This window comes from Scyliorhinus torazame, chromosome 14 (genome assembly GCF_047496885.1).
Source record: "Scyliorhinus torazame isolate Kashiwa2021f chromosome 14, sScyTor2.1, whole genome shotgun sequence".
NCBI lineage: Eukaryota > Metazoa > Chordata > Chondrichthyes > Carcharhiniformes > Scyliorhinidae > Scyliorhinus > Scyliorhinus torazame.
The window spans coordinates 42,271,402-43,424,834 of record NC_092720.1 but is presented as its reverse complement, the minus strand read 5'-3'; the positions used below and the strand labels follow the sequence as shown (position 1 = coordinate 43,424,834).

General features: G+C 48.1%; 9 protein-coding genes and 2 long non-coding RNA genes across 18 annotated transcripts; 7 read left to right on the top strand and 4 right to left on the bottom strand.

The window, feature by feature from the left end:
- Positions 1 to 5,724: 5,724 nt before the first annotated feature.
- LOC140389289 (uncharacterized) lies at positions 5,725 to 47,912 on the bottom strand. The gene is made up of 4 exons (XR_011934322.1): positions 47,863 to 47,912; positions 44,201 to 44,398; positions 13,773 to 13,946; positions 5,725 to 6,582 (listed from the first exon to the last, which is right to left on the bottom strand). It is a non-coding gene; the product is annotated as an uncharacterized lncRNA (long non-coding RNA).
- An 88,555-nt stretch (positions 47,913 to 136,467) lies between these two features.
- Positions 136,468 to 165,527, bottom strand: LOC140389676 (D-beta-hydroxybutyrate dehydrogenase, mitochondrial-like). Its single transcript, XM_072474026.1, has 6 exons — positions 165,378 to 165,527; positions 146,822 to 146,882; positions 145,027 to 145,137; positions 143,305 to 143,446; positions 142,369 to 142,521; positions 136,468 to 138,337 (listed from the first exon to the last, which is right to left on the bottom strand). The coding sequence occupies exons 1-6, from the start codon at positions 165,440 to 165,442 to the stop codon at positions 137,868 to 137,870; spliced, it is 1,002 nt and encodes a 333-aa protein (XP_072330127.1). The 5' UTR covers positions 165,443 to 165,527; the 3' UTR covers positions 136,468 to 137,867.
- Positions 165,528 to 193,677: 28,150 nt separating this feature from the next.
- Positions 193,678 to 240,571, top strand: LOC140389675 (D-beta-hydroxybutyrate dehydrogenase, mitochondrial-like). 2 transcript variants are annotated; one of them, XM_072474025.1, is made up of 5 exons: positions 193,678 to 194,086; positions 205,752 to 205,862; positions 212,450 to 212,585; positions 225,014 to 225,166; positions 238,167 to 240,571. In XM_072474025.1, exons 1-5 carry the CDS (start codon positions 193,874 to 193,876, stop codon positions 238,634 to 238,636), a joined length of 1,083 nt encoding a protein of 360 aa, XP_072330126.1. In that variant the 5' UTR covers positions 193,678 to 193,873; the 3' UTR covers positions 238,637 to 240,571. The 2 variants fall into 2 exon arrangements, with proteins under 2 accessions (XP_072330126.1, XP_072330124.1); XM_072474023.1 differs by having other exon boundaries at positions 193,682 to 194,086; positions 212,444 to 212,585.
- Positions 240,572 to 276,372: 35,801 nt separating this feature from the next.
- LOC140389674 (uncharacterized) lies at positions 276,373 to 282,700 on the bottom strand. Of its 2 annotated transcripts, none has more exons than XM_072474021.1 (2): positions 282,387 to 282,700; positions 276,373 to 277,479 (listed from the first exon to the last, which is right to left on the bottom strand). In XM_072474021.1, exon 2 carries the CDS (start codon positions 277,471 to 277,473, stop codon positions 276,457 to 276,459), a length of 1,017 nt encoding a protein of 338 aa, XP_072330122.1. In that variant the 5' UTR covers positions 277,474 to 277,479; positions 282,387 to 282,700; the 3' UTR covers positions 276,373 to 276,456. The 2 variants fall into 2 exon arrangements, with proteins under 2 accessions (XP_072330122.1, XP_072330123.1); XM_072474022.1 differs by lacking the exon at positions 282,387 to 282,700 and adding an exon at positions 279,173 to 279,192.
- A 2,534-nt stretch (positions 282,701 to 285,234) lies between these two features.
- Positions 285,235 to 390,971, top strand: LOC140389288 (very long-chain specific acyl-CoA dehydrogenase, mitochondrial-like). 2 transcript variants are annotated; one of them, XM_072473467.1, is made up of 19 exons: positions 285,235 to 285,491; positions 295,783 to 295,849; positions 301,606 to 301,678; positions 317,132 to 317,196; positions 318,031 to 318,165; positions 324,590 to 324,734; positions 326,473 to 326,596; positions 327,641 to 327,766; positions 331,953 to 332,151; positions 341,640 to 341,744; positions 349,326 to 349,412; positions 354,119 to 354,181; positions 354,515 to 354,616; positions 356,059 to 356,156; positions 358,446 to 358,518; positions 371,458 to 371,530; positions 372,625 to 372,697; positions 386,439 to 386,514; positions 390,754 to 390,971. In XM_072473467.1, the coding sequence occupies exons 1-19, from the start codon at positions 285,391 to 285,393 to the stop codon at positions 390,889 to 390,891; spliced, it is 1,923 nt and encodes a 640-aa protein (XP_072329568.1). In that variant the 5' UTR covers positions 285,235 to 285,390; the 3' UTR covers positions 390,892 to 390,971. The 2 variants fall into 2 exon arrangements, with proteins under 2 accessions (XP_072329568.1, XP_072329567.1); XM_072473466.1 differs by having other exon boundaries at positions 295,780 to 295,849.
- A 19,898-nt stretch (positions 390,972 to 410,869) lies between these two features.
- Positions 410,870 to 450,235, top strand: LOC140389673 (apolipoprotein D-like). The gene is made up of 6 exons (XM_072474020.1): positions 410,870 to 410,949; positions 411,519 to 411,645; positions 415,130 to 415,251; positions 431,684 to 431,772; positions 441,980 to 442,009; positions 449,056 to 450,235. The coding sequence occupies exons 2-6, from the start codon at positions 411,538 to 411,540 to the stop codon at positions 449,280 to 449,282; spliced, it is 576 nt and encodes a 191-aa protein (XP_072330121.1). The 5' UTR covers positions 410,870 to 410,949; positions 411,519 to 411,537; the 3' UTR covers positions 449,283 to 450,235.
- Positions 450,236 to 485,685: 35,450 nt separating this feature from the next.
- On the top strand, positions 485,686 to 506,612 carry LOC140389672 (apolipoprotein D-like). Its single transcript, XM_072474019.1, has 6 exons — positions 485,686 to 485,873; positions 488,154 to 488,280; positions 491,157 to 491,278; positions 497,980 to 498,068; positions 504,602 to 504,631; positions 505,319 to 506,612. The coding sequence occupies exons 2-6, from the start codon at positions 488,173 to 488,175 to the stop codon at positions 505,543 to 505,545; spliced, it is 576 nt and encodes a 191-aa protein (XP_072330120.1). The 5' UTR covers positions 485,686 to 485,873; positions 488,154 to 488,172; the 3' UTR covers positions 505,546 to 506,612.
- Positions 506,613 to 557,583: 50,971 nt separating this feature from the next.
- On the top strand, positions 557,584 to 581,039 carry LOC140389671 (apolipoprotein D-like). The gene is made up of 6 exons (XM_072474018.1): positions 557,584 to 557,938; positions 560,219 to 560,345; positions 563,223 to 563,344; positions 570,020 to 570,108; positions 578,648 to 578,677; positions 579,356 to 581,039. Exons 2-6 carry the CDS (start codon positions 560,238 to 560,240, stop codon positions 579,580 to 579,582), a joined length of 576 nt encoding a protein of 191 aa, XP_072330119.1. The 5' UTR covers positions 557,584 to 557,938; positions 560,219 to 560,237; the 3' UTR covers positions 579,583 to 581,039.
- A 31,727-nt stretch (positions 581,040 to 612,766) lies between these two features.
- LOC140389670 (uncharacterized) lies at positions 612,767 to 727,014 on the bottom strand. Its single transcript, XR_011934445.1, has 3 exons — positions 726,845 to 727,014; positions 631,395 to 631,463; positions 612,767 to 613,093 (listed from the first exon to the last, which is right to left on the bottom strand). It is a non-coding gene; the product is annotated as an uncharacterized lncRNA (long non-coding RNA).
- Positions 626,723 to 650,504, top strand: LOC140389669 (apolipoprotein D-like). 2 transcript variants are annotated; one of them, XM_072474016.1, is made up of 6 exons: positions 626,723 to 626,882; positions 628,107 to 628,246; positions 630,986 to 631,116; positions 633,543 to 633,625; positions 646,422 to 646,454; positions 649,445 to 650,504. In XM_072474016.1, the coding sequence occupies exons 2-6, from the start codon at positions 628,127 to 628,129 to the stop codon at positions 649,675 to 649,677; spliced, it is 600 nt and encodes a 199-aa protein (XP_072330117.1). In that variant the 5' UTR covers positions 626,723 to 626,882; positions 628,107 to 628,126; the 3' UTR covers positions 649,678 to 650,504. The 2 variants fall into 2 exon arrangements, with proteins under 2 accessions (XP_072330117.1, XP_072330116.1); XM_072474015.1 differs by lacking the exon at positions 626,723 to 626,882 and adding an exon at positions 627,849 to 627,942.
- Positions 725,820 to 1,131,775, top strand: LOC140389667 (uncharacterized). 4 transcript variants are annotated; one of them, XM_072474012.1, is made up of 38 exons: positions 725,820 to 726,625; positions 751,584 to 751,718; positions 753,943 to 754,052; positions 755,664 to 755,768; positions 1,000,704 to 1,000,826; positions 1,011,108 to 1,011,230; positions 1,024,457 to 1,024,582; positions 1,036,421 to 1,036,543; positions 1,039,014 to 1,039,136; positions 1,042,152 to 1,042,289; positions 1,049,245 to 1,049,367; positions 1,050,739 to 1,050,861; positions 1,053,267 to 1,053,440; positions 1,060,186 to 1,060,317; positions 1,070,519 to 1,070,647; positions 1,071,730 to 1,071,858; positions 1,078,247 to 1,078,381; positions 1,079,747 to 1,079,881; positions 1,079,985 to 1,080,110; positions 1,084,985 to 1,085,116; positions 1,087,302 to 1,087,430; positions 1,094,146 to 1,094,277; positions 1,095,901 to 1,096,029; positions 1,102,811 to 1,102,939; positions 1,104,187 to 1,104,315; positions 1,106,344 to 1,106,472; positions 1,106,576 to 1,106,704; positions 1,107,205 to 1,107,324; positions 1,114,526 to 1,114,654; positions 1,116,742 to 1,116,873; positions 1,119,787 to 1,119,915; positions 1,121,673 to 1,121,801; positions 1,122,441 to 1,122,569; positions 1,123,466 to 1,123,594; positions 1,124,192 to 1,124,320; positions 1,127,123 to 1,127,248; positions 1,128,632 to 1,128,760; positions 1,131,015 to 1,131,775. In XM_072474012.1, exons 1-38 carry the CDS (start codon positions 726,546 to 726,548, stop codon positions 1,131,095 to 1,131,097), a joined length of 4,794 nt encoding a protein of 1,597 aa, XP_072330113.1. In that variant the 5' UTR covers positions 725,820 to 726,545; the 3' UTR covers positions 1,131,098 to 1,131,775. The 4 variants fall into 4 exon arrangements, with proteins under 4 accessions (XP_072330113.1, XP_072330112.1, XP_072330114.1 ...); XM_072474011.1 differs by having other exon boundaries at positions 725,821 to 726,625; positions 1,107,205 to 1,107,333; XM_072474013.1 differs by lacking the exon at positions 1,024,457 to 1,024,582 and having other exon boundaries at positions 725,821 to 726,625; positions 1,107,205 to 1,107,333.
- The last annotated feature ends 21,658 nt before the right edge of the window (positions 1,131,776 to 1,153,433 follow it).

Below are 1,153,433 nucleotides of genomic sequence, written 5' to 3'. Positions count from 1 at the left end.
CAGTGAGGGCGCCAGTGCGGGTACAGACGTGGACTCCGGGAGCGTCTCTTCTGGAGCTTCATTCCTGTGGATCGGTGAAGGGGGGATGGTGGGCGGGAGGGAGCATGGGAGCCATATAGGGGCGGGGCCGCTGGTCATGGTCGGTTAGGTGGGATATGATGGAGGGGTGGTGGTGGAACCGGCGGGCGCCAGGTCCCGGAGAGAGACCGTGTCCTGTCGGCCATCGGGGTGTTCGATATAAGCATACTGGGGGTTGGAGTGTAGGAGCAGGACCCTCTCTACCAGAGGATCGGACTTATGGCTCCTGACGTGTTTTCTGAGTAGGACTGGCCCCGGTGTCTTCAGCCAGGACCAAAGCGAGGCCCCTGAGGTGGATCTCCTAGGGAAAACAAATATGCGGTCATGAGGGGTCTCGTTTGTGGCCATGCAAAGTAGGGACCTAATAGAGTGGAGCGCATCGGGAAGGACCTCCTGCCAGTGAGAAACTGGGAGATTCCTGGACCGCAGGGTCAGTAGGACGGTCTTCCAGACCATCGCATTCTCTCTCTCCACCTGCCCTTTTCCCCTGGGGTTATAACTGGTAGTCCTGCTCGAGGCGACGCTCATGAACGACGAGCCCCGGTCACTGTGGACATAATTGGGGAAACCAAACAGGGTGAAGACACTATGTAGGGCTTTAATGATGGTGGACGTGGTCATGTTGGGGCAAGAGATTGCAAAGGGGAAGCGGGAGAACTCATCAATAATATTGAGGAAATATGTATTGCGGTTATTGGAGGGGAGGGGCCCTTTGAAATCGATACTGAGGCGCTTAAAGGGGCGGGGTGCCTTTACCAGGTGGGCCTTATCTGGTCGATAGAAGTGTGGTTTACACTCCGCACAGATCTGACAGTCCCTGATCATGGCTCTGACCTCCTCGGTGGAGTAGGGCAGGTTGCGGGCCTTGATATAGTGGATAAGCCGGGTGACTCCCGGTGGCAGAGGTCATCATGGATAGCTCATAGTCGGTCATCTTGCATGCTGGCGCATGTGCCGCAGGACAGGGCATCTGGGGCCTCGTTGAGCTTCCCGGGACGATATACTGTATCGTAATTATAGGTGGAGAGTTCGATCCCCCACCTCAAGATCTTATCGTTCTTGATTTTGCCCCGCTGCGTATTGTCGAACATGAAGGCTACCGATCGTTGGTCGGTGACAAGGGTAAACCTCCTACCAGCGAGGTAATACCTCCAGTGCCGTACGGCTTCCACGATGGCTTGGGCCTCCTTCTCGACAGAGGAGTGCCGAATTTCAGAGGTGGTGAGGGTGCGCGAAAAAAACGCTACTGGTCTGCCTGCTTGATTGAGGGTAGCGGCGAGAGCGACCTCTGATGCGTCGCTCTCCACCTGGAAGGGGGCGGACTCGTCCACCGCGCGCATCACGGCTTTGGCGATGTCCACCTTGATGCAGCTGAAGGCCTGGCGGGCCTCAGTTGCCAGTGGAAAGATGGTGGCCTTGTTAGTGGGCGGAATTTGTCCGCATAGTTGGGGACCCACTGGGCGTAATATGAAAAGAACCCAAGACAGCTCTTCAGGGCTTTGGGGCAGTGGGGGAGGGGAAGTTGCAGGAGGGGGCGCATACGGTCAGGGTCGGCTCCTAGAACCCCGTTTTCCATGACGTAGGCGAGGATGGTTAGTCTGGTTGTGCGGAAAACGCATTTCTCCAGGTTGTACGTGAGGTTTAGGGTTTGGGCGGTTTGGAGAAATCTGTGGGGTTGGCGTCATGGTCCTGCTGATCATGGCTGCAGATGGTGACATTATCCAAGTACGGAAATGTGGCCCGCAGCCCGTACCGGTCCACCATTCGGTCCATTGTTCTTTGGAACACCAAAACCCCCTTCGTGGCGCCAAAGGGGACCCGGAGGAAGTGGAAAAGGCGGCCGTCTGCCTCAAAAGCCGTGTAGTGGCAGTCCTCCGGGCAGATTGGGAGCTGATGGTATGCAGACTTCAGATCCACCGTGGAGAACACACGGTAGTGTGCGATCTGGTTTACCATGTCTGCAGTCCGGGGAAGGGGGTACGCATCGAGTCACGTGTACCGGTTTATGGTTTGGCTGTAATCTACAACCATCCGAATCTTCTCCCCGGTCTTGAGCTCTCCAGGGGCTATTGCTGGCCTCGATGACTCCCTCCCGCAAGAGTCGCTGGTCCACGGACCTGATAAAAGTCCTGTCCTGTATGCTATACCGCCTTCTTCTGGTGGCGACTTGTTTGCAGTCGGCTTTGAGGTTTGCTAAGAGTGGGTGAGGGTCGACTTTTAGGGTCGCGAGGCTGCATATGGTGAGTGGGGGTAGGGCCCCCCGAACTTCAGGGTTAGGCTCCTCCCGAAATTCAGGGTTAGGCTCCTGAGGTTGCATTGGAAATCTAGTCCCAATAGGAGAGGAGCGCAGAGGTCTGGGAGTACGTATAATTTAAAATTGACGTATTCGCCGCCCTGTATTGCGAGGGTTGCGGTAGTGCACCCTTGGATTTGCACCGAGTGCGACCCAGAGGCGAGGGAGATGGTTTGGTGCGCCGGGAAAATTGGGAGTGAGCAGCGTCTTACCATGTCCGGGTGAATGAAGATCTCTGTGCTCCCGGAGTCGAAAAGGCAAGGCGTCTCGTGCCCGTTTACCCGGACGGTCATCATGGAGCTCCGGAGGTGCTTGGGTCGCGACTGGTCCAGGGTGACGGCGCTGAGTTGCGGGTAGCTGGCGTGGTCGGAGGTGCTGGGGCGGCTCCGCGATGGCTGCCCATGTTGATCGTACGCGTCGAGCGGCGTAGCAGATGGCGTCCAAGATGGCGGCCCCCATGGATCGCACGTGGCCGGCCGTGTGGGGGAGGATGGCCAAGATGGCGGCCCCCGTGAGTCGCACGATGCCGTGAGGGCTGGAAGATGGCTGCCCCAATGGATAGCATGAGGCTGATGACCCGTCTAGAGGGGGTGGAGTCGGCAGACTCGCTGCCACGCTGTAAGGTCTGCGGGCCTGTGAGTCTGAGGATCGGGCCTGTGAGTTAGAGTTCTTGGACCTCTCCAGGCAAACTTTGACGAAATATCCTTTTCTCCCGCAGCTGCTGCAGTTCGCGTTACGGGCCGAGCAGTGCTGCCGGGGGTGTTGGGACTGGCCGCAGAAATAGCAGGGTAGCCCCCCATGGTGGGCGGGTGGCTGCACGGCACAGGCTTGGGGTAGTCTTTGGTCGGGGGGTCCACGAGGGGGTCCCGTGGTCAGCTGGAGGCTCTGGAACGCTACTTCCAGAGAGGAGGCTAACTTTACCGTCTGATCCAGGTCCAGGGCCCCCTTTTCAAGTAGGCGCTGTCTCGCGTAGTTGGACTGGACTCCCGCCTCATAGACGTCCCGGATGGCGAGTTCCATATGTTGAGTGGCCGTAATGGCCTGGTAGTTACAGCTGCGTGCGGGGGCTTTGAAGTCGCGTAGGTAGTCTTCTAGCGATTCCCCAGGATGCTGGCGGCGAGTGGTGAGGATGTGTCGCGCGTAGACCTCATTCACGGGCCGTACATGGAGGCGTTCGAGCACCGCGAGGTCGTCTGCATAGGAGGAGGTCTCGTCGAGTTGAACAGATATTCGATGGCTCACCCGTGCGTGGAGGAGGCTCAGCTTCTGTTCGTCGGTGACGGAAGGCGTGGAGGAGGCTGCGAGATAGGCCTTGAAGCAGCGGATCCAGTGCGAAAAAATTTATTTCGCCTCCGCGGCCTGTGGATCGAGTTCCAGTCGGTCAGGTTTGAGGGCCGATTCCATAGTTGCGTTTAAGTTGATTAAATTGATGCGACCATCAATTCACTCGAGACGGGAGTAAAAGTAAACTGTTGCTTGAATCAACTTAGAACAGTGCCTGCCTGCGACTGATCCAATACTGAGAACCGCCTACAGGTCAACTGCCCTTTATACTTTATACCTCCGTTCAAGGGGAGGAGCCATGGGCGGAGCCCATACAGGCCCCAACATGTTCCCCTATGGATAATGCCATACAATGGCCCATAGGAGGAGCCCACAAGGGCAACAGCATAGCACAGATACAAATACAATGGTGGATTATTGGCATAATACATTCACCACAAGGACTTTATGGAGGTAATGTTGGTGATATCTCTCCAGGGATTTGAAGTGTCTGCTGTATGTTGTCCAAGTTTTTGATGAATACAGGAGAGCGGGGTCCTTAGCTGCTTTGCAGACCATGAGCTTGGTGTTGGATTTGAGGTCTCGCTCTTCAAACGCTCTGTTCCTCAGTCGTCCGATGAATGCACTGGCGCATTGGAGTCGATGCTGGATTTCGTCGTCAACGTCTGCCCTCATCGAGAGGCAGCTCCCGAGGTATGGGAAATGATCCACATTGTCCAAGGGCTCACCGTGGGCCTTGATGATTGGGGGAAGTTTTGTGTGGCGGGAGCGGGCTGGTAGAGAAACTCTTTTCCGGATGTTTAGTCTGAGGCCCATTCTCTCCTATGCCTCGATGAATGTGTCAACAGTGGTTTGTAGCTCGGCCTGATCTAAGAAGACCATATTTAGAGGTTGATGCTGCTCTCTGCACTTTTCCTGGAGTTGCCACGTTTTGAAGATCATGCCCATTGAATCTATAGAACCTATGAATGCCTGGAATGGGTGATGTTTACAGAGGGGTGAGCAGTCACTAGTATTGCCGGAATTTTATGTTCAGCAGCCTCTGGGGAGCAAAAATGCACAGTTAATAGCCATGTGCTGAGTAGCATTCTACCTTAATGTGAAAAATTGGCAGCATGGTGACACAGTGTTTAGCACCTCTGCCTCGCAGCACCAGGGGCCCGGGTTTGATCCTGGCCTTGGGCGACTCTCTGTGTGGAGTTTGCACATTCTCTCTGTGTTTGGGTGTGTTTCTTCCAGGTGCTCCGTGGAGTTTCCTCTCACAGTCCAAAGATATGCAGGTTAGGTGGATTGGCCATGATAAATTACCCTTTAGTGTCCAAAGGTTGGGTCGGGTTACGGGGATAGGGCAGGGAGTTGGACCTGGGCAGGGTGCTCTTTCAGAGGATTGGTGCAGACTCAATGGCCAGAATGGCCTCCTTCTGCACTGTAGGGATTCCATGGTAACTGCCCGGTGATCTTCACTGTCAGTTTTATACCCGGGTAACAAGTTGAAAATCTGCCCTGGTCTGCTTTTATTCCTTTAGTATTGCACAAAGCTCCTTTCAGTTATGTCAAACAAACCTATGAAGGGAGCATTCTACTTTTGCAACATTAAAATATTAATTCGACTACCAAACTGACAAATACATTCACTTGAAAGTTATAACATTCATAAAATAGTTTCCAATAGCTGGAATTATGTTCTGTCAGTAGACTTGGCCTACAGCCTTGTGATCCCATGAACCTATTCCACAATGACATGCCACGTGGCACCATTCTGGTCTGCAGGGAGTGGCAAACTCGCAGAAGTACGGTTAGAAGATGTGCTTTCAGTTTTATGCTTCCAAACTGCAACATTTGGAAATAATTTGTGTTGCAAATGAGAAATACCAGAAAGGATATTCATACTCACGGTAGTGCATGATGCTCACAGTTAGCTTACAATAAACCACCAGAGAGTCAATCATCTGGTAAACGAACAAGCAAATCCCATTTATTACCAAAAAGCAGTACAACTCCTTTCAAAGTATTTCAATCGTTGCTTGGTGTTTCTACTATTACAACAAATGTAATAGTACAACTCCAGCTTACGAAATATAAAGAAATGAGAATATTTGGATTTTGTGACTGCATGCAGTAACAATTTAAAATAAAGTATTACAGCTGTGTTCAATCTACACATGTGGGCCCATACAGATTTACTTGAGGGGTGGAGAGGCGCTGAATAATCAAAAATGAAACTTCAAAGACTATAAAATGTCTTCCTGACCACTGAAGGGAATTACATGAAAACTCCACAAGGTATCAATCTCACTGTATAGAATTCTATCTGGATTGACTGCATGTCCACCACATATGTCTTTTCCATTTGTCCCATGGAATATTTCACTTCCTATTCTATATTAGTATGAATGGGGTATGTATTTTCCTCTTGGGATAAGATTTTCAAATGCAAAATGCCAAGAGCTGCACATAATATTGCAAATGTATCCTTGTCAGTGACCTACACCCTGTAAAATATATCCATGATAGGGATGCTTTTATTGTTTTTTTTGCCATGAAGTAGATGCTAGTCAGCACAAACATGTAAAGAAGCTACTAGTGAGGAGTTTTCTCATCATCATATTTGATGCCTTAATTTCCTGGTTGTGGACTTGGAGGAAGCTTACAGAGCAGCTCTCAGGTTACTGCTCGCCTTGAGGATCTCAGTGATAGGCGGGAAGCCTGTCCAGACTCAAAATGGGAAGGCTACTGGGAGCAGTCACATTCCCAAGGGTTGGCCTGTAAATTCCAAGCCGATCTCAAGTGTCTGAATCTAAAAATACCAATGCATTCTTGTCAGTTCAGGTTCAGAAAATATTGCGTAGGTGGAAAATAGGAAATGCGGAAATATGGCACCAGCAAGTGTTGGAAGAAGAGAACTGCCGAGATGTTTTCATGGAACCCTGCAACACAGAAGGAAGAGATTTAACCTGTGTAGGTTTTGGCACATAAGGTTTTGTGAGAGAGAGTGCTGAGATTACAGAGAATGCAAACAGTACCTTTGAATTGGATATGGTTCAATTGAATCCATACAATGCACAAGGAGGTCATTCGACCCATCGAGTGCTGCCCCAAAGAGCACACGCCCTAGGCCCACTTCCCTCTCATCTAACTTGCACATCTTTGGACACAAGGGACTTGTATTACATAATAAACATGTCTGTGCGCAGCCAGTATGATTCCTCTGTCTCCTTCTTCCACAGTTCGGGCCGAACTCCGAACCCTTAGAATCATAGAATTTACAGTGCAGAAGGGGGCCATTCGGCCCATTGCGTCTGCACCTGCCCTTGGAAAGAGCACCCTACTCGAGCCCACCCCCCCTACCCCATCCCCATAACCCAGCAACCCCACCGAACCTTTTTGGACACTAAGGGCAATTTAGCATGGCCAATCCAACAAACCTGCACATCTTTGGACTATGGGAGGAAAGGAGCACCCGAAGGAAAAACACACAGACACGGGGAGAATGTACAAACTCCACACAGTTACCCAAGGCCGGAACCAAACCCGGGTCACTGGTATTGTGAGACAACAATGCTCAACGATTGTGCTACCATTTTTGTTTTGTAATATACACCATGGTGGTTATGGCAAAGGTTTTATTTAACGTCCTGACTGCCTATTTGACAGCAGCTGTTATCAGACTGGATGCCCAAGCATAATGGGCTTTATTTTACTGACAATTTTGTTGTGATCTGTGCTGAATGATTAACGATTATGTCATAATCACTACAAGTATTTTCTGTGCTAACCGTTAATTATGGGAAAAGCAGTCAGTTAAGAATCATTAAAGATTAAGAGGTGAGACGACAGACTCAGACACAAATATATTCAATATGACTAGATAGCTGAAAGAAGATGGTAATCGGGCTCATGTAATATGTAAGAATACTAATTTCAAGTGTACGGATAATTCACTTCCACAAATTTGATGTTATGTCTGAAAAAGCTCTTCCCTTTCCCCCTTGGCACCTTTTCTGTTGTTTTGTCTGCACACTTCTACATTGCTGTTTCCACACACTTCTCTCTGCCGAGAGAATAGACAAGCAATCTGGGACTTCTGCCAGTGTTCCTCTGTAACTGACTCCGCTGGTGCGTACAAGACTGTGATCCCTTTAGTGAGCAGCTCAGTGCTTATTTCTCGACCTCCCTTTGCTGAAGCATCTCCATCCAGCACTCTGGTTAAGATACAGACACAAAGGGTGACACGGGGGTGCAGTGGCTAGCACTGCTGCCTCATGGCGCCGAGGACCCGGGTTTGATCCCGGCCCCGGGTCACTGTCCATGTGCAGTTTGCACATTCTCCCCGTGAATGCGTGGGTCTCGCCTCTACAACCCAGGGTAGGCGGATTGGGCATGCTAAATTGCCCCTTAATTGGAAAAAAAGTGAATTGAGTCCATTTTTGAAAAAAAGTGAATTGAGTAGGAAAAATAAAGAATTCGGCACTTTAAATTTAAAAAAAAGATACGGATGAGACTTCCAGTTGCGGCTATGCCTAGGTAGGTCGCACGTTCGGCAGCTCCCGCCGGGAACGGAATTTTGGGCTCTCCAGAGGGGCCCCAATGGCAATTGTTTGACGGCTTCCAGTGTGGGAAGGTGACAGCAAGGTCCCCCCCGACATTATATGGATTGGACCAGAAGTGGAGCGGTGAAAAAAGTGAACTTGGGGCAGCGAAAAGTGCGAGGGAGGAAAAGCAAGATGGCGACGGGTGGAGACCAAGCAGCATGGGCGCAGTGGTCGCAGGAGCAGCAGGAGTTTCTTAAATGCTGCTTTGAGGAGCTGAAGGCAGAAATGCTGGCGCCAATGAAGGCGGCGATTGAGAAGCTTGTGGAGACCCAGAAGGCCCAAGGGGCAGCGATCCGGGAGGTGCGGCAAAAAGCCTCGGAGAACGAGGACGAGATCTTGGGCCTGGTGGTGAAGGTGGAGGCACACGAGGCGCTGCACAAGAGGTGGGCGGAAAAATCCAAGGACCTGGAGAATAGGTCGAGGAGGAAGAATCTTCAGATTCTGGGTCTCCCTGAAGGAGTGGAGGGGCCCGATGCTGGGGCATATATGAGCACAATGCTAAATTCGCTGATGGGCGCGGGAGCTTTCCCGAGGCCCCTGGAGCTGGATGGGGCTCATCGGGTCCTGGCAAGGAGACCCAAAGCCAACGAGCCACCAAGGGCTGTAATGGTGAGGTTCCACCGCTTTATGGACAGAGAGTGTGTCCTGAGATGGGCCAAAAAAGAGCAGAGCAGCAGGTGGGAGAACACGGAGATCTGAATTTACCAGGACTGGTGTGCGGAGGTGGCTAAGAAGAGAGCTGGTTTTAACCGGGCTAAGGCGGTTCTCCATCGGAAGGGGGTGAAGTTCAGGATGCTGCAGCCAGCGCGATTGTGGGTCACGTTCCAAGATCAGCACCACTATTTTGAAACGCCCGATGAGGCATGGAACTTTATACAGGCTGAAAAGTTGGACTCAAATTGAGGGTTTGTCCTGGGGGGATGTATACTGTGTTCACTGTGTTTATTACGTTTGGGGAATGTTCTTTTGGTTTGAGTGTTGGGTAGGGATGGGTGAATGGATTTGATGTGGGGGCTGTGGGAGAGTGTGGGCTTCGGTATTGGAGGGGCAGGCCCCCACGAAGGAAGAGGGGGAGTGGAGGCCCGGGGATGGGGAGTTGGGGTAAGGCCGCAAAAAGGAGCTGCACCAGAGGGGGCGGGGCCGGCTCAGGAAAGCGCGGGCTTTTTCCCGCGTTAGGGAAGGTTGGGGGTGGGGCCGGGGGTGGAAGGACGGTGCTGGAGAGGAGCGCACACTGACTGCCAAGGGGAGGGGGGATTCTCACACTGGGGGGTTGATGGAATGGCGGGAGAGGCCGGGGTCAGCAGGAGTCAGCTGACTTAAGGGAGTGTCATTTGGGGAGCAAAATGGCTAGATGTGGATCTTGCGGGGGAAGGGGGGAGGGGGGAACAGGGTTGCTGCTGCATTGGCCAAAGGGGAGCTGGAAGTAGGAGAGGTGGTTGGGGCGGGGGTCCGCCGCCTGGGGGACTGGAGGGTGCGGGAGGCGCGGGCACGTGGCAGGCCTAGAAAAGGAGATGGCTAGTCGGCGGGGGGGCGAGTAGCCCCCCAATCCGGCTGATAACTTGGAATGTGAGGGGCCTGAACGGGTCGGTCAAGAGGGTCCGGGTGTTCGTGCACTTAAAGGGACTGAAGGCAGACGTGGTTATGCTCCAGGAGACACATTTGAAGGTGGCAGATCAGGTTAGGCTGAGAAAGGGATGGGTAGGGCAGGTCTTCCATTCAGGGCTGGATGCGAAGAACAAAGGGGTTGCAATACTGGTGGGGAAGCGGGTGTCGTTTGAGGCAATGAATATTGTAGTGGATCATGGAGGTCGATATGTGATGGTGAGCGGTAGGTTGCAGGGGGTGCGGGTGGTACTGGTGAACGTATATGCCCTGAATTGGGATGATGCCGGATTTATGAAACGCATGCTGGGTCGGATTCCGGATCTGGAGGTAGGAAGCTTGATAATGGGGGGGGAATTCAACACGGTGCTGGACCCAGCACTGGACCGCTCTAGGTCCAGGACGGGTATGAGGCCGGCTGCGGCCAAGGTGCTCAGGGGGTTTATGGACTAGATGGGGGGAGTGGATCCATGGAGGTTTGCAGGCCGCTGGCCAGTGAATTTTCCTTCTTTTCCCACGTCCATAGAGCCTACTCCCGGATAGATTTTTTCATTTTGAGTAGGGCGCTAATCCCGAAAGTGGAGAGAACGGAATATTCGGCCATAGCCATCTCGGACCACGCCCCGCACTGGGTGGAGCTGGAGTTGGGGAGGAGAGGGACCAGCGCCCGCTGTGGCGCCTTGATGTGGGACTATTGGCGGATGAGGAGGTGCGCGGGCGGGTGCGGGGGTGCATTGAAAGATATTTGGAGGCCAACGACAACGGGGAGGTGCAGGTGGGGGTAGTCTGGGAGGCGCTGAAGGTGGTGGCCACGGGAGAGCTAATCTCCATTAGGGCCCACAGGGAGAAGAGAGAGGGGAGGGAGAGGGAGAGGTTGGTGGGGGAGATTTTAAGGGTGGACAGGGGGTATGCAGAGGCCCCCGAGGAGGGGCTACTCAGGGAACGACGGAATCTCCAGACGGAGTTCGACCTATTGACCACAGGGAAAGCAGAGGCACAGTGGAGGAAAGTGCAGGGGGTGACGTATGAGTACGAGGAGAAGGCGAGTCGGATGCTGGCACACCAGCTCCGTAAGAGGGAGGCAGCGAGGGAGATTGGTGGAGTTAAGGATAGAGGGGGGAAATACGGTGCGGAGTGCGGTGAGAATAAACGAGGTATTTAGGGACTTCTATGGGGATCTGTACAGGTCTGAGCCCCCAGCAGGGGAGGAGGGGATGCGACGATTCTTAGATCAGCTGAGGTTCCCGAGGGTGGAGGAGGAGGAGGTGGCTGGTTTGGGGGCACCGATTGGGCTGGAGGAACTGGTTAAAAGATTGGTGAGCATGCAGGCGGGGAAGGCTCCGGGGCCGGATGGGCTCCCAGTTGAATTCTACAGGAAATACATGGACCTGCTGGGCCCGATGCTAGTGAGGACTTTCAATAAGGCGAGGGAGTGGGGGACCTTGCCCCCGACAATGTCTAGGGCGCTGATTTCTTTGATCCTGAAACGGGACAAGGATCCACTGCAATGTGGGTCGTATAGACCGATCCCGCTCCTCAATGTTGATGCTAAGTTGCTGGCGAAGGTGCTGGCTACGAGAATTGAGGACTGTGTCCCGGGGGTGATTCATGAGGACCAGACGGGATTTGTGAAGTGTAGGCAATTAAATACAAATTTCCGGAGGCTCCTCAATGTGATTATGATGCCCCCGGTGGAGGGGGAAGCGGAGGTAGCAGCTATGGACACGGAGAAGGCCTTTGACCGGGTGGAGTGGGAGTATCTTTGGGAAGTGTTGCGGAGGTTTGGGTTCGGGGAGGGGTTCATCAGCTGGGTCAGGCTGCTATATAGAGCCCCGGTGGCGAGTGTGGCTACGAATCGGCAGAGGTCGGAGTACTTTCGGCTGTATCGGGGGACGAGGCAGGAGTGCCCCTTATCCCACTTGCTGTTTGCACTGGCAATTGAGCCTCTGGCCATGGCACTAAGGGAGTCCAGGAAATGGAGGGGACTCGTCCGGGGGGGAGAGGAACACCGGGTGTCGTTGTATGCTGATGACCTGTTGCTGTATGTGGCAGATCCAGTGGAGGGGATGGCGGAGGTCATGCGGATTCTAAGGGAGTTTGGGGACTTTTCGGGGTATAAACTCAATGTAGGGAAGAGTGAGCTCTTTGTGGTGCATTCAGGGGACCAGGGAAGGGGGATAGACGAGCGACCGCTGAAGAGGGCGGAAAGGAGCTTTCGGTGGCTAGGGATCCAAGTAGCTAGGAGTTGGGGGGCCCTGCACAAGCTCAATTTGACGTGGTTGGTGGAACAGGCGGAGGAGGATTTAAAAAGATGGGATATGCTGCCACTCTCACTAGCGGGTAGGGTGCAGTCAGTCAAAATTACGGTCCTCCCGAGGTTTCTCTTTGTGTTCCAGTGCCTTCCCATTATGATCCTCAAGGCCTTTTTCAAACGGGTAAGCAGGAGTATCATGGGATTTGTGTGGGTGAATAAGACCCCGAGGGTGAAGAGAGTGTTTCTGGAGCGCAGCAGGGATAGGGGGGGGCTGGCGCTGCCGAATTTGTGCGGCTATTATTGGGCAGCCAATGTGGCGATGATCCGTAAGTGGGTAATGGAGGGAGAGGGGGCGGCGTGGAAGAGGTTAGAGATGGCGTCCTGTGTGGGCACGAGCCTGAGGGCGCTGGCGAGGGCACCGCTGCTGCTCTCGCCGACAAGGTACACCACGGTGGTGGCGGCGACGTTGAAGATCTGGGGGCAGTGGCGGCAACACAGGGGCGAGGTGGGAGCCTCGGTTTGGTCCCCGATTCGGGAGAATCATCGGTTCGTCCCGGGAAGGATAGATGGGGGGTTTCGGAGCTGGCATCGGGCAGGGATTAGAAGAATGGGGGACCTGTTCATCGATGGGACGTTTACGAGCCTAGGGGCGCTGGAGGAGAAGTTTGGGTTACCCCCGGGAAACGCTTTCAGGTACATGCGAGTGAGGGCGTTTGTGAAGCGGCAGGTGAGGGATTCAGGACAGGGTGATTTCAGGTGTATGGGTTGGAGAAGGCAAAGTTTTGGCGATTTACCAGGAGCTGAAGGAAGAGGAGGAGGCCTTGGTGGAGGAGATAAAGGGCAAGTGGGAGGAGGAGCTTGGGGAGGAGATAGATGAGGGTCTGTGGGATGATACCCTGAGTAGGGTTAATTCTTCCTCCTCTTACGCCAGGCTCAGCCTAATACAGTTCAAAGTTACTCACAGAGCGCATATGACAGGGGCGAGGTTGAGTAGGTTCTTTGGGGTGGAGGACAAATGTGGGAGGTGCTCGGGAAGCCTGGCAAATCACGTCCATATGTTCTGGTCGTGCCCGGCGCTGGATGGGTTTTGGAGGCGTTTTGCGAGGTCTGTGTCCAAGGTGGTGAACGCCCGGGTCAAGCCGAGCTGGGGGTTGGCATTATTTGGGGTAACGGACGAGCTGGGAGTGCAGGAGGCGAAAGAGGCCGGTATTCTGGCCTTTGCGTCCCTGGTAGCCAGGCGGAGGATTTTGCTATTATGGAAAGATGCGAAGCCCCCTAGTGTGGAAGCTTGGATCAATGACATGGCAGGGTTCATCAAGCTGGAGAGGATAAAGTTTGCCTTGCGAGGGTCTGTGCAGGGGTTCCTCAGGCGGTGGCAACCGTTCCTAGACTATCTCGCAGAGCGTTAGGAGGAGGTCAGCAGCCCAGGGGCGGGGGGGGGGTTCTTTTGGGGGGGGGGCGTTTGGGTGGGTGGGGGGGGCATCCCTATTGGTGCTTTTAAATGTCATATGGGGGGTTATTGTATATGGGGGAAATCCAATGTATAATTTTTGTATAATTTTTGATTGTTGTGTTCTTGTTTTTCTTTTTGTTGAAAATCTGTTGAAAAATTTGAATAAATATATATTTTAAAAAAAAGATGCGGACACAAATTTATGTCCTAGCACACCTTGACACAATCTGCTGATGTACTCGTTAAGCTTCCCTAAAAAGCAAGTTTTTGTAGACCAACGTTTTTGTAGATAGTGAACGAATGCGTTAGACTGCCCACGTCCAAAATCATGTTGCACTGGAATTTTCTGGAAGTTAGAGATCCAAATGGTAGAGGTCTTCTACAAAGCATCTGGAAAACATGTGAACTGGGTAAGCAACTGTGTTTTTACTTGAACTATCAGCCTCAAGCATGCAGTTAAACAAACAGTCTGAACCAGGAAACATAAACTAGATTATTTATTTCAATGTCAAATCAAGTACAGAAAGAAAAACAGAAAGTAAAAGTTAAACAATCAGCATTCATTTGTATGAAGATTTATATACTGCTGTCAATTTTGGCATCATTTGTACAGAACTCAGACATTGTTATGTTGTCATCACCACGTCATTCTGTTGTACCTGCAAGCGTATAGACGTGCCAATTAGAATTACAGGAAGGCTGACAAGGTATTAGACTAAATGCTAAAGTTTGAAAATGATTCTTTTGGAATACTTTCTCTCTCTGCAATTTTAGCAAAAGCATTAGTTCACTTACAATAACTGTGTTAACACCGTACCAAGCCACACACCAAGTGCTGGAAAATGGGAAACAAACTGATAGGTGCTCGATGGCTGGCACAGACTCAATGGGCCGAAGAGCCTCTTTCTGTGCTGCAAAATCTCTATGGGTGCGATCTATCTGAATGGGAACAGAAACCCGTAGCGAGCGCGGTTAGCCAGGTGTTTCCCAGCACTCAGAGCGCCGAGAAACACCACTGCTATCTAATACCCATTCGGGTAGTTACGGGGCATCAGTGGGGAGTGCCCCACTGAGGCCACACTTCGACCTGTTTTCTGCATATAAATTAGAGTACCCAATACTTTTTTTCCAATTGAAGGGCAGTTTAGCATGGTCAATGCACCTACCCTGCAAATCTTTTTGGGTTGTGGGTGGGAGACCCATGCAGACACGTGGAGAAATGTGCAAACTCCCCATGGACAGTGACCCGGGCCAGGATCGAACCCGGGTCCTTAGCGCCGTGAGGCAGCAGTGCTAACGACTGATTTGATTTGATTTTGTCACATGTACCGAAGTACTGTTTTTGCGGCTGAGGGAATGTACACAGTACGTACATAATAGACTGCGCTGCCGTGGGTCGCCATTTTTAAATGTCACCCCGATCTCTAGGCCCTCTGATACAACCGCCGAACCCCTCCAAATACCCAAGTCACATATAAGGGGGTTCCCAGACCCACCCACAACTCCTTACAGCCACTCTGGGCCCCCTAGGCCCGATCCCCGTTGCAGGAAAAATGTCACCTTGCCACCACCAGCCTGGCGCCCTGGCAGTGCCATCTAGGCACCATGGCAGTGCCAGGGTGACACCCAGGTGGTACTGTCAGGGTGCCAGGGTGGCAGTTGCAGGCTGGCGGTGCCCAGGGTGCCACCCTGCCCAGAGAGCAAGCAACCTGGGAACCTCCGACCCCCTGGGAGACCCCCTCGACTGCCATTCCATCTGGACTCTGTTTGTGGAGGCCAGCATTGACCGGGGCTCACCCGAGATCTGCAAGGTGACGGGTTGGATCCCATGCCTTGGGTAGATCATGGAATGCATATTAGAGTGTGACTAGCTGTCTTACTCCAATATGCAGATTTGCTAAAAAGTGAACCCATCCACAATGGGCAGGACTCACATTGCAACGTCTCACAAGATTGCGATAGATCTGACGAGGCATGGCGAGCCAGGTAGATCTTGGAGGGGATCTCCCGGCATCTACCAGTCGTGTTGAGCTACGCTGTGCTGACTTTCAGGCTAACACTGTTGGTAGATCTCGCTCTATGACTTTGTGACCTCTTCTACAATAATGGAAGATGACATTTCAGACAAATGCATTAAACACTCACTTTCAAAAGCAACATTTCAAGCCTTGACTTATTTTTAAGCTTGATCCTTTCAAATCTGTTTAACAGAACAGAATGAAGAACAATTTTACTCTGCATTCTTAATCTTCTCTACTGCAGTAAACCTAAACTTAATGTTTTAGCTTTGTGTAATTTTAGTGAATCTACATCATAGCTTTCCTATAGCTCGAATATTCTTATTATTTATTTAGAGTACCCAATTATTTTATTCCATTTAAGGCCAATTTAGTGTGGCCAATTCACCTAACCTGCACATCTTTGGGTTGTAGGGGTGAAACCCACAGACACGGGGAGAATGAGCAAACTCTACGCAGGCAGGGGTGTCACGGTAGCACAGTGGTTAGCACTGTTGCTTCACAGTGCCAGGGACCTGGGTTTGAGTCCCGGCTTCGGTCACTGTCTGCGCGGAGTCTCCACGTTCTCCCCGTGTCTGCGTGGGTTTCTTCCGGGTGCTCCGGTTTCCTCCCACAGTCCAAAGATGTGCAGGTTGGGTGGACTGGCCATGCTGGTTTGCCCTTGGTATCTAAAAAGGTTAGGTGGGATTACTGGGTTACGGGGATAGGGTGGAGGTGTGGGCTTAAGTAGGGTGCTCTTTCCAAGAACCGGTGCAGACTCAATGGACCGAATGGCCTTCTTCTGCACTGTAAATTCTATGACAGTGACCTGGGGCCAGGATCGAACCGGGGCCCTCAGCGCCACCCGAATATTCTTTTTATAATGGGTTGTCTCAACTAGACTTTGTGTTCAGATTGTGTCCTACAATAAATTACATTTAACACTTGCCTCAAAATGATCTCACTGTGCTTTGCAGAGGCCTAACAGAAGTTGGAACTGGACAAATAAAGTTTTAAAAGCAAGCTGTCAAAAATATAAAATTGATAAATTTATCATATTGAGATATTATCTTGAGCATTTCTTTTTTTTTAAAGTGCTAAACATTTTTTCATAATACAAACCAGAATAATCAAAACGAGAAAATAAAAAATCTCAATCAAAAAAAGAGATCAACACACATCACCGAAATAACTTAAATGCAAAAACTAACCTAAACCCCCGAACAACTGACGGTGACTAACTCCTTAAAAAAAATGGATAAATAGCCAAGCAGAGGCACAAGGCAGAGTGGGAGACCTCCAACCAAGCAACATTCGCTTCCGGGCTGTCAACAAGGCAAAGGCAAGGACCTTTAACCCACAGTGTGTCACCGGCAAATCTGACATTCCAAATATGGCCACCAAATCTACATGGAGCATCTGTGACATGGTTTAAAGAATGAAGCCCATAAACCTATAAGTTTCAAGCACACGGGTTTACGCGTAGTGACTTGAGATGGATAGAAAACTGGTTAGCAAACAGGAAGCAAAACGTTTGAATAAATGGATCTTTTTCCAATTGGCAGGTAATGAATAGTCGGGTACAGGGCTGTTTAGCACAGGGCTAATTCGCTGGCTTTGAAAGCAGACCAAGGCAGGCCAGCAGCACGGTTCAATTCCTGTACCAGCCTCCCTGAACAGGCGCCGGAATGTGGCGACTAGGGGCTTTTCATAGTAACTTCGTTTGAAGCCTACTTGTGACAAACGATTTTCATTTCATTTTCATCTGTGCCAGGACCCCAACTGTTCACATTATATATTAATGATTTGAACAAGGGAACTAAATGTAGTATTTCCAAATTTGCAGATGATACATTGTTGGGTGGAGGGTGAGCTGTGAGGGGGTGCAGAGATTCTAGCAGGATTTAGACAGGCTGAGTGAGTGGGCATATGCATGGCACATGCAATGTAAAGTGGATAAATGTGAGGTTTTCCATTTGGTAGCAAAAATAGGAAGGCAGATTATTATTTGAATGGGTATAAATTGAGAGAGGTGGATACTTAGTGAGACCTTGGTGTCCTCATGCATCAGTCACTGAAAGTAAGCGCGCAGGTACAGCAGGCAGTAAAGAAGGCAAATGGTATATTGGCCTTCATAGCGAGAGGATTTGAGTATAGGAATAAAGATTATCATAGAATTTACTGTGCAGAAGGAGGCCATTCGGCCCATCGAGTCTGCACCGGCTCTTGGAAAGAGCACCCTACCCATGGTCAACGCCTCCAGCCTATCCCCATAACCCAGTAACACCACCCAACACTAAGGGCAATATTGGACACTAAGGGCAATTTATCATGGCCAATCCACCTAACCTGCACATCTTTGGACTGTGGGAGGAAACCGGAGCACCTGGAGGAAACCCACGCACACACGGGGAGGATGTGCAGACTCCGCACAGACAGTGACCCAAGCTGGAATCGAACCTGGGACCCTGGAGCTGTGAAGTATTTGTGCTATCCACAATGCTACCGTGCTGCCCACTGTTCACTGCAATTGTATGGGGCATTGGTGAGGCCACACCTGGAATACTGTGTGCAGTTTTGGTGTCCTTATCTGAGGGATGTTCTTGCGAGGGATGTTCTTGCTATGGAGGGAGTGCAGCAAAGGTTTACCAGGCTGATTCTTGGTATGGTGTGACTGTCTTATGAGGAGAGATTAATTTGGTTAGGATTATATTCATCGGGGCAGCACGGTGGCACAGTATTTAGCATTGCTGCCTCACGGCACTGAGGTCCCAGGTTCGATCCCGGTTCTGGGTCACTGTCCATGTGGAGTTTGCACATTCTCCCCGTGTTGTTTGCGTGGGTTTCGCCCCCACAACCCAAAGATGTGCAGGATAGGCGGATTGGCCACGCTAAATTGCCCCTTAATTGGAAAAAATGAATTGGGTACTCTAAATTTATTTTTAAAAAGGATTATACTCATCGGGGTTTAGAAGAGTGAAAGAGGATTGCATAGAAACTTACAAAATTCTCCAGAATTAGACAGGGTAGATTCAGAAAGAATGTTCCCGATGGTGGGGGAGTCCAGAACTAGGGCTCATAGTTTGAGGATAAGGGGTAAACCTTTAGGACTGAGGTGAGGAGAAATTTCTTCACCCAGAGAGTAGTGAATCTGTGGAATTCACTGCCACAAAAGGTAGTTGGGCCAAAACGTATGTAGTCCAGCACTGCCGGCGGCATGTTTTCCGGCGCGACCGGTGGGGGCATAGGCGTGCATGGCTACAGGTTGTCAGCCCTGCGCATGCGCAGCCTGGGACCGAGCAATTCTCCGGCGTTTTCCGCGCGACCCGCAGGTGTTCCACGCGGCGCCGGTGCTAGCTGCTCACCGGTACAGGAATCGATGAATTAGTCGTGCCGATTTTCCCGTCGTGGGACACCACGGATTCTCTGTTAGCGCTGGCACTTAGTCTCAGAAACGGAGACTCCAGCCCAGAATTTTCTTCATTAGGGAAGAGGGTGGTGCCAAATGAAACAAAGGAAAAGCTTTACGTGAAAATTCCCGAGCTTGGAAATATCTAAAATGACTGGGATTGGGCAGCTGGAATTTCTCAGCTAACTCCCCAAAACTGTCAAACCTCCCCTCCATGAACAGGTCCCCAAAGCTCTCCAGACCCTTCACCTCCCAAGATTTCAATATCGAATTCAAACCAGCAGGTAAGAAGAGATCAAAATAGAGGCTAGTGAAGACAAAGAAAGGAGCTTGAAATGCTGTCTAAACTGTTTCCAAGTTCTGAGGGAGGACACCACCACCGGATTTGAGGAAAATCTAATAGGGGAAAAAGGCACCGATGCAGTAATAGAACATACAGTGCAGAAGGAGGCCATTCGGCCCAACGAGTCTGCACTGACCCACTTAAGCCCTCACTTCCACCCTATCCCTGCAACCCAATAAACCCACCTAACCTTTTTTTGGTCACTAAGGGCAATTTAGTGTGGCCAATCCACCTAACCTGCACATCTTTGGACTGTGGGAGGAAACCGGAGCACCCGGAGGAAACCCACTCAGACACGTGGAGGATGTGTAGACTCCACACAGACAGTCACCCGAGATCGGAATTGAACCTGGGTCCCTGGTGCTGTGAGGCAGCAGTGCTAACCACTGTGCAACCGAGCTGCTTGCGTGAAGGTCAGGGGCAACCAACGGGATGGGGGATCATTGAACATGTCCAAAATTAAAGGCACAGGCCTCAATCGGAATTCAATCGGAAAGCCAGCCGGACCAGGGGATTTGCCAGATTGCATCAACGCAATACATTATTAAGTTTCATCAGGATTTAACTGGGATTCCAATTCACTGCTATTATCCACCTCACCCGTTGGGGTAGGTAGACTGTCCAGAAAGTCAGACATGACCGACTCATCCGCAAGAGGCTCTGATCTATAACGATCACGGTAAAAAGGTTTAAAAGCCACATTATCCTGAGGAGGGGCGGAAACGAGGTTGCTGCACGAATTGAGTATCTGTGTGATCTCCCGGTTGGCTGCCTGCTGTTTAAGCCAAAAGGCTATTGTTCTTCTCCCCATACTCATAAAAATTGCCCCTTGAGAATCTTACCGCCCTGCTAGTCAACAATAGTTCGAACTGGCTTTGCAGTTTTTTCCTACCTGCCAGTAACTCCGGGGTAGGATTGAGCGAGTACTGGTGATGCACCTCAAGAATGGAGTCCACCAGCCTCTGCTGCTCCTCCTCGTTGCCCTCAACAAATACACTCTAGAAGATAGTTTCCCCTGAGGACCATATTAAGAGCCTCCCACAACGTGGAAGGTGAAATTGACTCGTTTTGCTAAATTTTATACAGTCCTCTATGGCAGTGGATATTTGCTCATCTGCGTCATGACAAGATGACAAAGCTCTGGCCATCCACGATGGAGTAAGAGATTTAGGCTTGGAATGATCCAATCTAGGCTCCGAGACACTCTTCTGGTCCCCACCTAAAATAAGCTGATGTGAGTCTAAATTGAGGAGGGAGGACAGCAGGCTATTAATAAAATTTATGTTGTCCCAGTTAGGGTGTAACAATGTTAACCATGAGAATGGGAGCCACAGACCATAACATATCTGCTGCTGGGGTCTGCCAAAATCCTAGAGGCAGAAAACTGAACCCTTTTGTTAATCAGAATCACCGTACCCCTGACTCTGCCATCGAACGCAGAATGAAAATCCTGCCCTACCCACCCCTTTCACAACCTAGTTTGACCCATGACCTGAAAATGGTCTCTCGCGAAAACACTACTTCAGAGTTTAAACTCTTGAGATGAGCAAATACCCTCGACCTTTTCATCGGCCATTCAGACCCCTAACGTTCCAGGTGACCAAACGGTCACCCCCCACCCCCACCTCCCCAAAATCCGGAGTCAGCCATTTCCACCAAGAAAGATTAACCAAGGGATACTTAAAGGGTAAAGCAAAAAGATCCACTCAAGGCGGCCACCAAACCAAGTCAAAAGACAGGACAAAAAAAAATCAACAGATACCAACAGCAAACTACACCCGCTCCCCCACTCCTCCCCACAACGCCATCACCACCGAATGTGTCCACATTCAAGTAAAAATGCAAATAGGAGCATGATAAATAAAACCGTATCCTTATACTAAAGCCTACGCTTAACAAACACAAATAAAACAAGAATTAATTTATTATCTAAAAAAAACTGCTATAATGAGCTGCAGCAAACCCTCCAAAACTGCTCCTGTTAACTAACTCCTTAGTTAGCAGGGAGGATCCCAACTGTAGAAAGCGAAACATAGAATTAAACATCAAAATACCAATTTAACTTGCGCGGCAAAAGGAAGCTATGTATTAATACAATGAACAGAACCTCAGATAGTGTAAAACCTTAATTCTAATCAAGAACTATAAGAACTCAACCCCAACAAGGAGAAGAATGAGAACGAGCATTAAACCCTAACAATGTAACAATACAACATGCTCATCGACAAAGCCAAAAACCAAATTACACCACGCCCAACTTGTGTCTTTTAAAAGAGTCTGTCTCTCCCAGCATGTGAAGAAATAGTCTTTTCCTTCAAAAGATACTCTGAGACGAGCTGAGTAGAAAAACCCGAAATGGACCCTACATTTTATACAGGGCAGCCTTGACTCCATTGAACACAGCTCATTTCTTTGTTAACTCTGCACCCATGTCCTGATAAAACCTGATGAAGTGGCCTTCCCACTTAAAATTGTGGTGTTCTCTTGTCCATTGCAAAACTGTTTCCTTTTCATTGAAGCTACGGAATCTCGTAATCACCGCACATGGTGGGTCTTCAAGATTAGACTTTGGCCGAAGTGTGCGATGGACTCCGTCAATTCAAGTGGGGATGTGAACCACTCTCACCTACCATTTTGCAGAACATACCCAAGAAACATTCCATGGGCGTAGGGCCCTCAATCTCCTCTGGAAACCCCACAATCGGATATTTTGCCTCCTGGACCTGTTTTCTAGGTCATTCATCATGGATCTCAGCGCTCTATTCAGTTTGGTTACTGAAGACAGTTCGGATCCCAGCAGCAATTCGATCGCTGTCCGATAAGGCCACCTCTAAATTTTTTGGATCATGGCTCCCAGGACCTCAACAGCCTGATCTGTTTTCCCCAGGGCTTCTTGTAAAGGGGCCAAGGCCACTTCAATTGATTTTTTGAGGTCTTCCAACACAATTCATCGGTGTTTTTCAAATTAATTCACCAAGGTATTAGAAAGAATCTTGGCCATTAATGGAGTGGACAGAGAACCAGTAACTGACTCCACCATTTTACTTGCGGTTGAGCTCCGAGAGGCCTCAGACTCCGTCGACTAGTTTCTGCTCCCAGCTTTCTTTTTCCTGATTTGTTGGGGCATTTCTGAAGGCAGAAGGGCAGGTTAATTGGGTGGTGAAAAAGGCATATGGGACACTTGTCTTTATCAATTGAGGCATAGATTACAAAAGCAGGGAGGTCATGTTGGAGTTGTATAGAACTTTGGTGAGGCCACAGCTGGAGTACTTGTGGTAGTATGTATTGGGGGTCATGTGGGACTGGAAGTCCTAATGTCATTGGCTGAAAGATCCCGGGTCCTGGTTGGCCGTTGACCTCAAGCTCCGCCCTGAAGGCGAAGTATAAGAAGCCGGTGTCTTCCCCCGCAGGCCAGTTTGCTATCGAGCTGCTGGGGAACAGACACGCTTAATAAAGCCTCATCGACTTCACTCTATTCGTCTCACGGAGTCTTTGTGCGCTACAATTTATTAAGCGTGCCTAAAAAGGACTATGGAGCTCAGGATCATTCCAGAATGCCTGAGGATCAGCCCCCACGCAGTGAATGCGGCAGCAGCCTTCAAACACTGGCAGACTTGCTTCGGGGCCTACATCAGAACGACCACCGGCCGAGTCTCAGACGAACAAAAACTGCAGGTCCTGCACTCGAGGGTGAGCACGGAGATTTTCACCCTCATTGAAGACACCGACGATTTCCAGACGGCGTTCACAGCACTGAGAAGTCTCTACGTTCGCCCAGTTAACCAAATCTACGCTCGCTACCAGCTCGCGACAAGACGGCAAGCTCCCGGAGAATCGATGGACGAGTTCTACGCCGCGCTGCTGATTTTGGGACGAGCCTGCAGCTGCCCGTCGGTGAATGCAAACGAACACACGGACATGTTAATGCGCAACGCTTTTGTGGCAGGTATGCAATCCTCCCAAATCCGCCAAAGACTTCTAGAAAAAGAGTCGCTAGGACTCTCAGAGGCACGGGCCCTAGCAGCCTCCCTAGTCGTGGCCGGCGTAATACCCGCGCCTACGGCCCCGACCGCGCGGCAGGCCATTGGGCCCCGTACGTACCCGTCGCGGCAAACCCCCTACCCCCCCACCCCCCCCGGGACACCCCACAGGCTTGCGCAGTCCAAACGCCGAGTCACACCGGGGGCGCCCGCTGTTATTTCTGCGGCCAGGCGAAACACCCCCGACAACGCTGTCCGGCCCGCGCAGCCATCTGCAAAAGCTGCGGGAAAAAGGGCCATTATGCGGTGGTGTGCCGATCCCGCGAGGTTGCCGCCGTCCCGGGGCCACAGGGAGCCCTACAAGCAGTCTATGCGTCCCAACCCCCCCCCAGCACGCCATGTGCGACCCGCAGGCGCAGCCGCTCTGGGTCCCGGCCACCGCGGTCCCGGGAGAACTGGGAGCCCTGCACGCCGCCTACGCTCCCCAACCCCCCTCCCCGCAGTCCATGTACGACCCGCCGCCGGCGCTACCGCTTTGGGTCCCGGCCAACACTCTCCACGGAGAGGAGGGAGTTTTTCGCGTCCCTAACGCCACCCTCACCCCCGTCCCGCGCTCCACGCCTGACCCGCCGGCGCATCCGACTTGGGCCCCGACCACCGCTGTCCCCGGCGAGGGAGCTCCGCGCGGTCCTAGCGCTCGCGGTCCTAGCGCTCGCGGTGAGGGAGCTCCGCGCGGTCCTAGCGCTCCCCAGAACCCCCAGCACACCATGTGCGACCCGCAGATGCCGCCATTTTGGGTCCCGACCACCACGAGGGGAGGAGGGGCGCCGTTGTGCGACCCGCAGACGCCGCCATTTTGGGTCCCGACCACCACGAGGGGAGGAGGGGTGCCGCCATCTTGGACCGCCCCCGACCTGTACGACGCATGGGGGCGGCCATTTTGTCCACCCCCGCCGCCATCTTGGACGGCAACAACGGACCCCACCCCACTACTACAACCACGGCTCGCTTCGGTTACGCTCGATCAGGCTCGGCCCCGGACACTCCCGACGACGACGACAACGGTCCTAATTAACTGCCACGAGACGCCATGCCTAGTCGACTCCGGGAGCACGGAAAGTTTTATACACCCCGACACGGTAAGACGCTGTTCCTTGACCACCTATCCCAGCGCACAAAAGATTTGACTAGCTGCAGGATCCCACTCCGTACAGATCCAGGGATTCTGCATAGTTACCCTAACGGTGCAGGGGAGGGAGTTCAAAAACTACAAACTTAACGTCCTTCCCCAACTCTGTGCCCCCACCTTGCTGGGATTAGATTTCCAATGTAATCTACAGAGCCTTACGTTTAAATTCGGCGGCCCCATACCCCCACTCACTATCTGCGGCCTCGCTACCCTCAAGGTGCAACCCCCGTCCTTGTTTGCGAACCTCACCCCGGATTGCAAACCCGTCGCCACTAGGAGCAGACGGTACTGCGCCCAGGACCGGACCTTCATTCGGTCCGAAGTCCAGCGGCTACTAAAGGAGGGCATAATCCAGGCCAGCAATAGTCCCTGGAGAGCGCAGGTGGTAGTAGTGAAGACAGGGGAGAAACAAATGATGGTCATTGACTATAGCCAGATCATCAACAGGTACACACAACTAGACGCGTACCCTCTCCCCCGCATATCCGACATGGTCAACCGGATTGCCCAATATAAAGTCTTCTCCACCGTGGACCTCAAGTCCGCCTACCATCAGCTCCCCATCCGCCCAAGTGACCGCAAGTACACAGCCTTCGAGGCAGACGGGCGATTATACCATTTCCTACGGGTCCCTTTTGGCGTCACAAACGGGGTCTCGGTCTTCCAACGGGAGATGGACCGGATGGTTGATCAACATGGGTTACGGGCCACGTTCCCGTATCTCGACAATATAACCATCTGCGGCCACGATCAGCAGGACCACGACGCCAACCTCCAAAAATTCCTCCAGACCACTAAAGCCTTGAACCTCACGTACAACGAGGACAAGTGCGTTTTTAGCACCGACCGGCTAGCCATTCTGGGCTACATAGTACGCAATGGGATAATAGGCCCCGACCCCGAACGTATGCGCGCACTCATGGAATTTCCCCTCCCGCACTGCCCAAAAGCCCTGAAACGCTGCCTGGGGTTCTTTTCGTACTACGCCCAGTGGGTCCCCCAGTACGCAGACAAGGCCCGCCCCCTAATACAGACCACGACCTTCCCTCTGTCGACAGAGGCTTGCCAGGCCTTCAGCCGCATCAAAGCGGACATCGCAAAGGCCACGATGCGCGCCATCGACGAGTCCCTCCCCTTCCAGGTCGAGAGCGACGCCTCCGACGTAGCTCTAGCGGCCACCATTAACCAAGCGGGCAGACCCGTGGCCTTTTTCTCCCGAACCCTCCACGCCTCAGAAATCCGCCACTCCTCAGTGGAAAAGGAAGCCCAAGCCATAGTGGAAGCTGTGTGACATTGGAGGCATTACCTGGCCGGCAGGAGATTCACTCTCCTCACTGACCAACGGTCGGTAGCTTTCATGTTCGATAATGCACAGCGGGGCAAAATTAAAAATGACAAGATCTTAAGGTGGAGGATCGAGCTCTCCACCTTCAACTATGAGATCTTATACCGGCCCGGAAAGCTGAACGAGCCGTCCAATGCCCTATCCCGCGGCACATGTGCCAAAGCACAAATTGACCGCCTCCAAACCCTCCACGAGGACCTCTGCCACCCGGGGGTCACTCGGTTTTACCACTTCATCAAGTCCCGCAATCTCCCATACTCTTTAGAAGAGGTCCGTACAGTCACAAGGGACTGCCACATCTACGCGGAATGCAAGCCGCATTTTTTCAGGCCAGATGGAGCGCACCTGATTAAGGCTTCCCGCCCCTTTGAACGGCTCAGTCTCGATTTCAAAGGGCCCCTCCCCTCCACCGACCGAAACACATATTTTCTTAATGTAGTGGACGAATACTCCCGCTTCCCTTTTGCCATCCCCTGCTCCGACATGACCGCGGCCACAGTCATTAAAGCCCTGAACAGCATCTTCACACTGTTCGGTAACCCCGCATACGTCCACAGCGACAGGGGGTCCTCTTTCATGAGTGACGAGCTGCGCCAGTTCCTGCTCAGCAAGGGCATAGCCTCAAGCAGGACGACCAGCTACAACCCCCGGGGGAACGGGCAAGTAGAAAGGGAGAACGGCACGGTCTGGAAGGCCGTCCTACTGGCCCTACGGTCCAGGGATCTCCCAGTTTCACGGTGGCAGGAGGTCCTCCCGGACGCTCTCCATTCCATCCGGTCGTTATTATGTACAAGCACTAATCAAACGCCTCACGAGCGTCTCCTTGTCTTCCCTAGGAGGTCCTCCTCTGGAACGTCGCCGCCAACCTGGCTGGCGGCCCCAGTACCCATCCTGCTCCGAAAGCACGTGCGGGCACATAAGGCGGACCCGTTGGTCGAAAGGGTTCACCTCCTCCACGCAAACCCCCAGTACGCCTACGTGGAGTACCCCGACGGCCGACAGGACACGGTCTCCCTGCGGAATCTGGCGCCCGCCGGCACCACGCACACCCCCCCGACACCATCAACCCAACCGCCCCCCTTCCTGCCACCGCCGCACCCCGCGACCGCCCCCTTCCCAGGAGGATCAGTCCCCGTCCCCTTTGCACCGACAGCTGAAACCGTACGGCTCCTGGAGGCGACAACACTGGTACAAGCACCACCACCGCTGGGGCCGAGGCGATCGACACGGACGACCAGACCGCCCGACCGACTCGTGGCGTCGATGTAAAACAAAGATGGACTGTTCAAAGAACATTTTGTTTTTCCTATACCCTCTGTAAATAGTTGCAACAGGACGAAACTGTCCAATACTGTACTACCATGTGAATGTTCTATCCTCCCAGGACCAGCCCTGTAAACCCTTACCACCATACGAAGCATCACCCCGCCGGGTTCATTTTTGACAAGGGGTGAATGTGGTAGTATGTATTGGGGGTCATGTGGGACTGGAAGCCCTAATGTCATTGGCTGACAGATCCCGGGTCCTGGTTGGCCGTTGACCTCAAGCTCCGCCCTGAAGGCGAAGTATAAAAAGCCGGTGTCTTCCCCCGCAGGCCAGTTTACTATCGAGCTGCTGGGGAACAGACACGCTTAATAAAGCCTCATCGACTTCACTCTATTCGTCTCACGGAGTCTTTGTGCGCTACAGTACTGTGTGCAATTCTGGTCACCATCTTATAGGAAGGATGTAATTGGACTGGACGGGGTGCAGAGGCGATTCACCAGGATGTTGCCTGGGATGGAACATTTAAGTTATGAAGAGAGGTTGGATAGGCTTGGGTTGTTTTCTCTGGAGCGGAGAAGACTGAGGGGTGACCTGATTGAGGTGTACAAGATTATGAGGGGCATGGACAGGGCGGATAGCGAGCAGCTGTTCCCCTTAGTTGAAGGGTCAGTTACGAGTTCAAAGTGAGGGATGGGAAGTTTAGAGGGGTTTGAAAAAAACTTTTTCATCCAGAGGGTGGGGACAGTCTGGAATGCACTGCCTGGGAGGGTGGTAGAGGCAGGATGCCTCACATGCTTTAGAAAATACCTGCTACGCCGTAACATTCAAGGCTATAGGCCAAGTGCTGGCAAATGGGATTAGGTAGTCAGGTCAGGTGTTTTTCATGCTTCGGCGCAGACTCGATGGGCCGGAAGGCCTTTTCTGCACTGTATTATTCTGTGATTCAGTCATATAAGACCTCAATTCCGATAACTATATGGGTTTCCAAAGAATAAACAATCCGAGGCACTAAGGGGCCAAAAGTACAGTATTCCTGCGGGAGCCATCTAGTGCACATCTTCCCTCTACATTACATCACCAGAAGTCCCCATCAAAGCATTTCTAAAGGCAAGGCTATGTTAAAAATTAAATAATTAAAACAGGAACCTGGTAATCAGAATGTCATTTGATAAAAATGTGCTATTTATTGTAAATGAATCAGTCAAAATATTCTGTGCGGCAGCTAAAGAATGAGGAATGTTAAAATGTTTCCCCCAGGGATTCATGAGGTGGTAAGGCATAACTTTTCCAGCATGGTTCGTCAAGATGTGAGCTGGTAATCTTCGCCAAGCCACTGTCTGGGGGAAGGGAATGGAGGATATGGTGTGCTTAATGTGTGTTGCTTTCTCCTCTAGAGAGGATCGATAATCATCAAAGCAAGTAAACTCATAACATACTCACACAGTTGCTTGTGATTAGAAGGTGAAGCTGGGCTTCGGGTCAGATACCATCCTGCCAGTTAGGGCAAAGGCATATGCCACCGGAAAGGGGAATTAAAGAGATGAAAAAGCAATTCACAAAATAGGGCAAGACATGTTTCTTATTGAAATGAATTAGTGCAAAGTTATCCAGGGTAGAGATGGCTGGGAGTAAGTTACAGAGCAGCAACCTCAAGGGCTTTGCTCGAGGCCAATGCTCTCACTGTTTCCTCTGGAAGCTGTGCAGGTGCTGAAGAGGACAAGCAGAAAATTCATATCAAAGTAATATTCATCCCCTCTCTGCTATCTTTCTCTTATTTGCATCCAGAAATCCCTCCTAAAGCAGAACTCAACATTCAATTTCTGTGAACAATTTGTTCAGGCATCTCCTTCATCAGTATTGAATATTTACCTCACTTGTCCGATTTAGGAGTGACACAATTAGGGTTAAAGCAGCAGTCTGGGCTTTGACAATTGATGAATTCTTATGCCAGACTTGAAAAAATTTGTTCAGGGATTTATCTTACATCTAATTCATATTGTGCCTAAGTGGATGAATTTGCAAGACAGGGGAAAGATTTATCCTGTTTTTTTCTGTCTCATCCTATTCCTGGTCTGAAATTGCTTGACAGAACAAAGGAAAGGAAGTTTCATTATAAATCTAGCTTACAATGTAATTGGTCGCTGCTGATACTGATGCAAGGTAGGTAAGAGTTCTAGGCCTCATTATTGAAATTCCGCATTTTGATGAGTACAAAAAAGACAGATAAACACCGTCTCAAATATTCTACAGCTTCAAAATAGCTTTGAATTCGGGTCGTATCAGACCATCAGATAAGATCGCACACAGTGAAATAATTGATACTGGTCAAGGTCCTTGCTTCAGATATGTATCAAACTATATTGTTACAAATTGAAGAACCATTTGAATCATGGAATCCAGCTTTACAGATACTTCCTAACTAGAAGAAAACTTGCCCCATTTTTCGTTTTTAAATGGAATGCCCAATTATTTCTTTTTTCCAATTAAGGGGCAATTTAGCTTGGCCAATTCACCTACACTGCACATCTTTGGGTTGTGGGGTGAGACCCAAGCATATACGGGGAGAATGTGCAAACTCCACACAGACAGTGACTCGGGGCCAGGATCGAACCCGGGAACTCAGTGCCGTGAGGCAGCAGTGCTAACGACTGCGCCACCTTGCCACCAATTGCCCTTTACAATACATTTCCAAATGTGACATTGGGGTTGAAATGGCCCTCCGGGTTAGTGACTTGTCATTGTGGGTAAAAGGAAATAGGAATATACATTGTCAAGGAAGCCATTTGCATCCAAGATGGATGCAGCACGGTGGCACAGCGGTTAGCACTGCTGCCTCACAGGGCCAGGAGCCCGGGTTCAATTCCGACCTCGGGTTACTATCTGTGTGGAGTTTCTCCCCATGTCTGCGTGGGTTTCCTCCGAGTGCTCTGGTTGCCTCCCACAATCCAAAGATGTTCAGGTTAGATGGATTGGCCATGCTAGATTGCCCCTCAGTGTCCAAAAAAGATGTGTAGGTTAGGTTAAGGGATTATTGGGATAAGGCTTGGATGGAGTTCTCTTCCAGAGAGTTGGTGCAGACCCGATGGCCTGAATGGCCTCCTTCTGCACTGTAGGGATTCTAGGAAGATTGAAATAAAGTTACAAGACATCTCAGCAGTTAAAATATAGATCAGCTGGGTTTTATTCCAATAACAAGAATGTTCATTTATATAGTGACTTTAACATAGTAAAACATCCCAAGGTGCATTACAGAAGTGTCATAAAAAACATTTAACACTAAGCCACTTAAGGAGGTATTAAGGCAGATGGCTTAGTCAAAGGTTTAAAGAAACATCTTTAAAGGAGGAGATATACTCAGATGGAGAAGTTTTGAGAGGAAATTCCCAAACTTTGGGCCAAGATAGCTAAAGGCAGTCACTTATGATCAAAATTGGGGATGTCCAAGAGATCAGAATTAGAGGTCACAGAGATCTCAAAGAGTTGTAGGGCTGGAGGAGATTAGAGAGGAAGAGACAATATCCAAAAATATAATTGATCAGATTATTCAAGTCAGTTTAAAAGCAAAAGATAATCGGGTACAGATTTTTGACTGATGCACAAAAAAAACCTCAGTCTACTAAACTGCACATTGAGATTTTCACACAAAATGTGTGTTTCTGAAGACATTCTGCTCTGTGAATCACCATCGATATGTTTTACACATATGTTTACCTGCAATTTAAATTGCATACTTTTGATTTTATTCAAATCCTTTTGAAAAATATACTTGTGCAGTTGAGGTTAATCCCAAGATTTACTCTAACAGATTGTCCAACACAGTCGCAGTTAAATCTTTATATCAACCAGCTGGCTGGGAGGTCTACTGTGATTTCAGCAGTGTAATAGATGAAAGCGGTCTTGATGTTGAAGCTCCTTTTTTTAAACGGAGATTTTGAAGTTTTCATCAATCTATGTCAACATAAAGTGAAAGTAAGGATAATGTGATCAGGGTCATAACAAATTCATTCTATTGAAAATGCATAACATGAAGTAATGGCTTGTTTGTGCACATAAAGGGCAGCCTTTAATGTCCTTCCTCATGGCAGGTTTGGTGGCGGGTTTGGAGATGGGATCTCATTTAAATGGGTGAAAGGAGGGGATTGAGGAATGCTTTCCAACCCTGTTGCCAATTGAGGCACTTAAGTTGGCAATTAATACCCACTTTTTCCCCACTGATTTTAACCAAGAGGTGGATGGGCAACCCTTGCTGGGCTGTTTGGGGGATTCCCAGGGCTGGGTTCCTCATTCAGAGGCACTCAGTACCTGATTAAAGAACTGGCATCAGTAATTGCAGAGCTGCTGAGAGACCCCCCCCCCCCCCCCCCCCGGTGGGCCTTCCTGAAAAGAGATGATGTAGGGTTCTCACTGACTCTCCAGCTGGAGGGCGAGGCCCTCATCGCATCCATTAAATCCAGTCAGAGTATAGACTCCAGAATTGTTGTATCGATCAGCTCCATTTATTGAAATGTGATCAGTCTAAAATGCAGACATTTCTGCTTATCCCTGCGACTGAAGATCACCGGCGCGATTCAGCGACCTCGTTGTGCCCAGCGCAGAGCTGGGTGCAATGGTGAATCGCGCGAGAGCTCCAAATCGCTGGGCGAGATCCAGATCTCCATATTTAAATAAGTTGAATGGTGGGGGGAAGTGTGTCTGAAAGGGGAGGGAGAAAGATCAAAATGGCTGCCCCAATCTGCTAACAGCCGTTCCTGCTGACAAGATCAGCTGACCAGCAGGAAATCTCTCCATGTGTGGCCTTGGCGAGGAGAAACTCTCCAAGGCCCAAAGAAAACCCAGCAAAGTGCAAATGAATAGTGTGGTGATTCTCAGTGTTGCAGCCACCGAGAATCAACCTGCCAATCACGCCCGAAAGCCTAGTTTTAAGTACGTTGAGTCGCGCTGCATATTTCAAGGCCGTTTGGTTCATAATCTCTGATTTCTGGCTGTCTTAGTCTAGCCTTTCTGATTCATTTCATTACTTAAAGAGGGATCTACTTGCATTGGAGGCAGTTCAGAGAAGGTTCACTAGGTTTATTCTTGGAATGAAGGGGTTATCTGAGGAGGCCTCTACCCATTGGAGTTTAGAAGAATGAGAGATGACCTTATTGAAACAATAACTGGCACGAGGCCCATGGGGATACCCTGACCGATCTCCCCCTGGGACTCGTGGAGTATGAACCTCCCCACTAGTGGGTGGAGTCACACCCAGCTGTGTCTCATAAGAACTTAGTATAAAGGCCGGGCCGGCATATTGCTTGTCCCAACGGGACTGTACTCTGTAAATACATTCACTGCTTTAGGCAGACTTTTTGTGATTGTAAATAAATCGACATTCACCCAAGCTTCAACATTATAAAAAGCCTCACGTACCCAGTTGCTCCGGATTCAAAATTGCAAGCCGTGGAGGAGAAAGCTCAGGCCATAAAGGGGTCCCGACTCCACAAAATGCCACAGAATTGAGATCATTCCTGGGACTCATAAATGATTACGGCAAGATTATTCCAAACTTAGCTACCCTGCTGGCAGCTCTTCATGTCTTGTTGAAAAAGAATCAGGGGCGAAATTCTCTGACCCCCCGCCGGGTTGGAGAATCGCCGGGGCCTGGCGTGAATCCCGCCCCCGCCGGTTGCCGAAGTCTCCGGCACCGGAGATTCGGCGGGGGCGGGAATCGCGCCACGCCGGTTGGCGGGCCCCCCCGCTCGATTCTCCGGCCCGAATGGGCCGAAGTCCCGCCGATAAATTGCCTGTCCCGCCGGCGTAAATTGAACCACCTACCTTACCGGCGGGACAAGGCGGCATGGGCGGGCTCCGGGGTCCTGGGGGGGGCGTGGGGCGATCTGGCCCCGGGGGGTGCCCCCACGGTGGCCTGGCCCGCGATCGGGGCCCACCGATCCGCGGGCGGGCCTGTGACGTGGGGGCACTCTTTCCCTTCCGCCTCCACCACGGTCTCCACCATGGTGGAGGCGGAAGAGACTCCCTCCACTGCGCATGCGTGGGAAACTGTCAGCGGCTGCTGACGCTCCCGCGCATGCGCCGCCCGGAGATGTTATTTCCGCGCCAGCTGGCGGGGCACCAAAGGCTTTTTCCGCCAGCTGGCGGGGCGGAAATTCCTCTGGCGTCGGCCTAGGTCCTCAATGTTGGGGCTCGCCCCCCAAAATGCGGAGCATTCCGCACCTTTGGGGTGGCGCGATGCCTGTCTGATTTGCGCCGTTTTGGGTGCCAGTCGGCGGACATCGCGCCGTTTCTGGAGAATTTTGCCCCAGAAGTGGGCTTGGGGAGATCCACAAGAGGAGGCATTTGCAGGAGTGAAGAGACAGCTGTCATCCTCCAAGCTGTTGGCCACTCGTTCTCACCAACGATGCCCCTCCATACAGTATCGGGGCGGTGCTATCTCATAGATTGGACGAAGGCACAGAACGGCCCATCGCTTTCCCTTCCAGAACCCTGGCAGATGCGGAACGCCGCTACAACCAGATCAAAAAAGAAAACTTGGCTGTGATTTACATAGTAAAAAAATTCCATCAATATGTCCATGGGCGGCCCTTGATTACCATGGACCACAGGCCACTACTGGGCCTCTTTAAAGAAGACAAGGGGATTCCCCCCATAGCCTCAACCCAGATTCTGCTCTGGGTTTTATTACTGGTGGTGTATAAATACGCTTTTCAGCATTGCTCAGGGGTCCAGGTAGCACACGCCGATGCCCTCAGCCATCTCCTGCTGCCTGTGAGCCGTCTTTCTCCACCAGTGGCGGACAAAGTTGTGGTGACTTTAAACTTCATAGATACCCTGCCAGTAACAGCTGCACAGAATAGATACCCTGCCAGTAACAGCTGCACAGATGTGCACGTGGATGTAGAGAGATCCCACATTGATGAAGCTTCGTCACATTTTGCTGCATGGCAGATTACAGGGGGTCCCCCTCCGGTAACCCTACTTCCCTATGTTTTGAAGAAGCAGGAGCTGAGTCTCAAAGCCGGCATCCTCCTGTGGGGTGCTCATGTGGTTATCCCGCAGTGTGACCAGGAAGTGATCCTAAAGAAGCTGCATCGAGATCACCCGGGGGCTTCAAAGATGAAGGTGTTGGCAAGGAGTTATGTCTGGTTGCCAGCGATCGATGGCGACATCGAGCGGTACTGAAAAGATGTGGGGTAGACAACTTGAGACTGAAACAAGGAGAAATTTCTTCACCAAGGTAATGGTGAGCCTATGGAATTCACTACCACAAAGTGAAATTAAAATGAAAATCGCTTATTGTCACAAGTAGGCTTCAAATGAAGTTACTGTGAAAATCCCCTAGTCGCCACATTCCGGCACCTGTTCGGGGAGGCTGTTAAGGGAATCGAACCGTGCTGCTGGCCTGCCTTGGTCTGCTTTCAAAGCCAGCGATTTAGCCCTGTGCTAAACAGCCCCAGTTGACACCAAGTAGCTGACACTAAAACAGTCAGGTTTTCAAGGAGTTAGATATAGCTCTTGGGGCAAAAGGGATTAAAGGATATTGGGAGGGGGGGAGGGAAGGCGGGATCAGGCTATTGGGTTGGACGATCAGCCATGATCATAATGAATGGTGGAGCAGGTTCGATGGGCCGAATGCCTACTCATGCTCCTATTATCTATGTTTCTCTGTCAGTAGTGATGCTACCAAGCCAATCTTGGTGATGACCATTTAAGTTCCCCACCCAGACTACGTTCTGTGCGCTCACTTCCTTTAGGATGTCTTCCAAGTGATTTTCAACATGAATTCAGCAGTGAGGAAGGATGGTAGGGAGTAATTAAAAGGAGGTTTCCTTGTCAATGCCTGACATGATGCTGTGAGACTTCATGGGGTCCAGAGTCGATGTTGAAGATGCTCAGAGCCACTACCTCCACTGTGCTGCCGCCATTTGTTGGTTTGTCATGCCAGTGGGACAGGACATTCTATGGGTTGGTAATGGAGAAAACCGGGACATTGCCTATAAAGTGTGATTCTGTGAGCATGGCTATGTCTGTGGGACAAGTCTTCCAATTTTGGCACAAGTCCTCAGATGTCTGTAAGGAGGATTGCGGGATTGGCTGGTTGTGTGTGCCTTTGTTGTATGCCTAGGTCAAACACATTGCTGTGGGTCAGGAGTCACATGTAAGCCAGACCAGGGAAGGATGGCAGATTTCCTTCCATTACGGACATTCATGACGTCCGAACGGTTTTTATGACAATCTGGTAGTTTCATACTCACCATTACTGAAGTGATATTTATATCCCATTTAATTAATAGAATTCAAATTTCCCCCAGCTGCTGAGGTGGGATTTGAACTTGTGAACTCCAGAGAATTTGTCCAGGTCTCTGGCTTATCATGCAATAACATTACCAGTGCTCTTCTGTTCCCGATATTTTAGTGGAATTAGATTTCTCCATTCTTAAAACACAGTAAATGATACGTTATAAATTGCTCCAACAGACAAGCACATAAATATATGGGACATACACATGATTGATTAAGGAGATATATATAATAACTTCCCCAAAGGATTAGGAGGAAAAGAAACCTGCTGGTGTAGTATTAAATCATACAGGTCATAAGATCCTAAAATCAATCCCTCATCTGTGCTGAGCTGGTTGATTTCAGGAATTGTGCCACTATAATTGGACTCAATGCCCCTATTGGCCAACTATTCATTTTTAAGAATGAAAGGTGATCTCAGTGAAATGTAGAGAATTCTTAGAGGGTTTGATGCTGAGAAATTGTTTCCCTTGGCTGGGAAGTCTCGTAATGTATTTTGATTTTAACTGGTTAACGTTTGTAGAGACATTGATATCTTTGAACAATAACTATTTATTGAATTTGTATAACTATTTACAGATATACAAGACAAAGTCATGAGCTTTCTCCTTCCCAACTCTTAGTTATGTGACTCTCTCTTATATCATCATGTGGGCACTGTGGGCGGGATTCTCCGACCCCCCGTCGGGTCGGAGAATCAGCGGGGCGGCATGAATCCCGCCCCGCTGCTCCGACTCCAGCTGCCGAATTCACCAGCGCCGTTTTTTTGGTGGGGGCGGGCATCGCGCCGCACCGGTCAGGGGCCGTTGGCAGTGGCCCCCTTGGCGATTCTCCGGTCCCCGATCGGCCGCCCATTTTTGGCCAGTCCCGCCGGCGTGAATTACACAAGGTCTGTACCAGCGGGACCTGGCTCTGAGGGCGGCCTGTGGAGTCTTCGGGGAGGCGTGGGGGGATCTGGGCCCGCGGGGGGTCTGGCCCGCGGTCGGGGCCCACCGATCCGCGGGCGGGCCTGTGCCGTGGGGGCACTCTTTCCCTCCGCGCCGGCCTGTGTAAAGCTCCGCCATGGCTGGCGCGGAGAAGAAGCCCCCTGCGCATGCGCAGGAATCACGCCAGCAGTTCTGGGAACACGCTGGTGCTCCTACGCTAACTCGTGCCGGTCAGCGGAGGCCCTTCAGCGCCGGTTGGCACGGCGCCAATCACTCCAGCGCCGGCCTAGCCCCTGAAGGCGCGGAGGATTCCGCACCTTCCGGGCGGCCCGACACCAGAGTGGTTCCCGCCACTCCTTGGCGCCAGTACGGCCCGTCCGCCGGATACCAGAGAATCCCGCCCTGTTTCTCTAGTCCCATACATTAACTCTGTCAGCCCTGAACACTCTAATATTACAAAGGACAATGAACAAAGAAAAGTACAGCACAGGAACAGGCCCTTCGGCCCTCCAAGCCCGTGCCGACCATGCTGCCCGACTAAACTACAATCTTCCACACTTCCTGGGTCTGTATCCCTCTATTCCCATCCTATTCATGTATTTGTCAAGATGCCCCTTAAATGTCACTATCGTCCCTGCTTTCACCACCTTCTTCGGTAGCGAGTTCCAGGCACCCACTACCCTCTGTGTAAAAAACCTGCCTCGTACATCTACTCTAAACCTTGCCCCTCGCACCTTAAGCCTATGCCCCCTAGTAATTGACCCCTCTACCCTGGGAAAAAGTCTCTGACTATCCACTCTGTCTATGCCTCTCATAATTTTGTAGACCTCTATCAGGTCGCCCCTCAACCTCCTTCGTTCCAGTGAGAACAAACCAAGTTTATTCAACTCTCCTCATAGCTAATGCCCTCCATACCAGGCAACATCCTGGTAAATCTCTTCTGCACCCTCTCTAAAGCCTCCACATCCTTCTGATAGTGTGGCGGCCAGAATTGAACACTATACTCCAAGTGTGGCCTAACTAAGGTTCTATACAGCTGCAACATGACTTGCCAATTTTATATACTCAATGCCCCAGCCAATGAAGGCAAGCATGCCGTATGCCTTCTTGACTACCTTCTCCACCTGTGTTGCCCCTTTCACTGACCTGTGGACCTGTACACCAAGATCTCTCTGACTGTCAATACTCTTGAGCGTTCTACCATTCACTGTATATTCCCTACCTGTATTAGACCTTCCAAAATGCATTACCTCACATTTGTTCGGATTAAACTCCATCTGCCATCTCTCCGCCCAAGTCTCCAAACAATCTAAATCCGGCTGTATCCTCTGACAGTTCTCATCGCTATCCGCAATTCCACCAACCTTTGTGTCGTCTGCAAACTTACGAATCAGACCAGTTACATTTTCCTCCAAATCATTTATATATTCTACAAACAGCAAAGGTCCCAGCACTGATCCCTGTGGAACACCACTGGTCACAGCCCTTCAATCAGAAAAGCATCCTTCCATTGCTACTCTCTGCCTTCTATGACTTAGCCAGTTCTGTATTACATCTAGAACTTGGGGGTCATAGACTCAGGATAAGGGGTCGGCCACTTAAGACTGATGTGAGGAGAAGGGCACGATTCTCCAGAAAGATTTCTTGTCACAGACGCAGGTGGACATTGCCGAGGCACTGCAGAGCATGGCCTAGTCACTCAGGAGCATCGTCAGGGGTGTCGGCATTATGGTGCAGACCATGGGGATCCACCAGGGCTAGCAGAGCCAGATGATGCAGGGGCAGCCGGGGCTCGAACCAGCTGCCCCTCCATCCCAAGGTGAACCCCAGGGCCCTGTGGGCACCAAGCAGAAGGAGGGGCCGCTGATTGCCAACCCATACCTATCCCATGGAGTGGCGACTGTGGGCACCAGCTCTCCGTATTCCACCCCTCTGATGAGGCCGCGTCTCAAAGTCAGCACACGGGACAGGGCGGTACGGCTGTGCATGTGCCGCCAAGTGAGCCGGGCTACTCCGGCCTCAGAGCCCCCAGAAGACACCCGCCAGGGGCATCGAAAGCCACGGGTTGAGGTAAGCAGCTGGCTGTCTCCACCTCTGATTGTCATCCTGGACGTAGAGGTGGAGCTAGGAGGGCCAAGCATGTTGAGGATCACTGAGGGCAAAGGCAGATGGAGAGCCTTGAAAACAGGGATGAAATTTTAAAATGAAGACGCCGAATAGAAAAGACCCCTCCCCCATATCCCTACCTAACAAACTAATGGTGAAGGAAATTGCAGAGCTTAGGGCCTCTACAATAAGGCATGGTCACCAGTAGTGGAGTGATTAAAATCAGGTTTGCTCAAGGGGCCAGAATTTGAGGAGCACAGCTATGTTGCAGGGTTGTGGAGTTGGAGGAGATTACAGAGGTAGAGAGGGGTGAGTTGGAGCGCCTTGAAGACAAGGGTGAAATTTTAAAATGAAGATGCTGCTTATCTGTGAACGAATATAGGTCAGCGAGCATAGAGGCGACAGGAGAGAGGGACTGTGTGAGTTAAGACATGTGCAGCCGGATTTTGGATGACCTCAAGTTTACTGAGGGTAGAATGTGGGAAACCAGCCAGGAAACAGTCTGTCATGCTCTCAGTGACCATTGCTTATTCCACCCTCAAAATAGAATTCCTTTTAAATCATATTACATTGGAGGTGACAGCTAAATGTCGAACTAACAAGACAAATAATACCAGCAATGCATAAATAGCTATCTTTTACCTGTTGTGTAACTGTAGATATAGAGAGTTAGCACACAAACAGTTTCAAGTGACATGAATTGTTTCCTTTTGCTAAGTGTGCAATATGTGAAAGTATGCTGCTCTTATTCACTGTCTGAAACATGTCACCAGTGAAATGATCGCTGCTCTGATTGTGGTTAATACAGTTTAACCATTTGCAGACGGGAAATTTAACCTCATAGCACCTGTTTTGGGGATCTAACCTAACCGGCTTCCTAAACCTAAACATGGAAGTGTATGTGTTTTATGAGCAGGGAGGACTCCACCTTCTCGGTGTAGGCAAGAAAATGGTGTCTGCGGCCAACGTCTGAAACAGAACTTAAATTCTCTGAAGCCCAATGTACAAGGTTGGTTTCCCTAAAGCATGTTGGGAAAGTAGGGCCTGAACCTTGTGCACGTTGGGCATGTCCGATCGGCGGGCCTGGAAGCAGATGTCCCCTGAATACTATTTCACACTTGATGGTCAATTAACGGGTGGTCAGTGTGAGAGATTTGCTGAGAAAGGCTCTGTGCGGGTGAGGCAATGGCGGAATTTAAACTCAATTAAATATCTGGGAATTAAAAGTCAAATGATGACCATGAAACCATTGTCGATTGTCGTAAAAACCCATCTGGTTCACTAATGTCCTTTTCAGGAAGGAAGTCTGCCATCCTTAACTGATCTGGCCTGCATGTGACTCCAGACCCACAGCAATGTGGTTGATTCTTATATGCCCTCTGAAATGGCCGAGCAAACCACTCAGTTGTATTCAACCTCTACTAAAACATAAAAAAGGAATGAAACCGGACGGACCTCCCAGCATCGAACCAGGCACCGGAATCAACAGCGGCAAAACCAGCCCTGTCGACCCTGCAAAGTCCTCCTTACTAACATCTGGGGGCTTGTACCAAAGTTAGGAGAGCTGTCTCATAGATTAGTTAAGTGACAGCCTGACATGGTCATATTCACAACATTATTACCATTCCTGGGTATGCCCTGTCTCACCGTCAGGACAGACCCAGCAGAGGGGTTGGCACAGAGGTATACAGTCGGGAGGGAGTTGCTCTGGGAGTCCTCAACTTTGACTCTGGAACCCATGAAGCTTCATGGCTTCAGGTGAAACATGGGCAAGGAAACCTCCTGCTGATTACCACGTACCGGACACCATCAGGTGATGAATCAGTACTGCTCCATGTTGAACACCACTTGGAGGAAGCACTGAGAGTGGCAAGGGTGCAGAATATGCTCTGGGTGGGGGACTTCAATGTCCATCACCAAGAGTGGCTTGGTAGTACCACCACAGACCGAGTTGGCCGGGTCCTAAATGACATAGCTGCTACACTGAGACTAAGTGACCATCCAGTATGAGGGAACCAACAAGAAGGAAAAACATGCTTGACCTCATCCTCACCAATCTGCCTGCTACAGATGCATCTGTCCATGATAGTATCGGTAGGAGTGACCACGCACAGTCCTTGTGGAGACAAATTCCCGTCTTCACATTGAGTATACCCTTCATCGTGTTGTGTGTCACTACTACCATGCTAAATGGGATAGACTTCGAATAGATCTAGCAACTCAAGACTGGACATCCATGAGGTGCTGTGGGCCATCTGCAAACCCATGGCCCGGCATATCCCCCACTCTACCATTACCACCAAGACACGGGAATCAGCCCTGGTTCAATGGAGAATGCAGGAGAGCAGGCCAGGAGCAACACCAGGCATACCTAAAAATGAGGTGTCAACCTGGTGAAGCTACAACACAAGACTGCTTATGTGACAAACAGCATAAGCAGCAAGTAATAGACAGAGCGAAGTGATTCCACAACAAACGTATCAGATCTTAGCTCTGTAGTCCTGCCACATCCAGCCGTGAATGGGGTGGACAATTAAACAACTCACTGGAGGAGGAGGCTCCTCAAATATTCCCATCCTCAATGATGGAGGAGCCCAGCACATATGTACGCAAGACAAGGCTGAGTCATTTGCAATAATCATCAGCCAGAAGTGCCGAGTGGATGATCCATCTCGGTCTACTCCAGAGGTCCCCGGCATCACAGATGTCAGTTATCAGCCAATACGATTAACTCCATGTGTTATCAAGAAATGACTGAAGGCAGCGGTTACTGCAACGGCTATGAGCCCTGACAATATCCCAGCAATAGTACTGAAGACTTGTGCTCCAGAACTGGCCACATCTCTAGCCAAACTGCTCCAGTACAACTACAATACTAGCACCTACTTGGCAATGTGGAACATTTCTCAGGTATGTCCTGTACACAAGAAAGAGGAGAAATCCAACCCAGCCAATTATCGTCCTATTAGTCTATTTGCTATCATCAGCAAAGTGATGGAAGGAGTCATCAACAGTGCTATCAAGCGGCACATGCTCAGCAATATCCTGCTCAGGGATGCTAAGTTCGGGTTCTGCCAAGGCTACTCAGTTCCTGACTTCATTACTGCCGTGGTTCAAACATGGATAAAAGAGCTGAATGCCAGAGGTGAAGTGGCAATAACTGCCCTTGACATCAAGGCAGCATTTGATCAAGTATGGCATCGAGGAGCCCTAGCTCAACTGGAGTCAATGGGAATCAGGGGGGAAACTCACTTAGTTGGAGTTGTACCTGGCACAAAGGAACGTGGTTGTGGTGGTTGGAGGTTAATCATCTCAGTGGAGATGCTGCCATTGGACTGGGGTGGGCACAGTAAGAAGTCTTACAACACCAGGTTATAGTCCAACACGTTTATTTGGAATCACTAGTTTTCGGAGCACAGCTCCTTCATCAGGTGAATGTCTTGGCACTCTACACCAGCATCCCCCATGACGAGGGAATTGCTGCGGCCGTCTGTGCCCATCTAAAATGGCCAATCGCAAAGGATGATGGAAATTGTGGTCAGGTTGGGACACAGACAGGACACAGCCAGTGTGGATTGCAAACAACAATTCAGACTTATGAGAAACTTGCACCTGCTAGAGGCCAGTCACAAGTCTCCCCAGAACAATGGGCTTCAGATTGAAACTTAACATTAGTAACAGACTTAGGAGCACCTATTCACCTTATTTGGAAGTGCCTACTTGCCTTGGACATTAACAACTAGGACCCGCCCAGCTATCGAGGTGCCCGCTCCTAATTGGCCAGAATCGATTAGGGTGGTTGAAATCCTATCGATCCATTGGGTCCCTACTTGGGACCGCCCAAAAGAGCGCGAAAGATCGGAGGATAAAAACTGCGCGAGCAACATTCTGTCTCTTTTGGGACTGGCTTCTGTGTACCAACTGCAGCACATCGACCAGTCAAGTTCAAGGACCTGTGACCTCCACCTGAAAGATGACACTCAGCCTAGACGAACCAGACAACCTCCAGCCCCCACACGTGGGGAACCAGATAAAGGCCTTATCTAACCTGCACAGAGCCGGTCACTTGGAAGTGAAGTAAAGGTCGTTTAAACTGCTGGATATAGTCTAATGTGTAGTAGCGTGTATTTTATCAAGTATAGAGCTAATCCTATGTTTGATAATAAACTGTGATTGTACTAAAATACTGGTTGTGTGGTCATTTGTCCAATACACGGAATGCACTCGCATATTGTGGTTATTATTAATAAAGATAGAAGTCAACAAGCCTCAGAACTCAACACCGACAACTGCCAATTTCCAGACGCAATTCTACAACTCATCCGCTTCATCCTGGATCACAACGTCTTCATCTTCGACAACAAGTTCTTCATCCAGACGCATGGAATAGCTATGGGGACCAAATTTGCACCTCAATACGCCAGCATCTTCATGTACAAGTTCGAACGAGACCTCTTCACCGCATAGGACCTTCAAACGACGTTATACACCAGATACATGGATCGCATTTTTTCCCTTTGGACCCATGGCGAAGGATCACTGAAATGACTACACAATGACATCAATAAGTTCCATCCCACCATCTGACTCACCATGGACTACTCTCCAGAATCGGTTGCATTCTTGGACACATGCATCTCCATCATGGATGGTCACCTCAGCACTTCGCTTTACCGCAGACACATGGATAACCTCATGATACTCCATTTCTCCAGCTTCCACCCTAAACACATTAAAGAAGCCATCCCCTATAGACAAGCCCTCCGTATACACAGGATCTGCTCAGACGAGGAGGAACATAACGGACATCTACAGATGCTAAAAAACGTCCTCCTAAGAACGGGATATGGTGCTCGACTTATCGATTGACAGTTCCAACGCGCCACAGCAAAAAAACGCAATGACCTCATCGGAAGACAAACCCTGGACACAACCGACAGAGTACCCTTCGTCGTCCAGTACTTCCCCAGAGTGGAGAAACCACAACATCTTCTTCGGAGTCTTCACCGCGTCATCGATGAAGACGAACATCTTGCCAATGCCATCCCCACTGCTTGCCTTCAAATAACCGCGCAACCTCAAACAGACCATTGTTTACAGCAAACTACTCAGCCTTCAGGAGAACAGTGACCACAACACAACCCTGCCATGATAACATCTGCAAGGTGAGCGAGATCATTGATATGGATACCATCATTACACGTAAGAGCACCACCCACCAGGTTCACGGAACGTACTCGTGTGACTCGGCCAACGTTGTCTACCTCATACGCTGCAGGAAAGGATGTCCCGAAGCGTGGTACATTGGCGAGACGATGCAGACGCTGCGCAGACGCTGCACCAACGTATGAATGGACATCGCGCGACAATCACCAGGCAGGAATGTTCCCTTCCAGTCGGGGAACACTTCAGCAGTCAAAGGCATTCAGCCTCTGATCTTCGGTTAAGCGTTCTCCAAGGTGGTCTTCCAGACATATGACAACATAGAATCGCCAAGCAGAAACTGATAGCCAAGTTCCGTACACATGAGTACGGCCTCAACCGGGACCTTGGATTCATGTCTCACTACATTTAACCTCCCCACCATCTGGCCTGGGCTTGCAAAATCATTCCAACTGTCCTGGCTTGAGACAATTCACACCTCTTTAACCTGTGATTATCCCTCTCTCCAGTCACACCAACTGGACCTGTAAAGACTGAATTACATACACTCATTCAAAGTATCATCTTGCATCATTGCCTTTGGCTTTACATGCTGTTTTATGTAACCTACCTCTTCACTCACCTGATGAAGGAGCTGTGCTCCAAAAGCTAGTGACTGCAAATAAACCTGTTGGACTTTAACCTGGTGTTGTAAGACTTTTTGCAAAGGAAGATGGTTGTGGTGGTTGGAGGTTGGCGGACCCCGAGAAAGATGAAGGTGCAGGTTGGCGCTTCCAACAAGCTCTCTGAAAGTGGGCAGCAGCGTCAGGGAGCTGCAGACCTGTGCAAATTAAATGAGAAGAAAACTCGCAGCAAACTGTGTCCATGCAGCACATTCAAGCACCCGATAGCAGAATTTTAAAAAAACCTCAGTTCCCCCAACAATTAAAAAAATAATATTTCGCCTGGGGCATTTCATCCATCACTGGAACGAGGTTGTAGTGAAACGGTGAAGGCTACTGGGCCGATTGGCCCATCACCAACCGTAGAAGTGGATGGGCTAATGTAAAATCACTTTCAGTTGATTCCTGAATGGGTTGTGATTTCACGTGGTGTCGAGTGGGGCATGTGCCTGCTCACAATTAGTAAAATTCTGGCCTCGGTTAATATGCAGCCTAATAGTCAGTTGTTAAAGGGCCCAATCAACAATGTGAATGTTTAAAAATATACCTTACTGATTGTGAAGCCTGGAAGAGCAGGTGTGCTCATCCCAACGCCACATTAAAACCACTGCTGGGCACCACCACCTGACTGGTTATTATGACAGGTGAGCTATGTTTTAAGGAGTATCTTAAAAAAAAATTTAGAGTGCCCATTTCTTTTTAAAGGGCAATTTAGCCTGACCAATTAACCCAGCCTGCACATCTTTGGGTTGGGGGGGGGGACTCGCACAGAAACGGGGAGAATGTACAAACTCCACATGGAGAGTGACTTGGGGCCAGGATCGAACCTGGGTCCTCAGCACCATGAGGCAGCAGTGCTAACCACTGCACCACCATGCTGCCCTAGTGATGTATGTTCAAATCCCAGTTCAGTCAGAGCGGTTACAATCTGTTTGAATGACTTTGATCAAGAATTGGTGTGAGACAAGAGCACATACTGTTGCCTGATTACATTTAACCTATCACTGCTACCAATTATGAATCCTTCACGAAAATATGATATTAGCTCATTTTCCTTATGTAACAAGGTAATAAACAATCTGAAAATTGCTGATGACATTGGCCCAATATCAACATTTAAAATAGCTTTGCAGAAACTGTTCGGGTATATGCGGAGAGTGGAAAATTTAGATTACAGATTAGCAAAAATAAGGAGTGGGATACTCCGTACCACCACACCCGTTTTCTGGGGCGGAGCACCCCCACCGGCAGTGGGAATCTCCGTCCCGGCAGCTGGCCAATGGGTTTCCCATTGTGGGCACCCCAACACCATCGGGAGATCCACGGGCGTGAGTGCACTGCCGGCAAAACGGAGGGTCCTGCCGACTGAGAATCCAGCTGAAGATATTTGGGAAGCGTTGGATGATGTATACAGTATGGCGCAATTTGCGGGCCTCATCGCACTCGACTTGCTGACACAACGAGGCTGTTGAACTCTCGCGAGACTTGCAATGCTCGAGATATCTCGCGAGATTCATCGGAACCTCGCGAGATGTCGCGATCCGGGTTTCGCCTTCGCTGGGCGAAATCCAGATATGCATATTTAAATGAGACATTAGGCCCATTTAAGTACGTTTTGCACCATATTCTCCTGGGGCCCTGGGAATTTACGGCCTCCTCAGCGAGGCCTGCACCGGCACCTAAGTACCAGTCTGCACAAACATGGACCAGGCATAACGACACCTGGAGGTCCTCCCAGGCCATTGGAGACCCCTGGGCGGTCAGGGCCAGGTCGGGGTGCCCCCCTGGCTCTCCCCTCTTCACCTTGGCACTATCAGCTTGGCATCTTGGCACTGCCATACTGGCCTGAGGGGGGTCATGCCCATGAAAGGGGAATGAGGGGGAGTATGAAAGGTGGGGCTTGAAGGGTAGGTATGAAGAGGCCCCTTAAATGCTCAGAGGGTTATGGATGGGGGTCCTGAAAGGGGAGGGGGTAACAGGGGGTGTGAGGAAGCCCGAAAAGAGGGGCCCTCAGCGACTCCATAGAGGGATATCCTCATTTAGGATGGTGCGGGTTAATGCCCATGTGTGGGGGTGGGGGTGGGGGGGGGGGGGGTTACATCTCCCGTGGGTGAGGGGTGTGTGGGACCCTCAAGCTCACTTAGAGATCGGGTCATCCTTTCAAAATGGCATCCCGATCTCTGAGGAGCTGGTCCTGCCAGTGAGTTCAGCTCCCCACTGTTGAAAACATTTCCAAATGTGGGCTTGACTGGGGAGAAAATCACCAAGGCCCAAAAGAATTACCAAGTGAGGTTGAATAGCGGTGTGGATCTCACCCAAAAAGCCGGCGATTTGGTTGAATCGTGCCCTACATTTGGAGGTGTTGTAGGTGAACAGGTAGATACATTTATTTACCGTGGTGATTTCTAACTTGCACCGAAGCAATGGAAGTGAAGAGCATGCAGTTCTGATAAGGAGTGGCCAATCCGCAAAGCCTTAGGTGGTGAATTGGGCAATGCCACAAAAGATTTACAGTTCACAGAATCGGCCCATCGAGTCTGCACCGACACATGAAGGGCCCTGACCTGCCCACCTAATCCCACTTGCCAGCACTTGGCCCATAGCCTTGAATGGCATGGCGTGTCAAGTTCACATCTAGGTACTTTTTAAAGGATGTGAGGCATCCTGCCTTTACCACCCTCCCAGACAGTGCATTCCAGACCATCACCACTCTCTGGGTAAAAAATAATTTCCTCAAATCTCCCCCTAAACCTCCCAACCCTCACTTTGAACTGTGTCCCCTCAGTTACATAATTTATGTATCAAACATTTAGAGCATGTGACTGTCTGACACAAACATAAAATGCAAAGCGTATGTGACTCAAATGTCACATTTGTTAAAAAGCAACCAATCAAAAGCAAACACAATGCAGTGCACTGCATTACCTTTTAAAAAAAGATTCCCGGAACTAATCGCATTCCTCGAAATATTACAAGGAAGCCTTTCGGCACCCATGACACTTCCCTTTCTCTGTTATTGCCATTTTAACAATATACCCCAATCTCCCTTCATTCCTGCTGCTGCTACTTTACTTCAGTTTATGACAGGTTTTCGGTTATTTGAGCCTGGCCTTGACTTCTATTCTGATTTGAAATCTGTACTCTTTCATCATCCCCTTACCTCCTGAGGATTGGCCCAAGCCTCAGTTTTCCTGCATGTACAATGCAATGTGTTGCTCAGTGCTATCCCCTAGGGCCTGTGACCCCCGCCCCCAAGGCCAGTGAGAATCCACAACACACATGTGGTCTCCACCTCAGCCTGAGACAAAGTAAGTAAGTTGCAGTAGGCACAGAGGAGGGACCAGAGAAAGGGGGAGTTGGTGTAAAGTGTGAATAAATAGGCGGACAGAGAAAGTAAAGCAGACAAGATCCCAAGACAGACAAATGAATGAATTAGTCAAGAAGAGAAAAATGAAAGATAAAACAAAAGCAAATCAGCAAACATAAAGTCAAATAAAAATAGAAAATAAACCACACAGACTGGGAGGGAGCAGAACAATGGTCATAATTTGTATTTGCAAGGAATGACACCGGGAATCAGCTGGTGATAAAGTATAATGGAACTGAATGGGTTGTGGCTTACCTCATCAAAATCCATGGAATGGGAAAGTAAGTAATCTCTTCTTGCCTTGGTTGTGCATATATTTTGCAGATAAGTGAATGTACTTGCTTCCTTTCACAATAGAAATATGTTTGAAGGCTGTGGGGTCTGGATGTGTCATTTTATAGGGGAGTCCTATGAACACTGTACTCAATATTCACAGTCTACAATCATTTTTGAATTCTTCAATCCTCACGCTGTATGGAATATTCCAGCAAGTGCACAACCAAAAACATCTCTTTATAGTTCAAGCCTTGAAATTACAGATGATATTGATGATGTCGTGATTGCTCCAAAGAAACACAAAGTTGCCCCTCCCCCATGTGGTTACAGCTGTAATTGCTGACGGGAAGGTTGAGGCGGGTCACATTAAATTTGTTCAAATGCACATGTTGACTTCTAAATTTCAGTTTATAAATCACCGTAGTATTCTATACTATTCAGAGGCAATAACCAGATGCAATGTCTGCAGGCAAACCTCCATGGAACATGTGTTCTCTGAAAGCACATATCCTGTTTCCAAAGCAATATTCACATCTGTACTTAATGTCATTGCATTATTGAACTCCAATGCAATAAATGCTTAGCTCAAATGTTAAGATAAAATTACAGATGACTTTAGCGCTGCCATCGCCAACATTAAATAAATTAACATTCAGTTAATCACTTTTTTCATGGCTTATTTCATTTTAAGGGGGGAAGAAACACTTTATTAAACATTAGCGGAGGTGCATATCTCAATTGTAAATCTACCCTTGATGTTCTGCAACTAATGCTTCTGTTATTCTAAACATGGGTCGGAGTTTGAAACTGATGCAGGAAGCTCTCTGTAATATGATGCCATTGAACTAAATGTGTAATAGCTTTGCATCTGGATTTGTGTCCTACCTCAGCGGCAGTCACAGCTGAGAACAGCCAAAGATGTTTACTCTGAAATCCAGTTTCACTCAATAACTTCACATTTCCTCATTTTGAGTGCACTGGAGTCTGCAACAATAAAGGCTGTTGTACCAATTTAAAACAAGATGAAACGTCAAGTTAGAATTAGCACCGAACGTGTACATTTTTCTAACATATGGCAAGTTCTTCATCACGTCTGGGCTGTGAGAATCATATTGGGGGAGGGGATGGGAAAGCTCCTTCTAATGGCTACTGGAATAATATTGGTACAGGCTTGTGGTGTGCTCTTTTAATGGGTGCACTGTGCAGTGTTAGTGCAGAGGAAGAAGGATATTAAAAAGAGCAAAAAATAATTTGAGCAGAATATTTTAAAACAAAACAAATTGAAATTTGGAAACCAAAACTCAAACAAGTGCTCTGATTCAAAATCCCGATAGATAACATAATTTAAAATCAAAGCTAACTTTTGTCTTGTAAATCTTTAATGAGTTGCAGTGTGCTTCATTACAGAATGTATTATTCAGAGCTAAAATGTGACAATATGAGTGTATGTCCTACACATGCATTTTAACAGAAGTGTGTGATTCAATGAAAGTTCAATGATTTGACTTATAAATATACTTTTCGGTTAATCCATTAAATTAATTAGCACTAAATAATATCTGAAACACAGGAAAATGGAAGTGTCCATAATAATTACTACCTAATCAATCACTGACTGCTGTGATTCAGGATATCCTGGATTAGACTATATTGTTTCAGCCTGGTGCTCAATTGATTTCTGTCCAATGACAGGGAAAGTGAGGAAAAGTTTCTGTGTTTGTAAATCAAAGTAATCAAAGCTAATAAAACTAGAAAATACTTGTCCATTTTGTAAAATAATTTTTAGTTGTGTCTTTTTCTCAAGTTTTAAAGGTCCTGCATTTCCTGTTGTTGCTTCACTGTAGCTTTTTTTTAATAAACATTTTACTGAGGTATTTTTGGTATGGTAACAACAACAAAATAAAAAATATACATGGAACCATAAACATAGTGCAAAAGCCTATTACCTTTCGTACAGGTCCCACCCTTATTACCCCCCTACTCTAACCTAAACTACTCCTCCCTGTCTGCTGACGATTAATTTTCCGCAAAGAAGTCGCCGAACGGTTGCCACCTCCGGGTGAACCCTAACAGTGAACCTCTCAAGGCGAACTTAATTTTCTCCATACAAAGACATCTGCAAAAGTTGTGGTGGTATGGTGACAGAAAGTGCAAGGTAATATTTTATTTTTAAAATGTTTTTTATTGGGTTTTTGAACATAGTATATTTATAGTTACGTACACAGAATGAAATATTAAAAAACCAAACTGGTGGGATATTGTACACCAGCTCAAAAACAGCAACTCTGTACAGTTAGCAATATTATGTTTAACAAATAAGTATGTTAGACATTTTAGTTGCTGTGAAATGAAGTTTTTTATTGGGTTTTTGAACATAGTATATTTATAGTTATGTACACAGAATGAAATATTAAAAAACCAAACTGGTGGGATATTGTACACCAGCTCAAAAACAGCAACTCTGTACAGTTAGCAATATTATGTTTAACAAATAAGTATGTTAGACATTTTAGTTGCTGTGAAATGAAGTCTAAAGTTCTTGTTCCTTTTCACCAAACACCATTTATTTCACTTCCACAGCCTCTGCACAAAACTCTTAACAACACACCACCTGACAGAGACCACCTGAAGCCCCATTACATATCAGTGTCAATTAATGGATACTTAACATAAATGAGACAACTAATTGCAATGTCTCTTAACCCATTACTTAACAGTCTCCCCTTCCTTGGAGAAAAAAAATAATTAGGTGAAAACAAAATTTCAAGAAACTCAAAAACACACACATGATGTCCCCCCCTTTTTTTTTGGTTTGGAGGAGAAAGAAAAAAAAAACAGTCACAGAAACAAGCGCCCTTCATTAACAATATCCGAAAGCCTCTGTGAACTTGCCCCTCTTTTCGTAAAACAGTCTGACAGTTGATAGCTCCTGTCGACCCATTTAATTTTTGTTATTTCCCCTCTGTCCAACATCTGCTTCAAACTTGCGATGTCTATCCATAATCTCTTTTCATTGACACTTTTTGTAGAGTGCACATTTTCCCACAGGTTTATTGTCAATGTGACAGTCAATAGGTATATTACCCAAATCCCCTAATCCCAAAATTTCTGTCAATATCATACTTATATAAAAAGCCATATCCACCGCCTCTACAAGGCTTAACGTCTCAGCAGCCAAAGTGCTTTTTACCACTCCCCTTATTTTCTTTGTTTCCCACACATGTGGGCAACATTTACCCTTGTTCCCCAAAAGGAAAATTATAAAACCTCCTGTGCTTGAAACCCCATCACATAAATTTGCGTAGGAAGCATCACTATAAACTATGAGTTTCAAGTGCTTAAGGTCACCTAAAACCGAGAACTTCAAAACTCACTCCTGCATTTTTAGTTTGGCCAACGCTTTATTTGCTCTTATTATGTCTTCCACTTTGGGATCATTCATTTTTGTACTCAACTCTAAAACATCAAAACTCACGTCTGGTCTAGTCTGTCTACCTAACCAGTTCAGTTGCCTAATTAAACTTCGCAGTTGCTCTTTTTCTATCTTTGAAACCATTGCATCTTTTTGTGAAACTCGGCCACGACTAATTGCTATTGGGGTGATGCTTTCCAAATAAGATTGGTGACGTAAAGTTGCCCCTAACTTAGTCTGTCCAATTTCCAGTCCAATATATTTAAATGCACCGGAAGCCTGGCTTCCAACCCTGAATTCATACCTCAGACCAGAGATTACAATAGCTTCAAAATCACTAGTCCCACCCCACAAAAAATCATCGACATGCATCATAAAAATGCCAGAAAGATTTCCTTTATAGTGCCAGTAAAACATTGCAGGATCTGCTTTCAACTGGCAACAGCCTAACTTTAACAAAACTGACCTTACCGAAAAATACCAGACTCTAGATGCATCATTTAATCCATATACACATTTGTTCAACTTCCAGAGTACCCCTTCTGTGTTAGCTGCTTCTTTAGGAGGACGGAGAAAAATGTCTCTCTGGAGCTGATGCCCCTGCTGATGCCCCTGCTGGGCAGCACGGTAGCACAAGTGATTAGCACTGTGGCTTCACAGCGCCAGGGTCCCAGGTTCGATTCCCCGCTGGGTCACTGTCTGTGCGGAGTTTGCACGTTCTCCCCGTGTGTGCGTGGGTTTCCTCCGGGTGCTCCGGTTTCCTCCCACAGTCCAAAGACGTGCAGGTTAGGTGGATTGGCCATGCTAAATTACCCGTAGTGTCCATAAGGGTTGGGAGGGGTTATTGGGTTGCGGGGATAAGGTGGAAGTGAGGGATTAATGTGGGTCGGTGCAGACTCGATGGGCCGAATGGCCTCCTTCTGCACTGTATGTTCTATGTAATAAAAAGGCAGCTTTTATATCTATAGATTTGCATTCCCATGCCTTTGTGGCTAATAGAGCCAAGAAGATCTTTAAAATAACCTTTCCTGCTGTAGGTGAATCTACCCTTAAATCCTGATCTTCTAAGTTTTCTTCAAATCTCCTTGCCACGAGCCTGGCCTTTACCTTATAAGTTCAATCCGGAAGAACCTTTTCCGTGAAAATCCATCTGTGGGATAGAGCTCTTTGTCCCCTATCCGGTACTTCCGTGTATACCCCAAATTCACTCCAACTATGCAATTCTTGCTGTTTAGCTTCTTTAATAACTTTTTCATCTAATTTATTTGAAGCCACCAAAATCTCACGTGCATGTGGGCTTCTACTCCTATTAGTATTCATAGTCTTACTCATGTTCCGAGATCTTGATAAACTACGTCCCCTCTCCCGCCTGGTATCTCGTTCTGTACTGCTACTGCTTGATCTTTCCCTTCTGCTGTGGGATGTCCTTTCAATCGTTCTCGACCTTTTCCTGCGGACCTGTTCACTATCCAATGTACTATCTGAACTGGCACTGCGTTTCTGTGCCCTCCATTTTTGAACTTCGTTTTCCCAATCCATTGTCTTGACTCCTTCCCCTGAATGCTGTACATTCAACCAATGTTTATACTTTCCAGTGGCCTTCCCTGCTCTACTAATAACAGTTGCATCCTTCCATTGACTAGACCCTTCAGGCAAGTATGTCACTTTTGTACCAACATTTGGCAGTTGCCCTTTCGGAAAAATGGCCTGTTTTAATTCACCAGAAGTGTTGTGTTCCTCCACAGAAACCCTGTCTATATCAGTTAATTGGTCCTCATAGTTCTGTAACACATGCGTACCAGATGACTCTGGTTCCTCGTCATGTCTGTCTGCTCTGTCTAGAAAATTTGTAATCTGTACCCATTATTCTTGATGAATGGACCCTAACAGTTTGATTACCATGTTGCAAAATAATTGTTTTGCCATCTATGCCTATGATCTTCCCTGGGCCTTTCCATTCATTAGAATTGTCTCTCTTATAGTATACTATGTCTCTTTGCTGAAAAACGGCATCTGAAGGCTGTACATTATGTCTTAAAGCTCTGCGAATTCTTTCAGAGACTTCTGCTTCCAAAAAAGCTTTTCTACTGCTATGTAATGCATTTAAATGTTCAGCAAAGCCAGAGCTAATTGTAGTCCCCTCCCAAGCTGGAGGCTGGTCATCCAAAATGGACAGAATTTTAGGATTTCTACCAAACACTAATTGATAAGGACTATAGCCCCCAACCATCTGCAATGAATTCTTTGCATGTACTGCCCATGCTAAAGCTGAATTTAGCCTGCAATTTGGTCGATCTGCCAAAATTTTCCGAAGCATGTCATCGATGACAGCATGATTTATTTCACAGACACCATTACTAAATGGGCTTTCTGCAGCCGTATTCTTAACTCTGATATTCATGTTTTCACACATATCCCAAAACTCATCATTAGCAAATTCTCCCCCATTGTCCGTAAGGAATTTTGCCAGTGGACCCATTCCTGTCCCTATCCATTTTTCCACGATTTGATCCAGAATTACTCTCTTTTCTTTACTTCGTACAATCGTTGATTGATTAAATCTGGTTGCTAAATCTACAAAAATATATTATTTGCTTTATCCCAGATCTTAAGGTCCATAGCCACAATGTCGTTAAAATCCCTGGCCAAAGGTAGGGTTACTATCGATCGTGCTGGTGTCCTTCTGTACTTCCTACAAACTTCACAGCGGTCACTAACCTGTTCTATCAGTTTAGTATAGTCGTCATCCCTTACCCCTACATCCTTTAATACATTTTTCAGCCTCCGAGGAGACGGATGTGCAAATTGCCTATGCAGTTTTAATACCACAAGCTTTTTATCAGCTAAAGTCCCATTTTCAACTGCCATTAACACATCCTTAACCACTCTACTTGAAATATTATTTGTCAGGAATGGAATACAATAGTGTCCTGACTGTGTAAATTGTAAGTCCACAGTCTTTCCAAAAACTGTTGCCTTATCCTGTTCCATATCCAGTTTCATGTGTGCTTTCTTCATCGATGGTTTGCTCAGAAGCAAAGGTATCTCACTTGATACAACATCCGTGCTAATGAAATGATTCACTCTGGCAATATTGCAAGGGATCACCACTCTTTTCAGTGACTTCAGAGTATTATCATCCCCAAACCTGAAACTTGTGGAACTTTCAAATTCCTTAACCTTGTTACGATTTTCAGCATTCAAAGAGTCCAGGTAACATTTTAACCAGTCAATTTCACACACAGAAGATGTGCAGCCACTGTCCAATACAGCACAGTTGAAGGATTCTGCAACCAACACCCTCATTACTGGTGTAAAACTGCTTGTCAATAGGACAATGCCTTCTTTCTGGTCACTATCTTTTTCCTCTTCTGACTCTTCCGTGTCATGTGTCGCTTCAAACACTCTATCATAACGAGTTGGACAGTTGAAAGCATAATGGTATTGAGAGTCACATCGAAAACATCGATTTATCATGGCCCGTGCATTTCTGGGGTTCATCTTCCTATTGTAGGTTCTAACTGGGTTTCTGTCTTCATAATTTCCTTGTCTCGGTCTCCATCTATAGTCTTGAGCCCTGTTTGTAGCCATACGATTTCGCCATCCTGTTACTAGTGTATCTTCCATATTCTGCCTTATTGCAGGCTGACATATTTGGGTCATCAGAGCCATCGGAATCGAATGTTTCCCCAGAAACTTTTGTAAAGCTTTTGTCATCTGTTCGAATAAGGTATCCTTATCAGTAAACTGAACTCCTGTCAAAACCAGGAGCCTATCCATGTTGCTCACTCTGGCACAGTCAAGTAATTTAGAGGCCAACACAGACTGTGGAAATTCCAAATTGTGTTTCTGCAGCCTTTTATATTGTCTGCCAAATTCCATTATATAGTCTTCCATGGAGATATCCTCCATTTTCCGGAACTTATCAAAATCCGACCATGCTTCATACGCACTTAACAAGTCATCTTATAAATCTTATCCATATAATGTAATAAAGTCTCCAGACCTTCTTCTGAGTCTAACTCTTCCAATTCCAGCTCAGAAAGCACTTTGTTTTGGATTTTACTGCCATATGCTAGAGAAAGAGCCAATGCCAGACCTTGTTTTCTCTTTCCCAAAGCAGTTACTTTAGTCCACATAACTACTGCACTTCTCCATTGGTCGTACGATTCCCTTTCAGAAAATAAGGGAGGATAGTCATATCCAGCCATCTTTATCCTGAGTTCAGCCATGTATCTTTTTTTTTTCCTTCTCACTCACTTCTTGGTTTGATCAGGAAAAGTTGTATCTTTCAAACCTTCACATTTGCACAGTAACCATCCTCTGCTACCATTGTTATACGTTTTAGTTGCTGTGAAATGAAGAGTCTAAAGTTTTTGTTCCTGTTCACCAAACACCATTTATTTCACTTCCACAGCCTCTGCACAAAACTCTTAACAATGCACCACCTGACAGAGGCCACCTGAAGCCCCTTTACATATCAGTGTCAATTAATGGATACTTAACATAAATGAGACAACTAATTGCAATGTCTCTTAACCCATTACTTAACAAAGTAGACACCTGTTTGTGGGGGGATGGGGGGGGGGTGGAAACTGGGGAGGTATATGTACATTTGGATGCCGGAGAAACAATTCAGTAGTTATGTCCAATACAAAGAGGGCAATTCGACAATGGATCTGGTGTTGGCGTTGTTACTTGCTTCTCCTGGACGGTTTTCGCTGCCGTTGTTGCTGCGCGTTCACCTCCGCTCCAGCCGTTCGTCCCGTCTTTCTCCCGTATTTTCTTGCTCTCGGTTACTGTATTTGCCGAGTTTGTTGTCGTTTCCCATGCTCTCCTTCCGGCTTTAATTCCCCCCCCGCCTCCCTCCCCCTCTCTGGTTCCTCTCTATTGTTCCCTGTCTCCTCCCTCTTCCCCCTTCCCCCCCCCCCCCTCCCCACTTCTGCAACCCTCCCCCTCCCCCTCCTTCTGTGGTTCACCGTTCTTTTTTCTCCGAGGTTTAGCTGTTTCCACCCCCCCCAGTCTTTCCCTCCATCTCACGCCTTGGATTCTACGGCGGGTGATCAGGGAGGCAAGGACAACAGCGTCCGCCCTCCTCCCCATGATTGGATCTGGCTGGGTGTGCAAGGTAATTTAGCTAAGTTCAAGAATCAACAGAAAGTTTGTCCCTTTTATTTTTAGTTTGATTAGATTGCCATTTTTCCCTAACATTCCTTTCTATTAAATCTCTCCACACCAGCCATAATCCCATAAACAAGGGGAATAACTTCTGTGTTGCTTTGTGTAACCTAATTAAATATACTCAAAAACAATACAATTATCATTTTGCTACTTCTGGAGAGACATAAATCAATTCTTGTAAGCAGCAAGGAGGGAGGTCTTTGGCAATGCAATACCTAAAATATCCACAAGGTCCTCACCTTTTTTTATTTCTGTTCTCCATGGGATGTGGGCATTGCTGGATGGGTCGTCATTTATTGCCCATCCCTAATTGTCCTTGAAGAAGCATTTTAAGAGTCAACCACATTGCTGTGGACCTGGAGTCACATGATATCAGATTTCCGGCCCTAAAGGACATTTGTGAACCAAATGATTATTTTTACAACAATTGACGATGGTTTCATGGTCATTATTAGACCTTTCATTTCAGTTTAAAAAAAAAATTAAATCCAAATTTCACCATCGGCTGCGGTGGGATTTGAACCTGGGTCTTTAAATCAGGTCTCTACAATATTAATCCATTGCATCACTACTTCCTCTGTAGGAAGCATGCTAATTGTTGCCACCCAGCTCCATGCTTGGGAAGAGAATCCAAATGCACAATTGAAGGACAACAGTGGCATACACACCAACCTAGATAACGAGCAAATGGTGCCACAGCCCTTATTTCAAGAACAGACCATACATGTAAGAAGTGGTTATTAGTAAATCTACTATGTTGGTACACAGTAATTGGGAACATATACTCTCTCTTCCACCTGTGGTCTTTGTATTGCAGTTCCTCCATCTTACCCTTTCTCCCTTTCTCGTCTGATTCACTCTCCCTAATTATTCATTTTGTTTGGCACTCTCTGTCTTCTGCCTTTTCTGTTTTTATTCCCCTTTTGCGTGGGAGTAGGTGGCACAATGTGGCATGGAAAAGAGTCAGCAATGGCTGCAGTCTACATTTGGGATGGTGGCTGTGGGAGAGTGTGGCTGTCAGCAGCTCTCTTCTCATCCCCTCCCTCTTTCCCACTCCTTTGCTGTTGTTGCATTCTTATCTGTGTCACTTTTCCCCTACTCTCTGTCCTTTCTTTTCCACTCCATCATTTCATCCCTCTCTATTACCTTTGAAGTACCCAGTCAATTACTATAATCCCCATCTCCACTAGTCGCCCCCCAACCACCCCTCCCCCACTCCTTGACTCCATCATGACTAATGTCTGCACATTGTACACCATATTGATCTTGGAAGAGTGCAGCACAGATTTCCGCAGAATGTCACTCGAGGTTAGAATCGAACCCGGGTGGTTAGCACTGCTGCCTCACAGCACCACGGACCGGGGTTCAATTCCACCCTAGAGTGACTGTCTGTTGAATTAAACCTTCTTCCCGTGTCTGCATGGGTTTCTTCCGGGTTGCTCTGGTTTCCTCCCACAGCCCAAAGATGTGCAGGTTAGGTGGATTGGCCAAACTAAAATTGACCCTCAGTGTTCAAAGGTTATGCAGGTTAGGTGGGGATAGGGTGGGGGTGTGGGTCTAGCCTGGGTGGGGTGCTCTTTCAGAGGGTTGGTTCAGACTTGATGGGCCAAATGGCCCGCTTCTGCATTGTAGGAATGGACTGCACTTCTTTGCAAGCCATGTAGACATGTCTCCAGCTAAGTATTTTTTTTATATAATTTTTTTTTCCAATTAAGGAGCAATTCAGCGTGGCCAATCTACCTACCCTGCACGTCTTTGGGTCGTTGGGTGAGACCCACGCAGACACGGGGAAAATGTGCAAACTCCACACGGGCAGTGACCCGGGGCCGGGATCGAACCTGGGTCCTCGGTGGCATGATGCAGCAGTGCTAACCACTGTGCCACCCCTTGTCTCCAGCTAAGTAAACACACCTGCTGTTTAATGGCTCCAATCTTTCTAGCTGTTAACCTCTTAAGCCAATGTGGCCTAATCTTTCAAGTGGAACGGACTCTGAGCTGCTATAGTTACATTTATCCCATTTTCTACAGTTAAACTTTAATCTTCCCAGAATTAAACATTATCTCTCAAATATTAACATGAACCATGAATCAGATATATATTCATCATAATCAGCAAAGCAAAGTTTCCACTGAGTCAAATTTTGGATGTCCTTTTCTAATATTTTCTACCTGTTGGGGAACACAGTTGGGTGTTTTATGATCCCCAATTCTTCAAATAGATTTGCAGATAAGGATTAGAGGCATCTTATCTTTTTATACCATGATGCTATTTCCCATCATTACTTTTGCAGATCCAAACCTTTGCTGTACGCTCTATTGTGACCTATTATTTTTCGTATAGTGGAATGCTACCTAGCAGTGTGGGTGTACCTACACACAGCAACTGCAGCAGTTCAGGAAGGCAGCTCACCACTGCTTATCAAGGGCATTTAGGGATGGGCAATAAATGCTGGCCTAGCCAGCGACACCCACATCCCCTAAATGAATTTTTAAAAACCCTCTCCTCTCACATTTCCCCTCTGCTGTGTTCAAAAGCTTATGCTCCAAAAACGTACGAGAGCTAAGTTGGATAGCCCCTGAAATTGCTCATGGAGATCACAATGTACAATTTAACAGAATTGATGGAGGCAGGGGGATCATGTGACATGAGCGCGTGGAGGTTGTGTTTTCGCAGGCTCCGGCACTGCTCATCTTTTAATCCGTCTTTTTATCCTGTTGCACATTTCATACCTGTCTTTTCTTGGGATATGTGGCTTGTGCTATGTCCCGAGAAGTGTTTGGTTGGTGTTCTTGCAGGAAAGAGCTGAGATAAAATGCTGAAATGCTCATTTGTCCATGGTGACTGGGGTGGGACCCTGCTTTCAGTGGCGCAGTTGCTATTGAGCAGGCTGCCATCTTGGCAGTGCTGAGTGCATGCGACTGTCAACGGAGATGTTGTCTTGGCTGAAAGTTTCAGCTCTGCAGTGCAGATCATCAGGGCTGACGTCCAAAAATTGCCAGGTACTTTTGCAGAGGTTTTGGAGGTGCTTGAGGAGAGTCTTGTACTTGAGAGAGCAGTTTCTCTGGTGGAGGCCATCTCCATACTGCTGACGTCCGGTTGCATGGCCTGTCGTCCACCCCGACGGGTTTGGGAGAAGGAGTCTTCCACCACCTCTCACCTAACTGAGCCTATTCCCCGGTGAGAGGTGGTGGAAGAGTTCCTGAGTGAGTTTGAAGATTGGCTGCCATGTTTCAGTAATCTTGATTTGGAGACCAGGCGTTTCGGATTCCATGGGGCACATCGTATCCTTGTCTTCGAGGCCAGGGGTCAGTTTGGCCTTCCGACCACTGGTGCTGTTTTGTCCTGTTCCTGATGCTTGTCATGAGGTGTTGGAGGTAGTGCCGTATTAGTTGAGCCACCCCCCCCAACTGTGGCCTAGGCTGTGGACTGCCTAGGTGCTGGTGAGATGGCATGGCGGAAGTAATGATGCTTCAATCGTTACAATCCTTGAAAGATCCTGAAGAGTGCTCATGGATCGTATTTTATCCTTGACTTTTGCTTTCTTTGTGCATCCGGGAAGATTTCTTTACCCTGGCCTGCAATTCAGGTATCCTGAACAGTGCTCCCTGTTGATTATGCTGTTGTTTGTTTGATGCTGACTTTTTTCGTACAAGTGAATGTGTATTATGGGTGTGATGACCGGTACCATTGGTTTTCCTGATTTAGCAAATTCATTTTCAGTCGAATATGGAAAATGGGATTTATATGTAGTTTTAATCCCAAAAGTAATGTCTTATAATCCTTGTGGTTGGGGAGGGGGGCTGTTCTTTATTTTTACCCTTCCCCCCAATCTCGTTTATTAGGCAGTTGAGTAGAGCCAGAGAGGGGAGAGGAGTGGAAGTTGTCCTGGAAAATTGGAAGAAAAAGAATTGGGTTCTCTAAATTTATTTTAATTTTAAATTGATGGAGGCAGCACGAAAACTTTGTGTACCTGCTCATCATGATGGTTATGGCACACGGCCCAGTGCTGAACATGCTGTTTTTAAAATAAATGTAGAGTACCCAACTATTTTTTTCCAATTAAGGGCCAATTTAGCGTGGCCAATCCACCTAACCTGCACATCTTTGGGTTGTGCGGGTGCGACACAGGGAGAGTGTGCAAACTCCACACGGACGGTGACACGGGGCCGGGATCGAACCCGGGTCCTCATTGCCGCCCATGCTGTTGACTGACTGCACACCTCAGCAGGGGATGTTTGTGTGAGATGAGCACCATTAAAAGCTAGCCTTAATGTCAGACTTTACCCCTCAAAGAGTGTGGTGCATCGAGCAGTGCTGCAACTTAAGGTAGAGTTGAAGATCAGGCTGAGTTAAAGAATGTGAGGTACCTACTACAACATTCTTGTTACCATGGAATCATAGAATCCCTACAGTGCAGAAGGAGGCCATTCAAGGACTAGTCTGATAAAAATGTGGTCAAGTGTTGCCAACAAGAAATGGTGCCTTGCCCTGGAGTCTGAAAGGAAGGGCGAGAAGAAAAAGTGAAATATTCAGCAATTGAAAGCAAAGCAACAACAGCAAGAGCTCAACACGTGTGATGAAGAGAAGGAAATGAGCCCATGTCAAAACCCAAGGGGAACGCTATCAGACTCCCTCAGGGCACTAAGCATCAGCCTATTAGCTGAAAAGTAACCAGAGGCAAATCCACATCTGTTTAATACAGATTTCAGATATCTAATTTAATTTTATCTTTGATGCGACCATCAATTCACGCGAGACAGAGAGTTGAAGTGAACAGTGGCTTTGATCGACTAGAACAGTTCCTGCCTGCGACTGCTCTGCTAGTGAGGGCCGCCTACAGGGCAGCTGCTCTTTATACATCCCCTCAAGGGGGCGGGGCCAGGGGCGGAGCCCACAAGGGCACCAACATGATACATTCTGTGTAATATCGTACAATGGTCCATAGATGGAGCTCACATGGGCAACAGCATGATACAGTGTAATACAGTGGTGAATGGTTAGTACAATACGTTCACCACATTCACCCCCTGTTAAAAAAATGAAGTCCGGCGGGGGTGAAGGGTCACAGGTTCAGTCTGTCCGGTGCCCTGATCGTGCGCTGCGATCGCAGGAGCTCTGGTATCGCAGCTGGCCCGGGTGTCGAACTCACCGGTGCGGGCATGGGTGGTGAACACGCCGATGCGGGCACAGACGTGGACTCCGGGAGCGTGACTTCTGGAACTTCGTTCCTGTGGGTCGGTGAAGGGGGAAGGGAGTATAGGAGGGGGTGTGGAGGCCATGTAGGGGCGAGGCGCTGGTCGGCATAGGCTGGGGGGGGGGGGGGAGGTGGTGGTGGAACCTGCGGGTGCCAGGTCCCGGAGGGAAACCGTATCCTGTCGGCCGTCGGGGTGTTCTATGTATGCGTACTGGGGGTTGGTGTGAAGGAGCTAGACCCTCTCGACCAGGGGGTTGGGGCCCCGGTGTCTTCAGTCAGGACGGAAGCGAGACCCCGGAGGTGGATTTCCTGGGGAAAACAAACAGGCGGTCATGAGGGGTCTCGTTTGTGGTCGTGCTAAGACGGGACGTAATGGAGTGGAGCGCATCGGGGAGGACCTCCTGCCAGTGGGAAACTGGAAGATTCCTAGACCGTAGGGCCAGGAGGACGGCCTTCCAGACCGTCGCGTTCTCCCTCTCCACCTGTCCGTTTCCCCGGGGGTTGTAACTGGTAGTCCTGCTCGAGGCGATGCCCTTACCGAGCAGGTACTGACGCAGTTCATCACTCACAAACGAGGAGCCCCGGTCACTGTGGACGTAAGTGGGGAAATGGAACAAGGTGACGACACTATGTAGAGCATTAATGACAGTGGCCACGGTCATGTCGGGCAGGGGATTGCAACGGGGAAGCGGAAGAACTCGTCAATGACGTTTAGGAAATACGTGTTGCGGTTGGTAGAGGGGAGGGGCCCTTTGTAGTCGATACTGAGGCGCTCAAAGGGCCGGGATGCCTTCACAGGTGGGCCTTATCCAGTCGATAGAACCGGATCTCCTCGGTGGAGTAGGGCCTTGATGTAGTGGAGAAGCCGGGTGATCCGCGGGTGGCAGAGGTCATCGTGGATGTCCCGGAGTCGTTCATCTTGCACGCTGGCGCACGTGCCGCGGGACAGGGCATCTGGGGATTCGTTGAGCTTCCCAGGACGATACACTATATCGTAATTATAGGTGGAGAGTTCGATCCTCCACCTCAAGACCTTATCGTTCTTGATCTTGCCCCGCTGTGTATTATCAAAAATGAAGGCTACCGACCGTTGGTTGGTGACGAGGGTAAACCTCCTACCAGCGAGGTAGTGCCTCCAGTGCCGCACGGCTTCCACAATGGCTTTGGCTTCTTTTCCGACTGAGGAGTGCTGAATTTCAGAGGTGTTGAAGGTACGGGAAAAAAATGCTACTGGCCTGCCCGCCTGGTTAAGGGCGGCGGCGAGGGCGACCTCTGACGCGTCGCTCTCCACCTGGAAGGGGACGGACTCATCCACCGCACGCATCGCGGCTGTGGTAATATCTGCCTTGATGCGGCTGAAGGCCTGGCGGGCCTCAGCTGCCAGTGGAAAGATGGTAGCTTTGATCAGTGGGCGGGCTTTGTCCGCATAGTTGGGGACCCACTGGGCGTAATAGGAAAAGAACCTGAGGCATTTTTTCAGGGCCTTGGGGCAGTGGGGGAGGGGGAGTTGCAGGAGGGGGCGCATACGGTCGGGGTTGGGCCCTAGAACTCCATTTTCCACAAGGTAGCCGAGGATGGCTAGTCTGGTTGTGCGGAAAACGCATTTCTCCTTGTTATAAGTGAGGTTGAGGGCTTGGGCAGTTTGGTGAAATTTCTGGAGGTTGACGTCGTGGTCCTGCTGGTTGTGGCTGCAGATGGTGACGTTGTCCAAGTACGGAGATGTGGCCCGCAGCCCGTACTGGTCCACCATTTGGTCCATCATTCTTTGGAAGACCGAGACCCCGTTTGTGACGCCGAAGGGAACCCGGAGGAAGTGGAAGAGGCGGCGTCTGCCTCAAAGGCTGTGTAGTGGCGGTCCTCCTGGCGGATTGGGAGCTGGTGGTACGCAGACTTCAGATCCACCGTGGAGAACACCCGGTAGTGTGCGATCTGATTAATCATGTCTGCTATCCGGGGAAGGGGGTACGCATCGAGGTGCGTGTACCGGTTTATGGTTTGGCTGTAGTTTACAACCATCCGGTTCTTTTCCCCGGTCCTGACGACCACCACCTGAGCTCTCCAGGGCCTATTACTGGCCTCGATGATCCCTTCCCGCAAGAGTCGCTGGACCTCGGACCTGATAAAAGTCCTGTCCTGGATACTGTACGGCCTGCTTCTGGTGGCGACTGGCTTACAGTCGGCGGTGAGATTTGCGAAGGGCGGGAGAGGGTCGACCTTCAGGGTCGCGAGGCTACATACGGTAAGTGGGGGTAGGGGCCCGCCGAACTTCAGGGTTAGGCTCCTGAGGTTGCACTGGAAATCCAGTCCCAACAGGAGAGGAGCGCAGAGATCGGGGAGTACATATAGTTTAAAGTTGGGGTACTCGGCGCCCTGTATCGCGAGGTTTGCGACCGTGTACCCCCGTATCTGTACTGACTGCGATCCAGAAGTGAGGGAGATTGTTTGAAGTGCAGGGAAGATTTGGAGTGAGCAGCGCCTTACCGTGTCTGGGTGAATAAAGCTCCCCGTGCTCCTGGAGTCAAACAGGCAAGGCTTTTCGTGACCATTGGTCATCATGGAGTTCCAGAGGTGTTTTGGTCGTGACTGGTCGAGGGTGACCGCGCCGAGTTGTGGGTAGCCGGCGTGGTCGGAGGTGATGGGGTGGTCCCAAAATGGCTGCCCCCGTCGGTTGCACGTGTCGGGCGGCGAGGAAGATGGCGTCCAAGATGGCGGCCCCCATGAGTCGCACATGGCAGGCTGCGTGGGAGACGGTGGCCAAGATGGTGGCCCCCATGAGTCGCACATGGTCCTAGCATTCCGTGGCAAAGCCCTCCAGTGTAGCAATATTTTCTGCTGCCTGTTTCATTGCTCAATTTGAATTTCACAGATTAATTTTACCCAAACTATATTTACGGGTATCTAAAGCTGCCAAGAGGAAAATTATATATTTGCATCCATAAGCACAAGAAAAGTTGGGGGGAGGCAGACCTGTTCTTTTCTGGAAGTTTGATTTGAAGCTGCTATGAAGACAGATTGGATTACAATTTTTAATTAACTCTCATTGTACACTCTGATAACCTCCATGTGCTTGGGATTCTTCTGCTGGGGATGAACAGGAAGTAATAAAAAGTCGATTCATATTACTCTGAGATACTGAATTAATTGTTTCTATTAAACTCTCCCAAGATTGTGGTGAATGTTTTGTACTAACCATTCACCATGTATTACACTGTATCATGCTGTTGCCCATGTGGGCTCCACCTATGGCCCATTGTACGATATTACACAGGATGTATCATGTTGGTGCCCTTGTGGGCTCCGCCCCTGGCTCCGCACCCTTGAGGGGAGGTATAAAGAGCAGCTGCTCTGTAGGCGGCCCTCACTAGCAGAGCAGTCGCAGGCAGACACTGTTTTAGTTGATTAAAGCCACTGTTCACTTCAACTCTCTGTCTCACGTGAATTGATGGTCGGATCAATTTGATCGACTACAACACCACAGTGGAATTGGCCCTCAAACCTGACCGATTGAACTCGACCCACAGGCCGCGGAAGCCAAAGGGATTTTTTCACACTGGCTCCGATGTTTCGAGGCCTACCTCGCCGTCTCCTCCTCGCCTTCCGTCACCGACGATCAGAAGCTGAGCCTCCTCCACGCCCGGGTGAGCCATCGAGTCTCTGTACAACTCGAGGAAGCCTCCACATACGCGGACGCCCTCGCGATGCTGAAGCGCCTATACATAAGGCCGGTGAACGAGGTGTACGCGTGGCATCTCCTCACCACTCGCTGCCAACGCCCCAGGGAATCGCTGGAGGAGTACCTACGCGACCTCAAAGTCCTCGCGCGAAGCTGCAACTACCAGGCCATCACTGCCTCTCAACATATGGAACTCGCCGTCCGTGACGCCTACGTGGCTGGAGTCAGGTCCAACTACGTCAGACAGCGCCTGCTCGAGAAAGGCGCCCTTGACCTAGAAGAGAAGGTAAAACTAGCCACCTCCCTAGAAGTAGCGTTCCAAAGCCTCAACGTCGATTTCGGTGGCGTGAGAGCAGCTGGTTAGTCAGTTTCAGCGGGAGCATTGCGGAAGGAGGGTGCTGGGAGGTAAGTCAACCTTTAAAAGCACTTCTCTTTGCAGGGGCAGGCCAGTCGATTTCGGTGGCGTGAGAGCAGCTGGTTAGTCAGTTTCAGCGGGAGCATTGCGGAAGGAGGGTGCTGGGAGGTAAGTCAACCTTTAAAAGCACTTCTCTTTGCAGGGGCAGGCCAGTCGATTTCGGCGGCGTGAGAGCAGCTGGTGAGTCAGTTTCAGCGGGAGCATTGCGGAAGGAGGGTGCTGGGAGGTAAGTCAACCTTTAAAAGCACTTCTCTTTGCAGGGGCAGGCCAGTCGATTTCGGTGGCGTGAGAGCAGCTGGTTAGTCAGTTTCAGCGGGAGCATTGCGGAAGGAGGGTGCTGGGAGGTAAGTCAACCTTTAAAAGCACTTCTCTTTGCAGGGGCAGGCCAGTCGATTTCGGCGGCGTGAGAGCAGCTGGTGAGTGGTGAGTCAGTTTCAGCAGGAGCTGAGACTTTTTCTCTTTTCTTTAAATTAGTTTTTTAGGCGGGATCAGGAAGTCGACCCGCGGACGTCTGGGAAGACCCTCACCAATAAATTCTGGTGGAGAGGAAACCCGAGACACTACACGTGTAGTGTCTCCCACCCGCCCTCCTCCTCTAACCTAATAATAAAACCCATTGGTCTGAGGTAAGTACCATATTTTTATTATATTATTATTATTTTTTATAAAAATTTAATTTAGTTGTTAGCTAGATCTTGGTAGAAAGTTAGAGGAATGGCAGGGAAGGGAGTACAATGTTCCTCCTGCAGGATGTTTGAGGTGAGGGATGCAGTTAGTGTCCCTGCTGATTTTACCTGCAGGAAGTGCTGCCATCTCCAGCTCCTCCAAGACCGAGTTAGGGAACTGGAGCTGGAGTTGGAAGAACTTCGGATCATTCGGGAGGCAGAAGGGGTCATAGATAGCAGCTTCAGGGAATTAGTTACACCAAAGATTGGAGATAGGTGGGTAACTGTAAGAGGGACTGGGAAAAAACAGTCAGTGCAGGGATCCCCTGCGGTCGTTCCCCTGAGAAACAAGTATACCGCTTTGGATACTTGTGGGGGGGACGACTTACCAGGGGTAAGCCATGGGGTACGGGCCTCTGGCACGGAGTCTGTCCCTGTTGCTCAGAAGGGAAGGGGGGAGAGGAGCAGAGCATTAGTAATTGGGGACTCTATAGTCAGGGGCACAGATAGGAGATTTTGTGGGAGCGTGAGAGATTCACGTTTGGTATGTTGCCTCCCAGGTGCAAGGGTACGTGATGTCTCGGATCGTGTTTTCCGGGTCCTTAGGGGGGAGGGGGAGCAGCCCCAAGTCGTGGTCCACATTGGCACCAACGACATAGGTAGGAAAGGGGACAAGGATGTCAGGCAGGCTTTCAGGGAGCTAGGATGGAAGCTCAGAACCAGAACAAACAGAGTTGTTATCTCTGGGTTGTTGCCCGTGCCACGTGATAGTGAGATGAGGAATAGGGAGAGAGAGCATTTAAACACGTGGCTACAGGGATGGTGCAGGCGGGAGGGTTTCAGATTTTTGGATAACTGGGGCTCTTTCTGGGGAAGGTGGGACCTCTACAGACAGGATGGTCTACATCTGAACCTGAGGGGCACAAATATCCTGGGGGGGAGATTTGTTAGTGCTCTTTGGGGGGGTTTAAACTAATTAAGCAGGGGCGTGGGAACCTGGATTGTAGTTTTAGGGTAAGGGAGAATGAGAGTACAGAGGTCAGGAGCACAGATTTGACGTCGCAGGAGGGGGCCAGCGTTCAGGTAGGTGGTTTGAAGTGTGTCTACTTCAATGCCAGGAGTATACGAAACAAGGTAGGGGAACTGGCAGCGTGGGTTGGTACCTGGGACTTCGATGTTGTGGCCATTTCGGAGACATGGATAGAGCAGGGACAGGAATGGATGTTGCAGGTTCCGGGGTTTAGGTGTTTTAGTAAGCTCAGAGAAGGAGGCAAAAGAGGGGGAGGTGTGGCGCTGCTAGTCAAGAGCAGTATTACGGTGGCGGAGAGGATGCTAGATGGGGACTCTTCTTCCGAGGTAGTATTGGCTGAAGTTAGAAACAGGAAAGGAGAGGTCACCCTGTTGGGAGTTTTTTATAGGCCTCCTAATAGTTCTAGGGATGTAGAGGAAAGGATGGCGAAGATGATTCTGGATATGAGCGAAAGTAACAGGGTAGTTATTATGGGAGACTTTAACTTTCCAAATATTGACTGGAAAAGATATAGTTCGAGTACAATAGATGGGTCGTTTTTTGTACAGTGTGTGCAGGAGGGTTTCCTGAAACAATATGTTGACAGGCCAACAAGAGGCGAGGCCACGTTGGATTTGGTTTTGGGTAATGAACCAGGCCAGGTGTTGGATTTGGAGGTAGGAGAACACTTTGGGGACAGTGACCACAATTCGGTGACGTTTACGTTAATGATGGAAAGGGATAAGTATACACCGCAGGGCAAGAGTTATAGCTGGGGGAAGGGCAATTATGATGCCATTAGACGTGACTTGGGGGGGATAAGGTGGAGAAGTAGGCTGCAAGTGTTGGGCACACTGGATAAGTGGGGCTTGTTCAAGGATCAGCTACTGCGTGTTCTTGATAAGTATGTACCGGTCAGACAGGGAGGAAGGCGTCGAGTGAGGGAACCGTGGTTTACCAGGGAAGTGGAATCTCTTGTTAAGAGGAAGAAGGAGGCCTATGTGAAGATGAAGTGTGAAGTTTCGGTTGGGGCGATGGATAGTTACAAGGTAGCGAGGAAGGATCTAAAGAGAGAGCTAAGACGAGCAAGGAGGGGACATGAGAAGTATTTGGCAGGAAGGATCAAGGAAAACCCAAAAGCTTTCTATAGGTATGTCAGGAATAAGCGAATGACTAGGGAAAGAGTAGGACCAGTCAAGGACAGGAATGGGAAATTGTGTGTGGAGTCTGAAGAGATAGGCGAGATACTAAATGAATATTTTTCGTCAGTATTCACTCAGGAAAAAGATAATGTTGTGGAGGAGAATGCTGAGCCCCAGGCTAATAGAATAGATGGCATTGAGGTACGTAGGGAAGAGGTGTTGGCAATTCTGGACAGGCTGAAAATAGATAAGTCCCCGGGACCTGATGGGATTTATCCTAGGATTCTATGGGAGGCCAGGGAAGAGATTGCTGGACCTTTGGCTTTGATTTTTATGTCATCATTGGCTACAGGAATAGTGCCAGAGGACTGGAGGACAGCAAATGTGGTCCCTTTGTTCAAAAAGGGGAGCAGAGACAACCCCGGCAACTATAGACCGGTGAGCCTCACGTCTGTAGTGGGTAAAGTCTTGGAGGGGATTATAAGGGACAAGATTTATAATCATCTAGATAGGAATGATATGATCAGGGATAGTCAGCATGGCTTTATGAAGGGTAGGTCATGCCTCACAAACCTTATTGAGTTCTTTGAGAAGGTGACTGAACAGGTAGACGAGGGTAGAGCAGTTGATGTGGTGTATATGGATTTCAGCAAAGCGTTTGATAAGGTTCCCCACGGTAGGCTATTGCAAAAAATACGGAGGCTGGGGATTAAGGGTGATTTAGAGATGTGGATCAGAAATTGGCTAGCTGAAAGAAGACAGAGGGTGGTGGTTGATGGGAAATTTTCAGAATGGAGTAGTCACAAGTGGAGTACCACAAGGATCTGTTCTGGGGCCGTTGCTGTTTGTCATTTTTATCAATGACCTAGAGGAAGGCACAGAAGGGTGGGTGAGTAAATTTGCAGATGATACTAAAGTCGGTGGTGTTGTCGATAGTGTGGAAGGATGTAGCAGGTTACAGAGGGATATAGATAAGCTGCAGAGCTGGGCTGAGAGGTGGCAAATGGAGTTTAATGTAGAGAAGTGTGAGGTGATTCACTTTGGAAGGAATAACAGGAATGCGGAATATTTGGCTAATGGTAAAGTTCTTGAAAGTGTGGCTGAGCAGAGGGATCTAGGTGTCCATGTACATAGATCCCTGAAAGTTGCCACCCAGGTTGATAGGGTTGTGAAGAAGGCCTATGGAGTGTTGGCCTTTATTGGTAGAGGGATTGAGTTCCGGAGTCGGGAGGTCATGTTGCAGCTGTACAGAACTCTGGTCCGGCCGCATTTGGAGTATTGCGTACAGTTCTGGTCACCGCATTATAGGAAGGACGTGGAGGCTTTGGAGCGGGTGCAGAGGAGATTTACCAGGATGTTGCCTGGTATGGAGGGAAAATCTTATGAGGAAAGGCTGACGGACTTGAGGTTGTTTTCGTTGGAGAGAAGAAGGTTAAGAGGAGACTTAATAGAGGCATACAAAATGATCAGGGGGTTGGATAGGGTGGACAGTGAGAGCCTTCTCCCGCGGATGGATATGGCTGGCACGAGGGGACATAACTTTAAACTGAGGGGTAATAGATATAGGACAGAGGTCAGAGGTAGGTTCTTTACGCAAAGAGTAGTGAGGCCGTGGAATGCCCTACCTGCTACAGTAGTGAACTCGCCAACATTGAGGGCATTTAAAAGTTTATTGGATAAACATATGGATGATAATGGCATAGTGTAGGTTAGATGGCTTTTGTTTCGGTGCAACATCGTGGGCCGAAGGGCCTGTACTGCGCTGTATTGTTCTATGTTCTATGTTCTATGTTCTAACGTGTTCCCGTCTGATCATGCGACCCCCTCGTGGACCCCCGGCCAGAGAGTATCCCAGGCCTGTGCCGCGCCGTTCTCCGCCCAACCCGGGGGCCTATCCTGCTATTTCTGCGGCCAGCACCAGCACTCCAGGCAGCGCTGCCCGGCTCGGAACGCGAACTGCAGCGACTGCGGCAAAAAGGGACACTTTGCCAAAGTTGGCCTGGCCAGGTCCAAATCCTCCAAGTCGCAGGCCTGACTCTCAGACTCACAGGCCCGCAGACCCCGCAGTGTGGCTGCATGCCTGCCGGCTCCGCCCCCTCCGGACGAGTCATCTGCCTCGTGTTGTCCGTGGGGGCAGCCATCTTCAACCCTGCACACCATGTTCGACTCATGGGGGCCACCATCCTGGCCACCGTCTCCCACGCAGCCCGCCATGTGCGACTCATGGGGGCCGCCATCTTGGACGCCATCTTCCTCGCCGCCTTCCCCACGGGTTAATTTCAAAAAAAGTTCCGTTGGGGCTCTTCTAGCGAGCCCGAAAGTCCGTGGTAGCGGGAGCTGCCGAATCGTGCGGCTCAGCTCCGCATTGCCGCACCCGGAAGTCCCAAGGGTGTTTTTTTACCTTCCTGCTTTTGTATTCCATTCCTATAGAAACTAACCCCAGTACTTCACATGCTTTGTGGTTGTTACCAATGAATGTTTATACTCTTAATGATTTATGTATCTGTACTCTCAGATCTCTTTGATCCTCAGCCTATTTAATTTATTACCTTCTAAGCACAAAGCTAGTCCTCCTACCAAAATGAATCACTTCACACTTTTCTGCATTTCATTTGGTTTGAATTTACGGGTTCCCTCTGGAGCCAGTTATGTCTTCCTGTATTTTGGCACAATGTTCCATGTTATTAGCTATACCCTCCAGATTGGTATCATCTACAAATTCTCATTCAAATTTTTGAATCCAAATCATTTATGTACGTGGCGAGCAACGTGGATCCCTGTGGATCAAATGCTTCCCATTTTCTGACAGAAGATGTAGAAATGGTTGGAAAGTTGTAGAAGTTGAAGAACACAGTTCTTCAAAACTATGGCAATTGAAAATGTTGTCATCAATGGTGGTGCTAGGGATACCAGCTCTGATTGGGCCTATTCTTCCCATGTGCCCAAAGACCTGCGGATATCGGTCTGTTCAGTCACATGAAGATAATGGCAGAAATCCGAGACCCTGAATGGACATCGTCCTCAAATTGAGGCACAGCCGACCACAACAGATGTAAGAACTAGGGTCAGGAGTAGGCCATTCAGCCCCTCGAGCCTATTCCGCCATTTAATTCGACTATGGCTGATCTCATCTCGACCTCAATTCCACTTTCCTGCCCGTTCTCTGTAACCCTTCAACCCATTACTAATTATAATCTGTCCATCTCTTCCTTAAATTTACTCAATGTCCCAGCATCCACCGCACTCTGGGGTAGTGAATTCCACAGATTCATGATCCTTTGAGAGAAGTAATTTCTCCTCATCTCTGTTTTAAATCGGTTACCCCTTATCCTAAAGCAATGACATCTCATTCTAGATTGCCACACAAGAGGAAACATCCACTCTACGTCTACTCTGTCAATCCCCTTTACCATCTTTATATTCACAAGGCCTCCAGCCTCCAATCATCTGGCCGCCATGCTCCTGATATTAGTTGCTTGCCCTGTCCATTATCTGGGTACAGTACATTCCAATGCCAATTGGAAACCAAGCTGGTTTGTTGGAACACAATTGGATAATTCCTGACTATCAGTCAAGCAGCCTTTTACCCAATCCCTTTTGTTTATAACTAATCAACAATGACAACAACAAAAAACTTTTTTTAATGCCTCTATGATCTTTCTCCTGGGATGCTTACAGCAGCCTCCTGGAAAGGAATCTTCAACTCCCGGAGTCTTGGCAACTCAGGTAGGAAGATGGATAGATGCACATTGGACCAGAGTCAAAAAATAGGATAAAAGCAAAAGCAAATTACTGCAGATGCTAAAGATCTGAAATGAAAACCAAGTGTTGGAGGAACTCCGCAGGTCTGGCAGAGAAACAGAGTTAACGCTTTGAGTCCAATATAACAGCCCTTCAGAAAGTAGGATAGACGGGTTGGCCTGCTACGGGGAGAGATGGGTGGAAAACTGTGCCAATCTTAACGGAGCAAAAGGAAGGAAAACAGAAAATGCTGGTCAGGTAGCCTCTAGAAAGAAAGAAACAAGTAAACGTATCAAGTTGATGACTTGGAAGAAGCTGATGATAGTGCTGTAATCAGAGATGTTTGAAGGTGATCTTGAAAAAAGGGGCAGGGAGTGTTTTAAGGGCGGAGGTGTGGGGTGTGGGTGGAACAATGGCCGAGGTTAATAAATGTTGGTGAGAATTGTGCCTTAAGATGGTAGGCCTTAGAAAGTTGAGAGGCTAAGAGCTTGGCTGGGAAGATCAAAGGAGCTGGTGTCAGGTCTCATAGAGGAGATAAGTCTAGGTATTGGAAGTGGGAATGTTGTGGGATGGGAGACTGTGGATAGGCAGGTCAAAAGAGACAATCACCAGTGATACAAATACTATAAATTATACCCTAATTGCTATTCATGAGAGGTGAGAGGAGGAGGGGCATGATTGTGGTATTTCTCATGCAGTAGTTTGAAAAATGCTCTTTATTAAAATTCTTCTATGAACCCTTTTTTCATCTGCAGACTCCAGCTGTTTACATTTAACACCAAAGGTGCTTCAATTACTCTCGCCTTGAAATTAAAGTACTTTTGTAACTAAAACCTGCCCATTTAATTTCCAGAGTTGACAGCAACTGAGATGGGCTTAATTAGAAATGCTATAAATAGCATCTTCACTGCTGCTACTGAAATTCGGAATGCTGCAGCCGGCGCGACTGTGGGTCACATACAAGGGCCAACACTATTACTTCGAAACGCCTGAAGAGACGTGGACATTTATACAAACCGAAAAGTTGGACTCTAACTGAGGGTTTGTGAGGATGGGGGGGATATTTGAGGTTTGATGTGTAATTAGTGGGAAAGCGGGTGTCATTTGAGGCCAAGACTATTGAGGTGGACAATGGAGGGCGATATGTAATGGTGAGCGGTAGGCTGCAGGGGACGTGGGTGGTGTTGGTAAACGTGTACGCCCCGAACTGGGATGATGCAGGATTCATGAAGCGCATGTTGGGGCGCATTCCGGACCTGGAGAAAGGAGGCCTGATCATGGGAGGGGACTTCAATACAGTGTTGGACCCAGCACTGGACCGCTCCAAATCAAGGACTGGAAAGAGGCCGGCGGCGGCCAAGGTACTTAGGGGGTTTATGGATCAGATGGGGGGAGTGGACCCATGGCGGTTTGCAAGGCCGCAGGCCAGGGAATTTTCTTTCTTTTCCCATGTACACAAAGCCTACTCCCGGATAGATGTTTTTTTGTTCTGGGCAGGGCGCTCATCCCGAGGGTGGAGGGGATGGAGTATTCGGCCATAGCCGTTTCGGACCATGTCCCACACTGGGTGGAACTAGAGCTGGGAGAGGAGAGGGACCAACGCCCGTTGTGGCGGCTGGATGTGGGACTGCTGGCGGACGAGGTGGTGTGTGGGATGGTGAGGGGGTGTATCGAAAGGTACTTGGAGGCCAACGACAACGGGGAGGTAAGGGTAGGGGTGGTATGGGAGGCGTTGAAGGCGGTGGCCAGGGGAGAGCTAATCTGCATTAGGGCTCACAGGGAGAAGACAGAGGGCATGGAAAGGGAGAGGGTAGTGGGGGAGATTTTGAGAGTGGACAGGAGATACGCAGAGGCCCCGGAGGAAAGATTAAAGAACAAAGAAATGTACAGCACAGGAACAGGCCCTTCGGCCCTCCAAGCCCGTGCCGACCATACTGCCCGACTAAACTACAATCTTCTACACTTCCTGGGTCCGTATCCTTCTATTCCCATCCTATTCATATATTTGTCAAGATGCCCCTTAAATGTCCCTATCGTCCCTGCTTCCACTACCTCCTCCGGTAGTGAGTTCCAGGCACCCACTACCCTCTGCGTAAAAAACTTGCCTCGTACATCTACTCTAAACTTTGCCCCTCTCACCTTAAACCTATGCCCCCTAGTAATTGACCCCTCTACCCTGGGGAAAAGCCTCTGACTATCCATTAACTGGGGAAAGACGACGGCTCCAGACGGAGTTTGACCTGTTGACCACAGGGAAGGCGGAGACACAGTGGAGGAAAGCGCAGGGGGCGACCTATGAGTATGGGGAAAAGGCTAGTCGGATGCTGGCACACCAGCTCCGTAAAAGGATGGCAGCGAGGGAAATAGGGGGAGTCAAACATGGAATTGGGAGCCACGGTTCGGAGTGCGACGAAAATAAACGAGGTATTTAAGGCCTTCTATGAAGAGCTGTACAGATCCCAGCCCCCAACGGGGGAAGAGGGTATGAGACGATTCCTAGACCAGCTGAGATTCATGAGGGAGGAGGAGCAAGAAGTGGCTGGCCTGGGGGCACCAATTGGGTTGGAGGAGCTGAGCAAGGGTTTGGGGAGCATGCAGGCGGGGAAGGCCCCGGGACCGGACGGGTTCCCGGTGGAGTTCTAAAGGAAGTACGTAGACCTATTGGCCCTGCTATTAGTGAGGATCTTTAATGAGGCAAGAGAGGAGGGGACCCTGCCCCCGACAATGTCGGAAGCGACAATTTCTTTGATCCTAAAGCGGGACAAGGACCCACTGCAATGTGGATCATACAGGCCGATCTCGCTCTTTAATGTGGATGCAAAGTTGCTGGCAAAAGTGCTGACCACGAGGATCGAGGACTGTGTCCCGGGGGTGATTCACGAGGACCAGACAGGATTTGTAAAGGGTAGGCAGCTAAACACCAATGTGCGGCGGCTCTTAAACGCGATAATGATGCCATCGGTGGAGGGAGAAGCGGAGATAGTGGCAGCTATGGATGCGGAGAAGGCCTTTGACCGAGTAGAGTGGGAGTACCTCTGGGAGGTGCTGCGTAGGTTTGGGTTTGGGGGAGGGTTTATCAGTTGGGTTAAGCTCCTTTACAGAGCCCCGTTGGCGAGTGTAGTGACGAACCGGCGGAGGTCGGAGTACTTTCGGCTGTACCGAGGGACGAGGCAGGGGTGCCCCCTGTCCCCCCTGTTGTTCGCATTGGCGATCAAACCATTGGCCATGTCATTGAGGGAGTCTAATAAATGGAGGGGGGTGGTCCGAGGGGGAGAAGAGCATCGGGTGTCGCTATCTGCGGATGACCTGTTGCTGTACGTGGCGGATCCAATGGAGGGGATGGTGGAGGTCATACAGACTCTAAGGGAGTTTGGGGAGTTTTCGGGCTATAAGCTCAATGTAGGGAAGAGTGAGCTCTTTGTATTACAGGCGGGGGACCAAGAAAGAGGGATAGGGGACCTACCGCTGAGGAGGGCGGAGGGGAGCTTTCGGTATCTGGGGATCCAGATAGCCAGGAGTTGGGGGGCCCTACATAAACTGAATCTGACGAGGTTGGTGGAGCAAATGGAGGAGGATTTTAAAAGATGGGACATGTTACCGCTCTCGCTGGCGGGAAGAGTGCAATCGGTCAAAATGGTGGTCCATCCGAGGTTTTTGTTTGTGTCTCAGTGCCTTCCCATCGTGATCACTAAGGACTTTTTTAAGAGAGTAGGCAGGAGTATTATGGGGTTTGTGTGGGCGAATAAGACCCCGAGAGTAAGGAGAGGGTTCCTGGAACGCAGCAGGGACCGAGGAGGGTTGGCGCTGCCAAACCTGGGGAGCTACTACTGGGCAGCAAATGTGTCGATGATCCGCAAGTGGGTTATGGAGGGTGAGGGGGTAGCATGGAAGAGGATGGAGATGGCGTCCTGCAAATGAACGAGCCTGGGGGAGTTGGTGACGGCACCGCTGCTGCTCTCATCGACAAAGTACACCACGAGCCGGTGGTGGCGGCAACAATAAGGATCTGGGGCCAGTGGAGACGGCACCGGGGTGCAATGGGAGCATCGGTGTGGTCCCCGATCAAGGGTAACCATCGGTTTGTCCCGGGGAAGATGGACGGGGGGTTCCAGAGCTGGCATCGGGCGGGGATTAGAAGAATGGGGGACCTGTTCATTAATGGGACGTTTGCGAGCCTAGGGGCACTGGAGGAGAAGTTTGAGTTACCCCCGGGAAATGCCTTTAGATATATGCAGGTGAGGGCTTTGTGAGGCGACAGGTGAGGGAATTCCCGTTGCTCCCGGCACAAGAAATTCAAGACAGGGTGATCTCGGGCGCATGGGTCGGGGAGGGCAAGGTGTCGGCAATACACCAGGAGATGAAAGAAGAGGGGGAAGCGCTGGTAGAAGAGTTGAAGGGTAAATGGGAGGAGGAGCTGGGGGAGGAGATCGAGGAAGGTTTGTGGGCTGATGCCCTGGGTAGGGTTAATTCCTCCTCCTCGTGTGCCAGGCTCAGCCTGATACAATTCAAGGTGGTTCACAGAGCTCACTTGACGGGGGCGAGGTTGAGCAGGTTCTTTGGGGTAGACGACAGATGTGGAAGGTGTCATGATATTCAAACACACACATCATGATGGACACACCAACAGGCAAATCAGAGCACACAACACCACAACCAATCACAGACAAGAACACCAACCACATAAAAAGCACGAGCACGACACCTGGTGTTCAGTAGGTCTGGGGACAAAGACACAGAGAAGAGCTGTTACAAAATCACAAGCAGGGAACCCCCACGTGCAGAGTGTCAAGACAAAACTGTACATAGTAAGTTTGAATAAAATAGCGTTGTACCATATACAACCGTGTTGGCTCATCTGTGTGTCAGAACACCCAACACCACATGGTACAGGAGTGGATCGATACCTGCCTACTAACCTGCCATTCTGGACATGGACCGCACCGACAAACCGCAGCCGTTGCAAGTCGCGGGGAACCTAGGTACCAATTGGAAGCTCTTCAGGCAGCGATTTGACCTGTACATTCGTGCCACCGAAAAACAGAGTGCCTCGGATGAAACGAAGATTGCAATGCTCCTCTTCTACGCAGGTCAGCACGCGTCGACGTCTTCAACTCACTGGTGTTCGAAGAAGGCGAAAACCAATCCAAATATGACACGGTCATCCTCAAACTGGACCAGCACTTTAAAGTTGAAGTAAATGAAAGTTTTGAAAGATACCTCTTACAGCAACGCCTGCAAGGTAAGGAGGAGCTTTTTCAACCCTTCTTGACGCACCTCCGGATTCTAGCGCAGTCCTGCGGTTACGGCACCACCACAGAGTCCATGATCAGGGACCAGATTGTTTTTGGCGTTGCCTCTAGTGGCCTACGCCAGCAGCTTCTTAAAATAAAAAGCCTCACCTTAGCGTCTGCTGTGGAAGCCTGTGTCCTCCACGAAAATGCTACCTGCCGTTTTGCCCGATTTCAGGCGTCCGAGTTGGCACGGAGGGGGTCCCCAGCCGTCGAATCGGCAAGCCAGGCCGCCCACGACGTCGAACGCATCCAGGCCGTCGATTACTTCCCGACCCACGGCCCGGACGACAGCGGCCGCTTCCCGCGCTTTTCGCGGTCTCCCGCGCAGGTGCGCGCCAAAAATAACGGCCACAACGAGGGACGCACTGCGCAGGCGCGCCCACCGCAAGATCGCACTGCGCATGCGCAGTGGCGCAACGAACGCCGTGATGTCATGACGTGCGGCAATTGTGGAGCTCTACATTTAAAAGGGCAATGTCCTGCAAAAAAACGACAGTGCCTCAGATGTGGCAAGATGGGCCACTACGCTGCCCACTGTTGTTCGGCTCAACCCATGGATCCGGCACATCCTCGACAATCTCGCAGACAAGTCAGGACCGTCCAGCCCACGCATCAAGACTTCCAGTTAAGTGATGCAGATGACCAGGATGCCTTCCGCGTTTCCGTCATCGATGTCAACAAGGTCAATGCCATCAATCCAGCCGATGAGTGGTGTGCCACCCTGACGGTCAACCGATCGCGCGTCACCTTCCGTCTGGACACCGGCGCATCCACCAACCTGATTGCATATTCTGCAGTCCAGGCCATGAAGGTCAAACCACCCATCACGCCATCCCGGCTCAAGATGGTTGACTATAACGGGAACGTCATCCCGTCCATAGGATCTTGCCAGCTACAAGTAACTCACAAGATGCACACGGCCACACTCCCCTTCGAAGTTGTCGGCTCATCAAAGGACTCGTTACTGGGCGCACAGGCGTGTAAGGTCCTTCACCTGGTACAGCGCATTATGTCTCTCTCTCCAGATGAGACATCCGACTTCCCGGATGCTGAGTTCCACGCAAATCTCCATTCCCTCCTTGCTCACAACCAGGAGGTTTTTGAAGGCATGGGGACATTGCCATACACGTACAAGATTCGACTCAAACCGGACGCCATCCCTGTCGTTCACGCACCTCGCAGGGTTCCTGCGCCACTCAAAGACCGCCTCAAGGTACAACTGCAGGTTCTTCAGGACCAAGGGGTCCTATCCAGGGTCACGGAGCCCACGCCATGGGTCAGCTCCATGGTCTGTGTAAAGAAGCCCTCTGGCGAGCTCCGTATATGTATAGATCCTAAAGATCTGAATAACAACATCATGCGGGAACACTATCCCATCCCGAAACGAGAGGACCTCACCAGCGAGATGGCGCGAGCCAAAATATTCACCAAATTGGATGCGTCCAAAGGATTTTGGCAGATCCAACTGGACCCGGCCAGCCGAAGACTATGCACATTCAACACCCCTTTTGGCAGATTCTGCTACAACCGGATGCCATTCGGCATCATTTCAGCATCTGAAGTTTTCCACCGCATTATGGAGCAGATGATGGAAGGCATCGAAGGGGTACGTGTATATGTGGACGATATCATCATTTGGTCCACCACTCCGCAGGAACACATGCATCGTCTACGACGTGTCTTCACCCGCATACGACAAAATGGCCTGCGTCTCAACCGTGCGAAGTGTGCCTTCGGCCAGACGGAGCTGAAATTCCTCGGGGACCACATCTCAAGGTCAGGGGTCTGTCCCGATGCAGACAAAGTTAGCGCCATCACAGCCATGCCACGACCGGCTGACAAGAAGGCTGTCCTAAGATTCCTGGGCATGGTCAACTTCCTTGGGAAGTTCATTCCCAACCTGGCTTCTCATACAACAAATATGCGCCATCTCGTAAAAAAATCGACAGAATTCAACTGGCACCAATCGCATCAGCGGGAATGGGAGGAGCTCAAGCACAAACTGGTCACGGCACCAGTGCTGGCGTTCTTTGACACGACTCGCCCTACAAAGATCTCAACAGACGCCAGCCAATCTGGTATTGGAGCGGTACTCCTGCAAAAAGACAGCACGTCGTCATGGGCCCCGGTTGCATATGCCTCACGAGCCATGACCCCTACCGAACAGCGCTACGCGCAAATAGAAAAAGAATGCCTGGGCTTGTTAACTGGACTGGACAAGTTCCACGACTATGTGTATGGCCTGCCACGATTTACGGTCGAAACTGACCACCGCCCCCTGGTCAACATCATTAACAAAGACCTGAACGACATGACTCCTCGCCTCCAGCGCATCTTACTTAAACTCAGGAGGTACGATTTCGAACTGATCTACACTCCGGGGAAGGATCTCATCGTGGCGGACACTCTTTCCCGAGCAGTGAGCACACCACCAGATGCGGAGGGGTTCGTGCGTCAAATTGAGGCACACGTAACTCTGACAGCAGCAAATCTGCCAGCTGATGATCCTAGTCTGGCCCACATACGCGCAGAGACGGCGACTGACCCCCTTCTGCAGCGAGTGATGCGCCACATGACGGAAGGGTGGCTCAAAGGGCAGTGCCCCCAGTTTTATAATGTGCGAGATGATCTTACCAACATAGACGGGGTCCTTATGAAATCAGACAGGATCGTTATTCCGCACAGCGTGCGCCAGATGATTCTTCATCAACTACACGAAGGCCACTTGGGCGTCGAAAAATGCAGACGAAGGGCCCGGGAGGCGGTATATTGGCCGGGTATTAATGAAGACATAGCCAACATGGTGCTCAACTGCACAACCTGTCAGAGGTTTCAGCCGGCGCAACCTCCGGAGACACTTCTACCACACGAGATGGTGACGTCCCCCTGGGCGAAGGTGGGTGTTGACCTATTTCACGCGCTCGGCAGAGATTACATCGTTATTATAGACTACTTCTCAAACTACCCGGAAGTCATGCCTCTCCATGATCTGACGTCGTCCGCAGTCATTGGGGCCTGCAAGGAAACATTTGCTCGCTATGGCATTCCAAGGACTGTCATGTCAGACAATGGACCCTGCTTCGCCAGCCGTGAATGGTCGTCCTTTGCCGCAGCATATGGTTTCACTCATGTGACATCCAGCCCTCTACATCCACAATCGAACGGGAAGGCTGAAAAGGGTGTCCACATCGCCAAGCGGCTCCTGTGCAAGGCGGCTGCTGCCGGATCGGACTTTAACCTCGCCTTGCTGGCCTATCGATCGGCCCCGCTATCCACGGGTCTCTCGCCAGCGCAGCTACTAATGGGTCGCTCCCTCAGGACGACGGTACCTTCCATCCTGGCACCAACAACAGACCATGAGACGGTTCTTCGGAACATGCAAATGCAGCGTGATCGCCAGAAAAGTCGGTACGACACACGAGCGACGGACCTGCCCCCCCTGTCCTCCGGAGACAAAGTACGCGTCCATCAACCGTATGGTGGCTGGTCAGCACCGGCCGAAGTCCTCCGACAAGTGGCTCCCCGCTCGTTCCTGGTTCGCATGCCGGATGGTTCAGTGCGTCGCCGCAATCGGTGCGCCCTTCGCCGACTTCCACGCTCACAGCCACACAGTACGCACACGCCAGATCCTCAACAGGCTTCCGAGGATGACTTTGTGGAGCTGCCGCACATCACGCCCTTTCCATCGCCACCCATGGCCATGCCTGCACAGCAGCCGGTGGTTCTTGATCCACCCTTGAGGCGGTCAACCCGAACTCGTCGCAAGCCCATTAGACTGGACTTATAACACCGTTCATATGTCTAACAAGTTGCACAATTTTACATGATAACCTGTTGTTGTTTATCGTTCCAGATGTCGTCTGACTGGACAACTGTTCAAGTTTTTTTTCTTCTCTCGTTCGCATTTATGTTATGTTATGGTACAACTTGGTTCATGTGACGCACCCGACATCGCCCCATGTACATAGTTCCGTCATATGCACATGCTGCACACGACACACACACACTCTTAGATGCACTCACGACACGATCATATTTATTACCACGTAGGCACATATCTTTGTAAAAAGGGGGGATGTCATGATATTCAAACACACACATCATGATGGACACACCAACAGGCAAATCAGAGCACACAACACCACAACCAATCACAGACAAGAACACCAACCTCATAAAAAGCACGAGCACGACACCTGGTGTTCAGTAGGTCTGGGGACAAAGACACAGAGAAGAGCTGTTACAAAATCACAAGCAGGGAACCCCCACATGCAGAGTGTCAAGACAAAACTGTACATAGTAAGTTTGAATAAAATAGCGTTGTACCATATACAACCGTGTTGGCTCATCTGTGTGTCAGAACACCCAACACCACAGAAGGTGCTTAGGGAGCCCGGCGAACCATGTCCATATGTTTTGGTCGTGCCCGGCACTGGAGGGGTTCTGCAGAGGAGTGACGGGAGCAATATCTCAGGTGGTGAAAGTCCGGATCAAGCCAAGCTGGGGGCTAGCAATATTTGGAGTAGTGGACGAACCGGGAGTGCAGGAGGCGAAAGAGGCCGGTATCCTGGCCTTTGCGTCCCTAGTAGCCCGGCGAAGGATCTTGCTAATGTGGAAGGAGGCGAAGCCCCCAAGCGTGGAGGCCTGGATAAACGATATGGCTGGGTTCATAAAGTTGGAGAGGGTCTGCGCAGGGGTTCTACAGGCGGTGGCAACCGTTCCTAGACTATCTCGCGGAGCGTTAAAGGAAGGTCGGTCAGCAGCAGCAGCAACCTGGGGGGGGGGGGCGTCCGGGGAGGGGGGGGAGCAGCCTGGGGGGGTGGATGAGCAAGAGATAACATGAAGAGTCGGGGAAACTGGCATGTACGGGAGAGAGCCAGTGTACAAAGCTATGTAAATGTACTATTTTGCCATGTATATATCTTGCTCCGCGTGATTTCTTGTTTCTTTTTTTGTTTGTTACGGGGGGTGGGGTTATTGTTTGTAAGGGAGAAAAATTGTGTTAAAAACTTTAATAAATATATATATTTTAAAAAAAACACCCTTGGTTGATTCACACGTGGCCTGACGTATGCAGTTCTGGCCTCTTTATGTAATGAAAGGATATCGAAACATTGGGGAAAATGCTGAGAAGATTTACAGGTATTCTACCAGAATTGAGAAAATGCGATCATCAGCAAAGTCTAAGGAAACTGGAAGATTATAAAGTCTTTATAAATTAAAAAGTGGATGTGGAGAAACCGTTTCCACTTGTGAGTGAGCCCATGATAAGGAGGTATTTACTGTGTATAGTGTAGTTACCAGCAGATCAAATTAATAATTTAGGAGGAATTTATTTACACAGGGTGGTGAGAATGTGGAACTCGCTGCCACATGGAGTGGTTAAAGTGAATAGCATCAATCCATTTAATGTGTGGTGAAAGAGAAGTAAATAGAGGGAGAGGTAGTTAGAGTGGGAGGGATAGAATATAAATGCAACAGTCGACCAGTGGGCTGAAGGACCCATTTCTGCCCAATGTACAGTAATTCAAAAATCCCACTCCCAAAAGACTTGTCTCTCTGTGCACAGCTTCACTGACCTTCCCTAAATGTTGTCTTGTTTCACGATAAGAATCTTAGAATATTTTGTTCTATAAATGGTCCTGCATCAACTGTGCTCTGTCTGTCATAATCTCCTGACATTTGAGTCGCTAACGCATTTCCATCCTTACTCCCACTTTCCATTTTTTAAATGGCTTTTCCAGGGTGGCACAGTGATTAGCACTGCTGCCTCACAGCGCCAGAGACCCGGCATCGATTCCAACCTCGGGTGACCGTCTGTGTGAAGTCTGCACATTCTTCCCGTGTCTGCTTGGGTTTCCTCCGGGTTTTCCGCTTTCCTCCCACAGTCCAAAGATGCGCAGGTTAGGACGATCGGCCACGTTAAATTGCCTTTTAGTGCCCAAAATGTCAGATGGGGGTACGGGGAATAGGGCGGGGCATTGGACCTGGGTTCAGTGCTCATTTGGAGGGCTGGTGCAGACTCGATGGGCAGAATGGCCTCCTTCTGCATTGTAGGGATTCTACAGTGGTGAGTGGGATCGGTCTCGTTAGCCTTTACATTCATTCAGCTTCTTGCAAGGTAGACCCAAAAGGAGGGGGGAGCTCTAAATTTGACGAATACAGATTACTGAAGCTTCTCTAGACACTTGAGTCTTTCTCATTGTTTTCCATGTAATTAAAACATGGGAGTCAGTGAGGTCATTTCGTGAATGGAACTGGCCAAATCCTGGCACCACAGCAGCATTGTTTATAACTGGGATCCTTAAATCGGGGGAAAGAAACTCTTTAGCAGCTCAACTGTTCTCTCGGCTCATTCTACTAGTGTTTTGCTTAAAAGAAATAGCATTAGAAAAGCTAAGCTGCCGTGTAGCGTATTTCAACAATGAGTGTCCCCTGACACATCTGTACCACAAATATACAAATAGATTGAGAGATGGCGTGCCCTGACACAACAGAAGAAAATAGAGGTTTTCCAGTCACATCGTGGGCTGAAAGTTATTTGAATGCGTGGCAGTCTTGTGTGGTAACACAGTACCAGCCTGTACAAAAGAGTTATTATTCCTCCTGAAAACATCAGGGAGAATTTGTGCTAATGACTGAATAACTGGTTTGTTCAATAGAGATACCTTTTAACATTTAGTCCCTCATCTGGTTGATTTGTTTCACAATTAAAGTGAGAGCTTTTGCCACCGGGATTATTTAAAAAGAAAGGCTTTTACTCTTTTAATAATAAAATCTCATGAGCAACCACATGTCTTGCTGGTATCTTGCAAGTGCAAGGTATGAGCGGCACGGTGGCACAGTGGTTAGTACTGCTGTCTCACAGCGCCAGGGACTCGGGTTCGATTCCGGCCTTGAGTGACTTGAGTAGAGTTTGCACTTTCTCCCTATGCCTCTGTGGGTTTCCTCCGGGTGCTCCGATTTCCTCGCACAGTCCAAAGATGGGCAGGTTAGGTGGATTGACCATGGTAAATTGCCCCTTTTTGCCCAAAGGTTGGGTGAGGTTACGGGAATGGGGCAGGGGAGTGGGCCTAGGTAGGTTGGTCTTTTGGATGGTCAGTGCAGACTCGATGGACCGAATGGCCTCCTTCTGCATTGTAGGGATTCTATGGAATCTAGGTGGATAAAAAGACGCGATCTAATGGAGAAGTTTCTAAGTGACATTTGTGGCGGGTTTGGCTGTGAGTTTCCCGTCGACAGTTAGTCACTTTTTTGGGCCCGAAGGAGTTTCTCGCTGGTTTAGCCCACACTTAGAATTATTTTCATCACTGGGGGGCTGACGTTGATGGCCAGACCAGCTCCCCAGACATCAGGCTGCCATTTTGAAATCTCTAAGTGAGCTTGTGGGTCCCCCCACATTGCCCACCCATGGGCAATGTCACCCCCCCACCCCCCCACATACACAGACATATGGGCATTGCACCCCCAAGTGAGGACAACCCACTGTGTTATCTGTGGGCCCCACCCCCCTCTTCAGGCACCCCCCCCCCCCCCCCAGCCCAAGTTCCTTCATCGGCCCACCCTTCCATGACCACCACCCGTCCTGCACCCCTGCCCTCACTCTCATACCTCCCCGCCACTCTCCTTTCATGGACATGACTCCCCTTGGACCCTGACCCTTGGCAGTGCCACCCTGGTACCTGGGCACCCTTGCACTGCCACCCTGGCAGTGCTCTTGCCAGCTTGGCAGTGCCACCCAGGAACCTTGGCAGTGCCAGGGAGGCTGGTAGATCCTGGGCTTAAGACCTACTTAAGTGAGCGCGCTTGGCCATGCCCATTGTGGGCGGGATCCTGATCGCGACACTCACGAGGCGGACTGGCTGCCGGGAAGGCACCTACTGGCCGCGGCGCGCTCCTGTCCGTCCCTCACACCACCACCCCCCACACACATACACACACACACACACCCCACATACACACACCCCACATACACACACACACACCCCACATACACACACATACACACACCCCACATACACACACACACACACCCCACATACACACACACCCCACATACACACATACCCCCCCACATACACACACACACTCCACATACACACACACCCCACATACACACACACCCCACATGCACACATACACACACCCCCACGTACACACACACACCCCCCACACACACCCCACATACACACATACACACACACCCCACATACACCCCTCCACCCACATACACACACACCCCACATACACACATACACCCCCCACGTACACACACACACCCCACATACACACACACCCCACATACACACACCGCCACCACATACACACATACACACACCCCCCACATACACACACACCCCACATACACCCCCCCACATACACATGCAAACACCCCCACATACACCACCCTCACATACACACACACACCCACATACACCCCCCCCACATACACACACACACACCCCACATACACACACACACACACACACCCCGCATACACCCCCCCACATACACACATACACCCCCCACATACACACACACACACCCCACATACACACACACCACATACACACACACCCCACATAGACACACACATACACCCCCCACATACACGCACACACCCCTACATACACACACACCCCACATAGACACACACATACACCCCCCACATAGACACACACACCCCACATACACACACACACCCCACGTACACACACGCACACCCCCCCACCCCCCACATACACACATAGCTTTACCTCTTATGTAATTAGTTTACATGATGACATTTACAGGACATGCACCAGTAACACAGGCCTGTTATTGTAGATACAGTGATATCATGTGGTTCAGCAACAGGAAGCTTGGTTAACAGTGGCTGTATGAAGGGAGGAAAGAGACAGGAGTGCACAAAAATTACTCAGGGTGCGATTCAACTAAATGGGAACAAAGTCCCATTGCGAGCATGTTTAGCCTCGTGTTTCCCAGCGCTCGCAGCGCCGAGGAACACATGGCTATACAATGCCACCCGCATTAAATAATGGGCCTCAACTGGGAACGTGCAGCCGAGGCCACACATAGTCCCGTTTTCTGCACCAAATTTCTCAGTGTAGCGAGAGATCAAGCAGCCATTTACAAATGGCGTCCCGATCTCCAATGTCCCCAACCTGACCCCCCCCCCCAAGCTCCAATGCACTATTGGAGGGTCCCCAGCTCCCCGCAATACACCCACCCAGGGCATGCCTTGCCCAATCACACCCACACAGAAAATGCAGCTTGGCAGTGCCCCTGCCAGCACCACTCAGGCATGGTTTCAGGCTGGCACTGCCAGGGCGTCCAGTTATCTCGCTCTAATGTGCTGCTTTGCCAAAGAGCGGGATTTACAGTGCAACGTCTCGGGAGATCGTGTTAGATCCCGCGAGGAGTTGCGAGCCGGGTAGATCCTGGGAGTGGGATCTCCTGGCTTCTATCAGACATGCTGCGCCGCGGCGAGCTGCTTTTTGGGCACAATGTGGCCGTTGGATCGCGCCCTCCACCTTGATCAGCACGCTAATCTATACTGGGTTTGGTCACTGTATGGTCATTTTTTGTGACATCGAGAATGAGGAGGATAGCAATGTGGTAATAGACAATTTATAAATAATAGATCAATTCACTTTAATGAAAGGGCAACAGAAGTGAATTCTCTATCACTAGGCCGGAACTTCTGTTCTCAGCAGATAGCCTGCCTCAGATTGCCTCCAGGCAGTCGTTAGAAGGCCCTATATAATGCTAATCATTAGCTGAGAAACATCAGCATATGTGCATTGCAGCATTTATGAATACGGAAATTTGAGCACCAGCTGCTGCTTGGCTCCAGTTTCCCCCCTCCCCCCACACAAGATGCGCACTCCCCCCACCCTCTCCGAAAGCCAGAAGGATCGTGATCGATGATGAGAAAATTACAACTAAGCAACAAATTGATAATTTTCTGACTCAAGTCTGCCCTCCGCTGGTAACAAATTGCCAAACAAGAAAAACCTCCACAAAACAGGTCAGGGTATGGTTGTGGGTGTGGAGGTCACCAGCTAACAATCCTTCTACCAGGGGCTGGTTTAGCACACTGGGCTAAATAGCTGGCTTGTAATGCAGAACACGGCAGCATGGCGGGTTCAATTCCCGTACCAGCCTCCCCGAACAGGCGCCGGAATGTGGCGACTAGGGGCTTTTCCCAATAACTTCATTGAAGCCTACTTGTGACAATAAGCGATTATTATTATTAAAAGATACCTCAATGAGGACTGTCCCGGGCTTACGCGAGGAAGACAGCGATGCATATAAGAAGCCCCAAATAACATGATACTGAAGGTAAAATTCAATTCCTGAAAAAAACAGGGTTCCCCCGACGACACTTTAGTGGCTAATTGACTCGTGGTTTCACTATTTGGTGCTAAGTATATTTCAGTTTTACATATTTACTCTTAAACCTTTCAGAACTCTCATCTGGTTAAGTCATCCAAATAAACTTTAGTCAAATAATGCACAACCTGCTGACTGGAATTCTCCTGCTTGATCTTGGTTAGAAAGAGGTTCATTGTAAATAGGTGGTGGAATGGGGGACATGGACCCAGAGTAATGAGAAGAAACATTTTACGGGGCAAAGTTACATTTATATCAATGAAAGCCGTCATTAGTTGGCAAGGAGAGTCTTGGATCCACTGAGTTCTGATTGTCAGGGGACGAAAAATTTTAAATGCTCTGCCATAATTACCTTTAAATAGTTCATATTTAGACCCCTAGGAAATGAATGGCCATGGATGTAAGGGGAATAACTGTAATATTACATTATATTGTGAGGGAAGGGCCACTTGTTCCTGAAGGTGGGATTTAACCAAAATACTTTTAGGGGCTGTTTAGCACAGGGCTAAATCGCTGGCTTTGAAAGCAGACCAAGGCAGGCCAGTAGCATGGTTCGATTCCCGTAACAGCCTCCCCGAACAGGCGCCGGAATGTGGCGACTAGGGGCTTTTCACAGTAACTTCATTTGAAGCCTACTTGTGACAATAAGCGATTTTCATTTCATTTCATTTCAAGAGCTGTAGTGAGCAGGAACTGCCATGAGCTTCCCGACACTCAGCCCGGCGAGGCCGTCACTGCTATAAAACGCTAATTGGTTCACTTAACCAGCCCCACGGGATTCTCGCCAGATATCATGGTCCCGCCGGCTGATTTGCCGTGACCGCACTCGCCAGCCCCCTGCCAACAAGGGAGAGCAGCACTTAAATCGATCCTGCACAGCCAACCCCACGCAGCTCGTAGCCATGCGCTGAGACGATCAGCCCCACGATCCGGGGGTGCCGACCTGGGCAGACTACTGGAGGGGTAGAGACCAGACGGGGTGCACTGTTCCCCTGAGGGCCATGGAGGATCAGCTACAGGGCAGCCAGTGCCACCTGCCATCCATCCTTCGGATGACCCTGCGGGTCCTCCCCGGGCCTATCCTTCCACCCCTCTTGGTACGGTGTCTCCTTGTCATCCTCCTCAGAGGTGGCCATATATTCCGCCCCCTCTACTTCCAGCACGTCGCCCCGCTGTTCTACCAGATTGTGGAGGACACAGCAGACCACCACAAAGTGGATGACCCTCTGTGGGTGGGGGGGGGTTACTGCAATGCACCACCAGAGTGGTCGAGGCATCAGAACCGCATCTTGAGGAGTCCGAGGCACTGCTCAATCACAGCCTGAGTGGCCACAGGGGCTTTGTTGTTCCGGGTCTCCGGTCCGCACTGGCGTCATTAGCCAAGTCCTCAGCGGGTACCCCTTATCCCCCAAGAGCCATCCAGCCATCCTGGGGTGGTCCTTGAAGAGGCAGGGGATCTCCGACTGTCCGAGGATGTAGCTGTCGTGCACACTCCCCGGGAAGTGCATGATCTTCAGATGGTGGTCGCATACAAGCTTGATGTTCAGGGTGTGGAACCCTTTCCTGTTGATGTAGGGCACTCCCAGACAGCCCGGTGCGTGCAACGTGACATCCAAGCCATCTATTACCCATGGGCCTGGGGCATCCCATTGATACCAGAGAATCCTGCTACTTGGGCATCTTGTTGGGCCTGGTCCACATCAAAGTTTATACAGTTTTCTGCCCGGGCAAACAAGGCATTCATGACTTCAGGCATGCACTTGTGGGCTGCAGCTTGTAAGATGCCAAACATGTCCCCGTTCAAACCCTGGAAATATCCTGAGGCATAGAAATTCAGGGCTGCGGTGACCTTGACGGCCACTGAGAGCGGTTGTCTTCCTCCTCACGTGGTACCAGGTCTGCAAGGACATGGCACATGTGCCACACCGTCACCTTGTTGAGGCAGAGCTTCTTGCTGCACACACTGTCAGTTATCTGTTCAAAAGACCAACATGTCTGTACACCTTGGGCCATCGCAGGCCTCCCCCTCTAGGTCCCTCCTTGGCCTGATGGGCGTGATGCACAATCAATAACCTCAGAAACGAGATTGGAGACAATTGAAGGCTTTAATACGCTAGATGTTTCCCCCAGCAGCGCAGGTACAGAAGGAAGCTGCTGGGGCGGCACGGGCTCATATACCCCACCTTGCAGGGCGGAGCTAACATGTAAGCTTATCCAATGGGAACAAGTACATTCTTCACCAATGGTATTCCGGCATTACTAGGTACCGTAATCCTCCTAACACAGACTACCACATTCAACCCCTGTTAAAAAAGAGTCCGGCAGGGGTGGTGGCTTCGTATTGCAACGTAGTAAAAGTGGTAGAAGTTATAGTTATGAAAGTACCGTAATGCCTCCGTACAACGTTTTGCCTCATTACACCGTAACTATTTACAATAGTAATGTACATTTCAAAAGGAAGTAATTAGTCGATCGGGGGCCCTGGTCGTCCTCTGCGATCGTCGTAGCTTTGGTGGTGATGTCGGTGGAGGTTCAGGCGTCTGTGACTCCGGGAGCGTGGTTTCGGCTTCTGTGGCAGCTTCATCACCCCTAGACGTGGCTGGTGGAAGGGGGCGGCTGTGGGGTGCGCCGGTGGGCAGGGCCTAGACGGGGCCGGTGGAAGAACCGATCCACCTGGGAAGGAGGCGGCTGTGGGGTGCACCGGTGGGAGGAAGGGTGAGACTGTGTGTGGGGATCCAGCGGGCGCCAGGTCCCGTAGGGAGACCGTATCCTGTCGGACGTTGCGGTATGCCACGTAGGCATACTGAGGGTTAGCGTGGAGGAGATGGACTCTCTCGATCAATGGGTCCGATTTGTGCGCCCGCACGTGTTTTTGGAGCAGGACGGGTCCGGGAGCTGCCAGCCAGGTCGGGAGCGAGGTCCCAGAGGAGGACTTCCTGGAGAAGACAAGGAGACGTTCGTGAGGTGTTTGGTTGGCCGTGGTACACAGCAGTGACCGGATGGAGTGGAGGGCATCCGGGAGGACTTCCTGCCAGCGGGAGACTGGGAGATTCCTGGACTGCAGTGCCAGTAGGACGGTCTTCCAGACCGTTCCGTTCTCCCTCTCTACCTGTCCGTTTCCCCGGGGGTTGTAACTGGTCATCCTGCTCGAGGCAATGCCCTTGCTGAGCAGGAATTGACGCAGTTTGTCGCTCATAAAGGAGGACCCCCTATCACTGTGTATGTAGGCGGGGAAACCGAACAACGTACAGATACTATGGAGGGCTTTAATGATTGTGGTTGCGGTCATGTCGGGGATAGGGATGGCGAATGGGAACCGGGAGTACTCGCCAATCACGTTCAGGAAGTACGTGTTGCGGTCGGTGGAGGGGAGGGGGCCTTTGAAATCCATATTGAGGCATTCAAAGGGACGGGAAGCCTTTATCAGGTGCACTTTCTCTCGCCTGTAGAATTGCGGCTTGCACTCCGCCCAGATTTGGCAATTCCTGGTGGCTGTCCTGACCTCCTCAATGGAGTAGGGCAGGTTGCGCGTCTTGATGAAGTGGAAAAATCGAGTGACCCCCGGGTGGCAGAGGTCCTTGTGGAGGGCTCGGAGGCGGTCCACTTGTGCGTTGGCACATGTGCCGCGGGATAGGGCATCAGGAGGCTCATTTAGCTTCCCGGGACGATACAAGATCTCATTGTTGTAGGTGGAGAGTTTGATCCTCCACCGTAAGACCTTGTCATTTTTTTATCTTGCCCCGCTGTGCATTATCGAACATGAAAGCAACCGACCGTTGGTCAGTGAGGAGAGTGAATCTCCTGCTGGCCAGGTAATGCCTCCAATGTCGCACAGCTTTTACTATGGCCTGGGCCTCCTTTTCGACTGAGAAATGGCAGATTTCGGAGGCGTGGATGGTGCATGAGAAGAAGGCCACGGGTCTGCCCGCTTGGTTGAGGGTGGCCGCCAGAGCTACGTCGGACGCGTCGCTCTCGACCTGGAAGGGGAGGGACTCGTCGATGGCGTGCATCGTGGCCTTTGCAATGTCTGCTTTGATGCGACTGAAGGCCTGGCGGGCCTCTATCGACAGGGGAAAAACTGTGAATTGGATCAGGGCCTTGTCCTCATTGGTGGGGACCCACTGGGCATAGTAGGAAAAAAACCCTAGGCAGCGCTTCAGGGCCTTGGAGCAGTGCGGGAGGGGGAACTCCATAAGGGGGCGCATGCGTTCAGGGTCGGGGCCTATCACTCCATTACGCACTACGTAGCTGAGGATGGCTAGGCGGTCGGTGCTAAACACGCATTTATCCTTGTTATACGTTAGGTTAAGGATTTTTGCGGTTTGGAGGAATTTTCGGAAGTTGGTGTCGTGGTCCTGCTGGTCGTGGCCGCAGATGGTAACATTATCGAGGTACGGGAATGTGGCCCGTAAACCGTATCGGTCAACCATTCGGTCCATCTCTCGTTGGAAGATCGAGACCCCGTTAGTGACACCGAAGGGAACCCTTAAGAAGTGGTCGAGCCGCCCATCTGCTTCGAAGGCAGTGTATTTGCGGTCACTAGTGCGGATGTCGGCTGGTGGTAGGCGGACTTAAGATCCACCGTGGACAAGACCTTGTAATGCGCGATCCTGTTGACCAGGTCGGATATGCGGGGGAGAGGGTACGCGTCGAGCTGCGTAAACCTGTTGATGGTCTGACTGTAGTCGATGACCATCCTATGCTTCTCCGCGGTCTTTACAACCACTACTTGAGCTCTCCAGGGGCTGTTGCTAGCCTCAATGATACCATCCTTCAGTAACCGTTGGACCTCTGACCTAATAAAGATCCGGTCCTGGGCACTGTACCGTCTGCTCCTGGTGGCGACGGGTTTGCAATCCGGGGTGAGTTTCGCAAACAGGGAAGGCGGATCGACCTTGAGAGTCGCGAGGCTGCAGACAGTGAAGGGGGGTATAGGGCCGCCGAATTTGAAAGTTAGACTTTGGAGGTTGCACTGAAATTCCAACCCTAGGAGTGTGGCCGCGCAGAGGTGGGGAAGGACGTAGAGTCGGTAGTTTTTGAACTCCCCTCCTTGGACTGCGAGGTTAGCTACACAAAACCCCTTGATCTCTACTGAGAGAGATCCGGAGGCCAGGGAGATTTTTTGATTAACGGGGTGGACGGGGAGAGAACAGCGTCTTACCGTGTCGGGGTGTATGAAGCTCTCCGTGCTCCCAGAGTCGATTAGGCAGGACGTTTCATGCCCATTGATAAGCACCATCGTCGTAGCAGTCGATAGTGTTCGGGGCTGAGACTGATCCAGGGTCACCGAGGCTACACGTGGTAGCAGTTGAATGTTTTCTTCGGGCGGTGTGTGGTCAGCCGAGCTGGGGTCCTGGGAGTCCATCCAAGATGGCAGCACCCATTGGTCGCACATGGCTGGGGGTGCACAAAATGGTGGCGCCCATCCATTGCACGTGGCGTCCGTAGGACAAGATGGCGGCACCCGGAGGCCGCTCGTGGCCCTGGAGGAGGAAGGTGGCGGTGCCTGCTGGCCGCACGGGGACCGTTTGGAGGATTGTGGTGGCTGTCCGCAAGACCGCAGCAACCGCCCGGGCCTGGCATACCGCCACAAAGTGGCCCTTTTTACCGCATCCCTTGCAGGTGGATGCACGGGCCGGACAGCGCTGTCGGAGGTGCTTGGCTTGCCCACAAAAATAGCAGCGGGGCCCCCCGGGGTTGCCAGGCCGTCTTGCAGCACAAGCTTGTGGGGGGATGGGAGATGCCTCGGGGTCGGCCGCGGGGGTGTTCCACGCTGCCCAGGGGGCTGCCGCGCGGTCGGGGACGTAAGCGCGTGCATTTCGGGAGGCCACATCCAGGGAGCCGGCAAGGGCCCATGCCTCCTTGAGGCCTAGTGTGTCTTTCTCCAGCAATCGCTGGTGGATTTGGGAGGACAGCATACCTGCAACGAAAGCGTCCCGGATCAAAAGTTCTGTGTGGTCGCTCGCCGAAACATGCGGGCAGCTACAGTTTCTCCCCAACACCAGGGGCGCACGGTAGAATTCTTGCAGCGATTCCCCAGGGATTTGTCGCCTCGTCGCTAGCAGATGTCGGACGTAGACCTGGTTTACAGGGTGAATATAATGTCCTTTCAGCAGCTCCATTGCTGCATCGAAATCGTCCGCATCCTCGATGAGGGTGTAGATTTCTGGGTTCACCCTCGAGTGCAGGACTTGCAGTTTCTGTTCTCCCGTGGGTGTGTTTTCGGCCGTTCCGAGATATCCGTTGAAACACGCCAGCCAGTGCTTGAAGGTTGCCGCTGAGTTTGCCTCGTGGGGGCTGAGTTGCAGACACTCCGGCTTGATTCGGAGCTCCATTCTTTTAAATCTAGCGTATTAAATTGATGCACAATCAATAACCTCAGAAACGAGATTGGAGACAATTGAAGGCTTTAATACGCTAGATGTTTCCCCCAGCAGCGCAGGTACAGAAGAAAGCTGCTGGGGCGGCACGGGCTCTTATGCCCCGCCTTGCAGGGCGGAGCTAACATGCAAGCTTATCCAATGGGAACAAGTACATTCTCCACCAATGGTATTCCGGCATTACTAGGTACCGTAATCCTCCTAACACAGACTACCACAGGGCTGCCGGGTCCTCAGGGTCTATGGGGGGCGCTGCACATGGGCCGCCGCCTCAGCCTCCATCAATGCTGCTGCCACTGCCTTCTCCGGTGTCTGGCCGCCTGGCCTGCCAGCAGCCCCACTAGGGCAGGTTCTGCAGGATCCAGGATATCATCCATCCCGTGTAATATTTGTAAGGGATTATTGGTGAGAATGTGAGATTAATAACCAGCGGTGTCTTCAACCTCGAGACCCTCATGACCCCCATTCATCCTCCCTCACCCCCATCTGACACGCCCTTCCCTGCACCCCTGGCAGCAGCAGGAGCTCATGATCACTGGACCCCAGACCCTATAAACCAGACACCTGCACATAACTTTACCTGGGCTGGGCGCTGGACCCCTCCCAGTGCACACGCCCACCCTCTGGCCACGGAAATATCCCTGGTGCATGGGCCCAGCCCCTGAGTGTTCGGATGTTGGCCGCTGCATCCTAGGTGTCACCTCCCACAGTGTTCAGGCACAGTCTCCAGGCCTCACAGTCTGATTGAGATGCTGGGCAATAAGTCCCACTTGCTACATGGCACGCCTACCCACGGAGATCCACTTGGGATGTGTGAAGAGCTCACTTAACTATGATTGCTGGGTGGCATGGTGGCGCAGTGGTTAGCACTGCTGCCTCATGGCGCCAAGGACCCGGGTTCGATCCCTGCCCCAAGTCACTGTCCATGGAGTTTGCACATTCTCCCTGTGTCTGCGTGGGTCTCACCACCACAACCCAAAGATGTGCAGTTGACAAAAAAAAAGAATTGGGCACTTTAAATTCAAAGAAAATGACGATTGCCAATTCCCATTACCAATAGCCTTCAGCCATGCGACCAGAGGCTTCTGCAGTCAGTGGGAGTTATGGGTGGTCAGTGGGGCAGGCGGGCAGGGACTGGAGTTGCCCCCGGAGCGAGACCACACAGTCCAGTGGTTAGCATGGTGGACCCGTGAGCACTGAGACATCCATCTCCCCCCCCCCCCCCCCCCCCCCCAACCCCCCCGCCTCAAGCCTAGCCAAGACCACGGGCGATCAATCCTCCCCCGTCTGCAACCCCGTCCCCCGATGGCGGCCTACCATGAGTGAGGCTGGCCCCTGATGGCTCACCCACCCCCCCTCCGAGCACCACGGCAGCAACCGCAGTGCCCCCGGGCTCAGTACCCGGGTGCAAAGATGGCTATTCTCTTCCTCGGGTCCCCACAGCAACCCTACCGCCAGCTTCACATTTTTAAAAAGTAATACTAATCGGTGCCCACATGACTACTTGCTGGGGAGGTCGTTAGTTGTTGCTATATTTATTTGGTTATAAATATGGCGGTCAATACGGTCGCCTTTCTTAATCCTAATTATGTGTATACTTTCAGAGTCGCCAGGTATCTCTCGATACCGCCACAAGGTTCTACCCAAATACCGATCAAAGAACCAATACACCAGTTAGTTAGTTCAAAGTCAATGCTATTTATTTACACACAGTAATATCTACTCATGCACGATAATACTCCAAACTAAACTATCTCTAACGCTAACACCTATACTTAACTTCGGGTGCCCACTTTGTCAGAGGAACAATGGCCGTTGTTCGGATCTGAGGCTGTTGGGTTCGAAGAGGTAACAGGAGAACAGCTAAGGTCGTCCGTCTGGTAGCGAGCGTTGACCTTGAACTTACTTGCTTCTGGTGATGCAGGTGGATGGGTCTCTCTGCTTGAGAGCCGAATCCAAGAGAGCGAATCTCGCGTGGGGGTTCCTTCTTATACTTGGAGGGGCTTCGCGTGCTTTTAGGCGGGCCTGAAACTTGGTCCCAATTAATTGGGCAGCTTCTTGATCATTGTCATCGATCTAAACCAATAAAGGGGTGGGTTCCCTGATGGCTGGGCGTGTCCTAGGTGGCCATTGGCCTTGCTTTGTTTGTGTCTTTCGGTTGGGGTACTGGTGCCGGGATGTCTGCGACAGTATCGGCTACCTGAGTATTAATCCTTTGTTCCTCGGAGATGGGGCATCAATATGTTAATCGACCCAGAGTTTCGATTCCGTCTGCTGACTGATTCCCAAATATACATTCAGGCTCTGTGCTGCTTGTTGCTTCGTATTGTCCACATTTCCCTATAGTCTCTGTGAGTGTCCATTTTGTATTCTGAAAGTGGCCATCCCAGATGGCTACATAGTCACGATAGGCCATTAGATAGGGATTCGCTCCCGTTAATTGTATGGAGATTGGGCTGAAGTGGTGATTATTGGTTTCTCACCACACTATGGCGGGATCCTGATTTCACCAACGGGAGTGGGCCGGTTAGATAGAAAACAGATTGGCGCCGAGGGCATTTCTTATTTATGGCCTCTCCCACGATTTAATGGCCCGCCGCGCTCTCGCTTAAGCACAATGCAGCCATTAAATCTTGCCCTATGTTTATGGTGAATTAATTTCCAGTTAGTTTATTTTATTAATTCAATGCATACAGATATCAGCCGTAGGTAATGTATGTCGGCAAGTTGTGGATAACAATAACCCTGTTCACATCATGGGACTGGGATTCTGCACCGAGTTAATTATCTACTTTGTTCTGTCTCCAAAAAAACAAAAATGTTAAGAGTTCAGTAACTTTTCCCTGACAGTATCCCCTTGATACTGAGAGACACAAAAGGTTTGCAGGTTCAGTCTGTGCCAAGTGAGCTGATCTCAGGATGGCAGGGCAGATATTGCAACTGGGTCAAATGTCACTGAGCTTTGGAAGAAGAGGTTGTGGTGGAGATAAAAATTCTCAGTCAGGACTTTTACTCTTGACAACCATCCAGGTTCCTGTGCTGGACGTTCTGTTAGTGTGTATAAAGGAACATACGAATTAGGAGCAGGAGTATGCCATTCGGCCCCTCAACACTGCTCCGCCATTCAATAGAATCATTGGCTGATCTGATTGTAAGTCTTTTTTCTTTTAAAAATTTAGAGTACCCAATTTTTCTTTTCCAATTAAGGGGCAATCCATCTAGCCTGCACATCTTTTTGGGTTGTGGGAGTGAGACCCACACAAACACGGGAAAAATGTGGAAACTCCACACGGACAGTGTCCCGGGGCCGGGATCGAACACGGATTCTCAGCGCCATGAGGCAGCAGTGCTAACCACTGCGCTATCGTGCTGCCCCAATCTGATTGAAAATCTAACCCCACATTCCTGCCTACACCCGATTAACTTTTCACCCCCTTGTTAATGAAGAATCTATCTGTTCAGTCTTCCTTTTAAGCACAGTAAGAAGTCTTACAACACCAGGTTAAAGTCCAACAGGTTTGTTTCAAACATTAGCTTTCGGAGCACTGCTCCTTCCTCAGGTGAATGAAGAGGTATGTTCCAGAAACATATATATAGACAAATTCAAAGATGCAAGACAATGCTTAGAATGCGAGCATTTGCAGGTAATTAAGTCTTTACAGATCCAGAGATAGGGGTAACCCCAGGTTAAAGAGGTGTGAATTGTCTCAAACCAGGACATTTGGTAGGATTTCGCAAGCCAAGGCCAGATGGTTGGGGATGAATGTAATGCGACATGAATCCCAGGTCCCAATTGAGGCCGCACTCATGTGTGCGGAACTTGGCTATAAGTTTCTGCTCGGCAATTCTGCGTTGTCGTGCGTCCTGAAGGCCGCCTTGGAGAACGCTTACCCGGAGATCAGAGGCTGAATGCCCTTGACTGCTGAAGTGTTCCCCGACTGGAAGGGAACATTCCTGCCTGGTGATTGTCGCGCGATGTCCGTTCATTCATTGTCGCAGCGTCTGCATGGTTTCGCCAATGTACCACGCTTCGGGACATCCTTTCCTGCAGCGTATGAGGAAGACAACATTGGCCGAGTCGCACGAGTATGTACCGCGTACCTGGTGGGTGGTGTTCTCACGTGTAATGGTGGTATCTATGTCGATGATCTGGCACATCTTGCAGTGATTGCCATGTCAGGGTTGTGTCGTGGTCGCTGTTCTGAAGGCAGTGTAGTTTGATGCAAACAATGGTTTGTTTGAGGTTGCGCGGTTGTTTGAAGGCAAGTAGTGGGGATGGCCTTGGCAAGATGTTCATCCTCATCGATGACGTGTTGAAGGCTGCGAAGAAGATGTCGTAGTTTCTCCGCTCCGGGAAAGTACTGGACAACGAAGGGTATTCTGTCGGTTGTGTCCCATGTTTGTCTTTTGAGTCAGTCAGTGCGGTTTTTTGCTGTGGCGCGTTGGAACTGTCGATCGATGAGTCGAGCACCATATCCCGTTCGTACAAGGGCATTTTTCAGCATCTGTAGATGTCTGTTATGCTCCTCCTCGTCTGAGCAGACCCTGTGTATACGGAGGGCTTGTCCATAGGGGATGGCTTCTTTAATGTGCTTAGGGTGGAAGCTGGAGAAGTGGAGCATTGTGAGTTTATCCGTGGACTTGCGGTAAAGCGAAGTGCTGAGGTGACCGTCCTTGACTGAGATGAGTGTGTCCAAGAATGCAACTGATTTTGGAGAGCAGTCCATGGTGAGTCTGATGGTGGGATGGAACTTATTGATGTCATCGTGTAGTCGTTTCAGTGATTCTTTGCCGTGGGTCCAAAGGAAAAAAATGTCATCGATGTATCTGGTGTATAACGTCGGTTGAAGGTCCTGTGCGGTGAGGAGGTCATTTCAAACTTGTGCATGAAGATGTTGACATATTGAGGTGCGAATTTGGTCCCCATGGGTGTTCCGTGCGTCTGGATGAAGAACTTGTTCATAGAATATCCAGTGCAGAAGGAGGCCATTCGGCCCATCGAGTCTGCACTGGCTCTTGGAAAGAGCACCCTACCCAAGGTCAACACCTCCACCCTATCCCCATAACCCAGTAACCCCACCCAACACTAAGGGCAATTTTGGACACTAAGGGCAATTTATCATGGCCAATCCACCTGACCTGCACATCTTTGGACTGTGGGAGGAAACCGGAGCATCCGGAGGAAACCCTCGCACACACGGGGAGGATGTGCAGACTGTGCATAGGCAGTGACCCAAGCCGGAATCGAACCTGGGACCCTGGAGCTGTGAAGCAATTGTGCTATCCACAATGCTACCGTACTGCCCGTGTTGTCGAAGGTGAAGACGGTGTGATCCAGAATGAATCGGGTGTGTTGCAGAATTGCGTCTGGAGATTGGCAGTTGTCGGTGTTGAGCACTGAGGCTGTTGCAGCAATGCCGCCGTCATGGGGGATGCTGGTATAGAGTGCCGAGACGTCCATTGTGATGAGGAATGTTCCTGGTTCAACTGGTCCATGGGTGCTGGAGTTTCTGTAGGAAGTCCGTCGTGTCGCGACAGAAGCTGGGCGTACCTTGCACGATGGGTTTCAAGATGCCCTCGATGTAGCCAGAGAGGTTCTCACACAGGGTCCTATTGCCTTAAACGATAGGACGACCTGGTGTGTTGGCCTTGTGTATTTTCGGGAGGCAGTAGTGATCTCCAATGCGGGGAGTACGTGGGATGAGAGCACGTAGGGTGCTCTGAAGGTCTGGATCCAAGGTCTTGATCAGTCTGTTGAGTTGGCGGATGTGTTCCTTGGTCGGATCTGAGGGTAACTGTCTGTAGTGTTCCTGGTTGTCGGTACACTTCTTTGCAGTAGTCCGTTCTGTTCAGTATGACGGTGGCCCCTCTTTTGTCTGCTGGTTTGATGCCGATGTTGCGGTTGGTCTTGAGAGCGCGGATGGTATTGCATTGTGCTTGGGTGACATTCGGAGCTGTCTTGTGAATGCGACTGATGAATCTGGCATTGACGCCACTCCTGACGGCTTCAGCACATATGTCGAGTCTAGGGCAGCGGCATTCCAGAGGGGTCCAATTCGACTCTTTCCTCTTCGGTTGCCGCACCGCAGATCTCTCGGCCTGCTGTTCCGGTTCATTGATAGTCTGCTTGGGTTCGCTGTTGGCCTCTTGGGGTCTGTGGAAGAATTCCCGGAGCCTCATTCGCCTGATGAATTCCTCCATGTCAGCCGCGAGACTGATGGGGTCCATTTTGGTGGTGGTGCAGAAATTGAGCCCTCTGCTGAGGACTTCGATTTTGGCTGGTTGAAGGGTGTAGTCCGACAAGTTGACAATAGATTTCCCTGTATTGTTTTCTACTGTGGTACCGGGGGTGGCTTGGTTGCTGCTGGTGGTGATGCCGAGTTTCTCAAGCTTCCTGTTCTTGGTGTGCATATAGGTGGCATAGTATCGTTGTCTCATCTGTTTGGCGGTGTTCCGCAGCTGGTCTGCTGCGTCCTGAGCACAAGTTGAGAATATGGCCTCTATCTTGGTTTCCAGGTTGCGTCGGCTGCTGTAGAGCTGGCGTACGAGGTGGTTGAGGAGTGTGAGAGAGATGCGACGGCAGAGTCTCTCAGCGTAGTCTGTTTTGTAGGTCGACTTGAGTGGGTTTGTGATCTGTAGCCCTTTCGGGATCTTGTCTACTTTCTTGCATCTTTGTAGAAACTTAATGTCAGTGTCTCTATGCGCGATCTTCCTGGAGATCCTCTCCACTTTGAGCCGGCGGTTTGCGGTGTCAATGGTAGCCATGATGTGGAGATGCCGGCGTTGGACTGCGGTGAGCACAGTAAGAAGTCTTACAACACCAGGTTAAAGTCCAACAGGTTTGTTTCAAACACTAGCTTTCGGAGCACTGCTCCTTCCTCAGGTGAATGAAGAGGTGTGTTCCAGAAACATATATATAGACAAATTCAAAGATGCAAGACAATGCTTTGAATGTGAGCATTTGCAGGTAATTAAGTCTTTACAGATCCAGAGGTAGGGGTAACCCTAGTTAAAGAGGTGTGAATTGTCTCAAACCAGGACAGTTGGTAGGATTTGGCAAGCCCAGGCCAGATGTTGGGGGATGAATGTAATGCGACATGAATCCCAGGTCCCGGTTGAGGCCGCACTCATGTGTGCGGAACTTGGCTATAAGCTTCTGCTCGGCGATTCTGCATTGTCGCGCGTCCTGAAGGCCGCCTTGGAGAACGCTTACCCGGTGATCAGAGGCTGAATGCCCTTGACTGCTGAAGTGTTCCCCGACTGGAAGGGAACATTCCTGCCTGGTGATTGTCACGCGATGTCCGTTCATTCGGTGTCGCAGCGCCTGCATAGTTTCGCCAATGTACCGCGCATCGGGACATCCTTTCCTGCAGCGTATGAGGAAGACAACATTGGCCGAGTCGCACGAGTATACTTCGTACCTGGTTGGTGGTGTTCTCACGTGTAATGGTGGTATCCATGTCGATGATCTGGCATGTCTTGCAGAGATTGCCATGTCAGGGTTGTGTCGTGGTCGCTGTTCTGAAGGCTGTGTAGTTTGCTGCAAACAATGGTTTGTTTGAGGTTGCGCGGTTGTTTGAAGGCAAGTAGTGGGGGTGTGGGGATGACCTTGGCAAGATGTTCATCTTCATCGATGACGTGTTGAAGGCTGCGAAGAAGATGTCGTAGATTCTCCCTCCGGGAAAGTACTGGACGACGAAGGGTGCTCTGTCGGTTGTGTCCGTGTTTGTCTTCTGAGGAGGACTGTGTGGTTTTTTGCTGTGGCGCGTTGGAATGGGGAGTATGGGGCGGGGGTTTCCCTCCATGTAAGGTCGTGTAAAGGCAAAGAGCCTGCTGGGGCACATATCCAGTCACATATGAGAAGATAGCAACCTGGTTAAATTAATAGAGGGCAGCTTGTACCTGTGGAACCTTACTTTTATCATCCTTTATTTTTTGGAAAAATATACTTTAATCGTAAAATATCTGAAAGAACGTTACAAACATTTCAAACTGGCGAACGTACAAAGGGCAGTGATATTCAGGTTTCTACATACATCAAGTTGCAATCTGAAGTACTTCAACATAGTCAAAGACACATCACAGACATTTCAAAATGGTCATTACAAATGGTGCAAAGGTATTTAAGTTTTCTACACAGATGAGTTGCACGGGGAGAAAGTGCAACAAAGCCTGGACAATTTACACCTCCCAAGATAAAAAAACTCTGAATCTTCCATCTCCAGTGTCGACACACGTTCTTGGCATTACATGGAAAGACAAAACTCACCAATGAAGCAGCCCCTTCCAGAACAAACGTGCCATGTATGCTGGCAGTAACAAACAAAGGGCTTGAGCATCTGCACAAAAAGTGGCTGCATCCCCAAGCATATGCTATATAAGGAGGTAGCCTGTGCTAAGATTCCAACAAGGCACCCAAAACTCTGACTCAAGGATGCTGCCAAAACAGACATGAAAGCCCTCAGCATCAATCACAACAAATTGGGGGATTCAGACTGAGGTGGATACAGATTATGACACCAGGTGTGGGCAGGAATTCGCCACCATTTGTCACCGGGGTATCGGAGCAGCCAGAGCTACACATGGGGAAGGGGCCAACGCCCTTGCTTTCGCTTCCCTAATTGCACGCTGGAGAATCCTGCTCGGCTGGCGATCGGCAGCACCACCCACAGCTGCAGACTGGCTCGCTGACCTCTCGGAATTTCTCCACCTGGAGAAGATTAAGCACGCCACCCGAGGGTCAGAGGAAGGCCTCCTGGATACTTGGGGGCAGTTTGTCGGTCTGTTCCAAAACCTGTTCGAGGCCAACAACGAGGAGTAACCTAATAAGAATTTTTCTTTTTTTTAAACACCAAGGGGGGAGGGAGGGAGGGAGGGAAGGGAGGGGAGGCGGAAGGAAGGCAGGAAAACCAGGAGAGGTGGTTCCACTCTGTCCGGAAAAGAAAAGAAACGCACAGCCGAAGCCGGGCCGGGGGGGGGGGGGGGGGGGGGGGGGGGGGGGGGGATATGAAAGGCACGTACGGTCAATTAAACGAAGGACAAACTAAACCTCTGTATAATAAAGGAAATTAGCGCAGGCGAGAAAAATGTGATGTGTATATAAACAACGGTTTATAAATATGAGAAATGCCAATAAAAAGATTTTTTTTTCAAAAGGAATTCGCCACCATGATGACGTGTGGTTTCAGGAGCTCCAAAGCAGACAGCAGGTGCTGTGGGATAATTTCAGCTGACGCTTTGTTTGCCCCCATCCCACACCATTGGCAAGGGACAGCTTGATGTGCGCCACTTGTGACAGACTTTGTCTTTCCAGTTTTGACTTGTCCAGCCATCAAAAGGAGTGCAGCAGATGATCTCATCTAACCCCACCTAATTTCTGAGGCCACATTCCCATCAGCATCTCTGGCAGGTGGAAGGATTCTAATCCACTATCCTATCAGGGACTGAGGACAGTAAAAAACATTGAATGTCCTTACTGCAGTGATAAATGGGGGCTGAATGAATTTACTATTTGATGCTTGTTTGCGCCTGACCATCAATTTATTAAATCACAATACGTAAAATAGGCAGGATGATTTGTCTTTTCAGTAAAGATTTGTCAAATAAACTGCTCCATTTCATAATCCCGCCCCTCCCCACACCCTTGCCCCTCCCCCACCAAAAACCAGAACACTAGCTCATTATTAAACTTGTTGGCCGAAATTCTTCAGCCGTTGGAATTGTCTTCTCCTGCTGGCAGCTCACTCCCCCCGGCAGCCTGGACGGTTTCAATGGGAAATCCAATTGACATGCGGTGGGAAGACAGAATCCCGCCACCAGTGAACGGTGCGCTGCCGACAAACACGTGGTGGGGGGGAGCAGAGAATCCCGTCCGTTATTTTTTTAAACAATTACATTTGTGTGACTATATCGCATGTTGCTAATTTATGGGAGTTGCAGCACATCTGGTACTCCTTCAGCATGTTCATGCATGGATCTTGTCTCTTACTAATTTAATTATAAGCATTGCGCTGTCTCAATCATTAATTTATGTTTTTTAGTGATCCTTCAAAAGAGATCACCAAAAGAGAGAACCTTCTGGGAGGTGAGTATTTGAGTTTAAAACACTTACCTGGTCCCGTTTCTGTTCTTCTTTTCTGTTTTATTTTTTATTTTATTTTTTAAGGCGGGAACCGGAAGTTCGACCCGCGGACTTCTGGGAAGGTTCCCCCCCCCCCAATAAATTCTGGTGGAGAGGAAACCTGAGACACTACACGTGTAGTGTCTCCCACCCGCCCTCCTCCTCTAACCTAATAATAAGACCCATTGGTGTGAGGTAAGTGCCATATTATATTATTATTCTTTCTTTTAAAAATTTTTAAAAAAATTTATTAACCAGATCTTGGTTGGAAGTTAGAGGGATGGCAGGGAAGGGAGTGCAATGTTCCTCCTGCAGGATGTTTGAGGTGAGGGATGCCGTTAGTGTCCCTGCTGATTTTACCTGCAGGAAGTGCAGCCATCTCCAGCTCCTCCAAGACCGAGTTAGGGAACTGGAGCTGGAGTTGGATGAACTTCGGATCATTCGGGAGGCAGAGGGGGTCATAGATAGCAGCTTCAGGGAATTAGTTACACCAAAGATTGGAGATAGATGGGTAACTGTAAGAGGGACTGGTAAGAAGCAGTCAGTGCAGGGATCCCCTGCGGTCGTTCCCCTGAGTAACAAGTATACCGCTTTGGATACTTGTGGGGGGGATGACTTACCAGGGGTAAGCCATGGGGTACGGGCCTCTGGCACGGAGTCTGTCCCTGTTGCTCAGAAGGGAAGGGGGGAGAGGAGCAGAGCATTAGTAATTGGGGACTCTATAGTCAGGGGCACAGATAGGAGATTTTGTGGGAGCGTGAGAGATTCACGTTTGGTATGTTGCCTCCCAGGTGCAAGGGTACGTGATGTCTCGGATCGTGTTTTCTGGGTCCTTAAGCGGGAGGGGGAGCAGCCCCAAGTCGTGGTCCACATTGGCACTAACGACATAGGTAGGAAAGGGGACAAGGATGTCAGGCAGGCTTTCAGGGAGCTAGGATCGAAGCTCAGAACGAGAACAAACAGAGTTGTTATCTCTGGGTTGTTGCCCGTGCCACATGATAATGAGATGAGGAATAGGGAGAGAGAGCAATTAAATATGTGGCTACAGGGATGGTGCAGGCGGGAGAGATTCAGATTTCTGGATAACTGGGGCTCTTTCTGGGGAAGGTGGGACCTCTACAGACAGGATGGTCTACATCTGAACCTGAGGGGCACAAATATCCTGGGGGGGAGATTTGTTAGTGCTCTTTGGGGGGGTTTAAACTAATGCAGCAGGGGCATGGGAACCTGGATTGTAGTTGTAGGGTACGGGAGAATGAGAGTATAGAGGTCAGGAGCACAGATTTGACTTCGCAGGAGGGGGCCAGTGTTCAGGTAGGTGGTTTGAAGTGTGTCTACTTCAATGCCAGGAGTATACAAAATAAGGTAGGGGAACTGGCAGCATGGGTTGGTACCTGGGACTTCGATGTTGTGGCCATTTCGGAGACATGGATAGAGCAGGGACAGGAATGGATGTTGCAGGTTCCGGGGTTTAGGTGTCTTAGTAAGCTCAGAGAAGGAGGCAAAAGAAGGGGAGGTGTGGCGCTGCTAGTCAAGAACAGTATTACGGTGGTGGAGAGGATGCTAGATGGGGACTCATCTTCCGAGGTAGTATGGGCTGAGGTTAGAAACAGGAAAGGAGAGGTCACCCTGTTGGGAGTTTTCTATAGGCCTCCAAATAGTTCTAGGGATGTCGAGGAAAGGATGGCGAAGATGATTCTGGATAAGAGCGAAAGTAACAGGGTAGTTATTATGGGAGACTTTAACTTTCCAAATATTGACTGGAAAAGATATAGTTTGAGTACATTAGATGGGTCGTTTTTTGTACAATGTGTGCAGGAGTGTTTCCTGACACAATATGGTGACAGGCCAACAAGAGGCGAGGCCACTTTGGATTTGGTTTTGGGTAATGAACCAGGCCAGGTGTTAGATTTGGAGGTAGGAGAGCACTTTGGGGACAGTGACCACAATTCGGTGATGTTTACGTTAGTGATGGAAAGGGATAAGTATACACCGCAGGGCAAGAGTTATTGCTGGGGGAAGGGCAATTATGATGCCATTAGACATGACTTGGGGGGGATAGGTTGGAGAAGTAGGCTGCAAGTGTTGGGCACACTGGATAAGTGGAGCTTGTTCAAGGAACAGCTACTGCGTGTTCTTGATAAGTACGTATCGGTCAGGCAGGGTGGAAGGCGTCGAGCGAGAGAACCGTGGTTTACCAAAGAAGTGGAATCTCTTGTTAAGAGGAAGAGGGAGGCCTATGTGAAGATGAGGTATGAAGTTTCAGTTGGGGCGATTGATAGTTACAAGGTAGCGAGGAAGGATCTAAAGAGAGAGCTAAGACAAGCAAGGAGGGGACATGAGAAGTATTTGGCAGGTAGGATCAAGGAAAACCCAAAAGCTTTCTATAGGTATGTCAGGAATAAAAGAATGACTAGGGTAAGAGTAGAGCCAGTCAAGGACAGGGATGGGAAGTTGTGTGTGGAGTCTGAAGAGATAGGCGAGATACTAAATGAATATTTTTCGTCAGTATTCACTCAGGAAAAAGATAATGTTGTGGAGGAGAATGCTGAGACCCAGGCTATTAGAATAGATGGCATTGAGGTACGTAGGGAAGAGGTGTTGGCAATTCTGGACAGGCTGAAAATAGATAAGTCCCCGGGGCCTGATGGGATTTATCCTAGGATTATCTGGGAAGCCAGGGAAGAGATTGCTGGGCCTTTGGCTTTGATTTTTATGTCATCATTGGCTACAGGAATAGTGCCAGAGGACTGGAGGATAGCAAATGTGGTCCCTTTGTTCAAGAAGGGGAGTAGAGACAACCCCGGCAACTATAGACCGGTGAGCCTCACGTCTGTTGTGGGTAAAGTCTTGGAGGGGATTATAAGAGACAAGATTTATAATCATCTAGATAGGAATAATATGATCAGGGATAGTCAGCATGGCTTTGTGAAGGGTAGGTCATGCCTCACAAACCTTATCGAGTTCTTTGAGAAGGTGACTGAACAGGTAGACGAGGGTAGAGCAGTTGATGTGGTGTATATGGATTTCAGTTAAACGTTTGATAAGTTTCCCCACAGTAGGCTATTGCTGAAAATACGGAGGCTAGGGATTGAGGGTGATTTAGAGATATGGATCAGAAATTGGCTAGCTGAAAGAAGACAGAGGGTGGTGGTTGATGGGAAATGTTCAGAATGGAGTTCAGTTACAAGTGGCGTACCACAAGGATCTGTTTTGGGGCCGTTGCTGTTTGTCATTTTTATCAATGACCTAGAGGAGGGCGCAGAAGGGTGGGTGAGTAAATTTGCAGACAACACTAAAGTCGGTGGTGTTGTCGACAGTGCAGAAGGATGTAGCAGGTTACAGAGGGACATAGATAAGCTGCAGAGCTGGGCTGAGAGGTGGCAAATGGAGTTTAATGTAGATAAGTGTGAGGTGATTCACTTTGGAAGGAATAACAGGAATGCGGAATATTTGGCTAATGGTAAAGTTCTTGGAAGTGTGGATGAGCAGAGGGATCTAGGTGTCCATGTACATAGATCCCTGAAAGTTGCCACCCAGGTTGATAGGGTTGTGAAGAAGGCCTATGGAGTGTTGGCCTTTATTGGTAGAGGGATTGAGTTCCGTAGTCATGAGGTCATGTTGTAGCTGTACAAAACTCTGGTACGGCCGCATTTGGAGTATTGCGTACAGTTCTGGTCACCGCATTATAGGAAGGATGTGGAAGCTTTGGAGCGGGTGCAGAGGAGATTTACCAGGATGTTGCCGGGTATGGAGGGAAAATCTTATGAGGAAAGGCTGATGGACTTGAGGTTGTTTTCGTTCGAGAGAAGAAGGTTAAGAGGAGACTTAATAGAGGCATACAAAATGATCAGGGGGTTAGATAGGGTGGACAGTGAGAGCCTTCTCCCGCGGATGGAAATGGCTAGCACAAGGGGACATAGCTTTAAACTGAGGGGTAATAGATATAGGACAGAGGTCAGAGGTAGGTTCTTTACGCAAAGAGTGGTGAGGCTGTGGAATGCCCGACCTGCAACAGTAGTGATCTCGCCAACATTGAGGGCATTTAAAAGTTTATTGGATAAGCATATGGATGATAATAGCATAGTGTAGGTTAGATGGCTTTTGTTTCGGTGCAACATCGTGGGCCAAAGGGCCTGTACTGCGCTGTATCGTTCTATGTTCTATGTTCTAGATGCATAATAAGTAATCACAGTTGATAGTTTAAAAGATCACAGTGTTTCAACAATTCAAAATGTATTGTGAATTGCATCAGAGTTAGTAGTAATTAATTTTTATAATTGTCTGGTTCATAGTAGATTCATACTTTCCCTAAATATATTGAATATAACTAACAAAAAATCATTATTAAAATGGAACTTATTACATTTTACATCAGATGCCTGTGACTTAACAAGTGTTTAAATAACTATTATGCACTAATGCGTCATAGCTAGATTAAATTACAGAACAGTAGGTTACAAACCAGGCTGCTGTTAAATGCGAGGGTATCCCAAAACCCAGAACGGTTTGTCGCGGTGTATGTGTTTTTTTCTGGTACAATGTGAGGAACGGTATGCAACCATGTGAGGAACAGTCCTGTCTTTGTGTGAGCAATTCATAAAGAATATATATTAACTTAAATGAAAGACAAAGACACACATGGCCAGAAGAACTATAATACATTGTGACACACAGATGTACACGGATAACTATACACACATACTTTTACATGAAACCATCCCTTGGTCCCCAATGACCTGAACTCTGAGGCACCCCTTTTTCCAAATAACATCCAATTTTAAGTAACTTTATCAGCTAAATCCTGTAAATAATTACCACAACCAGGTTAAGGGGACCAGATCTGGGAAATAGTCTCCTGGTTCAGCGAAGGTGAAAAATGATTGCTTCTTTTGGGAGACTATCTGCAACTTGATGCAGTGCTAATGTTAGCTATTTCTCTCTCTTTAGTTACGGTTCGACAGTTTACGATTTCTTTCCCTTTGATGTTATTCACCCTGTGGAGTTGGTCTTTGGCAGGTACGTGTCCATTATCTCTTCACTTTGAAGTTACCACCTTAATAGCCCCATTGTTTTCGCTGGTCACATGCGTAAAATACTTGTTTTCCACTGAATTTGCATCTCATCGCTTCTCCAGACACCTGCCTCGAATCGATTCCCTGTTTTACTTTGTTGTTTTCCTTATTATTAATTTTAATTTTCCCCTTCCTTAACAGTAAAAAGGGATGCACAGTAACCACCGTAATTATTAATTGACCAAAGATATATTTTTACAGCACTTTTACAATTAATGCTTTTGTAGGTCAGGTCATGGGAGAATGTGTTGGTGTGCTCCCATGTGACTACTTTGCTAAAAATTACTTTCTTGCCAGATTAGGTATGATATTTTCACAACCTTATTTGATACTGAAACACTTATGTCTACATCGCTTTTGCCAGGTCACACTAAGTGGTTGCAATGGAAGCCTGCGTGTATTCTCTGCCCCGCAGTCTCTCATCCTCTTTGTTTCTAAGATCCACTGCCATGCCTTAATAAATCCATAGATGCCCTCTAACACATAACAAATAATTTTTCTGTATCAAGTCCTCTATGCAAATTTCCCACTCATATGTTTCTGCTGCTGCTGTCCCAGTCCTTCCGAAAATATTGGCTCTCACGCTCATCCCACTCCCTCAACGCCCAACTCCGTCACCCACTGTTCTCAGTAGATCAGCAGGTCCTTGTTCTCTGATTTTCTGTCAATCTCACTTAGAACATAGAACATACAGTGCAGAAGGAAGCCATTCAGCCCATCGAGTCTGCACCGACCCACATTAAGCCCACACTTCCACCCTATCCCTGTAACCCAATAATCCCTCCTAACCTTTTTGGACATGAAGGGCAATTTAGCAACCTAACCTGCACATCTTTGGACTGTGGGAGGAAACCGGAGCACCCGGAGGAAACCCACGCAGGCACGGGGAGAACGTGCAGACTCCGCACAGGCAGTGATCCAGCGGGGAATCGAACCTGGGACCTTGACGCTGTGAAGCCATAGTGCTACCCACTTGTGCTATCATGCTTCCCAAATCCTTCAAATCTGATCGTTTTATAACTAATAAACAGAAGTATACAATGAAAATGAGAAACAAAACCCACAATTTTTCCCCAAATTGCTAAACACAACGAGGTTAGGCACTATCGAGCAGGGCAACCAGCACCTTTGTAACTAGCCTACATCATCACTCAAAAGTCTGCAGATGGCAGAAGGGAAAATGGTTTGGGGGATGTGGGCAACTGGAAATGAGACAGTGCAAAATATTTCAATAAGTTTGCCAACTGTCACTGGAAGGACAAGGGCAGCAGATGCATGGGAACCATCACCTCCAACCACCCCTCCAAGTCACACACCATCCTGACTTTGAAATATATCACTGTACCTTCACTGTCACTGAACTCCCTTCCTAATAGCACTGTGTGTACCTACATCACATCGACTGCGGCAGTTCAAGAGGGTGCCTCATCTTCTTGAGGACAGTTTAGGATGGGTGCTCCGGTTTCCTCCCACAAAGTCCCGCACGATGTGCGGTTCGGTGAATTGGACATTCCGAATTCTCCCTCTGTGTACCCGAACAAGCGCCGGAATATGGTGACTAGGGGCTTTTCACAGTAACTTTATTGCAGCGTTAATGTAAGCCTACTTGTGACACTAATAAAGATTATTATGAAATGCTGGCCTAACCAGTGACACCCACATTGTGTGAACAAATAAAACAAACACATTTTCAGTTATGTGCCAATCCTCATAGTTTCCTAAGATTGACATGTGCTTATCGACACCAGTGAAACACAGTTTGATCTCAGCAACTCTTTTCCTTCTTAACCTTTGGGGTCCTCCTTGGGTTCAAAGTTGCCAGTTTTTTCACCTTGAACACATCTTTGCACAATGATGTATTTTTCATTGCTTTTGTTGTGGGAAGATTTTGTGTTTTACAATGTATACTGGATAATTAACTATGTTGCAAAATAGAAAGAAGTTTTTTAGACACAAGGTACTCATTGGCTTAGATGCCTGTATAAGAGGCAATTTGAAGGAATAGATAGTGTATACACGATGTTTGTGACTTTGTAAACTAAGAATTACTAATATCAGACAGAACACAAAATGGCTGATGGCTGAACTAGCCACAATCCTGAACAATCATTAGCTGGGTTAACTTACAAACCTCATTGAATGGGACCCAGACGTGGGTATTTTTAGCGAGTATTTTAACAGCCACTGATAACAGCTCCACAGGACAACAAGCTTAATGTATCCTCAATAGCGCAAGGTCTCCAGATGCAGGCAGGAGACATAACTTTGGTAGTTTTGAATGACTTCTGCATGAAGTTAGAAGCTGGTAAGACACAAACCCACTTTAACCATATGTGTCGACAGGCTATTGGTGGAGGGATGCCAGGTCCTGATAGGATCTGCCACCTACTAGACTCCACCCAGAAATGCCGGTATAAGAACCCAGTTTTTCCCTCCATTTCCCTCAGCAGTTGCATTCTGTAACCACGCTACTGGGGATAAAGTTCTGCTTAATAAAGCCTTCAACCTGCCTCGTGTCATATTGACGGTGCTACAATTTATTAAGCAGAATTTAAATTGAAGAAAACGACGTGGGAACATGGGGCTCCGAATCACCCCGGAGTGCCTGCGCATCGCACCCCAAGCAGCTAACTCGGCCTCTATCTTCAAACACTGGATGGCATGCTTTGAGGGCTATCTCCGAACGGCCCCCGGCACACCGACTGACGAACAAAAGATGCAGGTCCTCTATTCCAGGGTGAGTCCTGACGTCTACTCCCTTATCGAGGATGAGGACGGTTTCACCGGTGCCACCGGCGCTGAAGGATATCTACATCTGGCCCGCCAACCAGGATTTTGCTCGCTACCAGCTTGCCACACAACGGCAATTTCCGGGGGAATCGCTGGACGAGTTTTATAACGCCCTGCAGATCCTGGGTCGAAACTGCAACTGCCCGGCGGTAACAGCGAGTGAACACACAGAGCTCCTGGTCCGTGATACGTATGTGGCAGGTTTGGCCTCTTCCCAGATCCGCCAGAGGCTTCTGGAGAAAGAATCTCTGGGACTTACAGAAGCTCGGGCCCTGGCGGCATCCCTCGATGTGGCCTCGCGTAACGCCCGCGCCTACACCCCCGACCGCACTACAGCCCCTTGGGCTCCGTGGACCCCCGCTGCGGTCGACTATCCGACAACCCCCCACCCCCGCAAACCTGCGCGGCCAAAACACCAGACCAACCGGGGGGGCCCTGCTGCTATTTTTGCGGCCAGCCGAAACACCCTCGGCAGCGCTGCCCGGCCCATGCGGCTACCTGCAAAAGCTGCGGGAAGAAGGGACACTATGCGACGGTGTGCAAGTCCCGCGGGGTCGCCGCTATCTCTGGGGAAGAAACGGGACCACAGACCCAGCCCCCCCAGCGATCCACGTGTGACCAACGGACGCCGCCATTTTGGACCCCGGACACCACGAGGGAGAGATGGGCGCCGCCATTTTGTCCACCCCCGACTGCGCTCGATCCGTGGACGCCGCCATCTTGGCTTAAGGACCCCGACACAGACGGCCACATACTGCCTGATTACGATGCTCAACTTCAACAACCACGTCTGGCTTCGACGACCCTCGACCAGTCGCGACCCCGGACCCCAATGGCGGCGTCCGTTGGTCCAGACTGCAACCACTACAGTCCTAGTGAATGGCTACGAGACGCCGTGTCTCATCGACTCTGGGAGCACGGAGAGCTTCATCCATCCGGACACGGTAAGGCGCTGTTCCCTCATAATTCAGCCAAGCACCCAGAAAATTTTCCTGGCGGCGGGATCCCACTCCGTTCAGATCACGGGGTTCTGCATCGCTAACCTAACGGTGCAGGGGAGGGAGTTCCGAAATTACCGGCTGTATGTCCTCCCCCATCTCTGTGCGCCCACACTCCTAGGGTTGGACTTCCAATGCAACCTCCAGAGTTTAACATTTAAATTTGGCGGCCCTATACCCCCACTGACTGTCTGCGGCCTCGCGACCCTCAAGGTTGAACCGCCTTCCTTGTTTGCGAACCTCACACCGGATTGCAAACCCGTCGCCACAAGGAGCAGACGGTACAGTGCCCAGGACCGAGCATTTATCCGGTCCGAAGTCCAGAGGCTGCTGAAGGAAGGCATCATCCAGGCTAGCAACAGTCCCTGGAGAGCCCAGGTGGTAGTTGTTAAGACCGGGGAGAAACAGAGGATGGTCATCGACTATAGTCAGACCATCAACAGGTACACTCAGCTAGATGCGTACCCTCTCCCCCGCATATCCGACATGGTCAATTGGATTGCACAGTACAAGGTCTTTTCCACCGTGGACCTCAAGTCCGCCTACCACCAGCTCCCCATCCGTCCCGGTGACCGCAACTATACTGCCTTCGAAGCAGACGGGCGGTTATACCACTTTTTAAGGGTTCCATTCGGCGTCACGAACGGAGTCTCGGTTTCCAACGAGAGATGGACCGAATGGTTGACCAGCACGGTTTACGGGCCACGTTCCCGTATCTCGACAACGTCACCATCTACGGCCACGACCAGCAGGACCACGACGCCAACCTCCAAAAATTCCTCCAGACCGCTTATCCCTGAACCTCACTTACAACAAAGAAAAATGCGTGTTCCGCACCGATCGTCTAGCCATCCTGGGCTACATAGTGCGTAATGGAGTGATAGGCCCCGACCCTGAACGCATGCGCCCCCTCATGGAGTTCCCTCTCCCCCACTGTGCTAAAGCCCTGAAACGTTGCCTGGGCTTCTTTTCTTATTACGCCCAGTGGGTCCCCCAGTACGCAGACAAGGCCCGTGCACTAATCCAGTCCACTACTTTTCCCCTGACGACAGAGGCATGCCAGGCCTTTAGCCGCATCAAAACGGATATCGCAAAGGCCACGATGCGCGCCATCGACGAGTCCCTCCCCTTCCAGGTCGAGAGCGACGCATCGGATGTAGCTCTGGCGGCCACCCTCAACCAAGCAGGCAGACCCGTGGCCTTCTTCTCCCGAACCCTCCACGCTTCAGAAATCCGCCACTCTTCAGTGGAAAAGGAGGCACAAGCAATAGTGGAAGCTGTGCGACACTGGAGGCATTACCTGGCCGGTAGGAGATTCACTCTCCTCACTGACCAACGGTCGGTTGCCTTCATGTTCAATAATGCACAGCGGGGCAAGATCAAGAACGACAAGATCTTGCGGTGGAGGATCGAACTCTGCACCTTCAATTATGAGATCTTGTATCGTCCCAGAAAGCTGAACGAGCCATCCGATGCCCTATCTCGCGGCACATGTGCCAATGTACAAGTGGACTGTCTACAAGCCCTCCACGAGGACCTCTGCCACCCGGGGGTCACTCGTTTCTACCACTTCCTTAAGGCCCGCAACCTCCCTTACTCCGTCGAGGACGTCCGAACAGTCACCAGAAACTGCCAGATCTGCGCTGAGTGCAAACCGCACTTTTTCAGGCCAGATAGAGCGCACCTGGTTAAGGCCTCTCGACCCTTTGAACGCCTCAGTTTGGATTTCAAAGGCCCCCTCCCCTCCACCGATCGCAACACGTACTTCCTGAACGTCGTTGACGAATACTCCCGTTTCCCTTTCGCCATCCCCTGCCCCGACATGACCGCGTCCACGGTCATTAAAGCCCTCGGTACCATTTTTACACTGTTCCGTTTCCCCGACTATATCCATAGCCACAGGGGGTCCTCCTTTATGAGTGACGAACTGCGTCAATTCCTGCTCAGCAGGGGCATAGCCTCGAGCAGGACGACCAGTTACAACCCCCGGGGGAACGGGCAGGTAGAAAGGGAGAATGGAACGGTCTGGAAGGCCGTCCTGCTGGCCCTCCGGTCTAGGAGCCTCCCAATTTCCCGCTGGCAGGAAGTCCTCCCGGATGCCCTTCACTCTATCCGGTCCCTGCTGTGCACCACCACGAATCAAACGCCTCACGAGCGCCTCCTCCTCTTTCCTAGGAAGTCCTCCTCTGGAACGCCACTTCCGACCTGGCTAGCAGCTCCGGGACCCATTCTGCTCCGGAAACATGTGCGGGCGCACAAGTCAGATCCGTTGGTGGAACGGGTGCATCTCCTTCACGCCAACCCGCAATACGCCTATGTGGAGTACCCCGATGGGCGACAGGACACGGTCTCCCTGCGAGATCTGGCGCCCGCCGGAGCTACCCACACCCCCCCAACGTCAATCACCACCTCCTCACTCCCGCCGGTTCATCCCGCAGCCACCCCCTTCCCGGGAGGTTCGGTTCTCCTCCCAGACCCGCCCAGGAGTAAGGACACAGGGGACAGCGCTACGCTCCCAGAGTCGACGGGACTCGAGCCAGCGCCATCACCACCACGCCCGAGACAATCGGAAAGGACGACCAGGGCGCCCATCTGGCTCATTGAATCACTTTAACTCTCAACGTTTTCAGTTATTGTGTCTTGTTATAGTTATGGCATCATGCCGACCCTGTTTGGCCCGTTGGCCCAGTTGAAGCGATAATTTTGTGTTTTGTTCAAAGTTACGGCACAGTACCGACTCTGTAAACCCCTACCACCATGCGAACCACCATCCCGCCGGGTATTTTTTTCAACAAGGGGTGAATGTGGTGGTATGTATTAGGGGTAATACGGTACACCACGTGTCGACAGGCTATTGGTGGAGGGATGCCAGATCCTGATAGGATCTGCCACCTACTGGACTCCACCCAGAAATGCCGGTATAAGAACCCAGTTTTTCCCTCCATTTCCCTCAGCAGTTGCATTCTGTAACCACGCTGCTGGGGATAAAGTTCTGCTTAATAAAGCCTTCAATTGACATTACCTCAACCTGCCTCGCGTCATATTGACGGTGCTACACCATACATGGCCCAAACTGGGATACTTGGAAAATTGAATGACTGCATGTATAATGAGTTGTGACGCGAATAAAGCTGATTGGTTGTATGTAAATGTGAGTACGAGCTAACTCTGCCCTTTGAATCTGTATATTAACCCAATGTGAACCTTAGCTCAAGCGAGAAAGTGTGCTGTCTAAGACTGGGGAGTCGAAGTCAGGCATTGTCAAATTCAGGGGCGCGACCCGCGTGTGGGTCGCAGGCGGGTGTCGGGAGGGTCATGGAGTCGTCCGTCGCGGCTCTCCTGATCGCGCAAACCTGCACGCAACAGCCGCAGCAGCCGGCTGTTAATAACGCCGGTTGCAAGCGGCCTTCAAAATGGCTGCGAGCATTTTTTAAAAATGCCGCCACAATGCGCATGCGTGCCAGATCGTCGGCGCGCATGCGCAAAACTATGTGCATGCGCGACGGTGATCGCGCACGCATGCGCAGTGCGGTCGGTTTTCTTTTTACATGGTCGCAGCTTTTTGTTTTACAAGTTCGGGGGGGTTTTAGTTATTTATTTTATTCATTTAATTCTTATTTTTTTCATTTATTTTATTATTTTTTTTAAACAAGTTCTGGGGGTTTTCTTTGATAAGATTTTACAGGCAAAAAAATGCAGAACTTTGGACAGATGGAGACTCCATACTTTCCAACACTGGAAGGCTTCACCTTCATCCAACAGGTTGCATTGGAGGAGCGTGTACCAGGGCCAAAGGGACCCAAAACCGTTTCCTCCATTTTTGTCAGCAGCAAACAAGGTAAGAGAAAATGGTGAGTCGTGCAGGTCGGCCGGCGTGGGTCGTGCAGGTCGGCCGGCGTGGGTCGCGCAGGTCGGCCGGCGTGGGTCGCGCAGGTCGGCCGGCGTGGGTCGCGAAGGTCGGCCGGGTTAGGTCCCGAAGGTTGGCTGGTTGGTAAAAACGAGTCCCCGGAAAAACATTTTGAAGAACACTGGTCTAAGGCCTTTCTCCCAGAGCTCTGATATAATAAACTGCTTCTTTACTCATTCAAAGGCCTGCGTGTGAATATTTTCACCCCTACACTTTTAAATGTTTTACGTTTAAATCCCAGGGGTTACGCAGACCCCTTAGAATCTTCTTGTGGACCCCTAGGGGACTGCTGGTTCTGATCGATGCAAGTTAACACACCAAACATTGTAAATTAAAATAGAAAATGCTGGTAATACAGATCAGATCTCTGGAAAGAGAAAAGATGAGTTAATGTTTCACAGTATCTTTGTTGAAGAACAAATCAATAAAACCACAGACTGCTCACTTGTTTTGCAACATTATAATGTGAGATCATATTTATTTGATCAGATCTTTGGACTCTTTGCAGCCGGCTTGCTGATGTTGGCCTGCATTGCGAATAACTACAGCCTTCTCTGAGATTGTGTCTGTTTAATAGCTTGTATTTTTTTTTTTTTGTAAATCTATCCCAGCATGGGACATGTTTCTGAAAACATTCTGTACCGCTCTGTCCTTGTGTGACGAACTGTCCAATGTAAGGAAATGTATTGCCTCTTTAAAAGGTTCAGTCTGGCAACATCCCTTCAGTGAGTCAGGTGTCAAGGTGCAATGAATTTAGATTGCCACAAATTGCTCATCAGATGTAGAATCACAGAACACAGAGGCCACTTAGCCCATCATTTCTGTGCTGGCTCTCTTTCCATCAGTTAGTCCCCCACTCTCCTCTTCTTTTATAATATAATAATAATGATAATAATAATCTTTATTATTGTCACAAGTAGGCTTACATTTGTTGCTCTATTTATTTATCTCGGTGAACCACAAGCTTTTTCCTTATATCGATCAAATGACCACACAACCAGTTAGTTAGTTCAAAAGATGGTTTATTTACATACACAAGAGTTACCTCAACATGCAAACACAATATCTACCACGAGTTAAACTACACCTATCAGCTACAATAACCTATACTTAACTTCAGGGTGACCGGCACTGTGCAAATGGATAAAGGCCTTTATCTGGATTTCACTTGGCTGGTTCGAAGAAAGTGGCTCTGTCTCTGCTGGACTCAGCTGTCAGGTAGCGATCATTGGTCTTGAACTTAACTGGCTGTTCCTGCTGCAATTGGGTGGCACAGGCCGGATCCAAGAGAGAAGAACACATGGCTGCACTCTCTTTTATCCCCCTGGGCTTTTGTGCTCTTTGGGGCGGTCCTTAACCTTGGACCCAATAGTTCGACGGGGCTCTGATCACTCTCTTCGATTTCGGCCAATAAATGGGGCAGGTGCCTTGGTAGCTGGGCGGGTCCTTAGCGGTCATTGACCTTGGCAGTTGTGCTTTCTGAGCAAGGGAGTTGTGCCGATCAGTGTGTGGCTGTACCGATTGTTTGTGACCCAAGCGGGAATCAAACCTGGGACCCTGGCACTGTGAAGTAGCAATGCTGCCCACTGTGCTACCATGTCGCCCGTGTTTCCCACAGCCCTGTAATATCTTTTGAATATTACAGATCCAATTCCAATTGAAAGTTACGAGTGAATCTGCTTCCATCATCTTTTCAGGCAATACATTCCAGATCATAACAACTCTTTTGTGAAAATTTTCATCTTCCCTGTTGCACTTTGTTAATTATTTTAAATCTGTGTCTTTTGGACAGTGTCTCCTGCCAGTGGGTATAGTTTCTGTCTATATACTCTAGAAAAACCTCTTTCAGTCCACTTTCTCCTCTCATCCACATCTTTTGCTACGGCTTTCAAATGGCTCATTGGGTGATTAAATGCCTTTTATTTTTGGTTAACTCGCTTAAGTAAGTGAAGTCTGAGATTCTATCAAACTATTTGGCTAAGGTTGAATGAAACTCACCTTCCCGTTAAAACATTTGCAACAAAACTAGCCAACGCTGAATGGACAAAAACAAAATACTATAGATACTGGAAATCTGAAATAAAAACAGAACATGTTAATATTAAGGAGGTCAGGTAATGCCTGTGGAAAAAGATCCACAGTTGACGTTTGAGGTTACTGATCCACCCAGAACCTAACTTCTTAACTCACTTGAAACTTCACCGAATCACAGAATTGTTATGGTGCAGAAAGAGGCCATTTGGCTCATTGTGTCTGTACCAGCTCTCCAAACAAGCATCATGACTTAGAGCCATTCCCCTGCCTTTTCCCTCTATCTCTGCACATAGTTTCTATTCTGTGGTAGTCACCACTGATGTATATATTGTATATATAGGATGTTGATATAGGTGCTTTATGGTAAGGCCCATGTACTACAGGTACGGGGGTAGATCACTGCTTGCTGGTTCCGCCCAGTAGGTGGAGTATGAATATGTGTGCTCCCAGTACAGCAGCCATTTCGTCAGCTGCTGTAGGAGGCCACACATCTCAGTGTAATAAAGCCTCGATTACATCCTACTCTCGTCTTTGTGTAATTGATCGTGCATCAATTTATTACACTGAGATGTGTGGCCTCCTACAGCAGCTGACGAAAATGGACTTTGAACATTGGCTAGCCTGTTTTGGAGCGTACATCGGGTCTGCGCCAGATGAAATTCCAGAAGCACAGAAGCTCCAGATCCTTTACACGCGGCTGAGCTCCAACGTCTTTCCACTTGTCCAGGACGTGCCGACCTATGCAGTGGCCATGACTCTACTGAAGGAAAAATACGTTCAGCAGACTAACACACTCCACGCCAGGCACCTCCTCTCCACGCGGCGTCACCTTCCCGGTGAGTCGGTGGAAGATTTCTGACCCGCCCTGCTCCCCCTAGTTAGAGACTGTGACTGTCAGGCCGTTTTGGCCACGGAACACTCAAATTTAGTTAATGAGAGATGCATTTGTTACAGGCATAGGGTCTGACTACATCCGCCAGCCCCTCTTAGAGGGGGCCACGCTCGACAGGTAGATCCCTGCCTGCTGGTTCCGCCCAGTAGGCGGAGTATAAATATGTGTGCTCCCAGTACAGCAGCCATTTCATCAGCTGCTGTAGGAGGCCACACATCTCAGTGTAATAAAGCCTCGATTACATCCTACTCTCGTCTTTGTGTAATTGACCATGCATCATATTCAAGTCATCATCTACGGCCTCAATTGAACCTTCCTCCACTACAGTTCCAGGCAGAGAACTCCAAATCCGAACCATTCATTGTGTGAAAACATATTTTTAAAGTATTTTTATTCAAGTTTTTAACATTTTAACATTTACAAAACATTACAACACAAAATAAAATAAACCCAACACAACACCCCACCCCCCACAGTTGATGGTAACTATCTCCCCGAAATACAGAACAAACAAACCCCATCTCTTGTGGAACCCCTCAGTTGCCCCTCTTAGGGCAAACTTCACCTTCTCTAAATGCAGCAACTATATTAGATCCCCCAGCTATTCTGAGGCACAGGATGGAGAAGCTGACCTCCACTCCAACAGAACCTTCCTGTGAGCGATTAACGAGGCGAAGGCTGAAACATCTGTCTCCCCCCTCTCATCCGGTAGGCTGACACCCCGAATATGGGCCCCAGGGGACCCGGCTCCAATTCCACATGCAAGATCACTGACATGATGCTTAATAACGACCTCCAAAATTTCTCCAACTTTGGGCAGGACCAGAACATATGTACATGATTAGCTGGACTCCTCCCATACTGTTCACAAATGTCCTCCACCTCCTCAGCCGGCTCATCCTCAATTACAGCAGGTGCGCCCTGTGTGCCACCTTTAACTGTATCAACCGAAGCCTCGCATACGAGGTTGAGACATTCACCCTCCGCAGCACCTCACACCACAATGGAAAGCACCCTGAATTCTTTTCATTTGTGCGTACACACTCCATCGGATCCTTACACAACAATTTCACCCATGTCACAAACTTAGGCCCAATCCCAAACCTCTTCAACACTGCAAATAGATAGCTCCACTCCACCTGATCAAACACCTTCTCCGATCCAGCAGCACCATTACCTCCAACTCTCTTCCTTCTGCCGGAGAAAGCACCACATTCAACAGCCACCATACATTTCATGACAACTGCCTGCCCTTTACGAACCCCGTCTGATCCTCCCCAGTCACCTTCAGAAGGCACTCCTCCAATCTTGGCAACAAGGACTCCTACATCAGACTCCTATTTATTGACTACAGCTCCGTCTTCAATATCATAATCGCAACCAAGCTCATATCAAAGCTCCAAAACCTAGGACATGGCTCCTCCCTCTGAAACAGGATCCTTGACTTCCTGACCCATAGCCCACATTCAGTAAGGACAAACAACAACACCTCCTCCATGATAGTCCTTAATACCGGGGCCCCACAAGGCTGCGTACTTAGCCCCCTACCAAACTCCCTATACACACACAACTGCGTGGCAAAATTTGGCTCTATCTCCACGGTAGCACAGTGGGTAGCACTGTTGCTTCACAGCTCCAGGGTCCCAGGTTCGATTCCCGGCTTGGTCACTGCACGTTCTCCCCGTGTCTGCGTGCGTTTCTTCCGGGTGCTTCGGTTTCCTCCCACAAGTCCCAAAAGACGTGCTTGTTAGGTAATTTGGACATTCTGAATTCTCCCTCTGTGTAGCCGAACAGGTGCCGGAATGTGGCCACGGGGCTTTTCAAAGTAACTTCATTGCAGTGTTAATGTAAGCCTACTTGGGACAAATAAGATTATTATCTACAAGTTTGCTGATGACACCATCGTAGTGGGTTGGATCTTGAACACCGAGGAGTCCAAGTACAGGAAGGAGATAGAGAACCTAGTGGAGTGGTGTAACAACAACAATCTCTCCCTCAACATCAGCAAAACTAAAGAGCTGGTCATTGACTTCAGGAAGGATAGTATCGTACACACCCCTGGATTCACCAATGGTGCCGAGGTGGAGATGGTTGACAGCTTCAAATTCCGAGGTGTACACATCACCAACAATCTGTCCTGGTCCAAGCATGTCGGCGGTACCAAGAAAGTACAACGCGCCTATACATCCTCAGGAAACTAAGAGAATTTGGCATGTCACCATTGACTTTTACCAATTTTTACAGATGCACCATAGAACGCATCCTATCTGCCTGCATCACAGCTTGGTATGACAAATGCTCGGCCCAAGACCGTAATAAACTACAGAGAGTCGTGAACACAGCCCAGTCCATCACGTGAACCTGCCTCCCATCCATTGACTCTGACTACACCTCTCGCTGCCTTGGGAAAGCGGGCAGCATAATTAAAGACCCCGCCCACCTGGGTTATTTTCAACTTCTTCCATCGGGCAGGAGATATGAAAGTCTGAGAACATGCACTAACAGGTTCAAAAATAGATTCTTCCCCGCCGTTACCAGACTCCTGAATTACTCTTTTATGGACTAAATTGATCTCTTCACACATCTTCTCTACTGAGGAGCACTACACTCTGTATGCTCATCCGTGCCTATGTATTTACATTGTGTATTTATGTTGGAGGAGCCCCTGGGGCTGAGGGAGGTGCTGGATAGTATCAGTGTTATGAAGTCGGGGAAGGCCTCTGGCCGGATGGGTACCCAGCAGAATTTTATAAGGAATTTGCGGCGGACCTGGCACCACATCTGTTGGGGGCGTTTAATGAAGTGCTGGAGAAGGGGGCGTTGCCGGTGATGATGAAGCAGGCAGTAATCACACTAATCCCCAAAAAAGGGAAGGATCCGGTGGAATGTGGGTCGTATAGACCCAAATCACTATTGAACACGGATGTGAAAGTATTGGCTAGGTTGTTTGCGGGGAGGATGGAGGATTGTGTCCCAGGGGTGGTTGCAGAAGATCAAACAGGCTTCGTGAAGGGCAGGCAGCTCGCAAGTAATATAAGACGGCTGTTGAATGTAGTGATGAATCCGTCGAAAGCTCTGGTACCAGAGGTGGTGGTGTCCATGGACGCGGAGAAAGCATTTGATCGGGTGGAGTGGCGGTACTTGTTCGAAGGTTTGGATTTGGGCCGAGATTTGTGGCATGGGTGCGGTTGCTGTATGTGGCGCCAAGAGCGAGGGTGAGGACGAATGATATGAGCTCACGAAGCTTTGATTTACACAGGGGTACGAAGCAGGGGTGCCCGCTGTCGCCGCTGCTGTTTGCGCTGGCCATATAGCCATTGGCGATGGCTCTCAGGGGTTCGACAGAGTGGCAGGGGATAATGAGGCGACAGAAGGAGCATCGGGTGTCGCTCTATGCTGATGACCTCTTGCTGTATGTTTCAGATCCGTTGGAGAGTATGGGAAGGATTATGGGCCTGTTGGGGAGGTTTGGAGTGTTCTCGGGATACAAGCTGAATGTAGGGAAAAGCGAGGTATTCCCGGTGAATGAGCTGGCACAGCGGGCTAATTTTGGGGGGATGCCATTTACGGTAGCGAGGGATAGGTTTAGGTACTTGGGGATTCAGGTAGCGAGGGAATGGACGGGGCTCCATAAGTGGAACTTATCGAAGCTGGTGGAGGAGGCCAGGGAGGATCTTAAGAAGTGGGATACACTGCACTTAACATTGGCAGGGAGGGTCCAAGTGGTGAAAATGAATATTCTGCTGAGGTTCTCGTTTATCTTTCAGGCTCTCCCGATCTTTATACCAAAGGCCTTTTTTCGGAAAGTGGACACAATCATCTCTGACTTTGTATGGGCGGGGAAGGTGCCGAGGACCCTGCTACAGAGGCAGCAGGGGGGGTTGGCGTTGCCAAACTTGCTTCATTATTATTGGGCGGCGAGTGTGGACAAGGTGTGGCGGTGGTGAGAAGGAGAAAGGGTTGAGTGGGTTAGGATGGAGGAGGAATCTTGTAAGGGGTCTAGTTTGAGGGCTATGGTGACGGCAGCATTGCCAATGGCTCCGTGTAGGTATTCAGGGAGCCCAGTGGTGCAGTCCACGGTGAAGATATGGAATTAGCTGAGGAGGCATTTTAGGGTGAAAGGAATGTCGGTGCTAACGCTGCTGTGCGAGAATCATGGGTTTGAGCCGGGGGGGGATGGATTGTGTGGAGGGAAGTGGGGCTGGTCACGGTGAGGGATTTGTATTTGGAGGAAGGGTTCGCCAGTCTGGAGGAGCTAAGGGAGAGGGTAGAGCTGCCAAGGGGTAGTGAGTTCAGGTATCTACAGGTTAGGGACTTTGCACGAAAGGTATGGAAGGGGTTCCCTAGATTGCCGGGATACACCCTGCTGGAGCGACTGCTGTTTCCGGATGTGGAAGGGGAGGGAAGAATTGGGGATATATATAAGTGGCTGGGGAGCAGGGAGACGAGTGGGTGGTGAAGATCAAGGAGAAATGGGAAGCGGAGTTGGGAATGGAGATCAATTGAGGAGTATGGAGTGAGTCACTGCGAAGGGTAAACGGGTCCTCTTGTGCAAGGATGAGCCTGATACAGTTTAAGGCGGTGCACAGGGTGCATACGACTCGGGCCAGAATGAGTGGGTTCTTTCAGTGGGTAGCAGATGAGTGTGAGAGGTGTGGGAGGGGCCAGCGAATCATGCGCACATGTTTTGGGGTTGTGAAAAATTGGGAAGATTCTGGGCGGGAGTGTTCACGGTCTTAGCCAGGATAGTGGAGGAGGGAGTGGACCCGGACCCTTTGGTGGCGATATTTGGGGTTTCAGAGAAGCTGGAGCTCATGGACAGGAGGAAGGCCGATGTCGTGGCCTTCGTCTCTCTGATTGCACGGTGACAGATTTTGCTGGAGTGGCGGTCGGCATCGCCATCGGGGATAGCAGCATGGTTTGGTGACCTGTACGACTTCCTGCGGTTAGAGAAGATAAAATATGAGTTAAGGGGCTCAGCAGGGGAGTCTGAGAAAAGGTGGGGGATGTTTGTGACCGTGTTTGAGGAGCTGTTCGTCGCAGGGGGGTGGGGGTGGATGATGGGGAGGAGGGGGAGAAAAAGGAGAAAAATCTGTACAAACAGGATAGTTGATTGTTGGGAAGAATGCTTCCCGGGGTGTTTATTTGCTGTAACCTGCTTTGATACAAGTTTGAATAAAATGCGTTTTTAAAAAAAAGAACAATACTTTTCACTTTACCTCGGTACAGGTGACAAATTCAAATCCAAGCATTTGAATGAAATGTTTGTTTTTATAAGTATGCAGTTGACGGAATATAAATGTAGTGAATGGGTTTTTAAGAATGAGTGTTTTTTGATAAAGTCCCGAAATAGACGCTGAGAAATTAATTTAATTTAATCTCAGCAAGACTTCTGCTAATGACAGATACTCGGTGAGTTGGCATGGTAGGTGTTTGGGGGAAAGGGTGTTGGGTGGTGGCATGAGTTGGTAATGTTGGTATAGGGGCTACAAAGGGCCACGGGTGTGGGTAGAACATAGAACATTACAGCGCAGTACAGGCCCTTCGGCCCTCGATGTTGCGCCGACCTGTGAAACCACTCTAAAGCCCATCTACATTATTCCCTTATCGTCCATATGTCTATCCAATGACCATTTGAATAACCTTAGTGTTGGCGAGTCCACTACTGTTGCAGGCAGGGCATTCCACGCCCTTACTACTCTCTGAGTAAAGAACCTACCTCTGACATCTGTCTTATATCTACCTCCCCTCAATTTAAAGCTATGTCCCCTTGTGCTAGACATCACCATCCGAGGAAGAAGGTTCTCACTGTCCACCCTATCCAATCCTCTAATCATCTTGTATGCCTCAATTAAGTCACCTCTTAACCTTCTTCTCTCTAACGAAAACAGCCTCAAGTCCCTCAGCCTTTCCTCATAAGATCTTCCCTCCATACCAGGCAATATTCTGGTAAATCTCCTCTGCACCCTTTCCAATGCTTCCACATCCTTCCCATAATGCGGCAACCAGAATTGCATGCAATACTCCAAATGCGGCCGCACCAGAGTTTTGTACAGCTGCAACATGACCTCATGGCTCCGAAACTCAATCCCTCTACCAATAAAAGCTAACACACCCTACGCCATCTTAACAACCCTCTCAACCTGGGTGGCAACTTTCAGGGATCTATGTACATGGACACCGAGATCTCTCTGCTCATCCACACTACCAAGAATCTTACCATTAGCCCAGTACTCTGTCTTCCTGTTATTCCTTCCAAAATAAATCACCTCACACTTTTCTGCATTAAACTCCATTTGCCACCTCTCAGCCCAGCGCTGCAGCTTATCTATGTCTCTCTGTAACTTGTAACATCCTTCTGCACTGTCCACAACTCCACCGACTTTAGTGTCATCTGCAAACTTACTCACCCATCCTTCTACGCCCTCCTCCAGGTCATTTATAAAAACGACAAACAGCAGTGGCCCCAAAATAGATCCTTGTGGTACACCACAAGTAACTGGACTCCAGTCTGAACATTTCCCATCAACCACCACCCTTTGTCTTCTTCCAGCTAACCAATTTCTTATCCAAACTGCTAAATCACCCTGAATCCCATGCCTCTGTATTTACTGCAGTAGCCTACCGTGGGGAACCTTGTCAAACGCTTTACTGAAATCCATATACACCACATCAACTGCTTTACCCTCATCCACCTGTTTGGTCACCTTCTCAAAGAACTCAATAAGGTTTGTGAGGCACGACCTACCCTTCACAAAACCGTGTTGACTATCTCTAATCAAATTATTCCTTTCCAGTTGATTATACATCCTATCTCTTATAAACCTTTCCAAGATTTTTTCCCACAACAGAAGTAAGGCTCACTGGTCTATAGTTACCGGGGTTGTCTCTACTCCCCTTCTTGAACAAGGGGACAACATTTGCTATCCACCAGTCTTCTGGCATTATTCCTGTAGACAAAGATGACTTAAAGATCAAAGCCAAAGGCTCAGCAATCTCCTTCCTAGCTTCCCAGAGAATCCTAGGATAAATCGCATCCGGCCCAGGGGACTTAACTATTTTCACACTTGCCAGAATTGCTAACACCTCCTCCTTATGAACCTCAAGCCCTTCTAGTCCAGTAGCCTGAATCTCAGTATTCTCCTCGACAACATTGTCTTTTTCCTGTGTGAATACTGATGAAAAATGTTCATTTAGCACCTCTCCTGTCTCCTCGGACTCCACGCACAACTTCCCACTACTATCCTTGACTGGCCCTACTCTTACCCTAGTCATTCTTTTATTCTTGACATATCTATAGAAAGCTTTAGGGTTATCCTTGATCCTACCTGCCAAAGACGTCTCATGTCCCCTTCTGGCTCGTCTTAGCTCTCTCTTTAGGTTCTTCCTAGCTAACTTGTAACTCTCGAGTGCCCTAACTGAACCATCATGTCTCATCTTTACATAAGCCTCCTTCTTCCTCTTGACAAGTGTTTCGACTGCTTTAGTAAACCACGGTTCCCTTGCTCGACCACTTCCTCCCTGCCTGACAGGTACATACTTATCAAGGACACGCAGTAGCTGTTCCTTGGACAAGCTCCACATTTCCATTGTGCCCATCCCCTGCAGTTTTCCTCTCCATCCGATGCATCCTAAGTCTTGCCTCATCGCATCTTAATTGCCTTTCCCCCAGATATAACTCTTGTCCTGCAGTATATACCTATCCCTTTCCATCACTAAAGTAAACGTAATCGAATTGTGGTCACTATCACCAAAGTGCTCACCTACCTCCAAATCTAACAACTGTCCTGGTTCATTACCCAGTACCAAATCCAATATGGCCTCGCCTCTCGTTGGCCTATCTACATACTGTGTCAGGAAACCCTTCTGCACACATTGGACAAAAACGGACCCATCTAAAGTACTCGAACTATAGCGTTTCCAGTCAATATTTGGAATGTTAAAGTCCCCCATAACAACTACCCTGTTGCTTTCGCTCCTATCAAGTATCATCTTTGCAATCCTTTCCTCTACATCTCTGGAACTTTTTGAAGGCCTATAGAAAACCCCTAACAGGGTGACCTCTCCTTTCCTGTTTCTAACCTCAGCCCATACTACCTCAGTAGACGAGTCCTCATCAAACGTCCTTTCTGCCACCGTAATACTGTCCTTGACTAACAATGCCACCCCTCCACCTCTTTTACCACCTTCCCTGCGCTTACTGAAATATCTAAACCCCGGCACCTGCAACAACCATTCCTGTCCCTGCTCTATCCATGTCTCCGAAATGGCCACAACATCGAAGTCCCAGGTACCAACCCATGCCGCAAGTTCACCCACCTTATTCCGGATGCTCCTGGCATTGAAGAAGACACACTTTAAACCACCTTCCTGCCTGCCAGTACACTCCTGCAACTTTGAAACCTTACTCATGACCTCACTACTCTCAACCTCCTGTATACTGGAGCTACAATTCAGGTTCCCAAGCCCCTGCTGAACTAGTTTAAACCCTCCCGAAGAGAATTAGCAAATTTCCCCCCAGGATATTGGTACACCCCTCTGGTCCAGGTATAGACCATCCCGTTTGTAAAGGTCTCACCGACCCCAGAATGAGCCCCAATTATCCAAAAATCTGAAACCCTCCCTCCTGCACCATCCAGGAGCACAGATTGACATGAAGGGTATATAGATGGCATGGGTAGCCTGTGGGTGATTTGAGAGGATGTGAATGGTGAGGGCTGGAGAGCTGTTCTGTTTAATTGCATTTTTTAAATCTTGGACTCAGTGTCAGAGTATTGAGACGGGCCTTCTGCCCATCCTGCCTTCGTACTCAGCAGCCTTTGCACTCCCATACTCAGCATGAGTCACAGAGAACACCCCCAGCCTGGAATTAAAATCTGAACCTCTGGGGAACTTTTTTTTGGATCCGACCTGTGGAGCTAGGAATCCTCCAGATTTTGCGCTCCCGACCTGTCTCCTGAAAATCCAGGCCCACGTATGCAAAGATGTTGCCAAGGAACAACACACAAAAATAATAATAATCGTTATTATTGTCATAAGTAGGCATATATTAACACTGCAATGAAGTAGTGCAAAAATCCCCTAGTCGCCACACTCCGGCGCCTGTTTGGGTGCACTGAGAGAAAATTCAGAATGTCCAATTCAACTAACAGCACGTCTTTTGGGACTTTGTGGGAGGAAACCGGAGAGCCTGGAGGAAACCCACGCAGACACTGGGAGAACGAGCAAGGGTGGATACTTTCGGGAGCTGATGGTCTGGAGGAGGAAAGAGAAGCTATTGTTGAAGATGATGAATAAAACGTAAAATAGATGACGTGGGAATAAAACAATGACATTTTCAATTTGTGAAGGATTTAGCATAGGTAAGTTTTAAGACTGAAAAGAAGATTTCATTTCACTTTGAATTTTGATTTGTAAAACGATCAGTGGAAACATTCAGATAAAACAGAGTTTTGTGGTTCCTTAGCCTCAAATATTTATTTTTGTATTCTGGTGCAAAGTGATCACGTTGCTAAGAAATTTCACCTGAGTGTGAGTTATTCTCAGCTGAACGAGTCTGTGCTTTGTGCACGTGGTGGAATTCCTTTACAGTTCTGCACATTCCACCCCTCTTATTCTTTCTACACTAACATATTGCTGTTGTTTCCTGAACACGAAATGAACTTTCTTAGAACCGTTGCTGCTATGTGATGAAAACAAAGTAAAAGTGATAGCGATGTCAAGAGAAAAGGAAAACCAAGTGAACAAAAAAAAAAAAAAAAAGAGAAGTGGAGAGAGGGACAGAAGATATGGAATTAAAGGCACGGAGAAAGATAGGCGCAAGAGTAAGCGGCAAGTAGGCAGTTAAATGGCAGCCTTGGGTGTGCTCGGCTGCTGATAGGCAAGAAGTTGAGAAACTCAATTGATAAATCCAAACAATATCAATTGTGTTGTCATGTGCAATGCAGATGAGGCAAAAATGAACTCCAGTAACACTAATCTGGCAACGGGTCAGTCTGTGGAAGTGTGATTGCAAACACAGGGCTTTGGGGAGGCGCACAAACTGGACATCTCTGATGTTGACTATGACCATATGCATGCGAGCTTCTGTCTCAACTCGTGCCTCAACCTAATCTTGGTTCCAAGCTCGATTGCCTTTGGAGAATCAGAGAGCATTTGCTCAGAACTTTATTTTTGCGGGAAGACTGATGGCTGGTACCTAGTTGGAACAATCAGGCTTGAGGGGCAACATGTCCTTTTCCAATTCTGTAGCAGTGAAGTAATTACCTTTATACATACAAACATCCAAGTCATAAACACACTGCAGTGCTGAAATATTCAAAGTCCAATCTTCTTGCCACATTAAATCAAATATTTTTCTTCACATAGCTCACAGCATTCAAGTAAACACAACTTGGTCATGTTTGAACTCAATTAAATCAAAACATACATTCAGCTATGATCCTCTCCTCTGATTTACAAGCAAATTTCGGCACCGACACAAAGTTTCACACAGTGAGTTATTTTTTGCTTCACTTCTCAGACTATTCATGATTCAATGGGAATTTTCCATCAACAGTCACAATCTTGGCGAACGCAGATGGTTTAGCTGGACTTAGACAGACAGCATGCATTCTGCCAGAAATTTGGCCTCAGTCCATGATCCTGCCACGTGGCAGGACCAGAGTTTCAGAAGTCAGCCAGAATTTTCACGACAGTAATAATTAACAAACAAGGGTCCATCTGTGGCAACATATCTGCAAGATGTTATTTGCCATACAGCTTGAAAAGTAAATCAAGACTAGTAGTGTAGCCACCTGGGTTGGCCAAGTCCCGATTTAAAATGGAGAACAGCAAAGGCTGAAGGGAAATTCAGCCAACACAGGCAGAAACCAGCAGGTGCAAGTTACTGTGTATTAAACTCTGCAAAAGCCCAGACAGCATCGATACGAGCAGCCATCTGCATAATAATGTAGCAGCCATCTACATACTAATAAGCGGTCCCCGGGAACAATCGCAACATTTAGGACAAACCAAGCTAAGCCAGACTCCCCAGCGCCAGCAGGAGCCAACACAAAAGAGGTTAACGGACACCTCAAGACCGCCCATCGATCAGGGAACCGTTCCAGATTGGAGAAATCGAACCAAGCGATTGGAACAAAGTCCAATCACTTGGAACCAGGTACAGGGTCCGCCCCGAAAGGCGGGAAGCCCCTGGGGACTATAAAGTTAAACCCCCAAGTTCAAATCGTTCTTCTTGACCGGGTCACTCAGCAACGCGAACCAACCCTGACCGTGACCGGTTCAACTGGCGCCGATATCCAGTAAGTCTTAAGTCAATGCTCGCTACGAGATAGGCGCTCATAACTACCAATCCGTACCAACTTCGAATCCCGCAGACTCAGAACCCGAACGAAAGGCCATTTGTTCCCCTGACCTCGTGGGCCTGTCCGAGGTTAAGTATAGGCCTGTTAGTTGTAGAAGTAGCTTAGAAGTAGAATTTGTGCATGAGTAGCGATTACTGTGTATAATAAATGTGCTTTGATTTGAATCTTATTAATCGGTGTAGTGAGTTATTGATCATTACTTGAACTTGAACCTCGTGGCGGTATCATAAAGATACCTGGCGACTCGAGAGCAAAGGTTATAAAACAGAGCCAATTGAACCAACCAAAAGTTAGCAAAACTTGGTTCGATTTCTCCAATACTGGAGCGGTTCCCTGATCGATGGGCGGTCTTGAGGTGTCCGTTAACCTCTTTTGTGTTGGCTCCTGCTGGCGCCGGGGAGTCTGGCTTAGCTTGCTTTGTCCCAAATGTTGCGATTGTTCCCGGGGATCGCTTATTAGTATGTAGATGGCTGCTACATTATTATGCAGATGGCTGCTCGTATCGATGCTGTCTGGGCTTTTGCAGAGTTTAATACACAGTAACTCGCACCTGCTGGTTTCTGCCTGTGTTGGCTGAATTTCCCTTCAGCCTTTGCTGTTCTCCATTTTAAATCGGGACTTGGCCAACCCAGGTGGCTACAGTAGGATGACTGTTCAAGCTAGCGGGTGGCAGCTGTACAACAACTTACATTTATATAGCATCTTTAAGCATAGGGAAACATCTAAATGTGCTTCAACAGAGTGTTATCGAACAGAATATGACACCAAGCCACACAAGGTGATATTAAGAAGTCACAAATAGCTAGATCAAAGCAATTGATCTTAAAGGAAAATGGATAGAAGCACGGAGATTTATTGGGGAATTCCTTATCTTAAGCCCTTAGCAGTTGAAGACACGATTGTCAATTGTGATGCGCAGGTGGCCAGGATTGTTCACAATGTCGAGTTCACAGCGAACTTTAGGGATGGTGGACGCTACAAAGATAGGGCGAGGCACAGCCATGGAGAAATTTGGAAACAAGGTTGAGAATTTAAAAATAGAGCTTTTGCTGGGCAGAAACCCAATGTAGGTCAGCGAGTGTAGAAGTGCTGAGTGAACAGAATTTGATGCAAGTTATAACATGGCTATCAGGATTTTGGGTCAGCTTAAGTTTACAGAAGGTACAAAGTTGGAGGCTGGCCAGGAGAACATTGGAATATGCAACTGATACCCGAGATGGCAATTTTAGTCTTGGTCAGTGTAGAACCACAAAAGGAAGGTATTTGGCCCATCGGGATGATATTGTCTTTTTGTTAAAGCAATTCAAGCGTTCTTCTGCAACCCAGTTCTCTGCCATAATTTTGTATTTTGCTATGCCTCAAATATTTATCAAATATTGCTTTAAGGAAGCCATGGGTCGGAATTCCCCAAAATACCAGCTAAGTGTTGACGCCGGCGTAAACACTGGAGTGTTTCAATAGGCCTCTTGCCCCAGCGATTCAGTGGCCCACAGAGGGCCAGCACCGCGCCGGAGTGCTCCGCACTGCTCCGGCGCTGATACACGGCCCTGCACTGCCGGCGTGGCGTAGCAACACAGCGGATCCGCGCGGAAGTAGGTCCCCTCCAGATCGCATGCGCCGATCGGTAGCCCCCGATTGCGGGCCTGGCCATCGTGCACCCCCCCTGGAGTCTGATCCTCCCCCGCTCCCCCACCAGGATGGCCACCGCGGCCGCGGGTCCAAGCTCCCGCCGGGTAGTACCAGTTGGAACCACACCGGCGGAACTCGCCAGGAACTTGGCCGGTCGACCGCGGAGAATTGCTGCGGGGGCCATGCGGGCGCGACTGGTGCCGATTCTCTGGTCGCCAGAGAATCGTGTCCCGGCGTCGGAGCTGTGTGGCGGGGATTTCCGGCGTCACCGGTGATTCTCCGACCTTCCGCGGCTCGGAGAATCCTGGCCGTGGTCTCTGACCCAACCACTTTCTACAGCAAAACCTTTTAAGTTCCAGCAACACTCCAAAAAGTATTTTCTCCAAACCTGGTTTCTCATTCTGGAACAACGTTAAATTATTGCTCCCTCACCAAAGGAGTCTTACCCATTCTCTATGAAAACCCATACAATTTAAAACTCAAATCTTCTCAACCTTCCTGGTAAGGGGGAGTGTAAGTGGTAGATGCTTCCTTATAAAGGAGTGAAGAGCAAAAAGGAGGACCATGTTTCTCAGGGTGGCTTAGAAATCTTCCCCAGTGCATAGTTGAGCTGAACCGGCCGAAACTGAATCACCTGATCTGAAACAGGAAGGCAATAGCTGAACTATAGTAGAACACAACATCCTTGGTTAGGAAAGGAACATAAACGAACAAGTGACGAGGACACTCAGTTGAGCGTATACCTCTGTCACGCTGTGTTTTCTCGATGTTATTACAATTACGTAGCTCTTGCTCAAGCTTTGCCTTGCCTGGTTGATGCTTTGTAACTAAGGTGAAGAAAATAAATATTTGTATAAAGAGCTTCCATCTCAATTGGAGACTTCAAGCCAATCTACACCCAACAACCTGCTTGGAAAACTCTGCTCAGGGGCAGCACTGTGGCGGTGGTTAGCACTGCTGCCTCACGGCTCCAAAGACCCGGGTTCGATCTCGGCCCTGGGCCACTGTCCGTTTGTAATTCACACATTCTCCCCGTGTCTGCGTGGGTTTCACCCCCACAACTCAAAGATGTGCAGGGTAGGTGGATGGGCCACACTAAATTGCCCCTTAATTGGAAAAAAAAATGAATTGGGGACTCTAAAGATCCAGAAACCATTACTGTAAATACAAATGTGTACTCACTTTTCCAATTCTCAGTTGATAATCAAGATTATCATTCAATAATGGACATTTCAGTAAAGTACTGGAGGGGGCATGGTGCTAGTGGAACCATACTCCAACAAAGGAGTAATCAAAAGAGAAAAAAGAAAAAATCGACAAAACATAATGAAAGGTCAACATTTTGTGAATATCTTAGCCACTAGTTATGGAGAGATGTTGAAGAAGGCCTGACAGCAATTGACCAGGCTATCATCAACAAGAAATGGTCAATAGGAATTGGAGAAAATCAATAAATAAAATAGTGCTTACTCTTCAAGGGGAAAAGTATGCAACACCAAGGCAATGAATCTCGATGTGTGCCAAAAGTGATACACAAATTTACTTTTTTCTTCTGCAGAGCCTTCCTGATGGAATGATCATGGGAATCAACCATTTCACCTTTTCTTGAATTTCAACCATAACAAGGTCACTTAATCTCAGCTGCCAGTTTTAACATTAAGGACTAGCATGCTCCATTAGCTACACGTTAAATACCAGGGGCGGCACAATGGCTAGCACTGCTGCCTCACAGGGCTGAGGGCCCAGGTTCGATCCCGGCCCCAGGCCACTTTCTGTGTGGAGTTCGCACATTCTCCCCATGTCTGCATAGGTCTCACCCCCACAACCCAAATATGTGCAGGGTTGGTGGATTGTCCATGCTAAGTTACCCCTTAATTGGAAACTCTAAAAAAAAAATGTTTAAAGCTATACAATTACCAGAATGTAGGTAGCTGCAACGTGATATTAATGATGGTGGTGAAGAATCCAATTTTGAAAGGAGCTACACTTAAAACCTGCAGAATTAGAGGCAAATTTTGATGTGGAAATGCACTCAAATGGGAGCCGAAGTTAGATTGCCAAAGTGATTGTGTCATGTTATTTATAGCAGCAAAAACTAGACATTACAATTAAGTGTCTTGGTTTTGATGTCATTTAGTTTGGCTACTTTTTGATTCACAAGAGTTTTTACAAAGCTACCAATATGTTCAGTACAAAATGGGCAGAAACTAGGTTTACATAGAATTACTACAGCACAGGAGGAGGCCCATCGCGTCTGCTCCACCATTCAGTAAGATCATGACTGATCTGCCTGTATTTCAAATTCCACATTCCCATCTACCCCCGATAACCTTTTGACTCCCTTGCCTGACAAGAATCTATCCATCTCTGCCTTAAAAATATTCAATGACCTCATCCCCACCACCTTCTGAGGAAGAGAGTTCCAAAATTGTACAATTCTCAGAGAAAAATCATTCTCATCTCTACCCAAAAAGGGGGACTCCCAATTTTGAAACAAGGCCCTCTAGTTCTGGACTCACCCACAAGAGGAAACATCCTTTCCACATCCACCTTGTCAAGGCCGTTCAGAATCCTATACATTTCAATCAAGTCACCTGACACCTCTTCCAAACTCCAGTGAAAATAAACCCAGTCTGCCCAACCTGTCCGCAGAAGACAACCCACTCATTCCAGGTATCAATCTAGTAAACCTCCTCTGAACCACCTCCAATGCATTTACATCCTTCCGTAAATAAGAACAAAACTGAACAGAGTATCCAAGATGTTGTCTCGCCAAAGTCCTGTGTAACTGAAGCAGAAAATCATTACTTTCATATTCAATTCCTCTTGTAATAAAGGATGGCATTCCATTAGCCTTCTTTACCTGCGTACTAGCTTTTTGCGATTCGTGTTCGGACACTTAGATCCCTGAGCAACTTGGAATTCTGCAGTCGTTCACCGTGAAGTAATACTCTGCTTTTTTATTCTTCCTGCTAAAGTGAACAACTTCACATTTCCCCATATTATACTCCATTTGCCAGATCTCTCACTTACTCAACCAATGTATCTGTCTGCAACCTCATTATGTCCTCTCTGAAAGTGTATTGTAACAAAAGGGGATGTTCACAAGCCCCTGGCTCACAGCTTTCTGGTTATGATTATGCAGGAAGGTCTTGGAAAAAAAAAGTTAAGAGAAGAATTATAGAAAACTCTTGGGTGATGATATCATGTTCACTTTCCTCCAGAATTTCCAGTGTCGTATCAGTGCTATCAAACAGACAACAAATCCAAAATGTTTTGCTCAGTGATATTTTATTGGCTTTCTAACGATTCAACTGAGAACCTTAAATATATTTCATCAAAAACATTTTTAAACACCAATTTTGAATGACCATACAGAATAAAGACCAAGGCCACTTTCAATTTAATACCAATAAATAATAATAATAATATTGCTTATTGTCACAAGTAGTTGGCACCTTCAGGTTTATCAAAAATGTTAATTATTACAATTTCACTGAAGTTCCCTTAAATGCAAACAAATCATTCCCATGTCGAGATGCCTGAGTAGCCACTACGGTAGCAATTTAGGGAATGAGATTCCAGACATTTTTAAAAACACAATAATTAAAATGCTTTACGAACTCTAAAAAGGCAAGTCCAAAATAAAATCTACACAATTCATGCAGTCACATGAAAACATGGTGCAGGCTACGTTTTTCGATTTTGTAAAGTGCTCAAATTTCCAACAGAACAATTATGTAATATGACTCTTATGCGATACAAGTTTGAGACTGATAACGAGTAAATCAATTCCTGTATGGCCATACCCAATAAAACCGCTTGGCTACAATTGCTTTCTCACACAAGCGGAGTTTAGTTCTTGTTTTGCAGATGGCTGTACGTCGCAGGCACCAGAATCAGCATTCTGAAAACATGAAAGAAAATCTCTGCTCGAATTTCTAAGTACCTTTCACAAAGTCCTGTGGACTTCCCCTGAGTGAAACCTAATTCTGCTTTCCATTCAAAGTTAGGGATATGAGATGTGAGGCAGCCTCCCTGAGTAGCTGACAAGAGTTGCATTCTGAAGCCAGATCGGGACTTGTATTGTCCCTTCTGTATCGTTACGAAACAAGTTTGCAAACCTGGTACCGTAATAGTGGCCACAACCACTATTAGAATTGGTTAGAACTGGAAATATTCAACTCTTGATAATCATCGAATTTATTGTGCAGGAGGTCATTCGGCCCATTGAGTCTGCATCGGCCCTTGGAAAGAGCACCTCACTTGTGCCCACGCCTCCACCCTATCCCTGAAACCTCGTAACCCAACCTTTTTGGACACTAAGAGAAATTTATCATGGCCAATCCACCTAACCTGCACATCTTTGGACTGTGGCAGGAAACCGGAGCACCCGGAGGAAACCCACAGACAGGGGGAGAACGTGCAGACTCTGTGCAGACAGGGACCCAAGCTGGGAATCTAATCTGGGACCCTGGAGCTGTGAAGCAACTGTACTAACCACTGTGCGATCGTGCTGCCCTAACAAGAGTTTATAGAACAGTGCATTCTGGTCAGTGATTCCATTGTGTAAATGTTATGTTTAGACACTGCCATAATCAACATACAGAATTAATTTGATTAGTAAGAAGGTACAGTGCATTTAAAAATAAACATTATCCGTTTACAATCACTTTAATGAATGTATATTCGATCAGATATAGCAGCTGGAAAGTGGGTCATAATCTGCATCCTCAACCACCAATAGTAATCCATTGGATTGTAGCGGGTGTATGGGGATGCTGAGGTCAGTGCATGTGTGACATCATTAATAACCGTTGACGCGTCCGTCGCGCCACCCCCAACATAAGATTCCATCTTTAAAATCTGCGCATCAAAGTATTCCTTCCCATAATCCTTACGGACAATGTCTGGCAGCTCATTCCACATTTTTTCCGTGATTATCTTGACACGTTCAGGAGTGTAAAGATTGGTGGCACCTATGAAATTACCAGGTTCAACGACACTAACTTGAACGCCCCAGCGGTGCATTTCGTAACGCAAGCAGTCCGAGAATGCCTCCACTCCAAACTTGGTGACACAATAAGGGGAACGAGAAGGATTGGCCATCCGTCCCAGCATACTTGCAATGTTAACCACACGACCTTTCCACAAAAGTGAATGAGATATTAAAACATTGCAGCATTAATAAATTAAGAGAGTTTATACATTATTAATACTTCAGTACACCACACAAAGGTTGTATCAAGTGGATTGTTATAATCACAAAAAATAGTTAATCACTAATTTGTTAAGTTTTAGCCTCTTGCTTTCATCATTTCTCTAGCATAATTCCCAACAAGATTGTCAGGGTAGTACTAAACTTGAAGTGCATCCAGTGAGAAATGATTGTACAGATCAGATTTATTTCCTCTTATTCTATCTCCCGCTCAATAAGAAGTGTGGCTCAGGGTGGATGGAATTTGGGAAAGAAATTGTGTTCTATCCCTTCATGAACAGATGCATTTACGAATAGGATCAAACGATTTCTGAAAGTTCTGGTAGAACCCTCAAGAGTATTGACAGTCAGAGAGATCTTGGTATACAGGTCCACAGGTCACTGAAAGGGGCAACACAGGTGGAGAAGGTAGTCAAGAAGGCATACGGCATGCTTGCCTTCATTGGCCGGGGCATTGAGTATAAAAATTGGCAAGTCATGTTGCAGCTGTATAGAACCTTAGTTAGGCCACACTTGGAGTATAGTGTTCAATTCTGGTTGCCACACTACCAGAAGGATGTGGAGGCTTTAGAGAGGGTGCAGAAGAGATTTACCAGGATGTTGCCTGGTATGTATGGAGGGCATTAGCTATGAGGAGAGATTGAATAAACTTGGTTTGTTCTCACTGGAACGACGGAGGTTGAGGGGCGACCTGATAGAGGTCTACAAAACTATGAGGGGCATAAACAGAGTGGATAGTCAGAGACTTTTCCCAGGGTAGAAGGGTCAATTACTCGGGGCCATAGGTTTAAGGTGAGAGGGGCAAGGTTTAGAGGAGATGTACGAGGCAAGTCTTTTACACAGAGGGTAATGGGTGCCTGGAACTCGCTACCAGAGGAGGTGGTGGAAGCAGGGATGATAGTGACGTTTAAGGGGCATCTTGACAAATACATGAATAGGATGGGAATAGAGAGATACAGACCCCGGAAGTGTAGAAGAATTTAGTTTAGACGGTCAGCATGGTCGGCACAGGCTTGGAGGGCTGAAGGGCCTGTTCCTGTGCTGTACTTTTCTTTGTTCTTTGTTAAAGGAATCGCTCACTAATGCAGGTATTAGGTTGATGACAGCACTGGTTCAATAGAAATTTGATGAGAAATTTAGTCCAAATTTAGACTCCCTGATTAATGCAATGTACAGCTGATAATGAATTTCTGAAAACGCTCATTAAGGGCAGGCTGGATTTGATGTGTTTATAAACTCAGGCAAACTTGTTCACGAGCACTGGCGAGGGACTGAAGTATCCATATTATTTCCAAATCGGCCTACTGCACATCTCTAATGAGAAAGTGCTTTTTTCATGAACATGGATATTGCAGCATATCATGGAGTGATTTTCATCTCCTGATCTTCCAGTTCGTTATCATGGAAGAAGCTGCAAGATCAAAAACAAAACCTACAAACTTCCATAGCTAACGTTTGCTGCAGTCAAGGTCACCGAGGATCTCAACTTCTTTTCCTCCCGTTCCTTCCAGGCTGCCATTGTGGGTACCTGCAACATCAGTTTTGAGGAATATTGAACCTTTGGGATTCTGTGAACAAACCCCACAACCCTAGGCCTTATCCTGCTGCTTGTCCGTAGCAAGAGTGTTGTTAAACTGTTTGGAGTAGTGAACATGACTGTATGGCTCAGGTGGTTTCCTGGCACCGGCACAGACATTTGGGTCAAGGGAATCAGGAGGGTAGTCATGCAGTCATCTTGAGAGATGGCAATATGTTCTAGAGGGCAATGGCCCAGAATTCACATTGTTTCATGGCAGAATAGAAAGCAGATCACTGATCTTACTGGAACCTTATTCATACTGCCCAAACATTTCAGAGATTATATAACTGATGTCAGAGACTCTTCATTAATGGGTGTTTCTCTGGTTGGCAATCAGTAGCTAGTGATGTCCCTCAGGGATCAGTGTTGGGCCCACAATTGTTCACAATTTACATAGATGATTTGGAGTTGGGGACCAAGTTTGCAGACGACACTAAGATGAGTGGTAAAGCAAAAAGTGCAGAGGATACTGGAAGTCTGCAGAGGGATTTGGATAGTTTAACTGAATGGGCTAGGGTCCGGCAGATGGAATACAATGTTGACAAATGTGAGGTTATCCATTTTGGTAGGAATAACAGCAAAAGGGATTATTATTTAAATGATAAAATATTAAAACACGCTGCTGTGCAGAGTGACCTGGGTACCCTAGCGCAAGAGTTGCAAAAAGTTGGTTTACAGGTGCAACAGGTGATTAAAAAGGCAAATGGAGTTTTGTGCTTCATTGCTAGAGGGATGGAGTTTAAGACTAGGGATGTTATGCTGCAACTGTATAAGGTGTTAGTGAGGCCACACCTGGAGTATTGTGTTCAGTTTTGGTCTCCTTACCTGAGAAAGGACGTACTGGCGCTGGAGGGTGTGCAGAGGAGATTCTCTAGGTTACTCCTAGAGTTGAGGGGGTTGGATTACAAGGAGAGGTTGAGTAGACTGGGACTGTACTCATTGGAATTTGGAAGGATGCAGGGGGATCTTCTAGAAATATATAAAATTATGAAGGGAATAAATAGGATAGATGTGGGGAGGTTGTTTCCAGTGGCGGGTGAAAGCAGAACTAGGGGGCATAGCCTCAAAATAAGGGGAAGTAGATTTAGGACTGAGTTTAGGAGGAACCTCTTCACCCAAAGGGTTGTGAATCTATGGACGAGGCTAGCCCATTGCACTTGGGGTGCGCTGACGCCTGCGATGTCTCCAGATGCGGGATACTCGACTATAAAATTTGTGTTCAAGCAGAAAGAGCTACAGTGAAGCATCCTGTTGTAACTCAAGGAAAGGTATGAGAAGGAAAGATTACTAACATTCTTTGGTTAAAGTATAAAAATAGTTGCATTTATATAGTGTCTTTCACAACCTCCAGACAGCTCTAAATGCTTTAAGTGAACAAAGTATTTTTGATGTGCAGCTACTATTGTCACTGAGGAATCATAGTAGCAAATTTGCACACAGTGAACTCGCACAAAAAGCAATGTGATATCAAGCAGATAATCTGCTCTTGTGATTTTGATGGAGGGATACATATTGTTCAGGACACTGGGGATAGCTTCCCCAGTCTCCTTCAAAGTAGCATCACAGGATCTTTTACCACCATCTGAGACGAGAAGATGGCCCTTGAATTAATATCTCATCCGAAAGATGGCACTGCTGGCAGTGCAATTCTCTTTCAGTGGAGTGTTAGCTCTGATATTGTGCTCAAGTCCAGGAGTGGTGCTTGAACCACCAACCTACTGATTCATGGATGAAATAATAGTGATGCAGGGCTCTGATGAGCGTGGAGGAAATGTGCAACAAAGTCTTAAATGAGCAGTGCTGGAGAAGTGGTTAATTTGTGTCTCCACAGCTGACAGATTCTGAGAACAATGCTTGGTCTGTCATCTACCTTCATTGAGACTAAAGGTTTCCTGGTCACAATGTCACTCAGGAGGAACCTGATCTTGTTCCTACTGTCCAATTAGCATCATCCAAATTTCCAGACGCCATAGATGAAGACATCTGACCATGAACGGCACCAACTAGCAAATGGGAAGTCTGCTCCTTCGACGGGTTGGCTGGCTTTAAATTGTAGCACCACTGTTGGGTTTTCTGCTGTCAAACATCTGTGAGTGAGCAGCCTATAGGGAGCGACACTAGTGCTGCCAACTCACCATTCTATCACAGCAAAGCCCAATGACGAGAATGAATCAGAGCATCACGCCAACATCATCAAATGGACAGAGTGGATTCCGCTGCTCAGCACCGGTCTGATTTTTACACAATGCGAAAATCAACTTCCATAAATCAACACACTGCAAGGCCACTTACACAATGGTGTAATGTCCAATTCAATTGTGTGACCCACGGAACAATTCTGCTTCACAGACACATTACTCAGGCTAATCTTCACTCACCTTTTGCTCTACGAATATAGGGAAGGAAACCTTTGGTCACACGGATAGTTCCCCACAGGTTGACCTCTGCAACCTGCTTATAGGTTTCCATGGTGGTGAACTCCACTTCCCCAAAGGTTGAGATACCAGCGTTGTTAATCACGCCCCAAAGACCTAAACAAAGGAAGCAATTATACTTTAGAAATATTTCAGTCCTGACCTAATATTTGAACTGATATTACTTGCGATAATACTTATCCTTTAAAAAGAGAAAGGAAGTGCAGGGAAAGTGCTTTTTTGTCAAAGTGCTTCCCTTTTCATGTCAGGACACATGTACTGAATATTCTTTCCAACTCCGCTGATAATCTTTAGGTAGGGTCTCTCACCACTGAGCGAGTCAGCTACTTACAGGATCCTGCTGTGTCTCTGACCGGTACCAATACAAACTGCAGAACAAACCACACCCTGCTTGTGGCAGGTTTTTCCCAAGTCAGCTGGTTTCAGTGCTCCCACACAATGTGATGTTGCAATATGACTCCACACAGCCACTCCAGATTACAGAATATCAACAATTGGAATACCAGAACTTATCCACAGATGGTTGTGTTGTCAAAAAACTGGCATTCACTAATGCAAAATAAGGAGAATAGGTTGAAGCAAAAAAATTCTCTCTTACTATTCTTCCACATACATACAAATACATGTAATACGACTCTATTAGCAGACATGTTGGAGCTGAAAGGGATTCCTCCTTCCACCCACTCTAATTTTTCTTTCTATTCATAAGACTGGCGTAGGCAAGAGCAATGTAGAAGTACGTCCTCATTGTACTTTCATCCTGACTGAAAGAAACAATGCTTCATTGAAAACAATATCTGCAGAATTTTTTTTAATGGATTTCTGAAAATCCAAAAGCTTTTAGAAATATTATTGGCTTGCACATAAATATTCACTGACCTTTTTCTGTATCTGTTAAATGTTCTTTCACAAACTCCACTGCGCTTGCTACTTCCTCATCTTTGCAAACATCCAACTGGATGACAATCATTCGATCGCTCTTCATATCCTCCAGCTTCTTTGTCCCTTCCCCACCTTTATCCTGAAAGAAAGTTGCCATCAGTGCAGAATCTGTATAAAGTTGTAATTCATCTCTAGCACAGTCACAATTCCGCATTCATAGCAGCTTAATCCATCTTTGCGTAGTGGGACAACTCAAGTTTGGTTCCCAGGATTTCCCACAGTTCAGCTTGTGATGCTCAGATTACCTTCGGACAATATCAAGTTGAGATGGACTAACTTCCACACTGAGAAAGCAAGAGAATGTTGGCATTGGTTTGATTACATGTAATCTTTGCTCCTATCAAACAGTACTGAAATAATCCTGTCACAGCAGGACATTTAATGCTGGGTGTAGGGCAGCATGGTGGCACAGTGGTTAGCATTGCTGCCTCACGGCACCGAGGTCCCAGGTTCGATCCCGGCTCTGGGACACTGTCCGTGTGGAGTTTGCACATTCTCCCAGTGTTTGCGTGGGTTTCGCCCCCACAACCCAAAGATGTGCAGGGTAGGTGGATTGGTCATGCTAAATTGCCCCTTAATTTGAAAAAATGAATTGGGTACACTAAATTTAAAAAAAAAAGAAAAAAAATTTATACTGAGTGCATAATGGTCAAAATGTTCAACTGTAGAACTGAATATGCTTGAATATTTTTAAGGCAGAAGTGTTTAAAAAAAATATTTACAGTATCCAGTTATGTTTTTTTCCAATTAAGGGGCAATTTAAGGAGCCGATAATAGAACTTGGACTTTTCAATTTTATATATTAATCCACAGCCTCTGGAGACTGAGTAACTAATAATTAATATCGACTTAAACCCTTTAAAGCTGCAATAGAAAGAGAACTCAGTCTGAGTCACATTCATTGAGGGTGAAGATCGATATATATTTTAACCTCTCTGCAGTACTATATTTTTAAAGGAAGCACTAAGAGAATGATTCAGCTACCTTGTGACCAAATTCAAAATCTGCTTGGTAACTAGAAAAACTGTAAATGTTCTTTTTTTACACTCGTTATCTTGAGGTTTCTTACAAGTTACCAGCAGAATGCACTTTTCTAACAATTATAGCTTCACCTTTTCCTGATCCAGAGTTCTTTACCAGCAACCCAGACACATGCCACTGAAGCAGGTTAAACTGGGAGGAAGGTTGACAGCACTTGGCTAGATAGTGCTACATTCTGCCTCGGCTAAATAAGACAACTCCCATCAGGAGACAACTGAGTGCACTGCAAAAGTCATTAGGGTCAAACATATTAATTGTTTTCTCTAGGCGGGGCTCCTTATTGTAAAGCATAATAGCTCTTTATCTGGAGAAGGCTTTTAATGATATGGCTCAAAACATCAACAGTTTATTGAAAGGTTATGGGGGGTAGTTAGCAATGTGAAGTTGAGATTAAAATCACTTCAGCCACCTTATTGAATGGCGCAGCTGACTCGAGGGGCCGAACGGTCTACTCCTGCTGCAAATTCATATGTTTATTACTTGATAAAGCAATAAAACATTGGAGAGGATTGTTTTCCTTCTTTAAAACTACTATTTTTAACAGAAGCTTTATGAATGAAGCATTGCTTTGAATCCAATTCACAACCTTGTGTAACCAAGAGACAATTATATCTGTACCTTTAACAGGCATCCTGCAAATACTTTAAATCCTTTCTCATGCAGGTGCTGTGCCATGGAAAATCCAAATCCAGTGTCACATCCTGTGATGACGATACTTTTGCCGTCAATCTGGTTTAAATAATAAGAATGTTATAATGCTATCAATGTTTTAAAAAAGAAATGCATTTGTGTGGCACATTTCATGACAGTGTGAACTCTCAGAGCAGGTTACAGCTGATGAGGTAGTCCTGATTATTGTTGAAATGTAGGAAATGCTACAGCCAATTTGTGCACAGAGGGCTCCACTGAGGTAATGAGCTCATAATATGCTAAAATAAATTTACTGAGGGATCAATACTGGTTAAGACACTGGAGAACTCCCCTGCTCGTCTTCAAATAATCGCACGTTCTCTTTTACCTCAACCTAAGAGAATTTTGGTTCTATATCTCATCGGAATCCCAATAGTGCAGTAGGCCCTCAGTATTACAGTTGAGTGTCAACCAAGATTATTCATTCAAGCCTCTGGAGTGCGGCTTTAACTCACAACCTTTTCACTGAAGAGACAAGAGTGCTACCGACCGAGCCAAGGTTGACACCCGTAATTTCTCTTTTTAATATTTCAGCATTTTTCTTAATTTCACATCACCCCACCAACCCCAGCTACATGGAGGAAAGTCTTGGGCACAGCCAAAATTTCCTTATCATTAGCTAGCCACGCACGGCACAAATCAACTCCTCTTCCATTTCTAATCTTTGCTCAGTTCTGTTCTCACTTGGTTCACTAAGATCCGGAAGCTTGCGAGTGGGTGATCTGGAGGAATAATAACAGGAATGAGCGTGCTCGAGACAGAAAAGTAGGAAATCTCTAAAAATTAAAATTGGGCCTTTAAAATTAACAGCTTTAAAATGAATTTTATTGATTTCCAAATTCATATTCAAGGAAGAGCAGAACCTGGAAACAAACCAGGGTTAACAATGTTGATGCCATTGTAACCATTCTGCTGGAAATGCAGTCAATTATTTGCTAAATCAGTCTGTATAAAGTTCAAGTTCCAACCTTTCTAGTTCAAGCTCTTCTACCATCTTCTAGCTAAGATATCCTGGGAGCTTAACTCTTCTAAAGAAAACACCACAAATCAATGCCCAGTACCAATGCTCGGCAAATTTATATTTCCTGAATTAAAAATATAATGTAAACTTTACCCTTAATTTTAGCTTTGGCAAACAAAAAGGTAGATAGTTTGGTTCTGTTTTGTCAGCTTGCCTGGTTTTAATTTCAGGCTTCTCTTTCCCCCTGCAATGCCGCATTTATTCATACGTTCTTAGTCCTTAATATCTCTTATCATGCCTCTTTGCATTGCCTAATGTACAAACCTGGCTGTCACCTAACCATCAGATTAAGAAAATCAGAAGTTCTGATGAACAAATTGAATTCTTGTTTTCCATACAGATTATCGTGATTAAATCCATGTGTTGTTCTTACACATACATATGAACGAGGGCTTTATTTGCACACGGTAACACGACGTTCAATGAATGCGATTGTGCACAGCATACTTTCCATTTGAATTCTCTTCAGAGCGCTCAGAATTTATAGCAGCGAATGCAATGCTCTGAAACCCCCTACTCCACGGCTCCACCACAAAGCAGACATTGGGAGTGTTACTATCTAAATAACCTGGTAAGCTGAACAAATTCCATTCTAATATGGAGTTTCAGCTAGCTTTATAAAAATGCTATTGCATATATTTCAATGACCTTTCAGTACTTCACTTTGGAACATAAAGTCTTCTGTCACACAGAGCCACTCACCGCTACTGGTTGGCTTGCAAGTGATCGAGCAGCTGTGATGCAAATAGCTGGCTGCAGCCGACTAAAAGACAAGATAACAAAAATAATCATGATAAACGGTATTTAAAAATAGTTTCTGGTAAAGTTTTAGAAGAATAAAAGAAAACATATTTTTAACAAGACTCCATGGACTCAAGTTCATGAGGCGGAAAGTGGACAATCATTTTAGACTCAATTATGTTTACAGAGCAAAGAAGTAATATTAGTAAATTTAAGTGGGGACTGCCATCTTATTTGCAGTTGCAAGGAAGACCACACACCGACCCTCTGCGTATATGCTCAAATGAAGCTACAGTGTGGATAACACAGATGAATAAAGAACCATAATATGCTGTGGGAAAGCAACTAATGGTGCGTCTTCCATTAGTTAGATTTCCTCTTTCATGTTTAGACTTTTAAATGTTTTGCAGCTCTCTCCCCCACTAGCCTCTGGCTCCCCCACACTCGCACTGGCCTGTGCCCCCACCCTCACAGGCCTCCGGCTCTCCCCAACTCCCTCCCTCCGGCTCTCCCTGCCTCCCTCCCTCTACCCACCTCACTGGCCTCTGGCTCGGAGAAGCGAGCATTGGGGGGGTAGGGGGGGGGGGGGGGGGGTCGTTGAGAAACAAGTGGGGAAGAGACATGAGCGAGGGGACAGATAGAGGGGGCAGCAGGGTGAACATGTATCACGTGATCCTGTCTTTGACAATTTGGACAGAGAGTCAGTGCATAAAGGACAGATTTTCATAGAACTACAATATCATCGGTTACACAATGAAATGTAGCTGCTGAATGAGGAACAGCTCCAGTTGTGTGCGAACATGTTATAATTGCTAACTCCTAACCCCCGTCCGTCCTGCTGCTGACCAATTAAACAGTATTAAAATAAATAACTGCTGTAGCCGAGAGTCTTCCATTCTGAAATAATGGAAATAAAAGTTAACTTGAAATCAGTTTCATATTCAATCCAAGTGAAACGATTGTCCCACTTCAGAGATTTGGACACCATTAACATGGTATCATAGTGGCCATAGCACGGTAGCATAGTGGTTAGCATGAGGGGCATAAACAGAGTGGATAGTCAGAGACTTTTTCCCAGGGTAGAGGGGTCAATTACTAGGGGGCATAGGTTTAAGGTGCGAGGGGCAATGTTTAGAGGAGATGTGCGAGGCAAGATTTTTTACACAGAGGGTAGTGGGTGCCTGGAACTCGCTGCCGGAGGAGGTGATGGAAGCAGGGACGATAGTGCCGTTTAAGGGGAATCTTGACAAATACATGAATTGGATGGGAATAGAGGGATACGGACCTCGGAAGTGTGGAAGATTTTAGTTTAGGCGGCAGCATGGTCGGCGCAGGCTTGGAAGGCCGAAGGGCCTGTTCCTGTGCTCTACTTTTCTTTGTTCTTTGTTCACTATGGCTTCACAGCGCCAGGGTCCCAGGTTCGATTACCGGCTTGGGTCACTGTCTGTGCGGAGTCTGCACGTTCTCCCCGTGTATGCGTGGGTTTCCTCCGGGTTCCTCTCACAGCCCAAAGATGTGTAGGTTAGGTGGATTGGCTATGCTAAATTGCCCTTAGTGTCCCAAAAAAAAGGTTAGGTGGGGTTACGGGGATAGAGTAGAGGTGTGGGGATAGGGTGCTCATACTTCCGGTTGCGGCTATGCGGAGCTAAGTCGCACGTTCGGCAGCTCCCGCTTGGAACAGGCTTTTGGGCCCTTTTCAGGGCCCCCAACGGAATTTTTCTGACATTTCCCGGTGTGGGAAGAAGACTGCAAAATTCCCCCGACGGTGTAAGGCTTGGACCAGGAGCGGCGCAACTAAAAAACTGGTGGTGAAGCCAAAGAAAGTGCGAGGGAAGAAGAGCAAGATGGCGGCGGGCAGGGACCAGGCAGTGTGGATGCAGTGGGCGCAGGAGCAGCAGGAGGTTATCCAGCGCTGCTTCAGGGAGCTCAAAGTGGACCTGCTGGAGCCGATGAAGGCTTCTATTGATAAGCTGCTGGAGACCCAGACGGCCCAGGGGGTGGCGATCCGCGAGGTCCGCCAAAAGATCTCAGATAACGAGGATGAGATCTTGGGCCTAGCGGTAAAGGTGGAGGCGCACGAGGCGCTCCACAAGAAATGGCAGGAACGGTTCGAGGAGATGGAGAATCGGTCGAGGCGGAAGAAACTGCGGATCCTGGGCCTCCCGGACGGGCTGGAGGGATCGGATGTGGTCACCATGTTAAACTCGCTGATGGGAGCGGGGTCCTTCCAGGGGGCCCTGGAGCTGGAAGGGGCCCATAGAGTGTTGGCAAGGAGGCCCAAGGCTAACGAGCCTCCGCAGGCGGTGTTGGTGCGGTTTCATCGGTTCGCTGATCGGGAGTGCGTACTCAGGTGGGCCAAGAAAGAGGAGCAGCAGGTGGGAGAACGCGGTAGTTCGAATATGAACCACTGGAGCGCGGAGGTGGCGAAGAAGAGGGCCGGGTACAACCGGGCGAAGGCGGTGCTGCACAGGAAGGGGGTGAAGTTTGGCATGCTGCAGCCGGCGCAACTGTGGGTCACCCACAAGGTGCACCATTATTTTGAGTCCCCGGAGGAGGCATGGGACTTTGTTCAGGCCGAGAAGCTGGACACAAACTGAGGGTCGGGATGGGGGTTCGGGCGTGGGGATGGTCGGGGATTGCTGTTGTTGTGTTACATTTTGTGGGTGGTTAGGGTGGGTTGGGCACTGTTTTGGTTGGGTCTGTCGGGTGGGCTCTTGGAGGGGGCCAAGTAAATGGAGTAGGGGGTGGATGGCCGGTAGGGGGGGTAGATGGGGCCCCATGGGGGAGGGGGAGGCCCCAGTTGGGGGTGAGGGGACTGGGCCTGTAAAAGGAGCAGCGACAAAAGAGGCAGGGCCGAGCAGGTGGAAAGCGCCGTTTTTTTCCTGCTCTTGGGATGGAAGGGGGCGGCGTGAGAACAGCTGGTGAGTGGTGAGTCAGTTTCAGCGGGAGCATTGCGGAAGGAGGTTGCTGGGAGGTAAGTCAACCTTTAAAAGCACTTGTCTTTGCAGGGGCAGGCCAGTCGATTTCGGCGGCGTGAGAACAGCTGGTGAGTGGTGAGTCAGTTTCAGCGGGAGCATTGCGGAAGGAGGTTGCTGGGAGGTAAGTCAACCTTTAAAAGCACTTGTCTTTGCAGGGGCAGGCCAGTCGATTTCGGCGGCGGGAGAACAGCTGGTGAGTGGTGAATCAGTTTCAGCGGGAGCATTGCGGAAGGAGGTTGCTGGGAGGTAAGTCAACCTTTAAAAGCACTTGTCTTTGCAGGGGCAGGCCAGTCGATTTCGGCGGCGTGAGAACAGCTGGTGAGTGGTGAGTCAGTTTCAGCGGGAGCATTGCGGAAGGAGGTTGCTGGGAGGTAAGTCAACCTTTAAAAGCATTTGTCTTTGCAGGGGCAGGCCAGTCGATTTCGGCGGCGTGAGAACAGCTGGTGAGTGGTGAGTCAGTTTCAGCGGGAGCATTGCGGAAGGAGGTTGCTGGGAGGTAAGTCAAGTTGCTGGGAGGTAAGTCAACCTTTAAAAGCACTTGTCTTTGCAGGGGCAGGCCAGTCGATTTCGGCGGCGTGAGATCAGCTGGCTGGTTAGTCAATTTCAGCAGGAGCTGAGAATTTTTCTTTTTTTTTTATTTTATTTTAAATTAGTTTTTTAGGCGGGAACAGGAAGTCGACCCGCGGACGTCTGGGAAGACCCTCCCCAATAAATTCTGGTGGAGAGGAAACCCGAGACACTACACGTGTAGTGTCTCCCACCCGCCCTCCTCCTCTAACCTAATAATAAAACCCATTGGTCTGAGGTAAGTACCATATTTTATTATATTATTATTATTTTTTAGCCAGATCTTGGTAGAAAGTTAGAGGAATGGCAGGGAAGGGAGTGCAATGTTCCTCCTGCAGGATGTTTGAGGTGAGGGATGCAGTTAGTGTCCCTGCTGATTTTACCTGCAGGAAGTGCTGCCATCTCCAGCTCCTCCAAGACCGAGTTAGGGAACTGGAGCTGGAGTTGGAAGAACTTCGGATCATTCGGGAGGCAGAAGGGATCATAGATAGCAGCTTCAGGGAATTAGTTACACCAAAGATTGGAGATAGGTGGGTAACTGTAAGAGGGACTGGGAAAAAACAGTCAGTGCAGGGATCCCCTGCGGTCGTACCCCTGAGAAACAAGTATACCGCTTTGGATACTTGTGGGGGGGACGACTTACCAGGGGTAAGCCATGGGGTACGGGCCTCTGGCACGGAGTCTGTCCCTGTTGCTCAGAAGGGAAGGGGGGAGAGGAGCAGAGCATTAGTAATTGGGGACTCTATAGTCAGGGGCACAGATAGGAGATTTTGTGGGAGCGTGAGAGACTCACGTTTGGTATGTTGCCTCCCAGGTGCAAGGGTACGTGATGTCTCGGATCGTGTTTTCCGGGTCCTTAGGGGGGAGGGGGAGCAGCCCCAAGTAGTGGTCCACATTGGCACCAACGACATAGGTAGGAAAGGGGACAAGGATGTCAGGCAGGCTTTCAGGGAGCTAGGATGGAAGCTCAGAACTAGAACAAACAGAGTTGTTATCTCTGGGTTGTTGCCCGTGCCACGTGATAGTGAGATGAGGAATAAGGAGAGAGAGCATTTAAACACGTGGCTACAGGGATGGTGCAGGCGGGAGGGATTCAGATTTTTGGATAACTGGGGCTCTTTCTGGGGAAGGTGGGACCTCTACAGACAGGATGGTCTACATCTGAACCTGAGGAGCACAAATATCCTGGGGGGGGAGATTTGTTAGTGCTCTTTGGGGGGGTTTAAACTAATGCAGCAGGGGCATGGGAACCTGGATTGTAGTTTTAGGGTAAGGGAGAATGAGAGTATAGAGGTCAGGAGCACAGATTTGACATCACAGGAGGGGGCCAGTGTTCAGGTAGGTGGTTTGAAGTGTGTCTACTTCAATGCCAGGAGTATACGAAACAAGGTAGGGGAACTGGCAGCGTGGGTTGGTACCTGGGACTTCGATGTTGTGGCCATTTCGGAGACATGGATAGAGCAGGGACAGGAATGGATGTTGCAGGTTCCGGGGCTTAGGTGTTTTAGTAAGCTCAGAGAAGGAGGCAAAAGAGGGGGAGGTGTGGCGCTGCTAGTCAAGAGCAGTATTACGGTGGCGGAGAGGATGCTAGATGGGGACTCTTCTTCCGAGGTAGTATGGGCTGAAGTTAGAAACAGGAAAGGAGAGGTCACCCTGTTGGGAGTTTTTTATAGGCCTCCTAATAGTTCTAGGGATGTAGAGGAAAGGATGGCGAAGATGATTCTGGATATGAGCGAAAGTAACAGGGTAGTTATTATGGGAGACTTTAACTTTCCAAATATTGACTGGAAAAGATATAGTTCGAGTACAATAGATGGGTCGTTTTTTGTACAGTGTGTGCAGGAGGGTTTCCTGAAACAATATGTTGACAGGCCAACAAGAGGCGAGGCCACGTTGGATTTGGTTTTGGGTAATGAACCAGGCCAGGTGTTGGATTTGGAGGTAGGAGAGCACTTTGGGGACAGTGACCACAATTCGGTGACGTTTACGTTAATGATGGAAAGGGATAAGTATACACCGCAGGGCAAGAGTTCTAGCTGGGGGAAGGGCAATTATGATGCCATTAGACGTGACTTGGGGGGGATAAGGTGGAGAAGTAGGCTGCAAGTGTTGGGCACACTGGATAAGTGGGGCTTGTTCAAGGATCAGCTACTGCGTGTTCTTGATAAGTATGTACCGGTCAGACAGGGAGGAAGGCGTCGAGCGAGGGAACCGTGGTTTACCAAGGAAGTGGAATCTCTTGTTAAGAGGAAGAAGGAGGCCTATGTGAAGATGAAGTGTGAAGTTTCGGTTGGGGCGATGGATAGTTACAAGGTAACGAGGAAGGATCTAAAGAGAGAGCTAAGATGGGCAAGGAGGGGACATGAGAAGTATTTGGCAGGAAGGATCAAGGAAAACCCAAAAGCTTTCTATAGGTATGTCAGGAATAAGCGAATGACTAGGGAAAGAGTAGGACCAGTCAAGGACAGGGATGGGAAATTGTGTGTGGAGTCTGAAGAGATAGGCGAGATACTAAATGAATATTTTTCGTCAGTATTCACTCAGGAAAAAGATAATGTTGTGGATGAGAATGCTGAGCCCCAGGCTAATAGAAAAGATGGCATTGAGGTACGTAGGGAAGAGGTGTTGGCAATTCTGGACAGGCTGAAAATAGATAAGTCCCCGGGACCTGATGGGATTTATCCTAGGATTCTATGGGAGGCCAGGGAAGAGATTGCTGGACCTTTGGCTTTGATTTTTATGTCATCATTGGCTACAGGAATAGTGCCAGAGGACTGGAGGACAGCAAATGTGGTCCCTTTGTTCAAAAAGGGGAGCAGAGACAACCCCGGCAACTATAGGCCGGTGAGCCTCACGTCTGTAGTGGGTAAAGTCTTGGAGGGGATTATAAGAGACAAGATTTATAATCATCTAGATAGGAATAATATGATCAGGGATAGTCAGCATGGCTTTGTGAAGGGTAGGTCATGCCTCACAAACCTTATTGAGTTCTTTGAGAAGGTGACTGAACAGGTAGACGAGGGTAGAGCAGTTGATGTGGTGTATATGGATTTCAGCAAAGCGTTTGATAAGGTTCCCCACGGTAGGCTATTGCAAAAAATACGGAGGCTGGGGATTGAGGGTGATTTAGAGATGTGGATCAGAAATTGGCTAGCTGAAAGAAGACAGAGGGTGGTGGTTGATGGGAAATGTTCAGAATGGAGTACAGTCACAAGTGGAGTACCACAAGGATCTGTTCTGGGGCCGTTGCTGTTTGTCATTTTTATCAATGACCTAGAGGAAGGCGCAGAAGGGTGGGTGAGTAAATTTGCAGACGATACTAAAGTCGGTGGTGTTGTCGATAGTGTGGAAGGATGTAGCAGATTACAGAGGGATATAGATAAGCTGCAGAGCTGGGCCGAGAGGTGGCAAATGGAGTTTAATGTAGAGAAGTGTGAGGTGATTCACTTTGGAAGGAATAACAGGAATGCGGAATATTTGGCTAATGGTAAAGTTCTTGAAAGTGTGGATGAGCAGAGGGATCTAGGTGTCCATGTACATAGATCCCTGAAAGTTGCCACCCAGGTTGATAGGGTTGTGAAGAAGGCCTATGGAGTGTTGGCCTTTATTGGTAGAGGGATTGAGTTCCGGAGTCGGGAGGTCATGTTGCAGCTGTACAGAACTCTGGTACGGCCGCATTTGGAGTATTGCGTACAGTTCTGGTCACCGCATTATAGGAAGGACGTGGAGGCTTTGGAGCGGGTGCAGAGGAGATTTACCAGGATGTTGCCTGGTATGGAGGGAAAATCTTACGAGGAAAGGCTGATGGACTTGAGGTTGTTTTCGTTGGAGAGAAGAAGGTTAAGAGGAGACTTAATAGAGGGATACAAAATGATCAGGGGGTTGGATAGGGTGGACAGTGAGAGCCTTCTCCCGCGGATGGATATGGCTGGCACGAGGGGACATAACTTTAAACTGAGAGGTAATAGATATAGGACAGAGGTCAGAGGTAGGTTCTTTACGCAAAGAGTAGTGAGGCCGTGGAATGCCCTACCTGCTACAGTAGTGAACTCGCCAACATTGAGGGCATTTAAAAGTTTATTGGATAAACATATGGATGATAATGGCATAGTGTAGGTTAGATGGCTTTTGTTTCGGTGCAACATCGTGGGCCGAAGGGCCTGTACTGCGCTGTATCGTTCTATGTTCTATGTTCTAATGGAGGTGGAGGGGAAGTCCCACAATGGGAGGAGTCGAAGGAGAGGCGGGAGCGGCCGGGGTCGGCAGGAGTCAGCTGACTTGCGGGAGTGCAATGAGGGGAGCAATGCAGCGAGGAGGGGTCCTAGCTGGGGGGTGGGGGGGGGGACCGGGTTGTTGCTGGTATGGTCAAGGGGGAGCTGGAGTGAGTAGAGGGTGTTGGGATGGGGGTCTGCCGCCGTGGGGAACGGGCCGGACGTGGGGCGCGGGCACGTGGCTGGCAGAGGAGGGGTTATGGCTAGTCAGCGGGGGAGGGGGGCGGGTAGCCCCCTGATCCGGTCGATAACCTGGAACATAAGGGGGCTGAACGGGCCGGTTAAGCGGGCCCGGGTGTTCGCGCACCTGAAGGGGCTGAAAGCGGATGTGGTCATGCTCCAGGAGACACACCTGAAGGTGGCAGACCAGGCAAGACTGAGGAAGAGGGGGTAGGCCAGGTGTTTCATTTGGGGCTGGATGCCAAAAATTGGGGGGGGGATGCCGATCTTGGTGGGAAAGAGGGTGTCGTTCGAGGCGTCGAGCATTGTGACAGACAATGGCGGCAGGTACGTAATGGTAAGTGGTAAGCTGCAAGGGGAGAGGGTGGTGCTGGTCAACGTGTATCCCCGAACTGGGACAATGCAGGTTTTATGCGGCGCATGTTGGGTCGGATCCCGGACTTGGAAGCAGGGGGCCTGATAATGGGGGGGGGGACTTTAACACGGTGTTGGATCCGGCACTGGATCGCTCCAGGTCGAGGAGGGGTAGAAGGCCGGCGGCGGCTAAAGTGCTGAGGGGGTTTACGGACCAGATGGGAGGGGTGGACCCTTGGAGGTTTGCAAGGCCGGGGGCTAGGGAATTTTCATTCTTCTCGCACGTTCATAAGGCCATTCCTAGATCTACTTTTTTGTTATGAGCAGGGCGCTGATTGCGAAAGTAGAGGATACCGAGTACTCGGCGATAGCCATTTCGGATCATGCCCCGCATTGGGTAGACCTAGAGCTGGGGGAGGAGAGGGACCAGCGCCCGTTGTGGCGCTTGGAGGTGGGGCTGTTGGCGGACGAGGTGAGCGAGCGGGTCCGAAGAAGCATAGAGGGGTACCTGGAGGCCAATGATAACGGGGAGGTCCGAGTGGGGATGGTCTGGGAGGCGCTGAAGGCGGTGGTTAGGGGAGAGCTGATCTCCATTAGGGCCCACAAGGAGAGGAGAGAGCAGAGGGAGAGGGAGAGGCTGGTGGGGGAGATGGTGAGGGTAGACGGGAGGTATGCGGAGGTGCCTGTGGAGGGACTTTTGAGAGGCGTAGCCTCCAGGCCGAATTCGACCTGTTGACCACCAGGAAGGCGGAGGCGCAGTGGTGAAAGGCCCAGGGGGCGATTTATGAATATGGGGAAAAGGCAAGTCGGATGCTGGCACATCAGCTTCGGAAGCGGGACGCAGCTAGGGAGATTGGGGGAATTAAGGGTGGGGGGGGGGGGGGGAATCCCTGCAGTGTGGGTCTTATAGACCAATTTCATTGTTAAATGTCGATGCCAAGGCTGGCGAAGGTCTTGGCCACGAGAATGGAGGATTGTGCACCGCAGGTCACGGGGCAGCACGGTAGCATTGTGGATAGCACAATTGCTTCACAGCTCCAGGGTCCCAGGTTCGATTCCGGTTTGGGTCACTGTCTGTGCGGAGTCTGCACATCCTCCCCGTGTGTGCGTGGGTTTCCTCCGGGTGCTCCGGTTTCCTCCCACAGTCCAAAGATGTGCAGGTTAGGTGGACTGGCCATGATAAATTGCCCTTTGCGTGCAAAATTGCCCTTAGTGTTGGGTGGGGTTATTGGGTTATGGGGATAAGGTGGAGGTGTTGACCTTGGGTAGGGTGCTCTTTCCAAGAGCCGATGCAGACTCGATGGGCCGAATGGCCTCCTTCTGCACTGTAAATTCTATATTCTATGTCATCCACGAAGACCAGACGGGGTTCGTGAAGGGGAGGCAGTTGAACGCGAAAGTTCGGAGGCTCCTGAACGTTATTATGATGCCGGCGAGGGAGGGGGAGGCGGAGATAGTGGCAGCGATGGACGCTGAGAAGACCTTCGACAGGGTCGAGTGGGGGTACTTGTGGGAGGTGCTGAAGAGGTTCAGGTTTGGGGAGGGGTTCGTCAGGTGGCTTAGGCTGTTGTACGAGGTCCTGATGGCGAGTGTGGCCACGAACAAGAGGAGGTCTGAGTACTTTCGGGTGCATCGAGGGACGAGGCAGGGCTGTCCCTTGTCCCCCCTGCTCTTTGCGCTGGCGATTGAACCCCTGGCACTGAGAGAGTCGAGGAACTGGAGGGGTCTGGTGGGGGGTGGGGAGGAGCATAGGGTGTCGCTCTATGCAGACGACTTGCTGCTATGTGTGGCGGACCGGTGGGGGGAATGCCGGAGGTAATGAGGATCCTTAGGGAGTTCGGGGATTTCTCAGGGTACAAGCTCAACATGGGGAAGAGTGAGTTGTTTGTGGTTCACCCAGGGGACCAGGAGAGGGGGATTGGCAAGCTCCCACTAAAAAGGGCGGAGAGGAGCTTCAGGTATTTGAGGGTCCAGGTGGCCAAGAGCTGGGGGGCCCTGCATAGACTTAATTTCACGAGGCTGGTGGAGCAAATGAAGGAGGCGTTTAAGAGGTGGGACAGGTTGCCGCTGTCCCTGGCGGGTAGGGTGCAGTCAGTCAAGATGACGGTGCTCCCAAGGTTTTTGTTCCTGTTCCAGTGCCTCCCCATTCTTATCCCGAAGGCCTTCTTTAGGCAGGTCAATAGGAGCATAACGGGGTTTGTGTGGGCGCGAGGGACTCCGAGGGTGAGAAGGGTGTTCCTGGAGCGGAGTAGGGATGGGGGGGGGGGGGGCTGTCGCTGCCCAACCTCTGTGGGTACTACTGGGCCGCCAATGCGGCGATGGTGCGCAAGTGGGCGATGGAGGGGGAGGGGGCGGCATGGAAGAGGCTGGAGACGGCATCCTGTGAGGGTACGAGTCTGGAGGCGCTGGCAAAGGCGCTGCTGCCGCTCCCTCCAATGAGGTATACCACAAGCCCGGTGGTGGCGGCTGCCCTCAAAATTTTGGGGCAATGGAGGCGGCACAGGGGGGAAGTGGGGGCCTCGGTGTGGACCCCGATACGGGGGAACCACCGGTTTGTCCCAGGGAGAATAGATGGAGGGTTTTCGGGGTGGCACAGGGCAGGGATAAGAAGGTTGGGGCACCTGTTTGTGGATGGGAAGTTCGCGAGCCTGGGTGAGCTGGAGGAGAAGTATGGGCTCCCCCGGGAAACGCCTTTAGGTATCTACAGGTAAGGGCGTTTGCCAGGCGGCAAGTGGTGGAATTCCCGCTGCTGCCGCCACGCACGGTACAGGACAGGGTGCTCTCGGGTGTGGGTTGGAGAGGGGAAGATCTCGGCAACATACCAGGTGATGCAGGAGGAGGCGGAGGCCTCGATGGAGGTGCTGAAAGGTAAGTGGGAGGAGGAGTTGGGGGAGGAGATCGAGGAGGGGACGTGGGCAGATGCCCTGGGGAGGGTGAACTCTTCCTCTTTGTGCACGAGGCACAGCCGCATACAGTTTAAGGTGCTGCACAGGGCACACATGACCGGGACAAAGATGAGCTGGTTTTTTGGGGGTGAGGACAGGTGTGTTAGGTGCTCAGGGAGCCCAGCAAACCACACCCATATGTTCTGGGCATGCCCAGCGCTAGAGGAACTTTGGAAGGGCGTAGCGAGGACGGTGTCGAGGGTGGTAGGATCCAGGGTCAAACCGGGCTGGGGGCTCGCAATATTTGGGGTTGCAGAGGAGCCGGGAGTGCAGGAGGCGAAAGAGGCCGGTATTCTGGCCTTTGCTTCCCCGGTAGCCCGGTGAAGGATTCTTCTTCAGTGGAAGGATGCGAGGCCCCCAAGCGTGCAATCCTGGATCAACAATATGGCGGGGTTTATTAAATTGGAGAGGGTGAAATTTGCCTTAAGGGGATCGATGCAAGGGTTCTTCAGGTGATGGCAACCGTTCTTGGACTTCCTGGCAGAACGGTAGACAATGGTCAGCAGCAGCAACCCGGTGGGGTGGGGGGGGGGTGTTCTATTTTATTTTTGTTTGTTTATACTGGGGTATCTGAGGGGGTGTATATATTTGCTATGTGTTTCGGCGGATGTTAATATATTATTTATGTATAGGGGGGAGGGGGCACTGGGTTGTTTTGTTTTGTATTTAGTTCTATCGGGTTCCTTTTATATTTTGTGAAAACTTTTTTTTTTTAATTAAGGTTTTTTAACAACACAATTTTTTCCCCTTACAAACAATAACCCCCCCCCCCCCCCGTAACAAAATATTCTCCCTGAGCAAGATATATACAAGGCAAGATGGTATATTTACATAGCTTTATACACTGGATCTTGGCCGCACGTACCATTTCTCCCCACACTCCATGCTATCTCCCGCTCGTCCATCCCCTCAGACAGTCTCTCGTTCCCCCCCCCCCCCCCACCCCAGGGTTGCTGCTGCTGATGATCGACCTTCTTCTAACGTTCCGCGAGATATTCTAGGAACGGTTGCCACCGCCTGTAAAACCCCTGTGCAGACCCTCTCAAAGCAAACTTAATTCTCTCCAATTTTATGAACCCCGCCATGTCGTTAATCCAGGCCTCCAGGCTAGGGGCTTCGCCTCCTTCCACAATAGCAAGACCCTTCGCCGGGCTACTAGGGACGTAAAGGCCAGAATTCCGGCCTCTTTCGCCTCCTGCACTCCCGGCTCATCCACTACTCCAAATATTGCTAGTCCCCAGCTTGGCTTGACCCGGACTTTCACCACCTGGGATATTGCTCCCGCCACTCCTCTCCAGAACCCCTCCAATGCCGGGCATGACCTAAACATTTGGACATGATTTGCCAGGCTCCCTGAACATCTTTCACATCTATCCTCTACCCAAAGAACCTACTCAACCGCGCCCTCGTCAAATGCGCTCTGTGAACCACCTTAAATTGTATCAGACTGAGCCTGGCACACGAGGAAGAGGTATTAACCCTACCCAGGGCGTCGGCCCATAGCCCTTCCTCAATCTCCTCCCCCAGCTCCTCCTCCAATTTACATTTCAGTTCTTCTACTAGCGCTTCCCCCTCTTCTTTCATCTCTTGGTATATTTCCGATACCTTGCCGTCCCCGACCCATACCCCCGAGATCACCCGATCTTGAACTTCTTGTGCCGGGAGCAACGGAAATTCCCTCACCTGTCGCCTCACAAAAGCCCTCACCTGCATATATCTAAATGCATTTCCCGGGGGTAACTCAAATTTCTCCTCCAGTGCCCCTAGGCTCGCAAATGTCCCGTCAATGAACAGGTCCTCCATTCTTCTTATCCTCGCCCGATGCCAGCCTTGGAACCCCCCGTCCATCTTCCCCGGGACAAACCGGTGGTTACCCCTGATCGGGGACCACACCGATGCTCCCATTGCACCCCTGTGTCTTCTCCACTGGCCCCAGATCTTTAGTGTTGCCGCCACCACCGGGCTTGTGGTGTATTTTGTCGGCGAGAGCGGCAGCGGTGCCGTTACCAACGCCCCCAGGCTCGTTCCTTGACAGGACGCCATCTCCATCCTCTTCCATGCCGCCCCCTCTCCCTTCATAACCCACTTACGGATCAGCGCCACATTTGCTGCCCAGTAGTAACTCTCTAGGTTTGGCAAAGCCAATCCTCCTCGGTCCCTGTTGCGTTCCAAGAACCCTCTCCTAACCCTCGGGGTCTTATTTGCCCCCACATACCCCATAATACTCCTACCTACTCTCTTGAAAAAGCCCTTGGTAATCACGATGGGGAGGCACTGAAACACAAACAAAAACCTCGGAAGGACCACCATTTTGACCGACTGCACCCTACCCGCCAACGAGAGCGGGAGCATGTCCCATCTTTTAAAATCCTCCTCCATTTGCTCCACCACCCTCGTCAAATTCAGTTTATGTAGGGCCCCCCAACTTCTGGCTATCTGGATCCCCAGATACCGAAAACTCCTCTCCGCCCTCCTCAGCGGTAGGTCCCCAAACCCTCTTTCTTGGTCCCCTGCCTGTAATACAAAAAGCTCACTCTTCTCTACATTAAGCTTGTAGCCCGAAAACTCTCCAAACTCCTTCAGAGTCTGCATGACCTCCACCATCCCCTCCATTGGGTCCGCCATGTATAGCAGCAGGTCATCCGCATATAGCGATACCCGATGCTCCTCTCCCCCGCGGACTATCCCCCTCCATTTCTGAGACACCCTAAGTGATATGGCCACGGGTTCGATCGCCAATGCAAACAGGGGGGACAGGGGGCACCCCTGTCTCGTCCCTCGGTACAGCCGAAAGTACTCTGACCTCCGCCGGTTTGTCACTACGCTCGCCACCGGGGCGCTGTAAAGGAGCTTAACCCATCTAATAAACCCTCCCCTGAACCCAAACCTGCGTAATACCTCCCAGTGGCACTCCCACTCTACTCGGTCAAAGGCTTTTACCGCGTCCATAGCTGCCAATATCTCCGCCTCTCCCTCCTCCGATGTCATCGTTATCACATTTAAGAGCCGCCGCACATTGGTATTTAACTGCCTGCCCTTTACAAATCCCGTTTGGTCCTCGTGAATCACCCCCGGGACACAGTTCTCAATCCTAGTGGCCAGTACCTTCGCCAATAGCTTAGCATCCACATTGAGGAGCGAAATCGGCCTGTACGATCCACATTGCAGTGGATCCTTGTCTCGCTTTAGGATCAGGGAGATTGTCGCCTCCGACATTGTCTGGGACAGGGTTCCCTCCTCTCTTGCCTCGTTGAAGATCCTCACTAGTAGCGGGGCCAGCAGGTCCACATATTTTCTGTAGAATTCCACCGGGAACACATCCGGCCCCGGGGCCTTCCCCGCCTGCATGCTCCCCAAACCCTTACTCAACTCCTCCAGCCCAATTGGTGCCCCCAAACCAACCGCCGCCTGCTCCTCCACCCTCGGGAACCCCAGCTGGTCCAGGAATCGCCTCATCCCCCCTTCCCCCCCTGGGGGCTGGGATCTGTACAGCTCTTCATAAAAGTCCTTAAATACCTTATTTATTTTCGTTGCACTTAGAACCGTGGCTCCCCTTCCATCTTTGATTCCCCCTATTTCCCTCGCTGCCGCCCTCTTACGGAGCTGGTGCGCCTGCATCCAACTAGCCTTTTCCCCGTACTCGTAAGTCGCCCCTTGCGCCTTCCTCCACTGTGCCTCCGCCTTGCCCGTGGTCAGCAGGTCAAACTCCATCTGGAGCCGTCGCCTTTCCCCAAGTAATCTTTCCTCCGGGGCCTCTGCGTATCTCCTGTCCACCCGCAAGATCTCCCCCACTAACCTCTCCCTTTCCATTCCCTCTATCTTCTCCCCATGAGCCCTGATGGAGATCAGCTCTCCCCTGATCACCGCCTTCAACGCCTCCCATACCACCCCCACTCGCACCTCCCCGTTGTCGTTGGCCTCCAAGTACCTTTCAATACACCCCCTCACCTTCCCACACACCACCTCATCGGCCAGCAGTCCCACATCCAGCCGCCACAGCGGGCGTTGGTCCCTCTCCTCTCCCAGCTCCAGTTCCACCCAGTGCGGGGCATGGTCCGAAACGGCTATGGCCGAATACTCCGTCCCCCCACTCTCAGGATGAGCGCCCTGCCCAGAACAAAGAAATCTATCCGGGAGTAAGCCTTATGCACGTGGGAGAAAAAAGAAAATTCCCTGGCCTGCGGTCTTGCAAACCTCCATGGGTCCACTCCCCCCATCTGATCCATAAACCCCCTAAGTACCTTGGCCGCCGCCGGCCTCCTTCCCGTCCTTGATCTGGAGCGGTCCAGTGCTGGGTCCAGCACCGTATTGAAGTCCCCTCCCATTATTAGTCCTCCTATCTCCAGGTCCGGAATGCGCCCCAACATGCGCTTCATGAATCCAGCATCATCCCAGTTCGGGGCGTATACATTTACCAACACCACCCATGTCCCTTGCAACCTACCGCTCACCATCACATATCTCCCTCCATTATCCGCTACGATAGTCTTGGCCTCAAATGACACATGCTTTCCCACCAGAATTGCCACCCCTTTATTTTTTGCGTCCAATCCCGAGTGAAATACCTGTCCTACCCATCCCTTTCTTAACCTGACCTGGTCTGCCACCTTCAGGTGTGTCTCTTGGAGCATTGCCACATCTGCCTTCAGTCCCTTCAAGTGCGCGAACACTCGAGCCCGCTTCACCGGCCCATTCAGGCCCCTCACGTTCCACGTTATCAGCCGGATTGGAGGGACTCTCACCTTCCCCCCCGACTAGCCATCTCCTTTTCTGGGCCAGTCCCTTGTCCGCGTCTCCCTCACTCTCCAGTCCCCCAGCTGGGGGACCCCCGTCCCAGCCACCTCTTCTGTGTCCCGTTCTCTTTCGGCCAGTGCAGCAGCAACCCTTCCCCCCCCCTCCTCTCGCTAGATCCCCGTCTAGCTTTTTTGCTCCCCCCATATCCCTCCCGTAAGTCAGCTGACACCTGCTGACCCCGGCTTCCCCCGCCATCCCTTTAACCCCCCCCCCGTGTGGGACTCTCCCAATCAATGTACATACCTTTGTCCCCTTCCCGCCCTTTTTATTTATTTTTTTGACGCGCGCGGGAAAAACCCCGCGCTTCCCAAAGCCTGCCCCGCCCCCCCCATGGCGCTGCTCCTGTCATGGCCTTGTCCCTCTCCCCCAGCCCATATATCCTTTCCTGCGCTTGGTTGACCCCCTATGTACAACAACCATCATACTTCACCCCTCAAACACCCCCCTCCCACACAAACCCTCAATTAGAGTCCAATTTTTCAGCTAATATAAAGGTCCACGCCTCTTCGGGCGTTTCGAAGTAGTGGTGTTGGCCATTATGTGTAACCCACAGTCGCGCTGGCTGCAACATTCCAAATTTCACCCCTTTCCGGTGCAGCACCGCTTTGGCCCGGTTGAAACCCGCTCTCCGCTTAGCGACCTCCGTGCTCCAGTCCGGGTATATTCTGATCTCCGCATTGTCCCACTTACTGCTCCGCTCCTTCTTGGCCCATTTCAGGACCCTCTCTGTCCGTAAACCGGTGAAATCTCACCACCATCGCCCTTGGCGGCTCTTTTGCCTTGGGCTTCCTCGCCAGCACTCGGTGCGCCCCATCCAGCTCCAGCAATCTCGTGGGGGCCTCCACACCCATCAGCGTCCCGATCATTGTGCCCATATATGCTGCGGCATCGGCCCCCTCCATTCCTTCTGGGAGACCCAGGATCCTCAAGTTGTTTCTCCTTGATCTGTTCTCCAGTTCTTCGAGTCTTCCCGCCCACGTCCTGTGCAGCGCCTCGTGCCGCTCCACTCTCTCCACCAGGCCCACGAGCTCGTCGTCGTTCTCACTCACTTTTTCCTGGATCTCCTGAATCTTCACCTCTTGGGCTTTCTGAGTTGCTCCAAGTTTTTCCACCATTGCCAGTATAGGCGCCACCATCTCCTTACGCAGCTCCTCGAAGCAGCCCTTGATGAACTCTTTCATCTCCTCTCTGTCTGTGGGCGCCGCCATTTTGTTTTTTTCTTCTTTCTTCTCCCGCTGCTCCAGGGCCGCTTTCCTTGCCGTTTCACTGCGGGTCCGGTCCATGCAGGGCTGTAGGGGGCTTCCTCCATTCTTCCCCACGGGTTTTTTTTTTTTTACGGGTCCGTTGGGGCTCCGTTAGCGGGCCCAAAAGTCCGTTTCTGTGGGAGCTTCCGCATCGCCGCGACCTGGAAGTCTCTTTTGTGAAAACTTTAATAACAATTATTTTATTTTATTTTTTTAAAAGCAGGGTGCTCATTCCAAGGGCCGGTCCAGACTTGATGGGCCAAACGGCCTCCTTCTGCACTGTAAATTCTATGATTCTATTAAAAGGTAGGTTAATCAGCGTCAAAGCCAATGCTTTATTGGAAGGAACTGTGGCATTTTGCTGCTGGATTAGTTAATGGGATGGAATTCATACAGTCCTGGAGTAAAAGGAAATGCTGGACAGGGGCTGGATGTTATTAGCAAATTTATGAATGTCATTGAGGGGGCAACATGTAAAGCAGGAGGGCGGACGTTGCAATCATGGGAAACGCTGAGGATGGTGATGTCTGGACGAAGGGTGAACCACTTCCTGGAATTTTGCAGGTGCAGTGGGAAAGGTTTTAAGATTGTTGGATGTTATCCAAGAGGAGCTGGTGAAAGGCGCTGTGGAAATGAACGTTTTCCCTGATGTAAAACAATACCGATCCAGCCAAAGGGTAAGACACAGAGAAGCTGTTCCCCCTGGTGGGGCAATCCAATACCAGAGGGGCAGAATCCGAACCTGAGAAATTGGTCATTTAGGAGTGAAATCAGGAAGCACTGGCTTCACAAGAATTCTGGTGGAAATCTGGAATTAGCTGGGTTAGTTAAAATGTTGAGATTGAAAAATTAAGATTGCAACTGATCACTTGTGTTTTGTTGGGGGCAACGGAAAACGGGTCTAATGGAGGCCAATGGAGATAGGTTAATGATCTAGAATTGGAGGGTCTGACTGGCTCATTCCTGAGGTAACACTGCCTTCCACACTAACTCGACAACCATGACAGATAATTACCGAGCCTCTCAGGCATGCCACTTCTGTCTTCATGGCACCATCAGGTTTATAATCTTGTCCCCTAGGGGGATCAAAGTGGGAAAGTGACTGGAATATGGAGTCTGTCAGACACAAAGGCATCCCATCTCCCTGTAAGCTGAGGCCAAGCTTCCTCTCCACACACTCTTACCTCAGCACCGGAGGGGATGCTCTCCACAGCGCGGCCGCGACACCCCGACTCACTCCCAGGTACATGCTGCCAATGGAGCCGCGGGCGCCAGCACAGTCACCAAGGTCACCGGCTCCCTCTCTGCCTACCGTAATACACCTAGTCCCGCCCCCGTACCGTAATACACCTAGTCCCGCCCCCGTACCGTAATACACCCAGTCCCGCCCCGTACCGTAATACACCTAGTCTCGGCCCCCGTACCGTAATACACCCAGTCTCGGCCCACCGTACCGTAATACACCCAGTCTCGGCCCCCCCTACCGTAATACACCTAGTATCGCCCCCCTCCCCCGTAATACACCTAGTCTCGGCCCCCCGTACCGTAATACACCTAGTCTCGCCCCCTGTACCGTAATACACCTAGTCTCGGCCCCCTGTACCGTAATACACCTAGTCTCGGCCCCCCGTAATACACCTAGTCTCGGCCCCCGTACCGTAATACACCTAGTCTCGGCCCCCCCGTACCGTAATACACCTCGTCTCGGCCCCCCGTACCGTAATACACCCAGTCCCGACCCCCGTACCGTAATACACCCAGTCCCGCCCCGTACCGTAATACACCTAGTCTCGGCCCCCGTACCGTAATACACCCAGTCCCGCCCCGTACCGTAATACACCTAGTCTCGCCCCCCCCCGTAATACACCTAGTCTCGGCCCCCCGTACCGTAATACACCCATTCTCAGCCCCCGTACCATAATACACCTAGTCTCGGCCCTCCGTAATACACCTAGTCTCGGCCCCCCGTACCGTAATACACCTAGTCTCGGCCCCCGTATCGTAATACACCTAGTCTCGGCCCCCCGTACCGTAATACACCCAGTCTCGGCCCCCGTACCGTAATACACCCAGTCTCGGCCCCCCGTACCGTAATACACCTACTCTCGGCCCCGTACCGTAATACACCCAGTCCTGCCCCATACCGTAATACACCCAGTCCTGCCCCGTACCGTAATACACCTAGTCTCGGCCCCCGTACCGTAATACACCCAGTTTCGGCCCCCGTACCGTAATGCACCCAGTCTGGAGCCCCGTACCGTAATACACCCAGTCTCGGCCCCCGTACCGTAATACACCCAGACTCGGCCCACCGTACCGTAATACACCCAGTCTCGGCCCCCCGTACCATAATACACCTAGTCTCGGCCCCTGTACCGTAATACACCTAGTCTCGGCCCCCGTACCGTAATACACCCAGTCCCGCCCCGTACCATAATACACCTAGTCTCAGCCCCCATACCGTAATACACCTAGTCTCGGCCCCCGTACCGTAATACACACAGTCCCGCCCCGTACCGTAATACACCCAGTCCCGCCCCGTACCGTAATACACCTAGTCTCGGCCCCCGTACAGTAATACACCCAGTCCCGCCCCGTACCGTAATACACCCAGACTGGAGCCCCGTACCGTAATACACCCAGTCCCGCCCCGTACCGTAATACACCTAGTCTCGGCCCCCGTACCGTAATACACCCAGTCCCGCCCCGTACCGTAATACACCTAGTCTCGGCCCCCGTACCGTAATACACCTAGTCTCGGCCCCCGTACCGTAATACACCTAGTCTCGGCCCCCGTACCGTAATACACCCAGTCTGGAGCCCCGTTCTGTAATACACCTAGTCTCGGCCCCCGTACCGTAATACACCCAGTCTCGACCCCGTACCGTAATTCACCCAGTCTGGAGCCCCGTACCGTAATACACCTAGTCTCGGCCCCCGTACCGTAATACACCCAGTCTGGAGCCCCGTACCATAATACACCTAGTCTCGGCCCCCGTACCGTAATACACCCAGTCTAGGCCCCCGTAATACACCCAGCCCCGCCCCATATCGTAATACACCCAGTCTGGAGCCCCATACCGTAATACACCTAGTCTCGACCCCCGTACCGTAATACACCTAGTCTCGGCCCCCGTACCATAATACACCTAGTCTCGGCCCCCGTACTGTAATATACCCAGTCTAGGCCCCGTACCATAATACACCCAGTCTGGGCTGTGTACCGTAATACACCCAGTCTGGGGCCCTACACCGTAACATACCCAGTCTAGGTCCCGTACCATAATATACCCAGTCTGGGCTGTGTACCATAATACACCCAGTCTCGACCCCGTACCGTAATACACCCAGTCTGGAGCTCCATACCATAATACACCCAGTCTGGGCCCCGTACCGTAATACACCCAGCCTGGATCCCCATACCGTAATACACCCAGTCTGGAGCCCCGTACCGTAATACACCAAGTCTTGCCTCTATTGTAATACACCCAGGCTGGAGCCCAGTACCATAATACACCCAGTCTGGGCCCCGTACCATAATACACCCAGTCTTGGCCTCCATACCGTAATATACCCAGTCTGGGCCCTGTACCGTAATACACCCAGTCTCGGCCCCGTACTGTAATACACCCAGTCTGAGCCCCGTACCATAATACTCCCAGTCTGAGCCCCGTACCGTAATACACCCAGTCTGGGCCCCGTACCGTAATACACCCAGGCTGGAGCCCCGTACCGTAATATACCCAGTCTAGGCACCATACCGTAACATACCCAGTCTAGGCCCCGTACCGTAATATACCCAGTCTGGGCTCTGTACCGTAATACACCCAGTCTGGGCCCCGTACCGTAATACACCCTGTCTGAGCCCCGTACCATAATACACCCAGTCTGGGCCCCGTACCATAATACACCCAGTCTCGGCCCCCATACCGTAATACACCCAGTCTAGGCCCCCGTACCGTAATACATCCAGTCTGGGCCCCCTACCTTAATATACCCAGTCTGAGCCACGTACCGTAATATACCCAGTCTGGGCCCTGTGCCGTAATACACCCAGTCTCAGCCCCGTACTGTAATACACCCAGTCTGAGCCCCGTACCATAATACTCCCAATCTGAGCCCCGTACCGTAATACACCCAGTCTGGGCCCCGTACCGTAATACACCCAGTCTGGATCCCCGTACCGTAATACACCCAGTCTGGAGCCCCATACCGTAATACACCCAGTCTTGCCCCTATTGTAATACACCCAGGCTGGAGCCCCGTACCGTAATATACCCAGTCTAGGCCCCATACCATAACATACCCAGTCTAGGCCCTGTACCGTAATACACCCAGTCTCGGCCCTGTACCGTAATACACCAAGTCTGGGCCTCGTGCCATAATACACCCTGTCTGGGCCTCGTGCCATAATACACCCAATGTGGGCACCGTACCATAATACACCGAGTCTGGACCCCGTACCTTACTACACCCAGTCTGGGCACCATACCATAATATACCCAGTCTGGGACCCGTACCATAATACACCGAGTCTGCGCCCCGCACCATCATACACCCAGTCTGGGCCCACGCAACTTATCATACCCAGTCTGGGCAACCGCACCGTAATACACCCAGTGTGGGCACTGTAGTCACCTGAGTTGGCCAAGTCCCGATTTAAAATGGCGAACGGCAAAGGCTGAAGGAAACTTCAACCAACACAGGCAGAAACCAGCAGGTGCAAGCTGGCTGTGCAGTTAACTCTGCAAAAGCCCAGACAGCATCGATACCAGCGACCATCAGCATAATAATGTAGCAGCCATCTACATACTAATGAGCAATCCCCGGGAACAATAGCAACATTTGGGACACACAAAACTAAGCCAGACTCCCCGGCGCCAGCAGGAGCCAACACAAAAGAGGTTAACGAACACCTCAGGACCGCTCATCGATCAGGGAACAGCTCCAGTATTGGAGAAATCGAACCAAGCGATTGGGACAAAGTCCAATCACCTAGAACCAGGTACAGGGTCCGCCCCGAAAGGCGGGAAGCCCCTGGGGCCTATAAAAGTTAAGCCCCAAGTTCAAATCGTTCTCCTTGACCGGGTCACTCAGCAACGCGAAGCAACCCCTGAGAGTGAACGGTCCAAGCTGTCACATCCCTGAAGTAAGTCTCAAGTCAACGCTTGCTACGAGATAGGCGCTCCTAGCTACCAGTCCATACCTGCTTTGAATCCCGCAGTTGCAGATTCCGAACGAAAGGCCATTTGTTCCCCTGACCTGGTGGGCCAGTCCGAAGTTAAGTATAGGCCTGTTAGTTGCAGAAGTAGCTTAGACATAGAATTTGTGCATGAGTAGCGATTACTGTGTATAATAAATGTGCTTTGATTTGAATCTTACTAATCGGTGTGTTGAGTTATTGATCATTACTTGGACTTGAACCTCGTGGCGGTATCATAAAGATACCTGGCGACTCGAGAGCAAAGGTTATAAAACAGAGCCAATTGAACCAACCAAAAGTTAGCAACATATTACTGGCGACATTCTGACGGGACCCGATCTAGAAGTGGCTTAACCACTCCGGGAGAACCCAAAAATTTGAATTAGAGATCCAATTGGGAACAGAAAACCACAAGTGTTCATGCAGTTCTGATTAATCCTCACAATTCGGAAGTGTGTTAAATGCATGCATAACTAACAGGGCTATAAGGTAATACTGATAGATTTTTGTTGCGACAAAACTGTCGGGAGTTTGTATTTCGGAAATTAGCGAAAGCCGTACCCGTATTTACAGCACCGCCTTAGTTCCCCTGTTCCTAATTTAAAAGAAGCATCCAGATAAGAAAGATGGCAATACAGGCAATGCAGCACCTCATGAATCCAGAGGACGTTGCGGTCGCAGCGACCAGCAGCAGCAGAGTAGGACAATGTCCCGTATGGGAGGAAGAAATCAGGAAGTACCTCAAAGGAAGCAAATTCTGTAGCAATGAGGAAACAGGTCCCGGGAGTATAGGACATACTTGGTGGGAGAACCTGAGCGAGATCCACAAGAAGAGCTCAGGGAAAGCTTGCAAGCCGATGGCAATCGTGTCCTGCTTGGCACAGTTGCGAGGCGCAGAGGAGGTCATTAGGATGCTCCGGAAAGAGGTAGAAGGCATACATCGAATGAGTACGGTCGATGTTAGTGAGGTAGAAAGAGAGAATGTAGAGTTTTTTAAACAGAAATATATTTATTAAAGTTTTTTAACACAATTTTTCTCCCTTACAAACAATAACCCCCCCCCTCCGTAACAAAAAAAACCCGAGAAACCGCGCAGAGCAAGATATATGCATGGCAAAATGATATATTTACACAGCTTTGTACACTGGCCCTCACCCGTACGTGCCAGTTTCCCCAACCCTTCATGTTGTCTCTTGCTCATCCACCCTCCCAGGCAGTCCCCCCTCTCCCCCCCCCCAAGGTTGCTGCTGCTGCTGACCGACCTTCCTCTAACGCTCCGCGAGATAGTCTAGGAACGGTTGCCACCGCCTGTAAAACCCCTGCGCAGACCCTCTCAAGGCGAACTTAATCCTCTCCAACTTTATGAACCCAGCCATATCATTTATCCAGGCCTCCAGGCTGGGGGGCTTCGCCTCCTTCCACATTAGCAAGATCCTTCGCCAGGCTACTAGGGACGCAAAGGCCAGAATGCCGGCCTCTTTCGCCTCCTGCACTCCTGGTTCGTCCACTTCTCCAAATATTGCTAGCCCCCAGGTTGGCTTGACCCGGACTTTCACCACCTGAGATATTGCTCCCGCCACTCCTCTCCAGAACCCCTCCAGTGCCGGGCATGACCAAAACATATGGACATGGTTCGCCGGGCTCCCTGAGCACCTTTCACATCTGTCCTCTACCCCAAAGAACCTACTCAACCTCGCCCCCATCAAGTGCACTCTGTGGACCACCTTAAATTGTATCAGGCTGAGCCTGGCACATGAGGAGGAGGAATTAACCCTACCTAGGGCATCAGCCCACTTACCTTCCTCGATCTCCTCCCCCAGCTCCTCCGCCCATTTACCCTTCAACTCTTCTACCAGCGCTTCCCCCTCTTCTTTCAACTCCTTGTGTATTTCTGACACCTTGCCCTCCCCGACCCATACACCCGAGATCACCCTATCTTGAACTTCTTGTGCCGGGAGCAACGGGAATTCCCTCACCTGTCGCCTCACAAAGCCCTCACCTGCATATATCTAAAGGCATTTCCCAGGGGTAACTCGAACTTCTCCTCCAGTGCCCCTAGGCTCGCAAACGTCCCGTCGATGAACAGGTCCCGCATTCTTCCAATCCCCACCCGATGCCAGCTCTGGAACCCCCCGTCCATCTTCCCCGGGACAAACCGGTGGTTACCCCTGATCGGGGACCACACCGATGCTCCCATTGCACCCCGGTACCGTCTCCACTGGCCCCAGATCCTTAGCGTTGCGGCCACCACCGGGCTCATGGTATACTTTGTCGGCGAGACCGGCAGCGGTGCCGTCACCAACGCCCCCAGGCTCGTTCCTTTACAGGACGCCATCTCCATCCTCTTCCATGCCGCCCCCTCTCCCTCCATAACCCACTTGCGAATCATCGCCACATTTTCTGCCCAGTAGTAGCTCCCCAGGTTTGGCAGCGCCAACCCTCCTCGGTCCCTACTGCGTTCCAGGAACCCTCTCCTTACTCTCGGGGTCTTATTCGCCCACACAAACCCCATAATACTCCTGCCTACTCTCTTAAAAAAGGCCTTAGTGATCACGATGGGAAGGCACTGAAACACAAACAGAAACCTCGGAAGGACCACCATTTTGACCGACTGCACTCTACCCGCCAGCGAGAGCGGTAACATGTCCCATCGTTTGAAATCCTCCTCCATTTGCTCCACCAACCTCGTCAGATTCAGTTTATGTAGGGTCCCCCAACTCCTGGCTATCTGGATCCCCAGATACCGAAAGCTCCCCTCCGCCCTCCTCAGCGGTAGGTCCCCTATCCCTCTTTCTTGGTCCCCCGCCTGTAATACAAAGAGCTCACTCTTCCCTACATTGAGCTTAGCCCGAAAACTCCCCAAACTCCCTTAGAGTCTGCATGACCTCCACCATCCCCTCCATTGGATCCGCCACGTACAGCAACAGGTCATCCGCAGATAGCGACACCCGATGCTCTTCTCCCCCTCGGACCACCCCCTTCCATTTATTAGACTCCCTCAATGACATGGCCAATGGTTCGATCGCCACTGCGAACAACAGGGGGGACAGGGGGCACCCCTGCCTCGTCCCTCGGTACAGTCAAAAGTACTCCGACCTCCGCCGGTTCATCACTACACTTGCCATCGGGGCTCTGTAAAGGAGCTTAACCCAATTGATAAACCCTACCCCGAACTCAAACCTGCGCAGCACCTCCCAGAGGTACTCCCACTCTACTCGGTCAAAGGCCTTCTCCGCGTCCATAGCTGCCACTATCTCCGCCTCTCCCTCCTCCGATGGCATCATTATCACGTTTAAGAGCCGCCGCACATTGGTGTTTAGTTGCCTGCCCTTTACAAATCCCGTCTGGGCCTCGTGGATTACCCCCGGGACACAGTCCTCGATCCTCGTGGCCAGCACTTTTGCCAGCAACTTTGCATCCACATTGAGGAGCGAGATCAGCCTATACGATCCACATTGCAGTGGGTCCTTGTCCCGCTTTAGGATCAAAGAAATTGTCGCTTCCGACATTGTCGGGGGCAGGGTCCCCTCCTCTCTTGCCTCATTAAAGGTCCTCACCAGTAGCGGGGCCAACAGGTCTGAGTACTTCCTATAGAACTCCACCGGGAATCCGTCCGATCTCGGGGCCTTCCCCGCCTGCATGCTCCCCAAACCCTTGCTCAGCTCCTCCAACCCAATTGGTGCCCCCAAACCAGCCACCTCTTGCTCCTCCACCCTCGGGAATCTCAGCTGATCTAGGAATCGTCTCATCCCCTCTTCCCCCGCAGGGGGCTGGGATCTGTACAGCTCTTCATAAAAGGCCTTGAATACCTCGTTTATTTTCATCGCACTCCGAACCGTGGCTCCCCTTCCATCTTTGACTCCCCCTATTTCCCTCGCTGCCATCCTCTTACGGAGCTGGTGCGCCAGCATCCGACTAGCCTTTTCCCCATACTCGTAGGTCGCCCCCTGCGCTTTCCTCCACTGTTCCTCCGCCTTCCCTGTGGTCAACAGGTCAAACTCCGTCTGGAGCCGTCGTCTTTCCCCACGTAATCTTTCCTCCGGGGCCTCTGCGTATCTGCTGTCCACTCTCAAAATCTCCCCCACTAACCTCTCCCTTTCCATACCCTCTGTCTTCTCCCTATGAGCCCTAATGGAAATTAGCTCTCCCCTGATCACCGTCTTCAACGCCTCCCATACCACCCCCACCCGCACCTCCCCGTTGTCGTTGGCCTCCAAGTACCTTTCGATACACCCCCTCACCTTCCCACACACCACCTCGCCCGCCAGCAGTCCTACATCCAGCCGCCACAATGGGCGTTCGGTCCCTCTCCTCACCCAGCTCCAGTTCCACCCAGTGTGGGGCATGGTCCGAAACGGCTATCGCCGAATACTCCGTCCCCTCCACCCTCGGGATGAGCGCCCTACCCAGAACAAAGAAATCTATCCGGGAGTAGGCTTTGTGTACATGGGAGAAGAAAGAAAATTCCCTGGCCTGCGGCCTTGCAAACCGCCATGGGTCCACTCCCCCCTAAGTACCTTGGCCGCCGCCGGCGTCTTTCCAGTCCTTGATTTGGAGCGGTCTAGTGCTGGATCCAATACTGTATTGAAGTCCCCTCCCATTATCAGGCCTCCTATCTCCAGGTCCGGAATGCGCCCCAACATGCGTTTCATGAATCCTGCATGATCCCAGTTCGGGGCGTATACGTTTACCAGCACCACCCACATCCCTTGCAGCCTACCGCTCACCATTACATATCGCCCTCCATTGTCCGCTACAATAGTCTTGGCCTCAAATGACACCCGCTTTCCCACCAATATTGCCACCCCTCTATTATTCGCGTCCAGTCCCGAGTGGAATACCTGTCCTACCCATCCCTTTCTTAGCCTGACCTGGTCCGCCACCTTCAGGTGTGTCTCTTCGAACATGGCCACGCCCGCCTTCAGTCCCTTTAAGTGCGCGAACACTCGAGCCCTCTTCAACGGCCCATTCAGGCCCCTCACAATCCACGTTATCAGCCATCTCCTTTTCTGGCCCAGTCCCGTGTCCACGCCCTCCTCACCCTCCTCACCCTCCAGTTCCCCAGAGGGGGGATCCCCGTCCCAACCACCTCTTCTGTGTCCCATTCCCTTTCGGCCAGTGCAGCAGGCAACCCTTTCCCCCCCCCCCCCCTTCCCTCCCTTCCCCTCCCCCCCGCTAGACTCCTATCTAGCTTATTTGCTCACCCCATGTCACTCCCGTAAGTCAGCTGACGCCTGCTGACCCCGGCTTCCCCCACTGTCCCATTGACCTCCCCGCGTGGGAGTCTCCCAATCCACATGCATTCCTTCGTTCCCCTTCCCGCCTTTCTTCCCGCGCGCGGGAAAACACCCCGCGCTTTCCAAAGCCTGCTCCGCCCCCTCTGGCGCAGCTCCTGTCGCGGCCTTGTCTCTCTCCCCCAGCCCATGTAACATTTCCTGCGCGTGATTGACCCCCTATATACAACAACCATCACACATCAAACCTCAAACATCCCCCCTTCCCTCACAAACCTTCAGTTAGAGTCCAACTTTTCGGCTTGTACAAAGGTCCACGCCTCTTCAGGCGTTTCGAAGTAATAGTGTTGGCCCTTGTATGTGACCCACAGTCGTGCTGGCTGCAGCATTCTGAATTTCACTTCTTTCCGGTACAACGCCGCTTTGGCCCGGTTGAAACCCGCTCTCCGCTTTACAACCTCTGTGCTCCAGTCCGGGTACATTCGGATCTCTGCATTGTCCCACTTACTGCTCCGCTCCTTCTTGGTCCATCTCAGGACCCACTCTCTGTCCGTGAACCGGTGGAACCTCACCACCATCGCCCTTGGCGGCTCATTTGCCTGGGGCTTCTTCGCCAGCACCCGATGTGCCCCGTCCAACTCCAGCGGCCTCGAAGGGGCCTTCGTGCCCATCATCGCCTCGAACATCGTGCTCGCGTATGCCCCGGCATCAGCCCCCTCCACTCCCTCAGTGAGACCCAGGATTCGCAGATTCTTTCTCCTCGACCTGTTCTCCAGGTCTTCGAGTCTTCCCGCCCACCTCTTGTGTAGCGCCTCGTTCTGCTCCACTCTCACCGCCAGGCCCACGAGCTCGTCCTCGTTCTTACTGACTCTTTTCTGTACCTCCTGGATCTTAGCTTCGTGAACCTTCTGGGTGATCCCGAGTCCTTCAATTGCCGAAAGCATAGGCGCCAACATCTCCTTGCGCATCTCCTCGCGCTGCTCCTCGAAACAGCGCTTGATGAACTCCTGCAGCTCCCCTTTGTCCCTGGCCGACGCCATTTTGTTTTCTTTCCCTCGCTTCTCCCGTTGCTCCAGTGCCGCTCCTTTGGCCATTACACTTCTGGTCCATTTAAAAAGTCTATGGAAACTCCTGAAAAAGCTCAGAGAGTCAGTTCCAGACGGGAGCTGCAGAATGGGCGACCTACTCCTCCATGGCCGCCACCGGACGCCTCGTCCCTGCTTCTTCAATGGCCTTGGTAGATCTTTTCACAGTTGTTCCCTCTGCTGCTAGAATTCACCTTTGATAGAGTCAAGTCAGATTGCAGCTTTAAGCTTGCCCTTCCCCCGCCTGCATGCTGGAAGAGGCTTATGTCTAAACCTGCAGCCAAAACCAAATCTTTTACTGTTTCTGCCGGGTCTGGTAGCCAAAAGACATAACATTCCTGGGGGACACTGTCAGGGGAATGCTGCAGTTTTCTTCCCACACCGGGAAATGTCAAACAAATGCCGTGGGGGCCCTGTAAAAGAGCCCAAAAGTCCGTTCCAAGCGGGAGCTACCGAATATGCGACCTAGCTCTGCATAGCCGCACCCGGAAGTCGAGAATGTAGAGTTAAGGAGGAAGTTGGCAGCAAAAGACGGAGAGGTGGATGATGCCAAAAGGGCACACCAGTCTTGTCTGGCGCACTTAAGCAGCTTCCAGTCCCAGTATGAAAAGGCCTATCAGGACAGGCAACGTGCAGTTCTGGTACGTGAAGAAACCGAGAAGCAGGTAGAAGCATTGCAGAGGCAGTGTAGTGACCTGAAGGCAGCGTTAAGAGCACTCCATGCTGCCACCACGGAGCAAAGACAAAGCTTGTTAGACCACGCAAAGTGCCGGAAGCAGATTGCAGAACTGCAATCTCTGCTTTCAGTCCAAAAAGGATTCCAGGAAACCTTTGGAGCAAAGTTAGATGAGGAAGATGGCCCTGATTGGGAAGAGTTAAACGAGACAGCGCAGAGATATGTTTAGAGAACATGAGCGTAGGGAAAGCCACAAAAGAGGAAAGCGCCCCAACCCCCCACAGAGCAGATAGTTCAGGCTCCAATGAACCCAGTAACCACCCACCGCACAGCCACAGCAGACGACACGGAATTTTTGTATACCACCCCCTTAACAGTGACCCAACAGTGGGATGCGTGCGATAAAATCAAACCGTTCCTCCCCACCTCAGACCCCCACCACTTCTTTGCCAGAGTAAAACAGCAGGCGACCATGTACGGCCTGGATGAGCGAGAGCATGTACAGCTCACGGTTTTGAGTCTAGACCATTTGGTCGTAGCAGCCCTTCCCGACCCACGGAATGTAGGAGGAGGCACTCGCGACCCACAAACACGACTGTGGACGGATGACTGGTTCCGTACAAATCACAGGACCTGACCCTAGACCCCCAAAACAGTATGGATTTCCCCAAGAGGCAGAGGGAGAAATCTCAAAGTTAATAGGCAGCTTATTAGAGCAGGGCATACTTAGATCAGTAGCCTCCACTAATAATGCCCCAATTTGGCCAGTGAGAAAGCCCGATGGATCATGGCGACTGACCATCGATTACCGGGAACTCAACAAAATCACCCCCGCAGCAGCCCCCACAGTAGCCACAAGTCCCAAGACCATGCTCAAGCAGGGACTCAATTCCCGATACTTCACGGTTTTGGATGTCAGTAATGGATTCTGGTCCATTCCATTGGCAAAGGCGTGCCAGTACAAATTTGCCTTCACCTTTAAAAACCAACAGTACACGTGGACATGCCTTCCATAAGGATTCCACAACTCCCCCTCCATTTTCCACCGACAGCTGGCAAATGGTTCAGCCAAATTCTCTTGCCCCGAATGTCTGGTCCAGTATGTAGACGACCTACTACTGCAGACAGACACCAAGGAAGAGCACATTGAGCTTCTGTCCGAACTCCTGGAACTCTTACACTCAATTGGTTGTAAAGTTAACCCCAAAAAGGCCCAGATTTTGGAACATAAGGTGATATATTTGGGTATAATTAGCACACATGGTAAACGCGAGATCGAGCATAAAAGGCTTTCACATTGGGATTGACTCGATTGCTAAATTGCCCCTTCCCCAGAACGTTTCAGCCCTCCGGTCGTTTTCAGGACTGGATGGCTACTGTCGAAACCACATTGACGGTTTCGCCAGCAAGGCTCAGACCTCCTAAAGAAAGGAGCCCCCTGGGAATGGCTTCCGCAGCATACGGATGCTGTGGATGCGTTGAAGCAATCACTCATAGCAGCCCCCGCACTACAAGTTCCAGACCCACTTTCCCCTTACGCTATAGAGGTGGCAAGCACAGACCGCACCCTTTCGGCCGTGCTCCTTCAGGAACGCACGAACAGTTAAGGCCTGTGGCTTACGCCTCCAGAATTTTAGATGCTGTGGAGCAGGGATTTTCAGCCTGTGAGAGGCACCTGCTCGCAGTATTCTGGGCAGTTCAGTATTTTTCGTATATTACCGGACTGAACCCCATCACAATCCTCACAGAACACACCCCCACCCAACTTTTACTGGACGGACGATTCAAGGACGGTACAGTCAGTCAGATTAGAGCAGCTAGATGGATCCTTCTTTTGCAGGGACGGGACATCACTGTTAAATGGACAAAGACGCACACTTTTTTAGCCGACAACCTACAGTGCCCCGGAACCCCCCATGAATGTGAAATTATCTCTCTACACCACAACACAGGCCCCTTTATTGCTAAAACACCCCCCAGAAAGATAGGTAGTTCAACCCAGAGCCCCAAGCACACAGACACGTGCGAATCCATTAGGATATATGTGGATGGATCTTCCACAATATTAGAAGGGAAGCGCATAACAGGATGCGGAATTATATCGAGGATGCGCAGGGACACGCCCTAGAAGAAATAGCAATAAAACTTCCAGGACACTTAGGCGCGCAGGCAGCAGAATTTGCGGCCATTGCATACATAGTGGAATACCCAGATTCCTTCCCCAGCCCAGCAGACATATATTCGGACAGCCTCTATGTCTGCAACAGCCTTACAGAATTCCTACCCCTGTGGAAAGCAAGAGGATTTGTTTCCGCAGACGGAAAACCCCTCCCCTTAGCCCCATTACTCCGTCACATTTTAGAGAGAGCACAGAACAGGACTTTTGGGATAGTCAAAGTTCGAAGTCACCATCGTTCCTCCCCCCTGGAAATGTGAAAGCCGACGCACTGGCTAAAGCAGGATCCAGGCACGGATATTTTTGGACACCCCCCGAAAGCGCACCAGTGAATGCAGTTCAGGTCTCACAGACTAATATCGAGGATTTAGTGCAGGCCCAGAAGCAGGACAGCAATCTCAGGGAGATTTTAAAAGGAAACTATCCAGCACCCTATGAGAGGTTTAAAAATGCTCTGACCACACATGACGGTGTGGTGTTAAAAGACACCCTTTTGTGGTTCCTGAACAGGACAGGAATCAACTGATTTGCTTACTCCATGACGGTCATGGACATCAGGGAATCAATCCCATTACAGCCCACCTCAGGCAGCTCTGCTGGTGGCCGAGTTTAAAAGACGATGTAAATCACTACGTTGAGAATTGTCTTATCTGTGCCCAGAATAATCCGGACAGATTTGCCAAGAAGGCTCAACTCAGTCACACCCGACCCGTTAATGGCCCCTGGACTAACCTCCAGATTGATTTTGTAGGACCATTGCCCCCTTGTAGGAATGGTTATAAATATGTACTCGTGGTGATAGACATGTTTACCAAATGGGTGGAAGCATTCCCATCCAGAACTAACACGGCAAAGACCACAGCCAAGTTTTAACCCACCACATCTTTACAAGATGGGGACTCCCCCGCAGCATTGAATCCGACCAAGGTTCCCATTTTATGGGACATGTCATGAAGAACGTCCTCACGATATTTGGCATTACCCAAAAGTTCCACATTGCATACCATCCCCAGTCGAGTGGTATCGTGGAGCGCATAAATCGGACCCTAAAATCCACCCTCAGAAAAATGGTCCAGCAAATCAACACCACTTGGGACTCAGTCCTCCCTTTTGCGCTGATGTTTTTGCGGAATACAGTTTCAACTTCTACAGGTTACACCCCACACACCCTCATGACCGGACGCCCCTTAAGGCACAGAATTTTTATTAGGTTTAGACTTGACCAGCCCCGAAGTGACGGCCCTCACACACGAGAATGCAGTCAAACAATTAGTGGAAAATGTTAAAACGGCTCAACTAGCAGCCGCAATGAAATTGGACAAAAGAAAGAAACAGAGCAAGGCCTGTTTCGATAAGACAGTGCATGCAACTGAGTTCAGTCTAGGACAGCAGGTCATGCTCTTCTTATACAACCCCAGCACATTCCTGTCACCAAAGTACTCGGGTCCGCACTCCATTGCGGACAAAGTAAGCCCAAAGTGCCCTAATGGAAAGACTGCGTGGTTCCATATCAACCAGCTGAAGGCATATGGAACACAGTCTAACCACGCACACCACATCATGCTCGACACAGCAGACCACGCCCCGCCCACAGCCAACGTAACCCTACCCTCCCCCAACACGTCCAGCCCAGCCACGGACTCAACCCCGACTCCACCCCCGAACTATAGGCTCCGCCCCGGAACGCCCACAGACTGCAGCAGCAGCGACAGCGACTGTGACTCAGACAATAGCCACAGCACGCCTCCCTACTATCCCCATGCAACAGGACCCACACCCAGCGAATCTGACCACGATTCGAGGGATCCCTTCACGATCACTTTCCTAAACAAACCCCACCACCGACCACTGACCTACAATGATGACCCCGATTCCGTCCCCACACAACTAGACACCACCTATTGGCACAGAGATAATTCGGACAGACTCGTCCGGAATGACGAGAGCGATCCGAAATCATACCAAGCAGCCCTATCAGCCCTGATACACTCGAGAGTTTGGCATCCGGGAGAAGATGACGACCTTGAGTCTGACTCCCAAAACGACAACCCCTTTGCGACCCTGTTCGCAACCGATAACTGAGGTGTCCAGATGATGTTTTAAAAGGAACCGATTGGGAGAAAACGGTGTCCTTTCTGATGGAACCTGCAGCATGTTTTATGTTGTTTGTAGTGTTTTGTTAAATGTTGTATGTCAGACCGGAAATTTTTTTTTTCACGGCCCCACGCCACCACCCTTCTGACGCCCACTGGCAGTCAGAGAAACTAGTTTGGCCAGACGCTAGTTCAGCAGAACTAGTTTGTCCGCAGAGACTTGTAAATGTCCCAGACCCTAGTTCAGCGGAACTCGTCTGTCGACAGAAATGCAGACCCCCGTTCATAACTGCTCTTCTGGTTCGAGGAAGGAACCAATACGGCAGCCCCCCACGATGACTACATTTCTTATCCGTTCTTGTCGGTTGCTCAGGCAGTGGAGAAATGGCTTGGGACCCGCCCTGCCTGGGAACCCCCCTCTGGTCAGCTACGCTCGGGTAGGGCACACAAGGCATTGGTCGCCGTCCTACCCGGGGACTCCATCCAAATCGTACCAGTTGCGGCCCATACGCACCTCATTTCGGAAAATTTGGTTCAAAAAGTTTTGTTTTGTTTTAGGTAATCCTTAGCTTGCCAACCCTCTGCTATTTATATCCTCAAACATTTGGATGGTAAACCGCACAGTCTGCGAGACGGCTCGTACTGGTTCATTATTTGTAAGTGTGTCTTGTCCTGAAATTCGGTTTTTGGAAAAAAAAATGAGGGAGTCACACATAGTGACCAATTATAAAGGGAGTAATTTTTTAAAAATATATTTTTTATTCAAATTTTTCGGTCAAACAAAGACAGTACAAAATTTCCCCTTTTGCAACTTTAAAACAATATAAATAATGATGATGACCGTTTTTTTTTTTAAGAATAAATAATATATTACCTAGACGGCAACTGCCAGCAACAAAAATAAAAACTAGCCAATATTCAAAATAATAAAGTCACAAAAACCAATATAAATAACTCATATACAAACACCTGTACAAAACCCCTGAGGGCCCGGATGGGCCCTCCCCTCCCCCCCCCTCCCCCCTCCACCCTCCCCCTGGGTTGCTGCTGCTACCTTTCCCATTTCCCTTATCGTTCTGCGAGATAGTTGAGGAACGGTTGCCACCGCCTGGTGAACCCTTGAGCCGAACCTCTTAGTGCGTATTTTATCCGCTCCAATTTTATAAACCCCGCCATGTCGTTTATCCAGGCCTCCACGCCTGGGGGTTTAGCTTCTTTCCACATAAGTAATATCCTTCGCCGGGCTACTAGGGATGCAAAGGCTAAAACATCAGCCTCTCTCGCCTCCTGCACTCCCGGCTCGTCCGCAACCCCAAATATTGCCAACCCCCAGCCTGGCTCGACCCGGACCCCCACCACCCTTGAAAGCACATTCGCCACCCCCACCCAGAACCCATGCAGTACCGGGCATGACCAAAACATGTGGGTGTGGTTCGCTGGGCTTCCAGCGCATCTCCCGCACCTATCCTCCACTCCAAAAAATCTACTTAACCTTGCTCCAGTCATGTGCGCCCAATGTAGAACCTTGAATTGTATCAGGCTGAGCCTGGCGCATGAGGACGAAGAGTTTACCCTACTTAAGGCATCTGCCCACAGCCCCTCCTCAATCTCTTCCCCTAGCTCCTCTTCCCATTTTCCCTTCAGCTCCTCCACCATCGTCTCCCCCTCGTCTCTCATTTCTCTGTATATATCTGACACCCTACCATCCCCCACCCATGCCCCCGAAATCACTCTGTCCTGAATCTCTTGCGCCGAGAGCCGCGGAAATTCCCTCACCCGTTGCCTCGCAAAAGCCCTCAGTTGCATATATCGAAATGCATTCCCCGGTGGCAACCCATATTTTTCTGTCAGTGCTCCCAGACTCGCAAACGTCCCGCCTAGGAACAAATCCTTAAATTTCACAATCCCTGCTCTCTGCCAAGCTTTAAATCCCCCATCTATCTTCCCCGGGACGAACCTGTGGTTGTTCCTTATCGGGGACCTCACCAAGGCACCCGTCACTCCCTTATGTCGTCTCCACTGCCCCCAAATGTTTAGCGTTGCCACCACCACTGGACTTGTGGTGTATTTCTTCGGGGAGAACGGTAAAGGCGCCGTCACTAATGCTTTTAGGCTGGTTCCCCTACAGGACGCCATCTCTAGTCTTTTCCACGCCGCTCCCTCCCCTTCCCCCATCCACTTGCATACCATTGATATGTTGGCGGCCCAATAATAGTCACTTAAACTCGGCAGTGCCAGTCCCCCCCTATCCCTGCTACACTGCAGGAACCCCCTCTTCACTCTTGGGGTCTTTCCAGCCCACACAAAACTCATAATGCTCTTATCCACTTTCTTGAAAAAGGCCTTTGTAATCATCACAGGGAGGCACTGGAACACAAAAAGAAACCGCGGAAGGACCACCATTTTAACCGCCTGCACCCTACCCGCCAGTGACAGGGGCACCATGTCCCATCTCCTAAAGTCCTCTTCCATCTGCTCCACCAATCTTACTAAATTAAGCTTATGCAAGGTTCCCCAGTTCCTGGCCATCTGGATCCCTAGGTACCGAAAATCCCTTGTTACTCTCCTCAACGGCAAATCATCTATTCCCCTGCCCTGTTCCCCAGGGTGCATCACAAACAGCTCACTCTTCCCCATATTCAATTTATATCCTGAAAATTCCCCAAACTCCCTGAGTGCCTGCATTATCTCGGGCATCCCCTCCACTGGGTCCGCGACATACAACAACAAATCATCCGCGTATAGTGACACCCGGTGCTCTTCTCCTCCCCTAAGTACTCCCCTCCACTTCCTAGAGCCCCTCAGCGCTATGGCCAGTGGCTCAATTGCCAATGCAAACAGTAACGGGGACAGAGGACATCCCTGTCTTGTCCCTCTGTATAGACGGAAGTGGTCAGATCTCTGCCTATTTGTAGTCACACTTGCCACCGGGGCCCTGTATAGAAGCTGAACCCATCCAATAAACCCCTCTCCAAATCCAAATCTCCTCAACACTTCCCACAGGTAATCCCACTCCACTCTATCAAATGCTTTCGCTGCATCCATCGCCACCACTATCTCCGCCTCCCCCTCAGGCGGGGGCATCATCATCACACCCAGCAGCCTCCGTATGTTAGTGTTCAATTGTCTCCCCTTAACAAACCCCGTTTGATCCTCGTGAACCATCCCCGGGACACAATCCTCCATCCTCGTCGCCATCACCTTGGCCAAAAGCTTGGCGTCTACATTCAGGAGGGAAATAGGCCTTAAGACCCGCACTGCAGCGGGTCTTTGTCCCTTTTCAAGAGCAGCGATATCGTCGCCTCCGACATCGTCGGGGGCAACGTCCCCCTTTCCCTGGCCTCATTAAAGGTTCTCGTCAGAAGCGGGGCCAGCAGGTCCACGTATTTCCTATAAAATTCCACCGGGAACCCATCCGGTCCCAGGGCCTTCCCTGCCTGCATGCTCCCAATCCCTTTTACCACCTCCTCCACCTCAATCTGTGCTCCCAGTCCTGTCCTCTCCTGCTCCTCAACCTACGGGAATTCCAACTGGTCTAGGAAGTGCATCATTCCCTCCTTCCCTTCCGGGGGCTGAGCCTTATACAGCCTCTCATAAAATGCCTTAAACACCCCCGTTCACCCTCTCCGCTCCCCGTTCCATCTCACCCTCCTCGTCCCTAACCCCTCCAATCTCCCTCGCCGCCCCCTCTTCCTCAGTTGTTGGGCCAGTAACCGGCTCGCCTTCTCTCTGTACTCATACTGCACTCCCTGTGCCTTCCTCCATTGTGCCTCCGCCTTACCCGTGGTCAACAAATCAAATTCCGTGTGCAACCTTTGTCTTTCCCTGTATAGTCCTTCATCCGGAGCCACCGCATACTGCCTATCCACCCTCAAAGTTTCTCTCAACAATCTCTCCCTCTCTTTGCTCTCTTGTTTCCCCTTATGGGCCCTTATGGAGATCAGTTCCCCTCTGGCCACCGCCTTCAGTGCTTCCCAGACCACTCCCACCTGAACCTCTCCGTCGTCATTAATCTCCAGATACCTTTCGATACATCTCCTTACCCTTACACACACACCCTCGTCCACCAACAATCCCATATCTAATCTCCACAGTGGGTGCTGTTCCTTTTCCTCTCCTACTTCCAGATCTACCCAATGTGGGGCATGGTCTGAAATGGCTATAGCCGAGTACTCCGTCCCGTCCACCTTTGGGATCAGCGCCCTTCCCAGGACAAAGAAATCTATCCGAGAATACACCTTGTGGACATGGGAGAAGAAGGAGAACTCTTTACTCCTAGGCCTAGTAAATCTCCGGGGATCCACTCCTCCCATCTGCTCCATTAAGTCCTTAAGCACCTTGGCCGCTGCCGGCCTCCTCCCGGTCCTAGACCTGGACCGGTCCAGCCCTGGATCCAGCACCGTGTTGAAGTCTCCCTCCATTACCAACTTTCCCGCCTCCAGGTCCGGGATACGCCCCAGCATACGCTTCATGAAGTTGGCATCATCCCAGTTCGGGGCATATACGTTCACCAGAACCACCACCTCACCTTGCAATCTGCCACTCACCATCACGTATCTACCCCCACTGTCTGCCACTATGGTCCACGCCTCAAACAATACCCGTTTCCCCACTAATATTGCCACCCCTCTATTTTTCGCATCCAAGCCCGAGTGAAATACCTGTCCCACCCATCCTTTTCATAATCTGACCTGATCCGCCAGTTTCAGATGCGTCTCCTGCAGCATGACCACATCTGCCTTTAATTTCTTTAGGTGCGCAAGTACCCTTGCCCTCTTAATCGGCCCATTCAGCCCTCTCACGTTCCACGTGATAAACCGGGTTGGGGGGCTCTTTACCTCCCCCCCCCCTCGTCGACTAGCCATCCCCTTTTGTAACCAGCTCCTCACCCGGTTCCCACGCACCCACTTGTCCCCCCAACGGTGTCCTCCCCTCCCGACCATCCCATCCCGTAGCAGCTCCCCCTTCCCCTTAACAGCAGCAACCCAGTTACCCCCCCCCCCGCTAGATCCCCCTCTAGCGTGATTGCTCCCCCCATGTTGCTTCCAGAAGTCAGCAAAATCTGGCTGACCTCGGCTTCCCACCTTTATATCCTCAGCCTCCCATTGTGTAAGGCCCCCTCCTTCCTGCGCCCCCTTTTCCCGCCACAATTACCATAGCGCGGGAGCAAAGCCCGCGCTTCCCACTCGGCCCCGCCCCTAATGGCGCAGCTCCCTCTCTCCTTCTCCCTCTCCTTCCCCACCGGCGCCCACAGTTCACCATACCCCCCCCCCCCCCATCGAGGGGAAAGAGAAAATTTCCCCCCCCCTTCCGATTCCCAGTCCCATGCAATCACATCACTGCTTTATTACAAAAGTTCTTTCTCTCTCCAGTCTAGTCCAGCTTCTCCTCTTCAATGAATGTCCACGCCTCTTCTGCCGTCTCGAAGTAGTGGTGTTTCCCTTGATGTGTAACCCACAGTCTCGCTGGCTGCAGCATACCAAATTTAACTTTCTTTCTATGGAGCACCGCCTTGGCCCGATTGAAACTCGCCCTCCTTGTCGCCAACTCCGCACTCCAATCCTGGTACACGCGGATCACCGCATTCTCCCACCTGCAGCTCTGTGTCTTTTTCGCCCATCTCAGGACCATCTCCCTGTCTTTATAGCGGTGAAACCTCACCACTATAGCTCGAGGTATTTCTCCCGCCTTCGGTCTTCTCGCAAGGACTCGATATGCTCCCTCCACGTCCAAGGGGCCCGTCGGGGCCTCCGGTCCCATTAAGGAATGAAGCATCGTGCTCACATATGCCCCGACGTCCGCTCCCTCTGCACCTTCGGGAAGACCCAAAACTCTTAGGTTCTTCCTCCTCGAGCTATATTCCAGGGCTTCCAGCCTCTCCATACACCTCTTATGCAGTGCCTCGTGTGTCTCTGTCTTCACCACCAGGCCCTGTATTTCGTCCTCATTTTCGTCAGCCTTTGCCTTCACGCCACAAAGCTCCAATTCTTGGGTCTTCTGCGCCTCCTTTAGCCCCTCAATCGCCTGCAGCATGGGGGACAGCACCTCCTTCTTTAGCTCCTCAACACATCTCCGAAGGAAGTCTTGCTGTTCCGGGCCCCATACCAAATGGCCTCCCTCCGCCGCCACCTTGCTTCGTGCTTCCCTTCCTTGCCGCTGCTTCAGAGGATCCTCTGCAATCCGGCCACTATTATCTCCTTTCTCCATGTACATCCGGGGGGATTCCCTTCTGTTTCACCGCACAATGGGTTTAGCCGTCAAAAATTGCCGTTGGGGTTCCCAATAAGAGCGCAAAAGTCCGTTCAAACGGGAGGTGCCGAAACGTGCGACCTAGCTGGTCATCGCCGCACCCGGAAGTCATAAAGGGAGTAATTGGCACTAAAGGACAGATAAGCTATCATATGAGATGTTAAACCAAGATAGTAACAGACACTATGCTTGATCCCACAGAACACCAGAAGCTCCAGGACAAGAGAAGAGAAGAGAAGAGAAGAGAAGAAAAGTGAAAGAAGAAGAACCATGAGGACATCCTCCGCGTGGCTCATCATTATAATGGACATTTGGTTGCGCGTGAACGCGAACCCCCTGACCCCAACCCCCCCCCCCCCCCCAGCCGTTAATGATTCACGTCCCCACAGTACCCAGAGCCCAGTCACAAGTGACACCACATCATCTTGGTGTGACAGGTTTATAACCTGGTACTCCCTGTCCTACGTGATAGAATCCTTATTGGTATTGGTGATACTCTGCTGCATCGTGCAGACTATCCGTCTGAGAAAATGGAGAAGGAGAGCCTACCGCACTCGCACCCTGATATGTAGGATCAGATCCCCTATTTTCGGATACTATCAGACCCCCGACCCCCGCGATCTAGAATAAAGAGCATTCATTTCCGATTTGTTGTAAATAAAGAAATATTCATGAGCAATTGTACAGTCCTGAGCTTGACTGCCAAGCCAGGAAAATGTGTATAAAACTGCTATGATTTTGTTTGTATGGTTGAGGAAGTTAGAGTGATGAAATGTTTAAGTGAGTGTAGTTTATTAAGGATAGTTAGAGGTTCCCATTTTCTTGTTTTGTAATGCATGTCCCTGTTTGACATAGAGCCCCTCAGAATTGTTAGTGAAAAATGTTTTGCATAGTTATGGTCAGTGTAGAGGCCATAGAAGAGTGCTCGCCGGGTCAAGGAATGGAAAGCAACGCAGTTATGTGATCCTTCACGCTTCGCGTTAGGATCACAAGGAGTGTGTGTAGCCACCTGAGTTGGCCAAGTCCCGATTTAAAATGGCGAACGGCAAAGGCTGAAGGGAAATTCAGCCAACACAGGCAGAAACCAGCAGGTGCAGGTTTGCTGTGTATTTAACTCTGCAAAAGCCCAGACAGCATCAATACCAACGACCATCAGCATAATAATGTAGCAGCCATCTACATACTAATGAGAAATCCCCGGGAACAATAGCAACATTTGGGACACACAAAACTAAGCCAGACTCCCCGGCGCCAGCAGGAGCCAACACAAAAGAGGTTAACGAACACCTCAAGACCGCCCATCGATCAGGGAACCGCTCCAGTATTGGAGAAATCGAACCAAGCGATTGGAACAAAGTCCAATCACCTAGAACCAGGTACAGGGTCTGCCCCGAAAGGCGAGAAGCACCTGGGGACTATAAAAGTTAAGCCCCAAGTTCAAATCGTTCTTCTTGACCGGGTCACTCAGCAACGCGAAGCAACCCCTAAGAGTGAACGGTCCAAGCTGCCACATCCCTGAAGTAAGTCTCAAGTCAACGCTCGCTACGAGATAGGCGCTCCTAGCTACCAGTCCATACCTGCTTTGAATCCCGCAGTTGTAGATTCCGAACGAAAGGCCATTTGTTCCCCTAACCTGGTGGGCCAGTCCGAAGTTAAGTATAGGCCGGTTAGTTGTAGAAGTAGCTTAGACGTAGAATTTGTGCATGAGTAGCGATTACTGTGTATAATAAATGTGCTTTGATTTGAATCTTACTAATCGGTGTGTTGAGTTATTGATCATTACTTGGACTTGAACCTCGTGGCTGTATCATAAAGATACCTGGCGACTCGAGAGCAAAGGTTATAAAACAGAGCAATTGAACCAACCAAAAGTTAGCAACAGCACCCACACCATAATACACCCAGTCTGGGCCCCGTACCGTAATACACCCAGTCTGGGCCTCGTACTGTAATATTCCCAGTCTGGGTCCCCGTACCTTAATACACCCAGTCTGGGCCCGTATCATAATACATCCAGTCTGGGCCCCCACAGCTTATCACACCCAGTCTAGCCCCCGTACCATCATACACCCAGCCTGGGCACACTCGTCGTAATACACCCAATCTGGGCACCCGCACCGTAATACACCCAGTCTAGGCCACCGCACCTTATCACACCCAGTCTGGGCACCCGTACCGTAATACACCCAGTCTGGGCACACGTACCTTAATAGAACCAGTCTGGGCACACGTATCTCAGTACACCTAGTCGGAGTATCCCTACCGTAATACACCCAGTCTGGTACCCTATCCTTATACTGTAATACACCCAGTCTGGCTAAAAGCAAATAACTGCGGATGCTGGAATCTGAAACCAAAAAGAAAATGTTGGAAAATCTCAGCAGGTCTGGCAGCATCTACAGGGAGAGAAAAGAGCTAACGTTTCGAGTCCAGATGGAATAGCTGAATAATTAAATTACCTCAGTTTCCATATATTAATCACAATTTGATAGCCTGAGTAAATATAAATGCAGCGGTTCCATTGTGTGATGCGGCTTGAGTACGTTGCACAGTTAGCATCTGGAGATTTCCCTTTCATGTCTGTATACACAGAGAGCCAGTACAGTGTTTCCTTAGCCCTGTGTCTGGTTTCTTCCAACCCGGGTGCAGTTGTGTGTAGTACCTCTGGAGGGCAGCAGGGATGGCAAATCACTGGCAATGTAGTACTGGTAAATCCTGCGTGGTCAGTTGATCTCTGATGGTGAAGAATGTGTGGGGCCTGTGGGAAATCTCCATTGAGGATTCTGGTCAGCCCCTCATGGCGATGCCATGCAGTTGTCTGCGTGTGATGTCCACCTGTACAGATTGTTTGAGTTCCTGAATTCGACAAGAAGACAGCACCTCTATTGCCATAATATCTATGTCTTCCTCACAATCTGCCTTCTCTGTGATGGGTAAAAGGACTCTGGAGAGGGAATCAGCCAAGTACAGCTTCTTGCCACATTTGTAGACGACACTGAGGGTGTAATGTTGCAACTTTAGCATCATGTGTAACAGCCCTGCAGACGCAGTGTAGAGAGGTTTCTTTGAGATAGTTGAGTGTCTTGTGATCTGTTTCAACAGTTGAAGGACGACCATATATTAAGTCACGCCATTTCTGATGGGTGAAGATTAAAGCAAGAAGTTTTTTTTCGATCTGTGCACAACAAGTCTCAGCATTAGTGAGGGCCCTTAATGCAAAGACTATGGTAAGAAGTCTTACAACACCAGGTTAAAGTCCAACAGGTTTGTTTCGATATCATTAGCTTTCGGAGCGCTGCTCCTTCCTCAGCTGAATGAAGAGGTATGTTCCAGAAACATATATATAGACAAATTCAAAGATGCCAGACAATGCTTGGAATGCGAGCATTAGCAGGTGATTAAATCTTTACAGATCCAGAGATACAGGAAAGGATGCCCGAAGCGTGGTACATTGGCGAAACCATGCAGACGCTGCGACAACGAATGAACGGACATCGCGCGACAATCACCAGGCAGGAATGTTCCCTTCCAGTCGGGGAACACTTCAGCAGTCAAGGGCATTCAGCCTCTGATCTCCGGGTAAGCGTTCTCCAAGGCGGCCTTCAGGACGCGCAGCAACGCAGAATCGCTGAGCAGAAACTTATAGCCAAGTTCCGCACACATGAGTGTGGCCTCAACTGGGACCTGGGATTCATGTCGCATTACATTCATCCCCCACCATCTGGCCTGTGAACTCCTACCAACTGTCCTGGCTTGACACAATTCACACCTCTTTAACCTGGGGTTACCCCATCTCTGGCTCGAACATTTGCGCTCTTCCCGCGCTCCCCGGGATAACCAACTCCCACGCTCCCGCCACGTGACTTCTTTTGTAGCCCCATCATCACATTCTCACATGGGCACCCAGCCTACAGGCAGCAAGTACTGGCCTTGCCAGTTACACCCAAAACAAATGAACGAATAAATCAAAAGCAGAGGCAACATCTGTGACGATGTCAGTCTTTTTGGAGCTGATAGTCAGCTTTTGCTAGTTCCTTACGAGGGTTTGCAGATCGTGGGGAAAGGCAGTCATTCTGGTGATACTGCCTCAAGAAGACATTTTGGTTATTATGGCAACCATTCAGAGGTCATGTCAGGAAACGTTTCTTCACACAAATGTGAAGCGTCAATGTCAGCTGTCACTCAGTTGAAAGCACACAACCATTGGAGTCACAAAGTTCTGGTTTTACATCAATTTCAAGGCCTGAGCTCAAAATTCTAAGCTGACATTCCAGTGCAGTACTGAAGGAGGGCTGAAGGAGGGCTGCACTGTTGGAGGTCCCGTCTCTTGGATGAAATGTTAAACTGAGGCCCCATCTCCCCATTTGGGTGGAAGTATAAAAATCCCATGACACTATTTTGAAGAAGAGCAGAGGAGTTATTACATTTTTATCTTTCTTCAGTTCTGATGATAAGTTACAGATTGAAACAGTAATCCTACAATTTATCTCCACAGATGTTCCCTTACTTGCTTAATATTTTTCTGTTTTTATTTCAGCACCCGTAGCATTTTCTTGTCTGAGTCATACAAACCTTCAGGGGACATAGCTTGGGTGTGCTAACGGAGACAAAAGGTTTCAACTATGACTATTGAGAATTTAGGTTTACAATGATAGCTGTAACACAAACAAAACATGTTAAAAAGTAGGATATATGGGAAATAGGCATACTTAAATGATCAAAGATTGAGCTGAACATTACTGAAAGGGAAACAGCAAGACTATAAAGAGAGCCATCTTACAGAGATAAGTTATTGTCTGGACAATTGAGGAATTTGGAGAAAAGGTTAAAAAGGGTACACAAAACACATGTTCAGTAGTACAAAAAACATGAGTGAGAGTGATACTATCAAGATGCACTGCAGATGGACCAGAGTCAATGTAGATCAATGAAGAGCAAGCTGGGGAGATAAAAGAGCGCAAGAAAGAGCGAGAGTGGAGCTGGGAGGGTAAAAGAGCATGAAATAAAGGAACACAAGAAAGACTGAGAGCAGAGTGCTAGCTGGGGGTTTGGAGCCTGAGGCGATGTCAGGATTCAAAAGTGATGCAGGGCAAGTGTAAGCAGCTGATTGGGTGATTACGGTCGGGTAAGTATTTACTATATCTGACATCACTGTTTTTTTAAAGGTACATTGCTTACACATCCATTTCTTAAAGGCACTCTTGCATGACACAATGCTCGGCACAACATCAAGGGCCGAAGGGCCTGTTCTGTGCTGTACTGTTCTATGTTCTATATCAATAACTTGGTGGGATAATATTTGGGATTGGAGCCCGAAAGTGGAAATACACCCTTCGATACACATCATATTGCATTTTGTTATTATTGCTGTTCTGGCTGCCACATATCAATCTTTTACGATGATTATGTTTAAGAGATGGAAAAAAGCAAAAGGAAGGTTGATTAAATGTGAAATCAGTAATGAGACGTAGGAATTGGTTTCTAAATATGTAAATATGTAAGTGAATAAGCCCTTAATGTTGGAAAGAAAGTATGTATCTCGGATTCACTCTAAGAAATAGGGTTGCCCAAATTATGAATCCATGGGTTTACACTTATGGGATCAGAGAGAGGGAATATGGTATTGGGAATAGGCTGACAAGACCCATAGGTCCGGAAGAGAAATGCCAAATGAGGCCCTAGCTGGAGACATTACTGGCCATCTGCAAGCGCACTCAAGTCAACACATAAGCTCATTATCGCGATATGGACTTTGTGATTACCCATTCACATTTACACAAAAGGACAAGACTGTGCTATGAACATGTAATGAACTTCCAGACACAGATGATCAACTTTGTAGCAGGACAAACATAGAGGCCATCAGACTCTGTGATGGGCTAATAGCTGGTCAGAAAAGAGTGTTTAAGAGGACAATGGATCTTGATTGAATCGCCCTGGCTGAACAGGAATATCCTGTTTATTCCCTTTAATGAGTTTCAGTCTGGATGGGGCAATAGAACTCAGGTCAGGCATAGGCGTATATCTATGACTCAGTGTTAGCAGAACCAATATAAAAGAAGGAACATTGGAACAGATCGTCAACGATAACCTGGGAGTCCCCCAGACACAACCATCGTAAGATGAAGGGACCCTGGGTTCTGAGCCCAAAGAAGATATCCACATCGAATGACCGAGTGACCATAGCCCGTCCAGCCTCCTTCACTAAATACCTTAAGCTCAGCTGTGAATTGTGAATAAAATTGTGCTAAACCGTGAACCTGTGTTTGTCCTTTGATCGCCTCGCAAATAAGGGCACCTGGGTAAAACGTTCGAGTAATAAACTGGTTGAAGCGTCTGACAACTTACAGACAACAGCTTTGAAAGGATCTGAGACAATGAAAAGGAATGCAAGCATTTCTTCAGGGTAGTAGAAATATGGAACTCTTTCCCTAAAAGGTTAGGTTGGAAAAAGTCAAAGATAGATAGATTGTATTTTGGGGGGGTTAGGCATTGTTTTCTTTTAAAGCGCTATGGAACTAAAGTGGGTGGATGGATTTAAGATGCAGATCAGGCATGATTGGAGGAGCTGAATGGCCTCGTCATGTTCACAACCGAATGGTAAAGCGGTCTTCATAAACTGGCTGGTTCAGGGTTTGATTCTTTATGGCTGAGCGGTTTGAGCTTCCCTGCAGGCTCTGTACTGTAACTCTGGTGTGCAGTAACCTGTCAGTGCATTTTTGATCGGATTTACACACGGAAGTGATCTCATTCTCTGTCCGGACTGCTTGCCTTTTTTTTTGCACGGCTGTGTGGGCGGAGAATACAAGAGTGGATGAGAAAGGACAGCGGGCTAACTGAGCGGGGACTGTGAGCAACATCGCAGTCAGCGGAGAGGGAGGGCTCAGCGGAGAGGGAGGGAGCCCAGCCCGGGAACCCAGCCCAGCCCAGACAGCCAGGGGAGCGGAGCGGAGGGCTGGCAGATATGTCCAAGCTCTCATACGTGCAGATGGCCCTGATGCTGCTGTTTTCATTCCTGCTGACCCTGGGTTTAGGCTTGTGGCTCCCCGAGATTCTGAGTGCATTTGTTAAGCTGTTTGGTTTTCAGGAGGACACGGTGACCCACAGCATCGTGCTGATGTACCTTGTGTTTGTGCTGTGCTTAGCCATGCCATCTCTGCCTCGCGGTTCGGTCAAGGTAAACACTTCTCAATCTATCAAATGTCGCTTCATATTGCTGAATGTTGCCCGGATCTCGGTGTGCCGACGCGGGGGTTTCGAAATAAATCTCTAAATCTGTTTCCAGCCTAAAATGTTTCTGGAAGTTGACATTTGTAAATCGCAAGAATCCAATGGGGACGGTAACACACGGGGCGAAGTACACCAGACTAACTCGTAGAGTTGTTATTGTTTTAAAGGGAAAGCGAAATGTATTATAACAGTATCTGGTCGCGCTTTACCATCATATCCAGCCCCACCTCTCTCCATCAAGCTTTCTAATTGCACGTTGCACGACATTGAGGCTTTCCTGTCACCCTTACTTTTCCTGGAAGTCTATCGATTACATTTTGTGTGAAGGGCCACTTTCAATCAGCGATCGCTTGCCCTACCATCTGTGTTTATTCAACCATTCGATGACAGAAAGATAAATAGGGGAGGAGATTCTTTCCATGGAAATCTATTTGACCCTCTGTGCAGTCCTGGCCACTCCACTTTCAAAGGCAAAGAGTCCAGTTTCTCAGTTCAGTTTTCTGAAGCCAGGGAATTTGCCTTGTGGCTCTTTTTATGTAAAAATATATCAAAGTTACAACACAGGTTTTGTGAGGGCCACGAAGAATCCAGCACGAGTTTTAAGGATACAAAGTAATAACATTTATTTACAATAACATATATATATAACAGCAGCAGCAATTTCCCTTGCTGCACACTCCTTCCTCCTGGTTCCATACTGGCCAGCTTTATTTATACATGGAGTTTACTAATGGTTTCTCCGCCCCCTCATTGGGGAAGCTCATACTCCCACAGGATTGTGGGATTGTCATTAGTCCCCAGCCAGTGGTAAGTAGGCAGGTAATAACATCCCTCCCCCCCCCCCCCCCCCCCCAAAGTCCAAGGAATCCACCAAAGACCCTGGCGAAGGAGGGCGTCGGACTCGTTTTGCCGCAGGCCGGACACCATTTGCACGCGGCGCTGGATCAGGCGGCGTGTAACGAGACGGAGACCGGCGCTTCTGTGATGAACGGCGCAACGGTTGCACATCCACGGCCCGTGGACCCGAGGATTCCCCCTCTGATGCATCCTGTGTCTCCATCTCGGAGTCTGCTGCCTCCGTCATGTCAGCGTCTCTATCTCCATTTGGTTCCGTAACGACCTGCGCAGGCTTCGAGTGAGGCACCAGTGGAAGATTGTGAGGACTACCTTCCCTTGTCTCTGGTCTCTGCGGCTGTAGAAATTGGCTCCGGGGGCGGGGAATCTTTTGAGGGGATAGTCTTCTGGACCGAACGTGGTCTACATGTTTGCACTGGAGACGACCCTGGGCTTGCACCTGGTAAGATATAGGGCCCGTTTGGCGAAGGATTACACCAGGAACCCTCTGGGCACCACCAGCAAAATTCCGAACGAACACTGGGTCACCGGGCGCAAACTGCCTAATCGGCCGATGCCGAGAAAATCCCTGTCCCTGACGTTCTTATGTGCGGCGTACTTTTGCGCCAATGTCCGGGAAAACCATACTAAGGCAGGTGCGAAGTCTCCGGCCCATTAGGAGTTCTGCAGGAGCTACCCCAGTCACTGCATGGGGGGTGGTTCTATACGTAAACAAAAAGCGAGCCAGTCTCGTTTCCATTGATCCGGAAGACTGCTTCTTTAGGCCTCTTTTGAATGTCTGAACTGCGCGCTCTGCCAACCCATTTGAAGCCGGGTGGTAAGGGGCAGTGCGGATATGGCGTATGCCGTTCATCTTCGTGAATCTCGCAAACTCCTCACTCGCAGTGCCACCTCAGCACCTTGGCAGTGCCCAGAGGCCAACCACCCAAGGGCCTCCTATCTCCTGGGAGACCACCTCAAGTGCCGTTCCACATGATCACTATATGTGAGGGCCAGTACTGAACAGTGCTTGTCTAAGGTCTGTGAGGCGAAGGGGTTAGATCCCAATGCATTGAGTAGATCAAGCGAGCTATATATTAGAGTGAGGCTAGCTACTCACTCTAATATGCAGATTTGCCAAATACTGGTCCCACCCACAATGGGGATCACGACATCTTGCAAGATCCCCTTAGACCTCACAATGTGTGACAAGCCAGGTAGATGCCAGAAGAGGCCACTCCTGGCATCTGCCAGCCACGTCACGCCCCCATTCACCCGAATGGGGTGTGAAGCAGCTGATAGAGCTCGCCCAAAATGTAGAGTTAAATTAGTATTTTTTTTTACAGTTGTATTGGCCTGAGGCGCTGTGTTTAATACCGTTTCAAAAAAAAAAAAAATTAGAGTATCCAATTCTTTTTTTCCAATTAAGGGCAATTTAGCGTGGCCAATGCACCTAACCTGCACATCTTTTGGGGTTTTGGGGGTGAGACCCATGCAGACACGGGGAGAATGTGCAAACTCCACACGGACCAGGATCGAACCCGGGTCCTCGGTGTGGTGAGGCAGCAGTGACATTGAACCGCCATGTTTAATACCTTTTTGGACCCATACCTCCATATCCTTCTGCTCTTCCATAGCATCAAGCTGACTTTTTAAATGTGTGTGTGCGATGTGTGCGTTGCTGGCTGGGACAGCATTTGTTGCCCATCCCTGAGAGCATTTAGGAGTCAAGCACATTGCTGTGGGTCTGCAGTCACATGTGGGCCAGACCAGGTAAGGATGACAGATTTCCTTTCCTAATGTACATTCGTGAACCAGATGGGATTTTACAACAATCGACAATGGTTTCATGGTCATTATTAGGCTTTTAATTCCAGCTTTTTGTTGAATTAAAATTCCGCCATCAGCCCAGGTGGGATTCGAACCCATGTCCCCAGAGCATTACCCTGGCTCTCTGGATTACTAGTCCAGTGACAATACCACTATGGCACTGCCTTCCTTTCAGAGTATAATACCTGTTGTTATTTCTTTTAGCAACATGCATTATGTCACATTTAGTATCATAGAATTATAGAATGGTTACAGCACAGGAGGCCATTCAACCTGTCGTGTCTAGCAACTCAGCTAGTCCCACACCCCCATCTTTTCCCATAACTCTGCCATTTCTTTTCTCTTCAGGTAATTATCCAAATCTCTTTTGAAAGCTACAATTGCGTCTGGTTCCACCCCACTCACAGCCAGTGCATTCCAGATTCTAACCACTGACTGTGTCCTCATGCCACTTTTGCTACTTTTTGGCAATCGCCTTAAGTTGGTGTCCTCTGGTTCTAGACACTTCTTTCAATGGGAGCAGTTTCTCCTTACCTACTCTGTCCAGATTTTGAACACCTCAATCAAACCTCCTCTCAACTTGCTCTTCTTTGAGAAGAATGATCTCAGCTTCTCCAATCTATCCATATAACTGAAGCCCTCAACCCTGAAAATATTATTTTAAAATTTTGCCGCATTCTCTCTAAGGTTTTTACATTCTTCCCAAAGTGCAGTGCCCAGAATTTGACACACTACTCCAGTTAGGGCAGCACGGTGGCGCAGTGATTAGCACTGCCGCCTCACGGCGCCGAGGTCCCAGGTTCGATCCCGGTCCTGGGTCACTGTCCGTGTGGAGTTTGCACATTTTCCCCGTGTCTTCATGGGTTTCGCCCCCACAACCCAAAGATGTGCAGGGTAGGTGGATTGGCCACGCTAAATTGCCCGTTAACTGGTAAAAGTGAATTGGGTACTCCAAATTTTTTTTAAAAACAATATTCCAATTGAGGCCAAAGCAGTGTTTTATGAAGGTTAATCATAACTTCCTCATTGTTGTTCTCGAGGCCTTCATTTATTTATAAAGCCCAGGATTCCACATGTCATATTAACCACTGTCTCAACCTACTCTGTCGCCTTTAACAATCTGCCCACGTATACTCTTGTATTACAGTTCTCATGGTCCTTTTATTCCATTGGCTTCAGCTTTGCTGACACCCTGATTACTGACATTGAATTCCATTTGCCCTCTTCTTAGTATCTTTTTGTAGTTTCCTTTGCTATTCTAAAAGTAAAATAAGTCCCTTACTTTGATATCATTTGCAAATTTCTATGTCACGTCTTTTAGGCATAAATCCAATTATTAAAATAGATAGTGAACAGAGGTGGCCCCTGAACTGAACCCGAGGAGGTGCAATGCCTCATTTCTAATCACTCTGGGCAAGTTTCTCTTAAACACCTAGTCTATTTCCCCCATTGTAACCAGCTTTTATTCAGTTTATTGCCCTTCCCTAATTCCATATCCCTTAACCATCTCCAATATTCTCCCATGTGGTACTATGTCAAAATGCTTCCTCAAGTGAAATGAAAGTTACCATCGTCCCTGAGGACCATAGGCTGCTCTGCTCTTTTGAGAGAGAGCTGACTGGTGGTGATTTAACCTGAGGGTCACCACACCTTAGGCGAGGGGCAAAGTTGAGAAGGCAATGTTCATGATTAACCTCAGCTGGTACTGGAATTGAACTTGCATTGTCAGTGTCACTCTATGTCATAAACTAGCTGTCCAACCAACTGAGCTAAACCGCTCCCAAGCTGCACACAGTGTGTATTTCCCCAGTCTTATCATATCTGTCAAATAATTCTATAGGTTTGTCAAGAGCAGTGATTCCTGATTACTTCCAATGTCAAAATTGTTTCAACTAAATTAAAATACTTAAATAATATGAAGAGATATTGAAGGAGATTTATATCTGGAAACAAAAAGAAGAACAGCACAGTTGCCATCTTTTCCGTAGGAAATTGTTAAAGAGCACAGCAGAATGTTCGGCTACCAAGAAACGACAATGAACAGGTGACAACTGAGAAAGAAATTGCAGAAATGTTGAAAACACTATTTCACAATAATGTTTACAAATGAAAAAGGCAGAACCATTTCAAACAGGAAGAGACTGCTAAATGCGAGAAAAGATTAGAAATGGCTAAAATCACTTAGAAGCACGTGAGGGAAGTTGCAGAAGTGCAAGATGAATATTGTCAGATTTTGGTGCAGTGCCCTGAAGATGGCTCCGCATCAACACTTCCCAATCTGACTTGCGGTGACGGCGGGCGGGAGGCAGCCGCACAATGGAGGGCTCCCGTTCAGGAACGGTATTTTCGGGGCATTAAGCCAGGGTCCACGGAGGCGGCAAAAGCAGGGAGAAGGCACAGAGGAGGCACAGTGAAGGCACAATAAAGGAAAATGTCAAGGGTGAGCAAAAAAACGGCCGTTAAAAAAACAGCTGAAGGTCCGTCGGGGAGTGGAATGGTCACCGCGGGGTCACCAAGGAAAATGGAGGCTGGAACACCAGGGGAGGCCGCATTGCTTACGGCTGAAGAAATAACTAAGGTCGTGGCTGCGGAATTCGAAAGGCAGTTTACAAAATACATGGAGACAATGAGGAAGGAGATGAGGGAGGTTTTGAGTGTGCTGGTGGAGGAGGCGATATCCCCGGTGACGACGGCGGTGGCGAGCGGAGGTGCGGGAGCAAGGGGACGCGCTGAAGGAAGTGGAGGAGACATTATTGCAGCACGGTGATCAACTTACCTCGATGGGGTAGGAGATGTGGAAGGTGATGGAGATTAACAAGGATCTGCGAGGAAAAGTGGAAGACCTGGAAAACAGATCCAGGCGACAGAATTTGAGGATTGTGGAGCTGCCCGAAGGAGTTGAAGGATCGAGGCCGACTGAGTATTTTGCCGCAATGCTGGCGAAACTATTGGGGGAGGGGGAGGATCCCTCCCGATATGAACTGGATCTGGCTCATCGGTCGTGGAGGCCTGTACCAAAGGCGAGTGAGCCGCCAAGAGTAGTGCTTCCGTAGGTACAGTGTGAAGGAGAAGGTCCTGAGCTGGGCCAAGCAAAAGCGGGTGGTGCAGTGGGCTGGAGCTGGTATACGTGTATACCAGGACTTTACGGTGGAGCTGGTGAGGAGGCGGGCTGCCTTCAACCGGGTGAAGAGGGCACTGTACATTAGCAAGCTGCAGTGCGGCATTGTATATCCAGCGAAGCTGAGGGTGACTTACAAGGACTTTTATTTTGGAACGGTGGAAGCAGCGGAGGAGTTTGCAAAGGCAGAAGGACTGTGGCAAAACTGAGAAATGGCCATGTGCCGATGTAACCTCATGACTGTATTTTCTTCTTTTTTGTTTCACTGCATGCGGGTGTAGGGGCTCAAGGAGCCAATGTTGTATATATTTGGACAAGGGAAGGGATGGGACTTTCACTCGAAATGAGGGCTCTTTGGGGTGTAGGTGGATATGCGGGGTTTGTGTGCTAAAAGGGGATTTCTGGGCTTTCCTAGGGCTGGGCAAGGGGGAAAGGGACCCGGGCGGGGGCCTCCACGCTGGCCGGTTTAAGCCGGCCAGTGAACGGGAGTGAGGTGGGGGGAGGGGCTGCGGCCATCAGAGCCTGGCAGAACAGGGTCCGAGTGGTCTAGCCGGGGTGGAAAGTTGGGGGGAGGTAACCGAGGTTGGGGAGAGGAGTTTTACAAGAGGCAGTGGACGGGAGGAGTTGGAGTTGGAGGGGCGGGGGGGGGGGGGGGGGGGGGGGGGGGGTGTTTACAACTCTTGGGTATCATGTACGGTACTCTTTCAGAGGTTGGATGGCGTTGTGTATAGGGGTGGGGGAGTGGACTCTACAGGTTAATGGTGACCATGGGCGGTCCCGGACTCCTTTTTCTTTTTCTCCTTTGTTTTTTGTTTCCACCGTGGGAGGGTTTGTTTTATTGGATGCATATATTGACAGGTGGGCTGTTTTTTGGGGTGGTGGGAGGATGGGATCGTTGTTATTGTTAAGGGGATTGATTTTGTATTTGTTACCGTTTACTGTTTGTGGGTGGGGTGTAAATTTTGAAGGTAAATGTGAAAATGGAGAATAAAAATATTTTTAAAAAACACTCCCCAAGCTCTCTCGGCCTGGATCATACGCCAGAAAATCAGAAAGTAGCAATGTGATTCCCATATTTATAAGAAAGGGGTTAGGAATGGCACTCAAATAACAGGTATTTATGTCATGGTGCAGTTCGGAGGAATTTTGAAACTACGATGAAGGATGCCAAAGGAAATATCTTGACGATGTTACGGGTCAGCGTGGCTTTTGGAGTGCAGGTCCCGATTAACCAGCTTATGTGGATTTCTCTGAGAATGTTAGATTGAATGAATGGAGTGAATGGTCGATGTTGTCTACCTGGACTTCAGAAAGAAACTGAACACTGTCAATCGCTGCAGAAAATTTGGAACTGTAGAATAAATTGTATTAGCCCAGATTAGAAATTGTCTGGTTGCATGTGCTGCACAATGGAGTAGATGTGTGGTGGCTAATTGCTGGTTCTGTGCTACAGAGGCGAGTGTTGGGATTGTTAGTGATTATACTTTTTTGTGAACGACTTGGAAGATGGACTCGCAGAAGGCACCAGGTGTGAAGCAGTGATGATCATTACTATGGATGGCATGGTAACACAGTGGTTAGCACAGTTGCCTCACAAATCCAGGGTCCCAGCTTCGATTCCCGGCTTGGGTCACTGTCTGTGTGGAGTCTGCACGTTCTCCCCATGTCTGTGTGGGTTTCCTCCCGGGTGCTCTGGTTTCCTCCCACAGTCCAAAGATGTGCAGGTTAGGTGGATTGGCCATGCTAAAATTGCCCTTCGTGTCCAAAAAGGTTAGATGGGGTTACTGGGATAGGGTGGAGGTGTGGGCTTAGATAGGGTGATCTTTCCATGGGCCTGTGCAGACTCGATGGGCTGAATGGCCTCCTTCTGTACTGTAAATTCTATGATCATGAATGGGCCAAATATATCTAGAAAAACCAAAGCATGGAAAGGACTGACATGCGACACGCATAATGGAATGGTGGTTTGGTAGGGGTGAGTGACGAATTTGCAAAGCAGGATGTGGAGAGATTTTAGCTCCTGGTCTTCATTTATGTGTGCAACCTGAAAACCCTGCCAGGCATGGGCGGCAATTCAGGATTGCGCATATAAATTAAGCCTGCCTCGCCATGCAAGCTTGTTCCTGCAGGAACCTGTGCCTAGCAGCCTGCTGAAGTGCTAATTCAAGCAGCATGAGGCCACCACTGGGGGCTGCAGAAACCGCCCCAGCAAGAGGCATCCATCTGAGGTTTGCTTCATGTTGATGACGATTGGGGGGTAAGGGTGGCAATGTATGGTGATAGGGGATAGAGGTGGCCCTGGGTACCCGGAGGGGTACTTGTGCTCCTCCTGACGTCTGAGCTAAAGGAAAATTAAAAGAACTTAGTATCATAGGGCCTCATATTTAATCATGGCCTAAACCTGTATTCAGTGAAACACAACCAACATTTATTGAAGAGACTTATAAATGTATGAAATTTTGGACGAAGAAAGGATCATGAAGATGAAATCAAAAGCAATATGCTACGGATGCTGGAAATCGAAAATGAGAATTGAACGCACTCCATAGGCCTGGTGGAATCTGTGGAGGGAGAAATGGAGTTAATAGGCCTGGACTTCCATGGAGTGGCAATCAGAGGTGGATTGTCACTCTGCTCTTGAAAATCCTTTTGATCATTTCTCACTCGGCCTTCCAACTCAGGCCAGGTAAGAACAGTGTAGTTCAGCGTGCTGCTGAGGTCTTCTGTTGAGGACAGCAGAGTTGGATGCATGAGGGAATGCCCCCTTTGTTTTATGGCTCTAGGTACCACAAATCAGGTGAGTTTAAAGGTCCAGCCACATTCAAGCCAGAGAGAAGTTTGGTTTATCAGGTGCGTGGATCGAATTTGGGGTGGGCGGCGGGGTTGGCGATGGAATTGTCGATTGGTTGTGCCAGGTTTGTGGTTGGGGGGATAGTGAGGGGGGAGGGGGGGTCCCATGGGAATGGGTAGTGAGAAGAGTCTTGTGGAGTGGTCTGCCTGCCCGTTGGTGTGTGTGTGTGTGTGTGTAGGCTGAGGAAGAGCAGCAAGAAGTTACTACACACACTGAAGGCAATACAGTGACTGGAAAAAGGAACTGAAATCTATCAATTGGACTTCAGGACACCTGAACCGCAGAATCAACTATTCGTCAGTAGGAGCCAATTTTACTGAACAGAATTGCAACGGCTACAGTACGTCACTATTCTGTACAACTTTTTATTTGTATTTATTCCTAATCTGTATGAATGTAGATTTTTGTCCGTTACCATTTCTTCTTACCTTTTTTAGTAGTTACTAAACTTACTCGGGTTGAATTGGCTCCTTTTTAAATATAATTATTGGGTCTGGCAAAGTTACCCATGGGGAAGAGAACCTCGTTACATTAAACCTTTGTTGCTGCCAGTAGCGGGTTGGGTGAATGAAGACACGGAGCCAGGCATCCCTCCACAATTGGGGGGGGGGGGGGTTATTCCAGCAGGTCGGTGACAAATCGAGGGGTTTCGCCTGGATCAAATCTTTTGGAGAACCTGACCTAGCTCTGGTTGTAATACAATGCAAGCTTGATGTTGGTACAGTAGTAGTGTAGGCTTCAAACTGGTGTTAATCTTGTGTTCGGCAAATCGGGTGTGAAGGCTCACACGGACAACAAAGTGAAGCAGGTTAACGTTGCCTCCTCTGGGGAGATCCACTTCATTTCACTGACACATCGTTTCTGCATTCTGGATTCAAGGTGCGTTGACTGTAACTGCAGCGCATGCTTGCAAAGTGAAACAACTGCACCAACACCAGAGTTGTGGTGTGAATGCACCCACTGAAGTACATCAAGGAACAAAGAACAGTACAGCACAGGAACAGGCCCTTCGGCCCTCCGAGCCTGCGCTGATCATGATGTCTGTCTAAACTAACACCTTCTGCACTTCTGTTCCCTCTAGTTCCATCCTATTCATGTATTTGTCAAGATGCCTCTTAAAAGTCACTATTGTATCTACTTGCACCACCTCCGCCAGCAGTGAGTTCCAGGCACCCACTACCCTCTGTGTAAAAAAAGAAAGCTTGCTTTGCACATCTCCTCTGCCTCAGACATCTCATCTAAACTTTGCCTCTCGCACCGTAAACATATGTCTCCCAGTAATTGACTTTTCAATCCTGGGCAAAAGCTTCTGACTTTGGTGAAACTTTCGGTGAATGGATCATGATGTATCTCAAAATTGTTACATGTTACAAAGTTTTTGAATCAAAGTTATTGCTGTAAATTAGGAACAATACGGGATGTAGCACCGAATGCTATCTAGGCCCCCAACCTCAACACACCCTAACATTAGCTATGAGGGGGCGGTTGAATAAACTCGGTTTGTTCTCACTGGAACGACGGGGGTTGAGGGGCGACCTGATAGAGGTATACAAAATTATGAGGGACATAGACAGAGTAGATAGCTAGAGGCTTTTCCCCCGGGTAGAGGGGTCAATTACTAGGGGGCATAGGTTTAAGGTGCGAGGGGCAAGGTTTAGAGGAGATGTACGAGGCAAGTTTTTTACACAGAGGGTAGTGGGTGCCTGGAACTCGCTGCCGGAGGAGGTGGTGGAAACAGGGATGATAGTGACATTTAAGGGGCATCTTGACAAATACATGAATAGGGTGGGAATAGAGGGATCCGGACCCAGTAAGTGTAGAAGATTTTAGTTTAGACGGCAGCATGGTCGGCGCAGGCTTGGAGGGCCGAAGGGCCTGTTCCTGTGCTGTACTTTTCTTTGTTCTTTGTTTATTAGCCATTTCAGGGGCGGCTCGGCTCAATGTTAGCACTACCACCTCACAGTGCCAGGGACCCAGGTTCAATTCCAGCCTCGGGTGACTGTGTGGAGTTTGTACGTTTTCTCCGTTTCTGCATGGGTTTCCTTAGGGTGCTCTGGTTTCCTCCCAAAGTCCATAGAAGTGCAGGTTAGGTGGAATGGTCATGCGAAATTGCACCTAGTGTCCAAAAGGTTAGGTGAGGTTATGGAGTTACAGGTATAGGGCGAATGGCCTCCTTCTGCACTGTAGGGATTCTATGATGATAATAAAATATATTTAATGTTTAGATTTTAATTGCTTCCAATAATTTAATTGCTTCTACATTTTTTTAATAAACTGAAAACAGACACTTGTGTTGTTGCACAAAACTGATGGTGTTTCTAGTGCTGCTGTTCTCTTTGTTGCAATATGTGGCCAATTTGAATCAGTACAGCAACTCATAATGAAATTGTATGTTGTTTGGCACAACACTTTTCACGTCATTTTCTGCAGTGGAAAATCATGTAAATCGCTGAAAACTTGATGGTTTATAAGTGATAGAATTATTAGGGTCTGAGATTATTTTATGCCCCGATCTCCCTGTAGAGCAGCATTTTAAATGTCTGTGGGACTTCTGAACACAAAAGTTATTCAAGCAGAAAATTACTTATTGAGCAATAAATGCAACAATTTGCAGGATTTCCCCGAGCTAAATGACTTCCTGTGACTATTTTGGGATTATTTAAGTTACAGTTTTACTCAGCACTTACTCAAGAGGACTGACCCCCCATTTTGGTCTATATTGTATTCTGCATGGATGGTCTAATACTTTGTGAATGTGATGTTTTGTGAGTTTCACTGAAATCTCCCTTTAATGAAATACCGTGATCAAAATTAATAATGCTAATATTGCTCATTTGAAATTGTGTAACTCGTGAATCTATGTTACAGTAATTTACTGGCATTTAGCACTTTATAGCGAAATTTAATTAAATAATTTATTGCTGCTTTGACGTTTTGTAAAATTAACACACCTGTATGATTGGTTGTCTTTGTTTCTAGGTTAAAGACAAAGCCATCCTGATCACAGGGTGTGATAAAGGAATTGGGTTTGCATTAGCAAAACATCTACACACTAAAGGGTTTACTATATTTGCAGGCTGTCTGTTAAAGGTGAGTCTGTATCATATTCTAATTTGTTCTGCTAGGCTTTTGGACAAAATAAATGTTCAAAGTGTCCTGTGCTCTCTGCCTTTCCAATCATGTTTCTGGAGATGAATGCAAAATCGTGGGATATGGAAAAATGGGAACAACACTGTTGTTCTCGAAGTGATGCAGAAAGTTTGACCTGGAAAGAAAACTTTCTGGAAACTCTCAGCATGTCAGGCACATCTTTGGAGAGAGAAACAGAGGCCAGAATCCCCCCCCCCCCCCACCAAATCTCCGGGTGGGTTTCCCAGCCAAAGCCTATGGGGTTTTGCATGGCTCGCCCGCCCTGACTCTTGAGGAGCCAACCGCGGGGTATTCTGCTTCGACAGGACTGGAAGATTCCGCGAGCAGGAAGGACTGGAAAATCTAGCCCAGAGTTTGATAGAGTTGACCTTTCATCAACATTTGGAAAGTTTGAGCATTTGGATAGAAATGAGTAATGACACCTTATGGGGATGGTTTAGCACAGTGGGCTAAACAGCTGGCTTATAATGCAGAACAAGGCAGCAGCGCAGGTTCAATTCCCGTACCGGCCTCTCCGAACAGGCACCGGAGTGTGGCGACTGGGACTTTTCACAGTAACTTCACTGAAGCCTACTTGTAACAATAAGCGATTATTATTATATTAACTCTAGGATGCATTTTAATGTTTGTGAATAAATATAAGGTGGCAATATTGACACCCTTTAAGCTTTTCATTTGACTTTAGATTGGCCTCAAACCCAGGTTCTCCCCCACCTGCACAATTCCATTCCTAATTCCTTCTTAATTTACTGTTTCTCTGAGCAGTCATGGTGCAGAAGGAAGATGTTGTCACCAGAATGCACTTTGCAAATGGTCCCATGTTTTCCAACAGTCAACTTTCAACCATTTTAAACTCCCAAAGCCTTGCAAGCGTACTGAGAATTGCTCATTGTTGTTCCACACAGCACTCCTTGAACTTGATTAAACTTTGGCATCGGCCAACGAACAACTCATTCTGTTCCAGCTTGACTGCAGTACTTCACAGCTCATGCTGAGTATTGCTTATGATTCATCACCTTGGGCTGTATTCCACTCTTTCATTCTTCTACCCCCACCCACTTCAACCACAATCTGGAGTTTAATTTTACATTTAATTCTACATAGTCAAACACTTAGGATGCATATTTGCATGTTTCCAACCAAAACAATTTATTGCTCTCCATTCCTTTTTGAAAATGTTATAAATAATTGAATGCCTTGCATAGCAAGCTAATAAATAATGGTCTACACTGCCAAGACCTAGACCATAGCAATGGTTTATCATTGTATATCGGATACAGTACCAAAGAGGTAGCACAGTGGTTAGCACTGTTGCTTTACAGCGCCAGGTTTGATTCCCTCTTGGGACACCGTCTGTGCGGAGTCTGAACATTCTCCCTTGTGTCTGCATAGGTTTCCACCGGGTGCTCCGGTTTCCTCCCACAAGTCCAGAAAGACGTGCTTGTTAGGTGAACTGGACATTCTGAATTCTCCCTCAGTGTACCCGAACAGGCGCTGTCATGTGGCGACTAGGGAATTTTCACAGTAACTTCACAGTAGTGCTAATGTAAGCCTACTTGTGACACTAATGAAGATTATTATTATTAAAGTGGCTTTGTTAATGGACTTGTAATCAGCAATAATAATCAGGAGAAGTTCAAATCTCAGCGTATGAGCTTGGGAATTCAGTTAATTAAACAAAAACAAAACTGGGATAAAAAGTGGGTACAGTAATGATATTGAAACAACCTGACACCCATCTGGGCCAGTAAAGGGAAGGAAATCTGCTGGAATTACAGTGGATCTGCTATTATTGTTAAAAATATAAATTCCATATTTCAGAATTGAAAAAATTTGATATTTAAAAATGGTCCTCCTACCCATCTAGCTTATCTGTCATCTGGATCTTCTATCAGTCATTTGGAAAATAAACCTCACTACCCCAGGCAAACAACTTCCTACTTTTTACACAACTGCCAATTTGATATCCTTGTGAATATCTTAACTGACATTGTATTTGCTGCACTAAGTGGCAGGGTGTTTCGTAATATCTTCTGTATTTTTAAAATGAAAACTGAAAAAAAAAATACTCCTTATGCTAAGCTTAGGCGACGCAATCAATATATAGGCACATGCTCGATATTCTATACTATTCTGATGAAAGGTTATCAACCTGAACATGAACATCCTGTTTCCACAGAAACTGTCAAGAATGCTGTGTATTTCCAGTATTTTCTGCTTCCGATTTGCCTTTTCTACCTTTGTACCATGAAGTATAACTCTTCCTCACATCATCCTAGCTTGTTTCCTTCATTCTTGTAAAATTGGACAGAATGTTCCATTGTGTTATTCACAGTAAACTGGAGGGATTGGAAATTTAAAGTTAGGAGTGTAATGCAGTGTTATTTTTATAAAAGATTTTTTTAGATTAAAAAACAAATTCCAATTAAGGGGCAATTTTTGCGTGGCCAATCCACCTACCCTGCACATCTTTGGGTTGTGCGATGAGACCCACGCAGACACGGGGAAATGTGCAAACTCCACATGGACAGTGACCCGGGGTCGTGATCGAACACGGGTCCTTGGCGCCATGAGGCAGCAGTGCTAACCACTGTGCCACCGTGCTGCCCATATAATGCAGTGTTATCAAGGTTATTTATTACTGGGTATGGAATGTATAGACACTGGGACTGGGTTGATGTATTAAGATAGCAGTGGTGGGAATGTACTGCTTTATATTTATTTTATGATTCTGGTCCCAGGCATTTATCTATAAATTTGAAGCTTGGGGGATTTATTAATAAAAGGACAGTAGAAGGAATAAACTTCGGAACAAAGGAATTGCGAGATGAAAAAATTAACAAGATCCGCCATGTTTGTTTTCTGCCATCTTGGTAATCACATGATACAACAATAATGGAGTTGTTGGCTAATCATGGTAATCAATCTCCTTTTTGTTTCATTTTTTAAATTTAGAGTAATCAATTCATTTTTTTCCCCAATTAAGAGGCAACTTAGCATGGCCAATCCACCTATCCTGTATATCTTTGGGTTGTGGGGATGAGACCCATGCAGACATAGTAATCAATCTCTCAATATGGGTACACCAGGCTCAGAAATTACATCAAGAAAAACATCATGTGGGGAAGAGGTTTGGGAACTGTGATTTGTGGTGATTGTCCCTTTAAGGGCAACACAGCAGATTAGGGTCACCTGTCTTGAGGGATCAATTGGGACCGAGAGTGGGCAATCACTCCAGAGGGTGGAGTCCTCTCTTGGACAGCAGACACCTGGAAGACGCGTAGGGAATGGGGCAGCCGGTGAAATGCTGGCCTCTCTACAGTTTTTCTTCTTTTTAAATAGCTTTCGTGTTTCTAAAGAAGTCTGTGAGCGTGCATCATTACAGGAACCACCGCTCCAAAATCACCTTTTCTTTCCCAAGCATGCTAAACTTACCATATCAAATTACCCACGCATTACTTCCCCAAAATGTATCTGCTGTAGCTTCTAGTTATATTAATATTTTTTATCAGTTACTTGTATAAGGGTAGGAATAGGAATGTATTGATAATCATAAAAGTTGAGATTGGAAATATATTGATAGGACACCTACACCGAGAATGAAATTTGAAGGGATGGGTTGATTATTAATTGTAAACATGATTTATTTATTTATTTCCAGATCGAGGGCAGGATCTCGTTCGAATGTGCTTATTTTGAGAATTCCACAGTAGAAATGAATTTAATGGTGCTTTGATTGATGTATTCAAAATCATGAGGGGTCCAGACAGTGCAGGAAGGGAGAAACTATACCCAATGGTAGTGGGATCCATAATCAGAGGGCACAGATTTAAGATGATTGGCAAAGAAGCAGTATAACAAGAGGAAAGAAAGTTTTTTAAGCAGTGACTGGTTAAGATGTGGAATACACTGTCTGAGGGTGTGGTGGAGGCGTATTCAATCGTGACTGTCAAAAGAGAGTCAGTTATCTGAAGCGGGAAAAGTTGCAGGGCTATTGGGAAAAGGTGGGGGAGTGGCACCAGGTGAATTGCTCTTACAGATAGCTGCTAAAGATGATGAACCAAATTGCCTCTTGCTGTGCTGTAATTAATGTATGGTTCTATTCCAAAAGATACTCTTGTGCGAAAAAGGGAACCGATTTTATAAAAGGTGAGTTTTAAATGCAGGAGCTAGGAACTGCAGTATCTGTTTGGAGACATGGAAAGTTATTCATTTCCACCAGCTAGCCTTGGAGAAGGGGAGGATGAATTATTTATTTTCCAGAATACAGGAAGTTACACTGAGTGAATAGGGAACTTAAAGGCTTCCAGTGAATACTGTACAGTAGGAATATAATATTGCCAACATCGGAGGAAATCATTATTGTGGATGTGACGTGTGACTGTGGCATCTTATCCTGTTGAAACTTGTGTTGGAGGGTGTTGCAAGAGTGCCTGAACTGTTACCAGTTGTAGAAAGCTCAAAAAAAGCCTCCAGTATTTTAGTTCCCTATTTTGCTGACAACAGCCAATGTGTGGTCCTTGCTGTTTACATTGATAGTTGCCCAGAGAACCTTTGCAGGCGTTTGAGTGGTGACTTGCTGTCTTTCTGCCATCTGGGCCACTGCTGTGTCATATACAGCAAGGCTCTTCACCCTTCAATCCACAATGGGGACATCCAACTCTAAACCCCAACACCATGTATAGAAAGTGAAACAAAGAGAACAAAAGATAAAAAGAGAGAGAAAGTTAAAAAAATATATATATTTCATAGCTCCAACATGAATTAAATTCTGAGGGAAGGAGATTCTATACTTATATTATACTTTCAGGGTCAGAGAGTTCGTTCGAAAATGCTTATCACTGATAACACCATTAAAAATTAATTCCATCCGCAACCCATCCGTCACCTTAAACACCAGCTTAAATATTTACTCCCTCCACTACCAGTGTACTTTAGCTGCAGTGTGCACCATCTATAATGCATTCCAGCAAGTCGCTAAAGGATGTTGGACAGCACCTTCAATACCTATGGCCTTTGCAATCCAGAAGAGCAAGGGCTGCAGGCACATGGGAACACCACCATTCTTCTGCAGTTACCCTGCACGTCACACACCATCTTTTTTTTTAAATTTGGAGTACCCAATTCTTTTTTTTTCCAATTGAGGGGCAATTTAGAGTGGCCAATTCACCTACCCAGCATATCTTTGGGTTGTGGGGGTGAGACCCACGCAGACGCGGGGAGAATATGTAAACTCCACACAGACAGTGATCTGGGGCCAGGATCGAACCCGGGTCCTCGGCGCCGTGAGGCAGCAGTGCTAACCACAGCGTCACGTGCAGGCCGCATACGTCACAAGCCATCTTGTCCTGGAAATTGCCATTTTATCATTGTTGCTAGGTCAAAATCATGGCACTCTTTCCCTAACGATACCATCAGTGCACCTACCTCACATGACTGTAGTGGTTCAAGAAGGAACTCCCTACCATGAATAGGTAATAAATGCTGACCTTGTCAGTGCTGCCCACATCCCATGAGTGAATAAGAAACCCTGCACCTGAATGCAATAGCCCTAATTTTGGTCTCCCATGCTTAGTGGGTAACCGGTAAGCACATCAACTTCATGCCCTTGCATGGATTTCAATGCCAAGTCTATTCGCGGGGTTCTGTTATAGTGTTGCCTGAGAAGAAGCAGGGGACTCAAAGACTGCAGCCTTTGGATTTCTGCATTTTATTGTGCAAGTGGGGTCTCTAGAACCAAATGTTCGCAATGCCACAACAGTGAGAGTTTTTCACAACACAGAACCTGGCCCATTATATTACCGGTAAATTCTGACAAGGGCAGCACGGTGGCACAGTGATTAGCACTACTGCCTCACGGCGCCGAGGTCCCAGGTTCGATCCCGGCCCTGGGTCACTCTCCGTGTGGAGTTTGCACAATTTCCCCATGTCTGCATGGGCCTCACCCCCACATCCTAAAGATGTGCAGGGTAGGTGGAGTGGCCACACTAAATTGCCCCTTAATTGGAAAAATGAAAGTTCTGACATTTTTAAAAAGTACCCACAACTTTCTAAATTTACACTCCATTTTGGAATTTATTGCCAAACTTCCTACTTTTTGGGGGATATTTTTGGAGAAGCCTGCTTTCATGGCAGTTTGTCCATTGGTTTCTTGCACAAATGATCATTCTTCACGTGTGACCTTAGCTAATGAGTTTCGGCTGGCTATTGGATTGTGAACCCAGTTAGCGAAACATCCGTGTGTGCTTTAGTGGGGTCAATGGACGCACAGCACGTCCCAGCTGAACATTCCACTCTCCACTGTCAGTACGTCTGGGACCATGGGGATTAGTTCTTCCATTCCACTGCCACACTGGCCAAGATCTGTCAATTCAGCATAGATCCAGGATTGAACTTGGGTTCTTCCTGCGGTATTGTTGCGACACCAGTTAGTACATTTGCCCACCAAACCAAGAGGAGAACTTGTTTTTGTTTAATTTAGTTATCGAAAAATTGCAGTAATTTGTATTTTTCTTTGGAAGGATAAGAATGGAGAAGGTGCTCAAACACTTGAGAAGATGAAATGTGAACGTATGACAGTTCTTCAAATGAACATATGCAAAGATGAGGAGGTGCAAGATGCCGTGGATTTTGTAAAGAGCCAGTTGAAGGAACCTGAGCAGGGTATGATGTGGGCTCCGTTTCACATAGAATGTGGTCGTATAAACAGGAAAATTTAACAAACTGCTGAAAGTTTGATCTTTGAGGAGAAGTAAGTTTTAATATGAATCAGTGAGTGCTGATGTGGTCTAGTTGATGAGGCTGGATTTGTTGAGGGCCCATTTTCCTTATGACCTACATGTCACGTCACATCCCCTCCCCCCACTGATGGGTTTTTAGCGGAGAGGGTGGGTGTGAAATAGAAGGAACAGGCGACCCTCAGGCTGCCCTCCCTCCCCTCTCCGCGATTTTTTCCAGTGGTGGGTAAGGCATCGAGACATGTAGACGGCCTTGCCCCAATTTAGGCCCTTAGGTGGCAATCTATTGGCCATTTAAGAGCTGTATTCTGTCCAGCTTCAATTTTTAGGCTGGCGGAAGGATTTCCCAAGCATGGAAGAAGCCCCAAAATGATTGGGCTTAGGCCTTGGGTGGCTCCCCAACATCTCTATTACCCACTTGCGCCCTTCCCAGATCACCCTACCTTCTCCGCCCCAAGACCACAAAAACATATCTTGCTGTCCACTTCCACAACTTAGGCTCTGTAATCTTCATGCATTTCCTCCTATGTCGACTGCAACTCCTGTTACTCCAGGGACTAAGGAGCTGCCAGCCAATCAGGTTGGTCGGCGGCTTTCGGAGGTGGGTCTCCTTAGTGAGTGACGGGGGGGGGGGGGGCCCCACCTGCCGTCAATTGATGCTCATTCAAATGTGAAATGGCTGTGGGGCAGGTCGAGTCGGCGGGGATATGTTCACTGCCGTCTCTTCAGCCGCCGGGAAGGGAAACCTTGCCATTCGAAATAACCTGGCCCATCTGGCTTATTTGCCCCCTTTGATATAATTTGGTCTGAAATATAACTCTACGTGAAATTAGTCTTCTGTGAAGACTTGTGGGTCTTTTGTCGAGGTATTTTTGGGTTTCTCTTTTCTCATCACCAGAACATGATGTATCCTGTGACAACTGGATGGACTTCATTCATGAGGTTTTACAGTGCACCAGAAGAAAATCATATAAGCGGCCTGATAATGCAGAGCATCATCAGAGTGATCCATACAACTAATCTTTTCCTTGTGTAAGCGTTTACCTGAACAGTTACTTTGTGATTATCACCAAGGTCCCACTAAATTCATTGGCACTCCACAAAAATAGGATCCTTTTTCAAAATAAAGTACCCAACTCATTTTTTCCAATTAAGGGGCAATTTAGCGTGGCCAATCCACCTAGCCTGCACATCTTTGGGTTGTGGGGGCGAAACCCACGCAAACACGGGGAAAATGTGCAAACTCCACACGGACAGTGACCCGGGGCCGGGATCGAACCTGGGACCTCGGTGCTGTGAGGCAGCAGTGCTATCTACTGCGCCACCGTGCTGCCCCTCACAAAAATAGAATCCAAAATAATCTATCACTCCTAATGGAGTACCTCTCTTGTATATGTGTAACATTTCCATTTCTCGGTGCAGGAAGTTTCCTCCTCTAGTTGCGTTAAACAGCTAGTTTATTCCAAGGTTGTTAGCAATTTTATGTTACGGATTCATACGCACTTAGAACCAGGTTTGGGTTGCTCAAATTCAATTCATGTAGGACGTACACACTCCATGACAAACGGAGATAATTCTTCCATCTGCCAGGAATCAAATGCAGGTTCCAAGGCTGGTATCACAAATTGTAACGTCACGTTATCCAGACATTGGGGGCAGGATTCTCTGATCCTGAGGCTACGTTTCCCGACAGTGTCAACCTGGCCATAGGAGCAGCAGTTCTGACCCCTGCTGGGGGTCAGCACGGCACTGGAACGACCCAGCTGCCGATCCCGGCGTCAGATGGGTGCCGCGGGTCTGCGCATGCGCAGTGGGGCCGGTGCGATTTCCGTGCATGCGCGCTGTCTCCCTTCTCCACGCCAGCCCCGACGCAACATGGCTTGGGCTACAGGGGCCGGCGCGGAACAAAGGAGGCCCCCAGCCCGAGGGGCCGGCTCACCGATCGGTAGGCCCCGATTGCGGGCCAGGCCACAGCGGAGGGCCCCCCCCCCCCCCCCCCCCCCCCCACCACCACCAGGCCGCCCCTGGATCCATCCACACCGAGGTCCTGCCGGGTAAGACCAGGTTAGACCGGCGCCGGCAGGACTCGGGTTTTTTTGTACAGCAGCTCGGCCCATCCCGGGCAGAGAATCGCCGGGGGGGGGGGGGGGGGGGGACGCCGTCCGGTGCCACGCTGACCGTGCCGGCACCAATGACACTGATTCTCCGCTCTTTGGAGAATCGCTGGACGGCGTGGCGTGATTCGCGCCGGTTGCGCCGATTCTCTGGCCCGGCCCCGGGGTGAGAGAATCCCGCCCTGGGTGTGTTTACTTTTCAATTAAAAATGCAATTGTTGGAGGAAGGCACCTCTAAATCTCAGCATTTTAAAATTAATTTTGTTTGTAAACAGTGATCATGGGCGCAATACCAACCATGTCGCGCCCCAATAGGAGTGCGACATGGCCGATAGATCCCAGGTGAAGCGCCCCGCGGGCTTTCCGACAGCCTCGATGCCTCACGGGATCTACCCAAGTCCCATGAGGTGTCGTGATCAGGAATCCGCCCACCATGGGCAAGACAAAGCTGCACTCGTGTAAGTGGGCCTCAAACCTACTTCAGGCCTACTTACCCGGTATCTGGCAGTGAGGCCGCAGCCGGGTGCCATTCAGCCTGGTCACGCACAAACATGGACCAGGCGAAACGACAGTGTGGGAGTGTCCCAGGCCATCGGAGGTCCCTGGGTGGCCAGGGATAGTGCAGGTTGGCCCCCTGGCCCTCCCCCTGGAAAGCAGGCACCTTGGCACTTCAAGGCTGCCTGGGTGACACTTCGAGGGTGACAGTGCAAGGGTGCCCAGGTGTCAGGGTGGCACAGCCAAGGGTCAGGGCCCGAAAAGGCGGCCATGCCCACGACATGAGGGTGGAGGGTGATATGAATGAATGGGGGGGGGGGTGCAGGACAGGTAAGAAGGAACATCTGAGAGCTTGGGGGGGTTGACAGGTGGGGGTCCTGAAAGGGGGGGCCCCCCGGGACCACATAGCGGGATGACCCATGGGGAGGTATTGGGCCGAGCGAAACAAGGCCAGGGAATAACGGGAGAAAACAGGAACCGCGCTGGGCGATGCAACCGGCCGCTCCCATAGGCAAAATCGAGATCCCGCCGGAGCGTGGTGAGAAATCAATTATCACCACTTAAGCCCTATCGCCATGCAATTAACAGGTGTCACCCCAATGGCCTCCCATGATTCAGTGGTCTCCTTAGCAAGTGGTCACGTGGACGCCAATTAGTACTCCTTTTGTAAAACGTGAACCTGGCAGATGGGCTGCTGCGGGGAGTCGAGGAGGTGGACATCCATCTTCGCCTGGGGGCACTGGGTATGCTGACCCTGTGCTCGGTGGAGGCACCTAGCTGCTTACCATGCCCAGAGCCTTTGATGCCCCTGGCGGGCGTCTTCTGGAGGTGGAGGGCCCTGGCGCACTTGTTGGTGATACATGCACAGTCGTGCTGCCTTGTTCCGGGTGCTGGCTGCGAGGTGCAGCCTCATCAGAGGGGTGGAACTCGGGGGGGCTGGTGGCCACTGTCACCAGTCCATAGGATGGATTTGGGTTGCCAACTAGCGCCTGCTCCTCCCGGTCAATGTCTATAGGGCCCCAGGGTTCACCTTGGGCCAGAGGGACCTCTGGATTGAGTCTGGCTGCCCTTCCATGATCTGGCTCTGCCAGCCCTGGTGGCTCCCCAATGTCTGCACCATGGTGTCGCAGCCCTCGGTGATGCTCCTCCAATGATTGGGCCATGCTTTGCAGTGATTCGGCAATGCCCACCTGCGACTGGGACAAGCTCTGCAGCACTTCGGCCATTCCCATCTGAGAGCGGGACATGTCCCGAAGCACCTCATCAAGGTCAGCCTGGTGCTGGGTCACGTCCCCCATCGGGTCAGACAGCCTACCGAGGCCCTCAGTCATGGCCGTCACTGACTGCACAACATTTTGGACACCTTCTCTCATGCTGCTGATGTCGTGCACCAGGCTCTCCACTGCGGTCACCACCCTAGCAGTGTTGGTCTCTGTGCCACGCATTGCCCGCGACATCTCCTGTGCCAGTAGCCTCTGGGACTCCTTCGATCGGCTATGGACCTGCTGGAGTGTCACTGACATCTCCCTTTGGATGTTTCAACCATTCCCTAACGTCTCCATCAGCTTCGGGTGACCCTGTACCAGAGGCTCCGCATCAGGCTGGGATCCAGCAGACCTCCGACCGATGTCTCGCCTGGGCGTTACTGCCTCCACCTGATGTGCATCAGCAACTGTGTGGTGCTCACCAGATTGTGCCCAGAGGCTTGACCACTAACATTGCCCACTGAAGTGCGTATATCTGCACTGGTGGAGCATGATAGCTGTGACACATTGATGTGGCATTCTCGGAGCTCTCCTCTGAGGTGGTCTCATGGGAGGCAGGGGATGGGACCACCCCGGATGGGCCGGCGCCGTCGTCTGGAGGACCTGTGGGGGAATGGACATGTGGTCAGTGGGAGGGATGGGTCAGTCTATGTGGCATTGACAACTCCTGTTGAACAGTCCATCCAGGTGGGGCCCAGTGGATCCTCACCTCAGTGGCATGCGTTGACCTCTGCACTTGAGACCGCTCTGTCCCGGTAACTTCCAGGGCCCGTTCCTCGAAGGACATGAGGTCTGGACTCTCTCCCGACAATTGTGGGAGAGCTTCTCCTGCGGAGACACAGAAAGGATATCGTTAGCTACATGTGCACTTCACATTGTGGGGGGCTGGGGTGTGTGTGTGTGAAGGGAGGGGCGGGGGTACGTGAAGGGAAGGGGTTTGATGGGTGGGTTGGGATAAAGGGAGGGGTGAAGGGCCAGTCAGGAGTGCTGGTCGTGTTCGGGGAGGGAGGGGTTTTGGGTGTGTCAACCTGCTCATGCTGCCCAGTGTAGGTCGTTGAACTTCTTGCAGCGCTGGAGGCTTGTCCTCATGGTCACGCTACCCAAACTGACGGCCACTGCCACTTCATTCCAGGCGACACTGGCTGTCCTGTGGCTCACCCTCCGGGACCCTCGGCGGGCTGGCAAGTGCGGTCCTGGCAAATCAGCTGGCGAGCCTTCATTTGCGGCATGAAGCCCGCAGGGCCTCATTAAGTGGATCCAATTAACGTTGAATAGCGTTGCCAGCCTTGTTGGGATGAGCGCTGGGAAGCTTGTGGCAGTTCCTGCTCACTACCACATTTAGAAATCTTTCCGGAAAATCACAACCTTAGAAACGTTTCCGTTAAATCGCATCCGATAACTCTCCTCTACTGATATCCACGGCCCAAGGTACTTTTTAAACAAGTTTGAACATTTAAATTGACTGCTAAAATGGAAAGATTCGACTTGTTGCTATTAAATAAACTTTAACATGGTATAACCAAATATTGAACCATCTTTTTTTTTAAACGGCACTGGACAGTTCTAGGGTTAGTATGCATGGATGGTTATAAAACTCGGTCATTGGTGCATTGTGGATGCTGATACAACTGCAGCAGCCAGCTGAGGGATTGGCACATTCATGATCGATACATACACAAAGTTTGTGGCTGAGATTAGGTTAGGGACCGAATGTTAAAAATTGCGATTGGAGTTTGAGTACAATGTGTTCTTTGCCAGAAATTATTGTGCAAATGATTGCAAATTCTACAGCTGCTGTGAGTCGGAAAGTTAGAAGAGAGATTGCAATGAGCAGATATCTGCGCACAGTCTTTGGTACAGCAGAGAAAAGTAAGTTATCTGGTGAAAAATTAAATGGACACTCGCGAGTCACCCACGTCTTGTGGATCTGGAAGAGACACTTGCTGAACTGTACATTATTTAATAGATTTCTATGAAGATAATGATGCAGTTGTGAGGCAGGAGAATGTCCTGCACACTGAAGGGAAGGAGTCCACTACAGCAAAGTTTCCGATTTCACTGAGAAATAAGATAAGCTCATCTGAGTGATCATCACATTAGGAGATTCCTTGATGAGGACATTCTCCTGCCTCACACCTGCATCATTATCATTATAGAAATCTATTAAATAATGTACAGTTCAGCAAGTGTCTCTTCCAGATCCACAAGACGTGGGTGACTCGCGAGTGTCCATCTAATTTTTCAGTTGAGCATGGGAATTCATGGGTGTAATCGTTCAAGGGAAAAGCACATTTCCCATATTTTCCATGCAACCATTCTCTTGTATTGATCTGTCTCCGTGTGAATGAATCATAATTACTTCCTTCAAACATGCATGATTTTGAGCTGTGTTGTGACAAGTTGAGGGAATCGGAACACAGGCAATAGGAGCAGCCGTAGGCAATTCAGCCCTTGAGCCTGGTCCGCCATTCAATCAGATCATGGCTGATCTCTTCCTGGTCTCAAATCCACCTCCCTACCTGTTGCCCGTACCACTTTAACCTTTTTTTTAAAATAAGAAATATATCTGTCTCCTTCTTGAAACCATTTAATGACTCAGATTCCACCACACTATGGGGCACCACTCTCTGTGAGAAGTAGTTCCTCCTCATTTCAGTTCTATATTTACTGTCTCGTAACCTATATCTGTGACCTCTCGTTCTAGATTGCCCTACAAGGGTGAACATTTGTTCTCCATTGACTTTATCAATCCCTTTTAGTGTTTTATATACATTGACCAGATCCCGTCTCATCCTTCCAAACTCCAGTGACTATAAGCCCAAAATAGTAGTCTTCTTTGGTCTCCTGGGTAATGAGAAAATGATATTTGGGCCAGATGGAACAGCTGGTAAAAGCAAATAGCCAATACTCGTACTGCTAAGAGACATTCCCTGAGGAGATTTATTGGAGCTATTTAAAATCATGGAGAGTTGAGATAGAGTAAATTAAGAAAGATTGGCATCCAGGGACCACAGGTTTAAGGTGATTGGCAAAAGATCCAGAGGTTATATGAGGATTTTAAAAATAATTGCAATGAGTGGTTACGATTTGGCATGCACTGCCAGTTAAGGTAGTGGAAACAAATTAACTTGGCTTTCAAAAGGGAATTGGACCAATGCCTTAATGAGAGAAAATTTATAGGTATGGGGAAAGAGTCAAAGGGCTGAAGTATATGTGCCCCCATATGCCATGGGTGGGGAACGTAAAATAGGGTGGCTGTCCACCCCAGCACCTTCCCATCCACCCCCATAATAAAGGATATGGGCACCCCATCCACCATATTAAAATGATAATTAACGGTCAAGCCAATTGTCCTTTATACAACACAGCCCACACCATAAAATGTTTGGCGTGAGCAACAGGAGCCCAAATTTTTAACATAAATATTTAAAGAGCGGGAAGGAGATGGGTGGAGGGGGGAGCACTCTTCAGGGGCTGTCCTTTGGTTTTTTAAAACATAAATTTAGAGTACCCAATTCATATTTACCAATTTAGGGGCAATTTAGCATGGCCATTCCACCTACCCTGCACATCTTTGGGTTATGGGGGCGAAACCCACGCAAACACGGGGAGATTGTGCAAACTCCACACGGGCAGTGACCCAGGGCCAGGATCGAACCTGGGACCTCTGTGCGGTGAGGCAGCAGTGCTAACCACTGTTCCACCGCGCTGCCCGTCCTTTGTTGATCACAAGTCAACCCTACCTCCTTCATTCCTTCGCGCTCCCTTCCTTAAACTCAAAACCCCCCACATCTGACCCTCTCCCTAATCTACCCAAGCCATCCTGGTCAAAAGCTCTGGACTTACTGACTCTTGGTCCATGGGCCTTGATCTTCTTTTCCTTCTGCCGTCCTAGCACTTGCCACTGATGCCTCCCTGGCACTGCCGGGACTGATGGAACTGTTGGCCCATCAAATTGGCTAGCAGCTCCAGTGGGTGGGACCGCTGTCTCAGTGAGGGATGCAAGTCCCACTCAGCCCTTATTAGTCCATTGTAGTGCTTTATGACTGCGGGTCTTGCAGCCCCACGCTCTGTCGCATCAGGGCCGACATGGTGGCACAGTGGTTAGCACTGCTGCCTCACAGCACCAGGGATCTGGGTTCAATTCCAACCTGGGGAACTGTGTGGAGTTTGCACTTTTTCTTCCCATGTCAGTGAGGGTTTCCTCCCACAGTCCAAAGATGTGCAGGTTAGGTGGATTGGTCATGCTAAAATTGCTCTTTAGTGTGGAATTGCAGGAATAGGACAGGGGATTGGGCTTGGGTAGTGTGGTCGTTCAAAATGTTGCTGCAGACTTGATGGGCCGAATGGCCTCCTGTACTGTAGGGATTCTATGATCACAGATACAGCAGCCCAAATATAGCACTTTTTGTAATCAAGTGTTAGGTATGTGTATGTCTTACTCGATTTCAATGTATAACTCTTACATTTGAATTGGGGCGCAGATCTTGATAGACACCACCAGGCGATAACTTTGCTAGTCAGCTTCAGCCTCACCAGACACAGTCGCACCTTCATATGGAAAAATGAATGACAATATGTTTCTACAAAAACCTTTGACCTCAATTGAAAATATGGTTCTTTACAATAAGAAATATACTAAACTATTCCATGCGACCTTGGTGCCATATTCTCTGCGAGGATAAAGTTCTGAACACATATTCACACCATCATGAAGGTCACCTCTCTAACATTATTCAACTTCAACCGGCTCATTTGCTGCTGAAACCCTGATTCTTGCCTTTGTTTGGTGGCAGGGGCTCAAGTCAGAGGGCCAGCAAGGGTTTGAAAGTGAGGCAGAGGGAGCAGGCCAATGATGGACAGGATGTGCAGCTGCAATCTAGTACTAGCACCAGCTGAGAGACACACACAACCTCATCAGCAGTGGTAGAAACAGTGCATGTGGTGGTGATGGGGGTGTGAGCCAAGAGGGTGAGCTGTGAGGAGGATGCAGAGATCCTTCAATTTGATTAGGGCAAGTTAAGTGAGTGGGCAAATGAATGGCAGATGCAGTATAATTTGGATCAGTGTGAGGTTATCCAGTTTAGTAGCAAAAATGAGAAGGCAGACTATTATCTGAATGGCCATAAATTAGGAGAGGAGAATGTGCAACGAGACCTGGGTGTCCTCACACACCAGTCACGGAAGGTAAGCATGCAGGTACAGCAAGTGGTAAAGAAGGCAAATGGTATGTTGGTCTTCAAAACGGGAGAATTCAAGTACAGGAGCAGGAATGTCTTGCTGCAATTATACAGGGCCTTGGTGAGGTCATACCTGGATTACTGTGTGCAGTTTTGGTCTCCTTATCTGAAGAAAGATGTTCTTGCTCTAGATGGAGTGCAGTGAAGGTTTACTGGACTGATTCCTGGGGTGCTGGGACTGACGTTTGTGGAGAGATTGAATCACTTAAGAGTTTAGAAGAATGAGAGGGGATCTCATCGAAACCTATAAAATTCCAACAGGACTCGACAGGCTCGATGCAGGAAGGATGATGGGTCCAGAATCAGGGGCCACAGTCTGAGGATACACTGTACACCATTTAGGACAGAGATGAAGAGAAACTTCTTCACCCAGAGAGTGGTCGGCCTATGGAATTAATTACCACAGGAAGTAGTTGACGCCAAAACAAGAAGCAGTTGATATCGCACATGTTTTCAAGAAGCAGTTAGATATAGCACTTCGGGCGAAGGAAATCAAAGGTTCTGCGGGGAAAGCGGGCGTAGGCTATTGAGTTAGATGATCAGCTATGATCGTAATATGGGCGGGATGATAGCTCAGTGGTTAACACTGTTGCTTCACAGCACCAGGGACCTGGGTTTGATTCCCGGCTTGGGTCACTGTCTGTGCGGAGTCTGCACGTTTTCCCCGTGTCTGCATGGGTTTTCTCCGGGCGCTCCGGTTTCCTTCCACAAGTCCCGAAAGACGTGCTCGTTAGGTGAATTGGACATTCTGAATTCTTCCTCAGTGTACCCGAACAGGCGCCATCATGTGGTGACTAGGGAATTTTCACAGTAACTTCATTGCAGCGTTAATGTAAGCCTAATTGTGACACTAATAACGATTATTAAAAAAGAATGGTGGAGAAGACTCAAAGGGTCGAATGGGCTCCTCCTTCTCCTATTTTCTATGTTTCTAAGTGCACATGTGCAACTATTACTGATGTCTGGCCGGGAGTTAAAAGTGAAATGCTCCAGGTATCAGAGGTTAGAATGAAATTCTAAATAAATCTGTGGAAACAATATTTCAGCGAGTGATTAAAAGTGGTTCATTCAGCTGGAAATTGGATAACATTTTGTGATACAGGGGTGAATTTTCCAGTCCCGCCCACTGTGGGAATCATTTAAAAGTCAGTTGGCTTTGGCTGGGAATTTCTGGTCCCTGGCTGGGCTCGACCGGAAATGCCCACCCATTGTATGTGAATAAATTGAGACATGGCAGGTGATAAGTGTAGCATGTTTGGGAGGAGCAGGTGGCTTTGGACCCTTGGTCCCCAAAGTTCTTCACCACTCGTGTTTTCTTTATCTTATATCTGAGTCTGTTGTGGACTGCTTGATAAATATTGATTTCTATTAATTAAACACTCCATTGTTGTATCATGCACCTGCCAGGATGGTAGAAAGCAAACTGGGTAGACCTTAGTCTTTGTTTGTTTGACAATTCCCATGTTCCCATGGAAAGAAACTGTTCTATTGAGTGTTAGGAAAGAACATGTTCCCCAGTGCTTAAGTTAGAATTGGAATTTTCATTGTTTGTTGTTTGATAGACTGCACATATATATATGAAGTGGATAACGGTGGCACTGTGAGGTTGGAGCGAAGTGATTGTAGGATACAATAAAGTTGAAGAAGCCGAGACTTGTTTTCTAGTTCTTGGGCGGGATTCTCCGGTCCCCCAGCTGCATGTTTCTTGGCGATGCGCCATTCACTGGCGACGGGGTTCTCTTTTCCCACCACTTTTCAATGGGATTTCCCATTAAAGTCACACATGCCACTGGGAAACCCAAGGATAGGGGTGCACTGCCAGTTGGAAAAGACAACCCCAATGGCCGGAGAATTCGTGCCCTTATTACAGAGATACTATTGGTGCTTAACATTGAACTCGATTGTAACTGATCTCAGTTGACTTGTTCTGTAATTACCCATTTTGTTATTGCTTTGCTGGAAAATTTTCAGCAGAGCACAATGAAACACAAATAAATAATCCTTAGTGATGCAACTCATCCTGCAAGCTGATTGAGGGACCTGGCTAATACAGATAATAATATTCTGGCACATAAACTACTATTGAGGTAGAGTTTATCATTTGGTTGAAAAGTATTAAAAAGAAGTGCGAAGGACTTTACTGTCTGTTGCTAATAAATTTAAGTTTCTATGGGTTAACGTTTTCCCTTTTCAGGCTTCTGCACTGTCTTCTTCATTTATAGTCGGAAAAAACATTTACAATTCACTTCCAGAGCCATCTTAGTCAGCCGCGCCACATTTCTGTTTCACCCCGCCGGCAGGATTCTGCATTACACTAGTTGGTCAATGGGGTTTCCCATTGTAGAGCAGCCCCACGCCACCGGGAAACCCCCGGGCCGCCGGGAAAACGGAGCATCCCGCTGGCGGAGAATCCAGCCCCCTTCCTCTGCCTTCAGTTCCATCTCCACTGGGCTGGTATGATCGAGCCCACTGTGTGGAAATAAACCTGTCAACAACAGTAGGAATGGAGCTCAAGGAATGACAGCTGTGGAATGTTTGCACCAGAAAGCTTGAAAACAGATGATCGTAACATTCGCCCCTTGCCGATTGATGTGCTTTGAGAAACAATTCAGGTCTCCTTTCAGAAGCAATGGCTTATTGTAGTTGAGGGGGATAAATTGGTACAGATTAAACTTGATTCCATGACTTTCTGTTTTAAACTGAGATGGGATTGCAGACACATTTTCCACTTTCTGGCACAGACTATTGAATAGCCTCTTTGTGATGGTTGACTACTTTGTTTTATGATATATTAGGGGTTAGGTGGGATGAAAACATGATTGATTGAGTAGGGAGGAGTATATGGGGAGAGTCTCCCATTAACCAATACTTCTGTGCCCCCAGTTCTTACTTCTCCATGTTTATCCTTTACCACACTCTTCCTGCCGCAGTGCTGATGGAAGTTCTCTTTGTTAGTCAATAAAGTGAAAATCTAACAAAGGGAGTAAGATGCTATTCAGTATGGGGTAACAGTATGAGAATTCAAACAACAAACACAGGTGATATTTATATTTGGTCATAAATGGTGAAAATCCAATCTTTGACCCAAGGAACATGCGAGTGGTTTAAAATGACAGGTCAGCAACAGTGGGCTGTAAGAAATGTTTTTCCCCTAAGTTTCCTTTGTATGATACATTGAGGGTGATAAATGTGATGCATGAACAGCTTGTAGTAAACAAATATCTTGTGTCCTTTATTCAGGTCTCTGGGCTGTGGTGAACAATGCTGGCATTTCAACTTTTGGAGAAGTGGAGTTCACAAGTCTAGAACATTTCAAGGAAGTAGCAGATGTCAACTTGTGGGGAACTATCCGAGTAACTAAGGCCTTCCTCCCCCTCATCCGACGAGCAAAGGGTGAGTAAAACTGGGTTCCAGCTCAGATAATTGTCAGCTAGTGACTACTTCATAAGTAAATTCAGGTAGAAAAAAACCAGGCTTTGCTTACTAAATCCCCACTATTTAACTGTATAAGTTGTGTGTCAGTTGTAATACGATCCCAGACGAGACCCAACAGTGGTTAGGATTCTGGACCGAAACCTCAATATTTTAGTTTATTTGCGGAGAGAATGATTCACTTCAGGAGTGATTGCAGGAAGACATAGAGCATGGAACATGCAGTGCAGAAGGAGGCCATTCGGCCCATCGAGTCTGCACCGACTCACTTAAGCCCTCACTTCCACCCTATCCCCATAACCCAATAACCCCTCCTAACCTTTTTGGTCACTAAGGGCAATTTATCATGGCCAATCCACCTAACCTGCACGTCTTTGGATGTGGGAAGAAACCGGAGCACCCGGAGGAAACCCATGCAGACACGGGGAGAACATGCAGATTCTGCACAGACAGTGACCCAGCGGGGAATCGAACCTGGGACCCTGGCGCTGTAAAGCCACAGTGCTATCCACTTATGCTACCGTGCTACCCTCAATAGGGCTTGGTTATTTTTAAAACAAAACTTTATTACAACTTATAGTCGTAATAGTTATAGTCATAATTGGGGATAGCATACTTAGAGCATAGTCACTGTTCTCTGTGTCCAGGATCGAGAGTCCCAAAGGATGTGTTACCTATCTGGTTCCAGGGTTCAGAATATCTCATTTGGGCTGCAGAGGAACTTGAAGTGGGGGGATAGCGATCCAGTTGTAGTGGTCCACGTAGATACCAACAACATAGATAGAACACTAACAGAGGTTCGGCTAAGGGAATATGAGCAGCTAGGGGCTAAATTAAAAAGCAGAACCCAAAAGGTACCTGGATTAGTACTGGAGCCACAACTAATTGGCACAGGGCCAATAAGATTAGGGAGGTAAATGCGTGGTTTAAAGATTGGCGTAGGAGAAATGGGTTCGAATTCATGGGACATTGGCACAAGTACTGGGAAAGGAGGAACCTGTTCCAATGATTTGAGCCATGCTAAGGCCAGAGTCCTGGCAAATCACATAAGTAGGGCTGTAGATCGGGCCTTAAACTAAATAAGGAGGGGGGAGGGTTCAGTTGAAGGGAAAATGAGACCAGGTCTGGGAATTGAATATCCAAGGGTATCTGTATTTCAGAAATAGATTGAAAGGAAAAGGAGGTGGCTGGTGAAGCAAGAGATCAGTGCTGTAATGAGAAATGATATAAGCACTGGAGATCAAGAATCAATCTGCGTAGAAATAAGAAATAGCAAAGGGAAGGAGTCACTGGTAGGAGTCATCGATAGGTCCCCCAATAGTAGGTCTGCAGTGGGGCACAGTATAGCCAGGAAATACTGGGGGCTTGTAAGAAAGCTATGGCAATAAACATGGGTGATTTTAATATGCACATAGACTAAATTTATCAAATTGGCAAGATAGCCTCGAGGGAGAGTTCATTGAATGTATTAGAGATTGTTTCTTGGAACAATATGTTGTGGAACCAACCAGGGAGCAGGCTATTCTGGATTTGGTATTGTGTAATGAGGAGTGATTAATTGATGACCTCATAGTTGAGGGAATAATGATCATTGTATGATAGAACTCAAAATTCAGTTTGGGGGTGAGAAAGTGGGGTCCCACACTGGTATTCTGGAATAAAACGAAGGTAATTACATAGGAATGAAGATAGATTTTGCCCAAATAGAGTGGGCAGGAGGCTAAAAGGTATGACAGCTGATGAGCAGTAGCAGTTGTTTAAGGAGATACTCAATTCCTCACAATTATACTATATTCCAGAGAGGAAGAAAGACGGTAAGAGGGGTAAAGAAAATCCATGGCCAAGCAAGGAGGTTAAGGACAATATTTTTAAAAAGGTATATCATGTTGCAAAGGTCAGTGGCAGGCTGGAAGATTGGGAAACTTTCAAACAAACACAAAGGGTTACTAAAAAAGTAATGAAAAGAGCTAAAAAAAGAAAGAAAGCTAGCGCAAAATATCAAAAAGGATAGCAAAAGCTTCTATAAGTACATAGAAGGGAAGAGAGATGCCAAAGTGAATGCTGGTCGTTGGAAGACGAAACCGGAGTGGGAAACACAGAAATGACGGAGATGCTAAATCAATATTTTGCCTCAGTTTTCACGGTGGAGGACACTACCATTCCTATTGGAATGCGCAATTCAGAGATAATAGAAAGGGTACTTAGAACAATCAACATCAATAGGGAAATAATACTCAACAATCTGTTGGGATTGAAGGTAGACAAGTCCCCAGGGCCTGATGGCCTACATCCTAGACTGTTAAAGGAAGTGGCAGAGGAGATAGTGGATCCATTGGTTATAATATTCCAAAATTCTCTGGACATGGGAAAGGTTCCAGTGGATTGGAAAAATGCTAATGTAATGCCCTTACTCAAAATGGGAGGGAGGCAGAATGTAAGAAATTAAAGACCAGTTAGTTTAACATCAGTTGTTGGGAAATTAGTCGAGTTCATTATTAAGGAAGTAATATCAGAACATTTGGAAAGTCAAAACGCAATCCATCAGAGTCAGCATAGTTCTATAAATCATGTTTGACTAATTTGCTCAGGTTCTTTGAAGATGTAACAAGCCAAGTGGATAATGCGGAGCCTGTAGATGTAGTATATTTGAACTTCCAGAAGGCATTTGATAAGGTGCTGCACTGAAGGTTGATACACAAGGTTAAAGGGCGCCACGGTGATGCAGTGGTTAGTATTGCTACCTCATGGCGTCGAGGACCCGGGTTTGTACCGGCCCCGGGTCACTGTCCGTGTGGAGTTTTCATGTCCTCCCCATGTCTGCATGGGCCCCACCCCCACAACCCAAAAAGATGTGCAGGTTAGATGGATTGGCCACACTAAATTGCTGCTTAATTGTAAAAAAATAATTGGGTACTCTAAATTTAAAAAAATACAAAGGTTAGATCACATGGGGTTTGGAGTTATTTATTAGCTTGGATATAAGACTGACGACAGACAGAAGTCAGAGAGTCGGGATAAATGGATCTTTTTCTGGATGGCAAGATGTAACCCGTGGGGTTCCACAGGGTTTGGTCCTAGGCCCCCAACTATTTACAATCTATATTAACAACGTGGATACAGGAATAGAAGGTCTCTAACCAAATTTGCAGACAACACTAAAATAAGTGGGGCAGTAAGTTGTAATGAGGAGATAAGAACCTTACAAATGGATATAGATCGGTTAGGAGAGTGGGCCAAGATTTGGCAGATGCAGTTCAACATGGATACGTTTGAGGTCATCCATTTTGGTCGGAAAAATGGAAAGGCAACTTATTATCTAAATGGGGAGAGACTTCGGGGTGTTCTTATGCAGAGGGATCTGGGTGTCCTCGTGCATGAGTCGCAGAAAACTAACATTCAGGTAACAAAGAAAACAAATGGAATGTTGGCATTTACAGCTCAAGGAATAGAGTATGAAGGTAAAGAAGTTTTGTTGCAACTATACAAGGCATTGGTGAGACCACACCTGGAATATTGAGCACAGTTTTGATCCCCTTATTTGAGGAAAGATGTAGTGGCATTGGAGGTAGTTCAGAGGAGGTTCACTTGATTGATTCCAGAGATGAGGGGCAGGATTCTCTGACACCCCCCCCCCCCCCCCCGCCGGGTCGGAGAATCGCCCGGGGGGGCAGCGTGAATCCCGCCCCGCAACTCTGACGCTGGCTTCCGAATTCTCTGGCGCTGGTTTTTGGGCGGGGGCGGGGATCGCGCCGGTCCGGGGCCGTTGCCAGTGGCGCCCCCCCGGCGATTCGTCGGGCCCCCATGAGTCGAGCGGCCGCCCGTTTTCGGCCAGTCCCGCCGGCGTGGATTAGACAAGGTCCATACCGTGGGTTCTGGCTTTGAGGGTGGCTTGCGGAGTCCTCGGGCGGGGGGGGGGGGGGGGGGGTGGGGGGGGGGGCACGGGGGGATCCGGCCTCAAGGTGGGGGGGGGGGCCACGGTGGCCTGGCCCGTGATTAGGGCCCACCGATCTGCGGGTGGGCCTGTGCTGTAGGTCACTCTTTCCCTCCGCGCCGGCCTGTGTAAGGCTCCGCGATGGCCGGCGCGAAGAAGAACCCCCCTGCGCAGGCTCAGGAATCACACCAGCGGTTCTGCGCATGCACCAGAACACGCTGGCGCTCCTGAGCATGCGCCAACTCGTGCCGGCTGGTGGAGGCCCTTCGGCGCCGGTTGGCGCCAACCACTCCAGTGTCAGCCTGGCCCCCGGAGGTGCGGTGGATTCCGCACCTTAAGGGCGGCCCGACGCCGGAGTGGTTCACGGCACTCTTTGGCGCTGGTACGCTCCGCCGTTTGCAGGAGAATCCCGCCCGAGGAGTTTGTCTTATGGAGAGCAGTGAAGCAGTTTGGCCTATACTCTCTAGAGTTTAGAAGAATGATGGAAGATCAAATTGAGATATATAAGATGATAAAAGGTATGGATAAAGTAGACGAGGAGCGGATGTTTACTCTTGTAGGGCATTCTAGAACAAGAGGTCATAGTCTCAGGATACGTGGTGGAAAATTTAAAACCGAGATGAGGAGGAGCTACTTCTCCCAAAGGGCCGTGAATCTGTGGACTTTGCTACCCCAGAGTGTGGTGGATGCTGGGACAGTGAGTAAATTTAAGGAGGAATCAGACAGGTTTTTAATTAGCAATGGATTGAAGGGAGACCGGGGCAGGACAGTGGAGTTGAGACCATGAAGAGATCAGCCATGATCGAATTGAACAGTGGAGCAGGCTCGAGATGCTAAATTACCTACTCCTGCTTCTAGTTATGTTCTAAGAAAGAACTATTCTGTCAAATTCCACCTTCCAGCTCTTGGTCTGTAACCCTGTAGGTAGCAGCACTTCAAGCACAAATCTTCAAGCACAAAAATAATTGGGTACTCTAAGTTTTTAAAAAAAAGGGAAGGCAGCAGAATAGGGATGAGGAATATATAAGCCGAGTTTGAATGGAGTAGCAGACCCGATGGGCCGAATGGCGTAATTGTGCTCCTTTTTCTTGTGGTCTTATAACTGCAATATTAAACTTTTTAACTTCACACCCAAAAATAACAGTTTCCAATTACACCTTAAACACTACTACTCAATTTCCCAGTAAACAACAAGAAAAGAAACATGCAGCTCTTGATCTATCTTAGTGTGGGAGAATTGTGGATTCGGTGACAGGCAGAACAGAATTCACCACTTGTCTCCAAGTATTTCTCCAAAAATACTGCCCGTCTCCACAGCTTTCTCCAAAAACTACCTCTCTCCTAATCTTCTCAAAATGTCAATCTCCACAGTTTTCTCCATAAACAGCTTTCCTTGGCTCCACCCAGCAATAACCTCATCTCCCCAAGCTGAAAAAGAAATTATCTTTGCAGGCTGCGAAGCATATTAAATCCCCAGGGACTTCCCCTGTCAAACGACAGTCCATTAGCCTAGACTGAGAAAAATATTCCATTGTCAATTTCACCTTCTGGCTGCTAAAAACACCAAGGCACTGCAAAACAAAATTATGGTTTTTTAAACATGGGAATTTTAAACATGGGTCAAACACACCCTAACCCCAGGCCTTTAACCCTTAAATTACCCAATACTTACAATTCAATATTCCTAAAGTATTCCAGTCGTCACAGTTGTTTTTCTAGTTTTCTAACTATTATTAATGTTTGTATTGTTTGATATTTCTATATACATTGTGAAAATGTGCGGCAGTCAATATTAAGTGTTGAGGTCATCTTGCATTAGTTGAAATGTTTCTCCCAGTCCTATGCTAGAATAGTCTAATGTATATCGAAAAGTATGACTAGATCTCTACAGTTTATGAAATAAGAACTGTGCCTTAGCAACAGGTACATTGCTCTTTAAATATTTTGAAAGTGATTACCTTTTTGAAGGTGCTTTAATGATGCAACTACTGTCCTCTGAACCCCTTTGTACTGGTCAGATAACCTTTCACCTCTCAACTGTGTGAAAATCATGATGAGCTGCTATAGCCGCCATTCAAAGTTTGTCATGTAACCAATGATTCTTCTATACTGGGTCACCAGGGGCTGGAGGGTGAGCTGGAGCTCCACATGTTCGCTTAGTAAGCCTGTGGCCTACTTCAAACAGTCTACTGCATCCCGCTCAATCTTGCAGTATAGTTTAGGAATTCAGATTGAGACATGTTTCAGTTGTAAAAAATCCTGGAAGGTAAAATTGTGACTGGATATAAAGCCTTCAGGACCGACTTCATTAACTGATTTGAAAAATGTGAAGTATGTAATTCGGCATGGACAATGGAATGTAGGTTGTGTCAGTGATTATTCTCATGGCACATTCCTAGCCTCAAGTAGCACTGGAGGAGTTTGTTTCCCACAGAGTAGAATTGAAAACCAGGGGCCCATTCTTTTCAATCTTATGGTTAGCTTTGATAAGAATCTGTTGCATATTTTCTCAGTTGGAAATGCTTGGGTGGTAAAAGTAGACTAAAGGAATGCAGTAGAAAGGATATTTAAATAAATTAAAAGATGTCGAGTTGACAGTGGATTTGTGAGTACATTACCAGTATAATCGCTTTCACTTTCAAAACTGCTGTCATCACCCTTCCCATCAAAGACACCTCCAACCTCCCCTTCTTCTCCAAAGACCCTGAACATGTTGCTGCCTCCTCCTGTCATGCCTCTCTCACACCCAGTGACTCCACTTGAATCCAATGCTTTCCCCAGCCTCCTGCGACTCTCTACCCAATGTCAGTGTCCATTCATCCAATACCCTGCTGCCTGTATTCAGTCTTGTATTAAGCTCTGCTGACCCATGACCCTATCTTCGCTGTTTACATTGGCTCATATTACTTCTAAGGTTAAAGTTCTTAACTAAAAGAAAACAATATGCTGCTAATGCTCAGCAGGTCAGGCAGCAACTGTGGAGAGAGAAACAATTAAACTCTTCAGGTTTGTGACCTTTTCATTGTTTTTCTTTCAGATTTCCAGTATCCACAATATTTTGCTTTGGTAAAGTTCTCAATCTCATCTTAAAATTCATCCCTCCCCACCCCCGGCTCATCCAGACCCACACCCCATTGAGTTTGATGCCCCTCCCATTGTCTCACCACCCCCACCGATGTCTGACTCCCCCACTGATGTCCAAATCTCCCCATGTCCAACTGTCATCACCCCGCACCAACCCCCATGTCTGATTCCCTCACTGATGTCCAAACCCGCACTACCCCCATGTCAAACTGCCCCCTGGGGAGGTCAGGTGAGACAGGCGCTTAAGAATTTAAACGCAGGTCAGTCAGTACAGATTGGCAATGGCCCATTGAGATATATTATGGAGAGATAGATAAATAAGAAGGGACTGAGGATGGTAATATTGCTGAAAGAGGGATACATATTATAGAGCCAGTTGGCTTGGACTCTTAGTATGGGTGCAGCTCAAGATGAAACGGGATATTATACTGATGAGGTGTATTGGTGACTTCCAGACTGTGGGGCGGGAAGAGAAGAACTGTATATTTAGATAAAGAGATATTTGTAGGGGGGCAGCACGGTGGCGCAGTGGTTTCCACTGCTGCCTCATGGTGCTGAGGACCTGGGTTCGATCCTAACCCCGGGTGACTGTCCGTGTGGAGTTTGCACATTGTCTGCTTGGGTCTCACCCCACAATCCAAAAGATGTGCAGGGTAGGTGGATTGACCAGGCTAACTTGCCCCTTAATTGGGGAAAAAAAAATTGGGTACTCTGAATTTATGAAAAAAAAGATTTTTAGGGAAAGCGACATTATCGTATTTGGAGTAATGAATGATCAATTTAATGACTGGAACAGATAGAAAGTAAATAGAGGATTAAAAGGGGATTTCTAGAATATGCATAGGCCTCTTTCCTCAAGTTATATGTCAGCAGGTCTAGAAGATGGAGACATTGCAAAATCTGGTATAGAAGTGGATCAAGTAGGTGAGCTAAATGTTGGTGAACATTTTGGGAGTGGAGCGGAGCGGAGATTCCAATGTGACAAGAGATGAGAGCTAATTAGAAAGTGAAAATTCTAGTACCAAAACTAGAACATCAGATTGAACTAGGGCATATTTCAGAAAGCTGAGGAATGAGCGAGTTGGGGAAAGTGAAAGGAAAAATTGGCACAACGGTCTGAAGTCAGACAGTGAGGCGTTTTAAAAGAAGAAATCTCGAAGGTATAGGATGAGGATCTCTGGCCACCGCGCGGCGTGTTTCACGGAGGCAGGAGATGGCCTGCCGCTGGCTGGCGGCGGGATCTTCTGGTCCTGCCGCTGTCGATGGGATTTCCCATTGAATCCACCTCACACCAGCGGGAAACCCGTGGCGTGAACAGCTGGAAGATCTCACCCAGAGAATTTATGTCCCTTCAAAAAGATAAGAAAACTACAAGTGGTCTTAGAATGCCATCGATGGAGAAATCAGCAACCAACTAAAATTAAAGAGGGAGAATACAAATAGTGGGAGCCTAGGAGAATATGAGAAAATAAGAGGTTAAGCATATATAATAATTTGTACATTTAATAATGATTAATAAGAAGGTAGCCTTTTTGGTGGGGAAACTTCTGATGCCTCTGAATGCTAAGTACATGGTGCTTAGTTGATTGTTAGCGGGTGCACAGGTGGTGCTGGTCAATGTATATGTCCCAAATTGCAGCATTGATTAATAAGTTGTTTCTTTTGATCCTGGATTTGGATTCACACCAACGAGTCATGGGTGGGGACTTTAATTATTACTATTAGATTCCCGACTGGATAAGTGGAGGCCTAAGGGGTTGAGACCTTCTGGGATGGCGAGGGCACTGTTGACCAGCATGGAGCAGATGGGGGAGCAGACCTTTGTAGATTTCTACACCCAGGGGGGAGGGATTTTTCGTTCTTCACGCTGGTCCACCATGTCTATTGCAGGATTGACTTCTTTGTGGCAGCTAGGTCCCTGCTGCCAGGGAGTGGTTGAGTCGGAATACTCGGCGATAGTAATTTTGATCGTGCTCCGCATTCTGTGGATGTGATGGTTGAGTAGGGCTCCGCTCAGTGTCCTCTGTGGAGGTTTGATACATCATTGTTGGCAGATAAGAGCTGTTGCAAGAGGATCTCCTCTGCCATTGAGGAGTATTTGAGACTGAATAGGATTGAGGAGATTTCCACTTTGTGGTAGGCGTTGAAGGTGGTTGTTAGAGGGGAGATTATTTATTTTAAGGCTGTTATGGGCCAGGGTTTAGAGAACCCCAAAGTGTATCATGGAGTTCACCTGACCCACAACTTTTAATAGATTGTGGTATGGGGAGCACACGGCCCACTCTACAGGTGTGGTACAGCAAAAGTGGAAGAGCATTTTTTAAAGCAAAACAATGTTTATTCTATGAACTCAAGTTAACCTTTTTAAAACATACAGTGAACATCTTAGCAATCATTAATTCAAATACAACTCCCAAAGAATACAACACTAAGTAATCCTTTAAGCTTTCCTTTTAACATCCATAAGACTTAAAACACCTTTTATCAGAAGCACATCAGGTTAAAGTCACTACTGTTATTAGTTTTAAATCACCAAAGGATCGATTTACATTCTTTAGATTACAGAGAGAGACTCTAATACACCTTCTGGCTGTGACTGCAGCTATCCAGTTCTGAAAAAGAAACTAAAACAGACCCTGCAGCAAACACCCTAAAACGAAAGTAAAAAGCTGACAGACCGTCCCGCTCCACCCACTCTCTGACATCACTGCAGTAGTAAACACCCATTTCTTAAAGGTACTCTCACTACAGATACTTATATACACACCCATTTATAAACACCCATTTCTTAAAGGTACTCTCACATGACAAGGCACAGAAGGAAATGAGTGAAAGGGTGGGGAGACAGAGGTTCACGGATGCCACCTTGGATGTGGACCATCAATACTTGATCAATCAGATACCGCAACTGCTGGCTAGTAGGAAGAAGCTACGGTTGGAGTTTGCTGTTAACTGGTCGGGTGATGGCGCTGTGCCTGTTGCACCGTCCGAGGGGGCTTTTCATGAGCATGGGGAAAAGGTTAGTTACTTGTTGGCACACCAGTTGAGGTGCGGAAGGCGGCCTCTCGGGAAAATATGCAGCTTAGGGATGTTGGGGTGGACTGGTCTCTGCCCCGGCCAAGGTCAATAAGGCGTTTTATCAGAACCGTTACAAGTCGGAGCCCCCAGATGGTGGATCCTCGGTGTTAGACTTTTTGGATGGTTTGTTTATTCCGGTGGTGGAGCAGGAGAAATGGAGGCTCCTCTTACTTTGGAGGAGGTTATGGAGCGTGTGGGAATGATGCATTCGAGGACGGCAGCAGGGCTGGAAGGGTTCTCAATTGAAATTTGCAGAAGGTTTGTCGGGTTGCTGGTCCCAGTGCTGCTTGAGATCTTTGAGGATGCCATGACTCGGGGAACATTGCCGGCCTCATTGACACAGGCGACGATCTCCTTGGTATTAAAGAAGGCTAAGGGCCTGATGGGTTGTACCCCGCCCCCATTTCATTACTGAACGCTGATGCAAAATTGTTGGCGAAGGCCTTGGCTAGGTGCTGAACAAACCCTGTCTGCTCCTCCAAAATGACCTCTGGGACCCGGCCTACCAAAGGTCATTTTGGAGGAGCAGACAGAGTTTGTTCAGGGAAGACAGTTGTCGGCTAATGTTTGGAGGCTGCTTCCCCCTCTCCACCCCTGAAACGGAGGTGATTATCTCACTAGATGCAAAGAAGGATGGAGTGGGCCTATTTGTTTGAGGTCTTGGGGAGGTTTAACTTTAGGCCTAGATTTATATCTTGTATCTGGCTCTTTATATCTTGTATCTGGCACTTGAATAGGGCCCCGACTGCGAGCGTCCATACAAACGCTTTAAATTCAAAATACACCCAACTGAGGAGAGGCATAAGACGGGTATCCGCTGTCCCCGCTATTGTTTGCCTTGCCAGTTGAGCCTCTGGCCGTAGCATCGAGGCCATCCATGGTGGAGGGGGATAGCGAGAGAGGTGGGTGGAAGCATAGGGTGGCATTATACGCTGATGATCTGTTGCTGTATCTGACGGACCCTGTCTCCAGTGCGGAAGGGTAATGAAGCTACTTGAGAGGTTTGGCTCCATCTCTGCGTTCAAATTAAACCTGGGTAAAAGCAAATCTCCCAGGGAGGGGAGCCAACCTGGGGAAGCTGCCTTTTTGCTTGGCCAGGTCCAGTTTTCGTTATCTGGGATTCCGGCTAGCTCATGACTGGGTCTCGCTACAAAGTTACATTTTAGGGACCTGGTTAAAGCAGTAACATAAAGAGATGGAATAACCTCCTTCTCACTTTGGCAGGGAGAGTTCAGTCACTCAAAATGAATATCCTCCCAAGATTTCTATTTTTGTTTCAGTGCCTTCCAGTTTTCCTTTCAAAATCTTTCTTTGCAGGAGTCAACAAGATGATCTCATCTTTCATTTTGGCGGGCAGGACCTCACGGATCCACAGGGTTTATTTTACAAAGGGATAGGTAATTAGGGGGCCTAGCGTTGCCCAACCTGTTATGCAGCTATTGGGCGGCGAACATTGAAATGTTGCTGGGGTGGTATAGAGGGCTGGAGTCCATATGGGACGGATGGAGAGGAATGACTATAAAGGGACCAGTTTGACAGCATTGGTCACGGCTCCCCTTTCGTTTTTCCCAATGAAATGGACTGCCAATCCGCTGGTGGTGGCTTCCTTGAAAATATGGGGACTGTTAAGATGGCAATTTAAACTGGCTGCTGTGACCGTGCTGGCCCCAATTTGTGGAAACTATCGCTTTGTTCTGGCGGTTTTGGATTTGTCCTTTGGGGCTTGGAGGGAAAGCGGTTAGAGCGGTTCGGTGGCTCGTTTGTAGGGGTAAGTTCGCTAGTTTGAGGAGAGGCTGGAGAAGTATAAGCTTCCAAGAGTTAATCAGTTTCTATACCACCAGGTATGTAACTTTATTTGCAAGAAGGTCGCTTCTTCCCTTTGGCTCCCGCCCTCCTCACAGATGAACAGAGCTCTCTCGGTGGTTGATGTAGGGGAGGGGAGGGTGTTGGAGATCGATGGCCGGCTGGTGTCGACAAAGCAGGTCCTGTTGGATGAGATTAAAAGCAAGTGGGAGGAGAGTTGGGCCAGGGGTGTGAGGTAGAGGTGTGGAGCGAGTTTCTATATAGAGTCAACTTGACCTCCTGGTGCGCTAGACTCCGCCTGATTCAATTCAAAGTGGTGCATAGTGGGGTTTTCGCAGACATAGGGGGTAGCTGCGAGTGGTACTCCAGCCCGGCACATCATGCACATATGTTCTGTGCCTGCACTAAGCTTCTGAGCTTCTGGGTCTCCTTCTTCAGCACCATGTTGGGAATTCTTGGATTGATTTGGGGCCATGTCCTTTGGTGGCAATAGTGAGATCTCGGGTTTACCGGAGTTGCAAACAGGGGCAAGGGCTGATGCGATAGCCTTAGCTTCCTTAACAGCCCGAAGGTGAATTCAGTTTGGTTGGAAGCCGTCAACCCCTCTCAGCACAGAGGCATAGTTAAGTGACCTGATGGAATTTCTGCACTTGGAAAAAAATCAAGAATGTATTGAGAGGGACGGAAAAGGTTCTGTCTAAGGGGACAGCCGTTTATTTCCTATTTCAGGGAGTTGGTTACCGTCAGGTGCTGGGGGGAATATTATTCCTGGTTGAAATATTATTAACTTTTGAAAGTATATGGATGTAAAGATGTTACATTGATACATGTGGGAATAAAAATATTTTAAATAATTTATGCATACTACTTTTATCAGTTAAATGTTGCAATCTTGCAAAATTCTGTGAATGAAATGGATGTATCTCAGTATGAAATTAGAATTCTGTACTGAAGGCCTGAAAGCATCTGTGTGACCAGACCTGGCCTAAGAAGGAATTGGTTGCTCTCTGTTAATTTAATTTGAAATCACGCTAGTTTTTCTTTTGCTGTTTACAATGTCTGCAGGTCGAGTTGTAAATGTTGGCAGCATGTTTGGACGCATGGGCCTAGCAAGCCACTCTGCCGACTGTATTTCGAATTATGGAATGGAGGCGTTCTCAGATTGCCTGCGCTACGAACAGCGGCGTTGGGGTGTTAAAGTCAGCATTATTGAGCTGGGAAACTACATAGCTGCCACAGGTATCTTCAATCGTGATCATGTTGAAAGCATAGCCGACCGAATGTGGAAGGAAGCTGCTGAAATTGTACATGAGGATTACGGGAAGGCTTATTTTGACCGACAGACAATGATCATGAAATCTTTCTGCAGCAGCAGTTCAAAAGACTTGTCTCTTATTATTGTTGACATCACTGATGCACTAACTTCCAGATATCCATACAGCCGTTATGAACCAATGAATGCCTATTGGTGGATCAGATTGCACATATCGGCCCACTTACCTACCCCAATAGCTGACTGGTTATACAAACTTTAACCATCTTGCCAGTACATTGCCAGAATGATCTACTTCCAACACAATGCCATTGTCATCGTGCTTCCTGCTCCTTTTCATTACCTAGTACCACTAAAAACTACTCTAACACAAGGATACTTAATGGAATTGCACAAAATTAATCAATGTTCTATTTTATAGGTTTTATAAGTACTAAGTCTAATGTAATTATTTTTCATGTGAACACATTATGTGTTTGTTACAGGGTAAAAGGTACGAAAGACCTGCTGTTTACTTTTTAATGTAATATATATATATGTAATTCCATTCCACAGTGGAAAATAATGTGCTTTGTTCTTCAGTATTTTTACATGTGTGCGATATTTTCTGTTGAATGAAAAAAATTCAGGTGATTAGTTGCTGCACATTTTTTCCTTTTGTTTCCCCCCCCACCCCCTCTTCCCTCAGTCATCGGTACCCCTTCAACTCACCACTTACAACTAAGAGTTTGTTGAAGGTCTTCTCAGAGAACACTGCCCATGTTCTAAAGCTGGCCATGAGTGAAAATTTACTCTCCCTCCAAGTGAAGCTGTGGTAAATACTTGGCCCATTCCCACTCCCACGTTTGAGAAAGAAACTGGAGGATTGGAGTACAAATTTGCATTACTTCACTGCTTGATGTAGCATATCAGATTTTAAATCTTCACAATTGTGGTTGTGTGGGGCACACTTTATTGCTGCTAGCATAAAACGTCAGGCTGTAACCATCATGGCTGGGGATTACAGTGTGGCAAGAGGCTGCAATTTGAAGGTGGCTCCCCAATGGGACCTTATACCATTAGGCTGGCAACCATGCTCCTCAAACTCATATAGAACCTGAGGCGAACAACCTCGGCAGCACGGTAGCATTGTGGATAGCACAATTGCTTCACAGCTCCAGGGTCCCAGGTTCGATTCCGGCTTGGGTCACTGTTTGTGCGGAGTCTGCACATCCTCCCCGTGTGTGCGTGGGTTTCCTCCGGGTGCTCGGGTTTCCTCCCACAGTCCAAAGATGTGCAGGTTAGGTGGATTGGCCATGATAAATTGCCCTTAGTGTCCAAAATTGCCCTTAGTGTTGGGTGGGGTTACTGGGTTATGGGGATAGGGTGGAGGTGTTGACCTTTAGTAGGGTGCTCTTTCCAAGAGCCGGTGCAGACTCGATGGGCCGAATGGCCTCCTTCTGCACTGTAAATTCTATGATAAAACCTCCCCTGAGGCACCATGGATGGTGGGGTAGGTCTAATATCCCACTCGGGATTTACAGGGTGGGAATGTGTTATAACCCCAATGGAGCTCCCGGGATCAGGTCTATACAATTTCCCGTGACCTCTCCGGAATATGAATTTCCCCTTTTAGACAGTCAGGCCTTCCCCTTTAAGGGGGAGGCTTTTCCCCTTTACAAGGAGAGCCCCAGTTGTATAAAAACCCAGGCCTAGCTGCAGGTCTGGGAAGGAGACCCTTCGGGGAGTGGGTATTATAATTGTATTGAAATAAACCTTGTCCTGTAGTTTCTATTTCGGTCTTATTTGTTCTGCCTACCTCGGATACCAAGATCGTGGGGGTGAGGCCTGACCCACCATACTCACATGTTCTGGACATGCCCCAGTCTCGTTTGGTTCTGGACAGCCTTCTCTGAGGCAACGTCCAAGGTTGTGGCAGGCATCGGGGTGTCAGTCCAGCCAGAACCATCCATGGGAAAGGGGGCCGATGCCCTTGTCTTAGCTTCTCTCATCGCCCACCGAAGAATCCTGCAGAGCTGGCAATCGGCAACAGCACCCACAGCTGCAGACTGGCTGGCAGGTCTGTCGGAATTTCTCCACCTGGAGAAAATCAAATTTGCTATCTGAGGGTCAGAGGGTGGCTTCCACAAAACGTGGAGGCCATTCACCAACTTGTTCCAGGACCTGTTTGAAGCCAACGGCTAATAGAGTGAGGGGAAGGGGGAGGGGGGGAGGGCACACGGGAGCCAATGAAACTGTACGGAACAGACAGGGATGGGTGGGGAGGGGGAGGCTGGAGAACGTCCAAAACAGGAAATTTCTTGTATATTGTACCCGATGCACACCTTATCTACTGTACAGTGTATAAAATGAAAAACTGCAATAAAAACATGCAAAAAAAATCTTTGCTGCTTTTGCCTGTGTGGAAACTCCAAGTTACAGTAAAACCACTACCTTTAAACACCCATATTTAATTTAGTTTTAATCTATGCTGGGGGGTGGGGGGTACTTTGACTATGAATCAATTTCTGGGAATGTCCGCTGCTACCAATAGCATGAAACAATTGACAAACAACAAAAATAAGTTGTTTGATTGGAGGGGGAAGTTTCTGCATATTGAATGCCTAGTATGTACTTGGTGAAGGTTACTTTGCATTTCAAAGCTTATCTTAACTTGTTTTGGTACTGTGGCCTTGAACGGGATAAACACATCCAACTGTTTGCAACTTGAGTATAATATATTTGCTGCCATTGGATCGAAGTTAACAGTGAAGTTCACTGATCATATGTGTCCAGGTCTGGTCATTTGCACAAAATCAACCACAAAGTGACATCATTTGCACATGATGGCTTATTTAAAAAGTGCTTTATTTTGTGTGAATCTAATGTTCTGTTTCTGCTGTATGTTGAGTCTAGCTTAATTTGACCTCAAGTTAATTTTTATTTTATTTTCAGATGGACTTAGGAACACGGGACTTAGGAGCAGCAATAGGCCATTCAGCCCTTCAAGCTTGATCTGTCATTTGACAAGATCATGATTCATCTGATTGTGGTCTCAGCTCCACATTCCTGTCTCCCCCAACCCCCCCCCCCCTCCCCCCACACATAACCCTTGACTCCATTGGCTATCAAAAATCTCAACTAGTTTAGCCTTAAATAAGAGAATTCTGCAGACTAATGACCCTCTAAGAGAATATAAATTCCTCATCTCAGTCTTAAAATGGAGACCTTTTCATTTTTAACTTGTGTCCCTGGCACTCGTCTTCCCCACAAATGGAAACATCTTCCCAGCATCCACCCTATCGGGTCCTTTCAGAACCTTACTGGTTTCAATCAGCTCGCTGTGTGGTTTGTCCCTTTATGAGACGATCTGCCGAGAGGGTCACATGAACTGGGTAACCAATCAGGAACCAGGCTAAACTGGGTGGAGATCTTCCAAGTACGGGAAGAGGGACTGCCTGAGTTAATGAAGAAGTATGAGAACTTTTCTTGCGACGACTTAGGGACAATAAAGGACCTCCAGGTGATGATCTACGTAGATCCAGAGGCAGCCCCTCATTTCTTTTTGAGCTGGGCCAGTACCATATGCCTTGTGAGAAAGGTTGGACACGGAATTCGAGAGATTGGAAGAACTGGGTATTATCCAGCCAGTTCAATTTGCGGAGTGGGCAAGACCCATAGTCCCCTTGATAAAGCCTGACAAGACTGTCCGCATCTGTGGAGACTACAAACTAACAGTTGATCTGGCTGCCATGTTAGAGAGGTATCCAGTCCCCAAGATTGAAGACTTGTACGCAAAGCTGGCTGGAGGTCCGTCTTACACAAAATTAGATGTAAGCCACACATATCAGCAGTTTGAGTAAGATGAGGCTTCCTGAGGTTATGTTATGAAGTGGTTAGCAATGCTGCCTCACTGCGCCAGGGACCTGGGCTCAATGGCTGAGAGTCTTGGCAGAATGTCCAACTTGCTGGGGATGTTGCCCAGTACCAGGCTGACCTTGATGAGATGCTGACATGTCCCGCCGGCAACCCAGACTTGTCCCATGGAGTGGCGACGGTGGCCAGCTCCCCTGAGTTCCACCCCTCTGATGAGGCTGCATCTCGCAGCCAGCACATGGGAACAGGGTGGCACAGCTGTGTATATGCTACTGAGAAGTGCACCGGGGCCCCAGAGCCCCCAGAGGACGCCCACCAGGGGCATCAAAGGCCACGGGACAAGGTAAGCAGCTGGCAGCCTCCATCTCAGATGTGCATTGTGGGGACACATCTAGACGTAGAGGTAGAGCTAGGAAGGCAAAGCACATGGAGGATAACTGAGGGCACCAGCGAAGTGGGGAGAGGATGGGGAGGGGTAGGTAGGGGGGTGAGGAGGGTGGGGGGGCACCATTGGGAGAATGAAGAACTATAAAACACAATAAACACCCTTGACCACAACCAGAATGACGTCCCTGTCACTTTCTTCCGCAATGCAGTCTGACCTCCGAACACTTGGCCCATCTCTCCAGGCATCTCCCCATAGCACTCACCCACCCTCTGGCCATGAACGTGTCCCCGGAGCTGTGTCCCAGTCCCTGAGTGTTTGGATGTTGGCTTCGGCGTGTGAGGTGTTGCCTCCCGCAGTGTTCAAGTACAGTGTCCAGACATCGAGGTGTGATTGGGATGCTCGGCAATGAGCCCCACATGCTACATGACCCGCCCACCCACAGGAATACACTTGGGTTGTGTGAAGTGCTCACTTGCCCACGATTGCCAATTCGCTATCAGCGATACCTTCAGCCGCACAGCCAGCAGCCTCGGCAGTCGGTGGGGGTTATGGGTGTTCGGTGGGGCAGATGGACAGGGGCTAGGGTTGGCCAGGAATGGGTACACAAAGATCCAGGGGTTGGCATGCTGGTGCCGTGAGTGGTTGACCCCCTAGCGACCCCCCTTCCTATGGCAGCCCACCCCTGCCCTCCCCTCCGGTGCCCCCCCCCCTCCACCCTCCACCCAGCCGAGGGTTCCCCACCCCCCGTCGAGCACTGGGGCGGCAAGCTTGTGAACAACGCTGGCGACTCGCCTCCTCGGCTCCCCCACAGAAGCCCTTCCGCCAGGTTCACGTTTTTCAACAGGGGCTATAATCGGCGCCAGTGCGGGCACTTGCTGGGGAGGCCGCTGAGTGACAGGAGGCCGTCGGATATGGGGTGGTTCCTCTTAATTGTATGGAAATGGGGCTTAATTGGTTTCTCACCACGCTATGGCGAGATCCCGATTTTGCATCGCAAACTGTTTGAAGGCAGCCAAGAGGGAAATGGCTCAGGTAAATGATAGGAGCAGCAAACTAGTTGCAGAGCAGATTAACGAGGCCTTTGCAACCTTCTACCGGGCGTTGTACACCTCGGAGTCCCCAAAGGGGACTAGAAGATGGCTTGGTTCCTCAATGGACTGGACATGCCGGTCTTTCGGGAGGACAGGAGATGGAAACTGGAACCACCATTGGAACTGAGGGAAGTCATGGAGAACATAAACTCCATGCAGGATGGGAAGGTGCTGGGCCAGATTCCCGGTGAACATTCATAAACAATTTGCACCAGCACTGGGCCTGCACCTGTGGGAGATCTTTGCTGACTCACTATTGAGGGGGACCCTGTTGGCGCAGGCCTCAATATCATTGACCCCAAAAAAGACAAAGACCCGACGGAGTGTGGGTCTTAGGTACCCATCTCACTCCTTAATACTGATGCCAAGATCCTGGCAAAAGCCCTGTGAGGCGTCTGGAGAGCTGCATGCTGGAGATAGTCGCGGAATTCCAGACAGGCATTATAAAGGGCAGACAGCTAATAGCAAACATCAGGCGCCTGCTGATCGTGATTGTGACCCCATCAGGGGAGAGAGCACCAGAGGTGATCATCTTCCTGGGTGCAGAGAAGACCTTTGACTGCGTCGAATGGAAGTACCTAATTGAGGTACTGGAATGATTTGTGTTTGGGTTGGGCTAGGGTTCACCTCATGGGTGAAACTACTGTACAGTGCTTCCATGGCGAGTGTATGAACGAATGCCACCAGCTCTGGATACCTCCGGCTGCACAGAGGCACGAGGTCCCCACTACTGTTTGCCCTGGCAAATGAGCCACTGGCGATCGCTCTCAGTGCGGCAAAGAGGTGGAGAGGTATCCAAAGGGAGGACAGAAAGCATAGAGTCTCACTATATGGACGGCCTGTTCCTCTACATCTCGAACCTCCGGGCCAGCATGGGAGGGGTAATGAAAGTCCTAAAGGAGTTTGGAGTCTTCTCAAGTTACAAACTTAACCAGAGTAAGAGCGAAAGCACCCATGGGCAGCACGGTAGCATTGTGGATAGCACAATTGCTTCACAGCTCCAGGGTCCCAGGTTCGATTCCGGCTTGGGTCACTGACTGTGCGGAGTCTGCACATCCTCCCCGTGTTTACGTGGGTTTCCTCCGGGTGCTCCGGTTTCCTCCCACAGTCCAAAGATGTGCAGGTTAGGTGGATTGGCCATGATAAATTGCCCTTAGTGTCCAAAATTGCCCTTAGTGTTGGGTGGGGTTACTGGGCTATGGGGATAGGGTGGAGGTGTTGACCTTAGGTAGGGTGCTCTTTCCAAGAGCCGGTGCAGACTCGATGGGCCGAACGGCCTCCTTCTGCACTGTAAATTCTATGATAATCAAAGAAAACACGGGACAGGTAGAGGAGAAGAAAACCGCAAGAGACAGTTTGCTTGTAAATTGCTGCCAGAATCGCAGTGGTGGCTCTGAATTTTTGTAAATACATGTGTTGGCCCTGTCTTATTATGTAATGTTTGCAATAAGTGTGAAAACCCAAATAAAAATACTTTAAAAAAAACACTGCTCAGAAATAAAAACATTGGATATTTGACATTGATTGACTAGAGGTGAATTGTTTGGTATAGAATCATAGAATCATAGAAGTTTACAGCATGGAAACAGGCCCTTCGGCCCAACCAGTCCATGCCGCCCAGTTTTTACCATTAAGCTAGTCCCAGTTGCCCGCACTTGGCCCATAACCCTCTATACCCATCTTACCCATGTAACTATCTAAATGTTTTTTAAAAGACACAATTGTACCCGCCTCTACTACTACCTCTGGCAGCCCATTCCAGACACTCACTACCCTCTGAGTGAAGAAATTGCCCCTCTGGGCCCTTCTGAATCTCTCCCCTCTCACCTTAAACCTATGCCCTCTAGTTTTAGACTCCCCTACCTTTGGGAAAAGATGTTGACTATCTACCTTATCTATGCCCCTCATTATTTTATAGACCTCTATAAGATCACCCCTAAGTCTCCTACGCTCCAAGGAAAAAAGTCCCAGTCTATCCAGCCTCTCCTTATAACTCAAACCATCAAGTCCCGGCAACATCCTAGTAAATCTTTTCAGCACTCTTTCCAGTTTAATAATATCCTTCCTATAATAGGGTGACCAGAACTGCACACAGTATTCCAAGTGTGGCCGTACCAATGTCTTGTACAACTTCAACAAGACGTCCGAACTCCTGTATTCAATGTTCTGACCAATGAAACCAAGCATGCCGAATGCCTTCTTCACCACCCTGTCCACCTGCGACTCCACCTTCAAGGAGCTATGAACCTGTACTCCTAGATCTCTTTGTTCTATAACTCTCCCCAACGCCATACCATTAACTGAGTAGGTCCTGGCCTGATTCGATCTGCCAAAATGCATCACCTCACATTTATCTAAATTAAACTCCATCTGCCATTCGTCGGCCCACTGGCCTAATTGATCAAGATCCCGTTGCAATCCTAGATAACCTTCTTCACTATCCACTGTACCACCAATCTTGGTGTCATCTGCAAACTTACTAACCATGCCTCCTAAATTCTCATCCAAATTATTAATATAAATCACAAATAACAGTGGACCCAGCACCGATCCCTGAGGAACACCACTGGTCACAGGCCTCCAGTTTGAAAAACAACCCTCTACAACCACCCTCTCTGCCTTCTGTCGTCCAGCCAATTTTGAATCCAATTGGCAACCTCACCCTGGATCCCGTGAGCTTTAACCTTCTGCAACAACCTACCATGCGGTACCTTGTCAAAGGCTTTGCTAAAGTCCATGTAGACAACGTCAACTGCACTGCCCTCATCTACCTTCTTGGTCACCCCCTCAAAAAACTCAATCAAATTTGTGAGACCAGGGGCGTCATTCTGAATGGCCGTTGGCCGCCGTGAATCCCGCCCCCGCCCCCGCCGAAGTCTCCGAAGGGAGAAAAGTCGGCGGGGCGTTAATGGCGCCGCTGCCGCGGAGAATGTCACGGGCCTGCGCAAGGCAGCCGATTTTCGGCCTGCCGATATTCTCCCTTCCGGATGGGCCGAAGTCCCGTCGACGTGATGACCGTTCATGTCGACGTGAATCAAACCTCCTTTTCATCGGCGTGACCCGGTGCTCCAGGCTCACGCCGACCAGCGTGGAGGTGAGTGACGGCCTGGGGGGTTGGCTCTGGGCAGCAAATGGCGTGGCCACAGTCTGATTGCGTGAGGAGAGGTGTGTTTCGGGTTGTGTGTGTGTGTGCGCGGCGGGGGGGGGGGGGGGGGGGGGGGTGGTTAGAGTAGGCTGGGCTCCGGGGGAGTGCCGGGAGGGGGTCTGTGCCGGGGTGGAGGTTGGGGGGGGTGTCCATGCTGGGGTGGAGGTTGGGGGTTGCGGGGGGGGTCCGTGCTGGCGTGGAGGTTGGGGGTTGGGGGGGGTCCGTGCTGGGGTGGAGGTTGGGGGTTGGGGGGGGGTCCGTGCCGGGGTGGCGGTTGGGGGGGGGGTCCGTGCCGGGGTGGAGGTTGGGGGGGGGTCCGTGCCGGGGTGGAGGTTGGGGGGGGGGTCCGTGCCAGGGTGGAGGTTGGGGGGGGGTCCGTGCTGGGGTGGAGTTTGGGGGGTGGTCCGTGCTGGGGTGGAGGTTGGGGGTTGGGGGGGGGTCCGTGCTGGGGTGGAGGTTGGGGGGGGGTCCGTGCTGGGGTGGAGGTTGGGGGTTGGGGGGGTCCGTGCCGGGGTGGAGGTTGGGGGGGGGTCCGTGCTGGGGTGGAGGTTGGGGGGGGGTCCGTGCTGGGGTGGAGGTTGGGGGTTGGGGGGGTCCGTGCCGGGGTGGAGGTTGGGGGGGGGGGTCCGTGCTGGGGTGGAGGTTGGGGGTTGGGGGGGGGTCCGTGCCGGGGTGGAGGTTGGGGGGGGTCCGTGCTGGGGTGGAGGTTGGGAGTTGGGGGGGGTCCATGCCGGGGTGGAGGTTGGGGGGGGGGTCCGTGCTGGGGTGGAGGTTGAGGGTTGGGGGGGGGTCCGTGCCGGGGTGGAGGTTGGGGGGGGGTCCGTGCTGGGGTGGAGTTTGGGGGGGGGTCCGTGCTGGGGTGGAGGTTGGGGGTTGGGGTGGGGTCCGTGCTGGGGTGGAGGTTGGGGGGGGGTCCGTGCTGGGGTGGAGGTTGGGGGTTGGGGGGGGGTCTGTGCCGGGGTGGAGGTTGGGGTGGGGGGGGTCCGTGCTGGGGTGGAGGTTGGGGGTTGGCGGGGGGGGGGTCCGTGCCGGGGTGGAGGTTGGGGGGGGGGTCCGTGCCGGGGTGGAGGTTGGGGGTTGGGGGGGGGGGGTCCGTGCTGGGGTGGAGGTTGGGGGGGGGGGTCCGTGCCGGGGTGGAGGTTGGGGGGGGTCCGTGCTGGGGTGGAGGTTGGGGGGGTCCGTGCCGGGGTGGAGGTTGGGGGTTGGGGGGGGGGTCCGTGCTGGGGTGGAGGTTGGGGGGGGTCCGTGCCGAGGAGGGGGATGGGAGGGCAAGTGAGTTGGCCCACCTGGCCAGGTGCCAGCCTCCAACAGTTAGACCCATGCGGTCCATGCCACCTGGCTGGGGGGAGGAGGGGATATGGGCAATGATGACATGTCGTCGTTCCCCTCCCCCCCACCAGGCCGTCATGTTTTCAGATCATCCAGCGATGTTGGCCGCCGTAGTGGCAGCCGCTCATGTCTATGTTGCCCTGGATGAGGAGGAGGAGGAGGAGGAGCGTGCCAGAGAGGCGGCGCAGGCTGCCGCAGAGGGGCAGGCGGCAGCCGCCCAGGCTGGAGGGACACCTGACCGACAGGACGAGGAGGGGGAGGAGGACGTCGCGTCCCCACGGCAACGGAGGCACCCGAGGGCGCCCCGTGTGTACCAGCCCCGGCAGTCATACCAGGACCTCACGGACCGGGAATGCAGGAGGAGACTCCGGATGAGCCGGGAAACCGTGGCACACATCTGCCACCTGCTGGCACACCTGTCACCGCGTGGCACTGGCGGGGGACACCCTCTCCCCGTGTCCGTCAAGGTTACGGTGGCCCTGAACTTTTATGCAACGGGGTCATTCCAGGCACCGAGTGGGGACCTGTCCGGCATATTGCAGACATCGGTGCACCGGTGCATCCGGGCAGTGACAGATGCCCTATATGCCATGGCGCACCGCTACATCCGCTTCCCCGTGGACCGGGCCAGCCAAGATGCCCGGGCCGTGGGCTTCTCTGCCGTTGCCGGGTTCCCCATGGTCCAGGGCGCGATCGATGGGATGCACGTCGCCGTGCGGCCACCTGCAGATAACAGGGCCGTGTTCACTAATAGGAAGGGGACCTATTCGATGAACGTACAGGTTGTCTGCGACCACCGCATGATGATCCTGCACGTCTGCGCCCGTCACCCAGGCAGTGTACACGACTCATTCGTGTTGTCGCGGTCATCCATCCCCGGCATGTACGAGGGACGCCAACCCCGGCTGAGGGGCTGGTTGCTGGGCGACAGGGGCTACCCATTGCGATCGTGGCTGATGACGCCTATACGGAGGCCATGCAATGAGGCGGAGAACCGCTACAATGATGCCCATGTAGCAACAAGGGGAGTGATCGAGAGGTGCTTTGGCGTGCTGAAGATGCGTTTCAGGTGCCTGGACCTCTCTGGGGGCGCCCTCCAGTATCGGTCAGATAGGGTCGGCCGCATCATTGTGGTGTGCTGCGTCCTGCACAACATAGCCCAGCAGAGGGGCGATGTGCCGCAGGCAGAGGAGGGCGGAGTGGAGGAGCAGCAGGAAGAGGCCCAGTCCTCCCCAGATGAGGGGGATGGGGGCAATGGTCAGGGCAGACGGGGTAGACACAGGCGGGTGGCTGTCCACCGTTACCGGCTGGCCCAGCGGGCACGGGACAGACTGATAGCCGCCCGCTTCACTGACTAGATGGGCGTGGGAATCGGGTAGTATGGCCACAGACCGCACACCATGGCAACAGCCGAACACCCACACCCCCCACCCATCCACCCACCCAGCACCCTCACCCCCCTCCCCAACCCCACCCACGCCACCCGCATGCACACACCACCCCCCCCCGCATTGCCGATCCACCTGCGGCACAACGGGCCGGGCTCACACAGTTGCGGGTGGACGCGTGTCTATCGCAGGCCATGGAGGATGATGACAACCCGCCCTGCGATGAGCTCCTGGCTCTACATCGTTGGACTATGTCTGACCCATGGCCACAGTACCACCATCCACCCGGACCATCCCTGCATGCGGCTGTGACACTGCAGCGCACGGTCCCGTCCTCTGCCCGGGGGGATGTTGATGGCGGCCCAGGGGGAAGGGGGCAGACTCACCTGGGGCTGAGGTAAGACCACCCCTCACACACACACTTGAGCTCAATGTACATGACACCCCTGCACACTTTGGACAGAGCACAAAGGCAGCTTCGGTAGGTGTAACATTGACTTTAATAACCAAAGGAGTTCATGCACGTGCCCGAGCCCCTAAAACTCATCTGTGCCCTGCACCCGTGCCAACTTACTCAGTGTCTAATTGTTTGGCTTTACGGGCCCTTTGACTACGTCTACGTGGTTCCCCAGACGGTACAGCAGAACTGGAGGTGGACTCCTGTGATTCCTGCCCTCTGACACTGGATCCCTTTGGCGGCCGTTTCCTGGGGCGTCCTGGCCTAGATGGGCCAGGCTGCGGCCCGGGCGATTGGGATGGCGAGCTGCCAGCCTGTCCTGCCCGTTGCCCACCCGATGCACCTGGGACGGAAGGGGGGGAGTCCGAGGTGTCGCGGTGTACCGGGACCTCCCCTACAGAGGGAGCCGGGACGGACCACACCACCTCCTCCTCCCTCGGGGTGCCCGATGGCCCCCAGGCCTCTACATGGGTGGGGGATGCGAACGGACTGGCCATCCGACTCCCCCCCGACATCTGGCGCTGCCAGTCCTGGAGGCTGGTATCGACAGGGGTCTGCAGGTTTGCAGCCATGGAGCCCAGGGGGTTGGCAAACCCTGTCTGCGACAGTGCGACGCCGGCTCGCACATGGCCACTGGTGCCGATGCCCTCAGCGATGGCCTGCAGAGACTGGGCCATGGCCTGCTGAGACTGGGCCATGGCCTGCTGAGACTGGGCCATGGCCTGCTGAGACTGGGCCATGGCCTGCAGAGACTGGGCTATGGCGTTGAGCGCCTCTGCCATCTGGCGCTGGCACTGGCTCATGGCCTCCTGTGAGAGGGCAGCCATTTCCTGGGCCACAGACGCCGCCTGCACGGAAGGCCCCAGGCCTCGCAAACCGTTCCCCATGTCTGACACCGTCGCACCCATTGCCTCCGCCGCGGACGCCACCCGTGCGGTGTCAGCCTGGGTGGCACGCATGACCGGCACCACTCCCAGCTCCTGGACGCGGGTGGACTCCTCCACCTGTGACCGCAGCCGCCGCAAGCCGCCCGTCACCCTCTTCGCTCGTCTCCGGGTCGGTGGTTGCATCGCATCTATGTGTGGGTGTGGTAACTGCAGGAACCCGGGATCCATCTGGGCGGCAGATGTTCGCTTGGGCTGGGCTGCCCTCCGACCGCCCGGCTCCTCTGCTGCTCCTACCTCCACCTGCTGTACCGGGACGGCTGTGTTGTGCGCCCCAGTGAGTGTACCAGACGCCTCATCACTAAAGTGCCCAACCGTGGTGAGTGTTTCTGCGATGGTGGAGGGTGTTGGTGACAGCAGTGGCGTTGTGTCGTGCTCTTCGTCCCACTCTGAGTCCATGGCACTTTGGGGTGGGGGTTCGTCTCCACCCATCCACTCTGACTCACTGTCCGGTATTTCGTCTTCCTGGGTAGTGCTGTCCCGGGTAAGGATGTCCTGGGTAGTGGTGTCCTGGGTAGTGGTGTCCTGGGTAGTGGTGTCCTGGCTCGGATGTGACGGGGGCCTGTGGCTGCCCCCCTCATCGCTGGGTGGTCACTCCCGCACGTGACGGGGGTGTCGTCTCCCTGTTGCTCCAGGTCTCTCCGTCTCCTTTGGTCTCCGAGGGGCATCCTGCGGGCGTCGCATGCTGGAGGGTCCGGGTCTCTCCGTCTCCCGTGGTCTCCGAGGGGCATCCTGCGGGCATCGCATGCTGGAGGGTCTGGGTCTCTCCGTCTCCCGTGGTCTCCGAGGGGCATCCTGCGGGCGTTGCATGCTGGAGGGTCCGGGTCTCTCCGTCTCCCGTGGTCTCCGAGGGGCATCCTGCGGGCGTCGCATGCTGGAGGGTCCGGGTCTCTCTGTCTCCCGTGGTCTCCGAGGGGCATCCTGCCGGCGTCGCATGCTGGAGGGTCCGGGTCTCTCCGTCTCCTGTGGTCTCCGAGGGGCATCCTGCGGGCGTCGCCTGCTGGGGGGTGCGGGTCTCTCCATCTCCTGTGGTCTCCGAGGGGCACCCTGCGGGCGGTCTGCATCTGCGGGGATGGGTGCCTGGACGTTGGGTCCTGCGATACACAATGAAGCATGCATGGTTAGACATCAGGCAGTGATCAGGTGATACGGGGAGGGGGATATAGGGGAGGGGGGATATGGGGACGGGCTGTTGGTGGCTCACTTGCTACTACGCCCCCGACCTCTGCATCAGCAACTTCCCGGTCCTCAGGTCCCCCAGCCAGTTCCAGGGCCCTTTCCTCGTGTTCGGTCAGTGGCCTCTCATCAGCGGGGTGTCTCCTCCAGTCCTCACATGCTCCCTATTGTTGTGTGCGCGCTTCTCCTGTGGGTGGGGGGGGGGGGGGGGGGGGTGGCAGGGGTAAAAGGCAACACTGTTAGGCAGGTATATGAATGCACGCCATCGGTTGCGCGTGCATTGCAGAGGTTAAGGTTAGGGCTATATTCACTTGGGGATATGGGGGAGGGGGGATATGGGGGGGGTTATAGGGGAGGGGGGATATGGGGGAGGGGGGATATGGGGGATATGGGGGAGGGGGGATATGGGGGAGGGGGGATATGGGGGAGGGGGGATATGGGGGAGGGGGGATATGGGGGAGGGGGGATATGGGGGAGGGGGGGATATGGGGGAGGGGGGATATGGGGGATATGGGGGAGGGGGGGATATGGGGGTTATGGGGGAGGGGGGATATGGGGAGCGGGGGATATGGGGGAGGCTCACCCTGCCTGCTCTGACGAGGTCGTTCACCTTCTTGTGGCACTGGGTGCCTGTCCGTGGTGTCAGGGCCACAGCGGTGACGGCCTCTGCCACGTCCCTCCACAGACGCCGGCTGTGGCATGGGGCAACTCTGCGGCCTTGCCCGGGATACAGGGCGTCCCTCCTCTGCTCCACCGCGTCCAGGAGCGCCTCCACATCGCGTGACTCGAACCTCGGGGCTGAGCGACGGCCAGCCATCCCGTCGGGTGTTGCGGTCGGGTGTTGCGGTCGGGTGGGGGGGAGCAGTGCGGCTTTATGAGCCGTCACGCCGTGCAGCGCGTATGACGCTGCACGGCGTGAACCACTGCGCAAGCGCGGATCCCGTTACGTCGCTGCTAGCCCATTTCGGGCCGGAGACTTTCGACCCATTTTTCCGACGTGACGTAAGTCGGATTTGCGCCGTTTTTTGCGCCGATCGGCGGACTTTCCGCCGATAACGGAGAATTTCGCCCATGATTTTCCACGCACAAAGCCATGCTGACTGCCCCGAATCAGTCCTTGCCTCTCTAAATGTTTGTAGATCCTGTCTCTCAGAATACCTTCTAGCAACTTACCTACTACAGACGTTAGGCTCACCGGTCTGTAGTTCCCAGGCTTTTCCCTGCTGCACTTCTTAAACAAGGGCACAACATTCGCCACTCTCCAATCTTCAGGCACCTCACCTGTGGCTGCCGATGATTCAAATATCTCTGTTAGGGGACCCGCAATTTCCTCCCTCGCCTCCCACAACACCCTGGGATACATTTCATCAGGTCCCAGGGATTTATCTACCTTGATGCGCTTTAAGACTTCCAGCACCTCCTCCTCTGTAATATGCACACTTCTCAAGACATCACTATTTATTTCCCTTAGTTTCCTAACATCCATGCCTTTCTCCACCGTGAATACCGATGAGAAATATTCATTCGGGATCTCACCCAACTCTTGTGGCTCTGCACATAGATGCGCTTGTTGATCCTTAAGAGGCCCTACTCTGTCCCTAGTTACTCTTTTCCCCTTTATGTATTTGTAGAGTCTCTTTGGATTCTCCCTTGCATTATTTGCCAAAGCAATTTCATGTCCCCTTTTTGCCCTCCTGATTTCCCTCTTAATTCTATTTCAACAATCTCTATACTCTTCAAGGGATCCACTTGATCCCAGTTGCTTATGTACGTCATATGCCTCCTTCTTCTTTTTGACCAGAGTCTCAATATCTCGAGTCATCCAGGGTTCCCTACTTCTACCAGCCTTACCCTTCACTCTAAAGGGAATGTGCTTGCCCTGCACCCTGGTTAACACATTTTTAAAAGCCTCCCATTTACCAGCCGTCCCTTTGCCTGCCAAAAGTCTCCCCCAATCTACCTCTGCAAGTTCCTGTCTGATACCATCAAAATTGGCCTTGCCCCAATTAAGAATTTTAACTCTTGGGCCAGACCTATCATTCTCCATAGCTATCTTAAAACTAATGGAGTTATGGTCACTTGTCCCAAAGTGATCTCTCACTAGCACTTCTGTCACTTGCCCTTCCTTATTTCCCAAGACGAGGTCAAGTTTTGCCCCCTCTCTAGTCGGTCCATCCACATACTGAATGAGAAATTCCTCCTGAATACACTCAACAAATTTCCCTCCATCCAAGCCCCTAATGCTCTGGCTGTCCCAGTCAATGTTGGGAAAGTTAAAGTCCCCTACTACTACCACCCTATTATTCTTGCAGCTATCTGTAATCTCCTTACATATTTGCTCCTCAATTTCCCGCTGACTATTTGGGGGCCTGTAGTACAGTCCTACCAAGGTGATCTCTCCCTTCTCATTTTTCAGTTCCACCCATATAGACTCAGTGGGCGAACCCTCGGATATATCCCCTCTAAGTACTGCTGTGATGTTCTCCCTAATCAAAAACGCCACTCCCCCTCCTCTCTTACCTCCTGTTCTATCCTTTCTATAGCATCTGTACCCCGGAACATTGAGCTGCCAGTCCTGCCCCTCCCTTAGCCATGTTTCACTCATAGCTATAATATCCCAGTCCCATGTGCCCGTCCATGCCCTGAGTTCATCCGCTTTGCCCGTCAGGCCCCTTGCATTGAAATAAATGCAGTTTAATGTAGACCTTCCTTGCTCTCTGCCCTGCTTTCTCAGGTCATGCTTTACACACTCTCCCTTCCTGCCTTTTGTTTCTGTCCCCACTGACTTCCTACATCGGTTCCCACCCCCCTGCCACATTAGTTTAAACCCTCCCCAACTGCACTAGCAAACACACCCCCGAGAACATTGGTTCCGGTCCCACCCAGATGCAGACCGTCCGATTTGTACAGGTCCCACCTCCCCCAGAACCGGTTCCAATGTCCCAGGAATTTGAAACCCTCCCTCTTGCACCATCTCTCAAGCCACGTATTCATCCTAGCTATCCTGTCATTCCTACTCTGACTATCACGTGGCACTGGTAGCAATCCTGAGATTACTACCTTTGAGGTCCTACTTTTTAGTTTAACTCCTAACTCCCTAAATTCAGCTTGTAGGACCTCATCCCGTTTTTTACCTATATCGTTGGTGCCTATATGCACCACGACAGCTGGCTGTTCACCCTCCCCCTCCAGAATGCCCTGCAGCCGCTCCGAGACATCCTTGACCCTTGCACCAGGGAGGCAACATACCAACCTGGATTCTCGTTTGCGTCCACAGAAACGCCTGTCTATTCCCCTTACAATTGAATCCCCTATCACTATAGCTCTGTCACTCTTTTTCCCGCCCTTCTGTGCAGCAGAGCCAGCCACGGTGCCATGAACCTGGCTGCTGCCACCTTCCCCTGGTGAGCCATCTCCCCCAACAGTTTCCAAAACGGTAAATCTGTTTTGGAGGGAGATGACCGCAGGGGATCCCTGCACTGCCTTCCTACTCTTCCTCTGTCTGTTGGTCACCCATTCCCTATCTGCCTCAGTAATTTTAATCTGCGGTGTGACCAACTCACTGAATGTGCTATCCACAACTTCCTCAGCATCGCGGATGCTCCAAAGTGAGTCCATCCGCAGCTCCAGAGCCGTCAAGCGGTCTAACAGGAGCTGCAGTTGGACACACTTCTTGCAGATGAAGGAGTCAGGGACACCAGAAGGGTCCCTGACTTGCCACATCTCACAAGAGGAGCATGACACGGGTCTGAGCTCTCCTGCCATGACTTAAACCTGAAGTTAAATTTGAACTACACTACACAGCTAAGAGAAAGTCAAAGAGAGAGAAATCACTTACCAGTTACAAGCCAATCACTCACCTGCCGACTGTGATGTAATTGCTCCCGAGGCTCCCTCACAGGTCTGCTTCTCTGCACCTCCTTAAGATGAGCACCAAATTCCCTTAACTAGTTAATTAATTTACTTAATTAATTGGATTTTTTTTGCGGGGGGGGGGGGGGGGGGCGGGGGGACTCAACCCCAAACACCAAACTCCAAAAAACAAACACAGCCCTCACTCACCTCTTACCCGAACTCAGCCTTACCCAAACTTAGATCAGGCAGAGAATGCTGAGGGTTAGTGCCAACAATCTGCTTTATTAATGGCTTGTAGAAATGGTGGAATAAACTCTTCAGATGCCCACAGCATCACATTTAGGTTAGCAGAGGAAGATGTAGTGTAGAGTTCCACCAATCAGGGAGCGATCTTTTCCAGGTCCAGGAGTTTTCAACAATTTGACGTGTTTTACGACACCCTGGGCCAGGGCGCGGTCAAGTTCGGCCCCACTTGATCCGGAGTGACAACACGATTGAATTAACCAATAATTCTTCGAAAAATACCCAAAGTCTTTGGCCCTCAGTTGCCCAATAATTACAGTCATCAGGCTTGTAAATTTAAACACAATTACTTTTTATTTATAACAAGAACTATAATGAAATATAGAGCAAATAAAACTGATTATATTTGTTCATGTCTTTGTAGGTTTAGGAATACATCAACTTGCAGCCTTTCTGGAGAGCGGGGAGCAGATCCTTGCCTGTGTGCCCAGGCCTCAACTCTGCTTTCCTTCAGTCTCTGGAAATCATCCCACTCACGCAGGATCCAATCACCACCTGTTACCAGGCAGAACACGGCATTTTGGCCAAATCATTGGCCACCAGCCACCCAATCAAACCGAGCCCCATCCCATCTCCCGGGTGCCACAAAGTCTGAGTCTTGCGGTCCAAAGCTAGCAGTACCATATACTATGTTGCAACTTCTTGAATTCCTCATTCTCTCTGCTGCTTGACTTAAAGATACATGTCCATTAAGCATCCAGGGATGAAAAATGATAATGGCAAAAATAAAGGGGAAATAAGGGAATCAGGAGGAAGGACCCTTACACGTGCTGGAGTAGGCCTTGTGCACGAGTGCAAAGGAGGAAGAACATTTCAGGCTATGTAGGTCTAAGTAAAGAAAGTCAAGGGCTAATTAAGTTAAAGGTCCCCTCTTGCACATCAATGCAGTGGAGCAATGGGGGAAGAACCTGCTCTTTGCACACTCAATTCATCACATGTCCTCATTCACCAGTCCAATTGGAAATGACAGAAAATTAGGTTGAGACAGAAAGGAATGGTGAAACACAGATATTAATCTGTGATGTCAAGATAACTAAAAGAGAAGCAGAAGCACTTGCATCAATTCTTTTCATGAGGTTGAACACCCAATATTGACAAAATAAAGTAAGTGGAAATCTGTACAACGACATGTTGGCTTGACATAAACTGGTGTGCATATCCATCTTCAATTCAAGCCACACCTTCAAAATGACCCTTTTTGCTTCAGTTAGAATAAGTTGTTAATTATGTGTTCCCATTAGAGGACAGACCAGCATACGCCTTGCCGAACATTACGCCTGGCCCCGCACCTGCACCGGGCACACACAAAGCGCAAAGTCGCTCATGGCCAAGCCTGGGGACGGTGTGCACCTTGCCGTCTGACTCTTCGACCCAAGGCTTACCGGCACAGCGTAACTTCCAGCCACATAGGGATCAGGTGGAGGGGAGGACAGACAATGCCCATCTCCACAGTGGCATTGCTGCCTCACAGCTCGGGTTCAATTCTGGCCTTGGGTGACTGTGTGGAGTTTGAACTTCCTCTCCGTGTCTGTGTGGGTTTCCTCCGGATGCTCCGGTTTCCTTCGACAGTCCAAAGATGTGTGGATTAGATGGATTGACCATGCTAATTTGCCCCTTAGTGTCAAAATGTTTGGTAGGGTTACTGGGTTACAGGGATAGAGTGGAGATGTGGCATAAGGAGAGTGCTCTTTCAAGGGCCGGGGCAGACTCGATGTGCCCAATGGCCTCCTTCTGCACTGTAGATTTCATGATCCCATACCCTGTAACCCCCTAACACCTGCCACCGCGTCAGCTTACAAAAGGGAGGGATTTACACGGCCACCGAAAATACACAGGGAGCTGTTGCCCCCAAATTTTGCATCATAGTAATGTAGTCTTAGCACAACATAAATGAAACAGAGCTCCGCACAAAATATCACAAGACCAGCATTCACACTCCAAATATCGAGTCAATTCAACGTAAACGGAGTCAGTCACATGCACATCAACTCAATAGAGTCTCTAGGCTCAAAACATGCAGCTGTTCAGCAACCGTCAGCACCTATGTAGAACATTACTGTCTTACAGCACGCTTTCCCCGGAAGAGTCCCTCAAAACCAACGTCGCACTCACAACCCGGACAGCAGCCCAAGGGGGCAGCGGCAACTCACGAACAGACTCCCGGTGGACCCATTGCCGCAGCAAACCAGCAGCGCAATAGGACAGCAGATGGAGACAGACAAAAACGTCACGCGACCTCCACCAGAAGTTGCCTCCGAAGATGCCACTTCCGGTACTGATGGATACAATTGGACCCCGGAATGTAAGCCGGCATTAGAAACCTTGGTGCGGCACTCACCTTCCATCTCAACACTAGGTCCGGAAAAGGCACCACAGCAACAAAATCAGTCCATAGCTCAGTCCACACAGTCGGAGAACAGATTTTCAGGGAGGTGGCCGGCAGCTCCAATACTCCCTCATCGCCAATATAGTAACAACAAGAGGAGACCTGCGAGTTCACAGCTTTACAGTGGCACATGCATAGGGCCCGGTTACACATTACCGGAAACTTACTCCTTTCTGTCAGCTACTACAGAGGCCGACCTATTGTACAAATTCTGGTTAAATCGCGGTCCAGTCAGGACAAGGGAACAACCATCCCTAGCTGAATGAACTTCGTACATGTCACATGCAGGTTATCACAGAGGCCAACTGAATTATTAAATCTTAAAATGCCTCGGAGATTTTTTTTGCTTGTAATTCTTCTCCTCTGCATGAATGCCACGAGGATGTTCAACTAATCATGGCACTACACAGAGAAGAGTTCAGGCCAGAGAGCAGGTGACTTAGGAGAATTGACCTACGGCACAATAAAGAAAAAAGATTTTGAGTAGATTTTGAAAGACAGGAGAGAGGCTGAAAAGGTTTATAAATGGATTCCCTGTGAGTGGAGTCAAGGTAGTTGAGATGCCAGGAGGGAGTGGAGCACAGCGATCCCGAGACAAGCGGATATGGGGCACAGGTTGCTGTGGGTTTCTGGAACTTAATTTTCCAAAAGTCCCCAGGCTAAATTTTGTGAAGCACTGTACCAATGGCAGGACTCACCACGACCAGCAATTCTTGCAACATTGCCTGGGATTTATTCTTTTTATTGACAACGTATATATCTGTGCAAAAGTTGATCTCGTGTAAAAGTTGACCCCATGATCTTTGGCCTAAAAAGCTGTAATTTTGCAAATTCCTCATGTAAAAGCTGACCCTGGTTTTCAGGGATAAAAGCGCCAAAATCACTTTGAACCGAAGTGTAATCTGGGAGATGCTAACGGGTGGGTTTCATTGTAAATGTATAAATATTAATGAGAATAAGTACAGATAAATAAATGAACAAATGTTAGATAATTAGTATGGAGGAAAGGTGATGGCAATCAATTACTCTCGAGACAAGGTGAGTCATAACTAATAGGCTTTAATCTGCTAGAACTATTCCCCAGCAGCTTCGATACAGAAAGTGAAGGCTGCTGGGACAGCATTGGTTCATATACTCCGCCTCTCAGGGCGGAGCTATGTACATCAGCCAATGGTAGACTCCTGGGTCTAGCCAATGGTCATCCACCTCTCAGGTACCGCAATACCTGGTATTACCACATTCACCCCCTGTTAAAAAGAACCCGGCGGGGTGATGGCCAGCGTTAATGTCGCCTTTCGCATGGTAGGACCAGGTATGGAGATGCCGTGATGTCGAGGGTAATAGCAAAGTGTTCATGGTGCAGCAATCAGTCGATCGGGTGGCCTGGTCGTCCTTCTGGAGCATCTGGGCTTCGGCGGTGATCCTGATGGGGGCCACGGCGGTTGTGACTCCAGGAACGTGGTGTCATCCTCCCAGGCAGCTTCGTCACCCCTAGGCGGTGCTGTTGGGGCGAAAAGTGGGCAGGGGGGAGGGGCGCCTGTAGGGGGCGCCGGTGCTTGTTCGGGCCTAGGTAGGGGCGGCGGGAGTACTGATCCTCCGGTCAGGTGCTGCGGGGAGGGTGGGGGTGGGGGCAATGGTGCGGGTGCGCGTGGCGGGCCAGGTCCCGAAGGGAGACCGTGTCTTGGCGGCCATCAGGGAATGCTACATAGGCATACTGGGGGTTGGCGTGCAGCAGGTGGACCCTCCCGACCAACGGGTCCGACATGTGCGCCCTCACATGTCTCCGAAGCAGGATGGGTCCGGGTGTCGCTAGCCAGGTTGGGAGCGAGGTCCCGGAGGAGGACTTCCTGGGGAAAACAAGGAGACGTTCATGAGGTGTCTGATTTGTGGTAGTACAGAGCAGCGACCGGATGGAGTGAAGGGCCACTGGGAGGAGGTCCTGCCAGCGGAAGACTGGGAGATTCCTGGACCGTAGGGCCAGCAGGACAGTCTTCCAGACCGTGCCGTTCTCCCTCTCAACCTGCCCGTTTCCCCGGGGGTTGTAACTGGTCGTCCTGCTCGAGGCGATGCCTTTGCTGAGCAGGAATTGACGCAGTTCGTCGCTCATAAAGGAGGACCCCCTATCACTATGTATGTAGGTGGGGAACCCGAACAGTGTAAAGATGCTTTGGAGGGCCTTGATGACGGGGGTTGCGGTCATGCCGGGGCAGGGGATGGCGAATGGGAACCGGGAGTACTCGTCAATCACGTTAAGGAAGTACGTGTTGCGGTCGGTGGAGGGGAGGGGGCCTTTGAAATCCATGCTGAGGCGTTCAAAGGGGCGGGAAGCCTTTATCAGGTGCGCCCTCTTTGGGCGGTAGAAGTGCGGTTTGCACTCCGCGCAGATTTGGCAGTCCCTGGTGACTGTCCTGACCTCTTTTTAAAAATATATATATTTATTAAAGTTTTTAACACAATTTTTCTCCCTTACAAACATTAACACCCCCCCCGCAACAAAAAAAAATGAGAAATCGCGCAGAGCAAGATATATACATGGCAAAATGATATATTTACACAGCTTTGTACACTGGCCCTCACCCGTACGTGCCAGTTTCCCCAACCCATCATGTTATCTCTTGCTCATCCACCCTCCCAGGCAGTCCCCCCTCTGCCCCTCCCCCTCCCAGGACGTCCCCTCCACAAACTCACCCCCCCCGGCCCCCCAAGGTTGCTGATGACCGACCTTCCTCTAACGCTCTGCGAGATAGTCTAGGAACGTTTGCCACCGCCTGTAGAACCTCTGCGCAGACCCTCTCAAGGCAAACTTAATCCTCTCCAACTTTATGAACCCAGCCATATCATTTATCCAGGCCTCCAGGCTGGGGGGCTTCGCCTCCTTCCACATTAGCAAGATCCTTCGCCGGGCTACTAGGGACGCAAATGCCAGAATGCCGGCCTCTTTCGCCTCCTGCACTCCCGGTTCGTCCACTACTCCAAATATTGCTAGCCCCCAGCTTGGCTTGACCCGGACTTTCACCACCTGAGATATTGCTCCCGCCACTCCTCTCCAGAACCCCTCCAGTGCCGGGCATGACCAAAACATATGGACATGGTTTGCCGGGCTCCCTGAGCACCTTCCACATCTGTCCTCTACCCCAAAGAACCTACTCAACCTCGCCCCCATCAAGTGCGCTCTGTGGACCACCTTAAATTGTATCAGGCTGAGCCTGGCACACGAGGAGGAGGAATTAACCCTACCTAGGGCATCAGCCCACAGACCTTCCTCGATCTCCTCCCCCAGCTCCTCCTCCCATTTACCCTTCAACTCTTCTACCAGCGCTTCCCCCTGTCCTGACCTCCTAGGGCAGGTTGCGGGTCTTGATAAAATGAAAGAAACGAGTGACCCCCGGGTGGCAGAGGTCCTTGGGGAGGGATCGGAGGCGGTCCACTTGTGCGGTGGCACCAGTGCCGTGGGATAGGGCATCAGGAGGCCCGTTCAGCTTCCCGGGACGGTACAAGATCTCGTAATTGTAGGTGGAGAGTTCTATCCTCCACCGCAAGATCTTGTCGTTCTTAATCTTGCCCCGCTGTGCATTATCGAACATGAAAGCAACCGACCGTTGGACCGTGAGGAGAGTGAATCTCCTGCCGGCCAGGTAATGCCTCCAGTGTCGCACAGCTTCTACTATGGCCTGGGCCTCCTTTTCGACCGAGGAGTGGCGGATTCCGGAAGCATGGAGGGTGCGGGAGAAGAAAGCCACGGGCCTGCCCATTTGGTTGAGGGTGGCCGCCAGAGCTACGTCGGACGCATCGCTCTCGATCTGGAAGGGAAGGGACTCATCGACGGCGCGCATCGTGGCTTTTGCAATGTCTGCTTTGATACGGCAGAAGGCCTGGCGGGCCTCCGTCGACAGGGGGAACGTTGTGGACTGGATCAGGGGTCGAGCCTTGTCTACGTAATTGGGGACCCACTGTGCATAATAGGTGAAGAAGCCAAGGCAGCGCTTTAGGGCCTTGGGGCAGTGAGGGAGGGGAAATTCCATGAGGGGGCGCATGCGTTCAGGGTCGGGGCCTATGACTCCACTTTGCACTACATAGCCTAGAATGGCTAGCCGGTCGGTGCTAAACACTCATTTAGCCTTATTGTAAGTCAGATTAAGGGTATTTGCGGTCTGGGGAAATTTTCGGAGGTTGGTGTTGTGGTCCTGCTGGTCATGGCCTCAGATGGTGACGTTATCAAGATACGTGAACGTTGCGCGTAAGCCGTACCGGTGAACCATTCGGTCCATCTCACGTTGGAAGACCGAGACCCCATTCTGACCCCGAAGGGAACCCTTAAAATTGATAGAGCCGCCCATCTGCTTCAAAGGCAGTAGTGTACTGGCGGTCACCATGACGGAGGGGTAGCTGGTGGTACGCAGACTTGAGATCCACCGTGGAGAAAACCTTGGATTGCGCAATCCTGTTTACCAGGTCGGCTATACGGGGGAGAGGGTACGCGTCCAGCTGCGTAAACCTGTTGATGGTCTGGCTGTAGTCAATGACCATCCTATGTTTCTCCTCGGTCTTTACCACCACTACTTGAGCCCTCCAGGGGCTGTTGCTCGCTTCGATGACCCCTTCCCCCAGCAGCCTTTGGACCTCCGACCTGATAAAGGTCCGGTCCTGGGCACTGTACCGTCTGCTCCTGGTGGCGACGGGTTTGCAATCCGGGGTGAGGTTCGCAAACAGGGAAGGCGGGTCGACCTTAAGGGTCGCGAGGCCGCAGACAGTAAGGGGGGGTATAGGACCGCCAAATTTAAAAGTCAGGCTTTGCAGATGGCACTGGAAATCCAGCCCAAGGAGGATGGCTGCGCAGAGGTGCAGCAGGACATACAGGCGGAAATTGCAGAATTCCCTGCCTTGGACAGTGAGGTTCGCTAGGCAGAACCCCTTTATCTCCACCGCGTGTGACCCGGAGGCCAGGGAGATCCTTTGGTTTACGGGATGGGTGACAAGAGAACAGCGCCTTAGCGTGTCGGGTGAACAAAGCTTTCTGTGCTCCCAGAGTCGATCAAGCACGACGTCACGTGGCCGTTGATGGAGATCGTCGTAGTAGCTTTCGCAAGCATCCAGGGCCGACTCTGGTCCAGTCACTGAGGCCAGCTGCAGTAAAGGAGAGTTCTGGTCGGGCAGCGTGTAGTCGGCTGTGCTGGGGGCCTCAGGCCCTATCCAAGATGGCGTCAGCCATGGGTCGCACATGGAGTCCGGGGATGCATAAGATGGCGGCGGCGAGGGTCAAAATGGTGGCACCCACCCGTCCAGCGTGGTGGCCAGGGGGCAAAATGGCCATGGCCGTGGGTCGCACGCGGCCTGAGGATAGGGGGGTGGCAGTGGGCGCTGGACGGCCGGGGCCTGAAAAAGGGGCTGCCGATAGTCGCTGGAGACCACGGCCATGGCGTGGGCCTGGCAGACCCCGACATAGTGGCCCTTCTTGCCGCACCCTTTGCAGGTGGCGGTGCGGGCCGGGCAGCGCGGGCGGGGATGATTCGCCTGCCCGCAGAAAAAACAGCGGTGTCCGGCGGGGGTAGCGGGGCGTCTCACCGCGCAGGCTTGCGGGGTTAGAGGGAAGGTCTGGGGGGCTGCCGCAACGGGGTGCCACGCAGCCCAGGGGGCCACAGCGCGTCCGGGAGCAAAAGCCAGCGCGTTGTTATATGCAACGTCCATGGACCCCGCCAGGGCCCGTGCTTCAGTAAGTCCCAGTGTGTCCATTTCTAGGAGCCTTCGGCGGATATTGGGGGAAGTCATACCTGCCACAAAAGCAGCCCTGATCAAAAGTTCCGTGTGCTCGTTCCCCGAAACTGGTGGGCAGCCACAGTTTCGGCCCAGCACCAGCAGTGCCCAATAGAAGTCTTCCAGCGTTTCTTCAGGGCTTTGCCTCCTAGTCGCCAGCAGGTGACGGGCGCAGACCTGGTTCACGTGACGGATATAATGTCCTTCTAGCAGCTCGATAGCTGCAGCATAATTCTCCGCCTCCTCGATCAGAGGGTAGATCCCAGGGCTGACCCGCGAGCGTAGAAGGTGCATCTTTTGTCTTTCCGTGGGGGTGTCGGCAGCCGTGTCGAGGTAGCCCTTAAAACACGCCAGCCAATGTTTGAAGATAGCAGCAAAGTTGTCTGCGTGGGGGCTGAGCTGAAGGCACTCCGGTTTGATACGGAGATCCATCCTTTCAACTGAAGTTGTAGCAGATTAAATTGTTGCGCAATCAATTACTCTCGAGACAAGGTGAGTCATAACTAATAGGCTTTAATCTGCTAGAACTGTTCCCCAGCAGCTTCGATACAGAAAGTGAAGGCTGCTGGGACGGCATCGGTTCTTATACTCCGCCTCTCAGGGCGGAGCCATGTACATCAGCCAATGGTAGACTCCTGGGTCTAGCCAATGGTCATCCACCTCTCAGGTACTGCAATACCTGGTATTACCACAAAAGGTATTTAGACTGTAATGTTATACAGTAACTAAATATTGCATAAAGAACAGGAATTTTATGGTGTTTTATTTTACTGCATGCCATCCTGACGATTTATTTTGGATTACACTTAGGCCCAAATCAAGCACGTATGTCAACCCATTGGAACCATTACCGTTGTAAAAATGAACCCCGAAAAAATTAGTCTCAGAAATGTGACTTTTCCACTAGTATTTTTACTTTTCACTTCCTCTACCTTTATCCCGATTATATTGGTGAAGGGATATATATGTGTGATGGGTAGCACTTCCAACATCCGACTAGCAGCCGTGTGTACCATCTACAAGATGCACTGCATTAACTCGCCAAGGCTCCTTCGGCAGTACCTTCAAAACCCACGCCCACTACCATCTAGAAAGACAAGAGCCCCACCACCTGGAGGTTCTCCACAGGTCACCCACCACCCTGACTTGGAAATATATCATCGTTCCTTCACTGGGTCAAAATCCTGGGACTCTCTCCTGAACAGCACAATGGGTGTATCTACACGGATTGGATTTCAGTGGTTCAATTCAACTCACCACCACTTCTGAAGGGCAACCAGGAAAGGGAAATAAATGCTGGTCTAACCAGCGATGCTCACAACCTGTAAATGAATTAAAATTAAAAAAATAGTGTTAATTTGTAATGTATAACTATATACATATGTACAAAGTATAGCTCAGAATAGGAGCTGAGGCCAGGCTGACTTCTACTCAGGTCTCGCCATACAACTCTACCTCCTATCTATGGTCATGTTTCCCTCTACAGACTTCCGGTTGCGGCTATGCGGAGCTAAGCCGCACGATTCGGCAGCTCCCGCTACCACGGACTTTCGGGCTCGTTAGAGGAGCCCCAACGGAACTTTTTTTTGACGCAACCCGTGGGGAAGGGAAGAGAGAGGTCCCCCTCCAACTTCTATGAAACGGACTAGAAGTGTAACGGCCAAAGGAGCGGCATTGGAGCAACGGGAGAAGCGAGGGAAAGAAAACAAAATGGCGGCGGCCAGGGACAAAGGGGAGCTGCAGGAGTTCATCAAGCGCTGCTTCGAGGAGCAGCGCGAGGAGATGCGCAAGGAGATGTTGGCGCCTATGCTTTCGGCAATTGAAGGACTCGGGATCACCCAGAAGGCCCACGAAGTTAAGATCCAGGAGGTACAGAAAAGAGTCAGTCAGAACGAGGACGAGCTCGTGGGCCTGGCGGTGAGGCCTGGCGGAGCAGAACGAGGTGCTACACAAGAGGTGGGCGGGAAGACTCGAAGACCTGGAGAACAGGTCGAGGAGAAAGAATCTGCGAATCCTGGGTCTCCCTGAGGGAGTGGAGGGGGCCGATGCCGGGGCATACGTGAGCACGATGCTCGAGGCGATGATGGGCATGAAGGCCCCTTCGAGGCCGCTGGAGTTGGACGGGGCACATCGGGTGCTGGCGAAGAAGCCCCAGGCAAATGAGCTTCCAAGGGCGATGGTGGTGAGGTTCCACCGGTTCACGGACAGAGAGTGGGTCCTGAGATGGGCCAAGAAGGAGCGGAGCAGTAAGTGGGACAATGCAGAGATCCGAATATACCCGGACTGGAGCACGGAGGTTGCAAAGCGGAGAGCGGGTTTCAACCGGGCCAAAGCGGCGTTGTACCAGAAAGAAGTGAAATTCGGAATGCTGCAGCCAGCGCGACTGTGGGTCACATACAAGGGCCAACACTATTACTTCGAAACGCCTGAAGAGGCGTGGACCTTTGTACAAGCCGAAAAGTTGGACTCTAACTGAGGGTTTGTGAGGGTGGGGGGGAATGTTTGAGGTTTGATGTGTGATGGTTGTTGTATATAGGGGGTCAATCACGCGCAGGAAATGTTACATGGGCTGGGGGAGCGAGACAAGGCCGCGACAGGAGCTGCGCCAGAGGGGGCGGAGCGGGCTTTGGAAAGCACGGTGTTCTTTCCCGCGCGCGGGAAGAAAGGCGGGAAGGGGAACGAAGGAATGCATGTGGATTGGGAGACTTCCACACGGGGAGGCCAATGGGACAGCAGGGGAAGCCGGGCTCAGCAGGCGTCAGCTGACTTGCGGGAGTGACATGGGGGGAGCAAAAAAGCTAGACAGGGGTCTAGCGGGGGGGAGGGGTCTAGCGGGGCCCAGAAAAGGAGATGGCTAGTCGGCGAGGGTGGGGGGTGAGAGCCCCTCCAATCCGGCTGATAACGTGGAATGTGAGGGGCCTGAATGGGCCGGTGAAGAGGGCTCAAGTGTTCGCGCACTTAAAGGGACTGAAGGCGGACGTGGTCATGCTCCAAGAGACACACCTGAAGGTGGCAGACCAGGTCAGGTTAAGAAAGGGATGGGTAGGACAGGTATTCCATTCGGGACTGGACGCAAAGAATAGAGGGGTGGCAATATTGGTGGGAAAGCGGGTGTCATTTGAGGCCAAGACTATTGTAGCAGACAATGGAGGGCGATATGTAATGGTGAGCAGTAGGCTGCAAGGGACGTGGGTGGTGTTGGTAAACGTATACGCCCCGAACTGGGATGATGCAGGATTCATGAAGCGCATGTTGGGGCGCATTCCGGACCTGGAGAGAGGAGGCCTGATAATGGGAGGGGACTTCAATACAGTGTTGGATCCAGCACTGGACCGTGTGGTGTTGGGTGCTCTGAGGTACAGACGAACCAACACGGTTGCGATTGGTACAACGCAGTTTTATTCCAACTAGTTATTTACACATCTGACTTGGTACTCAGCACATGGTGACTGTGTGAGTGTCTTGTTAATGAGGTCTTGGCCTTGTCCTGTTTCCAGATGGACTGCCCAGGAGGTGTTGTGTTTTTTGTCTTATACTGTGTCTGCTCTTGTCTGTGATTGGCTGTCGTGTTATGTGTGCTAATTGGTCTGTTGGTCTGTCTATCATGATGTGTGTGTTCTGATGTGTGTTTGAATATCATGACATCCCCCCTTTTTTACAAGGTTATGTGCCTACGTGGTTATAAATATAAATGTGTCCTGAGTGCAGCTAAAGGTGTATGTGTGTGATATTTACAGCATGTACATGTGGCGTAACTATATACAATGGGCGATGTCAGGTGTGACATGCTAACGAGGTTGTCCCATAACAAAAGAAGAAGAACGTTGAAATTTGGACCGATCAAATGAGGCCTGGAACGACAAAACAGTGACATGTTACAATACAGTAGTTGCTAAAATTTGACATGTGAACAGTCTCATAAGTCCAGTCTAGTAGGTGGGCGACGAATTCGGGTTGGCCGCCTCAAGGGTGGGTCGAGAACCACCGGCTGAGGTGCGAGCCTGGCCACGGGCGGCGACAGAAGAGGCATGGTATATGGCAGCTCCACGAAGTCGCTATCAGGAACCAGTGGAGAACACGGCATCTGTGTATGGTTCCGTTGCGAGCGTGGAAGTAGGCGAAGGGCACGGCGATTGGATCTACGCACGGATCCATCCGGCATGCGTACCAGGAACGAGCGGGGAGCCACGCGTCGGAGAACTTCGGCAGGTGCTGACCAGCCACCGTCTGGTAGGTGAATGCGGACGTTGTCTCCAGGGGCCAGGGAGGGAAGATCAGTTGCCCTTGTGTCGTACAATCTCTTCTGGCGATCGCGCTGCAGTTGCATCCTATGCAGTACCGGAGCATGGTCTATTGTTGGTGCCAGGATGGAAGGCACAGTGGTTCTGAGGGCGCGACCCATCAGCAGCTGTGCTGGCGAGAGACCCGTGGCTAGTGGGGCCAAGCGATAGGCCAGCAGGGCGAGGTAGAAGTCCGACCCGGCAGCAGCAGCCTTGGAGAGGAGCCGCTTGGAAATGTGAACGCCCTTCTCCGCCTTTCCATTGGACTGGGGATGCAGAGGGCTGGACGTCACGTGTGTGAAGCCATACGAGGCCGCAAAGGACGACCATTCATGGCTGGCAAAACAGGGCCCATTGTCCGACATGACAGTCATTGGAATGCCGTGGCAAGCAAAGGTGTCTTTGCAGGCCCTGATGACAGCAGACAACGTCAGATCGTGCAGGCGTATGACTTCTGGGTAATTGGAGAAGTAGTCCACTATGATAACATAGTCCATGCCAAGCGCGTGAAATAGGTCGACACCCACCTTCGCCCAGGGGGACGTCACCAGCTCATGGGGCAGAAGCGTCTCAGGAGGTTGCACCGGCTGAAACCTTTGGCAGGTTGTACAGTTGATCACCATGTTGGCAATATCGTCACTGATGCCTGGCCAGTATACCACCTCTCGGGCCCTCCGTCTGCACTTCTCGACCCCCAAGTGGCCTTCGTGTATTTGATCGAGAACCAGCTGGCACATACTGTGCGGAATCACAATCCGGTCCAGCTACAGAAGGATCCCATCAATGATGGCTAGGTCGTCTCGTACATTATAGAACTGCGGGCACTGCCCTTTGAGCCATCCTCCCATCATGTGGCGCATCACTCGCTGTAAAAGGGCGTCGGCCGCTGTCTCTCGGCGGATGCGGGCCAGACTGGAGTCGTCAGCCGGCAGATTTGCCGCTGTCAAGGCCACCTGTGCCTCGACCTGACATATGAACCCCTCCGCATCTGGCGGCGTGCTCACTGCTCTGGATAGGGCATCTGCCACGATGAGGTCCTTCCCTGGAGTGTAGACCAGTTGGAAGTCGTACCTCCTGAGTTTAAGTAGGATGCGCTGGAGGCGAGGGGTCATCTCATTCAGGTCCTTGTTTATTATGCTGACCAGGGGGCGGTGGTCAGTTTCGACCGTGAACCGTGGAAGACCATAGACGTAATTGTGGAACTTGTCTAAACCGGTTAGCAAGCCCAGGCATTCTTTTTCGATTTGCGCGTAGCGCTGCTCTGTGGGGGTCATGGCCCGCGATGCATAGGCAACCGGGGCCCATGGCGACGTGTCATCCCTCTGCAGGAGCACTGCTCCAATGCCGGATTGGCTGGCATCAGTTGAGATTTTGGTGGGACGAGACGTGTCGAAGAACGCCAACACTGGTGCCGTGGTGAGTTTGTGTTTGAGCTCCTCCCATTCCAGCTGGTGTGTGTGTTGCCACTGGAACTCTGTAGATTTTTTGACGAGGTGGCGCAGAGTCGTTTTGTGGGAGGCAAGGTTGGGAATGAATTTCCCTAGGAAGTTGACCATGCCAAGGAAGTGTAGGACAGCCTTCTTGTCGGCCGGCTGCGGCATGGCTGTGATGGCGCTCACCTTGTCTGCATCCGGACGGACCCCTGACAGGGAGATATGGTCCCCAAGGAACTTCAATTTGGTCTGGCCAAAGGCGCACTTGGCTCGGTTGAGGCGCAGGCTGTTTTCCCGTATCCGGGCAAAAACACGTTGGAGGCGATGTATGTGCTCCTGCATCGTCCACATATACGCGCACCCCTTCGATGCCTTCCATCATCTGCTCCATGATTCTCCAACACCAAGGAGTTGTATACATCGATGGCGTGCTGACCTGCGGTAATGAGGAGCATGGCAATCTTTGTTTTGTCCGAGGTGCCCTGTTTTTCGTTGGCTCGTATGAACAGTTCGAATCGCTGCTTGAAGAGCTTCCAATTGGTTCCCAGGTTCCCAGCGACTTGCAACGGCTGTGGTTTGTTGTTGGTGTCCATGGCTCAGGATGGCAGATTTGCCGGTAAGTATCGATTCACTCACTGGTACCATGTGGTGTTGGGTGCTCTGAGGTACAGACGAACCAACACGGTTGTGTTGTAGGGAAAAATCCCTTGTACCAGTGCAGTCAAGAGGCCGAGTCTCAAGGCAAGGTTCAAAGCGTTGTTCTTTATTGTACAATTACTGAAGCCTTCAGGGAGACCCACGCAGCCAGCTCAAACAGTGGCTTGGCCCACGTTGATCTCAACAATTACACATTCGCTCTGGATTTTTATAGGAATCCAAATTCGAGCGGGAACATTTGCTCATACATAATAGTCAAAGGGTAGTTTTGATTTAGGTCTCTCAGACAGGTTTAAACTGAGAATATGCATCTTTGTCAATTTGCATCTGTATGGTGTGTGTCCGTGTTGATGAGATTATCTGTGCTTGCTCCGAGTGTCCCTCCCTTGTCAATTTGCATCTGTATGGAGTGTGTTCGTGTTGATGAGATTATCTGTGCTTGCTCCGAGTGCCCTTCCCTTCTTTAATGTGTTTCCCATTATCCCCCTGATGTGTCTCCTTAACTAAATCGACCTCCGATGTCTGTGGCTGTGCTATGCGTTTATTTCTGTGTTTGCTAGATGAGGTGTTAATGTCATCTTTGTCCTGCTGTGTGTGTGGGGGACGCTAATCTAATTTATACATTTCTTTTATTCCTCCTATTCTGGTTTCTTTGCCTGCCATGGCCATTTTATTAATATATTATTTCATTCTTTCATAAGTCTTTGCAATACAGTTGTGCCATATATCCCACTGCCAGGGTCTTGACTCGCAGATATCCCGATCTCCTGGCCAGGGGCCATTTTAAGATGCAGCCTCGTGCTGTTGCTGGGCAGAACAAGGATCTTCCATCAATTTCGAATTAAAGGTCTCTCAGCTGTGCAGAAGGGGATTTAAACGAATGTCCATCCGGGTGTCCCCTTCTGCATTGTGGGCACATTATAAACGGTGCCAATCGGTCTAATAAAACAGTCCAATGAATGAAGAATGTTTGATGAGATGAGATAAGAATATGATCTTGGAAAATGGCCTACTTCAGTTGCGATTGGTACAACGCAGTTTTATTCCAACTAGTTATTTACACATCTGACTTGCTACTCAGCACGTGGTGACTGTGTGAGTGTCTTGTTAATGAGGTCCTGGCCTTGTCCTGTCTCCAGATGGACTGCCCAGGAGGTGTCGTGTTTCTTGTCTTATACTGTGTCTGCTCTTGTCTGTGATTGGCTGTCGTGTTATGTGTGCTAATTGGTCTATTGGTCTGTCTATCATGATGTGTGTGTTGTGATATGTGTTTGAATATCATGACAGACCGCTCCAAATCAAGGACTGGAAAGAGGCCGACGGCGGGCAAGATACTTAGGGGGTTTATGGATCAGATGGGGGGAGTGGACCCATGGCGGTTTGCAAGGCCGCAGGCCAGGGAATTTTCTTTCTTCTCCCATGTACACAAAGCCTACTCCCAGATAGATTTCTTTGTTCTGGGTAGGGCGCTCATCCCGAGGGTGGAGGGGACGGAGTATTCGGCCATAGCCGTTTCGGACCATGCCCCGCACTGGGTGGAACTGGAGCTGGGAGAGGAGAGGGACCAACGCCCGTTGTGGCGGCTGGATGTGGGACTGCTGGCGGACGAGGTGGTGTGTGGGAAGGTGAGGGGGTGTATCGAAAGGTACTTGGAGGCCAACGACAACGGGGAGGTGCGGGTGGGGGTGGTATGGGAGGTGTTGAAGGCGGTGATCAGGGGAGAGCTAATCTCCATTAGGGCTCATAGGGAGAAGACAGAGGGTATGGAAAGGGAGAGGTTAGTGGGGGAGATTTTGAGAGTGGACAGGAGATACGCAGAGGCTCCAGAGGAAAGATTACTTGGGGAAAGACGACGGCTCCAGACGGAGTTTGACCTGTTGACCACAGGGAAGGCGGAGGCACAGTGGAGGAAAGCGCAGGGGGCGACCTATGAATATGGGGAAAAGGCTAGTCGGATGCTGGCACACCAGCTCCGTAAGAGGATGGCAGTGAGGGAAATAGGGGGGGTCAAAGATGGAAGGGGAGCCACGGTTCGGAGTGCGACGAAAATAAACGAGGTATTTAAGGCCTTTTATGAAGAGCTGTACAGATACCAGCCCCCAGCGGGGGAAGAGGGGATGAGACGATTCCTAGATCAACTGAGATTCCCGAGAGTGGAGGAGCAAGAGGGCACCAATTGGGTTGGAGGAGCTAATCAAGGGTTTGGGGAGCATGCAGGCGGGGAAGGCCCCGGGACCGGACGGATTCTCGGTGGAGTTCTACAGGAAGTACGTAGACCTGTTGGCCCCACTACTGGTGAGGACGTTTAATGAGGCAAGAGAGGAGGGGACCCTGCCCCCGACAATGTCGGAAGCGACAATTTCTTTGATCCTAAAGCAGGACAAGGACCCACTGCAATGTGGATCGTACAGGCCGATTTTGCTCCTCAATGTGGATGCAAAGTTGCTGGCAAAAGTGCTGGCCACGAGGATTGAGGACTGTGTCCCGGGGGCAATCCACGAGGATCAGACGGGATTTGTAGAGGGCAGGCAACTAAACACCAATGTGCGGCGGCTCTTAAATGTGATAATGATGCCATCGGAGGAGGGAGAGGCGGAGATAGTGGCAGCTATGGACGTGGAGAAGGCCTTTGACCGAGTAGAGTGGGAGTACCTCTGGGAGGTGCTGCGTATGTTTGGGTTCGGGGGAGGGTTTATCAGTTGGGTTAAGCTCCTTTACAGAGCCCCGATGGCGAGTGTAGTGACGAACCAGCGGAGGTTGGAGTACTTTCGACTGTACCGAGGGATGAGGCAGGGGTGCCCCCTGTCCCCCCTGTTGTTCGCATTGGCGATCGAATCATTGGCCATGTCATTAAGGGAGTCTAATAAATGGAGGGGGGTGGTGCGAGGGGGAGAAGAGCATCGGGTGTCGCTATACGCGGATGACCTGTTGCTGTACGTGGCGGATCCAAATGAGGGGATGGTGGAGGTCATGCAGACTCTAAGGGAGTTTGGGGAGTTCTCGGGCTATAAGCTCAATGTAGGGATGAGTGAGCTCTTTGTATTACAGGCGGGGGACCAAGAAAGAGGGATAGGAGACCTACCGCTGAGGAGGGCGGAGGGGAGCTTTCGGTATCTGGGGAGCCAGATAGCCAGGAGTTGGGGGACCCTACATAAACTGAATCTGACGAGGTTGGTGGAGCAAATGGAGGAGGATTTCAAAAGATGGGACATGCTACCGCTCTCGCTGGTGGGTAGAGTGCAGTCGGTCAAAATGGTGGTCCTTCCGAGGTTTCTGTTTGTGTTTCAGTGCCTTCCCATCGTGATCACTAAGGCCTTTTTTAAGAGAGTAGGCAGGAGTATTATGGGGTTTGTGTGGGCGAATAAGACCCCGAGAGTAAGGAGAGGGTTCCTGGAACGCAGTAGGGACTACTGGGCAGCAAATGTGGTGATGATCCGCAAGTGGGTTATGGAGGGTGAGGGGGCGGCATGGAAGAGGATGGAGATGGCGTCCTGTAAAGGAACGAGCCTGGGGGCGTTGGTGATGGCACCGCTGCCACTCTCGCCGACAAAGTATACCACGAGCCCGGTGGTGGCGGCAACGCTAAGGATCTGGGGCCAGTGGAGACGGCACCGGGGTGCAATGGGAGCATCAGTGTGGTCCCCGATCAGGGGTAACCACCCGTTTGTCCCGGGGAAGATGGACGGGGGGTTCCAGAGCTGGCATTGGGCAGGGATTGGAAGAATGGGGGACCTGTTCATTGACGGGACGTTTGCGAGCCTAGGGGCACTGGAGGAGAGGTTCGAGTTACCCACGGGAAATGCCTTTAGATATATGCAGGTGAGGGCTTTTGTGAGGCGACAGGTGAGGGAATTCCCGTTGCTCCAAGCACAAGAAGTTCAAGATAGGGTGCTCTCGGGTGTATGGGTCGGGGAGGGCAAGGTGTCGGAAATACACCAGGAGTTGAAAGAGGGGGAAGCGCTGGTAGAATAGTTGAAGGGTAAATGGGAGGAGGAGCTGGGGGAGGAGATCGAGGAACGTCTGTGGGCTGATGCCCTAGGTAGGGTTAATTCCTCCTCCTCATGTGCCAGGTTTAGCCTGATACAATTTAAGGTGGTTCATAGAGCGCACATGACGGGGACGAGGCTGAGTAGGTTCTTTGGGGTAGAGGACAGATGTGGGAGGTGCTCAGGAAGTCCGGCAAACCATGTCCATATGTTTTGGTCATGCCCGGCACTGGAGGGGTTCTGGAGGGGAGTGGCGGGAACAGTATCTAAGGTGGTGAAAATCCGGGTCAAGCCAAGCTGGGGGCTAGCAATATTTGGAGTAGTGGATGAACTGGGAGTGCTAGAGGCGAAAGAGGCCGGCATTCTGGCCTTTGCGTCCCTAGTAGCCCGGTGAAGGATCTTGCTAATGTGGAAGGAGGCGAAGCCCCCCAGCCTGGAGGCCTGGATAAATGATATGGCTGGGTTCATAAAGTTGGAGAGGATTAAGTTCGCCTTGAGAGGGTCTGCGCAGGGTTCTACAGGCGGTGGCAACTGTTCCTAGGCTATCTCGCGGAGCGTTAGAGGAAGGTCGGTCAGCAGCAGCAGCAACCTTTGGGGGGGGGGGGGGAAGGGGGGGGGGAGGGGGAGCTGCCTGGGAGGGTGGATGAGCAAGAGATAACATGAAGAGTTGGGGAAACTGGCAGGTACGGGAGAGGGCCAGTGTACAAAGCTGTGTAAATATATCATTTTGCCATGTATATATCTTGCTCTGCGCGATTTCTCGTTTTTTTTGTTACGAGGTGGGGGGGGGGGGGGGGTGTTATTGTTTGTAAGGGAGAAAAATTGTGTTAAAAAACTTTAATAAATATATATTTTTTAAAAATGTTTCCCTCTACATCATACTGTGAGTGGTACTGTTCTTCAGCCCCCCATTAACCCTTGCTATGCTAAATGCCCTCTTACTGTAATTATCTTTGCATCCCATAAGCCATGCTGGCGAATAGAGCAGGTAGATGTGCCAATGCTGCTTTGTCACTGGCCCGCTGGTAGGTGGCAGGGGTAGTCAGAAGACTAATTTCTCCCTCCCCATGCAAAGTCTGTGCACAGTACCTTACCTGAATAGTACATTTCCAGATTGAGAGCTCACCATATGTGTAATGCATTCATGTGGGCGGCATGGTGGCACAGTGGTTAGCATTGCTGCCTCACAGCGCCAGGGGCCCAGGTTCAATTCCGGCCTTGGGTGACTGTGTGGAGTTTGCACATTCTCTCCCGTGTCTGCGTGGGTTTCCTCCGGGTGCTCCGGTTTCCTCCCACAGTCCAAAGGTGTGCGGGTTCGGTGGATTGGCCATGCTAAATTGCCCCTTCCAGGGATGTGCAGGTTACGTTACGGGGATTGGGTGGGTGGGCAGAGGAGTGGACCTAGGTAGAGCGCTCTTTCCAAGGATCGGTACAATCTTGATGGGCCGAATGGCCTCCTACTCCTACTACACTGTCGGAATTTTGTAATCCAGCACAATTTGGTCCAACATTTGTCAGCTGTTACCAGTTCACTCATAAAAAGATGATTCAAATATTTGATGCCGGAGACAAAGTTGTTCATTATTCCTCATATTTATTTTCTTGAACTGATATATATACAGTACAATCTGATACAAAGTGATTTAGAAGCAATTGCTTTAGCACTTAAACTCCAATTCAGACATTGTTCCGATCTGTTTCCCACTGGCTGTTTCAGGGGTTGCACATATTGTTGTGCTGCGTGAGTACAATTTGTCAGAGTTAGTTGCTATCCAGTACCACAGATGCTTCAGGCCACAGCTGCAATCCCACGGATTCAGTGAGAGATCTAACCCCTGTTGCCATTTAGCCCCGATGTGCTGAAGATTGTCAAACACGCCTGCAGGAAGCGTCTCTAAGCTGTTCTCTGAAAGATCCATTGTATCTAGCTTCAGTAATTTATTAAACAGCCCCACTGGAATCGCTCTAATTTTATTACCATTAAGAAACAAAAATTCTAAATTGAGCACCTGATCGAAGGTACCAGGGGGAATGTTGTACAACTGATTATTTGCCAGATTTAACCTCTCCAGCTTAGACAATTTGTGAAATAAAATAACTGGTAAATTTTCAATTTTATTACTGGAAAGATCAAGCGTTACTAACTCAGTCAGATTTTGGAATGAATTGAGAGGCAAGGATTTCAACATGTTGTTTGATAAATCCAATGACTGAAGACTGCGAAGATGTTGAAACCAGAAAGGATCTACAGCCTGCAATTTGTTTCCCTGTAAGGCCAATGTAGTTAGAATAAGACAGGTGTTAAATAAACCTGGTGGCAATGTATTCAGCAAATTGTTGGTCAAGTCCAGGGTTCTCAGCTGATGAAGTTCCTTTAGTGCGCCTGAAGAGATGTTCTTCAACTTGTTGCTTGAAAGATGAAGCTCTTGGAGTTCAAAAAGCCCAGCAAGATCATTTTCTTTTAGACTGGTAACATTGGTGAATTCCAGCGATATGCTTGTTGCAGTGGACGGAATATTTTGTGGTACTTCATGAAGAGATTCAATAGAGACACAAATCACAGATGTGACATTTCTAGAGAAGTAGCAAGTGCAGTGATCAGGGCAAATGTTCATGGAAGATGAAAAGCATATATAGCTCAGGACCAGTACTGCAGTAATCTTCAAGGCCTCCATTATGATCTAAAATTTGCGAGAAACATGAGAAGAATGGTCTTACTTGTGGCTATCTTACAACAACAATAATAACGTACATTTGAAAATCGCTTATTGTCACAAGTAGGCTTCAAATGAAGTTACTGTGAAAAGCCCCTAGTCGCCACATTCCGGCGCCTGTTCAGGGAGGCTGGTACGGCAATTGAACCCGCGCTGCTGGCCTACCTTGGTCTGCTTTAAAAGCCAGCTATTTAGCTCACTGTGCTAAATCAGCCCCTTGTATTTGTATTGCACCTTGCACATAATAAAACTTCCCTCGGAGCATTATGAAATAAAATACAACACCGAGCCACGCAGGGGATATCAGATTAGATCAACTAAAGCTTCATCAAAAAAGATCTTAAGGCATGTGTTGACAGAGAAAATTGAGGTGGAGAAGTAGAGGTTGGTGTACTGAGGTATTTCCAGAGCTTAGGGCCGAGTCAACTGAAGTGCACCAAGAATGGATTGATTACAATCGGGGATGCTCAAGAGACCAGAATTAGATGAACACTGATTCCCAGAGTACTGTGGATGCAGGATATATGAATTAAAAACAGAAAATGCTGGGAAAACTCAGTAGATCCAGCGGTAGAGTACTGCGCGGCTGGAAGAGATTTCAGGGATTTTTTTTGGTTTATTCATTCATGGGACATGGGCATCGCCGGCTGGGCCAGCATTTATTACCCATCCCTAATTGCCCTTGAGGGGGCAGTTCAGAGTCAACCACATTGCTGTGGGTCTGGAGTCAAATGTAAGGCAGGCCAGGTAAGGACGGCAGAATTTCTTCCCTAAAGGACATTAGTGAACCAAATGGGGTTTAGGACAATCGACAACGGTTTCATGGTCATCATTAGACTTTCAATTCCAGATTTATTTTTTATTGAATTCAAATGTCACCATCTGCAGTGGCAGGATTTGAACATGGATCCCCAGAGCATTACTCTGGTTTTCTGGTTTACTAGTCCAGTGACAATACCACTACGCCACCACCTTCCCGGGCGGGGTAAGGCAATTTAAGAATTTGAAAACGAGGTGAAATTTAAAATTTGCTTGTCTAGGAGCTAATGTAGGTCAGAGATCACACGGCAGATAGAGGGATGGGACTTGCTATTGGTTAAGACATGGGCGATCGTGATTTGGATAGCCTCATGCTTAGGGAGGGTAAAATGTGGGTGATCAGCTAGGAGTACATTGGAATAAAAAGTTCTGTAAGTACCAGAAGCATGGATAAGCAGCAGATAAGCTAAAGCAAGGGTGATGTTGGGCCATGTTATGGAATTAGAAATACGGACCCAGGATTCTCCGGTTCCACCAGCTAAAACATCCAAACATTGTAGTTGGAAATGAGGAACTGAAAGCATTTAGCTGCTTTGAAGTTGCCTGCAGCTGTCAATCAGAACAAGGATGCTTTTAAATTCCCTTAGAACAATATGGTACTTCAAATTAAGATTTTTAAATGTTTTGAGCTTTCTAGGAAAGTTCGGAGACTGAAAAATTGCAGTGTTAAAAGCATGGGACTGATTGAGCAGCTATGGAGAAAGGGAACGTACTCGAGGATACCTGGCTTGTATCAACAAAGAACTGTTTGATATGCTCTGCAACTGTCAAGCAAAGTAGTTCAAAGTGGCCAGGCTGCTTATACAGGCTACAGAAGGGAATCCCCACTAGTGAAGCTTACTTTTCCTATCAGTCAGAGGACTTCAAAGGGGTCTTCTCACACCTGCAGCTTCTGGAAGAGAGAGAAAGAGGAATGTCTGCTGCATAATGGAGTGGTGCTGTAATTTGGAAGTGTGTCAAGGGGCATGGAGATTAAAGTGAATGGCCACTTCAAAGTTTTCACAGTAGACAGACACGAATGAAGATTATGATCAGTGAGCTACCTGGAATCACCCGCCAAGAGCAACCTTCAGATTTCCTTGGGCTAGAAGGGGCAGTCCAGCTATGAGATTCCCATCCCAGGGGAGAGTCCTGAGGTCAACCCCTTGCCTCCAGCCTGAGCCCAACCAACACCCAGGATCCTTGGGGGACCCTCCCACTGCAGCCTGGCAGTGACAGGGGGGCACACGATAACTGGACTTACCTTCTTTCCCCCTCACCCTCGGGGTCCAAACTGCCAGGCCAGGGGGGCAGTGCAACATTGGCACTACCAAGGGGTGGGGTCTGAAGGGAGGCTGAGGGGGTGGCCTGAGTGGGGGGGGGGGGGGGTTTGTGTCGCCATCATGCCTGTCTGATGTTGGGGGTGGGGGGGGGGGGTGGTCCATTATTTTAGTGGTGGAGGAAGCCTTTATGCTGAGGAGTTGGAGTGCTCCCCTTGTCAGCAGGGGGGCATCACCATTTCCATTGTGGGGGAGGGGGGCCTGTCTGTGACCACTGCGATCGGGGTGTCATCTTTAAATGATGGAAATCGGCGAAGGCGGGTTGGCCGGTGTGCTTCCCAATGTTTTAAATATTGGGTGAATCTAACCTGGGAGGCATGGCCATCGCCAGCAAGAAACACTCCAGTTTTCCCATTGGCAGGAGAACTGCGAACTGGAGAATCATGGCCTCCGAGTGAAGGCTCAGGTATAAGGTCAAAAGCTTGTCTTCCGGTCAAATATGACACCAAGATCGTGAACAGATTGGTTTTGTCTGAGATTGTTGCGAGGAAGAAAGATGGTGTCAGTAGTTTAGAAACAGAGTTAGGAACAGGACTGAAAACAATGACTTCAGCCTTTCCGAGATTTAATTGAATGAAATCTCAGCTCAACATCTTCAGGAGGATAACATCAGTAAACATGGTCAGAAAGGATTTTAATGAATATTTCTATTCTTTTCAACACATTTCAATTGATTTACTTCACTAATGTCTTTGTTTAACCAAAATATACCAATGACATGATGAGTGGAACCGACTGGAAAATTTGCTGATTGTGATGCTAATCTTGTCTAGGGATTCGGATAGTATTTATCAGCATTGATCCTATTAAATGGCGGAGCAGGCTCAATGTGCTGAATGGGCCTACTCCTGTTCCTATTTATTATGGTCTTGTCTCTGATATAAACTTCCCTGTCACGTTGTGATGCCGTAGAACCCTCTCAATAAATTTCGTGAAGTCCCATTCTGGGGTTTTAGGGAGGCATGCATTCAGGAGCATACTCAAGCACGAAGGCCAGAATTCCTGAGTCAAGGTAGTTTGAGTAGAAAATCATGATTATTGTGAAATGGGCAAGCTGACCTTTGTGCCCAGTTTTCTGATCTCCGTTCTTGTTGAGTGTGGAACCTCAAAACATTTACAAATCACAGCCTATAACTTAACCGGTAGCATTTTACACACCAACCATCTGAAACAGATTTTAATTCATTCCCAAAGAGTATCAATTTATAATCTTCTGTCAAACCCATCTGAATCCCTTGACTAGGTCATAACCTACAGCGTTTTTTAGCAGGTCTCCATTGTTCTTTACTGAACCTTTCTATAGGATCCAATTATGTTGCTCTAATGATGCTGGATAATAAATGGAAAAATTATCTTTGACCGCAGTAAAAAGGCAGGCTGAGGAAAGCTTTGAGTGAAGGAGAGAGTGAAAGTCCACAAAGAATTGAAAGTGCATGGGAAAAGGAGAGAACACTAAGAGCAGCCTGGTAGCAGAAAAGAGAGACATACAGCCACAACCAGACCCTGGGAGTCAATCTCAACAGTCCAATAACTGGGCCCAATCACTGCTTCATTAAACTGCAGGAACAATCTGTATTGCATGCGACTAGTTTCTGAACTATGAGTATCTTTGTACAATATTGGAAGAGGGGACATCCCTGTTATTTTTGCAGATTGATTCCTACCTGTGTGCGGAGTGCCGGTTGATATAATTACATAGCTCATAAATTGTTCGATGTATCTATTTGCCATTACAGAATAGCAGTCATTACTACTCTTTACAGTTTTCAAGTTTAGAAACTGGTGCATTTATAATGCCTAAAGAATCTTTCTCTACACTGCACCACCCTGTAAAATATTGTTTAATAAATATATTACCCCGTGGCTGGGATTTCCTCAGGAGCAGAGTTCGGTTTGACATATGGTAGAATGCGATAGGGTGGACGAGTGGTCTAAGGCCCTGGATATAGGGTCCAGACTCTGTGGAGTTCGTTCGAGTCCCAGAGCTGTGAAATGTTCAACTGTTTGAGGGATGGCACAGTGGCACAGTGGTCAGCACGGCTGCTGCACAGCGCCAGGGACCCGGGTTCAATTCTGGCATTAGGGGTGACTGTGTGGAATCTGCACATGTCTCCCCGTGTCTGGGTTTCCTCCGGGTGCCTCCCGCAGTCCAAAGGTGTGCAGTTTAGGTGGATTGGCTGTGCTAAAATTGCCCCTTAGTGTCCAGGGATGTGCAGGTTAGGTGGGATTACGGAGACAGGGCAGGGTGGTGGGCCTCAGTAGGGTGCTCTTTAGAAGGTCGGTGCAGACCCAATGGGCTGAATGGCCTCCTTCTGCTTTGTACGAATTGTATAGATCCTAGCACTTACTGGCTTCTTTTTTAACAATTGCATCTGGCAGGATGTGAACAACTGTCATCCTTTTTTCTTGTACAACACATTTAACAGTTAAAATTTCATCAGGTATCATTCACTGTTCCTGGTTAAAATAGAACACGCAGCCATTAATCTGAGTCTTTATTATATCCTTCAGTGAATGGGTAGAAAAATAACTGGGACACAGGGCAGAATGTTTTTCTGCTGACAGTGTTGTGCAGCATGCACATGACACAAAATACCCCATAGCATTCATATAAGCAGATCGCAGCGTAAACCCCCTCCGTATAAATCCCGGCAGATTGAAAAGAAGACAGCAAATAATAAGAGAAAGAAAGGCTGGAGAAAGCACAGACGTTCAATGCTGTTAGCATATTCCTACCTCACTGTTGAAACTCTGCAGTAAGTTTGTTCTGTCGGCTTTGACAGAGGCAATTAATTTGGATGAGTGTTTTATACGGTCCCGCAGCTGCTCTTTGCCAAAACAAGCAACTGTCTGTCTGTTCCTGTCAAAGGAAGTGAGACTGGAATCCTGGAACTGGCGAAATTTGAAGAAAGGTTACATAATCACTGGAACTGGGAACATTGCTCAGGTCTGTGCCATTTTGGTCAATGGCATTTCCATGCAACATTAGTTAGCTGAGCAATAATTCAATTGTACAGAACATGCAGAACCCTTTTATGAACTGTTGTGTGCAATTTATTCATTTTAATCCCGCTGTTCTGATCAAAAGATATTGCATCAATAAAATTTAAATTTAGAAAACCTATAGCAATATCTAAAAGTTAGCAAACTGTAACATGTAATCCGACCTGTTGAAACAGTATAAAGTTCACTGAGCAGTACGCTGGTTAATCAATATTCATCTATCTTGCTTAGCGGAGACAAGCGATAGAGTCATAGTCATAAAGTTTTTCAGCATAGACAGAGGCCCATCGTATCTGTGCCGGCCATCAAGCATCTATCTATTCTAATCCTATTTTCCAGCATTTGGTCCGTAGTCGTGTATGCTATGACAAACATTGAGGGAGAACTGTGGAGATTAAGGGAACAACATTTTCTGAAATATTCCAAAGAAAAATCAGAGAATATTGATACAGAATCAGATGACACCATATTGGTTATTGTGGAATGTGAACATTATTCCACTTTCCGCATGTGATGCAGTCATTTATTGTGTTGTTTACATACACAACCTTTATAGCTTCTAGCTTCGATGCTGCTTAATTATCGTAGAATCTTGCATTAGTTAGAAGCTTAATGATTCGAATTAGCTTTACTTTCTAATTACATCATAGCGTTTAGTTCCATAGCTGAATTACATATTTTATGGATGCGTAGAGCTGAAATTTATTTGGAGTGAAACTGTACCCAATGAATCTTAAAGATTTCACTTCAGGCAGTTTATAGGGCATACTTTTCACAACCCCAAATACTGAGAAGCAGAATAGAATTTGCACAAATAACCCGCTCCCCAGCAAAACATCAAAGATATCCCTTTCTCAGTGGACTACATGCCAGGAACTGTGCAGTGGTGAAGCGGCAATTTTCTTCCATCCTTGTTCAGCTTTGAATACAATTTGTATCCGTCAATGCCTGTAGCTGCGGGAGCCTCAATGATCAACCTCCTCACGTCACTACCTGCAGCCTCCCCAAATCACTCCAACCCCCCCTCCTCGCCACAAAGGTGGGAGTCCTTTGGACATGGGCACCGGCATAATCTGGTTTCTCATTACAGACAACTCAGTGTAGCCAACATCACAAATAAAGGCTTATCTGATCCTACAGCCTTAACGCTTTGACACAGCCTTTCAAGAACCAAGATCACAGATCAACCCCATTAGTCAGTGAGAAATGATTGAGACAGAAGTAGATCCTTTGTAAAGGATACCACCATCCTGATGTAATGGCTGCAATGATGAAGCTCAATTAAAACTTTCTAATGAACATCCAGAACAGGAAGGAATCCAGGATCTCTGAATTGTGCACTTTTGATGCCAGGGCAGAGCATAAAATAAATGAAATGGAAATATGCATTGTTGAAATAATGGCACCCCAAGAGCAGATAATCTGCCTGTAAAGAGAAACCACGACAGCTGGGGATAACGGGTTCCCCGACTGGAAGGGAACATTCCTGCCTGGTGATTGTCGCGCGGTGTCCGTTCATTCATTGTCGCAGCGTCTGCATGGTCTCGCCAATGTACCATGCTTCAGGACATCCTTTCCTGCAGCATATGAGATCTACCAGTCGGGGAACACTTCAGCAGTCAAGGGCATTCAGCCTCTGATCTCCGGGTAAGCATTCTCCAAGGCGGCCTTCAGGACGCGCGACAACGCAGAATCGCCGAGCAGAAACTTATAGCCAAGTTCCGCACACATGAGTGCGGCCTCAACTGGGACCTGGGATTCATGTCGCATTACATTCACCCCCCACCATCTGGCCTAGGCTTGCGAAATCCTACCAACTGTCCTGGCTTGGGACAATTCACACCTCTTTAACCTGGGGTTACCCCAATCTCTGGATATGTAAACACTTAATTAACAGCAAGTGCTCGCATTCTAAGCATTGTCTTGCATCTTTGAATTTGTCTATATATATGTTTCTGGAACATACCTCTTCATTCACCTGAGGAAGGAGCAGTGCTCCGAAAGCTAGTGTTTGAAACAAACCTGTTGGACTTTAACCTGGTGTTGTAAGACTTCTTACTGTGAATGGACAATAACAGAGAATAATATGTTCATGCAAATTAATGGCGCCATATCACAATCATCAAGAGAGAGAAGGCCAAGTAATAAATAATTATTTTGCTTAAATAAAATGTTTGATAATTAAACAATTCAAAAATAAAATTGAAGTCTGTAAGCATTTATGGCCCACTCGGCTCAAATACATTGGGCACCCCTTTACATCTGACAGCTGCAATCCAATTTATATGAAGAGCAAGAATTTGAACAATGGCAAATTCTTATGAGAGCAGATCTGCCTCTGGCAGAGTTGCCAGCCCACAGAGGTTGCAAAGGGGGGGGTGGGGGGGGGGGGGTCAGTGTGATCCAGAACCATTTTAACACCAGCATATCGGGAGGGAAGCAAAATCTTCAAATGTTCCTTTGGGCAAAAATGAATCACGTTTGTACAATATTGTCATTGGTGGCGTCACAGAACCGTTGCCCTGGAGATGAGGGTCCCCCTCTCCCCATTTAGTAGAGGATGTGTCGTGCAACAAGCAAGTTGCCTCGTCTCTCTGGGCGGAGGGGAGGACAAAAGCTACTTTAGAGCCGGAATTGCAGAGGGTTTGTACTGAGGATGGCGGCAGCGGCTGTCCGTGTTGGCCAGTGAGCGCTGAACACTTTGCCTCCTGCGGGGAGGGTTCAGGGAGCCCGGGCGATGCTCCTCCGTCTGCTGCTTCAGAGCAGCGCTCGCTGTGACCTTCTCAGCATCTCCCGAGCAAGCGCCAAGTGGCGGCGTCCGAACCCCATTGCCAATAGGTGCGTACCAGCATACACAGACGTCCCATCCATTGATATCAATGCGACTGATTGATGAACATTAAATTGTGGGCAATTTAGAATTGGGGTCAGAATCCCATCATCTGCTGGCTTGTACCTCTGCGTCAAGGGAAAAGTCATAGAATAGTTACAGCACAGGAGGAAGCCATTCGGACCGTTCTGTCTGTGCTGGCCCTCCCAAGGAGGAGTGCCACTCTCCTGCCTTTTCCCAGTAGCCATGCATTCCCCCCCCCCCCCCCCCCCCCGAATCACATCATCATGTAATTCCCTTTCAGCCTCAATTGACTGAGCCTTCACCACACCCTCAGGCAATGCACCCCAGATCCTAACCATTCGCTGAGTGAACTTGTTTCTCCACAACTTATCATTGCTTATTTTGCCAATTCCTTTAAATCTGTCCACCCAATTTGTTGATCCTTCCACCAATGGGAACAGTTTCTCCCAATCTACTTTGCCCACACCCCACATGATTCAAAATACCTTGATGAAATCTCTTAACCTTCGCCAAGGAGAACCGTCCCAACTTCTCCAATCTCCTTATGTAACCATAGTTTCTTGTACCTGGAATCATTCTCTTGACTATTTTCTGCACCCTCTTTTTAAAAATAAATTTAGATTGCCCAATTATTCTTTTCCAATTAAGGGACAATTTAGCGTGGCCAATCCACCTAACTGCATCAATCCACCTAAGTCTGCACCAACCCAACCCAGCCCCCCCCCCCCCCCCCTACCCTATTCTCATAACCCCACCTAACCTTTGAACACAAAGAGACAATTTTGGCCTGGCCAACGTCCTAACCTGCACATCTTTGGGTCGTGGGGGTGAGACCCACGCAGACACGGGGAGAATATGCAAACTCCACACAGCCAGTGACCTGGGGCTAGGATCGAACCCAGGTCCTCTGCGCCATAGGCAGCAGTGCTAACCACTGCATCGCCATGCTGCCCATAATGTCTGCATGGCTTGCAAAGAAGTGCAGTCCACTCTTACAATGCAAAAGCCCATCGAGTCTGCACCAACCCAACCCAGGCCTGGAGCCCCCCCGCCCTATTCCCATAACTTAGTCTTTGAAGACTAAGAGAGAATTTTGGCCTGGCCAACCTCCTAACCTGCACATCTTTGGACTGTGGGGGGAAACCGGAGCATCCGGAGGAAATCCACACAGACACGGGGATAAAGTGCAAACTCCACACAGACAGTCGCCCAAGGCTGGAATTGAACCCACGTCCCTGGCGCTGTGAGGCAGCAGTGCTAACGACTGTGCTCGAGACCCGGGTTTAATAGACCAGGCTTACAGCAGTTTTTTCCAATTATGCGAGGAATCCAAACAAGGTCATAAATATAAGAGGCTCATTAGTAAATTGAGAAGGAATACAGGAGAGATTTATTTCCTCAGAGTGTAGTTGGAATGTGGAACTTGCAAACACATAGAGCTCGATTGTACACTCCCCGCAGGTGTTTTGAAAAGGGGGGGGGGGGGGGTAAAATCCAGTAAATGACCTTCCTGCCACCTACCTGTCTGCCCCTGACTTATGTGAAATTTAATAGGAGACGGCGGTGGCACTGTGCAGCCTGTCAGCCCTTGGGCCTATTTGAGGCCCTTTAGTGGCCAATTAATGGTCACTTAAGAGCTCCATTCCATCGCTACTGATATTTTACCCACAGCAGGTATGTTGATTGTTCAGTATGTCCCGAAAAGATGTTCTGAGTCATGCAATGGTTGGACATTAACTTTTATTGATAACACATAACTATACATATATGCAGACTACAGCTCAAGCTTTGAGCTAATTCCATGCTTGCACCTACACACGTCTCTGTGAAGTTGACAATTGACTCTAGTCTCAGGTCCTGTGTCCCTTTACATCACATTATGGGCAATACTGTTTTCCAGTCCCACACTAACCTTTCTTATGCCAGATGCTCTGATATTAATTCTCCCCAAGTCTTTACCCAATGTATTTACATTTAAATTATGTAATGCGACCCCATCTTCCTCGCTCAAATTCAGACAGTCGGGAGGCTTGACAATTCTCCCAGTTCATGTTCTGGTCAGGTTTGGAGGTGAGGCAGGCTCTGGTTTTAAAAATTAATTTGTGGGATGTGATGTTGCTGGCTATGCCAGCATTTATTGCACATCCCTAATTGCCCATGAGAAGGTTGTCGGAGCTTCCTTCTTGAACCAATGCAGTCCATGTGGTGCAGGAACACACATAGCGCTGTTAGGTCGGGAATTCCAGGATTTTGGCCCAGCGACAGTGAAGAAATGGTGATATAGCTCCAAGTGAGGATGCTGTGACTTGGATAGGAACCTTCAGGTGGTGGCATTCCCATGTATCTGCGTTCTTGTCCTTCCAGATGGTAGTGATCATGGGTTTGGAAGAAGCTGTCTAAGGAGCCTTGGTGAGTTCCTGCATTACATCTTATAGATGATACATACTGCTGCCACTGTGCGTCCCTGGTGGAGGGAGTGAATGTTAGTGAGTGGGGTGCCAACTAAGTGGGTTGCTTTGTCTTGCATGGGGTCAAAGTTCTTGCGTTTCATTGTGGCAGCATTCATCCAGGCAAGTGGAGACTATTCCATCACACTCCTGACTTGTGCTTTTGTGGATCGTGGAAAGGCTTTGAGGAGTCAGGAGGTGAGTCACTCGCCATAGAATTCCGAGCCTCCTGACCAATGACAGCTGGGCATTGCTGGCCCAGTTCAATCTCGGGTCAGTGGTAACTCCCATTGTTGATGAACATAGAACATACAGTGCAGATGGAGGCCATTTGGCCCAGCGAGTCTGCACCAACCCACTTAAGCCCTCACTTCCACTCTGTCCCCGTAACCCAATAACCCCTCCCAACCATTTTGGTCCCTAAGGGCAATTTATCTTGGCCAATCCATCTAACCTGCACTTCTTTGGACTGTGGGAGGAAACCGGAGTACACGGAGGAAACCCACGCAGACACGGGGAGAACGTGCAGACTTCGCACAGACAGTGACCCAGGAGGGAATCGAACCTGGGACCCTGGTGCTGTGAAGCCACAGTGCTAGCCACTTGTGCTGCCGTGCTGCCCTTGATAGTGGCAATGGTAATGCCATTGAATCTCATGAGCGATGGTTAGATTCTCTCTTGCTGGAGATGGTCCTTGCCTGGCAACTGTATGCTGTGAATGTTACTTGTCACTTGCCAGCCCAAGCCTGATTATTGTCCAGGTCATGCTGTATGTGTACATGGACTGCACCAGTATCTGATGAGTCGCGAATGGTGCTGAACATTGTGCAATCATAAGCAAACTGCCCACTCCTGACGTTATGGTGGGGGTCATTGATGAAGCAGCTGAAAATGATTGGGCCTAGGTCACCACCATGTGGAACTCCTGCAGTGAGGTCCTGGACCTGAGCATCTTGACCTCCAACAACCACAATCATCTTCCTTTGTGTTAGGTATGATTCCATCAAGCAGAGTTTTCCCCCGATTCCCATTCACTCCAATTTTGCAAGGGTTCTTTAATACCACATTCGGTCAAATTCAGCCTTGATATTAAAGGCAGTCACACTCACCTCTTTTGCCCTGTTTGAACCAAAATTCTAATGTGGTCAGAAGCTGAGTGGCTCTGATGGAATCCAAACTGACATCAGTGAGCAGATTATTGCTGAGCAAGTGCTGCTTGATAGCACTATTGATGACCCGTTCCATCAGTTTACTGAAGACCTAGTGTAGATTGATGGGGCGGTAATTAGCTGGTTCGGAGTTTTCCTGCTTTTTGTGCGCAAGACATACTTGGGCAAGTTTCCACATTGCTGGGTATATGCCAGTACTGGAATAACTTGGCTAGTGGTACGGAAAGTTCTGGAACACAAGTCTTCAGTCATATTGTCATAATATTGTCAGGGCCCACAGTCCTTGCAGTATCCAGTGTCTTCAGCCGTTTTTTGGCATTACATTGGAGTGAATCGAATTGGCCAACGACATCTATGATGCTGGGGACCATCGGAGGAGGCTGAGCTGGATCATCCACTCGACACATCTGGCTGAAGATTGTTGCAAATGTTTCAGCCTTATCTTTTGCACTGATGTGCCGGGATCCCCTATTATTGAGGATGGGAATATTCATGGAGCCTGCTCATCCAGTGAGTTATTGAATTGCCCACCACTATTCATTAAAAAAAAAATTTAGAGTACCCAATTCATTTTTTCCAATTAAGGGGCAATTTAGCGTGGCCAATCCACCTACCTTGCACATCTTTGGGTTGTGGGGCAAAACCCACGCAAACACAGGGAGAATGTGCAAGCTCCACACGGACAGTGGCCCAGAGCCGAGATCGAACCTGGGACCTTGGCACCGTGAGGCAACAGGGCTAACCCACTGCGCCACTGTGCTACCCCCCACCACTATTCATGACTGAATGTGGCAGGACTGCAAAGCTTAGATCTGATCCGGTGGTTGTGGGATCGCTTAATTCTGATTATCACTTGTTGCTTAAGTTGTTTGGCATGCAGGTCGTACTGTCTTGTAGCTTCACCAGTTTGACACCTCATTTTTAGGTATGCCTGGTGATGGACAATGAAGTCCTCACCCAGAGTGCATTCTGTGCCCTTGCCACTCTCAGTGCCTCCTCCAAGTTGTATTGTTGCGCGACAATCACCAGGCAGGAATGTTCCCTTCCAGTCGGGGAACACTTCAGCAGTCAAGGGCATTCGACCTCTGATCTCCGGGTAAGCGTTCTCCAAAGCGGCCTTCAGGACGCGCGACAATGCAGGATCGCCGAGCAGAAACTTATAGCCAAGTTCCGCACACATGAGTGCGGCCTCAACCGGGACCTGGGATTCATGTCGCATTACATTCATCCCCCACCATCTGGCCTGCGAAATCCTACCAACTGTCCTGGCTTGACACAATTGACACCTCTTTAACCTGGGGTTACCCCATCTCTGGATCTGTAAAGATTTAATCACCTGCTAATGCTCGTATTCCAAGCATTGTCTGGCATCTTTGAATCTGTCTATATATATGTTTCTGGAACATACCTTTTCATTCACCTGAGGAAGGAGCAGCGCTCCGAAAGCTAGTGACATCGAAACAAACCTGTTGGACTTTAACCTGGTGTTGTAAGACTTCTTACTGTGCTCACCCCAGTCCAACGTCGGCATCTCCACATCAAGTTGGTTTAACATGGAGGAGTACATCAGCCACGTTGCATGGTATGTGGTTACCAGCAGGAGGTTTCCTTGCTTCTGCTTGACCTGAAGCCATGAGATTTTATGGGGTCCGGAGTCATAGAATTTACAGTGCAGAAGGAGGCCATTCAGCCCATCGAGTCTGTATCGGCCTTGGAAAGAGCACCCTACTTAAGCCCCACAACTCCACCATATCCCGTTTATCCCGGTAACCCCACCGAAACTCTTTGGACACTAAGGGCAATTTAGCATGGCCAATCCACCTAACCTGCACATCTTTGGACTGTGGGAGGAAACCGGAGCACCCAGAGGAAACCCACGTGCACACGGGGAGAAAGTGCAGACTCCACACAGACAGTGACCCAAGCCGGGAATCGAACCTGGGACCCTGTAGCTGTGAAGCAACTGTGCTAACCACAGTGCTACCGTTCTGCCCTGTCAATGTTGTGGACTCCCAGGACAACTCCCTCTTGACTGTATACCACTGTGCAATGTGGTTGACTCCATCTCTGCTAGGCCTGATCCTGCTCGTGGGCCAGGACATATCCAAGGATGGTGATGGTCATATCTGTGACATTGTTTGTAAGGTATGATTCCGTGTGTATTGCTACGTCAGGCTGTTGCTTCACTAGTCTGTGAGACAGCTCTCTCAATTTTGGCACTAGCCCCCAGATGTTAGTAAAGACGACTTTGCGGGGTCAACAGGGCTGGGATTATCTATGTTGTTTCCGGTTCCTTGGTTGATGTTGGGTGGTCCTTCTGGTTTCATTCCTTTTAGACATTTTAGTGTTTTGATGCCAATGAGTGGCTTGCTCGGCCATTTCAGAGGGCATTTAAGAGTCTACCACATTGCTGTGGATCTGGGTCACATGTAGACCAGGCTAATCGACAATGGTTTCATGGTCAGCATTAGAATTTTACTTCCAGGTTATTATTGAATTCAAATTTCACCATCTGCCATGGTGGGATTGGAACCTGGGACCACAGAGCAGTGCAATAGGTCAGCTGTTGATCTGGGTAACATTTGTTGATTGGAAGTTTGAGTTGTCATCTGTGTTTCTGCACTTGGTTTCTTCTGATACACCTTATCTGCTCCTTGGAGTCACCTCCCCATCCGTTCTGCTTGGGGACCGCTGTGCTTTCTGGAGTGAGTGTTCACTCTGTTCATTTGTGTTCTAAACTGGTTTTCTTTTTTCTCCGTGGTTCACCATGACCTTTGTGGGAGTTGAGGATGTCTCACCCTGTCGTTTGGATGTTCCTCATCATCGGGGTCACCTTGCAGTTTGCCTTTATCATGACACTGTGTTCTTCCGTGTGTCTCTGTGCCTCACTGAGGTGTGCTCTGATTAGTTGATGGTCCTTGTTCCAACGTAGCAGCACGGGCAGCATGGTAACATAGTGGTTAGCACAATTGCTTCATAGCTCCAGGGTCCCAGGTTCGATTCCTGATTTGGGTCACTGCCTGTGTGGAGTCTGCACGTTCGCCCCCTGTCTGCGTGGGTTTCCTCCGGGTGCTCTGGTTCCCTCCCACGGTCCAAAGACGTGCAGGTTAGGTCAATTCACCATGCTAAATTGCCCATAGTGTCCAAAATGTTTAGGTGGGGTTATGGGGATATGGTGGAGGTATACAGATAGGGTGGCATAGGTATGGGCATAGTTAGGGTGCTCTTTCTCAGGGCCGGTGCAGACTTGATGGGCCAAATTGCTTTCTCCTGCACTGTAAATTCTATGATAACTATGAACGTCAGCTTGAGGCTTTGCACATTGGCTGAAGGATGCTGTGTCTGTGCCATGGTGTTGACAAGTAATGCGATAGTAAAACTGTTAGAGCCTGGGGCTGGGCTCATTCTCCTGCTGCTGGTCACTTTCCTGTGTCTTTCGCTCAATGTACATTGGTAATTGTCAGAAGGTTTGGTTGGTCTGACCAAAGAGGAACCTCTGCCACCTGCAAAGAAATTGGACAACCGGCTCCATGACAAGTGAAGATGATTCAGAGGTGAGGTTGCTGTCAACAGTCTCTTTACTGCTGTGCCTCTTGTGAACTTACAGTTTAATGTAGTTGACGACAGAGGTTGTCTTGATGTCTTCTGCCATTTTAGAAAGATTAAAGTTGACGCAGACATTTCTGCTCAAGAGAGGAAAAGATTGGTTTTGGATGATGTACATGACTTTGATTATTTGCTTGTCTCCATACCTTAGTAATTCTATGATCATGCCTGTGACCGGAAGTCGGATTTCCCCAGGCCCGCAGAGTGGTGTGTCTTGTTGCCCTTGGCCAGAGGTCGCTCAGCCAAGGATCCTTATCCAAGAGGATCGTAACACTGGATCCTGGTCTTATTTGAAGCTGGTGAGGTGACCGATTACTGAGATGTAACCATTCCAAAAAAGCGAATCAGGAATGCTTGACCTTATCCAGGAAGCATGGTTGGGTCTCTTCCTAGTGTAGCAACTCAAATCACAGATTCTTTTGGAATCCACTGCCCGTCTGGGTGTCCTAGCTTTGCATAGCTTTCTGAAGTGTCCCAGATGGTTGTAGCTGAAACACTGCACTGAGATTGCTGGACATTACTCTCGCCTGTGAGGTCATTTGGCTCCACAGCATTGACATGGTAGCTCTCCCACTTGTGGTCGGTTTGGGTATTGCCTTCCTTGGCCTGGAGTCTCTCTGCCCTTTGTTTCTTTGCGAGCCAGATGGTCAGGTTTGCTCTATACCTTGGCTCACTTTCATCACGTAAAATGGATCAGTGCTGTTGGCAGATTTCAGACTTGTCTGACTATTTGGACGGCCTTTTCTGGAGTCAGATCTTTCTTCGCCTGTAGTATGTCTGAAAGGACACCATCAGCCACCCTGACAACAATTCTGTCCCCTTTCTAAAGGTCTCCTCAGTCACAGCCTTCGCAAGTCTACATAATTCATTGAGAAAAGAGTTAAACAGTTCTCCAGGCTGATTTGTTGAATTTCACTCACTCTAAAAGTTTCATGCATCTTAGATTAAGATAGATATCAAAGGATTTTTGAACTTCATCAATTTAATCCTAGTCTCACAGTAGTATGGTTAGCTAACAATCTACTGAATATCCACTTGTTCAGCTTCTGTCTTTTTATCTAATTCTGAAACTATCGTGCCTTTTAAAAATCTTTTCCACCAAACCCTTGGTTTGACCCTTGGAACAGTCCAAATTGCACTGGTAATGTTAATTTTTTGCTTTAAAGTTCAGGTGAGTACAGCTTTAAATATTGTGTTGTCAGATAGAAGGTGAGGATGACACAGCAAGTGGAAAACCGTGGCATGAAGTGGAAAGCAGATTTTGCAAAGATGTGGGAGATTCCGCTATCAAGTTTGTCCACCGTTGGGAAACTCGAGGCAAGAAAACCCTTGGAGCAGTTTGACACGCAGGCGTTCTCTTCAGCAAGGAAGGGGATGAGAATGATTGCCTATCCTGACATTGAAGGAGCTTTTTGACGTGATTCGAGGCAAGCCAAGCAGAGCTGTTTCCCATCTTTAGTCCAAACTTCCTGGAAAGGGGAGTTTTCCTGGCGTTCACCTGCAGTGACAGATGGCTGGACCGATCTAAGACAAGGCGGGGTATCTTCATCTGCGTGGTAAGCAGTGAACAGCCATCTTGGTGTGCATGGGAGTCTCTTAACACTCTGGTAAAATGCCAGCAGGATCACAGAATGGCCATTAATGGGCCAGTTAAGTGGCTTTATTGGCTGCCTGATATCATCAGTGGGATTCTGTACAATTGCCGTTTCCTTCTTTAAGAGTAACCCACACACAGTGGACTTCCATTGCAGTGCCTTCTGCAACCATTTTCCTAATCTCCGTGGCTCCCAGGCCGTCCCTAGAGGGCTGGCAAAATCCCAGCCTTTAACTCTGTTCAGCACTCCATTTCCTTGCCCTTGCCCCATATAACCCTTAATAACATAAATTTATTGATCTCAGATTTAAAATCAATAATTGTCCCAGCATCAACTGCCACTTCAGAAGAGAACTCCTAATTTCTATCACCCTTTGAATGAATATCCCTACTGTATCCCTACTTTGCTCCCGAAAGATCTAACTCTCATTTTTAGACTATGTTCCCTGTGCTAGACTTCCTAACCAGCAGAAATTATTTCCATCTACCCCATCACTTCCAATTAATTTCTGGAAAACACCCCTTAACTATCTCATTTCCAAGAAATACAACTTTAATTTGTGCAATCTCTCCTCTTACTTTAAATCTATGCTGCATACCTGCCAAGGACAATCCACACCCCTCTTAATGTGTGGTGCTCAGAATTGAACACAGTACTCCAGAGCTAACCAGGGCTTTGTATAGCTACAGCATGGCATCTACCACTCAAGTCCTCATGAATACAAACCAGCATTCCATTAGCCATTTGGGTTGATTTCTGGCCCTTGTCCATGACATTTTAATGACCTATGCCCCTGAACTGTTAAGGCTCGTAGGAACGTTTTACCATTTAGAAAGTGCTCTGATTGACCTTTTTTAGGTCCAAAATGGATAGCCTCACATTTGCCAACATTGAAATCCATTTGTCCCTGTTTTTCCCCTATTTACTTAATAGGGGAAAATTACCCATGGTAATTTTATGCTTTCGTCTACATTGCTTATAATGCTGCCTATCCTTGTGTCATCAACAAACTTTGATATATCGTTCTATTAACAAATACAGTGAATAGTTGAGGGCCCAACATCGGACATCACTAGCCATTTGCAGCAAATTAAAGTCTCTGATATTATGTTAATTCACTGTCCCCGTCACTCAACCAATTTAATAATAATAATAATAATCTTTATTGTCATAAGTAGGCTTACATTAACACTGCAATAAAGTCACTGTGATTTCCTAACCAGATCAATAACGTCACTTCAATTCCATGGATAAATCTAAAACAAATGAAGTTTACAAAACCAATTCAGTTATTGTCAAGGCTTGCTTTAACATCAGCTATCTTTATTGTTATATTTGGTATTAAATGTCAAGGTATGCCTGTTCAAATATAGAGCATATATTTTTCTGAGTTATGCGTTTGTGTAATACTGATGGTTTACTGAAATTCTTTACATGTTGCGTTCCTTTTTCCAGTAGTATTTTACCCGGAATTTTTACTCCAACTTTCCAGTTTAATGCCCATTATGCAAGTGAAATAAAAAAGGTGAGCCGAACTGTTGAAACTTTAAATATAATGTGCATTTTTATTTTATAAATAAAAACATAAGAAACATGAGTTGGCCTTTCGGCCCTTCGAGCTGGCTGCATCATTCAACATGATCATGGCGGATCTTCTACTTCATCGTCAGCGTCCTGCACCATCTCATATCCCTTAATTTCCACAATACTCAAAATCCTGTTGACTCTGTCTTTACTTTACCCAATGTCTGGGCATCCGGAACACATTTGGGGCAGCACAAGGTTTTTGAGTGAAGAAATATTTTGTTATCTCAGTTCTAAATGGCAGCCCCTTATTCTGAGACTGTGGCCCCATGGTCTAGATTCCCCAACCAGGGAAACATTTAAAAGAGGGTCCATAATTATGTAAACTTGTTTGGACTCCATCACCTTATCTGATGATTAAATTGTTCAGTTCCTTATTAACTCTGGATCCATCACCTGCACCTGTTGACCTATATGATCTTCGTGCTGCCAATTCACATTCCTCATCGTTATTAATAAATCCCTCTGGTCTCATCATAGCCAACCTCTGCAACAACTTGAGCATTATAATTTCCATTTCATGATTTTCATTCTCTGGCTCTTAACTCCTGTGCATTGCTCCTACTTGCTTTGGGTCACCCAATTCCACTATTGTGACAGAGGTTTTGGCATGTCAGCCACATTGACTGGTGTTTCCTCACAAAACCTTTCTACCTTGTGATATTTGGGTTGTATCACTCCCAACGATTGGTGTGTCATATCAAATAGCACATCTCTTCATCTTTTTGCAACTGACCTTACTCAACCTGCCCATGCTTGCGAAACTCAGAACATAGTGTCCAAAATTAGGTGTGTTCCGAAATTGGACAGCATGCATTGAACAATCCCGAGTGTGTTAGGAATTACACCAACGACCAATTTAAGATTATCAGTCGGGCTCGCAATGTGGATCACTTATGCTTGCTAGTAGATATATTATTCACACACAGGGCCTTGCCCTCTGTAAACAGAAAGAATAAGCATTGTGCCTTGATTAATTAAGCAAAATTAAACAAAAGCATGGGAGCCAATTATTCCCTGGTGCATTCTCCATGGCAATGCCTCGATCAATCAGAGTCTACTTGCCAACTAATCAGCACCCTTCTCTCATGCAGTATAAATTGTTGTTCCCTTTGAAATTTGGTATTCTTGCATCTGTGCTGATGAGTGCAAAATAAAAAGCTATGGCAGCATGTTTCCTTTTTTTAGCAATACTCAAGTTCTGTGTGACCAAATGACTGTTAAATGTAAGTTGTTGTTAAATGTCATTAATAACTTAGGAATTCAAATGGATTATATTATTCCAGTGAAAATGTCTGAACTATTACCTCTGTGTAACTCCTGTGTATGCTAGTGATATTAAAGAAACATATGCACATAGCAGTGTGTATTCTTTTTTAACAGCTATAATCCTTTGGCAAGCCTTTTTAAAATCCGGAATGATTCACCCATTTTCTTTATGGCAATGATGAGGAATGTAAAATGTTCCCTTTTTTGGAACAAGAGTCAGCATCAATTGGATACAGTACTGTATTGAACAATATGATTCAACTAATCATAATTGACTGCACCACTTGCATGTTTGCACAGGAATGTTTAATCAGCTATCCATATGGCCTTCTGAGTGAGATTGCCAATTTTTGTCAAATTAATAGTGAGCCATTTCTGGCAGAACGCTATGGTTCTATTCTATTTTATTCTATTCTGTACTTTGACAGTGACTAAATCTATTTTATTTGAGATCACCTCACTAGCAGAAGGAGCAGACATTCATAAGTTGGAGCTGGAATTGAATATTTTTTTTGGTACACAATGGGGAATGTTCCACGCCTTTGCACTATCTAGGTTACCTCCAAATTTCCCGATGACGGCACAGCTGCGATTGTGAGGTTGCCCTACAATGAGTCACCACAGGGCAGGTTTAGCTCAGTGGGCTAGACAGCTGGTTTGTGATGCAGAACAAGGACAGCAGCACGGGTTCAATTCCCGTACCAGCTGAGATTTCTGAATTCTCCCTCTGTGTACCCGAACAGGCGCCGGAATGTGGCGACTAGGGGATTTTCACAGTAACTTCATTGCACTGTTAATGTAAGCCTACTTGTGACAATAAAGATTATAAAAATAAATAAATGTGAGGTTGGATGGGGTGGAGTGCACCATGCTCACTCAGCAAGTCTCCCCAGAAATTTCTCATTATTGGAAGTTTTTTTATGTAACTTCTTTTTAATAACTTAGTGGCTCATTCGAATCAGATGTGTCTTGTCAAATGCAAGTAGTAGAAGTTTTTTACACTTAATCTTATTCCTGATTACATCACCACATCTGGAGTACAGTAGTCTGGAAAACTGGCAATCTTGGCCCCGTTTAGGGGGTGGTGGTGGCCGACGGCGTACTCATATTGTCACTGGACTAGCATTCCAGAGACCCAGGCTCATGCTCTGGGGACCTGGGGTTTAATCCCACCACAGCATATGGTGGAATTTGAATTCAATACAAATCTGGAATGACCACTAAACCATTGTCAAAAAACCCCATCTTTAGTCCCAGTGGGTTAGAATGGAGGAGAGTCTGTGCAGGGGGTTGGAGATGAGGGGTTGGCAACAGCTCCGTTCCCGATGGCCCGGGGATACATTCGGGGAGTCCGGTAGCGACATTGAAAATCTGGAGGCAGTTGCGCCAGCACTTTAGCTCAGGGCGGGGTCAAGGGAAATGCCGATTCGGGGGAATCATAGATTTGAGCCAGTGAAGTGGGATGGGAGGTTTCGGAGATGGAAGGAGAAGGGAGTTAGGGCACTAAAAGATTTGTTTCTGGGGGGCTGACTTGCGGGACTGGACGAGCTGGAGGTGAAATGTGGCTCGGGGCAGGGGGATATATTTAGGTATATGCAGGTCAGAGATTTCGCTAAGAAGGAGATACAGAGCTTTCCGGTGGCGCCGGCCTCCACACTGTTGGAGGAGGTGCTGACAACAGGGTGAATGGAGGAGGTGCTGACAACAGGGTGAATGAAGAAGGGGGTGGTGTCGGCGATTTGTGGGGGGATTCTGGGAGAAGAGAAGGCACCGCTGGAGGGGATTAAGACAAAGTGGGAGGAAGAGTTGGGAGAGAGCATGGAGGAGGGGTTGTGGCGTGAGGTGCTCTGGATGGTGAGTGCGCGAGGTTGGGGCTGATACAGCTGAAGGTGGTGTATCGGGCACACCTCACAAAGGCGAGGATAAGCCGACTCTTTGAATGGGTAGAAGATGTTTGTGAATGCTGAGGGGGAGAGGGCCGCAAATCACGTTCATATATTTTGGTCCTGTCCAAAGCTGGAGGCATATCGGAGGGAGGTCTTCAGGGTAATCTCAAAGGTAGTGTATATGAAACGTGAACCAGGTCCCCTGGAAGCCATATTCGGGGTATCGGCCGGGGTTGGAAGCAGATGTGGAGGCAGATGTTTTAGCCTTCGACTTGTTGATCGCCCGAAGACGGGTCCTGTTGGGGTGGAGATCAGTCACTCCACCCTGTGCCCTGGCGTGGAGGGGGATCTGTTGGCGTTCTTAACACTTGAGAAAGTGAAGTTTGAGTTGAGGGAAGGATGGAAGGGTTCTACAATTCATGGGCTTTGTTTATTATGCACTTTCAAGAATTGGATGACATCGGGGGCATTGGGGAGGCGCGTCGGCTGTGTATGTTGTTGGTGACTATGTTTGTGGTGATGGTGCATTCCTTTGATGTTTGTATTTAAAATGTTGAGTGTTGTTTGGGGGTTTGTGTTAGAAAGGGATTGTTGGCCAGCGGATTGACATTGTATTTGTTATCGTTGATTGTTTGTTGGTTGGTGTAAATTTGGATGAAATTGTGAAAAAGGAGGAGAATAAAAATATTTTAATAAAATAAAATAAAAACCCATCTTTAGAGAGAGAAATTTGCTGTCCATACCTGGTCTGGCCTAAGTGTGACTCCAGTGGTTGACTCTTAAAGTGCCCTCTGAAATGGTCTAGCAAACCTCTCAGTTGTATCAAGCCACTAAAAACAAGTCAATAAGGAATGAAACCACACAACCCACCCACCATCGACCTTGGCATTGTAAACAACAACAAAAACTTCAGCCCTGTCGATATCACATTCCTTCACTGTGGCTGGGTCAAAAGCCTGGAACTCCCTCCCTAACAGCATTGTGGGTGTACCTACTTCACTTGGATTGCAGTGGTTCAAGAAAGCAGTTTACTGTGGTGATATGCATCATTATAAATACAGAAGGGGTTAATGTAAATACACTACGACTAAGTAAGCACTAGAGGGAGTACCAGAGACATCATGACATGCAGATTTACAGCTTATGAATACATAGAATAGGACACGACCAATGGGCAGTCAAGACACCCAGAGGTGTCTTACAAAGGGGCATTACACAACCCATATAAAAGGACAGGGCACACATGCTCTGTCTCTTTCCACAGGCGACACTTAGAGAGTAGGACAGGGGCAGATCAGAAGCATCACACCCACCACGTGGCTTAGAGCAGACTGGTTAGTTAGATTGAGTTACTATAGCAAGATTAGCAGGAGAGTTGAACTCATAGAGAACTGTGCTAATGGTTCAATAAACCACATTGAACTTACTTCAAAGTTTGGAGTATCTTTTGGTCAAAGCTGCATCGCGTTGCAGCCTGTGTTATCCGAGAGTACATAACACAACTTACCACCACCTTCTCAATGGCAATTAGGGATGGGTAATAAATGGGCTTGAACAGTGATGCCCACCACATCCCATGAATGAGTAGAAAAAAAATCTTGTCGTAACCTTGGCCTCAATCTGGTCCTATCAGTAACCTTAGCCCCATCTAGTCATTGGTAACATTGGCTTCCACCTGGTTGTACTGATAACTTTTGTGTCCATCTATCATCTGTCCCCATATTCTCAATTTGAGAGAATTAGTTATGCAAGTCAGATATGGGACAAAGATGACACCTTGACCGAGTCGATGTGATTCCTGAAAATATAATTGACAGAATTAATCATTATCTTTTTATTATTATTCCTTTTGGTGTCTTATTCAGTTACATTTTCCTTTTGAAAGCACAATTTTATTTCTCTGAAAACTGGTGACAAATCGCAAAGTAAGTTTTGAGCTTATCAAGTGTTGGGAAGTGAAAGCTTATCATTTTGGACATTTGGAGAACCAGCCTCCCTGAACCCTTTGAGTAAAAATTGCACATGGATTCCAATTAAGGCCAAATTCAGAGTAATCCCTGTCTATGTGCTTGTTATAAAAAAGTGTGCTGAGACCGTTCAAACTCAATTCACATGGGACCCTTCCTTGCAGCCCATAAACAAATGACTTTCATCCATTAGTAACATTTTAAATGGTTTCCACCACTTTCCAAAGGTGGCAGTGTCTAATTTACTGCACCCTCCCTCAGAACTGATATGCATGAAGTGGCAAATTGTAACTATAATTCACAAATGATAATGCCATTAAAACTACTGGAATCCTATTGACATTATTCTAGATCTGAAAAGTAATAACGCAACATAGTATTAAATTTTCAGTTCCCAAGAAGTCATATTGGGTTTGAAATGTTAACTGTGGTACTCTGTCCACAGCTGCTGAATTTTTCCAGCACTTTATTTTAATTTTCTATTTACAGTACTGGAAAAACTCTTTTTAATTGCTATATAGCTCCTCCAAACTCTCGGAGTCTTGTTTGAATAATGTGATTATCTTCCTCTGTAGGAGTCAGTATCCTTTGGTGTAAACATTTTTCAGGGCAGAATCAGCACGGAACAAGTTTTTCCCTACCCATCAGGTGAGCAGTTTAGTGGGAAAGCAAGTATGTTAATGAATTCTCTTTTGATTATTTCTGAAATGTATAAGCTTATACAGATACCCAAGAGTCCCGGTGTAATGACTTAGACCAGGCCTTTGAGATTGGCCCATTGGAATATGAGTTCCCTGATTAGTGGACCAATCAGGAAACCTCTCATTTGTATATAACAGGGAGTGTCAGCTCCTCTGGTACTTGGTATAGACAGCAAGCTGAATTCACATGGTCGTGTTGCTGTTGGTTTTGTTAATAAAAGGGATTCTGGTGAAGGGACTTTTGCCTCCATGAACTTATTACACCCAGGCTTATACGTCTGCTCTGAAAACTGACAGTCACACTACTTTGAGATTGTGGGAGCTGAAGTATTTGTTTGCATTTGGAGCTTATTTAATAGTTATTAAAACTCCCATAGCATCTGCCCCATCACAGAATTCTACTTAAAGCTCCAACTAAGGCCTAACCCATCATTTGTAACAGTTTAGCATTACTTTCTTGCTCGCTTTTGCCTAACTGGCAAAGCTAAGTATGCAAATGCTTTCTTAACCACCATGTCAGTTTGTCTTGCCACCTTCAAAGATTTGTGAATAAGCAATTCCAGATCCCTCTGCTCCTCGCTCCTCTCAAAAATACAATCGTTTAGAATATGTCTCTCCTCCCGAGATGCATCACTTTGTGCATATCCAGATTAAGTTGTATCTATGATGTCCAGTCTGATTATGTTCTCCTGAACACTGCCACTATCCTGCTCACTATTTACTACATTGTCAAATTTTATATGATATTTTCAAACTTTTAAATTATTTTCCCTGTACCCTAGTTCAGGTCATTTATATTTGGCAAAAAAAGCAATGGTCAACATCAACCCTTGGGAGACCTGATACTGCTCTGCATTCAGAAAAGCATTCATTCATAATTTTTTGCCTCCGAACTCATAGCCTTTTACATATCCAAATTGGCACGTATTCCTGTATTATCAAGTGCTTCTTTTTTCTGACTAAGCCTGTTTTATCTTTTGGAAGGTTGCCAGGGCAAAATTTGGTTCCCTCCTAAAATGGGCGCAGAAATCATAATGCATGGTTACCCTGTGTCTACTCCTTCTGAAGTAAGCAGGATGCAAACTTTGTGTTACCTGCTAATTTAAATAGTGTAAGTGTGCAGCCCAGCGTGAAACATATGCTGAGAGGCAGCGTGTTTCAGCATTTCATTCAGGGTTCGCAGTGCTTCAAGTTACCCTGCACCACTTAAAGCCAGCCTGCACCTTGGCTGCTGAAGGTTCTGGGAGTGTCTGGAAAAGGCTTTGTGATTAGGAAGAGCACTGACTAATGGTGCACAAGGGCTGAGAGTGTACTCAAGGTTCTCTGGTGTAGCACTAAAGGTGGGCAGAAAAGATGTATTATCCAGAGTGCTAGGGGGACCCCCAGCTAAAATCTGAGAAGGCAGTGAGAACTATAGACATTGTGGTCAATGCAAGCACTATCGCCTACGAACCTGGATGCAATGCTACAAGATCAACCTGAATGACTAATGTCAATGTATTTGCCTTAAAATGCCAAACCTCAGACTATGCCCCACTCACCGCTCCCCCTTCTCTTTGCTACCAGCAATCACTATCAATCAGAATCCACATCCCATATGCATAACTTCACCTCATCCTCACACACTTAGCACTGTCGCAAGCTACCTACATCTCACAGTTTGCACACACTGCTATCTATTCAACTATGATAGGCCCCTGACCCAAACTTGTTGCACCACACTCACTGGCACAGTTCTTTCTCTTTTCCAGGACAAGGTGAAGGAGAGCCAAAGGCAGCAGCAGGTAACCAGCAGGGGACAGACACCACAGGCTGCATGTCCTGACCCCCATACAACTCCTCACCATTACGCGAGCAGCAGACTAACACCTGGAACGGGTGGGTTGTCTTATGAGGAGAGGTTGGACAGGCTAGGCTTGATCCGCTGGGGTTTAGAAGAGTAAGCAATTTAGTTGAAACATAGAGGATCCGAGGGGTCATGACAGAGTGAATGTGGAGAGGATGTTTCCTGTTGTGGGAGAATCTGGAATGAGGGGTCACTTTAAAAATCAGGGTTGCTCATCTGTAACGGAGATGAGGTTAATTTGTTTCACTCAGAGGGTCCTGAGTCTTTGGAACTCGCTTCCTGAAAAGGTGGTGGAAACAGAGTCGATGAATATTTTTAAGGCAGAAATGGATAGATTCCTGGTAAGCAAGGGGATGATAGGATATCGGAAGTAGATGGGGATGCAGATTTGAGGTTACTATCAGATCAGCCGTGATCTTATTAAATGGCAGAGCAGGCTCGAGGGGCTGAATGGCCTATTCCTGCTCCTTGTTCATATGGTCATATGTATCAGCTCAGATACTGGCTCTGCATATACTATAGAGGTGAGCACAGAGGAAGGATCTCTATGTGGTGAAACAGTGGGCACCACTGACCTACAGCCAGGGTGGAGTACAAGGACAGTACAGATGCTAATTCACTGGAGAGTGACGTTGCACACTAATTTTGTTGCAGAGGGCTCATATGGGTACTCTAGTGTGAACTGGAGTACAGACAAAGACTGAACAGTAGGCACATTGAAATGTTAGGTGCTTTGGCAGGCCCAACAAAATCTGCATTCAATGGCAAGAAGCATGGTGAAATGGGCACTAATCTGGCATAGGGATCTGTGGAAAGCTTGGAGCCTAACCTTTCCAGGGTGGAAATAATGGCCAATTCAGCCTTGGTTCAAACATGGACAAAAGAGCTGAATGACAGAGGTGAGGTGAGATGACTGGCCTTGACATCGAGGCAGCAATTGACCGAGTGTGGCATCAAGGAGCCCTAGCTATACTGGGATGGGAATCAGGGGGAAAACTCTCCGCTGGTTAGAAATATACCTGGTACAAAGGAAGGATGGTTGTGGTTGTTGGAGGTCAATCATCTCAGCTCCAGGACATCACTGTAGGAGTTCCTCAGGCCCAACCATCTTCAGCTGCTTCATCAATGACCTCCCATCATAAAGTCAGAAGTGGGATGTTTGCGGATGACTGCACAATGTTCAGCACTATTTGTGACTCCTCAGATAATGAAGCAGCCCATGCCCCATGTCCAAATGCAGCCGGGAGACAGAGAGGCTGGCCCACCGATCGGTCGGTCCCGATCGTGGGCCAGGCCATATCGGAGCCCCCCCCCCATCCCCAGACTGCCACCCAACACTTCAACGCTGAGGTCCTGCCGGCTGAGAGCAGGTGTGGACGGCGCCGGCGGGACTCGGCGTTTCCACGACTGCCGTTCGGCCCATCCCAGCCTGAGAATCGGCGGGCCGGTCGAGTAGAGCGGCCCACGTCCGGTGCCGCACCAACCACGCCCGTGCCAATGGCACTGATTCTCCGCTATGCGCCGGTCACGGGGATTCTCTGGCCCAGCCCCGGGCTGAGAGAATCCCGCCCACTGTTTTTACAATTCTATCTTCTACGTGAAGTCAGTAGCATCCGCATATCGCTGAACTAACTTCCTCAACTTCTGCCAGAGGGAACCGGACTCCAGGACACGTAACCTGTGTCCGCAGTGTCTCGCTATCTGTCCACTCAAAGGAAGAAAGTCAGTTGAAGGTGTTAACTTCCTCCCAGTCGTCTAAGATGCAACTGTTTTTTAGCTGAATTTCTCAGAATGCTTTTCCCACCAAAGGGAATAGGAGTTGGGTTCGTGGGATGTTTGAAACACAGGTGAGACAATTTAAGTTTTAAGTAATTAGATAAATTTAATGTTTTGAAAAAGCATGCAACTTGGTGGTTATACAAATTTTAAAAAATAAACTAAGAGTATCCAATTTTATTTTTCCAATTAAGGGGTAATTTAGCGTGGCCAATCCACCTAGCCGGCACATCTTTTTGGGTTGTGGGGGTGAGACCTACGTAGGCACGGGGAGAATGTGCAAACTCCACACGGACAGTGACTGGGATAGAACCTGGGACCTCGGCGCCGTTTTGGTCGTTGTACAAAGAGTATAAATCACAACTATAATAACTCCAAGAATTGGCTGTACTCAACCTATAAGAAACAGCAATTTATTCCAACTATAAGCAACTATATACAGAGTGCTTCAAAACAGTCTTTCCATACTCAGCTCTTGGGCACAACTGCTGGGACAAGTCCCAACACGTCCCAGCAAATTTTGAACTCTGATTGGCCTCATGGGTCACATGACCCTGCCCTCAGAGACCATGCCTTAAAGGGCACTTCAGCAATACTTGCATAATATCCCCAAAAGACAACTGATTCTTATTTTTATGAGAGAATCCCAAATGCAAACTCTTATTTGATGCAAATATTAGATTTTAAAAGAGAAGTTGGAGATCCGTCGAACATCAAAGTATATTACCTTGATCCCTGAGCGTGTGAGACTTATTCAGATGGATCTTACGTGGAGGTGACCGCTACCACACTCCCCTGATCATTCAAATTACGTGGAAATATTGATAATGAATTTTTGCTGTTGTATAATTAAAAGATGGTGTGGAAGAGGGTCATTCGCTAAATAATAGATCACCTCTACGCATTATCCCATATGAGGTGTGAAGACCCTCCGATTATAATTAGGTTGCCCATCCAATTCTTAAGAAATGTTGTTCTTCAAAGAACAACATTTATTCTTCAAAAACTGAGGTCGTATAACGGCTAAACTGTTGGTCTACGTATTTCATCCAGTAAGACTTGGGGCCTTGTGTTCCTTTTATTTGATTGTGGTTTCATTTATTCAAACAAGCATTGTACTTTAGTGTGAGAGCCATTGCAAGGAGAGTCTTGAACTGTCGATCGTAACATTTGAAAATATATAGATAGGGGCAGCACGGTGGTGCAGTGGTTAACACTGCAGTCTCACAGAGCTGAGGACCCGGGTTCGATCCCAGCTCTGGGTCAGGTGTGGGGTTTGCACATTCTCCCCGTGTTTGCGTGGGCTTCGCCCCCACATCCCAAAAGATGTGCAGGGTAGGTGTATTGGCCATGCTAAATTGCCCCTTAATTGGAAACAATGAATTGTGTACTCTAAATTTTAAAATATATATATAGAGAGAGAGAGAGTGGGAAAAGCCAGTGTTCTTTACAGCGGGTGTACATTATACTCTGGCAGCCTTGTGTCACAAATACAAGCTGCTGAGGAGGAGCTTTTTTTCAAAAGAGCTAAGGGCGCGATTCTACCGACCACCCCCCCCCCTCCCCATGCCGGGTGGGAGAATTGCCAGGGCGCAGCGCGAATCACGCCACGCTGCCCTGACCCCCGCACGCGATTTTCCCACCCCCCCCCCGAACCCAGTGCCGCGCGATATGCGCCGGGCCGCTCGGAGAACCGCCGCAAACGGCGAGCGGCGATTCTCCAGCCCGGATGGGCCGAGCGGCCGCTACGACACGACAGGTTCCCGCCGGCGCCATCCACCCCTGGTCGCTGCCGGCGGGACCTCTGCGGGAATGCTGGGGCGTGGCCTGTGGGGGGGGTGAGGGGGGTGACTTCACTGGGGGGGCCACCGATGGGGTCTGGCTCGCGAACGGGGCCCACCGATCGACGGGCTGGCCTCCCCCCCCCCCCCCCAGGCCTACCTCCTTCCGCGGACGGCGCCATATTGGTGAGGGGCCGTTGCGCGTTAGAAGTTCCCCGTGCCTGCGCAGGATGGCACGGCCCAACTGCACATGCGCAGGATTGGGCTGCCCCAACTGCGCATGCGCGGGTTGGTGTGGCGGTAAGGGCGCTGGAGCGGCATGAACCGCTCCAGTGCCGTGCTGGCCCCCTGTGGGGGCCAGAATAGGTTGTGCCCATGCCCTGTTCACGCTGTCGTGAAATGCGACGGCGTTCACGACGGCGCGGGCACTTAGTCTCCATTTTGGAGAATCGCGCCCCAAATGTCAGTACATATACCAATCAGAAATTCTTTATAGTTAAACAAACCAATTATCCATATATGATGCTGTCATTGAACTGCTGTCGGCACCATCCAGTTGTCTGCTCATTGCCTGTTGACGAACCACACCAGACTTGGGATAAGCTGGGCTTTTCATTTTTTTCACGTTGCTAAGATTAATTGTTTAAGGTTGAAATGATAAACAAGGAGCCAGGGATAGCCAAGAGGAAGAAGAAAAACTACTATTTCCACCAGGAATAGGAAAACGTAGGTCTTTTTATGAGTTTCAAAGACAAGAACATTTGTTTCATTGTCACCAGAGTGTGGCCGTCAGTAAAAGAGGTCATTTGGAACATCACAAGACAATGCATGCACAATTTCAAGAAAATTGCCCTTTAAACAGTGCGTTTCAGACAAAGCAAGTCGGGAAGGTAAAGGGACATTTCAAAGCTCAACAGTCACCCTTTGCGCAACCTGTGGCTAAAGTCCAGGCCAGCAAAGAGGCCTCTTTTTGCATTAGCCATCTGCTGGCAAAATATAAGGAACCATTTACCAATGCAGAAGTTTCATGGAGGCTATGACGGTTGCTACTGACACCTTGTTCAAAGACTTTAAAAACAAAGAAACTATGACAGCAATCAAGAATCTTGGTGCTTTAACAGTAGCCAGAAGGGTGGAATCGTCCGAGGACATGTCTCAGCAAATACACCAACACTTATCAGACTGTGAATGTTTCCCACTGCAGTTTGATGAATCGGTAGACATTTTGTTTTGATAAATTTAGAGTACCCAATTATATTTTTTCCCAGTTAAGGGGCAATTTAGCGTGACCAATCCACCTACCCTCCACATCTTTGGGTTGTGGGGATGAAACCCATGCAGACATGGGGAGAATGTGCAAACTCCATACGGACAGTGACCCAGGGGCGGGATTCAAACCAGAGTCCTCAGCGCCGTAGTCCCAGTGCTAACCACTGTGCCATGTGCCGCCCATGAATCAGGAGACATGACGGATATGGACCAGCTAATTGTTTTAGTTCACATGGCATTCTACAACAAAGTCAAAAGGTATGTGACTCAGAAAAACATTGCGATCAAGAAAATGGTTTCATTACAACCTACAAAATTGGGTGTCAATGCAGGCTTTGTTGCACTTTTCAGAAGTGATCCTGTATTCCCCTCCTTTGTCAATGACCACGGTGTTATCCACCAACAAGTGCTAGCAAGCAAGATTGTTGACTTTTCTCATGTGATGACAGTTGTCATCAAGACCGTCAACTCAATTTGTGCCAGAACTCCGCAACATCGCTTGCTCAAATCGTTACTCGATGAGCTTCATGCCATCTACAGTGAAACCAATCATTCATGCAGATGTGTGGTGGTTAAGTTGAGGAAAAGTTCTCCACAGATCTTTATATTTGCTCCCTGAAATTGTCACCTTTCTTAAATCAAGAAATGAGGTGTACAGCGAGCTGTCAGATAATACGGGGTTGCTAGACTTAGTGTTTCTTACATACAAGATTGAATAAGCTGAATCGTGAACTGTAAGGGAGGGACAGAAACATGTGACACATGATCAGTGCAGTGAATGCATTTAAGTTGAAACTGGGCTTGTGGTACTCCCAGTATCGACCCCCTCCTCTGACTTTTCACACCTCCTGGTTCTACCAGACTCCAATGGCTGCAGCCTCTCCCCCCACCACACTCCCGTTCACCAGCCAGCTTGAGCTCGTCAGTGTGGCGACTATTGCCCAGGCCTCACTCCCCTCCAATCCCCTTCCCCCTGCCCGGTCCCAGGAAAACAAAGAAATCCCGTTCAACACACAACCCCAGTGTAAACACACAAATCCAAAAAGCCATCATTGCAATAGAAAAATAAATCCCAACTCCTACCTTGTCCAAAGGCAACTTAATCTCATTTAACACATATAACAACATGAGATAAAGAAAATAGAGCTATATACCCTCCTTCACCCCCCTACCCTTAGTCCAAGACCAATCCTCCATCCCATTTCTCACTTCTGCCCCAGTCCTTTTGCCTTCACAAATGTCTCCGTCGTTTCCACCGCCTCAAAATAAAAGTCTTTGTAGTTGTAGGTCACCCTCAACCTAGCTGGGTATACTACGCCGAACCGCACCCTGCTGTTATACAGTGCTGTCTTCACTCGGCCGAAGGCCGCCCGCCTTCTCGCCAACTCCACAGTAAAGCCCTGATATATAAGTATACCAGCTCCAGCCCACTGCACTTCCCGCTTCTGCTTCGCCCAACTCAGGACCTTCTCCTTCACGCGGTACCTACGGAAATAAATAATCACTGCCCTTCGTGGTTCATTCGCCTTTGGTTTAGGCCTCCACGCCCAATCCACTTCATACCAGGAGGGATCTTCCCCCCTCCCCCAACAGCTCCGTCAAAATCTTGCCTGAGTACTCAGTTGGCCTCGGGCCCTCCACTCCTTCGGGCAGGCCTACGATCCTCAGATTTTGCCGCCTAGATCTGTTTTCCAGGTCCTCCGCTTTGACTCGCAGTCCCGTGTTGGCCTCCACCACCCTCTGCAGCTCCTCACCCATCGAGGTGAGTTGATCACTGTGTTGCAACAAGGCCTCCTCCACTCCCTTCGGTTTCTCACCCTGCCCCCGCACCTCAGCCGTTGTCCTCGACACCTCCGCCTTCACCGGGGCAATCGCTTCCTCCACCAGCACCTTCAATGCCGCCATCACCTCCTTCCTCATCACCTCCATGTGCTTTGCAAACAATTTTTCAAATTGCAAAGCCATCACCTCGATCATCTTTTCTGCCGTGAACAGTACGGCCCCATCCAGCGACCCAACCTCCGCCACCCTTCTAGTTGCCGAGCCGACCCTTCCACTCAACGGCGAACCTTCACTCACCCCCTTCTTCACGGCAGCTTTCCCTTGGGTTTTGGACATCCTCCTTCCTTATGTCTTCCTGTACTTATTTAATGAAAAATTGCCCCTGGGAGTGGGCATTAAATTCTAAAAACTCAAGCCTCGGGCAGGAGCCATCCAACGTGCGACCTCCTCCTACATGCTGCCACCAGAAGGCCCGTGGTCTTCTCAGTTAACAAACAAAATTACTGAGCACTTTCCAAATCTGGAGAAAATCCAACAACTGGTCAAACAGACATGGTTCCATCCAAACGATTGAGTGACCACCTGAGCAAATTGGAATAGGAATTCAACAGCCCATTTCAGGAGTTCGACAAGATGGAACAAATCACTGTTTTTCTCAAATCCTTTTCATTGCGTGGACATTGGAGAACTGACAGCACAATTTCAGCAGGTGTTTAAACAAAGCAGTGGACTTGACATGGAAATCATCACCATGTTAAATGACAGCGCTGAAAGATAGGTCAAGTGACAAAGACTTTTGGGGACTTGTAGACAGAGAGAAGTGCCCTATTCTGACATCCTGCGCATGAAAGGTGAAGGTCTACTTTGGTTCCGCATACCTCTGTGAGATGGCTTTTTCCCAGATGAAAATCACCAAGTCCAAGAATCACACTCGTCTCATAGATGCCCACCTGTATTAGACTGGTCATCTCAAACTGCCACCCAGACTTCGACTTCCAGCCCTTGACCTCCTGTTAAAAACCGTTCTTCACTACCTCCTCATAACCCTGAGATCAGCTTGCCCTGACCTACGTCACCTCTGCTTATTCTCCCTGTCATGTTGCAGACCAAGTGGCATATGACCTATTGCACCCATGTCTGACAGCAAGTGGTCTCCGGAGAACTCATGAAGTCAAGACCAATTCCTTCAACCAGTACCGCACCATTCCCTGGAGATTCCAGCAACATCAACTGATGTCCCTCAGTACCAGCTAGTAGAAATTAATCAGCAACTAATCTGAAAGTAGTTGATCTGTTTAGATAGCTTTGGTTGGGATGTCCCTTTCCGGTAAACATCAAATGTTGCAACCTGAATGTTGCCAGGATCTGTCTACTCTGCACACTTTCGACGCATGCTTCCTTTGCCTGTGCTAGTACCTTAACCAAAACAGTATCTGGGCAGCCAGTAGTAATTGCATGTACAATGACACCCAATTTGGATCCAAAACAGCATTTACAATGCCAAAAGTAATATCCAACTGAACTTTGTAGCATTTTATATATATATCTTTGTACTGCAGTACATCCATTAACCCTCAGTTAGTTTGGCTGGAATTCTCCAGCCGTTCTATGATGGCGCGTTCTCTGGCCAGAGCAGAAGGGCACCCCCACCCATCAGTTTCACACCAGTGTGGGGTGGCTCCAATGAGAATCCCCATTGACAGCGGCGGGAGCAGAGAATCTAGCCGCCAGCGAATGGTGTGTCAAATTCTCCGCCCCCTAAGGCAGCGATAATGGGGTGGACTTGCAACAGAGTATCCTGGCCTTTATCAAAGAACTCGAAGGTTAGTTAGACTCAACTTGCCTTTAGCAAATCCATGTTGACTGTCCTGTATCAACCCTTGCTTCTCCAAGGGAAAATTAATTTTATCCTTGACAGAGATCACCAATTGATTTCCCACCACTGACATTAGACTGATGTTGGACCCTTTATTTTGTTTCCACGGTTTTTGTTCCTTTTCCAGTGTCCTCTTGTTTTCCACTCTTAGTCCTTCTTTTGGAAGGCCGATAAGATATCATCTTTTATATGAGCGGGCAAAACTCGGAGGATTCATAGGGTAGTTCTTCAGAGAGACAGGCAGGTGGGGGGACTGGCTTTGCCTAACTTGCTATTTTCTTATTGGGCAGCTAACGCTGAGAAGGTGTTGTGTTATGTAATTTGGAATAACACTTGATGCAGTTTGGAGTAAAAGATGCTCCAGACTTTGAAGTGAGTTCAATGTGTTTTATTGAACTATTAGCACAGTTCTCAATGAGTTCGACTCTCTGCTAATCTAAATGTAGTAACTCAGTCTAACTGAACCAGTCTTGCTCTAAGCCACGTGCTGGGGTGTGATGCTGAGGATACACCCTGTCTCACTCTGTTGATGTTGGCCTGTGGAAAGAGGTGGGGTGTGAGTGCCTCATCCCTTTTATAGTGAGATACCACCCCTGAGTGTCGTGACTGCTCATTGGTCGTGTCCTATTCTACGTGTTCATTAGCTGCATGTTTGCATATCATAACAGATGTTAGGTTGGTGTAGTGACCCGGGGTCCACTAGGGTGCAGATAGAGTTGGGGTCATGCAGGGGATCTGGCTTGGGGGCACTGGTGATGGCTTTGCTCCCAATCTTGCCGACAAAATAGTCTTCAGGTCCAGTGGTTGTTTCCACTCTAAAAATAGGGAGACAATCTAGACAACATTTTAAACTTGGGTCAGTGTCGAAGTTGGCCCCCACCTGTGCTAACCATCTGTTCGAGCAGGCAAGATTGGATGCCTCGTTTGGGGTGTGTAGAGGCAGGGGGCTGGAGAGATTGGGAGACCTGTTTCTGGAGCGACGGTTTGCCAGTCTAGAGGAATTGATGGTGAAGTAATTTATTTAAAGGAACTGATCACCGTCAGTTGTTGGGGAGGGGGTTGTGTTAATGTTACTTTTAATGTCTTTTTTCTGTAAATTGTATCTGGTTTGTATAGATTTGTTTATTTTGTAATTTATAAAATGAAAAACTCAAATAAAAGCATTTTTAAAAAAGACTATCAATGGTAGTCAGGCAGGCAGGAAACTATTCTTATCTGCATGTTTTGCTGTGCAGAGAAAGAATCGATTGTTGCAGATTTCACAATACCATCACATTGCACAATAGACATTTCAAGTGGAAAGTTTCCTCCAGAAAGCTCTTACTGTAAAGCCGTTTCATGTGTCTTGCAAGAGATATGTGACTTGCCAAGTCTGCTCCTGCAAGCAGCTTTCTTCTCACTCTATTTAAAGGTATTTTGTTTGCAAAAAGCATAGGCAGCAAATGCATTGCCATTCACACCTTGACGTTTGAACTTTTTATATCTTATCCCTTGTTTTGTTGGAATATTACTGTTGTGTGAAAAATGGTGTTACGGAACACAAAAACAGGTACAGATTTGTGGACTTCCCACACGACCAAATATGACATCAATGGTTTTCTCAAACCCTCTTATGTGAAGTAACGCTGCCCATTCTCAGCTCTGTAGCAGTTTATTGTTCTTTGGATTTTTGATTTGGTAACTGTTGACTCCACGGTAAGCAAAGCATAGACGATAGTAGAAATTAATGAACAAAGTTTATTACAATATAAGTCCAAAACTCCTCCACTCCCTGAAAGGTCTCCTTCCTTGATCTGTACCCAGGCCGTTTTTTTAAAATACATCTGGGGCTCTCCTTGATATGGGGAAGCCCTGGCCCCTTAAAGGGAAAGTTCATATTGCGGAGAGGTCATGGGAAACAGTATAGTCCTGATCCCGGGACCTCCATTTGGGTCTTGACACTCCTCCCCCCACGAAGCCCAGAGCAACGTCCACATTGATTGGGTAAGTGCGCTGGGCCTTTAGACCGTTTCATCTGTGGACGGTGTTCGGGTACGGACCTCGCGGCATCAGGAGATGTACATCGGACCAAGGAGTGGCGTTTTCGTGATGAGCGACTGGGTGGCAGCGGCATTGCTGGTGCAGTCACGAGAGCCGGCATGGCGCCTCCAGCGATGGCAGGACATCCATCTCAGTTTCCGAGTCGGAGCGAGGCGGTTGTTCGTCCAGCATCCCGGTGTCTTCAAAAATCACCTCTGGATCTTTGACACGTGGCAGGGCCAGGGTGGCAGCGGTAACAGGGACAGCGGTGAAGGTGGCGGAGTTGGGATGCCCGAATCAGTGGTCGGTATGGCTGGTGTATCTAGCACGCGGCTTTGGAGATGGTCCATGTGACGATTAGACTCGTGGCCTTATGGATCCATGCTTATTCGGACCTGAGCCTCTTTTATGGTAACCACGCCATCCTGAAACACCAATGGAAACCTTTTCAGAACCCCTTCAGGGCCATGTTGGCGCAATGTGGCACACCCACTGCCAATCTAACCGCAGATGGTGCAGCCAGTCACGCACCAAGAAGCTCGGACCGCTTCTGTCGACCACCACCAGAGGAAGGTTTGCAGATCGTTGACCACTCGACCGGAACTGTTGACGTGCCCGCTATTGCCAGTGGTTCTCCCGTATAAGTGGCCAGCTTCTTGCAATGTTCAACAGGGTCAGCGATAGAAGGTCAGACTGAAATCGGTTGAGCGTGCAGTGACTGACGACCGACAATGCCGCCCCAATATCGAGCTTCATGCAGATTGGGTGTCCATTAATTTTCAGGGACATCCACGCAATGCAACTGCTGGTAGGTGTGGTCGTCATCTTCCACATAGTAAGCCCTGTCACATGGGGGTGCTTGCGCACAGCGGGTTGGTGGGCGGGTAGGACCTCACAGTGCCTCTTGTTTCCCTGGTTCCTGTGGCCAGTTGTGGCCCCCGCTGGCTGGATTCCAGTTCTTCCAGTAGGGAGAGAATGTCCGGTGTCATTCCCGGCCTCTATTATGGGGGCCCGAGTTCATCCGGTAGGTGTCCCATTGTTGGGGGCCGGCCTCCTCAGTTCTAGCTGAGTGTGATTGGTGCTTGCTTTGGTGTCCCTGACTGAGCCCCCCCCCCTCCCCCCCCCCCCCAGTACCTGGAGTTCCTGGACCCCTTGTTCGGCGCTTTCCCTGGAGATGGCTATCTCCACCGCGCGTTTATGGTCCAGATGGGCCTCAGCTAGTAATTTCTGTTGCGCGGCTGCATCGCGGAATCCACACACCAAGCAGTCCCGGAGTGTCTCATTCAATGTGGCTCTGAATTCGCAAGTATCAGCCGGTTTTCGGAGGCGTGGCAGGAAGTCACTCACTGACTCGCCCTGGGCTTGAGCTGCCATGTGGAACCGGAAACAGCGCACGATGAGCGGTGGTTTTGAGTGGAAATGTTCCCCCACTAGGTCCACCAGGGCGGTGAACAACCAGGTATTTGGGGGTTCCGGGTGATTGAGGCTCTTTATCACACTGTAGGTATGCTCTCCGCAAACCATTAGTAATACCACAGTTCGTCTCTCATCGCCGGTAATTGCATTTGTTCAAAAAAATAGTTCATGCATTCCATGTATTGGCCCCAATCGTCTGTACCTATGTCAAAAGGTTCCTATATGTGGCATTTTGACGGTTAGTACTGGGACCTCCCGAGGCCTAGACAAGGTGGACCGGGTGTGCAGCAACGGTGTCGAAGGCAGCTCCACTGAATCCTTGTCGCCAGTTTTGAATCCATGATAAGCAGGACGCATAGACGATAGTATAAATTCCGAACAAGGTTTATTACAGTACAATGAGCTGGTCTAGCACACAGCTAAATCGCTGGCTTTGAAAGCAGACCAAGGCAGGCCAGCAGTACGGTTCAATTCCCGTACCAGCCTCCCCGAACAGGCGCGGAATGTGGCGACTAGGGGCTTTCCACAGTAACTTCATTGAAGCCTACTTGTGACAATAAGCAATTTTCATTTTTCATTTCAAATACTCTTCCGCTCCTCTCCTAAGGGTCTCCTTCCTTGACCTGCAACCAGGCTGGTGTTTCTATGCAGCTGGGGCTCTTCTTGTTAAGGGGAAGCCCCGCCCTTTAAAGGGGACACCTTGCCCCTTTAAAGGGGAAGTTCATATTCTGGGGAGGTCATGGGAACCCTATGGTCCTGATCCCGGGACCTCCATTGGGGTTATAACAGATAATAATCTGCCTTCATGTTTTTGCTATCTAAGTGAATAACCTCACATTTATCCACATTGCACTGCATCTGCCATGCACTTGCCCACTCACTCAGCTTGCCCAAATCACACTGAAGCATTTTTGCATCCTCACTGCTCGCCCTCCCATGCAGCCCTTTGTCATCTGCAAAGTTAGAGATATTACATTTAGTTCACTCATCTAAATAATGAATATATATTGTGAATAGCTGGGGTCCCAGCACTGATCCCTGCGGTACCCCACTAGTCACAGCCTGCCATTAAGGAAAGGACCCATATATTCCTCCTCTTTGTTTCCTGTCTGCCAACCAGTTTTCTATCCATCTCAATACACTACCCCTAATCCCATGCGCTTTAATTTTACACGCATATCTCTTGTGTGGAACTTTGTTGAAAGACTTCTGAAAGTCCAAAGAAACCACATCCACTTGCTCCCCCCATTAACTCTACCAGTTACATCCTCGAAGATTGTCAAACGTGATTACGCTTTCGCAAATCCATGTTAATCTGTCCAATTCTGCCACTGTTTTCCAAGTGCTCTGCTATTAAATCTTTTTGAATGGATTCTAGAATTTTCCCCATTACCAATGTCAGACTGCCTGGTCTTTAATTCCCTGTTTTCCCTCTACCTCCCATTTTAAATAGTGGGGTTATTATCTACCCTCCAATCTCAAGGAACTGTCCCATGATGCGTAGAATCTTGGAAGATGACCATTCTGTCTCAAGATGTGGAGAAAATCTGGTTGAATGGATATTTTTAGATTGTGAATTATTTGTTATTTGAGAACTCAATTTAAACACTGATTCAGTGTTGTTCCTTCATGCAGTTCTGAACAGTGAGCAGTCGCAGTTTCTCCAGGAACTAGTGGGCCCAGTCTCCAAGTTTTTCCAGGCAAGTAATGTCATGCTCTTTTTCTATGTTTGTTTTCGTGACTGTGACTTTTAATATTAATAATAATAATCGTTATTATCATCACAAGTAGGTTTACATTAACACTGTAATGATGTTACTGAGAAAATCCCCTAGTCGCCACATTCCGGCACCTGTTCGGGTACACAGAGGGAAAATTCAGAATGTCCAATTCACCTAAAAAGCACGTCTTTCGGGACTTGTGGGAGGAAACTGGAGCACCCGGAGGAAACCCACGCAGACACGGGGAGAAAGTGCAGACTTCTCACAGACAGCGACCCAAGCCGGGAATCAAACCCGGGACCCTGACGCTGCGAAGCAACAGTGCTAACCACTGTGCTACTGACTGTTCTATTCGGCAATTGTAGAAAAATTAGCGTGACTAGAAGCTTGACATAAAATTGCGTTAGCGTCATCCTATTTGTGTTGAGAAAGAATATTTCACCTAATTTTGTTCAAACTCATTCATTGAGCTTCTGAACCAAATGCAGTTTTTCTTAATCCCAATATGTGCCAACCTGACTGATATCAGCCATCAAGGCAGTTGAGATACTCCAGCTAATCTTCATGGTCAGCAAGGTAAAAATATTCAAGTGTTTCCATTCCTAATCTTTCTCTTGAAACCTCTCTTGGATGCATGTGTTAGTGGTTGGTGTGCAAGTGCATCAGCTCTGCTGTGATGTTTCCCCAATTGAGAGCCGCCCAGCCCTTGCTGTCAAGGCTCACACATTTCCTACAGAAAGTAGGCAATAGAAACGGAACGGGAATATTAGTAGGTATGAAGTTGAGTTGTAATTTCTGCATTTATTTTCCCAGGAGGTCAATAATGCTGCTGCAAATGATAGCCTGGGGCAAGTGGAGGATGAGACCATGGAAGGTTTGAAGGAGATGGGAGCTTTTGGATTGCAAGTTCCTGTTGAACTTGGAGGTTTGGGACTCAGCAATACTCAGGTAATGGCTTCATTTGCAGCCCATCTTTCTTTGCACAATAGACCTAGGGAGATATATCTATAACCAACTTCAAACATAGAATACCACAGCCGATCTTTCTTTGCACAATAGACCGAGGCAGACATATCTATAACCAACTTCAAACATAGACTACCACAGGGATGTTCAAATTCAATTCTCATGTTTTTCTGCTTTTCAAAGTAGAGGTGGTGGGCCGATTTGTTAATGAACCCCCACTGATGTTAAGTATGAGAGTATCCCAAAATCCAGAAAGGTAACATGGAACACCAGGGGCGGGATTCTCCACAATTGGCGCGATGTCCGCCGACCGGCGCCAAAAACGGCGCGAATCAGTCCGGCATTGCGCCGCCCCAAAGGTGCGGAATTCTCCGCATCTTGAGGGGCCGAGCCCTCACCTTGAGGGGCTAGGACCGCGCCGGACTGATTTCCTCCCCGCCAGCTGGCGGGAAAGGCCTTTGATGCCCCGCCAGCTGGCGCGGAAATGACTTTGCCGTGTGGCGCATGCGCAGGAGTGTCAGCGGCCGCTCACCGCATCCCCGCGCATGCGCAGTGGAGGAGGTCTCTTCCGCCTCCGCCATAGTGGAGACCATGGCGAAGGCGGAAGGAAAAGAGTGCCCCCACGGCACAGGCCCGCCCGCGGATCGGTGGGGCCCGATCGCGGGCCAGGCCACCGTGGGGGCACCCCCCGGGGCCAGATCGCCCCGGGCCCCCCCCCAGGACCCCGGAGCTCGCCCGCACCGCCTTGTGCCGCCGGTAAGAGAGGTGGTTTGATTTTCGCCGGTGGGACAGGCATTCCAGCAGCGGGACTTCGGCTCATTGCGGGCTGGAGAATCGCCGGGGGGGGCGCCAACCGGCGCGGCACGATTCCCACCCCCGCCGAATATCCGGTGCCGGAGAATTCGGCAACCGGCGGGGGCGGGATTCACGCCAGCCCCCGGCGATTCTCCGACCCGGCGGGGGTTCGGAGAATCCCGCCCCTGTTCTTAGTGGTGTATATTTCCAACTTGGAATACTGTGAGAAAAATATGTGAACCAGGGAGGAATAGTCCAGTCGTTGTGTGAACAATTACTAAAGAATATTTAATAACTTGAAAGAAAACAAAACTTGTGTAAGAAGGACTATATAATGCACTGCAATACTTAATTACACTGATAACTAAGCACACACAGTATTAAATGAAATTACCACTTGGTTCCCAACTACCTACGTTCCCTGAACTCTGAGACGCCCCTTTTGTTCCCAAAAAATGTCCAACATTATATAACTCTATGAGCTAAATCTAGCAGATAGTTACCACACACAGTTTATTTGATAAAACCATCTTCAGTTTCAGCACAGGGGCAGGGGCAGCACGGTAGCCTTGTGGATAGCACAATTGCTTCACAGCTCCAGGGTCCCAGGTTCGATTCCAGCTTGGGTCACTGTCTGTGCGGAGTCTGCACATCCTCCCCGTGTATGCGTGGGTTTCCTCTGGGTGCTCCGGTTTCCTCCCACAGTCCAAAGATGTGCAGGTTAGGTGGATTGGCCATGATAAATTGCCCTTAGTGTCCAAAATTGCCCTTAGTGTTGGATGGGGTTACTGGGTTATGGGGATAGGGTGGCGGTGTTGACCTTGGGTAGGGTGCTCTTTCCAAGAGCCGGTGCAGACTCGATGGGCCGAATGGCCTCCTTCTGCACTGTAAATTCTATGATAATCTATGAAAGAGTAGAACGTAATCGAGGTTTTATTACACGGAGATGTGTGGCCTCCTACAGCAGCTTACCAAATGGCTGCTGTTCGGAGAGCACACACATTTATACTCCACCTCCAGGGCGGAGCCAGCAGGCAGGGATCTACCACCATACCTGTAGTACAGGGGCATTATCGTAATACCCATATATACAATATAATACAACAGTGGTGACTACCACATTCACCACCTGTTAAAAATGAGTCCAGCGGGGGGCGGGGGGGGGGGGGGTGGAAAACTAAGTACATACAGATTGGTTTTAAAATTAAAGAGAAGGTTACAAATTTAGACGATCGAGCTCCATGATCTGTCGTTGAGAGCACCGCAGTGCTGGTGGCGACTCAGGCGCCGGCTTGGTCTTCGGTGACTCCGGGAGCGTGTCGAAATCCTCTTCATCCTCGGGTGGGAGCAAGGGGAGAACGGATTGTCCTGGAGCGGGGGCTGCGGTGGGGTGCGCCGGGGGAGGGGAGGGTGGCAATGGGGGGGGGACACCCAGCTTGTGCCAGATCCCTGAAGGAGACTGTGTCTTGGCGGGCGTCGGGGTACGCTACGTAGGTGTACTGCGGGATCGCATGGAGTAGCTGTACTCTCTCAACCAACGGGTCCGCCTTGTGGAGCCACACGTGCTTGCGGAGGAGAACGGGTCCTGGAGCTGCCAGCCACGTTGGGAGCGAAACCCCGGATGTGGACTTCCTGGGGAAGGCAGAGACGTTCATGGAGGGTTTCGTTGGTCGCGGTGCACAGGAGCGACCGAATGGAGTGAAGTGCATCGGGGAGGACCTCCTGCCAGCGGGAGGCCGGGAGATTTCTGGACCGTAGGACCAGCTGGACGGTCCTCCAGACCATCCCATTCTCTCGCTCCACCTGCCCATTTTTCCTGTGATTGTAGCTGGTCGTCCTGCTCGAGGCAATGCCCCTGTTGAGCAGGTACTGGCGCAGCTCCTCGCTCATAAATGAGGATTCCCGGTCACTGTGGACGTAGGCGGGGAAACCAAACAGAGCGAAGATGGTGTTGAGGGCTTTGATGACGGTGGCAGACGTCATATCGGGGCACGGGTCGGCGAAGGGGAATCGGGAATACTCGGCGACAACATTAAGAAAGTACGTGTTGCGGTCGGTGGAGGGGAGGGGCCCTTTGAAGTCCACGCTGAAGCGTTCAAAGGGGCGGGTGGCCTTCACCAGGTGCGCACGGTCTGGCCAGTAGAAGTGCAGTTTACACTCCACGCAGACCTGGCAGTCCCTGGTGATAGCCCTGACTTCCTTGATGGAGTAGGGCAGATTGCAGGCCTTAATGAAGTGGTAAAAGCGGGTGACTCCCGGGTGACAGAGATCGTTGTGCAGGGTCCGGAGTCGGTCCACTTCTGCGCTGGCACATGTACCTCGGGACAGGGCATCGGGGGGCTCGTTGAGCTTACCGGGGCGATACAAAATCTCGTAATTGTAGGTGGAGAACTCGATCCTCCACCTCAAGATTTTATCATTTTTGATCTTATCCCGCTGTGTGTTAAACATGAAGGCAACCGACCGTTGTTCAGTGAGGAGAGTGAATCTCCTGCCAGGTAATGCCTCCAATGTCGCACAGCTTTAACGATCGCTTGCGCCTCCTTTTCGACAGAGGAATGCTGAATTTCGGAGGCATGGAGGGTACGGGAAAAGAATGCCGCGGGCCTGCCTGCCTGGTTGAGTGTGGCAGCCAGAGCGACATCTGATGCATTGCTCTCGACTTGGAAGGGGACGTCTCGTCGACCCCGTGCATCGCGGCCTTGCCGATGTCAGCCATGTTATGGTTAAAGGCCTGGTGGGCCTCCGCTGTCAGTGAGAAAGCGGTGGATTGAATAACTGGGTGGGCCTTGACCGTATAGTTTGGGACACGCTGGGCGTAATACGAAAAGAATCCCCTACTGGTCGACCATTCGGTCCATCTCCTTTTGGAAGACCGAGACCCCATTAGTGACGCCGAAGGGCCCCTAAGGAAGTGATATAGATGGCCGTCTGCCTCGAAGGTGGCGTATGGCCGGTCTGATTTACGGATGGGGAGCTGGTGGTAGGCGGATTTCAGTTCCACCGTTGAGAAGACCCGGTACTGTGCAATCTGGTTATCCATGTCAGATATGCGTGGGAGGGGGTACGCGTCGAGCTGCGTGTACCTGTTGATGGTCTGGCTGTAGTCCACGACCATTCGGTGTTTCTCCCCAGATTTAACCACTACCACTTGAGCTCTCCAAGGGCTGTTGCTGGCCTCGATGATGCCTTCCCGAAGCAACCGCTGGACTTCGGACCTGATGAAGGTCTTATCTTGGGTGCTGTACCGTCTGCTCCTGGTGGTAACGGGTTTGCAATCTGGAGTTAGATTAGCAAAGAGGGAAGGCGGGTCGACCTTAAGGGTCGCAAGCCCGCAAACAGTAAGGGGTGGTAGGGGCCTGCCGAATTTCAGGGTTAGGCTCTGGAGGTTGCACTGGAAGTCCAGGTCGAGTAGCAAGGCAGCGCAGAGGCTGGGGAGGACGTAGAGCCGGAAGCCGTTGAACTCTACGTCCTGGATGGTGAGGGTGGCGATGCGGTACCCCCGGATCGCCACGGAGTGGGATCCGGAGGCCAGGGAGATTCTTTGGTTAGCGGGGTGTACCGCGAGGGAGCAGCGCCTGACTGTATCGGGGTGGATGAAGCTCTCAGTGCTCCCGGAGTCCAGAAGGCAGGATATCTTGTGTCCGTCAACCTTTACCTTTGTCGAAGCCGTCGCGAGGTTGTGCGGTCGGGACTGGTCGATCGTGACCGAGGCGAGACGCGGCTGGTCGGCGGCGGTTGCAGGCGATGAGTGGCCCGATGAGGTGCGCGACGGGCAGGGGTCCTGAGGCGGGTAAGATGGCGGCGCCCACGGGCCGCATGTGTCCTGGGGCAGGCAAGATGGCGGCGCCCTTGGGCTGCAGGTGTCCTGGGGCAGGCAAGATGCCGGTGCCCATTGGTTCTGAGGCAAGCAAGGTGGCAGACTGCACGTGGTCTGAAGAGAGGAAGATGGCGGCGCCCACTGGCCACACGTGGGGGGTGCCGGGACAATAGCGGCGATTGTGCGGGCCTGGCACACCGCAGCGAAATGTCCTTTCTTGCCACAGGCCTTGCAGAGCGCGCTCCGCGCGGGCAGTGCTGCCGGGGGTGTTTTGTCTGTCCACAGAAGTAGCACTTAGGTCCCCCGGGTTTGGTTGGCTGCCGCGCGGCGCAGGCGTGGGGTTGGCTGAGGGCGGTCGCTGATGGGGTCCACGATAGGGTGGCTGCTGGCTGGGTCCACGATGCACAGGGCGGGGGGGGGGGGGGGCGTGCGGTTGGGGGCAAAAGCCTGTACGTTGTGTGAGGCAACCGTGAGCGAGAGCACTAGTTTCTTGGTCGCTGCGAGGTCAAGCGTGGCCCCTTCTAAAAGGCGCTGGCGGATGTAGTCAGACCCTATGCCCGTAACGAACACATCGCTCATTAGCAGGTTCGAATGTTCAGTGGCCGAAACTGCCTGGCAGTCACAGTCTCACCAGGGCAAGCAGGGCACGCCAGAAATATTCCATAGACTCACCGGGAAGTTGGTGCCGCGTGGATAGGAGGTGCATGGCGTAGACCTTGTTGGTCTGCTGAGCGTAATTCTCCTTCAGTAGCGCCATGTACAGTCCATCAAAATACACAGTCCATCAAAGCATAGATATCAGTTTGTACAGTTTTATCCCCCTTTTAACCCCCCCCCCCCCCCCCCCCCCCGCGATGAACAGATCCTCAAATAAAGTTATGGATGACCTCCACCACACCTCAAAACCCTTTTCTGACCCTCTCAGAGCAAACTTAATCTTATCCAACCGGAAAAAGTCAAACAAGTCCCTGAGCCAGGTCGCCACCCCCAGAGGCGTATCCGACTCCAATTCAACAGGGTCCTTTGGCAGGCAATCAGAGAGGCCCCCTTCTCCTCCAGCAGCTCCGGCTCCTCCGAAACCCCAAAGATCAACACCATAGGGTCCGACCTGACCTCAGACCCCAATATCCTGGATAACGTCCCAAACACCACCTCCCAAAAGCTCTCCAGTTGCTCACAACCCCAGAACCTGTGAGCATGATTCGCTGGCCCCCGCCCACACTTCTCACACCCATCAGTACATCCATTTAACTCTCTTTGTGCTCTCAGTTCATTTATCTCATTTTTTAATGCTACGTGCATTAATATATCATGAGCCATGAGCTTGTAACAGTTTATGTGGCATCTGACCAAATGCATTTTGAAAATCCAAATTAGCTGCATATAATGCTACCCCTTTATCTACCCTGGTTGTTACATCCTCAAAGAACTCTAATAAATTAATTCAATGTGATTTCTCTTTCACAAAGCCATGCTGACTCTGCCTGATTGCATGAGGAATAAATTTAAACTTCAATCTCCCATGATCCAGGTGCCAGACGTTACCCCACCTTGGAAGTGAACAAACATCCTGATGTAAAAAACAATTCAGTTGTATATAACCCGACCAAAGTGGAAAGAAAATTTTACACTTACCTGCCTGCTGCCTTTTGAGGCAGTGTATAGGATGTTAAGCGTCTTAGAATTATCATTAACTTGTGTTTGATTCCTGGACATATTGTGACGAATTGCAGATGTCTATTTGTTTTGAGTTCTGTTGTGTTTTCACATTTCATCTCTACACTCTTACAGTATGCTAGACTGGTGGAGATTGTTGGTCTTCATGATCTTGGAGTGGGCATTACCCTTGGGGCTCATCAATCCATTGGCTTTAAGGGGATCTTACTATTTGGTACTGATAATCAGAAGAAGAAATATTTGCCTGACCTTGCATCAGGTAGGTGAGACTAATTCATTTAGGATTCCAAGGGTAAAGGACATCTATTGTTATTTACATATAAGAATCATGCTTTATTTTCTCCTTCCTAATGTATACATTATTTACAAGCCCATTCTTCTCACATGTATTGAGGGCTAGATGTCTCTATGTACTTCAAAAGTGCACACTAGTCACAGCTCAATACATTCAATTCATAATTTGATTCTTGTGATTTTAGATGGAGGATTTAAACCTCGGAAGCCTGATTACTGAAGAGATTTTGTGGTTAATTTTTCTACATTTCAATAAGATTCTATGCAAAAACTGATGCTAAACCATAAGCAAGAAATAAAGATAGCTAAACATATATTTATAGAAATAGCCACTTTGTAGTACAAGAGTATTGCTCAAAAAAAAGGCATGTTGAAACTTTTCATTTTGCACGCATCAGGGGAAAATAACAATTTATACTGTATGAGTGCTGATTGGTTGGTAATGTTTAACTGGTTGTCAGCATAATTCTTAGCACACGGAGGATTATTTATCAAATGTTTAGTGACAGACAAGGTACAGGCCGTACACAATCAGCTTGTGCTTGTAAAACTCAAAACACAGTGTCCAACATTAGATGTGATTCTGTGATTGGACAACATTTGAAAAAAAATCTTGAGTGTGCTAACAATTATGCTGACAATCAATTTAAGATTGTCAGTTGGGTTTGCAGTGTGGTGCATCTGTGTGTACTGGAGGTTACGCATATTAATACACAGGGTCTTGTTCTTTGCAGGCAGAAAGAACATGTACAGGCATTGCACCTATTTCAGCTAAACAAAACAAGTGACAGTCAATTGCTGACTCATTACCCAGAATAATGCCATGACCAATCATGGTCAAGCTGCCTGATTTAAATTTCAAACAATGCTTGTCAGTTAATTGCCAATCACCATCAACTGGTTCATTCTCCATGGCTCCACCTCTGCCAGTCAGAGTCCGCTTGCCAACCAATAAACACTCTCTTCTCACACAGTATATATTGTTGTTTTCCCCTTATATTGGTTTTCTTGCAGAAGTCTCCTGATGAGTGTAAGATGAAAAGCTTTGACAAGCCTCATTTTTCAGCAATATATTTGTAGGTTCATCATTTTATGATGCAACTTGGTCCCTTGCATTGACTCAATGGATAAATTCTGATCCTGTGCTGAATTAGTTGACCTCGGTTGGTACAATTTTTAGGCAATGAATTGGGTTACATAAAGAAAGGAAGAATAGGGAAAGACCAGCAAGGCTGCTTTAGCTGCCAAATATCCCATCCATCAACCTCCTCATCATGCATCATTTGGGAGGGGTTCAGATTACTCACCATTCATTCTCCTGACTATTGTCCTTTGATCTCCACTGATATGCAAATTAAGAGAAAATGAAGTCAAAACATAGAGAAAAAATTCCTTTTACCTTTCCCCCTCACTGTGAATGTGTTTACATTTTTATGTTTTCCACATTAATCGTCCTATGATATCTATATGTGAGATTGTGAGTTTAATGTCATTTAGAAGCAGTTTGTATGACGCATTTAGACTTGCAGGAACTGGAGTAAGGCTGCCAAAATGAAGTTTGTCACAAGTGAATTGCAGGACTTTTTATCTCACTAAACTGGATTTCAGCCCAGATCGGAAATGTGAATGAATATGCCAAAATTACTGAACTTCATTTTCCAGCAAAATTAACCATTTTTACTCCTTTAATTCTCCATTTGTAGGCAAAACAATAGCTGCCTTTTGCCTCACCGAAACAGCTAGTGGCTCTGATGCAGCCTCTATCACAACAACTGCTGTGAAGGAGGGCAAAAACTACATTCTGAATGGGGGCAAGCTCTGGATTAGGTGAGCGTTAACGAAATGAATGAAATGAAAATCGCTTATTGTCACAAATAGACTTCAAATGAAGTTACTGTGAAAAGCCCCTAGTCGCCACATTCCGCCGCCTGTTCGGGGAGGCTGTTACGGGCTGTTAACAGTATCATGTTGCAAATGCTAAATGATGGGCTGCATGATGACGCAGTGGTTAGCACTGCTGCCTCACGGCGCCAAGGACGTGGGTTCGCTCTTGGCCCCGGGTCACTGTCCATATGGAGTTTGCACATTTTCCCTGTGTCTGCGTGGGTCTCACTCCCATGACCCAAAAGATGTGCAGCATAGGTGGATTGGCCATGCTAAATTGCCCCTTAATTGGAAAAAAAGAATTGGGTACTCTAAACTTATAAATAAAAAGCAAATGCTAAGTGATTAGACAATTTTGTTGCTTCCTGGAGGCACCATGCGGCGGATGTTGGTAAGTCCTGAAAAGTAACAGTAACTGCCAAAATGTAGGAAGACGGTCTTATGGTGGCCTCCTCTTCAGCCAAACGTACCAACTATTTCAGTGTTGAAGGCCTCACTCCTGGAACAGAAATACAGTGGGCGTCCTCATTCTACTGCATCAAGTTTCTCATTGCACCTTCAGGTGTGGTAGTCTCCACAGTACAGAATCTGTGGCATCTCCATGCTGTCAGTGGTGGGGCCCTTCTTAATCTTAACAGTGTGAATCCCACTGTGAGCTTCCACTGCATCTCTTATGAGCTCTAACTAGGGTTGAGGCTGGGTGAGCACAGTGGGGATGTTGGAGGGACTGTCCAACAGGAATTTCATTCCAAAGAGGAAACTCCAGGCTCTTCAATCTATTGGATTTAGTGTGAACTTCAATTCCTGTCTTGGATGCATTAAGGCTATAGAGCCAATGAAATTTTTGAACGTAAAATTAATTTGCCTAACCGGATATTGCTCATCGAAGGGCTAAACCGTTGGTAATATTTTTAGGGCAGGAGACGAGAACTAATTGTTCAGAGACTTAGTGTTATCTTCAGTTATTTATTTCTGAATTTATTTCAGTAATGGGGGCACAGCAGAGATCTTCACTGTGTTTGCTAAAACCCTTGTCAAAGATAAACACACTGGAAAAGAGAAGGACAAGATCACAGCATTTATTGTGGAGAGAAAATTTGGAGGGGTAACTCAGTTAAGTGAAAAAATAATTTGAAGTAATTTTTATATATGAATTTTCTGGTAAATATTCTTTTACAAGTGCTTATTTGGTTAACTATCATCTCCATTACAACATTATCCCTCATTTGTTAATTGTGTGATGAATGTAGGAATTTCAGATATGTTGCATTGTCTGTATTTGGTGCAGCAAGAATTAAAAGCCTGGAATGGTATGTGACTGCTGCAGTCAGGTTCTTAAAAATTCTGGGTTGAAAGGCAGCAGACACTTTTTGGAGACAGAGGTATAATTAAAGCATGCATCGTAAAAGTAAGATCATAATTAATTCGAGCCAGGGATATTGTTTGCTGAAGTTGGGCTAATGGAATTTTGTTTATATTGAGAGGGTTCCCTGGGGAATGGATAATTAGACACAATTGGTGCGATTTAACGGGGGGAAAAACAGAGTATCATTTTGGGTGCACTTAGTGGGGTGCTTCTTGGTACCAGCAACGGGACTCATTATTTTTTATGGCCTCGGCGAGGAAAGCGCCGACGAGCCCACTCTTACATTCATGTCAGCACGTCAGTGCAGAAAGAGATTGGGCGTCAATCTCCCAACCCCTACCGCAGCCTCCAACTTACCGATTAGGAGATCCTCAAACCCCTCCTCCCCACACCTCATAAGGACAGGGCAACCCCGAGCCCGATCCCCGGCATGGGTAACCTGGCAACTGGGACCTTGGCACTGCCAGCCTGGAACCCTGACAGTGCCCTTGCCCAGGGCTTTCCAGCATTCTCTCCATTTTTGTTTCAGATTCCAGCATCTGCAGGATTTTGCTTTTAGAAATAATGTAAGGAGTTTAACCCTGATATTATCATTGAGACAATTGCTGAGAATGTGGGGAAGCAAAATAGAATTTACACAACGGATTTTCTGCCGTCGGGATGCTCCGTTTTGCCGGCAGCCTGGGGTTTCCCGACAGTGTGGGCTGCCCACAATGGGAAACCCCATTGACCAGAAGCATCCCGCCGGCGTGCTGAACCAGAAATCTGGTGCGGCGGGACAGTGAATCCAGCCCAACATTTTTTATTGTAAAATTTTGAAATACACTTTCTTGTGCATCTTTCTCCCCATTTCAGCAATGACCCACACCAAGCTGTGGGCCATGTATACCCTTGTATCCTCGCAATCTGGCCCTTGAACTACACACATCTCTGTCCTATTTGTGCATACTTCTTATTTTCTGGTTTGCAACGTTCAAATTGTGTGGGTGAAAGGTTATGGAATGAGCTTCATGCATTAGAATACAAAGATCACCAGCTTCCAGGGTAGCAAATTAACAGGACCATGGACTTAGCTGTCAAATCTGGCTGTAGAGGCTTCACGACGACTCATGGTTGAGGCAGGCACATGGAATCAAAAACCAGGACACTCCTTTGGTATTGAATTCAAGGAAAGCAAAAGTGCAGGTTGCATTATTGCTTAACTGCACACTCTTACCCAAATCTGGCTTCCAAGCTGCTCTGGAATTTCCCCCGCCGCAACTCTCTTTCCTCTTTCAAGATACTCCATTTTGACCAATATTTTGGCTATCTAATGTCATAGTTCCTTTGGGCTTGGTGTCATATTTTGTTGTATGTTGCTCCTGTGACGTGTCTTGCAATGTTTTACATTAAAGGTGCTATGTAAATATAAGTTGTTGTTGTATACTTAAATCCAAAGTTTACTAAGTGTGCCAGAGACATCTAGTGCCAAAATATCAATGTGTCATTCTCTTTAGATTTTATGTCAATTGTCTTTTTGATAGCATCTTAGCTGTTACCTGATAGCTGCCTTTCAGGTTAAATGTAGATTGAATTCTAATTGTTAGTCACTTTAAGGTAACTGGTGAATCATACCAGAAATTTACATAAATCTTTTAGCCATATTTTGGAGAGTTATACCAAATTAAGTGCTTTGATATACTGGGAACCCAACACTTCTGTTTGGTCTACAAACGCGACACTGAGGTTCTGATCGATTTGTCATTTTAATTTTCTGTCCTAATCCACACTGATATTTCCAACCTTGCCTCCTACACTGTTCCACTGAAGCTGAATGGAATCTTGAGGAACAACGCCTCATTTTCCAGTTAGGCACTATTGCAGCCCTGCTGACTCAACATTGAGTATTAGATCATAACCACTGCTCCCATTACTACAGAACGCAGATGCTGGGAACAATTTAAAAAATATTTAGAGTACCCAATTATTTTTTTTTTCCAATTAAAGGGCAATTTAGCATGGCCAATCCACCTACCCCGCATACCTTTTGGGGTTGTGGGGGTGAGATCCACACAGACATGGGGAGAATGAGCAAACTCCACACGGACAGTGACAGGGGGCTGGAATCGAACCCGCGTCCTCGGCACCATGAGGCAGCGGTGCCAACCACTGCATCACCGCGCCGCCCTGTTGAGAGCAATTCTGCTCTTCACCAAATCTCTCCCACCATCCACCCTCTTATAGAAGTTCCTCTTTTGTTAATTCATCCCTTCCCCCCTTTCGCTGCACCTGTGTTTGCTTAAAAACAATTACTGTACCTCTGTAACCTTTTCCAGTCTGGTCTCAGGGCTGAAATGTTAACTCTGTTTCTCTCTCAACACTCACTGTCCGGCCAGCTGAGTACTTTTAGTATTTTCTGTTTATTAATGTTATCTGATAGTTAACTTTGAACTTTAAGTTAACTTTGTTAAAAATGTAAAAATGTAAAGAAACAGAAAAGTTGACATTTCTCAGATCGGTTGTCACTTGTCACAGGCAAGATTCCCATGCAAAAGGGCAGCACGGTGGCGCCGTGGGTTAGTTCTGCTGTCTCACAGCACCGAGGTCCCAGGTTCAATCCCGGCTCTGGGTCACTGTCCGTGTGGAGTTTGCACATTCTCCGCGTGTTTGCGTGGGTTTCGCCCCCACAACCCAAAAGATGTGCAGGGTAGGTGGATTGGCCACTTTAAATTGCCCCTTAATTGGAAAAAATGAATTGGGTATTCTACATTTATAAAAAAGAAAAAAAAAGATTCCCGTGAAATGATTATATAAAGACTCCCAGTTTACAGTGTATCCTAGACTGTTAGTTCCAGTTTATCTCTACATTGTCAACCTGTTCTATATTTAATAAATTTGTGGCCCTCCCTTTTACATTTGAAGATTTGTTTTTCTTATTCCTCTTGGTTCAATCTCCCTGTGCCATTCAGAATTTCTAGCTATGACGACAAGCGGCTAATGTGTTTTCCCATGTGAATATATACATCAGCCCTTCTAGCCTGCACTGCCATTCAATAAGATCATGACTTATTGTAACCTCAACTCCACATTCCTACCTACCCCTGGTAATCTTTCAAACTCTTGTTCATCAAGAATCTATCCAGCTCTGCCCTAAAATATTCAAAGGGGGGGGGGTGGATTTTGGCGGGGTGGGGGGGGGGGGGGTGGGGGGGGGGGTCGGGGGGGGGGGGGGGGAGGATCAGAAGTGGGAGCAGAAAACCCCATGGGAGTCCCAAAACAGGTTGAACATCAGCAGGATTTCCCGTTGCAATTGTTCACGCCCCTCCCGCCAATGATATAACGGGAATCCTGTTTGGATCCCCATTTGAATATATTTAAATATCATTAGCAGGACTTTATGTCTGATAGTCCCCCCATTAAATTGTCCATTAGTACAGAAACTACAGAATCATAGAATCGCTACGGCGCAGAAGGAGGCCATTCGGTCCATCGAGTCTGCACCGACCCTCTGAAAGAGCACCCTACCTAGGCCCACAACCCCACCCTATCCCCTTAAACTAGTACCCCCCCACCAATCCACCTAACCTGCACATCTTTGGACTGTGGAAGGAACCCGTAGCAACTGGAGGAAACTCACACAGATATAGGGAGAACGTGCAGACTCCGCACAGACAGTGACCCAAGGTCGGAGTTGAACCCGGGGCCCTGACACTGTGTGACAGCAGTGCTAACCACTATGCCACCCCAGTTGATCTGCTGTGAGCTATCCTGATGAATGCATGACGAAAAGCTTAGATAGTATATTCAGCATTCTTTACATACTTTAATTTAAAAATATTATTATTAAGTGTCAACCATCCAATTTTCTTCCTCTTTACCTCCTCGCTTCCTGATGCATCATGGTGTCTTCATGCCTCACATAACGATGGTCATATTGTTTCTGTTTTGATTCAGTGGTCCTCCTGAGAAGAAGATGGGAATCAAGGCTTCTAACACAGCTGAGGTGTATTTTGACAATGTGAATGTGCCAGAAGAAAATGTGTTAGGTGGGGTTGGGAACGGGTTTAAAGTAGCCATGAACATACTGAACAACGGTCGATTTGGCATGGCTGCTGCTCTCTCTGGGACAATGATTGGTGCGATTTCCAAAGCAGTAAGTATAAATTTGGTTTATGTTGCAGTCCTTTTGTGCGCAAATGTCTTGTATCATATCACAAATTTAGACATGTGGTACAATGGTACGAGTCAAGTATATTTGGCTCCAGTACAGTCTCAGTATTGCCTTTTTGTGTTGCATGCATTGTGCAGAGCTCTGTGCAATTATAGGTTGCCTGCTGGGGGCTACACGGTAGCACAGTGTTTAGCACAGTTGCTTCACAGCTCCAGGGTCCCAGGTTTGATTCCCGGCTTGGGTCACTGTCTGTGCGGAGTCTGCACGTTCTCCCCGTGTCTGCGTGGGTTTCCTCCGGGTGCTTCGGTTTCCTCCCACAGTCCAAAGATGTGCAGGTTGATTGGCCACGATAAATTGCCCCTTAGTGTCCAGAAAGGTGAGGCGGGGTTACTGGGTTACAGGGGATAGGGTGGAGGCGTGGCCTTAAGTAGGGTGCTCTTTCCAAGGGCTGGTGCAGACTCAATGGGCCGAATGGCCTTCTGCAGTGTAAATTCGATGATTCTATGCTACTTGTTATATAGAACTTCTATTATTAACTTATCGGCTCTCACAGATCGCATTTGCTATGTAAACTTTAGATGGTAGAATTTAATTATAAAGAGAAATACAAAGGATCAGAAACAAATTGGAGAGAGTAAACATCCTGATACTGTTTGAAAAGTTGAATGTGGGCTCATTTTTCAGCCTTACCAAAATCGACTCTTGGCAAAATGTATTTTTTTAGTGCTGTAGCTGCACTAAAATCTATGGCTGATTTTTCCTTTGCTTCAATGCCTACATGATGTACTTGGACTCTGAGTGCTGTCTGTCAGAACTAATTCCGTGTAAAGCAGAAGGAATTTTAAGCTCTTGATAAATTGATTTGAAGACCGTGTGACCAAGTTTAATGTGTGCAAAAATTATGGATAGACATTTGATCACTTCCTGGACTGTGTACAGAAAGCAAGACGAAGGCATAAAAAGACTGCTATTTCAAACACAAATTTTCATCTTTTAGACTGTAGCTCGAGTTGGAAATTTACTGTTTCACTGCAACTGCCTCTGTAGAAAGTGCCCTCATAGAATCCCTACAGTGCAGAAGGAGGCCATTCAGCTCATCTAGTCTACACCGATCCTCTGAAAGAACACCCTACCCAGGCCCACTCCCCCACCCCATTCCATAACGCCAGAACTGGCCCAAACCTTTTGGATACTAAGGGACAATTTATCATGCCCAATCCACCTAAATTGCATCTTTGGACTTATGGGAGGAAACCGGAGAACCCGGGGGAAACCCACGCAGACACAGGGAGAACGTGCAAATAACTCATAGACAGTGATCCAAGGTTGGAATTGAATCCCGGTCCCTGTCGCTGTGAGGCAGCAGTGCTTAACCAATGTGCCACCGCGCTGTGCTGTCACCCATTTTCACTCCTTGGGGAAGTGGGGTGAGAAACAGGTGGGTAGGTGCATGAATCAGTTCAAAGGACAGCCACAAGGATGGCTAAGTACCAAGGCAGGCTGGTTGAAAGGCCTGCTTCAATTCTCTGTCTCAGTTTTCTGGCTACATTTCAGGCTCTCTAGACCTTAAACCTCACATCCTAGTACTCTCCACCGACTACTCATGTAGAACTAAATACAGAACCAGTGAACCGTTTAGTAACAACGGCATGTGCGAAACTACACTTAAAAAATCATTTATTCATAACTCTGTTTTTTCTTTATTGCACAACCCTGTTAAGTTTTGATCAAATAGATCATTAAAGATAAAAGCAAATTACTACGGATGTTGGAATCCAAAACAAAAACAGAACATAGTGGACAATCTAAGCAGGTCTGACAGCATCTGTGGAGAGAGAAGGGAGCTAACATTTTGAGTCTGGATCACTTTGTCAAAGTTGGAGAGAACTGGAAATAGAGTCAGATTTATACTGTCGTGTGTGAGGGGGTGGGGGGGTCATGTGCAGTGGGGCTGGATAGAAGGCCAGTGATAGATAGAGATTGACAAAGGTTGACAGAAAGACAAAGGGAATGTAAATGGAGGTGTTCAAGATTAAGGCGTCCTTGTTCACGATTTTCTTAAGGTTAACGTGCAGGTTCAGTCGGCAGTTAAGAAGGCAAATGCAATGTTAACATTCATGTCAAGAGGGCTAGAATACAAGGCCAGCGAGGTACTTCTGAGGCTGTATAAGGCTCTGGTCAGACCCCATTTGGAGTATTGTGAGCAGTTTTGGGCCCCATATCTAAGGAAGGATGTGCTGGCCTTGGAAAGGGTCCAGAGGAGGTTCACAAGAATGATCCCTGGAATGAAGAACTTGTCGTATGAGGAACGATTGAGGACTTTGGGTCTGTACTCATTGGAGTTTAGAAGGATGAGGGGGGATCTTATTTAAATTTACAGGATACTGCGAGGCCTGGATAGAGTGGACGTGGAGAGGATGTTTCCACTTGTAGGAGAAACTAGAACCAGAGGACACCATCTCAGACTAAAGGGATGATCCTTTAAAACAGAGATGAGGAGGAATTTCTTCAGCCAGGGGGTTGTGAATCTGTGGAACTCTTTGCCGCAGAAGGCTGTGGAGGCCAAATCACTGAGTGCCTTTAAGACAGAGACAGATAGGTTCTTGATTAATAAGGGGATCAGGGGCTATGGGGAGAAGGCAGGAGAATGGGGATGAGAAAATATCAGCCATTGAATGGCGGAGCGGACTCGATGGGCCAAATGGCCTAATTCTGCTCCTATGTCTTTTGGTCTAAGCTGATAGTAGCATATGAACAGATTAGAATGTGTTAATGGCAAAGTGTCGTGTTGGGTGCTCCAATATACAAACGAACCAACACGGTTGTAGATGGTACAACTCTGTTTTATTATTCTGTATAACAACTGTTAACTTCTGGCTGTGGTTCGTACTTCACCAGTTAACCTGTGGACCCAGCCCTAGCACTATCCTAGAGAGGCACTCAGCACATGGTGTATGCCTGAGTGGCACGCTGTGAGCTCTGTGCTCTGAGCTATCTCCTGCTGGAATCAGCGGGAACTGTGGTGTTCCCTGTTTTATAGTGCGTGTGCTCTCACTGGTGATTGGCTGTGATGTTGCGTGTGTGTTGATTGGTCCGTCGACCTGTCCATCAGTGTGTGTGTGATTGCACCATGATATGTAAATATGGATATCATGACACAAAGGTAAGCAGTGTGTCAAAGGGAACGAGGAACAGGGAACAGATGGCCCAAGTGGGGTGGGACGGGGGAGGGGGAACAATGGTGAGGGAAAAACGGATGGATGGAAGAAATGGAAATGAATTGATAGAAATAAAAATGGTGTGAAAGTGGAAGACAGAGTTCACAGTCAGAAGTTGTTAAACTCAATGTTGAGTCCAGAAGGCTTTAAAGTGTCTAATTGGAAGATGAGGTGCTGTTCCTCTAGTTTGCGCTGGGCTTCACTGGAACATTGCAGCAGGCCAAGGATGGACATGCAGACATGAGAGGTCTTGATTCTGCATGCAGACAGTCCGAAGATGTGCTGCAAAGTGGTCACCCAGTCTGCGTTTAGTCTCTCCAATATAGAGTAGACCGCATTGGGAGCAGCAAATAAGTTAAATTATCTGTCAATAGCTGTGCTTTTTCTGAAGCCTAAATGGAGATGATAAACTCTCTCCAATCTGTTGGTGGAGCTTTTCCTAGTCATGTGATTTTGACTTGAGCCGAGGCCAATAGTTTACATGTCATGTGAGAAGGAGTTTTTTTTTACTACAATAAATGGAATGGGAACCAGTCTAGCTATACCGTTGTTAAGATATTGGAGAAAAAGGAAGATTCAAGAATTGAATAAAATCGAGATAAACTTGAAATTGGGATGAAATAAAGTAAAGAAATTGGATAAAAAGGGAACTAATGAGTGCAGATGCCTGAAGGGGTGTTTTTTGATATGCAAATTAGCAAACCAGGAGGAAAACAAATGTTTACCTAAGTGACTAGGGGAAAGCAATGGTATAGAAATAGGTGTTAGAACTATAGAAGACGTGAACTCAAAGTGGAGAGAGAAGAATATAATTTGCATCTATATGTGAAAAGCCTGGTCCGAGGTGCGATTAAGATAGCATAACATCAAAGGAAAAGGACAGTAGGAGGATCTTTGAGTATAGCAGGAGAGATGCAGTTCCATCATAGCCACACACAGCTGAAGAAAGAGGGCGCTCCCGAAAACAAGTTGTTGCTAAAAGCTGCTGTTTTAAAAAAGAGTAGAACCTCTAAGCTGAAATGAAGTAGATCTTCCCAAACCTGGAAAATAACCTGTGGGTGGAAACTCGGTGTTGGATTTAACTCATAGAGTTATATAATATTGGAATGTTGTTTGGGAAAAGGGACATTTCTCACAGTTCAGGAACAAGGATTAACTTCATGAGGTACGACGTGCAAAGCCATATTGTAGTTCAGTGAACTGTTGTAGTGTACTGTAATCTTTTTGTTGTGTTTTATTTTATGTTAATAAATATTCTTTACTAATTGATTACAACAAGGCTGGACTGTTTCTCACAGGTTTACTCACATTGTACCAAATAAAAAATATTCACCATGAGGAACCGGGTTTTGGAATACCCTTGCATTCACCATCTGCAAGGTTATTAGCACCCTTTATCATATGAAATGGAATCTTAATTATGAACCCAGATCTTTCGATCTGCAAACAATTCAGGAAAAATCACCTAGTTGAACACCAGTGGGCAGATTACTGACTTAGAGACAGGAAGCCCAAGTTGGTGGCCCGGCATCTGTTTGTCCAGATGGCTTTGTTATGAATGTTTGTCTGAGCTCCAGGTCTCAACAATGGTTACCTCAGTAGGGTCTGTTCTCCCAAGTGGAAGTGAAGTGTTTACTTTGATAGATTGACATTATTATGAGATTATAATAAGTTATTCTTTCCTTGAACCCTTTTAATATCTGTATATTTGTCTGGACTAGACTAGGAACTGTGATTTGAGGTAGGCTTCTGTTTTTGATACTGTAATAGCTCTGTCTGATTGGCACTTTATAGGATTGTAAAAAGAGCAGTTTTATTTAAGCATATTTCAATGTGAGTTTTTTTAAATGAATGCTTTTCAAGATTGCCATTGTTAATATGTGGCTCACCGGTTTGATGGTGCACACTGGGTGAGTGGACATGGAGATACAGAAATTGGCAATGGAGGGCATGGAAGAGGCATGTTGGCATATAGGGAGCATGGAGGGGACATTGATTGCATTAAAGGTACTTGGAGCCAATGGAACCATGCAGAAGGCATGGGTAACATCTATTAAATATATCTTTCAAAAGGTTTCCAAATCCAGACTATGGTTTGCAACTCCTCTGAGGGATCAAGAAACGTGTGTTCTCGAGAAGTTGGACTGACCATGGTGGGATAGTGGTCGTGTAGGAAAGGGGGAGGTGGCACCAGGGGGAATGTGAGTTGGCTCACTCCTCTACCCTGATCCTATACTGCAAAAAATGCCAGTGCTGAGAATGTGGGCGGGAGATTGGGTCCCGCCAGCCATTTTTAAAGGCAGCAGAGTCAGCCTGATCTGTGAAAATTCAGCCCCAAATATGTCAGCAATTCCATTCTGAACTCCTCATGGCATGATCCTTTCTGGATTTAACTGATTCCACAGTGCTTGGCTGGATTTATAACAAGATGGTTCGTCCATGTGCTCTCTTGTCATTGAGAAATCTTCAGTTGTTGCATTATAATAATACTCCAGTGTGTTGTGAAATACTGAATTACTCCACAAGGTGAATTTTATGGAGTGCCTCAGTCCCCACCCACCCAACTAAAAGGTGGGTGTGAAGTGCACACACGATCCCGATTGTTACCCTCCAGCAATTTAATGCTGGGAGTAGTGTTAATTGCTTTAAGGTGAACAGGAAGCCGCACTTCAGAGATCTGCCACTCAATTCTTTTAAAAATTAATTTATGGGATGTGCGTGTCACTGGTTAGGCCAGCATTTATTGCCTATACCTAGTTGCCCTTCAGAAGGTGGTGGTGAGTTGCCTCCTTGAACTGCTGCAGTCCCTGCATGGTAGGTACACCCACTGTGCTGTTGGGATTTTGACCCAGCGACAGTGAAGGAAGAGCAATATAGTTCCAAGTCGGGGAGGTAAGTGACTTGAAGAGGAACCTCCAGGTTGTGGGTCTCTTGTCCTTCTAGATGGTAGTGGTCGTGGGTTTGGAAGATGCTGCCGAAGGAATCTTGGCAAGTTCCTGCTGTGCCCCTTGTAGATGGTACACCTGGATGGCACTGTTTGTCAGTGGTGGAGGGTTTGAATGTTTGTGGAAGGGGGAGCAATCAAGCAGGCTGCTTTGTCCTGGATGGTGTTGAGCTTCTTGAGTCTTGTTGGAGTGACAAATTGGATGGGCGACAGTTTGGAAGTTTCAGTATTGCCAGCCAGGAGTGGTGGCCGCTGCTGGGATGACAGGCAATCCCCAGTGCTGAGGAGTACAGGTCTCAGTGAGAGGACGGGGCAGAAGGTGGGTGAGGTGGGGGCCGGATTCAAGACGTGGGGTGATGACCTTTCGAGAGGCTGCTTTCGATGATCCCAGGGGGCCTGCAAATTATGCCCCCCACAATTGCATAACACCAGTATACACAGCTAATGGTGCTGGGTTTCCTGCATAGCCAGGGCTTCTTGTCACTGTGGATAAAATATCAGCGGCGGCACGTTGAGGTTCTCAAGTGGTCACTAATTGATCAGTTAGGGGCTCAGTAGACCCAAGATCAGACAGGTGTCCAATGCCTGCCCTGCCACCTGTTGGGGTGGGTGATTAGGTGGTGGGGAGGCCACCCTCTGGACTATACATTCAAACCCACCGGTAGGGAAGCATAAAATCCAGCCTCAGGTCTCAACCTAAGCCCAATCCCTGTTTCAACATTTTTTTTCAGTATGCAGTCTGAACTTCTGAGTATTAGTGCTGGGAAGAAGTAGGAAGAACTGGTTAAAAGGTTCTAGTAGCTTGGAGTGTTCCAGTAATGGATACTCCACAATACTGGATTCTAATATCCAGCACAATTGGATCAGAGGAATCAGGAGCAATGGGAGATTCTGAGGATAATGCCACCTCACTGCTTTGACCTCCTTATAAAGGACCAGGCTACCAGGCAGTGGATGTGACTTGCTCCTGCCCCAATTGCAGGGCCTAATCATTGGATCAGACACCGAGAGGTGGTACCTAACTCCCAAAAATACATGGCTAGCAGTCATGTCAGAAGGTTAAATCAACAAAATCTGAAATAGGAATCCAGTGTGTCTTGAGCCCACCCAATTCAAGGTTTATTAAAGGCAGGATGAGGATGGACAACCAATTCACTCACGAGAAACAAATTGGTGATCTAAATATTGTAATGAGGCTGCTTACCTTCATTTTAGCAGTCATTCTATTTTTAGCTTATTTTGGCTGGTTTTCCCAGTCAAGCCTGGTAAACTAGGCTTCAGCAAGGAGGGGAGAAGGGCTGAACCCATAGATATGTGTCATTACATTGCTGCTTGTGGGCGGGTAGGGTGGAGTAACACTTCCTCCAGGTACAACAAACCTCTTGGTACACCCATCTCCCCTGTCCCAATGATCTGTGTGTTCCCCCCCCCACCCCCCCAAACATCGGGCCCATCAATCACCGTTGATACACCCTCAAGATCAGACTGCCCTGCCTGATGAATAACCACCATGTGATGTGCCCCCATAAATGGGTCCCCCTCTGACCGCCACTGGATTTCCCATAACCACCATTTGAATCCCTGACCACCATCTGCAAGCCCTTGCCCCAATGAGCATTATCTGCAACACCTCAACCAAAATTGACGACCATTGACCACCATTGGAATCCCACTCATAATCGAGCCTCCGACCGTCACTGGGCGGCCATAGGTCAATTCCAGTGATTGAGAACCCCCACCACCATCACATTCCCTTGCAATCTGGACTCTCCCTGGTGATTCTTTAGGGCATCCCCACCCAAGTAACCTGAACTCAGGCAGATTATTATTTGAATGGGTGTAAATTGAGAGAGGTGGATACTCAGTGAGACCTTGATGTCCTTGTGCATCAGACGCTGAAAGTAAGCGTTCAGGCACCGCTGGCAGTAAAGGAGGCAAATTGTATGTTGGCCTTCATAGCGAGAGGATTTGAGAGGATTCCTGCAATTGTATAGGGCATTGGTGAGGCCACACCTGGAGTATTGTGTGCAGTTTTGGTGTCCTTATCTGAGGAAGGATATTCTTGCGATGGAGAGAGTGCAGCAAAGGTTTAGCAGGCTGATTCCTGGGAGGGCAGGACTGTCATATGAGGAGACGCTAAGTCAGTTCGAATTATATTCATTGGAGGTTAGAAAAGTGAGAGGGGATCGCATAGAAACTTATAAAATTCGAAAGATTAGGCAGGGTAGATTCAGAAGGAATGTTCCTGATGGTGGGGGAGTCCAGTACTAGGGGTCATAGTTTGAGGTTAAGGGGTAAACCTTTTAGGACTGGGTAAGAAGTCTTACAACACCAGGTTAAAGTCCAACAGGTTTGCTTCGGATCACTAGCTTTCAGACTGAGGTGAGCAGATATTTCTTCACCCAGAGAGTGTTGAATTTGTGGAATTCAGTACCACAAAAGAAGTTGAGGTGAAAATGTTGTGTACTTTCAATAAGGAATTAGATAAAGCTCTTGGGACTAAAGGGGTCAAGGAATATGGGGTCAAGATATTGAACTTGATGATGAGCCATGATCATAATGAATGGTGGAGAGGCTCAAAGGGCCGAATGGCCTCCTCCTGCTTCTGTATGTTTCCTACAATCAGGATCCTCCCCCGGTTCAGAATGCACAATGATTTCTCTCACTCTCTCAAGGCTTCGCGTTAAGGCCCTCTCCACTCCAGAAGGCCCCAGTCTTTCAATGAGGGTGCATCTTAGCGGGAAGCTGATAGGAAAAGATTTAAAGAAGCCCTGTCATTGGACACTGCAGGAAGTTAAATAATCTGTTCTCCCCCAGTTTTGCCAACTTCACTGTGGAAACCACCCCCATCCCACGCAGAACTTGTCTCCAGGCTAAAACTCCAGGACCAATTGTCCTACTTCAATTTTTGCCTTTGTCGTGCTTTGCCCACTCCAGACATTCAGCTAGACTTGAGGAAATTCTGGGTCAGTACACGGTTTTAAGGTGTATCTGTACTATACAGAGGGAGAGAGTGAAAAAACATTTCACGTGGAATACCACCAGCCACACCTTGTTAAAAGTTAATGAAAGAGTTTAAACATAACAGATGTGGGTGAGCAAGAGAAAAACTTATATAATTAAGATAGCAGATTGAATCAAGTTTGGTTCTGATAGTGCTTTCACTGCAAAGGAGCAGAAACGTCAAGTCTGATGTGAACAGGAACTAGAGCAATAACTCCACTTGTAATGTTCTGTTTCTTTTTAACTTTAATGGTCATGATTGTTTATCTTGTACCTTTTTGTATTTTCTTTTGTGACTTTAATAGGTAGACCATGCTGCCAATCGAACACAATTTGGTAGCAAAATTCACGAGTATGGTCTCATTCAAGAGAAAATTGCAACAATGGCTATGCAGCAGTATGTAACTGAGGTAAACGTTCCATAAAGACAGTTCTCTCAAATCTCCCTAGGTTGCATGTAATTGAGTCATACAGATCAGAAAGTCTCAGGTTTGATCAGCAGCTTCACCAAGCTTGCTTCTCAATCTTTTTTCAGTGACAACATGTTCCATTTACACAATTGCTCCACATAATGTAATCCCTGCATTCTCTTGATCATTCTGACTGCTCTGTTCAATAGCTGCCATACCCTTTTGGGGCTGTGGGGACCAGATCTGTACCCAATACTCCTAGTGCTTGAGTTCCAATGATTCCTAAAGTGTTCAGGTTACTTCATATGGTGGGGTTCTCCAATCTCCCAGCCGCGTGTTTCTTGGTGGTGCGCTGGTAGAGTGATTCTAACCTCATTTAGTCGACTGCCACCAAGCATTGTTACAATAGCTTCAGTTATTCTCAATTAGATCCCCTGTGTTATTTATCTTCCCAATTAAGTAATAATTCCTTCCTGGATTGTTTGTCATCATGTGGATTTTCTCCACATTGAATTTGATCTTCCATGTGTTTGTATGCTCAAATCCTCCTCTGGCTTATCCTGTTCAGCTGTCGAGCCTGCCACCTTTATTAGCTCAGGGGAGTCAGAGTTTTGTAGACCACAAATGTATCCGAATCGAGTTGGTACAAAAGCAATTTTGGTTTATTGCAACGTAAAGGTATTTACAATATACGCCAGATTCCAGCCGGGTCTGTCCAGTCGGTTCCATCCCTGGCTGACTTTATACTGAATTTAACCATGGCTAACCTCGTCTCCCTGCCCCCTTAACGAGGGAGCCCCTATTCGGCGAGACTCAAGGCGATAGTGATTGCTTCCACCGCACAGATCTCATCCAGGTTATAATTCAGAGCCAAGATGATGGCTCTCAGCAGGCACCCCTCTTTTCAATGCCTGGTACCTTGATAAGACGCTTTGTGTGCCTTTGAATGTGGGACATTAAATTCCACCCTTTAGAAGATGTGGAGAAGATTTTTCCATTGGTAGGAATACTTGATGGGCCAAATTGCCTACTTCTACTGCTAAGTCTTATGGTTTTACCTTATGAAAGGTTTCCTGAACTCCAAGTTCATCTTTTCCCTTATCATATCCCGATCAACATCCTGACATCACATTGCAGTGATATCCAGGTAGATCACAGGGGATCGTCAATTGATCTCCCCGTGGGGTTTGTGGAATATGATTTCCCTTATTGAGAGGGCAGAGCCTCACCTAATGGGGATCGAGCGGCGGGACTTAAAAACCAGTAACCCAGACCCGTTCCGGTATTCCTGATGGTCCTGGGCTGGGACACAAGCTTTGTACGCCGTGGCAACGGATCCCTTTCGTTCGTGGGACCCAAGAGGTGAAGTAATCAGTGGGGAGCGTAGCTGCTTAGGAATACAAAAAAACACGAACAGACAAAACCCAAGAGTGATTACGATTGTCCCCATCCCACAAAATATGACACAGTGTATGGAAAGGCTCAGTAAACCAAGGTCCACCACACTAAGAAAACAAAAAGGGACGGTCAATAGAGAATTAAAGGTGCTATATTTAAATGCGCGCAGTGTACGGAACAAGGTAGATGAGCTTGTGGCCCAGATTGTGACTGGCAGGTATGATGTGGTAGGCATCACAGAGACATGGTTGCAGGGGGTTCAGGACTGGCATTTAAACATCCAGGGATTCACAACCTATCGAAAAGACAGACAGGTAGGCAGAGGGGGCGGGGTTGCCTTGTTAATTAGGAATGAAATTAAATCAATAGCACTAAACGACATAGGGTCAGATGATGTGGAGTCTGTGTGGGTAGAGTTGAGGAACCACAAAGGCAAAAAAAACATAATGGGAGTTATGTACAGGCCTCCTAACAGTGGTCAGGACCGGGGGCACAAAATGCACCACGAAATAGAAAGTGCATGTCAGAAAGGCAAGGTCACAGTGATCATGGGGGACTTCAATATGCAGGTGGACTGGGTAAATAATGCTGCCAGTGGACCCAAGGAAAGGGAATTCATTGAATGTTTACAGGAGGGCTTTTTGGAACAGCTTGTGATGGAGCCCACGAGGGAACAGGTCATTCTGGACTTAGTGGTATGTAATGAGCCAGACTTGATTAAAGATCTTAAAGTAAGGGAGCACTTAGGAGGCAGTGATCATAATATGGTCGAATTCAATCTCCAATTTGAAAGAAAGAAGGTAGAATCAGATGTAAAGGTGTTACAGTTAAATAAAGGTAACCACAGGGACATGAGGGAGGAACTGACGAAAATCGACTGGGAGCAGAGCCGAGTGGGAAAGACAGTAGAACAGCAATGGCAGGAGTTTCTGGGAGTAATTGAGGACACAGTACAGAGATTCATCCCAAAGAAAAGAAAGGTTATCAGAGGGGGGATTAGGCAGCCATGGCTGACAAAGGAAGTTAGGGAATGCATCAAAGCAAAAGAGAAAGCCTATAATGTGGCAAAGAGTAGTGGGAAGTCAGAAGATTGGGAAGGCTACAAAAACAGAGGATAACAAAGAGAGAAATAAGGAAAGAGAGGATCAAATTTGAAGGTAGGCTAGCCAGTAACATTAGGAATGATAGTAAAAGTTTCTTTAAATACATTAAAAACAAACGGGAGGCAAAAGTTGACATTGGGCCGCTCCAAAATGACGCTGGTAATTTTGTGATGGGAGACAAGGAAATAGCTGAGGAACTGAATAAGTACTTTGCGTCAGTCTTCATAGTAGAAGACATGAGTAATATCCCAACAATTCTGGAGACTCAGGGGGCAGAGTTGAATATGGTAGCCATCACAAAGGAGAAAGTGCTAAAGAAGCTAAGAGGTCTAAAAATTGATAAATCTCCGGGCCCAGATGGGCTACATCCTAGAGTTCTAAAGGAGATAGCTGAAGAAATAGTGGAGGCGTTAGTTATGATCTTTCAAAAGTCACTGGAGTCAGGGAAAGTCCCAGAGGATTGGAAAATCGCTGTTGTAACCCCCCTGTTCAATAAGGGAACAAGGAAAAAGATGGAAAATTATAGGCCAATTAGCCTAACCTCGGTTGTTGGCAAGATTCTAGAATCCATTGTTAAGGATGAGATTTCTAAATTCTTGGAAGTGCAGGGTCGGATTAGGACAAGTCAGCATGGATTTAGTAAGGGGAGGTCGTGCCTGACAAACCTGTTAGAGTTCTTTGAAGAGATAACAAATAGGTTAGACCAAGGAGAGCCAATGGATGTTATCTATCTTGACTTCCAAAGGGCCTTTGATAAGGTGCCTCACGGGAGACTGCTGAGTAAAATAAGGGCCCATGGTATTCGAGGCAAGGTACTAACATGGATTGACGATTGGCTGTCAGGCAGAAGGCAGAGAGTTGGGATAAAAGGTTCTTTTTCGGAATGGCAACCCGTGACGAGTGGTGTCCCGCAGGGTTCAGTGTTGGGGCCACAGCTGTTCTCTTTATATATTAACGATCTAGATGACGGGACTGGGGGCATTCTGGCTAAGTTTGCCGATGATACAAAGATAGGTGGAGGGGCAAGTAGTATGGAGGAGGTGGGGAGGCTGCAGAAAGATTTAGACAGTTTAGGAGAGTGGTCCAAGAAATGGCTGATGAAATTCAACGTGGGCAAGTGCGAGGTCTTGCACTTTGGAAAAATTTTGTGAGCAATTTTGGGCCCCACACCTCAGGAAGGACATACTGGCACTGGAGCGGGTCCAGCGGAGATTTACACGGATGATCCCAGGAATGGTAGGCCTAACATACGATGAACGTCTGAGGACCCTGGGATTATATTCATTGGAGTTTAGGAGGTTGAGGGGAGATCTAATAGAAACTTACAAGATAATGAATGGCTTAGATAGGGTGGATGTAGGGAAGTTGTTTCCATTAGCAGGGGAGACTAGGACCCGGGGGCACAGCCTTAGAATAAAAGGGAGTCACTTTAGAACAGAGATGAGGAGAAATTTCTTCAGCCAGAGAGTGGTGGGTCTGTGGAATTCATTGCCACAGAGGGCGGTGGAGGCCGGGACGTTGAGTGTCTTTAAGACAGAAGTTGATAAATTCTTGATTTCTCGAGGAATTAAGGGCTATGGAGAGAGAGCGGGTAAATGGAGTTGAAATCAGCCATGATTGAATGGTGGAGTGGACTCGATGGGCCGAATGGCCTTACTTCCGCTCCTATGTCTTATGGTCTTATGGTTACTGGAATAAACCTGAGTTTGTTTATAGCCTGTCCTTGGTGGAGCTATTACATTGGCAATGAGGAATAAAAGCTGGATTCCTGAGCTACTAAATGAAACAACTAGCTCTTCAGTAAACAACAAAACAAAAAAAGAAGAAATGCCTTTTTTTGTTAAGCTCGAGCCTGATGATGTTAATGTAGGGGACTTGGCCCAATATGCGGAGTGCATGCATGATTTCTTCCGGGCTAATAACGTTGTGGGGAATTAAATCAAAATGTAATCCTCCTGACACTGTGCGGTGACCCGACATGCAGCATAATAAGAATCCTAACCTACCCAGAGGCCCGTGACTTCAAAACCTTTGAAGAGCTCATATACCTAGTGTGAGGTCACTATGACCCGAAGCCATCAATCATCCTCCAAGGATATCATTTTAATATGGCAGGGAGGACCCCGGGAGAACCATCACTAAATTTGTATGGAAATTGGCAGAATTCTGTGAATTCAAACTGTCCCTGACCGAGATGCTATGTGATAGACTGCTGTGTGGAATAAACAATGTCACGACTCAAAAGATCTCAAGAAGGCCATGAGGTAGCCCTGTCCATGGAAAACTCTGAGAAAGGGGCTCAGGAACTACAGGGACACTGGCAGTAGTGTCCTCAGGTTGGGGGAGGGGCCAAACATAGAGAAGTCCATACCTCAGATGAAGGCAACGCCCATTACCTACCCAAAACTATGTAGCGGCTTTCTGGCGGACAAAGAAAGCATGTGACAACTCCAGGTATACCAGAGAAACCACTCCAGAGGAATGCAAGTGCCAGCTGATGAACTAATGTAAACACTGCAGAAGAGCACACCCTAGATGAGGTTGCTTGATTCGGCAATACACATATTACCCAGGCAAGAAGCTAAGGCCAGCACAGGCTCATACCATTCAGGCATGTCCATTTCCAGATACAGAGTCAATGCAGTGGAACTGCATCATCACAACTATGGTCTCCCCAATAATAATAAAGCTACTCATGAATCGTTCCCCACTAGAGATGGAGATGGACACAGGGCTGCTGTTACTGTCATTGGAGAACAGACATTTAATTGCCTCTGGACCGGCGTCCTACCTTTAGGTTTATGGGGTACCAGAGCTAGATTACCGCTGACACAGGGGAACCTTTACGAATTATGGGAACCATGACAACCCTGATGACCTACAGGCAACAGTCAGCCCGACTTGCACCCATTGTCATCAAGGACCTGGACTAAGTCTCAAGGGCATATTGACTCCAGTGGATAAGACTAGATTGGCTGGAAATTTTTAGATTGGGTGTTGGAGGACTCTATGAAATTATCGGTAAATACCCTCATGTCTTCCAAGAGGGCTTTGGAAACATAAAAGGAGGCAGAGCCAGATCTACGTTGACCCCGAGGCCATACCAAAATACTTACGAGCATGACCAGTCTCACACTAGAAAGTAGGAGCTGAACTTGAATGGAAAACCTTGGAATAATAAGACCCGTGCAATTCACGGAGTGGTCCACACCTGTTGTTACTTTGCGAGAATTGCAAAGTCACAGTCAACAGGCTCTCAAAACTGGACAGGTATCCCATTCCATGCATAGAGGACTTTTCTTCCAAACTAACAGGTGGCCAGACCATCACAAAATTAGATATGATTAGATACGTCTACCTCCAGCTCAAACTAGATGAAATATCCCATAAATACATCAACTCAACACACATAAAGGCCTGTATGAGGATACAGGCCTGCTGTTTGGAGCCTCATCAGCATGCACCCTATTTCAGCGAGTTATGGAAAAGTTCCAAGGATTGCGCTAGGTGGCGGTGTACCTCGATGACGTTTTGATAACAGTGACTACAGAGCAAGAGCACCTAGCAAATTTGGATGAGGTCTTTTGGCAGTTTTTAAACACGGGGTACATCTTAAACCCAAGTGAGCAGGGTAACCTATTTAAGATACCAAGTGGACAAGAAAGGTCTTCACCCCGTTGAGGACAAGGTCAAAGTTATTCAGGAAGCGCCTATCCCACAAAATACCAGGGAACTGTAATCCTTCCTTGGACTGGTGAATTATTGTGGGAAATTCATCCCAAACCTGGCCTCTCTGAAGAAATACCAGAAATGGTTTTGGCAGGTGCCACAGGAAGGCTTTGAGAAAGTAAAACGGCAGCTATTATCATTTAATGTTTTGACCCATCATGATTCTAAGAAGGAGCTCATAATGATGTGTGACATCTCTCCCTATGGAGTTGGGGTGGTACTCTCGCATCGTTGGGAAGATGGCAGAATCTCATCCAATGGGGACCAACTGGCAGGACTTTAAAACCTGTAACCCAGACCCGCTCCGGTATTCCTGATGGTCCCGAGCTGGGAGGCAAGTTTTGTACGTCATGGCATCGGCTTCTTTTTGTTCCGAGAATAAACCTGAGTTTTTTATAGCCTGACCTTGGCAGAGTTATTACACACAACTTCAAAGCGAGTTAGCAAGTTTGATTGGCAAGACCTACCCTATAATCTATATTATTTCTACAAAAGTCTCAGATGCATCTTATTTAGCCTGTGATTTATTTACCCTCTCACAACTGTGTGACATGTTGGGAGTAATGTGAAGAATGTCACAACTTATCTGTGAAATAGGCTCCATCTACTTCCCTTTCCAGAAGTTACCTATCAACTCCTTGATCATTTCAGAAGTTGCCACTTTTTGGTTGTTGTGCATCAGCAGTCAATTGTGTTATCAAAGTATGGTGCACACTGCAAACATTTTCATTCAGAATAAATTTAAAAGATGCATTTCAATCAAGAATACTATTGCAGTAGAGGAGTTGCAACTTACAATTGTGATCGCTGTAATGCCTTGCCACATAAAGCCGCAAAGAATCTTAGCAATCTGGGTGTCAGGTGGCATAGCTTAACTGTCAGGTGCCAATTTGGCCCTTGTATTTTTTTTCTCCATTTGTACAGCATTCCAGAGGAGATTCATCCCACTGAACTAATTTTTTTTTCTTTTTAATAAATTTCGAGTACTCAATTCATTTTGTCCAATTTAGCGTGGCCAGTCCACCTATCCTGTATATCTTTGGGTTGTGGGACGAAACCCACGCAAACACGGGGAGAATGTACAAACTCCACACGGACAGTGACCCAGGACCAGGATCGAACCTGGGACCTCGGCGCCTTGAGGCAGCAGTGCTAACAATGGCGCCACCGTGTTGCCCAAAACTAATTTGATTATTAAAAGGTTTAAGTATTTCTTTTTGAGCTTGACAAGAATAAAGAGTCTACACTAAATGCACAATTCCATTATAAGCTTTCGTAAGTAAAAGATCTAACTGTGAAGTAATTCATGACATAATACTTTCCTTACTGAAGCTCATGTGTATTTCTGCAGTCGATGGCTTATATAGTCAGTGGAAATATGGATGCAGGCGCGAGTGAATTCCAGATTGAAGCTGCAATTAGCAAAGTCTTTGCTTCAGTGAGTATTGACATAAAGAAGTGCTGTTTTGATTGTATCTTGTTGCAATTCTTATTACCTATATTCCTTTGTGACAAAACTTTTTTATTTGCTTGGTCCATCCTGAAATTACATTCTAGAATGTACTAAAATGAATCTTTGATAAAGACAACCGTGTCAGAGCACACAATGATGGCAGAGTAGTGGTTTGTGTTTTCCATTTGCTGCAGAGTGAGTTTCTGTGCTCAGTTACACCACTGGGGAAGGGTGTTGAGCTGGAGCCAGGGATTTCCTCAAAGGGACTGAGAAGAAGGCAAAGATGCCTCCTGGTAGTCAGTTAAAGAGCAGGACTGGAATCCAACCTCTTAATGAGTTGGAGTGATATTTCACCTGAGAAAACAAAGGGAAGAATAAAATGTAAACAAGAAAGAGGGGGCAGGATTGTCCAATAATGGGGCTATGTCTCCACTCCAGTGTCAAAACACGGGTGTTTCTCTCTGGACTTTTCTGGAGAAAGTCCAGAGTGATTCTCCTACCTGAAGGGGGTTAGCAGGGCCCCAGAGTACTCCTCGCAGCTCTGGCTGACGATATGGGACCCTGCACTTCCGATCGGGAGTCCGCGCATGTGTACGGTGGTGGTCTACGGTGGACCGGCCCTGGAAATAAAGGCCTCCCTGAGATCGCGCGCGCCCGTGGATCGGTGGCCCCCAATCGCTAGCCTGGCCGTCCGTGAGGTCCCCCCCCTGCCCCGGTGAAGGATCTCCCCACCGGGGCAGCTGCGGATGGACTCCGCAACCGCCACTGGCCGTTCCCGACAGGCAAAACGTGGTTAGAACCACATAGTTGGGAACTCGGCCAGTTTTTGTCGGAGAATCGCCGTGGGGGCCTCTGTCAATGGCCCCCTACCCGCGAAGAGTAGATCACGAGCGTGCGATTCATGGCAATTCTCTGGGGACCGAAGAATCACGGGAGCAGCGTTGCGCCGGTTTTCGCCGTCAACGCCCATTCTCCGCTCCCGCGCCGATCGCGATCTAGGCGCGTAGGCTCAGCGAATTCCGTCCATGATTTGGCAGTGTCTCTCAATCAAATCATGCTCATTTCCAAACTGATTTTCAAACAGCACTCTGGATGTACCTGCACCAGGTACTGGAATATTCAAGATGATGACTCACCACCACTTTCTCAAGGGTAATTAGGGAAAGGCAATAAATACTGGCATTGTCAGTAACATCCAGATACCATGAGAAAATGGCAAGCTTTACCATGAGAAATTTCCAATTTTGTTTGTTTTTATTTTTTCATGAATTGGAGGCATCATTGTCGAGACCAGTAGTTGTTGCCCATCCCTGCCCTTGAGAAGGTGCTGGTGAGCTACCTTCTTGAAGCACTGCAGTCCATGTGGCGCAGATACACCCACAGAGCTATTAGAAAGGGAATTCAAGGATTTTGATCCAGTGACAGTGAAGGAACAATGATATAGTTCTAAGTCAGGATGGTGTGTGACTTGAAGGGGAACTTCCATATGGTGGTGTTCCCATGTGTCTATAGCCTTAGATGATGGAGATTGGAAGGACGTGTTGAAGGAACCTTGGTTGATTCCTGCACCTTGTATATGAAATGAAATGAAAATCGCTTATTGTCACAAGTAGGCTTCAATGAAGTTACTGTGAAAAGCCCCTAGTCGCCACATTCCGGCGCCTGTTCGGGGAGGCTGTTACGGGAATCGAACCGTGATGCTGGCCTGCCTTGGTCTGCTTTAAAAGCCAGCGATTTAGCCCAGTGTGCTAAACCAGCCCCTAGTGTGCTAAACCAGCCCCTGGTATGTGTACAGCTGCTGCCACTGTGCACCAGTGGTGGATGGAGTGAATGTTAAAATTGGTGGATGGTGTGCCGATCAAGTGGGCTGCTTTGTCATGGGTGACGTTTAGCTCTTGAGTGTTGTTGGAGCTGCAAGGGGTGAGTATTCCATCACACGCCTGACTTGTGTCTTTTAGATGGCTGATACATATTCGAGAGTCAGGAGATGAGTTACTTGTCATAATACACACCAGTATATCATGGTGCAGATATACACACTGATGGACACACAGTTGACCAATCAACACACACAACACTGCAGCCAATCACCAGTTAGAGCACACTCTCTATATAGACAGAGGGCATCAGAGTTCCTGCTCATTCGGGATGCAGCTTCTCAGAAGGACAGAGCTTACAGCTTACAGCACAGATCTTCACCATGTGCTGAGTGCATAGACTGGTTAGGACAGGCATAGGTCTTTAGTTTAATCTAACATCGTGTTAACCCACAGTGAAAGTATGTTCAACAGTTTCTAACTTAATAAAATAGTGTTGTACTATTTTAAGTGTTGGTGGCCTGTATGTGTTCCACGGATCCAGAGCACCCAACACATCATGGTACCAGTAGTTGAGGGATGTTAGAACTTCTTAGACCTACCTGAAAATGATCTGCCTTCCACCAGCATACAGCCAGCCTGCAAAATGGACCGCGTCCGCCCGCCGCCGCTGCTCCGCATCACCGGTAACTTCGGGGCCAACTGGAAGATATTCAAACAACGCTTCCAGCTCTACCTTGAAGCCACAGACCGGGAAGCTGCCTCAGACACCAGGAAGATCGCTCTCTTCCTATCCACAGCTGGGGAACATGCCATCCACATTTTCAATTCTCTCACCTTTGCTGATGGTGAAGATAAATCAAAATTCAAGACAGTCCTCCTTAAGTTTGACAGTCACTGCGACATCAAGGTGAATGAAAGTTTCGAGCGCTATATATTCCAACAGCGTTTGCAGGGTAAGGATGAACCGTTCCAGTCCTTTCTCACCCACCTCCGTGTTAAGTAATGGGTTAAGAGACATTGCAATTAGTTGTCTCATTTATGTTAAGTATCCATTAATTGACACTGATATGTAAAGGGGCTTCAGGTGGCCTCTGTCAGGTGGTGTGTTGTTAAGAGTTTTGAGCAGAGGCTGTGGAAGTGAAATAAATGGTGTTTGGTGAAAAGGAACAAGAACTTTATACTCTTCATATCACAGCAACTAAAACGGATAACACTCCGCATCCTTGCGCAGTCCTGTAATTACGGGCCCACCTCCGACTCCATTTTACGCGACCAGATCGTTTTCGGTGTTCAGTCGGACCCCCTACGCCAGCAGCTCCTCAGGGTAAAGCAGCTCACCCTAGCGATTGCCATCGAGACCTGCGTGCTAGATGAACACTCCACTAGTCAGTATTCCCACATCCAAGTGGCTGAAACGGCGCGGCAAGGTCCCCATGAGGCAGAATGGGTCCAAGCAATCGAGCAACTCCAGGGCCTCAGCCTGGATGAGGGTGGCCATTTTGCGCGCTTTTCGCGGACTCCCGCGCTTGTGCGCACCGAGCGGGGCGACGGATTGGGGCAAAAGTACGCCGCACACAAGAACGGCAGGGACAGGGTTTTTCTCGGCATCGGCCGATTCGGCAGTTTGCGCCCGGTGACCCAGTGTTCGTTCGCAATTTTGCTGGTGGTGCCCAGTGGGTCCCTGGCGTAATCTTTCGCCAAATGGGCCCTATATCTTACCAGGTGCTAGCCCAGGGTCGGCTCCAGCGCAACATGTAGACCACGTTCGGTCCAGAAGACTATCCCTTCCAAAGATTCCCCGCCTCCGGAGCTAATTTCTACAGCCGCAGAGACCAGAGACAATGGAAAGTAGTCCTCACAATCTTCCTCTGGTACCTCACTCAAAGCCTGCGCAGGTCGTTACAGAACCGCGCGGAGATAGAGACGCCGAGATGACAGAGGCAGCAGACTCTGACTCCGAGTTGGAGACACAGGACGCATCAGAGGGGGAATCCTCGGGCCCACGGGCCGTGGATGTACAACCGTTACGCCGTTCATCACGGAAGCGCCGGTCTCCGTCTCGTTACACGCCGCCCGATCCAGCGCCTCGTGCAAATGGTGTCCGGCCTGCGGCAAAACGAGTCCATCGCCCCCCTTCGCCAGGGTCTTCGGTGGATTCCTTGGACTTTGGGGGGGGAGGGATGTTATAACCTGCCTGCTTACCATTGGCTGGGGACTAATGACAATCCCACAATCCTGTGGGAGTATGAGCTTCCCCAATGAGGGGGGCGGAGAAATCATTAGCAGACTCCCTGAACAAATAAAGCTGGCCAGTTTGGAACCAGCAGGAAGGAGTAAGCAGCAAGTGAGGTTGCTGCTGTTGTGTATATATATGGTATTGTAAATAAATGTTATTTGTTTGTATCCTTGAAACTCGTGCTGGATTCTTCGTGGCCCTCACAAAACAGATCATAGAATATTTACAATAAAATTGTAATTGTTTAAAATAGACCTCTTTGTATATCAAATAAGGTTTCCTCTTTTTAAAGATAATACATGAATTATGTGCAGCTTTGGCAATATCTAGGAGCCCTAAATTAGACTTCGGTCAGAGAGAGTACCGATGGTGTTTGAACTTACCAACCTGTGATTAGCTTTGCATATCTCATTTAGGACCCACTGTGCTATTTCTCCAGTTCATCTCTAATACCCTTACACTAGGTGAGTGCAAACCCTGATGAAATTATTGAGAGACGCTCTGGCAGATATCACAGCAAGGAATTATCATTTTGAATGAAATACTTGATGAGTTAAATCACAGATTGAAAAGAAATGATCAATGAAAAAACTTCTGTCCGGTTATCAAGTCCATTCTTTTCATTTTCTCTCCAGGAGGCTGCTTGGTATGTGACTGATGAATGTATTCAGATCCTCGGAGGAATGGGATATATGCAGGTACTGTAGGTGTATATAGTGGTTCTGGATACTGTGTGACCTAAATGTATATGCTGAATAGAATGTACAATGATATTGTAGGATGCATGAATTTCCTACTTTTATGAAGGAACTGTAGAAGTTTTATGAAGCTACTGTAGGGGGCGAATAGGAGGTAACAATGATGGTTATTTGCAGAATGACTTGTTCTTGTCTTTCGGTACGACACACTATTAGATAAAAAATATCTAAGAGTTGGAATCTACAGATACAAATAGAATACATGTATATGCTTTGTACCCAGTATGTCTGTTTGTGCTGCATACATATTTTTACTTCTTTGCCATTCGATAGGAAACAGGTATAGAGAGAGTGATGAGAGATCTGCGCATCTTCCGTATTTTTGAGGGCACCAACGACATCCTCCGATTGTTTATTGCACTAACTGGTATTCAAGTAAGTTGTGACTGCTTACACAATGTGGTAATATTATGACAAAGAATATAACTACCTATCCGTACAAATTAATGTAGAATGCTCTTTAGTTCTCCTATCCATCCAATGTAGGACAATTCACATGGATCTTTTGTTCACTGTCCCTCCTGACTCAATTTTTCTCAGTGTTACTCTTAAATTAAGGGGCAATTTAGCGTGGCCAATCCACCTACGCTGCTCATCTTTGGATTGTGGGGATAAGACTCACGCAGATACGGGGGGGAATGTGCAAACTCCACAGGGCAGTGACCCGGGGCCGTGATCGAACCCGGGTCCTCGGTGCCGTGAGGCAGCAGTGTTATCCACTGCGCCACCGTGCCGTCCGCCATGTTACTCTGTATCAAGCCACTGCAAAGCGTGCAAGAGCAGCTTGACTTATATTCACCTTAAATTTAATTCCAAAACTCATACCCTTTTCTTACATCTGTTGGCAAAACTAAGATCAGGAACCTGCTGTGTAATGGATTATTACCAGTAAAAACTTGATTCGCCTAATACTATTTATTACTGGCTCAATGTCATTATGTGCCCCTCTATGTGGGAGTTGTGATTAATGTTCCTTTTTTAAAATAAATTTAGAGTACCCAATTATTTTTTCCAGTTGTGGGGCAATTTAGCATGGTCAATCCACCTATCTTGCACATCTTTGGGTTGTGGGGGTGAAACCCACGCAGACACGGGGAGAACGTGCAAACTCCACATGGACAGCGACCCAGGGCCGGGATTCGAACCCAGGTCCTCAGCGCCGTGAGGCTGCAATGCTAACCACTGTGCCACCGTGCTGCCCTATGTTCCTTTTTTTGTGCTTATTCTAAGAATAGTATTTTCAATATGGTTTTTCTATATTACTGTTGAGAGGTTGGATATCTTCCTGTACAGAATCAGTGAAAGGAAATTGGTATCTGGTCAGTCTGGTAGCCTTGATGGTTAGAATTAATTTCTGCCAGTGATTTATCATATAACAAGCCATTGATTTCAAAATGTGGTGTAAACTCCAAAAGGCAGGTTAGCTGCCGGGAGAAGACACTAAAAACGTGTTGCACCTTCTGGTGAGCGAGAATTAGAGAGCAAGACACTACTGCTGAAACTGTTTCACTTCTTCAACAGCCTTTTAGAAAACAATGCTGTTTTGGCAGAAATCTGGAGGTTAGCTCAGTTATTAGCCATATTATGTGCAAGGTATGTGCAAATCCAGAAGAGCAGATCAAAAGATGATGGAAAAGTTAAGTTGTACTTTTTCAAAATGCAACAAATTTCAGCTTCCCCTATTTCAAGTTGTATTCTTATCAAATGAGTAAGCAGGCAGTCAGTGTCTGCAGTAGATTGATGAACTGTATCAGTGAATTCTGAATGAAATGTGCTCACTGATTTTTTTGAAATGTTTCTGAATACTGGTGTAACAGAAAACTGGAGATTACTTTAAAAGACTGCAGATGATCATGAAGAAGCCATTGAGTGATCCGGGAGCACTAACGGAGCAAATCTTCAAAAGAGCTAAGCGGTATTGTGAGTTCTGTTGAGTAACCTTATAATTAAGAGAGTTTAGACCCCCAACTGGGGAATCCAAGGTCAAATCATTGACCTTGCTGGTATTTGAATTTAATTGTTCCGAAAATGTAATTTTTCTTGGTGTTGACTGTTTGTCACGGATGGGGCTGGTGGAGGTGTTAGATTCTCTATTGCTGAGATGGTTATTGTCTGGAACCTGTGTGGCAGAAGAGTTACTTATTATTCAAATTTCACCTAATTACTACTCCCTGAAATTTGGTGACATACCCCAAAGTGGGTTTTGTTCCTTCACCTTGCGTTTTAATTTAAGGGGAAAAAAAGAACAATTCATTTTCTACTATTGTGGTAGCATGTCCCTTAAAGGAGGGGGGGGGGGGGGGGGGAGAGAGTTCCTGGATGGTCATGTGACCGATTGGCCAATTGGGTCAGAGTACATGGAACCCCGAGGGGCTGAGCGTAGTGTTCCCAGTTAGGCGTTCCCAGTTAGTTGGGATTTTTGAATCGTGGGACATGGTAGCCTTTTAGCTTATTCTCTGTATATAGTTATTTACTTTAATAAACCGTTATTCGTTAATCAACTTGGTGGTCGCCAGCCTGCCAGGATATTACATTAGCGACAAGGGTGGGATAAAAGGCTATCATGTTCCAAGACTCCAAACTTCCTAACTGGGAAACCCGCGCTCATTCCCCAGGGTTCATGTCATAGTGCTCTGACCGAATTGGCCGATCAGATCACATGACCTTTCAGGAACTCGCCCCTCCCCCCAAAAGGGGCATGCTACCACAACTATGATATATAGATATAAGTGTTATCTCCTGTAACTTTGCAAAAGAACAAATTCAAATTGATTACAGCTGAGTTCATATGTGTTTATTTATCTTTCAATTCCTACTGATAAAATAAATGTAATCATTTACACATCTGATCTGCTATAGCAACTGCATATCTCAGTGCCAGTTCTTGCATTCAATACAATGCCTGCCCTTCAGACTGCGTCTATTCAGTTCCTCATTTTATTCAGCAGGAGTCACCCTTTACTGTCTATGTGATGTCTTGCACTAAGGATATTTTGTGTGCTCCTGCAGCTTGTGGGATAGCTGTATCAACAGTGGAACTGTTCATGTGATATCGCTGTTACTAGATTTATTTTGCGAGGACAAATTCTTCAACTAACTTCTTTTTAAATTCCAATAGTATTTCAACGATCCAGCAGCAAAGGATCAAGTAGTCATTTAACTGATTATTACGATGTGATCATTTTTGGAAAATCTTCCTAATCTACTTAATTAGCTTGTTTGTCAATTGGAAGAAGCACACCAGTTACAATGTAATCGCAGTTTTGATGCTAAATAAATACAAGTAGTGGGTGTTTGCCATTAGGTTTCTTGCCTTCCTACATGCGCCTGGGAGGAAATTCAAGACTCATTAACAAATCTTCCATCAAGTTGAAACTTACTGGCAAAATATGTCTGATTTTAAATAGCTGACAGATGCAGTCAAGTGTTGCCACCTTAAGAATAATTGAACATTCCAAGCTCTATTACGTGAGTCCCATTGAGAGGAACCGCCAATAAAACCTGGTTCTGTTTGAACAACTCGGGGAAGGAATGGAGGACAGGAGAAAGGGAGATGGATATTAGTGATAGCGTTTAATGACTGTTGTCATTTTTCCTCTCGTTTGTTGATGCAGCTACTTTGTAAAAAATCAGAATTATTTTGCCAACAGGAAGCAGAAATTCCCAAGAGTCAAGTTATAGAATCATAGAATCACTACAGTGCAGAAGGAGGCAATTTGCCCCATCGAGTCTGCAACCCTTCACATCTTTAAACTTTGGAAGTGTTACATCCCAGATACAATTCTATTTTTTAATAAATTTAGAGTATCCACTTACTTTTTTTCCAATTAAGGCGCAATTTAATGAGGCCAATACACCTAACCAGCACATCTTTGGGTTGTTGGGGTGAAACCCACGCAGACACGAGGAGAATGTGCAAACTCCACACGGACAGTGACCCAGGGCCGGGATTTGAACCCGGGTCCTCAGCGCCATAGTCCCAGTGCTAACCACTGCACCACCGTGCTGCCCCTTCAGATACAATTCTGAAAACACTTTTATTTGCCGTATTTTGCCATAATTATTAAGGGTTATTTTCTCTTGCTCATGACAAGAGAGTAAAGAGATGAAAAATGTGGATCATATTGTCTCATTTGTAGCATGCAGGAGTTATCCTTTTTTCTTGGTTATTACAGTGTTTTAATCTTCTCTATCTATTCCACAGAAAACTGGGCATGTCCACTGGTCTATCACTAACGAATGTAATACATCCTGATCTGATGGCGAGTGGGGATTTGGTAATGATTTCTACTTATACAATCAATACAATATTAGCTGAAGGGACTGTCAGGACTGTGAGTATTTCTTAGGGAAGACCAATTCTCGGACCAGCATACACTGAACGTATATCTTGGCTGCCTTAGGGGTAGTTCATTTCTGTGAACACTGTGATCGAGAAATTCCTCTTGGCTGCCCCTGCTTGATTGAACACCATTACTTATCTGAAAGTGTGGCGGAAGCTGAGTGGGGACCAGCTTTGAGGAATTTCTTGGTCCACGTTTCACATTTATCCTTATTTAGTGTATCATGCAAAGTGGAAAAGTGTTTTTTTTATCTGAGAACTCTATAAAATTAGCATTCCTACTTTAAAACAATTCCCACCTCTTGTATGTGAAAACCGCTCTACTTCTCCACCTCTTTCTCCATCTTTGAAACATTTCTTAAAACCTACCTCTCTTAATGAGGTTTTTCGTCACCTGTCCTAATATCTTCTTCTGTAGCCTGGTTGAAATTCTGTTTAATAGCACTCCTGTGATGCTCCATTGCAATGCAATGTTTCACTCCATTAAAGGCGCTATATAAAATGCAGTTTGTTGCTGTTATTGATACATCTACTGTCAATACAACCAAAGGTCCTCAATTTAGCCCTCAGCAGGACTGATTTAAATTCTGACACAAACTGGCACTCCTGTTTCTTGTGGGGAAATCTGCAGAATTCTTATTCAAATTTCTTAACTCATTGATTGCAAGTGAAGCCTCTCTCACTTGTTAACACCCGATTGAAACATCCACTGTACAGTGAACAGAATCCAGCTTGGCCTCAGATGTAACACATTGGCAATGATCTTTTCGTCCTCACTGTCAACAGGGGTGGTACCAGGGGATTGGAGAGTGGCGAATGTCGTGCCCCTGTTCAAAAAAGGGACTAGGGATAACCCTGGGAATTACAGGCCAGTTAGTCTTACTTCGGTGGTAGGCAAAGTAATGGAAAGGGTACTGAAGGATAGGATTTCTGAGCATCTGGAAAGACACTGTTTGATTAGGGATAGTCAGCACGGATTTGTGAGGGGTAGGTCTTGCCTTACAAGTATTATTGAATTCTTTGAGGAAGTGACCAAGCATGTGGATGAAGGTAAAGCAGTGGATGTAGTGTACATGGATTTTAGTAAGGCATTTGATAAGGTTCCCCATGGTAGGCTTATGCAGAAAGTAAGGAGGCATGGGATAGTGGGAAATTTGGCCAGTTGGATAACAAACTGGCTAACCGATAGAAGTCAGAGAGTGGTGGTGGATGGCAAATATTCAGCCTGGATCCCAGTTACCAGTGGAGTACCGCAGGGATCAGTTCTGGGTCCTCTGCTGTTTGTGATTTTCATTAATGACTTGGATGAGGGAGTTGAAGGGTGGGTCAGTAAATTTGCAGACGATACGCAGATTGTTGGAGTTGTGGATAGTAAGGAGGGCTGTTGTCAGCTGCAAAGAGACATAGATAGGATACAGAGCTGGGCTGAGAAGTGGCAGATGGAGTTTAACCCTGAAAAGTGTGAGGTTGTCCATTTTGGAAGGACAAATATGAATGCGGAATACAGGGTTAACGGTAGAGTTCTTGGCAATGTGGAGGAGCAGAGAGATCTTGGGGTCTATGTTCATACACCTTTGAAAGTTGCCACTCAAGTGGATAGAGCTGTGAAGAAGGCCTATGGTGTGCTCGCGTTCATTAACAGAGGGATTGAATTTAGGAGCCGTGAGGTGATGATGCAGCTGTACAAAGCTTTGGTAAGGCCACATTTGGAGTACTGTGTACAATTCTGGTCGCCTCATTTTAGGAAGGATGTGGAAGCTTTGGAAAGGGTGCAAAGAAGATTTACCAGGATGTTGCCTGGAATGGAGAGTAGGTCTTACGAGGAAAGGTTGAGGGTGCTAGGCCTTTTCTCAATAGAATGGAGAAGGATGAGGGGCGACTTGATAGAGGTTTATAAGATGATCAGGGGAATAGATAGAGTAGACAGTCAGAGACTTTTTCCCCGGGTGGAACAAACCATTACAAGGGGACATAAATTTAAGGTGAAAGGTGGAAGATATAGGAGGGATATCAGAGGTAGGTTCTTTACCCAGAGAGTAGTGGGGCATGGAATGCACTGCCTGTGGAAGTAGTTGAGTCGGAAACATTAGGGACCTTCAAGCAGCTATTGGATAGGTACATGGATTACGGTAAAATGATATAGTGTAGATTTATTTGTTCTTAAGGGCAGCACGGTAGCTTTGTGGATAGCACATTTGCTTCACAGCTCCAGGGTCCCAGGTTCGATTCCGGCTTGGGTCACTGTCTGTGCGGAGTCTGCACGTCCTCCCCGTGTCTGCGTGGGTTTCCTCCGGGTGCTCCGGTTTCCTCCCACAGTCCAAAGATGTGCAGGTTAGGTGAATTGGCCAATGATAAATTGCCCTTAATGTCCGAAATTGCCCTTGGTGTTGGGTGGAGGTGTTGAGTTTGGGTAGGGTGCTCTTTCCAAGAGCCGGTGCAGACTCAAAGGGCCGAATGGCCTCCTTCTGCACTGTAAATTCAATGATAATTTATGATTAATCTAGGACACAGGTTCGGCACAACATCGTGGGCCGAAGGGCCTGTTCTGTGCTGTATTTTCTATGTTCTATGTTCTATGTTCTATAGGTGTCAGAACCATGCTGACCTAGCTTAAACTAGCAAGTTGGGGGGAAGGGAAGTGTAAAGCTATGGACAGTATAATGGTTAATGGAGATCAAGGCAGCAGGTTACGTGACAGGTTATTAAGTAGAGATATGGGTTCAAAGACAAGGAAAATTAGGAGAAAGGGTAAGAGGAAAAATAAATTGCAAAACGTTACTGATCAAGGTGTTAGGATTCATAAGATTCATGTTAGAATTCCTATGGAATTCCTTGCCCAGTGAAGCAGTAGAGGCCCCTTCATTAAATGTTTTTAAGATAAAGATAGATAGTTTTTTGAAGAATAAAGGCATTAAGGGTTGTGGTGTTCGGGCCGGAAAGTGGAGCTGAGTCCACAAAAGATCAGCCATGATCTCATTGAATGGTGGAGCAGGCTCAAGGGGCCAGATGGCCTACTCCTGCTCCTAGTTCTTATGTTCTTATGTTCTTATAACAAAGACATAAAAAACAGCATAAGTGTACTTTACCTGAATGCTCGTAGTATGCAAAATAAGGTAAATGAGTTGATGGCGCAAATCATCGTGAATGACTATGATTTAGTGGCCATTACTGAAACATGGTTAAAAGATGGTCACGACTGGGAGTTAAATATCCAAGGGTATCAGACTATACGAAAGGATAGAATGGACGGTCAGGGCAGTGGTGTAACTTTGTTGTTCAAGGATGGCATCCGGGCAATAGTAAGGGATGATATTGGTGCTATGGAGGACAAGGTTGAATCAATTTGGGTGGAAATCAGGAATAGTAAGTCGAAAAGGTCACTGATAGGAGTAGTCTATAGGCCACCAAATAGTAACAGGATGGTAGGGCAGGCAACAAGCAAAGAAATAACAGATGCATGTAGAAATGGTACAGCGGTTAACATGGGAGATTTTAATCTGCATAGCGATTGGTTTAACCAGGTTGGTAAAGGCAGCCTTGAGGAGGAGTTTATAGAATGTGCCCGGGATAATTTCCTGGAACAGTATGTAATGGAACCTACAAGGGAACAAGCGGTGCTAGATCTGGTCCTGTGTAATGAGGCAGGATTGATTAATGATCTCATAGTTCGGGATCCTCTTGGAAGGAGCGACCACAATATGGTGGAATTTAAAATACAGTTGGAGGATGACAAGGTAAAATCAAACACTAGTGTTTTGTGCTTAAACAAAGGCGATTACAATGGGATGAGAGAAGAACTAGCTAAGGTAGACTGGGAGCAAAGACTTCATGGTGAAGCAGTTGAGGAACAGTGGAGAACCTTCCGAGCGACCTTTCACAGTGTCCAGAAAAGTTTCATACCGACAAAAAAGAAAGACGGTAGAAAGGGGGAAAATCGACCGTGGATATCTAAGGAGGCGAGGGAGAGTATCAAATTGAAGGAAAAAACATACAAAGTGGCAAAAATTAATGGGAGACTAGAGGTGTAGCCATGTAAAATGGCTGCTTCCCTATTAATTTGGCCAAAACCCGATTTAAAATGGCTAACCGAAAAGGCTGATGGGAAAAGCAGGCAGCAGGACAGAAACGGACAGCTGCAGGCAGAATATCATATTCGGCTCTGGGGAAGTCGGCCCAGATCGATACTCAGGACTATTAACAGCCCATCAACCCAGACATCTGCAGTTATACTCAGGACTATTAGCAGCCCATCAACCCAGACATCTGCAGTTTAATCGGCTATCCCCGGGAACAATTGCAAAATATTAGCAATTGAATACCGGGCCAGACCTGTCGGCGCCTGCAGTGGCTGAAACAAAGGCAGGTGAACGACCACCCCCTGATCGGGGAATCGCCTCGCAATTGGACGTATCGAACCCAGTGATTGGGAACAAGTCCAATCACTTGGGACTCAGGATCAAGGGCCACCCCGAGAGGCGGGAAGCCCCTGGGCCCTATAAAGTGAGGGGCCAAGTTCAGATCTCTCTCTCTCTCTCCCTTCTTTGCCTGCTCGAGACCTTCGCAAGAACATCAACCAGCAACTGTAAGTTTGAATCCAGCGATCGCTATCCGATAAAGTCTCCTAGCCATCGACCTGTATCAGCCTTTTGAATCCCGCGGGCCAGATCCGATTCGATAAGCCATTCGTTTCCCTGACCTGGTGGGCTCTTCCTAAAGTTAAGTATTGGCCAGTAGTGATAGGTTTCTATATAGATAGTAGGATTATTGTGTAAACATTACTTGTTGTATATAATAAATGACCGTTGATTTCAATCTTACTAAGCGGTGTGCCGACTTATTAATCATACCTTTAGCTTGAACCACGTGGCGGTATCAGAAAGATACCTGGCGACACGTGAGCAAAGGTGACATAATCAGAGCTAATAAACTAAGGCTAAAAAGAGCAACATAATTGGCGACTCCGGTGTGACCCGACATAGAAGTGGAAAACCACTCCGGGAGAACCGCAACAATTTGAATAGAATCCAATCGGAAACAAAAACAAAAAAACTCACAAGTGTTCAAGCGGTTCTGGTTAATAATTCACAATTCGGAAGTGTGTGTATGCATGCGTAACGAACAGGGTTATAAGGTAAAACTGATAGATTTTGTTGCGTCGAAACTGTCGGAAGTCTGTATTTTCGGAAATTAGCGCAAGCCGTACCCGCATCTACGACACCACCTTAGCCCCCTGTTCCAAATTTGAACGTAACGAGCAGATAAAAGAGATAGCCATGCAGCCAATGCAGGCAATGCAATGCCTCATGAACCCCGAAGAATTTGCGGTCGCACTGATCAGCAGCTTAGAGTGGGACAGTGTCCCATTTGGGAAGTGGAAATTCGCAAATTTCTGCAGGGCAAAGGATGGCCCGTGTGGAGCGGTTTCTGTAATAACGACGACTCATGTCCTGGAAGTATAGGGAGAAATCCTAAAGGTCATAGAAAGCTTATTAGAGCAGGGCATCCTAAGATCGGTAGCCTCAACTAATAATGCCCCGATTTGGCCAGTAAGGAAACCCGAAGGATCATGGCGCTTGACCATTGATTATCAGGAACTCAATAAAGTCACCCCCGCAGCAGCCCCCACCGTTGCAACAAGTCCCGAGACCATGCTCAAACAGGGAGTCCATGCCCGATATTTCACGGTTTTGGACGTCAGTAATGGGTTCTGGTCCATTCCATTGGCAAAGGCATGCCAGTATAAATTTGCCTTCACTTTCAGAGCGCAGCAGTACACGTGGACATGCCTGCCACAAGGCTTCCATAACTCCCCCTCCATTTTCCACCGACAGCTGGCAAATGGACTAGCAAAATCTTTTCGCCCCGAATGTCTGGTACAGTATGTCTACTACTGCAGACAGACACGAAGTAAGAGCACATTGAGCTTCTGTCCGAACTCCTGGAATTACTACACTCCATTGGCTGTAAAGTCAACCCCAAAAAGGCCTAGATATTGGAAGAAAAGGTGATATATTTGGGTACTATCATCACACACGGCAAACGCGAGATCGAGCACAAAAGAATTGACTCGATCGCTAAATTGCCCCTTCCCCAACACGTTTCAGCCCTCCGGTCATTTTTAGGACTGGTTGGCTACTGCCGAAACCACATTGACGGTTTCGCCAGCAAGGCAGCGCCCCTCTCAGACCTCCTAAAGAAAGGAGCCCCCTGGGAATGGCTTCCGCAGCATACGGATGCTGTGGAATCATTAAAACATGCGCTCATAGCCGCCCCCGCACTACAAGTTCCCGACCCGCTTTCCCCTTACGCCATAGAGGTAGCGACCACAGACTGCACCCTTTCAGCCGTGCTCATGTAGGAACGGCACGACCAGTTAAGACCCGTAGCTTATGCCTCCTGGATTTTAGATGCTGAGGAGCAGGGATTCTCAGCCAGTTTTCTGGGCAGTCCAGTACTTCGCATACATTACCGGACTGAACCCCATCACCATCTTGACCGAGCACACCCCCACCCAACTTTTACTAGACGGACAACTTAAAGACGGTACCGTCAGCCAAATCCGCGCTGCTAGGTGGACCCTTCTCTTACAAGGACGGGACATCACAGTAAAATGGACAAAGACTCACACATACTTAGCGGACAATCTACAGTACCCCGGAACCCCCCATGAGTGTGAAATCATCTTGCCCCACCATAATACAGGCCCCTTTATAGCTAAAACACCCCCCAGAAAACTAGCCACTCGATCTCAGAACCCCCCTCACCCGGACACGTGTGACCCCATTAGGATTTATGTGGATGGATCTTCCACGATCCTGGATGGGCAACACATAACAGGTTGTGAGATTTATGTGGAGGACGCGCAGGGACGCGCCCTCGAGGAAATCGCATTAAAATTACCCGGACACTTAGGCGCGCAGGCAGCAGAGCTTGCGGCCATCGCTTATATTGTGGAGCACCCAGATTCCTTCCTCAGCCCAGCAGACATATATTCAGACAGTCTATACGTCTGCAGCAGCCTCACTGAATTTCTGCCCCTCTAGGAAACAAGAGGATTTCTTTCCGCGGATGGGAAACCCCTCCCCTCAGCCCCAGTACTCTGCCATATTCTGAAAAAAGCCAAGAACCGGACCTTTGGCATTATAAAAGTCCGCAGCCACCATTGTTCCTCCCCCCCCGGAAATGTAAAAGCCGACGCGCTGGCTAAGGCAGGATCCAGGCATGGGTATTTTTGGAAGCCCCCCGAGAGCGCCCCAGTGGGTGCGCCAGTGAGTGCAGTTCAGGTCGCGCAGACTAGGATCGAAGATCTAGTAGAGGCCCAGAAGCAGGACAGCACTCTCACTGACATCGTGAAAGGGAAGTTTCCAGCCTCATACGAGAGGTACAGAAATACAATAACCACACATGACGGTGTGGTGCTAATGGACACCCTTTATGTAGTTCCTGAGCAGGATAGGAATCAAATGATCTTTTTATTCCATGATGGTCATGGACACCAGGGAATCGAACCCACCGCAGCCCACCTCAAACAGCTTTGTTGGTGGCCTAATCTCAAAGAGGATGTATCCCATTACATTGAGAATTGCCTCATCTGCGCTCAGAACAACCCAGATAGATATGCCAAAAAGGTACATCTCAGCCACACCCGACCCGTTAACGGCCCCTGGACTAACCTCCAGATCGATTTTATAGGTCCATTGCCCCCTTGCAGGAATGGCTATAAATATGTTCTGGTGGTCATAGACACTTTTACAAAGTGGGTGGAAGCAATTCCAGCCCGCACCAACACCGCGAAAACCACAGCCAAAATCCTAACCCACCACATTTTTACAAGATGGGGACTCCCCCGCAGTATTGAGTCGGACCAAGGTTCTCACTTTACGGGATGGGTCATGCAGAACGTCCTCACGATATTTGGCATAACCCAAAAATTTCACATTGCGTACCACCCTCAGTCGAGTGGTATAGTGGAGCGCATGAATCGGACCCTAAAAACCACCCTTAGAAAAATGGTCCAGCAAAACAACACCACCTGGGATTCGGTCCTCCCCTTTGCGCTGATGTTTTTGGGTAACACTGTTTCCACCTCCACAGGTTTTACCCCACACACCCTCATGACCGGACGCCCCATGAGAGGCACAGAGTACTTGTTGGGTTTAGACGTGACCAGCCCTGAAGTGACGGCCCTCACCCATGAGAAAGCCGTTGAACAATTACTCGCAAATGTAAAAACGGCTCAGTTAGCAGCCGCTGTTAAACTGGGCACGAAAAGAAAACAGAGCAAAGCCTGTTTTGATAAGGCAGTGCATGCGACGGAGTATAATGTAGGACAACAAGTGATGTTGTCTGTGTATAACCCCAGCACATTTCTGTCTCTGAAATACTCGGGTCCGTACTCCATTACGGATAAAATAAGCCCATCGGTATATAAAATCAAATACCAAAATGGTAAGACTGCATGGTTTCACATAAACCAGCTAAAGGTTTATGGAGCACAGTCGAACCACGCCCACCACGTCATGCTTGACGCGGCAGACCAAACCCCGCCCACAGCCAACGTAACCACACCCACCCCTTCCACGTCCAGCCCAGACACGGACGCGCCCCCGACTCCACCCACAAACTTTACGCTCCGCCCCGGAACGCCCACAGACTGCAGCAGCACAGACAGCGACTGTGACTCTGATGACAGCTACAGCACGCCTCCCTACTATCCTGGTCCCACACCCAGCAACTCCGACTTCGACTCCAGTGATCCCTTCCTCATCACTTTCTGAAACAAACCACACCACCGACCACCGAACCACACGGACGACCCCGGCTTTGTTCCCACCCAACTCGACCCAACTCATTGGCACCGCGACAACTCCTGCAGACTCGTCCGCAACGACGAGAGCGACCCCAACTCACACCACGCAGCCCTTTCCGCCCTAATTCACTCCAGGGTTTGGCACCCGGGAGAAGGTGACGACCTCGGGTCTGACTCCCAAGCCGCCAACCCCTTTGCGACCCTGTTCGCAATAGAGAACTGAGGTGTCCACATGATGATTTAAAGGCGACACTTGGTGAAAAGTGTTGTCCTTCCTGATGGAACCTGCAGGATGTTTTCCGTTGTTTGTATGTTTGTTTAATGTTGTTCGTCCAACAGGAGAATGTTCTCACCGCCACACACCCATTCACCTGAACTTTTTAACTTTTCCCACTGACACCCACCACCACCACACGCCCATTCGGCTGAAACCTTTGAGGACTTGCCTCAGACACCCACCGACACCAGACGCTTGTTCAGAGGAACTAGCTTTTCAGCTGATACTTGTTCGGGTATCAGACGCCCGATCGTAACTGCACTTCTGATTTGACGGGAGATTCAGAACAGCAACCCCACCATGATGACTACATTTTTGTCCGTTCTTGTCGGGTGCTCAGGCAGTGGAGAAACGGCGTGAGACTCGCCCTGCCTGGGGACCCCCCCGTTGGTCAAAAACGCTCGGGTAGGGGACATACGGTATTGGTAGCCGTCCTACCCGGGGACTCCATCCAAATCTTACCCGTCGCGGCCCATACGCACCTCATTCGACCTTTTCCTTTCAAAAACAGTTTTATTTATTTAGGCAACCTTTGGGTTGCTGCCAAATGCTATTTACATCCTAGAACATTTGGATGATAAACTTAACACTGGTCCACCATTGGGAAGTGTGCCGTGTCCTAACATTTGTTTTGAAAAAACAAAATGGGGGAGAAGTCACATATTGTGACCAATTATAAGGGTTTAATTGGCCCCAAGAAGGACAGACACACTAACACACCGGATATTAAACCAAGGTAGTTACAGATACTATGCTTGTTTTACAGAACTTCAGAAGCTCCAGGACCGGAGAAAGACAGAGAACACAGAGAAAGACAAAGAAAGAGGACAGCCATGAGGACTCCTTCCATCGTGCTCAACACTCTTTTTCTGAACATTTGGTTGCGCGGGAACGCGGACCCCATTACTCCAAACCCCCCTGCCGTTAATGTTTCACTGCCCCGCAGTACCGAGGGCCCAGTCACCAGCCACGCTGCATTATCCTGGTGTGCCAAGATCATAACTTGGTACTCCCTATCGTACATCATTGAGGCACTGTTAGCATTGGCCATACTCTGCTGTGTATATCGGATCTGAGCCCCGATATTCGGTTATGACCAGACCCCAGACCCCCGCGACCTATGAATAATGAAACATGCACTTGCGTTTTCCTGTAAATAAAAAGAAATGTATGATCCTGTGCTTGACTGCCAAGCCAGGAAAGAATATATGGAATATTATGATTGTTGTTGGACGTTTAGAGAGATAGGATTATGCAATGCTTGATGAGTTGTTTAGGTAAAGTTAGAGGTTCCCAGTTTTATTTTTTTTAGATACATGCCCCTGCCTGACATAGCGCCCTCAAGAATTGTTTAGGTAAATTTTTGTGCATAGCTAGGGTCAGAGTAGTGGCCATGTAGGAGGTGCCCCCACCCCGGTCAGGGAATGGAAGAAACAAATTTATGTGATCCTTCACGCTTCGCGTTAGGATCACAAGGCGGGAATGTAGCCATGTAAAATGGCTGCTTCCCTTTTAATTTGGCCAAAACCCGATTTAAAATGGCTAACCGAAAAGGCTGATGGGAAAAGCAGGCAGCAGGACACAAACGGACAGCTGCAGGCAGAATATCTTATTCGGCTCTGGGGAAGTCGGCCCAGATCGTACTCAGGACTATTAACAGCCCATCAACCCAGACATCTGCAGTTATACTCAGGACTAATAGCAACCCATCAACCCAGACATCTGCAGTTTAATCGGCTATCCCCGAGAACAATTGCAACATATTAGCAATTGAATACCGGGCCAGACCTGTCGGCGCCTGCAGTGGCTGAAACAAAGGCAGGTGAACGACCACCCCCCGATCGGGGAATCGCCTCGCAATTGGACGTATCGAACCCAGTGATTGGGAACAAGTCCAATCACTTGGGACTCAGGGTCAAGGGCCACCCCGAGAGGCGGGAAGCCCCTGGGCCCTATAAAGTGAGGGGCCAAGTTCAGATCTCTCTCTCTCTCCATTCTTCGCCTGCTCGAGACCTTCGCAAGAACATCAACCAGCAACTGTAAGTTTGAATCCAGCGATCGCTATCCGATAAAGACTCCTAGCCATTGACTTGTATCAGCCTTTTGAATCCCGCGGGCCAGATCCGATAAGCCATTCGTTTCCCTGACCTGGTGGGCTCTTCCTAAAGTTATGTATTGGCCAGTAGTGATAGGTTTCTATATAGATAGTAGGATTATTGTGTAAACATTACTTGTATATAATAAATGACCGTTGATTTCAATCTTACTAAGTGGTGTGCCGACTTATTAATCATAACTTTAGCTTGAACCACGTGCCGGTATCAGAAAGATACCTGGCGACTCGTGAGCAAAGGTGACATAATCAGAGCTAATAAACTAAGGCTAAAAAGAGCAACAGAGGACTGGGAAGTCTTCAGGGGACAACAGATAGCTACTAAAAAAGCCATAAAGAAGAGTAAGGTAGACTATGAAAGTAAACTGACTCAGAACATAAAAGCAGATAGTAAAAGCTTCTACAAATATCCAAGACAAAAAAGAGTGGCTAAGGTAAATATTGGTCCTTTGGAAGGTGAGAAGGGAGATTTAATAATAGGAGACGGGGAAATGGCTGAGGAGCTGAACAGGTTTTTTGGGTCAGTCTTCACAGTGGAGGACACAAATAACATGCCAGTGACTGATGGAAATAAAGATATGATAGGTGAGGACCTTGAGATGATTGTAATCACTAAGGAGGCAGTATTGGGCAAGCTAATGGGGCTAAAGGTAGACATGTCTCCTGGCCCTGATGGGATGCATCCCAGAGTGTTAAAAAAGATGGCTGGGGAAATTGTAAACGCACTAGTGATAATTTATCAAAATTCACTAGACTCTGGGGTGGTCCCAGAGGATTGGAAAGTAGCAAACGTGACACCACTGTTTAAAAAAGGAGGTCGGCAGAAAGTGGGTAATTATAGGCTGGTAAGCTTAACTTCGGTTGTAGGGAAAATGCTGGAATCTATCATTAAGGAGGAAATAGCGGGGCACTTGGAGGTTTTACCTAACCTGGAGTTTGTGATGCTAATTTTGGTCTGCCAGATGGGAATGATGAGCGGGATACTGTGATCCTGAGACTAAGTGTTGACGCCGTCGGAAATGCCGACGCGTTTCTCGACGACGTCAGCACGGCACTGGAGCGATCCACGCCGCTCCAGCTGCTGATCCTGGCATGAACTGGGCGCCGCGGTGTCCGCGCATGCACAGATGCACTGGCGCCAACACGTGCATGTGCAGTGGTTCCCTTCTCCGCCCCGGCCCTGATGCAACATGGCACAGGGCTACAGGGGCCAGCGCAGAAGAAAGGAGGCACCCAGCCCGGGAGGCCAGCCCACCGATCGGTGGGCTCCGATCGCGGGCCAGGCCAGACCGGAGGCCCCCCTGGGTTTGCAACCCCCCTTCCCCCCCCCACAGGCTGTCCCTGGACCCTTCCACGCTGCGGTCCCGCCGGCTGAGAGCAGGTGTGGACGGCGCCAGCGAGACTTGGGTTTTTTACGACGGCCGCGGGGCGGCCATGTAGAGCGGCCCCCGACCGTGCCGCGCCAACCATGCCGGCGCCAATGGACCGAGCGGAGAATCGCGTCTCGGCGTCGGGGCGGCGTGGCGTGATTCGCGACAGTCACGGGGATTCTCCGGTCCGGCCCCGGGCTGAGAGAGTCCCGCCCCCCGTGTTTCCCAGCACTAAATTCTCCCACCTTTTCGAGCACCTCCATTTGAACAATTTTCAAGCTAACAATGGCCTTTATGTTTGACAGGTGGTGAAAGCTGTTGAACACTTTGGAACATCCATTGAAGATCTGCTATTGAAGTACAGGAAGAAAATAATAAGTATGTATGTTGCTGCTTTCTAAGCACCCATCATCACATAGAAATTGTGTGTGGGAGGAAATACAGTTTTCCTGTGCTTCTCACAATGGGGACACCAACCTTGAAAGAGGTTTGCGTGCGTTTTCACCCAACGCCTTTCTAAACCGCCTAAAAGCCACACATAGTGACTTGGTGAAGGAAAATTGTTTTGCCAGCAAAACAAAAATTCACATCCAAATCACATCTGCATCAGGAGTTCGGCCCCAGAAATGTAGAACATGGTGGTATGGAGGACGTGGGTGTTCTTAAACTGCTGCTCGACATCTCACCTCTCCATCAAAACAATAAAATGTGGAAAATCTGGTTGAATAATCCTTTTTTTGTTTAATGGTGCATCATTTCCTTTGCTCTGCATGCGACACCTTTGGCTCTTCATATCATCCTGGCTAATTAAAATATCAATTTACTTCATATGGAATTGAAAAGGTATTCCCACACTACAGATATCTAAGCTGTAGTGCAACAATATCTTGTCTCAGTGCCCTTGCAGACCTGTGGATTTTTAAGAGAGTTGAATTCATAGTGCGTATTTCTGCACTATGATTATTCAGCAGTGTTTATGATCTTTCAGCAGTCCTCCAAAATGTGCAGCCACAAGTACTGTGCTGGCATGTCCTTCATCTAAGATGTTACTCTGAGATGCGGTATTTCTATTTGCCTTCGCATTCTCTATTAAGTGTAGGGGACACTCCTGCAGCTCAGGGTTGACCAAGCCTTTCGTCCTTACGGATGGCACAGTCTGGAGTCTCTGCTTCCTCTTATAAATTTAAATTCACGTTAATTTGAATATACCTCAAGTTGAGCTGTTCCAATTTAAGATATCAATATATTTTTTACTGACACAATTGCACTGAGAATAGTCCTTTGCCAATCTCTGAATTCCCAAAAATTCAAACAGGAAAAGCCAGCCATTCAGGGAGATATAAATTCACAAAAGGTGAAGTTGCTTGAGCTTTGGGGCCTGGCCGACAAACCTTGAGGACTGTATGATGTTGAGGACTTCGGTATGGAACTCCTCCTGTCGGTGTCGACAACCACTTCTTGTTGTTTTTCAGATCATCAGTTTTTATTGAAGAAAGTTGCTGATGCAGCCATTGATATTTATGCCATGGCAGTGGTCATCTCCAGGTAAACTTCTGCAACACAATTTCTGCTTAAATATACACCTCTCTTGACCATTGTTTGTCATCAAAATCCAAAAGGGTCATGTCACTCATTATAAAGCTCTTTTTTATCTTGTGTTTAACTGAGCTCTCTGTATAATATGTACTGAGTGCTTTGTCAAAAACCTTTTAGTGACATGGAAGGTTGGAAAAGCTATACCATAGCATTCTGCAGCTCTGAATGTTTGGCTGGCAGATACGGGATGCTAGTCAGAGATAACGACTTTGAAATTGATTTATGCAGTATCCGTCTTTTGGGCGCTACTTGGACTACTAATGACAGCCAGGAAATAGGTGTAGATTTCAATGGCACATGGTAAGCACTGCTGCCTCACAGCGCCAGGGACGCAGGTTCAATTCTGACCTCGGGTGTCCGTGTAGAGTTTGTATGTTTTCCCCGTGTCTGCGTGGGTTTCCTTTGGGTGCTTCGGTTTCTTCCCACAGTCCAAAGATGTGCAGGTTAGGTGGATTGGCCATGCTAAAATTCCCCATAGTGTCCAGGAATGTGCAGGTTAGATGGGGTGATGGGGGTGGGGCAGGGGGTGGGCCTAGGCAGGGTGCTCTTTCAGAGGTTCGGTGCAGGCTCAATGGGCCGAATGGCCTCCTTCTGCACTGTAGGTGTTCTATAATTTCTGGCTGTAATTCCACTGTCTGGCATTTAGTTAGGACAACAAAATATGTGTCCTTTATCCATCTCTGAAACAAGAGTTTGCTTGTGCAAATAAAATGCCCAACTGCTTTTTGAGGCTCCCTTTCCAAGAGTGGTTTGTCCTGAGACTGTCGCACCAGTGTCCACGGCACACAGAGGCGTTGGAATCACTTGCATGGCATTGACTAAGAAAGCTGAATGATACACCATCAATAATACACGACGAGTTGTGCCGGACCTGGTGGGAGGAATGCCAGAGGTAATGAGGATCCTTAGGGAATTCGGGGACTTTTCGGGGTACAAGCTCAATATGGGGAAGAGCGAGCTGTTCGTAGTTCAGCTAGGGGACCAGGAGAGGGGGATTGGCGAGCTCCAACTAAAAAGGGCGGAGAGGAGCTTCAGATAATTGGGGGTCCAGGTGGCCAGGAGCTGGGGGGCCCTGCATAGGCTTAACTTTACAAGGCTGGTGGAGCAAATGGAGAAGGAGTTCAAGAGGTGGGACGCGTTGCCCCTGTCCCTGGCGGGTAGGGTGCAGTCAATCAAAATGACGGTGCTCCCAAGGTTTTTGTTCCTGTTCCAGTGCCTCCCCGTGTTTATCCCGAAGGCTTTCTTCAGGCGGGTTAACAGGAGTATAATGGAGTATGTGTGGGCGCGAGGGACTCCGAGGGTGAGAAGGGTGTTCCTGGAGCGGAGTAGAGATAGGGGGGGGTTGGCGCTGCCCAACCTCTGTGGGTACTACTGGGCCGCCAATGCGACAATGGTGCGCAAGTGGGTGATGGAGGGGGAGGGGGCTGCATGGAAGAGGCCGGAGACGGCGTCCTGTGTGGGTACGAGTCTGGGGGCTCTGGCAACAGCGCCGCTGCCGCTCCCTCCAAGGAGGTATACCACGAGCCCGGTGGTGGTGGCGGCCCTCAAAATTTTGGGGCAGTGGAGGCGGCACGGGGGGGAAGTTAGGGCCTCAGCGTGGACCCCTTTACGGGGGAACCGCCGGTTCGCCCCAGGAAGAACAGGTGGAGGGTTTTCGGGGTGGCACAGGGCAGGGATACGAAAGTTGGGGGACCTGTTTGTGGACGGGAAGTTCGCGAGCTTGGGTGAGCTGGAGGAGAAGAATGGGCTCCCCCCCGGGGAACACCTTCAGGTACTTACAGGTAAGGGCGTTTGCCAGACTGCAGGTGGTGGAATTCCCACGGCTACTGCCACGCACAGTACAGGACAGGGTGCTCTCGGGGGGGTGGGTGGGAGTGGGGAAGATCTTGGAAACTTACCAGGTGATGCAGGAGGAGGAGGAGGCCTCGGTGGTGGAGTTGAAAGGTAAGTGGGAGGAGGAGTTGGGAGAGGAGATCGAAGAGGGGACGTGGGCAGATGCCCTAGGGAGGGTGAACTCTTCCTCTTCGTGCGCGAGGCTCAGCCTCATACAGTTTAAGGTGCTGCACAGGGCACACATGACCGGGACAAGGATGAGCAGGTTCTTTGGGGGTGAGGACAGGTGTGTTAGGTGCTCAGGGAGCCCACCAAATCACACCCATATGTTCTGGGCATGCCCAGCGCTGGAGGAATTTTGGAAGGGCGTAGCGAGGACGGTGTCGAGGGTGGTAGGATCCGGGGCCAAACCGGGCTGGGGGCTCGCAATATTTGGGGTGGCAGAGGAGCCGGGAGTGCAGGAGGCGAAAGAGGCTGGAATTCTGGCCTTTGCGTCCCTGGTAGCCCGGCGAAGGATTCTCCTTCAGTGGAAAGATACGAGGCCCCCAAGCGTGGAATCCTGGATCAGCGATATGGCAGGGTTCATTTAATTGGAGAGGGTGAAATTCGCCTTCAGTGGGTCGGTACAAGGGTTCTTTAGGCGGTGGCAACCGTTCTTAGACTTCCTGGCAGAACGATAGACATTGGTCAATGGCAGCAGCAGCTCAGGGGGTGGGGGGGGGGAAGGGGGGGGGGTTACTTTATTTTTGTTTATGTTATTTACACTGGAAGGGTCTGAGGGGGCGTATACACCTGTTGTCTTAAGTCGGGGTGTTAATGTTAATTTATTATTTAGGCACGGGGGGGAGGGGTTTGGGGGGTTGCTTTTTTAGATTGTGTTTTGTACTTAACCCTGTTGGGTTCTTTTTTCTTTCTCATTTTGTTATTGATATTTTATGAAAACCTTTAATAAAAATTATTTTTTTATAAAAAAAATAATACACGACGAGTTGATAAATTGAACTGAGGCTTTAATACACTAAACAGCAAGCCTCCAGCCTCTGGACCCGAACTGGGGTCGGAGGCGGAGACTTGACACTTTTATACAGAAGCCCTGAGGGGAGGAGCCACAGGCGGAGCCAACCTGGACAAGCCCAGGCATGTATGATACAGTACAGTCCAGACAATACAATCACGTGGTTTACCACACTGAATGTGGAGCTGGGAGGGGCAGCAGCATTGCACCCAGTTTCATATTAAAAAGCACCGATGACTGTCGCTCCCCCTCCCACCCCGCCCACAATATCACTGCTGCTGCACTTCCCCACCTTCCCTGATCCCAGGCTCAACCCTCGAACTGCCTCCCTCCTAATTCTGAACCTGACATTCAAGCCCTGCTACTGCTTGTTTTGCAAATAGTCCAAAGTAGAATTTCACATCCTTTTGGAAGAGTCAAAGAATATCTTCTGTTGCAGAATTAGATTTCCGGATACACATGCTCTGCCTTAATAACAAATGCTCAGTAACACATTGTTCGGTTTTGTTAACAATATGCATTATTAAATGTATAATAGAGCATATAGTACAATATATTATAATCTGTTCAACGTCTGTGCTGTGTTACGATGTACTTTAGGAACTGAAGTTATCCTTGATCCTGAGGGACTAACTAAGAAGAGATTTTAGAAAATGCACAATGAACATTATTTTAATGGTGGATATAATGGGCTGGATTCTCCGTCGGCAGGATCCTCCGTTTCACCGGCAGCGCACGCACGCCCGCAGATTTCCCAATGGTGTGGGGTGGCCACAATGGGAAACTCCATTGGCTGGCTGCCGGGATGGAGAATCCCACTGCTGGTGGGGGCGCATCGCACCAGAAAATGGGTGCGGTGGGATGGAGAATCCAGCCCAATATGGTTTGCAGCTAATTAAAATTATACAGCATACATACCATAATCAGGAGGTCTAGTGGTATAGTTGATAGGATCCCTGCTTCTGAACCAGAGTTCGAAGCCCACCGTAGGACTTTGTGGCCAAGGAAGGTGCATTCATAATGCGGCCGAACAGGTTCAGCATCAACCTGCAAATCCTTCTGAACACACACCAATGTCCAGGGATAAGAGCGGGAGAGATTCATATTCAGCCATGCGATGGAAAGAAAGTTGGAGCCTCTACCTTCTCTATCTATGATGTGGAGATGCCGGCATTGGACTGGGGTGAGCACAGTACGAAGTCTTACAACACCAGGTTAAAGTCCAACAGGTTTGTTTCTAATCACTAGCTTTCAGAGCACTGCTCTTTCCTCAGGTGAATGAAGAGGTAGGTTCCAGAAACATATATATAGACAAATTCAAAGATGCAAGGCGATACTTTGAACGCGTGTCTTTGCAGGTATTAAGTCTTTACAGGTTCAGATGGAGCAACTGGAGAGACTCGCATTCAAAGTATCGCCTTGCATCTTTGACTTTGTCTATATATACATGTTTCTGGAACCTACCTCTTCATTCACCTGAGGAAGGAGCTGTGCTCCGAAAGCCTGTTGGACTTTAACCTGGTGTTGTAAGGCTTCTTACTGTTCTCTATCGAGAGCACCAAACTATAGGGGCTGGTTTAGCACAGGGCTAAATCGCTGGCTTTGAAAGCAGACCAAGGCAGGCCAGCAGCACGGTTCAATTCCCGTACCAGCCTCCCCGAACAGGCGCCGGAATGTGGCGACTAGGGGCTTTTCACAGTAACTTCATTGAAGCCTACTTGTGACAATAAGCGATTTTCATTTCATTTCCAACTATAACATGCATGTAAAAGTTACCATAGCATTTCTGACTCCCTGAGCGAACAAAACATGCCATAATAATGTGCACGATCCTCCAGCCATGCTGCACCGGAAAAGCAGCTTGCCGCAGGACAGCGTGGCCAGTGAAATCCGAGAGACCCTGCACCCAGGATCTACCCGGCTTGCAACACCTCGTGAGATTCAACGCAATCTCACGAGACGTTGCAATGTGAATCCCGCCCACAATGGCCAGGATCATTTTTTAGAAAATCTGCATATTAGAGGGAGGCAGTAAGCCTTACTTTGATGTGCAGATTCCCAACGTACCTGAGGCTTTGAGATTCAATCCCTTTGCCTCGGGGACCTCGTGCGAGTGCCGTTCAGCACTGATCAGCGAAAACAGCGCGGGAGCAGAGAGCCGGGAGATTTAAAAAGCGCGGGAGGAGAGAGCCGGGACAGCGAAAACAGCGCGGGAGCAGAGAGAGCCGGGACAGCGAAGAGAGAGCTGGGAGATTTAAAAAGCGCGGGAGGAGAGAGCCGGGACAGCGAAAACAGCACCGGAGGAGAGAGCCGGGAGATTTAAAAAGCGCGGGAGGAGAGAGCCGGGACAGTGAAAACAGCGCGGGAGCAGAGAGAGCCGGGACAGCGAAAACAGCAGCCGGAGGAGAGAGCCGGGAGATTTAAAAAGCGCGGGAGGAGAGAGCCGGGACAGCGAAAACAGCGCCGGAGGAGAGAGCCGGGAGATTTAAAAAGCACGGGAGGAGAGAGCCGGGTCAGTGCAAACAGCGCGGGAGCAGAGAGCCGGGAGATTTAAAAAGCGCGGGAGGAGAGAGCCCGGACAGCGAAAACAGCGCGGGAGCAGAGAGAGCCGGGACAGCGAAAACTGCGCCGGAGGAGAGAGCCGGGAGATTTAAAAAGTGCGGGAGGAGAGAGCCGGGACAGTGCTGGGAGAGGTGAGTGCACAAAAGGTGTGGCAGGAGTGCCTTTAGACACGGAGTGCTGATTGGAACAGAGTGCATCTGAGTTTAGGTGAGTGACTGAGTTCGGGTGAGTGGCGAGAGAGGGCTGTGTTTTTGTTGGTGTTCGGGTTTATCCTTGAGGTTCTATAAAGAAAATTTAAAAAAAGAATATTTAAATTAATTAACTAGTTGAATATGGTTGGACAGGCGATGTGCTGTTGCTGTATGATGATGGAACTGGTGGGTCCCATTGAGACCGTCAGTGACCACATCTGCAGCAAGTGTTGGCTGCTCGAGGAATTTCGGCTCAGAATTGATGAGCTGGAGACCGAGCTGCACACACTGCGGCACATCAGGGAGGGGGAAAATTACCTGGACGCTTTGTTTCAGGAGGCAGTCACACCCGGTAGAATAAGTTCTGTTAATTCGGACAGTGGTCAGGGACAGAGTGGTGTGACTGCAAGGGAGGCAGGTAGGGGGATCCTGAGTTTAGGAGTTGAGGAGCCTCAGCCCTTGACCTTGTCCAACAGGTATGAGGTACTTGCTCCCTGTGTGGATGAGGAAGAGGGCTGTAGGGAGGATGCATTGACTGACCACTGCACCGTGGTACAGGAAGCCATTCAAGAGGGGGGAGCAAAAAGACAGGTGGTAGTTGTAGGGGATTCTATAATTAGGGGGATTGATGGCATCCTTTGTCAGCCAGATCGAGAGTCCCGCATGGTATGTTGCCTGCCCGGTGCCAGAGTGAGGGACATCTCTGATCGGCTTGAAAGGATTTTGGAGAGGGAGGGGGAGGATCCAGTTGTTGTGGTCCACGTTGGGACTAACAACATAGGTAAGACTAGGAAAGAGGACCTGTTTGGGGATTATCAAACACTAGGGACTAATTTAAAGAGCAGGTCCTCCAGGGTTATAATCTCTGGATTACTACCCGAGCCACGTGCCAATTGGCATAGGGTTGAGAAAATTAGAGAAGTTAACACGTGGCTAAAGGAGTGGTGCGGGAAAGAGGGATTCCATTTCATGGGGCATTGGCATCAGTACTGGGGCAGGAGGGACCTGTACCATTGGGACGGTCTTCACCTGAACCATTCTGGGACCAGTGTTCTAGCGAATAGGATAAATAGGTTGGTCACAAGGACTTTAAACTAGCAAGTTGGGGGGAAGGGAAGTGTAAAGCTATGGACAGTATAATGGTTAATGGAGATCAAGGCAGTAGGTTACGTGACAGGTTATTATGTAGAGATATGGGTTCAAAGACAAGGAAAATTAGGAGAAAGGGTAAGAGGAAAAATAAATTGAGAAAAGTTACTGATCAAGGTGTTAGGATTCATAACAAAGACATAAAAAACAGCATAAGTGTACTTTACCTGAATGCTCGTAGTATACGAAATAAGGTAAATGAGTTGATGGCGCAAATCATCATGAATGACTATGATTTAGTGGCCATTACTGAAACATGGTTAAAAGATGGTCACGACTGGGAGTTAAATATCCAAGGGTATCAGACTATACGAAAGGATAGAATGGACGGCATGGGCGGTGGTGTAGCTTTGTTGTTTAAGGATGGCATCCGGGCAATAGTAAGGGATGATATTGGTGCTATGGAGGACAAGGTTGAATCAATTTGGGTGGAAATCAGGAATAGTAAGGTGAAAAGGTCACTGACAGGAGTAGTCTATAGGCCACCAAATAGTAACAGGACGGTAGGGCAGGCAATAAGCAAAGAAATAACGGATGCATGTAGAAATGGTACAGCGCTTATCATGGGAGATTTTAATCTGCATATCGATTGGTTTAACCAGGTTGGTAAAGGCAGCCTTGAGGAGGAGTTTATAGAATGTGCCCGGGATAATTTCCTGGAACAGTATGTAATGGAACCTACAAGGGAACAAGCGGTTCTAGATCTGGTCCTGTGTAATGAGGCAGGATTGATTAATGATCTCATAGTTCGGGATCCTCTTGGAAGGAGCGACCACAATATGGTGGAATTTAAAATACAGTTGGAGGATGACAAGGTAAAATCAAACACTAGTGTTTTGTGCTTAAACAAAGGCGATTACAATGGGATGAGAGAAGAACTAGTTAAGGTAGACTGGGAGCAAAGACTTCATGGTGAAGCAGTTGAGGAACAGTGGAGAACCTTCCGAGCGATCTTTCACAGTGTTCAGAAAAGGTTCATACCGACAAAAAAGAAAGACGGTAGAAAGGGGAAAAATCGACCGTGGATATCTAAGGAGGTGAGGGAGAGTATCAAATTGAAGGAAAAAACATACAAAGTGGCAAAAATTAGTGGGAGACTAGAGGACTGAGAAGTCTTTAGGGGACAACAGAAAGCTACTAAAAAAGCCATAAAGAAGACTAAGGTAGACTATGAAAGTAAACTGGCTCAGAACATAAAAGCAGATAGTAAAAGCTTCTACAAATATATAAGACAAAAAAGAGTGGCTAAGGTAAATATTGGTCCTTTGGAAGATGAGAAGGGAGATTTAATAATAGGAGACGGGGAAATGGCTGAGGAGCTGAACAGGTTTTTTGGGTCAGTCTTCACAGTGGAGGACACAAATAACATGCCAGTGACTGATGGAAATAAGGATATGAGAGGTGAGGACCTTGAGCTGATTGTAATCACTAAGGAGGCAGTATTGGGCAAGCTAATGGGGCTACAGGTAGACAAGTCTCCTGGCCCTGATGGGATGCATCCCAGAGTGTTAAAAAAGATGGCTGGGGAAATTGTAAACGCACTAGTGATAATTTATCAAAATTCACTAGACTCTGGGGTGGTCCCAAAGGATTGGAAAGTAGCAAACGTGACACCACTGTTTAAAAAAGGAGGTCGGCAGAAAGCGGGTAATTATAGGCCGGTAAGATTAACTTTGGTTGTAGGGAAAATGCTGGAATCTATCATTAAGGAGGAAATAGCAGGGCACCTGGAGGGAAATTGTCCCATTGGGCAGACGCAGCATGGGTTCACAAAGGGTAGGTCGTGTCTGACTAATTTGGTAGAATGTTTTGAGGACGTTACCAGTGCAGTAGATAACGGGGAGCCAATGGATGTGGTGTATCTGGATTTCCAGAAAGCTTTTGACAAGGTGCCACACAAAAGGTTGCTGCATAAACTAAAGATGCATGGCATTGAGGGTAAAGTGGTAGCATGGGTAGAGGATTGGTTAACTAACAGAAAGCAGAGAGTGGGGATAAATGGGTGTTTCTCTGGTTGGCAACCTGTAACTTGTGGGGTCCCTCAAGGATCAGTGTTGGGCCCGCAGTTGTTCACAATTTACATAGACGATTTGGAGTTGGGGACCAAGTGCAATGTGTCAAAGTTTGCAGACGACACTAAGATGAGTGGTAGAGCAAAAAGGGCAGAGGATACCAGAAGTCTGCAGAAGGATTTGGATAGGTTAGGTGAATGGGCTAGGGTCTGGCAGATGGAATTCAATGTTGCCAAGTGTGAGGCTTTCCATTTTGGGAGGAATAACAGCAGAATGGATTATTATTTAAACGGTAAGATGTTAAAACATGCTGCTGTGCAGAGGGACCTGGGTGTGCTGGTGCACGAGTCGCAAAAAGTTGGTGTGCAGGTGCAACAGGTGATTAAGAATGCTAATCGAGTTTTGTCTTTCATTGGTAGAGGGATGGAGTTCAAGACTAGTGAGGTTATGCTGCAATTGTACAGGGTGTTGGTGAGGCCGCATCTGGAGTATTGTGTTCAGTTTTGGTCTCCTTACCTGAGAAAGGACATATTGGCACTGGAGGGAGTGCAGAGGAGATTCACTAGGTTGATCCCAGAGTTGAGGGGATTAGATTATGACGAGAGGTTGAGTAGACTGGGACTGTACTCAATGGAGTTTAGAAGGATGCAGGGGGATCTTATTGAGACGTATAAAATTATGAAGGGAGTAGATAGGATAGATGCGGGCAGGTTGTTTCCACTGGTCGGGGAAAGCAGAACTAGGGGGCATAGCCTCAAAATAAGGGGAGGTAGATTTAGGACGGAGTGTAGGAGAAACTTCTTCACCCAAAGGGTTGTGAATCTCTGGAATTCCTTGCCCAGTGAAGCAGTTGAGGCTCCTTCGTTAAACGTTTTTAAGAAAAAGATAGATGCCTTTCTAAAGAATAAAGGGATTCGGGGATATGGTGTAAGGGCCGGAGAGTGGAGCTGAGTCCACAAAGATCAGCCACGATCTCATTAAATGGCGGAGCAGGCTCGAGGGGCCAGATGGCCTACTCCTGTTCCTAGTTCTTATGTTCTTATGTTCTTAAATGAGGTCCAGGAGGAACGGCACTTGTGGGGGTCTCCTAGGGGATCGGAGGCCCACATCTGCATGCCCTTTGGGCAGGGTGGTACCCTGGCAGCACCAGCCTAACGTCCTGGCAGTGCCACCTGAGTGCCAAGCTGGCATTTTGTGCACATCTGCGATTGGGCTGGGGTTGCAGGGGCCGACAGTACCCTGCCATGTTGCGTTCGGGCTGGGGGCTGGGGGTGGAGGTCAGGGATTCCTTTGGGGGCCTCAGAAAGGGACACCATGGGCGAAATTCTCCGGAAACGGCGCGATGTCCGCCGACTGGCGCCCAAAATGGCGCAAATCAGACGGGCATCGCGCCGCCCCAAAAGTGCGGAATGCTCCGCATCTTTGGGGGCCGAGCCCCAACCTTGAGGGGCTTGGTCGGCGCCGGATGAATTTCCGCCCCGCCAGCTGGCGGAAAAAACGCCTTTGGTGCCCTGCCAGCTGGCGCGGAAATGACATCTCCGGGCGGCGCATGCACGGGAGCGTCAGCGGCCGCTGACAGCTTCCCACGCATGCGCAGTGGAGGGAGTCTCTGCTGCCTCCGCTATGGTGGAGACCGTGGCGAAAGCGGAAGGGAAAGAGTGCCCCCACGGCACAGGCCCGCCCGCGGATTGGTGGGCCCCGATCGTGGGCCAGGCCACCGTGGGGGCACCCCCGGGGCCAGATCGCCCCGCGCCCCCCCCCAGGGCCCCGGAGCTCACCCGCGCCACCTTGTCCCGCCGGTAAGGTAGGTGGTTTAATTTACGCCGGCGGGACAGGCATTTTAGCGGCGGGACTTCGCGGAGAATCGCGCGGGGGGGGGGGGGGGCCCGCCAACCGGCACGGCACGTTTCCCGCCCCTGCCGAATCTCCGGTGCCGGAGACTTTGGCAACCGGTGGGGGCGGGATTCACGCCAGCCCCCGGCGATTCTCCGACCCGGCGGGGGGGTCGGAGAATCTCCCCCATTTATTTCTTGTTACAATAGCGAGTTCCGGCAAGCGGAGCTCCCCATTGTAAAAGACGGGGCTACGTGCGGCCTCGGCTGCGCATTCCCCATTCAGGCCCCGTATTCAAAGCAAGTCGCGTTGAATAGCCATGTGTTTCTCGACACTGGGAGTGCTGGGAAACATGTGGCTAAATGTGCTCGCTTGGGGACTTTGTTCCCTTTTGGGAAGGTCGCACCAAATATTTGATCATTTTTAGTGTTAGAATCAAAATAATCCAATTAAGGCACTGGTAATGCCTGGCAGTTTATAGGGTAGATGTTCTAGAATTGTACTTGTGTGCCTGCAGGAATTTGGGAACAGAGGTAAGTGGATTAGGCAGACTGTCCTGTGGGTGGAGGGACCAGGCCTGTACCCCCTTGACTTAAATGCAGAGAGCTGTACATCCTAGTTTGATGATGATATAAAATGAGGTAGGACAGCAAATAGTGTAGACGGAGCAGAAAGTTGAAACGGAAGATTGATTAAGTGAATAGGCTAAACTGTGGCAGGTGGAGTATAACGTGGGAATGGTGGGGTCATCCACTTTGAACCTAAGAAAGATATATCAGAGTATTTTCTAAATGGTGAGAAATAGGAACAATGGATAAGCCATGGATTTAGGAGTCCATTTGCAGAAATCACTAGAAACTAGAAGACAGGCACAAAAGGGAATTAAAAAGGTGAATGGCATGTTAGCCGTTATTTCATGTAGACTGGAATATGTAGGGGTGAATGTTGTATTAAAGTTATTGTTATAACCTGCCTGCTTACCATTGGCTGGGGACTAATGACAATCCCACAATCCTGTGGGAGTATGAGCTTCCCCAATGAGGGGGGACGGAGAAATCATACGCAGACTCCCTGTATAAATAAAGCTGGCCAGTTTGGAACCAGCAGGAAGGAGTAAGCAGCAAGCGAGGTTGCTGCTGTTGTGTGTATATATGTTATTGTAAATAAATGTTATTTCTTTGTATCCTTGAAACTCATGCTGGATTCTTCGTGGCCCACACAAAAGTTATATAAAGCTCTGGTTAGATTCCATCTGGAGTTCCTCACCTCAAGAAGGATGGATTGACCTTGAAATAAGTGCACTGCACATTTACCACCCACCAGGTACGCGGTACATACTCGTGCGACTCGGCCAACGTTGTCTACCTCATACGCTGCAGGAAAGGATGTCCCGAAGCGTGGTACATTGGCGAGACCATGCAGACGCTGCGACAACGAATGAACGGACATCGCGCAACAATCGCCAGGCAGGAATGTTCCCTTCCAGCCGGGGAACACTTCAGCAGTCAAGGGCATTCAGCCTCTGATCTCCGGGTAAGCATTCTCCAAGGCGGCCTTCAGGACGCGCGACAACGCAGAATCGCCGAGCAGAAACTTATAGCCAGGTTCCGCACACATGAGTGCGGCCTCAACCGGGACCTGGGATTCATGTCGCATTACATTCATCCCCCACCATCTGGCCTGTGAAATCCTACCAACTGTCCTGGCTTGATACAATTCACACCTCTTTAACCTGGGGTTACCCCATCTCTGGATCTGTAAAGATTTAATCACCTGCTAATGGTCGCATTCCAAGCATTGTTTGGCATCTTTGAATTTGTCTATATATATGTTTCTGGAACATACCTCTTCATTCACCTGAGGAAGGAGCAGCGCTCCGAAAGCTAGTGACATCGAAACAAACCTGTTGGACTTTAACCTGGTGTTGTAAGACTTTGTACTGTGCTCACCCCAGTCCAACGCTGGCATCTCCACATCATAAGAAATCGGAACAGGAGTAGGCCATTCAGCCCATCGAGCCCGCTCTGCCATTCAATAGGATCATGACTAATCCGACATTTTTCACGTCCACTTTCCTGCCTTTTTCCCATAACTCTTGATTCCCTTACTGATCTCAGCCTTAAATGTACACAAGGGACTATGCCCCCACAGCTCTCTGTGGCAAGGAGTTCCAAAGACTCAACTCTCTGAGAGAGAAATTCCTCTTCATCTCATTTTTAAATTGGCTCCCCTTTATTCTGAGAGTATTCCCTCTGGTCTTACACTCTCCCGTGAGGGGAAATATCTGAGCATTTACCCCAGTCAAGCCCCTTAAGAATCCTATATGTTTCAAAGTGATCACCACTCATTATTCTAAATTCTAATGAGTAGAATCCCAACCTGTTTAAGTATCTCTCCATACTGGGGATCATCCTTGTGAACCTTCTCTGAATCAACTCCAATGAATATCTTTCCTTAAATAAGGGACCAAAACTGCTCACAGTATTCCAGATGTGGTCTCACCAGTACCTTGTACAGTTGCAGCAAGTCCTCCCTCCTCTTATACTCCAACTCCGTAGAAATAAGGGCCAATATTCCATTAGCCTCCCTGATTGCCTGCTGTATTTGTGTGCCAGTTTTCTGTGTTTTGTGCACAAATACAGCTTTCTGCAGTTTTTCTCCATTTAAATTATACTCTGCACTTTTATTCTCTCTTCCAAAATGAACAACTTCATATTTTTCCACATTATACTCATTTGCCAACTTTTTGCCCACTTATTTAACCTATCAATATCTCTTTGCAAACTGTTTGTATCCGTCTCACAACTGGCCTTGCTACCTATTTTTGTGTCATTTGGACATCGAGGCATGATATCCAATACATGTGTAAGATGTGTTGTATCGGGTAGCTGGAGACAGTTTTTCCTCGGGTGGAATAGGATTGAAAGGCTGTCTGGCATAATTCCGCTCCAATATTCCTATATCCCTAGGTAAAGGTCTATGTGTAACATTTTCTATCATGGTTTGTCAGAATCACTGGCGTGCTATCCTCTCACTATTCAATTTCATTTTGGTAACTTGTAATGAAACATATTCACTCTCCTCTTGTGTTTCAGGGCATCTCGCGCACTCAACAAAGGATTCCCATCAGCTCAACACGAAAAAGTTCTCTGTGAAACCTGGTGTCTTGAGGTGTGATTTCTATACCGCTTTTTTCTATTGGAAACACCATTTTATTAAATTACTTGGTGCTGTTTTTATTAAGCAGGTGTTGCTATTCAGGGTGAAAACGTCTGGCTCATAATTGCTCAGAATGTGTGTGGAGTGATTGCTCCGTGTGTCTGCACATGTGGGCAAGGACCATGATTAAACTTGATTAAAACAGATCAACTTCCATGTTACTCATACTGCTCATTGGCAGCTGAACTGAATGGGTGGAGGTTAATATTGGGCATTATTTATGCTATTTAAAGGGGAGGTATAGGCAACCTAAATTCTGTTGCTAACGTTGAAAAGACATGAACAGGTGGTACTTTTAGGACCCCCAGATTCTCAAATGTTGCATTGTCGGGGGGTGGCACGGTGGCACAGTGGTTAGCATTGCTGCCCCACAGCAGCAGGGATCTGGGTTCAATTCTGGCCTTGGTGACTGTGTGGCGTTTGCACTTTTGCCCCAGCGTAAGTTTTCAATGGGTGCTCCGGTTTCTTCCCACAGTCCAAAGATTAGGTGGATTGGCCATAATAAAAGAATTGCCCCTTCATGTCCAGGGAGGTGCAGGTTAGGTAGGGTCACGGGATAGGGCATGGGAGTGGGCTTAGATAGGGTGCTCTTTCAGAGGGTTGCTGCAGACTCGATGGGCTAAATGGCCTTCTGCACTGTAGGAATTCTATTCTAGAGGGGGTATGTAAGAGGAGGGAGATTCTCCTCCAAATGCTGATGGTGGGCCGGGATCGGATGTACAGCAGAAGGGACTCCAGACATGAACAGGTCAATGTCAAGAACATTGTAATGTAAGGATGACTGAAATATAGAAAGAGATTTAATGACCTGACCAGGAGCTAAGATAAGAATCCTAAATTTCCTAAACCATCGCTTTAAAAATGACCTGCAGATCAATTGAACTTTTAGGATTGCTGTTCCATTGGCAGTGAAGGTAACAATTGCATTGAACCTCTACTCTGCTGGCTGGGTTTTTGCAGCCCTCGTCAGGATTGTTGTAAATGCCCTTTTTTATACATACAGCCACCTACAGGTATCAGTCTTAGCTCAGTAACAGTACTTTTACTTCTGACTTAGATGGATGTGGGTTCAAGCCTTTCTCCAGACATTTGAGTGCATAACCTATGCTGATATTTCACCACAGCACTGAGTCAATGTTTCACTTTCAGCATGAGATATCAAATGAAGGCCCTGTTCAACAGGGGTGAATGTAAAAGATCCAATGGTACATTTCAAAGGAGGGCAGCAAGAGTTTTCACGACCAGCATTTATATAGCAGCCAGTATATCTAAAACAGATCGTTAGGTAATTAATCTCATCTGTGAGACCTTGGTTTGTGTGATTTGGCTGTCGCCTTTCCCTATAGTACAACAATATACACAAATAACTGACCAAGCTTTTCATGTGGCACACCTGGTATTGAGTCTCAGGGCTCATTGAAATGAGACTGGCGAGATGTAGATGCATGCCGGGCACCCTCAGGCAGCTCACCCACAAATCAGCATTTAATCTCAGATAGAACAAAGAACAAAGAACAATACAGTACAGGAACAGGCCCTTCGGCCCTCCAAGCCTATACCAGTCATGATACCACCCTTTGCCCAAACCCTCAACACTTCCTTGTGCCATATCCCTCTATACCCGTCCTATGCATGTGTTTGTCAAGATGCCTTTTGAATACCGTTAATGTATCTGATTCCACAACCTCCCCAGGCAACGCGTTCCAGGCACTCACCACCTTCTGCGTAAACAACCTGCCTCACACATCTCCTCTGAACTTTTCCCCACGGACCTTGAACCTATGTTCCCTGGTGACTGACCCCTCCACCCTGGGAAAGAGTGCCTGCCCATCCACTCTATCCATGCCCCTCATAATCTTGTAGACCTAGGGCAGCACGGTGGCGCAGTGGTTAGCATTGTTACCTCACGGCGCCGAGGTCCCAGGTTCGACCCTGGCTCTGGATCACTGCCTGTGTGGAGTTTGCACATTCTCTCCGTGTTTGCGTGGGTTTCGCCCCCACAACCCAAAAGATGTGCAGGGTAGGTGGATTGGTCACACTAAATTGGCCCTTAATTGGAAAAAATGAATTGGGTATTCTAAATTAAAAAAAAATAATAATAATCTTGTAGACCTCTATCAGGTCACCCTTCAACCTTTGTTATTCTAATGAAAGCAGTCTGAGTCTGTTCAGCCTCTCCACATAGCTAACACCCTCCAGACCAGGCAACATCCTGGTAAACCTCCTCTGCACCCCCTCCAAAGCCTCCACATCTTCCTGGTAGTGTGGCGACCAGAATTGTGCGCAATATTCCAAGTGCGGCCTTACCAAGGTTCTATACAACTGTAGCATGACTTGCCAGTTTTTACACTCGATGCCCTGTCCAATGAAGACAAGCATTCCGTATGCTTTCTTGACTACCTTGTCCACTTATGTTGCCACCTTCAAAGATCTGTGGACCTGCACGCCCAGATCTCTCTGACTTTCTGTATTCCTAAGAGTTTTGCCATTTCCGGTATATTGCCCCTTTATGTTAGACCTACCAAAATGCATTACCTCACATTTGTCTGGATTAAACTCCATTTGCCATTTCTCTGCCCAAGTCTCCAACCTATCCATGTCCTGCTGTATCCTCTGACAATCCTTAACACTATCTGCCACTCCACCAACCTTGGTGTCATCTGCAAACTTACTAATCAGACCAGCTATAGGTTCTCGAAAGAGTGGTAAACTGTGAGAGATTATGGGGGGGAAAGTGATTGGTATGGGAAGCGGTGCTCAGTGATTCAGATAGAGGAGAGGAATCGCTGGTGGGGAGGGCTATGTTTGGAAGGAGCTGAGTGAGAGCCAACAACAGAATTTGGGAGTCAAATATTTCTTAACAAACAAGTGGCCTCAGAGGATAAAAGCAAATTACTGCGGATGCTGGAATCTGAAACCAAAGAGAAAATGCTGGAAAATCTCAGCAGGTCTGGCAGCATCTGTAGGGAGAAAAAGAGCTAACCCCGAGCGATTAGCACCTCGTTTCCCTGGGTTTCTGTGGCTATGACTCATCTTTCATTCTCACTCCACGGTATCAATATTTCCCACTTTCTCTATATCATAGCTTTGACAAAGGGTCATCTGGACTCGAAAAGTTAGCTCTTTTCTCTCCTTACAGTTGCTGCCAGACCTACTGAGATTTTCCAGCATTTTCACTTTAGTGGCCTCAGTGGTTCCTTTTCAGGAATGCTGGTTGGGATGTAGGTACAGCAGCCAATAGTTGTGAGCCCTAGACTTCTGTTATTTTTTGCACTTACAAACATGATGGGCGATACCAGCAAGCAATGTGCATGTACACATCCACCGCAGGAGCCTTCCTTGAGCTGGGAGAAGAAAATTTGCCTTGGTAGGGGGGCCACTGACAGCCTAAGCACATGGTCAACCCAATGGAGTTGGTTTTGGATGATCTTGGCTCAATGTTGATGTATTTGGCTCTTTCAGGGTCGTTGATGTTAGTACGCATGTCCTCCCAGCTGATGCGGAGAATCCATCTCCGACAGTGTTGATGGTACCTCTCCAGAGTCTTGAGGTGGTGTCTGTCCGTAGTTCATGTTTCTGAACCATACAGAGGAGTTTGGAGGAAAAGGTCTTGAATCTTCTTGAGGTTAAGGCTGAGACTGTTTCTTCAGTGTGCTTCCATAAAAGTGTCAAGCATGGCTTGGAGATTATCTTCTGAGAGAGTGGAGATGGCGATATCACCCACATACTGAAGTTCCACAAGCGATGTCAGTGTCCTTTTCTTCATGGATTTCAACCAGTTGAGGTTGAATCATTTTCCCTCCATCCTGTAGACAATGTCCCCTCAACCGGCAAGCTTGTTCTTGACAAAGTGAAGGATGGTGGCGATGAAGATGGACAAAGGGTGGGGGCTATGACACATCCCTGCTTGACATCAGTCTTGACCTCAAAGGTGTCTGTCTTATTTCTGTCGATGAGCGCTGTCACCCACATCTTGTTGTGGAGGAGTTGGAGGATGTTGATGAATTTCTCAGGATAGCCGGCCTTTGACCGGGGTTTCCGTAGCTCTTCCCAATTGACTGAGCCAATAGCCTTGGTCAGATCAATGAAGGCCATGTAGAGTGGTTGATGTTGCTCCTGGCATTTCTCTTGAAGTTGTTGAGCAGTGAAAATGCACACAGTGTTTTAACTAATTTTATGTCTTTATTTTAGGCATTTGTTCGTGTATCCGGAAATCTGAATGCACTAAAGTCTAAGTCCAGTATGCAGGTCATCAGCAACATGAAGGCAATATCAAAAGAGCTTGTGGCCAAGGGAGGAGTTGTGGCAAATCATCCACTTGGATTCTAAGCAGTAAGCCTAGGGACAATGTTTTTCTTAAAGCAATTGAATTCTTGGAGCAACTTACAATAAATTCACATTGAACCCTCTTGAGCAAGACCCATAGATGTTGTGATCAGTCACATAAGCATTGAGAAGTTTTCTGTTGCAAGTTAAGCCTCTGAATTGTGAATCTACAGTTCCTTCATTTTTTTTCTTCAAGAACTTCGTTTTCGAAGTTCCTGTTCATTTCAAGATCTGCATTGTGGGACAGAGCAGCCTGCTGACAAATCAGTTGCTGATTTTGTATTCCTGGAGAATTATGACAACAAGTGACGCTGACTGATGTTATTAATGAAGGACTTTGCATATTTGAGATCAGAAAAATAATGACAATGCTAGTTTACTTTTAAGAATTTTGGAAAATTTGAACCTTGATGTTTTGCATTTGGCCAAAATGTTTTTTTGATGTTAGAACATTAGAGGTGACCGATGGTGAAAGTCAGATGGCGAAGTTAAATTCAAAATTGTGGCAGCATTCAGATATTAATATCAGTAACATACTGGGCTTTAATTAGTTCACAAACTGTATGAAGCCTGATTTAACAGCTTATGATACCAGCCAAGCCTCTTGTGTATATTACGGAGCCATCTGTTTTTCTTTATACAGTCGAGTATTAACATGCTGTTAAAGCAACAATAAGCATGTTTTGACAAGTTCAGCAGCCTTGTGATCAGGAGATTCACAAATACATTTAATGAGACCCAAGGGAACAAATGTAATATGGTAATAGTGCTCTGAAAGGAATATTCTCCTCACTGAATTAACTTTACCTAATATGAAGAATTTCTGTGTCAGACATTTATGATACTATTTGGTGTCTCACATAGTAAAACAAGATCGGACACTCTCGCAGTTAGTGACCACAGCCACTTTGTCCTTGGCAGCTGTTTGGTACCAGATCATAATGACACATAATTGCTGTAGGTTGAAATCATACAAGAGTCGAGAGGGGTGATTCTTCTCCGTGGTCACTCCTTTCCCACTATCTTCCATTCAAATTTTCTCTTTTGAGCAGGCAGGAAGGGCATTGGCCAGAAACTGGCAGGCTCCTTTAAGTAAGCAGATTAGGCATCGTGATGTCATGGTATTTCAACCTGTGCAGGAAAGACAGATGCACCAGTGCCAGAGAAGGATTTTGTGACAAAAGAAGCCCAAACAGGAAAGGGACAGCCTTTTGCTACAAACATTTCATTCCTGATTGTCAACCAGCTGCTACTTGCTTGTTTTTGGCTGGGAAACTGACTGAAACGTTGCAGACGAGGCCTGAGAGTTAAAATCGCCTGGGTCTCACACTGCCAAGGTCAGAACAGCTTGTTCAATTCTCACCCTCAGTTGAAATCAGTTTTGAATTTATCTTGTTTTATTTATTTTTCTCATTTTAGCTCGTAGCATAAAATAGAGCCACACCGTCTTATTGAAAGCTGGTGACTAAAGGCTACTTCCAATAAGTGAAAGATATTTCATTTCAAACTACTTTCCCCTGTGTAGATAAAGGGACTACAAATTAAATCAAGCTATTGGAGAATTCTGTAAAGTAGTTCTAATTTAACAGTGGGTTCTCTAGCCATTACTGTGAATCTTCCTGGTCAAGTGGTCGTAGGTTCAAGCTGCACTCTAGTCTTGAGCATATAATCAGTGTTGCACTGAGGGAGTGCTGCATTGTTGGATTTGATTTATTTTGGATGGGGTGTTAAATCAAGGCCCTGTCTACCCTCTCAACTGGGACAAGATGCCCTTGCCAGTATTTGAAGAAGAGTGTGAGAGCTCCCTTGCTGACCTCGTCTAAAACAGGTGATCTGGCTATTTATTTAAAAGTTATTTTTGAAACCTTGTGCAGTTTTTGGTTGTTGGGTTTCCCTCCAGTGCAACATTGGCAGCACTTGGAAAGTACTTCAATAACTGTGGATCACTCTGGAACATTCTGAAGTTCTGAACACACCGTGTTTTCATAATTAGGACTTGAGGAATTTAGGTTCACGAGCCATTTTAGTAATTTAGTGATTTAGCGAGCCACTTTAGTGATCAGCTTATAGAGAAACTTATAAAGAACAATAAGTGATTTTTTTTGTTCAAAAAGAAAAGCTTCATTTATTTGATGGTGGAGCACAGTATTAGGAATATGGGAAGTTAACGAGATTAATAGTGAACTTGAGATGAAAATAAAATTACAGACAGGTAATAAAACTAGCAGACATCTAAAGGAATAACAAGATGCGGTTTGCCCATTAACAAGATTAGCAGGAAGCTAGAGATATTGAGGTGCAAATGGCCATATCAGAAACATTGTTTACCAGAGATCAGTGGGGCTATATAAAATGATAACTTCTAAAGGCAAAGAATTTGAGAGAGCAAGACAGCAGTATCCACGGAGTGGAATATCAAAGAGACTGAACAGTATAACCATGAGCACCCTCATTGGGGAAGGAGGCTAGTTCTCCATCCTATAGTCAGACAGGCCTGTTTCATCTGTGATCCAGGCCATGCAGGCCTGTTGCATCTAACATTTAGAGCCACGGCAGATTGCAGATATTCTCCTCTAAAAGATGCAATTTCATGCCTTCTCTCAACGAGGAAGAGACTTTTCCAGACTTGGTCACCTGAGCGGTTTGTGTGGTAACTATTAGTTGGATTTGACCTATAGAGTTACTAATATTGGATGTTGCTTGGGAAAAGAGATGTCTCACTGCGTTCAGGGAACATGGGTATATTTTGGGAATAAGAGGTAACTTCAGATAAGACGGTGCATTTAGTTATTTGTATACTTAAGTGTCATAGCGTGTATTAGCCTTTGGTCATGTGTTTTTTTTATTTTACTCCAATAAATATTCTGTATTGTTTGCACAATGACTGGACTGGTTCCTCACTAGGTTGTCCATGGTTCCTCACATTATTCCAAACAAAAATGCACCATTAAGACGCAGTGATCAAGTTATCCTTCGGGGTTTTGAGACACTCTCGCAGGTAACATCAGCAGGGTTCTTAACAACAGTTACAGAAATGATGTTGCAATGACTGACTGCTGCCTTAGTTCTTCTGTTTTGAAACATAGTGAAGAGGCATCCGCAATTTTGTTTTCTTCATTCTTTCATGCGATGTGGGCATCCCTGGCAAGGCCAGCATTTGCTGGCCATCTCTAATGGAACGGAATGGCTTGCTAGGTCATTTCAGAGGCCAGTGAACAGTCAACCACTGTACCAGGCCATTGGTACGGTGATGGAAAACCACTGTTGACTCGAAATATCAGTCTCCTGTGTAGCGTGATCTTGCTGTTTGTCTGATCAGTGCTGTTTTTCTGGTGCCTTTTAATATTAACACCTGCCCATGTTCAGGAAGAAAACATCAAATTAGAATCATGTGGTGAATCTCATTTCGATTGGAGCTGCATGTTTTATAAAAAACAAACGTATGGCATTTAAATTCCATGTTTGCAGGATATATGCAAAAGAGTTAGACATTAGGAGTTAAGATTAACTGGAGGAAGTATAAAGGAAATAAGCTCTTTCTGCATGTGATGCCTTTCATTCTGGCTTGGAAACGCGTATTAACTTCCCCGGAACTTCCTTTGTCTATTCCCTCTGGATCCATTTTATTATAGATACTCTCTTTCATGTACTATCAATGGAACCTCCTTTGCTTTCAAATACATTATTCATTTTCCCTGTTAATAAAAATGGGTAACTAATACCGATAGTAACTAAGGTCGTCAAAATCAGAAAGTGGCCCTGGGAGGGATCCGACATTTACCTTAGTGTTATGGAGAGCATGTGGAGTATCTGACATAATATTATTGGATGCTGTACATCAAATTAATTGTATACTTGTATTAGAGGAAATATTAGAGCAAGGCTCCCCAACATTTCCAGCCATGGAACCCTTTTGACCTCCCAAGAGTACTGATGGATGCCCTGGGAAACATTCTTATTGTGATGAGGAGTTAAATCACAAAAAATGATTCTTTTTGCGCAGTAGGTACAAATATACAAAAACAAATTTCTAAAAGACTTTACTATTTCTTAAATGTATGCATTTATTATAAGTAAAAAGTTTTCGTATTCATCAAAGTACTTATATCTTACTTCCTTGTTGTCTCTTTTGAAAAAAAAATTTTATTGAATATTTATGGGGCAGCACGGTAGCACAGTGGGTAATACTGTTGCTCGATAACACCAGGCTCCCAGGTTCGATTCCCAGCTTTGGGTCACTGCCTGTTCAGAGTTTGCACGTTCTCCCTGTGTCTGCGTGGGTTTCCTCTGGGTGCTCCAGTTTCCTCCCATGAGTCCTGAAAGACTTGCTATCAGGTAATATGGACATTCTGATTTCTCTCTCCATATACCCGAACAGGCGTCAGAATGTGGCGACTAGGGGCTTTTCACGGTAACTTCATTGCAGTATTGATGTAAGCCTTATTGTGACAATAAAGATTATTATTATAGATAATACCAATAACAATACAACAAACAATCAACCAACGAAGATGTAAGGGAACAAAATCAAAAAGTTACTATCAAATCTCCAATAAAAACACAAACTAAAACCTAAACACTGTAACTAAACCCCCTAACAGTTAATGGTGTCTAGATCCTTAAAAAGGGTAATAAAAGGTTGTCATGTAAGGTTGAACTTCGCCCAATCCCCGATGATATCTAATTTTTTTCTAAGTGTAGGAATGTCATTAAATCGCCAGCTAGGCAGAAACATTGGGCGGGATGGGAGACCTCCAGCTAAGCAATATTAGCCTCTGGGCTACAAGTGAGGCAAGGGTGACAACATCCGCCCCTACGCCAGAGTGAAACGTCGGTGAGTCTGAGACCCCAAATATGGCTACCAATGGACATAGCTCGAGAACTACCCGGATATTGTGCGACATAGTTTTGAAAAAGGAAATCCAGAAGCTGGCCAGTTTGGGGCAGGACCAAAACACATGTGTATGGTTAGCTGGGGCAAGCAATCAACGATACCACTTGTCCTCCATGTTTTGGAAAAACCCATTCATCCTTGCTTTGGTCAAGTGTGTTCTGTGTAATACTCTGAACTGCATTAAAGTCAAATGGGCACAAGAGGACGTGGAGTTGACCCTGTCGAGAGCCTCCCTCCAAACCTCATTAGTAAGCACAGGACCCAACACGGTTTCCCATCTCGCCCTCACCTCATCCATTGCGAGGTGGGGGGGGGCGGTGGGGGGGGGGGGGGGGGGGGGGGGGGGGCGGGGGGGGGGGGGGGAGTCTGACGAGCGAATATAGCCATGTGGGTCTGACATAGATCCTTCGTCATGTTGAGCCAAGAATAAAACCTTCTTCCGCAAGGAGGAGAGCGGGGCAAAGGAAGGAAAAAGGTTACGAGAAAAGTCACATCTGAAAATAGCAAAGAGGCTAGCTGGAATTTTGCGACTGAAATTTGTCAAACTGCTCTCTGAAGCTCACAAATCTCCCCTCTACAAATAGTTTGCTAAAATGCTATAGTCCCTTTGCCTTCTAAAATTTAAATGAGGATCCAAACCAGAAGGTAAGAAGAGATGATTGTTGGCGCAGTGGTTAGCCCTGCTGCCTCACGGCGCCGAGGTCCCAGGTTTGATCCCGACTCTGGGTCACTGTCCGTGTGCAGTTTGCACATTCTCCCCGTGTTTGCGTGGGTTTCGCCCCCCCACAACTCAAAAGCGTGCCTGGTAGGTGGATTGACCACGCTAAATTGCCCCTTAATTGGAAAAAATGAATTGGGTACGCTAAACCTTTTTTTAAAAAAAAGAAGAGTTGATTGTTACAAATGGGGACTAAAGACGACAGGGCAAAAAGCTTAAAGTGCTGCCAAAACTGTTTTCAAACCCTGAGAGAGGAGACCATCGTCGGATTTGAGAAAAATCTAGCAGGCGAGTAGGGCAGTGCTGCAGTAATTATGGCATGAAGAGAAGTGGTAGTGCACGAGCGAGCCTCCATTCTGCCCCAAATCGAATCAGGGTCACTAACCCACTGCAAAATCTTTTGGATGTTGACAGCCCAAAGTAAAATAAAAAGTTTGGAAGAGCCAAGCCTCCTGCCCGCCTGTCTCTTTGGAGCAGAACACTGCACACTGGGCTAAATAGCTGGCTTTTAAAGCAGACCAAGGCAGGCCAGCAGCACGGTTCAATTCCTGTACCAGCCTCCCCGAACAGGCGCCGAAATGTGGCGACTAGGGGCTTTTCACAGTAACTTCATTGAAGCCTACTTGTGACAATAAGCGATTTTCATTTCATTTCATTTCTTACCTGCCCAATTGAAAGCAGAAATTAATTTGTTAACTTTAAGCATGGGCGGCACGGTAGCACAGTGGTTAGCACTGTTGCTTCACAGCGCCAGAGTCCCAGGTTCGATTCTGTAATGACTTAGGCCAGGCCTTTGAGATTGGCCAATGAGAATATGAGTTCCCTGATTAGTGGCCCAATCAGGGAACCCCTTTATGTGTATATAACAGGGAGTATCAGATCCTCTGCACTCCCGGTGTAGACAGCAGACTGAATGGTCATGGTTGTTCAGTTGTTGGGTTTGTAAATAAAAGGAATTCTGGTGACGGGACTTCTGCCTCCGTGGACATATTACAGTGGCGACGAGGAAAACGGAACGACCCGAAGAAACCTGCTCGTCAGCAGCTGCCGCATATTGAGGGTGAGCCACTGACAGGCAAAATGCATTGATTCAGAAAGTTGCACTCTTTTGACCCTGCAGTGGAAAATTGGGCCCACTTCTTTAGAGCAAACGATATAATTCCGGATGATAAGCAAAGGGCCATTCTGCTGACCGCGTGTGGACCTGCAGCCTTTGCCATTATGCGTAGTCTCACTTTTCCGGAGGCACCGGACACAAAACCTTTCCAGGAATTGAAGACTTAGTAAAAGAGTACTATGACCCTAAGCCACCTCTGATCCTGCGAAGGTATCGGTTTTACTCAGCGTTCCGAGACACTGGGGAGTCAGTTACAAACTTTTTAACAAGATTATGCCGATTAGCAGAGGCTTGCGAATTTAGCCTGATGCTAAAGGAGATGCTCCGAGATGGTTTGGTATGTGGAATAAATAATTTAGCAATAAATAAACGTCTGTTAGCAGAGGCCGAGCTGGATTGCAAACAAGCATTGCAGCTGGCTTTGTCACTAACACTCACTAACAGGTTCAAGATCAGCTTCTTCTCCGCTGTTACCAGACACCTGAATGACCCTCTTATGGACTGAACTGATTGCTCCACGCATCCTCTGTTGTAGCACTATACCCAGCATACTTCACCCGGTGTCTATGTCTATGTGCGTACAGAGTGTATTTCATCATATGCGTTACATTCTTCATGTATGGAACGATCTGCCTGGACTGTACGCAGAACAATACTTTTCACTGTACCTTGGTATACGTGACAATAAATCTAAATCTAACATGTGTGTATGGTTGGCTGGGCACCCAGTGCACCGCTCTCACCTCTCCTCCACCCCCGGAAAGAAGCCGCTCATCTTAGCCTTGGTCAGGTGAGCCCTATGCGCTACCTTCAGCTGGATCAGGTCAAGCCGTTCACATGAAGACATGAGCTCACCCTACGAAGGACCTCACTCCACGTCTCCTTATACACCATAGGTCCCAACTCCCCCTCCCACTTCACTCTCACGTCATCCAACGGAACCGACTCCTCTGGCCAGGATCTGCTTAGAGACGCCAGATGTGCTACCCTCCTCCGACCTCACCAAAGAACAAATTCTCTCCATCATGGATGGTGGCAGCGTCACAGGAAAAGTCATGAAAGCCCTTGGCACAAAATTCCAGATCTGGATGTACTTGAATGATTTCGACCCCGAAAGCCCAAACCTCACCCTCAGTTCCTCCAAGTTGGCAATCCGACCCTCCACAAAAATATCCCCAAATCTCTCAAGCCCCTTCCCTCCCCACACTCCAAAACTGACGTGTCGTCTCAGTGGCTCACGTAGATAGTTAACACAAATAGGGGCCAACCCCGATATGGACCCGAGCTTCATGCTTAAAGGGCTGCCTGAATTATCTCCATATCCTTAGACTGGACACCACTACCGAGTGTTGTGCCGGAGAGCAAGGCCGTCACCAACACCCCCAAACTAGATCCCCTACACGACCCCGCCTCCATCCATCCCCATAAGGACCCCAGATCAATGCATCACCCCAGCATCTTCTCAACATTGGCCGCCCAATAATAACAAAGCAAATTGGGTAATGCTAGGCCCCCCGAATGTCTACCCCTTTGGAGAACTGTCCTGTGGATCCCTAGGGCCCTGCCTGCCCATATAAAGGATGACATCAACCTATTAACCTTAATGAGAAAAGATTTAGGGAGAAAAACAGGAAGACATTGAAAAAGAAACAAAACCCATGGGAGAATATTAATTTTAATACATTGGACTCTGCCCACCAAGGACAGGGAAGGTTGTCCCACTTTTGCAAATAAGTCTTAACCGTACTCACCAGACACTTATAGTTCAATTTATGGAGCTGGCCCCAATTATGGACCACCTGGACACCCAGATACCGGAAGCTAGATCTGGCAAGGCGAAAAGGCAACACTCCCAAGTTGACTCACCTCTTTGGGGGTTTAACCGGTAAGTATTCGCTCTTTCCCAGGTTCCGGGTTGAAGGGATTGGGGCTGGGAGGCAGCAATTTTGATTAATAATCGGGTTATTTTCTCAGCTGACAAGGTCATTACAGACCCATATGACAGGTATGTGATGGTTACTGGGTCCTTGGCTGGTGGCACTGGTCAATGTATATGCCTCGAATTGAGACAATATGACAATTAGGAAGCTTTCAGCGTCAATTCCAGATTTGGAACCGCACTGACTGATATTTGTGGGTGATTTAAACGGCATATTTGATGCAAAGCTGGATTATTCTAGGCCTAAGTCATTGGCTCCTTCGTGGGTGTCGTTGCCGTTTGTGAAGCAGAAGGGTAGGGTGTTAGATCCATAGGGTATCATGCACCTGGGCGATAAGGAATTCTCGTTCTTCTCTCCAGTCCACAAGATGTATTCCAGGATTGACCTCTTTTCTGGTGGGTGGGGAAGGCGGAATACTCGGCCGTTGCCATTTCGGACCGTGCTCCGCACCTTGTGGACTTGGTTCTGGAGTCGGGTCCCGCTCAGCGACTGCCATGGGGGTTGGATGTAGGGTTACTGGTGGAGAGGGGGTTTTGTGGGTGCATGTCTAAGGCTATTGAGGAGTATGTTGGGTTCAATAAGAACTAATCTGTCTTGCCTTCCATTCTCTGGGAAGCCTTGAAGGGTTAGAGGAGAGGTAAAATGAGAGAGGGCGCATATGGATAGTGAGATAAGGGTGGAATGACAGAAGTTGGTGGAAGAAGCTGCAGACGCAGTTCAATCTGTTGTCCACGGGCAAGGCGGTGAGCCAGCTGCGGCATCCAAGGGGAGTATTTTACGAATATGGAGATAAAGCCAACGCCTTTTAGCCCATCAGCTGAGATGGCAGGCGGCTTCCTGGGAGGTTATTCAGGTTAGGGATTCAGGAGGCAGCTTGATTTCCACCTCGGATAAAGTCAATGCTGCATTTGAGGCTTTCTGCTCGGGTCTCGACAGGTTGGAGCACTTGGTGTGAGGGAAGGGGGGATGGGGAGGACGGGACGGGTTGGATATGTCGACATTTTTAGATGGATTGGATTTTCCAGTGATGGGAGGGGGGTAGACGGGAAGAGTTGGTGGCCCCATTAGGCCCTGAAGAGAATTTGATGGGTATTGGGCAAATATAGACAAGTAAAGTTCCTGGGCCTGATCTGTTCCCTGTGGAACGTTACAAGAAGTTTGCGGACCAACTAATTCCGTTGCCGGTGGACATGTTTAATGATTCCTTGTCTGGGGGTCTTTACCCGCTACACTTTCGCAGGATTCTATTTCTCTTCTGTTGAAGAAGGATAAGGAGCCAAAGGAGTATGGGTCATACCAGCCTATCTCGGCTTTGAATGTCGATGTGATGATACTGGCTAAGGTATTGGCGTTAAGGCTGGCGCCCTGTCTCCCTGGAGTGATTGTGGAGGATCAGACAGGCTGTGTTAAGGGTCAGCAATTGTCGGCGAATATTCCGTGGTTCTTGAATATTGTTCTCTCCCCCTCCGCTGGGCCCGAGCAGGAAGTGATTGTGTCTTTGGATGCAGAAAAAACATTTGATAGGGTGGAGTGGAGGTACCTTTTTGAAGTACTGGGGTGGTTTGGTCCAGGGCCAAAGTTTATAATGTTTATTTCAAAGGTATTGGGCCCACGGGCAGTGTTCATACCAACGCCATCAGCTCTGAGTACTCCTTGTTGAATATGGGACAAGACAATGGTGTCCGATGTCCCCTCTCCTATTTGCTTTTAGCAATTGAACCCTTAGTCATTGAGTTGAGAGCTTCGGGTAAGTGGAAGTGGATAAAGCAGCGGGGGTGGGGAGGGGGTAGTTTGGAACACTGGGTGTCCTTATATGCTGATGATCCATTGCTTTATGTTACAGACCCAGACCCCACAATGGGTGAAATAATGAAGCTGTGAGGAGCTTTACCTTCTTTTTGGGAAACAAGTTGAGTTGAGCCGCCACCACCATCTCTGCAATGGCGTTCCTCTCCGGGTCACCTGGCCTATAGTTTTGCACTGTTTCAGTTTTTGTCATTATCTTCTGAGTATTTCTGCAGCGTCGGTTCCCGGCCTTAAGAACAATAATAAAAAGTGCGGCCATTTACCAGCCGACATATACGCACAAGCCCGAAGATCGTGAAAAAACATGAACTGACCGCGTGCGGCCATTTCCTGGCTGGCAAAAGTTCAGAGGCCGAAAGTTGTTCCCAAACTCTGTTTAAAGTTTTTTTTCCTCCTTGAATTTCATGACAATATGTTTGTCAATTCAGTGAGGGTTTAACTGTTTACATGCTCTGACCATAAAAGACACGTTTTCTTGAATTAAAACAAAAAGGAGATAGTTTTGTCATAGTTAACATGGTCAAAGTAAAATAAAAATATAAAACCCCTCCGATTTTCACACACACGCACACAAAGTTCACACATGTACTTTTTAACATAAATTTAGAGTACCCAATTCTTTTTTTTTCCAATTAAGAGGCAATTTAGTGTGGCCAATTCCCATACACTGCACATCAATTTGGGTGGTGGAGTGAGACCCATGGAGACATGGGGAGAATGCAAACTTCACACGGACAGTGACCAGGGGATCGAACCCAGGTCCTCAGCGCCATAAGGCAGCATTGATAACCACTGTGTCTCTGTGCCGCCCAAAATTCACACATGTACAAATAGATTACAGTGGGGAGGAATGCCTGCAGGGACCTTGGGGTGCATATTCTGAAGTCCCTGAAAGCAGCACGACTGGTAGATAAGGTGGTAATGAATATGAAGGCATGTGGAACATTTTTCTTTCTTAGCTGAGTCATAGAATATAAGAGCAGGGAGGCTATGATAGAGCTGTTGAAAAAGCTTGTTAGGTCACAGCTAGAGTACTGGTTGCAGTTCAGGTTGCCACACAACAGGAAGGATGTGATTGCAACAGAGGAGGGTGCAGAGGAGATCCACCAGGATGTTGCCTGAGCTGGAGTGTTTCAGCTCTGAAGAGAGGCTGGTTAGGCTGAGCTCTTTCTCCTTACAGCAGAGAAGGCTGAGGGGGGACCTGATTAAGGGGTACAAAATTATGAAGGACATAGATAGGGTAGATAGGAATAAACTTTCCCTCTTAGTTAAGGGATAAATAACCAGGGCCATAGACCTACAGTAATGGGGAAGAGGTTTCGAGGGGATTTGAGGAAAGAACATTTCACCCAAAGGTTGGTGGGAATCTGGAAGTCACTGCCTGAAGGGTGCAGCGGCGGGAACCCTCGCAAGATTTAAAAAGCATTTAGATGAGAATTTGAAACACCGGATCATACAATATGGGATTAGAATAGATAGGTGCCTGATGGCCAGCACAGTCAGGATGGGCCATTCAACTTGAACGTTGGATGGAGAGAGAGAGAGACAGACAGACAGAGGAGGGACCCACACAGGATTTTGTTCCTTTAGCATCTCAGTTGCTTGTCTTGTTTTGCAGAGAAAGCAAGTGCTCAAAACACATAGAGGGTTGATTTTGCCACATTAAATTATCTTTCCAATTGCCCAATGGCCCAAATATAGAAATATAGTGATGGTTAAGTGTATGGCCATTACCTGGTTTACATGATGAGATTGTGTCTTATGGTAAACCCCTGTTGCACCTATATTAGGTGATGTATGGTAGGACCTGTACTACAGGTACGGCGGTAGTCCCTGCCTGCTGGCTCCGCCCAGTAGGCGGAGTATAAATATGTGTGTCCTCCGTGCAGCAGCCATTTCACCAGCTGCTGTGGGAGGCCACACATCTTAGAGCAATAAAGCCTCAGTTGTATTCAACTCTCGTCTTTGTCCAATTGATCGTGCATCAATTTATTGCTCTACGATTTTCAGAAGATGGACCTCCGTATCAAGCCGGATCGCCTGCAGCTGGATCCTCAATCAAGCGACGCCAAATAGGACTTTCAGCACTAGTTAGCTTGTTTTGAGGTGTACATCAGGTCTGCACCAGACCCAGTTCCGGAGGCTCTGAAAATACAATACTGTACCCAAGGTTGAGCTCCAACATCTTTCCGCTGATCCAGGACGCGCCGAAACATGACAAAGCCGTTGCGCTACTTAAAGAAAATTACGCCCAGCGGACGTACACGCTCTTCGCCAGACACATACTCGCCACTCGCTCTCAGCTCCCTGGTGAGTCCATAGAAGACTTCTGGCGGGCCCTAATCCCACTAGTCCGGGATTGTGACTATCAGGCCGATACGGCCACTGAACATTCTAACCTCCTTAGGCAGGCCGCTTTTGTTACGGGGATTGGGTCGGACCTCATACGCCAGCGACTTTTAGAAGAGAGCACGCTCGATCTCGCAGAGACAAAGAAGCTTGCGCAACATTCAGGACTACGCCCCCAGCCGCGCGGCACACCCCACCTATGCATCGTGCACCCCACAGACGGCCGCCCCAGCGGGGGCATTACCCAGTCAATACGCCTGCGCCACGTGCCAGCCAGCTAACCCCGGGGGTCCCCAATGTTACTTTTGCGGCCAGCAAAAACACCCCCACCAAAGCTGTCCTTTGTAAGACTTGCGGTAAGAAGGGGCACTTTGCCGCGGTGTGCCAGGCCCGCGCAGTTGCCGCTATCGCCCCCACCACCCCCGTTTACGCACAATGGGCACCGCCATCTTCACCCCCCCGGACCATGTGCGGCCAGTGGGCGCCGCCATCTTCTCCCCTTCATACCACGTGCGAACAGTGGGCGCCGCCATCCTCTCCCCCTCATACAAAGCGCGGCCAGTAGGTGCTGCCATCTTCCCCTCCGTGCAACACGTGCGGCCCATGGGCGCCGCCATCTTGTTCAACGCCCGCCACGTGCGGCCTATGGGCGCCACCATTTTGTCCTCCCCAAGATCTTCAGGCGCCGCCATCTTGTCTCTCCCACGGCACATGGGCACCACCAGCATTCCAGGACCTGTGCCCCCCAGGCACCCCATGATCCGACACCAGCAACGACCAACCACGACCCGCCTCAGTGACCATCGACCAGTCTCGTCTGCACGACCTGGCCACCGCATCGACCAGCGTTAAAATCGCCAGACAAGTGACCTCTTACCTGCTGGACTCCGGGAGCACCGAAAGCTTCATCCACCCGGATATGGTAAGGCGCTGCTCCCTCGCCAATCAAAGAATCTCCCTGGCCTCCGGATCCCATTCCGTGGCGATCCGGGGGTACTGTACGGTCACAATCACGGTCCAGGGCGTAGAATTCAGCGGTTTCCGCCTCTACGTCTTCCCTAACCTCTGTGCTGCCCTACTACTCGGCCTCGACTTCTAGTGTAACCTCCAGAGCCTAACCCTGAAATTCGGCGGGCCCCTACCACCCCTTACTGTGTGCGGCCTCGCGACCCTAAAGGTCGATCCACCTTCCCTCTTCACAAATCTAACCCCGGATTGCAAACCCGTCACCACCAGGAGCAGACGTTACAGCACCCAGGACAGGACCTTTATCAGGTCCGAGGTCCAGCAGCTGCTTCGGGAAGCCATCATCAAGGCCAGCAACAGGCCCTGGAGAGCCCAAATGGTAGTAGTTAAAACTGGGGAGAAACACAGAATGGTCATGGACTACAGCCAGACCATCGATCGGTATACGCAGCTCGACGCATACCCACTCCCGCGCATATCCGATAAGGTCAATCAGATTGCACAGTACCGGGTCTTCTCAACGGTAGACCTCAAATCCGCCTACCACCAGCTCCCCATCCATAAGGCGGACCACCCATACACTGCCTTTGAGGCAGACGGTCGCCTCTATCACTTCCTCAGGGTTTCCTTCGGCGTCACCAACGGGGTCTTGGTCTTCCAAAGGGAGATGGACCGAATGGTCGACCGGTACGGTTTGCGGGCCACCTTCCCGTACCGAGACAACGTCACCATCTGCGGCCACGATCAGCAGGACCACGATGCCAACCTTGCCAAATTTCTCCACACCGCCACTCTCCTAAACCTCAACTACAACAAGGAGAAGAGCGTGTTCATCACGAACCGCTTAGCCATCCTCGGCTATGTGGTCCAGAACGGAGTTCTGGGGCCCGATCCCGACCGCATGTGCCCCCTCATGGAGCTCCTCCTTCCCTACTGCCCCGAGGCCCTCATACGCTGCCTTGGGTTCTTTTCATACCACGCCCAGTGGGTCCCGAACTATGCGGACAAGGCCCGCCCATTCATACAGTCCACCCATTTTCCCCTGATGGCCAAGGCACAACAGCCCTTCGCCCGTATCAGAGTCGATATCGCCAAGGCCGCGATGCACGCAGTAGACGAGACGCTGCCCTTTCAAGTGGAGAGCGACGCATCAGACGTCGCCCTAGCCGCCACCCGCATTCAGGCAGGCAGGCCCGTGGCATTCTTTTCCCGCACCCTTCATGCCTCAGAAATTCGGCACTCATCCATCAAAAAAGAGGCCCGAGCTATTGTTGAAGCTGTGCGGCATTGGAAGGCATTACCTGACCAGCAGGAGATTCACTCTCCTCACTGACCAACGGTCAGTCCCCTTCATGTTCAATAACACACAGCGGGGCAAGATCAAGAATGATAAGATCTTGAGGTGGCGGATCAAGCTCTCCACCTACAATTACGAGATTTTGTATCGCCCCGGCAAGCTCAACGAGCCCCTAGACGCCCTATCCCGAGGTACATGTGCCAGCGCACAAGTAGACTGACTCCGGGCCCTGCACGACAGCATTTGTCACCCGGGAGTCACACGGTTGTATCATTTCATAAAGGCCCGCAATCTGCCCTACTCCGTCGAGGAAGTACGGACAATCACCAGGGACTGCCAGGTCTGTGCGGAGTGCGAGCCGCACTTCTACCAGCCAGACCGTGCGTGCCTGGTGAAGGCCTCCCGCCCCTTTGAACGCCTCAGCTTGGATTTCAAAGGCCCCTCCCCTCCGCCGACCGTAACACGTATTTTTTCAGTGTGGTCGATGAGTACTCCAGATTCCCCTTCGCCATCCCATGCCCCGATATGACGTCTGCCACCGTCATCAAAGCCCTCAACACAATCTTCGCTCTGTTCGGTTTCCCTGCCTACATCCACAGTGACAGGGATCCTCATTCATGAATGATGAGCTGCGTCAGTTCCTGCTCAGCAGGGGTATCGCCACCGGCAGGCCAACCAGCTATAACCCTCGGGGAGACGGGCAGGTAGAGAGGGAGAACGGGACGGTCTGGAGGGCCGTCCAACTGACCCTACGGTCCAGGAACCTCCCGGCCTCCCGCTGACAGGAGGTCCTCCCTGATGCACTACACTCCATTCGGTCACTACTGTGCACCACCACTAACACACCCCATGAGCATCTCTTTGCCTTCCCCAGGAAGTCCACATCCAGGGGTCGCTCCCGACTTGGCTCGCAGCTCCAGGACCCGTCCTTCTCTGTAGGCACGTCCGACTCCACAAGGCGGACCCGTTGGTGGAGAGGGTGCAGTTGCTCCATGCGAACTCCCAGTATGCCAGGATACTGTCTCCCTCAGGGATCTGGCACCATCAGGTTCCACACACACACACACCTCTGGCCCAGGTCCACCCCCCCCGCCCCCTCCGGACCATCCGTCCTCCCCCTGCCCACGCCCGACGATGAAGAGGATTTTGGCATGCTCCCGGAGTCACCGAAGACCAGACCATCATCGGCATCGCCGCCACCACTGCATCGCTCCCAACGGCACATCAAGGCCCCGGACTGGTTAAGCCTCTATCTGACTCACTGGACTTCAAAAGAATGTTTTTTTCTTCTCGCAAATATTGCATATGTAAATTCAATTGCTGTATATAGTTCTCCACCACTCCCGCGGGACTCAATTTTAACAGGGGGTGAATGTGGTGAACCACTGTTGCACTTATAATCGGTGATGTACGGTAGGACCGGTACGGCGGTAGTCCCTGCCTGCTGGTTCCGCTGAGTAGGCGGAGTATAAATATGTGTGTCCTCCGTGCAGCATCCATTTTGCCAGATGCTGTGGGAGGCCACACATCTTAGAGCAATAAAGCCTCAGTTGTATTCAACTCTTGGGCGTGATTCTCCGACCCCCCACCGGGTCAGAGAATCGCTGGGGGCTGGAGTGAATCCCGCCCCCGCCGTGTCCCGAATTCTCCGCCACCAGAGATTCGGCGGGGACGGGAATCGCCCCGCGCTGGTCGCCGGAAATCGCGCCGGTCGGCGGGCCCACCCCCGGCGATTCTCCGGTCCGTGATGGGCCGAAGTCCTGCCGCTGTCAACCCACGCCAGCCGTCGTGGATTGAACCACCTTTCTTATCGGCGGGAGCAGACGGCGCGGGCGGGCTCCGCGGTCCTGGGGGGGGGGGGGGGCGCAGGGCGATCTGGCCCCGGGGGGGGAGGTGCCGCCACGGTGGCCTGGCCCACGATCTGGGCCCACCAATCCACGGGCGGGCCTGTGCCATGGGGGCACTCTTTTCCTTCCGCCTTCGCCATGGTCTTCACTATGGCGGAGGCGGAAGAAACCCCCTCCACTGCGCATACACGGGGATGCCGTGAGCGGCCGCTGACGCTCCCGCGCATGCGTCGCCCGGCGAAGTCATTTCCGCGCCAGCTGGCAGGGCGGAAATCAGTCCGGCTCGGGCCTAGCCCCTCAAGGTGAGGGCTCGGCCCCTCAAGATGTGGAGAATTCCGCACCTTTGGGGCGGCGTGATGCCGGACTGATTCGCGCCGTTTTTGGCGCCGGTCGGCGGACATCGTGCCGATTGCGGAGAATCCCGCCCCTTGTCTTTGTCCAATTGATCGTGCATCATGTCTGAGCACATTCTTTTCAAAGCCAGAGTCCCATTGTCCAAATAATTACACCGAATGGATTGTCTCCTCTGCCCTCCCCCAACAAGTCTGAGTTGCTATGGTAATGTGCGGTTTTACATGCGTGTTGCATCCTGGAGCTCTGGATGTCGATGGGAGAGGCTCGAATTCTTCCCACCGTATGGCTCACCAGGAGTCTCTCCCGCGCTTACCACCTGCCCATTGGAGAGTGTTGGGAGGATTTGCATGTTGATATTTAACCTGTTTGGCTTCAACTTTAACATCAAAGCCGGAGTGGAACTTGAACCCGGTGTGTCTGGTTCAGAGGCAGGGGCACTACCCACTGCACCATGGGAATGTGATCTGAATAGAAATTTAGAGGATTCTGGTTGAAAAGTTGGAGTGTGGAACTAAATCTGAACAGCTCTTTGTTCTTGACACAGGCCCCAGGGACCTGCTGCAATTCTCGATGACATTCGCTCTGCAGCTTCAGTAGCAGCTGAGCAGCGGCTTGCTGCCGGAATGGAACACCTTATTTACACAATGGGGAGATGAGATGGAAAAGGTTTAATTTTGGAAGAGGCACTGAAAGGTTTATCTGTGGCAGATAATGGACTGGCCATTATTTTAATTACTGTTTGGGGGTTCTTGCCGTATACAGACTAACTGCGGACAGCTGTGATTGACTGCAGGCGGAACTTGGGGATGTTTGGGAGCACGGATGAACGGCCAGAGGAATAAATGTCCTTTCAGCAGCACCCTGTGCACAACTGGCTGAAGTGACACTTCCCCAACAAAAATCTAACAAGGGAGGAGGATTCATACCTTGTAATACATTCCATAATGTATATAATTCATTAAAATATAAGAGATGAGGGAAATGTTGAGTTACAAAGCAGTTTTCTGCGGGAGCTAGCACCATCTATCTCCACATGATTGATGTGGACGTGTACATGACTGGGATCTCCCCCGGGAGCGCGGGCTGCCGAGCCCTGTTTGCTAATTGCGATCCAGTTGTTTGGGAAGCGCTAACTCAGATATAAGGAGTGCTTGTGGGGCTGTGCAGCACACACCAGGACACATCAGTTGGAATTCGGGGGCAGTTGCAGAACACATCACCGTTCAAATCTCCACTTTGCTCTCGGGTAAGCTATTGGGAATGACTGCGATGCTGGGGAAGGGAGTTACCTAAACGCTCTTGCTAAAATATGAAAAGTTTGTCGAGTTTTCTGTCCAATTTTGACTAGATTTCATAGAAACATTTCATGGAATTTACAGTGCAGAAGGAGGCCATTCGGCCTATCGAGTCTGCACCAGCCCTTGGAAAGAGCACCCCACATAAGCCCACACCTCCACCCAACCCCGTAACCCCTCCTAACCTTTTTGGACACTAAGGGCAAATTATCATGGCCAATCCACCTAACCTGCACATCTTTGGACTGTGGGAGGAAGCCAGAGCACCCGGAGGAAACCCACGCAGACACGGGGAGAACGTGCAGACTCCACAGAGACAATGACCCAAGCCGGGAATCGAACCTGGGACTCTGGAGGTATGAAGCAACTGTGCTAACCACTGTGCCGACTGAAAAAAAAGCAGCTGGAGAACTAGTGGAAGCATTCCCTGGAGTGGGGAAACTGGCTGGGTTACCTGGTAACTCCATGGACGTGTCGGTTTGTTTAATACAAAGAGATTTGCAATCTTCTGAAGGAATATATTCACATTATTGTTTTTAAAAATGGGGTTAATTTATGCAAACTGCATTGACAGGTGAGCTGGTCAGTGAAACTTATTTGAACTGAAAAGTGGGGAAAGTTTGGTAAATGTCCTGAGGAACCCCGAGATGGAATGAGCGACTGAGTCCAGTTTGGTGTGCCCTGTGTTTGAGAGTAATTGTGAAATGAAGAAACAGGAAGGGAAGCCTGTACTGTTCGCACAGGGAGATTGGAGGCTGAAATGTGATTGTGGGCGGCATGGAAGCACAGTTAGCACTGTTGCTTCATAGCGCCAGGGTCCCGGGTTCGATTCTCAGCTTGGGTCACTGTCTGTGTGGAGTCTGCATATTCTTCCCGTGTCTGCATGGGTTTCCTCCCACAAGTCCTGAAAAACGTGCTTGTTAAGTGGATTAGACATTCTGAATTCTCCTTCAGTGTATACGAACGGGCGCTGGAGTGTGCTGACTGGGGCATTTTGACAATAACTGCATTGCAGTGTTAATGTAAGCCTAATAATGTATACAGATTATTATAAATGTGTGCTGCTGCCAGGAACTGATATTTGGGAAGAGAAAATAAAGCATTGGTTTTCGGTTGATGAACCGCCAACTCAAAGGCCTGTCTGAGAACAAAGCGTGGCAAGCACATCCCTCCCTCCTCTACAATGAAGGGAGCTGATTAAGACATTCAGGTTATAAAACCAAATTTTGCTCATTTGTAAAGGAGGCTCACACACCGTATGCTGTCTCCCCCCCCCTTTTCTCCCCTTCAACCCTGGCAAGATATTGGGAAGGAGGGGAGGAAATCCAGGTGCCACCTTTAGGGCGAGGTGAAGAGGCGCTGCTGAATAAATCAGACCAGTGTCTTTTTCATTGAAAAGAATGCGCAGTTACAGAAGGGACCAACAGGAAGGAGTGGAAAACTGAAGAAAGCCTGTGTCTGCTCGAGTCCAACCAAGAGTGAGAATGTCTGGAATATCCACGTTTAAAAGCATTCCTTTTTAAAACATATGCTCTCATATATGTAAAGATGCACCTTTCTGATGCATCTCGCCAGCTTTTAAAAGTGATTTCCCTCTCCAATATTTTACAGAGGTGCTTCAGTTTTCTCATTATCTGTCATTTGCAAATGCCTCCCACCCGGCTTACTCACGCTTCCAACTTCTTCCATCAGGCAGGAGATACAAAAGTCTGAGAACACGCACAAACAGATTCAAAACAGCTTCTTCCCAGCTGTTACCAGACTCCTAAACGACCCTCTTATGGACTGACCTGATTAATACCACACTCCTGCATGCTTCACCCGATGTCGGTGTCTATGTATTTACATTGTGTACTTTGTGTTGCCCTATTACGTATCTTCTTTTCATGTGTTAAATGATCTGTTTGAGCTGCACGCAGAAAAATACTTTTCACTGTACCTCGGTACACGTGAAAATAAACAAACCCCATCCAATCCAATCTTCTCCAGAATGCCAGAATTAGAGTGATGAGTTTGAGAAATATAATAGAACCTCTTTTTCTCTCAGATCCTCCCAAGACGGCAACATGCAGGGGCGATTGCTGATGCTGTTAGTTTTTTCCATTTGTTTCACCAGAGGAAGTTTCAAGTCATGTCCAAAGATTCCAGTACAGAAAAATTTCACTCTGTCAGAGGTTAGTAACGTGAAGTACATAAGTTATGTGGCATCGCCAATCCTGTCGTGTCAATAAATATTCCCTACAGCTTTTACAAATCGTAATAAATGGCACTTACTGAGAAGACCGGACAGCACGGTGCTTGCAGTAACTTCATTGCAGCAGTGTTAATGTAAATCTAATTGTGACAATAATTAAAATTATTATTATTATCTGAGAATTGGATTTCAACCCTAGCCTTGCCTGAGGAAATCAATTCTCTCCTCCCCGGAGGTAACAGAAATCCTGGGCGCGATTCTCCGTCAGCTAACACCAAAATTGGGAAATGTGATTGGTCGGAGAATAATAATCTTTTATTGTCACAAGCATGAAGTTACTGTGAAAAGCCCCGAGATGCCACATTCCGGCGCTTGTTGGGGTAAGCTGGTATGGGAATTGAACCCGAACTGCTGGCCTTGTTCTGCATTACAAACCAGCTGCCTAGCCCACTGAGCTGAACCAGCATTACCAACGCCAAAATTGTGGCAGGCGCTGATTTGATGCCAAATCGTGATTCTCCATCACCTCGAAAACGGCATCAATGCGATTCACTCCACACTGCACTGTTGCTTCACAGTGCCAGGGTCCCAGGTTTGATTCCCGGCTTGGGTCACTGTCTGTGCAGAATCTGCACGTTCTCCCCGTGTCTGCATGGGTTTCCTCCGGGTGCTCCGGTTTCCTCCCACAAGTCCCGAAAGGCGTGCTGTTAGGTAGTTTGGACATTCTGAATTCTCCCTCTGTGTACCCAAACAGATGCTGGAATGTGGCGACTAGGGGCTTTTCACAGTAACTTCACTGCAGTGTTAATGTAAGCCTACTTGTAACAATAACGATTATTATTATTATAGAAACATACAATAGACACTGTTTGCATATCATTAGCGGGCCCAACCTGATAATCTCCAAGACCTCCGTCATGCTCCACCTCCGAATTCCCGACGGCACGGTTCACTTGTGGGTTTAAAAATCGTGAAACCAGCATGGCGGATGCTGAGGAAGAGAAAGGGATCAGGAAAGGTTACAACATTGGCATAGTTTTCTGACAGTTGTGCCGTTGGCCAGAGAGCTTCGGCCAGGGTCAGGGGGAGTAGTGGGGGTGACCAGGATGTGGGCTGTGGTCAGGGTGGACTGGCATGGATCACCATTGCCGCAGCCGGCAAGGCTGCCGTGCACCTGTGCACACCGCTAACAGCCCAATTTGAATCTAGTGCCATGCATCGTAAAGGTGTCCCCCAGGGCACCTCCCTGGGTGCCCTCTGACCCCAATCAACATATCTTTCTATGATTACAAAGAACAAAGAAATGTGCAGCACAGGAACAGGCCCTTCGGCCCTCCAAGCCCTTGCCGACCATGCTGCCCGACTAAACTACAATCTTCTACACTTCCTGGGTCCGTATTACAAAGCATAACTGATTTCTGATTAGTGGGTACTAAATGACTCACTGATGCCTGAGTGCCACTCAGTTTAGAAATTGTCTAACTGTCAAAGCCAACCTTTTTACTATGCAAAACAATGCACAAAGGAATATTTCAGGTCATTTTATCTTAACACAATGCAATAAGCAGTAAGATTAAAGATAATCTGTGATTCTGTGAAATCAATTCCCTTTGTTTCAAGTCACAGGAGTCCTCTTGACAGTAAGGAATTCACAATTGTTTTTTTAATGAAAATAAAACAATTTGAAATAAAAGTTCCCTCACTTGCATGGTTTAATTCAACAATCGTTACGATATTCGGTATTTGGAAAAATTAACAGCATTCATAAATGCACGTTTTTCAGTATATAAGTCTTTTTGGAGAGAAGATGAGGTGCAAGATTATGTGTTAATGTATAATGCACTGCACATCAATTGTGAGTTTAGTGCTATTGTGGAAAAGAAGAAACAAATGATGCCCATTTCAGAGCTGGGTGATTAATTCCTTACTCATTTTATGCATTCTTCAATCTGGTAGATGACGCCTTGTTCCCACCATTATTTGACTCCATTAGTTTTGTTCTTTGACTTCTCAAGGACAGAACATCCATCGATTCTTTGCAAAACAAGTGAGGCAGCTGGGGTAGGATTTCCCCAGGCTAAGAGTTCCTGCTGCTCAGGCTGGAGGGAGGCTTTGTGTGGTCGTAATAACTGGTATGTCAAATCACTGGCCACATACCAAACTCTATAAGACCATATGTGGGTCCCACCAATAAGGGCAAGGCAAGTGAGTTGGAGCCCTGAATAATTTTAGACTGGGGGGCGAAACATTGATAAAATGGTCACTTTTCTTGTGGGACATGAACCAGTGAGTTCGCAGATTTTCAGATGACTTGGGCCAACCCTTCCCACACTGTCCGATTACAATAGGACCATAAGACATAGGAGAAGAATTAGGCCATTCCCCGCTAGCATTTCAGTCAGGCATGAGCAATTGGGTGCCGGAGAGATTCCTGAAGTGACTCTTAATCCAGCCTGTCTCGTGTAAATGGATGTGTACTGCAGTGAGTTCAGCATTGGAGGGCACCTCACCAATTGTGCCCTGAGAAATGTTGGATCCTTTGTAATTATCAACCTTGAATTATATTCATATAGTAAGAAGTCTTACAACACCAGGTTAAAGTCCAACAGGTTTGTTTCGATGTCACTAGCTTTTGGAGCGCGGCTCCTTCCTCAGGTGAATGAAGAGGTATGTTCCAGAAACATATATATAGACAGATTCAAAGATGCCAGACAATGCTTGGAATGCGAGCATTAGCAGGTGATTAAATCTTTACAGATCCAGAGATGGGGTAACCCCAGGTTAAAGAGGTGTGAACCCCAGGTTAAAGAGGAGTGATATCGAAACAAACCTGTTGGACTTTAACCTGGTGTTGTAAGACTTCTTACTGTGCTCACCCTAGTCCAACGCCGGCATCTCCACATCATATATTCAAATAGAATAATGAGTCATTCCTTTCGACTGAGTACTGTGTGCTTGTGCAAGTGCACCTGTTTGGGGTGGAAACACATGGCAGATGATTGACATCTTTTTAGAACCGTCACTGATAATGAACTCCCCTCAAAGCCATAAGGCTTAAGTTTCACTTGAACATGTACTCTAGGTTGACACTTCAGTGCAAAGTTGAAGGACCATTGTGCTGTGCTTTCTTTTGGATGAGGCATTAAAGCAAAGCCTGTTCAAGGTTGCTTAAAATATTCCCTTACACAGTTTTGAAGAACAGCAGAGGTTTCTTCCAGTGTCCGAACCAATATTCATTCCTCAAACAACATTATCAAAGGACCAACTATCTCATTGCTGATTTGAGACAATTTTATGGAAACTGACTGTTGTACTTGACAGTGATCATATTTCAAATAGTAATGAAGTGATTGTGAAACAATTTGAGATGATCTGAAGACGTGACGTGTTCTCAATGCGTGCATGCTCTTTCTGCATCATGGATGAATCTGTGTAATCGAACCTTTAATGTTTTTATTTCACAGTTTATGGGAACATGGTTTGAAATTGAAGCACTCAATTCACGTCTTATAAAAGGTGACTGTATCACACACACATTCCATCAGTCAACTGATAATTGGATACAGGTTAACACTACGGAGAAGCGGTAAGTGTTCCAGAAATAGATGGAGAGCAGAGCAATGGCTAAGTCACGAGCACAGACATGCTCAATAATATTGCAAATGCCCAGTTCATTGCTTGAATAAGAAAAACAGGAAATGCGGTAACACTCAGCAGGACACTCAGCATGTCTGGAGAGAAATGTAACTCTGTTTCTCTCTCCACAGATACTGCCTGACCTGCTGAATATTTACAGCACTTATGTTTTTATTATATTTACAGCACTTATATTTTTATTTCAGATGATCAGCATTTGCAATATTTTGATTTTGCACAATTGATTTTATAAATCTGTAAACAAAGCTGCTTTTAAAATCAGGCGCTCTTAAAGAAGCTCTTGAAGTTAATTTATATCTTATTTATCGAGAGGCAAAGGCAGGTTTTGCAGTTTTCAGGTATAAATTTGTTACAGCAGATCTGTCAATGCCCAATATTTTTATTTTGTACTTCTTAATCAGCTGCTGACATTGAGTTACACGATACAGTTATAACTAACCGGCAAGAACACAAAAAAACTGGTAATTTGTACAAAAAAGACAAAAACTGAAACTGAGGCAAGCAAGGAGCTATTCATTCATATCACTTGCCACTTAGTCAAGGACTCAAGTTTGAAGGTGGGTCTCATGGCAGGGCGGTGAATTGAAGAGGTTTAGGGAAGGAGTTCCAGAGCCTGACTCCTAGACAGCTGGTGGCATGCCATCAACAGATGAGAGAAAGACATGGGAGTGCAAAAGAATCCAGAGGAATTTACAGGTTTTACTTGAGAGCAGAAGATGGGAATGAGGTTACACAACTAAATCATGGGGGGATCTGAACATAAGTGTGATAATCCTAAAATTGTGGTGTTATTGTACAATGTATGAGTTAGAATACAGGCAGCAGAGTTTTGGATAGTCTCAAATTTATGGCGGGTGGCAGATGTTGGTCAGGAAATGAGACAAGAAACAAGACTAAGTCGGAGGCTGGGAATTCTCCAGTGAGTAACTCACCTTCTGACTTCCCCAAGCTTATCCATCATCTACAGGGCACAGGTCAGTAGTGTGATGGACTACTCCCCTTGCCTCGATGAGTGCAGCTCCAACAACACTCAAGAGGCTCAACACCATCCAAGGCAAAGCAGCCCACTTGATTGGCACTCCTAAGACAATACCTTCCAAACCCGTGACCAAAACCACCAACTGCAAGTTCCTTTCAAGCCATGCACCCTCTTGACTTGGAAATATATCGCCATTCCTTCACTGTTGCTGGATCAAAGTCCTGGAATTCCCTCCCTAAAAGCTCTACAGGTGTACCTACATGGACTGCAGCAGTTCAAGAAGGTAGCTCAGCACAACCTTCTCAAGTGCAATTAGGGATGGGCAATAAATTTGGCCCAGCCAGTGATGCCCGCATCTCATGAATGAATATTTTACAAAGCATCTTTGGAATAGTTGCATCCGTAGCAACATGCCACAGTTAAGTATTTGATCAGGACAGAAGTGGACTTCTATCTCAACTGAATTCATGTGTCCCGTACTGAAGATATAGGGGGAATCGGAAAATGATGACCAGAAGGAGCAAGTCATCTTCAAAGCCAAGCGCAAGAGAAGGTCCTGTTGATAAAATAGGCAATCAATTGTAGAATATCTATTTTTATAAGTGAAATTAATCAACCAAACTGTTTCCTGAAGAGGGCAGAAGAGATGGTGGACTTTATAAATAAGGTCAACATAAGGAAGTTTAATTCTAATAAAGCATAAGTTCAGCCTCAATTGAAGTACTGTGCCCAATTCTGGATACTGAATTTAGGAAGCATGTCTAGGCTTTGGAGTAGGTGCAGAGACGAGCTACGAGAATGGTAGCAGGGCCAAGGGAATTCAGGTATGTGAAGAGACTTGAGCTGGGATTGTTCTCCTCAAGGCAGAGAATGTAAAGAGACTATCTAACTCAGATGTTCAAAATAATGAACATAGAACATAGAAAATACAGCACAGAACAGGCCCTTCGGCCCATGAAGTATTTTGATCGGGTAAATGAGGAGCAACTGATTACAATGACAAAAGAACCAGAGGCAAAATTAGGAGAAATATTTTTATGCACCGTGTGGTTATAATCTAGACAGCACCGCTGAAAGGGTAGTAGAAACAGATTAAATGGGAATTATGTGTGAAAAGGAAACAAAATGCATGGTTATGATGAATGTTCAATTTCTACAATTTGGCATTTGCAGTTATTGAAAGATATAGGTATAGCCAGGCTAGCTGGGCGGGCTAGTTAGCGGGAGTGCAGTGGAGGGTTTGGTCAGGTGGTTAGCATAGGAGAGGGGGATGGGACTGTTGTTTGGTTCTGGGGAAAGGGGGAGGGGGTGTCTGTTGACAAAGGTGTGGTTGCTGTGGCGCAGCAAGAAAGGGAGTGGTGGCGGTGGGCATCCGAGGATGGGCCTGGCCGGTTGCGTGACACGGGCCGGGGGCTGGCCCAAGAAAGGATTGGGTTGATCGGCAGGGGAGGGGGGTGGAATGCCCCCTGACCAGGTTAGTCACGTGGAATGTGCGAGGGCTGAATGGGCCAGTCAAACGGTCGTGTGTGTTCGTGCACTTCAGGAGCTTAAAGGTGGATGTGGCCTTTTTGCATGAAACACACTTGAGGATTGGAAATCAGACTAGGCTAAGTAAAGGGTGGGTAGGGCAAGTCTGTCATTAGATATGAAGGCATGGGGGGTGGCAATGCTGATAAACAAACGGATGGTGTTTGAGGTGGGGAATATTGTGGCAGATTCGGGAGGGAGGTTCGTGATGGTGAATGGGAAGCTGGAGGGGATGCCAATGGTTCTGACAAATGCCTATGCCCCAAACTGGGATGATGTGGAGTTCATGAGGTGGATGCTGGGTAAGTTCCCGGACCTGGACTCGCACCGGTTGTTCATGGGAGGGGACTTTAACACAGTCATTGAACTGGTTTGGACCGGTAAGCCTGAGTTTGGAGAGGGTGTCGGACGTGGCAAAGGAGCAGAAGGGGTTCATGGAGCACATGGGGGAGGAGGTGGATCCATGGAGGTTTGGGAGGCCAAGGCCGAAGGAGTTCCCGTACTTCCCCCATGAGCACAGGATGTACTCTCAGATTGATTTTTCCGTGGTGGACAAGACACTACCGGCGGGTGTCGTTGACTCAGAGTATTCAACGATTGTGGTTTCAGACCTCGCGCCGCACTGCGGGTACATTCAAATGGAGTGGGGGTGGGGGAGCCAGCGCCCGCAATGGAGACTGGCCGTTGGTTGTTAGAGGATGAAGGTGTGTGTGAGTGGATGGGGGTCACCATTCAAAGGTACGTGAAACTGAGCAATAAGGGTGAGGTCTCGACCACCACGTTATGAGAGGCGCTCAAGGTAGTGGTTAGGGAGAGTTCATATCGATCCAGGTGTATATGGAAAAGGTGGAACGAGCAGAGATGACAAGGTTGATGGACGAGATTCTGTGGGTGTATTCGGAGGCACTCGAAGGCCCCAGTGGCGGGATCATTGGAGGCTGAAGTTCCAGATGGAGTTTGGGTTAGTGTCCATGAGGAAGGCAGTAGGGCAGTTGTGGTGGGCCAGAGGGACAGTGTATGAGCATGGGAAGAAGGCGAGTAGGATGCTGGCCCACCAACTCAGGGAGCAGGAGGCGGCGAGGGTTATCGGAAGGGCAAAGGGCGGGAGGGGAAGAGTGGTACTGAACCCAGTGGGGGTGAATGGGGTATTCGAGGAGTTTTACAGGAGGTTCTGCGAATCGGAGCCCCCGGCCGAGGGGGATGGAATGTGGCGATTCCTAGTTGGGTTGGAGTTGCCCAAAGTGGAGGAGGACCTGGTGGTCGGGCTGCGTGCCTCCATTAGACTGGTGGAGATAATGGAGGGCCTGGGGACGATGCAGGCAGGGAAGGACCTGGGCCCGGATAGGTTTCTTGTAGAATTTTATAAGAAATTTGGTGGGGACCTGGCCCCACCCTCTTCATTATCTCATGCGTCCATATCCCAAATGATAAAGATCCGGAGCACTATGGGTCCTATTGTCCGATATTGTCTCACTGACACCTTATTGTTGCTAAATGTGGACGCCACATTGCTGACAAAGATCTTGGTCTCGCGAATTGAGGACTGTGTATCAGGGGTGATAGGGGAAGATCAGACGGGGTTCATAAAGGAAAGGCAACTGTTGGCGAACATAAGAACTAGGAGCAGAAGTTGAGGAGGTTAGCACGGTAACATAGTGGTTAGCACAGTTGCTTCACAGCTCCAGGGTCCTAGATTCTATTCCCGGCTTGGTCCGGTTTCCTCCCACAGTCCAAAGATGTGCAGGTTAGGTGGATTGGACTTGCTAAATTACCCTTAGTGTCCAAAAAGGTTGGGTGGGGTATGAGTCATGGGGATAGGGTGGATGTGTGGGCGTGGGCTTGGGTCGAGTGCCCTTTCCAAGGGCCGGTGCAGACTCGATGGACCGAATGGCCTCCTTCTGCACTGTAAATTCTATGACAAGTAGGCCATCTGGCCCTTCGAGCCTGCTCTGCCATTCAATAAGATCATGGCTGATCTTTTGTGGACTGAGCTCCATTTTCCCGCCCGAACACCATAACCTTTATTCCTCAAAAAACTCTCTATCTTTATCTTGAAATCATTTAATGAAGGTGCCTCAAATACTTCACTGGGCGGGGAATTCCATAGATTAACAACCCTTTGGATGAAGAAGTTCCTCCTAAGCTCAGTCCAAAATTTACTATTTTGAGGCTATGCCCTCTAGTTCTGCTTTCACCCGCCAGTGGAAACAATCTCCTCGCATCTATCCTATCTATTCCCTTCACAATTTTCTATGTTTCTATAAGATTCCCCCCACCCTTCTAAATTCCAACGAGTACAGTCCCAGTCTACTCAGCCTCTCCTCGAAATCCAACTCCTTCAGCTCTGGGATTAACATGGTGAATCTCCTCTGCACACCCTCCAGTGCCAGTACATCCTTTCTCAGGTAAAGAGACCAAAACTGAACACAATACTCCGGGTGTGGCCTCACTAACACCTTACACAGTTGCAGCATAACCTCCCAAGTCTTAAACTCCATCCCTCTTGCAATGAAGGACAAAACACGTCTACTTAATCACCTGTTGCACCTGTAAACCAACTTTTTGCGACTCATGCACTAGCACACCCAGGTCCCTCTGCACAGCAGCATGTTTTAGTATTTTATCATTTAAATAATAATCCCTTTTGCTGTTATTCGTACCAAAATGGATAACCTCACATTTGCCAACATTTTATTCCATCTGCCAGATCCTAGCCCATTCACTTAAACTATCCAAATCCCTCTGCAGACTTCCAGTATCCTCTGCACTTTTTGCTTTACCACTCATCTTAGTGTCGTCTGCAAACTTGGACACATTGCACTTGATCCCCTACTCCAAATTATCTATGTAAAGTGTGAACAATTCTGGGCGCAACACTGATCCCTGAGGGACACCACTAGCTACTGATTGCCAACCAGAGAAACACCCATTAATCTCCACTCTTTGCTTTCTATTAATTAACCAATCCTCTATCCATGCTACTACTTTACCCTTAACGCCATGCATCTTTATCTTGTGCAGCAACCGTTTGTGTAGCACCTTGTCAAAAGCTTTCTGGAAATCCAGATATACCACATCCATTGGCTCCCCATTGTCTACCACGCTAGTACTGTCCTCAAAAAATTCTACTAAATTAGCTAGGCATGACCTGCCCTTTAAGAACCCATGCTGCGTCTGTGCAAATGGACAATTTCCATCCAGATGCCTCGTTATTTCTTCTTTGATAGATTCCAGAATCTTCCCTACTACCAAAGTTAAGCTAACTGGCCTATAATTACCCGCTTTCTGCCTACTTCCTTTTTTAAACACTGGTGTCACGTTTGCTAATTTCCAATCTGCTGGGAACACCCCAGAGTCTAGTGAATTTTGCAATTTCCCTAGCCATCTCTTTTAGTACCCTGGGAAGCATTCCATTAAGGCCAGGAGACTTGTCTACCTTTAGCCCCATTAGCTTGCTCATCACTATCTCCTTAGTGGTAACAATCGTCTCAAGGTCCTCACCTGTCATTGCCTCATTTCCATCAGTCACTGGCATGTTATTTGTGTCTTCCACTGTGAAGACCGACCCAAAAAACCTGTTCAGTTCCTCACCCATTTCCTCATCCCCCATTATTAAATCTCCCTTCTCATCCTCTAAAGGACCAATATTTACCTGAGCCACTCTTTTTCGTTTTATATATTTGTCGAAACTTTTACTATCTGTTTTTATATTCTCATAATCTTCATTATAACTTTTTTAATAGCTTTCTGTTTCCCCCTAAAGAATTCCCAATCTTCTAGTCTCCCACTAATCTTTGCCACTTTGTATGCTTTTTCCTTCAATTTGATACTCTCCCTTATTCTCTTTGGTACCCACGGTCGATTTTCCGTTTTTCTACCGTTGTTCCTTTTTGTTGGTATAAACCTTTGCTGAGCACTGTGAAAAATAGCTTGGAAGGTTATCCACTGTTCCTCAACTGTTTCATCATAAAGTCTTTGCTCCCAGTCTACCTAAGCCAGCTCTTCTCTCATCCCATTGTAATCTCCTTTGTTTAAGCACAAAACGCGAGTGTTTGATTTTTACCTTCTCACCCTCCAGCATATTGTGATCGCTCCTTCTGAGAGGATTCCTAACTATGAGATCATTAATTTATCCTGCCTCATTACACAGGACCAGATCTAGGATTGTTTGTTCCCTCATAGGTTCCATTACATACTGTTCTAGGAAACTATCGCAGATACATTCTATAAACTCCTCCTCAAGACTGCCTTGACCGACCTGGTTAAACCAATCGACATGTAGATTAAAATCTCCCATGATAACTGCTGTACCATTTCTACATGCATCAGTTATTTCTTTGTTTATTGCCTGCCTCACCATAATGTTACTATTTGGTGGCCTATAGACTACTCCTATCAATGACTTTTTCGCCTTACCATCCCTGATTTCCACCCAACTGGATTCAACCTTATCCTCCATAGCACCGATGTCATCCCTCACTACTGTCTGGATGTCATCCTTAAATAACAGAGCTACACCAACTCCCTTACCATCCACTCTGTCCTTCTGAATAGTTTGATACCCTTGAATATTTAACTCCCAGTCGTGACCATCCGTTAACCATGTTTCAGTAATGGCCACTGAATCATAGTCTTTCATGATGATTTGCGCCATCAACTCATTTACCTTATTCCGAATACTACGAGCATTCAGGTAAAGTACCCTTATGTTGTCTTTTATTTTGAATCTTAACACCTCGATCAGTAACCTCTCCTAAGTTATTTTTCCTTTTAACTTTTGTCCTAATTATCCTTAACATTGAACCCATATATATCTTCATGTAATAACAGTGAGATGTCTGACGACACTAAGAGGAATGGTAAAGCAAAAAGTGCAGAGGATACTGGAAGTCTGCAGAGGGATTTGGATAGTTTAAGTGAATGGGCTAGGGTCTGGCAGATGGAATACTATGTTGACAAATGTGAGGTTATCCATTTTAGTATGAGTAACAGCAAAAGGGACAAGCCCTGTGGTGGTAGCAGCCCTGCGGATGCGGGGACAGTGGCGGGGGCATCTGTGGTTGGAAGGCGCCTTGGTGTGGGCATTGATTTGCGGCAATCACAGATTTGCACCGGAGTGGTTGGCGCAAGGTTTCGGGGGTGGTGACAGGCAAAGATCAAGTGGTTTGGGGACCTGTTTGTGGGGGCAGCTTTGCGAGTTTAGAGGAATTGGAGGAGGAATATGAGCTGCCCAATGGGAACGGGTTCCGATACTTACAGGTCCGGGACTTTGTGAGGTGCCGTCCTTTCCCGATTTGCCGCCCTCAGGACTACAAGATAAGGTGGTATCGGAGGAAGGAGTGGGAGAGTGCAACGTGTCCGAGATCTACAAGGGGCTAATGGACTGGGAAGGAGCCCCGATAGGGGAAGTCAAGCGGAAATGGGAGGAGAAACTGGGGGGGGGGGGGGGGGGGGGGGAGGGGAATGGAGGCTGTGTTGTGGGAGGAGGCTCTGAGGAGGATGAATGCGTCCTCATCGTGCGCAAGGCTCAGCCTTATAGAGTTTAAGGTAGTTCATAGGGTGCACATGATGGTGGCCATAATGAGCAGGTTCTTTGAGTGGGTCGACGAAAGCTGTGGGAGGTGCGTGGGGAGGCCGACGAACCATGTTCACATGTTTTGGGCATGTCCGAAATTGAAGGGATTCTGGCAGGGGTTTGTGGAAGTAATATCCGAGGTGCTGAGGGGGAAGGTGGCCCCGAGTCCAGGAGTGGCGATATTTGGTGCGTTGGAAGACCCGGGAGTCCAAGGAGTGAGAGAGGCCAATGTTCTGGCCTATGCCTCCCTGGTAGCCCAGTGATGCATTTTGCTGGAGTGGAGGGACTGGAAACCACTGAAACCGGGGGTGCGGGTGAGCGACCTGGCGGAGTTCCTAAGGTCGGAAAAAAAATCAAGTTCGCCTTAAGAGGGTCGATTGATGGGTTTCCCAGAGATAAAGGTCGTTCATCGATTTCTTCAAGGAGAATTGAGGTGTCGGCAGGGGAGGGGGCACTGGATTGGGGGGGGGGATAAAGGGGTTTTGTTTTATGGTCAGTCAGTTCCCTATATTTATGTTTTGCAGAAGGTGGATAAATTGTTTTCCTGTTTTAAAAATAAATTTAGAGTACCCAATTAATTTTTTCCAATTAAGGGGTAATTTAGCGTGACCAATCCTCCTACCGGTGCCGGGGTTTAGATATTTCAGTAAGCTCAGGGAAGGTGGTAAAAGAGGGGGAGGGGTGGCATTGTTAGTCAAAGACAGTATTACGGTGGCAGAAAGGACGTTTGATGAGGAATCGTCTACAGGGGTAGTATGGACTGAGGTTAGAAAAGAAAAGGAGAAGTCACTCTGTTAGGGGTTTTCTATAGGCCTCCAAAAAGTTCCAGAGATGTAGAGGAAAGGATTGCAAAGATGGTTCTGGATAGGAGCGAAAGCAACAAGGTAGTTGTTATGGGAGACTTTAACTTTCCAAATATTGACTGGAAACGCTATAAGAACATAAGAACTAGGAGCAGGAGTAGGCCATCTGGCCCCTCGAGCCTGCTCCACCATTCAATGAGATCATGGCTGATTTTTTTGTGGACTCAGCTCCACTTTCCGGCCCCAACACCATAACCCTTAATCCCTTTATTCTTCAAAAAACTGTCTATCTTTATCTTAAAAACATTTAATGAAGGAGCCTCTACTGCTTCACTGGGCAAGGAATTCCATAGATTCACAACCCTTTGGGTGAAGAAGTTCTTCCTAAACTCAGTCCTAAATCTGCTTCCCCTTATTTTGAGGCTATGCCCCCTAGTTCTGCTTTCACCTGTCAGTGGAAACAACCTGCCCGCATCTATCCTATCTATTCCCTTCAGAATTTTATATGTTTCCATAAGATCCCCCCTCATCCTTCTAAATTCCAACGAGTACAGTCCCAGTCTACTCAACCTCTCCTCGTAATCCAACCCCTTCAGGTCTGGGATTAACCTCGTGAATCTCCTCTGCACACCCTCCAGTGCCAGTACATCCTTTCTCAAGTAAGGAGACCAAAACTGAACACAATACTCCAGGTGTGGCCTCACTAACACCTTATACAATTGCAGCATAACCTCCCTAGTCTTAAACTCCATCCCTCTAGCAATGAAGGACAAATTTCCATTTGCCTTCTTAATCACCTGTTGCACCTGAAAAACAACGTTTTGTGACTCATGCACTAGCACACCCAGGTCTCTCTGCACAGCAGCATGTTTTAATATTTTATCATTTAAATAATAATCCCTTTTGCTGTTATTCCTACCAAAATGGATAACCTCACATTTGTCAACATTGTATTCCATCTGCCAGACCCTAGCCCATTCACTTAAACTATCCAAATCCCTCTGCAGACTTCCAGTATCCTCTGCACTTTTTGCTTTACCACTCATCTTTGTGTCGCCTGCAAACTTGGACACATTGCCCTTGGTCCCCAACTCCAAATCATCTATGTAAATTGTGAACAATTGTGGGCCCAACACTGATCCCTGAGGGACACCACTACCTACTAATTGCCAACCAGTGAAACACCCATTAATCCCCACTCTTTGCTTTCTATTAATTAACCAATCCCCTATCCATGCTACTACTTTACCCTCAATGCCATGCATCTTTATCTTATGCAGCAACCTTTTGTGTGGCACCTTGTCAAAGGCTTTCTGGAAATCCAGATATACCACATCCATTGGCTCCCCGTTATCTACCGCACTGGTAATGTCCTGAAAACAATTCCACTAAATTAGTTAGGCACGACCTGCCCTTTATGAACCCATGTTGCATCTGCCCAATGGGACAATTTCCATCCAGATGCCTCGCTATTTCTTCCTTGATGATAGATTCCAGCATCTTCCCTACTACCGAAGTTAAGCTCCTGGCCTATAATTACCCGCTTTCTGCCTACCTCCTTTTTTAAACAGTGGTGTCACGTTTGCTAATTTCCAATCCGCCGGGACCACCCCAGAGTCTAGTGAATTTTGGTAAATGATCACGAGTGCATTTGCAATTTCCCTAGCCATCTCTTTTAGCACTCTGGGATGCATTCCATCAGGGCCAGGAGACCTGTCTACCTTTAGCCCCATTAGCTTGCCCATCACTACCTCCTTAGTGATAACAATCGTCTCAAGGTCCTCACCTGTCATAGCCTAATTTCCATCAGTCACTGGCATGTTATTTGTGTCTTCCACTGTGAAGACCGACCCAAAAAACCTGATCAGTTCCTCAGCCATTTCCTCATCTCCCATTATTAAATCTCCCTTCTCAACCTCTAAACGACCAATATTTACCTTAGCCACTCTTTTTTGTTTTATATATTTGTAGAAACTTTTACTGTCTGTTTTTATATTCTGAGCAAGTTTACTCTCATAATCTATCTTACTCTTCTTTATAGCTTTTTTTAGTAGCTTTCTGTTGCCCCCTAAAGATTTCCCAGTCCTCTAGTCTCCCACTAATCTTTGCTACTTTGTATGCTTTTTTCCTTCAATTTGATACTCTCCCTTATTTCCTTCGATAGCCACGGTCAATTTTCCCTCCTTCTACTGTCCTTCCTTTTTGTTGGTATAAACCTTTGCTGAGCATTGTGAAAAATCACTTGGAAGGTTCTCCACTGTTCCTCAACTGTTTCACCATAAAGTCTTTGTTCCCAGTCTACCTTAGCTAGTTCTTCTCTCATCCCATTGTAATCTTCTTTGTTTAAGCACAAAACACTAGTGTTTGATTTTACCTTCTCACCCTCCATCTGTATTTTATATTCCACCATATTGTGATCGCTCCTTCCGAGAGGATCCCTAACTATGAGACCTGAATCAATTCTGTCTCATTACACAGGACCAGATCTAGGACCGCTTGTTCCCTCGTAGGTTCCATTACATACTGTTCAAGGAAACTATCGCGGATACATTCTATAAACTCCTCCTCAAGGCTGCCTTGGCCGACCTGGTTAAACCAATCGACATGTAGATTAAAATCCCCCATGATAACTGCTGTACCATTTCTACATGCATCAGTTATTTCTTTGTGTATTGCCTGCCTCACCATAATGTTACTATTTGGTGGCCTATAGACTACTCCTATCAATGACTTTTTCGCCTTACCATTCCTGATTTCCACCCAACTGGATTCAACCTTATCCTCCATAGTACTGATGTCATCCCTCACTACTGCCTGGATGTCATCCTTAAATAACAGAGCTACACCAACTTCTTTACCATCCACTCTGTCCTTCCGAATAGTTTGATACCCTCGAATATTTAACTTCCAGTCATGACCATCCTTTAACCATGTTTCAGTAATGGCCACTAAATCATAGTCATTCACGATGATTTGCGCCATCAACTCATTTACCTTATTCCGAATACTACGGGCATTCAGGTAAAGTACACTTATGTTTTTTTTTTTTTTACCTCTGTTCTGAATCTTAACACCTCGATCAGTAACCTCTCCTAAATTATATTTCCTCTTAAATTTTCTCCTAATTTTCCTTGTCGTTGAACGCATATCTTCATGTAACTACCTGCTGCGTCGCTTACCATTAATGTTTTTACTTCCAGTTTTATTCCTTTTAGTATTCCTGGTCCTATTCACTGAGCTCCCCTCAGTTACTGTACCTTGTACTGTCGCCCTTTTTGATTTTGACTATGGCTTCTTTGCCTTAAACTTTCCCCCTTACTGCCTTTTGTTTCTGTTCCTGTTTTAATACCTTCCAACTTCCTGCATCGGTTCCCATCCCCTTGCCACATTAGTTTAAACTCTCCCCAACAGCTCTAGCAAACACCCCCCCTAGGACATCGGTGCACTATTGCCCGGATGTCATCCTTAATTAACAGAGCTACACCAACTCCCTTACCATCCACTCTGTCCTTCCGAATAGTTTGATACCCTCGGATATTTAACTCCCAGTCGTGACCATCCTTTAACCATGTTTCAGTAATGGCCACTAAATCATAGTCATTCATGATGATTTGCGCCATCAACTCATTTACCTTATTCCGAATACTACGGTTTGTACTGGTCCCACCTCCCCCAGACCTGGTTCCAATGCCCCAGGAATTTGAATCCCTCCCTCTTGCACCACCTCTTGAGCCACGCATTCATCCTATCTATCCTGACATTCCTACTCTGACTAGCTCGTGGCACTGGTAGCAATCCTGAGATTAGTACCTTTGAGGTCCTACTTTTTAGTTTAACTCCTAACTCCCTGAATTCAGCTTGTAGGACCTCGTCCTGTTTTTTACCTATATCGTTGGTGCCTATGTGCACCACAACAGCTGGCAGTTCACCCCCCCCCCCCCCCAGAATGTCCTGCAGCCGCTCCGAGACATCTTTGATCCTTGCACCAGGGGGGCAACATATCATCCTGGAGTCTCGATTGCGTCCGCAGAACCGCCTGTCCATTCCCCTTATGATTGAGTCCCCTATCACTATAGCCCTGCCATTCTTCTTCCTGCTCAGCTGCGCAGCAGAGCCAGCCACGGTGCCATGAACCTGACTGCTGCTGCCTTCCCTTGGTGAGCCATCTCCCTCAACAGTATCCAAAGCGGTATATCTGTTTTGCAGGGAGATGACCGCAGGGGACACCTGCACTGCCTTCTACTCTTGCTCTGTCTTTTGGTCGCCCATTTTCTATCTCCCTCAGTACCTTTCACCTGCGGTGTGACCAACTCGCTAAACGTGCTATCCACGACGTCCCTCAGCATCGCGAACGCTCCAAAGTGAGTCCATCCGCAGCTCCACAGCTGTCAAGCGGTCTAACAGGAGCTGCAACTGGACACACGTCTTGCACGTGAAGGAGCCCGGGACAGTGGACATGTACCTGAGCTCCCACACCGCACACGAGGAGCATGACACGGGTCTGAGATCTCCTGCCATGTCTTAAACCTTCGGTTAACTTCAACAACGACAATTTCCCCCCCCCCAAAAAAAAACGAAGAAAAAATAAATAAATATACCACTGAAAAGAAACGAAAACAGAAAAACTACTTACCAGTCACTTACCAGGGATAAAAAGCACTTCCTCCCCACCTAGCTTCGAATTCCCACCTAGATTCAAATTCCAACCTCACTCTTTGCTGTCTCACTCTGGCTGTGTCTTCCCTGGCTCACTGGGAGAACTCGCTATAGTTCGAATACTTTAGAAGAGTCCGTTTTTGTCCAATGTATGCAGGAGGGTTTCCTGACATAGTATGTAGATAGGCCAAATAGAGGCGAGGCCATATTGGATTTGGTACTGGGTAATGAACCAGGACAGGTGTTAGATTTGGAGGTAGGTGAGCACTTTGGTGATAGTGACCACAATTCGATTACGTTTACTTCAGTGACGGAAAGGGATAGGTATATACCGCAGGGCAAGAGTCATATCTGGGGGAAAGGCAAATTATGATGCGATGAGGCAAGACTTAGGATGCATCGGATGGAGAGGAAAACTGCAGGGGATGGGCACAATGGAAATGTGGAGCTTGTTCAAGGAACAGCTACTGCGTGTCCTTGATAAGTGTGTACCTGTCAGGCAGGGAGGAAGTGGTCGAGCGAGGGAACCATGGTTTACTAAAGCAGTCGAAACACTTGTCAAGAGGAAGAAGGAGCTTATGTAAAGATGAGACATGAAGGTTCAGTTAGGGCGCTCGAGTGTTACAAGTTAGCTAGGAAGGACCTAAAGAGAGAGCGAGGAAGAGCCAGGAGGGGACACGTCAAGTCTTTGGCAGGTAGGATCAAGGATAACCATAAAGCTTTCTATAGATATGTCAGGAATAAACGAATGACTAGGGTAAGAGTAGGGCCAGTCAAGGATAGTAGTGGGAAGTTGTGCGTGGAGTCCGAGGAGATAGGAGAGGTGCTAAATGAACATTTTTCGTCAGTATTCACACAGGAAAAAGACAATGTTGTTGAGGAGAATACTGAGATTCAGGCTACTAGACTAGAAGGGGTTGAGGTTCATAAGGAGGAGGTGTTAGCAATTCTGGAAAGTGTGAAAATAGATAAGTCCCCTGGGCTGGATGGGATTTATCCTGGGATACTCTGGGAAGCTAGGGAGAAGATTGCTGAGCCTTTGGCTTTGGTCTTTCAGTCATCTTTGTCTACAGGAATAGTGCCAGAAGACTGGAGGATAGCAAATGTTGTCCCCTTGTTCAAGAAGGGGAGTAGAGACAACCCCAGTAACTATAGACCAGTGAGCCTTACTTCTGTTGTGGGCAAAGTCTTGGAAAGGTTTATGAGAGATAGGATGTATAATCATCTGGAAAGGACATAATTTGATTAGAGATAGTCAACACGGTTTTATGAAGGGTAGGTCATGCCTCAAAACCTTATTGAGTTCTTTGAGAAGGTGACCAAACAGGTAGATGAGGGTAAAACAGTTGATGTGGTGTATATGGATTTCAGTAAAGGATTTGATAAGGTTCCCCACGGTCGGCTACTGCAGAAAATACGGAGGCATGGGATTCAGGGTGATTTAGCAGTTTGGATCAGAAATTGGCTAGCTGGAAGAAGACAAAGAGTGGTGGTTGATGGGAAATGTTCAGACTGGAGTCCAATTACTAGTGGTGTACCACAAGGATCTGTTTTGGGGCCACTGCTGTTTGTCATTTTTATAAATGACCTGGAGGAGGGCGTAGAAGGATGGGTGAGTAAATTTGCAGATGACAGTAAAGTCGGTGGAGTTGTAGACAGTGCGGAAGGATGTTACAAGTCACACAGAGACATAGATAAGCTGCAGCGCTGGGCTGAGAGGTGGCAAATGGAGTTTAATGCAGAAAAGTGTGAGGTGATTCATTTTGGAAGGAATAACAGGAAGACAGAGTACTGGGCTAATGGTAAGATTCTTGGTAGTGTGGATGAGCAGAGAGATCTTGGTGTCCATGTACATAGATCCCTGAAAGTTGCCACCCAGGTTGAGAGGGTTGCTAAGAAGGCGTATGGTGTGTTAGCTTTTATTGTTGGAGGGATTGAGTTTCGGAGCCATGAGGTCATGTTGCAGCTGTACAAAAACTCTGGTGCGGCCGCATTTGGAGTATTGCGTGCAATTCTGGTCGCTGCATTATAGGAAGGATGTGGAAGCATTGGACAGGGTACAGAGGAGATTTACCAGAATGTTGCCTGGTATGGAGGGAAGATCTTACGAGGGAAGGCTGAGGGACTTGAGGCTGTTTTCGTTCGAGAGAAGAAGGTTAAGAGGTGACTTAATTGAGGCATACAGGATGGTCAGAGGATTAGATAGGGTGGACAGTGAGAGCCTTTTTCCTCGGATGGTGATGGGGACATAGCTTTAAATTGAGGGGAGATAGATATAGGATAGATGTCAGAGGTAGGTTCTTTACTCAGAGAGTAGTGAGGGCGTGGAATGCCCTGCCTGCAAAAGTAGTGAACTCGCCAACACTAAGGGCATTCAAATGGTCATTGGATAGATATATGGACGATAAGGGAATAGTGTAGATGGGCTTTAGAGTGGTTTCACAGGTCAGCGCAACATCGAGGGCCGAAGGGCCTGTACTACGCTGTAATGTTCTATGTTCTGTGTTATATATTCTACCCTGCACATCTTTAGGTTGTGAGGGCGAAACCCACGCAAACATGGGGAGAATATGCAAACTCCACAGTGAGCCGGGATCGAACCTGGGACTGGGGCGCCATGAGGCAGCAGTGCTAGCCACTGCACTACCGTGCTGCCCCAATTTTTCTTTTAATGTCTATAAGGGAAATGACTGTGTATTGCTACTTTTGTTTGCTTGGCCAGATCTCCTCATGTTGTGTCTGAGATTTTAAATCCATCTAAAGTCACAAAATACTGAAGTAAAGGTTATTCGTAATTTTTTAAAATTGTGCTTATGTGCAGGAAAGATAATAAAAGAATACTTTATATCGGAAAGTTATCTCCAGCTAATGTGAACCAAGCTGCAAAACTGCAAATACTGCTTTCTGAAGGTAAGTGCACAAAGAATTTGGTCTAGAATTCTTGCCAGATTTTTCTTTTCATATGTGAATTTGTTACTTAGATCATAGGTCATAGAATTTACAGTGCAGAAGGAGGCCATTCGGCCCATCGAGTCTGCACCGGCTCTTGGAAAGAGCACCCTACGCAAGGGCAACACCTCCACCCTATCCCCATAACCCCATAACCCAGTAACCCCACCAACACTAAGGGCAAGTTTGGACACTAAGTGCAATTTATCATGGCCAATCCACCTAACCTGCACATCATTGGACTGTGGGACGAAACCGGAGCACCGTGAGGAAACTCACGCACACACGGGGAGGATGTGCAGACTCCGCACAGACAGTGACCCAAGCCGGAATCGAACCTGGGACCCGTGAAGCAAATTGTGCTATCCACAATGCCACCTCCAATAATGAAGGATAGAAGTGGAATTGGTTTTAGAGGACTCAGTATTTGGTGGGACGCATAAAAGATGGCCGGTGTGATGATATCCTTTTTGCACAGGTACTCATGATAATATGTGCTTCTAATTCTGTCTGAGGAATAAAATGTTTTATCTCCTGCCCGGTAGAAATATGTTTGCATTCTTTCTCATTCCTATTCAGGGAACATGCCACTTTTCAGTGCAGAGACAGCACATCACCCTTCTCTACAGAGAGTGCACATCCACCCCTCTATGTGGTCTTGTCCAACGAGCAGTCAGTTTCCCATTCCCCTCACAGATAGGCCATGTACACCTCTGTTTGTGTCTCCCTTACCGTGTCAGCACATCTCTTAGATGTTGACACAGAAAGTGCACAATCTCTTTTCAGAAAGCATGAACCTCTTGCACAGAAAATATAAATTCTCTGCTCTCCATTCTTCTGGAAAGGGTCCTAACTCATCCCTAACTGGACAGACCGTGTTATCTTCTCTCTGGAACCGCACTTATATATTTCCCATTCTCCAGACTGAGTGCTTGCTCCCTTCTTGCCCCCTCAGGAGAAGTTATTTTTATTTCCTGCCACCTCTCAATTATAGAATAACAAGCAATGTTTATTTTATGGCACACATGTGATGCATTTTGGAATAACAAACAGAATAAAGAACAAAGAACAGCACAGAACAGGAACATGCCCTTCAGCCCTCCAAGCCTGCACCGGCCACGATACAAACCTTTGCCAAAACCCTCAGGACTTCCTTGTGCTGCATTCCTCTATACCCATTCTTTCCATGTGTTTGTCAAGATGCCTTTTGAACACCGTTAATGTATCTGCTTCCACAACCTCCCCTGGCAACGCGTTCCAGGCACTCACCACCCTCTGCGTAAAAAACCTGCCTCGCACATCTCCTCTAAACCTTGCCCCACAGATCTTAAACCTATGCCCCTTGGTGACTGACCCCTCCACCCTGGCAAAGAGTGCCTGCCCATCCACTCTATCCATGCCCCTCATAATCTTGTACCAGGTAACCCCTCAACCTCCGTCTTTCTAATGAAAACAGTCTGAGTCTATTCAGCCTCTCCACATAGCCAACACCCTCCAGACCAGGCAACATCCTGATAAATCTCCTCTGCACCCTCGCCAAAGCCTCCACATCCTGATTTGTGATTAGAAATGATTGACATCACTTCCGGTGGCGGCTATGAAGGAGTAAGTCGCACATTTGGTGGCCCCCACTCAGGTCGGACTTTTGGACCTTTCCCCCAATTTTCTACCGGACTTGAATTGAAAAATTGACGACAGAGGCAATTGTGTACTGAATTTCCAGATCGGTGCATGGAGAGGAGGACGAGAAGTGCTCATAAAGGCAGAAACAGAAAGACAGAGAAGGATTAGGCTGAAGCTACGGTGGGAGAAAGCATGGCAGAGGACATGACCTCTGGCTTGTCGACCCAGCGGTCAATGGAGCAGCTGTGCAAGTTATTCAGGAAGGCTTCGCTAAGCAGAAACGGGACTGCTTGGATCCGATAAAAGCCTCAATTGAGCGGATGGAGCTTAGATTGGATGCCCAAGATCGGGCGATCCAGAAAGTAGAGAAGGCGCTGACTGACCAGGAGGAACATCAAACAGCGGTGGAGTTGGAGGTGGGGATGTTGAGAGACCAGCAGCAAAAGCTCTTGGAGAAGGTGGAGGGCCTAGAGAATAGGTCCCGCCAACAGAACTTGAGAATTGTTGGGCTCCCGGAGAGGTCCGAAGGAGCTGACGCTGGGGCATACATGTTTGAGACATGTATGCCCCGCGGACATGTTTGAGAAGCTGCTGGGGGATGGGGCATTCTCCTGGCCCTTGGAGGTGGAGAGAGCACAGAGGAAGCCGCAAATGGGAGACCACCCGAGGGCAATGGTGGTGAGATTCCACTGGTACTTGGATAAGTACCGCATTTTACAGTGGGCCAAGCAGACAAGGAGCTGTAAATGGGACAACAGTATGCTGCGGATCTACCAAGACCTGAGTGCGGAGGTGGCCAGGAGAAAAGCGAGCTTTAACCAGATCAGGTCGACCCTTTTTAAGAAAAAGGTGAAGTTCGGACTGTTGTATCCGCCGGTCTCTGGGTCACATACGAGGAACAGCACTTTTATTTCGAGTTGCCTGAGGACGCGCTGGACTTCATGAAAAGGAAAGGACTGGTGGTGGACTGAGAACTTTTGAACTTTCCTGCAAATTTCATGTTTTAAAAAAAAAAGTTTCTTGTATTTTCGTCTTGTGGAAGCTGTCTGTAATGCCTTCTGTACTGACTTGGGTCCAGTTGCAGAGCTGAGTGAGTTAAGGTTTACATTTGCACTGTTGGGGGATGGAGGTGTGCTTGTTTAGATTTTCGATCTCTTACTTGATCTTCGTTAGTGTTTTTTTTCCCCCCTGTTTTTTCTGTCGGGCAATTGTGTTGCGATTGTTTGTCATTGGAATATGTATGTATGAGCGGGGGGGGGGGGGGGGGGGGGGGAACAATAGGTGGGAGATCTTTTGGCACCAGAGGTGGGGGCCACCAAGTTAGCTGGGTGGGCTAGCTCACGGAAGCGTAGTGGGGGGGGGGTGCATATGTTAGGTTTATTAAAGGGGTTGAGTTATATTGTGTTGTTACTGGGGGGGAGGGGGGAATATGTTCTGCTGACGAAGGAGGGACTTGTGCTAAGGGACAGGGAGGAGGTTGGGGGCAGAGGCTGCTTGGGGGCGGGCCGGTGGAGGAGCGGAGCAAATGCTGGAGGCTGGCCCAAAAAAGGGGATGGCTGATCGGCGAAGTGGGGGGGAGGGCAATGAGCCCCCCAACTAGGCTGTTCACCTGGAATGTCCAAGGGCTAAATGGGCCGGTCAAGAGGGCACGCGTGTTCCGCATCTGCGGGGACTGAAGGCGGACATGGTAATGTTGCAGGAGACGCACCTTAGAGTAGCTGACCAGATTAGATTGAGGAAAGGCTGGGTCAGTCAGGTCTTTCACTCGGGACTAGATTCAAAGACTAGAGGGGTCGCGATCCTGATCAATAAGCGGGTGGCGTTTGAGGCGGGTAGAATAGTTTTGTATGTAGGAGGTCGGTACATTATGGTCTGTGGGAAACTGGAGGGGGTGCAGGTAGTATTAGTAAATGTATATGCGCCAAATTAGGATGATGTGGAGTTTATAAAGAGGATGCTGGGGAAGATACCGGACTTGGACTCGCACAAGTTGGTCTTGGGAGGGGACTTTAACACAGTTAGTGACCCTGGGTTAGACCGGTCAAGCTCAAAAATGGACAGGGTGTCAGCAATGGCAAAGGAACTAAAAGGGTTCACGGAGCAGATGGGGGGGGTGGACCCATGGAGATTTGGGCAACTGAGGGTGAAGGAGTTCTCCTTCTACTCAAACGTGCGTAAAGTGTACTCCCGGATCGATTTCTTTATTCTGAGCAGGGCTTTACTGATGGGGCTGGTGGACATGGGGGACTCGGCGATCACAATCTCAGACCATGCCTCAGACCATGCTCCGCACTGGGTTGACCTGCAGGTTAGTAAAGACAAGTAACCAGCGCCCGCACTGGAGGTTAGATGTGGGACTTTTGGCTGACGAAGGTGTGTGAGCAGCTGAGGAAATGTATTCAGAACTACCTGCAGGTCAACAACACGGGGGAAATTTCAGCAGCGATGGTCTGGGAAGCACCGAAGGCGGTGGTTAGAGGGGAGCTGATCTCGATACGAGCCCACAGGGAGAAGGTAGACAGGGCAGAGACCGACCAACTGGTAAAGGAAATACTACAGATCGATAGGAGGTATGCGGAGACCGCAGAGGCAGGGCTTTTAAGGGAATGGCGGAGGCTACAGGCGGAGTTCAGCTTGTTAACCAAAGGGAGGGGCGGTGGAGCAGCTGAGAAAGGCAAGGGGAGTGATCTATGAGCACGGAGAGAAGGCCAGCAGAACGCTTGCACAGCAGCTTAGAAAGCGGGAGGCAGCCAGGGAGATAGGGAAAGTAAATGATGGAGACGGGAACCTGGTTGGAGACTCAGCAGGGGTGAATAAGGCATTTAAAGATTTTTACAGTTGGTTGTATGGGTCGGAACCTCCAATGGGGCCGGAGGGGATGAGGCACTTCTTAGGGGGGCTGAATTTCCCAAAGGTGGACGAGGAGCTGGTAGAAGGGCGAGGGGCCCCGATCGGGTTGGAAGAGATAGTGGGGGGTCTGAAGGCCATGCAATCGGGTAAAGCCCCGGAGCCAGATGGGTACCCAGTGGAGTTGTATAAAAGGTTCTCTGGGATATTGGGACCGTTGTTGAAGAGGACGTTCATTGAGGCAAGGAAGAGAGGGGTGCTGCCCCCGACGATGTCACAGGCCACGATTTCGCTGATCCTTAAGCGGGACAAGAACCCAGAGCTGTGTGGGTCCCACAGGCCGATATCTTTGTTGAATGTGGACGCCAAACTGCTGGCCTAAATTTTGTTCTCCAGGATTGAGGATTGTGTTCCGGACGTTATTGGGGAGGACCAGACGGGGTTTGTTAAGGGTAGGCAGTTGGTGACCAATATAAGAAGGCTATTAAACGTGATTTATCGACTAGGTCAGGTTGCTGTATCAGGCTCCTAGGGTGAGCATATGGACGAATAGGACAACATCGGACTCCTTTAGACTGCACCGGGGGACGAGACAGGGTTGCCCCCTCTCCCCACTGTTGTTCGCGTTAGCTATCGAGCCGCTGGCAATTGCTCTGAGAGCTTCTAGGGGCTGGAGGTGGCTGGTCCGGGGAGGGGTGGAGCACAGAGGCTCGCTTTATGCAAACAACCTACTCCTGTATGTATCGGAACCAATAGAGGGATGGAAGAAATCATGAGGATTCTAGGGGAATTTGGCCGATTTATGGGGTATAAGCTAAATATGGGGAAAAGTGAGATGTTTGCGGTCCAGGCGAGGGGACAGGAGAGGCGACTAGGAGAGCTGCCATTTAGATTAGTAGGGGGAAGTTTTAGGTACCTAGGCATCCAAGTGACGCGGGAATGGGACCGGCTGCATAAATTAAGTCTGGCCCGACTAGTAGACCAAATGAAGTACGATTTTCGGAGATGCGACGCGCTTCCGTTGTCACTGGCTGGGAGGGTGCAGACGGTGAAGATGACAGTCCTCCCGAGATGCCTGTTTGTATTTCAGTGTCTCCCCATCTTTATCCCGTGGTCCTTTTTTAAACGGGTCAACAAAGTGATCACTGGCTTTGTTTGTGCGGGCACGACCCCGCGAGTAAAGAGGGGGATGCTTGAGCGGAGCCGGAGAGGGGGCGGGCTGGCGCTGCCAAACTTGAAACTACTATTGGGCGGCGAATATAGCCATGATTAGGAAGTGGGTGGTGGGGGATCGGCATGGGAGCGTATGGAGGCGGCTTCATGTAAGGGCACCAGCTTAGGGGCGTTGATTACGGCGCCTCTGCCGTTCCCGCCGGCACGGTACTCCACCAGCCCCGTCGTGGTGGCGGCCCTGAGAGTCTGGGGGCAATGGAGGAGACATGTGGGAGCAGAGGGAGCATCGGTCTGGTCCCCAATCTGTAATCACCGGTTTGCCCCGGGAAGGATGGAGGGGGGGGGGTTCCGGAGATGGTGGAGAGTAGGGATTGAGAGGATGGGGGATATGTTTATAGAGGGGAGCTTTCCGAGTTTGAGGGCGCTGGAGGAGAAATTTGGATTGGCGAGGGGAAATGAATTCAGGTACCTGCAGGTGCAGGACTTCCTACGCAGGCAGGTTTCAACCTTCCCGCTCCTACCACCAAGGGGGATACAAGACAGGGTAATTTCCAGAGGGTGGGTAGGAGAAGGGAGGGTCTCTGACATTTGCAAGGAACTTATGGGGTCAGAGGAGACGCAGACTGAGGAGCTGAAGCACAAGTGGGAGGAGGAGCTGGGAGGAGAGATAGAGGATGGTCTATGGGCGGACGCGTTGAGTAGAGTCAATGCATTCGCAACATGTGCCAGGCTCAGCCTGCTACAATTCAAGGTCGAAAGAGAAAATGCTGGAAAATCTCAGCAAGTCTGGCAGCATCTGTAGGGAGAGAAAAGAGCTAACCTTTCGAGGCCAATGACTCTTTGTTAAAGCTCTTTGTCAGGAATGCCACAATTCAAGGTCGTTCACCGGGCTCACATGACAGTGGCCCAGATGAGCAGATTCTTTGGGGTGGAAGACAGGTGTGAAAAGTGTGCGGGAGGACCAGCGAACCATGTTTACATGTTCTGGACATGCCTGAAGCTTAGGGGATTTTGGAAGGGGTTTGCAGATGTCATGTCCACGGTGTTAAAAACAAGGGTGCATCGAGTCCGGAGACGGCGATTTTCGGGGTGCCAGAAGATCCGGGAATCCAGGAGGAGAAGAGGCAGACGTTCTGGCCTTTGCTTCCCTGGTAGCCCGGAGACGGATATTATTAGCTTGGAGGGACTCAAAGCCCCCGAAATCGGAAACCTGGCTATCTGATCCGGCTAGCTTTCTCGATCTAGAGAAAATTAAGTTTGCCATGATAGGGTCAATGTTAGGGTTCGCCTGGAGGTGGCAACCGTTTGTCGACTTCTTTCGGAAAATTAGTCGGCAGCAGAAGGGGGGGGGGGGGTTAGTTTAGCTTAGAGTAGGGGGTTAATAAAGGTAAGACCTGTAAGGGAGGGAGACAGCTTTTGCACTATGTTTATAGATTTATGTACATTGTTTATTTTGTTGTTGTAAAACCAAAAATACCTCAATAAAATGTTTATTAAAAAAAGAGAAATGATTGACATGGCTCCGATATTCTCTTCTGAGAGAGTGATGGTGATGTCATCTGCATACTGCAGTTCCACGAGCGATGTCAGTGTCGTTTCCTTCTTGGATTTAAACAAGTTGAGGTTGAAACGCTTTCCTCCATCCTGTAGGCGATGGCCACTCCTCCGGGAAGCTTGTTTTTGACAAGGTGAAAGATGGCAGCGATGAAGGTTGAGAAAAGGGTGGGGGCTATGATACATCCCTGCTTGACTCCAGTCTTGATCTCGAAGGTTTCTATTTTATTTCCGTCAGTGAGGGCTGCCACCAACATCTTATCATGGAGGAGTCAGGGGATGTTAATGGATTTCTCTGGACAGCCGGCCTTTGACAGGGCTTTCCATAGCACTTCAAGATTGACTGGGTCAAAAGATGTGGTCAGACTGATGAAGACCATGTAGAGTGTTTGATGTTGCTCTTGGCATTTTTCTTGAAGTTGTCGAGCAGTGAAAATCATGTCCATTGGTCCTTAATTTGCAGAAGCTACACCAGCTTTCCGGAAGAATTTGTACAGTGACAGTGAGAAAGTGGATCGTGAGGATTCTGGTGATGATCCTCCAAGCAACAGAGAGTATCGAGATTCCTCAGTCATTCCCACAGTCCGCTTTGTCTTCTTTCTTGAAGATGGTGGTGATGACAACATTCCTGAGGCTGGCAGGGAATTTCTTCCCCATCCCAGATTTTCAGGAACAACTGATGGAGATTAGGGATGATCTTTTCTCCTCCAAGTTTCAAATTCTTCGCTGGAATCCCGTCCACTCAAGCGGGTTTTCGATTCTTCATGTGTTTAATTGTGTCTTTAATTGTTCCCACTGTTGATAGATCGGCACAGTGGTTAGCACTGCTGTCTCACAGAGCCAGCGATCCGGGTTTGATTCCAGACTTGGGTGAATGTCTATGCGGAGTTTGCACGTTCTTCCCCTTTCTGCGTGGGTTTCCTCCGGGTGATCCGGTTTCTATCCACAGTCCAAAAATGTGCTGATTAGGTTATGCTAAAATTGTCCCTTAGTGTCCAGGGATGTGCAGGTTAGGTTGGGTTGCAGGGATAGGGGGGGTGGGGGGGAGTGGGCCTAGGTTAGGGTGCTCTTTCAGAGGGTTGGTACAGACTCGATGTGCCGAATGGCCTCCTTTTGCACTGTAGGGATTCTATAATCCCAAAAGTTAATCAATTAAATAAAACATTAAAAATTAATACTCAATGATATAAATATTGAGTTAACTTGAAATCCTAAAGACTTTTTATGTCCCAGGCAGGCCTCGCAACTGGGTGGCAGGCTGATTACGGCTGAGTCACAGATAGAAAATTATTGTGGAAAGATTACTGAAAACTCGGCTGTACAGATGGAACATAAGGAAGATTCAGAAAGCAGAGATCAAGCAGAGATAGGCAAAGGGATTTTGGATGGCCTTCTAGAGAATGGGGCTCAGGTAGCTAATGGTTCTGCCACCAATAATGGGGTAAAGAGGAGAAGATGATGCATAGAAGATTGAAGGACTAAAGGACTTGGGAAGTCAACAAGGTTAGAGGAGATGGGCTGAGGGATACCATGGAAGGGTGTGAAAATGAGAAAAGAGAATTTTTGATTCCACACATTGATGGACATGGAGTCAGTGATGGGTTTGTAGGATGGATAGAGTCAGGGACATATTGGTGAGGTTGGAGTTCAGGAATTATGGGGGATGAACATCAGCAGTGGAGGCTAATTTAGTCACAGGTGATAAAAGCCTGGTGGTTGGCAACAGTGGAGGTCAGTAATAAGACTATGAGACATAGGAGCAGAATTAGGCCTCTCGGCCCATCGAGTCTGTTCCGCCATTCAACGATGGCTGATATTTTTCTTCATATCCATCCTCCTGCTTTCTCCCCATAACCCCTGATCCCCTTATTAATCAAGAACCTATCCATCTCTGTCTTAAAGACACTTAGTGATTTGGCCTCCACAGCCTTCTGCGGCAAAGAGCTCCACAGATACACCACCCTCTGGCTGAAGAAATTCCTCCTCATCTCTGTTTTAAAGGATCGTCCCTTTAGTTTGAGATTGTGTCCTTTGGTTCTAGCTTTTCTAAAAGTAGAAACATCCGCTCCACGTCCACTCTATCCAGGCCTCATAGTATCCTGTAAGTTTCAATAAGATCCCCCTGTCGTGAAAAGGGGACGTGTTCTCTCCTCATCCATCTTCTCTTGAGCTCGGCAATCTCCCCTTGAAAGGTTCTGTTGACCCGTAAATCGCAAGAAGTGCAGGTTGCAGTTATTTTCGCAGGCCGCGGCAATGAGTTCAGTGGCTACACTGACCAGAAGATCTGGAATATTGAACCTCCTGTCCAATTGGAGGAAGTTTCGGTACATCCACAATGTAACCTCCAACAGGCAGTCCAGCAGTATGGGCTGTTATTGTTAGTTGTTACGTAAGTTCTAAGTCACAACATTTTAAAATAATTTTATCCTGAGAAAACTAATCATAGAATCCCTACACTGCAGGAGGCCATTTGACCCATCAAGTTTGCCTGACCCTCCAAAAGAGCACTCTACTGAGGCCCACTCCCCTGCCCTATCCCCATAACCTAACCTGCACATCTTTTGAACACTGAGCAATTAAGCATGGCTAATCCAGCTGACCTGCACATCTTTCGACTGGAAGGAAACCAGAGCACTCGGAGGAAACCCATTCAGACACGGGGAGAATGTGCACACTGTCTTTATGAAATCCAGCCTTTCAACAAATTTTGTAAATTCTGCCCACTAAATGCAGATTAGATAATTTTTTTTGTGCGAATGATTTGCTGGGTTGTTGGGAAAGAATTACATCCCCAGATAATTTGGAGATTGTGTGTCACTGCTCACCTTCAGAGGGATGTGAGAGTAACATTCACTTACCCTGAATGCAGGTGATTTTCTTTTTAAAGTAATATTGATATTGGTACTTTTTTGTTTTATTCCTCTTTGGTAAACATTGTGTTAATGCATTAATTTTTTTTTTGTCAATTCAGGAGTATATTTGGACTTTGTCCCTGTTCAAGGTACGTACTAAAATATACAACTCTCTTTTTAACAAAGTGGTCCAAATGTTTTGGTATCCAGATTGTCGGACATGGGATGTCAGTTGGGAGATGTGCGATGGGACCCTGCAGAAGTGCAATTGTGTATATACACAAACATGGGAATTGTCTGGAAAGTTTAAACTTCCGATGGGCTTATTCCCTGTTACCTGGGACATGAATGCCTCCAACCCTGAGCTCTGGGGATTGGATTGGATTGGATTTGTTTATTGTCACGTGTACCCAGGTACAGTGAAAAGTATTTTTCTGCGAGCAGCTCAAACAGATCATTAAGTACATGAAAATAAAATAAAATAAAAAGAGAATACATAATAGGGCAACACAAGGTCCACAATGTAAATACATAGACACTGGCATCGGGTGAAGCATACAGTAGTGTCATATTAATCAGGTCAGTCCATAAGAGGGTCATTTAGGAGTCTGGTAACAGCGGAGAAGAAGCTGTTTTTGAATCTGTTTTTGCGTGATCTGACTTTTGTATCTCCTGCCCGATGGAAGAAGTTGGAAGAGTGAGTAAGCCGGGTGGGAGGGGGTCTTTGATTATGCTGCCCGCTTTCCCCAGTCAGTGGGAGGTGTAGATGGAGTCAATGGATGGTAGGCAGGTTTGTGTGATGGACTGGGCTGTGATTCTCTGAAGTTTCTTGTGGTCTTGGGCCGAGCAGTTGCCATACCAGGCTGTGATGCAGCCAGATAGGCTACTATCTATGGTGCATCTGTAAAAGTTGGTAAGAGTTTGTACGGACATGCCAAATTTCCTGAGGCAGTATAGGCGCTGTTGTGCTTTCTTGGTGGTAGCGTCGACGTGTTTGGACCAGGACAGATTTTTGGTGATGTGCACCCCTAGGAATTTGAAGCTGTTAACCATCTCCACCTTGGCCCCCTTGATGCTGACAGGGGTGTGTACAGTATTTTGCTTCCTAAAGTCAATGACCAACTCTTTAGTTTTGCTGGCATTGAGGGAGAGATTGTTGTCGTTGCACCACTCCACTAGGTTCTCTATCTCCCTCCTGTATTCTGACTCATTGTTATTTGAGATCCGGCCCACAATGGTCGTGTCATCAGCAAACTTGTAGATGGAGTTGGAACCAAATTTTGCCACGCAGTCATGTGTGTACAGGGAGTATAGTAGGGGGCTAAGTACGCAGCCTTGCGGGGCCCCGGTATCGAGGACTATTGTGGAGGAGGTGTTATTGTCCATTCTTACTGATTGTGGTCTGTGGGTCGGAAAGTCGAGGATTCAGTTGCAAAGTGAGGAACCAAGTCCTAGGTTTTGGAGCTTTGATATGAGCTTGGCTGGGATTATGGTGTTGAAGGCGAAGCTGTAGTCAATAAATAGGAGTCTGATGTGGTAGTCCTTGTTGTCGAGATGCTCTCGGGATAAGTGTAGGGCCAGGGAGATGGCGTCTGCTTTTGACTGGTTGCAGCGGTATGCGAATTGCAGTGGATCAAGACACTCTGGGAGCATGGAGTTTATGCGCTTGAGACTGGGGACTTTGCTGCATATTTACTCTGGATCCGTTACATAGTTTAATGTCTGGTGTAACCCAGTAAATAGTCAGCATAACTCAACTGAGCACTGCAACTGATTCGCTCCCCCGTCGGCTCAAACCCACCTCAACCATACATTCACTCATCACTTAGTTGTAGACTTGGGCCTTTAAAAACTTTACCTGAAAATGGAAATCCAACTGAAAAATCATAAAAGGATCGGGTAATCTGCGCAGCATCAACGCTGACCAGAAGATGCTGGCTATTAATTCACATGTGGTTTTGGAGTTTAATAATCTAGTTCACTGCTCTAAGTCTTTAATTACTCGTGAATAGGATGCAAGCATTGTCGATAAGACCTGCATTAATTGCACATTCCTGATTGTCCTTTAAAAGTCGATGGTGAGCTGCTTCTTTAATCAAAGCAGTCCAGATGATGCAGGCACACCCATAGGGACATTGAACAAGGATTTCACAGACAGTGACCCAAGCCAGGAATCGAACCTGGGACCCTGGAGCTGTGAAGCGAGTGTATCAACCACCCGTTTTACTGGCACCTGCTTGAGCCTGAACCAGGCTGTTTGCAACTTTGGTGTCATATTTAATGCTATTTGATGAACGATGAACCTTTAACACGAGCCTCTATTTCCTTCTTTGTAATATTGCCCATTCCACTGATGCCTTAACTGTTCTGCTGCTGAAACCCTCATCAATGCTTTTGGTATCTCCAGACTTGACTATTCTAAAGCACTCCTGCCCAGCCTCCCACTGTCGATAATATTGATGGCATCACAAACTCTTTCACCATGTCGCTGTTCACACCAAATCCTATTCACCCATTTCCTCTTTGTTCACTGATCTACATTAGCTTTTTAAACAATGCCTCAGTTTTATCGTTCTTATCTTTTATTGTCAAATTCCTCCAGGGCCTGGCTCTCCCCCCACCCACCACCAACACGCACCCCCTCCACCCACCACCATCTCTGTAACCTCCTCCAGCCCTTTAACCCACAGAGCTATTTACCTGCATTTAATTCTGGCTTCTTGAGCATCTCTGAATTTAATTGCTGCACTTTTGGTGATCCTACCTTCCGTTGTCTGGACCCTAAACTCTGCAATTTCCTCCCTAAATCTCTCTGCCTCTCTTACACGTTTTTCCTCTTTAAGAAATTCCAGAAGACATACCTCTTTGATTAAACTTTTGGTCATCTGACCTAATATTTCCTTATGTGGCTCAGTGTTTGGTTTCATAATATTTCTCTGAAACACCTTAGGCCAATCTGTTAGATTAAAGAGAACATAGAACATACAGTGCAGAAGGAGGCCATTCGGCCCATCGAGTCTGCACCGACCCATTTAAGTCCTTCACTTCCACCCTATCCCCATAATCCAGTAATCCCATCTAACCTTTTTTGGTCACTAAGGGCAATTTGGCATGGCCAATCCACCTAACCAGCACATCTTTGGACTGTGGGAGGAAACCGGAGCTCCCGGAGGAAACCCATGCAGACACGGGGAGAACATGCAAACTTCGCACAGCCAGTGATCCAGCGGGGAATTGAACCTGGGACCCTGGCGCTGTGAAGCCACACAGTGCTATCCACTTGTGCTACCGTGCTGACTAATTTTGATCATACGATATTTATCTAAGTGAATTCTTCATAATAGATAGATTCTAGCATTTTCCTAATGAATGATTTGGTTAGTATTCCTGCAGTGCAGAACGAGGCCATTCGGCCCATTGAGTCTGCAAAGACACCCTAAAAGAGCACCTACCTAGGCCCACTCCATCACTCTATTCCCATAACCCCACCTGACCTGCAGATCTTTGGACTGTGGGAGGAAACCAAAGCAGCTGGAGGAAATCCAGGCAGTCATAGGGAGAATGTACAAACTCCAGACAGTCGCCCAAGGCTGGAATTGAACCCGGGTCTCTGGCTCTGTGAGGCAGCGATGCTAACCGCTGTGTCACCAAGCTTACTGTAGCGATAGTGCATGCACTAGCTATGATTTTCCAAAATCCCCCAGATCCAGGAATAGTCCCATCAGATTGGAAGATGGCAAATGTAACACCAATTTTCAAAGAAGGGAGTGAGAGAAAACAGGGAAGTAACAGGATGCAAGTATAAAGAATTAGTAAAAACGACTGAAGCAAAACGTACAGGTCAGTGCACCAGAAATAGGAGCAGGAGTAGACCGCATGCCTGTCGAGCCTTCTCCAACACTCATTATGGGCGTCCATTATGGGCACCTCGGGCGGGATTCTCCAGTACCCGGCGGGGCGGGGGGTCCCTCGCACCTTCTTCCGTACCTTCAGTGGCTAGGCCCGCCACTGAGTGGTTGGCACTCCGCCGGCTGGCGTGGAAGGCCTTTGGTGCCGTGCCAGCTGGGGCTGAAGGGAGTCGGCCGGACGGCGCGGGTCCGCACATGCGCGGGAGTATCAGTGTCTGCTGATGTCATCCCCGCGCATGCGCAGGGGGGGTCACCTACGTGGCCGGCCATTGCAGAAGCTTACACGACTGGCGCGTAGGAATAGAGTGCCCCCACGGCACAGGCCCGCCTGCGAATCGGTGGGCCCTGACCGCGGGCCAGGCCACCGTGGGGGCACCTCTCGGGGCCAGATCCCCCCACGACCCCCCAAGAACCCCAGAGCCCGCCAGCGCCACCAGGTCCCGCCGGTACGGGACCAACTCCGATCTACGCCGGCGGGACTGACATAGAACGGGTGGGACTTCGGCCTATCGCAGTCCGGACAATCGCCGGGGGGGGGCGCTATCAGCGGCCGCCGACCGGCGCGCCGTGATTCACGCCCCCGCCAATTCTCCGGTGCCGGAGAATTCGGCAGCCGGGGGGGGGGGGGGCGGGATTCACGCCGCCCCCCGGCGATTCTCCGACCCGGCGGGGGGTCGCTCATCTTTGTAGACCACTGTTGCCAATTTGATTGCACAATATCAATATGAAGATTAATGTCTCCCACAATGACATTGCCCTTGTTTCAAATTTATTTGTTTAATGCTCTGTCCATTTGTATAGGTCGATGTGGGTCAATGAACCACTCCCACCAGAGCTTTCTGACTGTTATTCCTCATTTCTGCCCATACTGTTTCCACTTGATGCTCTTCTGAGGCTAGACCCTTGCTCACCAATGTCCTTTACTATCAGGTCTCTTCCTCCTGCTTTGCCAGTATGTCCGTCTTTCTAAAACATTGTGTACTATGGAATATTGATTTCCCTAGCTTGTTCACTAGATTCATTAGATTCTAGGTGCACTAGGTTGGTCCCTGGAATGAGACTGATCCGATTTTCTCTGCAGTTTAGAGGATATGAGGCAATCCATTGAAACACAGAATTGCTACAGCACAGAGACCATTTGGTGCATCCTGTTTGTTCTGGCAGTACAGATGAGAATATCCCCCTCCAGCCCTGCAAATTCTTCCTTTTCAGATAATAATCCAATTCCTTCTTGAATGTCTCTCGAAGCTGTCTCCACTATTATCCCAGGAGGTGAATTCCAGATCTTAAGCATTTGCTGCATGAGAACATTTATTCTCATGTCGCCATAGCTTTGTTTACCAATTACGTCAAATCCATGCCCTTTTGCTTTTGATCCTCCCACCAATGGTAACAATTTCTCCCTTTCTACTCTGTCCAAACCCTTCATGATTTTGAATACCACCATCAAATCTTCCTTCATCCTTCCGTTCTCCAAGGAAGATAGTCCCAACCTCTCCAATCTGGCTCCATAACTGAAGTTCTTGCTCCCTGGAATCATTCTCATGAATCTTTTTTAATAAAGTCTAGGATACCGTCTGCTTGATTAACCCTGCTTTCAACCTGTCCTTCCATCTTCAATGACTTCTGTGCATTTACACCAGATCCTTCTGCTTGTATTGAAACATACAAGATTCTGAAGGGGCTTGATATGGTGGATACTGAAGGATTATTTCCATCGGTCGAGCGTAAGGATAAAGAGCCGATCATTTAGAGCTGAGACGAGGGGAAATTACTTAATTCAAAGGGTTGGAATCTTTGGAATTCTCTTTCCTAGAGGGTTGTGGATCCATTGCTGATTATATTTAAGGCTGGAAGACAGATTTTTGGTCTCCCAGAGAATCGAAGGATATGGGGAATAAGCTAGGAAGTGGAGTTCATGCCCAATATCAGCCATGATTGTATTCAGTGATGGACAAGGCTCGACAGGCTGTGTGATCTATTCCTGCTCTTGGGCGACATTCTCCGACCCCCCCGCCGGGTCGGAGAATCGGCAGGGGCTGGCGTGAATCCCGCCCCTGCTGGTTGCCGAAGTCTCCGGCACCAGAGATTCGGCGGGGGCGGGAATCGGGCCGCGCCGGTTGGCGGGACACCCCGCTCGATTCTCCGGCCCGGATGGGCCGAAGTCCCGCCGATAAATTACCTGTCCCGCCGGCGTGGATTAAACCACCTTTTGAACGGCGGGACAAGGCGGCGTGGGCGGGCTCCGGGGTCCTGGGGGGGGGGGGGGGCGCAGGGCGATCTGGCCCCGGGGGATGCCCCCACGGTGGCCTGGCCCGCGATCGGGGCCCACCGATCCGCGGGCAGGCCTGTGCCGTGGGGGCACTCCTTCCCTTCCGCCTCCGCCACGGTCTCCGCCATGGCGGAGGCGGAAGAGACTCCCTCCACTGCGCATGCGTGGGAAATTGTCAGCGGCCGCTGACGCTCCCGCTCATGCGCCGCCCCGAGATGTCATTTCCGCGCCAGCTGGCGGGGCAACAAAGGCCATTTCCGCCAGCTGGCAGGGCGGAAATTCCTCCGGCGTCGTCCTAGCCCCTCAATGTTGGGGCTCGGCCCCCAAAGATGCGGAGCATTCCGCACCTTTGGGGCGGCGCGATGCCCGTCTGATTGGCGCCGTTATGGGTGCCAGTCGGCAGACATCGCGCCGTTTCGGGAGAATTTCGCCCCTTGTTTCTGATGCGCTGACTTTTTTAATTATTTTTATTAATATTTTTACGTATCTCTTGCTTGTCGTTTCCCTCACCCCCCTTCCTCCATCCTTCCCACTCAACTTTCCTCCTGAGCACCTGGCTCACAGTGAAGGGCCAGGAGAGGGTTGGTGAGTGAGAAACAGTGAGGATTTGAGAGCGAGAAACAGCGAGTGGAAACGTTGGAAGAGGACTGGCGGACGGGTGGCGGAGAGTGGGAGGGTTGGAGAAGAAATTAGTGAGCAGCTGAGTCAGGAGAGGGATGTGGGATAGTCAGAAGAGAGGTGTGGAGGATCAGGTGAGGGTAGAAGAGCTTTAAAAATAAAGACTGAGCATATGCAATAACCATGTGCCAAAATGAAAATTGAGGTGATGCCATTCAGGGAACTTTTCTAATTTGCAAATTGTGCGAAAACAAGAACACGCCCTTAAAAATTTCTCTTTTGAAGGGTGATTTTAAAGGTTCACCGAACTACTGGGGTGGATTTTTATTATCTTAGTAGCCAATGAAAATGACTTGCTTCATTCCAGATTAATGTTTTGTGCACTTTGTTTTTTCAGACGAGTTTTCATTCATCCCATACAATGTTTTAGCCACAGACTTCAGGAGTTATTCACTGGTATACTCCTGCACTCAACATTATTTTACTCCCACGATTTATGCCTGGATTTTGTCAAGAGGATCTCAGTTAGATGAAAACACCATCAAGGAACTGGAAGACATCCTGATAGCAAATAATATCAATATTGATAAGATGCAACAAATTAATCAAAAGGATTGCCCTTAAAAAAGAGGTGATCAGAATCTATACAAAATCATTTTAACTTGTATCAAAAGCAATTTATCTTTAGTTTTTATAATTGAACATTACAACCGAGGTAGTGTAACTGGAGTTGTGTCATGTATGCTGAGGTATTTGTGTTGTGCTGTGAACTGAGTACAATTTTCTTGTACTAAAAGTGAAAGTCATAACAAGCATCTACAAAACATGATCAGTTGGCAATATTTTCAGCCATTCAAATTAAAGTGTGTAGTAAAAACATCAGTGGTGATTGTAAACCCTGATCTGTCCGTCATTTGAAATTATTGAGCCACAATACACATGCAACACAACCATATTCCCCCAAATTTCAAAGTGCTTGGCTGAGGTCATGCTATCAACTTCTTGTTGAAAGTGATGCGCATGAAAATAATGAATCTGGTCATTTCTAACTGCACTTTCCCTTTGTGGTCCTGACTTCACACAGTTTGACTTCACTATGGAGTAGCTTTTCAACTTGTTACCCTGTTGTAAAACTAGCATTCCAGATCTGTTGCTTGTTAGAGAAACTACCTGATAATGTATTGGGTATATTTCCCAGACATATGCCAACCCAGTGAAAATATTACATCTGGATGACAAGTTGAAATTGTAACCCAGTTAGTTTTGACATTAAAATCACCAGTTTGTAACTACCCAATGGAGATATTTTTCATCTTTCATTGTTGGCCATGATGCATTGTAGGTTTTTAAAAAGTTTATCCAGACACTGGACTTAGTTCTATTATCTAACTATCTAATGCAAGTTAACTGATTGCCCTATTTTAGATTCTCTCAGTTGATTCAAGAATGTGCGCAGTTGTTAGAACTTAATTTGTTCAATTGTCATGTATGATACCATTTTACTTTGTGGGCTCTGAAAATATAAAAATCTTTCAGCAATGCGTTCTAGTCTTGGCAATAAAAATACAAAATCAGAATTTCTTATCAGTTCCTTGCTATCATTTTGAATGGGATTGCACATTTTCTGTACATTATTAGCAATGGTATTGTGGAAAATTTGGAAGTGAGAGTACTCCACACAATGTATTAGATATATTTTCTTGGCAATCGAGTTATGAGCCCCCTTGAAAAAATATAGATTTTTACGACTTTGCTTGCACTTTCAACAATAATGGCGAGGATTTAACGTAGCTCTCTATTTAGTTGACTAATATTAAAAATGGTAAATTGAGAGTGACCTATCACATTACTGACATTATAATTGGCTATTGCTAAACTTTTTAAAAAGGTTTTTTTTACTAAGTGCCTTCTGAGCAGACATTCCCTTTAAAATGTACAACCAAAAAAAACCAAACTCTGTGTTATCTAAGCTGGTGTTTACTTCACAACAATTCGGATCTACTGCTGCTTTGCTTTATATTGTACACTGGATGGTGTGCAGAATAATGCTACAAAAGATGCACTCATGATGTTAAAAATCTGATACACCTGTACATGTTCCCTGCCTGTCACAGTTGCACCATGTTTTGCATCGGCAAATTACATGTGATTTTTCAGAAAATATAACTCCTCATGAATAAGGGAAAATCTACAATAAAGCAGCAGATACTGAATGAACAGAATCATTCATATTATGCATGAGAACAAGAGGCTGGAAATACTCAGCAAGTCTGGCATCATCTGAGGAGAGAGTGTTTCAGGTCAATCACAGGTTGTCAGAATAGCTCTTCAGTTTAAGGTTAAACCAGACTGTTTGACCCCTTGGGGCAGAATTTTATGCTGCAAGGTTTTACAGTCTTGCCGAAGTCAATGAACATCTGGATGGCTCGCCGCATTTTACAGCCACACCCCTGTGCGATGGGGCCATAAAATTCCACCCTTTCCATCATATTCAACTATGGAAGAGCTTCCATCCCGATATCTGCATTTGCCTCTTCCATCTTCCATCTCTGGAAGGGGCCGGAGAATCCCGCCCAAAGGCGTGCCCGTTGACAGTCAAGCAGGCAATTCTACCCATTAATTATGGAAGAGCTTCCATCCAGATATCTGCATTTGCCTCTTCCATCTCTGGAACACTTCCAGACTCCGCCATTGTCTCAGCTCATCTGCTGAAACCCTCTTGCACCCACTCGAGTCTGAGCGATTATAACTCGCTCCTGGGTGACCTCCTACATCCAAAGCTCCATGAACTTGAAGTCACCTGAAATTCTGCTGCCCACGATTTTGCTCACAGCATGTCCTGTTCACCCAGCACCACTGGCCAGAATGTTATGTTGCACAAGCGAGCCAGCACCCGGCCCACAAGCGGATGAAAGGATGTCAATGCGTAATATTTTGATCAGCGGGCATACGTGAGAGTCAAAGGGCTGGAATCTTCCACCCCGTCTGCAAGAGTGCCAGGGGCGAGAGGCGGACAATGGAGAATGCCATTGTCCATGGGCAGGATTCTCCGGTCCCCGGGCGAAGGGGCCGGAGAATCCCGCCCAAAGGCGTACCCGTTGACAGTCAAGCAGGCAATTTCACCCATTGAAGGACCAATCTGATGCAATTTTATATGGCCTGTCTTTTCTATCGGCAGCCCGACCATACGTTTTAGCTTCAACATCGAACCGGGTCAGAATGAACTCTCTGGGCTGAGATAAAATTTATCTCCTCCTGGGCTGGATTCTCCGCAGCCCCGCGCCGATATCGCGTTTGGCACGGGTGCGAAGAATCAACATTCACGACCGAATCGCGCCCTGCACCGCTCTGGCGATTCTCCGGGCCCTGGAGAATCGCTCGCCCGTGAATCACTCCCCGCGGCTGGGGGGCCGTGGCCAGAGGCCCTTCCAGCGATACACCGCACCCGACCGGCCGATTTCCCAACGGTGTGGTTCTAACCACGCATGGCCGGTCGGGACTCTCACGCGGCGACTACGGACTCAGTGGGGGGGGGCATTATGGGCGGCCAGGGCAGCGATCGGGCCGGTCCGGTGCAGCTGCACGTAGCCGATCGGGAGTCCTTGTTTCGTGGTCTTGGTCTTGATCTTGGTCCGCGGTCCGAGTCCACCATGGCACTTGTCATGGCCACTGGAGGCTGCTGCCGTGTGCATGCGCAAACTCGGAACTGGAAGTGCGAGGGCCAAAGCTGGGTGAAGTTCCCCTGGTCCCAGCTAGTCCCCTGCAGGTAAGTGAATCGCTCTTTATTTTTTGCAGGAAACTGGGGCGAAATTCTCCGGAAATGGCGCGATGTCCGCTGACTGGCGCCCAAAACGGCGCCAATCAGACGGGCATCGCGCCACCCCAAAGGTGCGGAATGCTCCGCATCTTTGGGGGCCGAGCCCCAACATTGAGGGGCTAGGCCGACGCCGGAGGAATTTCCGCCCCGCCAGCTGGCGGAAACGGCCTTTGTTGCCCCGCCAGCTGGCGCGGAAATGACATCTCGGGGCGGCGCATGCGCGGGAGCGTCAGCGGCCACTGACAGTTTCCCACGCATGCGCAGTGGAGGGAGTCTCTTCCACCTCCGCCATGGTGGAGACCGTGGCGGAGGCGGAAGGGAAAGAGTGCCCCCACGGCACAGGCCCGCCCGCGGATCGATGGCCCCGATCGCGGGCCAGGCCACCGTGGGGGCACCCCCCCGGGGTCAGATCGCCCCGCCCCCCCCCCCCCCCCCAGGACCCCGGAGCCCGCCCACGCCGCCTTGTCCCGCCGGTAAGGTAGGTGATTTAATTTACGCTGGCGGGACAGGCAATTTATCGGCGGGACTTCGGCCCATATGGGCCGGAGAATCGAGCGGGGGGGGGCCCGCCAACTGGCGCGGCACGATTCCCGCCGTTGTCGCCCCTGGAGAGTGAAACGGCAGCGTTTTTACGCCGGCGTGGGAACATAGCCCCATTTTTGGAGAATCCAGCCCAACTCCCAAAGTCTGTCAAGCACCCAATACGGTGCAAGTCAGGAATGTAATAGATTTCCCTTCACGTGCCTGGATGGGCACCACTCCAGCAAAACTCAAGAAGCACAGAATAAACACAATCTCATTGATTAGCAGCGCATCCACCACCTTAAAGAATACCTCTTCTGCACCATTGGCACCAATGGCTGCAGTGTGCATTATCTACAGAAAGCACGGCTGCAACTTGCCAAGGCTTGTTCACCAGCATCTCCTAAACCCGCAAACTCCGCCACCCAGAACAATATGGATAGCTGGTGCATGGGAAATGTTAACATCTGTAAGTGCTCCTCCAAGTAACAAACCTTCCTGACTTAGATATATATTGCCATTAATATCTGCCACAGGGTCAAGTATTTTGGAAGGTCGAATTTGAATGCTGAATACGGGGTTAAAGGCAGGATTCTTGGAAGTGCGTAGGAACAGAGGGATCTTGGGGTCCCCGTACTTAGATCCCTCAAAGTTGCCACCCAGGTTGATAGGATTGTTAAGAAGGTGCGTTGGCTTTCATTAGCAGGGGGATTGAGTTTAAGAGCATCGAGGTTTTGCTGCAGCTTTATTAAACCCTGGTTAGATCACACTTGGAATATTGTATCCAATTCTGGTCGCCTCATTATAGGAAGGATGTGGATGCTTTGGAGCGGGTGCAGAGGCGATTTACCAGGATGCTGCTTGGACTGGAGGGCATGTGTTATGAAGAAAGGTTGAGGGAGCTAGGGATTTTCTCACTGGAGCGAAGAAGGAAGAGAGGTTACTTGATAGAGGTGTACAAGGTGATGAGAGGTATGGATAGAGTGGATAGCAAGAGACTTTTCCCCAGGGTGGAAATGGCTGTCATGAGGGGACATAATTTAAAAAAAAATTTAGAGTACCCAATTCATTTTTCCAATTAACAAAGAACAAAGAACAAAGAAATGTACAGCACAGGAACAGGCCCTTCGGCCCTCCAAGCCCGTGCCGACCATACTGCCCGACTAAACTACAATCTTCTACACTTCCTGGGTCCGTATCCTTCTATTCCCATCCTATTCATATATTTGTCAAGATGCCCCTTAAATGTCCCTATCGTCCCTGCTTCCACTACCTCCTCCGGTAGCGAGTTCCAGGCACCCACTACCCTCTGCGTAAAAAACTTGCCTCGTGCATCTACTCTAAACCTTGCCCCTCTCACCTTAAACCTATGCCCCCTAGTAATTGACCCCTCTCCCCTGGGGAAAAGCCTCTGACTATCCACTCTGTCTATGCCCCTCATAATTTTGTATACCTCTATCAGGTCGCCCCTCAACCTCCTTCGTTCCAGTGAGAACAAACCGAGTTTATTCAATCGCTCCTCATAGCTTATGCCCTCCATACCAGGCAACATTCTGGTAAATCTCTTCTGCACCCTCTCTAAAGCCTCCACATCCTTCTGGTAGTGTGGCGACCAGAATTGAACACTATACTCCAAGTGTGGCCTAACTAAGGTTCTATACAGCTGCAACATGACTTGCCAATTCTTATACTCAATGCCCCGGCCAATGAAGGCAAGCATGCCGTATGCCTTCTTGACTACCTTCTCCACCTGTGTTGCCCCTTTCAATGACCTGTGGACCTGTACTCCTAGATCTCTTTGACTTTCAATACTCTTGAGGGTTCTACCATTCACTGTATATTCCCTACCTGCATTAGCCCTTCCAAAATGCATTACCTCACATTTGTCCGGATTAAACTCCATCTGCCATCTCTCCGCCCAAGTCTCCAGACAATCTAAATCCTGCTGTATCCTCAGACAGTCCTCATCGCTATCCGCAATTCCACCAACCTTTGTGTCGTCTGCAAACTTACTAATCAGACCAGTTACATTTTCCTCCAAATCATTTATATATACTACAAACAGCAAAGGTCCCAACACTGATCCCTGTGGAACACCACTGGTCACAGCCCTCCAATTAGAAAAGCATCCCTCCATTGCTACCCTCTGCCTTCTATGGCCTAGCCAGTTCTGTATCCACCTTGCCAGTTCACCCCTGATCCCGTGTGACTTCACCTTTTGTACTAGTCTACCATGAGGGACCTTGTCAAAGGCCTTACTGAAGTCCATATAGACAACATCTACTGCCCTACCTGCATCAATCATCTTAGTGACCTCCTCGAAAAACTCTATCAAGTTAGTGAGACACGACCTCCCCTTCACAAAACCGTGCTGCCTCTCACTAATACGTCCATTTGCTTCCAAATGGGAGTAGATCCTGTCTCGAAGAATTCTCTCCAGTAATTTCCCTACCACTGAAGTAAGGCTCACCGGCCTGTAGTTCCCGGGATTATCCTTGCTACCCTTCTTAAACAGAGGAACAACATTGGCTATTCTCCAGTCCTCCGGGACATCCCCTGAAGACAGCGAGGATCCAAAGATTTCTGTCAAGGCCACAGCAATTTCCTCTCCAGCCTCCTTCAGTATTCTGGGGTAGATCCCATCAGGCCCTGGGGACTTATCTACCTTAATATTTTTTAAGACACCCAACACCTCGTCTTTTTGGATCACAATGTGACCCAGGCTATCTACACCCCCTTCTCCAGACTCAACATCTACCAATTCCTTCTCTTTGGTGAATACTGATGCAAAGTATTCATTTAGTACCTCGCCCATTTCCTCTGGCTCCGCACATAGATTCCCTTGCCTATCCTTCAGTGGGCCAACCCTTTCCCTGGCTACCCTCTTGCTTTTTATGTACGTGTAAAAAGCCTTGGGATTTTCCTTAACCCTATTTGCCAATGACTTTTCATGACCCCTTCTAGCCCTCCTGACTCCTTGCTTAAGTTCCTTCCTACTTTCCTTATATGCCACACAGGCTTCGTCTGTTCCCAGCCTTTTAGCCCTGACAAATGCCTCCTTTTTCTTTTTGACGAGGCCTACAATATCACTCGTCATCCAAGGTTCCCGAAAATTGCCGTATTTATCTTTCTTCCTCACAGGAACATGCCTGTCCTGTATTCCTTTCAACTGACACTTGAAAGCCTCCCACATGTCAGATGTTGATTTGCCCTCAAACATCCGCCCCCAATCTATGTTCTTCAGTTCTCGCCTAATATTGTTATAATTAGCCTTCCCCCAATTTAGCACATTCATCCTCGGACCACTCTTATCCTTGTCCACCAGTACTTTAAAACTTACTGAATTGTGGTCACTGTTACCAAAATGCTCCCCTACTGAAACTTCTACCACCTGGCCGGGCTCATTCCCCAATACCAGGTCCAGTACCGCCCCTTCCCTAGTTGGACTGTTTACATATTGTTTTAAGAAGCCCTCCTGGATGCTCCTTACAAACTCCGCCCCGTCTAAGCCCCTGGCACTAAGTGAGTCCCAGTCAATATTGGGGAAGTTGAAGTCTCCCATCACCACAACCCTGTTGTTTTTACTCTTTTCCAAAATCTGTCTACCTATCTGCTCCTCTATCTCCCGCTGGCTGTTGGAAGGCCTGTAGTATACCCCCAACATTGTGACTGCACCCTTCTTGTTCCTGATCTCTACCCATATAGCCTCACTGCCCTCTGAGCTGTCCTCTCGCAGTATAGCTGTGATATTCTCCCGAACAAGTAGCGCAACTCCGCCTCCCCTTTTACATCCCCCTCTATCCCGCCTGAAACATCTAAATCCTGGAACGTTTAGCTGCCAATCCTGCCCTTCCCTCAACCAGGTCTCTGTAATGGCAACAACATCATAGTTCCAAGTAGTAATCCAAGCTCTAAGTTCATCTGCCTTACCCGTAATGCTCCTTGCATTAAAACATATGCACTTCAGGCCACCAGACCCGCTGTGTTCAGCAACTTCTCCCCGTCTGCTCTGCCTCAGAGCCACACTGTCCCTATTCCCTAGTTCTCCCTCAATGCTCTCACCTTCTGACCTATTGCTCCCGTGCCCACCCCCCTGCCATACTAGTTTAAACCCTCCCGTGTGACACTAGCAAACCTCGCGGCCAGGATATTTATGCCTCTCCGGTTTAGATGCAACCCGTCCATCTTATACAGGTCACACCTGCCCCGGAAGAGCTCCCAGTGGTCCAGGTAACGGAAACCCTCCCTCCTACACCAGCTGTTTAGCCACGTGTTTGTCTGCTCTATCTTCCTATTTCTAGCCTCACTGGCACGTGGCACAGGGAGTAATCCCGAGATTACAACCCTCGAGGTCCTGTCTTTTAACTTTCTGCCTAGCTCCCTGAACTCCTGCTGCAGGACCTCATGCCCCTTCCTGCCTATGTCGTTAGTACCAATATGTACAATGACCTCTGCCTGTTTGCCCTCCCCCTTCAGGATTCCCTCTACCCGTTCGGAGACATCCTGGACCCTGGCACCAGGGAGGCAACATACCATCCTGGAGTCTCTTTCACGTCCACAGAAGCGCCTATCTGTGCCCCTGACTATAGAGTCCCCTATTACTATTACTCTTCTGCGCTTTGACCCTCCCTTCTGAACATCAGAGCCAGCCGTGGTGCCACTGCTCTGGCTGCTGCTGTTTTCCCCTGATAGGCTATCCCCCCCGACAGTATCCAAAGGGGTATATCTGTTCGAGAGGGGGACAACCACAGGGGATTCCTGCACTGACTGCCTGCCCTTTCTGGTGGTCACCCATTTCTCTGCCTGCACCTTGGGTGTGACCACATTTACATAACTGCGATCTATGACGCTTTCCGCCACCTGCATGCTCCTAAGTGCATCCAATTGCTGCTCCAACCGAACCATGCGGTCTGTGAGGAGCTGCAGTTGGGTACACTTTCTGCAGATGAAGCCATCCGGGACGCTGGAAGCCTCCGGACCTGCCACATCTCACAGTCAGAGCACAGCACCCCTCTAACTGACATTGCGTAAATTTGTCTTTTTTTTAAATACTTTTTTTTTTAAATTGCAAAGTTACTGTCAACTATCTGTTTCCTAGCACTAGATTTCTAATAGAAATGCGATAGCTAACTATAATACTCTCCGATCTCTGGCTTAGATATCCTCTAAATTATAATTAAGTTATTATGTTTAATTAGTTCCCAAATACTCAAATTTTTTTTTTTTTTTTAAATTTAGGTTAGAATCCCAACCAGCCACTCAGGTCACAGCTTTTCTGTGATGTCACTTCAGTTTCCCCCCGACACACAATTTGAAAAAAGGTATAAAAGTAAAAATCACTTACTTACCTTCTGAGTGTCTGAGATGTTCTCAGGTTCTCTCGCTGACAGAGACTGCTCCTCCTCCTCCGATCCTTGACCTGCACAATGCTAACAATATAATAATATAATATGGCACTTACCTTACACCAATGGGTCTTATTATTAGGTTAGAGGAGGAGGGCGGGTGGGAGACACTACACGTGTAGTGTCTCGGGTTTCCTCTCCACCAGAATTTATTGGTTGGGGGGGGGGACTTGCCAGAGGTCGAACTTCCGGTTCCCGCCTTATATAAAAACAAATAAAACAGAAAAGAAGAACAGACACGGGACCAGGCAAGGGTTTTTAAATTCACTACTCACCTCCCAGAAGGCCCCTGCGCACCGCTGCCGCCGAAATCCAAAGGGCTGCTCCTGTAAAGGTAAGGTTTTTAAATACACTACTCACCTCCAAGAAGGCCCCTGCGCACCGCTGCCGCCGAAATCCAAAGGGCTGCTCCTGTAAAGGTAAGGTTTTTAAATACACTACTCACCTCCAAGAAGGCCCCTGCGCACCGCTGCCGCCGAAATCCAAAGGGCTGCTCCTGTAAAGGTAAGGTTTTTAAATACACTACTCACCTCCAAGAAGGCCCCTGCGCACCGCTGCCGCCGAAATCCAAAGGGCTGCTCCTGTAAAGGTAAGGTTTTTAAATACACTACTCACCTCCCAGAAGGCCCCTGCGCACCGCTGCCGCCGAAATCCAAAGGGCTGCTCCTGTAAAGGTAAGGTTTTTAAATACACTACTCACCTCCCAGAAGGCCCCTGCGCACCGCTGCCGCCGAAATCCAAAGGGCTGCTCCTGTAAAGGTAAGGTTTTTAAATACACTACTCACCTCCCAGAAGGCCCCTGCGCACCGCTGCCGCTGAAATCCAAAGGGCTGCTCCTGTAAAGGTAAGGTTTTTAAATACACTACTCACCTCCAAGAAGGCCCCTGCGCACCGCTGCCGCCGAAATCCAAAGGGCTGCTCCTGTAAAGGTAAGGTTTTTAAATACACTACTCACCTCCCAGAAGGCCCCTGCGCACCAACCCTCACTGTGAGACCACTGGTGACTCCGGTGACACCAGGATACTTCCACCCTCATTCGCTCAAACCTCTCCACAAGTCACTGTTCCGACTCCAGACATGCAGCTTCAAGAAATCTCAGCTGACTATAGTGAACCTGCTAAGACTCCGGACAGGGAGCATCAACAAACCGACACTGACTCAGTTAACACAGACCAGACTCCAGATGGGGAGCAACCAAATGCCGACTCTGCTTCATGTAAGCCGGACTTTACTCCAGCCTCAGTGATGGCACGCTCAGAGTGACAGCAGATGCTGGAGATGGATCACTTAACAATTACACTGGGTCAGTAATAACAAGCAGCGGCTACTGTCCAAGAGGAATACACCAATATTTACCACAGCTATATCCACACATTTTCTCCACACTAGCAGTGCAGCCAATGACAGCTCATGCTGGACAAACCCAGTATTCAGGCATGCAGCAGCCAGCAGTCTATGCAGCATATTCTCAAACAGGCCAGCACTACGGATTGCCCACTAATGGAATCAAGATCAAAGGAGGACTACCGCAAGCGCAATCTGCACTACAGACTGGATGCCTTAGTTACAGTTCAGGATTTGCTGCACCCCAGCCTGGCCAGACGGCATATTCCTATCAGATGCAAGGTTCTAGTTTCACACCATCACCGGGTATTTATGCAAGCAGCAATTCTGTTTCCAATTCGACAAGCTTCAACGGTTCTCAGCAGGATCACCCTTCCTGCACAGCACGTGGCCAAACCAGTATGTACAGTCTCATCCGACTTCAACATCTGGCACATCCATGACCTCGAATGATACTGTTGATGGTACCTCTTTAACGTCAACACCTTATCAGCTACAAGATGCCATCCAACAGCACCATCACAAACATCGAATAAAGAAAGGGACTCCAAATCAGACAGCGAAGTGATTTGACCACTTCTTGGTTCCTGTGGCACAGGGACGTTGATGGCGTTCATAACCAAGAGAGACATTTGACCATGATGATTGATGGTTTTTGGACTCACACGAATGATTTGGACTTATTGTTTAATCACTGTTGCATGACTTGTATATACCTTACCTTATCTACCTGTTCTTTGTTCAATTTTCTTAAAGTGTATAGAAAATATGAACATATAAAAAAGGGGGATGTGGTGATGTGCATCAATGTAAATGCATGTAGGCTAGCTAGACACTAGAGGGAGCACCAGAAACATCGCGCACACACACTCAGCCAATAGATCAGATAGATAGGAGACGACCAATGGACAATCACGATACACAAGGAGGTGACTCGACCACAGTGGGGCATTACACCAACCCATATATAAAGGACACCACACACATGATCTGCCTCTTTCCAGTGGAGACAGTCAGTGAGAGCAGACACAGGGTTGATTCAATATTACACCCACCATGTGGATTGCAGCAGCTGGTTAGTCAGTCTGGGTAGCTATAGTTAGGATTAGCAGTAGTGTCGAACCCGAGTAATAGAAGTGTAAATAGTTTACTAAACGTGTTGAAGTTATCTCCACGTCTGAACCTTCCTTTGTCAAGTGCACCACAAGGAAGCCGCTTATGTTACACCTACAACATAACAAATCAGTGCAGAGGTGATGTCAGAGGTAGGTTCTTTACACAGAGAGTGGTGGGTGTGTGGAATGCACTGCTATTAGATCTGATGGAATCAGAGCCATTAGGGACATTTAAGCGACTCTTGGACAGGCACATGGACAGCAGTAAATTGAAGGGGTGTAGGTTAGGTTGATCTTAGATTAGGATAAATGGTCAGCACAACATCGTGGGCTGAAGGGCCTGTACTGTGCTGTACTGTTCTATATTCTATACTCCCCAATTAATCTCCCCTCCCAACTCCCCTTCCCATTTCTCCTTGATCGTCACCACCTGCTCGCCTCCCTGCTCCCCAGCCACTTGTATATATCCCCAATTCTTCCCTCCCCTTCCACATCCGGAAGCAGCAGTCGCTCCAGCAGGGTGTTTCCCGGCAACCTAGGGAACCCCCTCCAGACCTTTCGCGTAATGTCCCAAACCTGCAGATACCTGAACACACTGCTGCTCGGCTGCTCTACCCTCTCCTTTAGCTCTTCCAGACTGGTGAACCCTTCCTCCAAATACAGATCCCTCAGCTTGGCCAGCCCCACTTCCCTCTACCTCCTGAATACACTGTCCATCCCCCCGCCGGCTCAAACCCATGATTCTCACACAGCAGCGTTAACACCGACATTCCTTCCACCCTAAAATGCCTTAATTGATTCCATATCTTCACCGTGGACTGCACCACTGGGCTCCCAGAATACCTACTTGGAGCAATTAGCAACACTGCCATCACTATAGCCCTCAAACTCATCCCCTTACAAGATTCCTCCTCCATCCTAACCCAATCTACCCCTTCTCCTTCCCATTATTGCCGCACTTTATCCACATTCGCTGCCCAATAACAATGAAGCAGGTTTGGCAAAGCCAACCCCACTGTTGCCTCTGCCTCTGTCGCAGGGTCCTCTCACCCCTTGGAACCTTCCCCGTCCATACAAAGTCTGAAATGATCGTGTCCAATTTCCAAAAAAAGGCCTTTGATATAAAGTTTAAAAAATAAACAAGAGCCTCGGCAGAATATTCATTTTCACCACTTAGACCCTCCCCTCCAACGTCAGCTGCAGTGTATCCCACTTCTTAAGATCCTCCCTGGCTTCTTCTTCCAGGTTCGTTAAGTTCCACTTATGGAGCCCCGTCCATTCCCTGCCTACCTGAATCCCCAAATACCTAAACCTATCCCTCGCTACTGTAAATGGCAGCCCCCTAAATTTGTCCGCCGTCCCAGCTCATTCACCGGAAAAACCTCACTTTTCCCTACATTCAGTTTATACCCCGAGAACCCTCCAACCTCCCAGCAGGCCCATAACCCTTCCCATACTATCCAGCGGATCCAAAACATACAACAGGTCATCTGCATAGAACGACACCCGATACTCCCTCTGTCCCCTCAGAATCTTTCGCCACTCCGCCGACCCCCTGAGGGCCATTGCCAATGGTTCTATGGCCAGCGTAAACAGTAACGGTGACAGCGGGTCCCCTGCTCATACCCCTGTGTAAGTCAAAGCTCCGCAAACTCATCTTATTCGTCCTCACACTCGCCTTTGGTGCCACATACAACTGCACCCATGCCACAAATCTCAGCCCAAACCCAAACCTTCCCAAAACCTCGAACAAGTATCGCCGCTTCACCCGATCAAATGCCTTCTCCGCGTCCATGGACACCACCACCTCCTGTACCAGAGCCCCCGACGGATTCATCACTACATTCAACAACCGTTTTATATTACTCGTGAGCTGCCTGCCCTTCACGAAGCCTGTTTGATCTTCTGCAACCTCCCCCGGGACACAATCCTCCATCCTCCCCGCCAACAATTTAGCCAATACTTTCACATCCATGTTCAATAGTGATACGGGCCTATAAGACTCCCATTCCACCGGGTCCTTTCCCTTTTTTGGGATTAGCGTGATTACTGCCTGCGTCATCGTCTCCAGAGCGCCCCCTTCTCCAGCACTTCATTAAACGCCCCCGACAGATGTGGTGCCAGGTCTGTCGTAATTTCCTTATAAAATTCCGCTGGGTACGCACCCGGCCTTAGGGCCTTCCCCGACTTCATACCCCTGATATTATCCAGCACCTCCCTCAGACCCAGGGGCTCCTCCAACGCCTGCCTCTTTGCTTCCTCCACCTGGGAAAATTCCAGCTCATCCAGAAACCGCCTAGTATCCCCGTCCTCTCCCCCCGGGTCCACCTCGTACAGTCCCTGGTCGTACTCCCTAAACGCCGACTCCGACACCACAGCCCGTTTGGATCTGCAATATTTCCCTGGACACGGCCTGACTCCGTAGCTGGTGCGCCAGCCTGCGGCTCATCCAATTTGCTGTGTATAATGGAACCTGTTAATTCAAACTTAATATTTTATTTTGAGTTGATGAAGGAGGGGAACTTGTGTTTATCCAGGTAATTATGTCAGGGCTGGGAATTGAATGTTTTCCACTTCTGGCCACACTGTCAAATAAAGCATTCCCAAGACAAATAGTTTGTTTGTTCCACTCAACTCAACATACTGGGAAAAACCAGCATCAGGTGGTTGAGGGTTCAAAGTTGACCCTGACCTGAGCACATGATCTAAACTTACACTTCAGTGAATTATTGGTGGTGTTGTCTTTCACACGAGGCAGTGAACTAAGGCCTGAAACCTTGTTCAATGGATATAAGTGATCCAAGTGATATGATTTGAGGAAAAACAGGAAAGTTCTTCTGGCTGCCGTTCATCCTTATTCAACATTTGCAGAAACAGAAACAGATTGTAGAACCATAGAATTCCTACACTGCAGAAGCAGACCATTTGGCCCATCAAGTCTGCAAATTCATCGGTGTGCACATCACCAATAATCTGTCCTGATATCTCTTCAGGAAACTAAGGAAATTCAACATGTCCCCATTGGCTGTTACCAATTTTTATAGATGCACCATAGATAACACCCTATCTGGCTGCATCATAGCCTGGTATGGCAACTGTTCGGCCCATGACATTAAGAAATTACAGAGAGTCATGAACACAGCCCAGTCCATCACATGAACCTGCCTCCCATCCATTGACTCTTTCTACACCTCCAGTTGCCTTGGGAAAGCGGGCAGCATAATCAAAGATCCCTCCCACACACTCTCTTCCATCGGGCAGATGAATCAAAAGTCTGAGAACACGCACTAACAGGTTCAAAAACAGCTTCTTCTCCACTGTTACCAGACTCCTGAAGACTCTCTTATGGACTGAACTGATCTCTCCATGTACCTTCTCTGTTGTGTAGCACTCTTTATGCTTCACCTGATGTCTGTATCTATGTATTTATGTTGTGTATTTATCGTATGTGTTATATTCTTCATGTATGGAACGATCTGCCTGGACTGTACGCAGAACAATACTTTTCACTATACCTCGGTATACGTGACAATAAATCTAAATCTAACATGTGTGTATGGTTGGCTGGGCACCCAGTGCACCGCTCTCACCTGTCCTTCACCCCCGGAAAGTAGCCGCTCATCTAAGCTTTGGTCAGGTGAGCCCTATGCACTACCTTCAGCTGGATCAGGTCAAGCCGTTCACATGAAGACATGAGTTCATGTCTCATGTGAGGTCCTCACTCCACGCCTCCTTATACACCATAGTGTCATGATATCCCCATCAACATATCATGGTGCAATCACACACACACTGATGGACAGGCAGTTGGACCAACCAGCACACACATAACATCGCAGCCAATCACCAGTGAGAGCACACGCACTATAAAACAGGGAACACCACAGTTCCCGGTCATTCTACCAGAAGATAGCTCAGAGCACAGACCTCACAGCGTGCCACTCAGACATAGACCATGTGCTGAGTGCCTCACTAAGATAGTGATAGGGCTGGGTCCACAGGTTAGCTGGTGAAGCACGTACCCAAGCCAGTAGTTAGTACTTACAGTTGTTTAGACAATACAACTGAGTTGTACTATCTACAGCCGTGTTGGATCATTTGTGCATCAGAACACCCAACATGACATGATACCAGGAGTGGACGCTAACCAGCGACTGTGAGACCCACCTGCACCCTTTCAGAAATCTGCCATCCTGCTCCATGGAAAACATCAGCCCGCCGCAGCCGCTCCGAATCGCTGGTAATCTCGGCGTAAACTAGAAGCTGTTTAAACAGCGCTTCCAGCTCTTCCTAGAAGCCATAGACAGGGAGAATGCATTGGACACCAGGTAGATTGCCCTCCTTCTCCCCACGGTGGGGCAACACGCCATCCACAACTATAACTCCCTGGCATTCGCGGAAGGCGAGGACAAAACAAAATATAAGACGGTGCTTCTGACGTTCGAGGAACACTTCAGCGTGGAAGTCAATGAGAGCTTTGAGAGGTACCTATTCCAGCAGCGCCTGCAGGGCAAGGATGAGCCTTTCCAATCTTACTTGACACACCTCCGTATCCTCGCGCAGTCCTGCAGCTATGAGGCCACCTCGATGATACGAGATCAGATAGTTTTTGGGGTCATCTCGGACACCCTACGCCAGCAGCTCCTTAAAATAAAGCGCCTCACCCTAGCGACTGCCATTGAGACCTGCGTTCTCCATGAGAATGCGACCAGCTGGTACTCCCAAATCCAGGCAGCCGAGACGGCATGGCTCGGGTCATACGAGGCGGAGCGGGTCCAATTGATTGAGTTCCTCCCGGCACGCGGCCCGGACGAGGGCGGTCATTTTGCGCGCTTTCCGAGGCCTCCCGCGCTTGTATGTGCCTAAAGAGGGGATGTTGATGCAGAGGGACGTGATGCGCAGGCGCGCTCTACGCAGGACCGCACTGCGCATGCGCGGTGGTGCAACGAACGCCATGATGTCACGACATGCAGCAACTGTGGCTCCGTCCACTTAAGCGGCAATGTCCGGCCAAAGCGCGACAATGGCTCCACTGTGGCAGGATGGGCCACTATGCTGTCTGCTGTCGAGCAGCTCAACCGGCCAACTCCCAACAATTCCGCCAGCCTCGCAGGGACGTGCGGGCGATTCAGCCCCCCTACACTGAGTCATATCCAGATAGTATGCAAACCAGCAATACCGAAGACAGGGAGCCCTTCCACGTTGCGGTAATCCACAAGAACCGGATGTCCCCAAATCGGAACCACCAGCCGCTGCCAGTGCACAGCATTGATCCGGGCGATGACTGGTGTGCCACCCTAAAGGTCAACTGATCACAAATCACATTTCGCCTGGACACTGGTGCTTCTGCCAATCTCCTCACATGGTCAGACTTCCAGACCCTGAAGGTTAAACCACCGATTCTGCCATCCCAGTGTCAGCTGGTTGACTACAATGGAAACGTCATCCCGGCCACGGGATCCTGCCAGCTCGAAGTCACACACAACTCACACAAAGCCGCATTATCATTTGAAATCGTAGGATCCTCGAAGGACTCTCTGTTAGGTGCACAGGCGTGCAAGATCGTCCACCTCGTTCAGCGGGTACACACTCTGTCTCCAGAAGGCACGTCCGATTTCCTGGATGCAGACTTTAGGGCGCAGCTCCACTCACTCCTCGCGCTCAGCCAGGAGGTTTTCGAGGGCATAGGCACACTGCCCTACACGTACAAAATACGGCTCAAACCGGACGCCACCCCGGTCATTCACAACTTCGTAGGGTCCCAGCACCACTCAAGGACCGCCTCAAGCAGCAGCTGCAGGACATGCAGGACCAAGGAGTGCTTTCCCAGGTCACGGAGCCAGCGCCATGGGTCAGCTCCATGGTGTGCGTCAAGAAGCCCTCCGGCGAGCTCCGGATCTGTATCGACCCAAAAGATTTGAATCACAACATTATGAGGGAACACTACCCCATACCCAAACGAGAAGAAATCACGAGCGAGATGGCTCGGGCAAAAATATTCACCAAGCTTGATGCCTCAAAGGGTTTTTGGCAGATTCAATTGGATCAGTCCAGCAGGAAGCTGTGCACATTCAACACTCAATTTGGCAGATACTGCTACAATAGGATGCCATTCGGCATCATTTCGGCCTCCGAAGTATTCCCTCGCATCATGGAACAGATGATGGAGGGCATCGAAGGGGTACGCGTCTACGTAGACGACGTTATCATCTGGTCCACCACACCACAGGAGCACATCAGTCGTCTCCAGCGTGTCTTTGCACGGATACGGGATCAGGGCCTGCGCCTTAACTGAGCCAAGTGCTCTTTTGGCCAGAGTGAGCTAAGGTTTTTGGGGGACCACATCTCCCGGTCGGGTGTGCGGCCGGATGCTGACAAAGTGGCAGCCATCGCAGCCATGCAGCAGCCGTCAGGCAAGAAGGCAGTGCTGCGCTTTCTCAGGATGGTCAACTTCCTGGGGAAGTTCATTCCTAACCTTGCTTCGCACACGACTGCTCTTCGCCACCTGGTCAAAAAGACAACGGAGTTCCAGTGGTTGCCCGCACACCAGAGTGAATGGGAGGAGCTCAAGGTCAAGCTCACCACCGCCCCGGTACTGGCGTTTTTCGATACCACACGGGAAACAAAGATCTCAACTGACGCCAGCCAGTCTGGCATTAGGGCGGTACTCCTGCAACGGGACGACACCGCATCATGGGCTCCGGTCGCCTATGCGTCGCGGGCCATGACCCCCACAGAACAGCGCTATGCGCAGATTCAGAAGGAGTGCCTAGGCCTGTTGACTGGCATCGACAGGTTTCACGACTATGTATATGGTCTTCCGCAGTTCACTGTGGAGACCGACCATCGCCCCCTGGTCAGCATTATTCAGAAGGACCTCAACGACATGACCCCTCGCCTCCAGCGCATTCTGCTCAAGCTCTGGAGGTACAACTTCCAACTTGTCTATACACCGGGGAAGGATCTCACCATCGCAGATGCTCTGTCCAGGGCGGTCAACACACCGCCCGACTCGGAGGGGTTCGTTTGTCAGGTCGACGCACAAGTAGCCTTCACATCGGCCAATCTGCCACCTGCTGATGCAAGTCTGGCCCACATTCGCCGTGAGACTGCGGCTGACCCCCTTCTACAACGTGTGATGCGCCACATGACGGAAGGGTGGCTCAAGGGGCAGTGTCCACAATTTTACAACGTCCGGGACGACTTCGCCGTCATTGATGGTGTCCTCTTGAAGTTGGACCGGATCGTGATCCACACAGCATGCACCGGCTTGTCCTCGAACAACTGCACGAAGGCCATCTCGGAGTTGAAAAGTGCAGGCGGGGGCCTGAGAGGCTGTGTACTGGCCGGGCCTCAGCGACGACATCGCCAACATGGTGCTCAACTGCCCCACCTGCCAGAGGTTTCAGCCGGCGCAACCCCCTGAGACCCTTCAGCCCCATGAGTTGGTCACGTCCCCCTGGGCGAAGGTGGGCGTGGACCTCTTTCATTTGCTCGGCAGGGACTACATTATTCTTATTGACTACTTTTCAAGTTATCCGGAGGTCATACGCCTGCATGACTCAACGTCATCAGCTGTCATCCGGGCATGCAAAGAAACCTTTGCTCACCATGGAATTCCGCTCACCGTCATCTCTGACAACGGGCCTTGCTTTGCGAGTCAAGAATGGTCTTCCTTTGCCCCTTCATACAGCTTGAGTGATAGGGCTGGGTGGTTAGCTGGTGAAGCACGTACCCGAGCCAATAGTTAGTTGTTACAGTTGTTTAAACAATAAAACTGAGTTGTACCATCTACAGCCGTGTTGGATCATTTGTGCATCAGAACACCCAACATGACACATAGGTCCCAACTCCCCCTCCCACTTCACTCTCACCTCACCACTGGAACCCACTCTTCTGACAGGATCCGCTCAGAGATGCCAGGTGTGCTACCCTCCTCCGACCTAACTGAAGAAAGAATTCTCTCCATCATGAACGGTAGCGGCGCCACGGGAAAAGTCAGGAAGGCCCTTGGCATAAAATTCAGGATCTGGATGTACTTGAACGATTTAGGCCCTGAAAGTTCAAACTACACCCTCAGTTCCTCCAAGCTGGTAAACTGACCCTCCACAAACATATCCCCAAATCTCTCAAGCCCTTTCCCTCCCCACACCCCAAAGCTGGCTTCTCATCTCAGTGGCTCAAATAGATGGTGTGGTAGTATGCATTAGGGGTCATGTGGGACTGTGAAGCCGTGATGTCATTGGCTGACAGATCCCGGGTCCTGGTTGGACGTTGACCTCTAGCTCCGCCCTGAAGGCGGAGTATAAGTACCTGGAGTCCTCCCCCGCAGGCAGTCTACTGAACTGCGGGGGAACAGTCACGCTTAATAAAGCCTCATCGACTTCACTCTATTCGTCTCTCGGAGTCTTTGTGCGCTACAATTTATTAAGCGTGACTAAAGGACTATGGAGCTCAGGATCATCCCGGAATGCCTGAGGATCAGCCCCCACGCAGTGAATGCAGCAGCCGCTTTCAAGCACTTGCAGACTTGTTTCGAGGCCTACCTCAGAACAGCCCCCGGCCGGGTCACAGAAGACCAAAAACTACAGGTCCTGCACTCGAGGTTAAGCACGGAGATTTTCTCTCTCATCGAAGACGCAGAGGATTTCCAGACGGCGTTCGCAGCACTAAAAAGTCTCTATGTTCGCCCAGTAAACCAGATCTACGCTCGCTATCAACTCGCAACGAGACGGCAAAGTCTCGGAGAATTGATAGATGAATTCTACGCCGCGCTACTAATTTTGGGACGGGCCTGCAGCTGCCCGCCGGTGAACGCAAATGAACACACGGACATGTTAATGCGCGATGCTTTTGTGGCAGGTATGAACTCCTCCCAAATCCGCCAAAGACTTCTAGAAAAAGAGTCGCTAGGACTCTCAGAGGCACGGGCCCTAGCAGCCTCCCTAGACGTGGCCACGCGAAATACCCGCGCCTACGGCCCCGACCTCGCGGCAGCCCATTGGGCTCCGTACGCACCCGTCGCGACAAACCCACCCCCCCCCCCCCCCGGACACCCCACAGGCTTGCGCGGTTCAAACGCCAAGTCGCACCAGGGGAGCCCGCTGCTATTTCTGCGGCCAGGCGAAACACCCCCGGCAGCGCTGCCCGGCCCGCGCAGCGATCTGTAAGAGCTGCGGGAAAAAGGGGCATTTCGCGGCTGTGTGCCGGTCCCGCGAGGTCGCCGCTGTCCTGGGAGAACAGGGAGCCCTGCACGCCGTTTACGCTCCCCAACCCCCCCCCAGCGCCCCATGTACGACCCGCAGGCGCAACCACTCTGGGTCCCGACCACCGCTCTCCCCGGAGAACAGGGAGCCCTGCACGCCGTTTACGCTCCCCAACCCCCCCCCCCCCGCGCCCCATGTATGACCCGCCGGCGCTACCACTTTGGGTCCCGGCCACCGCTGTCCCCAGAGAAGAGGGAGTCCTGCGTGTTCCTAACGCTCCCCAACCCCCCAAGCACCCCATGTGCGACCCACAGGCGCCACCATTTTGGGTCCCGGCCACCACGAGGGGAGGAAGGGCGCCGCCATCTTGGACCACCCCCGACCTGTGCGACGCATGGGGCGGCCATTTTGTCCACCCCCGCCGCCATCTTGGACGGCAACAACGGACCCCAGTGTCGACGGCTCCACGGGGTTCGAAGAAGACGCTCAACCATTACAACCACGTCTGGCTTCAATGACGCTGGACCAAGCACGGCCCCGGACGCTCCAGACGACGACGACAACGGTGCTGATAAACGGGCACGAGACACCATGCCTAGTCGACTCCGGGAGCACGGAGAGCTTTATCCACCCCGACACGGTAAGACGCTGTTCTTTGACCATCCGTCCCAGCGCACAAAAGATTTCCCTAGCTGCAGGATCCCACTCCGTACAGATCAAGGGCTTCTGCATAGTTACCCTAACGGTGCAAGGGAGGGAGTTCTAAAACTACAGGCTCTACGTCCTTCCCCAACTCTGCGCCCCCACATTACTGGGATTAGACTTCCAGTGCAATCTACAGAGCCTAACCTTCAAATTCGGCGGCCCAATACCCCCACTCACTATCTGCGGCCTCGCAGCCCTCAAGGTGCAACCCCCATCCTTGTTTGCAAACCTCACCCCGGATTGCAAACCCATCGCCACTAGGAGCAGACGGTACAGCGCCCAGGACCGGACCTTCATTCGGTCCGAAGTCCAGCGGCTACTAAAGGAAGGCATAATCCAGGCCAGCAATAGTCCCTGGAGAGCACAGGTGGTAGTAGTAAAGACAGGGGAGAAGCAAAGGATGGTCATAGACTATAGCCAGACCATCAACAGGTACACACAACTAGACGCGTACCCTCTCCCCCGCATATCCGACATGGTCAATCGGATTGCCCAATATAAGGTCTTCTCCACCGTGGACCTCAAGTCCGCCTACCATCAGCTCCCCATCCGCCCAAGTGACCGCAAGTAGACAGCCTTCGAGGCAGATGGGCGATTATACCATTTCCTAAGGGTCCCATTTGGCGTCACAAACGGGGTCTCGGTCTTCCAACGAGAGATGGACCGAATGGTTGATCAACACGGGTTACGGGCCACGTTCCCGTATCTCGACAATGTAACCATCTGCGGCCACGACCAGCAGGACCACGACGCCAACCTCCAAAATTTCCTCCAGACCGCTAAAGCCTTGAACCTCACGTACAACGAGGACAAGTGCGTTTTTAGCACAAACCGGCTAGCCATCCTGGGCTACGTAGTGCGCAATGGGATAATAGGCCCCGACCCCGAACGTATGCGCGCCCTCATGGAATTTCCCCTCCCGCACTGCTCAAAAGCCCTGAAACGCTGCCTGGGGTTCTTTTCATACTACGCCCAGTGGGTCCCCCAGTACGCAGACAAGGCCCGCCCCCCAATACAGACCACGACCTTCCCTCTGTCGACAGAGGCTTGCCAGGCCTTCAGCCGCATCAAAGCGGATATCGCAAAGGCCACGATGCGCGCCATCGACGAGTCCCTCCCCTCCCAGGTCGAGAGCGACGCATCCGACGTAGCTCTGGCGGCCACCCTTAACCAAGCGGGCAGACCCGTGGCCTTTTTCTCGCGAACCCTCCACGCTTCAGAAATCCGCCACTCCTCAGTGGAAAAGGAAGCCCAAGCCATAGTGGAAGCGGTGCGACATTGGAGGCATTACCTGGCCGGCAGGAGATTCACTCTCCTCACGGACCAACGGTCGGTAGCCTTCATGTTCGATAATGCACAGCGGGGCAAAATCAAAAACGATAAGATCTTAAGGTGGAGGATCGAGCTCTCCACCTTCAACTACGAGATCTTGTATCGTCCCGGAAAGCTGAACGAGCCGTCCGATGCCCTATCCCGCGGCACATGTGCCAACGCACAAATTAACCACCTCCAAACCCTCCACGAGGACCTCTGCCACCCGGGGGTCACTCGGTTCTACCACTTTATTAAGTCCCCCAACCTCCCATACTCTTTAGAGGAGGTCCGTACAGTCACAAGGAACTGCCACATCTGCGCAGAGTGCAAACCGCACTTTTTCAGGCCGGATGGTGCGCACCTGATTAAGGCTTCCCGCCCCTTTGAACGCCTTAGTCTGGATTTCAAAGGACCCCTCCCCTCCACCGACCGCAACATATACTTCCTTAATGTGGTGGACGAGTACTCCCGCTTCCCATTCGCCATCCCCTGCCCTGACATGACCGCGGCCACAGTCATTAAAGCCCTGAACACCATATTCACACTGTTCGGTTGCCCCGCATACGTCCACAGCGACAGGGGGTCCTCCTTCATGAGTGACGAGCTACGCCACTTCCTGCTCAGCAATGGTATAGCCTCGAGCAGGACGACCAGCTACAACCTCCGGGGGAATGGGCAAGTAGAGAGGGAGAACGGCACGGTCTGGAAGACCGTCCTACTGGCCCTACGGTCCAGGGACCTCCCAGTTTCACGGTGGCAGGAGGTCCTCCCGGACGCCCTCCACTCCATCCGGTCACTACTGCGTACTAGCACTAACCAAACGCCTCATGAGCGCCTCCTCGTCTTCCCCAGGAAGTCCTCCTCTGGAACGTCGCTGCCAACCTGGTTGGCGGCCCCAGGACCCATCTTGCTCCGAAAACATGTGCGGGCGCACAAATCGGACCCGTTGGTCGAAAGGGTTCACCTCCTTCACGCGAACCCGCAGTACGCTTACGTGGAGTACCCCGACGGCTGACAGGACACGGTCTCCCTGCGAGATCTGGCGCCCGCCGGCAACACACAACACCCCCCCGACACCAATCACCCCCTTCCTGCCACCGCCGCACCCCGCGACCGCCCCCTTCCCAGGAGGATTGGTCCTCCTCCCAGGCCCGACCAGGAGTGAAGCCCAAGCTGAAACCATAAGGCTCCCGGAGACGACAACACCGGAACAAGCACCACCACCACCACCGGGGCCGAGGCGATCGACACGGACGACCAGACCGCCAGACCGACTCGTGGCGTCGATCTAACACTGCAATATGTGGACTTTTAACGAGAACATTTTGTCTTTTTCTTCCTGACAATTACTGTAAATAGTTCGAAACAAAAAAAAACAACACCTTGTACATGCGAAAGTTTTCCTCCCAGGACCAGCCTTGTAAACCCTTACCACCATGCGAAGCATCACCCCGCCGGGTTCATTTTTAACAAGGGGTGAATGTGGTAGTATGCATTAGGGGTCATGTGGGACTGTGAAGCCGTGATGTCATTGGCTGACAGATCCCGGGTCCTGGTTGGACGTTGACCTCTAGCTCCGCCCTGAAGGTGGAGTATAAGTACCTGGAGTCCTCCCCCGCAGGCAGTCTACTACTGAACTGCGGGAGAACAGTCACGCTTAATAAAGCCTCATCGACTTCACTCTATTCGTCTCTCGGAGTCTTTTTGCGCTACAGACGGTTAGCGCAAATAGCGGCCAACCTCGATATGGACCCAAGCTTCAAGCTTAAAGTGCTGCCTCAATTATCTCCATATCCTTAGAGCGGACACTACACCGGGTACTGTGCCGGAGAGAACGGAAGTGAGGCAGTCACCAGCGCCCCCAAACTAGATCCCCTACACAACCCCATCTTCACCTGTCCCCATATGAACCCCAGATCAATGCATGACCCCAGCATTTTCTCAACATTGGCCGCCCAATAATAAAAAAGCGAATTGGGTAATGCTAGGTCCCCCGACTGTCTACCCCTTTGGAGAACTGTCCCGTGGATCCTCGGGTGCCTGCCTGCCCACGTAAAGGATGATATCAACCTATTAACCTTAACAAGAAAAGATTTAAGGAGAAACACAGGAAGACTTTGAAAAAGCAAAAACCATGGGAGAATATTCATTTTAATAGATTGGACTCTGCCCGGCAAGGACAAGGAAGGTTGCCCCACTTTTGCAAATAGGACTTAACCTTACTCACAAGACACACATAGTTCAATTTATGGAGCTGGCCCCAATTATGGACCGCTGGTCACCCAGATACCGGAAGCTAGATCTGGCAAGGCGAAAAGGCAACAGCCCCAAGTAGGCTCCCCTTCCCAGGGGTTAACCGGTAAGTACTCGCTCTTTCCCAGATTCACTTAATACCCAAAAAGGAGCAAAGCTCCTCAGCAGCTTCATTATTTCACATTGTGGGGACTGGGTCGGTAACATAAACAGATCGTCAGCATATAAGGACACGCTGTGTTCCATCGCCCCCCCACGCCCCCCCCCCCCCGCACCCCCACCACTCGCCCCCCCCCACCCCCCGCACCCCCACCACTCGCCCCCCCCCGCACCCCCACCACTCGCCCCTGCTTTATCCACTTACACTTACCTGAAGCTCTCAAAGCAATGGTTAAGGGTTCAATTGCTAAGCAAATAGGAGAGGGGACATCAGACACCTCTGTCTTGTCATCTGTTCAGCAAGGAATACCCAGAGTTCCAGGTGTTAGTATGAACACTACCTGGGGGGCCCGATACAACAGCCGTACCTTTGAAATAAACTCTGGCCCTGGACCAAACCACCCCAGTACTTCAAAAAGGTACCTTCACTCCAACCTATCAAATGCTTTTTCGGCGTCCAAAGACACAATCAACTCCGGCTCGGGCCCAGTGGAGGGGTGAGAACAATGTTCAACAGCCACTGAATATTGGCCGACAATTCCTGTCTGATCCTCCACAATCACTCCAGAAAAGCAGGGCGCCAGCCTCAACGACAACACCTGAGCCAGTATCTTCACATCAACATTCAAAACCGAGATAGGCTGGTATGACCCACACTCCACGGGGTCCTTATCCTTCTTTAACAGAAGAGAAATAGAATCCTGCGCAGGTGTAGGGGGTAAATCCCCCGGACAAGGAATCAGTTGGTCCGCAAACTTCTTGTAAAGTTCCACAGGGAACCCATCAGGCCCGAGAACTTCACCTGACTGCATCCGCCCAATACCCATCAAATTCTCTTCAGGGTCTAACGGGACCAACAACTCTTCCCCTCTACCCGCTCCCCCCCCCCCCCCCTCCTCTCCATCACTGGAAAAGCCAATCCATCTCAAAATGTCAACATATCCAACCCCCCCACCAAGTGCTCCAACCTGTCGAGACCCGAGCAGAAAGCCTCAAATGCAGCATTGACTTTATCCGAGGTGGAAATCAAGCTGCCTCCTGAATCCCTAACCTGAATAACCTCCCAGGAAGCCGCCTGCCATCTCAGCTGATGGGCTAAAAGACGCTGATCTTCTCCCCATATTCGCATATGCCGCAGCTGGCCCACCACCTTCCCGTGGACAACAGTTTGAACTGCGTCTGCAGCTTCTTCCTGCTCGCCAGGAGCTCTGGGGTAGGGTCACACATCTGTGGTCTACCTACATTCGGATCATCGTGGGATCACCACAGTTGCGTGCGGAAGCGACCCCCTGCTGACCCCCCCCCCCCCCCCACACACAGGCCGTGAATGTATCCCATCACTGTCATACACCACACCCAGAAACAGCCACTGATACACCAACCTGGTGCGACAATCTCATAAAATGGTATTCCCTTTCAAACGTCGTGGAAGCCCTATTAGTAATAGCAATACTCTGCAGTGTCATCGAAAATGGCGAAGGAACGCCTCCCGCACTCCAGTATACACACTCAGACCCCCTATTTTCGGACTCCAGCAAACCCCCCACTCTCTCTAAATAAATAAAGTGCATCGACTATTTTTTGTTTTGTTCTAATAAAGAAAGGATTTGAATTTTCTGTACTTGACCGCCAAGATACAGAGAAATGTAATGCTGCTATTGTATAATTTTATACTGTTTGTAAATTCTTATTATTGCCTAAACAGCCTGAAGATAGTTTAGATGAAGATAGTTAGAGGTTCCTGAGTTTAAAAGAAAAAGAAATGTAATGCATACTCGAGTGTTATAGTGCCCCTTAGGATTTTATAATGATATGATGTAAATAAAAGCAATTTAGGTAAAGGTTCGAATCCATAGGACAGAGTAGGATAGAACCTGTCCTTGATTGCAGGTGCTCGACTTAGGCAGAGAACAAAGAAGATTCAGTAATGTGATCCTTCACGCTTCGCGTTGAGGATCATAAGGAGGGAGTGTAGCCATCTGGGATGGCCACTTTCAGCATATAAAATGGACACTCACAGAGCATACAGGGAAAAATGGACAATGCAAAGTAACAAGCAGGCACAGAGCCTGAATGTGTATTTAGAGGACAGACTGCACATTGATGGCCCAGACATTCCGGCGCCACTACCTCAACAAGAAGAAACAAACAAAGTCAGGCCAACGGCCACTTAGGACGCGCCCAGCCATCAAGGCATCCGCCCCTTTTATTGGCTCAGATCAATGGCAGTGATTGAGAAGCTGCCCAATTAATTGAGGCCAAGTTTAAGGCCCGCCTAAAAGCGTGCAAAGCCCCCTCGAGTATAAGAAGTAACCCCCGCCATGTGTTCACCCTCTTGGAATCGGCTCTCAACTAGAGAGACCCTTCCACCTGCACCACCAGAAGCAAGTAAGTTCAAGTTCAACGTTCGCTGCCTGACGGACGACCATAGCTATACTCCTCGAACCCAACAGCCTCAGATCCGAACAACGGCCACTGTTCCTCTGACCAAAGTGGGCACCCGAAGTTAAGTATTGGTGTTAGTGATAGACATAGTTTAGCCTGTAGTGTTACTGTGTATGAGTAAATCATACTGTGTGTAAATAAAGTATCATTGACTTTGAACTAACTAACTGGTGTATTGGCTCTTTGATCGGTATTCGGTTGAACCTTGTGGCGGTATCAAGAGATGCCTGGCGACTCTGAAAGCATATTCATAATTAAGGTTAAGAAAGGCGACCTTATTAACCGCCATATTCATAGCCACAAAAGAGAGCAACACTGGCTCACCACCTTGCCCGCGGACAACAGATTGAACTGTGTCTGCAGCTTCTTCCTGCTCGCCAGGAGCTCTGGGGTAGGGTCACACATCTGTGGTCTACCTTCAGGATAGCATCCACCAACCTCCATCGTTCCACCCTTTTCTCTCTATCTATATGTGCCCTAAATAGCATCTTTCCCCGAACTCTTTGAGGTGTCCTAAAGCATGGAAGGCGAGACAGATTATATCTTATTGAACCCAACATACTCCTCAATAGCCTTAGACATGCACCCACAAAGCCCCCTTTCTGCCAGAAACCCTACATCCAACCTCCACGGCAGTCGCTGAGCGGGACCCAACTCCAGAACCAAGTCCACAAGGTGCGGACAATGGCAATGACAATGGCTGAGTATTCTGCCTTCCTCACCCAAGGGAGAAGAGATCTACCTGATCAATCCTGGAATACATCTTATGGACTGGAGAGAACGAGAATTCCTTATCCCCCGGGTGCATGATGCCCTATGGATCTAATCACACCCCCCCCCCCCCCCCCCACCTTTCTGCTCCATAAACGCCAACTGCACCTTCAACACCACCGAAGGAGCCAACGACTTAGGGCTAGAATAATCCAGCTTTGGATCAAGTATGCTGTATAAATCACCCACTGAAATCAGTCAGTGCGGATCCAAATCTGGAATTGACGCCAACAGCTTCCTAATAAATGTCGTATCAACCCAATCCGAGGCATATACATTTACCAGTGCCACCAGCGTGCCTGTCAAGGACCCAGGAACCATCACATACCTGCCATGCGGGTCTGCCATGATCTTGTCAGCTGAGAAAATAACCTGTTTATGAATCAGAATTTCTGCCTCGCAGGCCTTGCTATTGAAGCCCATTTGGATTTTGTTTATTGTCACATGTACCGAGGTACCGTGAAAAGTATTTTTCTGCGAGAGGCTCAACAGATCATTAAGCACATGAAAACAAACAAAGAACAAAGAAAAATACAGCACAGGAACAGGCCCTTTGGCCCTCCAAGCCTGTGCCGACCATGCTGCCCGTCTCAACTAAAACCTTCTGCACGCCTGGGGTCCGTATCCCTCTATTCCCATCCTATTCATGTATTTGTCAAAAAAGAAAATAAAAGAAAATACATAATAGGACAACATAAGGTACACAATGTAACTACATAACACCGGCATCGGGTGAAGCATACAGGGGTGCAGTGTTAATCAGGTCAGTCCATAAGAGGGTCATTCAGGAGTCTGGTAACAGCGGGGAAGAAGCTGTTTTCCAGTCTGTTTGTGCGTGTTCTCAGACTTTTGTATCTCCTGCCCGATGGAAGAAGTTGGAAGAGTGAGTAAGCTGGGTGGGAGGGGTTTTGATTATGCTGCCTGCTTTCCCCAGGCAGTGGGAGGTGTAGATGGAGTCAATGGATGTGAGGCAGGTTTGTGTGATGGACTGGGCTGTGTTCACGACTCTGAAGTTTCTTGGGTCTTGGGCCGAGCAGTTGCCATACCAGGCTGTGATGCAGCCAGATAGGATGCTTTCTCTCGTGCATCTGTAACAGTTGGTAAGAGTTAATGTGGACATGCCAAATTTACTTAGTTTCCTGAGAACGCATAGGCACTGTTGTGCTTTCTTGGTGGTAGCGTCGACGTGGGTGGACCAGAACAGATTTTTGGAGATGTGTACCCCCAGGAATTTGAAGATGCTAACCATCTCCACCAAGGCCCCGTTGATGCGGACAGGGGTGTGTACAGTACTTTTCGTCCTGAAGTCAATGACTAGCTCTTTGTTTTTTCTGGCATTGAGGGATAGATTGTTGTTGCTGTACCACTGAAACACCTGGGTCACCCATCCTTCCGCAGTCTCGCCTGATCCCTCACCCGCAGATGCATCTTCTGCAAAAACACCATATCAGCTCTCAGACTCTTCAGATGAGCAAATACTCTCAACCTTTTTATTGGACCACCCAATCCCCTTACATTCCAGGTGATTAACCAAATCAGGGGCCTTCCAGCCCCCATCCCTTCAACCTGGAGTCAACCATTTCCACCAAAAGGCACTGTCAAGCGTTTGCCCAGAGATTGCCGGCCCAGGACCTTCCCAGGATGGCTGCCAAACCCACCCACAAAGCGCAACAAAGAAAAGCTCATAGTCATTGTCCGAGAATTAACTCTTCCCTCCACCCCTTACCCTCCCTGAACCACACCCCACACAAATGCAAATATTGGTTACTTACAAAAGAACAATATCCTCGCCGATCCAACTCCAACCCCCAACAAAAGAAAAATGTTAGACATATTGAAGCCAGAACAACACTTCAACGGGCCACAACCCCTCCCCCACCTAGCTCCCATTTGCTAGCTTAAATTTCCTGCTAGCGAGGTAGTCCTCACTGGGAGTGGTTTAGCACAGTGGGCTAAACAGCTGCCTTGTAAGGCAGAACAACGCCAGCAGCGCGGGTTCAATTCCCGTACCGGCATCCCTGAACAGATGGCGGAATGTGGCGACTAGGGGCTTTTCACAGTAACTTCATTCAAGCCTACTTGTGACAATGAGCGATTATTATTATTATTAGCCCCGACCCAGAGTAGAAAACAGAAAAAGAGACATCTCTATCCGACTCAGATGCAAAAAGTAAAACAAGATCCAACACTCCAACAAAGACCAAATTCCCACCAGGAGCCATTTATTTCCAACAATACTTCCTTAAACAATACCCCTGCGAACAATCAACTCCCCATCCACAACCATACATGTGCAAAACACCCCCATCCAATCCCAAGAACCAAGAAATAGCAACAAATGTATACAAAACACAACATATCCAAACCCCTTCTCACCACCAAACATAACCGTCCCAACAGAGCCCCATTAACTTGATCGAAGTCCATGGTCTTTAACAAAGACATCAACCTCCTCCGAAGTATCAAAATAATAGTCCTTTGACTCGTAGGTAATCTGCAGCCTCGCCGGATACACCACCAAACCACAACTCTGCTCTTGTACAATACCGCTTTAGCCTTATTGAAGGCCGCCTGTCTCCTCGCCAGTTCCTTTAAGACATTTTGATAGATTCTAATGAGGCTCCCTTCCCACCTCGAATCATGGTGCTCCTTGGTCAACTTCAGGACCTGCTCCTTGTCCTGGAAGCTGGGAAATCTTATGATAACTGCTCATGGTACTTCACCTGAGGCTTCTGCCTGAGTGTTCAATGGGACCCGTCCAATTGTGGAAGGGACACGAGTCCACCATTCCCCATCATCTTCCCAAAGATCTGCAAAATATACGCAGTAGGATTCGGGCCCTTCACCCCCTCCGCAACCCCACGACTCTGAGGTTTTGCCCCCTCAGGCACCTCAGACTCTTATCTTTCTCTGCCACAGATGAGGTCTCGGCCTTCAGTGAGGCTATTTGGTCATTGTGCCTTGACAGAGCCTCCTCCACACTCTTCAACACCTCGCCATGCTCCTTCACCAACTCCAAATCCGAATATTTTTCCAATTATTTTCGGATCGGACCCAGCGCCTCCTCGATCGACATTCGGAGGTTTTCCAGCCTCACTCCACATTGCTTCTCAAAACGCTTGTTAAACTCAGTTGCCAGCACCTCAGTCAACATGTCTGACTTGAGCTGCCACCACCATCTTCTCTCCTGCAAAGGCACGGGAAGCCCCCAAGCCCGTTGACAAATTTTCACCTGCAGACAACTTACCTCCAGCCTTTTTTGACATTTTTCACAAATAGGCTTCTTTTAGTATATCCATCAAAACATCCCGGGAAGCGGGCAGAAAGAGCCAAAAATATCAAGTGTCCTGACGGGAGCTACCAAGTGCATTACCTGTCCCTACGTGCTGCCCCCGGAAGTCCCACCTCCAGAGTTTCAGTCTTGCCTTCTGATATTTCTTTCCCCTGGATCTCCACCTACACTCAAGCTTCAGCTGCCACGCACACTTTAGCAGTGCTAAACAGAGCGCATCGTATGGTCCAACAATTCAGGAGGTTGATTAAAAGTAAACACGGGCCTTACAGCCTGCAGCACATAGTCACCAACCTTTGGCTGCCCTTAGTTTGTCAGGCTTCTCTAAGTCTGGTTTGCTTCAAGTGTGCTACCTGTAGCTCTCTCTTTGACTCGGAACATTTTCCCCTGCTCCTGTCATTTATCGTGACTCAATGGAATCTAAATCTGGGGCGCGATTCTCCACTCCCACGCCGGTTGGGAGAATCGCCTGGGCCGGCAAAATTTCCGGGGACGCCGGTCCGCGCCCTCCCGTGATTCTCCCAAGTGGTGGGAACGGCCCGGTCGAGTTTCGCAGGCCGCAGGCCGGAGAATCGCCGGAGACACCGAAAATGGCGATTCTCCGGCACCCCCGCTATTCTGAGGCCCGGATGGGCAGAGCGGCCAGGCCAAAATGGCGGGTTCCCCCCGGCGCCGTCCACACCTGGTCGCTGCAGTCGTGGGTGGTGCGTGAACGCTGGGGGGTGCGGCCTGAGGGGGGGGCGAGGGGGGATCCTGCACCGGGCTTCACCTGGAATGTGGGGTGGCCCGCGATCGGTGCCCACCGATCGTCGGGCCGTCCTCTCTGAAGGAGGACCTCCTTCCTTCCGCGGCCCCGCAAGATCCGTCCCCCATCTTGTTGCGGGGCGGACTTAGAGAGGACGGCAACCACGCATGCGCGGTTTGGCGTCGGCCAACCTGCGCATGCTCGGATGACGTCCGTTATGCGGCGCTGGCCGCGTCATCTATGCGGCGCCGCTTTTACGCGGGCGACAAGGCCTGGCGCGTGTAGATGACGCGGCCCCGATACTGGCCCATTGTCAGGGCCTGAATCGGTCGGGACCGGGGCCGTTCCGCGCCGTCGTGAACCTCGACGGCGTTCACGACGGCGCGGCCACTTCGGCGTGGGAGTGGAGAATCCCGCCCCATATCTTTGACTTTGTCCCTGCCTTGGACTTTCTCCTGGGAATGTTCTGTTCCACTCTTTGATTTTGGACCATCTTCATGGTTTGTGATCTTCGCCCTGCCCCCTTCCCCTTCCCCTGCTCCATGTGACACCTTCTCTGCAATGGCGTTCCTCTTCAGGTCACCTGGCCTACAGTTTTACAGTTTCAGTTTTTACCTTTATCTTCTGCGTATTTGTGCAGCATCGCTTCCTGGCCTTCAGAACAATAATAAAATGTGCGGCAATTTACCAGCTGACACAGGCGCACCAAACCCGGAGATTGTAAGAAACATGAACTGCCCGCGTGCACCCATTTCCTGGCTGGCAACAGTTCAGAGGCCCACAGGGGATATAGTTCCCAAACTCTGAACTCCTGTTTAAGGTTTTGTTTTCTCCTTGAATTTCATTACAATGTTTGCCAATTCGGTGAGTGTTTAACTATTTACATGCTCTGATCATAAAAGACACGGTCAGACCGTTTCCTTGCATGAAAACAAAAAGGAGATAGTTTTGTCATAGTTAACTTGGTCTAAGTAAAATAATAAAAGAAAACCCCTCCGAATTTCACACACACACACACTTGAAGTTGGCAGGTACTTTTTTTTCATAAATTTAGAGGACCCAATTCTTTTTTTCCATTGAGGGACAATTTAACGTGACCAATTCACATACGCTGCACATCTATTTGGGTTGTGGAGTGAGACCTATGGAGACACGGGGAGAATGTGCAATCTTCACACAGACAGTGACCCGGGTACAGGATCGAACCCAGGTCCTCAGCGCCATGAGGCAGCAATGATAACCACTGTGCCTCTTGCCGAGCAAAATTCACACATGTACAAATAGATTACAGTGGGGAGGAGTGCCTGCAGTGACCTTGGGGTGCATATCCTTTAGTCCCTGAAGGCAGCACGACTGGTAGATAAGGTGGTAATGAATATGAAGGCATGTGGAACGTTTTTCTTTATTAGCTGAGTCATAGAATATAAGAGCAGGGAGGCTATGATAGAGCTGTCTAAAAAGCTTGTTAGGTCACAGCTAGAGTACTGGTTGCAGTTCAGGTTGCCACACAACAGGAAGGATGTGATTGCAACAGAGAGGGTGCAGAGGAGATCCACCAGGATGTTGCCTGAGCTGGAGTGTTTCAGCTCTGAAGAGAGGCTGGTTAGGCTGAGCTCTTTCTCCTTACAGCAGAGAAGGCTGAGGGGGGACCTGATTAAGGGGTACAAAATTATGAAGGACATAGATAGGGTAGATAGGAAGAAGCTTTCCCCCTTGGTTAAGGGATCAATAACCAGGGCCATAGATCTACAGTAATGGGGAAGAGGTTTCGAGGGGATTTGAGGAAAAAACATTTCACCCAAAGGTTGGTGGGAATCTGGAAGTCACTGCCTGAAGGGGTGCTGCGGCGGGAACCCTCGCAAGATTTAAAAAGCATTTAGATGAGAATTTGAAATGCCACATCATACTGGTTTAGCACAGTGGGCTAAACAGCTGACTTGTAATGCAGAACAAGACCAGCAGCGCGGGTTCAATTCACGTACCGGCCTCCCCGAACAGGTGCCGGAATGTGGCGACCAGGGGCTTTTCACAGTAACTTCATTGAAGCCTACTTGTGACAATGAGTGATTATTATATTATTACAAGGCTATGGAAAATGGGATTAGAATAGAAGGTGCCTGATGGCCAGCACAGTCAGGATGGGCTATTCAACTTGAAAGTTGGATGGAGAGAGACAGACAGCCAGAAGAGGGACCCACACGGGGTTTTGTTCCTTTAGCATCTCAGTTGCTTGTCTGTTCTGCAGAGAAAGCAAGTAGTCAAAACACACAAAGGGTTGGTTTGTCACATTAAATTATCTCTTTAATTGCCCAATGATGCAATTATAGTGATGCTTCAGTGTATGGCTGTTGGAGGGAAGAAATGTTCAGAGCCTTTTCTCGTCCATGTGGAGTTATAAAAGTTGCATTTATTCGGCATAGCTCTGTGCACACAGGAGAGGCAAGTTCTGCTGCTAGCTTTAGCTCGCAAAAGTCAGATCTGATCATAGTCAGAATTATACGCATAGATATTTAAGGTTCTTTCAGATTGACAACTAGACACTGATGTTATCAATTCAGTCGGAACAATACAAGGTGATCAGTATGCATATTTTTTGGTCCCTTTAATGGCAAAACGATCAGCTACTACAATGCTTCTTTACAATCTCCTGGATTCTGTTCAACATATTTCCTTTACCCTGAACCTCTGGATGTGGTGTTAATGTGTTTTTATCCCTTGCACTGGGCTGGACAACGAATCCCTTACAGACATGGGTTCCCTTTCTTATTGTAATGCCCTATGAGATGATTGAATTATCTCCAGTGCCGATGACTTTTCTTAAAGGTCCAACATTTTAACCCCTTGCCTGCTGGTTTTTCCCTTGACGTGTGCTGTTATAATACTTGAGACATCTTTATTATTATTTTTATCAATTCTGACACACAGAAAGCAATTTCTTCCGCTAACAATGGCCATTACCTGGGTTACATGATGAGATTGTGTCTGAGCACATTCTTTTCAAAGCCAGAGCCCCATTGTCCAAATAATTACACCGAATCGATTGTCTCCTCTGCCCTCCCCCAACAAGTCTGAGTTGCTATGGTAATGTGCGGTTTTACATGCGTGTTGCATCCTGGAGCTCTGGATGTCGATGAGGCTCGAATTCTTCCCACCGTATGGCTCACCAGCAATCTCTCCCGCGCTTACCACCTGCCCATTGGAGAGTGTTGGGAGGATTTGCATGTTGATATTCAACCTGTTTGGCTTCAACTTTAACATCAAGTCCTGAGTGGATCTTGAACCCGGAGCGTCTGGTTCAGAGGCAGGGGCACTACCCACTGCACCATGGGAATGTGATCTCAATAGAAATTTAGAGGGTTCTGGGGGAAAAGTTGGAGTGTGGAACTAAATCTGAACAGCTCTTTGTTCTTGACACAGGCCCCAGGGACCTGCTGCAATTCTCGATGACATTCGCTCTGCAGCTTCAGTAGCAGCTGAGCAGCGGCTTGCTGCCGGAATGGAACACCTTATTTACACAATGGGGAGATGAGATGGAAAAGGTTTAATTTTGGAAGAGGCACTGAAAGGTTTATCTGTGGCAGATAATGGACTGGCCATTATTTTAATTACTGTTTGGGGGTTCTTGCCGTATACAGACTAACAGCGGACAGCTGTGATTGACTGCAGGCGGAACTTGGGGATGTTTGGGAGCACGGATGAACGGCCAGAGGAATAAATGTCCTTTCAGCAGCACCTTGTGCACAACTGGCTGAAGTGACACTTCCCCAACAAAAATCTAAGAAGGGAGGAGGATTCAAACCTTGTAATACATTCCATAATGTATATAATTCATTAAAATGTAATAAGAGATGAGGGAAATGTTGAGTTACAAAGCAGTTTTCTGCGGGAGCTAGCACCATCTATCTCCACATGACTGATGTGGACGTGTACATGACTGGGATCTCCCCCGGGAGCGCGGGCTGCCGAGCCCTGTTTGCTAATTGCGATCCAGTTGTTTGGGAAGCGCTAACTCAGATATAAGGAGTGCTTGTGGGGCTGTGCAGCACACACCAGGACACATCAGTTGGAATTCGGGGGCAGTTGCAGAACACATCACCGTTCAAATCTCCACTTTGCTCTCGGGTAAGCTATTGGGAATGACTGCGATGCTGGGGAAGGGAGTTACTTAAACTGAGAACAGTTATTGTAACAAACCGCTTTCTGCCCTCTTGTTAAAATGTGGTATGTTTGTCGAGTTTTCTGCCCATTTTTAACTGAAAAAAACCCAGCCCCTTCCCTGGAGTGGGGAAACCAGCTAGGGTGCCTGGTAACTCCATGGACGAATCGGTTTGCTAATACAAAGAGATTTGCCTGAAATAAATGGGGTTAATTTATGCAAGCTGCATTGAGAGGTGAGCTGGTCAGTGGAAACCGTTGGAACGGAAAAGAGAGAAGAGTTTGGTCAATGTCCTGAGGAACTCACGAGATGGATTGAAGGAGCAGCGCTCCGAAAGCTCGTGATTCCAAATAAACCTGTTGGACTTTAACCTGGTGTTGTAAGACTTCTTATTGAGAATGGCGTGGGTGAGGGAAGTCTGAAAGAGGAATAGCAAAGAAGTAAGCCTCAAACTCGCCACAATTCTGCCATTTAAAAAAAAGCAATGCGTGGCAATTCTTCCAAACGAATCCCTCCCTCGTCTAGAATGAACGGAGCTGATTAAAATATGCAAATTATAAAAGCAAATTTCTGCGGATGCTGGAATCTAAAACGAAAACAGAAAATATTGGACAATCTCAGCAGGTCTGACAGCATCTGTGTGGAGAGAGGAGGGAGCTAAAGTTTCGTGTCTGGGTGACTCTTTGTCAAATATGCAGATTACTTGCTCAAACGATTGTCTAATTGGCATTTTCCATATTTATAAACAATTCTGTGTGTATATATACACACTTTTCTTCCCCATATTAATTTACTTTATTGCACAAAAAGGTTTATCCTGTCCTTCCTTCAATTAACTTTATATATATTTTGCCACCTTCTGCTTCAGCCTGTGGTCCCTTCTATTCCCCCCTCCTGCTTTCCCTGTTCCCCCTTCCCCTCCCTTGCATACTCCCCCTGCCCCCCCCCCCTCACTACCCCACCTCCCCGGCAACTTCAGCTGTGTTTGCTTTTGTGTTCGGGGAGGGGGAGGATACCCCCCTCCTACCTCTTCTCCTCTTTTGTGGGTTTCCGACCTTCCCTCTATCTTCTCCTCCCTCCCTTCGCTGCAGAGTTCCCACGCTACCTCTGTCCCCAGCTCGTCCTCCCATTTTTGCTCTCGTCCAGTGGTGTCCGAACTCTGTCCAATATCTGTTTGTATATTTTCCCACATAGTCCCCCCTCCTTGCTGATTGTGCCTATCAGGTCCTCTAATAGTGTGATTTCTGGGGCCCTGGGGTACCCGACTCCATGCGTAGAAAGTGTTTTATTTGAAGGTGCCTCATTTCCTGTCCTTTTGTGAGTTTCCACCTTCTCGTCAGTTCGTCCAGTGTCGCCAATCTGTGCCCAACGTAAAAGTCCCCGACCGTCAGTGTGCCCCCGTCTTGTCACCATCTTTTGAAGGTGGTGTCTAGCATGGCTGGGGGAATTTGTGATTGCTGCAGTTGGGGGCCATGGGGACATCTCAGTTAACCCACGTTCTCAGCATGGCCGCTACCACAGGGCTCATTGTGTTTCTTGTTGAGAGAGATGGGAGTGCTGCTGTCGCCAGGGCCCGGAGGGTCGTTCCTTGACAGGAGGTCTCCTCCATCGGTATCCACTCTGAGTTGGGATCAAACCATTGTTAAGCAATGATAATTCCCATCTCCTTATCTCTGTAGTTTCCGTGTTTTCATCAGGAGGGGAAAAGCAGACCAGTAGTTTGTTGACAACTCGTCGTTAGAGTTGGGGTAAAGGGTGTCCCAAAGGCTGAGACTCACACACCGTATGGTGCCTCCTCCGCCTCCACCTTCAACCCTGGTAAGATATTGGGAAGGAGGGGAGGAAATCCAGGTGCCACCTTTAGGGCGAGGTGAAGAGGTGCTGCTGAATAAATCAGACCAGTGTCTTTTTCATTGAAAAGAATGCGCAGTTACAGAAGGGACCAACAGGAAGGAGTGGAAAACTGAAGAAAGCCTGTGTCTGCTCGAGTCCAACCAAGAGTGAGAATGTCTGGAATATCCACATTTAAAAGCATTCCTTTTTGAAACGTATGCTCTCATATATGTAAAGATGCACCTTTCCGATGCATCTCGCCAGCTTTTAAAAGTGATTTCTCTCTCTCCAATATTTTAAAGAGATGTTTTGGTTTTCTCTCTAGCTGCCATTCGCAAATGCCTCTCTTCTCCAGAATGCCAGAATTAGAGTGATGAGTTTGAGAAATATAATAGAGCCTCTTTTTCTCTCAGATCCTCCCAAGACGGCAACATGCAGGGGCGATTGCTGATGCTGTTAGTTTTTTCCATTTGTTTCACCAGAGGAAGTTTCAAGTCATGTCCAAAGATTCCAGTACAGAAAAATTTCACTCTGTCAGAGGTTAGTAACGTGAAGTACATAAGTTATGTGGCATTGCCAATACTGTCATGTCAATAAATATTCCCTACAGCTTTTACAAATCGTAATAAACAGCACTTACTGAGAAGACCGGACAGCACGGTGCAGACAGTAACTTCATTGCAGTGTTAATGTAAACCTAATTGTGACAATAATCAAGATTATTATTATTATCTGAGAATTGGATTTTACCCCTAGCCTTCCCTGAGGAAATCAATTCTCTTCTCCCGGAAGTTAACAGAAATCTTGGATGGGATTCTCTGATAGCCGACGCCGAAATTGGGAAATGTGATTGGTCGGAGAATAGCTTCCGATTCCAAATTTGCAGCAGGCGCCGATTTGACGCCAAATCGTGATTCTGCATTACCTCGAAAACGGTGTCAATGCGATTCACTCCGCACATACAGTAGACACAATTTGCATATCATTTGTGTGCCCGACCTGGTATTCTCCCGGGCCTACGTGATTCGCCACCTCAGAATTCCCAACGCCGTGGTTCACTTGTCCCTTTAAAAATCGTGAAACCAGCGTGGCGGCTGAGGGAGAGAGAGGGGGTATGGAAGGTTACAACATCGCCATAGTTTGCTGACAGTTGTGCCACTGGCCGGGGAGCTTCTGCCAGGGTCGGGGGGGGGAGAGCTTGATTCTGGGTCTGGTTATGCGAAATTCGAATAGGGAGTCCATATTGCACACTGTGAGTAACAAATATTCTGAAGCGTTGGCATCTATCAACTGGATGATTGCAACATTTGCACCAAAGGTAATGTTGAAGATGTTGCCAAGCATGACATATGATTAGTTCAGAGTCATTGCTAAAAATTAAAATGTGTTGTCATACAGAAGTTATATTCACAGCAAGTGATGACCCAATCAATATCCATATCTCATAATAAATGTGAGAAAATAAATTGCAAGACTCTGCCATGTCATCAGATAACCATTTTGAGGGAGATAGTTCAAATTGAGATGTGTTTGTTTGCAGATTCTGCTGTAAAATGTGTAGCCATGTCATAGTTTCTTTTTTGAGAGGGCTGAGATGGCTCTTCGTCTTCACTGGGAATTGTTGTTCAATGCACAGTGTCCTTGATATCTTTCTATGATTGCAAAGCACAACTGATTTCTTATTAGTGGGTGCTAAATGACTCACTGATGCCTTCATACCACTCACTTAGAAACTGTCTAACTGTCAACGCCAACCTTTTCCCAATGCAAAACAATGCACATAGGAATATTACAGATCATTTTATCTTAACACAATGCAATAAGCAGTAAGACTAAAGAGAATCTGTGATTCTGTGAAATTAATTCTCTTTGTTTTAGGTCACATGAGTTCTCTTGATAGTAAGGAATCCATAGTTGTATTTTTCTAATGAAAACAGTTTGAAATAAAAATTCCCTCACTTGCATTGTTTAATTTAACAATTGTTACGATATTCGGTATTTGGAAAAATTAGCAGCATTCATTAATGCACATTTTTCAGTATATAATTGTCTTTTTGGAGAGAAGATGAGTTGCAAGATTATGTGTTAATGTATAATGCACTGCACATCAATTGTGAGCTGAGTGTTATTGTGGAAAAGTGAAGAAACAAATTATGCCCATTTCAGAGCTGGGTGATTAATTCCTTACTCATTTTATGCATCCTTCAATCTGGTAGATGACACCTTGTTCCCACCATTACTTGACTCCATTAGTTTTGTTCTTTGACTTCCCAAGGACAGAACATCCATCCATTCCTTTGCAAAACAAATGAGGCAGCTGGGGTAGGATTTCCCCAGGCTAAGAGTTCCTTCTGCTCAGTCTGGAAGGAGGCCTGGTGTGGTTGTGATAACTGGTATGTCAAATCACTGGCCACATACCAAACTCCATAAGACCATATGTGGGCCCCACCAATAAGGGTAAGGCAAGTGAGTTGGATCCCTGAATAATTTTAGACTGGGGGAAACATTCATAAAATGGACACTTTCCTTGTGGGTCATGAACCAGTGAGTTCGCAGATTTTCAGATGACTTGGGCCAACCCTTCCCACACTGTCAGATTACAATAAGACCATAAGACATAGGAGAAGAATTAGGCCATTCCCCTCTGGCATTTCAGCCAGGCATGAGCAATTGGGTGCCGGAGAGATTCCTGAAGTGACTCTTAATCCAGCCTGTCTCATGAAAATGGATGCGTACTGCAGTGAGTTCAGCATTGGGGGGCACCTCACCAATTGTGCCCTGAGAAATGTTGGATCCTTTGTAATCATCAACCTTGAATTATATTCATATAGAATAATGAGTCAATCCTTTCGACTGAGTACTGTGTGCGTCTGCAAGTGCACCTGTTTGGGGTGGAAACACATGGCAGATTATTGACATTTTTAAAATAACCGTCACTGATAATGAACTCCCCTCAAGGCTATGAGGCTCTAGGCTTAAGTTTCACTTGAACATGTACTCTAGGCTGACACTGCAGTGCAAAGTTGAATGACCATTGTGCTGTGCTTTCTTTTGGATGAGGCATTAAAGCAAAGCCTGTTCAAGGAGGCTTAAAAAATTCCCTCACACATTTTTGAAGAACAGCAGAGGTTTCTTCCAGTGTCCGAACCAATATTCATTCCTCAAACAACATTATCAAAGGACCAACTATCTCATTGCTGATTTGAGACAATTTTATGGAAACTGACTGTTGTACTTGACAGTGATGATATTTCCAATAGTAATGAAGTGATTGTGAAACAATTTGAGATGATCTGAAGATGTGACGTGTTCTCAATGCATGCATGCTCTTTCTGCATCATTGATGAATCTGTGTAATCGAACCTTTAATGTTTTCATTTGAATAACATTATTTGAAAAATGTTTTTATTTCACAGTTTATGGGAACGTGGTTTGAAATTGAATCACTCAATACAAATCTTGTAAAAGGTGACTGCATTGCACACACGTTCAGTCAGTCAGCTGATAATTGGATACACGTTAACACTACAGAGAAGCGGTAAGTGTTCCAGAAATAGATGGAGAGCAGAGCAACAGCTAAAAGTCACGAGCACAGACATGCAATTTTTGCACGGGTATACATGGGTATTTTTGCAAATGCCCAGTTCATTATTTTAATAAGAGAAACAGGAAATGCTGGAAATATTCATTCTGGGGCGAGAAATGTAACTCTGTTTCTCTCTCCACAGATACTGCCTGACCTGCTGAATATTCACAGCACTTATGTTTTTATTATATTTACAGCACTTATGTTTTTATTATATTTACAGCACTTATGTTTTTATTTCAGATGATCAGCATTTGCAGTATTTTGATTTTGCACAATTGATGTTATAAATCTGTAAACACAACTGATTTAAAATCAGGAGCTCCTAAAGAAGCTCTTGAAGTTCATTTAGATCTTATTTATCCAGAGGCAAAGGCGGGTTTTGCAGTGTTCAGGTATAAATTTGTTGAGCAGATCTGTCAATATCCAACATTTTTATTTTGTACTTCTTAATCAGCTGCTGACATTGAGTATACAGTTATAACTGAATTGAAGAGGTTTACGAAAGGAGTTCCAGAGCCTGACTCCTAGACAGCTGGTGGCATGCCATCAACAGATGAGAGAAAGACATGGGAGTGCAAAAGAATCCAGAGTTGGAGGAATTTGCAGGTTTTACTTGAGAGCTGAATATGGGAATGAGGTTGCACAAATAAATCATGGGGGAGTCTGAATATAAGGGTGATAATCCTAAAATTGGGGTGTTACTGTACTATGTATGAGTTATTCAAGCAGAGAATACAAGCAGCAGCGTTTTATGGTCAGTCAGCTCCCGATATTTATGTTTTGCAGAAGGTGGAGAGGTTGATTTCCTTTTTTCAAATGAATTTGGAGTAGCCAATATATTTTTTCCCATTGAGGGGCAATTTAGCGTGGCCAATCTATCTACGCTACACATGTTTGGGTTGTGGGGGCTATTATGGGCCAGGATTTAGAGGACACCAAAGTATATCATGGAGTTCACCTGATCCATAACTTTTAATAGATTTTGGTTATGGGGAGCACAAGGGCCCACTTTACAGGTGTGATGCAACAGAGATCTAAAGTATTTTTTAAACAAAAACAATGTTTATTGAATGAATCCAGTTAACATTTTATAAACACAGTAAACATCTTATCAACTACCAACACTGATACTCCGCCCCAAAATACAATACTTTTTAGGTAACCCTTAGTAACCTTCCTAACAACATCCACAAGTCAAAAACCCTTTTTAACAAAGACACTAGGTTTTCATTCCTTACAGAAACAGGTATTACTTTGAAATCATCAAGTGATCTGGAGACATTCCTTAGACGGCAGAGAGAGAGAGACCTAAACACCTCCTTGGTTTGAATGCAGCGCCCCAACTGAAAATGAAACTAATACTCAGAGCCTAAAACAGCTTCCAGCTCAAACCGAAAGTAAAAAGCCTGAAACACAGCTCAGCTCCACCCACACAATAACATCACTGCAGCTATTTGATAAAAATACTTTTCTTAAAGGGACCCTCACATGACACCACCCCCAAGAAACCCCCCCCATCAACTTTAAGATGGTTTCATTTTTCATCTTTTCATTTTCTTTTAAGCAACATTGACAGTAAATATACGTTTTGTTTAACAAAACAAAACACACAAACATTTATAAGAAAATTGTGCATTTTGGTTCTTCTTCCTCCACCGAACCTGCTTCTCTTCATCACAGTCGCGACAAAGCATCGGCTATCACGTTTTCTCGTCCTGCCACATGTATTATTTTTAAATGAAATGGCTGTGACAATAAACTCCATCGAAACAGTCTTGCATTGTTATTCCGGAATCGCTCCAAAAAGTCAATGGATTCTGATCAGTATATGTAATTGTTTCAGATGAATTGCTGGTAATATAAATTTGAAAATGTTGCAAAGCCAGCGCCAAACTTAAAGTCTCCATCACAATTGTTGAACACTTCTTCTGGTGCTTATTTAATTTCTTCAAAAAATAACCAATAGGCCGCTCTAGTCCTTCGTCGCTTTCTTGTAAAAACACCGCACCTACGCCCACATCACTCTCATCAACAGCCACTTTGAATTGGTTTGTATAATTTGGGATGGCCAACACAGGAGCAGTGGTTAACACAGCCTTCAGTCCATCAAATGCCTGTTGAAACTCCGCTTGTCCACTGAAATTTACTACGCTTCTTTAGCAAGTCCGTCACTGGAGTGACCACACTGCTAACATTTGGCACAAATTTCCGGTAAAATCCACTCATACCAAGAAACTGCTTATTTCCCGTCGTGTCGAGGGTATCGGAAACTCCCCAATAACTTTTGTTTTCACATCCCGTGGGACCATTCGACCCTGTCTGATTGTATGGCCAAGGAAAGTGACTTGGGCTTTTCCAAATTCACTTTTGGCTAGGTCTTCCACCAAACCCGCCTCCTGAAGTTGATTAAATAACTCCATCAGATGCTTTAAATGTTCTTTCCATGTCTGACTAAAAATTACCAGAGTGTCGATGTATACCCTATAATTATGTAATCCTGAAACAACTTTGTTAGTTAACCGTTGAAATGTGGCTGGGGCGTTTTTCATGCCAAATGGCATAACTTTGACTCCAATTTATCATCTGGAGTCATAAAAGCTGAAATCTCCTTCGCACTTTCGGATAAAGGTACCTGCCAGTAACCTTTAAGTAAATCCAGTTTGGAAATAAAAGCTGATTGTCCCACCTTCTCAGTGCAATCCTCCAAATGTGGGATAGGATAAGAGTCCATTCTTATAACTGCATTAACCTTTCTATAGTCCACACACAACCATTGGGTACCGTCCGGTTTCAGTACAATCACTACGGGTGAGCTCCATTGGTTGCAACCCACTTCAATTATGCCATTTTTAAGCATACTCAATTTCTTTGTTAACCATAGCCAATTTTAAAGGTTTAAGTCCATATGGATGTTGTTTAATTGGAACAGCATTTCCCACATCTACATAATGTATACTCATTTTAGTACTTCCCAACTTATCTCCACAAACTTGCCCATGTGATATCAATAACGCTTTCAGGTCAATTTGTTTTTCCTCTGGAAGGTAACTCAACAATTTATCTCAATTTTTAAGAACATCCTCGTTTTCCAATTTAATTTGAGGGATGTCAAATTTAAGTCATCTGGATTCGGTTCTTCACTTTGAGATAGAATCATTAAAACCTCCTCCGGTATGCTCTCCTTCCCTTTCAAAGTACCTTTTAAGCATATTTGCGTGACACACTCGGTGAGTTTTCCTTCTACCTGGCGTTCTTACCACATAGTTCACCTCACTTAATTTTCTTTCAATCTGATAAGGTCCACAAAACCTTGCTTTTAAAGGTTCACCTACCACTGGTAGGAATATCTCCACTCGCAAAGCTACAAACTTTGCTTTCTTGTCCGCTACCCTTTTCATCACGTGTTGTGCAACCTTTAAATGTTGTCTCACCAATTCCCCTGCTCTATTTAATAAGTTCCGACTGCTCACTCACCAATTTTTCCTCAATCAATTTAAGTGGTCCTCTTATGTCATGACCAAAAATTAGTTCAAAAGGGCTGAATTTGGTTGACTCATTAGGTGCATCCCTAATTGCAAACAGTATAAATGGAATTCCTTTATTCCAATCCTCTGGACAATCTTGACAATAAGCCTCAACATTGTCTTTAATTTCTGATGCCACATTTCTAACGCTCCCTGCAATTCTGGATGGTACGCAGTTGATTTAAGTTGTTTTATTCCTAAGCTATCCATAACATCTTTGAATAACCTTGAGGTAAAATTTGATCCTTAATCCGATTGTATTTCTGTGGTTAGTCCATATCTAGTAAAGAATTGATGTAACTCCTCCACAATCTTTCTAGCTGTAATATTGTGCACTGGAATGGCCTCTGGAAACCTAGTAGACACATCCAATATAGTCAAAAGATATTGATTCCCACTTTTCGTTTTAAGAAGCGGTCCTACGCAATCAATTAAGACCCTTGTAAAAGGTTCCTCAAATGCTGGAATGGGTATTAAAGGCACTGGTTTTATCACTGCTTGAGGTTTCCCTATCACTTGACATGTGTGACATGATCGACAAAATGTAACTACATTTTTATGTAGTCTAGGCCAATAAAAATGTCGTTGTGTTTTAGCTTGAGTTTTCCTTACTCCCAAATGACCTCCCGCTGGTACCTCATGTGCTACTCGCAACAACTCCTTTCTATACCCTACCGGCAACACCACTTGATGAACATGTGTCCACTTTTCATCTGCCTGCATATGTAAACATCTCCATTTTCTCATCAAGACATCATTTTACGGTAATAACATTCTGGTACACACTCAGATTCCTCTTCTGTGTATGCTTTCTGATACATCCGTTTTATTTCCATATCTTTCTGTTGTAACTCCACCAATTTTCCTGAACTAAAAATATCCGCCTCATTCTCCACCTGTTCATGTTCTTTTCCAACCATCTGATTAAAAATAATTTCTGATAATTGAACTTCAACTTTATCTTCACTCTTTGATTTCTCCTCTTGTCTTAACCTGCAACCTTGTTACTACACAATCCGGAAAAATCCCAGGATATTCTTCCTTCAACATTTAGTTGTCTGATTTTCCACTGACTTATCAACCACAGTTGGCATCACTCCCACCTGCGATCCAGCTATATCGTTACCCAAGATAAACTGTATTCCTGGACAAGATAGTTTCTCTATTACTCCTACTACCACTTCACCACTCCTCATTGGACTTTCTAACCTTCCCTTATATAATGGAACACTTCTCTTCTCACCCTGAATTCTACATAGTACCACCTTTTCTGGCAATATTCCTCCCAAACTACATAACTCTAGATCTCTTACCATCAAAGATTGACTGGCTCCCTTATCTCTTAAAATTGTGATTTCCTTACCTACTCCTTCTGGTACACATGAGTAAACTTTACCCACACAAGTACATTTTTTAAAGAGATCTGGCACCATCTTGTCAATCACCTCTTGATCAGTCTGTACAAACTTTTGCACCTCCTTCGCTTCACTTGGGCTTTCCTTCACTACCTTAACAAACCCCACCGACCTATCCTGTTTTATCACATCAACCTTCCCAGTGCTTTTCTTCAACCACCAACACTGTGACTTTACATGGTCTAGTTTATTACAGTGAAAACATTTGAAACTTTTCATTTCTCTTCCACCCTCCTGGATCACTTTTAAATCTGAGGTACACTCTCCTTATTATCTCCCATCAGATCTCCTTTACCTCTATCACTTGAGTACTTCTCTTTTCCCCAGTTTCTATCCCTCACAGGTTGAAACTGATGTTGGAAATCAAACTTTGATTTATGAACTAATTCATAATCATCTGCCATTTCTGCTGCTAACCTTGCAGTTTTAACCCTCTGCTCTTCCACATGAGTTCTCACTACACCAGGAATTGAATTTTTAAACTCCTCCAAAAATTTCTCTGAGAGCTTCATACGTTTAGTCTATTTTCAAAGCCCTTATCCACCTATCAAAATTACTCTGTTTGATCCTTTCAAACTCCATGTATGTTTGACCAGGTTCTTTCCTTAAATTGCGAAACCTTTGTCTGTAGGCTTCAGGCACTAGTTCATATGCACCTAAGATGGATTTTTTCATCTCCTCATACGTTCCAGATACATCCTCTGATAGTGATGCAAACACTTCACTAGCCCTACCTACCAGCTTTGTTTGAATCAGTAATACCCACATGTCCTGTGGCCATTTCATTTGTTTAGCTACCTTCTCAAATGAAATGAAAAAGGCTTCTACCTCCTTCTCATAAAACCTTGGCAATGCTTGGACGTATTTAAATAGATCCCCACCAAGCCTTTGACTATGGCACTCTTTCTCTTTACCCTCATCACTATCCTCAAACTGTACATTTTCCTTTACATTCACCAATTTTGACTGACTGTCATGTTTCATGGCCATTTGCTGAAGTTCAAACTAGCTCTCTTTTTCTCTTTCCTCTCTCTCTTTTTCTTTTTCCTCGCTATCTCTTTCTCTCGCTTTTTCTTTTTCCTCTCTATCTCTTTCTCTCTCTTGTTGTTCTGCTTGGGCTACTCTTTCTTTGTCCCTTTGTCATTTTGTATTCAAGCTGCTTTAATTCTTTACATTCCTTACAGAAACAGGTGTTACTTTGAAATCATCAAATGATCTAGAGACATTCTTTAGTAGGCAGAGAGAGAGACCTAAACACCTCCTTGGTTTGAATGTAGCTCCCCAAATGAAACTAAAATTCAGAGCCAAAAAACAGCGTCCAGCTCAAACCGAAAGTAACAAGCCAGAAACACAGCTCAGCTCCACCCACACAATAACATTACTGCAGCTATTTGATAAACACACTTTTCTTAAAGGGACTCACATGATAGGGCAAAACCCACGCGAACACGGGGAGAATGTGCAAACTCCACACAGAGCCGGGATCGAACCTCGAACCTCTGCGCCGTGAGGCAGCAGCGCTAACCACTGCGCCACTGTGCTGCCCCTATTTTTCTTTTAATGTCTATAAGGGAAATGACTCTCTGTTGCTACTTTTGTTTGCTTGGCCAGATCTGCTCATGTAGTGTCTGAGATTTTAAATCCATTTAAAGTCACAAAATGCTGAAGTAAAGGATTTTCGTACATTTTTTAAAATTGTGCTTATGTGCAGGGATAATGGTAAAAGAATACTTTATATCGGAAAGTTATCTCCAGCTAACGTGAAGGAAGATGCAAAACTTCAAATACTGCTTTCTGAAGGTAAGTGCACAAAGAATTTGGTCTCAAATTCTTGCCAGATTTTTCTTTTCATGTATGAATCTGTTACTTACCACCTACAAATATAAAGGACAGAAGTGGAATTGGTTTTAACAGGACTGAGTATTCGGTAGGACACATAAAAGGTGGCCGGTGTGATGACATCCTTTTTGCATAGGTACTCATGATGAGTATGTGCTTCTAATTCTGCCCGAGGAATAAAATGTTCTATCCCTGCCGGATGAAAATATGTTTGCATTCTCTCTCATTCCTAGTAAGGGAACATAATAAATAATAATCTTTATCGTCACAAGTAGGCTTGAATTGCAATGAAGATACTGTGAAAAGGACCTAATCGCCACATTCTGGTGCCTGTTCGGGTACACAGAGGGAGAATTCAGAATATCCAAATTACCTAACTCCCACTAGTCTTTTGAGACTAGTGGGAGGAAACTGGAGTACCTGGAGGAAACCCATGCAGACACGTGGAGAACGTGCAGACTCCGCACAGACAATGACCCAGCCTGCAATCGAAACTGGGTGCCTGGCGATGCAAAGCCAAAGTGCTAACCACTGTGCTACTGGCATGTCACTCTGCAATGTATAGAGTGCACATCCACCCTTCCATGTGGTCTTGTCCAATGAGCAGTCAGCTTCCCATTCCCCTCACAGAGAGGCCATGTACACCTCTGTTTGTGTCTCCCTTACCGTGTCAGCACATCTCTTAGATGTTGACACATCTAGAGAAAGTGCACATTCTCTTTTCAGAAAGCATGCACCTACTTCTCCACTTACACAGAAAATATAAATTCTCTGCTCTCCATTCTTCTGGAAAGGGTCCCACCTCATCCCTAACTGGAGAAGTTGTGTCCTTTTCTTTTTGAAACCACAGTTACATATTTCCCATTCTGAAGACTGAGTGCTTTCTCCCTTCTTGCCCCCTCAGGAAAAGCTATTTTTATTTCCTGCTGCCCCTCAAGTACAGGATGACAAGCAATGTTTATTTTATGGCACACATGTGATGCATTTTGGAGTGATTTGTGATGAGAAATGATTCACGACAAAATAACAAGCAGTAATGTTAATAATAAAATATACATCATAAGTGATAAACATCCCAGTATTGTTGTTTAGGAGTGTGCACAAGTTTCAAAAGAGAAATCTGTGATTTCAAATCTTTTTAATCAATCTCCTGTCCATGTGTTCCCCAAACTTCATGTTCTTTGTGTACAATTCCCCACAGGTCTAGAGATTCAAATATTTGAACATACATGGAGATTCAAATCATTTTGGGGAGTGTTTTAAAGAAAGTGACTTGAGTTGTAACCAGATGTTGATTTAGATTAGCAAACAACAGCACACTGACAACTGGAAACAGAAACAGAAACAGTGTTAACATTTTGAGTCCAATGTGACTCTTCTGCGGGACTGGAACCGTGCTGATAAAGTGCTGATAAAGTGCTGACTGTTACGGCAGAAAACAAATAAGCAGGTGGCATAAAATGGGGAAGCGGGTTCAAAAACAGAATAAAGACAAAGGGATCTGGATAAGTTGGGGAGGGTGAGCTGATGAACTTAACGTAAATCTAAGGCAACATGATGAGACCTTGGCAGGGAAATCATTTGTGGAGTGAAAAGCTACTGGACAGGGAGATGTGGATTATTCGTGGATAACTCGCTGTGCAGTGTGTGGCAGCAATGAGGGGAATTAAGTCGATATATGGGCAGTGATAGAGAGAGAGAACTCCTAAGAGTGTGCGCAAGGCTATCTTCTTCCATCTTCCTTCTGTTCTGCTGAAAGTGTCCTGACCTGAAACGTTCGGGCGATCTAACCGAATGGGAACACAGTCCCATAACGAGTGCGTTTAGCCGGGTGTTTCCTGCTGCTCACAGTGCCGAGAACCACCACGCTATCTATTGGGATTCTGGTTACATTCAGGGCTCAGTGGGGGACGTCCCGACGAGACTGCACTAATCCCCATTCCTGCCCTGAAGAGCTCCCGTTGACAGAACCCCCGAAACCCAAACTCACTGATTAGGGGTTCACTGGTCCCCCGCACCACACCACGGCAATATACCCCCAGGCCTGACCCTCGTCATGGGAAAAATGCCAGCTTGGCACCACCAGTTGTCATGGGCACTGCCAGGGTGTCAGGCTGGCAATGCCAGGATGCCCAAGAGGCACCAGCAAGGCCAGGGTGCATCCTGTTCAGAGGGCTAGCACCTGGGGGCCTCCGAATTCCTGGGCAACCCCCACGAGTACCAATCCAACTGATCTCCATTAGTGGCGACCAGCACTGAATGGCACTCGCCCAAGGTTTCCAAGGCGAAGGAGTTAGATCCCAAGCCTCCGGTAGATCATGGGAGAGCACATTAGAGTGAGGCTGGCTGTCTCACTCTCATATGTAAATTTACAAAATAGTGATTGTCATAATATACACCAGTATATCATGGTGCAGACGCACACACACTGATGGACACGCAGTGGGACCAATCAACACACACAACACCGCAGTCAATTACCAGTTAGAGCACACTCACTATAAAAGACAGGGGGCATCAGAGTTCCTGCTCATTCGGGATGCAGCCTCTCAGAAGGACAGAGCTTACAGCACAGATCTTCACCATGTGCTGAGTGCATAGACTGGTTAGGACAGGCATAGGTCTTTAGTTTAATCTAACATCATGTTAATCCACAGTGAAATTTATGTTCAACAGTTTCTAGCTTAATAAAATAGTGTTGTTTTTGGGGACAAATTTAAGGTGAAAGGTGGAAGATATAGGACGGATATCAGAGGTAGGTTCTTTACCCAGAGAGTAGTGGGGGCATGGAATGCACTGCCTGTGGAAGTAGTTGAGTCGGAAACATTAGGGACCTTCAAGCAGCTACTGGATAGGTACATGGATTACAGTAAAATGATATAGTGTGAGATTTATTTGTTCTTAAGGGCAGCACGGTAGCATTGTGGATAGCACAATTGCTTCACAGCTCCAGGGTCCCAGGTTCGATTCCGGCTTGGGTCACTGTCTGTGCGGAGTCTGCACGTCCTCCCCGTGTCTGCGTGGGTTTCCTCCGGGTGCTCCGGTTTCCTCCCACAGTCCAAAGATGTGCAGGGTAGGTGCATTGGCCATGATAAATTGCCCTTAGTGTCCAAAATTGCCCTTGGTGTTGGGTGGAGGTGTTGAGTTTGGGTGGGGTGCTCTTTCCAAGAGCTGGTGCAGACTCAGAGGGCCGAATGGCCTCCTTCTGCACTGTAAATTCAATGATAATCTATGATTAATCTAGGACAAAGGTTTGGCACAACATCGTGGGCCGAAGGGCCTGTTCTGTGCTGTATTTTCTATGTTCTATGTTCTATGTTCTATGTTGTATTATTTTAAGTGTTGGTGGCCTGTATGTGTTCCACGGATCCAGAGCACCCAACACATCAGTGATCCCGCCCACAATGGACGGCATTCAGATCGCAACGTCCTGTGAGATCGCGTTAGATCTCGGGGGATGGGGTGAGCCGAGTAGATCCTGGAAGAGGTATCTCCCAGCAACTATTGGCCGTGCCTCACTGACTTTCGTAAACAATGTGGCCGGTAGATTGTGCCCCTGAACTCTGTTCCTCTCTACAGATGCTGTCTATCCAGCTGAGCATTTCCATTTGTTTTATACAATCTGTACAAGGCACTAGGTGTGGGAATCTAGAGAGTATTGTGTATAATTCTGCTTTTCATACTATCGCAAGGATATCCAGGCATGCTGAAATCATGAAAGGTTCATCCAGGCTAATACTTGACTTAAATATGGCCTCAAAATCAGATTTTATTCATTTTAATTTATAAATTCTCAGATTTTAGAATCCATAAAATGTCCTCATACATTTGAGGAGCAGAGTCATAGAATGGTTACAGCACAGGTGGAGGCCATTTGGCCAAATGTGTCCATGCTGGCTCTTTGTAGCCCTGCACATTTTTCCTTTTCAGAATGGTCCAATTGACTTTTCAATGCCTTGATCGAACTTACCTCCACCATACTTCTTATTCGTGATTCTAACCACTCCTCATGTCGCCATTGCTTCTTTTGCCAGCTACCTTAAGTCTGTGACTCCCGGTTCTCGATCCTTCCACCAATGGGAACAGTTTCTCCCTATCTGCTTTGTTCGGGCTCATCATGATTTTGAGTACCTCTATAAAAACAAAATTCCCCATTTGACATTTAGTAACCAAAACTCAGACCTGGGCGATGCATAGATCCTGTCCCACGACATTGGTACCCTTGTATTTTTAAAGCAGGATCTGAATCACCTTTGGGTAGAAGTTACTTGGCAGCGTTCCTTCTCATGAGATGATGCTTGGTGTCGTGATTGTCAACTCTGTGTTCAACATCGTCAGGTGTGGCTCAGTAGCCTCTCTCAGGCATTGCAACCTCTGCTGCATTTGCTGGAGAGAACGACAGAGGACTGAGAAGGTGCACAATCTGCCTGCCTGCGATTTCTCTGGATCCACTTCACGGCCAGTTGAGCTTTTTGTTCCTGCTCACCTCTTCCAATTCCCTTCCAAATAGTCATGCTCCAGAGTAGACTGCCATCAGCGACTGAATCCCAATTTTCAGGGTCAATGTCTTTTATCTTCATATCCGACTTGCAGGTGTCCTTGTTGCAGAGGCATGGATGCTCAGGAGGTTGTTCCCCGTAAAGAAGGTCCTTGGATATATGGCAGTCATCTATCTGATGAACATTTCTGAGCTCCGGGCCTCTATGTTGGTGACGTTGTCCTGCCATGAGATTTTGTGGATATGTCTGAAACAAATAAGGCGTAAACTGCTCACCGTTTTATGTTGCCAAAATATCTTGTCCCGCTCTCATCACTGTAAAGGACGGTGTTGACTTGGTAATCTTGGTTGACTGGCAGTTTGGTGTTCTTAGTCAGGTTATTATCGTTCCACACACTCTTGCTCAGCTTGGACTTAACAACTATAGTTTTTGTGATGCCTGCGTCTGGTGATTGTCGAGCCTCGATACGTCAACCAATCAATAACCATCAGTGTCACATTGTCAATACTGATAGATGGCGGGATGACAACATCCTGGACCATGACATTTCTCTTCTTGACGCTAATGGTCAAACTAAACCCTTGACACCCATCAGAGAGTCTGTCCATTTGCTGCTGAAGGTGTTCCTCTGTATGGACTACTGGTCCTGTGTTGTAACCAAGCAACTCTCTGAGGACCAGTATACCTTTGTCTTGGATCGCAGGTTAGCAATGCTGAACAGCTTTTGTAAGTTCTGGCATGTAAGTAGACAGCTTCTGTAGATGAACTGAAGCCATAAAGCGTATTGTCAGAATTGGAACTTAAGTTGGGAGATTCATGTCAGGGCATGTGCTGAAATTTCCTGCTACGTTTAAGCTGCGCAGGACCCTTTGCTAATGTCTCTGACACTGAGCTCAGGGTCAGTTTCTTGGGCCAGATACGCAGGATGCACCTGTATGCTGACTCAGAAAATGTTACTTGGGTAAATGCTTGGTCTAACTCAATCATTAATTAGCCGTGTAACTAAATTGAGCTGCACAACCAACACCTCCCCCAACCATCTTCTGTCCCGATCTGACCTGACTACAACCCCAAGCACCCACCCATGCACCCAATCAAAAACTTGAGAGCTTTTAAAAACTGACCTCAGAACAGCAGGTGATGTCGTGAAAAGGGGACGTGTACTCTCCTCGGCCATCTTCTCTTGGGCTCGACAATCTCCCCTTGAAATACTGCGTTGACCCATAAATCGCAAGAAGTGCAGGTTGCAGTTATTTTCGCAGGCCGCGGCAATGAGTTCAGTGGCTACACTGACCAGAAGATCTGGAATATTGAACCTCCTGTCCAATTGGAGGAAGTTTTGGTACAGGCACAATGTAACCTCCAACAGGCAGTCCAGCAGTATGGGCTGTTATCATTGGTTGTTATGTAAGTTCTAAGTCACAACATTGTTAAATAATTTTATCCTGAGAAAACTAATCATAGAATCCCTACACTGCAGAAGGAGGCCATTCGACCCATCGAATTTGCACTGACCCTCCAAAAGAGCACTCTACTGAGGCCCACTCCCCTGCCCTATCCCCATAACCTAACCTGCACATCTTTTGAACACTAAGCAACTTAGTGTGACTAATCCACCTGATCTGCACATCTTTCGACTGTGGAAGGAAACCAGAGCACTCGGAGTAAACCCATTCAGACACGGGGAGAATGTGCACACAAGTCTTTATGAAATCCAGCCTTTCAACAAATTTTGTAAATTCTGCCCACTAGATGCAGATTAGATACTTTTTTTTGTGCAAATGGTTTACTGGGTTGTTGGGAAAGAATTACATCCCCAGATAATTTGGAGATTGTGTGTCGCTGCTCACCTTCAGATGGGATGTGAGTAACATTCACTTACCCTGAATGCAGGTGATTTTCTTTTTAAAGTAATATTGATACTGGTACTTTTTAGTTTTGTTCCTCTTTGGCAAACATTGTGTTAATGCATTAATTTTTGTTTTGTCAATTCAGGAATATATTTGGACTTTGGCCCTCCTCATGGTACGTACTAAAATATACAACTCTCTTTTCATCAAAGTGGTCCAAATTGTTTGGTATCCGGAGCGTTGGGCATGGGATGTCAGTTGGGAGATGTGTGTTGGGACACAGCAGAAGTGCAATTGTGTACATACACAGACATGGGAATTGTCTGGAAAGTCTAAACTTCTTCTTTCCTGCTACCTGGGACACTCCACAAATGTCTCCAACCCTGAGTTCAGGGGAGAGACTGGGGCCACATACACGGGAATCTGCTGCATATTTACTCTGGAAACGTTACACAGATTGATGTTTGGTGTAACTCAGTGAATAGTCAGCGTAACTCAACTGAGCACTGCAACTGATGAGCACCCCAGCCCATCCCAACCCACCTCAACCATACATTCACTCATTCACTCACTCACTTAGTTATCGACTTGGGCCTTTACAAACCTTTCCTGAAAATTTAAATCCCGCTGAAAAATTATAAAAGGGTCGGGTAATGTGCACAGCATCAACGCTGAACAGAAGATCTGGGCTATTAATTCACATGGTGGTTTGCAGTTTAATAATCTAGTTCACTGCTCTAAGTTTTGAGTGGTTCTTTTAAAGGTTCATCAAAGTACTGGGGTTGATTTTTATTTTCTAAGCAGCCAATGAAAATGACTTGCTTCATTCCAGATTAATGTTTTGTGAACTTTGTTTTTTCAGACGAGTTTTCATTCATCCCATACGATGTTTTAGCCACAGACTTCAGGAGTTATTCACTGGTATACTCCTGTACTCAACATTATTTTACTCCCACGATTTATGCCTGGATTTTGTCAAGAGGTTCTCAGTTAGATGAAAACACCATCAAGGCACTGGAAGACATCCTGAAAGCAAATAATATCAACATTGATAAGATGCAACAAATTGATCAAAAGGATTGCCCTTAAAAAGTGGTGACCAGAATCCACACAAAATCATTTTAACTTGTATCAAAAGCAATTTATCTTTAGTTTTTATAATTGAACATTACAAGGTAGTGTAACTGGAGTTGTGTCATACGGTGGTCAACTGATGAAGGACTCATAGCTGAGTCACCTGATGAAGGAGCTACACCCCAAAAGCTAGTGATTCCAATCAAACGTGTTGGACTTTAACCTGCTGTTGTAAGACTACTTATTGTGTCATATATGCTGAGGTATTTGTGTTGTGCTGTGAACTGAGTAAAATTTTCTTGTACTAAAAGTGAAAGTCGTGACATTCATCTCCAAAACATCATCAGTTGTCAATATTTTCCACCATTCAAATTAATGTGTGTAATAAAATCATCAGTGATAATTTTCAACCCTGATCTGTCCGTCATTTGAAATTATTGAGCCACAATACACATGCAACACAACCATATTCCCCCAAATTTCAAAGTGCTTGGCTGAGGTCATGCTATCAACTACTTGTTGAAACTAATGTGCATTTCTAACTGCACTTTCACTTTGTGGTCCTGACTTCACACAGTTTGACTTCACTATGGGGTAGCTTTTCAACTTGTTACCCTGTTGTAAAACTAGCATTCCAGATATGTTGCTTGTGAGATAAACTACCGGATAATGTATTAGGTATATTTGCATGGCAGTCCAGTCATATGCCAACCCAGAGAAAATATTACATCTGGATGACAAGTTGAAATTGTAACCCAGTGAGTTTTGACATTAAAATCACCAGTTTGTAACTACCCGATGGAGATATTTTTCATCTTTCCTTGTTGGCCATGTAGCGTCGTAGTTATTTTAAAGGTTTATCCAGGCACTGGGGTTAGTTCGATTATCTAAGTATCCAATGCAAGTTACCTGACTGCCCTATATTTAATTCTCTCTGTCAGTTGATTCAAGAATGTGCGTAGTTGTTAGAACTTAACTTATTCACTTGTCATGCATGATACCATTTTGCATTGTGGGCTGTGAAAATACAAAAATCTTTCAGCAATGAGTCTGGTCTTGGCAATAAAAATAAAAAATCAGAATTTCTTATCAGTTCTTTGATATTTTGAATGGGATTGTACATTTTTTGTACATTGTTAGCAATGGTATTGTGGAAAATGTGGAAGTGAGAATACTCCACACAATGTATTAGATATATTTTCTTGGCAATCGAGTGACGGGCCCCCTTGAAAAAATATAAATTTTAATTACTTTGCTTGCACTTTCAACTATAATGGCGAGGATTTAACGTAGCTCTCTATTTCATTGACTAATATTAAAATTGGTAAATTGAGAGTGACCTATCACGGGTGGGATTCTCTGATAATCGTCGCGATGGATGGAACCCGGCGCCAAAAACGGCGCGGATCACTCCGGCGTCGGGTCACCCCAAACGGCGCAAAGTGTCCGGCCCCAAATGGGCCAGTAGCGGCGTCACAGCACAAAAGACGCGCCCTCCACCCCCCGGAGACCCGACAAGATGGCCACCTGCCGCGCAGCTCCGAGGTTCCAGGAGCGTGACATCGAGGCGCTCCTGGATGCAGTGGAGCAGAGGAGGGAGGCCCTGTAGACCGGACACGGCCGCAGGGTCGCCCCACGCCTCAGCCGCCGCCTGTGGGGGGAGGTGGCAGAGGCTGTCAGCGCTGTGGCTGTAACACCAAGGACAGGCGCCCTGTGCCACAAGAAGGTGAATGACCTTGTCAGGGCAGCCAGGGTGATACCCCCACCCCGATGTGTGGCACACCCCCAGGTGCAACTAACCCTAACCATAACCCTAACCCAAATGTGCTGCGCACGTCTGCCAATATTCACACAACCGCTGGCCTGCATGTATATCCCTGCCTAACACTGTTGCCTTTTATCCCTGCCACCCACCCCCCACAGGAGAAGCACGCACACAACAACAGGGAGTGTGAGAGGACCGGAGGCGGCCCAGCTGATGAGAGACCACTCACCGTTCAGAGGAGAGGGCCCTGGAACTGGCAGGCGGACCCGAGGACCGGGAGGTTGCCGATACAGAGGTCGGGGGCGCACCACAAGTGAGACCCACCACAGCCTGTCCCCCTTTCCCTATATTCCGCCCCCCCATATCCCCCATATCCTCCCTCCCCCATATCCCCCTCCCCATATCCTCCCTTCCCCATATCCCCCCTACCCATATCCCCATCCTCCATATCCCCCCTCCCCCATATCCACCCTCCTCCAATATCCCCCTCCCCATATCCCCCCTCCCCCATATCCCCCTCCCCATATCCTCCCTCCCTCATATCCCCCTCCCCCATATCGCCCATATCCTCCCTCCATATTCACCCTCCCCATATCCCCCCTCCCCCATATCCGCCCTCCCCATATCCCCCATATACTCCCTCCCTTATCCTCCCTCCCCCATAACCCCCCTCCCCATATCCTCCTCCCCCATATCCCCCTTCCCCCTTATCCTCCCTCCCCCATATCCTCCCTCCGCCATATCCCCCTTTCCCCATATCCCCCTTTCCCTCCCTCCCCATATCCTCCCTCCCCCATATCCCCCTTCTCCCATATCCCCCTCTCCCATATCCTCCCTCCCCATATCCCCCCTTATCCTCCCTCCCCATAACCTCCCTCCCCAAATCCCCACACTCCCATATCCTCCCTCCCCATATCCTCCATCCCCCATATCCCCCTCACCCATATACCCCCAGCCCCATATCACCTCCCCCATATCCCCCCTGATCCACCCTCCACATATCCTCCCTCCCCCATATCCCCCCTTCCCCATATCCTCCCTCCCCATATCCCCCATATCCTCCCTCCCCCATATCCCTCCTTATCCTCCCTTCCCCATATCCCCCCTTATGCTCCCTCCCCATATCCTCCCCCCCATATCCTCCCTCCCCATAGCCTCCCTCCCCACATCCCCCCTCCCCCATATTCCCCATACCCCCCTCCCCCATATCCCCCCTCCCCATATCCCCCCTCCCCCATATCCCCACCTCCCTCATTTCGTCTGATCACCGCCTGCGTGTCTAGCCATGCATGCTGTATTGTGTATTGCAGGACCAAAGTCGAGGCACCCGTCCCCGCAGATGCCAACCGCCCGCAGGACGCACCAGGGCGGCCACGAAACAGAGAGAGACCCGGCCCCTCTGGCATGCGATGCCCTCACGAAGCCCCAGGGCGGCCATGAGACAGGGACAGGCCCGGAGCAACAGGGAGACGATGCCCCCGTCTCGTGCGCATGCGGCGACGCAGGTGTGCAACACCCAGCAACGAAGGGGGCAGCCACAGGCCCCCGTCGCAGCCAAGCCGGGACAGCCTTACCCAGGACAGCCCTACCCAGGACAGCCCTACCCAGGACAGCCCTACCCAGGACACCCCTACCCAGGACACCTCTACCCGGGACACCGACACACATGACACCGAAATACAGGACACTGACACACAGAAGACGGGTGGACAGGAACCGCCACCCCAGGGGACCATGGACTCTGGGTCGGATGATGCTCACGACACAACGACACTGCTATCTCCTACACCCTCCACCATCGCAGAGACACTCACCTCGGTTGGGTACTTTAGTGATGAGGCTTCCGGTACACTCACTGGTGCGCACAACACAGCCGTCCCGGTACAGCAGGTGGAGGTAGGAGCAGCCGAGGGGCCGGGTGGTCGGAGGGCAGCCCGGCGCAAGCAAACATCTGCCGCCCAGACGGGTCCCGGGTTCCTGGAGTTACCACACCCACCCATAGATCCGATGCAGTCACCGAACCTGGGACGATCGAAGGGGATGATGGCCGGCTTGCGGCGGCTGCAGACGTAGGTGGAGGAGTCCACCTGCATCCAGGAGCCGGGAGTGGGGCCGGTCATGCGTGCCACCCAGGCCGGAACCGCACGGGTGGCGTCCGCGGTGGAGGCAATGGGTGCGACAGTGTCAGACATGGGGAGCAGTATGCAAGGCCTGGGGCTTTCCGTGCAGGCGGCGTCTGTGGCCCAGCACATGGCTGCCCTCTCACAGGAGGCCATGTGTCAGAGCCAGCGGCAGGTGGCAGAGGAGCTCAACGCCGTGGCCCCGTCTCAGCAGGCCATGGCCCAGTCTCTGCAGGCAGTGGCCCAGTCTCAGCAGGCCATCACTGGGGGCATCGGCGCCATTGCCCAGGTGCTGTCTGGCGTCGCCCAGACACAGCCAACTCCCTGAGCTTCATGGCTGCAAACGTGCAGACCCTTGTCGATACCAGGGCGGGCCTCCAGGACTGGCAGCACTAGGTGGCGGGGGGGGGGGGGGGAGATGTCGGGTGGCCGGTCCGTTTGCACCCCCGACCCATGTAGAGGCCCGGGGGTCATCGGGCACCCCGAGGGAGGAGGAGGTGCTGGGGCCCTTCCCTTGTCCCCCTGTTGGGGAGGTCCCGGAACACCGCGGCACCTCGGACTCCCCCCCCCTTCCATCCCAGGTGCATCTGGTGGGCAACGGGCAGGACAGGCTGGCAGCTCGCCATCCCAGTCGCCCGAGCCGCAGCCTGGCCCATCTAGGCCAGGCTGCCCCAGGAAACGGCCGCCAAAGGGCAGGAATCACAGGGCAGGAATCACAGGAGTCCACCTCCAGTTCTGCTGTACCGTCTGGGGAACCACGTAGACGTAGTCAAAGGGCCCGTAAGGCCAAACAATTAGACACTGGGTAAGTTGGCATGGGTGCAGGGCACAGACGAGTTATAGGGGCTAGGGCACCTGTATGGACTGTTTGTTATTAAAATCACTTTCACACCTACAGAAGCTGCCTTTGTACTCTGTCTGAGGCGTGCGGGGGTGTGGTGTGAGGTGAGTGCCAGTGTGTGTGTGAGGGGTGGTATTACGTCGGCCCCAGGTGAGTGTGCCCCCTCCCTCTGGGACGCCCTCGCCATCCCCCCGGGCAGAGGACGGGACCTTCGCTGCAGTGTCCAGGGATGGTCCAGGTGGAGTGTGGTGCTGTGGCCATGAATCAGACATTGTCTAATGATGTAGAGCCCAGAGCTCATTGCAGAGCGGGTTGTCATCTTCCTCCAAGGCCTGCAACTGACACGCTTCCACCGGCGACCGTGTAAGCCCGGCCCGTTGTGCCGCAGGTGGATTTGCAATGGAGGGGTGGTGTGCATATGGGTGGGGTGGGTGTGGTGGGTGTGGTTGGTGGTGGGAGGGTGGGGGGGGGGGGTGAGCGTGTTTGTGGTGGGGGGGTGGGGGGGTGAGGGTGTTGGTGGTGGGTGGGTAGGGGGGGTGAGTGTGTTTGTGGTGGGGGGGTGGGGGGGTGAGGGTGTTGGTGGTGGGTGGGTGGTGGGGGTGAGGGTGGTCGGCTGGTGCCATGGTGTGCGGTCTGTGCCCATAGTCAGTGAATTGGACGGCTATCAGCCTGTCCCGTGCCCGCTGGCCCAGCCGGTAACGGTGGGCAGCCTCCAGCCCATGTCCAGCCCGTCTGCCCTGACCATTGCCCCCATCCTCCTCATCTGGGGAGGACGGCTCCTCATCCTGCTGCTCCTCCACTCCCCCCTCCTCTGCCTGCAGCATATCGCCCCTCTGCTGGGCTATGTTGTGCAGGACGCAGCTGACCACAATGATGTGGCCACCCTATCTGATGGGTACTGGAGGGTCCCTCCAGAGAGGTCCAGGCACCTGAAAAGCATTTTTAGCAGCCCAAAGCACCTCTCTATCACACCCCTTGTCACTGCATGGGCATCGTTGTAGTCGTTCTCCTCGTCAGTCTGTGGCCTCCGTATAGGCGTCATCAGCCACGACCGCAATGGGTAACCCCTGTCGCCCAGTATCCAGCCCCTTTGCCGGAGGTGGCGTCCCTCGAACATGCCGGGGATGTAAGACTGCGCCAATACGTATGAATCATGTACACTGCCCGGGTACCGGGCGCAGACGTGCAGGATCATCATGCGGTGGTCGGTGAACCTGAATGTTCATGGAATAGGTCCCCTTCCAATTGGTGAACACGGCCCTGTTATCTGCTGGTGGCCGCATCCCATCGATTGCCCCTGGACCATGGGAAACCCGGCCACGGCAGGGTAGCCCACAGCCCGGGCATCCTGGCTGGCCCGGTCCACAGGGAACTGGATGTAACGGTCCGCAATGGCATATAGGGCGTATGTCACTGCACGGATGCACCGGTGCACCGATATCCGCGAAATGCTGGACAGGTTCCCATTCGGCACCTGGAATGACCCTGTGGCATAAATGTTCAGTCCCACCATAACCTTGACGGACACGGGGAGAGGGTGTCCTCCCCTACTGCCACGCGGTGCCAGGTGTGCCATCAGGTGGCAGATGTGTGCCATGGTTTCCCGGCTCATCAAGAGTCACCTCTGCGTGCCCATTCCGTGAGGTCCTGGTACGACGAGCGGTGCCGGTACACATGGGGTCTCCTCGGGTGTCTCCGTGGTGCCACGACCTCCTCCTCCCCCTCCTCGTGCTCCTCCTCCTCCTCGTGCTCCTCCTCCTCTTCGTGCTCCTCCTCGTCCTGTCGGGCGGGCGGCCCTCCAGCCTGGGTGGCTGCCGCCTGTCCCTCTGCGGCACGCTGCTCTGCGGCAGCCTGCGCCGCCTCCCTGGCACGCTCCTCCTCCAGGGCAACATGTGGAAGTGCGGCTGCCGCCAGGGCAGCCAACATTGCTGGCTGATCAGCAAACATAACGGCCTGCAGGGGGTGGGGGTGGGAACGACAAAATGCCATCATTGCCCGTTCCCCCCCCCCCTCCCCCCCCCGCAGCCAGGTGCCATGGGCTGCATGGTCACGTCTGTTGGAAGGTGGCACCAGGCCAGGCGGATGACCTCGCCCTCTCCCCCCTCCCCGGCACTCGCCTCCTCCCCGGCACTCGCCCTCTTTCCCCCCCCCCCCCAGCACTCGCCCTCTCCCCCCTCCCCAGCACTCACCCCGGCACTCACCTCATGTTATTCTCTAAGTCTGAATAAAGATTGTAGACCTCCAGTTAACACAAATACTTTATTCAAAGGGTTTGTTCTGTTTCCAGTGCTCAACTAGATATAATAGTCAAGAGGTATGACCAGTGAAGCTAAGGTAAACTGCCTATGCTGAGCTGTCTCTGTCTGTTGCTGCTCACTAGCCTTATGCTTCTGAAAGAGGCGGATCCGCCCTTGGGCTGGATCCTTTATACCCGTCTCTGATGCTGCCCTCTAGTGATGCTGTGGCTGTTACATCTGTCTGTAGTCCCTGGCGTATGTACAGATGTATGTACGGATGTACAGATCACTACATCCCCCCCTTTTACTTGCCATGTTTTCTAGACTGGCCTCAAGAAAACTGTACACAACAAGTGGTGAGAATATGCAAATCTGCACACTGTGAAAATTATAAAAGTAATACTGAAACAATTAATTGTGTTGTGAGACCATCGTGCAAAATGTCCATATTCGTCTTGTGCGCGTGTTGAAGTGTCGTTACAAATCTAGCCGGTCGGGTGCCTTACGGCTTCTGCTGGAGCGTCTTAACGGTGGTAGTGGGGATGATGGTTTGATATCATCAAGAGTACTGTCTGGCGTTGTGTGGCGAGGAACGTCCTGTGGACAAATGGACTCGGTCAAGTCCAGTGTGGGAAATACTGGCGTTGTAGGTCAAATCACGAATAGATTCCAGCAGTTACGGTGAAACAGTACTCCCGCAGACGATTTGACAATGTAGGACGTGCCTCCTGCTTGATCACCGTGGCTGACTCAGACCATCCGCCTTCTGGGTCCCTGATGTCGCCTATTGTCAGTGGCTTGAGTGAGATCGCATGTTGATCGTCGTATAGTTTTTGTTTGGAGCATAGTGCCCACATGTCATCGCAAACCACTGCGTTGCCAGGGTCTTGGATTTGCTTTGCCAGTAGGGTTGTCTGGATGTCTCTGCCGAAGAGCATTTGCGCTGGCGACAGTCCTGAGCTCAATGGAGTTGCTCGGTACGATAACAGAGCTAGGTTGATGTTGGAACGTGACTCGGCTGCCTTGCTGATGAGTAGTTTAATGATGTGGACACATTTTTCCCCTGTTCTATTTGATTGTGGGTAGTGATTCTGTGTCGCACCGTTGTCTGACCTCAACTTTTCCTGTGTTTGTGATTCTGTATGTCATCGTTCGTGAAAGCTGTTTTGCTAGTTTGTTCTGGAGCAGATGTGAATTTGTGAGATTCTTTGTCATGCCATGGCATGTTTGTAGTCTTGTCATTGTTTCGCAGTGTGCTGTGGCATTGTCCTTCACGTGCAGAGTTGTACCATGTTGTACAGGTCGTTGTTTCATTGTTGTTGTTTCTGTCTTGGTTGTTTTCATTGGCATTCTTGTTGTTGTCGTTCTTGTTGTTCTTTTTGTCACGCTTGTTGATTCTGTTTTTGTTGTTTTCGCTTTTATTCTTGTTCTTTTTCTTGTTGTGCTTGTTGTTTCTGGGATGCTTCTTGTTACTTTTGTCATTCTTGTTCTTGATGTTGCTGTTGTTGTTCTTGTTCCTGCTGTGCGTCTTGCGGTTTTTGTTGTTCTTGTTGCGCTCAATGAGTGTGCCATATGGATGATTTGAGTCATTGTCACAGTTATTGGTGTCAGTGTCCTTTGTGGTATCTGCTACATTGAGCATTTCGTCTTGAGAATTGTGAGAATGATCTGATGTTGCATTGATGTCGCCCTCTCTCCCCTCCCTGGCACTCGCCCTCTCCCCCCTCCCCGGCACTCGCCCTCTCCCCCCTCCCCGGCACTCGCCCTCTCCCCCCTTCCCCGTCACTCGCCCTCTCCCCCCTCTCCGGCACTCACTCTCTCCCCCCTCCCCCCTCCCCGGCACTCGCCCTCTCCCCCCTCCCCGGCACTTGCCCTCTCCCCCCTCCCCGGCACTCGCCCTCTCCCCCCTCCCCGCCACTCGCCCTCTCCCCCTCCCCGGCACTCGCCCCCTCCCCCCTCCCCGGCACTCGCCCTCTCCCCAGCGGGGGGGTTGTAGAATCCCGCCCCGCATTCTTGACATTATAATTTGCTACAGCTAACCTTTTTAAAAAGTTTTTAAAAATTATGTGCCTTCTGAGCAGCCAATCCCTTTAAAATTTACAAAAAATATATAAACTCCGTGTTATCTAAGCTGGTGTTTACTTCACAACAATTAGGATCTACTGCCTTAAAGGAAAACCGCTTTGCTTTATATTGTACACTGGATGGTGTGCAGAATAATGCTACAATAGGTGCACCAATGATGTTAAAAATCTGATACACTTGTACATGTTCCCTGCCTGTCACAGTTGCACCACGTTTTGCATCGGCAAATTACATGTGATTTTTCAGAAAATATAACTCCTCATGAATAAGGGAAAATCTACAATAAAGCAGCAGATACTGAATGAACAGAATCGTTCATATTATGCATGAAAACAAGAGGCTGGAAATACTCAGCAAGTCTGGCATCATCTGAGGAGTGTTTCAGGTCAATCACAGGTTGTCAGAATAGCTCTTCTGTTTTGGGCTAAACCAGACTGTTTGACCCCTTGGGGCAGAATTTTATGCTGCAAGGTTTTACAGTCTTGCCGAAGTCAATGAACATCTGGATGGCTCGCCGCATTTTACAGCCGCACCCCTGTGCGATGGGGCCATAAAACTCCACCCTTTCCATCATATTCAACTATGGAAGAGCTTCCATCCCGATATCTGCATTTGCCTCTTCCATCTTCCATCTCTGGAAGGGGCCGGAGAATCCCGCCCAAAGGCGTGCCCGTTGACAGTCAAGCAGGCAATTTCACCCATTAAAGGACCAATCTGATGCAGTTTGATGTGGCCTGTCTGCTTTTTCTATCGGCAGCCGGACTATGTTTTAGCTTCAACATCGAACCGGGGCAGAATGAACTCTCTGGGTCGAAATAACATTTATCTCCTCCTGGGCTGGATTCTCCGCAGCCCCGCGCCAATATCGTGTTTGGCATGGGTGCAAAGAATCGACGTTCACGATCGAATCGCACCCTGCACTGCTCTGGCGATTCTCCGGGCACCAGAGAATCGCTCGTCCGTGAATCACTCCGTGCGCTGGGGGGGTGCCACGGCCAGAGGCCCTTCCAGCGATACTCAGCTCCTGACCGGCCGATTTCCCGACGGTGTGGTTCTAACCACGTATGGCCAATCGGGACTCTCACGCGGCGGCTGCGGACTCAGTGGTGGGGCGTTATGGGCGGCCGGGGCAGCGATCGGGCCAGTCCGGTGCAGCAGCGGGTGGCCGATCGGGGGGGACCTTGTTTCATGGTCTTGGTCCGCGGTTCGAGTCCACCATGGCGCTTGGCGAGGCCACCGCCGTGCGCATGCGCGAACTCGGAACTGGAAGTGCGAGGGCCAAAGCTGCGTGAGGTTCCCCGGTCCCAGCTAGTCCCCTGCAGGTAAGTGAATCGCTCTTTATTTTTTGCAGGAAACTGGAGAGTGAAACGGTAGCGTTTTTATGCCGGGGTGGGGACACAGCCCCATTTTTGGAGAAACCAGCCCAACTCCCCAACTCCCCAAAGTCTGTCCAGCACCTATACGGTGCAAGTCAGGAATGTAATAGATTTCCCTTCACGTGCCTGGATGGGCACCACTCCAGCAAAACTCAAGAAGCACAGAATAAACACAATATCATTGATTAGCAGCGCATCCACCACCTTAAAGAATACCTCTTCTGCACCATTGGCACCAATAGCTGCAGTGTGCATTATCTACAGAAAGCACGGCTGCAACTTGCCAAGGCTTGTTCACCAGCATCTCCTAAACCCGCAAACTCCGCCACCCAGAACAATATGGATAGCTGGTGCATGGGAAATGTTAACATCTGAAAGTGTTCCTCCAAGTAACAAACCTTCCTGACTTAGATATATATTGCCATTAATATCTGCCACAGGGTCAAAAAACTGGGACTCTCTACCTAACAGCACTGAGAGCACTTTCACCACATGCACTGCAGTGGTTAAAGGAGGAGGCCAATACTACCGAAGGTCAAATTTTGGAAGGTCGAATTTGAATGCTGAATACGGGGTTAAAGGCAGGATTCTTGGAAGTGTGGAGGAATAGAGGGATCCACCTACGTAGATCCCTCAAAGTTGCCACCCAGGTTGATAGGATTGTTAAGAAGGTGCGTTGGCTTTCATTAACAGGAGGATTGAGTTTAAGAGCATCGAGGTTTTGCTGCAGCTTTATTAAACCCCAGTTAGACCACACTTGGAATATTGTATCCAGTTCTGGTTGCCTCATTATAGGAAGGATGTGGATGCTTTGGAGAGGGTGCAGAGGAAATTTACCAGGATGCTGCCTGGACTGGAGGGCATGTGTTATGAAGAAAGGTTGAGGGAGCTAGGGCTTTTCTCACTGGAGCGAAGAAGGAAGAGCGGTTACTTGATAGAGGTATACAAGGTGATGAGAGGCATGGATAGAGTGGATAGCAAGAGACTTTTCCCCAGGGTGGAAATGGCTGTCATGAGGGGACATAATTTTTTTTTTAAATCTAGAGTACCCAATTCATTTTTCCAATTAAGGGGCTATTTAGCGTGTTCAATCCACCTACCTTGCACATCTTTGGGTTGTGGGGGCGAAACCCACGCAAACAAGGGGAGAATGTGCAAACTCCACAGTGGACAGTGACCCAGAGCCGGGATCGAACCGGGGACCTCAGCGCCGTGAGACTGCAGTGTGAGCACTGCGCCACTGGAAGAAGGTATAGAGGAGATGTCAGAGGTAGGTTCTTTACATAGAGATTGGTGGGTGCGTGGAATGCACTGCTATTAGATCTGGTGGAGTCAGAGCCATTAGGGACATTTAAGCGACTCTTGGACAGGCACATGGACAGCAGTAAATTGAAGGGGTGTAGGTTAGGTTGATCTTAGATTAGGATAAATGGTCAGCACAACATCGTGGGCTGAAGGGCCTGTACTGTGCTGCACTGTTCTATATTCTATACTCCCCAATTGATCTCCCCTCTCAACTCCCCTTCCCATTTCTCCTTGATCTTCACCACCTGCTTGCCTCCCTGCTCCCCAGCCACTTGTATATATCCCCAATTCTTCCCTCCCCTTCCACATCCGGAAGCAGCAGTCGCTCCAGCAGGGTGTTTCCCGGCAACCTAGGGAACCCCCTCCAGACCTTTCGCGTAATGTCCCAAACCTGCAGATACCTGAACACACTGCTGCTCGGCTGCTCTACCCTCTCCTTTAGCTCTTCCAGACTGGTGAACCCTTCCTCCAAATACAGATCCCTCAGCTTGGCCAGCCCCACTTCCCTCTACCTCCTGAATACACTGTCCATCCCCCCGCCGGCTCAAACCCATGATTCTCACACAGCAGCGTTAACACCGACATCCCTTCCACCCTAAAATGCCTCAACTGACTCCATATCTTCACCGTGGACTGCACCACTGGGCTCCCTGAATACCTAATCGGAGCCATTGGCACCACCATAGCCCTCAAACTCATCCCCTTACAAGATTCCTCCTCCATCCAAACCCAATCTACCCCTTTTTCCCCATTATTGCCGCACTTTATCCACATTCGTTGCCCAATAATAACGAAGCAAGTTCGGCAAAGCCAACCCCCCCTGCTGCCTCTGTCGCAGGGTCCACTCAACCCTCGGCACCTTCCCCGTCCATACAAAGTCTGAAATGATCGTGTCCAATTTCCGAAAAAAAGGCCTTTGATATAAAGTTTGAAAAATAAACAAGACCCTCGGCAGAATATTCATTTTCACCACCTAGACCCTCCCCTCCAACGTCAGCTGCAGTGTATCCCACTTCTTAAGATCCTCCCTGGCTTCTTCTTCAAGACACTGCTTGATTAGGGATAGTCAGCACGGATTTGTGAGGGGTAGGTCTTGCCTTACAAATCTTATTGAATTCTTTGAGGAGGTGACCAAGCATGTGGATGAAGGTAAAGCAGTGGATGTAGTGTACATGGATTTTAGTAAGGCATTTTATAAAGTTCCCCATGGTAGGCTTATGCAGAAAGTAAGGAGGCATGGGATAGTGGGAAATTTGGCCAGTTGGATAACGAACTGGCTAACCGATAGAAGTCAGAGAGTGGTGGTGGATGGCAAATATTCAGCCTGGATCCCAGTTACCAGTGGCGTACCGCAGGGATCAGTTCTGGGTCCTCTGCTGTTTGTGATTTTCATTAATGACTTGGATGAGGGAGTTGAAGGGTGGGTCAGTAAATTTGCAGACGATACGAAGATTGGTGGAGTTGTGGATAATAAGGAGGGCTGTTGTCGGCTGCAAAGAGACATAGATAGGATGCAGAGCTGGGCTGAGAAGTGGCAGATGGAGTTTAACCCTGAAAAGTGTGAGGTTGTCCATTTTGGAAGGACAAATATGAATGCGGAATATAGGGTTAACGGTAGAGTTCTTGGCAATGTGGAGGAGCAGAGAGATCTTGGGGTCTATGTTCATACATCTTTGAAAGTTGCCACTCAAGTGGATAGAGCTGTGAAGAAGGCCTATGGTGTGCTCGCGTTCATGAACAGAGGGATTGAATTTAAGAGCTGTGAGGTGATGATGCAGCTGTACAAAACTTTGGTAAGGCCACATTTGGAGTACTGTGTACAGTTCTGGTTGCCTCATTTTAGGAAGGATGTGGAAGCTCTGGAAAAGGTGCAAAGAAGATTTACCAGGATGTTGCCTGGAATGGAGAGTAGGTCTTACGAGGAAAGGTTGAGGGTGCTAGGCCTTTTCTCATTAGAGCGGAGAAGGATGAGGGGCGACTTGATAGAGGTTTATAAGATGATCAGGGGAATAGATAGAGTAGACAGAGACTTTTTCCCCGGGTGGAACACACCATTACAAGGGGACATAAATTTAAGGTGAAAGGTGGAAGATATAGGAGGGATATCAGAGGTAGGTTCTTTACCCAGAGAGTAGTGGGGGCATGGAATGCACTGCCTGTGGAAGTAGTTGAGTCGGAAACATTAGGGACCTTCAAGCAGCTATTGGATAGGTACATGGATGACGGTAAAATGATATAGTGTAGATTTATTTGTTCTTAAGGGCAGCACGGTAGCATTGTGGATAGCGCAATTGCTTCACAGCTCCATGGTCCCAGGTTTGATTCCGGCTTGGGTCATTGTCTGTGCGGAGTCTGCACGTCCTCCCTGTGTCTGCGTGGGTTTCCTCCGGGTGCTCCGGTTTCCTCCCACAGTCCAAAGATGTGCGGGTTAGGTGAATTGGCCAATGATAAATTGCCCTTAATGTCCAAATTGCCCTTGGTGTTGGGTGGAGGTGTTGAGTTTGGGTATGGTGCTCTTTCCAAGAGCCAGTGCAGACTCAAAGGGCCGAATGGCCTCCTTCTGCACTGTAAATTCAATGATAATCTATGATTAATCTAGGACAAAGGTTCGGCACAACATCGTGGGCCGAAGGGCCTGTTCTGTGCTGTATTTTCTATGTTCTATGTTCTATGTTCTTCCAGGTTCATTAAGTTCCACTTAAGGAGCCCCGTCCATTCCCTGCCTACCTGAATCCCCAAATACCTAAACCTATCCCTCGCTACTGTAAATGGCAGCCCCCTAAATTTGTCCGCCGTCCCAGCTCATTCACCGGAAAAACCTCACTTTTCCCTACATTCAGTTTATACCCCGAGAACCCTCCAACCTCCCAGCAGGCCCATAACCCTTCCCATACTATCCAGCGGATCCAAAACATACAACAGGTCATCTGCATAGAACGACACCCGATACTCCCTCTGTCCCCTCAGAATCCTTCGCCACTCCGCCGACCCCCTGAGGGCCATTGCCAATGGTTCTATGGCCAGCGTAAACAGTAACGGTGACAGCGGGTCCCCTGCTCATACCCCTGTGTAAGTCAACGTTCCGCAAACCCATCTTATTCGTCCTCACACTCGCCTTTAGTGCAACATACAACTGCACCCATGCCACAAATCTCAGTCCAAACCCAAACCTTCCCAAAACCTCGAACAAGTATCGCCGCTTCACCCGATCAAATGCCTTCTCCGCGTCCATGGACACCACCACCTCCTGTACCAGAGCCCCCGACGGATTCATCACGACATTCAACAACCGTTTTATATTACTCGTGAGCTGCCTGCCCTTCACGAAGCCTGTTTGATCTTCTGCAACCTCCCCCGGGACACAATCCTCCATTCTGCCCACCAACAATTTAGCCAATACTTTCACATCCATGTTCAATAGTGATACGGGCCTATAAGACTCCCATTCCAACGGATCCTTTCCCTTTTTTGGGATTAGAGTGATTACTGCCTGCGTTATCGTCTCCGGAGCTCCCCCTTCTCCAGCGCTTCATTAAGCGCCTGCAATAGATGTGGTGCCAGGTCTGTCGTAATTTCCTTATAAAATTCCGCTGGGTACGCACCCGGCCTTAGGGCCTTCCCCGACTTCATACCCCTGATATTATCCTGCACCTCCCTCAGACCCAGGGGCTCCTCCAACGCCTGCCTCTTTGCTTCCTCCACCTTGGGAAATTTCAGCTCATCCAGAAACCGCCTAGTATCCCCGTCCTCTCCCCCCGGGTCCACCTCATACAGTCCCTGGTCGTACTCCCTAAACGCCGACTCCGACACCACATCCCCAGCCCCAGTTTGTATCTGCAATATTTCCCTGGACACGGCCTGACTTGCGCCAGCCTGCGGCTCATCCAATTTGCTGTATATAATGGAACCTGTTAATTCAAACTTAATATTTTATTTCGAGTTGATGAAGGAGGGGAACTTGTGTTTATCCAGGTAATTATGTCAGGGCTGGGAATTGAATGTTTTCCACTTCTGGCCACACTGTCAAATAAAGCATTCCCAAGGCCAATAGTTTGTTTGTTCCACTCAACACAACATACTGGGAAAAACCAGCATCAGGTGGTTGAGGGTTCAAGGTTGACCCTGACCTGAGCACATGATCTAAACTTACACTTCAGTGAATTATTGGTGGTGTTGTCTTTCACATTAGGCAGTGAACTAAGGCCTGAAACCTTGTTCAATGGATATAAGTGATCCAAGTGATGTGATTTGAGGAAAAACAGGAAAATTCTTCTGGCTGCCGTTCATTCTTATTCAACATTTGCAGAACCAGAAACAGATTGTAGAACCATAGAATTCCTACAGTGCAGAAGCAGACCATTTGGCCCATCAAGTCTGCAAATTCATCGGTGTGCACATCACCAATAATCTGTCCTGATATCTCTTCAGGAAACTAAGGAAATTCAACATGTCCCCATTGGCTCTTACCAATTTTTATAGATGCACCATAGATAACACCCTATCTGGCTGCATCATAGCCTGGTATGGCAACTGTTCGGCCCATGACATTAAGAAATTACAGAGAGTCATGAACACAGCCCAGTCCATCACTTGAACCTGCCTCCCTTCCATTGACTCTTTCTACACCTTCAGTTGCCTTGGGAAAGTGGGCAGCATAATCAAAGATCCCTCCCACACACTCTCTTCCATCGTCTTCCATCGGGCAGATGAATCAAAAGTCTGAGAACACGCACTAACAGATTCAAAAACAGCTTCTTCTCCACTGTTACCAGACTCCTGAAGACTCTCTTATGGACTGAACTGATCTCTCCATGTACCTTCTCTGTTGTGTAGCACTCTTTATGCTTCACCTGATATCTGTACCTATGTATTTATGTTGTGTATTTATCGTATGTGTTATATTCTTCATGTATGGAATGATCTGCCTGGACTGTACTCAGAACAATACTTTTCACTGTACCTCGGTATACGTGACAATAAATCTAAATCTAACATGTGTGTATGGTTGGCTGGGCACCCAGTGCACCGCTCTCACCTCTCCTCCACCCCCGGAAAGAAGCCGCTCATCTAAGCCTTGGTCAGGTGAGCCCTATGCACTACCTTCAGCTGGATCAGGTCAAGCCGTTCACATGAAGACATGTCTCATGTGAGGTACTCACTCCACGCCTCCTTATACACCATAGTGTCATGATATCCACATCAACATATCATGGTGCAATCACACACACACTGATGGACAGGCAGTTGGACCAACCAGCACACATAACATCGCAGCCAATCACCAGTGAGAGCACACGCACTATAAAACAGGGAACACCACAGTTCCCGGTCATTCTACCAGGGGATAGCTCAGAGCACAGAGCTCACAGCGCGCCACTCAGACATAGACCATGTGCTGAGTGCTTCACTAAGATACTGATAGGGCTGGGTCCACAGGTTAGCTGGTGAAGCACGTACCCAAGCCAGTAGTTAGTTGTTACAGTTGTTTCGACAATACAACTGAGTTGTACTATCTACAGCCGTGTTGGATCATTTGTGCATCAGAACACCCAACATGACATGATACCAGGCGTGGACGCTAACCAGCGACTGTGAGACTTACCTGCACCCTTTCAGAAATCTGCCATCCTGCTCCGTGGAAAACATCAGCCCGCCGCAGCCGCTCCGAATCGCTGGTAATCTCGGCGTAAACTGGAAGCTGTTTAAACCGCGCTTCCAGCTCTTCCTAGAAGCAGGGAGAATGCATCAGACACCAGGAAGATCACCCTCCTCCTCTCCACGGTGGGGCAACATGCCATCCACATCTATAACTCCCTGGCATTCGCGGAAGGCGAGGACAAAACAAAATATAAGATGGTGCTTCTGAAGTTCGAGGAACACTTCAGCGTGGAAGTCAATGAGAGCTTTGAGAGGTACCTATTCCAGCAGCACCTGCAGGGTAAGGATGAGCCTTTCCAATCTTACTTGACACACCTTCGTATCCTCGCGCAGTCCTGCAGCTATGAGGCCACCTTCAACTCCATGATACGGGATCAGATAGTTTTTGGGGTCATCTCGGACACCCTACGCCAGTAGCTCCTTAAAATAAAGCGCCTCACCCTAGCGACTGCCATTGAGACCTGCGTCTTCCATGAGAACGCGACCAGCCGGTACTCCCAAATCCAGGCGGCCGAAACGGCATGGCTTGGGTCCTACGAGGCGGAGCGGGTCCAATCGATCGAGTTCCTCCCGGCCCGGACGAGGGCGGCCATTTTGCGTGCTTTCCGAGGTCTCCCACGCTTGTATGCCCCTGAAGAGGGGACGTTGACGCAGAGGGACGTGATGCGCAGGCACGCTCTACGCAGGACTGCACCACGCATGCGCGGTGGCACAACGAACGCAACGAACGCCATGATGTCACGACATGCGGCAACTGTGGCTCCGCCCACTTAAAGCGGCAATGTCCGGCCAAAGCGCGACAATGCATCTGCTGTGGCAGGATGGGCCACTATGCTGTCTGCTGTCGAGCAGCTCAACCGGCCAACTCCCAACAATTCTGCCAGCCTCGCAGGGACGTGCGGGCGATTCAGCCCCCGACACTGAGTCATACCCAGATAGTATGCAAACCAGCGATACCGAAGACAGGGAGCCCTTCCGCGTTGCGGTAATCCACAAGAACCGAATGTCCCCAAGTCGGAACCACCAGCCGCTGCCAGTGCACAGCATTGATCCGGGCGATGACTGATGTGCCACCCTAACGGTCAACCGATCCCAAATCACATTTCGCCTGGACACTGGTGCCTCTGCCAATCTCCTCGCATGGTCAGCCTTCCAGACCCCAAAGGTTAAACCACCGATTCTGCCATCCCACTGTCAGCTGGTTGACTACAATGGAAACGTCATCCCGGCCACGGGATCCTGCCAGCTCGAAGTCACAAACAACTCACACAAAGCCGCATTATCATTTGAAATCGTAGGATCCTCGAAGGACTCTCTGTTAGGCGCACAGGCGTGCAAGATCCTCCACCTCATTCAGCGGGTATACACTCTGTCTCCAGAAGGCACGTCCGATTTCCCGGATGCAGACTTTAGAGCGCAGCTCCACTCACTCCTCGCGCACAACCAGGAGGTTTTCGAGGGCATGGGCACACTGCCCTACACGTGCAAAATACGGCTCAAACCGGACGCCACCCCAGTCATTCACAACCTCGTAGGGTTCCAGCACCACTCAAGGACCGCCTCAAGCAGCTGCAGGACCAAGGAGTGCTTTCCCAGGTCACGGAGCCAACGCCATGGGTCAGCTCCATGGTGTGGGTCAAGGAGCCCTCCGGCGAGCTCCGGATCTGTATCGACCCAAAAGATTTGAATCACAACATTATGAGGGAACACTACCCCATACCCAAACGAGAAGAAATCACGAGTGAAATGGCTCGGGCAAAAATATTCACCAAGCTTGATGCCTCAAAGGGTTTTTGGCAGATTCAATTGGATCAGTCCAGCAGGAAGCTGTGCACATTCAACACTCAATTTGGCAGATACTGCTACAATAGGATGCCATTCGGCATCATTTCGGCCTCCAAAGTATTCCCTCGCATCATGGAACAGATGATGGAGGGCATCGAAGGGGTACGCGCCTACATAGACGACGTATCATCTGGTCCACCACACCACAGGAGCACATCAGTCGTCTCCAGCGTGTCTTTGCACGGATACGGGATCAGGGCCTGCGCCTTAACCGAGCCAAGTGCTCTTTTGGCCAGAGTGAGCTAAAGTTTTTTGGGGACCACATCTCCCGGTCGGGTGTGCGGCCGGATGCCGACAAAGTGGCAGCCATCGCAGCCATGCAGCAGCCGTCAGACAAGAAGGCAGTGCTGCGCTTTCTCGGGATGGTCAACTTCCTGGGGAAGTTCATTCCTAACCTTGCTTCGCACACGACTGCTCTTCGCCACCTGGTCAAAAAGACAACGGAGTTCCAGTGGCTGCCCGCACACCAGAGTGAATGGGAGGAGCTCAAGGTCAAGCTCACCACCGCCCCGGTACTGGCGTTTTTCGATACCACACGGGAAACAGATCTCAACTGACGCCAGCCAGTCTGGCATTGGGGCGGTACTCCTGCAACAGGATGGCACTGCATCATGGGCTCCAGTCGCCTATGCGTCGCGGGCCATGACCCCCACAGAACAGCGCTATGCGCAGATTCAGAAGGAGTGCTTAGGCCTGTTGACTGGCATCGACAAGTTTCACGACTATGTATATGGTCTTCCGCAGTTCACTGTGGAGACCGACCATTGCACCCTGGTCGGCATCATTCAGAAGGACCTCAACGACATAACTCCTCGCAGGATCTCACCATCGCAGATGCTCTGTCCAGGGCGGTCAACACATCGCCCGACTCGGAGGGGTTCGTTTGTCAGGTCGACGCACAGGTAGCCTTCACATCGGCCAATCTGCCGGATACTGATGCACGTCTGGCCCACATTCGCCGTGAGACTGCAGCTGACCCCCTTCTACAACGTGTGATGCGACACATGACGGAAGGGTGGCTCAATGGGCAGTGCCCACAATTTTACAACGTCCGGGACGACTTCGCCGTCATTGATGGTGTCTTCTTGAAGTTGGACCGGATCGTGATCCACACAGCATGCACCGGCTTGCCTCGAACAACTGCACGAAGGCCATCTTGGAGTTGAAAAGTGCAGGCGGGGCCCGAGAGGCTGTGTACTGGCCGGGCCTCAGCGACGACATCGCCAACATGATGCTCAACTGCCCCACCTGCCAGAGGTTTCAGCCGGCGCAACCCCCTGAGACCCTTCAGCCCATGAATTGGTCACGTCCCCCTGGGCGAAGGTGGGCGTGGACCTCTTTCATGCACTCGGCAGAGACTACATTATTATTATTGACTACTTCTCAAGTTATCCGGAGGTCATACGCCTGCATGACTCAACGTCATCAGCTGTCATCCGGGCATGCAAAGAAACCTTTGCTCACCATGGAATTCCGCTCACCGTTATCTCTGACAACGGGCCTTGCTTTGTGAGTCAAGAATGGTCTTCCTTTGCCACTTCATACAACTGGAGTGATAGGGCTGGGTCCACAGGTTAGCTGGTGAAGCACGTACCCGAGCCAGTAGTTAGTTGTTACAGTTCTTTAGACAATAAAACGGAGTTGTACCATCTACAGCCGTGTTGGATCATTTGTGCATCAGAACACCCAACATGACACATAGGTCCCAACTCCCCCTCCCACTTCACTCTCACCTCACCACTGGAACCCACTCTTCTGACAGGATCCGCTCAGAGATGCCAGGTGTGCTACCCTCCTCTGACCTCACTGAAGAAATAATTCTCTCCATCATGAACGGTAGCGGCGCCACGGGAAAAGTCAGGAAGGCCCTTGGCATAAAATTCAGGATCTGGATGTGCTTGAACGATTTAGGCCCTGAAAGTTCAAACTACACCCTCAGTTCCTCCAAGCTGGCAAAGCGACCCTCCACAAACATATCCCCAAATCTCTTAAGCCCTTTCCCTCCCCTCACCCCAAAGCTGGCTTCTCATCTCAGTGGCTCAAATAGATGGTTAGCACAAATAGCGGCCAACCTCGATATGGACCCAAGCTTCAAGCTTAAAATGCTGCCTGAATTATCTCCATATCCTTAGAGCGGACACTACACCGGGTACTGTGCCGGAGAGACGGAATCGAGGCACTCACCAGCGCCCCCAAACTAGATCCCCTACACGACCCCGTCTCCACCTGTCCCCATATGGACCCCAGATCAATGCATGACCCCAGCATCTTCTCAACATTGGCCACCCAATAATAAAAAAGCAAATTGGGTAATGCTAGGTCCCCCGACTGTCTACCCCTTTGGAGAACTGTCCCGTGGATCCTCGGGTGCCTGCCTGCCCACGTAAAGGATGATATCAACCTATTAACCTTAACAAGAAAAGATTTAAGGAGAAACACAGGAAGACTTTGAAAAAGCAAAAACCATGGGAGAATATTCATTTTAATAGATTGGACTCTGCCCGGCAAGGACAAGGAAGGTTGCCCCACTTTTGCAAATAGGACTTAACCTTACTCACAAGACACACATAGTTCAATTTATGGAGCTGGCCCCAATTATGGACCGCTGGTCACCCAGATACCGGAAGCTAGATCTGGCAAGGCGAAAAGGCAACAGCCCCAAGTAGGCTCCCCTTCCCAGGGGTTAACCGGTAAGTACTCGCTCTTTCCCAGATTCACTTAATACCCAAAAAGGAGCAAAGCTCCTCAGCAGCTTCATTATTTCACATTGTGGGGACTGGGTCTGTAACATAAACAGATCGTCAGCATATAAGGACATGCCGTGTTCCACCGCCCCCCCCACCCCCACTCCCCCCCCCCTCCCCACCCCACCCCCCGCACCCCCACCACTCGCCCCTGCTTTATCCACTTACACTTACCTGAAGCTCTCAAAGCAATGGTTAAGGGTTCAATTGTTAAGCAAATAGGAGAGGGGACATCAGACACCTCTGTCTTGTCATCTGTTCAGCAAAGAATACCCAGAGTTCCAGGTGTTAGTATGAACACTACCTGGGGGGCCCGATACAACAGCCGTACCTTTGAAATAAACTCTGGCCCTGGACCAAACCACCTCAGTGTCATGATATTTAGGTAAACATCATAGCACATACATACATACTGATGGACAGATCAATGGACCAATCAACACTCACACAACACGACAGCCAATCACAGGCAAGAGCATACACAGTACAAAACAGGGAACACGACACTTCCTGCGCACTCGAGCAGGAGACAGATCAGGGCACAAAGCTCAAAGCAAGCCACTCAGACATCCACCATGTGCTGAGTGCCACTACAAGATAGAATTAGGTATAGGTCCACAGATTCAAGGGTTATGATCGAACCTCAGTAAACAGTTTACTACTGTAAATGGATGTTTGAAATAAAACTGAGTTGTGCCATTCGCAACCGTGTTGGTTCGTATGTGTAGCAAAGTACCCAACACTTCATTGTACCAGTTGCAACTGTGGTACCTACCTACAAATCCTCCGGAATCTGCCATCCTGCGCCATGGACACCGTAAACACACCGCAGCCGCTGCAAGTCGCTGGAAACCTCGGCGTTAATTGGAAGCTGTTCAAACAGCGCTTCCAGCTCTTCCTGGAAGCCAACGAAAAGGAGAGCGCTTCGGACACCAGAAAGATCGCCATCCTCCTCACCACAGCAGGTCAACACGCCATCCATGTCTACAACTCCCTGGTGTTTGCGGAAGGTGAGGACAAGACAAAATACAAGACAGTCCTTCTCAAGCTCGACCAACACTTCAACATCGAGGTCAACGAGAGCTTCGAGAGGTATCTCTTCCAGCAGCGCCTGCAAGGTAAGGATGAGCCCTTTCAATCCTTCCTTACGCATCTCCGTATCCTCGCGCAGTCCTGCGGTTACGACACCACCTCCGATTCCATGATTCGGGACCAGATCGTTTTTGGGGTCACCTCGGGCACCCTACGCCAGCAGCTCTTAAAAATAAAAGGCCTCACCCTAGCCTCCGCAATCGAAGCCTGTGTCCTGCATGAAAACGCGACTAGCCGCTATACCCAATTTCAGGCGGCCGAATCGGCGAGGCAGGCGTCCTACGAGGCCGAACGGGTCCAGGCGATCGAGTTCCTCCTGGCCCGCAGCCCGGATGAGGGCGGCCATTTCGCATGCTTTTCGAGGCCTCCCGTGCCTGTACGCGCCAAAACGACGGCAATGCTGAGGAGCGTGATGCACAGTCGCGCTCGACGCAAGACCGAACCGCGCAATGAACGCCATGACATCACGACGTGCGGCAACTGTGGAGCCGCACATTTAAAGCGGCAATGTCCCGCAAGAACCCGACAATGCCTCCGCTGTGGCAAGGTGGGCCAGTACGCTGCCTGCTGTCAAGCAGCTCAACTTGCCAATGTTCCCCAACTCCGACAACCAGTGACACAGACGACCGGGACGCCTTCCGTGTTGCGGTCACTGATGGGAATCGAATGTCTCCAGCCAGGACCCACCAGCCGATGCAAGTTAACACTGTCAATCCGGGTGATGAATGATGTGCCACCCTAACGGTGAACCGATCACCGATAACATTCCGTCTGGACACTGGCGCCTCTGCCAACCTCATAGCATGGTCAGCCTTCTACGCCATGAAGGTCAGACCACCAATTAGGCCGTCCCGTTGCAAGATGGTCGACTACAACGGGAACGTTATCCCGGCTATGGGATCCTGCCAGCTCCAGGTGACACACAACACACATACTGCCACACTCTCATTCAAGATAGTCGGGTCATCAAAGGACTCCCTGTTAGGCGCACAGGCATGCAAGGCTCTCCACCTCGTGCAACGAGTCCACGCTCTGTCTCCAGAAGGCACATCTGACTTCCCGGACGCAGAGTTCAGGGCACAGCTCCAATCGCTCCTCGCCCACAACCAGGAGGCATTCGAGGGCATGGGAACACTGCCCTACACCTACAGAATTCGGCTCAAACCAGATGCCACCCCGGTTATTCATGCACCTCGCAGGGTCCCAGCGCCACTCAAAGACCGCCTCAAGCAGCAGCTGCAGGATCTCCAGGATCAAGGGGTCCTATCCCAGGACACGGAGCCCACGCCATGGGTCAGCTCCATGGTGTGTGTTAAGAAGCCCTCCGGCGAGCTCCGGATCTGCATTGATCCAAAAGACCTCAATAACAACATAATGAGAGAATACTGCCCCATACACAAACGGGAAGAGATCACGAGCGAAATGGCCCGGGCTAAAATCTTCACAAAACTGGATGCCTCGAAGGGTTTTTGGCAGATCCAACTGGATTCGTCCAGCCGAAAGCTGTGCACCTTCAACATCCCTTTCGGCAGGTTCTGCTACAACACAATGCCATTTGGCATCATCTCGGCATCCGAGGTCTTTCACAGGATCATGGAGCAGATGATGGAAGACATCGAAGGGGTGCACGTCTACGTGGACGACGTCATCATCTGGTCCACCACACCACAGGAACACATCTATCGTCTCCAGCGCGTCTTTGCGCGTATACACGAAAACGGCCTGCGCCTCAACCGAGCCAAGTGTTCTTTCGGCCAAACCGAGCTGAAGTTCCTGGGGGACCACATTTCCTGGTCAGGGGTCTGTCCGGATGCAGACAAGGTGAGCGCCATTACAGCCATGCCGCAGCCGGCAGACAAGAAAGCAGTGCTATGCTTACTAGGCATGGTCAACTTCCTGGGGAAGTTCATTCCCAACCTTGCCTCCCACACGACAACTCTGCGCCACCTCGTCAAGAAGTCCACGGAGTTCCAGTGGCTACACACACACCAGCAGGAATGGGAGGAGCTCAAACTGAAGCTCACCACAGCACCGGTATTGGCATTTTTCAACACAACTCGGTACACTAAAATTTTGACTGATGCCAGCCAGTCTGGCATTGGGGCGGTGCTCCTACAGCGGGATGACACTGCATCATGGGCCCCGGTTGCCTATGCCTCGCGGGCCATGATCCCCACAGAACAGCGCTACGCGCAGATCGAAAAGGAGTGCCTGGGCTTGCTAACCGGGATAGACAAATTCCATGACTACGTGTATGGTCTCCCCCGGTTTACCGTTGAGACTGACCACCGCCCCCTGGTCAGCATCATAAATAAGGACCTGAACGAGATGACCCCTCGCCTCCAGCGCATCCTACTTAAACTTAGGAGGTATGACTTCCAACTGGTCTACACCCCGGGTAAGGACATTATCATTGCGGATGCCCTATCTAGAGCAGTGAGCAAACCGCCAGATCCGGAGGGGTTCGTCTGTCAGCTCGAGGGGCAGGTGGCTTTCACATCGGCAAATCTGCCAGCTGACGACTCCAGTCTGGCCCGTATTCGCCGAGAGACTGCGGCTGACCCCCTTCTACAACGGGTGATGCGCCACATGACGGGAGGGTGGCTCAAAGGGCAGTGCCCGCAGTTCTATAATGTCCGAGACGACTGGGCCATCATTGATGGTGTCCTTCTATAGCTGGACCGGATTGTGATTCCGCACAGCATGCACAGGCTGGTCCTCGACCAACTACACGAAGGCCACCTGGGGGTCGAGAAGTGCAGACGGAGGGCCCGAGAGGCGATATACTGGCCGGGCATCAGTGATGACTTTGCCAATATGGTGCTCAACTGCCCCACCTGCCAAAGGTTTCAACAGGCACAACCTCCTGAGACGCTTCTGCCCCATGAGCTGGTGACGTCCCTCTGGGCGAAGGTGGGTGTGGACCTTTTTCACGCGCTTGGCAGGGACTATGTAATCGTAATTGATTACTTTTCCAACTATCCAGAGGTCATACGCCTGCACGATTTGACATCGTTTGCTGTCACAAGGGCCTGCAAAGACACCTTCGCTCGCCATGGCATTCCGATTACTGTCATGTCGGACAATGGGCCCTGTTTCGCCAGCCAGGAATGGTCGTCCTGTGCTGCTTCGTATGGCTTCACACACGTGACGTCCAGCCCTCTGCATCCCCAGTCCAATGGAAAGGCGGAGAAGGGCGTTCACATCGTTAAGCGGCTCCTCTGCAAGGCTGCTGCTGCCGGATCGGATTTCTGCCTAGCCCTGCTGGCCTATCGCTCAGCCTCACTAGCCACTGGCCTCTCACCAGTCCAGCTGTTGATGGGCCGTGCCCTCAGAACCACTGTGCCTTCCATTCTGGCACCAACAATAGACCATGCTCCGGTACTGCACAGAATGCAACAGCAGCGCGTTCGCCAGAAGATGGCATATGACACACGAGCAACTGATCTTCCCGCCCTGGCCCCTGGAGACAAAGTCCGCATCCACCTACCAGAAGGTGGCTGGTCAGCACCTGCCGAAGTTCTCCGACACGTGGCTCCCCGCTCGTTCCTGGTTCGCATGTCTGATCACCGGGCTCTTCGCCTACTTCCACGCTCGCTACGGGAACTTACACCGACACCGCGCCCTCCTGTTGTTCCTGATATCGACTTCGTGGAGCTGCCTGCCACCATGCTCCTTCCATCATCGCCCGTGGCCAGGCCCATTCCTCAGCCGGTGGTTCCAGACCCACCCTTGAGGTGGTCAACCCGAATTCGTCGCCCACCTAATAGACTGGACTTATGAGACTGCTTGTACATTGAACTCATACTACCACTGTGTTAATATGTTTCTGTTCTTATCGTTACAGGAATTCGTTTTGTCGTTCAACATTTCCCCGTTCTTTGTTTATGGTACAACCTCTTTGTTATGTCGCACCAGACATTGCCCCTTGTATATAGTTTAACCCCATGTACATGCTGTAGATATTGCACTCACACACATTTAGCTACACTCAGTACACATCTCTATTTATGACCACATAGGCACATGTTCTTGTAAAAAAGGGGGATGTCATGATATTCAGGGAAACATCATAGCACATACATACATACATACATACTGATGGACAGATCAACGGACCAATCAACACACACACAACACGACAGACAATCACAGGCAAGAGCATACACAGTACAAAACAGGGAACACGACACTTCCTGCGCACTCGAGCAGGAGACAGATCAGGGCACAGAGCTCAGAGCAAGCCACTCAGACATCCACCATGTGCTGAGTGCCACTACAAGATAGAATTAGGAATAGGTCCACAGATTCAAGGGTTATGATCGAACCTCAGTAAACAGTGTACAACTGTAAATAGATGTTTGAAATAAAACTGAGTTGTACCATTCGCAACCGTGTTGGTTCGTATGTGTAGCAAAGTAACCAACACTTCACCCAGTACTTCAAAAAGGTACCTTCACTCCAACCTATCAAATGCTTTTTCGGCACCCAAAGACACAATCAACTCCGGCTCGGGCCCAGTGGAGGGGTGAAAACAATGTTCAACAGCCACTGAATATTGGCCGACAATTCCTGTCTGATCCTCCACAATCACTCCAGAAAAGCAGGGCGCCAGCCTCAACGACAACACCTGAGCCAGTATCTTCACATCAACATTCAAAACCGAGATAGGCTGGTATGACCCACACTCCACGGGGTCCTTATCCTTCTTTAACAGAAGAGAAATAGAATCCTGCGCAGGTGTAGGGGGTAAATCCCCCCGGACAAGGAATCAGTTGGTCCGCAAACTTCTTGTAAAGTTCCACAGGGAACCCATCAGGCCCGAGAGCTTCACCTGACTGCATCCGCCCAATACCCATCAAATTCTCTTCAGGGTCTAACGGGACCAACAACTCTTCCCCTCTACCCGCTCCCCCCCCCCCCCCCCTCCTCTCCATCACTGGAAAAGCCAATCCATCTCAAAATGTCGACATATCCAACCCCCCCCCCCCACACCAAGTGCTCCAACCTGTCGAGACCCGAGCAGAAAGCCTCAAATGCAGCATTGACTTTATCCGAGGTGGAAATCAAGCTGCCTCCTGAATCCCGAACCTGAATAACCTCCCAGGAAGCCGCCTGCCGTCTCAGCTGATGGGCTAAAAGACGCTGATCTTCTCCCCATATTCGCATATGCCGCAGCTGGCCCACCACCTTCCCGTGGACAACAGTTTGAACTGCGGCTGCAGCTTCTTCCTGCTTGCCAGGAGCTCTGGGGTAGGGTCACACATCTGTGGTCTATCTTCAGGATAGCATCCAATAACCTCCGTCGTTCCACCCTTTTCTCTCTATCCATATGTGCCCTATATCATCTCATCTCTCCCCTAACCCTTTGAGGTGTCCTAAAGCATGGAAGGCGAGACAGATTATATCTTATTGAACCCAACATACTCCTCAATAGCCTTAGACATGCACCCACAAAGCCCCCTCTCCACCAGAAACCCTACATCCAACCTCCACGGCAGTCGCTGAGCGGGACCCAACTCCAGAACCAAGTCCACAAGGTGCGAACAATGGCAATGACAATGGCTGAGTATTCTGCCTTCCTCACCCAAGGGAGAAGAGATCTACCTGATCAATCCTGGAATCTTGTGGACCAGAGAGAAGAACGTGAATTCCTTATCCCCCGGGTGCATGATGCCCTATGGATCTAATCACCCCCCCCCCCCCCCCCCCCACCTTTCTGCTCCATAAACGCCAACTGCACCTTCAACACCACCGAAGGAGCCAACGACTTAGGGCTAGAATAATCCAGCTTTGGATCAAGTATGCTGTATAAATCACCCACTGAAATCAGTCAGTGCGGATCCAAATCTGGAATTGACGCCAACAGCTTCCTAATGTTGTATCATCTCAATCCGAGACACATATATTTACCAGTGCCATCAGCGTGCCTGTCAAGGACCCAGGAACCATCACATACCTGCCATGCGGGTCTGCCATGATCTTGTCAGCTGAGAAAATAACCTGTTTATGAATCAGAATTACTGCCTCCCAGGCCTTGCTATTGAAGTCCGATTTGGATTTGGATTTTGTTTATCGTACCGAGGTACAGTGAAAAGTATTTTTCTGCGAGCAGCTCAACAGATCATTAAGTACATGAAAACAAACAAAGAACAAAGAACAAAGAGAAGTATAGCACAGGAACAGGCCTTTTGGCCCTCCAAATCTGTGCCGACCATGCTGCCCACTTAAACTAAAATCTTCTGCACTTCCGGGGTCCATATCCCTCTATTCCCATCCTATTCATGTATTTGTCAAAAAAGAAAAGAAAGAAAAGAAAATACATAATAGAGCAACACAAGGTACACAATGTAACTACATAACACCGGCATCGGGTGAAGCATACAGGGTGATGCACGATCAATGACCACTAAAACGAGGTTGTAGTCCAACTGAAGGCTTTAATAAGCTAGATGTTTCCCACAGCAGCTCAGGTACAGAATGATGGCTGCTGGGGCGGCATGGGCTCTTATACCCCGTCTAGCAAGGCGGAGCTACCATACATCTTGACCAATAGGAAGCATACAGTTTCTACCAATGGTGCTCTAGCATTACCAGGTACCGTAATACCTCTACTACCACATTCACCCCCGGTTAAAAAAGAGTCCGGCGGGGTTGGTGGCCTGATACAAAAACATGGCAACGTGGTAGAATTAGTTATGGAGGTACCATACAGCGTTTTGTAACTATTTACAATTCTAATAACTATTTACAATTTATGATTTAAATTTACAATTTAAAATGAAGCAATCTGTCGATCGGGGGCCCAGGTCGTCCTCTGTGATCGTCGGAGCTTCGGTGGTGACTCTGGTGGAGGCTCGGGTGTCTGTGACTCTGGGAGCGTGGCTTCGATCTCCGTGGCAGCTTCGACACCCCTAGCCGGCGCTGGTGGGGAAAACTGTTGACCTGGGAAGGGAGCGTCTGCGGGGTGCGTCGGTGGGTGGGGGGGCCTAGACAGGGCCGGCGGAAGGACCGATCCTCCTGTAAGGTGCCCTGGTGGAGGGGAGGGTGGGACTGGTGGCTGGGGTGTGCGTGGGGCTCCGGCGGGCGCCATGTCTCGTAGGGAGACTGTATCTTGTTGGCTGTCGGGGTACGCCACGTAGGCATACTGGGGGTTAGTGTGGAGAAGATGGACCAACTCGACCAACAGGTCTGACTAGTGCGCCTGCACGTGTGTTCGGAGCAGAATGGGTCCGGGTGCTGCCAGCCAGGTCGGGAGCGAGGTCCCAGAGGAGGACTTCCTGAGGAAGACAAGGAGACGTTCGTGAGGTGTCTGGTTGGTTGTGGTACAAAGCAGTGACCGGATGGAGTGGAGGGCATCCGGGAGGACTTCCTGCCAGCGGGAGACTGGGAGATTCCTGGACGGTAGGGCCAATAGGACTGTCTTCCAGACCGTCCCGTTCTCCCTTTCTACCTGTCCGTTACCCCGGGGGTTGTAACTGGTCATCCTGCTCGGTGCGATGTCCTTGCTGAGCAGGAATTGAAGCAGTTCGTCGCTCATAAAGGAGGACCCCCTATCACTATGTATGTAGGTGGGGAACCCGAACAGTGCAAAGATGCTTTGGAGGGCCTTGATGACGGTGGTTGCGGTCATGTCGGGGCAGGGGATGGCGAATGGGAACCGGGAGTACTCGTCAATCACGTTCAGGAAGTACGTGTTGCGGTCGGTGGAGTGGAGGGGGCCTTTGAAGTCCATGCTGAGGCGTTCAAAGGGACAGGAAGCCTTTATCCGGTGCGCTTTCTCTGGCCGGTAGAAGTGCGGTTTGCACTCCGCGCAGATTTGGCAGTCCCTGGTGGCTGTCCTGACCTCCTCAATGGAGTAGGGCAGGTTGCGGGTCTTGATAAAATGGAAAAAGCGAGTGACCCCCGGGTGGCAGAGGTCCTCGTGGAGGGCCCGGAGGCGGTCCACTTGTGCGGTGGCATATGTGCCACGGGACAGGGCGTCAGGAGGCTCGTTTAGCTTCCCGGGACGATACAAGATCTCGTAGTAGGTGGAAAGTTTGATCCTCCACCGCAAGATCTTGTCGTTTTTTAACTTGCCCCGCTGTGCATTATCGAACATGAAAGCAATCGACCGTTGGTCAGTGAGGAGAGAGAATCTCCTGCCGGCCAGGTAATGCCTCCAATGTCGCACAGCTTCTACTATGGCCTGGGCCTCCTTTTTGACTGAGGAGTGGCAGATTTCGGAAGCATGGAGGGTACATGAGAAGAAGGCCACGCTGCCTGCCCGCTTGGTTGAGGGTGGCCGCCAGAGCTACGTCAGACGCGTCGCTCTCGACCTGGAAGGGGAGGGACTCGTCGATGGCGTGCATCGTGGCCTTTGCAATGTCTGCTTTGATGCGGCTGAAGGCCTGGCGGGCCTCTATCGACAGGGGGAAAGCTGTGGATTGAATCATGGGATGGGCCTTGTCCGCATAGTTGGGGACCAACTGGGCGTAGTAATTGAAAAACCCTAGGCAGCGCTTCAGGGCCTTGGGGCAGTGAGGGAAGGGGAACTCCATAAGGGGGCCCATGTGTTCAGGGTCGGGGCCTATAACTCCATTTCGCACTACGTAGCCGAGGATGGCAAGGCGGTCGGTGCTAAACACGGATTTATCCTTGTTGTATGTAAGGTTAAGGATCTTTGCGGTCTGGAGGAATTTTCGGAGGTCCTTCTGGTCGTGGCCGCAGATAGTGACATTATCGAGATACGGGAATGCGAAATGAAATGAAATGAAAATCGCTTATTGTCACACATAGGCTTCAAATGAAGTTACTGTGAAAAGCCCCTAGTCCCCACATTCCGGCGCCTGTTCGGGGAGTCTGGTACGGGAATTGAACCGTGCTGCTAGCCTGCTTTGGTCTGCTTTAAAAGCCAGCGATTTAGCCCAGCGTGCTAAACCAGCCCCATGTTGCCCGTAAACCATACCGGTCAACCATTCGGTCCATCTCGCGCTGGAATACCGAGACCCCGTTGGTGACACCGAAGGGAGCCCTTAAGAAGCCGCCCATCTGCCTCGAAGGCAGTGTATTTGCGGTCACTAGTGCAGATTGGGAGCTAGTGGTAGGCGGACTTAAGGTCCACCGTGGAGAAGACCTTGTAATGCGCGATCCTGTTTACCAGGTCGGATATGCGGGGGCGAGGGTACACGTCCAGCTGCGTAAACCTGTTGATGGTCTGACTGTAGTCGATGACCATCCTATGCTTCTCCCCGGTCTTTACCACCACTACTTGAGCTCTCCAGGGCTTGTTGCTAGCTTCAATGATTCCTTCCCTCAGTAGCCTTTGGACCTCTGACCTAATAAAGACGACCATGTACGGCCTGGACGAAAAAGAGCAAGTTAAGCTCACAGTTTTGAGCCTCGACTCCTCAGTCGTGGCAGCCCTTCCCAACCCACAAAATGTAGGAGGAGACACCCTCCAAGAAATGCATGCAGCAATCCTAGATGCGATTGGCTATAATAAGGGAGATCCCGTAGAAGGACTCAATAAATGCAGACAGAAAAAGACTGAGCACCCAACAGCGTTTGCTGGAAGCCTTTGAACCCACTTTACAGCAGTATTTGGAGAGTTAGTCCGCGCCCATTTGACACCAGAAAATATAGCCAAATGGACTCGTCTCCTAATCTCCCACGCGACTGAAGCAGGACAGAGAGCTTGCGCCAATTTCGACCCCTCAGACGACACACATAATGAGAAATGGGCATTAAAGAGATTATCCCAAGCTTGGGAACAGTCACTTCAGGGAAGGTCAGAACAAGGAAAAGCAGAGGAAGAGCAGGCAGATGATAACATGCATCCAGTCAGGACACATCAAAACCCTGCATGGGTAAACGAGGGAAGAAACAGCGCACAGCAGCCTAAATCACAAGAATGCTATAATTGTGGACAGTTAGGACATTACGCCCGAGAGTGCAATGCCCCCCAGAAACAGCAGCGAAACCAGCAGGCAAATGCCCTAAAGAAGGACAGAGCCAAACCCATTCACAGTGTTAGCGCCTGTTCCGAGAGCGCAGACATGAACGGCACCGATTGACGGTGTTCGGACTCCCAACTTGGGTCTGCGACACCCTTTGGGACAATTCCGGAAGACCGGTAGTAGCAGGCACAGTCCAGGGACACCCCGTAGATTTTCTCTGGGACACAGGAGGGTCCCGTACCACGTTAATTTCCTCCACAATGTTCCAACGGGATACATGGCCCAGCACAGACACCTTAGCGGCTTCACAGGACACTTACAGCAGGGATACATTACGGCCCCTGTGGCTATTCATATCGGCAACATTAAGACAAAACACCCCGTTGCTCTAGTAGATCTACCCCAGACAGCCAAACACATTTTGGGGATAGATTTCATGAGCTCCCACAATCGACTTCCGGTTGCGGCTATGCGGAGGTAAGCCGCACATTCGGCGGCTCCCGCTAAAATGGACTTTTGGGCTCTCCTGAGGAGCCCCAACGGCAATTCTTTCGACAACTTCCAGTGTGGGAAGGTGAGCAAGGTCCCCCCTCCATAGTATATGGATTGAACCAGGAGTGGAGCGGTCAAAAAAGCATTTTTGGAGCAGTGAAAAGTGCGAGGGAGAAAAAACAAGATGGTGGCGGGCGTAGATCAAGCGGCATGGGGGCCGGAGCAGCAGGAGTTTCTCAGGCGCTGCTTTGAGGAGCTGAAGAAAGAGGTGCTGGCGCCAATGCAGATGGCGATCGAGGGGTTAGTGGAGACCCAGAAGGCCCAAGGGGCAGCAATCCGGGAGGCAATCTGGGAAAAAAACGCGGAGAACGAGGATAAGATCTTGGGCCTGGCGGTGAAGGTGGAGGCGCACGAGGCGCTACATAAGAGGTGGGTGGAAAGATTCAAGGACCTGGAGAACAGGTCGAGGAGGAAGAATCTTCGGATTCTGGGTCTCCCTGAAGGAGTGGAGGGGGCCAATGCTGGAGCATATGTGAGCACGATGCTCAATTCGCTGATGGGAGCGGGGGCCTTTCCGAGTCCCCTGGAGCTAGATGGGGCTCATCGGGTCCTGGCAAGGAGACCCAAGGCCAACGAGCCACCAAGGGCGGTCGTGGTGAGGTTTCACCGTCTCGTGGATAGAAAGTGTGTTTTGAGATGGGCCAAGAAAGAACGGAGCAACAGGTGGGAGAATAGGGAGATCCGAATCTATCAGGACTGGAGTGCAGAGGTGGCAAAGAAGAGTGCTGGTTTTAATCGGGCCAAGGCGGTGCTGCATCGGAAGGGGGTGAGGTTCGGAATGCTGCAGCCAGCGCGATTGTGGGTCACATTTCAGGATCGACACCACTACTTCGAAACGCCTGAGGAGGCTTGGACCTTTATACAAACTGAAAAGTTGGACTCAAACTGAAGGTCTGTGGTTGTGGGGGGGATGTCGGTTGTATACAGGGTTTTAACTATCCGTAGGGAATGTTCCACGGGTTGGGCGATGGATGGGGATGGGGGAAGAGATCTGATGGGGAGACTGTCAGAGAATGTGGGCGACGGTGCTGGAGGGAGGGGAGGCCCGGGGATGGGGGAATTGGGATAAGGCCGCAAAAGGAGCTGCGCCAGAGGGGGCGGGGCCGGCTTAGGAAAGCGCAGGCTTTTTCCCGCGTTAGGAAAGGACGGAGGGGCGGGTGGAGGAGCGCACACTGACTGCTGGGGAGGAGGGGGAAGGGGGATTCCCACATGGGGGGGGGTCAATGGGATGGCGGGGGAGGCCGGGATCAGCAGGAGTCAGCTGACTTACGGGAGTGTTATGGGGGGAGCAAAAGAGCTAGACACGGATCTAGCAGGGGGAGGGGGGATAATAGGGTTGCTGCTGCATTAGCCGATGGGGAACTGGAAACAGAAGAGGTGGTCGGGACGGGGGTCACCCGTCTGGGGGACTGGAGGGTGTGGGAGGCGCGGGCACGGGACTGGCCTAGAAAAGGAGATGGCTAGTCGGCAGGGTGGTGGTGTGGGAAGCCCCCCAATCCGGCTGATAACTTGGAATGTGAGGGGCCTGAATGGGCCGGTTAAGAAGGCTCGAGTGTTCGCGCACTTAAAGGGACTGAAGGCAGACGTGGTCATGCTTAAGGAGACACATTTGAAGGTGGCAGACCAGGTCAGGTTACGAAAGGGATGGGGAGGACAGGTATTCCATTCGGGGCTGGATGCAAGGAACAGAGGGGTGGCAATACTGGTGGGGAAGCGGGTGTCGTTTGAGGCCAAGAATATTGTAGTGGACAATGGAGGTCGATACGTGATGGTGAGCGGCAGGTTGCAGGGAGTGTGGGTGGTACTGGTAAGCGTATACGCCCCGAACTGGGATGATGCTGGATTTATGAAGCGCAAGTTGGGGCGGATTCCGGATCTGGAGGCAGGAAGCTTGATAATGGGGGGGGATTTCAACACGGTGTTGGACCCAGCATTAGATCGCTCCAGATCTAGGACAGGGAAGAGGCCAGCTGCGGCCAAGGTGCTTAGGGGGTTTATGGACCAGATAGGGGGAGTAGATCCGTGGAGATTTGCTAGGCCCCTGGCCAGGGAATTTTCTTTTTTCTCTCACGTACACAGAGCCTACTCCCGGATAGATTTTTTGTTTTGAGTAGGGCGCTGATCCCGAAAGTGGAGGGAACGGAGTATTCGGCCATGGCCATCTCAGACCACGCCCCTCACTGGATGGAGCTGGAGTTAGGGGAGGAGAGGGACCAACGCCCGCTGTGGCGTCTGGATGTGGGATTACTGGCGGATGAGGAGGTGTGCGGGAGGGTGCGGGGGTGCATTGAAAGGTATTTGGAGGCCAATGACAACGGGGAGGTGCAGGTGGGGGTAGTATGGGAGGCGCTGAAGGCGGTGGTCGGGGGAGAGTTAATCTCCATCAGGGCTCACAGGGAGAAGAGAGAGGGCAGGGAAAGGGAGATGTTAGTGGGGGAGATCTTAAGGGTAGACAGGAGATATGCAGAGGCCCCCGAGGAGGGACTACTTAGGGAGCGGCGAAGTCTCCAGACGGAATTCGACCTGTTGACCACAGGGAAGACAGAGGCACAGTGGAGGAAAGCACACAGGGCGACGTACGAGTATGGGGAGCAGGTGAGCCGGATGCTGGCACATCAGCTCCGTAAGAGGATGACAGCAAGGGAGATAGGTGGAGTCAAGGATGGAAGGGGAGCTACGGTGCGGAGTGCGGTGAAAGTAAATGAGGCATTTAAGGCATTTATGAGGAGCTGTACAGATCTCAACCCCCAGCGGGGGAAGAGGCGTTGCGACGATTTCTAGATCAACTGAGGTTCCCGAGGGAGGAGGAGCAGGAGATGGCTGGTTTGGGGGCGCCAATTGGGTTGAAGGAGCAGGTTAAAGGACCTGGGGAGCATGCAGGTGGGGAAGGCCCCGGGGCCAGATGGGTTCCCAGTTGAGTTTTACAGGAAGTATCCGGACCTGTTAGCCCCGTTGCTAGTGAGGACGTTCAATGAGGCAAGGGAGGGGGGGACCCTGCCCCCGACAATGTCCGGGGCGCTGATCTCTCTGATCCTGAAGCGGGACAAGGACCCGCTGCAATGTGGGTCGTATGGACCGATCTCGCTCCTCGATGTGGATGCTAAGTTGCTGGCAAAAGTGCTGGCTACGAGAATTGAGGACTGTGTCCCGGGGGTGATTCATGAGGACCAGACGGGATTTGTAAAGGGCAGGCAGCTAAACACCAATGTGCGGAGGCTCCTAAACGTGATTATGATGCCATCGGTGGAGGGAGAGGCGGAGATAGTGGCAGCTATGGACGCGGAGAAGGCCTTTGACCGGGTGGAGTGGGAGTATCTCTGGGAAGTGTTGCGGAGGTTTGGGGAGGGGTCTATCAGTTGGGTTAAGCTCCTATATAGAGCCCCGGTGGCGAGTGTGGCTACGAATCGGCGGAGGTCGGAGTATTTTCGGCTGTATCGAGGGACGAGGCAGGGGTGCCCCTTGTCCCCCCTGTTGTTTGCATTAGCAATTGAGCCTTTGGCCATGGCATTAAGGGAGTCCAGGAACTGGAGGGGGTGGTCCGAGGGGGAGAGGAGCATTGAGTGTCGCTGTATGCGGACGACCTGTTGCTGTATGTTGCAGATCCAGTGGAGGGGATGGTGGAGGTCATGCGGATCCTAAGGGAGTTTGGGGACTTCTCGGGCTATAAACTCAATGTAGGGAAAAGTGAGCTCTTTGTGGTGCATTCAGGAGACCAGGGAAGAGTGATAGACGACCTACCATTGAGGAGGGCGGAAAGGAGCTTTCGGTACTTGGGGATCCAGGTAGCTAGGAGCTGGGGGGCCCTGCACAAACTTAATTTGACGCGGCTGGTGGAGCAGATGGAGGAGGACTTCAAAAGATGGGATGTGTTGCCACTCTCGCTAGCGGGCAGGGTACAGTCAATTAAAATGATGGTCCTCCCGAGGTTTCTTTTTGTGTTCCAGTGCCTTGCTATTATGATTACCAAGGCCTTTTTTAAGCGGGTAGGTAGGAGCATCATGGGTTTTGTGTGGGCAAACAAGACCCCGAGGGTAAGGAGGGGGTTTCTGGAGCGTAGTAGGGACAGAGGAGGGCTGGCGTTGCCAAATCTGGGTGGCTATTATTGGGCAGCCAACGTAGCAATGATCCGTAAGTGGGTAATAGAGGGAGAGGGGGCGGCATGGAAGAGGTTGGAGATGGCGTCCTGCAAAGGAACGAGCCTGAGGGCGCTGGTGACGGCACCGCTGCCGCTCTCTCCGACAAGGTACACCACGGGTCTGGTGGTGGCGGCAACGCTAAAGATCTGGGGGCAGTGGAAACGACATAGGGGTGAGATGGGAGCCTCGGTGTGGTCCCCGATCTGGGAGAACCATCGGTTCGTTCCAGGGTGGATGGATGGGGGGTTTTGGAGCTGCATCGGGCAGGGATCAAAAGGATGGGGGACCTGTTTATAGACGGGACGTTTGTGAGCCTAGGGGCGCTGGAGGAGAAGTTCAGGTTACCCCCGGGAAATGCGTTCAGGTATATGCAAGTGAGGGCGTTTGTGAGGCAGCAGGTGAGGGAATTCCCGTTGCTCCCGGCACAGAGGATTCAGGACAGGGTGATTTTGGGTGTATGGGTCGGAGAGGGCAAGGTTTCGGCGATATATCAGGAGATGAAAGAAGAGGGGGAATCTTTGGTAGAGGAGCTGAAGGACAAGTGGGAGGAGGAGTTGGGGGAGGAGACTGAAGAGGGTCTGTGGGCGGATGCCCTGAGTAGGGTTAATTCCTCTTCCTCATGTGCCAGGCTCAGCCTGATACAGTTTAAGGTTATTCACAGAGCGCATATGACAGGGGCGAGGCTGAGTAGGTTCTTTGGGGTGGAGGACAGATGTGGGATGTGCTCGGGAAGCCCGGCGAATCACGTCCACATGTTTTTGTCGTGCCCGGCACTGGATGGGTTCTGGAGGGGTTTCACGAGGACTATGTCCAAGGTGGTGAAAGTCCAGGTCAAACCAAGTTGGGGGCTGGCATTATTTGGGATGGCGGACGAGCCGGGAGTGCAGGAGGCGAAAGAGGCCGGTATTCTGGCCTTTGCGTCCCTGGTAGCCTGGCGGAGGATCTTGCTCAAGTGGAAAGACGTGAAGCCCCCCTGTGTGGAAGCCTGGATAAATGACATGGCAGGGTTCATTAAGCTGGAGAGGATAAAGTTTGCCTTGAGAGGGTCTACGCAGGGGTTCTTCAGGTAGTGGCAACCGTTCCTCGACTATCGCGCGGAGCGCTAGAATGAGGTCGGTCAGCAGCAGCAGCAACCCAGGGAGGGAGGGGGGGGGAGGGGAGGGGGGTGTTTCTTTCGGGGGGGGTATTTGGGCGGGTGGGGGAGGTTTTATTTCCCTGGGGTACTTGTAAAAAGCATGTGGGAGGGTTAATATGTGCGGGAGAAACCCATTGTATAAGTTCGGTATTATGTTTGATTGATATGTTTCTGTTTTGCTCTGTTCTTTTCTCTTTTTCTTTTCTGTTACGGGGGGGGGGATTTAATTGGTTGAAAATTTTTGTTGGAAAAACTTTGAATAAATACCCCAACCCCCCACACAGCAGGTAGTTCAGGCTCCAATGAACCCTGTAACCACCCACCGCACAGCCACATCGGACGAGGCGGAATTTCTATATTCCACCCCCCTAACAGTGACCCAATTACGGGACGTGTGTGCAAAGATCACACCGTTCTTCCCCGCCGCAGACCCCCACCATTTCTTTGCCACCGTCAAACATCAAGCGAACATGTACGGCCTGGATGAGAGAGAGCAGGTAAAGCTCATGGTTCTAAGTTTAGATCCATCGGTAGCAGCAGCCCTTCCCGACCCACAGAATGTAGGAGGAGGCACCCTTGCAGAAATGCATACCGTGATCCTGGATGCGATTGGGTATAACCGGGGTGACCCCGTAGATGGCCTAAATAAATGTAGGCAGAAGAGATCTAAGCACCCCACAGCGTTCGCAGGACGCCTGTGGATTCACTTCGCAGCAGTTTTTGGAGACGTAGACCACGCCCATTTGTCCCCAGACAATATGGCCAAATGGACCCGCACCCTTATCTCCCATGCCACAGATGCAGGACAGAATGCCTATAATAGCTATGATCCCTCAGAGGAGGCCCATAACGAGAAGTGGGTAGTTAAAAGATTGTCCCGCGTTTGGGAGCAATCTGTTCAGAGCAAACCCAGTTAAAAACACCGAAGAAAAGCAAGCTGCCGCAGACATGCAGGCAGTAAAAGCAACATATCACAACCCCGCCTGGGTAAATGAGGGAAAGAACAGTCCCCCACCCAAGTCACAAGAATGTTACAACTGAGGACATTTAGGACATTTCGCAAAAGAGTGCAATGCCCCTAAAAAGCCACAGAGAGCCCAACAGACAGACACTCTGATTAAGAAAAAGACAGAGCCCATCCGTAGCGTTAGCGCCCGTTCGGATCAGACGGACTTGACCGGAATGGACTGACGGTGTACGGGCTCCCCCAGTTGGGTCTGCGTCACCCTTTGGGATAGGTCAGGACGACCCGTAGTCGCAGCGAAAATTCGGGGACAGCCTATCGAATTTCTTTGGGACACAGGAGGGTCCCGCACCACCATAAATTCCTCCACCCTTTTTCAAAAGGACACGTGGCCCACTACAGCCACTATCACCCTCAGCGGCTTTACAGGCCACTCACAGCAGGGACACATCACAGCCCCTGTACCCATTCAAATCGGAACCATCACCACCAAACACCCCGTAGTTTTAGTAGACCTGCCCCACACAGCAGAACACATTCTGGGAATCGACTTTATGAATTCCCATCACCTATTCTTCGATCCAGTCAACCAGTGTGGCTGGAAGATGGCAAAATCCGCGAGAGCCCCCGCAACGCTCAACATAGGGGACTACATGAACAAAATTGGCGCAGTAGGCGAATTTTGGTTCAACCCGACCACGCTGAGCACGGACAAGCAGGTTAGGGCAGTCCTGCAAAAGAACAGGGCAGCCTTCGCGACCCACAAGCACAACTGTGGACGGATGACTGGCTCCGTACAAATAACAGGACCTGACCCTAGACCCCAGAAACAGTACGGATTCCCCCTAGAAGCAGAGGGAGAAATCCTCAAAGCTATAGAGACCTTATTAGAGCAGGGCGTACTAAGATCAGTAGCCTCTACTAATAATGCCCCGATTTGGCAGTAAGAAAGCCCGACGGATCATGGCGCCTGACCATTGATTATCGGGAACTCAATAAAGTCACCCCCGCAGCAGCCCCCACCGTAGCAACAAGTCCCGAGACCATGCTCAAGCAGGGACTCAATTCCCGCTACTTCACGGTTTTGGACATCAGTAGTGGATTCTGGTCCATTCCATTGGCAAAGGCGTACCAGTACAAATTTGCCTTCACCTTTAAAGCACAGCAGTACACGTGGACATGCCTGCCACAAGGCTTCCACAACTCCCCCTCCATTTTCCACCGACAGCTGGCAAATGGACTAGCGAAACGTTCTCGCCCCGACTGTCTGGTACAGTATGTAGATGATCTACTACTGCAGACAGACATGAAGGAAGAGCACATTGAGCTTCTGTCCGAACTCCTGGAATTGTTACATTCCATTGGTTGTAAAGTCAACCCCAAAAAGGCCCAGATTTTGGAAGAAAAAGTGGTATATTTGGGAACAATTATCACGCATGGTAAACGCGAGATCGAGCATAAAAGAATTGACTCGATCGCTAAATTGCCCCTTCCCCAGAACGTTTCAGCCCTCCTGTCGTTTTTAGGACTGGTTGGCTACTGCCGAAACCACATTGACCGTTTCGCCAGCAAGGCAGCGCCCCTCTCAGACCTCCTAAAGAAAGGAGCCCCCTGGGAATGGCTTCCACAGCATACGGATGCTGTGGACTCGTTGAAACAGGCACTCATAGCAGCCCCCGCACTACAAGTTCCAGATCCGCTTTCCCCTTACGCAATAGAGGTAGCGACCACAGACCGCACCCTTTCAGCCGTGCTCCTCCAGGAACGGCACGACCAGTTAAGACCCGTAGCTTACGCCTCCCGACTTTTAGATGCTGTGGGCACCTGCTCGCAGTTTTCTGGGCAGTCCAGTACTTTTCATACATTACCGGACTGAACCCCATCACCATTCTGACCGAACATACCCCCACCCAACTTTTACTGGACGGACGACTCAAGGACGGTACCGTCAGCCAAATACGCGCAGCCAGATGGACCCTTCTCTTGCAGGGATGGGACATCACAGTAAAACGGACAAAGACACGTACATACTTAGCGGACAATTTGCAGTACCCCGGAACCCCCCATGAATGTGAGATCATCTCTCCACACCATAACACAGGCCCCTTTATAGCTAAAACACTCCCCAGAAAGATAGGAAATTCATCTCAGAGCCCCCCCGCACACGGACACGTGTGAACCCATTAAGATTTATGTGGATGGATCTTCCACAGTCTTAGATGGGCAACGCATAACAGGTTGCGGGATCTATGTTGAGGACGCGCAGGGACGCGCCCTCGAGGAAATAGCATTGAAACTACCCGGACATTTAGGCGCGCAGGCAGCAGAGCTTGCGACCATTGCATATATAGTAGAACATCCAGATTCCTTCCCCAGCCCAGCAGACATATACTCGGACAGCCTCTATGTCTGTAACAGCCTTACAGAATTTCTGCCCCTGTGGGAAGCAAGAGGATTTGTTTCCGCAGATGGGAAACCCCTCCCCTCAGCCCCATTACTCCGCCATATTTTAGAGAAAGCCCAGAACAGGACTTTTGGGATCATAAAAGTCCGCAGCCACCATCGTTCCTCCCCCCCCCCTGGAAATGTAAAAGCCGACGCACTGGCTAAGGCAGGTTCCAGACATGGGTATTTTTGGAAACCCCCCGAAAGCGCGCCAGTGAGTGCAGTTCAGGTCACACAGACTAGAATAGAGGATTTAGTAGAGGCCCAGAAGCAGGACAGCAATCTCTCGGAGATTGTGAAAGGAAAGTTCACCGCCTCCTACGAGAGGTTCAGAAATACACTGACCACACATGACGGTGTGGTGTTAAAGGACACCCTTTATGTAGTTCCTGAACAGGATAGGAACCAATTGATTTGTTTGTTCCATGATGGTCACGGACACCAAGGAATCAATCCCACTACAGCCCACCTCAAACAGCTTTGTTGGTGGCCAAATCTCAAGGAAGATGTAAGCCATTACATTGAGAATTGCCTTATCTGCGCGCAGAACAACCCCGACAGATATGCCAAAAAGGCCTCAGCCACACCCGACCCGTTAACGGCCCCTGGACTAACCTCCAGATTGATTTTATAGGTCCATTGCCCCCTTGCAGGAATGGCTATAAATATGTACTGGTGCTCATAGACACCTTTACAAAATGGGTGGAAGCATTTCCAGCCCGCACCAACACCACAAAAACCACAGCCAAGATCCTAACCCACCACATCTTTACAAGATGGGGACTCCCCCGCAGCATTGAATCGGACCAACGTTCTCACTTTACAGGACGTGTCATGCAAAACATCCTCACGATATTTGGCATCACCCAAAAATTCCACATTGCGTACCACCCACAGTCGAGTGGTATCGTGGAGCGCATGAATCGGACCCTAAAAATCACCCTCAGAAAAATGGTCCAGCAGAACAACACCACTTGGGACTCAGTCCTCCCTTTTGCGCTGGTGTTTTTGCGTCACACTGTTTCCACCTCCACAGGTTACACCCCACACACTCTCATGACCGGACGCCCATGAAAGGGACAGAATACTTGTTAGGTTTAGACCTGACCAGCCCCGAAGTAACGGCCCTCACCCACGAGAAAGCCGTGGAGCAATTAGTTGCTAATGTAAAAACGGCTCAGTTAGCAGCCGCAGTAAAATTGGGCACCAAAAAGAAACAGAGCAAGGCTTGTTTCGATAAGGCAGCGCATGCAACGGAGTATGATATCGGACAGCAAGTGATGCTGTCTGTATATAACCCCAGCACATTCCTGTCTCCAAAATACTCGGGTCCGTATTCTATTGCGGATAAAGTAAGCCCATCCGTTTACAAAATAAAGTACCCCAATGGTAAGACTGCGTGGTTTCATATAAACCAGTTAAAGGTTTATGGAACACAGTCGAACCACGCACACCACGTCATGCTTGACGCAGCAGACCACACCCCGCCCACAGCCAACGTAACCCACCCAACCCCCACCATGTCCAGCCCAGCCATGGACTCGACCTCGACTCCACCCCCAAAATATACACTCCGCCCCGGAACGCCCACAGACTGCAGCAGCAGAGACAGAGACTGCGACTCGGACGATGGCCACAGCACGCCTCCCTACTATCCCCATGCAACCGGATCCACACCCAGCGACTCCGACTACGATCCAAGTGATCCCTTCCTGATCACTTTTCTAAATAAATCCCACCACCGACCACCGAACCACACGGACGACCCCGACTTTGTCCACACACAACTCGACACAACGTATTGGCACCGCGACAATTCCTACAGACTCGTCCGCAATGACGAGAGCAACCCCAACTCACACCAAGCAGCCCTTTCAGCCCAAATCCACTCCAGAGTTTGGCACCCGGGAGAAGGTGACGACCTCGAGTCTGACTCCTAAGCCGCCAACCCCTTTGCGACCCTGTTCACAACCGAGAACTGAGGTGTCCACATGATGTTTAAAGGAAACGCTTGGGAGAAGTGTTGTCCTTCCTGATGGAACCTGCAGAATGTTTTATGTTGTTCGTACGTTTGTTTAGTGTTATTCGTCCGACAGGAGAATTTTTTCCAGCCGCTTGTTCAGTGGTACCAACTTATCTGCAGATACCTGGTCAACGGACCACACGCTTGTTCAGCGGAACTAGCTTGTCTACAGACACTGGTCAAGAGACCACACACTTGTTCAGTGGAACTAGCTTTTCAGCTGATACTGGTTTGGGTATCAGACGCCCGATCGTAACTGCTCAAGGGATAGAACCACTATGGCAGCCCCACCACAATGACTACATTTTTGCCCGTTCTTGTCGGTTGCTCAGGCAGTGGAGAAACGGTGTGAGACCCGCCCTGCCTGGCGAGCCCCCGCTGGTCAATCACGCTCGGGTAGGGGAGATACGGCATTGGTAGCCGTCCTACCCGGGGACTCCATCCAAATCTTACCCGTCGCGGCCCATACGCACCTCATTTGACATTTTTCATTTCAAAAAGTTTTTATTTGTTTAGGCGACCTTTAGGTTGCTGCCATCTGCTATTTACATCCAGGAACATTTGGATGGTAAATCAGCACTGGTCCGTCATTGGGAAGTGTGCTGTGTCCTAAAATTTGTTTTCGAAAAAAAAATGAGGGAGTCACACATAGTGACCAATTATAAGGGAATAATTGGCACTAAAGGACAGACACGCTAGCATACCGGATATTAAACCAAGGTAGTTACAGATACTATGCTTGTTTTTACAGAACTCCAGAAGCTCCAGGATCAGAGAAAATAAAGAGCACTCAAAGAAAGAAAAGGAAAGAGGACAGCCATGAAGACTTTCTTCATCGTGATCAACATTTGTTTATTGGACATTTGGTTGCGCGGGAACGCGAACCCCATGACTTCAAACCTCCCAGCCGTTAATGTTTCACTGCCCTGCAGTACCCAGAGCCCAGTCACCAGTGACACTGCATCTTCCTGGTGTGCCAGGTTCATAACCTGGTACTCCCTGTCCTACGTGATCGAAGCACTGTTAGCGTTGGTGATACTCTGCTGTGTAGTGCAGACTATGCGCCTACGTAAGTGGAGAAGGAGAGCGTACCGCGCTCGAACCCCGGTATATCGGATCAGATCCCCTATATTCGGTAACGACCAGACCCCTGACCCCCGCGATCTATAATAAAAACAATAAAGTGCATTCACTTGCATTATTGCTGTAAATAAAAAGATGTACAAAACCTTTCATGAAAAAAAAAACCTTGTATGATCTTGAGTTTGACTGCCAAGCCAGGAAAGATTATATGGAATGATGTGAGTTGTTGTATGTTTTAGGAAGATAGGATAATGCGATGTTTAGCGAGTACAGTGTAATAAGGATAAATTAGAGGTTCCAAGTTTGTTATTTTGTAATGCATGTCCCTGTCTGACATAGCGCCCTTAGAATTGTTAGGTAAAATTTTTTGTGCATAGCTAGGGTCAGAGCAGAGGCCACGTGGGAGGTGTCCCCCCCCGCCGTCAGGGAATGGAAAGGAACAAAGTGATGTGATCCTTCCAAGCATCAGGAATAAGGTGGGTGAACTTAAGGCATGGATCGGTACTTGGGACTACGATGTGGTGGCCATCACGGAAACTTGGATAGAAGAGGGGCAGAAATGGTTGTTGGAGGTCCCTGGTTATAGATGTTTCAATAAGATTAGGGAGGGTGGTAAAAGAGGTGGGGGGGGTGGCATTATTAATTAGAGATAGTATAACAGCTGCAGAAAGGCAGTTTGAGGAGTATCACCCTATTGAGGTAGTATGGGTTGAAGTCAGAAATAGGAAAGGAGCAGTCACCTTGTTAGGAGTTTTCTATAGGCCCCCCAATAGTAGCAGGGATGTGGAGGAACAGATTGGGAAACAGATTTTGGAAAGGTGCAGAAGTCATAGGGTAGTAGTCATGGGCGACTTTAACTTCCCAAATATTGAGTGGAAACTCTTTAGATCAAATAGTTTGGATGGGGTGGTGTTTGTGCAGTGTGTCCAGGAAGCTTTTCTAACACAGTATGTAGATTGTCCAACCAGAGGAGGGGCAATATTGGATTTAGTACTGGGTAATGAACCAGGGCAAGTGATAGATTTGTTAGTGGGGGAGCATTTTGGAGATAGTGACCACAATTCTGTGACTTTCACTTTAGTAATGGAGAGGGATAGGTACGTGCAACAGGGCAAGGTTTACAATTGGGGGAAGGGTAAATACGATGTTGTCAGACAAGAATTGAAGTGCATAAGTTGGGAATATAGGCTGGCAGGGAAGGACACAAGTGAAATGTGGAACTTGTTCAAGGAACAGGTGCTACGTGTCCTTGATATGTATGTCCCTGTCAGGCAGGGAAGAGATGGTCGAGTGAGGGAACCATGGTTGACAAGAGAGGTTGAATGTCTTATTAAGAGGAAAAAGGTGACTTATGTAAGGCTGAGGAAACAAGGTTCAGACAGGGCATTGGAGGGATACAAGATAGCCAGGAGGGAACTGAAGAAAGGGATTAGGAGAGCTAAGAGAGGGCATGAACAATCTTTGGCGGGTAGGATCAAGGAAAACCCCAAGGCCTTTTACACATATGTGAGAAATATGAGAATGACTAGAGCGAGGGTAGGTCCGATCAAGGACAGTAGCGGGAGATTGTGTATTGAGTCTGAAGAGATAGGAGAGGTCTTGAATGAGTACTTTTCTTCTGTATTTACAAATGAGAGGGGCGATATTGTTGGAGAGGACAGTGTGAAACAGATTGGTAAGCTCGAGGAAATACGTGTTAGGAAGGAAGATGTGTTGGGCATTTTGAAAAACTTGAGGGTAGACAAGTCCCCCGGGCCTGACGGGATATATCCAAGGATTCTATGGGAAGCAAGAGATGAAATTGCAGAGCCGTTGGCAATTATCTTTTCGTCCTCACTGTCAACAGGGGTGGTACCAGGGGATTGGAGAGTGGCGAATGTCGTGCCCCTGTTCAAAAAAGGAACTAGGGATAACCCTGGGAATTACAGGCCAGTTAGTCTTACTTCGGTGGTAGGCAAAGTAATGGAAAGGGTACTGAAGGATAGGATTTCTGAGCATCTGGAAAGACACTGCTTGATTAGGGATAGTCAGCACGGATTTGTGAGGGGTAGGTCTTGCCTTACAAATCTTATTGAATTCTTTGAGGAGGTGACCAAGCATGTGGATGAAGGTAAAGCAGTGGATGTAGTGTACATGGATTTTAGTAAGGCATTTGATAAAGTTCCCCATGGAAGGCTTCTGCACAAAGTAAGGAGGCATGGGATAGTGGGAAATTTGGCCAGTTGGATAACGAACTGGCTAACCGATAGAAGTCAGAGAGTGGTGGTGGATGGCAAATATTCAGCCTGGATCCCAGTTACCAGTGGTGTACCGCAGGGATCAGTTCTGGGTCCTCTGCTGTTTGTGATTTTCATTAATGACTTGGATGAGGGAGTTGAAGGGTGGGTCAGTAAATTTGCAGACGATACGAAGATTGGTGGAGTTGTGGATAGTAAGGAGGGCTGTTGTCGGCTGCAAAGAGACATAGATAGGATGCAGAGCTGGGCTGAGAAGTGGCAGATGGAGTTTAACCCTGAAAAGTGTGAGGTTGTCCATTTTGGAAGGACAAATATGAATGCGGAATACAGGGTTAACGGTAGAGTTCTTGGCATTGTGGAGGAGCAGAGAGACCTTGGGGTCTATGTTCATACATCTTTGAAAGTTGCCACTCAAGTGGATAGAGCTGTGAAGAAGGTCTATGGTGTGCTCGCATTCATTAACAGAGGGATTGAATTTAAGAGCCATGAGGTAATGATGCAGCTGTACAAAACTTTGGTAAGGCCACATTTGGAGTACTGTGTTCAGTTCTGGTCGCCTCATTTTAGGAAGGATGTGGAAGCTCTGGAAAAGGTGCAAAGAAGATTTACCAGGATGTTGTCTGGAATGGAGAGTAGGTCTTACGAGGAAAGGTTGAGGGTGCTAGGCCTTTTCTCCTTAGAGCGGAGGAGGATGAGGGGCGACTTGATAGAGGTTTATAAGATGATCAGGGGAATAGATAGAGTAGACAGTCAGAGACTTTTTCCCCAGGTGGAACACACCATTACAAGGGGACATAAATTTAAGGTGAAAGGTGGAAGATATAGGAGGGATATCAGAGGTAGGTTCTTTACCCAGAGAGTAGTGGGGGCATGGAATGCACTGCCTGTGGAAGTAGTTGAGTCAGAAACATTAGGGACCTTCAAGCAGCTGTTGGATAGGTACATGGATTACGGGAAAATGATATAGTGTAGATTTATTTGTTCTTAAGGGCAGCACGGTAGCATTGTGGATAGCACAATTGCTTCACAGATCCATGGTCCCAGGTTCGATTACAGCTTGGGTCATTGTCCGTGCGGAGTCTGCACGTCCTCCCCGTGTCTGCGTGGGTTTCCTCCGGGTGCTCCGGTTTCCTCCCACAGTCCAAAGATGTGCGGGTTAGGTGAATTGGCCAATGATAAATTGCCCTTAATGTCCAAATTGCCCTTGGTGTTGGGTGGAGGTGTTGAGTTTGGGTAGGGTGCTCTTTCCAAGAGCTGGTGCAGACTCAAAGGGCCGAATGGCCTCCTTCTGCACTGTAAATTCAATGATAATCTATGATTAATCTAGGACAAAGGTTCGGCACAACATCGTGGGCCGAAGGGCCTGTTCTGTGCTGTATTTTCTATGTTCTATGTACTATGTTCACGCTTCGCGTTAGGATCACAAGGAGGGGTTGTAGCCACGTAAAATGGCTGATTCCCGATTAGAATGGTCAAAACCCGATTTAAAATGGCGAACGAAAGAGGCTGATGGGAAAATCAGCCAACAGGACTCAAACGGACAGCTGCAGGTAAAACAGTGTATTCGCCTCTGGGGAAGTCAGTCCAGACCCATACCTGCAGCCATCAATATCACAACAACCCAACCATCTGCATTTCAATCAGCCATCCCCGGGAACAATTGCTACAAATTAGCAATTGAAAGCCGACCCAGACCTTTCGGCGCCAGCAGGGGCTACACAAAGGTAAATGACCACCCCCCGATCAAGGAATCGCTCCAGTATTGGAGCATATCGAACCAAGTGATTGGGTCCAAATCCAATCACTTGGAACCAGGTACGAGGTCCGCCCCGAGAGGCGGGAAGCCCCTGGGGACTATAAGAATAGGGGCCAAGTTCAAATCGACCCTTCTCTTCCTGCTTGCAACCTTCGAGACCCTTCTACAAGAAAACTGTAAGTGTTACTCCAGCAATCGCTACCAGATAGGCGCTCCTGACTACCGACTTGTACCAGCTTTTGAATCCCGCAGGCTCAGAACCAATTCGAAAGACCATTCGTTTCCCTGACCTGGTGGGCCATTTCCAAAGTTAAGTATTGGCCTTTAGTGGTAGGTAGTAGTCTAGAAGTAGGATTATTGTATAAGTATTAATTGCTGTATATAATAAATGAGCGTTGATTTAACTCTTACTAAGCGGTGTGTTGCATTATTAATCATTACTTGGACTTGAATCACGTGGCGGTATCAGAAAGATACCTGGCGACTCATGAGCAAAGGTGACAGAATAAGAATAAAGTAAACTAAGGCTAAAACGAGCAACAGTAGTTAACATCACAGAACACGATCCTAAACCCCCAAAACAGTATGGTTTCCCCAAACAAGCAGAGGGAGAAATTGCAAAAGTCATCCAAAGTTTACTTGACCAAGGCGTATTTCGTTCAGTAGCCTCAACTAACAATGCCCCAATTTGGCCCGTCAGGAAACCCGATGGCTCATGGCAACTGACCATCGATTATAGGGAACTAAACAAAGTCACCCCATTAGCAGCCCCAACCGTGGCCCGAGTCCCGAGACAATGTTAAAACAGGGACCCCAGTCAAAATTTTTCACTATTTTGGACATCAGCAACGGCTTTCGGTCCATTCCATTGGATAAAGCGTGCCAATACAAATTTGCTTTCACCTTCCAGGGACAGCAATACATGTGGACGTGCCTACCACAAGGCTTCCACAACTCTCCCTCCATTTTCCACAGATAATTGGCAAATGGATTGGCTAGATTTTCCCGACCCGATTGCCTCGGTTCAGTATGTAGACGACTTACTTCTACAGACAGACAGTAAGGGAGAGCACATTTCACTTCTCACCGAATTATTAGGACTCCTTCACAAAATCAGATGTAAAGTTAACCCCAAAAAGGCCCAGGTAATTTATTTAGGCACAGTAATCACCCATGGCAAACGCGAGATCGAGCAGAAATGCATTGACTCCATTGTTAAATTACCCTTGCCCCATAATGTTACCACCCTCCGGTCATTTCTAGGACTGGTTGGCTATTGCAGGAACCACATAGACGGTTTTGCCACAAAGGCAGCCCCTCTTTCCGAGCTCCTAAAAAAGCAAGCCCCATGGAAATGGCTTCCACAGCACATGGATGCCGTGGATGCATTAAATCGTGCCCTGAGCGCAGCTCCCGCTTTACAGGTACCAGACACACTTGCCCCATACGCAATAGAGGTAGCAACCACCAACCAAACCCTTTTTTGGCCGTGCTCCTTCAGGAAAGACACGATCGTTTAGGCCCCGTAGCCTAAGCCTCACGAGTTCTCGATCCAGTAGAGCAAGGATTTTCTGCCTGCGAAAGGCACTTGCTCACAGTTTTTTGGGCTGTTCAGTACTTTGCGTACATAACAGGACTCAACCCCGTAACCATTTTGACAGAGCACACCCCGACCCAACGTCTACTAGATGGTGGACTAAAGGACGACACAGTCAGTCAAATTCACGCAGCACGATGGACCCTACTCCCACAACGATGGGACATTGCGGTTAAAAGGACTAAAACACACACGTTTCTAGCAGACAATTTATAGTACGCTGTTATACTTGAGACATCTTTATTATTATTTTTATCAATTCTGACACACAGAAAGCAATTTCTTCCGCTAACAATGGCCATTACCTGGGTTACATGATGAGATTGTGTCTGAGCACATTCTTTTCAAAGCCAGAGTTCCACTGTCCAAATAATTACACCGAATGGATTGTCTCCTCTGCCCTCCCCCAACAAGTCTGAGTTGCTATGGTAATGTGCGGTTTTACATGCGTGTTGCATCCTGGAGCTCTGGATGTCGATGGGAGAGGCTCGAATTCGTCCCACCGTATGGCTCACCAGCAATCTCTCCCGCGCTTACCACCTGCCCATTGGAGAGTGTTGGGAGGATTTGCATGTTGATATTTAACCTGTTTGGCTTCAACTTTAACATCAAGGCCGGAGTGGAACTTGAACCCGGAGCGTCTGGTTCAGAGGCAGGGGCACTACCCACTGCACCATGGGAATGTGATCTGAATAGAAATTTAGAGGGTTCTGGGGGATAAGTTGGAGTGTGGAACTAAATCTGAACAGCTCTTTGTTCTTGACACAGGCCCCAGGGACCTGCTGCAATTCTCGATGACATTCGCTCTGCAGCTTCAGTAGCAGCTGAGCAGCGGCTTGCTGCCGGAATGGAACACCTTATTTACACAATGGGGAGATGAGATGGAAAAGGTTTAATTTTGGAAGAGGCACTGAAAGGTTTATCTGTGGCAGATAATGGACTGGCCATTATTTTAATTACTGTTTGGGGGTTCTTGCCGTATACAGACTAACAGCGGACAGCTGTGATTGACTGCAGGCGGAACTTGGGGATGTTTGGGAGCACGGATGAACGGCCAGAGGAATAAATGTCCTTTCAGCAGCACCCTGTGCACAACTAGCTGAAGTGACACTTCCCCAACAAAAATATAACAAGGGAGGAGGATTCATACCTTGTAATACATTCCATAATGTATATAATTCATTAAAATGTAATAAGAGATGAGGGAAATGTTGAGTTACAAAGCAGTTTTCTGCGGAGTGCTAGCACCATCTATCTCCACATGACTGATGTGGACGTGTACATGACTGGGATCTCCCCCGGGAGCGCGGGCTGCCGAGCCCTGTTTGCTAATTGCGATCCAGTTGTTTGGGAAGCGCTAACTCAGATATAAGGAGTGCTTGTGGGGCTGTGCAGCACACACCAGGACACATCAGTTGGAATTCGGGGGCAGTTGCAGAACACATCACCGTTCAAATCTCCACTTTGCTCTCGGGTAAGCTATTGGGAATGACTGCGATGCTGGGGAAGGGAGTTACTTAAACTGAGAACAGTTATTGTAACAAACCGCTTTCTGCCCTCTTGTTAAAATGTGGTATGTTTGTCGAGTTTTCTGCCCATTTTTAACTGAAAAAAACCCAGCCCCTTCCCTGGAGTGGGGAAACCAGCTAGGGTGCCTGGTAACTCCATGGACGAATCGGTTTGCTAATACAAAGAGATTTGCCTGAAATAAATGGGGTTAATTTATGCAAGCTGCATTGAGAGGTGAGCTGGTCAGTGGAAACCGTTGGAACGGAAAAGAGAGAAGAGTTTGGTCAATGTCCTGAGGAACTCACGAGATGGATTGAAGGAGCAGCGCTCCGAAAGCTCGTGATTCCAAATAAACCTGTTGGACTTTAACCTGGTGTTGTAAGACTTCTTATTGAGAATGGTGTGGGTGAGGGAAGTCTGAAAGAGGAATAGCAAAGAAGTAAGCCTCAAACTCGCCACAATTCTGCCATTTAAAAAAAAAGCAATGCGTGGCAATTCTTCCAAACGAATCCCACCCTCGTCTAGAATGAACGGAGCTGATTAAATATGCAAATTATGAAAGCAAATTTCTGCGGATGCTGGAATCTAAAACGAAAACAGAAAATATTGGACAATCTCAGCAGGTCTGACAGCATCTGTGTGGAGAGAGGAGGGAGCTAAAGTTTCGTGTCTGGGTGACTCTTTGTCAAAGATGCAGATTACTTGATCAAACGATTGTCTAATTGGCATTTTCCATATTTATAAACAATTGTGTGTGTATATATACACACTTTTCTTCCCCATATTAATTTACTTTATTGCACAAAAAGGTTTATCCTGTCCTTCCTTCAATTAACTTTATATATATTTTGCCAATTTCTGCTTCAGCCTGTGGTCCCTTCTATTCCCCCCTCCTGCTTTCCCTGTTCCCCCTTCCCCTCCCTTGCATACTCCCCCTGTTCCCCCCCCCTCACTACCCCACCTCCCCGGCAACTTCAGCCGTGTTTGCTTTTGTGTTCGGGGAGGGGGAGAATACCCCCCTCCTACCTCTTCTCCTCTTTTGTGGGTTTCCGACCTTCCCTCTATCTTCTCCTCCCTCCCTTTGCTGCAGAGTTCCCACACTACCTCTGTCCCCAGCTCGTCCTCACATTTTTGCTCTCATCCAGTGGTGTCCGAACTCTGTCCAATATCTGTTTGTATATTTTCCCACATAGTCCCCCCTCCTTGCTGATTGTGCCTATCAGGTCCTCTAATAGTGTGATTTCTGGGGCCCTGGGGTACTCGACTCCATGCGTAGAAAGTGTTTTATTTGAAGGTGCCTCATTTCCTGTCCTTTTGTGAGTTTCCACCTTCTCGTCAGTTCGTCCAGTGTCGCCAATCTGTGCCCAATGTAAAAGCCCCCGACCGTCAGTGTGCCCCCGTCTTGTCACCATCTTTTGAAGGTGGTGTCCAGCATGACTGGGGGAATTTGTGATTGCTGCAGTTGGGGGCCATGGGGACATCTCAGTTAACCCACGTTCTCAGCATGGCCGCTACCACAGGGCTCATTGTGTTTCTTGTTGAGAGAGATGGGAGTGCTGCTGTCGCCAGGGCCCGGAGGGTCGTTCCTTGACAGGAGGTCTCCTCCATCGGTATCCACTCTGAGTTGGGATCAAACCATTGTTAAGCAATGATAATTCCCATCTCCTTATCTCTGTAGTTTCCGTGTTTTCATCAGGAGGGGAAAAGCAGACCAGTAGTTTGTTGACAACTCGTCGTTAGAGTTGGGGTAAAGGGTGTCCCAAAGGCTGAGACTCACACACCGTATGGTGCCTCCTCCGCCTCCACCTTCAACCCTGGTAATATATTGGGAAGGAGGGAAGGAATTCCAGGTGCCACCTTTAGGGCGAGGTGAAGAGGTGCTGCTGAATAAATCAGACCAGTGTCCTTTTCATTGAAAAGAATGCGCAGTTACAGAAGGGACCAACAGGAAGGAGTGGAAAACTGAAGAAAGCCTGTGTCTGCTCGAGTCCAACCAAGAGTGAGAATGTCTGGAATATCCACATTTAAAAGCATTCCTTTTTGAAACGTATGCTCTCATATATGTAAAGATGCACCTTTCCGATGCATCTTGCCAGCTTTTAAAAGTGATTTCTCTCTCTCCAATATTTTAAAGAGATGTTTTGGTTTTCTCTCTAGCTGCCATTCGCAAATGCCTCGCTTCTCCAGAATGGCAGAATTAGAGTGATGAGTTTGAGAAATATAATAGAGCCTCTTTTTCTCTCAGATCCTCCCAAGACGGCAACATGCAGGGGCGATTGCTGATGCTGTTAGTTTTTTCCATTTGTTTCACCAGAGGAAGTTTCAAGTCATGTCCAAAGATTCCAGTACAGAAAAATTTCACTCTGTCAGAGGTTAGTAACGTGAAGTACATAAGTTATGTGGCATTGCCAATCCTGTCATGTCAATAAATATTCCCTACAGCTTTTACAAATCGTAATAAATGGCACTTACTGAGAAGACCGGACAGCACGGTGCTTGCAGTAACTTCATTGCAGTGTTAATGTAAACCTAATTGTGACAATAATCAAGATTATTATTATTATCTGAGAATTGGATTTTACCCCTAGCCTTCCCTGAGGAAATCAATTCTCTTCTCCCGGAAGTTAACAGAAATCTTGGATGGGATTCTCTGATAGCCGATGCCGAAATTGGGAAATGTGATTGGTCGGAGAATAGCTTCCGATTCCAAATTTGCAGCAGGCGCCGATTTGACGCCAAATCGTGATTCTGCATTACCTCGAAAACGGTGTCAATGCGATTCACTCCGCACATACAGTAGACACAATTTGCATATCATTTGTGTGCCCGACCTGGTATTCTCCCGGGCCTACGTGATTCGCCACCTCAGAATTCCCAACGCCGTGGTTCACTTGTCCCTTTAAAAATCGTGAAACCAGCGTGGCGGCTGAGGGAGAGAGAGGGGGTATGGAAGGTTACAACATCACCATAGTTTGCTGACAGTTGTGCCACTGGCCGGGGAGCTTCTGCCAGGGTCGGGGGGGGGGAGAGCTTGATTCTGGGTCTGGTTATGCGAAATTCGAATAGGGAGTCCATATTGCACACTGTGAGTAACAAATATTCTGAAGCGTTGGCATCTATCAACTGGATGATTGCAACATTTGCACCAAAGGTAATGTTGAAGATGTTGCCAAGCATGACATATGATTAGTTCAGAGTCATTGCTAAAAATTAAAATGTGTTGTCATACAGAAGTTATATTCACAGCAAGTGATGACCCAATCAATATCCATATCTCATAATAAATGTGAGAAAATAAATTGCAAGACTCTGCCATGTCATCAGATAACCATTTTGAGGGAGATAGTTCAAATTGAGATGTGTTTGTTTGCAGATTCTGCTGTAAAATGTGTAGCCATGTCATAGTTTCTTTTTTGAGAGGGCTGAGATGGCTCTTCGTCTTCACTGGGAATTGTTGTTCAACGCACAGTGTCCTTGATATCTTTCTATGATTGCAAAGCACAACTGATTTCTTATTAGTGGGTGCTAAATGACTCACTGATGCCTTCATACCACTCACTTAGAAACTGTCTAACTGTCAACGCCAACCTTTTCCCAATGCAAAACAATGCACATAGGAATATTACAGATCATTTTATCTTAACACAATGCAATAAGCAGTAAGACTAAAGATAATCTGTGATTCTGTGAAATTAATTCTCTTTGTTTTAGGTCACATGAGTTCTCTTGATAGTAAGGAATCCATAGTTGTATTTTTCTAATGAAAACAATTTGAAATAAAAATTCCCTCACTTGCATTGTTTAATTTAACAATTGTTACGATATTCGGTATTTGGAAAAATTAGCAGCATTCATTAATGCACATTTTTCAGTATACAATTGTCTTTTTGGAGAGAAGATGAGGTGCAAGATTATGTGTCAATGTATAATGCACTGCACAACAATTGTGAGCTGAGTGTTATTGTGGAAAAGTGAAGAAACAAATGATGCCCATTTCAGAGCTGGGTGATTAATTCCTTACTCATTTTATGCATCCTTCAATCTGGTAGATGACACCTTGTTCCCACCATTACTTGACTCCATTAGTTTTGTTCTTTGACTTCCCAAGGACAGAACATCCATCCATTCCTTTGCAAAACAAATGAGGCAGCTGGGGTAGGATTTCCCCAGGCTAAGAGTTCCTTCTGCTCAGTCTGGCAGGAGGCCTGGTGTGGTTGTGATAACTGGTATGTCAAATCACTGGCCACATACCAAACTCCATAAGACCATATGTGGGCCCCACCAATAAGGGTAAGGCAAGTGAGTTGGATCCCTGAATAATTTTAGACTGGGGGAAACATTCATAAAATGGACACTTTCCTTGTGGGTCATGAACCAGTGAGTTCGCAGATTTTCAGATGACTTGGGCCAACCCTTCCCACACTGTCCGATTACAATAAGACCATAAGACATAGGAGAAGAATTAGGCCATTCCCCTCTGGCATTTCAGTCAGGCATGAGCAATTGGGTGCCGGAGAGATTCCTGAAGTGACTCTTAATCCAGCCTGTCTCATGAAAATGGATGCGTACTGCAGTGAGTTCAGCATTGGGGGGCACCTCACCAATTGTGCCCTGAGAAATGTTGGATCCTTTGTAATCATCAACCTTGAATTATATTCATATAGAATAATGAGTCAATCCTTTCAACTGAGTACTGTGTGCGTCTGCAAGTGCACCTGTTTGGGGTGGAAACACATGGCAGATTATTGACATTTTTAAAATAACCGTCACTGATAATGAACTCCCCTCAAGGCCATGAGGCTCTAGGCTTAAGTTTCACTTGAACATGTACTCTAGGCTGACACTTCAGTGCAAAGTTGAATGACCATTGTGCTGTGCTTTCTTTTGGATGAGGCATTAAAGCAAAGCCTGTTCAAGGAGGCTTAAAAGATTCCCTCACACATTTTTGAAGAACAGCAGAGGTTTCTTCCAGTGTCCGAACCAATATTCATTCCTCAAACAACATTATCAAAGGACCAACTATCTCATTGCTGATTTGAGACAATTTTATGGAAACTGACTGTTGTACTTGACATTGATCATATTTCCAATAGTAATGAAGTGATTGTGAAACAATTTGAGATGATCTGAAGATGTGACGTGTTCTCAATGCGTGCATGCTCTTTCTGCATCATTGATGAATCTGTGTAATCGAACCTTTAATGATTTCATTTGAATAACATTATTTGAATAATGTTTTTATTTCACAGTTTTTGGGAACGTGGTTTGAAATTGAATCACTCAATACAAATCTTGTAAAAGGTGACTGCATTGCACACACGTTCAGTCAGTCAGCTGATAATTGGATACACGTTAACACTACGGAGAAGCGGTAAGTGTTCCAGAAATAGATGGAGAGCAGAGCAATAGCTAAAAGTCACGAGCACAGACATCCAAGTTTTGCACGGTATACATGGGTATTTTTGCAAATTCCCAGTTCATTATTTTAATAAGAAAAACAGGAAATGCTGGAAATATTCATTCTGTGGCGAGAAATGTAACTCTGTTTCTCTCTCCACAGATACTGCCTGACCTGCTGAATATTTACAGCACTTATGTTTTTATTATATTTACAGCACTTATGTTTTTATTTCAGATGATCAGCATTTGCAGTATTTTGATTTTGCACAATTGATGTTATAAATCTGTAAACACAACTGATTTAAAATCAGGAGCTCCTAAAGAAGCTCTTGAAGTTCATTTAGATCTTATTTATCCAGAGGCAAAGGCAGGTTTTGCAGTGTTCAGGTATAAATTTGTTGAGCAGATCTGTCAATATCCAACATTTTTATTTTGTACTTCTTAATCAGCTGCTGACATTGAGTATACAGTTATAACTGAATTGAAGAGGTTTACGAAAGGAGTTCCAGAGCCTGACTCCTAGACAGCTGGTGGCATGCCATCAACAGATGAGAGAAAGACATGGGAGTGCAAAAGAATCCAGAGTTGGAGGAATTTGCAGGTTTTACTTGAGAGCTGAATATGGGAATGAGGTTGCACAAATAAATCATGGGGGAGTCTGAATATAAGGGTGATAATCCTAAAATTGGGGTGTTACTGTACTATGTATGAGTTATTCAAGCAGAGAATACAAGCAGCAGCGTTTTATGGTCAGTCAGCTCCCGATATTTATGTTTTGCAGAAGGTGGAGAGGTTGATTTCCTTTTTTCAAATGAATTTGGAGTAGCCAATATATTTTTTCCCATTGAGGGGCAATTTAGCGTGGCCAATCTATCTACGCTACACATGTTTGGGTTGTGGGGGCTATTATGGGCCAGGATTTAGAGGACACCAAAGTATATCATGGAGTTCACCTGATCCATAACTTTTAATAGATTTTGGTTATGGGGAGCACAAGGGCCCACTTTACAGGTGTGATGCAACAGAGATCTAAAGTATTTTTTAAACAAAAACAATGTTTATTCAATGAATCCAGTTAACATTTTATAAACACAGTAAACATCTTATCAACTACCAACACTGATACTCCGCCCCAAAATACAATACTTTTTAGGTAACCCTTAGTAACCTTCCTAACAACATCCACAAGTCAAAAACCCTTTTTAACAAAGACACTAGGTTTTCATTCCTTACAGAAACAGGTATTACTTTGAAATCATCAAGTGATCTGGAGACATTCTTTAGACGGCAGAGAGAGAGAGACCTAAACACCTCCTTGGTTTGAATGCAGCGCCCCAACTGAAAATGAAACTAATACTCAGAGCCTAAAACAGCTTCCAGCTCAAACCGAAAGTAAAAAGCCTGAAACACAGCTCAGCTCCACCCACACAATAACATCACTGCAGCTATTTGATAAAAATACTTTTCTTAAAGGGACCCTCACATGACACCACCCCCAAGAAACCCCCCCCCCCCCATCAACTTTAAGATGGTTTCATTTTTCATCTTTTCATTTTCTTTTAAACAGCATTGACAGTAAATATACGTTTTGTTTAACAAAACAAAACACACAAACATTTATAAGAAAATTGTGCATTTTGGTTCTTCTTCCTCCACCGAACCTGCTTCTCTTCATCACAGTCGCGACAAAGCATCGGCTATCACGTTTTCTCGTCCTGCCACATGTATTATTTTTAAATGAAATGGCTGTGACAATAAACTCCATCGAAACAGTCTTGCATTGTTATTCCGGAATCGCTCCAAAAAGTCAATGGATTCTGATCAGTATATGTAATTGTTTCAGATGAATTGCTGGTAATATAAATTTGAAAATGTTGCAAAGCCAGCGCCAAACTTAAAGTCTCCATCACAATTGTTGAACACTTCTTCTGGTGCTTATTTAATTTCTTAAAAAAATAACCAATAGGCCGCTCTAGTCCTTCGTCGCTTTCTTGTAAAAACACCGCACCTACGCCCACATCACTCTCATCAACAGCCACTTTGAATTGGTTTGTATAATTTGGGATGGCCAACACAGGAGCAGTGGTTAACACAGCCTTCAGTCCATCAAATGCCTGTTGAAACTCCGCTTGTCCACTGAAATTTACTACGCTTCTTTAGCAAGTCCGTCACTGGAGTGACCACACTGCTAACATTTGGCACAAATTTCCGGTAAAATCCACTCATACCAAGAAACTGCTTATTTCCCGTCGTGTCGAGGGTATCGGAAACTCCCCAATAACTTTTGTTTTCACATCCCGTGGGACCATTCGACCCTGTCTGATTGTATGGCCAAGGAAAGTGACTTGGGCTTTTCCAAATTCACTTTTGGCTAGGTCTTCCACCAAACCCGCCTCCTGAAGTTGATTAAATAACTCCATCAGATGCTTTAAATGTTCTTTCCATGTCTGACTAAAAATTACCAGAGTGTCGATGTATACCCTATAATTATGTAATCCTGAAACAACTTTGTTAGTTAACCGTTGAAATGTGGCTGGGGCGTTTTTCATGCCAAATGGCATAACTTTGACTCCAATTTATCATCTGGAGTCATAAAAGCTGAAATCTCCTTCGCACTTTCGGATAAAGGTACCTGCCAGTAACCTTTAAGTAAATCCAGTTTGGAAATAAAAGCTGATTGTCCCACCTTCTCAATGCAATCCTCCAAATGTGGGATAGGATAAGAGTCCATTCTTATAACTGCATTAACCTTTCTATAGTCCACACACAACCATTGGGTACCGTCCGGTTTCAGTACAATCACTACGGGTGAGCTCCATTGGTTGCAGCCCACTTCAATTATGCCATTTTTAAGCATACTCAATTTCTTTGTTAACCATAGCCAATTTTAAAGGTTTAAGTCCATATGGATGTTGTTTAATTGGAACAGCATTTCCCACATCTACATAATGTATACTCATTTTAGTACTTCCCAACTTATCTCCACAAACTTGCCCATGTGATATCAATAACACTTTCAGGTCAATTTGTTTTTCCTCTGGAAGGTAACTCAACAATTTATCTCAATTTTTAAGAACATCCTCGTTTTCCAATTTAATTTGAGGGATGTCAAATTTAAGTCATCTGGATTCGGTTCTTCACTTTGAGATAGAATCATTAAAACCTCCTCCGGTATGCTCTCCTTCCCTTTCAAAGTACCTTTTAAGCATATTTGCGTGACACACTCGGTGAGTTTTCCTTCTACCTGGCGTTCTTACCACATAGTTCACCTCACTTAATTTCCTTTCAATCTGATAAGGTCCACAGAACCTTGCTTTTAAAGGTTCACCTACCACTGGTAGGAATATCTCCACTCGCAAAGCTGCAAACTTTGCTTTCTTGTCCGCTACCCTTTTCATCACGTGTTGTGCAACCTTTAAATGTTGTCTCACCAATTCCCCTGCTCTATTTAATAAGTTCCGACTGCTCACTCACCAATTTTTCCTCAATCAATTTAAGTGGTCCTCTTATGTCATGACCAAAAATTAGTTCAAAAGGGCTGAATTTGGTTGACTCATTAGGAGCATCCCTAATTGCAAACAGTATAAATGGAATTCCTTTATTCCAATCCTCTGGACAATCTTGACAATAAGCCTCAACATTGTCTTTAATTTCTGATGCCACATTTTTAACGCTCCCTGCAATTCTGGATGGTACGCAGTTGATTTAAGTTGTTTTATTCCTAAGCTATCCATAACATCTTTGAATAACCTTGAGGTAAAATTTGATCCTTAATCCGATTGTATTTCTGTGGTTAGTCCATATCTAGTAAAGAATTGATGTAACTCCTCCACAATCTTTCTAGCTGTAATATTGTGCACTGGAATGGCCTCTGGAAACCTAGTAGACACATCCAATATAGTCAAAAGATATTGATTCCCACTTTTCGTTTTAAGAAGCGGTCCTACGCAATCAATTAAGACCCTTGTAAAAGGTTCCTCAAATGCTGGAATGGGTATTAAAGGCACTGGTTTTATCACTGCTTGAGGTTTCCCTATCACTTGACATGTGTGACATGATCGACAAAATGTAACTACATTTTTATGTAGTCTAGGCCAATAAAAATGTCTTTGTGTTTTAGCTTGAGTTTTCCTTACTCCCAAATGACCTCCCGCTGGTACCTCATGTGCTACTCGCAACAACTCCTTTCTATACCCTACCGGCAACACCACTTGATGAACATGTGTCCACTTTTCATCTGCCTGCATATGTAAACATCTCCATTTTCTCATCAAGACATCATTTTACGGTAATAACATTCTGGTACACACTCAGATTCCTCTTCTGTGTATGCTTTCTGATACATCCGTTTTATTTCCATATCTTTCTGTTGTAACTCCACCAATTTTCCTGAACTAAAAATATCCGCCTCATTCTCCACCTGTTCTTGTTCTTTTCCAACCATCTGATTAAAAATAATTTCTGATAATTGAACTTCAACTTTATCTTCACTCTTTGATTTCTCCTCTTGTCTTAACCTGCAACCTTGTTACTACACAATCCGGAAAAATCCCAGGATATTCTTCCTTCAACATTTAGTTGTCTGATTTTCCACTGACTTATCAACCACAGTTGGCATCACTCCCACCTGCGATCCAGCTATATCGTTACCCAAGATAAACTGTATTCCTGGACAAGATAGTTTCTCTATTACTCCTACTACCACTTCACCACTCCTCATTGGACTTTCTAACCTTCCCTTATATAATGGAACACTTCTCTTCTCACCCTGAATTCTACATAGTACCACCTTTTCTGGCAATATTCCTCCCAAACTACATAACTCTAGATCTCTTACCATCAAAGATTGACTGGCTCCCTTATCTCTTAAAATTGTGATTTCCTTACCTACTCCTTCTGGTACACATGAGTAAACTTTACCCACACAAGTACGTTTTTTAAAGAGATCTGGCACCATCTTGTCAATCACCTCTTGATCAGGCTGTACAAACTTTTGCACCTCCTTCGCTTCACTTGGGCTTTCCTTCACTACCTTAACAAACCCCACCAACCTATCCTGTTTTATCACATCAACCTTCCCAGTGCTTTTCTTCAACCACCAACACTGTGACTTTACATGGTCTAGTTTATTACAGTGAAAACATTTGAAACTTTTCATTTCTCTTCCACCCTCCTGGATCACTTTTAAATCTGAGGTACACTCTCCTTATTATCTCCCATCAGATCTCCTTTACCTCTATCACTTGAGTACTTCTCTTTTCCCCAGTTTCTATCCCTCACAGGTTGAAACTGATGTTGGAAATCAAACTTTGATTTATGAACTAATTCATAATCATCTGCCATTTCTGCTGCTAACCTTGCAGTTTTAACCCTCTGCTCTTCCACATGAGTTCTCACTACATCAGGAATTGAATTTTTAAACTCCTCCAAAAATTTCTCTGAGAGCTTCATACGTTTAGTCTATTTTCAAAGCCCTTATCCACCTATCAAAATTACTCTGTTTGATCCTTTCAAACTCCATGTATGTTTGACCAGGTTCTTTCCTTAAATTGCGAAACCTTTGTCTGTAGGCTTCAGGCACTAGTTCATATGCACCTAAGATGGATTTTTTCATCTCCTCATACGTTCCAGATACATCCTCTGATAGTGATGCAAACACTTCACTAGCCCTACCTACCAGCTTTGTTTGAATCAGTAATACCCACATGTCCTGTGGCCATTTCATTTGTTTAGCTACCTTCTCAAATGAAATGAAAAAGGCTTCTACCTCCTTCTCATAAAACCTTGGCAATGCTTGGACGTATTTAAATAGATCCCCACCAAGCCTTTGACTATGGCACTCTTTCTCTTTACCCTCATCACTATCCTCAAACTGTACATTTTCCTTTACATTCACCAATTTTGACTGACTGTCATGTTTCATGGCCATTTGCTGAAGTTCAAACTAGCTCTCTTTTTCTCTTTCCTCTCTCTCTTTTTCTTTTTCCTCGCTATCTCTTTCTCTCGCTTTTTCTTTTTCCTCTCTATCTCTTTCTCTCTCTTGTTGTTCTGCTTGGGCTACTCTTTCTTTGTCCCTCATTTTGTATTCAAGCTGCTTTAATTCTTTACATTCCTTACAGAAACAGGTATTACTTTGAAATCATCAAATGATCTAGAGACATTCTTTAGTAGGCAGAGAGAGAGACCTAAACACCTCCTTGGTTTGAATGCAGCTCCCCAAATGAAACTAAAATTCAGAGCCAAAAAACAGCGTCCAGCTCAAACCGAAAGTAACAAGCCAGAAACACAGCTCAGCTCCACCCACACAATAACATTACTGCAGCTATTTGATAAACACACTTTTCTTAAAGGGACTCACATGATAGGGCAAAACCCACGCGAACACGGGGAGAATGTGCAAACTCCACACAGAGCCGGGATCGAACCTCGAACCTCTGCGCCGTGAGGCAGCAGCGCTAACCACTGCGCCACTGTGCTGCCCCTATTTTTCTTTTAATGTCTATAAGGGAAATGACTCTCTGTTGCTACTTTTGTTTGCTTGGCCAGATCTGCTCATGTAGTGTCTGAGATTTTAAATCCATTTAAAGTCACAAAATGCTGAAGTAAAGGATTTTTGTACATTTTTTAAAATTGTGCTTATGTGCAGGGATAATGGTAAAAGAATACTTTATATCGGAAAGTTATCTCCAGCTAATGTGAAGGAAGATGCAAAACTTCAAATACTGCTTTCTGAAGGTAAGTGCACAAAGAATTTGGTCTCAAATTCTTGCCAGATTTTTCTTTTCATGTATGAATCTGTTACTTACCACCTACAAATATAAAGGACAGAAGTGGAATTGGTTTTAACAGGACTGAGTATTCGGTAGGACACATAAAAGGTGGCCGGTGTGATGACATCCTTTTTGCATAGGTACTCATGATGAGTATGTGCTTCTAATTCTGACCGAGGAATAAAATGTTCTATCCCTGCCGGATGAAAATATGTTTGCATTCTCTCTCATTCCTAGTAAGGGAACATAATAAATAATAATCTTTATCGTCACAAGTAGGCTTGAATTGCAATGAAGATACTGTGAAAAGGACCTAATCGCCACATTCTGGTGCCTGTTCGGGTACACAGGGGGAGAATTCAGAATATTCAAATTACCTAACTCCCACTAGTCTTTTGAGACTAGTGGGAGGAAACTGGAGTACCTGGAGGAAACCCATGCAGACACGTGGAGAACGTGCAGACTCCGCACAGACAATGACCCAGCCTGCAATCGAAACTGGGTGCCTGGCGATGCAAAGCCAAAGTGCTACCCACTGTGCTACTGGCATGTCACTCTGCAATGCATAGAGTGCACATCCACCCTTCCATGTGGTCTTGTCCAATGAGCAGTCAGTTTCCCATTCCCCTCACAGAGAGGCCATGTACACCTCTGTTTGTGTCTCCCTTACCGTGTCAGCACATCTCTTAGATGTTGACACATCTAGAGAAAGTGCACATTCTCTTTTCAGAAAGCATGCACCTACTTCTCCACTTACACAGAAAATATAAATTCTCTGCTCTCCATTCTTCTGGAAAGAGTCCCACCTCATCCCTAACTGGCGAAGTTGTGTCCTTTTCTTTTTGAAACCACAGTTACATATTTCCCATTCTGAAGACTGAGTGCTTTCTCCCTTCTTGCCCCCTCAGGAAAAGCTATTTTTATTTCCTGCTGCCCCTCAAGTACAGAATGACAAGCAATGTTTATTTTATGGCACACATGTGATGCATTTTGGAGTGATTTGTGATTAGAAATGATTCACGACAAAATAACAAGCAGTAAGTCACCCTGTTGGGAGTTTTCTCTAGGCCTCCAAATAGTTCTAGGGATGTAGAGGAAAGGATGGCGAGGATGATCCTGGATAAGAGCGAAAGTAATAGGGTAGTTATTATGGGAGACTTTAACTTTCCAAATATTGACTGGAAAAGATATAGTTCGAGTACATTAGATGGGTCGTTTTTTGTACAGTGTGTGCAGGAGGGTTTCAAAGAACAAAGAACAAAGAAATGTACAGCACAGGAACAGGCCCTTCGGCCCTCCAAGCCCGTGCCGACCCTGACACAGTTTGTTGACAGGCCAACAAGAGGCGAGGCCACATTGGATTTGGTTTTGGGTAATGAACCAGGCCAGGTGTTGGATTTGGAGGTAGGTGAGCACTTTGGGGACAGTGACCACAATTCGGTGACGTTTACGTTAAGGATGGAAAGGGATAAGTATACACCGCAGGGCAAGAGTTATAGCTGGGGGAAGGGAAATTATGATGCCATTAGACGTGACTTGGGGGGATAAGGTGGAGAAGTAGGCTGCAAGTTTTGGACACACTGGATAAGTGGAGCTTGTTCAAGGATCAGCTACTGCGTGTTCTTGATAAGTATGTACCGGTCAGGCAGGGAGGAAGGTGCCGAGCGAGGGAACCGTGGTTTACCAAAGAAGTGGAATCTCTTGTTAAGAGGAAGAAGAAGGCCTATGTGAAGATGAGGTGTGAAGTTTCAGTTGGGGCGATGGATAGTTACAAGGTAGCGAGGAAGGATCTAAAGAGAGAGCTAAGATGAGCAAGGAGGGGACATGAGAAGTATTTGGCAGGAAGGATCAAGGAAAACCCAAAAGCTTTCTATAGGTATGTCAGGAATAAGCGAATGACTAGGGACAGAGTAGGACCAGTCAAGGACAGGGATGGGAAGTTGTGTGTAGAGTCTGAAGAGATAGGCGAGATACTAAATGAATATTTTTCGTCAGTATTCACTCAGGAAAAAGATAATGTTGTGGAGGAGAATGCTGAGCTCCAGGTAAATAGATTAGATGGCATTGAGGTACGTAGGGAAGAGGTGTTGGCAATTCTGGACAGGCTGAAAATAGATAAGTCCCCGGGACCTGATGGGATTTATCCTAGGATTCTCTGGGAGGCCAGGGAAGAGATTGCTGGACCATTGGCTTTGATTTTTATGTCATCATTGGATACAGGAATAGTGCCAGAGGACTGGAGGATAGCAAATGTGGTCCCTTTGTTCAAAAAGGGGAGCAGAGACAACCCCGGCAACTATAGACCGGTGAGCCTCACGTCTGTAGTGGGTAAAGTCTTGGAGGGGATTATAAGAGACAAGATTTATAATCATCTAGATAGGAATAATATGATCAGGGATAGTCAGCATGGCTTTGTGAAGGGTAGGTCATGCCTCACAAACCTTATCGAGTTCTTTGAGAAGGTGACTGAACAGGTAGACGAGGGTAGAGCAGTTGATGTGGTGTATATGGATTTCAGCAAAGCGTTTGATAAGGTTCCCCACGGTAGGCTATTGCAGAAAATATGGAGGCTGGGGATTGAGGGTGATTTAGAGATGTGGATCAGAAATTGGCTAGCTGAAAGAAGACAGAGGGTGGTGGTTGACGGGAAATGTTCAGAATGGAGTTCTGTCACAAGTGGAGTACCACAAGGATCTGTTCTGGGGCCGTTGCTGTTTGACATTTTTATCAATGACCTAGAGGAAGGCGCAGAAGGGTGGGTGAGTAAATTTGCAGACGATACTAAAGTCGGTGGTGTTGTCGATAGTGTGGAAGGATGTAGCAGGTTACAGAGGGATATACATAAGCTGCAGTGCTGGGCTGAGAGGTGGCAAATGGAGTTTAATGTAGAGAAGTGTGAGGTGATTCACTTTGGAAGGAAAAACAGGAATGTGGAATATTTGGCTAATGGAAAAGTTCTTGAAAGTGTGGATGAGCAGAGGGATCTAGGTGTCCATGTACATAGATCCCTGAAAGTTGCCACCCAGGTTGATAGGGTGGTGAAGAAGGCCTATGGAGTGTTGGCCTTTATTGGTAGAGGGATTGAGTTCCGGAGTCAGGAGGTCATGTTGCAGCTGTACAGAACTCTGGTACGGCCGCATTTGGAGTATTGCGTACAGTTCTGGTCACCGCATTATAGGAAGGACGTGGAGGCTTTGGAACGGGTGCAGAGGAGATTTACCAGGATGTTGCCTGGTATGGAGGGAAAATCTTATGAGGAAAGGCTGATGGACTTGAGGTTGTTTTCGTTAGAGAGAAGAAGGTTAAGAGGAGACTTAATAGAGGCATACAAAATGATCAGAGGGATAGATAGGGTGGACAGTGAGAGCCTTCTCCCGCGGATGGAAATGGCTAGCACGAGGGGACATAGCCTTAAACTGAGGGGTAATAGATATAGGACAGAGGTCAGGGGTAGGTTCTTTACGCAAAGAGTAGTGAGGCCGTGGAATGCCCTACCTGCTACAGTAGTGAACTCGCCAACATTGAGGGCATTTAAAAGTTTATTGGATAAACATATGGATGATAATGGTATAGTGTAGGTTAGATGGCTTTTGTTTCGGTGCAACATCGTGGGCTGAAGGGCCTGTACTGCGCTGTATTGTTCTATGTTCTATGTTCTAATGTTAATAATAAAATATACATCATAAGTGATGAACATCCCAGTATTGTAGTTTAGGAGTGTGCACAAGTTTCAAAAGAGAAATCTGTGATTTCAAATCTTTTTAATCAATCTCCTGTCCATGTGTTCCCCAAACTTCATGTTCTTTGTGTACAATTCCCCACAGGTCTAGAGATTCAAATATTTGAACATACATGGAGATTCAAATCATTTTGGGGAGTGTTTTAAAGAAAGTGACTTGAGCTGTAACCAGATCTTGATTTAGATTAGCAAACAACAGCACACTGACAACTGGAAACAGAAAGTGCTGGAAAAGCTCAGCATCTGTGGAGAGAGAAACAGTGTTAACATTTTGAGTCCAATGTGACTCTTCTGCGGGACTGGAACCGTGCTGATAAAGTGCTGATAAAGTGCTGACTGTTACGGCAGGAAACAAATAAGCAGGTGGCATAAAATGGGGAAGAGGGTTCAAAAACAGAATAAAGACAAAGGGATCTGGATAAGTTGGGGAGGGTGAGCTGATGAACTTAACATAAATCTAAGGCAACATGATGAGACCTTGGCAGGGAAATCATTTGTGGAGTGAAAAGCTACTGGACAGGGAGATGTGGAGTATTCGTGGATAACTCGCTGTGCAGTGTGTGGCAGCAATGAGGGGAACTAAGTCGATATATGGGCAGTGATAGAGAGAGAGAACTCCTAAGAGTGTGCGCAAGGCTATCTTCTTCCATCTTCCTTCTGTTCTGCTGAAAGCTTCCTGACCTGAAACATTCGGGCGATCTAACCGAATGGGAACACAGTCCCATAACGAGTGCGTTTAGCCGGGTGTTTCCTGCTGCTCACAGTGCCGGGAACCACCACGCTATCTATTGGGATTCTGGTTACATTCAGGGCTCAGTGGGGGACGTCCCAACGAGGCTGCACTAATCCCCATTCCTGCCCTGAGGAGCTCCCGTTGACAGAACCCCCGAAACCCAAACTCACTGATTAGGGGTTCACTGGTCCCCCGCACCACACCGCGGCAATACACCCCCAGGCCTGATCCTCGTCACGGGAAAAATGCCAGCTTGGCACCGCCAGCTGTCATGGGCACTGCCAGGGTGTCAGGCTGGCAATGCCAGGATGCCCAAGTGGCACCAGCAATGCCAGGGTGGATCCTGTTCAGAGGGCTAGCACCTGGGGGCCCCCGAATTCCTGGGCGACCCCCACGAGTACCAATCCAACTGATCTCCATTAATGGCGACCAGCACTGAATGGCACTCACCCAAGGTTTCCAAGGCGAAGGAGTTAGATCCCAAGCCTCCGGTAGATCATGGGAGAGCACATTAGAGTGAGGCTGGCTGTCTCACTCTCATATGTAAATTTGCAAAATAGTGATTGTCATAATATACACCAGTATATCATGGTGCAGAGACACACACTGATGGACACACAGCAAGACCAATCAACACACACAACACCGCAGCCAATCACCAGTTAGAGCACACTCATTATAAAAACAGGGGGCATCAGAGTCCCGCTCATTCGGGATGCAGCCTCTCAGAAGGACAGAGCTTACAGCACAGATCTTCACCATGTGCTGAGTGCATAGACTGGTTAGGACAGGCATAGGTCTTTAGTTTAATCTAACATCGTGTTAATCCACAATGAAAGTATGTTCAACAGTTTCTAGCTTAATAAAATTGTGTTGTATTATTTTTAAGTGTTGGTGGCCTGTATGTGTTCCACGGATCGAGAGCACCCAACACATTAGTGATCCCACCCACAATGGACGGCAGTCAGATCGCAACGTCCTGTGAGATTGCGTTAGACCTCGGGGGATGGGGTGAGCCGAGTAGATCCTGGAAGAGGGATCTCCCAGCAACTACGGGCCGTGCCTCACTGTCTTTCGTAAACAATGTGGCCGGTAGATTGTTTCTGTTTCTCTCTACAGATGCTGTCTATCCAGCTGAGCATTTCCATTTTTTTTTTACAATCTGTACAAGGCACTAGGTGTGGGAATCTAGAGAGTATTGTGTATAATTCTGCTTTTCATACTATCGCAAGGATATCCAGGCATGCTGAAATCATGAAAAGTTCATCCAGGCTAATACTTGACTTAAATATGGCCTTCAAAATCAGATTTTATTCATTTTAATTTATAAATTCTCAGATTTTAGAATCCATAAAATGTCCTCATACATTTGAGGAGCAGAGTCATAGAATGGTTCCAGCACAGGTGGAGGCCATTTGGCCAAATGTGTCCATGCTGGCTCTCTGTAGCCCTGCACATTTTTCCTTTCCAGAATGGTCCAATTGACTTTTCAGTGCCTTGATCGAACTTACCTCCACCATACTTCTTATTCGTCATTCTAACCACTCCTCATGTCGCCATTGCTTCTTTTGCCAGCTACCTTAAGTCTGTGACTCCCGGTTCTCGATCCTTCCACCAATGGGAAGAGTTTCTCCCTATCTGCTTTGTTCGGGCTCATCATGATTTTGAGTACCTCTATAAAAACAAAATTCCCCATTTGACATTTAGTAACCAAAACTCAGACCTGGGCGATGCATAGATCCTGTCCCACGACATTGGTACCCTTGTATTTTTAAAGCAGGATCTGAATCACCTTTGGGTACAAGTTACTTGGCAGCGTTCCTTCTCATGAGATGATGCTTGGTGTCATGATTGTCAACTCTGTGTTCAACATCGTCAGGTGTGGCTCAGTAGCCTCTCTCAGGCATTGCAACCTCTGCTGCATTTGCTGGAGAGAACGACAGAGGACTGAGAAGGTGCACAATCTGCCTGCCTGCGATTTCTCTGGATCCACTTCACGGCCTGGTGAGCTTTTTGTTCCTGCTCACCTCTTCCAATTCCCTTCCAAATAGTCATGCTCCAGAGTAGACTGCCATCAGCGACTGAATCCCAATTTTCAGGGTCAATGTCTTTTATCTTCATATCCGACTTGCAGGTTTCCTTGTTGCAGAGGCATGGATGCTCAGGAGGTTGTTCCGCGTAAAGAAGGTCCTTGGATATATGGCAGTCATCTATCTGATGAACATTTCCGAGCTCCGGGCCTCTATGTTGGTGACGTTGTCCTGCCTTGAGATTTTGTGGATATGTCTGAGACAAATAAGGTGTAAACTGCTCACCGTTTTATGTTGCCAAAATATCTTGTCCCGCTCTCATCACTGTAAAGGACGGTGTTGACTTGGTAATCTTGGTTGACTGGCAGTTTGGTGTTCTTAGTCAGGTTATTATCGTTCCACACACTCTTGCTCAGCTTGGACTTAACAACTATAGTTTTTGTGATGCCTGCGTCTGGTGATTGTCGAGCCTCGATACGTCAACCAATCAATAACCAACAGTGTCACATTGTTAATACTGATAGATGGCGGGATGACAACATCCTGGACCATGACATTTCTCTTCTTGATGCTCATGGTCAAACTAAACCCTTGACACCCATCAGAGAGTCTGTCCATTTGCTGCTGAAGGTGTTCCTCTGTATGGACTACTGGTCCTGTGTTGTAACCAAGCAACTCTCTGAGGACCAGTATACCTTTGTCTTGGATCGCAGGTTAGCAATGCTGAACAGCTTTTGTAAGTTCTGGCATGTAAGTAGACAGCTTCTGTAGATGAACTGAAGCCATAAAGCGTATTGTCAGAATTGGAACTTAAGTTGGGAGATTCATGTCAGGGCAGGTGCTGAAATTTCCTGCTACGTTTAAGCTGCCCAGGACCCTTTGCTAATGTCTCTGACACTGAGCTCAGGGTCAGTTTCTTGGGCCAGATACGCAGGATGCACCTGTATGCTGACTCAGAAAATATTACTTGGGTTAATGCTTGGTCTAACTCAATCATTAATTAGCCGTGTAACTAAATTGAGCTGCACAACCAGCACCTCCCCCAACCATCTTCTGTCCCGATCTGACCTGACTACAAACCCCAAGCACCCATCTATGCACCCAATCAAAAACTTGAGAGCTTTTAAAAACTGACCTGAAAACAGCAGGTGATGTCGTGAAAAGGGGACGTGTTCTCTCCTCGGCCATCTTCTCTTGGGCTCGACAATCTCCCCTTGAAATATTGCGTTGACCCAGAAATCGCAAGAAGTGCAGGTTGCAGTTATTTTCACAGACTGCGGCAATGAGTTCAGTGGCTACACTGACCAGAAGATCTGGAATATTGAACCTCCTGTCCAATTGGAGGAAGTTTTGGTACAGCCACAATGTAACCTCCAACAGGCAGTCCAGCAGTATGGGCTGTTATCATTGGTTGTTATGTAAGCTCTAAGTCACAACATTGTTAAATAATTTTATCCTGAGAAAATCATAGAATCCCTACACTGCAGAAGGAGGCCATTCGACCCATCGAGTTTGCACTGACCCTCCAAAAGAGCACTCTACTGAGGCCCACTCCCCTGCCCTATCCCCATAACCTAACCTGCACATCTTTTGAACACTGAGCAATTAAGCGTGGCTAATCTCCCTGATCTGCACATCTTTCGACTGTGCAAGGAAACCAGAGCACTCGGAGGAAACCCATTCAGACACGGGGAGAATGTGCACACAAGTCTTTATGAAATCCAGCCTTTCAACAAATTTTGTAAATTCTGCCCACTAAATGCAGATTAGATACTTTTTTTTGTGCAAATGGTTTGCTGGGTTGTTGGGAAAGAATTACATCCCCAGATAATTTGGAGATTGTGTGTCGCTGCTCACCTTCAGATGGGATGTGAGTAACATTCACTTACCCTGAATGCAGGTGATTTTCTTTTTAAAGTAATATTGATATTGGTACTTTTTAGTTTTATTCCTCTTTGGCAAACATTGTGTTAATGCATTCATTTTTGTTTTGTCAATTCAGGAGTATATTTGGACTTTGTCCCTTATCAAGGTACGTACTAAAATCTCTTTTTATCAAAGTGGTCCAAATTGTTTGGTATCCAGAGCGTTGGGCATGGGATGTCAGTTGGGAGATGTGTGTTGGGACCCAGCAGAAGTGCAATTGTGTACATACACAAACATGGGGATTGTCTGGAAAGTTTAAACTTCTTATTTCCTGCTACCTGGGACACTCCACAAATGACTCCAACCCTGAGTTCAGGGGAGAGACTGGGGCCACATACACGGGAATCTGCTGCATATTTACTCTGGAAACGTTACACAGATTGATGTTTGGTGTAACTCAGTGAATAGTCAGCGTAACTCAACTGAGCACTGCAACTGATGAGCACCCCAGCCCATCCCAACCCACCTCAACCATACATTCACTCATTCACTCACTCACTTAGTTATCGACGTGGGCCTTTAAAAACCTTTCCTGAAAATTTAAATCCCGCTGAAAAATTATAAAAGGGTCGGGTAATGTGCACAGCATCAACGCTGAACAGAAGATCTGGGCTATTAATTCACATGGTGGTTTGCAGTTTAATAATCTAGTTCACTGCTCTAAGCTTTGAGTGGTTCTTTTAAAGGTTCATCTAAGTACTGGGGTGGATTTTTATTATCTAAGTAGCCAATGAAAATGACTTGCTTCATTCCAGATTAATGTTTTGTGAACTTTGTTTTTCAGACCAGTTAACATTCATCCCATACGATGTTTTAGCCACAGACTTCAGGAGTTATTCACTGGTATACTCCTGCACTCAACGTTATTTTACTCCCACGATTTATGCCTGGATTTTGTCAAGAGGTTCTCAGTTAGATGAAAACACCATCAAGGCACTGGAAGACATCCTGAAAGCAAATGATATCAATATTGATAAGATGCAACAAATTAATCAAAAGGATTGCCCTTAAAAAGTGGTGACCAGAATCCACACAAAATCATTTTAACTTGTATCAAAAGCAATTTATCTTTAGTTTTTATAATTGAACATTACAAGGTAGTGTAACTGGAGTTGTGTCATACGGTGGTCAACTGATGAAGGACTCATAGCTGAGTCACCCGATGAAGGAGCTACGCCCCAAAAGCTAGTGATTCCAATCAAACGTGTTGGACTTTAACCTGCTGTTGTAAGACTACTTATTGTGTCATATATGCTGAGGTATTTGTGTTGTGCTGTGAACTGAGTAAAATGTTCTTATACTAAAAGTGAAAGTCGTGACATTCATCTCCAAAACATCATCAGTTGTCAATATTTTCCACCATTCAAATTAATGTGTGTAATAAAAACATCAGTGATAATTTTCAACCCTGATCTGTCCGTCATTTGAAATTATTGAGCCACAATACACATGCAACACAACCATATTCCCCCAAATTTCAAAGTGCTTGGCTGAGGTCATGCTATCAACTACTTGTTGAAACTAATGTGCATTTCTAACTGCACTTTCCCTTTGTGGTCCTGACTTCATTCAGTTTGACTTCACTATGGGGTAGCTTTTCAACTTGTTACCCTGTTGTAAAACTAGCATTCCAGATCTGTTGCTTGTTAGAGAAACTACCTGATAATGTATTAGGTATATTTGCATGGCAGTCCAGTCATATGCCAACCCAGAGAAAATATTACATCTGGATGACAAGTTGAAATTGTAACCCAGTGAGTTTTGACATTAAAATCACCAGTTTGTAACTACCCGATGGAGATATTTTTCATCTTTCCTTGTTGGCCATGTAGCGTCGTAGTTATTTTAAAGGTTTATCCAGGCACTGGGGTTAGTTCGATTATCTAAGTATCCAATGCAAGTTACCTGACTGCCCTATATTTAATTCTCTCTGTCAGTTGATTCAAGAATGTGCGTAGTTGTTAGAACTTAACTTATTCACTTGTCATGCATGATACCATTTTGCATTGTGGGCTGTGAAAATACAAAAATCTTTCAGCAATGAGTTCTGGTCTTGGCAATAAAAATAAAAAATCAGAATTTCTTATCAGTTCTTTGATATCACTTTGAATGGGATTGTACATTTTTTGTACACTGTTAGCAATGGTATTGTGGAAAATTTGGAAGTGAGAATACTCCACACAATGTATTAGATATATTTTCTTGGCAATCGAGTGATGAGCCCCCTTGAAAAATATAAATTTTTATTACTTTGCTTGCACTTTCAACTATAATGGCGAGGATTTAACGTAGCTCTCTATTTCATTGACTAATATTAAAATTGGTAAATTGAGAGTGACCTATCACACTCCTGACATAATTTGCTACAGCTAACCTTTTCAAAATGTTTTTTTAAATTATGTGCCTTCTGAGCAGACAATTCCTTTAAAATGTACAACAAAAAAATAAATAAACTCTGTGTTATCTAAGCTGGTGTTTACTTCACAACAATTAGGATCTACTGCCTTAAAGGAAAACCGCTTTGCCTTATTATACACTGGATGGTGTGCAGAATAATAGATGCACTCATGATGTTAAAAATCTGATACACCTGTACATGTTCCCTTTCCATCACAGTTGCACCATGTTTTGCATCAGCAAATTACATGTGATTTTTCAGAAAATTGTCTCTACTCATGAATCAGGGAAAATCTACAATAAAGCAGCAGATACTGAATGAACAGAATCGTTCATATTATGCATGAGAACAAGAGGCTGGAAATACTCAGCAAGTCTGGCATCATCTGAGGAGAGAGTGTTTCAGGTCAATCACAGGTTGTCAGAATAGCTCTTCTGTTTTGGGCTAAACCAGACTGTTTGACCCCTTGGGGCAGAATTTTTACAGTCTTGCCGAAGTCAATGGACATCTGGATGGCTCGCTGCATTTTACAGCCGCTCCCCCGTGCGATGGGGCCATAAAATTCCACCCTTCCCATCATATTTAATTATGGAAGAGCTTCCATCCAGATATCTGCATTTGCGTCTTCCATCTCTGGAACATCTCCAGACTTCGCCATTGTCTCAGCTCCTCTGCTGAAACCCTCTTGGACCCACTCGAGTCTGAGCGATTATAACTCGCTCCTGGTTGACCTCCCACATCCAAAGCTCCTTGAACTTGAAGTCACCTGAAATTCTGCTGCCCACGATTTTGCTCACAGCATGTCCTGTTCACCCAGCACCTCTGGACAGAATTTTATGTTGCACAAGCGGGAAACATGTCAATGTGCAATATTTTGATCAGCTGGCACGCGGGACAGCAAAAGGGCTGGAGTCTTCCACCCTGCCTGCCACAAGAATGCCACGGGTGAGAGGCGGCCAATGGAGAATGCCATTGACCTCGGGCAGGATTCTCCGTTCGCCGGGTGAATCCGGCCCAAAGGCGTGCCCGGTGACAGCTAAGTAGGCAATTTCCCATGAGGGAGGCACTCAGGACGGAGCTCCACACAATGATGAAGTAGATGCTGGCAGAGACAACAGAAAAAATGCAGCGAACCATCAAGGGCCTGGAAAGGAAGGTGGAGGTGCAGGAGAAAACTATTCAGGAGTTGGAGAGGGCCGCCTCGGACCAGAGCGACAGGATGGTAACTCAGGAAACCGAGGTGAAAAGGCTGGTAACGACCCAGGGAGCCTAAGAGGGAAAGTGGAGGACCACGAAAATAGGTCCAGACAGCAGAATGTTAAAATAGTGGGTCTGTCAGAGGGGATGGAGGTCAGAGATCCAACAGGCTACGTCACCCAAATGCTGGGCAAGCTAGTGGGAAGGGAGAAGTTTCCAAACCCCCCAGAAATCGACAGGGCGCACAGGTCGCTCCGACCCAGGTCCAAAGTCGGGGAGCAGCCCAGAGCGATTATCGTGAAGCTGCATAGGTTCCAAGACAGGGGCAAAATCCTAAAGTGGGCCCGGCAGACAAAAGCGAGCACGTGGGAAGGGAAGACCATAAGGGTGTACCAGGACATTGGGGCGGACCTGACCAAAAGAAGGGCTGAATTCAATAGGGCCAAATCAGCACTCTACAAAAGTAATGTGAAACTTGGGATGTTATTCCCGGCCAAACTCTGGGTCACATTTGAGGGGAAGGAGCTGTTTTTTAACACCCCAGCGGCAGCGGAGGAGTTCGTTAGAGCGAACAAACTGGGGGAGGGACAGCCACAACGGCCATCATGAAAGCGTCGGGGATGGAAAAGAAAGGAAGAATCGGAACAAAGAGCAGCGGGCAGACCGCAAACAGACAATACGATCACGAACTGTACACACGTGTTTGGTGCACTGTGCGGGACTGTGCTGACTCGTTCCCGGGCTCGTTCCACCTCTCAATGCAATGGGGGGGAGCGGGGCAAGGTGAATGAGGGTGAAAAAGGCAGACAGCAGGGCGAGGCAAGGGCTAGCAAAAGGAAGGTAAAACAGGACCAGAACAGGGCAAGTGCTGGGAGGGGGGCCACCGTGCTAGCGAGGAGGGCTAACACGGGAGGGCAGGAAGAAAGGAGGGCCGCGGCGCACTTCTCAGGGGAAAGGGAGTGCCTGGCACAAAGAGAAGGGGGGCAGGGCAGAAGGGGGAGAAGAACACAGGGGGGGGGACAGAGGAACAGGGACTAAGGGGGGGAGAGGAGTCGGGGGGAGAGCGCTGAACAAAAGAGAAGCAAAGGGAAGGGTGAGGTAGATAAGCAGCACGAACACAGGCCTCGGCAGGCGTGGAGCAGGGCGAGGAACCAAGATGGTGCCACAAACAGCCACTCGGGAGGGCTGCAGGACGAAGGGAGACCCTGGAGTGCAGGGGCGCAGCCACGTGGCGTACACACAGCTGGCGGCCATGGTGGGTGCCCCCTGGACAAAAGGAAACCGCGGCGCCCTGAGGCCCGACCTCATGGTGAGAGCGGTGACTGTGGCCATTTTGTACGGCCCCCTAATGAAGGGAAACCCCGGAGGGCAGGGGCGCATCCACCAGGTAATTATGGGTGACCCGCAGGACCGGGGGGTCAAAAAACCCTCACCAGGATTGTTACCTGGAACGTAAGGGGACTCAACGGCCCGGTCAAAAGATCCAGAGTCTTCACCCACCTAAGAAGCCTGAAAGCAGACATAATCTACCTACAAGAGACGCACCTGAGGGAGAAGGACCGACTGCTGGTAAGAAAGGCTGGGTGGGACAGACATACCACTCATGCTACGGGACGAGGGCTAGGGGAGCAGCAATGTTAATTAGTAAGAGGACGAGGTTTACGTAAACCAAAACTGTTACGGACCCAGGGGGATGGTACGTCATGGTCAGCGCTGTCCAGGAAGGGGCACCGGTCGTACTGGTAAATGTGTACGCTCCCAACTGGGACGACACAGAATTCATAAAGAAGACCATGGCAGAAATCCCCGACCTTGACACACACCGGATCATGGGGGGGCGACTTCAACTGTGTACAGGGCTCACTGACCGACCGATCAAACCCCAGAGCAGGGAAAAAGACTGGCATGGCTGGGGAACCAGGAGCATTTATGGAGCAGATGGGGGCGGTGGGCCCATGGAGGTTCCTGCACCCGGGAGAGAAGGAATTTTCATACTTCTCACAAGTACACAAGGTATACACCCGTATCGACTTCTTTGCAGTGGGGAAATCGGTGCTTCCAGGGATCACGGGAATGGAGTACTCTGCGATTGTTATCTCTGACCACGCCCCACACTATATGGATGTGAGGTTGGAGACAGGCCGTGCCCAGCGCCCCACATGGAGGCTGGACACGGACCACCTGGCCGACAAGGCCTTCTGTCAGAAAACATCGCGGGCCATAGGCGACTACGTGAGTAACAACCAAAACGGGGAAGTCTCACCCTCCACGTTCTGGGAGGCATTGAAGGCCCTGATTAGAGGAGAGATCATAGCCTACAAGGCAAGCAGAGATAGGGAAGAGAGGGCGGCCAGGCAACAACTGGTGGACTCCATCCTGGAAGTCGACAGAAAATACTCCGAGGCCCTGACCGTAGGGCTGCTGGCGGAGAGGAAAAAGCTGCAAATCAACTTTAACCTGCTATCCACTAGGAAAGCAGTGTACAAACTCCATCAGACACGGGGAACTGCTACGAACACGGAGACAAGGCTGGCCGCCTATTGGCTCACCAGCTGAGAAAGCAGGCAGCCACAAGGGAAATAGCGCGGGTAAAGGATAGCAGAGGCAGACTTGTAACAGAACCAAACGAGGTCAATTGGGCATTTGAGACCTTCTACCGGGGACTATACACCTCCGATCCCCCCAACAGGGACGTGGGGATGAAACTGTTCCTACCGGTTATGGGGGAAGACAGACGGGCAGAGCTGGAAGCACCAATAGACCTGGGAGAAATCATGGAGAGCATCAGCTCCATGCAGGCGGGGAAGGCACCGGGACCTGATAAGTTCCCGGCGGACTTCTACAAAAAATTTGCACCAGTCCTGGCCCCACACCTAAGGGACATGTTTGCAGACTCACTGGCAAGGGGCACCCTGCCCTCAACGCTAGCGCAGGCCACAATTTCACTGATACCCAAAAAAGATAACGACCTGACAGAATGCGGATCAACAGACCCATTTCACTGCTGAACGTGGATGCGAAAATACTTGCAAAGGCCCTGGCCAAAAGGCTGGAGGGCTGTGTATCAGAGGTGGTCGCAGAGGACCAAACCGGCTTTGTCAAGGGTAGGCAGCTTACAGCGAACATCAGGCAGCTGCTGAACGTAATAATGACCCCCTCAGGGGAAAGAACACCAGAGGTGATCGTCCTCCTGGACGCAGAAAAGGCCTTCGACAGAGTCAAATGGAAATACCTCCTCGAGGTACTGGAACGGTTTGGGCTAGGAGCGGGGTTCGCCGCCTGGGTGAGTCTCCTGTACAACGCTCCCAAAGCGAGTGTCCGAATTAACACCACCAGCTCTAAATACTTCCAGCTGCAGAGAGGAACAAGACAGGGCTGTCCCCTGTCCCCACTCTTGTTCGTGCTAGCCATCGAACCCCTGGCGATAGCCCTGCAGGATGCGAAAAGCTGGAAGGGAATCCGGAGAGGAGACAGAGAGCACAGAGTCTCACTCTATGCAGATGACCTGCTCCTCTATGTCTCGAAGCCACAGGAGGGACTGAAGGCAATACTGCAAATGCTGAAACAGTTTGGAACCTTCTCGGGCTACAAATTTAACCTGGGCAAAAGCGAGGCATTACCAGTGAACCCAAACGGGGGAGGGAGAGAGCTGGAGGGGCTCCCGTTCAAAACAGCCCAGAACAGATTCCGCTACCTGGGGATCCAGATAGCCAGAGACTGGACACAGATCCACAAGTGGAACCTGACCAGCCTGGTGGAGGAAGTAAGAAGAGACCTTCAAAGGTAGGGCTCACTCCCACTCTCCCTGGCGGGGAGAGTGCAGACGATCAAGATGAACCTACTGCCAAGGTTCCTCTTCCTGTTTAGATCCATTTAAAATCTTCATCCCCAAGGCCTTTTTCCAAAACGTAGACAATCTAATCATGGCGTTTGTGTGTGGGGGTGGGGGTGGGGGTGCGGGGGGGGGGGGGGGGGGGGGGGGGTGGGGGGGGGGGGGTAAGAACTCGAGAATCCCAAAACAGACACTGTAAAGAAGGAAAATCAAAGGGGGCTTGGCCTTACCAAACCTACAATACTACCTCTGGGCAGCAACGGCAGAAAGAGTGAGGGGATGGGTACAAGAACCTGACACAGATTGGGTACAAATGGAGGAGGCATCCTTTAAAGGAACGACCATCCGGGCCCTGGCTACAGCAGCACTCCCATCCCCCTCAACAAGATACACAACGAGCCCAGTGGTGGCGGCCACGCTGAGAACATGGACCCAGCTCAGGCAACACTTTGGGATAACTAAAATGTCCCCAATGGCCCCGATCTGCGGCAATCACAGATTCCCCCCAGCCATGCTAGATACCACCTTCAAACGATGGAGGCGGGACGGGGGCACATTGACGGTTGGGGACTTCTATGTAGGGCACAGACTGGCGACACTAGACGAACTGACGAGGAAGTGGAGGCTAGCAAAAGGACAGGAAATGAGACACATCCAAATAAAGCACTTCCTCCGCAAAGAGACAGTGGCGTACCCTGGGGGCCCAGAAAGCGCACTACTAGAGGACCTGATAGGCACAAGCAGCGAGAAGTGGGGGGCTATGTGGGAAAATATACGGACAGCTACTGGACAGAGCCCAGACTCCACTGGACGGGACCAGACAAAAATGGGAGGACGAACTGGGGACAGAGGTAGGGTGGGGACTCTGGAGTGAAGCACTGAGCAGGGTGAACTCCACCTCCTCCTGCGCAAGGCTAAGCCTAATGCAGCTCAAAGTGGTGCACAGAGCGCAAGTGACCAGAACCCGAATGAGCAGGTTCTTCCCGGAGGTGGGGGACAAATGTGAGCGGTGCCAGAGGAGCCCGGCCAACCACATCCACATGTTTTGGGCTTGCCCCAAGCTTGCTGGGTTCTGGACAGCCTTCTCCGAGGCAATGTCCAAGGTTGTGGGGGTGAGGGTGAAGCCATGCCAATAGTGGCAATCTTCGGGGTATCGGAGCACCTGATACAGCTCTGACTCCACTTTTCCCCTGAGGAAGCACATTGGAAACGCAGTCTGCATGCTCCCCTTTCTCATCGTTCACCCTGCCGGGCAGCACTCATCCTTTCACAGAGCGCATTTCCCCATCTGTGCTACTGGGCCTGCTGGACGCCTATGTCCAACAGATGAAAAATTTAGAACTCGGTGTTTGCCCACCTACATTGTCTCTCCAGTTTAGCAATGTTTCATTTTTAAAATTCTCATCATTGCTTTTAAATCCCTCCATGGCCTCATCCTTCCCTAGCTTTGTAATCTCCTACAGCCCCACAACCCTTTGGATCTAGATTTGATTTATTGTCACATGTACAGAGGTACAGTAAAAAGTATTGTTCTGTGTACAGTGCAGACAGATCGTTCCATACATGAAAAAACATAGGGCATACTATAAATACACATTGTAAATACATAGGCACAAATACACAGTTAGATACCTGAATTGATCTTGTTTTCAGATTAAATAATAACTAATTAACCTTCACTTCTGATAATTAACTTCCTTATTTAATAACTTTTTAGCCCTTATTTATTGTTATCAGATTTTAACAAATGTTGAAATCCTTTTATGTTAGTGTCCTCTGTTTAGTTAACTTTAATTTGAACACCCTAGATCTGATTAATTAATCAAACACTTGCCTTAATTATATATGAAGCAAACATGATTTAATTGTGCAATAAATTACAGGGCGGCACGGTAGCACAGTGGTTAGCACTTTTGCTTCAAAGCGTCAGGGACATGGGTACGAATTCGGTTTGGGTCACTGTCTGTGCGGAATCTGCACATTCTCCCCGTGTCTGCGTGGGTTTCCTCCGCATGCCCCGGTTTCCTCCCACAATTCCTGAAAGACGTGCTTGTTAGTGAATTGGACATACTGAATTCTCCCTCTGTGCACCCGAACAGGCGCCATAGTGTGGTGACTCGGGGATTTTCACAGTAACTTAATTTCAGTGTTAATTTAAGCCTACTTGTGGCACTAATAAAGATTATTATTAAACAATTATCTATTTCCTGGCTTCGTCACTCATCTGACATGAACTTTTCAAAGCGAGAATGTTTTTTATCCCTCAGAATCGTCCCTGCATTTCACAAAGATGCTGCTTTTGTACTTTATGGCCTCTCCTATGAGTCTCTTTTCTTGTGCCATCAAACTGCTCCACCTGAACTATATGGCCCAATGACTGCAACCTCCTCCAGCCTTCAGTGCTGACAAGTTCCCTGCACTTTTCAGGCTTGGGTGACTTTCATTCTGCCTCCCATTTTAAAAATATATATTTTATTAAAGTTTTTCGATCAAACAAAAGTTTCCCATTTTACAACTTTGTAATAATATATACATTGATCATTTTTTAAATAAATAATATGTTGACTAACGGCAACTGCCAACAACAAAATAAGAAACAACAGAAATAGTAACTAAAATAATAACTTCATAAAATCAAATATAAATAACTATTATATAAACACACACATAAAACTCCTGAGGACCCAAATGAGCCCCCCCACCACCCCGGGTTGCTGCTGCTACCTTTCCTATTTTCCCTTATCGCTCTGCGAGATAGTCGAGGAACGGTTGTCACCGCCTGGTGAACCCTTGAGCCGAACCTCTTAGTGCGTACTTTATCCGCTCCAATTTTATGAACCCTGCCATGTCATTGATCCAGGCCTCCACGCCCGGGGGTTTAGTTTCTTTCCACATACGTCCACATCCTTCGCCGGGCTACTAGGGACGCAAAGGCCAAAACATCGGCCTCTCTCGCCTCCTGCACTCCCGGCTCATCTGCAACCCCAAATGTAGCCAACCCCCAGCCTGGTTCGGCCCGGACCCCCACCACCTTTGAAATCACTTTTGCCACACCCACCCAGAACCCATGCAATACCGGACATGACCAAAACATGTGGGTGTGGTTCGCCGGGCTTCCCGCACATCTCCCGCACCTATCCTCCACTCCAAAAAAATCTACTCAGCCTTGCTCCCGTCATATGCGCCCTGCGTAGAACCTTGAATTGTATCAGGCTGAGCCTGGCACACGAGGACGAAGAGTTTACCCTACTTAGGGCATCTGCCCACAGCCCCTCCTCAATCTCTTCCCTCAGCTCCTCCTCCCATTTTCCCTTCAGCTCCTCTACCATCGTCTCCCCCTCATCTCTCATTTCCCTATATATATCTGACACCCTACCATCACCCACCCATGCCCCCGAAATCACTCTGTCCTGGATCTCTTGCGCCGGGAGCTGCGGAAATTCCCTCACCTGTTGCCTCGCAAATGCCCTCACTTGCATATAGCGAAATGCATTCCCAGGTGGCAACCCATATTTTTCTGTCAGTGCTCCCAGACTCGCGAACGTCCCGTCTAAGAACAAGTCCTTCAATTTCGCAATTCCTGCTCGCTGCCAAGATTTAAATCCCCCATCTATCCTTCCCGGGACGAACCTATGGTTGTTCCTTATCGGGGACCACACTGAGGCACCCGTCACTCCCTTATGTCGTCTCCACTGCCCCCAAATTTTCAGAGTTGCCACCACCACTGGGTTTGTGATGTATTTTTTCGGGGAGAACGGTAACGGCGCCGTCACCAGTGCTTTTAGGCTAGTTCCCCTACAGGATGCCATCTCCAGTCTTTTCCACGCCGCTCCTTCCCCTTCCCTCATCCACTTACATATCATTGACACGTTGGCGGCCCAATAATAATCACTTAGACTCGGCAGTGCCAGTCCCCCTCTGTCCCTACTGCGCTGCAGGAACCCCCTCTTTACGCTTGGGGTCTTTCCAGCCCACACAAAGCTCATAATACTCTTGTCCACCTTCTTAAAAAAGGCCTTTGTAATCAGTACAGGGAGGCACTGGAACACAAAAAGAAACCTCGGAAGGACCACCATTTTAACCGCCTGCACCCTGTCCGCCAATGACAGGGGCGCCATGTCCCACCTCCTAAAGTCCTCTTCCATCTGCTCTACCAATCGTGCCAAGTTAAGCTTATGCAAGGTTCCCCAGTTCCTGGCCACCTGTATCCCTAAATACCGGAAATTTCTTGTTACCCTCCTCAACGGTAAATCGTCTATTCCCCTGCCCTGTTCCCCGGGGTGCATCACAAACAGTTCACTCTTCCCCATATTCAATTTATATCCTGAAAATTCTCCAAACTCCCTGAGTGTCTGCATTATCTCAGGCATCCCCTCCACTGGGTCCGCGACATACAACAACAAATCATTCACATATAATGACACCCGATGCTCTTCTCCTCCTCTAAGTACCCCCCTCCACTTCCTAGAGCCCCTCAGCGCTATGGCCAGTGGCTCAATTGCCAACGCAAACAATAACGGGGACAGGGGACATCCCTGTCTTGTACCCTAGTCGGAAGTGGTCAGATCGTTGCCTATTTGTAATCACACTTGCCACCGGGGCCCTGTACAGGAGCTGAACCCATCTAATGAACCCCTCTCCAAATCCAAATCTCCTCAGTACTTCCCACAGGTAGTGCCACTCCACTCTATCAAATGCTCTCTCTGCATCCATCGCCACCACTATCTCCGCCTCCCCCTCCGGTGGGGGCATCATCATCACCCCCAGCAGCCTCCGTATATTAGCATTCAATTGCCTCCCTTTAACAAACCCCGTTTGATCATCATGCACCACCCCAGGGACACAGTCCTCTATCCTCGTCGCCATCACCTTGGCCAAAAGCTTGGCATCTACGTTCAAGAGGGAAATAGGCCTGTATGACCCGCACTGCAGCGGGTCTTTGTCTCTTTTCAGGATCAGCGATATCGTCACCTCCGACATCGTCGGGGTAGTGTCCCCCTTTCCCTAGCCTCATTAAAGGTTCTCGTCAGAAGTGGGGCCAGCAGGTCCACGTATTTCCTATAGAACTCAACCGGGAAGCCATCCGGTCCCGGGGCCTTCCCTGCCTGCATGTTCCCAATTCCTTTTACCACCTCCTCCACCTCAATCTGCGCTCCCAGTCCTGTCATCTCCTGTTCCTCAACATTCGGGAACTCCAGCTGGTTTAGGAAATGCATCATTCCCTCTTTCCCTCCCGGGGGTTGAGCCTTATATAGCCTCTCGTAAAATACCTTGAACACCCCGTTCACCCTCTCTGCTCCCCGTTCCATCTTTCCCTCCTCGTCTCTAACTCCTCCGATCTCTCTCGCCGCCCCCCTCTTCCTAAGTTGTTGGGACAGCAGCCGGCTCGCCTTCTCTCCATATTCATACTGCACTCCCTGTGCCTATCTCCATTGTGCCTCCGCCTTACCCGTGGTCAACAAGTCAAAGTCCGTGTGCAATCTCCGTCATTCCCTGTATAGCCCTTCATCCGGAGCCTCCGCATATTGCCTATCCACCCTCAAAATCTCCCTCAACAATCTCTCCCTTTCTTTACCCTCTTGTTTCCCCTTATGGGCCCTTATGGAGATCAGTTCCCCTCTAACCACCGCCTTCAGAGCCTCCCAGACCACTCCCACCTGGACCTCTCCGTCATCATTAATCTCTAGGTACCTTTCAATACATCCCCTCACCCTTACACATACCCCCTCGTCCGCCAACAGTCCCATATCTAATCTCTAGAGTGGGCGCTGTTCCTTTTCCTCTCCTACTTCCAGATCTACCCAATGTGGGGCATGATCTGAAATGGCTATAGCCGAATACTCCATTCCTACCACCTTCGGGATCAGCGCCCTTCCCAGGACAAAGAAGTCTATCCGGGAGTACACTTTGTGGACATGGGAGAAGAAGGAAAACTCTTTACTCCTTGGCCTAGTAAATCTCCAGGGATGCACTCCTCCCATCTGCTCCATAAAGCCCTTAAGCACCTTGGCCGCTGCCGGCCTCCTCCCGGTCCTAGATCTGGACCGGTCCAGCCCTGGGTCCAGCACTGTGTTGAAGTCCCCCCCCCCCCCCATTACCAACTTTCCCATCTCCAGGTCCGGGATGCGCCCCAACATACACTTCATAAAGTTTGCGTCATCCCAGTTCGGGGCATATACATTCACCAGCACCACGGCCTCACCATGCAATCTGCCACTCACCATCACGTATCTACCCCCACTGTCCGCCACTATGGTCCTCGCCTCAAACAATACCCGTTTCCCCACCAGTATTGCCACCCCTCTATTTTTCGCATCCAAGCCCGAGTGGAATACCTGTCCCACCCATCCTTTTCTTAATCTGACCTGATCCGCCAGTTTCAGGTGCGTCTCCTGAAGCATGACCACGTCTGCCTTTAGCTTCTTTAGGTGCGCAAGTACCCTTGCCCTCTTAATCGGCCCATTCAACCCTCTCACGTTCCACGTGATCAACCGGGTTGGGGGGCTCTTTACCCCCCCCCCCCCCTCGTCGACAAGCCATCCCCTTTTTTAGACCAGCTCCTCACCCGGTTCCCACCCACCCGCTTATCCCCCGACGGCGCCCTCCCGTCCCGACCATCCCATCCCGTAACAGCTCCCCCTTCCCCTTAGCAGCAGCAACCCAGTTAACCCCCCCCCCCCCCCGCCCCCCCCCCCCCCCCCCGCTAGATCCCTCTCTAGCTTAGTTGCTCCCCCCATATTGCTTCCGGAAGTCAGCAAACTCTGGCTGACCTCGGCTTCCCCCATTTATCCTTAGCCTCCCATTATGTGAGGCCCCCTCCTTCCTGTGCCCCCTTTCCCCGCCACAATTTCCATAGTGCGGGAACAAAGCCCGTGCTTCCCTCTTGGCCTCGCCCCTGATGGCGCAGCTCCCTCTCTCCTTCCCCCTCCCCTTCCCCACCGGCGCCCACATTTCTTCGTGTGTGTCCCCTTCGAGGGGAAAGAACATTTTCCCCCATCTGATTCACAGTCCCTTGCCACCACCTCACTACTTCATTTCAAACACTCTTTCTCCAATCTAGTCCAACTTCTCCTCTTGAATAAATGTCCACGCCTCCTCTGCCGTCTCGAAGTAGTGGTGTTTACCCTGGTGTGTAACCCACAGTCTTGCCGGCTGCAACATTCCGAACTTCACTTTCCTCTTGTGGAGCACCGCCTTGGCCCGATTGAAACTCGCCCTCCTTCTCGCCACCTCCACACTCCAATCCTGATACACGCGGATCACCGCGTTCTCCCACCTGCTGCTCCGAGTCTTTTTCGCCCATCTCAGGACCATCTCCCTGTCCTTGTAGCGGTGGAACCTCACCACTATTGCTCGAGGTATTTCTCCTGCCTTTGGTCTTCTCACGAGGACTCGATACGCTCCCTCCACTTCCAGGGGGCCCGTCGGGGCCTCAGCTCCCATTAAGGTATGGAGCATCGTGCTCACATACGGCCCAACGTCCGCTCCCTCTGCCCCTTCGGGAAGACTCAAGATTCTTAAGTTCTTCCTCCTCGAGCTATTTTCCAGGGCTTCCAGTCTCTCCATACACCTCTTATGCAGTGCCTCGTGCGTCTCCGTCTTCACCACCAAGCCCTGTATCTTGTCCTCATTTTCGGCAGCTTTTGCCTTCACTCCACGGAGCTCCATCTCTTGGGGCTTCTGCGCCTCCTTTAACCCCTCAATCGCCTGCAGCATCGGCGCCAGCACCTCCTTCTTGAGCTCCTCCACACATCGCCGGAGGAACTCCTGCTGTTCCAGGCCCCATACCAACTGGCCTCCCTCCGCCGCCATCTTGCTTCTCACTTCCCTTCTTTGCCGCTGCTCCAGAGGATCCTCCGCAATCTGGCCACTATTATCTCTTCTGTCCATTCACATCCGGGGCGACTCCCTTCTATGTCGCCTCACAGTGGGTTTAGCCTTCGAAAATTGCCGTTGGTTCTCCCGATAAGAGCCAAAAGTCCGTTAAAACGGGAGGTGCCGAAACGTGCGACTTAGCTGGTTATCGCCGCACCCGGAAGTCCCATTCTGCCTCCCTAAGCTCCACTTTCAATGGCGGGACCTTTAGCCATTTTAGCCCGAATGAGACATCACGATCTGAACAACATTTAGGTGTGACTAGAAAAATGGCAAGTTACATTCATGTCACACAAGTGTTAGTCAATGACCATCACTAGTAAGAAAGAGTCCAGCCACCTCCCTCTGACAGTGGCACTGCTGTCCCCAAATCGACCAACAAAAACATCCTGGGGATCACCATTGACGAAAAACTTATCTGAGCCAAATAAATGCCCTGGAGCAAGTCTAGTTTGGATATTCAGAGGCAAATATCTCTCCTCCTAACTCTCCAAAAGTCTGTTCAGAACTTACAAGGCACAAGTCAGGAATGTGGTAGATTGCCCTTCACGTGCCTGGTTGGGCACCACTCCAGCAACCCACACGAAGCTCGGAATAAACACAATGTCATTGATTAGCAGTGCATCCACCACCTTAAAGAATACCTCTTTGACACCATTGGCACCAATGGCTGCAGTGTGCATTATCTACAGAATGCACAGCAGCAACTTGCCAAGGCTTGTTCACCAGCATCTCCTAAACCCGCAAACTCCGCCACCCAGAACAATATGGATAGCTGGTGCATGGGAAATGTTAACATCTGTAAGTGCTCCTCCAAGTAACAAACCTTCCTGACTTAGATATATATTGCCATTAATATCTGCCACAGGGTCAAAAGACTGGGACTCTCTACCTGCACTGAAAGCACTTTCACCACATGCACTGTAGTGGTTAACAAAGAAGCCCAACACTACCGAGTGGGACGTGACAAATGGTTGTTTTTCGGACTAGATGTAGTGCTTCCCAAGAGTCAGTTTTAGGATCACTGCTTTTTGTGTTACATACAAATGACTTGGATCTTGGAATGTGGATTAAATTTTCAAAATTTGGAGGATTGGGGTTAAGGGGTCGGAGTACTCGGCAATTTGGGGTTAAGGGGTCGGAGTATTCGGCAATTGCAATATCAGATCATGCTCTGCATTGGGTGGATATGGTACTGGAGAAGGGGATGGTACAGAGATCGGGGTGTAAATGAGATCTGGGACTGTTGGGGAACCGAGGGTTCTGTGACAAAATTGAAAAAGTAATTGAGGAATATGTAGGTTTCAACTGTACCGATGAGGTGTCAAAGGCGGTTGTCTGGGAGGCTCTAAAGGCGATGGTGAGGGGTTAGATGATCTTGTTTAAGGCCAGGGTGGACAAAGAAAAGAGGTTGGAGCATCAGAGGGTAATAGATGAGATGCTGGAGGTAGATAGGAATCATGCAGGAGATGGGGACCCAGTGAAGTTCGAAAAGAGGAAGGAACTACAAGCAAGCTTTGACCGTCTATCTACCAGGAAGGCGGAATGCCAGTTGAGGCAAACAAGGGAAATTAAGGAATTCCTTAAAGACCTTGTTAATCTGTTCTGGAGCTACCACCAATTTCCCTGGCGGGTCAGCTCCGTAGGCTACGGCAATGGGAAATTGTCCAGGTGTCGGACAGGGCAGGTAAATTGGTGGTAGCTTTAAGGAATTCTATGAGAGGTTGCACAGATCAAAGCTACCTGGGGGAGACCAGTAGATGCAGGAATTTCTAGATGGGCTGGAGTACCTGAGGTTAGCGGAGGGGGACAGGGCTGCATTAGAAGGGGCGATAGTGGAGCAGGAGATAAAAGATGCGATTGGGAGGATGCAGTTGGGGAAGGTGGCAGGGCCAGCTGGGTTGCTGGTGGGATATTATAAAAAATTCAAGGATAAGTTGGTAACGCTGATGGTGGGGTTGTTTGAGGAGGCAATAGGGAAGGGGGTGTTATCACAAACTTTGGGGCAGGCATCGATTTCCCTGTGCTAAAAAAATAAGGATCCAACGGAGTGTGGGTCGCATAGGCCCATATCACTTTTAAACGTGGACGCGAAGATATTGGCAAAGGTAATGGCAGGCAGATTACTCTCAAAATATTTCTTTTGAGCCAAACCTTCAGTTATCCATACATGCCAACCCATCTCGAACACTTCTCTTAGCACTGCTTGGCATTCATTTGTGCTCCAGGGAAGCACTTAAGATGTCTCACTGCATTAATTGTGCTTTAAAAATCCAAGCAGCTGTTTATCCTGAAGCAGAAAAATGTTGCTGAAAACTAGAAATCATCTAACTCAGCTCAACTTGCAGTGTATGTTCATTCAAACTTAATATTTTATTTGGAGTTGATGGAGGAGGGGAACTTGTGTTTATCCAGGTAATTATGTCAGGGCTGGGAATTGAATGTTTTCCACTTCTGGCCACACTTAAATAAAGCATTCCCAAGACAGTTGTTTTGTTTGTTCCACCCAACTTTAACATACTGGGAAAAACCAGTATCAGGTGGTTGAGGGTTCAAAGTTGACCCTGACCTAAGCACATGATCGAAGCTTACACGTCAGTGAATTATTGGTAGTGTTGTCTTTCACATAAGGCAGTGAACTGAGGCTTGAAACCTTGTTCAATGGATATAAATGATGCAAAGATGTGCAGGTTAGGTGAATTGGCCATGATAAATTGCCCTTCGTGTCCAAAATTGCCCTTAGTGTTAGGTGGGGTTCTGGGTTCTGGGGATAGGGTGGAGGTGTTGACCTTGGGTAGGGTGCTCTTTCCAAGAGCTGGTGCAGACTCGATGGGCTGAATGGCCTCCTTCTGCACTGTAAATTCTTTGATAATGAGCTATGATAATGATAAAGTGGTATGATTTGAATAAAAACAGGAAAATCCTTCTGGCTACAGTTCATCCGTATTCAACATCTGCGGAAACAGATTGTAGAACCATAGAAGTCCTACAGTGCAGAAGGAGACCATTCGACCCATCGGGTCTGCACCGACCTTCTGAAAGAGGACCCTACCTGGCCTATTCGCCCCCACCCTATCGCCACAACCCCGTAACCCCACCTAACCTGCACATCTTTGGACACTAAGGGGTAATTTAGCATGTCCAATCCATCTCACCTGAACATTTTTGGACTGTGGGAGGAAACCCGAGCAGAAACAGGGTGAAAGCGCAAACTCAACACAGTCACCTGAGGCCAGAATTGAATCCAGGTTTCTGGCACTGTGAGGCAGCAGTGCTAAATAATTACTGTGCCCATAATGCCACCCCATTTACCTCCATTTATCCATTTATCTCATTTTATCTCCATTTACCCATTTCTCCATTTATTTCCATTTCTCCATTGATCTCATTGCTGTTTCTGGGCAGATTGGCTGCTGTGTATGTCTGCAAAATAACATTTACTACATCTCAACAGTATATAATTGGTTGTCATGTATTTGGGAACATACTGAGGCCATCAAACACAAGGGGATTTAGCGCCTGTGAGTGCGGCGGATACAAATGGCGATCTGGGTTCAAAATCCTTGAGTGGCCAAAAATGAAAATCTGCCAGTGAGATCTCGTGACACAATCGTCCCCTCCCCCTGCCATTGGCGTGATGAGGTCACTACCGAGGAAAGTCGGGAACCTCATTTAAATCTAATTTGTGCGTTTCCCCCGCTGCGTTGCCCCCCCCCCCCCCCCCCCCCCCCCCCCCACCCCCACCCCCACTACATTCTCTGTCACAGTGGTGAGGTTTACAATGGCCTGGAATAATGTGAACCTGGCGAAGAGATCTAGTAAGTACAGTCCCCAGCGAGGAGAGGGACATGTCCGGGCTGTGCCCATGGCACTTCCAAGGAGAAATCCATGTTGTGGAGGGGGGGGGGGGGGGGCTTCTCTGTGTCCATCCCTGTGTCCATCCCTGTGTCCATGGGGGCCTGTGCCCATGGGGGTTTCTGTGTTTAAATTGTTAGTGCTGGAGATCAGGGTACCCTTTAACAAGGGCGCCCCAATCTCTGGAAAGCTGATGTTGCTGTTGGGGTGGGCGCTTCCAGAGTCACAGTGTGGGTCACGCCTCCAGAATCTTTTTCCTCAGTGTTAGAAAATATGGCGAGAAAATATGGCTGTGCGGCCAGTGTGCTGTCCGCTGCCTTTCTCGCCTGAGCCAGCACTTAGGAAAAAAGCTGGAAATTCTGCCCACTGTATAAACATCTGCGCTAATATGCTGCAAAGCCATTTAATCAGTGAGATACTTCAATTCCCCAGAGCATCACTGGGGTCTCTCAGTGAGGTTGCTGACTAAATTAAAAAGAGGCAGACTTGTGTTGCGCCCAACCTCTACTTAAAACAGTGTTGAGACTGATTTGAATTCATTTCACAAAAGGAATTTCTTAATCAGGCAAATATTCCTTTGCATCTGGCTGGATTGGAGTCAATTACTCTTATAACCCCGAGACCCACGGGAACGACCTGTTTAATCTCCCCGTGGGCCTCGTGGAGTACGAAGGGATCCACTCTGCCAATATAGGCACCAGTGGAGCTCTCTTTTACTTCACAAGATTGACTTCAACTGGACCAGGTTCTGAGCTGATGATCTTGAAAGCGCACTTGCTGCTCTTTTTCACCTCGCTGCCAAATGTAGTAACTTAGCTCCACAGGTTAGGTACAAACAATGATCATTTATTTACACAACATGATATTTACAGCGTAGTGCAGCCTCGATGCTGCCAATCTTCCTCCTTGATCAATCGGAACAAAAGCCAGTCCTCTATTCGATTGATCCCATGCACTAGCTACTGATTGGATGAGCGGCTCACACGATCTGTCAGACGGTCGCCCCATAAAGGGGCCAGATACGACTATGTTTCTATTGCGCATAGAGAGGGCTATGGCGTGAAGCATATATAGTAGGAGCAGCAACATTGCTTAGCAACAGGGATCCATTTCCCAAAGGGAAGGGCTTTCCTTTGTTTTTAATTTTAATATGATGCCAGGGCAGTTGGAGACATGACATTGAGGAGGGAATAGTTCTTTACTCTGCCAGGAGAAGCTGGACAGGAGAAGGGAGTTGCAAAGATGCAGGCTTCCTAACGAACAAGACACAGTCCCAGATAAGCAGGGAATTGGGATAGAAAGACTGTCTAAGAAGTCTGAAGTTAAGAGAACAGAGACCAAGGTATTGTTCAGAAGAATTCAAGGAAGAGTAAACAAGGTGTTCTGAGTTAAAGAAACAATGGCAGGAACTAAATTTAAAGTGGGACAGCAGACTTCAGAGGTAGATGAAATGTTTAGTGTCATTTTAATACTATCTGGGAATTAAAAGTTAAAGCAATGTGAACAGTTTGCACAGCAGTTAAGACTAAGAAATCCTAAAGGGGTTGGTGTGAAATCCTGGACTAGATTCACTGTAAAAGGTGGAGCGGAAATTGTGTTTGAACATGTCATTTGTAAAACCGAGACTGGATTTCAGAATGCAAACTGCTAAGGAAAAGCATTATTATGAGAGATTTTAATGTGTGTTTTTGGGAGCAGCGTATGGAAACTCTCATGTGATCACCATCTGGGGGGGATTCTGAAGAGGAATCTACTGACACTAACCTGGGTTCAGAGCAGAGTGCATGTATTAGACCACAGTCACCTTATGTGCCTAAAAGTAGCTTTGTGTGTTAATAAGACCACTGTAGCTTAAGATGTACTTTGTAATCCATGTTAATCTTTAAATCGGTGTGTATTTGTTAAGATATGGAGGAGTATAGTGTATTGTATAATAATTTAACTTTTCATCTTTAATCAATGTTTTGTTTCTCATTGTTTAAACTAATTAGCGGTCCTGTGACTGTTCCTCCATGTTTTATAAAAATAAGTTAAACTTACCGTCTTTTGAGCCAGGATTCCATTCTGCTATCTTTCAGTTCAATGATGATATCAACTGGGATTTTAGGATGGGGAACAGGTGGGAAAAGGAATGGACCCACCTGCCAGCTTCTAAGAACCTGGCTGATGCATTTGGTTTGCTGTTAGGACTCCTCAGACGCTCTTTCTTTGCTGTCAGTAGCTGAATGTTCAGGTGAGTGGTGCAAACTATGTGACAGAAGATAATCGGAATGATAAATTCCAAAAGGTGCCATTTCTTCCGAAAGTGAGTGACTTATTTTCTGCACCACATAAGAATCCCCAATTTTTTTCCAATAATAGAATGTATTAAGCGTTGCAGGTTTCTGTGACGATAATTCTTATTTGTAGCCTTACAATACTTTTGATGCAGTGGGCGAAGGAACTGAGAGTGTACCTGGGAAGGAAATGTGACGCCTATCTACCAAGACATGGATACGGAGTTGCCCAAGCAGTGGGCTAAGTTCAACAGGGTCAAGGCAGCCCTCTACAAGAAAGGATTGAAGCTTAGAGTGCTGTATCCTGCTCGTTGGTGGGTCACATACCAGAATCAGGAATTTTATTCCGATACGCCGGAGGAGGCGAGTAATTTTATGAGACTGGGAGACTTGTGAGGACACTGAGCTTTGGAGATGCCAGTATGAGTGAGTGTGTGGGTTGGGCAGATTGTTGTATTTAACGTGTGTGGGTGCGGATTGGGTCAGTGTGTTCAACTGTTTTCTGTGAAATTGTGGGTGAGGGGTGATAAAGGGGAAGGAGGGGTAGGTAGCCAGTTGCTTCGAGTGGGGGCCACCATGCTAGTAGGTAGGCTAGTTAATGGGAGTGCAGTGGGGGATGATCCGTGGAGCGTGTGTGGGAGGAGGGATGGGTTGGTATTTAGTTTCTTTGTTTATGGGGGGGAGGGCTGGGGGGATGCTGATCTGGGCAGAGTTGGTGTGGCACAGTTGGTTAAGGGGAGATGGTGGCGGACATCTTGGGGAGACCCATAGGGTGTGCAAGGCATGGACCTGGAGGAGCTGGTTAAAGAGGGGCTATGGCTGATTGGGGAGGGGGGTTTGGGGAGCCCGCCTGACCCAGTTGAATGGGCCGATTAAGAGGTCTCGTGCTTTCGCTCATTTGAGGGGTTTGAAGGTAGACATGGTGTTTCTTCAGGAGATACATTTGAAGGTGGGAACCAGACGAGGTTGAGGAAGGGCTGGGCAGGGCAAGTATTCCATTTGGGGTTTGATATGAAGATGAGGGGAGTGGCAGTGTTAATCAATAAGAGGGTGGCTTTTGAGGTAGAGTGACAGATCCTGGGGGTAGATTTGTGATGGTGAGTAGGAGGTTGGAGAAGGCACACGTGGTGCTGGTGAATGTGTATGCCCCAAATTGTGACAATGTGGAGTTTCTGAGGAGGGTGTTGGCAAAGATTCCGGATTTGGACACGCACCAGCTGATTATGGGGGAGGAATTTAATACGCTGCTGGGTCCGATGCTGGAGCGGTTGTGCCCAGGGCCACTGAGGGTATCGGCTACGGCAAAGGAGCTGTTGGGGTTTAGGGAGCGCATGGGAGGAGCAGACCCATGGTGGTTTCAGAAGCCAAGGGCAAAGAAATTTTCGTATTGCTCACACGTCAACCGGGTGTGCTCCCGGAATGATTTCTTTGTCCTGGACAAGGCGCTGCTGGCAGGGGTGATTGGATTGAGGTATTCGGCAATTGTGCTGTCTGGTCTTGCGCCACATTGGGTGGATTTGGGGGTGGCAAATGGGTGTTCCCAACAGCCGCAGTGGAGGTTGGATGTGGAGTTGTTGGCGAATAAGGAGGTTTGCGAGAAGACAGGGTTGGCTATCCAGCATTATGAGGAGCAGAATAAGACGGGGGAGATTTCTGCCTCCACGTTGTGGGAGGCGCTAAAGGCAGTGGTAAGGGGGGGAGTTTATCTTGATCCAGGCACACAGGGAGAGGGTGGTGCGGGATGAGAAGTTGAGGATGGTGAAGGCCATTATGAGGGTTGATTCGGTGGCACCTGAGGAGGTGTTGTTGAAGGAGAGACAGAAGCTCACAGGAGTTTGGGCTTGTGTCCACAGGAAAGGCAGTATGGCAGCTGCACAGGGCCAGGGGGCAGTATATGAATATGGGGAGAAAGCTAGCAGGATGCTTGCGCATTAGTTGAGGAGGCAGGCAGCAGCGAAGTAATTGAGAGGATGAGAGATGACGGGTACGGTGGTAATGGAGCCAGAGGAGGTGAATGGGGTGTTTGAGGCTTTTTACTGGAAATTGTATAGCTTGGAGCCTCCTGAGGGTATGATGTGGTGTTTGGTTGGGCTGGAGATGCTAAGAGTGGCGTCGGGGCTGGGATTCCCGATCGGGCTGAGGGAGGTAATGAATTGCATGGGGTCGATGCAGACGGGGAAGGCCCGGGTCTGGACAGGTTCCTAGCTGAGTTCTATAAGAGGTTTGGGTCAGAGCTGGAGCCCCTGTTAATCAAGATGTATAAAGAGTCGATGGTGAAGGGTGTGCTCCTCCCCAAGTTATCTCAGGCTTCAGTATGGCTCACTTTAAAGAAGGACAAGGATCTGGAGCAGTGTGGGTCATACCGGCCGACTTCGCTGTTCAGTATAGATGCGAAGGAGCCGGCGACGCGGTTAGAGGCTTGTGTTCAGGGTGTGATAGGGGAGAGCCAGATGGGGTTTATGAAGGGACAGCAGCTGTTGCCGAATGTTCGGAGGTTGTTAATGTTATTATGATGTCCTCGGAGGGCGGAGAAGTGCTGTGGCGATGGACGCAGGGAAAGCTTTCGATCGGGTGGAGTGGGCATACTTATTCAAGGTGCTGGACTGGGTTTGGTTATTGTACAAGGGTCAGCTTGGATCACTTTGGGTTGCACTGGGGGACAAGGCAGGGGTGTCCGCTTGCTCCGTTGCTCTTTGACCTGGCAATTCAGCCCTTGGCAATTGCGCAAGGGCCTTGAGGGGGTGGAGGGCTATTGAGCAGGGCGAGCGAGGGGAGAAGGGGGAGGTTATAGCACCGAGTCTCTCTGTATTACAATTGATTTCCTGCTGTATATTTTGCACCCGGTCAGGAGCTTTGATAGACTCATGGGGATTTTGGGGAAGTTTGGCCTCTTTTCAGGGTAAAACGTGGTGAAAAGTGAGATATTCCCAATTAATGCCCAGGGACTGGGGAGGAGTTTGGGGAGGCCGCCGATTTGGCTGGTAGGGGCAGGTTTTTGTTATCTTCGGATACAAGTGGCGTGGAGTTGGGCCCAGCTGCACAAGTTGAATTTGGCGCAATGAAGGCGGACTTTAAGAGGTGGGATGTGCTGCCATTGTCATTGGCTGGTCGGATCCAGACGGTAAAGATGCCGGTGTTGCCGAAGTTTTTGTACATGTTTCAGAACCTCCCAATCTTTGTGCCCAAATCCTTTTTTAGGAAGGTTAATGGGATGATTTTGAGGGTTTTGTGGGTGCGTAAGGCTCCACAGGCAAGGACGGTGTTCTTGGAGAGGGATTGGCACATCAAAACATTCAAGGCTATGGGCCAAGTGCTGGCAAGTGGGATTAGGTAGTCAAGTCAGGTGTTTTTCATGCGTTGGTGCAGACTTGATGGGCCGAAAGGCCTCTTCTGTGCTGTATTATTTTGTGATTCTGATTTTGGGGGGGAAGGGCGGTTAATGTTACCGAGTTTTCAAAACTATTATTGGGCAGCAAACATTGCAATGGGTCGGAAATGGACGATGGAGGAGTGGTCATTGTGGGGCGGACAGAGGCGGCCTCATGTAAAGGGATCAGTCTGAGGGCACTATTGCTGGCGCCCCTTCCGTTCATGCCAGCCAGGTACCCCCGAGCACGGTGGTGGTCTCAGCATTGAGGGTGTGGAACCAGTGCCAGCAGCTTTTTAGAATGGAAGGCATGTTCTTGTGGGTGCCGATCTGCGACAATCATAGGTTTGCTCCGGCGGGGTTAGATGCGAGGTTCCGGGGTGACGTCAGGTGGGGATAGAGCATTTTAGGGATTTATTTGTTGCTGGGAAGATTGCAGGCCTGGAGGAGCTGGAGGGGACAATTCTGTTGCTGAAGGGGAATGGGTTCAGGTATCTGCAGGTGAGTGACTTTATGAGGAAGGAGCTGCCATCATTTGAGGTGCTGTCATCCGCGGTGCTGCAGGACAAACTCCTGTCCAAGGAGGAAATAGGGGAGGGCAAGATCTTGGATAAATATGGGGAGCTGTTGAAGGGAGCGAGCACCACAGTGGAGGAGGTCAGGCACAAGTGGGAAGAGGAACTGGGGGAAGCGGGGGGCTGGAGTGTGGAGTGAGACTTTGTGGAGGGTTAATATGTCCAAGTCATGTGCAAGACTAAGTCATTCTGTTTAAAGTACTACACAGGGCCCAAATGATGGTGTGCAGGATGAGTCAGTTTTTTTCAAGGGTGGAAGATAGGTGTGGGCGATATGCGGTGTGTGGGGGGGGGCAGCGAACCATGTTCATGATCAGCATACCTCCTAATCCCATGACTCATTGAGAAGGGCATGAATAGCACCATCATGGAAACATTGCTACCTTTAGGTTTTGCTGACCTTAACATATGTATTAACTTCGGTCTTGTCCCTACATCAGCATCACTATTTAACACCACCATGCGAGCACCACAAAGACGACAACAGTCGAAGAAGGCCGACTGCCACTTCAGTGTAATTAAGCACGGTCAATAAATGTTGCCTTGCCAATGTCTTCTACATCCTGAAAACAAGTAAAATTCAACATGACTTTGACATCAAGACCTATGTTCTTTTCCTCTAGGTGCATCATGTGAAGCCGTGTCAAACTAAGGGACTCCGAGGAAGTTTCCAGATCATCCTTCACTCTAAGCCTTCACTGCACCATCTTCAACACCCTGGAGGTCTAGAAAATGAAGTTGAGGAGAACATAATGGTTGATAAACAGAAATAAGGAGCAGCAGGTGGCACATGACGAACAGGAACCTACTCTCTGGTGTATTAGTTTGTGTCCCTCCCCACTTATTGAGGACAAGGATCCAGACATCAGGGACTTGTTTTTGAAACCATGCAAGATGGCTCCAATCATGCAGGCAGTGCTACTTAACCTTCCATAGTTGATGGCTAGTGTGAATAAATCCGTTCCCTGCAGGTTGCCTTGAATAAAGTCACCATGACTGCAGCCCTGGAAGTGGTCATTGACATGCATGACCCTGTGCAGTTGGTCATCCACCAGTTGCACACTGAGTGAGGTTGTGAGATTTATGAATTCATAACTATTAACTGTAGGAGCAGTTAAGACTTGGGTGAATCATGCAATTTGGAATAAATATACCCTATCATGCTATTGCTAGATGCCCATGGGGAAAGTAATGAAGTCATTAGCTGTGGAAAACACGTAAGTCACCTGCTTGACACATCTGCTCCTTCTGCTTTTCCTGATGTTACTGAGATCCCCTGTGACACCCTGGAATGAATTGAAGGTACAAAAGTTCAGGTAGTGATGGCCTTAACATTCACTGGGAGTGCCACACCTGATTTGTAACAAAGGTCCCTCACTGCCTGCCTGGTGAATCCGCACTTAGGCTTGTATAATTTTTCACCGTTCTTGCAGTAATTCCAGAAAGCACATCTTCCCCATCTAGACAACTGGCAATAACAGGTGTCCACCCCAGGAGGAAAAGACTGTAAACTTTGGAAAATGACTGGTACTCGTCCAAACTGATCTAGTGTATGGAACTGAAGTTCAGGCTAGTCATTCCCCAATTTTTCCTGTTTTTTTATTCGGAGAAAGTTCTGTCTATTTTAGTCTGGCAGGGCTGATATCCTTCCCATCCTCCTTCAGATGGAGAAGTAAAGAGAGATCCCCATAGGAACATTCTGCTATATGAAGGGCTTCGTTGACCCTTTATTCTGGAATTTTCCTTGCTTTTTGTATTTCAAACTACTCTTTCATTCCCTCAAGAGTGTTTATATTTGCCCTGATATTTAAATAGGTGACAAAGTATAAGGGGTGACAACCCCGAGACCATTTTTAAGTTGCTTCAGTTATTAGTTGATCCAATGCCTCCTCCTCAACTTTGAATTGTGGCAGCACAACATAAGTACCAGACTTTATTTTAGACTTCAAATGCTGAATAAATATATGAAATTGTAAAGGAACTGCTTTGTTTGCACTGGAGTGCTGACTTCAGGCTGCATTAGAGTGCTAAAATGGGAGTTTTGTGACTGAGGGAGTTCAGTGAGGAGGGAGCGAGGTGCTCCTTTCATTTCCTACATTTCCTCTGTTGCTCGTTTTAGCCTTAGTTTAATTGCTCTTATTCTGTCACCTTTACTCTTGAGTCGCCAGGTGTCTTTCTGATACCGCCACGTGGTTCAAGTCTGAGTAATGATTAATAATCCAACACACCGCTTAGTAAGAATTAAATCAACGCTCATTTATTATATACAGCAATTAATACTTATACATTAATTCTACCTCTAAGCTGCTTCCTACAATTAACAGGCCAATACTTAACTTTGGAAATAGCCCACCAGGTCAGGGAAACGAATGGCCTTTCGTATGGGTTCTGAGCCTGCGGGATTCAAAGCTGGTACAGGTCGATAGTCAGGATTATCTATCCGGTAGCGATCGTTGGAGTAAGACTTACGTTTCTTTCGGCTGTTGTTGGAGAGAGTGAAGAAGGGTGCAGCCGGGAGGAGAAGGGTCGATTTGAACTTGGCCCCTATTCTTATAGTCCACAGGGGCTTCCCGCCTCACGGGGCGGACCTTGTACCTGGTTCCAAGTGATTGGACTTGGTCCCAATCACTTGGTTCGATATTCTCCAACGCTGGAGCGATTCCTTGATCGAGGGGTGGTCGTTTACCTCTCTTTGTGTCAGCTCCTGCTGGCGCCGAAAGGTCTGGGTCGGCTTTGTGTTACTAATTTGTAGCATATTGTTCCCGGGATTGCTACTTTATATGCAGCTGGCTGGGGTGTTGTTATGTTGATGGCTGCAGGTATCGATTCGGTCTGGCTTCCTGAGAGGCGAATACACTGTTTTACCTGCAGCTGTCTGTTTGAGTCCTGTTGGCTGATTTTCCCATCAGCCTCTTCCGTTCGCCATTTTAAATCGGGGTTTTGGCCATTCTAATAGGGAGTTAGCCATTTTACATGGCTACACCTCAAAGAGCGTGAGGGGAGCCAGGAATTTACAATGAGTGCGGCTGACTGATGAGTAAGTCCGGGTGGGAATTTTTTAAACTAGATTGAATTGTAAGTCATCGTTTTAGCAAGGGTAGGGACTTAGGTGATTTATTCGAGTGGAAAAGAGCGAGCTGAGCAGTTTGGGAGAGAACCAGAGAGCAGCACGGGAAGGTAGGAGGTACTCTCTCTCTTTTGCTGATTCACTGACTTAGTTTACCGACTGGGGAAAAAACTGGAAAGTTACATCAAAGGAGGGCTGTGACTTGATTGCTAATAGGGACGTTTTGCTTCCATTTGAAACTGGTATCAAATTGCTTTCACACTGAGGTTATAAGGAGAAATGCAATAAAAACTGTTTTTTTTTAATCTTAAAAGTTTAAAACCAACTTAAAAACTAATTAAATAAAATAGAGATGGAGGGCCAGGTGATGTGTTGTTCCTGCATGATGTGGGAGTTGGTGGACTCCAGTTCCCAGTGACCACATCTGTAGTAAGTGTTGGTTGCTTGAGGAACTCCGAGTTGATGAGCTGGAGTCTGAGCTTCAGACACTGCGACACATCAGGGAGGGGGGCAGGTACCTGGATAATGTGTTCCAGGAGGCAGTCACACCCCTTGGATTAACTACCTTGAATTCAGTCAGTGGGATGCAGGAGGCTGCGAGTGAGGCAGGTATAGGGATCCAGTAGGTAGGAGCGTCAGCCCTTGTCCTTTTCCAACAGGTTTGGGATTCTTGCTCCCTGTGTGAATGGGGACTGCAGGGAGGATGATCAAACTGACCACAGCATTGTGGTACAGGGAGCTATTCAAGTGAGAGGGAGAGAAAAAAATGTAGTCGTAATTGGGACAGTATAGTTAGGGGCATTGACACTGTTCTTTGTGACCAGGATCGAGAATCCCAAAGGTTGTGTTGCCTGCCTGGTGCTCTGGTTCGGAATATCTCATCTGGACTGCAGAGGAACTCGGAGTGGGAGGGTAAAGGTCCAGTTGTCATAGTCCACATAGGTACCAATGACATAGCAGAAGGGAGTATGAACAGCTAGGAGCTAAGAACAAAAAATGTGGCAATCTTTGGATTACTACCTGAGCTACGAGCTAATTGGTATAGGGTCGATAAGATGAAGGAGGTAAATGTGTGGCTCAAAGATTGGTGTGGGAGAAATGGGTTTGAATTTTTGGGACGAGGAGACCTGATCCGATAGGACAGTCTTCATCTGAATCATGCTGGGACCAGAGTCCTGGCCAATCGCATAGCTAGGGCTGTAGATTGGGTTTTAAATTAAATAGTGTGGGGGGGGGGGGGGTAGAGGAGAAGGTCGAAGTGAAGGTTAATGATGAGGACTTTAAACTAGTTAAAGGGGCCGAGGGCTCAAGAGAAGATAATAAAGTTTCCAGAACACTTAATAGAACAGATAGTGTAGAAGGTGGCAGGAATTTAACTTCAGGCAGAGCAAAAACAGGGACTGAGGGTGTTGTACCTAAATGAACAAGGTAAATAAGCTTATTGTGCAGATTGAAATTGGCCGATACAATGTTGTGGGCATCACAGAGACGTGGCTGCAAGGGGGTCAGGGCTGGGATCTAAATATCCAAGGACATGTGTCCTATTGAAAGGACAGGCAGGATCTCCGGTGGCGGCCATGGAGTAGGAGGTCGCGCCTTTGGTAGCTCTCGCTCGTGACGGACCTTTTGGACCTGTTCTCCCGATTTTTTCGGAACTTTATGAGAAATATCGGTGGAGAGTGAGACAGTGAGGGTAAATCCCCACCAGTATATGGAGCCGTGGACCAGAAGTGTCGTAGAAGAAGAATTCGTCGAGTAACGAAGGTGACTGTAGAACATGCAGCACGCGAAAGCATGGCGGAGGTGCAGGGTCCTGGTTTGGGGGCACACTGGTCAATGGTACAGCTGGCAGAGTTCATTCAGGAGAGCTTCGCCAAGCAAAAGAAGGAAGGGCTAGACCCGATTAAGGCAACATTTGATCGGGTGGAACAGGGGCGATTCAGAAGTTGGAGGAGATGGTGTCCGAGCAAGAGGACCATTTAACCGCGTTGGAGGCATAGGTGGGGCTGATGAGGGACCACCAGAAAAGGCTGCAGGGGAAGGCGGAGGACCTGGAGAACAGGTTCCGGAGACAAAACCTGAGGATCGTCGTCCTCCCGGAGGGCAGTGAGGGATCAGACGCAAGGGTATATGTGGCATGTATGCTGGGAAAGTTGATGGGAGTTGGGGCATTTACTCGACCCTTGGAAGTGGACAGAGCGCATAGAGCGCTCGCAAGGAAGCCGATGGCGATGGTGGTGCGAATGCACCGGTTCCTGGACAAGGATCTTGTGGTGGGCCAAGCAGGTACGGAGCTGCGTGTGGGAGAACTGTGAGTTGCGCATTTACCAGGACCTGGGCGCGGAACTGGCCAAAAGACTAGCCAGATTCAATGGGGTAAAATCGGCCCTCTTCAAGAAGGGGTGAAGTTTGGGATGTTATACCCAGCGTGTCTGTGGGTCACTTATGAGGGCCAGGAACTATACTTTGAATCATCGGATGGAGCGATGGACTTTATCAAAGACAAAAGGCTGGCAGGGGTTTGAGGGCATTGAACCTTGGGGTAGGGTATTGCAGTATCAATTCTGTTAAAGTTATTTTAGTTTTGAATTGTATATGCAGTGTACTTGGTAACAGGTTTTTGGGCCGCTGCTCAGATCTGTAAGTTAACTTTGTTTCAGAGGGTGGAGGGATTTTTTTCTACTGTGTGTTTGTCGGGGATTGTGTTGTTTTGAATAGATATGTTCGAGTGGGGGGGGGGGGGGGGGAGAACAATAGGGGATAGGATATCTGGTGCCATGGGCAGGGATAACCTGGCTAGCTGGGTGGGTTAACTTACCGAAGCACAGTGGGAGGGAGGGGGGCGGGGGGGTGGTGAGCAGGTGGTAAGTTTGTTAAGGGGGTTGGGATTGTGGTGCTGCTGATAGGGGTGGGGGGTGCTGCTCTGCTGACAGGGGAGGAACAGTTGCTGGGAGACGAATGGGAGGTTGAGGACGGTGGATGCCCGAGGGCGGGTCCATGGAGGTGAGAGACGCGAGCTGGAGGCTCGGTGATTCTACTGATTAGAGCACACGAGCTCTAGAAGGGTGATGGCTGATCAGGAGAGGGGGAGGGGGTGCGGGAAGCCTCCCGACTAGCAAGGATAATCCAGGGAACTACAGGCCGGTGAGCCTTACTTCAGTGGTAGGGAAATTACTGGAGAGAAGTCTTCGAGACAGGATCTACTCCCATTTGGAAGCAAATGGATGCATTAGTGAGAGGCAGCATGGTTTTGTGAAGGGGAGGTCGTGTCTCACTAACTTGATAGAGTTTTTCGACGAGGTCACCAAGATGATTGATGCAGGTAGGGCAGTGGATGTTGTCTATATGGACTTCAGTAAGGCCTTTGACAAGGTCCCTCATGGTAGACTAGTACAAAAGGTGAAGTCACATTGGATCAGGGGTGAGCTGGCAAGGTGGATACAGAACTGGTTAGGTCATAGAAGGCAGAGAGTAGCAATGGAAGGATGCTTTTCTAATTGGAGGGCTGTGACCAGTGGTGTTCCGCAGGGATCAGTGCTGGGATCTTTGCTGTTTGTAGTATATATAAATGATTTGGAGGAAAATGTAACTGGTCTGATTAGTACGTTTGCAGACGACACAAAGGTTAGTGGAATTACGGATAGCGATGAGGACTGTCAGAGGATACAGCAGGATTTAGATTGTTTGGAGACTTGGGCGGAGAGATGGCAGGTGGAGTTTAATCCGGACAAATGTGAGGTAATGCATTTTGGAAGGTCTAATGCAGGTAGGGAATATACAGTGAATTGTAGAACCCTCAAGAGTATTGAAAGTCAGAGAGATCTAGGTGTACAGGTCCACACGTCACTGAAAGGGGCAACACAGGTGGAGAAGGTAGTCAAGCAGGCATACGGCATGCTGGCCTTCATTGGCTGGGGCATTGAATATAAGAATTGGCAAGTCATGTTGCAGCTGTATAGAACCTTAGTTAGGCCACACTTGGAGTATAGTGTTCAATTCTGGTCGCCTCACCACCAGAAGGATGTGGAGGCTTTAGAGAGGGTGCAGAAGAGATTTACCAGAATGTTGCCTGGTATGGAGGGCATTAGCTATATGGAGCAGTTGAATAAACTCGGTTTGTTCTCACTGGAACGATGGAGGTTGAGGGGCGACCTGATAGAGGTCTACAAAATTGTGAGGGGCATAGACAGAGTGGATAGTCAGAGGCTTTTCCCCAGGTAGAGGGGTCAATTACTAGGGGGCGTAGGTTTAAGGTGAGAGGGGCAAGGTTTAGAGTAGATGTACGAGGCAAGTTTTTTACATAGAGGGTAGTGGGTGCCTGGAACTCGCTACCGGAGGAGGTGGTGGAAGCAGGGACGATAGTGACATTTAAGGGGCATCTTGACAAATACATGAATAGGATGGGTATAGAGCGATACGGACCCAGGAAGTGTGGAAGATTGTAGTTTAGTCGGGCAGCATGGTCGGCACGGGCTTGGAGGGCCGAAGGGCCTGTTCCTGTGCTGTACATTTCTTTGTTCTTTGTTCATCCTGGCCTCACCTCCACTGTCCTGCCCGTTCTCCATAACCCTTCTACTCATTACCGATTAAAAATCTGTCCAACTCCTCCTTAAATTTATTCACTGTCCCTGCGTTCACCACACTCTGGGGTAGCAAATTCCACAGATGATTACATTACCATGCTGAAATAAAGTTTCGGTGGATTTCTGTGGTAGACACATGTCAGTTATTGCCTTGACTAGAATTGTGACTGATATCATGTGCATTATGAACAGAGACCTAGGGCTGCATTTTATCCATCCTCAGCAGGCATGTTTCCCACAAGGCAGGGGGGAGGTGGCCGCAGTGGGTGCTGGTAAAATGGGAGGCATCCATCACACCACCTTCTGACCCATCCTGGAGCTCATGCCCATAATGTGGGTGGGGATGGGGAGGTGCGCTGAAATTGGGGCAGCCCACCCGCTGTTAAAATGACCAGTCAAGGGTCAATTAGACATTACTGACCCGAATGGTATGCTGCCTCTGTCATAAAATGTTTGGCCTGGGCAACAGGGTGGGAGCGGGAAACCTGATTTTTAATTGCAAACGGTTAAAGGGCTGGAAGGAAAGGGGAGTCACTCTTCGGGGGCTGCCCTTTGCCGATCGCTGGCAATCCCCTTCCTTCCTACCCACTCACTCTCTTACACCCATCCACTGCTGCTTACCCTAACACACCCAAACTCTCCAGACCCAAGACATTGGACTTCCTGCTCTGGGAATCCTAAGCTTTGGGCTTTTCACTTCAGCTGTCGTCCTGGCAGCTGTCACAGATGCCTTCTTGCTGCTACCGGGACAGGTGATGTTGCCGGCCAATCCAATCAGGGTTGTTAGTCATGCTGGGCTTCATGCTGGTGTGGTTCCCAGCAAGGGTGGGGTTGGGAGGCATGCTACCCCCACCCCCACATACTATTTAACCCCTAACCCCTAATAATCCTGCCGATTATGCTGCAATTATGCCAATTAATGAGGTGCAAAAATCTACACTGACTTCATTGAGAATGACCCATCTGCATTCACTTCATTGAATTGCATGAAGTAACTTGTAACTCTCTGTGCCTACTAGAATAAAGATGTTGCAGCACAATTTTCTCAATGGAAATTTCTGGGTGTAGTGGATATGCAGCAAAGTAAAACACTAACACATGCTGAATAAATGATCTTAGCTCTTCTGTTGTGAGCAGATATAGAAAAGAATCCATATACTTCATCACTGATTTGGAAGGATAATGACCGGCAGACATTGGAGCCCATTCTCATACACATTCCATTGGGTGGGTGAATAGTATAATTGGGAGAAACCTGGTAATGAGTTACATGACGTAAGACGTGGGAAAAGCAAAAGAAAAGGGAAAGTATACTACAAATACCTTAAGAAAATAAAGTGCAATGCTTCTTTAAAGAATGGTACATTTGGAAATGAATGACTCTGTTTACATATTTCTGCCTCTGTCCCCTGAGCACGTTCATGTTTTTTGGCACCTGGAGCTTTGGAGCAGGTTGTTTTGTTGACAGGTTGAACATGAAGCCTGCTCTGGTCGATTCTGGAATATATAAACATAGCGGAGAGAAACAAGTTAGTGCTCAATGTACAATGAAGTGGTAATAAATGAAGCATGTGATTCTCACCGGATGGACCCCAAGCTATAAAAAAAACATTTTTGCACAGAGGAGAAACGTGAATGGGTGGGCAGTTTCCTCTATCCTATTCTTGGGCGCCTCCTAATTGTCAGCCTAAAAGAAGGACAGAGGCAAAATAAATTAATCAGCCACCATATCAATTAACATGTGCAGAAAAGAATGGACAACCTCAGCAGGTCTGGCAGCATCTGTGGAGAGAGAAGGGAGCGAATATTTTGGGTCTGAATGAGTCTTTGGACTCGAAACGTTAGCTCCCCCTCTCTCCATAGACCAGTCTTGACTTCAAATTGAACCACTCAGTAAGGCAAACACTTCCTCTGAAGGAAGGAGAAAGATTGAACAGGAAATCTGCATTGCTTTTGTTGACTGCTTCAGCACCTGGTGATTTTGTATCTCATAAACACTGCCACAGATCAGTTGGGACATATAATTTGTTTCCGTGCTGTATATTCATGGGCGGAATCTCACCCAGCCCCCATCATGGAGGGATTGGGAGACACTGCGGAAGTATAGTCAGCACTCTCCCCACACCACACTTCAATGCCCCCCATGGGGCTCCCACTAGGCTCTGCTCCCGTCACTGCCCTTGGCACAGGTTGGCACTGCCAGGTTGGCACTCTGTCAGCCTAGCAGTTCCAACCTGGAAATGTCAAACTGTGCCACGCGGCAGTGGCATGGCACTGAACAGGCATGTTCCCCTTCCCCGCCCTCCGGGGGCGGGGGTGGGGGGGTGGGGTGGGGGGAGTGAGTGAGTGCTACACTTGCATCTGCTCCCCCGGAGTGAACTCCCCTACTGCCTCACACCTAGACAAACTTGTAGTATACCTTGTCAACGTGACGTATGAATATTTAGTGAAGATGGATCATTTAGAAATATAGCAACATCAAAAATAGCAGAAGGAGGAGGCCATTCAGCCCTTCAAGCCCGTTCCGCTATTCATTATGATCATAGCTGATCATCCAACTCAATAGCCTGATCCCGCCTTCTTCCCATATCCTTTGATCCCCTTAACCCGAAGTGCTCTATCTAACCGCTCCTTGAAAACGTACAGGGCACAATTCTCCAGAAACATTCCTAAGTGTGGTAGCAATAGGGAATTGCCACGAGCTTCCCGGTGCTCTGCCCAGTGAGGCCGGCAATGCAATTCAACGTTAATTGGTCCACTTAACGAGGCCTCACGGGCTTCTCGCCGCAAATGATGGTTCACCAGCTGATTCGCCGAGATCGCGCTCCCCCTCCCCCCCTCCCCCACAAAGGGAGCATTCATCCTCCAACCCCCCCATGCGACGCTCCCTCCCCCACTCTCCGCAAACCCCCCCACCCCATCTTCACACCCCCTTTCCCACCACTGTGGCTCACGATGCCCTTTCTGCGTCCCCGCAGGTAAAGCTCTCCCACAATCGGCGGGAGAGGGATCAGACTTGCCTTGGGGTGCCGGACATAAGGGGCAAAATTCTCCGTTATCGGCGGAAAGTCCGCCGATCGGCGCAAAAAACGGCGCAAATCCGACTTGCGTCACGTCGGAAAAATGGGTCGATAGTCTTCGGCCCGAAATGGGCTAGCAGCGACGTAACGGGATCCGCGCTTGCGCAGTGGTTCACGCCGTGCAGCGTCATACGCGCTGCACGGCGTGACGGCTCATAAGGCCGCGCTGCTCCCCCCCACCCGACCGGAACACCCGACCGCAACACCCGACTGGATGGCTGGCCGTCGCTCAGCCCCGAGGTTCGAGTCACGCGATGTGGAGGCGCTCCTTGACGCGGTGGAGCAGAGGAGGGACGCCCTGTATCCCGGGCACGGCCGCAGAGTTGCCCCACGCCACAGCCGGCGTCTGTGGAGGGAAGTGGCAGAGGCCGTCACCGCTGTGGCCCTGACACCACGGACAGGCACCCAGTGCCACAAGAAGGTGAACGACCTCGTCAGAGCACGCAGGGTGAGCCTCCCCATATCCCCCCTCCCCCATATCCCCCCTCCCCCCATCCCCATATCCCCCCTCCCCCATATCCCCCCTCCCCCATATCCCCCCTCCCCCATATCCCCCCTCCCCATATCCCCCCTCCCCCATATCCCCCCTCCCCCATATCCCCCCTCCCCCATATCCCCCCTACCCCATATCCCCCCTCCCCCATATCCCCCATATCACCCCCTCCCCCATATCCCCCCTCCCCCATATCCCCCCCACCCCCATATCCCCCTCCCCCATATCCCCCCTCCCCCATATCCCCCCTCCCCTATATCTCCCTCCCCCGTATCACCTGATCACTGCCTGATGTCTAACCATGCATGCTTCATTGTGTATCGCAGGACCAAACGTCCAGGCACCCATCCCCGCAGATGCAGACCGCCCGCAGGATGCCCCTCGGAGGCCACAGGAGACGGAGAGACCCGCACCCTCCAGCATGCGACGCCCGCAGGATGCCCCTCAGAGACCACAGGAGACGGAGAGACCCGCACCCTCCAGCATGCGACGCCCGCAGGATGCCCCTTGGAGACCACGGGAGACGGAGAGACCCGGACCCTCCAGCATGCGACGCCCGCAGGATGCCCCTCGGAGACCACGGGAGACGGAGAGACCCGGACCCTCCAGCATGCGACGCCCGCAGGATGCCCCTCGGAGACCACGGGAGACGGAGAGACCCGGACCCTCCAGCATGCGACGCCCGCAGGATGCCCCTCGCACACCACGGGAGACGGAGAGACCTGGAGCAATAGGGAGACGACACCCCCGTCACGTGCGGGAGCGACCACCCAGCGACGAGAGGGGCAGCCACAGGCCCCCGTCACATCCGAGCCAGGACACCACTACCCAGGACACCACTACCCAGGACACCACTACCCAGGACACCACTACCCGGGACAGCACTACCCAGGAAGACGAAATACCGGACAGTGACTCAGAGTGGATGGGTGGAGACGAACCCCCACCCCAAAGTGCCATGGACTCAGAGTGGGACGAAGAGCACGACACAACGCCACTGCTGTCACCAACACCCTCCACCATCGCAGAAACACTCACCACGGTTGGGCACTTTAGTGATGAGGCGTCTGGTACACTCACTGGTGCGCACAACACAGCCGTCCCGGTACAGCAGGTGGAGGTAGGAGCAGCAGAGGGACCGGGCGGTCGGAGGGCAGCCCAGCCCAAGCGAACATCTGCCGCCCAGATGGATCCCGGGTTCCTGCAGTTACCACACCCACACATAGATCCGATGTAACCACCGACCCGGAGACGAGCGAAGAGGGTGACGGGCGGCTTGCGGCGGCTGCGGTCGCAGGTGGAGGAGTCCACCCACGTCCAGGAGCTGGGAGTGGTGCCGGTCATGCGTGCCACCCAGGCCGACACCGCACGGGTGGCGTCCGCGGTGGAGGCAATGGGTGCGACGGTGTCAGACATGGGGAACGGTTTGCGAGGCCTGGGGCCTTCCGTGCAGGCGGCGTCTGTGGCCCAGGAAATGGCTGCCCTCTCACAGGAGGCCATAAGCCAGTGCCAGCGCCAGATGGCAGAGGCGCTCAACGCCATAGCCCAGTCTCTGCAGGCCATTGCCCAGTCTCAGCAGGCCATGGCCCAGTCTCTGCAGGCCATCGCTGAGGGCATCGGCGCCAGTGGCCATGTGCGAGCCGGCGTCGCACTGTCACAGACAGGGTTTGCCAACCCCCTGGGTTCCATGGCTGCAAACCTGCAGACCCCTGTCGATACCAGCACGGGCCTCCAGGACTGGCAGCGCCAGATGTCGGGGGGCGTCGGATGGCCAGTCCGTTCGCATCCCCCACCCATGTAGAGGCCTGGGGGCCATCGGGCACCCCGAGGGAGGAGGAGGTGGTGTGGTCCGTCCCGGCTCCCTCTGTAGGGGAGGTCCCGGTACACCGCGACACCTCGGACTCCCCCCCTTCCGTCCCAGGTGCATCGGGTGGGCAACGGGCAGGACAGGCTGGCAGCTCGCCATCCCAGTCGCCCGGGCCGCAGCCTGACCCATCTAGGCCAGGACGCCCCAGGAAACGGCCGCCAAAGGGATCCAGTGTCAGAGGGCAGGAATCACAGGAGTCCACCTCCAGTTCTGCTGTACCGTCTGGGGAACCACGTAGACGTAGTCAAAGGGCCCGTAAGGCCAAACAATTAGACACTGAGTAAGTTGGCACGGGTGCAGGGCACAGATGAGTTTTAGGGGCTAGGGCACGTGCATGAACTCCTTTGGTTATTAAAGTCAATGTTACACCTACCGAAGCTGCCTTTGTGCTCTGTCCAAAGTGTGCGGGGGTGTCATGTACGTTGAGCGCAAGTGTGTGTGTGAGGGGTGGTCTTACCTCAGCCCCAGGTGAGCCTGCCCCCTTCCCCCTGGGCCGCCATCAACATCCCCCGGGCAGAGGACGGGACCGTGCGCTGCAGTGTCACAGCCGCATGCAGGGATGGTCCGGGTGGATGGTGGTACTGTGGCCATGGGTCAGACATAGTCCAACGATGTAGAGCCAGGAGCTCATCGCAGGGCGGGTTGTCATCATCCTCCATGGCCTGCGATAGACACGCGTCCACCCGCAACTGTGTGAGCCCGGCCCGTTGTGCCGCAGGTGGATCGGCAATGGGGGGGGGGGGGTGGTGTGCATGCGGGTGGGGTGGGTGGGGTTGGGGAGGGGGGTGAGGGTGCTGGGTGGGTGGATGGGTGGGGGGTGTGAGTGGTCGGCTGTTGCCATGGTGTGCGGTCTGTGGCCATACTACCCGATTCCCACGCCCATCTAGTCAGTGAAGCGGGCGTCTATCAGTCTGTCCCGTGCCCGCTGGGCCAGCTGGTAACGGTGGACAGCCACCCGCCTGTGTCTACCCCGTCTGCCCTGACCATTGCCCCCATCCCCCTCATCTGGGGAGGACTGGGCCTCTTCCTGCTGCTCCTCCACTCCGCCCTCCTCTGCCTGCGGCACATCGCCCCTCTGCTGGGCTATATTGTGCAGGACGCAGCACACCACAATGATGCGGCCGACCCTATCTGACCGATACTGGAGGGCGCCCCCAGAGAGGTCCAGGCACCTGAAACGCATCTTCAGCACGCCAAAGCACCTCTCGATCACTCCCCTTGTCGCTACATGGGCATCATTGTAGCGGTTCTCCGCCTCATTGCGTGGCCTCCGTATAGGCGTCATCAGCCACGATTGCAATGGGTAGCCCCTGTCGCCAAGCAACCAGCCCCTCAGCCGGGGATGGCGTCCCTCGTACATGCCGGGGATGGATGACCGCGACAACACGAATGAGTCGTGTACACTGCCTGGGTGACGGGCGCAGTCGTGCAGGATCATCATGCGGTGGTCGCAGACCACCTGTACGTTCATCGAATAGGTCCCCTTCCTATTAGTGAACACGGCCCTGTTATCTGCAGGTGGCCGCACGGCGACGTGCATCCCATCGATCGCGCCCTGGACCATGGGGAACCCGGCCACGGCAGAGAAGCCCACGGCTCGGGCATCTTGGCTGGCCCGGTTCACGGGGAAGTGGATGTAGCGGTGCGCCATGGCATATAGGGCATCTGTCACTGCCCGGATGCACCGAAGTCTGCGATATGCCGGACAGGTCCCCACTCGGTGCCTGGAATGACCCCGTTGCATAAAAGTTCAGGGCCACCGTAACCTTGACGGACACGGGGAGAGGGTGTCCCCCGCCAGTGCCACGCGGTGACAGGTGTGCCAGCAGGTGGCAGATGTGTGCCACGGTTTCCCGGCTCATCCGGAGTCTCCTCCTGCATTCCCGGTCCGTGAGGTCCTGGTATGACTGCCGGGGCCGGTACACACGGGGCGCCCTCGGGTGCCTCCGTTGCCGTGGGGCCGCGACGTCCTCCTCCCCCTCCTCGTCCTGTCGGTCAGGTGTCCCTCCAGCCTGGGCGGCTGCCGCCTGCCCCTCTGCGGCAGCCTGCGCCGCCTCTCTGGCACGCTCCTCCTCCTCTTCCTCATCCAGGGCAACATAGACATGAGCGGCTGCCACCACGGCGGCCAACATCGCTGGATGATCTGAAAACATGACGGCCTGGTGGGGGGGAGGGGAACGACGACATGTCATCATTGCCCATATCCCCTCCTCCCCCCAGCCAGGTGGCATGGACCGCATGGTTCCAACTGTTGGAGGCTGGCACCTGGCCAGGTGGACCAACTCACTTGCCCTCCCATCCCCCTCCTCGGCATGGACCCCCCCCCCCCCAACCTCCACCCCGGCACGGACCCCCCGCCCCCCAACCTCCACCCCGGCACGGACCCCCCCAACCTCATCCCGGTGCGGCACGGACCCCCCCCAACCTCCACCCCGGCACGGACCCCCCCCCAACCTCCACCCCGGCACGGCACGGACCCCCCCCCCCCCCAACCTCCACCCCGGCACGGATCCCCCATCCACCTCCCTGGCACGGACCCCCTCCCGGCACTCCCCCGGAGCCCAGCCTACTCTAACCACCGCCTCCCCCCCCCCCCCCCGCCGCACACACACACACACAAGCCGAGACACACCTCTCCTCACGCATTCAGACTGCGGCCACGCCATTGCCTGCCCAGAGCCAACCCCCCAGGCCGTCACTCACCTCCACGCTGGTCGGCGTGAGTCTGGAGCACCGGGTCACGCCGATGAAAAGGAGGTTTAATTTACATCGACGTGAACGGTCATCACGTCGACGGGACTTCGGCCCATCCGGAAGGGAGAATATCGGCAGGCCGAAAGTCGGCTGCCTTGCGCAGACCCGTCACATTCTCCGCGGCAGCGGCGACATTAACGCCCCGCCGACTTTTCTCCCTTCGGAGACTTCGGCAACCGGCGGGGGCGGGATTCACGGCGGCCAACGGCCATTCTCCGACCCTCTGGGGGTGTCGGAGAATGACGCCCAAGAATCCTCACCTCCTTCGAGGAATGTGCCCTGGAGGTGACCAGAGTGGCTAAGCATAGATCGGTCACCCATGTGGAGGTTGGCGGATGCCGCAGAGGTTAGTGCCCACCGTGCTCCACCCGGGGGACCTGTCAAACCTGACTTGTTATTGCCTCACTGACTAACCCATCCCTCTCACTGAACACATGTTCATTAGCCCACAGGTCCTCCAGCCGACGGCACCGGCCCATCCCAGGCGGAACCCCCTCCTGACTCCGAGGAGAACACCTCAGAGGACAGCTCCGAGGATGCCACAGTGGTTGTGGTACAACTGTCATCCCCACCCCCCACCAGTGCAGGTACACACACCTCGGTGCTAAATGTTAGTGGACAGGCTTCGGGGACACAATCTGGTGAGCATCACATTGCTGCTGATGTACACCAGGTGGAGGCAGGAACCCCCAGGCGTGACAGCTGGATCCAAGGATCCATGATGCTGAGCCCCTGGAAGTGGATTACCCGGAGCTGATGAAGATGATAAGGAGTAGTCGGGACGTTCAGAGGGAGATGCCAGTCTCACTCCAGCAGATTCATAGCCTCTAGGAGGAGTGCCAGAGACTATGGGCATAGGAGATGACCCTGGTAATGAGTGGCACCAAGGCCAACACTGCTAGGGTGGCGACCGCATGGGAGAGCCTGGTGCATGACATCGGCACCATGAGTGAAGGTGTCCAAGGTGTCGCGCAGTCGGTGATGGCCAAGGCTGAAGGCCTCGGCAGAATGACTGCCTCACTGGGGATGTCACGCAGTACCATGCCGACCTTGATAGGGTTCTGCAGGACATGTCCCGCTCTCAGATGGGCATGACTGAGGTGCTGCGGAGCTTGTCCCAGTCGTAGGTGGGCATGGCTGAGGCACTGCAGAGCATGTTCCAGTCACTGAGGAGCATCGCCGAGGGCGTCGACACCATGGCACGTACCATGGGGAACCGCCAGGGCTGGCAGAGCGAGATGATGCAGGGGCAGCCGGGGCTCAAACCAGCTGCCCCTCCATCCCAAGGTGAGTCCCAGAGCTCTAAGAGCACCGATCAGGAGGAGGGGATGCTGAGTGCCAACCCAGACCCGTCCCATGAAGTGGCACCAGCTTCTCCCAGGTTCCACCCAGCTGATGAGGCCATGTCTCAAGGTTAGCACATGGCACAGGGCGGCACAGCTGTGCATGTGCCGCTGGCAAGTGAGCCAAGGCCCTCTGGCCGCAGAGCCGCCAGAGGATGCCTGCCAGGGGCATCGAAAGCCACGGGATGAGGTAAGCAGCTGGCAGCCTCCCCCTCAGATGAGCATTCTGAAGTAACATCTGGACGTGGTGGTAGAGCTAGGGCATCCTTGAGAGAGGAGGGCTGGGGCAGGGGGGGTATTGTACAGCACATTGAACTCTTTTTTGTACAATCATTATGTGGCCTCTGTCACTTTCTTCACGTTTTTAAAAAGGAGTACTAATCGGCGCCAGCGTGAGCACTTACTGGGGAGGCCAGTGAATGACAGGAGGCTGTTGGATATGGGGTGGCTCTCGTTAATTGTATGGAAATGGGGATTAAGTGGTGATAATTATTTTCTCACCATGCTACGGCGCAATCCCAATTTTGCCTACAGAAGTGGGTCGGTTGCATTGCAAAATGTTTGGCGCCCGGCGCAGATCTCGTTTTTGGCCTCTCCCGCTATTCATTGGCCTTGTTATGTTTCAACGAGAGCACAGTGAGGCCAGAGAATCTCGCCCACAGTGTTTTGGCCTCAATTTTTCTCTGCTGACAAATTCCACAGCCCGATCACTCCCTGGGTGAAGAAATTTCTCCTTATCAAAGTCCCAAATCCTCAGACCATGATCCCTAGTTCTGGATGCCCCCATCATTGGGGACATCCTTCTAGCATCTACCCTGTATATTCCTGGTAGAACTTTATATGTTTCTATGAGTACCCCTCATTCTTCTAAACTCCAGTGAATACAATCCTAACCGACTCAATCTCTCCTCATATGTCAGTCCTATCATCCCAGGAATCAGTCTGGCAAAACTTCTCTACACACCCCCTATAGCAAGAACATCCATCCTCAACTAAGGAGACCAAAGCTGCACACAATATTCCAGATGTGGCCTCACCAAAGCCCTGTATAATTGTAGCAAGACATCCTTGCTCCTGTACTCAAATCCTCTCACTATGAAGGCTAACATACTATTTGCCTTCTTTAACGCCTGTTGCACATGGTTACCTTCAGTGACTTGTGTACGAGGACAACCAGGTCTCGTTGCACATTCCCCTCTCCTAATTTATGCCCATTCAGATAATAATCTGCCTTCCTGTTTTTGCTGCCAAAGTGGATAATTTAGCCACATTATACTGCATCTGCAATTGATTTGCCCACGTTCTCAACTTGTCCAAATCACACTGAAGGATCTTTGCATCTTCCTCACAGCTCACCCTTCCACCCAGCTTTGTGTCTTCTGCAAACTTGGAGATATTACATTTTCTTCCCCCATCTAAATCATTAATATATATTGTGAATATTTGGGGTTCCAGCACTGGCCCTGTCGTCTGCCACTAGTCACTGCCTGCCATTTGAAAAAGACCTATTTATGCCTACTCATTGTTTTGTGTCTGGCAACCAGTTCTCTATCCATCATCATGGTAACACAGTCGTTAGCACTGTTACTTCACAGTGCCAGGGACCTGGGTTCGATTCCTGGCTTGGGTCACTGGCTGCGGAGTGTGCATGTTCTCCCCATGTCAGCGTGGGTTTCCTCTAGGTGCTCCGGTTTCCTCCCATAGTCCAAAGATGTGCAGGTTAGGTGGATCGGTCATGCTAAATTGTCCTTAGTGTCCAAAAAGGTTAGATGGGGTTACAGGGATATGGTGGAGGTGTGGGCTTCAGTAGGGTGCTCGTCCCAAGGGACGGTGCAGGCTTGATGGGCCGAATGGTCTCCTTCTGCGCTGTAAATTCTATGATTTCAATAATTCTATGATTCCCCTCATCAACTCTACTAATTATATCCTCAAAGAATTCCAGTAGGTTTGTCAAGCATGATTTCCCTTTCGTAAATCCATGTTGACTCTGTCTGATCCTGTCACTGTTTTCCAAGTGCTCTGCTATTAAATGTTTGAAATGGACTCCAGCATTTTCCCACTACCAATGTCAGGCTGACTGGTCTACAATTTTGTTTATCACTACCTCCCTTTTTAAATAGTGAGGTTACATCAGCTACTCTGCAATCTGTAGGAACTATTTCTCTTTCTGTAGTGTAGTGATTATCAAGTTCACCTAACACATGAAAATTCCTCAGTTCGAAACCGGCCCGGGGCATTGCCAAAGCTTTCTCAATTAGTGTGAGCGATGTTTGCACAATTTAAGTTTGTTGCTGAATATTTAATAGTAGCATGGTGGCACAGTGGTTAGCACTGCTACCTCACAGCGTCAAGGACCCGGGTTCGATTCCAACCTCGGGTGACTATGTGCGTGGTGTTTGCACTTTATCCCGTGTCTGCATGGGTTTCCTCTGGGTGCTCCGGATTCCTTCCACAGTCCAAAGATCTGCAGATTAGGTGTATTGACCATGCTAAATTGCCCTTAGTGTTAAAAGTTTGGGTGCGGTTACAGGAATAGGGCGGGGGGTTGGGGCTAGGTAAGGTGGGTCTTTCAGAGGGTTGGTGCAGACTTGATGGACTGAATGGCCTCCTTCTGCACTGTCGTGAATCTATGATTCCAGAGTCTATAGAATCTTGGAAGTTGACCACCAATGCATCCATTATTTCTAGGACCACTTCCTGAAATACTCTGGTATGTAGATTATCAGGCCCTGGGGATGTAACGGCCTTTGATCCCATCAATTTCCCCAACACCATTTCTCTACTAATACTGATCTCCTTCAATTCCTCCGTCTCACTAATCCCTTTGTTCCCCAACATTTGGGGTAGTGAGGTGTGGGGGGTGGGGACGGCGGCAATAACATTGAAATCCATTCAAATTTATTAAAATGAGGTTCACGTCCTTTGTGGATGTGAATCTCGTGACAGTGCCAGTGAGGGACAGGAAAAATCAGCAAACACAATCTCTCCGGTAAGAATCGCATTTTCCGATTCTCACGAGATTCTCCTCCCGCGTCGCCCGCCGGTCCGTGGATGGCGAGTGCAGGCTGAAGATCACGCCCTATGTTTCGGTTTATAGAACAAATTCCTCAGTCAGACACACGCAGCATTTACAATTGCTGGTCAGGAAATTGCTGGCCAATACCTGAGCTTTTTGAGTCATTTATTTCAGTAGGTGGGAAATTAAAGTCTATGGACCTGAAATTCTATATTTCTATTCAGAGGGTGGTGAACCTGTGCAATTCTCTACAACTGAAGGCTGTTGAGGCCAAGTCACTGAATATATTTAAGAAAGAAATAGTTAGATTTCTACACACTAAAGGCGTTATTGGGTATGGGACGAGAGCAGGAGAATGGCATTGAGATGGAGGATCAGTCATGATCATATTGAATGGCAGAGGAAGCTCGGGGGGCTGAGTGGCCTACTCTTGCTCCCATTTCTTATGTCTTCTCTATGTTTCGGATTCAATTTATAACTCATCGGATACTGAAGGAATCCATGCCTATATGCAGCAAATCCTGGACAACATTCAGGTTTGAGCTAATAGGTGGCAAGTAACATTCTTGCCATGTAAGTGCAAGGCAATGGCCATCTCCGCCAAGAGCGAATTTAACTCTTGTCATTCAAAGGCATCATCATTGCTGAATTTCCCATTGTCAACATCCCTGGGGCTTACAATTGACCAGAAACTTAACTGGACCTAGCCACCACTGTGGTTCCAAGAGCAAGTGGGAGGCTGGGTATACTGCAGTGAATGACTTGCTTCCTGGCTGTGCAAAGCCTGTTCACCATCCACAAAGCAGAAGTCAAGAGTTTGATGGAATTCTCCTCACTTGCCTCCAACTCAAGAACTTGACACCATTCAAGACAAAGCAGCCCGCTTGATTGGCCATACATCCACCACCTGGAATATGGCCCTGTCCATCATAGCTGCAGTGGGTGCCAGACACAAGATCAGTAACTCACCAAGGCCCTTTAAAGGCATCTCTCAAACCCGTGACCTCCACCGCAAACAGGGGTGTCATGGGGGCACAGTGGTAGTACTGATACCTCACAGCTCCAGGAGCCCGGGTTCAATTCTGGCCTTGTCTGTGTGGAGTTTGCACTTTCTCCCCGTGTCTGCTTGGGTTTCCTCCGGGTGCTCTGCTTTCATCCCACAGTCCAAAGATGTGTAGATGAGGTGGGTTGGCCATGCTAAATTGCCCCTTAGTGTCCAAAGATGTGTAGGTTATGTGGAATTACAGGGATAGGACGGGGAGCGATACTTGGGTAGGATGCTCTTTTGGAGGGTCGGTGCAGACTCAATGGGCCGAAAAGCCTCCTTATGCACTGTAGGGATTCTATAACAAGGACAAGAGCGGCAGACACATGGAAACCCCACCAACTGCAAGTTGCTTCCTAACTCACACATCAATCTGACCTGGAAATATATTGTCACCATTCCTTCATCATCATCACTGGGTTAATATCCTGGAACTCCCTCCCAAACAGCACTAATTTCACCACACAGACAGCAATGGTTTAAGAAAGCCAATCACCATCACTTTCTCAAGGGCGGCACGGTTGCACAGTGGTTAGCACTGTTCCTTCACAGTACCAGGGTCCCAGGTTCAATTCCTGGCTTGGGTTACCGTCTGTGCGGAGTCTGCACGTTCTCCCCGTGTCTGCGTGGGTTTCCTCCGGGTGCTCCGGTTTCCTCCCACAGTCCCGAAAGACATGCTATTAGTTAATTTGGACATTCTGAATTCTCCCTCCATGTACCCGGACAGGCGCCGGAATGTGGCAACTAGAGGCTCTTCACAATAACTGCATTGCAATGTTAATGTAAGTCTACTTGTGACAATAAATATTATTATTAAGTCAGCTCTCCATGTTTACTTCTGAACTGAAGGACATTTTAACATGAAAAAGTTGAATTTGGAGACAGAATCTTTAAGTTACTAGCTAAATGGATTCTACTTATTTTGATTTTGGGAAAGGCATATGCATGGACTTTTGGAATAAGCTTTACAAAATGAGAAGCATTGCAATATGGGGTTAAACTCCTTTTCCAGACATGAGAACATAATCTCGGCTGGTACCTTCATGCAATAGTGAGCAAGTGCTGCATTGTCAGGGTGGCGGGGGGGGGGGGGGGGGGGGGGGCTGACTGTGAAGTGTCACAGGAAACTTCAGGTACTTGCCAAATGACTCTATTCAAAAAGGTGTAGGCTGTTGTTCTGGTGACTTGATCAACATCGTTCTCTGGACCATCACCATCGAAAAACAGGTTAATTGGGCACGCGTGTCACTGCTGTTACTGGAATTCCACTGAGCCGAGAAAGCACATGACAGGAGTTGCTATATTCCATTGTACATGAATATAAACTAAGCGTTATATGGATGTACACTCGAACATTATTTAGCAGTATTTTGTGTGATGGTTTTAAAAATTGATACAGGGATGAAGCTAAGGGACATTTTGGTAAGTGGTTTTGGTGAGTGCCAGCACTAATTGCATTGCCTGATTCACTACCCTGTACAGACGTGTACATTACTGACTGGCATCTCCCCTGGGGCTCCGGGTTAGGGTTGTTCTAACGCTCCCACTCCTTGTTAGGTAAGTGATCTCGTGGTTCTTTGGGTAGCGCTGACTCGGATAAAAGGAGTGGTTGCAGGGCTCTGCTGCAGATACTGATACACATCACCTTGGACTCAGGGGTCAGCTGAGAAACCACATCACCTTTCAGGGTAAGCTATTGGGAATTGTTACAATACAGCGAAGGGGGATATTTAAACCGAGAAGGGTTATTATAATAAACATTGGGGGGGGGGGTAAAAGGGGGATTTCGGGACACATCTCCTCTCCTACTGAAATGTGCTCTTTCCGTGAAGTACTCTGCCCATTTGGGATATGATTAGTGTATTACTGGAAGCGTTTGTTGGGGATTTTAGAATGAGGAGCGCTGCTTTACGCAGAGATTGGCGATTTTTAAAGTATATTTGGATCTTTAGCCCCTGCGATTTTCCTGTTACTCCACTGTAACGAAGAAAGGGAGAGATTGATAATCCCATTGAAGGAGTCGAGTTGGTTTATTGAACCGTGGGAGTAGATCTGAGTTGATTTGGACAGACAAGACCGTTCTGCTGGTGGGTGTGGCGGAGGGGTCAAGTTTGGTGCTGGTTGTTGGAGTCGCATTCATCCCGCCAATTGGGGGGGGGGGGGGGAGACTGGAATAACGATGAGCAAAGCATTTCTTCACTGCTGCTGCTGTTTTAAGGATAAGAGACTGATTCCAACTTCTAATCTTAGAAATGCTCACTTACTGGAATATGCTTTTCCCGGTTTATTTATTGTCTGCAACACCCCCTCTATCCCCCCCCCCCCCCCCACTACTTCAGCTTGTTGATTTCAAGGGTCTTATTGATGCTTCCGGCACACCAAGCAATTTGCAACTGTACATCTGGAAACGCCTGCACCTGCTTTGAGAGAGAGCGGAGCAGCGGGACTTTCCGAGTGCAGACACATCCCAAACCATCAGACTGCTCCCTCGTCCGAGGTCGACGGGCCGAACGGCCGCCTTGTGCGCTGTGGGTGGTCCTCTTCCCGGACCTCCAAGCGGTCGGAAGCCTCGGATTTTCTACACAGGACGCTGCTCTGAGCAGAAGCTGAGCAGGCAAACCCTCCAGCAAGGGGAGAGGGACAGAAAATTGTTCAATGGTTTACAGTCCATGGCGAAACTCCGAGGGAGGCTGGAGTGTTGTATCAACCCCCTCCATCCCCAACAACAGTTTAATTTAATTGTAGAAGGTTATTTTAAAGAGCTGTCAATTTGTTGAATTACGGGCCCTGGTTGAGAGTTTGCAGATAAAACTATTTCGTCCACAAAGGGAACTACCTCCCCCAGCTCCCTCTGTGATTTAATCACTTTCCCCAGTATAACATGGTTCAGCTATCTCTCCTTTGTGTTTCAGATTCCTCTGGAGCCGGTACCATGCGGGTGTTAGTGTCCACACTGTTGGTCGCTTTTATCTGTTTAATCAAAAGAGCCCAGGCTGTCGAATTTGGTCGTTGTCAACATGTAGAGCTGCAGAAAAATTTTACTATTGATGAGGTTGGTCGTATTAATGGTCATTCTTTATCTGCATGACAGTTCAATTGCCCTTTGTAAAGAAGAATTGCCGTCAACCGCTAAAAATAACGTGAATAAACAGCATATTCCCAAATGTCATCTTCTAACATCCAAATTCTGAGAAGGAGGCCCCTCCGTGGCAAATCTGATTGTAGCCTCAATTACACAGTCTGCCTACCCCGATAACATTTAACTCCTTGTTAATCACGAATCCATCTACTTTTGCCTTAAAAATTTACATTGGCCCTGCCTCCACCACTCCCTGGGGAAGAGTTTCAAAGATTAATTTCTGAAAGAAAAATAATTATTCTCATCTCCACCTTAAATGGAGGACCTATTATTTTTATTCTCTGTCCCCCCAATCCTAATCTGTACCACAAGGGGAAGCAACATTTCAGCATTCCCCCTGTTAAGTCCCCTCAACATAATAATAATCTTTATTATTGTCACAGGTAGGCTTACATTAACACTGCAATGAAGTTACTGTGAAAATCTCCTCGTTGCCACGCCGATGCACAGAGGGAGAATTCAGAATGTCCAATTCACCTAAGAAGCACGTCTTTCGTGACTTGTGGGAGGAAACCGGAGCACCCGGAGAAAACCCACACAGATACGGGGGGAACGTGCAGACTACGTTTGCATATCATTAGCGGGCCTGATCCAATGTTCTCCGGGGCCTCCGCTACTCTCCGTTCCCGATGTTCCTGAAGTTCACGTGTGCTTTTATTTTCAAATAAATAAATTTAGAGTATCCAATTCCTTTTTTCCAATTAAGGGGCAAGTTAGCATGGCCAATCCACCTACCCTGCACATCTTTGGGAAGTGGGGGCGAAACCCACGTAAACACAATGACCCAGAGCCGGGATTGAAGCTAGGACCTCGGAGAGGCACGGCCCTGGAGTTCCGGGCTGGCTGCGGTGGAGGAGGGCCCTGCCAGTGACTGCGCCATCTCACTCTGGGAGTCGGCCACCTTCCTCTGTGTCTCCGTCATGTCAGCCAGCGCCTGGGCAATGCTGCCGCCATTCACAGTCATAGCCCGCTGTGCCTGGGCCACGCTCAGAAGTGCCGCTGTAATTTCCAGTGGCTCTGGCACATGGTTGCCTATGAGTCGGCAACCCTGCCCTGGGCCTCGGCCAGCACCTGCACAGAATTCCTCAGGCCTTGGACACACTGATCCATAGGCAAAGCCCTCGCCTCCCAATGCCTGCACTGCGGATGCCATCCGTGCGGTGTTGGCCCACGGTCGGCACCACCTCCTGCTGCTGCACGCGGTTGGATTCCTCCAACTGCACGTGCAGGTACTGGATGCTCGCCAACAATCCCTCATGTAATCCTTGGCTTTACGACTGCATCTCCATGATCAATGGAGCCTGAAACCCACCTGGAGGTGGGGGATGGCAGAGTGACCCACCCCATCACCAGCAGGTCCTGCAAGAAACAAGACACAACATATGATTAGACCGCAGGCTGGGGGGGGGGGGGGAGTGGGGATCTGTGGAGCAGGGTGAGGGTGGGGATGGTCTGGGGGTGAGGGGGGGGGGGGGGGTGGTGGTGGTGAGAGTAGTGATGAGGGTGGTTGTGGGGATGGGGTGAGGTTAGTGTGGGGGTGAGGGTGGTTGGAATAATGGTTGTGGGGTGAGGGTGGTGGGGTGAGTGTGGGGGCAATGGTGCGGGTGGTAGTGAGGGTGGTGGCGAGGGTGGTTATGAGGGTGGTGTGGGAGTGAGGGTGGTGGGGATGGTGTTGGGGGGGTTTGACACACGTGCCAGTTGCGAATCGCAACTCAGTGGAGTCTCACTTCCTCGCCGGCGGCTGACCTCCACCCTGGCGACTGCCCTTTCTTCGGGCCCGCCGACCACATCCAGGGCCTGCTGCTTTGCTCCGGTGAGGGGCCTTAGGTCAGGCGGTCTCCCTTCTGCCTTCTCCTGCTGCCGCGGTTATGGGCGGCCTTTTCCTGGGACGATGGGGGTGGAAACAGAAGACGACAGTCCGACATATGCAGCCCAGGGGGTGGATAGCTGGTGGCCTCAGTGGCCAAGGTGCCCAGCCATGGCGGCCGTAATGGGTGCCGGCATATGGTGCAGGGCGGGGGTTTGGCCACCCTCTAGGTAGTTGGTGAGGGGGGTGGTTTACGGGTGTGTGGGTTGGGATTTTGTGCCAGGGGCACAGGGCCGACTCACCCCGGCCGCCCTGAGGAAGTCGTGCAGTTTTGTCCTGCACTGCTGGTCGGTCCAGATGGTGTGGCTCGTGGCCCTGACGGCCTGTGCCACCTGCACTTTAGCCGGGGTACAGAGTCACCCGCCTCTCCTCCACAGCGTCCACGAGGGTCTTCAGCTCAGTGTCTGGGAGTCTTGGGGTCGCTCTCCTCGTTGCCATCTTGTTGGCTACGATGGTGTGTGTGTGTGGGGAGTGAATTGTTTATATGCAGCTTGTCAGCCTCCTAAGTGTCAATCGTGAAAGAGGCGAATCTGGAACTGTTTCTCACTGGAATCGATTGTGTTCCACGTGCCGCCGGTGCTAGCCCTTTAACAGTTGCTGAATGGGTCCAGGTGCGGCACTGCTTTTACTGTCGCGGAAGTCCACGAATCCTGCCCCGGCGTCAACACTTAGTCTCAGGAATGGAGAATCCAGCTGCATGTTTTTAACTCCTTAACCTAGCGCTTGATCCTGAATGACTAGTGCACGGAGAGTCATTAGCTAATATATTTGCTTTGATTTTGCAGTATCTCGGAACGTGGTATGAAATTGAACGACTTTACAATATCAGTGGGGAGCGCAAATGCATTTCAGAAACAATATCGCGGACTGCTAACAGTTTTGATGACAGACTGGAGTTCCTGACTCGGATGATCAAGTAAATACTACATATATACCCTTTAAGCTTTAATTAAACATGTTCCTTGTAACCAATGATGATGACTATTTGCATAAATAAACCCTAACCAGGAACCAAAGTGGAGGTCAAATTATAACAACAAAACAAGCTGCTTGGCTAAACCAATCTGTGATGGAGTGTTAGTGGTTTGAGGTCCAATAGTGGCTCAATGGAACAGATCATGTGTGAGGACCTCTGATATTGATGAGGCACTCCTGCTCCTCTGGGCCTACAAGTGATTCAGCAAAGACACTTACCAGATCAACTCAGCACTTCTCTCTCCCTTTAAGCTGTGGAGTTTCCTGAGGCCTGGGAAACTTAGCCACCTGTGGTTAAAAGTAGAATGACTGATAATAAAGGTTGCAGCCTGATGACAGTACATAAATGAGTAAGCCGTTTCCTGCAAAATAATTAAGTACTCAGTTCACCTCTGTTAAACCCTGAAGTGGGTGAGTTGATTGGGATAACATTTGCAAATCGTGGCGTATGCACAAAGTCCAGTATCACAATGTTGGGTTACGAACCTGATGTCAACGCACCAGTTCCTATAATACAATAGTCGGGTAGGTGCCAAAATCATCAGCCTGCCTTCCAATTTTAAAAAAAGTAAGTAAATTGCAATTGGGCTTGTCATAAGCCAATTGACCCGAATATTACGCAGCCCATGCCATAGCGCAGTTGGCAGGGAAGGAGGGAAGAGTAGACAGGTTGCTTTCTCAAGGAATGGGCATACCCCCTGTCAAAGTGTGCCCTGTTTGTATCAGGGGAAACCCACCCTCAAGATGGTATCCTCATGGCTTCCAAAACCTGACTCCCACACTCCACTCCAGAGGCTGTCCCATCCCTTCCTGTACAAAAAGTGCCAACTTACCCCATCCGGTATCCATGCCATCTTCTTTGTGGGACTGCTTCCAGTCCCAGTTGTGCCCACTGCAACAAATTGGTTGACAGCTCTCAAAAGTGGGATTTCCATCACTGGTGGGTAGGAGTCCCACACTGACTTTGTTAAGACCACCCGCAACGTATTATTACTGTGGGGCTGCCTTTTTTAAAACCTGTCAATTCGCTTCTATCCTTTCCACCTTAAAGAATTTTAAGAGGTTTGTCTTGGCCAATCACACCTTTTGAAATCTATGCTGGCCATGTCTAACAGCTGTCTCTTCATGTAGATCTGTGGTCATTTCATTCTTACTTAAACAATCTAAAGAGTTTCCTCCACACAGGTTTTAAGCTAACTGACTTGAAAATACTCAGATTATTTTGGTCTCTCTTTTTCAAAAACTTACCGAATTGACCATTCTTCAATCCAGCTGCACACACCAATACTCAATAGAGCTTTGAAACATCATTTTCCAGGGTTTTCTTCACGTTCTGCTGAATCCATTCGATGTATCCCATCATGCTCTGATGTCTTGTTGTCCCTTATCAAAAAAATTAGTTTTGTCTGGAGTATTGCTCACCCTGCTCATAATAACCCCAGGATTCACTTCCCCGACAATAGCCTTTTCTTTGGTAAAAATGTATTGACTTTTCTTATCATTGTCTACAGATTGACAATCCTCACTTCTCACGGTGCCCCCTCACTTTTAATGATTCTTTTTTCAATTTATATATAGTATTTGTTAAATACCTTACTGTATTTTTTCTGACCATCCTTATCTCACTCAACCATCTATTTTCGTATGGTCTGCTTTAGAATTTCCACTGTTGTGTTTGTGATCACCGTTGTTCCTCTTCTTGCTTTCTGATCTCTATTTTTGACCTATGTTTCTTGTGATTATTAAAAACATATCCGACTGTTGCTCAAGGCTTTAACAATCTGGCCTAATTTAATATGGTGTTCTGGTGTTTGTACTTGTGCTTCCCTTTCAAGTTGGATCTTAAAACTAATTAATTTGTGGTATCTCCTCAAAGGTTTTTCGTGACATTTGGGTAATTCACCTGACCTGTTTCATTGCTCATTAATGGATCCAGCAATGTCTCCACCCTAATAGGCTGACTGACATACTGTTTGAAGAAAAAGACCTGTATATTTTAAGAATTCTGTGCCCTTTTCTGCAATTACTCTATCTGTCCTAATTGATAAGTGGATATTTAAAATATCCCAGACAATTATTCCTACTTTGTCCTCACTGCAGATTTCCTCCCCACAGACCCCTTTTTATGTTTACCGTCAAACCTTATTGGCACAGTAAAAGTACCCCTTCTTTGTCTATATCAATCTTTTTAGAGTACATGGTGGCTGATATGAAAAGGTAGACAGGAGATCCTCCGCTTTGGAAATGTGCTCTGAAGAGGAGAATACAACATCCCCTCCAACCCCTTTACCTCAGATGCATTCATGCAGAATTGAAAGTAGAGGGTTTACTGTTTTCACATGCAGAGCTTCCTTGTTTTTTTTCCAGAGAAGATGGTGAAATCGTCGCATTAGAAGGAGAACTGCTATTACCTTCAAAGGGAGATAAAGCTAAACTTCAGTACAAAATCCGTAAGTATTATTTTTATTTACTCTTTCGTGGGATGTAGGCATCTCTGGCTAGCCCAGCATTTGTTGCAATAACCTAATTGCCCTTGAGAAGGCGGTGGTGAGTTGCCTTCTTGAACCACTGCAGTCCATGTAGTGTAAGTACACTCACAGATTTGTTAGGGAGGGAGTTCCAAGATTTTGACCCAACAACAGTGAAAGAATGGTGATTTAGTTCCAAGTCAGGATGGTGAGTGACTTGGAGGGGAACTTCAAGTGATGGTATTCCCATCTTTTGCCTTTGTCCTAGGAAGCAGAGGTCATGGGTTTGGAAGGTGCTTTTGAAGGAGGCTTGCTGAGATACTGCAGTGCATCTTGTAAATGTTACACACTGCTGCCACTGTGCGTCGGTGATGGGGGAGTGAATGTTTAAGGTGATGGACAGGGTGCCATTCAAATGGGCTACTTTGTCCTGGTGTTGATTCTTCATTGTTGTTGGAGCTGCAGTCATCCAGGCAAGTGGAGAGTATTCCATCACATTCCTAATGTAAGCCTTGTAGGTGGCTTTGGTGAGTCGGGAAGTGATGTGTTGGGTGCTCTGGATCTGTGGAACACATACAGGCCACCAACACTTAAAATACTGCAACACTATTTTATTAAGTCAGAAACTGTTGAACATACTTTCACTGTGGGTTAACACAATATTAGATTGAACTAAAGACCTATGCCTGTCCTAACCAGCCTATGTATTCAGCACATGGTGAAGATCTGTGCTGCAAGCTGTCCTTCTAAGAGGCTGCATCCCGAATGAGCAGGAACTCTGATGCTCCCTGTCTTTATAGTGCGTGTGCTCTAACTGGTGATTGGCTGCGGTGTTGTGTGTGTTGATTGGTCCCGCTGTGTGTCCATCAGTGTGTGTGCATCTGCACCATGATATACTGGTGTATATTATGACAGGAAGTAAGTTACTCTGCACAGTATTCCCAGCCTGTGACCTGCTCTTGTAGCCACAGTATTTATATGGCTTGTCCAGTTCAGATTCTGGTCAATGATAACCCCCAGGATGCCGATGGTGGGGTTTCTGTGATGGTGATGCCATTGATTGTCAAGGGGAGAGGGTTAGATTCTCTCTTTTTGGAGATGGTCATTCCCCGCCACTTGTGTGATGCAAATGCATCTTGCCACTTATCAGCACAAGCCTAAATTGGTGTCCCGATCTTGTTGCACATGGACACAGGCAGCTTCAGTACCTGAGGAGTTGAGAATGGCGCTGAATGCCACCATCAGTGAACATTCCCATTTCAGACTTGTGATGGAAGGTCATTAATGCAACAGCTGAAGATGGCTGAGCCTGGGACACTACCCTGATGAACTTCTACAGCGATGCCCTAGGACTAAGATGATTGAACTCCGACAACCACAACCATCTTTCTTTGTGCTAAGGATGACACTAACCGGTTGAATTTTTTCCCTGCATTAAGTAACTCACCTCCTGACTACCCAGTGCTTATCCACCACTTTGAAGGCACAAGTCAGGGTGTTGAAATGCTCTCCACTTGCCTGGATGAGTATAGCAACAACACTCCAACTGATTTCAACCAGTGGAGAGTATCATCCCCCGATGCCCATTGACTTCAGTTTTGCTAGATTTCCTTGATGCCACGCTTGGTCAAGTGTTGCCTTGATGTCAAGGTCAGTACCTCTCACCTCACCTCCTGAGCTCTGCACATTTATGTCCATGTTTGAGGTTAGGAGCTGGGTGTCCCTGGCGGAACCCAAACTGAGTCATTGAGCAGTTTATTTCTGAGTAAGTGCTGCTTGATAACACTGTTGATGACACCTTCCATCACGTGGTTGATAACTGAGAGCAGCCTGATGGGGCGGCAATTAGCCGGGTTGGATTTGTTCTGCTTTTTGTGGACAGGACATACCGAGGCAATTTTTCACATCGTCAGGTAGATACCAGTGAAACAGCTTGGCGAAGGGTGCGGCTAGATTTGGAGCACAAGCCTTCACTATAATTGTTGGCATATTGTCAGGACCCATAGCCTTTGCAGTATCCAGTGCCATCACTGTTCCTTGATATCCTGTGGAGTGAATCAAATTGGCTGAAAACTAACATCTGTGATGGTGGGGACCTCCGGAGGAGGCCAAGGTGAACCACCCACTCTACCCTTCTAGTTGAAGATTGTTGCAAATATTTTAGCCTTGTCTTTTGCACTGATACGCCGGGCTCCTCCATCATTGAGGATGAGGATATTTGTGGATCGCCCTCCTCCAATTCATCATTTAATTGTCCATCATTGTGGCAGGGCTGCAGAGCTTTGATCTGATCTGTTAGCTGCAGGGTCACCTAGCTCTGTCTATTGCATGCTGCTTCTGCTGTTTGGTATGGACGTAGTCCTGTGTTGTAGCTTCACCAAGTTGATCTTTAATTTTTAGGTGCGCAGTGACATACCCTCCTGTCCTCTTCATTGAACCAGAGTTGAATGCCTGGCTCAGTGGTAATGTTAGAGTGAGGGGTATGTTGGGCCATGAGGATACAGATTGTAGTTGAATACAATTTTACTGCTGCTGATGACCCACAGTGCTTCATAGATGCCCAGTTTTGAGTTGCTAAATTGATTCAAAATATATCCCACTTACCACGATGGTCGTGCCACACCACAAAAAGGGGGTATCCTCAATGTGAAGGTGGGGTTTCATCCCCATATGGACTGTATGCTGGACACTCCTTCCAATACTGTCATGGACAGATGCATCTGTGACAGGTGGATTGGCAAGGGTAAGTTCAAGCACATGTTTTGCCTTTGTCGATTCCCTCACCAACCACTGCAGGACCAGTCTGGGAGCTATATCTTTTAAGATTCAGCCAGATCACTCAGCAGTGATGCTTCTGAGCCAGTCTTGGTAATGGACATTGAAGTCCCCCACCTAGGGTACGTTCTGTGCCCTTGCTACCATCAGTGCTTCTTCCACGTGGTGTTCATTATGAAGGAATATTGATTCATTCGCGAAGGAGGAGGAATGGGGCTGGGTGGCAGTATGTTTCCAGCAGTATATTGCTGCACTTTGCAAACATTGTTTTGAAATCTCTCTACTAGCTTTCTTACTGAGATACCCTCTGTGAACAAATGAGAAAATTAACTGGAGAAACAATTGTTTATTCGTACTGAGGATTTTGTTCCATGGAGGTAGCACATTTGTACAAGGGGAGATTTTAATTTAGAGAACCTGAAAAAAATATCACAATGTTGTTTCTACTGGCCACTTCCACATTTAACCTAAAGATGTTAGGATATCCTAGTGTGCAATGCCCCATGTTGCCTGTTAACAATTTGCGAATTGCTCAAGAGATATTTCAAATGACTTGAATTCAACAGGGCATCCTTGAATTTACAGTCACGATTAAGGGGCAGCACGGTAGCATTGTGGATACACAATTGCTTTACAGCTCCAGGGTCCCAAGTTCGATTCCCGCTTGGGTCACTGTCTGCGCGGAGTCTGCACATCCTCCCCGTGTGTGCGTGGGTTTCCTCTGGGTGCTCCGGTTTCCTCCCACAGTCCAAAGATGTGCAGGTTAGGTGGATTGGCCATGATAAATTGCCCTTAGTGTCCAAAAATGCCCTTAGTGTTGGGTGGGGTTACTGGGTTATGGGGATCGGGTGGAGGTATTGACCTTGGGTAGGGTGCTCTTTCCAAGAGCCTGTGCAGTCTCGATGGGCCGAATGGCCTCCTTCTGCACTGTAGATTCTATGTTGATCTATAACACGATAGTAATTGAAGGGGTTTAATTAAACTTCTGGAAGCAATACGAGAAATACACAGTAGTTATGACTGCTTTCTCACCGCCAGTGGGAAAGCGTCTGTTGCTGAGAAGTTACTTTCTACACTTTGGAGGTTCTCTGAATTACATCAGGATGTGCTGTCTTACATTGATCTCAGTCCAAGGCCAATATGAGCAACAGCAGCTCCTGCTCTTGAGAGACATGTAGCTGGACAGACGAGAGAGGTGGAGTAGACGGCAGCAGCAGGGAGCATGCGGCTCACTGCAGGAACCGCCCAGGTTGACGTGTCAGTTGATGGGAAGCATCTGCAGCATCCTGGAGAAGATGTGCAGCCTGATGGATGTGGTGACCCTCAATTACTAGTAGCTGGCAAAATCACCACTGCCTCTGTCATTTTTGCTTCTGGATCCTTCAAGTCTCTGCTGGCGATATATCCTGAATCTTCTACTTGATATCCTACAGGTGCACAAAATTGGATTTTGATGGATTGTTTGCCAAGAATGGCAATAATGTGAAGTTTTCCAGCAGTGATGGCAGCCGGAATGAGTGGGCACTCAGATTTGCATTTCTGAATGGCTACTGATAGGGAGGGTGTTATTCACTACTCCCATACATGGCAATTGTATGGCACAGAGGCGTACTGGTATCATGGTTGTGTTGTGTTGGAATCTTCCATGATATGGGACCAAATTGTGTTTGGTGTGAATGAAAGTAAGCTGAGAGAATGGTTGCTGAGGGAATCGGAGCTGTCTTTGGAACAAACAGTTAAGATTTGTCAGGCTCACGAGCCAGCAGCACAGCATTCTAAAATCTTTCTCAGTAATGTTAACGCCTTCTTGGAGGAAAGCACTCCGGTTACCACCCTTTTTCCAAAAAGGCGGGAAACTTCCAAAAAAAGGTGGGAAAGTTCCTGCAGCTCCTCACGCACCAACAAATAGATTAAACATCAGGACAAAGTATTTCTTTGTAAAAATGTAGTCAAGGCACAAATTGAAGCAGTGTCCAGCATTAGGCAAGTTTTGTGCCAGATGCAAAGGGAAAAAAAATCACTTTACTCACACACCAACAAATAGATTAAACATCAGGACAAAGTATTTCTGTGTAAAAATGTAGTCAAGGCACAAATTAAAGCAGTGTCCAGCATTAGGCAAGTTTTGTGCCAGATGCAAAGGAAAAAAAAATCACTTTGCTCAGAATTGCTACTCTAAACTCAACCCCAAAATCAGTCAGTATAGTGGAAGACACAATCTCCAATGATGAAACATCATTGTTCGTTGAAGTAATAACGGAGAAGAATAATTTTTTTTCAGACATTAAAATATTCTCCAGCGCTTAGAAAAATGCAAACTGATGCTCCATTTAAAATACATGCGGTTGATGAGGACAAATGACTGATATACTTGAAGTGAACGGTACAGTGGTCCAACTGAAGTTAGACATTGGTGCCAAAGTCAATTTAATCAGCACGGCTGATTTAATTTTTAAAAAAATTCAACAGATTAGAAGAAACCACAAAATATCTCTAAGAGATTATAATGGTTCAAGCATTAAATTTTATGGTGCTTGTGACCTGAGTGTGGTGGTGAAGAACACAGTTTATTCCGTCCCATTCTGTATTGTATCGGAGGGTGTGGATTAATTATTAGGTGATCAGGCCTGTGAAGAATTAGGTTTAGTGCTGTTGATATGTAACATTCACAAAAGATTGGATCAACACTCCAACGATTCTCAGAACATCAGCAAATTCAGCGATGTGTTCACTGATTTTAGAGCACTACCATTCGCCAACGAGATTCAATTTGAAGAAGATGCATTATCTAAAGCACCAATACAAACTATTAGTAGTGAAATTGCTGAAGATATAGATCTGCATGTCAAACTCATTTCTACCCTACCACCCATGTCAGATACAAACCATGAGTTATCAAGAAGATAGAAGAACCTACCAATGGGGTAAATTCCATGGTATGTGTGAAACAAAAATATAGTGATGCTCGTATAGGCATGGACCCCAAAGATATTAACGAAAAAAGTGTACATATTGTAAAACAATCATTAGAGAAAGCAATGAATGATCAATCTGATCCATATTTCGTGAAATCATGTTACAAAGCGTTGCCATTGTCACATGATAAATCGCTAGCAGAGTTACTCATGAATAGAAGGTTGCGTACTACACTTCCATTCCTGGAAAAGAAGGAGGAGATTGCAGTGGTACGGCAGGAAATGCAAAGCATTAAGGCAAAATAAAAGCAGTTCTGTGATTGAGCATTGAGAACTTTACCACTTCTGAGTATTGATGACATTGTGAGAATAGAAGATTCAGGTTATTGGTCGAGAAAAGCCATTGTACTTGAAGAAGTAGCACCTCGATCCTACAATGTACAGACAGAGGAGGGGTTGCTTTTAAGAAGAAATCATCGCATGCTCTTGAAAACCAGAGAAGACTTTTGCAATAACGTGATGGATGATGACTCTGCGTCAGAATCAACGTCAGCTGCAGTGTCTGGTAGTTCAGCAATTCCTCAGCATGAGAATGTCATGGAGAACATTGAATCTACAAGTTCTGAGCAGCAAGGTCAAACTGTGAGACGATCAACCAGAGTTAGAAGAAAATCTGATCGACTCAATTTGTAGATTTGGACTATTTGTATATACTATGCCTGCTGTTCTGATATACATATATTTGTTAAACCAGTTTTTCAAATTTTTAAGAAAAAAATTAATACTGTTAGACTCACAGGCTAATGATATCACATGTAAATATATTTGATGATAATGTATTAATTTATTCCTTCAGAGGAACGGAATGAAGTGATATCATGGTTCTTTTGTAATTCACCGACACTAGGAGTCTCAGTAGTATATAAGTGAATGTTAGGGTCAGGTGACAGACTGACTAGGGAACTGGGAGAGAAAAAGGGCGGGATTCTCCGAACCCCCGCTGGGTCGGAGAATCACCGGGAGGGGCCGCGTGAATCCCGCCAGCTGCCGAATTCTCCGGCACCGGGGATTTGGCGGGGGCGAGAATCGCGCCGCGCTGGTCGGCGGCCGCTGGCAGCGCCCCTCCCGGCGATTCTCCGGCCCGCAATGGGCCGAAGTCCCGCGCGTTCTATGCCGGCCCCGTCAGCGTAAGTTGGAGTTGGTCCTGTACCGGCGGGACCTGGCGGCGCGGGCGGGCTCCGGGGTACTTGGGGGGTCGCGGGGGAATCTGGCCCCAGGAGGTGCTCCCACGGTGGCCTGGCCTGCGGTCGGGGCCCACCAATCCGCGTGCGGGCCTGTGCCTTGGGGGGTACTCTATTCCTACGCGCCGGCCATGTATGCCTCCGCAATGGCCGGCGCGGGGATGACGTCAGCAGATGCTGACGCTCCCGTGCATGCATGGACCCGCGCCAGCCGACGGAGCCCCTTCGGCCCCGGGTGGCGCGGCGCCAAAGGCCTTCCACGCCGGCCGGTAGGGCGCAAACCACTCCAGCGCCATCCTAGCCCCTGAAGATGCGGAGGATTCCGCACCTTTGGGGCGGCCCGTGCTGGAGTGGTTCCCGCCACTCCACTGCGCCGTTTCTGCCTGCCCCGCCGATTCCCGGAGAATCCCGCCCATAATGTTTTGTGCATGTTCGTTATTCATCTGTTGTTTTGTATATATTTGGCCCAGGTTAATGTTAACAAATCGCTTATAGCTTTAGCTACAAGTGTTCTTGTAATATAAATCAGGCCATCTGACAAGAACATTATAGAGACCATCTTCTGTTTGTGTCCTTGGAGGTCACTGCTGCACTCTCAAGTGGCTTGTTTCAGCGATCTACAGTGTTTCCTATGCGGCATCGATGCCTGTATGGAGAAAGTGACAGATGCCCTCTACAGTAAGGTCATAATTATATCAATTTCACAATGGATGGAGCCAGCTCGATTTCTGGGATTTGCAGTGATCTCAGGATTCAGGTTGCAATCAATTGTACACATGTCACTTTAAGAGCTCCTTGGTAGCTGCCCCTGATCTTCATTAACAGGAAACGGTTCTACTCCCTCAGTTGGTGTGTGATTATCAGAAGCACATCATGCACATTTGTGCATGGTACCCTGGGAGTCCCCATGACTCCTACATCCTGAGTTACTCTCAATTGCCTCAGATATTCGAAGGGCCTCAGTTTGGAACTGGCTGCTAGGTGATAAAGGGTACCGCTGAAGAGATGATCCGTGATACCCATTGATGTACCGTTAATCCACTGTTAGACGATGAGAGCGAGAGAACATAGGCTTTATCACACAAGAACTTGCCTGCCTGAAATCGCTGTAACAACTGAGCGCCGCCCACAGGCGGCCGGTCTATATAACGTCCGGGGGGGCGGAGCCAGAGGCGGAGCCCACCAGGGTTCCAGTACACTTCATGGAAGAGCGATCATATTACAGTACTCGACAGACAACTTATTCTGGTGAATACATTCACCACACCCAGGCATTGTTCTCAAAGTTCATTGGAGTAGAAATACAACATTATGCACTATGTAACAAGATTCATCATTGAACAAGCCATTGATACCTTGAAGATGCACTTCTGGGGCGAATGTCTCCGGAAACGGCGCGATGTCCGCCGACTGGCGCCCAAAGCGGCGCAAATCAGTCGGGCATCGCGCTGCCCCAAAGGTGCGGAATGCTCCGCATCTTTGGGGGCCGAGCCCCAACCTTAAGGGGCTAGGTCGGCGCCGGACGAATTTCCACCCCGCCAGTTGGCGGAAAAGGCCTTTGGTGCCGCGCCAGCTGGCGCGGAAATGACATCTCCGGGCGGCGCATGCGCGGGAGCGTTAGCGGCCGCTGACGGCATTCCCGCGCATGCGCATTGGAGGGAGTCTCTTCCTCCTCCGCCATGGTGGAGACCGTGGGGGAGGAGGAAGGGAAAGAGTGCCCCCACGGCACAGGCCCACCCGTGGATCGGTGGGCCCCGATCGCGGGCCAGGCCACTGTGGGGCACCCCCCGGGGCCAGATCGCCCCGCGCCCCCCCCAGGACCCTGGAGCCCGCCCGCGCTGCCTTGTCCCGCCAGTAAGGTAGGTGGTTTAATCTATGCCAGCGGGACAGGCATTTTAGCGGCGGGACTTCGGCCCATGCGGGCCGGAGAATCGCGGGGGGGGGGGGGCCCGCCAACCGGCACGGCGTGATTCCCGCCCCCGCCGAATATCCGGTGCCGGAGAATTCGGCAACCGGCGGGGGCGGGATTCACGCCAGCCCCCGGCGATTCTCCGACCCGGCGTGGGGTCGGAGAATCTCGCCCCTGATGTTCAAATGTTCAGTTGGGGCTCTGTAGTACTTTCCACAGAAGGTGCCCTACATCATTGTGGTCTGTTGCGTCCTGCACAACCTGGCACTTCAAAGTGGGGATCACTTGCCCAAGTGAAACATGGAGAAGACTGGGAACGCCTCAGACAATGAAGACTTGGAAGTACAGGAACCTGAAGAGAGTGATGGGAGTGAGCCTCCATGTGAGGATGCCCTCGAAGTGGCACAACACCGAGCGTGTGCCCAGGACAGACTGATGACCATAGGGTTCCAATGTGTCTAATGCCCAGGCAAGGGGACCGAAGTGCATTTCTGCTGTGCTTTATCACCATGTTGTTGCTCAGAAAGACCTTTGCAACAAGTGGCTTTGCAAGTAGGGGCAGCAATCAGCCTTGGACCTGTTACTCTCAAGGATCACAAGGCCATCATCTTTGGCAAGGTCAGCAGCCAAAGTTGTATATGGTTCCTGGGGAAGAGACAGGCAGAATGCCAATGCAAACGCTGCATCAACTGTACATGATGCAGTCGTGGTGACCTTAATTAAACACTTTGTGGGCCACATTGACACACTCATGGTTGTAGAAACCATAATGGCAGCTGGCCTGTGCTTTTGCACAATCTATGAAGACAGCTCAGTGGTTTTTAAAGAAAATAAATATTAACCCTCCGAGACAGTGAGCAAACATAATCCTCTCGAGTGCTGTAAAGCCTATAGGTTCTAAACTTAAGGTGCAGCCACTTTCAGGAAAGAGCTGTCACATTTCCCTGATATTACACAAGGGGCGAGTAACTAACAGGAGTCTGCTGAACATCACATGATCTTGAGGCTCACAAAGGGGGTAACCATGGACTGGGAGCTTGGGTCACCCCTGCAATAAAAGGGCATATTCACGATGCATTCAAATGATGACCCTTGTCATGAACAGGCATGTATTTACAAAAGTGCATAATATATACAGTGAATGAACACTGTACAGTGGGGCGGCACAATGGCACAGTGGTTAGTACTGCTGCCTCACAGTGCCAGGGACCCGAGTTTAACTCTGACCTTGGGTGACTGTGTGGAGTTTGCACGTTCTCCCCGTGTGTGCGTGGGTTTCCACCGGGTGCTCCGGTTTCCTGCCACAGTTCAAAGATGTGCAGGTTGGGTGGGATTGGCCATTCGAAATTGCCCCTTAGTATCCAAAAGTTTGGTGGGGTTACAGGGACGGGGTGAAGAAATGGGCCTAGGTAGCGTGCTCTTTCAGAGGGCCGGTGCAGACTCAATGGGCTAAATGGCCTCCTTCTGCACTGTATTCTAACCATGCCCTCAGAGTGATCCCAGAATTTCTTACATCTTCTAACCCTGCTTCTACGTTTAGGTGCATCCCCAACATCTGCAACAGAGGTGGAGGCAGCCTGCTGACTGCAATGCCCTGTTGTCTGTGATGACCTTGACAGGCGTCCTCTGAAGGGTTGAATCTTGGAGGGCCCCGGCCTGCTTTATGTGTGCTGTTGTGAGGCAAGTGCATTCTCCTTGGCCTGTGGAGCTGGAGATGATGGGGTCACAGATTCGGATAGGCTGGATCCTTGTGGAGTCACCTGGGTGAATCACTCTGGGATGGCATGCTGATACTCCTCCTGAGGGTGCTTTGATGGTCCCTACCTGACTCTTTGAGATGGGGCTCCTGGACGGAGGTCTAGGTACCCCACCCCCTCTTGCCACGCCACTGATGGATCCCACCTATGACCAGAGCAATGGAGTGCAGGCCTGACCACAAATCCAGCAGCACCTGCAGAACTCGGATCTCCTAGTTGGTTGCACTCTGGCCACAGAGACCTCGGGGTGCTCACACATCAGAACTGTGACATCATGCAGAACGAGGGTGGATCCAGGGTCCCGGGTTCAGTTCCGGCCTCCGATAATTGTCTGTGTGGAGTTTGCACTTTCTCCCCGTGGCTGTGTGGGTTTCTTCATTTGAAGCATTCTCCTCTGAGGTGGCCTGGATACTGAGACTTATGGTAGCTCTGGGGGTCTGTCTGGGCCTGGTGGCACTTGTAAGAGAGAAGATCAGTTTAGTACATGAACAGGTTGAGTACAACATTGCATGTCACTGTGAATGTCAGGATGTGATCAACTCATGGAGGGTTCATCCGTACTGGCTTACTGGGAGAGGTTTTTTACCTTCACCACAGGAGCAATCCCTGTCCTCCCCTGCCAACTTGGTGGCATCCACCTCGGATTTTCTCAGCTCCTGTATGATGGCTGTCCCTCCGCTGGCCTGGGATCTCTGCCTCCTGTTGTGGGCAATATTGGCCTCCATGATGGCAAATGGGTTGAATGTGATGAGAAGAGGTTGAGGAGAGATTGGGAAGCATGTACAACTGCTGTGTATACTGAGCCCTCCCCAGTAAGGGCTGAGGATGGAGTTTCTGCAGGATGATAGATGAGATGCTTGTAATGTTAAAGTGTTTGTGAGATATTCAGTGCTGATAAAAGCCCCCTTTAAGATTGTGTGAGATCCTTGAGCATTTTTTCCCTTTGAGTGCTTGATGCCTTTCTGAGAGTGGCATTTGGAGTGAACTGAAGGTTGACTTACCCTGCCAGTGCAGATGAGTATATGACTGCTATGACAGTAACATTATATTCTGCAGTCTCTCCTTCCTTCCCTATGTACGGTATGCATTGTCTGTATAGCATGTAAGAAATACTACTTTTCACTGTATACTAATACATGTGACAATAATAAATCAAATCAAATCAGGAGATCATTCACCCTCTTCCTGCCCTGGGTGGCATATCCCTGGCACTTGCCTGAGCAGTACTCCTTTATGGCCGCCTCCCGGGCTGGCGATGTGAGGTTGGTGGTTCTCCTGGAAATACTGCTCGGGTAAAGAGAGGCGGAAGCATTAGTGCCCATCCTGCCATGTGATTGCAAGAGTTTCCAAATGTAAAATTGGGCGCGACATCCCATTCTGCAGCGAAGCAGGAAATGTACCACTTATCCCACAATCCACCACATTTAGTCTCTGGAGCAGAGAATTCCGCCCAGTAACTCAGGACAGAATTAATCGTCACTTGGGCAAATGTGGATTAATGAGGGAAAGCCAGCGTGGATTTGTTAAGAGTGGGGGCAACACAGATTTAAGGCCAAGAAATGCACGAGGATGTGAGGAAGAAATGTTTTCATGCAACGAATTGTGATGAACCTGGAACTGACTGGCCATACTTCTAATCAATGATTTCAAAAGAAAATCAGATGGGCACTGTACGAAATAAATTAGTAACGCTACGAGGGGGAGAGTAGAATTGACAGAATTACTCTGTGTATGTTTGGCACCGACTCGAGGTGCTGTAAGTGACTCTTTGATCTTCTCTTCATTTGAAGTGCCTCGGGATATTATACTGTTTTAGTGAGGCCTAAGTACAAGTTGCTGTACTTCAAAGCTTTATTTTGTTTCCAAGACGATCAAAATGACCTCCCTGCTCAGTCCTATTTGCAGCTTTGGTTGATCTATCATTGGCTAAATAGGTTTTTCTACTTTGCATATCCAATCGTGATCACCTGAGCATCTGGTCACCAACGTTCCCTCGAAGATAAGCACCCTGAAATTCCCAACGTTGGCAATGTGTTCCACAGCCCACCCTCAGAAGGGGAAAATGAATACTCGAATATTTAATTCATGAAAAATACTGCTATTAATGTCAATTTTTAAAATTCGAGCTGAACAGAAAGTGTGATTGTTGTGTGTAACCTAAATTTTGTTTTAATCCAATAGAAATGCCAGGGGCGACAATGGACGGGGGTCTAGGTATGTATTAAAAGTACTAGTTCCTGATTAATAAACTTAATACGCATTAAGAAACAAAATGAAATGCTGTCTTTAAATGTGATAATGTGGTTCAGTGGATTAACATTACTTCCAATAAGTTTTGTTTCCTTATTAGCTTGGCAGTGATTACATATTATTTGTTAACCTTTGACTGGGGTTTTCGCATTGGGTATGAATGACGATGGGAGCACAAAATCTCGTGGGAGGCCCAACATGTGTTATATGTCGTAGGGAACTCCTGTCGCGATTGTCCCTGCCCTCTGCCAGTGACGTAATGGGAACCCCATTGGAATAAATTCAAGTCTCATTATGAGGCCTCTATGCCTGACAGTGCCACCCTCACTCCCATTACTTTATCCATTTATGTTGGCAAGGTAAATTATGACTGGTCTCCCATGGCGCGCACCTGCTGGTTAGACCTGCAGGAGGAGCTCAGGTGAGTGCATCACTCAGGGGGGAGAGGATCATGCCCGAGAAGTACCCTGGCAATGCCTGGCCAGTGTTGAAGGCTGGGATTCTCCGTTCTGGCGCCCAAGTGCTCCGGCCAGTGAAAAATCGCTGCTGGTCTCTGCTGGTGCTGGGAGCGGGGCCCAGTATGAGCGACTCTCCCCTTTACCTTGCTAATTTCTGCATTGACTCACTGGATTTAGTCAGAATCCCTGTATCTGGCTGCCATTTAGATCAGGCGGCCTGATCCCAAGGTCGGCAGCAGACCCCCTCCACCCACTATGCAAATCCTCCCCCCCCCCCCCCCCCAACCCGGACAAGTAGGGGCATCCTCCCCGCCCCCCCAATGGGAATAACGGGCCACTCCCCACAGTGTACACACATTAGGGTGAGCCGACCCTCCCCCACTGACCTCGCCAGCCCCCCAATTGAGACCACCCCCATCAGAGACCCACCATCAGATCCCCCATCGGAGACATGAACAGAGATACCCAACAGAGACCCCCATCAGAGACCCCATCAGTCACCCCTGCCTGAAAGCTGAAAAGAAGTCCAGGCGGTAGAGTGAAAAATCACTGCATTTTCACTTAACCTTCCCTAGCACCTGCTGCAGACAAAAGTGTTTAAAACAGCAGCCGTTACAAATGTCAGAGGCTTCCTACAAAGCTAAGTACACTTCAAAGGGCATCAAATCCCTTGATAGCCTTTGAAATGCAATTCTTCCATTCAGTTTTACACAGCAATGCATTGCATTAGCCAGTGATCAACAGTATTATTACTCCAGTGACAGCTGCTTGGTGGATGGTTTATCTATCTTTCCCTTCACGCTTGAGAGCATTGCAAGTGCACTGCTTTGGTGCTAACCACAATATTTATAAATACTCGTGCTATGATTGACAGGTCTTCATCACATCAAAAGGAGCTGAAAGCACTTAGCTCCTTGGAGGTGGTGAATCGGGCTCCCAGCCTTTAATCAAATGGAACTGGGCGCAACTCACTGATTTGCATCTTCTTGCTGGCGTGAGGTGGGTAGCACGCTGAGGCCGCCATTGGGGGATCAGGGAATGGCAACAGTGTCAAATCCGTTTTCCCCTCGCCACTCCATTCTCTGCCCGATTGGGAATGCTGATCCGAGTGGCATTGAATGGAAAGCACTGGCCGAGATCTCCTGTGACAGTGTTCAGCATGAGTTGAAAGTTTTGTAAGACCAATGGTGTTATGCCAGCTAATGTTAGCAGGGGCAATGACTTACTCACAGTGGGACAATCCTAGGATGTTGTCAAAAGAACCAGGAGTCTGACAGTACTGAAATGGGTCCATAATCATCTCCTGAAATGGTCCATTATCAGCTAATGGAGATGTATTTCACATCTCACTGTTGTCAATGATGTGCCTTCGTTACTCCAAAGTTTTCCCCCCAGTACCAATACAATCTGTTTGTTTTATCCCAGATTATGTGGGCCAGCAGACATTCATTCCTAAAGTAGACTTTGTATATTACTGCCAGGCCCAGTGAAGGCATATCCTATTCATACATCAAACATGAACTGTGTTCCTGTAGGAACTTCTGGGACTGTCTTTTATATTTTAAAATGGACTCTCACAAGATGGCAGCCAAGAATCAAGTGACCTCTGCAATTTCAACACAGATGAGCTCTCAAATTGCCTGAAAGTCCTGAATGAAATCATACTAGGTGGAACCTGCCCCTTTGAATGGACATGCCTAGACAGCACCCCTCGGTGGAATTCTCAGTCTTTGTGGTTTACAGCAGACACAGAATCAATGGATTTCTCGACTCTATGGTCAGAATGTATGCAAAGACGGAAAGGCTCTCTATCTTAGTGAAAACGGTAGTGGACGTCTGGATCTGGAGGCCCTGTACTTGGACTCCACCATTTTTGCAGTTTGGGTGGGGTGAAGGATTTGGGCTGCTTCTAATGCATACATCCGTGACTCACAGAGACAATTGCACATTTTAAGGTGAAGCTGCCTCAGTCAGGTCTGATTTTGGCTAGTGGGGTGTCCAAAACATGACTTGTGCACGTTAGACCTGAAACGGCCCAAACATGTGCCGTCTAGGTGGATTGACCATACTAAAATTGCCCCTTAATGCCAAAAGCTTCTTCCCCACTGTTACCTGACTCCTGAATGACCCTCTTATGGACTGAACTGATCTCTCCACGCATCTTCTCTACTGAGTAGTACTACACTCCGTATGCTGCACCCGATGTCTGTGTCCATGTATTTACATTGTGTATCTAGCATATGTCCTATGTTTCTCATTTATGGAACGATCTGTCTGGACTGTACGCTGAACAGTACTTTTCACTGTGCCTCAGTACACGCGACAAATAAACCCAAATCCAAATCCAAAGGTTAGGTGGGGTTCTGGGATAGGACAGGGGAGTGGGCCTAGGTTGGGCACTCTTTCAGAGGGTCGGTGCAGGCTCAATGGGCTGGGTGGCCTCCTTCTGCATGTAGAGATTCTATGATTAATGTTCTGTCTCTTTTGATTTTACAGATCAGCCACGTACTTTGCATTACTGGGTATTAGAAACCGACTATACAAGTTACTCTCTGGTATTTTCCTGTGTATCCTTCCTTGGCCTAGCACACACCCCCTATGCCTGGCTTTTGTCTAGAGATCGACAGCTATCAGAAAACACCACTAACCATCTGTATAATCTCCTGACGAAATATCAAATGCACCTCAAAGATATTGTGAAAGTTGATCAAACTGATTGCAAGGTGTAAAGAGAGGATCAGAACAAGCACAGAATCAAACATGTTAATCTGCATCAAAAATGCACTTACTTTTAGCTTCCTCCGTTGTAATTTATACTGGAGTTAGAATAACTAGAATTGCACCATAATCAGCTGCTGCGATGGACGATGAACTGAGCGACCTTCACCAAAAGTGCAGGAGCTTTAATAAAAACATCTCCAATTGTCACTCACTACTGCCACTCAGATTCAAACCAATAATTAAATCTTGACTGCTTCATCACAAGGCAACCACATCCACTATTCAAAATAGAAAGAATTGGAACACTAACATTTGATCTAAGCAGAGAAACTGGCTTGTTAGTGCTGATGAACATGAAATAAGTAACTCCAGGGTGCACAGGTTTGGACTCATGGGCTAGAGGTTTCTGCTTGTGGTAATTCCAGCCATATTTCTCCACTCATTCATTTTGACAGATAGGAAATCCATGCATAGGCAGGTGATAAAGTAGAAAATACGGGAGTTTGCTTATTGACTTTAATATCAGTCTTGATTATGGTCTTATGGGGATCAGGGGTTATGTGGAGAAGGCAGGAGAATGGGGATGAGAAAAATATCAGCCATGGTTGAATGGCGGAGCGGACTCGATGGGCCAAGTGGCCTAATTCTGCTCCTATGTCTTATGGTCTCCTCACGATTGCTGTTTGGTTATTCTACCATACTATTTGTTCTACCATGATAGTAATTAGAAATTCTGTTTGTTAGGGGTGGTGCTATCATTTGGCTTTGTGAGTCACAACAATATAAGAAATCTGTCATACTAAGTGCTGTTTTTGACAATAAAATATAAAACTAGTGTCTTTCTTCTCTTTATGGCATCCATTCGATAGGGCTTGTGTATTTTTCCTGCGCAGTTACAATACTTTTGATATTTTAGGTGTAACGTTTACTCATTCATTTTTTAAAATATAAATTTAGAATACCCAATTAACTTTTTCCAATTAAAGGTCAATTTAGCGTGTTCAATCCACCTACCCTGCACATCTTTGGGTTGTGGGGGCGGAACCCATGCAAACACGGGGAGAATGTGCAAACTCCACACGGACAGTCACCCAGAGCAGGGATCGAACCTAGGACCTTGGCGCCGTGAGGCAGCAATGCTAACCACTGCGCCACCGTGCTGCTCATTCATATCCCTTCTCCTCAGAATCTTTATTCTTTCATGTGATTTGGAAATCGCTGACAAAGCCAACATTTGTTGCCCATCCCTAATTACTGTGAATGCCAAGGCCATTTCAGAGGGCTGTTAAGTGTCAATCACATTGCTGTAAGTCTGGAGACACATATGGGCCAGACCTATAGATCCAGATAAGGACAGCAGATATCCTTCCATTAAGGTCATCAGTGAACCCAATGGGTTTCTGACAGTGCTCGAAGACTGCTATGAGGTCACTATTACCGAGTCAAGTTTTCCTGTGCATTTTATAAATTGAATTCCAATTCCACCAGCTGTCATGGTGGGATTTGAACATCTGTCCCCTGGGCATAATCCTGAGCCTCTGGATTACTCATCTAGTGACAGTATCACTGCGCCATGATGGACAACATATAAATGGTTACCTTTTTAAAATAAAATGTATTTTATTACTAACAGGTGCAAAACAGTAACATATACAACAACCTCCTTCACAGCCTCACAATCCACAGTTTGTACATTTTTTCCCCTTCACTCCCCCTCGGCAACTCAAACCTCTCCTGCAGTTCATCCAGATCCGCAAACGACCCTTCCAGATACAAGTCTCTCACCCTCTCCAGTCCCGCCTCCCTCCGCTTCCCATACATCCCATCCATCTCCCCCGGCTTAAACCTGTGGTTCCCGCACAGTGGTGTCAAAACCCACCAACTTAAAATGCCTCCTCAGCTGATTCCACACCCTGACCGTCGACTGTACTACAAGGCTCCCTGTACATGTCCCCAGAGTTAACTGCAACGGAGCCATCACCATGACCCTCAAACTGCAGGACCCCTCTTCCATCTTAACCCACTCTGTCCCTTCCCCCCCCACTATCGTCTCACCTTCTCCACATTCGCTGCCCAATAGTAGTGCAGCAACTCCCCTTTCTGCCTCTGATTGATTGATTGGTTGATATTTATTGTTACATGTACCGAAGCACAGTAAAAAGTATTTTTCTGCGGCCGCGGGAATGAACACAGTATGCACATAGTAGACAAAAGAATAACTGACAGAGTACATTGATAGTGGTGCATCAACAAATAGTGATTGGTTACAGTGCGGAACAAGGCCAAACAAGAGCAGCATAGGGCGTCGTGAATAGTGTTCTTACAGGGAATAGATCAGTCCAAGGGAGAGTCATTGCGGAGTCAAGTAGCTGTGGGGAAGAAGCTGTTCCTATGTCTGGATGTGCGGGTCTTCAGACTTCTGCCTGATGGGTCTGGAAGAGAGCAAAGCCTGACAATGCTGCCTGTCTCCTTACCCTCCATACCTTCCCTGCCCATAAAAAGTTTGAGATCACCGTTTCCAATATCCGAAAAAAGGCCTTCGGGAGAAAGATCGGGAGAGTCTGGAAAACAAACAGGAACCTTGGCAGCAATAATAATAGTAACAATAATCTTTATTGTCACAAGTAGACTTACAATAACACTGCAATAAAGTTACTGTGAAAAGCACTTAGTCGCCACCTTCTGGCGCCTGTTCGGGTACACGGAGGGAGAATTCAGAATGTCCAAATTACCGGAGCACCTGGAGGAAACCCACGCAGACACGGGGAGAACATGCAGACTCCACACAGACAGTGACCCAGCCGGGAATCAAACCTGTGAAGCAATAGTCCTAACCACTGTGCTACCGTGCCATGCACATTCATCTTTACCACTCCCTGCCAGTGTTAGGTATCATGTATTGCATCTCTTAAAATTCCCCCTAATCTCCTTCACCAACATTGTCAAATTCCACCTGTGCATCGTAGCCCATTCCCTTGTCACCTGAATCCCCAAACAGCTGAACCTTTCCCCAGCTACCTTGAATGGCAACAACTCCAAGTTGGCCTCTAGCCCCACTGCATGTACCAGAAACACCTCATTCTTCCCGACATTTAACTTATACCCAGAGAAGGCCCCGGACCTCTCCAATATTCCCATGGTCCTACCCATACTCTCCAGCGGATCTGACACAAACAACAACAGATCGTCTGCATACAACAACACCCGGTGCTCCCTATTCCCCCTCACAATGCCCTGACACTCCCCTGGCCCCCTGAGGGACATTGCCAATGGCTCGATCACCAGCATGAACAGCAATGGCGACAGTGGGCACCCCTGTCTCGTACCCCTGGGCAGCCCAATCCTCCATGAGCTCGTCGCATTCATACATACACTCGCCACCGGAGCTCCAGATAACAGGCACACCCATGCCATGAAGTTTGAGCCAAACCCAAACCTACCCAGGATCTCAAATAGATACGTTCACTCCACCCAATCAAAAGACTTCTCTTCATCCATAGAGACAATGACCTCCGGCACCCACCGACGGCGTCATGACCACATTTAACATACTCCTAATAGAGAGCTGCCCTTTGCAAACCCTTAGTCTTCCTCAACCACCCCTGGCACACATCCCTCCATCTTTCCTGCCATCAACTTAGCCAACACCTTCACATCTGTGTTCAGCAACAAAATGGGCCTATATGACCCACAGTCCGGGATCATTCCCTTTCTTCGGGATTAGCCTGATCGACGCCTGCGTCAGTGTCTCTGGCAGCCCCTGGAGATTGTCTGGAGTAATACGTTTGCGCACTGTTGGCTTTGTGCATTGTGTCTTGCCACAGTCATGTGACTTCTGATGCTATCATTTGTGGGTAAAAGTTTTAGTGTAGTGCAGAGGCCATTTTACCCACTGTATGGATCATGGGGCGTCATTCTCCGCCGGTGGGAGTCTCCGTTCTGCCGGCGCCCGGGGGTTTCCCGACGGCGTGGGGCTGCCCCACAATGGGAAACCCCATTGACCGGCTGGTGTTACGGAGACTCCCGCCGGCCGGTCGGGGCAGAAATGTGGCGGGGCGGGTAGGAGAATGTCGCCCATGGTGTCAGGAGTGTGCAGCTGAGATTGAGTTAATTTTCATAGCTGTAAGAGAGCTGTAAACAAAACAGATAAAGAAAAACCTTTAGTCTCCGCTTTGTGCAGGACATGGACTGCCAGGGGCTGGTTTAGCACAGGGCTAAATCGTTGACTTTGAAAGCAGACCAAGGCAGGCCAGCAGCACGGTTCAATTCCCATACCAGCCTCCCCGAACAGGTGCCGGAATGTGGCGACTCGGGGCTTTTCACAGTAACTTCATTTGAAGCCTACTTGTGACAATAAGCGATTTTCATTTCATTTTTTCAGATTTTCAATATGGTATTGAATATTCTAGAACCTATTCCTTGGAGATAAAAAGATATTTGAGACTGAACTGGAAATTCTTCCAGACTCAATGTCAGAATTATGGGGTTACCGCTGAATTAAACACAAGAGTACCCTGCTGTTATCAATACTGGAGAAAGTGCTACAAGCTGAATTGAACCCTAGACCTCAATGAGGAGTAGAAAAGCCAGTATTGTGAAATTTTGGAGGCCTTGAAGATCCACCTTGAATTCTCTACAATGTTGTATATGAACGCTATGTGTTCAACATCAGAGCTCAGGAAGAACAGGAGATTATTGATCTGTATGTGTCTGCATTGAGACATATAGATGAATCTTGTGAGTTTGGGCAACTGAAGTTTGATCTGATCCGAGATAGGATTATTTTAGGAACAAGCAATCCTGCCATGAGAACACGTCTGCTGATATAAGAATGCTACTGACATATGAACAAGCTCTGAGGAGCATTGATGGGAGAAATGGCAAAGCTTTGCATTATGCTGAGAAGCAGTGCAGACCTTCCCAGCACAAATGGGAAGGACAATTTATAGAAGGGCTCTTAGGGAGGTCAAGGCCAGAGTACTGGATGTAAATATTGGGGAGGACACAGCACAAAAGAAAAGGAAGCACCTGCAACATGGAGAAAACAATGCTCTAGCTGCAAGGATCTGAACCATTGGTTTTGCTGGAAAGAAGAACAGCAAATTTACAAAGATTTTTACTGGCGAGTTGTTGGATAATGATCTTGATTATCAAACCGACACTGGCGCGACCTACAACATCACGAACCTCACAGTCCTGTGTGAATTTGCTCAAGATGGTGACACAAGATGGTGACACAAGAAAGACAGACAAAAAGACTTAAATGAACCAACAGTTTCTTGTTCATGCATAATGATTTTATGAAGAGCCCATGCAGGTGAGGAACTTGCAAGTCTTAGTACATGCAATTGGTTTTGTTTTTTTATGAACAGGGGGATGTTTGGAGAAATTAATTTGTGCACTATGGCTTGCCATAGTTGTGTGACTTTTGAGATCATCTTCTGGAAGTAAGAATTTTAGGGCCAAAGCCATTTTACCAACAATTTGGAGCATAAGTGGTGGAAAGGCTTTGGGAAATCAGGAGCTGAACTTTTCACCATAGAATGTGACCTGCTTTAGTAGCCACTGTTACCTACAGAGATCTCAGTGATCTATTCTCGGGCCCCTCCTGTTCCTCACCTACACCCTTCCTTGGGATCAGGAACCCCGGGGGAAGACATCCTTCCAAGGAGACTGCTGATGGCACCTGCTCAAGAGAGGCCTAGGGTCAGCACTGGACTCCAGGCCAAAAGGTGAGGTGGGATGGATGCCATGAAGAGGGGTCAGCAGAAAGGGCAGGGGGTGGCTCTCTATGGGCGCTCCCCTGGTTCTCTCAATTAGACACTGAGTTCTTGACACAAAGCAAACAACTGGGGTTTTCTATTTGGGTTCCCCTCATTGCGATATGTTGCTTGCCGCTGGTTTAATACCAGTAGTTGGTGGATGGGCGACAGCACGGTAGCACAGTGGTTAGCACTGATGCTTCACAGCGCCAGGGTCCCAGATTCAATTCCCGGCTTGGGTCACTGTCTGTGCGAAGTCTACACGTTCTCTCTGTGTCTGCGTGGGTTTCCTCCGGGTGCTCCGGTTTCCTCCCACAATTCCTGAAAGACATGTTGTTAGCCAGTTTAGATATTTCTGAATTCTTCCTCCGTGTACCCGAACAGGTGCCGGAATGTGGCCACTAGGGGCTTTTCACAGTAACTTCATTGCAGTGTTAATGCGAGCCTACTTGTGACAATAAAGATTTTATTATTATGAGATCCAAGTAGACATTAAGGGCAGCAATTGGTTGCAGGTTGGGAAAGGTCAGGAAGGTTACCCACAAACCCCCCATTATCCATTAGCCAAGTAAATGACCTCCCCGCCTCCAAAGCTGCCCCGGCGATGTGGAATAATTCCTGCCTATTATGCGACATTGTATTGAAAGGATTTGTAAAAATGTCACTGTGTGGGTCATCCACCAAGCTAGTCACTTGCTCAAAGAATTCAACCACAAATTGTAAGTTGCTGTAATCTACCAATGGATAACCTTGAGAATGACATAAATAACTTAATAGAATCCTGGAAACTGGGTGTTGCAAGGAAATGACCACTTCCTGCACCTCTTGGTAATGTGGTATTATCAGGTATTGCAGTACCCGAGAGGCTGAAGTTCCATTGGTTAAACCTGGGGGTTTACCATTGGCTGTATAGTATGTTGCTCCGCCCTGATAGGCGGGGTATAAGAATCAGTGCCGTCCCAGCAGCCCTCATTCTCTACCTGAGCTGCTGGGGAACAGTTCTAGTCTATTAACTCCTTCAGTTGTGCTAATAACTACTAAACCTCGTTTTAGTAGTTATTGATCGTATATCAATTTAATAGACTAGACTTAAGTACAAAGGATGGATCTCAGAATCAAGCTGGAGTGTCTGCAACTCAGTCCCCACGCGGCGAACTCAGCGGCGATTTTCAAGCACTGGCTGGCATGTTTCAAAGGCTACCTTGGGACGGCTGGAGGCACACCCTCGGGGGAGCAGAAACTGCATCTCCTGCACTCAAGGGCAAGCCCTGGGATCTACACCCTCATCGAGGAGGTGGAAGACTTTGATGCAGCGAACATTTAAAAGGACATTATATCCGCCCAGTAAATCAGATCTACGCACATCACCTGCTTGCAACGAGACGACAAAGCCCCGGGGAATCGTTGGAGGAGTTCTACCGCGCGCTACTGGTACTGGGCAGAAGCCGTGGCTGCCGCAAGTTTCGGCGAGCGAGCACACGGAACTCCTAGTCCGGGATGCCTTTGTAGCAGGTATGAACTCCTCAGAGATCCGGCAGCATCTTTTAGAGAAAGACACCCTTGAACTTAGGGAGACACGGGCCCTGGCAGGGTCCATGGACGTTGCCTCCAGGAACGCACAATCCTACGTGCCCGAGCGGCGGCGGCCCCCTGGGCAGCGTGGAATCCCGCAGCAGCAGCCCCACAGACCTTCCCCGTGTCCCCGCAGGCCTGCGCTGTAAGGCGGCCCGCCAACTCCGATGTGCCCTGCTGTTTCTTCTGCGGGCAGGCAAAGCACCCCCGCCAGAGCTGCCCGGCCCGCACATCCACCTGCAAAGGTGCGGCAAGAAGGGCCATTTTGTGGGGGTCTGCCAGGCACGGGCGGTGGCCGCGGTCTCCAGCGGTGACTCCGGACTGCCACAGCGAACTTCTCCTCGGGCCCCAGGCGGCCAGCCGTCACCGCCACTCCCGTATCATAGGGCCACGTGCGGCCCACGGGCGCCGCCATCTTGTTCCCCGGACACCACGCTGGACGGTTGGGTGCCGCCATTTTGTCCATCTCCGACCACCATGTGCGACCCATGGGAGGCGCCATCTTGGATGGAGCCCCAGGACCTCAGCCCGGCCTACTACACACTGCCCGATCAAAATTCACAACTACTGCGTCTGGCCTCAGTGACTCTGGACCAAACTCGACCTCGAACACTCAACAGCAACGACGACGGTTTTCACCAACGGCCACGAGACGTCCTGCCTGATCGACTCTGGGCGCACGGAGAGCTTTATACACCCTGACACCACCCTGTAAATCAAAGAATCTCCCTGGCCTCCGGTTCCCACTCAGTAGAGATAAAGGTGTTCTGTCTAGCAAACCTCACAGTCCAAGGAAGGAAATGCAACAATATCTGCCTTTATGTCCTTCCGCACCTCTGCGCGGCTACACTCCTGGGATTGGAATTCCAATGTAACCTGCAAAGTCTGACCTTCCAATTCGGCGGCCCTATACCCCCCCTTACTGTCTGCGGCCTCGCGACCCTTAAAGTCGACCGTCCTTCCCTGCTTGCGAACCTCATCCTGGATTGCAAACCCATCGCCACCAGGAGCAGACGGTACAGTGCCCAGGACCGGACCTTCATTAGGTTGGAGGTCCAAAGGCTACTGAGGGAAGGGGTCATCGAAGCTAGCAACAGTCCCTGGAGAGCCCAAGTAGTGGTGGTAAAGACCGGGGAGAAACATAGGATGGTCATTGATTACAGTCAGACCATCAACAGGTCAACGGGTTTATGCAGCTGGACGCGTACCCTCTCCCCCGCATATCTGACCTGGTAAACAGGATCGCGCATTATAAGGTCTTCTCCACGGTGGATCTCAAGTCCGCCTACCACCAGTTACCCCTCCGCACTAGTGACCGCAAATACACTGCCTTCAAAGCAGATGGGCGGCTCTACCATTTTTTAAGAGTTCCCTTCGGTGTCACTAACGGGGTCTCGGTCTTCCAACGCGAGATGGACCGAATGGTTGACCGGTACGTTTCCGTATCTCGATAATGTCACCATTTGCGGCCATGACCAGCAGGACCACGACACCAACCTCCGAAAATTTCTCTAGACCACTAAAATCCTTAACTTAACGTACAATAAGCATGTTTAGCACCGACCGTCTAGCCATTCTTGGCTACGTAGTGCAAAATGGAGTGATAGGCCCCAACCCTGAACGCATGCGCCCCCTCATGGAGTTCCCCCTCCCTCACTGCCCCAAGGCCCTGAAGCGCTGCCTCGGGTCTTTTAGCTACTACGCCCAGTGGGTCCCTAACTACGCAGACAAAGCCCGTCCCCTGATCCAGTCCACAACCTTCCCCCTGTCGATGGAGGCCCGGCAGGCCTTCAGCCGCATCAAAGCAGACATTGCAAAGGCCACGATGCATGCGATCGACGAGTCCCTCCCCTTCCAGGGCGAGAGCGATGCGTCCGACGTAGCTCTGGCGGCCACCCTCAGCCAAGCCGGGCAGACCAGTGGCCTTCTTCTCACGTACCCTCCATGCTTCCGAAATCCGGCACTCCTCAGTCGAAAAGGAGGCCCAAGCCATAGTAGAAACTGTGTGACACTGGAGGCATTACCTGGCCAGCAGGAGATTCACTCTCCTCACTGACCAACGGTCGGTGGCGTTCATGTTCGATAATGGACAGCGGGGCAAGATAAAGAACGACAAGATCTTGCGGTGGAGGATAGAACTCTCCACCTACAACTACGAGATCTTGTATCATCCCGGGAAGCTAAACGAGCCTCCTGACGCCCTGTCCCGCGACACATGTGCCACCGCACAAGTGGACCCCCTCCGAACCCTCCACGAGACCTCTGCCACCCGGGGGTCACTCGCTTTTTCCACTTTGTTAAGACCCGCAACCTGCCCTACTCCATCGAGGAGGTCAGGACAGCCACCAGGGACTGCCAAATCTGCGCGGAGTGCAAACCGCACTTCTACCGGCCAGAGAGGGCGCACCTGATAAAGGCTTTCCGTCCCTTTGAACGCCTCAGCATGGACTTCAAAGGCCCCCTCCCCTCCACCGACCACAACACGTATTTCCTGAACGTGATTGACGAGTACTCCCGGTTCCCATTCGCCATCCCCTGCCCCGACATGACCGCAACCACCGTCATCAAGGCCCTCCATAGTATCTTTGCACTGTTCGGTTTCCCCGCTTATATACACAGTGATGGGGGTCCTCCTTTATGAGCGACGAACTGCGTCAATTCCTGCTCAGCAAGGGCATTGCCTCAAGCGGGACGACCAGTTACAACCCCCGGGGAAACGGGCAAGTAGAGAGGGAGAACGGAACGGTCTGGACGACCGTCCTACTGTCCCTACGGTCCAGGAACCTCCCAGTCTCCCACTGGCAGGAAGTCCTCCTGGATGCCCTCCACTCCATCCGGTCACTGCTCTGTATGACCACCAATCAGACACCTCACAAACGTTTCCTTGTCTTCCCCAGGAAGTCCTCCTCCGGGACCTCGCTCCCGACCTGGCTAGCAACACCCGGACCCATCCTGCTCCGAAAACACTTGCGGGCGCATAAGTTGGACCCGTTGGTCGAGTGGGTCCATCTGCTGCACGCTAACCCCCAGTACGCCTACGTGGCGTTCCCTGATGGCTGACAAGATACGGTCTCCCTACGGGACCTGCCGCCCGCTGGAACCACACGCGCACCTCAACCACCACCCCCTCCACAGCACTTCACAGGAGGGTCAGTCCTCCCGCCGCCCCTGCCTGGACCCTCCCACCCACCGCGCCCCCTACAGGCGCCCGCCTCCCAGGTCAACTGTTTTCCCCACCAGCGCCGTCAAGGGGTGACGAAGCTGCCATGGAGGCCGAAGCCATGCTCCCAGAGTCGCAGACGCCCGGACCCCCCACCGAAATCACCACCGAGGCTCAGACGATCCCAGAGGACGACCAGGGCACCCGACCGACTGATTGCTTCATTTTAACAGATCTGTAACTGCAAATAATAAACACAGACTGTATATATCTGCCATGACTGTAAATATCCTCTAAACACTGTAAGGAGGTATCACGGTATCTCCATATCTGATCATACGATGTTGAATACAGTTGTAGCCGCTGGCCACCCTCCCCCCGCTGGACTCCTTTTTAACAGGGGGTGAATGTGGTATCAGGTATTGCAGTACCCGAGAGGCTGAAGTTCCATTGGTTAAACCTTGGCTGTATAGTATGTAGCTCCGCCCTGATAGACGGGGTATAAGAATCAGTGCCGTCCCAGCAGCCTTCATTCTCTACCTGAGCTGCTGGGGAACAGTTCTAGTCTATTAAAGCCTTCAGTTGTGCTACAACCTCGTTTTAGTAGTTATTGATCATGCATCAGGTATCAAGTTTGATTGAATAATGTTGATGTGAAGCAAAGGGAGCAGGAAACTCTGTCCCACCGCACCCATTTTCTGGTGCGGCGTGCCACCGTGACAGCGGGATTCTCTGTTGTGGCAGCCGGCCAGTGGGATTTCCTATTGTGGCCACGACTGCCGTTGGGAAATCCACGGACATGAGTGTGCTGCCGGTGAAACGGAGGATCCTGCCGAAGGAGAATCCAGCACAGGATGTTGTCCAGCATGAGTGCCCAACATGTTTCCTGTTGGTTTGGTCCTTTTGGGTATGAATATTGGAGCTATACAATAGGATTTTTAGATTCATTGGATTCATTCCAGTGTCATTCAGGTAAAGGTATTCTGTTGTAGTGTAATGATGATAGTTCTCCCCTTAATTACGATGAGAGGTATCCTTGTCAGACTCAATAGCTTTCAGCTCGGAGACTCATGGTAAACACTACTTTAAACATTGATGGATATTTTAAATATCACTCTGTGATATTAATAAGGCTTAGATTCTCTATCAGAACCAAGATTATACTTACTTCTCCAAGAACCCTCAATTAGAACTCGTGCAATTGAATCACTATCAAAGGTGAATTGCATGCTTGGTTCTTTAATAATCTTTTCTATAATTTTAGAAAATATATTGTCTCACATAGTCAATATATCCAAATGTAAAAGTCAATCACTGTACATCTTTAGGTAGAGAGGTACACTGTTGAGGAGAGATACCTAGATCATGAAAATATCTGTTATTTTATAATAAATCCAAAAACTCTTTAAAAGGCTACTTTGAGGCGGGTAATATTCTCCAGTGGTTCCTTTCCACTGGGAAAAAAATAAACAGTTCCTCAGACCCATTTAGGTGTCTGTAAGGCCTATATTGAGAGTGGCCATCCAAGGATAGTGTCTGATCAGGAATATTCCAAAAAGGGGTTTAGGATTATAAGCATGTAATTAGGAAAGCTAACAGAATGTTATTGTTTATTGTGAGGGGAATTGATTACAAATGTAGGGAGGTTATGCTTCAGTTGTGCAGGCGGTGGAACTGCTGCCTCACAGCGCCAGGGTTCAATTCCGGCCTTGGGTGACTGTCTGTGTGGAAGTTCTCCCCATGTCTGCGTGGGTTTCCTCCGGGTGCTCCGGTTTTCTTCCACAGTCCAAAGATATGTAGGTTAGATGGATTGGCCAAGCTAAATTGCCCTTTAGTGGGTAGTAGTTTCAGTGCAGTTACGGTTGAGAGGGCAGGGAGTGGGCCGAGGTAGGGTACACTTTCAGAGGGTCGGTGCAGACTTGGTGGGCCGCATGGCCTCTTTGCGCTGTAGAATGTTTATGCTATTGGTGAGGCCACACCTGGAGTATTGTTTACAGTACTGGTCTCCTCATCGAAGGCAAGATGTAAATGCATTAGAAACAGTTCAGAGAAGGTTTACTAGAATAATACCAAGAATGAGCAGGTTGTCTTATGAGGAAAGATTGAAAAGGTTACACTTATATCGACTAGAGTTCAGAACAGTAAGAGGGTGTTTTGTTATGTTTCCTTTGTAACATAAGCGGCTTCCTTGTGTTGCATTTGTCAAAGGAAGGTCCAGACGTGTAGATAACTTCAACACATTTATTTACACTATGTACACTTATATAACTTGAGTTCAACACTACTGCTAATCCTATTATAGTTACCCAAACTGACTAACCAGCTGCTGTCTTCCACGTGGTGGGTGTAATATTGAATCAACCCTGTGCCTGTCCTCACTGACTGTCTCCACTGGCCAAAGGGGCAGATCATGTGTGTGGTGTCCTTTATATATGGGTTGGTGTAATGCCCCCCTGTGGTCGTGTCACCTCCTTGTGTATCGTGAATGTCCATTGGTCGCCTCCTATCTAACTTATCTATTGGCTGAGTGTGTGTGTGTGATGTTTCTGGTGCTCCCTCTAGTGTCTGGCTAGCTTACATGTATTTACAGTGATGTACATCACCACATCCTCCCTTTTTTATATGTTCATATTTTCTGTACACTTTAAGAAAAACTGAACAAAGAACAGGTAGATAAGGTAAGGTATATACAAGTCATGGGAACGGTGATTAAACAATAAGTCCAAATCATTCATGTGAGTCCATAAACCATCAATCATCATGGTCAAATGTCTCTCTTGGTTATGAACGCCATCAACGTTTCCGAGCCACAGGAACCAAGAAGTGGTCAAATCACTTAGCTGTCTGATTTGGAGTGTTTTTCTTTTTTTATGTTTGTGGTGGTGCTGTCGGATGGCATCTTGTAGCTGATAGGTCGTTGGCATTGAAGAGGTACCATCAACAGTATCATTCGAGGTCATGGATGTGCCAGATGTTGAAGTTGGATAAGACTGTGCATACTGGTTCTGGCCACATGCTGTGCTGGAAGGGTGATTCTGCTGAGAAGCGTTGAAGCATGTCGATTTGGAGACAGAATTGCTGCTCGCATCAATGTCTGGTGATGGTGTGAAACTAGAACCTTGCATCTGATAGGAATATGCTGTCTGGCCAGACTGTGGTGCAGCAAATCCTGGGCTGTAACTAAGGCATCCAGTCTGTTGTGCAGATTGCGCTTGCGGTAGTCCTCCTTTGATCTTGATTCCATTAGTGGGCAATCCGCAGTGCTGGCCTGTTTGAGAATATGCTGCATAGACTGCTGGCTGCTGCAGGCTTGAATACTGGGTTTGTCCAGCATGAGCTGTCATTGGCCGCACTGTTGGTGTGGAACAAATGTGTGGACATAGCTGTGGTGAAAATTGGTGTATTCCTCTTGGACTGTGGCCGCTGCTTGTTATTGCTGACCCAGTGTGATTGTTACGTGATCCATCTCCTGTCGTTGTGGCATCTGCTGTCACCCTGAGCATGCCATCACTGAGGTTGCGACACTGCCTGTCTGGAGTAAAGTCTGGCTTACGTGATTCAGAGTCGGCGTTTGGTTGCTCCCCATCTGGAGTCTGGTCTGTGTTTTGTTGATGCTCCCCGTCCGGAGTCTTGGCAGGTTCACTGGAGTCAGCTGCACGTCTGGAGTCGGAACATGCAGGAATGCATTGACTAGTGGAGAGGTTCGAGCAAGTGAGGGTGGAAGTAGTGTGGTGTCACCGGAGTCACCAGTGGTCTCACAGTGATCGTCGAGTGCCTCTGTACACACTAGCTGAGGTCTGTCACTTTGTACCTCTTGCATGGGAAGTGGGATGTTGTCGTCACTCGTCTCACATACCGTGGGTAGATCCTCAGTAGCTGCTTGCTGTTCACTAGGGTTGGGTAAATTGTCAGAGTTTTCATCTGGTGGTGCAAACAATGTGGGTGGACTGTCATTGTCTTGCCGTTGTCCTTCATTTGGGCTTGAACAGTCATCATCGCTTTGTCCTTCATTGTAGCATGATAGACCGTCATGGTCGTCCTGCTGTGCAGTGGAGAGCGTGGTAGACTGTTATAGTCTTCTTGCTGTTTACGTGAGCATGGCAGACTTGCATTGTCTGGCGCTAGTTGGTCAGAGGAGGTTGCTAGACCCTCATGGTCTTGTTCCTGCAAGGACTGCGCATCGGAGTCATGCGTTTCTGCCATTGTGGAGTCTGTCCACGAGCTTGCTGTGCAGTCTTTTGATACTGGAGTCACTTCTTGTGCATGCAAGGACTGCGGTGTGGAGTCTTGCATGTCTTCTTTCGTAGAGTCGGGAACCCTGAGTGGGGCGTGGACCACGCTGTGTGGCAGCAGGCCGCTCTCTGTGGGCTTGGACCGCTCTCTGTCTCTTAATTTCAGGCTGCAGCATCATCCGGCACTGATGAGTTGGGACGTCAGATCTGCTGGGTTGAAGATCCTCAAATCCGAAGAATGAATCTGCATCTGCGTCGGATTCAATGCGGGGGTCGCCAATGTGCAACACGTCCAGTTGCGGTTCGGATTTGATACTGGGGTAGCCTCTCAAGGTGAAAGTTCGTCCGAGTCGTAGTCGTCTAGGACCATGGAGCTGTCATTGGGCTCGCGAGGTCCAGAGAAAATGTAAAGGTTGGTATCGAAGTATTCAAGGTCGGAATCATCGGTTTGTGCATAGGTAACTGCTTGTTGCAGGGTTCTTCGGAGTTTAAATTCATTTCCTGGTTCAATTTGAGGCATTGTGCTGTCATTCCAGGTGAAGGAAGGTTGTTTTACAGCTTTAAAAGATTTTTTCTTTGATTTGGGACGTTTCCCCTTTAAATTGGTGCGGTCTGGGGTCTCTGACGTCATGACGCGCGTGACATAGCACGTCGGAAGCGATTGCGCGTGCGCAGATCGCTGTTCCTTTATTGATGGCCGTTTTCTTGATTGCGCGTGCACGGCGTCTCACGCATGCGCAAACGAACCTTCCAGTTCTGCGCACTTTTCGCGCAACTGCGCTAGTGTAGTCCCTTTAGCAAGATGGCCGCCGACCCCGACCCAAATCATTCTCTGGTCCGGGATTTCGGCCTCGAGGTGAGTACAGGCGCTTCTCTTACCTTTTCTTGCCGATTGGAGTGTGTTTTCCTCACAGTATTTGCCGAATTTGTCCAGGACTGCCTGGAAGTCGCACCTGTTTTGCCCCTTGGAGAACTTTAATTTTTAAAAGATTTCTTCTGCTCTTGCACCGGCGATGGTGAGGAGAAGCTCTGTTTTTTAATCATCGGCCAGGTCTTTAAGTTCGGCTGCCACCAGGAAGAGTTCAAACGTTTGCCGGAATACCTGCCAGTTTTGGCGGAGATCGCCGTGGTACTGGAGCTGCTGCGGAACCGGGAGCTCAATCATCTTGCCTGGGTATTGCTGGTTGTCACTGTACGCTGAGGTATGGCTATCTGGATTTAAAGAGTTCACTCCTGGTACCATGTTTTGTTATGTTTCCTTTGTAACATAAGCGGCTTCCTTGTGTTGAATTTGTCAAAGGAAGGTCCAGACGTGTAAATAACTTCAACACATTTATTTACACTATGCACACTTTTATAACTTGAGTTTGACACTACTGCTAATCCTATTATAGCTACCCAAACTGACTAACCAGCTGCTGTCTTCCACGTGGTGGGTGTAATATTGAATCAACCCTGTGCCTGTCCTCACTGACTGTCTCCACTGGCCAAAGGGGCAGATCATGTGTGTGGTGTCCTTTATATATGGGTTGGTGTAATGCCCCCCTGTGGTCGTGTCACCTCCTTGTGTATCGTGAATGTCCATTGGTCACCTCCTATCTAACTTATCTATTGGTTGAGTGTGTGTGTGTGATGTTTCTGGTGCTCCCTCTAGTGACTGGCTAGCTTACATGTATTTACAGTGATGCACATCACCACAGAGGGGACTTGATTGAAATCTTTCTGATCCTAAAGGGTATTGACTTAGTGGATGTGGAGAGGATAATCCCTCTTATTGGAGAATCTGAAACTCGGGGTCACTGTTTAAAAATAAAGGATTGCTAATTTAATACAGAGATTTCTTTTTCCAATTAAGGGGCAATTTAGCATGGCCAATCCATCTACTCTGGACATCTTTGGGATGTGGGGGTGAGACCCACACAGACATAGGAAGAATATCCAAATGCCACACAGACAGTGACCCGGGGCCAGGATCAAACCCGGCTCTTCAGTGCCGTGAGGCAGCTGTGCTAACCATTGCACCACCGTGCTGCCCATTTCAGACAGAGATGAGGAGAATATCTTCTCTCAGAAGATTGTGATTCTCTGGAACTTTCTCCTTGAAAAAGCAGTGGAAGCAGAATATTTTTAAGGCAGAGCTAGATGGATGAAATTAAATGAAAATGAAATGAAAAATGAAATGAAAATCACTTATTGTCACGAGTAGGCTTCAATGAAGTTACTGTGAAAAGCCCCTAGTCGCCACATTCCGGCGCCTGTTCGGGGAGGCTGGTACAGGAATTGAACCGTGCTGCTGGCCTGCCTTGGTCTGCTTTAAAAGCCAGCGATTTAGCCCAGTGAGCTAAACCAGATTCTTGATCAACAAGAGGGTGAGAGGATTTCAGGATAGGCAGGAATGTGGGGTTGATGTTACAGAGGGACACAATCGATTCCAATGAGAAACGGCGCAGGATTCACCAGATTCGCGATTGACAGTCAGGAGGCTGACAAGCTGCAGCCGCATGTACACACTTCGCTCCCCACACACACCATCTCAGCAAACAAGGTGGCACCAAGGCAAGCAGCCCTGAGATTCATGGATGCCAAGCTTGAGATGCTGCTGGATGCCATGGAGGAGAGGCGGGCCACCCTGTACCCTGGCCCAGGAAGGAAGCTCCAAGCCGCCGCTGTTCGCCCTGCCTGGGCACAGGTGGCAGGGTCACTAAGCACCACAAGCAACAACATCTGGACCGGCCAGCAGTACCGGAAGACAATGCACAACCTCGCAGTTTGGCCAGGGTGAGTAGGCAATCTCTATAGTGGAGACAGAGCGCGAATCACTCATTGGAGTGGAGGCGTGTGAAGCGCTTGGGTTCATCACTGAAGGAAGCATGACGACCCGCTGATATATATCCGTTGAATCAATCATGAAGGAGGGGTGGCACGGTAGCCCAGCGGTTAGCTCTGTTGCTTCACAGATCCAGGGTCCCAGGTTCGATTCCCGGCTTGGGTCACTACCTGTGTGGAGTCTGCACGTTCTCCCCGTGTCTGCGTTGGTTTCCTCTGGGTGCTCTGGTTTCCTGATGTGTGGATTAAGTTTAGGTTGGGTTACTGGGTTACGGGGATAGGGTGGAGGTGTAGGCTTAAGTGGGTGCCGGTGCAGACTGGAAGGGCCTCCTTCTGCACTGCAAATTCTATGATTCTCTGACTATCCAGAGGTGTTGCAAGGCTTTGGCACTCTGCCATTTACATATTGCATCCAGCTGAAGGAGAATGTGAAGCCCATGGTCTACCTGCCCAGACGTGTGATTGCTCCGCTGAAGGACAAACTGAAGGCCGAGTTACACAGAATGACGGTTCTAGGAGTCATCAGGTGGATAGAGGAACCCACTGGCTTGGTCAACTCTATGGTGTGTGTCAAAAAGAAGAATGGTGACCTGAGGATATTGTTATGTGAGTGTCCCTTTAAGACAGGTTTAGTCTCTTATCATGTGACTTGCAGCACATTGGGCTGTGGCTGTGAGGTGAGAGGGGGTTTCAGTCTTAGTTTGACTGCTTTGGACTACAGAAGGAGAAAGAAGTTTTCCCCCTGTTTTTCTCTGCTTTCATTTTAAAAGCTGTTCCAGTATAAAGCCCATTGATTGAGGCTAACTGCCTTGGTAACTTTAAAGATACAGTTGTTTTCCGGAAGGAGTTTGGATCTGCTGGTTGGAAATGGATCAGAATCTCAGGAACAGGATCAGTCCCATTCAAGTGAGAATACAGTGTGCTGGGCCATGCCCTTGGAAAAGGGGTTTTGGTTTAATTGGATTTTGTTATTGAATTGGAACAGCTAAGGGGGAATTCATTAAATATTATATACATAGATTACTGTAGCTGTATGGTGTCTTTATGTTTGTAATTGATAAAAATTCTTGCTGTACTTATTATCTACATTCTTAGACTAAACCTTGTTTTGATTAAAGTGGCTAGGAAGCCTGATGAGTCACACCTGCAGTGAAGGCTTTTGTTTTCATCCAAGCCAAATTCAACATAAAGGTTGTAGGTCAGATGAACTCCATAATGCACTTTGGAGTTTCTAAGCCCTGGCCCATAATAATATGTATGCACCCCAAGGATCTCAACCTGAACATCAAAAGGGAGCACTACCCTATCCCGAAGAGGGAAGAAATAGCATGCAAGATGGCAGGAGCGATGTGTTTCAGTAAGTTGGACGCGACACAAGGCATCTGGCAGCTTAAGCTCGACAAAGTGAGAACAAGGTTGTGTTCGTTCAACATATCCTTCGGGCGCTACTGCGTCCTCAGAATGCCGTTTGGCATAATTTCGGCGTCTGAAATTTTTCATCGTGCCATGGAGCACGTAGTAGAATGTTTACCAGGCGTCCGCGTTTATGTCGATGATATCATAATCTGGAGGTCCAGACATGAAGAGCATGATGAAAGGCTTCTTCGAGTTCGACAGAGGATAAGAAAAAATGGCTTCAAGCTGCCAAATTGGAGTTGATACTATCACCTTTTTAAGCAAAAGGTATGCAGCCAGAAGACGAAAAGATTAAAGCCATTCTAACAATGCCAATATCCACTGACCAAAAAGGTATCTTACACATACTTGGGATGATCAACTTGGTGGGAAAGTTTATTCCCAACCTGGCCTCCAAAATGTCCCCACTACGAGCCTCGATAAAAGCTCCCAAAAACGAGCAGGAGTGGCAAGCACTGCGCATCTCGCTGATGACAGCGCCAGTCCTTGCCTTCTTTGACGCAACAAAAAAGATGAAGATTTCAACTGATTGGTCCCAGGATGGCCTTGGAACGGTACTACTGCAGCTGGGTGCAGACAACAGCTGGCTGCCAATGGCATATGCATCTAGAGTGGTGTCTAAAACAGAGTGCAGATTGAAAAGGAATGCCTGGGCTAGACAAATTCCATGATTATGTGTATGGGCTGCCTATGTTTCTGGTGGAGACTGATTGCAGGCCACTTGTTTCCATTGTGGAAAATAATTTGTTTCAAATGTCCCCGAGAGTACAACGCCTAATGATGAAGCTCCAGTGCTATAACTTGGACCTCATCTATACGGCAGGCAAGTACCTTGCAGTCACTGACATGCTCTCTCGAGCTATGGGCATCAATGAGGTACCCCTGGTTGATGACAATGTCCAACTTCATGTCAATCTCATTGCTGCTGGTCTCCGATGAAAAGTCACGCCTAATAAAGGCAGGAACAGCCAAGGACGTAGTCCTGCAAAAGTTGGGGGGGGGGGGGATTTTGGAGGTGGGGGGCATGCTAATAGTAAATGAGTAGTGAGAAATGGATTAGGACCTATTAGGTAGGGGCAAAGATTGTGATGCATGTTTAGAGGCTCAGAATATTGAATGAGTATCTTATATCTGTGGGGATGCTAACAAAATATCATTAGAAATAGAGATTGTAGTGGTAAAAGAAGGCATTAAAACTGATGGGAAGTAGACACTGGAAATGTGAGCGACGCTTTGGACAAGTGGCTAAATCGCCTGGTCCAGATGGCCTGCATTCCATGTTGCTAAAGAAAGTTGGGATGGAAATAGTGGAAGGTTTGCCATAATCTTCCAATCTTCTTTAGACATGGGGAAGTACCAGAGGATTGGAGAGTGACAAATGTGACACCAGATATTTGGAAAGGTTTGTGTTAAGGAGAGCCAGCACTGACTTGTATAAGTTAGATCATACTTGACGAATCTAATTGAACTTTTTGACGAAGTAGCAGAGATAGTTGACGGAGGGAACGCAGTGCATTTTGTTTGCATGCATTTTAAGAAAGCCTTTGACAAGGTACCACATAGAAGGCTGGCTGACCAAACTGAGGCTTAGTCAATAGAATGGTCACTGCCAGGTTAGATTTGCAAAATGACTTAAAGAAAGGAAGCAGGGTGTTATGGCAAATGATTATTTTTTCCAGACTGGGGGATGGTCAGTAACAGTGTTGAGCAACATTCAGAATAAAGCTGCAGACATTGTCAGAGGATTGGACAGCACTGGAGTCAAACAAGATGTTTCAGAAAAGCCAGAGACCTGGTAACCGGAGCTGGGGCTGCTCCTATCTTCTCAGCCGGGGATGTGAATATCTCACTCTAGGCTAAGGGGTAGGGGTTTGAAGTGCAGGTCTGCGGCAGGACTGGGCTGAAAAACTGCATAAGAAGCGATGGCGGTAGCTGGGGAAGGGCAGGAAGTGCTATCGAGCTTGTGGCATCAGTACAGAAGAACAGGCCTGTCGTCGGTCCTACTTCTTATTGCCCAAATGACCTGGATCCCTCCATTCCCCGCTTGTCGATACATCTTAAACGCTGCTACCGTGCCTGCCTCCACCACCTCCACTGGCAACGCATTACAGGCATCCACCACCCTCTGTGTGAAAAACCTTTCCCGCACATCTCCCCTTAACTTTGCCCCTCTCACCTTGAACCTGTACCCCCTTATAATTGTGTCTTCAATCCTGTAAAAAAGCTTCTGACTTTTCACCCTGTCTATACCTCTCGTAATTTTGTAGACCTCAATCAGGTCTCCCCTCACCCTCTGTCGTTCCAATGAAAACAATCCGAGTTTATTCAACCTCTCCTCATAGCTAACACCCTTCAGACCAGGTAACATCCTGGTAAACCTTCTTGTCACTCTCTCCAAAGCATCCATGTCCTTCTGGTAGTGTGGCGACCTGAACTGCACGCGATATTCCAAATGTGGTCTAACTCCAGTTTTATACAACTGTAACATGACCTGCCAACTCTTGAACTCAATGCCCCGGCCAAGGAAGGCAAGCATGCCATAAGTCTTCGTGACCACCTTATCCACCTGCACTGCCACTTTCATGGAACTATGGACCTGAACGTCCAGATCCCTCTGTATGTCAATGCTCCTTGGGGTTCTGACAGTTACTGTATAATTCACACTTGAATTTGATCTTCCAAAATGCATCATCTTGCATTTGTCCAGATTGAACTCCATCTGTCATTTCTTTGCCCAACTCTCCAAATCTAGCTATATTTTGCTGCGTGTCACCTGCAAGTGGAAACAGCCCCTCTGATGCCCAAGTGCTTATTACCCACTCCCCCTGCCAATTGGGTAGTATCAAGGACATCGGAGTGTAGGTGGTCAAGTCTGTCTCTGAGGCATTGCCCCTTGTACATGGGTGAGATAATTCCTGGGGTGGCCATGACTTTCTCCTCACTATATAGCCAACTCCCTTCATAAGATCTGCCCCAGACAGCATGCGGAGTGTAGGCGCCTCTGCAAAACTATCAATACCCCCTTTAACAAGCTCATAATGAGCTCCTTAACAACTTTAATTGTCCTTAAATGGGGATTGGGCTCCCTGCTCTGATGAACAAGTAGGAAGCCGGGAATAGCATTGCAAAACCAACTTGCTGGCCAGTGCTTGTATTTTCTCATCCTGTCTGCCTCCTTTCCTGTCCTTGGTGGGATCTGAATATTCAGCCCAAAGAGCTGGCACAAACTCGATGTGCTGAATAGTTTCCTCCTGTATTGTACTATTGTTTGAGTCTGCACCTCAACTTCCCTATTGCTGGTTTACCATATGCCCCACATCATTCCACAGCACTATCAGTGACCAGCCTTCAGTCATTATGACCCTGCCTTCCAGAATTGGACTTCTTGAACTGCTTTACTTTGCCAAATCGTCACCCATCTGCAAAACAACTTCAAAAGCTATCCCTTTGGTCCATGCTTTCAGCCACCTCTCCTTCCTCGTGCTCAATGTTTTTAGTCTCCTTTCTTCTTTTGAAGCATTCGAGAGATCTTGAACATCAAAGTAGTGTGCAAGTGCACAATGTTATTGTAGTTTCTACAGACACACATAAAGTGATGATAACAGTCATTCGATTCTCTGTTTTTCTTCCCATTCTATCCTTGGCATTTGCCCAACAATATTCATTCGTTATTGGCACAGCACCAAATGGTACCCCAAAATAGCAAGTCAAAAGGATGACTTTGTTTGACTAAATCGTTTGTTTTTAATCGTTTGTTGTAGAGAAATGAACAGGAGCTGACTGATCTGAATAGTGGACAGAAATATATCACTTCAGTAAATATGCTTTATTTATTAATCACTGCTATGATTCTGCTGGGAGGGGAGGAATGTGACAGGCAAGACTTTTTCCTCAGGAAGTGTTTTATGAATACACAATAGCTAATTCTTAAATGTGTAAAACTAGGCATTGGTGTAAGTACACCCGGAGGCTGAAATGAAGCTTAGCAGACCACAGAGGCCAGAGGAAGGCAGATTCAGAATTGTTTGTTTTGGAAGAAGATGATTTCTTTTTGACTATAACTCAATTACATCCAATGTTTAAAAAAAAACCCTACGGTTTCTTTTAAATTGTATTTTTAGAAAGCGATTGTTCCTTTTCAGTCTGGATCCTTTTTAGGAGGGAATCAGAACTCCTTTTTGAAATTAAAAACAGCTGGAAGGAATTATCACTAACTTCACATTTTTTTAGGTTTCGTTTAATAATTTTGTTTAAACAGCAAGTGGCGATGACATCATAGTGGAAACCGGTTTAGGGGTGTAAGTGAGCTGTGGGGTAGACCATTTAGATCAGAGATGAGGAGAAATTTCTTCACCCAGAGAGTGGTGAGCCTGTGGAATTTGTTACCACAGGAAGTAGTTGAGTCCAAAACATTGTATGGTTTCAAGAAGCAGCTAGAGGTAGCACTTAGGGCGAAGGGGATCAAAGGATATGGGGGTAGGGGGATTAGGCTATTGAGTTGGATGATCAGCCATGATCATAATGAATGGCAGAGCAAGCTCAAATTGCCGAATGACCTCCTCCTGCTCCTATCTTTTCTATGTTTCTTTCTATGTTTTCTCTGAAAAGATGAACAGATATTCAGTGTTGTCCTGACATTTGTGGTATGGTCTTTCGTGCGAAGCAGAGCTTCATATAAAATTTGTTTTGAGTGTGTAACTGATTAGACTCTGACACCTCAGCAGTAACGTGTAAATGTGGCTTGTTGAATTGGATTATATTGTTCTCATGGTCTCAGTACCACTTTTTATTCCACTACCCTTTTCTCCTTGTTGCGTACCCAATGTTAGCAGCCTCCTTCCCGCCGTTTGACACCTGGGGTGACTATGGGTAGTGGCATGCATGTGAAATTTATGCAAATAAATCTCTTGCAGGAGGTTTTTTGATTCCAAAGGTGTCATTGTAAGAATTAAACCATGGGTCATCTTAAAATTACTCAGGGAACAAAGGTAAAAGAAAAATCTGAATATTATACATACAAAGTATATTTCAGGATCTGGTTGCCCACTGCTGTGGTCACATTTGATGAATGAATTAGAGTCTGCTGACAGGGAGATTAGAATGCTGCGGTTTAGGTCTAATTACTTCTGATGAGAGTTGAGTGAATTATCAACGTGCAAACATAGGAACCAGGAGCAGGAGTAGGCCTGTCACCCCCGTGGGCCGCTCTGCATTTAATAAGATCATGGCTGATCTGAAGTAACCTCAAATCTGCATCCCGTCTACCTGATAACGTATCACACCCTTGCTCAACAAGAATCTATCTACCTCTGACTTTAAAATATTCATAGACTCTGCTTCCACCGCCTTTTCAGGAAGAGAGTTCCAAACAGTACGACCCTCTGAGAGAGAAAATGTTGCCTCATCTCTGTATTAAATGGGCAACCCCATATTTTTGAATGGTCACCCCTAGTTCTAGATTCTCCCACAAAAGGAAAGGTTCTCTCCAGATCCACCCTGTCAAGACCTCTCAGCATTTTCTGTCACCTCTTACTCTTCTAAACTCTAACAGATATACAAACCTAACCTCTCCAATCTTTCCTCAAAAGACAGCCTGCCCATTCTTGACTTAGCCTGGTAAACTTTCTCTGAATGGCTTTCAATGCATTTACATCCTTCCTTTAATAAGTAGACCAATATTGTACACAGTACTCCAGATATGGTCTCACTAGTGCCCTGTGCAACTTTAATCATCAATTCCTCTCATAATTAATGATAGCATTCTACTAGATTTCCTAATTACTTGCTGTACCTGCATACTAATCTTTTGTAATCTATGCGCTAAAACACCCAGATCCCGCTACAGCTCAGATCTCTCACCATTTAGATAACATGCTTCTCTTTTATTCTGTCTGTCAAAATGGACAATTACACATTTTCCCACATTATACTCCACTTGTCAGGCCACTTACTTAACTTATTTATATATATTTGTAGCCTCCTTATGTCTCTTCACATGACAATTTCCTACCTATCTTTTTGTCATCAGCAAATTTGGCAACCATCCCATCCATCCCTTCATCCAAGCCATTTACATAAATGATAAAAGATTGAGGTTCCAGCACTTATCACTGTGGCACACCATTCAGTACATCTTGCCAATCTGAAAAGGCCTCTTCTCTGCTTCCTGTTAACTCACCAATCTTCTATCCATGCCAATACCTTATCCCTGCCCCCCAAATAATATGAGCTTTTATGTTCTGCAATTCGGCACTTTATAAAATGCCTTCTGTAAATCTAAGTACAGTACGTCCACCGGTTCCCCTTTATCCACAGCACAGATTACTTCTTTCAAAATTCATTCATTGGATGTATGTGGCCTTTGCTGGCTGGGCTAGCATTTATTGTGCATCCCTGAGGGCATTCAAGAGTCAACCACATTGCTGTGTGTCTGGAGTCACATGTACGCCAGTCTAGGAAAGCATGACAAATTTCCTTCCCTAAAGGACATTAGCGAACCAGATGTTTTTTTATGACAATCGCCAATGGTTTCATGGTCACCTTTAGACGCTTAATCTCAGATTTTAATTAAATTCAAATTTCACCATCTGCCATGGCGGGATTTGAACCCAGGTCCTGAGAGCATGGTACTGGGTCTCTGGATTACTAGTCCAGCAACAATACCACTACGTCACTACCTCTCCTCAAAGAGCTCCAATAAATTGGTCAAACATAATTTCCCTTTCACAAAACCAATTTGACTCTGCCCGATTACCTTAAACTTATGCAATTGCCCTGCTACAATTTCTTTATAATAGTTTCTAATATTTTACCTCTGACGGATGTTAAGCTAACTGGCCTTCAGTTTCCTGCTTTGCGTCTCTGTCTCTTTCTGAACAATGGAGTTACATTTGCTATCTTCCAATCTTGTGGTATGTTCCCTGATTCTAGGGAGTATGGGAAAATTAAAATCAATGCATCAACTAGCTAACGAGTCACTTTTTTTAAGGCCCTACGATGAAGTCCATTAGGAACCGAGCTCTTGTCAACCCGCAGTTGCAACAATTTACTTCTCTGGTGCTTGTAATTTTCCTGAGATCCCCCTTCCCTTCCATTTCCTGATTTATAGTTGCTTCTGGGATATTGCTTATATCCTTTTTAGTGAAGATTGATGCAAAACACCGGGGAGTTCCAAGGGAAGATAACTTGTTGGAATGGCTTCCATGGCTTGCAAATGTAACAGAGTGGTTTCTTCTGTGAAAGCAAACGAGAATTTAAATCTCCCTTGTACCTAGTGGATATGTTTAGTCTTCTTTTGCTGCCTCCCTTTGGAGATCCGACACCTGACGTCTGTACTTCCTGAGACCATGAGCTCTGTAACTAGGGGTCTTCATTGGTCCATTTAAAAGCCACTGGTTAGGCCATTGAATGAATGGTACAGTTGGACAGAGCATAAGACAAGTGGCATATGCCCCACTTGGTTTTCAATTTCTGCCCATAGCACAAAAAGCTGCAACTTTCAAGTGACCCTTAGTGCATTTCTTCCTTTGTCCTGGAAGGTGTCAAGCTTCTTGAATATTGTTTGAGGCCCACTCATCCAAGCAAGTGGAGAGTATTCCATTACACTCCTGATGTGTACCTTGTAGATCGTGGACAGGCTTTGGGGGGGGTCAGGAGGTGAGTTACTCGCCGTAGGATTCCGAGCCTTTGACCTGCCCTGGTAGCCAAAGTATTAATGTGTCTAGAGCAGTTCAGTTTCTGATCAATGGTACCCCAGGATGTTGATTGTGGAGGATTCAGCGATGGTAATGCCATTAAATGGTAAGGGGCGATGGCTAGATCCTCTCTTGTAGGAGATGGTCAGTGCCTGGCACTTGTGTGGCGCGAATGTAACTTGGCACTTGTCAGTCCAAGCCTGGATACTGTGCAGGTCTTGCTGCATTTGGACTTGGGACATGGGCAGTCATCCGTAAACAACCCCACTTCTGACCTTATGATGGAAGGAAGATAGTTGATGAAGCAGCTGAAGATGGTTGCTAGGACACGACCCTGAGGAACTCCTGCAGTGATGTCCTGCAACTGAGATGATTGACCTCCAACCACCATGACTCCTTCCATCACTTTGCTGATGATGGAGAGTAGACTGATGGTGTGGTAATTGGCTGGGTTGGATCTGTACTGTTTCATGTGTACAGGGAATAATAGTCTTCAAGAACGTGCATAGGCACAATGTCATGATACGAGAACATGATGAACCCGTATTACGGCATTTGCGAGATGTGAGTGTTAAATGGACAGAGCATGGGAAGCCATGGAGCTTCACTCTGGAGTTTACATTCGGGCCTAATGAGCATTTCACAAATGAGGTGATCACGAAAGTATATCAGTAGGACTCACGGCCGCTTAAATCATTCTTTGCTGAACGACAAATCATTGGCTGCACACTTGACTGGAGGGAGGGCAAAAATATAACAATGAGAACAATAAGAATGAAACTAAAGAAAAAAGGTCGGAGCCCTACAAGAACAATGACAAAAACTATAACGAATGAAATGTTCTTCAATTTCTTCACTCTGTTATGGGCCAGGGTTTAGAGAACCCAAGAGTATATCATGGAGTTCACCTGACCCACGACTTTTACTAGATTGTGGTATGGGGTGCCCACAGCCCACTCTACAGGTGTTGTGCAGCAGAAATTTAAAAGTAATTTTTAAAGCAAAACAATGTTTATTCTATGAACTCAGTTAACCTTTTTAAAACATACAGTGAACATCTTAGCAACCATCAATTAAAATACACCCCCCCCCCTAAACAATACAACACTCTAAGTAATCCTTAAACTTTCCTTTTAACATCCATAAGACAAAATCCTTTTTACAGAAGCACATCAGGTTTAAATTCTCTACTGAGAGCAGTTATCACTCTGAATTCATCAAATGATCCAGAAATAGTCTTTAGATGACAGAGAAATCGAAATTACACCTTCTTTGGCTGGCGTCAGCTCCAACACTAAAACAAAACCAAAAACCACAGACACACCCAAGCTTTTCCTCAAAGTGAAACCAAAGAGCAGAGCCAGAGCTCAGCTCCACCCACACTCTGACATCACTGCAGCCACTTGAGCAGACAAACATTTCTTAAAGTGACATTCCCATGTCATCTTCCCCCCCCCCCCCCCGCAAAAAGCTATCAACTTCAAGGTGGTTTCATTTTTCACCGTTTCACTTTCCTTTAAGAAATGCAGACAGTAAATATACTTTTTCGCTTAAAAAAGCAACACACGCAAACAGGCATAATAGCATAGTCCATTTCAGTTCTCCGTCCTGTAACTCGTCATCACATTCTTGACACAGCATCGGCTCTCACGTTTTCTCGTCCTGCCACATGTTTTTTTCACAGAATTTACAGTGCAGAAGGAGGCCACCCGGCCCATCGAGTCTGCACCGGCTCCCGGAAAGAGCACCCCACCCAAGGTCAACACCGCCACCATGTCCCCATAACCCAGTAACCCCATAACCCAGTAACCCCATAACCCAGTAACCCCACCCAACACTAAGGGCAATTTTGGACACTAAGGGCAATTTATCATGGCCAATCCACCTAACCTGCACATCTTTGGACTGTGGGAGGAAACCGGAGCACCCGGAGGAAACCCACGCACACACGGGGAGGATGTGCAGACTCCGCACAGACAGTGACCCAAGCTGGAATCGAACCTGGGACCCTGGAGCTGTGAAGCAATTGTGCTATCCACAAGGCTACCGTGCTGCCCCCATTTATTTTTAAATGAAATGGCTGTAACAATAAATTACATCGAAATACTCTGGTAGTGTTATTCCAGAATCGCACCAAAAACGTCAGTGGATTCTGATCAGTATAGATAATTGTGTCAGACGGATTGCTGGTCACATCAATTTGAACATGTTGCAAGCCAGCACCAAGCTCAAAGTCTCTGTAGTGATCTCTGTATGTGCATGTACATAAGGGGTTAATGTGTAATCAGTAGCACCACATGATCACTAGAGGGCCGGACCAACAGGGGTATAAAGGCAACCACATTGGGTCTCTCTCCCTCTCTTTTGGATGGATTGTGACAAGGGAAGGAGTATCAGATTAGCTCAGATGGTGAGGGTAGTTACTGTAGTTAGATCTTGTCAACCTTATCACTAGCATCAATGTTAAAGTAAAGAACTCATGCAATTATTGTTATAGTTACTCAATAAACCTTTTGTTACCACTGGACGAGTTCAAGTCTTCTTCATCGAGATTCAGAAGACCTCCTCAGTAACCAAGGTTTGAGTAACACATATTACACTCCGTAGTACATAAAGACACACAGTGAAGTGTAATAAAATATAATACAGGGGCGTAATAAAAGAGTCTCCTCAATCGTGGAATACTTCTTCTGGTGAGAATTCAATTTTTTTGAAAAATAACCCTTTGTCGTCATCTTGTAGAAGCACCGCACCTATGCCCACATCACGCGCATCAACAGCCACATTTTGTTTTTATGAATTTAGAGTACCCAATTCATTTTTTCCCAATTAAGGGGCAATTTAGCGTGGCCAAGCTACCTCTCCTGCACATCTTTGGATTGTGGAGGCGAAACCCATGCAAACACAGTGAGAATGTGCAAACTCCACACGGACAGTGACCCAAAGCCGGGATTGAACTTGGGACCTCGGCGCCATGAGGCTGCAGGGCTAACCCACAACAGCCACTTTGAATAGTTTTGCATAATTTGGGATGACGAACACAGGAGCAGTGGTTAACACAGCCTTCAGGCTGTCAAATGCCTGCTGACACTCCGCTGTCCACTGGAATTTGATACGCTTCTTCAGCAAGTCCGTCAACGGAGCGACCACACTGCTAAAATTCGTTACAAATTTCCGGTAAAATCCACTCATACCCAGAAATCCCATTATTTCCCTTCGTGTCGAGGGCATCGGAAACTCCCCAATAACTTTTGTTTTCACATTGTATGGCCAAGGAAAGTGACTTGGGCTTTACCAAAGTCACTTTTGGCTAGGTGTATCACCAAACCCGCCTCCTGAAGTCAATCAAATAACTCCATCAAATGCTTCAAATGTTCAGTCGATGTCTGGTTAAAAATTACCAGATCGGCGATGTATACCGCACAATTGGGTAATCCTGAAACGACTTTGTTAGTTAACCGTTGAAATAGGCTGGGGAGTTTTTCATGCCAAATGGCATAACTTTGAATTGGTATATACCATCTGGAGTCACAAAAGTTGAAATCTCCTTCACCCTTTCGGATAAAGGTACCTGCCAGTAACCTTTGAGTAAATCCAATTTGGAAATACAACCCGATTGTCCCACTTTCTCAATGCAATCCTCCAAACGTGGGATTGGATAAGAGTCCGTTCTTGTAACTGCATTAACCTTTCTATAATCCACATGCAACTATTGGATACTGTCCGGTTTTGGTACCATCACTATGGGTGAGCTCCATTGGCTGCAACCCACTTCAATTATGTCATTTTTAAGCATTCTTTCAATCTCTTTGTTACCCTGTGCCAATTTTAAAGCATTACGTCTATCTGGATGTTGTTTAATTGGAACAGCATTTCCCACATCTACATCATGTATCGCCATTTTAGTGCGTCCCAGCTTATCTTCACAAACTTGCCCATGTGACATTAATAACTCTTTCAGGTCAGTCTGTTTTTCCTCTGGAAGGTAACTCAACAATTTATCCCAATTTTTAAGAACATCCTCGTTTTCCAATCTAATTTGAGGTATGTCAAATTCACAGTCATCTGGATTTGGTTTGTCACTTTGAGTTAGAATCATTAAAACCTCCTCCGTTTGCTCTCCTACCCTTTCAAAGTACCTTTTAAGCATATTCACATGACACACTTGGTGAGTTTTCCTTCTATCTGGCGTTCTCACCACATAATTCACCTGACTTAATTTCCTTTCAATCTGATAAGTTCCACAAAACCTCATCGCTTTGCTGAGCATCTTCGGTCTGTGCGCATTCAGGACCCTGACCTTCCTGTTGCTTGCCATTTTAACAAAAGACCCTGCTCCCATGCCCACATGTCTGTTCTTGGCCTGCTGCAGTGTTCCAGTGAAGCTCAATGCAAACTGGAGGAACAATATCTCATCTTCCGGTTAGGCACGCTACAGCCTTCCGCCCTAGACATCAAATTCAGCAACTTCAGATGATCAGCTCTACCGCACCTCGACCCACTTGTTTTCATCCCATTTCATTTTAACTGTCTTTTACCATTTCTTTCTTTCTTAACATATATTTAATTCCCCCCCCAATCTTATCCACCTTTCCTTCACCTTTCTCCTCCTTGCTTCCCCCTTCCCATCCCCCCACATTTACAGTTCATCCTCTGATGTTAGTTTCCCTGCTGTTTGACCTTTCACATCTTTTGTTCTCTCTGGGGACTGCCATTAGCTCTCTTTCCCCTCGGTTTCTGTGGCCATTAGCACCTCGTTTCCCTGGGTTTCTGTGGCTATGACTCATCTTTCATTCTCACTCCACAGTATAAATATTTCCCACTTTCTCTGTCTCTTAGCATTTACAAAGAGTCATCGGACTCAAAACATTTGCTCTTTTCTCTCCCTACAGATGCTGACAGACCTGATGAGATTTTCCAGCATTTTCTCTCTTGCTTTTAAAGGTTCACCTACCACTGGTAACAATACTAAAACTCCACCGGCAAAACTACGAACTTTGGATTTCTTGTCCGCTACCCGTTTCATCACATGTTGTGCAACTTTTAAATGTTTTCTAGCCAATTCCCCTGCTCTATTTAATTGTCCCCTAAAATTTGACACATAATCCAAGAATGTAAGTTCTGATTTTCATTCACCAATTTTTCCTTCATCAATTTAGGTGGTCCTCTTACCTCATGACCAAACATTTGTTCAAAAGGACTGAATTTGGTTGACTCATTAGGTGCATCCCTAATTACAAACAGTACGAATGGAATTCCTTTATCCCAATCCTCTGGATAATGTTGACAATAAGCCCTCAACATTGTCTTTAATGTCTGATGCCACCTTTCTAATGCTCCCTGCGATTCTGGATGGTATGCAGTTGATTTAAATTGTTTTATTCCTAAGCTATCCATAACTTCCTTGAATAACCTTGAGGTAAAATTTGATCCTTGATCCGATTGTATTTCTGTGGGTAGTCCATATCTAGTCAAGAATTTAAGTAACACCTCCACAATCTTTTTAACTGTAATATTGCGTACTGGAATGGCCTCTGGAAACCTAGTAGACACATTCATTATAGTCAAAAGATATTGATTCCCACTTTTCGTTTTAGGAAGCAGTCCTACGCAATCAATTAAGACCCTTGTAAAAGGTTCCTCAAATGCTGGAATGGGTATTAAGGGTGCTGGTTTTATCACTGCTTGAGGTTTCCCTATCACGTGACATGTGTGACATGTTCACAAAATTTAACTACATCTGTATGTAGTCCAGGCCAATAAAACTGTTTTTTTATTTTAGTTTGAGTTTTCCTTACTCCCAAATGACCTCCCACTGGTACCTCATGTGCTACTTGCAACATCTCCTTTCTATACCCTACCGGCAATACCACTTGATGAACTTCTGCCCACTTTTCCTCGGCCTGAATATGTAAAGGTCTCCATTTTCTCATCAAGACATCACTTTTACAGTAATAACACTCTGGTATACACTCAGATTGCTTAATCTGCAACTGAATCTTTGTCATTTCCAATGAGTCAGACTGTATCTCAGGCAATTTTAAATACTCAACGAGTACCGTAAGTCCCTCATCTTTTCGCATTCTTTGCAATGTTTTTGCCAAATCTAAAAGCCTGTTATTAGTCTCTGTCTGTAAGGTACTGTGTGTGACCTTCTCCACCCCCAAAAACCTCAGAGCCTCTGAAAGAGCCATTGTCCACAACACACTCCCTGTTAAAACTGGAATACCACACCTGAAAAGCACCCACAATATGCTCACCCCTCACTGTTTTGAAGTTCACTAAGCCAATCCAATAGATAGAATTTTTTCCCCCTCGAGCCCCCAATTTGCTATGGGCCACAGTCTAGAGAACCCCAAAGTGTATCATGGAGTTCACATGACCCACAACTTTTAATAGATTGTAGTTATGGGGAGCACGCGGGCTCTACTTTGCAGGTGTGATGCAATAAAGATTTACAGTACTTTTAAATTATAACGATGTTTATTTATGAAACTAGTTCACACTTTATAAAACCACAGTAAACATCTTAACAACTATCAACACCAATAAATTCCCCAAAGAATACAGTACTTATAAATAACTCTTAATCTTTCCTTGCAACATCCATAAGACAAAAAAGAACCCTTTTTACAGAAAGACATCAGGTTTAATTTCTCTACAGAAACAGGTATTAGTTTTAAATTACCAAAGGATCTGTAGACAGTTTTTAGATTGCAGAGAGAGAGACTAATATACCTTCTTGCTGTGACTGCAGCTCCAAGTCTAAAACAAAACTAAACACACCCTTTAGCAGACAGCCTAAAGTGGAAATAAAAACAGTGAGACAGCCCAGCTCCACCCACACTCTGACATCATTGTTAAACACCCATTTCTTAAAGGTACATCCACTACAACTATTTTATAAACACCCATTTCTTAAAAGTACTCTCACATGACAGATGACCTTGAAGTTTGTGTGGGTGGGAAGGTTCTGCGGGTTAGGAGGGTGTTCTTGGAGAGGGGTTGATGGGGTGGGGGTGGGGGTTGCCAAGCTTGTTGAATTACTACTGGGCAGCAAATATTGCAATGGCTAGGAAATGGGCGATGGAGGAGTGGTCGGTTTGGGGGTGAATGGAAGCATCTTTGTGTAAGGGGACCATCTTGAGAGCACTGTTGTTTGTGCCCCTTCCGTTATCATCAGTCAGATACTCCATGATTCTGGTGGTGATGTCAGCACTTGAATGGAACCAGTGCCGGCAGCACTTTGGATTGGAAGGCATGTCTCTACACCGCCTGTTGTGTTTGGTGCTATATACCTTACCAAGGATTCCACCAAACACCTTGACTTGTCCAAACCAGGATCTTTATTGAGTCTCATATGGTAGGATGGCAATCTGTTGCAGGGCACGTTATCATGGAGTCTGCTCATTACTCCTCTGGAATCTGCACCGAGCACCAACCATTCACTTGTATGTCTTATTATCATCTCAATCTTCTTCTCAAGATGGCCGGATGTGTCTCCCCTTATATGGGAGTCCTTGGTCACATGACCTTGGTCTTGAGACTGCATGGTGTGTCTGCACCGCCACCTGCTGGTTGAAGGTCGCACACCATCCATCTATGATGTAACCCATAGGCATATCACCACATTCCCCTTCCTCACAAAGCATTAAGATAATTCTTTCAAGCAACAGTGATCTTTCAGCTTTATACAGTAATGATATTTGGCTAACAAAGTAAACGATTTTTACTAAGGTGTCCATAAACATGTTGTGTCTGACAAGTGTCCGTTTCCTTATCACAGATCATTGTGCCTCCCTCACAGGATCACCTCTGTGATCATTCGATCATTTCGTAGCAGCCCCTGGCGTGGTACTGGTTGTTACCCTGCGCTATGAGGTCTGCAGAGTTTCAGACGTCGCATCATCTTTGGATGGTATGACCGCTCCCACTTCTGTGGCTTCACCGACATGTTGGAATACCTCGGTTTCTGATGCCTGAGTGAATGTTGGAACTGGGGTTGCAGGTCTCACCCCTTGGCTTGCTGGAGCATCGCTCCCTTGCTCTTTGTCACACGAGCTCTCTGGCTGGGCTGATCCAGTACTGGGTCATCTTGGTCAAGCTCACAAATGTGTGAGTGATCTATGGAGCTGCACATTGAGATTGTCATCAGCTCTTCCTCAGGGTCGGTCTCAGAGTTGCCTACTACTGCAACCTCCAAGTCGCCGTCATCACATTCGCCATCTATGTCCTTCCATTCGTCATCGATGTCGGCGATGGTTTGGGAGTGAATTACAGGAACCATTCCAAAGACCTGGAACGAGTCACCACGTACCTCCGTGGCCAGTTTTTATAAGATCGGGATTATTCCTTCAGTCTCTTGCTCGTCAATGGCTGATCTTCTGTTGTATGAGCAGCTTCAATTTCTAAATGCGCCATATCCAAACTCCCGCTCTTCAGAAAGTCCTACGTGGCCTGGGCATCGCCTGTGACCACCTCGTCATTGCTTGCAAACCACCGGAACCGTGCCACTGGAGCCTTATCAGTGCTGCTGGAAAAGAGATGTGCAAGCAGCTCATCGTGTTTGTCATCTGCCTGATCTTCCACGTCACCACATTCTGCACCATCATCGATATCGTCAAGCAGATATTCGTAGTAGTCGGCATCGGATTCAGCATCGTCTGCAATGATTTTACTTGAAAAATATAACATCGCATACGGAATTCTTTGTTCACGGAATAGGGCGCCAAGTTCAAAGTCGGCCTTTTGTTTGTCCACCGAAGCTGGCTTAAGAGTCCACGCTGTTGGGGCAGCATAGTGGCACAGATGTTAGCACTGCTGCCTCACGGCGCCAAGGTCCCAAGTTCGATTCTGGGTCACTGTCCGTGCGGAGTTTGCACATTTTCCCCTCCGTGCGGAGTTTGCACATTTTCCCCGTGTTTGCATGGGTTTCGCCCCCACAGCCCAAAACGATGTGCAGGATAGGTGGATTGGCCATGCTAAATTGCCCTTTAATTGGAAAAAATGAATTGGGCACTCTAAATTTTTTAAAAAGACTCCATGATGTGAAACCTCAGTGGGACTTGTCATGGGAATGTCACTTTAAGAAATGTTTGTCTGCTCAAGTGGTTGCAGTGATGTCAGAACATGGGTGGAGGTGATCTCTGACTCTTCTTTTTAGTTTCACTTTGAGGAAAAGCTTGGATGTGTCCGTGTTTTTTGGTTTCGTTTTAGTGTTGGAGCTGAAGCCAGCCAAAGAAGGTGTAAATTCGATCTCTCTGCCATCTAATGATTATCTCTAGATCATTTGGTGAATTCAGAGTGATAATTGCCCTCAGTAGAGAAATTAAACCTGATGTGCTTCTGTAAAATGGATTTTTGTCTTATGGATGTTAAAAGGAAAGTTTAAGGATTACTTAGAGTGTTGTATTCTTTGGGGGGTGTATTTCAATTGATGGTTGCTAAGATGTTCATTGTATGTTTTAAAAAGGTTAACTGAGTTCATAGAATAAACATTGTTTTGCTTTAAAAATTACTTTTAAATTTCTGCTGCACCACACCTGTAGAGTGGGCCGTGTGCTCCCCATGCCACAATCTAATAAAAGTCGTGGGTCAGGTGAACTCCATGATACACTTTGGTGTTCTCTAAACCCTGGCCCATAACAAATTGGGGGCTCGAGGGGGAAAAAGTATATCTATTGGATTGGCTTAGTGAACTTAAAGACAGTGAGGGGTGAGCATATAGTGGTTGCTTTTCAGGTGTGGTATTTCAGTTTGAGTAGGGAGTGTGTTGCGAACAATGGCTCTTTCAGAGGCTCTGAAGTTTTTGGGGTGGAGACAGTCGCACACAGTACATTACAGACAGAGACTAAAAGCAGGCTTTTCAAGTTGGCAAAAACATTGCAGTTAACAATGACAAAATGCAAAAAGATGAGGTAATTATGGCGGTGGCGAAGCATTTAAAATTGCCTGAGATACAGTTTGACTCATTGGAAATAGCAAAAATTCAGTTACAAATTCAACAAATGGAACATGAGAAAGAATTAAAGCAGCTTGAATATGCAATGAGAGAGAAAGAAAGAGAGAGAGAGGAAAGGGAAAAAGAGAAAGAGTTGAAATTCAGAAAATGGCCATGAAACAGAACAGTCAGTTAAAATTAATGGATGGAAAGAAAAATGCACGGTCTGCGGAGAGTGTTGAGGATAATGAGCTTGAGCTTCATAGTCAAAAGCTTGGTGGGGATCTATTTAATTATGTCCACACAGTGCCAAGGTTTGATGAGAAGGAGGTAGAAGCCTTTTTCATTTCATTTGAGAAGGTGGCTAAACAAATGAAATGGCCACAGGACATGTGGGGATTACTGATTTAAACAAAGTTGGTAAGTACAGCTAGTGAAGTGTTTGCATCACTACAGTATCTGGGACATATGAGGAGGTGAAGAAATCCATCTCAAGTGCATATGAACTAGTGCTTGAAGCCTACAGACAAAGGTTTAGAAATTTTAGGAAAGAACCTGGTCAAACATACATGGTGTTTGAAAGGATCAAATAGAGTAATTTTAATAGGTGGATAAGGGCTCAGAGAGATTACACTTTGGAGGAGTTTAAAAATTCAATTCCTGATGTAGTGAGAACTCATGTAGAAGAACAGAGGGTTAAAACTGCGAGGTTAGCAGCAGAAATGCAGATGATTATGAATTTGTTCATAAATCAAAGCTTGGTTTCCGACATCAGTTTCAGCCTCTGAGGGATAGAAACTGGGGACATGAGAAATACTCAAGTGGTAGAGGTAAAGGAGATCTGATGGGAGATAATAAGGAGAGTGTACCTCAGATTAAAAAAGAAATCCAGGAGGGTGGAAGAGAAATGAAAAGTTTCAAATGTTTTCACTGTAATAAACTAGGCCATGTAAAGTAACAGTTTTGGTGGTTGAAGAAAAGCACTGGGAAGGCTGATGTGGTAAAACACGATAAGACAGTGGGGTTTATTAAAGTGGTGAAGGAAAGCCCAAGTGAAGTGAAGGAGGTGCAAACGATTGTACAGCCTGATCAAGAGGTGATTGATAAGAAGGTGCCAGATCTCTTTAAAGAATTTACTTGTGTGGGTAAAGTTTACTCATGTGTACCAGAAGGAGCAGGTAAAGATGTCACAATTTTAAGAGATATGGGAGCTAGTCAACCTTTAATGGTAAAAGATGAGGAGTTGGAGTTATGTAGTTGGGAAGAATGTTGCCAGAAAAGGTGGTAATATGTGGAATTCAGGGTGAGAAGAGCGGTGTTCCATTATATAAGGTAAGGTTGGAAAGTCCAGTGAGGAGTGGTGAAGTGGTAGAAGGAGTATTAGAGAAATTATCTTGTCCAGGAATACAGTTTTTCTTGGGTAATGATATAGCTGGATCAGAGGTAGGAGTGATGCCTACTGTGGTTGATAAGCCAGTGCAAAATCAGACAACTGAAATGTTGAAGGACGAATATCCTGGAATTTTTCCGGATTGTGTCGTAACAAGGTCGCAAAGTCACAGGTGAAGACAAGAGGAGAAATCAAAGAGTGAAGATAAAGTTGAAGTGCAATTATCAGAAACGATTTTTGATCAGATGATTGAAAAGGACAAGAACAGGTGGAGGATTAGGTGGATATTTTTAGTTCAAGAAAATTGGCAGAGTTACAACAGAAAGATATAGAAATAAAACGGATGTATCAGAAAGCATTCATGGAAGAGGAATCTGAGTGTATACCGGAGTGTTATTACCATAAAAATGATGTCTTGATGAGAAAATGGAGACCTTTATAGATGCAGGCGGATGAAAAGTGAGCAGATGTTCATCAAAGTAGTATTGCCGGTATAGAAAGGAGATGTTGTAAGTAGCACATGAGGTACCAGTGGGAGGTCATTTGGGAATAAGGAAAACTCAAGCTAAAATGCAAAAACATTTTTATTGGCCTGGACTACATAAAGATGTAGTTAGATTTTGTTGATCATGCCACACATGTCAAGTGATAGGGAAACCTCCAGCAGTGATAAAACCAGAGCCCTTAATACCCATTCCAGTATTTGAGGAACCTTTTATAAGGGTCTTAATTGATTGCGTATGACCGTTTCCTAAAACAATAATATCTTTTGACTATAATGGATGTGTCTACTAGGTTTCCATTCCAGTACATAGTATTACAGCTAAAAAACTGTGGAGGAGTTACTTAAATTCTTTACTAGATATGGACTACCCACAGAAATACAATCGGATCAAGGATCAAATTTTACTTTGAGGTTATTCAAAGAAGTTATGGATAGCTTAGGAATAAAACAATTTAAATCAACTGCATACCATCCAGAATCGCAGAGAGCATTAGAAAGGTGGCATCAGACATTAAAGACAATGTTGAGGGCTTATTGTCAAGATTATCCAGAGGATTGGGATAAAGGAATTCCATCCATACTGTTTGCAATTAGCGATGCACCTAATAAGTCAACCAAATTCAGTCCTCTTGAATTAATTTTTGGTCATGATGTAAGAGGACCACCTAAATTGATTCAGGAAAAATTGATGAGTGAGAAATCGGAACCGACGTTATTGGATTACGTGTCAAATTTTAGGGAATGATTAAATAGAGCAGGTGAATTGGCTAGACAGCATTTAAAAATTGCACATCATGTGATGAAACGGGTAGCGGACAAGAAATCCAAAGTTCATAGTTTTGCCAGTGGAGATAAAGTTTTAGTATTGTTAACCAGTGGTAGGTGAACCTTTAAAAGCAAGGTTTTGTGGACCTCATCAGATTGAAAAGAAATTAAGTCAGGTGAATTATGTGGTGAGAACGCCAGATAGAAGGAAAGCTCACCGAGTATGTCATGTGAATATGCTTAAAAGGTACTTTGAAAGGGAAGGAGTGAAAAAGGAGGAGGTTTTAATGATTCTAACTCAAAGTGACGAACCAAATCTAGATGACTGTGAATTTGACATACCTCAAATTAAATTGGAAAACGAGGATGTTTTTAAATATTGGGATAAATTGTTGAGTTACCTTCCAGATGAAAAACAAACTGACCTGAAAGAGTTATTGATAGCACATGGGCAAGTTTGTGGAGATAAGCTGGGAAGCACTAAAATGGCTATACATGATGTAGATGTGGGAAATGCTGTTCCAATTAAACAATTATATAGACTTAATCCTTTAAAATTGGCACAGGTTAACAAAGAGATTGCAAGTATGCTTAAAAATGGCATAATTGAAGTGGGTTGCAGCCAATGGAGCTCACCCATAGCGATGGTACCTAAACCGGACAATACCCAATGGTTGTGTGTGGACTATAGAAAGGTTAATGCAGTTACAAGAACGGACTCTTATCCTAGCCCACGTTTGGAGGATTGCATTGAGAAAGTGGGACAATCAGCTTTTATTTCCAAACTGGATTTACTTAAAGGTTACTGGCAGGTACCTTTATCCGAAAGGGCGAAGGACATTTCAGCTTTTGTGACTCCAGATGGTATATACCAATTCAAAGTTATGCCATTTGGCATGAAAAACGCCTAAGCCACATTTCAACGATTAACTAACAAAGTTGTTTCAGGATTATGCAATTGTGCGGTATACATCGCCGATCTGCAATCTAAAGGCTGTCTACAGATCCGTTGGTGATTTAAAACTAATACCTGTTTCTGTAGAGATGTTAAACCTGATGTCTTTCTGTAAAAATAGTTATTTTTTGTCTTATGGCTGTTGCAAGGAAAGATTAAGAGTTACTTATAGAGTACTGTATTCTTTGGGAATTTATTGGTGTTGATAATTGTTAATATGTTTACTGTGGTTTTACAAAGTGTTAACTAGTTTCATAAATAAACATTGTTTTAATTTAAAAGTACTGTAGATCTCTACTGCATCACACCTGTAAAGTAGAGCCCGTGTGCTCCCCATAACCACAATCTATTAAAAGTTGTGGGTCAGGTGAACTCCATGATACACTTTGGAGTTCTCTAAACCCTGGCCCACAATAGATCTCATTAATCTTTATTAAAAAAAGATCTCAGAACAAAAATCAGGAGCTTCTGGAATGCAAAGTAAAACTTTGGCAGCACCGTCATCTTTACCATCTGTACCCAACCCGCCATTACAACGGCAACACATCTCATTTCTTTCAGTCGGCCGTCATTCCCTCCACCAGCTGTGCCAAGTTAATCTTACGGAGCTGGGTTTAACTCTGCGCTACCTGTATTTCAAGGCAGCGAAAAGTCGACCCCACCTGTATTCATATACCGCCCCTCTGGTTTTATGCAATTGTCCCACTGCCCTTTCCCGTGGACACCAGCCCAACTCCATGTGGATCCCTCTCCCTTCGTAACACCTCCTCTGGCACCACCGAATATCCGGTCCACCCTCAGAACATTCTGTACCAACCTCAGCCTCTCAGCCCACTCCACCCTCCCCATGTACGCCCGGATCGATATAAGTTCCCCCCTTCCAGCATCTCCCACATCGTGGAGGCTGAAACCTGCCCTGTCTTATTCTAATTTACATTATTTTGGATGGCCACACTCACCCTCTTGCAATTATCTGGCAATAACCCACATCCAACCTCCACTGCGAGCGCTGAACCTCCCCCTGCGACACCCGCAAATCTACCCAATGCGGCGCGTGATCAGAGACCTGAATCACCGAATACTCTGCTCTAACCACCTCTGCTCTTGCCAACAACGCCTTATCCAAAACAAAGAAATCAATCCAGGTGTACACTCGGTGCACGTGTGAGAAATATGAAAACTCTTTCTCCTCGGCCTCTCAAACCGCCATGGGAACGCCCCCCACCCCCTCCCATGCGTTCTCTAAAGCCCAACAACTCCTTTGCCATGGCCAAAACCTTCAGGTACCTTTAAAAAATATGTTAATTGAAATTTTAACACATTTCTATCACAACTTTCCAACACACCAAAATATCACGTGCATCAAAAATTACAAGCCACAACAGTAACTTGAACCCCAATAGCAGAAATATAACTACAAACAGCAACAACAATCAATCCCCTCCTCCCCTCCACTAACAGCTAACAGGGACAGGAGGCTGCATTCTCCACAGCCCTGTGCCAAAATCGCGTTTGGCGCAGGGGCGGAGGAACCAATTTCACCCCGAAATTGGGTCCGGCGCCGGTGCGGCGATTCTCCAGGGCCCGAGAATCGGTGTGCTTGCAGAGTACTCCGCGCGGCTGGGGGGGGGGGGGGGGGGAGGGGGTCATTGCCAGAGTTCCGCCCCGCGATCCTCCGCTCCCGACTGGCCAAGTTCCTGACGGTGTGGTTCTAACCACCTGTCGCCGTTCGAGAAGCTCGCATGGCGGCTGCAGACTCAGTCCACGGCCGCCCTGGTGGGGTGCGGGGGGGGATCGGTCACCGGCGGGAGGTGGCCTTATGGGCGGCCAGGGGACAGATCGGAGCGGTCAGATCTTCGGCCGATCGCGGGGGAGGGGGGCCTACATTTCCCACCTGCCTCCGTGGTCTGAGTCCGCCATGGTGCTTGGCGCGGCCGCTCAACGGAAGTGCGGGGGCCCGTATCCGCAGCTAAAGCTGCATGGATTAATCTGGGTCCCTGCTAGCCCCCTGCAGGTGAGTGAATTGGCTGATCTTTTTTATAGGAAACTCCAGAGTGAAACGCCAGCGTTTTTACGCCGGCGAGGGTACAAAGTCCCATTTTGGGAGAATCAAGCCCCAGATCTTTAAAGTATAAACAGCCGCTATCTACGATAGAACCCATCAATCGACCACCTGACCACAAATTTCACCTTCTCTAGATACAGGAATTCCATTAATTCACCCAGCCACGCTGAGGCATTGGGTGGTGTTGCCTGCCTCCAGCTCATCAATATCCGTCGCCTGGCCAGCAGCGATGCGAAAGCCAGTACATCCTCCCCCACCCACGTCCTCAACTCCGGCTGGCCCAACATCCCAAATACAGCAATGAATGGACAATGCTTTAAGTCAACCTTCAGGATTGCAGATAGGGTGCTGGAAACCGATCCCCAAAAACCCACCAGCTTGGGACAGGTCCAAAACATGAGCGTGTGGCCAGCAGGCCCTCCTGAGCGCTGTTCACACTTATCCTCGACCCCTTCAATAAATCAAATCAATCAATCCTCGACCCCTTCAAAAAAATCAACTAAACCTGGCCCTGGTCAGGTGCACCCTGAACACAACCTTGAGCTGTATCAACCACACGCAGGATGATATTCCATTCACCCTACAGAAGGATTCACTCCATAGCTCTTCCTCCAGAATGGGTACCAGCTCCACCTCCCACCTGTCCTTTACTTCTTCCACCTAAACCAGCTCTTCCCCCTTGACTCGCCCATATATCCTGGGCATGCTGCTCTCCTCCGAACCCACACACGAGAGTATCTTTTCTATCAGGGTAGATGGTGGCTGTCATGATATTCAAACACACACATCATGATAGACAGACCAACAGACAAATCAGCACACACAACACGACAGCCAATCACAGACAAGGACAGAGACAGTATAAGAGAAGAAACACGACTCCTGGTGGCCAGTAGATCTGGAGACCAGGACAAGGACAGGACCTGATTAACAACACACTCAGAGAGTCACCACGTGCTGAGTACCAGGACAGATCTGTAAATAACAAGTTGAAATAAAACAGCGTTGTACCAAATACAACCGTCTTGGTTCATCTGTACCTCAGAACACCCAACACCACAGTGGCGCCTCCAGAAATGTCAGAAATGCCTTGCGGACAAAGTCCCGCACCTGAAAGTACGCCGTCACCAGCACTTCCAGACTTGTCCTTTGCAAGACCCCTGACTCCATCCATACCCAAATAACTTCCTGATTCCCAAAACCACATCAACACCTTCTTCGCAATGGCAGCCAAATAATAATATATCACTTTTGGCAGCGTTGGCGCAGCACGGTGGCACAGTGGTTAGCACTGCTGCCTCATGGTGCTGAGGACTCGGGTTTGATCCCAGCCCCAGGTCACTGTCCGTGTGGGGTTTGCACATTCTCTCCATTTCTGCTTGGGTCTCACCACCGCAACATAAAAAGATGTGCAGGTTAGGTAGATTGGCCATGCTAAATTGCCCCTTAATTGGAAAGAAAAAGAATTGGGTACTAAATTAATAAAAACACAAAAAACTATAAGATTTGGCAGCGCTAATCCCCCCCTCCCCACCTGCCTTCTTCTCTGTAGGACCCCTCTCCGGATCCGAGGCACTCTCCCCACCCATATGAAGTCCATTATGAGCTGGTTCATTTCCCGGAAAAAAGCCTTCGTTAAAAAGTCTGGGAGGTGTTGAAATAGGAACAAATGTCGCGGCAAAATATTCATCTTAATAGATTGTACTCGACCTGCCAGAAAAAGTGGAAGGTTGTTCCACATCTGCAAGTCCGCTCTAACCCTGCTTGCCAAGCTTGCAAAACTCAAATTGCGAAGTTGAGCCCAATCCCATGCTATCTGGAACCCCAAGTAGCGAAAACTGGTCTCCGCCTGATGGAATGGCAAACCCCTCAACCCAGTCTCTGCCTCCGAGGACAAATCACAAAAAACGTGCTCTTCCCAACATTTAATTTATATCCTGAAAAGGAACCAAACTTCAATATCCCCATTATCTCCCCCCCCATCACTGGTCCTGGATTCCTTATGTACAGCAGAAGGTAATCCACGTACAGCGATACCCTAGGGTCTACCCCATCCTGCACAATCCCTTTCCATTCTCAAAGCAATTGCCAGTGGTTCGATCGCTAATGCAAACAACAAAGGTGATACAGGACATCCCTGACTCATCCCTGTGTGTAGCTCGAATGACCCCGAATTCAAGGTGTTCTGTGGGTCTGTTTTGACGACATCTTACATTCATTTATATTTGGAACTCAGGCCTAAAAGTAGATGAAAATTACTTTATTGAAAAAGATAGTTTTTGAAGCTGATTTGTGGTCTGATCTTTATTGGCTGAATAGCCATCCAATTGGTGGTACCAATAAAATATTACATTGCCAATCCTTTGAATTTAAAAATTCTGCACTGAAGATCATTTTTTTAAAACATCTGTTTCTATGGAGTATAACCGAGCTGCCTTTCAATGGCAGTGCAAAATGGTGGAGAAATGCAGTTTTGAAAGAGCCTCAGCAGTAAGTATGCGTGCTTAGGCCAGTTCTAAAAGTTTGAACAAAAATGGTTACTTTTGTAAAATCACTTTTACAGTGCTCCTGTATGGAACTGGTAGAGAATGGAGTCAATGCATACATAAATCAGCACATATTGGGCTGGATTCTCTGGTCCCCCAGCCACATGTTTCTCAGTGGCGCGCCGTTCATTGACGGCGGGATTTTATATTCCGACTGCTTGTCAGTGGGATTTCCTATTGAAGCCACCCCACGCCGCCGAGAAACCCACTGGCGGTGGTGCGTTGCCAGTGGGGAAGGTGAATCACAATGTTCTTTTCAAACTCTGGAACATACAAATGTATAGAACCAGAAAAGATCATTGCAGTTCTTCTGGCAGCTCCCCAAGTTTGAAAAATTATCTCCTTTCTACGTAACCCCCGGGAATGCCTCATTCTGATCCTGGAGCCATTCTCTCCATGGATGAGGCTGTACGTTCGTAGCTAAGGGTCAGTGCACCACTCATGCTCCGCATGGACTCCTCCAAGACAGACTCCGCCAGCTCTCCCGACATATCACGCTGGACATCCAGCATTTGTCACCTGATTTTTTAAAAACATATTTTTATTTGACAAATTTTCACCATTTTCCTATACAAAAGAAAATTAAAAAGAGAACAACCACAACAGTGCAAAAGCAATCCCACCCAAACCCAGGAACCCCCCCCAACCCCCCCCCATAACAATCAACGGTAACCAACTCCCAAAAGTGCATAATGAACAAACCCCAACAATTGTAGACCCCTCCTTCTCCCCTCTCAGCTCGAACTTCATCTTCTCCTGGGTCAAAAACTCCAGCAGGTCCGCCCGCCACGCCGAGACACAGGATGGAGAAGCCGACCTCCACTCCATAATGACCCACCTACACGTGATCAGCGAGACGGAGGCTAAGACATCTGCCCCTGCACCTGCCTGCAACTCGGGTCAGTGCGACACCCTGAATATGACTTCAAGGGGACTGGGCTCCACATCCACATTTACGACACCCGGGATGATGCTGAACACTCTCCTCCAAAGCTTTTCCAGCTTCGGCAGGACCAAAACACATGAACAAGTTTCGTGGGGCCCCTCCCCTATCGCTCACAGACATCTTCCATCGCCTCGAACAGCCTTGATTTTGTGAGGTGCACCCTACACACTACCTTCGACTGTGTCAACCCCAATCTCGCACACAAAGTCGAGGAATTCACCCTCCACAGCACCTCACACCACAGCCTATCCTCCTCCAGGATTCTCCTGTAGATCGCCAAAACGCCCCCCCCCCCCCCCCCCCCCCCCAACCTGCCCCCCACTGACAGCAAAGAAGAGGCTTGCTCTATCGGGAAGGTCGGGAAAACCTTTCTTGTAAAGTCTCAAACTTGCATGTACCTAAACCCTTCCCCCTGCTCCCACCCATACTTCTCTCCCAACTCTTCTAGGCTCGCGAATTGCCCTTCGTCCCGCCCAAGGAACAAATCCTTCATTTCCTTAATCCCCCTCACATCCTATCCCTGAAACCTCGCATCCATCCTCCCCGGCTCGGACCCATCGTCCCTCCTAATTGGCATCCCCCCTGACCCAGCCTAATGCTTAAAGTGCTGCCTAAGTTGCCTCTAAATCTTCAACGTGGCCTCCGGACTCACCAAGTACTTTCCTGAAGCCATTGGAAGCGGCGCCTTTGCCAGTGCCCGCAACCCGACCCCCTGCATGAGCCTGCATCTATCTTTATCCATCGAGCCTCCCCCTCCTTGCTCCAACCCCGCATTCGCTGCCCAATAATACAACAGCACGTTTGGGAGGCCTAACCTACCCCCACCTGTCGTCTTCTCTGCAGGACCACCCTCCTAATCCTGGCCACCTTTCCTCCCCAAATGCAAGAGGAGATCGACTTGTCCACCCCCTTGAAGAAGGACTCAAGTAAAAAGACCGCAGACACTGAAATAAAAACCGAAACCGCAGCAAAACATTAATTTTGACTGCCTGCACCCGGCCTGCCAGCGACAGAGCGAGATTGTCCCACCTCAACACATCGGCCTTTACCCACCGCACCAAGCTAGTGAAATTATACATCTGGAGCCCTCCCCAATCTCGGGCCACCTGCATCCCCAAGTACCTAATGTAGGTTGCCACCAAGCAGAATGGCAGCTCCCCCCACCCTGCCCCTATTCCCGGCGGGGAGACTGTAAAATGCTTGCTCTTTCCTAAATTCAATTTAGACCCTGAGAACATCCTAAATCTCTGGAGCAGCTCCATTATACTCCCTACCGATGTGCTCAGTTCCAAGATATACAGCAGCAAATCATCAGCGAGCAGGGAGACCCTATGCCCCCCCCCCTCCCCCCACTCCCTCACTATCCTCTTCCACAGCCCCGAGCTCCTTAGCGCAATAGCCAAGGGTTCTATAGCCAATGCAAACAACAGGCGGGACACAAGGCACCATTTGTCGCCTTATTGCTGACCCCAGAGACTCATTATCTTCCTTGGATCAGCATGGTCCTTCTCTCCAGCAGTCCTCCAACTGTTGGTGCACTGGGCACTGCCTGCCTTCACCATCTGCACCAGCGTGCATGGTGTGCCGTCACCGCTGTTTACAACTGACGTGCCAGTCCCAAAATGGTTCTTCCCTCTGACATGCCAGTATCTGTGGTGGTGCTCAGTGCTGAGAGAAGGTGTGCTGCGGGTGCATCCTATCAGGTCTCATTCTCCGGTGTCAAAAGAGAGTCATCGGCCTATTGGCTGGCTCTGGTGGACGGCTCATCTGAGGGATGAACACAAATGATCACAGACATAACTCACATCTTAAGATGTGATTTCTGTCCATGCCTTCTTGGTAAGGTTTGGCAGCCTCCTTCATCCATCCATGGTTATCAGTATGTGACTGCCTCAACCAGGGCTCTCAGGCAGTTGTCCAGGAAATGAGTGGGCTTGATGGCCGATGGAACTCACCTCCCACCTGCTTATAGATCATCATAGATCATAGAATTTACAGTGCAGAAGGAGGCCATTCAGCACCCTATCCCAGTAAACCAGTAACCCCACCTAACTTAAGGGCAATTTAGCATGGCGAATCCACCTAACCGGCACATCTTTGGACTGTGGGAGAAAATCAGAGCACCTGGAGGAAACCCATGCAGACATGAGGAGAACATGCAGACTCCACCCAAGCCGGGAATTTGATTTTGATTTGATTTGATTTGATTTATTGTCACATATACCGAAGTACAGAGATGTTTCTGCGACCGAGGGAACCTACACAGTACGTACATAGTAGACAAAAAAATAATCAACAGAGAATGTTAAGTAATGGGTTAAGAGACATTCCAATTAGTTGTCTCATTTATGTTAAGTATTCAGTAATTAATACTGATATGTAAAGGGGCTTCAGGTGGCCTTTGGGTCAGGTGATGTGAAGATAGAGTTCAGTGCAGAGTCTGTAAAAGTGAAATTAAGGTGTTTGTGAAAGGAGCAGATCCTTTGACTCTTTATACAACAGCAGCTAAACGCCTAACAAATGGCAGCAGAGGGTGGTTGCTGTGCAAATGTGAAGGGTTGAAAGATACAACTTTTCCAGACCAAACCAAGGAGTGAGTGAGAAGGAAAAAAACAGAAGATATGTGGCTGAACCTAAGATAAAGATGGCCGGATATGACTGCCCCACCTTATTTTCTGAAAGGGGATCGTACGGCCAACGGAGAAGTGCAGTAGTTGTGTGGACTAAGATAACTGCCTTGGGGAAGAGAAAACAAGGTATGGCATTGGCTCTTTCTCTACCTTATGACAGTAAAATCCGAAGCAAAGTATTTTCTGAACTGGAATTGGAAGAGTTAGACTCAGAAGAAGGTCTGGAGACTCTTACGTTATATGGATAAGATTTATAAAAAGGATGACTTGTTAAGTGAGTATGAAGCATGGTCGGATTTTGATAGGTTCCAGAAAATACAGGATTTTTCCATGGAAGACTATTGGATTGGATTGGATTTGTTTATTGTCACGTGTACCGAGGTACAGTGAAAAGTATTTTTCTGCGAGCAGCTCAACAGATCATTAAGTACATGGGAAGAAAAGGGAATAAAAGAAAATACATAATAGGGCAACACAACATATACAATGTAACTACAAAAGCACGGGCATCGGATGAAGCATACAGTGTTAATGAAATCAGTCCAGAAGAGGGTCATTTAGGAGTCTGGTGACAGTGGGGAAGAAGCTGTTTTTGAGTCTGTTCGTGCGTGTTCTCAGACTTCTGTATCACCTGCCCGATGGAAGAAGTTGGAAGAGTGAGTAAGCCGGGTGGGAGGGATCTTTGATTATACTGCCCGCTTTCCTCAGGCAGCGGGAGGTGTAGATGGAGTCAATGGATGGGAGGCAGGTTTGTGTGATGGACTGGGCGGTGTTCACGACTCTCTGAAGTTTCTTGCGGTCCTGGGCCGAGCAGTTGCCATACCAGGCTGTGATGCAGCCCGATAGGATGCTTCCTATGGTGCATCTGTAAAAGTTGGTAAGAGTTAATGTGGACATGCCGAATTTCCTTAGTTTCCTGAGGAAGTATAGGCGCTGTTGTGCTTTCTTGGTGGTAGCGTCGATATATAATGGAACTATATAATGGAATTTGGCAGACTATATAAAAAGCTGCAGAAACACAACCTGGAATTTCCACAGTCTGTGTTGGCCTTTAAATTACTTGACTGTGCTAGAGTGAGCAACATGGATAAGCTCCTGGTTTTGACAGGAGTTTGGTTTGCGGATAAGGATACTTTATTCGATCAGATGGCAGAAGCTTTAAAAAAGTTTCTGCAGAAACCTTCGATTCTGATGACCCAAATAGGTCAGTCTGCAATAAAGCAGAATATGGAAGATACACTAGTAACAGGATGGCAAAATCGCACGGCTGCAAACAGGTTCCAAGACTATAGAAGGAGATTGGGACCCAGAAACTATGAAGACAGAAACCCAATTAGAACCTACAACAGGAAGATGAACCCCAGAAATGCACGGGGCATGAGATATTGATATATTTGATGTGACTCTCAATACCATTATGCTTTCAACTGTCCAACAGGTTATAATAGAGTGTTTGAAGCGACACATGACACGGAAGAGTCAGAAGAGGAACAGGATAGTGACCAGAAAGAAGGCATTGTCCTATTAACAAGCAGTTTAGCGCCGGTAATGAGGGTGTTGGTTGCAGAATCCTTCAATTGTGATGTATTGGACAGTGGCTGCAGATCTACTGTGTGTGGAATTGACTGGTTAAAATGTTACCTGGACTCCTTGAGTGCTGAAAATCGTTAACAAGGTTAAGGAATTTGAAAGTTCCACAAGTTTCAGGTTTGGGGATGATAATACTCTGAAGTTGCTGAAAAGAGTGGTGATCCCTTGCAATATTGCCGGAGTGAATCATTTCATTAGCACGGATGTTGTATCAAGTTGTACCTTTGCTTCTGAGCAGACCGTCGATGAAGAAAGCACACATGAAACTGGATATGGAACAGGGTAAGGCAACAGTTTTTGGAAAGATGGTGGACTTACAATTTACACAGTTGGGACACTATTGTATTCCATTACTGACAAATAATATTTCAAGTAGAGTGGTTAAGGATGTGTTAATGGCAGTTGAAAATGAGACTATAGCTGATAAAAAGCTTGTGTTATTAAAACTGCATAGGCAATTTGCGCATCCGTCTCCTCGGAGGCTGGAAAATTTATTAAATGGTGCAGGGGTAAGGGATGAAGACTATACTAACCAATAGAACAGGTTAGTGATTGCTGTGAAGTTTGTAGGAAGTACAGAAGAATACCAAGACGACCGATAGTAACTCTACCTTTGGCCAGAGATTTTAACAACATTGTGGCCATGGACCTTAAGATCTGGGATAAAGCCAATAATACATTTATTTTGCATTTTGTAGATTTAGCAACCAGAATTAGTCAATCAACGATTGTACGAAGTAAAGAAAAGTGTAATTATGGATCAAATCGTGGAAAACTGGATAGGGACTGGAATGGGCTACTGACAAAATTCCTTACGGACAATGGGGAAGAATTTGCTAATGATGAGTTCAGGGATATGTGTGACAACGTGAATATCACAGTTATGAATACAACTGCAGAAAGCCCATTTAGTAATGGTGTGTGTGAAAGAAACCATGCGGTAATAGACAACATGCTCCGGAAAATTTTGGCAGATAGACCAAACTGCAAGCTAAATTCAGCTTTAGCATGAGCGGTACATGCAAAGAATTCATTGCAGATGGTTGGGGGCTATAGTCCCTGTCAATTAGTGTTTGGTAGAAATCCTAAAATTCCGTCCATTTTAGGTGACCAGCCTCCAGCTTGGGAAGGGACTACAATTAGCTCTGCCTTTGCTGAGCATTTAATGCATTACATAGCAGTAGAAAATCTTTTTTGGAAGCAGAAGTCTCTGAAAGAATTCGCAGAGCTTTAAGACATAATGTACGGCCATCAAATAATGTTTTTCAGCAAAGAGACATAGTATACTATAAGAGAGACTATTTTAATTTAAGGAAAGGCCCAGGGAATATCATAGTCATAGAGGGCAAAACAATTATTTTGCAACATGGCAATCAAACTGTTAGGGTACATTCATCAAGGATAATGGGTACAGATTGCAAATTTTCAAATTTAGACAGAGCAGACAGACATGACGAGGAACCAGAGTCATCTGGTATGCATGAGTTACAGAACTACGAGGACCAGTTAACTGATAATAGAATATAGACAGGGTTTCTGTAGAGGAACACAACACTTCTGATGAATTAGAACAGGCCATTTTTCCGAAATGACAACTGCCAAAAGTTGGTACAAAAGTGACATACTTGCCTGAAGCGTCTCGTCAATGGAAGGATGCAACTTTAATTAGTAGAGTAGGGAAGGCCACCGGAAAGTATAAACATTGGTTGAATGTACAGCATTCAGGGGAAGGAGTCAAGACAACGGATTGGGAACACCACGTTCAAAAATGGAGGGCACATAAATGCAGTGCCAGTTCAGATAGTACATGAACAGGTCCACAAGAAAAGGTTGAGAACAATTGAAAGGATATCCCACAGCAGAAGGGAAAGATCAAGCAGTAGCATTACTGAACGAGATACCAGGCGGGAGAGGGGATGTGTTTTATCAAGATCTCGGAACATGAGTCAGGCTACGAATACTATTAGGAGTAGAAGCCCACATGCACGTGAGATTTTGGTGGCTTCCAATAAATTAGATGAAAAAGTTATCAAAGATCCAAACAGCAAGAACTGGATAGTTGGAGTGAATTTGGGGTATGCATGGAAGTACTGGATAGGGGACAAAGAGCTCTGACCCACAGATGGATTTGCATGGAAAAGGTTCTTCCGGATGGAACTTATAAGGCAAAGGTCAGGCTTGTGGCAAAGGGATTTGAAGAAAATTTAGAAGATCAGGATTTAAGGGTAGATTCACCTATGGCAGGAAAGGTTATTTTAAAGATTTTCTTGGCTCTATTAGCCACAAAGGCATGGGAATGCAAATCTATAGATATAAAAGCTGCCTTTTTGCAGGGGCATAAGCTCCAGAGAGACATTTTTCTCTGTCCTCCTAAAGAAGCAGCTAACACAGAAGGGGTACTCTGGAAGTTGAACAAATGTATTTATGGATTAAATGATGCCTCGAGAGTCTGGTATTTTTCGGTAAGGTCATTTGTGTTAAAGTTAGGCTGTTGCCAGTTCAAAGCAGATCTGGCAATGTTTTACTGGCACTAGAAAGGAAATCTTTCTGGCATCTTTTTGATGCATGTCGATGATTTTTTCTGTGGTGGAACTAGTGATTTCGAAGCTATTGTAATCTCTGGTTTGAGAAAATAATTCAGGGTTGGAAGTCAGGCTTCCGGTGCATTTAAATATATTGGACTGGAAATTGGACAGACTAAGTTAGGGGCAACTTCTAATAAAAGTCGTGGGTCAGGTGAACTCCATGATACACTTTGGTGTTCTCTAAACCCTGGCCCATAACAAATTGGGGGCTCGAGGGGGAAAAAGTATATCTATTGGATTGGCTTAGTGAACTTAAAGACAGTGAGGGGTGAGCATATAGTGGTTGCTTTTCAGGTGTGGTATTTCAGTTTGAGTAGGGAGTGTGTTGCGAACAATGGCTCTTTCAGAGGCTCTGAAGTTTTTGGGGTGGAGACAGTCGCACACAGTACATTACAGACAGAGACTAAAAGCAGGCTTTTCAAGTTGGCAAAAACATTGCAGTTAACAATGACAAAATGCAAAAAGATGAGGTAATTATGGCGGTGGCTAAGCATTTAAAATTGCCTGAGATACAGTTTGACTCATTGGAAATAGCAAAAATTCAGTTACAAATTCAACAAATGGAACATGAGAAAGAATTAAAGCAGCTTGAATATGCAATGAGAGAGAAAGAAAGAGAGAGAGAGGAAAGGGAAAAAGAGAAAGAGTTGAAATTCAGAAAATGGCCATGAAACAGAACAGTCAGTTAAAATTAATGGATGGAAAGAAAAATGCACGGTCTGCGGAGAGTGTTGAGGATAATGAGCTTGAGCTTCATAGTCAAAAGCTTGGTGGGGATCTATTTAATTATGTCCACACAGTGCCAAGGTTTGATGAGAAGGAGGTAGAAGCCTTTTTCATTTCATTTGAGAAGGTGGCTAAACAAATGAAATGGCCACAGGACATGTGGGGATTACTGATTTAAACAAAGTTGGTAAGTACAGCTAGTGAAGTGTTTGCATCACTACAGTATCTGGGACATATGAGGAGGTGAAGAAATCCATCTCAAGTGCATATGAACTAGTGCTTGAAGCCTACAGACAAAGGTTTAGAAATTTTAGGAAAGAACCTGGTCAAACATACATGGTGTTTGAAAGGATCAAATAGAGTAATTTTAATAGGTGGATAAGGGCTCAGAGAGATTACACTTTGGAGGAGTTTAAAAATTCAATTCCTGATGTAGTGAGAACTCATGTAGAAGAACAGAGGGTTAAAACTGCGAGGTTAGCAGCAGAAATGCAGATGATTATGAATTTGTTCATAAATCAAAGCTTGGTTTCCGACATCAGTTTCAGCCTCTGAGGGATAGAAACTGGGGACATGAGAAATACTCAAGTGGTAGAGGTAAAGGAGATCTGATGGGAGATAATAAGGAGAGTGTACCTCAGATTAAAAAAGAAATCCAGGAGGGTGGAAGAGAAATTAAAAGTTTCAAATGTTTTCACTGTAATAAACTAGGCCATGTAAAGTAACAGTTTTGGTGGTTGAAGAAAAGCACTGGGAAGGCTGATGTGGTAAAACACGATAAGACAGTGGGGTTTATTAAAGTGGTGAAGGAAAGCCCAAGTGAAGTGAAGGAGGTGCAAACGATTGTACAGCCTGATCAAGAGGTGATTGATAAGAAGGTGCCAGATCTCTTTAAAGAATTTACTTGTGTGGGTAAAGTTTACTCATGTGTACCAGAAGGAGCAGGTAAAGATGTCACAATTTTAAGAGATATGGGAGCTAGTCAACCTTTAATGGTAAAAGATGAGGAGTTGGAGTTATGTAGTTGGGAAGAATGTTGCCAGAAAAGGTGGTAATATGTGGAATTCAGGGTGAGAAGAGCGGTGTTCCATTATATAAGGTAAGGTTGGAAAGTCCAGTGAGGAGTGGTGAAGTGGTAGAAGGAGTATTAGAGAAATTATCTTGTCCAGGAATACAGTTTTTCTTGGGTAATGATATAGCTGGATCAGAGGTAGGAGTGATGCCTACTGTGGTTGATAAGCCAGTGCAAAATCAGACAACTGAAATGTTGAAGGACGAATATCCTGGAATTTTTCCGGATTGTGTCGTAACAAGGTCGCAAAGTCACAGGTGAAGACAAGAGGAGAAATCAAAGAGTGAAGATAAAGTTGAAGTGCAATTATCAGAAACGATTTTTGATCAGATGATTGAAAAGGACAAGAACAGGTGGAGGATTAGGTGGATATTTTTAGTTCAAGAAAATTGGCAGAGTTACAACAGAAAGATATAGAAATAAAACGGATGTATCAGAAAGCATTCATGGAAGAGGAATCTGAGTGTATACCGGAGTGTTATTACCATAAAAATGATGTCTTGATGAGAAAATGGAGACCTTTATAGATGCAGGCGGATGAAAAGTGAGCAGATGTTCATCAAAGTAGTATTGCCGGTATAGAAAGGAGATGTTGTAAGTAGCACATGAGGTACCAGTGGGAGGTCATTTGGGAATAAGGAAAACTCAAGCTAAAATGCAAAAACATTTTTATTGGCCTGGACTACATAAAGATGTAGTTAGATTTTGTTGATCATGCCACACATGTCAAGTGATAGGGAAACCTCCAGCAGTGATAAAACCAGAGCCCTTAATACCCATTCCAGTATTTGAGGAACCTTTTATAAGGGTCTTAATTGATTGCGTATGACCGTTTCCTAAAACAATAATATCTTTTGACTATAATGGATGTGTCTACTAGGTTTCCATTCCAGTACATAGTATTACAGCTAAAAAACTGTGGAGGAGTTACTTAAATTCTTTACTAGATATGGACTACCCACAGAAATACAATCGGATCAAGGATCAAATTTTACTTTGAGGTTATTCAAAGAAGTTATGGATAGCTTAGGAATAAAACAATTTAAATCAACTGCATACCATCCAGAATCGCAGAGAGCATTAGAAAGGTGGCATCAGACATTAAAGACAATGTTGAGGGCTTATTGTCAAGATTATCCAGAGGATTGGGATAAAGGAATTCCATCCATGCTGTTTGCAATTAGCGATGCACCTAATAAGTCAACCAAATTCAGTCCTCTTGAATTAATTTTTGGTCATGATGTAAGAGGACCACCTAAATTGATTCAGGAAAAATTGATGAGTGAGAAATCGGAACCGACGTTATTGGATTACGTGTCAAATTTTAGGGAATGATTAAATAGAGCAGGTGAATTGGCTAGACAGCATTTAAAAATTGCACATCATGTGATGAAACGGGTAGCGGACAAGAAATCCAAAGTTCATAGTTTTGCCAGTGGAGATAAAGTTTTAGTATTGTTAACCAGTGGTAGGTGAACCTTTAAAAGCAAGGTTTTGTGGACCTCATCAGATTGAAAAGAAATTAAGTCAGGTGAATTATGTGGTGAGAACGCCAGATAGAAGGAAAGCTCACCGAGTATGTCATGTGAATATGCTTAAAAGGTACTTTGAAAGGGAAGGAGTGAAAAAGGAGGAGGTTTTAATGATTCTAACTCAAAGTGACGAACCAAATCTAGATGACTGTGAATTTGACATACCTCAAATTAAATTGGAAAACGAGGATGTTTTTAAATATTGGGATAAATTGTTGAGTTACCTTCCAGATGAAAAACAAACTGACCTGAAAGAGTTATTGATAGCACATGGGCAAGTTTGTGGAGATAAGCTGGGAAGCACTAAAATGGCTATACATGATGTAGATGTGGGAAATGCTGTTCCAATTAAACAATTATATAGACTTAATCCTTTAAAATTGGCACAGGTTAACAAAGAGATTGCAAGTATGCTTAAAAATGGCATAATTGAAGTGGGTTGCAGCCAATGGAGCTCACCCATAGCGATGGTACCTAAACCGGACAATACCCAATGGTTGTGTGTGGACTATAGAAAGGTTAATGCAGTTACAAGAACGGACTCTTATCCTAGCCCACGTTTGGAGGATTGCATTGAGAAAGTGGGACAATCAGCTTTTATTTCCAAACTGGATTTACTTAAAGGTTACTGGCAGGTACCTTTATCCGAAAGGGCGAAGGACATTTCAGCTTTTGTGACTCCAGATGGTATATACCAATTCAAAGTTATGCCATTTGGCATGAAAAACGCCTAAGCCACATTTCAACGATTAACTAACAAAGTTGTTTCAGGATTATGCAATTGTGCGGTATACATCGCCGATCTGCAATCTAAAGGCTGTCTACAGATCCGTTGGTGATTTAAAACTAATACCTGTTTCTGTAGAGATGTTAAACCTGATGTCTTTCTGTAAAAATAGTTATTTTTTGTCTTATGGCTGTTGCAAGGAAAGATTAAGAGTTACTTATAGAGTACTGTATTCTTTGGGAATTTATTGGTGTTGATAATTGTTAATATGTTTACTGTGGTTTTACAAAGTGTTAACTAGTTTCATAAATAAACATTGTTTTAATTTAAAAGTACTGTAGATCTCTACTGCATCACACCTGTAAAGTAGAGCCCGTGTGCTCCCCATAACCACAATCTATTAAAAGTTGTGGGTCAGGTGAACTCCATGATACACTTTGGAGTTCTCTAAACCCTGGCCCACAATAGATCTCATTAATCTTTATTAAAAAAAGATCTCAGAACAAAAATCAGGAGCTTCTGGAATGCAAAGTAAAACTTTGGCAGCACCGTCATCTTTACCATCTGTACCCAACCCGCCATTACAACGGCAACACATCTCATTTCTTTCAGTCGGCCGTCATTCCCTCCACCAGCTGTGCCAAGTTAATCTTACGGAGCTGGGTCTAACTCTGCGCTACCTGTATTTCAAGGCAGCGAAAAGTCGACCCCACCTGTATTCATATACCGCCCCTCTGGTTTTATGCAATTGTCCCACTGCCCTTTCCCGTGGACACCAGCCCAACTCCATGTGGATCCCTCTCCCTTCGTAACACCTCCTCTGGCACCACCGAATATCCGGTCCACCCTCAGAACATTCTGTACCAACCTCAGCCTCTCAGCCCACTCCACCCTCTCCATGTACGCCCGGATCGATATAAGTTCCCCCCTTCCAGCATCTCCCACATCGTGGAGGCTGAAACCTGCCCTGTCTTATTCTAATTTACATTATTTTGGATGGCCACACTCACCCTCTTGCAATTATCTGGCAATAACCCACATCCAACCTCCACTGCGAGCGCTGAACCTCCCCCTGCGACACCCGCAAATCTACCCAATGCGGCGCGTGATCAGAGACCTGAATCACCGAATACTCTGCTCTAACCACCTCTGCTCTTGCCAACAACGCCTTATCCAAAACAAAGAAATCAATCCAGGTGTACACTCGGTGCACGTGTGAGAAATATGAAAACTCTTTCTCCTCGGCCTCTCAAACCGCCATGGGAACGCCCCCCACCCCCTCCCATGCGTTCTCTAAAGCCCAACAACTCCTTTGCCATGGCCAAAACCTTCAGGTACCTTTAAAAAATATGTTAATTGAAATTTTAACACATTTCTATCACAACTTTCCAACACACCAAAATATCACGTGCATCAAAAATTACAAGCCACAACAGTAACTTGAACCCCAATAGCAGAAATATAACTACAAACAGCAACAACAATCAATCCCCTCCTCCCCTCCACTAACAGCTAACAGGGACAGGAGGCTGCATTCTCCACAGCCCTGTGCCAAAATCGCGTTTGGCGCAGGGGCGGAGGAACCAATTTCACCCCGAAATTGGGTCCGGCGCCGGTGCGGCGATTCTCCAGGGCCCGAGAATCGGTGTGCTTGCAGAGTACTCCGCGCGGCTGGGGGGGGGGGGGGGGGGAGGGGGTCATTGCCAGAGTTCCGCCCCGCGATCCTCCGCTCCCGACTGGCCAAGTTCCTGACGGTGTGGTTCTAACCACCTGTCGCCGTTCGAGAAGCTCGCATGGCGGCTGCAGACTCAGTCCACGGCCGCCCTGGTGGGGTGCGGGGGGGATCGGTCACCGGCGGGAGGTGGCCTTATGGGCGGCCAGGGGACAGATCGGAGCGGTCAGATCTTCGGCCGATCGCGGGGGAGGGGGGCCTACATTTCCCACCTGCCTCCGTGGTCTGAGTCCGCCATGGTGCTTGGCGCGGCCGCTCAACGGAAGTGCGGGGGCCCGTATCCGCAGCTAAAGCTGCATGGATTAATCTGGGTCCCTGCTAGCCCCCTGCAGGTGAGTGAATTGGCTGATCTTTTTTATAGGAAACTCCAGAGTGAAACGCCAGCGTTTTTACGCCGGCGAGGGTACAAAGTCCCATTTTGGGAGAATCAAGCCCCAGATCTTTAAAGTATAAACAGCCGCTATCTACGATAGAACCCATCAATCGACCACCTGACCACAAATTTCACCTTCTCTAGATACAGGAATTCCATTAATTCACCCAGCCACGCTGAGGCATTGGGTGGTGTTGCCTGCCTCCAGCTCATCAATATCCGTCGCCTGGCCAGCAGCGATGCGAAAGCCAGTACATCCTCCCCCACCCACGTCCTCAACTCCGGCTGGCCCAACATCCCAAATACAGCAATGAATGGACAATGCTTTAAGTCAACCTTCAGGATTGCAGATAGGGTGCTGGAAACCGATCCCCAAAAACCCACCAGCTTGGGACAGGTCCAAAACATGAGCGTGTGGCCAGCAGGCCCTCCTGAGCGCTGTTCACACTTATCCTCGACCCCTTCAATAAATCAAATCAATCAATCCTCGACCCCTTCAAAAAAATCAACTAAACCTGGCCCTGGTCAGGTGCACCCTGAACACAACCTTGAGCTGTATCAACCACACGCAGGATGATATTCCATTCACCCTACAGAAGGATTCACTCCATAGCTCTTCCTCCAGAATGGGTACCAGCTCCACCTCCCACCTGTCCTTTACTTCTTCCACCTAAACCAGCTCTTCCCCCTTGACTCGCCCATATATCCTGGGCATGCTGCTCTCCTCCGAACCCACACACGAGAGTATCTTTTCTATCAGGGTAGATGGTGGCTGTCATGATATTCAAACACACACATCATGATAGACAGACCAACAGACAAATCAGCACACACAACACGACAGCCAATCACAGACAAGGACAGAGACAGTATAAGAGAAGAAACACGACTCCTGGTGGCCAGTAGATCTGGAGACCAGGACAAGGACAGGACCTGATTAACAACACACTCAGAGAGTCACCACGTGCTGAGTACCAGGACAGATCTGTAAATAACAAGTTGAAATAAAACAGCGTTGTACCAAATACAACCGTCTTGGTTCATCTGTACCTCAGAACACCCAACACCACAGTGGCGCCTCCAGAAATGTCAGAAATGCCTTGCGGACAAAGTCCCGCACCTGAAAGTACGCCGTCACCAGCACTTCCAGACTTGTCCTTTGCAAGACCCCTGACTCCATCCATACCCAAATAACTTCCTGATTCCCAAAACCACATCAACACCTTCTTCGCAATGGCAGCCAAATAATAATATATCACTTTTGGCAGCGTTGGCGCAGCACGGTGGCACAGTGGTTAGCACTGCTGCCTCATGGTGCTGAGGACTCGGGTTTGATCCCAGCCCCAGGTCACTGTCCGTGTGGGGTTTGCACATTCTCTCCATTTCTGCTTGGGTCTCACCACCGCAACATAAAAAGATGTGCAGGTTAGGTAGATTGGCCATGCTAAATTGCCCCTTAATTGGAAAGAAAAAGAATTGGGTACTAAATTAATAAAAACACAAAAAACTATAAGATTTGGCAGCGCTAATCCCCCCCTCCCCACCTGCCTTCTTCTCTGTAGGACCCCTCTCCGGATCCGAGGCACTCTCCCCACCCATATGAAGTCCATTATGAGCTGGTTCATTTCCCGGAAAAAAGCCTTCGTTAAAAAGTCTGGGAGGTGTTGAAATAGGAACAAATGTCGCGGCAAAATATTCATCTTAATAGATTGTACTCGACCTGCCAGAAAAAGTGGAAGGTTGTTCCACATCTGCAAGTCCGCTCTAACCCTGCTTGCCAAGCTTGCAAAACTCAAATTGCGAAGTTGAGCCCAATCCCATGCTATCTGGAACCCCAAGTAGCGAAAACTGGTCTCCGCCTGATGGAATGGCAAACCCCTCAACCCAGTCTCTGCCTCCGAGGACAAATCACAAAAAACGTGCTCTTCCCAACATTTAATTTATATCCTGAAAAGGAACCAAACTTCAATATCCCCATTATCTCCCCCCCCATCACTGGTCCTGGATTCCTTATGTACAGCAGAAGGTAATCCACGTACAGCGATACCCTAGGGTCTACCCCATCCTGCACAATCCCTTTCCATTCTCAAAGCAATTGCCAGTGGTTCGATCGCTAATGCAAACAACAAAGGTGATACAGGACATCCCTGACTCATCCCTGTGTGTAGCTCGAATGACCCCGAATTCAAGGTGTTCTGTGGGTCTGTTTTGACGACATCTTACATTCATTTATATTTGGAACTCAGGCCTAAAAGTAGATGAAAATTACTTTATTGAAAAAGATAGTTTTTGAAGCTGATTTGTGCTCTGATCTTTATTGGCTGAATAGCCATCCAATTGGTGGTACCAATAAAATATTACATTGCCAATCCTTTGAATTTAAAAATTCTGCACTGAAGATCATTTTTTTAAAACATCTGTTTCTATGGAGTATAACCGAGCTGCCTTTCAATGGCAGTGCAAAATGGTGGAGAAATGCAGTTTTGAAAGAGCCTCAGCAGTAAGTATGCGTGCTTAGGCCAGTTCTAAAAGTTTGAACAAAAATGGTTACTTTTGTAAAATCACTTTTACAGTGCTCCTGTATGGAACTGGTAGAGAATGGAGTCAATGCATACATAAATCAGCACATATTGGGCTGGATTCTCTGGTCCCCCAGCCACATGTTTCTCAGTGGCGCGCCGTTCATTGACGGCGGGATTTTATATTCCGACTGCTTGTCAGTGGGATTTCCTATTGAAGCCACCCCACGCCGCCGAGAAACCCACTGGCGGTGGTGCGTTGCCAGTGGGGAAGGTGAATCACAATGTTCTTTTCAAACTCTGGAACATACAAATGTATAGAACCAGAAAAGATCATTGCAGTTCTTCTGGCAGCTCCCCAAGTTTGAAAAATTATCTCCTTTCTACGTAACCCCCGGGAATGCCTCATTCTGATCCTGGAGCCATTCTCTCCATGGATGAGGCTGTACGTTCGTAGCTAAGGGTCAGTGCACCACTCATGCTCCGCATGGACTCCTCCAAGACAGACTCCGCCAGCTCTCCCGACATATCACGCTGGACATCCAGCATTTGTCACCTGATTTTTTAAAAACATATTTTTATTTGACAAATTTTCACCATTTTCCTATACAAAAGAAAATTAAAAAGAGAACAACCACAACAGTGCAAAAGCAATCCCACCCAAACCCAGGAACCCCCCCCAACCCCCCCCCATAACAATCAACGGTAACCAACTCCCAAAAGTGCATAATGAACAAACCCCAACAATTGTAGACCCCTCCTTCTCCCCTCTCAGCTCGAACTTCATCTTCTCCTGGGTCAAAAACTCCAGCAGGTCCGCCCGCCACGCCGAGACACAGGATGGAGAAGCCGACCTCCACTCCATAATGACCCACCTACGCGTGATCAGCGAGACGGAGGCTAAGACATCTGCCCCTGCACCTGCCTGCAACTCGGGTCAGTGCGACACCCTGAATATGACTTCAAGGGGACTGGGCTCCACATCCACATTTACGACACCCGGGATGATGCTGAACACTCTCCTCCAAAGCTTTTCCAGCTTCGGCAGGACCAAAACACATGAACAAGTTTCGTGGGGCCCCTCCCCTATCGCTCACAGACATCTTCCATCGCCTCGAACAGCCTTGATTTTGTGAGGTGCACCCTACACACTACCTTCGACTGTGTCAACCCCAATCTCGCACACAAAGTCGAGGAATTCACCCTCCACAGCACCTCACACCACAGCCTATCCTCCTCCAGGATTCTCCTGTAGATCGCCAAAACGCCCCCCCCCCCCCCCCCCCCCCCAACCTGCCCCCCACTGACAGCAAAGAAGAGGCTTGCTCTATCGGGAAGGTCGGGAAAACCTTTCTTGTAAAGTCTCAAACTTGCATGTACCTAAACCCTTCCCCCTGCTCCCACCCATACTTCTCTCCCAACTCTTCTCGGCTCGCGAATTGCCCTTCGTCCCGCCCAAGGAACAAATCCTTCATTTCCTTAATCCCCCTCACATCCTATCCCTGAAACCTCGCATCCATCCTCCCCGGCTCGGACCCATCGTCCCTCCTAATTGGCATCCCCCCTGACCCAGCCTAATGCTTAAAGTGCTGCCTAAGTTGCCTCTAAATCTTCAACGTGGCCTCCGGACTCACCAAGTACTTTCCTGAAGCCATTGGAAGCGGCGCCTTTGCCAGTGCCCGCAACCCGACCCCCTGCATGAGCCTGCATCTATCTTTATCCATCGAGCCTCCCCCTCCTTGCTCCAACCCCGCATTCGCTGCCCAATAATACAACAGCACGTTTGGGAGGCCTAACCTACCCCCACCTGTCGTCTTCTCTGCAGGACCACCCTCCTAATCCTGGCCACCTTTCCTCCCCAAATGCAAGAGGAGATCGACTTGTCCACCCCCTTGAAGAAGGACTCAAGTAAAAAGACCGCAGACACTGAAATAAAAACCGAAACCGCAGCAAAACATTAATTTTGACTGCCTGCACCCGGCCTGCCAGCGACAGAGCGAGATTGTCCCACCTCAACACATCGGCCTTTACCCACCGCACCAAGCTAGTGAAATTATACATCTGGAGCCCTCCCCAATCTCGGGCCACCTGCATCCCCAAGTACCTAATGTAGGTTGCCACCAAGCAGAATGGCAGCTCCCCCCACCCTGCCCCTATTCCCGGCGGGGAGACTGTAAAATGCTTGCTCTTTCCTAAATTCAATTTAGACCCTGAGAACATCCTAAATCTCTGGAGCAGCTCCATTATACTCCCTACCGATGTGCTCAGTTCCAAGATATACAGCAGCAAATCATCAGCGAGCAGGGAGACCCTATGCCCCCCCCCCCTCCCCCCACTCCCTCACTATCCTCTTCCACAGCCCCGAGCTCCTTAGCGCAATAGCCAAGGGTTCTATAGCCAATGCAAACAACAGGCGGGACACAAGGCACCATTTGTCGCCTTATTGCTGACCCCAGAGACTCATTATCTTCCTTGGGCTCAGCATGGTCCTTCTCTCCAGCAGTCCTCCAACTGTTGGCGCACTGGGCACTGCCTGCCTTCACCATCTGCACCAGCGTGCATGGTGTGCCGTCACCGCTGTTTACAACTGACGTGCCAGTCCCAAAATGGTTCTTCCCTCTGACATGCCAGTATCTGTGGTGGTGCTCAGTGCTGAGAGAAGGTGTGCTGCGGGTGCATCCTATCAGGTCTCATTCTCCGGTGTCAAAAGAGAGTCATCGGCCTATTGGCTGGCTCTGGTGGACGGCTCATCTGAGGGATGAACACAAATGATCACAGACATAACTCACATCTTAAGATGTGATTTCTGTCCATGCCTTCTTGGTAAGGTTTGGCAGCCTCCTTCATCCATCCATGGTTATCAGTATGTGACTGCCTCAACCAGGGCTCTCAGGCAGTTGTCCAGGAAATGAGTGGGCTTGATGGCCGATGGAACTCACCTCCCACCTGCTTATAGATCATCATAGATCATAGAATTTACAGTGCAGAAGGAGGCCATTCAGCACCCTATCCCAGTAAACCAGTAACCCCACCTAACTTAAGGGCAATTTAGCATGGCGAATCCACCTAACCGGCACATCTTTGGACTGTGGGAGAAAATCAGAGCACCTGGAGGAAACCCATGCAGACATGAGGAGAACATGCAGACTCCACCCAAGCCGGGAATTTGATTTTGATTTGATTTGATTTGATTTATTGTCACATATACCGAAGTACAGAGATGTTTCTGCGACCGAGGGAATCTACACAGTACGTACATAGTAGACAAAAAAATAATCAACAGAGAATGTTAAGTAATGGGTTAAGAGACATTCCAATTAGTTGTCTCATTTATGTTAAGTATTCAGTAATTAATACTGATATGTAAAGGGGCTTCAGGTGGCCTTTGGGTCAGGTGATGTGAAGATAGAGTTCAGTGCAGAGTCTGTAAAAGTGAAATTAAGGTGTTTGTGAAAGGAGCAGATCCTTTGACTCTTTATACAACAGCAGCTAAACGCCTAACAAATGGCAGCAGAGGGTGGTTGCTGTGCAAATGTGAAGGGTTGAAAGATACAACTTTTCCAGACCAAACCAAGGAGTGAGTGAGAAGGAAAAAAACAGAAGATATGTGGCTGAACCTAAGATAAAGATGGCCGGATATGACTGCCCCACCTTATTTTCTGAAAGGGGATCGTACGGCCAACGGAGAAGTGCAGTAGTTGTGTGGACTAAGATAACTGCCTTGGGGAAGAGAAAACAAGGTATGGCATTGGCTCTTTCTCTACCTTATGACAGTAAAATCCGAAGCAAAGTATTTTCTGAACTGGAATTGGAAGAGTTAGACTCAGAAGAAGGTCTGGAGACTCTTACGTTATATGGATAAGATTTATAAAAAGGATGACTTGTTAAGTGCATATGAAGCATGGTCGGATTTTGATAGGTTCCAGAAAATACAGGATTTTTCCATGGAAGACTATTGGATTGGATTGGATTTGTTTATTGTCACGTGTACCGAGGTACAGTGAAAAGTATTTTTCTGCGAGCAGCTCAACAGATCATTAAGTACATGGGAAGAAAAGGGAATAAAAGAAAATACATTATTCGGGCAACACAACATATACAATGTAACTACAAAAGCACGGGCATCGGATGAAGCATACAGGGTGTAGTGTTAATGAAATCAGTCCAGAAGAGGGTCATTTAGGAGTCTCGTGACAGTGGGGAAGAAGCTGTTTTTGAGTCTGTTTGTGCGTGTTCTCAGACTTCTGTATCACCTGCCCGATGGAAGAAGTTGGAAGAGTGAGTAAGCCGGGTGGGAGGGATCTTTGATTATACTGCCCGCTTTCCTCAGGCAGCGGGAGGTATAGATGGAGTCAATGGATGGGAGGCAGGTTTGTGTGATGGACTGGGCGGTGTTCACGACTCTCTGAAGTTTCTTGCGGTCCTGGGCCGAGCAGTTGCCATACCAGGCTGTGATGCAGCCCGATAGGATGCTTCCTATGGTGCATCTGTAAAAGTTGGTAAGAGTTAATGTGGACATGCCGAATTTCCTTAGTTTCCTGAGGAAGTATAGGCGCTGTTGTGCTTTCTTGGTGGTAGCGTCGATATATAATGGAACTATATAATGGAATTTGGCAGACTATATAAAAAGCTGCAGAAACACAACCTGGAATTTCCACAGTCTGTGTTGGCCTTTAAATTACTTGACTGTGCTAGAGTGAGCAACATGGATAAGCTCCTGGTTTTGACAGGAGTTCGGTTTGCGGATAAGGATACTTTATTCGATCAGATGGCAGAAGCTTTAAAAAAGTTTCTGCAGAAACCTTCGATTCTGATGACCCAAATAGGTCAGTCTGCAATAAAGCAGAATATGGAAGATACACTAGTAACAGGATGGCAAAATCGCACGGCTGCAAACCGGTTCCAAGACTATAGAAGGAGATTGGGACCCAGAAACTATGAAGACAGAAACCCAATTAGAACCTACAACAGGAAGATGAACCCCAGAAATGCACGGGGCATGAGATATTGATATATTTGATGTGACTCTCAATACCATTATGCTTTCAACTGTCCAACAGGTTATAATAGTGTTTGAAGCGACACATGACACGGAAGAGTCAGAAGAGGAACAGGATAGTGACCAGAAAGAAGGCATTGTCCTATTAACAAGCAGTTTAGCGCCGGTAATGAGGGTGTTGGTTGCAGAATCCTTCAATTGTGATGTATTGGACAGTGGCTGCACATCTACTGTGTGTGGAATTGACTGGTTAAAATGTTACCTGGACTCCTTGAGTGCTGAAAATCGTAACAAGGTTAAGGAATTTGAAAGTTCCACAAGTTTCAGGTTTGGGGATGATAATACTCTGAAGTTGCTGAAAAGAGTGGTGATCCCTTGCAATATTGCCGGAGTGAATCATTTCATTAGCACGGATGTTGTATCAAGTTGTACCTTTGCTTCTGAGCAGACCGTCGATGAAGAAAGCACACATGAAACTGGATATGGAACAGGGTAAGGCAACAGTTTTTGGAAAGATGGTGGACTTACAAATTACACAGTTGGGACACTATTGTATTCCATTACTGACAAATAATATTTCAAGTAGAGTGGTTAAGGATGTGTTAATGGCAGTTGAAAATGAGACTATAGCTGATAAAAAGCTTGTGTTATTAAAACTGCATAGGCAATTTGCGCATCCGTATCCTCGGAGGCTGGAAAATTTATTAAATGGTGCAGGGGTAAGGGATGAAGACTATACTAACCGATAGAACAGGTTAGTGATTGCTGTGAAGTTTGTAGGAAGTACAGAAGAATACCAAGACGACCGATAGTAACTCTACCTTTGGCCAGAGATTTTAACAACATTGTGGCCATGGACCTTAAGATCTGGGATAAAGCCAATAATACATTTATTTTGCATTTTGTAGATTTAGCAACCAGAATTAGTCAATCAACGATTGTACGAAGTAAAGAAAAGTGTAATTATGGATCAAATCGTGGAAAACTGGATAGGGACTGGAATGGGCTACTGACAAAATTCCTTACGGACAATGGGGAAGAATTTGCTAATGATGAGTTCAGGGATATGTGTGACAACGTGAATATCACAGTTATGAATACAACTGCGGAAAGCCCATTTAGTAATGGTGTGTGTGAAAGAAACCATGCGGTAATAGACAACATGCTCCGGAAATTTTGGCAGATAGACCAAACTGCAAGCTAAATTCAGCTTTAGCATGAGCGGTACATGCAAAGAATTCATTGCAGATGGTTGGGGGCTATAGTCCCTGTCAATTAGTGTTTGGTAGAAATCCTAAAATTCCGTCCATTTTAGGTGACCAGCCTCCAGCTTGGGAAGGGACTACAATTAGCTCTGCCTTTGCTGCGCATTTAATGCATTACATAGCAGTAGAAAATCTTTTTTGGAAGCAGAAGTCTCTGAAAGAATTCGCAGAGCTTTAAGACATAATGTACGGCCATCAAATAATGTTTTTCAGCAAAGAGACATAGTATACTATAAGAGAGACAATTTTAATTTAAGGAAAGGCCCAGGGAATATCATAGTCATAGAGGGCAAAACAATTATTTTGCAACATGGCAATCAAACTGTTAGGGTACATTCATCAAGGATAATGGGTACAGATTGCAAATTTTCAAATTTAGACAGAGCAGACAGACATGACGAGGAACCAGAGTCATCTGGTATGCATGAGTTACAGAACTACGAGGACCAGTTAACTGATAATAGAATATAGACAGGGTTTCTGTAGAGGAACACAACACTTCTGATGAATTAGAACAGGCCATTTTTCCGAAATGACAACTGCCAAAAGTTGGTACAAAAGTGACATACTTGCCTGAAGCGTCTCGTCAATGGAAGGATGCAACTTTAATTAGTAGAGTAGGGAAGGCCACTGGAAAGTATAAACATTGGTTGAATGTACAGCATTCAGGGGAAGGAGTCAAGACAACGGATTGGGAACACCACGTTCAAAAATGGAGGGCACATAAATGCAGTGCCAGTTCAGATAGTACATGAACAGGTCCACAAGAAAAGGTTGAGAACAATTGAAAGGATATCCCACAGCAGAAGGGAAAGATCAAGCAGTAGCATTACTGAACGAGATACCAGGCGGGAGAGGGGATGTGTTTTATCAAGATCTCGGAACATGAGTCAGGCTACGAATACTATTAGGAGTAGAAGCCCACATGCACGTGAGATTTTGGTGGCTTCCAATAAATTAGATGAAAAAGTTAGCAAAGATCCAAACAGCAAGAACTGGATAGTTGGAGTGAATTTGGGGTATGCATGGAAGTACTGGATAGGGGACAAAGAGCTCTGACCCACAGATGGATTTGCATGGAAAAGGTTCTTCCGGATGGAACTTATAAGGCAAAGGTCAGGCTTGTGGCAAGGGGATTTGAAGAAAATTTAGAAGATCAGGATTTAAGGGTAGATTCACCTATGGCAGGAAAGGTTATTTTAAAGATTTTCTTGGCTCTATTAGCCACAAAGGCATGGGAATGCAAATCTATAGATATAAAAGCTGCCTTTTTGCAGGGGCATAAGCTCCAGAGAGACATTTTTCGCTGTCCTCCTAAAGAAGCAGCTAACACAGAAGGGGTACTCTGGAAGTTGAACAAATGTATTTATGGATTAAATGATGCCTCGAGAGTCTGGTATTTTTCGGTAAGGTCATTTGTGTTAAAGTTAGGCTGTTGCCAGTTCAAAGCAGATCTGGCAATGTTTTACTGGCACTATAAAAGAAATCTTTCTGGCATCTTTTTGATGCATGTCGATGATTTTTTCTGTGGTGGAACTAGTGATTTTGAAGCTATTGTAATCTCTGGTTTGAGAAAATAATTCAGGGTTGGAAGTCAGGCTTCCGGTGCATTTAAATATATTGGACTGGAAATTGGCCAAACTAAGTTAGGGGCAACTTTATGTCAGCAATCTTATTTGGAAAGCATCAGCCCAATAGCAATTAGTCGTGGCCGGGTTTCACAAAAACACGCAATGGTTTCAAAGATGGAAAAAGAGCAACTGCAAAGTTTAATTGGGCAACTGAATTGGTTAGGTAACCAGAGGAGACCGGACGTGAGTTTTGATGTCTTAGAGTTGAGTACAAAAATGAATGATCCCAAAGTGGAAGACATAATAAGAGCAAATAAAGCATTGGCCAAACTAAAAATGCAGGAGTGTGTTTTGAGGTTCCCGGTTTTAGGTGACCTTAGGCACTTGAAACTCATAGTTTATAGTGGTGCGTCCTATGCAAATTTATGTGCTGGGGTTTCAAGCGCAGGAGGTTTTATAATTTTCCTTTTGGGGAACAATGGTAAATGTTGTCCTCTTGTGTGGGAAATAAAGAACATAAAGAGTGGTCAAACTCACTTTGGCTGCTGAGCCGTTAAGCCTTGTAGAGGCGGTGGATATGGCCTTTTATATATCTCAGATATTGACAGAAATTTGGGGATTAGGGGATTTGTGTAATATACCTATTGAATGTCACATTGACAATAAATCCCTGTGGGAAAATGTGCACTCTACGAAAAGTGTCAATGAAAAAAGGGTAAGGATAGACATCGCATGTTTGAAGCAGATGTTGGACAGAGGGGAAATAGCAAAAATTAAATGGGTTGACATTAGCTATCAACTGTCAGACTGTTTTACAAAAAGAGGGGCTAGTTCACAGAAACTTTTGGATATTGTTAATGAAGGGCGCCTGTTTCTGTGACTTTTTTTTTTCTTCCAAAAAGAAAGAAAAAAAAGAAGGGGGAAATTGCATGTATGTTTTTGAGTTTCTTGTAAATTTGTCTTCACCTAATTTTTTTTTCTCCAAGGAAGGAAGGGGACGCTGTTAAGTAATGGGTTAAGAGACATTCCATTTAGTTGTCTCATTTATGTTAAGTATCCAATAATTGACACTGATATGTAAAGGGTTTCAGGTGGCCTTTGGGTAAGGTGATGTGAAGATTTAGTTTTGTGCAGAGTCTGTTGAAGTAAATTAACCAGGCAATTCTCCCATCGGGAGACTAAGTCCCGACGCCGGAGTGAAAACCGGAGTCTTTCACTCCGGCGTCGGAGGCTGTTCCCAGCCCCCTATTCTCCCACCCCCGGGGGGCTAGGAGCGGTGCCGCGTCATTTACACGCGCCCGGCCTTGGCACTGCGTAAAAGCGGCACCGCATAAATGACGCGACCGGTGCCGCGTAAATGATGTCACCCGCGCATGCGCGGTTGCTGTCCTCCCCGCGGCCGCCCCGCAAGAAGATGGCGGATCGATCTTGCGGGGCAGCGGAAGAAAGGAGGTCCTCCTTCAGAGAGGCCGGCCCGCCGATCGGTCGGCACCGATCGCGGGCCAGACCCCTTTTGAGCCCCCCCCGCCCGCCGGTTCAGGAAACCCCCTCGCCCTCCCACGCTGACCAGGTGTAGATGGCGCCGGCGGGAACCTGTCATGTTGGGCAGGTGGCACGGCACATCCGGGCTGGAGAATCGCCGCTCGCCCATTACCAACGGCAAGTGGCGATTCACCCAGTGGCCAGCCGTGATTCGCGCCGCGCCGGTTTGGGGGGAGGGGGGGGATCGCGTGCGGGCATCGGGACAGCGTGGTGGGACTCGCGCAGCGCCCGGGCGATTCTCCCACCCGGCGTGGGGGGGAGAATTCCGCCCAAGGTGTTTGTAAAAGGAGAAGTACCTTTGACTCTTTATACAACAGCAGCTAAACATCTAACAGAGAACATTGGTACATCGACAAACAATGATTCGTTACAGTGCGGAACAAGGGGCCAAACAAAGCAAATACATGAGCAAGAGCAGCATAGGGCATCATGAATAATAATAATAATAATCGCTTATTGTCACAAGTAGGCTTCAATGAAGTTACTGTGAAAAGCCCCTAGTCGCCACATTCTGGTGCCTGTTCGGGGAGGCCGGTACAGGAATTGAACCCGCGTTGTTGCCTTGTTCTGCATTACAAGCCAGCTGTTTAGCCCACTGTGCTAAACCAGCCCCATAGGTTTTCTTACAGGGAACAGATCAGTCTGAGGGGGAGTCATTGAGGAGTCTTTTAGCTGTGGAGAAGAAGCTGTTCCTATGTCTTGATGTGCGGATCTTCATCCTACTGTATCTTCTGCCTGATGGAAGTGTCTGGAAGAAGGCAATGCCTGGGTGGGAGGGGTCTCTGATAATGCTGTCTGCCTTTGTGAGGCAACAGGAGGTGTATACAGAATCAATGTGGGGGTGGCAAGCTTGTGTGATGCGTTGGGCTGAGTTCACCCAGTCTGCAGTTTCTTGCGATCTTGGACCGAGCAGTTGCCATACCAGGCTGTGAAGTAGCCGGATAGGATGCTCTCTATCGCACATCTGTAGACGTTTGTGAGAGTCGATGCAGACATGCCAAATTTCTTTAGCTTCCATAGGAAGTAGAGACGCTGTTGGCTTTTCTTGACTGTTGCATCAACGTGAGTGGACCAGGACAGACTGTTGGTGATGGTGACCCCCAGGAACTTAAAGCTATCACCCATCTCCACTTCGGAGCCATGGATGCAGACGGGAGTGTGTGTCGTGCTAAGCTTCCTGAAGTCGATGATCAGTTCCTTGGTCTTTTCAACATTTAGAGAGTGGTTGTTTTCGGTACACCATGCAACCAAGTGATTTAGGTCCCTCCTGTAGTCTGCAAATGCACATGGGATACAGGGTAATTTCATAAGGTGTATTCAAAAATGGCTTGATTGTAGGAGTCAGGGGGTGGTGACAAAAGGCTGCTTTAGTGATTAGTAAGTAAGTAAAGTCACTATTGTCCCAGATGACCATAGGCTGCTTTCCTCTTTGAGGGGGAGAATTGACTGGTGGTGGTTTAACCTCAGGATCATTACACCTCAAGGAAGGGCAAGGTTGAGAAGGCCAACCTTCATGAATAACCTCAGCCGGTACAAGAATTGAACTCGTGCTGCTGACCTCGCTCAACATCATGAATTAGCTGCCTAGCCAAGTGGGCTAAAGTGGCCCTTGACTGGGGGACTGAAAGTGACGAGAAGCCATTGTCCAGTGGCTTACCACAGGGATCTGTGCTGGGCTCCTTATTGTTCATCATATATATATAAACGACATAGATGACTATGTGGGGGATAGGACCAGTTAGTTTGCAGATGACAGAAAGATTGGCTGGGTGGTTAACAATGAGGAATTGAGTGTCTTGGGTTACAGGATGACATAGATGGGATGGTCAAAAGGGCAGATAAGTGGCAGATGGAATTTAATCCTGAAAAGTGTGAGGTGATACACTTTGGGAAGTAATTTGACAAGGAAGCATTCAGTGAATAGCTTGACACTGGGAAGTTCTGAGAAACAAAGGGACCTTGGTGTGTTTGTCCACAGATCCCTAAAGGCAGGAGGGCAGGTTAATAGGGTGGTGAACAAGGCATATGCGACACTTGCCCTTATCAATCGAGGAATAGATTACAAAAGCAGGGAGGTCATGTTGGAGTTGTATAAAACTTTGGTGAGGCCACAGCTGGAATACTGTCTGTCGTTCTGGTCGCCACATTATAGGAAGGATATGATTGCACTGGAGGGAGTGCAGAGGCAATTCACCAGGATGTTGTCTGGGATGGAACAGTTAAGTTATGAAGAGAGGTTGGATAGACTTGGGTTGTTTTCGCTGGAGCAGAGAAGACTGAGGGGCGACCTGATCAAGGTGTACTAGATTAAGAGGGGTGTGGATAGGGAGCAGCTGTCCCCCTTAGTTGAAAGTCCAATCACGAGGGGACACAAGTTCAAGGTGAGGGGCAGGAGGTTTAAGGGGGATTTGAAAAGAAACCTTTTTTAGCCAGAGGGCGGTGACGGCCTGGAACGCACTACCTGGGAGGGTGCTGCCAAATTGGATTGGGAGGTCGGTAAGGTGTTTTTCACATGTCGGTGCAGACTCGATGGGCGCAAGGGCCTCTTCTGCACTGTGATTCTGTGAAAGTTTTGCAATGTCAAAGGAACTGAATAACTGAATTGTTGGAAAAGCAAGAACTGGAAGAAGGAGAACAGGAAGGAAAATACTGATTAACTGGGACCAATGGATAAAATTATTTGGAGTTTGCAGCAAAGAAACAGGCCTTTCAGCGCATGATGCTATATGATGTTCTACTCCAGCTTCTTCCCGTCCCATCATTGATGTGCAACAGGATACCAGGAAGATTGGCCTCACGCGAGATGAGAAAATGCTGGTATCAGGGGCGAGAGTCTCCGACCCCCCCGCCGGGTCGGAGAATCGCCGGGGGCTGGCGTGAATCCCGCCCCCGCCGGTTGCCGAATTCTTCACCACCGGATATTCGGCGGGGGCAGGAATCGCGCCACACCGGTTGGCGGCCCACCCGCACCCCCCCCCCCCCCCCGCGATTCTCCGGCCCGGATGGGCCGAAGTCCCGCCGCTAAAATGCCTGTCCCGCCGGCGTAGTTTAAACCACCTACCTTACCGGTGGGACAAGGCGGAGCGGGCGGGCTCTGGGGTCCTGGGGGGGGGGGCGCGGGGCGATCTGGCCCCGGGGGGTGCCCCCACGGTGGCCTGGCCAGCGATCGGGGCCCACCGATCGACGGGCGGGCCTGTGCCGTGGGGGCACTCTTTCCCTTCCGCCTCCGCCACGGTCTCCACCATGGCGGAGGCGGAAGAGACTCCCTCCACTGCGCATGCGCGGGAATGCCGTCAGCGGCCGCTGACGCTCCCGCGCATGCGCCGCCCGGAGATGTCATTTCCGCGCCAGCTGGCGGGGCACCAAAGGCCTTTTCTGCCAGCTGGCGGGGCGTAAATTCGTCAGGCGCGGGCCTAGCCCCTCAAGGTTGGGGCTGGGCCCCCAAAGATGCGGAGCATTCCGCACCTTTGGGGCGGAGCGATGCCCGACTGATTTGCGCCGTTTTGGGTGCCAGTCGGTGGACATCGCGTCGTTTCCAGAGAATTTCGCCCCAGATACAGGAAATTGTAATTTCTGAAAGAAAGAGATTTTGGATGAGGAACAATGGGCGGGATTCTCCGAGCCGAAATCGCAATCGGCGAGGGGCCGCTGAATGGGCACTGACGCTGAAATCTGGCCGACGCCGCTTCCGTGCACGTGCGGTCTACTCGGTGCGGGTAGGGGGGCCATTGACAGAGACCCCCGCAGCGATTCTCCAACGAAAACTGGCCAAGTTCCCAACGGCGTGGTTCTAGCCATGTTTTGCGGACTCAGTCCACGGCCACCCTGGTGGGGGGCGGGGGGATCCTTCACCAGGGGGACCTCACGGACGGCCAGGCTAGCGATCGGGGGCCGCTGATCCGCGGGCACGCACAATCATATTTTCAGTGCCAGTCCGTGGTGTGTGTCCACCATGTCGCACGGGGTGGCCGCCAAAGGCAGTTGTCCCCCTCATAGGGGAAAGCAGCCTATGGTCATCTGGGACAATGTTTTAAATGTATAGTAGATACAGCAGAGGAGAAATCCAACTTGTGCCAGTTTCTGGTGCAAATTTGATAATTACAACACACACCCAAAACTGTCAGCCTGCGGCTCGAATAAAATTCATCCTCGAGCTTCATTTTCATTGAGGTTTGCGAGTTGTGGACTAATCTTTGGGAGTTATAGTTGACCTAAATGGTGAACAAGCCTTTAGGTACGGCCGAGGATACCAGGTGCCAGGCTTCTCTCCTTGGCTCTTCAAGGACTGGTGTAATCTTTGCCTATTCGCTGATCAATTGGATTGGCTTCTGACAACTGGCATTAGGACTGCGATTTGTGTGTACAGGGCACCCAATGGTCCATTCACATGGGTACACTGCAAACCTAGAAGTCGGTGGCTCTCGTTTTGACAATCAGGGAAGTTGAGCTTGGGAGGTTGCGACCCAAATTGGATCCCCAACTTTAACCAAGGAACAATGTCAAATAATAATAATAATCTTTATTGTCACAAGGCACATTAACACTGCATGAAGCTACTGTGAAAAGCCCCTCATCGTCACATTCCGGCGCCTGTTCGGGTACACCGAGGGAGAATTCAGAATGTCCAAATTACCTAACAAGCACGTCTTTAGGGATTTGTCTCTCTTTCTCCAAAAATCAAAGGTGACATATTTTTCAGCGTGGAGTCCTAAGCATCAAATTGAAAGCACTGTTTGCACATTCCCCCTGTGTCTGCGTGGGTTTCACCCCAACAACCCAAAGATGTGCAGGGTAGGTGGATTGGCCACACTAAATTGACCCTTAATTGGAAAAAGTAATTGGGTACTCTAAATTTTTTTAAAAATTAAATAGAAAGCGCCCATTTATTCCAATGTTTTTGCATCCCGACACTGCTCACTATTCGTGGGCAAAGGGATACCTGTTCCCAAATTCTGCCAAATGCAACTCTTGAAGCAATAGCGAGAGGCACGCATGAGAGGAATCAAATAATTACAGAATTGTGGCAGTGCAAGAGGAGGCTATTTAGTCCATCAAGTCTGCACGGACCCTCCGGAAGGAGAAAGTGCAAACTTCACACGGTCACTCAGGCCAGAATTGAACCTGGATCCCTGGCGCTGTGGGGCAGCAGTGCTAACCACTGTGCCACCCTGCACATTGTTTCCATTCAAATAATCACCTCATGCCCTCTAGAATGCCTCGATTGAATCTGCCTCCACCACACTTCCGGGCCGTGCGATCCCGAACCGCTTGTTGTGTGAAAAAGTTTTTTCTCACATGACATTTGCTGCTTTTATTTCTGGTTCTTGATCCTTTTATGTAGGGGATCAATCAGTTTCTCCCTATCATATCTGTCCAGCCTCCAGGTGATTTTGAGCATTTCTATCAAATCTCCTCTTAGCCTTCTTCTCTCCAAGGAGAACAGCCCCAACCTCTCCACGTAACTGAAGTTCCTCATTCCTGGGACTAACGCTGGCATCTTTCTCGCTGGGGCAGGAGGGAAACTCTCCAAGAGCACAGCTGACGTTGGGAAGGCTCTGCCCAGTTGGAATCGATACTCAGTATACGCCTCTGGTTACGATGGCGATACCGATTCGAGAGTGCCCCCGGGGCAAAGCGGGTATCTGAACAAGATGGGAAATAAAACAAGCATTGCCGTCGGCAGCTTAAATTGCACTGGGGTCAGTACAGTGCAATGTAATTAACACTGGCATATGCAAGCAAGCAATGTGAAGATGACTGCATGTAGATGAGATGCTGCAAACTAATGAGCAACACAGAAGCCGGATAAGATCCTGCCGTGGGTGTGCTGTAACTATGACTCCGGAGTGTCACATGTGAGGAGAAAGGGGGAAGTTGCTTGTGGTTTGAAAGAACCGGTGAGTGAGCAGAGCAGCTCCTTCACTCAGTGTCAAGAAAGCAACTGAGCAGGGAAGCATTGGAAGGAGAGAGAGCGAGAGAGACAGAGGGGTGGGGAAATTATCCCTAAAGAGTTTTGGGAGGAGCTGGGAGGAAAGTTAAAGCAGCGAGTGGGATTGCAACAACAAAAACCCGAACAAATCCTCAGAATAATCCCTACCCGTTATCCAGGGAACATTACGATTGGTTTACGGGCTAACGGGATGAAGTAACTGGGAGCAGCTTCGGGAGCAGGGATCAGAGCGAGCAGAGCTGAATCCGGAGCAGCACTCACTTGTGAACTTCACAGAGAGGGGGCAGGCATGGATTTCAAAGTTGTGCTGATCTACCTCCACTACCTTCTACTGAGACCGGCAGCTTCGCTGGAGCTTCGGGCTGAGATGTAAGTGCGCTTTTCTGACGGCGGGGCTCTTCTCACCCACACCTTCACGGTGCGAGCCAGCAATGTTCATGTCAATTCCATTCGAAGGCTGGAAAATCCCACGCCACAAACGCAGTTTAAAACCTTCATATGTTTGCAGGGCTTTCCAGTTGCATGTTTGGCAATGAGGAGAAGTGCCCCCTTCCAGGAGTGAGGGGGTGAAACAGGGCAGAGACTAACCTGTCAGCTGCTGGCCTCCTGATCGGGGGGGTGTTCTTTCTCACTTCGTGGAATTGTGTTCGGTGATAGCGCGGCGGAGTTTCAGCTGAAACATTTTCATCATCCTCCACAACCTCTGACTTTGGGGATTAACTCGGAACCAAATCCCCGAGCTAGTCTGTTTAACAGAGTCTGATCAATGGGGGGGGGGGGATCTAACTCTTTCTAATTTGTCATGAGTGTGGGATTCCTCACTGATCAATTGAGGGGGGGGGGTGGTCTCTCACTCTCACTGATTGATCAGTGTGGGGTCCCTCACTCTCACTGATTGGTCCGTGTGGGGTCCCTCACTCTCACTGATTGATCAGTGCGGGCTCCCTCACTCTCACTGATTGGTCAGTGTGGGCTCCATCACTCTCACTGATTGGTCAGTGTGGGCTCCCTCACTCTCACTGATTGATCAGTATGGGCTCCCTCACTCTCACTGATTGGTCAGTGTGGGGTCCCTCACTCTCACTGATTGATCAGTGTGGGGTCCCTCACTCTCACTGATTGATCAGTGTGGGGTCCCTCACTCTCACTGATTGGTCAGTGTGCGCTCCCTCACTCTCACTGATTGGTCAGTGTGGGGTCCCTCACTCTCACTGATTGGTCAGTGTGGGGTCCCTCACTCTCACTGATTGGTCGGTGTGGGGTCCCTCACTCTCACTGATTGGTCAGTGTGGGGTCCCTCACTCTCACTGATTGATCAGTGCGGGCTCCCTCACTCTCACTGATTGGTCAGTGTGGGCTCCATCACTCTCACTGATTGATCAGTGCGGGCTCCCTCACTCTCACTGATTGGTCCGTGTGGGGTCCCTCACTCTCACTGATTGATCAGTGCGGGCTCCCTCACTCTCACTGATTGGTCAGTGTGGGCTCCATCACTCTCACTGATTGGTCAGTGTGGGCTCCCTCACTCTCACTGATTGATCAGTATGGGCTCCCTCACTCTCACTGATTGGTCAGTGTGGGGTCCCTCACTCTCACTGATTGATCAGTGTGGGGTCCCTCACTCTCACTGATTGATCAGTGTGGGGTCCCTCACTCTCACTGATTGATCAGTGTGGGGTCCCTCACTCTCACTGATTGGTCAGTGTGGGGTCCCTCACTCTCACTGATTGGTCAGTGTGGGGTCCCTCACTCTCACTGATTGGTCGGTGTGGGGTCCCTCACTCTCACTGATTGGTCAGTGTGGGCTCCCTCACTCTCACTGATTGGTCAGTGTGGGCTCCATCACTCTCACTGATTGGTCAGTGTGGGCTCCCTCACTCTCACTGATTGATCAGTATGGGCTCCCTCACTCTCACTGATTGGTCAGTGTGGGGTCCCTCACTCTCACTGATTGATCAGTGTGGGGTCCCTCACTCTCACTGATTGATCAGTGTGGGGTCCCTCACTCTCACTGATTGGTCAGTGTGCGCTCCCTCATTCTCACTGATTGGTCAGTGTGGGGTCCCTCACTCTCACTGATTGGTCAGTGTGGGGTCCCTCACTCTCACTGATTGGTCGGTGTGGGGTCCCTCACTCTCACTGATTGGTCAGTGTGGGGTCCCTCACTCTCACTGATTGATCGGTGTGGGTCTCTCACTCTCACTGATTGGTCAGTGTGGGTCCCTCACACTCACTGATTGGTCAGTGTGGGTCCCTCACTCTCACTGATTGGTCAGTGTGGGCTCCCTCACTCTCACTGATTGGTCAGTGTGGGGTCCCTCACTCTCACTGATTGATCGGTGTGGGTCTCTCACTCTCACTGATTGGTCAGTGTGGGTCCCTCACACTCACTGATTGGTCAGTGTGGGTCCCTCACTCTCACTGATTGGTCAGTGTGGGGTCCCGCACTCTCACTGATTGATCAGTGTGGGTCCCTCACTCTCACTGATTGATAAGTGTGGGTCCCTCACTCTCACTGATTGGTCAGTGAGGGCTCCCTCAGTCTCACTGATCAGTGTGGGGTCCCTCACTCTCACTGATTGATCGGTGTGGGTCTCTCACTCTCACTGATCAGTGTGTGTCCCTCACACTCACTGATTGATCAGTGTGGGGTCCCTCATTCTCACTGATTGGTCAGTGTGGGGTCCCGCACTCTCACTGATTGATCAGTGTGGGGTCCCTCACTCTCACTGATTGATCAGTGTGGGTCCCTCACTCTCACTGATTGGTCAGTGTGGGTCCCTCACTCTCACTGATTGGTCAGTGTGGGCTCCCTCACTCACACTGATTGGTCAGTGTGGGCTCCCTCACTCTCACTGATTGATCAGTGTGGGCTCCCTCACTCTCACTGATTGGTCAGTGTGGGCTCCCTCACTCTCACTGATTGGTCAGTGTGGTGTCCCTCACTCTCACTGATTGGTCAGTGTGGTGTCCCTCACTCTCACTGATTGATCAGTGTGGGGTCCCTCACTCTCACTGATTGATCAGTGTGGTTCCCTCACTCTCACTGATTGATCAGTGTGATTCCCTCACTCTCACTGATTGGTCAGTGTGGTGTCCCTCACTCTCACTGATCTGTGTGGGGTCCCTCACTCTCACTGATTGATCAGTGTGGGGTCCCTCACTCTCACTGATTGATCAGAGGCGGGTCCCTCACTCTCACTGATTGGTCAGTGTGGGGTCACCCACTCTCACTGATTGGTCAGTGTGGGCTCCCTCACTCTCACTGATTGGTCAGTGTGGGGTCCCTCACTCTCACTGATTGGTCAGTGTGGGGTCCCTCACTCTCACTGATTGGTCAGTGTGGGCTCCCTCACTCTCACTGGTTGGTCAGTGTAGGGTCCCTCACTCTCACTGATTGGTCAGTGTGGGGTCCCTCACTCTCACTGATTGGTCAGTGTGGGGTCCCTCACTCTCACTGATTGGTCAGTGTGGCGTCCCTCACTCTCACTGATTGGTCTGTGTGGCGTCCCACACTCTCACTGATTTGTCAGTGTGGGCTCCCTCACTCTCACTGATTGATCAGTGTGGGTCCCTCACTCTAACTGATTGGTCAGTGTGGTGTCCCTCACTCTCACTGATCTGTGTGGGGTCCCTCACTCTCACTGATTGATCAGTGTGGGGTCCCTCACTCTCACTGATTGATCAGAGGCGGGTCCCTCACTCTCACTGATTGGTCAGTGTGGGGTCACCCACTCTCACTGATTGGTCAGTGTGGGCTCCCTCACTCTCACTGATCTGTGTGGGGTCCCTCACTCTCACTGATTGATCAGTGTGGGGTCCCTCACTCTCACTGATTGATCAGTGTGGGGTCCCTCAATCTCACTGATTGATCAGAGGCGGGTCCCTCTCTGATGGATCAGTGGAGGAGTGTCTCTCACTGATGGATTAGTGGAGGGGGGTCCCTCACTAATGGACCAGTGGAGGGGGGTCCCTCACTGATGGATCAGTGGAGGGGGGGTCTCTCACTGATGGATCAGTGGAGGAGAGTCCCTCAGTGATGGGTCAGTAGAGGGGGACTCTCACTGATGGATCAGTTGAGGGGGGTCCCTCACTGATGGGTCAGTGGAGGGAGGGCTTCTCAGCGATGGGACAGTGGAGGGGGGTCTATCACGAATGGGGCATTGGAGGGGTTCCCTCACTATTGGGGCAGTGGAGTTGTGTCTCTCACTGATGTGGCAGTGGAGGAGGGTCTCTCACTGATGGATCAGTGGAGGGGGGGGGTCCCTCACTGATGGGTCAGTGGACGGGGTCTCTCACTGATGGGGCAGTGGAGGGGGTCTCTCACTGATGGACCAGTGGAGGGGGGGGTCGCTCACTGATGGGTCAGTGGAGGGGGGTCCCTCACTGAAGGGGCAGTGGAGGGGGGTCCCTCACTGATGCGTCAGTGGAGGGGCGTCCCTCATACCTCACCCCTCTTTCTCACTGACTGTTCAGCGGAGGGAGGTGGGGTTCTCTCACTGACTGATCAGCGGAGGGGGCTCCTCACCCCTCACTCTCTCACTGATGTATCAGTGGAGGGGGGTCTCTCACTGATGGGGCAGTGGAAGGGGGGTCTCTCACTGATGGACCAGTGGAGGGGGGTCCCTCACTGATGGGGCAGCGGAGGGGGGTCTCTCACAGATGGGTCAGTGGAGGGGGGCCCCTCACTGATGGATCAGTGGAGGGGAGTCTCTCACTGATGGGTCAGTGGAGGGGAGTCCCTCACTGATGGGTCAGTGGAGGAGGGTCTCTCACTGATGGAGCAGTGGAGGGGGGGTCCCTCACTGATGGGGCAGTGGAGGGGGGTCCCTCACTGATAGGGCAGTGGAGGGGGGTCCCTCACTGATTGGGCAGTGGAGGGGGGTCCCTCACTGATGGGGCAGTGGAGGGGGGTCCCTCACTGATAGGGCAGTGGAGGGGGGTCCCTCATACCTCACACCCCTTTCTCACTCACTGTTCAGCGGAGGGAGGTGGGGTTCTCTCACTGACTGATCAGCGGAGGGGGCTCCTCACCCCTCACTCTCTCACAGACTGATCAGCGGAGGGGGCTCCTCACCCCTCACTCTCTCACTGATGGATCAGTGGAGGGGGGGTCTCTCACTGATGGACCAGTGGAGGGGGGTCTCTCACAGATGGGGCAGTGGAGGGGGGTCTCCCACTGATGGGGCAGCGGAGGGGGGTCTCTCACTGATGGAGCAGCGGAGGGGGGTCTCTCAATGATGGAGCAGCGGTGGGGAGTCCCTCACTGATGGGTCAGTGGAGGGGGTTCTCTCACTGAGGGAGCAGTGGAAGGGGGTCTCTCACTAATGGGGCAGTGGAGGGTGGTCTCTCACTGATGGAGCAGTGGGGGAGGTCTCTCACTGATGGAGCAGTGGAGGGGGGTCTCTCACTGATGGGTCAGTGGGTGGGTCCCTCACTGAGGGGGCAATGGAGGGGGGTCTCTCACTGATGGAGCAGTGGAGTGGGGTCTCTCACTGATGGGTCAGTGGGTGGGTCCATCACTGGTGGGGCAGGGGAGGGGGGTCTCTCACTGATGGGGCAGTGGAGGGGGGTCTCTCACTGATGGGGCAGTGGAGGGGGGGTCTCTCACTGATGGGGCAGTGGAGGGGGGTCTCTCACTGATGGGGCAGTGGAGGGGGTCCCTCACTGATGGAGCAGTGGAGGGGGTCCCTCACTGATGGAGCAGTGGAGGGGGGCCCCTCCCTGATGGGGCAGTGGAGGGGGGGTCTCTCACTGATGGATCAGTGGCGGAAGTCCCTCACTGATGGGATTGTGGAGGGGGGATTCTCACTGATGGGGCAGTGGAGGGTTTCTCTCATTGATGGGGCAGTGGAAGGGGTCCCTCACTGATGGGGCAGTGGGTGGGCCTCTCACTGATGGAGCACTGGAGGGGGGTCTCTCACTGATGGGTCAGTGGAGGGGGGTCTCTCACTGATGGGTCAGTGGGTGCGTCCCTCACTGAGGGGGCAGTGGAGGGGGGTCCCTCACTGATGGGGCAGTGGAGGGGCGTCCATCACTGATGGGGCAGTGGAGAGGGGTCCCTCACTGATGGGGCAGTGGAGGGGGGTCTCTCACTGATGGATCAGTGGAGGGGGTCCCTCACTGATGGGACAGTGGAGGCGGGTCTCTCACTGATGGGGCAGTGGAGGGGGGTCTCTCACTGATGGGGCAGTGGAGGGGGGTCTCTCACTGATGGATCAGTGGAGGGGGGTCCCTCCCTGATGGGCAGTGGAGTGGGGTCTCTCACTGATGGATCAGCAGGGGGGGGGGGGTCCCTCACTGATTGGGCAGTGGAGGGGGGTCCCTCACTGATGGGGCAGTGGAGGGGGGTCTCTCACTGATGGATCAGTGGAGGGGGGTCTCTCACTGATGGATCAGTGGAGGGGTGTCTCTCACAGATGGGGCAGTGGAGGGGGGTCTCTCACTGATGGGGCAGCGGAGGAGAGTCCCTCACTGATGGGGCAGTGGAGGGGGGTGTGCCTCACTGATGGGGCAGTGGAGGGGGGCCCTCACTGATGGGGCAGTGGAGGGGGGTCCCTCATACCTCACCCCCCTTTCTCACTCACTGTTCAGCGGAGGGAGGTGGGGTTCTCTCACTGACTGATCAGCGGAGGGGGCTCCTCACCCCTCACTGACTGATCAGCAGAGGGGGCTCCTCACCCCTCACTCTCTCACTGATGGATCAGTGTAGGGGGTTCCCTCACTGATGGGGCAGTGGAGGGGGGGTCTCTCACTGATGGACCAGTGGAGGGGGGTCTCTCTCTGATGGAGCAGCGGTGGGGAGTCCCTCACTGATGGGCCAGTGGAGGGGGGTCTCTCTCTGATGGAGCAGTGGAGGGTGGTCTCTCACTAATGGGGCAGTGGAGGGGGGTCTCTCACTGATGGGGCAGTGGAGGGGGGTCTCTCACTGATGGGGCAGTGGATGGGGGTCCCTCACTGATGGGGCAGTGGAGGGGGTCCCTCACTGATGGGGCAGTGGAGGGGGTCCCTCACTGATGGGGCAGTGGAGGGGGTCCCTCACTGATGGGGCAGTGGAGGGGGTCCCTCACTGATGGGGCAGTGGAGGGGGTCCCTCACTGATGGGGCAGTGGAGGGGGTCCCTCACTGATGGGGCAGTGGAGGGGGTCCCTCACTGATGGGGCAGTGGAGGGGGTCCCTCACTGATGGGGCAGTGGAGGGGGTCCCTCACTGAGGGGGCAGTGGAGGGGGTCTCTCACTGATGGGTCAGTGGAGGGGGGTCTCTCACTGATGGGGCAGTGGAGGGGGTCCCTCACTGATGGGTCAGTATGTGTGTCCCTCACTGATGGGGCAGTGGAGGGGGGTCTCTCACTGAGGGGGCAGTGGAGGGGGGTCTCTCACTGACGGAGCAGTGGAGGGGGGCCCCTCCCTGATGGGGCAGTGGAGGGGGGGTCTCTCACTGATGGATCAGTGGTGGAAGTCCCTCACTGATGGGATTGTGGAGGGGGGGTTTCTCACTGATGGGGCAGTGGAGGGTTTCTCTCATTGATGGGGCAGTGGAGGGGGTCCCTCACTGATGGGGCAGTGGAGGGGGGTCCCTCACTGATGGGTCAGTGGAGGGGGGTCTCTCACTGATGGGTCAGTGGAGGGGTTCTCTCACTGATGGGTCAGTGGGTGGGTCCCTCACTGAGGGGGCAATGGAGGGGGGTCTCTCACTGAGGGGGCAATGGAGTGGGGTCTCTCACTGATGGGGCAGTGGATGGGGTCCCTCACTGATGGGGCAGTGGAGGGGGTCCCTCACTGATGGGGCAGTGGAGGGGGTCCCTCACTGATGGGGCAGTGGAGGGGGTCCCTCACTGATGGGGCAGTGGAGGGGGTCCCTCACTGAGGGGGCAGTGGAGGGGGTCTCTCACTGATGGGTCAGTGGAGGGGGGTCTCTCATTGATGGGGCAGTGGAGGGGGTCCCTCACTGATGGGTCAGTATGTGTGTCCCTCACTGAGGGGGCAGTGGAGGGGGGTCTCTCACTGACGGAGCAGTGGAGGGGGGCCCCTCCCTGATGGGGCACTGGAGGGGGGGTCTCTCACTGATGGATCAGTGGTGGAAGTCCCTCACTGATGGGATTGTGGAGAGGGGGTTTCTCACTGATGGGGCAGTGGAGGGTTTCTCTCATTGATGGGGCAGTGGAGGGGGTCCCTCACTGATGGGGCAGTGGGTGGGTCCCTCACTGATGGGTCAGTGGAGGGGGGTCCCTCACTGATGGGTCAGTGGAGGGGGGTCTCTCACTGATGGGTCAGTGGAGGGGGGTCTCTCACTGATGCGTCAGTGGAGGGGGCCCCTCACTGATGGGGCAGTGGAGGGGGGTCTCTCACTGATGGGGCAGTGGAGGGGGTCTCTCACTGATGGGGCATTGGAGGGGGTCTCTCACTGATGGGGCAGTGGAGGGGGTCCCTCACTGATGGGGCAGTGGAGGGGGGTCTCTCACTGATGGGGCAGTGGAGGGGGGTCTCTCACTGATGGGGCAGTGGAGGGGGGGTCTCTCACTGATGGGGCAGTGGAGGGGGTCCCTCACTGATGGGGCAGTGGAGGGGGTCCCTCTCTGATGGGGCAGTGGAGGAGGGTGTCTCACTGATGGAGCAGTGGAGGTGGGTCCTTCACTCTCTCACTGGTGGATCAGTCGGGGGGTCCCTCACACCTCACCCCTCTTTCTCACTCACTGATCAGGGGAGGGGGCTCCTCACCGCTCACTCTCTCACTGATGGATATTTTATGTATTCTTCGTTGTGGGCCGAATCGGTGCAAGGAAACGGAGAGACAACTGAGAATAACTCACTTGGAGAATTCCGTTGTGTGAATCAGGACAACGCAGACCAAAGTGTCATGCAGTGTAGATCAGGGCTTTATGTAGGTTTATTTGGCTGCTGTCGTTTACCTCACTCGCCTTGCAATTCTCAGACATTGCTGTGTGGCAGCTCCGGCTATGTCTATTATCTCAGAGTTAATGGGGGGATGTGGTGGGGTCAGAATTCACTTATTAGTTTCAAATGCTGCAATGTCGAATGTGATCACTTTCAGCGGCCCTGCTGCCCTGTCGGGAATCTGTCTTTGTAGGGTTAAAATGCAGTGGCTCTCGCATTACCTAGAACAATCACAAAAAAATGAACTGGTGTCAATCTGACTCCAGGGGTCAGTGTGAACCGGGGATGGGAGCTGCGCTTTACATTTTGAGCCGTTTGTATCCTAGTGGGAGCACAAATCCTGAGAAAAGTGTGGCCACGCTGGGGGCGCCTGGAGAAATGGGATTTTCCCAGCTGAAAAATGGAATTCCCATCATCTTTCATCACAATTCTAAAGTTTTCTTTGCACTAAAAGTGTTCACTATAAGTGACATAACGAAGCTACTGAAAAATTATCAGATAATTATAATTGAAAAGCCTTGAATTTGGAAGAGCAGATAGCAATCGCGTTATGTGATCTATTGAAGTGTTCGAATACCTATACTCCCCACTGACGTGCGATTAGTTCGATTTGGGGACAGTATTGGACACGAGATCACTATTATAGCCAATATAGCTGCATCCTAAGCAACCATCCACAGTCCCGACAGCCCACTTACAGTATCCAATTAACTCTTCAGTGGGTCCACAGTGTTTACTTCCACTAATCTTTCTGGAAGTTTATTTCACACTCGTTGATCACTGTATGAAGAGTTTCCTGATACCAGTCCTATCATTGCACATCTCCGGTTTGAATCAGTGTACCTACATGGATACAGAACTGGCTAGGTCACAGAAGGCAGAGCGTAGCAATGGAAGGGTGCTTTTCTGATTGGAGGGCTGTGACTAATGGTATTCCAAGGGGATCAGTGCTGGGACCTTTGCTGTTCGTAGTATATATAAATGATTTGGAGGAAAATGTAACTGGTCTGATTATTACGTTTGCTGACGACACAAAGGTTTTTGGAATTGCGGATAGCGATGAGGACTGTCAGAGGATAGAGCAGGATTTAGATTGTTTGGACACTTGGGCGGAGAGATGACAGATGGAGTTTAGACTTAGAACATTACAGCGCAGTACAGGCCCTTCGGCCCTCCATGTTGCGCCAACCTGTGAAACCACTCTAAAGCCCATTTACACTATTCCCTTATCGTCCATATGTCTATCCAATGACGATTTGAATGCCCTTAGTGTTGGCGAGCCCACTACTGTTGCAGGCAGGGCATTCCACACCCTTACTACTCTCTGAGTAAAGAACCTACCTCTGACGTCTGTCTTATATCTATCTCCCCTCAATTTAAAGCTATGTCCCCTCGTGCTAGACATCACCATCCGAGGAAAAAGGCTCTCACTGTCCACCCTATCCAATCCTCTGATCATCTTGTATGCCTCAATTAAGTCACCTCTTAACCTTCTTCTCTCTAACGAAAACAGCCTCAAGTCCCTCAGCCTTTCCTCATAAGATCTTCCCTCCATACCAGGCAACATTCTGGTAAATCTCCTCTGTACCCTTTCCAATGCTTCCACATCCTTCCTATAATGCGGTGACCAGAATTGCACGCAATACTCCAAATGCGGCCGCACCAGAGTTTTGTACAGCTGCAACATGACCTCATGGCTCCGAAACTCAATCCCTCTACCAATAAAAGCTAACACACCGTACGCCTTCTTAACAACCCTCTCAACCTGAGTGGCAACTTTCAGGGATCTATGTACATGGACACCGAGATCTCTCTGCTCATCCACACTGCCAAGAATCTTACCATTAGCCCAGTACTCTGTCTTCCTGTTATTCCTTCCAAAATGAATCACCTCACACTTTTCTGCATTAAACTCCATTTGCCACCTCTCAGCCCAGCGCTGCAGCTTATCTGTGTCCCTCTGTAACTTGTAACATCCTTCCGCACTGTCCACAACTCCACCGACTTTAGTGTCATCTGCAAATTTACTCACCAATCCTTCTACGCCCTCCTCCAGGTCATTTATAAAAATGACAAACAGCAGTGGCCCCAAAACAGATCCTTGTGGAACACCACTAGTAACTGAACACTTCCCATCAACCACCACACTTTGTCTTCTTCCAGCTAGCCAATTTCTGATCCAAACTGCTAAATCTTCCTGAATCCCATGCTTCCATATTTTCTGCAGTAGCCTACCGTGGGGAACCTTATCAAACGCTTTACTGAAATCCACATACACCACATCAACTGCTTTACCCTCATCCACCTGTTTGGTCACCTTCTCAAAGAACTCAATAAGGTTTGTGAGGCACGACCTACCCTTCACCGGACAAATGTGAGGTCATGCATTTTGGAAGGTCTAATACAGGTAGGGAATATACAGTGAATGGTAGAACCCTCAAGAGTATTGACGGTCAGAGAGATCTAGGTGTACAGGCCCACAGGTCACTGAAAGGGGCAACACAGGTGGAGAAGGTAGCCAAGAAGGCATACGGCATGCTTGCCTTCAGTGGCCGGGGCATGGAGTATAAAAATTGGCAAGTCATGTTGCAGCTGTATAGAACCTTAGTTAGGTCACACTTGGAGTATAGTGTTCAATTTTGGACGCCACACTACCAGAAGGATGTGGAGGCTTTAGAGAGGGTGCAGAAGAGATTTACCAGAATGTTGCCTGGTATGGAGGGCATTAGCTTTGAGGAGAGGCTGAATAAACTCGGTTTGTTCTCACTGGAACGACGGAGGTTGAGGGGCGACCTGATAGAAGTATACAAAATTATGAGGGGTATAGCCAGAGTGGATGGTCTGAGACTTTTTCCCAGGGTAGAGGGGTCAATTACTAGGGGGCATAGGTTTAAGGTGCGAGGGGCAAGGTTTAGAGGAGATGTACGAGGCACGTTTTTTACACAGAGGGTGCCTGGAACCCGTTGCTGGAGGGTGTGGTGGAAGCAGGGACGATAGTGACATTTAAGGGGCATCTTGACAAATACATGAGTAGGATGGGAATAGAGGGATACGGACTCCGGAAGTGTAGAAGATTTTAGTTCAGCCGGGCAGCATGGTCGGCGCAGGCTTGGAGGGCCGAAGGGCCTGTTCCTGTGCTGTACTTTTCTTTGTTCTTTGTGGTTTAGAGGCACTCCTTGCAGTTTGATTTCAAACTCATTTTCCAGGTTAACTTTCTGGGTACCCTGTTCAACCTTCTCCATTTCTAACAAATCACTTCTTCCCCCCAAGAATACCTCTTTTCTCAGAGTATGTAAATCAAAACTCCATTGGATTTGTCAATAGTTGCTCTGCATTGGCCGGTCACATTAATGTGTGAATTATATCTGGAAAGTTTCTTTTAGCCTCAAGCACCATCTATGCTATGTATGATACTGTGTACATCAATTTATTTTCAGCCTGTGAGTAGCATTTTACATTTGTCTGCATTAAACGTCATCTACCATTGTTCTGTTTTAACTACATAGAATTACACAGTATTTACTGCACAGGAACAGGCCATTCAACCCGTCAAGTCTGTACTGGTGTTAGTGCACCGCTCGCCTCCTCCTATCCCACTTCACCTCATCCCACCAGTATATCTCCCAATTCCAATTATTTTTGTAGACAATTTAAAAAATTTAAGAAATGATTCAACTTATTTGCTTTCACTTTTCCTTCTACACCAATACTTCTGCCGAAGTAGAGTGTGACAAAAATACTCTGCTTCAATGCATGCTTGAATTGAAGATTTTACTACATCCTTCTTGAAAACTTGAAGAATTGATGCAGTCTTTCAAAAACTTTGTCTGTTTATAACAGCCTTATAACAACTTGCATTCATATCGCACTTTTAGGCGGGCACTTTGAGTGGAGTTAAACATCCGTATGATAACTTTATTGAACAAATTTGACACAGAGTCAGGTAAGGTGTTAGAAACAGAAGACAAAAAGCTTGGTCAAAGAGGTAGATTTTGAAGAGCATCATAAAGGATAAAAAGAGGTAGAGAGGATTAGGGAGTGAATTCCAGAGTTTAACGTATGCTTCAGAGTACTGTGTATAAACAGAACTGCAGCTAGCCATTAACATTTAGGATGCATTACAAAATGTAAGGACCAACTCGGAGCTGTCCCCATTGAGACCGTCAAATATTGCTGGTTTTCTTTAGTCCAATCTATGTTACTTTTTTAAAACTTTACTTACTGTTTGTACTTGCATGAGGTTTGTTATTTTATAATGATTTATAAATGATCTTTTAACATTACTTCAGGAAAGTTGAAGTGCTATATTGCACTCTGTTTTATTTCACTGTTTTTATCAACTTCAACCTTGGTGTCATTCACCATTATTCTTGCTTGAGAGGGAAAGGATTGAAGGCAGCCTTGGACCTTCAGTGAAGCCATGTCTTTGCATTTTTGTAAAGTCTACATCCAGGGATTTGTTGGGTGCTGTAACCTGCTCGCCTGGGCCCGTTAATTGACAGTTACTTGTCTGAAAATCCTACTTCCTCTCTGATACAGGAAAACCTTTGAGTCCTTTCAACCCTTGCTCCAGATTCCAGGTTCATTTTTTCAGATGAGGCGCTAAACCTAGGTGCACATTAGGAAATCCCATGGTCTCCTTCCAGGAAGAGCTGGGGCATTCGTCTGGTGTCCTGGGCAATACTAATCCCTCAATCAATACCTAAAAACAGATTATTGATCATAAGTTTGATTGCTGTTTGTGGGAGCCTGTTGTACACAAATTAGCTGCCACGGTTCCTGAATTACAGCAATAAGCACATTTCAAAAGCACTAACTTGATTGTGAAGTGCTTTGGAATATTCTGAGGTTGCGAGAGATGCCATATAAATGTGAGTGTTTTTTTTTTTTACTTGTAACAGTGGATGCACTAATAGTGTTAGGCATCTCATGAGAGCCTGTCCTGTACGTATACCTATGTAACCCCAATCCATGTTATACGTTTAGCTGCTGTTGTATAAAGAGTCAAAGGTTCCGCTCCTTTTCCACAAACCCCTTTAATTTACTTCAATAGACTCTGCATAAAACTCTGACATCACATCACCTCACACAAAGGCCACCTGAAGCCCCTTTACATATGTGTCAATTATTGGATACTTAACATAAATGAGACAACTAATTGGAATGTCTCTTAACCCATTACTTAACAGTCTCCCCTTCCTTGGAGAAAAAAATAATTAGGTGAAAACAAAATTACAAGAAACTCAAAAACACACACTCAATTTCCCCCCCTTCTTTTTTTCATTTTTGGAAGAAAAAAACAATAGTCACAGAAACAGGCGCCCTTCTTTAACAATATCCAAAAGGTTCTGTGAGCTAGCCCCTCTTTTTGTAAAACAATTTGACAATTGATAGCTAATGTCAACCCATTTAATTTTTACTGTCCAACATCTGCTTCAAACTTGCAATGTCTACCCTAAATCTTTCTTCATTTACACTTTTTGTAGAGTGCACATTTTCCCACAGGGATTTATTGTCAATGTGACATTCAATAGGTATATTACCCAAATCCCCTAATCCCCAAATTTCTGTCAATATCTGAGATATATAAAAGGCCATATCCACCGCCTCTACAAGGCGTAACGGCTCAGCAGCCAAAGTGAGTTTGACCACTCTTTATGTTCTTTGTTTCCCACACAAGAGGACAACATTTACCATTGTTCCCCAAAAGGAACATTATAAAACCTCCTTGCAACCCCATCACATAAATTTGCATAGGACGCACCACTATAAACTAGGAGTTTCAAGTGCCTAAGGTCACCTAAAACCGGGAACCGCAAAACACACTCCTGCATTTTTAGTTTGACCAAAGCTTTATTTGCTCTTATTATGTCTTCCACTTTGGGATCATTCATTTTTGTACTCAACTCTAAGACATCAAAACTCGCGTCCGGTCTCGTATGTCTACCTAACCAATTCAGTTGCCCAATTAAACTTTGCAGTTGCTCTTTTTCCATCTTTGAAACCATTGCGTGTTTTTGTGAAACCCGGCCACGGCTAATTGCTATTGGGCTGATGCTTTCCAAATAAGATTGCTGACATAAAGTTGCCCCTAACTTAGTCTGTCCGATTTCCAGTCCAATATATTTAAATGCACCGGAAGCCTGATTTCCAACCCTGAATTCTTTCCTCAAACCAGAGATTACAATAGCTTCGAAATCACTAGTCCCACCCCACAAAAAATCATTGACATGCATCACAAAGGTGCCAGAAAGATTTCCTTTATCGTGCCAGTAAAACATTGCCGGATCTGCTTTAAACTGGCAAAAGCCTAACTTTAACAAAACTGACCTTACCGAAAAATAACAGACTTTGGAGGCATCATTTAATCCATATACACATTTATTAAACTTCCAGAGTATCACTTCTGTGTTAGCTGCCTCTTTAGGAGGACGGAGAAAAATGCCCCTGCAAGAAGGTAGCTTTTATATCTATAGATTAGCATTCCCATGCCTTTGTGGCTAATAGAGCCAAGAAGATCTTTAAAATAACCTTTCCTGTTGTAGGTGAATCTACCCTTAAATCCGGATCTTCTCAGTTTTCTTCAAATCCCTTCGACACAAGCCTGGCCTTTGCCTTATAAGTTCCATCCGGAAGAACCTTTTCCGTGTAAATCCATGTGTGGGATAGAGCTCTTTGTCCCCTATCCGGTACTTCTGTGTATACCCCAAATTCACTCCAACTATGCAATTCTTGCTGTTTGGCATCTTTGATAACTTTTTCATCTAACTTATTGGAAGCCACCAAAATCTCACACTGTCTATATCAGTTAACTGGTCCTCATAGTTCTGTAACACATGCGTACCAGGTGACCCTGGTTCCTCGTCATGTCTGTCTGCTCTGTCTAAATTTAAAAATTTGTAATCTGTACCCATTATCCTTGATGAATGTACCCTAACAGTTTGATTGCCATGTTGCAAAATAATTGTTTTCCCATCTATGCCTATGATCTTCCCTGGGCCTTTCCATTCATTAAAATTGTCTCTCTTATAGTATACTATGTCTCCTTGCTGAAAAATGGTATTTGATGGTCGTACATTATGCCTCAAAGCTCTGTGAATTCTTTCAGAGACTTCTGCTTCCAAAAAAGCTTTTCTACTGCTTTGTAAAGCATTTAAATGCTCAGCAAAATGGACAGAATTTTAGGATTTCTACCAAACACTTGTTGATAGGGACTATAGCCCCCAACTATCTGCAATGAATTCTTTGCATGTGCCACCCATGCTAAAGCTGAATTTAGCTTGCAGTTTGGTCTATCTGCCAAAATGTTCTGGAGCATGGCATCTATTATCGCATGGTTTCTTTCACACACACCATTACTAAATGGGCTTTCTGCAGCTGTATTCATAACTCTGATATTCACATTTTCACACATTTCGCTAAACTCATCATTAATTCTCCCCCATTGTCTGTAAGGAATTTTGCCGCTGGGGCCATTCGTGTCCCTATCCATTTTTCCATGATTTGATCCAGAATTACTCTTTTCTTTACTTCGTACAATTGTTGATTGACTAAATCTGGTTGCTAAATCTACAAAGTGCAAAATAAATATATTATTGGCTTTATCCCAGATCTTAATGACATTGTAGCCACAATGTCATTAAAATCCCTGGCCAAAGGTAGGGTTACTATCGGTCGTGCTGGTGTCCTTCTGTACTTCCTACAAACTTCACAGCAAACACTAACCTGTTCTATTAGCTTAGTATAGTCTTCATCCCTTACCCCTGCACCATTTAATAAATTTTTCAGCCTCCGAGGAGATGGATGTGCAAATTGCCTGTGCAGTTTTAATACAACAAGCTTTTATCAGCTAAAGTCCCATTTTCAACTGCCATTAACACATCCTTAACAACTGTACTTGAAATATTATTTGTCAGTAAAGGAATACAATAGTGTCCCGACTGTGTAAATTGTAAGTCCACCGTCTTTTCAAAAACTGTTGCCTTCTCCTGTTCCATATCCAGTTTCATGTGTGCTTTCTTCATCGACGGTCTGCTCAGAAGCAAAGGGATACAACATTCGTGCTAATGAAATGATTCACTCCGGCAACATTGCAAGGGATCACCACTCTTTTCAGCGACTTCAGAGTATTATCATCCCCAAACCTGAAACTTGTGGCACTTTCAAATTCCTTAAGCTTGTTACGATTTTCAGCATTCAAGGAGTCCAGGTAACATTTTAACCAGTCAATTCCACACACAGTAGATCTGCAGCCACTGTCCAATACAGCACAATTGGAAGGATTTTGCAACCAACACCCTCATTACCAGCGTAAAACTGCTTCTTAATAGGACAATGCCTTCTTTCTGGCCACTATCTTTTTCCTCTTCTAACTCTTCCGTGTCATGTGTCGCTTCAAACAGTATTATAACGTGTTGGACAGTTGAAAGCATAATGGTATTGAGAGTCACATTGAAAACATCGATTTATCATGCCCCGTGCATTTCTGGGGTTCATCTTCCTATTGTAGGTTCTAACTGGGTTTCTGTCTTCATAATTTCCAGTTCCCGATCTCCTTCTATTGCCCTGGAACCTGTTTGTAGCCGTACGATTTTGCCATCCTGTTAGTAGTGTATCCTCCATATTCTGCTTTATTGCAGGCTGACCTATTTGGGTCATCAGAGCCATTTGAATCGAATGTTACCCCAGAAACTTTTTTAAAGCTTCTGTCATCTGATCGAATATCCGTAAACTGAACTCCTGTCAAAACCAGGAGCCTATCCATGTTGCTACCTCTTGCACAGTCAAGTAATTTAAAGGCCAACACAGACTGTGGAAATTCCAGGTTGTGTTTCTGCAGCCTTTTATATCGTCTGCCAAATTCCATTATATAGTCTTCAATTGAGAAATCCTCTATTTTCCAGAACCTATCAAAATCCGACCATGCTTCATACGCACTTAACAAGTCATCCTTTTTATAAATCTTATCCATATAACGTAATAGAGTCTCCAGACCTTCTGCTGAGTCTAACTCTTCCAATTCCAGCTCAGAAAACACTTTGCTTCGGATTTTACTGTCATAAGGTAGAGAAAGAGCCAATGCCAGACCTTGTTTTCTCTTCCCCAAGGCAGTTACCTTCGTCCACATAACTACTGCACTTCTCAATTGGTCGCACTATCCCCTTTCAGAAAAAAAAGGGGGGAGGTAGTCATATCCAACCATCTTTACCCTAGGTTCAGCTTTGTTTTTTTTTTTTCTTCTCACTCACTCCTTGGTTTGGTCTGGAAAAGTTGTATCTTTCAACCCTTCACTTTGCAGAACAACCATTCTCTGCTACCATTTGTTATGCATTTAGCTGCTGTTGTATAAAGAGTTAAAGGTTTTGCTCCTTTTCCACAAACACCTTTAATTTACTTCAACAGACTCTGCATAAAACTCTAACATCACATCACCTGACACAAAGGCCACCTGAAGCTTTACATATCAGTGTCAATTATTGGATACTTAACATAAATGAGGCAACTAATTGGAATGTCTCTTAACCCATTACTTAACAATCCAGGAAAATGGGCATGCTTTCCAAAGGGGCAGGTAGAGGTTTCTCCTGCCTCCACTCTGCCCCATGGAGGGAATGGCCTCTGCAAAGGTCGAGATTGATTGCGGTGGTCTATTAGCCCTCGTCATGTTTTATCCTATCTAAGTGAACACTTCATAATACATACTGTTAACAGAGTTGCCAAGTCATGGCAACATAGGAATATGAATAGGCCATTGAACCCCCCCCCCTCATTCAGTGAGATCATGGCTGATCTGTGGCATAACTCCATATATCGGCCATTCCCACTTATCCCTCAGTGCTTGGGTTAACAAAAATCTATCACCTCTAGATTTAAAATGAACAATTGATGAAGTATTAAATGACTCTTGCAAAAGTGTGTTTCAAAATTCTTGCACCCTTGGGGTTGGATTTTACAGACCATTACAGTCCTCAACTCCCAGCTAGCTAAAAGGTTGTGGAGGGAGGGCGTGGGGAAGCTAGCCCATGATCCTGACAGCTGTCCTGCAGCAATTCAACATTGGGAGCAGTGTTAATTACTCTAAGGCAGTGGTGCTCGGGGCACATGCAGCCCAGCTGGGTTCTGAGTGCGGCCCATGAGATTTAGCTGACTGTTGTCCAGGTGTAGGGTTGCCACATTCCGCTGATTTCTGTCCTCGTAGTTTTTTCTTACTGGTATGACTGAACTTATACACACGTAAAACAAGGGCAAGTGAAGTGAGGTGCTTGCTGATTGCTCACAACATTGACTGTGAGTGCTGTGCACTCCCTCAGCATCCAGAGTTTAATTAGTTATTTTGCTTTTACCATTTGAAGTTGATGACAGTTCTATTAATATATAAATGAGTATTTTCTGTAACTCGTTGTGAAATATTCAGCGTGTTTTGTATGTATTTAATCTTATTCATTGGATCATGATTAGTGAACAAGCCTGATTTTAATTTTGTGGCCCACTGAGATGAAGGGTCACTCACCTGTCCCACTCATTTCCCTAAGTTGTCCACCACTGCTCTAAGGTGAGACATCCATTCCTATCTCAGGGGGAAGAGCCGCCTCAGAGAGTTGCTGGCCAGTCAGATAGCCGGCAGCTCTGTGGTCTCAGCAGTGTCAACTGGGAGCACCTGCTGGGCAGACAGACAATCACCGATGCCGCGGAGCTTAGGTAAGTCTGGGGTTGGGCTCTCTTGGTGAGGGGGCTGAGATGGTTGAGAGGATGGGTTCAAGAGACCCAGGGAAAGGGTTAAAGAGGCGGATGACCCAGGGACTCCACAAGGAGGGCTCTCCCTTGGCTGTCATCAGCCCACGCAGCTACTGATGCCAGGTTTCCAGCATGGTTTGGGCCTTCCCCAGCTGCAGGGAAAATACAAGTAGGGGTGGGCTCAGACCCTTAAGTGGCCATTAATTGGTTACTTAAGGACCTCAATAAGCCCAAGTGTGGGTGGACTGCCTGACTTCTCCCCTGTCCCCAGTAGGTCCTTGGATATATTGGCAGCAGATAGGCAGCGGGTGATGACCAACTGCATTTTACGCATCCCTCCTGTCTTCCAACTCTGGGAGTACGGAGGTGTAAAATGTGACTGTGTCTGCAAAAATGTTTTCTAATTACATTCCGGAACGGAAAATGGGAGTAGAAATATTATGCTCTCCCTTTTGCACGAGCAAAAGTCTGAAACTCTCTTTCCAGTTGAAAAAGCGATCCGATCTGATGAAAACGCATTGATCTGAAACCTTGGGTGCAATCTCACTGAATGTGAACACAGTTCCGTAACAAGCATGTTTAACGGGTGTTTCCGGGCACTTGCAGCACTGAAAAACACCACACTATCTAGTGGGACTCTGGTTCTATTCGGGGCCTCAGCGGGAAATGCCTCACCGAGGCCACGCTTAGTCCCATTTCTTGCACGGAGGAGCTCTGCTCACAGGAATACGTCAGTGCGATCTCTTGACCCCCTCAAAGCCCCAACTCACCTGTAAGGGGGTCCTTGGTCCCCCCTCCCCATCCCCACAGGGCACCTCCAGGGCCCATTCCCCATCACAGGAAAAATGCCAGCCTGACGATGCCAGTGCCAAGGTGGCACCAGCAGTGCCAGGGTGCCACCTTGCCCAGAGCACCAGGTGGCATCCGATCCCCTGGGAGACCCCCACGAGTGCCATTCTGTTTGGTCCGCATTTGTGGAGACCAGTACTGAACAACAATTACTCGTGAGCTCCAAGGCAAAAGGGTTAGATCCCAGGGCCTTGATAGATCATGGGAGACTAGCAGTTTCATTTTAATATGAAGATTTCCAAAATAGTGATCATGCCCACAATAAGTTGGATTCAGACCGCGATGTGTCGAGAGATCGCATTACATCTCGGGTGGTGGGGTGAGCCAAGTAGACCCTGGAAGAGGGATCTCCCGGCATCTTCCGGCCACGCCATGCTGCCTTTCAGGCACAGCACGGCCGGTAGATCGCGTCACTTAACTCTGTTTCTGTACAGATGGTGCCTGGCGCTGCAGATTTTGTTTTACGTCCCAATGTACATTATCTGCTTAACTGGTTCTGCATTAATGATGTACTTGTATATTTTTCAGTTTTGTCTACTGTATTCGCTGCTCACAATGTGATTTCCTCTACACTGGGAGGACAAAAACAGATTGGGTGACTGCTTGTGCAACTCCTCTATTGAGTCTATAATCACGGGCCCAAGCTTCCAATCACCTCTTCTTTTGAATTCCCCACTCTCACTCTGACCTCTCTGTCCTCTGACTCATACACTGATCCAGTAAAGCATATCATAGTTTGGAGGACCGGCACCTCATACTTTGATTAGGTACTTTACAGCCTTCTGGACTCAACGTTGGATTCAGTCATTTCAGATCATTACCTCTGCTTTCATTTTGTTTTGACTACAGCTGTTGGTGATGATTCTGCTTCTCCCATTTCAACCTCCTCGAGACCCATCATTTGTTTCTTCACCTGACTCGTTCCCATCTCCTTTGGCCTTGCACCGTCGCCATTCCTTTTGCCGAGTAACCTCTCCTTCCTTCCACCTTATCTCAGAATTTCCCTTTTGTTTGTTCCCCTTCTCCTTTCCTGGGCCTCTGCACTTGCTTAAAGTCCACTACATCTCAAACTTTTCTAAGCTCTGACAAAAAAGTAATTGACCTGAAATGTTAACTCTCTTTCTCTTTCCCCAGTTGCTTCCAGACCTGTTGATATATGCAGTTTTTCTTTTCAGATTTTAGATTTCTAGCATCTGTTGTATTTTTCTTCTACAATAGCGCAGAGAAGCAAAGGGTTTGCTGTGGCTTGCACAAGTGACGAAGCTACCATGTGGAAAGTTTAAAAAAATGATTGTGCCAGAAAGCTTTGGTCTTATTCTTGCGGTAACTGGAATAATCAGTTTAACAGACCATTACAGCACTGCTACTAAAACTAGGGAAAAACATGCAAGACAATGGCAGGGATTTTCCAGTCTTCCCTGTGGTGCAGGCAGTTCACCATTGGCCATCGGAGGGTTGTTCCAGTCCTGTTGAAGTCTGTGGCATTTTGTATGGCTCCCATGCCCTACTGTCGGGGAACGCCTTACAGCGCCAGGGACAAGGCTTCCATTCCAGCCTTGGGTGACTGCGTGGAGTTTGCATGTTCACCCCGTGTCTGCGTGGGTTTCCTCCGGGTGCTCCAGTTTCCTCCCACATCCAAAGATGTGCAGGTTAGGTGGATTGACCATTCTAAATTGCCCCTTAGTATCCAGGGATGTGCAGGTTAGCCTACGGGGCTAGGGCAGGGAGGACGGGGGAGTGGCCATGGGACGGGTGCTCCTTCGGAGGGTCGGTGCAGACGCGATGTGCCGAATGGCCTCATTCTGCACTGTAGGGATTCTATGATTCTGTACGGATTCTATGGAATTGTTTGGGTGAATAGCATAGGTAAATAAGTACTGGAGTGTAGAGAAATATGCTGATCGATGAAGTAGGGTGCAAGGAGACTCCTGTGAAACATAGACTGGTTAGGTCATGTGGCCTGTTTCTGTGCTGTAAATTCTATGTAATTCTGTATAATGTTGGCAGGGTGCCGTGGATCACTGTAACGTCCCATACTACAGAATATATCAGCGCAGGGAACTTTGCCTAGTTATGTTGATCAATTTACCACATGACACAGTTTGTATGATTTTTATAGACAGCTGTAGAAATGTTTATAATGAGTCTGTATGTGTGTAACATAGGTCGAGCAATAAACTTGAATTAAAGAGTGAAAGGATACAGTTTTGCGCTTGAGATTTTTCTCAATGATGGTTAGGCCACCTGGAGCAGAGAGGATGTGGGATGTAACGAGTAATTAGCAAATACGTTCGAAACTTGGGAAGGAATGTGAGCTATGGAGGGCAGTACTCTCGTGGCTGCCCTTGTGGTCCACAAAATAACTAGATAGAAAATGGCAACAGCATATTCTTTGCAATCGTGTCTCTCATTAACTGTGCACTGTATCTGAACTGCCATCTGGGAATGTTTGCAGCATTTCCCAATGGGAAAACCGAATGAGATTAATATCTCATTAACTCTAGACTTTATAACTGGATGCAGAAAGAACTTGATGGTAAAATCATGTGATGGAAGGAACTGTTCTGTTATGTGAATGAAATGGAAAGTCTCCCACTAAACTCACCCCCTGCATTCATGAAGTGCACTGAAAGTACTTGTTAGGTGAATTGGACATTTTGAATTCTCCCTCAGTGTACCCGAACAGGTGCTGGAGTGTGGTTACTAAGGAATTTTCATAGTAACTTCATGGCAGTGTTATTGTAAGCCTACTTGTGACACTAATAAAAATTATTTCAAGACTTGTGAGATGAGATGGAGCTTCATACTGTTGACGGACTATGCATAATGCTCAGCACCTTTGGTCACTTCTGCCCTTGTGATTGCCTGTGGCGTAAATTTATAAGTTTAGCTGACAATTAGTAGGGGGTGGAATAAAGCAATGACTGCAGATAAGGAGATTCAATCACATGGAAATAAGGTTCAAGTCCCACCCAAAACGTGAGCACATAATTTAGGCTGCTGCTTCTGTGTTTATGTTTCAATGCTGGAGGTGCTGCTTCTTGGATGAGACATTAAACCTAGACCCCATCTGCGCTCTTAGATTAATTAAAAAAAAAATTATGTTCCAATTAAGGGGCAGTTTAGCGTGCCATCCACCTACCCTGCACATCTTTGGGTTGGGGAGTTGAGACCCACGCAGACACGGGGAGAATGTGCCAACTCCACACGGACAGTGATCTGGGGCCGGGATCGAACCCGGATCCTCGGCGCTGTGTGGCTGCAATGTTAACCACTGCGCCACCGTGCCGCCACACACTCTTAGAATGATGTAAAAGATCCCATTGCATTATCTGAAAAAGTGCTTGTATCCCTCAAGCAGAATTATTCAAATAGGTTTCCTGCACATCTATTTCACTGCATTGTGTGGGTCCTTTGTCTGAATTGACTGCTGTGGTTTCTAAATTTCAACAATATAAATTACCAGTGTGCATCAAAAGTACTTTGATGCCTGTAAAGCATTTAGAGTCCACGGAGCAGTGATATTTCAATGCAAGGTTTGTTAACATTTGCAGAGATAATACTTTATACTTCAACATCTCATACAAGTAGTAATTTATCAGTTTGGAGGGAATTACAGAACTATCTACAATCTCGTGCCACTCTTCATGAATGGGGTTTCTGGTATGCTACAGGAATTTACTTCAGTTATCCATGGGTTAATCAAAATGTAATTGATGGACTTTCTGTCAAAATCCTATTTCTCTGAGAGTTACGAGCTCTAACTGAGATTAGTTGTATACTTGATTGGTTGCAATCGAGGCCTTGTTTGCAGTAACTTACTGGGCTGAAAGCTGAGTAAAAGGCAATTAGATTGCAAACAGAAGGGTAAATAAGAATGGTCAGGCATAACATCCCCACTAGATGGTGTAACCTCATACACTGCCCCTCATCAACAATGTCAAATGACTGCTTAAAGGACTGTACATGCCTCATTACCCTCTGAGAAACAAGTTTCTCGGCCTTTTGGCTAAGATGAGCACGAGGTCAGGTGCAATGCCTGGATCTGGTATGTCTCTCATGTGGGGACCATGAGTTGGATTCAATTTGAATTTGAATTGGTTTTTGGAGCAGGCAAGGAGCTGGATTAGGGGTTTGCCCCTGTCCGCACTCTGAGCCCTGGCTTTGTAACTCTGATAAAGTAATCAAAAAAAAATAAGTACCTCTTGGTTTGCAAAAGAGGATGAGGGATCTTTTAGAGACTTCATATAATACAAAATTCCTGCAAGTGTTGAAAATAGAAAATGTCTAAAAAATGAACAACTGACTTTATTTTAGGTGCAAGTTAGCTCTCAAAAAATATTAATGATGTGGAGATGCCGGTGTTGGACTGGGGTAAGTAAGCACAGTAAGAAGTCTTGCAACACCAGGTTACTGTCCAACAGGTTTGTTTCGAATCACTAGCTTTCGGAGCGCTGCTCCTTCCTGAGGAGATTCACCTGAGGATGGAACTGTGGTCCGAAAGCTAGTGATTCGAAATAAACCTGTTGGACTTTAACCTGGCGAGGTAAGAAAAAATATTAAGGAATAGGTGGAAAATGTTAAAATTACATCCCATCCAAAAGATATGAACAATATTATTTTCTGGTTATATTGTTTCTGATATATTTTGTATAGATAATTATTTTCCTTTGGATTGTTATCTTTAATAATTAAGACCTATGTATAAGTTACAGGTTATAAATTAAAGGAGCCATTTAGACTTTTTGCATGTAAATTAATGGCTACTGGAAGAGGGGTTTAAAACCACCCAACGGCTTCTAGGTGATGTTGTGAACTGCTACTGTTAACCTAGACACATTTCTTTCAGGCCACACGTGTGCATGGAGCAGGAATTAGCCATGGTGGGACACAGACAACCTTGTGTGCAGGCTTTCACACGGATGGTTAAAGTGTGGAAACAGGGATGTACTGCACAGCGGTGGTGTGTTGGGTATGAAAGGAGGTGAGTGAAACGTCAGATTGATATAGACCTTGTGTATCTCCAGGGACCCATGCAAAAGTTACCAGAAGTTATTTCCTGGCCGTAACCCAGATCTCAGATACCTCAGTACAGCCCAGGGATTTAAGCGGAGATATTTCTGGTCTTCGTGGTTCATTGACCTTCACCATCCGAGGCAATAGGCAAGCTGTTTACTTCTGAATGTCTTGTCGGCAAGCTAAGGCTCTTTTCATTGCTGCATTTCTGCATTCAACGCATGTTTTGTTTTTAAGTTAAACATTTATCATTTTAACATTATACTCCTCTCTTCTGAATATATTAATTACCTTAATATATTTGGCTTTGGAACTGCTGATAGGCCTCCGTCAGTGCCAGTTTTAGTGATCCACAGTTGCGCATGGGAGCTGTATATTAAGGAGGCATCCCCCAATATTCCTCTGCTGTATAGAAGAAACTTCATTTTCTGGCCCTTCGCAGGAGGATTATGGAGAATGAATATTTAGCTGTTGGAATTATGAGCATAAATTCACTTTCTGGTACAATATGTTGGAATATATTTTTCTCTTTAATCCCCCATTTTGTAATTCCCTGCTCTAGTTTTCATTACAACAGAGGTAATTGCAAGGTAAATTGAAAGAAGTGTTTTACATTATGAAGGGATGGGATAGAGTAAGTAAAACAGAATGCTTCCATTAACTGAGGGACTTTGTAAGAGACATAGGCAGACTTTTTAGTGAGAAGGTTTATGAAGCTGTTGCTACAACCAGGTGAAAAGGAAGGAACTGGCACCCTCTATTCAAACTTCTCGGTTGGTCACAACAAAGGTTTGCGTTTCTTTTTCAGGAGGATATGTCGGAGCCAATAAAACAAGGTTTTTTTGAGTCAAAGAAAGTAAACTTATTAACTACTGATCCCGAGATAATTAATAAAAATGCGACATCAAGCTTTCGGCCCTCATGCAGTCAATAGGGCCTCACATACATATACAGGTACACACGTAGCAGAAATAAAGGAGTTAAAGTCCAATAAAAAAAGATCAAAGTATGTACAGTAAAGTATCCTTTGATTGCCCTTGTGGATGATTTAGATTAACTGGTTTCTTGCATGTGGTCAGATGTAGAAGGTGTTGCAATTAATAGGAAGTCTCTGTTCGCTGGTGGGTTTCTCATATAGTTGGCTTCTCAAACCGGGCGACGTTCTCGTTCCAAAAGAAAGAAGGAACAAGAGAGCTTCAGCTTGTTTCCTCTGCTGAAGACTTTCTTGACATTGTCTGTATCACTTGTAGTCTCTCATTAGCGGCTGGCACCCTTGTCTTGAAATACTTCACCTATTGTGTATTTCCAAGAGGCTTTGGTGGTCTGTCTGTGCCAGCCATTGTTTCAATACCCATGTGTTTCTAAAGTCTCTTTCTCAGACAGTTATGAATTTCGATGGGTGTGTGGATTACATGAAATATATCTCTCCTCTGAGGGTGATTTGCTGGTTTCTTACCTTCAACTTGTAATGTGGCCTTGAATTTTTAAGCAATTTGCTCTGTCTCAATTCAAATTGCAAAATTCCCAGCCGGTTGAATGTTGAAAAACCTCATTTTCAAAAATAAAGAGCTTTGTAAAACTATACATTGAGGCGGTGATTGAAGCAGAAACCATATGTCAACGTTATTGGATGGTTCAGATAGGTGGTTGAAGGAAAGAGAATTGTAATGTATTGTAAGTGCTGTTCTTGCTGCTGCCCTCTCTGCTGTTGGGAAGATGTAAATTAAGTTGGTTCAATAATGGCTACTGGCAGCTGAGCATGTGTTAGTCTTACTCAGTGCAATGCACAATATGAATATTGTGACCAGTGTGTGCAGATGGGATTAAGGCTACTGCTTGTGTGGCAATAACTACCATCACCAAATTGGTTGGCTGAATGACCTTTTCCTGTGAGTGCCACATGGTGTTCTCATGAGCATGAGCAAGTGACATGTTTGCATGTCTATGTATGCTCATTCTTCAGTTAACCAGGAATAACAACCCAGGATGATATGCACTGTCCATTTACCCTTCTCATCCATCCATCTCCTTTTAGTCTGAGATCAAATACTTGCTATGTGTGGAAACTTGAACGTGATCCCCCATGCGAACATTCCAGGATGCAGGCTGCTGGCAATGACTGATTGAACTGTCTTAGAAAATGAGTCCAGTTTGGCTGATGCATTGAAACACTTTCTCCCTATACCTTGTAGGACTGGATATTATACTGCCTACAGACAGGTGTACAATGTGGAGCTTCAGACCATCTATAAATGCTGTCCAGGATGGAACCAGCAAAATGAGGAGTCAGGCTGCTTACATCGTAAGTGTCATCTTCTTGTGATGTTGTTACAGCCCAATTCCCTCCAATACAATGACATGAAGACATTGTCATGTGGGTGCTGAGGAACTGATCCTGGAAGGAAGGATGTAAAGCAGACAGCAGATCAGGTCACCATAATGTCTTTGGGATGGGGATCAAAATATGAGGATGAAAAATATATTGGAATATGGTGATATCTCCCTAAAATTGTGAAATTTTAGCGGCATGGTAGCACAGTGGTTAGCACTGTTTCTTCACAGCGCCAGGGACCCGGGTTCGATTCCCGGCTTGGGTCATTGTCGGTGTGAAGTCTACACATTCTACCCGAGTCTGCGTGGGTTTCCTCCGGGTACTCCGGTTTCCTTGCACAAGTCTCGAAAGACGCGCTGTTAGGTGAATTGGACATTCTGAATTCTCCGTTAGTGTACCAAACAGGCGCCGTAGTGTGGCGACTAGGGGATTTTCACAGTAAATTCATTGCAGTGTCAATGTAAGCCTACTTGTGACACTAATAAAGATTATTATTACAAAATGTTTGATTAAAAACTAAGGCAGTTGTCACAGTCAGAGTGATACTACAGTGTCCGGCTTGAAATCTCAATCCAAGCAGATTCTAAATTTCTTATAACATGGGAAACACTCTTGTTACTGAAATCCAATTTTGCAAAATGTATCACCTGAAGTTGTAAATGTATGGTGGGACTCACCAAGTGAGGGTAATCAACATTGTGCGACAACGTTTAATTAGGTCCATGTACTTCCCCAAGCTGTATCTGCTGCAGTAGGTTCTGATTGTGCACTCTGTAATCAACTGGTAGAGGGCTGGACACCTAGTGACCATATTGGGCCAACGCTCTTCATTTTCCTTCAACCTGTACCCTCATCCAGCGCATGGTAATTGCAGGATATAATGGGTTGGCACACTATCATTATCCTTTCATCTCTAGAACCTGGTTTTGATTCAAATATGTAGTGAGGGTTCAAACCTTTCACTGCAGTCCATCAATATGCTTTGTGTTCTGCTTTTTCGGGTTTTTAAAAATAAATTTAGAGTACCCAATTATTTGTTTTCCAGTTAAGGGGCAATTTAGCGTGGCCAATCCACCTAGCCTGCACATCTTTGGGTTGTGGGGGTGAAACCCACACAGACACAGAGAGAATGTGCAAACTCCACACAGACAATGACCCAGGGCCGGGATTCGAACGGGGGTCTTCAGCGCTGCGAGGCAGCAGTGCTAACCACTGTGCCACCATCCCGCCGCTGTTTCGGGTTTTTATTGGAGATGAATCCAAGGCACTGATTGAAACCTGATTGAATTTAGTGCAGGTGGGACCATATGCTTGAGAAAGAAAATAACCACTGATGTTCTTTTTCAATCAGAGTTAAGGCAAGGAGGAGAGAATTTTAATTTACATCTAACTCTAAGCTGGGCAATGCGGTGCTAAATGCAAAGAAATGAGAACATTTAAGTTCCCAACACGAACATTTCTTGACTGTATGCAATAAAAGTGGAAGCAAATTAATTAACATTAGAATGGAAATCAATAATTTTATTTGAATTCCTGAAAAATGGTCCAATACTTTTAAGTGCATGGTGTTTGTTTCCCCAGCTACGTGTGCTATTGGTACATGCTTCAATGGAGGAAAGTGTGCTGAAGGAATTTCTCAGGTGTGCCAGTGTCCAGAGGGATTCCAGGGCCCTCGATGCCAGTATGGTAAGTTACTGCAATATGTATTAATTGACTCATTTATTAAATTGATTTGAATTTTATGTGTTAAAAATCATGCAGGACAAATATGCAGAGAGCCTGACTCTCTGTGCATGGCAATTAGTTACCTTTAAATAAATGTTCAGATCATTCTTCACATTGCCACCTGATTGGCTGCAATTGTCGATGATTATACAGACAAGCTGTTTGCAATGACGAAGGGTTCAAAAATTGAGGTGAGGTGAGAGTGACTGACTTTGACTAAAGGCAGCATTTGATAGATTGTGGCATTAAGGAGCCCTAGCAAAACTGGAGTCAATGGGAATCAGGCGGCAAACTCTCCATTGTTTGAAGGCAGTTTGAGTACAGTGGAGCTGCACTCATCCAGGCAAGAACAGAGTATTCTGTCATACTCTTGACTTGTGATTTGTTGAAGGTCAGCAGGCCTTTGGAAGTCGGGAGGTGAGTTACTCGTCACAGAATATCTAGCCTCTGACCTGCTCTGGTAGCCACAGTTTTTATATAGCTGGTCCATTAAGTTTCTGGTCAATCGTAAACCCCAGGATATTGATGGTGGGGGATCTAATGATATAATGCTGTTGAATGTCAATGGGAGATCGTTAGATTCTCTCCTGTTGGAGATTGCCTCTGTTAGGAAAACAAAGGTAGCTTTAAGGGATTTATATTTGTATTGGTAAACATTAGAAATAAGGTATAGTTTTAAGTGGGGTTAATTGAATGTTTCAGTGACTGGAAGTGTAAAATCTATAGTTAGATTCATGCTGGACAAAGGTGTTTATATGTGTGAGGGTTGGTTAAGTTCCAACTGTGTTTCTACTTTGCTTAGAGAGGGATGCGGCATGAGGAATAAATAGTAGTAGTGGGAAAGTAGAGGCCACTTTCCTTTGTTCTTAGTTTTAACTGGAAGCCAGAGGAGGGGAGATGTGTAGAAGGTGAGAAGGCATCTCTCACAACTCTGTTAGAAGCAGTTGGTTTAGAAGGCTAGAGAGGGAACATCCTCACAGCTTTGCTATAAGAAAAAACATACATGGAGTTATGAGCAGCTAGTTAAGGAAACTAGAGAAATTAAGGGAAGTTTCTAAGAAGTCTGAAGTTAAAGATATTTGAACAGAGATCTGTTCAATAGTGGCAGACAAAGTTGAGAGGAAGGCTGAGCTGCCAGAAAGATATCTCAAATGTTTTGCAGGTTTGAGATTTTACTACAGTCTGTGGAACGCGAGTTAAAACAACAATGGAAATCAATAGCTGATTTGATTTCACGTTTTGTGTAGAAGCCTAGAAGGCACAGACATTTTAAAAGAGATTATCTAAAATCTTGGCCTGGATTTGCTGTTAAAGGTAGAACAGATAATGGCCGGGATTCTCCGAAATCTCGGCCAAGTGTTGACACCGGCGTAAACACCGGAGTGGTGTACGTTAGCATCAATGGGCCCCCTGGCCCAGCGATTCATCAGTCTTCAGGGGGCGAGCACGGTGCCGGAGTGCTGCGCGCTGCTCCGGCCCGAAAGGCGGCCCTGCACTGACGGCGCGGGTCCGTGCATGCAGGCGATGGCCGTCTCCATGCCGACGCATGCGCGAGGTTGCCGTCTCCGCACCGGCACGGAGCAACATGTTGGGCACCTTGCAGCGGGCCGTGCGGAAGGAAGTAGGCCCCCTCCAGATCGCGGCCACCCACTGATCAGAAGCCCCCGATCGCGGGCCTGGGCTCTGTGGAGCCCCCCCCGGAGTCAGATCCCCCGCCCTCCCACACCAGGATGTCCATCGCGGCCGTGGGTCCAAGCTCCCGCCGGGTGGTACCAGGTTGGTACCACGCTGGTGGGACTCGGCGGAACTTGGCAGGTGTTCGGCCTGTTGCCTGCGGAGAATCGCCGTGGGGGCCTATTTCAGCGGCTCCACGGCGACCGCGCGGGCACATTGGCGGCGATTCTCCGGTCGCCGGAGAATCACGTCCCGGCGTCGGAGTGGCGTGGTGGGAATTTCCTGCCCCTCCCAACGATTCTCAGACCTGGCGCGTGCTCGGAGAATTGCCGCCCAATGTGTTTGAAAGTGTAATTTGTAAAACCTTGTCTGGAATGGGGAATGAAAATCACCAAGGGAATGCGTTATTATGAGAGAAGAATTTAAAGTGTGTTTTGGAACTCTCAAGTCACAGTCATCTGGGGGGAGACAGCCACAGACACTAACTTGGGTTCAGAGCAAAGTGTGTATTTGACCACAGTCATCTTGTGTGCTTAAACAGGACTTTTGTGTTATTGAGACTATTGTAGATTAAGATGTACTTTGTAACCCGTGTTAATCCAAAAGTCTGTGTAATTGTTAAGATAAGAAGGCATATTGTGCCATAATCCAAGGGCTTGGCAGACATTTTGTTAAAACTAATTAGTAGTCCTGCACGTTTTATATAAAAAAGTAAAAGCTACGCAGCGGGATTCTCTGTTGGTGGGATCCTCCGGTCCGCCGGAAGCGCACGCATGCCTACGGGTTTCCCGATGGTGTGGGGTGGCCACAATGGAAAATGCCATTGGCCGGCTGTGGGAACGGAGAATCCCGCTGCTGGCAGGGGCGCGACGTGCCCAGAAAACGCATCTGGCAGACCGGAGAATCCTGCCTGCGGATCTTTGAGCCAGGGTTCCATTCTAGGATCTTCCCGTCCAGTGGGATCAACTGGATCAGCACCCACTGGGATCGTAATATCATGCACTTTTGTGGCACAAATGCTACCACATTTCAGCCCAAGCCTGAACACTGTCCAGATCTTGCTGCATACCAAGTTTAATTTAGGGCTCTCTTGGTGCAGTATGTGTTGGTGTGCTCAGATGGCTGGGAATATCCTTGGAACTGCTCCCCTTCTGTTGGAGTAACTCCTCAGGAAGCGCAATGGGAACATACTTATGTGTATGTAATCAGGATACCTGCTGCACATTGGGTGATGTTAGTGTACTGGATATCAAATAGTTCCAAGGAAATTCCTGGCCTATGTGTTACACACCATTCATCAGGAAACATCTTATGAGACGACAAGTGTTCTGCGTACTTGTTTGGCCATGATTGTTTCAAGAGATTGGACAGGGCATTGTTTTGACTCAAAATTTCTCTTCAGCTGCACCAACTACATGGTGATAACTTTACCATAAATGTAGGGGGAAATCTGCCCATGTATTTGCAGTAACATTACAATGGCATAAAATGAGCAGCTCTGAGGAAATTCCCAGTCTTACTGCAGGAAAACTGTTTCAATTGTACTGTTCTCTATCCAAGTACACTTCTGTATTATACACTCTTCCATATTTATGCATATGAACTTAACTTCCTTGAGATGTTTAACCTCTAATTACTGTTTCTATTTAATGCAGTAACCCAGGTAGCCAGAAAGGCAACAAGCATAAATGGTAGCAGTACTGGCATTGAAAATGTGAAATTACTGAGATTTATAAATCCCTCCAGAATGATATTCCCTCATCCCTCAGCCTGTCAGTTATGGAAGAATTTTCCCAGACTGTTGGCGGTGTGTTCAGGAACAAAGGGATGGGAAAATCCTGGGAACTGATTAAGTGTTGGGGTCCTGGTGTGATCCAACCATCTTCTGGCTCACCCCAGGATGGCATTTAAGGTGAGTGGGATATGTCGGGTGATTAATCAAGAGCTTGTTGAGAAGTTAATTCTGAGATCCTTTCGCAATGAATCCGCAAACTGTCAATATCACTGAGGTGAAAATGTAGCAGGAAGAGCTTCTTTAGTGAAACTGGCAAGCTGTGAAGGCTTTGATTGAAAGAAAGACTCACATTTATGTTGTGTTTGCACAACCACCAGACATCTCAAAATGTGAAGTGATATAGGAAGCCCAGCAGTCAATATGCACACGGTAAATTCCCCAGAAACAGCAATGTGATATCAGATTTTTCCGGGTGTTGGTTGAGGGATAGATATTGACCTATCCTGCTCTTCGTTAAGCAAATACCATGGGATTTTTTACATTTACCCAAGCAGGCCGATGGAGCCTTAGTTTTACACCTCACCTGGGAGACGACACCGCCAACAGTGTAGCAGCTCTCAGCATTTATTTGTATGTTTGAGCCGTGGAGCGGGACTTGAACATGAAACCTCTACGAGTCAGAGGAAATAGTGCTGGCAACGACGCCCACAGCTGGAACTCACAGTGGCCGGTTACTTTTTAAAAAAAATTTAGAGTGCCCAATTATTTTTTTTCCCCAATTAAGGGACAATTTAGCGTAACCAATTCACCTACCCTGCGCAAGTTTGGGTTGTGGGGGTGATACCCGCACAAACACGGGAAGAATGTGCAAACTCCACACGGACAGTAACCCGGGGCCGGGATTGAACCCGGGTCCTCGGAGCCGTGAGGGAGCAGTGCTAACCACTGTGCCACCGTGCCGCCCAAGAGCGGTAGGCGGTTACAATGAAGGGCTCCAACCATGGCCCCTTCGTGATTGCTGTTCAAAGCTCTACTTTCAGAGGGTGCTCGATTACTGTTGACAGGTGGTTGGTGACACCATGGAAGTCATTGGTGGAGCATGAATATTGACATGGACCTGTTGGCCTGAAAGCCCCACTTCTGTGAGGTAACTGTTGTGTCAGACTGAAATAGATCCTTCAAACATCTTCCCATCTATATGTAGGATTGTGAATGGCAAGGCATGAAAACCTCAATTTCATTAAAAAATGTTCAAGTAGATTATCATCTTTGCCTCCTGGGCAGTAATTTAATGTCAAAGGAACGAAAAACTCCAATCGGAGTCAGACATTCTACAGCTGAAGTCCCCATTTTCAGTACACTTAGGTGGCAACTCGATCATCATTTTAAATAAGTTTGAATTAGCCCAGCTTTTCTTTACCTTTTGAGACCCCTCTGAAATCCTTCAGCACTTTTTCCTCCCTGCTGTTGTTCCTCATCCGTTCCTGATTGCCTCCCCCTCGTCTCTTCAAACTGTCACTTGTTTTCCATACCCTTCACCTTTTCGTCCTCAACATGACTCTTCACTTCCATATTTAACATGTAAATTCCCACCTCACGGCCACAATCACGACAATCATTTGGAGTAGCAGAGCGGGTAGAAACTCTCAATGCTGATTGAGGAGGAGTGTAGAGCATGGAGCAATAGAAGGTGAGCTAGCTGTACTGCTCCATGACCACAGAGTGGCTAGCCTGCACCCAGGGGTCAGATGTCACTAGAATGATGAATTTATACTGTGCAAAATGAGGTTCGAGTTTGACAGGGAGGTCACCAACTTCAAATCGCTTCTCAATTTCTCCATAAAGTTCAAATAGCTGCCTTGTCTCAATTGTTAACTCTGTTACTTCTGAGTCAGCAGGTTGTGAGTTCAAACCTCACTCCAGCGTCCTTTGGGTCTAATCTAATCGGACACTTCAGAAAGTTAATTCTAGTTCAGCTAATAACGTTTATCTAAAAAAAACTTTATGTCCTTTCCATATGATCCCAGATGTTTTGGTCCTGATCCGTGTTTTCTCAAATGACTAGTCGAGTTGGAAGACACATAAATTTTGGAGAGTATTTACTCGGCGAGGCATTCCATTCAACGGCCCATACTTAACCTGTGTCCTGCTGGAAATGTCAAGAATTCCTCTGAAGTTGAATTAGAATTAGATGGACATTTGGACCTAGTTAAGGGGAAAAGTTTGTACTGAAGCTATTACGTTAAAGACTGTGGGCAGTTGTAGGGGATGGGCGGGTGTGGGGGAGAATAGAATTGTGTTAAATCGACAATTCTATGCCCAATAGCAGATTAGAGTTCAAACATCATGGTTCAGAACAGGTATTACTGAGCCATAGCCAAGGCCTGAGGGAGGCTTATGGACAAAACCTCCCAATGAGTAGTAGGATTAACCACCGACTACTCTCTCGTTGCTTTGAATGAACAATGAACAAAGGGAAAAACTTGCATTTAAGTCATATTTTTAAAGCAGTAAAACACCCCAAGGTGCTTCATGAGAGCGTCATCAAACAAAATTGAACACAAATCACTTTCAGAGACATCGGGACATATGGCCACAAGCTTACTCAATGAAGCAGGGCTTAAGAAGCATTTTAAAGAAGGGAGCGCTGGAACAGCAGATAAAGATTGGAAGACTCCAGTGGTAATGGTTTGGCAACAAAAGAAGCCATTGTCATTGCTTTTAAGGCAATGATTGGATCGATAAAAATGGAACCAGGCAAGGAGAGGCCAGGAATAAGATAGTGTCATGACCCACACCGCTGATATTGTTTTGTTTTTGGAATGGTGTGAGGAGTCAAGTAAAATCCCGGTGAGAATAAACAGCCCAGTTACCGTGTAACAATGACTAAAGACTATTTATTAAATTTCTGAAAAGACAAATCACCAATTTAAGGTGGTGTATAGGGCCCATGTGAGGATGAGGATGTGAGGATGAGCGGGTTTTTTGCAGAGGTGGAAGATAGGTGTTGGTGATGTCCAAAGCTGAGGGGGTTCTGGCAGGTGTTCTCGGATGTTATGTCTGAGATTCTGGATGTTGGGGTGGCCCTGAGTCCGGAGGTGGCAATATTCAGAGCGTCGGAAGAGATGGGAGACCAGATGGAAAGAGAGGCTGATGTCTTGGCCTTTGCCTCCCTGATAGCCTGGAGACGGATTCTGTTGAGCTGGCGGGACTTGGAGCCGTCAAAGGCAGGGGTATGGGTGAGCAACCTGGCAGAATTCATGCAATTTATGTAGAGCGTACCCCTTGTTCCAAAATATATCAATGATCCCTGAACACCTTTCCCCAAACAACATCAAATTAAATAGACCTATAAGTTAAATCAAGCTTATAATTTTCACAAAGTACGGCACTGAAGATTAAGGGCGGGATTCTCCTTTCACGGGACTATGTCCCCACGCTGGCGGGAAACCTGGCGCGAACCACTCCGGCGTCAACAGCCCCCGAAAGTGCGGAATTCTCCGCACTTCCGGGGGCGAAGTGGACGGCGGTGGGGTTAGCGCCGTGCCAGCCGGCGCTGAAGGGACTGCGCGAGTCCGCGCATGCGCCAAAGAGCCGGCGGGATCTTGCGCAAGTGCGGAACCGCCGCCGTATTCTGGCGCATGCGCAGGGGGTTTTCTTCTCCGCGCCGGCGATGGCAGAAGGATGGAGTGCCCCCATGGCACAGGCCCGGCCACAGATCGGTGGACCCCGATCGCGGGCCAGGCCACCGTGGGGGCCCCCCGGGGGTCGGATCCCCCCGCGCCCCCCCGAGGACTGCCCCCGCACACTTACCTGCCAGGTCTTGCTGTGTGGGACCATGTCTAATCCACGCCGGTGGGACTGGCCAAAACAGGCGGCCGCTCTGCCATCGGGGCCCGGAGAATTGCCAGGAGGGCCGCTGCCAACGGCCCCCAACCGGCGTGGCATGAACCCCACCCCCGCCCAAAAACCGGCGCCCGAGAATACGGCAGCCGGCGTCGGGGCAATGGGGCGGGATTCCCGCCGCCCCCTGGGGGTTCTCCGTCCCAGCGGGGGTCAGAGAATCCCACTGCAAGTCTGGGAAACGTCTTTTCCTGGTCCAGTGAAGATATTTAAACTGCCTTTACGAAGATTTCTGCACTGCCTTGATTCTTGACTCTAATATTCAGAAGCTGTTAGAGATAAAACTGGCCTCTCGACTGTTTGAAGTAAAAACTGGCCTCCAGGCTGCTAGATGTAAACTAGCCTCTCTACTTCTGAGGGTGCTGACAATTATATCATTTGATTCTACATTGTGTATTTGGCTCTCTGCCTCTATCCAATTCTTTGACTCTAAACATTAGCATGTGTATACCTCTCTGATCTCTCAGCAAGCTGTTTCGACTAATAAATGATTCACACTTGATTCTATCTAGATGCTGGCTAGCCTCGTTATTGGGAAAGATGCATCTCATCCAGCCTTTTGACTACAGGACACTACTGTTGCGAGGCAGATTTCTACCTGTTCGTGGGCAGATCACATCCTATTATGTCTTGTTAGATTTATGTTACTGCTGTTACTACGCAAATCTATGACAATAGGCATATGTCTATTTATCCATTTGTTTGGATTTAGCATGTGACCCTAGCGAGACCTTAATTGGTGGTAAAACCCAAAACCAGTTTCCAGCTCAAGACATTCCCCCAAAGCCTGCTAGGGTCCCACCAGCCTCCGCCTTTTGACCAACTGTGGTGGAACCCACTGGAACATGCCATGAACTCAGTAGTGCTGAATTTTTTACTTCCAGGATTTTCTGGTGCACCTTCTAAGAAACAAATGGCTGTCTGCCTAAGTCAGGTGTTTCCTTACAGGCAGTGGAGCCATGGGCAGTGGGCAGTACCTTTCCATGGTAAGAGTTCATGCTTCCTTGGCATAATTGGGGTTCTGGATAGTCCTAGTGGATGGTAGGTTGGGTGAGATGAACCATGTTTGTATCCAGAGAGGCAGATGTAGGTCTCATGAAAGAAGTGATGGGACTCTCCTGGGTGGAGGATTTCAAGGCCAAGCAGGAGAATTTAAAAAAAAATCTTTCACAGGATGTGGGTGTTGTTGGCCCAGCATTTATTGACCATCACTAATTGTTCTTGAGCAGGTGGTGATGAGCTGCTGTCTTAAACCACAGGAGGCCATGAATAGCCACACCCACCATGCTGTTAGAGAGAAATTAGGCTCCTGAGAGAATTAACACTTCTTAAAGCGCTTCTGTTTACGTAGTGACCTCAGTTCCTCAGGGCATCCTTGGAAACTTAGTTCAGGATTTTCACATTACATAGTTCAGGCAGACACTGGAGAGGTGCCCGCAATGATGTTCGCACCCACGTTCTCTGTGCAAATTAGATGGCCTTTCCTGGACACAGAGTCACAGAATTGTTACGGTGCAGAAGGTGGCCATTCGGCCCATTGTGCCTGCACCGGCTCACCAAATGAGCATTGTGACTTCATGCCATTCCTCTGCCTTTTCCCCTCTCTCCTGTGTATTGTTTGTATTCAAATGATCATCTAATGCCCTCTTCAATGTCTCAATTAAACCTGCCTCTGCTACACTTCCAGGCAGAACATTCCAGACCCGAAACACTCACTGAGCCACAGTTAGCATCTAAAAAAACATCTTTTTCTCTTTTGTTTTAACCACGTCAATGAGCAAAGGGACTTCTTCCTTGTGACATTTTCAGTGAAATTAAAGTAGAAAGCTCTGTAAATATGAAGCAGGCAAATTAACATTTGTAAAAATGAAAATACAGGTTGTAAAAGGTTTGGGTGTGTGCATTGAGCACACGTGAGCCCTCGCGGTTCATGTGATCAGTTCGGGGCCTATTGTGTGAGAACGCACGAACCCTGACCAATGGGGAAAAACACGGGGCCCTATTTACAGTGTGGACCCGGGAGTTGAATACCTGTTTAGAGACTCTGTGCCTGTTTTCTGTGTTATCAATAAATCCCTTTCGGTTATATAAGTAGCCTCTGCAATATTGCCTCAAAACACCACAGTGTGCTACCCTCAATCAACAGACTGACAATTTGAATGCATTTCACATTATAAACAAAGGCGGGTGTGGTGATTGTCCCTATAAAGGCAACACAGCAGAGTAAGGGTCACCTGGTCTGGGTGACCAATTGGGACTCAAAGTGGGGTATCACCCCAGGGGGGGAGAGTTCCTAGGCAGTGGTATTTTAAAGCTAGCTGCAAACATACCTCTGCTCTTGAATATCACTAAATAAATCCCTTTTTATTCACTAATGAATTCTCTGAAATTGCATCATTACAGCAGGTGTCACATTGTTTGAGTATTGTACACTATCCAAAAACTAACCTTACAGGATGCTGGGTGAAGCAGTGGGTCAACCCATTGTGTTATACATAGCATCATAGAATCCCTACAGTGCAGATAGAGGCCAATCGGCCCATCAGGTCTGCACCGACCGTCTGAAAGAGCACCCTACCTAGGCCCACTTGTGCTGTTTTATCAGCACAAAGTTTTATTCCCATTTGAATGTGGTGCTCCAGGAAATATTAACTGGATTGGTAAATCTTCCTCCTGCTGTGATACCTCTCAGGGTGAATTTACTGATCAATTAAAATGATTTCTTATGCCAATATTTGAGATCAGTTCTTGGCCTCAATTTTAACACATGGCCTTGGGGCAGGGGAGTAGTGAGGTGAGTTGGAATGGCAGAAATGAGACCTGGGGCAGTCCCTATTGCAGGGAGGCAAGCAGTGCGACTAATCCTCCAGCATTGTTGTGGAGCCTCCAGTAATTAAGCATTAATCTCCTGGGCTCTGGTGCAAGCGACCTGGGAGAAAAACTATGGAGGAATTAAAGAAAAGGCTTTTTAAAATCAATTTTCTTTGAATACCTTTGCTTATTTGTTTTAAAATTTTGGAGTTGGGGATGTTTGGTTAGCAGGTCCGTTGGACCTAACAGGAAAGCAGTGGGAAATCAGAAGGACTTGGGCTGCCTGCTGACACAGGCTGAGTGATCTGTTTTGTGTGAGTCCCACATTTGGGAAGGGCGGAGGAGTCTGTGAAAATGGAGGCCTCAGTTTTTGTAGCAGCTGTGGCTCAGTACAGTTGCTTCTTGCTTAGAAGATTGCGAGTTCAAGTCCCCCTCCACAGAACTGAGCACAAAATGAAGGCTGATCCTCCAGTGGGGATACTTTTTAACAGAGATGTTAAACTCAGGCCCTGCCTGGTGTCACTGCTGCAAAATAATATCCAAGGACTTGTTTCAAAGAAGAACAGTGAATTTGCCCTGGTCAATATTTATCCCTCAAACAATATCACTAAATTAGGTGATTGGACCATTATCTAATTGTTGATCATGTGACTGCACTGGCCTTAAATTGAATAATTTTGTTTTGTGGTTATTTCTTCAAATTTTAATTGCATTTTTTATTCATACCCCAGTATGAAAGTGCGGCTCTGTTTCCTGATCTTGGAAGGTGGACAGATGATATGCTCACTGGCTTCTCTGACAATGTAGTTTGTGTGTGATATTTTTGAACTGTGTGCGAGAGGGTAGAAGAAATTGTCAACTTCATTTTTCCTCCCTCCGTAAGTAGAAGCACCAGTGATAATGTCACAGGACGAGTAATCCAGAGGCCAGAGATACTGCTCTGGGGACCCTGGTTCGAATCCCACCACAACAGATGGTAAAATTTGAATTCAATAAAAATCTGGAGTTAATGATGACTGTGAAACCATCGTCGCTTGTTGTAAGAACCCACCTGGTTCACTCATGTCCTTTGGGGAAGGAAATCAGTCATTCTTGTCTGGTCTGGCCGGGCAGGCATGTAACATCAGACCCACAGCAATGTGGTTAACTGTTGAATATCCTCGATTCAAGGGCAATTGGGGATGGACATCAAATGCTGGCACAACCAGTGATGCCCATAGCCCATGAATGAATGAAAAAAATTAATCCAAACATTTAAAACATTGAAAATAAAATATTGATATCAATATATCCAACTGATGGTTGCTTTCATGGTGTGTTCCAGTTATATAAGTATGCGCCATTCAGATGGCAATGCTGCCAAGCAGACAAATGAGTGGCAAATGAGTAACCTTTTGAATTGGTTGCAAAGTTTTTGGTGATGGAGGGGTGGGGACAGTTTGGGCAACACAAGGAAAATCTGTTGAGTGAGGGACTTGGGTGCATCCTTCAACGTTGCCAATAAATAGCTTGTCCAGACAAGAAAGACATTTGGAAATTAGAGTCAAAAGGAGGTCAATTGAGCAGGTGATGAGGACTCAACCTTAGAGAGAGCCAAGATCAGAATTGATTCTTCAGCAAAAACACATAGAGTAAATATTGCTCAAGTTCAAATGAACCAGCTCTCCTCTCCTGCAGGGATCAATGCAGTACATTCCAGACTGGGAATATAGCGTTTGCACATTGGTAAAAGGTGTTTTATCCATTAATATTTTTATTAAATGGTATGGTACATACATACATCTGTTGAATTATGAGTATCAGATGTGACTATTTCCCCTAACCATTACAACAGCATTCCTTGTGTTGTAACATGGGCTCTTTGTAAAAAAAAAAAGGTTATATTCATTTATCAACTTTGGAGTCATAGTTATGAAGTGTTCGGTAAATGAGATTTATGTGGAAACATGCTGTTTTTTATTTACATTAACTTAAGTGCCTAGAGTTTAAAGTGTGATATTTGTGCTGATTAGTCTGAGGGTGAAGATTTCTTAAATATTTATGGGGTGCACAATATTAAAACAAGCTGATTGAATTCCCTTTGTGTTTTTGCTTCCCACTTGATGCTCTATTTATTTTAATGAAGTACTTTAGTGGAAAGAACTTTTGAAACAACCTAGTATTTAAGATGGAAGCATAAAATAAAGTTTTATGACACTTCAGGATATTGCAGACAACAGAATTTCAGGCCAGTGGTAATCCTCAGGATATCGATAGCGGGGTTTCAATGATGGTAACACTGTTGAATGACCGGGTGAGATGGTTAGAATCTCTCTTGTTGAAGATAGAACAAGAACATAGAACAGTACAGCACAGAACAGGCCCTTCGGCCCTCGATGTTGTGCCGAGCTTTGTTCGAAACCAAGATCAAAATGTCTTGACAAATATATGAATAGGATGGGAATAGAGAAATATGGTTCCCGGAAGGTAGGGGTTTTAGTTCAGACGGGCAGCCTGGTCAGTGCAGGCTTGGAGGGCCGAAGGGCCTGTGATGGGCTGTTATTTTCTTTGTTCTTGACTCCAATTCAGTGGTGTCAATCAGCTCCTTAAGCTAGTCACCAACATCTTATGGACTTCAATATCCTCTAACCTAAATCTACCAGTGTGGTACATAAGATCCGGGAAAATAAAAATGAAACATATCTGGGCTAAATCTCTATGCATGCATGTTCCTTTAATCAGGAACCCCTTCCAGGCCCTGCATCCCCCCCCCCTCCTCCACATGAACTGGGGAACTTCCATGCCATACATGACAGGGGAGCCCCCGCTACCCATTACCTACCCCCATGCACCAGGGGAACCTCTACTCCCTCCCCGCCGCCCTCCTCTGCCCAACCATCCTCCTCTCCCTCAGCCCTCCTCCTCAGCCCGACGCACCATGAAACCTCTCCCCCTCCCCACAACAAACCAAGGAACCTCCCCCCACCACCACACCCGGTGGACTAAAATAGGTCAATGAAAGGATAGATTGCACAAAAGATGTTTAGAGCACAAGACAAAAGAATTGTTAATACCAGTGTGAAAGACTAGAAGGTGCTGATAGTGACATAAAGGTAAACTAGCAGAATGTGTTATTGTAGAACAAAGGTCAGTGCTCAGTGAAAGCAAAACTTAAGCACAAATGACAGGTGGACCTGTAGGGGAGTAGTTGGGACAAATATATTTTTGCATGTATTTTTTTTAAAAGGGGTCAAGATGGAGGAGAACGTACACAGTGTAAAGTTGTTGAACACAATGTTGGGTTCAGAAGGTGCCCAATCGGAAGTTTGTGTTGGGCTTGCAGCAGGCCAAAGTCGGACACAAGACAATGAGCTGAAACGGCAAGCGATAGGAACCATAAAATCTCTGCAGTGCAGAAGGAGGCCATTCGGCCCTCCAAGTCTGCACTGACCCTCCAAAAGAGCATCCTAGGAGGTAGCTGTAGGAGTTGATGGGTTAGTAATGAATATTGATGGTCAGTATAACACCAGAAATGGAGACAGAGGGGTTCAGGAAGGGAAGGGAAGTGTCGGAGATGGACCATGTGAGGTTGAGAGATGGTCATTGCTTGCCACTTGTGTCACAAATGTTACTTGCCACTTATCAGCCTAAGTATGAATGTTATCCAGGTCTTGCTGCATGTGAGCACAGACTGCTTTAGTATATGAGGAGTCGCGAATAATGCTTACCATTGTATAATCATAAGCAAATATCCCCACTTCTGCCCTTAAGATGGAGGGAAGGTCATTGTTGAAACAGCTGAAGATGGTTGGGCCTAGGATGCTCCTGCAGTGATGTCCTGGGGCTGTGGACAACCACAGTCATCTTCCTTTGTGCTAGGTATGACTCCAACCAGTGGAGAGCTTTCCCTGACTTTAATTTTACTACTATTCCTGGATGCCTCAGTCAAATGCTGCAGTGATGTCTCGGACAGTTACTCTCATCTTGAGTTCAGCGCTTTCCTCCATGTTTGGACCGAGTCTGAAACCGAGTGACCCGAGCAGAAACCAATCTGAGCATTGGTAAACAGGTTTTTAGTGAATGAATGTCACTTGAAAGCACTATCGACGACACCTTCCTCCACTTTGCTTATGATTGAACGTAGGCTGATGGGGCAGTAATTGGATAGATTTGGATTTACATAGAAACATAGAAAGTAGGAGCAGGAAGAGGCCATTCAGCCCTTCAAACCTGCTCTGCCATTCATTATGATTGTGGCAATCATGCAACTCAATAGCCTGATCCCGCCTTCCCCCCATTTGTTTGATCCCCTTCGCCCTAAGTGCTACATCTAACTGCTTCTTGAAAACATACAATGTTTTGGCCTCAACTACTCTCTGTGGTAGCGAATTCCATAAGCTCACCGCTCTCTGGGTGAAGACATTTTTCCTCATCTCCTAAATGGTTCACCCCATATCCTCAGGCTGTGATCCATGGTTCTGGACAGGCCGACCATTGGGAACATTGTTCTTCCATCTACCCTGTCTAGTTCAGTTCGAATTTTATAGGTTTCGATGAGATCCCACCCCACCGCCAATTCTTCTGAACACCAGTGAATAGAATCCTAACTGATTCAATCTTTCCTCATAGGTCAGTCCTGCCGATCCAGAAATCAGTCTGGTAAGCTTTCTCTGCATTCCCTCTATAGCAAGGACATTCTTCCTCGGATAAGCAGAACAAAATTGCACACAATATTCCAGGTGTGGTCTCACCAAGGCCGTGTATAATTGCAGCAAGAATCACTCGAATCCTCTCGCTACGAAGGCCAACATGCCATTTGCATTCTTTACCACCTGCTGCACCTGCATGCTTCTGTTCAGCGACTGGTGTACGAGGACACCCAGGTCCCGTTGCACATTCCCCTCTTCCAATCTATAGCCGTTCAGTTAATAATGTGCCTTCCTGTTTTTGCTACCAAAGTGGATACCAAAGTCCACATGATACAGCATCTGCAATGCATTTGCCCACTCACTCAAATTGTCCAGATCACACTGAAGGATCTCTGCATCCTCCTCACAGCTCACCCTCCCACCCAGCTTTGTGTCATCTGCAAGTTTGGGGATACTACATTTGTCTTGCTTTTGGTGGACAGGGCATACCTAGGCAATTTTCCGTATTGTTAGGTGGGTGCCAGTGTTGTAACTTGGAACAACTTGACTAGGGGTATGCCTAGTTCTGGACCACAAGTCTTCAGCAGTACAGCCGGAGTGTTGTCAGGGACACATTGCCTATGCTCTATCTGGTGCACTCAGTCATTTCTTGATATCAAGCATCTATTGGTTGAAGTCTGACATCTTTAATGGTGCGGGCCTCAGGAGGAGGCTGAGATGGATACTCTGCTTGGCACTTCTGGATGAAGATAGTTGAACGTGCTTCAGCCTTGTCATTTGCACTCACATGCTGGGCTCACTAGAATTGAGGATGGAGATTTTCATAGGAACATTGGAATATAGGACCAAGAAGAAGTTTTTTTTAAAATTCACTCAATGAAGGGCTTTTCTCATGAAGACAGGTTGAACAGGTTGGAATATCCATTGGACTTTAGAAGAATGAAAGGTGATCTTATTGAAATACGTAGGCCGGAATTCTCCGGCCTTTCTCTGGTCCCACCAGCAGTGCACCCTCGCCCGCAGTTTTCCCGGCGGCATGGGGTGGCTTCAACGGGAAATCCCTTTGACAAAAGCATGAGTAGAGAACCCTGCTGCCAGCAAACAGCACACTGCCTCACTCTCCCGAGAAACACGAGCGGGGGGGCTGGAGAATCCTGCCCATAAGATCCTGAGGGCACAGGATAGGATGCATACTGAGAAGATGTTTCCACTTATGGGGAGACAAGAGCAAGGAGACACATTTTAAAAATAAGAGGTCTCCTTTTTAAAACTGAGATGGTCGGAAGCTCATTAGTCTGTGGAATTCTCTTCTCCGGATAGCATTGGGTCATTGAAGGTCATTGGAGGTTGGTTCACTGAAGGTCATTGGAGGTTGGGTCATTGAAGATCATTGGAGGTTGGGTCATTGAAGATCATTGGAGTTTGGGTCAATGAAGATCATTGGAGGTTGGGTCATTGAACTTATTCAAGTCGGGTTAGATTTTTGATAGACAAGGGAGTCAATGGGGGGGGGACGACAACAGATAGAAAAGTGGAGTTGAGAGCACAGCCGGATCAGCCATGATCATATTGAATGGTGGGACAGGTTCGAAGGGCCAAATGGGGCCTCCTCATTCAGTGGCAACACTGCAGAGCTGCATTCACATCCATTCGTTGTGGGGTCACTGAACTCTGTCTATAACCTGGACTATTAAACAGGTTAAATTAGAGTCATCCAGTCTCACCAAAATATTTAAATTGCTCACCTGCCTCTTGGGAGTGTGTTGGCTGTCCACCTATTTTCCTGCCTTCTGTCCAAAAATGTTATTCCTTTCTCAGTGTTCCTGAGCCAATGCGCAGAGTGGACAGGGCAAAGCCCCTTATCCCTCTGCTTGCTTCCTCCAAAAAACAATTCAAATTCAAATTAAATCCGATTCATGGCCGCCACAAAAGAGACACACTAGGTTCAAACTGACAAGCACAGGCATTACACTTGGTCACACGCTTGATCTTAGGCAAAGGTCTAAACCAGAAGTGAACAGGGTTGGGTCAGGCGTAAGATTTTTAAAAAATATTAACCCCTGACCCAACCTCAACATACCCACTTTTGGGTGTTACGAGGTACCCCAGAGTGTCTCTCTGGGAAATGGGAATGAGGTTGAAGTTTATTACAAAGTTATCTCACCATCTCGCAATAGTAATCCAGAACAGAAATAGTTCATAGAAACACGAGTTACCCTGACCAGGAACCACATTAACCTGAGTGTCATCAGACTTGCTTTGAATTTTCTATGCTATCTTCAAAGCTGGACTTCAGAACATATTAACAATTATTATGAAGACCGACCGACATATTAAAACTGAGTGATTGCAATAGTTAATATCACCAAATATTTAGTTTGAAATGCTTTTTTGCATTGTTGCCTATTGATTCAATCATTTATTTGACACTATTAAGTTTGTGAAGGGAAAGTAAAGCTTTCCCTATTTGGTTGTACTATACCTTGGATATTTGAATTTTGACTACAATATGTAAATTAGATGCCAGTAGGGTAAATGACCTTGCTGCATCAGGTCATAAGAAATACCAGGAATTTTTATTAAATGAATTGATATATTAGCCAATTTTGAGGAGAACCTCAAACCCCTGGCTATCTGACTGAGAATCCACATGCCATCAAACCTTTTTTTTTTTTAAATGTTTTTTATTGGGTTTTTCGCACATAGCACATTTACAGGTGTACACAAAGAAGAAAAAAAAGAGCGAAGATAATACAAACGATAAAAACAACAATGCTATATCACGTAAATAAAAAATCAAGGGGTGGGAAAGTGAAAACTGGGGAAGTGTATATACATCGAGTGGCTGGAGAGACAATTACAGTATACACATATACATGTCTGGGGGCGGGGGGAGGGACACCCCCCCTCTTTCTTTTCTTTTCTTCCATTTGTTTTTAACAAAGAGAGTACATCCAACACCATTAATACAAAATAGATCTGGGTGGGGCGGGTGACCGGGTGGCGCCCCTGATATTGCTTGCTTGCCCCGGTCAGCTTTCGCTGTTGTTGTTGTGCGTTTGCCTCCGCTTCGGCCGACCGTCGCTTCTTCCTCCCGTACTTTCTTATGTGCCATCAAACCTTTTTTTTTAAATTTAGAGTAGCTAATTATTTTTCTTTTCCAATTAAAGGGCAATTTAGCGTGGCCAATCCACCTAACCAGCACTTTGTTGGGTTGTGGGGGTGAAACTCATGCAAACGCATGGAGTTTGTGCAAACTGCACATGGACCTTGACCTAGGGCCGGGATTCGAACGCGGGTCCTCAGCGCCGCAGTCCCAGTGCTAACCACTGCACCACCGTGCTGCCCTGAGCACAGAGTTAAAACATCCAGTTGTAATTCACTGAAAGGGGGGAAAAACAACTGGTTAAATTCTTTGTGAATGTACTATTGCTCCAACATGATGAGGCTGTTGCATGAGATGGCAGAGAACCAGATTTCTGCAATAAAATTGAGAAGAATACTTCTGAATAAGGCTCACAGTGGGCTGATGCCTTTGCTGCATTTCTGAGAAAAGATGTCATGTCCTTGGCTTGCTGCCTTTAGACTCCCACCCCCAACTATTAATGTATTAAATGTATTGAACAGCAAGAGGTACTGGGAGGTAGGGCTGGGCAAAGAGACGTTGTGGTTTGAAGGAAGTGTGGTAAACATTGTGAGCTCAGTTATCAGAATAGTTTCACATCTCTCTAACACTTTGCAGCACCAAATTGTGGCACGACAATTCCGGCTTTCCCTCTCTTTTGACTTCAACTGTATCACTGTGGCAAGACAATAAGAGGAAATGTTATAAATTAGGCCCCCTGTACCTGTCTGGGTGGAACAGCTGAAACGCCATGGTAGGATTTGAAGTAGAAAAGCAAATTCTCTTAGCAGAACTATAGAATTCCTACAGCGCAGATAGGGACCATTCGGCCCATCGAGTCTGCACTGACCCTCTTTCAGAGGGCCCACGTAGGCCCACTCACCACTTTATCCCCGTAACGTGCACATTTTTGGACACTAAGGGGCAATTTAGCATGGCCAGTCCACCTAACCTGCACATCTTTGAACTGTGGGAGCACCCGGAGGAAACCCACGCACACGGGAGAAAGTGCAAACACCACACAGACAGTCAGCCAAGGCCGGAATCTTGAACCCGTGCGCTGTGAAGCTGCAGTGCCAACCGCTGTGCCACCGTGTGACCTGTATTCAACCCCAAATTCCTCATTCCCTTTGTCTCCCCCAAAACAGATTAAATTGCCATTTATTGCATTGAATTTTTGGGGACATTGCTATTTGAAAATTAGATATCAGGTTTACCTGAGGATATGGGGTAGACCATTTAGGACAGAAATGAGGAGAAATATTTTCACCTGGAGAGTGGTTACCACCGTTACCATAGAAAATAGTTGAGGCCAAAACATTGTATTTTTTCAAGAAGCAGTTAGAATTGGGGCGAAGGGGATCAAAGGATTTGAGGGGAAGGCGGAATTTCTTTTTTTTTTAAATTTAGAGTACCCAATTCCTATTTTCCAATTAAGGGGCAATTTAGCGTGGCCAATCCACCTACCCAGCACATCTTTGGGTTGTGGGGGCGAAACCCACGCAAACACGGGGAGAATGTGAAAATTCCACACGGACAGTGACCCAGAGCCGGGATCGAACCTGCGACCTCGGCGCCGTAAGGCAGCAGGGCTAATCCACTGCGCCACCGTGCTGCCTGGGGAAGGCGGAATTAAGGCTATGAAGTTGGATGATCAGCCATGATCACAATGACCGGAGAAACTGGCTCGAAGGGCCAAATGGCCTCCTCCTGCTCCTATTTTCTATGTTTCTAATAACCGTGTCTGTACTTCAAAAATAATGAATGGGCTATATTGCTTTGGGGTATTACCAAATCAACGACAGTAATGCAAGTTATTTGTTTTTCTTTCTTAATTGAATCTTACTGTACATTGCCTGACTACAGAGACAACTGTAGTTGTAGCCTACCCATGGAGGGGCTGGTTTAGCACAGGGCTAAATAGCTGGCTTTTAAAGCAGACCAATGCAGGCCAGCAGCGCAGGTTCAGTTCCCGTACCAGCCTCCCCGGACAGGCGCCGGAATGTGGCGACAAGGGGCTTTTCACAGTAACTTCATTTGAAGCCTACTTGTGACAATAAGCGATTTTCATTTCATTTCATTTCATTTTTTCACAACTTTAGAGCAGCACAGCACTCAAAGTTGAGATGGAATAATGTGAGAGTGTTGGCTGCCAAGTTTGCATTCCGTCGGCTTCAGTGCTGAATTGACATTGACCTGGATTAAACTCCTCTTCTACAACTACATTCTGTCCTGCATTAGCAGCCCTATTACTCTTTTCAGGGATAATTTAATAAGTCTCCATTGCCAGTGGACGAGGCCCTCTGCCAACAGTGCACTCTCGTAAAATTGTCTTTCCTTGTTAGCAGTGAACAGTTATGTTTCACATTCATTTTATAATGAAGGAAATTTGCTCAATCCTTCCATTACTTAAAAATATTTATGATGCAAGAAATATTCAAATGGTTTTCTATTTGAGGTTTATTACAGTATTATTGTCAGATCATTCAGAAACAAGTCAATATTTAACAGCTACATCAATTGGATATTGGTGATCTACATCTGTGGGACATTCGGTATAAATTTATCTTTTAAATGTGTGTTGGTTGAAGCTTGGGCTTTAACAATAATCCTTTGCCTTATTACTTTGCCTTATCCTCCACAACTCATCCTCTGTTGTGCCAAAGACAGCATGCTGTGCCATATAAAGGCAGCTTGGGATTAAAATCAACCTACAGATAGATGCCCGACTGCGCTCAATTTTCTTTTGATTTCAGTTAAAAGTGATCAAGAGTTTTGAATATAATTCTGCGCAGCAGAGATTGTTTATACAAGGGAGTCTTGACCTGTGGGCTGTGTGCTATCCATGTTTCAAGGCTTCGTTCCCATTTGGGAAGGAAGCCAAGTCTGTCTTGCTCGGTCCTGCCATGAATTGTCTGTAATCTGTATTCTGTCAAGGAAGTGTGGTGGCTTTAAGCAGTTTAACTGGTCATCATCGGGCGATTACAAGTGGGTGTACAGAGGTACCAAATGTTTATGCACACTGGACACCCACCCATGTACAAAAGGTGATCGGTCCTGCAGCCCCACCAATCTTAATTTTGTGCGCCTGTTGTCATTTTTTTGTAGCTTTAATAATAATAATCTTTATTAGTGTACCAAGTAGGCTTACATTAACACTACTGTGAAAATCCGCTAGTCACCACACCCCGGCGCCTTTTCGGGTACACTGAGGGAGAATTCAGAATGTCCAATTCGCCCAACTAGCACGTCTTTCGGGACTTGTGGGAGGAAACTGGAGCATCCGGAGGAAACCCACGCAGACACGGGGAGAACGTGCTGACGCCGCACAGACAATGATCCAAGCCCAGAATCGAACCCGGGTCCCTGATGCTTTGAAGCAACAGTGCTAACTTTTGATCTGTACAGAAGCAAAAGTATGGATTCATTAAGGATTTGTATTTTTTTCCGAATGGATCTTATCGGTCAAGTGCTGTGGATGTCTGAGTAGGAAGAACAGAGATTTGCTGTTTTGTGAAGCAGCTTGGTACAGCGAGATAGTGGCGTTGTGGTTATGTCATTGGACTAGTAATCTAGAGATCCAGGTTAAATTTCTGGAATATTGGCTCAAATCCCACCATGGCAGCTGGTGGAATTTAAATTCAATGAATAAATAATATAAAGCCACCCATTGTAATGGTGACCATGGCAAATATCATTGATTGTTGTAAAAAAAAACATCTGACTCACTAATGTCCTTTAGGGAAGGAAATCCGTCATCCTTACCTGGTCTAATTCATATGCAATGTGCTTGACCTTTGACGGCCCTCTGAAATGGCCTAGTAAGCTGCTCAGTTCAAGGGCAATTAGAGATGAGCAACACATCCTGACTTTGTGCTTCCCCTCATATATTATTGATGTTTAAAAAGCTCAAGTAGTCCTTTCAGCTCAGGTGCCACCTTGGCTGCTTGCACCTATCATGTGAAGTGAAATGCAAGAATAGTTGAATATATTTAAGGCTGGGATATACAGATTTTTGGTCTCACAGGGAATGGAGCATTGTCTGGTGGATTATCAGGCACTTTGACCAGTTTATTTTTAATACGTTTACCCAGGTGTCCTTACTTGTGAGACGAGAAAAGGACAAAAACAGGTTCGCGGTTTAACACAATTTTATTACAATTCTCTTATTCTTTTGCTGTAACGCTATTTTATTTGGGTATTGCAATCTTCAACATTATTCACACAAAATATAACTCAGACTCATAGCTGAGCTCTAGGTATTACCCGCACTTAGTGAAGATGGCTGGCCAGGCTACAGTCACTCGATATGGATACCTTCCTCTGTGAACTCGGAGCTCAGGGCTTTTTCTTCTTGCGATTGTTGTGCCTAGGAGACACCCAGGCTGTCGCTGACGATGCGTTCCAATGTTCCTTCTTTTATCCCGGTTCTGCCAGCACTCAATCATAGGAAAACACCCACAATTGTCCTGAATTCTATTGTCCCATCCAGACTTAAACTCATTAATGGGAATAAACAGGATACTCCTGTTCAGGCAGGGTGATTCAATCAAGATCCATTGCCCTCTGAAACACACTTGTCAGACCAGCTATTAGTCCATTGTAGAGTCTGATGGCCTCCTTGTTTATTGTTCGTCCTGCTGAAAAGTTAATCACTTCTGTCTGGAAAATGTTACACATTCATAGCATTGCTTTGTTCTTTTGTGTAAAAGTGTTAACTGCTGTGAGTGGGTAATCACAAAGTCCATATAGAGATATTGAGTGTTCTGGCAGATGGTCAGTATTGATTTCAGCCAGGGCCTTATCTCACGGATTCTGATTCCGGCCAAGTCCTTTCCCCCCTTGTCAGCCTGTTTCCAGTACCACATAAGGGTTTTGTGGAGTGGGTTGGAAGATGGCGTTGAAGCTCAAGATCAACCAGATCATATTGATTGGTGGAGCAGGATCAATGGGCCAAATGGTCTACTCCTATTCCTATTTCATGTGTTCTCGTACACCCAGTTTGGCTGCACAGCTTCATGGAATGGACCTGGTGATGCCCAGTGTCTAATTTTATGCAAGATAAGGGCTGGTTAGGGGCTGGTTTAGCACAGTGGGCTAAACAGCTGGCTTGTAATGCAGAACAAGGCCAGCAGCGCGGGTTCAATTCCCGTACCGGCCTCCCCGAACAGGCGCCGGAATGTGCGGAATGTGGCGACTAGGGGCTTTTCACAGTAACTTCTTGTGTCAATAAGCGATTCTTATTATTATTAAGATATTATAAAATGATTTATTATGTTATGTTATAAATTATTTCAATTTAGAATTCAGAAGTTAGAGACAAATAGTTTAAAAGTTGTTGCTGAGTTTTGGCATGCCCTGAATGCCTTGATGGGATCAAATCCATACTTTTGCCCATGGCAGCTGTGACTCCATTGGTAGCACCCATGTTCCCAGTTATAATATTCTGGGTTCAAGCCCCGCCCAGGGCATAAGCACAAAAATCACGGCCGACACCCCAGTGTAGTACTGAAGAGTGCTGCACTGTTGGAGGTGCTGCCTTTGAGATTTTGTTTTATTCATTCATGGGATGTGGGCATCGCTGGACCAGTATTTATTGCCCATCCCTGAGCCAACCACATCTGGGCCGGGATTCTCCCCTACTCGGCGGGGCGGGGGGTCCCGGCGGGATGGAGTGGCGTGAACCACTCTGGCATCGGGCCACCCCAAAGGTGTGGATTTCTCTGCACCTTTAGGGGCCAAGCCCTCACCTTGAAGGGCTAGCCCCGCGCCAGAATGGTTTGCACGCCGCTGACCGGTGGGAAATGCCTTTGGCGCCATGCCAGTCGGGGCGGAAAGGACTTCCCCGGGCGGCAGAGGTTCGCACATGCACGGGAGCATCAGCGGCTGCTGACGTCATCCCCGCGCATGCGAGGGGGGGATGACTCTTACGCGTCGGCCATCGCGGAGGCTGTGGCCGAGGCGGAGGGGAAAGAGTGCCCCCATGGCACAGGCCTGCCCGCAGTTCAGTGGGCCCCGATCGTGGGGTAGGCCACCGTGGGGGCACCCCCCGGGGCCAGATCGCCCCCCCCAGGACCCCGGAGCCCGACCACGCCGCTAGTCCCGCCGGTAAGGTAGGTGGTTTGATTCACGTCGGCGGGACTGGCATGACAGCAGCAGGACTGCGACCCATCGCAGGCTGGAGAATCGCCGGGGGGGGTGGGTGGGGGGTGCCAGCCGACCGGCGCGGCGCGATTTCCCCCCCCCCCGCCAAATTTTCGGTGCCGGAGAATTTGGCGGCCGGCGGGTGCAGGATTCATGCCGCCCCCCGGCGATTCTCCGACCCGACGGGGGGGGTTGGAGAATCCCGCCCCTGGAGTCCTTACCAGACCAGAGTGAGGATGACAGAAATCCTTCCCGAAAGGACATCAGTGAACCAGATGTGTTTTTATGAAAGTCTACAATAGTTTCATGGTCACCTTTAGACTTTTAATTCCAGATTTTTGATGAATTCAAATTTCACCATCTGCCATGGCGGGATTCGAACCTGGGACCCCAGAGGATGACTCCGGGTCTCTGGATTACTAGTCCAGCAATAATACCGCTATGTCTCCCTGTAAAACTGAGGTCGCCATCTGTCGTCTCAAGTTTATGTAAAAGGTCCCATGGCACCAATTCAAAGAATGGTAGGGGACATATCTCCAACATGCTGGCCATATTCATCCCTCAATCAACATTATGGGCTGGATTCTTCCGCCCTGCACGCCACAAGAATGCCACAGGCGCGATGCCGGCAATGGAAAAATCCATTGACCTCGGGCGGGATTCTCTGTTTGCCGGGCGGGCGCAGCCAGAGAATCCCGCCCTATATTGCTGTTTGTGGTAGCACGCTGTGTGCAGTCGTTAGCAAGGTCCCTACATTGCAACAGTGACTATACGTAAAGAGCTTCATGGGCTGTAAAACACTTTGAGATGGCTGGTGGTTCTGAGAAGCATTATATAAATACTGTTGGTGTTTCTGTGTGGGGTTAATGTGTGCTGCATCGTACCTTTCCAAAGTCTAGCTTATGGTTTTGATGTGTTTGAAGAGCAATGCTTACTGAGAGTCTGAGACACTGCCAGAACTTTGATGAATAGCACAATTCCTGAGAGTTCATGCAATGTTTCACTCCTTCTGCTCGTGACCCCACGAGCTGTTCTGTGGGCTCACTCTGTCCAGCAAGCACTGTGGAAACAGCTGTTTGTAATTACCAGTTAGCAACATATTGGTTCAAGCAGCCACAAAGGAACAGCTTCCCTTAAGCAGGGCTAAATCCAATTTGCACGTATTTTGCGCTCCCCGCCGCTAAGATCAAGAATCCCGATCGTGCGGGGAGAACCCAACGTCGGCCCAAAAATGGGATTGCTGCTGGGCTGCGGACGCGTCACCAGTCGCCTATCCCGCTCCTTCATCCACGACCATAGCAAGCTTCCCTCCCATGCTGGCGGGAACATGCCAGCTCATATGCATTCATTTGAATGTGATTAACGGGTGGGAAACCTGAATCTCCCCCCCCCCCCCCCACTTTATGCTCCACCCCTCCCAGCCGGGAGTCCCGTGGGTATGATTTGGTGCAAGTATTTACAAATCAGGTTGTGGTCATGGCTTTTGAGGGGAGGCAAGGACACAAGTACCTTTGTCGTTATCTTCAGGCTTGCTGGGGGCTGTATCCTGGAGCTCTGGGACTAGTGGGGACCGAATTGGTGGCAAGGGTGTGGCCTTGGCGTTTCCCGCTAGGATTGGGGTACCATGGCTGAACCTGCTGTAAAAGATGAGCAGATCACCCCTGAGTTGTTACTTACAGGCTCCTGACTGTTTAAACTGTTGACTTCTGTTAGTATCCTTGAAATGCTGAGGTCTCCTGATCATGTAGATCAGTGTTTTTCAAACTTTTTTTTCCCGAGATCTATTTTACCAACCTTCGCAGGCTGACCTTCGGGACCATGCCGGCCGGCCTTCGGGACCCACGCTGGCCGACCTTCGGGACACATGCCGGCCGACTATCGGGACCCAGACCGGCCGACCTTTGGGCCCCAGACTGGCCGACCTTCGGGCCCCAGACTGGCCGAACTTCGGGCCCCAGACCGGCTGAACTCCGGGCCCCAGCCTAGCAGACATACTACTTTGTCCCCGATTTCAAAATTTTCTTTGTTGAATCCCAGACCTGCTGAGGAAACCTGAACAGCTCCCTGTCACAACCTCGGTGTTAAACCCAGGTTCCTCCTCACACTGCAGCCAAGCTCCTAGCAAAGACACACATTCTGCAGTGACCTCCATCTGTAGGATGTGCCCGCACGCCAGTCTCTTAGCAGAGAGCAACTTGTGTACACAGTAAGAACGTCTCCACCACACAAGCAGTTGCCACCGTTCTGGTGGGAAGGCACACGGCTCACCCAAGGAGAACACTCACAGCAGACCCCACTAGGAAAACCAGGACAGGGAACTCAGAGCCCATCGTTAACACCTGTTGTGGAAGCTATCGATGCCCCATTTGGCTGGGATGGGAGATGAGGATTGCTTTGCACATCAAGGGCCAGGTGCAAGTCATTGATGATGACAGGGCTGCACGCCCTCCGCTCCCCCGGGTGCATGCGAGATGCTGCCCTATGTGCCCGGGCAGCTATCTACATCCACTTTAACCTGGACCAGGCCCGCCTGGATGCTCAGGCTGCAGGGTTTGCAGCCATCACTGGCATGTCCTGGTTCCGGGGGTTATGGTGGCACACATGCCATCCTCTGGGCACCTGCTCGACAGAAGATGCCCTTCATTTCCAGGAAGGAGTTCCACTCCCTGAAAGATCAGTTGGAGGATGACCACCAGCTGCGTATTATGCACGTCTGTGCACGGTCTGTGCATGATACGCAGTCAGCGTGAATGACGCATACATCCTGGCACATCTGAGGTTTATGTCGCTCCCTTGGGCGAAGGGTTGGCTAGTAGGTGACAAGGCCTACCTGCTGAGGGCATAGATGATGGCGCCTGTTCATGGGCCCTAGACTGAGGCGGAGAGGTATTATAACAATGCTGACTCAGCAACCAGCGCATCGAGGGTGCAACGGGCTCCTCTACACGTGCGCTTCCAAAGCCTGGATTGCTCTGGTGGGGGCTTTCCAATACAGCTCATTGCAAGGGACTAGGAAAGGGGACTAAGTGTGGCCCTTGCCTCACCTACCTGCAGTGAGGAGCCTTGCTCGCCAAAACCCTTCAGTGAGGAGAGAGACTGGGATGCCATTTTTAAATGGCATCTGATCTCCCAAGCCCCAACACGACACCCGAACTGCCCCCCCCCCCCCCCCCCCCCCCCCCCCCCAAGCCCCATCTCCCTGTAGGGGACTCCCCGGGCCAACAAAATCCCTCACCATATGGGCCAGACCTGCGCACCTGGGTGACAGCCTGCCACTGTCAAAGTACCCAGGTGGTACTTTGGAGAACTGCTTGGGTGTCAGGCTGGCACTGCCAAGGCGTCAAGCTGGCATTTTTTGCGGAATGGTGATTGGGTGCCTTGTACGGGTGGGGGGTGAATGGGTTGCCAGGGGCTCCCTTACAATGAGTTGGTGCTTGGGGGGAGTTCAGGGGTCACGTCGGTGACCCAAGAAATCGGGACGCCTTTTATAGTTTCTTGGCACTGAGGAGTTTTGGCGAGCGGGGCTCCTCCGTACAGGAAACGGGACTACGTGCGGACTTGACTGTGTGTTCCCTGCTGAGGCCCCCTATCTAACTGGAGTCACGTTAGATAGCCTTGTGTTTCTCGGTGCAGCGAGCACCGGGAAACACACGGTTAAACGCGCTTGTTGTGGGACATAGTTCCCATTCAGCTAAATCGCGCCCTTAGCCTCTGAAACGGAGGTTCTCACCCATACATATTCCGAGAATCATAGAATTTACAGTGCAGAAGGAGGCCATTCAGCCTATTGAGTCTGCACCGGCTCGTTGAAAGAGCACCCTACCCAAGCCCACACCTTCACCCTATCCCCATAACCCAGTAACCCCACCCAACACTAAGGGCAATTTTGGACTCTAAGCGCAATTTATCATGGCCAATCCACCTAACCTGCACATCTTTGGACTGTGGGAGGAAACCGGAGCACTCGGAGGAATCCCACGCACACACGGGGAGAACGTGCAGACTCCGCACAGACAGTGACCCAAGCCGGGAATCGAACCTGGGACCCTGTAGCTGTGAAGCAATTGTGCTAACCACCATGCTACCGTGCTGCCCTGAGTATTCAGGGTGATTGGCAGAATGAGTCAATTCACACATTTTTTGAACGCATGTTTATATATCTGCCATTGGTTTATCAATTCAAATTTGAATGCTTTCTGTCATCCAGGGCAAAGAATGCATTGTATTTTATGAAGTTGTGTTTTAATGTGCTTTTTGTCACATGATAGAACAGATCACATTGGTCATTGAACTTGACTGTACAGTTGAGATCGATGGCATGCTATTGGGAGTCAGGATAATTTGGCAATATTTCTTGGATTTTGACAGCATTGGGGGTTTAATATTGTAGGTCTGGCCTGTATGGCAAGGGATTTCTGCTGGCTTAGAAACAGAGAAACAAAGTTACATTGAGCCTGTGGGTGTTTTCAGAGTGCTGCCAAAATGAGGCTTTCCAATCATCAACTTTACTGTCCCCCTTACAGAAACACTGTGCAGTGCGGTGAATTGTGCAAACCTTGGTAGTGAATCCCTTTATCTTTGAAAATGAAACGATGAGGATAAATCATTTTGCATTAAGAGTGGCACTTTTATCTTATTCTATCTACATGAAGAAGGACAGTGTGAAACATAATTGATGAGGTGTCTTCCTCCCCATTGCTTCATCATGTCATTTTTATGGGGCTAATTCTTTAAACATATGGGAACACTTTATTTGTGGCAGCTGATTTGTAACGTGAAATTACCTCAGGCTATCGTCGCCCTCCAAATGGAATTAGGTTATTCAGGTGTTAATTGTAGTCTGGTATAGTAAAAGGGTTGCTTTCGATTCTAAATGCAAATTACACTGTTTGCTATTTTAAAATGCTTTACCACACCATTTTGGTGAGTGTTATAACTCGGTGGACATTTTGGATATAACAATGTTAGTAAAATGAAACGTAGATTGTATAAAATCCCTGGATTGTGTCCCTCAAAACCATGGTGATTCACTTTATGTAATCCTGACCACTTGACTGAGGCCAAATAACAATTTTGCAAGGGGACCCATTCATTTTATGCTTGTATTAGGACTTGGGGCTCATCCTGAGAATGAGTTGCTTGATGTGTGTGGGAGGTTGATGGATTAAAATAATCTATGATTTTCTATGCTGGTCCGTAAAAATGAAGGGATAATTGAATTTCAAGTGAACAGCTGAGTTATTTGGCCTGTCCAAGCCATGCAAGTGATGATATATCTTCAACTGAAACTGCCGACTTCAATCCCATTTCCCTGCCCTTTCCCAAAGTCATTTTATTGTCAAGTAACATTCCAATTCCATTCAAATTGATGTTACAGGCCTTGATATGAATCCTCACAGGATGTTGGGAACAAGGTCGGGGGGTGTTAAGGATTAAAAATCAGGGACCATGTACCCAACCTGCTACATACCAGTTTAGTGGCGTGCAAGTGTCCCCACCATCCGCCTAGAAATGGAGAGGTGGAGCACTTTGTTAACATATCTAAATCAGTCCCTTACAGTGCAGTTGGGAGCCTGATTTAAATTTACCTGATGCTTAGGATTGCCATGCCTTGGAAACACCGCAGTGAAACTGGAGGTGGAAGGTACCAGTTCCAGAAAGTAAGTTCCTTTTACAGCACTTCTTGGAAGCAGGAGGAGTAGAAATGTTCCCCCATGTCCCCAAGAAAGACTTGGCCCCCCCTCTACAAATCGTGACCTCTCTCTCCCCATTGAAGCAGTCACAGGTCTCCTACCTCTACCCTTCCAATAAGCACTGGACTCCAACCTTCTTCCTTCCCATGAGGCCTTTTGTTCCACCCCCACCACACCCCTCACCAATAGCCACAAACTCCTAACCCTTTCCCGATTGTTGACGAGCATCCCCAAGGGTCTTCAGCTGTGGCCTCCTGTGAATTGATTTCCCACCTGGCCAGCCTACGGTTGGGCAACACATTCAGGCCTTGCCAGTGATCCCAACATCCCATGAGTGAATTCTACAAAAGCCTGCCCATTTGCCCAGCTGCTAGGCAAGAAACAGAAATAAAACCCCATGAAATTCAAAACCAATGCAGCCACTATCTTTGCAGCCACTTCTTTTAAAATGCTAGGATTTGCAAGTTGGCCCTTTCAATTTTTCCAATATTGTTTATTAATTAATACTTATTTCTAAGCCTCTCATTTTCACTTGACCCTTGGTCCCCTGACTGCTTCCAAATTGTTGGGGGCGATTCTCCAAAATGGAGACTAAGTGTTCGCGGCGTCGTGAACGCCGTCGCATTTCACGACAGCGCAAAATGGGCAGGGAGATGACCAGTTCACGCCGCTCCAGCCTCCCTTCCCGGCACCAAATGGGCGTCGCGTCAACCCATGCATGCGCAGTTGGGCCGCGCCAACTTGGGCATGCGTGGGGGACTTCTTCAGCACACCGGCCCCTACGCAACATGGCGTGGGGGTTCAGGGGCCGGCCGCGCAACAAAGTAGGCCCGGGTGGGGAGAGGCCGGCCCGCCGATTGGTGGGCCCCGATCGCAGGCCAGACCCCATCGGAGGGCCCCCCCCCTCCCCCCCCCCCCCCGGTGAAGGAGCACTTTTCCCCGCCACACAGGCCGCCCCCGACCCTTCGCGCAGAGTTCCCGTCGGCAGCGACCAGGGGTGAACGGCGCCGGCGGGACTCTGCATTTTCCGCGTGGCCGCTCTGCCCATCCAGGCCGGAGAATCAGCGGCCCCGCCAAGTCCAGCGGCCCGCGGCCAGCGGCCCGCGGCCAGCGGCGCGTCAAACGCACCGGTGCAAATGGCGCCGATTCTCCGCACCTCGGGAATCGCAAGCCGGCATCAGGGCGTCGTGGCGCAGTTGCGGCGATTCTCCGGCCCGGCGCGGGGTTCGGAGAATCGCGCCTATTGTCTCATCCATTATGAAGCCAGATAGAAAGTGTTTGTTGATGCCTCTGCCATTTTTTTAGTTACCGCTATACTGTCTCCTGTCTCTGCCTCATAGGAACCCCAGATTTACTTCTGCTAATCTCTCATTTTTTATATACTTGTGGAACACTTACAATGGCCCGGATTTTCCTTTTCCAATAGTAACCAATGCTATTGCTGCTATTGAGGCCACAACATCCAGATTATTCATCCACCCGGCAATATTTTCCCTCATTCACACAGGCAGGAAGAACCTTGCTCCCTGGTGGATAAGTGCACAAGCTGAAGCTCTAATTAGACCTGTACCACTTGTTACATTCTGCCTAGAGACCAATAACTTCAAAAAGAAAGGAACCCCTTTCAATGCCAATGGAACGAAACCCGCTGGACAAGATTTCACCTTGCAAAACGTCTTACTATGACAAACCACCTAAAAGCAACACAATTTAACCATTAATTAACAAGAGAAGGATATCCAAAATACAAAGAGAAATATCACTATCAATCGCCAATACAACAAAAATATGCCTCGTGGTAACGATCACTTCCCATGTAAATATGGGACCATGTACAATCTCCCATTATCCCTAACTCGGCCTTTACTATCAGGATGTCTCATTTCTCGCTCAATCTTAGAATTAGATTCAACAACAGCCGTATTCCATCTGAAATCCCTGGACATGGTTAACACTGACAAAACTCGGGCGGGATTCTCCCAATGGGAATCTAAGTGCCAACGCCGTGTTTTACTCCGGCGCCAGCGCCCATTCCCAGACCCCTATTCTCCCCCCTCCGTGGGGCTAGCAGGGGCGTCGCGCGATATACGTGGGTGTGGCCTCGGCGCAGCGTCAGAGACCCGGCGATGCGTAAAAGACGCGGCGCCTTGGGTCCTGCGCATGCGCAGTTGGGCAGGCGCCAACTAGCACATGCGCGGTGGCCGTCCTCCCCCAGAAATGGCGTATGGATCCAGGCTCGCTGGCGGAGACAGAGAGACCGGCCCGCCGATCGGTGGGTCCCGATCGCGCACCAAGCCACTCCGGAGGGCCTTCCTAGGGTTGGAGCCCCCCCCCCCCCATAGGCCACTCCCGGCCCTTGAAGCCCCAGGTCCCGCCGGCCCGAGAGCAGGTTAGAACGGCGCTGGCGGGACTGTTGTTTCTTTCGCCGGCCGCTCGGCCCATCCGGGCCGGAGAATCGCCGCTCGCCATTTGCGGTGATTCTCCGAGCGGTCCGGTGCGATTCGCGCGGCGCTGGTTTTGAGGGGGTGGGGGAATCGCAATTGGGGGTGTCGGGGCGGGTTGGCGCGATTCGCGCAGCGCCCTGGCGATTCTCCCACCCGGCGGGGGGTGGGGGGGGGGGGGAATCCCACCCGGGGGGGAATCCCACCCGGGGGGGGAATCCCACCCCTCATGTTTCCAAATCCTCTCTCACACAGGTCACGACCAACCTGACGGCAGAGACTCCCTTTTCTGATTCCTTCAATGGCTTGGCACTGACAACACTGAAACAGCAGCAATTGGTGTTGTCGAATCCACAAGTCCTTGCTCTTCTTATCCTCAGCCTTCTGTTTTCCAACTGTATAACACACAGTCACATAGCCTCTGCTCTATCTTCAGACCTGATTCAACACAAGAATCTATTCTGAACTGTCAAATGGAAAACTGATCTATTTGGACGGATCCCTGCTTGTTTTCTCACACATGAAAGTCCCATTATGGTCTGAACTGCCAAACAAAAGAACAGGCTGAAACTCTACACCATTGCAATTAGCTTTCTACTTGTCCTTTGTTTCTTAGCCTTTTAACCCCAGGACACCCTCTGCTCACATGGGCATTTTGTGGAACATAATGATGTCATAATCAGGAAAGCAATTAGATCCTCTTTTAGAATAGTCCCCAGGTCACCTTGGTCAGACATTAAAAAAAGTTCAAGTTTTTCCCAAAGCACATGGATCATGCAGTATAATTTGAATAAGTGTGAGATTATTCACTTTGGAAGCAAAAACAGGAAGGCAGATTACTACCTGAATGGCTGTAAATTGGGAGAGGGGAGTGTGCAGCGGGACCTGGGTGTCCTTGTGCACCATTCACTGAAGGTAAGCATGCAGGTGCAGCAGACGGTAAAGAAGGCTAATGGTATGTTGGCCTTCATTGCAAGAGGTTTCGAGTACAGAAGCAGGGATGTGTTGCTGCAATTGTACAGGGCTTGGTGAGGCCACACTTGGAGTATTGTGTGCAGTTTTGGTCTCCTTCTCTGAGGAAGGACGTTCTTGCTCTCGAGGGAGTGCAGCGAAGGTTTACCAGACTGATTCCAGGGATGGTGGGACTGTCATATGAGGAGAGGTTAACTAGGTTGGGATTGTTCTCGCTGGAGTTCAGAAGAATGAGGGGGGATCTCATGGAGACTTATAAAATTCCAACTGGACTAGACAGGGTAGATGCAGGGAAGATGTTACCAATGATGGGTGTGTCCAGAACCAGGGGTCACAGCCTGAGGATTCAGGGTAAACCATTTCGGACAGAGATAAGGAGACATTTCTTCACACAAAGAGTGGTGAGCCTGTGAAATTCATTACCACAGGATATAGTTGATGCTAAAACTTTGAATATATCCAAGAGGCGGCTAGATATAGTACTTGGGGAGAATGGGATCAAAGGCTATGGGGACAAGGCAGGATTAGGCTATTGAGTTGGATGATCAGCCATGATCGTGATGAATGGAGGAGCAGGCTCGAAGGGCCACAAGGCCTCCTCCTGCTCCTATCTTCTATGTATCTATGTATCACATACTTCCGAGCCCCAGTGGTATCGCCTGGATAAAATTGTCCAGGTAATTCTCCCTTCCTTCTGACCTGAAATATCTGCACCTCCGAATCCAGTTCAAAAACTCCGAGCTGAAGTTCTAAAATTGCAGATGTGGTTGTCTGGTCTCGCAATATCCTCCACAAATCCCAAAATGCTGCACTTGCAGCATACCATCTGTACTGTCGCCCTCATGTAACCTTGTTTTATTTAATTAATTAATCTATGCAATTAATAGTGTAGTTTTTTTTTTAAGTTCCTTAAATTAGTTTTAGTTTTCTGTGGCTTTCTTGTGCAGGTCTCCTGATTGGCAACGGGGAAGGAGAACATTCGGAGATCTAAGCTTTCTTTGCTTAACTTCAGCTCCTCATTACCTCCATATAGAAAGTAAAAGCACTCTCATCTCCACTTGTACTGTTTCTGGTCCTGGCTTCCATTAACTTCCTGTGCATGCTACCATTTACAATTGCTATTGGTCCCAATGCAATAGTACCCAATTTCCACGGAGTGGGTAAGGATTGAGTTCATGCCCATATAGTCATCTGGATAAAAGATGCAAGCCATTGTCAAAATATTGTAGCTCAGAAGGAAAGATCATGAAATCCGTCACATTCCATGTCAATGCTAGTTACTTGTGCTAAATAAGAGGCAACACACAGGATGATTTCTACAGGTTTATATCCTGCTTGGGTCAAAGTTTACTAGTTGAATTCCCATGAACTTGATGCCTTCACATCTGCATACCAGCTGTTGACTGATATCTTATGTTTCATTTTCTCCTTTATTACTGATGAAGGGCCCAATCTCAATTCATTCAGTGCAGTTTTCTCTACACAAAGCAGAGAATTTCATTGCAACAGCCCCTTCCTATTTATTCGTAATACATTGAATTCCAGTGTACCAACCTACTTCAATTTAATTCACATTGTAAAACACTCCAGTATATAAAACTCTTTCCTGTTTACTTGCATTGTGTAAAATTCTAACTGGCCAAATTACTTCAGTACATATTCATGCTGAATATTAAAAGAAGCCAGTTAACATGTCAATCAGAGCTTTAAGCTGTAAATAATGTGAATTTGAAGACAGGGGTCTTGATTTCATGGCCCCTGAAAACAGCAAATTCCGTTCCATTGGGTGGTGGGGTCGGTTTGGGTTCCCAATCACAGCTACACAACTGAATCCCACAGATTAGCAGTTATTCAATCCTGGAATGTAATTCAACATTTCAATCAAGGACAATCCAACGCACAAATTCATTTCCACTCTGGTATTTGTCAGGTCTTTTTTGAAGGGGTTATGTCAATGGTCTCTGTTGCTTCTGTTGGGAATTTATTCTGTCCATTCACTATTGCAGGGCAGAAAAGGTAGATTTCTCTCGTATTTAGCCTCTGTTGAGCCTTGTTATTTTAATCCTGTGTCTTGTACTTCTGAATCTATAGTTCAAATCGAATAATTTCCTCCCATCATTTCAACACTTAACTAGGGTTGTGTTTCTCTTCAATCTTCACTTCAGTGGAATGAAATCCAGGTGGGTAGATAAAGGACATATTCATGCTAAATGAACAGTTTTGAGCTGCAGCTATGGTGTAATAAAGGACATATTCATGCTAAATGAACAGTTTTGAGCTGCAGCTATGGTGTACTAGAAAACTGGCGGAGACTGCTAAACCTACTTGTCCTTGGACTCTTAACATTTCTCTCTCCTCCCCTCCCTCCTCCTTTTCCTCAATTTTCCTTTTCTCTCTCCTTTCCCTCTTCTTTTCTCTCTCTTTCTTCCTACATCTCTCAGTCATTCCCTCTTTCCTGTCTTTCCCTCCCCTTCTCTCATTTCTATTTATTTTCCCCTTGTTTTGCACACTCGCTCGCTCTCCGTATACTTTCCACTTTCTCAGTCCCTCTGCCCTCGCATTCCTCCCCAGACCACATAAAGTAAATGCTGTCCAATATTGGTCTTGGTGTCTTGTATGTAATTAATTGGGAAGTTGATCGACATGCTGTAAAAAGATAAAGACAAATGCCCCAACTGTTAACTTTAGTATTATTTGTACTATTAAAATTGTCAGGATCAGATGTTAGTCTAAAATTTGAAAAGCAGTGCACTATGGATGCTGGAAATCTGTTGATGTGTTGCATTGGTTTCTGTGATTGGAGCCTGTGGTGAAATGTATTCACCAGGAGATGTGGTGCCTGTGTAACCTTTAACCTTTAAGGATTGAGCTGGAAACTCGGTGGGCTCGGCCCCCCCGGGACGGTATATAGTCCTGCGCCCAGTGGGTGGTGCTCATTTGTACAGAAGTCACTGGCAGGCTAGTTCTTTGTGTAATAAAGCCTTGGTTCACTTGTTCATATGGTCTCACTGTGAATTGATGGTATATCAGAGCCATGACCTAATATTGAACTCTAGGTAGGTCAAAGTTACATTAATTGGTGTTACAGTGATGGGTCAGCTTCGTGATTCTCTCTTGACGGTGTTCCATTCCTGCCCAGGCCTGGTAGAGGGATTCAGAGTCAAGAGTGAGACAAAATACTGCCTCTCACAGTGGGGAAGGTACATCATGAAGTCACTGCCCTCACTGTACTCTTTTGAGCAGTTAGATTCCACTGCTGTCAAAGGACTTGGGTGCAGTTTGTCAAGTAGTGATGCAGATTGAAACAAAGAGGAAATGGCTTCACTTTTAAAATAGGAATGTTTATTTTAATTTGTCAAAAGATTATAAGAAATAGCAGCAGAGAAGGCCATTTGGCCCATTGAGCCCCCTCTGGCATTCAATAAGAACCGCCCCATCCACGCTCACCTTGTCCTGCCCCCATAACCCTCGACTCGTTTGTAGATCAAAAATCTGTTTTAACACGTCCTTAAATATATTCAGTGATACAGCCTCCACTGCTGGTCGAGGATTCAAAAGACTAATGACCCTCTGAGGGAAAAGAATCAGCCTCATCTCAGTCTTAAAGAGGAACCCCCTCATTTTTAAATTGTGCCCTCTCACGGTAGCACAAGTGGATAGCACTGTGGCTTCACAGCGCCAGGGTCCCAGGTTCGATTCCCCGCTGGGTCACTGGCTGTGCGGAGTCTGCACGTTCTCCCCGTGTCTGAGTGGGTTTCCTCCGGGTGCTCCGGTTTCCTCCCACAGTCCAAAGATGCGCAGGTTAGGTGGATTGGTCATGCTAAATTGTCCTTAGTGACCAAAAAGGTTAGGTGGGGTTATAGGGTTACGGGGATAGGGTGGAAGTGAGGGCTTCAGTGGGTCGGTGCAGACTCGATGGGCCGAATGGCCTCCTTCTGCACTGTATGTTCTATGTTCTCTCGTTCTAGATTCCCTTATGTGGGAAAACATTGCATTCGCTCTGTAAAGGCCCCTCAAATGCTTACATGTTTCAGTAACATCACCTCTCATTCTTCTAAACTCCAATAACTTTGCTGGCCTAGCCAGTGAAGCTCATATCCCGTGAAAAAATAATTTTTTTTTAAAAAGGCCCAACCTGCTCAATCTCTCCTCAAAAGACAACCCCATTCGTCACAGGAATCAGCCTAGTACTTCTCCTCTAAACTGCTTCCAATGCATGTATATTTCTCTTTCAAGAAGGAAGCCAAAACTGTACACAGTGCTTCAGGTGCAGTCTCACAGATGCCCTGAACAATTGTAGCAAGACTTCCCTATTTTTAAACTTGATCACCCCCTAATAAGAAAGGCCAACATTCCATTTTCCTCCCTACTTACTTGCGGTACCTACATGCTAACTTTTTGTGATTCCCATGTACAAAGACACCAGTTTCCTTTGCAATGCAGCATTCTGCAGTCTCTCTCCATTTAAAGGATATTCTGCTTCTCTATTCTTCCTGCTAAAGTGAGCAAGTTTAACATTTTCTACTCTGTCTGCCTAATCTTTGTCCATTCACTTAACCTAACTATGGCCGAATTCTCCAGCCGTTGGGATTCTCTTTTCCCGACGGCAGCGTAGGTTTCCAGGCAACATAGCGTGGCTTCAATGGGAAATTCCATTGACAAGCGGTGGAAAGAGAGAACCCTGTCGCTGGCGAACGGCGCAAACCAAGAGACACGTTCCTGGGGGTCGGGAAAATCCAGCCCTGTTTCTCTTGGCAGAGTCTTTGTGTCCTTTTTCCTGTTTATCTTTGTGTGCCTTTTGTATTTTCTGCTGTGAAGAGAGATAGAAAATACCTGTTCAAAGGCTGCCATTTCCTTGTTTACCATTATTAATTCTCCAATATCACCCTCCAAGAGCGTTTGAGTTGAAGTCCGCTGAACGGTGCCTTTAACAGGGTGTTTCTCAGTGCCTGCAGCGCCAAGAAAGGTACTGTTATTCAACGGCACTTTGTCATTTTTTTCGCCTTGGCAAGGAACTCACTGTCGAAGTCACACTTTAAATCATTTCCTCACTGACAAGCTCAGCTCGCCAGTGCAGGGAGACTACTCGTGGATCGGGCCATCATTTTAAAGGCAGTCTTGATCTTTTGACTCCCTTCAGTGGCATCTGGACCCTCCCTTTACTCAACCTACATCTTCCAGGGTCCTCGAGCCCCACTCCCCTTTCACCTCACTTCTTATGGGCATGGCCCCCCGGGCGTGACCACTGGCAGTGCCAATCTTGCACCTGGGCATCTTTGCACTGCCAGGCTCGCATCCTGGCAGTGCACCTGCCAGCCTTGTAGTACCAGGGTTCCTGGGTGGCAGTTCCAGGCTGGCCATGCCAAAGTTTCCAGTTGCCAGTGGGAGTGCCACGGTACCACCCAGTCTTGTCCCCGTCCACCTGGGGGTCTCGGAGGAGACATCCCTGGTGCCATTACACCTGGTCCACATTTTTGTGGACCGGTACTTGTCATAATATACACCAGTATATCATGGTGCATGTGGTGTTGGGTTCTCTGGTGCACAGATGAGCCAACACAGTTGTATGTGGTACAACTCTATTTTATTTTAACTCTTTTATATACAGTTCGTTCTGGATACTCTGCACATGCTGTCTCCCTGAGTGTGTCGTGTAACAGGTCTCTCCTGGTCCTCGTCTCCAGCTAATACTGACCACCAGGTGTCGTGTTTGTGCTTTTATATCTTTCTGTGATTGGTTGTGGTGTGTGTTCTGATTTGTCTGTTGGTGTGTCTATCATGATGTGTGTGTTTGAATATCATGACATCCCCCCTTTTTACAAAGATATGTGCCTACGTGGTTATAAATATAATCGTGTCGTGAGTGCATCTAAAGAGTGTGTGCGTGTGTTGTGTACAGCGTGTGTATATGACGTAACTATTTACATGGGGCGATGTCGGGTGCGTCACACTAACAAGGTTGTACCATAACAAAACATGAATGCGAGAAAAAAAACAACTTGAACAGTGGTCCGGTCAGACGATATCTGGAACGATAAACAACAACAGGTTATAATACAGAAGTGTTTGACTTTTTGAACGTATGAACAGCGTTATAAGTCCAGTCTAATGGGTGACCGCCTCAAGAATAGGCTGGTCCTCAAGCCGGTTCAGCTGTGGAGATTTGGGTTCACACTGGTTCACCTTGGACTGTTGGAGGTGATGCTGTTGCCGAAGTCTCTACTTTTCCATTTGTTGTACTTCGTGCAGTGCTTGGTTTTTCATTCGTGCAAATATAACATTCAACATCTTTGTTAGTGTTGCCTTGGCTGTGGTTTGGTTCTGGTGGCAATGGAAGGGGCATGATCCGTGGCATCTCCACAAAGTCATCCTTGGGAACCAGTGGAGGATCCAGCGTGTGCGTACGGTTCAGTTGCGAGCGTGGAAGGCGGCGCAAAGCTCGCTGATTGCGCCTATGCACCAATCCATCCGCCCTGCATGCCAGGAACAAGGTGGAGTCTTTTTTCTTTTTATGTTTGTGGTGGACGGCATCTTGTAGCCGATGGGTCGTTGCCATCGAAGTAGCACCATCACTAATATCATGCAAGGCGATGACTGTGCCAGATGTGGAAGTTGGCCGAGACCGTGCACGCTGGTTCCGGCCACCTGCTGTGCCGGAAGGGCGACTCCGCAGAGAAACGCCGAAGCATGTCGCCTTGGAGAGAGAATTGTTGCCCGCATCAACGTCTGGCGATGGCGCGAATTGGTGTGTCCGTCTTGGACCGCTGGTGCTGGTCGCCACTGCCGACCCGCTGGGACTGCCACGCGATCCATTCCCTGTCGCCGTGGCATCCGCCGTCACCCTGAGCGTGCCATCACCGAGGCCGCGACACCGCCCGTCTGGAGCAAGGTCTGGCATGTGCGAATCAGAGTCGGCGCTTGGCTGCTCCCCATCTGGTGTCCGGTCTGCCTTCCGTCGATGCTCCCCGTCCGGAGTCCCAACAGGTTCACTGGAGGCAGCTGAGATTCCCTGAAGCTGCACTTCTGGAGTCGGAACATGCAGGAATGCACCAACCAGTGGAGAGGCTCGAGCCATCGAGGGTGGAAGCGGTGCGCCGCCACCGCAGTCGTCCGTGGTCCCACCGTGATCGTCGAGTGCCTCGGTACGCACTAGGCGAGGTCTGTCACCTTGCACCTTTTGCATGGGAAGTGGGATGCTGTCGTCACTCGTCTCACATCCCGTGGATAGATCCTCATTAGCAGCTTGCTGTTCACTAGGGTTGGGTAAATTGTCAGAGTTTTCATCTGGTGGTGCATACCATGTCGGTGGACTGTCATTGTCTTGCCGTTGTCCTTCATTTGGGCTTTTCTTCTTTGGAATTTTAAATCTTCCCCCAGACATTGCAGGACCTTGTTTATTACCCCCAAATTCTCCCATATGTATGGTCTCGAATATAGGATCCAATGTTTCTATCGACATTGTACTATTTTCCAAAGAACATTCCGTTTCACTTTTCTTCTCAGGTACCTCATATGTATCTTTGTCTAATGTACATGCCTTCATGGTCTCTGGGTCTGATTTTGCTGGGACTGGCATGGTCACAGTCTCTCTTTTACTTTTCTCAATTGCCCACATTCTACTCCCCATACATAACTGCTTAATCACTGGGGTTAGTGTGGTACAATGGATAATCGGGTCGACCTTATCTGCATCTTCACCATTAGTGGAAAGCACACTTGGTTCACTTGAAACTGCTGCGGGTTTTAAATTCGTTATCTGGCTACTCGATGTCGGTGTCCTCAGGATTCTTGCTCCAATGTTCTGCTCATTTATCAGTGGAGTGTGTATAGGTTCGATGCAATTAATGTTCCCCTCAAGGTTTGAAGAGTCATTACTGACTAACTGCTGGTCTCCGAAGTTGGGACTTTGTGGCGTTGTGTTGAAGGGAGACATTTGTCCCTGCTGTAGATATGATTCAGGTTGTGTTATTTCCATTACCTGAGGATCAATGTCTTGTCCCTTTTTTCGATCCGTACTAAAACACTGGCAATTCTCAGTCTGCTCCTTGCAAGTTAAACATTCAATTAATTTCTTTAGCAAATCCTCAGCATCCTTCTGTGACCGTGCAGCATTATTAATCTCTGTTCGGCTATAATGATCCTGAAGGTCAGCGCATAAACCTTTTTTCTTCGGGCTTGGAAGAGGCGATTCCTTTGGCTTGTCTTCAGTTGGGCTTGAACAGTCTTCAGCGCTGTGCCCTTCATTGTATCATGAGAGACCGTCATGGTCATGCTGCTGTGTAGTGGAGCATGGTAGGCTGTTATAGCCTTCTTGCTGTTCACGTGAGCATGGCAGACTTGCATCGTCTGCCGCTGGTTGGTCAGGAGAGGTTGCTAGTCCCTCGTGGTCTTGTTCCTGCAAGGACCGCACATTGGAGTCTTGCGTTGCTTCTATCGTGGAGGCTGTCCACGAGCTCTCTGTGGAGGCTTGTGACACTGGAGTCACTTCTTGTTCGTGCAAGGACTGCACTCTGGAGTCTTGCGTTTCTGCAATTGTGGAGTCTGTCCACGAGCTTGCTGTGGAGGCTTGTGACTCTGGAGTCACTTCTGGTTCATGCGAGGACTGCGCTCTGGAGTCTTGCATGTCTTCTTTCATAGAGTCGGGAACGTTGAGCGGGACGTGGACCACGCTCTGTGTGGCAGCAGGGCGCTCTCCGTGTGCTTGCACCGCTCCCTGTCTGTTAATGTCAGGCTGCAGCATCATCCGGTACTGATAAGTTGGGACGTCATATCTGCTGGATTGAAGATCCTCAAATCCGAAAAATGAATCCGCATCTGCGTCGGATTCAATGTGGGGGCCGCCAATGTGCAACACGAAAGGTTCGTCCGAGTCATAGTCGTATAGGACCACGGTGCTATCATTGGGCTCGCGAGGTCCGGAAACACTGTAAAGATCGTCATCGAAGTATTCGAGGTCGGAATCATCGGCTTGTGCGTAGGTAACTGCTTGTTGGAGGGTTCTTTGGAGGTCAAATTCATCTCCTGGGTCAATTTGCGGCAATGTGCTGTCATTCCAGGTGAGGGAAGGTTGTTTTACAGCTTTAACAGATTTTTGTTTTTTTGATTTGGGACGTTTCCCTTTTAAATTGGATTTGGGACGTTTCCCCTTTAAATTGGTGCGGTCTGGGGCCTCTGACATCCTGACGCTCGGTATGTAGCAAGTGGGAAGCGACTGCGCATGCTCAGATCGCTTTTCCTTTACCGATGGCCGTTTTCTTGACTGCGCATGCGCAGCATCTCGCGCATGCGCAAACAAAACTTCCGGTTCTGCGCACTGCTCGCGTGATACCTTTAGCAAAATGGCCGCCGACCTCGACCCAGCCCTCTCTCAGGCCCGGGATTTCGGCCTCTGGGAATTCGGGCTCAGGGATCCCGGCCACGAGGTGAGTACAGGTGGGGTACAGTATAGTCTGGTGGATGTGTTACTGAAATAATAATCCAGAGAGCAAGAGTTCAATTCCCACAATAGTCGTTCAAATATACTTGAAAATGAAGCTGGAAATAAAAAGCTCGTATCAGTAAAAACGACCATGAAGCTGTCAAATTATTGTTTTAGGCAGCACGGTAGCCTTGTGGATAGCACAATTGCTTCACAGCTCCAGGGTCCCAGGTTCGATTCCGGCTTGGGTCACTGTCTGTGCGGAGTCTGCACATCCTCCCCGTGTGTGCGTGGGTTTCCTCCGGGTGCTCCGGTTTCCTCCCACAGTCCAAAGATGTGCGGGTTAGGTGGATTGGCCATGATAAATTGCCCTTAGTGTCCAAAATTGCCAGTAGTGTTGGGGTGGGGTTACTGGGTTATGGGGATAGGGTAGAGGTGTGGACCTCGGATGGGGTGCTCTTTCCAGGAGCCGGTGCGGACTCGATGGGCTGAATGGCCTCCTTCTGCACTGTAAATTCTATGAAATCTATGAAATCTACTGTCGCTTTTCTTACCTTTACTTGCCGATTGGATTGCGTTTTCTTCACAGTACTTGGAGAATTTGTCCAGGACTGCCTGGTAATCGTACCTTTGCTGCCTCCTGAAGAACCTGAACCTTGTGAATATTTCTCTTGCCCTTGCACCGGCGATGGTGAGGAGAAATTCAATTTTTTCGCTATCATCCAGGTCTTGGAGTTCAGCTGCCACCAGGAACAGTTCGAACACTTGCCGGAATCGCCGCCAGTTTTCGCGGAGATCGCCGTGGCACTGGAGCGGCTGCGGATCCGGGAGCTCTAACATTTTGCCTGGGCACTGCTGGTTGTCTCTGTACACTGAGGTATGCCGGCAGGTATCGATCCACTCCTGTACCATGTGGTGTTGGGTTCTCTGGTGCACATATGAGCCAACACAGTTGTATGTGGTACAACTCTATTTTATTTTAACTCTTATATACAGTTCGTTCTGGATACTCTGCACGTGCTGTCTCCCTGAGTGTGTCGTGTAGCAGGTCTGTCCTGGTCCTCGTCTCCAGCTAATACTGACCACCAGGTGTCGTGTTTGTGCTTTTATATCTTTCTGTGATTGGTTGTGGTGTTGTGTGTTCTGATTTGTCTGTTGGTGTGTCTATCATGATGTGTGTGTTTGAATATCATGACAGTGCAGACACACCCACACACACACTGATGGACATGCAGTGGGACCAATCAGCATACACAACACCGCAGCCAATCACCAGTGAGAGCACACGCAAGACAGGGCACAGGAGAGTTCCCGCTCATTCTAGTAGCAGCCAGCTCGGAGCACAGAGCTCACAGCCTGCAACACAGACATTCACCATGTGCTGAGTGCATCACCTGGTTAGGACTAGGCAAGGGTCAACTGTTAAAGCTGGTATTGCATTTACCCACAGTTCAAGTATGTTAATATAGTTAACCTTATAATAAAAGAGAGTTGCACCACTTCCAGTGTTGGTGACCTGTTTGTGATCCAGAACACCCAACACATCATGATACCAGATTTGGTTGCATACTAGCACTTCTGAGACCCACCTGCAACTAATCAGCATTCCGGCATCCTGAAGTATGGAGAACATCAACCCGCCGCCGCCGCTCCTCATCGCTGGCACCTCAGCGTACAGTGACAACCAGCAACGATACCCAGGCAAGATGTTCAAGATCCGGATTCCGCAGCAGCTCCAGTGCCACGATTGTGGTGTTGGGTGTTCTAACACACAGAAGAGCCAACACAGTTGCATATGGTACAACGCTTGTTTATTTAAACTCACTATTTACAACTTGGTCTTTGCACTCTGCACGTGGGGGGCTCCCTGCTTGTGGTGTTTCAACAGCTCTTTCATGCTTCCTTCTCCCCAGACCTACTGACCTCCAGGTGTCGTGCTCGTGCTTTTTATGTGGTTGGTGTTCTTGTCTGTGATTGGTTGTGGTGTTGTGTACTCTGATTTGCCTGTTAGTGTGTCCATCATGATGTGTGTGTTTGAATATCATGACATCCCCCCTTTTTACAAAGATATGTGCCTACGTGGTAATAAATATGATCGTGACGTGAGTGCATCTAAGAGTGTGTGTGTGTCGTGTGCAGCATGTGTCTATGACGGAACTATGTACATGGGGCGATGTCGAGTGCGTCACATGAATCCAGTTGTACCATAACATAACAGAAATGCGAACGAGAGAAGAAGAAAAAAAATTTTGAACAGTTGTCCAGTCAGACGACATCTGGAACGATAAACAACAACAGGTTATCATGTAAAATTGTCCAACTTATTAAACATATGAACTGTATTATAAGTCCATTCTAATGGGTTTGCGACGAATTCGGGTTGACCGCCTTAAGGGTGGATCAAGAACCACCGGCTGCTGTGCAGGCATGGCCATGGGTGGCGATGGAAAGGGCGTGATGTGCGGCAGCTCCACAAAGTCATCCTCGGAAGCCTGTTGAGGATCTGGCGTGTTGTGTGGCTGTGAACGTGGAAGTCGGCGAAGGGCGCGCCGATTGCGGCGACGCACGGAACCATCCGGCATGCGAACCAGGAACGAGCGGGGAGCCACTTGTCGGAGGACTTCGGCCGGTGCTGACCAGCCACCATACGGTTGATGGACGCGTACTTTGTCTCCGGAGGACAGGGGGGGCAGGTCCGTCGCTCGTGTGTCGTACCGACCTTTCTGGCGATCACGCTGCAGTTGCATGTCCCGAAGAACCGCCTCATGGTCTGTTGTCGGTGCCAGGACGGAAGGTACCGTCGTCCTGAGGGAGCGACCCATTAGTAGCTGCGCTGGCGAGAGGCCCGTGGATAACGGGGCCGATCGATAGGCCAGCAAGGCAAGGTTAAAGTCCGATCCGGCATCAGCCGCCTTGCACAGGAGCCGCTTTGCGATGTGGACACCCTTTTCAGCCTTCCCGTTCGATTGTGGATGCAGAGGGCTGGATGTCACATGAGTGAAACCATATGCTGCGGCAAAGGACGACCATTCACGGCTGGCAAAACAAGGTCCATTGTCTGACATGACAGTCCTTGGAATGCCATGGCGAGCAAACGTTTCCTTGCAGGCCCCAATGACTGCGGACGACGTCAGATCATGGAGAGGCATGACTTCCGGGTAGTTTGAGAAGTAGTCTATAATAACAATGTAATCTCTGCCGAGCGCGTGAAATAGGTCAACACCCACCTTCGCCCAGGGGGACGTCACCATCTCGTGTGGTAGAAGTGTTTCCGGAGGTTGCGCCGGCTGAAACCTCTGACAGGTTGTGCAGTTGAGCACCATGTTGGCTATGTCTTCATTAATACCCGGCCAATATACCGCCGCCCGGGCCCTTCGTCTGCATTTTTCGACACCCAAGTGGCCTTCGTGTAGTTGACGAAGAATCATCTGGCGCACACTGTGTGGAATGACGATCCTATGCGATTTCATAAGGACCCCGTCTATATTGGTGAGATCATCTCGCACATTATAAAACTGGGGGCACTGCCCTTTTAGCCACCCTTCCGTCATGTGGCGCATCACTCGCTGCAGCAGAGGGTCAGTCGCCGTCTCTGCGCGTATGTGGGCCAGACAAGGATCATCAGCTGGCATATTTGCTGCTGTCAGAGTCACGTGTGCCTCAATTTGACGCACGAACCCCTCCGCATCTGGTGGTGTGCTCACTGCTCGGGAAAGAGTGTCCGCCACTATGAGTTCCTTCCCCGGAGTGTAGATCAGTTCAAAATCGTACCTCCTGAGTTTGAGTAAGATGCGCTGGAGGCGAGGAGTCATGTCGTTCAGGTCTTTGTTAATGATGTTGACCAGGGGGCGGTGGTCAGTTTCGACCGTGAATCGTGGCAGGCCATACACATAGTCGTGGAACTTGTCCAGTCCAGTTAACAAGCCCAGGCATTCTTTTTCGATTTGCGCGTAGCGCTGTTCGGTAGGGGTCATGGCTCGTGAGGCATACGCAACCGGGGCCCATGATGACGTGCTGTCTTTTTGCAGGAGTACCGCTCCAATACCAGATTGGCTGGCGTCTGTTGAGATCTTTGTAGGGCGAGTCGCGTCAAAGAAGGCCAGCACTGGTGCCGTGACCAGTTTGTGCTTGAGCTCCTCCCATTCCTGCTGATGCGACTGGTGCCAGTTGAATTCCGTCGATTTTTTTACGAGATGGCGCATGTTTGTTGTATGAGAAGCCAGGTTGGGAATGAACTTCCCAAGGAAGTTGACCATGCCCAGGAATCTTAAGACAGCCTTCTTGTCAGCCGGTCGTGGCATGGCTGTGATGGCGCTAACCTTGTCTGCATCGGGACGGACCCCGGACCTTGAGATGTGGTCCCCGAGGAATTTCAGCTCCGTCTGGCCGAAAGCACACTTCGCACGGTTGAGACGCAGGCCATTTTGCCGTATGCGGGTGAAGACACGTCGAAGACGATGCATGTGTTCCTGCGGAGTGGTGGACCAAATGATGATATCGTCCACATATACACGTACCCCTTCGATGCCTTCCATCATCTGCTCCATAATGCGGTGGAATACTTCAGATGCCGAAATGATGCCGAATGGCATCCGGTTGTAGCAGAATCTGCCAAAAGGGGTGTTGAATGTGCATAGTCTTCGGCTGGCCGGGTCCAGTTGGATCTGCCAGAATCCTTTGGACGCATCCAATTTAGTGAATATGTTGGCTCGCGCCATCTCGCTGGTGAGGTCTTCTCGTTTCGGGATGGGATAGTGTTCCCGCATGATGTTGTTGTTCAGATCTTTTGGATCTATACATATACGGAGCTCGCCAGAGGGCTTCTTTACACAGACCATGGAGCTGACCCATGGCGTGGGCTCCGTGACCTTGGATAGGACCCCTTGGTCCTGAAGAATCTGCAGTTGTGCCTTGAGGCGGTCTTTGAGAGGCGCAGGAACCCTGCGAGGTGCGTGAACGACAGGGATGGCGTCCGGTCTGAGTCGAATCTTGTACGTGTGTGGCAATGTCCCCATGCCTTCAAAAACCTCCTGGTTGTGAGCGAGGAGGGAATGGAGATTCGCGTGGAACTCAGCATCCGGGAAGTCGGATATCTCATCTGGAGAGAGAGACATGATGCGCTGTACCAGGTGAAGGACCTTACACGCTTGTGCGCCCAGTAACGAGTCCTTTGATGAGCCCACAACTTCGAAGGGGAGTGTGGCCGTGTACCTCTTGTGAGTCACCTGTAGCTGGCAAGATCCTACGGACGGGATAACGTTCCCGTTATAGTCAACCATCTTAAGCCGGGATGGTGTGATGAGTGGTTTGACCTTCATGGCCTGGACTGCAGAGTAAGCAATCAGGTTGGCGGATGCGCCGGTGTCCAGACGGAAGGCGACGCGCGATCGGTTGACCGTCAGGGTGGCACACCACTCATCGTCTGGATTGATGGCATTGACCTTGTTGACATCAATGACGGCAACTCTGAAGTCATCCTGGTCATCTGCATCACTTAACTGGAAGTCTTGATGCGTGGGCTGGACGGTCCTGACTCGTGTGCGAGGTTGTCGAGGATGCGCCGGATCCATGGGTTGAGCCGCACGACAGCGGGCTGCGTAGTGGCCTATCATGGCACATCTGTTGCACTGTTGGTATTTTGCAGGACATTGCCCTTTTAAGTGTAGACCTCCACACTTGCTGCACGTCATGACGTCACGGCGTTCGTTGCGCCACTGCGCATGCGCAGTGCGATCTTGCGGTGGGCGCGCCTGCGCAGTGCGTCCCTCGTTGTGGCCGTTATTCTTGGCGCGCACCTGCGCGGGAGACCGCGAAAAGCGCGGGAAGCGGCCGCTGTCGTCCGGGCCGTGGGGCGGGAAGAAATCGACGGCCTGGATGCGTTCAACGTCGTGGGCGGCCTGGCTTGCCGATTCGACGGCTGGGGACCCCCTCCGTGCCAACTCGGACGCCTGAAATCGGGCAAAACGGCAGGTAGCATTTTCATGGAGGACACAGGCTTCCACAGCAGACGCTAAGGTGAGGCTCTTTATTTTAAGAAGCTGCTGGCGTAGGCCACTGGAGGCAACGCCAAAAACAATCTGGTCCCTGATCATGGACTCTGTGGTGGTGCCGTAACCGCAGGACTGCGCCAGAATCCGGAGGTGCGTCAAAAAGGGTTGAAAAAGCTCCTCCTTACCTTGCAGGCGTTGCTGAAAGATGTATCTTTCGAAAGTTTCGTTTACTTCAGTTTGAAAGTGCTGGTCCAGTTTGAGGATGACCGTGTCATATTTGGCCTGGTTTTCGCCTTCCTCGAACACCAGTGAATTAAAGACATCATTTGGGTGGGGGCCTGCGTAGAAGAGGAGCATTGCAATCTTCGAATCATCCGAGACATTCTGTTTTTCGGTGGCACGGATGTACAGGTCAAATCGCTGCCTGTAGAGCTTCCAGTTGGTGCCTAGGTTCCCCGTGACTTGCATCGGCTGCGGTTTGCCGGTGTGGTCCATGTCCAGAATGGCAGGTTGGTAGGCAGGTATCGATCCACTCCTGTACCATGTGGTGTTGGGTGTTCTAACACACAGAAGAGCCAACACAGTTGCATATGGTACAACGCTTGTTTATTTAAACTCACTATTTACAACTTGGTCTTTGCACTCTGCACGTGGGGGGCTCCCTGCTTGTGGTGTTTCAACAGCTCTTTCATGCTTCCTTCTCCCCAGACCTACTGACCTCCAGGTGTCGTGCTCGTGCTTTTTATGTGGTTGGTGTTCTTGTCTGTGATTGGTTGTGGTGTTGTGTACTCTGATTTGCCTGTTAGTGTGTCCATCATGATGTGTGTGTTTGAATATCATGACAACGATGACCTCCGCGAAAACTGGCGGGCATTCCGGCAAAAGTTTCAAATCTTCCTGCTGGCAGCCGAAATAGAAGACCTGGCCGATTCTGAAAAAACAGAGCTTCTCCTCACCATCGCCGGTGCCAGAGCAGAAGAAATCTTTAAAAAATTCAAGTTCTCCAAGGGGCAAAACAGGAGCGACTTCCAGGCAGTCCTGGACAAATTCGGCAAATACTGTGAGGAAAACACACTCCAACCAGCAAGAAAAGGTAAGAGAAGCGCCAGTACTCACCTTGAGGCCGAAATCCCGGAGCACAGAACAATTGTGGTCGGCGGCCACCTTTGTAAAGGAACTGCACTTACGCAGTTGCACGACGCCGCGCATGAGCAATCACGAAAACGGCCATCAATAAAGGAACTGCGCATGTGCAAACGCCTCCTACGTGCTATGTCACGCGCGTCATGACATCAGAGGCCCCTGGACCACGCCCATTTAAAGGGGAAACGTCCCAATTCAAAGAAAAAATCTTTTAAAGTTGTAAAACAACCTTCCTTCACCTAGAATGACAGCACAATGCCTCAAATTGAACCAGGAAATGAAATAAACCTCCGAAGAACCCTGCAACAAGCAGTTACCTACCCCCAAACCGAGTCCGATTCCTACTTCCCGCAGACCAGTGACACAGAGGACCCGAGGGAGCCTTTTCGAGTCGCTGTTATAACAAAGAACAAGCTGTCCCCGAATCAAAACCACCAGCCGCTGTCGGTGCACAGCACTGATCCAGACGACGAGTGGTGTGCCACCCTGACGGTCAACCAGAATTCATTGCCCACCTCAGAGACTTGACTTATGAGTTTTACGATGTTGGACTCTTTGATCTGTTCTGTTATCCTGTTTCATCGTTCCAGTAGTTTATATATAATGTTCATTTCGCTGTTGGTGTGACACCCTATTTCTCGGCACCAAGCACCTTCCCGTGTAAATAGATTAGCCTGATGTACATAGTCATGTAAAAACACGCACACACATAGTCAGGTACATTCACTACACGATATTTGTCACGCAGGCACATATTCTTTATATAAAAGGGGGGATGTCATAATATACACCAGTATATCATGGTGCAGACACACACACACAGTCACACACCGATGAACATGCAGTGGGACCAATCAGCATACACAACACCGCAGCCAATCACCAGTGAGAGCACACGCACTATAAAGACAGGGGACAGGAGAGTTCCCACTCATTCTAGTATCAGCCAGCTCGGAGCACAGAGCTCGCAGCCTGCAACACAGACATTCACCATATGCCGAGTACATCACCTAGTTAGGACTAGGCAAGGGTCAACAGTTAAAGCTGGTATTGCATTTACCCCAGTTCAAGTATGTTAATATAGTTAACCTTATAATAAAAGAGAGTTGCACCACTTCCAGTGTTGGTGACCTGTTTGTGATCCAGAACACCCAACACATCAATACTAAACGGTGCACTGGCGAGAGGTCTCCCAGGCATGACTAGTGAATGCCGGGCCCTGGGTTAATCTGGTGAGCACATATTTAAATGAGCCTAATGCATCTTTTAAATATGCAGATCAGGATCGCCCCCAACGGGAGTGAGATCTAGATCCTGACCCCGATGCCTTGCGAGACTCCATTGTAAATCTTGCGAGAGCTCTCTCGTATGATTCAATGGCCTCGTACCGACAACACATTGGGCACGTCGAGGCCGCTGAATCGCGTCCCAAGGTTTACTTTAGCTCTCCTCTTACATGTCATATACCTGGAGGAGATTTTCATGTTTTATTTTGTACTCCTTGCTAGTTTTCTCTCAGACTCCCAACAGCTCCCTCTTTACTTTATTTAGCCATTCTTCGCTGGTTTCTAAAATTTTCCCTGTCTCCTGGGCTACCACTAATCTTGAGATTAATTGAAAATAACTTTGATTCAGGTGAGACACTCCATTCTAGTCAATAAAACCTCTTTCTTTCCCATCTCCCAAATGTTACAGTTTTCTTGCCAATACCTGGACATTATTATATAACTACATCAGAATGTAGATAATTTGATATTCTTTCCAGCTGCTTGTTTTTATCACACACACTTCACTGCAATCTGTATCTATTTGAATGTGTTTCCATTTTGTGAGGTGATAAATCCCTGCATTAAAATAGTCTTGCTGCCCATCTGGCAACAATTAACCTACAACACTACTTCTACTAATGTTCTGTTGAGACAAGAAAATGATCCTTTTTAACAGGATATGCATCTTGGGAAGAGTGTGTTTATTAGGTAATTTGGTAGATATTCACCAAAATTGTTTTTCAGCTCAAAAGTTTATCAGGGCAAAGCTGAACAAAATTGGTTATTACTTTGTTCACCTGCACCTCGATGGTCCCGACACTTCGCCAACAAATGGAAAATACTACCTCAGTAAAATTATGAATTTAATGTATTAATCTGAAACTTGTTATTGCACGTTGACCCAACAGACTCCATTCCAATGATAATAATCATTATTGTCACAAGTAGGCTTACATTAACACTGCAATGAAGTTATTGTGAAAATCCCCTAGTCGCCACTCCGGCGCTTGTTCAGGTACACAGAGAGAGCATTCAGAATGTCCAAATTACCTAACAGCATATCTTTCGGGACTTCTGAGAGGAAACCGGAACACCCGGAGGAAACCCACGCAAACACGGGGAGAACGCGCAGACTCCACACAGACAGTGACTCCACCTGGGACCCTGGCACTGTGAAGCGACAATGCTAACTGTGCTACGCCCACTTACTTGTCCCCCTTATTCTGATGCACTGATTATAAACTTTATAGGGGCTCCAATCTTGAGGATCTTCTTTGGCTCACGGGGGTTTGTTGTAACAGAGGTTTTTTGCAACAATCGATTGGGCAGGAAGGGTTTATTGGAATGGTAATGAATAAGATGGATAGACTCAACTCTATGGCTGCTCGCTCTTTCAAGAAACATAAAAAGGCTAATATTCTGATACACGGTTGCCAGATTTTACAGACAACCTACAGGCAGGAAAGCTGGCGGGTGGACCCATACAATTGTGTGCCGTGCCATCAGCAGCATGCCCGCCAGATGCCCACCCATCCCCACTGTGATTTTAAGAGAGGTGCCAAGTTGGCTACACAATTGAGGCCCTTAAGTGGGCAATTAATGCCGACTAAAGGGCTTCATCTTATCGCTGTTCGGTTTTTATGGTCAGGATAAGTCTGCACCCAATGTGTTGAAATTTATAGGCTGCTGGCTGGTGAAGTGGGTGGTGCCTCCTTTCCAAGAACCAATATCCATTGGAGGTCCCTCCTGACAGTTTTCCATCACCGTATCCACCCTCACTCAGGCCCTGTCCAACATGCTTGCCAGAGCCTGCCAGGCTGTCCCAGCAAGATCAAGAACTTGCCTGGAGATTTGTTCCATTGCTGACTCGTTCCTTGATGTCCTCGGTGTAGTACTGGTAGTGGCCATTGCTCCCGGTGGTGGTGACGGTATTACAGAGCTGCCATCCTTTCATTGGCTGGTAGCTCTATAAGGCGGGATATTCTCTTGCCTCAATAATACTTAAAGGCGTGCTGGCTGAAGAATTAAAGCAGGGCAAGCCAGCTGAGCAGAGTCAGAATCACTGCTGATATTTACACTGTGCTATGGGGAGTTGCCTCACCATATAATACAGCCCCTGAATATCTGATGTGTGCATTTGGTGAAAGAGGCTTCTCTGCTACAATACTCCAGTGCAAACTGAAGGCCAACATGCCTCATGTGTTCTCGGACAGTAGAATTACTACTGAGATGCATGGGAAAAATGTAGACTGCACAGGTTGGATTGATTAAATAAACATCTAATTTATTGTTCCTTATACACATGTTCTTGCTTCAATTACATCAAGTTCCCCAATATATATATATATATTCATATATAATTACCACCTGTGGGTCTTCCAGCGTTGGAGTAGGGTCTGTGACAGTAGGTGACCAGCCTGCCCTCCCTTCCTGGAGTCTTCTAGATGTCTTTGTCTTGTTGATTTCCTCTCCAAATGTTCTTCTTGTGGCGAGGCCAGCTTATAGAGAGAGGGCTGGCCCTTGCCTTTTTGCCATCACAGCAGTTTCTGCACATGGACAGGGGTTCTCAAGACCAGCAAACAACGGCCGAGCGGTATCACAATTAACTCCCTCAGGATTCAGTAACATATCAGTTGCCTCAGGAGTCAGTAACACAATCAATTGTCTGCCATTGTTTGGTCAGGTCCAGCAATTTAGCACTGCCCATCGGTTTATGTATCAGAGATCCACCTGTAATCGTCTGACGCCCGTTGAATAATGATCAGATTTGAATGATCCACAGGTTTGCTGAATTTGATGGCCTCCTACAAACCTCACAAATAATCATAGAATCCCTACAGTGCAGAAGGAGACCATTCGGCCCATGGTGTCTGCACCAACCCTCTGAAAGGACACTCCACCCAAGCCCACTCCCCCGCACTATCCCAATAACTCCTGGTCCTAACCAACACATCTTTTTTGCACACGAAGGGGCAATTTAGCATGGCCAATCCACCTGACCTGCACATTTCTGGACGGACTAAATCGGAGCACCGAAAGGAAACCCAGGTAGACACAGGAAGAATGTGCAAACACCACACAGTGACCCAAGGCTGGAATTGAACCAGGTTTCCTGGCGTTGTGAAGCAACAGTGCTAACCACTGTGCCACCGTGCAGACGGTCTGCATAGCTGCTTCCTATGAAATTGTCAGGACTTCTGGAGAGTTATCTTTTTGAGGAAAGATTGTTGTAACACAGGCACTCATAGAGAAGGAAGCCACTCAGCCAATCATGTTCATGCCTGTTCTCAGAAAATGTAACTATCCATTCCCTGTAGCTTTGCAAATATTTTTTCCTCAGATGCTTATCCAATTTCCTTTTTGAAACACTCTCTATTTACTACACTCTCAGACCGTGCATTCCAGATGTTAACCACCTGCGGCTTAAAATGATTTTTCCACTTGCTCCCATTACTCGCTATCTACTCTGTCCAGACCCCTCATGATTTTGAACAGCTCTATAAAATGCTTTCTCAATCTTCCCTTCTTTAAGGAAAACAACTCCAGCTTGTCCAGTCTACCCACCTCACTAAAGTCCCTCATCCCTGGAAACATGGTCATGAATCTCTAAAACCTTTGCATCTAACCTAAGATGTGCCACCTCGAATACTCCAGTTGAGGGTGAGCCAGTGCTTTATAATGGTTCATCATAACCTTTATGCTTTTGTGCTCTATGGGCTGGATTTTCAGGAAAGTCGGGGAGATTCCGCAGACCTTTAAAGGTGATGACGGGGACACGATTCTTGGATTCCCGGCATCTTTCCTAGTGGCTCCAACGATGCAAGCTGGCGTGTGTCACCAGCATACAACTTGCATTCCTGACCTGGCTGACTCCATTGTGGATATAGGCATCTCCTCGTCCCCCAAACGTTTATGGAGCCTGACCATCTTTTCAAGGAGTCATGCTTCACAGCCCTTCAGCGATGTCAATCCATCTCCCCTTACCAACTCATGCTCCTCAATCCACCCCCCCTTGGCCCTTCGTACCCTTCGTGCCAACCTATGACACTGTTCCGTCACATTCTTGACCTGTGCCTTGTCGATAGTGTACAGGCTTTGGTGAGTCAGAGGGTGAGTTATTTTCTGCAGGATTCGCAACCTCTGTATTTTTGTGGCTGATCCAGTTCAGTTTCTGCTCAGTGATAACCCCCAGGATGTTGATAGTGGAATCTTTGAATTCTCTATCCCAGCGGGCTGTGGTGTTCCATTGTTGGAGCTTTCTAAACCAGGGATGGATCGATTTTTGGTCTCTCCAGCAATTAAGAGAACATAGAACGTAGAACATACAGTGCAGAAGGAGGCCATTCGGCCTATCGAGTCTGCACCGAACCACTTAAGCCCTCACTTCCACCCTATCCCCGTAACCCAATAACCCCTCCTAACCTTTTTTGGTCACTAAGGGCAATTTATCATGGCCAATCCACCCAACCTGCACATCGTTGGTCTGTAAGAGGAAACCGGAGCACCCTGAGGAAACCCATGCAGACACGGGGAGAACGTGCAGACTCCACACAGACAGTGACCCAGCAGGGAATCGAACCTGGGACCCTGGCGCTGTGAAGCCACAGTGCTAATCACTTGTGCTACCGTGCAGGTGGGAAAATGGGACAAAAGTCTAAGATCAGCCATGACCGTACTGAATGGCGGAGCGGACTCCATAAGTCATGTGGCTTACTCCTGCTCCTATTTCTTGTGTTCTTATGTCCTGACGCATCGGATTAGACATCTAGACTGAATAACTGCAAAAAAGTAGTGATGCAGAAATCTTCCCAGGCAGCCTCAATGTCTGCAGCATCGACACTGACTGGACCATCTGGGCCATTGTAGCAAACCAAGTACTTCCAGATGTTTTTGAGACATATTAAGGAATGATGTGAACACACCTTGAGTTAGGGTGATAGTTTTGCGAAGGGGTGATAGGCAGATTGAAAACATGCACCAAGGGAGAAAGGAAAAATTAGATGTTAAGTCCCTGGAATTGTTTCAACCCATAGTGGACAACCCATTCACTGTTTTTTGACCCAGGTCATTAGTTGCTGAGAGATTTTCTTGTGCAGGCTTGTCAACTAAAAACGAGAGATTGGGTATGAAAACTGGAATTCCAATAGTAAACCCTGGGTATGTGTTCACCCATCTCGGGTTAAAGGGCCCTGCTGACCTTCTGAGGGACTGATTATGGAAAGTATTACAGCTTCATTTGGCTTGAGTAGAGAAGTGCTTCACAAACTATTTTCCAATTGTGACTACTTTAACACATGAAACTTAACGTGAGCCCAGTCGGCAGCAAAATCAAAAAGGCAAAAACAGCATAAAAGGGGGTTTTGAGGCGCTTTGGGCCACATACCTGCCTCTGAACCAGGAGATCTGGGTTCGGGTCCCACCCCAGGACTTGAATACCAAGGAAGGTGCGTTCATACGTGGTCAAACAGGTTGAGTATTGACCTGCAAAAGCCTTCCAAACACACCATTAACTGGCAGTAAGGATGGAAAAATCTGGTCAGACATGTTTGATGTATAATTGCAGTGGTTCATGACATTCCTCTTCGATTAGATGACAATAGGTAAGTTGTAACATGGAGATAAACAGCATTAATGTTGCTTTGACTCAAGATTGGTGCTGATGTGGAAAACTGGAAGCATCTTGGGCGTCATTCTCCGACCCCCCGCCGGGTTGGAGAATCGCCGGGGGCTGCCGTGAATCCCGCCCCCGCCGGTTGCCGAAGTCTCCGGTACCGGATATTCGGCGGGGGCGGGAATCGGGCCGCGCCGGTTGGCGGGCCCCCCCGCTGGATTCTCCGGCCCGGATGGGCCGAAGTCCCGCCGATAAATTGCCTGTTCCGCCGGCGTAGATTAAACCACCTTTTGAACGGCGGGACAAGGCGGCGTGGGCGGGCTCCGGGGTCCTGGGGGTGGCGTGGGGCGATCTGACCCCGGGGGGTGCCACCATGGTGGCCTGGCCCGCGATCGGGGCCCACCGATCCGGGGGCGGGCCTGTGCCGTGGGGGCACTCTTTCCCTTCCGCCTCCGCCACGTCTCCACCATGGCGGAGGCGGAAGAGACTCCCTCCACTGCGCATGCGCGGGAAACTTTCAGCGGCCGCTGACGCTCCCGCGCATGCGCCGCCCCGACATGTCATTTCCGCGCCAGCTGGCGGGGCAACAAAGGCCGTTTCCGCCAGTTGGCGGGGCGGAAATTCCTCCGGCGTCGGCCTAGCCCCTCAATGTTGGGGCTCGGCCCCCAAAGATGCGGAGCATTCCGGACCTTTGGGGCAGCGCAATGCCCGTCTGATTGGCGCCGTTTTGGGCGCCAGTTGGCGGACATTGCGCCGTTTCGGGAGAATTTCGCCCCTGATTCCTGATTGTCCTTGATTTCGACTCTGAGAATGCACCCATTGCTGTGGCTCAGGGTACTCCCTGAATGGGTGTAAAAGTATTTGCTCACATAACCAAGTAAGCGGGAGAAGATCAAGTAAGAACATTACTAATCCACCCAAGAATTAAAGCTATTACCTAAATGGAAAGCAATCTTCAAACCTATCCTGCACTTTTAATCAGTTATCTTCTGATATTGTGTTAACAATGGGTTATCCGGGCAGCACGGTGGCGCAGTGTGTCAGCCCTGCTGCCTCATGCGCCGAGGTCCCAGGTTCGATCCCGGCCCCGGGTCACTGTCCGTGTGGAGTTTGCACATTCTCCCTGTGTTTGCGTGGATTTCGCCCCCACAACCCAAAGATGTGCAGGTTAGGTGGTTTGGCCATGCAAAATTGCCCCTTAATTAGAAAAAATGAATTGGGTACTCAAAATTTATAATAAAAAACAATGGGTTATCATCGCTGAACCTTTGTATGGCCTCTCCTGAAATGACATGATTGACTGAAGGAAATTGGCACATTAATAAACCTACAACTTTCCACAAGCTGCTTTGTATCCTTACTGTTTTGACGGCACTTTGTTCTTAGTATTGAGGGGCATAGCTAATTATGGTTCACATGGATCAATTAGTCTGTTAAGATGTGCGGTAGCTTGTAATATATACAAAGGAAACCTAGTAATTTGTGTATATTATTGTAATGAGAATTGAAAGGCTTTGTTACTTTTCCATTGCGAAGTTGAATTCACAAGGTTACAGATCTCTTTTTTTTTCCTGGTAAGGCTTTTAACACATTGTAGGCAATGAGATCCTGAGATTTTTTTTTTTCTTTTTTTATAAATTTAGAGTACCTAATTCATTTTTTCCAATTAAGGGGCAAATTAGCATGTTCAATCCACCTACCCTGCATATTTTTGTGTTGTGGGGGCGAAACCAATGCAAACCCGGGGAGAATGTGCAAACTCCACAAGGATAGTGACCCAGGGCCGGGATCGAACCTGGGACATCAGTGCCGTGAGACTACAGTGCTAACCACTGCACCACCGTGCTGCCCTAGATTCTGAGATAGTCTCAAATCTGCAGAAGATGTTAAGATATGAAACTGAGAGGTATGTTAGTGTGGTCAGTGCTGTAAAAAAAAATCCTTCTTAAAAAAAGGTGTAAAAAATGTAAAAATTCTCCCAAATCTGTTTAACTATAATTTTCTAGTTATAAATTATTTTAATTTGGAAGACTTAGGGTGGAGTTTTCTGGCTGCTCCCGCCGGTCTTCTCATCCTGCTGAAGTGAATGGGCTTTTAAATGACTCACCACTTTTTCTGGCCACTCCCCTGTCGCAATGGTGTCATAAAATTCCACCCTTAGGCCAGGATTCTTCGGTCCTGCCATCGAGGGTATCGCAGCCATGACAATGCCTACCGGTTTTGGGCTGCAAAACTTTTTCATCCAGGAATAGAAATCTAAGGCGAACTTTCACAGAAGGATCGTCCGCTCTCAGACATAACTTTGGTTGGAAACTACGGGTGCCAGACAAAATGTGCTTGAACAGATAGAACAATTCTCAATCAGTATGATCTGGTATAGATTTACACAATGTTCTGGCAAGCCTTGATGTTATCTGTGAAGGTTCTCTCTCAAAAGCTTAACAAGGTAAATTTCCGTTGAGGTTTATCTCTCTCATTCGTCATAATTTTGACAATAGGGCTGTAAACTGTGTGAACAGAATGTACACTGGCTGGAGTTCTCAGGTTGTTGCAATTCAATTTTCCCACTGGCAGAACAGCCCCTCAATGGGTTTTGCGGTGGTTACAATGGGAACTTCCATTGACAATCGGCAGGACGATGGAAACCGCCACCAGCGAACGGCATGTGGTCGAGAAACACACGGCTGGCGGACCAGAGAATCCTGCCCACTGTTCTTGGGTTTCTCTGGCACTTCTGCCAAAGTTATAATGGATAAATGGGAGACTAGTTCCAAGATGATTGACCCCTATATATATTTAATTCAAGCACAATAGACCAGATCCTCCCCTTTGAGTTGGACCATTTCCTGACATTGCGTTCCGGACTTCTGATAGTCAGCCTATTCACGTGAAGTTTTCATCTTCCAGAGTCAGGTTAAAATCAAAATATGTTTTTAATGATAAATTCTGCAGGAGGGATGAAGCTCTGAACATTTCAACATTAAATTGAATTAAGACCATTGCTTTTTAAGTCCATTGGACACTTTGATCTGGTTTTCAGCTTGAGAAACCGAGCAGCACTTTGGAATCATCTGATTATTCCATGGTGGTGCATTGTCAAAACAGAATGCTGAGTTTATCCTGTGCAACAGGCATCACATTTACATCAGAGTTTGGCCTGCAGATGTTTGAGTTAACATCTGTCATCAGCATTATTGTTGATCCAATATACTGATGCGGAAATGAAGGCAGGAATATGATGATGGCTAAGATGCTCAGTGTCTCTTTTAGTAAAACCCAGGGGATCTATTATATCTGGCTGTTCAGCCATGCTGCTGCAATAATTACAGTTCCAGGTTTCCATGCAGCTATATTGTTAACTAGTTTTTAACAAGGTTCTCTACGAAGTTGTGGTACTTTAATACAGGGGAATAGCATCACAGAGCAACACAAACAATTGAGAATAACATAATGTCAGGAGCTCAGATCATTCTGGTGTATCAGGTATATAATAATAGTTCACGTCCACCTGTTAGTGATGTCCTGAGTGACTGCAGCCTCATGCAGTCAATTCCAGCCATTCCCATTGTGTCTTGGACCTCTGTGTCTACAGATCAGCTGGCTGGACTATCAGATCCCCAAAACTCTAAGAAATAGCTGCCCACTAAAAGAAAATGCTTGCTCTAAAGGAAAGTGCAAATCAAGAGGACTGGGAGAACAACAAAAAAAGACTTGCATTTCGAAAACACGTTTCAGGTCTCTTGGCTGGCCCAACGCTCCTTAAAGCCAAGGAAGTATGTTTACTATTCTAATGTGGGAAAGTGATTTGGTGAAAGTGTTATTAAAAGATGTAAAAAGGGAATACTTTTTTAAAAACTCAATTGGGATATCACGGGGAGCAGTAAAAGATTTTATAAATGTGTGATAAAAAAAAGTTGCAAAAAGAAATATTGGCCTGTTAAAGACTGTTGCAGGAAATAAGGAAATAGCAAACTGGTTAAATGAATACTTTGCATCCATTTGTACAATGGAGTAAGAGGTCAGCAAAACTAGCGGTACAAGAGAAATTAGAAGTAAATCAAGGGGAGGAACTTATTCAATTTAACGTAACTTTAAAAATGGTTGGAGATAATGATGAGACTTCAGCGAAACAAATCTCCAGTTCCTGTTGCAGATGCATCTGTAATAAACTTCCAAAGCTCTCTTGTTGTGGGAAGTTATCCTGGAATTGTGTTGGAAAATAGCTAACGTCTCTGCATTAACTTAGAGGAGGGGGAGGGAGATACCAGGTAACTACAGACTTGTCAGTCTAATGTCAGCTTTGGGGAAATTACTAGAATGTGTCATTCGGGACAGAGGAACAGAAGAATTGGATACATTTGAGATGATTAGAGGGGCCAGTGTCGCCTCATCTGGCATCTCCATCTGGAAATTTAGTAGGTCAAATTCATTAAGATTGGGGGTTGCTCTTTTCTGCTTACTTCCAGATCCATTCTTTCTCTTTTTGGAGTGAGGTTCCATGCGTTAATAATATATGTTTTAGATTTGCCACAGAGTCTCATGGACCATCTATTACATATACCTGACAGTAACTTCAGTCTGGCAAAATGTTTGCCCCGTCTGCCTGCTTTTGAAATCTTCAGCAATTCTATGCTCTTAATAACCTGCAACTGCAGTTTCCATCTTCCCCAGAGCACTACGCCTGTGGTACATACAAGTTCCATGAAATGTTAAAATATAGAGAACTTAACTGACTACAGTTTATGGTAGGGTCAGCACTAAAGAGGATTGTAAGATGCATATGCTGCCACTTGTATCCAGGGTATAAAGGCCTCGTGGATTTTGGGGGTTGATTTGTGAGATCAAGGGAAATAGGGTGAGAATAATAACTGCACGGAAAAGGACAATAGGGAGACAGAAATCTGGAAAAGGAAATAAAATGAAATGGACAACAGCAAATGTAACTAGTGGGGTGCCACATGGTTCGGTCCTTGGGCCCCAGCTATTTACAATCTATGTAAATGACGTGGATACAGGGAGAGAAGGTTTTATAGCCAAATTTGCAGATGACACAAAAATAGATGGGACAGTATGTTGTGATTAGAAAATAAGAACTTACAAATGGATATAGATAGGTCAGGAGAGTGGGTCAAAATGTGGCAGGTGGAGTTTAATGTGGATAAGGGTGAGATCATGGATTTTGATCGGAAAAATGGGAAGACAACTTTTTATTTAAATGGGGAGGGACTTTGGGGTGCTCTGTTGCAGAGAGATCTGAGGTCCTCGTTCATGAGTCACAGAAAACTAGCATGCAGGTACAGCAGATAACAAAGAAAGCAAATGGAATGTTGGCATTTATGGCGAAATGAACAGAGCATAATGGTAAGGAAGTGTCGTTGCAACTATACAAGGCATTGGTGAGACCACACCTGGATTATTGTGAACAGTTTTGGTCCCTTATTTGAGGAAAGATGGCATTGGAGGCAGTTCAAAGGAGGTTTGCTAGGTTGATATCAGAGATGAGGGGTTTGTCATATGAAGAGAGATTGAGCAGTGTAGACCTATACTCTCTAAGAGTTTAGAAGAATGAGGGGAGATCAAATTGAGGTAAACAAGATGATAAACGGTATGGATAAAGTAGACATCGAGTGGATGCTTCCTCTTGTGGGGCATTCTAGAATGAGTGGTCATAGTCTCAGGATAAGAGGTATCAAATTTAAAACAGAGTTGAGGAGAAACTACTTCTCCCAAAGAATTGTGAATCTATGGAATTTGCTATCCCAGAGTGCGGTGGATGCTGGACTGAGTAAATTTAAGGAGGAGTTAGACAGATTTTTAATTGGAAATGGGCTGGAGGGTTATGTAAAGTGGGCAGGATGGTAGAGTTAAGGCTAGGAAAAGATCAACGATGGTCTAATGACGGAGCAGACTTGATGGGCCAAATGGTCTAATTCTCCTCCTTTACCTTATGAACTTATGAGCAAGGAATTTTAATTTTGAGGAAGAGGAAGTCAATGTGCTGAGCAAGACCTATCTACATTAGTGACAATTGGGGTTTGAGAGAACATAAACAGATATCTGGGGCGAAATTCTCCGGAAACGGCACGATGTCCGCCGACTGGCGCCCAAAACGGCGCAAATCAGTCAGGCATCGTGCAGCCCCAAAGGTGCGGAATGCTCCTCATCTTTGGGGGCCAAGCCCCAACCTTAAGGGGCTAGGTCGGCGCCGGATGAATTTTCGCCCCGCCAGTTGGTGGAAAAGGCCTTTGGTGCCCCGCCAGCTGCCACGGAAATGGCCTCTCCGGGCGGCGCATGCGCGGGAGCGTTCCCGCGCATGCGCATTGGAGGGAGTCTCTTCTGCCTCCGCCATGGTGGAGAGCGTGGCGGAGGCGGAAGGGAAAGAGTGCCCCCATGGCATAGGCCCGCCCGCAGATCGGTGGGCCCCGATCGCGGGCCAGGCCACCGTGGGGGCACCCCCCAGGGCCAGATCGCCCTGCGCCCCCCACAGGACGTCGGAGCCCGCCCGCGCCGCATTGTCCCGCCAGTAAGGTAGGTGGTTTAATCTACGCCGGCGGGACAGGCATTTTAGCGGCGGGACTTCGGCCCATCCGGGCTGGAGAATCGCGCGGGAGGGCCCGCCAACCGGCGCGTCGCGATTCCCGCCCCCGCCGAATATCCGGTGCCGGAGACTTCGGCAACCAGCGGGGGCGGGATTCACGCCAGCCCCCGGCGATTCTCCGACCCGGCGGGGGGGTCGGAGAATCTCGCCCCTGATGTGTAGTCATTCTGCACTTTTTCTTCAGTTGTTCGAAGCAGTTGTACCTAATTACTTAAAGATTGCCACATGCATTTATTTTAATAGAAATAATCAAGATTGAAAGAAATTGAAAATAACTGGAAAAATGTTAACCCACGAGAATGGATTGGAGATGGGTGGAAAATATAAATTTTTAAAACTCAAATCTGACTCCATCAAAACTCTGACCCACCCATTTCTGGTTTTAATGTAGGTGGGTTGAAGAATGGGCGGCCAATCGATTCCTGGGTAACAATCTGGTCACTGAAAGCTTTTATGGAGGCTTCGCATGTCAAAACGTACACAGTACATCAACAAATAAATAATTAGTCAGTGTGGAACAAGGGCAAAATACCAAAGCAGATATGACATAAACAAGAATAGCATAGATCGCCATGACTAGTATCTTATAGAAACAGATCCGTCCAAGGCAGAGTCGTTCAGTAGTCTGGTACTGTGGGGAGAAGCTGTCTGGATGTACGGGTCTTCAGACTTCTGTATCTTCTGCCTGATGGAAGGGTCTGGAAGAGGGTAAAGTATAGTATAACATCCCTCAATGTCTTTATTTATGAAGCCCAAAACCCTCTATGCTTTGCTACTTACTATCTAAATACGTTCTGCCACCTACAAAGAGGGAGCGCCAAGACTTTGACCCCGTGACAATATATTTACAAGTCAGGATGGGATGTGGCCTGAAGGGGAACTTGCAGGTTGTACTCTTCCCATGCTCTTGTTCTTCCAGAAAGCAGAGGTTGCAGGTTTGGAAGGGGCCTTGGCTAGTCCTGAACTGCATATGGGGTGGATGGGGAACTAATCAAGTGGCTACTTTGTCCTGAACGATGTCAAACATCTGAGTGTTATTGAAACTGCACTCACCCAGGCACGTGGTAAATATTCCATCACACTTCTGATTTGTGCGTTGTATATGGTGGATAGGTTTTGTGGAGTCAGGAGATGGGTTATTCTCTGCAGAACTCCCAGCCTTTGACCTGCTCTTGTAGACACATTATTTATATGGCTAGTCCAGTTCAGTTTATGCTCAGTGTTAACCCAGGATGTTGATGGTGGGGTATTCAGCGCCGGTAATGCCATTGAATGCCATGGAGAGATGGTTAGATTCTTTCTTGTTGCAGGTGGTTATTACTGGCACTTATACGGTACAAATGTTACTTGCCACATATCAACCCAAACTCGAATGTTATCCAGCTCTTTGCTGCCTGCAGGCATGACTGCTTCATTAGGTGAGGAGTTATGAAGGGGACTAAACACTGTGATAATCACTGAACATCCCCACTTCTTATTATCGAGTCAAAATATAATTGATGAAGCAGCTGAAGATGGTTGAGCCTAGGGTACGACACTGAAGAATCTCTGCAGCGATACACTTGGACTGAGCTGACTGACCTCCAACAACCACAACCATCTTTCTTTGTGCTAGTTATGGCTCCAAACAATGGAACAATTTCCCCAATTACTAATGACTTCAATTTGCTTTTTAAAAAAAAATTCCAATTCCGGGGCAATTTAGCGTGGCCAACCCACCTACCCTGCACATCGTTGGGTTGTGGGGGTGAGACCCATGCAGACATGGAGAGAATGTGTAAACTCCACACGGACAGTGACCCGGGGTCGGGATCGAGCCACCATGCCACCCCCTTACTACTGCTTCTTGATGCCATACTTGGTGAAATACTGCTCTGATGTCAAACACAGTCATTCTTACCTCATCTATGGAATTTGGAGCTTTTATCCGAGTCTGGAACATGGCTGAATTGGTCTGGAGTGATCCTGCCAAATCTCAAAGTGAGTATCGATGAGCAGGTGATTGCTGAGCATGAACTGCTGGATAGCACTGTTGATGGACTCCTTCCATCACTTTGCTTATGATTAGGAATAACTGCCAACAGTAATTGGCTTGATTGGATTTGTCCTTCTTTGGACAGAGCGTACCTGGGTAATTTTCCACATTGTCAGGTAGATTCCCAGTGTTGTAGCTGTATTTATTCAGAGGAAGAGCTTGTTATGGAGCACAAATCTTCAGTACCCTCTGGTTACCAGCTATTCTGGCACAGGAAATAATTGCTCCTAATTTACTCCATCAAAACGGGGTTTGAACAGCTCTATCGAATTTCCCCTTAACCTTCTTTACTTTGAGGAGGACAGTGGTTAGCACTGCTGCCTCACAGTGCCAGGGACCTGGGTTCGATTCCAAACTCCGGTGACTGTCTGTGTAGAATTTGTACATTCTCCCCATGTCTGCATGGGTTTCCTCCAGGTGCTACATTTCCTCCCACAGTCCAAAGATGTGCAGGTTAGGTAGATTGGACATGCTAAATTGCCCCTTAGGGTGGGGTTGCAGGAATAGGGCATATGGAGGGTTGCAGGAATAGGGTCATGTCATAAGGGTGGTCGTTTGAAGGGTGCAGACTCGATGGTCTAAATGGCCGCCAACTGCACTGTATCCATTCTATGAATCTCAGCTTTCCTTAATCTCCACGTAACTAAAGTCCCTCATCCTCAATACCATTCGAATAAAAAGATACCCATTGTTGTTATAATAGATAGGAATTGAAGCTATCAATATTCTAATTCATAGAATCATAGAATGCTTGCAGTGCAGATGGAGGCCATTTGGCCTCTCGAGTCTGCACTGACCTCTCAAATGAGCACCCTATTCATATTCACTCACCCCCTATTCCCGTACCTTAACCTGCACATCCCTGGTCACTAAGAAATAATTTATCATGGCCAATCTACCTAACCTGCACATCTTTGGACTGTGGGAGGAAACCGGAGCACCCGGAGGAAGCCCACGCAGACACGGGGAGAACGTGCAGGCTCCACACAGACAGTCACCTGAGTCCTGAATTGAACCTGGGACCGTGGAACTGTGATGCAGCAGTGCTAAAGTTAAGTTGTTGTTTTTTCCTCAGGGTGGATCTATTATAAAGAAGTTAGTCTATTTTGTGTACACACTGAGAAAATATTATTTTCTGTTTTAAACAAGATTATTTCAAGGCAGAGTAATATAATTAGAAATTATAATTAATGATATAAGTACCGATTGGAGATGCTGGTCTTGCTCTTTTTAAATGTAATATTTCTTGCGAAGCTCAGCAAATATGTATTTATGAGTTTCCCCCCCATGTATGTGGAATTCAATTTAGCTTTTGAAAATGTACCCAATTTAAATTATTCCGTTTCTTAAATCCACAAATAGATGACCCTAAATCTCTGGCATGTGAAGACATCCAACGCTGATTGACCAAATGCTGACAGGAATTAAAAATTGTTAACCGACAGTGCCAGCAGGACAATCTTATTAAATCTTCCACAAGATAAAGTGAAGCATGCTGCGAACTGGCTTTATAAAAACATTTCGGGACAGCTTTGCTGAAATTAGATTTTTTCATCTGAAAGTTGTTTTTGATAGGAAGTTAGAAAGACTTAAAGGTACCATCCTGCATGAGAAAAAGCACAATGCTGTCTGACAATCACTAAGGTTCACACGAATATCCTGAACATTTACCTCATATTGGAATAATGTAAAATGCTGTTCAGATCTCATAACTGCAGTATTAAAATATATTTTAAAACAATTCAAAGGAAGCAATTTAAAACACTACTTTTGCTTTTCCTTTCTGCATATTTTTGTTTCCTGTCCAGTTCCTTCTGCACGATACCTTCTGAACATAGTGATTCTGTTAAATGCGTTTTTATTTATGTTTTTTAAGAAATGGTTTACATGCAGGACTTGACCTTCCTTTCTTCCAGCATCTTCTAGTATTCTGTCAATAGTCCTGAAGGCTAAGGGGTGGCACGGTGGCACAGTGGTTAACACTGCTGTCTGATTTTGATTCTGGGGCGAGATTCTCCGACCCCCCGCCGGGTCGGAGAATCGCCGGGGGCTGGCGTGAATCCTGCCCCCGCCGGTTGCCGAAGTCTCCGGCACCGGAGATTCGGCGGGGGCGGGAATCGCGCCACGCCAGTTGGCGGGCACCCCCGCGCGATTCTCAGGCCCGGATGGGCCGAAGTCCCGCCGCTAAAATGCCTGTCCCGCCGGCGTAAATTAAACCACCTACCTTACCGGCGGGGCAAGACGGCGCGGGTGGGCTCCGGGGTCCTGGGGGGGGCGCGGGGCGATCTGGCCCCAGGGGGTGCCCCCACGGTGGCCTGGCCCGCGATCGGGGCCCACCGATCCGCGGGCGGGCCTGTGCCGTGGGGGCACTCTTTCCCTTCCGCCTCCGCCACGGTCTCCACCATGGCGGAGGCAGAAGAGACTCCCTCCACTGCGCATGCGTGGGAAGCTGTCAGCGGCCGCTGACGCTCCCACGCATGCGCCGCCCGGAGATGTAATTTCCGTGCCAGCTGGCGGGGCACCAAAGGCCTTTTTCGCCAGCTGGCGGGGCGGAAATTCGTCCGACGCGGGCCTAGCCCCTTAAGGTTGGGGCTCAGCCCCCACATTCCGCACCTTTGGGGCGGCACGATGCCCGTCTGATTTGCGCCGTTATGGGCGCCAGCCGGCGGACATCGCGCTGTTTCTGGAGAATTTCGCCCCTGATCTTGGGTGACTGCGGAATTTGCTCATTCTCCCGGGTGCTCCGGTTTCCTCCCACAGTCCAAAGATGTGCAGGTTAGGTGAATTGGCCATTCTAAATTGCCTCTCAATATCCAAAAGGTTAGGTGGAGTTACTGTGCCTGGGTAGGGTGCTCTTTCGGCGGGTTGAGCAGGCTCAATGGGCCGAATGGCCTCCTTCTGCACTGTAGTGATTCTGTGATTCTATGACTTGTGCTCCAGAACGTGCTGCACCCGTAGCCAAGCTATTCCAGTCCAGCTGCAACACTGACATTTACCCGGCAATGTGGAAAATTGCCCAGGTGTGACTTGAACACAAGAAACAGGACAAATCCAGTCCAGCCAATTACCCATCAGCCCTATCAGTCTACTCTCCATCATCAGCAAATTGATGGAAGGAGTCATCAACACTGCTATCAAGCGGCACTTACTCAGCATTAACCTCACGGACGCTCACTTTGGTTCTTCCAAGGACACTCAGCTCCTGACCTCATTATCGTCTTGGTTCCAACATGGACAAAAGAGCTGAATGCCAGAGGTGAGGTGAGAGCGGCTGCCCTTGATATCAAGCGAGAATAAAAGAGCCCTAGCAAAACTGGAGTCAATGAGAATGAACCCTCCACTGGTTGGAGTCATACCTGGCACAAAGGAAGATGGTTGTGATGGTTGGAGGTCAATCATCTCAGCTCCAGGACATTGTTGCAGGAGTTTCACAGGGTAGTGTACTCGGCCCAAACATCTTCAGCTGCTTCATCAATGACCTTTCCTTTCGTCACATGGATAGAAGTGGGGATATTCGCAGATGACTGCACAATGTTCAGCACCTTTCGCGACTCCTCAGATAATGAAGCAGTTCATGTCCAAATGCAGCAAGACTTGGACAATAACCAGGCTTGGGCTGACTAGTTGCAAGTAATAGTCATGCCACACAAGTGCCAGGCAATGACAAACTCCAACAAAGGAGGATCTAACCATCACCCTTTGATGACCAATGGCATTACCATTGCTGAATCCCCCACTATCAACATCCTGGGGATACAACTGGCCATAAACTGAACTGGGCTAGCTGGGTAAATACTGTGGCTACCAGAACAGGTCAAAGACTAGGAGTCTTGCAGTGAGTAACTCCCCTCCTGCCCCTTCTAATGCCTGTCCACCATCAACAAGGCACAAGTATAATGCAATACTCTCCACTTGTCTGGATGAGTGCAGCTTCAACAACACTCAAGAAGCTCGATACTATCCAGGGCAAAGCAGCTCACTTGCTTGCTACCCCTACCACAAACATTCAGTTCCTCCACCACTGATGAAAAATGGCAGACGTGTGTACCATTTATACGATGCACTGCAGTAACTCACCAAGGTTCCTTAGGCAACATCTTCCAAATCCACAACCACTACCATCTAGAAGGTCAAGGGCAACAGATACCTGGGAATGCCACCACCTGGGGGTTTCCTTCCAAATCACTCACCATCCTAACTTGGAAATATATCCCCTTACCTTCATTGTCAATGGGGCATAATCCTGGAATTTCCTCCCTAATATCATTGTGGGTGTACTTAACCCTCAGGGACTGCAGTGGTTCAAGAAGACAGCTCACCCCCACTTTTTGAAGGGCAGCTAAGGATGGGCAATAGTTGCTGGCCTAGCTAGTGATGCCCACACCCAGTAAAAGACTTAAAATGTAATTTCCCAAATCTACTTATCTTGTGATTGGATCTTAATACGATAGGTTGGATATAAGGGGTAGACGAGACATCACTGAAGGCCGGGGAGTACAATTACTCCTTTATTTGTGACAGCAAATTGATATGTTTCCAAAGGAGCTGTTTTTAGCCTTTGTAACAACTCAACATGTGGCATTGTACTCCTATTATGGATACAATTATTATGCATAACCTAATAGGTTGATATCGGTTTTTCTGGAATATGTTTAATTGAAATGCTTTCCCAGACTTGAAGACTGAGTGGTGGCTTAATAGAGATATTTTAAATTATGATAGGTTTTGATAGGCTGGATACAAGAGAATATTTCATCTTGTGAGGAAGAGCTTAACTAGAGGCCATCAATAGAAGATAATCACGAACAAATCCAATCGGAGATTCATTACCCAAGGAAAAGTGAGAATGTGGAACTCGGTCCCTCAGGGAGTGTTGCAGTGAATAGTACAGATGAATTTAAGGGTAAGCTAGACAAGCGTATAAGGGAAAGGGGAATAAAGGGTGATCGATTTAGATGTGGAGAAACAAAAAGATGGAGTGGAAGCATAAACGCCACCATGGACTGGTTCAGCTAAATAGCCTGTTCCTGTACCATTTTTCAAATGCATTCCTGTCCGGTATGTATCTCCCATTGTTACCAATTCATATTGAATGCCTATAAAAGTTTCTATAAATTATTATATTGATTATTTCTTAATGCAGTCGTTATTTTAATGTGCTCCAGTCAGTATCTGGGAAATGCTTCCAGAATGTTGGAAGACGTTTCTCTTTGGGGAACTAATTTCAATTGATTAGTTCATAATAGCTCTGAGCCTGTTTAGAAAAGCACAGTTATGCGGATTAGACTCTGGCTCCTTATTTTCCCCTGACAGGCAATTCCATTAAACAGCAATTTAGGGTCTGTAGACGATGTGGTTGGAGGAATTCAAACATTTTGCAATCTTATTCATGTAATGACCACATTCATAATTTGTATATGCTGTATCAAGGCTTGAAGTATGATGGATATCCTGCAATTAATTTTAAAATGATCCTATTTTTATGAGTTTAGGGGTGCTTTACAGCTGATGCAGAATTTACCAAGCTAGATCAAGCTTGTGATTTGATCTGTCGGGTATTGTGTGTTAAAATATTATGGGCGGGTTTCTCCAGCCCTCCAGCTGCGTGTTTCTCGTCAGCACATCATTCGCTGGTGGCGGGATTCTGTATTCCCGCCAAATGTCAATGGAATTTCCCATTGAGGCCACCCCACACCACTGGGGGTGTGGAGTCGTGGAAACTGGGCAGGATTCGCCGAACCTCCACGCCGAAATCGCGATGGGCGGCGGGGGGGTGGAAAATGGGCGTCGACGCCGAAATCTGGACAATCGCCGCGAATCGCGTGCACGCAGTCTACACGGAGCGGGTAGGGGGCCATTGACAGAGGCCCCTGCGGCGATTCTCCAAGTGAAACTGGCCAAGTTCCCGATGGTGTGGGACTCTCATGGTCCCACCCATTAGGAACTCGGTGTGGCGGCTGCGGACTGGGTCCGCAGCCACCCTGGTGGGGGTGAGGGGGGATCCTTCACTGGGGGGGGCTTCACAGGCAGTCAGGCTATCAATCGGGCGCCACCGAACCATGGGCGCGTGCAATCTTGGGGGGGGGGGGTGCTGCTATCTTTTTGGTGCCGCTCTGCGGTGTGGATTTGCCATGTCGTTCGGGGCAGCCAATGCAGGCCGCCACGTGTGCATGCGCGAACCCTCAACCAGAAGTGCAGGGTCGAGTATCGGCAGCCGGAGCTGCAAGGACTACTCCGGGGGCCTGCTAGCCCCCTCCAGGTAGGAGAATCACTCTGGACTTTCTTCAGGAAAGTCCAGAGTGATTCACCTGCGTTTTCACGCTGGAGTGGGGACATAGCCCCATTATTGGAGAATCCCGCCCAGAGAAATCCAACGGCTGGAGAATTCCAGCCTATATTGTAAAGTCTATGGGAGCCCGATTATATGTTTTTCTGTTTAAAACTAATACATATTGGGCTAGCATTTCCACTGTGGATACAATTGACAATCTGGGTACAAATTGCACTCAAAATTGTAATAGTCTTCAGGAGTTTTCTTTTGCTCACGTTTCTGCTGTTGCTGTCTTTGGTGTTGTCTCTTAATTTGGTTCTGTTTAATTACGTTTGCTCAAGAGTCGCCAGGTATCTTTCGACACCGCCACTAGGTTCAGAACCGAATACTGACCACAGACTCGATACACCAGTTAGTAAGTTCAAAAGCAATGCTCATTTATTTACACACAGTCAAATCTACTCATGCATAAACTCTACAAACTAAACTATCACTATTACTAAAGCCTATACTTAGCTTCGGGTGCACACTCAGTCAGAGGAACAATGGGCGTTGCTCGGTTCTGAGGCTGCTGGGTTGAGCTGTTTACAGGATAGCAACTAGATACGTCTATCTCGTAGCGTGCGTTGACTTGGAACTTACTTGGTCTGGCATAGCTGCTAGGCTGGTCTCTCTTCGCTGAGAGCCAAGGCCGCCAAAGAAGAAAGATTCGCTCTTGGAGAATACTTTTTACACCTGAAAGGGCTTTGCGTGCTTTTGGGCAGGCCTTGAACTTGGCCTCAATTAATTGGGCCTTTCCCAATCATTCTTATCGATCTTCCTCCAATAGAGGGGTGGGTTCCCTGGTTGCTGGGCATGTCCGAGGTGGCCGTTGGTTTGCTTTGTTTGAGTCTCCTCTGGCGCCGGGGTGTCTGCCTTAACATTGTTTATCTAAATATTTCCCTTTTGTCCCCGGAGATGGCTCATTAGTATGTAGATGGCTTAGCAGTTTCTGTCCTGTTTGAGAGCCAAGGCTCTAATCAACAGACAGACCTTGCACCTGCTTGGTTTTGGTTTTGTCCAATTTTCCCTGCATTCTTTGCAAGTGTCCATTTTGTAATCGGGACGTGGCCATCCCAGATAGCTACACCGCTAAAACCCATTCACATATTACTGAAGTAAAATCTGGTATGAAACAGCGATTGGATGCGATTTGGAATGTGTTTTATTAAGCGTGTCAGTTTCATAGTTCTCCGGTGAGTATTCACACTGATCTGTGATAGTTCCATGCGCCTGGGCTGGGATTCTCTAACCTCGCACCGGGTCGGAGAATCGCTGGGGGGGGGGGGGGGGGGGGGGGGCACGAGAATCGCACCACGCCGCTCTGACGCCGGCTGCTGCGCCGGTTGGGGGCCGTTGAAAGCTGCCGGCTCGGTGATTCTTCGGTTGAGTCCTGCCGGCATGGGTTATGTATGGTCCCAACCGGTGGGACCTTGGAGTTCTGGCTGCGGGGGCCATCCTGGTTTTGGGGGGGGGGGGGGGGGGCGGCGGGGTGATCCGACTCTGGGGGGTGCTTCCACGGTGGCCTGGCCCCTGATCGGGGCCTACCGATCGGCAGGCGGGCTAGTGGCTAGTTCCATGGGGGGTCTATATTCCTCAGCGCCGGGCCCCTGTAGGGCTCCGCCATATTGCCCGGGTCCGGCGCAGAGACGAGAAGCCACATGAATCCGTGGACTCGCGCCGGCCATGGCGCGCATGCGTGGACTCTCACCGGCCGTGGCGCGCATGCGTGGACTCTCACCAGCCGTGGCGCGCATGCGTGGACCCACGTCGGCCATGGCACGCATGCGTGGACTCGCGCCGGCTGCGGCGTGCATGCGTGGACTCGCGCCGGCTGTGGCGTGCATGCGCGGACTCGCGCCGGCCGTGGCGTGCATGCGTGGACTCGCGCCGGCTGTGGCGTGCATGCGCGGACTCGCGCCGGCCGTGGCGTGCATGCGTGGACTCGCGCCGGCTGTGGCGTGCATGCGCGGACTCGCGCCGGACGTGGCGTGCATGCGTGGACTCGCGCCGGCTGTGGCGTGCATGCGCGGACTCGCGCCGGCCGTGGCGTGCATGCGCAGACTCGCGCTGACCGTGGCACACCGGCTTCCGAGCGCCAGAACAGCGGACACCACTCCGACGCCGTACTAGGGAGGGGTGCATTCCCGGGCCTGGCGGCCCGTTGACGCCGGAGTGGCTCGCGCCGCTTTTGACGCCGGCGTCAGAACTTGGCCGCGGGATCGGAGAATCCCGGCCCTGGTTTCTACTCTTCAGCTCAATAGTCACAGCCTCAAGACTCAACTGCTTCACAAATTGGACCAGCGTCATGATGAGCTTAAACAAAACTCACTCTTATATTTAAAAGTGCTAACCTTTTGCATTTTACTTACACAGCTCAACTCGGTTTATCACAAAAAATCAGCATTTTTAATCAAAGTATCTTCTCCATCGCCTCAACCTGACTTTAAACAAAAAAAAATTACTTTAATACAAAATTCAGAATATTTACTAGTTTAATAGTTGTACAGTATTTATGTTTTGGTAAATATTTTATTTTAATGTTTTAAAGTTATTGAACCATGCCTTAAAAAACACTTGGTTCTAAGAGCAATCAGCAGAAACTCCCCGTGGTGATTAACTGCATGTGGGGCTGTGTCCAGTTTTGTGGTCAGGACTGGCTTCTAGCCGAGCGCTGTTGAAGCTAACTCAAAAGACTGCAAAAACTCGATTTGCACTGGATTTAATTTGTCCTTGAAATTCTTCTGTCTTCTGTGCTGTTTGATCAATATTGTGCGATTTGCAATGAACAAAGTCACGATTTATCGGGCCCGTTTGCCTCGCACTCAAATCCCCTAAACTCCGTAATGTCTACTAACTCTCATGAGAGGCTTAGGGGGCAATTTCCTGGCTCCATTTGCCGCAGATGCAAATTCTATTATGGCTGACAACTCACGCGAGAGGGTCATGACGGGATTTGCGCAGGGGAGACCTCACTTTAAGAGTGCCCAAGGACCTTTCTCCTCCTCTGCAGTTGCCCCTCGTTGCCCTCCTGACATATTCCTGATCTGACGGGATGTGGTGTTCCTCCATCTCCTCCTGGTCCAGTTGCTCTCCCTGCTGCAGTGCCAGGTTGTGCAGAGTGCAGCAGACCACTGTGAAGCAGGATACCCTCTGGGGGCTGCATTGGAGGGTTCCCCCTGACCGGTCCAGGCACCGGAAACACAACTTAAGCAGTCAAATTGCCTGCTCGACCAGCGCAGATGTTGACGCATAAGGCTCATTATAGCGAGTTCAAGATATAACTTTCATGGGTGCTGTCCGAGAAACGGGCACATACCTGCATGATGCGCATCATGTGGTCACAGACGATCTGGACATTGAAGGAGTGGAACCCCTTGTGGTTCAAAAATTGCACCATGGGGTGTGCAGTGCCATGTGGGTGCAGTTGAGGACGCCCTGCACCTGGGACATGCCTGCTATGCAGGTGAAGCCCATGGTCCTGGCATCCTGGCTCACCTGGTCCCAGTCTACATTGGTGTACATGTGGGCCCTCACAAATAACGCTCTTGTGCACTGCTGACTGGGAGATGTTGCAGGAGTCACGAGTGCAGTCTTGAAATGAGCCGCTGGCATAGAATTCCAGAGTGGAAGTAACTTTTAGGGCCACAGGAAATGGGTGACCTTCCAGTCCATATGGTGCCAACTCTTGCTTCACCTGGCACAGGTGGTCAACTGTCTCCCGGGACAGATTCAACCTTCTCCGGCACTGGACCTCTTGCGTCTGGAGGTAGGAAGTTCTACACTGGAATACTCATGGCTGGTAGTGTCTCCTCCAAGGTATCCGCCATCTATGGCCCTGCTCCTGGAAGGTCAACAGGCTCTGCCTCCCCCTTTGCAGGGCACTGTTCCTGGTCACATGCAGCAGCATGTTGATGTCGCTGCTCCTGGCCGATCACAATCAAAAGAATTGACTGGCTCCTTGATTCTCCTATGTCAAAAATTGCAAGGAAGAGAACATCAAAGTGAGTGATGAGATGTCCTGGCAGTGCCCTGACACATAACCCTCTCAGGAGCTGGGACATCCACCCATGTGCACCCCCAATGTTAGCGCCTTTCCACTGAGCCTCACTCCCTCCCCAGTCACCCAAAAGCCACTTCCCCACAGTTGTTCCTCTCAACTCCAACTGAATGAAGCACTTTGACCCTTGAGAGCCTCAGCGGGCCACCTAACTCCACCAGGGTTGAGAAGTTATGACATTTGAATGGATTTGTTGGACCTGCATTCTAACTTCACGGGAGAACAAGATGCTGCCCCGCCCATTATCCCAATGAATGGAGTGGCTAATGAGTGACTTCACCATAGCATCGTACATTGGGGGCCACATCTGAGGAACTTCTCTGTTATGTACACGTGAATATGAGCCTTGGAGTTCAATGCTTGGGATCCAATATTCCCAAAGGGTTAAAATTTGGGTGCCAGTCAGTGGCACAGTCATGCCTTGTAATAATGACTAAATTGGCGTAACTGACTCGTCAAAGAAAGATCAGGGAACTGATCAGGTATCTGGCTTCCCCTTATGGCAGGCGAGGCACATCTGATGCATGGGACGACTGCATTTAGCATGTCAGCTTCATCCTTAGAGGACACCCTCATTCCTCCAGCTCTCATGGGTTCTGGATTAAATGAACCTCCAACTTCAACAACCAGCCACCCGGAACTAATCCCGAGAGCCTGGCCTCCATAACCAGTGGCCTTGAGCTTCCACACACTTTGTGCCCTCTGGCCTCACAGTGCTGCCTGAGTGTGGGGGTTCATTCTCCCTGCAGTCATCCTCCCCACTGTATGAGGGTCTTCAGGCCTCATGAGATTGGAAAACACCCCTTGTCAGAGTCCCCCACTCTGCCAATTCAGCCCTGTCTCTCCTGGGGTCCCACACAAGAATCTCACAGTCGCCCCCAGTGCATTGCCTATGGATGCACCTGCTCCCACCCACTTTCCAGCTGCCACTCAGGAAGGGCTACCCCTCAGCGATTATCTCGTCACCAGACCAGCAAGGAGGACAGAGAAAGCACTGCCCTCAAACCAGCCGCTAGAGCCCTTTAAACATTGAGGCTCATAGACATAAAGGGCCAATAAGGTCTGCAAGCGACCCCCACCCCCTAAGATAATGATACTGCCACCACTCCCCCCCCCCCCCCACCCCCCCACGCCAAGGCCATGGGTTGACCTTATCTGGATCACCTGCGCCCTCTCCGCTACCCTCTGTATGACCGGTACCCCAGATGGGAATGGCAACCTGAGCACTCACATCAGATATCCCCTTCAGAGCTGAGGTCGCCAGGTTCACGTTTCCGCACAGCTGTTGTAAATCGCGCCAGCGACCAATGAATATTCATTGAAGGAGGAGGTCCTGGCGGTTGGGCTCGCTATTAATATTATAATTTATTAAAATTAGGTTCCCTTCCGTGACATTTTTCACTTCACGCCACCAACGAGGGGCCTGGAAAATCGGAAAACGGATCTCGCCGGCAAGAATCGTGTTTTCCGATTCTCAACGAATTTTCCATCCGCGTCGCCATTCTTGCTGATGCTAATGCAGGCTTAAAATCCCCCCCCCCGAGCTTCAAAATGCAGTGTTAATTCACAGGGCTGTGCGTAAATTCTCTTTCTTCTGTGTTCTTACAGCAAGTTAACACATGCAGTTATTGACCATAATGTGCGGTATTTAGATTTGATCATTGATCCCTCCCCTTTCCTAATTTTCTTATTGTCATGATAGCCACATCAGCATATCATGGTGCAATCACACACACACTGATGGACAGGCAGTTGGACCAACCAGCACACTCATAACATCGCAGCCAATCACCAGTGAGAGCACACGCACTATAAAACAGGGAACACCACAGTTCCCGCTCATTCTACCAGGAGATAGCTCAGAGCACAGAGCTGACAGCGTGCCACTCAGACATAGACCATGTGCTGAGTGCCTCACTAAGATAGTGATCGGGCTGGGTCCACAGGTTAGCTGGTGAAGCACGTACCCAAGCCAGCAGTTAATTGTTACCGTTGTTTAGACAATAAAACAGAGTTGTACCATCTACAGCCGTGTTGGATCATTTGTGCATCAGAACACCCAACATGACACTTATTATTCTGCCAAGTGACTTCTTATTTTGGCATGAATCTAAACAGTGACCTGGTCCATTCTTTAACTGTGAGGACATCACAGTTGACTCAGCATCACCTGATGACCACACGTGCACTTCCACAATGAATCATTAGTTTGCAATCAGGACAAGAATGTGGACATTTTGGGTGGGGTTTTCCCACCTCCCTGCTCAGCTTTGCTGTAAACCTGGTTATCACTGGGTGCAAGTTAGATGTGGAATGTACCAAAAGTAAACCAAGCACATGAAAATCCCACCGGCATTTGAAAGTCAAACTGATTTATAAATATGTATGTTTTTTGTGTTTACTTAATATTTGCCCTCAAGGCTGTTTGTTTTCTTAACAAACCATTCCTGCAGTGGTCCAAGTCTCATTTTCATGGGCTCTGATGAGAATTGCAGCTCTAATGAGCTGTTCTATATCCCAGGGGTTTGCAACATTGTAGGTTGCCACCGCTGTACACACAAAAGTGCTCGATCCAGCTTTGAAGTTCAGCCTTGTTTATTTTATACATGTTTTCAGGAATGGAGTCAACAGTGAACATTCCATGATTGTGATTTTGCAGCAAACAATTTGATCCCAGAATATATCTTGGATACAAAGGAATTAAAATACACGACTGGCCTAGATTGGATTATCTGCTATAACTGTGTTCTCCAAAACACAAAAGAAATCACAGATTTGGCGTCAAAAATGTAAAATCTGGAGGAGCAGAGAGGTGAGCGGGTGGTGAAGATCAAGGAGAAATGGGAAGCGGAGTTGGGAATGGATATCAATTGGGGAGCATGGAGTGAGGCACTGCGAAGGGTAAACGGGACCTCCTCTTGTGCAAGGATGAGCCTGATACAGTTTAAGGTGGTGGACAGGGTGCATATGACTCGGGCGAGAATTAGTGGGTGCTTTCAAGGGGTAGCAGATGAGTGGAAGAGGTGTGGGCAGGGGCCAGCGAATTACGCGCACATGTTTTGGGGTTGCGAAAAGTTGTGAAGATTCTGGGCGGGAGTGTTCGCGGTCTTAGCCAGGATAGTGGAGGAGGAGGTGGACCCGGATCCTTTGGTGGCGATATTTGGGGTTTCAGTGAAGCCGGAGCTCATGGAGAGGAAGAAGGCCAATGTCGTGGCCTTCGCCTCTCTGATTGCACGGCGGCAAATTTTGCTGGAGTGACAGTCGGCATCGCCACTGGGGGTAGCGGCTTGGTTGGGTGACCTGTACAACTTCCTGCGGTTGGAGAAGGTAAAGTATGAGTTAAGGGGCTCAGCAGGGGAGTTTGAGAAAAGGTGGGGGATGTTTGTGACCATGTTTGAGGAGCTGTTCCTCGCTGGGGTGGTGGGGGGAGGGGTGTTAAAAATGGGAAAAGTCTGTACAGACTGTATAGTTGATTGTTGGGAAGTATGTTTCCCAGGAGGTTTATTTAATGTAACCTGCTTTGATACATATTTGCAATAAAATACGTTTTTAAAAAATAAAATAAAATGTTAAATCTAAATTTGGGAGGCATTTGAGGTGGCCAGACCCCTGGACTTAAATTGCATCCTCTCTGCTTGAGTAACCCATGTTGTGCATATGTTCTATATGCCTGCAAGGAGATTGAAAGTGAGAATTAATATCAGTTTGCACCCACAAGGAGTCTCCCCTCACTACATACCCTGTAAGAGTATTGTTAAAGCTTGCCCTGTACCAAGAACAACAATCGCACATCTTCAACCTGCTGTTTCAGACCCAATTGATTTGCAACCTGTGAGAGCTAACATGGTTGGACAAACAAGAATACTAGATCAGGTTCCGAGGTTAGGCTTAATTTATCCTACAAACGTTTCAGTATAATATTTTTGATTTATATTGTAGATGGGCCAGGCATTTAAGACTGAGATGAGGAGGAATTTCTTCGCTCAGAGGGTGGTGAATCTTTGGAATTCTCTACCCCAGAGTGCTGTGGAAGCTCAATCATTGAGCATGTTCAAGGAAGAAATTGATAGAATTCTGGATATGAATGACATCAAGGGATATTGGGGCTTGTGAGGAAAAATGGTGTTGAGGTTGATGATCAACCATGATCTGTTTGAATGGTGGCGTAGACTTGTAGGGCTGAATGGCCGATTCCTGCTCCTTTTTCCTACATTCCTATGTTCTTTGTGGATAATGTTCATTTTCGATTGAAATATTCTGAACTCATAGGGTCTTGTAATATTTACATCATGATAACATTCTAGGATATCCTAAATTATCAACCTAACATATGTTAGTATTAATTTGTAGCATAAAACTATCAGTAGTTTTGTTTTGTTTGATATGATTTTTCTTTTAAATAAGCTACTCATTCTGTTCTCATAACTTGAGCCAAGTAAACTACATCTACTTGTTCCCTGTATCCACCCTACTCAAAAAATTCTAATAATTTTGTCAAACACAACTTCCTTTTTGTAAACGATGTTGACTATGTCTGATCATACCATCACTTTCTACGTACATTGTTAAAGATTTCCTTAATGATAGACTCAAGCATTTTCCTGATGACTGATACCAGGTGAACTGGCCTGTAGTTCCCTGTTTTCTCTCCCCCTCCCCTTTTCTTGAATAGTGATGTTGTATTTACTAACTCCCAATCCGCTGACACTTTCTAGATCCTATGGTACTTTGGAAAATCATACCAGTTCATTCACAACTTCTGCAGCTGTTTCTTTTGATGTAGGGTTGTTATGTCCGAGATAGCTGAGATCAGATTCAATGCAAAGCAACTACTATAAACACTCTGAAACTATGCATCAGGAGAGCAAACGGCACTATGATATTTTCTACCTCTACCACCTTCAGCGTCTCAATATATTTTCAGAATAAAAATGCTGATTATGGGTAGTTTATGGTGTAGAATCTCATCCAATGAGAGTTGGACTGATACTGCCTAAACCCGAATACTGTATGCATTTTTGATCTCCTTGTATAAAGAAGGATGTCAATGCATTGGAGACGGTTGAGAGGAGGTTTACTCAATGCCTGGAATGAGCAGATTGTCTTATGAGGAAGGGTTGGCCAGGCTAGGCGTGTTTCCATTGGAGTTTAGTAGAGTGAGGGGGTGATTTGATTGAAGCATATATAATTGAAGAATGGTCTTGACAGGGCGGGCGTTGAAAGGATGTTTCCTCTTGTGGGTGAGTCCAGAACAAGGGGGTACTGTTTTAAAATTAGGGATTACCCTTAAAAGACAGAAGTGAGGAGAATTGTTTTTCTGTCAGAGGCTTATGTGACTTTGGAACTCTGCCTCAGAAGGCGGTGAAGGGGACAGGGTCCACTGAATATTTTTAAGATGGAGATGGATAGATTCTTGTTAGGCAAGGGAATGAAAGGTTATCGGGAGTGGATGGGAATGGGGAATTCAGACAAAAATACATCAGCTACGGCTTATTGAATGGCTCGAGTGGCTGAATGGTCAACTTCTGCTCCTATTTTGTACGTTCATCTGTTTGTAACTGATTTCACTTGAGGCTTCTGTGGCCAGAGCAAATTTTAATTTCACCATCCTTGCTTGGATTCAGGCTATTCATAGACCGAATGCCTCCAATTCCCTCTCCCACTCCACTCTAGTTTCTTTGATGCCCCCGTGTGAACAACTTTGCTTCTTGTAACCCCTGCCTATTTCCTGTCAAACCATGAGTTATGTCACTTCCTGTTTTAGCTTGTATAGTGGCATTCACAGCTCATTTGCTGTTTAACACCTCCAGAGAGGTAATTTCCTGTTGTGTTCATACCTCATTAGTTTTAAACCTCTCCATCACTTCCAGTTGTGGAAACAATAGGGAGTGATGGAATGTTCCTGTCCTTAGCTCATATTCTAACTGAATCATAGGCCTGGCAATCTAATTGTCAAGGTAATGTGCAACACTCCAGACTCAACCTCCCCCCTCCCCCACCTCCCACATTCCTCATCCCCCCCCCCCCCCCCCCCCCCACTGAACTCTTTCACCATCTCTGATCCAGTTTCAAAACATTTGTTGAAAAAAAAAGTTTGAATCATTCATGAGCAGTTTTAGAAGTTTCTTCAAATTTTCTGACAGAATTAATTAAATCATTCTCCAGCATTTGATTATGTTTCAGAGGTTGGGGAGCAGGAAACAGTTTTTAATAAATCCTCTTCACAAGCACGGCAAAAGGTCACCGAGAAATCTTGAGCAATGACAAATCTTTGTGATGAAAAGACTCTGGCACAGGATTGCATTTTTTCTAAATGTCCCTATGGTGTTTTGTCAACCTGAAAACTGCCCTTGGGAGCCATACAGGCAGCGTCTGCTGCATTCTTCCAACTTGTCCCTTCTTCGCATTGTACACGTCAGTAAATGATTGTTGACTTTTTTCCTCCCTATGTCTGATAAGAACATCATAAGAACATAAGAACTAGGAGCAGGAGTAGGCCATCTGGCCCCTCGAGCCTGCTCCACCATTCAATGAGATCATGGCTGATCTTTCGTGGACTTTCCGGCCCGAACACCATAACCCTTAATCCCTTTATTCTTCAAAAAAACTATCTAGCTTTATCTTAAAAATGATGTGGTAATGTTTTACTTTGTGCACACATGGCTGTTTTCCTCCACTTCAACAATGTGTTTTGACAGGCTTTAGCAAATTCTTCATCTAGACCTTTGAATTCCACCCTCTTCAATGTTCTCCAAATAGCATATCATCTATTAATTTTGTACCGATCGGCCGTTCTGTTTTTCGCATCCCTCTCATGCTCATTGCATTATGAATTTGAATCACATTCCCCTCAGTGGTGAGATGCAAATTTTGCCCTGGACAATGCTCGACTGAAGGACCACCAGAGTAGGAGCACTTATTCTGCATGTCATATCCATCAAAGGCCGAGTAAGTCTAGCCTCAGACTCAACTCTTTTTTCACACCATGAAGAAGGCAGTTTTGTCCCTTACTTCCCCCAAGAAAAGAAATCCCAATGAAAACCATCTTCTGAGTTAACACAAGAAGGGGAAAAAAGTTGAATAGCAATTGTAAATAGTTCCTCTTCTTGACCATTTTATCTGGTGATAGCAGCGAGCTTCTTCACGGGGAGGAGAGGATAATCAGGAGTTATGCTATCCAATGCCATTCTCATGCACATCACAGTGACCATGGTAACAGTTCAGCCTCGCCTTGCCTAAACATTTAATATTGTTTTCATGTACATTTTTAGAATATTCTGTATTTAAACGAGATTCTGCCCTGTGCCTTCTGAACAGTCTTACTTTACCACACTGCCAACGTCCTGAAGTCCCAATCTGACACATTTAAACTTCCCCCAGCTGACCAGTAGCAAAGATGAACTCATCCTCTTCATTTCTTACCAACACCTGAGAGTCTGTGGAATCTACTCACATTTTTCCCTGCCATTTTAATCCTGTTAGCTGTGAGAGAAATGTTAACCTTGTTTGTGAGTGTGCATCAGGTAAAAAGTGGTGAAATTGTTGGCATGTTGGGAAGCTAGCAGGAACCCATTTACTTTAACTTTAGCCTAAGCATGATCTGGAATACATGGGGATCCCCTCTGTGACGGATGGGTCTGATACTTGAAAAAGTAAAGTGTTAATTATCTGCTTCTTTATTGGCGAGTTCCAATTTCAAATGCGTTCACATGGGTTTCCTTGAACTCGCCAGGGGAAACGAGGCTAGACAACAGCCGGATTTGGGGAGACTGAGCAATTGACAGGCAGGAAATGCTTTAAATATTAAGATCTGACACTTGCTTCCTTGCGCAGAAGAAAGGCTGTTGCTGGCAGGTTCTGTTCTGCGAGGGTGCTTTCACTGTTTTGGAGGTCGTTTCCACCACTTTGGAGGATTGGAGTTTATTGTGTTTGACCTGCTAACCATCAGTTCAGCATGTGAGCTTCTTATGCAGCTTTACCTTGGACCTCAACCGCAAGATGAGCAGTCCAGCAATACCAGCAGTAGTCTTCTTCTCAAACACCTGCTGTCTCCGGAGGAGGTCATTGATCCTATTGCAGCACTATACCCTGGAGCATGGCACCACACACCTGCTGCTCATCTCCTCTGCCACCTCCCATGCCTGCTTTAAGGAACAGCATTTCACTGTGGGTTCAAAGATTCATGTCTGAAGGATGGTGTTGCCTTGCTATGTTGTGCCACCATTACTGCAGTTTCTAGAAGTGCCACCTCAACCCATGCCTGATCCCTTTAAATACTTGGGCTGAAATATACCGCTACTAGTTGTCATTCCTCCGCTTGCTCCAATTGATCAGGAAACAAGCAAGTCAGATGCAAATGCAGTGGTGCACCAAAGAGCCAATGACAAATGTGATTCTGAAACTTCCAGGTTCCTGACGTGCAGCTGGACCTCCTTATTGAAAACGGGTTGGAAAATTCAAATTCAACCCAGGGTGGCACAGTGGCACGATGGTTAGCAATGCTGCCTCACAGCGGCAGGTTCGATTCCGGCCTTGGGTGACTGTCGGGTGGAGTTTGCACTTTCTCCCTGTGTCTGTGTGGGTTTCCTCCGTTGCTACAGTTTCCTCCCATAGTCCAAAAATGTGCAGGTTGGGTGGATTGGTCATACTAAATTGCCTCTTAGTGTCCAAAGATCGGGCAGGGGAGTGGACCTAGGTAGGGTACTCTTTCGGAGGGTCGGTGCAGATTTGATGGGCCGAATGGCCTCTTTCTGAACTGTCAGGATTCTATGGGTTCTATGACTTGATTGACTCTTAACTTAATTTCCTTTTCTATTGTCCACCTGATGGGTGTGGCGGGGAAGGGGAGGGGGTGGGTCGGGGAGGGATATTGGTGGAGTGAGGGGAGAGTATCTCTTGTTCTCATTTCTGATGTTCAGCTCCTTGTCACGTTATCACAGCTAAATCTACATGAAGGGAATGTAATTTTACTTTCAAGACCTTCTGAGGTGCCCTGGATGGAGGATTAAGCTGAACTGCTGCTTTAGTCCTCCTTTGGCACAAGATGCCATCCTGGTAAAGAAGTTGAAGTCAGCGCGAGGAACAGCCACTCAGAGGCGCATTAAAGGGCTAACTGCCAGTTACAAATACTAGCTAGCTCTCATTAAGGAGGCTACCTGATATTTTGGTGACCAATGCTTTGACTAACTCCGTCTCTTAACGACAAGATGTTTAGGAGTAAACTTGGCAGTCTTGTCTATTTAAAGCACTATTCAAAGGGAGACTAATCATTTCATTTTCACTTGTTGCTGGAGCTGTGAAAAGAAGCTCTGAAACGCACCATGAGCCTATCTGGGGTTCCCCCTTGGCCTGAATGAAAAATAGAAGCAGGATATGAGGCCAGTGGAACAGGGGCCAGAGGGTGAGGTGCTGCCTTTCCTCCTGCTGTATTAGGACATCCCTCCTCTTCTGGAACTCTTCCACCAGGAACTTCAATTAACCATCCATGAACTTGTTCCCCCTCTCACTTGTTCCCTAAGACATGATGTAAGATTCTTTGGTGTATCAGTGAGAATGCTCCACACCTTCAGTGGTAGTGCATATACTGCTCCATGAAAATGATGGTTTCTGCTTTAACACCTCCAGGAAGTTCAAAATACAGTAATCAGCAATTGGGATCAAAGCTGTAGATCCAAACTTTTAAATGGGTCTGTCTTAAAATAAATAAAATAAATAAATAATCTTTATTGTCACAAGTAAGCTTACATTAACACTGCAATGAAGTTACTGTGAAAAGCCCCAAATCGCCACATTCTGGCACCTGTTCGGGTACACGGAGGGCGAATTCAGAATTCTCAGGTGGTACGGGAATTGAACTCGCGCTGCTGGCCTTGTTCTGCATCACAAACCAGGGGCGGGATTCTTTGGAAACCGGCGGGATGGGCAACTCCGGCGCGAATGAGTGGCGTGAACCACTCTGCCGTCGGGCTGCCCCATAGGGGCAGAATCTTCCGCATCTTCAGGGGCTAGGCCGATGCCGGAGTGGTTTGCACCGTGCTGGCCGGTGCGGAAGGGGCTTGGTGCCACGCCAACTGGCGCCGAAGGGCCTCCGCCAGCCGGCTCGAGTTGGCGCATGCGCTTGAGCGCCAGCGTGTGCTGGCGTCATCCCAGCGCATGCGCAGAGGGGGTTCATCTTCGCCCCGGCCATCGCGGACTGTTACAGTGGCTGGCGCGGAGGAATAGAGTGCCCCCAAGACACAGGCACGCCCGCGGATCAGTGGGCCCTGATCGTGGGCCAGGCCACCATGGGGGCACCCCCTGGGGCCAGATCCCCCCCCGCGCCCCCCCGAGGACCCCAGAGGCTGCCCTCAGAGCCAGGACCCGCCAGTAAGTACCTGTCGTAACATACACCTGCGTGACCGGCCGCAAATGGGCGGCCACTCGGCCCATCGCGGGCTGGAGAATCGCCGGGGAGGCGCTACCAGCGGCCGCCAACCGGCACGCCATGATTCCCGCCCCCGCCAAATCCACGGCGCTGGCGAATTCAGCAGCCGGCGGGGGCGGGATTCATGCCACCCCCCCGGCGATTCTCTGACCCGGCAGGGGGTCGGAGAATCCCGCCCCAGCTGTCTAGCCCACTTACTAGAACAACATCCATTTTTCTAACCCTCTGTATCTCTTTAAGCAGTCTGGAAAGTTACTGAGCAGCAGTTAATAGTTTAAGTGATTAAACAAGAGTTTTCCTAATGGGCTATGGCAATACAAGGGTTGACCAGTTGTGGTGGAGGTTCATTCGGAAATATTCTAGTGTTTAAAAAGTTTCTGGGATAAGGATTTCTGTGTTCCCACCAAAGCCACATTTGGACTGAGAAAATAAACATTTTTCAATCAATATAGGACACAGTTTCTTTCTGAATGTTTGGAATGAAAGCTAATGTGAAGCAGATAGTTTAGAACAACATAACAAACAGAACAACATTTTGGTTTTAATTCCGTTTAAAATAAGATACCTAGCAGTAGCTAAAGGGTTTCTAATCCTTTCCTCAGGAACTCTAGTGGTTTGGGATTGGTGGCTTTTCATTATTTTATATTTATTTTTTGGTTTGTTGCGGGGGGGTGGGGGGGTTGGGGAGGGGGTGTGGGGGGGTTGGGGAGGGGGGGTGTGGGGGGGGGGTGAGAATGCTGCGGTGTTGTTGGTGGTGGTAACTTCTGTAGTCTCCCTTCAGGGACAAATGAAGATACAGACCTTGAATTTTAACTTGTACAAATAGTCGTTTTGAGGCCAAAATGTCCAAGAAGGAAATAGATATAGCTGTTGGGGCGAAGGGATATGGGGGGAAGGCGGGATCAGAGTATTGAACTTGATGAATGGCAGAGCAGGCTCGAAGGGCTGAATGGCCTCCTCCTGCTTCTATTTTCTATCCTATTTTTAGCAGTAGAGTACTTGAGTATTGTTGAAAAAAGAGGCATGCTATCTAAACTTTTTGTCTTGGAGAGTGCTGATCAGTTGGCAAGTGAACAACTTTGGACAGTTAACTGTTCCATGCTGCATTTTCCATGGCAATGCTTCTACCAATCAAAGTCCACTTGCCAATCAGCACAGAGGATGATTCTGTGTTCCATGCTTGCCACATGCTAGTCCTCCAATGAATTAGGCAACTTCCCTATTCAAGAGGTTGGTTATTAGATTGGTATTAGTAATTGTGCAGCTAGTGATAGTAATACAATAGTTAGGCCAAGACAGTTCAATGCAGTGCATTGCTCCTTCAAGTTCGAACATTCTTCGGGTGGTATTCTTCCATCCTAAACAAAGTCCCGTGATGGGGACAGGGACGGGGGATTGTGTTCCGCTACCGAGGGCAACGGGAAAGCACGGCATATCTTCAGTCCCCAACCTCATTAATTATGCACCCGGGGGTTTAGCGCCGTATTCCATGGTAGGGCGGAATTGATTGAATGCGTATGGGCAGCACGGTAGCACAGTGGCTAGCACTGTGGCTTCACAGTGCCAGGGTCCCAGGTTTGATTCCCCACTGGGTCACTTGGTCACTGTCTGTGCAGAGTCTGCACTTTCTCCCCGTGTCTACGTGGGTTTCCTCCTGTTGCTCCGGTTTCCTCCCACAGTCCAGAGACGTGCAGGTTAGGTGGATTGGCCATGCTAAATTGCACTTTGTGTCCAAAAAAGGTTAGGAGGGGTTATTGGGTTACAGGGATAGGGTGGAAGTGAGGGCTTAAGTGGGTCGGTGCAGACTCTATGGGCCGAATGGCCTCCTTCTGCATTGTATGTTCTATTTCTATGTTCTATGTGCGTCCCGCCATCATATCTGGGTGCTATGGCCATCACTCACCCACCATTGAAGGGATAAGGTGGATCTCCTGAAAAAGAAGATGGATCTCCAGGAACATTCTGAGTCTGGAAGCTGGATCACCTTATTGACACCGAACCTGCAGATACTTATCCCCCCACCCCCCCACCACTGCTGTGGTGTTCCAGGGTCCATGGTTGCTAGCGAGTTCCATTCGAAAATCAGGAGGCAACCCCAGCCATTGTTTAGGTGAGTCCCGACGTTTTCACATCATGTTGTTCCAGGCGTGTTCTGGACAGGCATGCTTTCCCACTGGTTTCGCGGAATATTGGAGATGGAGGGAAAGATTCTGGTGGGCCTTCACATACATCCCATTAGCAGAACACAAATCAGTTTTACGGTGGCCTCCCAGCACGTTTCCCAATCCGCCATGGCAGACATCCATGGAAGTTCCCGCAGGAGATCCATGCCAGTGAAAAACCCATTTTCTGGGCTTCCCATTGAATTCTTCCCCCGCCACTCCTGCCATTGAAGGTGCCAGTGGGAGCAATGCCACCCATTTACTGCACCACTCAATCAATCCAAATTCAAATACAGATTTTCATTCAGCAAACCATCATCTGACTGACCAACAAACTTTAACTCTTACCATGCCATTTCAAGTTACCATTTACCATGTGCATAGTCAGCCATGACGCACAGCACATAGGTTTTCTACACTTTGTACAAAAGAGGGGCAACTACAAGCTTGCACAATGCATGTATGCAATGACGTGTGAATAGAGCTGAGAATGAGCGAAAGGGATTTAGCATTACAGAGCACTCTGAGAATCTGTTTTCTTAGTTTCATGTTTGGTTTGACAGTAGGAGGCAGCAATTCACGCATATTCTCCAGGTGCCGGGGAACGAGCGGACCCACCTGAAAGACCTCGCCAGGGTACCATTTAGTAGTGGTCCACACAAACGTGGTTATTGGAGACCCCTGGATGGTGGTGGTACCCCCTGGCACTCCTGCTGGCTCCTTAGCACTGCCACCATGGTACTTTGACAGTGCCACCCAGATACCCTGGCAGTGCCACCCTGACACTTCCAGGGTGCCTGTGTGGCACTGCCAGGGTGCCAGGTTGGTGATGCCAAAGTGCCTGGGTGCTAGGTTGCCGGTACCAAGGATGATTTTGTGTGAGTGGGTGTGTGAGTGATTTTGTGTTTGTGTGAGTATGTGTTTGTGTGAGTGTGTCTGTCTGTGTGAGTGTGTGAGTGTGTGTGTTTGTGTGAGTGTGTGCGTGTGTGATTTTGTGTGAGTCGGTGTGTGTGTGTGTGTGAGTGTGTGTGTCATTTTGTGTGAGTAGGTGTGTGAGTCATTTTGTGTGAGTAGGTGTGTGAGTGAGTCATTTTGTGTGAGTGTGTGTGTGTGTGATTTTGTGTGAGTGGGTGTGTTTGTGTGAGTGGGTGTGTGTGATTTGTGAGTGGGTGTGTGTTTGTGTGATTTTTTGTGAGTGGGTGTGTGTGAGAATGATTTTGTGTGAGTGGTTGTGTGTGTGATTTTGTGTGAGTGGGTGTGTGTTTGTGTGATTTTTTGTGAGTGGGTGTGTGTGAGAGTGATTTTATGTGAGTAGGTGTGTGTTTGTGTGATTTTGTGTGAGTACGTGTGTGATTTTGTGTGAGTACGTGTATGATTTTGTGTGAGTGTGTGTGTGATTTTGTGTGAGTATATGTGTGATTTTGTGTGAGTGTGTGTGTGAGAGTGATATTTTGTAGGTGTGTGTGTGAGAATGATATTGTGTGTGTGTGTATGATTGTGTGATTTTGTGTGAGTGTGTGTGTGTGATTTTGTGTGAGTGTGTGTATGTGCGAATTTGTGAGTGATTTTGTGTGTGTGAGTTTGTGTAAGTGGGTGTGTATGTGAGTGATTTTATGTGAGTGTGTGTGTGTGTGAGTGATTTTGTGTGTGTGTATGTGTGAGTGATTTTGTGTGAGTGGGTATATGTGTGTGTGATTTTGTGTGAGTGGGGGGGGTGATTTTGTGTGAGTGTGTGTGTGTGATTTTGTGTGAGTGGGGGTGTGTGTGTGATTTTGTGTGAGTGTGTATGTGTGTGTGATTTTGTGTGTGTGTGTGTGTATGAGTGATTTTGTGCGAGTGGGTGTGTGAGAGTGATATTTTGTAGGTGTGTGTGTGAGAATGATATTGTGTGTGTGTGTATGATTGTGTGATTTTGTGTGTGTGTGTGTGTATGAGTGATTTTGTGCGAGTGGGTGTGTGTGTGTGTGATTTTGTGTGAGTGGGTGTGTGTGAGTGATTTTGTGTGAGTGGGTGTGTTTGTGTGATTTTTTGTGAGTGGGTGTGTGTTTATGTGATTTTGTGTGAGTGTGTGTGATTTTGTGTGAGTGTGTGTGATTTTGTGTGAGTGTGTGTGATTTTGTGTGAGTGTGTGTGATTTTGTGTGATTTTGTGTGAGTGTGTGTGATTTTGTGTGAGTGTGTGTGATATTGTGTGAGTGTGTGTGTGTGAGTGTGTGTGTGTTTGTGTGATTTTGTGTGAGTATATGTGTGATTTTGTGTGAGTGTGTGTGAGTGATATTGTGTGAGTGTGTATGATTGTGTGATTTTGTGTGAGAGTGTGTGTGTGATTTGTGTGAGTGGGTTTATGTGAGTGATATTGTGTGAGTGGGTGTGTGTGAGAGTGATATTGTGTAAGTGGGTGTGTACGTGAGTGATGTGTGTGTGTGTGTGTGAGTGATAGTGTGTGAGTGGGTGTGTGTGAGTGATATTGCGTGAGTGTGTGTGTGTATGATTTTTGTGTGTGTGTGATTTTTATGTGAGTGTGTGAGCGTGTGTGTGTGATTTTGTGAGTGGGTGTGTGAGTGATTTTGTGTGAGTGTGTGTGTGATTTTGTGTGTGTGTGTGTGTGTGTTTGTGTGATTTTGTGTGAGTCGGTGTGTGTGTGAGTGTGTGTGAGTCATTTTGTGTGAGTAGGTGTGTGAGCGTGTGTGAGTCATTTTGTGTGAGTGGGTGTGTGTGTGATTTTGTGTGAGTGGGTGTGTTTGTGTGAGTGGGTGTGTTTGTGTGAGTGTGTGTGTTTGTGTGAGTGTGTGTGTACGTGTTATTTTGTGTGAGTAGGTGTGTGTGATTTTTTGTGACTGGGTGCGTGTGAGTGATTTTGTGTGAGTGGGTGTGTGTGTGTCATTTTATGTGGGTGTGTGTGTGTGAGTCATTTTGTGTGAGTGGGTGTGTGTCTGAGTGATTTTGTGTGAGTGGGTGTGTGTGATTTTGTGTGAGTGTGTGTGTGAGTGATTTTGTGTGAGTGGGTGTGTGTGATTTTGTGTGAGTGATTTTGTGTGAGTGTGTGTGTGTGTGTGTGAGTGATTTTGTGTGAGTGGGTGTGTGTGATTTTGTGTGAGTGATTTTGTGTGAGTGGGTGTGTGTGTGTGTCATTTTATGTGGGTGCGTGTGTGCGTGTGAGTCATTTTGTGTGAGTGTGTGTGTGTGTGTGAGTGATTTTGTGTGAGTGGGTGTGTGTGATTTTGTGTGAGTGATTTTGTGTGAGTGCGTGTGTGCGTGTGAGTGATTTTGTGTGAGTGGGTGTGCGTGATTTTGTGTGAGTGTGTGTGTGAGTGATTTTGTGTGAGTGTGTGTGATTTTGTGTGAGTGGGTGTGTGTCTGTGAGTGATTTTGTGTGAGTGTGTGTGAGTGGGTGTGTGTGTGTGAGTGATTTTGTGTGAGTGGGTGTGTGTGTGTGAGTGATTTTGTGTGAGTGGGTGTGCGTGATTTTATGTGAGTTGTCAGTGTGTTTTTGTGAGATTTTGTGAGTGTGTTTTCTGTCTGTACATGTTTCCATGTTCTCAAATGAAGAACCGAAACACTGTGATCTGTCCCGATGAAAATGGGAAAGCTCTGCATCACACATGTGTTCCTCAGGTTAAAGAGAAGGAAGCCACTGGACCAGTTAGGAGGATTCCAAAATTATTTAATCAGCAACTTCTGGATTTCACCAGAGTTCAAATAGAAGTGAAGATTGTTCTACATTTTGAACCCAGTGTCTGACCACATCTGTCCAAGTCAGGAGCAGCACTCAAAGTGACCAAGCATCCCAGATTTTCCAGGACTGTCCTCTAATAGTCCCGCATCCCAGTCATGCCCTCCCAGGAATTTGTCTGCGTCGACTAGTCTTTATACCAGTCTTCCATTTACGTTTTTTGGCCAGTGTTTTATTTGCATTTGATGACAATTATTTTTGTGTAAGTCTAGGGGTATCGTGATCAAGTCCACGAGTCCTCTCTTCCAGATTTTTCAGTACTATCCAACTCCCAATCCCACTCTCACAGCCTATAATGGTGGGATTTTCATTTTGGAGGGTGGTGGATGCAGTTTGCTGTCAGTCCAACTGACCTGGAAACAGGTTCAGAGGCAAGGGTGGCAATTGGCACTTCAAATGGTCTTGCTAATTGAACCGTTTATTGGCCTGTGGTAAAGAGTTTTTTTTTTAAGAAGTGGAAAGTTGTCAATGAATGACTACTATTTCAAACTTTTTTTTAACGCAATCTGCTTTGCCTGGGGGCATGAGGGGCCATGTGGAGCTACTGTTGGCATGGGGACACGAGGAGCCATGGGGATAAACCTGGGCATGAGTGCAAGAGGGGCCATGGGGGTCATTGAGGGAATCCCTTGGTAGGGGAGCCATGAGTAGGACGTTTTGAACTTACCTCTCAAAAGGTTCTCTCTTGCAAATTGTGGCTCATGACACTTTGAAAAGCTGGCCTCCATGAAAAGACTTGGGGATATCTAACCCCGCAATGCAGCTGGCCAGGTTGGGAATGCAGTGTGCCAGCCTGCGACCCGAGCCAAGCTTAACATGCCCAGGTGAAAATCAGACATTCCTTTCCAATGGATACAAATCAGGATCGATTTTTTATTTTAATCTTTTCTTGCATTCAAGTACCTATTTTGGTAGGATGTTTCTTAAACCAAGCTCCCACATGCTTGTACAATGGGCTTACATTATCGCATGGTACCATTCAAAGAAGAGCAGTGGTGCTCTCATCGTATTTTGACTCACCTTTACAGCCCAAACAACAACAGCAAAAAGAAGCAAAGTAAATGATCATTCATCTCATTTGCGGCTTGTGATGAATGATATCCGTATACATATGTACCTTTAATGCGTAGGCCCCTTTAAGACCGGGTTTGGAACCCTGGGAGACTCCGCCTCCGGCACCGCCCCCAGGAAGCTGTATATAAGGTTACGTTCAGTAGGCAGCGTGCAGTGAGCACACTTCTTGGCAGCTGTCTGGTGTTCTGGTTATTAAAGCCTTTGTACTTTCAAACTCCTCTCCTGAGTCGTAATTGAGGGTATCTCAATTTAATTACCAGACTACATCAAGATGGACAGCGGTCTAAAGCTGGAGAAGCTCAATTTGGACGCTTGGTCGCCGGAAGCCACTGAAATTTTTTAATACTGGCTCCGGTGTTTTGAGGCCTATCTGAATTCCTCAGAGACTGAAGTTGATGGACCTCGCAAGCTGAGCTTACTACATGCCCGGGTGGGCCACCGACTATCCTCCGTGATCGAGAAAGCTACGACGTACGAAACGGCGGTCGAAATCCTACAGAAGCGCTTCGTCAAGCCGATAAACAAGGTACACGCCAGACATTTGCTCTCGGCCTGCCGCCAGAGCACCGGGGAAACGCTAGATGAATACTTGGAGAGACTCACCGCGCTCGCCAGTAACTGCGATCATAAAGAGGTGACGGCAGAAGTCCACATGAACTTACATATTCGTGCTGCTTTCGTGTCCGGTATCCGATCCACGTACATCCGGCAGCGGCTCCTAGAAGACGGAGCGAAGGACCTCCAAGGCACGGTAACGCTCGCCTCTTCCCTTGCGAACCCCTCTCGATCCCCTCTCGATGACCACCTGCTCCCTGTGCACCTATCCCGCCTCCCAAACTATCGCCCTCGCATCTGGGTCTCATTCGGTCCAAATCACGGGGTATTGTGTCGCGAACCTCGCTATCCAAGGCGCCAAATACGCCCGTTTTAAACTTTATGTCCTCCCTCACCTCTGCGCCCCCCTGCTGCTCGGTCTGGACTTTCAGTGCAGCCACCGAAACCTGACACTGAAGCTCGGCGGACCCCTGCCCCCGCTCACGGTATGTAGCCTGGCGACACTCAAAGTTGCACCACCCCCCCCTCTTCGCGAACCTCACCCCCGACTGTAAGCCACCAGGAGTCGACGGTACAGTGCCCAAGACAAGGCATGACATGACATTCATCAGGTCAGAAGTTTAGCGGCTACTAAAAGAAGGGGTCCTAGAGGCTAGCAACAGCCCTTGGAGGGCACAAGTACTGGTAGTCCGCTCCGGGGAAAAACAACGTATGGTGGTGGGCTATAGCCAGACCATAAACCACTCTATGCAACTCGATGCGTACCCACTCCCCCGCATAGCAGAAATGGCGAACCAAATCGCCCAGTATCGCGTATTCTCCACGGTCGACCTGAAATCAGCCTATCATCAACTCCTTATCCGCCCAGAGGACCGCCCCTATACAGCCTTCAAAGCAGCCGGTCGGCTCTTCCACTTCCTCGGGGTCCCTTTCGGTGTCACAAACGGAGTCTCCGTTTTCCAAAGGGCAATGGATCAAATGGTGGACCAGTACGGCTTACGGGCTACAGACCCGTACTTGGACAACGTCACCATCTGCGGCCATGACCAGCAGGGCCATGATGAAAACCTGAGGAAGTTCCTCCAGACCGCACGGGCCCTCAATCTGACATACAATAAAGAGAAATGCGTGTTCCACACAACTCGGTTAGCCATCCTCAGCTACGTCGTGGAAAACGGGGTCGTAAGGCCAGACCCCGACCGCATGCGCCCCTCCCCCGTAGGGGGAACTTCCCCTCCCCCGTAGCCTCAAGGCACTCAAATGGTGCCTGGGGCTCTTTTCCTATTATGCCCAGTGGGTCCCCAGATATGCGGACAAAGCCCGTCCACTCATTAAGACCACGGTCTTTCCCCTGACGGCTGAGGCTCAGTCGGCCTTCAGTCGTATCAAGGCCAATATCATCAAGGCCGCCATGCACGCGGTGGATGAAACCATTCCCTTCCAGGTAGAAAGCGACGCATCAGATGTCGCCCTGGCTGCTACCCTCAACCAGGCGGGCAGACCGGTAGCGTTCTTCTCCCGAACCATCACCGCCTCGGAAATTCGACACTCTGCAGTCGAGAAGGAGGCGCAAACCATAGTGGAGGCTGTGCGGCCCTGGAGGCACTACCTAGCCGGTAGGAGGTTCGCCCTCGTCACCGACCAACGGTCGGTCGCCTTTTTGTTCGATAACGCACAACGGGGCAAAATAAAGAATGATAAAATTCTGAGGTGGAGGATCGAACTCTCCACCTACACGTACGATATTACATATCGTCCGGGGAAGCTCAACGAGTCCCCAGATGCTCTGTCCCGTGGCACATGCGCCAACGCGCAGAAAGACCGTCTGCAGGCCATCCACGATGACCTCTGCCACCCGGGGGTCACTCGGCTTGCCCATTTCATCAAGTCCCGCAACCTACCTTACTCCACTGAGGAGGTCAAGGCCATGACCAAGGCTTGCCAGATCTGTGCGGTGTGCAAACCGTACTCCTATCGACCAGACAAGGCTCGCCTGGTAAAGGCAGCTGGGCTCTTTGAGCGACTAAGCATGGACTTCAAAGGGCCCCTCCCGTCCACCAACCACAACACCTACTTCTTCACTGTCATCGACAAATTCTCCCGCTTCCCATTCGCTGTCCCCTGCCCCGATATGACCTCGGCCTCCGTAATCAAGGCACTGCACAGCATCTTCACCCTGTTTGGTTTCCCCGCTTATATCCACAGTGACCGGCGTACATCGTTCATGAGCGATGAGCTGCGCCAGTATCCGCTCAACAAGGGCATCGCCTCGAGCAGAACGACCAGCTATAACCCGCGGGGAAACGGGCAGGTGGAGAGGGAGAACACAACAGTTTGGAAGGCTGTGCTTCTAGCCCTACAGTCAAGAAGTCTCCCAATCGCCCGCTGGCAGGAGGTCCTACGCGATGCCCTACACTCCATTTGGTCGATCCTCTGTACGGCCACGAACACGACCCCTCACAACCGTTTGTTTGTATTCCCCAGGAAGTCCACCTCTGGGGTCACGCTTCCACATTGGCTGATGACTCCGGGACCAGTTCTACTCCGGAGGCACGCGAGGAGCCATAAGACAGATCCACTGGTCGAGAGGGTCCAACTATTACACGCAAACCCTCAATACGTCTACATCGAGCACCCCGATGGCAGGCAGGTCACCGTTTCCCTGCGAGACTTGGCACCTGCTGGCTCGCCCACCGACGCCCCCCTTCAACCGACGCTCCCCTCCCCACACCGGCTGTCGACTCCAACAGCGCCCCCCCCCCCCCCATACCGCCCCCCCTCCCCCCAGCCGACGCCAGCACCAATTACCCTAGTCACCCAGATACTCCCCCTGCTCCAACGCGGGCAAAGGTTCAGACAACCGTGCTCCCGGATATACCACCACCGAGGACGACCGTATCCGCCGCACCACCGCCGGAGCTGAGAAGGTCGATACGGGCAATCAGACCACCCAAAAGGTTTGGAACCCTTGGGACTCCGCCTCCGGCACCGCCCCCAGGAAGCTGTATATAAGGTTACGTTCAGTAGGCAGCGTGCAGTGAGCACACTTCTCGGCAGCTGTCTGGTGTTCTGGTTATTAAAGCCTTTGTATTATCAAACTCCTCTCCTGAGTCGTAACTGAGGGTATCTCACGGCTTTTGGGACCTTATGCAAATTTGTTGCTGAACTGTAACGATTTCAATATTCAAAGTGCTTTTCAGGGGAACTTTGGCAAGCATAAGGAGGAGAAGGGAATAGTTAGTTACAATCATAGATTTAGATGCGAGGAGGCTTGAGTGGAGGCTAATCAATGACATGGACTGGTTGGGCTGAATGCCCTGTTTGCGGGCTGTGCAGCCCATGAGATTGGCATCCTTCCATCAAGCACCACACAGGAAGTTGTCCCGTGCTGGTGTTGTGGGATGATCCATGCTGGCACTGGGCTGGCATCTGCTTTGGAATGTCTGAAACAACATGCTGAATTCCTGCCCACAACTGGTGTCACCGTTTGTGTCAATCATTAGCTAGAGTTCCCCATTTGTTGTGATTGATGGTAAGGGCTTTCACACATCTTTTGACAGCTTGAATTGAAGCTTTGGGTGCCCTGCTAATCTTATGGCATGGGTTCCCACCCCGGATAGGATATCCTTGGAGATGTGGCTATCTCCATCCTGTGCGCATGCTCAAGCCAGCAAAACCTTCTTTGCTTTATTAGCACTAGCATACGTGGCATGTCTGCCCTAGAAAGGATAGTTTCACTAATGACTTTGGTCGTGATTAGGTTGAGAGTGGACAGGAAGCCTATAATTAAGCAAAACCTCTTGTTGCAATATCATTAGTGAGCTTAAACCCCGATGCTAAGTCCTCTCGATATGCTGTACTCACCTCCCCACCCCCCACCCCCACCCGCCGTAGCAGGAACATCACCGAGCCAGCTTTGGTGAAGATCTTGACAAGCGCAAACCTGGTGCGATGGACCCTGATGGGGGGTGGGGGGGGGGGGGTCAAGGAGGTAAATCTAGTGATCATATGCCCCTCTGCCACTGCCAGGCTGCAGAGAGAGGGCCCCCCTGAGGGTCCTGTTGATTGGGTGGGCTCAGGCTGAGGGAAACGGATTGACCTCAGGGCTCTCCCGTAGAATGGGAGTCCCATGGCTGGACTGTTTCTTCTAGCCCTGCGAAACCTGAAGATCACTCTTGGCATGGTGATTTCAGGCAGCTATCTGATCAAATCTTCATTCATTTCTGTGTACTGTGAAAACTTTGAAATGCCCTGCTCACTTTGAATGCTCTGCTTGACAGCTGATGAGCAGATCAAAGTTCATTGTAGTAAGAAGCCAGGAAGCCTCAAGTACTTTTCATTTCTCCACACATGTTCACTCAGTCCCATCCTTTTAAAACTGCAGTTTTTGGAAGTCTCTGAGACTTTCTAGAACACTCACAACCCTTGAAAAGCTTTGAAATCCTGTGAGAGCCTTTGAAATGCTTTGTTTTCATTCCATTTCATGGTCCAGTACTTTTAAATAGCCTTGGATTGACAATTTAATGGTTTATATACAGCAGACAGGAGCTTTGTTCCATTACCTTTTCCTTCCCGGTTGAATGTATCTAAAGTACCCCCATTGTTCCTAACCACAATGCTTATAAACATCCTTATTCTGATTGACAGCTGCAGGCAACTTCAAAAAAGCAAAGTGTATTCAGCCCCTTTTTTCTAACCGCAGTGTTAGGAGGGTTGCAATTCTGTTTCAGATTATTCTTTACCTCAGCACTCGGGTAGTGCTGTTAAACTGAGCGGGACCATGCATGTGACATGGAAGGACTGCATAGGACTGAGAAGTTTAGGAGGACAGCAGGTTTACCTCTAGTATCCTGTATAAGCCTGACCTGCTCACAGTGGCCAATGCTTTTGTGAGAAGCACAAAATTAAGCTAGGGCTATGTTTGCTGCTCTCTGAGCTTCTCTGGAAGCTGACACAGGGAGAAGATTATGTATATCGAGGACCTGCCTGCTCTGACGCCACATTGTACCTCCAGGTATATTCTGTTGGCTAGTCGATGCATTCTTGCGAGAGTGACTCTGGAAAAGGCCTGCGATGGCCCTTTGGTTGTTGCAGTCCCCTCAATCACCTTTGTTCTTATATGACGTGATGATGTTTGCATCTCGCATTTCCTGTGGGACAGATCCTTCACTCCAGCAGATGAGGAGGAGGTCCTAGAGGTATGGCAGCAGCTGGGGCTTTCTGCCCTTGAGTAGTTCAACTGGGTTTCTGTCCTTTCCGGGTGTTTTCTGTGCTGCACGCAAGTCAATTCTATCTAATGAATTGATTATGAGGATTTTGAGATGGCCTGAGGGCATAGCAATGCCAGGTTTGTCTAAGTTCAATCACTTACTAAGATCAATTGTACCTCTTTCCATTGAATTTTAGTATTGATTTGCATTGTAGTTTTGTGGTTAGAACCGCATCTTTGTGAACTCATTAGATAAAAGGAAGCCATTTGGTCACTAAATCTATACCACTTCTTTCAAAGCATATTGCATTTAATCCACTCCTCTGTCCTTTCCCTATTTCCTGCAAATTCTTCTTCTTGAAGCATTTATCTAACCCCCCTTTGAAGGCTCCTGTTGAATATGGATCCCACCCCCTCATCAGGCAGTACATTCCAAATGCTAACCACTCAATGTATTCAAAAAAGATTTTTCCTCATGTCGACACTGGTTATTTTGCCAATCACCTTAAATCTGTGCCCTCTGATTCTTGACCTGTCAGTTGTTGGAATCCGTTTCTCTTTATTTACTCTACCAAAACCCTTCATGTTTTTGCACATCTATCAAATCTTATTGTGTCCTCATCTTGGTCTTGACTGCTTGAAGGAGCTTCTCTAGTCTCTCCTCATAACATAATCACCTGAAACCTCCCCAAAGCCTTCACATCCTTCCTTATGTGCGATGCCCAAACTTTAGCATAATACTCCAAACAGGACTGGATTAGTGTTTTATATTGGTTCAGTATATCTTCCTGGCTTTTGTATTCCATGCTTCTATTTACAAATCTTTCAATGCTGTCTTGACCGTCACTCTAATAGTCTGACCATTAAGATGTTTCATTCCTTTTGCGGGTTGTTAATCATGTCCATTTTTTTTTGTGATAATAATTTTTAACCGTTTGGTGGCTGTTCTCTTAATGATCATGAACTTGCAGATCCTATCCAGTGCAAACATGAAGAGGTCAGAAGTCACAGCCTTCACTCTAAAAAAATCATTCAGACCCCTTCCTTACAGAAGGGGAAACACCTAAGTGAGGCAACCTTCCCTCAATTCTATTAGCTGAATATTGTAAGGCACAGGATTTATTCAGATTCTCTTCCAAAGCAGAGGAAGTGGAACCGAAAAAAATTAGAATTAGAAGTTGGTAGGATTTCGCAAGCCCAGGCCAGATGGTGGGGGGGATGAATGTAATGCGACGTGAATCCCAGGTCCCGGTTGAGGCCGCACTCCTGTGTGCGGAAGTTATAGCCAAGTTCCGCACACATGAGTGCGGCCTCAACCGGGACCTGGGATTCATGTCGCATTACATTCATCCCCCACCATCTGGCCTGGGCTTGCGAAATCCTACCAACTGTCCTGGCTTGAGACAATTCGCACCTCTTTAACCTGGGGTTACCCCTATCTCTGGATTACCTGCAAATGCTCCCATTCTAAGCATTGTCTTGCATCTTTGAATTTGTCTATATATATGTTTCTGGAACATGCCTCTCCATTCACCTGAGGAAGGAGCAGTGCTCCGAAAGCTAGTGTTTGAAACAAACCTGCTGGACTTTAACCTGGTGTTGTAAGACTTCTTACTGTGCTCAATATTTATAAGCATCAAGCTTTGATTGACAGCTACTGGACCACTTCTAGCAGAGTTAAGTGCTGACAGTTTGTAGCTGACCAAAATCACTCAACTGTGAAGGGAGGTGATTGGAAAGCACTTAATTCTGTTTGATGTCAAGGGCGGGATTCTCCTGTTCTCCAGTTGCGTGCTTCCCGACGGCCAGCCATTCGCTGGCAGTGGGATTCTCTACTGCTGTCTTTTGTCAAAGGGATTTCCCATTGAAGCCACCCCATGTCTCTGGGAAACCCACGGATGTGGGTACTCTGCCGGCGGGAACAGAGAATCGCAACGGCCGGAGATTTGCAAAGTATTTTTTCAAGAGATTTGTCAGGTGCTTATGATTTGGGGCCTTCAAAGAAAGAAAGGGCAGAGTTGGTAATGAAACACTTTCCAGTTGACTTCTAAGACTTGGAACCAACTGTCAATGTTTACATAAATCTACTCGCATAAACAGACAATTGAGAGCTTCATGCGCCAGATATTGAGCAGGAAATGCAGAATTTAGAGGAAAAGATTGTGGTAAATGTTAAGACATGGGCGGAATGTTATGGCCCTGGTGCAATGGGTCATAAATACGGCAAACTGTTCAAAACTTCATTGACTTTGGCAGGCCTGGGAAATCTCGCCGGCGGAAGGGAATATTTTTTTAAAATGCCATTGAAAGCCCATCCCTTTCCACTTAAACAAATACCCTTCTAGCCTATTTTTGGGTTCGATCATTCATTCTGAGTTTCTTTTCTCATTTTGTTACTGATTCACTGACCAGTGGAAGTTTATTTTTCAGAATTCACTCCATCTGTCTATAGCTTAGAATTTTTCTACTGGATACCTCATAAACTGATACAGACCAGTAAACAACAGATAAACACAAACAGCTTCCATTTCTATTAATATAACACAAAGAAATGTCCCTGGGCACCTCATAAATGGGCAAAACATAAAGCTCTCATATTTTCTCCAATGTTTCACCAAAACTACATCCTCTCCTTTCTGGTATTGAAAATCTGACTGAGATTGCTTCGCCGCTACCAATTTCTGCTCATTAATCGCTATCTGCATGTTATGGACTGAAACCACTTGGATCTAAGTCAAGACCACCCAACTTCAATTTCACATAGGACGTAATGAAATAGTGCAAGAGTTGTCCATCTCAACTCTTGGTTTTAGATTGTGTTCGAATACAATGTAGCACCCAATTTCTGGAATTATTTTATTTTTGTAAATGTAGAAGTTACAAGTATGAAGTGGTGACTGTGTTTCTTTTCTGGATGATGATAACATCTCATGCCCAGAGGACATATTGTGGTTGGTCAGAACCACACAAGTGCTTTATTTTATGGGAAGGGGATCATGTTTGTCAGTAATTAATTCCAGGTTCTGTTTTATACTGGAACAATGTGTTGCTTCAGAGAGAAATGTGAATAAATCAAACAACATTTACTTTGGTTATGGATTATTTTTTTAAATAGAAAGGGGATCTTTACGCATTTGGGCATTTTACCATGTGAAGGGGCTGAGATTCTTCAGGATGTGACCTCAGTGGTTATGCCTGCATTGTGCTTGTTGGTGAACTCTGGTACTGATCCCTTTGAGGTTTGTAGGAAGACATTTAATTGGCATGGGGCAGGTAGGCACACATTTTCACTTTTGTGCCTGTCTGAGGCCAGAAGCATTGGTGCCTGCCTGCCACTGGGGATGCAATGCCCAAGTTCACCTTTCCCAACAATGGGCATCCATTTTACATTGATTGTACAACGCAGAATCAGGCCATTCGGCCCAATTGGTCTATGCCAGTACTTGTGCTCCTCGTGGGCTTCATCCCACACCCCTCTTTGCTTAAATCGATCAGCATAACCGTCTAGTCCTTTATCCCTTCATGTGGTTGTCCAGCTTCTCTGAAATATCCTTTTTGCCTTGTCTACTCCTCTTGGGTGGCACAGTAGCGCAGTGGTTAGCACTGCTGCCTCACGGCACCAATGATCCGGGTTCGATCCTGGCCCCAGGTCACTGTCCGTGTGGAGTTTGCACATTCTCGCAGTGTCTGCCTGGGTCTCACTCTCACAACCCAAAAATGTGCAGGGTAGGTGGATTGACCACGCTAAATTGCCTCTTAATTGGAATTTTTTAAAAAAACTACTCCTTCTGACATTGTCCACACTCTAATCACTCGCTGAATAAATAAATTTCTCCTGAGTTCCCAATAATATTTATTTATTACTAACTTCATTTTTGTGATATCTTGGGTGGGATTCTCCCAGCCTCTCGGCAGCGGGAAGTGGCGTGCCCTGCGCTAGCAACGGGATTCTCTTTTCAGTGGGATTTCCCATTGAAGCCACTGCCTTACGCTGAAAACCGCCTGGGCGGGATTGCTCTGCCAGTGGGACAGGAGAGTCCCGTTGCCAGCGAACGGCTGGAGAATTCCGGCCATCATTTGGGACTCCTCCACAAGGTGAAGTATTTTCTCTGGGTCTAGCCTATCAGGAATTCAAACCTCGATCAGGTCAATCCGCTGTTCTCTCTTTTCCAGAGAAAAGAGGACCCTGATCAACTTTCCTCCGTAATTATATCCACCCTGAACTGATGAAGGTCTTATGGAATAGTTGGTATTGTTCCTCCTCTGAGATATAAGGGCCTTCTCCGCCCCCGCACCGTATTGGAGAATCCCCGGGGGGGGGGGGGGGGGCACGAGAATTGCGCCAAGCCGCCCCCAACAACGGCTCGCCGATTCTCCGGTGCGATTCCCGGGCGCCCGCGGGATCGCCGCCGCGCCGGTCGGGGGCCGTTGAAAGCGCCCCCCCCCCCACAATCCCCTAGGCAATTCTCCGGGCCCCGATGGGCCGAGTGGCCGCCGAGTTCGGCCGAATCCCGCCGGCGTGGGTTACTCTGGTTTCACCCGGCGGGACCTGGAAGTTCTGTCTGCGGGGGCCATCCTGGAGGGGGGGGGCGGGGGGATCTGACCCGCGGGGGGGGGGGACCTCCACGGTGGCCTGGCCCACGATCGGGGCCTACCAATCGGCGGGCGGGCTGGTTCCGTGGGGGCCTATGTTTCTCTGTGCCGGGCCCCTGAGGGCTCCGCCATATTGCCCGGGGGCTGGCGCGGAGACGGGAACCCATGCGCATACGCGGACACGCGCTGGCCGTAGCCCGCATGCGTGAACCCGCGGCAGCCGTAGCATGCATGCGTGGACTCGCGCCGGCCCTGCCGCGCCGGCTGGAGCAGCGGAGACCACTCCGGCGCTGACCTAGCCCCCTAGGAAGGGGTGAGCACCTGATAATCGAGGACCATTGACGCCGGAGTGGTTCGCATCGCATTTCACACCGGCTTCAGAACTTGGCCGCGGGATTGGAGAATCTCTGCCAAACCCTGGGTTCAAGTTCCACCCCAGAATCTGATGGCCAAGGAAGATGGAACACAGCATTCAGGTTGAATATGAACCTGCAAAATTCTTCCAATAGACCAAGGGCAGGCGGTAAGAGTGGAAGAGACTCCTGGTCAGCCATGCTTGGCGTGGAGTGGTGCCCCTCAAGCCACAAGCTCTAGCAACAGGCTTGTGACTTGTTTCAGGTAAAACTCACTATGAGAACAGATGAAAGTCTGCCTTGTGCACCACCACTTGTGGGAACAGAAACAACAATTTATAGACCCCTCAGAGCTACAAAATAAAAAGAATAGATGGAGGGTTTTGAATTCTGCAGGCAAATTAAATTAGCGCTGAAATGTAGTATGACAACGTGGCGTAAATATCCTGCATTGTGGCATGTTTACTCCCATTTTTTCAAGTCTGCACATCAAAACCGCTAGTTTTTCTTTGCAGTGATGAAACAGCCGTACAATCTGCTTTGGCACAATTCAATTCTAGTTTGGCAGCAGGCTGTTCCAATGCTTGAGAATCCTTGTAATAATTACCAATCGCTTTTTCAATTTGCAAAAAATACTCAAGCATGTTGAGACAGTGTACAGAGAATACTGCTCACAGCTTCACCCAGAAGCGCTTGTTGGGCAAACTTGGCATCTAATCGACATGTACTAGTTGCTGATGTTTTACACAAAACGTGGAATGGTCATTTGCTTAGGATGATCACCTACCCTGTGATGAACATGCATTGCTGTTTATGAGATGTTGTTGGTGCATTTCACTGACATAACAATCGCTGTCCTTAAAAACAAAATTACTTCATTGAAGGGTTTTGGTGTGATAAAGTATGCTGTACATTTGAGTATTGTAATTGAGAAGGTTTCTAGAGGTGTGTATTGCATCCACAGCTTGGCTCCTTCTGATTGGTTCTACACTGAACCTGGGTATCTTTTGCTTTGTTCTTGAGAATTCCATAACACGCTCGTTGTATTTAGAGGCTTTTGTCAATGACTTGTTTTCTTTTTCACAAATGCCTCGCCAGATTTCTTCCTGTGATGTTTTAGTGAGCTCTGTCCAGACATCAGTCATCTTCCTTCCAGATGTCTAATTGCTTTAATCTGGGAGGAAACTAGAAAAAGCTGCAGGCTCCTGACAATCTTTACAAAAATGTAATTAGATTACAATTTAATGTAGAACAATCATTAACATTGTAAAACTGTCCTGAGCATAAAAAGTCTATAAAAGTGAATCCCCACCCTACAAAGGTTGTGTTCCCTTTCCCCAGCACACTGGGGTAAATCACTGGCTTCTAAAGCAGACCAAGGCAGGCCAGCAGCACGGTTCAATTCCCGTAACAGCCTGATGTCCGAACAGGCGCCAGAATGTGGCGACTAGGGGCTTTTCACAGTAACTTAATTGAAGCCTACTTGTGACAATAAGCGATTTTCATTTTCATTGTGATGTTGAGCCAGTGAGACTGCAGTCAGGTATATTTTAATCAATGACTTGCCAAGCAGTTGGGCTGTGTTGTTTACAAACTCTAAAAATACTGAAAACCTGTTCCATCGTGCCCAGTTTGCCGCCCACTGGTGCATAAAGGAGGCCACAGAGGCTCTATGTTTCAAATGAGCTGAATATATGTCATTTCCTCTTGCGAATCAGGTGAAGTGAGTACATTGATTTGTGAGGATCACAGACTTCCCCATTGTGTAAGGGACCATTGACCGCACGCAGATTGCTATCCGAACATCTTGTTCGACTTCAAGATATAACGCAACCGAGGGGGATCAAGTTCCACAATTTGGGTAGACGGTGGTGTTGTGGTATTGTCACTGGACTAGTAAACCAGAGACCCAGAGCAATGGTGAAATTTGAATTCAATACAAATCTGGAATTAAATGTCTCATTTTTTATTATTTTTTATTTTTATAAATTTAGAGTATCCAATTCATTTTTTCCAATTAAGGGGCAAGTTAGCGTGGCCAATCCACCTACTGCACACCTTTGGGTTGTGGGGCAAAACCCACGCAAACACTGGGAGAATGTGTATACTCCACACGGACAGTGACCCAAAGCCGGGATCGAACCTGGGACCTCGGCGCCGTGAGGCAGCAATGCTAACCCACTGCGCCACCGTGCTGCCCTGAATTAAATGTCTCATCATAGAATCATAGAATCATAGAAGTTTACAGCATGGAAACAGGCCCTTCGGCCCAACCAGTCCATGCCGCCCAGTTTTTACCATTAAGCTAGTCCCAGTTGCCCGCACTTGGCCCATAACCCTCTATACCCATCTTACCCATGTAACTATCTAAATGCTTTTTGAAAGACACAATTGTACCCGCCTCTACTACTACCTCTGGCAGCCCATTCCAGACACTCACTACCCTCTGAGTGAAGAAATTGCCCCTCTGGGCCCTTCTGAATCTCTCCCCTCTCACCTTAAACCTATGCCCTCTAGTTTTAGACTCCCCTACCTTTGGGAAAAGATGTTGACTATCTACCTTACCTATGCCCCTCATTATTTTACAGACCTCTATAAGATCACCCCTAAGCCTCCTACGCTCCAGGGAAAAAAGTCCCAGTCTATCCAGCCTCTCCTTATAACTCAAACCATCAAGTCCCGGCAACATCCTAGTAAATCTTTTCTGCACTCTTTCTAGTTTAATAATATCCTTTCTATAATAGGGTGACCAGAACTGCACACAGTATTCCAAGTGTGGCCGTACCAATGTCTTGTACAACTTCAACAAGACGTCCCAACTCCTGTATTCAATGTTCTGACCAATGAAACCAAGCATGCCGAATGCCTTCTTCACCACCCTGTCCACCTGCGACTCCACCTTCAAGGAGCTATGAACCTGTACTCCTAGATCTCTTTGTTCTATAACTCTCCCCAGCACCATACCATTAACTGAGTAGGTCCTGGCCTGATTTGATCTGCCAAAATGCATCACCTCACATTTATCTAAATTAAACTCCATCTGCCATTCGTCGGCCCACTGGCCTAATTGATCAAGATCTCGTTGCAATCCTAGATAACCTTCTTCACTATCCACTGTGCCACCAATCTTGGTGTCATCTGCAAACTTACTAACCATGCCTCCTAAATTCTCATCCAAATCATTAATATAAATCACAAATAACAGTGGACCCAGCACCGATCCCTGAGGCACACCACTGGTCACAGGCCTCCAGTTTGAAAAACAACCCTCTACAACCACCCTCTCTCTGCCTTCTGTCGTCCAGCCAATTTTGAATCCAATTGGCAACCTCACCCTGGATCCCGTGAGCTTTAACCTTCTGCAACAACCTACCATGCGGTACCTTGTCAAAGGCTTTGCTAAAGTCCATGTAGACAACGTCTACTGCACTGCCCTCATCTACCTTCTTGGTCACTCCCTCAAAAAACTCAATCAAATTTGTGAGACATGATTTTCCACGCACAAAGCCATGCTGACTGCCCCGAATCAGTCCTTGCCTCTCTAAATGCTTGTAGATCCTGTCTCTCAGAATACCTTCTAGCAACTTACCTACTACAGACGTTAGGCTCACCGGTCTGTAGTTCCCAGGCTTTTCCCTGCTGCCCTTCTTAAACAAGGGCACAACATTCGCCACTCTCCAATCTTCAGGCACCTCACCTGTGGCTGCCGATGATTCAAATATCTCGGTTAGGGGACCCGCAATTTCCTCCCTAGCCTCCCACAACATCCTGGGATACATTTCATCAGGTCCCGGGGATTTATCTACCTTGATGCGCTTTAAGACTTCCAGCACCTCCTCCTCTGTAATATGCACACTTCTCAAGACATCACTATTTATTTCCCTTAGTTTCCTAACATCCATGCCTTTCTCCACCGTGAATACCGATGAGAAATATTCATTCAGGATCTCACCCAACTCTTGTGGCTCTGCACATAGATGTCCTTGTTGATCCTTAAGAGGCCCGACTCTGTCCCGAGTTACTCTTTTCCCCTTTATGTATCTGTAGAATCTCTTTGGATTCTCCCTTGCATTATTTGCCAAAGCAATTTCATATCCCCTTTTGGCCCTCCTGATTTCCCTCTTAACTCTATTTCGACAATCTCTATACTCTTCAAGGGATCTACTTGATCCCAGTTGCTTATGTACGTCATATGCCTCCTTCTTCTTTTTGACCAGAGTCTCAATATCTCGAGTCATCCAGGGTTCCCTACTTCTACCAGCCTTGCCCTTCACTCTAAAGGGAATGTGCTTACCCTGCACCCTGGTTAACACATTTTTAAAAGCCTCCCATTTACCAGCCGTCCCTTTGCCTGCCAACAGTCTCCCCCAATCTACCTCTGCAAGTTCCTGTCTGATACCATCAAAATTGGCCTTGCCCCAATTAAGAATTTTAACTCTTGGGCCAGACCTATCATTCTCCATAGCTATCTTAAAACTAATGGAATTATGGTCACTTGTCCCAAAGTGATCCCTCACTAGCACTTCTGTCACTTGCCCTTCCTTATTTCCCAAGACGAGGTCAAGTTTTGCCCCCTCTCTAGTCGGTCCATCCACATACTGAATGAGAAATTCCTCCTGAATACACTCAACAAATTTCCCTCCATCCAAGCCCCTAATGCTATGGCTGTCCCAGTCAATGTTGGGAAAGTTAAAGTCCCCTACTACTACCACCCTATTATTCTTGCAGCTATCTGTAATCTCCTTACATATTTGCTCCTCAATTTCCCGCTGACTATTTGGGGGCCTGTAGTACAGTCCTACCAAGGTGATCTCTCCCTTCTTATTTTTCAGTTTCACCCATATAGACTCAGTGGGCGAACCCTCGGATATATCCCCTCTAAGTACTGCCGTGATGTTCTTCCTAATCAAAAACGCCACTCATGGTCTCATGGTGACCATGAAACCATTGCCGATTGTCGTAAAAATCCATCAGGTTCACTAATATCCCATAGGGCAGGAAACCTATCATTCTTACCTTGTCTGGCCTACATGTGACTCCAGATCCACAACAATGTGGTTAACTCTTAACTGCTCCCTCAAAGGCAATTTAGGGATGGGCAATAAATGTTGGCCCAGCCGGCGATGCTCATGTTCCATGAAGGATTTTTTAAAAATGTCCAACTGCTGTGCGGCTATGCTGTGTTCAAAGCAGGTCAATGGATGGTATCCTGGCAGCACTCTGCCTATGTAAGTTCAATCATTGAGCAGGCTCAAGACAGACGTCAATAGATTTCTGGAGACTAATTACATTAAGGGATATGGAGATAATGCTAGGAAGTGGTATTGAAATTGATGATGAGCCATGATCGAATTGAATGGTGGAACAGGCTCAACGGGTTGAATGACCTACTTCTGTTTCTGTGTTCCATGGCAGCAAATAGATCTTGTATGCCTTAAATCAGACCTTCTACTTCAACACCCAAATATTAAATGGCTACTTGTACTGTCTGGAAGTTGAGACAATGGGCATCAAATGTTACATCGTGGTTATGTCTCAGTCATCAAGATCAAGATGGAAAGTATTGCCAACAGTAATATGAAGCAGCACTTAGTCAGCAATAGTTTGCTCACCGATGTTCAGTTTTAGTTTCCATGATCACTTGGCTCCCATTTCATTACAGCCTTGCTCCAAATATGGACAAAGAGCTGAATTCCAGAGGTGAGATCATTAAGGCAGCATTTTGTGCCGTGTGTCATCAAGGAGCGCTTACACAACTGGAGTCAGTGGGTATCAGAGGAAATCTTTCCACTGGTTGGAGTCGTACCTAACACAAAGGTATGTTGGTAGCTAATAATCTCAGCCTCAGAGCATCGCTGCAAGAGTTCCTCAGGCCCAACCATCTTCAGCTGCTTCATCAATGACTGCCCTGTGATCATGAGCTGTTTGCTATTGATTGCAGTGTTCAGTACTGTTTGTCACTCCTCAACAACGAAGCAGTCCACGCCTTCATTGCCACAAGACTAGAATAATATTCCGGCTTGGGCTGGTTACTGGCAAGTAACGTTTGCACCACACAGATGCCAGACATTCTTATGTCCTTGTGAGACAAGATCCAACCATCTTCCCTTGACATTCAATGACATTACCATTGCTGAATACCCACCTTTTTTCTTTTTTTTTCGAGATTTTTTATTTAAAACAAATTTGTAACATTTACAGAGAGAAAAAAGGCCATATGCAAAGAGCCTTAACATAGTGAAAATGAACAGTGGGAAAGAATAAACATGTTAATAAGCTCCCCCCCCCCCCCTCCCCCCCGGGTGCTGCTGCTGTCGGTTTCCTGCGCTGCTCCTGAGATTCTGCAAGCGACTTTCTCCCCCGGGGATCCCTGTTCACCCCCCCTTGCCCACTTAAGTCTCCTCTGCTCTACTTCTCAGTTCCCCCCCACCCCCGACCTCCCCTGCCCACCGAGGCCTGACCTGCGCTTGGCCTTAGTCCGCCCCTCCTCCTACTCTCCCTGGTGCCCCCTGACCTACGCTAGCTACGTTGACCCCTGCCCTTGGCACCTGTCTGTCTCCCGCCCTCCTCCCACACACCAATGACCCATTAACCTGATTGTATCTCACCGTGCCCTTTCAAGTCCCTTAACCAGCCCATAGTTCATTCCCCCTATCAGAGGCCCTGGCCCTGATCTCCCGCCAAAAGGTACCAAGTGCAGGGCCCCCTTTGCAGGGCCCCACTTCCCCCCCTCGTTGCAAGCTCCACAAAACACCCGAAACAGTGCGCCCTCCAGCCCCCGCTCTCTGTCCAGGCTGAAAACAATCTTGGATAAAACATTACAGTCCAGGATAATTTAACAAACCGCCGCCACACAAAAGCTCTGAGAGCCCAGAGTCCTTTAGTTCAAGTCCAGCTTCTTCTTTTAATAAAAGTCTGCACCTAGTCAGAGCAAATTAGGTTAGCAGACCACCGCCACTGTACAGCACTGAAAAAACTAAGTGCCCGTTAGTTCAAGTCCAGTTTCTTATCTTTAATGAAAGTCCAAACCTGTTTTGGTGTCTCAAAGTAGAAGTGGAGTTCCTCAAACGTTACCCAAAGCTTTGCAGGATACAGCAGTCCAAACCTCACCTCCTTTTTGTAGAGGGCTGCCTTCACCTTGATGAATCCTGCATGCCTCTTGGTCAGCTCCGTTCCCAAGCCCTGGTAAATGCGCACCTCGCAGTTCTCCCATCTGCTGCTCCTCTTCGCCTTGGCCCATCACAGCACATGTTCCCTGTCAGCAAGCCGGTGAAAGCGGACCACCATGGCCCTCGGTCGGTCGCCCGTCCTGGGCTTCCTTGCGGGGGCTTGATGCGCCCCATCCAACTCCAGGGCTCGAGGGAAGGCCTCCGGTCCCATCAGCACCCACATCCGATCCTTTGCCGCCCTCCTGGCTCTGTTCCCCAGCTCTTCAAGCTGCTCCTGCATCCTCCTCTGGTGGGCGTTCAGGTCCTCCACCTCGTGCTCCAGCTCCGTTACCGTGTCCGCCCGGCTGAAGAGCTTCACCTCGACCGCCCTGAGCGCCTTCTCTTGGACCGCTTGTGTCTCGACCATTCGGTCCATTACCGCTCTCATCGGGTCCAGCGTGTCCCTCTTCAGTTCAGTGAAGCAATTCCTGAAGAACTCCATCTGTTGCTCCATTGGCCAGTGAGCCTCCGCTCCCTGGTCCCTGCCGTCCGCCATGCTTCGCCGCCCAGTCTGGGGTCCCCGCTGCTCCCGCTTCGATCCTTGCTGCTCCACTCGACCACTTCTGGTCCAGCTGTCCATACCCCGGGGGGAAAACCTCTTCCCTATCGTCTCCTCCACCGATTCAGGTCACCAGGTCCCGAAAAAGTCAGTTGGAAAAGGTCCGTTTGCCCATCGCGGGCGGGAGAGATCCGACCTGCGACCTGCTTCCTCGAGGACGCCACCGGAAGTCCTGAATACCCACCTTCAACAACACAGGAGCACTAATGACCAGAACCCTGAGCGGACTAGCTGTACAATTACTGTGGCTACAAGAGAAGGCCAGAGGCTGGAAATTCTGCAGTAAGTAACTCACCTCCTGACTCTTCAAAGACATCGACAAGGTAAAAGTCAGAAGATCTTTGGGGTGACCATGGATGAAAGTTTACTTAGCATCCTCTGCCACCTAAAAGGACAAGGGCAGCAGGCACATGGGAGCACCACTAACTGCAGGTTCCCGTCCAAGTTACATACCATTCCTCACTTGGAACTAAAGCCCCGCCCCTTCACTGTCACTGGATCAAAATCATGCAACTCCCTTCCTAAAATTACTGTGCAAGTGCCTACACTACACGAATTGCAGTAGTTCAAAAGGGCAGCTCACCACTGCCTGAAGGGCAATTATGGCAGACAATAAATGCTGGTCTTACCAGCAGTGCCCACATCCCATGAAGAAATAACAAAAATGTGCGTTTGTGGGATTGAACACCAGTTCACGCCAAGAAGTCCTGTGTCAAGCTCTGAACCAAGCTGATACTGGGCAGCTTCATGTTCCTTGACATTTAACACAAGCCTTATGATAGTTCTACCAATGCACCAAATATTTTATTGTGCACCCTGTCTCTTTTGTAATGAGACACTTAGGTTTGTGTCAACAGACGGAGTGAAATAGCAAGCACTGATTATTTATAACACTACAAACATTTCACCCCCAAAACCATTAAAGGACAGGTGTTTTAAATATCTTGACCGCTCCTGTCGACAGCTCATTTTGACAGTTCCAATGAGCTTGACTGTTCCAATGAGCTTGACAGTTCCAATGAGTTTAAGCACTTCACACATACATTCATGCTTACTTTTAACAAACCCAAGCAATCCTACCTCTCCCAAGGGGCACCTTGCCTCTACAAAAGGGCACCTACCCTTCCCCAAACATGTCACGAGGCCATATACAAAAGGATAAGGTTCTCCAAAGAACTTTGTCAGATTTACAGCTACAACCAGGTCTAAAACGCAGTCGTGCTTTTGACATTCTACCAGTGAAAATCAGATCAGCCTGAAGCCACTAGACTTTAGCTGCCTCTGTGAACCACAGATCTACACATTAGAACGTACCCCCTTTCCACGTGACTAGCAGTGGGATTGAACTCACGGAAAATGACGCCCCTGTGAAAATGGTAGATGGGTGTTTGGGGTGGGGCTACCAGATTCAGGCCTCTGTCACCACTTTTGTAATGACAGAGAGACTCCCCAACTTTTCAACAATTCACGCCAGTTTTAGAATCTGAGTTGGTGGCTAAGAGTGAGAAATGGGGTTTCTTCAAAATCATTGTCTTCCTCCTTTTGCATCTCGCACTCTCACACCAGCGGCGGCATGGTTATTGTTCCTGGGCATCTGAAAGGAGAAAGAAATAAGGGTTGAGTTACAGTGAGGGAAGCAGATGAAAGTAAGAGGTACACGCTTACACCATGTGCAACTTATAAACCAGAAGAGATTGTGGGATGTGGAGGAAATGGAATGTGAGAAGGAGTTTTCGGTATAAGGACACCATCATTTTCTGTGAGTTCAGCCCCACTGCTGGTCACGACCTCAGTTATGGCCACACCAATAATGGTGAGCACTGTTTCCTCCATGAGGAGCTTTTCCTGCCAGTTGGGAGTTTAAGGGCTGGATTCTCCGATCCTGAGGCTATGTCCTCACGACAGCGTGGGAACGGTTGCTTTTTCCGACTGAAAATTTGGCGCAAAATGACCACCCATCCTCTGTTTGGCTGGGGGCTAGCATGGCGGCAGCATGCAGCACCCGGCTCTCACTACCGATATGGCCCGGAGAATTGCCCGGGTCCATGCGCACGGCAGCGGACTGCAGCGGCCGTGCCATGTAACATGGCGCCGGCCGCGCGCCGACCCGGCCTGCAAAATAGTACCCCCCCCCCCCTTAGGCCAGCTTGCATGCCCTGGACCACCCCCCAACAGTTCCCCAGCCCCTGACAAAGTCCCCCCTGCCCGCGGATCCGCCCTCCCGTGACTGTTGGGGCACTGGACTGAGTCAGCAGCTGCTACGCCGAGTTCATGACGGATGATGGCACACGCGACCGCCGCCGCCGGGAACTCGGCCAGTCAGGGGCGGAGCATCGGGGGGCTTTGGCGTCGGTGACCGGAGAATCCCACCCCATGTCTTTACTTATGTGTCACTTTGTCCTGCAGGAAAGAAGGAAATCTGTCAATGAGCTTGGAGTTTAGTGTTTTTGTCACGGTTGAGTAGCTTGCATTGTATGCACGCTGTGAGATATGGGTGTGAAGCTTGCAAAATATTAAGTGTGTAAGTGTGAGGTGTAGCTATGAATGTGAGGTATGAGTTGTGTTTCACAGTGATTCATAGGTGAGCGATGGGGCGGGAACTGGTGAATTGAGCAGTGTGTGAGACTTGGTGGTGCAGTTGGTGGAATATGTATTCGAAAATACATTTTGAGTTGTAAAGTAACCAAACTGCTTGTGGCATTGCATCCAGGTCCTCAGACTCAAAGTAGCTCGACTCATAGCATTGACTGCCATAGCTATCTGCTCTCACTGTCTTGTCTGGAGGGACTCATGCCCCCACTGTGGAAAGTGTCATGATATTTAGATCAGCATATCATGGTGCAATCAAATACACACTGATGGACATGCAGTAGGACCAACCAACACACACACAACATCGCAGCCAATCACCAGTGAGAGCACACGCACTATAAAAACAGGGGACACTACAGTTCCCGCTCATTCCAGCAGCAGCCAGCTCAGAGCACCGAGCTCAGAGCCTGCCACTCAGACATTCACCATGTGCTGAGTGCCTCACCCAGATAGTAATAGCACAGGGTCCACAGATTAGCTGGTAATGCCGTACCCAAGTTAGCAGTGTGCTGTTATAGTTAAGTAGTAAATAAAATTGAGTTACACCATCTCCAGCCGTGTTGGATCGTTTGTACATCAGAACACCCAAAACGACAGAAAGATCAGCTCCCTCCTCTGTCTCTTGCATGAAGGCCTCCAGTGCAGCATTGAAACGTCTTGAGCGCTCTCATCAAAATCGCTTTCAGAATGATCTCTCCCACCTTTTCCAGCTAAAATGCACTTGGCCTTTAGAGAGGTACTTAAATAGACGAACTTTAACATGGTCTAGTAGTGCCAGATTTTGAGCTCCTGCTCAAGCATCCAGTAACTCAACAGCACAGGACTGCATGCTTCAATCGTTTAAATTAGCAGACCGTGCAAAATAGATGCATGTTGTCAATATTGGAAGCAACAGATTACTTGTGGATTATTTGTGCAACATGATCCACATGCCCATTTTCAGGGGTTGTTGGATTTCTTGGCCCATGGCTATGGCTCTTGCTAATAACTCGGTCTGCACACTACGGATTTCTTATCGAATGAGCAGAAAAGAGTCTACCAGACAGATGAATTGCAAGTCTGCAATAATTTTTATCTGCCCCCATTATGCAATGTCTGCACTTCATAAGTTCCACTATTTTTCTTATTCTGATAAAATGGCAGTACAGTTCTGCAGCAATACAAGTTTATTCCAGTTTGGTTGCAGGCTGTTTGAATAATTGAATTCCTGAGAATCCCTGTAATGATTACCGATTAGCCTTTAAAATCCAGTAAAAATGACCATGTTTCCAAATCAGTAACTCTTGTTTGCTACTTGAAGATGCTGAGGTGGTGCAGAGGGATAGCTATGCTGCATCTTCTTTTACAGCTACTTCTCTCAAAAGGTCACCATTGATGAGGACTTCCAATACTGGATCAGCTGTGTCAACTCAACCTTCTAGAAACAATAGCAGTGAGTGTCTGCCAACAAAGGTAATCGTGTCACCTTGTTGTCACCACACTAGAGGTTTTGTGGTTCAGTGGTAGAGTCTCCTATCACTGCACCAACAGCTCTGGATTCAAATCCAACTCCAGGACTTGTTGGCCATGGAAGGAGCTTTCATAACATCGTTCAACGGGCTGATAACCAGTTCGGGAATCCTTCCACCACTTCCCCATTATTCTCCAAAGGGAAAAGCAGGGTGGGTGTGAAAATCCGCTTTAAATAATATCACCACACTCCTGTACTGGAGTGAGACCTGGATTAGAACCATAGAATTCCTACAATGCAGAAGGAGGCCATTTGGCCCATCTAATCTGCACCGATCCTCTGAAAGAGCACTCTACCTAGACCCACTCCCCTGCTCTATCCCCGCATGCGACACCCCACCTAATCTACGCATCTATGGACACGAAGGATCAATTTATCATGGCCAATCCCCCTAGCCTGCACAGCTTTGGACTGTGGGAGGAAACCGGAGCACGCAGAGGAAACCCACGCAGACACGGGGAGGAAGTGTTAACCACTGTGCCACCATTCCGTGGTGTATCAGCAGTACACAAGAGTGCCCAGTGATTCAATGAGAGGACTGTTGGAAAAACGCTAGTGTCCTCCTTGAAGTCTGTTCCACAAGCATTCAGGAAAAACTCCTGTAAAATCAATTATGGTGAACTGGACTCTGTGCCCGAATGGCTGAAAAGTGTCTCCCCCCCCCCCCCCCCCCCCCCCCCCCCCATCAGGCCCTGTTTCTTCAACTCTCGAACGGCTAATATTCTGGGAAGGCTAAAGAAAATGCCTCAATGATACAATGAATACTCTGAATCTCCCTTTAAAGTGCATCAGCATTGATATTCATGACTGAGAGCGGTTTGTTACCAACTGTTCATAATGGCGACAACCTGTGTATTATGTTGCATCATGCTTTGAGTCCAAATGCCTTAATAATGAAGCAGGGCAGTGACAGAGAAGGAAAGACAAGGAAGCAAGTTCTGCACTCAGGATCCCATTACCTCATGGGACATCCTACCACAAGTGCCCACAGATCTGCATGTTGAGAATCAGCCTGTTCAGTCACATATACGCCATTGGCAGAAATCCTCAACCCTGCTTAGACCTGAATTGAGAGGCAGTCAATGATGACAACAACAACAACAACAATAATAATCTTTATTAGTGTCACAAGTAGGTTTACATTAACCTTGCAGTGAAGTACTGTGAAAATCCCCTAGTCGCCACACTCCAGCTCCTGTTCGGGTACACTGAGGGAAAATTCAGAATGTCCAATTCACCTAACAAGCACGTCTTTCGGGACTTGTGGGAGGAAACCGGAGCACCCGGAAGAAACCCACACAGACACAGGGAGATCGTGCAAACTTTGCACAGACAATGACGCAAGCCGGGAATCGAACCCGGGTCCCTGGCGCTGTAAGGGCTTGAATTCTTGATGGGACGATTTCAAGAAGCATCACATTTAATCTGGTCTCTGGCCGCTGGAACTCTTCATCCAATTTTGATAATTTAATGCAATGGATTCCTGAGCTGCTATGCTTGTCCACCTTCTCACTATCCCGACATGAAAGATGTAAATCCGTTTGCATGTGTTACCCAGTACTTGATTGATTTTCCGACAAAAGTCTATGTTAAACTTTTACTACTAGGCTTAATTTGCAATTAAAATGAGTCTAAATTAATCAATTCTGCAATCCTTATGTGAAATGATTCCCTAAATAGATACCCTTGTTGAATTTGGAATTATAATATTTGTATATTTCTAAAAGGCGCAGTGGGTCGCTTTAAATGTAATCACTCCCAGCTGCTTTCCTGTGGCTAGAGAGGATGCATAATGAAACTGGAAGATTGTTGTAGAGCTCATATTGTGGAATTCCATTCTTGAAGAGGTGAAGGATTGAACAACAGGAAAGAAGAGATGGGGTGGAAGTGTTTTTAAACTCAATGGAAGAAGTGATTTTGCTAACTGAGCAACTCGCCAACATTGAGGGCATTTAAAAGTTTATTGGATAAACATATGGATGATAATGGTATAGTGTAGGTTAGATGGCTTTTGTTTCGGTGCAACATCGTGGGCCGAAGGGCCTGTACTGCGCTGTATTGTTCTATGTTCTAAGGCTGAACTCAGGCTCGTGCCAGTAGCCAAGGCACTTCGCCACTCAGCTTGAGGTAGTATGCGGGAAGCCAGTTATGTGGAAGTGCTGATGGGAACCAAGGAGAATGGTCTCAAATTTGCAGATGTTGAGATGTAGGAAGATTTTGGTCACCCCAAAACCTGATGTCAGGCACATGATTTGAAGATGTGTGAACCACATTTGAGTCAATGGAGGAACCATGACCGAATTTGTCAGCACACATGTGGCAGATGCTTCCATATTTTCAGATCACATTGTTAAGGGTTAGCATGTTGCTGGAGAGGTAAAGTGGGACAACCTTGAATTCTACCCAGGCGTGCTGTGAGAGCTAAGGACAAGTTCTTAGCAGCAATGTGTTGAGTCATATAAAAACAGAAGAGGAGAATACAATTTCCCAGAGATGGAATGCAGAAGGGAACTGTTTGAATGGACAATGATATTAAAGGCAACAGAGGGGTTGAAAGGATAATCTAAGAAAGGAAGCCACAATCACAACCAGATGTGATGACTAATAACTGTAATGTAACTCTTACACTTGACATCCTGGCATCCATTACTATAAATTAATAATTTTACATGATGCACCTGCATATCTTAATGTAATGTAGTTATTCTATGTGATGCATTGCTAATTTTTACTGTAAAATAATTACTCTTATTGTGTCTGTAAAATCTCAGACACTTTGACCAGTTTATTATTCAAACATTTTACCCAGATGCCCTTATTTGCAAGATGAACAAAGGATAAAACAGGTTCACGGTTTCATATAATTTTATTCACAATTCTCTCACTCACATAAAATATGACTCAGACTCACAGCTGAGATCTCGATATTACCCGCACTTAGCGAAGAAGGCTGACCAGGTTAAGATCACCTGATGTGGATACCTTCAAGGGCTGAGAACCTTCTTCTTGTGATGGTTGTGCCTGTGGGACTCCCAGGCTATCGCTGAAGATCTGTTCCGATATACCGGTTCTGCTAGTGCTAATTCACAGGTAAAAGTCCACACCTGCCCATTGTCCCATCCAGATTTAAACTTGTTAATGGGAAGAAACAGGATACTCCTGTTCAGTCAGGGTGATTTAATCAAGATTCGTTGTCCTCTTGTCTGACCAGCCATTAGCCCATTATGGAGTCTGATGGCATATTTTGTTTCTCCAGCTACAAAATTGATCAACTATGTCTGGGAGTTTGTTACCTATTCATAGTATGGTCGTCTTCTTTTGTGTAAATGTGAGTGGATAATCACAAAGTCCATATAACAATAACGAGTTTATGTGTTGAATTGAGTGCTCTTGCAGTCGGCCAGTATCAATTCAGCCTGGGCCTCGTGGCAGTTTCTGTTTCCGGCCTATGTGTCTTGTCAGCCTGTTACCAGTACCACACTCCCTATGGTTTCTATTGCTATTATTGTAAAAGCAATCACTGGCATGGCATCTGGCATGGATCTGAAGAGCATCTCCCAATGGATTTTGGTTTAAACTACTTTGATTTAGGTTTCTCTCTGAAAGAACAATCACAGATCCTGGCACTGAACGGACTTGCAATTTATGTCACTGTTGTTGATCATAAATTGTGTTCGAGCATTTCTTTCATGTTGACACACCTGGAATCTTAGTGCAGCGGAGAGAATGGTGGAAGGGACCTCTATGGGGTGACCGTGGATGGAATTTTATTGGCAGCCTGCAGCACTTGACTGATCTTGGTGCAGTTTGACTTTGGCAAGGAATGAGAGAAACAGCCCGTTCACCGAAAGGAAAATTATTTCAACTCGATGAACCAAAACATTCATCTCACAAATAAAAATACTTTAGGGTCTTTCGTTATTTCTTCCAGGCTGACTGAATCGGACTGATTGACGAAAAGTTATTGAGCCAGTTTTCTTGTCAGCTGTTAGTCATTTATCTACTAAATGTGGGTAATTCATAAATGGCTTGGGGGAGAAAAGAGGTTGAATTCAAAGGGTATTAGTGATGGTCTGAGGTTAACCGATTATGGAATTGGATCTGTAATTCAGTATGGCAGAGTTATTTCCCCTTTTGTTTCCAGAATGCCCCCACCTGTATTTAATATTGTAATGAAGTGCAGTGAATTGAGGGAACTAGATCATTTCCACAATTAGTGCCTGTGCGCACTCAATAATCATTATCTTCTGTCCAATGTGTGTTTATTGTTCGATAGAATATGATGTCAATACTATAGTGAGGTAAAGTGCCAACATCCTCCTCGAATGATCATAACAGCTATGGTTAAAGTACCTTTTTTTAGTGCTTTAGTCAAACAGTTTATTGCTTACAGCAGCTACATGTTGTGGATGTTGCTTATAATTAAAATCGCAATGTATCTGTCGCCTTAAGATTTTGTGCAGAGTGAGTTTGTCAGCCATGCCAATGTGGACAAAGAGGTGACCATCAAGCTGCTAAGGCCTCCCCTTTGGAAAAGGGTAAAACTAGAGATGTGGGACCCTACCCAGCTAATTCCTTAGTCTGGAACTATGAGTCATTTAGCTGCATTTTTGACTGGAGAATGGTGGGGAGGGGTAGAAATGTATGAACGCGGGAAGAGTATAAAATGACCAAACTTGGAGCTCCCCACCCAATGTGCTATCTCCCTATTAGACTGACTGGCCCGATTGTTATTTTTTTTCATCTTTCTGAAGCAAATGCCCCCATTGCCTCTGCACTTTCTGAGTAATTGAAGACAGGAACATTAGTGAATTGGTTACTATAATAACATTAAAACACCTTTGAAAGAGAAATGGAAAGGATTACACAGCTTGGATCAGGAAATTGTGTCTTTAAAGGTTTAACCATCTGACGTCAGAACTGTTTAAAGGTGCAGAGAAACGACTCATTACAAAGAAATGCCATGATGCACACTCTCATTCTGAAACAATTCTGCAGTTGCAAAAACCTTCATTCTTTACTTCCTTCAAAATGTTGAGTAATTCTGCCAATAGAGATTGACAAATTTCTGATTGGAAATAAGCAAGAAGGACTGGAGGTGGGTATCTGGTGTTACGATCTCAGCTGATGTTATAACTGGACAGGAAGATCCCAGAATGTAATGCTGGCTCAAAACGGGATTCTCCGTTGCCTGACGCCGATATCATAATTGGCGATCGGGCGGAGAATCCCTGTTTACGACCGAATGGGGGTCGGCGCCTGTTTTCGGATGCTCCGCCCCTCCAAAACGGCACAATCGAGGAGTACGGCGCACGCAGTTGGGACGGCCTCAGGATGTTATCTGAAGGCCCTCCGCTGATGCTCCACCCCCAATGGGCCATGTTCCCGATGGCACGGGGATGTGTGGTCTCAGTTTTTGGGAACTCGGCATGGCGCCTACGGACTTGGTCCAGCACCGCCACAGTCAGTGGGGAGCAGTGCTGCTGGCCGCGGGGGGGGGGGGGGGGGGGGGGGCTTCAGCGAGGGCAGGAGGGACTGGTGGGGGGTGGCCCGGGGATGTACAGTGGGGCACTATCTGGCAATTCTCCAGGCGTTTATATCGGGAAGGCCTTGCGTTTTGTGTGGCGCCACTGCTAGCCCCATACCGGTCAGGAGTGCGGCACCAACTTTATTGTTGTTAAACCAGGCACGTCCTCCAGACATAGCCTCAAAATTGGAGAATCCAGCCCCATAACTTTTACGTTTTTGCAGAAAACGTGGAGGAACAGACACATGACCACAAATTAATTTGACATAAAAAAAACATTTATTAAACACGAAAAAATTGGATTATGATACAATACACCTTTACTTCCCTCTTATCTTAACAATTACGCACAGGTTTTAGAATTAACACAGATTACAAAGTACATCTTAATCTACAGTGGCCTCATTAACACAAAGTCCCTTTTAAGCCCACAAGATGATTCTGGTCAAATACAGACTCCGCTCTGAAAGCAAGTTAGTATCTGTGGATTTCTGTCCCAATTCCCTAGTTATCCCGAGTACTCTATAAAGCCTGCTCCTTTGTCATATCCAGTCTTTCTTCCGGCAGAGTTCAGAGATGTTCAGTCCCTTTTGTTGCAGACATCTGCAAGCAGGTTTTTAAACTTGTCTCCAATTGCAATAGATCCAGCTAAAACTAAAACTTAAAAGCTTTTTTTTACATGACAATGGTCTCCAATTGCGAAGCCACACATAGCTATTTATTTTTCACATTGTAGCCCTCTCTAAGCATAATAGAAATGCTGTTGGAACTTAACCAACCCTCACACATATATACACCTTTCTCAGCATGAATCCTTGCAGGCATAAAAACATCTTTCTACACTCTTTGGGCGAAATTCTCCCCCAACGGCGCGATGTCCGCCGACTGGCGCCAAAAACGGCGCCAATCAGACGGGCATCGCGCCGGCCCAAAGGTGCGGAATGCTCCGCATCTTTGGGGGCCGAGCCCCAACATTGAGGGGCCAGGCCGGCGCCGGAGGGATTTCCGCCCTACCAGCTGGCGGAAATGGCGTTTGTTGCCCCGCCAGCTGGCGGGGGCGGGGGCGGGATTCACGGCGGCCAACGGCCATTCTCCGACCCGGCGGGGGGTCGGAGAATGACGCCCTTTTTCTTTTTTCTTCTTGCTTTTTTCTCCGTGTCTGCCCAGCAGTTGAGGTCAACTCCTATGTTTCAAATGTGTTCTTTTGTAAACTGTTCCCCGAGATTGTGTCATCAGTTAACTTTTGGAATTAAAACAAATTGTTTACAATTCAGCATTTTAGACAGTATAATTTTTTAAAGTTACATTTTGCTTGTTGAAATCATAAATGTATGCGCTGGAGATCTTGCATCTGAAAATTTGCTTTAATGCAGTGCTCGACGTGCTTTAGGTTTGCAAGGCGGGAGACTATATTTTGTAGATGCATTTATTTCTTGTTGTAATATTCTCCAAAACTGTAATGTTAAACAGGCAGAATCAGTCCATTTATAGTGAAGAGAATGGACCGTCTAGGATAACCTGTAAAAATGGTTTGGAAATGTTATTGCTGTTCTCAGTGAGCATCACTATTGCGATCCCTGTCTCCTTACTGACCGCATGACCAGGCTTCCATGATTCTTTTTGAATTGAATTCAGCCCTGAAACAGTGCAGTTTAGATATGAGTAACAGTGAGAAATCCGAACTTCAGGACATCTGCAAACTGTTTCTGCATCCAGCATGCTATCGAGTGGAGACATTGTTCTGTAGTCAGCAACAAACGTTAACTTTGATATTGTGCTTCACTGTATGCATACATTTATTCTGATCATAAAATAAGCTTGGGAACATAATGCTTCTTAAATAAAGTGATTCTGTAGCTGTATAATAGGCAATTATCACAAAGTGATTTGGTGGTGCAATTTATTCATGTTCCGGTGTACGAAAGCATGGAGAATGCTTGTTCAAACTTGCAATTTTCCATGTGGTAAGTTCCCAGCCTTGCTTTTGACAGATAAATAGGGCCAGGTGCTTTACTATCGGAAACCAGGGAAGTCAGATCGTGGCTCATTCCTACAGCTGCTTTGGTACAGACATCTGCAAGCAGGTTTTTAAACTTCAAGTGTAGAGTTAAACGCAATCTTCCTGATTTCTTCATTCCTAATAAAATATTTAAAATCTTCCTATTTTTCCCTGGAATTTTCATGAGTTAAACTATGTTTTGGCTTTGCACAGTGTCAATTTACAATGTTTTTGATGACCCATAACTGGTTTCAATGGAACGAGCCAGTAGGTTTCTGGACATATTATTAGACACAGATGGGGGCAGACTGGAAGGACCCATATCAAGATTAGGTGATGCCAAAAATAGGAAGTGGAAGAGGGGTGAGAAGACACACAAGATGCATACAAACTAGGCACTCTGCTGATGAAAATGTAGAATATATGCAAACTGTCAACATTGACTTGAATTGTATATCTTTAAATTATTAGCTATTACGCCCAGAGCAGGGGCGCCATTCTCCGACCCCCCCGCCGGGTTGGAGAATCGCCGGGGGCTGCCGTGAATCCCGCCCCCGCCGGTTGCCAAAGTCTCCGGCACCGGATATTCGGCGGGGGCGGGAAGGGAACCCCTTCAGACTCTGGCTGAATGTCTTCAAAAAGCTGGTTCATCTGGCGTTTTCAGCTTCTTTCTTGTCCTCAGACAATCATAGAATTTACAGTGCAGAAGGAGGTCATTCGGCCCATTGAGTGCACCGGCCCTTGGAAAGAGCACCCTACTTAGGCCCCACGCCTCCATCCTATCCCCTTTATCCCTGTAACCCAGTAACCCCACCCATCCTTTTTGGACACTAAGGGCAATTTAGAATGGCCAATCCACCTAGCCTGCACATCTTTGGACTGTGGGAGGAAACCGGAGCACCCGGAGGAAACCCACACATGGGGAGAACGGGCAGACTTCATACAGACAGTGACCCAAGCCGGGAATTGAACCTGTGACCCTGGAGCTGTGCTAACCACTGTGCTACCATGCTGCCCCTCTTCTTTAAACAGTATTACTCTTTGTATAACTATCCTACAGGGAGAGAATTGTGGGCTCAGTGTCAGACAGATCAGACTTCAATACTTCTCCAAAGCTTTCTCAGAATCTCAATCTCAATCTCTTAGCTCCGGGTCAGAGAATCGCCTGGGTGGGGGCAGTATTCACGCGACGCCGATTCTCCGGTGACCGGTGAATTGGCGCCATTGGCGCTGGCACGGCATCGATCAGGGGCCGAGTGCCCGCTGAGTTAGGCCGAGTCCTGCCGGCGTTCTCGTATGTTCCTACCCAGCGGGACCTCGGCATTCATGTTGCGGGGGACGTCCTGGTGGGGGAGAGGGGGGGATCCGACCCCAGGAGGGAGCCTCCACGGTGGCCGATCGGCGGGCGGGCTTATCCTGGTGAGGGCCTATGTTCCTCCGTGCCCGGCTCCTGTACCTCTCCGCCATGTTGCATCGGGGCCAGCGCAGAGAAGGCAACCCATGCGCATGCGTGAACTCGCGCGAGCCGTAGTGCGCATGCGCGGATCTGCGGCACCCGTTCTGATGCCAGTATCGGCAGCTGGAGCAGCGTGAGGCTCTCCAGTGCCGTGCTGGCCCCCTGTGCGGCACAGGATCACTGCTCCCAGGGGCTTGTAGACGCCGGCGTAAAATGCTCCGGCGTTTACGACGCCGTCAACACTTAGCCCCAGGATCACAGAATCCCGCCCATGATCTTTCCAAGCTGAAAAACAAATTAACTCGGCAGACTGAAAACACATTAACTCCCCAGGGACTTTCCCCAGTCAAACCATAATGCATTCGCCCAGACTGAAAACACATTCCTCTGATCAATTTCACTTCTGGCTCCTGGAAGGGGGCTGGTTTAGCTTAGTGGCCTAGACAGCTGGTTTGTGATGCACAAAGATGGCCAGCAGCACGGGTTCAATTCCCGTACCAGCTGAGAATTCTGAATTCTCGCTTAGTGTACCCGAACAGGTGCCGGAAGTGGTGACTAGGGGCTTTTCACAGTAACTTATTTGCAGTGTTAATGTAAGTCTACTTGTGACAATAAAAAGATTATATTATAAAAGCTCCCAGGCCGACAAAACAGGATTAAAAAAAAAAAAAGCATGTCCATGGCAGTCAAAGACACTATTGGCGGGATTCTCCACTCCCACGCCGAAGTGGCCGCGCCGTCATGAACGGCGTCGAGGTTCACCATGGCGCGGAACGGCCCCGGTCCCGACTGATTCAGGTCCTGACAATGGGCCAGGATCGGGGCCGCGTCATCTACACGCGCCAGGCCTTGTCGCCCGTGTAAAAGCGGCGGCGCATAGATGACGCGGCCGGCGCCGAATAACGGGCGTCATGGTTGCCGTCCTCTTTAAATCCACCCCGCAAGAAGATGGGGGACGGATCTGGCGGGGCCGCGGAAGGAAGGAGGTCATCCTTCAGAGAGGACGGCCCGACGATCGGTGGGCACCGATCGCGGGCCACCCCACATTCCAGGTGAAGCCCGGTGCAGGATCCCCCCTCGCCCCCCCACAGGCCGCCTCCCCAGCGTTCACACACTGCCCACGACTGCAGCGACCAGGTGGGGACGGCGCCAGGAGGAATCCGCCGTTCTGGCCTGGCCGCTCGGCCGATCCGGGCCTCAGAATAGCGGGGGTGCCGGAGAATCGCCATTTTGGGTGTAACCGGCGATTCTCCGGCCTGCGGCCCGCAAAACTCGACCGGGCCGTTCCCGCTGCTTGGGAGAATCGCGGGAGGGCGTCGGACCGGCATCCCCAGAAATTTTGGCGGCCCAGGCGATTCTCCCAACCGGCATGGGAGTGGAGAATCGCGCCCTATAAGTCCAGGGGCGAAATTCTCCCCCAACGGCGGGATGCCCGCCGACTGGCGCCAAAGCCGGCGCAAATCAGACGGGCATCGCGCCGGCAAAAAGGTGCGGAAGTCTCCGCATCTTTGGCGGCCTAGCCCCAACATTGAGGGGCTAGGCCGACGCCGGAGGGATTTCCGCCCCGCCAGCTGGCGGAAATGGCGTTTGTTGCCCCGCCAGCTGGCGCGGAAATGCGGCGCATGCGCGGGAGCGTCAGCGGCCGCTGTCAGTTTCCCCGCGCATGCGCGGGAGCGTCAGCGACCGCCGAAAGTTTCCCGCGCATGCGCAGTGGGGAGAGTCTCTTCTGCCTCCGCCATGGTGGAGGCCGTAGCGGAGGCGGAAGGGAAAGAGTGCCCCCACGGCACAGGCCCGCCCGCGGATCGGTGGGCCCCGATCGCGGGCCAGGCCACCGTGGGGGCACCCCCCGGGGTCAGATCGCCCCGCGCCCCCCCCCAGGACCCCGGAGCCCGCCCACGCTGCCTGGTCCCGCCGGTAAATACCAGGTTTGATTTACGTCGGCGGGACAGGCAATTCCTGGGCGGGACTTCGGCCCATCCGGGCCGGAGAATCCAGCGGGGGGTCCCGCCAACCGGCGCGGCTGGATTCCCGCCCCCGCCCAATCTCCGGGAGCGGAGACTTCGGCGGGGGCGGGGGCGGGATTCACGGCGGCCAACGGCCATTCTCCGACCCGGCGGGGGGTCGGAGAATGACGCCCCAGATTTTTAACACTTAAATTACTCAATATTTAGAATCCAATATTCTAAAAATCTTCCAGTCGTCACATAACACACATTGATAACATTTGCTACCTTCTTTCCTAGTTCTTAAGTATTTTATTATCTTTATTGCCTTCTTTTTAACCTTTCCCCCTTTTCTATCATTATCCCCATCTCTAGAAGGGGACATATGGGCTCCCTCTCCCTAAACATTTCAAGGTATGTTCAGCTCCTCCGCTTTATGTGAAAGGATATTTGAAATAACTGGAGTTTGAATTGGAGGGTTGATGTTACAGCATTCCCCAGGCATTAAGAATGATTATTTCACAGGAAAAATGACCAACTTGCAATGAAATGTAGACCAATGGAATGGAGCGAGAGGCACCCTCATATTCTAACAATTAACCAAGTTGACTTTCGTCTTGCTGATTCTCCAGTTAATGACATAAGACTGGATGCAGCCTTCCACGATGGGAAACCTGGCGGCCAGCCACCTTAATTGCCAGAGAGGTTGCATATGAGTCTTCCAGTGACGGTAAAACCTCTTGGAATTAGGTTGGAGGCCGGGAGGCACTTATGGGGGAAACTCGTGCACTTACAGCGTGGTGTCAATTTGGCTCATTATTGAGCAAATTAACACCAATTATCCATGAGCCTACCGGAATTTAGTGGTGTCTCAGTGAATAAATGCCAGTGCCATGGCTTTCGTGTGCCTTCCAAATTTTAATGGCTTTCTGTGCCTGATTAAGGGATTCGGTATTTGGCATGGTGGGTGGCCACTAAATGCCAGCCCCAGCCCTTTGCTTCTGATCCATGCCTGCCCAGTGAGTCCCCACCCCCATGACCCAATCTTGTCCTTGCTCAGATTGTGAGACCCCACTCAGATCTCTGATGAAGATCCTGAACATTACTGGCAGTAGTCCATGATCTAGCGACTGAACTAGAATAAGAAACAGGGGAACAAATCTCTGTTTGCATCCTGTGCCATTCACTGGACAGGAAGAACTTGTGGCTGCAGTGCTGGTACAGCTGGGAAGTGCTCACATTCCTGGGGCTTTGGGACAAATTCTGGAAAGGGGAGGCTATACTACAGGAATGGCCTTCACATGAGTGATGAAGGTTCCACTGCCCTTACAGAGAAGATAAATGGAGCAAAGAGGCAAAGGATTTAAACTAGTTGGTCAGGGGACGGTTAAGTGTCTAGGTTTGAAACTTCAGAGGGAGGGCAGGATTAATAAAGCTATTAGAATAAAAATAGAAATCTTCCCTGGAGTAAATAATGAAAAATTATGCCTGGAGGAGCAAAGGAATGAGACAGATTCTGAGATATAAAAGCACAATTGCAGAAGAGACGAGAGATATTCAAAAATGAAATCGTAAACCAGGGAAAGAGAAAGAAGTTCAACATTTGATTAAAAATTGGAGCCAAGCATCATGGTTTAATGTGAATGAATGAAGCTTCAAAACAAGGGAGTTAGAAACATTTGTGATTACAACGAGGTATGATATAATAGCTATAGCAGCGAGATAGCTAAAGTTTGGACAGGATTAGAAACTTAATATGCCTGGTTTTACATTTTCAGAAGATTGGGGGGAGGGGAGGTGGAAGGCAGGTTGACACTTTAGTAAGGGTTCTATCACAGGACTAGAATGCAAGGATGTCCTAGGGGGCTGTGTTAAGACAGAATCCATATGGATAGGAAATAGGAAACAAAATAGTAACAATTCTTTACATGTGTTACGGGCCCCACCGATCACTGGGGACGAGGGAGAGATGGAGATTTACAGGCAATTCAAAGAGATGCGGCAAAAGCAACAGGGCAATAATATGGGGTGATTTTAATTGCCTAATGATAGACTGGAATAATGGCAATTCTTGAATGTGGAGTTCACTTTTTCAGGATGTGCCCAGCACTGTTCCCTAGCTTGCCTGTCTCACGAGGAAGGAAACATTGGCTGGTTTAGTTCTGGGAAATACACCATTCAGGGAGGCGAAAGGGGATCTGGCCCAAATTAACTGGGCAGAAAAGTTAGCAAATAGGTTCCTAATCAAAGGGTGGTGCCCACACACGCTGCCGCACAGGCTGAAATCATTTAACCTAGTGCGAACCGGGGATTAAGTATGTGACCTTCCTGGTCATTACAGATCAGAGCTGGAAACCACTTTGCTGACTTAATTTCCAGCCTGTCCATCAAAGATAACAGGAGGCCAGAGTGATTTTAACATGCTGCTAGCCCGCTTTTAAATATTGCTGGTCCAGCTGCTGCTAGCAATGTATGTGAAGAAGGCACAAGGCGACTGCGGTTAAAGACCTGGCAGCCGGTAGCCAGCCCAGTCGTCCAGTTAAGTGATGATTAAACATTTTCAGAGAGTCCAGCGGGAGGCTGATGGAAAGCCCCAAACTCTCCTTTCTGATGAAAATGTCCATTCTAAATCAAGGACCACTTTGCCCTGCCCACCGCGTGCTTTTCTTGCTTCAGCCAAGCGGGAGAACGATAGTGAGGTCTCGATGAAAAGGTTGTTGGCGCACTTATTTACCTGCAGAACCTTGCAGAAATTTCAAGTGAATGTGTGGGTCAGCAACCTCCTTATTTTTAACTGCCCACCTGCCCAATTTCCACCAAGAAAGTCGGTTCAAAATTTAACTGTTTTTTTACTCTGAATCGTGACAAAGCTTCATAGCTGCTTTTAAAACAGTAACGGGACTGCTAACTTCAACTTGTGGACATTTTTTATTCCCTTCAGTTGGAGGGAGCTGTGATATTCTACTGAAAAAGAATTAACCCTTAATGAGAACTTTACTCTTTTGTTTTCCTCTCTGGTGCTGAATCAACAATTGGTTGAATTACACATCAATCTTCTTGACAGGTAAGTGCCGCATCCATCTTTTTCTTGCTTTCAACTTCAGTGTATTAACAGATCTTTTTAATTGTTGTTGATGGTTTAGCGTCTGGTACTATACAAAGGGCTGTGCAGTGGCCTTTGACCTTCAAGGATCAAAAGCAATATTACATGCACGCTGGCATTGTCACCTTGCTGTGGTGCTGACATGGCAGTGTTTACCATATTAACAGAGAGACAAGGGCGAGAATGTCTGCCAAATGTTCGACTTGCTGTATTGTCTCTTAAATTTGCAGGGCACAGAAAGGTGGTGTTCTTATTGACCCAAATCAAGGATTGAAAAGCTTCTTGTTAATAATTGTGATATTTTTGCTGTGACGTTAGGCTGGCAATTTCGACCATCAACTTTATCATCTATAATACATAGATTATTGATGTCAATAGCCTGTTTGAAACCAAATTGTTGAAACCTCCATTAAGAAAGTGAAAAGATATTTAGAGGGGTTTCCAGGCTGAACTTCCAGGGATTTATGCTCTTGATGCTTTGATGGCTCTGGCCAGAGGCATTTCACTTTGGCCACTTTCTGCTCTTGGTGAGAACAAGTCCGTATTATTATGAAAGATGTCTGCGTGCGGAACACCGCAGTATTGTCAAGCCTATCCGCTTTTTAAAATGTGAGTTATGGCAGAGGCTCCTTTTGCATGTAACGGTTTAATAACGATCATTAATCAATGTACTGCCTGCTGATAGCTAATTGCAGGGCCTAATTAAGATGTAACCTGATAGCCCTATTCAGGTTTCATCAAACCGGTCTTTGTTAATCACATCAATGTGGAATTGGTGCTAGAAAGGGAGTGCAATGATATTTCAAAAGACAAAATCAAGAACAAACAGTATGATAGACTTATTCAGACAATGTCTAAACGTCTGTATTTTGCAAGGCTTCTGCTTTCTCATTCTGAATAAGATCAAACATAGCATTGTATGTTTCCTTACATAGTGAGTACACCAGAAGAGCGCTTCATAAGCTTGTTCACAAGCTATTGTCATTGTACTCCTCTGTTATATAAGGATTTGGGCACATATAGAGCTTATTTTTAAATTAAGGGGCAATTTAGAGTGGCCAAACCTCCTACCCTGCACACCTTTAGGTCGTGGGGGTCAGACCCACGCTGACACGGGGAGAATGCACAAATTCCACATGGACAGTGACCTGGGGGCGAGATCGAACTCGGGTCCTCAATATCATGAGGCAGCAGTGCTAACCACTGCGACACCATGCTTCCCTGTGATGGGATTAATCTCAATAAGGCATGTACCTGCCAGTAGTTGGGGTTCCCAGGTTCCTCCAAATGATCATCCTGCCTGCAGGAGCTGCCAGCCAATCTGAGGCCAACAGCTCTCCAGACCTAGCAGATCCACATGGAATAAGAATAGGAGGCTTGGGATGAGGGGCAGTCAAGGAGGCGCCATTGGAGAGGTAAGTGGAAGGCCTTTTTGGGGCCACACAAAATTTCCTTTGTTCAAAAAAGTGTTACGGTGAAGAGTTGGGGAAACTGTCTGTGAAAACATTAGGGGCCTTTCTCTTCCCTCATTAATAGGCAGTATTGGTGTAGCTGGAAAAGTATATGTTATGTCAAGTCCTGATTTATGCAGCATAATTAGTAACAAACTAAATGGTGGGAGTGTGACTCCAAAATGCATCTGTGATCTTCTGTAGCCTGTGATTCATGGCTTTGGCTAACGACAATCATCTGTGGCTCGGACCTTGTTTTAAAAACTGAGCTTCCCTTTTGGGTCTGAGTAACACAGTAGAATATCCACATGACGATTGGCAACAGAACATTAAGAAAATGCTACCAGCAGTAAGTGCAAATAAACATTTTTAAAAGGGGAAGTAAAGTCACCCTCAGTTAATGACTGAATATTTTGGATTGGACTTGTTTATTGTCACGTGTACCAAGGTACAGTGAAAAGTATTTTTCTGCGAGCAGCTCACAGATCAATAAGTACATGAAAAGAAAAGGAAATAAAAGAAAATACATAATAGGGCAACACAAGGTACACAATGTTTTGACTCTTCGTTAGTTCAACTGCAATGATACATTTTTCGCCTGGTGCCTAATGGTGTTATGATGTACAATTAATTTTTGTATGTAAGCAAATGAGTGCAGATGTTGGAAAGAAAGCTATGATTAAAGACTGAAAATGTTGAGAATACTCCGTTAGTCGGACAGCGGCTGGAATGCTCTGGTCGTTGGGATTCACTTTTCCTTATGGCAGCGCACCCTCTCCTGCGTCTTTCCCGCCGACGTGGGTGGTTAGAATGGGAAATCCCATTGACCAACGGCGAGAAGATAAAATCCTGCAGCCAGCATTTGTTGAGAGAGAAACAGAATTAACCTTTGATTTTTGCCAGAATAGTCCTGACGAGACATCATCCACTCTCCCTCCACTGACTTGCTCAGTATTTCCGACTGTTTCTGTGATTATTACTGTCTTTTTAAATCAAGTTTCTGTTGGGAGATTGTCCCAATGGCTCGCATGAGGAAGTTGATGAAATCATACTGAGCAAAGAGTATATCTGTGTACCCGCTTGATGAAAAGTCCACAGCAAACTAGCATATGTGCCATGTGGCAGTCTGAAATGCCCAAAGACATAAAGATCGAGAGTACAGTGACCATAACAAGCAGAGGCAATTCCTTGTGTGCTCTATTTCCGGACTACAATTGTCGTTGGAACAAATTAAATAGAAAAGTCCCTGCGCCCTGACACTGACCCTCTATTACAGTTGAGTGAGGTATATACTTCCTGAAGACGCATATGGTGTAAGGCAGTGTTTTTCAAACTTTGTTTACGGGGACCCATTGTTACCAACCGGCCAACCTTCGGGACCCACGCCTGCCGACCTTCGCGACCCACGCCGGCCGACCTTTGCGACTCACACGGGCCAACCTTCGCAACCCAACATTAATCCCCAACCAACATGACTGAAAGAGATGATTTGGTCATTGTTTGTGGCAGCCTGTGTGCACATATTGACTGCTACGTGTCCTATCTTACAACAGTGACTACACTTCAAAAGTACTTGCTTGGTTGTAAAGCACTTTGGGAACATCCAGAAGGCATGCAAGGTGCGACATAAATGCAAGGTGCTACATAAATGCAAATTGAAATAGTCCCAGGGTGCGCACGCAATGCTGGGAAAGACCACTCTATCTATCAGGAGTCTATTGAAATTCGGGGCCTCAGCGGGGGACGCCCGGCCGAGGCCACACCTAATCCCGTTTCCTGCATTGAGGAACTCCACTCGCCGGAACTCCTCACTGCAGAAGACTTCGGGGGGGGGGGGGGGGGGGGGGAGTTGGTGTTACCCCGCCTTGCAGTCAGCGGGAGCCGGAGCCGCACCTCATCAATGACAGAGGCAGGAAGAGACCCTTCATTGGCCGCTCAAGCAGCTCAATTGAGCTCTTGCAAGGTAGCTTGGTGGCAGGAAAATTTCAGGTATGCCGCCCCCGCAAATGTGCATCCTTCCTGCCACCCTATATCACAATAGGGGCCACCTTGATTCCCAGCCCATCTCCAGCGTAATGAGTTTGCAGCACACAATCAATTAAAATTTCTTGTCTTGTCACTTCAATAAGGTTACAGGAAAAACCTACCCAACAAGCAGTTACAAGGCATAAACACCCACAATGCATATCAAAGTGTTTCGTTATTAGAATACATGTTGGGAACGTGGTTCTGCGCTTGCGCATCGATGAGCAGGCACACGTGCGTAGTGCGCATGCACTTTATTAATGGTCGTGGCCGTCATTTTGAAGGCCGCTTGCAGCCGGCAGTGTTAAAAGCCGGCTGCTGCGGCTGTTGCGTGTGAATTTGCGCAATCGGGAGCGCCGCGACGGACGGCTCCGTGACCCTCCCGACACCCGCCTATGACCCACCCGCAGGTCGGGACCCCGACTTTGAAAATGCCTGGTGTAAGGCCTCCTGTGCTCTCTTGGATATCTGCTCCACGTCGAGCAACCTCACTTGCTCAGTGCTGCCACCTTGCTGCTGCTGCTCCTTCACCTCATGTTGTCAATCCCAAGCAGCACATCCATCTTCTGAGTTTGTGATGAAAGCAATCCTCACAAAGACAGCAGCATCAACGGAAGTCTGGACAAAAACGGTAAAGCATCCAAAATAGCAAGAAAGGTTTCCCAAAAGCCCAGCAATAACAATAAGACAATGGAATTAGTTTAACGGAGAACACCTGTAATCACTGTCGCTACAGCCTGTTTGCCAACCGTTTCTACTATGATTTGTTTGTTGGCCAAAAGAGTAGATGAATTAGTTGTTGTTGACGCTTTCTTTTTAAAAAAATTTAAAGTACCCAATTCTTTTTTTCACAATTTAAGGGACAATTTAGCGTGGTCAATTCACCTACCCTGAACATCTTTGCGTTATGGTGGTGAGACCCATGCAGACATGGGGCGAATGTGCAAACTCCACACGGACAGTGAACCAGGCTGGGTATAAACCCGGGTCCTCGGTGCCATGAGGCAGCAGTGCTAACCACTGCGCCACCGTGCTGCCCGGTGTTGACGCTTTCTGACTTCACTGTCCATTTGGAGGCTTCTCCCTCGATACTCTAAACTACTGCAGACTTGCGATCACTCGTCGTGAATAATTTGGCTTAAGGCAACACTAGGGAGGCTTCCAGTATACTGGAACAAGGGTTTATTGATAACAAGCATTGGTAAACTATCTACAGGTCCTGTGTCTCGAACCTGGGGCGAGATTCTCCGACCCCCCGCCGGGTCGAAGAATCGCCGGAGGCTGGCGTGAATCCCGCCCCTGCCGGTTGCCGAATTCTCCGGCACCGGAGATTCGGCGGGGGCGGGAATCACGGCGCGCCGGTTGGCGGGCCCCCCCCCCGCGATTCTCCGGCCCGGATGGGCCGAAGCCCCGCTGCTAGAATGCCTGTCCCGCCGGCGTGGATTAAACCACCTCTCTTACTGGCGGGACAAGGTGGCGTGGGCGGGCTCCGGGGTCCTGGGGGGGGGCGTGGGGCGATCTGGCCCCGGGGTGTGCCCCCTCGGTGGCCTGGCCCACGATTGGGGCCCACCGATCCACGGGTGGGCCTGTGCCATGGGGGCACTCTTTCCCTTCCGCCTTGGCCACGGTCTCCACCAAGGCGGAGGCGGAAGAGACTCCCTCCACAGCGCATGCGCGGGAATGCCGTGAGCGGCCGCTAACGCTCCCGCGCATGCGCCGCCCGGCAATGTCATTTCCGCGCCAGCTGGCGGGGCACCAAAGGCCTTTTCCGCCAGCTGGCGGGGCGGAAATCAGTCCGGCGCGGGCCTAGCCCCTCAAGGTTAGGGCTCGGCCCCCCAAGATGCAGAGGATTCCGCACCTTTGGGGCGGCGCGATGCCGGACTGATTAGCGCCGTTTTTGGCGACGGTCGGCGGACATCGCGCCGATACCGGAGAATTTCGCCCCTGGTCTTTACTCTCTGGCTCCAGGATCCAATCTGCCCAGGGTCCTGTTCATAGGGCCCCGTGCTTTTTCCCCATTGGTCGGGGTTTGGACGCTCTTACAAAATAGGCCTTGGGCTGGTCACACGCACCGTGAGGACTTTCCCCTTAAAGGGGCCATACTACCACAGGTACATTACAGCATCGGATGTACAGGTTGCATCTTTGCATAGAAAATGTTTGACCTTATAAATACATCCTGCACATTCACACACTGTCGATATACACAGAGTAGCATACGAATTTTAAATGTTCTATTAGTCTGCAACAGAATGATAGAATTGGTTTTAAGAAAACACAGGGTTGTTAATGAGTGTTCATTAAGCAGCATTGCACACTTCACATGAAGAACTCCTCTGACAGAAGATAAATGTTGGTGGTGTCTTACCTCTAATCACATCCAGTCCTGGAAATTTCCACAAGCTGAAGCAACAAGGCAAATTTCCACTTAATTTCTGTCGCCTAGAAAACTGTTTGCTGTGTTCATTGGGAATTCACGATGAAAATTTGTAAAATGGCACAGGTCTGACCTTAGCTACTCTGGAGGTTTCAGAACCGAGTTAATATTTAAAAATGAAATGAAAATCGCTTATTGTCACAAGTAGGCTTCAAATGAAGTTACTGTGAAAAGCCCCTAGTCACCACATTCCAGCACCTGTTCAGGGAGGCTGGTACGGGAATTGAACCCGCGCTGCTGGCCTGCTTTGGTCTGCTTTAAAAGTCAGCTATTTAGCCCAGTGTGCTAAACCAGTCCGGTGCAGTGTAGTTTGGTGTCAGTTAATATAAGAATTTTTTTTTGAAAGACTTGAACAATAGGTGAAGGGGCAGCAAGCTTTTCCTATTGGCTGCTCTTGTCCAAGTCACGAGTCTGCTTTCCAAGAATGAAGTGAGGAACAGTCTGTGCAAAATGCAAAAGAGTAAGGTATGGGATTGCCCAATAGAACATGCAAAGAAACTACTTTATGACTGTTACGATTGTCCATGGGATAGATAGGTCATCTAACCTTCACGACACCCAGAATCAGCAACTGTATTAGAGCATGAAGAACTCTAAGAATTACATTCTGAAGTGTGACTTGTTTCCTCTTTGTGTCTGATGCATATTTAACTAGAGAGCTGATGCTTTGCTGTCTTTGCTGTATGGGGCTGGTTTGGCACAGGGATAAATAGCTGGCTTTTAAAGCAGACCAAGGCAGGCCAGCAGCACGGTTCAATTCCCGTACAAGCCTCCCCGAACAGGCGCCGGAATGTGGCGACTAGGGGCTTTTCACAGTAACTTCATTTGAAGCCTACTTGTGACAATAAGTGATTTTCATTTCATGTTGTCCCATTGCAACATTCCCATTACAGCTGAGCCAAGGTGAAAGGAACAGTCTCAGAAAAGGCCTACGATGTTTTAGGCCCTTGGTCACTTAGGCTGTGAAAATAGTGGAAGGAGACATTTTCTATCAGATCCCAGCTTTAGTGCTTGGGCATAGTGTGCAAAAAAGTGTGGTCACAGCCAGTGCCTGCTCCGTAACATTGATGGCAGAGTGACAATGTGTTTGTAGCCTTGTCACTATTGGCTTAAAAATGAATACGCCTTAATTTATAACCAAATGATTAGATATGGATAAGTTAATCAGATACACATTTTTAACAATGAGGTGTTGTGGTAACTGAAGTTCAATTCTAGTCGAAGAATGTGAATGTGCGTCAATGTGAGAAAAGAATCATAAATCATTTGTGCTTAAAATGTTACAGGGGTCAACGTTTGACAATATTGGGTAATTTATCAATTTCAATTGGTTGTATTTTCCAAACAACTATATAAAACGCAGCTGGCAGACTAATTGGACTCTTTCTAAGTACAGAACTTGACAATACCCTGCTTTATGGCACAGGTCAGAGGTATGTTTCATGAAGCAATGGGGACAGCAGGAGAGGGAGATGATGACTTCCATAAAATTAGAGTTATATTTTAATCTTCCGCCTTGCCAGAAAAGATCCAAGAAAATCTTGTAACTTTAGAAAGCATGATATATTTTTATTGTCCAGTGCCATGAAGTGAAATGAAACTCCACATCAACACTATCTGTGGCATGTGTATATTAGCACTATGAGCCTCGTAGTATTGCAGAATGTGACCTGTGGTATTTAGTTCATCAGACTGCATGTAAACTCTACCATATTGTACAATCTTCTTTAATCAACACTTTACACTTTCATGTTGTGCATAGATTTAGTGGCACATGAACAACAGGGGGCCTGCATTCTCCGCTTCGGAATGCCGGGAATGCGAATCGTAATCGGGTGGAGAATCGTGGGTAATCCAAAAATTGAGGTTGCATCCGGCGTTGATTCCGACGCCAAACTCTGGTCCCTCGCTGGCGGCGATATCAATGTTTGCGCCCTGCGCCAGTGGATCCATACAAAACCATCATTTGCATGGATTTCAATATCATTAGCCCCTTGGATGCTTCATGTTCCACCCTTCCTCGATGCTTCACCCCCTCTTAGGCTGAAGTCTCGCGGGTGCGAATTAGTGAAAGTATTGAGAAGCAGTGCCTGGGTGCCATGGCTACGGTGGGGGAGCTGGAGGCTAAAAAAGCACTGAATACCCCTCAAACATTGTCAGGCTTGCTGGGGGGGGGGGGGTGGCTGCCCGGGCTGCGGGCAGTAGTGGGGAGCGACTGGGTGTCCTTCTCATGATTGGGGTGGTCGGGCTCAGACCGCCATTGCTGCAGTATGGCTTTTAAACGCATTCCCCTGGTGCTACTTCCAGGCTCCTGGCTGCTAACACTGCTGAGTGCTGCCTGTGTTCTTTGAATGCTCCGAAGGCCTCTGATCATCTGAGAGCCCACGCAGGCTGCCCCTCTGGACCCCTTCACCCTCCAGCTGTTTCATCAAGGGGATGGCCGTAGCCAAGCTCAATCAGGGGCCCAACAGGTGCCGGCACTCCTCAGAAGTGCAGCCCCACTGCAGAGGAAGCAGGGATCTTCAGAGCTCACCCCAACCAGAGGCTCCCTGCACCGTGATCTTTGGAACCGTCCCTGGTTCTCTGCTCCTCAGGGCTTTAGTAGCATTGGGAATGGTCCTCGAGTTGGACAGAATCGGGATGGCATCTTGGTGTTCAGCAGAATGCTTTGGCAATGTTCAGGAACGGTGGCTTGAGTTTGGTTGTAAAATGACAAGGAAGTGTTGCAATTGCCAATATTCAGTAAAAGAAAGCTTGTATTGATGTAGCACCGTTCATGAGCATTTTGTGAGTGTAAAACAAGCCACTGCAACTTGGGAATTTTCTTTAATTGTCATGATCTTTACAGCGGCCATCCGGCACCTTGTCACACAAACAGATTGACTGCGATTTTCCTTTGAGTCACTCGCCCAGTCAATTAAAATCCTCGTGTTTTAGAGAGAGCAGCCTATTATACAAAAAGGAAAATATTAAGTACCAAGTGGTAAAATGGATTGCGAGAATATTATTTGAGATTGAGACCTGTGCTGGAATCCGCATTAGAGTGGCCAAATAGAATCTGCTCCTTTTCACGGCCAACTGGTACCTTATGATTAATGTTTCTGTCTTCCACCATCGGTACTTCAGTGTGTAACGAGAAAAGTTTAATTCTACCTCGTCCTATATTCTTTGAAAATGATTTGAATGGTATTTTGATTTTGAACTTGCCTCCCTACCTCTCCTTGCCCCATTAAGATGCTCCTTAAAATCTACCTCTTTGACCAAGCGTTTGGTCACCTGTCCCAATTGCTCCTTATGTGCCTCAGTGTCAAATGTTGACTGGTGGCACATTCCAAAGCACTTTGCAGGAGAGTTAGGACATTAATTGTGCTATGCAAATGCTGATGTTGTTGAATCTGAATCTCTTTTCAATTAAACTTTCAGTAATGATGTTCATCTTGCTTGCGGAAGTATCGCAGACAAGGAGATAGAAAGAAAATACCATTCATTATCCTAATTTGAGTTCTCTCTTCTTCATAAAAAAATTCAAATATCTCAGACAAACAAGAAGACTGATTATTGTGAGCTGTGTTTTAGGGATAAGGCGGAAGTCACTCTAATTACGGACGGTTATCGGACACAGTGGGATAAGCATGTCCAACAACCGATTTGATGAATATAGTGTTGTTGGGGTCACTTATAAACTTACAAACCAATGCCAACATGCCAAGGACCTCATCAATCTAAAATCTGCACCCAGCAACCACTCCCCCCACCCGTTCCTCTAAGCTATTGATTCCTTCACCACAATTCTAACACAACACAGGAATACTTCTCCCATCTCCAAACTCCAGGACCACTTGCCTGATTTGTTAGCCATGGTTTAATAGGTGCCGCTGCCTATGAGTTAGATGGTTGGGGTTTAATTCTCACTCCAGGACTGGAGGACCAGAATTAAGGCTAAAACTCCAGTGCAGTACTGATGAAATGTTAACCTGAGACCCTGTTTATCCTCACAGGTAAATACATATGGTTGTTGCAAAGGGCAGGGAAAATGAGTTATTCCTGGACAATATTTATTGTTCAATAAGCATCAGTTAACAAAAGGATTATCTGGTCATTGTCACATTGCAGTTTGTGGGAGCTTGCTTTGTACAAATTGCTGCCACTTTTTCTACATTACACTGTCTGAAAAGTGCAGAATGATGTGTTTTGATCTATCACATCTGATCTGGAACAGATGTGTGGTGGATGATATTTTGAAATGGACACGGGGTTCCTTAATTATGCAAATAGAGGACCTAGGCCAGTGGTGGTATGCTGGAGACAATATTCAACCACCTGGTCCTTAACCTTACTGCTGGAGGCTGCTGTAAAAAGGGCTGAAGAAACTTTCAGTTTAATATTCCACAAAAATATTCCAGGCCACTGCTGTCATGGTTGAGGGTGGTCCTGGAGCTGATGTGACATCCCACCATCTCCGACTGCCAAACTGTGTGCCAGCAACTTTCCGGGAGCTTTGTAAGTGAAGCCTGAAACCAAATTTGGCTGGGGTCTCAGACTGGCGCAGACCGGCACATAGAGCTGACTTTGTTGAATTGGAATCGAGTTGAATTTCTTTCCCCTTTTTTTTTACTGTCTCCCAATTTTGTAGTCAAACTCTACAATGCAAGGTTTTGTGCAACCTTACTGCAGTATTTTCATGGCTGGTTTCTTGAACCAAGATCGCCCAAGGTACCTCGTATCTCTCTCTCAAATTCATGCACACATCACGTAGTTTAAATACAGCTGGTACTATTTTCGGATGCTGGAGGGGGTCTGACCTTCACTCTCCACCTAGTTGAACTGTGTGTCAACTCCAGCTACATCTGGAGACTAATTCAGTGAAGCATCTCAAACTGTGTTAGACAAGGATAATTGAGGAGAATGACACAGATGATCATCCCTAAGGGAATGACATCAAAGTAGCTAAGGGCATCAATAAGTAGCTTCTTTTTCTTTGGATGGAGGGAATGGTGGGGCGGGGGGCTGAAACTCTCTCAATCAGTGCTTAATCCTTCTTAGCGATGATATTTCCACGTGGTTCCAGAAGTTAATTCAATTTAATCATTTATTCATGTTGGCTAAGTCTTAATTAAACAAATTTACATTAGTCTAAAAGTTTATTTTGTTCTGCCTGGATTTTCTTTCTAATGAATTACACAGCTGAGGACACATACGGGTGGTTAGAGCAGAGAATTATATTGTGCTGTCGCACGGGGGGGCTGAGTGAATAACTCATGAATAGCATTCATGTTATGAAGTCATGAGATCAGTCACTTCTTTGGCCAGAGAAATTTATTGGTATCATACACTTAAGATGTTTTATTTTCCCAGCTATGTGGTCTTTATGACACTCTGAATGTAGAAATTGGAAAATGTCTTCATTTTTCTCGTTACATACAAAGTCATTGTTTGGTTTGGGTTAGCCATCTTTTATGTTCTTTGTGATAGCCGCAATTCTTCCACGCTACTATTTCCTTTTACATTTTACATCAGCATAAGGACCTGCCTTTTGGGGTCATTGACAAACAAACGGTGTTTTTCATTCACTTGGCCAGGGACTTCCTGTGGAATTTTACACTGAACCATGCGGTGATTAGAAATCCAAAACACGGGAGGGTCATGTGATGTGAGCGCGGGAGCGGTTGCGTTTTTGCGAGCTCCAACTCTGCTCATCTTTTAATCCATTATTTCATCCTGGTGCACATTTCATATTTGTCTCTTCTTGGGCAACATGGCTTGTTATGTCCCAGGAAGTTTCTGATCAGTGTTTATGCAAGGAGGAACCCAGATAAAATATTAATATCCTTGTTTGCTCGTGGCGGTCGGAGAGGGCTGGAGTGATGGGGCTCAGCCTGCAGTGGCACAGTTCCCGTTGAGTGGGCTCTTGCTTTGGCGGTGCTGTGTGCATCGGATGATGGCTGTCATCGAAAATGTTGTTGAAAATGCTGGCTGTAATTCAGTGGACAGAAGGTAAAGTCCTATGTCAGGCATGTTTAGCAGGACGTTTTTTGGTGGTTGCAGCGCCGAGAAACATCCCACTATCCAACGGCAGTTTGCCTTTTCTTTTGGTTTGGGGAGACTCTTGGAGTCATTTCCTGAAACTCGCCAGCAGGAAAGGCTGCTCGCAGATCAGGGCAACATTTTGCCCGGCAACCCCAATCTTCCCCCTCCCCACTTTCAGCCCCCCCCCCCCCCCCCCAACGAAGTGGCAAGACCCCCCCCCCCCCGGTCCGAACCCTAGCAGTGCCAATTTGGCACCTGGGCACCCTGCAGGGGGCAACAAAATACAGTACTCTAGCGGGAGCCATCTTGTGTGCATCTTCCCCCTACATTGCATCAGCAGAAGTTGTGCGTCGTCTATCCTGACGGGTTCGGAAGATGGGGACCACGCGGGGTGTGCCTGGTCTCTGGCGAGAGGAGAAAGGCAAGTTCCCGACTGAGTTCAGAAATTGGTTGCCATGCTTTGGTAATCTTGATTTGGAGACTGGCTGCATCAAATTTGATGAAACACAATGGGCAGGATTCTCCCAAAATGGGACTCTGTCCCCACGCCGGCGTAAAAACGCTGGTGTTTTTCTCCAGAAATTCCAAGAAACAAGTTGAGCTAATTCAATGCACTTCAGGGGGCTAGCAGGGACCCGGAGTAAATCTCGCAGCTTTAGCTGCGGACACGGGCCCCCGCACTTCCGGTTTGGAGTCCGCGTATGCGCACGGTGATGGCCTCCAGCGGCCGCGCCGAGCTCCATGGCGGACACGGACTGCAAGCCAGATGGAAAAATGACACCCCCGATCAGCTGCGTGCCCGAGCATCAAACTGCACGGATCTAACCACCGGCCGCCTATAAGGCCCCTCCCGGTGTCCGATCCTCCCGCCCCCAACCAGAGCGTCTGCGGACTGAGTCTGCAGCCACCACGCCAGCATCCCGATGGGCAATAGGTGGTTTGTTCTGATTTTGGCTCGGAGCTGCGGAGAATCCAGCCCAATGTATTGTGCCTTCGAGGCCAGAGGCCAGTTGGGCCCACCGACTACTGGACCTGTTCCTGATGCTCATCTTGAGGGGTGGGAGATGACAGAGCTGGTCGAATCATTCCCCTCGGCCGGGCCTAGATTGTGGATCACCTGGGCGTCGGTGAGAAGGTTTGGTGGAAGTAATGGTTTCTCGTGCTTCGATTGTTGGAATCCTTGCGAGATCCTAAAGTGCTTGTTGTTATGCCTTTTCATGCAACATGGAAGATGTCTTTATCCTGCAGTTTGCCCTGCGGTTCTTCTGTTATCCTGGATGTTACACCCTGTTGATCATGTGTTGAATATTGTTGCTGTTTTTTCCTGCAGGGACTTTCCTGCAAAGTGTGAGCATGATGGCCTGTGTCATTGAGTATCCTAATAATTGAGTGAATTCTGCACAGTTGCGCTCCTATTGACGGAGGTGAGTGGAACTGGGGCAGGAAAATGGTTGGAGCGGGGGGAGTGTTGGGGTTGGTAGGGTTATTCATCCTCACTGAGATTCAGAGTAACCCCTTCTTAGAGATAATCCGTTTTGAGTTTTTTTTGTGGTTATTTGTTTTTTTTACATTTTGTTGAATCTATGTATCCTTGACTTTATCTTTTGGTTGCCTGAGCAGATATTTCTTTATCCCAGGATGGAATGGGCTCCTTCTGACTTGTCTAGTTTTTTGCCTCTCCAACTGGATCTCTCTCTTTACCCCTCTTTGAACAACTAGACTGTGGTACGTAAGTGGGACCAGTAATTATGGTTGGGTTGTTGGGGAGGAGGGTTGCTCTGGGTATCCTTTCTGTCAAGTCTCAGACAAGTGACCACTCGGAAGCGATGACTGTGGAAAGGTTTTGATTTGTTCTCCTTACTGTTTACACCACCAACTCCCCGAAGGGTCGCCCACGTCCGACCCACACCCGGGCCGGGGCATTTATATCCTAGCAGTCCACGGACAAGGGGGGTAGCACCACCCTCTCCTCTGGCTAAGTCAGACTCGGGCAAGGCCACAGAGACTCTGAGGTTGCAGATCCCTAAGCTTCCTGTAGGGTTATAACACTTTCAGCAATGGTGGTTGCTTTGGGTTCATCTGGGCACTCCCTCCTCAGGAGTTCTTCCTTTCCCCATCTGGGTCAACATTGTGTTGGCTATTATCCTGGTCTGGCCAGTGGTTTGGCTGGAGGGTGCGGGGCGGGCGGGGGGGGGGGGGGTGTTTGATGTGGAGGAAATTCTGCTGGTGCCGGGGGGCAGGTAATTTGCCCCCCCCCCCCCCCTCTCTTAGGACGCCCAATTGTTCGGTGTCTTGATGGTTCTTTTTCTCCCTAGGTCTTCTTTTCCTAGTGGCAGCAAGACCATTCCACTTCGGGCATTTCATGTGGCTCCAGTCCTGTGAACGTACCTTGTTTAATATAATCCTCGCATTTGAGTGTATTGTTTGATATCAGTTGCTTTGAAAGGGATGCTGATCACTTAAAGAGGCTCTGCAACTGATGATGAGAAAGAATTGGAACAACTCAATGAAGTAAATCAGTTCCATTCCAGATTCCAGCTTTGGAGGTCCCCGTGTAGGAAATCCTGCGAAGAGTGGTGGTGTTTTTTGGCACTGGTGAATTTAAGCAAATGATTAACCTGTAAAGCCTCTAATATCTTCTCCAGGAGAGAAAAGACATAAGCATTAATCACGATTATAAGATTGATGACAGGAGGCCTCCCTGGAAAAATACGCAAACACATGGCATTGATAGAAGTTAATATTTATTACAATCTTATGCATTTCTTCACTGCTTTCTATTATGACTGTGATCAGTCATATGCTTAAAATCCTTTTCACTCGTAACCTTTCACTGGTGCGTGCTGCTACCCCATTAGGGGTTATTAATGTTTACTGCTAGGGGTGGCACTGATAGGTGTCCTGGAAGAATTAGGGAGCACTCATCTCTGAAGGACCTGCTTTAAGTGCCACATTGCCAGAGTGGTCAACGCCTACTGGGTGAAAAGCAGTAGTTCTCTCCTCTGCTGCCTTCGGAAGTGTTGGCACTCATGCCAAAAGAAGCAACAACGTCTGTGCCTATTCCCACATCCCACTATAGCACTGAGCACAGACTGTGCCGGGCTGCATGACAACGGGTCGAAGGGGCTCAATTTGGTCCTGAGAACTCTGAGCTCGGGAATCGGAAAGGGGACTTGAGCAGTAATTTATAAAGTCAGAAAAAAAAATCTGAATATTTCCCCCACTGTGGCCCATGTGATCTGAGCTGGAGGCACACTCAATGTTCCAGTCTTCAGTCTAATGGAAGGTGCTGACTAGGGAGTGGGAACTCCAGTGCAGGGGGGTCTATGTCCCCTGGCTGGTCCCAATGTTATTGATCTGATAAAAATGGTGGGGCGAGCAGAAGACTGCACAGAAAATCTCAAAATAACTGAGGTGTACTGGCTACTGCTGTTTTTCAGGTGGTTCTGCCAACCTTACTGCTGGCAGAGTCCTTAAATAAATTTGGGCACCAAATTTAGTGCAGAACTTAATTGGACCAAATACATACATGCTTTCTATCATTGTGCATCATTCTATCTCCCTAGTATAAAATATTCAACAGCTGTTTTTTTTCAACAGAAAAATCTATGCATTTACCATAGCTGCTATAGTGTAACGATTATGGTGGAGAGAAAGCAACCCAAACGTTATGAGTTCAAATCCCTCCTTTGTAAATTGTGAAATTGAATTCAGTGAAAAGGCCGGGCACTTATATCGTGTGGCACCACTATGCGAATGGCTGCGGAAGCTGCTGGACTGCACTAAAAAACCAACTGGTTCACAAATAACATTTAAAAACAAATCGTGCCATCCTCGCCCAGTGTGTCTTATACACAATTCCATTTCCACATTAATTGGTTAACTTTTAATACCTTCTGAGTAAGCTACTTAATTGCAAAAACTATCAGAAAGCAAGGGGTCTGCAAAAAAGTGTTCTTCTAGCATTACCCACACTAGGGGCTGTTTAGCACAGGGCTAAATCACTGGCTTTGAAAGCAGACCAAGGCAGGCCAGCAGCACGGTTCAATTCCCGTAACAGCCTCCCCGAACAGGCGCCGGAATGTGGCGACTAGGGGCTTTTCACAGTAACTTCATTTGAAGCCTACTTGTGACAATAAGCGATTTTCATTTCATTTCATTTCACTAAGAGAACACATTAAAAACACATACTTACATGTAAGGCAACAAATGTCAACCTTTGATCAACTACAACTCTCACCTTCATGCCTCCTGACATTCGCAAATCCATTTTCTTTCTGCTCTTGCTCATTTCGAGCAATTAATTGGCATCTGCTGTTGCTCCAGTCCTTCAGCACTGTCATATTGGAACGATTTCTTTTCCTCCCCTATGACCTATATTAAACCTCCTCTCCCTCTATCTATTTGCTGGGTTTTATCCAACTTTAAATCAACATGCGAGCTTAGACTGGAGCCGGGAATGAAAGTTGTGGTTAATAATCAGTGTTTGAGGACAGAATAGTGTAATAATTAAGAGCAATGGACAAAAGGTGTACGCTGGAACTCTGCTATTTTCAGGTCTGCTGTCTATAATTGCTCCACAATGAAGGAAACATGAGAGAGGATGTGATCCAAGTATACGATAACTCACCTGACTTTTAGTCCCATTCAATTGGATGCAACTTTTCAGATTTCTACATGAGTGTATACAATATAGAACCATAGAATCTCTACAGTGCAAAAGGAGGCCATTCGGTCCATCGACCCTTGGAAAGAGCACCCTACTTGCCCATGCCTCCACCCTATTCCCATGACCCCAATTAACACTAAAGTGCAATTGAGCATGACCAATCCTCTGAACCTGCACATCTTTGGACTGTGGGAGGAAACTGAAGGAATCCCATGCTGACACGGGGAGAATGTACAAACTCAACACAGTCATCCAAGGCCATAATTGAACCTGGCACTGTGAGGTAGATATGCTAACCTCTGTGTTACCATGCCACCAATAGTCCATCCACTGCTTGACTATCATTGACTACAGTTTACAAAGATGTTCTTTTGTACCTGTGCTACATTTCTTAACGGGCTTAGGGCTAGTTTATTGATTGGGAGGACTTGTCATCATTGTTTGTAAAGGGAGAAGGAGCAATCAGGTGAGCAGACCTTTGGTGTGTTTCTTGCACAATCCAGAGGACAATATCGTGCAATGCCTCTTCTAGTGATCCCTTAGAGGCTGGCAATATTAAAAAGAAATTTGAACTTGCAGTTAATAATGGAAAAGGATGACATGACAAGATTTCACGTTTTAAGATTTTTACTGAACTAAATGACGAAAAAACACTGAACCCAAATATTATTTTTGTAGGAAACATTTACTTTAAACCACAAAAAGGAATGTTCTTCTTTTATACTTTCCACACATTGTACTCTTCACAGGATTGGAGTCTTTGTAGCAGATAGTCCACAGTTGCTTCCAGCTTCCAATGGGTTCACATTTTCCCATTTCACCAACCAGTAATTTTGAGCGACTGTCTCCGGCATGTCCCTCAATTTTCCGAGAGTTTCCCAAGGCCAGTTACAGCAGTAAAGCCAGCTCCAATGATTCTTATGGATGACTCACCAAGATTTCTTTGAGTGTGGACTGTGTTTCTTCGACTGGAGACCATCTCCCTCTGGCGTCTATCTTGAAAAAAAACATTTTTTACAGGATGTGGGCATCGTTTTTTAGGCTAACATTTATTGCCCATCCCTAGTTGCCCTTCAGAAGGTTGTGGTGATTTGCCTTCTTGAACCGCTGCAGTCCCTGAGGAGTAGGTACACCCATTGTGCTGTTAAGGAGGGAGTTCCAGGATTTTGACGCAGTGGCAGGAACGGCGATACATTTCCAAGTCAGGGTGGTGAGTGACTTGGAGGGGAACATCCAGCTGATGGGGTTCCCAGGTGCGGGATTCTCCGACCCCCCGCTGGGTCCGAGAATCACCGGGGGTCAGCGTGAATCCCGCCCCCGCCGTCCTCCAAATTCTCCGGCCCCCAAAAATCGCGTGAATCGCGCTGCCCGCCTCGGAGAATGGCGGGGACCGGCGTGACTCAATGGGCCCTGGGGCCGCCCGAATTCTCCGGCTCGCAATGGGCCGAAGTCCCGCCCGTTTCTTGCCAGTCCTGCCGGCGTAAATTAGAGTAGGTCCTTACCGGCGGGACCTGGCGCAGCGCGGGTGGCCTCTGGGGCTCTTGCGGGGGGGGGGGGGGGGGAACGGGGGGATCCGCCCTGGTAGGTGCCCCCACGCTGGCCCGCGATTGGGGCCCACCGATCTGCGGGCGGACTTGCGCCGTGGGGACACTCTATTCCGCACCGGCGGCTGTAGCGGTCCGCCATTGCCGGTGCGGAAACAAAGCCCTCTGCGCATGCATGGGGATGACGCCAGCACACGCTGCCGCTCCCGTGCATGCGCCAACTCGCACCGGCTGGCGGAGGCCCTTCGGCGCCGGTTGGCGTGACGCCAAGCCCCTTTCCCAGCCGGCCGGAGGGGCGCAAACCACTCCGGGGCGGGCCTAGCCGGAGTGGTTCACGCCACACCTCGGCGCCGGGACCCCCCCCGCCCCGCCGTGTAGGGGAGAATCCCGTCCCAGGTGTCTGTTGCTCTTGTCCTTCTGGCTGGTAGTGGTTGTGGGTTTGGAAGCTGCTGCCTAAGGAATCTTTGCGAATTCCTGCAGTGCATTGTATAGATGGTACACATGGCGGCTACTGTTCATCGGTGGTGGAGGGGTTGAATGTTTGTGGAAGGCCTAGTAATCAAACGGGCTGCTTTGTTCTGGATGGTATCGAGTGTTGTGAATGCTGTTGCAGCTGCACTAAACTGGAGAGTATTCCATTACATTCCTGACTTGTGCCATGTAGATGGGGAAACAGGCTATGGGGAATTAGGAGGTGAGCTACACACCGTAGGATTCCTACCCTTTGACCTGCTCTGGTAGCCACAGTATTAACGTGGCTAATCCAGTTCAATTTCTGGTCAATGGTAACCCCCAGGATGTTGATTGTGGGGGATTCAGCAATGGTAATGCCATTGAATGTCAAGGGGCGATGGTTAGATCCACTCTTGTAGGAGATGGTCATTGCCTGGCACTTGTGTGCTGTGAATGTAACTTGTCAGCCCAAGCCTGGATATTGTCCAGGTATTGCTGCATTTGTACATGGACTGCATCTGAGGAATGGCGGATGGTGCTGAACATTGTGCAGTCATCCGCTAACATCCCCACTTCTGACCTTATGATGGAAGGGAGGTCATTGATGACGCAGCTGAAGATGGTTGGGCTAAGGACACTATGCTGAGGAACTCCTGCAGTGATGTTCTGGAGTTGGGATGATTGATTTCCAACCGCCACGACCATATGTGGCTCTTGTAGCCACAGTATTTATGTGGCTGGCCCAGTTCCGTTTCTGGTTAGCGGTAACTCCCAGGATGTTGTTAGTGGGGAGTTCAGCGATGGTGATGCCAAACTGAATATTTTAGCAACCAGCAGATTTTTTTAAAGTATGTGATGGCATGGACTGGATTGACTAATGCTTAGGACTGGGAAATGTGGTTAGAAATGCAACAAATTCCAAAGTCAGGGCATTAGAATTAGAGCAACATAAGCAAGTTTTAGAGGTTTTGAGGGTGCAGCTCCTCTTCTTTGCCAAGCAAAATTCTTGATCATGCAAGTGTTGATGGACCACGGCTTATGCCCTGATGTTTTTACAGTTATGAGGTTCAATACAAGTGCCCTTGAGGCTGTTCTGAACCACATTTCAGACGTCGAACCCCTGAGCTAACCAGTCACCCATAAGCAAGTTTCATGTGTGTTTTCTACATGGATACAAAGCAATAATCTATCCGTCACATCTGTATTACATTTCTAATTGTTTTTGTACGTGCAAGGAACATTTTCCTGGGTTGGAAAGACAGGGATAGGAACCAAGATGTTCCACAAAAGGTTGTTGGAACCACCTTATTCACTGAACCTGGGTATGTTGACAGAAAATGTGCTTTTCTCCCCCAATACTTTTTCTATAATTTAGTAGTTTTGTATTAATTGATAGGCTTAGTTGGGGAGGATTATGCAGTGCCGACACGACAGTGCGGACCATAGGGAGCCGCCAGGGCTGGCAGAGCCAAATGATGCAGGGGCGACTGGGGCTCAAACCAGCTGCCCCTCCATCCCAAGCTGAACCCCAGGGCCCGAGGGGAACTGACCAGGAGGAGGAGGTGCTGAGTGCCAACCCAGACCCGTCCCATGGGGCTTGATGGTGGCCAATGTCCACCACGGTCTTCAGCGACTAGGACATCATAGAATCACAGAATTTACAGTGCGGAAGGAGCCATTCAGCCCATCGAGTCTGCATAGGCCCTTTGAAAGAGCACCACACATCCACCATGTCCCTGTAACGCAACCTAACCTTTCTAAGGGGCAATTTAGCAAGGCCAATCCACCTAACCTGCACATCTTTGGACAGTGGAAGGGGCATAGACATAGTGGATGGTCAGAGACTTTTCCCAGGATAGAAGGGTCAATTACGAGGGGGACATAGGTTAAGGTGAGAGGGGCATTGTTTAAAGTAGATGTACGAGGCAAGTTCTTTACACAGAGGGTAGTGGGTGCCTGGAACTTGCTGCCGGAGGGGGTTGTGGAAGCAGGGACGATAGTGACGTTTAAGGGGCATCTTGACAAATACATGAATAGGATGGGAATAGAGGGATACGGACCCCGGAAGTGTAGAAGATTTTAGTTTAGATGGGCAGCATGGTTGACGCAGGCTTGGAGGGCAGAAGGGCCTGTTCCTGTGCTGTACTTTTCTTTGTTCTTTGTTCTTTAAACCGGAGCACCCGGAGGAAACCCATGCAGACACAGGGAGAAAGTGCAAACTCCACACAGACAGTCACCCGAAGCCGGAATTGAACCCGGGTCCCTGGAGCTGTGAGTCGGCTGTGCTAACCACTGTGCCATCCATGTCCTGGAGCGTCTCGGTAGTGCTCACCTGAGACAGGTACATGCTCCACAGTGCCTCAGGTCCACCTGAGACTGGAACACATCCCCCAGTGACTGCGACATGCTGTTGACATCCACAGCAATGGATGTCACTGACTGAGCAAAGCCTTGTACACCATCACTCATGATGCTCATGTCATGCTCCAGGCTTTCCACTGCGGTTGCCACCCTAGCAGCGTTGCCCTCGGTGCCACGCATTGCCGGCGCTATCTCCTGCATCCGTAGCCTATGGGACTCCTCCAATTCGCTGTGGACCCACTGGAATGTTGCTGACATCCCGCTCTGATCTCCTCTGGACGTTTCTGCCTCTATCTGATGTGCATCAGCAACTGTGTGGTGATCACCAGATTGGGTCCCAGAAGCCTGTCCACTGCTTTCGGCCACCGAAGTGTGTGTCTCTGCAGTGGTGGAGGGTGGGGATGACAGCTGTGATGCCTCAATGGTGGCATCCTTGGAGTCCTCCTCTGAGGTGTTCTTTTGGAAGATGGGGAGAGGGGGTGGCGGGGGTGGGGGCCAGATGGGCCAGCACCATTGGATGGATTTCCTGCAGGAGAATGGGCATGTGGTCAGTGGGATGGAAGGATCATTATGTCCGGCATGAACAAGACGTGTGACAGTCCATCTTGATGGGGGCCAGTGGATGCTTACCTCGGCGTTGCAGACCAAGCATGATGTTGGTGACCGCTCTGCCCTCGGCCACCCCCGCAACCTCCAGGGTCCGTTGTTCGTATGGGGTGAGGACTCTGATGTCCGTTACCCTGTCGCTGGCCTGACCCTTTCCCGTCTATTAGGGGCCAACCTCTCCGGCAGGGACAGAGAGAGGGCATTGTGAGCCGCACGCTTCATGCATCGCGTGGGTGGGGGAGTGGCGCCATGTTGGGGGACAGGCATTGGCACCGCTGCTGGGAATCGGTGGGATGTGCTGGTGGGTACCAGGGTGTGGTGGGGCACCGGTGAGGTATTGTCCTGGGGGATGTGTGCAGTGCCAACCTCAGGGTCGTTTGGTGGGGAGGGGGCAGGGGGAGGCTGGGGTTGGCAGGGGGGACTGATGCCAGGGGGCCAATGTCAACTCACCCGTGCGACCCAGTGGAGGTCGGTGAGCCTCTTGTGGCACTAGGTGGCAGTCCTCCTGGCGACATTCCCCGCCCTGACGACTGCTGCCGCTGCCTCCCAGGTGGCACTGGTTGCCCTGTGGCTGACCCTCTGACTCCCTAAGGGAAACAGGTTATCCCGTCTGGGCTCCACCATGTCCAACAGTCTGACCAGGTTGGCATCTCCAAATCGAGAAGCAGATGTGCCCGGTGGCATGGCTGCATGCTGTCTGGGGTTTGCTCAGAGGGAGCGGTTTAAGAGCTCCTGCACTTCGTTAGCGGGGAGCTGCCTGGCACGGTCCAGGTGAATCAGCTGGCGGGACAGTAATTTCCGACGTGAAGCCCATGGGGCCTCATTACCGGTCCTAATTGGCGTTAGGTACCAGTGGCGGTCTCGCCGAGTCAGCCATTGTGAAGCACCCGGCAATGCTCGCTCTCTACCGCACTTAGAAACATTTCCGTTAGATTGCGTCCACTAGTTCTACAGGAAAAGGAGCAAAATATAAACCTGTGACAGAAATCATTTAGCAGCTTAATTTGCTTTACCTCTGGCTGAAACATTACTTGTTGAGCCGATGAATGAAATTACTTGCTGTCTCATTTTGAAGGCACTTGCTTGTGGAAAGGCATGCTCACCGGTTTTCATCTCAAAAGCAATGGGATCTGACTTAGGCACCATCTGACAATTTGGTTTGGTTTATGAGCTCTTGAGAATTGCAGTTTATTATTTCCTCTGATCCTTAGAAAATGCCGTTATTATTTAGGCAATACGTATCATAACCAAGGGAGTTATTCAATACCTTTTACAAACAATGTGAATGTCGAGTGAAGATTTATCAGCCTAATTAGTCAGGCTGCTTTCCAGAGTAAATTTGTGATGAAGAGTTATGGACAGAGGACGTAGGAGAGACACTGGTTTGGAGCCATTGGGTCAGGCAAGGGTCCTGTTCTCCTGCTGGGCATTCCTGTGAAGCCAGAGTTCCCAGTCTTTGCAGCCAACACACACAAATGCACAGTTCATGTTAATCTAATGCTAACCATGGTATATGTTCCTTTGTTAAAATTAATTAAAAAGCAAATGCATGTTTAAAGCAATTCTCCTTGATCATATTAGTGTTGTTTTTGCATAGTTCTGTTCACAGTTAAGCGAAAAGAAAAAAACGCATTTATTTCGAAGTGCCTGCAAAGAGTTTGTCGTTCAGCCATGTACGGGAGGATGATGCTTCATTCCCTTAAAATAACACTGCCTTGCTGCTTTGCATTTCTGATCCTACACTGGGTGGCCAAGCCAAGCCATACTCTCAAGTGCTGCCATTTTTATTAGCCGTGTTGTTCTCTTGCTCTCCTTTACTTCCTGGCCTGGCTCCTGACTCTGTTCTATTTTAGTCCCTGGACTAAAGCCCCATTCACAGGCTACTTGTTAAAATGTCAAGTGCGTGATTACTGGGGCTTGAATAAAACAGGTCAATGGAAAGGAAGTGCAGTCCGGAATGCCATCTATTGTCACCCTATAATGCCAGTGGCACGGTCAAACTATGTAAAGCTAGCTGACATTTCATAGCACCAAGCTACACTTTGCAGTTTCTTATTTCTGTTAAGGCCTGATGAATAGGGTAAATGTGGAGAGAATTGCTGGCAGCATAGGGGGCGAGATGTGGATTAATTTACAATTGACTCGATTAACGTGGGCTACCATTTCTTTGGATTTTCTGCTCCGTCTTTCGACTGAGTGCCTGATCTTGAACCGAAGGAATTATAACAAGTGTCATGGAATTGGAGCCTGTTCAAAAAAGCAGGATGTAAAAACAGGCTGTGGATTTTTATGAATTATATCTGAAATGTCTTTTAAATCCTTGCAGTAAAAGTTAGGTTCAACTGAAGTGAGCTTTTAGGCATGTGCAGTTTTATTCTGAATGTTTTTAGTTGCTGGTCACAGTTGGAAATAAGTGGTTTTAACTGAACAATATGCGTTAATTACTCACCCATCAGTCAGCAAATAGGAACATGTTGATGCTGTCACAACCCTGATTCGTCCTTTTGCAAAGACACTCTTCAGTGCACATTTCTCAATTGCTGTTGAAAGTAGTTTTTTGGCTCCATAAATCGAAACTTAAGCTCAGCAGCAATTTTTATTATTTGATTGATATTGTTTACTCATTTCAATGAAGTAGGATTCTCTCTTCAAGGGCCGGATTCCAGCCGCAGAGGCGGCTCGTCGTAGGCTACCAGCGGAATTCATAGACTTAATTGAATTTACAGTGCAGAAGGAGGCCATTCGGCCCATCGAGTCTGCACCGGCCCTTGGAAAAGGCACCCGACATAAGCCCACACCTTCACCCTATCCCCGTAACCCAGTAACCCCACCTAACCTTTTGGACACTAAGGAGCAATTTAGTGTGGCCAATCCACCTACCCTGCACATCTTTGGACTGTGGAAGGAAACCGGAGCACCCGGAGGAAACCCACTCAGATATGGGGAGGCTCCACACAGTCACCCAAGCCGGGAATCGAACCTGGAACTGTGAAGCAACTGTGCTAACCACTGTGCTGCCATGCGGTGGATAAATATTTGAAGGGGGGAAACATAGCAGGGGTGTGGGGAGAAAGTTGGGCAATGGGACTGATTGGATTGTTCTTCCAAAGAGCTGGCACAGATTCAATGGGCTGAATGGCCTCCTTTTGTGATGCAAAGTTCTAGCCATTCCCGCCAGCAAGATCGTCCGGTCCCGTCGACGGCGCGTCTCTGTCGTGGGTTCCTCGGTGGCAAAATGTTCTGGTCCCACCGATGTGCAGGACGTTTTGCATGGCCCGGCCTTCCCTCGCCAATGAATCTGCCGCAGGGAGTTGCCTTCATTGGGACCAGAAGATCTTGCCAGCAGGACAGGCTGGAAAATGCCTTGTTTTATTCTGAAGACTCTCACAGTTCCCCAATGTGATCAATTCCTCGTACCGGTAACTGCGGAGGTAGGGAAATTGTGAGAGGATCTTGTGCAAAGAGAAAGAGAGATTTATGGATGATAACTGCATCCACTCTTAAGGCAACTGGTTACAGAACACAAAGCAAAGACCTGAGCACAGTTTATTTGCTTATTCTCTGTTGAGAAATGGTACATGGGTCAGGCTGGATGTAGACAATTAATAAGGTTGATCTGCTATAACAAATGTCCCTTTCGGTTCAACAAATTCACCTGATAAATAGCAATAAATTGCATGAGGTTCCTTGATCCTTGAAGCTATAATGAATCAGTAGATTTGAGGCAAGGGATAGTAAAGGCACAAGAGTTGACCTCAACTCACATAGGTCATGGTGAAGAAATTCAACCTGTCATCCGGCTCCTGACCAATATCCAGTGTTGGATGTGTGTATATGTGGACAACAACAACTCCTATTATCTAGTGCCTGAAGGAGATACTAAGACAGGCGCCTTGACCAAAGCTTGGTTCAAGAAGTAGGTTGGGATTGGACTTGGCTATATCTCCTGCGATTAGCTATGCTGACACTTGTTGAGAAGGCTAACATGCAATGAAATACCAGTTACGTTAAATAGTGGAGACTCTGTTGAATCATACTTCAGCATGGTGTCAATATCGTGAGGAAGAGAGGGGAGAAGTTTGACCAAAAGAAGTCAATGATAGTGATAGGCAACAAGAATTTGCATTTATATGGCAATCTTGACATGCAGGAAAGTAGTTCTGAGCATGGATTAAAAGGGGGAAAGGTAGAAAGGCTGAAATGGGGAACAAGGGTCAAAGAAAAGGTTTTGAAGGGGGTTGTTGAAAGCAGTGAGGAAGAGTTGAGGTAGAGAATTATACAGGGCAGGCATGACGGTTGAACAAACATCTGAAACCTGTAGTGGAGGAAGCAAGATGAAGAGATATTCATTGATAGGGAGACGGAAGGTGCATGCAAGGGCACAAAACAGGAGATGATCGCTCAGGTGGAGTGAGCGATTTCATAATGAAATTTGAAAGTAAAGGTAAGAATTTTGAAATAGACCAATATATTTTGGATGGCGGCGTTTCCTATCATTCGAAGAGTAGGCGGGGAGCACATGCCCACCGATGCTGTCTGAGCCACAGCCACTTCATGCTTCAATGAGCGTTATTCGGCTGCAGGTGGGACTTTCATTCATCACTCAGGAGGAAGTCCTGCCTTCGAGAGCTGCCAGCCAATCTGACTGGCGACAGAAGCTGTAGTGGAAGTCATGAAATCAATGAAGTCGTTGGAGTCTAAGTCCCAGGGATGCACGGAAAGGTGAGTGTAATAACCCTCACAAGACCTTTGGGGATGACCCAATTTAGATCTCCCGCCTCCCCCCCCCCCCCCCCCCCCCCCCCACCCCCCCAAAGGGGTGGAGGCCGAGCAGCTGGGCTCGTGAACCAGTTACTTAGTTACTTAAAAGCCAGCCAGGGTTGGGACTGGCATGATCGGTAATCCCGGCTGGGACTTACGTGCAGTGTGTCGCATTGCGGCCTTTACTTTGTCTTACCTAAATAAACCTTCGTTGTTTAACTTCTCAGGATTCCTGAGGATATTATAGTGAGTTTTTGGGGTCTCAGGGCAGCAAGGGTTGGGAAGACCTTGGGGGGTGGATAGTGGGGGATTAGGGTGATGGGAGAGAGACCAGGGGTCGAGGGTTGAGGGAGGCCAACGGCTTCTGGATCTTAAGGGGATGGGCATGCCTAAAGTTAAAAGGGGGCTTGCAAAGAAGGCCCCCATCCTGCCCAAAGCCTAAAGCCAATCATTTATGGGCTTCCCCTACACTCGGTGATTGTCAACAATTGGCCACTTCAGGGTCTCAATTGAGGCAAGGAGAAACCGGCCCATCTGAGGCATTGTCCATCCTAGTGTAAAATTGCTGAGAGGTCGGGGTTGGTGAGAACCCAGCAGGAAGCCCATTTCCCCTTCCCCTCACCCTGCCTAAATATCCACTGGCGGGGGAGTATGAAATTCAGGCAATAATGGGGCATGGGGTAATAGTAATACTTGGAGAGGATGTGAGTGCCCACCTTGGTACGGTCAAGGGCTGTGGCATTTTGGAAGAGTGTACCTTGCGAAAGATTGCGATAGCTGGGCCAGCTGGGAGCGTATTGAACAATCCAGTGAAGTTGCGCATTTTAACTATATCTGTATACTTCCTTACCTTAAAATGCATGAATATTTTGACAACAGAAAAAGAATGGGAGAAATGAGACAGAGATGAGCAACGTTGCAAAAGGTGGAAAAAATCCGTTTGCTCATCGCAGGTCGAGAAGAAAATTGAAGTGAGCAGGCCAAGAGCTTTGGACGCATCCATCTTTAAGGGATTTGTTTGGTCTTGTTTGGGGTAATCCCTGACTGCAACAGTTGTCAGACCTGTCACCATTCTGTCATTAAGTGAGTCAAGTTCTGTTTCCATCCCTTTTTCTTTCAAATTAATCCTCGCTTGAGAGATCCTGAGATTCATTTTGTTTCAGACCGTATGAGCCTCTATACTATGTATCTTTAAAATGGAAATTTATCACGGTCGATGTCCTTCGGACTTTTTTGGATTCCCAACTGTTCCTCGGGGGGAGTTAGTGTTTGTGTTGCCTGGTTATATGAAGTTACAGCATCTGCTTTAATGCCTCAGGAGCCCTTTGATCTCGACAGACCAACTGATGCACTGGTGCAGAACAACGAGTGTTTCATTTTTTGGTATCCTCAGTGTGTCAAAGAACATATACTAATTGTTTGTGATTGCTGTTGCATGGGGGACACCCTCATTAGAACCGATGAGCTGCTTTCTTGGATGTCCCACAGAATTCTTAAAGGTGACAACTCTGTTTTAATTTAGAAAAATAAGTTTGCCTTCAAAGGGAAGGAAGATATATAACACAGGCTGATAGTTTAGATTCACTACGCCACTGTCCATGCAGGGCTCCATGATGAGTGTTCAGCCCTGAATTAAATTTACGGTGAGTGATCCTGCGAAATCGCACCAACTGTCCTGGCTTGACACAATTCACACCTCTTTAACCTGGGGTTACCCCATCTCTGGATCTGTAAAGATTTAATCGCCTGCTAATGCTCGCATTCCAAGCATTGTCTGGCATCTTTGAATCTGTCTATATATATATATGTTTCTGGAACATACCTCTTCATTCACCTGAGGTAGGAGCAGCGCTCTGAAAGCTAGTGACATCGAAACAAACCTGTTGGACTTTAACCTGGTGTTGTAAAACTTCTTACTGTGCTCACCCCAGTCCCACGCCGGCATCTCCACATCATGGCTACCAATTTATAAGAGAACAGCATACAATGTTGGAACATTTATTAAGCCCTTAACAGTTTCATTCGGACTGCAATTCTCTGTTTGTTGGCGGTGGAATTCTCTGATCCTGTCAGCAGCAGCGCACCCTCGCCACCCTGTTTCCGGGCAGCGGCGGGGGGGTCTGTGGCTTCAATGGGAAATCGCAATGACAAGCGGCGGCAGTGGAGAATCCCGCTGCCAGCGAACGGTGCAGCTAAATTCCCTATCCTCGCTAGCAGCAGCAGTGGGACAGACTCGCAACGGAGAATCCAGCCCTAGGATAGCAATTCATTGGTGCATAATCTAAATCCATTGTCCTGTTTGTTTGCTTCTTCAGAACTTTTTAAAGCACAAGTTGAGGAGCCAACTAGAGGACAGGCTATTGTAGATCTAGTAATGAAATAATCTTGCTGTAAATGAACCTGGAGGAATGAGTGATAGAATTTTACAATATGTTTGAAAGTGAGGAAGTTCAATCTGAAGGCAGAGTGGATGGCACGGTAGCACAATGGTTAGCACTGTGGCTTCACAGCGCCAGGGTCCCAGGTTCGATTCCATGCTGGGTCACTGTCTGTGGGAGTCTGCACGTTCTCCCCGTGTCTGCGTGGGTTCCCTCCGGGTGCTCCAAAGACGTGCAGTTAGGTGGATTGGCCATGCTAAATTGCCCTTCGTGTCGAAAAAAGGTTAGGAAGGGTTATTGGGTTACGGCGATAGGGTGGAAGTGAGGGCTTAAGTGGGTCGGTACAGACTCGATGGGCCGAATGGCCTCCTTCTGCATGGTATGTTCTATGTTCTATTAGGAAGGCTAATGGAATGTCTATCTTTCCTGCAAGAGGATATGAGTACAGGAGCCATGAGGTCTTGCATCAATTGTATAGGAGCTTGGTTAGACTGTACGTGGAGTACTTTGTGCCATTTTGCCCCCCTTGCCTCAAAAGGGCATTATTGGCATAGGGGGAGTGCAACAAAGGTTAAACAGATTTGTTCCGAGTATGACGGACCTGTCTTATGAAGAGAGTTTGGGCAATCTGGCCTGAGAAAAATGCGAGGTGATCTCATTGACACCTACAAAATATGTGAAGGAATAGACAGATCGATGCAGGTAAGATGTTTCCCCTGGCTGAGAGTCTAGAACCATGAGCATAATTTCAAATTAAGGGGATGCTGCTTAGGACCGAGATGAGGAGAAATTTCTTTACACTGAGGATTGTGAATCGTTGGAATTCTGTACTTTAGTTGGCTGTCAGCCATTGAGTACGCTTAAGGCAGTGATAGATTTCTGATTAACAGTAACGTAAAGAGTTATGAGGATAGCGTGTGTAAAGGCATTGAAGTGTCCTATCAGTCATGATCATATTGAATGGTGGAGCAGACGCAGCGGGCTCAATGGTCTACTCCTGTTCCTATGCTCCTATCCTAAACTAGTAATTTTAGTCTGAACGGGGTGTTTGCTGTCACCTTGAGAGATGGGAAGTACATGGTGATATCCTGTGCTATTTCCATCACTTACCTCAAGTTAAATATGTTGACTGCTTTGTGCCAGAACAATAGAAAGCACATTCTTGTTTATTGATGTTGACTTTTACATTGAGTATAAACAAAATGTATCTGGAGACAGATTACACCTGAGCACCTTGTTTAGTCCCTTTTTAGATTGCTTTTCCGTGCTTGGGGTACTTTCTAAAATGTATGTTTTGTGTTGTTTATTTGTACCCAATTATTTTTATCCAATTAAGGGGTAATTTAGCGTGGTCAACCCACCCACCCTGCACGTCTTTGGGTTGTGGGGGTGACAACCTTGCAACACAGCGAGAATGTGCAAAGTTCATGGAAAGTGACCTGAGGCCAGAGTCGAACCTGGAGCCTCGGCGCCGCGAGGTCGCTCATTTTCTTGTTCTACCACATATTTTGTTTCATTAGTTTCTTCAATTTCCACTTCAGGTTCTTTTTAACTATAACCTGTTTTCTATGTTTTCTCTCAATTTCTTTGTTCCCACGTTGATCCTCATTGCTCGCTTTCCTTTTTGTTCCAGATGAATGTGACTTTACGAAAGATGCATCAGTCAAATGGCAGATGATTTGCTTGCATCTAAGGACAAAATGTTTCAGCCGCGCCTGTTCTTGACAACACATGCACGGGGTGTTTGTCAATTTGAATACTCAGATGCAGTGCGATTCATTTCTGAATGAGTTCTTCACCCATGTCCCCACTCCGCTCTTGGAGGCACTGAGCTTCATTGGGTGTGGTCCAGTGACTGCAGGTTTAACCCTCTGCTCGCCATTCTCAACAGATATTTGTCATGTGTGAAGTTGAATGATGATTTTCAGATGGCTATTTGTTTGAGTGCATTGGCAGTTTTGAAAGAGATAAAGAAAAGTGGGTAAGGAGAGGGCATATTTCATGGTGTCAGCTAACACCGGGATCAGAAAGGAAAATTGGGTGGTGAGCTTCTTAGTGCAAATCGGGTCAAGGGAGGAGCTGGAACTTATGGAGAAGATGAATTTGTAGAGGGTGTGGTGAGAGGAGTTGGTGAGAAGAAGGTTGTGGATTCAGAGCTGGAGCAAGCGAGAGCCAGGGAATGAGGGCGGGTGTTGGGGAAAAATTTAACCTAGTGGGCAAGGGAAAGGGGCATGAAAAGCTACTAAATAGATGGTACTGATCTCTGATGGTCTCAGTTTTAATGGCAGAGAAGTCAGTGAGCTTCCTGCGATTGTTGAATGTGGGGAATGGAGGGAAGGGTTATCAGTGCAGATAAGGAACTGTCTGCTCTCTAGGATGATCCTAGAATAGTGGGTGGCATTGGCAGCAGAGACAGTCTGTGATAATATTTGGTGTAGTCTGGCCTGATCTGGTGATGCGGCTAAAGCAGTTGTGTACCGAATATTCTGGTTTAATATTCTTCAGGGGCTGGTTTAGCACACTGTGCTAAATCGCTGGCTTTTAAAGCAGACCAAGGCAGGCCACCAACACGGTTCAATTCCCGTACCAGCCTCCCTGAACAGGTGCCGGAATGTGGCGACTAGGGGCTTTTCACAGTAACTTCATTTGAAGCCTACTTGTGACAAAAAGCGATTTTCATTCTGATGATCCAGTTACACCTGGAGCCAATGGGGTTGCTCCAACACAGATATATAGTTGACCATACTGCAATGTCACATATGCTGGCATTCAAAATATAAATCAGCAGTGAATACTTTAAAGGAAAATTACTTTCTGATGGATGCATAAAGAACAATAAAGCTAGAGGGAATTTTGTTTTCAGTGCATATTCATCTTTTACACAGGCTCACCAGCTGGCTCACCAGGGTGTTTGGGCATTAAGGCATGTAAACAGATTATATCCATTCAGTTTACAGTGACATAAACTTGCTACTGCAACGAGATCTACATATATCAAGTGAAACGGAATGTCCTTGAAAACTATGGGAAAGCTCAGACATGCACGCAGCTACCTGCATAATTTACCTCAGTAATCAGTAATCAAGCTAGAGTCAGACTCATGAGATTTGTGCCCTTGACGAGGTAGCTTGAGCTGAATCCATCTGTTGTGCTGCTTAATATGCGAAGCAAAAGGTGACTGCAAATGAAGAGAACATTTGGCATATGAAATCCCAAGTTGGCATGTTCACGTCACCTTTGCACCTGTTTACCTACCAATTAGTTGGTCCATTTCTTTTCCCAGGGTTGATGATTTAAACAGGAGAGCTGTGCAGAACTAAACCATGTTGAAGAGGGTGTTTTCAAAAGGTCACACATTGCAGATTGAAGCAGTGTCATTAAAAACATTTTCCTTGGGGATTATGGGAGTGGGAAGAATTCTCTCACCTCTGCTCAATCCAGGTGAATTTGTTTCTAACTATGTGCATTGTGAGATTGTGGAGATGAATGTATAGTGCTGACTGGAGTAAGGATACCAACTTGGTCAAAATGTTCCATGGTAATGTAATAGAAATCGGAGTTAACAGAGTATATGGTACACCTCGCAACTTAAAGTGTGGCACAGTATGAAGTCCGGAGAGGAGTCCACACCGAGCCAAACCGGTTCAGTCAAAATAAAAAGGTTTAATGCAACAAAACAGGAGTGCAGAGCAGTTACTCTACTACAGGAGCCAGCTCACAGTTCATGGCCCTCCGGTTTTATACAGGAAGTAGAAGGAGGTGTCCCACCCCCATTGGGGGAGTGTGTATTCCAGTCCCCAAGTCTCATAAGTGACCCATGACCTGCTTAAGGTTTCATGAGTGTCCCATGACCTGCTTAACCCCAGGTTATGACAGTAATCATTCCTAATTCTAAATTAATGCACACTATCAGCCTTAAAAGCAAACCATCTTTGAATCTTCTTCCCAAGTTCTCTGCCTGCAGACAGGTATGACCCACGGCACCACGACCTCCACCATGGTTTGGGCGAGAAGGCAGGTCCCAAATCCTCCACCCTTTCGAGAACAGGGATCAGTCCCTGTACTGTGACAATGATCTAATCAACAATGGCCATCCAGCCAACTGAACACCCCCCACCACCACCTAAGAGCCTGAGTTGCTGCGGCAACATACACTTTTACATGCATGTCATATCCTGGAGCTGTGGATAGTGATGGTAGAGGCTCCAATCTCTTTCAATCACATGTCTGACTGGGAATCTCTCCCACTCTTAGCGCCTGCCATTGTACACACCTTAGAATAAATGAGCCTAAAACTAGACCATCAACTTTAATACACAAAAGCACTGAAAATTATATATATTGTGAAGAGGGAACACATTTCAGAGAAGGCCTGTGCCCATTGTTGATTATTACATAAATACTGAGGGTATTACATATAGTTTGGCTTGTGTTAAATGTTAGTTCAGGAGTGTACAGAAAGAACATTGCACACACAGGTTAAGCTTTGGCAGCTTTATGTTAAATTGGAGGGATGCACTGCATTTTCTTTTGCAGTGGTGCCTGTAAAAATCTCAGATAATCTCCAGCAGAGTTTTTTGTAAACACGATAAAGCTTGAAGGTAGCACAAGCTTTAGCCAGATATTCGGGTTTGTTTTCTTGAAGTATGAGATTTAACTCCTTAGTAAATCATCAGTGCATTTTAAAAAAAAACCTAACATCAGAAATCTGATTCACACCATTGAAATATGAACCCAGGGAAACAAAAGCGTGATTGAAAAGCATTGTGATTGGAGTTGGAGATTGTGTGATCCCTGTTTGTGGGTCTGAAGTGCAGAATAGTCCATGCACATTATTAATTCTCCAGAAATTCCGGGAAGTAGTTAGTGAGGATCTGGATCATATACTTTGGTTACACTCTTTTGTCAAGGAGTAGCAAACATGTTAATGGTATAACAATGCAGGACATTATGTGGAGGATTTGCTTTGATCCTCTTAGTTACAATCCTCCAGTTACAAATACTTCAGGTAGAATTTTTGACATTAAAATCCTTCTCTTTTAGCTGGATTGAAGACTCTGATGAGCATACAATTACCCAGCATATGAAATGTATGAGGCCACCACAGAAAATCTGAGAGTGCAGAATATGTGAACCAAGTCTAGCCTTGGTTTGTGACTTCAAGCTCTCTTGCTTATATAACCTCTAAGGTCTGGATTTTGATTATTTTTATTGACCATCATAAGTTACTTTAGCCACAGACCTGTATACAGAAAAGAAAACTTTGAAAGGGAATTAGCCATTTAACATAATTTAAATCCGCTTTTTAAAAATCCATTTGGTGATTATCTACAATCTGTACAGATATGCTGGATCATATTGTCCTGGTTCCCCAGTGTCAGACTTGGAGGTGGTACGCCAATGACGTACTGGAGAATTGCTCTCGGAAGTTTCCAAGTAAGAGTTTACCCATCAGTTGTCCAGAAGCGCTAGCTTCCCTTGGACAATAGCATTGGGCTGATAACCATATGATAACGTGATTTAAATCGCTATTTTTGGATGGCTCTGGTTACTCTCATGGTTACCCTGAAAGAGTTAGAAGGAAAAAAAGCCCATCTAACTTCAGAGGAATGATTTTAAAGACATTAACCAAGCCCCTCATGGGTCACCCCCCACACACCTGACCCCTCAGAGGACTCCCCCAGAAATCGCTCCCAACCATGCACACACATTGCACACCCTGCACCCTGCTCCGAACCTGGCCCAACCCAACACTGGACACCCCTGACTCCTAGTCCAACCACCCACCGCTGCCACTTACCAGCATAATGTCTTGTGGTGGGTGTGGGTTGGTGGAATTCAAAAAAGGCCCAGGAGCTAAAACGCTCTGTTCTTTTGAGGTCAGTGAGTGTGTTTCACAATTGCATTACCAACAACTGTAGCACTCTGTGAAACCAGTAAACCAGTTCTGGATTAAAATTGACCCCCTTGGCACAGTATTTATGGCTACTTTGATAAAGTACGAAAAATCATGCTGTATTAGGTGAGGTCTTCGGGCAGTTCATGCCGGTGGTCCCTCCCGCTCGCGGCGGCTGCATGCCCCTGCTGAGGGATTGCTGCCGGCGGAGGGTAGATTCAATGGGAAATCTCATTGACAGCAGTGGGAGCAGAAGATCCCGCACACCCTGCGAGGGGGAACTCCCCAGACATTAGATGGAATTAACAGCATTCTCCAAGCCATTGATTAGAAGCATGGGTTAAAGAGTCACGGCAGCAAGCTACCTGGGACACAGGGCATTGGCATCAATTACAGGATGGTTCCATGAAATCCACTTCAGTTGGCCACTTGTTTCTGCCTAACTCGATTTTACCGCTGGCTCCCAGTGCTCCTTGATTCTCGAAGAGATCAGATATCGATTGATCTCAGTTTGAAATATACTCAACAACCACAATTCTCTGCAGTGGATAATTCCAAAGATTCACATCACCTTCAGTGCAGAAATATCTTAGTCCTAAATGATCGGTTCCTTATCGTGAGATTTTGCCTTCCTGTTCTAACTTTCTCAGCCAGGACAAGTAATGCCTGTGTCTGTCTTGCCAAGCCCCTTTAGAATCTGTCCCCCAGTGTCAGATACTCATGCACTTTTTTTCATTCTAACTCTTTCAGTCATTTCATTCTAACTCTTTCAGTAACCATGAGGGTATGTTTGAATGAGATTACCTCCCATTCTTCCAAATAGTGGGGAAAATAGGCTCAATTTACTCAGCCTCTCATCAGAGGACTAACCTCTCATCACAGGAACCAATCTAATGTAGTATTGCTCTACTGCTTCCAACACCATAGAATTCCTACAGTGCAGAAGAAGGCCATTTGTCCCATTGAGTCTACACATACGCTCTGAAAGAACACTGTACATAGGCCACACCCCTGCACTATCCCCGTAACCCCGTCTAACCTTTGGACAGTAAGGGGCAATTTAACATGGCCAATCCATCTAACCTGCACATCTTTGGACTGTGGGAGGAAACCGGAGCATCCAGAAGAAATCCCACACAGACAAAGATCCTGGGTCAGAATCGAACCCGGATCCCTGGCATTGTGAGGCAGCAGTGATAACCACTGTGCAACCGTGCCATATTGCACTAGTCCTTTATAATTTTCAAAGATTGCTTCCCTATCTCCCACGGATGTGAAGAAAGAATCCTATTTTGCCTGCTGTCAAGCTTAAGTTATTTATTTGTTGACATCCATCATACTGAACCTCTTGAGAATATTTTCAATTGGACTGGACTATTCTCAATTTGGTTTGGATGATTAATGTTGCATATTTCTGACAGCTTTACCTTCACTAATAGTTCCCAATAATTTATTGGCCATTCACTATACTTGGAGACTTAAAGGTCTGTCTGATCCAATGCTATGTGAGTCTTACTCACACATCATGATTGTGGAGCCTGCTCTTGTATGATCTATTTAATAAAGCCAGATCATTATTCTGAGTATTTGCAGTCTTATTTTTGTGTGTACAAAACTTATCTCAGTAAATGCCCCGAGTTTGCCAGTCATGTTTCTATGGAGCGTCAACTTGCCTTGACATCCTCTTCTAACAGAGCAAGGAAAAAAAACTGAGTAACTTTAAAAAAATTTACTTCCTGTGAACATCGACAACAGAATAACCTTTCAGACCCTGGAAATCAAGCTTGGGTGAGGCCTATGACGTACAAAACAGGCGACCCATACTTGGTTTCCGAGGCTGTGGGTGATGATCTTTGAGTGAACAGTTAGTATGGATTACAAAAATGAGAATGAAGAAATTACCAGAACATTCGAGTGTAAACCACTCTTACCCATGCTATATATAATTTATAATAATAAAGGGCTGGACTCTCTGCTCCGCCAGCTGCGTGTTCCTCTGTGTCGCGCCATTCGCTATTGGCGGGATTCTATCTTCCCACCACTTGTCAATGGGATATCCCATTGTAACCATCCCATGTCACCGGGAACCCTGTGGGCAGGGATGCGCAGCCGGCAGGAAAAGTGAATCATAATGACTAAAGAATTCTGCCCAAAGAGTCCCGAAGGCATTTCTAACCAGGGCATTGAGGTAGAGATAAATAGGGTGCAATGCTCCTGTTTGCAAACTAAATGATCCTGCCGGTGGAGGTTTCCGCCATATTAAAGGGAAGTTTTTTTACTCTCATATCACAGATCTAACTTCAGAAAATAGCCCCCCCCCCCCCCCCCCCCCGCTACCCCACACCTCCCCAGAAAGACCCCCTTGGCACCCCGGAGGCAAGTGTAAGGAGGGTATTCAATCCCTTGCCATCCTTCGGAGTGCATGCCATCAGGTCCCCCGTTTTTTAGCACTTGCACCAATTCATGACAACGGGAAACCCGGTGGGGTGGGGGGAGTGGCAGATAGACCCATCCCAGGAGGCTGGTGAATTATTCGTCCTGCCCAATAATGAGATCTAAATCAAGGTTAATTAGGTATTTGCAGGTCAGGCTGGGCCAGGAGACTCGCCTGCAGTGAAACGCGTTTTCTGTCTCCTGCCCAATTCACCATCCATCGCGATTCCCGCCGTTGGCTAGCGGCTGCGGAGAAGCCCCCCATAGTGTTTTGTGCTGAGTAACCACTTTACGGGAAAAGAAAAGCAGTTGCTTTCATTAATTGAGCTTTAAAGCAAGAATATCTTTGCATTGAGAAAAGGCTACTGAATGTTCATTGTTTTGTTAGTCTATTTTCAGACTCCAACGAAGTTTATTTTCATTTTTCCATCCTTTAACAATAAAATATCAGCTTGTTGGACAGAACAGTCTTTGTGCCATTTTAGCAAAGGAAGCTCTTGATCCCATAAGTGACAAATCTGTCTTACAGATATAACTGCAATGGATATTGAGCAGCCACATCTTTCTATCTGGCTTGCATTTAATACTTGTCTGTCACACGTTAGATTTTCGCATTTTGTTACAGATCCGAAGCAGTCTTAGAAAGAAAGAGTTCTGGATTCTCCTGACCCAGAGCTATAAATTTACAAGTGGCTACAAACTTGCCTACTTCACCACTGGCATTGAAAGCAACAACAATTATTCAGATTTTACTATTTCGATAACCTCTCCTCATGGAGAACTCGAGCATTGATTTTATAGGGAATGATCCATTTAGATGTAACCCTAAATAAAAGCAACAAAATTCCACATACTTGAAACCCGAAACAAAAAGAAAATGGCGGAAGACAAGAATTGGCCTCAGCTGTGTGATCCAGTGTGTTCAAAAAGACTTCTGATGTTCAGATGTGAAAAGTAGTTCTTTGGAGAAAAAGAGAACATTGGTGAATTTCCAATTCTCATACCAGCTCACACACTCTCCTTCCATCATGTACCTTCAACCAAGGAGTGAAGTGCTAACTCCCAAACTTCTTCTAATGCTCTTCCAGAGACAAGTACTCAGAGCTGCAAAGGTGAGCGGCGTAGCCTACTGGGGGGAGCTTTTCTGATCCCATACTTGGTGTATGCAGCCAAGTGACTTTCCCTTATTACTTAGGGGCGTGCAGACAGAAGACCTGCCTCCTCCAATTTGCTGCTCTTGATTTTCAACCCATCATCAGGCCAATCTTAGCCTGGGAGATTTCATTCAGATTCCGTATATACTCTGATTACTCATGCCAGATTAAAATTTCTCTTCATCCTGAAGTCAGTTTGACCTAAAAAAAAAATTGTTTCTGGATAAATCCCTGACAAGGAGCTCTGGCTAATGTCTTGTGGGACTCATTTCCTATTTTCCAGTTGTCAATTGGACTCGAGGACCACATATTCAAAACCGTGCCAAGAAAACATATTGGTTGGCAAAGAGCTATCGCATTCTGATTTAGTCATTAAATAGTTTAGTGTAATCCCTACAAAAGGAAGTAAAAGATTCAATGACCCAGTCTTTTATTTAGATTGTATCTCTTCTGAGTGGAAAAATAAGTTCCACATACTGTATAAGCAAATCAAACAAGTGTTTTTCTCTCCAATTTATCTTGCACCCTTAATTTCTTTTCTGCTCTCTCTTTTTTGTTAGACAGAAGACAGTTAATAGAGCTTCTTGGATTTGAAAAACTATCAATACAGTTAAAAATAATTGGATGTCTTTCGCATGTGCAAACAAAATACACACTTAAAAAGGTACCTAAGCTGATCAAAGAGTCATAGAAATGAATGGCTCAGAGGAAATTATTCAGCCCATCACTTCTGTGCTGTCTGAACAACATGGGCGGGATTCTCTGACCCTGAGGCTAAGTGTTGACGCCGTCGTAAATGCCATCACGTTTCACAACGGCATCAACAGGCCCCCAGGAGCAGCGATTCCGAGCCCCTCAGTAGGCCAACACGGCACTGGTGCGACCCACGCCGCTCCAGCTGCCGATACAAGCGTCGAATGGGCGCTGCGGGTGTACCGGTGCCAATGCGTGCATGCGCGGTGCCTTCCTTCTCCGCGCTGGCCCCAATGCAACATGGCGTAGGGCCGCAAGGGCCGCCGCGGAGCAAAAGAGGCCTCCAGCTCGAGAGGCAGGCCCGCCGATCGGTAGGTCCTGATTACGGGCCATGCCACAGCGGAGGACCCCCTCCAGGGTTGGACCCCTCCTCCCCCCTCCCCCCCCCCCACCAGGCCGGCCCCAGAAGGATGCACGCCGAGGTCCTGCCAGGTAAGACCATATGTGGACGGTGTCGGCGAGACTCGGATGTTTTTTGTGGCCACTCGGCCCATCCCGGGCGGAGATTCGCCGGGGGGGAATGCGTAGAGCGGCCCCAGACCGGCACCGCGCCGGCGCCAATGCCGCCGATTCTCCGCTCTCCGGAGAATTGCTGGACCGACGTCGGGGCGGCGTAGCGCGATTCACGCCCGGCCCGGTGATTCTCTGGCCCGGCGTGGGCTGAGAGAATCCCGCCCCATGTATCCAGCCCAATTCCACTTTCCAGCTCTTGGTTGTACGCCCAGTAGGTTGTGGCACTTAAAGTGCTTATCCAAGTGTTTTTTTTAGATACAATGAGGGTTTCTGCCTCTACCACCCTTTCAGACAAGGTTCTGGATCCTAACAACCCTCTGGCTGAAAACGCTTTTCCTTAGCTTCCCTCTAATCCTTCAACCAATCATTTTAAAATTATGTCTCTTGATTCTTGACCTCTCTGCTCAGGTAAAATTGCTTTGGAGCCAATTAAATCCTTTAAGCTTTGTAGATAATCAACGAGTGAGGATGTGGGCACGGTTTATCTGGACCCACTACTGCACAGGTCGCATGGTTAGTTTAAAAGTTTAATTCACCCAACAAAATGGCCAATTATTTACTTTTGCAACCGTTAGACTCAGAATAAAAGACTTTAGTCAGGCTTCTTTCAATAAACTCACAATGATTGATTTATTATTAGACAAAACTTCCTTTGTAATACAAGTTGCAAGAACTGGGGAGGATTTAAACTAAAAAGGCAGGGGAATGGGAACCTATGCAAGGAGTCAGTGGAGGGAGAATCAAGGACAGAAACAAAAGACAGCAAGGGGAGTAGGAAAAGTGATAGGTAAAGGAGTCAAGGGCCAGATTCAAACAGGGCCACAGTGAAAAATACTGGGAGCAGGACAAATAATGTTAAAAAGCAAGCCTGAAGGCTTTGTGCCTTAACACACGGAGTATTCGCAATAAAACGGATGGACTAATCACACAAATAGATGTAAACGGGCATGATATATTCGGGATTACGGAGACATGGCTGCAGGGTGTCCACGGATGGGAACTGAACATCCAGGGGTATTCAGTATTTAGAAGGACAGACAAAAAGGAAAAGGCAGGGAGCTGCATTGCTGGTTAAAGGGGAGATTTACGAAACAGTGGGGAAGGACTTTAGCTCCGACAATGTGGAATCTGTATGGGTCGAGCTGAGAAACACCAAAGGGTAAAACACATTAATGGGTGTAACTGTAGTGGTGATGTCGGAAATTAGAGACGCATGGGGTAAAGGAACATCTGTAATTATAGGTTATTTTAATCTGCATATAGAATGGCCAAATCAAATTAGTCACAATACTGTAGAGGAGGAATTTCTGGAGTCGAAACTGGATAGTTTTCCGCACCAATACATTGAGGATCCAACCAGAGAACAGGCCATCCTAGACTACGTATTGTGCAATGAGAAAGGAATCATTGACAATCTAGTTGTATGAGACCCCTTGGGGATGAGCGACCATAATATGATAGAATTTTTCACCAAGGTGGAGAATGACATATTTGATTCTGAGACTAGGATCTTGGGCGCGATTCTCTGACCCCCCCCCACTGGGTCGGAGAATCGCCGAGGGCCGGCGTGAATCCCGCCCCCGCCGTGTTGTGAATTCTCCGCCACCGGATATTCGGCGGGGGCGGGAATTGCGCTGCGCCGGTCGGCGGGAATCCCCCGGCGATTCCCCGGTTCGCGATGGGCCGAAGTCCCGCCGCTGTCAACCCACGCCAGCCGGCGTGGATTGAACCACCTTTGGGGCGGCGGGGGACGGCGGCGCGGGCGGGCTCCGGGGCCCTGGGGGGGAGCGGGGCGATCTGGCCGGGGGGCTGCCCCCACGGTGGCCTGGTCCGCGATCTGGGCCCACCGATCCACGGGCGGGCCTGTGCCGTGGGGGCACTCTTTTCCTTCCGCCTTCGTCATGGTCTCCACTATGGCGGAGGCGGAAGAGACCCCCTCCACTGCGCATGCATGGGGATGCCGTGAGCGGCCGCTGACGCTCCCGCGCATGCGCCGCCCGGCAAAGTCATTTCCGCGCCGGCTCGCGGGGCAGCAAAGGCCTTTCCCGCCAGCTGGCGGGGCAGAAATCAGTCCGGCGTGGGCTTAGCCCCTCAAGGTAAGGTCTTGGCCCCTCAAGATGTGGAGAATTCCGCTCATTTGGGGCGGCGCGATGCCGGACTGATTCGCGCCGTTTTTGGCGCCGGTCGGCGGACATCGCGCCGATTACGGAGAATCTCGCCCTACGAATCTTAATAAAGGAAACTACGATGATATGAGACGTGATTTGGCTATGATCGATTGGGAAACGTTGCTTAAAGGGAGAACTGTGGATAGGTAATGGCAAACATTCAAGGAGTGCATAGGGGAAGACAACAATTATTCATTCCTGTCTGGTACAAAAGTAAAACGGAAAAAATGGCCAATTCATGGCTTACAAGGGAAATTAGAGATACTATCAATCCAAGGAAGAAGCATACAAATTGGCCAAGTCGGAGGATTGGAAGCAGTTTAGAATTCAACAAAGGAGGACGAAGGGATTGATTAAAGTAAATAAATAATCTTTTTGTCACAAGTAGGCTCACATTAACACTGCAATGAAGTTACTATGAAAAGCCACTCATCATTCCAGTGCCTGTTTGGGTACACGGGCAGAATTTGGAATTCTCAGCTGGTACGGGAATTGAACCCGCGCTGCTGGCCTTGTTCTGCATCACAAACCAGCTGTCTAGCCCACTGAGCTAAACCAGAAGGGGAAAATAGAGTATGAGAGTATGCTTGCAGGGAACACAGGGACTTGTGAGAGGAAACCAGAGCACCCGGAGAAAACCCACGCAGACACAGGGAGAGCGTGCAGACTCCGCACAGACAGTGACCCACGCCGGGAATCAAACCTAGGACCCAGGTGCTGTGATGCAACAGTGCTAACCATTGTGCTACCGTGCCACCCACGCATTCATTTAAAAGAAAATTTAGAGTCCCCAATTAATTTTTTCCAATTAAGGAGCAATTTAGCGTCGGCAATCACCCTACCCTGCCCACCTTTGGGTGCAAACACGAATGTGCATGCCCACGCATTCTTGATCTATCAGCAAGTTTAGTGCTACCAAGGCCCTGATTGATGTTCCCAGGTTGTTCCCACCACAACAGTAACCTTGCCATATGGGGCTCCCCATTGGCCTGGTCGCCATGCTGCAGCGCTGTGAGTTTCATTGAAAGTCTGCTTCTGGCCACACTATTTAATTGCAGGGATTAATATAATACTGAATATAATTGGAAAAACACATACAACGGGTCGCACATAGCCCCGTTTTTACAATGGGGAGCTCTGCTCGCCGGAACAGCGAGAGTTTGGGACGCTATTTTAAAATGGTGTCCCGATCTCCATTGCCCCCAATAGAATCCCCATCCTCCCCCCACCCCCAGCCCGAATGTAATATGAGACGGTGCCCCCCTCCCGCCAGGCAATCCTGGCCTGATCACGCACATGCACAAGAAATGCCAGCTTGGCACTTTGGCAGTGCCAACCTGGCACTTTGGCAATGCCCCTGCCAGCTGACGGTGCCACTTGGGCACCTTAGCAGTGTCAGGCTGTCACCCAGGTGGCACTACAAAGATGCCAGGCTGGCACGAGCAGGGTACCCAGGTGACACCAGCAGTGCCAGGGCACCACTCTGCCCCGGAGGCTGGGGGCATCCAATCCCCTTGGAGACCCCCACGAGGTCCAATTCGTCTGGTCCCTGTTTGTAGGAACCAGTACTAGATGGCGCTCACCTGAGGTCCCTGAGGTAAAGGGATTGAATATAAAGCCTCAGGCTTCTCGGGAATCTGCACGTTAGTGAAAGGCTTACAGCCACACTCTAATAAGCAGATTTGTCAAAATGTGATCCTGCCCATTGTGAGCGGGATTCACCTTGCAAAGTTTCCCGAGATTGCGTTGAACCTTGTGAGGCATTGCGAGCCAGATAGATTCCAGGAGTGGGGTCTCCGGGCTTTCAATGGCCACACTGCGCTGCGGCGAGCTGCTTTGCTGGTGCAGTATGGTGTATGGTGCTGGTGACCTCGTGGGGTGGGTCTGGTAAGCATGCAAGTTTCAGATGGGGGCTGCTTCAACAGGGTAGAGGGTGAGGACGGGTGTTTTGAGACTGAAACAGGGGGTTGGTGGGGGGGGGGCAGGGGGGGGGGTGTTGTTGCATCACAACATTATCATCTCACCACTGACCAGCTCGCTCACTCGCACTCCCACTTGAATCACTCCAGCCCACCCTGGCGACTCCCAGGATCCGTCTCCCACTGGCTGTCCGAGAAAACAAAGGCATCCCTTAAAGTAACCGGACAAAGTGTCAAAATAAAAGGCAATCCCTTAAAACAGGGGAGAGACGGTCACCCTGATTCTACAACACATCCAATGCAACAGTCTGTTGTCCCAATAAGATGTCTGAAAGGCCGCATTACACAGTTTGTGAATCTGTATCTCTTTGTCTCCTGTGATGGGCCACGTTGTAAATTGTCTTCTGGGCTGTTCCCCTGGGTGAGCATTTGCAGAAGACATTGCGGAGCTGATGAGTGCCACAGCCCAGTGCCAGATGCTGCTGCCTTCGTCTCAGGTTTTCCAATTAGCAGAGATCTTTGTTCCCACTGAGGCTGACCTCCTGCTCTGCTTCAGAGATACTGAGAGATCCGAGAATTTTGGCAATCTTAGTGGAATAGTTGCAGATCTCAACAGTTCAGCATATTTAAGAAAAAGATTAATAAAAATGTTAACCCTGACTCTGTAGAGAGGGGGAAGTGAAGAACAAAAGGCCAAGCCCCATATAATTACCATAACAGGGGGCTGGTGCTTTAAAAGCCAACTCTTAATCCAGATGGAATGATTAGCCAGTTTGATTGCTCAATTCCAGTTTTAAGTGTTCTGTCACTACACAGGAAAGTAGTCAATCTTTAACTACTCCCTGTGTAATTCACAATTTACAATGACACTCTTTTGTGTTATGCACCAATACAATCATAAACCCCTCTATTACAACCTTTATTTTATTGGTTATCCCCTTTGACTTTGCTGCTCATTTCTTTACTGTTCGATGGCTTTATATTTCCATGTGACTGCTCCTTACAAACATATGCAAGTGGCACACCTTGTTTTGCAAATTAGTGAGATTTCTTATTTGCTCATTTAAATCTGTGCAGCCTCTCCATTTATTTGGCTTCGCAACCATCATTAAATTGATGCCAACTTGGTGGGTTTATTCTCAGGAGTGAACGCATCTGTTGTTACTGGTTTATCGGCAGGCATCTTCTGTAGTGCAATAGAAATTGTCACTTGAGTTTTTCAGCACATGTCAGCGATTTTGCACATGGATATGGAGCCCAGTCCCCTGGGCCTTATTTGGACTGTCCAACTTGCCGGAGCTGTAGACGGGGGCAGGGGCAGATGTTTAGGCCTTTGCCTCTGTCATGTGAAAGTACCTTTAAGAAATGGGTGTTTATCAGTGATGTCAGAGAGTGGGTGGAGCTGGGCTGTCTGTCAGCTTTTTACTTTTCTTTTAGGCTGTTTGCTGCAGGGTGTGTTTTAGTTTCGTTTTCAGAGCTGGATAGCTGCAGTCACAGCCAGAAGGGGTATTAGTCTTTCTCTCTGTAATCTAAAAACTGTAAATCGATCCTTCGGTGATTCAAAACTAATAACTGCTCTCAGTAGTGACTTTAACCTGATTGCTTCTATTTAAAGGTTTCTTTTTCAGTCTTGTGGATATTAAAAGGACAACTTAAGGATTACTTAGTGTTGTATTCTTTGGGGATTATATTTGAATTGATGGTTGCTAAGATGTTCATTGTATGTTTTAAAAAGGTTAACTTGAGTTCATAGAATAAACATTGTTTTGTTTAAAAAAAATACTTTTCCATTTCTGCTGTACCACACCTGTAGAGTGGGCCATGTGCTCCCCATACCACAATTTTTTTAAAAGTTGTTGATCAGGTGAACTCCATGATACACTTTCAGGTTCTCTAAACACTGGCCCTGATTGCTCGGTTCCTGTTGTAGTGGGGGTCAGCTTCTCCTTCCTGTGCCTCAGTGTGGCTGACTTCATGAAGTTCCTGTACTTGGAGGAGGGTAAGTTCATTTTGAGGGGGGCATGTAAGGGAGTTCAAGAAGAGATGGGGTCTGTTTATATTACACTTTAAAGACTTGGCTACCTTCAGCTGCTAAGTGTGGGGGGGGGGGGGGGTAGTGTGAGGAGATGGCATTTGTTTTGAGGTATAGGGGGTGGAGATGGAGATGGGGCGGGTTGGAGTTTTTGTTGTTTTGCTTTGATGTGTTGAATATTTAAAATGTTAAAAATCGAATAAAAATATTGTTTAAGAAAGGAATTGTCACTGAGGGCACTACACATTCCACGTTATCATCAGCAGCAGCATTCCATCTTTTTTACTCATAGAATGTGGGCATCATTGGCAAGGCCAGCATTTATTTCCCATCTCTAATTGCCTTTGAGTAGGGCAATAGATGATGGGCATGCAGCAAATCTGTTGGTGATTGGACAGTTTCATATACTTTTGCTGATGCGGTTGTTAGGTGTTGTTGAGGCTTGTTGTTCTGAGTGTTGGTGCCTGTTGTTAAGCCCCGACAACCACTGATCATCATGCTGGTATATGCTGATTCGCAGGTGGTGTCACATTTCCTCCTGTCGTCAGAGCATAGATCCTAGAGGTCATTCGGCCCATCGAGTCTGCACCGGCTCTTAGAAAGAGCACACTACCCAAGGTCAACACCTCCACCCTTTCCCCATAACCCAGTAACCCCACCCAAAACTAAGGGCAATTTTGGACACAAAGGGCAATTTATCATGGCCAATCCACCTAACCTGCACATCTTTGGACTGTGGGAGAAAATCGGAGCACCTGGAGGAAACCCATGCACACACAGGGAGGATGTGCAGACTCCACACAGACAGTGACCCAAGCCGGAATCGAACCTGGGACCTTGGAGCTGTGAAGCAGTTGTGCTATCCACAATGCTACCGTTCTGCCCTGCATCTCCCTGGTGCAAAAATCAATGTTTGGCCCTCCATTTCACACTTGCAAGCATTCTGGAGACAGAACTCTGCACATCTTACTGGTCTCCTGGCTCCAACTACCACTCCAGACAGAAAATCCATAAATATGTGCCCAGTTTCCATCCTCTGAACATGCCCAAGCCAGAGAATTACCAACATACTTGGGAGATTCGCCTTTGCGAGGCCTGCCACATTTGTGATTTTGTCCATGAGATGCTGGTTTACCAGGGGCTGCTTTAGCATAGTGGGCTAAACAGCTGGCTTATAATGCACAACAATGCCAACAGCGCGGGTTCAATTCCCGTACTGGCCTCCCCGGACAGGCGCCGGAATGTGGCGACTACGGGCTTTTCACAGTAACTTCATTGAAGCCTACTTGTGACAATAAGCGATTATTATTATCATGCCCAGAATACGCTGCAAACAGTGAAGGTTAAGGTTGTTGAGCTTTTCTTTTGATAGCTGGAAGCTGTCCATGTTTCATAACCATACAACAAAGTGCTGAGGACACAGGCCTCATAAACCAGCATCTTGGTCCTGACAGGCTACTTGATGTTATTGCATGCATGTATCAGGTGTCTTCCAATGGTGGTGGCTGTTTTCCCTATGTGTATATTCAGTTCTGCATCAAGAGACAGAGTGTCTGTCACCATGGCACCAAGGTAGCAAAATTTACTAAACGCTTCCAACAGTATACTCTTTAATGAGAAATAAAAACAGAAAGCATTGGAAAAACCCAGCAGGTCTGGCACCATCTGTGGAGACAAAAACAGAGACCAAGACGCTCTTCTTCGGAACCATTCCAAATCAGCACGCTCTATTTTTATTTCAGATTTCCAGCATCCATAGATTTTGTTTTTATTTCAGTGTTATTCAGTGTGATCAAGAGCAGAAATGTGGCACCCTGTCCCTTAACCACATTCCAATTCTCTTCCCAAAGCTAGTGGTGCACTAAGGCAGACTTTTTCCTAGCTAGTAATTCCTGGAACAGGTCGCTTATCTTTTGCCAGAGGCTTAAAACTTTGAGGGGCGCTGCTCCACATCAAGGCTGGCTGACCAGGAGTCTCTTTCACCCTTACCGCCAACCATTCATGTATTTCGAAGCATTTGCAGGTTGACACACGTAACCTGTTTGATTGTGTTATGAACGCATCTTCCTTGGCCATCAAGTCCTGGGATGGGGTTCGAACCCAGAGCTTCTGGCTCAGAGGTAAGGATGCTACCGTGTACGCCACGGGACTTCCCTTCTGAACCACATGAATTTCACATTAATATTAACTTTAATGTGGTAGATTCTTTATTTGCACAATAAGGCCAATAGCGCAAATTCCCGTACCGGCTGAGGTTATTCATGAAGGCCCCGCCTTCTCAACCTTGTCGCTCACCTGATGTATGGTGACCCTCAGGTTAATCATCACCAGTCATCTCTGCCCCTCAAAGGTGAATGCAGCCTGTGGTCATCTGGGACCATGACAACTTTAATTGCACTTTGACAATGTTTTACCAATATTCTGCAGTGCCTTCAGAAAGTAGGCCTTCAGAGCACAACAATGGTATGACAGCTTTATTTCATTATCTTTATCTATCATTTGGAACTCCAGTATACGTTGAACTTCTGAGTGAGCAGCATGTGCTGTATCAAGACCAATTTTGTTAACCTTGTAACAGTTACTAAATTAAATTTGCTCATCCTAAACTCAACCTAATCCTAAACCACGATTTTGCCCAATTTAAGCAATGTGCCAAATTCCACCAAATTAGGAAGAATTTGTTCACAGGCCAGATTGCAATGATGTCAGGAGCATTAAGAAACCACTGGTGAATAACGTTAGAGTTGATGGTTATTTATACAAATGTAGATGTGTGAATCAGTTAAAACATGTTTGGTCAATTTCATGCCAGGCACCGTGTTGATTCAGATGACCTGAATTAATACTTTTTCAGTATAAAGATTAATCATAGAATCATCATAATGAGGCCATTCGGCCCATCGAGTAATGGGGAGAATTAGGGTGCTCTTGGGGAGAGCACCCTACTTAAACCCAAGCCTCCACCCTATCCCCGTAACCCTGTAACCCTACCTAACCTTTTTGGACACTAAGGGCAATTTATCATGGAGCACCCGGAATAAAACCCACACAGACACAGTGATAACGTGCAGACTCCGCATAGACAGTGACAGTGGCCCAAGCCGGGAATCAAACCTGGGACCCTGGAGCTGTGAAGCAATTGTGCTAACCACTGTGCTACTGCGTGCAAATAACGCCAGATTAGCACCGCCCACCCTGCCCCCTCCATTCCCCCTTGTTGGTAAAACACTAGCTGTGTCAGGGACAAGCCCTGAAGTAGCCGTTAAATGGCTACTTAAAGGCCTTATGTGGCATAGGGACTGGCGAGCCTCCCACTTCCTACCCCGTTGCTGATAAACGACCAATGAAAGCACATAAGTGACTGGTGTGGCACTGCCATCGTTCCACCTGATTTTACACCATCCCTCCCCATACCACACTACATTGGGGGTTCGGGAGGTCTGTAAAATATGAGCCTTTAGAACCACCTTTCTTGCTCCATGAAGCTCAGTGTTTCAAGTATCTTGTCTTAACCTAGATTCCTTCAACCATGATATTTTCCTGGAAAATCTACGTTGCACATTTTTCATAACTCGACTTGGACTGTGGATTCCTCAAAAAACAATCTTGCCTCCTCTTGATCTTGTCGTCTTCCACCATCACATGTGTAATGGCAAAATTTTAAAAACTAAGGGCGGGATTCTCTCAGCCCGGGGCCAGAATTAATCGTTGGGTCGGCCCGTTCACGCCGTTTACGACGGCGTGGACACTCTGCCGCGGGATTAGTGAATCCTGCCCTAAGTATCTTGTGTGTGTTTTTTCCCCCCGGGCATTTGACGTTCTATTGAGTAGTCAGCTGTGGCAGCTTTGTAAAGGTCAATGGATGCGGGTATGCCTTAAGCTTAAATGTTTGCACCAATCTCAATAAAACATATTTACTGGGAAATATTCATGGTTTGAAGCTATGTTTCTTTGCAGCCATTTGAAGTCATCAACCACACAGGTGGGATGCCCTTTGTTTTCACTGTGGGCAATGCCAAATATTACCGATTAAGCATGGTGAGGATAGAATCATAGAATTTCTACAGCGAAGAAGGAGGTCATTCGGCCCATCGAGCATACACCGACATTCTGAAAGAGCACCCAACCTCAGCCCTAGGCCTGTCAGACCAACTACATCGTTGGGCATTAAGGGGCAATTTTAGCATGTCCTATCCACCTAACCTGCACACCTTTGGACTGTGGGAGGAAACCGGTGCACCCGGAAAAACCTGCGCAGAAACAGGGAGGAAGAGCAAACTCCACACAGTCACCCAAGGCCAGAATTGAACCCAAGTTTCTGGGGCTGTGAGGCAGCAGTGCTAATCCACTGTGCCGCAGAAGTCGAGGTGCACTTCTTGTATTGTTTGTCAGATACATTTTAAACAGATATTTTTATTCTCCTTTTTGACATTTTCATCCAAATTTACACCCACCAACAATCAACAGTAACCAAAACACAATGTCAATCCCATGGCCAACAATTCCTCCCTCCCACCAACCCCCAAACAACCCTCAACATTTTAAATACAAACATCAAAGAAAAGGATTCGGGAATCTACAATCCGCCCATACATAGTCACCAACAACATAGACAGTCCAACCCTAACCCCCCCCCTAATGTTCAATGTCATCCAATTCTTGGAAGTGCATAATAAACAAAGCCCATGAATTGTAGAACCCTTCCATCCTTCTCCTCAACTCAAACTTCACTTTCTTGAGTGTTTAAAAACTCCAACAGATCCCCTGACATGCCAGGGCACAGGGTGGAGAGATTGACCTCCACCCCAATCGGATCCGCCTTCGGGTGATCAGCGAGGCGAAGGCTAGAACATCGGCCTCTGCACCGGCTTCCAGCCCCGGCCAATCCGATACCCCGAACATGGCCTCCAGAGGACCTGGTCAAGCCTCACATGTACCACTTTTGAAACTACCCTGAACACCTCCCTCCAATACCCCTCCAGCTTTGGACAGGCCCAAAACATATGAATGTGGTTTGCGGGGCCACCCCGCAACGTCCACAGACATCCTCTACCCTCTCAAAGAGTCGGCTCATGCTCGCCTTTGTGAGTTTCGCCCTCTACACCACCTTCAGCTATATCAGCCCCAACCTCGCACACAAAGTTGAGGCATTTATCCTCCGGAGCACCACAACTCCTCCTCCATGCTCCCTTCCAACTCTTCCTCCCACTTTGCCTTAATCCCCTCCAGCGGTGCCTTCTCTTCTCCCAGAATCACCCCATAAATCCCAACACCACCCCCTTCTCCATTCACCCTGTTGTCAGCACCTCCTCCAACAGTGTGGAGGCCGGAGCCACCGGAAAGCTCTGTATCTCCTTCTTAGCGAAATCTCGGACCTGCATATACCTGAACATATCCCCCTGCCCCATATTTCGCCCCCAGCTCCTTCAATCTCGCAAACTGACCCCCCAGAAACAAATCCTTTAATACCCTGACTCCCTTCGCCTCCCATATCCGAAAACACCAATCCCACATCCCTGGCTCAAATCTGGGATTCCTCCGAATTGGCATTTCTCTTGACCCCGCCCCCAGCCTAAAGTATTGGAGCAACTGCCCCAGATTTTCAACGTCGCTACTACTATCGGCCTCCCTGAGTATTTCCCCAGGGCCATCGGGAGTGGCACTGTTGCCAATGCCCTCAGCCCCAACCCCCTACACAGACTCTCCTCCATTATAACCCACTGGGAGTGTCCCCCCCCCCCACCCCCACCCCCCACCCAACCCAACTCCTCAACTTCTCCGCGTTCACAGCTCAGGAATAATTTAGTAATTTTGGAAGACCCAACCCCCTTGACTGCCGCGATCTCTGCAACATCATCTCCCTAATCCTAGCCACCTTCATCCCTCCACCGCCCCCCCGCCCCCCCCCACCACCCCGCCATATAAACGAGGTAATCATCTTTTCAACCTCCTTAAAAAATGCCTTCGGCAGGAACTGAAAAAAAACAAGAATCGCGGCAACATGTTCATTTTAATTGCCTGTACCCGACCTGCCAGCAACAGAGGGAAAACATCCCACCTTGCCAGATCCGCTTTCACCCTTCCCACCAGATTAGTAATGTTGTACCTACGAGCCCCTCCACAATCCCATGCCACCTGCACCCCCAGATATCTGAAGTGAGTCCCCGCCCTACGGAATGTTAATCCCCCCACCCCTGCCCCCATCCCTGGCCGAGACACTACAATATATTCACTTTTATCTAAATTTAGTTTACATCCTGAAAAAGACCCAAACACTTGAAGCAGCTCCAATATGCCTCCCATCGACACACTCTGTTCCATACAACAGCAAGTCGTCTGCAAACATAGATACCCAAAGCTCTAACACTCGCCCCCTCCCGGCACTATCCTTTTTCACACCTTTGAACTCCTCAACGCGTTGGCCAACTGCTCAATCGCAAGCGTGAACAACGGGGGGGGGGGACATAGGGCAACCCTGCCTGGTCCCACGGTGCAGAGCAATATATCCTGAATTCATGTTATTCGTGCACAATCCCAAACCACTACAGAACCGCCATCAAATATCCCACTCTACTCAGTCAAATGCCTTCTCGGCATCCAATGCCACAACCCCCTCTGTTCCCTCCCCTCCGCCGGCACCATAACCACGTTCAATAGACTCCTAATGTTCGAAAAGACTGAATTCCCTTCACAAACCGCGTCTGATCTTCTCTTCACAAACCCCGTCTGATCTTCCCTTCACAAACCCCGTCTGATCTTCCCTTCACAAACCCCGTCTGATCTTCCCTTCACAAACCCCGTCTGATCTTCCCTTCACAAACCCCGTCTGATCTTCCCTTCACAATCCCCGTCTGATCTTCCCTTCACAAACCCCGTCTGATCATAAGATCATCATAAGATCATAAGACATAGGAGTGGAAGTAAGGCCATTCAGTCCATCGAGTCCACTCCACCATTCAATCATGGCTGATTTCAACTCCATTTACCCGTTCTCTCTCCATAGCCCTTAATTCCTTGAGAAATCAAGAATTTATCAACTTCTGTCTTAAAGTCACTCAACGTCCCGGCCTCCACCGCCCTCTGTCGCGATGAATTCCACAGACCCACCACTCTCTGGCTGAAGAAATTTCTCCTCATCTCTGTTCTAAAGTGACTCCCTTTTATTCTAAGTCTGTGCCCCCGGGTCCTAGTCTCCCCTGCTAATGGAAACAACTTCCCTACATCCACCCTATCTAAGCCATTCATTATCTTGTAAGTTTCTATTAGATCTCCCCTCAACCTCCTAAACTCCAATTAATATAATCCCAGGATCCTCAGACGTTCATCGTATGTTAGGCCTACCATTCCTGTGATCATCCGTGTGAATCTCCGCTGGACCCGCTCCAGTTCCAGTATGTCCTTCCTGAGGTGTGGGGCCCAAAATTGCTCACAGTATTCTAAATGGGGCCTAACTAATGCTTTATAAAGCTTCACAAGTACATCCCTGCTTTTATATTCCAAACCTCTTGAGATGAATGACAACATTGCATTTGCTTTCTTAATTACGGACTCAACCTGCAAGTTTACCTTTAGAGAATCCTGGACTAGGACTCCCAAGTCCCTTTGCACTTCAGCATTATGAATTTTGTCACCGTTTAGAAAATAGTCCACGCCTCTATTCTTTTTTCCAAAGTGCAAGACCTCGCACTTGCCCACGTTGAATTTCATCAGCCATTTCTTGGACCACTCTCCTAAACTGTCTAAATCTTTCTGCAGCCTCCCCACCTCCTCCATACTACCTGCCCCTCCACCTATCTTTGTATCATCGGCAAACTTAGCCAGAATGCCCCCAGTCCCGTCATCTAGATCGTTAATATATAAAGAGAACAGCTGTGGCCCCAACACTGAACCCTGCGGGACACCACTCGTCACCGGTTGCCATTCCGAAAAATAACCTTTTATCCCAACTCTCTGCCTTCTGCCTGACAGCCAATCGTCAATCCATGTTAGTACCTTGCCTCGAATACCATGGGCCCTTATTTTACTCGGCAGTCTCCCGTGAGGCACCTTATCAAAGGCCTTTTGGAAGTCAAGATAGATAACATTCATTGGCTCTCCTTGGTCTAACCTATTTGTTATCTCTTTAAAGAACTCTAACAGGTTTGTCAAGCACGACCTCCCCTTACTAAATCCATGCTGACTTGTCCTAATCCGACCCTGCACTTCCAAGAATTTAGAAATCTCATCCTTAACAATGGATTCTAGAATCTTGCCAACAACCGAGGTTAGGCTAATTGGCCTATAATTTTCCATCTTTTTCCTTGTTCCATTCTTGAACAGGGGGGTTACAACAGCGATTTTCCAATCCTCTGGGACTTTCCCTGACTCCAGTGACTTTTGAAAGATCATAACTAACGCCTCCACTATTTCTTCAGCTATCTCCTTTAGAACTCTAGGATGTAGCCCATCTGGGCCCGGGGATTTATCAATTTTTAGATCTCTTAGTTTCTCTAGCACTTTCTCCTTTGTGATGGCTACCATATTCAACTCTGCCCCCTGACTCTCCGGAATTGTTGGGATATTACTCATGTCTTCTACTGTGAAGACTGACGCAAAGTACTTATTCCGTTCCTCAGCTATTTCCTTGTCTCCCATCACAAAATTACCAGCGTCATTTTGGAGCGGCCCAATGTCAACTTTTGCCTCCCGTTTGTTTTTAATGTATTTAAAGAAACTTTTACTATCATTCCTAATGTTACTGGCTAGCCTACCTTCAAATTTGATCCTCTCTTTCCTTATTTCTCTCTTTGTTATCCTCTGTTTTTGTAGCCTTCCCAATCTTCTGACTTCCCATTACTTTTTGCCACATTATAGGCTTTCTCTTTTGCTTTGATGCATTCCCTAACTTCCTTTGTCAGCCATGGCTGCCTAATCCCCCCTCTGATAACCTTTCTTTTCTTTGGGATGAACCTCTGTACTGTGTCCTCAATTACTCCCAGAAACTCCTGCCATTGCTGTTCTACTGTCTTTCCCACTAGGCTCTGCTCCCAGTTGATTTTCGTCAGTTCCTCCCTCATGCCCCTGTAGTTACCTTTATTTAACTGTAACACCTTTACATCTGATTCTACCTTCTTTCTTTCAAATTGAAGATTGAATTTGACCATATTATGATCACTGCCTCCTAAGTGCTCCCTTACTTTAAGATCTTTAATCAAGTCTGGCTCATTACATAACACTAAGTCCAGAATGGCCTGTTCCCTCGTGGGCTCCATCACAAGCTGTTCCAAAAAGCCCTCCTGTAAACATTCAATGAATTCCCTTTCCTTGGGTCCACTGGCAGCATTATTTACCCAGTCCATCTGCATATTGAAGTCCCCCATGATCACTGTGACCTTGCCTTTCTGACATGCACTTTCTATTTCGTGGTGCATTTTGTGCCCCCGGTCCTGACCACTGTTAAGAGGCCTGTACATAACTCCCATTATGGTTTTTTTGCCTTTGTGGTTCCTCAACTCTACCCACACAGACTCCACATCATCCGACCCTATGTCATTTAGTGCTATTGATTTAATTTCATTCCTAATTAACAAGGCAACCCCGCCCCCTCTGCCCACTTCTCTGTCTTTTCGATAGGTTGTGAACCCCTGGATGTTTAAATGCCAGTCCTGAACCCCCTGCAACCATGTCTCTGTGATGCCTACCACATCATACCTGCCAGTCACAATCTGGGCCACAAGCTCATCTACCTTGTTCCGTACACTGCGCGCATTTAAATATAGCACCTTTAATTCTCTATTGACCGTCCCTTTTTGTTTTCTTAGTGTGGTGGACCTTGGTTTACTGAGCTTTTCCATACACTGTGTCATATTTTGTGGGATGGGGACAATCGTAACCACTCTTGAGTTTTGTCTGTTCGTGTTTTTTTGTATTCCTAAGCAGCTACGCTCCCCGTTGATTACTTCACCTCTTGGTTCCCTGACTTTCCCTTCCCCCCCAATCTTTAGTTTAAAGTCCTATTGACCACCCTGTTTACTCTTTTCGCCAGAACACTGGTCCCAGCTCGGTTTAGGTGGAGACCATCCCAACGGTATAGGTCCCCCCTGTCCCAAAACTGATGCCAGTGTCCCATGAAAAGGAACCCCTCATTCCCATACCACTCTTTCAGCCACGTGTTAACTTCCCTTATTCTTGCCTCCCTATGCCAATTTTCACGTGGCTCGGGCAGTAATCCGGAGATTATGACCCTTGAAGACCTGTTTTTTAATTTGAATCCTAACTCTTTATAATCTCTAAACAGGTCCTCTTTCCTAGACTTGCCTATGTTGTTGGTACCGACATGGACCACAACAACTGGATCCTCCCCCTCCCTCTCCAGTATCCTTTCAAGACGGTCAGAGATGTCCCGCACCCCAGCACCGGGCAGGCAACATACCATGCGGTACTCTTTATCCTGCTCACAAAGGATACTATCTATCCCCCTGATAATCGAATCCCCTACAACTACAACTTGCCTATTTACTCCCTCCCCTTGAATGGCCTGCTGAACCATGGTGCCTTGGTCAGCTGACTCATCCTTCCTGCAACCCTGTTCGCCATCCACACAGGGAGCAAGTGCCTCATACCTGTTGGACAGAGTCAAGGGCTGAGGCTCCTGAGTTCCTGACTGCTGGTTCCCTTTACCTGCCTGACTTGCAGTCACACCCTGCTGTCCCTGGCCACTGGCAGGATTTAAACTACCTACTCTGACAGGTGTGACTGCCTTCTGAAACACAGTGTCCAGGTAAGTCTTTCCCTCCCGGATGTGCCTCAGTGTTTGAAGCTCAGACTCCAGCTCATCAACTCTGAGCCGGAGCTCTTCGAGCAGCCAACACTTACTGCAGATGTGGTCGCTGCAGCTTGCAATGGGATCTGCCAGTTCCCACATCAAGCAGCTCAAGCACATCACCTGACCAGCCATCACTAATTAATTAATTAGTTTAATTTAGGTTTATGGTGGGGGCAGCTTCAGCCAATCAGACACTAATCTACACTGCACTTTTAACTGAAAAACAGCACAATTAGATTAACCACTTATCTTTCCTGGTTACCTCACTGATCTCCCCTTCACAAACCCCGTCTGATCTTCCCTTCACAAACCCCGTCTGATCTTCCCTTCACAAACCCCGTCTGATCTTCCCTTCACAAACCCCGTCTGATCTTCCCTTCACAAACCCCGTCTGATCTTCCCTTCACAAACCCCGTCTGATCTTCCCTTCACAAACCCCGTCTGATCTTCCCTTCACAAACCCCGTCTGATCGTCCCTTCACAAATCCCGTCTGATCTTTCCTTCACAAACCCCGTCTGATCTTCCCTTCACAAACCCCGTCTGATCTTCCCTTCACACACCCTGTCTGATCTTCCCTTCACAAACCCCGTCTGATCTTCCCTTCACAAACCCCGTCTGATCTTCCCTTCACAAACCCCGTCTGATCTTCCCTTCACAAACCCCGTCTGATCTTCCCTTCACAAACCCCGTCTGATCTTCCCTTCACAAACCCCGTCTGATCGTCCCTTCACAAATCCTGTCTGATCTTCCCTTCACAAACCCCGTCTGATCTTCCCTTCACAAATCCTGTCTGATCTTCCCTTCACAAACCCCGTCTGATCTTCCCTTCACAAACCCCGTCTGATCTTCCCTTCACAAACCCCGTCTGATCTTCCCTTCACAAACCCCGTCTGATCTTCCCCTTCACAAACCCCGTCTGATCTTCCCTTCACAAACCCCGTCTGATCTTCTCTTCACAAACCCCGTCTGATCTTCTCTTCACAAACCCCGTCTGATCTTCCCCTAGCACCTTCGAGAGGCACTCCTCCAACCTACCCGCCAATACCTTCGCCAACACCTTTGCGTCGACATTGAAAAGTGATATGGGCCTATACGACCCACATTCTGTTGGATCCCTATGCTTCTTGAGCCACAGGGATTTCGATGTCTGCCCCAAAGTCTGTGGCAACACCCACTTCTCTATCGCCTCCTCAAAAAGCCCCACCATCAGTGGCGCCAACTTATCTTAAAATTTCTTGTAATACTCCATCGGAAACACATTTGGCCCTGCTAACTTCCCCGACTGCATCCTCCCAACCACATCTTTTATCTCCTACTCCGATATCGCTCCCTCCAATATGGCCCTGTCCCCCTCCCTCAACCTCGGGTATTCCAAACCATCCAGGACTCCTACATCTCCTAATCCTCCCCAGGTTTCTGCAATTCATACAATCTCTTGTAAAACTCCTCACACACCCGATTAATCTGATCTGGAGCCACCACCAACTTCCCTGCCGTATTCCGCACCTGAACACTTTGTTTGTCAGATACTTGTTTATAGTGTTGTCATATTTGGAATTTAGGTTAAACCTTACAGTTGAATTTATAATCACGGAATCTGTTAGTTTCTAGTCTTAACAATGCTGCAGAGTCCCTGATATTTTGGCAGGTTGATTATTTGGACCCTTTCCGTGAATCAAGATGTCCTCCTAACCCAGAGGATAGGCATTTAGTTGATTGGTATTGTAAACTTTAGGCAGGATCACAATTACACCATTGTTTCCCCAAGAACTGGCCATTTGAAAACTCAGGTATTTGACCACATGATTTCATTGTGACGACATTACTTGACAGGTAGACGATGAATGATACCGAGATTGAATCTTCATTTCACATCAACATGGCTGTCAGGTTTGATGCTTAACTCAATGCACAGCAAACAGGGACTGCAAGGGAATGGCAAATTTGTGGACCAGTCTGGTCAGCCATAGCTTATCAACATGACAGTTAATGGGGTGTAAGGTTGCGTAAAAAGAGATTGGAGAGTAGATCAAAGAGGTTAGTCCTGCCATTATATGGAGCATTGGTTGAACTCGTATTGCGTGCAGGTCTGGAACTGACACTACACAAAGAATGTAACTGAGCTGAAAAGGATATGTAGAACAATCCTCAAGATGATAACGGGCCAGAGAATAATATGAGAGATAAAGTTCAAAGAACTGGAACTTTTGTTGCTCATGAAAAGAATAAAGGGGAATATGATTGAGGTTTCATATTAATAAGGTGCAGAGTAGACTGGATGAATTAGAGCTATTTCTAGTAGCGCAAGATAGAGAAATGCGAGTGAGTGTACATAGAGAAGTGTTAGATTCAGGCATAATTTAAGGAGACGTTGTTGAGTGAACAGTTGCTTTTGGAATAGTTTGAGTTTTTTTAGCTTGAAGAGAAACACGTGATCAGGTGCAATAATGGGAAGGCAAACAGGGTGGACCTTTAGCCTGTTCTGGTCTTGAGGTCATGTTTTTATGTTGACTGTTGCAAATAAAGCATGCGAGTTCTCAAAATCAAGGAATCTTTTAGATACATATTTGGAGTTTTGATAGAGTGGAAAGGGAGATAGTTCTCCACCGAAGGAAAATGTCTAAGATAATTGGCCAAGAGGAAAATTAAGAGAATTTTCTTCACGTCATGAGTTGTTTCGACATGGGTTGTATCCCCTGAAAAATGGGGGAGAAGCAGATTCAAAAGGGAATTGGACATGAACTTGAAAAGGAAGAATTTGCATGGTCATGGGAAAAGCGCAGGAGAGTGGAACTAATCGAATAGGTCCTTCAAAGGGCTAGTTCAGGCACAGTAGGCTGAATGATCTCCATCTGTGCTCCATGTTTCTCCTATATGCTTAAAGTTATACCAGCCTGAAACTGGCACATTGCATTGTCATGACTCTTTGTCATCTGCAGCTGTCTGGTTCCATTTCAGCTCAGATTGTCTCCAGACTATTTTCTCCAGTCATTGGGCAGGCAGCTGGTACACCCTGTTTGAAAGTGAGGTAGTTGAATCTGAAGCCAGGGTTTTAAATCTGAATAAAGGAAATTATGAGGGAAAAATTGGCTGAGGGGGATTGGGAAATACATGAAAAGATATGATGGTACACAGGCAATGCATAGTCTTTAAAGAATTATTACATAGTTATATATCCCTTCAAGGCACAAAAACTCCAAAAGAATCAGTCAACCATGGTTAACAAAGGAAGTTAAGGATTGTATAAGATTAAATGAAAATGCCTATTAAGTTGCCAGAAATATTAATAAATCTTGAGAACTTGTTTACAATACGGCAAAGGAGGGCCAGGAAACTGATATAGAAAGAGGGAAGAGAATATGATTGTGAACTAGCGAAAAACAAATAAATGGACTGTATAATTTCGATGGTTAGTGTGGTAAACCACTGTTGCACCTCTATTAGGTGATGTATGGTAGGACCTGTACTACAGGTACGTTGGTAGTCCCTGCCTGCTGGCTCTGCCCAGTCGGCGGAGTATAAATATGTGTGTCCTCTGTGCTGCAGCCATTTCGCCAGCTGCTGTGGGAGGCCACACATCTTAGAGCAATAAAGCCTCAGTTGTACCCAACTCAAGTCTTTGTGCAATTGATCGTGCCTCAATTTATTGCTCTAAGATTTTCGTACGATGGACCTCCGTATCAAACCGGATTGCTTGCAGCTGGATCCGCATTCAAGCGATGCCAAAAAGGACTTGCAACACTGGCTAGCTTGTTTCGAGGCGTACATCAACTCGGCGCCCAACCCTGTCTCGGAGCCTCAGAAAATACAGATCCTGTACTCAAGGTTGAGCTCCAGCATCTTTCCAGGAAACGCCGAACTACGCCGAAGGCGTGACGCTTCTCAAAGAGAATTACGCTCAGAAGACGAACATGCTCTTCGCCAGGCACGTACTCGCCACTCGCTCTCAACACCCTGGTGAGTCCATAGAAGATTTCTGGCGGGCCCTAATCCCACTCGTCCGGGACTGTGACTGTCAGGCCGTTACGGCCACTGAACATTCAAACCTCCTTATGTGGGAGGCGTTTGTTACGGGGATTTGGTCGGACCTCATACGACAGCAACTGTTAGAAGGGGCCACGCTCGACCTAGCAGAGCCAAAGAAACTAGCGCTCTCTTTGACGGTCACCTCGCGCAACGTTCAGGCCTCCTACGCATCGTGAACCCCACAGACGGCCGCCCCAGCGGGGGCCTTACCCAGCCAATATGCCTGCGCCACAGGCCAGCCAGCGAACCCCGGGGATCCCCGATGTTACTTTTGCGGCCAGCAGAAACACCCCCGCCAATACTGCCCAGCCCGCACTGCCCTTTGTAAGGCTTGCGGCAAGAAGGGGCACTTCGCCGTGGTGTGCCAGGCCCGTGCAGTCGCCGCTATCGCCCCCACCCCCCTCGTTTACGGACAATGGGCACCACTATCTTCACCTCCGCGGACCATGGGCGGCCAGTGGGCGCCGCCATCTTCTCCCCCTCAGACCACGCGCGGCCAGTGGGCACCGCCATCTTCTCCCCCTCAGACCAAGCGCAGCCAGTGGGTGCCGCCATCTTCCCCTCCAAGCAACACGTGCGGCCCATTGGCGCCGCCATCTTGTTCAACCCCTGCCACGTGCGGTCCATGAGCGCCGCCATTTTGTCCTCCTCAAGATCTTCAGGCACCGCCATCTTGTCTCCCCCATGGCACATGGGCACCACCAGCATTCCAGGACCTGTGCCCCCCGGGCTCCCCATCATCCGACACCAGCGACGACCGACCACAACTCACCTCAGTGACCATCGACCAGTCTCGTCCACACAACCTGGCCACCGCATCGACCAGCATTAAAATCAACGGACATGTGACCTCTTGCCTGCTGGACTCCGGGAGCACCGAAATCTTCATCCAGCCGGATATGGTAAGGCGCTGCTCCCTCTCTGTACACCCCGCCAACCAAAGAATTTACCTGGCCTCCGGATCCCATTCCGTAGCGAAACGGGGGTACTGTACAGTCACACTCACGGACCAGGGCGTAGAAATCAGCAGCTTCCGCCTCTACGTCCTCCCTAACCTCTGCGCTGCACTACTACTCGGCCTGGACTTCCAGTGCAACCTCCAGAGCCTCTGATACGGGCGAAGGCCTGTTGTGCCTCGGCCGTGAGGGGAAAATGGGTTGACTGTACGAGTGGGCGGGCCTTGTCCGCATAGTTTGGGACCCACTGAGCGTAATACGAGAAGAACCCCAGGCAGCGCATGAGGGCCTTGGGTCAGTGAGGGAGGGGGAGCTCCATGAGGGGGCGCATGCAGTTGGGATCGGGCCCCAGAACTCCGTTCTGGACCACATAGCCTCTACAGAGGCTTAACCCTTAAATTCGGCGGGCCCGTACCACCCCTCACTGTGTGCGGCCTCGTGACCCTAAAGGTCGATCCGCCTTCCCTCTTCGCAAATCTAACCTCGGATTGCAAATCCGTCGCCACCAGGAGCAGACGGTATAGCACCCAGGACAGGACCTTCATCAGGTCCGAGGTCGAGCGGCTGCTTCGGGAAGGCATCATCGAGGCCAGCAACAGCCCCTGGAGAGCCCAAGTGGTAGTAGTTAAAACTGGGGAGAAACACAGAATGGTCGTGGACTACAGCCAGACCATCAATCGGTACACGCAGCTCGACGCGTACCCGCTCCCACGCATATCTGATATGGTCAATCAGATTGCACAGTACCGGGTCTTCTCAACGGTAGACCTCAAATCCGCCTACCACCAGCTCCCCATTCGTAAATCGGACCGTCCAAACACTGCCTTCGAGGCAGACGGCCGCCTTTATCACTTCCTCAGGGTTTCCTTCGGCGTCACCAACGGGGTCTCGGTCTTCCAAAGGGAGATGGACCGAATGAGCGACCGGTACGGTTTGTGGGCCACCTTTCCGTACCTAGGCAACGTCACCATCTGCAGCATGATCAGCAGGACCACGACGCCAACCTTGCCAAATTTCTCCGCACCGCCACTGTCCTAAATCTCACCTACAACAAGGAGAAGTGCGTGTTTAGCACGGCCCGCTTAGCCATCCTCGGCTATGTGGTCCAGAACGGAGTTCTGGGGCCCGATCCCAACCGCATGCGCCCCCTCATGGAGCTCCCCCTCCCTCACTGACCCAAGGCCCTCATGCGCTGCCTGGGGTTCTTCTCGTATTACGCTCAGTGGGTCCCAAACTATGCGGACAAGGCCCGCCCACTCGTACAGTCAACCCATTTTCCCCTCACGGCCGAGGCACAACAGGCCTTCGCCCGTATCAGAGCCGATATCGTCAAGGGCGAGATGCACGCAGTAGACGAGACACTGCCCTTTCAAGTAGAGAACGACGCATCAGACGTCGCCCTAGCTGCCACCCTCAATCAGACGCCCTATCCCGAGGTACATGTGTCAGCGCACAAGTAGACCGACTTCGGGAAAATGGGCCTTTGTCACCCGGGAGTCACACGGTTGTACCATTTCATAAAGGCCCGCAATCTGCCCTACTCTGTCGAGAAAGTACGGACAATCACCAGGAACTGCCAGGTCTGTGCGGAGTGCAAGCCGCACTTCTACCGGCCGGACAGTGCGCGCCTGGTGAAGGCCTCCCGACCCTTGTGCGCCTCAGCGTGGATTTCAAAGGGTCCTTCCCCTCCACCGACCGTAACACGTATTTTCTCAGTGTGGTCGATGAGTATTCCAGATTCCCCTTCGCCATCCCATGCCCATATATGACGTCTGTCACCATCATCAAAGCCTCAACACAATCTTCGCTCTGTTCGGTTTCCCCGCCTACATCCACAGTGACAGGGGATCCTCATTCATGAGTGATGAGCTGCTTCAGTTCCTGCTCAGCAGGGGTATCACCTCCAGCAGAACGACAAGCTACAACCCCCGGGGAAACGGACAGGTAGAGAGGGAGAATGGGACGGTGTAGAGGGCCGTCCAACTGGCCCTACGGTCCAGGAACCTCCCGGCCTCCCACTGGTAGTAGGTCCTCCCCGGAGCACTGCACTCCATTCGGTCACTACTGAGCACCGCCACTAACAACACACCCCATGAACGTCATTTTGCCTTCCCCAAGAAGTCCATAACCGGGGTGTCACTCCCAACTTGGCTCGCAGCTCCAGGACCCGTCCTACTCCGTAGGCATGTCCAACTCCACAAGGCGGGGACTCGTTGGTGGAAAGGGTGCAATTGCTCCATGCAAACCCCCAGTATGCCTACGTGGCGTACCCCGGCGGCCGCCAGGATACTGTCTCCCTCAGGGCCTGGCACCAGCAGGTTCCGCACACACACACACACACACACACACACACACACACACACCTCCGGCCCGGCACCACCCTCCCCTCCCCGGCCCTCCCAGCAGCAACCCCCCCTGGGACCATCCGTCCTCCCCCTGCCCACGCCCGAGGATGAAGAGGATTTTGGCACGCTCCCGGAGGCACCGGACATCAGACCAGCATTGGCATCGCTGCCACCACTACTTCACTCCCAGCGGCACATCAAGGCCCCAGACCGGTTAAACCTCTAACTGGTCCACTGGACTTCAAAATACATTTTTTTCTCTCTATCAAATATTGTAAATGTAAAAAAAAAGAAAACCATTTGTTGTTCATAGTTCTCCACCACCCCCACTGGACTCAATTTTAACAGGGGATGAATGTGGTAAACCACCGTTGCACCTGATGTATGGTAGGACCTATACTACAGGTTCGCTGGTAGTCCCTGCCTGCTGGCTCCACCCAGTAGGCGGAGTATAACTATGTGTGTCCTCCATGCTACAGCCATTTCGCCAGCTGCTGTGGGGGGGCCACACATCTTAGAGCAATAAAGCCTCAGTTGTACCCAACTCAAGTCTTTGTGCAATTGATCGTGCATCAGTTATGTAAAAAGGACAAATGTGGGTCTGTTACAGGCAGAGTCAGGAGACTTTTTAGTGGGGAATAGAGAAGTGGCAGTGAAGCAAAAGCTTTGTGTCTGGCTCCACTAAAGAAGATTCAAGAAAACTCCCAGAATGAGAGATCCAAGGGACAAGGGAGAATGAGGAATTGAAGGAAATTAATATTGGTAAGAATTATGTATTGGAGACCTTAATGGGACTGAAGGATGAGAATTCCCCAGGACTTAATATTCTAAATCCCAGAGCTTTGAAAGGCGTTGCTATGGAGATAGTGAATGCAAAATTACAATGCAATATTCCAAAATTCTATCGATTCTGGAATGTAGAAAATGCTACATCAGTATTAAAGAAGGGAGGGAGAGAGAAAATGGGTAATTACAGACCTTGGGCTGGATTCTCTGTTTGGGAGACTAAGTCCCCATACCGGCGTGAAAACGGTGGTGTTCTACGGCAATGAAGACTGGAGCAAAACGACCACCGATTCCCTGCTCGGGGGGTGGGGGTGGGGGGGGCTAGCAGGGAGGCAGTGTAGCGCTCCCAGCTCTAGCTGTCAATTACGGCCCGGAGCATTGCCAGGTCTGTGGCCGCACATGCGCACAGCGGCGGCCTGCAGCGGCCACACCGTGCTTCATGGCGGACTCAGCCCGTGGACCTGGACCACAAAAATAGTACCTCCCTTCGGCCGCTCGCGTGCCTCGGACTGCCCCTCCCCCAACTATGGCGGTGCTGAACTGAGTCCGCAGCCGCCACGCTGAACTCACGACAGGTAAGACCACATGTGTCCCGCGTTGTCGGGAACTCGGCCGGTCGGGGACAGAGCATCGCGGGGCCTGAGGCCGTAGGTAAGGCATGTGGCGTACTCCTAGAGTACGTCGCTTTTCGGGGCGGCGCCACCCCCAATTTGGGCGTCATTGGGGATTCCCCGCCCCCTCGCCGAATGCAATTTCGGCGTCGGGGATCGGAGAATCCAGCCCCTTACATCAGTAATAGAGAAAATGCTGGAATCTGTTATAAAGGATGTGATAAATGGGCACTTAGATAATAATGATCTGTAATAATGATCTGTTTGGGCATAGCCAATATGGATTTATGAATAAGAAATCATGTTTAACGAGCATGGTGGATTTGTTTGAGGTTGTTCCTCACAAAATTGATAAAGGAGAGTCAGTGGACAAAGTCTACTTGGATTTTCAGAAGGCTTTTGAGAAAGTCAACCACCGGAACGTTGGTTAATGAATTAAAGCACATGGGATAGGAGGTAAGATACTGGCATGGATTAAGGATTGGTTAACAGGTACAAAACAGAGGGTAGTAATAAATGGGTCATTCTTGCGTTGATAGACTGGTGGGGTACCGCAAGGATCAGTACTTGGGCCCTAGCTGCTCACAATATATATCAATGATTTGAAGATGGCGACCAAATGTAATATTTCCAAGTTCAGGGATGACACAAAGCTAGGTGGGAATGTGTGTTATGAGGCGTATGCAAAGTTGCTTCAAGGGACTTTAGACAGATTTCGTGCATGGGCAAGAACATGGCAGATGGAATATAATATGGAAAAAATAGGTCACCCAATTTGGTAGGAGGAATAGATGTGCAGGGTATTTCTTAAATGGTGAAAGATTATAAAGTGTAAAGTAAGTAAAGTCACCATAGTTCCAGATGACCAAAGGCTGCTTTCCCCTTTGAGGGGGAGAGCTGGCTGGAGGTGATTTAACCTGAGGATCACCACACTTCAAGCCAGGTGTTAGTTTAAGAAGGTGGGGGGGGGGACCTTCGTGAATAAACTCAGCCAGTACAGGAATTGAACCCACACTGTTGGCATCGATCTGCATGACGCGCTGTATCACGAACCAGCTATCCAACCAACTGAGCTAAGTAGATGTACAAAGCGATCTGAGTATCTTTGTCAATAAGTGATTGAAAGATACCATGCAGGTGCAGCAAGCAATTAAGAACGCTCATGGTATGTTAGCCTTTATCGTAGAAGGATTTGAGTACATTAGAGGTCTTGCTTCAATTGTATAGAACTTTGGTTAGACTGGGGTACTTTGTGCAGTTTTGGTCCCCTTACCTTAGAAAGGATATTATTGCCACAGAGAGTGTGCTATGAAGGTTCACCAGGATGGTGCGACTCTCCTATGAAGATAGATTGGGGAAACTGGGCCGCTATTCTCTAGAGTTTTGAAGAATAAGATGATCCCGTTGAAACCTACAAAATCTCGCAATGCCCAGAATGCGTTCGCCAATGGGGCGGAGAATCGGGCATCGGGGAAAAATCGGGATCGAATGCGATTCTCCAACGCGATTCTGGTGGCTGTGGTATTATCGTACATGAAGGCAATGTAAGGGTTAATGAAATGTATACAAACAGCCACTAGAAGGAGCTAATCCTAGAAGTATATAGGGGATGGCGCTGAGCCTTGAGGGACAGAAGGTTGGAGTAGGTGGTAGGAGCAGGAGCTGGCTAGGAGGACTGAAGATAGTGAGAGAGCAATAGTAGTTAATGACTTCGTGAATTAGATGTTAAGTGAGTATAGTTTGTGAGTTTAATCAACTGTTAGTTCTTAGGGATAAGTGTTGAATCCAATTGTAGTGTTTAAATAAATAGTTTTGTTAGTATTCAAGACTTGTTCTCTGATCAACACTACACATCAAAGCCATCTGGTTAGAGCAAGACAGAGAACAACACAGCGGCGTGAACGAGGTCCACGATGTGCGCCAGCTGGGGGGTGGGGGGTTGTAGAATAATGCAAATTGGTCTTAATGACCCATTTGCATCTATTTAGTGGGCCTGACACCCTATACTCCGGTACCGCTCCTCTGATTCTCCAGTCCTCGCGGCTGGGAATCACGTCGGCACAGTCTTCTTGTGGTTTTTACCAGCGTGGCCCTGACATGCTGGACCTTGAGGTGGGCCAGGGGCACATTTATATCTGCTTTCAACAATCCCAAAGAGCACTTGACCTCTCCCATAGAGCACTTTACCTCTCCCTTGTCCAAAAGAATACTGTAACTTTCTAAATAACTCAGCTAACACCAGACTTCCGCGTCCTAGGTGTAAAGTACACAACTACTGTTTTGGACATCACACTAATCAAAATCTGATCAGCCTGATGAGAACTGTCCTTAAACATGTGCAGTTACCTCCATAAACCACGGACGTTTAAAGTACGACACCCCCCCCCCCCCCCCCCCAACTCATTCCGCCTGCAAATATGAAGGGGGCCACGTTTGGGGAGGGGATATCTGGATCCTGGCCTCCGGCAGCTCTTTGTAAAGATTGGGGGCCTTTCCATCAACACAAAGATTCAGGCCTGAAAGTGCATGTTGGCCATATAATCAGCCATATGTCCACAGCAGCAACAATAACCTACGGTGGAACTCTCCAGCTGTTGAAACTTTCATTTAGTTTCCCGCCAGCCCAGAGGTTTCCTGGCGGTGTGGCGTGGCTTCGATGGAAAATCTCACTGACAAGCGGTGGGAATATAGAATCCCAGCACCAGCGAACAACGCGCCACCAAGAAACACGCGGCTAGGGACCAGAGAATCCAGCCCACAATCTTGCATTTATATTGCGCCTTTAGCAAATTCTTCCAAGACACTTCACGGCGATGATATAAAATACAATTGGACGCTGAGACACAAGGGGTTATTAGTTTAGGCGACCACAAGCCCGGGCAGTGCCAGTCTAACTAGGGGCAGTTATCAGGCACAGAGGCCTAATAATTACATTTAAATGCATTCTAAATGGAATCCCGACGTTGAACATCAGGATTCAGGTTGTGTCATTGGTGGGGGATGGGGACAACCCCTACAGGAAACCCCGCTGGCGTAATTGTGTTTTTGGACACCCACGGGAACTTCTGCTCACTCCGCCGATCCCACCCCACGTAAACAAGAGTGAAAAAATCCCCCGCTTTGTGTTCTTCAGCAAAAATGTGTTTAACTCCAAGCCTGCAGTTGATTCTCCTCAGTGACCCACATCAAGCTCAATTTCGACTTCTAACATGTAACACCTAGCAATGAAAATTCACTCCCCTCACAACCTTCTTAAATTCGCAAGGCTGAGTGATTTATGACATATACTGTGGTAATCAATTGTTTTATCATTCATTAAATATGGAGTGATTGTTTCACAACCACTAATCCTTCAGTAAGGATGTCATAGTGTGCCAAAATAAACAGACTACAGTGGCTGCTACTATGCACCATAAAGCACACTGTCAGAGACCCAGAGCAGAATAAAAATGGGTTCATGAACTCCACAGCATAAAAGAATAATGGAACCATGAGTTCAAATTTATGATTTGTGGACAGGCTTAGAGGATGGCTGTAAACTAACGTGGTGCTTGAAGTCACGGCCTTGCAACCACGACCAACAATCCTGGGTGCAAAATATTACCTGAATGATTTGAAGTTCTTATCTCAGCTTTAAGACAGTTAAGACAAAGAGGTTACAGTTCTGGCATGGTGTGACTGTCTTTCCTACCGACACATTTCAATTTTAGTGTGACATGATTGGTGCGAAATGGATAATGTGATAAGAACGTGCAAGGTTTAGGTTATCCAGAGCAGCAGCTCTGTAAAACCTACTTCTGTCCCTGTGTTCCCTCCACTGAGCATATGGAGAAATGGCAGCAAGAAGCCAATCTTTGCTGAAGCAGCAGATGACCCTGGAATGACAAACTACCCATGAGTTCAGCCAGCTGATCATAGAACATAGAACATAGAAAAATACAGCACAGAACAGGCCCTTCTGCTCACGATGTTGTGCAGAACTTTTGTCCTAGATTAAGAACAAATTAATCTACACCCCATCATTCTACTGTAATCCATGTCCCGACTCAACTACTTCCACAGGCAGTGCATTCCATGCCCCCACTACTCTCTGGGTACAGAACCTACCTCTGACATCCCCCCTATATCTTCCACCATTCACCTTAAATTTATGTCCCCTTGTAATGGTTTGTTCAACCCGGGGAAAAAGTCCCTGACTGTCTACTCTGTCTATTCCCCTGATCATCTTATAAACCTCTATCAAGTCGCCGCTCATCCTTCTCCGTTCTAATGAGAAAAGGCCTAGCACCCTCAACCTTTCCTCGTGAGACCTACTCTCCATTCCAGGCAACATCCTGGTAAACCTCCTTTGCACCTTTTCCAAAGCTTCCACATCCTTCCTAAAATGAGGCGACCAGAACTGCACACAGTACTCCAAATGTGGCCTTACCAAGGTTTTGAACAGCTGCATCATCACCTCACGGCTCTTAAGTTCAATCCCTCTGTTAATGAACGCTAGCACACCATAGGCCTTCTTCACAGCTCTGTCCACTTGAGTGGCAACTTTCAAAGATCTATGAACATAGACCCCAAGATCTCTCTGCTCCTCCACATTGCCAAGAACCCTACCATTAACCCTGTATTCCGCATTCATATTTGTCCTTCCAAAATGGACAACCTCACATTTTTCAGAGTTAAACTCCATCTGCCACTTCTCAGCCCAGCTCTGCATCCCGTCTATGTCTCTTTGCAGCCGACAGCAGCCCTCCTCACTATCCACAATTCCACCAATCTTCGTATCATCTGCAAATTTACTGACCTACCCTTCAACTCCCTCATCCAAGTCATTAATGAAAATCACAAACAGCAGAGGACCCAGAACTGATCCCTGCGGTACGCCACTGGTAACTGGGATCCAGGCTGAATATTTGCCATCCACCACCACTCTCTGACTTCTAGCGTTTAGCCAGTTCGTTATCCAACTGGCTAAATGCAGCACTCCAAAGATGGATGGCCATGAGCTTTTCCACAAATGCCCCATACTGTACAGATTGCTTGGAAGGTTTTCCAATTATCCATGAACTACTGAGTTTGAAGAGTTACTACACTGCCTTTCGAGGCAAGTCCCATAAGGTCCAAGCCCCTAGACCCAGCAACTAGAGTATCCCGATAGATGGTCCTTCCAGTCCCACAAATTGAGACCCTCACTTCCTAAAGGGGAGTCCTTCAGAAGGCATTAGCAAATATTTAAGATGTAGAAGACACATATCATTCACTTTCAGAAAGGATAAAGTAGGAGAAAACACAACTGCATTATTAGAGCAAGTATAATTTGGCTTAACTGGTAGCCTTTTACATTATGACAGTCATGATCATCAGTAAAGTGATGGAAGAAGTCATCAACAGTGCTATCAAGCAGCACTTGCTTAGCAATAACCTACTCACTGATGCTAAGTTTTCACTTTGCCGGGCACTGAGCTCCTAGCCTCATTACAGCCTTGGTTCAAGCATGGATGAAAGAGCTGAAATCCAGGGGTGAGGTGAGAGTGACGCCCTTGACATCAATGCTGCATTTGACCAGGTGTGATACCAAGGAACTTGAGCAAAAATGGTCAGTGTGAATCAGGGGGGAAACTCTTCCACCTGACACAAAGGAAGATGGTTGTGGTTGTTGGAGGTCAGTTATCTCAGATACAGAACATCACTGCAGGAGTTCCTCAAAGGAGTACCATATGCCCAACCATCTTCAGTTGCTTCATCAATGACCTTCACTCCATCATAAAATCAAACGTGGGGGTGTCACTGATGCATCATAAACTCAAACGTGGGGATGTTCACTGATGCACAATGTCCAGCACACTCGCAACTCCTCAGATACTGAAGCAATCCATGTCCAAATGCAACAAGACCTGGGGAATATCTAGGCTTGAGCTGACAAATGGCAAGTAATATTCGCCCCATAAAATTGCAAGGCAATGGCCATCTCCAGCAACAGAGAATCGAACCATCACCTGTTGATGTTCAATGACATTACCATCACTGAATATCCCATCAATAAATCAACATCCTGAAGGTTACCATTGACCAGAAATTCAATTGGACTAGCCATATAGAAACTGTGATTACCAGAGCAGGTCAGAGGCTAGAAATTCTGCAGTGAATAACTCATTTCCTGACTCGCCAAAGCCTATCCACAATTTACAAGTGAGCGCGTGATTGAATACACTCCTCTTGCCTGGATGACTGCAGATCTAACAACACACGAGAAGGTTGAGAGATAAAGACAAGTCTATCCATGATAAAGACGCCAACTTGTTTGGCATCCCTTCTACAAACATTCACTTCCACCACAATCGACGCACAGTAGCAGCTGTGTGTACCATCTACAAGATGCACTGCAGAAACTCACCAAGGCTCCTTAAACAGCACCTTCCAAACCCATGACCACTACCATCTAGAAGAACAAGGGACAGCAGATACCTGGGAACACCACCTGCAAGTTCGTCTCCAAGCCACTACCCATCCTGACTTAGAAATATCCCACCATTCCTTCAGTGTCATTGGGTCAAAATCCAGGAACTCTCTCCCCAGCAGCACTGTGGGTGTACCTGTACGACATAGACAGGAGCAGTGCAAGAAGGAGCTTATCACCACCTTCTCAAGGGCAATTAGGAATGGGCAATAAATGCTGACATAACCAGTGAAGTCAACATCCCTTGAATGAAATGATTTTTTAAAGTTAATTAGTGATGGAGGCAGAGCAAGATGGCTGTGGAGAAATTCTGTTGTACACATAGGGGCGGTGTAGCATTCGTGGCAGTGATTCTATTTGGTCTAGGCAGCACACGTTCATGTACATCATTACATCACTATGGTCACAGCCAAAATAAATTGCTGGAGTGCGATCTTTCCTGTTCACAAAGCAGTCAAGGAGAACAGAATTCGCTACTTTAAATGCTGTTGATCAGAAATGGACTGATATGCTCCTGACTAGAGCTTGGCTAAGTGTTTTTCAAACATTAATCTCAGCCTAACTCATAGTGACTCCAACTGTTATTGTGGAGACTTGGAAATGCTGGAGCTGCATGAAACCACAAGCTATTTCATTCAGAGCCACCAGACTGAGAACCATGCCAGGGATTGGCTCACTATGAATGGAGGCATTTGCGCGGTCACAGTTACAGTAGACTTTATTGCAGTACTTGGCAGTGAGTTCTGCTTCTTGGTCAGCTTGTATCTTGTAATGTATTGCCAGCGGCACATTCATCTTCAGGATTAGGAAATAAAGTGACGCTGTTTGACCAGGAAAGTAAAGTCAAGCATTTTACAGCTACACTGCTGCTTTGCTGAATGGTCCAGATGTTGAATATGTTACAACTGCCTTGTCTTGCTACATGAAGGGCCAGGTTCTGGATGGCATTAACCTCTGAGATTCCACCGAACAGCTCAGAGAAACATGATCTAATCCAGGACAGTCAATTCAGATTCCTGATAGGAAGATTGCGCTTGAATAAATTTATAAAATTGTGTGAAGAAAGAAGTCGGCAGTTGGAGGAAAGATGTGCCATAGGCTTGAGCATGCGATAAGACACCACACATGAGCGTGCCTATATGTGTGCATTCTGTGAAGTGGATAACATTCCATGGAACTAACAATCAATCCGCAAATAAAATATTACACTGATGACCAGATGGGGTACCTAAATCTTGCCCACTCTAAACAGCCATAACTATAACATTATAACACCATTGATATGCGGTCACACCTAAAAAGGTAAGTCCATTGGGTCAAAATAGAGGGAGAGGTAGCATTTACTAGGCCCTCTCGCTCCAGTTGAGTACGTCAGATTATTAATCCTATTGTCACCTTCCAACTGTTGGTCCCAGAGAATGACAGTAAGAGGAGGATATGAATGGAAAATCAGCTGGAAACCTGGCCCTGCAGTCATTGTTTACATGCTGTCAGTGTGAAAGGAGAAGTCTATGGTGCTCCTGGTCAGGACGGGATCTCAGAAGAAAATGCAATTCCCTAATATCTTGGCCAGCCATCAAGCCCTCAACCAAAACCAGTTTATCTGGAAATTGATTCCATTGCTTTTCATGGGACATTGCTCTTTGTTTACATACCAACAGTGACTACTCTATTAATTAATTAATTGACCTGAGAACATAAAAGGTGTTATATAAATGAAAATCAATTATTTCAAACTAGGGTGTGCCCTTTGGTGTGGGGGCTGAGGTATTTCAAATTGCTTTTCTTCCTTGTGACTTGTCAAATTGTCATATTCAGCAGAAATCGGTTTTATATTGTCCAAATTCATTTCGTGCAGGACTTTCGCAGCTGAAAAAATAAAGGGTTTTTTACCCCTTCATTCTGAGCTGTGTTTGAACTTGGGTTCACAGTTTTAACTAATTAATTTGCACAGGGCCCTGTTTCTGTTCAATGTATAAGAATGCAGTCAATTTTTTGCTTTGCGTATGGTTTTGCAGTTGACACTTCATTATCACTGCTGTAAATGTCTGTCAATTTTCCATCCATCTAATGTCTGGACAGCGTAAGTATCACAGTGCCAACCAATGAAGCATTTTAAAATCGGCTTGTTATTCGAAACATAAAACAGGTTTTTAAATCAATTATTTTGTGGGTTGCAGCATTCTTTATATAGACTCCCGCTCACAGTATAATGATAGTATTTCAAATGTGGAAAATCAGTTGTGCACTTTATAGGGGTCCTGGGAGTGATGAAATCTTTCTCTAAGAAATAATAAAAAGTGCAGTAAATATAAAACCAGATTGAAGGCTGAGCTGCATATTTTTACGCTGTGTTTAATATACCCCAATAATTTCTTTTGAATACTTTGTAAACGTATCAGATAAAAGGGAATAGTTCACTTGCCTTGTCTGTGTGTCGAACCTTGTACATTTCCAGCTCACGTTTGTTGAAGGAAATACTTCTCTCCTGTCTGGCGCTCTTTATCAACAGAAGTTGACACTTGTACAAAAAATGTAGTTCCAGTGGACGGCACGGTGGCGCAGTGGTTAGCACTGCTCTTGCACAGCACTGAGGACCCACATTCGATCCCAGTCCTGGGGCATTGTCCGTATGGAGTTTGCACATTCTCTCCGTGTTTGCGTGGGTCTCACCCCCACAACCCAAAGATGTGCAGGGTAGGTGAATTGGCCATGTTAAATTGTCCCTTAATCGAAAAAAGAGAATTGGGTACTTTAAATTAAAAAGAAATGCAGTTCCAGACCTAAATAAATGCTGCTCTTTTGCATCAATTGCATAACCTGAGAAAGAAACCATTCAGCTCATCTTGTCTACCTTTGCTCAAGAAGCTCAAAGCTAATCCCACACCCTGCTCTCTCTCCTTAATAGCCCTTTAATCATTAATTCTAAATGTTCCCTGTCTCACCACTCTGTGTGGTAAAGCATCCATGCTCCAGCTACCCTGAGCATGATGATTTCTGTTTCAAACCTCTCTCCTCACTCGCATGGTGACAATTTTAAATTGCTGACCTCTCAGCATCCTCCTCAGCCAGAGACCACAAAAGCTAGTTTTTAATACTCGTCTTTGGAAAATTAAACATGTCAAATAATGTGTAATTATTTGGTAGGCAAGGATTGAAAATGTATTCTGATTATTGTTGAAATGGTCATTGAGAATATAATTCAACAACAGCATCAACATCAGAATTTATTGAACTTTATATTAAATGTTGTATCATAGCTGGAAGAATAATCATCATAGAAGTAATCAAATAGTTCACTCAGTATAGTTTCATATCGTCAGGACTAAAAACCTGGTGATGTTCTGCCAAAACCTTTGTTTGGGTCAAGGGATTTGTGAGTTCATTCTGTTGGAATCTTAATTTTCTGTGTCAGGAGCAGCTCCCCTGCAGTTAGACCATTGATTAAAAAAAGATTTGTATCATGCACGGTGCAACAATTACATGTGGAAGTAGGGAATGTTAATTCCACAAGGTTGAAGCAGGAGTAAATGGTACATCTAGACATTCTCTGTAGAGTGCAAAGTGATGTGTTGGGTACTCTGGATCTGTGGAGACTGCGTTTACCTTATCAGTAACATAGACAGGCTACCAACACTTGTAATAGTACAACTCTATTTTATTTAACTAAGAGCTGTTAAACATACTTGCACTGTGGGTCGACACTATGTTAGATTGACTGAAGACCTATGCCCTACCTGACCAGCCTATACTGCGAGCACATGGTGGATGTTTGTGCTACTGACTGCGGGCTCTGTCTGTCTCAGAGGCTGCATCCCGAATGAGCGGGAAAACTAGTGCCCTCTGTCTTTATAGTGACCGTGCCCTAACTGGTGATTGGCTGCTGTGTTGTGTGTGTTGATTGGTCTTGTAGTGTGTCAGTCAGTGTGTCTCTGCACCATCATATACTGATGTGTACATCATGACACAAAGGTGCTGCGTTTCCCAGACCGTGTCAATGAGCAAGCTGAAAGTCTTCCCAGCTGCTGAATGCTAGCAAGATATTCAAAGCAAATTGTATTATTGTAGACATGCTGATACGTTCTGTCCCATGTCAGGCACTTGCTCGGGCAGGACACGGCACCAAAGGCAAAGTGCAGTGTAGCATTACTGCTTGGCAGTCAGAAAGAACAGAGCAAAACTGCCCATTGCTAACTTTGTTTTCAGAACGTGAATTTGAACGGTTCCAAAGGCTCTTTTGAGTACTGTTGAGAACGTGGTTTTGGCATTATATTAATCTAAAGCTTGTAAAAATTCTAAGCTTGAATTTAACACACAAAATGCCCAGATGTAATCCTGTCAAGGCAGTTTACATTTCTTCATTCAGAAGCAAAATACTGCGGATGCTGATATCTGACATAAAAACCATAAATGCTGGAATCACCCAGCAGATCTGGCAGCATCTGTGTAGCGAGAAACAGGGCTAAACTTTCAAAAGCTTATTAACCTGCAGTATTTAAAAAAAAAAAAAAAAATTTAGAGGACCCAATTTTTTTTTCCAATTACAGGGCAATTTAGCATGGCCAATCCATCTAACCTGCACATCTTTGCGTTGTGGGGTGAAACCCAAGCAGACACTGGGAGAATGTGCAAACTCCACACGAACAGTGACCCAGGGCCGGGATTTGAATCCCGGTCCAGCGCCGTAGTCCTTTAACCTGCAGTATTGACCTTGATTCTCTCTCTCCATAGATGCTGCCTGCTCTGAGTACTTTCAGTTTTTTCTGTTTTATCATTCAAAGTCACTGAATATAATTTATTAATAATTTGAATATGTTATGCATTAAGTTCCAATGTTGCTGTGTTAGTTACATTTATTAGCTCAGATTGTTGGAAAAATGACATTTCTTAGAGCTAAAGTGATTTGTGGGGAATATGCGCTGATCAAATAAAGAAGTTTCTTGGATTGCCACTTCAATTATTTCTCACCAATTTTCTTTCGTCCTTGGATAGGTTGGATTTGTGTTCAGATCCAGTGGTGCAAGCAAATCCACCATCTGCCACCTCGCCCCTTTCATTCGGGACTGCGCATTTAGTGTGCGGGCGGTCCGGGTCGGGCGCATGGCCGATCAGGGGCACTATTTCTGCGATCCAGGTGTGGTGAAACCACTGTGTTGTATTGTGCTGCCACAGTATTACGTGTTGTACAGTATTGCCACTATATTACATGTTGTATGGTTTTGGCTCTGCCCGTGGCTCCTCCTCCTGGGGCCTGGGTATATAAGCTGCCGACCTCTCACATTGCCTCAGTCTGGGGCACGTTGCCAGCTCTGTTGTAAGTCAATTAAAGCCATAGTTAATTCACTCTGAGTTTTCCGTCTTAATTGATGGCATATCAATTTAATTGACTTACATTAAATTAAAGAGCTGTTTAACATGGATCCGGGCCTCAAACCGGACTTCCTGCAGATTGACCCCCAATCAGCCGATGCCGATGTCATCTTCGCACACTGGCTATGCTGTCTAGAATCTTTCATCAATTCTGCCGCCGTCGCCGTCACCGAGGAGCACAAGCTGCGAGTCCTCATCTCCCTGGTGAGTCCGTGAATTTTTCTCATCTTCCGGGACGTGGCCTCGTTTGATGAAGCCATTAATCTCTTGAAAGGACGGTATGTGAAACGGGTTAACGGACTGTTCACCAGGCACCTCCTTGCCACGCGCCGCCGGGGCCCTGGAGAGTCGCTGGCAGAATGTCTGTGTGTTTTGCGGGTGCTCGGTGGGGTCTGCAACTGCGAGGCAGTGTCGGCTACTAAGCACACCAAACTTCTGATCGGGGACGCCTATGTTGCCGGCATTGACTCACACTGCGTTCGCCAGCACCTGCTTCAGAGGGAGACACTCGACCTCCGGGAAACGGTGCAGCATGCTGAATCGCTGGAGGTGGCCTTCCGTAACATGGTTGCCTATGCCTCCGACCACGCGGCACCCTCATGGACGTCGGGGGCACCGCCATCTTCGACACCATTTCTGAAGTCCGCCGCCCCATCTCCGAAGCCATTTTTGAAGTCCACCGCCGCATCACTGACGCCATTTTTGAAGTTCACCGCCGCATCTCCGCCACCATTTTCGAAGTCCACCGCCGCCTCCCGGAACCCCGGCTCGCCCGTCCGTCAGCTGGCCTCTGCTACCCTCGACCGGCTCTACTGCTGTCCGAAGCCCGCCCGCCGTCTGGAGCCAACCCACCGTCCCGTCGCCACCTCCATCACCCTAGACCAGTCTCTGCCTCGTCACCTCGCAAAATTTTTGATGGCGGTCCGGATCAACGGCCACGAGACGGCCTGCTTTTTTGACTCCGGGAGCACAGACAGCTTCATTCACCCGGACACGGTACGGCGCTTCTCCCTTCCCGTTTTACCCGCAGCCCAGAGAATCTGCCTGGCCTCTGGGTCGCATACCGTGCAAATCCGTGGGTACTGTGTCGTGACTCTCACGGTACGGGGTGTAGATTTCAAAAATTTTAGGCTCTACATCCTCCCACACCTCTGCGCGGAAGTTCTTCTGGGTCTCGACTTCCAGTGCAACCTCCAGAGTATCACCCTGAAGTTTGATGGACCCCTGCCCCCACTCCCGGCTGTAGCATCTCGACCCTTAAGGTCACCCCTCCCTCACTCTTCGCCAACCTTACCCCAGACTGTAAGACCGTTGCCACTAAGAGCAGACGATACAGTGCTCGGGACATGACCTTCATCAGGTCAGAGGTTCAGCGGCTCCTGCGGGAAGGGATCATAGAGGCCAATAACAGCCCCTGGAGAGCTCAAGTGGTGGTCATCAAGACTGGGGGGAAGCATCGGATGGTCATCGACTACAGTCAGACCATCAACTGGTACACGCTGCTCGATGCGTATCCCCTTCCCCGCATATTTGACATGGTCGATCAGATTGCGCAATACTGAGTCTTCTCCACCGTGGACCTGAAGTCCGTGTACCACCAGCTCCCTATCCGCCCAGAGGACCGCCAGTACACGCCTTCGAGGCAGCTGGCCGCCTCTACCACTTTCTCTGGGTTCCCTTCGGCATCACCAATGGGGCCTTGGTCTTCCAGCGAGCGATGGACCGAATAGTTGACCCGTATGGGCTGCGGGTCACGTTCCCGTATCTAGATAATGTCACCATCTGCGGCCATGATCAGCAGGACCATGACGCTAAGCTCATGAAATTCCTCCACGCTGCCACGCTCCTTAACCTGACATATAATAAGGAGAAATGCGTTTTCCGCACAACCCGACTAGCCATCCTTGGCTACGTCGTGGAAAACGGAGTCCTAGGGCCCAACCCCGACTGCATGCCCCCTCCTGCAACTCCCCCTCCCCCACTGCCCCAAAGCCCTGAAGAGATGCCTGGAGTTCTTTTCGTACTATGCCCTTTCGTATTATGCGGACAAGGCCAGCCCACTCATCAAATTCACTGTTTTTCCCCTGACGGCTGAGGCTCGCCTGGCCTACGACCGCATCCAGGCGAATATTGCCAAAGCCTCGATGCACACTGTGGACAAATCCATCCTGTTCCAGGTAGAGTGCGATGCGTCTGACTTTGCCCTGGCCGCTACCCTCAACCAGGCAAGAAGGCCTGTGACTTTCTTCTCCCGTACCCTCCAGGCTTCCGAAATTCGGCCCTCCTCCGTCGAAAAGGAAGCCCAAGCCATTGTGGAAGCTGTGCAATATTGGAGGCATTACCTGGCCGGCAGGCGATTCACTCTCCTCACTGACCAACGGTCGGTTGCCTTCATGTTCAGTGACACACAGCGGGGCAAGATCAAGAACGATAAGATATTGAGGTGGAGGATCGAACTCTCCATCTACAACTATGATATCCAGTATCGTCCTGGGAAGCTTAATGAGCCCCCAGATGACCTTTCCCTCGGTACTTATGCCAGCGCACAAGTAGACCAACTGCAGCCCCTCCACAATGACCTCTGTCACCCGGAGGTCACCCGGCTTTTCCATTATATCAAGGCCTGCAACCTGCCTTACTCCATCGAGGAGGTCAGGACCATGACCAGGGACTGCCAGGTCTGCGCGGAGTGCGAACCAGACTTCTATCGGCCAGACAGAGCACGCCCGGTAAAGGCCTCACGCCCCTTTGAATGCCTCAGCATTGATTTCAAAGGGCCCCTCCCCTCCACTGACCGTAACGTGTACTTCCTCAACATCCTTGACGAGTACTCACGTTTCCCTTTCGCCATCCCATGCCCAGACATGACCACTGCCACAGTCATCAAGGCCCTTAGCAGTGTCTTCACCTTGTTCGGTTTCCCCACTTTCATCCATAGTGATTGGGGTTCCTCCTTCATGAGTGATGAGCTGCGTCAGTTCCTGCTTAGCAAGGGCATCGCCTCAAGCAGGACTACCAGCTACAATCCCCGGGGGACAGACAGGTGGAGAGGGAGAACGCGACGGTCTGGAAGGCCGTCCTTCTTGCCCTACGGTCTAGAGGTCTCCCAGTTTCCCACTGGCAGGAGGTCCTTCCCAATACGCTCCAATCCATCCGGTCGCTTCTCCGCACTGCTATTAATGTGACCCCCCACGAGAGGATGTTTCCCTTCCCCTGAAGGTCCACCTCAGCGGTCTCGCTTCCGACCTGGCTGACGGTTCCAGGGCCCGTCCTGCTCCGACAACATGTGAGGACTCATAAGTCAGATCCTCTGGTAGAGAGGGTCCTTCTCCTCCATGCGAATCCCCAGTACGCCTACGTGGCTCACCATGATGGGCGGGAGGACACAGTCTCCCTTTGGGATTTGGCACCTGCAGGTTCCCCAGCGACTGTCACCGGCACTCCCAACTCTATTCATCCCCTCTCCACTACTACTCGACCCGGCCCTATACCCCCTACCCCCGCTGCAGCCCGCCTGAGAACACAGAAGCTGTCTTGCTCCCGGACACGCAGGCCTCAACGCTTCAGCCGACTTCGATACCCACACCACAGCCAGAACTGAGGCGGTCACGGCGAACAATCAAAGCCCCCGTCAGACTCAATCTCTGACACAACTTGTTCACTTCACCCCGCCGGACTTTTTTTTTAAACAGGGGGTGAATGTGGTGAAACCACTGTGTTGTATTGTGCTGCCACAGTATTACGTGTTGTATAGTATTGCCACTACATTACATGTTGTACGGTTTTGGCTCTGCCCGTGGCTCCTCCCTCTAGGGCCTGGGTATATAAGCTGCCAACCTCTCACACTGCCTCATGCTGGGGCACGCTGCCAGCTCTGTTGTGAGTCAATTAAAGCCATAGTTAATTCACTCTGCGTTTTCCATCTTAATTGATGGCATATCACCAGGTCCCCGGTCTGAGTCCGCCATGGAGCATGGCGCAGCTGCTGGAGGCCGCCGCCGTGCGCATGTGCAGCCTCTGATCCGGAAGTGCTGGGGACCGATCGGCAGTTGGAGCTGCGAGCTCCTTGACAGCTGCCTGCTAGCCCCTGCAGTGCTGGGAATCTGTGGCCTTTTGACGCTAGTTTTTTTCGCATAAAAGACTGTTTTCACGATGGCGTGGGGACATAGTCCCTGAAACGGAGAATCCAATCCCTTATGTTCAAAATAGCAGCCGTACTTCTATATATGACAAACAACAATAGACTAAATTTCAGAGCATGTTCCTAGAATTTCTGTCCTTAACTACAAAATTAAAAGTTGCTGCAGTGCTGTTGGTAGAATTAATTAGTGTAACCCGAGCTATAGGAGAAGGGTAGTAAGGGACCTAGCAAGCATAGCATATTAGGAGTCTCAAATGGCGCCAAAACTCATTACTGAACAAGAGACAATTTAATAGTACAACTTCTGTTTGAACTATAGTTTGGAGCCTCATTCACAACTGGCTGTAAATGAGGTTGGATAAAGTGCATATTAAATAGAGCTATTAGTGCAGCAGCACTTCATCCAACAGCTAATGGAGAGTCGACAGCAGTATGTTCCTTTAACACCAATCTGTTTCTGTTTTGTCACTTGATAAAAGTAAAATGCAAATAAACAAATGATTTTAATAGCCGTTTGATAATACAGACTTGAGTATTGCTGAAAAAATATATTTGCCAGAACTTTTCACCTTACACTCATCAGGGTAATTGGAAGAACGCCACCATCAGAAAACAACAACTTTATACTGTGTGAAAAGAGAGTGCTGACACACAAACTCATGAACAGACCTGAGACCATCACACTTGACCCTGAAAAGTGCCCAGTCTACCTCGGGTTATCCTGGAAGGGCAAGGTATCTCAAAACTTTGAGCAACAAGTGAAGCCAGCTGTTTCACACTGTTAGTATGCAGTAGAAACATGAGTGGTATTTGCCACTAACAGGTTGCTGCCATCAATCCAGAAAGACGTTCTGCCTATTGCACAAGTGGGTAGTGTGGTATATGAATTTCAGCGCCAGTGTGATGTTAGGTATATAGGCCATATGTCCTAAAGATTGCCAAATCGTATCAAACAGCATGTCCCTTCCATTGTTGGCAACGGGCAAGGTACAGATCGTACCTAACTATCCGGTGCTTGCAAAACTCAAAATACAGTGTCCAACATTAGATGTGATTCTGCGATTGGCCAACATTTCCTAAACAACCCTCAGTGTGCTAAAAAAAATACACAGACAACCAATTTAAGATTGTCAGCTGGGCTCGCAGTGTGGTGCTTTTGCATGTACTGGAAGTTACATATATTTATACAGGGCTCAGTTCTTTACAAACAGAAAGAACAGGTACGCACATTGTGCCTGTTTTAGCTGAGCAAAATAAGTGATAGCCATTTGCTGGTTCATTCGTCAGGGCAATACCTTGACTGACCAGAGTCAATCTGCCTGATTTAAATTTTCAAACAATGCTTGGCAGTTAACTGACAGTCGCCATTAACTGGTGCATTCTCTATGGCACCGCATCTACCAATCAGAGTCCACGTGCCAACAAATCAGCACTCCCTTCTAATACAGCATAAAGTTGTTGGCCGGGATTCTCCAATCCCACGGCTAAGTTCTGACGCCGGCGTAAAAAGCGGCGCCAACCATTCCGGCATCAATGGCCCCGATAATGAGGAATGCTCCCCTTCCTAGGGGATTAGGTCAGCGCCGGAATGGTCCCAGCAGCTCCAGTCAGCGCAGAATGGCAGGCGCAAGTCCGCACATGCACGCTGCGGTTGGCGTGATTCCGCGCAAGCGCAGAATGGCCGATGTGATCCCGCGCATGCACATGGGTTCCCCTCTCCACGCCGGACCTTGGGCAATATGGCAGAGCCCTACAGGGGCCCGGCACGGAGGAACGTAGGCCCCTATGGAACCAGCGCCCCCCCCAGATCGGTAGGTCACGTTCGCGGGCCAGGCCACCATGGAGGACCCCCCGGGGTCGGATCCCCAAAGCCCCCTCCAGGATGACCCCCATAGACTCACCTTCCTGGTCCCACCATATGGGACCTGAGTAACCCACGCCGGCGGGACACGGCCGAACTTGGCGGTCGCTCGACCCGTCGGAGCCCGGAGAATCGCCGGGGCGGCCGCTTTCAATGGCCCCTGACCAGCGTGGTGGCAATCCCGCGGTCGCCCGAAAACTGGCAGTGCCAAGAAACACATGGCTATTCAACGAGACTCGCTTTGAATAAGGGGCCTGAGCGGGGAACGTGCAGCCCGTTTTGTACAATGGGGAGCTCTGCTTACCGGAACTCCCCGTTGTAGTGAGGGAGTTTTTAAAATGGCATCCCAGTCTCCGAGGCCCTGAAAAGAATACCCAACCTCCCGCACACACCCCCCCCCCCCCCCCCCTCAGCCCGAACGGTGGGCAGCCCTGGCCCGATCGCATGCGGATAGAAAATGCTAGCTTGGCACTGCCAACCTGGTACCCTGGCAGTGCCCCTGGCAGTGCCCCTGGCAGTGCCATCTGGGAACCTTGGCAGTGTCAGGCTGGCACCCAGGTGGCAATGCCAGGGTGCCAAGCCTGCACTGCAGGGGTACCCAGGTGGCACCAGCAGTTCCAGAGCACTACCTGTCCAAAGGGCATGCAGCTGTGGGCCTCTGATCTCCATGGAGTCCCCCCCGAGTGACATTCTGTCTGGTTCCCGTTTGTGGGATCAGAGCCAAACAGCGCTCGCCCGAAGTCCCCAAGGCGAAGGGATTGAATTCCAAATCCTCAGGTAATTTGGGAATCAACAAAATTTCGCGAGGCTTTGCGCGCCAGGTCGATCCCGGGAGCGGGGTTGTCCGAATTACACCAGCCACGCTGCGCCGTGATGAGATGCCTTTCCGGTGCAGCCAGAGGATCATGCCCAAAATGTCTTTTGTCAGCAACACTAAAATGATTAAAAATTGTTTTGAACCAGTTTTTAATTGTATTTTGAATTGGTAAATAATGGGATAATGGACTAATGTAAAGGGCATGAGGACGGCACAAATGCAGTCAGCTGATCATTAAGAGACACCAAGGGCAGAGAGGCAATACGGTGGCGCAGAGGTTAGCACTGCTGCCTCACGGCACCAAAGTCCCAGGTTCGATCCTCGGTCTGGGTCACCGCCTGTGTGGTGTTTGCACATTCACCCCGTGTTTGTGTGGGTTTCACCCCCACAACCCAAAAGATGTGCAGGGTAGGTGGATTGGCCACGCTAAATTGCCCCTTAATTGGAAAAAATGAACTGGATGCTCTAAATTTATTTTTAAAAAAGAAACACCAAGGGCGGGATTCTCCATTCCGCAGCACCCGTTTTCTGTGCGGCCCCACCGCCAGTGGGATTCTCTGTTCCGGCAGCCGGCCAATGGGGTTTTCCATTGTGGGCATCCCCACGCATCGGGATATCCGAGGGCGCGAGTGCGCTGCCGCCGAATCAGAGGTCCCGCCGACGGAGAATCCAGCCCCCAATGTATGAGAGGATTGGAATGACTCTGGTGGCCATGTGTGAGGTGGCTGTGCGCGGAAAAGGTTTTGTCTTGTGCCTTGTGTATCAGTCTGCTGATAATTTGATCGCTGGATAAAACTACTATTTTTCTCAAAATGTAAATCATTCAGAACAGATGGTACTGCTGTCCAGATAGACCAGAAGGAAAAATTGTAAAATCATTTGTAATGTCAAAGAATACCCAGTGGATTTTTATTTTTTAAAGCCTTTTTTTTTTTGCAGGAGAGATGTTCTTCAGTAGATAGAAATGAGTTGGATTCTTAGTCTCATTTCTTGTCATTTACTTTCCTCATGACTCTGCTTTTGATAGGTCTGACAGATGTTACTTCACTTGAGTCTGGGGCTTAACTGTGTTTTTTTAAGTCTTTCCCTGCTGAGAAAGCTCCCAGAATCTGTAATGAAAGGAAATTGTTCTCATTTTTGAGAAGTCTAAGCAAAAGCCACAAATGATTTGGTGATTAGCTGTCAGCCATATTGTGGCATAATTCTTTCCTTCCTGTCTGCCTTCTATACTGGATTTAAATATCTGAAACAAATGAATTGTTCTTTCAAATTCCTTTGTTGTTGAAAGGCAGTAATCTGTTTACAGCGAGGCTTCCTTTGTCTCACATCTGAGACCTCAGGGCTGACGTTTCCCCAAGCACGAAGCAACTGACCCAAAGGAAAGATAAAGCAAGCACATCAACAAATACCCACTGGTTGTCTGGAGAATATAACCGTCTGTGATATTGGTTAAAATGTTACGGATGCCTGGCGCCATTCTAACCTGCCTAATAGAAATGTTATGGGTCAAAATGGAAAGGAAGAGAATTGGTCAAGTTTGAGTATTTGCACTGTGTATTTTTCCTGTGTGCAGTCTGTTGGACCACTTTGCAAACTGAAATGTGGGTTTACCTGCTGAATATCTTATTAATTTTCAGTGAGCCCCAGGGGAATTGTACAGAACATTTCTGTTACTGTCTTTTGACTTCCTGCTTTCCACTCATCTGCATACTGTGACTTTATGAACTCAAATCTTGGCTATAAATTGGCAAACACATTTATAAACTTAAGTGGATAATTGAACAGGAAAGACACACAACAGTTACACGTTTAAGTATCCATCCAATTCAATAGAAAAGTAATTCACATCTGCTGTGCTAAACTGCAGAGTAAACTGAATGGGACATTAGATTCGCTTTAATGAAATAGACTGATTATTAACTGGTAAGTGGCAATTTGAAGCTGACTTATACTTGAAGGATCTTTTTAGCTTAACTATCTCGCTGTCGGGCAGCACGGTGGCGCAGTGGTTAGCATTGCTGCCTCACAGTGCCGAGGTCCCAGGTTCGATCTCGGCTCTGGGTCACTATTCGTGTGGAGTTTGCACATTCTCCCCGTGTTTGCGTGGGTTTCGGGCCCAAAACCAAAAGATGTGCAGGGTAGGTGGATTGGCCACGCTAAATTGCCCCTTAATTGGAAAAAATTAATTGGGTACTCTCAATTTAAAAAAATAACTTCTCGCTGTTGCTTTCAGATCGACAACTCAATTTTCACAACACGCGTTGAGAAACACTTAAAAAAAGGACAAAAAGGACATTTTAATTTCTGGCATTTGCCTCTCCAGCTCATGCTAATCAATTATTTGCAAACTAAATCTGGAAAATGCTTGTATTGAATAGAATTGATCCTTTTCGTGGCTATTCTGCCCAACGAAATGCATATTGTGCAGGTGTTGTGTCAAAGCAAGCTGAGCAATTTTCTCTAAATGTATCTGGTTTTTCACCAGAAAGGAAATTTTTAAATACAGGCTCCGATGCTTCGAGGCTTACCTGGACCCCTCAGAGACTCCCACCCTGGGGCCACGCAAGCTGCGCCTACTCCACGCCCGGGTGAGTCACAGAATCTCCGCCACGCTCGAAAAGGCGGCGACTTATGAAGAGGCGGTCAAGCTACTCCGCAAGCGGTTCGTCAAGCCTATCAACGAGGTGCACGCCAGGCATCTGTTCTCTACCTGCCGGCAGCGCTCGGGGGAATCGCTAGACGAATTCATCGAGAAACTCACCGCGCTTGCCAGGGACTGTGACCACCAGGATGTGACAGGGGAAGTCCATATGAACCTGCACATCAGAGATGCTTTCGTGTCCGGCATCCTCTCGACCTACATCCAGCAGCGGCTGCTCGAAAAAGGGGCAAAAGACCTCCAGGTCACGCTAACGCTTGCCTCCTCGCTGGAGGTGGCCCGACATAACTTGGGTATGTACCCCGCGGACTCTGAGAGCCACCCCCGGACTTCCTCAGACTCAGCCACATTACAGGCCGGCGCCACGCGGCGACCCGCTCATCATGGGGGCACACCGTGCTACTTCTGTGGGCAGGGCCAGCACCCATGCCCACGCTGCCCAGCCCGCTCCGCGATCTGCAGCGACTGCGGGAAGAGGGGGCATTTTGCGAGGGTCTGCCTGGCCAGACCCAGGGGCAGAAGAACAAAGAACAGCCAGCCCGGAAATCAGGCTCTCAGGCTCGCAGGCCTCGCAATGCGGCTGCGCACCGACCCGACACGCCCCCTTCTGGCGCATCATCAGCCTCTGCGAATCATGGGAGCAGCCATCTTGTCGGCGGCCATTTTATCGACCCGACACGCGCAGCCGGCGGCGGCCATTTTACGAGTCCGACTCGGCTGAGGACTCCGATTACCCGCGAGTGGGTGCGATCACACTCGACCAAAACACCTGCAGAACTCGATGATGCAGGTCCAGGTCAACGGGCGCGACAATGCATGCCTCTTCGACTCCGGGAGCACGGAGAGCTTTATCCATCCTGAAACAGTAAGGCGCTGCTCCCTGCGTACCCATCCCGCATCCCAAATCATAGCCCTCGCATCCGGGTCCCACTCGGTACAAATCAAGGGGTACTGTATCGCGGATCTCTCGATCCAGGGCGCCAAGTACACCCGTTTCAAATTTTATAACCTTCCCCACCTCTGTGCCCCCCTGCTGCTCGGACTGGATTTCCAGTGCAGCCACCAAAGCCTGACACTGAAGTTCGGCGGACCCTTGCCTCCCCTCACGGTATGCTGCCTTGCGACACTGAAAGTCACCCCCCCCTCGCTATTCATGAACCTCACTCCCGACTGTAAGCCAGTCGCCACCAGGAGCAGGCGCTACAGTGCCCAAGATATGACTTTTATCAAGTCAGAGGTCCAGCGTTTACTGGGAGAGGGGGTCATCGAGGCTAGCAACAGTCCTTGGAGAGCACAAGTGGTGGTAGTCCGGTCCGGGGACAAGAAACGGATGGTCGTGGATTATAGCCAGACCATAAACCGATTCACGCAGCTTGATGCGTACCCCCTTCCTCGCATCGCGGAAATGGTAAAGCGGATCGCCCAATACGGTGTATTTTCCACAGTCGACCTTAAATCCGCCTACCACCAGTTCCCCATCCAACCAAAAGACCGCCCCTATACTGCCTTCGAAGCAGCCGGCCGGCTCTTCCACTTCCTCAGGGTCCCCTTCGGCGTCACAAATGGGGTCTCCGTCTTTCAAAGGGCGATGGATCAAATGGTGGACCAGTACGGTTTGCGGGCTACATACCCGTACTTGGACAATGTCACCATCTGTGGCCATGACCAGCAGGACCATGACGCTAACCTCAAAGTTCCTCCAGACCGCCCGAGCCCTTAACCTGACCTATAATGAGGAAAAATGCGTTTTCCACACAACCCGGCTAGCCATCCTCCACTATGTCGTGGAAGACGGGGTCCTAGGTTCTGACCCCGACCGCATGCGCCCCCTTAAGGAACTCCCCCTCCCCCGCAGCCTCAAGGCCCTCAAATGGTGCTTGGGGCTCTTCTCCTACTACGCCCAGTGGGTCCCCAAGTATGCGGACAAAACCCGCCCACTCATAAAGACCATCACTTTTCCCCTCTCGGCTGAGGCTCAATTGGCCTTCAACCGCATCAAGGCCGATATCGTCAAGGCTGCTATGCGCGCGGTGAATTAAACTATCCCCTTCCAGGTAAAGAGCAATGCATCAGACATCGCCCTGGCTGCTACCCTCAACCAGGCAGGCAGACCAGTAGCATTCTTCTCCCGGACCCGCACCGCCTCCGAGGTTCGACATTCTGCAGTCGAGAAGGAGGCACAATCCATTGTGGAGGCTGTTCGGTGCTCGAGGCACTACCTAGCCGGTAGGAGGTTCACCCTCGTCACCGACCAACGGTCAGTCGCCTATATGTTCGATAACACGCAACGGGGCAAAATAAAAAATGATAAAATTTTGAGGTGGAGGATCGAACTCTCCACCTACACGTACGATATCAAGTATCGTCCAGGGGAGCTCAATGAGCCCCCAGATGCCCTGTCCCACGGCACATGCACCAATGCGCAGGACGGCCGCCTGCAAGCCATCCACAATTACCTCTGCAACCCGGGGGTTACCCGGCTCGTCCATTTTATCAAGTCCCGCAACCTACCTTACTCAACCAAGGAGGTCAAGGCCATGGTCAGGGCCTGCCAGGTCTGTGTGGAGTGCAAACCGCACTTCTACCGGCCAGACAAGGTTTGGCTCGTGAAGGCCTCGGGGCCCTTTGAGCGACTGAGCGTGGACTTCAAGGGGCCCCTCCCGTCCACCAATCGTAATGCCTATTTCCTCACCGTGATCGATGAGTTCTCCCGTTTCCCATTCGCCATTCCCTGCCCCGTCATGACCTCAGCCACCGTGATTAAGGCACTGCACAGCATCTTCACTCTGTTCGGTTTCCCCGCTTATATCCACAGCGACTGGGGTACATCGTTCATGAGCGACGAACTGCGTCAGTATCTGCTCAGCAAAGGCATCGCCTTGAGCAGAACGACCAGTTATAACCCGCGGGGAAACGGGCAAGTGGAGAGGGAGAACGGGACAGTGTGGAAGGCTGTCCTTCTGGCCCTGCGGTCGAGAAATCTCCCAACTACCAGCTGGCAGGAGGTCCTGCCCGGTGCCCTACACTCCATTAGGTCGCTCCTCTGCATGGCCACGAATGAGACAATCCGATTGTTTGTCTTCCCCAGGAAGTCTACCTCAGGGGTCTCGCTTCCACCTTGGCTGACGGCTCTGGGACCTGTTCTTCTCCGGAGGCACGCGAGGAGCCATAAAACGGACCCCCTAGTTGAAAAGGTCCGACTGCTCCATGCCAACCCCAGTTACACCTATGTTGAGTACCCCGACAGCAGGCAAGATACGGTTTCCCTCCGGGATCTGGCACCCGCTGGATCCCCCACTACAGACGCCCCTTCCCGCGCCGCTCACCTGCAGGACCCGGCACCCCCTACAACACCCCCCTCCCGGCCCCACCCCCCGTTGGTGAGCACCTACCGCGCGCCCCCCCTATACACACCCCGCCGGCGCCGGCACCACTACCCCTAGCCCCGCCTATTCTCCCTGCGCCCTGTTCCCCTGCCCCGACCTGGACCGAAGCTCCGACCGCCGTGCTCCCGGACGTACCCTCAACCAGGGTGTCCGTGTCCGCCGCACCACCGGCCGCCGCATCACCGCCCGAACTGAGGACGTCGATGAGAACGATCCAGCCACCGAGACGGATGGACCTATGATGGCACTTCACCCCCGCCGGACTCTTTTTTAAACAGGGGGTGAATGTGATTAACGGTTACTGTAACACTGTACCCTTGTCATCATGCAATGTGATGTCCCCTTTAAGACCGAGCTTGGAACCCTGGGGAACTCCGCCTCTGGCTCTGCCCATCTGGGAGCCGTATGTAAGGGGCCGCCTTGTGGGCAGTGCAGCAGTTAGCACACGTCTCGGCACTAGTCTAGTTCTCAGTTTATTAAAGCCTTCTTTACTGTTTACACTCTAAGCGTCATTATTGAGGGTACCACACAAACGTTAGGAGGGTATTGAACTTGGTTATGGCACCGGCAGAGGGGAGGGAAACAGGTGGTTGTGGTATTGGACGCTGAGAAGGTGTTTGACAGGGTAGAATGGGGGTACTTGGGGGCCGATTCTCCGACATGGAGACCAAGTGTTCGCCCCGTCGTGAACGCCATCGCGATTCACGACGGCGCGAACTGGGCCCTGGCACGACGGATTCTGGCCCCCATAGATGGCCAGCACGGTTCACGCTGCTCCAGCCTCCTTTTGCTGCGCCAAATGGGCGCCTCGCCAACCCGCGCACGCGCAGTTGGGCCACGCCAACCTGCGCATGCGCGGGGGACTTCTTTACCGCGCCGGCCCCGACCAACATGGCGTCGGTATTCAGGGACTGGCCGTGCCATAAAGTAGGCCCGGGGGGGGAGAGGCCGGCCCGCCGATCGGTGGGCCCTGTTCACAGGCCAAAACCCATCAGAGGCCCCCCCTGGTGAAGGAGCCCCTCACCTCCCCCACAGGCCGCCCCCCGACCGTTTCCGCAGAGTTCCCGCCGGCAGCGACCAGGGGTGAACGGCGCCGGCGGGACTCTGTCGTATCGGCGCGGCCACTCAACCCATCTGGGCCGGAGAATCGGCGGCCCCGCCGATTCCAGCGGCCCGTGGCCGGCGCTGCGCCGCCGCAAATGGCGCCGATTCGCCGCACCTCAGAGAATCGCATGTCGGCGTCGGGGTGGAATGGCGCGGTTGCGGCGATTCTCCGGCCTGGCGCAGGGCTCGGAGAATCACCCCCTTGATGGCAGTTCTGGAGCGGTTTGTGATTGGACCACGATTTGTGGACTGGGTAAAGCTACTATATAAGGAGCCGAGGGCGAGTGTCCGCACAAACAACATCAGCTCGAGATACTCTTCTCTCCACCATGGGACTAGGCAGGGATGTCCGATGTCCCCCCTGCTGTTTGCACTAGCGATTGAGCCGTTGGCCATCACATTCAGACGTTCGGAGGTATGGAAAGGAATAGTGCGGGGGCGGGGACTGAGCATAGGGTGTCCTTATATGCCGATGACTTGCTATCATACGTGTCAGAACCGAGTGTGTCAATAGGGGGACTACTGGAGCTGCTTCGGGTGTTTGGGCCTTTCTCTGGGTACAAACTAAATCTAAACAAGAGTGAGTATTTTGTGGTGTCTCAGCTGGCGGTGGGGGCAGGGGTGGGGGGGCTTTCATTCTGTAGGTGAGTCAGGGACTCACTTTAGATACCTGGGTGTGCAGGTTGCCCGGGATTGGCGGGGGGTGGGGGGCTCCGCAGGTACAACATTTCTAGTTTGGTGGGGAGAGTGAAAGCTGATCTGGCAAAGTGGGATGGTCTCCCTCTGTCACTGGCGGGTCAGGTACAGGCGGTTAAAATGAATGTGTTGCCGCGATTTCTGTTTATTTTTCAATGCCTGCCGATTTTCCTGCCAAAGGCATTTTTCAGAGAGATTGAAGGAATGATTACTTTGTTCCTATGGGGAGGGAAAGTAGCCAGAGTGAGAAAGGTGCTGCTACAGAGGGGAAGGCAGGCAGGGGGTTTGGGTCTTCCGAACCTGATGTATTATTACTGGGCGGCGAATGTGGAGAAGGTGCGGAGCTGGGTCAGAGGGGTTGATTCTCAGTGGGTCAGAATGGAGGCGAGTTTGTGCAGGGGGTCAGGATTGAAAGCACTAGCAACTGCGCCGCTCCCGATGGCCCCGGGGAAATACTCAGGGAGTCCGGTAATAATAGCTTCATTGAGAATTTGGAGGCAGTTTCGCCAACACTTCAGGTTGGGGCAGGGTCAAGGGAAATGCCGATTCGGGGGAACCACAGATTTGAGCCAGGGAAGTGGGATGGAAATGTTCTGAAATGGGAGGAGAAGGGGATTAAGACACTAAAAGATTTGTTTCTTAGGGGTCAGTTTGCAGGATTGAAGGAGCTGGAAGCAAAGTATGGGCTGGAGCAGGGGGAAATGTTTAGATACATGCAGGTTCGAGATCTTGCCAGAAAGGAGATACAGAGCTTCCCGGTGGAGCCAGCCTCCACATTGCTGGAGGAGGTGCTGACGACAGGGGGACTGGAGAAGGGGGTAGTGCGGCGGTTTACTGAGATATTTTGGAAGAGGAGAAGGCGCCACTGGAAGGGATCAAACCAAAGTGGGAGAAAGAGTTAGGAGAGGGTATGGAGGAGGGGTTCTGGTATGAGGTGCTCCGGAGAGTGAATGCCTCCACCTCGTGCTCAAATTTGGGGCTGATACAGCTGAAGGTGGGATATAGAGCACACCTCACAAGGGTGAGGATGAGCCGGCTCTTTGAGGGGGTAGAAGATGTGTGTGAACGTTGCGGGGGGGTGGGGGGGTGGGGGGGGGGGGGGGGGGCGCAAATCACGTTCATATGTTTTGGTCCTGTCCAAAGCTAGAGGATTACTGGAAGGAGGTTTTTCGGATAATCTCTAAAGTGATGCACGTGAAACTGGACCCGGGCCCTCGGGAGGCCATATTCGTGGTATCGGACCAGCCGGGGTTGGAAATGAGTGCGGAGGCAGATGTTGTAGCCTTCGCCTCTTTGATCTGCCAAATGTGGATCCCGATGGGTTGGAGAGCAGCCTCTCCACCCTGTGCCCTGGCGTGGCGGGGGGGACCTGTGGGAATTCCTGACTCTTGAGAAGGATAAGTTTGAACTGAGGTGAAGGATGGAGGGGTTCTACAATTCAAGGGTATTATTCATTATGCACTTTCAAGAACTGGATATCATCGAACATTATTTGGGGGGGTGATTGGGAGGGTTGGGGGGAGGGGCCTGTGTGTATTAATGGTGACTATGGGTGATTCCTGATTCCTTTTTGTCATTTGTTTATCTTAACATGTGGGCTAATGTTTGGGGTTTGGTGGGAGGATGGGATCGTTGTTATTGATATGGGGATTGACATTACATTCGTTCCTAATTATTGTTTATTGTTGGTGGGTGTAAATTTGGGAGAAAATGTGAAAAAGGAGGAGAATAAAAGTATTTTCACAAAAAGGAAACGTCCCACAAACAGACAGTGGAATTATGACCATACCGCAGGTTGGATTCTTCCGTCCCGCCCGCTGCAAGAATGCCACAGGCGAGACGCGGATAATGGAGAAATTGACCTCGGGCAGGATTCTCCGGTTGCCAGGAGGCCGGATAATCTCACCAAATCTGTTTTAATGTTGCTGACGGAGAGACAAATATTGAGCAGGGCACTGAGGAAATCTCCCCTGTTCATCAAAAAAGCGGCATGTGATTTTTTAATGGCCACATGAGAGGTCAGACAGGCTTTGGTTTAACACCTCATTCGAAGGCGCCTCCAACAATGCAGCACTCTGTCAGTACTCCATTAGATATTGTGCTCAAGTGAGATTTGCACCCACAATTTTCTGACTCAGTGGTAACCACAATGGCACAAGTGCCACCACTAAATCATGGTTGATATATATTTTCCACCACAGACAGTATTACATTTTCTGGAATACCTTTTTCCATGTCTACAATTCTGCTGTTGGGGTGGCTCAGTTATAGTAATGTCAATCCGTGATCCAAACTATAGAAGTGGAAAAAATACCTTAAGATTACCATCCTGGACATCTGGGGCGGGATTCTCCGACCCCCCACCGGATCGGAGAATCGCTGGGGGGTCGGGGTGAATCCCGCCCCCGCCGGCCGCTGAATTCTCCAGCACCGGATATTCGGCGGGGGCAGGAATCATGCCGTGCCGGTCGGCGGGCCCCCCCCCCCCCCGGCGATTCTCCAGCCCGCGATGGGCCGAAGTCCCGCTGCTGTAATGCCGGTCCCGCCGGCGTGAATTGAACCACCTCCCTTACCGGTGGGACCAGGCGGCGCGAGCGGGCTCCGGGGTCCTGGGGGGGGGCGCGCCAGTCGGCGAGACGGCAACCACTCCGGCGCGGGCCTAGCCCCTAAAGGTGAGAGCTTGGCCCCTAAAGGTGCGGAGAAATCCGCACCTTTGGGGCGGCCCGACGTCGGAGTGGTTCACGCCACTCCATCCCGCCGGGACCCCCACCCTGCCGGGTAGGGGAGAATCCCGGCCCTGCTCCTGGCTGTCTTACCATCACACTGTGGTCACTGTGCATAGAAATGCCTTCGGTGGAAAATTATTGTCCAATGTCATTAATGAAGGAACCAAAGGATTAAAACATTGCACAAACGGACATAGAATATCCAACAGTAAGAATGACAATAGTGTGGCAGATGTATTTTATTCCTCTCACCAAATCTCTCATCTTCTGAATGCTTTGAATTTTGCTGGAGTAAATTCTAAGGCCGATTCCATGGACACTGAACAATCTCTGGCACCTTGTTTGCAATGATTGGGTTGTGAGTGTGGCATGTGGAATCTGGTGCAAGTGGTGAGTTTTCAGAGGCCTAGAGAGATTTTGATTGCTGGGCTTCACTTCCATGTTGGTGTCTGAGTCCCGCTTCAACGCAGCAGGAATCACTACCTGGCCGGTGGGCCAGAAGAGTACTCTGGGTGTCAGGAGGCCACTCCAGAGGCTCGATGGAACAGACCTCATTGCTCCGACACAATCTGGTGAGAGCCACACAGTTGCTGATGCACATCAGGTGGAGACAGGAACATCCAAGGGACACAGCAATTGGAGGTATGCTGGATCTCAGAACTCAGCTGAGTCCCAATCAGATGGCAAGCCTCTGGACAGGGTTCACCCTGAGCTGATGCAGATGATAGGCAAGATCCGTGACATTCAGGAGGGGATGTCAGCATAGCCGATTGGAGGAGTCCCAAAGGCTTTGTGTGCAGGGGATGGTGCCGACAATGCGTGGCAGTGAGTCCAACAATGCCGTGGTGGCGACTGCGGTGGAAAACCTGGAACATGACATCTGCCTCTTATGTGGTGGTGCCCAAGGCATGGCTTAGTCTGTGATGACCATGGCTGAGATGACCTATCGTTGAGAGACATGTCCCAAACACAGGTGGACATTGCTGAAGCACTGTCCCAGTCGCTGAGGAGCATCACTGAGGGTATTGACAACATGGTGCAGACCATGGGAGCCTCCAGGACTGGCAGTGACAGATTACTCCGAGGCCTCTGGTGCTCACTCCAGATGCCCCCCATCCGATGGAGTCCCCCATGGCCCAACGGGAGGGAGGAGGAAGCTCTGGAGGCCAACCTGGGGTATGCCACCGAGGAGGCGACAGCGGTCTCCAGTTCTTCCGATTCCCCCCTCCTGACACCGGCGCATCTCAAGGGTAGTGGGCAGAACAAGATGGCACGACGATGCCTGTGACACCGGTAAGCTGATGCTCCTCGAATTCAGGCCCACTTCAGGCATCAAAGGTTCTTGACATCCTCTGAGACATGGTATGTGTGCTGTCGAGGAGGCACTTGAGAGTTGGGAAGTGCTAGCACAGCTAACAAGGCTATTTCCTCATTTGAAATTGCCTTCAGCTGTGAAACTAGAGGCTGCTCACAGTCAAAGAGGGTGAAATTGACTTCCAGGAGAGAAGCAGCATCAGGGCTCTATCCTGGAAGTGTTTGATAGGACAGACAGACCTCAGCTGTCTGTTATGCCCTGTTATGGGTCTCCATATTTAAAGGTGGCTTGAAGGCCTCACAGACTCAAAACTCCTCACATTTCCGGCCCAGCGTCGAACGCCAACCTAGAACGCTTCAGCCCCCTGACCGAGCCCTACGGTCCCGGGAGGCTGCTGCATTCGGCTTCAATCTCGCTAATGAGATTGAAATAAATGTAAATAGGGGTTAATGATATTCTCACATTTTTGGATGAGATCTGAAACTCACGATCGGGAGCGGGCCGGGTGGATTGCAAACTGATTGCAGTGTGGCAATGAAATCGCGCCCTCTATCTCTTTATTCAGTAATACCAGAGTTAATAATTTGATGTGAATTTCATTGTCAAATTACAGCCAGTTGGGTCGCTCGCAAGCCACTTGACACAAGTTGCCTTCCAGGCGGCAAGGTAGCACAGTCGTTAGCACTGCTGCTTCACAATGTTAGGGTCCCAGGTTCAATTCCCGGCTTGGGTCCCTGCCTGTGTGGAGTCTGCACGTTCACCCCGTGCCTGCGTGGGTTTCCCCCCGGGTGCTCCGCTTTCCTCCCACAAGTCCCGAAAGACATTACTGACTGCAGCATCTACCCAGTACCTTTCCATCTGTCTAAGGTGCCTCCTTTGTCATGCGCCCTCAGCAGTGTTGCACGCTGACACACTTGTTAACAACTCTCAAGTTGGCCTTGTGCGATGAGTCCAGCAATTTCATGCAGGAATTTTAGATATATTATGTGTATTTGGTGCAGTAAGGGCTGAAAGCCTGGGTTAATGTGTGTATGGCTGCTACAGTAATGTGTTTAAAAATCCTGATTTGCATGACAACTAGGCTTTTTGGGAGCCTGACATGCAATTAATGCATCATAAAAGCTTGGGCTGATGGATTTTTGTTTCGATTATGAGGGTTCCCTGAGGAGTAGATAGTTGGAGACATTGGGTGGGATTCTCCATCTCGCTAGCTCATTTTCTGATGTTGGAGGGAAGAAAAACCTCAAAGTCTGTTCTCGACTGCGTGGTAATGGTAAAACTTTGTTAAATCGGAAAAACTGTGTGCACATAGGCGAGGTAGATTCTGCGACTATCCTGTAACTTGCAAAAGTCAACTCTGCCTGTCCTCAGAATTACATGCATATATTCGGGGTCACAAGCAGGTATTGACGTCACTGAATCATTCGGAACAATACAAAGTGATCAGTATGCATATTTTCTGGTCCCCGTAATGGAAAAACGATTAAAGAATACAATGTTTCCTTACAATCTCATGGGTTTGTGCTTAACATATTTAACTTCTAGAAGAGGTGTGAATGTGTTGGACAATTGATCCCTTAAACTTACTGGGGCCTCCTGTGTTTCCCTTTTCATATTCAAATGCTCTGTGAGATGATTAACTCATTTCCAATGTGGGTGACTTTAACCCCTTGCTTGCTGGTTTTCCCTTGGTATATGTTTAACCCCTTGCCTGTGCTATTACAATACTTTGAGACATCTTTATTATACCAATCCTGACACATATAGCAATTTCTTCCGCTAACACTGTGTTAGTAATAAAGTTTGTTTTAATATACAATACCCTTATTTTGTGTTAAATCATTCCTGGAGCAAGGCATCCTCTCCTCACAGTCTTATAAAATTCAAATAAAATATTGGGGTTTCTGTCCAGTACCCTGGCCATTGTTGGGGTCTGGTCCGGGATCGTAATACTTGGTAATGCAGATTAACTTTCCTGATCTGCACACCTCTTATGGCTGTGCCAGTCAACAGTTCATTTATATTAATTATTTAGCACCGAGTGCACAGACAATCCTTCAGGTTGTGTGAGTTTTGTTTAGGTACGCAGAAAGAACTTTCTTTTTACCCTACTCTTGATCTATTATAACTGGTGATTGGCACTTGCTGAGTAGGACGAGTTGGAGGGTAGCGTAGACATATACATTCAGACTTCAGCTCTTTGGTTTGCTGTCCTTTCACCCAAACTGACCATGGGTCACTCCTCCCCTCCGGGAGGGCTCACTCGTCCCCTTGGAAGCTGATGTGGTTCAAATGATGGACAAGTTAGTTTCACTTTGGTTCATAAGGCAGTGTTATTCAATTTATCCATTTCCTTTTTCAATTCTTTCACTTAGCCTATATTCAATGCAAGACTCTCATATTTAGTGCATTCTAGTTGGTAACTGTCAGCTTTGTAGGAGTTTCAGTTGATGCAGATACAGAAAATTGCCATGTCAAATCATTACACCTCAAAATAACAGGATGACTTTAATTCCTGTTGTCTTTACTTGATATCTACTGTTCAAAACGCATTGGTAGATAATGCGTTAGTGCAAAGGCTGTGCGCTTTCCAAAGTTGGAGGACAAACTCTCTGGTGTGATAAGCTTGATTTAATTACTGTATCCTGAAATTGTGACCTGATGTGAGGGTATCCTATTGTATTGGCACACCTATTCTGTTTAATGCACAGTTTAACTGTGCTTGGCTTAATCAGCTTGGTTTAAAATATTTCTAGTGTACTTTTGCATTTGCTTCAGAAAATTCAATTAGTTGGAGGAGAAAACAGGAAAATTGAACCTCATAAAGCAAAGCCCAAAGAGGAACCAAACTTTAACACAAGTGTGAAAAATCAGATGACTTCCTCCTGTGCTAGAATCTCTGGACTGGATTCTCCATCACGGGACACCCTGAATGTGTTCCCAGGTGGGACGGAGAATTAGGCGGTGGGCGCTGACCCAAACGCCATGCACCAACCCTCCCGCTGGCGGTGTGAATGAGTTCCATGCCAAATGCCAGCAGGAACATGTAAACATATGTAAATGGATCATAGTGACCTATCTGCATCTATTTAGCGGGCCCAGCGCCCTATGCTCCGCCTTCCCATGATTCACTTGTGGCGTGGTCCACCACATCAGGGCCACGATGGGAGAGACCATCCGAGCCCATTCGAGGTCTAACCCCCCCCCCCCCCCACGCCAGTCCCGACGTCCATGCCTGCCCTGCACAGCATCCCTCAACCCACGGATTGCCTGGATCCCCCCCCCCCACCCGACCTGATCTGCCCCCGCCAAACCCCTCCCCCCCCCCCCCCCCCCCCACCCCCGATCCCTGTAATAGGGTGACACCCCCAAGGACCCCTGTGATAGGGCGACCAACACAGCTGGGAATTGTCCTGACTCATAAAAATTCAGACCCATGTTTTTAATACAGGAAACCCATGCAGACACGGGGAGAACATGCAAACTCCACACAGACAGTGACCCAAGCCGGGAATCAAACCTGGGACCCTGGCACTGTGGAAGCTACAGTAAATCCACGGTGCTACAATGCTGCCTCATTTTGGCATTCAATGTATTTTTAGTTAAGTAATAACTAACAAGTTACACAAGTAACATCTGCAGATGCGCATTACCAAGGTTAGATCATGTGCTTGTCCTGCGTCAGATAGACCATTCTATATTCTCCACTATAGACCATGTATGTTGTGGATATTTAAGTATATGTTATATCAATGTCCAAACCATTCAAATAAAGAAATTCTGAAACTAGATGTATATCACCATATGACTATTGCCGGTGATACTTTGAGTTTCTACAAGCTGCATGTGTCTTATTGGATTTTTTTTCAATCATACCTTAAAAATAGCTGAGGCCCAAACAAAAAGGTGATTATCTCTGAACTACAGATGAAATGCAAAGCCATATGATTCACAAAACACCATCTATGAACAGACTGGAGACAAAAAAAGAGAACCCCGCTGAATATTAAGTGCTGGAGAGATTTTCTCTCTTGCCAGTCTTTGGCTGCCCTGTCCCATTATACTGGTACTTAAGACTAAGCCACTGCACAGCAAACCAGTTATTGGCCACAAGGCAATCACCGTGCAACGGGAATTTGCTGAAAGATTGGTAGCACTGAGTGTTCTAATTTAAATTCCAACCTTTAAGAATGCTGAAAGAGAGCTAGAAAAGCCTACTTTCTTTTTCCTGGAGTTGTGTTTATGAATTTTAGTCTTTCAGGAGTGTCACAATATGTGGATATTGTATAGCACATAAAGGGTTAATGTAATGTTACTACTCTAGTCACTAGATGGTGCTATAGAGCAACTATATAAATATCACATGCCTCCTTGGCTTCTGCGAGACAGATGGAGAGAGTGTGAGAGAGCAAGACAGAGTAGTGATATAGTGGAACTAATAGTATAGTTAATAGTGTAGATGTGTAGTGTAATCTTTACTTAACTAATTCCTTAGTAATATGCTCGAAACTAATTCAGTATAGTGTAATAAATTAGCTTTATTTATTAAACACAGCTTGCTGTTCATTGTTAGCACTGCAACCTTCACCATCCTGAAAGAGCTAAAACAAAGAACCACAACAAGGAGAAGGTTGATAAGGGCATTGCACACATGGAGCAAGAACATGGGAATGTTAAGGTTGTACTGTTGTGGGCAAACAGTTTGGCCAGGAAAGTCTGCAATCAGAATACTTTATCACCTGCAGGAAGAACATGCTGGAGCTAAAAGTCTGTGTTCTACTTTTAAGACAGGAATTTGCAGCCATTTTGGTAAATGCCCTAAGTGGTGCTGCCGTTAGATCTGCTTCATTCCATATTTATGAACGCCTTAAAGAATTTCAAAGATATTCTGTTTTAATTCCAGCACTTTGCCCCTGTTACAACCTCCGAACACCAGTGGTGCATTGCCGTGTACATTTCCATTCCTCACATCAGTGATTCCAATGACCTCTCTGATTGAGGTAGCTAACTTAGTGCTGAATTATGCATAGTTTTCTGCACCCACTGGGATCTAGTTGGAGACTGCCAGATCTCATTTTACTCAGGGGTTTTCCAGCTGCTGGAGTCAGGAGATTTTCATGCTCTCATTTTGGGCCAGATAAGGTTTTGAAAGACCTCAGGACTAAGCAGCGAACAGAGCTGCTAACCTGGGATAACTTCAAGGTGAGAGATATTCATTATCTTTTCACACCTGCAATAGGGCCTCACTCCATAAACTTAAATATAATTACAACAGGGGAGCTATGCCCATTGCACAAGTTTAAGCTGCTCCGCCTTCGTCTGCATTTACTGTATGGCGACCACAGATGAGGCTTGATGAGTACAAATAAGGGACCAAGATGAGGACTGAGATGAAGAGAAATTTCTTCACTCAAAAGGGTTGTGAATCTTTGGAATCATCCCCTCCCCCAGAGAGTTGTGGAAGCTCCATAATTGAATATATTTAAAGCTGAGATAAGATTGATGTTTGGTCTCTCAGGGAATTATGGGGAGGAATTCTCCGACCCTCCGCGCCGGAATCGCACCTGGCGCAGGTGTGGAGAATAGCCGTTCACGGCAGACATCCCGCGCGATGGCCCTCCCGCGATTCTCCGTGGACCCGCCAGTCCTTCGCGCGCGGTTGACGCAGGCCGCTCAGGGGCCGTTGGAACAGTTTCCCGCGGCGTTTCTCCACGGTCGACCGGCCGAACTCCCGCCGGCGTGGTTTACATGTGCTACTGCCCGGCGGGAGCTGGGACCCATGGCCACGGTGGCAGTCCTGGGAGGGTTGGGTGGTAACTGACTCCGGGGGGGCCTCAGCGGTGGCCAGGCCCACGATCGGGGGCTACCGATCGGAGGGCCATTGCGATCTGGGGGGGACCTACCTTCCTCCGCGCGGGCCCGCTGTGTGGCGCCACTATGTCGGCGGCGTCCGTCCCGAGGTGGGCCGCCGCGCACATGCGCGGACCCGTTTGTGGCCGCCGTGCGCCCTGCCGTCAGCCAGAGCCACGGGACGAACGGCGGGGCCCTGCTAGCCCCATGGAAAACGGAGAATCACTCCGGATGTTCGAGGAAAAAGTCCGCCCTGATTCTCGCCCGTATTCTGGCGGGCGTGGGGACTTCGTCCCCAAAAGGGAGAATCCCGCCCATGGAATATGGGGAGCCGTTGGGAATGTGGAATTGAGGTCATCCAAGATTGCACTGAATGGCGGAGTAGGCTCTTTGGGCTGTTCCTGCTCTTATTCTTTATGTTCTATTACTTTCTTAGTCACTGAGCTGTTTAGCCATTATGAGCTCTTAATCTCAAATCAGGAGGCAGATAGGCAGATTCTTGCCAGCTGGGCAGAAGCAGATTTTGATGCATGTTGGTAGTAAAGTCCCCAAAATCGACATTATGTTGGGATCCTGAACTCCTCTGGCTTTCTCCAAGCTGCTCCTGAGTATGGAGGGGAGCTTCCTTGTGTCCGGTGGGAAAGCAAATGAGCTAATTAAATGGACAATTTTAAACTGTGGAATCTTTCATTTCCAAGAGTGCACAGGTTCCATGCTGGGGGGCAGAGGAGGCGAGTGCACAGTGGGAGCTCACCACTGAGTGAAACTGACCTGAAATGACCAGTAGAAAGGGTGAAAATGTCACGCCTGTGGTCAGATACGTTGAAAAGTTAGGACTAAGAGGATCAGTCATTTCAGTCTAAAATGACTGAGGGTAATCTCACCTTATTGCCCGTGAGATTTTCTTGTCACATTCTGGAGCTGGTTGCAACTCTAAGGAGGAACTGTAGTTTCCCCTCGTTCAATAGTCGCATCGACAGGGGCAGCAACGCCACAGCTACACAGCAGAGGCGACCACCACAGCGTTGTTCTTTGAAAACTGATATTCTCAGTGCCTAAGTGAAATGAGGCTCCAAGTTAGCATTGTGCAGTTCATGGCATTTACTATCCTGATTCAACATGAGTGGCAATTAAGCGTTTGTGGCAGCCTGATACCTTATTCTGTCACTAAGGCGTGGATTCGCCATCCAGCGACGCCCGAATTACGAATCTCGATTGGGCGGAGAATTGGGCATTAGCTGAAAATCGGGGTCAGCGCCCAACGGAGCTCCGGTGCCTCGATGGTGGCGTGGGCATGGGCATGCAAAATGTACAGTAGCATTCGTTAACATGTCATTAACGGCCCTGACCTGGTACTTTCCGGCCTCCCGCAATGCTTCTCCTCCGCCAGGCAGAAGTGCCGCTGTCACGGTTCACGTCTGGTATTTAAAAATGGAGATCTGGCTCCAAGACTGCTGAGGGAGAGAGAAGAGGTAAGTAAAGTTTCCAAAGGCGCAACAGTGGGCTGGCAGTTGTGCCACTGGCTGGGGGGGGTGAGGCGTCAGCCAGGGCTGGGGAGGGGGAGGGGAGGGGGGGTTCATAGCGGGAGGCAATCAGGAGACGGGCCATGGGTCCAGGGTGCCCCCTAATGGAAAGATGTGACAGGGCACGCACCGCCAATGCCGCAACCTGCAAGGCACCCATCTGGCTGCACACATCATAGACTTCCCACTGTGACCCGTAATTGTGCAGAGTGCCACCGGCCATATGGATGCCCCCCACCCCAGCCCCAACCAGGCCAACCCCCCACCCAGTTACCCTCAGACCCAGCTGACCCACCAATATAAAGGGCGTAGTCCAGCACAACCAGTGGCCCACTAAGTGCTGGCACTACTCTGTGCACCCATCCGAGGTGCTACTCCACTGCAGGGAGGGCAGAGGAAGAGCAGAGCACATTCCGAACAGCAGACGCATGCACTGTGGCCTTTGCCACCCATTCCTGGCACACTGCCCCCCCAGGGCGGCTGCCCCACCAGTGGCACTATCAGCTAGTAGGACAATGGCCCATCAAGTCCCGCCTACCCCCTGTGCCCCTGCTCCCATCCATTCTTCCCCAGACAGGTAGGCACAACCCATGCATTGCAAAAAGGACCCATGGCATACCGCAGTTATGGTCCCAACGGATGCCCACCCCTCTCGCCCATCCCCATCCGTTGGCCCTGCTTGTACACCTGCCACCAAGCATGGCATCGGTCAGTGAAACATGGGTAGCACCTGCCACCGATACCTCTGCCGGCAGCGACGGATGGAAGGATTAGAGGCCCCCCAGGTGCCAGGCGCCGACAGGGCCAGAGGCATAGTGCGGAAGGCAGAATGTCAGGACGCACGCCCCCTGTCAGGGATGCAGTGCAAGCCAGGGCCACCACATAGCCCGTTGGATCTGGATGGGTACGGGAGTACACACCAAGCAAGGATGTCTGCCCTTTACCCCCTGGAGGCAATGAATTTCAGAGTCCAGCCAACAATAGTTGGCATCTGCCTGGCCACAGCGGCCTTTGCGAACGCAATGAGGCTGCAAGAGCAGGAGCTACACGGGGAGAACCCTGCAGAACAGGAGGCTGCCCCACAGGAGCAGGAGCCAGCTGGTGAGGCTGGAGAGCCGGCCGTCCGACAGGCCAAGGAGGAGGTGGGATGGAGGCGTCTATAATGTCAGAGATGATCGGGCGGTAGTAGACGGGGTTCTTCTAAAACTGGACCGCGTTGTCATCCCGCATAGCATGCGCCAGCTCGTCCTGGAACAACTACACGAGGGCCACCTTGGCGTGGAAAAGTGCCGCCGACGGGCCCGAAAGCAATGTACTGGCCCGACATTAATGAGGACATAGCCAACACAGTGCTCAACTGCCCCACTTCCAGCTGGCCCAACCACTTGAGACCCTGCAGCCCCATGAGTTGGTCACGTCACCATGGACCAAGCTGGGCATCGACCTGTTCCACGCGCTGGGTAGAGACTATGTCCTGATCGTGGACTATTTTTCGAATTAACCGGAGGTGATACGGTTGCATGACCTCACCTTGTCTGCAGTCATTCGTGCATGTAAAGAAACCTTTGCTCGACACGGCATCCCGCTCACGGTTATGTCAGACACTGGCCCCTGCTTCGCCAGCCAAGAATGGTCCAACTTTGCCAGGCAGTACAATTTTGCCCATGTGATGTCCAGTCCCCTGTACCCGCAATCGGCAAAGCAGAGAAGGGAGTACATATCGTCAAATGGCTCCTATGCAAGGCTGCCAATGTTGGGTCTGATTTCTATCTTGCCTTGCTGGCCTATCGCTCCGCCCCACTGTCCACTGGCCTGTCGCCAGCCCAGTTACTCATGAGTCGCACCCTGAGGATGACGGTGCCGTCCATCCATGTCCCAGACCTCGACCACGTTCCGGACCTTCGCCGGATGCAGCTGTCTCGTGCACAGCACAAGGCGACTCATGACTCCCGGGCAGCTGATCTCCCTGCTCTGGCTCCAGATCACAACGTCCCGTCCATCTTCTGGATGGTGGCCGGTCTGCAACCGCTGTTGTCCTTCGGCAGGTGGCTCCCCGCTCATTCCTGGTTCGTCTACCGGATGGCTCTATTCTGCGCCGCAATCGACGCGCCCTTCGTCTCGTTCCACGCTCGCACATGATCCTCCAGTGTCGCCTCGCCCTCCTGCTGACCCTGCCACGAACTATGCATAGCTCCCTGTCACTCTGCCTCCCTCTGACTTTGACGCAGTCCAGCCCGCTCCTGAACCGGCGGCTCTTGACCCACCCTTGACGCGGTCAACCAGAATTCGTCGCCCACCTCAGAGACTAAATTTATGAACTATTCAAATTTATGGACTCTGAATTGTTTTGTTGCTTTGTTTGATCGTTTCCCTGGGTTATATATAGTGTTGATCTCATTATTCTTGTTGCGTACTGCTTCTCTGCACCAGGCACCTTCCCTTGTAAATAGCTTAGTTCTCATGTACGTAGTCCTGTAAATATGTCTTCGCACCCCACACGTAGTTAGGAACATTCTCACCCCGCATTATTTATTGCCACACACATGCATTTTATTAAATAAAAGGGGGGATGTCATAATATACACCAGTATATCACGGTGCAGACACACACACTGATGGACACACAGCAAGACCAATCAACACACACAACACTGCAGCCAATCACCAGTTAGAGCACACTCACTATATAGACAGAGGGCATCAGAGTTCCCGTTCATTCAGGATGCAGCCTCTCAGTAGGACAGAGCTTACAGCGTACAGCACAGATCTTCACCATGTGCTGAGTGCATAGACTGGCTAGGGCAGGCATAGGTCTTTAGTTTAATCTAACATCGTGTTAACCCACAGTGAAAGTATGTTCAACAGTTTCTAACTTAATAGAATAGTGTTGTACTATTTTAACTGTTGGTGGCCTGTATGTGTTCCACGGATCCAGAGCACCCAACATATCAAGAAAGTGCTTCTTTTAAGGGATATGTAGGTGCCGCTTCACAGAACCTTGAAGACTAACTAAGAATATTCTGACTGAAACTGATTATTTAAAGGTATGACCATGTACAGTAACACATTTTGTAACAACAGAGTCTTTGTCATTGCCATAGGGAAAACAGTAAACAGCAGCTGGTTTGTGTTCGGATCTGATCTGATTCGTGATTTCAGAAAGATTTTCAAACAGTACAAGAAAATGCAGAAGAAGCTGGATAACTAAATAGCTGCCAGTCACCATGACGAGCAGTATAAATGTGAAAGGCAGATTCCTCCAAGGGAAAGACTGAGAGGGGCATGCACTTTGTCTGGGATCTGTATCAACTTTCAAATCCATGATCTGGGAGTGACTAGAAGTGACAAGCCAATGCACAGACAGCCGGTGGGTGCTTTAAAAGCATTTGGTGCACTGTTCGTACATGTTTCATTCAGAACCTAAACGTGAGAATGAAGATCCAATCCTAGCCCTGTGGTGAGTAAATGTCTTTGCTGGATTCTCCGCCCTTTCATCATTTGTTCAGCCCCCTACATCATTTCCTGGATTCAGCAAAGAAGCCTAAAATCCCCACGGTGATTTCCTGCATTTCAAAAGATTTTGCTTTGACATTATTCAGTATTAACTAGCAGTTTCTTTTTTTTTAAGGTTGTGAAGTATTGATGTGGGATTAGATGTTAACAAACAAGCAATCAGATTCACAAATCCACCACAACAAGTTGAGAAAAGGATTGCGAGCTGGGAACTTGGCCTGGGCAGTAGCACAAAGTGGCTGGTATCGGATCAAACTCCACTGTTATACACAATGACCGATATTTAATTTCACTGGCCTCAATGGAACCGTATCAGGAGTTGTGTGCAATGCGCAGCTGAACTGATAAACACCCCTCCCCCCTGTTTTGCGCCACTGTTTGAGACAAATTTATGCCCCTTTATTACTTAATTGTCTTTGGGATCACAGAAGAAAACCCAGTCATTTGAGGATCTTTACTGATGCATTTCTTACTCCTTGCTGACCGAACCCTGAGTTGGTCATTCACATTACAGAATCCTCCGACAGCTTCCTGTCACTTTGTCAGTGACTATGTCATTGCTTAGTTGGTAAATATTTCAGCATGTGCTCTCATCCTCAGCTGACAAGTAAATTCTATATCGTCTATCTTTCTCTCTAATTGATTTATCAACTGTATTCTTGGAGAAGAAGTATGTGTGACATTAATACTAATGATTGTCCATTCTTTACGGCAAGCTTCCTTGCAGAATAAAATTGATTTATAAGCCCTTTTTTTCCCAGAATTTTGTGAAATTATAGTAGGAAGTGTGTTCTGTGCATGATTGGGGTCATGTGTCTGTTTCTTGTCTAGCGCACAGTATATCATTTTGACCCTCTGATGCACGATCAATGACCACTAAAACGAGGTTGTAGTCCAACTGAAGGCTTTAATAAGCTAGATGTTTCCCCCAGCAGCTCAGGTACAGAATGAAGGCTGCTGGGGCGGCACGGGCTCTTATACCCTGTCTAGCAGGGCGGAGCTACCATACAGCTTGACCAACAGGAAGCATACAATTTCTCACAATGGTGTTCCAACATTACCAGGTACCGTAATACCTCTACTACTACATTCACCCCCTGTTAAAAAAGAGTCCGGCGGGGGTGGTGGCCTTAAACTACAAACATGGCAACATGGTAGAATTAGTTATGGAGGTACCGTAATACCTCTGTACAGCGTTTTGTAACTATTTACAATTCCAATAACTATTTACAATTTACGATTTACATTTACAATTTAAAATGAAGCAATCAGTCGATCGGGGGCCCTACCCATCCTCTGTGATCGTCGGAGCTTCGGTGGTGACTCCGGTGGAGGCTCGGGAGCGTGTCCTCGATCTCTGTGGCAGCTTCGACATCCCTAGACGGCGCTGGTGGGGAAAACGGTTGACCTGGGAAGGGAGCGCCTAGACGGGGCCGGCGGAAGGACCGATCCTCCTGTAAGGTGCCCTGTTGAAGGGGAGGGTGGGACTGGTGGCTGTGGTGTGCGTGGGGCTCCGGCGAGCGCCAGGTCTCGTAGGGAGACCGTATCTTGTCGGCCATCGGGGTACGTCATGTAGGCGTACTGGTGGTTAGCGTGGGGAAGATGGACCCTCTCGACCAACGGGTCTGACTTGTGCTCCCGCACGTGTCTCCGGAGCAGGATGGGTCCGGGAGCTGCCAGCCATGTCGGGAGCGAGGTCCCAGAGGAGGACTTCCTGGAGAAGACAAGGAGAAATTCGTGAGGTGTCTGGTTGGTTGTGGTACAGAGCAGTGACTGGATAGAGTGGAGGGCATCCGGGAGGACTTCCTGCCAGCGGGAAACTGGGAGATTCCTGGACCGTAGGGCCGGTAGGACGGTCTTCCAGACCGTTCCATTCTCCCTCTCTACCTGTCCGTTACCTCGGGGGTTGTAACTGGTCGTCCTGCTCGAGGCGATGCCCTTGCTGAGCAGGAATTGACGCAGTTCGTCGCTCATAAAGGAGGACCCCGTATCACTATGTATGTAGGCGGGGAACCTGAACAGTGCAAAGGTGCTATGGAGGGCCTTGATGACGGTGGTTGCAGTCATGTCGGGGCAGGGGACGGCGAATGGGAACCGGGAGTACTCGTTAATCACGTTCAGGAAGTACGTGTTGCGGTCGGTGGAGGGGAGGTGGCCTTTGAAGTCCATGCTGAGGCGTTCAAAGGGACGGGAAGCCTTTATCAGGTGCGCTTTCTCTGGCCGGTAGAAGTGCGGTTTGCACTCTGCGCAGATTTGGCAGTCCCTAGTGGCTGCCCTGACCTCCTCGATGGAGTAGGGCAGGTTGCGGGTCTTGACAAAATGGAAAAAGTGAGTGACTCCCGGATGGCAGAGGTCCTCGTGGAGGGCTCGGAGGCGGTCCACTTGTGCGGTGGCACATGTGCCGTGGGACAGGGTGTCAGGAGGCTCGTTTAGCTTCCCGGGACAATACAAGATCTCGTAGTTGTAGGGTTCGATCCTCCACCGCAAGATCTTAGTGTTTTTTATCTTGCCCCGCTGTGCATTATCGAACATGAAAGCAACCGACTGTTGGTCAGTGAGGAGAGTGAATCTCCTGCCGGCGAGGTAAAGCCTCCAATGTCACACAGCTTCCACTATGGCCTGGGCCTTCTTTTCGACTGAGGAGTGGCGGATTTCGGAAGCATGGAGGGGATGTGAGAAGAAGGCCATGGGCCTGCCCGTTTGGTTGAGGGTGGCCGCCAGAGCTACGTCAGACGCGTCGCTCTCGACCTGGAAGGGGAGGGACTCGTCGATGGCGTGCATCGTGGCCATTGCAATGTCCGTTTTGATGCGGCTGAAGGCCTGGCGGGCCTCTATCGACAGGGGAAAAGCTGTGGATTGGATCAGGGGACGGGCCTTGTCTGCATAGTTGGGGACTCACTGGGCGTAGTAACTGAAAAACCCTAGGCAGCGCTTCAGGGCCTTGGAGCAGTGAGGGAGGGGGAACTCCATAAGGGGGCGCATGCGTTCAGGGTCGGGGCCTATAACTCTACTTTGCACTACGTAGCCAAGGATGGCTACGCGGTCAGTGCTAAACACGCAATTATCCCTGTTGCATGTAAGGTTAAGGGTCTTTGCGGTCTGGAGGAATTTTTGGAGGTTGGTGTCGTGGTCCTGCTGGTCGTGGCCGCAGATGGTGACATTATCGAGATACGGGAATGTTGCCCGTAAACCATTCGGTCCATCTCGCACTGGAAGACCGAGACCCCGTTGGTGACACCGAAGGGAACCCTTAAGAAGTGATAGAGCCACCCATCTGCCTCGAAGGCAGTGTATTTGCGGTCACTAGTGCGGATGGGGAGCTGGTGGTAGGCGGATTTAAGATCCACCGTGGAGAAGACCTTGTAATGCGCAATCCTGTTTACCAGGTCGGAGATGCGGGGGAGAGGGTACGCGTCCAGCTGCGTAAACCTGTTGATGGTCTGACTGTAGTCGATGACCATCCTATGCTTCTCCCCGGTCTTTACCACCACTACTTGAGCTGTCCAGGGACTGTTGCTAGCTTCAATGACTCCTTCCCTCAGTAGCCTTTCAACCTCTGACCTCTTAAAGGTCCGGTCCTGGGCACTGTACCGTCTGCTCCTGGTGGCGACGGGTTTACAATCCGGGGTGAGGTTCGCAAACAGGGAAGGCGGGTCGACCTTGAAGGTCACGAGGCCGCAGACAGTGAGGGGGGGTATAGGGCCGCCGAATTTGAAAGTTAGACTTTGGAGATTACACTGGAAGTCTAAACCTAGGAGTGTGGCCGTGCAGAGGTGGGGAAGGACGTAGAGCCGGTAATTTTTGAATTCCCTTCCCTGGACTGTGAGGTTTGCTACACAAAACCCCTTTATCTCTACTCAGTGGGAACCGGAGGTCAGGGAGATTTTTTGATTAACGGGGTGGACGAGGAGAGAACAGCGCCTTACCGTGTCGGGGTGGATGAAGCTCTCCGTGCTCCCAGAGTCGATTAGGCAGGACGTCGTGTGCCCGTTGATAAATACAGTCGTTGTAGCAGTTGAGAGTTTTCGAGGTCGGGACTGATCCAGAATCACCGAGGCTAATCGCAGCAGTTAAGTGTTCTCTTTGGGCAGTGTGTGGTCAGCCGAGCTGGGGCCCTGGAGGTTCATCCAAGATGGCGGCTCCCATTGGTCGCACATGGCTGGGGCTGCACAAAATGGCGGTGCCCATCCATCTAACGTGGCGTCCGTGGGACAAGATGACGGCACCCGGGAGCCGCACGTGGCCCTGGAGTAGGAAGATGGCTGCGCCGCACGGGGACCGTGAAGAGGTTTGTGGTGGCGGTCCGCATTCACCGCCGGAGACCGCTGCAACCGCACGGGCCTGGCATACCACCAAGAAATGCCCCTTTTTACCGCATCCCTTGCAGGTGGATGCGCTGGCCGGGCAGCGCTGGCGGGGGTGCTTGGCCTGCCTGCAAAGGTAGCAGCGGGGCCCCCCAGGGTTGCCAGGCCGCCTTGCAGCGCAAGCTTGTGGGGGGATGGGGGATGTCTCGGGGTCGGCTGCGGAGGGGTTCCACGCTGCCCAGGGGGCTGCCACACGGTCGGGAACGTAAGTGTGGGCGTTTCTGGAGGCCACATCCAGGGAACCTGCGAGGGCCCGTACCTCCTTGAGACCCAGAGTGTCTTTTTCAAGCAATCGCTGGCGGATTTGGGAGGACAGCATACCTGCCACGAAAGCGTCCCAAGAGTTCAGTGTGTTCGCTCGCCGAAACTTGCGGGCAGCTGCAGTTTCTCCCCAACACCAGGAGTGCACGGTAGAATTCTTCCAGCGATTGCCCCAGGGATTTGTCGCCTTGTCACTTGCAGATGTCGGCCATAGACCTGGTTTACCGGGCGAATATAATGTCCTTTTAGCAGCTCTATTGCCGCATTGAAGTCTTCCGCTTCCTCGATGAGGGTGTAAATCTCCGGGCTCACCCTCGAGTGCAGGACTTGCATTTTCTGTTCTCCCGTGGCCGTGTTTTCGGCCGTCCCGAGATGCCCTTTAAAACACGCCAGCCAGTGCTTGAAGATTGACGCTGAGTTCACCGCGTGGGGGCTGAGTTGCAGACACTCCGGCTTGATTCGGAGCTCCATCCTTTTAAATCTAGCTTATTAAATTGATGCACGATCAATGACCACTAAAGCGAGGTTGTAGTCCAACTGAAGGCTTTAATAAGCTAGATGTTTCCCCCAGCAGCTCAGGTACAGAATGAAGGCTGCTGGGGCGGCACGGGCTCTTATACGCCGCCTAGCAGGGCGGAGCTACCATACAGCTTGACCAATAGGATGCATACAATTTCTACCAATGGTGTTCCAACATTACCAGGTACCGTAATACCTCTCCTACCACACCCTCGATGTCTGAATTATGATTGGACTGGTAGATAATAATACAAACTTGACGGGACTGACCAAGGATTGTGATGTAGACTTGGTTGGAGGTTGTGAATGCAGGGATATCTACCTCGGAGAGATTGTAACACAAACCAGATTTGTTTGTGGGATAATCTCATTTTCAAGCATCATCAAACTGGATAAAATGGAGTGAATCTTTAAGGAAGGATTGGTTATCTTGCCAAGAACATAGGCACTGTGATCCCAAGGGATCAATTATCTAAGTGGTAATAACTTCTCAGGCCTTGAAGCAGACCAGAGCAGAACATTTCCTTAATCTTTTGTCGGCCACCTTTGCCCCTTCACATACCAATTTGTTACACACATTACAGGCATTTTTGGTGTTATTTTTGTGTTCTTCATAAGCCGTGATGCCAGTTTTTTAGTAAAAGCCTAATAGGGAATTTTATTTTTCTTACCATTTTATGTGCTGGCTCAGTGTAACTTTATATTGTTTACTGTGATGCAGAACAAAGCCAGCAGTGTGGGTTCAATTCCCGTACCAGCTGAGAATTCAGAATTCTCCCTCAGTGTACCCGAACAGGGGCCGGAATGTGGCGACATAGAACATAGAACATAGAAAATACAGCACAGAACAGGCCCTTCGGCCCACGATGTTGTGCCGAACCTTTGTCCTAGATTAATCATAGATTATCATTGAATTTACAGTGCAGAAGGAGGCCATTCGGCCCTTTGAGTCTGCACCGGCTCTTGAAAAGAGCACCCTACCCAAACTCAACACCTCCACCCAACACCAAGGGCAATTTGGACATTAAGGGCAATTTATCATTGGCCAATTCACCTAACCCGCACATCTTTGGACTGTGGGAGGAAACCGGAGCACCCGGAGGAAACCCACGCAGACACGGGGAGGACGTGCAGACTCCGCACAGACAATGACCCAATCCGGAATCGAACCTGGGACCATGGAGCTGTGAAGCAATTGTGCTATGCACAATGCTACCGTGCTGCCCTTAAGAACAAATAAATCTACACTATATCATTTTACCGTAATCCATGTACCTATCCAATAGCTGCTTGAAGGTCCCTAATGTTTCCGACTCAACTACTTCCACAGGCAGTGCATTCCATGCCCCCACTACTCTCTGGGTAAAGAACCTACCTCTGATATCCCTCCTATATCTTCCACCTTTCACCTTAAATTTATGTCCCCTTGTAATGGTGTGTTTCACCCGGGGAAAAAGTCTCTGACTGTCTACTCTATCTATTCCCCTGATCATCTTATAAACCTCTATCAAGTCGCCCCTCATCCTTCTCCGCTCTAATGAGAAAAGGCCTAGCACCCTCAACCTTTCCTCGTAAGACCTACTCTCCATTCCAGGCAACATCCTGGTAAATCTTCTTTGCACCTTTTCCAGAGCTTCCACATCCTTCCTAAAATGAGGCGACCAGAACTGTACACAGTACTCCAAATGTGGCCTTACCAAAGTTTTGTACAGCTGCATCATCACCTCACGGCTCTTAAATTCAATTTAAGAGGGGCTTTTCACGGTAACTCCTTTGCAGTGTTATTGCTGATGTGTTATCTATGTTGGATTAACACGGACTGCAACTCAATGCAGTATCACTTGAAAACAGGCTTCCAATCCTGTAGATGGTTCAACACTGCTTTATTGAATTTGCCGAGTAATGTACATAGTTCGCTGTGGGTCGACACTCTATTAATCTAAGCTTGCTAACCTTGGTCTGGCTGGCCCAGACTTGCTCTGTGCCATGTGTAGTGAGTGCTGACTGTACATTGCACCCTGACTGTTGCTACAGCTATCACCAGTACGAAGGGGCCGAGCCTTCCTGCCTCGTGTGTTTTATACTGGTTTTGTACCCTGTAGTGTCCTGCCTGGTGATTGGTTGTTCTGTATTCTGTGTGGTGATTGGTTCCTGTGTGTGTCCATCACTGCCTGTCTGTATCTCATTCTGAACATGAGTGCATATTATGACAGTTGTAAGCCTACTTGTGACAATAAAGATTATTTATTTATTTAAACAAATCCGAGGAATGGGCGGGTTGTCTTGTGAGGAAAGTTTGGAGAGGTTAGGTTTGATTCCACTAGAGTTTGGAACAGTAAGTGGCAACTTGATTGAAATGTTTAAGATCCTGAGTGGTTTCGACAGGGTGGTTGTGGAGAGGATGTTTCCTCTTGTCGGAGAATTTAGAACTAGGGGGTGACTGTGGGGTCACTCATTTAAGACTGAGATGAGGAGAATTTGTTTCTCTCAGAGGGTCATGAGTCTCTGGGACTCTTCTTCAAAAGGCAGTGGAAACAAAGTCTTTGAATGTTTTAAGGCAGAGCTAGATAGATTCTTGATTAACAAGGGGTTGAAAGATTATTGGGGGTAGACAGGAAATTGGGGTTGATGTTACAGTCAGCTCAGCCATGATCTTATTGAATGGCAGAGCATGCTCGAGGGGCCGAATGGCCTATTTCTGCTCCTAATTTGTGTGTGCGGATATACACTGAGATGAAGAACAGAACAAGTAAGATGCACTTGGGATCATTCAGTCTCTTTGGATCACTTTTATTCCTCCACCCTTACAGTGCACCTTTTAACAGAAAAATAATTGTAATGGTGAAAAGCTTCTAGAAAAATTAGATTGAATTCTCTCATACTAGTTTAGATTAAGATTTGGATGCATAAGAAAAATAAAACGATCTATCTACTGTCTTACACAACTCCCACAAATCTCTCTATGAAAGTGTAAAACACTGAAATGCATGAGACTGGAGTCGTGGTAATGTCACTGGCGTAGTGAACCAGAAGCCTAGGTTTGAGGACATGGGTTCAAATCCTAGCATGGCAGCCGGTGGAATTTAAATTCACTTAATAAAGTCAATTGATTCATAAAAATCTGGAACTGAAAGCTAACCCTCAAACTATCATCAGTTGTTGAAAAAACATTGCTGGTTCACTAATGCCCTTTACGGAAGGAAAATGCCACCTTTATCAGGTCTGGCCTACATATGAATCCAGATCCCCTGCAATGGCCCAGCAAGTCATTTATCTCAAGTGTAATTAAGGATTGGTAGCAAATGCTGGCCTTGCCATTGATGCCCACATCTTATGAACAAGCTAAAAGAAGTTCAACTAAACCAATGGTAAACACAGGGTATGTCCCTTGGCTACCAGCTTTACCAAGAGACCTGGGCAATGAAAGCTAATGATTGAATAAAAATGTCAAAACATCTTATTTGTACATATTTGTTTCTCTTTTTCTCTCACCCATTAATGATTTTACTGATGTGATAATTATCTAGCTTTGTTGAAATGCTATTGTATGACAACTAACAATACACTAATTTGAAAATGTGAGATAATTTCCTGAGTACATGAGCAATTCAAACATGATTTAAATCAAAGTCATTTATAATCACTCGACTGCTTTACTTTCCCTCCTCCTAACAGATGTGAATGAATGTGTCACAGAAAATGGAGGATGCCAAGATCAATGTTGCAATACCATCGGCAGTTATTATTGCAAATGCCCAACAGGACAGAGATTGGCGACTAATGGGAAATTTTGTCAAGGTAAGTTGTCAAAGTCATGATGTAATGGCAAAGGATGGGGAGGAGATTGTAATAATTCATTGACATCAACTCCAACATCTTGAACACACCTTGTAACAATACATAGGAAGAATTTCAAAATGTAAGTTTCTACGGAAATTACATTCATCTGGTGATTCTGTGGTGTGAGCATAATATTAATGAAAACCCGCTCATCCCTGTCTACTGGTTCAGATGTTAGTGTTTTATTAATCTTCCTCAAAACATATCCACAGATTGAGATATTAACCCTGTCATTGGACTCAATATTCATCCATCCCTGCCAGCACACTATGGGCGCAATCTAACCGAATTGCAACAGAGTTCGTGTTGAGCCTGTTTAGCCAGGTGTTTACCCCGTTTAGCCAGGTGTTTACCGCTCAATGCCAAGAACGACCATGCTATCGAATGGGACTCTGTTGAAATCTGGGGCCTCAGCCGGGAACGCCCATCAAGGCCGCACTTGGTCCCATTTTCTGCACTGAGGAGTTCTGCAGAAGCCATTTTTAAATGGCACCCTGATCTTTCTCAATCCCCGGCATAACCCCCTAAAATCCAACACTACAAAGAGGTCCTGGGTGGGGGGATGGGGGCGGGGGGGCCCCGCGGGAGGCCCCCGCAACTCACCTCACCCACCTCACATGGGCAGGGCAGCCCCGGGCCCGATCCCCGGCACAGGCAGCATGTCAGCCCGGCAGTGCCAGGGTGCCACCCTTCCCGAAGGCAAACCACCCGGGGGCCTTCCGATCGCATGGGAGACTCCATCAGGCGCAGTTATGCCTTGTTTCAGTTTGTGGGGACCAGTACTGAACGGCGCTCTCCTAAGGTCTCCGGGACGAAGGAGTTATATCCCAAAGCCTCGGGTAGATCAGGCGAGCAGCATATTAGAGTGAGACTAGCTACTCACTCAAACTTGTGCATTTGCCAAGTACTGATCCTGCCCACAATGGGCGGGATCAAGGTGCAACGTCACGCGAGATCCCGTTAGATCTCGCGAGGCATTGCAAGCTGGATAAATCCCGGAAGAGGCCTCTCCTGGCATCTACTGGCCATGTCGGGCCCCCATTCGGGCGTGACGTAGCTGATAGATTGCGTCCTATGTCTACAGTGTGTATGACCCAGAGAATCCACTGCAGCACCTGACCCAGTTTACTTTGACAGCAACCTACTTCTTGTGACTTCCACAATCAAGAAGAACAAGACCATCAATGTTGTGGTAATGTCATAATCTCCAAGTCACACATCATTCTGCTTAGGATATACATTGCCATTCAACCACCATTGCTGAATCAAAACCCTGGAATTCCCAACTTAACACCATTAGACATAACCACCAAGTGTGCCGACGTTCAAGGGATGGTCAATCACCATCTCTTCGGGGCAACTAGATATGGGCATAAAAATCCATCACCCACATACCAAAACAAAAACTTCCCTTCTCTTTACACCTCAAAATTTCCACTCTTTCTCCTTAGCTCTGTCAATTTTCCCCACCAAGGATTTATCCAATTCCCTGTTGAAAATTGTGAATCTGCTTATGCCACCCTTTGAGGTAGTGCATTCTAGATCATAACCACTTGTTCCGTAAAAAATATTTTTGTTTACCTCACTTCTGCTTCTTTTATCAATTACCTTAAGCCCATGTCCTTTGGTTATTGACTATTTTGCCAGTAGAAACACATTCTCCTTATTTATTCTCTCAACACCCTTCATGGTTTTGAGTACCTGTTAAATCTCCCCTTATCCTTCTCTACTACAACAACCTCAATTCCTCAATTCTGTCCACAGAATGAAAGTTCTTCATCACTGGTTACATAGAAGATAGGAGCAGGAGGAGGACTTTTGGCCCTTCGAGCATGCTCTGCTGATTCCTTGAGGTTCTTAAGCAGCTCACCAACTTCATGAGTAGAGCTAATATGGTGGTGACAGAGGAGTAGGCAGAGAACCAAAGGAATCAGGTGTAAGCTGATCCCAGCGATTTACTTATATTTCAAATGGAACACTTTTATACTTTCTACTTCCACATCTAGAAGTTACCATCCCCAGATTAGATGTGGAAGAAGTTGGATGCAGAGTAAATCTTCCTATACCCGACCCTTCAAACCCCCTGACAAATTACCTTAGAAGTATATGTGGCTGTCTTGTAAGTTGAGAAGACACACTCAGTGACGCTGCTATGGGAGGAAGAGACAATAAAAGAGAGCAAGATGTTCTGAGCAAAGATCAAAGTCTGTTCTGAAGCAGATTGAGTTTCATGAGTAATCTTCATTCTAAAACAGTTCTTCTATTTCTTGTTCTATCAGGTAGAATTGGCAAAACTTCACTTTGCTAAAGGCTGTTAAGCTTTATGACTGACGTAAGATAGATTTTCAAGCTTTTACCCTGGTCAATTTTGGAGTGGCATGGTTCGTGCACTAATGAACTAACCTCTGATCTTTGCTCCATGGGTTTTCAGTCTCTGATTGGCAGGAAATAATTGGCCTTCCTGAAATGAGCATCTGCAGTGAAATGTTGAGTATTTTTGCAATGGATTATTTTCTCTGGAATGAAATTAACACAACATGTATGGCTTCTTCAAGCTTTAATCTGCAGCATCAGTATTATGACAATTATGGAGAACACTTCAACTTCAGAATTATCATGAGATAATCTTAATAATATAATAATCGCTTATTGTCACAAGTTGCAGCTTGTGATTTGTTTTTACTCTTTCATGGGATGTGGTGTTACTGGCACCTTTGCCCATCCAATTGTAGAAGCCGGCTAATATTAAGCTACATTGCTGTGGAGTCACATTTAGGCCATACCAGGCAAGGATGGCAGATTTTGTTTCCTTTTTAAAAAAAAAAAAAAATTATTGAGGCATTTATAGTATAAATGTTAACAGAATGAACAACCATGCACCAAAAAAAAACTCTGCCAACATGGCTTACATAAACAACACCCCAATAACAATTCCTCACCAACCTACCCCCACCTTACCCAACATCCCCTGCATTTCCTTTCCCTTGAAGGGCATTAGTGAACTAAATGGTTTTCACAGCAATCAATGTACTCGATACATTTTTGGAATTGCCACGGAGGGATATGCACCCTGTCACCAGGGCATCAGCCTGGCCCTCTGGATTACTAGACGAATGACATAACCACTACACCACTGTCTCCCCTGAGGATGTCACGAGATGTGTCATTTAGCAGGACCGGTTGATCACTGTAAGTAGGCAATGCACACATCCCTTAAACTTAAACAGACTGTAAATTGGATTCCAAAGGCGAGATTCTCTGGCCTCACCTTGACGTGTTTCTTGGCAGCAGAAGGCAAACTGCCATTGGCTAGTGGTGGCATCAATGGGATTTCCCATTGAATCCACGCCATGCCACTGGGAAACCTGCAGTGGGGTGTGTGCCTTTGGCAGGACTGGAAGATCCCGCCGGCATGAACCACCGGAAGATCTCACCCCAAATGTTTTGCAAATCAGAATGCTATTTGTTGCATTTCTCTCCCAGATTGATAACATTATAGGTTCCTTGAATTAGTATCACCCATTATCAAATGGATGGCCAAACTCGACATTCCATTATAAGCTTTTCCTGTCATACAAACGTAGTAGTACACAAGGACCTGTAACAAAAAAGACCCTTCAAACTGATCCATGTGGTCCCAAGGAATCCAAAATTATTATTTCAATCATCGGAAATGTTGTTTACATGTCGTAATTCCTGTATAAATGAGATCACAACGTTCCCATATTACTCATCTTAGTAGGAATGTGTAGCTTTAATTTTACACATCAATGACTGTAAAGTAGACGCTGCAGCTGTTAGCTTAAACCAAACAAAATTAAAGGCACTTGTGTTAAAATAATAACCATCGGGGTTTGCAATCACCAAATCTAATTCAGGCACAATACTGGCACTATCCAAAGAAATGTTGAATCACACCCCAATCTCTCTTCTTTCTGATACAACAGTAACACGCCCAGCCATTCCCCCTTCCAAGAACCCAAACCAGTGGAACCAGGGAAGGTACTCCAAGCTTCCAAGAGAATAACTAATAAGTGATGAGTTCAGGGAGCATTGCTCACGGGCAGCCAATCGCCTCCTGCAATCCTAGCTCTCAGGTAGCATTCAGGAGAAGGATTAGAATAGGTTCTCATAGAGATTGCCACACTTAATCTTAGGAAGTCCCAAAAGTGGCCATGGAGTGGCATGGTGAGGGGCCCAAATATCTGCTGGTGATTTGATTCTGCGAGAAGCGGTCTGACAGCAGTTTGAAGTGATTGTTGGTGTCTACATGGGGAATTGTTAAACAAAAAACTACTTTAAAGTAATTTCCTACCGTCAGAATTTTTAATTTAAAGAACAGCAAACTCTTCTGTGTCCAGAACTTTGAAACTTAATCAGCTGAGCCTGATGGTTACTGTGCATCACTGAACTGTGTCTTACCAATCCCAGGTGCAGCGATTTTAGATCCTTGACCACTGGTTCTCAATTTAACAAATAAGGACATTGGTAATTTGAAGTGTGGGCCACAGGCAAACGTTAGGAGTGCTAATGTTAGGAGAAAGAACACCTGATTTACTGGATTGCAGGAGGCGATTGGCTGCCCGTGAGCAATGCTCACTGAACTCATCACTTATTAGTTATTCTCTTGGAAGCTTGGAGTCCCTTCCCTGGTTCCACTGGTTTGGGTTCTTGGAAGGGGGAATGGCTGGGCGTGTTACTGTTGAATCAGGTAGTGGTCTCGGATTGAATAGATTGATACCTGGACCAGAATCTTGGATCTTGGGTCGGGACCCCAGAATTGGGGTCTGGTGTGGGTCACGGCCCATGCACTTTGTGGTAAACAGTCACCCGGCAGCATTCTCCTATGAATTGACCAATTTGTGGCCTGAGGATGGATTTGTGTCTCATTATGGATGTCAGGCTGATTCCTGAAGCTGGAGGGTCAGTAGGACGCCCTCCAGCACAGTCGAAGTTGCAGCCTGCTGTTGAAGGTAAGGCTTGGAGAGGATGCCTCCATCTCGAGGTCCCCTCCCAGCAACTTTCAAAACTTGTAAAATATGAAATGGCCTCAGCTACTGAACCGCCATTAAGGAGAGGGAACCCCTCCACAGGATGGCCTGTTGCTGCAGCTGTGGCCAGGCAGGGGGCTGAGGCTCCAAATCTGCCTGGATTGCTGGCCGGATCCCAGTTTTCTTCCAATCTGCTTCGCCAATCTAATTCCCAATGAAATTTCTAGTCAGCGTCTGACAGTAGGCTTTAATAGGGCATCAACTCCCTTTAATGCCTACCTGCCTCACACGATGGGTAGCCCTGCTGACCTTAATCTCACCTCTGGACTATGGCCGATGGCAGGATGGTGCCAGCAAATTGGTGTAAAGGACCTGAGTAGATCCTATACTTAGATCTAAATATTGAGGCAAGATGGAGGGACAGGATAATTATTTTCCTTCTTTCAGTGATCCTATAATATTCAACACTGAAGGCATCATGACCCTTTATCCTGGATGATGGTCACTAAATTGGAGAATCATGATGCAGTGCCAAATAGCATGTGAACGTTGATCATAGCCATAGAATCTATGGATCTATAGTGGGCACGAGTGAAGCTGATTTGTGCATGGGAATGTATACAGACAATATGGGATGATGTTACTGTATTATTTAATCATTGTGAATGGTCTGTAGTTATGGGACTGAGATTTATCACGACAGATACACCATTGTTCATTAATCAGATCTGACCTGAGGCAAGTCTCTAACTTCCAGCTTGTGCCTGCATTGGCAATTGGTTGTTTCTTGCAGGAGACTCTCTTAAACAGCTGACATTTGAGCTTCAGGATATGTTTCACTGCTCCCATGAGTGTGGAGAGAGCCCTTGTGTCAGTTTTACGTTTTGGCTCGTTCAGATTTACTGGGTGAACAAACTATTAAACAGTCCCTGAGTATTCCGGATTAGCTGCTGCATGCAGATTATTCAGCAACATCTTCCCAAAGGGACCAAATTATTTCCAACTGGCCTACACTTCAAACTGATTTTCCAAACATTAGGTTGTGACCCACAAAGGTTACAACCATCAGGAGCAACAGTTTGTCTGAGCTTGGATATATAATTAATTATTCAGGTCAGAAACTGCGCATATTATTGCCAACAAGCCAAGGAAGTTCCAGAGAGCAGATTCAGCAAGGGAAAGCACAGAAAACTGATTTACCAAGTGATTTGTCCAATCCTCTGCCACTTATCTGAGTTGCATTGGAAAGCGTCCTAAAATAGCAAATTATGAACATATCTACAGCAGTTGTTTCTAGATGGGTGGCACAGTGGTTAGCACTGCTGCCTCACAGTGCCAGAGACCTGGGTTCAATTCCAGCCTTGGGTGACTGTGTGGAGTTTGAACTTTCTCCCCGCGTGTGCGTGGGTTTCCTCCGGGTGCTCCAGTTTCCTCCCACGGTCCAAAAATGTGCAGTTAGGTGGATTGGCCATTCCAAATTTCCCCTTACTGTCCAAAGGTTAGGGGGGCCTAGGTAGGGTGCTCTTTCTTTTTTTATAATCTTTATTAGTGTCACAAGCAGGCTTACATCAACACGGCAAGGAAGTTCCTGTGAAAATCCCTGAGTTGCCACACACTGGCGCCTCTTCGGGTACACTGAGAGGGATATAGACCAGCATGCCAGGGAGAATTGTCATGCTATTCATCAAAGTAATGCCACAACATCTTTTATGTCCACCTGAGGGGACTAATGGGGCCTCTGTTTAATGTTGCATCCAAAACTTGACAATTCCACTATTGTAGCACTCCCTCAAAACTGCACTGCACCATTAGCCTAGATTATGTTGTTTACCTGGAGTGGATTAAGGCCTGCTACTTAGTTGTTTTTATAAATCTCACTTAATGGAAAGGAGATTTGTCCTTTTAAGAGACCATTTTGGATATGGCTGTATTATTTATCAATGCAGTTTGTCCATTTATTTGGAGCTGTGATTTTCCATTTTAGTCCTGATTTCCACTGCAGCTCCTCACAAAACCTCTGCACCAGGGAGAAAGGGAAGTGAGTTCTGAAGTGAGTTCTGATCTAAGCACAGCAGCAGTTCTGTTTCTGCACATGTTACAACCCTACAGGAGGCCCAGGGATTGCAACCGCAGACCCCCTGTGGCCTCACCTGAGTGCAATTTACCCAGATGAGGTGGGTCGGGGCTAACCCCTTCCCTACGACTGCCGGGACATAAATACCCCGGCAACGGTGTGGGGCAGGCATGGGAGACCCTTTGGGGAGAAGGAGGTGTAAATTGGGAGGAGAATAAATCAAAACTTTTCGACAGTCATCGCTTTCGATTGTCTGAGACGTTACAGCACAGCAGTTAAACTTGAAAAAAACAATCTTTGCAGAAAGTTGCTCTCTTTTGTCTCTTCGCCAAGAGTTAGCAACCTGAGATCTTGTGGCACAACAGAACAGTTGAGTACCCTTGTGGCCTTTTTCTGTGCTGTAATGTATAATGAATCTAGGAGCCATTTGGAATTGCTGTGCTGACATTTGAGATCCTATGACTACCCTCAGTGCCTTTGGCTAATAAGTGGATAGATCAGCAAGGCTTCTGGAGTATTGCATTCAGTTTTGATGTCCTTATCTGAGGAAGGATGTTCTTGCTATGGAGGTTTACCAGGCTGATTCTTGGAATGGCGGGACTGTCATATGATGAGAGACTAGGTCGGTTAGGATTATATTCATTGGAGGTTAGAAGAGCGAGGGGGAGATTCTCATAGAAACTTATAACATTCTAACATGATAACCCAGGATAGATTCAGATAGAATGTTCCTGATGGGGAGTCCAGAACTAGGGGTCATAGTTTGAGGATAAGGGGTAACCCTTTTAGGACTGACGTGAGGAGGATTTTCTTCACCCAGAGAGTGGTGAATTTATTGAATTGACTGTCAAAAAAAGTAGCTGAGGCAAAAATATTGTGTAAGTTCAAGAAGGAATTAGATATAGTTCTTGGGGCTAAAGGGATCAAGGAATATTGGGGGAAGACGGGATCAGGACAGTAAACTTGATGATCAGCCATGATCATAATCAATGGCGGATGAGGTTCGAAGAGCAGAATGGCCTCTTCCTGCTTCTATTTTCCATGTATGTTTCTCTGTCTGCTTCCATCTAATGGTTCCCAATAGAAATTGAGCACAGAATCAGCTGGTTTCTCCTGTTTTTGGCCAATATCCATACTTGCACATGTAAGGCGACCACTTAGGTGAAGTATGTGAGGGGTGGGAGGGGAGGGGGGTGCAGTACACTTCCCATAAAAGTGTACGAATGTAAGTTGGTGGTTTTGTTCGAGGATGGGAAAATATGGATGGAGGAAACTGTGCAGTAACAACAACAAACGCATACAGTGGCAAACGTCCTCGCAAATATTTCACAGACTCTGGAAAAATAAAAGCCAGTTTAACATTCGTGTTGGTGCGTGATGGCCTGTGAAAGCAACGGGCAGACAGACAGTCATCCAATGCTCCATCATTTGAGTAGATGGATTGCATCATTTTATTTGCTTTACTAATTACAGAAGGTACCAAATATTTTTCTGACCCTCCAGGCTTTGTTTTCATAAAGATAGTTTCCTTTTCCCATGTGTTGGCACTAGCTGAGTAAAAAGGTCTTCAGAGCTTTTCCTTCAGAGCTTCTGTTGCTACTCCCCCAATCTAAATAAAGACTGGAGTCAGCAGCTTTCTGGGTTTATATTTCCCTGCCATGTCTTGCTGGAATTATTTTTCCTTCATGTTTTGGCCTTGACCCTTTCTGCAGCTGTCAAGTGGGTTTACTTGTTCCGGACTTGAATCATTACTGAATTTATTATTTACTCGCGCTGTTGATTTGCACTGTGAAAGGTACACTAATGTAATATTTCAGTTACCTCAGCAGCACATTCCTGTCCTTTTGATTTTTTTTTTTTTTGTTGCTCTTTCTGTTTTGGGACAATGTCAACTGGAAGTAGTCATTATTCTTTTTGAGATTGTTATTAAGGGGCTGAAGAATTCTGTACCCATGAACCCAACAACATCTGTTACATATAAAACATATGTTCTCTTCTAACATCTCCCACGCTACAAACTGCTTTCACACGTAGCAACTGCAATAATCTGTGTGGTACACTGCTGACCTTGGATATAATGTGTTATTTACAGATTCTATATTGAAGAAAGGTCACATCGGATGCTGTGTATTCCTCACATGGTTTGGACTTCCTTCCGTAATGAGATCCCATCTTCTAAAGTACTCACCAACCAGAGATGAGATTCACCAGGATGTTGCCTGGGCTGGAGTGTTTCAGCTATGAAGAGAGTCTGGTTAGGCTGGGATTGTTTTCCTTTGAGCAGAGTAGGCTGATAGGGGCTCTGATTGAGGTGCACAAAATGCTGAGGGACAGAGATAAGGTAGACAGGAAGAAACTTTTCCCCTTAGTCGAGGGGCCAGGGGACATAGATTTAAGGTCAGGGGCAGGAGATTTAGAGGGGATTTGAGGAAAATCTTTTTCACCCAGGAATATGGAATTCACTGCCTGAAAGGGTGATAGAGATGGGAATCCTCACAATATTTAAGAAACACTTGCATGATAACTTGAAAAGCCAGAGCACACAAGGCTAAAGACCAAGTGCTGAAAAATGAAATTAAAATAGATAAATTCCTGCTTGATGGCCCACGATGGGTTGAAGGGTCTCTTTTTGTCCTGTAAAACCCCAGGATTCTATGATGATATAATACTCACCATGCCTTGTACAATATTGTCTGTCCTTTATATGGCCTCTATTGTACACAACCCTTGTTCCTGCCTTTACATTGTGTTTTTTATGGTGAGTACACTTCATAAAGAGACTACTGCACTTTGAAGCTACGGATTTAAATTGCGCCCAGCACAGCTTGAAGAGATGCTTCACTTTTGATCCTACAGTGCTATACATCATACCCAGACAGCGGGGCTAACTGCTGAATTATTCCTAAACCTCTGGGCAGCTGCTTGGCAATGCCTAGAGCAACACGATTACAGCCACCCATCCGATTTCCTCCTACTCGAGCCAGACAGACTAGCTCAATTTAACAGGGAACATTTTGCTATTCTTGGTGCAGCCTGCTGATTTATCACCAGCAATAGCTACCAGTTATTTATTTAATGGCTTGTTTACATTTAATACACCAGTTACTTTTTCCTCAAAAGATAATTACGCTCTGATCCCCCAAGTCTGATATTTACTTTTCTGTTCTCGTACAGATGTTGACGAGTGCACTGTGGTCAATGGAGGTTGCCAGCAAAGTTGTGTCAACACACAAGGGTCCTTTTACTGTGAATGTGAGCCTGGGTATAAGATCCACGCAGATGGTCGCACGTGCATCAGTAAGTTTACACGTAGATGTACAGAATTGCATATTATATGATCTGCTGACCCACATTGTGCTAAACTGACATATTACTTTGAATATTTCTCTCTGTGCATCTGTTTTCTGAGCCCAATATAATGACCTTTTGGCAGTAAATTAATATCTTGAGAAAATGCAGTTTAGAAAAAATGTTTCCTGTTTGCTTTTGTTCTGACCCTTGTTGGTCTTTTTAGGAAAGACGAGCCAAAAAAAATTATAGAACTGGCACGGCGCAGGAGGAGACCATTTAGCACATCGAGGGTGATTTTGAGCCCGCGATAGCTATCAGTGAGAACCGTGACACAGGCGCCATATCTGGAGAGAATTGGAAAACGCAATTTTCTCCAACGGGATCGCAGTTTCCGATTTTCAGCTCTCCCTCGCCGGTGGAGTGACGTGAAACACGCCGCAGGAGCCAGGAATGTAATTTTATTACATTAGCATATCATTAGTGAGCACTCACTCCAGGACTCCCCCCCCCCCTCCCCCCTCACCAAATATTCAGTGGGTGCTGCCGCTTCCATTTAAACAGGTTTACATAAATGTGAACCTGGCGGCTTCCCCTCCGAGGGGGAATTCGGGAGGTGAGCTGTCAGTCAACCACCGCCCTCCAGGGTGTTAAATGCTCAGGGTGCACCGGAGAGGATGTGGAGTAAATTGATAAATTCAGCTTGGGGACGGGGAGTCCAGTCTCTCAATCCCAGGAGGAGATGCATGGTCGGCACGGGCTTGGAGGGCAAAAGGGCCTGTTCCTGTGCTGTACATTTCTTTGTTCTTTGTTCTTTGTTCTTGGTGGAGCCTCGTAAGAGACACTACCGGCAAAGGATGTTTCGACGTCGGACATCCTACCTACAGATGTCAAAGTCTCAGTGCCTGAGAAGACTGAGCCTTTCCCGGAGGTTGGTGAACTACTGGTGCCAGGTCCTGAAAGTTCTAGCACCACATGGAATGCGATGACATTCACTGCGCGGGACCCTTAAAGTTGCCGTTGCTCTGAATTTCTATGCAGACGGCTTGTTTCAGGGCAGCACTGGTGATCTGTGCGGCATTTCCCAGTCAGCCGCACACAAATGCATAAAGGAGGTGACAGATGCCCTTTATGCAAGGGCCCAAACGTATATAAACTTGGACAGAGACAAGGGGAGCCAGGACGCCAGGGCCATGGGCTTCACTCGCTTAGCGGGCATGCCCCAGATGCAGGGTGTGATAGGCTGCACCCACAGTCTCCATGGTGTCCTACGGCTCCATTCATGAATCACAAGGGATTCCACTCCCTCAATGTCTAACCCGTTGGTGACCTACGCATTATGCAGATGTGTGCCCGTTTCCCGGGGAGCATCCATCACAGTTACACCTTGGGGTACTCGCTGATCCCAGACATGTTTTAGGGAGAGCTGGAAGGATGGCTCCTCGGGTACAGGTGGTATCCACTCATGAGGTGGCTGATGGTGAAGGCCACAAACACATGCAGAGACTCGTTACAACAAGGCTCAGGAGCCAATGCACATGTTGGTCGAGGAGGTAATTAGACTTTTCAAGATGTGTTCCAGCGGCCTGGGCGAGTGGCGCAGGGGGGGGGGGGGCAGAGGGCGTCCTGCAGCATTGTGATCTGCTGTGCTCTCCACAATCTGGGGAGGCCAAGCTGACCAGGAGGAGATGGGGGAGCACCAGATCTCCTCGATTGATAAGCAGGTCGAGGAGAGTGCGAAGAGAAACCGGTGGAGGAGGAGGACGGACCTTGGGCCATGGCCAAGGCACGCATGGAATAAAGAACCAGGGACACGCTCATAGCCTCTCAGCTTGGGGATAACCAGAACTAGGGGATTAAGAGCTCTCCCACCTGTACTGTGGTGCCTGCGGTAGGTTCTCATGATGATTCCCAAGCTCATGGACGAGTCGATAAAGCCATTGGCCAATCTCTCTGGGAGAATGACTTGTATTGACGATAGTGCGATGCTCCTCACATACTCAGCGATATGCCTGGCAGGGAGCTGAATGAGTCCTGTCAATGAACGGGCTTATCATGCTGTTCATGCTGGATGACCTCTCATCTGCTGCAGACCCCACCGAGGTCAGGGGTCCGTGTGTTTTCCTCCAACATTCCAGTTGGGCAGCCTCTCTGCACTTTGTCAGCCCATATCCTCCTCATCACTGTGGAGGAGGCAGTAGCGTTGTGGTTTTGTCACTGGACTAGTAATCCAGAGACCCATGGTGATCCGGGTTGAAATCCCACCATGACAATAAAAACCTGGAATTAAATATCTAATGATGTGAAATCATAGTTGTCGTCAAAACCCACCTGGCTCACTAATGTCCTTTAGATAAGGAAATCTGTCGTCCTTACCCAGTCAGACCTATGTGTGACTCCAAATCCACAGTAAAGCCGTTGATTGTCAAGTGCCTTCAGGTATGGGTAATAAATGCTGGCCCATCAGCGATGCCCACATCCAATTAAAGAATTAAAAAAACACTGGCAGAAATTAGACGCCTGCGTGTTGACGGGGCAGGGGTGGCCAGTGCCAGCAGTAGCGTGTCTTTCCCGCGTATCAGTGTGGCAGATGGGAGAGCCACAGTGCTGCCACTCTCACACTGCACAGGGATGAAGCACTGAAAGTGTGCGGGGTTTGCGGAGCTTTGTATCATGAAATGACTGGGTGGAAGATCTGCTGGTGAACAAAGTGTTGTGTAATACACAAGCTATCTCAACTAGTACCGAGGTTCAGCTGTGCCCACATTTTCCTACTTTTCCTCGCCCTCCCAACATGCCTAGGTGTATGCCCAGGATCCACATTAGAGGTTGAGGTGGTCTGCTGCCATCCACACCCCGTTACTTGAGATTTCCTTGGCGGGTGTCCCCTGGGGGTCTTGAGGTCCAGGCCCACTTTCAGGCAGCATGGATGTTTCAGTGCTACTCTCCTCCGTGCGCTGGGCTGGAGGTGTGTCGCTCTCAAGGAGAGGGGTATCAGATGGCCTGGGCACCCCGAGGGTCCCCTGGGTGGGGTGTCCTGGACCATGCAGCTGCCGATCCTCTTCCCATCAGGTGCCCGGGGTCCCCTGTTCTCCTCTGTGGAGTAGTGATACAGCTGGAGTGAGATCCAGAAGCTCCACTGTCCTCAGGTGCAGACACTCATGGATTCCCACCAGTGCCAACACCATGCAGTCAAAGCCCGACCACATGGAGCTCATGCCCTAGACATGCAGGTGAAGAGCTGGCCCATGGAGCGGACATCTCCCGCCATGGACTGCAAGTCCAGCTCCAAGGTCTCCATTGTGGACATCACCCTCGCAATGTTTTCCTTGTTTCATTGGAGTCACGGCACCAGCTCCTCGCAAGAAGAGGATGGGGCCTCTCCAGTCAGCCCTGCAGTCCGTGGATAGCCCTTCTGATGCTCACGACTCTGCCTTTGCAGTTCCTGCAGCTCTAGGCTGACTGAACCCCAGAGGCACATCATCGGGCGCCGGTTCAGCAGAGTCCTGGGCTCCGACATCCCTCCGAGTGCCAGATCCCTGGGAGGTCCCTGCATCCATCTCTTGAGGATCATCAGCTGTAAGGTGCTCACCAGTGAGTGACCCAGAAGCCTACCTACTTTTTAATCCTACTGAGGCATGAGTATCTGTGCTGGTGGAGGGTGTGGGTGACAAATGTAATGGCTCTTCAATGGTAGTGTCCGAGAAGTCTCCCTCCGAGCTATGTGTGTCCGTGGTGTCCAGAGGGTGAAGTGAAAGTGAAAATCGCTTATTATCACAAGTAGGCTTCAAATAAGTTACAGTGAAAAGCTCCTAGTCGCCACATTCCGGCGCCTGTTCGGGGAGGCTGGTACGGGAATTGAACCGTGCTGCTGGCCTGCCTCGGTCTGCTTTCAAAGCCAGCGATTTAGCCCTGTGCTAAACCAGCCCCAGGGTGTGAGGATGGTCCGGGCAGGTCGACTGATTGCCCTGCAGGGGAATGGAGGCGGCATTAGTGCATCACGGGGACTAACTGATGGAACAATGCTTACTCATGTGAGACTTGAAGAAAGACTGTGGGTCTTCCCGAGCATTCTCACTTTTGTCTGCAGCCCCCACTTCATCCTCTGCTCAGGCACGGTCTTGTTCCACCCTGACCAGCTTGAGGGTTCTTTCCTCAAAGCGGGTGAGGCATCTGAGCTCAGGCATGACTCCGAGTGGCTATGTCCACTCACGCTGTTGTCCTCGAGTTTGTTCTGCAATGGGACAGATGGGGAGAATGTTGGTGGGAGTGTGACCAGGTCAGATGGTGATGAGGTGTGTGGCGTGTGTGGGACTTGAGTGGGAGTGGGGATGTGAGGAGCAGAGTAGATACTGGGAAGACCATGGGGATTGTGGCAGTGGTGGGATGGGCAGGCGTGCCTCGTGACAGGTGTTGGCAACCCGTGAGGTGGCTGGGTAAGGGATCACCTTGGAGGTGCGAGGGTGTGTGAGAGGGTGCAGCACTGGAAGTGTCAGACTTACCTGGGCCGTGCAAAGAAGGTCATTCATCATCTTGTGACCCTGTTGCCCTTTCCTCTTCTGCAGTGAACTGGCACTAGCTAAAGCCGCCACCACTTCTCAGGCGGGGGTGGTGACCTTGCTGGAAGGATGTCTGCGCGATCGTGGATAGAGGACATCCTGCTTCTGCTGCACACCATCCAGGAGTCTGGTCAGGGCTCCCTCTGTGAATCATGGTGCAGGTTTCCTGGCAGCCATTCCTTCTAATGGATCTGCAACACGTGCTGGGAGGCGTTTACATGGAACACCCCACTGATTGCAGAGATTAAGTTATCCCGGGACAAGCAAATCAGCGGGAGGCTGCCATGCGTGTGGCGTGATTCACATGGTTAAAAAAAAATTTCAAAGGGGCTCAATATTCCTGCCTTTGGTGAGATTCCCACCGGTTTTCAGACCAGAACTGACATGTTGCCAAATATTGATAAGATTTTGCCCATTGTGTCTGCATTGACTGTCTGAATGAACAATTCACCTCGTACCATTTTCTTGCCTTTTCTCCATAACACATTCTTCCTTTGCAGACAACAGTGAATGCATTTTATCTTTGAATGTTTCAATTGAACCTGCTTGCACCATATTCCCAGGCAGAGCATTCCAGACCTTAACCACTTGGTGCATGAAAAAGATTTTCCTCATATCACACTATTGTTTTTTGTTACTAATTACTTCAAATCTGTGGCCTCTCGCTCTCGATCCTTTCACGAGTGGGAACAGTTTTTCACCATCTGCTCTGTCAGACTCCTCATGATTTTGAATAGCTCTAGCAGATCTCTTTTTTTTTTCTCCTTTTTTAAAATAAATTTAGAGTATCCAATTCATTTTTTCCAATTAAGGGGCAATTTAGCGTGGCCAATCCATCTACCCTGCACATCTTTTTGGGTTGGGGGGGCGAAACCCATGCAAACACGGGGAGAATGTGCAAACTCCACACCGACAGCGGCCCAGAGCTGGGATCGAACCTGGGACCTCGATGCCATGAGGCAACCGTGCTAACCAGTGGTGAGGATCTCCCGCCAGTGGTGAGAATTGGCGCAGGAAGGACCGGGAAATTTGGCGAGTGGCCAAAGCCCATTGACTTTGGGTGGGAATTTCCAAATCTGCTGCTGGCGGGACAAGAAAATCCCAGATTCTGAGTTTCGTGCCATCCACAAACTTCTATTTGCAAATTCCTTTGATGATATTAATTAAAAATATTGTAATTTTAGATCAATGCAACATTTAATATCCAAATTGCTCATCAGATGAAATGTGATTACTGTCGATTGTCTATAGTTGCTGGATTAGTTTCCTAATCTGTTAACAGTTAAAATAACAATTTATACATGCAATGCACCTTTATCATAGTAAAGGCCCTCAGGTGCTTACCCATCTGATATCAGACACAATTTGTTACTAAGCCACACATGAAGGGGATATTTAAATACATGACCAAGAGCTTCTCTAAAGAGTTAGTTTTTACGGTGTGTCTAAAGTCGCAGAGTGGTAGAGAGGTTTAGGGGCGAGGCTTCGGGAAGGAATGGAAGAGTTTAGGGCCTGGACAGTTGAAGGCATACCGATTGTGGAGATTAGGAAATTAGGGTTGCAGAAGCTAAAATTAGAATGTAGAGTTCTCGAAGGATTACAGGACTGGATAAGGTGACTGAGATTGTGAGGGGTTAATTTAATTTCTGGGAAGAGATGTGGACGGTCTTCGATTTGCCTTTCTTTTATCCCTTCCTCCTCAAGCATCAAGTTCCAAGTATTAAAAATACACAATATGGTGAAGTGTGCAAGGTAGGTTCAGCATCTTACAGCTGTCTGGTACACTGCTGCACTGCTGCACTGCTATGCTGCAACACCAAGCTCAGTGAGATCTGAATTTGGGAGGTACTCTGACCCAGCATATTAATGTGCCAACACATTGCACCACGAAGCAGAGCAGGTTTCAGCCCCATTGGCTCTATACTACATTGGTGGAGGTTTGCCAATTCCTTTTGGCAAGAGTTGGTGTGTGATGTCAGGGAGGAAAAGAATGGGGTGGAAAATGGATTTCATTTGTGGTGCTCCCTCACAAAAAAAACCAAATAAAACAAACAGAAATACTTGATTAATGCGTCCTGCCCTGCAGTTACAGGTGGCACTTGGAGCCGTTCAAAAGAGACCCCTGTGAAAGAGTCCTTGGGAAACACAATTAAACCACTAACAAGGTGTACAAAATGGGCAAGGAAGGAAAGGAGTGAGTTTAAAGTGGTGATCCTTCAATCAATTAGGAACAGTAATCACTCACTACCGTTGTCAGGGACAACAATTTCTTACTACGGACTGTCAATTGAGCTATCTCTTATTACTGCTGACCTCGTTCACATACAAGTACAGTGGCTCCTTATAGTGTGCTCTTTGTAACACAAATCTTTTTCCTTTGTTCAACCCCCATAAACAAGTAAGAAAGTATTTTATTCCAGGGTTTTTCAAACTCAGGGTCACGACTCACAGGTGGGTAGTGGGCAGGTTTCGAGAGGATCGCGGCACTCGATCGCGCCGTTCCCGATCGCGGGAGGAATGACAATGGCTGCGAACGGCTTTTAAAAATGCCGGCCCTGACGGACCTTCGAGTTGCCGGCTATCCCCCGTATGCGTGCCAGATCAAGCAGTGCGCAGGCACGAAGCCCAGAGCCGTGGACTGCTTCCTCTTGACCTCAGCGTGCTGTCCAGGGCCAATGTTTTTCATCAAACGACAGAGTCCTCCCACCGGAAGCGGCAGCAGAGAGCAATCATGCTCTGACATCGCGTGTTCTGGACATGAGAGAGATTCCTCCATTTTGCATCTGCCAGCATAAACCCCTGAACCTCTGGTGAACAACCCATGAAGAAGAAGTTGAAAACAGGAACAAAGCAGCATAAAGATGATTACTTGAGGTATGAGTTATGATATACCTTCAATTCACCAAGAGGTTGAGAGAGCGAGTGAACATAAGGCTTTATTAGCCGCGAACTTGCCTAGCCAGAGTCGGTTGTGCAGATGAGTGCCACCCGCAGGTGGCCAGGTTATATATGGCCCCGCCACCGGGGTTACAGTACAGTACCTGGAAGCAGCCCGTATCACCACTTCCAGGTCAGAGGTTACATTAGGTGGATACAATGTTTCTAGTGTCATGCATTATGGTGAATACATTCACCACATTCACCCCCTGTTAAAAAATCAAGTCAAGCAGGGGTGACGTGAGGTCATTACATATTCAGTCTCTCTGGAGGCCGGATCGTTCTCTTCGCCCTCCTCAGCACTGGCGGTCGGCGGGCACGGTTGTTGCAGGTGGTGACTCCAGGGGTGTTGTGTCCGGAGCTGGAGCCTCAGTCCGGTGAGTCGGAGACGGTTGGGGTGTGGGGGTAGACAGAGGGGTGGTGGGTGGTGGCAGTGTTGGCACGGGACAGTACAGGAGACCCAGGGGGGCGTACGGGGTGCTGGGGGTGGGGGCGGGTAGCGGGGGGGCACGTTGGCAGGGGGACCAGCTGGTGCCAGGTCTCATAGGGAAACCGTATCTTGCTGCCCGTCCTGGTGCGCGATGTAGGCATACTGGGGGTTGGCGTAGAGCAGCTGGACCCTCTCGACCAGTGGGTTGGTCTTATGGCTCCTCATGTGCCTCCGGAGAAGGACAGGTCCCAGAGTTGACAGCCAAGGTGGAAGCGAGACCCCGGAGATGGACTTCCGTGTCGGGGTGGACAAAGCTCTCCGTGCTCCCAGAGTCGAAGAGGCAGGGGGTCTCCTGCCCGTTGACCCGGACGACCATCATGGAGTTCTTTAGCGGTTTCGGCTGCGACTGGTCGAGGGTCACCGCACCCAGCTGCGGGTAGCCTGAGTGGTCGGTGGAGTCACAAGATGGTGGCCCCCATGTGTCGCACGTGTCGCACGTGTCGGTCGGTGCCGGGGCCGGCAGCCAAGATGGCGGCCCCCACAATTCGCATGATGCCGATGACGCATCTGGAGGGGCATTCCGGGCAGGCAGGCCCCTCCAGATGCGTCATCGCGAGGGCCTGTTTCCAATGTTTCCAGTGTCATGCATTATGGTGAATACATTCACCACAAGTTATTAATTGTACCACTGCAAATCAGGGTTCAAAGTTCATGGGCGAAATTCTCCTACCCGCCCCGCCACATTTCTGCCCCGACCGGCCGGCGGGAGTCTCCGTTACACCGGCCGGTCAATGGGGTTTCCCATTGTGGGGCAGCCCCACGCCGTCGGGAAACCCCCGGGCGCCGGCAAAACGGAGACTCCCGCCGGCGGAGAATGACGCCCCATGTGTGTTACATGCAAGGAACTACTGGCAAATGAACGTTTAAAACCCTCAAAACATCAAGATATTTGAAGACTACACATGGCGAGTTTGAGGATAAACCTCTTTTTTTTTCAGCATGTGCAGTGAGATCTTAAATCATCAGCTGAAGTCATCATCAGAATTGTCACATTGAATAACAAAGCGAGTGTGATCGTGAGAACCAAGCAGGCTCACCTGTCACATGAAAGGCAAATGAAAATGGCGGGTCGTGAAGATTAGCTGGTGTGGGTCACGAAGGTCTGCCGGTGTGGGTCCTGAAGGATGGCCGGTTGGTAAAAATTGGTACCGGGCAAAAGAGTTTGAAAAGCACTGGGCATGATTCTCCATTTCTGAGAGTAACTGTTGATGCTGGGGCAGGATTTGTGGACTTTCACAACAGCAAAACTGGCTCCGAACCTGGATCGATTCAGCAACTGGGTGGGGCTAGCACCGGGACCACGTGGAACACAATCGATTCCAATGAAAAATGGTGCGGGATTCGCCGCGTCCGTCATTGACACTCGGGCGACTTGTGGTGGAGCACGCCCATGCACCGGCTGGGGCCAGAGGGTACCTAGGGGGGTGGCCTGGGGGGAACATCTTTACGGCTCATGGCCCTAAGTTCACAGTGGGCTGTCACCGATGTGCGCAACTGCAATGTTGCCTCTCCAGCTGTGGCAATGGTGCTCCGTGCCCGGCCACACCCCGCTGCTCCCCCCAGACCTGGCAGAAGCCCCTCGACCAGCGGTGATGTTGGACACTTTCCGTACCCCTCTCTCTCCCTCAGCAACCACGACGCCGATCTTGCGATTTTTAAAAGCACAAGTGAACCGCACCATCGGGAACTCGGTCCACCGGAGGCGGAGAATCGCGGAGGCCCCGGAGAATACCGGGTCGGGCCCACTCATGATATGTTTTTCAGCCCCTTTGTATTTTTTTGCTTAAGTCCCTAATGCTTTGATCCCGATCTCTGATCTTGATGGATAGGTGTTAATTTAAGTGGCGGGTGTAGATTGCGATGATGGCTTCTCATTCTTTTACACAGCAGGTCGCAAATGTGTTTGCTTCAAAACAGGCACCAAAGTTTTTCTTTTGCGCAGAACTGGAGAGTGAACGAAAAGGGAACTCTACCTCAGGGAGGGGAAAAAACCCTGGATTTTTCCACATCATTAAACAAGCAGCACTTTGAAGCTAAAAGGTCATAGACTTATTAAAGGCAAGGTGTTTTTTGTGATGTGCGGTCCGGACCACATTGACGCCGCTATCGAGGTGGCGGAGAATTGCAATTTGCCGTCAAATCAGCGCCCGACGCGATTTTGACGTCGGAACCTATTCTCCGTCCAATCGCGTTTTGTGATTTCGGCGTCAGCCAACAGAGAATCCCGCCCACTGTCTTAATCCACTAGGTAAATTTACTCTGGGGGATGCTGTTATTTCAAATTTGAAAAATTTGTTGATGATTTCTTCCTCCGACCCAATGACCCTATTCTCTCACTTTCTATCAATGAAGTCTATCTATCGCCGAGCAGAAACTTATAGCCAAGTTCCGCACACATGAGTGTGGCCTCAACCGGGACCTGGGATTCATGTCGCATTACATTCATCCCCCACCATCTGGCCTGCGAAATCCTACCAACTGTCCTGGCTTAATGCAATTCACACCTCTTTAACCTGGGGTTACCCCATCTCTGGATCTGTAAAGATTTAATCACCTGCTAATGGTCGCATTCCAAGCATTGTTTGGCATCTTTGAATTTGTCTATATATGTGTTTCTGGAACATACCTCTTCATTCACCTGAGGAAGGAGCAGTGCTCCGAAAGCTAGTGACATCGAAACAAACCTGTTGGACTTTAACCTGGTGTTGTAAGACTTTGTACTGTGCTCACCCCAGTCCAATGCCGGCATCTCCACATCATTTCTATCAATGAGTACTCCCATTGTATGCATCAGCCATGGTGGTGTTACACGTTGCCAGTCTAATAAGGATACCATTATAATAACGTTTTCAGTTCACCCCCCCCCCCCACCACCCCCACTCCCACCCCCAGCCCCCGATGGGATTCCAGTCCCAACAAAGTCAACAAACATTTGAATGGCCTACCGCTGGAAAATCCCGGTCTTCAAGTAGCAGAATTCCTGTCTGAATGCTTAACACACTTGCAGCACATTCATAGAGGCATTAAATCTTTCTTACATGGGCCAACCTTCGAATACCCTCTGCCAAGTCTAAAATCAGGAGTGGTAACTGCAGTGGAAATTAAACATGATGGTCTCAGGCTTTTCGGTTGTGTCAGGAAGAGTGACCCGTTCCTTGTTAACGGGTGTCATTCGATTTGAAAACCTAAGCCCCATTGTATGTCATATTCCAACACATTCACGGCTGTCTTACCGTATTTAATAATCCTCACTGAGCTGTACAGGAGGTGAGGTCAGGCCTGTAAGCCTCAAGGTCGAAAACCATAACTGAGCAGTCATAGTGGGCTTTTCTTGTATTTCAGCCCCTTTGTATTTTTTTGCTTAAGTCCCTAATGCTTTGATCCCTAACTCCGATCTTGATAGATAGGTGTTAATTTGAGTGGCGGGTGTAGATTGCGGTGATGGCTTCCCATTCTTTTACACAGCAGGTCGCAAATGTGTTTGCTTCAAAACAGTCACCAAAGTTTTTCTTTTGAACAAAACTGGAGAGTGAACGAAAAGGGAACTCTACCTCAGGGGGGGGAGAAAACCCTGGATTTTTCCACGTCATTAAACAAGCAGCACTTTGAAGCTAAAAGGTCATAGACTTATTAAAGGCAAGACTGGCATTAAAGTTAAACTGTTGTTATTTGATGCTGTTCCTGCTTAATCACACCTTAGCGTGACCACTGTGAGTGGATGTTCAAGTCTTCGGAAAGATGAATGACTTTCTGATAAACCCAGAGGTTAAGGGATGTTGTGATTAGTGGAATCACTGTTGTCTGCACTAAAGTGGGAGCAGTAAGTATGCAAGCAGTTCCAGTCACCGTCCTGTATTGATCATCTGTGTGGAGCCATTTATATTGGTATTGTGACCTCTTTCTATCATGATATAACTAATCTTAATTGTTTTTTTAATTGTTGCTCATTTTTACATGCACGCTCTGTGTTTTGGGATTGGAGTCGACAGGACTGATTTTCATAACCCTTGCATCCCCAATCACATTTATTTGAGAGGAGCATGCACCATGGTGCTGATCTGGAATTCTGGATTTATGCCTTAGTTAAGTTGGGATAGGGGACTGTGGGTCTGTACCTACAATAGGTGTAGGTCATTTTACAAATCATTCGTTCATGGGCTGTGAACGTCGCTGGCTGGTTGAGCATTTATTGCCCATCTCTAATTGCCTTTGAACTGCGAGGCTTGCTAGGTCACTTCAGAGAGCATTTTAACAGTCAACCACGGCAGATTTCCAATCCTGAAGGACATTAGTGAACCTTTTTCTTAAAATTAGGGGGCAATTGAGCGCTGCCAATCCATTTGGGTTGTAGGGGTGAGGCCCACACAGAAACGGGGAGAATGTGCAAACTCCACATGGATAGTGACCGGGGGGCTGGAATTGAAGCCGGGTCCTTGGTGCCGTGAGGCAGTGGTGCTAACCGCTGTGCCACCATGCCATCTGGCATTAGTGAACCTAATAGGTTTTTAACGACAGTTGACAATGGTTTCATGGTCATCATAGTTATCATTAGACTTTTAATTATTTTAATTTAATTTCACCATCTGCCATGGTGTTTTTCAAACCCAGGTCCACAGAGTATTCCTCTGGGTTACTAGCCCAGTGACAATACCACTGTGCCACCACCTCCTCATGACAGTAAGAAGTCTTACAACACCGGGTTAAAGTCCCATCAGGTTTGTTTCAAATCACTAGCTTTCGGAGCACTGCTCCTTCCTCAGGTGAATGAAGAGGAAGGTTCCAGAAACATATATATAGACAAAGTCAAAATTTGAAATAAGGTGGGCAGGGGCATTTCTGAGCTCCTCACAACATTTTCCTGGTTGATCGTTGTCAGGGAGCACATTTGGAGGGACTAAAAAGTGTCTCTTGGGTCCTTCCTTTGAGCCTTTGGGAGAGTAGCAGGACTTCAGGCTGCAGTGTCGGGCTAGTAGCTGGAAGGTTCGGAATACTCCAACCTGTCAGACCTGCAGTAGTTGCTAATTTTCCTCACTTCCCGGCTCTCAGTTCTTTAAAGGTTTGGGCCTCCAACTGGAGTATGTGTATGCCATTTAAATTACCTGAACATGGATATATGGGTGAGTTAAATCATGGGAGAAGGAGTGACCTCCATCCATGAACCTAGTTGCAGGGACCACAAGATCATTGTCACCAATGTGATTTCAAAAGAAAAGGATTTGTAATTTGTATCTTCTGTTTTGAAACCATAGCTGTCAACTCCTGTTCCATGAATAATGGCGGCTGTGAGCATCAGTGCGTGCAGATTAGTGAAAACCACTACCAGTGTCTTTGCCAACGAAATTATCAACTGAAGAGAGATGGGAAGCACTGCGAACGTAAGCTTTGGGATTTACAGTACTAAGCAGTACACAAGAGTGGTGGTGGGATGGGGGAAGGGGGTTTGGAATTCTATCAAGTCATCAAATTGCAAGGGGTGGAGGAAGTGTGGGCAGGACAGCTTTTGTCCAATTCCGAACCTTTGAAAATGTCAAAAATTAAGTTTTTGTCAAAAGCTTTCCTCATGCTTGCCAAATGTTAATATAGTATCCTGGTATGTAATGTACTAACCACAACCTTTCTCAGCAATCAAAGTGATTTTCATTGCCATAAATCTAGCTTAAACTGAAGGGAGGAAGGACTGCTCGCTCTGCTAGATCTGAAGCAAATGGAGTGACAGCCCAGTTTGATGTGTGTGCGCATCAAAAGGGCTGTATGCCAGTGGGGGAGGGGGAGGGCACTGTCAATGGAAAGGATCATCATTGAGCAGCAGCAGAGAATGAGCAAATGTGTGCTGTACTGACAGGCCTTCCAAACACACTGATCACATTTGCAGAGAGAGTTCTGAAGGAGTCAACCTCAAATATGAATGGGTTGGTGTTGCCAGGCATTGCAATAATGTTGTCTTGTGACTAGGGGCCAACTCTGCAGAACATCAAACACAACAATCACTTTTCCCCAGGGTAGAGGGGTCAATTACTAGGGGGCATATGTTTAAGGTGAGAGGGGCAAGGTTTAGAGTAGATGTACGAGGCAAGTTTTTTACGCAGAGGGTAGTGGGTGCCTGGAACTCACTACCGGAGGAGGTAGTGGAAGCAGGGACGATAGGGACATTTAAGGGGCATCTTGACAAATATATGAATAGGATGGGAATAGAAGGATACGGACCCAGGAAGTGTAGAAGATTGTAGTTTAGTCGGGCAGTATGGTCGGCACGGGCTTGGAGGGCCGAAGGGCCTGTTCCTGTGCTGTACATTTCTTTGTTCTTTGTTCTTTAAATCAATTCACTTGAGCATGGCTATGCAGACTTTGGATACACCACATGTCTTCCATCTTAAATTTGATGACTGCTGCCTTAGCTTCACAGTTCCTCAGTCCCAAAGTGCTGTTCAGTTGAGTAGTAGCAATGAACTGCGATTGGCCTATTTGAGGTACAATGATTAAAGTGGACGGGGGAGTGGGAAATCTACTCAAAGTACTCTCACTTCTCGTGGCTCCTCAATCCTCGGTCAGTGCCCAGCACGCTGGCTCTATCCAGGTGCAGGTGGAGCAGGTTTTCGTCGACACCTCACTTGCTGCAAACCTTAGAGGATGTTGCCAAGAGTATTTCAGCAATCTGAGCAGGGATTTGAATCTGCGCAGCCTGTTGAGGTGATGGGGTTTGGACCATGTCATAGAATCATAGAATTTACAGTGCAGAAGGAGGCCATTTGACCCATCGAGTTTGCACTGGCTCTTGGAAAGAGCACCCGACTTAAGCCCCCACCTCCACCCTATCCCCGTAACCCAGTAACCCCGCCTAACCTTTTTTGGACACTAGGGGCACTTTAGCATGGCCAATCCACCTAACCTCCACATCTTTGGACTGTGGGAGGAAACTGGAGCACCCGGAGGAAACCCATGCAGACACGGGGAGAACATACAGACTCCGCACTGACAGTGACCCAGGCCAGGAATCGAACCTGGGACCCTGGCGCTGTGAAGCAACTGTGCAAACCACTGTTCTACCGTGCTGCCCGTCGTTGCAGAAGGAAAAGGAAGAGGAAATCTTTGTAGCTGCACATGGGTGTATGAGAACCACTTTGTTGTAAAATTTCCATTCTTATTTCCATAGTGTGATCACATAAATTAGGGCGATTCAGCTAATTAAGAACAAAGTGCCATTGCGAGCACGTTTCGCCGCATGTTTCCCGATGCTTATAGCTCGAGTCACGTTGTCTAAGAGGCCTCAGCAGGGAATGCACGGCCAAGGTTGCACATAGCCCCGCTTTGTACAGTGGGGAATCTCCTCCTTATCCTCCTCCGACATGGCCGCATGTTCCTCCTCCTCCACCTTCAGCACATCACCCCACTGCAGTGCCAGGTTGTGGAGGGCACAGCAGACCACCACAAAGTGGGTGACCCTCCGGGGAGTGCACTGCAGTGCACCACCAGAACAGGCGAGGCATTGGAACCGCATTTTAAGCAGTCCGATGCACCGCTCAATGACAGCCCAGATGGCCACATTGTCCTCATAATATCATATCTCCGCATTGGTCTCTGGCCTCTGTACTGTCAGCATTAGTCAGGTCCTAAATGGGTACCCCTTATCCCACAAAGAGCCGAACGGTCATCCTGGGGTGTCACACGAAGACACCGGGGATCTCCAACTGCCCCAGGATGTAATTGTAGTGCACACTCACGGGGAAGCGTGCACACATGTGTGTAATCTTCAGGTGGTGGTCGCACACAGGTTTGGAATTTAGGGAGTGGAACCCCTCCCTGTTAACGAAGGGTGATCCTGGACTGCCCAGTGCACGCAAGCTGGCATGCATGCCATCTATTACCCCCTCAACCTGGGGCATCCCAGTAAAGATGGAGAATCCTACTGCCCAGTAAGGGCTTGGTCCAGGTCAAAGTTTATATAGTCAGCTGCCCAGGCAAACAGGGCATTCGTGACTTCACTATGCACTTGTGGGCCATTGGTTAGGATATGCCGCACAAGTCCCCACTCAAGCCCTGGAACGATCCTGTGATATAAACGTTCAGGGCTGCGGTGATCTTGACGGCCACTGGGAGTGGGTATGCTCCTCCTCCATTTGGTGCCAAGTGCGCAAGGACGTGGCACAGGTGCCGCACCGCCTCCCTGTCTCCTTGTTGAGGCGGAGCCTCCTGCAGCACATACTGTCTGACATCTGTTCGAAAGACCAGCGAAGCCTGTACATCAAGGGCCATCGCTGGTCTCCCCCTCTGGGTCCATCCCTGGTCTGCTGGGCGCTGGGTCCTCGGAATGGGGGGTGGGCCCCTTCACATGGACTGCTGCCCTGAACCTCTGTCGATGCCACTGCCTTCTCCGGCGTCTGGCCACCTGGACTATTACCACCACCGTAAGGGCAGCTTTTGCGGGGTCCACGATCTCATCCATGAAGCGATATCTGTAAGGAATAGGAGACGGTGTGAGACAGACAGTCAGTTGTGTCTTCCACCCCAGCACCTGCAGATCTCCTATGCTTCCCCACTGTCACATCCCCTGTCATCCTTCATGGATACCATCCATCATACCCTGCACATGCACTCCCGGCTGCAACAGGGGACCTTGGGCACCGGACCCCAGACCCTGTACCCTAGCAGGTAATATTACTTGCTCTGGGTGCTGGTTCCAACTCCAATCCACACACCCACCCCCTGGTCATGGGGATGCTTCCAGTGTTGCGGCCCAACTCTTGAATGCTTGTTTTGGCTGCTGCCTCTGATGTTGTTGAAGAGTCCAGTGTTCAGGCAAAATGGCCAGGCCTCACAGTCTGATTAGGATGCTAGGCAGTAACACCCTCCTGCGACATGGCACGCCAACCCATGGAAATCCACTTGGGAGCTGTGAAGTGCTCACATTACTAGAATTGCCAACTCCCTATTAGTGATAGGCTTCAGCTATGTGGCCAGCGACTGCCATGGTCAGCGGAGGTTGAAATTACCTTCACCATATTACCATGGGTGGAGTGTTCAATGGGATGGACAGGCAGCAGCCAGAGCCATCACCGTTATGGTTATACATGATCCCGGGGGGTGGCATGCTGGACCTGCGGGCGCTGGAGCACTCGGCCCCTTGCCCAAGCATGACGCCAAACTGATGGCCTACCCCCTGGCCACCCCCCAGGGGGCTCTTCCTCCTTCCCCCCGAGCATTGGGACAGCAGCCCAGTTCCCCAGGGCTGGTAGGCCGAATCCAAAGATGGTTACTCGCCTCCTCCGATCCCCACAGCAGCCATTTTGCTAATTTCATGTTTTTCAATAGGTGTAGTAAATGGTACCCACATGAGTGCTTGCTGGGGAGCCGGTTAGATCATGGGAGGTCTTTAGGTAGGGGATCTTTCCTGTTAATGGGATGGAGATTACCTTTAATTGGTGATTATCGGTTTCTGGCTATGCCGAGGCGGTATCCGGATCTCGCCAATGGGAATGGGCCGGATCGATCGGAAATCGATCGGCATCTGCCATGGTTCCCAATTTCAGCCTCTACCACGAAATAACCGGCTCGTGCAAATTCGCGTCCGGCGTGATGCGGTCTTTAGATCGCGCTCCTGGCGGTTGTTTACTGAAAGACACCTCAAAATCTGTCTCAGCACCTGAAGTACATCTTCAGCTTGGTCGATCTCATATCTCAGGATCATATGGCAGCTCCTGGGAACCTTGCGCAGCAGCTGCACATTGAGAGGGTGGAAGCCCTTGCGGTTCATAAATATTTCTTCTTGCTATGGAGTGCATGGATTGCCATGTGTGTTCAGTCAACCATGTCCTCACCTTTAGCAAGCCAGCTAGCGATGCCAATCCAAGCGCCTGTTGATATTGACTGGTGTTATCATCGGCAAAATTCACATAATTGGTAATCAACCTGACTGGTCCAAATGCCCAAATTAACAGAACTATAATTCAGTCAGAAACGGAAAAAAAAATCCACTCTTCTAACTCAACATGCCCATTAGCAACCTTCCCCGCCCCCAAAGAAATGAACTGTTGTATAGTGGACCAATAGCCTTATCGTACAATTCACAACGATGCTTTAGTGTGTGCAGACATGGCCCCTTCTGTGCATTGGTGTCTAATAACAAAGAATATTGCAATGTACTGTTAGAGTGGAACCGAGGGGGGGGTGGGCTGGCGCTGCCGATGTTTAGTAACTACTACTGGGCAGCAAATATAGCCATAATTAGGAAGTGTGTCGTGAGGGAGGGGCCGGTGTGGGAACGGGTAGAGGCGGCATCATGCAAGGGCACATGTTTGAGGGCCCCTCTGCCGTTCTCGCCGGCCCGCACAAGCCCAGTAGTAGTAGCGGCTCTGACAGTTTGGGAGCAGTGGCAGAAGCATATGGGAGTGGAGGGAGCGTCGGTGTGGGCTCCAATTTGTGGCAACAACTGGTTTGTGCTAGGGAGGCTGGACTGAGGGTTTTGGAGATGGCAGAGAGCAGAGATTGAGAGGCTGGGGGATCTATTTATTGATGGGAGCTTTCCATGTTTAGAGGATCTGGAGGAGGAGTTTGAATTGCCGGGAGGGAATGGGTTTCGATATCTGGTATTATGGGCGAGGCATTTTCAGAACCCCAAAATGTATCATGGAGTTCAACCAACCTCCCCCTTTAATGTATTTGTTGCTTTTCCTAGCACACGGCTTGTTCCCTAGGTGTGTGATTACAATTATGGACACGTGGGTTTTTAAACACAAAACACTGTTTATTCCATGAACTCAACTTAACATCTTAAATAAACATTGGATCTCTTAACACCCCTTACTTCAAAGATAACTCCGAAAATATTGCAACAGTAAATAATTCCCCAAAATGTTCCTTCAAACTTCCAAGAGACTTAACACCTTTAAACAGAATCACATCAGGTTAAAGGCTTTACTATTATGAGTTTAAAACACCCAAATGATCCAGAGATAGTCTTTCATGGCAGAGATGCAGCTCACTGCATAACACAGACACTCCCAAACTCTTTTCAAACTGCAGCTCTCTGGAATCACAAGCTCTTTTTCAAATTCAAACTTCAAAATGGCTGATCTGACCTCAGCTCCACCCACTCTCTGACATCACTGTTTTCTTAAAGGTACATTGCTTAAACATCCATGTCTTAAAGGTACTCTCACATGACACCTCCCCCCAAGAAAAAAAAATAAACCATCACCTTCAAGATGGTTTTATTTTTCACTTTTGCACCATCCACTAAGAAATGTACACAGTAAATATACCTTTTCATTTAAAAAAACCCACACGCAAACAGGTATAATAATATAGTCCATTTTTCTTTGTTCTTCTTCCTCCAATCGAAATCCTTCTCGATTGACAGTCTCTTTGAACAAAGTCTCTGCACGATCCATTCATTCCTCTACTCCATGGCATTTCTCTTCAGAATCAGATAATTTAGTTCAATCTGACCACAGAGCCCCTTGCAATTCTCCAATACAGGAGCATTGGTTACCACAGCTTTCAGGCAGTCAAATGCCTGTTGAAAGTCCGCTGTCCATTGAAATTTTTTACGTTTCTTCAGCAATTCCATCAGTGGAGTAATCACGCCACAAAACCTTTGCACAACTGTTCGATCAAATTCATTTATGCTAGGAGATCGCATTATTTCCCTTCGTTTTGAGGGTATCGGAAACTCTGCAAGGAAAGTGGTTCGGGCTTCTCCAAATTCACTTTCGGCTAGGTTCATCACCAAACCCGCCTCCTGAAGTTGACCGAAGAACTCCATACAATGTTTTAAATGTTCTTTCAATGTCTGGAAGTTGGAAATAAAAGCAGATTGTCCCACTTTCGCAATACAATCCTTCAAACGTGGGATGGGATAAGAGTCCGTTCTTGTAACTGCATTCCCCTTTCTGTAATCCACACACAACCGTTGGGTACTGTATGGTTTAGGTACCATCACTATGGTGAGCTCCATTGGCTGCAACCTACCTCAATTATGCCTTTCTTCAGCATACTCTCAATCTCCTGTTAACCTGTGCCAATTTTAAAGGATTAAGTCTATATGGATGTTGTTTGATCGGAACAGCATTTCCCACATCTACATCATGTATAGCCATTTTAGTACTTCCCAATTTATCTCTACAAACTTGCCCATGTGATATCAATATCTCTTTCACGTCAGTTTGTTTTTCCTCTGGAAGGTAACTTAACAATTCATTCCAATTTTTAAGAACATCCCCATTTTCCAATTTAATTTGAGGTATGTCAAATTCACAGTCATCTGGATTTGGTTTGTCACTTTGAATTTGAATCATTAAAACCTCCTTTTCCTCTCCTTCCCTTTCAAAGTATCTTTTAAGTATATTGACATGACACACTTGGTGAGTTTTCCTTCTATCTGGTGTTTTTATCACACAATTCACCTCACTTAATTTCCTTTCAATCTGATACGGTCCACAAAACCTAGCTTTTAAAGGCTCACCTACCACTGGTAACAACACTAAAACTTTATCCCCACTGGCAAAACTACGAACTTTGGATTTCTTGTCTGCTACCCATTTCATCACATTTTGTGCAACTTTCAAATGTTGTCCAATTTACCTGCTCTATTTAATCATTCCCTAAAATTTGACACATAATCCAATAGTGTAATTTCCGATTTCTCACCCACCAATTTTTCCTTAATCAATCTAAGTGGTCCTCTTACCTCATGACTAAAAATTAGTTCAAAAGGACTAAATTTGGTAGACTCATTAGGTGCATCCCTAATTGCAAACAATACGAATGGAATTCCTTTATCCCAATCTTCTGGATAATCTTGACAATACGCCCTCAACATTGTCTTTAATGTCTGATGCCACCTTTCTAATGCTCCCTGCAACGCTGGATGGTATGCAGTTGATTTAAATTGTTTTATTCCTAAGCTATCCATAACTTCTTTGAATAACCTTGAGGTAAAATTTGATCCTTGATCCAATTGAATTTCTGTGGGTAGTCCATATCTAGTAAAGAATTTAAGTAACTCCTTCACAATCCTTTTAGCTGTAATATTACGTACTGGAATGGCCTCTGGAAACCTAGTAGACACATCCATTATCGTCAAAAGATATTGACTCCCACTTTTTGTTTTAGGAAGCGGTCCGACACAATCAATTATGACCCTCGTAAAAGGTTCCTCAAATGCTGGAATGGGTATTAAGGGCACTGGTTTTATCACTGCTTGAGGTTTCCCTATCACTTGACATGTGTGACATGATTGACAAAATTTAACTACATCTTTATGTAGTCCAGGCCAATAAAAAGTGCTTCGGGATTTTAACTTGAGTTTTCCTTATTTCCAAATGACCTCCCACTGGTACCACATGTGCAACTCGCAACACCTCCTTTCTATACCCTACCGGCAATACTACTTGATGAACTTCTGCCCACTTTTCATCCGCCTGCATATGTACAGGTCTCCATTTTCTCATCAAGACATCATTTTTACAGTAATAACTCTCTGGTATACTCTCAGATTCCTCTTCCGTATATGCTTTCTGATATATCCGTTTTATTTCTACATCTTTCTGTTGTAACTCCGCCAATTTTCCTGAACTAAAAATATCCGCCTCATCCTCCACCTGTTCTTGTTCTTTTTCAACTATCTGATCAAAACTCGTTTCTGATAATTGCACTTCAACTTCATCTTCACTTCTTGATTTCTCCTCTTGTCTTAACCTGTGACTTTGCGATCTTGTTACTACACAATCCGGAAAAATCCCAGGATATTCGTCCTTCAACCTTTCAGTTGTCTGATTTTCCACTGGCTTATCAACCACAGTAGGCATCACTCCCACCTGCGATCCAGCTATATCATTACCCAAGATAAACTGTATTCCTGGACAAGATAGTTTATCTATTACTCCGACTACCACTTCACCACTCTTCACTGGACTTTCCAACCTTACCTTATGTAATGGAACGCTACTCCTCTCACCCTGAATTCCACATATCAGGAATTATGGTAACACCTTTTCTGGCAACACTCTTCCTAAACTACATAATTCCTCATCTCTTACCATTAAAGATTGACTGTATCTCTTAAAATTGTGACTTCATTACCTGCTCCTCCTGATACACATGAGTAAACTTTACCCACAAGTAAATTATTTAAATACATCTGGCACCTTCTTAACAATTACTTCTTGAACAGGCTTTACAATCGTTTGCACCTCCTTCGCTTCCCATGGGCTTTCCTTTACCATTCTAACAAATCCCACTGTCTTATCCTGTTTTACCACATCAGCCTTCCCAGTGCTATTCTTCAACCACCAACACTGTGATTTTACATGGCCTAGTTTATTGCAGTGAAAACATCTGAAACTTTTCATTTCTTTTCCACCCTCCTGGATTTCTTTTTTAATCTGAAGTACACTCTCTTTATTGTCTCCCATCAGATCACCTTTACCTTTACCACTTGAGTATTTCTCATGTCCCCAGTTTCTATCCCTCACCGGCTGAAACTGATGCCGGAAACCAATCTTTGATTTATGAACTAATTCATAATCATCTGCCATTTCCGCTGCTAATCTCGCAGTTTTAACTCTCTGTTCTTCCACATGAGTTCTCACTACATCAGGAATTGAATTTTTAAACTCCTCCAAAAGTATAATTTCTCTTGAGAGCTTCATACGTTTGGTCTACTTTCAAAGCCCTTATCCACCTATCAAAATTACTCTGTTTGAGCCTTTCAAACTCCATGTATGTTTGACCAAATTCTTTCCTTAAATTTCTAAACATTTGTCTGTAAGCTTCAGGCACTAGCTCATATGCACTTAAGATGGATTTCTTCACCTCCTCATACATTCCAGATACTCCTCCGGTAGTGATGCAAACACTTCACTAGCCCTACCTACCAGCTTTGTTTGAATCAGTAATACCCACATGTCCTGTGGCCATTGCATTTGTTTAGCTACCTTCTCAAATGAAATGAAAAAGGCTTCTACCTCCTTCTCGTCAAACCTTGGCAATGCTTGGACATATTTAAATAGATACCCACCACGTCTTCGACTATGACGCTCTGTCTCATTATCCTCATCCATCTCCTCCAACTGTACGTGTCCCTTTGCTTCTGTCAATTTTAACTGATTTTCATGTTTCAGAGCCATTTTCCGAAGTTCAAACTCTCTCTCTTTTTCCCTTTCCTCTCTATCTCTTTCTTTGTTTCTTTCCTCTCTCTCCTTTTCTTTTTCCTCTCTATCTCTTTCTCTTTTTTTTTCTTCTCTCTCACTCTCATATTCAAGCCGCTTTAATTCTTTCTCATGTTCCATTTGTTTAATTTGCAACTGAATTTTTGCCATTTCCCATGAGTCAAACTCTATCTCAGGCAACTTAAAATGCTTAACCACCGCCATAATTACCTTATCTTTTCGCATTTTGTCAGGTAATGTTAACTGCAATGTTCTTGCCAGACCCAACAGTCTGCTTTTCGTCTCTGTCCGTAAAGTACTGTGTGTGACAATCTCCACCCCCAAATACATCTGAGCCTCTGAAAGGGCCATTGTCCAAACCACACTCCCCACTTAAACTAAAATACCACACCGGGAAAGCAACAATCCTTCACTGTCTTTAAGTTCACAAAAGCCAATCCAATAGATAGACTTTTATCCCCCTTGAGCCCCCAATTGTTCTGGGTGAGGCATTTTCAGAACCCCAAAATGTATCATGGAGTTCAACCAACCTCCCCCTTTAATGTATTTGTTGCTTTTCCTAGCACACGGCTTGTTCCCTAGGTGTGGGATTACAATTATGGACACGTGGGTTTTTAAACACAAAACACTGTTTATTCCATGAACTCAACTTAACATCTTAAATAAACATTGGATCTCTTAACACCCCTTACTTCAAAGATAACTCCGAAAATATTGCAACAGTAAATAATTCCCCAAAATGTTCCTTCAAACTTCCAAGAGACTTAACACCATTAAACAGAATTACATCAGGTTAAAGGCTTTACTATTATGAGTTTAAATCACCCAAATGATCCAGAGATAGTCTTTCATGGCAGAGATCCAGCTCACTGCAAACACAGACACTCTCAAGCTCTTTACAAACTGCAGCTCGCTGGAAACACACAGACACACACAAGCTCTTTTTCAAACTCAAACTTCAAAATGGCTGATCTGACCTCAGCTCCACCCACTCTCTGACGTCACTGTTTTCTTCAAGGTACATTGCTTAAACATCCATGTCTTAAAGGTACTCTCACATGACACTGCAGATAAGGAATTTTGCATAAAGGCAGGTTTCGACCTTTCTGCTTCTACCGCCACAGGGGATACAGGACAAGGTTGTTTCTAGAACAGATAGCTTTCGGAAATCTACAAAGAACTTATGGAGTGGGAGGAAACCCAGATAGGTGAGCTAAAGTGTAAATGGGAAGATGAGCTGGGTGGGGAGGTAGAGGTGGGTCTGTGGGAGGATGCACTGAGTAGAGTCAACACATCGTCATCATGTGCTAGGCTCAGTCTGATACAATTCAAGGTGGTTCACCGGGCGCACATGACGGTGGCCCGGATTAGCAGGTTTATTGGGGTGGAGGGCAGGTGTGTGAGGTGTGCGGGAAGGCCCGCAAACCATGTGCACATGTTTTAGGTATGCCCGAAGCTTAGGGGATACTGGCAGGGATTTGCTGATGTCATGTCCATGATACTAAAGATGAGGGTGGCACCAAGTCCAGAGGTGGCGATTTACGGAGTGTCGGAAGACCCGGGAGTCCAGGGGGCGAGAGAGGCTGACGTTTTGTCCTTTGCCTCCTTGGTAGCTCGGAGACGAATATTGCTACCATGGAGGGACTCAAAGGCCCCGAAATCAGGGGTTTGGGTTTGTGACATGGCAGGGTTTCTCAGACTTGAGAAAATTAAGTTCACCCTGAGAGGATCAAGGTTAGGGTTCGTTCAGAGCTGGAACTAAACTGTCAGCAGATTCAATAAGGTGGGGTTAGGGAATAAGCGGGGGCGGTAGGGGGGCGTTAGGCTATTTTGTGTCTAGAGTAGGCGGGAGCAGTGGGAGATGGAGGGATTTCTTACGCACTGAATTATGTTTACCTTAGTATTTGTGTAGTTTATTGTTATAAAACCATAAATGCCTTAATAAAATGTTTTTTAAAAAAAAAAAGAATATTGCAATAAATTGCACTTCAGTACACCAAGTGAAGTTCTGGGAGTTTATTTATTTGTTTGTTTTCTAACCACCACCAGTGAAAGACCCATGCACTGAGAGGAATGCTGGGTGTGGCCACATATGCCGCAGTGAAGCTGGAATCGCACAATGTGACTGTAATCCTGGATATCAACTAATGACGAATGGAAAAAGCTGTGATGGTAAGGAAAGAGTGACTGGTTTCTTGAGGAATGTCAACAAGATCACGATGGGTGATTTAAACAGTTGTGGCAACCACCAGCTCAATACTCAAAGACCATTTTTAACCCATGATGTGGAGATGCCGGTGTTGGACTGGGGTGAGCACAGTAAGAAGTCTTACAACACCAGGTTAAAGTCCAACAGGTTTGTTTCAAACACTAGCTTTCGGAGCATTGCTCCTTCCTCAGGTGAATTTTAACCCAGTCATATTCTTTGCTTCCATTGCATGATCATCAAGGGCTAATACCTATTCCCTTTCATTGAAATAATTCTTAATTGACATTTCAACAACTGCAGTGTGAGGATTTTAATTCTTATCTTGCTGTTTAAACAGGGATTTCTGTTAAATAAGCAATAACCTCCATTATCCTATATAGGAGCACATTGGAACATCCCCATGGCTTAAAATTACTCTTGCTTCAGATTGCAGAACTAAGTAAGAAAACAAAACAAGAGATATTATAGCTTCAGTCCTGTAATTTTTTTAGCCCATTATGCTTGCTCTAATATATTGACCAAATGTGGTGTTTAATAAGGGGATAGTGATCCCTCTAGGTTTAAAGTGTTCACAGTTACTGCACCCTTAATGCTTCTCGCACACCTGAGGCACAGTACATTTATATTAAGCTAAGTAAAATGCTGGACAGTGACATCGCTCGGAATGGAAATTTGGGGAGTGGGGGGGGTGAGAGTGGTTCCGAACTTACAATGGAGGGTGAATTACCTAAATTGGCCATTGGTGCTTGCGTTTAGAGTGGTCCAATGACAGGGTGCATTTGAAAATGACAGGACACCACTATCTCCATGACTCAGCAACACCATTTTCTTTTATCACACACTGTTACAGTGTTTGGAAGAATACCCCACAGAATCCTGTGCATGGCGTATTTATTCATTGCCTCAGTTAATGATCAGCACCATAAACTTTGCTTCCTGTTAGATAACTGAATTTGTTTAGTTTGTTTGATTGATTTTGCTCGCAGATCTTTCAAAGTAGGCTTTCGTCATCTTAAGTTGAGAAGTGCGGCTGGTTGTTTGGGATGCTCCGACGTTTTCATAGAATTTACAGTGCAGAAGGAGGCCATTCAGCCCATCGAGTCTGCACCGGCTCTTGGAAAGAGCACCCTATCCGAGGTCCACACCTCTACCCTATCCCCATAACCCAGTAACCCCACCCAACACTACTGGCAATTTTGGACACTAAGGGCAATTTATCATGGCCAATCCACCTAACCTGCACATCTTTGGACTGTGGGAGGAAACCGGAGCACCCGGAGGAAACCCACGCACACACGGGGAGGATGTGCAGACTCCGCACAGACAGTGACCCAAGCCGGAATCGAACCTGGGACCCTGGAGCTGTGAAGCAATTGTGCTATCCACAAGGCTACCGTGCTGCCCCATTCATTCTGTTGGAATGAAAATCTTTTGGGTGAAATCTTGACCGAGTACCTCCGTGTCGTATTATAGTGTACTATAGTGTTGTGAATTATAGTTCGGTAGCAACAGAGCTCTCCGAGATGCAAAACATTTTCCATTATGTATTGAGCAGAGGCATATGCACCTACATCGTCAACACTGGGTGGCTTGTGGCTACCTCTGCCCCCTCACCACCTCTCATGGGGCTAGAAATGGGTCGAGCACCACGCGTAGTAACTCCAAAGTAAATTTTCCAGTTTCATTACAGTTGTCTGGCATTGGTACTAACTGCAGAAAATTCAAGCATCAGGAATGGCTCCAACACTCAATTAAACAGCAGCCCATGTTGGAGTATTCAGCAGCAGCTTCCTGCTCCCCTCATGGTTCTCAAGCACACAGTTACTGCCCCAGTAACTGTCCGTTTGTAAACTATTTGTGGTGAGTGGGTTCCCAGTAAACAATGGTGGTATTGTAAATCGAAGAGAAACTACTCCATTAATGCCATAAATTGCTTTATGCCACAAAGTTTTAATGCCCTATTTGATCCTGCTGATGTAGTCCAACAGGGGGTCAAATTCCATCCTGTTGCACAACACTGCAGCATTAATTCATCCATCCTGGAAATGTGACCGTCTCAGATTCCAAGTTTGTTTAGTGTCCTTAAAACCTACCTTATTGAGTAAACATTGCTTCTACAAGTAGGCATCTGTGCAGTGGGCAATGCATGAAAGTCATTGCACATGAAGCTGTGATCATGAGCCATTGGAGAGTTGTGAAGAGCAACCACCGGTATTGGAAATATTTTTAATTGAATAAATAAAATGACTATTTAATGCATGAATGCAGCATGTGGGATGAGGTTAATGGAATGTACAATGACGGAAGGCCTGCTTATTATCACCTAGGGCATTATTTTCCTGTTGATCTCTTTCTCCCTGTGAAGCACATTATTTTTTGGTGTGATGAGTGCTTCATTGTTTTCCCTGTTAATACCTGACCATTTCTTTGCAGACATTAATGAGTGTACCACAGGAATTGCAATGTGTGCTCATCAGTGTGTCAATATCCTGGGGTCATTCAGCTGCGTCTGTAATCCTGGATTTGAGCTAGGGGCTGATGGGAAGCAGTGTTACCGTAAGTACTGTCAATCAAGTTTGACGTGTGTAATCAGCAAGGTGTTCAGCGTGTTTCTTGTCTTCCACTTTCTCAGTGCCATCAACAAAAGTGATGGCAATTGATGGTGATGTTCTGCACCACAGCCATGTCACAGCATGGTTTGCATTAATGTTTTTCTCTCAAAGACATTCAAGATCAGTTATCTCGGTCAGGTAGCAGAGTAGCCAGGTAAAGAAAAGACAGAACATGCATTTATCTGATGCCTTTCACAAGGTCAGGACACTCCAAAGTGTTTTGCAGCCAATGAAGTTTATTTGAAGTGCAGTCACTGAACAAAAGCAAAACACTGCAGATGCAGGAAATGTGAAATAAAAATCGTAAATCCTGGAAAAGTTCAGCAAGCCTGATGGAAGGTCATTGACCTGAAACATTGGCTGTTTCCCTCTCTCCACAGATGCTGCCACATCAGTGTCCCACTGCCTCAGTAGGGGAAGGGGAGTGCGGTTCAATGCTTGTGGGGAGGCCTGCTGATGCTTCTGTGGGGTTGACGTTATGATGGGGGGAATGCCCTGTGGCTTGTGGGATGGGATGGGCAGGGGTGGGGGAGGTACTGTCATGTGAGAGTACCTTTAAGAAATGGGTGTTTACAAATGGGTGTGTATATAAATATCTGTAATGAGAGTGCCTTTAATAAATGGGTGTTTACTACTGCAGTGATGTCAGAGAGTGGGTGGAGCTGGGCTGTCTGTCAACTTTTTACTTTCGTTTTAGGCTGTTGCTGCAGGGTGCGTTTTAGTTTCGTTTTCAGTGTTGGAGCTGAAGCCAGACCAAGCAGGTGTACTGCTGTTCTCTCTGCCATCAAAAGACTATGGGCGCGATTCTCCGAGCCCCGCACCGGGTCAGAGAATCGCCGCAACCGCGCCACGCCGCCCTGCCGCCGGCTGCGGGCCGCTGGAATCGGCGGGGTCGCCGATTCTCTGGCCCGGATGGGCCGAGCAGCCACACGGAAAAAGCAGAGTCCCGCGGGCGCCGTTCACCCCTGGTCGCTGCCGGCGGGAACTCTGGCACCGGGAAGCGATGCTGGAGCAGCGTGAACCACTCCAGCGCTGTGCTGCCCCCCTGTGGGGGCCAGAATCAGTCGTCCACGCACCCGTTTTACGCTGGCGTTCACAACGGTGCAAACACTTAGTCTCCATTTCGGAGAGAATCGCGCCCTATCTCTTGATCATTTGGTGAATTCAGAATTATAAATGTTCTCAGTAGTGAATGTAGACCTAATGTATTCTGTTGAAAGGTGTTTCTTCTGTCTTCTGGATGTTGTTTGGGAAGCTTAAAGGGTTACTTAGAACATAGAACATAGAACAGTACAGCACAGAATAGGCCCTTTGGCCCTTGAATTAATGATTGCTAAGATGTTCACTGTTTGTTTTAAAAAGGTTAACTTGAGTTCATAGAATAAACATTGATTTGCTTTAAAAAAAATACTTTTCCATTTTTGCTGTACCACACCTGTAGAGTGGGCCGTGTGCTCCCCATACCACAATCTATTAAAAGTTGTGGGTCAGGGGAACTCCATGATACACTTTGGGGTTCTCTAAACCCTGGCCCATAACAGTACATCGATGTTTAATGGGTGGCCAGTTGTCCCAACGCTTGTCAGTGGTCCACCTCGCCACCCCACCACACCCCCCGGGTTCATGGGGGAGTAGGGAAGTTTATTTTTAGCGCAGATTAAAACCTTTTAAAGATGGCGCGCTGATCTCTGTGGAGCCGGCATTACCAAGCCCCGCCTCGCCAGAGTGACGACGAAAGCCACGTCCCCCAGATTCTCTGTGCACTGGCTGCCAGAGAATATGGAGGGAAACCCTGTCTGTGCAGCTGGAGAGCTACACGCCGTTTTTCCTCACTGAATCGGTCATTCTGAAAAAATACCGGAAGATTCCATCCTAAGTGACATGCTCATGTTTCTGCAGTGGGATTTGAAGCCACACTTTATGACCCAGGCATGAGTACAGTCACACAGATATAGCTGATGAACTATGATATCATGACAAGTGACAGGTATAGATTTGGAATCGCAATTCTGCTACATGATCAGATTCTACTCCTGGGTAATTTCAGAGTTGCGAATTGAAGTTAGGCATTACCCATGATGAGTAGACCATGATATAGTACATTCTGAGTACCCAATTACAGAGCATTCTCTCATATATTGCACAGGTATGTCAAAACAAGAGCAATGAGGTACAGTGTCTCAATATGAAGAGTCGATTATAACAATCTTTTAGAACCAGTTGTTACTGTGTAAACGTTTTGCAAAATGATTTTTCTTTTAGTTAACTTCAAAGAAAATTCATGGTAAACAAATTTGTGCAGTGACAGGTTGCAATCAACCTGACTTCTCTGCCATTGTAACGGATAAGGAATTCTGCATCATAGTGATGCATACAAGATAAATGCTACTGTGGATGGAATTCTCTTTGTATATCTGAGTTATTGGGAAATGGGTTTATATTCTTCCATCTGTACATAAAGACTGAAATCTTCTGTCAGTCATTTCCCTTACAAAGCATAAAGATGCTTGTGCCTCGATCCCAATTATTGTAACAAAAGTGTTGATCAGGTTGCATTTCCAAACTTTGTTTTAATTTCTTTGGATGTCCAGGCTATTTGTCTGGGCCGGGCTCCACTGGCAGAACCCAGAAACTCCCTTCTACCTGCTGGCATGTCTCACCCCATGAGACATACTGGTTACCGTGTAAATCCCAGGACCTGACTGTCGATATGGAATATGGGAACTGCCAGTTTAGGAAATCCCCACTCCTGATAGCTGCACCCTGCCCAATATTTGCTTTGTAAGGGCAGACATACATTCCATCCCTTGCAACTCAAAGCAGAAACTGCTAGATGTGTCAGAGTTCAGTTGTGACCAGGTCTCACCTGGATTTTCGTCAAAATTACAGTGGGATCTCCTTTGACTTTTGGTTCCATGATTCTGAGTGGCTGATGTAATGTTTATATTGCACCTGACAGGTATTGAAATGGAGATTGTGAACAGCTGTGAGAGGAACAATGGTGGATGTACTCACCACTGCAAACACACAACCAACGGGCCATCCTGTTCTTGTAACCAGGGATATCTACTGGATTCCGATGGACGTACATGCCTTGGTACTGAAAAAGTCAAGCCTGGTTCAAAGCCATGTGGAGTTATTAATATAACATGCAGCTAATTTTCCATCTGCATATTTTAACACAACTAAAGCCCAATTAGAGGGCAGCATAAAAGACTATGTTAAACATTCCTTTGGGTGACATGGTGGTACAGTGGTTAGCACTACCACCTCACAGCTCCAGGGTCCCAGGGTCCCAGGTTCAATTCTGGCCTCGGGTGACTGTCTGTGTGGAGTTTGCACTTTCGCCCCGTGACTGCATGGGTTTCCTCTGTGTGCTCGGGTTCCCTTCCACAGTCCAAAGAAGTGCATGTTAGGTGGATTAATCACGCTAAATTGCCACTTATTGCCCCTTAGGTTGCGGAGATAGAGTGGAGGCATTGGCTCAAGTAAGGTGCTCTTTCCAAGGGCTGGAGCAGACTCGATGGGCCAAATGGCCTCCTTCTACACTGTAGGGATTCTGGGCGCGATTCTCCGCTCCCGCGCCGGTTGGGAGAATCGCCTGGCGCGCCATTTTTCCCCGCGATTCACGCAAGCGGCGAGAACGGCCCCATCGAGTTCTGCGTGGCGCAGGCCGGAGAATTGCCCGGGACACCCACAATGGCAATTCTCCACTATGCCCGCTATTCTCTGGCCCGGATGGGACGAGCGGCCTGCCCAAAACGACGGCTTCCCGCCGGCGCCATCCACACCTGGTCACTGCCAGCGGGAACAGTGCGGGAATGCTGGGGGGGGGGGGGGGGGGCCTGTGGGGGGGCGAGGGGGGTTCTTTCACCGTGGTAGGACTGAAAAGGGGTCTGACCAGCGATCGGTGCCCACCGATCGGCGGGCCGGCCTCTCTGAAGGAGGACCTCCTTTCCTCCGCGCCCCGCAAGATCCATCCGACATCTTCTTGCGGGGCGGCCTCGGGGAGGACGGCAACCACGCATGCGCGGGTGACGCCAGTTAGGGGCAGATGATGCAGCGCCGCTTTTATGCGGTGCCAATGCCTAGCGTGCGCTGACGACGCTGCTTTCACGACACGCCCCCCCGAGTTTCTCGCGGCCCCGATACTAGCCCATTTTCGGGCCCAGAATCGGTCGAGATCGGGACTGTTTTGCGCCGTCGAGATTCACGACGGCGCGAAACGGCCCCAATCTCGACCGATTCAGGGCCCGAAAATGGGCTAGGATTGGGGCCGCGAGAAACCCGGGGGGCATGTCGCGAAAGCAGCGTCGTCAGCGCGCGCTAGGCATTGGCGCCGCATAAAAGCGGTGCTGCATCATCCGCTGTGTAACTGCCGTCACCCGCGCATGCGTGGTTGCCGTCCTCCCCGAGGCCGCAACGCAAGAAGATGTTGGATGGATCTTGCGGGGCGCGGAGGAAAGGAGGTCCTCCTTCAGAGAGGCCGGCTCGCCGATCGGTGGGCACCCATCGCGGGCCAGACCCCTTTAGAGTCCTACCCCGGTGAAAGAACCCCCCTCGCCCCCCCACAGGCCGCCCCCCCCCAGCGTTCCTGCGCTGTTCCCGCTGGCAGCGACCAGGTGTGGATTTGGGCAGGCCGCTCGGCCCATCCGGGCCGGAGAATAGCGGGTGTAGCGGAGAATCGCCATTTTGGGTGTCACGGGCGATTCTCCAACCTGCCCCGTGCAGAACTCGATGGGGCCGTTGTCGCCGCTTGGGTGAATCACAGGAGGGCGTCGGACCTGCGTCGCGGGGAAAAATGGCGCGGCAGGCAATTCTCCCAACCGGTGCGGGAGCAGAGAATCGCGCCCAAGGTTCTTTTGTTCTTTTAATTCCTACTGTGAGGCCAACTGAAAGTAGTGTCAGGGTAGGGTCATGAGGTTAATTGCTAGTTTGGAGGACTGAATGACCTGGCTAAGATCATTCCACCTATTCATCTTCACCTGAGTGAAGGTGTGCATCATAATTAGTTCTGAACGTGCTGTTTGCTCCTTACTTCTTCCGAACTTTTCTCTCTTCACTCCGTCAGGTCCAAACCCGCCGACAAAGGGGGCCTGTTGTCTTCTAGCGTACTGACCTCTACCTCGCTGATACTTCCTCCTACCCCCCCCTGGACCATGACCAGACCACTGACCATCAAGCCATTATTTCCAACACTGTTAGCAACTTCATTTCCTCCAGATGCCTTCCCCTTGTGGCTTCCAACCTCATAGTCTCCCAACCCTGGACATCCCGCTTTTACCTACTTCCCAGAATCCACAAAAAGGACTGTCCCGGCAGGTCCATTGAGTCAGCATGCTCCTGCCCCACCAAACATTTCCTTTTATCTTGACCCCATCCTCACTCCCCTGGTCCGTTCCCTCCCCACCCACATCCGGGTTTCCTCTGATGCCCTGCGTCATATTGACAGCTTCCTGTTTGCGGGCCCTAACCACATCCTATTCACCAGGGATGTGCAATCTCTCTACACCTCCATCCCACACCAGGATGGCCTGAGAGCTCTTTGCTTCTTCCCCGAAAGAGGCCTGGACAATTCCCATCCACCACCACTCTCCTCCGCCTGGCTGTACTCGTTCTATCTCTCAACAACTTCTCCTTTAACCCATCCCACTTTCTCCAAATCAAAGGTGAAGCAATGGCTACCCGTATGGGTCCTAGCTATCCTTGCCTTTTTATGGGGTATGTGGAACATTCTTGTTCCAGGCCTACCCGGGTCCCCTCCCACAACTTCTTTACCGGTACTTCGATGACTATTTTGGTGCCGCTTCATGCTCTCATCTGGACCTGGAAAAATTCATCAACTTCGCTTCCAGTTTCCACCCCTCCATCACTTTCACCTGGTCCATCTCAGACATGTCCCTTCCCTTCCTTGATCTTTCTGTCTCCATTTCCTGCAATAGACTATCTACTAATATCTATTAAAAGCCCACTGACTGCCACAGCTATCTGGACTACAGCTCTTCGCACCCTACACCCTGTAAGGACTCCATCCCTTTCTCTCAGCTCTTTCACCTCCGTTGCATTTGTTCCGATTATGCCACTTTCCAAAGCCGTGCTTCGAAAATGTGTTCCTTCTTCCTGAACCATGATTTCCCACCTGCAGTTGTTGACTGGACCCTCAACAGCGTGCGGTCCATCTCCCGCGCCACTGTCCTAGCCCCCTCCCCTGCCTCCCAGAACAAGCATAGGGTCCCCCTCGTTCTCACATTTCACCTCACCATCCTCCATATGCAAAGCATAATCCTCTGCCATTTTTGCCATCTCCAGCGTGATGCCACCATCAAATACATCTTCCCTTCACTCCCTCTGCCAGTATTCCACAGACACCATTCTTTCTGAGATAATCTAGTCCACTCCTCCACCATACCCAACACCTCTCCCATCACCCTTGGCACCTTCCCATGCAATCATAGAAGGTGTAAAACCTGCCCCTTTACCTCTTCCATGTTTAACATCCCATTGGCCTGCTGCAATGTTCCAGTGAAGTTCAACGCAAACTGGAGGAACAGAATCTCATCTTAGGCACGCTACAGCCTTCCAGTCTCCACATTGAATTCAACAACTTCAGATGATTAGCTCTATCCCTCCTAAACCCCTTTGTTTTCATTCCATTTCATTTTAACTGTCCTTTACCTTTTATTTCTTTCTTGTCTTTCTTTATATATATATATATTGCCCGCCCTATCTATCCCCCCTCTCCTTACCTTTTCTCCCCTTTGCTTCTCTCTTCTCCCTACATCTGTCGCAGCTTACCCTCTAATTTTAGTTTCTCTGCTGTTTGGCCTTCACACCTTGTATTCTCTCTGGGGACTGCCATTAGCACTCTTTCCCCTTGGTTCCTGTGGCTATTAGCACTCTTTTCCCTTGGTTTCTGTATCTATCAATCAACTTTAATTCCCTCACCCCACAGTATAAATATGTCCTGTTTTCCATGCCTGTTAGCTTTGACAAAGGGTCATCTGGACTTGAAACATTAGCTCTTTTCTCTCCTTACAGATGCTGCCAGACCTGCTGAGATTTTCCAGCATTTTCTCTTTTGCTTGCTGTTTATTAATTTGTACTAATTTTTTTTTTAAAATATGTTTATTAAGAATTTTTAACAAAATTTTCAACCATACAAACAAACCCCACCCCCCGTAACAAAAAAGAAAGACAGTTCGCATAGCAAGACATGAACATGGCAAGTCAATATGATACAGAACTTTGTACATTGGATTCCTCCCGTACATATCAGTTTTCCGGATCATTCATGTATTTTCTTGCTCAGATGCCCCCCAGAAAATTCCCCTTCCCCCTCCCTCCCCCCCCAAGAAAGATACCCCCCCCCTCCCCCCCGGGTTGCTGCTGCTGCTGACCGTACTTCATCTAACGCTCCGCGAGATAGTCTAGGAACGGTTGCCACCGCCTGTAGAACCCCTGCGCAGACCCTCTCAAGGCAAAATTTATCCTCTCCAACTTAATAAACCCTGCCGTATCATTTATCCAGGCTTCCACACCGGGGGGCTTCGCCTCTTTCTAACAAGATCCAGGGACGTAAAGTCCAGAATGCCGGCCTCTTTCGCCTCCTGCACTCCCGGCTCGTCCGCTACTCCAAATAATGCTAGCCCCCAACTTGGCTTGACCTGGACTTTCACCACCTTAGATATAGTCCTCGCAACTCCCATCCAGTGCCGGGCATGACCAAAACATATGGGCATGGTTCGCCAGGCTTCCTGAGCACCTCCCACATCTGTCCTCCACCCCAAAGAACCTACTCAGCCTCGCCCCCGTCATATGCGCTCTGTGAACAACCTTAAATTGTATCAGGCTAAGCCTGGCACATGAGGAAGAGGAATTAACCCTACTTAGGGCATCAGCCCACAGACCCTCCTCAATCCCCCCCCCCCCCCCCCCCCCCAGCTCCTCTTCCCATTTACCCTTCAGCTCCTCTACCAAAGCCTACCCCTCTTCTTTCATCTCCTGGTATATCGCCGACACCTTGCCCTCTCCGACCCATACGCCCGAAATCACCCTGTCTTGAATCCCCTGTGCCAGGAGCAGCGGGAATTCCCTCACCTGCAGCCTCACAAACGCCCTCACTTGCATGTACCTGAAAGCGTTTCCCGGGGGTAGCCCAAACTTCTCCTCCAGCGCTCCTAAGCTCGCAAACGTCCCATCAATGAACAGGTCCCCCATTCTTCTAATCCCTGCCCGATGCCAGCTCTGAAACCCCCCGTCCATCCTTCCTGGGACAAATCGATGGTTATCTCAGATCGGGGACCACACCGAGGCTCCCATCACACCCCTGTGCCATCTCCACTGCCCCCAGATCTTTAGCGTTGCCGCCACCACCGGGCTCGTGGTGTATCTTGCTGGCGAGAGCGGCAGCGGTGCCGTCACCAGCGCCCCCAGGCTCGTTCCTTTGCAGGACGCCATCTCCAACCTCTTCCATGCCGTCCCCTCTCCCTCCATCACACACTTACAGATCATCGCCACGTTGGCTGCCCAGTAGTAGCCACCCAGATTCGGCAACGCCAGCCCTCCTCTATCTCTACTACGCTCCAGGAACCCCCTCCTTACCCTCGGGGTCTTACCCGCCCACACAAAGCCCTTAATGCTCCTGTCTACCCTCTTAAAAAAGGCCTTAGTGATCGCAATTGGAAGGCATTAAAATACAAAAAGAAACCTCGGGAGGACCACCATTTTAATCGACTGTACCCTGCCCGCTAGAGAGAGTGGCAACATGTCCCACCGCTTAAAGTCCTCCTCCATCTGCTCCACCAGCCTCGTCAAGTTAAGTTTGTGCAGGGCCCCTCAGCTCCTAGCTACCTGGATCCCCAAATATCGAAAGCTCCTTTCCGCCCTTCTCAATGGTAGGTCGTCTATCCCTCTTCCCTGATTCCCCCGGATGCACCACAAAGAGCTCACTCTTCCCTACATTGAGCTTGTAGCCCGAAAAGTCCCCAAATTCCCTTAGGATCTGCATGACCTCCACCATCCCCTCCACTGGGTCCGCCACATACAGCAACAGCTCATCTGCATACAGCGATACTCGATGCTCCTCTCCCCCTCGGACCACCCCCCTCCATTTCCCAGACTCCCTTAATGCCATGGCCAAAGGTTCAATTGCTAGTGCAAACAACAAGGGGGACAGGGGGCACCCCTGCCTCGTCCCACGATGCAGCCGAAAATAGTTCGACCTCCGCTGATTCGTAACCACACTCGCCACCGGGGCTCTATATAGGAGCTTAACCCAACTGATAAACCCCTCTCCAAACCCAAACCTCCGCAACACTTCCCAAAGATATTCCCACTCTACTCGGTCAAAGGCCTTCTCCGCGTCCATAGCTGCCACTATCTCTGCCTCTCCCTCCACCGATGGCATCATTATCACGTTTAGGAGCCTTCGCACATTGGTATTTAGTTGCCTACCCTTTACAAATCCCGTCTGGTCCTCGTGGATCACTCCCGGACACAGTCGTCAATCCTCGTAGCCAACATTTTTGCCAGCAACTTAGCATCTACATTGAGGAGCGAGATCGGCCTATACGACCCGCATTGCAGTGGGTCCTTATCCCGCTTCAGGATCAAAGAGATCGTCGCCTCCGACATTGTCAGGGGCAGGGTCCCCCCCTAATTTGTACTCATGCCCCCTTGTCTTGTAGTCATGCTTTATTTAGTTTTCAGTGCTCAAAACTAACTTTTTTTTAATGGAAGGATAATTAAATAAGCCAAATGGCTTCCTTATCTGTACTTACTTTTCTGGGCATTATAAGTAACTGACTTCATGATAGTAAGGCTTGTTGCTGTATGAACGTAAACTCATGATCTTACAGTCCCTTGTTTTATACCCAACTGATACCATGATGGTGTAGCCTGACAGTGTCTGACTCACAGATCTCATGGTAGGGTTGACCTATATGAATCTTCCTCTCGAGGTTTGACGATTGAGTCAGTGTTTCCTGTGCCCTGCACGATTCTGAGTTCAAGTTGCTATGAAGTTGACTGCTCCTAATGTTTCTATCCCTCAGATTCCAATGAGTGTGAGACTGACACAGCATGCTGTGCACAAGACTGCAATAACAATCCTGGAGGCTATGAATGCAGCTGTCGAGCAGGATACAGGCTGAACATGGATGGATGCAGCTGTGATGGTATAGTGAGGGCGAAGGCAAAATTCCAAAGAGCTTTACTCTGCATCTAGGTTGTATTGTGTGGAGCTTGAGTTCCACTTTACAGAGCACGAGTGCAAACATCTGGGAACAGACTGTCTGCTTTTGTATCCTCCTGAGCAGAGATGTCATATTGTGCAAGGACATGCATAAAATGAGGGGGAGGGAAATCCTAAAGGCAACACCAACTATTCTGTCCTTGAAAAGCTTAATTAGGACTGTTTGTTTTTCAGAGTATATTTTTCTGCAGAATCCCTAATGCTTTGCCAAGACAGGGAATCTGATGATTTGTGTGCATGTCTTCCAAGTATCTATGCGAAACCACAGCCCTTCCTGTCCAATTGTTTGCATTTCAGGAGCTTTGGTGAAAAATGCAGCCTATGAAAACACACAGTTCTATCCAATGTCAATGCCAGACAATGGAGTTTATGTGGTAATAGAACTGAAAAGCAATCTGGTTAATATAAAGATGATGGAAACAAGAAGAATTGTCTCAGTTACCTCCTGGGACATCCTTACATTCCTTGCTATCCGCCACTTTCTGTTTCTCCATTTGGTGGTCGTTTTCTGTGCATATTCTGGGAAATGATGCATTCAGCAATGTGGTGTTGGAAATGTAGTCAGTCAATTTATTGTACAGACCTGTAGCATCATTAAGAACTAAAATAATTTATGCTCATTTCACACCAGTTTATGTTATTCAAATTGCAAAACGGTTTTTATTTTGTTCATTAAATCTTACAATCCATTTCCATTTAAGATAAACATGTGGGCCATGCAGGAGGCTTCAGTCTCAACTAAGGTGGTGGTGGGAGGAAATTTTGGAAAAAGATGCCATTCTAGGTTATCCTGTTCTTGATACTTTACAAAGGCCAAGGTCCGGGTACAGTTACTTGCTTGTACTTCGATCTAAGGATGATTCGAGGTTTAGGCAGACGAAAGTAGGGCAAAAAAAACGTTTCCAACCCTCTCTATTTAACAGAGCTTTTCTAAAACATGTCGCTTAGAAGAGAGAACAGTCCAGCAAATATTCAAAGAGTCTCTCTCCTATCTGCTTGGCAATGGAATGGTTCAAAAATGCTTTGAAACACCGATGTGTCTCTGTTGCTCAGATAGGGAGCATATTGTTGGGTGGATAGGCAGCTAGGTTTGAATAGTAGAGTTGTTACTGCAGACAAATATTCTGCAAATTTTCTTGACAGCCTAGAGAACGTTCCCTCAGGGCATTAAATGGATGGCAGTCCACAATAGGATGGATTGCAAATGACCTATAGAAGGAGCTGGCCTCCTGGATCAAATGACATTATCTTATTCCTTACTTATTTATGCTTATGTTCTTATTTCTGCCTATAGATGTGGATGAGTGCTCAGCAGACAATGCTGGCTGTGACCACGTGTGTATAAACACCCTTGGATCCTATCAGTGTACATGTCAGGGAGGATACAGACTGGACACCAATAGGAGAAGTTGTACTTGTGAGTAAAGATGACTAAAACAAGCAGAGTATACAAACCACTGAGCTGTGCTTTCTGAGAATAAACTGCTGAGTGCCTCAAGCTGCACAATTTATGAGTCTTACACTGTGGATTTACCTTTAAACCTGATTTGTGTTCTGTTCGTACTATTTGTTTCTGTTGAAAGTTCAAATTGATCTTCCCATTCAAGTAAACTTATGATGGATATGTCATGAGACTTTTTAAAGTCTGTCTCATGGCCCATTTGGGAGTAAACTTAACCCGAAATTGATGGAATTCAAGGGGGTTTATTTTAAATGACAATTCTGGCTGCATTACCATACTCCAGTTTATTTCCTTTCGTCTTCTGGTTTGCTCTACTGTGATTAAAAGGGACAGGCATCTGTCCAGTCAAATGGATTTAAGTGTACTGATTATCTACATTAGGAAAGTCAAAGAAACGCCCCACCACTTGAGCTCCTCTGCACCACATCATGTCCACGCATATGTATGAGATTCACCCTTCTCCAGCTAAAACATTAGGAAAATACCCTGCTGTCAAGGCTCTGCCGTTGAAACTTCGGGGGTTGGGGAGGGGGACGGGGGTGAGTGGTGTTGAGACTGGACGGGTTTGTGGCAGGTCCTAGTAAAGTTTTTGCGACTGGGAAACTTGTGTGGGAGGTGAAATGTCAGCTTCCCATTGGCAGGATGGAAGTTGTGAAGTAAGTTGACGATGAATTAAAGGTGAATCATGTTTCCTGACACCAAGCAGCGGGAACCTATTTGTAATGCATTCGCTTTTCACGCATCTCATTCAAACACACCTGATTAAATTGCACCAGCCTTCAGACTCATGGCAGGTTAAAGATGGTGTTCAGCAGGCAAGATAGTCTTTCTGGTGGAGTGTGTAGGAGCTACTTTGGAGGAGTTTTGTTGGACCAGGGGAGAAGAGGTTGTGGTGATATACATCACTGTAAATACACAAAAGGATTCATGTACATACACTACACCTAGCTAGACACTAGAGGGAGCACCAGAGACATGACACACAGACAGTCAACCAATAGGTCAGTAAGATAGGACACGACCAATGGGCATTCACGATACACACAGAGGTGACACTACCACAGGGGGGCATTACAGCAACCCGTATAAAAGGACACATCACACATGCTCAGTCTCTTTCCAGTGGAGACTCTCAGTGAGTATAGACACAGGGTTGATTGAACATCACTCCCACCACTTGGATTGTAGCAGACTGGTTAGTCAGTCTGAGTAGCTACAGCAGGATTAACAGCAGCGTCGAATCCAAGTAGGAGAATTGTTAATAGTTTAATAAACGTGTTAAAGCTATCTCCAAGTCTGAACCTTCCTTTGTCAGAGTGCATATCAAGGAAGCAGCTTATGCTATGACAAGAGCATAACAAAACAGAGGTGGAGCTGTTATACTGAGCTCAGGAAGGCCGGGCATGACTGCCAGTGGAAGGGAGGGTGATGGCCTGTCGAAGGAGGTCAGGTCATGTGGAACAGGGCTAGGAGACTGGGCGACAAAGGGAAAGTCAATTACTGTTGAAGGCAGCTTAAGCATGTTAAAGATATCAAGGGTGATTGAGGACATGCTAATGCTGGGAATGGGAGAGACGAGTGAAGCCAGAGCAGGTCAAGAGTGATAGAGGGAAGGTCCAGGGTTCTGAGGAACAGCTCAATGGTTTCAGGGGCCAGCTCTAGGTTGACAAGATGGTGACCTTGGATGACTTGGTGGCTCAAGGTGGGGCTCGGGTGAAGGAGGGAGGGTCAAGGGTGATTGAGAGGAGGTCAAACTGCGGGAGGGTGTAGGGTGATGGTTTGCAATTCCAGGGGTCCAAGTAGGGCGGGGCTGGCAACAGTTCAAAATCCTCTTCTCTTAAGGAAAGATAATGCTGCTGGGAGTTGGTGCTTGTCCAGGTGGTGATTAAGTAAGATGTCTGGACCTGTGACCACTATGAGGTATTGGTGAGGTCTTCCTGCCTCTCTCCGCCGCACAATTGGCCACGCCTCTCAATTATGTTCGGCGAATTGTCTGCCCACAGCTAGATTGCACAGGGCCAGTCTCTGAGTGTACGTCTTCCTCACTCCTGGTCCCTCAATCGGGACATTCGCCACTGCAACACGATTCCAATTCCTGTCCCATTTTGAAGTGCACAGGGACGGACCAACATGACTCAACCACTGAATATCCCTTCGTATTGCGAAGTAGTTGATCACTCCCAGATCATACAGCTGAAATTGTATGTCAACACAAACCCATATCCCACCACTAAATGGTTCATTGGCATAACAAATGACTTAATCTGTCCCAGGAGATCCAGAAAAGTGTTCGATAAGATTTAATCAGTGGGGCTGTTTTCCGAGCCCATCATTCAGCTGATATGTTTTTATGTCCCCAGCTCTTGATGATGAATTTGAAGGGCTGTTGGATGAAGAAGAGGAAGAAATAGAACTTTCCAGGTTTCAAGATATTCTATTAAGAACCCCTCCACAGCTTCTTCACTACAAATCCTCCTTGACACCCTTCTATCAAGAGGATCTCAGGAGCGAACTCAGACTTGTGCATAAAATCAGTATGTCCTGTATATTAATTTATTGCACTAATTATGTGTTGCGAATTGAGAGTTTAAAATAGTCATTTGGTGATGTTCGAACTCTGTCTTGTTTTGCTGCTCCTTCCACAGGGGTGATTTAACGATCTCATCGCACCCGATTTGGTGACACAATGAGGCCCGTTGAGATTTAATGAGACCTCGCAAGGCTTTGTGATCTGGATCTTGCCCTCGCTGGGCAAGATTCTGATTACATATTTAGTTTAATATCTTGAACCATTAGTTTTCACAAACATGGACAGGCGAAATGGCACCTAGGGGGTCTCCCAGGCTGTTAGAGGTCCCTGGGTGGTCAGGGTCTGGGTAGGATAGTACCCTGGCACACCTTCTGGCAGCCAGGCACGTTGGCACTTCCAGCCTAGCACCCTAGTAGTGCCTCTGCCAGCCTTTCAGTGCCACCCAAGTGATCTGGCAGTGTCAGATTGGCAATTAATTTACATCCTCCCACTGGCGCACGGGAGTGAACCTTGATACCGCCGCCAACGGGGGTGGGGGAGGGTTGGCGGAGCATCGCATTTGGATTGCTGCCCACTGGTGCCGGCGGCGAACCTATTTGTCGATTCTCTGTCCCTTCAGGAAACGTGCTTTGAGTGTCCCGGGGCCGAGAATTCTCCCAGATGTTTAGGATAATTCACAATGATCAGTGTTGCACAGGATGCTTATCAGCTCGTAACTATGAGCAATTACCTTCAGAGTGCCTAGGCTGTATTTAGGTTGCTTAATTCAAATGATTGGATGATACCATTTTGCTTTAAACGAAGGGAGTATGCACTTTTGCTGGCATACCAGGATATAACAGAGCGATCTTACATGGAACCAAGCAGCACCAGTGAATTCCAACAGCTCCTTACTTGCCCTTTAATATGAAGCAAAATAACATCCTGTGTTTGCATCCAATTTCACTCTCAGCTCATCCCCTGGCATGGTACTGTTTGTGAAAGAGCAAAATTTAATATTCTCCCCATGGGAGGTTTGGTGGGGGGATGGTGATGGCACACAAGAATGAGACCTTTCTGCCTCAATCCTAATAAAATGTAGGATGGGAAGGTCTGTGGACAGACTCTCCTTTCAACCACCAATTGAGGCCCTTAAGTAGCCAATTAATGTCATCCTGACCAAGCACATTGTTAATTGTCAGTCAATACTTGTAAAACTGGGGACATACTGACTATTAAAATGGCCACTGCAAGTCTTGTGATCTTTGGGTATTTTGGAATTCAGACAATCCTATGTATCAAGCAAATACCCGATTAAATATTGACATTCTCGGCCACTCGGGGAATTCACACATTTCTTTGTCTAAGGATGGATCAACACAAAAGGACGATATAATTCCAGCCACTTGACTCTATTTCACTCTGGGCAAAAGGAAACATCAAAACTTAATGTGTGTAACATGGATGTCAGTGGATCCTACCTTCCAGTGTGGTATGATGATTTCCCTCATCCAGACTAGACTTGGGGAATCTCGAGCCGCCAAGTGACAAAACAAGGTGATTGGAATCTCCACACATCCTTTGTTTGGAAAAATAATTTTGAACTTGAGGAAGTCACATGATGAGGGAGCCATTCTGTTCCCTGTTTTTAAATCCAGTAAGAAGTTGTTTGTACCAAAAGCCATTGAACTAACTGCAAATCAGCAAGCAGCCATGGTGATTAACAGCAATACGTTCGAAATAGGACACCACACCCGAGAGAAGAATTCCCTAACATGTTCTGGTTAACTTTTACCTGAGAACCAACTACCCAGAACCTCAACTATAAGAAACAACACCGCCTGCTGATAATGTCTCGCTTTATCAGGCCTTCACTTTAATTAAAGCACCAATTTCATCCATAAACTACAGGCGGGATTCTCCCAACGTGAGTCTAAGTGCCGACGCCGGAGTAAAAACTGGAGTGTTTTACTCCGGCGTCGGCGCCCGTTCCCAGACCCCTATTCTGGGGCCTCTGTGGGGCTGGCAGGGGCGTGGCGCGATTTGCGGGGGCGGGGTCTTGGCGCGGCGTCGGAGACCCGGCGCCGCGTAAAAGACGCGGTGCCTTGAGTCCCGAGCGTGAGCAGTTGGGCAGGAGCCAACTAGCACATGCGCAGTGGCCGTCCTCCCCCAGGCTGCCCCGCACAAAAATGGCGCAGGGATATAACATTGTCGGCGGAGGAAAGGAGGCCCGCCGACAGAGAGGCCGGCCCGTCGATCGGTGGGCCCCGATCGCGGGCCAGACACCATCGAAGCCCCCCCCCCCGGTGAGGGAGCCCCCTCCCCCCCCCACAGGCCGCCCCCCCCCCCGAGCGTTCCCGCAGAGTTCCCGCCGGCAGCAACCAGGGGTGAATGGCGCCGGCGGGACTCTGTCATGTCGGAGCGGCCGCTCTGCTCATCTGGGCCGGAGAATCGGCGGCCCCGCTGATTCCAGCGGCCCGCGTCCGGCGCCGCGCCAAACGCGCCGGCGCAAATGGCGCCAATTCTCCCCACCTCGGAGAATCGCGCGTCATGGCGTCGTGGCGCGGTTGCTCCGATTCTCCGGCCCGGCTCGGAGAATCGCCCCTACAGGTCTGCCAGGAAACAGCACAGTAAGAATTCTTACAACACCAGGTTAAAGTCCAACAGGTTTGTTTCGAATCACTAGCTTTCGGAGCACAGCTTCTTCCTCAGGTGAATGTTTTTGCTCAGGAGCCTGAGGAAGGAGCAGTGCTCCGAAAGCTAGTGATTCGAAACAAACCTGTTGGACTTTAAACTGGTGTTGTAAGACTTCTTACTGTGCTCACCCCTGTCCAATGCCGGCATCTCCACATCACGCCAGGAAAGGGATTGAGTATTCTACGTTCATCTGGAACTAATATTTGTGTGCGACAGTGAGTAAAACATTGCATCAAATTCGGGGTAAATGTGTGGCACTAAATACCCTTCTTTATTTTAAAAATTCACATGAAGCTGCTGGAATTAATTTTGAGAAATCACTCTTGAGGATAAGAAAACAAAAACTTAAGCGCATGGGGTCGTGACATGCGAGTACCAGGACAAGCCCACCCTCGCACATTTGATTGCGGGCTCCTGTGAGGAGATCCCTAATTCAAAGGTACTCCATGCCTGATCGAGGAACCTGTCACTGTGAAGGGAGGGTCCCACTGCAAACCAATCCCTGTAATTGTTGCCAACTCCCTGACACCTCCTCCCCCATGGATCTATCCCATGATCTCCTCCTCATTACTCCTCATATTGTGCCTGGGTCCCTTCTCAATCTAAAGTCATGGGTGGATGCATTGCTGGCAGCAGTCACCACCTCCACGTTGGCTTCTTGCTGACCTCCAGAGGCTCCTGAACTGGCAATGCCTTGATTTTGAAGTCCTCATCTTTGTTTTCAAATATCTTTGCCCTCTCTATCTCTGTAACCTCCTTCAGTCCTACGCTTCTTTCAGATCCCTGTGCTTCCCAAGTTCTGGACTTTTACACATTCCTGATTTTAAACATTCAATGATTGATAGCGATGCCTTCAGCTGCTTAGGCCTTAATCCCTGGAATTTCATCCCTCTTCCCTTTTGCTCCTCATGCAATTGTTATTCTCTCTTTATTTCTAATTCTGTACCTTACTTGGCTCTAATTGTCCCTCCTTCTGAATCATTCCTCTGTTTTATTTTCCTCAATCCTCAAATCTCACTGGTTTAAGGAGATACATTGTTCATAGCTCCAAGATGCCCTGTTTCCTCGACACACTGTTATCAGCTCATATTTCCAACAAGCTACCCCACAAATTATATTCAAGCAGAAGGGTACAGCATAGAACCACAGAATCCCTACAGTACAGAAGGAGGACATTCGGCCTTCGAGATTGCATCAACCCTTCAAATGCCCACTCCCCACTATCTCCGTAGCCCCATAACCAACCCCACACATCCTTGGACACTAAAGGGCAATTTTCGCATGGCCTATCCACCTGACCTGTATCATGATATGCAGACACACAGACAAGCAGCTAATGGACATAGAGAACAGGACATGACCAATAAGCAGGCAGGACACTCAGGGGTGGGATCTGACTATAAAAGACACGAGGCACTCACACTCTGCCTCTTTCCACTGATGAACATCTAGAGAGTCAGTCAAGGGTGTTGTTACAATCTCACACCTCCACCATGTGGCTAAGAGCTAGTCTTGTTCAGTCAGACAGAGTAACCACACTTAAGATAGCAGAGTCAAACTCACAGAGAACTGTGCTATTAGTTCAATAAACTTGATTGAACTAACTTCAAGGTCTGGAGTATCTTTCTGATCTAAGCTGCATCCAGTTGCAGCCAGTGTTAGACCAGTGTACCTAACACGACAACCTGCACATCTTTGGACAGTAGGAGGAAACCCACAGAGACATGACGAGAAGGTACAAACTCCACACAATCACCCAACATCGGAATTGAACCCGGGTCCATGCCGCTGTGCGGCAGCAGTGCTAATCACTGCGCCACAGTGCAGTCCTGGCAGCAATGCCGATCACAAGATTTGCCCAATGTGAAAAGCACACTGTGAAGAGACTTATTTGTGAAGAGACTCTTGTGATATGCAGTTTTCCGATCACTGTGGTTCCCATGAGATATTCACTTTGTGTTTTGCTGCAGTGACTATTGAAATTGCGGTTTAACATACATTTCCGACAATGCATGGTTTCACAAAAGGTTTCACGAACAACAGAAAGTTAACCTTGGAAAATACTTAATGGGGCACAAGCCTCATGAAAAGCTTGGCAGACAGAACTGGAATTTACAATTGAGGCTCTTGGGCTATTGCAAGAGGCAGAGAAGCCCTGGAATCCTTTCCTTCTCCTGCGGGCACAAAACTCATGAAAACTAATGTTTGCCGTGACTTGGCTGTCAAAGTCTTAGCTGAAATTAGACAGCAGAACAGAACTGCACACGTTTCAGAACAAATTATGCTTTTTCTGACAATGTTGTCATTAACCATTTTAGTCTTGAATTCGTATTGCATGACACAATTGTTTTGAAATGTAGGAACAGTTTTGAATGTTCTGCAACAGACGAGGGGCGTCATTCTCCGACCCCCGCCGGGTTGGAGAATCGCCGGGGGCTGCCGTGAATCCCGCCCCCGCCGGTTGCCGAAGTCTCCAGTACCGGATATTCGGCGGGGGCGGGAATCGGGCCGCGCCGGTTGGCGGGCCCCCCCGCTCGATTCTCCGGCCCGGATGGGCCGAAGTCCCGCCGATAAATTGCCTGTCCCGCCGGCGTGGATTAAACCACCTTTTGAACGGCGGGACAAGGCGGCGTGGGCGGGCTCCGGGGTCCTGGGGGGGAGCGATCTGGCCCCGGGGGGTGCCCCCACGGTGGCCTGGCCCGCGATCGGGGCCCACCGATCCGCGGGCGGGCCTGTGCCGTGGGGGCACTCTTGCCCTTCCGCCTCTGCCGCGGTCTCCACCATGGCGGAGGCGGAAGAGACTCCCTCCACTGCGCATGCGCGGGAAACTGTCAGCGGCCGCTGACGCTCCCGCGCATGTGCCGCCCCGGCATGTCATTTCCACGCCAGCTGGCGGACCAACAAAGGCCGTTTCCGCCAGCTGGCGGGGCGGAAATTCCTCCGCCGCCGGCCTAGCCCCTCAATGTTGGGGCTCGGCCCCCAAAGATGCGGAGCATTCTGCACCTTTGGGGCGGCGCAATGCCCGTCTGATTGGCGCCATTTTGGGTGGCAGTCGGCGGACATCGCGCCGTTTCGGGAGAATTTTGCCCCTTATCCAGACATGAATGATAAAGAAATTGCAGTCTTATTCGGGAGCTGTTGGATGTGGAATAACATTGTGACTCATGATATGCTCAGTGCTGAAGCATCATTCTGGAAGATGAGCATGCTGTTCAACCTTCTGCCCATTGTACTGCAGCATGGTAGCACAAGTGGATAGCACTGTGACTTCACAGCGCCAGGGTCCCAGGTTCGATTCCCCGCTGGGTCACTGTCTGTGCAGAGTCTGCATGTTCTCCCAATGTCTGCGTGGGTTTCCTCCGGCTGCTCCGGTTTCCTCCCACAGTCCAAAGACGTGCAGGTTATGTGGATTGGCCATGATAAATTGCTCTTCGTGACCAAAAATGTTATCTGGGGTTATTGAGTTACGGGGGTAGGGTGGAAGTGCGGGCTTGAGTGGGTCGGTGCAGACTCGATGGGCCGAATGGCCTCTTTCTGCACTGTATGTTCTATGTTCTATTTCATTGGATTTTGTTCGCAATTTATTGCTGGTGGTGAAGGCAAAACAAAGCTAGAAAGCGAATTCCAAATGCACCTGGCCTCAGACATTACAAGCATACCACCTAATGCTTTGTGGGATATATGCCACAAATTCATGCTACTTCTTCTGAATCATCTAACAATGAGGATATTCCCCACATTTGGCGATGTCCAGGTTTCCAGCAAACTTTGAAAAATGCCTCCTAATGCACTGTTGCAACAGTACAATGACTAGAACTTTTGGAACCGGCATTATGATCTGTAAAATATAGTATCCACAAACTGTAGACAGAATTGCGAGATGGTGTTTAGCTCAACCGTGCCTTACATTTGACTCTTGCCTGTTTTCTTGACTTGTTACAATATTCCAAATACAAAGTAACCGTTAGTAATTTTGTTTGAATTTACTCTGGTCTGTTGGTATCCAGTTTTTTTGTCCTTGAGTTTTTTCCCCCTGGTTGTTCTCAATATTGTATGTTTTTTTTCAATCGTAGTTTGCTTAGATAACACCTTTGGGAATGACTGCAGCCTCACCTGTGATGACTGTGTTAACGGAGGCATCTGCAACGCTGAGGGAGATGGCTGCAACTGTCCAGCGGGTTGGGCAGGCCTTATCTGTAATGAAAGTAAGCAAACTTCTTCTCAACACTTATTTCACAGCTTTCTTTTAGCTGATTGAGCAATTTAATTCCTTCATGAGGTAAGAAAATCAAAATTCTTTCGTCTTGGAGAAACTTTTCCTTCACTCTACCCCACGGCATTTCAGAACCATTTGAAAGTTCTATTATCTGTAATGGACAAGCGACCATTTGGGTAGTTATGTAAAGATTGAGACTATATTCTGGATAGAGAATTTCTTGATGATGAACTTCAGATTATTCTCTGGCAACCCTGCAGTAATCATAACCCATTTACGTCATCACGAACCATAGGACTAAAGTACACTAAGGGACAACCTCTGGTATTAAAATTGGAACAACGCAGAATAACCATTGAGCTGGCGGGAGTGAATTTGACTAGTTATCCTCTCTCTTGTGGTTTCTGACACAATTCAAATCCCTTCATCGAAAAATTGATTTGCAAATCCTACCATCCATCCTGGATTTCTTACATAAGGGATGGAAAAAGCCTTTCATAGTTTAAATCACTGTCATCTGTTTGGTGACGTTCATGTCTAAACCTCCAATGGCATCTGGAATTTGTAGAAAAAGTTCTTAACTGCCTTCATTATCCAAACTTGTTCTGACTGACTGATTTGGAAAAACACGAGGGATAGGTAATTTTCCTCCAGAGACTGAGACAAATCACTGGAAAATCAACTTGCTTTGTTTTTATGGTCACTTCAAATAGGTTTGTATTAACTTGGGGTTTTATAGATTTAATTACCAACACACAAATGACTGGATCTAATTACATGATTTGAAAACACAACATAAATAATTGCCTTTGCAATTCAGGGATAAATCATTGAAAGGTGAACAAATCGCTTCAACGATCAAATATATGGGTTTGTTTTCACATGAGATTTTAGTTGCTTAGTCTTGCTTGAATGATTTCAAATTGAAAATTATGCTTGTTGCTTGTGTTCTAGTAGGCCTGTATCTATGAAAAGTCGAACAATCACTTAAATATTCCAAGCTACTCTTTGAAATACCAGTTTAAAATTAGATATCCAATGCAATTTGACAAATACAAACCAATTTTTTGTCAGCAATTTTCTCCTTCAATCACCGATAGAAGTGGACACTAAGTTCAGGATTGGTCATTTTGAACAAGTTTGTCTGGGTGAGTTGCACTCAATGGTTGGCAGAGAGTGTATTAAGTCTAGGCAAACTGGACCTGATTCAGCAGACTGTATAAAGAGTACCTTTATAGTTCTATATAGTTGCTACAAGTAACGACCAGGAGAAATCTACCCCCCGCCCCCCCAACCTTGTCTTTGTGTGCAGTAGGGTCAATGTATTAATGTGTTGATCTTTCTGTTCCAAAAATATACTGTATTTCCTTTTATATGGGCGACACTTTTTTTTAAAGGGAAATCTCAGTCTCAGTTAATGCTTGGAACTACATGAAAGTTGGTTTTGTTCCCACCCAAACCCAAGGGCTCGTTACTGGCTCGTATTTTGCTCTACTAATAACGACAAGGCATTATTACAGAGCAAATCCAGCAGTAACTGCTGGCATCTGCACATACGTGGTCAAACATGGAAATCCAGAAGTTGTAATCAATAATGCCATACTCCTCCACACGCTGCATGTTTGCTGATGAAATCTGTACACAAAGCACGATTATAATGCAAATATAGGCTCATTATCCACTATTCTTTCCTTTTTAAAAATAAATTTAGAGTACCCAATAATTTTTTTTTTCTATTAAGGGGCAATTTAGCGTGGCCAATTCACCCACGCTGCACATCTTTTGGGTTGCGGGGGTGAAACCCACGCAGACACGGGGAGAATGTGCAAACTCCAACGGACAGTGGCCCAGGCGGATTCGAACCTGGGTCGTCAGCGCCGTAGTCGCAGTGCTAACAACTGTGCCATGTGCCGCCAGCCACCTCTTTCTCTAAGAATAACTGAAAACGTTAGGGCTTTACTGTAACAAGTAACTGGGTTTTAATATATGCTAACTATTGATGAATAGGGTGGCACGGTGGCATGGTGGTTAGTACTGCTGCCTCATGGCGCCGAGGATCCGGCTTTGATCCTGGCCCCGGGTTAGTGGCCGTGTGGAGTTTGCACATTCTCTCCATGTCTGCGTGGGTCTCACCTCCACAACCCAAAGATGTGCAGGGTGGCTAAGCTAAATTGTCCTTTAGTTGGCAAAAAAACACTATTGCTGAACAACTTCTGTAGCCCTGAAAATTTAATTTTGCAAGTTTGAAAATTCGCCCCTCCTATTAATTGCATCATCTTACTAAATTAAACAAAATTGGCGCGATTCAACCAAAACATTTCTAAGTATCATTTTGGGCAGGTTTGGCAGGGTGTTTCCCACCGGCTTTTTGGGTGAGATTCAGACCAGCATCCACCCATATTTCACCATTTTCTGGGGCCTTGGGGAGTTTCTTCCCCATCTAGCCCACTCTTAGAAATATTGGGCTGGATTCTCCGTTTCTGCGGCTACGTGCCTGCTCGAACGGAGAATTTGCGGGTGCTTTATGACGTAATAATTGGCACCGACCCCTCACCCATTCCGGGACTGGTGAGTGGCTAGCAGCGGCGCCGGGTGAAACTCTCGGCTCCAAAAACGGGTGGAGAACCCCACAGGCCACTCCTTGGCCAGCCCTGGCAGAACCCCCCTCCCCGGCCTGTGGCATGGATCCCGGGCGAGTGTGTTGGCACTGGACACGATTCACTTGCCACGTCCGACTCGGCGCCAGGCGTAATGCGTTGGTAGAATTGTGTCCATGGTCTCTAATTATCTACTCCCCAGGGAACCCACTTTATATAAACAAAATTCCATTCGCCCAATTTTTATGATGCTTTAATTGCATCTGTCTCCAAAAAGCCTGCTGCCTTTCAAACTACGATTAAAATAAAACATGATTACAGCAGTCATACACACTAACCCAGGCTTTTAACCCTTACTGCATAAATTACATATAATACAATACATATCTGAAATTCCTACACTAGTTGAAGAGATTCTCTGCTGCTTTACCTACTCAGACACAACAGTTTATCTATAGAGGCTGTTGTATTTGATTGGATGTCTGAAAACTAGGCATCTCTGGCGACACACCCATGAAAAGATATGAGGGTGAAAATCGTTACTTCATCGTTCACAGAAAAAACTGAGCAGTGTTTGAATTCTGGCTGTTACGTACAGCAATATGGTAGCCATTTCCTATGCTGCCCAGATACCACCCAATACTGTTGAAGACACAGCCAGGAAGGCAGACCCCAACACATGAGCTGAAACCAGTGCAGGACAGTGCACCCACAATAGACATAACATAATCAGTATGAAGAACAGATACCACAAACAATAGAGTGTAGAGATGAACAGATACAATAGAAAGGAGACAAACTAAGGAGAAAACACTATAGGAACATTAGATACAGCACAGTGCAAGAGGAAGAAAGAATACAAGATTGGACAGTATAGAAGTCAGAGCAAATCTAATCATACCCGCTGCTGCTCTGGCAATGATGAATGGAATAGCTGTATTCTCAGTCCTACTCCAGCCCATAAGTAGAAGTTAGCCACAAGACACATCTTTAAGTTTGAAGCTATACAGGCATGAGAGACTATCTAATTACAGGTGAGATGACGCCAAGACCTTTTTGCAACCACCTGTATTCAATTTTTGCAATGAATGGCTGTATGGTTTGAGCCTGTGAACTGAATCTTGAGAGCAGCTGTACAAAGCCAATGAGATAAACTAGTTTTCAGAGCTCCAGCTCATCCAGTTATTAGAGTATCAGTTACAGGAAGCACCAGTAATCAAAGGCCCATCCACCCATGTACCTGTCAGTTAAATAAACTCTCCTGCCCCACACCCCTGCTCCACACAGATAAATAACAATTCTGTTTTCTTTACATCTTGCTTCCTGAAGGATTTACTCATTCCCGGGTAACTCAATGCCACCTTCCATCTTAACAGCAGCTTGTGAAATGACGTTAAAGAATAACAAGAGCGTACACTTCACCCTGTTACTTGGAGACATTCAAAGTGGCCATCAGATATTTCCGAGAAGGAAGAGAAACACTTTACTGGGGATAACTTCAAACAAAAAGTTGCTGAAGGCATTTGTTTCTTTAATAGAAAAGGGACGCTGTCTGAGATGGCCAGGAGAAAAATGGTGCACAGAAAGAGGCAACTTATTCTCTCACAGATCCAATGTAAATGAATGCTGTGTAAAATTATTCATTGCTGAACATCTTGCAGTTATTTAGGATGGCAGTAAATGAGAGTTAACGTGTAAGGCACCGATATTGTCCCAGGTCAATTATCTTTCTTAATATAATGCATGTTCCTTTGAACTATCTTGTTATCACACACACATGGTGTTCTTTTCTTATGATAATATCTGCTGGATTGTTTGAATTAAAATGTTAGATTTCTGCCTTTGAGTAAGATGGAGTAAGTAGGGTGGGAGAAGGCTGGTGTGGAGTCTGTAAACATTGAAAAATGGCCTGTTTCCAAAGTAAAGTAAAGAACAGCAAAGAATGACTGAATAATTAAATAAGGATGGAGAAATTGGGAGTACAAGCGAAAGTTAGCTAGAAATAGGCAAACAGATAGAAAGCTTCTACAGATTTTAAAAAGGAAAAGAGTGTGTGAAGTCAATGTTGGTCCTCCAGAGAATGAGATTGGAATTGATACGTAAAATAAGGAAATGGAGGATGAATTCAAAAGATATTCACTGCTGGGGATACATATAACATTCCAGAAATAATTGTGAATCAGGAGGTGAAAGGGAGTGCTGAACTCATAACAATCAGCAGGGAACGGGTACTGAGAAAATTATTAGAACTAAAAGTTGATAAGTCCCCGGGTACTGATAGACTTCATCACAGGACAAGAAGCGACTGCTGAATTAGTAGGTGCATTAATTTTCCGAAATTCTCTAGATTCTGGAAAGGTGCCCAACAGATTGGAAAATGGCAAATGTGATAACAATGTTCAAGAAAGGAAGGAGACAGAAATCAGGAAACTACAGGCTAGTTAGCTCAACATCTGTCACAGGGAAATTGCTGGACTCTATTATTAAGGATGTTATGGCAAGGCACTTTAGAAAATCTCAGTGTGATGAGGCATAGTTAACATGGTTTTGTAAAAGGAAAATCATGTTTGACTAATTTATTGGAGCTCTTTGAGAAAGCAACAAGCAATGTGGATAAAGGGGAACCTGTGGATATGCTGTACCTGTATTTCCAGAAGACATTTGACAAGGTGCCACATCAACGGTTACTACACAAAATAAGAGCCATGATGTAGGGGGTAGCATATTTGCATAGGTAGAGGTTTGGTTAAATAACAGGAAGCAGAAAGTAGGGCTAAGTGGGTCTTAGTGATTTGGCAAGATGGGATGAGTGGAGTGCCACAGGGTTCAGAGGTTGGAGCCTCAACTAGTCACAATTTCTATCAGTTACTGGATGAAGTGACCGAATGTATGGTTGCTAAATTTGCTAATGACACAAAGATAGTTAATGAAGTAAATGGCGAAGAGGACATAAGGATTGTAAAAAGGGACATAGATAAATTATGTGAGTGGGCAATAAATTGATAATGGAGCATAATGTGGGAAAATGCAACATTGTCTGTTTCGGTGAGAAAAATAGAAAACATCATATTATTTAAGTAGAAAGAAATTGCAGAACTCTGAGATACAAAGGGATCTGTGTGTTCTGGGGCATGAATTAGAAATAAATAGTATTCAGGTGCAGCAAGTGATGAGGAAGGCAAATAGAATGTTGCTATTTATTGAAAGTTGACTGGAATAGGAAAGTAGGGATATTTTGCTGCATGTGTTCAGGACATTGGTGAGACCATATCTAGAGTAGTGTGTGTAGTTTGGTCTCCTTCTTTAAGAATATATGTAAATGTGTCAAAAACAGTTCATGGAAACTTCACTGGACTGATACCTGGGATGCGTGTGTGTGTGTTGGGGGGGGGGGGGGGGGGGGCAAGGGGCTATCATAAAAGTAAAGGTTGTACAAGCTGGGCCTGAATCCATTTTGAATTTAGTTTAGAAGATTGAGAGGTGATCTTACTGAAGCTTGTAAGATCCTAAAGTGACCCAACAGGGTGAATTCTGAAAGGATGTTTCCCTTTGTGGGAGAGTCTAAAACTAAGGGACACAGATGGGTGGCATGTAGCATAGTGGTTAGCACTATTGCTTCACCGCTTTTGATTTCCGCTTGGGTCACTGTTTGTGTGGAGTCTTCACGTTCTCCCCATGTCTGTGTGTGTTTCCTCCCACAAGTCTCGAAAGACGTGCTTGTTAGGTGAATTGGACATTCTGAATTCTCCCTCCGTGTACCCGAACAGGCGCCAGAGTGTGGCGACTCTGGGATTTTCACAGTAACTTCATTGCAGCATTAATGTAAGCCTATTTGTGACCCTAATAAAGATTAATATTAAAAATGAGCGGTCTCTCATTTGAGGTGGAATTGAGAAGAATTTCTTTCTCTAAGAGTTGTGAATTTTTGGAACTCTCTTCCCCAGAGTGCTGGAGTTGACATAAGAACATAAGAACTAGGAGCAGGAGTAGGCCATCTGGCCCCTCGAGCCTGCTCCACCATTCAATGAGATAATTGCTGATCTTTTGTGGACTCAGCTCCACTTTCCGGCCTGAACACCATAACCCTTAATCCCTTTATTCTTCAAAAAACTATCTATCTTTATCTTAAAAACATTTAATGAAGGAGCCTCTACTGCTTCACTGGGCAAGGAATTACATAGATTCACAACCCTTTGGGTGAAGAAGTTCCTCCTAAACTCAGTTCTACATCTACTTCCCCTTATTTTGAGGTTATGCCCCCTAGTTCTGCTTTCACCCGCCAGTGGAAACAACCTGCCCGCATCTATCCTATCTATTCCCTTCATAATTTTATATGTTTCTGTAGGATTTCCCCCCTCACCCTTCTATATTCCAACGAGTACAGTCCCAGTCTACTCAACCTCTCCTTGTAATCCAACCCCTTCAGATCTGGGATTAACCTAGTGAATCTTCTCTGCACACCCTCCAGTGCCAGTACGTCCTTTCTCAAATAAGGAGACCAAAACTGAACACAATAATCCAGGTGTGGCCTCACTAACACCTTATACAATTGCAGCACAACCTCCCTAGACATCAACGAATGTTTTTAAGGCAGAGTCAAAGATTAACACAGGTAAGTGAAGAATGGAGTTGAGGTCACAGTCAGATGGGCCTGATCTTATTGAATGGTGGAGCAGGGGCCAAATGTCCTACTCTTGCTGCATTGTTCTTGAGCTAGATACTGAAACTTAGCTGAGTTCACTTTCAGAATTTCATATAATATTTAGAGTGCCTTGGTGAATTGTTGCACATTAAGATGAGGGGTACAGTGTCTGTCGCCATTCATCTAAGGGCAGCACAGTAGCACAGTGGTTAGCACAGTTGCTTCACAGCTCCAGGGTCCCTGGTTCGCTCCCCGGCCTGGGGCACTGTCTGTGCGCAGTCTTCACGTTCTCCCCGTGTCTGCGTGGGTTTCCTCCGGGTGCTCCGGTTTCCTCCCACGGTCCAAAGATGTGCGGGTTAGGTGGATTAACCATGCCCTTAGTGTTAAAAATAGTTGCGTGGGGTTACTGGGTTGTGGGGATAGGGTGGAGGTATGGGCTTGGGTAAGGTGCTCTTTCCAAGGACTGATGTAGTCTCGATGGGTCAAATGGTCTCCTTCTGCACTGTAAATTCTATGATCTATAGAGGAAGACTTTCTGTTGCGGGCCTTTTCCCTTAGGAACTGGATCATGTGTGTGTTCCTGCAGCCAGCAGTGAGAGAGACATTTCACTTAACTGGTCTGTGTTGGGATTAAACCCAGTTTACCAATCTGTTTTTTCTTTATATCCTCTGCTGCAGTACAAGGGTGGAAATTGAGATTCTGAGCATGTTTTATTTACTTGCTGATAGTACAAATATATGAACATGGAGTGTACAAATTAATTATTTCGGTTCTGTTAACAGAATTAACTGATCTTGTTTGTGGTGTTTATTCTAATATAAAATGGGCAGAATTTAATCTAGGCAATGGGTGTCTGGCCCATTGATTGGAGAATTTGCGGGAGTTCTGTGTCACCTCCTGGAGAAGCGCCAATGGAATTAATCTATCGGGCACTTAACTGGCCAGCATTGCAGGCTTTCCAAGATTTAGGACCCTGGGGGGGAAATTCTGTCTGATGTGTACTGCCAGCCTGACAGAACCAGGCGTTCCATGGGGAGTGGCGGCTGCTGCTGATCAAACACCCAGGGAAAGGCAGGCCACAGGTGATTGAGGCTAGGATGGATAAAGGAAAAGGAAAGGGCTCTTGGCTGGGTGGGAAGGGGGGTGGTGGGGGTGGGATGTTAGAAGAAAAGGCAGAGGGTTGACTTTCAGTAAGATCCCCTTCCCAATGTCGGGTATCTTGATCAGGCACTCAGTGTCTTTGAACATGGCAGGTTGTTTATCAGTATCCCTGACTGGTGAACCCCCTATCCACTGCTGGGCTCCTACTCGTGTGGCAGAATGAGGCCCTCTAGTGGGCATTAGTTGCCGACTTAAAGGCCTCAATAAACATCCAGGTGGGAAGGGCTTCCATGAGCCATGGCACCCACCTTTAGAAGGGGCATTAAATTGCACCCAGTGTTTCAGTGGAGTGCATTTAAAAGAGGAAGCGAGCTGTTTTTGTGCAAAGTAAAAACAAATCTTTCTGTGATTAAAAACTGGTTTGGTGACATCGAACAATTAAAATATTGGTACTTGAATTAATAAACCAAATACTGTTCTGATGATGGGTCATTGATCGGTTTCTTTCAACTGGTGCTGCACAGCTTACTCTGTATTTTCAGCGTTTTCTGTTTTTATTTTACGTTTTGTGTTTTGCTTGTACTTTAATGGTTTTGACAAAGTGCTCAGCCATGTCAGAAGCAAAATAATGTCCATACAAAGCACGTACTTGGTAACTGATGGAAACAGCTATCATTTGCTCTGCTTGTTTTATGGGTGAGAATTTAAGAATGGCAAGTGATCAGCGCTCACCATCCTGAGAGTCCACAAGTAACATGCTACCACCGAATCTCGGAAGCCCACTGCCATTTAACACTCACTTGATTGGCAGTGGGCACAACTTCCATCTACCCTTGGAAGGTAGTCCCATTCATGAGAGCTGTTGGCCAGTCAGATTGTCTGACAGCTCTCCAGATCAAAGTGGTTTTGCAGTGCTTTGCCTGCAACTAAGTCCCAGGAACATTGGAGACCTAGGGGCCCATAGGGTGGGAGGGTAGTTGACGCTTTTGGGGATTGGGATGGGGACAATGCCAGCATCGGGGGGGGGGGGGTGGAGGGTAAACCATTGGGGGACGGAGGCCCTCAGCCCCAAGATCCCGGAGGGAAGATGCCCCAACTCTGGAGGGGCCTTCAGATTGGGCCCCCACTTTCAACCCGAGGTGGAGGAAAGCTTTCTTCTCTGTTCTCCATCCTACCCACACCCGCTCCTGCAAGCGTAAATATTGAGGCTGGGAAGGAAAAGGCCAGTAAGTAGCCATTAACTGGCCATTTAAGGGCTTCCATAGGTGAAAAGGCGAGTTTCTCGTCCGAGGCCCTGATTGCCCAAGCATGAAGTTGCGTCTGGGATTGTATGGGCAAGTTCCCGGGGGGAATCCCGTCCATTCAATTTTACGCAACCCCTCGCCTCAGAACCCATCTTGGGGGGAGCCCAAAATTCTGCCCGATGTGTACAATTCCAAAACTTATGCTGAAGTTACTGTGAATCAGTAGGAGGACCATTGAGATGAGTGCATAACCATGGTTTCTGCAGCATTCCTACAAAGTTGCACTGCAGGTAGCTTTGGGAAACTTTCCAACTTGTTGTTTTGTGATTCTTTCTATTTCAGCGCGAAATGTTTGTGTGCTTTATGCTGGAGCATGATTTCTGGTCAATCAATTGTAAGATTACAGCACTTGATTGAATGTGTGTAGTTACATTGCATCCAGCAAATGGTTTGATGGAACAGAAACATATGTCTAGAATTGTAAGTAATTGTACAAATATTCTGAGAAAGTGGCGCACTATGTTATATTTAGACTTGACTGTTGATGCAAGTTTGCAAGATGTCAGTGACATTCAGCTCATTGTCTGTTGTTTTTTTTTCCTTAGCCTGCCCACAGGACACCTTTGGGAAGGACTGCAACAGTATGTGCAAGTGTCAGAATGGAGGAACGTGTGATGCAATCAAAGGGTCATGTCGTTGCCCGCCTGGAATTGGTGGAGAATTTTGTGAAGATGGTTTGTGTCCCTCTATTTGAAAAATACATCCACTTCAGTTTTCTCAAGTTGGGCAAATCCTCCTATCACTGTTAAGTCATTGTTTTTCCTATCCCTGCACCTGGCCTTTTTAGATTGTCTGAATTATACCAATAGAAGACATTTTTTGGGAGAGGAGCGCATGGCCATAAGGGAGGCCACTTGATTTGTCCATCCAGGCAATCTCAATACTACCCAGAACAAAACCAGGAAACTCTGCTCCTCGATATGGCTAACTGACTTTCTTCTTTGATGGAGGCACATTCAATTGTGGCTTTCAAAAGAGAATTGGTCAAATTATTTGAAGAGTTAAAACTGCAAGGCTACAGAGAAAAGGCAGGGGAGTGGGACTAGCTGAATTGCTCTCGCAGAAAGTCACCATGAGCACAATGGGCTGAATGGCCTCCTTTTGAGTTACATGCTTCTATGGTCCTCTCACTTTCTATCCAGTTTTCCTCTTCCTCCATCCCTGCTCAATTTGGATTCTGTTGCTCCTTGCAGTTTCCCATCTAGTGCTCTTGAACTTTCTTTGTCATTGAGGTAAAACGTTGATGAAACAGACTATTTGACTTCCCCTGCTCGTATCTTTAAAAGAAAAACATGCAGCTGCCTGGCGAATGTGACTTCAGTTATTCAGTTGTGCAGCCAACGCAGAAATCCATTCCCTTCAATCAGTCCGAAATGAGCCTCTTGCTTGTTTGAATTCTACCCTTGTCCGACTGTTAGGGTTTGGTAGAACAAGTAACTGCAGTAGTTAAGCCATATCTTACACGCTTTTGAGATTCCCCACCTTCCAAGCCAGAAGAACCCAATAGCTCCTGAAGTCACCCATTCTTATTTTCTTGTTTTCCCACAAATTTCTGTGCATTCAATGGCTAAAAATAACATTAGCAGTCAAACTGGTTTGCGCTAGAAAGAAAATGTGCCTCAGCTTGGAGTAGAAAATCCAATTTGGAAGTCTAATTTGGACAGGAGCCTCCTAACTTATTGGCTCCAAGTTTGCTGACGATATGGAATTGCTGGTGTTATATGTTTGGTAAACTCATGTTTCTTCCTGTTGTTAGGCTGTCCAAAAGGATTTTTTGGGAAAGGCTGTAATAAGCGATGTAATTGTGCCAGCAATAGCTACTGTCACCGATTCTATGGGGCTTGTTTGTGTGATCCTGGACTGTATGGACGCTTCTGCCATTTACGTAAGTATGGGTTGACTCAGTCAGTAAAATGCTCACTGTTTATGAATAGTCATTGATTGGAATGAGATCTCATTCTATGGTGTGGGGTTTCTATTTGTGCAGAAAGGAATGGCATTGCAAAAAATTGTTGACACTGAGCACCTTTAAATCAAATACAGCACAGGCGATGCAGACTAAAGTTTAATCTGCTCTGCGCTCTCTCTCTCCATTCCCTAATAAACTGTCCTCCGTATTAATACAATTTCTTTCCATTACGCATGTCAATCATGTCTACTTTGACAGATTGTCATTTTACATCTAATTATGGGAGATTCTGTGTTGTGATTTGTTCTATGTGAGACTTAAAATTAGTAGATTAAAATCTTGTCATTGAGAGATGTATGATCTAATTTACATCTGGTCCCAGATTCTGGAGGTATCAGTCGCAGCATTGAGCTTGACTACCACTACTGCCACACATGTTGCACTTATCTGTCATGAGGTTAATGCCTTGGATTGTCAAAACGGGGCAATATTCCTCATATCCACATGGAGGTGTACCCTCCGTTCCACTGAATTACAAATGGAAGTACATCAAAGTCGCCATTTTCTGCATTTGCCATTAAATGAACTCTATAATTAAATTTTGGCTATGGCCTTTAAGAGCCTTCGGGTGTGGAAGTCGGGTGAGCAGGGGCCGAAGCGGCAGGTGGGGCGGTGAGAGAGGAAACGGTGAGGGGGGTGGTGAGCAGGAGGTGGCAACAATGGGCACACACCAATAACATCAGCAGCACCAACTTCTTGTTCTAGTGTGGTGGCAGAAGATACAATGTTTAAACACCACTTATCAAAACAATTCACCCATTGAACAAAACAGTCCTGACTGTATTTCTGAATCCCTGGGTGGGATCTTCCAGCCCTTTCACCAGCCGGATCTTCCAGTCCAGCCAAAGGAGCCCCCCCCACCGTGGCGGGTCACTCACTGTGCAGCCAGCGAGCAACGTAAATGGCCATTGACTTTGGCAGGACTGGGAGTGGCCAATGACGAGCCGCCTCCAGTGCCAGATAACCCGCTGCAGGGGGACGAAAGATCCCTGTCCATTTGCTTCCATCACTGCCACACACTTCCTCTAAATAATTGGATTTATCTATGAAAGTAACCTGCAAACATTTGAAATGTCTCCAGATCTTTTTCTCTCTGTTTTTGGTTACTGTTTTGATTGTCTATGACGTGTCTGCAGTATTATTGCAGAATCTTCATTATTTTTCCATTCAATTCAGTGCTGAATTTGGTGCATTTGAGTGCTATAGTGAGAGTTTGGTGACTGAGGGAGTCTAAGGGTTCATTTTTACCTAAAGTCTAGTCTTTCTTTCTTTTATTTAGTTAATTAACTTAAAAGTTGCTGTTTGGTTTAGAAGAAGGTGAATTTTCAATCAGCTTTAAACAAAGCTTCTACTTGTAGGCACTTGCAGCTGGAGCTTGTTAATTACTTAATTGGATTAGGCCAGTTTTCAGAGGCTAGATTCACAGTATAAAAGTGACCCACCTACAGTGCAGACTTTGTTTGCACTGAGTGCTGAATTTGGTGCATTTGAGTGCTATCGTGAGAGTTTGGTGACTGAGGGAGTGCTGAATTTGGTGCATTTGAGTGCTATAGTGAGAGTTTGGTGACTGAGGGAGTGCTGAATTTGGTGCATTTGAGTGCTATCGTGAGAGTTTGGTGACTGAGGGAGTTAGGTGAGGAGGGAGTACGGTGCTCCTTTCATTTTGTTTCCTACATTTCCGCAAAGAGCGAGAAGGGAGCCAGACGTTTACAGAGAGTGCAGCTGACTGGGAGCAGAGTTGGAAAGCGGAGGTCCAGTTGGTCCACAGGGCAGCTATATTCTGTAAGGTAAGAGATGATGGAGTTGCATGCTCCTCCTGTAGGATGTGGGTGAGGGATACCACCGGTGTCCCCGCTGACTATACCTGCGGGAAGTGCATCCAACTCCAGCTCCTCAGAGACCGTGTTAGGGAACTGGAGCTGGAGCTGGATGAACTTCGGATCATCCGGGAGGCAGAGGGGGTGATAGAGAAGAGTTACATGGAGGTAACCATACCCAAGGTACAGGACAAGAGTAGCTGGGTTACAGTCAGGGGGAAAAACAAACAGGCAGACAGTGCAGGGATCCCTCGTGGCCGTTCCCCTTCAAAACAAGTATACCGTTTTGGATGCTGTTGGGGGGGATGTCCTACCGGGGGAAGGCCCTAGCGGTCAGGTCTCTGGCACTGAGTCTGGCTCTGGGGGTCAGAAGGGAAGAGGGGAGAATAGAAAAGCAATAATAATAGGAGATTCAATGGTTAGGGGAATAGATAGGAGATTCTGCGGTCGTGAGCGAGACTCCCGGAAGGTATGTTGCCTCCCAGGTGCCAGGGTCAGGGATGTCTCGGATCGTGTCTTCAGGATCCTTAAGGGGGAGGGGGAGCTGCCAGAAGTCATGGTGCACATTGGTACCAACGACATAGATAGGAAAAGGGGTGTGGAGGTAATAAACGAGTTTAGGGAGTTAGGCTGGAAGTTAAAAGCCAGGACAGACAGAGTTGTCATCTCTGGTTTGTTGCCGTGCCACGTGATAGCGAGGCTAGGAATAGGGAGAGAGTGCAGTTGAACACGTGGCTGCAGGAATGGTGTCGGAGGGAGGGCTTCAGGTATTTGGATAATTGGAATGCATTCTGGGGAAGGTGGGACCTGTACAAGCAGGACGGGTTGCATCTGAACCAGAGGGGCACCAATATCCTGGGAGGGAGGTTTACTAGTACTCTTCGGGAGGGTTTAAACTAATTTGTCAGGGGAACGGGAACCGGATTTGTAGTCCAGCAACTCAGGTAGCCGATATTCAGGACACCAAAGCGTGTAGTGAGGCAGTGGGGAAGGGAACACTGACAAAGGAGAGTACTTGCAGGCACGGAGATGGGTTGAAGTGTGTATACTTCAATGCAAGAAGCATCAGGAATAAGGTGGGTGAACTTAAGGCATGGATCGGTACTTGGGACTATGATGTGGTGGCCATCACGGAAACTTGGATAGAAGAGGGGCAGAAATGGTTGTTGGAGGTCCCTGGTTATAGATATTTCAATAAGATTAGGGAGGGTGGTAAAAGAGGTGGGGGGGGGTGGCATTGTTCATTAGAGATAGTAGAAAAGCTGCAGAAAGGCAGTTCGAGGAGTATCTGCCAACTGAGGTAGTATGGGTTGAATTCAGAAATAGGAAAGGAGCAGTCACCTTGTTGGGAGTTTTCTCTAGGTCCCCCAATAGTAGCAGAGATGTGGAGGAACAGATTGGGAAACAGATTTTGGAAAGGTGCAGAAGTCACAGGGTAGTACTCATGGGTGACTTCAACTTCCCAAACATTGAGTGGAAACTCTTCAGATCAAATAGTTTGGATGGGGTGGTGTTTGTGTAGTGAGTCCAAGAAGCTTTTCTAACACAGTATGTAGATTGTCCGACCAGAGGGGAGGCCATATTGGATTTGGTACTTGGTAATGAACCAGGGCAAGTGATAGATTTGTTAGTGGGGGAGCATTTTGGAGATAGTGACCACAATTCTGTGACTTTCACATTAGCAATGGAGAGGGATAGGTGCGTGCAACAGGGCAAGGTTTACAATTGGGGGAAGGATAAAAACGATGTTGTCAGACAAGAATTGAAGTGCTTAAGTTGGGAACATCGGCTGTCAGGGAAGGACACAAGTGAAATGTGCAACTTGTTCAAGGAGCAGGTACTACGTGTCCTTGATATGTATGTCCCTGCATGATGGTCGAGTGAGGGAACCATGGTTGACAAGGGAGGTTGACTGTCTTGTTAAGAGGAAGAAGGAGACTTATGTAAGGCTGAGGAAACAAGGTTCAGACAGGGCGCTGGAGGGATACAAGATAGCCAGGAGGGAACTGAAGAAAGGGATTAGGAGAGCTAAGAGAGGGCATGAAAAATCTTTGGCCGGGAGGATCAAGGAAAACCCCAAGGCCTTTTACACACATGTGAGAAATATGAGAATGACTAGAGCGAGGGTAGGTCCGATCAAGGACAGTAGTGGGAGATTGTGTATTGAGTCTGAAGAGATAGGAGAGGTCTCGAACGAGTACTTTTCTTCAGTATTTACAAATGAGAGGGGCCATATTGTTGGAGAGGACGGTGTGAAACAGACTGGTTAGCTCGAGGAAGTACTTGTTAGGAAGGAAGATGTGTTGGGCATTTTGAAAAACTTGAGGATAGACAAGTCCCCCGGGCCTGACGGGATATATCCAAGGATTCTATGGGAAGCAAGAGATGAAATTGTAGAGCCGTTGGCATTGATCTTTTCGTCCTCACTGTCAACAGGGGTGGTACAAGGGGATTGGAGAGTGGCGAATGTCGTGTCCCTGTTCAAAAAAGGGAATAGGGATAACCCTGGCAATTACAGGCCAGTTAGTCTTACTTCGGTGGTAGGCAAAGTAATGGAAAGGATACTGAGGGATACGATTTCTGAGCATCTGGAAAGACACTGCTTGATTAGGGATAGTCAGCACGGTTTTGTTAGGGGTTGGTCTTGCCTTACAAGTCTTATTGAATTCTTTGAGGAGGTGACCAAGCATGTGGATGAAGGTAAAGCAGTGGATGTAGTGTACATGGATTTTAGTAAGGCATTTGATAAGTTTCCCATGGTAGGCTTATGCAGAAAGTAAGGAGACATAGAATAGTGGGAAATATGGCCAGTTGGATAACAAACTGGCTAACCGATAGAAGTCAGAGAGTGATGGTGGATGGCAAATATTCGGTCTGGATCCCAGTTACCAGTGGCGTACCGCAGGGATCAGTTCTGGGTCCTCTGCTGTTTTTGATTTTCATTAATGACTTGGATGAGGGAGTTGAAGGGTGGGTCAGTAAATTTGCAGACAATACGAAGATTGGTGGAGTTGTGGATAGTGAGGAGGGCTGTTGTCGGCTGCAAAGAGACATAGATAGGATGCAAAGCTGGGCTGAGAAGTGGCAGATGGAGTTTAACCCTGAAAAGTGTGAGGTTGTTCATTTTGGAAGGACAAATATGAATGTGGAATACAGGGTTAACGGTAGGGTTCTTGGCAATGTGGAGGAGCAGAGAGATCTTGGGATCTATGTTCATACATCTTTGAAAGTTGCCACTCAGGTGGATAGAGCTGTGAAGAAGGCCTATGGTGTGCTGCCGTTCATTAACAGAGGGATTGAATTTAAGAGCCGTGAGGTGATGATGCAGCTGTTCAAAACCTTGGTAAGGCCACATTTGGAGTACAGTGTACAGTTCTGGTCACCTCATTTTAGGAAGGATGTGGAAGCTTTGGAAAAGGTGCAAAGGAGATTTACCAGGATGTTGCCTGGAATGGAGAGTAGGTCTTACGAGGAAAGGTTGAGGGTGCTAGTCCTTTTCTCATTAGAACGGAGAAGGATGAGGGGCGACTTGATAGAGGTTTATAATATGATATGGGGAATAGAGTAGACAGAGACTTTTCCCCCGGGTGGAACAAACCATTACAAGGGGACATTAATTTAAGGTGAATGGTGGAAGATATAGGGGGGATGTCAGAGGTAGGTTCTTTACCCAGAGAGTAGTGGGGGCATGGAATGCACTGCCTGTGGAAATAGTTGAGTCGGAAACATTAGGGACCTTCAAGCAGCTATTGGATAGGTACATGGATTACGGTAGAATGATATAGTGTAGATTAATTTGTTCTTAAGGGCAGCACGGTAGCATTGTGGATAGCACAATTGCTTCACAGCTCCAGGGTCCCAGGTTCGATTCCGGCTTGGGTCACTGTCTGTGCGGAGTCTGCACATCCTCCCCGTGTGTGCGTGGGTTTCTTCCGAGTGCTCCGGTTTCCTACCACAATCCAAAGATGTGCAGGTTAGGTGGATTGGTCGTGATAAATTGCCCTTAGTGTCCAAAATTGCCCTTAGTGTTGGGTGGGGTTACTGAGTTATGGGGATAGGATGGAAGTGTTGACCTTGGGTAGGGTGCTCTTTCCAAGAGCCGGTGCAGACTCGATGGGCCGAATGGCCTCCTTCTGCACTGTAAATTCTATGATAATCTATAATTAATCTAGGACACAGGTTCGGCACAACATCGTGGGCGGAAGGGCCTGTTCTGTGATGTATTTTTCTATGTTAAATGTTCAATTCAGAGAGGCTCAGACAGAAAGTGACTTTGAATCATTCTACTGCTTAATCATTCAATAGTTAATATCACATCTTTCCCCTTCTTGCTTTCTCCCTGAGGAGAAAAAAGGTGAATATTAAAAAGGATAATATCAGTGGGCAAGTAGATAGGACACCTCTCTCCTCAGCTTTATTCATTGATTATTCATTGGCAAAGTCAATATGAGATGCAAGAACTAATACACATCTGTGCTCTTTTTCAGCTTGTCCAAAGTGGGCTTTTGGACCAGGATGTTCCAAAGAATGTCAGTGTGCGCAGGCACATGCAGCAGGCTGTGACCCCAAAAATGGCACATGTGTTTGTAAACCAGGTTTCCTCGGCCTCGGATGTGCAAAAGGTATATGCATGTGTTGCTGAGCAGCTATTACATCAGACAAAGTAGTCAGGATTTGCACATTCAACAGTGACATACTGCATTGTACCTGTGAGTTGCCAATCTCCTTCTTTCCAGCATGGCTCTCATACACCTCCCATTCCTGCAACACTCTGCTCAACACCAGTCCCTTGGCTCCCAATCCTGGCAGCCACAAATCTGGCAACTTGCAACAACCCACAATATGATAGAACAAGTTTGCAATGCCTCCACCTGCCACTTCATGATGATCTATTCAGCCCACTCAAGGTACAACTCCCATCAAGAAGGCTGGAAAAACCCTCTCACACAGGATGTCAATACAAATTCCACCTGAATGGGAAGCATTGGACATGACAAACTAGTACCTGGTCTCAAACCCAACCCAACAACTGCCTGGTTTCAACCTTCAAAGGAAAGAATGATCCACTCTTAACAGTTTCAGGGTGGCCATGGCTCCTGCTTGGCCAACTTCCACAGATGGGCCATTAGTGCCAACCCCCATGTACCTGTGGGAGAGAGCAAACTATGCACCACATTATAGAAGAAAGCTCAATCCACAGACACAGCGGGGACCTATCTGCGCTCAGCACAACAGGAGCGGAGGAAACTGCTTGGCTTAGGGTCTTTACACTCGCTAAGTTAATAAATAAATAATCTGCCAACAAAGACAATGGAAGCAGATTACTTGCATACCATCTGACAGAGGGATAGTGCATGGCATGGAGAGAATGCATTTAATAAATCCCATTCACTTTTTGGCATGGTAATATTTGCATCAAACAAGCATCATTTGGTACAACTTATCTTGGTTTGATGTCTTGATTTGGAATTTTGTTAATTATAGATAGCTTTTAATATTAATTTCCTCTGTTACAAAACTGTTACCCAAAGAAAATTGAAGGATAAGACAAAGTACTACTTCATGTTGACAAAGTGGTATTTTTGAGGCAGCCTTTCCTTGAGGTTTGAGTGTCAGGTACATTCTTGGTGTCAAGCAGAGCCTAAAAGAAGAAAAAAATCTATTTATTATAAATGAAAGGGTGGCACGGTGGTGCTGTGGCGATGAGGACCTGGATTCGATCCCGGCCCCGGGTCACTGTCTGTGTGGAGTTTGCACATTCTCCCCATGTCTGTGGGTTTCACCACCACAACCTAAAAAAAAGATGTGCAGGATAGGTGGATTGGCCATGGTAAATGCCCCTTAATTGGAAAAAAATAATTGGATACTCTAGATTTAGAAAATAAGCAAATGGTAAGTATAATCCTCGCTGGAACTACACTATCCAGCTGAAAAGATTAAAACGATTCTCCATTTTACTTAAAATGACTTATTTCTTTTTCCTATAGAATGCACCGTTGGCTTCTATGGTGCTGGTTGTAAATTCCATTGTGACTGTCCGATCGGTGTGCCATGCAATCACAGGACTGGTGAATGTAAACACCAGTGCCCACCAGGGTTCCACGGAGACCAATGCCACTTAAGTAAGTGTTTGAGTGAGAGGTTTAGGATGCAGTGTGACGGAAATGGTTTCATTTACTATTGCTGCAATCCACAATCTTGCTAAATCCTTCTTGTTATTGACAGTTTGTACCTCTGGGAGATTTGGGATTAACTGCAGAGAAAATTGTGACTGTGGTGGGGCACCTTGCGACTCACGGACTGGCCAGTGTATCTGCCCTGCTGGCAAAACAGGATTGTCCTGTGAAAGAGGTAAGGCAGCTCCAAAATTATCACAATGATTTATCACTATTGTTACTATGAAAGGTATCATACAATCTTCTGAGATGTCAATAAGCAGTGATGTGTTCACTCTGAAATTTAGGTCTTATATGAATGTGGCTGAACACATCATAAAATCCTGCTTGAAGTAAGAATAACCACCTGACGTTTCCATGGTGGCAGATAGTGGAATATCTGAGAAATGATAACAGTTCAAAAATGATCCATTTTCACCACCTTGCCTGGAATTTTGGAAATGGGATACCAACGGACAACGAGTCATTTTGCATAGCTTCAGAGCAGCATGTTCAGTAAGGCTGGGTTATTAAACCCACAAATAACAATGCTTCAAGAACAAATATAACTTTGCCTGATTAAAACATCCAAATAATGGCAGCCAGGAAAAGACCCTACATTCACCAAGACTGTCCCACACAATTGCAATACTTTCTGCGGTGGCAAAGTGGTATAATCTGTAAGGTATGATTCTGTGGGCTGGTGACCCAGGGATTGATTCCCGCCACACCAGATGTTGGAGGTTGAATCCAATAAATATCTGGAATTAAAAGCCGAATGATGACCATGAAACCATTGTCGATTGTCGTAAAAAAAAAAGCTGGTTCATCGATCTTCTTGAGGGAAGGAAATCTGCAGTCCTCACCTCGTCTGGCCTACATGTGACTCCAGATCCACAGCAATGTGGTTGACTCTTAAATGCCCTCTGAAATGGCACAGCAAGCCATTCAGTAGTATCAAATAGAACATAGACCATACAGTGCAGAAGGAGGCCATTCGGGCCATTGAGTATGCACCGACCCACTTAAGCCCTCACCTCCACCCTATCCCCGTAACCCAATAACCCCTCCTAACCTTTTTGGACACTAAGGGCAATTTAGCATGGCCAATCCACCTGACCTGCGCGCCCTTGGACTGTGGGAGGAAACTGGAGCACCCGGAGGAAACCCACACAGACACAGGGAGAACGTGCAGACTCCACACAGACAGTGACCCAGCGGGGAATCGAGCCTGGGACCCTGGCGCTGTGAAGCCACAATGCTATCCGCTGTGCTACCGTGCTGCCCCAAATAGCTACAAAGTCAATAAAAACAAAAGGAACCTGATGAACCACCGACATCGACCTAGGCACTGGAAACGCCAACGGCAGACCCAGCCCTGTCAACCCGGCAAAGTCCCCCTTACGAACATCTGGGGGCTTGTGCCAAAATTGGGAGAGCTGCCTCATAGGCTAGTTAAGTAATAGCCTAACATAGTCATACTCACAGAATCATACCTCACAGACAATGTCCCAGACACCACTGTCACCATCCCTGTATCCGTCCTGTCCCACCAGCAGAACAGACCTAGCAGAGGTGGCAGCACAGTGGTATTCAGTCGGGAAGGAGTTGCCCTGGGAGTCATCAATATCGACTCCGGACCCCATGAAGTCTCATGGCTTCAGGTTAAAATGGGCAAGGAAACCTCCTGCTGATTACCACGTACCATCCACCCCCAGCTGATGAATTAGCATTCCTCCATGTTGAACACCACTTGGCGGAAGCACTAAGGGTAGCAAGGTCACAAAATGTACTCTGGATGGGGGACATCGAAATCATCACCAAGAGTGGGTCAGTAGTACCACAGCTGACTGAGTTGGCCAAGTCGTAAAGTACATAACTGCCAGACTGGGTTTGTGGAAGGTGAGGGAAAAACATATTAGACCTCATCCTCACCAACCTGCCTGCCGCAGATGCATCTGCCCATAACAGTATTGCTAGGAGTGACTGTCCTTGTGGAGACAAAATCCCGTCTTCACATTGAGAATACCCTCCATCGTGTTGCGTGACACTGCCATCATGCTAAATGGGATGGATTTAGAAGAAATCGAGCAACTCAAGACTAGGCATCCATGAGACGCTGTGGGTCATCAGCAGCAGCAGAATTGTATACGACCACAATCTGCAATCTCATGATCCGGCTTGTCCCCCACTCTACCATTACCACCAAGCAGGGGATCAACGCTACTTTAATGAAAAGTGCATGAGGGCATGTCAGGCATACCGAAAAATAGGTGTCAACCTGGTGAAGTTACAATACAGGACTGCTTGTGTGCCAAACATAAGCAGCAAGTGATGAACAGAGCTAAGCAATTCCACAACCAATGGATCAGATCTAAGCTCTGCAGTCCTGCCACATCCAGCTGTGAATGGTGGTGGACATTTAAACAACTCACTGGAGGAGGAGGCTCCACAAATATCCCCATCCCCAATGATGGAGGAGTGCAGCACATCTGTGCAAAAGACAAGGCTGAGGCATTTGAAATAATCTTCAGCGAGAAGTGCCGAGTGGATGATCCATCTTGGTCTCCTCCAGAGGTCCCCAGATGTCAGTCTTCTGCCAATTTGATTCACCCCACATGATATCAAGAAACGTCTGAAGGCACTGGATGCTGCAAAAGCTATGGGCCCTGACATTATCCCAGCAATAGTACTGAAGGCTTGAACTCCAGACTTGCCATGCCCATAGCCAAGCTGTTCCAGTACAACTACAACACTGGCATCTACCCAGCAATGTGGAAAATTGTCCAGGTATGTTATATACACAAAAAGCAGGACAAATCTAACCCAGCCAGCTACTGCCCTATCAGTCTACTCTCGATTCTCAGCAAAGTGATGGAAGAGGTCATTAATTGTGACAATAGCCAGACTTGAGCTGACAAATGGCAAATAACATTTATGCTACACGTGCCAGGCAATCACCGTCTTCAATAAGAGAAATCAAACCATCGGCCTTTGACATTCAGTGGTATTACCAGCACTGAATCACCCACTATCAAGATCCTGGGAGTCATCATTGATCAGAAACTGGACAGCCATATTAATACTGTGGTTACAAAAACAGATTCTCTATTCAATCATTCAGAGGCTAAGAATCCTGCAGCGAGTAATTCATCCCCTCACCTACCCAAAGCGTGTCCACTACCTACAATCATAGAATCATAGAATTTACAGTGCAGAAGGAGACCATTCGGCCCATCGAGTCTGCACCGGCTCTTGGAAAGAGCACCCTACCCAAGGTCAACACCGCCACCCTATCCCCATGACCCAGTAACCCCACCCAACACTAAGGGCAATTTTGGACACTAAGGGCAATTTATCATGGCCAATCCACCTAACCTGCACATCTTTGGACTGTGGGAGGAAACCGGAGCACCCGGAGGAAACCCACGCACACACGGGGAGGATGTGCAGACTCCGCACAGACAGTGACCCAAGCTGGAATCGAACCTGGGACCCTGGAGCTGTGAAGCAATTGTGCTATCCACAAGGCTACCGTGCTGCCCACAAGGCACAAGTCAGGAGCGTGATGGAATACTCCCTATTTGCCTGGATGAGTGCAGCTCCAACAACACTCTAGAAGCTCAACACCATCCAGAAACAACACTCAAGAAGCTCAACACCATCCAGAACAAAACAGACCGCATGATTGGCACGCCTTCCACAAACATATTCACTTCCTGCAACACCGACGCACAGTAACAGCAGTGTGTACCATCTACAAGATGCACTGCAGGAACGCGCCAAGGCTCCTTAAGCAGCACCTTCCATCCCCATTACTACTACCATCTAGGAGAACAAGGGCAGCAGAAGAATAGGAACACCACCACCTGGAAGCTCCCCTCCCCCTCCCCCCAAGTCACTCACCACTCTGATTTGGAAATATATTGCCTTCACTGTTGCTGGGTCAAAATCCTGGAACTCCATCCCTAACAGCACTGTGGGTGTACCTATACCCCAGGGACTGCAGCGGTTCAAGAAGGCAGCTCACCACCACCTTCTTAAAGGCAATTACAGATGGGCAATAAATGCCGGCCTAGACAGCGACGCCCACATCCCGTAAAAATGAATTTAAAAAAAATACTTTCTCCCCCCTACCTGAAACTATATGATCTCCTGGGACAGGTGAAAACCAGGAAAAACCTTGGGCCAATGTATAGGGAACAAATCTTGCTCTTCGATTCTGTTCGGTGGTCAGTGATAATTCGATGCTGTATCTCCTTGAGTAAAATTTTGATGCATTCACCCAGGTTCTGAACATAATGTTGGGTCAGCCGGGTAAGATGTGAGCAGCACTCAACTTTCCTCCCCCAACTATTGTAATTGTTTAAATTCAATTCTACGAGATGTGGGCATCGCTTGCTAGGCCAGCATTTATTGTCCATTCCTGGCTGCCCTTCAGAAGGTGGTGGTGATGACCACGAAACCATTGTCGATTGTTGTAAAAATCTATCTGGTTCATGAGTGTCCATTTTTAGGGACATGTGACTCCAGATCCAGGGCAATGTGGTTGACTCTTAAATCCTAGCAAGCCACTCAGGTCAGTTAGGGATAGTCAACAAATGCTGTCCCAGGCAGCGAAGCCTATATTCCATGAACGAAAAAAATAATAGTTGTGCATATTTACTGTGGAGAATTCTTAGTGCATCATCAGTTTGAAGCCTGGAATACCTTGGAAGCAATGGATTAAGGAAAAATAATGGCCATAGTATGAAGCACACCCAAAGTGCATACCCAGATAATATATGTATAAAGCATGACTAATATTTATCCGACAAATTACACTGAAGTATATCCATTCAGTATATGTAGGAAGCACATCTGAAGTAGAGTAAAACTATCTACTTGTGGCCCTGCAATCAATTGAAATGAAAGATGGACAATTTCCAGAGCAGGCGGCTAATACACAGCGTCTCGCAACTGGACTATATGAAGTGTAAGAGCATTAGGCACATCGACTGTACTGTGCAATGTGATTGCCTAAACCAATCTATATGAAGCATCAGCTAATTTCTCCCATTCTTCAACTAGACTGTCCGGCTGGTCGCTGGGGTATAAACTGCCAGTCCACCTGTAGCAATTGTGAAAATGGAGGTGTTTGTAACAAGGAGCTGGGGACATGTGACTGCCCTGCAGGATTCACCGGAGAACTTTGCCAGGACAGTGGGTATCCTGAAGCATGTCTGTATAACAAATTGTTCAGATTAAATGGTCTGGTTTGACACTGCTGGCACAACCAGCTTTTATTAATAATTGTTGTAATGTTTAAAGACACTAATTTGATTTGTTCTTCTTTCTGTGATTCTGTTCTTCCCTGTCAGAAACTCCATATTCCTTGAGTTAAGCAGTTCCTTCCCCAGTCCTACAATCTAAATTATCTCCCTCTTCACTCGTCCCAGGTATCCACTGGCCTGTGGGAATCTGGTGTGAGCCTAGGCAGTGAGGTTTGGCTCACTATTCCATCACTGAAGGCATCACAGTTGAGCTCATGCTGGTTCTATCCTCAGCTATCCCCACACATACATGCACACCCACACAAACCCTTTCCAACATAAAACGCTGAACAGCAATAAGACAGGGGCACATGTGTACATTTTATTAACATCCTTGGCTCTGGGGAGATGAGGCCAATTCTAGTACCTCAACCGTTGGCCCAGCTGGGTTAACTCAGCATAAGTCAAAATTAATCTTATGGTCTTTATGGTTTGTTATGGCACAGGGTGCGACATTCCCCGCATTACTATAGCGACTACACAAGAGGTGCTTCATTGGCTGTGAAGCACTTTGACACGTTCAGTGGCCATGAAAAGTCCGATATAATTGTTTTTTCCCTTTTGGTCATCTAGCTTTAGAGTGTAAGTCATTCAAGGAACTGGCTTTCTGGCTTCTGTGGTGTCACCCCCCCCCCCCCCACACACACACACACACAAGTCATATGTTTGTGGGTTCAAGTCTGGAAATTTGGGGTGAGATCTATCCGAATGGGGGCAGAATCCCAAAGCGTGAGATTAGCCGGGCCTTTCCCGGCGCTTGGAGCACTGGGAAATACCCTGCTATCTAAAGCCCCTCCAGATAGATTGGGGTCTCAGCGGGGAACTCCCCAACGAGGCTGCACTTAGCCCCGTTTCCTGCACTGAGGAGCTCCGCACTTGAGCCCCGACGTGACCCCCAAACTACACTCCCAAACCCCAACTCGCTATAAAGAGGTCCCCTGCAACCCCCTTGCACCTGGCACCCCGACTCGATCACTGCCACACAAAAAATGCCACATTGGCACTTTGGCAGTGCCACCTGGGCAGTGCAAGGCTGGCAGTGCCATGGTACCCTCCCCAGAGGGCATGCACCTGGGGGCCTCCAATCCCCTGGGAGGCCCCCACAAATGCTGTTCTGTTTGTTCCCATTTGTGGAGACCAGTACTGAATGGCGCTCGCTCGAGGCCTCCAAAGCAAGGGAGTTAGATCCCACTCCTTGGGTAGATCTTGGAGACGGCTGTTAGAGTGAGACTAGGTTAGCATGGTGGTGCAGTGGTTAGCACTGCTGCCTCACGGCGCCGACGTCCCAGGTTCGATCTCAACCCTGGGTCACTGTCCGTGTGGAGCTTGAACATTCTCCCCGTGTTTGCATGGGTTTCACCTCCAGAACCCAAAGATGTGCAGGGTAGGTGGATTAGCCACGCTAAATTGCCATTTAATTGGAAAAAATGAATTTGATACTCTAAAGTTAAGAAGAAAAAAAATAGAGTGAGAAATATGCAGATTTGTCAGTAGTGATCCGGTCCACAATTGGCAGGATTAACATCGTAACGTACTGCAAGATCACGTTAGATCTTGTGATGTGGCAAGCCGGGTAGATCCCGGACGTGTGAACTCCTGGCATCCACCAGTCAGATTGCGCCGCACCACTTTTCGGGCGCATCCCGGCCGGTAGATCATGAGTACATAACCCAGACTTGACAGTGCAGTATTGAGGGAGTGCTGCAATGTTAGGGGTGCAGTCTTCTGGATGAGATATTAAACTGAGGGCACCATTTGAAAAAGAACATTTCTTTTACTGCTGTTTGTGGGACCTGGCAATGTGCAAATTGGCCGCCTCGTTTCCTGTGCTACAACAGTGACTACGTTGGTTGCAAAGCCCTTTAGGGACATAATAAGGTGAATTGCAACTTTGAGTGTGCTAGATAACCAGTTCTTCCATACCATGTTTTTTTGTAACAAATCTAGTAATCAGCAAATAGCCTGCAGCAAAAAGACATGTCCGAATGTGCCACAATTAACAGCTCTACGAAGCCACTGTGACTCAGTGATCATGATCTTAATCTGTTTTCCTCCTTCCCTTGCTTTTCTCCCAGCTTGTCCTCCGGGTTATTATGGGCCATCTTGTCAGTATCCCTGCCGCTGTGCAAATGACACTCAGTGTAACGCTGTAACTGGAGACTGCAGGTGTGGCCCTGGGAGGATGGGGCGTGACTGCAAAGATGGTAAGTTGCAACACTAAAGGACTATTCCTCTCATCTATGCTGCATTCTAGCTGCTAACCTAAAATCTGGATATAATTCTCACCTTCAGATCTGTATTCATGGGAATGAATTACAAAGTCAGCAAGGGTGAAAAATGGGCAGCAAGAGACTTATGAAAAAGTAAAGTCCTCTTCTTAAGTGTTTTGACTGCCTGTCTATGAATGTTATTGTGAAATGTGTCTTCTGCTGAAATTTGCATCGGACAGTTCTGAAAGAACCTTAACTCATTCAATGAAGCAATTTAACTTGAATCATGTTCTCAGTTGCAATTAGCCTACTGGAAGTTTCGAACAGCTTTGTCTGCATTAACAAAGGATATATCCGATGTATGTGCGTTCTTCCAGCAGTACAGATTGAGCGACCCGTAACAGCCTCCCCGAACAGGCGCCGGAATGTGGCGACTAGGGGTTTTCCACAGTAACTTCATTGAAGCCTACTCGTGACAATAAGCGATTTTCATTTTTCATTTCATTTCAGGGACAGCAACAATTGTGGCTGTGAAGATGTTCACCATCTACCCTTCCAACCAGGGCAAGTAATGCTGGAGGTGCCTAATTTGGCCATAAGAAGTAGGCAATTCAGCCCATCGAGTCTTCTCCGCTGTTCAATGAGATCATGACTGATCTGATATGATCATCTTCAACTCCACTTTCCCGCCTTATCCCCATAACCCTTGCTGAATAAAAATCTGTCTACTTCAACCTTGAGCATACTTGTCAACTTTTATAGACCAGGAGCAGGATTCTCCGACCTCCCACTGGGTCGGAGAATCCTGGGTGGCGGCGTGAGTCCCACCCCGCCGCTCCGACGCTGGCTGCCGTATTCTCCGGCGCCGGTTTTCGGGTGGGGTTTACGCCACGCTGGTCGGGGGCCGTTGGCAGCTACCCCCCGGCAAATCTCCAGGCACCGATTGGCAGAGAGGCTGTCAGTTCCTGGCCAGTCCCGCCGGTGTGAAATGGATATGGTCCCACATGACGGAGCCTGGCTGGGAGACCGTCTAGTGGAGTCCTTGGGGTGGGGGGGGGGAGGGGGGGAGAGGATCCGGCCCCGGGGAGGGGGGTGGGGGGGGCACGGTGGCCTGGCCCGCGACCGGTATCCACAGGTCTGCAGCCAGGCCTGTGCCGTGGGGGCACTCCTTCCTTCTGCGCCGGCCTCTGTAGGGCTCCGCCATGGCCGGTGCGGAGAAGAAACACTCTGCGCATGCGCAAGAACACGCCGGTGGTTCTGTGCATGCGCCAGAATAGGCCGACGGTCCTGCGCATGCCTGGGACCACAGCGGCCCTTCGGCACCGGTTAGTGCAGCGCCAACCCCTCTGCTGCCGGCCTAGCCCCCGGAAGTGCGGAGGATTCCGCAACTTCCGGGGGCCCGACGCCGGAGTGGTTCGTGCCGTTCTTGGCGCCGGCGTCGGGCCGACCCGCCGATTGCGGGAGAATCCCGCCCCTAAAGTCTACACCTAGTCGTTAAAGGAAACAAAGTTTTATTCTGATAAACTGTTATATACACTACCCGAAGATCGCTGCCGGGTCTTTTTGTCATCGGTACCAAAACCGGCCGACTTTATACAAGAGATAGTTACACATGATTTAGAATTTTTCCGCCCCCTTAATGGGGGAGTTCATATTCGGCATGGTTAACCAGGAGTCTAATTGCTGCCACCCCATAAGCCTTGTACTGGTTATGACACCAACATTCCATTTGTTTTGCCTATTACCTGCTGAACTTTTTTATGATTTATGTGGGCAGCACGGTAGCATTGTGGATAGCACAATTGCTTCACAGCTCCAGGGTCCCAGGTTCGATTCCGGCTTGGGTCACTGTCTGTGTGGAGTCCGCACATCCTCCCCGTGTGTGCGTGGGTTTCCTCCGGGTGCTCCGGTTTCCTCCGGTAGCATTGTGGATAGCACAATTGCTTCACAGCTCCAGGGTCCCAGGTTCGATTCCGGCTTGGGTCACTGTCTGTGTGGAGTCCGCACATCCTCCCCGTGTGTGCGTGGGTTTCCTCCGGGTGCTCCGGTTTCCTCCCACAGTCCAAAGATGTGCAGGTTAGGTGGATTGGCTATGCTAAATTGCCCTTCGTGTCCAAAATTGCCCTTAGTGTTGGGTGGGGTTACTGGGTTATGGGGATAGGGTGGAGGTGTTGACCTTGGGTGGGGTGCTCTTCCCAAGAGCCGGTACAGACTCGATGGGCCGAATGGCCTCCTTCTGCACTGTAAATTCTATGATCTATGCCCAAGAATTCCGAATCCCTCTGTGCTGCAGCTTGCTGCAATCTTTCTCAATTTAAATAATACTCAACTCCTTTATTCTTCCTGCCAAATAACTTCACATTTTCCCACATTACATTCCATCTGCCAAGTTTTTGCCCACCCACCTAACCTGTCTATATGCCTCTGCAGACTCTTTGTGTCATCCTCACCACTTGCCTTCCCAACTATTTCTGTGCCATCCGCAAACTTGGCAATAGCACATTCACTTCCCTCGTCCAAGTCATTAATATATATTGTAAATAATTGTGGCCTCAGCATGGATCCCTGTGGCACTCCACTAGTTACTGGTTGTCACCCTGAAAATGCTCCTCTTATCCCAGCTCTGTCTTCTATTAGTTAACCAATCCTCTATCCATTCTATTATACTACCCCCAAATCATGTGCTCTCATATTATTAAGCAGCCTTTTGTGCAGTACCTTATCGAACGCCTTTTTGGAAATCCAAGTATATGACATCTACTGGCTCCCCTTAGGTGAGCGATGTGGTGGTCATTGTGTTGCTTATTTCAGGATGGTTGGCATAGTGTTCACAAAAAACACAAAATAGCTTTAGCTTAAACAATTCTATGATTTTATTTACACTACTAAACTGGGTTTCGACACGTAGTCCTTAAGAATACACAATTGATCAATAACATGACAATATCACAGGGGAAAGGCAAAACGAGAAAGGACCAGGGACCATTCTCCAATCCCGTGGCAGAGTGTCCACGGCATCGTAAATGCCGTCGCGTTTTATGACGGCGTGAACGGGCCGCTCCCACGTCTAATTCTGGCCCCTACAGGGTTTGCGCCGCTCCAGCTGCAGATCCCGGCGCGAACTGGGCGCCACGGGATCCGTGCATGCGCAGTTTCGCCGGCAGCAATGAGGACATACGCAGTGGTGCCGGAGCCAACGCGCACATGCGCAGTGGCCACCTTCAACGCGCCGGCCCCGACGCAACATGGCGCAGGGCTACAGGGGCCGGCGCGTAGGAAAGGAGGCCTCCAGCCACAGAGGCCGGCCCGCCGATCGGTGGGTCTTGATCGCGGGCCAGGCCACATCGGAGGCCACCCCGGGATCGCCACCCCCCTCCCTCCCCCACAGGCCACTACCCGACCCTTACACGCCGAGGACCGGCCGGCCCAGAGCAGGTTAGAACAGCGCCGGCGGGACTCGGGTTTTTTCCTACGGCCGCTCGGCCCATCCGGACCAGCGACCGGCGCCGCGCCAAACACGCCGGCGCCAATGGCGCTGATTCTCCGAACTGCGGAGAATCGCGCGCTGCCGTCGGGGCGGCGTGGCCCATTCGCGGGGATTCTTCGGCCCGGCGGGGGGCTGGGAGAATCGCGCCCCATATTCTTGAATATACTTTGTGGGAAACAACTGATACAGGTCCAATTTCTTGTCAGTCAACTTCAACTGGGGGACACCTACTGCATTCTACCTTCAAAGATTTATCCGATTCTCCTTTGATCCAAATACTGATATTCACCTGGTATGATAATCATTTCTAATAATATCCACAGTGGTCTCAGTAACCCTATCATTTACTCTCGTCTACTTCAGCATTTATTGGCTATGTTAAAGATGCCAAGGTCTCTTTCAATTTCATCCTAAGCTATTTTTTAAATAAGATTTAGTGTATCCAATTCATTTTTTTCCAATTAAGGGGCAATTTAGCGTGTTCAATTCAGAGCCGGGATCGAACCTGGGACCTCGGCATGTGAGGCAGCAGGGCTAACCCACTGCGCCACCGTGCTGCCCTATCCTAAGCTATTTTATAACATTCATGAATTGCGCATATTGCCTGTGCTCCTTACAATATGCAATATATTCACACATTTATAGAATTATAACCTTAAAGTCACTCCAGAGCATATTATATTGTTATTATATTCCCCATTATTCCATTACTTCCTCCAGTGAGTTCCTCCAGTGAGTGACATAACAAATGTTGAGCTAAATTCCTCTGCATTAACAGATGATTTCAGTGTTGCCTTTAACAACCATTGGTTCAGTTTTGAACTGGATTGGTCATTTAAACTCTAGTGTTATGTGCCTTTCATAAACCACTCAAACTGAAATAGTATATCCTTGTGGCATTATCCGGTCCACTTGTTCAGCTGCATTTCCGTGACTCACTCTCAACCGTGGTCTGGTACGAATGTTTTATTTTTTTATCCACTTTTCTGTAGCTCTGTATTTCGATCACAAGTTGAAATCTGAAAGGAGCCTTCCATTCTGGTGCTGGGACATGGCACTGAGGTATCGAGTTTGTTCCGATTGCTTTCTAAACATGGATGAACTGCACATATTGACACCTGTAGTGACTGCATTGAAGAACTGGGATGCATAACATTATGACAGAAGCGACTGTCATTTTTTAAATTTAGTTTGAAGTCACACTTTCTGCCCGGCTCAAACATTCCATAACTAAATTGTTTTATAGAACATAGAACATACAGTGCAGAAGGAGGCCATTCGGCCCATCGAGTCTGCACCGACCCACTTAAGCCCTCACTTCCACCCTATCCCCGTAACCTAATAACCCCTCCTAACCTTTTTGGTCACTAAGGGAAATTTATCATAGCCAATCCACCTAACCTGCACGTCTTTGGACTGTGGGAGGAAATTGGAGCACCCAGAGGAAACCCACGCAGACACAGGGAGAACGACCAGACAATGACCCAGCGGGGGATCGAACCTGGGACCCTGGCACTGTGAAGCCTGTTGCTAACTTTGCCTTAGTTTAATTGCTCTGTTTTATTACCTTTGCTCTTGAGTCGCCAGGTATCTTTATGATACCGCCACGTGGTTCAAGTCCGAGTAATGATCAATAATCCAATACACTGATTAGTAAGATTTAAATTAACGCTCATTTATTATACACAGTAATCACTACTCATGCACAAATTCTACGTTTAAGCTACTTCTACAGCTAACAGGCCTATACTTAACTTGGAACTGACCCACCAGGTCAGGGAAACAAATGGCCTTTCGTTCGGGTTCTGAGCCTGCGGGATTCGAAGTTGGTACAGATTGGTAGCTAGGAGCGCCTATCTCGTAGCGAGCATTGAAGTAAGACTTACAGTTTTGACCAGCTGCTGAAGAGTGAAGAGCTGGAGAAGCGGTGGAGAAGAGAGCAATTTGAACTTGGGGCTCAATTCTTATAGTTCCCAGGGGCTTCCCGCCTTTCGGGGTGGACCCTGTACCTGGTCCCAAGTGATTGGACTTTGTCCCAATCGGTTGGTTTGATTTTCTCCAATGCTGGAGCGGTTCCCTGATCGATGGGTGATCTTGAGGTGGTCGTTCACCTCCTTTTGTGTAGGCTTCTGCTGGCGCCGGAGAGTCTGGTTTTGCTTTGTGTGTCTAAATGTAGCTCATTGTTCCCGGGGATTGCTCATTAGTATGCAGATGGCTGTTGTTTTGTTATGCTGATGGTTGCTGGTATCGATAGTGTCTGGCCTTTCCAGAGGTAAATACACAGCCAACCTGCAGCTGCTCGTTTGTCTCTTGTTGGCTGACTTTCCCATCAGCCATTGCCGTTGGCCATTTTGAATCGGGAGTTGGCCATTTTAAGTGGCTACAAGCCACAGTGCTATCCACTTGTGCCACCGTGCTGCGCCTCCCCCCCCCCCCCCCCCCCCCCGTGCTACCGTGCGGATAGGATTACATTTTTCTGCTCTTCGGGGAGAATATTGTTGCCAGTGGAACATATAATTTTAGGATTGGGTACTGTCAGGTCAGGTAGTATGTAACTGAATCCAGAACAAAATGGTGTAGGGCCTCAGAAGAGCATTCCAATGTGAATTTCACACCTTCAGGCATCAGTCATTTTTGTTGTCTCTCTGAATGCGACTGCCAATTTAAATAATGGACCATGAGCAGGCTTGCTTTCACAGTGGGTCTATGTTTGCTAGAAACTGGGATAATAAAGGTCCAAGTGATTTAATATGGGACCCTGGCATCTTTTAGAGAGTCTTACCTTGTTATATCAGTTGAAATTGGATTAAATCCAATGCAGCTAAAAGCACACTAAAACAACCCAATTCTGAGAACATTGAATGTAATTTCAGTCTATTCCTGTTCCTCTTGTGCTGAATAGTGTCAGAATGCATGAGATGCCACAACTCGCACTCAAAACCATGAAAACAGAAAATACTCTCTGAAGGCAACAGGAAGAAACTGTGATGCCCACACAATAAAATGAAGATAGCATTAGAGTCCTCAAATGGATCACATTGATAGCTAAGGCCTGTGTAACTGTTCCAGCTCCTGATGTCCTCCACCTGGTTTGAACGGTGTAATCCAGTTCTGTCTGCACTCTTGAGTCCCCAACAGTCGGTGCAGCAGCTGTCAGATCCTGTGTCACGCACGTCCGCCATTCCTGATAGATTCCAAACCTGTGTCTGTTCTCTTCTGCAGCTTGTGACGTGGGCCGGTGGGGCAGAGGCTGCCAGAATGCCTGTGACTGCAACGGCGCTGATGGGAGCTGCAATCCTGTGACTGGCCACTGTCTGTGCGAGGCAGGATACACAGGCGGTCGTTGTGAACAGAGTAAGGTTCAGATCTTTGTGTGAACCTCACAGCCTCTATTCTGTCTATGATGCTACAGATCAGAGAAGGTTACAAACTCAGAGAATTTCAATAGAAGTTCAATAATGTATAAAATCTACATGATTATAAAATTAATCCAGTGCATTGAGTGGTTAATATTAAAAATTCAATTTCAGATCCCCTTTTCCAGCATTGTAAAGTCACAATGTGCTAGATTATTTGAACAATTTAGAGTAGAAACAAAAAAGGTGCTATTGCTGCCCATATGCTCAGAAGATCCCAGGTCACTACTCTCAGTTTTAATCCTTCCCTTCCCCCGTCTCATGTACACCTTGTAGGGAGACAGATCCAAGGGCATAGATACCTCCCCCAATTCCAGCTTCCCCTGTCCCTGGAGCCCTTTCTTCATTTGTACCTCACCCCCATCGCTGACCCCACCCATACCTTGTCCTTGTTCATTGTTCACATCACAACAGAGGCTGATCTTACTGAGCTAACATGTGCACGCGGGCACTTTCAGGAAGGGTTACTGGATAGTCATCCTGTCGTACCCATCCTGATTTTCGTTGAGGTTTGGGGAAGATGGTACAATGAGCGAAGCCTATTGTTTTCCCAGCGGAGGGGAGAATAAATCAGGAAATGAACCAAACCTAGCCTCCTCTCATCGACTTTGAGGTGGTTGATTGTAGAAGCCCAAGGCCATTCCCATCTTCTTCTGAACTCCTTCCTCAACAGCTTGATTTATCTACACCTGTAGACTGAAGAAGGCAACTCGCCACCACTGTCTCAAGGACAATTAGGGATGGGCAAATAATGCTGGCCTCGCCAGGGACGCTCACACACCAAGAAGGAATGTAAAAAAAATAGTTTGCCATCCTGCGTGTGGTTGGAAAGAATGTAACTAGGGGCTAAACATCCTCTTCAAGAAGTTAAGTGTAAAATAGATTAGTCTGCAGTGAAAGGTTTCTAGAAGTCATTGACACTTGCATGGGTGCTTACATGTTTTCGAATCTCCAATCCTGCTCTGCCAATGAGGACTTGTCCAGGTATGGGGAACAGGTCGGTAAGTTAGAAATAATTTTGCTCTCCACGATTAATACGTCAATGTTCAGAAACGATCATTCTTCAAATATTTCAAATCACAAAAGTGGTGCGTGCTGAGAATGAAATGAATGGTTGGTTCTGAGATTTTCTGTTGTTAGTAGACGAAAGACTTGGTCAGCTTGAAACATTTCCTCCTCCAATTCACTCACTCTATTGTGATAGTGCACCGAATGTGTCAGCTTGCATTCCTTTATGTGTTTTGTGAGACAGTCCTGGTTCTTAAATGTAATGCTCACTTGCTCAATTATTGACGCAAAGTGACAATCCGCATTAGTCACAGTGATTGTGACTTTTCAAACAGCATCTGACTTCTAGTATATTAAATTAATCACAATCTCCTCTGGTTACGTCAAAAGGAATAAAATATCAGATGCAGTTGCATGAATCTAATCGGCCATCTTGTGAGATGTTTCTGGATGGCAAAAGAGAGCCCACGGTGAGGTGAGGCAACTTGTTGGTTTGCAGAGAGCATCAATGGAATAGATCCTGACACTGGCTTTTCATCTTTGTTGTGTATAGAGTGCCCTGGTGGAAGCTACGGTTCAAGATGTAAGTTCACGTGTCAGTGTGAAAATGGAGCAGCTTGTGACCACGTGAGTGGCGCATGCACCTGCGCAGCAGGATGGACCGGAACATTCTGCGAAAGATGTAAGCTGTCTCTTTTTATTTTCCAGTCAAGCTTTTCTGTTATTGACTCCTTGCAAACTGAAAATGTGAACAGCTAATGTGGAGAAAAATATCAATTGGTAAAAGAACCTTATGGAAGCATTAAATAATGTGAGGGGGCCTGGCAGGGCAGATGCTGAGAGAATGTTTCCCCTTGTGGGGGGCAGCTAGGACAATGGGACACAGTTTCAAAATAAGGGGTCCTCTGTTAAGACAGTGAGGCAGAGGAGTTTCTGCTCTTTCAGGTAAGTCAGTGTTTGGAATTCTCTTCCGCAGCGAGCGATGGACTGGGTCAATGAAAGTATTTGGTGCTGTGTTCGATAGATTTTGGGTTGACAAAGGAGTCAGGAGTTGTGGGGAACAGGTCGAAATGTGTTCTTAATGATCTTATTGAATGGTGGAGCAGGCTTAAGTTAACGAATGGCCGACTCCTGATGCTATATTTATGTCCCTATGTAACCGGAGGCAATATGAGAAAATAAATTACGCAGCGAGTAATGTGCTGGCTGAGAGCATGGTGGAGACACATTCAACTGTGGCTTTAAAAAGGAAACTTCATGAATATATGAATGGAAAACATTTGCAGGGTTACAGGAAGAAGCGGTGACTAGAAAATCGCAAAGGGTTGGTACAGGGTCTCCGATGCTGTAACCATTCCAGGATTCTGATTTAGCTGTTCCTTCAACACTATTAAAAAGGTGAAGAGTATTCCACCCCCTCAACTCAGCCCCATCAAACACCTTCATCACTGTCACTCCCACCATCAACAGCAATGTATGCAGTGCATTTAATGTAGAGATTCTGTCCTGAAGTATTTCACAGAGGCTTAATCTGATGCAAATGGACAAAAAGATGAGGAAAGGGATTTCAGGGGGCTTGGTTAAGTAAGTGGGTTGAAAGCGAATCTGAAAAGGAGGGAGTTCTAAATGGACCATTTGTGTGGAGGGATTCCAGATCATGGAGTTTGGCTGAAGCAATAGTGACTAATATTGAGGCAAATCCACTCTCACAGGATTTTGCACACCGGTTCACATTTGCACTCATGGCGAATGCGGGATCAAAATACCCACCCCCAGGTGTGATGTTATAGAGAAAATCAGCAATGTTGTAGAGACAAGGAGTGATGGTGTAGAGACAAGGAGCAATGTTGTAGAGACAAGGAGTGATGGTGTAGAGACAAGGAGCAATGTTGTAGAGACAAGGAGTGATGGTGTAGAGACAAGGAGTGATGTTGCAGAGACAAGGAGCAATGTTGCAGAGACAAGGAGTGATGGTGTAGAGACAAGGAGTGATGTAGTAGAGACAAGGAGTGATGTTATAGAGACAAGGAGCAATGGTATGGAGACAAGGAGCAATGTTGTAGAGACAAGGAGCAATGGTCTGGAGACAAGGAGTGATGGTGTAGAGACGAGGGGGTGGATTCTCCGATTCAGAGACTAAGTGGGTGGCGTTTTATGACCGAATAAACATGCGCACAATGGCCACCGATCCTCCGTTTGGTGGTGGGCTAGCAGGCACGCAGCGTAGAACACCCGGCTCTGCCGATACGACTGGAGAATTGCTGGGCCTGCCAAGTAGTGCCCCCCTTTGGCCACGATTGCCACCCCAGACCAACCCCCACCAGTGCCCCCAGCCCCTGCCAAAGCCCCCCATACCCACGGATCGGCTCTCCCCCGACTGTGGCAGCGCTGGGTTCAGGCCGCAGCCGCCACGCCGAGTTCCCAAAAGAAAATAGTATGAGTGACCCACGCCATTGGGAACTCGGCCCATCTGGGGCGGAGCATCGGGGGGAGGGCCTCGGGTAACGTCCTGAGACCATCCATACGGCGTGCAGCGTAATCCTAGAGTATGCCGTTTTGGAGAGAGCGGAGCATCGCACAAGCAGCACCTCCCCCGATTTCGGCGCCAACATGGATTCTCCGCCGATCGCCGAATGGGATTTTGGCGTCGGAGACCGGAGAATCTCGCCCTAGGAGTGATGTTGTAGAGACAAGGAGCGATATTGTAGAGACAAGGAACAATGTTGTAGAGACCAGGAGCAATGTTGTAGAGACAAGGAGCGATGTTGTAGAGACAAGGAGCAATGTTGTAGAGACAAGGAGCAATGTTATAGAGACCAGGAGCAATGTTATAGAGACCAGGAGCAATGTTGTAGAGACAAGGAGCAATGTTGTAGAGACAAGGAGCAATGTTGTAGAGACAAGGAGTGATGTTGTAGAGACCAGGAGCAATGTTATAGAGACAAGGAGCAATGTTATAGAGACAAGGAGCAATGTTGTAGAGACAAGGAGCGATGTTGTAGAGACAAGGAGCGATGTTGTAGAGACCAGGAGCGATGTTGTAGAGTCAAGGAGCAATGTTGTAGAGTCAAGGAGCAATGTTGTAGAGACCAGGAGCAATGTTATAGAGACCAGGAGCGATGTTGTAGAGACAAGGAGCGATGTTGTAGAGACAAGGAGCGATGTTGTAGAGACAAGGAGCAATGTTGTAGAGACAAGGAGCAATGTTGTAGAGACCAGGAGCAATGTTGTAGAGACAAGGAGCAATGTTGTAGAGACAAGGAGCAATGTTGTAGAGACAAGGAGCGATGTTGTTGAGACAAGGAGCGATGTTGTAGAGACAAGGAGCGATGTTGTAGAGACAAGGAGTGATATTGTAGAGACAAGGAGCAATGTTGTAGAGACCAGGAGCAATGTTGTAGAGACAAGGAGCAATGTTGTAGAGACAAGGAGCAATGTTGTAGAGACAAGGAGCGATGTTGTAGAGACCAGGAGCAATGTTGTAGAGACAAGGAACAATGTTGTAGAGACAAGGAGTGATGTTGTAGAGGCAAGGAGTGACATTGTAGAGACAAGGAGCAATGTTGTAGAGACAAGGAACAATGTTGTAGAGACAAGGAGTAATGTTGTATAGACAAGGAACAATGTTGTAGAGACAAGGAGCAATGTTGTAGAGACAAGGAGCAATGTTGTAGAGACAAGGAGCGACATTGTAGAGACAAGGAGCAATGTTGTAGAGACAAGGAGCGATGTTGTAGAGACAAGGAGCAATGTTGTAGAGCCCAGGAGCAATGTTATAGAGACAAGGAGCAATGTTGTAGAGACAAGGAGCAATGTTGTAGAGACAAGGGGCGATGTTGTAGAGACAAGGAGCGATGTAGAGACAAGGAGTGATATTGTAGAGACAAGGAGTGATGTTGTAGAGACAATGAGCAATGTTGTAGAGACAAGGAGTGATGTTGTAGAGGCAAGGAGTGACATTGTAGAGACAAGGAGCAATGTTGTAGAGACAAGGAACAATGTTGTAGAGACAAGGAGTAATGTTGTATAGACAAGGAACAATGTTGTAGAGACAAGGAGCAATGTTGTAGAGACAAGGAGCAATGTTGTAGAGACAAGGAGTGACATTGTAGAGACAAGGAGCAATGTTGTAGAGGCAAGGAGCAATGTTGTAGAGACCAGGAGCAATGTTGTAGAGACAAGGAGCAATGTTGTAGAGACAAGGAGCAATGTTGTAGAGACCAGGAGCAATGTTATAGAGACCAGGAGCAATGTTGTAGAGACAAGGAGCGATGTTGTAGAGACAAGGAGCGATGTTGTAGAGACAAGGAGCGATGTTGTAGAGACAAGGAGCAATGTTGTAGAGACAAGGAGCAATGTTGTAGAGACCAGGAGCAATGTAGAGACAAGGAGCAATGTTGTAGAGACAAGGAGCAATGTTGTAGAGACAAGGAGCAATGTTGTAGAGACAAGGAGCAATGTTGTAGAGACAAGGAGCAATGTTGTAGAGACAAGGAGTGATGTTGTAGAGACAAGGAGTGATGTTACAGAAACAAGGAAGAGACCAGGAGTGATGTTATAGAGTTAGCAGGGATGAGGCCGCGTGGGAAATGAATGTCTGTTGGAACTTTAATGAGAGATGAACACATTGCCACCTGTAACCACATCTGGCTGAACTACATCAGTCTCACATTTCTCTTCCAATATCACTGACGACACCCCATTGTGCCTCTTGGCTATCTCTGTTGATCCCTCCCTTATATTCTGTCTGACTACTCGACAAAATCCAATTTTGAAATTGTGACAATTTTCTCCAGTTAAACACTGAGAAAACGGAGATCGTCTCTTCAGCATCTGCATCACACACTGACACAAATACCATTATCTCCCTGGCCATGTTCCAGTTTGAACTGAGTGCAAACTTGGTATCGACCCTCAGCTGACCTTCAGTCCTGATATTCACTTCCTCTCACCTCTCTCAACCCTTCTACTGTTTCTGTAGTTTCCGACTGCTTTGCCCAACGTCTGGTCTTGGATGAGCCGGAATTCCCCCAATTAAACATTGGGATGACAAACGGCATTGTCTTTGGTTCCTCTCACAAATGATGCCCACTGGGCTCAAGGCATAATATATTCAGATGTATTCCAATGCAACCTCTAACCCGAGCACAACATTTCTTCATTCTAACCTGTAAAGGACATGATTTACGGAAATAGTGTGCTCAAATCCGCAGCATCTGTCAAGGCATTTTTATTGAGTCTGCCATCTGACAGAGGAGTCTTGTGTTCCCCCTAGTGGAGAAAATGATAATAACACCCAGCTGAAGTTGAATGCCACCTGGGATCCAATTTGCCATGGAGCTTGGGACAATAAACATTTTGTTTCCGTGTTACAAAATAAAATACTGCAGAAAGAGGGCAAACAGGAGCAAAAGACAAAAGGGAAGGTCTGATCTTGGGACTTATTAAGATTAAGGGATGATGGTGCAGGGTAAAAGAGGATAGTAAAGTAGGCAGGTTCGTTTCATTACTATTAAAATGCCTTGGACCGAAGAGCCTGTTTCTGTGCTTTCTGTAATTTATGAGCAACTCAGTGTAATTTCTTCCTGGGTGTCCAATGTAAAAGAGATTTCTAATTTATCACCAGTTACTAGCTAATTACTCCAAAGGAAGTACTCTGAAATTAGGCAAAGTCTTCTGGTTTAGGATTACTACAGCCAGGTAAAAAAAAAAATTTAGTTTTCATCCGGGTGCTTATCCAGCTGCTATTAAAGATCTGGCCTGCTGGGCTACCTGGAGATTGGTAGAAAGGATCCTAACCGCTAAATGACCGATCAACATCTCGGGGTTCAGTGATAAGCCAATGTGAATTGTCAATCTGCAACAGGAATATTCAACACCTGTTTGATTCAGGGAACAGTCTTGAATGTTCCCCAGTACATGTATAATTAACTTGGCATTGCACACGTCAAGTTCATATCCAGCTCTGCTGTGATCCTCACTAAATTGTTCAGTTCCGGAAGCAATTGTGGATGGAAAATTGTTCAGGATTTTCAATTTCTGCTCTGTACAGAAATGTTCCTTCTTCGGAGGGGGTTTTCCACTCTCGACACAGAGTGCTGGCCGAGGCGAGAGAACCGGCGTTTGGCTGGCAGGCTACACAGTCGGGTTTATTCTCCAGCAATCCAGCACTCTGTGCAAAAAAAGAGACAGAGGTTTGGCTCACGACGTCACGCTAGCAGAGGAGAGGCCGGAAGAAGCTGGCAACCAGGAATCCAGAGATCGAGGTGCCCTGGTCTTCGATTAAAAGAAAATACAGGAACCCCTCCCCCCAAAAAAAATTCACAAGGAGAACCCACCCCTCCAGCCAATAAGGGGAATCCCACAATGGGGCCCCAGAGGACCCTGGCATTCGAGCAATGCCAAGATGCCAGGGGCAGTTCTAGGGTACTGCCCAGGCACGTCCCTCTCCCCCAGGGGAGTATACATACCCCTGCTCCCGTGGTGGGTTCCCTTCACTTGTTTCCTGTTTTTGAGAAGGGTTGGAAATCTCGCTGAGCCACACCGGCGAGGGGGAATTCCAAATGTGGTGGGACGATCCGGCGAGGAAGTCCGCTAATTATATTTAAATTGAAACTAGAAACCGTATTACGTCACTGGAACAGGGTGGGGCACAAGGATAATCTCACTATGTTTTGCGCCCACGTTGCCATTTGCTTGTGCAGCGAACGCGGGTGCAAAATTGTATTTTCACTGACAGAGTAGCACCAGGAACTGATGGGTTACTTTTATAAGAGTAGCAGTAGACAGTGCCCTCTTGTGGTTACTGAGAATAATGAATACAAAGTGTCAAATACACTTCAGTCCTTTGGAATGGCAGGCAACATATAGAATTATAGAATTTACAGTGCAGAAGGAGGCCATTCGGCCCATCGAGTCTGCACAGGCCCTTGGAAAGAGCACCCCACTTAAGCCCACGCCTCCATCCTATCCCCGTAACCCCATAACCCAGGAAACCCAACCAACCGTTTTGAACACGAAGGGCAATTTATCATGGCCAATCTACCTAACCTGCACATCTTTGGACTGTGGGAGGAAACCGGAGCACCCGGAGGAAACCCACGCAGACACAGGGAGAACGTGCAGACTCCGCACAGACTGTGACTCAAGCCGGGATATAGATGGCAGAATCAATCTGGATCTATTAACCTGCTGCTTACTTCCAATAAATTCATTAACTGAACACTGTGGAATATGTTGTTATTGTGCAAATTCACTCAACCCAGCAGTGATAACCAATGTAACCTGGTTTTGTGTGGATTTTGTGGAAAAAAACAGGACCGAATTGCACATATCGTAACTGACTAAAGGGCTTTGTTTAAATCCTCAATATTTCCTATTGATTTCCACGGTGGCAAGTACTTTACATTAAAGGGATAATGACCTTGCCAACCCTAACCCATTGATAATTTTCTCATTCCCAGCATGTCCTGATGGATTTCATGGCTTTGACTGCCAGCAGATGTGCAACTGCAGAAATGGTGCCAGATGTGACCATGTGACTGGAGCATGTCACTGTCCTCCAGGCTGGCTGGGACACCAGTGTAACCAGCGTAAGTTTACTCTGAGGGGAGGGGTCCCCGATGATGTTTGGAGATGGGTAATTCTTGCGTTTGTGAAGAGAATTGGAGCTGTTATTATGACTGAGGTCAAGGTTGTCAATTCAGGCGCCATCTTAATTTCAAACAGTTTGGAGAAGAGTTGTTTCTTGTTGGACACCGTTGTCACTGTGCTGGAGCAATTTTGACATATGTGTTTGCACATGTGTGTCTATGGCACATTTTGACATGTGTGCTTTTGTGTGAGTGTCTATGGCACATTTTGACATGTGTATTTGTGTATGTGTCTATGGCACATTTTTACATATGTGAATGCATGGCTGTCACATTTTGACATATATATTTGTACGTTTGTCTATGGTGCATTTTGACATATGTGGTGTGTATGTGTCTGTAACATTTTGACATGTGTGTCTATGTCACATTTTGACGTGTGTACATGTGCCTGTGGCACATTTTGACGTATGTGTTTGGGTATGCGTGTCTTTGGCTTATATTTTTGTGCATGCGTCTCTAAAGCACATTTTGACATATGTGTTTGTGTATGTGTGCCTGTGGCTAATTTTGCGGCCAGGTGCAACTCTGGAAGAGGAACATTATCATTGTGGCATTAAATACCACTGTATAACTAGCGAGTATACTGCTGATGTTCAGGAAATTTCTCTAATGAGGCAGAAACATTGCAGAAGGGAATAATATCATTCTCACTGGAGAGAACGAGTTCTCATTTGCTTTAATTGACAGAATGTTGTAATGTTAATAATGGTTCTTATAGGGTACTCTGTGTATAAGGATGTCCACATTGTAAAGATTGGGATGTGTCAAACACACATTTTAGAAAAAGTAACTGCAGCTGAATTCTGTGAGAAGCTAGTCTAAAATTATAAATTTTCTTTCTTTTTATAAAGTCAAAGTGCCCAATTCTTTTTTTTTTTACCAATTAAGGGGCAATTTAACGTGGCCAATCCACCTCCTCTGCACATACTTGGGTTGTGGGGGTGAGGCCCACGCAGACACGGGGAGAATGTGCAAACCCCACACGGACAGTGACCCGGGGCCAGGATCAAACTCGGGTCCTCGGCGCCATGAGGCAACAGTGCTAACCACTGCTCCACCGTGCCGTCACTAAAAATGCCAAATTTTCTTGAGAGAACCACGTGTACGTTTCTGTGCAGTTTGTTTGTTGCTTGACCCGGAAGTGAATGAGTGCTGCATTCAGCTCTGGATTTCTGTTTTCCCAGCGTGTCGAGGACAGAGGTATGGTCAGCGCTGCAGCCAGATCTGTAACTGCTCCAACAATGCCGCATGTGATCATGTGACTGGCCAGTGCCTGTGCACTCCCGGATGGACAGGAACTGCATGCCATCAGCGTAAGTAACTGTTAGTAGGATTGAGAGGGTGGGATCTTGTTTCGGTACGGTACCTGGACAATAGCTCGAGTGTAGCTATTCAAGGAACTGAGTGGCTCTGTTTGATGCTCAATTCCAGGCTGCACATATGCTTTCCTAGAATGTATGACTGCCCTATAGTTGTTCTCACCAACCCCTCCCCACCTCCCATGTAAAATTAATATAAAATAAGTAAGTGATTGACTGGCATGAATTGGCGGGAAGGGAATGTCTGAGAATTTTAATTATCTTTACAATAGACTTAAATTAATAAAGTAATGAAGGCCCAATCGATTTAGATTTATTGTCATGTGTGTAGTGAAAAATATAGTTTTGCCTACAGTCCAGGCAGATCGTTCCATACATGAAAAACATAGGCTATCCGATAAATACACAATGTAGGTGAAGCCTAAGGAGTGTAGTGCGACAATAGTAGAGAAGATCAGTTCAGTCTATAAGAGGGCCATTCAGGAGTCTGATAACAGCGGGGAAGCAGCTATGTTTGAATCTGTTCGTGCGCGTTCTCAGTGTTTTGTATCTTCTGCCCGGTGAAAGAGGTTGGAAGAGAGAATAACCCGGGTGAGAGGCGTCCGATTATGCTGCCCACTTTCCCAAGGCAACAGAAGGTGTAGACAGAGTCAATGGATGGGAGGCGGATTCACATGATGGGCTGGGTTGTGTTCACGACTCTCTGTAGTATCTTATGGTCGTGGGCCGAGCAGTTGCCATACCAAGCAGTGATGCAGCCAGATAGGATGCTTTTTATGGTGCACCTGTAAAAATTGGTCAGAGTCAGTGTGGACATGCTAAATTTCGTTAGTTTCCTGAGTAGATATAGGCGTTGTTGTGCTTTCTTAGTGGTAGTGTGGACGTGGGCAGATTGTTGGTGATGTGCACACCTAGGAATTGAAGCTGTCAACCATTTCCACCTCAGCAGGGCGTGTATGATACTTCGCTTCCTGAAGTTGATGACCAGCTCCTTAGTTTTGCTGACATTGAGAGAGAGACTGTTGTCGATGTTGCCAAATGTGCTGGTGAATTCCAATTCTCAAAGTGCGAAGCTTAAAAATGTTTCTTAATTCAACTTCGGAAGAGTCACCCCTTGACTGCACAATGGGGCATTCTCTTTCCACATCACTGACCATTGTGGATTCTGATTAAAAACTATCAAGTCAGTGGCAATTTGTGATGAATTGTTGGCAGTTTTACTGTTCGAATTTAGGAAGAAGGTTGAGATTGCCTGAGCCTCAATTGGCCTCATGAAATCTGTTTGCCTAAGGAAACTTTCTTCCTTGAGTGATATGAGCACGCTCGAACAGCCTCGCCGCACCCGACTCGATGACATGGTGATGCCGTTAAATCCCTCTCAGGGCAAGATCTCGCAAGATCTAGCGAGATCCAACCCCGCTGGGCGGCATCCAGACTTACACATGCTCACTTAAATATGTTGGCTTCTGCTCCCGAGACCTGGAATGAACGCCTGTGCCTGGGAGACATGGGCATGGCACCATTTAGTACTGGTCCACACAAATGTGGACCAGGCCTAATGGCACGCTGTGGGGGCCTACCAGGCCATCGGAGGCCCTTGGGAGATCATGCTCTGCAAGGGTGGTGTCCTGGCACTGCCACTGCCACCTAGGCACTTTGGTACTGCGCCCCCAGGCACCTTGGCCACTGTGGCACAGCCAAACTGGCAGGGGCACAGCCAGGATGCCAGGTTGGTGATGCCAAGGTGCCAGGTTTCCTGTACCAGGGATAGGGCCCAGGAGTGCCCTGTCCTTATGAAGTGGTGGGGTGGGCTCCAAGATTTCCTAACAGGTAAATTGGAGCGTCGGAGAGGTCCAGAGGCCGTTCTCGCCTCTGCAGGTGTAGAGAAACACCTGGTTAAATCGTGCCCATTGTTACTGAAGGAGGCCATTCTGCCCATCAAGTGCATGCCAGCCAGTAGATTTGTTGTTTCCTGATTTTACCTTCTCGCACAATTTATGACCCTGTTTTGTTTCCCCTTAGGATGTCCTGCCGGGTCCTATGGACTGAATTGCTTACAGCACTGCATCTGCAGGAACACAGGCCAGTGTGACCACGTGAGTGGGTCATGCACTTGCCCCAAAGGGTGGACTGGCATAGCCTGTGAGCTTGGTAAGCATTTGATCAGAAATTAATTTAAAGACGAAAACAATGTAAGGATATTATTCACTGTGAAGATCAGTGATATTCATCCCATGTCTGTGCTTTTATTTAGAGTGTGAAGACGGGCGGTATGGGGAGGGGTGTCAGCAATATTGCAGCTGCAGTAATGGAGGAACCTGCGATCGACACACTGGACAATGCATTTGTAGACCTGGCTGGATTGGAGAAAAATGTCAGACTCGTAAGTAAATATCTGACTTATAAATGGTAGCAGAAGACAGCAAAATACTGCGGATGCTGGAATCTGAAACAAATACAGAAAATGCTGGAAAAACTCAGCAGGTCTGGCAGCATCTGTGGAGAAAGAAAACAGAGTTAATGTTTCGAATTTGTATGATTCTTCTTCAGAGCAAAATCCCCTGGTTTGCATTCTGTTTAGGATCCTGATAGGACCATCAGTGGCATGTAACAAGCCAACTTGCAATAATGTGGATTGTACTTTTGGATTAATATCAGAGGGTTTGTTTTTGATTTCTCTTGGGAATTGAGAAGAAATGATAGGGTTTTCTTACCATAGAATCCCTACGGTACAGGAGGAGGCCATTTGGCCCATCAAAACTGCACCAACCCTCCGAAAGGGCAGCCCGCCATCAGTCCTTGGCGAGCTAATGTGCAATGTTGATATGGTCATAGCAATGTCCCTTTGTACTGTATAACGTACTGCCTGGTTTGCCCTTACAGATTGTCCAGTTGGATATTACGGAGAGCGTTGTGAGGAGAGATGTGACTGTGATAATGCCATTTCCTGCCACCACGAGACTGCAGCTTGTCAGTGTGCCCGAGGTTGGCGGGGCAAGAGATGTAAGAAACGTGAGTGAAAGCCTGGGGACCTGTTGAGTGTGAGAGATGGTCATCGAATTTTTGTACAAGGTTTAATCTAAACAGAAAGAGGACACAAAGGTAGTGAAGTGGTTAATTGTGTAGTGGTCTGGCACAGGACATTACTGTGGGCAGAATTGCCCCTGTATTTGGCAGAGTGCGACAGCGGGAGGGAAAAGCGGCGTTGAGACTGCCGGCACCAATGGCAGCTTTCCCCACCGTATCGTTGGGAATATTGTAAAGAAATGGCATGGGGGGGGGGGTGGGCACAGTGTCACAGAGTCCACCCCCACCCATGCAACTTAGAATTTTAAGATTGGGGCAACATTTTTAAAAGTAGCCCTAGTGCACAAATGTTCATGTGGAATCGCCCCCCATAACCCACCTCCCCCCACCCTCACTCCACAACTCCCCACATTCCGGCCCTCCCCTCTGGCTGGGCCCGGGCATAACCTTCTCCCCCATGAGAAATGCACTCACCTGAGCTCCTCTGGGAGGTTTGTCTGCCATGTGCATGCCAAGGGCGACCAGTTGTTGTCAGAATATACACCAGTATATTATGGTGCAGACACACACACACACAGATGGACATGCAGTGGGACCAATCAGCATCACAACACCGCAGCCAATCACCAGTGAGAGCACACGCACTATAAAGACAGGGGACAGGAGAGTTCCCACTCATTCTAGTCGCAGCCAGCTCGGAGCACAGAGCTCACAGCCTGCAACACAAACATTCACCATGTGCTGAGTGCATCACCTGGTTAGGACTAGGCAAGGGTCAACAGTTAAAGCTGGTATTGCATTTACCCACAGTTCAAGTATGTTAATATAGTTAACCTTATAATAAAATAGAGTTGCACCACTTCCAGTGTTGGTGACCTGTTTGTGATCCAGAACACCCAACACATCAGTTGTAATTTACATTGGTCTACATCACTGACAGCGCAGCAGGCAGGGGGAGTGGGTGGGTGGGTGGGGCGGGGAGGGGGCGGGGACACTTGCATCATGCGTTTATTTTGGAGTCAAATATGATTTGGACCTCTCACGCAATGTTCCTCCCCCTGTCGCCAATCCTGTCCGACGAAAACAGGAGCAGAAGATGTATTCATACCTAAGCTGTCTATTCCAGTCCTTCTCCAGAGTCATACCTTGGAGCACACCTTGCTTGCTGAAAATGTGTGCGAATGCTCGAGAACTATCTGAGTGCATTGTGTAGGGATTTAAAGTCTACAATGAACCCCAGAATAAGAGGGACAACTAAGTTGGCAAGAAGGACATTCACAAAGTAAAAATGCAAAACAACAAGATTTATTGGACAATAAAAATCGCTACTGATAATGCTGAAGCTTCCAACCCACCTTAACCGCTGAAGCTTCAGAGCCCTCTCTCTCTCTCACTTACTCCTGACCAGTAAGTCCACCTGTATTGAGACGAATAATGACTTCCAACCTATATTTGCAACTCTTGACCAATAGGATGAGCGCTCCTAGCTTCCAGACAACGATCTCACCTTAATTTGTATCTCTAACCAGAGGTCTTCAGAACATTCTCGGCCTATGACCATTCTTTTAGCCCGTCAGCTTTACTGCCTTGGCGTGCCCCATAACTGCTAAACTATAACTTGTACCTTTGACCAGAAGCCCTGGAACATCCAGTCCACAAATGTTTCCTAGCTGTAATTTCAATTCACTCTGCATTGTCTTTCTTAAAGCTACATCACAGTATTTGACACTTAAACCAATGCCAACTTTAAGACTTCTTAACAACATACTGCAAAATTCACAAAATATCCCAATAATTCACACAAATAAAAACCTTTCATGGCTAAGCTTACGTACAGTACAATTTGATCATTTGGGACTTATTCATTGATGCACGATCAATTACACAAGGACGAGAGTTGGATGCAATCGAGGCTTTATTACTCTAAGATGTGTGGCCTTCTACAGCAGCTGGCGAAATGGCTGCTATACGAGGAGCACACATATTTATACTCTGCCTACTGGGCGGAGCCAGCAGGCAGGGAACTACCCCCGCACCTGTAGTACAGGGGCCTTACCGTAAAGCACCTACACCGACATCCTCTATATACAATATATACATCAGTGGTGACTACCACATTCACCCCCTGTTAAAATTGAGTCCGGCGGGGGTAGTGGAGAACTATATACAGGTAGACTTTTTAAAGTACAGAGAGAAAAAAAAATTGAATCCAGCGCGGTGGAGGGGAAAATTTATATACAGAGTGATGATGTTTTAAAAGTCCAGGTCATGTTACAGATTCAGTCGGTCCGGAGCCTTGATCTGCCGTTGGGAGCGCTGCAGTGTTGGTGGCGATTCCAGTGTCGGTCTGGTCTTCGGTGGCTCCGGGAGCGTGTCGAAGTCCTCTTCATCCCCGGGTGTGTGCAGGGCGAGGACAGATTGGCCTGGGGCGGGAGTTGCGGCTGGGAGCGCCGGGGGAGGGGGTGGTTGCGCCGGGCCGGGGGGGTGTGAGTGTGCGGAACCAGCTGGTGCCAGGTCCCTGAGGGAGACTGTATCTTGGCGGCCGCCGGGGTACGCTACGTAGGCGTACTGTGGGTTGGCGTGGAGTAGCTGTGCCCTCTCAAGCAACGGGTCTGCCTTGTGGAGTCATACGTCTTTATGGAGGAGTACGGGTCCTGGAGCTGTGAGCCAAGTCGAGAGCGACACCCCAGAGGTGGACGTCCAAGGGAAGGCAAAGAGACGTTCATGCAGTGTTTCATTAGTCGCAGTGCAGAGGAGCGACCGAATGGAGTGCAGGGCATCGGGGAGGACCTCTTGCCAACGGGAGGCCGGGAGATTTCTGGACCATAGGGCCAGCTGGACTGCCCTCCAGACCGTCCCATTCTCCCTCTCCACCTGCCCGTTTCCCCGGGGGTTGTAGCTGGTCGTCCTGCTCGAGGCGATACCCCTGTGGAGCAGGAACTGACGCAGCTCATCGCTCATGAATGAGGATCCCCTGTCGCTGTGGACGCAGGCGGGGAAGCCGAACAGAGCGAAGATGGTGTTGAGGGCTTTGATGACGGTGGCAGACGTCATGTCGGGGCATGGGATGGCGACGGGGAATCTGGAATATTCATTGACCATACTGAGGAAGTACGTATTACGCTCGGTGGAGGGGAGGGGCTCTTTGAAGTCCACGCTGAGGCGTTCAAAGGGGCGGGAGACCTTCACAAGGCACGCACGGTCTGGCCGGCAGAAGTGCAGTTTGCACTCCGCGCAGACCTGGCAATCTCTGGTGATAGCCCTGACTTCCTCGATGGAGTTGGGCAGATTGCGGGCCTTGATGAAATGGTAAAAACGTGTGACCCCCGAGTGACAGAGGTTGTCGTGCAGAGTCCAGGGTCGGTCCACCTGTGCGGTGGCACATGTACCTCGGGATAGGGCATCAGGGGGCTCATTGAGCTTACCGGGGCGATACAAAATCTCGTATTTGTAGGTGGAGAGCTCGATTCTCCACCTCAAGATTTTATCGTTTTTGATCTTGCCCCGCTGTGTGTTATTGAACATAAAGGCAACCGACCGTTGGTCAGTGAGGAGAGTGAATCTCCAATGCCGCACAGCTTCAACGATGGCTTGGGCCTCTTTCTCAACGGAGGAATGCCGAATTTCGGAGGCATGTAGGGTTTGTGAAAAAAAACGCCACGGGCCTGCCTGCCTGGTTGAGGATGGCGGCTAGAGCGACGTCTGATGCATCGCTCTCAACTTGGAATGGTAACGTCTCGTCGACCACGTGCATTACGGCCTTGGTGATGTCGGCCTTCATACGGTTGAAGGCCTGGTGTTCCTCGGCCGTTAAGGGAAAAAGAGTGGATTGAATGAGTGGGCGGGCCTTGTCCGCATAATTTGGGACCCACTGGGCGTAATAAGAAAAGAACCCCAGGCATCGTTTGAGGGCCATGGGGCAGTGGGGGAGAGGGAGTTCCATGAGGGGGCGCATGCACTCAGGATCGGGCCCCCAAACTCCATTCTGGACCACATAGCCGAGAATGGCCAAGCGGTTCGTGCTGAACATGCACTTCTCCTTGTTGTAGGTTAGGTTGAGGAGAGTGGCGGTGTGGCGAAATTTGGCAAGGTTGGCGTCATGGTCCTGCTGATCATGGCCGCAGATGGTGACATTGTCCAGGTACAGGAAAGTGGCCCGCAGCCCGGACCGGTCAACCATTCGGTCCATTTCCCGTTGGAAAACCGAGACCCCGTTGGTGACACCAAAGGGAACCCTAAGAAAGTGGTAAAGATGGCCATCTGCCTCGAAGGCAGTGTATGGGCAGTCCGCCTTATGGATGGGGAGCTGGTGGCAGGTGGATTTCAGGTCCACAGTTGAGAAGACCCGGTACTGTGCAATCTGATTGACCTTATCAGATATGCGTGGGAGGGTGTACATGTCGAGCTGCATATACCTATTGATGGTCTGGCTGTAGTCCACGACCACCCTGTGTTTCTCCCCAGTTTTCACTACCACTTGGGCTCTCCAGGGGCTGTTGCTGGCCTCGATGATGCCTTCACGAAGCAGTCGCAGGACCTCGGACCTGATGAAGGTCCTGTCCTGGGCGCTGTGCCGCCTGCTCCTGGTGGCGACGGGTTTGCAATCCGGGGTTAAGTTTGCAAATATGGAAGGTGGGTCGACCTTTAGGGTCGCGAGGCCGCATACAGTAAGGGGTGGTAGGGGACTGCCAAATTTCAGTGTTAGGCTCTGGAGGTTGCACTGGAAGTCCAGGCCGAGTAACAGGGCAGCGCAGAGGTTGGGGAGGACATAGAGGCGGAAGCCGCTGAACTCCACACCCTGGACAGTGAGAGTGGTGATGCAGTATCCCCGGATCCCCACGGAGTGGGACCCGGAGGCCAGGGAGATTCTCTGGTTAGCGGGGTATACCGAGAGGGAGCAGTGCCTTACCGTATCGGGGTGAATGAAGCTCTCGGTGTCCAGCAGACAGGAGATCTCGTGCCCATCGATCTTCACGTTAGTTGAAGCCGTTGCCAGGTTGTGTGGGCGAGACTGGTCAATCATGACTGAGGCGAGACACGGCTGGTCGTCGGCGGTTGCGGGCGGTGCGCGGCCAGATGAGGTGCCCGGGGACATGGGTCCTAGTAAGATGGCGGCGCCCACAGGCCGCACGCGTCGTGGGGAAAACGAGATGGCGGCACCTGACGATCCTGGGGAGAACAAGATAGCAGCGTCCACAGGCCGCACGTGGTGGGGGTCAAACAAGATGGTGGCGCCCACGGGCCGCACGTGGTCCAGGGAGGGGAAGATGGCGGCGCCCACTGGCCGCACGTGGTGGGAGCTGGAACAATAGTGGCGACTGAGCGGCTTGGCACACCGCAGCGAAGTGCCCCTTCTTGCCACAGGCCTTGCAAATGGCGTTCCAGGCTGGGCAGTGCTGTCGGGGATGTTTGGACTGCCCACAGAAGTAACATTTGGGCCCACTGGGGTTGGTTGGCTGCCGCGCGGCACAAGCATGGGGCTGGCTGAGGGCGGTCGCTGGTGGGGTCCACGATGGGGCGGCTGTCTGTGGAGTCCACGATGCACAGGAGGGGTGGGCCACGCGGTCGGTGGCATATGCCTGGATGTTGCACGAAGCGACCGTAAGTGAGAGCGTTAGCTTTATGGTTTCCGCGAGGTCGAGCGTGGCCCCTTCTAAGAGGCGCTGGCGGATGTAATCGGACCCTATCTCCGTAACAAAAGCGTCTCTCATGAGCATGTTCGAGTGTTCCGTGGCCAAGACGGCCTGACAGTCACAGTCTCTAACCAGGGGAATCAGGGCAAGCCACAAATCTTCCATTGGCTCACCAGGAAGTTGACGACGAGTGGAGAGGAGATACCTGGCGTAGAGAGTGTTAGTCCGCTGAGTGAGTTTTCCTTCAGTAGCGCCATGGCGTCTGCGTAGGTCGGCGCGTCCTGGATAAGTGGAAAGACGTTGGAGCTCAGCCGCGTGTAAAAGATCTGAATGTTCTGAGCTTCTGGAATTGGGTCTGGCGTTGTCTGCTTGAGGATGCAGCTGCAGGCGATCCGGCTTGATGCGGAGGTCCACCTTCTGAAAACTTAGTGTAATAAATTGATGCACGATCAAATACACAAAGACGAGAGTTGGATGCAATAGAGGCTTTATTACACTAAGGTGTGTGGCCTCCTACAGCAGCTGGTGAAATGGCTGTTGTACGAGGAGCACACATGTTTATACTCCGCCTGCTAGGCGGAGCCAGCAGGCAGGGATCTACCCCCGTACCTGTAGTACAAGGCCTTACCGTAAAGCACCTATATTAACTTCCTATATATACAATATATACATCAGTGGTGGCTACCACATTCATTACACAAATGTGTCAACAATGTGAAGTCTAACAATTGTAACGGCCTGCCCCATGCTCAATGTGGAGAGATGTCCCTCAAACTATATAGCCAATTGTCTGTCTCTAATAGAGAGATGCCTATGGTCCCTTGAGGACTAATCGTTCTGCTTCTCATCTCAAGAATAATATTGTCAAAAACAATACAGGACTTACAGGGGAGCAACAATTAAAATTCCCGTTAACCACGGCAAATATGAGCTCCCCCATTAAGAGGGCGGGGAACTCTAAACCATGTGTAATTATCTTGGGGCATTATAATTGGGGCATAGCCTCAAAATAAGGGGAAGTAGATTTAAGACTGAGCTTAGGAGGAACTTCTTCACTCAAAGGGTTGTGAATCTATGGAATTCCTTGCCCAGTGAAGCAGTTGAGGCTCCTTCATTAAATGTTTTCAAGATAAAGATAGATAGTTTTTTGAAGAATAAATGAATAAAGGGTTATGGTGTTCGGGCGGGAAAGTGAGGCTGAGTCCACAAAAGATCAGCCATGATCTCATTGAATGGCGGAGCAGGCTCGAGGGGCCAGGATGCCTACTCCTGCTCCTAGTTCTTATGTTTATGTTCTTATCTCTTGTATAAAGTCGGCCGATTTTGGCATCAATGGGAAGAGGCCCAGCCGGGATCTTCCCTGCTATATAAATAATAGTTCATTGGACTAGAACTTTGTTTCATTTAAACTTCTCAATGTAGACTCCTTCATGGTTCACAACACATATAATTCACAAAAAACATGTATTAATATATAGTTTTCAAATTTTAATTGAATCGGAATAGTCTGAACAGTGTTTGACTTTTCTTTCTTTTCCTTGCAGCGTGCTTGCCTGGTTACTATGGAGATCACTGTGGCCAGAGCTGCGAGTGCCATCCTGGCATTGCCTGTAACCATGTGACTGGCGAGTGTGGCTGTCTTGCTGGATTCACTGGCAATGGTTGTGAAGAAAGTAAGGAGGCCGTATTTAACTTGTTGAGTGATTGTGCATTTAGCGGACGCTGAAGGACAGCGCTGATATGTAATGTGTTTTGCACTGGTGAAAATGGCCGCTGCACCTTTATCTGTCTCCCGCTAATAATGAGGATCCACATTAACTGACAACTGATTGCCCAATCAAACTTGAAGCAATAATGTATTCAGAATTACTGAGTTATATATCTTTGGTATTGCTTAGTTTCATAATTAATTAGAATGCTTTCAGAGAGTTAGACCATTTTGCGACCCCAAGAATAACTGTTCAATTCACAGCAAATAGTACTTGACACATGGGGAGGCTGGATCAGAGAGCAAACCAGCTTACATGCTGGGGGAGATTTTCCAGCTGTTCTCGCCAGCGGGATATTTGGGTCCCACCAACAGTCAATCCCCGTCGCGGCTATCCTGGCAGTGGGGGTTGGATTCAATAGGAAATCCTATTGACAGTGGAGGGATCAGATGAGAGAAACATGCCACAGGGTGGGGTGGGGGGGGGGGGTAGCAATCTTCCCTAAAGCAGCCTGTTATAAGACCTTAGTTAGTTTACTGTCAAACATTGAGCTCCACATTATAGGAAATACATTGTGGGTTTGGAAAGGTTACAATATCACTCAGTTGCAAAAAATAAATGTTGGCTACTGTAGAAATATTTCCACCCTTTGCTGCTTTTATTTCACGAGGATGTTACCTGATATAAGAAAATATAAATACCAAGACTGAAAATATTGGGTCTTTTTCCATCAGAACCATGCAGATGACAGGGCATTGAATGTGAGATAGAGCTGGGCTACCTGTTTTATGCCTAATGTTTAATTTCATTGACTGCAATGGAACTAAATACCAGGAGTTGTGTATAGCAGGTGGCCGATCGAGTATCAACCCCACTCCTCACCCCCATAGTTCCATCAGGCTAAAGAATGGCTAGAGCGGCTTCTTTAAAACCTAGAAGAAGGGATGGGGAAAATGGTAAAATGAGAATGAGGGAGAAATGAAAATCAGCCTCTTTCAAAAGGAAAGATTGGCCTCAGTTCTATGGGATGCATTCAGATTTAATACATCTTTGTATCTTGTGTTAGAAGCTCTATTGTGCTAACTTCTCCAAGTTGCTTGGGGAGACCTTTAACGTGATACCAAACTTTCATTGGCTCTGTAGTGTAATGATGGTTGAAATCAATATTTACTGCTCTTGCCAAGCCGACCAGTAAAGGCCAAGTCTGATTTTTAAAAGTTCCCAATTTAAGGTGTGTCCAAGTGTGGATAGTGCCACTAATGCACAATAAATGATCTTGGATGTCATTGGAGTTATAATAATCCACAATAGATGCTCCTTTCTTGAATTCACCTCTGCCCAGACTTTCTTTGGATGAAAGAGCATTCGCCACATCTCAAATTTGGGCTATTTGGATCTTCGAAAGCTTAGGCATTGGAAGAGCCCACTTCGGCTCATTGTGTCTGCGCCAGTCATTTATTTCAAATGGAATCTGGGATCCCAGCGCAGCCTTTTATTCTCCCACCTGGAGGTTCTCATCCAAGCCACTCACCAGCCTGACTTGGAAATATATCACTGTACCTTCACTGTCGCTGGGTCAGAATCCTGGAACTCCCTCCCTAACAGCAGGGACTTCAGCGGATCAAGAAGGCAGCTCACAACCACCTCCCTACGGGCAGCGAGGGATGGCCAATAAATGCTGGCCAAGCCAGCAATGCCCACATGCCATAAAATGAAGAAATTGTTTAAAAATACACTGAAAAGGGTGTTTGGATATTCTTCTATTTAAACACCCTTGTCAGCATAATCATAGCTGGATGCTTAATTGAGGATCCTTACCTCAAACCCACCTCTGGCTATAATTTAATGGACTTGGTGATTGGTACTAACCAGGAGCGAACTCTTCTCTTTAATCCAATGTGTACTGAATGTTTACAGGGTGGTGACACTGAGTCAGACATAACCTGTTCACTATCAGGCAGGACTGAATTATTCCTTTTGGTGTACTAATGGTGGTGTTGTGTTAAACGGACAGCAACATTTTCTAACTTTTCTTCCCTTTTACCTCCCAGACTGTACGCCAGGTACCTATGGACAGAACTGTAACCAGGTGTGCCAGTGCTCAGGAGTGAATGAGGAGTGCCACCCTGTCACTGGGAAATGCACCTGTCTACCAGGCTACCATGGTGCCCGCTGCGACCTTCGTATGTATTCATTGATTTTCACTGATGGCCTCTGGTTTGCAGCTACCTGTCAGTTTCTCTGTCATATCCTCAGATAGATTCATCTTTTCCTGCAGCTTGTAAAAATCAGGTTGCAAATCATTCAAAGTGAAACTTTTCAATTTTTTAAATAATCCACCCAGAGAGAATTTGAATTATTTATAGCTCCAATATTTCACAATTTGCATTTCCCAGAAATATTACCAACTTGAAATAAAATGCCCCATCATAGAATTTACAGTGCAGAAGGAGGCCATTCAGCCCATCGAGTCTGCACCAGCCCTTGGAAAGGGCACCCCACTCAAGCACACACCTCCTCCAACCCATCCCCTTAACCCAGTAACCCCAATTAACCGTTTTGGACACAAAGGGCAATTTAGCAGAGCCAATCCACCTAAACCGCACATCTTTGGACTGTGGGGGGAAACCGGAGCACCCGGAGGAAACCCACGCACACACGGGGTGAACGTGCAGACTCCACACAGACAGTGACCCAAACCGGGAATCGAATCTGGGACCCTGGAGCTGTGAAGCAATTGTGATAACCACTATGCTACCGTGCTGTGCCCTTTACATCAATAACTTTGATTGATGTAAAGATTGTTATAGCATGCCTTCTTTTGTTCACCTATGAACAGTTTGGGTTCTCAGTTTGTCAGCCATGCGCCAATATCAACTGCACAGCTATAACATCCAGTTGTGCACTTAGCATCAGTATCAAGCTCTCCTCTCTAATAATCTCTGGTATATTCCCATTGTCAATGTAAAATGTTCATTCCTACATTTAATGTGTCGAATGCAGACAGTTAAAGAAACATTTCTGTTTTCAATTACCTTACCAAGTATGTATTAGGGGTTGTAACTTCCTCAGAATGGCAATCGGCATGGGTTGCCACTCCGTGCCCACATATCCACACCTAATGTCTTCTGTGACTGTCTCGCCATACCTTCTGACTCAGCCGGGTTGAGGTCCAGGCAGCGGAGCTTTCTCCAATGCCCAGTGTCTAATTGCAGGAAAGGAGAATTGAAGGAGGCCACCCCCCCTTTTTTACAGATATCAGGGTTGTCGGGCCTCAGGGAGGGGGGGTTGGGAGGAGTGGGAGAGCGTCCGACCTGGGACTCCGTAGGCGCTCGGGTGATTGGAGGTAAGGTTGGAAGGCCTGGTCGGGTCAGGGGTTGGGGGAGCGGTCTGATCTGAATTTGGTGGGGGGGCAGAGATTAGGGTTGTGCCTGCTGGATGGGGTCAGATTGGGTTGGGTTCAGAGCTGGGCCCAGGGGTGGTGGGTGGTTGAGGGGTCCCTTGCACGTGCGAGGCTTCCCATGGGAGGGGGGGGGGGGGGGATTCCCAGCTCACCTTTGGAGTAACCCCACCCCCACCCAATCAGACACTGGGAAGCTAGGAAGTTATGGCATTATTAATTGAACTCATAAAACATAGAACATACAGTGCAAAAGGAGGCCATTCGGCCCATAGAGTCTGCACCGACCCATTTAAGCCCTCACTTCCACCCTATCTCCATAACCCAATAACCCCTCCTAACCGTTTTGGTCACTAAGGGCAATTTAACCCTAACCCTAACCCTAACCTGCATGTCTTTGGACTATGGGAGGAAACCGGAGCACCCGGAGGAAACCCACGCAGACACGGGGAGAACATGCAGACTCCACACAGACAGTGACCTAGCGGGGAATTGAACCTGGGACCCTGGCGCTGTGAAGCCACAGTGCTATCCACTTGTGCTATCGTGCTGCCCACTCTTAAAGAGAAAGACAAAATATATTTCAGTAACTATTCTACAAGGGTTTATTTTTTACAGTTAGCAGGTTGTTATGGGCAAATTAACCTGCTATTTTGGTGCAGTCAAGAATGGATTATGTGAAGCTATATTGAGCATGTATGATGGGGTTATAGGCGGCAAGATTCTACGTTTGGGGTACGATAGGCTCGCTTCGATTAATTGGGAACAAAGACCCATAGCGAGCACATTTGCCGTGTTTCCCGGTGCTCGCAGCAGTGCCAGGACACCAGGCTGCCCAAAGGGCATGCAGCTGGGGACCTCAAATCCCCCGAGAGACCCCCACGAGTGCCGTTCCATTTGATCCCTGTTTGAGGGGGACCAGTGCTAAACGTTGCACTGGTTACCCCCTTGGCCCACCGCGAGATCCAATGCGTCAGGTAAACACTTGCCAGGACCTGAACCAATTCCCGTCCACACGAATCGCGGCCCAGAGGACAGGAAGGTCACGAGGGCTGGAGAACATGGTGCCTGGCCCGTTAATAGGATGCAAATGGGTCTTTAATGACACATTTACATCCTCCCACGGGCCCAGGGCCTGAATCTTGATCCCATTGCTAACGGGGAACTGGGGCATCATAAACGGCGGGACCATGATTTTTGCCTGATGCTGGATTCTTCGCCGCATCAGAAACTCCGTGACTGGTGAAGGGCAGTGGAGAATCCAGCCCATAATCTGCCATTATCTCAGACACTAGAGGTACCACGAATGAAGTTGTGAGATATTTGCTTATAAAATGACCATTCCAGGCGGAAGAATTGCGCCTGTACTTAAACATCAGAGGGCCTTCAATTTACCTTCAGGGTCATGGAACATAGAAGATGAATGTTAGTAATCTGCGCAGTGGGTGCCTCGCAGTAAAATGAAGGGCTGGATTCTCTGATCCTCCAGCTGCATGTTTCTCGGCGCGCCATCCGCTGGCAGAGGGATTTTATACTCCCGCCACATGTCAGCAGGATTTCCCTTGAAGCCATCCCATGCCACCAGGAAGCCAATGGGCGGGGGTGCACTGTCAGTGAGAAAAGTGAATCGCAATGGCGGGTGAATTCCGGCCGAGATTAAACTTCTTGATTAAGAGTGAGTGGACTTGTCTTTCAGAATGTCCAGAGGGAACCTACGGACCCTACTGTCGAGAGAGCTGCAAGTGTCAGAACGAGGGGCAGTGTGACACTGTGACTGGAACTTGTAGCTGTTCTCCTGGGTTTATTGGACCAGACTGCATGATCAGTAAGTCACGCTTGTCCAAACCTTCCAACAGGAATAACCAACAGAAATTTAACGATTATTTTCAGAAATAATCGTTCCCTGATGAAAACTCAAAAATGTCTGTGCAAAATCTTTACTGTTCGAGCAGGCAGTTCCAGGTCACTTACAATACAGGGTAAACTTTTATTTGTCTCAACAATGTGCCTCAACCCTAACTTCAGAAGAACAGAATTCACCAATGGAATGGGTTTGCAAACGATACAGTGATGTTGTTGCTTTATTCATTTACCTGTTCTTACTTTCCTTTTGAGACAACGTGAGATTGGTATCAATATAAGGGGGAGAATGAAATCTGTGGAATGACCTTGTATCGCGTAAGTGATGCAATGCCAAGTGTATTTACATCATAGCCATTTCCAACTCTCAAGCAGCATTCTGTTGATAATATGAATGAGTATGGTAAAATGTAAGGTTTAAGCCTTACCAAACCTTTCCCTGGTGTGACCCTATTTGAATGCCCCATAACCCCAGAGTGAAGATTCAGGGGGTACTAGAGTTGTTTAGTATCCTACCCAGGCCCACCCCCCTGTTCTATTCCCATAGCCCCACCTAACCTGCACATCTTTAGACACTAATGGGCAATTTAGCATGGCCAATCCACCTAACCTGCACATCTTTGGGCTGTGGGAGGAAACCAGAGCGCCCGGAGGAAACCCACGTAGACACCGGGAGACACATGCAAACTCCACACTCAGAAGTATTTTTACTTGTACTTTGGGATGTTTTAGGGCTATGAAAGGCACCATAAAAATACATAAAGGGGATTATAAAATCTTAAAACAATTATAGAAATAAGAGTAAATGTTGGGAGGTGTTGCACTTGATGAGAAGCCTTACTGGATAATGTTGCATGCTATGGATATGGCCCTATAGTGTTCATTGTCATATCTGTGATCCAGTGAACCTCCAGTCTGGGAGCAGAACCTTACTAAATGTACCCTCTTGTTCCAATGCCAGCTTGATCAAAGGTACAACATTGCTCAATCTCTCCATTCTGAAATATGCTTATATTAGTTAGCATTCATGTATTGGCTTCAAATCTCACAATCTTTCATTGCTAGAGGGATGGAGTTCAAGACTAGGGAGGTTATGCTGCAATTGTATAAGGTGTTGGTGAGGCCACATCTGGAGTATTGTGTTCAGTTTTGGTCTCCTTACCTGAGAAAGGACATATTGGCACTGGAGGGAGTGCAGAGGAGATTCACTAGGTTGATTCCAGAGTTGAGGGGATTAGATTATGACGAGAGGTTGAGTAGACTGGGACTGTACTCATTGGGGTTTAGAAGGATGCGGGGGGATCTTATTGAAACATATAAAATTATGAAGGGAATAGATAGGATAGATGTGGGCAGGTTGTTTCCACTGGTCGGGGAAAGCAGAACTAGGGGGCATAGCCTCAAAATAAGGGAAGTAGATTTAGGACCGAGTTTAGGAGGAACTTCTTCACCCAAAGGGTTGTGAATCTCTGGAATTCCTTGCCCAGTGAAGCAGTTGAGGCTCCTTCTTTAAACGTTTTTAAGAAAAAGATAGATACCTTTCTAAAGAATAATGGGATTCGGGGATATGGTGTACGGGCCGGAGAGTGGACCTGAGGCCACAAAGATCAGCCATGATCTCATTGAATGGCGGAGCAGGCTCGAGGGGCCAGATGGCCTACTCCTGTTCCTAGTTCTTATGTTCTTATGATATTTGCGCTAATAAATATTTCTCCCATCCAGCTTGTCCAGAAGGCTATTATGGGAAAGACTGTGTGATGCTCTGTCCCTGTGGTGAAGAAGGCCGATGTAACCCTGTGACAGGAAAATGTCACTGCCGCTCTGGTACAATGGGTTCCACCTGCCAGAAAGGTACGGCCCAATAATTTATCCTATAAACAGAATCCTGAGGAGTCACTATATTCACAATATAATCCTAGTTTTTGATACTTCTGAATTGAGAACGGTCCTAAGCATTAATCTACAGTGCTTAATTTTATTATCTGTGAATGGTGCTCGACTATTAAAATGGACTTATTTATATACAGTCAAACATTCATGTTCAGGTAATGCGATCATTTTAAGTGGCTTCCTGACATATCACTCAGAAGTCAATGGGTCAAAAACTGGAAGCAGAATCCCTACTATTCGCTCCAAGATCATACTGTAAGAAAGCTGAACAAGCAGCAATCTGAATGCACTTAAAATGTTAACAGAACTTTTGGATTTGTCAGCCTGACATAACAGATTTCCATGTTAGTGAGTGAAGTGTGTGCTTGAATGCAATATCTAAATTTTCTGTACCAACCAATGTTGCGTTCAGGGTGGTTTCTGCTCACTTATGCGGGAGCTCGTTTAAACTCTGAAGGCTGAAATAATATTAAAGTCTAACGAGTCGTGAAGCAAATTCAGCACTGATGTTTTCAGACAGGTTGTCCTTGGATATTCTGGCAGATTGCAAATTTAGACAGTTTATGAACAATTGTTTAAAGTCCTGTTGTTTCGGTTCAGTATGTCCAATGGGAAGTTTCGGACTGGGCTGTTTGGAGGTCTGTGCCTGTCAGAATGGTGGTACCTGCAACCCAGAAGATGGAACATGTTCCTGTGGGCTTGGATGGACTGGTACCCATTGTGAAAAAGGTATGTTGACTGGTTAAAGAGGCACTTCTTGTATGTGAGTCTCTGGATTTTAAAATACTTATTAGTTAGGGCACTGGATTAAAATTAATAGATTTTAACTACTTTAACTGTAATTGCAACTACGTCAAAGAGAGTGGGATCAATAAATACTAGGCTCTTTTTGGAAGCAATGAACGGTGAATATTTCTCCATGATTCTATGATACAGGGGTCATTAACTATATGTTATAATTCAGTCCAGGGTACATTGGAGTGTTATAATGAGGGAGCATGAGATAAAATGCATAATGTTATAACAGGAGATAGGGAAAAAAATCACAATGCACTAAGATGAGGGTGGGTAGATCTATATTGTAACATCTTGTAAAGAAGGACTATGATGTAAATCAGAGTGGTATATTGAGGGGAATGGTCTATATTAGAAGGTCATAATGAGGAATATGGTTTTGTTCATTGTTACAGTCAGGAGGGAGGAATAGAATATTAGATTTACACTGAGTTAATGGGGTGCCAAAACTGAAATATGAAAGGAATGACAATGGTATTGACCATAGACTCTGCATCAGGTGAAGTATGGAATGAAGGTGAAGGCACTTCCTTCTAACACTTCCTTCAGTCCAGTTTCTCATCCATTCCAGACTGTCATTACCAGAGCTCTGGCAGGCAACACTCTCAGTCAAAGAATGGTGCTGGGAATGGTGGGCAGTGCAGGGAATGATGGGCAGTGCAGGGAATGATGGGCAGTGCAGGAAATGGTGGGCAGTGCTGGAAATGGTGGGCAGTGCAGGGAATGGTGGGCAGTGCTGGGAATGGCGAATGTAGGAGAAAGTTTTCTTCTGTTGGAGAAAGCATATAAAGGTATTGAAAACTGTGTAGTGATTTTTCTTTGTGACGCAGAATGTCCTGTTGGGAAATATGGAGCCAACTGCCAGTTGGACTGTTTGTGTTGGAATAATGGAACGTGTGATCGGCATATTGGAAGCTGTCAGTGTTTGGAGGGTTTCTACGGACCTTTGTGTGAACATGGTTAGTGGTTTTTTTTTATACACTCTTCACCAATAGTCGATCAATGTGCATTGAATAGGATGACATGTGAAACCTGACAAATGGCTGGTTTGTGACTTGATACCACTCGGAGAGATTGACCAAGTGATGCGGAAGCTGCCTCAAGACCGTAGATTGACGTGGAAATGATCAACTGCTGTTCTGTGCATACCAATTTCTTTTTTTAATAAACGTTTTAAGGTTCACATCGCTTTCACAATGTGAACAGATGTTAGCAGTTAGTCACCTCATTAATGACTTTGGAGATTGCCTTTGAATCATTGGTTCACAGTTTTAACTCAACTTCACTTCCTGTACATTGATCATCAAAATAAATTCTGTTTGACCCAAACAGCTTGCGGTGGTCAAGACTTCAGTCCAATTGGAATAAATAAAGTGGAAAGCCGTTGTGCATAGTAAATTGCTCCTAAATAGAGTTGCCTGTGTCGATATGTTGAGTTTACTGAGTCAGACATTTATGGTATTCCTTCAGATGACATTGTGGAATCAGGATTGAGGGTTATTGAATGTTAGTTGAGAGTTATTTTGACCTCTATATTTTGCTGGCTTCTTTCCTAGCTTGCCCTCTGGGGTTTTATGGTTTAACCTGCGCCCACCCCTGTGACTGTAAGCACGGTGCTGCTTGTGAACCCAGCACGGGCCAGTGCATCTGTCCATCTGGTTACCATGGTGATTACTGTGAAAAAGGTAACGTCACTTCTGACTATTTTTTCTCAAATGATTTTGCCACACCACCCTCATTTGGGTTCTGAAATAGAGGTTAGCAATCGGCACCACAGCCTGTAATGCAATAGAACATAGAACATTACAGCGCAGTACAGGCCCTTCGGCCCTCGATGTTGTGCCGACCTGTGAAACCACTCTAAAGCCCATCTACACTATTCCCTTATCGTCCATATGTCTATCCAATGACCATTTGAATGCCCTTAGTGTTGGCGAGTCCACTACTGTTGCAGGCAGGGCATTCCACGCCCTTACTACTCTCTGAGTAAAGAACCTACCTCTGACATCTGTCTTAGATCTATCTCCCCCCAATTTAAAGCTATGTCCCCTCGTGCTAGACATCACCATCCGAGGAAAAAGGCTCTCACTGTCCACCCTATCCAATCCTCTGATCATCTTGTATGCCTCAATTAAGTCACCTCTTAACCTTCTTCTCTCTAACGAAAACAGCCTCAAGTCCCTCAGCCTTTCCTCATAAGATCTTCCCTCCATACCAGGCAACATTCTGGTAAATCTCCTCTGCACCCTTTCCAATGCCTCCACATCCTTCCTATAATGCGGCGACCAGAATTGCACGCAGTACTCCAAATGCGGCCGCACCAGAGTTTTGTACAGCTGCAACATGACCTCATGGCTCCGAAACTCAATCCCTCTACCAATAAAAGCTAACACACCGTACGCCTTCTTAACAACCTTCTCAACCTGGGTGGCAACTTTCAGGGATCTATATACATGGACACCGAGATAGTTTAATCTGTGGAGTAAAATTTTGGAGAGGGCTACAGGCAGTCATTTAGATGAAAGATTAATTAATTTTTTATGCAGATGAGTGGATACTTTGCATGGGATGCAGGTTGGAAACTGACTGAGGCATTCCGACAGCTGATATCACAGGGGCAGGTTTTGATCTGCACGGATATCTGTTGGGGAAGATCCAGGGCGGGATTCTCCGTCCCACCAGCCACTTTTCCCAGCGCGACGCACTCCAGCCGGCAGCGGAATCCTCCGTTCCGGCAGCCATCCAATGGGGTTTCCCGTTGTGGCCATCCCACACCATCGGGAAACCCCCGGGCGTGGATGCACTGCCGGCAAAATAGATGATCCCCCCGATGGAGAATCCCACAGCCAAAGTCCTTTATAGATCCACCTGATTCTCATACCTTTGATTTGATGGTGGGCTTTGTTAAGGATGTGCGATCTGTCCCATAAGATTACTACCCTGACTACGAAGACAAACATTTCCCTGGAGAACAAAGAATTTTTGGGAGTAAGATATTGGCTTGAATCTAATCAAGAGGTTTGGATGAATTGGGGACCTAAGTTACCAGCTGTGGTTCAGTTGGTAACCCTCTTGCCTCTAACTCAGAGTACAGTATTAAGGGAGTGCTGTTCTGCCACAGGTGCCATCTTCCGGATGAGATGTTAAATCAAGGCCCCATCAACCCTCTCAGATGGGTGTAAAAATCCTGTGGTACTATTTTGCTGAAAAGCAGAGAAATTGGGCGGCATTCTCCCATCGGGCGGCTAAGTGTTGACGCCGGCGTTAAAACGGAAGTGTTTTACTCTGGCGCGGCAATTGTTCCGGGACCCCATTCTCCGGCCCACAGGGGGCTAGCACGGCGCTGAACCCTGCGCTGCGTGGTCCGCGCATGCGCAGTTGGGCCGGCGCCAACTAGCGCATGTGCAGTGGCCTTCGTCTCCGCGCCGGCCCCAATGCCAAATGGCGGAGGGCTACAGGAGCCGGTGTGGAGGAAAGGGGCCCCCCCCCAGCCAAAGAGGCCGGCCCGCCGTTTGGTGGTCCCCGATCCCGGGCCAGGCCACTACGGAGGCTCCCCCTGCGGTCGGACCTCCCCCCCCCTCTCTCTCTCACAAGCCACCCCCGGACCTTTCAACGCTAAGATCCCGCCAGCTCAGAGGATGTTAGAACGGCGCCGGCGGGACTTGGATTTTTTGTGATGTCCACTCGGCCCACACGGGCCGGAGAGTCGCCGCATACCCCAACCGGCGCCGCACCGACCATGCCGGCGCTGATAGCGGGCCAGTGTCGGGCGGCGTGGCGCGAATCACGCGGCTCTGCGCTGATTCTCCGATCCGGCGGGGGGGGGGTCGGAGAATTCCGCCCATTATCCCTGGCACCCTGGCCAATATTTATCCGTAAATCAACAGCACAAAAACAGATTATCTGGTTATTATTCTATTGCTGTTTGTAGAAACTTGCTGTGCCTGCATTTCAAATGACTAAACTTCAAAAAGTACTTTAAATCTGCAGACGTGAATGCTTTGGGACATCCTGTGGTCATGAAAGGCATTACATAAATGCAAGTCTTAAAGTAGATAAACTAGACCTATTCCTTGGGAGAATCTTTTTCTATAACTCATCATTTGTTTATATTATTCCCTTTGCTGTATTTCCCTAATATATGATTGTATACATGCTTTATCCTGTTCACACATGCATGTTCTCTCTCTCTCTCTCTCTTTCTCTCTCACACATGTAAACACGCACAAGCACACAGGAAGACTTGTGACAAGGTTATAAGCATGAACTAATCTTTATCGCAGTACTTTGTTCAGTGCAGGTGAGATTTACTTTTTCTTTTCGAAGGGAGTAGGATGAGTCAGTGCTCCCAACCCCTCCCTCTAATGCTCAATCTCTAAAAGACTCTAACTAACAGCATGTGGCTGGGGAAGAGCTAGTGAGAAGGAGGTGAGTGTTTGTGGATGTTTCATGTTCTAATGTGCAAAAATTGATTTGTTATATGCTAGCTTGTGAAGCTGGACGCTTTGGGGAGAGATGCCAGCAGGCGTGTGATTGTGACGGCCCCACGTGCCATCCTGTAACAGGAAAGTGCCTTTGCCCACCAGGTAGAACTGGAGACCGATGTGACATTGGTAATATTTTTTCCTGCACGTTCAATTTTCTTGTATTTTATCTTTATGATAATAGTTTATCTGATAGTAGTCCTTGGATATTTCTTTGTACATCACACATGTGGTCCGGAGCTCTCGCTGTCGGGCATTTTCTAGAAAGGACTTGTCACCCTTGTGGAATGTGGAACATTTTCTTTGGTATCATTAGCGCTCATTGTAAATCTTTGCTCTTCTGTGTGGACTAAAAATTGGATTGGTTTTAACGTGGACTATGAGTTTGAATGGCAGACTGTCGGACGGTCATTCAATGGACTTAATTGGTCGAGTGTTGCATTTAGGAGGTTAATTTAGCAGAGTAGATCTTAGGAATTTCAATCTTGCTCAAGAAATACCAGAATTGCTCATTATTCAGAGAACTAGAATTCAAATCTAAGTTTAAAAAATATATATGTTCATGGATTATGGGCGCTTGCTGGCCAGGCCAGCATTTATTGCTCGCCCCTGGTTGCTGATGAGAATGCAGTGGTGAGCCACCTTCTTGTGCCATTGCATTCCCTGCGGTGATGGGGCCTACTTGTGAAGAAGGTATATGGTGTTAGGAACAACGTATAGCTTTCAGTTTAGTTTGTATTTTGTATTTCTATGTTAAGAATGTGGTGCATTGCTTTGTCCTGGATGGTGCCGAGCTTATTTAATGTTGTTGGAGCGGCACTCATCCAGGCAAGTGGAAAGTATCCCATCACATTCCTGACTTGTGCTTTGATGGTTGATAGGCTTTGGGGAGTCAGGAGGTAAGTTAATCATCACAGAATTTCCAACCTGCTCCTATATGGCTGGGTCCAGTTTAGTTTCTGGTCAGTGATAACCCCCAGGATGTTGATAGTGGATGGTTCAGTGATGATAATGCCATTGACTGTTTTGGGGGTATGGTTGGATTCGCTCTTGTTGGACATGGTCGTTGCCTGGCACCTGTGTGGTGTGGATGCTACTTATCAGTGTAATAATAAATCAACCCATCATAAATCGCTAGAACTAACAATAATCCACTTGGATGACATTCCGAGAAATCATAACTGAACCTCCGACGCAACTGACTGGCAGGATGACAAATATAATATTGAACCTTCGTTCAATCCCACTGCTGTGTAGTTTGCCTCTCACTCATTTTCAGCCTTGCCTTTAAACTGAGCATTAAAAGGCAATATAGACGTCCACCTGATAAGAGAAGGGAATCAACCTTTCTTTGCTGAGGTCAACTGTCAGTTGATATGAAAATAGTCTAATATTTCCTTCCGACAAAGGTAACATTCTAGTTACTGAAATGTAGAAGAGATGGGAATTCCTGAACAAATAAAGCTTCATATATTGATTCTCAAAGTGCTTTTTCATTTTGTTGCTTTCCAGAATGTAGAAGCAGCCGATATGGACCTAACTGCTCCTTGACCTGCAATTGTGCCAACAAAGCTCACTGTAACTCTCGCAATGGAAGCTGTGTGTGTTCCTTCCAGTGGATGGGGCCTACTTGTGAAGAAGGTATGGTGTTAGGAACAATGTATGGCTTTAAGTTTAATTCATATTTTGTATTTGTATGTTGAGGAAAGTGAAACCCGGATCTAGTTTAATTTACAGTTTTTTTTAGTTGAGTGCAGGTAAGTCTGGGGCACTGTTGTATACAGCATAAAGTGGTTTTGCAACTCCTTGAGTACAAAGGGGTTATGTTGTAGCAAACCTCGGAGGCCATCTGATGCCTGGCCTATCAGGGCAAAGCACGCACAGTTCCTGCAGTGTTGGGAACTTTAAAGCCTGCAGAACAGATCCTTCTAGGAGAAGAGTTGGAGTCACTGGCTGGTATTGTTATGGTCCTTTATACTTTCTGTAAGTAGTTTTTTCCTCTAAATAAACTGTCTGTTGCTGTTATCCACTGATGGTCACCTGGAGTCCCTGTTATTACAGGTTAGTAGTTGAAAAGAAAGCATAGGTTAGAAAAAACTGCTGTTGCCTAGCAACGAGAGTCAAGGCGCACACACACACACAGTAAAAGACAGAAGAACAGGTACCCAGTTAGTGTATAGACACCCGGGTGCCTCGAGGAAGAAACTCTGAAGACTGCTGAGTGTAGGGAATGCACATGTTTGCTCTAAATTTAAATTAATAATAAGTCTAGAGTGCAGTCTCAGGGATGAATACCACGTGAGGAAGAGCACCTGGTGAATGTTCAGAAGTCCTCCAGAAGGAAATTGTTTGAAACTGAGCCAGTCCAAGTCTTGGTGTTGCGATAGTGATAAATCTTCACTGGGGATTTGTGTATGTAAGGGATGAAAGGAGCAGTATGAGTTTGAATCATTTTTTGATATGTGTATTAAAATCATTCCAAGCTTTATTGTTGAGTTTATTATAATTCATTTTCCTTGTTTAATAACCACTTTATTCTTTGTGCTAAAAGTACACTGGCATATTTCTTGTGAATGCATTTAGTAATTGGTCTTGATGGTTTTCTAAAATTGAACAGTTAGGGGGTGGAATTCTCCCCCAAAATTTCTAAATGTGGTTTCCGGTGGGAAACGAGGTGAGATTCCCATCAAGTGGTTCAATGCGTTTCAGAACGCAATCCATTCACATTTAGGAATTCTTTTGGAGGGGGGCACGTATTGCACTGTTGCGGGAATAGTATAACAAGAATCCTTGAGTGGTATCTGTAGACAGTTTGAGCTGAAAAAAATGGATTTATTTTCAATAGTTTTCTGTCTTTGAGAATTTAGCAACTAGTGGCTTGTCGGATTTTTATCTTATATGATTTTTAACCCGGCACTGAGAGGGGTGGGGCCTTAACATGTCAGCAGGCCCGGCTTCACAGAAAGGGTTTCCCAATGTCAAAGTGACAGTAAAGCACCCCCCCCCCCTCCCCTACAACATTGTCAGCATCGGAGATCCCACCATCCTCGCTGACATCAGGCTCCTCTCCCCAAATACCTGTACCAGTTCCCATTGTTATGACCCCAGCTTCAAGTCAACAAAACCTGGCTTGGTAGGTCCTGGGGGCGATTCTCCAGTCGTGTTGGCAGTGCCTGGTTGGCGGTGTCAGGAGTCAGTGCCGTGGCCCCGACCACTCGGGGATCCCAACAGATTTCGAAGCCCCCCCACTGGCGTGAACATCATATCTGGTCTCCGGTGGTGGAGACCAGAAGTGAGTCCTGCCGGCCTCAGCTGCGCTCGCGGAGAGGAGGAAGAATTTTGGAGCCGGTTGGCTTTAAACTCACCAAGCATATTTAAATGCTTGTTTAAATATGCTCATCTATTTCACGCCCATTGACCAAAAACTGAATAACAGAATTATCTCATTGGCATTTCTGGGAACTTCCCAAGCACAAAGTGAAACCACATTGCTTTGGGAAATCCTCTAAGTGTCGTATTTTGCTACTTAAGTTCAAGTTACTTTCTTCCCTTTTAACAGATATCCTGCTGCTTTAGAGGAGAAAATATTAATGGAGTTAATATTATGGTGTATTTACCTTGAAGATGATTGGATAATACCAGGCAGATTTTTTTTTCAATCCATTGTTAATAAAATAGAAGATTCCTTTTTTTTAATGCATCATTATGATTGTGTCTGATCATCATTCAAGATGTACGATGCAACGAAGAATGGCACATGCCTTAAGCCAGAGAAGAATTTTAAATCCTTGAAATATTATCTGCTTGAGAAATTGACTGGTGGCCATTTTGAGGTTACCAACTAGCCACTGATTTGGAATGCAAATGACAAAAAACCTTTCCTGCTTCTTTCCAGGGGGTCCTCCACAGTCTCTCATTCCCCATGGGCGTGCTCAATCAGAGGAAAATCATCGGCAAAGAACTTTCCACCAGTCATAGTTTGATCCAGGATCCTGGCTTTCTGAGAAGCAATTGGATTTGTTTACAGCAGAACTTACTCATCAAATCAGGAAATGTTATGAGCTCTTGAGTTACAACCCTGAATTTATCTCCTCATCTGTATAAGTGACCCAGAAGTATACTTTGCTTCGCTAATCGTATACATCTCATGGCCATTTTGATTATAGCCTGGAGCAATTTAAGCTCTTGCAAAGAATGCTGTGACCAGGTACACAGTGAGAAATGCTCAGTTCATGATGCTTCCATTCATGGGAAGATTAAAAATCTCACACAAAGGGGAAAAGTGACACTGCGATAATTAACCATGAAGAGCTCTGGAAGTATAATTATGTTGTAATAATGGGCGCACAAATGTATGTTAGATTATCTAGATGATAGGACAAAAAAAACGTTTAAATTGATGCACAAACACTAACTAATTCTATGCACATTTTGATGCCACCTCATTCATCCTTTTGGAATAGTATTGATAAAGCAGCCCCATTTACATCTGCTGGGTTTGTTCCTCATCTCATTTGCAATCATGGTTTTGTTGTTGTAATGCATCATTAATATTCATGAAACGTTTTCAGACAGTTTGAGACCTTCACCAAGAATCTTGCTATTTGATCTACTTTGAAGCTTGATATCCTGAATAAATGCATCCAGGTCAGTTAATATCAATGAATGGACAGAAACTATCAACATTCCTTGACACTATTCGACTCAGTCTACTGAACTGCCTCTAATGCAACTACATCCCTGCTCAATGACAGATAGAGGGACTGTCATACTGCAATTTTGAAAAAAAGACTAAAGTCTATTTAGTAATTACTTCAATTTTGCTCTCTGAAAACTTGGATTCTCTAGGTTCAGAGAGGATCCACATTCCTTAGTGTGGCTGGAAATGCCACGGGCTGTTTGTTTCCATTTTGTTAGCGTTGGTGACTACAAACAATTATCTCAACTAGCAATTACCTTAACACTTTTGATTAGTTATTTGATCACTTCGGACTGATGGAAGAATGTTCCCCACCTCGAGGATACAGATACACATGATATTTTTGGCTATCAGAGCCAGCGTACTGTCTAATGAGTGTCAAAGATTTGTGAAAAATGAGCTGGAGGTTACCCAGTGAGTAACATTTGCAGGGTATTCCCACAGAGTGTCTCTGGTGCAAGGGTTGAATGCCAACTGCATATATAGGCAGAGAGTATATTTAGCAATCTTTTTGCAAAACATCAGGTTTGTTATTCCGCTATACTGCAGCACGTGTAAAGCTGTACAGGCAACTTGACCAAACATCATATATAAATTTTGTGTTAGAAATACTGTTCCCTCAGATAAATGTTTTGGTGCTAATTTGCAAAATGTTGCACTTTGTTTGTAATAGGATCCTGCAAAAGGTGACAACTGTTGCAATACCCTTTTGCTACGCTTGATTGAGATGTATTAAATTTATGAGATGCATAAATGGAGTGGGGAGGAAGAAACATTTTACCAGTGTAGATGCGATGGACTGAAGGGCCTTTCTATGCTGTAGATCTCCACTAAATTCCATCTACAACTCGTTGTGCCATTTAGCCGTCTTATCAATATCTCCTTGTAGATTCCTTTGGTCTTCAGAGTTATTTACTATGCCTCCTGTTTTATTATCTGCAAATTTGGACAAACCCCTTATCCAGCCCAAAATTCAATCCCAGCGAATTAAAATGGCTGCAGACCAATCACTGTGACATCTCTACCTGCCGCCAACCACTTTGAGAAACTGTCCATATTTCCCATTCACTGTTTCCTCCTTTCTAATCTGCTTTCGATCTAGTTTTTGACCCCAATCCCATAACCTCCCATCTTCCCCAATAATGCCCTGTATGCTACCTTGTCAAAGGCTTTCAGAAAGCCCAAGTACACCAGATGCATTGTGCATGACAGACGGGTGGATCAATCTGAATTGTGCTCTGATTTTGCTTATGTTGAAGGATAATAGATAATATACTGGCTTTGATGAGGAAAACCACATTTCATAAACCTGGTGTGGATATTAATAATAATAATCTTTATTAGTGTCACAAGTAGGCTTACATTAACACTGTAATGAAGTTACAGTGAAAAATCCCCTAGTCGCCACACTACAAAGCCTGTTAAAAGTATTCAGTACAGTCCCTATGTCGTGAGCATGCACTGATTCACCCAGAGTTTTCAAATCACATTGACAAATTCCAGATATATGTATGATAAACTTTATCATCAACCTGACAACCAAAATCTCTTTACAAAGATGAATATATACAATACATTGTGCATGTGCATACACTTATTTCAAGGCAACATTGGACAGAAAAATAAATTGATTCCATGCTGATATTTTGAGAGAATGCATATGAGTGTAGGTGCTATCAGCAATGGAACTATTTGAATCACAGCAGTCTTTTAGGATTGTAGTTCTGGGATGGCACAGTGGTTAGCACTGCTGTCTCACCACGCCAGGGTCCCGGGTTCAATTCTGGCCTTGGTTGACTGTGTGGAGTTTGCATGTTCTCTCTGGATTTACGTGGGTTTCCTCTGGGTGCTCCGGTTTCCTCCCACAGTCCAAAGATGTGCAGGTTAGGTGGATTGGCCATGCTAAATCGCCCCTTAGTGTCTAAAGGTTAGGTGGGGTTACGGGGATAGGGCGGGATATTGGGCCTAGGTAGCGTGCCAGTTCAGAGAGTGCAGACTCGATGGGCTGAATGGCCTCCTTCGGCACTGTAGGGATTTTATGATTCTATGATTGATTCCGCAGCTTGTCTGAAGCAGCTGCAGAGTTCTTCGCTTGTCAGTGTCCAACGAGATACAATGGAAAATTCCAGAAATAATACACAACTCAGCTGATGGAGGCTAAGCAAGCCATGTGCACCAAAAAAACATTTTATTTATGCACGTTTAATCTTTCAAGTTCTATTTGTGTCATATTAATGTCTGTGTTGTGTATGCGTGATTTTCCTTCTAAAAGCATTCACTGTACATGCATAAATATTAACATGGAAATTGGTTTACTCAGCTGTGAGGGTACACCATAAAGAGGGCTTGTAATGCCAGGATGGTAGAGAGAGTCATCACCAGTTATTCGAGTAGATTGCCTTCACTAATATATTGAAATTCTTGATTCTGATCAGATCTAGCATTTAGATATTAAAAGTCTACCAAGATTCCCAAATCCAATTTGAATTCAAGGCGTCAAAATGTTTAACAAAGTACAGAATAATGCCTCTGCCTTAAGCATCTTTAGCATTGCCTTGTAAATATGTATTTTATTAAGTTAAATCAGTATTTTAATAGTAAATGAGTGTTTACTAATTGTGACAGTGACATCTAGTGGCAACATAACTATATTTCGCCACTATTTAGTTTTTAAACTTTTGGCACATTCCCAGCAGGAATAGTTGTGAAGAACAAGGATCAGAGAAGTATGAAACTGAAGAAAGTAAAGTTTCCATGCCCTGATCTAACAAGATAGAATTGCTTAAATCTTAAATGGCTACTGACATTTGATGCCTTTGACCCTATTGTGGACCAAACAAATACAGGCTCTCACCTGTTCTGTCCCTGTCCTTTGACTTCCTATGTTTCGATGCTGAGTTGGATCTCTAACTTAACTTTGGATAAACCCTGTGGGCAGGATTCTCTGTCAGTCGACACTGAAATCGGGAAAGAGAATTGGTTGTGAGGCCAAAATCGTGGCTGGTGCCGAACGCCCGCCAGAATGCCATGCACGGCGGCGTCAATGCGTTCTACTCTGCACATACAGTAAATGCCTTTGATATATCATTAGTGGCCTGACCTGGCATTCTCCAGGGCCTCCACAATGCTCCACCTCCGCCAGGAGAAATTACCGACAGCGAGGTTCACTTGTGGTTTCAAAAATCAGGATACAGGCGCCATGGCTGCTGAGGGAGAGAAAGGGGGTACGGAAAGTGTCCAACATCGCAATAGTGTGCTGGCAGTTGTGCCGCTTACCGGGGGGCTTCTGCCAGAGCCAGGGGGAGTAGTGGGTGGCGGCCAGGAGGTGTACTGTGGGGTCGGGCTGGACAGTAATGGAACACCATTGCCGCAGATTGCAAGGCAGCCGTTCGGCTGCACACTCCGCTGACTGCCCGCTGTGAACTTAGTGCCACAGGCCATATGGCCATCTTGTTGTCTGAGATGAGTGTGGGGAGTGGAGTGCTAATATGCGGCTGCAGCTTGCCAGCCTCTTGAGTGCCAATCCCAACCCTGGCTAATCAGACACCATTGTTCACTGGAATCAGTTGTGTTCTACATGGCCCCGGTGCTAGCCCATTAACGGCTCCAGAATTGCTTCGGGAGTGGCGCCAATTTTGCTGTTGTAGAAGTCCACCGTGGTATTCTGTCCTGGTGTGAGCACTTAGTCTCTGAAACGGAGAATCCCACCCTGCGTGTTTTCTAGCTGTGCTGATGGTGCACAGATGTACAAATTTTACCAATGACCAGCTTATAGTAATGTGTTTATAGAATTGTATACCAATTCTAACCTGTGTAATGGTGACCAATATTCCCTCTAATTTTTTTCCATCCATATGCAGAATTAGTTTTACGTTCACCAATATCAAAGTAATGTGTGGATGTGCACCATCAATAGAAACAACAAAATAATATATACATTTTATTAAAGTTACGATAATTGTGAAAGAATCAGAAAGAATACTTCCCCAGCCATTGACACAGTACATGCTAGCCTACCACAAATGACCAGACTTACTGAATTCAATTTTGAATTTATCATGGCGGCATTTGGACTTGCCACCTCGGGGTTTTAGGTTTGGTGCCAGAACCAGTAAACTACCATGTTGGAGCGAGGTGTTTGTTTTTATACTGTAACTTATATTTTAGTAATTTGACAGAAGAAAAGTTGAATTAGTAGCGATGGCTCAAAACAAGGATCTTTCATTTTGATATGACAACTCAAAGCAGAAAGAGTGAAGGAGACTCGCCTTTCGAATTGACAGAAAGTGTGGAAATGGCAGCATGGTGAATGTTTTCTTTACTTAAGCCTGCTATGAAGAGTGAGGGAAAATGGCACGGTTATTTCTTCACATCAACCAGCATAATCAAGCAGAGGTAAAGTGTCTTTGTGAATGTGGAGAGAGAGATTGACTCTTGTGAACTGGAGGATGAAGGCTAGAGGGACACAAGGTGCCTGTAAATTTAGTGAGTATTGGACAGGAGCTACATCTGGGAAACAAGCGTTGTGGTGGAGAGAATGGAATCCCAGGTGGAAGACTGACAGTTGAGGTTTTTGGGGACAGTAGTGGCATTTATTCCGTATATAGGGTTTTCTTTTACATTTAAAATCTATAAATTGTGAAGTAATAAACCAGTTGATCATTTTAAGGCAGATGGTATTATGGAAGTATGAACAATTTAAAAGGTCCCACAAGATAACCTCACAAGAACTTTTGCATTATTATTTGAATATATAGCTAAGGAATTTAGGTCTATCCCTCTCGCTGTCTCCCTCCCACTCGCCGCCTCTCTCGCCAACCCTTCCGCGTGTCAACTCCCTCCCAAACGCCACTTTCCTCTCGAACTCTCGCTGATCTTTGCTCTTGGCTGGAGTGGCAGTAAACCTCATTTAACTGTCACGATGTGCACAACTGTAATAATTGGTGAGACACTTGATGGGCTATTGCACAGCTGTGCGGACACACAGTTTAGAGGGGTGACCCTTTGGACTAATATGGAGATTCACCTAATGGAATCATGAGTTCTTTACAGTCTTCTTTGATGATAACTGAGTAACTGAGTGCCTTAAAATTAATTGGGGGTATTTTTCAGCTTCATCAGGCAAGTGCCAAACACGTGGTGTCAGATGGGCCTCCCATCTCCACCTTCCTAATTGAAAGTAAAACCATGATTAGTGTATTGTATTAAATCACGTGAGGACTTCAGCAGTAGAAACCCATACTTACATCATTTCTCCCCCTGTCGAAGCTGAACATTATCTGCATGGAACCTTAGATCTCTGGTACGTTGTCTTTTCAATTGAACAATGCTTTTTTGAACACATTTCATGTCGAACTTGGTGCTATTTTTTATACACAAATGATAAATAAAGTGGTGACTTGTGTTTTCAAAAAAACAAAACTATGTTGTTTGCTCCTTGACGTTCACTCGACATTCAAGGCAGCAGAGGGTTATTTCCCCTCCCACGCTCGACCTAATTGCTGAAAAGTAAATCAAAATAAGTTTGATGTAATTGAAAAGAAGGAATACAAGATCTGCATACATATAGCCCCTCTCACAACCTCAGGACGTCCAAAAGTGATTTGCAACCAATGAGATCATTTGGCAGCGTGGTCACCGTTGCAATGTAGGGAACAAAGATGAAAAGCAGTGTGCTTCACGGTGTACGTCGCTACACAGAAACATTTCAACAGCAGTGATTGTTGCATCAGATTTATAGTGAAAGATGTGAAATATATATTTTTCCAATACAGACCACTAGGATTCCTATCTCTAGGTTTATATGAGAGACTGACAATTGATTATTGCACAGTATTTGCTTACCTTAGTCCCATGATGATACCTGTCCAGGTCTTTCCTATATTAGCAATGATAATAATGGTGGTTAGCACTGCTGCCTCACGGCACCGAGGACCCGGGTTCGATCCTGGCCTCGGGTCACTGTCCGTGTGGAGATTGCACATTCTCCATGTGTCTGATTGGGTCTCGCCCCACAACCCACAGATGTGCAGGGTAGGTAGATTGGCCATGCTAAATTGCCCCTTATTGGGGAAAAAAAAGAGTTGAGTACTCTAAATTTATTTTTAAAAAGCAATGATAATAACACGGGTTTTGTTAACTTGGCTCGAATGTGGCAGGGACAGCCAAATGAAAGAGTTGTGACTGTTGCTAGGATAGTGGCCATTCACCAACACAATGTCCTTTGTAGAGTTTCACAACAACTGGACATTAAAGGAGAGGTATCCCTTGTGTTTCCGGTACATCTTCCCATTGAAACATGGCACCCATAGAACATGTGCATGAGGTTGTTGACTTCTTATACCGTTGGGAATCACAGCAGCCTCACGCTCAATCCTCCTGTATCCTTTTGCTTATGCACTCTGTAACCTCACTGATGTAGCGATGTACAATGTCGTGTTCTGTAGACTGGCTGAAGTGAATGATGTACAATAATGGCACTGACATTGTGTACAAACTTGCTTCATGTATATCAGCACACACAACAAGTCAAAAGATGTTACCCATGAAACTGAATCCTGCGAGGAAGGATCTGATGGTGTTTAAGTTGAGGGCAATAACAATCTTCACAGCCACTGGCAGCACCATCCTCACCTTGCTGTATTCAAAACCCTTGAATACAGCCTCTATCTGGAGGCAGAGAGGGAATGGGTGACCACAATGCAGTCGAAGAGAACTAGGCAGGTAGCGCAGGACTCTCCTAGGGTCCTGCTCAGAAATTGTTTTTTTGTTTTGGACATTGGCAAGGGTTCCTCAGAGGAGTGCAGTCAGAGCCAGGTATATAGCACCACTAGTGGCTTGGCTGTACAGGGGCAGAGGAAGAAAAAGGGAAGAGCAATCGTGATCGGGGATTAATTAGTTAAGGGAGCAGACAGACATTGCCGTGGGCATATATGTGACCCCAGGATGGTATGTTGCCTCCATGATGCCAGGGCCAAGTAGGTCATGGAGCAGCCATTTTCAAACTCAGGGTCGTGACCCGTGGGTGGGTCATGGGCGGGTGTCGGGACGGTCGCGGGGCCATCAGTCGCAGCGCTCCCGATCGTGGGAAAAAATGCCCAATGGCTGCGACCAGCTTTCAGAATGCCGGCCGTCCCACGCATACGTGCCCCCTCAGCAATGCGCAGACCTGGAGCCCAACGAGGCAGACCACCTCCTTGTGACACCAGCGCGCTGATCAGGATTTAAAAAATCGATGGAGTCTTCTCTCCAGAAAGGGAGGCAGAGATCAGATCACATGCCCCGTACACTGACATCATATGCTCTGGGCGTGAGGGAGATTCCTCCATTTTGTAGCTGCCAGCAATGCTGGTGTGTGCTCCATGGCCGCTGGTGAACAACCCATTAAGAAGATGATATCGGGAACAATGCAGTAAAACATGATTTTTTGAGGTATGGGTTTATTAATTCTGCCAATGCAAATCAGGATGCAGAGCTCATGTGTGTTATATGCAGGGAAGTACTGTCAAATCATAGAATTTACAGTGCAGAAGGAGGCCTTTCGGCCCATCGAGTCTACTCAAGCCCACACCTCCACCCTATCCCCATAACCCAGTAACACCACCTAACCTTTTGGACACGAAGGGGCAATTTTGCATGGCCAATCCACCTAACCTGTAGTTCTTTGGACTGTGGGAGGGAACCGGAGCACCCGGAGGAAACCCACGACGACACTGGGAGAGAGTGCAAGCTCCACACAGACAGTGACCCAAGGTCAGAATTGACCCTGGGACCTTGGAGCTGTGAGGCAGCAGTGCTAACCACTGTGCCACCGTGCCTAAAACCCTCAAAACATCAAAGGCATTTGAAGTCTAAGCATGGTGAGTTTGAGGACAAACCTCTTGATTCTTTTTTCAACGGATGCAGCGAGAACTTAAATCATCAGCTGAAGTCCTGAGCAGAAATGTAACATTGAATGACAAAGCAAGTGAGATCGTGAGGACCAAGCAGGCTCACCTGCCGCATTAAAGGTAAGCAAAAATGGTGGATCGTGAGGTTTGGGCGGCGTGGGTCGCAAAGGTCAGTCGGCATGGTCGCGAAGGTTGGCTGGCGTGGGTCCCGAAGGTTGGCTGGCATGGGTCACGAAGGTCGGCTGGTGTGGGTCACGAAGGTCGGCTGGTGTGGGTCACGAAGGTTGGCTGGTGTGGGTCACGAAGGTTGGCTGGTGTGGGTCACGAAGGTCGGCTGGTGTGGGTCACGAAGGTCGGCTGGTGTGGGTCATGAAGGTCGGCTGGTGTGGGTCGCAAAGGTCGGCTGGCGTAGGTCACGAAGGTCGGCTGGTGTGGGTCACGAAGGTCGGCTGGTGTGGGTCACGAAGGTCAGTTGGCATCGGGCGCAAAGGTTGGCTGGCGTGGGCCACGACGGTCGGCTGGCGTGGGTCATGAACGATGGCCGGTTGGTAAAAATGGGTCCCAGGCAAAAACTTTGAGAAACACTGTCATAGAGTGGCTGCAAGAGATTCTTCTGGGGGAAGGTGAACAGCCTGAGGTCATGGTCCACATTTGGACCAATTACTTAATTAGGAAGGGGAATCAGAATTTAGGGAGCTAGGCAGAGCATTACCAAGCTGGGTCTGAGATGGGCTAATCTCTGGATTTCCCCCAGTACCAGGTGAAGGTGAGTATAGACATAGGAGGTTAAGGCAGATTAATATGTGGCTGTGAAGATAGTGCGGGAGGGAGGGCTTTAAATTAACACAGCAGGGGTGTGGGAACCAAAAGGAAATATTAGAGGGGAATACCAGGGTACTTGCATTACCTTACTAGGCCCTAACTTTCCCTTATTCCAGATTCTAGTTTTTCCACACACTGCCCCTTACACTGAACACTAATGGCCAATCACAAGACTCCGGGAGGGACAGAAAACACGAGTATAGGGAACCCGTGGTGGCTGCGGTCTGTGCCATGCTGTGCCAGGGGGGTTTCTGCGAGGGCTGGGGGTGGCCAGGGGGGCACTATCTGGCAGGTCGGGACAGCGCACGGCCAGTGCCATGTTGTACAGCGTGACTGCTGCAGGTCGTTGCCGTGCGCATGTGCGGCCACAGTCCCGGCCATGTGCGGCCACAGTCCCGGCCATGTGCGGCCACAGTCCCGGCCATGTGCGGCCACAGTCCCGGCCATGTGCGGCCACAGTCCCGGCCATGAGCGGCCACAGTCCCGGCCATGTGCGGCCACAGTCCCGGCCATTTATTTCGTGGAGGCCGGGTGTTTTACATGCCGTGGCTGTGAGCCCCTCACCGATCTCAGGATCGAGGGATGGCGCCGATTTCTTCCACGTAAATTGCCACAGGTCCTCCGCACTTAGCCTGAGAGTCGAGAATCTGGCCCTTAATGTTCTGGCAATAGCAGAGGCTTGGCTGAAGGAAGGGCAAAACTGGGTGTTAAAAATTCCTGGGTACAAGGGATTCAGAAAAGGTGGGAAATTAAGGAAAGGGGGTGGGGTGGGGAGGGTTAGGAAGAGCATTTCTGTAGGGTAGGTTTATTGGCCACGCTAAATTGCCCCTTAATTGGAAAACAAAAATAATTAGGTATTCTAAATTTTTTAAAAACAGAGAGCATTTCTGTGCTGGGGAAAGGGGATGTACCAAAGGATTCAATTTGGCTGGAGCTAAAGAACAAAAAGGGTATAATTACATTGCTGGGTGTAGTCTACAGACTGCCAACTAGAGAGAAGTATGTAGAAGAACAAATCTGCAGGGAGATTACAGAGCGATGCAAACATTATGGAGACCCTCCTGGACGCCGTGGAGGAGGGTGGTGACCCTGCACCCTGGAAGGAGGCTGCCAGCCGCTGCTATTCATGGTGCCTGGGTGCAGGTGGCAGAGGCGATCAGCACTGCGGGCAACATAGTCCGAACCCCCCCCAACCTGCCCCACATGCCGGCACCAATACCGGCCGCCATGGCCGGGTGCCCTAGCCACTGAGTCCACCAACCCCGTGGGCGGCATTTTCTGTTTCTCCCCCCCCACCCCAGGAGAAGGCCACGCACAACCACCGGGAGCGGGAGAAGACAGGACCTGCAGCCCCTCACCATGGCAGAGCAGAGAGCCCTGGACATGGCCGGCAGCCCGGAGGAAAGGGAGGTCGCCGAGGTGGAGTTTGGCCAAAGGCGAGGAAGTGAGACCCCGCTTAGTTGCGCTTCCCCATGACACATGTCAACCACTCCCCCAACACCACCCCCAACCCCCCACACACGCCCCCCAATCCCCACACACACGCCCACCCCCACCCGTCCCCAGCCTTTGGCCCGAGACTCAGGGGACCCCAGAGCTTGGGTCGGAGGATACAATGATTTTCCGTCACAGCTCACTCCAACATCCTCCACCATCCCAGAGACTCTCACCTCGGTTGCGCATGTTAGTGAAAAGGCTCTTGGGCCACTCTCTGGTGAACACCACACAGTTGACCTGGTACAGCAGGTGGAGGTAGGAATACCCGAGGAGGCGGATGGTCGGAGGGCTGGCCGACCCCAGGGACTAGCTGTCGTCCAGGTGAGTTTCAGGCTTCTGGAACAACAGTCCCATCTGTAGTGGAGATGCAGTCGCAGAGCCAGGGACAACATGAGGGGATGTCGGCAAGCATTCAGCACCTGCAGATGCAGTTGGTGGAGTCCAACTGGATGCAGGAACAGGATGTGGTGCCAACATGCGTGCCACCCAAGCCAACACCGCATGGGTGGCGTCTGCGGTGGCGGCATTTGGGGCAGAGGGTTTGGGCTATGGATCAGCATGTCCAAGGCTTGAAGCATTCTGTTCAGGCGCTGACCGAGGCCCGGGACAGGGCTGCCGCCTCACAGGCTACTATGTCCCAGAGCCACTTGGACATTGCACCAACGCTACTGAGCGTGGCCCAGTGAGAGCAGGCCATGGCTGGGAACGTCGGTGGCATTGCCCAGGTGCTGGCTGACGTGGCACAGAAGCAGAGGGAGATGGCCCAGTTCCAGAGGGAGATAATGCAGTCACTGGATGATGTGACACAAACCCAGAAAGTTGTGGCACAGTTGCAGCGTGATGTGGCGCAGTCCCAGACGGAGATGGTCCACTCTCTGTGATCCATGGCCGCGAGCATGCAGACTCTGGTCGAGACCAGGGGCGAAATTCTCCGGAAACGGCGCGATGTCCACCGACTAGCGCCCAAAACGGCGCAAATCAGACGGGCATCGCGCCGCCCCAAAGGTGCGGAATGCTCCGCGTCTTTGGGGGCCGAGCCCCAACCTTGAGGGGCTAGGTCGGTGCCGGACAAATTTCCGCCCCGCCAGCAGGCGGAAAAGGCCTTTGGTGCCCCGCCAGCTGGCGCTGAAATGACATCTCCGGGCGGCGCATGCGCGGGAGCGTCAGCGGCCGCTGACAGCTTCCCACGCATGCGCAGTGGAGGGAGTCTCTTCTGCCTCCGCCATGGTGGAGACCGTGGTGGAGGCGGAAGGGAAAGCATGCCCCCACGGCACAGGCCCGCCCGCGACCACAGGTGGGCCCCGATCGCAGCCAGGCCACCGTGGCGGCACCCCCCGGGGCCAGATCGCCCCGCGACCCCCCCAGGACCCCGGAGCCCGCCCGCGCGGCCTTGTCCCACCGGTAAGGTAGGTGGTTTAATTTACGCTGGCGGGACAGGCATTTTAGCGGCGGGACTTCGGCCCATCCGGGCCGGAGAATCGAGCGGGGGGCCCGCCAACCGGTGCGGCGCGATTCCCGCCCCTGCCGAATATCCGGTGCCGGAGACTTCGGCAACCGGCGGGGGCGGGATTCACGTCAGCCCCCGGCGATTCTCCGACCCGGCGGGGGGTCGGAGAATCTCGCCCCAGAGCAGGACTCCAGGACTGGCAACGACAAGCGGTGGAGGAGCTTTAGGGGATAGCTCTGCTCACACCCCCGTCCCATGGAGCAGCCTGGGGCCCATCGGCCACCCCGAGGGAGCAGGAGGTGATGGGGCACGTGCCAGTGACTCCCACAGGGGAGGTGCCGGAACATCGCAGCACCTCGGACACCACCCCTCCCCACTATGTCCCTCGTGCATCTGGTGGACAACGGGCAAAATGGGGGCGGCATCACGCCACCCGGGACACCCGATCAGCAGCCGAGCCCATCCAGGCCCGGTCGTCCCAGAAGACGCCAGCCAACGGGGATTCAGGTCACAGGGCAGGAATCACAGAAGGCCATTTCCACTCCTGCTGTATTGTCTGGGGAACCACCTAGACATAGAGTTAGGTCCCATAAAGCCAGGAAGTTAATCACCAGTTAAGTTGGCACGGGTGTAGGACACAGTTAGTTTTAGGGGCTAGGGCATAAATTTGTAAATAATTTTTACATTAAACACTTGTTACCACTGTTACAACCTGCCTCGGTGTTCTGTCAGATGGGTGTGGGGTGTGGGCTGGTCTGAGCTGGCCAGAGGATTGGGGAGGGGGGAAATGGGCAGACGTTGTTGGAATGTGGGTGCCCTGGGCTCCATACCCACACCCCCCGACCGTCCCCACCACCGTCACCCTAGGTATTTGATGGTACCGGGTGATGGAATGGCCAGCTCGCATGCAGGCATCAGCCACGTGGACAGTGGAAGGTGCTACCATGGGCAGGAGGCATCTTCAGGAGGCCGAAGCACCGCTTGATCACACTCCTGGATGCTCTATGGGCGTCGTAGTAGCAGGTCTCCGCATCGGTCTGTGGCCTCCGGATAGGCGTCATCAGCCACGACCATAGTGGTTAAGATTCCACTTTTAAAGCTAAACACTTAAGGCATGATATACCGACTGCATTGCACCCCGTTAGATCTACCCAGCATGCAAAATCTAATGGAATCTTGTGAGATGTCGCGAACTGGATCCCACCCATTGTGGACAGGATCACTATTTGGTAAATCTCTATATTTGAGTGTGCAACTAGTCTCACTCTAATATGAGCTTGCCAGATCTACCCGAGGCGTTGCCATCTAATCCCTTTGCCTCAGAGATCTTAGGTGAGCACCATTCAGCACCGATCCACTTAAACGGGGACCAGGAAGAGCGGCACTTGGGGGGGATTCCCAGGGGATCGGAGGCCCCCGGCTGTAGTGATCTGTATATCTGCTGATATGTAAGGGGTTAACATCTGTAACTAAGTGCGAGACAACCAGATGGCAGCACCAGATCTATGTATATAAGCTACACTCAGAGGATATTCCCGCCTCTTTGTATCAGGAGTGACTAGTGAGCAGAGTGTTAGAGATGTAGCTTAGTGAGGAGGTGTAGTTAAACATTATATATACTGAGTCTTATTTATCTAATCTTCAGTAATAGTTGCAGAAGAGTGAACAAACTCATAGTTATTTATAATCGTTACTCAATTTTTGCTGAATTTGCTGAATTTGAAGACTGAGAGTTTTACTGAACATCAACAACAGACCATTCTGGACATAAGCAAATGAGTAACAAGATATTACAATAACGTAATATAACACCGGGTGGTTAACCTCCAGGCAGGGTGGCACACTGGCACCGCTGGTGCCACCTTGGCACTGCAAGCCTGGCATCCTGGGTGCCAGACTTGCACCGCCAAGATGCCCATGTGGCGCTGCCAGAATTCCAGGGATAGAGTCCAGGGGTGCCCTGCCCATTTGAGGTGGGACCTGAGGACACCCTTACAGGTGAGTTGGGGCTTTGAGGTCAGTTAAGGTCGCATCGGGAGGGGCGGTGTAGAGATCAGGCCGACATTTTAAAATGGCGTCCTGATCTCCCCCCTGCACTGAGAAGCTCCGCTCGTCAGAACTCCTCAGTCAGGAGGAGATCAGGACGCCACGGGACTAAGTACGGCCTCGGTGGGGGGTGGGGTTCCACGCTGAGGGCCAGATTGCAAAGGGTCCCATTTGATAGCATGGTCTTTCTCAGCGCTGAGAACGCCTGGAAACACCCGGCTAAATGCGCTCAACACGGGACTGTTCCAATTCGGTTAAATCATACCCTTAATTTCAGAGTTAATCTATAGAAACATCCAAAAGCAATGCACAAAAGTACTTGATTCCTATTTAATGTCTCCACCTTCTGGACATTAGTGGAACTGTAACGTCTGACTTGCTTCAAGCTTTTCTCTTTCTTTCTGCACAGCTGGATGAAAGAGAACAAAGAAAATTACAGCACAGGAACAGGCCTTTCGGCCCTCCCAGCCTGCGCCGATCCAGATCCTTTATCTAAACCTGTCTTCTATTTTCCAAGGATCTACTTCCCCGCCCGTTCATATATCTGTCTGGATGCATATTAAATGATGCTATCGTGCCCGCCTCTACCACCTCCGCTGGCAAAGCGTTCCAGGCACCCACCACCCTCTGCGTAAAAAACTTTCCACGCACATCTCCCTTAAACTTTCCCCCTCTCACCTTGAAATCGTGATCCCTTGTAATTGACACCCCCACTCTTGGAAAAAGCTTGTTGCTATCCACCCTGTCCATACCTCTCATAATTTTGTAGACCTCAATCAGGTCCCCCCTCAATCTCAGTCTTTCCAACGAAAACAATCCTAACCTACTCAACCTTTCTTCATAGCTAGCACCCTCCATACCAGGCAACATCCTGGTGAACCTCCTCTGCACCCTCTCTAAAGCATCCACATCCTTCTGGTAATGTGGCGACCAGAACTACACGCAGTATTCCAAATGTGGCCTAACCAAAGTCCTAGACAACTAACTAACATGACCTGCCGACTGTAGTCAATACCCCGTCCGATGAAAGCAAGCATGCTGTATGCCTTCTTGACCACTCTATCGACCTGCGTTGCCACCTTCAGGGTAAAATGGACCTGAACTCCCAGATCTCTCTGTACATCAATTTTCCCCAGGACTCTTCCATTGACCGTATAGTCCGCTCTTGAATTAGATCTTCCAAAATGCATCACCTCGCATTTGCCTGTTTTGAACTCCATCTGCCATTTCTCTGCCCAACTCTCCAATCTATTTATATTTTGCTGTATTCTCTGACAGTCCCCCTCGCTATCTGCAACTCCACCAATCTTAGTATCATCTGCAAACTTGCTAATCAGACCACCTATACCTTTGTCCAGATCATTTATGTATATCACAAACAACAGTGGCCCGAGCACGGATCCCTGTGGAACACCACTAGTCACCTTTCTCCATTTTGAGAGACTCCCTTCCACCACTACTCTCTGTCTACTGTTGCCCAGCCAGTTCTTTATCCGTCTAGCTAGTACACCCTGAACCCCATACAACTTCACTTTTTCCATCAACCTGCCATGGGAAACTTTATCAAACGCCTTACTGAAGTCCATGTATATGACATCTACAGCCCTTCCCTCATCAATTAACTTTGTCACTTCATCAAAGAATTCTATTAGGTTTGTAAGACATGACCTTCCCTGCACAAAACCATGCTGCCTATCACTGATAAATCTATTTTCTTCCAAATGTGAATAGATCCTATCCCTCAGTATCTTCTCCAACAGTTTGCCTACCACTGACATCCAGCTCACAGGTCTATAATTCCCTGGATTATACCTGCTATCCTTCTTAAACAAAGGGACAACATTAGCAATTCTCCAGTCCTCTGGGACATCACCTGTGCTCAAGGATGCTGCAAAGATATCTGTTAAGACCCCAGCTATTTCGTCCCTCGCTTCCCTCAGTAACCTGGGATGGATCCCATCCGGACCTGGGGACGTGTCCACCTTAATGCCTTTTAGAATACCCAAAACTTCCCCCTTCCTTATGCCGACTTGACCTAGAGTATTTAAACATCCATCCCTAGCCTCAACATCCGTCATGTCCCTCTCCTTGGTGAATACTGATGCAAAGTACTCATTAAGAATTTCACCCATTTCCTCCGACTCCACGCATAAATTCCCTCTTTTGTCTTTGAGTGGGCCAATCCTTTCTCTAGTTACCCTCTTGCTCCTTGTATACGAGTTACCCTCTTGCTCCTTATATACGAATATGGATAGATTCAACTTAGAAGAAATAGAGAATTCTCAGTGATTAGATCATTTATCACAACGAGAGGTTGAATGATGAATGATCTAATGTCATTCGGCATGAGACAAAAAACTGAACTGCATTTTATGTTGATAGAAACATACACTCCACCCATCAATGTTTTTTGAACTAACATCAGTTTTGAACTAACATCAGTGATTTGGACAGTGTTTCATTCTTCTCAGGTGCTGTTGGACCTGCAGTGTGTTTCCAGAATTTTCTGGGGCTTTTTTCAGATTTCCAAAACCTTCTTCAGGTTCAAGCCATTGTGACGAATGTCTTCCAAATTTGTTCCAAATTTGTTAAATTACTACTGGGCAGCGAACATAGCCATCGTTAGGAAGTGGTTGGCGGGGGAGGGAACAGATGGAGCCAGCCTCTTATAAGGACTCTAATTTGGGGACACTGTTGATGGTGCCTTTACTGTTCTCGCTGGCTCGGTACTCCACTAGCCCGGTAGTGGTGGCGAACTTGAGGGTGTGGGGACAGTGGAGGCAGCACCTGAGGCTGAAGGGGGCCTCGGTTTGGGCACCGATCTGTGGAAATCATAGGTTTGCTCCAGAGGGGCTGGATGGGCGGGGGGGGGGGGGTTTCAGGGGTGGCAATGGGCGGGGATTGAGCAGTTTGGGGACCTATTCATTGGGAGCAGCTTCTCGAGCTTGGCGGGGTTGGTGGAGGAAAGTGAGTTGCCCGCCGGGAATGGGTTCCAGTGTTAGCAGGTGAGAGATTTTGTCTGGAAGCAGATACCATTCTTTCCTCACCTGCTGCCCCAGGGGCAGCAGGACAAGGTGGTGTCAAAAACAGGGGCAGAGGTGGGTGGAGTGTCAGAAATTTATAAGGAGTTGATGGATTGCGGGGTAGCCCCGATAGGGATAGTAAAGCGGAAGTGGGAGGAAGAGTAGGGAAGGGAGGTGGAGGCTGGGGTGATGGAGGAGGCTTTGAGGAGGGTGATCGTATTCTCGTCATGTGCTAGGCTTAGCCTTATTCAGTTTAAGATGATCCATAGGACATGTATGACTGTGGCCAGGATGAGCAGGTTTTTTGAAGGGGTGGAAGGTAAGTGTGTGCGGTGGAATAATGTCCATGTATTTTGGGCCTGTCTGAAGCTTGGGGGATTCTGGCATGGGTTTGCCAAAGTCGTGTCAGACGTCTTGAAGTTGAATGTGGTCCCGAATCCTGAATTGGTGATCTTTGGAGTGTCAGGGCGGCACGTTAGCACAGTGGTTAGCACTGGTGCTTCACAGCTCCAGGGTTCCAGGTTCAATTCCCGGCTTGGGTCACTGTCTGTGCGGAGTCCGCACGTTCTCCCTGTGTCTGCGTGGGTTTCCTCCAGGTGCTCTGGTTTCCTCCCATAGTCCAAAGATGTGCAGGTTAGGTGGATACTAAATTGCCCTTAGTATCCAAAAAGTTTAGGTGGGCATACTGGGTTACGGGGCTAGGGTGGAGGTGTGGGCTTAAGTAGGGTGCTCTTTCCTAGGGCCGGAGCAGACTCAATGGGCCGAATGGCCTCATTCCCGTCCATCCTCCCCAAACAGGCGCTGGGATGTGGCGACTAGGGGCTTTTCACAGTAACTTCATTTGAAGCCTACTTGTGACAATAAGCGATTTTCATTTCATTTCATTTTCGTTCTGCACTGTAAATTCTATGATTGAGAAGACCCAGGAGTCCAGGGGGTAAGAGAGGCCGATGTCTTGGCCTTTGCCTCCCTGGTAGCCCGGAGGCAAATCTTATCAGAACGGAGGGACTCGGGGCCACCAAAACCTGGGATGTGGGTGAGTGACCTGGCAAAGTTTCTTAGGCTGGAGAAGATAAAGTTCGCCTTGAGAGGGTCTGTGGAGGGGTTTGCCCGGAGATGGCAGCCTTTCATCGACTTCTTTGAGACCAATTAAGATGTCAGTAGTGTGGGGGGGGGGGGGGGGGGTAAAATATGGAGGGAGGGGAGCGGGAGGCGGGATAGTGGAGTGTTAGGTATTTATTTAGTTGGATTATTTGCAGCCCTGTTGGCTTGTTTTGTTTTATGGTCGTGTTTGATGAATAAATATATAAATGCCTCAATAAAATATTTTTCAAAAAAAAAAAACTCAATTTTTACACTCCACCTCTCTTCCTCCCTCCCCCCCCACCCCACCTCGCCTTGTCTGACAGTTACTCCTCCTGAGCTGTGTGGCTTACATAATGGCAAGGCCAGCTTCTCTTGGAGCGAAGGAGCTGGATTACCCTCTATGTATGCTATCGGTGGGGGACTCTCAATTGGATGTTCCTGTGTACGATGTGCACAAGCAGCAATCTAGGTCTTGGGTGCCGGGAACATGCTAAGAGGATGAGTGGATCCTTGGTGAGAAATGCAGATCAGAAATGCCTGTTGTAGGGTGGCTGTTTGTGCGGCTGCATTGAAAACTGATTTGGAGGCAGAAATGCTTTTTGGGGGCTCAACACACTTGGCTCACACCCTCTTTTAACCTCACACAGCTGAACATGCATTCATCAGTAAGAAGGACCCCCACAAACCCCACTAGTGCTATTTATAGGTGTCATCAACTATGTGCCGGTTTAGCTCAGCTGTCTGGACAGCTGCTTTGTGATGCAGAGTGGCGCCAGCAGCATGGGTTCTGTTGCCAATCGGCACCGGAGTCACCAATAATGTTGCCAAATGAGCTAGATATGGCAGTTATTAATGATATTGCTTTTCAGAGTCGTCAGGTATCAAATAATACCATCACAAGGCTTTAACGGATATCGAGCAAAGACCAAACAACCAGTTAGTTAGTTCAAGTTCAAAGATACTTTATTTACACACAAGGATTACTTCGACATGCAACATAAAACACTACAAATTAAACTACACCTAACAACTACAATAACTTATACTTAACTTCAGGGCAACTGGCTCTATGCAGATGAACAAGGCCTTTGTCCGGATCTTGAGTGGCTGGGTAGAAGAAGTAGCTTCGTTTCTTATGGGCTCATCCATCTGGTAGCGATCGTTGGTCTTGAACTTATCTTCTGGTTGTAATGATACACTTGGTTTTAGGCGTAGGCGGGGGCCAAGAGAGACCGATCACGTGGCTGTGTCTCTTTTTATCCCTCTGGGATTTTGCGCTCTTTGGGGCGGTCCTTAGCTTTGGACCCAATAATTCGACAGGCTTCGATCACTGCCTTCGATTTTGGTCAATAAAGGGGCGGGTGCCTTGATGGCTGGGCATGTCCTGAGCGGTCATTGATCTTGGCTGTTTGGGCTTTCTTAACAAAGGGAGTGTCATGATATTCATATAAACATATCATGGTGCAATCACACACAAACACTGATGGACAGATCAATGGACCAATCAACACACACGCAACATCACAGCCAATCACCAGTGAGAGCACACGCAGTATAAAACAGGGAACACCACAGTTCCTGCTCATTCCAGCAGGAGATAGCTCAGAGAACAGAGCTCACAGCGTGCCACTCAGACATACACCATGTGCTGAGTGCCTCTCTAAGATAGTGTTAGGGCTGGGTCCACAGGTTAACGGGTAAAGTACGGACCACAGCCATAAGTTAACAGATGTTGTTATCAAGAGTAATAAAACAGAGTTGTACCATCTACAACCGTGTTGGTTCGTTTGTATAGCGGAACACCCAACATGACAGGGAGTGGCGCCGGTTAGTCTGCATCTGTATCGGTTACCTGAGTACAGTCCTTTTGTTCTGGGAAAATGGGCCATTAGAATGCCAACGAGCGGGGGTTTCGATCGCGTCTAGCTATCTGGGTTGCAAATACACACACAAGCTCAGAGTGTCTCTGAGTCCTGGGTTGACCATAATTCCCATGGTCCTTTGCAGGTGGCCATCTGAGATGGCTACAGTTCAATTCACGTACCGGCTGTGAGGTTATTCGTGAAGGCCCTGCCTTCTCAACCTTGCCCCTCGCCTGCGGTGTGGTAACCAGTCAGCGCTCCCCCTGAAAGGGGGAAGCAGCCTATGGTCATCTGGGACAATGACGACTATTCTCCTTTGTAGTTGATTTCTTCTGGAAGTTACCTTGATTCTGCAAGCATTTTCCGATGTTTATCGTCATTTATAGTCAGTTAAAGTTGCAAAAAATCTACAGGCAGTGGAGTGGCTAATCCTCAAGGAATTCTGATGACCTTCTGCACAAACCATTTGCTCCAATATGTGGACGTGCAAGGCATTTCCTTTGGGATCCGCATGACTTGGTGAGTGAATAACGGTCACAAAGATCAAGACAAGGCGTTGGAAGAAGGAGCTTTCATTTCTGGATCGCCCCTGCCCCACCCCTCACCCCACCAACATCACGCCCCTCCCCACCTACCCCTTCCCCACAAAGCTAAGGCAGAAGCCACAAAAATATCCAAATTGATCACTGCTTTTTCATTTATAAAAGCACGCCTGTATGAATATTTCTGAATTGCTGAAATCCAAGCTTACCTCTTGTCAGAATGACAGTGAAGATGGTCAATATTGCGATGAGCGTCTTCAGGCGAGAAAACATGGAACTTGTTGATGAGCAATGAGATGGAAAAATCAGCCGTGATATCACTGCAGCGCAGTCCAATGTAGGACAGAATGAGCCTGTCCAATGCAGGAATAAATACTCCAATCAATACGGTTCATATGCTGGCATTCAGTATATTTCACAGAGTCTCACTCAGTTTCAAAAAATAAAAGTTAATTTCTTTACTTCCTCTCACAAAATCAAAGACGTTATTGCCGTAAATTCACGTGAGTGGAATATCTAGTGAGTCCAAGTCCAATATCAGTGGCTTTGTCTGGCAGGAATCCGGTCCCAGAGTCTTTCCGAAGGCCAGTCTTGAGGGCGATGGTGGTTAGAACTACCAGCGTGTGATCAGCTACAGACATTATATCAGAGCAGCAATGGTACATTTTGAAACGCAGAAGCTAAACAGGAGAATATGGAAGACACACAGATTTTTAAAAGATTTTCTTGCTTCATCCCTTGTTGGCATGGGCAATTTAAGTAGCTTTTTTCCTGCACTTTTTCTTCACAACATTTTTTTCTTTTTTCTTTTAGAAATTTAGAGTACCCAATTATTTTTTTCCAATTAAGGGGCAATTTAGCGTGGCCAATCCACCTACCCTGCACATCTTTGGGTTGTGGGGGCGAAACCCATGCAAACATGGGGAGAATGTGCAAACTCCACACAGACAGTGACCCAGAGCCGGGGTCAAACCTGGGACCTCGGCGCCGTGAGGCAGCAGGGCTAACCCACTGCACCACCGTGCTGACCCTTTTCTCTTCACAAAATAATCAGTTACATCATCTTAGGTAAAATCTTGTAAAGACGCACTTTCAATTGAAAATATTGCTGAACTTGTCAACTGTTCCTGATTAATCGTACCTCGCAAATAAATGTTAACACTTTTCGATACAGAAAAAGAACATTCACTGGAAACATTCGTGACAGGCATTGTCAAAAATATTTTTAGAATGGTTTCCACATTTGGAAAGGTTGCCTCAAATCAGCTGGTGATCCCGAAGCACTGCGCTCATCATTATCAATGAGCTGAATGAATTGTTTCACTTCATCTTCAAAAATATTTGTTTCTATGTCTTCCTGGTAGAATTCACTTAATTTCACATTGTGGTGGCTTTTAGCAT

Bases quoted from the DNA above. Each gene is read 5' to 3' on its own strand.
- LOC140389676 (XM_072474026.1), bottom strand. From the start codon at position 165,442: ATGTACCTGGGAGTGAGTCGGGGTGTCGCGGCCGCGCTGTGGAGAGCA. The intron at 145,138-146,821 runs GTGAGTGGCTCT...TATTTAAACCAG, and splicing joins TTGCAAGCCAACCAGTAGCG to ATTGACGGCAAAAGTATCGT. The intron at 138,338-142,368 runs GTGAGTGAAGAT...TTTTGTGGAAAG, and splicing joins CTATATTCGTAGAGCAAAAG to GTCGTGTGGTTAACATTGCA.
- LOC140389675 (XM_072474023.1), top strand. From the start codon at position 193,874: ATGTCCAAGCTCTCATACGTGCAGATGGCCCTGATGCTGCTGTTTTCA. The intron at 205,863-212,443 runs GTGAGTCTGTAT...TTTCTTTGGAAG, and splicing joins TTGCAGGCTGTCTGTTAAAG to GATAAGAATGGAGAAGGTGC. The intron at 212,586-225,013 runs GTATGATGTGGG...TCCTTTATTCAG, and splicing joins GTTGAAGGAACCTGAGCAGG to GTCTCTGGGCTGTGGTGAAC.
- LOC140389672 (XM_072474019.1), top strand. From the start codon at position 488,173: ATGCAGGGGCGATTGCTGATGCTGTTAGTTTTTTCCATTTGTTTCACC. The intron at 488,281-491,156 runs GTTAGTAACGTG...TTTATTTCACAG, and splicing joins AAAATTTCACTCTGTCAGAG to TTTATGGGAACGTGGTTTGA. The intron at 491,279-497,979 runs GTAAGTGTTCCA...GCTTATGTGCAG, and splicing joins GTTAACACTACAGAGAAGCG to GGATAATGGTAAAAGAATAC.
- LOC140389669 (XM_072474015.1), top strand. From the start codon at position 627,864: ATGGCGAAACTCCGAGGGAGGCTGGAGTGTTGTATCAACCCCCTCCAT. The intron at 627,943-628,106 runs GTTATTTTAAAG...TTTGTGTTTCAG, and splicing joins GTTTAATTTAATTGTAGAAG to ATTCCTCTGGAGCCGGTACC. The intron at 646,455-649,444 runs GTATGTATTAAA...TTGATTTTACAG, and splicing joins GACAATGGACGGGGGTCTAG to ATCAGCCACGTACTTTGCAT.
- LOC140389671 (XM_072474018.1), top strand. From the start codon at position 560,238: ATGCAGGGGCGATTGCTGATGCTGTTAGTTTTTTCCATTTGTTTCACC. The intron at 563,345-570,019 runs GTAAGTGTTCCA...GCTTATGTGCAG, and splicing joins GTTAACACTACGGAGAAGCG to GGATAATGGTAAAAGAATAC. The intron at 578,678-579,355 runs GTACGTACTAAA...TTTGTTTTTCAG, and splicing joins GGACTTTGTCCCTTATCAAG to ACCAGTTAACATTCATCCCA.
- LOC140389667 (XM_072474011.1), top strand. From the start codon at position 726,546: ATGGATTTCAAAGTTGTGCTGATCTACCTCCACTACCTTCTACTGAGA. The intron at 1,070,648-1,071,729 runs GTTTGTGTCCCT...TCCTGTTGTTAG, and splicing joins TGGAGAATTTTGTGAAGATG to GCTGTCCAAAAGGATTTTTT. The intron at 1,106,473-1,106,575 runs GTAAGCATTTGA...GCTTTTATTTAG, and splicing joins TGGCATAGCCTGTGAGCTTG to AGTGTGAAGACGGGCGGTAT.
- LOC140389674 (XM_072474021.1), bottom strand. From the start codon at position 277,473: ATGGAGGCCTTGAAGATTACTGCAGTACTGGTCCTGAGCTATATATGC.
- LOC140389288 (XM_072473466.1), top strand. From the start codon at position 285,391: ATGCTCCTCCGTCTGCTGCTTCAGAGCAGCGCTCGCTGTGACCTTCTC. The intron at 285,492-295,779 runs GTGCGTACCAGC...TCCTTTTTCCAG, and splicing joins CCGAACCCCATTGCCAATAG to TAGTATTTTACCCGGAATTT. The intron at 358,519-371,457 runs GTAATGATTTCT...TATGTTTGACAG, and splicing joins TGATGGCGAGTGGGGATTTG to GTGGTGAAAGCTGTTGAACA.
- LOC140389673 (XM_072474020.1), top strand. From the start codon at position 411,538: ATGCAGGGGCGATTGCTGATGCTGTTAGTTTTTTCCATTTGTTTCACC. The intron at 411,646-415,129 runs GTTAGTAACGTG...TTTATTTCACAG, and splicing joins AAAATTTCACTCTGTCAGAG to TTTATGGGAACATGGTTTGA. The intron at 415,252-431,683 runs GTAAGTGTTCCA...GCTTATGTGCAG, and splicing joins GTTAACACTACGGAGAAGCG to GAAAGATAATAAAAGAATAC.